Source organism: Schistocerca nitens, chromosome 2, assembly GCF_023898315.1.
Source record: "Schistocerca nitens isolate TAMUIC-IGC-003100 chromosome 2, iqSchNite1.1, whole genome shotgun sequence".
NCBI classification, from domain to species: Eukaryota; Metazoa; Arthropoda; class Insecta; order Orthoptera; family Acrididae; genus Schistocerca; species Schistocerca nitens.
The window spans coordinates 813,733,201-814,886,633 of record NC_064615.1 but is presented as its reverse complement, the minus strand read 5'-3'; the positions used below and the strand labels follow the sequence as shown (position 1 = coordinate 814,886,633).

At 42.5% G+C, this 1,153,433-nt stretch overlaps 1 protein-coding gene across 1 annotated transcript; it reads left to right on the top strand.

The window, feature by feature from the left end:
* The first annotated feature begins 423,543 nt into the window (after window positions 1-423,543).
* On the top strand, window positions 423,544-1,076,208 carry LOC126234651 (suppressor of lurcher protein 1-like). The gene is made up of 13 exons (XM_049943382.1): window positions 423,544-423,809; window positions 580,874-580,955; window positions 620,711-620,774; window positions 689,914-690,094; window positions 804,369-804,592; window positions 875,990-876,143; window positions 921,151-921,210; window positions 963,778-963,992; window positions 995,900-996,098; window positions 1,010,880-1,011,079; window positions 1,031,650-1,031,863; window positions 1,051,849-1,052,108; window positions 1,076,001-1,076,208. The coding sequence occupies exons 2-13, from the start codon at window positions 580,932-580,934 to the stop codon at window positions 1,076,087-1,076,089; spliced, it is 1,884 nt and encodes a 627-aa protein (XP_049799339.1). The 5' UTR covers window positions 423,544-423,809; window positions 580,874-580,931; the 3' UTR covers window positions 1,076,090-1,076,208.
* The last annotated feature ends 77,225 nt before the right edge of the window (window positions 1,076,209-1,153,433 follow it).

The window sequence follows — 1,153,433 nt, the reverse complement described above, 5'->3', positions numbered from 1 at the left end:
GAGTCGACCTAGTTGTCTTACTTTCGACATATTTTGTAAATAATTGACTCAGTGTTTAGTGTACATATATGGTACGGTATTGGAAGACTGAGGGAGAAATATGCCTCATCAGATCACGCGATTTCTTTCTTTGAGTTTTGAAGGACTTCAGTTCTTTCAGTTCAGGTTAGGAATCATGTAGTGAATACAGTGACCACAGGTGTAATGAGATGCACTGCAGTCGTACTCCCGAAGTCCCTCTTTGTTTGTCGCGTCATTGGTGGCTAATACCAAGAATGGTTTCATGAATGCTGCAGTAGATCAACTTACGGGGTCAATTCTAATAATATATAACACAACCTGTTAAACCACGTGATAAATAATATTGAATAAACAACTGTCTGAAGTGTAACGGATAATGTTCTTCTACTCTTACGAAATTCATTTAAAAGTGCAAATACTGACGGTACCCTACAGTATTCAGTGTGCAGGAACTGAGACTAGAATGCTGATGATACAAAGCACGAATTTATGTGAAGCGATTTTTAAGGACTGTGAAAGTGTTCGTAGTGAAATCTCCTTAATCGGCAGATGAATTTGCATTGAGAGCGCACATTCCTTTACTCTGCAAATATCCAGCTCTTTGGTCTCAAAAGGGATGGTGTTCGCCAGAGATTCGGAAATAAATTCGTCTTTGTGTTACTACAAGTAATTGATTGCTACCTGAGAGCCTTAACTCTCGTTTTCTTCTGCCGTTTCTTGCTTCAAGAACCTGCACAAAGAAAGTTACTCGCTATTTCGCAATAGACTAGGCACATAATTCAGTGAATCGCGCTTAAGTGTTCGCGCTTAAGATCCGTTCACATGTAGACATACATAGTTTTACAACGTTTACGCCTGTTGTAAAGCCATCAACACATGTATGTAATTAATGTTAGTGATCCAAGGACGTTGTAAGACACGAAACTCATCAGGCGATACGTAAGAGATTGGGCTATGTTTTAAGCCAATATTGCAGTTTAGTGTTTTCAAGTCTGTTTCTTGTAGATCATTGCAACTTTCTGTGACAAATACGACTACATGATATCAATACGTTCCTGCGTTCAAAATGTCAAGAACAGATTATTATAAATTTAAAAATACCTGTTACAAGAGAACTAAGTACGTAAAGTTTGGGTACGTAAAAAATTTCAAATATTTGGGCAGAGTGACCGAGAAGAATATAGAAGAACATGAAGCAGTGGAAAATAGGTTCTTACTGTGGGTCCTGGCCTGTTACACGATGAAAACCGTAACAAGGAGTTACTAACACTTGCGTTTAAGTCAACACATTCTAATACTGTTATAAAACCGAAAGTATCGTATGCTGCAAAAACCTATGTACACAAGGAGGCTGCACGCTTGATACAAAGGAGACGCACGACATTGAGATAAATTGGAAGAGAGATGGGCTGGTGGACAGTTGAGTTTAAGACAAAAATAAAATATCCCTATAAAAATAGAACCAACACCATTATACAACTGAAAGAGGCAAAAGCTCTTTTATGGGGACACACACATAAGAGTCAGCAAAAAGACTGCAAGTACGGTCTCATATCATCTCAAAGAAAGTACAGACAGGTGATGCAAAACTTGCCTACTATCCACAGTGGAACAAAGAGCGGAAACTACTAATCTGCTGGACCCCCAGCTTGCATCTGATCATAATATGACATCTTCTTTAGAAATTGGACAAAATTAGCTGCAAGTTGTTTATTTCTTGTTCCTTACCTTTATGGATGTCACTCCATCTAGACGTAGAGTTGAAAACGGCACATACGCCGAAACAAGCTTGTCGTGAACCATTGTAATCAGTTAGAAATAAACAGTTTGCAGCAAATGTTGTCGAAAGTATAAAGTAAGTGTCATAAATATCCAAAAGATGGATACAGGTTCCGCCGGGAGGAAAGAACTGCTTTATTAATAATTACTATCACATTTTTGTTCAAATTTTGTTTTGGTTGAACAGATAAGCAGTTTAGGCTTTAGAGCCACCATCTGATTTATAAGATAAAAATTGAAATGAAGGTATTTCAGAATTCGTCTAAGTTGGACAAGATTCTATTACGTGTAAATAAAGCATTAATTAACACTATTACGTTATTCTTCTCATGATGGCTGTAAAGTTGAAATCAGTGACATATTCAAATAAAATATATGGCACAGACAGTGAATTCTTTTATTTGTTAAAACATCAAGGTTTGCTTGTCTCCTCAGAAGGTCAAAGGATCCTAAATTCTAATAAAAAATTCGTTAACCGAGGGTTGAATAATTCCGGTAAATGTCTGACAAGGCGGGATAAGCTTACCAAAGCATGGAGTACGATTTTCGTTGACGAGTTATAGCCAACAGCTTCTCATTCCTAACGTAAATAAGGAAATAAAAATAAAGAAAATTGGATCATCAATGTTCTAGAAAGATATCGTTCAAATGAAGGCCATCATCGGTTACGTAATGCACGAAGCTGTTTCGTTTAACTACAGCGTATGAAAAGGACGTGTCGCGTTTCTTTCTTAATTATCTCTATGCACACTAGAAGAGATTAAAAAAAAAAGCAAAGTTTCTCAGTCTGTAAGCATTTCCTACAGTATTTGACGTCACTGTAGGTTTTGCCAGCGTATACAGTTTATGAAAAGCCCTCGGGCTTCCAGCCAGGTGGCAGTATTATAAAACCGCAACATTTCGATGAGTGACATACTCATCATATTCTGGCGAAGTGTCGAGATTTTGCGGATGCTGTCCTACTGATATCTGCGGTATGCCCTCCCCCCCCCTTCCCCCCTGGCTCTGGGTGAGACTGGCGGGCGGGTTGAGTGGTAAAGTCGCGGTGGTTGGGGTAGAGGGCGTGCCATTCACATCCCTGTCAGAGCGTTCCGGCCCTGTTTCGCAAGGAGGACGGGATGGGCGCGCTCTCGACGAATTGCCGCTATCGCTGAATTCCATACCGCACTTAGTTGGTAACCTCCGCCTCTCTTTATAAGATAGTCGTGAATCCGAGACTGTCTCAATAGTCGGCAGCTTGGCAGAGCACCTTGGTTTTTTCGAAGTTAAATGTGTGATCTTCCTTGATGCTGTGTTCTGATATCGCCGATGGCTGTCCTCATTTCTGGTTACATTAATAAGAAGACCGCAGATGGCCCACAAGACTAAAAAAGACAAGTACCTGCATGCAACAAACAGCCACGATGCAGCTCAGCGGCAAACAGTACTTTCCACCTATTTCATCTGTGACGAAGAAGGCCTCTCTGACGAACTGCAGCACCTGAAGGAGGTATTTCGCAAAAATGGCTACAGCGAAGAGCAGATTAGAAGGGCGTTCAGGCAGTTCGCGGAAAATGGGAAAGAGGGAGAAGACAAGAAACCCGTTTTCCTTCCGTATTTGGAACCGCTATCAGCCTAAATTGGGAGACTTCTGGAGAATCGAACATAAAATCTTCTTCCGACCACCTTCGAAACGAAGGAGAGGCTTGGCTCTGCGAATGACCCTCTTAAACTCGACATGCCAGGAATTTGAAGCATCGCTTGCGAATGTAGCCAACAATACAATGAAAAAACCGCAGTGATACATTTTTAAACGCTGCAATGAACATTTCGGGCATGTGCGGCTGGGAAAAACGGAGAAATCGGTGATGGCAGAACACAGAATTAAGGAAGACCACACATTTGACTTCGACAACACCCAGATGCTCTGCTGAGAGGCTGGCTTTTTGAATAGCGTCATAAAAGAGTCCATCGAAATTGGGATTCACGAAAATCTTGTAAACAGAGACGAAGGAAACCAACCTACCAACTGAATGCTGTGACAGAGATGCGAATGGCGCGCCCGTTACCTCCACCATGGCGACTTCACCTTCCATCTCGCCAGCCAATCTCCGGGAGCCTGGTGTAGCGGAGCGGTGGGGGGGGGGGGGGGGGGGGCACTTCACTGATACAAGCACAATGGTACCCGCAAAATGTAGACACTTCACCAGGAAATAATGAGTACGTCACTCGTCGAAAAGTCGCGTTTGTCACCCGGCTCTAAAGGCGAGAGATTTTCATCAACTGTAAAATTTTCTTCACACGACTGCAGCTGCCCGCTTACCGTTAAAAATACATAACGTAAATATGAAAGTTCGCGGCAGATTAAAGCTATGTGCCGTACCGAGACTAAAACTCGGGACATTTGCCTTTCGAGGGGGTGGGGATGGGAGTGCTTTACCGACGTAGATCCACCATACCTGTCTCCTGCCTCCCAAACTTCTCAGAACATCTCCTACTCTGCCAGAAAGATTCATATGTCTGCACACACACACCGATACGGAGTCAAAATTTCTTTCTGGAAACATATACGACACTGTGGCTAAACCATGTCTCCGAGATATCCTTTCATCAGGAGTGCTAGGCTTGCAAGGTTCGCAGGGAAGCTTCCGTAAGTTTGGAAGGTAGGAGGCGATGTACTGGCGGAAGTACGTAACGCTGTAACGAGGGGGCGGGATTCGTGCTTGGGTAGCTCAGTCGGTAGACCACTTGCCCACAAAAGGCAAAAGTCTCGAGTTCGAGGCTTGCTCCGCCACACAGTTTTACTGTGCCAGGAAGTTTCATATAACCGAATACTCCATCGCAGAGTGAAAATTTCATTATGATGAGATAAATATGCTAATCAATAGGATACTGCCAGTTCGAGCAACGAATGGTGGCTTATTAGGAATCCATACGTAGTAATTGATTGATATAGCTTATCCTTAGAGTACTAATATTATTCGGTCAATTAATACTTATAAATGTAAATTGGCATAATAGATAGTTACCTCACTACATTACTCAACACTTTTTCTTTTCTCCTATTATGTGCCACTTCGATGACTCATTCATTTAAGTCAACAATTACGTTGCACAATTTGTGCCATACAGCTCTTTCGAAAGCCTTGATGAGAGAAAAAGAATTCCATTCGTGATTTTTGTGTGTGGGTATATCAGGTGTTACTGCAGCCCAGCGCCAACGGTACAGCACACAATGTGCGTCCATTGCTCAGGACACTATGTTGCCGCCTCTTTCAAATCATGGGAGGTATACGCCATTGGCAATTGCAGGGCAACAATTGGGGGTCGTTCTATCAGACGAAGAGCGCCAGTTGTGACCCACTGAAATGGTACCCTGAGCCCGGTGGTGGGAGAGCCGTTCACCGAATAAATTTCAATAGTTCGACCTGAGTCGAAACAAGGCCCCGGGAGTGGACAACATTCCATTAGAACTACTGATGGCCTTGGGAGAGCCAGTCATGACAAAACTCTACCATCTGGTGAGCAAGATGTATGAGACAGGCGAAATACCCTTAGACTTCAAGAAGAATATAATAATTCCAATCCCAAAGAAAGCAGGTGTCGACAGATGTGAAAATTAACGAACTATCAGTTTAATAAGTCATGGCTGCAAAATACTAACGCGAATTCTTTACAGACGAATGGAAAAACTGGTAGAAGCGGACCTCGGGGAAGATCAGTTTGGATTCCGTAGAAATGATGGAACACGTGAGGCAATACTAACCCTACGACTTATCTTAGAAGAAAGATTAAGAAAAGGCAAACCTACGTTTCTAGCATTTGTAGACTTAGAGAAAGCTTTGGCAATGTTAACTGGAATACTCTCTTTCAAATTCTGAAGGTGGCAGGAGTAAAATACAGGGAGCGAAAGGCTATTTACAATTTGTACAGAAACCAGATGGCAGTTATAAGAGTCGAGGGGCATGAAAGGGAAGCAGTGGTTGGGAAAGAAGTGAGACAGGGTTGTAGCCTCTCCCCGATGTTATTCAATCTGTATATTGAGCAAGCAGTGAAGGAAACAAAAGTAAAATTTGGAGTAGGTATTAAAATTCATGGAGAAGAAGTAAAAACTTTGAGGTTCGCCGATGACATTGTAACTCTGTCAGAGACAGCTAAGGACTTGGAAGAGCAGTTGAACGGAATGGACAGTGTCTTGAAAGGGGGATATAAGATGAACATCAACAAAAGCAAAACGAGGATAATGGAATGTAGTCAAATTAAATCGGGTGATGCTGAGGGAATTAGATTAGGAAATGAGACACTTAAGGTAGTAAAGCAGTTTTGCTATTTAGGGAGTAAAATAACTGATGATGGTCGAAGTAGAGAGGATATAAAATGTAGACTGGCAATGGCAAGGAAATCGTTTCTGAAGAAGAGAAATTTGTTAACGGCGAGTATAGACTTAAGTGTCAGGAAGTCGTTTCTGAAAGTATTTGTATGGAGTGTAGCCATGTATGGAAGTGAAACATGGACGATAACTAGTTTGGACAAGAAGAGAATAGAAGCTGTCGAAATGTGGTGCTACAGAAGAATGCTGAAGATAAGGTGGGTAGATCACGTAACTAATGAGGAGGTATTGAATATGATTGGGGAGAAGAGAAGTTTGTGGCACAACTTGACTAGAAGAAGGGATCGGTTGGTAGGACATGTTTTGAGGCATCAAGGGATCACAAATTTAGCATTGGAGGGCAGCGTGGAGGGTAAAAATCGTAGAGGGAGACCAAGAGATGAATACACTAAGCAGATTCAGAAGGATGTAGGTTGCAGTAGGTACTGGGAGATGAAGAAGCTTGCACAGGATAGAGTAGCATGGAGAGCTGCATCAAACCAGTCTCAGGACTGAAGACCACAACAACAACAACAACAACAAGCTATAAAATCATCAGTCTCTTATGGGTAAAAGATTTGTTACTCGCCCTCTATCTCTCTCTCTCTCTCTCTTTCATCTCATCTCGATTGACGTCACCGCAGCAGTATCTTAATAGTTTCTCCACATTACTTGACCCCGTCTCGTTCATATTTTCCTTGCTGCATACTCCTTCCTCTAAGTCCTGATTAGACTTGTGTTGAATTACCCACTGGGTTAACCAGCTGCAGAAGAACAAGGTATCCATTCTTTACTTTGTGTAAAAAGTTTGTGTTTCCCAATTACATGTTTCATCAAATTTAAGATACCCTAATTTCAATGTAGTTTACACAGCTCCGATAGCCCTTAGTCGCCTATAAGTTTTGAGTCATCAGTCTTATGACTGTGCCAATTTCTTCACCTCAGAGTAAGACTAGCAACACGCGTTCCCAATTATTAGGTGGATGTGTTCCAATCCCTGTTTTCTTCTGCAGCTTTATCCTCTACAGTTCTTTCTAGTGAAACTGAAGTTACTCCGTGATGTCTTTACAGATGTCGTAACATTCTGTACCTAATTCTGGTTAGTGTTTCCCACGTATTCCATTCCTCGCCAGTGCTCCGGAGAACTTCCTCATCACTTACCTTATCGGTCTACCAAATTTTCAACATTCTTCTGTAACATTACATCTTAAATGCCTCGATTCTATTCTTTTATGGTTTTTCCACAGTCCATATTTCACTACTATACAATACTGTGCTCCAAAAGTACATTCTCAGAAATTGGTTCCTCAAATTAACGTCTATGTTTGATACTAGTAGATGTTCCACGGTTAGTAAACGCCCTTTCCACAAGACTAGTCTGCTTTTTATGTCCTTCTTGTTCCCACCGTCATAGATTAATTTGCTGCTTTGGTAGCAGAATTTCTTTAACTTCATCTACTTCGTGGTCTCCATTCAAAATATTTCTACTACTTCTCATTACTTTCGTCTTTCTTCAATTTATTCTCTTTTCATCTTCCGTACTTATTAACCTACTCGTTCCATTCAGCAGATTCTATAATTTTTCTTCACTTTCACTGAAGATGGCAATACCATCTATGAATGTTATCATTGACATTCTTTCACCTTGAAATTTGATTATACTCTTCACCCTTTCTTATACTTCCATAATTAATTCTTCAGTGTACATATTAAACAGTAGGGCCGAAAAACTAAACACTTTTCTTACATACATTTTAATCCGAGCACTTCGTTCTTCGTCTCCCATTCTTATTGTTTCCTGTTGGTTATCAGACATATTGCATAATACCTACCTTTCGGTATAGCTTACCTCTATTTTTCTCATAATTTCGAACATCTTGCAGCATTTGACATTGTTGAACGATTTTCCTAGGTCGACAGATCCTATGAACGTGTCTTGATTTTTATCTAGTCTTGCTTCCATTATCAACCACAACATCAAAATTGACTGTCTGATACCTTTACCCTTTCTTCAGCCAAACTGATCCTCATCCAACACACCCTCAATACTCCTTCACATTCTACTGTATATTATTCTTGTGAGCAACTTGGAGACATGAGCCGTTAAGTGGATTGTGCGATAGTTCTCGCATTTGTCGTCTCCTGCAAATCTTCAGAATTATGTGGATGATATTTTTGCAAAGGCAAATATATCGCAGTCTCAAACACTGTGTAAACCAACGTGAATAGTCGCTTTGCTGCCACTTTCACTACATGATTTCAGAAATTTTGATAGAATGTTATCTATCAATTCTGCCTTATTCGATGTTAAGTCTTCCAAAGCTCTTTCAAATTCTGATTCTGAAACCAGATCCACTATCACCTAGACTTCCGTTCTTCCACTATCACGTCATCAGACAAGTCTCCCCCCTCACAGAGGCCTCGAATGTGGTCTTTCCACCGGTCCGCTCTCTCCTCTGCATTTGACAGTGGAATTCCCGTTGCACTCGTAATGCTGGCACCTATAATTTTTAATTTCACCGAAAGTTGTTTTGAATTTTCTATATGCTGAGTGGTCCGACCGACAATAATTTATTTTTAGATTTCTTCACATTTTCCATGCAGCAATTTTGTCTTTGCCTCATTCCTGAGTGACTTGTATTTCGATATTCTTGGAATTTCCCTGAACATATTTGTACTTCCTCCTCTCATCGATCAACTGTAGTGCTTCTTGTGTTACCCATGGAATCTTCTCAGTGACCTTCTTTGTACTTATGTTTTTATTTCCAACTTGTGTGACTTCCATTTTTAGGGATGTCCATTCCTCTTCAACTGCACTGCCTATTGAACTATTCCTCATCGCAGTATCTATAGCCTGAAAGAACTTCAAACGTATGTCCTTATGCCTTAGTCTTTCCGGATCCCACTTCTTTATCCATTGATTTTTTCTGACTAGTCCCTTACACTTCAAACTACTATCTGAGTACATATCTACACCTGGGTACGCCTTGCAATCCATTATCCGATTTCTGAATGTCTGTGCTATCTGACCATGATTCAGTGTAACTGAAATCTTCCCATATGTCTTGGGCTGTTCCAAGTAGTTACTAGCTGACATTTATTGCAGATCTCAATTAGCCCTTCTCCTCCCTCATTCCTAATACCATGCCCATGTTCGCAGGTAACCCTGTCTTCTGCTTCTTCAACTACAACCGCATTCCAATCCCCCAGGACTACTCGATTTTAATTTCCTTTTCAAATTGAATTACCCGTTAAGTATTCTCAAATTCTTACTCTACATCTTCCTCTTCGGCTTGCGACGTCAGCACATACGTGAACTACCCTTGCCGGTGTTGGTTTGCTGTCGATTCTGATAAGAACGAACCTATGACTGAACTGTTGACAGTAGATCACTCTCTGCCTTTTCATAACGAATCCTACATCCCATTATACACACATCAAGAAAAGTTTTGCATCATCGCGGTTCCCAGACCTCCTGAAGATGGACGTTGACTGTGAGTATTGTATCACAGACACAGTCCCTTTGACTGTTCACAGATGTCACTAAACCCGTCCAAATGTGTAAACAACCATGCATGTGCAGCGCCTATTAGACGGAGGGGTCCGACAGCCGATCAGTTACAGTCATTTCACCAGGAAGGAGGTACATGGCTAGTGTTGTCTGAATAGTTCAAACATGCCTAGACTGTCAATACCGCGGTTCGATCGCGTCCGCATTGTTAGTTTGTGCCAGGAAGGGCTCTCAACAAGGGTAGTGCCCAGTCGTCTCGGAGTGAACGAAAGCGATGTTGTTCGGACATGGAGGGGATACAGAGGGACAGGAACTGTCCATGACATGTCTCGCTCGGGACACCCAAGGGCTACTACTGCAGTGGATGACCGCTACCTTCGGATTATGGCTAGGAGGAACCCCGACAACAATGCCACCATGCTTTTCGTGCAGCCGCAGGACGTCGTGTTACAACTCAAACTGTGTGCAATAGGCTGCATGATGAACAACTTCACTCCAGACGTCCATGGAGAGGTTAATCTTTGCAATCACGGCACCATGCAGCGCAGTACAGATCGGCCCAAAAACATGCCGAATGAACCGCTCAGAATTGGCATCACGTTCTCTTCACCGATGAATTTCGCATATGCCTTCAAGCAGACAATCGTCGGAAACGTGTCTGGAGGCAACCCGGTCAGTCTGAACGACTTAGACATACTGTCCAGCAAGTGCAGCAAGGTGGAAGTTTCCTAATGGCATTCTGTGGGGCCGATGTTCACCACTGGTAGTCATGGAAGGCTCCGTAACGGCTGTACGAAACGTGAATGCTATCCTCTGACCATATAGGCACATATTAAAGAGGCATTCGTCTTCATCGTGCGCATCTTGTGAAAGACTTTCTTCAGAATAACGAAATCGCTCGACTAGAGTGGCCAGCATGTTCTCCAGACATGAACCCTATCGAACGTGCCTGGGATGGATTGAAAACTCCTGGTTATGGACGACGTGACGCACCAACCACTCTGAGGAATCTACGCCGAATCGCCGTTGAGGACTGGGACAATCTGGACCATTAGTGCCTTGATGAACTTGTGGGTAGTATGCCACGATGAATACAGACATGCATCAATGCAAGAGGACGTGCTACTGGGTATTAGAGGTACCGGTGTGTACAGGAATTTGGACCACCACCTCTGAGAGTTTCTCTGTATGATGATACAACGTGCAATATGTGGTTTTCATGAGCATTAAAAAGGGCGGAAATAATGTTTATGTCGATCTCTAGTCCAAGATTCTTTACAGGTTCCGGAACTCTCGGGACCGAGGTGATGCAAAACTTTTTTCATGTGTGTACCATTGAAGGTGGTTGCGGATATTACCTATACTCATCTGACCAAAAATCGTTGTCAGAGCCGGCCGTTGTGGCCGAGCGGTTCTAGGCTCTTCAGTCCGGAACCGCGCTGCTGCTACTGCTGCAGGTTCGAATCCTGCCTCGGGCATGAATGTTTGATGTCCTTAGGTTGGTTAGGTTTAAGTAGTTCTAAGTTATAGGGGACTGATGACCTCAGATGTTAAGTCCTATAGTGCTCAGAGCAATTAGAACAATCTTTTCGTTGTCTGCTGTCCATTTCATTTCTCTGACCCCAAGTATATCGAGATTGACCATTATAATTCCTCTTTTCAGGTTTTCTAGCTTCCCTACCAAGTTCAAACATGTGGAATTCCATGCCCCGAACACGTAGAACGCTATACTTTCATTGGTTACTCAGCCGTTTTCTGATGGTCATCTTCCGTTTTGCAGTCCCTTCCTGGAGATCCCAATGACGAACTATTCCGAAATCTTTTGCCAGTCGAGAGGTTATCATGACACTTTATCAGTTACAAGTCGCATGTTCTGTGGATACACATCATGTGTCTTTAATGAAGTGGTTTCCACTGCGTTATGCACCCTCATGCCCATGATCTTTATTGGTTCTTCCGCCTCTTAGGGGCAGTTTCCCTTCGCAAGGGCAACAGAGTGCTATGGACCTCTGTCCGCTCCTCCGCCCTCTTTGAAAAGCCGTTGGCAAAACGAGGGTGACTTCTTATCCCGGAAGTCTTCGACTGCCATTTCTGACGATTTATATTAAAAATTTAGTCGACGGTGCGGTTCGAAGCCGTTGCCAAGGACATTTTGGTCAATAATCAAATAAGCTACCACCCCTTTTATTCTGTTTCATTTCATATTGTTCGTTGCATTTAGTCGGTGCTGACGTCACATGACACCTGTTGAAGTTCATCGTTGATCCTTACAGTTTTTTTAAATAATTTTTACCGAGAGTACACAGCTTTTCTTCGTCATTTTACCATTCAGATAGAGTATCTACGAAGTAATGTGACTACTGATGTAAGCAAATAAAATAGAAAAGGAACATAAACAGGACTTGATCCAGCTATCTAGTATGTACGGAGATTTTTTTAATCTCCATTGGACAGGAAAGAGAACTCCTAAAAAGGATCTACTTGACACCGCCACTTGTGTCAACTGCGCCTCTTCAGGCATTGTCACATATCTATGCCTGTCCCAAAACAACTAACCTATTAAAATGAGGGAGTAGGAAAGGAGAAAGTGGGGGGAGAGAACACACAGGGGAATGATGAAAATAAAAGGAATTGTGTAGAGGCTTATATTTTTAACTTTTGTTTTGTTTCATGTATCAGAATTCCGGGAGTCACTCGCGCCTTAGGATGGTGGAACATACAAACGTGTCTTTTAGAATTTTATTTTGGAGGTTTGATTTGTAGTTTCCTCAGGATGTCATGTCGTCAAAAGAAGCATCAGCGTCTCATGGCTCGGATATTCCAGCTGGAAGGAGGGTCATGAAAGGCGTTCATACAAAACTGGAAGAGAACTGCATGTACCTGGGGTTGCGAACAAGTGCTCAGTGTCGGTCATTAAGGTACGTTCAGTAACCCAGCTCCGATTTCTCGCTGGAGGAATTCACAGCGTTAAAAAGTAGAATGAAAAACTAGTCCCAGCTGCGGATTACTACTTTTTTATTCATTCGATGACTAGTTTCCGGCCGAGTCCCATTTTCAGACCATCATAACTTTATGCACTATAAATGTTTACCGTTCAGTTTTGACGTCTTCGGAAATGAATTTTAGACTTTCTAGTGACGGTTTGGAAGTGGGTCTCGGTCCGAAACCAATCACCGAATGAATGAAAATGTAGTAATTTGCAACTTCGATTGGTTTTTCGTTCTACTGATTAAAAGAAGTTCCTGGATGTTCGTTACTGCGTTAGTGTTCGGTGCGGGGTAAACAATCACGTCCGGAAAAGAAAGCGACTCAACAGAAATCTAAGCACATTTCTTTCGGGTAAGGATATCCAAGACCCATGTGAGTCTCCAGATGTCAGACGACGACCACATGAGATTCGGTGAGTGTCCGTGTCGTCCATACCATAGTTAACACATTTGAACGCTGCTGTCGAGGAAGCTTGCATGCACCGATTTTCAAATAAGACGCCATATGATCTGGGGAAACTTATGCTCGATGGGATTAGGGGTCCGATGCATATGTAATGGTACGTTTTTAGTTTTTGTCTGCAGTAGTCGTAGAAGTGGTAAGCAATGGAGGACGTAAGTTAATTCGAAGAAGAAATGTCGAAAGTGATAAAAGGGGGTTGGAATATCTGATAACATGATTGGGGCTGACACAGAGACGGTGTGTATTCGTGTAAAAGCACTCCGCTGAGTTTCCTCGTGCAACGGCGACCCACATGGGAGCTAACAAACGTGTCGTAGCTCTTACCAGCACTTGTAATAATCCATCCCCACCCCGCTTCTGTGGAAGGACAAGGGAGGCATACTGCTTTGATAATGTCCTGGTGCAGATAGAGGATCCCATCGCCATCAACATACGATGGACAAGGGTAATTGGGCCTGGGAACATCTGAGCCACGTGATGGATGAGAGAGATTTAGTAGACATTCAGGAGACGTCTGCAGTTTGTTGTCGCCGAACGACGAAGACCATTGTAAAATCAATACCAAGCAGCGGAGGGTGTTGTCCACGCTTAGAGGATCGGCACTCTCTCAGGTTTGCCCTCACCAATGAGCATAACTTGCGTTATGGGAACGTTAAGAGCACTGCCCGATGCCTCACCAAATGTCGTTACTCCTGTCAGAGCCGAGCGGTCATCGTCTTCACTGCATGGGAAGAGTACGACAGAAACGGTGTCCATGCAATGACAGACCCACCAGGTGTTGACGAATTCCCTGCCCTGGAGTAGGAGGTCTAACGCCAAAGAACACAGTGGCGTGGAAGTGAACTCGATCGCTAGAAGCGTGGTGAGGCGTCCCTTATATTCTTGAAGTCCCACTGCTCAAGAGGTGCATTACCATTGTTACTATAAGAGCCGGAAAAACCATGAGCTGGAGGACCGTCTATAAAAAGGTGTGATCGGCATAACCGAATGCCTGACTGAAGACAAGCGATGCCAATGCACCAAGAAGATGTCAAGAGATGGCGAGTGTGATCGTGTCCCTATAACGGCAAAAGGCCGTATGAACCCAGCAAGTCTGATCAAGGGACGTGACGTATCATTCTGCATTCTTCAGTCTTGATACCAACAAATGGGTAAAAATTTTCATGTCCCATCGCTCATACGGTATGGCGACTGGGATAATGACTCCACCCAGGAAGGATCGTCGTTGTTGGGGACATCAGTTCACGACAGATGACCATCCAAGTAGGTACCAGTAGATAACTAAAACACTTGTAAAATTCGAGGGGGAGGCCGTCAGGTCCTTTGTGGCTTGTTGGCAGCTGCAACTTCAAAATACTCAAATGTGTGTGAATTGCAAAGGGACCAAACTGCTGAGGTCATCGGTACATGGACTTACACACTACTTAAACTAAACTAACTTATGCTAAGAACAACGCACACACCCATGCCCAAGGGAGGACTCGAATCTCCCTCATAAGAGGCTGCGCAATCCGTGACATGGCATCTCAGACGCACGGCTATTGCGCGCGGCTCTGTGACTTCATCCATGGTCACGTCTTCGTGAAGATTTTGAACCAAGTCTCCTGGCACGTTGTTTGCGGTGAGTGCTGCTACCCTCTCAATTAAGATCAGATGATGTGGGAGAGCCGTACGTTCTACATCCTTTGCACAACCGGCAGAACCAGACGACGACTCTAAAGAGAAAACGGCCATTGCATTCATTCCTTTTTGTGGCGCGTTGTACGACATGATAGGATGAATTCTTCGGAAACACCAAGTGATGAAGGTCTTCTGCCCATGAGCCAAAATTCAGGGACTACTTGGTAGTGTGAAAGATAGACTACCGAATTCAGCGTGAATCGAATATCCTGCCAGTGTGGAATAACTTACATAGGTCGGACGGAGTGTGCTGTCGAAGATCGTTGCCGAGAAACTATCGCTATACCAGATTACAGCAACCTAACAAGTCAGCTGTCGTAGAATTTTACCTAATGAACTGCGTGGGATGGACCATAACAATACCTAGGTTCTGACACAGACGTCCAAATTCTGGCACTGTATCATTAAGAAATCTATTGAGGTTTTGAGATTTGGGGAAACCTCGACAAATCTTGATAGCGGTCACTTAATTAGCAAGGCATGGCACCCCGCCATTAACATGATCAAGAAGTGGAATGGGATACTACACAGCGAACTGACTTTGAGGACATGCGGAAGGAACAGCAGAGGTGCCGCCAGCGGGCGGATGAAGCAGCGAGGCTAGGGATGCTGGTGGACACGGAGGACCTATGGAGCGACCTATCAGGGGGAGAGGGCGAGGAGGTAAAAGCACAACGCTAACACCCTATCAGTCAATTCATCAGCGCACCTAATAATAGCGACGTGGTCGTTTGCTGAAATATTGTGCCTGGTGGAAACTGACGCCCAGCAGTTCACCCGTGAACTATTTAGACTTCGTTTCTTGATTTTTTTCATACTTTGTTTTAAACATTTCCACTGATCATTTTAGTGGAAACATTGGTAGTTTGTTTCAGCACCTTAACAAAAGTTAACCTAACTTTTTCTTTCCTCACTGTTTAGTGCAGTACTACCAGCTGGAAAAACGTACCCACTCAAAGGCCAAGTTCGACAAGTTGACTCAGCAGTGGGGGCAAGTTAGCCCATACGATTTTATTACTTACTTAAGATACAAAATTGATTATTTAACTGAAAATATATTGACTTCAACACACACACAGTTCATTTTAATACAAATTTCTACAAATTTATGAAAAAAATTGGAAGCATAAATCGTGTTATCATTGCTATAATATAGTTTCACAGAGAACAGTGCCTCAGATTTCCGTCATTATTTGTCTGAATAGTCAATACTATCTTCTCTGCTCAAAAATTCATAAAGAAGACGTTCCTCGTCATTATTAACACTAGACAGACGAGCCCTCTGCTTACAACTTGAGCACTGAATCCATTCATCACCTGGATTGCCGTCAGAAATGTTTTAAAGCACCTCATACGCAAGAAATCCGTATCTTCATCTTGAAGAAGTTTCTTTGGAATGTCTGCTTTCTTTCTGTACAGTATTTGAGAGTTTATCATGCAATTTAGCTTGACCAAAGCCACTTCTTTTGGAAAATAGTTCTGTCTTTGGAGTTTCTTCTATATTCCAGATGTCAGTAGCAGTCAGTTTCAGCCATGCCGAAACATTTTTCAAGTTTTCAAAAAACAATGCTCTGTTGCGGTTGTTGAAGCTAGTACATCGCACCAAATTAACTGCCTGAGGAGTTCGAGTAGAGATTATCGGATGTCGTTTCAGGAGTCCTGAAAACTAATCAGGTTCCGCCATTCCAAGGTTGTAGGGTATCTTACGTTGAAATGCACCTGCATAGGGGTAGGCAAACCACCCATGTCCTATCAGTGAGAGGCCGAAGTATCTGTCACTAGCTTTAGTAAGTTACTCTTCAAGCAAGTTTCCAGCATTGGATATGATGTAGGCTTTGACTACATTACACCTGTTGAATTAATAGGAATATGTACTCAATAAGACAGCGGAGCATGTTAGCGACGTGGCGTGACTTGTCCCTGCTTAAGAGGACCCCTGTACCCCAACGTCATACAGGAAATATTTTATTTCATTTACGAAAACGTTTTAAACATTTATTGGCATAATTTATGGCTTTTAGTCGTTGACTTACTTGGTTAGTAAGAGCATTGTTCTATAGTACAAAAAGAATACCTTAAGGAAGAATATTTTATTTTCACTAACACGAAAAAGTAGAATATGTGCCCTTCCCCGTACGACAATTCATCTGAACTCACTCGGTTTTGGAAAGACGACGGTTTTGTTGCCACCATCCTCCTTGGTTGGTTGCTTTCTTAAACGGCAGTTTAGCGAAATACTGAAATACCAATTGTAGACTATGTTCTATGGCCAATGTGCCCTGGTTTCCCCTATATTCTCCCTTCTTCTGTGCATTGTTCTAAGCAGCTAATCTGATGCAGGAGATGTTAAGCTGATTCTCCTTCATAGTTGTCACATTAATTTCCCTTGCTGTTTAGGGACTGTGTGGATGATGTTCTTTCGAAAGTTCGGTGGCATTTCTCCAGTTTCGTAGAACCTACATAAGAACTTGAAGTATCATTTAGTTGCTAAATTTATTAATCATTTTGAAAATTTTACTGAATGTCGTCTACCCCTTTTGCCTTCTTTGACAGCAACTATTCCAAACATATGTCTTCCCATGGCACTGGAAAGCCTATGTCCATCTTATCAGCAATCACTTCTCCTACTGGGAGATAATACCCTACTTAACCTTTGTAAAGATCTTCCGTGTACTCTTTGCAAGCATCCAGTCTCTCCGCTGCGTTCATCAGTGGAAAACCTTTCACAATTTCTATGAAATCATTCAAAGGTTTTTGATTTTTGTATATGATGAACCCGTTCTTCCGATGAACAAATGCCGGCCGAAGTGGCCGTGCGGTTAAAGGCGCTGCAGTCTGGAACCGCAAGACCGCTACGGTCGCAGGTTCGAATCCTGCCTCGGGCATGGATGTTTGTGATGTCCTTAGGTTAGTTAGGTTTAACTAGTTCTAAGTTCTAGGGGACTAATGACCTCAGCAGTTGAGTCCCATAGTGCTCAGAGCCATTCCGACGAACAATACTTTATTTCCTTCACATTTTTCCTCCATCCATTTCGCTTTATTACCAGTCAGTTTCTATTAATGCGGATCATATGTGACTTATTTAGTTTTATTCCTACCTTTTTCTGAATACTTTTGTGCTTTTGATGCTTTTGACTTTTAGTTCAATTGCAATTTATTCACAGTTAATTTTGTTATATTTCTGTCGAAATTCTGTTAGCCCCTTTTCAGCGTTGCCAATTCCTCTTCAGCTAACTACCTATTTTGGTATTCAGTATCACAGTAACTACAACCTCACAGTACTTCCAAATGATATTATTATTTAGTACTTCGGTAACCCACGTTTCCTTGTCCGTTGATTATACCTGATAATCGTTTCACACTTCAGCTTCCTTTTCATCTTTTCTTAATTGTCTTTGTCCCCTCATGGGTACGCCTTACAATTCTTTATCTCATTTAGGAATATCTGTTGCACCACGATGCAATTCATTTAGCATCTTGTAACCGGAGAGCAATATGAATGCTGCAGCATGTTATAGAGTGGAACCCCTTGGACGCTGCTCTACAAAAATAGGTTAAGTTCTTCTTAGAACAAATTCTCAATCTAGCTATAGCAGTAGTACATTTACCCGTAATTCTCATATATCCATTCTCCTCTTACTTTTATTGACCATTAGAAGCAAATCTTTCTTTTCCCACACAACGTACTGCTCTTGAACTTTTGTCCTCTGATGAGTGATGTCGAACAGACTTTTTTTTCAGAGAACTGTATGAGGTCCATCCTACAAACAATGCAACTTCCATCGTCATTGTGGAAAAAAATATATCCGTGAATATGTAGCCTTTAGATTTTACACCGTTTGCTTCGTGACATGTTTTTCGCTTGTTTTTTCTGTTTATGGCAGGAGGTCATTGAGGAATTAAATGAAGCAGTGTGCTGTGTGCGGTAGAAAATATAAATACAGTGGTTAAAATAAAACAGAGACGAAGGTGACTAAGCCCTCCGGTCAACAGCGGATTTCATTCGTGGCGCAAAACCTGTTTTGTTTAGTCTTATGTATCAACGGGTAAAAAACCAGTAGAAGTGTACGTTTACGAGGAATCCTTACGTAAATATTCCTTCCACACGACAGGTACGTTTTCTTTCGTTTTTATCATTCTTTGCGTGTTATCACACAAAATATTAGAGAAAAATCTTGAAAACGCTCGTTTAGTTCCCCTGAATACCACTCTCGTTAGGTAGTATTGGAATGCGTTGACATACGTCTATGTGGCAATACGTCCCTAAGACAGTATTGTGCAACGGACACAAGAAATAGATGAAGATGGAACGGCAGATATGGTACTGCGAGAAGTATTTGACATAACACTGGAAGACTTAAGCCAAAACAGGATCCCTGAAGTAGACGACATATCTCCAATCTGCTGGCATCTTCAGGAGAGCCAATCATGTCACAATTATTCCACCTGGTGTGCAAGATACGTGAGACAGGGGAAATATCATCAGACTTCAAGAAGAATATCATAGTTCCAATTCCGCAGAAAGTAGGTGGTAACATGTGTTAATACACTCCTGGAAATGGAAAAAAGAACACATTGACACCGGTGTGTCAGACCCACCATACTTGCTCCGGACACTGCGAGAGGGCTGTACAAGCAATGATCACACGCACGGCACAGCGGACACACCAGGACCCGCGGTGTTGGCCGTCGAATGGCGCTAGCTGCGCAGCATTTGTGCACCGCCGCCGTCGGTGTCAGCCAGTTTGCCGTGGTATACGGAGCTCCATCGCAGTCTTTAACACTGGTAGCATGCCGCGACAGCGTGGACGTGAACCGTATGTGCAGTTGACGGACTTTGAGCGAGGGCGTATAGTGGGCATGCGGGAGGCCGGGTGGACGTACCGCCGAATTGCTCAACACGTGGGGCGTGAGGTCTCCACAGTACATCGATGTTGTCGCCAGTGGTCGGCGGAAGGTGCACGTGCCCGTCGACCTGGGACCGGACCGCAGCGACGCACGGATGCACGCCAAGACCGTAGGATCCTACGCAATGCCGTAGGGGACCGCACCGCCTCTTCCCAGCAAATTAGGGACACTGGGGTACCGGCGAGGACTATTCGCAACTGTCTCCATGAAGCTGGGCTACGGTCCCGCACACCGTTAGGCCGTCTTCCGCTCACGCCCCAACATCGTGCAGCCCGCCTCCAGTGGTGTCGCGACAGGCGTGAATGGAGGGACGAATGGAGACGTGTCGTCTTCAGCGATGAGAGTCGCTTCTGCCTTGGTGCCAATGATGGTCGTATGCGTGTTTGGCGCCGTGCAGGTGAGCGCCACAATCAGGACTGCATACGACCGAGGCACACAGGGCCAACACCCGGCATCATGGTGTGGGGAGCGATCTCCTACACTGGCCGTACACCACTGGTGATCGTCGAGGGGACACTGAATAGTGCACGGTACATCCAAACCGTCATCGAACCCATCGTTCTACCATTCCTAGACCGGCAAGGGAACTTGCTGTTCCAACAGGACAATGCACGTCCGCATGTATCCCGTGCCACCAAACGTGCTCTAGAAGGTGTAAGTCAACTACCCTGGCCAGCAAGATCTCCGGATCTGTCCCCCATTGAGCATGTTTGGGACTGGATGAAGCGTGGCCTCACGCGGTCTGCACGTCCAGCACGAACGCTGGTCCAACTGAGGCGCCAGGTGGACATGGCATGGCAAGCCGTTCCACAGGACTACATCCAGCATCTCTACGATCGTCTCCATGGGAGAATAGCAGCCTGCATTGCTGCGAAAGGTGGATATACACTGTACTAGTGCCGACATTGTGCATGCTCTGTTGCCTGTGTCTATGTGCCTGTGATTCTGTCAGTGTGATCATGTGATGTATCTGACCCCAGGAATGTGTCAATAAAGTTTCCCCTTCCTGGGACAATGAATTCACGGTGTTCTTATTTCAATTTCCAGGAGTGTATTACCAACTATCAGTTTAACAGGTCACACGAATTATTTTCAAAAGAGTAGAAAAATTGGTACAAGTCGACATCAGGGAAAATCAATTTGGGTTCCGGATAAATGTCGGAAGCAAGCAGGCAACATTGACCCTTTGGCTTATCATAGAATATAGCTTAAAGAAAGGCAAACCTACGTTAGTAACTTTTGTAGACCTAGAGAACGCTTTTGACAAGGTTTACTGATATACATTCTGAATTTCTGAAGGTAGCAGGGATAAAATACACTGAACGAAAGGTTATATACAACCTGCACAGAAACTAATTAGATTAGCAAATGAGACACTAAAAGTAGTAAATGAGTTTTGCTACTTGGGCCGTAAAGTAACTCTTGGCCGATTTAGAGATGAATTAAAACGTCGACTGACAATGGAAAGAAAATCGTTTCTGAAAAAGAGAAATTTGTTAACATCGAATATGAAGCTAAGTGTTACCTTTTCATTGAGTACATTATTTTGCCTAAAACTTTGGCAACATGAAGAGATTATAGATATATTTCACTGCTTAATAAAGAGCAGATTTAATATCTGAAACGAGTAAACTGCTCCTTGAAAGACTTTCGGAACATATGCATATTTGGTTTCTTAATGAAAATCAGCCTTGTACAGTTGCACTGTTTTAGTAAGAAAAGATTTAATGCCTGACATTAGTGAATTTATTCTTGTAAAACTTTTTGAACATAAAGCAAAATATGGATTCTCACTGTGGATTAATCTTTCCCAACGTTGTCGTGTTCTAAAAAAAGAAGTAGTTGTTGCAGCTACTAAATGTATGGAGATTTTGAAAATTTGTTATATTTTGGTTTGCTCTGTTGTAATAATAAATCTGCGAAGAAATTATTTTAAAGAAACAAACGATGCTCAAGCTGTCACCCAATTCTTCCAATACGACCTGATGCTTGTGTCTTCTCTTTAATTAACGTCCTTGTTAAGATCGTATCACTCACAAAGTACCAGAGCACTTTCAGCAGAACATTTTTTATCGCGACATAGCAGCCATCAGCGATTATTAGCAAAAAGATGCAAACATGAAACGGTAGCGCGTCGAAGTCTACTTGTGAGTTTAGGAGAGTTGCGCCTCTTATGTAACCAAGGTACGGCATGACATCAGTGGCTGGAATACTTCGCCGACATTTGAGCTGCACTCGGCGTAATACATCGTGATGGCACTTTCCCTGTAGCTCTGATAGAGACTAGGTAGAAAATATGTGTGCCAGCCACGTTGTCCTTCTGTCGAGCGCTCTGACGCAGAATTCTGTTGAGCGCCCTGACACAATGCCTTTTCCCCAAAATCCAGCCTTTCAATTTATAAGCCACTATTACGTTGAATAAATCTTTTGTGTGACTGTGTATGGAGCTTAATGAAATTTATTTATGCACCTAGTCATGCCACCATCGCAAAAGGTCTTGGAAGAGAGCTCATAGAGTACAAAAAAGCTGTGCACCATTTTTCGTTTTCCTCCCATTCCCCACGACAAAGTAGTATACTGGCAGATAAACTATGTTCTAAACTAATGATTCGTGGGCAGTATTAATGTGTCAATGTTGTAGCAGTTATCAGACGTGGAACCCAACTTGTAACATCATCCGGATGCGTCGTCGTGTACACTTCTGAAGCGAGAAGTAGCTTATAGTCGACCAAATTGGCTCTCAACGCTTTTGTTCAAGCGCACTCCTTGGTTTCAAATTCAAGCTCACAGTAGCTCACGATATCAATTACGTACTAGGAATTATTCAATAAATATACAGAATTAGGCCGGCGGTGTCGCCGAACGGTTCTAGGCGCTGCAGTCTGGATCCGCGCGACCGCTACGGTCGCAGGTTCGAATCCTGCCTCGGGCATGGATGTGTGTGATGTCCATAGGTTAGTTAGGTTTACGTAGTTCTACGAGGGCAGTTCAATAAGTAATGCAACACATTTTTTTCTGAAACAGGGGTTGTTTTATTCAGCATTGAAATACACCAGGTTATTGCCCAATCTTTTAGCTACACAACACTATTTTTCAACGTAATCTCCATTCAATGCTACGGCCTTACGCCACCTTGAAATGAGGGCCTGTATGCCTGCACGGTACCATTCCACTGGTCGATGTCGGAACAAACGTCGTACTGCATCAATAACTTCTTCATCATCCGCGTAGTGCCTCCCACGGATTGCGTCCTTCATTGGGCCAAACATATGGAAATGCGACGGTGCGAGATCGGGGCTGTAGGGTGCATGAGGAAGAACAGTCCACTGAAGTTTTGTGAGCTCCTCTCGGGTGCGAAGACTTGTGTGAGGTCTTGCGTTGTCATGAAGAAGGAGAAGTTCGTTCAGATTTTTGTGCCTACGAACACGCTGAAGTCGTTTCTTCAATTTCTGAAGAGTAGCACAATACACTTCAGAGTTGATCGTTTGACCATGGGGAAGGACATCGAACAGAATAATCCCTTCAGCGTCCCAGAAGACTGTAACCATGACTTTACCGGCTGAGGGTATGGCTTTAAACTTTTTCTTGGTAGGGGAGTGGGTGTGGCGCCACTCCATTGATTGCCGTTTTGTTTCAGGTTTGAAGTGATGAACCCATGTTTCATCGCCTGTAACAATCTTTGACAAGAAATTGTCACCCTCAGCCACATGACGAGCAAGCAATTCCGCACAGATGGTTCTCCTTTGCTCTTTATGGTGTTCGGTTAGACAACGAGGGACCCAGCGGGAACAAACCTTTGAATATCCCAACTGGTGAACAATTGTGACAGCACTACCAACAGAGATGTCAAGTTGAGCACTGAATTGTTTGATGGTGATCCGTCGATCATCTCGAACGAGTGTGTTCGCACGCTCCGCCATTGCAGGAGTCACAGCTGTGCACGGCCGGCCCGCACGCGGGAGATCAGACAGTCTTGCTTGACCTTGCGGCGATGATGACACACGCTTTGCCCAACGACTCACCGTGCTTTTGTCCACTGCCAGATCACCGTAGACATTCTGCAAGCGCCTATGAATATCTGAGATGCCCTGGTTTTCCGCCAAAAGAAACTCGATCACTGCCCGTTGTTTGCAACGCACATCCGTTACAGACGCCATTTTAACAGCTCCGTACAGCGCTGCCACCTGTCGGAAGTCAATGAAACTACACGAGACGAAGAGGGAATGTTTGAAAATATTCCACAAGAAATTTCCAGTTTTTTCAACCAAAATTGGCCGAGAAAAAAAAATGTGTTGCATTACTTATTGAACTGCCCTCGTATGTTCTAGGGGACTGATGACCATATTCAGAATTAGAGCTCGCAGTAGCTCATGATATCAATTACATACTAGGAGCTATTCAAGAAATATACCCCCTGTCAACTGTCTTCCACATCCCTAACTAGTATTTGTAACAGTAGTAATCATTCAAGAAAGTCATTAAGGTGGAATGAGGCAGAATGAAGTGAGGTCTCCAACTCACTGTTAGATTAAAACCTCTTCATTAGTTTTTCGACATACGTCCCAGGAGGAATTGCCAATATTCAGCTGTATGACAGGACCGATAATTCACAGCTCAATAATGCTTACCTTAAGAGCTATTGCCACGGATCCCACGGCTTCCCCCGTTGGAGGTTCGAGTCCCCCCTCGGGTATGTGTGTACGTGTGTCGTCCTTAGCGTAAGTTAGTTAAAGATAGGGGCCGATGACCTTAGCACTTTGATACGATAAGAACTTTCCACAAATTTTCAAAAAATTTAAGAGCTGTGAATACTTCTTCATCTTCTGTGTTTTGAAACAAATCAATTCTTCTACAAGCAGTTTGTTTTTCATATTCCTTGAGGAGGTGCTATTAACCAAAACAAGAAAAGAATTGTCAAGTGAAGCATGCTTTAAGAGCTATGAACTTTTGTTCAATAGAGGAAATGCGGTTCTCACTATCGAAGATGAGCAAGTGCTCATGGATCTTAAGGTATGGATTTTAGAGCTCAGTGTATACTAGAATTTTTGCTTTAAATGGCATTCCTGTCATATCCCTGGTTATTGACCATTCGTCCCGGAACACACTGTAGTGAACCGATCTTCAGTATTCTTCCGTAACAACATATTTCAAATCTTGTATTCTCTTCTGTTTTTTTTTTTTTTTTTTTTTTTTTTTTTTTTTTTTTTTTTTGCTGTTGCTCAGATCACAGGTATTAAAAAAGAGGAAGAAATAGCAGAAATGTAAAGAAAATCCCATGAATTACATCAACTTAGTATCTTCTTCATCAATACTTAATGCCATTCAGAACTAGCTGCTTTAGTGTGACTTAATGAGTACGTAAAGCTTTCGTTCTGCATAATAAGTCAAAACTGGAATTGACATTTAGAGACATTGGAGTAACGAAGAATACAGTGAAATTCAAACAAAATTTTAATTTCTGATTTATTGATTTAAGTACTGATCAAAATCTGGATAAAACGACGTGGAAAACATTTAAGCTTGAACGTGAACTGATTCTGAGAGGGGAAACGATGTACTTCCGCTAAGCCCGTTGAACATGAAAATGAAATAAATAAATAAAACACTCGTTGCGAAGGCTGAGTAATGGTTAAATAGGTGTTATTCATGTAGTCTCCGGCAGTAATGGTATCATGCGCCTCTCCTATCTCACTTTAATTGCTGTTGAGATCGCTGCTGATAATTTGCTTGAACATGTAATAGCATTGAATAATCGGTAATGCTTGAAGTATGCAATGCAAATATATCAAAATTTAACTGCGTCTGCTTGATACGACTGTCATAGCCCGAAAGAGAGAGAGAGAGAGAGAGAGACAGAGAGAGTGAGTGAGAAGGAGAGAGAGAGGGAGGGAGGGAGAGAGAGAGAGAGAGAGAGAGAGAGAGAGAGAGAGAGCAATATATTCATTTAATTATTATTCTTCCTCAGAGGAAATATCTCAACTGCCAATACATATTTTCCTCAAGTGAGCACAAAACTGCCGTTCAAACGCGTTTTTCTTTAATAATCAAAATTGGATCCCCTCCACTCCCAGTGAAAACGTATTCTAGTACAAAATTTAACAACATTACATTTCCTACAAAAAGTTCGTGTTCATTTATTTTTTTTTTTTGCAGGACTAATACTTTGAGCATAGGAAACAAGAGAATATGGAAGTAGTATGTGTGTTATTTGAAATTGTTGCAGGATGCATAAAAACGAGCTGTAGGGGCAGCTGAATCAACCTCCAGTAATACCTTCCTACTTTCCATCTGCTGTTCATGATTCTGCATGTACTATACAATGTAACCGGTTCCATTTGTTACTATAAATATCCGACTAGACATATTTGTGAGTGCATGACCGATTGTAATATTCAGTGATTGCTTTCTTGCTTAAGGGAGGGACATATCACCCCATACATTGTTCTGTTAACTTCTTAATCATCAATAATTGTAGGCACGATTGTGATCATCAGTCTTGCGAAATTATTTTTCGAATACCGGACAGTTAATGCTGAGAAACAGTAAACCTCCAAACCTTACCAATGGAAAACTTGAGGACAGAATGTTCTAGAAACATAGTGATGCAGGTTGTGCGCAATCAAATTCGATTGAAAAAAAGGCTCTTGAGAAGAGTATAAAGAGAGAGACACGGGTCCTAGCAAATCAGTAAGTGTATAATGTAATAATGGAGTTATGCAGTAATGAATTAGTAGAGTATCAACGGAAATTCCAGCAGCTTTGACGGGAATAGCTGCTGATGGAACAGTAATACTTCTTCCATCAGAAGACATAACTAACGCGGGTGGTGCAACTGGAGCTAATAAGTAAATAGCAAACTTATGAATGTCCGATACGTGTTTAATTGACCAGCGTTGAAAGGGGACTGTCTATAGTGCAGTGAATTTCATTTTCTGGTAGGAACAATTAGTCGAACGGTACTTGCCTCCTGTGAAGTGGGCCAAGGAGTCAGTGATACAATAATTAGTTAACACGGCCACTGAGTGTAACTGTGGCGTTTATTTAAAAAAAAATGTTAAACCTCTATGAGCTTATGTACCAGCCCAATGGAATGCAGTCCATCGTATGTAGTAAACTCGAGAATAGTATTTAAATGATGCACTTGAGATAGCGCAAAAATTAGAAAGTGCGATCGTCTCAATGAAAGAGAAAAATACAATGACTATAGAAACACGCTGTCAAGGTGATAATTGAAAAACGGTCAATATGAAATGTTACAACTGATACATGTAGCTAGAAAGTGTGATCAGCAATAGAGAATGCCAAAGCAATGTGGGGGCAGACACCAACCTCGGAAGAGGAAAGTAGGAAATTTGAAGATATCTGTTGGCATTATTGGAAGTGGAAGAAAAAAATTCACGAGACATGGGCATAACGCAAAGGACTGCAGATGTCATGTACATACTAAATACGGGCATACAGCGCACCAGTATAGAGAGATACTCGGAAAAACTCCGGAGGCAGGGGAGGGGGGGACTAAACATCTAATATGTGCATGAGTCATGTGGCTAACTTTAAATGATGTAAGGTTAGGGTAATAAGGCGTGAAGCAGAAAATGGCATAATGACGGCTGACTGCAAAAAAATCATTCTATTTATTTATAGTTGGTGGAGACATATCAGTTAAATTAAAAAATAAACTATGACCAAATGTATACCAATGAGTGGGCGTGAAGTGCGAAGACTGAAAGGAGTAACACATGGCCCAATGAGCAAGCTTGGGACGGTGATGCTGGAAATATGTTAGGAGAGCACAAATTACACGTTTTATGGAACGGAAAAGATGTTCCTCATGATAGTTTAGTAGCAAGGGATTTCCTCACAAGACACAGAGTGATCATTAACCAGACAATTATAAGCTTGCAAGTGACGGTGCCTGAAGGTGATATACTGAACCACGAAAGGTCTAATGAACAGAATGATACACGAATGGAACATCAGTAATATATGGATGTGATAGATTAGAGGAAACGATGGGACGAGTTGGGCCAAAAGAATATGGAGTAGCGAATGTTGTCAGGAAAATAACCGACCGAGGCGTTGTCAAGAGAATCGGAATCTTCCCCTATTTCACGCAGAAGTGGAAACAAACTTTGTGGTCAAAGATCGGACCAAGAGAAGAGAAGGCCATAAGGATTCGAATAAAGAAACACGATATTATTCTTGAAGGCAAAGAGGTTTTAATGCGGATCCAAGAATTACTGAAGGGAGTACGCATTCCAGTAGCCCATGTATGGGACGTAGGTGGAGAATGTATTATCAGTTTTTGAAATGCACATGAGGGACAGTGAGCTACATAGTTTAATAACTGAAGCAGAACATGAATTAGAACAACTGTGCAGTGCATATTGCTATGTATTCTTTTTAAAGGATGTCGGCAGGCAGACACCTTTCATTTTGTAAAATGCTCAGCGTGACACACCTCGATACTATTCAGTTTCAAGGTTCTTGTGGCTAACAGTCCAAAATAAAAGACGGACGCTTCTGCTCACAGTAAATGTTCATCAGGCTAGCAATAATTTCAAATTGCAAATTCGTTTCAGAATTAGAGACCTTGAAGAAATCGTCCAAGAGGCTGTCGCCTGAAAAATAGGTTGCGATTCTGTTCCCCAGCACAAAATTTTACGGATCACCGAAACTGTCGCCCTAAAACTTTTGTCCCTTAAAGCCTGCGACCGACTCGCCACTCATGAAAACACACGGCTGTCCTCATTCAATTTTCAAAGCGGACTGTTCCAAGCCATTGACTTTACATCATCGTGATCTGTCATTATTAATATCTCAAATTTACATTTAAATTTTTGTTAGCATCCGTACTATATATGAATTAGGATTAGTAGCTAATCAGCTTTCCTATGATATCCTAAGATTTTTCTGGAGTCTTTAATGCCCTTTTTATTTTCATTTCAATCTATGAGACAGTTCATTAACCCATATTTGCTTTTTCCTTTCCTCTGATTTCCATTCCTTTCCTATTGGGGGAGGAGACCAAACAGCGAGGTCATCGGCCTCATCAGATTAGGGAAGGAAATTGGCCGTGCCCTTTCAGAGGAACCATCCCGAAATTTGCCTGAAGCGATTTAGGGAAACCACGGAAAACATAAATCAGGATGGCCGGACGCGGGACTGAATCATCGTCCCCCCTCCCCTCCCCCCCCCCCCCCCCCCCGGAATGCGAGTCCAGTGTGCCACTGCACCCCGCCACTTCGCTCGGTCCCATGTTTGCTACTAATTATCATAAAAGAGAGTGATGTTCACATGACTATAGATATTTTAGTCCAGTTTCTCCAAATACCACTGCTTTCACTCAAACATTTTTATTTTATGTCAAATACGTTTTTAGTTCTCGGAATAACCATTCTGACTCACATTTCAAAATGTATTACATTGAGAAAAATTTTGGAACTCTATTTCGACAGCACTGATGAAGTGCTATTTGTGGTTCCATTCTGTCGTCCGAGAGGATCCTGAGACGAATATTCTCCTTTTGCTTTCATGCGCCTTTGGTGTTCTTGTCTAATTTGAATTTATAACTGGTTGTATTTTATATAATTTACTGCTCTTAAACGTATTTTCTACCGCTGGTTCTGTGCATGGTGGCACCTCAAACCCCAACAGGCTTTCTTCAAGCGTCAACCGCCTTGCAGTAACACTCTATGGCTATTTACGTGAAAAAGAGAATTGGAAAATAAGGGTAAGGGATGGGTGGGAATTTGTGACTTCTAGCCGTAAAGGGCACTGTGGTAATGCAATGACGAAAGTTTAAAATTTATGTCGCCTGGATATATAAAGAAATAAAATTACCTCTTCCATTTCAGACGTTGGCCCGTATCACCCATACGACCCCCAAAAGCCTATCTAACCTAAAAACAAAAACAAAGCTAGTGCCACCGCCACTTTCACCCTGAAGCTAACCAGGACTGTCGTGCGCCACCACTTCAGGTTCCGCCCACGAAGAAAATTTAAATATGCCTTTGAACATTTTATAAAAAAAAGAAAAGGATAAAGGAAGGGTTACAACACTTTATTAAATTTTATTTGTTGTTCATTTTGTTCTTACGTATTTATTTGTAATTATTGTTCTTTTTTGTTTTCCTTTTTTTTTTCTTTTTTCTCGGGGGGCGTCCACAGCAGCCAGACGGCAGGATGTCCTGGTCGTCTTCTCCTTCATCGAGGGTGAAACACCCTATAATTACATTTCATGTCTCTCATCAGTCCATCACGTGCAATCTCTCATTCTCTTCTGACACCTGGTATAAAATACGGCTTCCAGCGTGTCTTGAAAGGCGAACGAAAGCAGCTTGCATCAAGAAATAAACAACAATAGTATTGGTTGGCCAGACCTATCCTATATCTGTTCAGCTTTGCCCCGCAGGGCACATTGGTCAACCGAATACGGTCCCCGACCGACACAGACTTCCAACTTATCGCACGCTGCAGTGCAGCGCTCTAGTCCATTAACCTCTTTACTTGACGATTATTGATTCCCGTAGGAGCTCAGAGACATTAGTGCATCTGTACTGAAACAAACGTCAAGAAGCCGTTGGTTACATACAGAAATGTGTAAATCTGGAAGGTGGCTTCTGCTCTTCTGTTGGCTAGTGCACTTCGTGGCCTCTCGTTCCGCCAGTCGCTGAGACTCGATACGTCGTGTGCTGCGTGCGGACGACGACTCCACGCGCTCCCTCCTCGTACAGTATGCCGACCAGAGTCAACATTCCGTGCGCCACACCTCGTCACCTGTCAAAACACCGCGTGTCAAGTCGTTCCTGTCTGTAACGACTCGGGATTTAGCTGCAACTATATGTAACGTCTCAATTTGCATAGAAAATGCAACGTGACGTTATTCAGTACGAAGGAATTCTTAACTTACATATAAATGATTAATTTTCTAATAGTTCACACTTATATCTGGTTATCAGTCTCTGCGATACATTATCGTCACGCCTGTGTTTACTACTCGTATCTTCTTCTTTTCTTGTGGTGAAAAGATATCCTTTATCCTTTTTCAAAAAGAAACTTATATTTTCCACAATTCACCTGGCTTATCATAGGCTAGCGAGCACCTTTATATACAGTAAGTCCGGAACTTCTGTCATTAATGAGAGGGAGTAGCCTCACATTTTTACTGAGCTTGTTGGTGGAAGTTTAATAACGCAGAAGTAATAAAATTGTATGTTCGTTAGGTCAGTTACTTGGTAATTTTGTATTTCTTCATTATGTATCCCTCTGGTCAGAAGTGACGTCGTTTGACTCAGGTTGATAACCTTAAAGACAGGACCATTTGAAATTAAGTGATATTTTTTTTTATAGACGAGAAATTCCTAGTGGCATGATACAACCAATATGAGAGCAGATAATTATGGAAAATATTCAACGATAAAAAAGGACGAAAGCTTGGGATTTAAGGACCCATCGAGAAAAGATCATTACAGGTGAAGCGTAAGCTTGATGTGCACCAGGTCAGGGGAGGAAAACGTTTGAGGCCTCCTCAAAAAATTGCCTCGCTGTTCACAATTCTTTTTTCCGCATTTTAGTAGTAGTGCCTGACTGAGGTGTGTGTTTCTGTTTGAATTGCAGCTATTTTCTACTTTTCTTCACAATATCTATTCACCAAATTGCTTAATTTTTTCCTTTCTTTCTTTGTCCCGTCTGCGTCACATCAAATTTGTTAGTGTTACGTTTGCTGCTGAAATTTGTTCCGGCTTCAAAGGTTTCTTGATATATGTCGGTCTTCTTTAGGTCTTTATGAGTTTTAGTTGCCCAGTTCTTTCGATCCTTCGTCGATGAAGCTAAGTACAGAAGTGTCACTGTCAACTTGTTGCCGTTTACTGTAGGTACTTAACTACAAAACAGTAATCTCCATTTTCATTTGGTATCTGTTATTATTTATACATTGATTTCTTCTCCATCAAAACTCCATTTGCAACATGGGCACTACTCAGATATACTTTTTCTTTATCAATTATTTATTGTTTGCAGATCTGTCATGAACTATCATGCAAAGCTAATAATAGTTACTTCCTGAATCCCATTTTAATATCAAATCTAGATCCTCTGAGAAAACTGTTAGCAAATCGAATGCCCAAAATTCCCAAATAATGCGGTGACGACCGTGCTGTGTATTGGTAAACGACGTAACTGTGTTTTGTTTGAATGGCTACACGCATTTCCTTTTCGACGTAGCTAAAAATGCCGCAGGCGTAAATCCAATTGTCTAATCCCTTTGGAAATCAAAGGAACTGAATTACAATAGTGCTAATAACGACTTCTATTATGTGTTACATGGCGATATACCATCACTTTCGGAAAAACTGCGTCCACGTAATGTCGAAGACTGCAAGAGCCGAAAACTGCCTATGAGCTTAATTGTTCTTGCATCTAAATTGTTTACAGGTATAATATACATAAGAATGGAAAATAAAATGCGAAACTATAAGATGACGATTAGTTCGACTCCAGAAAAAGTAAAGCAACTAGAGAGGCAGCTCTGACGTTGCGGCTGATAATGAAAGCGAGACTGAAGAAAAGTAAAGACATGTTCATAGGATTCATCGAAATCTAAAAATTACGTGCTTGTAATATGGAGCAAGTTGTTTGAACTCTCTGAAAAATATGGCTAAGCTATATGGAAAGACGGGTAATATGCATTCTGAGATGACGAAAGTCACGGGGTAGCGGTATGCACATATAAAATTAACGGTAGTATGGTGCACACTAGATGTTTACATTAAATACGAGGGGTGAAAGACTACCTCCCTAGTTTACACCCTTTTCACTCCGAGCAGTTTGTTCTTGGTCTTCGAGTCTAATTGTTCGCTCTTGGCTCCTGTTCATGTTACATTTTATCCAACTTTCATTGTAGTTTACCAACATTTTTCTGGAAACTTCGTACATCTGGACCATTTTACATTATCGAAAGCTTTTTCAAGGTCGACGTATTACATGATCGTGTTCTATTTTTCTTCAGTCTTGCCTCTCTCATCAAAAGCAACGTCAGAACTGCACTACTGGCCATTAAAATTGCTACACCACGAAGATTAAATGCTACAGACACGAAATTTAACCGACAGGAAGAAGATGCTGTGATATGCAAATGATTAGATTTTCAGAGAATTCACACAAGGTTTGCGCCGGTGGCGACACCTACAACGTGCTGACATAAGGAGCCGGCCTAGGTGGCCGAACGGTTCTAGGCGCTACAGTCTGGAACCGCGCGAACGCTACGGTCGCAGGTTCGAATCCTGTCTCGGGAATGGATGTGTGTGATGTCCTTAGGTTAGTTAGGCTTAAGTAGTTCTACGTTCTAGGGGACTGATGACCTGAGATGTTAAGTCCCATAGTGCTCAGAGCCATTTGAACCATTTTGACACGAGAAAAGTTTCCAACCGATTTCTCATACACAAACAGCAGTAGATCGACGTTGCCTGGTGAAACGTTGTTGTGATGCCTCGTGTAAGGAGCAGAAATGCTTACCATCAGGTTTCCGAATTTGATGAAGGTCGGATTGTAGCCTATCGCGATTGCAGTTTATCGTATCGCGACATTGCTGCTCGCGTTCGTCGAGATCCAATGACTGTTAGCAGAATATGGAATCGGTGGGTTCAGGAGGGCAATACGGATCGCCGTGCTGGATCCCAACGGCATCGTATCAGCAACAGTCGAGATGACAGGCATCTTATCAGCATGACTGTAACGGATCGTGCAGCCACGTCTCGATCCCTGAGTCAACAGATGGGGACGTTTGCAAGACAACAATCATCTGCACGAACAGTTCGACGACGTTTGCAGCAGCATGGACTATCAGCTCGGAGACCATGGCTGCGGTTACTCTTGACGCTGCATCACAGACAGCAGCGCCTGCGATGGTGTACTCAACGACGAACCTGGGTGCACGAATGGCAAAACATCATTTTTTCGGATGAATCCAAGCTCTGTTTACAGCATCATGATGGTCGCATCCGTGTTTGGTGACATCGTGGTGAACGCACATTGGAAGTGTGTATTCGTCATCGCCATACTGGCGTATCACGCGTCGTGATGGTATGAGGCGCCATTGGTTACACGTCTCGGTCACCTCTTGTTCGCGTTGACGGCACTTTGAACAGTGGTCGTTACATTTCAGATGTGTTACGACCCGTGGCTCTAGCCTTCATTCGATCCCTCCGAAATCTTACATTTCAGCAGGATAATGCACGACTGCATATTGCAGGTCCTGTACGGGCCTTTCTGGATACAGAAAATGTTCGACTGCGGCCCTGGCCAGCACATTCTCCAGACCTCTCACCAATTGAAAACGTTTGGTCAATGGTGGCCGAGCAACTGGCTCGTCACAATACGCCAGTCACTACTCTTGATGAACTGTGGTATAGTGTTGAAGCTGCATGGGCAGCTGTACGTGTATACGCCATCCAAGCCCTGACTCAATGCCCAGGGTATCAATGCCATTAATACGGCCAGAGCTGGTTGTTCTGGGTACTGATTTCTCAGGATCTATGCACCCAAATTGCGTGAAAAAAGTAATCACATGTCAGTCCAATAACTGTCCAATGAATACCCGTTTATCATCTACATTTCTTCTTGGTGTGGCAATTATAATGGCCAGTAGTGTGCTTTTCGGTTGCCTTGCCTTCCTTAAAGCCAAACTGATCGTTACTTAACAGACCGTCAACATCTTTTTCCATTCTTCTGTATATTATTCTTGTGAGCAATTTGTGTGCCATTAAGCCGATTGTGAGATAATTCTGGCACTTGTCGGCTCTTGCTATCTTCGGAATTGTGAAGATGATGTTTTTGTGTAAGTCTGATGGTATATCGCCAGTCTTATACATTTTACACACCAACGTGAATAGCCGATTTGTTGCCATATCCCCCAATTAATTTCGAAATTCCGGTGGAATGTTATCTATCCCTTCTACCTTATTTGGTCTTGTCTTCCAAAGGTCTTTTAAATGCTGATCCTAATACTGGATCCCCTATCTCTTCCCTGTTGACTCCTGTTTCTTCTTTTGTCACGTCACCAGACAAGAGTTTCCACTCATACAGGCCTTCAGTGTATTCTTTCCACCTACCCGCTCTCTCATCTGCGTTTCACGGTGGAGTTCCCATTCGACACTTAATGTTACCACATTTGCTTTTAATTTCACGGAAGGTTGTTTCTGTTGTGTCTAGCTCCTACAGCATAGACGCAATGAGGTAGCTAGGTGCACGCTAAACTAACGCAGACGGGCGTGAAGTCTGAAACAGGATACTGGATGAAAACTATAAAGAAAAGAAGGGAGCTTCTTTTATACTTAACTTTAATGAATCCTTGGAATACATCTCTCTTGAATATTCGTTAGCTATAAGCACTGATACAAATGGCGCCTTGCTAGGTAGTAGCTATGGACTAGCTGAAGGCTATTCAATCTGTCTCTCGGCAAATGAGAGGAAGACTTGGTAGGTCTGGTCGCAAGCAATGTCGTCCGTACAACTGGGGCGAGGTCTCGTCCGTGTCTTGTGACCTGCCATGTGGTGGCGCTAGGTTTGCGATTACACAGTGGCGACACGCGGGTCCGACATGTACTAAGGACCGCGGCCGATTTAAGTTACCACCTAGCAAGTGTGGTGTCTAGCGGTGACACCACAGTTTCCACTTTTCTATACACTGAACCCGTGATTTCGAATAACTTCTTTTTACGATTTGTTCACATTTATCATGCAGACGTTTTGCCTTATATTCCCTGTATTTCCTATTTTCTTCGTACCTAAATGACTTGTTTCTCTGTATTCCTGAATATACCTCAATATTTTTGTACTTCCTTCTTTCGTCGATTAGCCGAAGTATTTCATTTGTTATCCATGGTTTCTCCACTGTTGCCTTCCTTGTACCTTCGTTTTCGTTCCAACTTCTTTGATTGCCCTTTTTAGAGATGTCCATTACTCTTCCATTGCACTACCTACTGAGCTATTCGTTACCGCTGTGTCTATAGCCTCAGAGAATTTTATGCGTCTCCCTTCATTCCGTATCATTTCTGTATCCTACATCTTTGCGCACTGATTCTTCCTGACCAGTCCCTTAAGCTTCAGCCTACTCTTCATCAATACCAAATTGTGATCTGGGTACGCCTTACAATATCTAACTTAGATGGGTTACCTGATCATGATGTATTGTTAATGAATTCGTCCCGTATCCCCCGGCCGTTTCCAAGTGTACCGCCTCCTCTTGTGGTTCTAGAACACTGTATTCGCTGTTACTAGATTAAATGTATTACGATCTCAATAAGTCTTTCTTCTCTCTCATTCCTTGTCCCAATCCCACATTCCCCTGTAATTTTTTCTACTACTCCTCCCCCTACAACTGCATTCCAGTCACCCTTGACTATTAGCTTTTCATCTTTCTTTATCTTCATATACTTTATGTCTCTCTTCATCCTCAGTTTGTGTCGTCGGCATGTATACCTAAACTGTCGTTATCGGTGTTGGCTTGCTGTCGATTCTGATAAGAATAACCCTTTCATCGAACTGTTCACAGAAACACACCCTCTGCACTACCTTTCCATTCACAACGAATCCTACTCCCTTTACACAATTTTCTGCTTCTGTTGATATTACCCTATGTTTATCCGGCCAGAAATGCTTGTCTTCTTTACTTATCACTTCACTTAAATCTACTATATCTAGACTGAGCCTTTGCATTTCCTTTTCAGAATTTTTAGCTTCCCTGCCACTTTCAAGCTTCTGGCATTGCACTCCCCAACTCGTAGAACTTTATCCTCTCGTTGGTTATTCAATCTCTTTTATGGTCACCTGCACCTTGGCGGTTCCCTCCCTCATATCCAGTTGAGGGAGTAGTCGAGAATCGTTTTACAATGGTGAGATCATCTTTTTTCAGTTACATACCACATGTCCTGTGAGTACACACCGATTATTTACTGGAATTTGTTATGCTCGGGTACTTGGAGACCATGTACTGTCATTCATATGCTTCACACTCCCAAAAAACCGATGTAATTTTTTGAATGACAATGTGACATGTCACTGGGTGAGAGCAGTTGGTACCTGATTTTAAGAACATTTTGGGCATTTCGAACAGGTGATTTGGCCACCCAGATCGCCCGACGTGAATCCCTTCCAACATTTATGATACGTATTCGAGAGTTCCGTTACTGCTAAATATTCTGCGCTGGTTAAAGTTTCGCAATTATGGACGGTTATAGAGGCAGCAAAGCTCCATATTTCTGCAGGGGATTTCCAGTGACTTTTTGAGTTCAGGCCACGTCAAATTGCTGCACCACGCTGGTAAAAACAAGTTTGGAATCAATATTGAAAAGTATCCCATGATTTTTGTCACGTCAGTGTTCAAGACTGATATACCAAGAACGTATTGCTCAGATGAAAAAGATTGTGATCTTTCACCTATACTGTTCCATCTATACATCGAAGAAGGAGTGAAGGAAGAAAAAAAGAGGTTAAAGAATGAAATTAAAGCTTATGGTGAAAGGGTACCAGTGATAAGATTCACTGAAGACGTTACTATTGTCAATGAAAGTGAAGATGAACGACAGGATCTGTTGAATGGACAGAATGGTCTAATGAACACAGAATATGGATTGGCAGTAAATAGAAGAAAGATGAAAGTAATGGAAGCAGGAAAAAAATGAGAACAGCGAGAAACTTAACATCAGAACTGGTGATCACGAAGTAGGTGAAATTGAAGAATTCTGCTGCCTAAACAGCAAAAGGAAAAAAGTCACTATGCAGGGAACAAGGAGGACATAAAAGAGCCAAAGGGAAGTAGGCTTAATTTGAGAAAGAAATTTCTGAGACTATGCATTTGGAGCACTTGATTGTATGGTGGAACAGGAACAGAAGAGATACGAACATCCGTTATGGCATCAGGAAATAATTGTCATGGTGCTAGGTGCAGCTATAGGGGGTAGAAACTGTAGAGGAAGACATACATAGGAATAAATCCGGATGTAGGTAGCAAGTGCTACTCTGAGATTATAAGGGTGGCACAGGAGACGAATTCGTGGCAGCACGCATCAAACCAGTCTTAAGACTAATGACTCCAATTCCATGCCTAAAACGAATTGTTTTGAAACTCCTCTCTGCTGTGCATTTCAGTCGAATGTTCCCATATATCTGTACGAACTTATAATTTATGCCTTATGCGGTCGGGTATCTAAATACGGGAGATACATATTTTTATAATGTTGATGTGTTTAGACCAATTAACTATTTCTATAATCTTTTGTGTATGTTGAGGCATGTTTCATCTCCAACAGTTTTAATGAGCAATGAGGGATTCAAGTGTGGAAAATGCACATCTCATCACGATAATGCAACCTGACCAAACGTCACATGAGGTGAGTATTTCATAAGTTGATAAACTGTAATAAATAAAACAACTGCTTTTAGAATAAGTCGTACTTATTACTGCAAGGCAGAGTGAACGATAATCAGGATACATTTTGAGCATAATGTCAACCTGAAGAAAGTCTTCGACTATGTAAGATGAAACAAAATGTTAAAAGTCTGTACAAGAAAGCGGTAAAAGTGCAGTGGGGGACTAAAACTCCACGAACCTGCAGAAATCAAATGGATGTGTCAAAATCAAGGTAAAAGTAGGAAGGTTTGTGTTAGGAAGAGCATAAAGCAAAGTTCCAACATATCACTATAGATGTTCAACTTCTACGTCAAGTAATCAATGAAAAAATTTAATGAAAATTTTCGAAAAGGAATGAAAGATGAAGCGCAACAGACACATAAGCTAAAGTTGGTCGACAGAGGCGAGGAAGACAGATGAGTCGTCGAAAGCAATGGACAGCTTGCTTAACATAGAATATAGCTCAACGATAAACAAAGCATGGTCGCATTGATGATCAGTGGTACAATAGAGAATTGTCACGGAGCAACAGGACAGTGGAAGCGCTGATTGATTATTCTAAATAATATTTATTAAAACAACCTAGATGAGTAATCCTTGGACGTCACGGCCAAATTTACACAAAAAGCACAGGCGATGCTGCCAAGCACCGTCTCCTTCTCTTTTTAAAGCGTACATTTTGCCTCTAGGGGCCGACGGGTGCATTACTCATACCAAATAACAGAAAATAATTAAACCTGGCAATCGACTGTACTGAATTAACAATTAAGCTAACTTAAAAGGTCCTTTCAGTAACTGTTAAAAGGCTTTGCAGGGTTTCACACATGCCGTAGGCACTGATATCAGGTCTTCTTTTGTTATTTACATCTACAACTACATACATACTCAGGGATCCACCGTATGGTGCGTGGCGGAAGGTTGGTGTGAGGAGGGGGGATGGGGGGGGGGGGTAACCTTACGTTACTACTAGTCACTCCATTTCCTGTTCCACTCGTAAATGGAGAAAGATAAAAGCGACTGACTGTGTGCCTCCGTAAGAGCCTTAATTTCTCTTATTGTGTACTCGTGGACATTGGGCCAGATATACTTTGGCGGCGCTAGAGTCACCCTGCATTCGGCTTCAAATGCTGGTTCTCTAAATTTTCTCAGTAGTCTTCCACAAAACAATGCCGTCTTTCCTCCAGAGATTCGCACATCAGTTCACGAAACACCTGCGTAACATTCGCCTATCGGTCGAACCTCGCAGTAACAACCCTAACAGCCCTCTTCTCAATTCCTTCGAAGCATTCCTTTCATCTGACGTACTGGTGATATCAGATCATCGAGAAAGGATCTCACTAGCAGTCTATGGCCGATGTTTTTTATGGACGGGCCACACTTTCTCGAAATCCTCCTATTAAACCGAAATCGCCAATTCGCGTTTCCTAATACCGTCATTATGTGTTCCTTTCATTTCATGTCACTTTGCGATGTTGGAAAAACAGATACCATTTAGACCCTGCAGTCATTATGATTCAAAACACAAAAGTATAAAAGATATTAGCTGCCAGTGGGCACTGATTTATATGAATGGGGAAAGTCAAAAATTTGTGTGAGACCGAGATTCGAATCCACGTCTCCTGCTTACTAGCCAGATGCACTAACCACTAGGCCATTTGGACCCAGTGGTCAAAATAACTCAATGGGCTACCCTACCTCACCTTCCCTCAGACCCAATTACTCATCCACGTGTCACTGATGTGGTGACCGTCGTCCATTTCCATAAGAGTTCGAGTTTGGTATGCAATTGCACTGAAGGGATCTTTGGCCGATCTCATGTTAATCTCACATTAATTATATATACGTGGTGTCTGTTCGTTTGTAGGACATGTCCGAAAGAACAGGCCGCATTTTGGATCTTGCTGCCACTATGAATCAAGACCCAAAGCAATTAAAGGAATTAGCTGCCGGTGGACATTGATTTATAACAATAGGAAATGTTAAAAAATTTTAGCAGACTGGGATCGAACCTATGTCTGCTGCTTACTACGTAGAAGCGCTGTAGACTACCCCATCGTTTTTACGTATTTTTCACTCATGAAACTGGTGAAAATAAATCTTCTTTTCTTAAGACCAAAAATCAAAGATATCCTGGAAAACTCTATTTTTTTCAGTGTTGTTATATTTTATGTTGTGGCTTCTGCCTAAATTAGAATTCTCCTGAGGCACAATGTCTTCTCAAAAACACGAATGACCCAGACTCAGAGCCACGCTAGTGTTAATTGTTTCTTCGGGAAGTTGGAGCTGTACGTGACTCGGTAGGCCAGGAATATCTATATCGTCATTCACCGGAAATGCTTTGTTAAATACTAATTGACACACGTTCACCTAGTAACTAAAAATGCAAGTGTTTGAACCTTGTGACTGCCAGCAGTTTTAAACATTACGCCGCAGTCACGAAAGCTACCGAATTGTGGCGTTGTGTACCGAACAGAACTATCATTCCAAGTTTATCACAAGTTTTAGAAAATCTAAACGTGGTGTTTAGACTGGGAAAAGGGGAGGAGGCGGTGTGTATGATTGAAGAGGTGCGTTCCACGCACCCAAAAAAAAAAGTTTAAATGTGCGTGAGTTCTTAAGGGACCAAACTGCAGCGGTCATCGGTCCCTAGACTTACATACTTCTTTAAACTATGCTAAGAACAACACACACACCTATGAACGAGGGAGGACTCGAACCTCCAACGGGACCCCGCGCGACGGCACCTAAAATTTTAGAAATTAAGCACTGTATAGTACGACTTGTCTGCAGACTTTTTTTTTTACGAGAAACATTTCTCACCACTCGTTAAACAGTTGCATATACGGTGTATCACACTGAATTTGTCTTGAAGATTACTTTTTATCGAGTCACATGGCAGTCTTTCCCACGACACCAAGATTTTCGGTATTTTCTCCCAGATACAGAGTTCACCCTTAAATAAAGTACACTCCTGGAAATGGAAAAAAGAACACATTGACACCGGTGTGTCAGACCCGCCATACTTGCTCCGGACACTGCGAGAGGGCTGTACAAGCAATGATCACACGCACGGCACAGCGGACACACCAGGAACCGCGGTGTTGGCCGTCGAATGGCGCTAGCTGCGCAGCATTTGTGCACCACCGCCGTCAGTGTCAGCCAGTTTGCCGTGGCATACGGAGCTCCATCGCAGTCTTTAACACTGGTAGCATGCCGCGACAGCGTCGACGTGAACCGTATGTGCAGTTGACGGACTTTGAGCGAGGGCGTATAGTGGGCATGCGGGAGGCCGGGTGGACGTACCGCCGAATTGCTCAACACGTGGGGCGTGAGGTCTCCACAGTACATCGATGTTGTCGCCAGTGGTCGGCGGAAGGTGCACGTGCCCGTCGACCTGGGACCGGACCGCAGCGACGCACGGATGCACGCCAAGACCGTAGGATCCTACGCAGTGCCGTAGGGGACCGCACCGCCACTTCCCAGCAAATTAGGGACACTGTTGCTCCTGGGGTATCGGCGAGGACCATTCGCAACCGTCTCCATGAAGCTGGGCTACGGTCCCGCACAACGTTAGGCCGTCTTCCGCTCACGCCCCAACATCGTGCAGCCCGCCTCCAATGGTGTCGCGACAGGCGTGAATGGAGGGACGAATGGAGACGTGTCGTCTTCAGCGATGAGAGTCGCTTCTGCCTTGGTGCCAATGATGGTCGTATGCGTGTTTGGCGCCGTGCAGGTGAGCGCCACAATCAGGACTGCATACGACCGAGGCACACAGGGCCAACACCCGGCATCATGGTGTGGGGAGCGATCTCCTACACTGGCCGTACACCACTGGTGATCGTCGAGGGGACACTGAATAGTGCACGGTACATCCAAACCGTCATCGAACCCATCGTTCTACCATTCCTAGACCGGCAAGGGAACTTGCTGTTCCAACAGGACAATGCACGTCCGCATGTATCCCGTGCCACCCAACGTGCTCTAGAAGGTGTAAGTCAACTACCCTGGCCAGCAAGATCTCCGGATCTGTCCCTCATTGAGCATGTTTGGGACTGGATGAAGCGTCGTCTCACGCGGTCTGCACGTCCAGCACGAACGCTGGTCCAACTGAGGCGCCAGGTGGAAATGGCATGGCAAGCCGTTCCACAGGACTACATCCAGCATCTCTACGATCGTCTCCATGGGAGAATAGCAGCCTGCATTGCTGCGAAAGGTGGATATACACTGTACTAGTGCCGACATTGTGCATGCTCTGTTGCCTGTGTCTATGTGCCTGTGATTCTGTCAGTGTGATCATGTGATGTATCGGACCCCAGGAATGTGTCAATAAAGTTTCCCCTTCCTGAGACAATGAATTCACGGTGTTCTTATTTCAATTTCCAGGAGTGTGTATTAATGATCATGTACTAAAAACGGAACTACTAGCTTCATTTTTGCCTCCAATAAAAACCAAATATCGGAATGACAAAAACAGGGAGGGGCTGACGACATGTGCAGTCAACAATAATAATTTAACAGTGCTAAAACGATCGAATGTTCCATATGAGAATTGAACGCGCCGAGAATAAGGCGACTCCATTTCTCTCTCTGAGCGATCCAGAGGGGATAAACATTGTTGTAAACTGTGAAACTAAATCTGAATAGTACATCTTCATACCTTTAAAACACTGTACATGCTACCTTTAAAAGCCTGTAATGTGTAAACAGGTCTATGTACAGGGGTAAAATATGAAGCTGAATAATTGTTTAAATGGTACATTCAAATGAGTTTTAATTAGGGAAAACATAACCTTTTTCCGTAAAACGGAATGCAGTCGGTCGCCAAAATTTTGCTATATTGTTTCTTCGGGTACACTTAAGAGATCTTTTAAGATCAAATTTCCGCCCTCAACGTAACAGTAGGTAACTTAGTTACACGTTAATTGTAATTGGAAGGTTGAATCCACTGTAATGCATGAATCAGTTTCACGCTGATGGGTGAGTGGATAGCTCGGTCAACTAAAACACGAAATTCAACCGAGCGAATAAAAAAGCAGCAACTTGGGTTCACTTGAAAAGGAAGAATGAGAAAATCAGAAAATATGCTGCCACAGACTGCCTTTGTTGTTGTTGTTGTGGTCTTCGGTCCTGAGACTGGTTTGATGCAGCTCTCCATGCTACTCTATCCTGTGCAAGCTTCTTCATCTCCCAGTACCTACTGCAACCTACATCCTTCTGAATCAGCCTAGTGTATTCATCTCTTGGTCTCCCTCTACGATTTTTACCCTCCACGCTGCCCTCCAATGATAAATTTGTGATCCCTTGATGCTTCAAAACATGTCCTACCAACCGATCCCTTCTTCTAGTCAAGTTGTGCCACATACTTCTCTTCTCCCCAATCCTATTCAACACCTCCTCATTAGTTATGTGATCTACCCATCTAATCTTCAGCATTCTTCTGTAGCACCACATTTCGAAAGCTTCTATTCTCTTCTTGTCCAAACTAGTTATCGTCCATGTTTCACTTCCATACATGGCTACACTCCATACAAATACTTTCAGAAACGACTTCCTGACACTTAAGTCTATACTCGACGTTAACAAATTTCTCTTCTTCAGAAACGATTTCCTTGCCATTGCCAGTCTACATTTTATATCCTCTCTACTTCGACCATCATCAGTTATTTTACTCACTAAATAGCAAAACTTCTTTACTACTTTAAGTGTCTCATTTCCTAATCTAATTCCCTCAGCATCACCCGATTTAATTTGACTTCATTGCATTATCCTCGTTTTGCTTTTGTTGATGTTCACCTTATATCCTCCTTTCAATACACTGTCCATTCCGTTCAACTGCTCTTCCAAGTCCTTTGCTGTCTCTGACAGAATTACAATGTCATCGGCGAACCTCAAAGTTTTTACTTCTTCTCCATGTATTTTAATACCTACTCCGAATTTTTCTTTTGCTTCCTTTACTGCTTGCTCAATATACAGATTGAATAACATCGGCGAGAGGCTACAACCCTGTCTCACTCCTTTCCCAACCACTGCTTCCCTTTCATGCTCCTCGAGTCTTATAACTGCCATCTGGTTTCTGTACAAATTGTAAATAGCCTTTCGCTCCCTATATTTTACCCCTACCACCTTCAGAATTTGAAAGAGAGTATTCCAGTTAACATTGTCAAAAACTTTCTCTAAGTCTACAAATGCTAGAAACGTAGGTTTGCCTTTCCTTAACCTTTCTTCTGAGATAAGTCGTAAGGTTAGTATTGCCTCACGTGTTCCAACATTTCTGCGGAATCCTAACTGATCTTCCCCAAGGTCCGCTTCTACCAGTTTTTCCATTCGTCTGTAAAGAATTCGCGTTAGTATTTTGCAGCTGTGGCTTATTAAACTGATAGTTCGGTAATTTTCACATCTGTCAACACTTGCTTTCTTTGGGATTGGAATTATTATATTCTTCTTGAAGTCTGAGGGTATTTCGCCTGTCTCACACATCTTTCTCACCAGATGGTAGAGTTTTGTCATGACTGGCTCTCCCAAGGCCATCAGTAGTTCTAATGGAATGTTGTCTACTCCCGGGGCCTTGTTTCGACTCAGGTCTTTCAGTTTTCTGTCAAACTCTTCACGCAGTATCTTATCTCCTATTTCGTCTTCATCTACATCCTCTTCCATTTCCATAATATTGTCCTCAAGCACATCGCCCTTGTATAAACCCTCTATATACTCCTTCCACCTTTCTGCCTTCCCTTCTTTGCTTAGAACTGGGTTTCCATCTGAGTTCTTGATATTCATACAGGTGGTTCTCTTCTCTCCAAAGGTCTCTTTAATTTTCCTGTAGGCAGTATATATCTTACGCCTAGTGAGACAAGCCTCTACATCCTTACATTTGTCCTCTAGCCATCACTGCTTAGCCATTTTGCACTTCCTGTCGATTTCATTTTTGAGACGTTTGTATTCCTTTTTGCCTGTTTCATTTACTGCATTTTTATATTTTCTCCTTTCATCAATTAAATTCAATATTTCTTCTGTTACCCAAGGATTTCTATTAGCCCTCGTCTTTTTACCTACTTGATCGGCTGCTGCCTTTACTACTTCATCCCTCAGAGCTACCCATTCTTCTTCTACTGTATTTCTTTCCCCCATTCCTGTCAATTGTCCCCTAATGCTCTCCCTGAAACTCTCTACAATCTCTGGTTCTTTCAGTTTATCCAGGTCCCAACTCCTTAAATTCCCACCTTTTTGCAGTTTCTTCAGTTTCAATCTGCAGTTCATAACCAATAGATTGTGGTCAGAATCCACATCTGCCCCTGGAAATGTCTTACAATTTAAAACCTGGTTCCTAAATCTCTGTCTTACCATTATATAATCTATCTGATACCTTTTAGTATCTCCAGGATTCTTCCAGGTATACAACCTTCTTTTATGATTCTTGAACCAAGTGTTAGCTATGATTAAGTCATGCTCTGTGCAAAATTCTACAAGGCGGCTTCCTCTTTCATTTCTTCCTCCCAATCCATATTCTCCTACTATGTTTCCTTCTCTCCCTTTTCCTACTGACGAATTCCAGTCACCCATGACTATTAAATTTTCGTCTCCCTTCACTATCTGAATAATTTCTTTTATCTCGTCATACATTTCACCTATTTCTTCATCATCTGCAGAGCTAGTTGGCATATAAACTTGTACTACTGTAGTAGGCATGGGCTTTGTGTCTATCTTGGCCACAATAATGCTTTCACTATGCTGTTTGTAGTAGCTAACCCGCACTCCTATTTTTTTATTCATTATTAAACCTACTCCTGCATTACCCCTATTTGATTTTGTATTTATAACCCTGTAATCACCTGACCAAAAGTCTTGTTCCTCCTGCCACCGAACTTCACTAATTCCCACTATATCTAACTTTAACCTATCCATCTCCCTTTTTAAATTTTCTAACCTACCTGCCCGATTAAGGCATCTGACATTCCACGCTCCGATCCGTAGTTTTTTTTGTCCTGATAACGACTGCCTTAACTCTAAATAAATAAATGTATAATATAATCCAACTGTTACGTAAAACTACAGACTACTAAATCGGCTGCTTTCGTTCGATTACCCTCCAAGGACTAATTTCACTCAAACGAATGAATGAATAGCCCTACCGATGCGACGAACGACCGGCTAAATCGATTGCTTTTATTTGTTGGCTCCCATCGACATATGGAAACGAAAGCGAGACCAAAGGAAATGCAGTAATAGGAAATAGGCAGAGTTGAAATGACTTCAAACAATGTAAAATATTATGCCTACAAATGATTACTCAAATTAAAGGTTGAGGAAGGAAGGCAATGGAAATAACTTATTACATAAACCTACAGATTAATGGAACATGAGTAACGCCTTCCAGGTATCGTTGATTTAACGCTGGAAGGAACTTTATGGGGAAAATGTGAGGGCCAAATTTTTTTATTTTTTTTATTTTTCAAGTTCAGATCGGTCGTGGAATGTAAATCACAGGGAAAATCAAACATGCTTTCTTTGCAACATTTAGCTCCAACTTCCAGCTACTTCCACACGTAGTCGTCGCTCCGACTCGGACGTTTGTCGTAGCGTGGTACAAACTTCCCAATAGCCTCGTCATAGAACGCAGTCGCCCGTGCCAGTACTCTGAGCTATTCTGGAGGTCATTGTCTGTGCCAATACGCTGTCTTCATAACCATCTGTTTGTGTGAACAAGGACATGAAGTGAACAAGGAGATGACAGTCAGAGGAGCAATTTGGGAGCTGTATGGTGGGTCTTCAAACACTGCCCATCGGAAACGAGACTGGAGCGTCACTGGAGCAGTTGCAGTGTGCGGCCGAGCATTGCCATGAAGAAGGACAACGCCTGATGAAAAAAATCCTCTTCCTTTGCTATAAGCCGCACTTCATGCACGATTTTCTCGAATCACCAGATCCACTTGCCGTTCAAGATCATCGGTTGGTATTCGCTTCCTTTCCTGAGCGTTTGCATCAGGAACGCCTGGGCGTTCTGCAAATCATTTTCTACTCCTTTGTCGCTCTTTGCTGTCACTCATTATAGTTATGGTATGTAGACTATGTGAAATAAGATGGAACCCTTCAGCATGAAGAAATCGAATGACGGTATCAGTTTCACACTTAAGCGGGGAGGTTTATCGTTGCTCTTTATGTGCTCACTGAGCACTCAGTAGAAAAAAGTGTATTTTGCAGTGATAAAAGAGAACGTATCTGTGAGGAGCTTCACGATATTTTCCCCGAGGTTTCAATTTCTCCAGCGATCGGATCTTCAAAAGAAACAATAGTTTTGGTAGTAGAGAACAAGAGTAGTATATTCAGAATTTGGGTTTGGTATATATGTAGATATGCTAAGAGTAGCACTAGAACCATGGACCTTGCCGTTGGTGGGGATGCTTGCGTGCCTCAACGATACAGATAGCCTCACCGTAGGTGCAACCACAACGGAGAGGTATCTGTTGAGACGCCAGACAAACGTGTGGTTCCTGAAGAGGGTTATCAGCCTTTTCAGTAGTTGCAGGGGAAACAGTCTGGATGATTGACTGATCTGGCCTTGTAACACTAAACAAAACGGCCTTGCTGTGCTGGTACTGCGAACGGCTGAAAGCAAGGGGAAACTACAGCCGTAATTTTTCCCGATGGCATGCAGCTTTACTGTATGGTTAAATGACGATGGCGTCCTCTTGGGTAAAATATTACGGAGGTAAAATAGTCCCCCATTCGGATCTCCGTTGTTATCAGGAGAAAGAAAACTGGCGTTCTACGGATCGGAGCGTGAAATGTCAGATCCCTTAATCGGGCAGGTAGGTTAGAAAATTTAGAAAGGGAAATGGATAGGTTGAGGTTAGATATACTGTGAATTAGTGAAGTTCGGTGGCAGGAGGAACAGGATTCTGGTCTGGTGAATACAGGCTTATAAATACAAAATCAAATAGAGGTAATGCAGGAGTAGGGGTAATGATGAATAAAAAATAGGAATACGGGTAAGCTACTACAAACCGATTAGTGAACGCATTATTGTGTCGAAGATAGGTATGAAGCCCACACCTACCACCGTAGAACAAGTTTATATGGCAACTAAATCTGCAGATGACGAAGAGATTGATGAAATATATGATGAGATAAAAGAAATTATTCAGTTAGTGAAGGGAGAAAAAAAAATTATGTGTGACTGGAATTCGCTAGTAGCAAAAGGAAGAGACGGAAACGTAGTGGGTGAATATGAAATGGGGGTAAGGAAAGAAAGAGGAAGCCGCCTGGTAGAATTTTGCACAGAGCAAAACTTAATCACAACTAACACTTGGTTCAAGAATCATAAAAGAAGGTTGTATACATGGAAGAAACCTGGAGATACTGACAGGTTTCAGATGGATTATATAATGCTAAAACAGAGATTTAGGAACCAGGTTTTTAATTGTTAAGAGATTTCCAGGGGCAGATGTGGACTCTGACCACAATCTATTGGTTATGAACTGTAGATTAAAACTAAAGAAACCGAAAAAAGGTGGGAATTTAAGGAGATGGGACCTGGGTGAACCGACAGAACCAGAGGTTGTATAGAGTTCCAGAGAGAGCGTTAGGGAAAGATTGACAAGAATGGGGGAAAGAAATACAGTGGAAGAAGAATTGATAGCTTTGAGAGATGAAACCGTGAAGGCAGGAGAGAATCAAGTAGGTAAAAAGACGAAGGCTAATAGAAATCCTAGGGTAACAGAAGAGACATTGAATTTAATTGATGAAAGGATAAAATACGAACATGCCGTAAATGAAGCAGGCAAAAAGGATTACAAACGTCTCAAAAATGGGATCGACAGGAAGTGCAATATGGCTAAGCAGGGGTGGCTAGAGGACAAATTTAAGGATGTAGAGGCACATATCACTAGGGGTAAGATAGATGCTGCCTACAGGAAACTTAAAGACAACTTTGGAGAAAAGAGAACCACTTGCATGAATATCAAGAGCTCACATGGAAACCTAGTTCTAAGCAGGATGGGAAAGCAGAAAGGTGGAAGGAGTATATAGAAGGTCTATACAAGAGTGATATAGAAATGGAAGAGGATGTAGATGAAGATGAAATGGGAGATAAGATACTGCGTGAAGAGTTTGACAGAACGCTGAAAGACCTAAGTCGAAACAAGGCCCCGGGAGTAGACTAAATTCCATTAGAGCTACTGATAGCCTTGGGAGAGCCAGCCCTGACTAAACTCTACCATCTGGTGAGCAAGATGTATGAGACAGGCGAAATACCCTCAGACTTCAAGAACAATATAATAATTCCAATCCCAAAGAAAGCAGGTGTTGACAGATGTGAAAATTACCGAACTATCAGTTTAATAAGCCACGGCTGCAAAATACTAACACGAACTCTTTACATACGAATGGAAAAACTGGTAGAAGCCGACCTCGGGGAAGATCGGTTAGGATTCCGTGGAAATGCTGGAACGCGTGAGTCACTACTGACCCTACGACTTATCTTAGAAAATAGAATAAAGGAAATGCAAACATACGTTTCTAGCATTTGTAGACTTAGAGAATGCTTTTGACAATATTGACTGGAATACTCTCTTTCAAACTCTGAAGGTGGCAGGGGTGAAATACAGGAAGCGAAATGCTGTTTACAATTTATACAGAAACCAGTTGGCAGTTATAAGAGTCGAGGGGCATGAAATGGAAGCAGTGGTTGGGAAAGGAGTGAGAAAGGCTTGTAGCCTATCCCCGATGTTATTCAATCTCTATATTGAGCAAGCAGTAAAGGAAGCAAAAGAAAAATACGGAGTAGGAATTAAAATCCATGTAGAAGAAAGTAAAACTTTGAGGTTCGCCGTTGACTTTGTAATTCTGTCAGAGACAGCAATAAACCTGGAAGAGCAGTTGAACGGAATGGACAGTGTCTTGAAAGGAGGATATGAGATGAACATCACCAAAAGCAAAACGAGGATAATGGAATGAAGTCGAATTAAATAGGGTGATGCTGAGGGTATTAGATTATGAAATGAGACGCTTAGTAGTAAATGAGTTTTGCTATTTGGGGAGCAAAATAACTGATGATCGTCGAAGTAGAGAGGATATAAAATGTAGACTGGCGATGGCAAGGAAAGCGTTTCTGAAGAAGAGAAATTTGTTAACATCGAGTTTAGATTTAGGTGTCAGGAAGTCTTTCCTGGAAGTATTTGTATGGAGTGTAATCATGTATGGAAGTTTAGACAAAAAGAGAATAGAAGCTTTCGAAATGTGGTGCTACAGAAGGATGTGTAGATCACATAACTAATGAGGAGGTACTGAATAGATTTGGTGAGAAGAGAAATTTGTGGCACAACTTGACTAGAAGAAGGGATCGATTGGTAGGAGTTATTCTGATGCATCAAGGGATCACCAATTTAGTATTGGAGGGCAGCACGGAGGGTAAAAATCGTAGAGGGAGACCAAGTTATGAATAGGCTAAACAGATTCAGAAGGATGTAGGTTGCAGTAGGTACTGGGATATGAAGAAGTTTGCACAGGAGAGAGTAGCTTGGAGAGCTGCATCAAACCAGTCTCTGGACTGAAGACCACAACAACAACAGCACAAGAAACGAAGAGATAGAAGACACGATAAAACTGTTCACAGCCTGACTACTTCATAAAATGTAACTGTGCAAGACCAGTGTCAAGAAGAATTAGGAACATGTTGTTTCGGTGTATGAGGAAGTGATGTGCTACACATACGAAGGCTCCGAGTTGGCAGGACCGACATGGTTTGGTGATCGATTATTACTGGTGAATAATAAAGTCTGTTAGAGTAGCAGAATCTTAGGTTGTGACTAAGTGTAATGCAATTTATTCTTAATTGAATGACATTGCGAAAAGCTAATTCAGAGAGCTATACATCTGGAAGGTCTTCAAAAATCAAATAAATTATAACTAATGACGAGCCAAAACTTTACAGACAGCGGCTTAGTATAGCATCATAGTCCACATTTACACCGATTCAATGTTGCATGGGTTCTAGAAGTCCATGGTAGATTTCCGTAGGTATGTGGCACCAAATGTCTAGTCACAGATAACGCATGCCCATAAATTAAGGCCAGGTGGTTTTCAAGCACGGAGCTGGCGCCAGATAGTGCTCCAGACCATCCGGTTCAGACAACACGAATTTGCCAAAACGTAAATTCGAATTCATTATTATGCACTTTTGTACACAGTAGCATGATTGTGGCGTAGAGGCATGGCCAGTTACCCTACCGGTTGATCTCGTCACAGTTGGGTGAGATATAAAGTACGAAGTGACGCGATAATGTTGTCGTAGTCCACAGATTGTGTAGTGGCTTCGATTACTACCACAGGTTCCTTCGAACCACAGATGAATCTTCCCCATTGAGTAAAATCTCCCCCGTAGAGTAGTACTGATCACAGTGGCTTTCTGGTCGTGGTGCAGCCGTTCGCCTGGCTGTCGGCGTATCCGGACACGATAACCGACGTTGTGTAATGAAAGACGTGATTCATCCGTCTAGTCGACACGGTTCCAGTGATTTGCACTTTGGTTTAGACGATCCAGTGATCATTGCAATTGCAACTTACGATGTCACTGGGTCAGCGTGGGAAACCACAATGACTGTCTGCTGCAGAAAATGTGCATGTATCAGCATTGTACTCTATAATCTACCACAGATCGAGATCCAACCTGCTTTCCAGAGTGTTCACGCCTCCAACTTCAACATTCCTTGATGAAGCTAGGGCATCCACTCGTGGATTCTCCGTTTTACGGTCGCTTTCCCCATTACACTGGCCGGCCGCGGTGGTCTCGCGGTTCTAGGCGCTCAGTCCGGAACCGTGCGACCGCTACGGTCGCAGGTTCGAATCCTGCCTCGGGCATGGATGTGTGTGATGTCCTTAGGTTAGTTAGGTTTAAGTAGTTCGAAGTTCTAGGGGACTGATGACCACAGCAGTTGCGTCCCATAGTGCTCAGAGCCATTTGAACCATTTTGAACCCATTACACTATCACTCGGACAGCCGACCAGCTTCGCCGTGCCCGAGATGCTCATTCTCAGGCTCCGAGTCTTGGCAGTCCGTGCTTCGTAAACGTCGCTCATGTTAGCAACTTTCCCCATTTGTGATCCTCTTCGTCGCGGGATTGTTGCCCCATTCATCTCTGCTCTGTTCACATACTTCGCTTGTCGCGCCACGTACCCATAACGTTACCAGGTTGCATTCAGTGTCGCCGTGGGCAGTGGACACAGTTACCTTGGAAAACCAGTGGAGTAGGTGAAAAAAATGGTTCAAATGGCTCTGAGCACTATGGGACTTAACATCTATGGTCATCATTCCTCTAAAATTTGTAACTATTTAAACCTAACTAACCTAAGGACATCACACAACACCCAGTCATCACGAGGCAGAGAAAATCCCTGACTCCGCCGGGAATCGAATCCGGAAACCCGGGCGCGGGAAGCGCGAACGCTACCGCACGACCACGAGCTGCGGACGGAGTAGGTGAGACCTTCCCGTCTCCTCTATATCTCTTTTGTTACGCCACCTTCCCTTCTACAATAACCTATGAAACCTTACCTTAAGATTTCTATTTCTTGCTTAATAATAACAAATGAAATCTTCCCTTCGAAATTTATTCTTTCTCAATCTTCGCATACATATTTAAATGCTGATTATTAAAAGTGACTTTCTGATTATTTCGACGATACATAGCATGTGTCTTCGTCGTGGCCCTCAGTCGTTACCTGTAATAACCCAAAACTGTTCCTTGCCTTTTTTTTTACTGTTACTGGATCTCATCAGACTGCTACACCGAACTGTGACATGAATATACTTACTCTGTTTTATTATACTCCATTAGCTGCTGGTGGGCTGTCATAATAAGTGGCTGTATTTATTACCAAAGCCGACGTTATGCTTTAATAGCAAAGCTGACGTTATTCTTTAATTAATTTGACTGAAGTTACCTAATTCATAAACTTTTTCTTGACAAGAATAAAATTTTGCAAAGTTTTACGTTGATGGTTTTTGGGGTTGATTATAATCAGTAATGCAATATTGCTGGCAAAAATTAATTATACTCTGAATGAAATGATTTTACAAACGTTCAAATGGGACTTACTTTTTACAATAATCTTACAACTAGCATTGCGCAAACATACCTTCAGTAGTCTAGAGTTTCTCAAAAAATAATTCAATAATATTAGTTCCTCTTATGATAATAGTTAGCTGATGTCTCTGTACATCCGTTTGTATTCTCTTGTAAACCATAGCTGGTGGCTGGCAGGCACACCGCTCCTCTCAACCTCTCGCTTCAGACCTGCTACCGACTGGCTTCACATCTCGCTTACTACTGACTTCCTACGAACGCTAAAGTGCGGTGTCTCCCGCCAACAATGCTTTCTGGTGCCGACATTCCCTGCTACCATTACAAAATGTATCAATGCGCGATCTTTCCCGCTCTTTCCTTAAAATGTATCCATACGCTGTCTCTCTCGCCCTTTTTAAAATTATATCAATGTGCGGTCTCTCCTGCCAACAATACTTTGGTGCAGACATTCCCTGCTACCACAATTATTTCCAACATGACAAATATTAATTATTCCTACTTAATCCTATTAATAAAATATAAACATCTTTAGTAAATTGTGGTTTGACAATAGACAATAGAAATATACACGTCTTACATAAGATAACTGGATAAAAAGGGAAAGGTCAACACACAAAATAATCTTTTACTTGGAGTATAGCAGTGCTATCAACGGTCAGGACAGATAATATCTGGTGAACTGAATCATTTATTTCGCAAACTAATTCAGTTATTGATAAAGGAAAGTAAACGTTAAAGCTAGGTAGTTAAATTCTTCACGTTGCCTACACTGATCAAACACGGCTTACTTTCTGACTCACAGCACGAATGTCACTGTTTTGGTTTTATACATTTCAGCTAGTCTGGAAAGAAGAGACTCTGAAACGTAATAACAGTTGCGATGGCACAGATTTGTTAAGGAGGCATATGTACGAACCTTTTTAATACTAAAATTCTCTGAACAGTTAGGAATAAATTGTTCCTACGAAACTCCAGTTTCAAAACTTATATAAAAGTGAGTTTATATGTGTGAATACCGTCACTTTCACTTTCATCTTTGAATAATTCCGGTTGAAATTTGCGTATCAGATGAAAACTGCGGAAAAGCAGATTGAGGATAGCAGGCTAGGGCCCTGCGAATCTGCTCTAACAATGTGAAGTATGCAGGCGGGTCGCGTCGGGCGGGTAAAACTCCCGCATATTTTGGTAACTAAAGCGAACGAGTTGATGGGGAGACGAGGATTTTGGGGGCTGATGGGCGGGGACAGGGGGTGAGGGAGGCATTAGCCACAGCGCTGCCAGCTGGAAGCCGCAAATCCTCGTCTACTGAAGCGGGCAGACAGTTTTAATCTCACTGTCAAGCTCGAAAACAACGTCCGCTCAACTACATTGTGAAGGCGGTTGCAGTGACATCAGTTGCACTTGTTTTTTCTCTTCTGGTGTTTAAAAATTGATCACGTGCTACCATCCTGTATAGAAACTCTGATCTCCTCCCCGTACCTCCCTGTTTTTACATTCTTCTATCGTACTGTCAGATGTCTGGAAGGTTGTACGAAATAGAGGTAATTTTATTAAGCGCTTAGTCCACACGTACAGGCGTAAAGCTGTGAGCAGGAGTCGTCATTCGTGCTTGGACAGCTCAATCAGTAGAGCACTTGCACGTGAAATGGGAAAGTCCACTCTTCGAGACCTGGTAGGGAATAAAATTTCAGTCTGCCAGGAAGATTCTAGTACTTGGTCAGTCGTTATATACTCGTATGATTTTCTGACAAATGAAGCACACCATAGACCCTTTACAATTGTCTTATGCAACCGGAGTTACAATTTTCACACTAAAGTACTACATTTTATTCAAATATGTTTAACAACTGTATAAGTTACTCTGAAGCGCCAAAGAAACTGGTATAGGCACGCTTATTCAAATACAGAGATATATAAACGGGCAGAATACAGCACTGCAGTCGGTATCGCCTCTATAATATAACAAGTGTCAGCCGCAGTTGTTAGATGGGTTACTGCTGCTACAATGGCAGGTTATCAAGATTTAAGTGAATTTGAACGTGGTGTTACAGTCGTCGCACGAGTGATGGGTCGCAGCATCTCGACGTAGCGATGAAGTCGGGATTTTCCGTAAGACCAATTCACCAGTATACCGTGAATATCAGGAATCAGGTGAAACATCTAATCTGCTACATCGCTGCAGCCAGAAAAATATCCTGCAAGAACCGGACCAACGACGACTGAAGAGAATCGTTTAACGTGACAGAAGTGCAAACCTTCCGCAAACTGATGCAGATTTCAACGGGTCAACGTGCGAACCGTTCAACGAAACATCATCGATGTGGGCTTTCGGGGTCGAAGGCCCACTCGTGTACCCTTGATGACTGCACGACACAAAATGTTTTATGCCACGCCTGGACCAATCAGCACCGACATTGGACTGTTGATGACTGGAAACATATTGCCCAGTCGGACGAGTCTTGTTCCAAATTGCATTGAGGGTTTGCACATGTACGCGTATGGAGAGAAAATCATGAATCCATGGACGCTACATGTCAGCAGGGGCTGTTCAAGCTGGTGGCAGCTCTGTGATGGTGTGGGGCGTGTACAGTGGGTGTGATAATGGAACCCTGATACGTCTAGATACGACTCTGAAAGGTGAACCGTACGTTCGCATCCTGTCTGCTCACCTGCATCTATTCATGTCCGTTGTGCATTCCGACGACCTTGGGCAATTCCAGCAGGATAATGCGACACACCACTCGTCTGACTTTTAAACACCTCCGATTGGCACCAAACGCCGCAGACCAGAATATTATTAAGTATGTCTTGGATGCATTGCAACGAGATGTTCAGAAGAGATCTCAGTCCCTCGTACTCTTACGAATATATGGACAGCCCTGCAAGATTCATGGTGTAAATTCCCTCCTGCACTGCTTGAGACGTTAGTCGTGTCCGTGCCACGTCGTGCTGCGGCATTTCTGTGTGCTCGCGAGGCCCTACACGATATTAGGCAGGTGTACCAGTTTCTTTGGCTCTTCAGTGTATCTAAAAATGGATCAAATGGCTCTGAGCACTATGCGACTGAACTTATGAGGTCATCAGTCGCCTAGAACTTAGAACTAATTAAACCTAACTAACCTAAGGACATCATACACAACCATTCCCGATGCAGGATTCGAACCTGCGACCGTAGCGGGCGCTCGGCTCCAGACTGTAGAGCCTAGAACAGCACGGCCACTCCGGCCGGCTCAGTGTATCTGTTCACAAACATCTTTCCGACTGTTGTTGGACAATAATATGAGGTATATCGACCTTTATCTATATGGCGGCATGAACTCTGCTGGGGACACTTTCACTGAAGCGTTTGTGTCCCACCAGAGAAGGTACTGAGGTTGGACTTTTTGGTCTGGGGCGTTGTTGACAATAAGACTCGTCAAAAAAGTGTTGCATTGGTTCCAGATCTGGACTCAGGACAGGAATGATTTTTTTTTCGAGTCCCCAATCTTCTGGTTGGTTTCAGACGGCCCGCTACGATTTCCTCTACTGTGCCAACTTTTAGACACCAGAGGAGCACATGCAACCTACGTTCTCAGTTATCTGCTGGACGTATTACAATCTCTGTCTTCCTCTACAGCTTTTACCCCCTACAGCTCATTCTAGTAGCATGGAAGGTATTCCGTGACGTCTTAACAGATGACCTTCCATCTTGTCTCTTCTTCTTCTCAATGTTTTCCACATATTTCTTTCCTCTCCTATTCGGCGCAGGACCTCCTCTTTCCTTACACCACAAGTCCACCTATTTTTCAACATTCATCTCTAGCACCATATCGTAAAAGCATAGATTCTCTTCTATTCCGGATTTCCCACAATCCTCATTACACTACCGTACAATGCTGTGCTCCAAACGTGCATTCCCAGAAATTTCTTCCTCTAATTAAGGCCTATGTTTGAGACTAAATGCCTTGGTCCGGAATGTCCTTTTTGCCAGTTCTAGTTTGCTTTTGATGTCCTCCTTACTCTGTCCGTCATGGATCATTTTACTGTCTAAGCAGCAGAATTCCTTATCTTCATCTACTTCGTAACCATCAATCCTGATGTTACGTTTATCGCTGTTCTCGTTTCTGCTACTTATCATTACTTTCGTCTTTCTTCGATTTACTCTCAGTGAATGTTCTTTACTGATTAGACTGTTCACTTTATTCAGCAGATCCTGTAATTCTTCTTCACTTTCACTGAGGATAGGAATATCATTGACGAAACACCCTCAATTTTAATTCCAATCTTGAATCTTCCTTTTATTTCCATCATTGCTTCTTGGCCGTATAGGTGAGCAGTAGATGTGAAAGACTACATTCCTTTCTTACACCATTTTTTTCAATCCGAGCACTTCGTTCTTGGTCTTCCAGATTTGTTCTTCCCTCTTGGATCTTATATATGTCGTATATTACCCACCTCTCAATACAACTCGCTCCTATTTTACTCAGAATTTCGAATATCTTGCGCCATTTGACAATGTCGAACGCTTTTTCCAGGTCGACAAATTCTATGAACGTGTCTTGATTATTCTTTAGTCTTGCTTTCATTATCACCAGCAACGTCAGAATTGCTCCTTTGGCGCCTCAAATATATTATTCTTGTCAGCAAATTGGATGAATGCACTGTTAAACTGATTTTGCGATAATTCTTGCACTTAGCGGCTCTTGCAGTCTTCGGAATTGTATGCTTGATGCTTTCCTTATAGACGTATGGCACGTTGGTATACACATACATTTTACACATCAACGTGAATGGTTGTTTTGTTGTAAAAAAAAATGGTTCAAATGGCTCTGAGCACTATGGGACTTAACTTCTGTGGTCATCAGTCCCCTAGAACTTAGAACTACATAAACCTAACTAACCTAAGGACAGCACACATCCATGCCCGAGGCAGGATTCGAACCTGCGACCGTAGCGGTAGCGTGGTTCCAGACTGAAGCGCCTAGAACTTCTCGGCCACCCCGGCCGGCTTTTGTTGTCATCTTTACCAATGATTTTAAAAAATTTTGATGAAATGTTATGTGTCACTTTTGTCTTATTGAATTTTAAGTCTTCCGAAGCTCTTTTAATTCTGATACTGAATCCACTATCTCCTCTATAATGACTCCTAGTTCTCTCTCTTAGAGGCCCACTATGAACTCTTTCCACGTATCACTTCTCCTCCTCTGCATTTAACAGTGAAATTATTCCCATTAGACTCTTAATGTTACCACCCTTGCTTTTAATTAATTTCATCTAAGTTTGTTTTGACTTTTCTATGTGCTGAGTCAGTCCTTCCGACAATCATTTCAATTCCGATTCTTTAATATTTTCCATGCTCGCGTTTCACATTATTTTCCTTGCACTTCGTATTTATTTCATTCCTAAGGCTCTTATATTTCTCTGTTCCTGAATTTCTCTGTTTCCCTGAACATTTTTTCATTGACCAACTTTAGTATTTCTTCGTTATCTATGGTTTGTTCACAGTTACCTTCTTTGTACGTATATATTTCTTTCCAACTTCTGTGACGAACCTTTTCAGAGATCTCCACTCCCCTTCAACTGAACTGCCTACTGAGCTGTTCCTTATCGCAGTATCTATATCCTCAGAGAACTTCAAACGTATCTCTCCATTCCTTAGAACTTCTGTGTCGCACTTCTTTGTGCATTGATTCTTTCTGACTAGTCTCTTCAGCCTAGTCTTCACCAGTACTAAGGTTTGATCTGAGTCTATATGTGCTCCTGGGTGCGTCTTACAATCCAGTATCTGATTTCGGAACCCTTGCCTAACCATGATGTTATCCAACTGATATCTTTCTGTATATCGCGACCTTTTCCAAGTATAGCTCCTCCTCTTGTGATTCTTGAGCAGAGTATTCGCTATTACTAGTTGAAATTTATTGCAAAACTCAGTTAGCCCTTCTCCTCTCTTACTCCTAAACCAAGCTCACATTTTCCCGTAACCCTTTCATCCACTCCTTCCCCTGAAACAGCATTGCAGTCCCCGTTGTCTATTAAATTTTCATATCCTTTTAAGTAATGAATTAGCCGTTTAGTATCCTCACATACTTTCCCTGTCTCTTCATCTTCGGCTTGCGACGTCGGCATGTGTACCTGAGCTATTGTTGTCGATGGTGGTTTGCTGTAGATTATGACAGTAATGACACTGTCCACAAACCATTTCCTCAATTATGCTGCTTTCTGACAGGGTTCATTGTGATGGTGATAGATACGGTAATAGTCTTAGAACTGTTCTCTTACTGTATGCAGTACACATGTGTTCATATCTTCCCGGTCTGTTTTCTCACGCCCATTAACGTAGTCACAACCGAACAATGGAAATATTCGCACACAGTAACATTACCGCCTCCTTCATTTACTGCTGGCATTACAGCAGATGGCAGGTGGTTTTTCTCCTGGCATACACCAAATGGCTCAAATGGCTCTGAGCACTATGGGACTTAACATCTATGGTCATCAGTTCCCTAGAACTTAGAACTACTTAAACCTAACTAACCTAGGGACAGCACACTACACCCAGTCATCACTAGCGCCGGCCGCGGTGGTCTAGCGGTTGTAGGCGCTCAGTCCGGAACCGCGCGACTGCTACGGTCGCAGGTTCGAATCCTGCCTCGGGCATGGATGTGTGTGATGCCCTTAGGTTAGTTAGGTTTAAGTAGTTCTAAGTTCTACGGGACTGATGACCACAGATGTTAAGTCCCATAGTGCTCAGAGCCATTTGAACCATCACTAGCGGTATACACCAAACCAAACCAAATCTGACTCTTCACTTGCTTCTAGATGTCCATCGTTGAGAGGCGTTACTCTTTACCCCACCTCAAGTCGCGTAGCATTGGGTACAGCAATGTGTGGCTTATGAGAACCTGTTAGGCTGTTTTCCTCATTCCTTTTTAATTCCGTGTACACAATCATCTTGTTAGCTGGACTGCTGGTAGCTCTTTGGAACTCAAGAACGATTCCATTCCCTAATTTCATAAAGTTTTTTGTAACCACTCTCTGTAATGTTCGAAGTTGCCTAAACAATAGAACATGAAGCCTTCCTTCGGCTACAGTTGTTTCTTCGCGTTGCCACTTCACTGCCACGACACTAAATGTCGATGTGAGCGTCTGTAGCAGGGCCTAAATGGGCCTGCTAGATTTGTTACTAAGCTGACATCCAACGATCTGTCTACGTTCTGTGTCACTTAACTCTTCTGACTGATCTATTCTGCCGTTACTGCTTCTCTACTAACAATATTCTCCACCTCCTTTTAAGCTGGCGGCTTCGCATCTCATGACATCTGGTGGTCAATTCCGCATTGCATAGTGGTGTCCGGATATTTTTGATCAGTTAGTGTAGACACACACTGAGCTGCTGGGCTGAGTGAAGGTTGGACACACGGTACTATTCATTGGTGAAGATACTTGCTCCAATAATTTTCTGAAAGTACCAATTCGGTAACTACTCATTATTCTTCTTATTCTATTTATCTACATTTCTTTCTGTACCTAGCTTTTGGGTCGCAGCTGCATTCAAAAGAGCTCACTCGTGTAATCGGCCACGCTAGCACGCTCGGATCTGGCATTATCACTGACCACAGATTAACACTTATGTCTAAAACGCAGTTCCGTTTTCCAACATAGCTGTATTATCATCATATTTAGTTTCATACTGCCAGCTGATTTAAGAGATCTGTGCTAATCTGAAACGAACGTATAACACGTATCACGTACAGCCGATAAAGTTATAGCTTCATACGAGGTATGGTAAGATAAGCAACGCAAATTGCATGATGTGTTAGTAGTAGTATTACGGACAGAAGTACAAATTTAGAAGTATAAGACACTGTACGAAGAACATAGACTGACACAAACATAAAGCGACCAGAAGACGTGGCTGAATGTCAATGTTACGTTATGCAGGTACACACCATTGGCGAGTTTGTGGCGAAATAGAGCTGCAATTGTCAGACGCATGGCAGTCACAACACTGCATTATTGTTGTTCTTGTTTAGTGCAGCTTCCAGGCCTCGTAAAGTATCTAAGGGACATGGACACAGTCAGATGTATGATCACTGCGAGGGAAGGGTAGTGCCACATGAAACGCCTGGTTAAATCCGCAGGTCAGAACGGGTAGTTGCAAATGTGGAAAGGGACCAAAAATTAGTCGCTGTCAGTTATACTCGAACACATATAACTTTATTTAGTTGTCCAAACATTACAGTTCAAATTTCTGAGCTTAACTATCGACTGAATATGTCACACAATTTTATGGCTTAAGGGGCTCCGGAAAGGCTCAAAATCATGAAAAGTTCAATTTTTACTTTTTTGCGTTTTCTGAATCTGCAGACTATTACCTTTTAATATATATATAATTTATTCAATTCCGAAGACTACAACTATTTTTAATTTTTTTTAAATGTGTTCTACATGGGCGTGACCCACTGTTACGCTGTTAAACTGCTGTCAAATGGTGTTATTATTAACGTCCGTGTTCATCAGGTACATTTTAGTGATGTGAGATAAAGTATGTGTTGTGGCTAACCTGTGATGGTTCAATATATATCGCTGGTGTGATTGTCGATTGTTTCATGTTTATTTACTCTGTCGTTATCTCGAAAATATTCGTAATTAATTCTGTTTCTTGAGTCTCTGTTTTGTTGAAGTATAATAATGAGTAAAAGTAAAGTTATTAGAAATCCTCTGAAGGCTTTTAAGAAAAGGAGAAATGTTGGAAAGCCAAAGGTATGTGTTATTACTGTAAACAATAAAGACGATGAAAATCCCCAACATAGCTTGTGTCCCAAAGAAGAAGACAGTTGGTGTAAATATAACAAAGGATTGCTAACTGGTGAAGTGTACACTCATAAGCATAGTCTGCCTCATGCAATAATGGAGGTGATAAAACCTATTTTCAGAGACTTAGTAGCTCCTGAACTGTTGAAAAAGTGTATTCACGGAAAAACTCAAAACCCCAATTAAAGTGTAAATAGTGTTGTATGGTCGAGAATCCCCAAGACTGTATTTGTTGGAATAGAAACACTTCACTTTGGTGTGTATGATGCTGTTGCGACTTTCAATGATGGCAACATTGTAAGGTGCAAGGTATTTAGAAATATGGGAATGAAGATAGGTTCTAACATGGTACGAGCGATGCTTGCTTTAGACAAGGAACGCCTTCGGGCTGCAGACAGGGCTGTAAAGAGTCTAGAAATACAAGCAAGAGTAAACAGGAGGAGGAACAAGAGGAAGCTGGAGGAGGAGTTAACAGAGGATGAAGATAATCCATCCTATGGACCTGGAATGCACTAAAAAGTTAATCCAATCTTTGTCGCTCGATTCCCAAAACTTTTATTTTCTGATACTAATTACATGTTTTCTAAGGATCTTCCAAACATATTTGTTTCAAACTTCAGTAAATGTTACACAGTACCTTCTGCATAATTTAACACAGCCTTTTTCCAAAAATCTGTATATTTTTGAATATATAAGTAAAAAATTGCAAAAAATGTTGTGAATTTTCATTACAATTGAAAAAATCATCTTTAATAACTGAACTAAAATTTTTTAAAATCCCTGTGTTAAGTTGTAGCCCATATTCCAATAAATAATCTGTAAACAGTTCAACTTCCTACCTCAAATACTTTGTGAGGAAAGATGTAATTTATAAGCGTTATTTTAACATTGCAAGTATAGGGCGTTCCGGAGCCCCTTAAGGGCACAAGCTCCTTAATTTTTAAAACAGCTGAAGGCCCATAATTTAAAACACAACTACAATAAATTTTCAAAAGGCAGAAAGCGCAAAGTTTTATCCCTAAACAATATTTCAAATGAGGCTGAAGGCCCAAACAATCTAAGACTTGACAGGTAAGGAATTTTAATTTTAAGACAGCTGAAAAACCATGACTGAAAAAACTACAATAAATATTCAAAGGCAGAAGGCCCAAACTTTATAAAAAAAACAATATTTTAAATGAGGCTGAAGGCCCAAACAATGCAAGACTTGACAAGTAAGAAACTTTAAATTTTAAAACTTTCAATTTCAAACCCCAACTAAAACCATACAAATCCAAACCATCCGCCATGAGCCTTTAAGTTACACAATGAAACACCAATAAGAAAAGGCAGGACAGCCAGCGCCGTTCAGAAGTTTCCGGCGGTGGGTCTGCACTTGAAATATTAACGATCGCTTAGGGGAGACAGGTAGTCGGCCCAACTACGCTACTGGCCATTAAAATTGCTACACAAAGAAGAATTGCAGACGATAAACGGGTATTCATTGGACAAATATATTATACTAGAACTGACATTTGATTACATTTTCACGCAATTTGGGTGCACAGATCCTGAGAAATCAGTACACAGAACAACCAACTCTAGGCGTAATAAGCCGGCCATTGTGGTCGTGCGGTTCTAGGCGCTTTAGCGTGGAACCGCGTGACCACTACGGTCGCAGGTTCAAATCCTGCCTCGGGCATTGATGTGTCTGATGTACTTAGGTTAGTTAGGTTTAAGTAGTTCTAAGTTCTAGGGCACTGATGACCTCAGATGTTAAGTCCCATAGTGCTCAGAGCCATTTGAACCATTTTTTTCTTTTTTGGCCGTAATAACGGTCTTATTAGGCCTGGGAATTGAGTCAAACAGAGCTTGGATGCCGTGTACAGGTACAATTGCCCATGTAGCTTCAACACGATATCACAGTTCATCAAGAGTAGTGACTGGCGTATTGTGACGAGCCAGTTGTTCGGCCACCATTGACCAGACGTTTTCAATTGGTGAGAGATCTGGAGAATGCGCTGGCCAGGGCAGCAGTCGAACATTTTCTGTATCCAGAAAGGCCCGTACAGGACCTGCAACATGCGGTCGTGCATTGTCCTGCTGAAATGTAGGGTTTCGCAGGGGTCGATTGAGGGGTAGAACCACAGGTCGTAACACATCTGAAATGTAACGTCCACTGTTAAAAGTGTCGTCAATGCGAACAAGAGGTGACCGAGACGTGTAACCAATGGCACCCCATACCATCACGCCGGGTGATACACCAGTATGGCGATGAGGAATACGCGCTTCCAATGTGCGTTCACTGCCATGTCGCCAAACACGGATGCGACCAACATGATGCTGTAAACAGAACCTGGATTCATCCGAAAAAATGACGTTTTGCCATTCCTGCACCCAAGTTCGTCGTTGAGTACACCATCGCAGGCGCTCCTGTCTGTGATCCAGCGTCCAGGGTAACCGAGCTGATAGTCCATGCTGCTGCAAACGTCGTCGAACTGTTCGTGAAGATGGTTGTTGTCTTGCAAACGTCCCCATCTGTTGACTCAGGGATCGAGACGTGGCTGCACGATCCGTTACAGCCATGCGGTTAAGATGCCTGTCATCACGACTGCTAGTGATACGAGGCCGTTGGGTTCCAGCACGGCGTTCCGTATTACCCTCCTACACCCACCGATTCCATAATCTGCTAACAGTCATTGGGTCTCGACCAACGCGAACAGCAATGTCGCGATACAATAAACCGCAATCGTGATAGGCTACAATCCGACCTTTATCAAAGTCGGATACTTGATGGTGCGCATTTCTCCTCCTTACACGAGGCTTCACAACAACTTTTCACCAGGCAACGCCGGTCAGCTGCTGTTTGCGTAAGAGAAATCGGTTGGAAACTTTCCTCATGTCAGCACGTTGTAGATGTCGCCACCGGTGCCAACCTTGTGTGAATGCTCTGAAATGCTAATCATTTGCATATCAGAGCATCTTCTTCCTGTCGGCTAAACTTCATGTCTGTTGCACGTCATCGTCGTGGTGTAGCAATTTTAATGGCCAGGAGTGTATATCTGATCCGCCGGCAACCCAAGCAAGAGACAATCAACAGACCCACCGACAAGACGACTTGCTTTCCACCATGAAGAACTCCTAAGCCAAAACGCAAAAGGCGTAGCCGCCTACAACCAAGTGTACATAAGCTGTCAAAACTACACAGGCTTTTGGACAGCGACAACACGTTGAGGAAAGGACACTGCCTGAATTTTACGTCAGCGGCCAGGGTAGGTAATCGGAACGCTAACGGCTACAAGGCAGAAAAGTCCGCTGGTGCACTTGAACTTCAAATAACCAAAATACATAACCGCCAACTCGAACACCCGCTGTTGCTCACGGGAACACCCCCAACAGCCAACTATGTAAACCAACGGCACAATGTCATCAGACTGGCTTCGGTAACTGAATCACCACTCAACTTTGATGTCCTGGGTCGGTGAGCCACGAACTTCGTAGCAAGCGGAACAGCTCCCACACACTCCGACATTGCATAGAGACTGCCTGCAGCCTAGCCCACTGCGCCACGCGGATATTTCCTGGCTACCGACTGGCTCACACCGGCTAGCCGGAAACTATAAGCACCAGACCAAAGACAGTAAAAGAAGCTAATATCGATACACACCGCTGCTGCCACACGTAGAAAGAGGAAGAACCACGGTATAACCGCAATAACCGCGGGAAACCAAGCGCAGAGTAGTAGTCACGGTTTAAACCAACGCATAAGCCGGGGCCAGCACGGCTTACCACATAATCGTGTGAGACAGAATTACCAGGATCTGGAAGAATTTGAAAAGGGCCGCAATCTCTACTTAATCGGTTCGTCGAATCGTGCAGTTCCCAGATTTGTGCGGCATTCGAATGTGACAGCGGTCCGACAACGGGTTGCATGGGTACATGAGGGCAGGCCTATTCGTCGACAGGGGTCGAAGACATGTACCACCACACGAGTGTATCGCTGTGTTATGCACCAGGCTTATCACAACCGCTTCACTCTCTGTGCTATCCGTCAGAGAACGAGTAATGGACTCCCTGCAACAGAAGGTCGTCCCGCACCTTTGGTCAGAGTCTAGGAACAACAAGACTAGGGAATTGCTGTCCCATACGTCGGCTGCTGTTAACATCACAGAACACCTGCGGTTGGAGTGGTGCTGTCATTAGGAGGCATGGACTGCTGATGAATGGCACTGCACTAAGCTGAAGTTCTGCACCACCGTTGGTAAATACTGCTGTGAGCTGAAGTCCCATCATTCCAATGTTTCAGAGAAGCAAACCGGTTTTTCTCCTTGCGTCGTGATATGGGGAGCCATTGGATGTGAATTTAGGTCGTGGTTGGTAGTGACTGAGGGAACTCTGTTGGTACAACACTATATCACGGACATTATGCGTCCTCATGCCACAGAGCCTTTACATCATTTTTCAAAAAGTCAATTCTCGTCCACGTATGGCACATTCTGCATAATGCTGAGGTATATTTCTGTGGCCAAAACGATCCTTATACCTGTCTGCCGGCCGTTGTAGCCGAGCGGTTCTAGGCGCTTCACAGTCCGGAACCGTGCGACCGCTACGGTCGCAAGTTCGAAACCTGCCTCGGGCATGGATGTGTGTGATGTCCTTAGGTTAGTTAGGTTAAAGTAGTTCTAAGTCTAGGGGACTGATGACCTCAGATGTTAGATCCCACAGTGCTTAGAGCTATTTGAACCATTTTTGTAGACCTGTCTCTGACAGAACATGTGTGGGACTAGGCAGGACATTATGTTACATTGCCAGTTTCCAGGATATGAAGGATCACTGTCTACATCTGAGGGCCAGCCTGTCTGAGGAGAGATTACGACTACTTTGTGACACTCTTCGCTCCTGAGTAAGTTTGTATATGCAGGCCGGAGGAGCTGGAACATCATGCATATCTGTTCGCACTGTCGAGTAATTTGTATATTTGGCTCGATTTTGTAATCACTTAAGTAAAATCATGTAACCGTTCAACCTGTGAAATTTGATTTCGTTTCCTCCTCTCGTTCTGGCTGCTTCAATGCAGGTAGTGTATTCCAAATCAAGGAGCCGACGTATTGCAGTCCATTGTTAATAATTGGTTATTAAAGTTTCGCTCCGTAGAGATGTTGATGTCGAACCTAGGTACTAACTTTATGTCGGAACTGATAAAAAGACAGTGTTGGCTATTACGAAATAATAAGTGAAGAGTCTTCGTGTTACAACCTCAAGCCAATGGCAGAACGGACCGAACTCACAAGACGATAGCGAAGGTGCTGAGTCACTGTGTCATCAGTCATTATAGATTCCAGAATGATTTTTCACTCCGCAGTGGAGTGTGCGCTGATATGAAACTTTCTGGTAGATTAGAACTGTCTGCCGGACCGAGACTCGAACTCGGGACCTTTGCCTTTCGCGGGCCAGTGCTCTAGCAACTGAGCTATCCAAGCAAGACTCACCATCTGTATTTGCGCACACTCCGCTGTAGACTGAAAATTCATTCTGGAAACAATCCCCCATGTTGATGCTAAGCTGTACCTCCGCAGTATCCTTTCTTCCAGAACTGCTAGTCTTGTAACGTTCGCAGGAGAGCTTCTGTGAAGTTAGGAAGGTATGAGGACGAATCGTGACTCGTGCTTGGATAGCTCAGTTGGTAGGGCACTTGCCCGCGAAAGGTAAGGGTCCCGATTTCGAGTCTTGGTCTGGCAAGCAGTTTTAATCTTCCAGTAAGTTTCAGACATCATAGTGTCTGAGATACGTTTTCACCTTACTAGTGTACAATTCAGAGGCTCACGAGAGTGCCTTACGATGAACTGTAAGGACGGGAGATGCCATCACCATTTTAGACAGTGAAACTCAGAGTGTTCGCAAACGGTGCATCAGGATGGAATTTTGCGGAAACCCAGCAGCTGGTATGTCACCAAATATCAAGCAAGAAAAAGATAACGAAAGTTCTGGAGTGGCGGAAGCTAACAGGAAAACGGAATGCTGATTAATCCACATGACGAGTAGGGTAATGTGCGATACTGACAAGCCCTCACAACCTTAGGTGAAAAGTAAAAATAACTCTGCTCGTTACCAAGGTCTGAAGCAAGTGGTCGAGATGGCCTTGCCGGTAAGTGTGAAGCTACTGCTGGAACACTCGTCCACGTTGGAGTATTCGATCCTTTCGGGGCGCTCCACAGTCTTTACTACCATCAATGGCATCAGTCCATAAAATGGTGAGGGGGTAAGAAAGGCAATTCTCAGGCAAAGTGAGCAAGCTACTCCTATGCAGTCTGTGCATACTGTACTATACGCACTAACGTCAAGAGATAGCCCGACAAATGATTTCTGCTTTAAGTAACATCACTGAACGAGATGGCCGCAAGGAGGACGTGCTAGGGATGTTGCTGCGTCTCAGCAGCCACGAAATACCAGAGGTCCTGTAGGTGCGACATGTAGAGGCTGGAGTTCTGTTCATGTGGCAAAAAAATGGTTCAAATCTGAGCACTATGGGACTTAACTTCTAACGTCATCAGTCCCCTAGAACTTAGAACTAATTAAACCGAACTAAGGACATAACACACATCCATGCCCGAGGCAGGATTCGAACCTGCGACCGTAGCGGTCTCGCGGTGCCAGACTGTAGTGCCTAGAACCGCTCGGCCACCCCGGCCGGCCATGTGGCAATAAGACGTCGTTATGACAGATAATAAGCTAACAGATGTACAACGCATGCATGTTAAGCAATGAAATTCGGAAGGTGCACGAAGCCTTAGTGGACATCCATAAGAGAACTAGGGAGTAGAAGTTGATAAACTAATTGCGTGGCTAATACTGGATATTCCTGGCCACTTACAGTGGCCTAAGGGGCCACCGACATCAAGCCATTGGTTTACATTTACATTTATTTTACTGATGGTCTATCACCAAACTAAATGGACCGCATTTTGCATCAGGCTTACTACAAGTTGTACAAAAGACTTTTTATTACGTAATTGTGATGACAAATAATAAAAACTTCAAAAATACATTAAGAAATTAGAAGAATTTAACTTACGATTGTTCAATTGTTCGATTAGGAAGAAAAAGAGAAGCTAGAAGATAAGCTATAATGTTTGTTTCTGTGTGTGTGTGTGTGTGTGTGTGTGTGTGTGTGTGTGTGTGTGAGTGTGTGTGTGTGTGTGTGTGTGTAATTCTACCGCGAGTGTTACGTCAAATAAGAGAATCTCAGGTGGTACACTTCGACTCACTCGCCTCTGCATGGAACACTGATTTACATCCGTAGTGATTAATGTAGAGAAGGATATCTGAATGAACGTAGTTTGACTGCCTTAAGTGTGTCATCTATTTCCGTTATACTTGCTATTCCATTCTAATTTAATCTTAGTCCTTGTATTGTTGTATGTGTGTGGTTACGGTATTTTGATTATGGACGAACTAGCGATCAAGTGGTGCTTCTACACTACAGTTGTTACAGGTTTGGCGCGTCTGTTTAAGTGTACAGCCTGGCACAGTTATAGCTGTTTGCGTTCTACAGACGTTACTTCACGGTGTCGCCTGATTACGGAATTGTTAGCCGCCAATCTGTCAATTATTAATGTAGTGGTGCGTACCCAATTTTTCTTCCATAATCACTCTCTTTCCCAGAATTAATCCCGGCTTGCGGGCTCAGCTGTTTTGCTACACCTTCTCCATTTCTCCCTGTCGTTGACATCTTCTGGTGTTAAGCCAACAACGTGCATGTCTCCCCTGACATTGTCAGCCCATCTCTTTGCCGGTCTTCCTGGTGGTCTTGTTCCTCCTAGGTTGACGTGGAGCGCTGTTTTTGCAACTGAGTTCTCTTGCTTTCTCATGACGTGGCCGTACCAGTGGAGACGAGCTTCCCTCACTTTGTCGGCGATCGGCGCGACACCAAACCTTTTCCGGACGTCTGTATTTTTTACGTCGTCACATACTGTCAGCCCCAAGGAACATCGAAGCGTCTTCGTCTCCATAATGTGTAATATTTGCTCCTGTGGTTTAGTCATAGAGTGACACTCAGTCCCATACATTGCTGTTGGGTGTACCATAGTCTTATATACTTTTGCCTATTGATACTGATGCATCTTTTTATCGCAGAGGACTCCAGTTACCTGTCTCCACTTGAGCCAAGCTGCTTTCACCCTCATCCGAGTATCAAGAGCTGTGTCGCAGTCTGAGGTGACGACACACCCTAGGTACTTAAAATGCATGGTCTTCTGCAGGTGTTCTTCGCCGATACTTATGGTGCCTCGGGTTTGGGAGCCGCATTCTAGCTAATCTGTCTTCTGGACATTGAGGTACAATCCATTTTTACGCAGTCTGTCCTTCCACGTTTGAACCTGGTGCTGGAGTTCAGGGCGGGCTTGGCCGGCAAGTACCACATCATCTGCATGAAGAAGGGGTCAGGGATGTGAAGTCTGTATGTCAGCTGTTGTCGTGTCCATGACACATGGTGGAAGAGCAGAACCCTGATGAACACTCACAGTGATATCGAAGGCAGAGAAATTTCAGCAGTACTCCGAACAACACTAGTGGAATTACGGTACAAAAGTTGCAACCTGTTTACATACTCTTCAGGCACGCCGTGGCAGCAAAGAGCTCGCTAAATGAGATGGTGTGGGATACGATCGAAAGCTAGAAGAGACGTAGCCATAGATGCGACAAAAGATTCCTCAACCGACCGGTCGCTTCGTCTGTCGCTGAGGGCACTTTATTGCAATTTTTCTTCGATCATATTGCTCATTAATTACGAACTGCCACTGTCAGAGTCAGTGTAATCGTTCTGTTCTGTATCGGATACTTCACACAGGTGAGGTTCGTCTAGGCTAATTGCAAGTAAATTTCTTCCGTACTATCTTGTTTCTATGTATTCCGCCTATAGCGCGCTTGACGTAATGTCAGCGGCTTATTTAGCTCTTTTCCTTTGTCTGGGTTTCTTATGGATTCGAAGACCTCATCATCGGTAACATTTTTTCGTCAAATCCACATACGCAATGTAAAATACATTGAGGTGACAAAAGTCATGGTATACCGCCTAATAACTTATATAAAATCATTTTGCACGGCGTAGTCCAGGAACTCCACGTGTCATGGCCTCAAGAATTTGTTGGAAGTACTCTGGAATAATATTGAGCCATGGTGCCTCTATAACCGTTCATAACTGCGAATGTGTTGCCGGTGAAGGATTTTGTGCAGCAACTGACCTCTTGAATAGGTCCCGGAAATCATCGATGGGATTCATGTCGGGCGATCAAGGTGGTCAAACCATTTGCTCGAACTGTCGAGAATGTTCGTGAAACCAGTCTCGAACAATTGTGGTCCAGTGAAATGGCACATTGTCATCCATAAAAATTCAATCGATAAATAATTGCAAACGGTCTCTTAGCAGTAAAGCATGATCGGTTCAGTGGGACCAGAGGACCTAGTCCATTATATGTAGTCACAGCCCACACCCTTACAGCGCCACCACCTTTGTTGACAACTAGTTTCCATGGTTTGGAGCGGTCTGCGCCCCACTCGAATGCTCAATCAGCTCTCACCAACAGAAATCGGGACTCATACGACCACGCCACGTTTTCCAGTCGTGGAGAGCCCTACCATGTTGGTAGGATTTTCCACGATTGGAAAACTGTGGCGTGTGTATGAGTCCCGAGCCTAGGAGAGGCAGTGCAGGCGATATCGTGCTGTTAGCGTAGGCACTCGCCGCACTGTCCTAACGAATAAGTTCGTCTTAGGTCCCAGATTGATTTCTGCTGTTATGTATGGATTATTCCTTTACTTCTTGGTAGAACAATTCCATATTTCTTCGGGTAATATACGCAGTTTGCTTGTCTGTTAGCATTGACAATCCTGTGCAACCACTGTTGCTATCGGTCGTTAAGTGAAAGCCATCGACCACTGAGTTGTCCGTGGTGAGAGGTAACGCCTAGAATTTGGTATTCTCGACACGCTCTTGACACTGTAGATCTCGGAAAACTGAATTTCCCAACTATTTCCGAAATGGACTAATGACAGTTTCGCCATTGCATGTGTACGCGATGCTTCTGCCATCTGTGTGCGCGCATATCGCTGTCGCATGACTTTCATCATCTCAGTGTATACATTTAGGATTCCTGGAGAAAGCTATTCGCTGACGGAGGCGCATTCGATGAAGATGTAGAGACTATGTCCTAGTAAAATGTGCACCAGTCCGTGACTTCGGTCTGTTTGTCTTGGATTTACTCTCAATCCATATTCTGTACTCACTGTTCATCAAGTTCAATAGATCCTGTAACCCTTCTTCACTTTCTATGAGGAAAACATTGTCATCAGAGAAACGTATCAATCATATCCCTTTACCTTGAATTTTAATTCCATTTTTGAGTTTTTCCTTTATTTCCGTCATTGTTTCTTCGATGTATAGAATGAACAACCCTCTCTTATATTCATTTTACTCTGAGCCCTTCGTTCTTCGTTTTCTGCTCTTGTTGTTCCATCTTGTTTGTTGTTCATAGCGTTTACTATCCGTCATTCCCAATAGCTGCCGCTCCTGCACCCCTCCCCCCCTCCCCCTTACCAATTTTTCGTTTATATCTATCTTTTTGTTACATCTCCCATTTTCTATATGTTGAATGATGTATCTTTACATATATACGTTAGTACTTTAATTACGTGGATTGAATATCCCCTCTGAGACACAATTTCCCATAATTTTTCCCTACTTATTCGTAATCAATATAACCCATACAACTTTGAACGCTGTATTCCTTTCTTTTTCTATTTCTCTTTCAGTGTGAAAGTAACATCTGTAAAAGATCGTCCCTTTCTACAGCCGATCTGTTCTCCTAGTAAACGAGCTTTTTTTTTTTTTGGCTCGCAACCTTTTATTTAGTGTTCTTGCATATATTTTATATGCAATACGCAAAACATTTTTTCTCCTATTATTTTCACACCTGTTCGTACTAACTTCTTAAGAGATTAAAATAACTTGCACATGTTCCCAGGATACTGGAATCTGATATCCATTACTAAATCTATTAAATAGATTCAGGTATCGCTGGATTAGTGTTGGGTCCCCGTATCTCCATACCTGTTCATTTATTTTATCTTCTCCTGTTGTCTTCCTATTGTTCGTTTCTTTTAATGCTATTTCTAATTCGTCTAAGGTAATGGAATCTACATACCCGTAAGTCGGCTCATAGGTTTCTTCTTCTTTTTCCAGGGAGATATTCCACTATAAATCACTACAATGTTATATCCACTGTTCTTCTTCCATTATATGTTTGCTATATCTATTTCTTTACTATTTAGATGCTAAAGTACTTCATATGTCATCGTTTATCTTCTATGTATGTTGAAGGATGCGTATAAATCCGTCCCAAGACGCTTGGTGAGATTTCCCTTCAACATTTTTCGCTTCACTTGGTTGTTCCCCTATATTCCCTAGCTTCAGCCGTTTGTTGTTGTAACTCTTGTAAATGAGCTTATTTATCGTTGCTTATTGCGTTTTGAATTTGTTCAATCATATGCTTAATCTGTGTTTTTCTGGTGCTTTCTTTTTTACCTAAAACTTAGTTATCCATCGTTCTCACAGTTTCTATAATATTATCCTCATTAATATCTTGACTAGTTTCCTGCTTTTGTAGGTAAGCAGGTAATTTTCTCCGTTATACTGTTTTTTTATACTGTCTTCTTGTAATACGTCTATTTTGAACACTTCTTCACTCGCTTTTTCACATCTCTTAATATACTTCCATGCTGTTATAAAACGTAATTTTGACTCTGATAATCACTTCAACGATAGACTTTTACTTCTTTTATTTGCGAAGACTTTTTTTTTCTTAATGACGTCGTTACCAATGTCCTTCCCTAGCACACCATAAAGAAATTATTTCTTACCCTTTGTTTATTAAATGCTGCAAACTGTCTTCATTACTCATCGGTATCGTTTAAAGTATCTTCACTAAATGTAACTACAACGTCTGTAATCGGTATTTTATCCATTTGGGCATCCAGATCTCCTGATAATATGTGGTAATATCTTTTTACGTATTTTCTCTTTTCTTTACTTATTTCTTCATAGAATCTTTCACTGTGTTCCTTTATACCTTCTCCAGAGGCATATACACTATTTAAAATCAAGAGATCTCTGGGTTGACAGTATTTGTCACTTGCAAAAGTGTAACATTATATGTTATTATTCTCTTCATATCAATTAGTTCTGCAAATTTTTTCTGTTGTAACCACTATATTACATTTAATTCCCTGTATTTCTTTAATAAATTCAATTTCCTTAATAGCTAAACTACGAACATTCCTATTCGCAAGAATGGTCTCTCTCATATTCATTCGTTATTGCCATTACCATTGTTTCAGTGGAAATACCTTCATAACAAAGTATAAACTTGTCGTATGCAGTCACTAAAATTTACAACAGGAAATACAGATTAATAGAACAACCTTCTGACAGATGCAAAAAGTACTGCAAGGTAATTACCATTGCACCGGCCGCTGTGGCCGAGTGGTTCTAGGCGCTTCAGTCTGGAACCGCGCAACGGTCGAAGGTTTGAATCCCGCCTCGGGCATGGATGTGTGTGATGTCCTTAAGTTAGTTACGTTTGAGTAGTTCTATGTTCTAGGGGACTGATGACCTCAGATGTTAAGTCCCATAGTGCTTAGAGCCATTCCAACCATTTTTTGAATTACAATCACTACGGTAACAACATGTGATCGCAGTACAGTTCTTCCACTGGACTCAGCGAACCAATATGCTAAGCACATATCGGTCAACCCTTCATCAATAGATACAGCTGTGTGTCATTATTAACGTACAACTAACACTGCCCGAAAAATAGTCCCAGTATAGACTCGAGTAATACTAAAGGCAAGTATGATGGCGGAGAGTAACGTGGGCAATAGGGCAGTTAGTAGCAAGATTCGTAGGTGAAAGGGGCAATTTTGTTTCCAAACAAGACACACGAATCATACAATTGCGATTTGCACTGTTCCGCAGGTACTTGCTTTGTAATACAGGTAAAAATACAAAAGGGACATTGAAATGTAAACCAAGCAACCGCCTAAATGAGATAATAGAATGGTTCCATTCAAAAGTAATAACCGCACGTCGTAAGACGTGTATCCCACTAGGAGATGAGGCGATCAGTTCCTGTTTCGTAGAATGCGGTCAGCCGCTGACGGCTCTACAAGTACACTCTCTCTTACATTTCCTGACGTCCACGCATGTCTTTCTTCAGGATGCCAAAGATGTGAAAATCACACGGTGAAAGATACACAGTTGTAGGGAAGATTTTGAAGTGTTTGTCAACTAAATCGCTCAAGAGTAGCCATCAGGTCACTAAAGATGTATCACACGGTGGAAAATTTGGCTGTACGGAGGATGTTCCAGTGTTTTATTACTAAATCTCTGTAGCCTATTGTCCGATTGGCAGCGTCGTGGTAGGCGTTATCGCTTAACACTATGATTCCGTCCGACAGCATTCCGGAAGTCTGAGAGCAAATGACAATGTCAAGAGTTGAAACATTTCACGTCTCTCCCGCCAAAAACCATTAAAAGCTGTTCACACAAATTCGATAATGTCATGACTGAATAGTCTGAATAGTCATCTCCTCTTCGAATTCCTCGAGCTTGTAAATGGCAATCAATGTGCAGTTCTATGAAGACACTTCACAGGAAGTATGAAGCGTCATAAATCCAAAACCCTCAGGACTGCTATTGGCCAGAATCATCCTGTTGCACGATAATACCAACTTCCGCACTGCCAATCGTACAGTACGCTTCAGGGTTTTGGTTGAAGAAAACTGCAACATCCTCCGTACAACCAGAACTTCCAACGTGTGTTGCTCACCTCTTTAGTGAGCTGAAGAAAGACGTCAGTTTCAGTCGGACGAGGAGGCGCAAGGGTGGCTGTGATTGTGGATCCGTCAGCGGCCTACCAAGTTCTACAAAGCAGGAATTAATCGCCTCGTTTCCCAGTGGGATAAATGTATTAAAGTGTGTAGTGATTACTTTTGAACGAAACCATTCTATGGACTCGGAGTAACGGGCTAAGAAATCAAACGAAGCACCTGCGACCACTGGCCTCTAACACCCAAAACATTCTCAGTATGTGACTGAATAACCTCTGAAGCGTTATCTTTCTAATTAGGGTTCACCTAGCATATGAAACAATCACCAAAAATAACTAAATTGTAGAAAGATGCCCGAGAAACTAGCACAAACATCGAAACTTTTATCAAACACGTGCGAAGGCTTGCTTAAAGGTAATACCTCCAGAGTCTTTATGTGAAAACTTTTAACGCTTTTTAAATGAAACAAATGTTAGTAACATTCTACAACTTTATTCTTCACGTGTACATATCTGCAGTCTTCTGCCGCCAGAGGACACCGTATTACATCGCGTAACACGGCGTATTTAAGATAACTACATTGGTGCATGAGAAACCGCATTTTGTAATCCAGTGTAGAACCCGAAGACTTCGTCCACACATGGAGCAGCCTCTTCTTGAGCATCACAATGCCAGACCACACATATTACCGAAACCTCATTTGTAACAATTCGACGTCTTCGGTTCAGCCATCGATCAGGCTTCATATAGTCCCGACTTTCCATCTGTTTCCAAAAGATAAACACCAACTCCGAGGACTTTACTTTGGCAGTTAAATTGCGGTCAATGCAGAGGCAAGTTTGTTGCTCCGTCAAGAAAGTCAAACATGTTACTCGTACTGTACCAATAAACTGGTCTCTCATTTGGAGAAAAGTGTTCGTCGCCGGGATGACTGTGTTGAGAAACAAATGAAGACGCACAATTTTAATGACGATTGTTTGATTTTAAAATTCGGAGGAATTATTTTTCAGTACGTCCTGGTATAGTGACAGGGTTACACACTGGGGAATATATTACAGAAAAAATACATCAAAGTAACTTCTCTTGTTTAATCAATATTCTGATTTCATGCTGCTCGCGACGACTTCCTATCCAATCTCTTCATCTCAAGTAGTTTTAGCACCTAACGTCGTCAATTACATTCCAGTCTCTGTCTTCCATACGCAGTTTTCAGCCTACGGCACTCACCGGTTACCGTGAAAGTTATTCCCAGATGTCTTAATACACTCCCCATCAGACTGTTTCTCCCTGTTGTCCACATTTTCCACATGTTCCTCTCTTCGGCGATTCTACAGATCTTATCTGCCTATATTAAAAGCGCCAATTCTTTTCCCGTTTCCTACCCTCCACGATGTTGGAATACATCTCAAAAGCGTCGATTTTCTTCTTTTCCTGTTTTGTACCACACATAATGATGTGATCCAGACATATATTCTCACACTTTATTCCTCAAATTAATGCCAATTTTCGATAATAGTAGCCTTATTCTTGCTATAAACACTTTAAAACTGAAAAGGCATGTTGCGGTTTTACCTCAGAAAATATCTCCTACAGTCTCGTACGGAATATCATGGAATTGTTTTACATCTCGACCAAGGCTTGTCAGCTCAGTTGAAATCTCAAGCTAAGTAAACACGGTGAGTGAAAGCCTTCGTTGTTCTACTGAAAGTCCGTGTTTGAAGATATAATAATTTATTATGCAGCTCCCAAAATGTAATTCTGAATATAACATAATCACCATAGACTCGATCATTACTGAAGATTAAATTGTTTTAGGGGTGGTCATTTCGCTACAGACAGTAGGTCATAAATATATTCTCTTTATATATCACGACGCTGCCTCGTGCTTCACAGAAGTTTCAAGACCTGCTTCAGTTGTTGGACGCTCGTACTCGGTAGTTAAACATTGTTCGATCCATATCGGAGCTTCATTTCGTTCTGTGTCCAGTCTGGGCTCTGCGAGAGTAATTACAGTCGTGACGTACTGTACCTGCGCAGTCATTGGTTGCGATGGCAGAGCTGATGTTGGCGGCCGGCGTTGGGTCGAAACGGATCGGTCTGGTGAGTCAAAGCGTGGAGCGTAATTGAGTTTACGAGTTCACGCCGCATTAGCCACAGCCTCGGGGCTATACCTGGGCGCCCGCTAACAAACGCAGCTTGCTTTTGTGCTCTGAGAATGTAATGGATTCCCCGGGGCGAAATTGTTCCGCCGATTGATTCTTTTTCCGATAGTGGGAAGCGACGCAGGGAATCTATTAACGAATGGAATACGTTCCTGCGCCTATCAGCACTGTATAATGTGACGAAGACACCGTTAATGTAAGAGTAAAACAAATCTGAATCTAAAGCGAAAGGTAATTTGTGTGCACACGAGGCGTAGTTTGTAATCAGCTTATCTCGTTCTCCCGCGTAGCGTATGTGGCCAAAATCGACGTTCTATTATTTCTTAATGTTGCCCACTTTACAACGGCAAGTAGTTAACGATTGAATAGTACAATGTATTGATGCCTTTGTGCGTGCTAATTCGTTCGTGGGTTTAACGTTCATGAAACGAATATTCCTAATACAGCCCCAGCATTCAAAGGACTGACAAGGTTAGTATTCACACTAAATCTCACCTAAATTCCTTAAATACCACCCTACTGTAGAACGAAGATTTAACGAATGTTGCTCTAGTACGATGCTCTTGTCACATTTTCTTGAGATACAGGATTCAAAGTGTCACGAGACTGTTGATTACGTCACGAGTGTGACACACACGGAGCTACGCAACAGGGTTAAATTTAAATTTCGTTGTTATACTCTTCTTCGAATCACCGTTGAGGATCCTGGTAACGCCTAAATTTGGAAGAAAAATAGAGTAAACGTACCGTTAAGCGTACAGTAACGAACAAGCGTCCTGAGACCCAATGAAGTGTTGACTGTATCACTTCTACAACTAACATGATTACTCTGCAGTTCACAATTAAATGCCTGGCAGAAGGTTCATTGGAGCACCTTCAGTCTGTTTCTCTACCATTCTGCCCTTGAGCAGCTAGCGGAAAAACAAACAGTTAAGTCTTTTCGTGTAAGCTTTGGTTCCTCTTATATTATTGTGATGATAACTTCTCCTTTCGTAGGCGAGCGACAACTAATTTTCTTACGCTTGGAGAACAAAGTCGGTGATTGAAATTTCATGAGAAGATCCTGCCTCAACGAAGAAACCCATTCTATGAATGATTGCAACTCCAATTCGTCGCAATAATACAAAACGAGCTGCCCTTTCTTTAACTTTTTCGATGTACTCTGTCAGTCCTATCTGATGAGGATCCCCCCACTGCACAGCAATACTCCAGAAGAGGGGGGCAAACGTTGCGCAAACAGTCTCTTTTATAGACCTCGTAAGACCTCCTTGGGAAACATTCCTTTTTATTTGTAAAGTTTTGTGCATGTTTGTGCAAAGGAAGATGTGACTGATATTTCGATTAAGGACCAAAGAGTCCAAATGTCAATATTTATGCAATCTGTACAAACAAACGAGGACATAGCCTTCAATTTTTTCGAGGACATCTAGGAGACACTTTGCTGTTCGCTTTTGTCTTTTACCATCCATTATATAAGCATCGTCCTCTGTAGCTCTGAATAATTTCTAATGCAGTGAATTAACCAGTTCATACATTTACGTCAATAATTAAGGAAATGTTTCTCCCATATCTAAGCTTTTCGTGGAAGTAGCGCAACATTTAAATGTGGCTTCTTTTCTTACCGTGCGACCTAAACCTGCAGTCATTTGAAGAAGATGTCCGAGAGCCTTAACTAACTATACAGCATGAAGCGGTTATCAGATCGTGATACGTAATTTACATTTTCCAAAATTCTATTCGTTAACATCTTCTGGTATGCTACGTCCAACACCTACCTGGGATAGTTATGAAGTTCATTACTTCACTATTTCCGTACTGATGTACGAAGCGGAAGTGGAAGCCTACTCACAATATCTTAAAACCTCTAAATTTTCTGCCAATAAAACACAGTCCCTGGTTTGTTTTCCCCACTACATCATGTTAGTGGTCATTAAGGTATAAATTATTTGTGACTGTAATCACTAAGCATTTAGCTGAATTTGCAGTCCTTAGATTTGTGTGATTTATCGTGAACCGTAACTTGTAGCTTCGAAATGAGGCAGTCTGATACTCTGCAGCTAGTGTAGCAGGTGACAGCTACTTTATTCTAATGCTCCGAAAGGAATATAAGAACGTTGAAGCAGTTACATCCAAACATGACATCATTGCGGCGTTAACATGACTCTATCGATAAATAAATAGTAATTTCATCACGATCTCATCCCAAAGCAATCCACGAATACACACATACAATAATTATTATTTTTGTTGTTGCTTTACCTACGAATATAGTGCGGTATAGTTTTATGACGTTTTTACATAAGGAAAGAAACGTTTAGACTCGAAAGGCAGACGTCACTTTGACCGTTCGCTCTATAGACGTTGTTGGACGGCTGACACTCTCATATGATATGCAAGAGGCACGTGAAATTTTGAACCTCGATTTCTCGAAAGCATTTGAGAAGCGTGTTGTAGTGGTGCACCTCCATCTACATACATACTCCGCAAGCCACTATGTTGTGCTATACATAAAGAAAAGTATTATCTTGTCAATAACCTTTAGGTCAAGAGCTGCTCAAATGTGTGTGACTTCCTAAGGGAGGACCAAACTGCTAAGGTCATCGGTCCCTAGACTTACACACTAAGTTAAACTAACTTATGCTAAGAACAACACACACACTCATGCCCGAGGGTGGACTCGAACCTCCGCCGGAAGTGGCCTCATGAGCTACATCCTTAATTAGTGAGTTTACACATCGCACTTTTGTTGTCTATGCCAGTGGTCAGTTTCAGAACTCAAATTAATAATCAAATTAATTAATTTAATAAGATTGAACCTTAAATTGCTGGTGTACCCATGTTCCACCACAAGAAAATAAAAACAGTAAACAGTTGAGAGCCTATGATGAGAACAGTAGCGTATTTAAGTTTACGAAATAATGACATGTTTTCTTAATCCTTTTGTAATGACAACCGGCTGATAAATCTTACACAAAAATTAGAAACGCAAATCAGAAAGTGAATGGTGTTTGATTGACAAAGCGTACATTGGAGTGGAAGGTATACAAATCCTTCCGTGAAATCAAACCCTTTAACAACGCAATCCGACTTTGCTTACAAGATGCATCCATGAAAATTTGCAAACTACGCATTCTAGCGCCTGATTACCAGAACGCGGGAACTTGCGTATCAGAGTCCTGAAATCCAGGGAGATTTCAGTGTGAGGTTCACCTGTTCGCTGGTCTGGATAAACCAATTTACCTCTCAGGCACGAAAATGCTTGCTGGAATTATCAAAAGTCAGACGGTCAACTCAGGAGTAATAAGTTCATCCTAGTGGCACACAATATGCCCGAGATGATATGCAGTTCCACTGTTGGTACTGTTAGAAGTTGCCATTGACTCTTGGTCCACCACAAGATACATACCATAAGTTTCACCCAGTAGGGAAAAACCTGAAGCTCTTCATCAGGAGAGAACCAAAAGACGAAGAAGGCAAGGAATAACGACCAGCTTTCCACCACATCTCAATACGGGAACCTAGAACCACCCGTACACTGCACAAACCAATCGAAATATCCTCTACTCACTGAATCTCCCCTCTAAAATTTCCCGCTGGCCTGGTGGCCAATCCAGACACAGCACAAGTGTTCCCATGTTGGAGAAGTAAGTGCCTGAGAGGAGCCAATTAGAAACTCCAGATATCTCTTGTCTAGAAAAGGAGAACTTAGACTAGGGAGGCGTCGTTCTCACGGTAAACATGACCATGTTTTTGGAAGAAAGCATCTATCTAGACGGGACCACAGTCCCTCATTTACAGCGACCTCCAATCTTTCCACACCAAAAATTTCAAAATTCTGAAGGAAGGCTGTTAAGCTTCCCAGATGGTCAGGGCCATATGTTGTTCTTCGCCACTCTCTAGAAGAACTTGGCGACTTCCTGGAGTCAGGAAAGTTACAGTCTTGCCACTCTGTCCATATCGTCGCAGGTTCTACTATGAGAATGCATGCAGTTTTATGATACTTCCAATGTTAGCAGAAGAGCTCAGTTTACAGGAATCTCTCTTAAACGGCTTCCTTCACCCACTTTCTGACAACTGGCCACCTTTCGAAGGACTGCCACCTCGTCCCGGGGGAAACGTTTTCTGAACCGGTGCCCTCATGTCCGATCCAAAGCTGAAGGAGGAGAGTGCCACAGCCAGAAATCCCTCTGCAGGTACAATCCACTAGGTGCTACTCCCTAGAACCACTCACATAGCTTGGTCGCTCCGCCCAGAATTTATATCCCCCAATCGATCCTTCTCCCTGTTCTCCATCACCTCCAATACGTCTCCTTGGGTAATAGTTCTCTACAGGTTACAACATTTTCACCACACTTTCCTCGAGTGAAAAATTCAGTAACCACACACATCAAATTTATTTCTGGGGATGACTGAGATCATGCCCTAAAATGTGAATATTAATCTGACTGACAATATTGTTAAGGTGAAAGAGTGAGTGCCATGTGACTTCTCACTACATTCCTGTTATCCAATGATTTCTGTATGGAGAGTGTCACACTTTAGTAAAGAGGTTGTGACATCGAGCAGAAGAAATGACATTTTAACTAGGTCTTTGAGATTGACGTATTGGCCATTACAGCCTTGCCAATCAAAAACTAAAAAAAAAAAAATAATAAAAAAATACTACACCCTGTCTTCACCTCATTCAACTAGGGATCATACATACAGTCACTGATGCATGTCTGCTAAAGGTTTCTTATTTGCTGTGTGTTAGAATTGTTCCTGAGGACCCTCATGTCTTTCACATGTACCACTGACCATGAATATAAGGACTTAATGGTTAAAAGATAATGCAGACATTTAACTAACCCATTCAGATCAAATACGAGACCACAGGTGGTTGGTTTCCCTAAGCGTAATACAGTACCGTTGAGCACTGAACCTCAGAGATTTCGTTACCCTGCCTAAGCATTTGCAATAATTCAATACACCTTAGAGACAATAATATAAGAAATTCTACCCAAGTATTCAGCAAATCTAGTTCTTCCATTACAACAGAGTAAATGGTTTTTAACGCAAAATAAACAACATTGTAATTACATGTGGAATATAGTGAGATTTTACATAAATGATAAATACAAAGTAAAAACATGAGTCTGTTTTAAAAAGTTGTTTGAATATTAGTATATTTGTTGTGTGTGATCTTGTGTCAATCTTAGATTTTAGTTGAGAATGATATTGTATCCCAGTACTCATTTAAAAACCGTGTTGACCCTCAAGGCAAACATAATAAGAAAGAAAAGTGAAAAAATTACATTTAACCTATTGAAATAAATACCCAGGGACACAAAAAAAACAAGAATTAAAGGAAACAGTTATATTCTAAGTCTCATACTGCTCCCTTCCCCAGGGAACATGATTTAACACAGCACTACACTCATGAGGCTGGATGTGGCAGGTATAGGGGGTGAGTTGGTGCTGAGAGAAGGGCCACTAATTTACTTAACCGAATAGGTTGTAGCAGCAGTGTCTGTGGCAAAACCTGTCCCAGTCTATGGCAGTAACGGGTAGGCAACTGGAAGTTTGATAGGCCAGAGATGGGGCAGAGTTGACAGACTATCAGTCTTGTTCTAAACAATCCTCGAGTAGTTATTGTTAGTGCAGTGGGGCAGTACGTTATCCTGTTTACATCATGCAGCTATATGACTTGCATTTGGCGTGATGTGTGCAGCGGAGGAGGTGAGACGTGGTAAGTTCAAAAAAATTGTTCAAATGGCTCTGAGCACTATGGGACTTAACAGCTATGGTCATCAGTCCCCTAGAACTTAGAACTACTTAAACCTAACTAACCTAAGGACATCACACAACACCCAGTCATCACGAGGCAGACGTGGTACGTGTCCAGAGACATCAGTCGCTTAGTCCCTCACTCTCTAATCTCTCCTTTCTCATCGGCAGTTGCATTACATTCAGATCTGGTCTATCGAGACTTTTTGTCAAACAGCGGTTGCCCCAGGTGGTCACATGATGGCAGGAGTGATCCTCCATTTCCTGCTGACTGCAGGTGAGGCACCCTTATGGATGCTTTCACTCTCCATTGTTATGAGTGAAAGGGTTGTTTGGGTCTTTGTTCATGCCTCTGTCGCCCTTGAGTTGCCCCAGAGTCTTCATATCAGTCACCTGCCTGCCTGTCGCTCGAGGGTGGTGGGAAAAGTCACATGTACTAGCAGCTATCGATATGGCCATACCGTGATGTCATGTCAGCTGGTCGCTTTCCTGGGGTGGTCACCCTGCTGTGGCACTGTGGCACCATGCTGGCAGTGGCATTCGAGGTCGCGCTACTTCACAAGCCAACCGTGCCAGCCACATCATGATATGTGGCACCTGCCCCTCCCCAGCCACATACAGCCATGGTGCGCTTCTTGGTCGCTGTTGGAACTCTGTGGTCCTCTGCACAATCCTTAGTGCATATTTTAACCTGTGTTTTTTTTTTTTTTGCAGTGAATATTTACAAAAACACATACATAGGAAATGACAACAGAAATATGAACTGTTTGTGGTTGAAACTTTAGAATATAATTAATGCGGAAAAAGAGCCTTAAGCTTTCTTTCATTTAAACAGTATTACTACTAAGGATCCTTTATAAGAAGAATAGCACTATCATCGCAAATAGCTCACTTATCTGGAAATGGAAATACCGTGTGGCTAGGGCCTCCCGTCGAGTAGACCGTTCGCCTGGTGCAAGTCTTTCGAGTTGACGCCATTTCGGCGACTTACGTGTCGATGGGGATGAAACGATAATGATAAGGACAACAGAACACCCAGTCCCTGAGCGGAGAAAATCTCCGACCCAGCCGGGAATCGAACCCGGGCCTTTAGGTATGACATTCCGTCGCGCTGACCACTCAGCTACCAGGGGCGGACGCTGACTTATCTAAAAGACATAAACTAAACCTTGTCTAGTTGTGAAGCCATGTTGCCATCATATGTGTCAGTGTTTTGTTGCACCCTAATGGGCTAAGCGGGCACAGCCTTCACATTCATACTTCAAGCACTCTCATATCATCCCACACTTACGTCTAAATATTCAACATATTAACGAGTCCAGCTAGCTCCAACCCTTTATACTTTACACTAATCTGGACTTTGATACTTCTCCTAATGCCAACTTATTGGAGGTGATGCTGATGTGGATATCTGACGCAGAATCTCAGCCATATACTACTGTAAAATTCTTACTATGGTGTCAGGGTTGTAACACATCGGCATGAATTCATCTTTCTCTCTGAAACTAAACTCTAAAAAATTGACATACAGATATCGAAAGGTAACTCTGGTGGGACTATTTAATTGATTGAGAATGATGGCAAAATTTACTGTACTAATAACATTTATGTTTTCAAACCAGACATAAATTACGCTAAACAAGCTATGGATTGGATTCCCTAAACAACTACCAGATGCTTTAAAACTTCACTGGGTGGATCCTGGCTGGCAAAGACAGTTTAACTATGTGGTCAGTGAGTCAAGTACTCTGCCCGTAAAAATGCTGAGTTGACGCTCAGCAGACTTTGATTGATCAAATCTACTGAGGTTTCAATACATAGGTGCAGCTGAGAGCAAATGGCGATTGAGATCTGTACGCCCTGACAATGCCGGAGGGGCAGTAAGTTACCCTGTTCACTTCATGCAGCTATATGACTTGCAGCTGGCGAGATGTGTGCAGCGGAGGAGGTGAGACGTGGAGGCAGCACCTGTGAGTCGATCGCAGCCACGAAAGAAATGCGAAAACTTCACTCTCTAGCGATCAAACAGATGGATTGCAATTTACTCTCTACCAGAGCCATGAAATCACGGTAGATTTCAGTGTGTGACGCATCCGTTCTCTGATCGTACCAAGGACCAATTTGGCTCACTTATATGACAGAGTGCACGTCTAGACTTGTAAACTACAACAAAATGCGAATGTGTGTGCCGTCAGCAAACGAGTCGTCCGAGACGTTTGAAGTCACACTGTCAGTACAGTAAGAACTTCACCACATGATCCCCAGTCGAAACTACTCACATATACCAACCACACATGTCAGAGCTTCGACCAGAAGTGCTCACCAGACCAAGGTCCCACACCCTAGTGCTTCGCACTTCTCCAGAAGAAAAGTCCGTTTTCCTGCAAAGTGCATGAACAACAATACCTTCACCCTATCTTGAGCCAATTACAAGGCTCTAGAGGCCCTAAATCTCCCCTCCCACACGACAGCACTAACTCATGTTGAGGCAGGGCAAAAGGTGAGCAACCTGCGTCTCTGAAAAAAAAAAGAAACGGCCAATTACTGGTTGTTTTAAGTTTTCGCAGAGAGGGAAGAGATGATTTTTTCCGAAATCATGTCTCTTCCTACGGTATAATGCAAACAGATATAGTCTCAAAGATCTTTATCTAAATCGCCTGTGCCCTGGAGCTTGTTAGTCGTAGCTATGAGATGTAATACAGATTCGGTCTCTAGACGTTTCTCAGATGCCGGAGTTTACTTTGACATCAGAGGCGACAGAGGGAAGTTGTTCACTGGCCTACTTTGTCTATCGGCAAAAACGAAAACACATGAATTTTTATTAGGCTTGGCTCTGCATACAATGACCTTTTTATGACTGCACTGGATATGTGCATTCCTTTGGACTGTCGCTCCAGCCCAGGCTTGTGCTGGCGCCGCGGCGGGTAGCACGGCTTTGTTCTGCTGGAGCCCTGGTTCAATGAGGGGTTGCCCTGTCTGCCCTGTACGGCTGTGGGCCTGTCTGACAGGATTTACTAAGTGATGGGCTTGCTGCCAATTTCTTCAAATACTAACAAGCCGTTTCTACGAGCTAAGAATCATTGAAAATAGTGGGAGAATCTCATCCTGATAACCGATACACATGTGAAAAAGGTAACTTTGCTAATCAGGATTGCCCATGGGTGAACTACATCCTAACCTGACCTTATTCGTTCCACGGATCATTCACTGACATGAAGCTGAATGCCAGCAAAATTACATGTAAACAGTACTGTGAGTAGTATGAATTACATTAGACCCAGGGGCCGTTGCTACATCACATACTTTCGTTAAACATTTAATATGTGGTTGAAAGGTCGTGCAGTGAAGAAATGTACCCATACACACCGTATTCTGAGGTCACATATGTCTAATATCCCTAAATATCTACAATAGCCTAGAGTACGAACTGCTCTCTGCTCATTGATTTACCCCTGCTCTATCACTCATTTGGTCTCAATCATCAAACACATATATTCTAAAATTCTCAATTAACAAGAAAATCACATGTGTAATACGTTTGTCTTATTACCTAAGTTGTGTTAGGTTGTGTATTATGTTCTACAACATGAAAACAAATACAGGCACACAGTCAGTGTTGAGAACATTAATAAATGTGCAGAAAAATCATAAGCCTCACAATACACACAGTTTAACTGATACATACAAAAACACAAAAAGATACTACATAATGGTATTACAGAAACGTATCCTATCACTCCCTCCACAAGGTTCCCTGGGGAGACAAATTTTACAATTGAAAATGTCACACGAACTGAGAACATGGGACTTATGTACACCCACAGACCTTAACTGGTAGGACTGAAGAACAGCAGTTTCCACCAGAGTGGAATGACCTCTCACTCAGCGCATGACATGGCAGAAGTGGCGGCAGAGGTCTCTGGCGTTCCCTCTTGTCTCTGGCAGCACTTGGTGTCTTGGCAGCAACTGGCATCTTTGGCAGTTTCCAGACTGCAGCTGGACCCTTGGCCTCATCCTGGTCAGGCCGCAGTCAGCCGTCAGGGACTGGCGCAACAGTCATATTTGATGTGCAACCTGACCCCTGCTGCGGAAATACATTCAACGTTAGCAGGATGCAGGACAGCCGTACTCTTCCCATTTGCCTCCGCATCCGAACACTCTCCTGCTGGCACAGGACAACAGACTAGCTCGTCTTTTGTCGATGGGACACGTCACTCTCAGCATCCCGCTGAGTTGGTTAGGCTCGGTGCGCGCATCATCTGTGGTGCCATGTGTCTCGCTTGTTCCTCGATTAGCGGTCTGGCAGGTTGTTGGTCACTAGGGGGTTGTTGCAGTGTGTGGTGGCGTCCTGCGGTCTGCGCTGGCTCGAGACATGCCAACTTCACTGGTAGACTACCAGGCTACGTGACATAGGCGTATCAGATGGCAGTGGCTGGTTCTGTTGCTGCGAGTAGTCTAGCTGCTACGGCTGACTCGTTATGACTTCCTGCTGCACTTGCACTTCGCTGGCTGGTGTGGGCTGTAACGTCCAGTCTGTGTGTTGGTTCCAGAGTCTACACAATCCTCAGGTGTGGTCAAGTGCCATATTCTCTCACAAATGTCATTACATCGATATAAAAAATTTACAGAAAAAACTAATAAAGAGTAAAATTTCTTTTCCTTAATTTATTTTGTAATATTGCTAAGGACACAATATCCTAAAATAAATTTAATGACTGTAGGGCCCCGTTAATGTTGTGAAGACGTAAATTATGTGGTGTGAGAGGTCTTTGTTTGTGGGTGCACGTGTTTTTCTTACTTTTTGGGAAGTTATACTCATGTCGTGCACCCTAATTTTACGCTGGCGTTACCTCTGTACCTCCAGAAAACGTGCAGACTTCTCCCAATGCTACATATTAACTTACTGTACTACCGTATGCCTTCGCTAATACTACTGAAGCGGAATTTCCTGCATTTTATTCCTTGTATGATGATGATGATGATGATGATGATGATGATGAAGTAGAGGTCCCATACTCCGAGGAGCGTAGGGGACGATACGGGAGACCCACACCGCCATACTAGGCAAGGTCCTAATGGAGGTGGTTTGCCATTGCCTTCGTCCGAACGTAATGGGGATGAATGATGATGAAGACGACACAACAACATACATACTCCTAATTTAGTTTTCGATGTTGGCGGTGTTGTCTGCCAACGCTGAAGTAGTCAGGGAGTGTCTATTCATTCAGGTGCTGGTGATTTTAGTAGGTGAATTAGACACCGAACCAGTTGCAATAAGCGGTGTTTTTCAATTAACCTTAACCATGGTTTCAACTGATTTCGTTTTACTTAGAAGGACAAGAAACCTGCATGTAGCGCGATAACTTAACTTACAACCATGGACCAATATTACGTGCTAAACAGAAACTACTGCCTACAACAAGTGTAGGCATGTCACAAACAACGTGATATATACAAACGTAGCCAAGTAGTACTTACAAGCTTCACATTAGCAGACAGTCCGTTAGTAAATCGATCTCCACATGAAATGTGTCGGCAATGGTCTGTATGTGCATGTCTAAAAGTTCAGGTTCATAGAATCAAGGGCTTGTCACACCAGTAAAACAATCGCGTAAAATTCTACAAATGTTACAAGCTACATGGTGACTGAGGGATGGTGGTGAGCGTGCATACCAGAAAATCAAATCCGGAAGCGCATGTGCCGATAAATATGTAGGCTTGGCGACATAAACAGCGAATAAGGAATGACACTGAAATTACTGACAAAAATATAGAAATACACCATGCAAATGAACGAGTATACAATAAAATGCTGAAAAAGACAAATACAAAAAATATACCAGTATACAGTAAGACTGTTATAGGACTATCAGTACATTATGGCACGGAAATAGTAATGTCTGTGCATAAGTTAGTTATTACAAGCGTGATGAAAGTGATGAAAGCAAAGAAATTAATATCACCTCCAGTACATCATCATACGAAAAGTAGTAATGCCAGTGCAAGCTATTAAACATAATGACAGAGGAAAATTTCATAAGTCCCTGTATAGTGACAAAACAAGAGTGGGTGGCATCAATATCTTAGCACAATATAAACTGACAAACGAAACTCTATGCAAAAAAATTGTGTGACAGAATTTTGAGGAAATGAACCACTCGCAAAGTCTATCGGCAGTCGGATGAAGATTTTTTTGCGAACAGTGTATGCTTGAAACGATCGAAAAATCGTCTACAGGTGAGCTGCAACTGGACGTTTAGTAAATTCCGACATTTCCGCTGAAGATGTTTATAGATCTCAAATTCTTCCCAAAGGTCCAGCCTACGTCCTTTGATTTCTCTGTGAAAATTGACTGTGTCTTCCAAATATTTCGGAGTGTGGTTGGCAATCAGTACCTGTTCAGCAAACGTAGAGTTATGTATGTCTGCTCCTTTCGTTATTAACAGATGTTCCTTGTGTCTTGTCCTCGCAGCCCTGTCTGTTTGACCAACGTGGGTAACTCTTGCAGGTTAAATTATAGACACATGTATTGGGAAACGAGTGCCAGATAATCCACTGTAAGCAAAAGTCATCCCTGCAGCCTATTGTTTGTAGAGAAAGAGATATTACAGTTACAATTACTCACTAGACGACGTTTAATCACCAGTGAAACATTTCCTAAGAAGGGAATGCATATGAATTTCTTAATGTGGGAGGAAAGGTCGTTGCACAATGTTGAACATTTTTGAGAGGTTTCGTTCCTGTTACTGACTGACTTCGTTTCAATGACATTTAATTCATTTAGCTGATTGGCAGGCGATAGAGGAGTAGTTAAAAGACGGTGCATGGTGGAATGAAAAAGGGTTGGTTTATGAGCTTTCGGATGCGCCGAAACAAAGGGGATTATATTGTTTGAATAAGTTTGCTTACGGCAGGTTTTGAAATTGAAATAATCATTCTGCACACAGATTGTTAAATCAATAACATTCAATTGTCTGTTTCATTTTGAAATTACTTTGTGACGCAAATTTTCTCGTGGAAGTTATTAAATGCACTGAGAAGCATCGCCTGCTCGTCATCATTACCGTCAAAAGGAATGACAATATTGTCATCTGGCATAAAAACGAATTGAAATTGAATAGTGTTCCTTTAAGTGCGCTGATGAAGACGTCAGCCAAAATACCAGCAAGTGACCTCCCCCTAGCAAAACCATAAAGATGAATATACATTTTTCCGTCGAATGTGAAGTAACTACATCTGAGAGCAGCTTTTAGTAAACTGATGAGTTTGGGTGTCTGTATTGTACTTATTTTTTGTGTCGTAGAAGGTTCATCTTAACGACAGGTGCAGCTCTATCGACAAGAACATTAGTATACGTACTGCCAATATCACAAGACACCAACCTAGTATCAGCTGTGCACTGTATTACGAATTCGGTCTACTAAACCTTTACTATTTTTAACTGAAGTCTTGTTGAAATAGCCAGCCGGAGTGGCCGAGCGGTTCAATGCGCTACAGTCTGGAACCGCGCGACCGCTACGATCGCAGGTTCGAATCCTGCCTCGGGCATGGATGTGTGAGATGTCCTTAGGTTAGTTAGGTTTAACTAGTTCTAAGTTCTAGGGGACTAATGACCTCAGCAGTTGAGTCCCATAGTGCTCAGAGCCGTTTGAACCATTTGAACCGGTGGCTTCTGATTCATGTTTATAAGCCACGTCTTTCGAAACTTTGTGAACAAACTCTCTGTATTAGGCTAAACTTGGCGAATCTCTTTATAAATGTCCGGGGTTGGATGTATGGTAGCCTCAACGATGTCATTAACCTCAAAAAACTTATGAGTTTTGTCACTATACTCATTTTTACGAGCAATGACAACTGTATTGCTTTTATCACTTTTGGAAATTAAATTGTTTATAATTACTGGTTCATATCTTATTATATCTGTGATATTCCGTACACCTTTGCCATTGCCAGGTGTCGTTGAAATCCGTCTTGCCTTTAATGTTTCTGCAGTGTCTATACTTTCTTCTTCATTGTCTCCTCTATATCTTTCAACATCTCTTTTTCGAACACTGCTATCTTCCCGACTTTCGGTTTCGTCAGTTTTAAATTGTATTACTGAGTCAGTTTGCTGATGGATCAATCTCGAGTGCGATAGCTCGATTTGACTTTACATGTTCCATCATTCGGCTAAAGTTGTCAGCGGCAGCTGTGGTCGTGTAGTCGTGGATGCTGGTCAGACTTCTAACGGTGAACTAAGGTGCTAGCGACGAATCGGCCCGGTGAGTGAAACAGTGTACTTCTACCACCATGGGTGTAACGCATTTTCAGCATCAGTCAACGTTTATCTGTGTAGCTACACGCATAGCGCGTAAGGAGCGTAGGCGCAGCCGTGGTAACGCTGACGTCCGAGTCTGCTAGGTGCAAGGAGCAAAACCCATGCTCACTCTGCTATGGGCAGCCTTTGTATCCTCGTGTCCGGTATCACTTGTGATTTTCAGGACGCGATGGGTTCTTCGTAGAGCTAAGTTATTTATTGGACGCTGAACGTACTTGACTGCTTTGCGACATGGTGTTCACCTAGTACACTCTGCAGTATGGTGGCAGCAGATGACTCAAACCACTGGACGCGCCGCTTGGCAGGATGCTGTTGTTGTCCTAAGGACTCACCACGCATACTATTTGTATACTTTATTGTGGTTTTAATTATCAGTTTGTGATGGTCATTTGCTCTCTGCTTAACATCTAAGTTGCTGAACACTAATCTTACCACGAACTGTGAGCTGTGAACTGTTGTGCACTGTCAAAATTTGGATAGTTCGATGGGGAGGGAGGGAGGGGACCAAACAGCGAGGTCAGGTCGGATTAGGGAAGGACGGGAAACGAAGTCGGCCGCGCCCTTTAAAAGGCACCATCCTTGCATTTGCCTGAAGCTATTTAGGGAAATCATGGAAAACCTAAATCAGGATGGCCGGATGTGGGTTTAAACCATCGTCCTCCCGATTGCTAGTTCAGTGTGCTAACTACTGCGCCACCTCGCTTGGTCTGTTACACGTACACAACCTGTTTGTTATAAGCCATTTGTCTGCTGTAAACTTAAGCTTAGTTAAATTCATTATATGGAAGTTTTCTAGTAGGGCAATGTCATTTAAATGTTCTGAAAATGTTCATTACCTACGGTTGAGATCATAAGTTTTAAATGTTACTTGTTGCTTAGTTTTTTAAGATACTGTGTTTTAATTATTTTTTTTGTTATCTAGATCTGAACTTAACGTTTTCGTTATTAAGGTCTTGTTGACAAGTTGTTAAAAGGATTCCTTAGAATTTCACTATCTAGGTCCTTTGTGGCCGCTTCTTTTTGTTATCTAGATCTGAACTTAACGTTTTCGTTATTTAAGGTCTTGTTGACAAGTTGTTAAAAGGATTCCTTAGAATTTCACTATCTAAGTCCTTTGTGGCCGCTTCTGGCTGGCCTTAAGATTTTTTGTTTTATATCTTTTCCAGTGGGCCTCTATTTCACTTGAGACTTAACTGTCCAAGGAGCCAGCCTGAGAATCTGTTCCCTGTGGGTCGGAACTACATCATTGTAAAATTAAATTTGTAGTGTTTTCCTGTTATGAAACGCTAAATTTGGCAATGTGATGTTATCTCTTTTTTCATTGGTTGACTTGTGCTGGGTGCGTTAAATGTTCTCAAAGACCAATAAAGACACTGTTTAGTTTTGTTAAATGGTCGTTCCGTAACAATTACTGCTATGCCCCCATGAGCCGCGGTAACCTTTGTAAACGCATCTTGTTGTAAGCATGTTTCTCCTCCTTTCACACTAGCCTCTGTTTCGCTCTGAATACAGTTGGCTTCCTTACTTATATTCTAACATAAGACCAGATCGTCCATGCGTCTGTATGCCCCTTTCTCAAATACACTCCTTTTTTTCACAAAACCATCGAAGTCGTAAACTTCGTTACCTCATTTATCCATGTGGTTACCATATCCTCTTGCATCGCATTAACTTCTACAGATGTACTTTGGGGAAAAGTTGTTTCTCAGTCATCAAATACATCTTATTCGCTTTTACTATGCTCTAAATCACTTTTACTGTCGTCTGTTTCTTTACTACTCTATTGCTCAGGGAATACAAATTCTTCATAACTAGTACTAACTGTATCACACTCATTAATATTATTTTCCACTTTTACTTCATAACACGGGAATCAGCATCTCATGTATGGCTCCCGTTCGTCTCCTTTGAGGGTTACCCTTGTAACTGGATCGCATCTCTGCACATAATTTGAGCATGGGATAATTCCGCCTACATTACCTTTTGCATGCATCTTTGTGCTTTGCCCTTTTCCTTCTTACTTGCCTTCAACGTCATTACAGCTTCACTCAGGCCACTATTTTCATTGTCTTTCCCATTCTCAAAATATGTCATACAACTGACCCAGTGTCTTCACAAATACGTCCGCCCCTTGCGCCTCGTCCAGATTTCTACCATTGTCATACGAAATAACAACGTTTCTTTCCTACATGAACTTCTGATCTACCCTCATACAGATCCTTTACTTCAGTTTGCTTACCACCATTTGCTTTAAACTACAACTGGCTGTTATTTCTTGGAATTTTTCTTCGTGCGAGCAGTTCTATGCTTACATCTAAAGTCTGCACTGCTATTGTATCCTTATTATAATTACTTTTCACAAACCATTTTACATTCTGATAACTTTTTGATCCCCTGCACCTAAAATCATCTCGAAAACGCTCTTTTCTGGCTGTTTTGTACCAACTATTTCTAACCGTGGCCGCCAGACCCTTGATTGTTCGGAAACTAGTTTTCCTCGTGATTACACATCCTGTTAGTGTGGAGGCTAGCTGGACTGTGGGTAACAAAATTGCCTCAATTGTGTCCTCTCACGTCAGTTTGGAGTTTCCTCCGACCACCACTTTTAGACATGTCCATGTGTCTGAAATTTCGCTGTTTGCGACTCTCATGCCCGTGATCATGATTCTTTATTGATTTAAAAAAATTATCTGACATTTTATGGATACTCCCAACATATCTTTTGGAGACATCTGAAAGTTTTTTCCGTAGTCTCCGTAGTCTCTCAGATTCAGACTTTCCGTCCTTTAGGTGTTCGAGTTTTCTAAATCATGTCTTACTAGTCTTTCACGGAATTCGTTCCATGATCGTCTGGCATTAATATGGGAACAAATTAGCGGGTCAAGCTGTATTGGGTCCTAAGAATTGTTTTTTAATTCTGCAAGTGTAAGGTCTGTGGTGTCCAGATTCAAAGCCCACCTTGTTGCATTACCTGCTTGGGCACCAATCGTTATTTTGATTTTCTCCCTACTACTCATATCATTCGGTAGCACTCGTTCCCCGTTGTTTTTAATATTGCGAGGATGCCAGCCCCACCTCTCTTTAGTTTCTCCAAAGAATCTTGTTTTTTTTCATTGCTTATCACTTCAGGTACCTGAACTCGTGGAGCACAGCTCGTTCCATTCTATAATTTATTTATGTTTGGTCTTGCGAATATTCAGCCACCAAATAATTGTTAAAACTCATAGTGAAACCTTCAGATGTCATTTATTTTCACAATTCGCTCCTTGTTTCGGTCAATGATCATCATCAGGCTAAGCTGTCATAAACGACAGGTTATGGTATAACTTTCCTGCCATTTATGCCAGCTAAGCCTGATAATGGTCGTTAACCGAAGCTAGTAGCGAATTGTGCAAAATAAATGGCAGCTATAGGTTTCACCACGAATTTTAACAATTGTTCTGTAATTATTGAGGAATCACTCCATTTCGTTGTGAATTCAGTGATAGTGTTACCTAACGTTTCCGGCAGTATGTAAGAACCTACTGCATTTTGAAGAGTAGAAACAGTGTTTCTTAACGCAAAAACTTCTGAATATGTTTCTGCAGAAATGTCGGTTTCTAATACCGAAACTACTGCCTGTAACTAACCTTTTACAACTGATTCAACACTTTCTTAGATTTCCTATGTTTTGGAATCAAACCTAGTGTTGATATCAGTAAGCTGCTTTTGAAATTCTAAGTTTTTTCCGAGATCCCATAGGTCTGTTAAGCTCTTTTATTCTGTCGCACTGCTGAGCAAAACCAGGTAATTCTTCTCCATTATTTCTTCCAATTTCTTTTCATTTTCCTTAATCTGATCAGTAAAATTGGTTTCGGACAGTCTAATCTTAGTTTACTCCTTTAACTGCTCTGTATGAAACCTATGGCCTCATAGTTCCAGAACAGATCACTTTCGAGACCAGCGAAATGGGCGGCGTGCAAAAAGCGAGTTGCTCTTGCACACCGGAAAAAGGCTGGAAGGTATAACTGGGGTAGGCATCCTGCCATGGTTCACGTTGGAGACATCTTTATCAAACATTGTGGTGCCCAAGCTGGGGTGATAATACCTCCAGTCAGCTATTGCCACGTCCTGTTGGATCGCGCAGAGTTCTTAAGAGTTTCACTCCAGTTAGGTTAGAAATTTGGCTGTCACTGAAACAGCTCATGTTCTTGCAAGGCAATTTAAATCTGGCCATTGTAAAACAAATGTAAAGCGGTGAGAGCTCCCCAGCACGTTTCTCTCTCCTGATGTTTTTGTAAGGGGGCAGACTGAATAGTTTACTAGCTCGTGAACCTTCTATGACGGAAGTCTTCGCTCTGTTGCATCTTTGCTCGTTGTAAACTACCGACGAGTGCTATAGTGTCGCACTAGAGCGCACCGTATGCTCCCATCCCCGACCAGTTTAACAGGGCAGCATGCAGAGTCGTATTCCTCAGCGTTCTTCGGTTATTCGCTCCAAGGAGCCGTAAAGCTGATGGAAACTGTGATTCATGTGCTTCGATGGATCCAAAGCAATCCCTGTCTGCTTTCGGTCAACTTGCGACACACGGGTTCAATGTTTCCACATTCAGGTCCGTCGGACTAGATGCACTCGGTATACAGCTCTAAACAAGCTATGACGTAAGGCGTAGGGCTAGCGGCAGATTGGTGGCAGCTGCATGTAAAATGCTGTCACTTGCTTATTTTGTTCACTGCACCGCGATGATAGCACAGAAGAAAATCTAATCCATCGAGACACATTTTTAGAGGAAGGCTTCTGTAGGTGATCGAAAGATTATCCTTCACTAAGTTATTTTTATTTAACTTGCCATGCTTCATTTGGCCTTTCTTTGTCGTTGCACTGATGTTTGGTAATAGTTGTGTTTCCCATCAAAATGGTTGTAGCTCCCTGCCAGAATGTAATAAAAATTTATGTATTAAATTGTTATTTCTTTTGTGAGGATTACGTGAACCAGTTATTATAAGCAGGGTTTCCGCCTTTGGGGTTCAGGAGTGTTTCTATATGTACATACATGTACCATATGTCGGCATTGTTAACTGCAAGTTAAGGTACTTAACAACACGGTAGTCTCTTTTGCGACCTCAGTTTTTGACGTTAATATTTCATTTAATATTATCAGATTTTGTGGATTTATAAATTTTTATTCATAATTCTGTTTCTTGTATTTAAGGCTGAGCTGTATTAAATACGGTATAGTCTTGAACTTTCTGGTTTAGTTGTGTATGTTTTGTCAATTTCCATATTTTATCATAGTTTTTCCAATATTTTCGCCCCTGTATGGACAGCTTATGCCTTGAAGAAATTGTAAAATTTAACCCCCTTACCACGTGGTGTACACATCAAGACTGTCAGGGCCGAACGCTAGTGGATTATTGTAAATTAGGTGCATTAATGCATCTTTTACAAATTCTTTTAGTGTCTGCGGAGGACGTTATTCTAATTCTTATTTACTTCTGTTAATCGTGACGGCAATAAACTTGTGTAAATTTTACTGTTTTCTGTAAAGAGCAACACTTACCACGAATGAGGTTTTTCTCTTTGGAAAAGGAAGTTCTACAGGTTGTTTCTACTGAAAGCTCATGTCTACATTTCCACTTGTCTCCTGTAAAACCTGTTGTTTTGCCTACATCTGACAATATCGAGGATTGGTAGAACACAGATTACCGAAGTTGCTATAGGTCCTCCCCCATCTGTCGATTAAGAAGAGAGCTATTCATAAATTAACCCTCGATTTGCTATTAACAATTAACAAATAGTTGTAGCTCCGTGAAACTTGCGTGGTTGGAGAAGTAGAAATTAAAGCTCCTACATCTCTGTGCTGCATTCGTAGGGTGTAACACACCTAGCGATAGAAATGGACGATGTTATTCCACCTCCTGCCAGCCGCGAGGTACGTTCTGTCATTCGGCTCCTGCAAGCAGAACAGTATAATGTTGTCTGTACGCGGATGGGGCTATGAGGGGTGGTGTTTAGAGACAGTGGTGCAGAAAAGGCCATGGTCTATAGCGAAAGAGCCATCGCCTATGAAACGTTAATTCATGCACTCCTGACTCCACAGAGAAGGAACAAACGATTCCCGCTGGGAAGTACAGGTTTACAGCTACTCTCGAAATTCGAAGGGCGTCATTAGGACTGCTGAGAGCGACAGGTCGTTTGAGAAGCAATGAGTCACGTTGCGCGAGGCAACGCAGCTGAGGATTCATAGTGCTAACTTTAGCACAGTAAAGCATGCAGTTTCTGTGAACACACTTAGTGTCAGGCGACGAGCGTGCTGCAACAAGCACACAATGCATCACGGAAGTGGTTTACAGACGCGCCACTTGCCAGTAATTGGCACGTCATACGCAGCCATTCCAGGCGGAAGGCTGCTAAAACGTAATTATCAAAGCAGCGAAGTGTGACATAATAAAAGAGGTCGTACCTGCAAGAGGAAGACTACACAATATAAAATTAAGGCCTGCACCTCAGTGCACGAATCAACTAATTGCAACCTTGCCACATACGTTTACTTGCCGAGAGCAGACTCAGATTTGGACATGGTGCAGGGAAAAAATTAGCAGTTGTCAACAGATCCTCTGGGAAGACCACAACCGTGAAACAAATCAAGAACCGGATTGGATACTGTTCCCACAGGCGAAAAACGGTGGTTGCTTTTGGCTCATCTGCAATGCCCGTTAGTCTATTGTTGTGTAATTTGAAATTGTATTGTGTTGTATTGTTTCATAAAAGTTTGAAAAAATAAAAAGTGCAAGGAACTCGAGTTGCCTAAGTTAAACTGGCTTTGTTCGCCCACCTCCATCTATAGACTTAGGAAGGTTGGAGGTATCACTTAGCATAGGAATTTCAGTACAATATAGTAGTAATGTGTAGTTATTGAGCCGGCCGGAGTGGCCAAGCGGTTCTAGGCGCTACAGCCTGGAACCGCGCGACCGCTACGGTCGCAGGTTCGAATCCTGCCTCGGGCATGGATGTTTGTGATGTCCTTAGATTAGATACGTTTAAGTAGCTCTAAGTTCTAGGGGACTGATGACCTCAGAAGTTAAGTCCCATAGTGCTCAGAGCCATTTGAACCATTTTTGTAGTTATTGATCAGCCTAAAAACTTACAATAAATGATCTGAAACGGTATTTTGGACTGTCAGGATCTGAGTACTAAGAACGATGGAAGTGAATTTGGAACTTTTCAAACAAATAATGTACTAGTTCGTCACTTGTATTTCATTTTCTATAAAATGATATTCAACAGCCGTAAAGTATTTTATAAACTGCATTTTAAACATCAGCTGTCTATTTATGCCATTAGTCATCTATCGCTTTCGATTATTAACCATCATTCAGGATGTAGGGTACAACAAATTAGTTTAAATCACCCCACATTCGTTTGAAGCTGAAAGGTATCGTAATTAGCACTTGCCCGCGAAAGGCAAAAGTCCCGAGTTGGAGTCTCGGTCCGTCACCCAGTTTTAATTTGCCAAGAAATTTCGTATCAGCGCACACTCCGCTGCAGAGTGACAAATTTCATTCTGGCATCGAAATTATTCAGTGAGATTGTACATAAATCTGACATAATTTGTCTTAGAATAGTGACAGTCATATATCATGTCAAATAGAGAGACATCAAAGGAAAAACAAGAGGTCTCGCTTGTGATGACACACAAACAAAATGGTACATATTAACCTGCAATAGCAAAATTGTCCACAGAATAATAATTAATGAAGAAACAGGGACTTCAAGTAGGATACAGGACAGACAACACAGCACTGAAAAAAACCAGGACACAGGAGATACCCACAGGTAAAGCCAACAGATCAGGAATATATGGAGTCACATGGAATAATTGTCAATCAGAATACATAGGACAAACATGCAGGAACTTTAAAAGAAGATACTAAGAACACCTCAGAGCACGAAAAACTAGCAGTACCCATGGCATATATGCTGAGCACCTAATAGCCCATAACCACCAGCCGTATACCATAGCAACAGATTTAAAAATACTGAAATCCAACCAAAGCCTATACCACAAACTAACAACAGAAGAGAACTTCCACATACAGGAGACAATAACAGAAGGCAAACCAGTTTTAAATGAAAACATTACACTCTGTGAAGTCACATTATTTAACACAGAAAAGGCAACATAAACACCTGAAGAAGCTTACACACACAAACAAAGAGAGAGAGAGAGAGAGAAGGGGGTTAGGAAACACAACAACATAGTGCCCACGCGTTTATAAAGAAACAAATTAACAATTTATATTAATATATGTGTGCGGTATTTTTGGAACCTAAAAGAGGAAGGATCAATCACAACAAAACGTGAGTTGATGAAATTTACATTTACACCGTTTGCTTTGCACATGACAAGCTGGCAGGGCAGAACACCATACAGTTGGTCCTGCAAAGCCATGTAATGTAAAATGACGGTAAGAAGCAAAACGGGAAAAAAGTTTCTTTAGGCCTCACTTTCTTAAATCAGCTATAACATAAAATATTTTCACTGTCTATAGTTTTCAGTAAACAAAAGACCACTGATGCAGGCGCAGAGGTGCCGAAACATGTTTGGGTAAAATTATAAAAAAAAAAAAAACAGTGTGTTTGCTGAACGGTGGAATGCATATCCTATAATTATTGATCCAAATTACATATCAACTAGAAATTGTTTGTTTCAGCTGAAAAACCTGATAAAGAAATATTACAATGAGTGGAAGCAGGAGGATATGAACAAAGCTTTTCTAAAAGTTGGTATGGTGAAATTGGATTTAATGAAGCATTTAGAAGATATAACATACCGAAACCTACACTGAGTCGTCATTTGAAGTGTTATGTGACAGCAGATATGAAAAATGATAAAGACACCAATAATTAATTTAGAGATCTAGTTTACCAGCTTGCTAAGAAATATCCCTTCAATAAACAAAAAACATAGCTGGAAAAAATAGTATTACAGGTTTATGAAAGGTCATCCCTCTTTCTCCTATCGAATTCCAAAAGGAATACCGATGGCACGAAGGAAGGGGTTTAATAAAGAGCGTGTGAATTTTTGATAAACATGATAAAATATTACATGAAAAGTTCAGTTTACTGCTGACGAAATGTATAAAGTGGATGAAACCGCATTATCAACAGTTCACAAATCGTCAAAAGCAAAACAAAATGGGTGCAATCACAAACAGAGAAAGGGATCTTGCAACAACATCCGTATGTACAATGAATGTAGCATGCGAATTCATACCTCCGATGTTGATATTTAGCGCAGCAGAATGAATGACATCTTAAAAAGGGGAACCCCACAAAACGCAGCGTTTGAATGATTGACAAATAGAAGAATAACATCAGATATGTTGGACCGACGGCTAGAACATTTCATGAAATATGTGTAAAAAAAGGACGCGAAACAAATTTTGCGTTTACTGAATGGACATATCGAGACACAGCAAACATTTGTTTGCCATTCAGCTGGCTCGTCATTATAGTACAATCATGCTGTCTTCTCTTGCTCGGACGGCTCATCGTCTGCAGCCATTGCACAGGTAGTTCTTTAAAACACTAAAAAAACAGCTAGAATGTTATATAACAAGCTAACACTGCACAACTCCTGGGTAATGCATATACCAGATCAGTCTGTGTTGATATAGCACTAAATGGCTTTAAGGCAGCAGGCCTGTGGTCATGTGATAGAAATATTGTCAAACACGACGACTTTGTAGCTACTACTATACATCAATCAGACCAAGAATCGGCTAGCGGAACTGAAGCAGCAAAGCGAAAGTTTTGAAGGCCGCCTAATTTTTCAACACCACTCAGTGATGAGTCTGGACCTTCTACAACTTCTCAAAAGTGTGGAACCGAGAACAATACTGCGACGGTTGCTAAAATTAAGAGTCAACAAACAGTGTTATTTGAACAATTTACCTCCTAACACGTGTATAAGAAAATTATTAAGAAATATACGAAACGACCTAAAATAAGAAAGATGTGCACAAACCTATAAAACAGACAGAGGTGAAAATTTAAACAAGAATAAAAAAATAAAATAAAGGCCAAAGTGAACTGGTTATGTCACCTGCGTAAGGAGGATCGACAAGTGACATGATTCAGTGTATGAAATGTAAAGGTTAAGCACATGACCTATGCTCTGGCATGGAAAGTAAAATTAAGAAATATTGAAACCATCTGATTTTCGATGTGCCAATATAAGCAATTTAATTTGTTAAAAATTGCTTCTTTTTTCCGATGTGCAATTTCGTTCATATCTATTGAAGTAACGCGACGTTTACAGTCTATAATCTGTAATTGTGAGGTTTTTTCTACGTTGCATCATGGATTATGTACGTCGTGGTTGTCTTGTTATCCTAAAATCGACTTAGTCAATAAGGTTACAGCTTAAGAAACCAGGCGCCTTAATGGCACCAAAGGCACAGATTCAAAAAAGTTTGAGAACTCATTTTGTGAAAAGATTTTTATTTTACTGTGGAAGCTGATTGATAGCAAAAAGAAAAATTCGGTGTACGCAAAACAAATTGTGTCTTTTAAATCACCATAACAAATATCGTAATTCTCGTTTAAGGGCTACAACTTGAGCACTTTACCCTACTACGTGGAATCAACAGTTTGAATTGGTAGGACGAATTCGGAAAGACCAATATAAAACAAACTAAAGAAATTCTACAGCAAAAAACCCAAAAGGCAGACCGTTATTGAGTAAAATTTATTGAAACTGTAGCTTTATGAAGGGGTGTGAAAGGAGTGGAGCAGATAATAACGCAAAATCTAAACTGAATATTTATTGTTAATTAGTGAACAAAGGGAATGAATTTTCACTCTTCAGCGGAGTTTGCGCTCATATTCTTGGCAGACTAAAACTGTGTGCATGGCGAGGATTTGAATCTGGGACATTTTCCTTTCGTGGTAAGTGTTCTGCCAACTGAGCCTCACACGCTGTGTCTAAGCCGTTTCTCCGTTATACCCTTTCGTCCAGGAGCGACAGTCCCAGACGTAAAACAATAAAATTCCTGTGAACTTTGGAAGGTAGGAGGTGAGCCACAGACGGAAGTATGGTTGTGATGACGGATGGTTGGGGGTTGGGTTGTTTGGGGAAGAAGACCAGACAGCGAGGTCATCGGTCTCATCGGATTGGGGAAGGATGGGGAAGGAAGTCGGCCGTGCCCTTTCAAAGGAACCATCCCGTCATTTGCCTGGAGCGATTTAGGGAAATCACAGAAAACCTAAATCAGGATGGCCGGACGCGTGATTGAACCGTCTTCCTCCCGAATGCGAGTCCAGTGGATGACGGATGGTGATTCGTGCTCAGATTCAGCATTCAGTCCTAACCTTGCAACCGAAGAGCCGGACTAAGGCGATTAACACTGCTAGTATCCCTCTGGCATATGCACATATCTAACAGTATCTGTTGGACTTAATTTATGTGTGCGACAACCCAAAGCGGCCGAATCAACTGTGCACGTAAAATATTTATGCTCTCACGACGGCGACAATTGCATGTCATCCCACTGAGATCAAGGACCCGCAGACCGAGTGGCACACACTGATGCCGTGTACATTTGCTTTCTTTCTTTTTTTTTATCAATGCACGTGTGCCCTGTGTTGTATCTTCTGAGGAATGAAAAGATCTCGACGAATGACAAAGCACATAAAAATAACCTCGTATTCAAGTCGTAGTACGACGCAGAACAAGGACATATCTCAAGCGGAAACTTCCCGGACAGCCAGCAGTCACACAACCACTCGAGAACTGTTTGGCCCAGACAAACTCCGATTTCGACCGGCAAGAGACAGTTTCGTTTGGGTGATTGTATACACAGCAACGTATACAACAGAAAACAGACAATCGAATATCAACTTACTTACTTCCCTCGAGCACAACTTCGTTCGTTTCCATACAGACTATTTGATATAAAAATAACGTACTGCATGTAATGATTACAATATTGTTAATATTAGAAAGAAAATTTTCAAAGATTTTTTAAACGAAGATTCCCATTTTCGGTTTTCCTCGCTTAGGAGCAGATTCACAACGGCAGTGAGACTAGGATTTATTTGTTCATACAAAAGAAAATTTAGGTTTCGAGAAACCTATATTTTTTAATATAAATTTATCTTTGTTTTAAGAAAGTTCCAAATTTCAGTGTAATAGCGGAAGACATTTAAAAACTAAAAATAATACGTAAATAAATTAACAAAATATTGTTAGAGCACATGCCCGCGAAATCTAAAGATCCGGTGTCGAGTCTGGGTTCGGCACACAGTTTCAATCTGGCAGTAAGTTTCAGGCGATATGGAGAACAGTTAACTCTGTTTTTAACATGGGTTCTCTCATGATAGCCATCCATCTGTTAGCTGTTTTAATGTCTTAGCAACAGGGCCTTTCTCTCTCATTGTCTGGTCGCCAATGATGATGTGAACCACTTTTACGGTCACATAAAAGCTTTCTAAAAATGAAAGTGTCGTTGCATTTGTTACATGTCATCGAGACTAATTGTTCGTAATACTTGCAAGGAAATTAGAGTAAAAAGTTTTCTTTTACCGGTAAGTAGTTCTCGAGTGATATTGTACAACGAAAGAGTTTCTCTGTCGCTATATGTGTCAGTATAAACCCGCGAGATATAACATCCCACCCGCCTCCAGATTGAAATACATTTATTCAAATGATAGTCTTAATTAGGAAATGAGACACGAAAAGTAATAGACATGATTTTCTATTTGGGGAGAAAAATTAATGACGATTGCCGCGGTAGAAAGGATATATAATTCACACTGTAAATAGCAAGAAAGTCTCATCAGAAGAACAGAAATTTGCTAACGGGAAATGTAAAATTATGTGCAAGGAAGTCCTTTGAGAAGGTATTTGTATGGAGCGTAGCCTTTTACAGAAGTGAGAACTGGACGATAGGAAATTCAGATAGGAAGAGAATAGAAGTTTCTGAAATGTTGCGCTATAGATGAACACTGATTGTTAGACAGATAGGTCGAGTAACTAACGAGCGTACTGAATCGAAATGGGGAAAAATATATTTGTCGTTAACTTAGATAAAATAAGGGAGAAGTGGATCTGACGTATCCTGATGGGTGGGGAAGGGTGGCGAATGACTGTAGACAGAAACCAAAACTTGAATGAACTAAGCAAGTTAAAATGGATGTAGTAGTGATGTAGGTGTGGAGGGGATTTCGGAGGATACGAGTACAGTACTTTGGAGAACTGCATTAAACTGTCTTCAGACTGAACACTACAACTACCACCACCACCACGAACACCACCACCACCAATAACAACAACAACAACAATAAGAAACAACAGATTCAACGTTAAACAATCGTAAATGAAGTTAACAAGGTGAACACCATGGCGCAGATATCTACAGTGAACAACGAATATCAACAAATGATTACAGTTACAGAAACTTTGAGTGATTTATTCAAGTAAAGAGCTTCACAAATTGAGCCAGTGTATAACGCGTTGGTCCGCCTCTGGCCTATATGCAAGCAGTTATTCGGCTTGGCATCGGTTAATAAAGTTGTTAGATGTAATCTTGAGGGATATGGTTCCAGGTTCTGCCCAATTTGCGCCTTAAGTCTTCAATATTCCGAGTTAATTGGAGGATCCTGCCAATAATGCCCAAACGACCTCAACTGGGAAGAGATCAGGCGACCTTTCTAGCTAAGGTATGGTGTAGTAAGCACGAAGAAAAATAGGATAAACAGTCGTCGTGCGCAGGCGGGAAATATCTTCCTGAAATGTAAGCCCAAGATGGTTTGCCAAGAAGTGCAACGAAACGAAGCGTAGGATATCGTCGAGGTACCGCTGTATTGCATGGGTGCCGAGGGTGAGACCCAAAGGGGTCCTGCGATTAAAATCCCTCCTGGTTTGCGGGACGTATGGCGGACGACAATGGTGTTGGTATCCAACCAGTGTCTGGGGCATCTGCAGACGCGTCTTCGCTGGTCTTCTGACTGAAGCCGAAACGGGAACAATACTAACTCCAGTCAATGAGACTACAAGCTGAGCACGTGTCTAAAGACGTCCCAGACAGCACTGGGATATCAACCTGAGTGTCGCGCGCCGTACTGACTGAGAACCAGAAGTGCTGATCGAGTCTGCCGTTTCTTTTCAGAGCAGGACCACTTTGGTTGTTAGCCGCCACACTCTTAACAACAGAGGTTCGTCGATGATATTCTACGCCCCGTTCTCGTGCACTTCATGGCAAGCCATCCTGAACTTCACATTCCAGCAAGACAATGGTCGGCGGAACGTGGTCAGAGCTTCTACAGGTTGTCTTCGTGCTTTCCATACCATACCTTGGCCCGATAGGTCGCCGGGTCTCTCACCAACTGAGACAATTTGGAGCATTATGTGCAAAGTCCCGAAACTATTCCAGGATTTTTACGGCCTAACACGCCAATAGGACAGAATTTGGCACGGTAAACATCAGTGGGACATCCCACAACTCTATTAGTCAATACCAAGCCGAATAACTGGCTGCATAAGGACCACAGGTGGACAAACTCATTACTGACTTGCTCAATTTATGAAGCGCTTTGTCTTGAAAAAATTAACAGTATTTTTTTTAATTTTAATCATTCCTGTCCCTAACGGTTTCCGTCACATTCGGATAATTCCTTACTGGTCCGTCACTTTCTTTTCTTTTTGTCGTACAGACATGCGAACATTTGTTTCACACTCTCTCACAGTCTCCTCTGTATCAAGGACACAGTCTTGTAAGGTCATCAGATGATCAAAACGGCTTGCAAAATAATTTAGATAAGATATCTGTATGATGGGAAAAGTGGAAATTGACCCTGAAGAAGGAAAAGTGCGAAGTTATTCACATGAGAACTAAAAGAAATCAGTTAAATTTCTATTACGTGATAAGTCACACAAATCTGAAGGCTGCAAATTCAACTAAATACTAAGGGATTACAATTACAAAAAACCTAAATTGGAACGATCACATAGATAACATTATGGGTAGAGCAAACCAAAGACTGCGATTCATTGGCAGAACACTTAGAAGGTGCAACAGGTCTACCAAAGTGACTGCTTACACCACGCTTGTCCGCCCTATTCTGGAGTATTGCTGTGCGGTGTAGGATCCGCATGATGTGGGACTGACGGATGACACCGAAAAAGTACATAGGAAGAAATGATCATCACGATAAAATAAGAGAAATCAGGTCTCGCACAGAAAAATGTAAGTGCTCGTTTTTCCTGCGTGCCGTTCAAGAGTGGAACAGTAGAGAGACAGCAAGAAGGTGGCTCATTGAACACTCTGCCAGCCACTTTAGTGTGAATAGCAGAGTAATGACGTAGATGTAGATGTAAGTCGATGCTTATCTGACTCAGAGCTTTAACTGAGAAACACAGACTCACAAGCGTCCCAATTACAAGCGTAACTGCAGAAGTAGAAACGTTTGTCATTGTTTCAGAGCCATGCTGAATTTCTTATTAAAACTGAATCTGTGAAAAAGTGTCACGTATGGAAAATAAAAGGAGGGACCCGCGCTCATTCATTTTCTGAGCACAGCTCCCATTCCGTGTGCCGCGGAAAAATCGAGCGCTAGAACAAGGGGCAGTATTTCGCCATTCGTATCGCGACCGCAGTTTGCATACTCAAGAGCAGCGCCACCACCCCCGCCCCCGCCCCCGCCTCCGTTGCGTTGTGTGGGGCGGCTCGCTCGGCTGCGGCCGGCTGCAGCAGCGCCGCTATCTCGATCGCGGGTGATTTATCGCCGTGTGGAACCATCAATTTCCCCTCTGCGCTGCCCCGGACTTGTTTACGGCGTTCGTAACAAGGGGAATTTCTGACGAAGTGGCTTCTGGTGTCCGGAACACTCCGCCGTACCCGGTTCTGCGAATTTCTTAAGCGCCGATGGCTGTTTTCCGCAGAAAGTCGACTCCACTCTCGCAGAAATGCTTTGAGGGTATACCTGAAGCACTTCCGTGTGTACGTCACCTCGCATTTCAAAGAGCCTCATACAGATCGTGGCATGTAATCGTCGAGACTAATAACGTGTGTCCGTAAATTATCTTCAGAATTTAAGACTTTAATGAGTTTAAAACTATACTAGATACGAAAAAGATTTTTCATGGTGCAATAAGATGAGAATCTTTTTTTTTTCTTTTTTTTTTTCGTTTTCCAGCTGACACAATTTTCACGATAAAGCGGACCTGAAATCCTGATGAAATGTGGACGCCACAGGAGAAAGCTCCGTGTATGTCCTGGTTCATACAGACGACGTCCGATACTCAAGTGCAACGAAACTTTCGAGAACACTATGGAAGGCAACCACCATCACTACCAACTGTTCGGGCTTGGCATACGTCGTTTATGGAATAAGTAGTGTTCACCATAAATAGGAGGCTGGTCCCCCATCTGTTTCAGAATCCAATATGGATAAGATACGGCACGTGATTCCAAGGAGTCCGATATAATCGGGGCGTACGCTGGCTAGAGACTTCGAAATAAGACGACCAACAGGGCACAACGTCTTACATAAGAGGTTTTGCCTGTATCCCTGAAGCTAATTCAAGCAATAAAGCCTACGTACAAATCGGTGAAGAGAACTTGATGCCAATCCTGAGCGGTCCACTCGGCATGTTGTTGGGAACATCAGTACCGTGCTGCATGGTGTCATGGTTGCAAATATGGACTTCGCCATGGACGCCCGTAGTGAAGTGGCGCATCATGCAGTCTATTGCGCACAGTTTGAGTCGTAACATGACGTCCTGTGACTGCACGAAAAGCGTTATTCAACATGGTGGCGTTGCTGCAGAGTTTCTCCGAGCCATAATCCGTAGGTAGCGGTCACCCACTACAGTAGTATCCCTTGGGCGGCCTGAGCGAGGCATGTCATTGACAGTTCCTGTCGCTCTGTATCTCCTCCATGTCCGAACAACATCACTCAGAGACACCTGGAAACTTCCCTTGTTGAGAGCCTTCCTGGCACAAAGTAACAATGTGGACGCGAACGAACCGCGGTATTGACCGCCAAGGTATAGCTGAACTACAGACAACACGAGCGTGTACCTCCTTCCTGGTGGAATGACTGGAACTGATAGGCTGTCGGACCCCCTCCGTCTAATAGGCGCTGCTCAGGCATGGTTGCTTACAGCTTTGGGCCGGTTTAGTGACATCTCTGAACAGTCAAAGGGGCTATGCCTGTGATACAGTATCCAAAGTCAACGTCTATCATCAGTAGTTCTGGGGACCGTGGTGATGTAAAACTTTTTTTGATGTGTGTATGTAGCTTGAGTTGTAAAGTAAATTTATGGACACACACTGTACTTGTTATACTGTATATTAGGTTGGCCCATAGGTCCTAGCGCCTTTCTTTCTTTTTTTAAGGTTTCCACAGAAATAAACAGAAAAACAACAACAAATAAATCAATAATGTGTTGTCCATTGCTGTTTACAACTTCTCCCCAACATTCAACGAACCGTTCATTGCCTCGACGGAGACATACTATGGTTTCCTCTCAAAGATATCGTCCAACTAAGCCTTCAATTCTACATCATTATTGGACGAAACGACATGCAATGCAATCGAGAGGAATCATAACAGAAGGAAAAAACATCTCGTCGGCAGAGTACAGAGTATGTAGCAACACATCACAACCCAGCGTTTGAACCTTAAATGGCTGCATTGGAGATGTGAGAGAGTAGTCAGGATGCAGAAGAACGCCATGTTCAGATCAGGTCGTTTTTGTTAGGTAGCGTTGTTGGGTCTAACATCTGTTCGACATAAATTTCTGTATTGAATGCTTTGACCCGATTAAGCCATTCGTTGTCGATCATGCACGTCTTTGATGTCGCAATTGCCGTCTTTGAAACGCTTAAAACAAAGTTGAGCCGTCCTAATAGGTACCGCTCCTCCTCTATGCTCTTGACAAATCTGTGCAGCTACCTGTGTGGCTTAAACGCAAAGAACCAGAAGGTGTCGACGGCACTCTTTTGTGTAGAATTCACATTCCGTTCTAATGACCTGAAAAGAATAGAAAGCATATCAGCGTAAAGAAACTAAACACACTATTTTCGGAGTAATTATTTATCGAATGACATAAAACGCGTTACTAAAACTTGTTATTTTGTACACAGATTTTTCATTTAAACAAAATGTCAGGACTTATGGGCCAAACTATTACATCAAACAGATGTGCATCAAAAGAAGGAAAGTTAAATTACATTGAATATTAACATTTTCCATCCACTCTCCCTACGAAATACCTACACTTGTAAAACTTAAGTTCCTACAACTAGGTAAAAAACACGATGGAAACAATGATAGAACTTGAGCAAAGCCATCCTACAGAGCAGGAACTATTAAAGTTTTTGGTGTGAATGTTGAAGAAAACTTAAACGTGAACCTACCATAGTACGTTGCATACATCTTAATCCAACAATTTAAGCACGTTTGGCTGTGGCGATGATTGTAATTTTTAAGTTCAAAACTTCAGAAAGCTAGTTTTCTTCCGTTCACTAAACACTCGTTTAATTGGGAAGTTCTAAATCCTCATGTAAAAACAAAGTAATCAGTGCCCAAAAAACATGTGAGGGACATATAATTTTCAATGTGAGTACCATGTTAAAACTGCACATCATTTAAGCAAATTCAAAAACTAATCATGCAAAATATCGACTATATCGTTAGTGAATTAAAGGTACCGATAGAGAAAAATAATAGGGTCAAAAATAGGTCAGTCAGATCTCCTTTCAGACATCTTGATGTCCTTATATTAGGATCATGAAGAGCGTTTGAAAATTCTTTTACGAGATTCTGTGGGCTACAGAGCGGACTTGCTAAAGATTTGATAAGGAACCGATATCCAGAAAAATGTCTATAACATATTACATAAGTTCATAGGTCGGCATGCTTCCAAATCTCCGATTTCACGGTATGCGCGTAAAATGAGAACATCGCGCCGTCATTGATCTTTGTTGTAATTATGACATCACATACCATTTTCGTCCGACCGCATCAACAGACGCGACGTTACAGTTCATCCGTAACTAGGAGGGTGATTGTGGTGCTCCACGAACGTGCGGCGCTCACGACTTTGAAGAGGACGTCTTTTAAAATGTAGAATCCAAAGACAAGTACTTTGAACGTTTCCCAAACCATGGGCTCCTGTACAGCACACAAATCAGAGCTCGTTGTCTCCAATGTGTTCTTACCATGAAGTGGAAGATAAGAGAGTGATGAGATATTAAAACTTATTCTACATCTAAACTGTACATTTCTAGACATGAATTCTTTATCAGAACTTTATCTGCTATGTCCCCTCTACAGCCTGTAGAATTCAGAAATAATAGCACTCCCAGATCTGCATTGTAGTCTTATTATGAAAACCTTATATATATTTGCTAACATTGCTGTGATAATAGACTACTGAAGTACAAGTGTCGACAGTACAAATTGCCGTCTTCATATCGATAATACCGGGCATTTACAGTTACTCACAGAATGATTTAAACCATTCTGTCATAATAAGAACTTACAATGTGGACAAAACATTCGAGGCATTATAATAACATGCTACATGTCCCACCATAATCTATGAATTTGCATGGCATGTACCACTTACAGGTTTCATGGAGCTGAAGAAGGCATTTCGTTATTTTTGGAAACGTTATTGGAGATATCAGCGATCAAAGTATAATCATTGAAAATAATGATGTCTAGATCGCAAGGCACATTTATTGACAAGTGACCGGTTTCGATCATCACCTGGTCATCTTGAGACTTACAACGATATTGATGGATAATGGCTGCGCATGGAGCAAGGAACCGCTGAATGACGATAGTCATCTGCCTTGTGATCTGGACTGTTACAGTTATTTTCAAAGATTATAGTTTGTATAGGTGAAATTAGTAATCTGGTAATGTAGTAACATGGCCATCTTGGCAAATAAATGAAAGGTTTTCATATGACTACTACAGTATAAATTCATAGATCAGGTCCAGCACTTTCTAAAGATGTCCATCCAGCTTGTGATAGCTTGAACTGTGGCATTGGAGTGCGTCTTTATCCGAAATATGTGGATGGTGCTGTGTGCGTTATAGATTTTCTCAGCAGAATGTTGACTAAATGGAAAACAGTTTTAGAAAGGGAAGCCTTAGGTGTCGTGTGGTGACTGAAAATTTCGTTACTATTGAGCTTGTAGGACACAAAAGTCATATCTGGAGATAAAACCTTATCCCAACTGAACAGTGTACCAGGGGCTCTGAAACTTTTCCTTTGGGGCCCCTATTCTGAAAGATAAATTACTTTGTCCCCATCCCCCCCCCCCCTATTTTTCTTTCGTTGCTCAGCGCTTCTCACATTCGGTCATATAAGCGGCCAACGTTATCTATTTACTTCTTTCTAATTATGGAACTGTCAGTTACAACAATAAAAACAGTAATTATAACCACAATTATGAAGTGTCCTTCTAGCACATCAGAGCTATTCATTTTTATTGAAATCATCACACATTTCTCAAATTGCCTGATATTGTAACCCAGGGAATGTGCGATCTGTTGTAATTTTTTTAATTTATGCTAGTGACCGAACACCCACGAAGTCAAGATCACACATGAAACTTTATCTGGATGATAACAATATAGCCTTCTCTAGATCATAAAACATTCTTGAATAGCGTTGGTGTTCCACACATCGTTTAAATATTTCTTAAAATAACAACATCCATACATAACACAGTTTAAAACACCTTCCCATTATTGGTGGGTAGCGTAACTGAATGACGGTCATAACCAGTTCCTTAAAAGTGATGAAAGGTATGGGTTAGAACCATTAGAACTAGTTTGTGAACAGGCGCAGTTACTGGGAATGGGAAAACATGTACATTTCATAACAGATTTCTTTTACAAATTACTTTTCTAGTTGAAGTTTGACTGTTTCCAAGTATATTGATTTTAATTCATTTTGAATGTTTTAATACTTGACAAATTATGACTTATAAACGGCGATAAAACAGGGATCATTGAAACAGCAACTCGCAGAACCTTTTCCAGCTGCAGTGGAGACCGATGTTTCATATTGATTAATGTCATTGTGGAAAATGTTGATTTAGAGAAAGAAGTTGATGTAAAGGGTAATAATACATCCACTGTTTTTTTTTTGTGGACAAAAAAACTGCAAGAGACTGTTATTTAAATTCATTTGGAAGTGTTCCATCATTTGACAGTTCCATTAAATCCTTCTATTGTAAATAAATACTCAGTTATAATCGTATTGAACGGATTGTGGATCGACACATACTCAGATGAAGGTTCTGGAAATTTAGCCTCGAACTGTTGACGAAGGCCTTCGAGATATGTAAGTGCTACGCCGGTTCTACTAATTTTACCTACAGCCACTCGTTTTCCTTCACGAAGTCACTGAAACAAGAAAACATCTCCATTACCCTTCTCGCCAAAACGCAGCAACCTCCTCGCTTAGAGACAAGGTATTACTATATCGGCCTTGAAGTGATACGTAAGAGTGTTAAGCTTCTCAAAAATGTCGGCCAAGCTGCACAAAACATTAGAAGCCATTTCTCGTTGATTAACAGGATCGTGAGTATAGGAATGCTGTATAGTAAAAAAGGGACGTATTTCAGCCTGCAGCTCCACAACACGAGGAACCACATTACGACAAGAAACCAATGCAATTTCGAGTGCAATACATGTGAATCATGAGTAAAAGCCATTTCCTTGTAAAGAATGGAAAATATTTTACTATTTAAAACTCGTGCTTAAACAAATGTTACAACTCTGACTACATCGTTCACCACTTCATTAAATTCTGGCTGCATCAGTTTGCAAGCCAACGCCTTCCTGTGTATCATACAATGTGTGAATTTTGGGAGAACAGCACACACTCTTGCTATAAACGCCTTTTTTGTTCCAGTAAATGCTGTCACTCAATCGCTATGTATAAAGAAAAAAAAATCCGCCGATAGTCGTCTCTTCCAGAGCTTTACAAAATAGTAGTTCCTCGTGCATTTAGTTGTCATAACCACAGCGTACAAAAAACAAAAAGCTGGTCCGAAAACAAGAAGCTACGAAAGGAATCCAACTTCTGTTGTTTTACCAAATTCCAGGGCGAATTTCGGGGTATCAGGAAGACGTGGTAGCGATTAACATTTGATGTCAGTAGCCATCGCACCAGTAAACGAGCCACGGTATCATCTGAAAGTGGTATAAACTTCAGTCATATCGCCAAACCTTTCTCCATGCATGATTACGCACATTTTGACGGTTGTGGGAAGAAGTAATTTTTCACTAGTAATGTTTGGTGATTTGGGTTTTGCAATAAAATAGAATATCTATAGGTATGTTCTTAGTGCTTTAGAAGGAACTCATGCCTATTTTTTTAAGAATCTGACGTTTACTTTTAGTTGTTGCTCTTGAAACCCACAAAATTAGACTGATTTACTTACATGGTCTGGCTGTTTTGTTTCCAGGTGACTTTAGTTTTATAGGCTTCAAGAAAAAAATACCGTTACCTAAAATTTCCAAACAAAGAACATATTGCCGTCTTTCTTTACTTTTCAATTGATATCTTTGGTTTTGTGTTTAGAACTAGCACTGCTGATAGGAGCAGAGGAAAATGCAAAAGATGAAAGTATTCTTTCTAAATTTAAATCTTACTCCTAATTAGAATTGCATACTTTTGAAGGAGAAGAGACACTAGGTGAACCACTTCCACAGATCTCCTGTTGCCACTGAAAATGAGCCTCACATCCATGGGAATGGATCACTTAATTTTAATATCGGTTACCTACTTTCACAGAAAATACAGTAGAGTTCATTTGTAGGTAGCCCTCTATAGTCAGTGGAACCCTGGAAGCCTTACTGAAATTGGGTGGACAATCGCCGTGGTGTGACTGACAATCTATTCTAGCAGTCAGTTTTTCAAGGAAGTAACGGTCTCATTGCAAGAAGCTTATTGTTATTACTGGCTGCTAAATGTTTGGTAAGTAGCTAAACCTGCAGATGATCAGTGACAGGGGCTGTATGGTGACATCTTACTCGCGACTTCACTCTGCATATCTGCTGAGATGAATTACTAGTAAATTCTTCTGAAATAAGAGAGCAAATAACTATAGGTGAGCATCCGAACTTGCTTTATGAGAAGCTGACATTCACAAATTTTGTTCACCAGAAGTCTCTGTGTTACGTAACATGAAATATATGTATTTCAATGAAAGCCGGTGCCCCCTCCACTTCGCCCACCCCATAATTAGTCTCGGCGCCTCCCACGGGCGCACGGCCCTCAATTTGAGGATGGCAGTTCGGAAGTCAATATAACCCTTCAGTAAATTAAAAGGAAGGTTGGTAACAATAAGACTGAAACGGGGGTCCCACTGTTAAATGCAGAGGAGAGAGCGGATAGGTGGAAAGAATACATTGAAGGCCTATATGACGAGGGAGATATGTCTGCTGTGATAGAAGAAGGAAAAGGATTTGATTTAGAAGAGGTAGGAGATCCAGTATTAGAATCATACTTTAAGAGAGAGGGGATAGATAACATTCTATCAAAATTTCTAATGTCATTGGGGAAGTGGCAACAAAACGACTATTCACATTGGTGTGTAGAATATATGAGTCTGCCGACATACCGTCTGACTTTCGGAAAAATATTTCACAAAATTCCGAAGACGGCAAGAGCTGAGAAGTGTGAGAATTACCGCACAGTCAGGTGTACAGCTCATGAATCCTATTTGCTAACAAGAATAATATACAGAAGAATCGAAAGGAAAATTGAGAGTGTGTTAGATGACGATCAGTTTGGCTTTAGGATAGCTTAAAGGCACCAGAGAGACAATTCTGACGTTACGGCTCATAATGGAAACAAGACTAAAGGAAAAACAAGACATATTTATAGGATTCGTCGGCTTGGAAAATGCGTTGGACAGTGTAAAATCGAGTAAGACACTCGAAATTATGAGGAAAGTAGGGATAAGCTATAGGGACAGACTGGTAATATACAATACGTTTAAGAGCCAAGAGAGAATAATAAAAGTGGACTACCAAGAACGAAATGCTCGGATTGAAAAGGGTGTAAGACAGGGATATAGTCTTTTGCCTATACTTTTCAGTCATGGTTCGCTGATGACATTTCTATCCTGAGTGGAAATGAAGAAGAATCAAATGATATACTGAATGGAATGAGAAGTCGAATCAGTACAGAATACGTACTGACAATATATCGAAGAAAGACGAAATTAATGAGAAGTAGGAGACATGAGAACAGCAAGAATCAGGATTGATGATTACGAACTACATTAAGGACTTCCGCTATCTAATCAGCAAAATAACCAATGACGGACGGAGCAAGGAGCACATCAAAAGCAGATTAGCACCTGCAAATCGGGTATTCCTGGCCAAAAGAAGTCTACTAGTATCAAACACAGGTCATAATCTGAGGAAGAAATTTCTTAGAACGTACGTTTGGAGCACAGCATGGTATGGTACTGAAACGTGGACTGTGGAGAAACCAGAACAGAAGAGAATAGAAGCATTTGAGATGGGGTGCTACAGACGAAAGTTGAAAATTAGGTGACCAATAAGGAAAGGAATAAGGAGGTTCTGCTCGGAGAGAAAGAAATATGTGGGAAACACTGACGATGAGAAAGGATAGAATGATAGGACGTCTGTTAAGTCTGTCATGGTACTAGAGGGACCTGTAGGGGGCAAAAACTGCAGGGAGGAGACAGAGACTGGAATACATCGGCAAATAATTGAGGACGTAGGTTGCAAGTGTTACTCTGACATGAACAGGTTGGCACAGGAGAGAAATTAGTGGCGGGCCGCACCATACCAGTCACAAGATTGGTGACTCAAAAATAAAAAAATAAAAAAAATAAAAAAATCACCCAAACTAAGGGTAGCGAGAACTGAGTCGGGTTATTTCAGTAATATCTGTCACCTTAAAGACGTTGTGAGTGACAATGGCCTACAGTCCACTTCCAAAGCATAAACAGTCATATAAAGAAGATATTACGCTGTACCTGCTGTCACAAACAGCTCAGAAACGGAGAAACTTACCTAACTACTTCGAGAGCTACAAATAAAACACCTATTGCAGTAACAGGATTTGACATGTGAATTCCTTACCAATCAACAACTCATCAGTACTACACCATAAATCATTGAAGTTACCCATTGATAGGAATCAGGGCTCCAAAATACAGAAGGCCATGGAAAGTTCGGAAGTAAAATTTCTGCAGCATAAGAAGTGACATGGTGAATCAGTAAGGTAGGTAAATTACAATGTTGGTGATTTAGTGTTGATAAAAAGGCATATACAATCGCTCGGAGTAGAAGTATAGATCATTGACGTCCATAATAATATTAGGGTCCATACAGTATCATTTCTCAGAAATCTCCAATATTGTTGTACTATAAACGATTTCCTTCAAACATTATGAGATCAAACACCATGTGGCAAACATTGTACCCTAATATTGACCTGTTAACAGGAATACAAATGGAGACTTGTAAGTCAATAATGGTTTGGATTTTTTCGATAATGATAGCACAGAGAAGTAGTAGAAAAGTGGAATGCAACAAGAGGGAAAGCAACTCGCTGTTGAAAGAAATTATCAACATTATCTACACTACTTTAGAGGTCAACGACCAACAATACGAAGTATTTCACAGAGCGAAGCTGAAACAGTTATTGAACAGGAAATGGTGATCTTTCACTCACAAAAAAAATTTTATAAGTGAAGACAGAAAGAAGAAGCAGATTTTATGTTACCGCTGAACTCAACGAGCAGCAAATAGGAATAGTGGAATGGTCTCAAAATTCTCAAAAATTCCATGATGTAGATGTCAACATTTCCTACGTATTTATGCTGTAATGCACATTTACATGTAAGTAATTTGACAACGGCTTTGTCACAGTGATAACTCCGGTTCCGGTCAGATCACCTATTTAAGCGTTGTCGGGTTTGGCTAGCGCGTGCATGGGTGACCATCCGGGCCTGCCAAGTGCTGTTGGCTATAGGGATGTACTCAACCCATGTGAGGCACATTGATGAGTTATTTGGTACAGCAGCAGCGCTTCTGGTCGCGAAGGCTGATGACTTCTGGGAGAGTGGTGTGCTGACTACATGCTCCTCCATATCTGCATACAGTGATGCCTGTCGTCTGAGGATGACACGGCGGTCGTCGCTACCTTTCAGCCTTCCGAGGCCAGTTCGAATGGAGTATGCAGTTACCAGTATACAACAATAACAATACTTTATGAATATGTTGCACTATTGTTCTTGTAAATGATTTTATTTTTCTTTTCTTCGTGTTTGTCTAGGAGGATGGCCACTGATCGTACAGGAGAATCTAAATCCTATATTTTCTTGTCTCAGTTGGTTTTTTAAAGATTTTTTTCATGTCAATTCAGAGCTAGAATCTATTTTAAGTACTTCTGTGTTCTGTTAGAAACCACCAAAGGCCATCCGTGTGTTTTATAGAGAATAACACCATTTACGAAACAGGATATTCATTTTTCTTCTACGTGCATGATGAGCAAAACATAGGACGCTGTACACACTTGCCTACCAGTACAGTGCCCGTACCCCATCCACTGTGCAATGTGTGTGTTCGCCATAGGATTATCTCACTGGTGTAGTGTCTAAAGTGTTACATATATTATTACATACACCACAAGAAGCAAGTAGCGAGGGCAGATTAATACTTGTGCTTTTTAGTTTTATCTTTCCGTATGGTTTGGTAACTATATTCAAGGTATTAAGACACAGAAAACAAACGCCTTCTGCTAGAAAACATGCTCATCCGCACTAATTTTTACTACGTTTTATGTTATTATATGTATGTTTTGTGGTGTTAATGAAACTCCTATGAGTAAGCATTTCTTGACTAGACAGAGCACCAATTGCAATTAGCGTTAGTGATTTTTGATATGAAACTGTATCTCGCTGTTATGTTTGTTTATCATATGTTTGTTGATCATAAATTTCCACTTTTAATCTACTTCAATCACTTTGCGTTACCTTTCGTGGTACTTTTTAGTAATCTGATTTAATATGTGGCATTCTGATTTTCTATAGACTATAGGGACCCCTTGTAACCTACCCTCTCGATCTAGGTCTGTTATTATATTTTCAAAGTTTCGTGTAAACTGGAGAAACATTTTTATGTCGTGATGTCATTCCACCTTAGGTTTTACGTGAATGTTTCGTAGAGCGTTTGACTCCTGTAATTTAAATTTAGACATTGTCACCTGAACGTGTCATTGTCGCCAACACGTACACGAGGCAATCTACGTTTGTCAGGAATAGCCGAAACAGCTAGACACTGCTACATCGGAATTTTAATCGCTTTGTGAGAGACGTGTAATATTTCTAGCAAAGCATTGTTGTAATTTCGGTTGACTATTGCCAAGGATCGGAGGAAAGTAATTGTATGGTTGTGTACCGAATTCACTAATAAATGGGTAGTGTTCACAGTGAATATGCTGTAAGATGATAGTTGAAAAACAAATTATAACCTGAAATTTTTAAAACTAATACGAATAAATAAATAAAACTCACGAGTCAGAAAAGTTTGCGTCTGGCTTTGATGGAAGTAAAGTCGTTGATCATGTATTCATAGTTGAGATGTCGAACAGTTATGAGGTCAGCTTCGATGCGAAGCATGGATTAGGTGTTCTCTCCTCAGACAAGGTAGAACGCAGATATGTTTTCAACCTTTTAAGAGCGTTATGTTGAATATTTTGTACGTACCGTTCATAGAAACATTCTTAGAGCGATGTCAACATTCGTAAACATGGACTGTAAGTGCTCCTTTTGTAGAAATTTACTGATTTCAAGTGGTACATCGATAATCTCACACGGTTTCAAAACTTCTACGGAAACTACATATTTACTTGCGATGTAATATTCTAAATCATTTTTATATGACGCTTGGAGTTTTGGTGTGCGTTCAGAAATTACGTTTCGTGAACTATTCTTAAGTTTAGTAAAAACTATTAATCGGTCTAACAATATTTTATAACTTTCTTTCCTCCTCACTGATTTAGTATACAAGATTGGGAAAAATGCTTCGATTCTAAATTTCTCCATATCAATCAGAACTTCTTCGTTGTCCACTCTTCATAAACATGAAGTTTGTGCTTCCTTGATCTTCTACAGGTGCCTTCCTGGTCCATGTCAGTCAAAATATTGATTGATTTATTTTCATAATATTCGAACATGCCAGGAGTAAAGTTAATAAAACCTACAAGTGATTCCTATAATTCATACACTATATCAGTATCAATATTTACACTTTGTAAATTTACATCTACACTTCCAAATCTCTGGAGAATGTCCTTACAAAGTGTCTACTGAGTTTATTCAGTAAAGCTGAATCCTCATTTCGAGCAAGTGGTTTCTCACAGACATTACTGGTCATGTGTGTGTGAGCATCGATAACGCTTTACCAAATTTCACAGTTAGACATTGCTGAGCAATGTGTTTCGATGAACTTTTAACTCCTTTGCTTCCTGGTCTTATTAAAGAAAGAATTTGATCCCAGCATTGTGTAGAACCAGCGAAATAATAATAAAAGTCGTACGTAGACCCAGAGAAGAAATGTATAACCGTTTTGCATGCTTCATGACAACAGTTTGCAGTACTAGTATTGACTAAGTTAAAAGAATGTGCTGCAGAAGGTACATAATGCGCTTCGGATTTTGATCTTTACTGCGTGCCGCAAACCAGTGTAGTCTATTTACGGGTTTGTAGCATTGTCCTATGATTGGCATCTACAGTCAGTAATATCGATGTAATTTGCAGACAGGACTTCCAGTCCGGTCTTAGCTACATTTTCAGACGTGTGTCCCGAAATTGGTATGAAAAGAAGGAAATGTTCAACAGGCTTACCGTTCTCGTTCACATATCTTAACACTAAATATAATTGATCGGTATGTGAAATGGTCACAATATAATCTGCTATTACAGAGAAAGATTTTGTCCGTTTAATATGAATTGCGGCAACTACTTACATACGTTCAGAAAGGAGCATTGTTATTTCATCACAGATTGTTGAAGATAGATAACTTGCGTGTCCGTGCCCGAGTTTCCACAACACTCGGTTTCTCTGTGAGAAAAGTATCGTACTCGGCATACGTTCAAAAAACACATAATTTGATCGTTTTGTAATAATAGAATTTTTCAGCGTGTTCACGAAGAGGAAGTCCACGACTTGTTAGCGTCTTCAATACTGCGAATGCCCTTTTCAACACACTACGCCAATGTATTTTTCTTGTCTCATCATATGACTCGAAAAGGTTTTCTACCGTTCCAAGTGATTTGCCTTTCTTCGTAAAAGTGATAACTCAAACTTTTCGTGTTCAAGTGAATGTTCATAATGAGATAAAATATTAGGTATATCTCTTCAATCCGAAATACCAATAGTAGCAATCGTGGTCTTACCTCTGAACAATTTACATAGTGCAAAAAAATAGAACCGGTTCTACGTGAGTATACTAAGCAATCACACGATTTCAGAGTTTACGATAAAATAAATTTTTATTCAAATATCTTTTTTCACCGCCTATTGACCTTTGTGAACTAGAAAAATCACCGTCATAGCTTTGATTAATGCCACGCTGCAAAAGACTGTCGATTGTTGATTCCTCAACATATAATTCCGCAGGATGATCACTGAGGAAGTTATTTCATGTTGTAATGTTTGATCCGATACTAATGATTTTGTGGGACTTAAATTCAAGAAAAGTTTTTTTCTTCATTTTTAGCTATTGTTTCCTTCAGATTTGCTTCTTTCACTACAACTGTAGTGATAGGCCTAACAACAGTACTACTTGAACTCGAAGTCCAGCAACATTTTTGCCAAAAATTTGTCTACTTTACCAAGCGTCTTAAAAACATTAACTTCTCGTTTTCGCTTCTTTTCACTAATTTCTGAAATGCCGCCCCACTTAATTTTAGAGGTTTGTTCTTATGACTCTTATTCATGCTAGACCCAATTACGAACTTGTCAACCAACACCAACACAGCAGAAAATAAGTATGTAAATTGTAAATACCAAGCTCAAAATAGTACCAGAAAGCACAGGAGTACAAAACATTTCACTTTAAACGCCACATTGATCAACTGATCTAGGTTGGATTACTTGATCGAACTGTGCTGTGATATAACCGTTAAGACAAGAATGACAATGCAGAATAATTTACTTTCATTGTTGCCTCATTCTCTATTCTCAAAGAACTGAAGTTACAGTTCGACAGCATTCTCGGAATAACAACGTTTCAAAGCTCGTGATAGCTTACTTTGAACTGTTATTGAACAATTTCAGAAACACGATTCCAGACGGAAATTGAGTGTTTGAATTTCCATTCAGGTACCGAGTAAAGTAACAATATTCTAAAGCTAGAATTGTCGATTGTCGTATACTGTCGACTGTCGTACTTATGGTCTGTTTAAACTACCAAGTTATTCTACAATATTAATAATTCTTGTGGTTTGTAAGTGCAGTTATTTTAAAACTTCCAAAATAAGTACAGTGCAAAAACTGCCGCTCTCTAAAGCTACCGTTCCTAAGCTCGTGCCTAGTGGGCCTATATGTAAGTCCGCCTCTAAGTGCTAGGTCACAAAATATTCTGAACTTACTCGTACAGAAATAACATCTGGTAACACACATTTGATTAGCAGTAATAAAAAATATAGTACAATTGATTATTTCATGAAAGGATTTTCAGAATATAAGCGAAAGTATTTTTGAGTTTGTGTTGCGTTATTCGGAACTCGCCTCGCTACCTACAAAGTGAACGCTCTCAGATACGGTTTTTAAAATGTGTACCGTCCAAAGTTAAGTGACTGATACAAACTGTGTCGCTGTATTGTGCTGTAGATGAACATTAGTGAACGTACCAATACACAACACACATTTTGTTTTCCAGTAAGTATGTACAGATATAGCCAATTCAGTCAAATATTTATTACAAAACAATACCGATACTCCATTCACTAAAGAGAGGAGCCTCCACATATACTTTTCCTACTTTCTGGAAGGACTAACTTTATTAAGTTCTTCTGTAACTTGTCATTTTGCCAGTCAAAGTCACGTCGCCCTACCTTGGATTACACTTAACCCATAATTTATTTAAAAATAGGCTTACCAATCTATTCTGTATATTCTTTAATTCCTTTGGTTATAAGAATTATGTCGTCTGCGAACATTAGCACTTGCAAGTGCTTTCTTTTCTTTTACTCTCCTTCCTAATTTTCCTCGATTGCCTTCACAGCATATGTCAATTAAACAAAATTGCTAATAAGCTGCATCCATGCTTTAAACATAATTTAACAGAAGTTCACTTTCACGTTTGATAGTTTTGTGCCAGATATCTTTTATTTCTAGTTTAATGCCACCATCCTACTGGCGAATCAAAATACTGCTTGCACTTACTGTTAGCAACTCACCACTAAAACATAATAATTTACTATTTTCATACGAACTTAGCAAATACGAATCTTAATGTCAGGAAGATGTATCAAGTATAACTAACACCACATTCACCAATAATCGTACCTGTCTTGGCGTTTACATTAATAAGTTACATCCTCATGGTTCATCTACAAGAGCAATATATTTTCTAATTTTTTTCCTTGTGATGGACGAATTCCTGAAAATATGCATACATATAGTGAAAAAGTTATTTGTTGCATTTTGATAAATAAGGTTCAAAGAAATGTTGAGTAGGAATGAAAATTAACAAAGTAAATAGCAGCATCGTTTCATACTCTCATATCAGCGGGCACTGTGAAACACAGCACTTCAAACACATAATTTCGCTAGAGGCACAAATACGATGTACGAAATTATGCAGTTGATATATATGATATACCACCAAGTAGAAACATGAGGTTTTTCTGTTCACTATCAACGTTAAGCTGTGTGCCAACAGGCTTGTTGGTATTTCATTTATTCTATAAATAAGTGCATTGTATTTCGAAATAATCAGACAGCTTTATCTTTTATTTAGCTTGAATACTGGCCTTTTGGTTTTAACTTAGGTATAGTTCTGGGTATTCTAGGGGATTATTAGAAATGAATGTTTCATAGAGGTCGATAGTTTGTTTTGTAATTCCTAACATCGCTTCTTTCGTTCTTTAAGGCCAAATTTTTGGCTTTAGTCTCAAGTTACTCATGTGTTTTCGAGAGAAGACACTGTCACTCTGGAGATAGCTCAGATCATAGACGTTACTTCTAAAGATTTTATAACCGGAACTACATGTTCATACACAAATCCGCTTTACTGTTGGATTCATTTGAAGTAAATATTCATTTCACGGAATCCGCTGCAATATTCTACAGACCATATGTTATAAACATATACATTCTAGACTGCTAGACGCATGTTAGTAAAATGAGATTTCTTAGCTGGAAGTCGTACAACGTATATATGTTTTTTTTTCTCGTCTAGAAGATCTGCAAATGGAGGTAGTGTCGGGGACATGATGGATCACATGACGCTCTCGCGAGATACATATGAAATATTTTTCTCTCAACAGAAACGGACTGCAGTGTCTGAAATATTTGTTCGTAAACATCAGCTTGGCTTGGACACATTATTACGATGCTGCTGTAGATACCTAGAGGCTGTTCATAGTTTTTATGAAAAAAAAATATGTCTCCTTTCGTATCCTTGAAAGTATAAGGGAATGGGAGCGGATGACGATCGTACCTGTAATTTTACGACATCTCATTGATTGTTATAAATGCCTTGCTATTCTTTTATCTGGTAAACTACTTCTTAGTCTAATATTCACTACGGTTGAGAAAAGGCGTTTTAATGGGCTTGATTCTTATGGTGACCCCATTATGGAAATGTTTCACTGTCGAGGAACGAAGTAGATTAATTTCAACGGGGTGTCGGAAAAAAGTAACTCTTTCTCAGCCACAACGTCTTAACACGGGATCAACGGCAGAACTCTAGCACTGACGAATAATCAAGCAACGTAACAATTATGTACACGAGACGAACATTTAAGTTTCTTCCCTACAGTACCTGCAAAATGCATGTAATGGAGCCTTCAATGAAAGACAACCACATTGTGTCATTGTATAATGAGCTACCACTTTGACTTCCATGCTAAATATATTTTAATACCTTCCAGTAAAGCAAGAAAAGCCTTTTAATAGAAACTTCTATCTTTTTATTTCTCGTAAAAACAGAATATATTGTTCTTCAGGCCACTGCTTATTTGTTGCTTAGGCATCACCGCGGCTGAACCCGCTGAGTTTTGTTATTCGAAAGTAATGAACTTGGCTCTTTTGTCGAAAATACCATCCTACTGCGAAGAGAGCTTACAACCAGGTTTGATATTATGGCTGAATAATGTAAAACTGTAGTAACGGCAACAGTGCACCAGCGTAGCTAAACATGACAGTTTTCATTAGGAGCCTCTGAATTTTGCACAGTATAATCTCTAGCAAGGCAAATACTTAAAATTTTTGAATATAGTGTCTCATAAATAGGCAGTGCTGGAATTCGTTATTGTAACGAAACTCAATTTGTCACCACGAGAACTGTTAGTCTAGCTACAAATAGTATGGTCAACATTACATAATTAATTGTTCCCGTTATTAATACTGCTACGATAGCTAAGAGTTAATCAATAAGCAAACCATGATTCTCATCCGGGTCAAAACTGTACGAGTGGGTGAATCGAGGTCTGTTTGGCAGTTCATTCAATGTAACTTAATACCTAATTTAAACTTCATACGCATCCCAGTCTAAAACTTTTACGATTTCGTTATGTACCTATAACAGCAGATGGAGAGGGAGGAGGGCCAGGGGATCAGATTTAACGTTGCAATTCAAATGTCACTGCATTGAGTCGTCGGTGTACATTTACATCATATCTGAAAATTTATTCTGTTGGTTGAAAATAGTTGCCCAGTACTACTACCTATCCTGGGACCCGGATGTTCCGCAGTTGCTTCTTTCGAAAACTTGTGCGCTGATTCGATCTTTACCAGTTTTAAAAGATTATGCAAACTTGGTATTACCTGTCAGACAATAAGAGCTGGCTAATAGTATTACTCTGATACTAACTGATCAGAATATCCATTCTGAGGTCCAATTTCAGTAAGACGTCTATATCACGCCAAACTAACGCACTTATCGTGCTCAACTGACCAGATAAAATTGTCATTATGCTCTAGCGTATTCCTAAACAACTACCGTGAGAAAACGTCCCGCGAGAACAGTGTAGGAGCGGTTTGGTCCCGTCCTCATCGAAACAGCTGCGGGTCTCCCAGTCGGCCGCATGCGCTTCGGCTATTACCTATAGCCGACGTGATCCGAATTGCTTTCTTACACGCTTTATAACGACCAGAATCTCGACAGAGTCTTCACAATTACATCAAGCATCTCAGTTAACCTCGTTGCATAAAACAGTAGGAAACATATTAGACCTTCTGGTGACAAACAGACCCGAACTATTTGAAACAGTTAACGCAGAACAGGGAATCAGCGATCATAAAGCGGTTACTGCATCGATGATTTCAGCCGTAAATAGAAATATTAAAAAAGGTACGAAGAGTTTTCTATTTAGCAAAAGTGACAAAAAGCAGATTACAGAGTACCTGACGGCTCAACACAAAAGTTTTGTCTCAAGTACAGATAGTGTTGATGATCAGTGGACAAAGTTCGAAACCATCGTATAATATGCGTTAGATGAGTATGTGCCAAGCAAGATCGTAAGAGATGGAAAACAGCCACCGTGGTAATACAGCCGAGTTAGAAAACTGCTGCGGAAGCAAAGGGAACTTCACAGCAAACATAAACATAGCCGCCGGCCGCGGTGGTCTAGCGGTTCTGGCGCTGCAGTCCGGAACCGCGGGACTGCTACGGTCGCAGGTTCGAATCCTGCCTCGGGCATGGGTGTGTGTGATGTCCTTAGGTTAGTTAGGTTTAAGTAGTTCTAAGTTCTAGGGGACCTATGACCTAAGATGTTGAGTCCCATAGTGCTCAGAGCCATTTTGAAAAAACATAGCCAAAGCCTTGCAGACAAACAAAAATTACTCGAAGCGAAATGTAGTGTGAGGAGGGCTATGCGAGAGGCGTTCAATGAATTCCAAAGTAAAGTTCTATTTACTGACTTGGCAGAAAATCCTAAGAAACTTTGGTCTTATGTCAAAGCAGTAGGTGGATCAAAACAAAATGTCCAGACACTCTGTAACCAAAATGGTACTGAAACAGAGAATGCCAGACTAAAGGCCGAAATACTAAATGACTTTTTCCAAAGCTGTTTCACAGAGGAAGACTGCACAATAGTTCCTTCTCCAGATTGTCGCACAGATAACAAAATGGTAGATATCGAAATAGACGACAGAGGGATAGAGAAACAATTAAAATCGCTCAAAAGAGGAAAGGCCTCTGGACCTGATGGGATACCAGTTCGATTTTACACAGAGTACGCGAAGGAACTTGCCCCCCTTCTTGCAGTGGTGTACCGTAGGTCTCTAGAAGAGCGTAGCGTTCCAAAGGATTGGAAAAGGGCACAGGTCACCCCCGTTTTCTAGAAGGGACGTCGAACAGATGTGCAGAACTATAGACCTATATCTCTAACGTCCATCAGTTGTACAATTTTGGAACACGTATTCGAGTATAAAGACTTTTCTGGAGACTAGAAATCTACTCTGTAGGAATTAGCATGGGATCGAAAAAGACGGTCGTGTGAAACCCAGCTCGCGCTATTAGTCCACGAGACTCAGAGGGCCATAGACACGGGTTCACAGGTAGATGCCGTGTTTCTTGACTTCCTCAAGGCGTTCGATACAGTTCCCCATAGTCGTTTAATGAACAAAGTAAGAGCATATGGACTATCAGACCAATTGCGTGATTGGATTGAAGAGTTCCTAGATAACAGAACGTAGGATGTCATTCTCAATGGAGAGAAGTCTTCCGAAGTAAAGTGATATCAGGTGTGCCGCAGGGGAGTGTCGTAGGACCGTTTGCTATGCACAATATACATAAATGACCTTGTGGATGACATCGGAAGTTCACTGAGGCTTTTTGCGGATGATGCTGTGGTATATCGAGAGGTTGTAACATTGGAAAATTGTACTGAAATGCAGGAGGATCTGTAGCGAATTGACGCATGGTGCAGGGAATGGCAATTGAATCTCAATGTAGACAAGTGAAATATGCTGCGAATACATAGAAACATAGATCCCTTATCATTTAGCTACAATACAGCACGTCAGGAACTGGAAGCAGTTAATTCCATAAATTATCTGGGAGTACGCGTTAGTAGTGATTTAAAATGGAATGATCATATAAAGTTGATCGTTGGTAAAGCAGATGCCAGACTGAGATTCATTGGAAGAATCCTAAGGAAATGCAATCAGAAAACAAAGGAAGTAGGTTACAGTACGCTTGTTCGCCCACTGCTTGAATACTGCTCAGCAGTGTGGAATCCGTACCAGATAAGGTTGATAGAAGAGATAGAGAAGATCCAACGGAGAGCAGCGCGCTTCGTTACAGGATCATTTAGTAATCGCGAAAGCGTTACGGAGATGATAGATAAACTCCAATGGAAGACTGTGCAGGAGAGATGCTCAGTAGCTCGGTACAGGCTTTTGTTGAAGTTTCGAGAACATACCTTCACCGAAGAGTCAAACAGTATATTGCTCCCTCCTACGTATATCTCGCGAAGAGACCATGAGGATAAAATCAGAGAGATTAGAGCCCACACAGAAGCATACCGACAATCTTTCTTTCCACGAACAATACGAGACTGGAATGGAAGGGAGAACCGATATACTCAAGGTACCCTCTGCCACACATCGTCAGGTGGCTTGCGGAGTATGGATGTCAATGTAGATGTAGAAACGTGACAGTCATTAAAGACTCTCTCATAAATTGGTTCCAAGTGAAAGAAATACACAAGGAGAAAATCCTTTGGCACTAAATTATTTTCATAGATATTTATAATGCAAATCGAGTCACTAGCGTAACAATAGCACCAGGTAACAGATACCCAAGATATAGCACTTCAGGTTTTTTCACTCCTTTGACAGAGACAACTTACGAACTCTGTATTATAAGATGTCGCTTATCTCAAACGAAAAGGAAGGTGGAAGATCAGATTAGGAGTGGTATCTAGGACTATGTCACTGGAGAAGGACAACAACGTCGTGTGTGTCAAGAATAATGACTGGCATCCACTGCGTCGAGGAAACCACGGAATTTCAAAATCCGGATTTTTGCATGCGGATTTGAGTTCTCCACTACAAAGTGTGCCTGTAGTGCCTTAACCACTGCGCCACCTCGCTAGGTGTATACTTATGGAGCTACTGATCGCGGTGCAGTACTGTTTCGGAGCTACCAAATACCATTGACTCTGGATACTGACCAGTTTGTAGTGAATTTAGTAGTGTTTCCCTTCTTCATGTCGATTCGTCTAGATATTTCTATCAGCCAAAATTCACTGACGCGAAGACTCCATATTTTAACGATGTATTTTTGATTTCCTAACATCCGATTACATATTCTAAAGAGTACGATAGATAGCACTATAGTTTATTTCGACGGTCTTTGTCAATTTACAACATTTGCAACAATGAAGTGGTGACATCGTCACAGGGATATAACGATTACAACTTTGTTAATGAAACAAAAAAATGTCTCTTTCAGTAAGGAAGTACTTTTCTTAGCATATCATCAGTTTCTCTGTCTTAGGCATCACCATAACATCGAAAAAAACAAGAAGAAAGGGGAAAAAAAGAGAAAGAACAAACAAGGGGGTAGCCTAACATGGCCAGAATATACCAGATGTCATATACATAGAATGTTTAGTTGCGAATAGCACGTCAATGTTATCAGCAGCGGACTATTAGAAATGTGCTGACTGTAATTACGAAGTGTGCAAAGCAAATATTTAACAAATGACTTTATTTACAAAACCAAAATTACGTTAACATACATTGCAGTCAGGTAGACTAGATTCAACATTTTGCGGCTGCCAAGCAAAAGACGCGAAGACAGGCTTTTAAAGAATAGTTATCTTACAAAGAGAAGACTGTAGTAACGAAGAGAAAAAGAGATAACAACGACTGAAAAACGGGAAATGAAGTTTAAGCAACAAAAACAATTTCCAAAATGGGAATAAGTGTTGCTGTTTTGTGATTAACAGGTATAATGTTCTACATATTTTTCATTGGAATAGTGTCTACAAGTAGCACATACAGAATTTATTCAAATCCCTTAGAAAAGCGTGTTCAGCATCCTCGTATGGTAAATGTTCGTGGTGAACGAACTACAAATTTTGATGAACAAACAAGAAGAGACTTTTAAGCAATCTTTTTTTGGGAATGAGTTGAAATCAGCAACCAAGGAATAATATATTTTAAAGTAGCAGAAGACGTTGGCAGTGTCCCTGAACAGTATTTAGTTTACTTTGGGATGCCATAGATCACAGCTTAGTGAAATCGTCGATTGTGAAGAAAACGGTAGGAGAAAAACATGACACGGTGCTACAGTCTAAAAGATTTTTTGTCTGTAATGAGAACAGGCAACGAATGCTGGCAACTTACATACATGTGGGGTGCTTTGTAAGTATAATTTTGGATTTCCTATTTATACTAGGATATACTGAAGCCACACTATTTTTTAGTTATTTATTTATTTATTTTTGCAAGAGTTACTTCTTAAACTCGAACTTTGGTACATTTAAGGTCTAAGCAATGAATATGAAGCAACCCGCAACCAAATTGTCTGTGAAGATTCTGCATAAGTATTGAGATAGAGCCCATTTAAAATCTTGTTGGAAGCAAAGGTGTATCTGATTTCGTTTTTACTAGCTCCACAATTGTCGAAAACGTTTCTCCTTGTAGTGGCCTATTGTCCTTGTCTACAACAAACGCTTTAGGTTCGCACACGTATCAGAAAGGCTTATTAATGCGGATACTATTTGTGTCGTGTCGAGCGGGACGATTGTTTCACATTCAGTGAGATTTAAGTTTGATGGCTTGAGGTGGTGGAGCATCTTCGGGGGGTAGGCTTAAGGCTCACGTGATCGACGCGTGTGCCGTGGGACCGTGGCGTGAGGAGAAGTGGTTGGTGGAGTTCGTAGGTGTACAGCCTACAACGGAAAGCTGATGCCTCCACGAACCTTGTTGGGACGTCACTAATGGTCGTCAGCTGCCGTCGCTGCAGTGTGGACGAAGGGACGGAGGGACAGCTGGTGCGTTGTATCAGGCGAGAGGACAGAGAGAGGAGACGCAAACACGGGCTTCCACATAACAAGAGGAGCGTTATCAAGTTGCTTTACAGACCTACAGTAGTATTTTGTTCGGTGGAGCTTTGCAACGTAGTGTACATTGAAGAGTACAAGCTGTGGATTCGGTATGAAGAATAGTCAGTAATACTCGAGACTGAAGGTCCGAGCGCAGCATGTTGAGGTTATTCTGTCGGAACACCGCACGTGTGGGATTTTTTTTTTATCCAAATGAAAGCCATCTTGTTCTTATTAATTTTACGCTTGTAAGTATGGTTGAATTTGTGTCGTTATACAGAGAACTAATTGTGAAATTTGCATAGGTATTATTTTAGCGTTGCTTTGGTGAGTAGTAGATGAAGGGGGTGCTCATAGATTTAGATTTAATTGTGTACTAATGATGTAAACTCTCATTAAACCAGACTGTTATGATTATATACTTGTTCAAGTGGCTATTTTTGGAAGCCATTTTCATTTGCCACTTTGGTGTCTGTGGCCATGAGCCATTCGAGTGTATTATGATTTATTGTTGTTGTTGGCCTGTGGTGAAATCTAATTAAAATTTCGATATGTTGTACCAAAGGAATTTTGTGTTATCCTCTTGTTTCAAGCCCTGCCTTTAGGAATTGTAATTGAGATCCAAACTTAGTTCAATATGTAATTAATTCTCAAGAAGGATACGTCATGTCTAATTGATTGTTTGTATAACCGAGTCCACACCTGCAAAACCCTCAGCATGAAAGCCCACCCAATTTTCACGCTACAGACAGTAAGAAGTTACAAGCTTGCCAAGCCAACCGTCTACAATCCGTTGTTCATATGTGTGATTCAGTATTATCGGTATCCATGCGACAGCTTGTGCTACCTAACATGTTCCAAAACACCGCATACAGAAACGAGATTATTCCAGGTTCTGTTGGTAACAGATAGGTAGGATCAAGCCCTTGGGCTAGGAACCATTTGTGTAGCCAACGTAAGTATCATCTTAGTGTTACTGTCTTCTAGTACAGAGTCAACTTCCTTCTGCTTAGCCAACTGGAGCTGATTGGTTGGTTGTTTCTGCATTTCATGCCGTCAGTGGTGGACCTTTAGGGACTTGTCGGTGCAGCGTTAGTTATAGACGATTCCCTAGAAAACTCCCCAAAAAAGTGTTTTTCGACATTTTTTGCACCAAAACGGAACCACTGAACCAGCAGAAAGTGGTTGAAATTTTTACGGTGTATTCCTAAGATCCAGATCTCGAACAACCTTGAAAATATTTGAGCCTTCCGGCTTGATTTTATCATATCCTTTGTGATGATTTTGCTGCGCCTTCTAAACTCTTGGAGAATTCAATTGTTCTCTTGAAATTCTCCCGTCAGAGTGTTTCTTGTGCATCGAGCTGGATGCTATACGGACTTGTGCGCGTTGCCGCGGTGTTCTGTTGTAGAGCAGCACCGTGTGTTGTATGGTGGCTCCCGGCGAGGTGCCGGGAATGACGAGGACTGCGACGACAGATGCCGAGGCAGTCGGCTGTAATGTGTCTCAGGTGGCTGTTACTTGTGTAGTATTATGGTCCGGCTTGCTACTGCTAGACGCACATGCGTCTCAAAGGGCTGTATCAGCATTCTGAAGGACAGAGCAGGAGACTGTGTGCTGTTTGGAACTTGTGCAGCGGACTCTTCTGGAGCCTACAATGAATTTGTGTGTGGCAGACTATTGTGCGCGTCTTTTTAATTATTCTTACTCTGGTATCCTGTCGCCACCGTGTTAGCTCTAACTGATCCAGGGAGCTAATCTATGTGCCGGTGGTTTTCTTCTACCGCGTCCTCCAGAAAACGGCGAGAATTTTTCTACTACTTGTACTGTTCCCACAGCTTGGTTACATCCGAAGGCCGACTTATGTTTATTCTCACGTCAATGGTGGAACTGTGCTGTGACCTCAAGATGCTGTAACGAAGCAGGGTTGCCCACTGCTATCCTGTTTTGTTTTACACTCCTTCAGTAACTTATTTAAGCAAATGACCTTTTATTTTTTTTTTTTTTTTTTCATTTTCACTACTCAGATTCCGACAACAGATTCTGTGGCTTTCAGCCTCATAGTACAGAATTCAGAAATAGTTTAAATAAAATTCCCTAGTAAAATCTATTACTTCAGTACATTCTAATGTCCATTCTGAATGTAATGAGCTAATTAGCTTTGTTGGAAATGCATCATATTAACAGTTATGAACAATGACGTATATTGTGCAATACATATTCAGTAAAATTCGCGTGAGCTAATAGATCGAATTCAGCTATAAGACTACATACAAAAGAAAGCCTAAATTTTACTGATTCCAGCAAAGTGTTTAAATCAACCTAAAGTCTATTAGTTAAATAGATATTAAGATTTAAAAATGTGTAGCCTGTATGACTTTCAGTGCCAATTGTGACCAAACTACCAAATAATTCCGAGATCTGTTTCGATACTTTTGCTACCTATATTTTTCTACGATAACTCCAGTCTCAACTTTGTAACTGCATTACTTAAGAATTAAGTAAATTTGAATATGTAAAAATTATTGTTCGAAAGGGCTGCCGTGGTTATAAGTCGGGAATTCCCACGGCGGATGCATAAGTTAGTTCCGCGTATTTAAATTGATACAGCTCAGTCATGTTATTTAAATAATAAAACCCAATAGTTAACTTTAAAACCAGTTATAAAGTATCATTTTAACCCTGGGAAATTATAAACTATAATATATTAACAGAAATAGTCAAATATTCAAGCGCTCGTCTATATAAGGTCCGAGCTGGTGCAGTTTTCAGTTAGTTCACGGTCAGATTCTCTTGGAGCAAAAGTGCGGCAAGTTGGTTAATTTTTCGGTAATTGTAATTGTGAACTTTGTTAAAGGCTGGAAATTTTTGACCTACCTAAGATGACGATTAAGTGTAAGAGGCCTGATCACATGAATATTGTGTGTGCGAGTGATAGCAAATAAATCGCACTGTGGTTGACATAAATGTTCAACAATGAATATGATCTTGACTTTTGATTTTGGAAAACTTAACCGAGGATCCTGGCTTCTTAATTTCAGTTTGATTTAGGTGAGACGGACGCAGCTACCGGGAAGACAATATTGAATAAGCAAAGCAAGGTAGGTCGAGAACACTGTGCACTATCTTCTGGGGGAGGAAATGTTTCAATACCGGTACATCCGGTTGTGACGTGAACTAGTAAGAGGCACTAATAAAAGGACATGTTCCGGCACGTTACATGTGGTACCTCGGGTGAGGAAACAGCTCGGCACGTTACATGTGGTGCCCCAAGTGTGAGGATACAGCCTGGCACGTTTCATGTGGTGCCCCAAATGTGAGGATACAGCCTGGCACGTTACAATGCTCATCTCTTGTTAACATTCAAAGCAAGAGCTACTGCACGTAACAATTGTATTAGTGCCATCCCTTTTCTTAAGTTATGTTGATTGTGTGTAGTAACAAGCTGTGTTTCGGGTATTACTACCAGAACGCATTGTAAAGACAACCTTGATGCCTGATGTTTTGTTAAAAACGCAGGTAGCAGACATGTGACAGTGCAGCTTATACCTCAGATGCCATAGCGCAGGAAACGACTCATAGAGGCTGCTTGATATTCATCGAACATCCACCTGTTGTCCTGAGACATAAAACTACTTTGAACTGCGTCCTCTCTTAAATATGCTACCAAACATCTGATCTTTCGACCTTTCGCCCATCTTTGACGGACTGCATCTCGAAACGATTTTGGAAATGTTATAGGCTAGAGTAGCAGTTGCAACCCCCGTCCTCATTTATTTGGTCGATGTGTTCCCATCTGTCTTCATCTACAGTTCAAACCCTCTACAGCTCCTTCTAGAACTACGCAAGTTATCCCCTGATGTCTTAACAGATGTCCTATCATCCTATCCCTTCTTCTTGTCCACGTTCTTCATATATTCCTTTCCTCGCCGACTCTCTAGGGAACATTCTCATTTATTACCTTATAAGTCCACGTAATTTTCAACAGTCTTCTGTATTACACTTCGATTGCTTCGATTCTCTTCCGTTTCGGTTTTCCCACAATCCATGTGTAACTGCCATAAAACACTGTGCTCAAAACGTGCATTCTCAGAAATTTCTTCCACAAATTAAGACCTATGTTTGACACTGAGACTACTCGTGACCAGGGAAGCCAGGAATGCCGTTTTTTCCAGTGCTAGTCCTCCTTTCTCCATCCGTCATTGGTTATTTTGTTGCCTAGGTAGCAGACTTCCTTAGCTCCATCTACTTCGTGATCACCAATTATGATGTTTTGTCGTTGTTCTCATATCTGTTACTTCTCGCTATGTAACTAAAACTCTTCTACTTCAGACAAATCCCTGTTTATCACCATAATTCCAGTCACGTTTTGACACTTAACCTCCACCATCTTTTGGCTCAACCACTGTTTATTTTGTCCCACTCTTTTCTCTAATAACTATACATCAGTTTCCATTGGCCTAACCCATTTAGTATGTTCAGCTTTTGTCTTCTATCACTCTTTGACTTAGGTTCTCAGCCTAGAGTTTAGCTCCTTTGTCTTTGCCTCCCATTCCTCCGGTACAGCTCCAATGCTTTCTGTTACAACAGCTATTATTTGCTTTAAACTATTACTGTTTTCATTACCTCCACTGGATGTTTTCATTCCACGTCATGGGAGATTTTAAGCACCGACGTTTCATTTGTAATGACGCCGACAGACTTAGTCTGCTACCTTTTCAAGACAGGACTGTGGATAACTGTGAACAGTGCAGCACTGATCTGCATCGAATACACCCTCTTGATGCATAGAAGGACCCCAGCTGAGTCAGATGTGAAGTGGCAAACTGTGCGCAACGGAAGCGATTTCGAAATTATTAGTCCTAACAAATGAGACGAGAGCGTGATCATTAGTAACAAATGGGGTTATGGAGTACATCTATCAGATGAGTGTTGTATTTTTCGCCGGACATGTCGAACCGCAGTGGTAATCAAGAAATTGAGAGTTGGAGGTGTAATGGACGACGGATGCTGCATTGCAGTGTGCGGTAAATTCAGAATTTTGGTCGAATCGGAGGTGTGTCTAGGTGACGAAGGCTGTTAAGGTAACCGTTCCAGAAAGCGGAACATATGATTTCGAGTCCTCGTCCGCCACAGTTTTTCAACTTTCGTCACTGGAGCACCACAATGCGTTGTGCTGCTGGGAGTCATAACTCTCCGTCCGCCACTTTCCCTTTCTTCCCCCTTCCCATATTTAAAAAAAAAAGCAAGATAAATCTACTCTGACCATAGTTTATTGCTACAGAAATGCAAAAGTAGAACAAAACCAATATTTGGAAATTTTATCCGCAACTTCTCCAAACAATGGAGTTCAGAGGAAATTGGAATACAGAAATCCCGATAATAAATTCTATTAAATAAACCCACTGAACGGCAGATACCGTAGGGAAAGGATAGAGAAAAAGAATCTGGTGACTGACGCTTCAGCGAAGTAAATCAAATATACGGTTACATACTGGACCTGATGACTGCGCCAATGTACTGTGTGGTAAAGGATGCAATTGTCAGGATCAGAAGTGCCGGAATAATGAGTGATCCATCGAACCCAAAGCTGTCTCGTCAATCTCAAAAAAATGGCTCTGAGCACTATGGGACAACTGCTGTAGTCATCAGTCCCCTATAACTTCGAACTACTTAAACCTAACTACCTAAGGATATGACACATATCGATGCCCGAAGCAGGATTCGAACCTGCGACCGTAGCGGTAGCGCGGTTCCAGACTGTAGCGCCTAGAACCACTCGGCCACTTCGGCCGGTTCGTCAATCCCATCCCGAATTTTTAACATTGTGGAGCCCTGTCAGCAACTGTGATAATTGAACATGTAACACGTCAGCCTCAGTTGCTAATAGAAACCAATCTTTACCCAGGTTTCAGGCAAAATAATTTCAGAAGCCAGTGACACTAAGCTGCTGCATGCAATAGTTTGGCCAAGTCAAGTATAAAACTGTAGCACCGTACTATCCAGTCATAAATCTACATTACTTGGGCTGAAGAGAAACAGCAGGCCCCACTGCGCGTAAAACCTTTAATTGCGTAATATCTAAAAGAACTTACTTCTGAGGAGAACGATACCCCTATAACAGATTCGGAGCCCGTAAGAAAGACTAGCTATTGCTCGGCGACATTATTTCTCAGTTTTGAATACATGGCTGAAACTTTATCTGGTTAACTAATAAACGTATGTGTGGCTATTTATTGGATGATTTGTAATATTGTGGAGAGTACATCAGTATGACTAAGCATCAATAAAGGCGACAGCGCCTAAAAACTTAAAAGTAGATGGATTTAAATTAACACAGCATAAGTAGCAGTAATGAATATAGCATCAACAAAAATTGCGTAGGGTAGCTAGAAACTGGGTAAGCCTAGCATAACATACCGGTAGTAACTTAACATGATGTAACACGTTAATCCTGATGCTAAAAAAATATAAAGATAAGTGTTAGGTTACCGAGGACCTTTTTATAAATTGGTCGTATAGCACCATAAATACAATGGATCAATGTACATGCACGTATATTGTGTCAAATTACGTATTCTTAGTAAAACATAATGGTTGAGAGAAAGAAAGGCAGCAGTGCCTAAATATGTCCAGGTGTGTTAAACCGACATTATGTAACACTGATTATGAAAGAACAGAAGTAAACCATCAGTATCTGTATAAAGTACACCGACCTCTCTCGTAACTATATATGTGTGGCTAAAACCGGGGGTACACAGTACGAAGTTGCTTACAAGCCCGTTTAGTTTATGGCATACAACTTCTCTTTAAGCTCTGAATACTAAGGCAATGATGTGCTGCTAATGGCCTGCTATTACATAAAGTATATAGAAGTTTATGTTAATGTACGCCCATACATAAAAAAATGTCCTAGTCCCATAACGTACGTCTGTACTTTGTTTACTACCACAATATACATTGCCTCTGTATGTTACTTTAGGATCTTGACCATTTCAGGATGTCCTGCGCATGGACTACGTGTACGCTACATATGATTAATGCTAAACCACATTAGCGACACGCTAAAATTTACTAATTTTAAGAGCGGCTTACAGCCTGCCATTAACGTTTGACCAGAATCGGTCTGTTCTTTTTTGCAACACAACCTACGACCAGCTTAGAGACAGAACTTATGACACTTTCTGCAGAACCTGATCATTATTTTGCAGGACTATGCTCAAGCACGTACAGTGCAAGCTGTTACTGACTTGTATGACTGATCGGGCTCCTATGTGCTATACTACCTACTGTACTCCCCTGACTTAAAGGAAACACTTCACGGCATTCGCTTCAGAACTGCTACAAATTCCAACGGGTTACACACAATTCTGGTGACCACTTTGAAGGTCAGTAAAACTTTGAACCACGTATCTATTTTGTACGAGCTGTAAATAAATAGTTGCCACTATTAAGGTTCCAACCCTCGATCACTGATTTCAGTTACCCACATTCGTCCATAGTATTACAAAGAACATGATTGTTACTAAAGCTAATAAAAAAGCAGAAAATACAATAATACATGTGGTACGATACAAGCTAGGTTCTAAACTTTTTACAGTACACAAATTATCATGAGATTACTTAGGAAACCAAAATTTTGCAAATGAAAACTTTTCATTTAAAAGCCTAAAATCAGCTAGGTAGAACAGACTCCATATCAATGAATGAATCAGCAGTTATTTACTAACGGAAATCCGGTAAAATCCTCTGTACCTAAAACTTCGTTCAAGTAGACGTCCTTCGCTGTTCTGATACCTTCCTGCTTGATAAAAAGATCAAACGTCAACACAAAATACACAGGTTATGACACATATTAGACAGAAGAAAACAATAAAAAAGTTACATACGATTTAAATATTGGAATGTAAATACATCTAACACCTTTTCGCTGAAAAACACCACATAGACAACTGTGAAAAAGACAAAACCTGGCATTTCTTTCACTGAAAGAAATATTTCGCATATGCAACATTTAATCTATCAGAATCTTAGTTTACCGCGTGTTTGGAGCACATGCATGACACAGACACAAACACACACACACGCACACATGTGAGACATGGTTTGAAGCTGGTTAGTTCGTATAGCGAAAGCGGCAGCTCTACTCGACTGCTGACGACTGCCTTCGTTGCTTTGGGGTGTCTCTGTCGAAAATTCCGTTTCCTTCTACTGCCGTGCCATCTTCGTCACGGGTTGTCTCACCTAGTAGCTTTTTACTATCCATTGGGGCTGTGGCTGGCTCCTGAGGATTGGCACAAACCGAACAAATCCAGCTTGCCTCATTTTTCTCATGACACAGCACAGTTTGTTGTCTCTCGCATGAAGAAAGAAAAGACACTACAAGGTATAAACAAGTCACGTGTTGACATTTGTAGGTACAGAGTCGCTTTTTAAGCGGTATATTCACAGTGAGATATGGTTAATACAACAAGGGTTGTCTAGAAAGTAATGCATCGTATTTCTTTTCTAAGCCGAAAACAATGCTACGAATGCGAAACGTAACATATGTATTATATGAAGTCTCCTGAGTGAGCGCACCAAGTTTCCGTCACTTCCGACAGATAGCGTAGCTGTGGGACAGTTTCAAAATGACCTCTGTAGGTGTTGTGCACTACAACCAATGTGTAGTCATTGAATTTCTCACTCCAGAGAAAAAACGGTGGGGAATATTCACAAACGCTTGTGCAAAGTCTATGGAGCATATGCTATCGACAGAAGTACAGTTAGTTGTTGGGTACAGAGAGTGACGTCATCAGGAGGCAGTACGGCGCAGCTCCACGATTTGCAGCGGTCGGGGAGAACATCCACGGTTGTCACACCTGATTTGTTGCAGCGAGCTGATTTTATTGGCGAGAACTGACGCATCCCGGCCGGCCGGTGTGGCCAAGCGGTTAAAGGCGCTACAGTCTGGAACCGAGCGACCGCTACAGTCGCAGGTTCGAATCCTGCCTCTGGCGAGGATGTGTGTGATGTCCTTAGTTAGGTTTAAGTAGTTCTAAGTTCTAGGGGACTGATGACCTGAGAAGTTAAGTCCCATAGTGCTCAGAGCCATTGGAACCATTTTAGACGCATCCCGCCTCGGCAGTTGGCGCCGCAATTGTCAATGAGAAAAGGAAGTGTGGATGCAGTTCACGCAGTGAAGCACTGGCTCCATCACCAGGACAAGGATTGGTACCGACAGGACATACACACCCTTGTTTCGCGCTGGAGGAAGGTCACAGAACGGGATGGAGATTACGTAGAAAAATAGTGTGTAGAAAAAACACCGTTCTTACATGTGTGTAATTTTCATAATATTAAATAAAGAAGAAAGAAAATGTGGTGCCCTACTTTCTGGACAACAGTCGTATCAAATGGTGAAGGAAGGAGTGAATCTTATAGGAATAGGATTACCGAACATGGCTTTCCGTTCACAGGTTTTACCAGAAACAGGATTTCTTTAAGCGAATGATATCAGCGGATAACATATTTACCTCTCATGTCTTAGGAACGTACCTAGCGCATACATCATGCTGCTCACATTGTCACTCTCAGAATAATGTAAGTCGAAATCCAGATCGAAACATCATGAACTCATCCCAGTGATGCGTGCAGGGAAACTTACTAGGTCCATTTTCTGCTCTCGCGTGTCTGGAGTGCTCCTTTGTTCCGGTGGCGGCCTTGCACTGCTCGCCCTTCCAGCTGCCCCAGTGAGGTTTGTTTTGGTCAGTATTATACAGCGCCTGCTGCCCCCAGAGTCTCAAGGATGCTACTCGCAGAGCACGGTCTGTCTATTAGCATCTACCTCCCTTGTAAAATTGAATGACGTGACTACCGTCCGTGCCGCAACCCATTCCTCACTGCACTCCACTACAGCTTTGAGACCTACCTCAGCTGTGAGACCTACCTCGGGAGGCTCCCTGTGGAGTGGCTGACATAATCCACTCATTCGCTGATTGAATATTTGTCCCATTGTGTTGATTATCCTTGCATGCCGCATCTGCAGAAACATCGTCGCAAATATTATCAGCTTATGCCCGTCATTAAGAGTACACAGAGAAAAGTCAACAGCATTTTACAACATATTACAATTTATCCACCCTCTTAATTTCACTTGGATGGCGACAATATCCATTATATATTTCGTTTATTTAAAATACAATAATGTGTTATTTTCTTTGAAGCTAGCGTTGATTTCGTTGCTCGTGCACAGAAAGAGTAATCAAATTAGTCGTTGCAAACCTTCGTGTTCTACTACAATAAATCACGTATTTAAATGACATGTCTTTCTGACCACATCCTTCGATCATTAATTTTTAGTCACTGAGCAGTGGCGGCTAGATTCGGTCGATTTTCGACCGCAAAACTTGATCTGTGCCCGCTTTCGCGACCGGTGGACATGACGCGCCTGCGACGAGTGAGTCCTGGTGCGGGACGCGTAGAAAGGCGTTGCGTTGAGTCGACGGCGAGATCCTGATTGTGGAGTTGCTCTGCAAGTGACAGGGCGCGGTAGCCTCTGATGTTGGTGTTTTGTCTCCCTGGAACGTGGCCGAGGTGAAGAACCGATGGTGTCACTCCTTCCTAAGGCTTAAAATTCACCTTCTGGTTGCCTCTGCGGTGCAGAAGAGGCTTACAGGCTTTGCATTTAATGGCCATGACAATTTGCAGTCTGCTAACTACAATGATCTACTTCTGAATGGTGTTTCAGTAACCAATATGCATTACTCTAAATTATAGTACCTTTTCCTCTTAAAGCAGACTTAGTCCTTCTGCGTCCAGATCATAGTTGGTACTTGGGTCCCATAATAGAGTATTCAAGCAAGTGTGAGCAAGACATTTACAAATATGGATAGGCAAATAAGATTTTAAACTTTGTATTTAATATTAAGCAGTCTAGAATTTAAAAAAGAAAAATTATAGAGTTTTGTGAGGTTGTAGTCTGTATAATGTGTTGTTTTAAACTATATAAGTCATTGTCAGACTTATGACGCCATGAAGATATATTGTGGCCTTATACGCGGCTTATAATAGGCCTGTATAATGGGCGTGGTACACGCCAGTTGGATGTGGCAATGTAATTTCCTATGACAAATTGTAAGTAGAGATTAAAAGTTTGGGTTATCTGTGTCCTAGACCATAGCAAATTCACCTTTCGTTCTCATTCTTTTGTGCTTGATTTTTAATTCTATAAGCCATCTTAGTCACCTTAGTTGTTATTAATGATTGTGACCTTGCCACTATATTGACAAAGTTCCAAATACTGTTGTAATTACTCCAATTTTGGGTGTCCCATACTCCTATGGTAAACTGTATTTAGAGGTTGCCGTAGAAGTCGGTACCACTGGCACTGCAGCCGCTTGTCTGTGATAAACTTGTTCGGGGTTAGCCGAAAGCAGGAACCACGCCTGGGGCCGTATTTAGATGGAACAGTTTTCTCTGGGCAGTCCAGCTGGGTCGGCGTGGTGTGTGGCGTAGTAGCGTGACCCTGTAATATTCCTATTTCCTGCTCGCTGCATTTATGCTTAAAGCAACTAACTTTTTATTTCAATGGCATTAATCTCAATTATATTTCCTTCCCCATTAGATCCTACTTAGTTTTTATGTGTTCACATCATGCTTGGTCTTGGGTGCCGCAATTAAACGTTGTGTGTGTTTTAGAGTTGTCCTGCTTCAGCGGTATGGGTTTAATTTTAGCTGATTTGAACTATTTCGGAGGGGTTACAATGTATATAGAATATTTCCTGAGTTCAAGTTTGAAGGACTCTACGCCTGATGATTCAAAGCTGAAAATGTTGTAAACCTTCGAGTGACATCGTATTTTATTTACTTTAGGGAGTTATTTGCTTCTGAAAACTTAAATTAAATGCTCGCCCTCTGAAGGTTTCCTATTTAATATTAATTAGGCTAATGTTTCACTATCTTCAGATTTCTGAAAACTTCTATTTAACAATTTAGAATTCTGCAAGGAACCTTGGGCTGAAAGTTTGACTTCGAGTCCCATTTGGTAGGTTGTCACAGCCTGATTGTTGTTTGGGCTGATTATTCATTGTTTGCTGTTTGTAAAACTGAATTTAACAAATTTTATGTAAAAAACTGGCTCTTGTTGAAAATTTAACCTGAATTCCCGTTTCTCTGATTCCTTGGTTTTATATTGATTGGGATTATTGTATGTCTTAAAATCTTCACATTATTTGAATAAATCTTAGGCCTCATTGTCTTGAAGTTGAAAACGATGGAATATGTTGCAAATAAAGCTGAATTTGGGAACCAATCCTTCTACTTTGGTTTTCCTTAAATTTGTTTAAGTTAGAAAATTTTTATGTTTGAAATTATATCAATAGCACAAGAGTTTTACTTTTTCAGATTTTTTGTAACTGTATTACTTTTAGTGAAGGATGTTGCTTAAAGTTTCTTGGACATTTCTAATATATTCTCTTGCTTCTTCAACTGAAACACGTACTACTACATTTGTTTCTACGTTTAGAAAGGTGTCGTTGAAAGTACTTGTAACTTGTGAATTGTCAGTAGTAAAATTGTCATTTAGTTTAATTCTTATGGAAACTTGTGCACTGTCGACCTGTCCTGTCACCCATTTGACTATGTCCCATTAGTTTGGATCTTATTACCTACATTATTTCTTTCTTTCAGTACATGCATACTTCTGGGCATTTTAATGGTTTCCCTTATAATAATAAAGTATTCTTTGTAATATTGAATTAATGATGAATCTTGACTTACTCTAGCTTTTGTATATCCTTTTCCTCTTATGAGATTTTAATTCTCTTAATTATTAACAGCATACATTTTTAATGGATGTTCAGTATAATTTTTTAGGAGAGCAGCTTTCAAATATTGCCACTAACTTATCATGGAATAAACTGAATCTGGCATTAGTATTTCTTTCTGCATATACCTCATCCCACAACACCCATCTTAGCGTACTCTTGAAACATTGTGTCCCATTCCCATTAATAATCTCAGTGCACCTATGAACCTGCTTCTGGGTTGTAAGGTGCCACACTGTTTATTGTCATTAAATGTGGCTTATGATCAGATAGTCCATTAGAACCTGTGTTCACAGCAATTGGCTATAATAGTACAATGCGAATGTTATGCAACATATTTAATAATTTTTATCATGGTTTATGTTCAATTATGTGAAAACGATGTTCCATTCCATTTATCGTCCTCTTAAATGACCATTTCTTTTTACTTTCTGTACTAGCCTATATTGTACATCATGGTTCAATCCCCATAATAAACATTATCTACAGTGGTCCAGCGGTTCACTCCTTAAATCGTAGCAGATAATGTTACTTTTGCATTTAAAATATTGGCATGGTCAAAACTTTATGTTACGTCATTTTTCCACGATCCGATTTTGAAGGAGAAAAGCCTATACATTGCCCCAAACTACGCTCAAATTGCCTGCGAAAAGCCATAAAAATTTGTTTTAAGTATAGATGAAGACTTATTTTTGATATTTGTACATCCCCATTCGGCTGTGCTTGCCTACCTTTAATACCATCTTAGCTTTGTCCGTCATGTGCTATTTTACTTCCAAGGCACAAGGCAACATAATTCCTTAACATCATCTGCTCCAGTTTTAAAAAATTGATATTACGTTTCTCGCTAATCTTATTTCTCCCACTCATACATTCGTCTTTTTTCAGATAACTTCCAATCAAAATTTCGCACTGAACAGATTTTTCACTTCATGCAGTGGGTCCTATAATTCTTCACTTTCACTGAAGATGTGTCTAATATTATAGGTCCGGGACACCAACCTGAAAAGTCGTTTGGTTTCGTGTACCCAAATGCTTTAGACATTCCAAATGAATGTTATCTATCCCCTCTGCCTTATTTGATCGTAAGTCTTCCAAGCTCTATTAACCCGAGGGCTGGATCCCGTTAGTATATTATATCGAATCCCGTTTCCCTTCTCATACAGTGTCAGAGAAGTCCTCCCCCACACTTTCAGCGCATGCTTCCCACCATTGCACCGTCTTGTTTAGATTTAACAGTGGGATTCCTCTCGCATTTTTCACGATGACGCCTCTGCTTTTTAATTCCACGGAATGATTTTGACTATTCTGTATGCTACATCAGTTCTTCCGACAACCAATTCTTGTTTCTTAAAATTTCCGCATTCTGTTTTACATTTGCATCTCTTCCCCTTCTATTTATTTCATTCCTTAGGACAGATCCTGAACATATTTGTACTCCCTTCTTTCGTGAATCAGTTGAAGAATTACCCAAGGTTTATTTGGAATTGACTTTTTAATTCTGTTTGTCTCCTACTTCTGTTGTTTAACTTTCTACAGATTTACGTTCCTCTTCAAGTGAACTGCATATGGTGATATTAATGCATTATTTACATCGTTATAGGGTTCCCAACATGTCTCTTGCCGCTAAATATTCGGTATTTCTTTTGTTTTCTCATTGGTTCTTTCTTAGTCACTGAATTGCAAGCTTTACAATTCAGTATCTAATTTGTAATCTACATATGGCAGTGAAATTATCTAGGTGGAATTCTTCTGTGTCTCCGGGCCTTTTTCCATGTATATCTTCTCCTCTTCCCATTTTTGAACAGAGTATTCGCCATTACTAACGGAAATTTATTACACAAATCAATTATTCTTTCTTGTCTCTCATTCGTACTTTCTCATTCCTACTGCCAAGCCCGTATTCCCTACTATCGCGTTCCAGTCGCCGATGATAATTAATTTAACATCTCGTTTCATACGTTAAATTACTCGTTCTGTATCTTAATAATTAGTCTATATGTCTTCTTCTGCTTTTGACATCTAATCCTATACTTCAACTACTATTGTTGGTACTGGTTTGATGACGATTCACGTTAGGACAACACGGTGCACAGTGTCTTACTTTCCGCCCTGCCATCCTGTCGATAATGGATCTGTTGATACTACCGTGTATTCCTCTGACCTGAAGACCTTATCTTACTTCGTTTTCAATTTATTAACTCCTAATAATTTGCATTTTCCGTTTCAAATCTTCTAGCTCCCCTATCCCGTTCAAACGTCTGACATTCGGCGCTCCTCCTCGTAGAACGTTACTCCCTCATTGTTCCTTCAGTCTTTTTCTCATGGGTACCAGTCCTTGGCAATCCCCACCCACTAAATACAATGAGGAGTAATCCTGAGTCATTTTCCACTGTAGAGATGTTCAAAATGTTCAAATGTGTGTGAGATCTTATGGGACTAAACAGCCAAGGTCATCAGTCCCTAAGCTTACAAACTACTTAACCTAAATTATCCTAAGGACTAACACACACACTCATGCCCGAGGGGGGGACTCAAACCAATGTAGAGATCATCATGACTCTGTTTTCAATAACTACCTAATGAAGTGCTGGTTCGCCTTGTGTTTACGTAATGGAATAGTTTCCACAGCCTTCTGCATCCTTATGCCATTGATCAATGCTGGTTCTTCCGAATTCTGAGGTTAGTTTTAGTAATGTTTTACCAATTCATGCTGACTATGCTTTAAGGAGCACAGGAAATGAAGCATATGAGATACGGAGTCAATAAGAAGCCACACATCTAACCTTATCTATGCCTGAGCAATAGAAAAAAGTGACAGAGGAAAAAAACATGATACTGAAAGGAAAAGTGAAGCAGTTCTTCATTTTTATGTCGAAACACTGCATTGTGCAAAAATGTGAGGTGAGAAATTGGTGGTAATGAATACACAATATTTTTCAAGTATCAAGTATTTCTAAGGACGTTAATCCAAAATAACTTTAACTGCTTTATATGAAAAAAGAACCGTTTCTTATCTTTCTTTGATCCCATCTCGCTGAAATGGTGAAATAAACTCTCTGTTATCAGATACCAAATCATTTGATTCCAACTACCATTCCTACATAGAAATAAACGTTAAACCTTCACATAAAGATAGAGCAAGAAACTTAGAATATATTATTAGTGCTACAGTGACTTCATCTCCATAAATACGTTTGCCTCCAATACACTTACTGGTGTACTGGCGACACTTAAACAATGTGTTTATTTTAGAAATATTTCTAATTTAAATTTTTCGGTCACACATTTAGTCATCGACATACGAATAACACTACCCGTGGAGAGACGAAGTTATTAAATATAAACTGCATAAAATTAGTAAAATACTGTAATTATATATTGTAACATAATGCATTATAATTAAAAGTGCGCCCTGTGTTACCTGTGTTACTTTAAGTTATACTCGATGTAAAAAGCACAAAGCCAAGAAACTACTTGTGCCTCCTCGAGGGTACATAGGTACCGCCACTGCGGAAAAATGTCACAAACCATTCGGGGTGGTGTGGAGACAAGGCCATATCGTGTGTACTATTCGGGAAACTATGAAGAACAGATGTATTCGGTCGTTATGTCCTCTCACTCATTCTCGCCTGGACGCCGATCCGAATCGTTCTCTATCGTAGCACAACGGCTTACAATAGTCGACAATGTAATAGCATTAAAATCTATTTCACAGCTAAATTCCTGTAAAATTCAGGGGAAAATATCACTAATAAAACTGAATAATCTATCTTTAAAGAAAATTATTGTGTGCCGTGTTACATTGTCAAAAATGTAATAAAATAAATAATTCCATTACGAACTAAATTGGCGGACAATATGCTTTCACAATTTTTGCATCACTCTGAAGACTCAATTCCGATTCGTGGGTAGAATTCAGACTGCGTACCCCTCATCTTAGCGAAAATATTAGGTCGCCACAGAGATAAATTGCGTAATATCGTCATACATACGTTCTGTATGTTACACCCTCCTACAGCAGTAGAGGTAAAAAGCTTGTCTCGCCGTAGATCTATGCTGATATAGCTACATAATACACAATTTATTCATGAGAATAACCGCATTATTCCCAGAGATGGAAGTACATTCCCTTTGGGCGCTACGCTTACCTGAGACCGTTGTTCTAGTTCCTAGAAGAAGAATTAGTTACTCAACGTAGCGATAAAATTTTTTCGGTTACAGAAGCTGCATACTTCATATTTACATCTAAGAAAAACTGCATGTTTCTTATCCTAACTGTTTACAAGTTCGAGTGATCACAATACTGTATTGTGTTAGTCTGTCTAGCAAGAAACTGTCGGTATTTTAACACTTATTAGCCAAGGCACTAATTTTCAGCAATAATAACTTCTAGTCTTTAAATACTGAACTTTCTGCATAAGAAACGTCCAGAACTTCATAAAATCTCATAAAATGTGAACTCGACTATTTTAGTACTAATGGCTTTAGACGAGATCCAGTACGAATATTTTGTGAATATGCTATTACTGCGAATAACATTTTCAAAAAGGGACATCAGCACATATATATGTCAGTGACTTTAACTTCATTTTACTGCTGTTTCCATTCCTCGTTTACTCCTTTTTAAAACTGATACCCATATACGAGACTATCTCACACTTTAGAACCAAAACTATTAAGGACTAGAAATTTCGAAATATACCTATCAGCAAATGGTAAGAAAATTACATCTAGATCTAGAGTAAGGTTTATACTATGTAATAAAAGGGAAGACACAGGTCCTCATTTTTAATGTTCTTTTTGAGAATTTACTGTTTTAAGAAGGTAACCGTGGTACGACGGTATGTCATTGCTTCTATTTTTTACCAACTGAGGTTTACAGTTTGATCTCTGGAATCTCATTTTGGATGACAGTTCTTCGCCTGCGCATCCATAAATTTCCATACACCTCTGATTAGACGAAGGAAAATGTCGGGATGATTGCTTTGAAGCAGATACGGCAGTTTCCTTCCCCTGTCGTCCTCAAATCCAGAGACGTCTCGATAATTTACGACGATGTCACCATCAGACGTCAAGCTTCAGCGTGCTTCTAATTATTTTTTGATCATTCGTATGTTTCTCACTGAATTTTCTCAATTTTTATTGGAAAATGAACGAACGTAATTTCTAAAACGAAAACTAGGTGGAATATTACAAAAATAATTATGAAGAACTTGTAGACGGCAATATTTTTCCAGAATTAGGTAAAGTGCTTCACAGGTACTCAGAAGAAACAATGAAGTGCTCGGCAGATGAAAGTCCTAATACTCTGAGTATATGTGGAATTACAACATAGCTGTATGCTTGGTTAATCTGAAATTCAAGAACATAAATACCGGGTGATCAAAAAATCTGTATAGATTTGAAAACTTAATAAACCACGGAATAATGCAGATAGAGATTTTGTAAAAACAGGCATAATGTCTTATGGGATAACAGCAATCAGTGATTTTATAATGTTACTTAAAATCCGACTTCAATGCAAATTTTTTTTTATTATTCACATGACTGGTTTCGGTTCATTCAGAACCATCTTTAGATCTGATATTTCAGTTACAGGAGTAACCCGTCCAAATCCAGCAATTTTCACATGCTACGTCCCATAAAATAGATAGAAATGTAAAAACTGACACACATGCTTGTAATTACATGGGGTTTTATTAGAACAAAAAAAAACATAAGTATTGCTAGACGCGTGAAAGATCTCTTGCACGCGTCGTTTGATGATGATCGTGTGCTCAGCCGCCACTTTCGTCATGTTTGGCCTCCCAGGTCCCCAGACCTCAGTCCGTACGATTATTGGCTTTGGGGTTACCTGAAGTCGCAAGTGTATTGTGATCGACCGACATCTCTAGGGATGCTAAAGACAACATCCGAAGCCAATGCCTCACCATAACTCCGGACATGTTTTACAGTGCTGTTCCCAACATTATTACTCGACTACAGCTATTGTTGAGAAATGATGGTGGACATATTGAGCATTTGCTGTAAAGAACATCATCTTTGCTTTGTCTTACATTCTTATGCTAATTATTGCTATTCTGATCAGATGAAGCGCCATCTGTCGGACATTTTTTGAATGTTTTTTCTATTTTTTTGGTTCTAATAAAACACCATGTCATTCCAAGCATGTGTGTCAATTTGTACCTCTATTCTTCTTGAAGTCTGAGGGTATTTCGCCTGTTTCATACATCTTGCTCACCAGATGGTAGAGTTTTGTCAGGACTGGCTCTCCCAAGGCCGTCAGTAGTTCCAATGGAATGTTGTCTACTCCGGGGGCCTTGTTTCGACTCAGGTCTTTCAGTGCTCTGTCACACTCTTCACGCAGTATCGTATCTCCCATTTCATCTTCATCTACATCCTCTTCCATTTCCATAATATTGTCCTCAAGTGCATCGCCCTTTCTGATTTCCCTTCTTTGCTTAGAACTGGGTTTCCATCTGAGCTCTTGATCTTCATACAAGTGGTTCTCTTATCTCCAAAGGTCTCTTTAATTTTCCTGTAGGCAGTATCTATCTCACCCCTAGTGAGATAAGCCTGTACATCCTTACATTTGTCCTCTAGCCATCCCTGCTTAGCCATTTTGCACTTCCTGTCGATCTCATTTTTGAGACAATCGTATTCCTTTTTCCCTGCTTCATTTACTGCATTTTTATATTTTCTCCTATCATCAATTAAATTCAATATTTCTTCTGTTACCCAAGGATTTCTACTAGCCCTCGTCTTTTTACCTACTTGATCCTCTGCTGCCTTCACTACTTCATCCCTCAAAGCTACCCATTCTTCTTCTACTGTATTTCTTTCCCCAATTCCTGTCAATTGTTCCCTTATGCTCTCCCTGAAACTCTGTACAACCTCTGGTTCTTTCAGTTTATCCAGGTCCCATCTCCTTAAATTCCCACCTTTTTGCAGTTTCTTCAGTTTTAATCTACAGGTCATAACCAATAGATTGTGGTCAGAGTTCACATCTGCCCCTGGAAATGTCTTACAATTTAAAACCTGGTTCCTAAATCTCTGTCTTACCATTATATAATCTATCTGATACCTTTTAGTATCTCCAGGGTTCTTCCATGTATACAACCTTCTATCATGATTCTTAAACCAAGAGTTAGCTATGATTAAGTTGTGCTCCGTGCAAAATTCTACCAGGCGGCTTCCTCTTTCATTTCTTAGCCCCAATCCATATTCACCTACTACATTTCCTTCTCTCCCTTTTCCTACACTCGAATTCCAGTCACCCATGACTATTAAATTTTCGTCTCCCTTCACTATCTGAATAATTTCTTTTATTTCATCATACATTTCTTCAATTTCTTCGTCATCTGCAGAGCTAGTTGGCATATAAACTTGTACAACTGTAGTAGGTGTGGGCTTCGTATCTATCTTGGCCACAATAATGCGTTAACTAAGCTGTTTGTAGTAGCTTACGCGCGTTCCTATTTTCCTATTCATTATTAAACCTACTCCTGCATTACCCCTATTTGACTTTCTGTTTATAACCCTGTAGTCACCTGACCAGAAGTCCTGTTCCTCCTGCCACCGAACTTCACAAATTCCCACTATATCTAACTTTAACCTATCCATTTCCCTTTTCAAATTTTCTAACCTACCTGCCCGATTAAGGGACCTGACATTCCACGCTCCAATCCGTAGAACGCCAGTTTTCTTTCTCATGATAACGACATCCTCTTGAGTAGTCCCCGCCCGGAGATCCGAATGGGGGACTATTTTACCTCCGGAATATTTTACCCAAGAGGACGCCATCATCAATGAACCATACAGTAAAGCTTCATACCCTCGGGAAAAATTTCAGCCGTTCGCAGTGCCAGCACAGCAAGGCCGTTTTGGTTAGTGTTACAAGGCCAGATCAGTCAATCATCCAGACTGTTGCCCTTGCAACTACTGAAAAGGCTGCTGCCCCTCTTCAGGAACCACACGTATTTCTGGCCTCTCAACAGATACCCCTCCGTTGTGGTTGTACCTACGGTACGGCTATCTGTATCGCTGAGGCACGCAAGCCTCCCCACCAACGGCAAGGTCCATGGTTCATGGGGGGATTTATATGTAATTAGCATGTCGTCCATTTAAAAACACAACAGACAGCCTGATAAGACGCATCCTCACTATACTGAGGAACAGCACTTTCTGCTGACGACCTTCTAATTGGACTTGATCTCTTTTCTTTCTTTTTTGTCATGAGTCTTTTTTACTCATTTCAAGCGGCTCGCTATGAATTCCTCTCCTGTGCTAACCTAATCATCCTGGAGTAGGACTTGAAACCTACGTCCTCAAATATTTGCTGGATGTATTCCAGTCTCTGTCTTCCTCTACAGTTTTTGACCCCTACAGCTCCCTCATGTACCATGGAAGTCATTCTCACATATATTGACAGATACACTGTCATTCTGTCCCTTCTCCTTATCGGTGTTTTCCACATACTCCTTTCCTCTTCGATTCTGCGGAGAACCTCTCATTCCTTATCAGTCCACCTAATTTTCAACATTCGTCTGTAGCTCCACATATCAGATCCTTCGATTCTCTTCTGTTCCGGTTTTCCCACAGTCTATGTTTCAATACCATACAATACTGTAATCCTGACATTCTCAAAAATGTCTTCCTCAAATTAAGGACAGGACTACCCTTGTTGCCATTGCTAGTCTGCTTTTGATGTCTTCCTTGCTCCGTCCGTCGTTGGTTATTTTACTGCCTAGGTAGCAGAATTCCTTAACTTCATCTATTTCGTGACCGCTAATCCTGATGTTAAGTGTCTCACTGTTCTTATTTTTACTACTTCTTATTACCTTCTTCTTCCTTCGATTTACTCTCAGTCCACATTCTGTAATCATTAGACTGTTCATTCCGTTCAGCAGATAATGTAATTCTTCTTCACTTTCACTCAAGATAGCAATGACATCAGCGAATTTTATCATTGATATCCTTTCACCTTGAATTTTAATTCCATTGCTGAACCTTTCCTTTATTACCCTCATTGCTAACTCGATTACAGATTGAACAGTAGGGGATACAGGCTATATCCTTGCCTTACACCCTTTTTAATGTGAGCACTTCGTTCTTGGTCGTCCACTCCTATTATTCCCTGTTGGCTGTTGCACATATCATATGTGACCCACCTGGCCCAATAGCTTACCTCTATTTTTCTCAGAACTTCAAAGATCTTGCACCATTTTCCAATGTCGAAAGCTTTTTCCAGGTCGACAAATCCTATGAACGTGGCTTGATTTTTCTTTAGTCTTGCTTTCATTATTAACCGAAACATCAGAATTGCCTCACTCGTGCCTTTCCTAAAGCCAAAATGATCGTCATATAGCGCATCCTCAATTTTCTTTTCCATTCTTCTGTATATCATTCTTGTTAACAACTTGAATGCATGACCTGTTAAGCTATTTGTGCGGTAATTCTCGCATTTGTCAGCTCTTATAGTCTTCGGAACTGTATGGATAATGCTTTTCCGAAAGTCAGGATGTGATGTCACCGCCAGACACCACACTTGCTAGGTGGTAGCCTTTAAATCGGCGGCGGTCCGTTAGTATACGTCGGACCCGCGTATCGCCACTATCATTGATTGCACTCGCACAGTTGTACAGCCGACTTTGCTAGCGATGGTTCACTGTCTACATACGCTCTCATTTGCAGAGACGACAGTTTAGCATAGCCTTAAGCTACGTCATTTGGTACGACCTAGAAAGGCCCCATATTGAGTTACTGAATGTATTCTGAACAGATAATATTGTGAATCATGTACCGTCAAGAGCGACGTTCATCATTAATGGATTAAAGTTAAGTATCAAACTAATTACGTCCGCTTTGTGAACTCTAATTCCTTGTCATGTTCCACACCTCACGTCATTATAGTTCTTCCCTCCTCACGCCATCCTGCGTGAGCTAAAACGCGTGCATTTCGGCCCCCACTAGTAACACGGTGTTGGCTCTTATGCAAACACAACACAGGTACTATGTAACAGGACTCATACACTCTACACACCAACGTGAATAGTCGTTTAATTGCCACTTCCCCAATTATTTTAGAAATTCTGATTGAATTTAATCTATTCCTTCTGGCTTATTGAACGTAAATCCTCCAAAGCTCTTTTAAATTCTAATACTGGATCCCCTATCTCTTCTAAATCGACTCCTGTTTCTTCTTCTTTCACATCAGACCAATGTTACACCTCATAGAGGCTTTCAGTGTATTCTTTCTACCGACCCGCTCTCTCCTGTGCATCTAATAGTGGAATTCCCGTTTCACTCTTATCACCCTAGCTTTTAATGTCACGGAAGGTTGTTTTGACTGTCCAGTATGCTGAGTCTGTCCGTCCGACAATCATTTCTTTTTCGATGTCCTCACATTTCTACTGCAGCCATTTCGTCTTAGCTTCCCTGCACTTTCTAGTTATTTCATTCCTCAGAAACTTGTATTTCATTATTCCTGAGTTTCCCGGAACATTTTTTTACTTCCTCCTTTCATCGACCAGTTGAAGTATTTCATCTGTTACTCATGGTTTCTTGCAGTTACCTTCTTTATACCTATGTTTTCCTTCCCAACGTCTGTGATGGTCCTTTCTAAAGATTTCCATTCCTCTTCAACTGTACTGCCTACTGAGCTATTCCTTATTGTTGTATCTATAGCGTTAGAGAACTTCAACCGTATCTCGTCATTCGTAAGTACTTCCGTATCTCACTATTTGGGTACTGATTATTCCTGACTAATGTCTTAAACGTCAGCCTACTCTTCATCATTACTTATTGTGATCTGAGCTCCTGGGTATGCCTTACAATCTAGTATCTGATTTTGGAGTCTCTTTCTGACCATGAGGTAATCTAACTGAAATCTTCCGTATCAGCCGGCCTTTTCCAAGTATACCTGCTCCTCTTATGATTCTTGAACAGAGTATTCGCTATTACTACCTGAAACGTGTTACAAAACTCAATTAGTGTTTCTCTTCTCTCGTTCCTTGTCCCAAGCCCATGTTCTCCTGTAACAATTCCTTCTACTCCTTCCCCTCTAACAGTCTTCTTTTTCAGCTTGCGACGTCGATATGTACACCTGAACTATCGTTGTCGGTGTTTGTTTGCTGTCGATTCTGATAAGAAAAAAGTGGAAATGAGTGTTTGGCGTCATTGGCCGGGAGGCCCGTTACGTGGTAGGTCCGGCCGCTTTGGTGCAGGTCTTACTACATTCGACGCCACTTTGGGCGACTACGCGCCGGATGTGGATGAAATGAAGACAACACAACACCCAGTCCCTGAGCGGAGAAAATCCCCGACCCATGCGGGAATCGAACACGGGCCCGTAGGACGGCAATCCGTCACACTGACTACTCAGCTATCGGGGCGGACGATTCTGATAAGAACAGCCCTATCACTGAACTGTTCACAGTAACACACTCTACGCCCTGCCTTCCTATTCATAACGAATCCTACACCCGTTACACCACTTTCTGCTGCTGTTGATATTATTCTATACTCATCTGACTATAAATCCTTGTCTTCTTTCCACTTCACTTCACTGACCCCTACTACGTCTAGATTGAGCCTTTGCATTTCCTTATTCAGAGTTTCTAGTTTCCCCACCACGTTCAAGCTTCTGACATTCCACGTCCCCATACATAGAACGTTATCCTTCCGTTGATTATTCAATCTTTATCTCATGGTAACCGTCCCCTTGGCAGTCCCCTCCCGGAGATCAAAATGGGAGATTATTCCGGAATCTTTTGCCAATGGAGAGATCATCATGACACTTCTTTAATTACTGGCCACATGTCCTTTGGATACACTTGGAAACTTGTTTATACACTCCTGGAAATGGAAAAAAGAACACATTGACACCGGTGTGTCAGACCCACCATACTTGCTCCGGACACTGCGAGAGGGCTGTACAAGCAATGATCACACGCACGGCACAGCGGACACACCAGGAACCGCGGTGTTGGCCGTCGAATGGCGCTAGCTGCGCAGCATTTGTGCACCGCCGCCGTCAGTGTCAGCCAGTTTGCCGTGGCATACGGAGCTCCATCGCAGTCTTTAACACTGGTAGCATGCCGCGACAGCGTGGACGTGAACCGTATGTGCAGTTGACGGACTTTGAGCGAGGGCGTATAGTGGGCATGCGGGAGGCCGGGTGGACGTATCGCCGAATTGCTCAACACGTGGGGCGTGAGGTCTCCACAGTACATCGATGTTGTCGCCAGTGGTCGGCGGAAGGTGCACGTGCCCGTCGACCTGGGACCGGACCGCAGCGACGCACGGATGCACGCCAAGACCGTAGGATCCTACGCAGTGCCGTAGGGGACTGCACCGCCACTTCCCAGCAAATTAGGGACACTGTTGCTCCTGGGGTATCGGCGAGGACCATTCGCAACCGTCTCCATGAAGCTGCGCTACGGTCCCGCACACCGTTAGGCCGTCTTCCGCTCACGCCCCAACATCGTGCAGCCCGCCTCCAGTGGTGTCGCGACAGGCGTGAATGGAGGGACGAATGGAGACGTGTCGTCTTCAGCGATGAGAGTCGCTTCTGCCTTGGTGCCAATGATGGTCGTATGCGTGTTTGGCACCGTGCAGGTGAGCGCCACAATCAGGACTGCATACGACCGAGGCACACAGGGCAAACACCCGGCATCATGGTGTGGGGAGCGATCTCCTACACTGGCCGTACACCACTGGTGATCGTCAAGGGGACACTGAATAGTGCACGGTACATCCAAACCGTCATCGAACCCATCGTTCTACCATTCCTAGACCGGCAAGGGAACTTGCTGTTCCAACAGGACAATGAACGTCCGCATGTATCCCGTGCCACCCAACATGCTCTAGAAGGTGTAAGTCAACTACCCTGGCCAGCAAGATCTCCGGATCTGTCCCCCATTGAGCATGTTTGGGACTGGATGAAGCGTCGTCTCACGCGGTCTGCACGTCCAGCACGAACGCTGGTCCAACTGAGGCGCCAGGTGGAAATGGCATGGCAAGCCGTTCCACAGGACTACATCCAGCATCGCTACGACCGTCTCCATGGGAGAATAGCAGCCTGCATTGCTGCGAAAGGTGGATATACACTGTACTAGTGCCGACATTGTGCATGCTCTGTTGCCTGTGTCTATGTGCCTGTGGTTCTGTCAGTGTGATCATGTGATGTATCTGACCCCAGGAATGTGTCAATAAAGTTTCCCCTTCCTGGGACAATGAATTCACGGTGTTCTTATTTCAATTTCCAGGAGTGTATATTTCTGAAACTGCTGAGTGAAACTGATGTAGTGTCACTTTTCTAGTCTTTATCCTTTCATTTCTAACCTACAGAATTCTCCCTGACAAATACAACTCAACCATATTCTACTTATTCTTGACCCACAATATACAAACGCAATGCAATCTATTAATGAATACAGATGAATGGCCCTGAGTTAGAAGAAATCCTAACAATAACCCACTCATTTAGTAAGTCAATTACCTCAGAGAATATGTTCATGGCATGAACTACAGCAAATACATCAAGTATACAGCCAGCTAAACATAAAGATTCTAACTACTGTAGGCTCTAGCTACTCATAATCATGTGGTTAGCAAAGGAAAGATTTTGTTGCAATGTATTTAGCAGATTTTACCTTAATAATGTGACAAACTGTTCGAAAAATCATATAATCAGTAATTCCATTTTACAATCCATTTCCATGACGGACACACGTCCAGACCGTCCGCTAGCGCTAATGCTCGCAAACCTCCAACACTGCTAATTATTAACCTCTAACCTCCATCACTGGTGACTATACACTTCTAACTCCCATCAGTGCTGGCTATTAACTTCCAACAGCCATAACTGCTGGCTGTTAACTTCCAATTGTGAGGCCGACCAACCACATATTCTCTTACAGAGGGCACACAGCGCTGTCAGTGATATTAATGCAGAGCGCTGCCAAAAACAAACACATAAACAGGCTACTTACAACTTTACGTGTCTTTAATGCAATGGTTCCCATTGCCTTTTGCATCCTCATGCCGTTGATCATTGCTGATTCTTCCGCCTTTAGGGGCAGTTTCCCACCCCTAGGACAAGAGAGTGCTGTGAACCTCTGTCCGCTCCTCTTGGCAGGATGAGGGGTGACATCTTATTCCGGAAGTCTTCAGTCGCCTATGGTGATAATTAATCAAAATTTAAGCAGCCCTGGGATTCGAACCCGGGAGCGAAGACATTTCGTGTATGTATCAAAAACGCTACCCCTTTTTTTATTTACCTCGTTTTGTTCTGTATTGTTCGTTGAATCTGTACGGGGCGGACGTCCGATGACAGCCGTTCAGGTTCTTCGTCAATCCATTCACACAGTATTTTGTTTCAGAAGTTAGCTAACTCTCAAACTGAACACGCTGAGCTACCGTACCGTCTATTCCGAGACCACTTGATGTCAAGCCTTGTAATTACTAACACGAACTGTCCAAAGTGATAACACAGTAAAACACATCACAGTAACGCTACAGAACTGGAACGGTTATGGACATTATGTACAAGAATTCAGAAGGGATAGTCCGAATTGAAGACAAGGACAACGTAGGATCAAAGCCGGAAGTGAAAGATAAGTTCAAGAGTGAGATTAAAATTTAGGGATAGAAGATAACAAACGCTGTCGACAATGTTATTCTGAATTAAAGTGACGAAAAATTAACGGAGCTCTTTAATGGAATATTCAGACTAACGACCATAGATTACGAATTAATAAAGGAGAGATAGGCCAAGGTACTCAGGAGTTGCAGAATGTAATTAAAGATAAACGTAATACTGAATCTGGGAAACTGAGTAGATGAAGTGAAGAAACTTTGCTAACTTGAAAGCAGCTTACGCATGACGGATATAAAAAGCGAAATAGCACCAACAAAGAGGGTACTCCTCAACAGTGGTAACAAGGAAGAAGAAATTTATGAGTCTGTACGTTTCGAGTACAACATCGTAAGGAAATGAATCGTAGGCTACGATAAAACCGGAAAAGAAGACTATCGACGTCCGAGATCTGATAATACAGAAAGGCGTTGAAAATCAGGTAAACTTATAAGGTATGAAGGTATGAAATGAGAACCAATTCTAAAGGAATATGTATCAAATAATGTCAGAAAGAAGGACAAGATGATAGGATTTGTGTTAAGTCCTCACGTAATGAACTCCAGGGTGCTGTAGTGAGATGTAGTGGTTAAACACTGTAGAGGAAGACAGATTGATCCATACAATAAGGAAATCGAGGCACTGGGTGAAAATTCTTTTCTGAGATGAAGAATTTGGCACAGGAGGGGAAGTAGTAGGGGGAAGCATCAAAGCGCACAACAGAATTAACACCCCAGAAAAATAAAGCTTTGCTGTCAACAGGATAGAAACTGATTCCTCTATAGGGGATAAAAAAATCCTGTGTAACGACTCGTTTGGAGGGCATCTTATTAAAGAGGTGAAGGAGAATGTGTGGGAAAACACATTGTCTGAAACAAATATATTTTATCCAATTAAGATTCATGGTTTCAACAGTGCATATAGGGTGCATTTAATGATTATATTTACAGATCATTAGCAGAAACGGTTTTGGGGTACCAGGTATCAACCCATGATGAAATTCCCATAATAGTACGTGGTGTGGCCTCCACGTACGGCAGTGCAATCACTGAGTATGGCACACAGTCGATCGTAAAGATGGCGAATACTGTCCTGTGACACGATTTTCCCCGCCTACTAGAGCTGCTCACGTACTTATGTAAGAGTTGTTGGTTGACGAGTCGCATAAGTCACTTGTCATCCTATAACACCCCCTACTTACCGGGATTTGCGAAATTACAAGTTGACAATGACCGTGAATTATGAATTTTGACCCGTGTCGGGATAAGGCATCCTAATCCGAAGTAAATAATGATTACTCCGCGGGAAACAGGAGACGTTATAACTTGATCGTTATTGAATGAGTAATTTCATTCAAGAACGATCGGTAAATGAAGTAATGGAAACAATTTGGAAATAAATTTTGCCGAAAGAAATGATTAAGTTGCAAAAGCAAGTAAAAAATCGGTCGCCAGCTCAATTGATGAGCGACAGTACTGTTAGGTACGTGAATAATTGTGTCAAAAATAAAGTTTACCTGTTTGTAGCGCAGCAGGTGGAACGGGAACTTTTACGTAAGTGCTGTGTCAGGTTCAGTAGTCATATAAAACAATGCCATGACAATCTAACTACACTTAAACATTAATGGTTAACTTTCAATAAGTATTTTGACAATTATTTTGTTCATAATTTGTCAGCTAACAGCTAAGTGCAATGCTGAAAACACAGATAATTATCTATCGAGATTTTGAATAATGGACTGTCATTCTGTCTTTAAAATTAGACACTTTGCACAGTTTAATCTACTGATAATGAAATATATTGCCAATAATTGATTAACTATGTTTTGAATGATAATAATTCAGTAATTGGGGGATTGTCAAGTGGAATAAGCTTTACAGTTTCATGAAATACCCTTGAACTAACTTCAGCTGAATAGGAATTGAAATAAATCTTAATAATCAAATTTATTACCTCAGTCTGTTATTAAGTTTCTACGGTTGGCGTAATCTTATTAAGTGCAACAATTAACTACGATAACCAGTCTGAAATTTACTCTTCACCGTCTATGCAAATAATTTGATAATTAACATATTTTCTCTTGATAACAGCGTGACACACTCGGTTCAATAAGGCAAGGATCGGAAGGAACCTACTTTGTGTTATTGTCGGGTGGAATGTAATTGCAACACTTCGATTATAAAGTGCTTGTTATTAATTGTTCAACTTCTGAGAAAAGTACAGTCACTGGCAAGCCTTCTACAATTTTATCGTACGAAAATTACGTAGATCTTACTTCCCTCGTTGTCGGTGGATCGACGGAAGTCCACGGCAGTGACACCATGTGGGAGCGGGCTTTTACTGTTGCGACTTGGGCCCACAGTACGCTTCACATTTAAGTCCTCATTTCTTCAGCACTATGCTCATTAACCCATAATAAATTGCCCGGCCATGCTTCCAGATACGCCGAACATTACTTTCCCGTCGTACTTAGATCCACACACTAGCCGTTATATGTAACACAGCTAGGACTAGCAGCACTCGACTGTACGTCTTACTCCGAACACAGTGTCACTGCTACTACTGCCCGCTGGCGCGCACCCGCGCCCAGCGGCACGACAAAACAATCTCTCTGACTTCAACGTTAACTAAATATGCCCTGACTTGCCAGTATTAAATATTACATAATTTATACATAGTATTTACAATACATGTTTACACTAGACAATGCATCGTATACAAACAGTTTCATCTGTTAAGCAAGCGAAAACATTCATAGAAAGGACTGCGTTGTAGCGTCACAATCCCGTCTTACTTCACACGCGCTCGATTGGAGACAAGTCCTCCGACCGTACTTACAAGGAAAGTTTTTACACACCTTGCATAGCACGTTGACGTTCACGAGCAATGTGTGGACGAGCATCATCCTATCGGAACCTATCCGTTGCAAGGACGGCAAAAGAACACGTCTAACAGCAAACGTGAACAAGAGTCGTAGCTTATCGTACCATAGACCCTTAGGCTTGGGGTGGGACTAGCGTGTCTTTGACGAATGTACTCTACGAAACAGTGTTCACCAGATCAACGTCGTACATAAAAACGGCAGTTATTTGCATGCAACTACAATCTGCTTTCACCGCCGAAGACCTCAGCGTGCCATTCCCTCTTACAAGTGATCCTCCGACGGCACCAGCCAAGCCCTGCACGTCGATGCTGTAGCATGAGTGGAAGATAGGCAAGAGGCGTCTGACACTGTTGTTCCATGCTAGTAATCGATTCGCAACTTTGTATGTTGACACGTCTGAGTTCACAAGCTATCATATCTGTGCAGTGGTAGCTGTAGGCTCTGTCACTGCTGCCGTTACGATACGACGATCATAGCTGGCGTCTGTGCTGCGTGGACAGCGGAAACCTCGTCTGCGGGTGTGGAATGGTCACGTGACCACTGTTACCAGCATTGTCGCACAACGGGCGCAGCACGTCCAACTCGTTTGGTAGTTCTCCGAAAGGAACCATCTGGCTACTCGGAAGGCCACAGTTTGACCCCTTGGAAACTCGTTCAGATGTTTGCAAAAAGCACGAATGCGTCTGGGTGGTATAGTTGCCTGCTTACTTCTCACGACTGCACCATTCTGAGCCTTCAGACTGTGATCATTCCCTACCAAAGAGTAGACACAGGTGGCACTCTGGTAGCTATGCCACTACACTTTCTGTTGGCGGACAACGTAGAAACCATCATCAGTACATCTTCTATCCCCCATGTGGCATATGTTATCATTGGATCAAAATCGACTTCGTCTTTCCAGGTGTACTGGTTTTTTTCCGGCAGTATCATTAGAAATAGTCTTTTTAATCTCTTCAAGCACATACAGAAACATTTATGTGAATTTACTTAGTGTATTCCCATGAGAAGGTACTTACGAGGTGATAGCATTTCTTTGGTCGACACAAGCAATTCTTTCAACGTATGGTTAGCGGAGATTTGAAATTAATTTTTCCTAGACACTATGAAAGTGTCAGAAATAATTATTTATTTTTGTTTCTTCTCTTACAAAGTAATGTGAGTATTTAGAAATGGTATATGGCTTTGAGCACTATGGGACTTAAGATCTGAGGTCATCAGTTCCCTAGAACTTAGAACTACATAAACCTAATTAACCTGAGTACATCACACGCATCCATGCCCGAGGCAGCATTCAAACCTGCGACCGTAGCGGTCGCGCGGTTCCAGACTGTAGCGCCTAGAACCGCTCGGCCACACCGGTCGGCCAGAAATGATATAGTAACTTTTGACGACATTAATTTCCTTCCGGTGTTCAGATCTACAATATTATTTACGTAATACTCTTCACAGTGGACAACTTTGAACTTGCACTTTATCTGCGGAAAATGTTAGGTTTGAATGCACTGAGGATTTCGGTTAGGTTCACCTAAATAATATGGCTTCAAGTTTTGTGAAACTATATCAGATTTTACCAATACTGGATGAACTGGCATCACAATGCATTAAATTAAAGCATGCAATGATCTTTTATGGGATGCTGTTGAATCTGCATTTAGATGTCAGATATGTACAACTGTGGCAGAAACTTCATGAAATGAATTTTTCGATAGAATGCAAATTTTCCTTACCTAGGTGAGCTGAAGAAGAATAAAAGTAGAAAGCTAGTTTATTTCCTTGTAAACTACTGGTGGTTAATACATGACTAATATTATTCATAAGCTGTTACAGATTTGTGAGACTACTCAGAATAGAGAAGTAGTTCAGTTGACTAATTTATGCAGAACTGTACACAAAAGTTGACAGCAGATAAATATGCAGTAATAAATTTTGAGACAAGGACAATGCCTGCTTCAAGTGGGCGATTAAAAAAAATGGTTGAAATGGCTCTGAGCACTATGGGACTTAACATCTGTGGTCATCAGTCCTCTAGAACTTAGAACTACTTAAACATAACTAACCTAAGGACATCACACACATCCATGCCCGACGCAGGATTCGAACCTGCAACCGTAGTGGTCACGCGGTTCCAGACTGAAGCGCCTAGAACCGCACGGCCACACCGGCCGGCGGCGATTCTCACAGTTTATATTTTCTAAATAAGGGCGCATAACGTGCGCAGCACTGTACTCTGCACTGCTGGAAAAAAATAGTGAACCAGGAAAGACCATTTCTGATTATTCAACAGAGTATTCGCTATTACTAATTGATATTTATTGCAGAAATCAGTTTTTCTCCTCTCTCGTTTCTTCTAAGAGACCCCTATTGTCTTGTAACCCTCTCTTGTCCTCATGCTTCTAAAATCGCATTCCAAGCCTCCATGACTATTAGATCTTCGGCTCCCTTTGCGTGTTGTATTACCAGGTCAATTTCTTCATACACATTCTCTGTCTCTCCATTTTCGGCTTCTGACGTCGGCTTTTATACTTGAAATATCGTTGCCGGTGTCGGTTCGCTGTCGATTCTGATGAGAAAAACCCTGTCACTGAACTGTTCACAGTAACCCTCTGCGCTACCTTCTAATTTATAACGAATCCTATTCCATTTATACCATATCCTGATGTTCTCCTGTACCTATCTGACCGCAATTCCTGTCTTCTTTCCATTTCACTTCTTTGATCCCCACAACATCGATATCGAGAGCTATCATTTCTCTTTTCAGACTTCCGAGCTTCCCCAAGACGTTGAAAGTTCTTATACTCCGCGCCGTGACTCGTGGAACGTTATCTTTCGTTCGTTATTCAATCTTTTTCTCATAGTCGCATCCCACTTTGCAGTCCACTCCCGGAGCGAATGGAGGGCTAGTTCGGAATGTTTTGCCAATGGAGAGATCGTCATAACACTTTTTGAATTACAGGCCACATATCCTACAGATACAGGTTATGTGTCTTTAAAGCAGTGGTTTCCACTGCATCCGCATCCCGTTGATAATTGCAGGTTCGTCTGCCTTTAACGGCAGTTGCCCACCCCAAGGACAAGAGAGTGACGTGAAACTCTGTCAGCTCCTCCGCCCAGTTTGAGAAGCCCGTGTGCAGAATGATGGTGACCTTATGCCGGAAGTCTTCGGCCACCATTGCTGATGATTTTTGTAGAAAAGAATTTTAAATGGTACAGTGGTCCGAATCCTGGATCCACTGGTACCTGATTCTTAGTATGGGTATATATTAAACAAATTTCTGCCAAATCATATAAAACTGTGCTGCACAGGCACCGACAGCTGAATTTATGATATTACAATTCCTAATTCTCCGTCGATAACTGAAATAACCCCCCCATGAACCATGGACCTTGCCGTTGGTGGGGAGGCTTGCGTGCCTCAGCGATACAGATGGCCATACCGTAGGTGCAACCACAACGGAGGGGCATCTGTTGAGAGGCCAGACAAACATGTGGTTCCTGAAGAGGGGCAGCAGCCTTTTCAGTAGTTGCAGGCGCAACAGTCTGGATGATTGACTGATCTGGCCTTGTAACATTAACCAAAACGGCCTTGCTGTGCTGGTACTGCGAACGGCTGAAAGCAAGGGGAAACTACAGCCGTAATTTTTCCCGAGGACATGCAGCTCTACTGTATGATTAAATGATGATGGCGTCCTCTTGGGTAAAATATTCCGGAGGTAAAATAGTCCCCCATTCGGATCTCAGGGCGGGGACTACTCAAGAGGACGTCGTTATCAGGAGAAAGAAAACTGGCGTTCTACGGATCGGAGCGTGGAATGTCAGATCACTTAATCGGGCAGGTAGGTTAGAAAATTTAAAAAGGGAAATGGATAGGTTAAAGTTAGATATAGTGGGAATTAGTGAAGTTCGGTGGCAGGAGGAACAAGACTTTTGGTCAGGTGATTACAGGGTTATAAATACAAAATCAAATAGGGGTAATGCAGGAGTAGGTTTAATAATGAATAAAAGAATAGGAGTGCGGGTTAGCTACTACAAACAGCATAGTGAACGCATTATTGTGGCCAAGATAGACACAAAGCCCATGCCTACTACAGTAGTACAAGTTTATATGCCAACTAGCTCTACAGATGATGAGGAAATAGATGAAATATATGACGAGATAAAAGAAATTATTCAGGTAGTGAAGGGAGACGAAAATTTAATAGTCATGGGCGACTGGAATTCGTCAGTAGGAAGAGGGAGAGAAGGAAACATAGTAGGTGAATATGGATTGGGGGGAAGGAATGAAATAGGAAGCCGCCTTGTAGAATTTTGCACAGAGCATAACTTAATCATAGCTAACACTTGGTTCAAGAATCATGAAAGGAGGCTGTATACATGGAAGAAGCCTGGAGATACTGACAGGTTTCAGATAGATTATATAATGGTAAGACAGAGATTTAGGAACCAGGTTTTAAATTGTAAGACATTTCCAGGGGCAGATGTGGATTCTGACCACAATCTATTGGTTATGAACTGCAGATTGAAACTGAAGAAACTGCAAAAAGGTGGGAATTTAAGGAGATGGGATCTGGATAAACTAAAAGAACCAGAGGTTGTAGAGAGTTTCAGGGAGAGCATAAGGGGACAATTGACAGGAATGGGGGAAAGAAATACAGTAGAAGAAGAATGGGTAGCTCTGAGGGATGAAGTAGTGAAGGCAGCAGACGATCAAGTAGGTAAAAAGACGAGGGCTAATAGAAATCCTTGGGTAACAGAAGAAATATTGAATTTAACTGATGAAAGGAGAAAATATAGAAATGCAGTAAATGAAGCAGGCAAAAAGGAATGCAAACGTCTCAAAAATGAAATCGACAGGAAGTGCAAAATGGCTAAGCAGGGATGGCTAGAGGACAAATGTAAGGATGTAGAGGCTTGTCTCACTAGGGGTAAGATAGATACTGCCTACAGGAAAATTAAAGAGACCTTGGAGAGAAGAGAACCACTTGTATGAATATCAAGAGCTCAGATGGAAACCCAGTTCTAAGCAAAGAAGGGAAGGCAGAAAGGTGGAAGGAGTATATAGAGGGTTTATACAAGGGAGATGTACTTGAGGAAAATATTATGGAAATGGAAGAGGATGTAGATGAAGATGAAATGGGAGATAAGATACTGCGTGAAGAGTTTGACAGAGCACTGAAAGACCTGAGTCGAAACAAGGCCCCGGGAGTAGACAACATTCCATTAGAACTACTGATGGCCTCGGGAGAGCCAGTCCTAACAAAACTCTATCATCTGGTGAGCAAGATGTATGAGACAGGCGAAATACCCTCAGACTTCAAGAAGAATATAATAATTCCAATCCCAAAGAAAGCAGGTGTTGACAGATGTGAAAATTACCGAACTATCAGTTTAATAAGTCACAGCTGCAAAATACTAACGCGAATTCTTTACAGACGAATGGAAAAACTGGTAGAAGCCGACCTCGGGGATGATCAGTTTGGATTCCGTAGAAATGTTGGAACACGCGAGGCAATACTGACCTTACGACTTATCTTGGAAGAAAGATTAAGAAAAGGCAAACCTACGTTTCTAGCATTTGTAGATTTAGAGAAAGCTTTTGACAATGTTTACTGGAATACTCTCTTTCAAATTCTGAAGGTGGCAGGGGTAAAATACAGGGAGCGAAAGGCTATTTACAATTTGTACAGAAACCAGATGGCAGTTATAAGAGTCGAGGGGCATGAAAGGGAAGCAGTGGTTGGGAAGGGAGTGAGACAGGGTTGTAGCCTCTCCCCGATGTTATTCAATCTGTATATTGAGCAAGCAGTAAAGGAAACAAAAGAAAAATTCGGAGTAGGTATTAAAATTCATGGAGAAGAAGTAAAAACTTTGAGGTACGCCGATGACATTGTAATTCTGTCAGAGACAGCAAAGGACTTGGAAGAGCAGTTGAACGGAATGGACAGTGTCTTGAAAGGAGGATATAAGATGAACATCAACAAAAGCAAAACGAGGATAATGGAATGTAGTCAAATTAAGTCGGGTGATGCTGAGGGAACTAGATTAGGAAATGAGACACTTAAAGTAGTAAAGGAGTTTTGCTATTTAGGGAGTAAAATAACCGATGATGGTCGAAGTAGAGAGGATATAAAATGTAGACTGGCAATGGCAAGGAAAGCGTTTCTGAAGAAGAGAAATTTGTTAACATCGAGTATAGATTTAGGTGTCAGGAAGTCGTTTCTGAAAGTATTTGTATGGAGTGTAGCCATGTATGGAAGTGAAACATGGACGATAACCAGTTTGGACAAGAAGAGAATAGAAGCTTTCGAAATGTGGTGCTACAGAAGAATGCTGAAGATAAGGTGGGTAGATCACGTAACTAATGAGGAGATATTGAATAGGATTGGGGAGAAGAGAAGTTTGTGGCACAACTTGACTAGAAGAAGGGATCGGTTGGTAGGACATGTTTTGAGGCATCAAGGGATCACAAATTTAGCATTGGAGGGCAGCGTGGAGGGTAAAAATCGTAGAGGGAGACCAAGAGATCAATACACTAAGCAGATTCAGAAGGATGTAGGTTGCAGTAGGTACTGGGAGATGAAGAAGCTTGCACAGGATAGAGTAGCATGGAGAGCTGCATCAAACCAGTCTCAGGACTGAAGACCACAACAACAACAACTGAAATAATGTCTATGCAGGGTGTGATATTTCAGTATATCCATTTCAGTAATAGATACAACATTCGGCTGGTAAATAAAATATGGATCAATGAAAAATTGAATGCTATTGAAGTATGGATTAATGATAAATGAATTGGTGGACCGAATTTATCTGTGAGTAGGACTTTTTGCGCTCAAGTCCGTGTCTGAACATATAATGCGGACAGCTAAGGGTTAAAGCTGTCTTCTGGGTTACACTTCATTAATTACAGGCAATGTATGCTGGATGCGAAAATTAAAATAACTTTGCAGTACGGAATTCAGTCAAAACCCCACGTTGTTTCTACTGTTAAACAAAACAAATTAGATTGATCTTCACAAGACGATTTATTCTCCCAGATCAGGAGAATACATTGACTTGGGGTCAGTATCTCTCGATAAATGATGATGATGATTGATTTTATTGTGGAATATGTAAACAGCCGGAAAACGTAAAAACATAAACATGTGAAAAACAAAAGTAGCTTGAATCTGTGTGTGTGTGTGTGTGTGAAAAATGTAAACTGTACCTCGTACTTTGTCACTGTAAATTGTAGTTGTACATTGTATTACTAAATCATCAATTACACCTGGTGATCGCTCTAACCTGAAAAGGTAAATATGACTCGTAACTGACCTGATGTGACTGGATCATTTGTTCACATATGTTCACGACCAACAAATGATCACTGTGACTGCTCAGAAAGTGAAAATATAATTTCTAACTGATTTTAGTGTATGTGTGAAAAACGTTAAAAATATTGAATACGTTCCGTAGAAACATTGTACAAGTTAAACTCTGAATAGCCTTCATCATAGATAGGTTGTACACAAGAGGTTATGCTGAATAGTATATGTAAATGCGTGTAGTCAGCCAAATGCGTGTGTAAATTTTTATAATAAATATTATACCTAGAGTATTTTTGTTCAGCATTTATCATTCCTACTCCCTGAGTAATATATTCTATCACTAGTGTTTAATTGAAGTAAGCAATACAGAGAGAGCGAGACGGAGAGAGAAATATAGAGGGATTTCGACATAAAATTAGTAGAGGTGACGTACGTGACAGCTAGTTGGGCGTGCTATCGTACACCATCCTTCTGACATAAGTTGCACTCTCTCCATGAATCATACGTAATATTTTTCGGAAATACTGTATAATTTTGAACTAGGCGCAACTTTTAAACAGTTCAAATAAAGATTACACAATTTCGCAGTTATATTGTGATTAGCTGTATTATTTTGATACCCGATAAAATATTTAGCTATGATTAACTGTTTCATATTAATGGCCACTAAAGTACTATGCAGAGATTGGGTGGAGAGGAGAAGAGTTACGGAACGAGGAGGAAGGGGGAAGGGAATACAGGGTATGCTCTGCCACCCTTCACACGGTGGCTTGTAGAATATGTATGTAGATGTAGATATAGATGTGGAAGGGGAGACTTGAGAGGGTGGTATGTGGCATGGGAGGGACATGACGACCACATAGAAAGGTTAACTGGTTTGTCTCATGGTGATTGTGATAATGATTGCATTTATAATGGGGGCATGGCTTAAGAAGTCGTGTGCAGTACAGCTGTTGAATTTCTAGGCTACTTGCACTTACCAAGGTTATTTAAGAGGATAGCGCAGAAGAAGCCCCATGGATTTACTACTAATACTAACATTTAGTAACTACAATATTAACGCCTGTTTTCACAAAGATAAGCGGAAGCGGAAGATGTACTCAGAATTTGGCCCACATAGTTTGACTGAGTACTCGATGGCTGGAAACTACTAGAGATAACATTGAGACATAAGATACAAATTCGTGTTTCCTGTAAACCACCGTCACATTTGACATGTAGCTTCCTGCTAGAAGTTCGATTTGCAGTAGAGTAGTGTACACAACCATCACAGTCAGAGTGTACAAACGACTCGAACACATTTTACAAAAATCGAAATATTTAACTTTCCAAACGAATTCAAATATCTTAAAAAGAAAGATTTTCGATGCTTGGGGCTCTGCCGTAAGATATATGAATCATGTCTCAGTCCCAAAGAAACACCTATCACCTGTATTTTAATAATTTTATGATGCGACCGGTGTTTTGGCTTATCTTGTTATCGGGGTATGCCTGTAATAGCATTAAACTGTTATATGACTACGTCAGTTAAAGAAAGCTTCATGTACTGTTTAACTGACATACTCCACCAGACAGGAGAGACACCCAAAAGACATGGTCAAATGTCAATGTAACATGCAACACATGCGCGCCATCGCCAGGTATGTAAATGATTACAGTTCTAACTATGTCACAGGTATAAGCGCCAGAAGCATGCAGTAGTGTTGCTAGCACATAGTTTTGTTACCAGGTCTGATAGGATTAATAAGGGGTGTGAACAGCTTCTGATGTTGAATGATCACTGTGAGACACACAGCTAAGGCATACACGTAAGAGCTGGTGTCTTCATCACATCAAAGAGTGGCGTTATTGTGAGTCTCCATTTGGCCAGATGGTCAAATCCTGCCGTATCTGTACTTGTGGTACCTTCGGATGTGACAGTGGCCTGATGATTCACTGTGTGGGAACATGAGGGCAGGAATATGCTCGTCAAAGTTACGGTCGACCACGTCTGAACAAGACAAAAGAGGGTCAGCATATTGTAGACTAAACACTTCACAACACAAACGGCTGCATTTGTAGTGGTGCCGTGACTAGGAAGCATGGACTGATATTAAATGACGCCGCATGGTGTTACTGTGTTTAACAACGAACTGCCGGTCTCTGCTACCCCGATGACAGTCGTTGGTGAGGATGATGGCGACCTGGTGAGAAGTCTCATTACTACAATCTTCTGTAGAGGCACAGCAGTGCTACTCCCTGTGTCATGGGGCAAGAAACCATCGAATTTTATTGTAGATCATCACATAGTGGCTAAGGAACTTTGTCGGCACAATGTCACATTACGAAAATCCTGTGTCTTCATGTGTTACTCCTCATGTGACAATATCGTGATGCCATCATTCAGCAGGCAATGCCCCCCACACATTGCACCCGTGGAGTGTCAGCTTGATGTTGATGTAAACTTGTGTCCAGCAAGATTTGGAGAGGTCTGCGCCAGATTGAACATACATGAGACCAGTTTAGCCATAAACTCCATCCCAGTGCTAGCACAGGCGATATCAAGGACAAGTTACTACAGCTTGCCTCAGAAGAGGAGACAATGGCTTTGACACCCTTCCTAGTCAAATCAGAGCATACATCCAGACATATGGGTGATAATGTCATACTGGTAAGTGGGATCATGTACTCAATTACTTCACAAATTTTACTCAAACATTACTCACTGAAATAACATCACACACTTTCTCAATCCGTAAAATTTCAAATCCTTTCTTGCTTCTGGCCATACAAAATGTGTAATTAACTATTGCCACCTAGAATAACTCCGAAAGTATGATAGTAGCTGGAAAGTTTGTGAGACAAATGTTGCATGGGACAACGGGGTTGTTGGTTTTTTGTTACTAGGTGGCGTAGAGTCAGAGATATGAAGTTCAACTTTGTTTTTTTTTACTTTTTTTATTGGGATGCTATAGTTTGGTACTTATTTTATGATAGCGGCTATCGAGACGAATCCAGTGATGTGTAAAAGTAAGGTCTTTGAAGGTCAACGAAGGTCAAAAGGGTGACATGAACGTCCATTTACAGAAGGTATTCGAAGTGATGTCCATTGGCATCAAAGCAATGCTTCAATGTTCTAATCACGGATTGAGTGGTACTACTTATCACTTCGGCACTTATCGGAGCACATGCCCTCACAATTCTCTCTCGTATATCGTGCAAATAGTAAATATTCGTCGAATACGGCGTATCCATCTAGCGTGTCACTGATATGTAAACACTACACGTTGGTTTCTCAATAGAACACAAATAGGAACGGTAAGACTAGTACTGTAGAAACAAGTGAATGTGAAAGATGTATTCCTTCGAAGAAAAAGTCGACATGCTCCTCATTTACGGAGAATTCCAACGAAATTCAGTGAGAGCTGGAGACTTATACGCTGAAGGATATCATCAACGTACTCACCCCAAACGTCGTACATTAAATATGTGTATACTAAACTGAGAACAACTGGATCTTCAACGCATCGGAAAGATACCCGGCACAGGAAAGTTACTAATGAGGAAACAGAAATAGGTACTCCTGCCACTGTGGTCGACATCCTTGTGTTAGTTCGCCTCAAATCGCAAGGCAATGTGGCATGAGGCAAAGCAGTGTTTTTTACGTTCTGCAACGCCATAAATATCATCCTGTAATGTCTCTTGCAGCGGTCTCTCCGCGATATTTCCAGAAATTTTATAAATTATATAACTCAGTACATATCTCGAAATATCTCTTCTTATCTTACCGATTCCTAAACTTTAATATACGATGATTATCAATGCAAAGTAGTTTCAAGCCCTATTATTCCTTGGAGCGTCCATTTACTCCATGGAAGAGCTTCTCTGCTATCTGTTTTCTCTTTTGAAAAGAATGAGAGAGCTTGCCGATTAGCCGTGAAAGAAGGAGGATGTATATGTATGTATTGTTGAGCTAGTCGCCATCTTGAGATTCTGTATGAGAAGGAATTTAGTACATGAACTAAACTAAAGTAAGTGTGTTCGCGTATTATTTAACTGATTATTATTGACAGTGTCTGCTTACTACGCTGTGTTGCACGGAATCAGTTGGGAACGTCTGATTTACACTGGACGAACCTGCCGTTTTGTATGCTCAAGATATACAGTTACTTCAAACAAATAGGCTAACACGGTCTTACCAGCAGATCTCCGGCCTTCCCCATGTGATCACCGCAAGTTAATAATTATTACAAATGTTTTCAGGAGATCGACTGACAATTTTCGTCGCACCGAGACTTCGAAATTGCTTCACTGCCTTATGGAATTTAAGCTCAATTTAATCAGGATAGAACAGTATTGAACTGTGTGAATGTGATAAGCCTGCTTTGTGAATGAAAATTCCCTTAACATACGCATGTTTTACTATCCTGATCAGTGAAGCTAAATCAGGCCGGTGTGAGAGAGGTTTTTAAATTTCATTGAATACCACAAAAAAATATTAAAATCCTTACCGTGTCAGTCCCCACCAAGAATTGACTGGTGTGGATTGAATGAGTCGCATTGAATTCTAGCGATGGCCTCAACTTCAGATTCAGCGGGATGACACATTTATTTATTTGATTTTATTTTACTGACGAGACTCCATTCATGAACCATGGAAACGTTAATTTTCATAACATGCATTATTGGGCAACTGAAAATCCATGTTGTCTGTGGCAAGTTGCACACGAAAAACGTGGTCGGTAAATGTATGGTGTGGGATTATGGAGGACAGAATTATAGGCTCCTATTTCATCGAACGAAATCTTAATGGTAGGAAGTACACCACATTCCTGCACGAAACACTGGTTTTGTTACTGGAATAAATACCCTTAGGAACAAGGAACAGCCGGCCGCGGTGGCCGTGTGGTTCTAGGCTCTTCAGTCCGGAAGTGCGGAACTGCTACGGTCGCAGGTTCGAATCCTGCCTCGGGCATGGATGTGTGTGATGTCCTTAGGTTAGTTAGGTTTAAGTAGTTCTAAGTTCTAGGGGACTGATGACCTAAGATGTTAAGTCCCATAGTGCTCAGAACCATTTCTTTTTAACAAGGAACAGAATGTGGTGTCAACACGATGGGTGTCCGGCACATTTTTCGCTGATGACTAGAAATGATTGAGCAGGCAATTCCCAAATCGTTGGATTTGACGCGCAGGAGATGTGTAGTGGCCGGCTCGTTCGCCTGACTTGACGCCTCTGGAATTTTGGTTGTGGGGATTCGTAAAAGACATTGTTTATAAAGACTTTGCAAAAACTCCTGAAGATGTGCGTGACAGAATCTCCAGAGCATGTGCTTCGATAAGTGCCGATGTGATAAGGAATACCACTCAATCCATGATAAGAAGATTGCAGCACTGCATTGATACCAATGGTCACAACTTCGACCACCGTCTGGTAATGGACGTTCGTGCCACCTTTGTCACCTTACTGTTAGTTACTCATCATTGGATTCGTCTCTATAGCCGCTATTGGCATCCCATTTAAAAAAAAAAAAACAATGTTTACCTTCATACCTCTGAAGCGACCACACGTAGCAACAAATAACCTACGTCATATTATGGCCCCCATTGTCTCATGCAACATTTGTCTCACAAACTTTACAGCTCCTATCATACGTTCAGAGTTATTCTATGTGCAATAGATAGTGGCTCCAAATGAATGTTGGGGTTTTAAACCTTTATATTGTTTATTATATTCAACTTACAGTTATAAATTAGATGTCAAATAAAGGAGCAACTCAAACAGTTTTGCCAAGAACCTTACAAATGTTCAATGTGAGCACCATTTATCACACGGCACACATCAAGTCTATAGCCGAGTTCTTCCTAAACGTTGATAAGTGTGTCTTCAGTAATTGTAGCAGTAGCTGCTTCAATCCTGTTTCTTAATACAGGGAGGTCTGCTGGTAGCTGAGGCACGTACACACGATCCTTGATGAAGCCCGAAAAAAAATGGTTCAAATGGCTCTGAGCACTATGGGACTCAACATCTGTGGTCATCAGTCCCCTAGATCTCAGAACTACTTAAACCTAACTAACCTAAGGACATCACACACATCCATGCCCGAGGCAGGATTCGAACCTGCGACCGTAGCAGTCGCGCGGTTCCGGACTGAGCGCCTAGAACCGCGAGACCACCGCGGCCGGCAACCCCGAAAAGATAAAGTCGCATGGCGATAGGTCGGCTGAACGTGGAGGCCATGCAAAGCAAGCCCTGTCATTGGGTCCCTTGCGACCTATCCAGCGCTTGGGTACAGTGAAGTTCAACCAATCGCATTCTTCGCTATGCCAGTGAGGTGGCTCATCATCTTGCTGAAAATAAAATTCTCTGGCTCATCTTCTTCCAAGTGAGGGAATAGCCATTGTTCTAGTGTATCAAGGTAAGAAGTGCCAGTTGAAGTAGGTTCACCAATAAAGAAAGGCCGATAAACTTTCCGCCGGGATACGGCACGAAGAAAGTCACTTTAGGGGAATCTCGTTGCATTTGTAGCACCTCGTGAGGATTTTCTGAGCCCCAGATGCGCACATTGTGAGTGTTAACATGTCCACTAGGGTCTCTGATAAGCATTCTAGTTTCCAGACGTGCCTTCATATCCCAGAACGTTTATTTTAATATTCTTCTTTGCTTATAACGATCACGACGAATAAAATAAAGAAACAGTGAGTCGGTGCTTTCTTTACTGCGGTGAAATTCATTTTAAGCGTAATGGTGTACGGTTTCTCACATCACAGTCTTTCATGAATATGTTTAACTAAACCAGAGTACGATGTAGAAGAATGTGTAAAGAATGTTTCATCCTCTCACATTACCTTAAAAAAATCATTTTGCCTTTGTACATTATTATTTACTTGCGCCTCCTTTTCCGGTCGTAAGACTGAAGAACGCAGCGTGGCATACCAGTCTCTCTCATTCACTTCACTTCCCGAGCACATTGTTCGATGCCCAAATTCCTTCCTTAGTTAATGCCTCCGATAAACAACAGAACCTCTCTCTACATTTCTCTTTGTGTAAGATCCTTGGAAACCACTACGTGCGTGATATATAATTAGTTCCCTCTGTTCTCCCATTTAGTGCTGCTGTTTTCTATGACGCACATGGAGGCGTTGTGGCGTAACGAGGTCCTCACTACGCAGGACCCTTTAGAGAGACACTAACGAGCGGCCAATTAGAGGAGCGTCCCGGCCAACGTGTACCACTCCATTGAAGCCTGTTAACTCAGGCAATTCGCTGTGGCACAGCTTCGAGCCAGGGCGTTTGTGAGGAACGCTAATCCACCTTGGCTCAGAGAAATTGTGCCAAAGAGAAGTGGTTGTTTTGCGCATCTATCAGACACATTTCGAGAGCGGTTAAACGATAGTCTTACTGGATGGGCTGATCTCCATTCGGAAGAGATCGAGTACATTTTATTGCGTCTTCACTTGCAAGCATAATAAAGCCGTTAACATAGTAACTCGATATTATCTGATAACAATATTAATGGCCAACCTCCGTATCCTTAGTTTAAATTTGTCAGGGAAGCGGTATAAAAATCAGAGAAAGACGTGAATGTAATGCTAGTAATAGCATTTGCTACGGTGCATCTCTTAAGGGATTACCGTGCAAGGTGCCAGTAAAACCTATTCTGGGGAGAGGGGTTTGAGTTAGGAGCCCTTATCAAATAAATCCGACAATAGACGTATAAGGAACTCCAAGATGTGCTTCCAGGGTCGTAACGGGTCGTCGTGCCTCATATGAACATGCTCAGGAAGGGCTGTAATGCACGAAGGACATACTGCATAATATTTGTAAGGAATGTAACTTCCACCTGGTGTAAAGTGAATTTAAGGAGTTGTTAGTCATGGAGTATTAAATCAGTTTTACTGCACCTAACGCAATTCTCATATAGAATTTTGAGAACATCGTTACGAAGGTTAGGGTGCTTGCGGAAACATACAGCCAGTCAATTTTTCCTCTGCACCATACACAAATGACCTAGGATGAAACTTGGACATCTTAGCTATCTCTTTTAAAGCGTGTTTGGAAATATGTACGAAGATTTAGAGGCAAAAGATCCCGCTTTCCTACATGGCTACTGACATAGGGTACATCGTGGTGGTAAGGGATATATAGCTCATGTATTCATCTACTCACACGTACACTATCGCGTGAAGGATAACGCATTCACTCATAAAAATTACAACATCCAATATACATGTTCATGCACTCTTTGTGGGGTTCGCTCCCCGAATATCACTTAGTAATTAGGAAAATGATATTAACTGTCGTGAACTAAGTAATGGAGGGAGGTGTAGACAAGCTTCCATTTATTAACATTTCTGTAAGCGAATAAATCAGATTTTATTTACAATTACCCCAACGATCCTCAATAATTAGGTGTCGTATAAAATGTGAAGATTATTTTCATTAGCCGTGTTCTTGTGATAACTTCGTTGCGTTATTTGAGATGAAGCTTCGTTCCATTTAATTAGTGCCGTTGACTTGGTAGAACTAAATTTAATTATTCAGTTATTGTCGTTGACAGCCTTAGCCCACTCGCTAGGAATTTTTTTTCAGCCTCACATCAAGAGAATCGAAATTTATAGCGTCAACACAATTAAAAATGATAATTCTTAAATAATGAATATAGTAATAATAATTTCACAACGTAAGTTGCAGTTGGTAATGTAACGATTATCGTCGATCTATATTTATAACAAAACTATAAAACCATCGTGTCTGTTTGTTTGATAACGCTTTCCTAAACCAATAGACATACGTTGAAGGGGTTCTCTCATGTAACTGGAGCGTTGCCTACGGCACCGTATCGGAACTGTTTCGAGAAAAACGGATCACAGAGACAGAAATATCGTCATTTAAAGTTTAAGTAAAGCCGTTGTGTCTGTTTCTGTGTTTGAACAGAAAAACAATACGAATTTGTTTGAGGTTTCCACATATAACTTGAGCATTTCTTGAAGCACCCTACAGACTTTATTTCTTGATAATCTAATCACGGAAACAACTCTCTTAATTGAACGTTTTATCAGTATTATAAATGCGAAGGGAATTCAGTTTCATTTTCACGACTAACCCACTGAAACGATTTCCATGAACTTTGGTATGGACGTAGCTTGTACCCTGATGAAGAACAGAGGCTACATACCGTATTCCGTGTTTGCAGTTAACAGAGATACCGTCAGAGATTGTGATATCTGTATATGGTAGTTATGTACGCTCTACAACGAAGTCTATAGATAAGTTATTTGTGGCCCACGTACATTGTGTGTCCTCTGAGCCAGCTGACTGCTACTTAGGCTATATTCACATGGCTGACCACATCACTCGACAACTGCCCTGTTGCTCTCAGTTTCTAAAAACCCAAGATGTTGATCATTCCTGACAGACAGGGGAACTCGGGCATAGCTTTATGATATCAGAATTTAAGATAGCTGTCGTACATGGAGGACATGTGCATGCTGGTGCAGCCTGCATAGTTGTCAGACTTCTTGGGTTTTTTGCTGGTTTGTGGCATACGAAATCAAAACGAAGGACCTGAGGATATTGATGTAGCCTGCACGGTTGTCAGATTTCTTGTGTTCTTGATTCAGCATCCCATCCCTAGCGTAAAATGCAGGATATTTTAAAATATAACCCTTTTCCCCACTCCTAAGATGTTACAGTCCACTGGCTCCAAGTTTAAAAGTCACACAGAATGGACGTTTCAACAATTTCTACCGCTCCTCTAATGTTGCAGTTCACTGACAACACTGTCATGTTCAAACAATTGCCACCCTAAGTTTGGAACCAAAGATCTGATTTCCCTTAGTTTATATCTGTGTGCTGCTAAAACATTTACGTTAGGATAGAATGGAATCAGTTACCTTATTTAAACATTTTTCATACCAGAGGTGGTCCCTATCAAGACATCCAGGCGCAGTTGCTGCCAGAAACCAGAATCACGTCACCGTCAGCCAGAGTCAAATCTATGCTCTGAGTCATTACAGAATACCAAGTGAGCGCTGGCAAATGGACTACTTGACACGAAGTGAAGACGTTTGTTGGCAATCTCCCACACCATCACAGAGCACACCTGCTCTGAAGTATGTATAAAATATGGGAAATTAAAATATTCAAGATAAAATTTTTGTTGTTTGCGATAGTGCTGCAGTGACAGCAAACATGACCTACGTCAAAAGAGTCGTCAAATCTGAAAACGCTAGAAGCACACTGATGCAGTCACCCATACTTAGAAACGGCGAAAAATTCAAAATTGTCACAAGTTCAAAATGAAAAATGTCCAACACATATGTTCTGCAGGGAAATTAAGAAACTGTGGGGAGACCATTTGTCCTCTGTGAAAACTTGTGCTACAGAGAGTTCAGTACTATGATTTTTAAACTCACCATCAAAAATTAATTTGTGGGATGGACACCCGCTAATGAACAAACAGGCCTTATGAACAGCAAAGCTCCAGTTCTCTCAATCTTATGCGCACCAGGATTGCATCATGCACATTAGAGAACCAAAAACGTATATACTACGTTAAAACGTGACCATCAAAAATGTGGCAACTACTCACAGTGAAGTAAAGACATATTTCAAGAGTTACAGCCACTAGCCTTACTGTGCAGAGAATTTCTGCACGAAAAACTTTTATCAGCTCTAGGTACAGTGCTCCCAGCGCATCCTGCTGAATGAAATACAGAACGCAGTCGGCTACAGGACAACTAACAGTACCTCCATACACCACGTAACTGCAAGATACTGTGCGATGCTGGCTCGAGGTCTGTCTGTTAAGGGAAATCATAACAGCAGTGCTAAACAGGTCATCAACCCAGAGTGTCTGACGATACCACGCTGTATAGTCGCTACCATACAGTTATCAAGTAGACATGATTGCATTTATAGATGGATGTAGAGAGGATCGTAAAATGTCAGTACGACTCTGTGAAATATCAAGTGCTTTGACAGGTGTTGTGGGAGTGTGGTACACCACAGGAGTTTATAAACGTCATAAAAGCTCTGTATGAGAGCTATAAACTTTGTGTGCTCAACAAAGGATCTTACAGAACCAAAAGAGTTATTAAACTGAGTCAAGGCTGGGTTGTATGTTGTCACCAACATCTTCCTTTTTCGTCCTTGATCCACTTATGAGAAAAGTCACAGCACGCAGGAGACGACGAATTCAATAGGGGATCCTTGAACGTTTGGAGAATTTGGATAATGCAGATGACACAGCTTTATGAGCTCAAAGGCCGACAGATATGAAAGTAGGCTTAAACTTACTAAACAAAGAGGCAGAGACTGCTGGCCACAAAATAAATATCAGTAAAACAGAGGAAATGAAGATAAATTATTCTACCTTGGAACAAACTTTGTTTAGAGAGTAGAGTGGTGACAGAAGATGGTGGAGTCGGGTGAGACGCGAAGAACCACATAAAGAAGTCCAAGGTGCTTTCATACAACTGCATCCGGTATGGGAAACAGAAACATTACATGAAAAACTGAAATTTATGTCTTAATGCAGATGTGAAGTGTGAGCATCTGTGGACCAGTGAAAGTTGGAACGTACACAAGGAGGTAACATCAAAAATGACGAAAGAAGGAAGTGAAAGTTGGAAGGCGTGTTTCTAGTCATGTATCCTGCCCGTCGAGTGAGAGTGGCGTAGTTACATTTCAGACTGGACATGCTGAGTTGATGTTGGTCAAGAATGCCTTTAAGGCGACAGACACGCCATTATCAGAAACTCGCTGAGTTTGAACGAGTCTAAGAGAAGCTAGTCGTTCCTTCCACGATATTGCAGAAAGGCTTGGCAGGAATGTAGCCACTGCAGATGACTGCTGGCAGAGGTGGTTACGAGAATGTACGGTCGCAAGAAGACCGGACGGCCTCATGGAACTACAGAGAGGGAAGATCATCGTGTTCGGCGTATGACTCTGGCGCATCCTACTGCATCTGTAGCAGCAATTTCAACAGCAATTGCTATACCGTGACACAACGAACTGTTACAAATCGGTTACTTCAAGGACACCTCCGAAGCAGACGCTCTGTAGCGTGCATTCCATTGACCCTAAATCATCGCTGTTTGTGACTTCATTGATGATAACCGAGAGTTCGTGTAAGGTGTCGGTTTGTTGAGTTTTCTGATGAAAGTTGTTTCTTCCTCTGTGCCAGTAATGGCCTCATGTTGGTTAGAAGAAGACCAGTTAAGAGCCCACAAACAACCTGTTTGGATGCTAGACATACTGGATCTAACCAGGAGTTGTAGTCTGGGGTATCACAACAGGAGCATCCTCGTGTTTGTCCCACACACCCTGACTGCAAATTTGTACGTCTGTGTGGTGACTCTACCTGTTATATTGCCAATCATGAACAGCATTCCAAGGAGTGTTTTTCAAGAGGCTTTCGCTCGCCCTCATAGCACTGTGGTAACCGATGATGTACTACAAAGTATCAACACGTGGCCTCAGCCAGCTCAATCACCAGATCTGCCTCCAGTCATCAGCTCTGTCTCCAGTCGAATATATATGGGGCATCATTGGACAATAACTCCAGCGTCATCCAAAAATAGTCCCTATACTGACTGACAAAGTACTATAGGCATTGAACTCCATCCCACAAACTGAAGGCTGAATCTCTGCAACACTATGTATGCACGTTTCCTTGCCTAAATTCATCACTCTGTCGGTTACTCTGATTGCTAACGTACCAGCATTTCATCTTTACAAAGGCTTATTTCGAGCATACATTAATCAGCGATTTTGCAATGTTCATCGTTTAAATATGTTACCCAGACAAATATTTTCCTGAAATTTCATTACTCTGTTACTGCGTTTCATTGTCTTGCTGCCTCTTCTGCTAAAGTGGCCTGCTCATATATCAATTTCCTTTTATATCGCCCTACCCGATATTCTTCGGCCACTCATGTGTTAGGAACACTGAACTTTGCTCCAATCGTTTTCCTCGGCTAATCCCATTCCATGTGTCGTCAGAGCTTCTTTTTTTGATGTGATTTAAATCCTGATATGTTGTCTTTACGTTCATAGAACGTAATTAAATTCCTTCTTGAATAAAGCTTTCGTCAGAGAGAACATAGAGTCTGTTTTGAAGTTCATGGGCAAATATTTCTTTGGTATGTAGGTCTTTCAACCAGCTCCATTATTTTTATGCTCCTGTATTAGAGCTTGGTTGTATTTGCCACTATTTTCAGTCTGAATGCAACCAAAACTAAATCGTCGTCACCTCCAAAGTCCGCCCCTCTTTTATTTCTGACATTTAGCAGAAAGTGTCTAAAGGTTAAAGTGTCCAAGTATCGTGAACCCACGCTTCTCGTATGCTGCCATATTGATGACCACTGAAAGATTCAATGTATGACGATTGCGTTTCGAGTATACTGCCAAGTATCTGCTGCTACGTAGTATCCGTGTTATACCAAACTCTTCTAGCATTACTCCTATTTGCCTGTGCCAAGTCCAATGAGTACAATTAAAACTGAAAAAAAATTATTAATTTCTGTGTCTCACCCTCTGATGTTGCAACAGCTGAACTGTTAAAACGGTAAGACTCTTTCTCCAACAGCTGAACTGTTCACATGGGAGATATGTGTGATGGAATACGGCATGCTGCAACTTGGTAGAGAATCATTTAATTTTATCGAAAAACCGGGGAAATATGTACCACTATTAACACTTCTTCTCGCATAACCTTATATAAATATGCTAGTTGACCAATGAAAATAATTTTCACTGTGCCTTGATCAGTTACCAATGACGATGATGACGATGTCCCATACTCCTTGACAGAGCGTAGGGTACGTTGCGGGAGACCCGCACCGCTGTACAAGGCAAGGTCCTAGCGGAGATGATTTGCCATTGCCTTCCTCCGACCGTAATAGGGATGAATGATGATTATGAAGACGATATAACAACACCATGTCATCTCGAGGCAGGTGAAAATCCCTGACCCCGCCGGGAACCGAACCCGGTACCTCGTGCTCGGGAAGCCAGAACGCTACCGCAACACCACGAGCTGCGAAAGAGTAGGTAATGCAATAACAGATAAACAAGTAAATGAAAGTATTTATTAGGAAAAAGTGCTTTGAACAGTAGCACCAAATATTAGTCTCATTGTAAAAAATCTATATCATTGTATACAACGTGCTTGATCGTAAAATATATAAAAAGCAGATATTGTCTTTGTTAAATTAATTCTGCCTTTTAAAACTTCTATATTTTACTAAACTTCTTTGGAAACCATGTCAATAGTCATAAAATATTTGAACAGGCATGGTTAGGTTCCACATAAGTGAGTTTACACTGATCTTGCACTATTAATTAATTCCTGATCGGTGTTAATATTTCTAACTAACTAAATAGTACCATTTTAAAGCAACTAGTGAATTTATAAGCCAGACGGATTTAAAGGGTTCAAGAATTGTCTAGTGTAAGACTGAAAGTTGTTTATTTCTTCAAGTTGGATAAAATCAGAACTGAGGTAAACCTTTTCCTCTCAGTCTGACAAATTGAAAGTGACATCGTTGAATTATTGTAGAATCATCATTTTTTGACTTAGAACGGCCATTAATAGAATTGCGAAATACTTTGTTCATTGGTTTGTGTGGGACTGAATATGGTGTGCGTGTTGTGCCACATGGCATCGTGGAAACGTAAAATGCAGAATAAAAAAGTTAGTAGGCATTTGACAGTTTTTTTTAAATTATTCGTTTGTCAAGATATATTAATAGGAAATAAGAATTCCTGGAAGTATAAGTCTGTTTCACCTTTGCTGCCGATTCAGATTGAATGTATTGAGGCTGTCAGAAGTGTTCAGACTTATGATTTTTCCATTTTCTAATTCCGGGTGTTGAGTACTGATTCAGAACTGTTTATTAGCTGTGACACTCGTTTGTAATGTGTGATTTAGTTCCAAAGTTAGTGGACTTTTGGTAATGCTATTTGTCTCGATTACTGTTGTGTGGCTGTTTCGCTGAGTGTACTCTTTTGGAATAACTGTTGCAAGAGAACCGTTAACTATTAATACCGAGGAGCGGTGGTGGTGTGGTTGGTGGACCGGGGGGGGGGGGGGGGGGCTTATTGCAATCCAGTCATCCATTTTCTGTTTGAAATTTTTTTAGAAGTATTTATTGTTTTTAATGATTTCTTTTACTTGATTCCGTAATTGTTTTGACTTTTTCAGTTAAATATAATAATTGAGGTCTTAGTGTGAATGTGTGTTTTGCAAGAAATGTCATATCGATATTTTCAGATTCAGCGCCATTCTTACACGTCTATATACGCTTAAAAGTATACTGTGAATAAAACTTAACGAAACTTAACGAAATCTGTATTTTTTTAATTTTTTGTGGTGGTCATAAAATACCCCTCCTCTTTGTGCTCACATAACAGAAAACGTGTTGGTACTGCTAAGATTGTGCTAAAAGACATTTTCAGGTCCTTGATCCTTCTTATACGTCAGTACCTATTTGAAAGAATGCAGTTGTTAAACGCTAACAACAATTAAAGAATTTTATTTTGTTTGTTTTTGGGTCAGGCGTAAAGAACCTCCTGCCCCTTTGTTAGTATGAGTTTGGTAAAATACGTTCGTATACTGTTGAAATATCATTATGCCTTCACAACCCTCAGTCAGTTACTGTTCACAACCTCTGTTGCTGCTAATGACAATATCTCCGCACGACTATAAGTGATATAAATTACAGTACCGCGCCGTGTTTCTCTGTCTGTGTTGAATTCTAATCTCTGGGAGTGCTGAAGGGACTTTGATATGATTTTCACTAATAGGTAGACTCATAGGAAGGTTTATGTAAAGGTTGGTTGCTGTAACTTGAAACAACTAAATGTCTCGAAAACGATGCATCGCGAGAAAAAAACATTTGAAGCTTAAAAGTTAATATTAGTAAAGGTGATATCTGGCCACCTCCTAACCACACCACCTATGTAGGAGGGATCAACTTTGCGTTTTCAAGTAGGAACCAACCCTTTCTATTGCATACTCGGATTCTATACTAACGCCAAAAAATACGTACGACTTACTTAAACTATTGTGTACCATTCGTGGTAGATGGCACTGTAATCGATAAATATCAAATGTGCCTGTTTTTGCACTTAATAACCAACATATGTGATTCTAAATTTCATTTCGATTTCAATGTACACCTATGTGTTCTAACAGTTGATATTTACGTTCGAAATTTATTTTGGATCTGCAAATTTGATTGCACAGTACAGTAGCATCAGCCATTTCTTTCTCTGGTTAGAAACTGCACTTGATTTGATCCGGAAACACGGATACGGGTGTAATCATTTTCTGTTCCTATCGGGATGCTTGATTGCCTTGCGTCTCGACCATAGGGTGCTTGATTTCAGTGAGTCCCGTTGCCTCTCATCATTGGGGTACTTGATTTGAGTGAGGTCCTTTGCCTTTCACAGTCGGGATGCTTGATTTAGGCTTGATGGGAGTAGAAAAATATTATATCCATATCGTTGTTCCCGAATCATGCTAAACATAGTTTCAAAGCAGACACTGAAATAGCTAATCATGTTGTACTCTACAGTCAAATTTGGAACACTGAAGTAAATTTCAAACATAAGTATCAACCGTTAGCACACAAACGCATTCATTTCAATTGTAAATGAAATACAGAATCAAGTCCTTTGGTTGCTAGTTGTTAAAGCAGGCACACTTCATGTTTGTCGATTGCACCACCATTTACGACGACTGGAGAGCATTGATTTGAGTGCGCCGTAAGTATTTTGTGAGGAAGAAAATGAATGTGCATTAAAAATGAGAGGTTCCCATTTGAAAATAGAAAATTGACCGAGTCCATGCAGGAGAGTGATTAGGAGGTGATCAAGTGTAATAAAGACAGACATCCCCCTTACTAATATTGGCTTTCACCTAGAATAGTTTCCTCGTACGGTGAGTCCTTTTCGAAATATTTAGCCGTCTCAAGTTAAACACCCTGTATTTCACTGTGCATCATAATCAACTCGTTCGGCTGTAGATACTTAGCTCTTCCCAATCGAAACATAAGCCGGTCGCTTGACTTGAATAAAATAAAGTTTCGAGAAACAAACGTTATTTACTTTTAGAATGACCCTCGTACTTCAGAGACAAGCTGACAACCCGTCAAATGCCAGCAAGGAGTCCCTGTCCTCTGCACAGCCCTTTCTCAGTAATGTCATCGCTGGGCAGCGTATTACAAGGCATGCTTATTAATGCATGTCTGTTGCTCTCTTTGAACTCTTTACTGACGTCGAAGAATTTCTGGTTTTGTACTTTCTCAACTCATGTTATCGGCTTAAGACCACCAGGGAAATGTTTTCTACACTATTGTGAGAGAAATGTCTTAAGATTAGGATGTAGCTTGATTTGAAACCATTCGACAGCAAATTCAGAAATTACACAACAATTTCTTACAAGACAATGGAAGCGTTAGAGATGCGGCGCTACGAAAATACTTTCAAATTAGCCTTTTCTGGTCTGCTTTTTCAAATACGTGATACATGATTCTTATATTAGGTATGCCACAAATTTCAGGTATTAAGCACTACTTTTGTCTTCCTCTTGCCCATTCTCAAACTGGCGTAGACATAAATATTTTATGGTTCGGTGTTATTCGTGTCAGTATTAATTTATTTCGAAAAGCGGATAGTTCAGTCCGTCGTACATTGTATTGCTCTCTCCAACTCTTATAGTGGTTGATGTTTTTTAGGGTGTTAAACCGAATACCAGTAGCTAGAGGAACACTCGAGAAATTATTTCTGTGCTCTTCTCTCCCTAGGATGGAACATCCCAAATTTCGGATGCGAGGTTTGGTAACGTGAGACTGCCTCTCCCCTTTATATACGTACGCCGACAGTATGTAGATAAGTATTAACAAGCATAAGGCGCTTCATCAGGTAAGGATTGTCCCAAGTGGAATCTCAACGCTTGAGATCTGTCTTCAAAAACACTCAACAATGCATATTTTTTATATCAAACAGAGAACGGGGAAAGAAAGGGGAGGGATGGATGGGAATTCGTGACTTCCAGCCTTACAGGGCGTTGTGGTAATGCAATGGCGAAAGGTGAAAATGACTGCCGAACCAGAACTCGAAACCAGATGTACCGCTTCTCATAAGTGATTGTCTTAACCGCTCTGTCCATCCGGACACGGTGCTGACAGACTAAAATTTCCAACCTATCGCACGCTTCAGTGCAGCGTCCGTCAATCATTAACCCTCTACTCGTAAGTTATTGTTTACACTGTGGAGTTCGGACGATATTAGCGGATGTGCACTGAAACAAATGTTAAGGAGCCACCGTTCTCTTACATTAATGTATATTCATTAGTGCATAGTCTTCTAACTTCCGAACTGGCTACGATTGGCTGATACGCAGAGCTTTCCTGTAGGCAATCAGTTCTCTCGTAACTGCGAGAGACTCACTGTGGCTGTGATCCAGTTGCACTGCGCGTCAGTGAGTTGGCAGTAATGGAGCCGGGTTCCGGGAGTGACGGCCTGGAGCGTGGAGCGGGGCGCGTGGGGTGTCAGCCACTTGTTCCGGCGCGCAGGAAGGCCGCAGGATATTACGAGCCACTGCCGGACGTCGATAGTGGCGTGAATAGCGCCCGGCGGCGATGGACGACCGCTGTCGCGCTATCCGTTGTGAGCGGTCAATGACGCGCTGCCTGCTGCACAACAGGCTTCTCTGGTTGGCCAGCGTGCCATGATGTAAGCACGGACGTACTTCAAAACTTAACTCGCAGACTGGGTAAAGAGTCTATCTCCGTATACATCTGAAATATCACCGCTACAAAATCGTGCTCGTTCAAAAGCTCCTTCCCAATGACTACCACCAATGTGAACAATTCAGTGTACGGGTGTTGGAAATGATACAGGGTGAAAATGCAATGGTGATACTTCCAGAGGAGGCCTAATGGCTACGTCAACAAACAAAATTGGCGTTTTTGGCTGCCTAACAACACACGAGAGTAACAACGACTGCCTCCACCCAGTGGAAAGGTATCGATGCGGTGTGGAACTTTCAAAATCCTAGTAACTGGGCCCGGTTTTCTTTTTCCGTTTTTCTTTTTCTCCTTATAGTGTGAGAGGGATGTGGCAGTGTCGGTGAGTTATTATCGGTACGTCGCTGTCCTTAAAGACGTTTTCATCGCTCATTTTTCAGGAAATGAAACTGACATTGAGAACATTTGGTTTCAACGGGATGGTGCCACTGCTCATATAGTAAGAAATTCACTGTACTAGGTGCGAATGGTTTTCCCAGATGCGTGGATCCTCGTCATAGTGGTGTTTCCTATCCTCCGCAGCGTATGACGAACTTCAAGGACCGCCTCGACGAATGTATTGTAATCGAAGAGGTCATTTTTTATACTTCACGTTCTCAAGTTAGGGGCGATCTAGATTAATGGAGAAACAGAAGTACAACTTCAGACAGCCAAGATCGCTATTGTACAACATTTATTGTGATGGCCGGTTTCAGCAAACCACGTTGCCATGATCAGATTTGTAAAGCATAGATCAACATTGTCAAGCACACTTGGATCAGATGTTAAATTATATTCCACCCCCGTGTGCTAGAATATGTTAATCTATGTTTCACAGACCTGATGATAGTAACTTAGTTTCTGAAACTAGTCGTCACAATAAATGCTGCACAATAGCGATATTGGCTGTTCCTGGAGCTGTGCCTGACATTATTTCCGATCCTGATCTGTTTTTCTTCTGTTAATAGTACTGATGAAGTTGCTCTAAACATTGGGCTTCGTTTCAACTCTGTACAATCGAAAATGAAAATCTGAAGACTTTTTAAAATTCGTGCCTTTCTCGCTCACTATCTTGTAATTTTCTGTTTAGTTATCTCCATTATTATCATTATAATAACATGTCTTCTAAGCTTGATACACAATGTATAGATGATCCTACAGAATGTTACTACTTTTAAGTTCCTCCTAGTATCCACGGAATATTCCAAAAAAGTGTTATTTATTTTCGACCTTGGTGTAACTCACCTACACGTCGGCCTAGATCTAACATGTTTACGAGCTTGAAAACATAACATCTAAAACTGTTCAGTAGAAAATCTGAACCCTTTAAGAAAAGAATAACTAATGCAACACTCTCCACCTCACACCGTTATGTGGCTTGTGGGGTATCATGCAGAGATAGATTTAGAAGAAGATGAATTAGCGGAACGAGAGACGCTCGATACAGCAGCCAAGCGAACTAAGAACCGTATAGTCAGTGAGAATCTGTGTTACCATCAGGACATGCAAGCGCATATTCTTCGGACATCCTTAGAATGAACCGGGGAAGATTGACACATGAGATAATACAGTTTCTTGTGAACAAGAGAAATAAAATACGCTTGATCGAAGAGGTACACAGGGCTCCTAAGGAAAGGGAATATGTGAAGCAGAGGTTTGCAGCAGAATGTCTTTCAGATCACACTTTCGAGCTGTAATAGGTTTTCTGGACCGAATAGATCCAGAAAAAAATCATTAAAAGGCGTTATGGAGAGAAGAGCGAAAAAGCTGCAAAAAACTGACACTGATTAACGTGGACCTTGATGACCTAATCTAAACAACAACTAAGCCTTATATCTCCAAAATGAAAAGAAGAAGAAATGAGAAAAAATATTTTCCTTACAGTTTATTATTTTAATTTGTTCTCTGATTTTTCAATATACGGACATTTCTTTACATGGGTATTCTGATCAGACTATTGCTTCATAAAACCAACTGTACTTTACAGTCCTTTTTTATCGAGTTTCAAAATATCCTAATTCATTCAGTTTCGCAATGTGTGTTAGTAAAGTTTGCACGGGTTTCTTATGAAGCATAACATATACACATTTGTAAAGCCCTATAAAACAATGGTCACTTTGCGTATTGTCAGACCTGCTTAAGAGATACACTTTTTGAGGAAAGCTGAGGTTTTAAATTTCGTCTTTAAGAAATCTTTCACGCAGTAGGATCGTGCAAACATGGTGTTGTTTGACCACCGCACAGAGAAACAGTTGAAAGAGCTGAAAACAAAATAATCATCAGGTTCGGGAGGAAACCCAATTCGGTTTCGGTACTCTACGGCATTCATCGCAAATCTGTCGCCCTCCCCGAAGTTCCTAAATGACTGGTAAAAACGCAGGTGACTCCTGTGGTACGAATGGTAAAAGAAAGGACACGAAAACTACAGACTATTATTCGTAACATCGGCTTGGTGCAAGATTTTTGAACGTAATCTCAATTGAAAGATAATAAAATTCCTTGAGACGGAAAAGCCTTTGTCCACAAATCGACATTGATTTAGTAAGTATCGCTCGTACGAAACGCAGGTTGCCCTTTTCTCATATGATATCCTGTGAACCGAGGATGAAGGGCAACAGGCAGATTACATATCCCCAGATTTCCGAAAACCGTTTGAAACGTTGCCCCACTGCAGGCAGTTACAGAAAGTAAGCACATATGGGGTAGGTTTCCAGGTAAGTGGGTCACTCGAAGGCTCATTATGTAATGTAACGCAATACGTTGTCCTCGATAGTGAGTGTTCATCAAAAATGGTTCAAATGGCTCTAAACACTATGGGACTTAACATCTCAGATCATCAGTCCCCTAGACTTGAACCTAACTATCCTAAGGACATCACATACATCCATGCCCGAGGCAGGATTCGAACCTGCGACCGTAGCAACAGCGCGGTTCCGGACTGAAGCGCCTAGAACCGCTAGACCACAGCGGCCGGCAGTGTTCATCAGACACAAGAGTATCGTCAGGGCTGCCTCAGGGAAATGTGAGACCACTATAATTCTCAACGCACATTATCTGACGGAGGGGGAGAATAGCAATTAGCGGTTGTTTGGTAATAATGGTGTGGTGTACGGGGAGTTGTGGTCGTTGAGTGACTAAATGGGTACAAGATGACTTATAGAAAATTTCTTTTAGGTGTGATGAATAGCAGCTAGCTCTAGATGTAAGAAAATATAAATTACTGTAGAAGAGCGGGGAAAACATTTCCGCTACGTTCGAATAGATTATTAGTAACGTGGTGCTTGACATAGCTACGTCGCTCAAATAACTACGCGTAACGTTACAATGTGATACGAAATAGAACGAGCATGAAGGGACGGCGACTGGATGACTTCGTTTTATGGGAAGAATTTTAGGAAAGTGTGGGTCATCTGGAAAAGAGTCGGCGTGTGGAACTCTAGCGCGAGCTGTTCTTAAGTGTTCGGTATCCCCACCAGGTCGGATTAAAGGAAGGCATCAAAGCATTCCAAAGCAGGCTACTAGATTTTTTACCAGTAGATTCGATCAACACGCAGATATTACGAACATGCCTTGGGAACTCAAATACGTGGAGTGACTCTTTTCGAGGAACACTGTGAGAAAATTTAGAGAACCAACATTTGATGCTGACACAACGATTCTGCTGCCGCAAACATACATTTCAAGTAAGGACCGTGGAGATAAGAGACATTAGGGCACTTACGGAGGCTTCTACATAGTAATTTGCCCCTAGCCCTATCTGCGAGTGAAACAGGAAAGGTACACTTCGTTATTGCAGATGAACGTTAGAACGTTTTTCTACCAACGAAGGCACTCTTAGGTAGTTAATTCGACTTAAATACACTGAAATACAAGAATTTAGACTGCTCGTATTGCCAAGTACTTATTAAAAGCTGTGTAATTGTGCTAGATTGTTTTCTTTACTTACGTTCTAACACCGTGTTTCTACGCATGCACCAACTTGAACGGTTTTGACGGAACCCACTCTCTAGACACCAACAGGAGGTTCAAATGGAAGAGTTATTGTTTTCGAGGTGACCAGGTACTCTTCTCCGTGATAGCTACTCAATTGGATCACATAGGAACCACATCTTTGAGGTAGGTTTAGGAGCGAACAGCAGCTTTGCAATACTGATGTTGATGTAAGTGTTCACAACTGCCCAAAGAAGAGAATAAGTGTCACTCAAACAAAATTCTCTATAGGTAGCATAAGGAAATATAGGACACTGAACACTTTTTTCATAATAACAACATCTGCTTGTATAACAATTAACAGTGACAAGGTCTCAGGAACTATGCCTATCCAGAAGAAAGCACCGAATTCTTGCAGCCGAAATGAAATGGAACGTAGTGATTGCTTATAAGAGGTTGATTACAGCCAAAACTAAGACGAAAGTTGACAAGAAATTAAATTCCAAAATATCCTCGTAACACTATTCTCTCTGCTACTCAATTTTGTGAATTAATGTTGAAATAATTGTATACATAGCCTCTTGTTAGTTACTTGTGGAGGTGGCTGACCTTGACGTGTCACATATAGAACAGGTGTAGGTCAACATTTCGCTAAGCAGAATAACGGAAAACAGATTATTTTTTTCCAACCATATCGCAGAATTAGCAATTACATTCTGCCGTCGCTAAGGCTTCTGTAACATATTTAGAAAAATACACAGACACAAGTCGCGATTCCTTCAAAGCAGGAGTTGTGTCGAGTTTCTTGGCTGGCGTTATAGTGACGAAAACCTTACTACACCCTAGAGAAATCCAGGGAAAGTGCACTGCTTTTGATGAAGGAAGTCGCAAACTCTTCTTCACACAAGAGAATCAATTTCATTGCGGAAATTAAAAAGCGAGAACTTTTTAAAAGTGTTATTAAACTTTACCCGTAAGAGGGAGACTATCGGTCTTGAGTTACATCAGCTACCCTGAAGCCAGTATTGAATGCCAGTGCTTTACGAATATGTGATATTCAAATGCGGCACGCAGTCTAGAAGCGGTTGGTGAATCGCCTAAGAATAATTAGCACGTAATATTTTTCGTTTCAAATGAGAAATGAGCATTTTAATCATAGTTTTAAACTATGAGGTGATCAAAGTTAATCAGCTAAGCATTGTCCAGTCTTTCATTCTTCCTTTATAGAAATATCATCGTAGTTTCCATTCATCAGACACCGGCCTACTGCCTATGTACTACTTGCAACATCTATAAAGCTTCTAACTACTTCACATCAAGTTATCGAAGATACGTATGTAGGTAAGCATACTATAATTTTTATCTGTCTCAACAATTTTTCTTCCATCTTACTCTTCTTTGTGTGTCAGCTGTACATAGTTTTCAGTTTCTGGGACGTTTCTCACAAACCTCTCCATTCTCAGCAAAATGTTTAAACACAAGAACGCCTTCCTTTACGTATTCTCTCAAAAAATACTTCATTTCGTAGCCGAATTCTGGTTGTAATTCTTCATTTAGTAACTTCTTTCTCCATTTAAATTTTAACATCTCCTTGTAGATTGATCTGAAAAAATAAAGCAAGTTTCGCATGATGAGCCACTGCCAACTAACATAGCTCGATGGAACTAGTATTATATATAAATAAAACTGGTACAGCATAGTATCGAAGGAAACAGCAAAGAAATCGCTGTGAAACAAACAGATATGACACTTTTATTCAAAGACAATACTTACATCGAAGACAGTGCGGTTTGTGATGGTCCACTGAAAATAACAAAAGGCGGGACATACACTGAAGAGTCAAAGAAACTGATACAAACACCTAATATCGTGTAGGGCTCCCGCGAGCACGCAGAAGTGCCGCAACACGACTAACGTCTGAAGTAGTGCTTGAGGGAATTGACACCATGAATATTGCAAGGTTGGTTCAAATGGCTCTGAGCACTATGGGACTTAACATCTATGGTAATCAGTCCCCTAGAACTTAGAACTACTTAAACCTAACTAACCTAAGGACATCACACAACACCCAGCCATCACGAGGCAGAGAAAATCCCTGACCCCGCCGGGAATCGAACCCGGGAACCCGGGCGTGGGAAGGGAGAACGCTACCGCACGGCCACGAGATGCGGGCTATATTGCAAGGTTGTCCATAAATGGACATCTCTTTTGAACAGCACGTTGCAAGGCATCCCAGATATGCTCAAAAATGTTTTTGTCTGAAGAGTTTGGTAGCCAGCGGAAGTGTTTCATCGCAGAAGAGTGTTCCAGAAGCCACTTTGTAACAATTGTAGAGGTTTGGGGTGTCGCATTGTCGGCGGCCGCAGTGGCCGAGCGGTTATAGGCGCTTCAGTCGGGAACAGTGCGATTGCTACGGTCGCAGGTTCGAATCCTGCCTCGGGCATGGATGTGTGTGATGTCCTTCGGTTAGTTAGGTTTAAGTAGTTCTAAGTTCTAGAGGACTGATGACCTCAGATGTTAAGTCCCATAGTGCTCAGAGCCATTTTTGTCGCATTGTCCTGCTGGAATTGTCCCACTCCTTCTGAATTCCCAATGGATATGAATGGATGTAGGTTATCATACAGGATGTTTACGTCACTGTCATCTGTCAGAGTCGTGTCTAGACGTATCAGAGGCCCCATAACATTCTAACGGCAAGCACCCCACACCATTACAGAGCCTCCACCACCTTGAATAGTGACCTGCTTGCATGCAGGGTCTGTGGAGTCATGAAGTTGTCTCCATATGCGTACACGACCATCCGCTCGATACAATTTCAAACCGACTCGTCTGACCAGGAAAGTTGTTTCCAATCATCAACAATCCAATGTCGGTGTTGACAGGCTCAGGCGATTCACAAAGCTTTGTGCCGTGCAGTCATCTATGATACACGTGTGGGTCTTAGGCTCCGAAAGCCCATATCGATGATTTTTCGTTGAATGGTTCGCACGCTGACACTAGTTGAAGACCCAGCATTGAAATCTGCAGCAATTTTCGAAATGATTGCACTTCTTTCACTTTGAAAGATTCTCTTCAGTCGTCATTGGTTGCGGTCTTGCAGGATCTTTTTTCGGCTGCAACGGTGTCAGGGATTTGATGTTTCACCGGATTCCTGACATTCACAGTTCACTAGTGAAATGGTCGTACGGGAAAATCCCCACTTTATCGCTGCCTCGAAGCTGCTGTGTCCCGTAGGTCGTTCGCCAACTGTAACACCACGTCCAAACTCACTTAAATCTTGGTAACCTGCCATTGTAGCAGCAGTATCCGACCTTACAACTGCCCCACACACTTGTTGTCTTATATAGTTTTTACCGACCGCAGCGCCGTATTCTGCCTGTATTTGAATATGCATGAATATACCAGTTACTTTGGAGCTTCAAAGCAGTTCTTAATAGGCTGTGTGATGACCGACAGACGGTACTGCATGTTCTGCAGCGTACTCCCATGCTGGTTTCAAGGTTGCTAAGAAGTACTTCTTGCTAGGGCATTCCATTCCCTCACCAGCACTGTTGACAGGTGGCGGGTGGTCAGTGGTGCATGTAGACGTGCTGCGATGCTTCTACCTACCGCATCGCAGACGTGCTCGATGGGATTCAAGATACGGCTGGGGGGATAGGGATTTACGATCAGGCCGGTCCATTAACTAATTATCGCCTCGTTCCAAGAGCTCGTCCAACCGCGTAGTTCGATGCCATCGTGCATTGTCATTCATAAAAATTAAGTCACAGCCGAATGTACCCCTGAAAAGAGCCACATAGGTAAGTAGCGCAGTGTCAAAATGACATTGATCGGTGTTCAAAGATTTGAAGGTTAGTACGTTCTGCAATGTTGTACCTCCCCACACAATAACATCTGTACTATCAAAACGATTGACAATGTTCTTGGGTGCATTAAGAACCCTCGTATCGGGACAGGTGGGAACACGTAATGCACGCAGCAGCTGATCACTAAAAACCATTGGTCGCAAGTCAAGATTGTCTCTAGAGAATATTGTCACATCATCTGCATCAAACTCATGTCAACCGGTAACCCCAGTAGCCAATATTCCCCTGAGAGTCTCCTAATTTTCCCACACCCTCTCTCCACATTGAAAAGGGGATCGTGCCTACTAGTAATCACTGATTTCGTCCAGATTCGTGGTTTATGCAGGGCTTAGTCAGAAATGAATGTGATAGAAGTGGGAGATCAAGATGGCCAAGCGTTTAAAGACAATACCGTTCTTGGCGCAGGTCATGCAAAGCATTTTGCAGGTAAAGGTTGGCGTAGAGGAAAGGGTCGTGGGGTCGAGTCTCTAAATTCAAATCTTTATCATTTTCAATTTTTCGTTACTTTCATTGCTAATAAACCGAAATAATTATCAATGTGTTTTAGTTATTAATGTTTTCATAGAAGGCGTGAAAAGGGGAGGTCAATGAAATCTTTGGACTGCGAATAAATTAAGGTTTATAATTTATGTAAATAACAGCTACCAGCCACATGTACGGTTTAGAAAGGTTTATTATCTTCAGACCATGACCGGTTTCGGATTTTCCTTTACAAATCCATCTTCAGATGACAGATTACAAGCATTCTTAGTTGGACCTAGTTTTGTTTGTGTTATTCGTTTGCTGCACTGGGAAAGAAAAGAAATATTTTGTTGTCATATCGGTAATGGTATTCTTACGAAAGATTTAATTCTTTTACAAGATCTAATTGCTCATGAGATGGTTTTTATAAACATTAGTAAACTTGCAGGTTAGTGTACTTACGAGCTGTGTAGTTCTGCCTGACGAAATATTCGTGCGTTTATGTTTTTGAACGCAAGCTTCATACACTTTTCAATATGCACTATGTGAGGGCTATTCCAGTCAATGGGCGTCACTTTAAACCTCATCATTTTAATTACACACGCAGCACACACGAATAACGTTTACAAAACGTGGCCCAGCTTCACATTACAAACAAGAACAATGTTTGCAAAGAGCTTACAGTCATAACAATGTTAACTTACAGATGCTGTATAGTCGATATGGGTAAAATATCTCTTTGCTATTTTATGAAATTAATCTAAAATGGATTAAATAAAATTACATACAAATAAGATTACAAACATTATATGTAGCACAGAATTACTGTGTGTTACTAATTAGTTGTTACAATAGTAGGAGATAAATTCAATATATGACATAATATGCAATGCACATGTTTTCGTTATGCAATTTTTTCAATGACATATAAGCAGTTTTTGGGGCTTGTATACTGAATGTTTTTGATGGAATATTATGCTTAAGTTATTTTAAAAAAGTGAAAGCTTCTTCAAAGTTATTTAGGAATGGGGTGTTAACTGACTCTGTCTGTTGATTCAAAATGAGATCAGGGAAACTGTTTTTATGTGTATGAATCTCAATCTCCTCTAGGAGATTCAATGTGAAACCTTTGTCTTTGAGGTGTAATATCTGCAGATTGTTTTCTATATTCTCAACTGTATGATTGTTTTCTGCAAGATGGGTGGCAACTGCAGATTTGCTTAGGTTTTTCCAACGTAGGGCATCATGGTGTTCCTTGAATCTTGTAATCTTGTTTCAAAAGCTCTACCTGTGTGGCCAATGTAGAATTTAGGACAGTTGTTACACTTGAGTTTATAAATTCCAGATCTTTTATGGGGTATGCTATTGTGTGGGAGTGAGTGTATGACTCTTTGTTGGAGTTTGTTATTGGTAGAGAAACTGATTTTGACATTCTTCTTCTTGAATAAGTTGGAAATTTTATATGAAAGTGGGCCTATATATCGTAGGGCTGCATATTTTCCTGATTTTTTGTCTTTCATAGTTATTGTGGCTGTTGCTTGTTCCAAAGACTTATTGCTAGCAATTTTTACTTTTGTTTTTTGATAGAGTGTGTCTATGATTGAAGCATCATAGCCATTATTTTGCGCAATTGATTTGATTATGCTGATTTCTTTGTGCTGTTCAGTGGGGGTGAGGGGGACTTTATGCATACGATGTAGCATTGACCGGAAATTAGCCATCTTATGTTGGTTCGGGTGGCAGGATGTGTTACTGATGGTAACATCTGTGGTTGTTGGTTTTCGAAAGATACCGAAATGGTGTTTGTTATGTATGCTTGATATTTTGAGATCCAGAAAATTGATGCTATTATTTATTTCATGTTCCACTGTAAATTTGATGTTGTTGTGTAATTTGCTCAGATCTTCAGCTAAGGCATCAATTTCGCTGCTGTTACCATCAAATAGTAATAGAGTGTCATCTACGTATCTCTTGTAGTAAATTATTTTACTGTTCATTTGTTTATTGGATGAGAAGAACTTTTGCTCAAGATGGTTAATGTAAATATCGGCTAATAATCCAGCAAGACTGCTACCCATTGCAAGGCCATTATTTTGTTTATAGACTTTATTATTGAAGGTGAAGTAATTAGTAGACAAAATGAGTGTGAGGATCTCTATTAACTCATATATTTCTGGTAGATTGATCTTTTTGTGTTTTAAAAGGTTACTTTTTATTATGTTAATTGTTTCATCTACAGGGATGTTAGTGTATAGGTTTACAATATCTAGTGAGGCAAATCTAGCTGTTGGTGGTATGTGGATGTCTTTGATATGTTCTATAAGGTCCATTGTGTTTTTAACTGTATAACTATGTTCGAACATGTAGTAAGTGGTAAGGAGATCCTTCAATTTTCTGCTTATGTAGTATGCTGGGCTGTTTCTTGAGTTCACAACAGGGCGTATGGGGGAATTTTCTTTGTGGATCTTAGGCTGTGACTGAAGTTTCGGTGCAGTTGGATTCATGATAATGCAGTCCCGAATTTCATATTTATTTGGAAGGGATTCAAAGCTGTTGAGTAATTTACGAAGTTTAGCTTGAAATTTTGTTGTGGGGTCTGATTCTAGTTCTGTGAAGTTATTGGACTGAAAAAATTCAAGAGTTTTATCAATGTATTCTGATTCATACAAAACAACAACTGAATTTCCTTTATCAGCCTTTACCATGAGAGCTTTGTTAGCAGTAAGTTTATCATTGATATTTTTAAGAGTTTTTTGTTCATTATTAATTATATTATTACTGAAGATGGATTTGTAAAGGAAAATCCGAAACCGGTCATGGTCTGAAGATAATAAACCTTCTAAACCATACATGTGGCTGGTAGCTGTTTTTTTATATAAATTATAAACCTTAAGTACAACAGCCACGTTTCTCAACATGTCGTCTTTCGACAAAATAGTGCGAATAAATTTCCAGAAGGGTGCACGAGAATCAAATACAATATATTGAGCATTATTTCGTTTTATGCAGTGTAAGTAACGTGAAAATTAAAAACGTTTCCACATATGGACTCAATCTCAATACCCTCAGTTTACCATTGTGTTCTCCTTCCGCTGTGCCAACAATCGGGTGAAAACTACGGCAACATAAAAGACTCACACTGAGTCCGTCCCAGTTCTATAAACGCAATTTCTTTGCAACTTTGGCCATCTGGAGCTCCCAATTCTGTCACTTTTATTTCTAGCCACGCCCTGCGTATACGATAAAGACGGACTAAATCGGTGATGATGATTCGGCGCGGTCCCCTTGTCATGTATGTACAACGGAGCTACTCCGAGACTAAAATATCGCAACTTCACACGCCCCTAAACTCTCGGAGTAATGTTGCTACCTTGCGAAAGGAAGGAACAAACATAAAAATGTAACATCTCGTCGACAGGGCGAGCATTCGAGACGGAGCCAAAACTGGGATTAAGAAAGAACGGGGAAGGAGGCCGGCCGTGCACTTTTCAGAGGAACCATCCTAACATTTCCATGGAACGATTTAGGGAAATCAAGGAAAACCTTAATTTGGGTGGCTGGACGGTGATTGGAACCATGGTAGTCCTGAATCGGAGTACAGGGTGCAGACCACTGCGCCACCTCGTTCGGTGCTTCGTGTGTTGTGTGTGTTTTGTTTCGGGAAGGGGACCAGACAGCCAGGTCATCGGTCTCATCGGATTAGGGAAGAACGGGGAAGGAAGTCGGCCGTGCTCTTTCACAGGAACCATACCGGCATTTGCCTGGAAAGATTTTGGGAAATCACGGAAAACCTGAATCAGGATGGCCGGACGCGGGATTCAAACGTCGTCCTCCAAAACGCGAGTCCAGTGTGCTAGCCACTGCGCCACCTCGCTCGGTGTTCGGTGCTTCCTCGTCAGGAGAAGTACATGGGTACAATACCATATTATACATAGACTAAGAATCGAACGACAAAACTGCGTACAGAAGTACACTGAGGAAAAAATTGTTCAAGTGGCTCTAAGCACTATGGGACTTAACATCTGAGATCATCAGTCCCCTAGACTTAGAACTACTTAAACCTAACTAACCTAAGGACAGCACACAACACCCAGCCATCACGAGGCAGAGAAAATCCCTGACCCCACCGGGAATCGAACCCGGGAACCCGGGCGCGGGAAGCGAGAACGCTACCGCACGACCACGAGATGCGGACAGACCTCAGGGAGAATGCTTGATAAATAAAAGACTGTCAGCATTTTTCCTTCATTCGATTAGGAATACAGGATGACGTATTGCTGTGAAGGAGAATTATCTCTTCATAAACTAAGCCCTGTGAGTATAACTTCGTCAACATGTTGCACAGCTTCATTAGTTACGTCTGAATGTCTTCCTTGACCAGCTTCTTCATGCGCATCTGTGAGACCAGCTATGCATTTCCTGCACCACTCCCTCCCAACACCATCATTCAAAAACCCAGTCCCATATAAATGACATAGTCGAAATTTTATCACGGGGGGGGGGGATTGACTCCTGCTTTCAAGAAATGAGTGACAGGAAGTACTTCGTAACTGGCCGGAGACGCAGTAACACATTCCATTTCTACAGCTTATTGTTTACTTGATGCCGAAAGCAACAGAGAGCAGCATCATGCAAAGAGACCTTTGAAACGCCCGCTAAATCACTGAGGGCTAACAGGTAATTAGGGTTGTTCAAAGGGCCAAGAGAACTGCGGTCGAATTCATTTCACAATTGCAATTTATTATCATTTAGTTCACAAATACACTTTTGAAATAATTAAATTTCCTTCGCGGCTGAAGGCCTCCAAACAGATGCTTTAGAATAAGTTCAATTTTGAAAAGACATGACACACAAATTTATGAATAAGATAAATCGTATACATATATGAGATCAGCATGCGGAGCGGCTGAAGGCCACCGGTTTAAATACTCAAAATTCCAAACATACTGAAGGCAGAAGGCCACAATGTTTTTAGGTACTAACAGGGCTGATGGCCCACTGAGTGCACAGAAAGAGATAAACAAACACAATAAGATGGCCATAGGCCGCAAAGTAAATTCTGAAAATTAAGGAAATATACATGGTAACAATCGGTAAAACTATACATTAAGTTTAAAAATTTCCTTTTGCAACACTAACGCGAAAAGACACAATAACTTGTAAAACCTTTCAGAGGAAATTACAATAACCTTTCAAGAGCAGAAGGCGATAATGTCAGGACATGAAGGAAACTCTGAGAACATATTTGCAGGGCTGAGGGCCCACAGCTAACCTTGCCAAATTAAAAATATAAAATACAGTTAAATTACAACAATATTAACCCTGCCTAAAGGATAATTAAGAGAACGGCCATGATCTCATCGGAAACCCTTTTCACAAGAATTACTTGAGTACAAACGATAGCTCCGCAAATGTACTGCTATTTTACACCTTGTGTATTCAATGCTACCACCGTCTGTATTTGTGCATGTCGTTATTCGATGACTTTTGTCTCCTCTGTTAAGTAACAGTTGCAGGAAACTCTGCAACGGGAATACGATTAAAAATGGATAGAAATGTCACGCGAAGAGCGAGCTTCCGTGAACAGTTTGATTTTCTCATCAAAATCGATCACAAATCAGTGGTAATAACAACTGTTGAGGTATACACAGCCATGTCACGAACATCGAAACAAACAAAGTACACGACGGCACTGCACAGGGAATTCAGTGTATAAGAGGGAATGAAACTGTAATAGGCGTCGTAGATGCGAACTCTCCGTGTAGCCAACAGTTATGGATGAAATATGGGCTCGGCATTACTAATGAGAGAGGAAAAAGACTCCGAAAGATCTGCAGAACCTTTTAGCTATTAATAGCAAATACGCAGTTCAAGCATCACATCTGATGTATTTGGAAAAGTCCTGGATATCTGGGAAGCTGTTATCATGCTCAAATATCAGAATGACCTGATTTGCTTTCCTCCTCGTGTGGATGCAGCCGGCGTAACTTAACTGTCTTGCAGCTCCTCGCAGCCGGCGTAGCTTAACTGTCTTGCAGCTCCTCTAACATTTCTCTACGCAGCCGTTTAATTACACTAAATGGCAAACCCAAAAGACTACTGGAGAACACCGGTCACTATGGCAATCAATCCATATCTAATTGAATATGCTACTTCAGATACGAGAAGCACAATATTAGGGATGAGATAACCTATAATGCTAGTAAACTGAAACTCTTTACGTTCATTGACAAATTAAAAATGTTAACACCTCATTACTACTCAGATAACATCCCTATCCTTATTGCATAACCGATTCAGCAGTCCTTTGAAGAAATATTTTTGCGAATAATAATTTTTAAAAACTCGTGAAAGTTCGGCAATGATTTTACGTATTGTTGGTCCCTGAGTTGATTACCGTGCATCTTACCGAGCGTTTATATATCATGTACCAGTTAATAAAATAACCAGCTTCAAGCTTTCTACGGAACTTTCAACGTCAATAGTTTATCTTAAGTTTAAGTGTATTAATAATCTATTGTTATCTATCACAAAGATATTTATGAACGTGTTTGAACAATGGATAGCACGACGAAATGTTTGCTTCTGGATCCGGATAGCACCTGCGGAGATGGTTTAATAAGAACAGTGAATAGGAATCAAATATCAATCTTTTTAATCAATAGCCATATGTGTGCGTAATTGGAATAGATACAATACAGCCGGCCGAAGTGGCCATGCGGTTAAAGGCGCTGCAGTCTGGAACCGCAAGACCGCTACGGTCGCAGGTTCGAATCCTGCCTCGGGCATGGATGTTTGTGATGTCCTTAGGTTAGTTAGGTTTAACTAGTTCTAAGTTCTAGGGGACTAATAACCACAGCAGTTGAGTCCCATAGTGCTCAGAGCCATTTGAACCATTTGATACAATACAACGAAACGATGTATGTTGAGTAAGAGTCAAATCTTGCATATATGGTCATTGTTGATTACACAAAATAGATGTTAACTATATATCTGTTTTCCATCAGTAAGAACAGGAGTGGTATGTTTGAATGTGAAATAGTATGTTGAAAAGTCTCCTGTCTGACTGGGAATCCAAGCGGGCACATATCACTATTTTCCAAAATGTACAATGATATTTTATGACTCATATTTTTTTCGGTACCAAAAAGGAGAGCGTATTCTAGAGCTTGAAATAGCATGACGAAAATTTTATGCCACGCCAGGATTCGAATCCAGGTACGCGGCTTCTGAACAGACGAAGGGAGACGTATCCTAGAGGAGACATGTTTTGCAGGTCAACAGAACAGACGCGGAAGCGTGCTGATTCGTTTCCTGGTGCCACTGGCTTTGTCTGCGAGTGATGTGGTTTGCTTTTCGACGTCCTCCGGCGTCCTGCTGAGGTTATTTGTTGTGCTCGGGCGGCTCACCGGCTGCACCGCGGCTCCGGCCCGCCCGCTGGGGTCAAATCGATACGCCGTTCAGAAAAGCGTCCGCCGGCGTTTACTCACCGTGCCTAATTCAGTCGAGTGTGGGCCGGCCCGACGCGAGCTGCGTAACGAACGGCTAATGCGCCGAGTGCTACTGCACTTCGTGCCCCTTAGGCACCTTTCTACACACAGCCGTGGAAAGGGAGGCCAGAAATGCCGATACGTCATTCGTTCCGTAACAAATGGGCGTTATCTAGAGATATCTGAATATCAAACCATTGTTATACTCATATCACTGAATTCATCTACCGCGCATTGTAATCAGTACTGACTGCGAAAGAGCCGAAAATATTAAATATAAGCGAATTTTTTTATTCTCCAACCGCATAAAATGCATTAATTTTCAGTTTTACTTATATTTACCCACAAATTTCCCAGCACAGAAGGGGTTGCATTTTTAACAGAATTTCAGTAGTGCGTTGGTTGGTTGGTTGGCTGGTTGTTTGGGGAAGGAGACCAGACATCGAGGTCATCGGTCTCATCGGATTAGGGAAGGAGGGGAAGGAAGTCGGTCGTGCCCTTTGAAAGGAACCATCCCGGCATTTGCCTGGAGCGATTTAGGGAAATCACCGAAAACCTAAATCAGGATGGCCGGACGCGGGATTGAACCGTCGTCCTCCCGAATGCGAGTCCAGTGTCTAATCACTGCGCCACCTCGCTCGGTTAGTGCGTAATAAGTACCTAGTATGCAAAATCGTTACAGCTCGAGGAGAGATCAAATGGACGTGCGCAGAATAGCGGTTTCGGGAGGTCTTGATGCTCGGTTCCTATTTGAGCTTGGAGCAAGGGTTGAACAATTTTTGGTTCAGCCCGTGCCAGCGACCATTTTTGTAGCCATTCAACCTTAAATAACTCCGGACTGCAGCGAGACTGATAGTTCAAATTTGGTCCACCGGTGTATAGGAACATGGTCTATGATCTCAGTTGATTGGATTTTACGTGCAAGAAACATGTTATTCTGGAAGGTGTTTGAAGTGTGACGCTTCTGTACTTAAAATTTGTACGAATGGGATCAAACTTTGCACGATGGTAGATAAATGGATGAAGTAAAAGTATTTATCGATCTAAATGTAGCACGTAAAATTCGTTCTTAGGTGAACCGAATGTTCTGAAACGGCTTTAAGTGAATCAAATAAATAAAAAATGCATTTTTACTATAAAATTGAAAATTATCTTTCAAGAATCCAGCTTCATTCAGGCTTTACGTGCAAAACAAACGTTTCTTAAGATTATCTTCTGCATACCCCAACTCGATGTTGCAAACACGTGCGTATCGGTTCAAATTTTATAACAATATACAGAAATGAATGGTAGTTAATGATCATCCTCTTTTGGGAAAATCTTACCTTTGCCACGATACAGCAGTCTAAAATTGTACATAAAATGCTCGTAATATCCGATTTTACATGAATCTCACTTGCTGAGACGGTTAAAAGTGATACAATTGACAATGAAAAATATATTCTTATGGTTGTTATAAGAAGCGTTAGCAAAAACCTATCATCGTTTTTACCTGCGAAAAATCACACGTTTTTACATGAAACTGTGTTTCGTAGAAATGCGTTGCATTTTAATCGCTGCAACTAGATATAATTAAAAAACTGCTTATTACAGATGATTACCGTTTCGTTGCTTATAGGTTAAAGATTTTATTCGCCAGTGGCTTGAAACCCTCCAAAACGTGAAAACAATGCCAATACCAAACCATAATTATGCCAAGCTCTGTACAGAATAGTATATTGTTTGATCGAGCAATCAAAACTTTATCCTTGACCACGCAGAAAATTAACCTGACCCAAAAATTGCTAGAAAAATAACTGTCAGAAAAAAGGCAGTCTTATTTCTAATCGAGAGAAAGTATTTTACTGCGTTTTCTGAATCAAAGATTGCTATGCTATCTTGTAGAAAAGTTATTTTCAGGCGAAACCACCTTAATTTTGTCAGTTTTCGTAAAGGACTGAAAAGATGATAGTATTTTGTTCCGTATATACTGTTTCGCAGTTTTTCTGTTATTTCAGCCAAACGTGCTCATACTTAATTGAGAGTGGTTTTTGCATCACTTCGCTCCAAAATTATTCACGTGAGTTTTCTGTTTCTTAATATTAAATATTTGGTATTGCAAACTTTAAACACACAATAACAAGAGTTTTAAGATAAGAGATATTAATAAGACGGACGCTTTTCAGTAGTTTACTATTGGTCTTGCGAATCAGTCAGCTTACGATGTAGTAAGCTTTCAAGTAAATTTATATATACAACAAGTTCGCATCATAAGTTTTTCGACATAATACGAACTACAGCATACATTTTTATCACAAGCTTCACACAGTATTTAATATTTCGTTTGGTATGTTATTAATGTTTACTGTTATTTTGTGCACTGTTTTAAGTATTTATGGCTGCTTTTTCAAATGTTTTCGTATACTGTCTCATGCATATATGCGAAAAAAATGTGTACACTACGAAAAAACTTAAAAAATAAAAAAAATACAAAATTAAAAAGTATAAAACAAAATAATAAAATCATAAAAGCAATAAAAATGAAATATATCTGAAAATAAAAAAAGAACGAAACAAAAGTCGTCTCGGGGCATTTGGCCTAATGGTGGTGGTGAGGCTTGTGTGCTCTGAAGATAGGGTAGGCTGTACTGGACAAGTCCATTCTTACCAGGCAGGTGATCGTATAGGAGACAGACAGTGATGCCCATCTCAAGCAACATGGTTCGAAAGATAATAAAGAAACCTATAACGGAACAGTCCTCACTCGAGCCAATATAGATCTACATCAGTTGCCAAGGTACGACAGTCTAATGTCAAAAGTATGCTAGAGTAAAATATGGTTACCGAAATGAAAAATGCTCCTGTCATAGCACAAAAAGGGGTATATGCCCTGGGCGAAGGTAGGGGCATAAAAACAGGGAACTAGCTTTTCGACTTATCTGGCAGCTCCAAAGACATTCAAATCAAAACATGTGGATATACCCATGATTTTATGGGTTGATCCTAAATCCCCAGCGCAGCTGCTCAACAAAGTGAAAAGAATTTCGTACGATATCAACAATGACAGTCTGGATGAATTGAAAGAGGACTTGACAACTACGACAAAAGACATTAGAAAAGATAAGTACCAATCATTTGTGAAATTAATTTTTATTTGTGGATTCGTGTGATTGTTAACAAAATGAATAGAGACGTGGGTAGTGGTGATGAGGTGGAAGGTGTAGGATCTAGACATGTTTGGGCCAAGTGCAAGTGTATTTTTCAAAGAAATTTTGAAAACCGATAATTTGCAGTTGATTTTAGTAAAATTAGTGAAATGAAGACATACAAGAACAGCAAATTTAATCAGTTACTGATCAGTTAACAGAAATACAAACATAGAACACTAGCAAGTTTAGCGCAGTTAATGATCAGTTAAACGAAAAATTTACTTCATTACAAGGACAATTAAATTAACTGAAAACTGAAAACACTGGCAAAATGGATGGGGGACCATATCAAATAGACCAACTTAGTAATCCGGTTTTGGAGCTAAAAAAAGGGTTGCCAGTTGGATGGAAATATGTGAATGACAAAGTCGATGTATTCTTTTGGCGCACAATTTTCGCAACAAGAGAAGAATGTTAATGATGTCCGAGTTCAAAAAAATGGCGTAGAGTTAAAATTGGAGCAGAAGTTTAGTAGTTAAATAAAACAATTTTAAATGTTGAAAACATTATGCTAAATAATGTAGATGTTCTAGAGCAAAAAATTTTAGTAGTTCAGGAAAATTTCATTCACAACAATCTGTATTGAAACTATGGTATTGCGTGTTCCAACATTCTAATCAAAAGTTTTCAATCTGACAATTTACATCCAGTGGATTTTCTACACCACTATAGAGATGGTTTTATTCCAGGCATGAGTGACGATCAAAAGGTTAAATTTGTTAAAAGATGTCTTGAAGGTAAAGCTCCACCTTGGGTAAATCTAAATTTAAGTCAGCGGGAGCCATACCAAAGTTTGGAAAAAAAGTTTTTTTCGATAAATTTCGGTCAGACGCTGATTAAGGGAGAATTATAAGGGAATTTCTGAATAGTCCAAACTGTAGAAATAGTGACCGTACACTGAAAGAATTTTGTAAAATTCAACTTACGAAATTACCACACATTGATAGGCCATTTGACTAAATGACATTAACTGATGCACTAAAAAGGAGATTACAAGAAAGGCTGCAGTGGGATATAGTACGCAGACCTGGTGATTGTCTAGAACAATGTTCACTGTATATAGACCAGCTGCAGAGGGCAGTAGAAAGAAACATGTATCATAACAATCGAAATAATAGACATCACAATAGTAACAATTACAGAAACAGTTGCAAATGAATGTAGTTGAGGTGTACGACTTTGATGGTAATGAGACTTGTGTTGTTAATTATGTTATTTATAAAGTAGCTTTCGAAGAAGAAGATGATAATAATAATGATGATGATGATGAGTATCCAGTGCTGTGGAGTTTAAGAATAATGAAGTTTCTGAGCTATTTGCCAATATAGGTAAGGTAAGCGATGTTTGTGATGATGTAAGTGAGAGTCATGGGATACCAGTCCAGCTGCAGCAGCTTTTTTTTTAATTATGTCATGCAGAGTACTGATCCAAACAGTAAAACTGGATTATCTGTAAGCTTAGAGAACAATAGTGATTTTTTTACATTTGTTTGGAACCAAATTGATGATAACGTAGACAAATGTGCGGCCTGCAATATGTTAGCTGTGGTTAGTCAAAGTCTGTATCCAAATTGGTGGAGTGAAGTGAAAGAAGACCTAAGTAGGAAGTGTAATTTTGAGATTAATGTATTTTGGACTCCGTCTGTAATAAGTGATGTTAATTGAGCTATGGAACTATTCGAGTGTGTTCAGTATTTACCTGACAACATGTGCAAGGAAAGTAATGCTGTGATACCAGTAAAGTTGATAAAACCCTCCAAAAACAGTGTAGATCTAACATTTGATGTAACTGAAAGTGAGCTCTTACATGGAGTGTCCAATAATAGAGATGATGGTTCATATTTTTGATGCCCTTGCATTAAGATTAAGATTGATCAGAGGGAAAGGAACTGTTTGATTGATACAGGTAGCCCAACTTAAGGTATATCGGAACAATTTAGAGACAAGAACCAGCATAGTAAGAATTTTGTGGAAATGCCCGTTGTAGGTGCAAAGATAAGAGGAGCTACTGGTTAGCAATGCCAGCATGTGAAATGTCAAGTACTGTTAACGTTTGGTATAGGGGTCAAGACACATGAACGTGAATGCATAATGTCACCTAGTCTAGAAGAAAATATCAAGTACCTACAATATCGAAATTTGAGCTGCAAGAATGTACCCCTAGACAAAACTTTGATCCATCGAAAATAACTATGAGATAATGAAGATAAGTAAAAGAATTATTGTTTTGTACATCTTACGCCTTTCGAAACTTTTAAAATTTATGCAAAGAATGAGAATTTTAATAGTGATCTATGGGAAGGTAAGATTACAACTTTCACACGAAGAATCAGAGAAAGATAATCAAATTATCAAAAAGCAATAGAGCACCTGGCGAAGATGAAATAATTTCAGAATTATGAAAACTGAAGCACAAATACATAAAATCAATAATTCACCAACTAATATCAAAAGTCTAGAAAACACAGAAAAAAACCAAACGAACTGAAGAACGCCTGGATACACCCAGTCTTCAAGAAAGGACAAGAAAGCAGTCATCCAGGAAAGTATCAGAAACCACATTAAAAGTGAAATTCATGGGAGACATCTCAAAGACAATCCAAATTCACAGAGGTGTCCGACGACAGTTTATTGGCACTCTTGTACAACGTCGTACAAAAAAACAATAGTCCATGAATGAGAAAAGCATGTCAAAGGTATCCAGATTGGAAAAGAGAAAGTAAAAAGATACACTGTGAAATGCCTGGTCTTTGCTGACGACCTGGCTATATTAACAAAAAAAGGCAAAGTCACGTAGAATATACCTGCAGACATCGAAAGGTTTAAGCTTGATTATCTCGGTTATATTATGGTAAGACAGAAATTTAGGAACTAGTGGCTGAAGAGGACTCTGACAACAATTTATCGACTATGGCCTGTAGACAAAAACCAAAGACATTGCAAAAAGGTAGGAAATTAAGTAGATGGGACGGGAGAGGTTGAAAAAACCTTGAGGTTGTTGAGTGTTTAAGAGGTAGTATTAAGCAATGATTGACGAGAACAGGCGAAACAAATACAGCATAAAACCAGTAAGGAGTTTCCAGATATGCAATAGTGAATGCAGCAGAGAAGCACTGAGGTTAGTATATGATCTTTGGATGATAAAGGAAATAATGAATTTAACAGATAGAAGGAGAAAATATAAAAATGCAGCAAATGAAACAGGTGTAGGGGAATACAGTCTAAAAATGAGGTTGACAGGAAGAGAAAAATGGCTAATTTGGAATGACTGGAGGCCAAATGTAGAGATTAAGAAGGATATTTGTCTTGTGGATAGATAGATATAGCCTATAGGAAAATTATAGAGGCTTTTGGGGAAAAGAGAAGCAGCTGTGTGAACTTCAAGAGCTCTGATGGAAAATCAGTCCTAAAGAAAGAAGACAAAGCTGAATGGTGGATGAGGTATGTAGAGCGTCTAGAGAAGGGAGATGAATTTCGAGACAGTATTATACAAATCGAAAAGGATGTAGATGAAGATGAGAAGGAAGAGTGTACTACGAGAAAAATTTGACAGAGCCTGGAGAAGTCCCCAGTCCATTCTGTCAGAAGTACTGACAGTGTTGGGAGAGCCAGCCATGACAAAACTCTTCCAGGTATGAGATATGCGAAATATCCTCTAACTTCAAGTATAATGTAATAATTCGAATTCCAAATAAAATAGGCGCTGGCAGGTGTGCATATTATCTAACTGTCAGTTTAAAATTTTTGGTAACAATATAATAATATGAATTCTTTACACTTGGATGGATAAACTGGTAGACGCCGACCTGTGGGAAGATAAGATTGGATTCCAGAGTAATGTAAGAACACGCGAGGCAGTACTGACAATAGGACTTATCTTAGAACATGGGTTAAATAAATGCAAGGCTATATTTATAGCATCTGTAGATTTACGTAAGGCTTTTGACATTGTTGACTAAGTACTCTGTTTGAGTTTCTGAAGGTAGCGGAGATAAAATAAAGGGAGCAAAAGGCTATTTAGAACTTTTACAAAAACCAGACAGCAGTTTCGAGAGTCGAGAAGCGTAAAAGGGAAGCCGTGGTTGAGAAGGGAATGTGACAGTATTGTAGCCTATCACCAATGTTATTCAATATGTAAATTGAACAAGCAGTAAATAAAACAATAGGAAAATTTTGAGTATGAATTAAAGTTTGGGGAGGAGAAATAAAGAGTTTGAAGTTTGGGGATCACATTTTAATTCTGTCAGAGAGAGCAAACGACTTCGAAGAGGAGTTGAACGGAATGGACAATGCCTTGAAGGAGGTTAAATTATAAGATGGACATCAGAAAAGTCGAATTATGCAAGTGATGCTGAGGGAATTATGAAACGAGGGACTAATGAAACGAAACACTGAAAGCATTAGATGAGTTTTGCTGTTTGTGTAGCAAAATAACTGATGTTTGCTGAAGTAGAGAGGATATAAAATGTAGACTATCAATGGGAAGAAAAGCGTTTCTGAAGAAGAGAAATTAATTGGCATCTAATATAGATTGAAGTCCTAGGAAGACTTTTCTGAAAATACTCTTATGTAGTGTGGCGACGTATGTAACACAAACATGAAAGATGAACAATTTAGACAATAAAAGAATAGAAGCTTTCCAAATGTGGTGTTACAAAGAATCACGAAAATTAGGTAGTAGCTCACGTTACTAATGAGGAGGTACTGAGTAGAATTGAGCAGAAAAGAAATTTGAGGTGCAGCCTAACTAGAAGAAGAGCTCGGTTAATGGGACACATTTTAAGACATCAAGGGAAGACCAATTTAGTGCTGAAGGAAAGTGTGGAGGGTGAAAATGGTAGAGAGAGACCAAGAGATGAATAGAGCAAGCAGATTCAGAAAGATGTACGCAGCATTGTTATTCGGAGATGAAAATGTTTGCACAAGATATAATACCATTGAGAGGTGCATCAACACAGTCTTGAGACTGAAGACCACGGTAAAACATCTAAAACTTGTACCGCAAATATTGCGGAAATGGAAAGTGCAATTGATGTGCGGTTATCACGGTATGGATTGGCGCTGAGAGACTCGTACTGTTAGCCAATCACCAGTAATACTTGTCATAATGCTTAGAAAGTGTATTTCTTGTAAGAGATACACTTTTAAATGAAACAATGGCTACTGATATTAAAAAACTTAAACTATGGTAAATCACACTGTCGGTGGTATTTGTTACAGCATTCTAGTGCGAATCGTTTGCGAGATATCTTATTTTGAAATGTTTTCACATCGACACTTTTTGTGCCACTAAACCTGCGTAACTGCTACCTACTATGTTTCTATATTTCCTTACAGTGTGCTTCTGTGTTCCTTGAGTGTATTGCGACTTCCTAGTCAATGTGTAAGAGTCCAAACGTTAAGTCGTGAGTGGACGATGGTCTTGTCTAAGGCAGAAAAAGCCGATATGCTCATAGCGTACGGAGAGTGTAGGCAAAATGCAGTTTCTTCTTGTACGGCGTGTGCAGCTATATATCCCAGCAGACGTCAACCAGCTTGGCATTTCTTTGTCTACCTCTTGAACCAGTTACTTCGAGCCGGCCGCGGTGGTCTAGCGGTTCTAGGCGGTCAGTCTGGAACGGCGCGACTGCTACGGTCGCAGGTTCGAATCCTGCCTCGGGCATGGATGTGTGTGACGTCCTTAGGTTAGTTAGGTTTAAGTAGTTCTAAGTTCTAGGGGACTGATGACCTCAGATGTTAAGTCCCATAGTGCTCAGAGCCATTTGAACCATTTTGAAGTTACTTCGAAGTGGTAGTCTCACCCCTAGACAGTGGGACAGAAGGAAACAAGTGACGACGGAAGAAGATTCAACTAACGTCCTTGCTGCTGTTGCACTTTATCCGCACGTTAATTCCCGAGCAATGGCATGAAGAACGGGCATGAGTCAGGAAAGCGTCATACTCATTATCCTTCGACACAGGGTCCATCCCCATCACATCTCTCTCCATCAAGAGCTGCCTGGAAGCGATTATGAGAATGGCGTTAACTTCTGTGCATTCACATTAGGACAGGATACTCCAGATGTATCATGTAGTTTGTTTAGTGATTAAACCAAATTTACCGATCATGGCCAGGTAAACGGATGAAAAATCCATTATTGGGCTGTTGTGTAAGCGTTTGGTGTGGGATAGTGAGCTAGCAGTTCATAGGCACTTTTTTCATAGAGGGAACAGTGAAAGTGCACAAGTATCGCAGCCTCCTTACAATCAAAATATGGTTGAAATGGCTCTGAGCACTGTGGGACTTAATGCTGAGGTCATCAGTCTTCTAGAACCTAGAACTACTTAAACCTAACTGACCTAAGGACATCACACACATCCATGCCCGAGGCAGGATTCGAACCTGCGACCGTAGTGATAGCGCGGTTCCAGACTGTAGCGCCTAGAACCGCTCGGCCACCGAGCCCGGCTACAGACCATCACCAACGGATAGTAGAAGACGTTCCTCTGCGCTAGGAGGACCATGTGGTACCAAGATGAAAGCTGTGCAGCCCATAACGCACGAATTACTACAGCACATCTTTATGAATTGTTTCCAAATCCTTGGATTGGACGAAGAGGACCTGTACCTTGGTCGGCCCGTTCACAGGATTTGATGCCCGCATACATTTCTGTGGGGAAAGCTGAAATATGGTGTTTCATGTGACAAAAAAGAAGGAAGGAAGATCAGGTTATTAGAGAGGTTATTAGAGACGGAGCACAGACTCGGATTTTGTCGAGGGTATGGAAGGAAATCGACAATGCCCTTGGAAAGGAACCATCCCGATATTCGCCTGGAGCGATTTAGAGAAATCACGGAAAACCTAAGTCTGGATGGCCGGACGCAGCTCTAAGCCGTCGTCCTTCCGAATGTGAGTCCAGTCTCGTATCTACAGGGACATACCAGTCACACCCGATTACACCCGATGACATGCAACGACGTATTATTGGACCCTGCTCAGACTTCTTCGCTCAAATGCTATCATGTGTGCAAAAGTCGTTCCATGCCAGACTACAAGCGCGTATTGCTGCTGTCTGTAGTCACTTTGAACACAACCGCTGATGGTCAAATGTCTCTTTATCTACACTGCTTTTAGTTTGTTGATGTTTATAGGCATTATTTCATTTAAAAATGGTAAATTACAGCCTGCTGATTAGTTAACAATATGAGCCCCTGACCACCAACCTATTTCCTGAGAACCGCACACCTATTGCATTTTCCATTTCAGCAATGTTTGCGTTGCAAGTTTTAGTTGATTTACCTTTTATGTATAAGTTACAGATTGCAGACATTCAGGGCTGATGGAGAAGAGTAAATGTATAAATCTGAGGTAAGAAATCCTGGTCCGGAAATGGTGGTGGTGGTGGTGGTGGTGGTTAGTGTTTAACATCCCGTCGACAACGAGGTCATTAGAGACGGAGCGCAAGCTCGGGTTAGGGAAGGATTGGGAAGGAAATCGGCCGTGCCCTTTCAAAGGAACCATCCCGGCATTTGCCTGAAACGATTTTAGGGAAATCACGGAAAACCTAAATGAGGATGGCCGGAGACGGGATTGAACCGTGCCGGCCGCGGTGGTCTAGCGGTTCTGGCGCTGCAGTCCGGAACCGCGGGACTGCTACGGTCGCAGGTTCGAATCCTGCCTCGGGCATGGGTGTGTATGATGTCCTTAGGTTAGTTAGGTTTAAGTAGTTCTAAGTTCTAGGGGACTTATGACCTAAGATGTTGAGTCCCATAGTGCTCAGAGCCATTTGATTGAACCGTCGTCCTCCCGAATGGTCCGGAAATGACCGAGTCGGAAGTTATAAGCGAAAATCTTTCTAATCCCAACACATCTCTTCCACTGCCAGAGATATCAGAAACATTTTATAAGAATGAATTTGGTCGATTCCAGCCCATGATCCCTTACCTCAAACTGATACATTTACCTTTCTCCATCAGACCTGAAAGTTAGTAACATCATACCAAACCGTTCTGTATACTGATTCTCATCAGACTGGATATATTCCAATCTCTGTCTTCCTCTACAGTTTTTGCCCTCTACAGATCCCTCCAGTACCATGGAAGTCATTCTCTGATGCCTTAACAGATGTCCTATCATCCTTTCCTTCTCCTTGTCAGTGTTTTTCACATATTCCTTTCCTCTCCTATTCTGTGTAAAAATTCCTCATTCGTTCTTTTACCAGTCCACCTAATTTTCAACATTCGTCTGTAACATCACATCTGAAATGTTTCGATTCTCATCCGTTCCGGTTTTCCGAAACCCCATGTTTCTCTCCATATAATTCTCTGCTACAAAATTACATTCTCACAAATTTCTTCCTCAAATTAAGGCCTACGTTTTACACTAGCAGAGTTCTTTTGGGTACAAAAGTCCTTTCTGTGCGTAGCAGAATTTCTTAACTTTATCTAATTCGTGACCATCAGTTCTGATGTTGAGTTTCTAACAATTCTCATTTCTGCTACTTCTCATTACTTTCGTGTTTATTCATTTACTCTCAATTCATATTCTGCAATCATTAGGTTGTTCACTCCATTCAACAAATAATGTAATTCTTCTTCGCTTTCACTCAGGATAGCAATGTGATAAGCGAATCCTATCATTGACATCCTTTCACCTAGAATTTCAATCCCATTCTTGAGCGTTTATTTTATTTCCATTATTGCTTCTTCGATGTACAGACTGAACAATAGTGGCGAAACGCTACATCCATGAGCTTACACACTTCGTAAACAGAGCACTTGGTTCTTCGTCGTCCACTCTTATTATTCCCTCTTGGCTCTTGTACTTATTGTATATTACTCGCCTCTCTTCATAGGTAACCCATACTTTTCTCAGAATTTCGAGCATCTTGCTACATTTTACGTTGTCAAACGCTTTTTCCAGGTCGACAAATCCTATGAACGTGTCTTGATTTTTCTTTAGTTTTGCTTGCACTATAAGCCCCATCGTCAGAATTGCCTCTCTGGTGCTTTTACTTTTCCTGAAGCCAAACTGATCGTCATATAATACATTTTAGTTTTCGTTTCGATCCCTCCAAGTTTCTCTTTAACAACTTGGATGCAGGAAATGTAAATCTGATTGTGTGACAATTCTGACACTTGTCAGCTCTCGAAGTTTTCAGAATTATATGGATGATATTTCTCTGAAAGCCAGATTGTATGTCGCCAGACTTATATATTCTACACACCAACGTCAATAGTTGTCTTGCTGCCACTTTCACCAATAATCTTAGAAATTACGATTGAATGTTATAAGTCATTCAAAGCTCTCTTAGATTGTGATTCTAAAAAACCCCTATCTTTTCCCTACGGATTGCTGTTTCTTCTTCTATCACATCAGTCAAATGATCCCCCTCTTAAAGGCCTCCAATGTACTCTTTCCACCTATCCGCTCTCTCCTTTGCATTTAACAGTGGAATTTCCATTGCACTGTTAATGGTACCATCCTTGCTTTTAGATTCGCGGAAAAGTTTTGGCTTTCCTATATGCTGAGTCAGTTCTTCCGATAATCATTTCTTTTTAGATTCCTTCACATTTTTCAGACAGCCATTTTGTCTTAGCTTTCCTGCACTTCCTGTTTATTTCATTCCTCAGTTACTTGTACTTCTGGATTTTTCTGAACATTTTCGTACTTCATTCTTTCACTGATCAACTGCAGTATTTCTTCTGTTATCCATGGTTCTTTGTATGTATGTTTTTCTTTCCAACTTCTGTGATTGCCATTTTTAAACATGTCCATTCCTGTTCAACTGTGCTGCTTACTAAGCTATTCCTTATTGCTGTGTCTATAGCCTTAGACATCTTCAAGCGTATTTCGTTTTTCCTTAGTACTTCTGTGTCCCACTTCTTTGTGTAGTGATTCTTCCTCACTAATCTCTTGAAATTCAGCCTACTCTTCATCACCAACCACTTCATTGTGACCTCAGTCTAAGTCTGCTGCTGTGTACGACTTGCAATCCAGTATCTGATTTCGGAAATTCTGCTTGACCAAGATGGAATCTAACTGAAATCTTCCAAAATAAATCAGCCTTATCCCAGTATACCTCATCCACTTGTGATTCTTGAACTGAATATTCGCACTGACTAACTGAAATTTATTACAGAACACAGTTACTCTTTCTGCTCTCTCATTCCTTGTCTGAACCCCATATTTTCCTGTAACCATTTCTTCTACTCCTTCGCCTACAATTGCAATCCAGTCTCACGTGACTATTAGATTTTCATCTCCCTTTTCGTACTGTATTACCCTTTCAATATCGTCATATACTTTCTTTCTTTCTCGAGCTATCGATATCGGCATGTATACCTAAACAACCTTTGTTGGTGTTGGTTTGCTGTCGATTCTGATACGAACAGCCTTATCACTGAACTTTTCAAGTAACTCCCTCTTTGCCCTAGCTTCCTTTTCATAACGAATGCCACTCCCGTTATACTATTTTCTGCTGCTGTTAATATTACCCTATCCTTGTCTGACCAGAAATCCTTGTTTCCTTTCCATTTAACTTCACTGTCCCTTACTATAGATTGAGTCACTGCTTTTTTCTTCTCAGATTTTCTAACATTTATACCGTTCAAGCTCCTGACATACCTCGCCCCAAATAGTGGAACATTATCCCTTCGTTGGTTACTCAATCTTTTTTCCATGGTCACCTCCCTCTTTGCCGTCCTATCCCGGAGTTCCGAGTTGAGGTCTATTTCGGAATCTTTTGCCAATGGAGAGATCATCATGACACTTTTCCAATTACAGGCCACTTGTCTTGTGGATATATATTACGTGTCTTTAATGCAGTGGTTTCCATTGGCTTCTGCATCCGCATGCCGTTGATCATCGCTGATTCTTCCGCCTTTAGGGACAATTTCCCACCCCAAGGACAAGAGAGTGCCCTGAACCACAGTGCGCTCCTTCACCCTCTTTGACAAGTTCGTTGTCAGAATGGGGGTGACCTCTTATGCCGAAAGTCTTCGGCTGCTAATACTTATTATTAATTAGAATTTAAGCGGTGGTGGGTTACGAACCCGAGATCGAGAACATTAGATTACTATTCAAAGACGCCATCCCTAGACCACGGGAGACAATATTTGCTTGTTGTTGTAGTGGTCTTCAGTCCTGAGACTGGTTTGATGCTGCTCTCCATGCTACTCTATCCTGTGCAGGCTTCTTCATCTCCCAGTACTTACTGCAACCTACGTCCTTCTGAATCTGCTTAGTGTATTCATCTCTTGGTCTCCCTCTATGATTTTTACCCTCCACACTGCCCTCCATTGCTAAATTTGTGATCCCTTGATGCCTCACAACATGTCCTACCAACCGGTCCCTTCTTCTTGTCAAGTTGTGCCACAACTCCTCTTCTCCCCAATTCTATTAAATACCTCCTCATTAGTTATGTGATCTACCCATCTAATCTTCAGCATTCTTCAGTAGCACCACATTTCGAAAGCTTCTATTCTCTTCTTGTCCAAACTATTTATCGACCTTGTTTCACTTCCATACATGGCTACACTCTACACAAATACTTTCAGAAATGAGTTCCTGACACTTAAATTTTCTCTTCTTCAGAAACGCTTTCCTTGCCATTGCCAGTCTACATTTTATATCCTCTCTACTTCGACCATCATCAGTTATTTTGCTCCCCAAATAGCAAAACTACTTTACTACTTTAAGTGTCTCATTTCCTAATCTAATTCCCTCAGCATCACCCAACTTAATTCGACTACATTCCATTACCCTCGTTTTGCTTTTGTTGATGTTCATCTTATATCCTCCTTTCAAGACACCTTCCATTCCATTCAACTGCTCTTCCAAGTCCTTTGCTGTCTCTGACAGAATTACAATGTCATCGGCGAACTTCAAAGTTTCTATTTCTTCTCCATGGATTTCAATACCTACTCCGAATTTTGCTTTTGTTTCCTTTACTGCTTGCTCAATATTGAGATTGAATAACATCGGGGAGAGGCTACAAACCTGTCTCACACCCTTCCCAACCGATGCTTCCCTTTCATGTCCCTCGACTCTTATAACCACCATCTGGTTTCTGTACAAATTGTAAATAGCCTTTCGCTCCCTGTATTTTACCCCTGCCACCTTTAGTATTTGAAAGAGAGTATTCCAGTCAACATTGTCAAAAGCTTTCTCTAAGTCTGCAAATGCTAGAAACGTAGGTTTGCCTTCCCTTAATCTTTCTTCTAAGATAAGTCGTAAGGTCAGTATTACCTCACGTGTTCCAATATTTCTACGGAATCCAAACTCATGTGCCCCAAGGTTGGCTTCTACTAGTTTTTCTATTTGTCTGTAAAGAATTCGCGTTAGTATTTTGCAGCTGTGGCTTATTAAACTGATTGTTCGGTAATTTTCACATGTGTCAACACCTGCTTTCTTTGGGATTGGAATTATTATATTCCTCTTGAAGTCTGAGGGTATTTCGCCTGTCTGGTACATCTTGCTCACCAGATGGTAGAGTTTAGACAGGACTGGCTCTCCCGAGGCCGTCAGTAGTTCTAATGGAATGTTGTCTACTCCCGGGGCCTTGTTTCGACTCAGGTCTTTCAGTGCTCTGTCAAACTCTTCACGCAGCATTGTATCCCCCATTTCGTCTTCATCTACATTTCTTCCATTTCCATAATATTGTCCTCAAGTACGTCGCCCATGTATAGACCCTCTATATACTCCTTCCACCTTTCTGCTTTCCCTTCTTTGCTTAGAACTGGGTTTCCATCTGAGCTCTTGATATTCATACAAGTGGTTCTCTTTACTCCAAAGGTCTCTTTAATTTTCCTGTGGGCAGTACCTATCTTACCCCTAGTGAGATAAGCCTCTACATCCTTACATTTGCCCTTTAGCCATCCCTGCTTAGCCATTTTGCACTTCCTGTCGATCTCATTTTTGAGACGTTTGTATTCCTTTTTTATGCTTCATTTACTGCATTTTTATATTTTCTCCTTTCATCAATTAAATTCAGTATTTCTTCTGTTACCCAAGGATTTCTACTAGCCCTCGCCTTTTTACCTACTTGATCCTCTGCTGCCTTCACTACTTCATCGCCGGCCGGGGTGGCCGAGGGGTTCTAGGCGCTACAGTCTGAAACCGCGCGACCGCTACGGTCGCAGGTTCGAATCCTGTCTCGGGCATGGATGTGTGTGATGTCCTTAGGTTAGTTAGATTTAAGTAGTTTTAAGTTTAAGGGGACTGATGACCTCAGAAGTTAAGTCCCATAGTGCTCAGAGCCATTTGAACCATTTGAACCACTACTTCACCCCTCAGCGCTACCCATATTTCTTCTACTGTATTTCTTTCCACCATTTGTGACAATTGTTCCCTTACGCTCTCCCTGAAACTCTGTACAACCTCTGGTTTAATCAGTTTGTCCAGATCCCATCTCCTTAAATTCCCACCTTTTTGCAGTTTCTTCAGATTTAATCTACAGCTCATAACCAATAGATTGTGGTCAGAGTCCACATCTGCCCCTGGAAATGTCTTACAATTTAATACCTGGTTCCTAAATCTCTGTCTTACCATTATATAATCTATCTGATACCTTCTAGTATTTCCATGATTCTTCCATATGTACAACCTTTTATTATGGTTCTTGATCCAAGTGTTAGCTCTGTGCAAAATTCTACCAGACGGCTTCCTGTTTCATTTCTTTCCCCCAATCCACTATGTTTCCTTCTCTCCCTTTTCCTACTCTCGAATTCCAGTCACCCATGACTATTAAATTTTCGTCTCTCTTTACCACCTGAATAATTTCTTCTATCTCATCATACATTTCATCAATTTCTTCATCATCTGCAGAGCTAGTTGGCATATGAACTTCTACTATTGTAGTAGTGAAACACGTATGTTGTGCGGCAGCGATGCTGAGACATTGTAGAATCTCTGACCAGAGCAGTTGCGCTCGACTCGCAGTAGCGAGCAGTCAGTCAGTCTGCAGTAGTCAGTCCTCAGTAGTGCTAGGAGTATGTGAGTAGTAGTAGCGGAGAGCAGTCGGCGGGCGTCGGCACAGCAATGGTCGAGATTCAGGATGAGGTATAATTTTATTTAAATAAATAATCATGCAGCTTTGCGCTCATCAGATAATGTAACGAACACTCATTGTAATTTAACTTTCAAAAATCGCCCCCAATTATAATTTTGATTTAAAACCAATTTTAGAGACAATCATTCAAATTTCCTTCCATTTCCTTTTAACAAAGATTTTTTTAAAAAGGTACTTCCAATGCTTTTCATGCAAGCGCCAGAGAACTATAAGAGCAGAATTTTGACATGCAGTTTCACTAAGGTAAGAAATTTATTCTCGTTTCGCACAGGGCAAACACCGACTTTTCGGTTGAATTGAGTTTAGGTTATCATTACAGTTTCATTATCATGGGATTAGCGTTCATTATTGAATGGGAACTTGTACTTGAGTCAGATAGCGAGCTTTCATTTAATTGTCTTTGCCATTAATATTCTTGTGGGAGTTTATACTTAGCTATGGCACCATTTCTAATAAATATTGTTTTTAAAATTTCTGTGGGAGTTCACACTTAGCTGTGGCTCCATTACTAATAAATATAGTTATATTTAAAAAAAGAAAGTGTTGTGGGGAGGTTACACTTGGCGACACCCGGTCCAGGATCGTATTTCGTAGAGAATCTTTTGAAAAACAGTCAGATATCTGCTCTTATTTCTTAGATATAATTAGGATTTGGCGCAACGCTTTTACTAATTTGTGACCTTCTCTCCTTAGATCATCGGCAATTTGTTGCTCTGTTGTATTTTGTTTGTTGCTTTTGCATTGTGTTTATTTGTTTTGTGATTTATTGTAACTATTGTGAAAATGCCGCGAAAGACTGTGAATAGTGTATCGCGAGGTATTATGAACGAAACAACCGAATTAAATGACTTCATCAATAGTACCAGTGACACGCAGTGTAAGGATGATAATCCTGCGTTCACTAACAGTCAGTGCGTTTCAACCACTTGTCTTACTGCTGAACATATAGCATTCTTGCAACAAATGTTTAATCAACTTAATGAAAGTTTCAAAAAGACGAGTGAAACATACGACAAACTTAATGAAAGTTTCAAACAGACGAATGAAGCGTACGACAGACTTAATGAAAGTTTCGATAACCATTTCAAACAACTTAGCGAAACAATTAATGAAAGTTTCAATCTGGCGAACGAAAAACAAGACAACCTTAACGAACGGAACAAACAAGTTAGTGAACAGAGTACAGCTGTTACCGTGCAATGTCAGGACATTAAAGAACCATTACGTGTGAATACTAAGGCTTGTGCTAAAAACAGTAATAAAGAAGTTGGCACTGTTGCACAAGAATTAAGTAGTGCACGTGTAGGCACAACAGAATCACATAAAGACGAAGTTAATGCAGTCACTGAACAATGTTCAGCAAACGCAACACAGATACACGAAATTAATGCAGTCACTGAACAATGCCCTAAAAACGCAGTACAGATACACGACGAGTTTAATTTAGAGTCAGTGGAAATTTCACACACTCTGAATACGGAAGTCAATAATAAAAGTGAACGCCAGAACAACCAAATTGACGAAAATATTAAAGTAACAGAATTAACAACTATTTCAGTCACCAATACGTCACAGAATCTGCCACGTTGCGAGCATTTGTCAGAGTCACGTAGCGCGTATAATGTGAGCAATTTACAGAGACTACGCGACTTAAAATTCGAAAAGCTACGCGACTTAAAAGCTGAAAAGCTACGCAAGTTGAAGTACGAAGTGACACAGACAAACAGATTCTCGCACAAACCTGAACGTTTTCTTAAAATCAGTGACGAGAACGTACATTACGAGCAATTTGCATTTGTAAAAAAATCTAAGGAACATAATAATGACAGAGTACAGATACACGATTTGAACTGGTTACGTCGATTTATTTTCGTACTTTCACCACTATTACCTGTAATGCAGAAACTAACTTTGAACCTGATACGACAATTTGCCATTGTATTTTCATCAGCATTGAGTGTAATACAGAAACGACAATTAGCATGGATACAGCAATTTATTTCTGAATTTTTACCGACATTGCCTGTAACACAAAAGCTGAAATTTATTTGTAGCGCGTAATAGACCTCAGGGGATTCATTACGCTTTAATGAATATGTGCCGTAGCGAGCATAGGGCCCCGAGCTGTAGTAGTGCTGTTTCATCTTTAGTTTTCTGCACTGCTGCCTTCTCTTCTACTATCCTTTATATCTGTCAAAACAGCTCTTTAACTTCTGCTCTACCTAGAATTAAGAATATGTACTGAACACCGGATATGACAATTTTACCGAGAGTGACAATTATCATTAGGCACTCCAGAACTAACAGCGTAATTTTGATATCAGATAAAATTGTAATCATTAGTATGTATAGCATTTACAGCAATCGTCAAAATTTTCATTAACAGGAACCACATATTTGTAACAATAGACGTTTTCACCACAACAGCATGAAAGTCAGCCGCTTAGCATACGTAACCAACAATGCAGTCTACAAGGTCAACCAAACTTTAATGTTTCGCCGCGTCCACGTATAGTCTCAGCTACAACAAATAGTAACGCACGGCAGCAAAGAAATAACTACGTACAGAAAACACACTATTTCGACTAGTATCGCAATGCGCCGTATAGAAGTGACTATTATGACAGACGTAAAATTAACGAGCACAATTTTCAGCGTACATTTCATTACAGTCGATCTTTTCAGCAGCAAGAATGTCAGCAACAACATATTATAACGAATGAAACAGACAATAGGTGTCATCCATAGCGTAAGATGTCAGGAAGAAATAATAGTACAGTTCAAATAGTCGAAATGCCACAGCATCCTCCCGAAAATAACAGCACGTACAACAGAATTTGACCAGACACAGTACAGGTAGCCTATTCCAGTAACGTAAGCAATACTTATTGACACGCAGAATTTTGTTCACGAGAATGTTATTTGAAATATGCTTTGTTGAATGCACCACTTTTATCGCACCCAGATCTTACTCGAAATTTTTCTATTGCCACCGACAGTTCCAACACAGCTTTAGGCGTACACATTTTTCAGGAAATTGAAGAACATGGCTCAATAGTAATTAAAAACATCGCATTTGCAAGCCGCATTCTGTCACCTGCTGAACGAAATTATTCCGTCACAGAATTGGAAACGTTGTGTGTTGTATGGGCTTTTACGAGATTTAGACACTTTCTTTATGGCAGACATACGACTGTTTACACAGATCACAGAGCTATACAATTTTTACTTTCAGCTAAATTTACTCACGACAGATTAAGCAGATGGAAACTGTATTTACAAGAATTTAATTTTACGATTGTTCACATTCCCGGTACACAAAATGTTATAGCAGACGCACTTTCTCGTTCTCTCAGCAACAATCAGCAAGACGTAGCAACCAACTTCTGCAAAGCAAATTTCAGCGTCATGTACATTCAACAAGTTGCATTTGAAAATTTTATTTCATCGTCATTACAGGACATAGCACGAGAGCAAAGCAAAGACAACGTGTGGAAAGAAATTAAACACCTTTGGCAAGATAAGAATAATGTTACGATTAGGAACCACTACACTGTACGCAATGACATTCTGTTTCGCCGCTCTCATCCAGACAGTAACAATTGGTTATTATGCATTCCTGACGAACTGGTTAACAAATTAATCTGGTACACTCATTTAAGCTACGCACATTATGGAGCAAGAAAATGTTTTCTGATACTGAGACAGAACTGTTATTTTGCCAACATGGAAAAACGTATACGACGAGTTTTAGCGTCATGTAAAATTTGCCAGAAAGCTAAGTCTGACACCACTTCACACATTCCTCCATTATATCCCATTGTACCTGTTAAATTAAGACATATGGCCGCAGTAGACATTTTTGGTCCAATTCCGAGAACTAATAGAGGTTTTTGCTACATCTTTGTCGCTGTTGAACTCACTTCAAAATTTGTTACTTTCACTCCGTTACGTAAAGCTACTGCCAAAACTGTTTCGAAAGCATTTGTAAAGCATTTCTTATTTCATGTAGGGCATGTGATGAAAGTAATTTCTGACAATGGATCACAATTTCGTTCTGCTATATGGATACGCATGTTACGAGCTAGAAACATTTCTCCGATTTATATATCCAAGTACCACGCCTCTTCGAACCCTTGTGAACGACTAATGAAAGAAATTGGTAAACTGTGTAGAATATACTGCCACAAAAGACATGTTAATTGGGACACACACGTACACTCATTTCAAGATGTAATTAATTCCATTCCAAATGAATCCACTATGCTACCTCCGTCTGTTATACTGAAAAACGTTGAACCACCAAACAAAATCAAAGAGTTAGTAAATTTTCCTACATCTCGTCGATTACGACACCACGAAATAGTTGACATTGCGCTGAACAACATCAAACGTGCCGCAGAGCGCCGGAGAAGACAGCAAAAACAGGTTTGTAGACACCGAGACTTTCACGTTGGACAGAAGATATTAGTACGTACACACTATTTATCCAGCAAATTAAAAGGTAAGTGCAGTAAATTTGAACTTCCATACGCAGGTCCATATCGGATTCGCAGCATTCCTCACCCCAATGTTGTACACGTCGAAACTCTGAGAACCAGAAAATCGAAAGGCAACCATCATGTGTCAAACATTAAACCCTTTATCGAATGAAACCACTTTACGATGTAACATGCTATGAGGCCATTTACACATTTTATGACCACTTATGCAATTATATTCACATGACTAATTACTGATGATTATCGTATTTTTTCTTGGCAAGTGCCCGGCAAGGTAAGGTTAGCAGGTCGCTCTTCTTGTCGTTACACACTAGACCGTGCATTTTTTCAGATGAACTTACGCATTTTATGAATAATTATGCAATTCTCTATAATGACGCATTAATTTTATCAAATTCTCTCTCCATTGAAGTCTTTAATTATCGCATCTATTAACTACACTACATATAAGCTGAACACAACGAATGTCACATTTTGTCTTTCTTATGTATGTACGATTGTTTTCATGTTTTGTTTGTATGCACTGTGAACTAGTTAAGGTATAACACACACCATTTGACTTTGACATTTTGCCTTGTGATATCTCAACATCGTGACTGTTTTACATTTTCCTTTTTTGCTGCTGCATTACGATATTCTCTGTACACTTTTTGCCTTTAAACACTGTCTGTGCTTTGAGATATTACGTTTTCTGTCATGTTATGTTGTATGCTTAATTGAGTCACCATTAACCAGTCACTATTTAATGGGTATATGATTTAAATGCAAGACATTAATCTTTGTTCATCAATTTCAGAAATAAATGATGCGTACAGGAAATGAATTAAACAGAAGTGGGAATTTCACCTATGGAATAAACGAAAGAAGATGCAATAAGCTAATGAGGACGAGTAAATGGATCAGAATTAACAAGCATTAACCAGAATATATTATACACATCGCAGAATAGCAGTCTTAACTAATTTTTTCTTTCAGAATACAAAGCGATTGATGCAAGCTGTCAGACAGAACTACACATTTTAGTTTTAAGTGATGAAATATGCTAGGGATTAGGAATAGTTGTGTGATGAATAATGAAATGATTTTTGCAGATGATAATGAATGCTGATAATGAACAATGATGAAGAATATGGTACTATGAATAATGAAGTTTTTGTTTACAGGTGATGATAATGATGGAGTTATGATGATATGAATAATGAAGTTTTTCTTTACAGATGAGGATAATGTTGAAGTTATGTATTTATGCTATGTAGTTATTTAAGTATTTGTTGCAGTTTATTTTGACAGCAGGTGTTATATTGCGTAGTAGGATGACTGAAGGTTTTGGAAAGGACAGCTATGGAACACATTTTTTATACACATTTCACTACCTGTTAATTCGAAGTTCACTACTTTTCAGCATAGTCTGCATTTCTTCTTTCAGCTCAATAATCCATTTTGTATTTTTCTTTCAGGAGAAGCTTTTTATGATACTTACTAAACTTGTTACTTATTATACCTGTTCTAGTACTTGCATTTTTCTTACCCACTTGTGTCTATCATTTATAAATGTGATAACCTTGCTACAGCTGACTCATGACGAATGACGTTACACAATCTTTTCATTTATAGGAACAACCTAGAAGCAATTTTTTCTCTTATTTCTTCTTGCTTTCCCTTCTAATTACCCAAAGCAATGCATTGCTAGCAGAAAAAACAAAATGTATTAACAGTCCCAGATAATGTCACTAGTTTATGATAATTCTGAATAACACTGATCAGCTCTGAATAGTATGTCACTTGAATAATGACTTCTTAATGATACCAAAACATAATTGCCACTATCTATTGTAATGAGAGTACTTATTATGCCCATGCTTATTAATGCTACTAATGTTTTGTACTATTCAATACTTGTTGGCCACTGAGTGCCCATAATTAATGTAACTTATAATGCCCATGCTTATTAATGCTATGACTGTAATTAACTGATTTTTCTAATAATGATTTCTTAATGATATGAATAATACTGAATGATGAATAATGTTTTATACTATTCAATACTTGCTGGCCACTGAGTGCCCATAATTAATGTAACTTATAATGCCCATGCTTATTAATGCTATGACTGTAATTAACTGATTTTTTTAATAATGATTTCTTAATGATATGAATAATACTGAATGATGAATAATGTTTTATACTATTCAATACTTGCTGGCCACTGAGTGCCCATAATTAATGTAACTTATAATGCCCATGCTTATTAATGCTATTACTGTAATTAACTGATTTTTCTAATAATGATTTCTTAATGATATGAAGAATACTGAATGATGAATAATGTTTTATACTATTCAATACTTGCTGGCCACTGAGTGCCAATAATTAATGTAACTTAACGTTTTGTTAGTGTTTTCAATGATGACTTCCCATATTAATACTGAATGATGATAAATATTTTGTACTAATCGAAAGTTGCTAGGCCACTGAATGTTAATAGTTACTTGTAAATATGTCATTTGAATGAGGAAAAATGTTTTGTAATACTCAATACTTGATGGCGATTGATTACCACTCTTGTCTTTAAATTAATTAATGAACATTTTTCTGTAATACTACATTCATGGTACAGAAATGTTCAATGACTAGAGTATGGATACCGCAAACTACTTATGTAATCACTAATCAAGACTTGTGTGTTAGTTAATGTCCTTCACCTTCTGACCTAACTACCTGAAATTATTGTAACATCCATTTGTCTTGTCCATCCTCATTATCATGGAGCACTATATTTGGTTTTTGCACTAATTCTACGTTGGTGTGCCGCCTCTTAAAAGCGTGGTGTTGACACGACATGCTGTCCACCACTGTAGGCGAAGAAACTACTTATGTAATCACTAATCAAGACTTTGTTATGGAGCACTGTGTGCCGCCTCTTAAGAGCGTGGTGTTGACACGACATGCTGTCCACCACCGTAACCGATGAAGACGTTATTCTGGTCGCACTGTTTGATGTACCTGGTATACTGCCAAATGATAGTATGGAATACTACTACGACGTTTCACTGTCTTGATAAGCTGATAAATACTTCTGGGAACGGAACTGCAGATTGTATCACTTAGTTGTGACTCTGTGGAAAGATATGGACTTTCAGTGCAGCTATGTGCAAACTAAAGTGCTACAACCATGATGCAATCCTTTCTTTTCCTATCCTAATAGTGAAAATCATTTTTACTAACACCATTTATGTTCATGGCCTATACATTTTTTTCTCGATTTGTTGAACTCTAGTGCGAGTACACTTGTGTCACTTGTCGACATGATTTTTGCCATTTGTTGTCAAAATACTAAAGACATTTTCGATTTGTTTTGAAGTGCAGTATGTGTGCACTCTTGTCATCTATATTGTATATACTTTTGTGATTTGATGATTTTTTTTCTACTCTTGCGTTTATTTGTTATAAAAATGTTCAAAAGTTTTCAGTGCATGTGCACTTATGTGAATATGTTTTCAACTGAACTACAGTGCCTGTGCACTCTTCTCAATTTTCGATATGATTTGTGTTCATTCTGTATACCTTTTATGATTTATGTCATTTGTTACTCTTGTATATACATTTCGTCTTTTACTGATATGTTCTCCACTGCAGTGCATGTGCACTCATGACACTTGTCAACATGATGAAACTGCTAAAGAATTTTTCAGTGTGTGTACACTTTGTTATCTGTCAAATAATTTGTATATACATCTTTCCTGATTTGTTTTGTACTTATATTTTGTCTTGTCTGTAATGTTTTGTAATCGGTGCATGCGCACAACATTTAATTCATGTGATACATCTAAATATTTTGTTAATTAAAGAAAAAATTTGTTACGATGGCAAGTCCAAATGACTCACCATCGCTGCCAAATTTTTGCCCCCCCAGTGGAGGGTTATGAAACACGTATGTTGTGCGGCAGCGATGCTGAGACATTGTAGAATCTCTGACCAGAGCAGTTGCGCTCGACTCGCAGTAGCGAGCAGTCAGTCAGTCTGCAGTAGTCAGTCCTCAGTAGTGCTAGGAGTATGTGAGTAGTAGTAGCGGAGAGCAGTCGGCGGGCGTCGGCACAGCAATGGTCGAGATTCAGGATGAGGTATAATTTTATTTAAATAAATAATCATGCAGCTTTGCGCTCATCAGATAATGTAACGAACACTCATTGTAATTTAACTTTCAAAAATCGCCCCCAATTATAATTTTGATTTAAAACCAATTTTAGAGACAATCATTCAAATTTCCTTCCATTTCCTTTTAACAAAGATTTTTTTAAAAAGGTACTTCCAATGCTTTTCATGCAAGCGCCAGAGAACTATAAGAGCAGAATTTTGACATGCAGTTTCACTAAGGTAAGAAATTTATTCTCGTTTCGCACAGGGCAAACACCGACTTTTCGGTTGAATTGAGTTTAGGTTATCATTACAGTTTCATTATCATGGGATTAGCGTTCATTATTGAATGGGAACTTGTACTTGAGTCAGATAGCGAGCTTTCATTTAATTGTCTTTGCCATTAATATTCTTGTGGGAGTTTATACTTAGCTATGGCACCATTTCTAATAAATATTGTTTTTAAAATTTCTGTGGGAGTTCACACTTAGCTGTGGCTCCATTACTAATAAATATAGTTATATTTAAAAAAAGAAAGTGTTGTGGGGAGGTTACAGTAGGTGTGGGCTTCTTGTCTATCTTGGCCACAATAATGCGTTCGCTATGCTGTTTGTAGTAGCTTACCCGCATTCCTATGTTCCTATTCATTATTAAACCTACTCCTGCATTACCCCTATTTGATTTTGTATTTATAACCCTGTATTCACCTGACCAAATGTCTTGTTCCTCCTGCCACCGAACTTCACTAATTCCCACTATATCTAACTTTAACCTATCCATTTCCCTTTTTAAATTTTCCAACCTACCTGCCCGATTGAGGGATCCGACATTCCACGCTCTGATCCGTAGAACGCCAGTTTTCTTTCTCCTGATAACGACGTCCTCCTGAGTAGTCCCCGTCCGGAGATCCGAATGGGGGACTAGTTTACCTCCGGTATATTTTACCCAAGAGGACGCCATCATCATTGAACCATACAGTAAAGCTTCATACCCTCGGGAAAAATTACGGCTGTAGTTTCCCCTTGCTTTCAGCCGTTCGCAGTACCAGCACAGCAAGGCCGTTTTGGTTAGTGTTACAAGGCCAGACCAGTCAATCATCCAGACCGTTGCCCCTGCAACTATTGAAAAGTCTGCTGCCCCTCTTCAGGAACCACACGTTTGTCTGGCCTCTCAACAGATACCCCTCCGTTGTGGTTGCACCTTCGGTACGGCCATGGTTCATGGGGGGGAATAATATTTGCTTATCCTCCATCAAACACGAAATAAACACAACGAACAATTCACGGTACTTAAAGACTTTTGGGCCCTGAAAACCGCACAACGTTTTATTTCTTTACCACTTAATGTAGCATCCGATAGCCTTTAATTTTAAGAATGAATAACAGCTCGTTGTCTTGTGGTTAGCATTGCTGATACTCAGCCGGGTCTGTGATCTTCTCCGCTCGAGAGTGGAAGAGTGTTGTTCTCATTAGCAGTTGATCAACAATAATGCCCAGGTTACCGAAGTGCGGTCAAATAAAAAGACTTGCCCCAGGTGGCCGAATTCCCCAGAAAATGACTACCAGCCCACAATGGAAAACGCACATTTCATATCACTTAAGTTACGATCTGCGTGCTGCGAGGAAGGTAGTTTATGAGGCTAGCAATGGTTCTCTAATTTTCTGCACTTTCCTCCAAGCAGTCTGAGTGTCTTTGCAAACGTTACCACGGGTTCACGGCACGCTGAGGTCGAGTGTTGTTGATCTGTTTCGTCTCCCCTATTCTGAAAATCTCCTATGACATTTGCATTGAGGACTGCCCTGTTGGAAATAAATAAATGTCTTGTTATCACGTAGATGGGATAATATTATTCATAATATGAGTAGAATGCACAGCATGAAGTAGGCTATCTATCCTGTGAGGAATTACAAGTTCTTCATAAGACTTCCATCCACAAATAGCCATAGACACACGGCCACTGCGAGATGACTCGCTGACATATTTCAGTTCGAAACGGACTCCATGCAGTGCATATACCCGTATCGGACCATAATTCGCTGTGGAAAGCCGTGATCTGTGAGAATATTCTCGATTCCACCAGTCATATTTTCTTTAACAAATGTCAATCGGTGGAGTCGATGATCATGCTGGTCGCCAGTTTGCTAAGTGGAACGGTCTCCCCAAACCGGCGCCGTATCGTTTTAACCGCCCCCCACCCCAGGAAACGCTGCAGTACGCTAGAATGATTTTGCCATGATGTGTTTTTACAGGGTGTTTCAAAAATGACCGGTATATTTGAAAAGGCAATACAAACTAAACGAGCAGCGATAGAAACACACCGTTTGTTGCAATATGCTTGGGACAACAGTACATTTTCAGGCAGACAAACTTTCGAAATTACAGTAGTTACAATTGTCAACAACAGATGGCGCTGCGGTCTGGGAAACTCTATAGTACGATATTTTCCACATATCCACCATGTGTAGCAATAATATGGCGTACTGAATGAAATTACCCAAAACCTTTGACAACGTGTCTGGCGGAATGGCTTCACATGCAGATGAGATGTACTGCTTCAGCTGTTCATTGTATCTCGATTCTGGCGGTACACCTGGTCTTTCAAGTGTCCCCACAGAAAGAAGTCACAGGGGTTCATGTCTGGCGAATAGGGAGGCCAATCCACGCCGCCTCCTGTATGTTTCGGATGGCCCAAAGCAATCACACGATCATCGAAATATTCATTCAGGAAATTAAAGACGTCGGCCGTGCGATGTTGCCGGGCACCATCTTGCATAAACCACGAGGTGTTCGCAGTGTCGTCTAAGGCTGTTTGTACCGCCACAAATTCACGAAGAATGTCCAGATAGCGTGATGCAGTAATCGTTTCGGATCTGAAAAATGGGCCAATGATTCCTTTGGAAGAAATGGCTTCCCAGACCAGTACTTTTTGAGGATGCAGGGACGATGGGACTGCAACATGGGGCTTTTCGGTTCCCCATATGCGCCAGTTCTGTTTATTGACGAAGCCGTTCAGGTAAAAATAAGCTTCGTCAGTAAACCAAATGCTGCCCACATGCATATCGCCATCATCAATCCTGTGCACTATATCGTTAGCGAATGTCTCTCGTGCAGCAATGGTAGCGGCGCTGAGGGGTTGCCGCGTTTGAATTTTGTATGGATAGAGGTGTAAACTCTGGCGCATGAGACGATACGTGGACGTTGGCGTCATTTGGACCGCAGCTGCAACACGGCGAACGGAAACCCGAGGCCGCTGTTGGATCACCTGCTGCACTAGCTGCGCGTTGCCCTCTGTGGTTGCCGTACGCGGTCGCCCTTCCTTTCCAGCACGTTCATCCGTCACGTTCCCAGTCCGTTGAAATTTTGCAAACAGATCCTTTATTGTATCGCTTTTCGGTCCTTTGGTTACATTAAACCTCCGTTGAAAACTTAGTCGTGTTGCAACAACACTGTGTTCTAGGCGGTGGAATTCCAACACCAGAAAAATCCTCTGTTCTAAGGAATAAACCATGTTGTCCACAGCACACTTGTACGTTGTGAACAGCACACGCTTACAGCAGAAAGACGACGTATGGAATGGCGCACCCACAGACTGCGTTGTCTTCTATATCTTTCACATCACTTGCAGCGCCATCTGTTGTCGTAAATTGTAACTACTGTAATTCCGAAAGTTTGTCCGCCTGAAGATGTACTGTTGTCCCAAGCATATTGCAACAAACGGTGTATTTCTATCGCTGCTCGTTTAGTTTTTATTGCCGTTTCAAATATACCGGTCATTTTTGAAACACCCTGTAAGTTCATAATGGACTGGTGGTGTTACACGGTTACACGTCAGTGTTTGCTTCCTACCCGCCTACTGAATTCTCCAGTGCCACAATACTGATGTGTACTGATATATTCACCGTTTCGCAGTGCTCTCAGAAAAACATACCGTGTCCCAACCTCACAACTCGTAAAATTTCCTTCCTCCAAAAGCAATGCTGTTGTCATGAATAACTTGTTGAAGATGGGGCATGGCTCGAGAATAAACAGGCTCAGTGTAATAGAACGAATAATAGGACGGTAGACATAAATAGACGCCTTAGACTTCCAGACAATACAACCGAATGCTACAAGAAGACGCTGGGATAACTCATTATAACCAATTTAATCCTCCATAACAAAACTCCCCTTCAAGAAAGGTATTATTACGCGTTAAGCAGTGAAGTATCTATGAATGTGTCCATACAAGGTTTCGTGAATTAAGCCTTTGATTAAAAATTAAAAATAAAAGAAAAAGAGAAAACTTCAGAGCTCTTCCTGGTTGAGTGCATTGCTGTTTTTACTTGGAAAGTGACAACTGCGATTGGAGCGATAACTTACTGAACAGGATGTTGTGGTTTCAAATCAGCGCATTTATTTTCATTTGACAGGTGTATATTGAAAAGAATTTAGTAAAAATCAAGATTAATTTACTTGCGCATTAATAGCACCGTAACATAATAACACAAGTAAGAATAATACAATGTCCTGCTATATATAATCGTAACGCACACCGATTCATTTTACCATTCAGGCTGACTCGTACCATTAACTAATCACACATATCTTCATTAGTATAATCCATTTTCCTTTTTTGGGGTGTGTTTGGCAAAATAAATTCTTTTTTATACAGTATGAATTTCTGCTTTTGAATGTTTTTATGACATATCTCCCGACGTAATGCAAAGATTCCCTGAACGATAATGTAAAATTATAAGCTTTACGATTATCTATTTTTTTCTAATTCTAAGGCCTGGTAACGCGATTTCTTTTCATAATACATTTGAGCGTTCCACAATCAGTGTGTTAAGGTACATAGAATTCGGTGGCTTTTACTCTCCACTTTAGTAATGTATTATGGTCATTCTTCTGCTGCTTGTGTTGCCTCTTTTTAAAAACTGGATTCACTATAGACCATTCCGTAGATGGATAATGAACGTTGTAATCTGTGAAAGAAATGATGACACTAATTACTTTAGTGATGGATTTTTGCCTCTGTCGCAGTTGCACTCGCTTTTTCTATCTTGTGGTAGACGCATGCTGTAATTAGGTTGGTGCCTACTCTCTACGTGTGGAGTCTCTGAGGTGCTACTAAATGCTTGAGGAAACTGAATTTATACCGCTGTTTTCCAAATAAGTGAAGATACACTGAACATCTCTTAAAAACCTGCCTTCACCCAATTCTGTCAACACAACCAATGCGTTTAGTATCTGCAAATAACGCTGGGCCAGTGCTGAATACTCAATGTGGTGCCAAATATTTAGAAGCTTTCTATGAGCCTTGAAGCCAACAGCAGTATTTGTTCGAATAAGAAGGATTCACAAAGAAAACATACCCCTAGTTAGCAGTCTTTCTGCAATTCTTGCAGACAATACTTCGGATTTTACACACAGAAAATGGAAAGTTATTCTGAAAGTCAAAACATTAATTAAGTTCACATATCCCGCATTACCCTGTCAAGCAATCCTGTTCACATATTTTTAGACAATTAAACCGACTTGTTAGAACATTGGAAAGTACACAACACACACCTTGGATCGAGTTCACAAAATCTTTGGAGTAACTAGTAAATAATCTCCAATTTGCACTACACTCTACACACCTCCTGAATTACTGAGTGACAGCAAAAAAGCAAATGTTGCCACGTCTGCGGAAAGAAGAAATCACTTTGGAAGAAAAGGAAAGAAACTAAAGTCGCACTGCCAGAACACTCCAGATTTCGAAAGAAACCACCCGACAAAAAGTTAGGACTACTTCAAAAATACACTCTTGGAGAAACAGTTTTGCTAAAATCATATCAGCAGTTTCCTGCTCTGCATAAACGCAGCAGTAAATGGTAATTTCTTTACATTATTCCATACAAAATCATTAGCACATCTAACCCTGGCAGTTTTCTTCTGGCTTTTTCAATATCAGACAAAGTTTTACATACCTGCGAGGTTGTGAAGAGATATTTACATAGTCACTTAGTTTTCAGGCTGAGAATCATCATAAAATATAATTGTTTGGTAGCAGTAGGTTACGAAATGCTAGGACGAACTCAAGCTTCTGTATGAAACAATATTCTACAAAAAGTCATTGATGTTGTTACACTAAGTATACACGTTTAGGGTTTATTACGTGTATGAACGACTAAACAGTAATCTGATGTTCAAATATCCATTCTGTGTTTCGATTTCTTTGTTTAGGCTGGCAGGAGTGGCCGTGCGGTTCTAGGCGCTATAGTCTGGAGCCGAGCGACCATTCCGGTCGCAGGTTCGAATCCTGCCTCGGGCATGGATGTGTGTGATGTCCTTTGGTTAGTCAGGTTTAATTAGTTCTAAGTTCTAGGCAACTGATGACCTCAGAAGTTAAGTCGCAGAGGGCTCAGAGCCATTTGAAACAACTTTGTTTAGCATGAGAAGACATGCAATTATGTTGTGAGATGTGCTCTATGAACAAGTAAATGAGGCATGAGCTATATCGTCTTAATTAACTATTATGATTTTCAATCTCTGATGGTCCGTCACGGTCACCAACAGCCGTATATCTTAAGATATTTTAATTTTTTCTGAAAGCAACGAGTTTCGGCTATACATTTTGCCATCTTTAGGCCCCATACGCTTTTATTGAAACAAATGAACTTATCGTTTAGTGCCATAAAACACTGGATATCGTGAATTCCATTCGTTGTAAAAATGCTTCAAGCTGTGATGGCAACTGAGCCTACCTACAGCGTTATGAAAACAGTGTGCTGCGAAAAATATAACAAACGCGCAGTCCTGCAGAAAAAACTAAAAATTAGACCACAGCTATTAGTGTCTAAAGCAGAAAAACATCAACCATGTGCTAGCAGATAGCATTTCGCGATGTAAGCAAGAAATCAAGCGAAAATCACCACCACTGATGATACTTTATCTCAATAAAGGAAAACTGGCATTTTTTTAGTTGCACCGACAGAACGAAAATACCCTCGAATTACGCTATTGAGCGATTTATCTTGCAGCTCCTGAGATAACGTGCCTTTAAGCATAGGCCGCTTGAAAAATTATCTGTGTTTCCTAACGCTTGTCTCGTTCGTGCCAATTACTGTGATGATGACATTTTTAATCCTCTGATCCAAAATCTGAACAAAAAACTATTAATCACTGTTGATCAGAGTTACTTATAACTGGTAGTCAATAGCTTCACTTGATGTTTCGGAACTAAAACAATTGTTCATTCTAAAATTCCTTTGGGATGCAGAGGTTAAAAGTCATTAGCTGCTTACACATAGTTAAAACCTTAGATTTCCCTATCTGCAAGACTACTGGATAAAATTCAACAGGAATGCCATCTGGGTCAGGGGATTTGTTTTTCGGACTCTCAGAAAGCCACTTTCTAGCTCGTCTTCAGTGACTGTAAAAGTCAGCATTCCAGTTTCCTCAGAGCTGAGTTTTTCGTATTGCTTGGTTATCAGCTCCACTCGAATTTCGATTAAATCTAGAGAAAAAGCGCTTCTTCGGTTCCACAGTGTCTGATGAGAGTACTTCCATCAGTTGCCTCAATTTGCGTTATTATTTTCCTTACTGCTCTCTTTTCACGGATGACATGATACATGGAGGTCCTGCTTTGATTTTCTTAATGTTCTCGTAGGTGGCAATAATCGATACGTCCAGTTTATAAAAATCCGGTGATATTGGAAATAAAGTTACGTTGTCTATACTAGTAGCTATTATCGTGGAGTAGCTGATCAAGGTTCTCCTCATTTCTGGCTTGACGCATTTCAACCGCCAGCTGACTGCTAACAGCAGGTGTATTTCCTTTCACATGCTTGACATATGTGAGTCATACCTTCACGACAGAGAGCGTCGTTTAGATGGGTGACATTTAATTTCCACTGGCCCCTGGCTCGATAATGTTTTTGCCTCTCCATATTGATTTTATAGATATAAGCTGCATAGTCCGAAAAAATCGTGCCCCAAACTTCTTCGTGGGTAACTTGATTCTTGAGACTAGGCTACATAAATCCAGTCTAAACGACTAGCTGAGTAACTAGTTATGTGAGTGAACCCAGGAACGGTTCTGTGTTTCTGTTGCCATGTATCAACTAGGTGCAGTTCCCTAATTAGGTGTTTTAACTCCATGGAGTTCCTTATATGCGGAATTTGATCAGCGAGGTTGATTTCGCAGTTAAAATCACCTGCTAAAATGAGACAGTCACACTGTGGTCTAAAAAGTGGTACAGTCTCATGCTCGAAAAGTTCGGCTCCTCTGCATCTATTACTACTGCTCGACGGTGCGAAAACATTTCTAATTCTGGTATTATAGGTAGATTGTACAGGCGATCCCGCTACTATTTACTGACATTTCTACATGTTCGAAGAGGATTCCTTCATGCGTGAGAATTGCTTTTCCCTATTCTGATTCATTGGCGTATCTGCGGCGTGCAGAAACTTGTAAGCTTTTTAAATTTATGATATTCCGAATCTGGTTGACATTAATGGTTGCGACTCTACATTTGAAGCTGCGTCATGTAATGCCTGGCAAGTAACTTGATACAATACTTGTCGAACAATAATAGTCACCCTCAAATGAACCTAGAGCGTGTTGTTCTTTTGTAATAATTAACATCACTGAACAAAGAGATCTGGGACTTGTTGTTCAGTCCTAATAAAATGCATAATTTGGATAAAGATGTGCTGTATCATATCTATAACGAATTCTCTGATATGGTCGTCTTCCTTGGGGACTGGTGACGTCTCTTTCGTCTTTCAGGAAATCTCCATCATATCTTCATCTGATTTCATCTCCTCCATGTTGTGTGGACATGTGTACCGGTTGCATAGCATCCAGTCTGGTCTTCAGATTGTCAGACTGTCATCCCTTCCGCCACGCACGTTGTGAGACTTTTCATTTGTTTTGCTGCAAATTTGCCTCACCTTGTCGTGCCTGATGGGCGCCAAATTATCAGAACCTTCATGTGCTTTCCTCCATTTCCACTTATTTGGGGGTGAAGTGAGTTCAGCACTGGTGTCAGTTAAGTTCCAGTTGAGGGGTGAATCTTGTACGCCGCGCGGGATTAGCCGAGCGGTCGGGGGCGCTGCGGTCATTGACTGTGCGGCTGGTCCCGGAGGAGGTTCGAGTCATCCCTCGGGTATGGGCGTGTGTGTTTGTCCTTAGGATAATTTAGGCTACGTAGTGTGTAAACTTAGAGACTGATGACCATAGCAGTTAAGTCCCATAAGATTTCACACACACAGTTGAACATTTTCGAATCTTATACAGCGTTACCCTCACAGCTAGATGGTTGTTTAGGGTTTGCACCATCGTTCAGAAGCTCCTCAGATGTGGCAGCAGGAGTCACCTCTTTTTCTTGAGGTTCTGCCTAAGCTACTTCTGTAGTGATGTCTGTTTTCGTTGAAGTATCCGTGTTGTTGGCGACTGCGGTTGGTGCAGTTGCACAGGTTCAAATTTGATAGTGTGTGTTCGGTTGCCGCTGCCACGTGAGACAGGGGCAGTGGCGACATCTCATGCGAGGGGGTGGGTACAGATTCGCCACGCGGTGTTTGGTTCACACGACGCTGCATGCACTGCGTACAGACTTGCCCGGTCGATTTACATGCAGCACACGTTCTTGGCTGCCCATCGTAGATAACGTTCCCGCGGTATCCATATACCTTGACGTAGCGGGGTACATGATTCCAGAGATCTACTATCAATTGCCTCACTCCAATTAGTACAGGATATTTATGGGCGCTAGACCACTTCTCAGCAATATTACTGATAACACACACATAGTAAGACACGCATAAGTTAATCTGGTCTGTTCGTACTTCGAAAGAAAGCTCAGAAACTCTAACGGTTCATATACTTAGACCAGCGCGAGAAACTTCCACATCACTAATATTATCGTCAAAGTACTTAAATTTTGTCTTACAACCACAAGATTCTACTACTCTGTGACAGACTTCTGAGATTTTCAGTTTGAGATAAACAATGGGGTTCACCAAAGAGACATGTATGCCTATAATATAGTTGATCTGTTTTCACAACTTTAAAAGAAATCGGTTTGGCAAGGCTTCAGTAGAAAATAAACTTCAATGTGTCCCTACAGTTAAGTTCCCTCTTCTGTTCATATCATATAATAGCCTCTAAACGAAAGCTCAAATAAAAATAAACGCTGCAATAGCGTGTCAACATGCCACATTAAGTACACATCCACGTCGCGGCAGCCTCTGGCACAACGGCTGCAATAGGCAGATTTCTTACTACACAGCTGTGCTAGGAATGTGGCAGCCACAGCTTGTAAGTAGCCTTTTTGTATGTTGGCAGCGCTATAGATTGTGTTAATATCGCTGACAGCGCTCTGCGCCCTTGGTAAGAGATTCTGTGGTCGAACGGACTGGCAGTTAGCAAGTGGAAAGAGAAGTGTTCAAATGTTGCAAATGTCTCTGAAAACTATGGCACAGTCCCCCAGAACTTAGGACTATATAAACCTAACTAACCAAAGGACATCACCCACATGCATACACGATGCAGGATTCGAACATGCGACCGTAGCGGTCGCCAGGTTCCAGACTGAAGCGCCTAGAACCGGTCAGCCACACCGGCCGACGATAGAGAACTGTATGGACATGTTTTTCTTTTCTTTTCTTTTTTCTTAGTGCAGGCTCCGTGTTGGTAGGACATGTATTGTAAAGCGAGACGCTAGGAAATGTGTGATGACGTATGTTTGACTGGTAATGTTTGGGCAATGAAATTATTTACAACTATATATTTTTTGGAACTGGATGTTGCATGAATAAGGTAAAATTTTCTAAACGCATTGTTTGCTCTTCAGCAAAATCTTTCTTTTGCCAACCATATGCCTCCTAGTAGTTATAGTGTATAGTAGTTAGAATTTTTTTTATTTAGTTCGCTGTAGTTAATGCTTCCTGTAATTACTGTAGTTTGTGTTATGAAGATGTTCTCTGAGGTAAGTGTCCTATAAAAACAAGTGGAGTTAGTAATTGAAATGAGTTTAGGCAATTAACAAAGCTGGGGGTAGTTTCAAATTTCCGTAATTTCATAATTTTGGATTTTTATTATTGTTAGTGTTTCTTGCAGTTCAGAGCCATTCTTTTGCGTTAATTATTGAAAGTCATGTTGTCACTGTATAGCTGTCAGATTGCGTTCGGCTTGTATATTGTGGGTAATAAATGAATAGGTGAAGTTTGAGTCGTCTTTATCACGGAAAATTCTGAAAGTCAGTGTTTGAATGATAAAAAATAATTAAAGACTTAGTTTCAAGCTGAAAAGACTATCTCAGTCCAATGCACTCCCTAACACGAACTTCAGTTCACACGTTCACCCCATTTCCTCCCTATTATATCGTCACTAAGCCGAGTCTCTGCGACATAATTATAGCACCCTAGATTTGTATATGATGGGTAAATCCTGCCTGTACCTCAGGAATAGGTGATATGCTGAGCTGATGGAAGTACATTTTCCTCAGAAATGTGTGTCTCAATTTTAACTTCGATAAGTGTAGATATTGAAGCAAAAATTAGAACTTGTAATCTGGACCGCGCCCGGAACTAGAACATGGGTCTTCTGCTTGAAAGAAGATGTGCTAACCACTACACCCCCTGTATTTTTCTTTAGACTTACGAATCTCACCATTTTCTTCGATAAATATAGAAGCAGAAGCTATCCTTATATAGCATAAAGTTAATATCATACGTCTCTAGAAAAATGTAATTCCATCACATCAATAGATCAGACAAGATTTACCCATTACGTACAAAGCTGGTGTGCTATTCCAATACTGTAGACTATTTTAAGAAGGGAAAAATAGGCTGAAATTGTGAATTGAACTTTGTGTTAGGCAGGGCATTGGACTATGGTAGTTCGTGCAGACATAGTATGCTGCGGTGGTGTAATGGCTAGCACATCTGCTTTATAGCAGGGCGCCCGGGTTCAAGTCCTGGATGTAGCGCAGATTTTAATTAATTGCTTCATCTTCTATCCGCTTCTGTCTTGTTGAAGAAGTTATAGAGAATCATATACAAGTAATGTTTCAAGCAATAGTTCGTCTCGGCGTGCCCCGGAGAAAGGCCAAAATACATTTCATCTGCGTCAGTGCTAAGCTGCTCTTAGGCCCTGGCTGCAATTTTCGGTCGCCACGTTTTGTGCTCTCAAGCGTACACATTGTAAATTCCTCATCTTTCTCCACATATATCTATTTGAAGTAAAATTTGTGAAGATCTTGCGCAATTTTAATTTTCAGAACCTTCCTTACGTCGAAAAATCCTTTAAGGGTGTCGAAGCTGACTCTTAATATGTACGTCCATCATCAACTCCATCGTCAAAAATCTCTCTTTGCCGGTTTTTAACGTTTCTAAAGTTGAAATGATAGACATCTAACTCATCCTCAACTTTCTTTTGGACTCTACTGTACATCATTCTTGATAGTAGTTTGGGCACACGGGCTTTTAAGCTGATATTCCGATAGCACTCGCATTTATCTATTTTGATATTCGTCTTCAGTTCTAACGAAAGTTACAAAACGTCATTTAGGTTAGGAATTTAAGGCATTTTAATCCACTGTTTTACATTAGTCACTATAAATAAAGTTACATTAAACTTCCTAAACATAACGATTCACCAACCTGTTTCGTGATTTCATTCCGAATTTCTGCTACTTTTTATGATGAGTTCATTCTACGTAATTTCCGTCTTTTAAGTTACTGTGATCCCTACTTTCAAATGTGCTCCAGTTTTGCCACGTACTGTTTATGTGTGAGCTCCACAAGAGGGAAAAAGTACAATGTCTACAACTACAATCCGCGTGATACCGTGCAATTCACAACATAACTATTTTACAAGGGGTCCGTAGAGTAACTTTTCGATTATACACCCTAATAGGAAGTTGGGAAGATGGACACTAAATATTTCTATGTGAGCTCTGAATTCCCTTATTTTATTGCGATATCAAGCTTTGGGACAAAGAAGTATTTTGGCTTTCATGGGAGACTGTTGCTCTTCCGCCTCTGGAACGCCTTTTCTCCAACCGTCCATGAGCAATGAGGTCGTTTGGGATCCGCGTGAGGCGTGTGCTGGAGTCAGTTGGTGTGGAGCAAGTACGATCCCACAGCCAAGGTTTTGACGGTCTACTATCCAGGTTACTGCAAAGACCCAGAGTAATTTTAGATTTAGTGCAGTACAGGAGCTGTTGTTCTGATGAATGTGTTTTAATACGTTATTTAAGGTCACTTTAATTGAGTACCACGACTCTACAGCTGTCGTTACGGATGGGTCGAAGCAGAGGGATCCCGTCTGTTGTCTGCTGATTTGTCTCATCGTGTCTTTAAGGCCCGAATACCTCAAGACTTTACTGTCCCTTGCGGGCACTAGAACGGATGACAGGTGATTTGAGTACTAAATTCCTTCCCTATTCCGAGGCTCTGAGTGTTCTCCACACTCTACATCGGTTGCACTCAGCAGATAAAGTAGTCTAGAATATCCAGGGCGCCCTCCTCCAAGTACAAGAAGTACGTGTCTTTCTGCTGTGTGCCCCTAAGCATGGGTACTGCAGGAACGAAAGAGTAGATGTAACAGCCAAGGAAGCGTGCTGAGATCCTCAATTGGTTCTGTGTGCCACAATCACCATGCCATCGCCTTGCTGTTACGACTGTGTCGATGGGAGGATGAGTGGCTCGAACTGACAGACAATAAGCTCCACCTTCTAAAGTCAACAACGCGGCCGTGGAGTAGATCCTTCCAGCCACGCTGACGGGACGAGGTCCTCCTTAGTCTTCGCATAGGCCGAAGCCTTATGACGCAATGCATTGGGCTCCGGCGAGAGGACCCTCCGATGGCGTACAGATCACTGTGCGCCCCATTCTATTAGGCTACGGTTTATTTCCAGAACAGTGGATAACGACAGGTTTGCCGACAGACGTGCCCTCTATTTTAAGTGACCAAGCGAGGTGGTGCAGTGGTTACACACTGAACTTGTATTCGGGAGGACGACGGTTCAAATCCGCGTCCGGCCATCCTGAATCGCTTCAAGCGAATACCGGGATGGCTCCTTTCTTCCCCATCTTCCCTAATCCGATGGGACCAATGACCTCGCTGCTTCATCCCTTCCACCAGATCAACAAACCAACAACGAATGTGGTTAGAGTTTTAAAGTTTTATGAATTGCCCAACAGTTTCCCCAAGATTGTAGGGAGATGGTCTTCATGTGTTATGTAAGTTATGTCTTTGTAAGTGGTCCGCTGATCACGTTTACCTGTGCTTTTGTTTTAAATCTCATGTCGTTATACTTGAGTTTTAATCCCTGGACTAGCAACTTTTCATCCTTTCTCCGTTGTGTTAAGGCGAGTGAGACAGAGTGACTGTAAGGGTCAGTGCGAATAAGGTGGGAGGGAGTGAATGAGTTTCGTTTTGCAGGTTTCATCCTCACGGTGTGTAACAATTTTGGCCATTTTATCCACATTCGATTCCTTTAACGTGTGTCAGGGCACTGATAACCTCGCCGTTTCGCATCCATCAATTCAAAACACATATACACGAAAAGGAAACGAAACGAAAAACGCTGTCGTTGAAATGACTGCCATATCGCGAAACAGGTGAGAGTGTATCGCGGATGTGATTAGTCACTTATCACATCCGGGATGGATTCTCTCTTGTTTCGTGGTATTACAAAACTAAACTTCCCTTGTTTGATTTGTTTCCATGTTCTCGGTCAGCCCTTTCTGGTAAGGATCGCATACCGCTCAGCTTTACTACAAACGAAGAGAATTTAGATTCGTGTAGGCAATCTCTTTTGCGAAATTTTTTCACTGTCTAAGTGTTCCGTCAATGACAGCTATTTTCGCTTTCCCGACGACATGTGATACTTTCAAATCATGTTGTAATTTTAATCCCCAAGTGTTGAGCTGGATCTAAAACCTTGAAGCTTAAGTCGTAAATCGTGTACCCTTAATTTAACGGAATTTCTTCAGTGTTATTACCGTCAACCTCACACTTTTTACTGTTTACGTTCGATTGTCATTTATCGCACCATTCACAGATATTTTCGAAATCGTTGTGCAATTCCATCTTCTGATGATTTTCCTAGACGGTAAACAAAGAGCACCGAATGCAAACAGTCTAAAAAAGCTGCGCAGATGATCTGCTAAATCCTTTACACAGGGCGAGTAACTTTACACACTTCTTGAGTGTCAATTACGCTTCAAAATAGAACATGTCAAATAAAGTACTGTCTGAAATTGATTTAATTATTTATGCAGTAGAGTAGGTATCAAAGGTGCAACACAAGCATCACAAAAATAACTCTCCACAGGAAGCAACGACAAGAAGGGACCCGAAATTTAACACAGCTATGTACTGTAAAATTACTAGAGAGTATATTCAAACTGATGTCTATGTAGACGAAGGTAGTGACGTGCTCGACGTCTTACCGCTATCGAAATGTTGGAAGCTCCGTTCACCTCATCCGCGACAGTTGCGCAGCCATGTTCAAGTTGCTGATGTAGTTGTGCTACATTCTAAGTTGCAACACTAAACAGGAGCACCTCGAGACGGCTGCAAATATATAAGTCTAGAGGAGAGAATTCAGAGATCACGTGACCAAAGCAATTGGTTCTGCATGACATATCGACTAATCGAGATAAGCAAAATTGATATACAACCGAGTGGGACATTGTGAAGCAGGCCGCCCACTTTATGTTCCAAGAACTGTCGATACACTCTGCCGGTCAGGCGCTGCGGAATATGTAACATGCGGTCTGAGTATCTGTTTGTCCACCGCTAAACGATGTTGATACAGGGGCATTGTAGTTACGCGAGGATTTTCGTTTAACCGCACGTGCGCGCCATGATCGTTCACGGCGATAAAACAATATTACAGGTCTGCAAAGAAATATTTTTTTAAAGTTGTTTGAAATTTGATAAGTGATTTTATGTAATTTTCAGCGCTGATTACAAAAAAGCAATCCATTTTTTTCTATCACGTCAGGCTTTCTCAAAAAAGGGCGTTTTTTGGGTATAATAACAAAATTTAAGCAATTTATCACATTTTTTCCAACGGTGAAAAATTTTATTTTATTTATAAATCATGTTCTAAACTACATTTCCAGTACACTTCTATTTCTCTTTAAGCTCTTAAGTCCTTATAATAACGCTTTCGCTTTCTGTCGAAGCTTCTTTTATTGCTTTTCCGGCTGTGGTCTCGTTGAGGATCATCTCTTTTTATCATCCAGCAGTAGTCCCCTATCATGTTGACGTTCCATCTTCCTTGATATCTTCTTTCCATTTCTTTGATGTCTTGGTGAAATTTTCGCCCTGATCTTCACTTACATTATCAAGGGTTACAGGGCAATAGTCAAGATGTGAGTGGAGAAAATGAACTTTAATGCTCATTCTTAAAGTTTTCGAGCATGGCTGCGACCATTGTCTTGCAGTTTGGATCTCTTCTGTTCCTAGGGAACCGGTAACAGCTCATTTAAAAGATGTCCATGCTGCCTTTTCTTTTTTTTTCATTCTGTCTACAAAGTTGGGATCCGTCATTAGTTTTGTAATGTCTGGTCCGTCAAAGATTCCTTTCCTTAGCTTTGCCTTGGATAAACCAGGAAACTGTCCACAAAGATATCTGAAACACTCCCCTTCTTTTTGCATTTAATGAAGTGGTGGAAGTAACACATTTTTGGGATCCATAACGCTTTTCTTCTCAACATTTTTAACCCCTACCTGTAAGACTTTTCTCAAGGGCCAAGCTTTTTTTATCTACAGTTGCTTTCTGTCTCTACTGTCCCATTCACAGAGAGAGCAAGGGAACTTTGTACAGTCACTTTGTTTTCCAAGCAGCATTGAAATTACTTTTAAATCACCACATAGTGCCCATTTGAGGTCTGAATAGCAGAGTTTGCTTAAAACGAGTTCAAGGTTTTCGTAACATTCTTTTAAGTGAACCGAGTGTCCAACTGGTATAGAAGCATACTTATTCCAATTGTGTAGAAGTACTGCTTTAAGGCTTCTTTTTGAAGAATCAATAAAAAGTCTCCATTCATCAGCAGCATATTCTATTTTGAAACGTGTCGTAAGTCCAGGAACATCACTGCAAAACACCAGGTCACCTTCTTGAGAGAAGAGAGATACAAAGTCCTTTTCCCGCTATCGAAACCAAGAAAACGATGTATTCCGAGCAAACATATGTTTATCTTCAATCTAGATCCTGAAACCTCCGTCTATTCTTTCGAAAGGCCTAGGTCTTTAACTAAATCGTTCAGTTTAGATTGTGAGAATGCAATGGGATCGGTTGTGCCAGGATCGTAGCAATCTTTGCCTTCTTCACTATCACCTTGCTGAGTCAATGAATCGTGATCATCTATGTCATCCAAAGAATATGGAGGAGAGGTATTGGTACTTCAGGTCCATGAGGAACTGGGTGAATGGCTGCTTGAATGTTAGGGTAAGAAATATCCTTTTTGTTTTTCAAATTGAAACCTCCTACGTTGCACGAACAAAAATAACATGTCATCACTATGATTTTTAGGCTCCCTCCAAACCATTGGTATTCCAAGAACGAAAGGACTGCTTTTTACTTTGAAATCATTGCCTCAGTTCTTCAACACACACTGGACAAACTCTGTGTGGGACCCAAGGCTTATCCTCATCACCAAACGTTATACCAAAATAGACGAAATATAATTTTTCAACAAGATCGGAAATGTTTCTTTGTTGCTTTTAAACGGTATAGTTTCCACAAATGTAGCAGAATCAGTCTGGCGAGTTTATACATCTTCTGGCAGACACTGTCCACAAAACAACTTCACAACACATGAAAACAGTCATTACTTCAAAGCACTAGTAAAAACAACACGTGAACAGCACAGAATGAGCAGGTACTGTAAACTGAAGGACAATAGCAGAAGCTCACTGCTTGGTGATGGCGGGGGAGGGGAAGCGCGACGGACAGGCACTGACTGCTGGTTTCTCCTAATTACTCTTTATTTTACGTATATCTACTATAAAAACAGCTAAATAACAGTTTATGGAGATCCTAAAAACTCACTAGAGTGCGGAAATATCGGAAAAAGCAAAAACTAGACGAGCAGTGTGTTAAATAGCTGTACGTGATGGAATCTTTTCAATATTTTTCCCGAAATCAGCGGTGTACACATTATAAAAATCACTTAATAAATTTGAAACAATTTTTATATCGCTGACCTGTGTATTCGAAGACCGAACAGTGGATCAGCAGCATGGCGCTCGAGTAGCCACTGACAGAAATTTTGACGTCTAGGGTAGTCTACAGACGTCAGCTCCTGAACCTTCCTCCTGCTGTCTCCTATGCAGAAGCCCTACAATTGACTACTGTACAGCTACGCTATTGATGACAAACAGCTGGAGACATAGTCTGCCGTGAAATATCGAGGTTTAACTATCCACAGTGACCTTAAGTGGAATGACCATATAAAACAGATAGTGGAAAAACAAACAACAGACACAGGTTCATCGGAAGAATCTTAAGAATATGTAACTCGTCCACGAAATAAATGGTTCAAATGGCTCTGAGCACAATGATATACAGAAGCCCTACAATTGACTACTGTACAGCTACGCTATTGATGACAAACAGCTGGAGACATAGTCTGCCGTGAAATATCGAGGTTTAACTATCCACAGTGACCTTAAGTGGAATGACCATATAAAACAGATAGTGGAAAAACAAACAACAGACACAGGTTCATCGGAAGAATCTTAAGAATATGTAACTCGTCCACGAAATAAATGGTTCAAATGGCTCTGAGCACAATGGGACTTAACTGCTGAGGTCATCAGTCCCCTAGAGCTTAGAACTACTTAAACCTAACTAACCTAAGGACATCACACACATCCATGCCCGAGGCAGGATTCGAACCTGCGACCATAGCGGTCAAGCGGTTCCAGACTGTAGTGCCCAGAACCGCTCGACCACACCAGCCGGCCGTCCACGAAAGAAGTGGTGTATAAGGCACTTGTTCGCCCGATTATTTAATATTGTTCATCTGTCTGGGATCCCTATCAGATAGGACTGATAAAGGAGATAGAGAAGATCCAACGAAGAACGGCGCGTTTCGTCACGGGATCGTTTAGCTGGCGAGATAGCGTTACGGAGATGTTAAACAAACTCCAATGGCAAACTTTACAAGAGAGGCACTGTGCATCACGGAGAGATTTACTACTGAAATTTCGGGACAGCATTTTTCAGGAGGAGTCGGACAACTTATTACTCCCCCCTCCCCCACATACATCTCGGCACTGACCACGCGGAAAAAATTGGAGAAATTAGAGCCAGTACAGAGGCTTACCGACAATCGTTCTTCCCAAGCACTATTCGCAACAGGGTTAGGGGGATCAGATAGTGGTATCGAAAGTACCCTCCGCCACACACCATTAAGTGTCTTGTGGAGCACGATGTTGATGTAGATGTAGATGAAACCCTACAGCGGGATTTTTACGGTGGGTACTTATGGTCTACCATATCGAAGATGTTCTCAGCATCCACCCTAACACTGGCGCGAAATGAATGCCATATTCCTTTAAGCGCCCGCCTACAGTTATGAAAATCCGAGGGTTTGGTACTCTTTTGTTTGAAAACAATTCCACATACCGTACTTTGCTGCTCGTGCATTGCCTGCTGCTGTGCCGTAAAGGAGGTGCTTAACCAAGTATTCGCCGTTTGAGTACGCCATTGTACCATACAAAATGAGTGCCGACTATGAGCTAGCCATAAAATGAATGTACGTAGTGTGGCTGGTACCGCTACACTAAAAAGCGCCACAGAGTTCAAAGTACCACACCAGAGTAAAGTAAACAGAGGCATTTCGTACCAGAAACAACCTGCCGTAGAGGAATTTCAAAACCAATCATCAGTGTTGCAAATGGCTGAAAAAGGAAATCATGATGCTGGGGCAATAAAACCCTGGCTATGGAGCAATGGAAGAAAGTAATTTGGTTGGATGCATCTTGTTTCACACTGTTTCCAGCTTAAGGGACAGTTTACATATCAAGAGTGAATTATGGTGTGTGTTCGGTGATGGTTCGGGCAGCCATATCGTCGTATCCATCAGCCCCATGGTAACTCTGCAAATAAGTATGACTTCGAAGGCTAATAACATACATCCCATGGTACAACATTTTTCTCCAGCGGTGATACTGTGTTCCAAGTCGATAGGGCCACTGTTCACACAGCATCGTCCAGTATTAGTTTATTGAGCTCGAAGATAAATTTTAGCATCGTCTCTACCCACCATAGTCACCAGATCTCAATATTATTCAGCCTTTGTGGTATGCTCTGTGGAGAAGTTTGCTTGATCGCTATCTACCTATATCACCCTTACCTGAAGAAGCGACTATTTTGGAGGAAGAATGGTATACGATTGCCTTCAAACCCGTACAGCACCTGACTGAATTTTTCTCTCTGCAGCGGAGTGTGCACAGAATAAAACTTCCTGGCAGGTTAGAACTGTGTGCCGGAGCGAGGCTCGACCTCGGGGACTTCACGCTCCGTGTGCAAATCCTCCATCGACTAAGCTACCCAAGCAGGACTCACGACGAGTACCCACAGCTTTACTTCGCTAGTATCACATCCTCTATGTTCCAATCTTGACAGAAGCTCTCCTGCGAAACGTGAACGACTAGCACTGCTGGAAGAGTGGATATTTCTGGGACATAGCTTAGCCACTGCAGGGGGAACATTTACACAGTGAATCTTTTTATTCTGCATCAGCGTGTCCACTGATCTAAAACTTCATGGGAGATTTAAACTGGATGCCAGAACGGGACTCGAACCCAGAACTTCTGCCTTTTGACTGTTGAAAGAAAAATTCCTTCTTGGTAACAATCCCCCAAGCTGTAGCTAAGCCCATGTCTCCCAAATATTCATTCTTCCGGGACTACTAGTCGAGCAATGTTCGAAGAGAGCTGTGAAGTTTGGAAGGTAGGAAATGAGATATTGACAGAAGCAAAGCTTTGAGGACGGGTCGTGATTCACGCTTGGATATTTAAGCCAGTAGAGCACTTACCCGTGAAAGAAAAATGTCCCCAGTTAGAGTCTCGGTCCGGTACACTGTTTTATGTGACAGGAAGTTTCACAAAAGACCTGTATTTATCCATTCAGAGACGACTTGAAGCTGTTTTGAAGTCAACGGATTTCCTACATCATATTAGACATGGTAATGTGTTGTGTCATTGGTGTGTCCATATTATTGTCCTACCGCCATAAACACTATGTGATAAAAATTACTCGGACAGCTGGCTGAAAATGACTTACAAGTTTGTGCGCCCTCGATCCACTCTCGCAGGCATACGTCCAATAAGGTGCTGGAAGGTTTCTTTGGGAACGACAGTCAATTCTTCACGGTGTGCTGCACTGAGAAGAGGTATCGCTGTCGGTCGGTGAGGCCTGGCACTAAGTCGGCGTTCCAAAACATCTGTAAAGTTGTTCTATAGGATTCAGTTTAGGACTCTGTGCAGTTCAGTCCATTATAGTAATGATATCATCGTGTAACCACTCCGTCACAGGCCGTGCATTATGAACAGGTGCTCGATCGTGTTGAAAGATGCAGTCACTATACCTGAATAGCTCTTCAATGGAGGGAAGCAAGAAGGTGCTGTGATAGTGCCACGCAAAACAACAAGGGATGCAAGCCCTCTTCACGAAAAACACGACAGCATCATAACACCACCGCCACCGAATTTTACTGTTGGCCTCACACAGGCTGGCAGATGACGTTCACCTCGCATTTTCCATACCCACACCCTGCCATCGGATCGCCCAATTGTGCCGTGATCAGTCACTCCAAACAACGTTTTTCCACTGTTCAATCGTCCAATGTTTACGCTCCTTACACCAACCGAGGCCTCGTTTGGCACTTAGCGGCGTGATTTGTGGCTTATAAGCAGCCGCTAGACCATGAAATTAAACTTTTCTCACCTTCCACCTAACTGTCATAGTACTTTTAGTGGATGCTGATGCAGTTTGGAGTTCCTGGGTGATGGTCTGGATTGATGTCTGCCAATTACACATTACGATCCTCTTCAACTGTCGGCGGTCTCTGTCAGTCAAAAGACCAGGTCGGCCTACTTGTACTGTACGTGTCCCTTCTCGTTTCTACTTCACTATTACGTCGGAAACTGTTGACCTAGGGAAATTTAGGAGTGTGGAAATCTCGCTTACAAACATATGACACAAATGACACTCAATCACCTGACCATGTTCGAAGTCCGTCAGTTCCGCCGACCATCCCATTCTACACTCTCATGATGTCTAATGACTACTGAGGTCGCTGATTTGGAGTACCTGGCAGTAGGTGGCAGCACAATGCACCTAATATGAAAAACGTATGTTTTTGGAGTTCTCCGGATACTTTTGATCACACAGCGTACAAATAATGTTGCAGGTAACGTCAGAAAATCCGTGAGGCTTTTCGCGGCTGGTACTGTTGTATACAGGTAAGTCGGATACGTAGAAAATTTTGTGGGTGCAGGAAGTTGCTATTGAAACAGAACATAAACAAATTAACGTGTTGCGTGCACATTGGCAGATGAATATATGACTGCAGAACAATCCTTGGAAGCAGTTACTTCCATAAAAAATGTAGTAATATACGTACGGAGAGGTTTCAGCCGGAACGACCAGATAAAGTCACTCGCAGGTAAGACAGATGCCAGACAGATTCAGGGAATATAGTCCATCAACAGAGGAATGGTTCAAATTGCTCTGAGCACTATGGGACTTAACATCTGAGGTCATCAGTCTCGACAGAGGAAATGGTAGCAAAACTCTCATTCGAATATTACTTGAATATTGCTCGTCAGTCTGGGATTCGTTCTGGATAGTATTATGAAGCAAATACAAAAGACGGAAATCCGAACACCACGTTTCGTAAGAGATCCATGCAGGAAACTTGAAACGTCACTGAGACGCTCAGCCAACTCAAGTAAGAGAGGTGTTCTGAATCACGCTGTGGTATACTGTTAAAGTTCCGAAAGGATACGTTACTAACAAAGTCAAGCAATATTGCTTCCTTCTACATATTTCTTAGGAAAAGAACATCGAGGTAAAATTAGATTCGAGTCCACATAGAGGGTTACCAGCAATCTGTGAATGATTCGTGACTGGAAAAGGAAAAGGAGGGAAGTGACAATGGTACACAACGCACACCTTAAGGTGAATTGTGGAGTATAGACGTAGATGCAGATGTGCAGCGGCTGTTCGGAAAGTAAGTTTCAATGGGGCGCGAAATGGAAACGACAGTGAAGTTTTGCACATATGTGTTGGGTAGCATCTCCCGTATGCTCGTAGATTGCGTCACTTCACTTTCTTTCGTCTCCGAGCGCGCAGTCAGCACGTAAAGATACCTAGATGAATATTGTCTACCGCCAAGTATCGGGGCCTGATGCGAGATTTCGCCGGATGCCATGCAGCCAACATAACATAAATGTTATGCGTTTCCTTCTTCATGACAATTCTCAGTGGCACTCTGCTGCAAGGAAAATGAAAATGCTCGTGCTGCGTTTTTGATGAGAAATGTTTGATCACTCACAATACAGCCCATTATTGTCTCCACGTGAGTTTCGTCTCTGCTGACATGAACCAATAGCTTCGGAAACAACGCTCGGCACAAAAGACGAGTTATATATCAGTGTAGAGAGGAGTTGGAAGACGGAGGCGGCTGCCTTCTACGGCGAGAATGTAAGTTTCCTCTAGGGCTGTTGAACATAATTTTCGTCTTATGGAATCGTATTGCCTAACTTCTATATGTATTCTCACACAATCATGATAAATTGCAATGGAATCTGTAGCCTGATTGAAAATGTCCCCTGTAAAGCGAATTTAGCAGAACTCACTCTTTGGTCATGCGGAAATATCCTATAACAGAAGTAGCATTCGCCCACAGAGGAAGCTTGAAAACTGCTGTAGGAGAAACCACAACGCCACACGTTTTCTTTTCCCTCACATACGTCCATGCGTGAAATGAGGTAGCTACATTGACGACGCCAAACGGAAGATGTTAGATGCGTAACTAGACGTGTGTGACGGAAAATCGGAGTCAAGTCCGAGAACGGCAAAATCGCTCCTTCATAGCCCTAGGAGCGGAATCGCAAAGGCCCGGCAGCGCGTTACACACGGTTCGGCGGGCGCAACTGTACACGTATAAATCGCGTTTGTGAATGGGCTCATGGCTTGTTTGCCCTCTCGCTGTTTACACAGCTAAAACTGTTTGCTGTAGTGCTCCTGTCTCAGGGAAGGCCGCATGTTTGTTCTAGACCAGATGTCCGGGCCAATCTACCGACTGATAATCGGCCGTGTCCTTTGCCAAACCGAAGCCACTCTCGAAAGCCTGGGGCGCACCAGATGGGAGCCATTAAGAGCTCATATTTATTTTGTCTCTCGCTTATGCAGCAGCGTCTTGTCGCCATCTCGTAGTGGAACGCTAAACTACCGCAGCGGGTTCCGTTGCACAGGGCCGTTCAATGTGAAGTTCCACGTACATCACTGCATGAAATAGGTGTAGGTGAAATACTCCTGTGAAGCGACTGGAACATCCTTCATGTTTAATCGCTTTAAGGTTATTAAATAGTAGATTCAGTCTGTTGAAAGACAAAGCCTGGAATTTACCTCCCGACAAATATTTTTGCCTTTTAATGGTCATTTATATTTGCACCAGGCCTAAATATACCAGCTACGACGAGCTCAAACATGGTTTTTGTTTTGATACCGTGACAATTTATTCGTTTGATCTTCATTTAAAACTTGTAAAATATTTTCATTGTTTCACAACCAAATTATTCTTAGATGTCAGTCTACATTATTAGAAACTTTCGACAGGCTGAGTTAAATGTGTCTGAGTGCACGTACAACAAATAACAGTTGGCTCTGAGCACTATGAGACTTAACTTCTGAGGTCATGAGTCCCCTAGAACGTAGAACTCCTTAAACCTAACTAACCTAAGGACATCACACACATCCATGCCCGAGGCAGGATTCGAACCTGCGACCGTAGCGGTCGCGCGGTTCCAGGCTGTAGCGCCTAGAACCGCTCGGCCACACCGGTCGGCGTGAAATGGTAAAGTAACTTTCGACGACATTAATTTCCTTCCGGTGTTCAGATCTACAAGATTATTTCCGTAATACTCTTCACAGTGGACAACTCTGAACTTGTGCTTTATCTGCGGGAAATGTTAGGTTTGAATGCACTGATGATTTCGGTTAGGTTCACCTAAATAATATGGCTTCAAGTTTTGTGAAACTTTATCAGATTTTACCAATACTGGATGAAAGCATGCAATGATCTTTTATGAGATGCTGCTGAATCGGCATTTAGATGTCAAATATGTACAACTGTGGCAGAAACTGCATGAAATGAATTTTTCGATAGTCTGCAAATTTTCCTTGCCCAGGTGAGCTGAAGAAGAATAAAAGTAGAAACCTAGTTTATTTCCTTGGAAACTACTGGTGGTTAATACACGACTAATATTATACATAAGCTGTTACAGATTTTTGAGACTACTCAGAATAGAGAAGCAGTTCAGTTGACTAATTTATGCAGAACTCTACACAAAAGTTGACAGCAGATAAATATGCAGTAATAAATTTTGAGACAAGGACAATACCTGCTTCAAGTGGGCGATTCAAAAAAAAAAAATGGTTCAAATGGCTCTGAGCACTATGGGACTTAACATCTGTGGTCATCAGTTCACTAGAACTTAGAACTACTTAAACCTAAATAACCTAAGGACATCACACACATCCATGCCTGAGGCAGGATTCGAACCAGCAACCGTAGCGGTTGCCCGTAGCAGTAACCCGAGGATTTTGAGGTCGAGTCCATATGAAAGAACTTCTGATGCAAATGTTATCAATCCCTTCTTGCTTATTCGAATCTAAGTCTTGACTGTATAAAAATTATGTTTTCATTTTAGTCTCCGCCGGCTACCGATTTATTTACTTATTTATTTTGCTTTGACTCAACTATCTTCTGATTCGTCTGATACGGCCCGCCACGAATTCGTCTCCTGTGCCGACGTGTTGAGCTCTTAGAGCAGCACTTCCAATCTAAGTCCTAGTTATTTGTAGGATGCTCTTCAGTCCCCATCTTCCTCTATAGGTTTTACCTTCTACAGCTCCCTGTAGCACAATTGAATTTATTCCCTGATGTCTAAACAGATGTCCTAAAATCCTGTCTCTTCTTCCTGTCAGAGTTTTTCATATACGAGGCTCGTTCAATAAGTAATCCCCCAAGTAAACCCCCACATTTTTTTCTCAGAACATATCTACTGTCAAGAGTGAGAACATGGTGACAATATACATCAACATGTCTTGTCCGTGTCGTATTTTTCTACGTAGTCTCCGTCACGTTCTATGGCCTTACGCCAATATTGTGGAAGAGCATGTATTCCTTGCTGGTAAAAGCTCTTGTCCTGTAGGCGTAGCCATGTTTACACTGCATGACTGACACTCTCGGCGTCTGCAAAGTGTGTTCCCCGTAGAGAATCTTTAGCTCCGACAATTCAGATGAAATGGCCCTTCTTTGAATCTCGTGGTCCGCTGTGAGCATTCGTGGAATCCATTGCCAGCACCTCTTTGAATATCTAAGAGTCCTGACCATTGCAGACGCACTTCCAATGCTTACCAACAACTAGAGAGCCAATCGTCGGTTAGAGATGCACCGATCGGCACCAATAATGGCTTCCGCACAATTCAGCATGTCTGGAGCAGTGGCTGTGACTGGACGTCCCGAGCGTGGCTGTTCATGGAGCTCTGTTTCTGCATTTCCTGCCGCTGTAACATTATTTACCAATCGTCCAACTGTACTCCTGCCAACTGCAGCATCACCATACACTGCCCACAAACGTTTAAGGATGTTCACCAAGGTTTCTTTTTCTGAACACAAGAATTCAATAACAGCACGCTCCTTGTAAAGTGAGTCGTATGTAGACGCCATTTTGACGTTGTACTACGGCTCTGCCATCTGCCAGAACGGTTCGAAACTACACCTGCGCACAGAACAAACATCGAATGTGAAGCACCAACAAGGACGTTTGTCTTTGTATATCAATGGCTTTTCAAACAAATGTGGGGCATTACTTATTGAACGACGCTTGTATTTCTTTCCTCTCCTATTCTCCGGAAAACTTCCACCTAATTTTCAACGTTCTTCTGTAGCACTACATCTCAAATGCTTCGATTCTCTTCTTTTCCGGTTTACCCACAGTCCGTGATTCACTATCATACAATGCTGTGCTCCAAACGTACATTCTCAGAAATATCTTTCTCAAACTAAAGCCTATGTTTGATACTAGTGGCTTCTCTTGGCCGAGAATTCCCATTTTGCCAGTGCTAGTCAGTTTTTCATGTCCTTCTTGTTCCGTCCGTCATTGGTTACTTATCTACCTGGGTACCAGAATTCATTAACTTCATCTATATCGTGAGCACATATCGTAATGTTAAGTTTCTTGCTTCTTCCCATTAATTTCGTCTTTTTTCGATTTACTCTCAATCCATATTCTGTACCCATTAGACCGTTCATTCCATTTACCAGAGCCTTTAATTCATCATCACTTTCACTGAGGATGACAATATCATTAGCACTTTCACCTTGAATTTTAATTCCACTCTTCAACCTGTCTTACTTCCATCATTGCAACTTCGATGTATAGACTGAACAGTAGCGGCGAAAGACTCCATTCCTGTTTTACACACGTTTTAATCCCAGTATATCGTTCTTGGTCTCCCACTCTTATTAGTCCCTCTCGGCTCTTGTATCTAAAGTATATTACTCATCTTTTCCTGTAGCTTAATAATATTTTTCTCAGAATGTCGAACATCTTGCATTGTTTTACATTTTAGAACGCTTTTTCCAGGTCCGCTCCTCTGCCCCACGTGGAGAGAGTACACAGCAGTAACCCGAGGATTTTGAGGTCGAGTCCATATGAAAGAACTTCTGATGCAAATGTTATCTATCCCTTCTTGCTTATTCGAATCTAAGTCTTGAAAACCTTTTTTAATTCTGAGTCTAATACTGGATCCCTTATCTCTTCTACATCGCTCGCTCTTGCTTCTTCTTCTTCTATCACGTCACCAGACAAATCTTCCTCTTCATCGAAGCCTTCAATGTACCCTCTACACCTATCCGCTCTCTCCTACACATTTAACGGTGGAATTCGCATTGAACCCTTAATGTTACCACCCTTGCCTTAACGTCACCGAAACTGATTCTGAATTTTCTATATGCTTCGTCAGTCGTACATACAATAAATTCTTTTCAGATTTCTTCATTTCGTGTTAGCTTCCCGGCACATTCTGTTTCTGTATTCATCAATTTACCAGAACATATTTTGAACTTCGATCGATCAGCTGTTCTGCATGTCTTTCTTTCAGTGACTGTCCTTATTACAGATGTCTCTTTCTTTTTAACTGAACTGCCCGTATTTAGTGCAGAGTTTATAGCCATTCAGAACTTCAAGCGGATCTCTTCTTTTTTTTTTTAGGACTTCCTTATCTAACTTCTTTGCGTACTGATTTTTCCTAACCAATCACTTAAACTTCAGCCTACTCTTCATCACTAATAAATTGTGATCTGAGCCTATATCTGCTCCTGGGTACGTCTTACAATTTAGTATCTGGTTTCGAAATCTCTATCTGACCATTATGCAATCTAACTGAAACGCTCCCGTATCTCTTGGCGTTTTCAAAGTATGCCTTCCCCACTTGTGATTCTTGAACAGAATATTCGCTGTCACTAGCTGAAATTTATTGCGGATCTCAATTACTCTTTCTTCTTTCTCGTATCTAGTACCAAGCCATATTCTCCAGTAAACATTTATTCTACTACCTCTGCTCTAACAGCATTCCAGTCCCCCAGGACTAGTAGATTTTCATCTCTCTTTACGCACGGAATCACCGTTCAGTATCCTCACATGCGAGGGTTGGAACTTTAATACCGGCAACTATTTACAGGGCTATTACAAATGATTGAAGCGATTTCATAAATTCACTGTAGCTACATTCATTGACATATGGTCACGACACTACAGATACGTAGAAAAACTCATAAAGTTTTGTTCGTCTGAAGCCACACTTGAGGTTTCTGCCGCCAGAGCGCTCGAGAGCGCAGTGAGACAACATGGCGACAGGAGCCGAGAAAGCGTATGTCGTGCTTGAAATGCACTCACATCAGTCAGTCATAACAGTGCAACGACACTTCAGGACGAAGTTCAACAAAGATCCACCAACTGCTAACTCCATTCGGCGATGGTATGCGCAGTTTAAAGCTTCTGGATGCCTCTGTAAGGGGAAATCAACGGGTCGGCCTGCAGTGAGCGAAGAAACGGTTGAACGCGTGCGGGCAAGTTTCACGCATAGTGATGTGAAAGATTCAGTGTTCAAACCTCCTCTACCAACAAACGTGCCAGAACTGCGAGCTCGCATCAACAATGCTTTCGAACTCATTGATGGGGACATGCTGCGCCGAGTGTGGGAGGAATTTGATTATCGGCTTGATGTCTGCCGAATCACTAAAGGGGCACATATGGAACATTTGTGAATGCCTAAAAAAACTTTTTGAGTTTTTGTATGTGTGTGCAAAGCATTGTGAAAATATCTCAAATAATAAAGTTATTGTAGAGCTGTGAAGTCGCTTCAATCATTTGTAATAACCCTGTATTTACTGCTCGTACAAAATAGATACGCGTTTCAAAGTTTTACTGACCTTCAAAGTAGTCACCAGCTTAGTGTATAATCCGTTGCCAGCGACGTGGAACTCGTAGGATACTCTTAGCAGTGCCAGTTGCGTTGACAGTTCGAGCGGCGTGGTCTGTTGCCCAACGAGTTTGTAGCAATTCTGAGGCGAATGTTTCCTTCAGTTTAGAAATCGAGTTAAACTTACGAGAACCTATGTCAGGGAAGCGCAGTAGGTGGTATAGGACTAAGCAGCCCCGTCAGTCAAACAAATCAGTAAAAGCTTGCACTGTCTATGCTTGAGCATTGTCCTTCAAAATAATGGCCAGGTCCTGCAGAAAGTGTCATCACTCCTGTCTCTAAGCTGGTCGTAGGTTGTGTTCCAAAAAATGAACAGCCTTTAGGGGCAGTTTCCCATCCCGAGGTCAAGAGAGCGCACTGAACCTCGGTCCTGTCATCCGTCCTCTATGACAAAGGCGTTTGCAGAATTAAGTCCCAGGTCCAGTATTCGAAACCCGCGACAGCTTAAACTTTCAAAATTTATCGGTACTGGCGGCCGAAGACTTCCAGCATTAGAAGTCACCCTCAATCTGCCAACGGCAAATAACTTATAAAATAAATATTCACCTTGCATCTCGGTTGTAATTATTTAGAGGGAAACTTGCTTTTATTTATTCATGATCGGATGCTGACTGGCCGAAGTCGATAGGTATCACTATGTAGAAATGTTGAAGTGTTTGTCTGTGTTTTAAATTATTATTTCCTTATACTGCAATTACAATTAAAATACGTCTACATTCCTACTGAGTAAGGAGGTAAATTACAAAAACTGCCGTAGAATCAATAGTTATGTTCAGATAACACAGTCACAGGTCGCACACGTTATTATCTGTTTCCCTTGTCAGATCCGAGAGTCATCTGATAATCATTCCTGTTTGACTGCCGTACCGGGCGGTGCTTTTAGGCCTTAACATATACTGCCACTCAGTGATAATCTATTGATGTTCGTACCTGACGAGGGTCTGAGACTGTGCGCGACTTTTGCAGTTTTATTGGAGTATTAATTACATCGCTCGCTTTGTTTCGCAAGGCGATGTTAATGACGTGTAATCCGCAGAATCTGCGAATTCCACTGGAAGTAATAAGAATGGAATTTTAATCGCCTATACCTCTGTACTGTTTAAGTTTCATAAAGCAGTGAAGGAACTGAAAGACGAAAGGCAAAAGAAACACTAACTTTTTCAAGTGGCTGACTCTCTCTGAACCACAGCTTGGTAGATTTTTTGAGTGAAATGGATTCCATTCTTATAACAATATGGGTTAATGGCTTAAAATGTTACTAATGAAAAACAGAGAAGAAAAAGATTATAATTCTGTAATAATTGTTATACGAGTACAGTTAATGTACAAGTAAGGCAGAGCTTACAGAGAAATTGCAGTATGTAAATAGTTTCCCTTCTCAAAAGTGGTCTGATCGTTTTGAATGGTGATGTGTATGTGAGGAAGAAGCTATTGAGATTTTACTTCTCTAGTATTCTGTGTGAAATGAACTTGAGTTTTATTAACAGGGAAGGGAAAAAGTGAAACATGGAAGGGAAATATGTTTACAATCAAATGTAAAGGTAAAGTACGGAATGGAACTGGAATGAAGAAGAAATGATTCATCAGTGAAACATCTGGAATGGCATTCGTTAATAGTTAATAAGATGCTGGAAATTGTAGTGATAAGTAAAATTCGGGAAACAATCAAAAGTCAGAGCTCTGAAGAGACTGAAAGCGATAAAAGGTAATACAGGAACTACACCATCAAATCAATAACAAACTGATGACTTAAAAACGGTGAAAACAAAAATACATAGAAACAAATAGCATACAAAACATATGAACATATACGACACTGTCTTCATTTCTCTGACGTTGAGAAACGTTTTGTGTTAAATCTAACCTCATACGAAAATATGGGACAAAATAAATAATCTATGACGCTGTTTATGCATGGCAATATACACTTTAAAATCACCTTATTGTCAGCGCCAGTAATGAATATCTTAACGTGTTCTGTGACAGTTCCCATTAAGGAAAGGCAAACCTACGTTTCTAGCATTTGTAGACTTAGAGAAAGTTTTTGACAATGTTCATTGGAATACTCTCTTTCAAATTCTGAAGGTGGCAGGGGTAAAATACAGAGACCGAAAGGCTATTTACAATTTGTACAGAAAGCAGGTGGCAGTTATAAGAGTCGAGGCGTATGAAAGGGAAGCAGTGGTTGGGAAGGGAGTGAGACATGGTTGTAGCCTATCCCCGATGTTATTCAATCTGTATATTGAGTAAACAATAAAGGAAACAAAAGAAAAGTTCGGAGTAGGTATTAAAATCCATGGAGAAGAAATAAAAACATTGAGGTTCACCGATGACATTGTAATTCTGTCAGAGACAGCAAAGGACTTGGAAGAGCAGTTGAACGGGATGGATAGTGTCTTGAAAGGAGGGTATAAGATGAACATCAACAAAAGCAAAACGAGGATAATGGAATGTAGTCGAATTAAGTCATGTGATGAAGAGGGAATTAAATTAGGAAATGAGACACTTAAAGTTTTAATGGAGTTTTGCTATTTGGGGAGCAAAATAACTGATGATGGTCGAAGTAGAGAGGGTACAAAATGTAGACTGGTAATGGCAAGGAGAGCGTTTCTGAAGGAGAAAAATTTGTTAACATCGAGTATAGATTTAAATGTCAGGAAATCGTTTCTGAAAGTATTTGTGTGGAGTGTAGCCATGTATGGAATTGAAACGTGGACGATAAATACGTAGCTTAGACAAGAAGAGAATAGGAGCTTTCGAAATGTGGTGCTACAGAAGAATGCTGAAGATTAGGTGGGTAGATCACATAGCTAATGAGGAGGTATTGAATAGAATTGGGGAGAAGAGGAGCTTTTGGGACAACTTGACTAGAAGATGGGATCGGTTGGTAGGACATGTTCTGAGACATCGAAGGATCACCAATTTAGCATTGGAGGGCAGCGTGGAGGGTAAAAATCGTAGAGGGAGACCAAGAGATGAATACATTAAGCATATTCAGAAGGATGTAGGCTGCGGTAGGTACTGGGAGATGAAGAAACTTGCACAGGATAGAGTAGAATGGAGAGCAGCATCAAACCAGTCTCAGGACCGAAGACCACAACAACAACAACCCATTTAGGTCGATTGTAATATACCTTCACTTCTAGTGTACCTAACTGGGAAGAGTGCATCAGAATGCTCGCATGTCGCTACATTCTAAAAGCTATCAAGAGTGCTATTGTTCAGAAGGGCATAGTATCACTGGATGACATCCGCTTACTCCTTCTTGTCTGAATGGTCATAAGCTTTGCTGAAAGCGTCGGTCCCTAAACTAAAATAAATTTCCCGTAGTCTTGCATACCTGTATTACTCGATACTTCTACATAATTACTGTATTACCAGATATTTATATATAATTATTACCGTGTATTAACCCGGTCATGATCGATTTCAGTTTTGAAATATTTGAAATTTTATTTGGCAACCAAAGCTAATCCGAGATTCACTTGTGTGACCTGTCAGATCATCGAATTTACTATGAGCTGATGTTTCTACTGTTAAATCTTTTTATTTGTAGTACTTGACGATGCTAAAGAAATAATAATTGGAAACGTACCCATAAAAGTTGTAAATCAACCTGCAAAACTGTAAATAAATGGGTACTCCTTTGAATATGGAATTCTGCAACTTTTTTCTCTCTATAGGTGATTCACCGTCTGCTTGTATTTTAAAAATTATTTCTTATACATAAACATAGACTATATTCTATAAGAAGATATCTTGCACAGATGTAGTCAAAATATTTAATCCGTTCTGTAAGTTTGCCGTGTTCTGATCAAGTGTACTGCCTTAATTAGTGAATTTATTAGGAACTGTGGACTTCAGTGAAAATCCGTGTTAGTGGAAACCGCTGGAGAATTTGCTGACTCAATTAAAATGCAAATGTTGAAACTTCGATGGACCACATCGTAGAGTACAGGTCGAAAAGCCAAACTGCGTAGCCCCCAGCAGTTGCCCCCTTCACAGCTGAATTTGAATGTTCTAGCGAAGGGGACATTTCATGTTTTTCAGTGTTAACTTCGCAATGAGTATTTCGGCTTTAACAGCGAATGAAAGAAATGTGTTACCTATGTAACATTTTACAAGCAAACATATTAGTCTTAATGTATTATGAAGAAAGTGAAGCAAAGATTATTGTTAGATTTGTGTCGGGATGTACCCATAGATCGGCGTGCGCATAAAGAACACGCTTGGTAACTACGAATAGACATCCGGAAATATTTGGTTACGTTCCCTACCGCCTGCCCAAACGATGGGATAAGAGTCAACAGGTGCAGTGAAGCGAAAAATATAAAAGGCATGTAAGGTAGACAAAACATGAGTCTTCTTCATCAATCAATATAATCATATGCGAGTGCAGCATGTTGCAACCCAGCTGACCATGCCTAACGCGATCGCACAGCAAGTTCTCGTCTCAACATCTTGGTGCTTCTGGCAATACAATGTATTCAAAGTACCTTTCAAAGCCACTAATACACCCAGCAACATAGGGGTAATGTGACCTAAAAATCAGCGAATGCACTAAAAGAAGCTTCTCGTCAAGAGGGATTACGAAACATCAGTAATTCTAACTAAAGCACAATTAAATACCTCTACGCATCCTACCACCAGGAAATCAAACCTTTACTACCCCTAGAAGTCGTTAGCAATATGTCAGAATACGTTGCCATGTACTATCAATCCCGCAAAGAACAAGGACGGCGGGGGGGAGGGAGGAGTTGCTTTGCAACTGTTAAGACGATGCTGCGAAATATGGCGCTAATGGGCTATGGTAGCAAAGACCGACACAAGTGCATTTGCTAACAGCATCATGGGCTTCAGCGCCTCTCCTGGGCTTGTGAGCATACCGGTTGACTCTGAACGATTGGAAACCCATGGTCTGGTCAGACGAGTCCCTATTCAATTGGTAAGAGCTGATGCTAGGGTTCGAGCGTAGCGCAGAATATTGCAGATAGTTGGAGAGAATTATTTTGCCACCCAGTCGACCCACGTGAATCCCATCGAACAATTATGGGGGTAATCGAGGGGTCAGTTCGTGCACAAAGTCCTGCACCTGCACCAGCAACACTTTGGCAATTATGGACGGTTATAGAGGCAGCGTGGCTCAAAACTGCTGCAAGGGACTTCCAACGACACGTTGAGTTTATGCCACGTCGAGTTGATGCACTACCGTCAGACAAAAGGAGGTCCGACACGATATTAGGAGGTGGCCTATCACTTTTGTCACTTCAAAGGAGTCAAAGCAGTACGCTCACTAATAATGTAGGAGCGTGGGCAAAGGGGAATTGGAAAGTGCTGGTGATTTTACTGAATATAGCTCCAAGTTATCAGTTCTTAACAAACATCGTATCACCATATATCGTAAGAGGAATTTTACAAAACTTTATCACCACACAATTTAACAGGCATAATAAGCGTGCTAACCAATAAGGGAAACAAATATTTAATCTTGCGAATAAAAAAAAAGTTAACTGCTGAGTTTTCCATGCCTTAAAAAACTCATCGGTTTATGTATTAAATATACTTAGAAACATATAGCAAATTATTTCGCATAGAACTAGTGTAACAAGCACTCTAAACCTTAAAACAGAGGAACAGTTACAAAATAATCGAGGATTACCTGGTGATCATCAAATTAAACCCCGAATTATGATAGCGCTCTCATAGACATGGCACCATCTGCACTCACTCTCGAAGCTACCAGTGAACAAACTAACTCAAGAACAAAAAAATGTTTCAAATGGCTCTGAGCACTATGGGACTTAACTTCTGAGATCATCAGTCCCCTAGTACTTAGAACTACTTAAACCTAACTAACTTAAGGACATCACACACATCCATGCCCGAGGCGGGACTCGAACCTGCGACCGTAGCGGTCGCGCTGTTCCAGAATGTAGCGCCTAGAACTGTGCGGCCACACTGGCCGGCTAGCTCAAGAACATCAGATTAGCTTACGTCAATTAAAAACATATGTAACGAGCAAAAGGGAAGCCAAACTTACAATTAATTAAAAATAGAGAACGGATGAGTAAAAGTCTTGTCCTAGTAAACAAAATTCACACTTGTGCTAAATGCAATTACAAATTTTGTGGTAAGTTCTCATAGAATCAAACCGCTGAGGTCATTGGTCCCTTGGCTTACACACTACTTGATCTGACTTGAACTAACCTACGCTAAGGACAACACACACACCCATGCCCGAGGGAGGACTCGAACATCTGATGGAAGTAGCCGCGCGAACCGTGGAAGGGCGCCGGGACCGCGCGGCTACACCTCGCGGTAAATACAATTACACTAACATATATAGTTTTAACAAGCCACGGATTCACAAAAGAAGAGAACACTAACACGATGCAATACTGACACAAAAGTGACGAAGAAAACTATGTCGCTCATACACCGGTGAACTAAAGTGCATGCCAAGCAACGTGGCACAAAACTGAACGACACAGTGACGGCCACACAACGCCGCTTAAACACTGTTATCCCACATTTAAGGTAGGAGTCGCACCGCTGCACCAGAGTGCAGCAGTAAAGAGGAAAAATGACATATAGCCTCTAGCAGAAGACACGCTCGGTGAATTACATTACTCCGGCATTCACTGGCGTGGTGGCTGTATGTTCTCTTGCGACCACATTTTCAAACCATGCCATTATGTTCCCGTTACTTCTGCATCTATTTGAAGTTGACAAGCACAGCATGAACAACCGCTGTGTACGTCTCACACGGCAGCGACAACATGGCAGGTGGAGAGCCTGAACTCGACGCCTGCAATTCTGCAGTATCTCTCGCGGCAAAGTACTCCACACAGGCAGGCAAACAACCTGAATTCGTTGCTGGTATGTTTGCACCAACCGTCTGGACACCATACTCCATACATGGCAGTGAGCAAATGACAGACAGTGGGTGCTTCTGTTGCCAGAGACACGGCACTAGCCATGTGGCTCAGTGGTCACACTTTGTAATCTTTGGCTACAGATAACATTCGACATACTGTAGTAGCTGTAAGCCCTCTGATACCGATTGCATTGCCGTTCCTTTCACCAACACTGTTCCTATGCGTGAGGAATGGAACCGAGCCAAACTTACACAGAGCTTAGTAAGCAACCATTGACAAACACCCGATACAATCGAATATAGGTATTTGTGTAGGGACCAAAACGTCATTTAGAAAAGGCCTCGAAAGAAAAGGGCTCTTACCATCACGATAGTGGCTCGTTCAATCACGTCATCACCTTCGTCACAACCAGGCTATTCTTCCTGCCTCCCAAACACTACAGCTACGTATAGGGTGCTGTGTACTTCGTATATTATGGCCTGTAGATTATACATCCCGCTCTTGACGACATCAGGATCCACTTCGAAATTCTTCACTTGTCTCTGATGATGAAATATTTTATCGTCATTGTAATATCCACTTCTTTACCCATGCCCAAATCCCATCTCCGACCCATTCGGTACACCCAATTCCTCTTGTTTCATTTCTATGGAATAAGGGACGGAATTACCGACTTTAACGTTGTTTCTAACAATTCGTTCCGTTGCAGTACATTTGGTCTGTGAGAGAGTCATTTGATTCAACCAGCAATAGGAATCTTAGACGTATTCAACAATCCAACTTATTAAGGTACGTCAGTATTACTTTGTTCCACTTTCTTACTTTCTCCAACTTTTTTCTCAGCTCATTTTGGCAAGGGCTTCCTTCTATTCTGGTGGAAAACCATCTTTGTGGGTGACTGATTTACTTTTCATTGACCTATATGGAATAACAACGAAATGTTGAGAAAGTCCGAAGAAGCTGACTCTATTGATAGTATATAGTATATAAGAGTAGTTCTTTAGAAAAGGCGTTTTTAGCTAGTAATTGAAACGTCATGGATCCCATTCTCCGCCAAAATGTTTCAGTAAACACTTTTGACCAAGGAAGTAACTTCGTTCTTCCAAATAAAAGGGCAGAGGAGAGTCCTTGTGGTGAGAAACTTCCTGTAAATAAAACGAAATCAGAAATGGACAATGATATGACGGTGCAGTAGGTAATGGGAAACGCTGAATCAAAGACAAGCGATGTGATCTGTAATTGAAAAAGTGTTATGACGATATCCCCATTTGCAAAAATTTCCTTTATGCACTTTGGAGGGGATTACCGAATCGGAATGTAACAGTGAAAGAGACTGATTAACAAACGAAAGGGTAACAATATACGAGTCAGAGGGTGGCGTGTCGGAGGTCCGAACTCACTAAGGAGGCTAGAAAATCAGAAAAGTGAAATGCAGAATCATTCGAGACACAGAAAGAGTCCTCTAAGTGACATGTAAAGAAAATGAGAATTTTGGTCGGACGAATATAGCGTAATATCAACAGCAACAAAGATGGTAAAATGTAAGAAGTACTAGGCTACGAACAGGATGGCGTGACGGGGAGTGAGCTACTGTAACAGTGCTGTGACAGCAATTTTATCCACAAAAATAAATACTTTTCTTAACAAAACGTTGCTTTACACTTTACTTCTGCTTTTGCTCAAATTGTTTATCATCGACAGTAGGGCACATTTGCAATCACCGTTCGAGAGATAGATGATTGGCGAAACATCACTGGATGATATGCAGTTGCATTCTGTGGCGATTTGGTGGGGAACATGTCTGGCATAGTTAAGTCTTCCTTATCGACTACAGCTTACAGAGCTCTCCATAGAAAGAAATCAAGACGAGTGAAATCAGGGGACCCGACCAACAATTCTATTGCAGCATGTAACGTTGCAAGTATGTTGGCGAGTTATTCGTACACCTAGGGCTCGTATAAGGGATATGAATTAGCTTGTGCGACTAAGGGAAGCTATGCGGCCCCACGACCGATGACGCGTAGCCACCCGGGTGCAGAAAGGAGCAGCATCTTCAGAAATGAGTGTATCACAAAGTTGGGAATTTGGGATGGTGTAGCTCGCCTTACCTTTGTGCACGAGAAAATGTACCAAGAAACGACGGAGTATCAGACAAGATCCGACAGTAATTCGCAGTCAGAATGTTAATTTGCGAATTCTAACACATCTACGACCTCAGAAAAATGAAATTTTCATAGTGGTCCTCTGCATTAACAACCTATGATCATTACATGATATTTCAAAATACGATATCTCAGACGATAGCATTGCATTGTAGCTATCATCCCTGATAGTTGCGTATTTCTATCTACTTTATTTATTGACTTACATCATCTTTGATATCCTTTCATTAGTCAACTATTTGTTAGAACTTCGTATTCTTAAAAATCACGCAAGAAATGGATACAGCATGAATATCTCCTATTTTGTCATATTTTAGTACTTAGTTAATGAACTATTTACTAGTTTGCCAGTAACTTTATTATAAATGCTGATTCCAATGCTATTAAGAAAACTGTGCTAATTTAAAAGTGGTCAGTCACATGTGTTAGTGGACACCACAGCTGAGAAGAGAAACAAAAGACGCTTCTGTCAAGATGCCATATATAATTGCTTGAACAAAATTCCTTTTTATTTAACATGAGCAAACTTGTTTAATTTATGAAGAAACGTTTGTTCGTAATTATTGTGAATTATCTGAGTCTGACCGAATATTTAGAACACTTCTTTATTTAAACACTACTGTAAAAGACTAGTTTAGTGGGAAGTGGTCATGTTGAATCAAATAACGTCTGTAGAGCCTAAGAACGACGTATTTTTACCGGGGATGGTTGCAGCCAATGGAAAAGAGTCAGAAGCGGAACAATAGGGAGTCAACTGGAGACTGGGACTTTTAGAGTGAAGAGCTCAAGGGAGCGATTCTGGCATCTTGTGTCGAGTGCTGGAAGAAGGTGACATGCCTATGGTAACGTTCATGATACAGTCCTATAGGTAATTCATTCTGGGCATTGAATGGCCGCTACAACACTCTAAGTTTTGAATGGACTCTAACTCACTAGAGATTTAAATGTGCCCCAAAGCAGTACTATGGAACTGAGGATAGACATACTATGAGTTACTCTTCTTTGTATCACATATGATGAGTTGTAAATCATCATGTTGAACTTTAACCGTTTTGAGCTGGTGAATATTTCATGAATTGTGATGAGGAAATGGACTTAGTTTTCAGGTACCTTCGATGACTATTTAGTTTCGGTATATTGCTGCCATCCTCAATGTAACTTTCTTGCAATTGATAAGGCTATTTTCTGTCCGTATTTTAACTATCGTATTACCACATACAGTTTGTTGGAGATGTCAAATGATTCAAATCGCTCTGAGCACTATGTGACTTAACATATGAGGTCATCAGTCCCTTAGACTTAGAAGTACTTACATCGAACTAAGCTAAGGACATCACACACATCCATGCCCGAGACAGGATTCGAACCTGCGACCGTAGCAACAGCGTGTTTACGGACTGAAGCGCCTAGAACCACTCGGCCACAACGGCCGGCTTGGAGATGTCCTTTCTGGAATAAACATTATTGAATTTAATTTTGTGTTGCTTACCTCAATTACAGAGTTTATGATAGAGCACTTATTACTAAGTTTTCCATTTAACTTTAATTCTGTTCTTGTGTATATTTTAGTAACCCGCAATTCTTGGCAGTGCATGGACCATTTGACGGGAGGATCACAGAAACAGGTTATTATCTGGATCGAACTAGCTGCAGGGCATGAAAGCAACTGAAGGCTCTATGGGATATGAACGCAATGCCTTAGAATTGCAGTGGTGATACTAAGACTTCACAGTATTCTAAGATCCAGGTCCTAAATCTATTGCATGATGGGAGTTTGCTTGCAGGTTCTGAGCATAATAATTTGCATCAGTTGTGTGCGTGTGAAGTGATAGTGAAAGTTAGGTGTGGGAAAGTTAGGTGCGAAACTGCAAGAATGAAGAAGAAGACTTCGCAGAGGAGTGCTGATTTTGAGTCTGGACCGGCCGGCAGCAAGGGAGTCCTACATGGTGGCACAGTGGCAGCGGAAGCGGCAGCCACGGCAACGTAGACTATCGGTGGCGGCTTCGAGATTGTCCGCATCGGCAGCAACTACAAATATCGGCAGGAGAAATGCATCAGAAGGAGCCAGCACGACTGACAAGTTAAGTACTTTGCAATAACGTTAACATCTGTGAACCCGCAGGTTTATCGTCAGTGACGCAGCCTACAACGAATGAGCAACCACCTAGTCGGAGTGGTTTAGATAACACTAATGGACCAGTTAGTCCGAAGTCTGAATGCGGCAGTACCGAAATGGACCTTACTTGTGGAGCAGATAACCTAAAATCATGGAGGCGAATCAAGCTTTCAGACGATGCACCGTCACAATCAATGCAAATTTTGCTACAGGTGTAATCTATCATGGGAACCATGCAGTCTAGTCTGGTGGTTTTGTGTATGGAGCTAGGTTCGGTGAAAACAGATCTAGGTTTGAAAATTGAAAATGCAGTAACACGTGTAGTAGTAAATGTAAAAGCTGAGGTGGGAAAAATGAGGTCTGATAGAGAAGCGATGATTGATTAAAAATTAGAAGGCGTAAGGGCGAGATTTCTGAGGAGGTTGGCCTGGTTAACTCCAGAGTTGGTACAGTCTTGGACAAAACGAGCGAGACCCCTCGCCTTTTCGTTATGCTGATCCGTACAGCCTCAAAGTCTACACAGCATAACAGGCAAGGCGGCGAAGTGCTACCAACACACTATGCACAGGCGTGAAATTGAAAAACTACCCGAACTTTGTCAGACTGTTATCAATCATGTCTAAAACTATATTAATGCTGAATAGTGTGTTAAACACAACACGTAAATATAAGATAAAAATGAAAGAAGAAATACTAATTAGTATGGACTGCGCTAATAAAAATGAATTTTTGCTTATCGAGATAACATAACTATTTTAGCAAGACAAAGTAGCCCAAATCGTTACGAATTAGCAAAATATTAAGCGCATTCCGCCGCCAAACAGTCTGTGTCAATATTCAGACCAGTCATACTCGACTACCGTTGCGTAAGTTTTCTTTACATAAACTGCCGTATCTTTAGATTGCGTTCACATAGAAGCTCACATTTTTACACCACCAAGGGACCGTATTCTGAAGGAAGTGCTATACATTTCCGCTTATTATGTCTACCCGTACTCGGGGTAAACGGGTTTTAAGGTTTGGGTAGACAGATAGACGGTGAATAAAGTGAGACTAGTAGGGTTCCATTCTTACAGATTTAGGTGACTTAATCCTAACAACGAAAATAGCTACGACAGTTACTGAAGATGAGGGCCGCATAAATAATTCCCCCTACTCATTATTCGAAATATTCTAGTTGCAGTCGATACATCAGCATATAAATCGTAGCTACGCTTTCGATCCAAATCATGTCTACAGGAAAGCAAATAAAATCCATTTGCCTATACACATGGTAATTCATATCCTAGTATTAATGCCACCGTGTTCTAGAAATGCGAGCATTCCCATAGCTTAAGAAACACTTCGGCTAATGAACGTTTCCTGGCTGTGGCGAATCTAATTGAGCATTCGAAACATTGTAGAATACGTTTGCCAGCTATGTCGCCGTTTATTTCCTGGGGTGGTGCAGAATTATTCTACTCGCTAATAACAGTATTTGGTATTTGGATAAACATCCCGAATAATTGTCACATAAGCGCTGACATAAAGGTAGAAAATTCATGTTTTTGAGTCCAGAAAGCTGAAATCGTTATAGGTACAGAAAGCTGGCTGAAGCCAGATATAAATTCTGCCGAAATTTTTACAAAGGTACAGACGGTGTTTAGAAAGGATAGATTGCATGCAACCGGTGGTGGAGTGTTTGTCGCTGTTAGTAGTAGTTTATCCTGTAGTGAAGTAGAAGTGGATAGTTCCTGTGAATTATTATGGGTGGAGGTTACACTCAACAACCGAGCTAGGTTAATAATTGGCTCCTTTTACCGACCTCCCGACTCAGCAGCATTAGTGGCAGAACAACTGAGAGAAAATTTGGATTACATTTCACATAAATTTTCTCAGCATGTTATAGTCTTAGGTGGAGATTTCAATTTACCAGATATAGACTGGGACACTCAGATGTTTAGGACGGGTGGTAGGGACAGAGCATCGAGTGACATTATACTGAGTGCACTATCCGAAAATTACCTCGAGCAATTAAACAGAGAACCGACTCGTGGAGATAACATCTTGGACCTACTGATAACAAACAGACCCGAACTTTTCGACTCTGTATGTGCAGAACAGGAATCAGTGATCATAAGGCCGTTGCAGCATCCCTGAATATGGAAGTTAATAGGAATATAAAAAAAGGGAGAAAGGTTTATCTGTTTAGCAAGAGTAATAGAAGGCAGATTTCAGACTACCTAACAGATCAAAACGAAAATTTCTGTTCCGACACTGACAATGTTGAGTGTTTATGGAAAAAGTTCAAGGCAATCGTAAAATGCGTTTTAGACAGTTAAAACTGTGAGGGACGGGAAAAACCCACCGTGGTACAACAACAAAGTTAGGAAACTACTGCGAAAGCAAAGAGAGCTTCACTCCAAGTTTAAACGCAGCCAAAACCTCTCAGACAAACAGAAGCTAAACGATGTCAAAGTTAGCGTAAGGAGGGCTATGCGTGAAGAGTTCAGTGAATTCGAAAGTAAAATTCTATGTACCGACTTGACAGAAAATCCTAGGAAGTTCTGGTCTTACGTTAAATCAGTAAGTGGCTCGAAACAGCATATCCAGACACTCCGGGATGATGATGGCATTGAAACAGAGGATGACACGCGTAAAGCTGAAATACTAAACACCTTTTTCCAAAGCTGTTTCACAGAGGAAGACCGCACTGCAGTTCCTTCTCTAAATCCTCGCACAAACAAAAAAATGGCTGACATCGAAATAAGTGTCCAAGGAATAGAAAAGCAACTGGAATCACTCAACAGAGGAAAGTCCACTGGACCTGACGGGATACCACTTCGATTCTACACAGAGTACGCGAAAGAACTTGCCCCCCTTCTAACAGCCGTGTACCGCAAGTCTCTAGAGGAACCGAGGGTTCCAAATGATTGGAAAAGAGCACAGGTAGTCCCAGTCTTCAAGAAGGGTCGTCGAGCAGATGCGCAAAACTATAGACCTATATCTCTGACGTCGATCTGTTGTAGAATTTTAGAACATGTTTTTTGCTCGAGTATCATGTCGTTTTTGGAAACCCAGAATCTACTATGTAGGTATCAACATGGATTCCGGAAACAGCGATCGTGTGAGACCCAACTCGCTTTATTTGTTCATGAGACCCAGAAAATATTAGATACAGGCTCCCAGGTACATGCTATTTTTCTTGACTTCCTGAAGGCGTTCGATACAGTTCCGCAATGTCGCCTGATAAACAAAGTAAGAGCCTACGGAATATCAGACCAGCTGTGTGGCTGGATTGAAGAGTCTTTAGCAAATAGAACACAGCATGTTGTTATCAATGGAGAGACGTCTACAGACGTTAAGGCAACCTCTGGCGTGCCACAGGGGAGTGTTATGGGACCATTGCTTTTCACAATATATATAAATGACCTAGTAGATAGTGTCGGAAGTTCCATGCGGCTTTTCGCGGATGATGCTGTAGTATACAGAGAAGTTGCAGCATTAGAAAATTGTAGCGAAATGCAGGAAGATCTGAAGCGGATAGGCACTTGGTGCAGGGAGTGGCAACTGTCCCTTAACATAGACAAATGTAATGTATTGCGAATACATAGAAAGAAGGATCCTTTATTGTATGATTATATGATAGCGGAACAAACACTGGTAGCAGTTACTTCTGTAAAAAAATCTGGGAGTATGCGTGCGGAACGATTTGAAGTGGAATGATCATATAAAATTAATTGTTGGTAAGGCGGATACCAGGTTGAGATTCATTGGGAGAGTGCTTAGAAAATGTAGTCCATCAACAAAGGAGGTGGCTTACAAAACACTCGTTCGACCTATACTTGAGTATTGCTCATCAGTGTGGGATCCGTACCAGATCGGGTTGACGGAGGAGATAGAGAAGATCCAAAGAAGAGCGGCGTGTTTCGTCACAGGGTTATTTGGTAACCGTGATAGCGTTACGGAGATGTTTAATAAACTCAAGTGGCAGACTCTGCAAGAGAGGCGCTCTGCATCGCGGTGTAGCTTGCTCGCCAAGTTTCGAGAGGGTGCGTTTCTGGATGAGGTATTGAATATATTGCTTCCCCCTACTTATACCTCCCGAGGAGATCACGAATGTGAAATTAGAGAGATTAGAGCGCGCACGGAGGCTTTCAGACAGTCGTTCTTCCCGCGAACCATACGCGACTGGAACAGGAAAGGGAGGTAATGACAGTGGCACGTAAAGTACCCTCCGCCACACACCGTTGGGTGGCTTGCGGAGTATAAATGTAGATGTAGATGTAGATGTATGCAACAGAAAGTGCAGATAATTTAGCCATTTTCATTGCGAAATTGCCGGCTTATTCCTGTCTGGGGTAATAATAGAGGGCTGTTTGCCTGGGCTGTCTGCTAGCGTAATGAAAGGTGTTTGCTACTGCAAGGGATGTCTGGTTTGTTTTCGGTTCTAATCTCGATGGAGGCAGCTAGACTATCAAAGCAATTTTAAGAATTTTCGCGCCCCCAATACGTCTTTTTCCTATCTTTATTCTGTACCGGCGCCCTGTGGATGTCAGTATGAAACTTTTGTAGCCGGCCGTAGTGGCCGAGCGCTTCTAGGCGCTACAACTGGAACCACGCGACTGCTACGGATGTGTGTGATGTCCTTAGGTTAGTTAGGTTTAAGTAGTTCTAAGTTCTAGGGGACTGATGACCTCAGAACCATTTGAAACTTTTGTAGAATTTCATACTTGTTACTGCCTACTTTTTCCGCTTCTGTCAATAATTGAACTGATTTTTAAATGAATTTCGTAAAGAATATTTACGCATTGCTAATTTTTTTCAAGGTAGGTCAGCAAAGGTAATCCAGTATGACTGGTCTGAACATTGACACAGACCGTTTCGCGGCGGAATGTGCATAGTATTTCGCTAATTCGTATCGATCTGGGTACTTTGTCTTTGTAAAACAGTTATGTTGTCTCGATAAGCTGTAATTCATTTTTGTTAGTACAGTTCATACTAATTAACGTTTCTTCTTTCATTCATATCTTATATTTACGTGTTGTGTTTATCACACTAATCAGCATTAATATAGTCTTAGACATGATTGAAAACAATCTGACAAAGTTCGGATAGTTTTTCAATTTTACATCTGTGTGTAGTATGTTGATAGCACTTCGTCGCCTTGCCTGTTACGCTGTGTAGCAGACTTTAAAGCTGTGCGGATCAGCAAGACGAAAAGGCGAGGGGTCTCGCTCGTTTTGTCCACGAATGTACCATACAAAACAGTTTCGGAGATGGAAGAGATAGAGGACTTGCTGGGTGGCGATGTTTGGAAATGTGCGCTGAGGCAAAAAGTGCTTTAGGAAGTGAACACTGAATCTGTTAACATTTTGTTTGGTTGACTGGTAGAGACCGTGGGAAAGAGTTGCTCAAGAACAGAGAACATTTTGAATCTGTATTAGTTAAAGAAGCTGTTAAGCATGAACAGCAGTTTAAAGATACGAGGCAGAATTAAATTCTTTAGTAGGATATCAAGCTTCTGCTTAATTCAGGAACGACAAAATGTTTTCCAGATTATGGAAAATACTAGCCAGGAGATTTTCTTGCTACATGTAGAGATGGTTTTGTGAGAGGAATGCCGGGAGCAGTGCAAAATCATGGGCAAATTTAATGAGTGCTTCGTTCACTACCTATGAAGTGCTTGAGAGTTTCTTCTGAATTATGGAGTGAAGAGAAACAAACATGACTTCAAAAAGAATTCATAAACGGACAAAGTTTCAAACAAGGAAGAGGGTCGACGTGGAATTCCTGTGTGTATGAACTGGAACGCATATAAATCGTCTGCTGCGAGTATTGACGGAAATTACGATGATCAAGAGTGATCCCTGGAATATTTGCAATGGGATCTTGTCCACAGTACGATCACTTCTATTGATGAGTCTTAAGATTTTATTGAGAAACTTGAACAGGCAATGAAATTCAAGCCACATAGGTGGAATATAGAGAAAAATATGTACCAGAAGGGGAAAGATAGAAACGTCAGCAATAGTTATAATTATCACCGAAATAATTATCACCAGAACGGTAAAAACAATTTTCAAAGAGGAAATGAGGCTAAGGATTCTCACAACGGAAATGAAATCCGGGAACGGAGATATGAGGGGCACGAGCTTCACGAAATGCCACACCAGAATACGAGGTCGGTAAATCAGAGATTGCTGCAGCTCAGGTCCAGATATGGCGAAATAAACCGGCGTTGAAATAGACATATTATTTTAAAAGAAAATGTATATGCGTTAACGTAAGTCGCTAAACATCCTTCTAGGGTCTACGATGATAGATATAAACAGTGAACACCAACGGTGATGCAGTGTCTAGACTGTACCACAGTAGTAGCTAAATTAAAAAAATTAATTTCTTGACCGTTACTACTTTATCATGTTCAAAGTAGGGGTTAGATGGGGTTCAGATCTGGCGAGCTTGGGGGCCAGCACATTAACTGGAACTCCCACTGCGTTCCTAGAACCACTTCATCACACTCCTAGCACATTATCTTGTTGAAAAATCCCACTGCCGTCGGGAGATATGATCTTCATGAAGGGGTGTAAGTGGTCTGAAACCATTGTACGATACTCCTTGCTCGTCATGGTGCCTTGCATGAGCTCCACTGGAGCGATGGATGCCCACGTGAATGTTCTCCATAGCATAATGGAACAGCCGCCAGCTTGTTTCCGTCCCACAGTGCGCATGTCAAGGAGCTGTTCCCCTCGAAGAGGAAGGATTCGCGCCCTCCCATCGGCGTGATGAAGAAGTTATCGGGAGTCATCAGATCATGCAACGCTCTGTCATTGCCTCATTGTCCAGTTCTGATGGTCACGTGCCCATTTCAGTCATAGTTGCGGATGTGGTGGTGTTAACATTAACACGTGAATAGGCACAGGCCCATCTTTAGGAGTGTTCGGCGCACAGTGTCTTCAGATGCACTTGTACGCTCCCCAGCATTAAAGTCTGATGTAATTCTGACAAAGGTCGCCGCCTGTCCTGTTTTACCAGTCTGCCCAGCCTACGACGTCCGACATCTGTAGTGAAGGGCGGCCACCCAACTACAAGACGTCTGGACGTGGTTGCAGCTTGGTTTCGACACGTGTTGAACACACTCTTCAAAACACTCCTAGAACACTCGACAAGTCGCACAGTTTCCGAAATTCTCGTGTCGAGATTCCCGGCCATCAGAATCTGCCCTCTGTCAGATTCAATTAGACAGTGCGCCTTCCTCATGTTACACACGTCAGCACGCCCACTGATACTACATGCACCGTGCGTGTGTCTAGCAGACATCCCTCGCCCTGTGATGCTGCTGTCGGCTGGACGGGTTTGTATCGACAGCAAGTCGGCGGTCGTAATCTTCTGGCTGATCATCGCCCTGTACTACTGAATAACCACAACTTGTATATAACTTAGTATATCTGACTAGATTGATCGGATGAAGGTCATAAAATAAAAAATAAAAAAAATAGCGCCAGTAACTTAACCCACGCACTGTTGGATGTTTATCAACACAGCAGATGTACTGGATGCAAAAGTGTTCAAGTTAACATACCGGATCTTTGCTTGCCACTAATATAGTATCGTATGACTCCTGCAAGGAAGCTCAATAATCTTCCGTCTTCTCCGCCTCAATTCGCAAGTATAAAACATCTCGACGTGCAGATTAAGCCAATCTGCTTAAGCACGGACAGAGTCCTTAACCCAAACAAGTGTTATTCCCGGGACAATCACTTTAACAAGCCAGCACCACTCGTGTACCGGGACACCACTGTGTTGACGCACCTGGCCTCCACCACTCAGCTTCGCACTGCCTGCGCCCTCCTTCCCTTTACGACTCTCGACGGCGCCCTCAGAGAGGGTCAAGGAGGTGTGTAATTCTGAGATTTACAACTCCTCGGCACATAGTTTAATGTCTCTTAAAGCCTCTCAAATGCTTTGTTGTAACGGTACCACCGACCACCTTTAAACGGCAATCGATGCTAATGTTATACCTCTGAGAGGAATTTTTGGAAGTTGTGACCGTGGGATATCATGATGTCAACAGAGCAATCAAGCTTGGATTCGTTTCCGAAATACTCTAGCAGACTATAAACAATAGTAAAGGGTGGTCAGGAACAGCAGTTCTCCCAGTACAAAAGCGAGTTGTAAAATTACATATTAGAACAGGTCGCCAGCCTGATTAGGCATTCTTGTGTCAAGAAAAATGATAAAAGCAGAAGGCAGTGCTAAGGCTAATGTAGCCTTCCTTGACACAAAAACACATACACACACAAACACACACACACACACACACACACACACACACACACACACACACACACACACACACACACTTAACTCTTACCTTATATCTGTTCACACTACAACACAGTAACCTAATCTTGCAGATAAATGTGCTTCTAACTAGTAAGTCAGATAAGCAAATGGCCAATGAGATAGTAAACAGCTACATATGCCTGTCAACAACACGTATCTCAAATGAACTAGGAGCACCAGTTTAAGAAACCAAACACCGACACACATGAAACTAGTAGTAATACTAAAAAGTGAGAAGCTTGAAATGATTATGAATTTAAATCAGGTGGACTACTAATGATTATAATCCATAATTTCATTCCGTAATACAAGGTCTTCATGTCTGTCCATTAACCAACTTGCATTAGAATAGATAACAAAACAAACAGTTCTTTCTTAAACTCGATCTGAAGCAACTAAACAGAACGGAAATCTAACTATACTGGCGCTGAAGGAACCTTTGCCTTGCTTCTTTAAATAACTAGTCTGGTACATGGGGACACTTAAACTTTCATGATTTGAAGAACCATGCTCATTAACAAAACTACACCAGTATGTATGAGAAAAGGTACGTTCAAATGGTTCAAATGGCTCTGAACACTATGGGACGTAACATCTGAGGTCATCAGTCCCCTAGAACTTAGAACTACTTAAACCTAACTAACCTAAGGATATACACACATCCATGCCAGAGGCAGGATTCCAACCTGCGACCGTATCGGTCACGCGTTTCCAGACTGTAGCGCCTAGAACTGCTCGGCAACCCGGGCGGCAAAAGATAAGTATTCTTATCATTAATTATTAGTTGAGTAAAGCACAACTAACTATAACTCTTTAAATAACAAATGTGCTTACATACCCAGTCTTTTGACCTACTCAAAATTATAATTGGGTGTGCGAACGACAACCAAGGTTAAATTGAAATTAAAATTCAGCCTTATCTGATAATAAATTAGAACACTCCGAATTAAATTCACTAGGATAGAAATCCTGTTCAGATTTGTGATCTGGTTTAATCGTGGGTTTAAGAAAGAGTTTTTAGTAACACCTCGATTATTATTAAAATCAAGCAATTTTCACAAATACCTGGTCCATTTACAGAGTGCCAAATACCAAACAATTTGGTGGAAGGCTGGTGGCACTGGTGGTGCAATTGGCAGTGGCTATTAACCTGCAGTCATGGGAGTACTGTTGGCCTCGCCCTATTACTGATCTTCTTGGCTTGGAAATAATATTTTTTTTAGGGCCATAAACCATGTCATGATAATGGTATCACCAAATTGAGCATCCGAGGCCCATAAATAAGGCCCATAACCTCTTCTGGCCTCAAAACTTCAAGAATATGAGCCACTATGATCCGCTGCTGCTAGCGGGGTGTTAACCACAGCACTGCTCAGCCCAGACTCCTTACTCATCACAATGGACGAGTTGCCACTTACGGGCCAACCACACCTTCTCCACACCGCCAGGCTACTTCCGTACCTGGGGGGCTTCCCTACATATTTTACACTGAACCCTACATTTCCTAATTATTGGCCAAGTCATTTATAGTACATTAATTAACAATCTTTTCATTAGTCATTTAAATGCACAAGCATAATATTAAACAATATCGCTCAAAATTTCACATAACTAAAACATGTACGCATAGTCAAAGAATTTCCATGTTGTTGTTGTTGTTGTTGTCGTCTTCAGTCCTGAGACTGGTTTGATGCAGCTCTCCATGCTACTCTATACTGTGCAAGCTTCTTCATCTCCCAGTACCTACTGCAACCTACATCCTTCTGAATCTGCTTAGTGTATTCATCTCTTGGTCTCCCTCTACGATTTTTACCCTCCACGCTGCCCTCCAATGCTAAATTTGTGATTCCTTGATGCCTCAAAACATGTCCTACCAACCGATCCCTTCTTCTAGTCAAGTTGTGCCACAAACTTCTCTTCTCCCCAATCCTATTCAATACCTCCTCATTAGTTACGTGATCTACCCACCTTATCTTCAGCATTCTTCTGTAGCACCACATTTCGAAAGCTTCTATTCTCTTCTTGTCCAAACTAGTTACCGTCCACGTTTCACTTCCATACATGGCTACACTCCATACAAATACTTTCAGAAACGACTTCCTGACACTTAAATCTATACTCGATATTAACAAATTTCTCTTCTTCAGAAACGATTTCCTTGCCATTGCCAGTCTACATTTTATATCCTCTCTACTTCGACCATCATCAGTTATTTTACTCCCTAAATATCAAAACTCCTTTACTACTTTAGGTGTCTCATTTCCTAATTTAATTAATAACCCGATTTAATTTGACTACATTCCATTATCCTCGTTTTGCTTTTGTTGATGTTCATCTTATATCCTCCTTTCAAGACACTGTCTATTCCGTTCAACAGCTCTTCCAAGCCCTTTGCTGCCTCTGACAGAATTACAATGTCATCGGCGAACCTCAAAGTTTTTACTTCTTCTCCATGAATTTTAATACCTACTCCGAATTTTTCTTTTGTTTCCTTTACTGCTTGCTCAATATACAGATTGAGTAACATTGGGGAGAGGCTACAACCCTGTCTCACTCCTTTCCCAACCACTGCTTCCCTTTCATATAACTGCCATCTGGTTTCTGTACAAATTGTAAATAGCCTTTCGCTCCCTGTATTTTACCCCTGTATTTTGAAAGAGAGTATTGCAGTTAACATTGTCAAAAGCTTTCTCCAAATCTACAAATGCTAGAAACGTAGGTTTGCCTTTTCTTAATCTTTCTTCTAAGATAAGTCGTAAGGTTAGTATTGCCTCACGTGTTCCAACATTTCTACGGAATCCAAACTGATCTTCCCCGAGATCCGCTTCTACCAGTTTTTCCATTCGTCTGTAAAGAATTCGCGTTAGTATTTTGCAGCTGTGACTTATTAAACTGATAGTTCGGTAATTTTCACATCTGTCAACACCTGCTTTCTTTGGGATTGGAATTATTATATTCTTCATGAAGTCTGAGGGTATTTCGCCTGTCCCATACATCTTGCTCACCAGATGGTAGAGTTTTGTCATGACTGGCTCTCCCAAGGCCATCAGTAGTTCTAATGGAATGTTGTCTACTCCCGGGGCCTTGTTTCGACTCAGGTCTTTCAGTGCTCTGTCAAACTCTTCACGCAGTATCTTATCTCCCATTTCGTCTTCATCTACATCATCTTCCATTTCCATAATATTGTCCTCAAGTACATCGCCCTTGTATAAACCCTCTATATACTCCTTCCACCTTTCCACCTTCCCTTCTTTGCTTAGAACTGGGTTGCCATCTGAGCTCTTGATATTCATACAAGCGGTCCTCTTCTCTCCGAAGGTCTCTTTAATTTTCCTGTAGGCAGTATCTATCTTACCCCTAGTGAGACAAGAATTTACATCCTTACATTTGTCCTCTAGCCATCCCTGCTTAGCCATTTTGCACTTCCTGTCGTTCTCATTTTTGAGACGTTTGTATTCCTTTTTGCCTGCTTCATTTACTGCATTTTTATATTTTCTCCTTTCATCAATTAAATTCAATATTTCTTCTGTTACCCAAGGATTTGTATTAGCCCTCGTCTTTTTACCTACTTGATCGTCTGCTGCCTTCACTACTTCATCCCTCAGAGCTACCCATTCTTCTTCTACTGTATTTCTTTCCCCCATTCCTGTCAATTGCTCCCTTATGCTCTCCCTGAAATTATCTACAACCTCTGGTTCTTTCAGCTTATCCAGGTCCCATCTCCTTAAATTCCCACCTTTTTGCAGTTTCTTCAGTTTCAATCTGCAGTTCATAACCAATAGATTGTGGTCAGAATCCACATCTGCCCCTGGAAATGTCTTACAGTTTAAAACCTGGTTCCTAAATCTCTGTCTTACCATTATATAATCTATCTGATACCTTTTAGTATCTCCAGGATTCTTCCAGGTATTCTTCCATGACAGATACAATATTATACACGACTGGCCATTAAAATTGCTACACCAAGAAGAAATGCATATGATAAACGGGTATTCATTGGACAAATATATTAGACTAGAACTGGCATGTGATTACACTTTCACGCAATTTGGGTGCATAGATCCTGAGAAATCAGTACCCAGAAAAACCACCTCTGGCCGTAATAACGGCCTTGATACGCCAGGGCATTCAGTCAAACAGAGTTTGGATGGTGTGTACAGGTACAGCTGCCCATGGAGCTTCAAGACGATACCACAGTTCATCACGAGTAGTGACTGGCGTATTGTGACGAGCCAGTTTTCAATTGGAAAGAGATCTGGAGAATGTGCTGGCCAGGGTAGCAGTCGAACATTTTCTGCATTCAGAAAGGCCCGTACAGGACCTGCAACATGCGGTCGTGCAATATCCTGCAGAAATGTAGGGTTTCGCAGGGGTCTAATGAAGGGTAGAGCCACGGCTCGTAACACATATGAAATGTAACGTCCACTGTTCAAATTGCCGTCAATGCGAACAAGAGGTGACCGAGACGTGTAACCAATGGCACTCCATACCATCACGCCGGGTGATACGCCAGTATGGCGATGACGAATACACACCTCCAATGTGCGTTCACCGCGGTGTCGCCAAACACGGATGCGACCATGATGATGCTGTAAACAGAACCTGGATTCATCCGAAAAAATGACGTTTTACCATTCTTGAGCCCATGTTCGTCGTTGAGTACACCATCGCAGGCGCTCCTGTCTGTGATGCAGGGTCAAGGGTAACCGCAGCCATGGTCTACGAGCTGATAGTCCATGCTTCTGCAAACGTCGTCGAACTGTTCGTGCAGATGGTTGTTGTCTTGCAAACGTCCCCATCTGTTGGCTCAGGGATCGAGAAGTGGCTGCACGATCCGTTACAGCCATGCGGATAAGATGCCCGTCATCTCTACTGCTAGTAATACGAGGCTGTTGGGATCCAGCACGGCGTTCCGTATTACCCCCCTGAACCCACCGATTCTATATTCTGCTAACAGTCATTGGATCTCGACCAACGCGACAAGCAATGTCGCGATACGATAAACCGCAATCGCGATAGGCTACAATCCGCCCTTTATCAAAGTCGGAAACGTGATGGTACTCATTTCTCCTCCTTACTCGAGGCATCACAACAACGTTTCACCAGGCAACGCCGGTCAGCTGCTGTTTGTGTATGAGAAATCGGTTGGAAACTTCCCTCATGTCAGCACGTTGCAGGTTTCGCCACTGGCGCCAACCTGTTGTGAATGCTCTAAGAAGCTAATCCTTTGCATACCACAGCACGTTCTTCTTGTCGGTTAAATTTCGAGTCTGTAGCAAGTCATCTTCGTGGTGCAGCAGTTTTAACGGCCAGTAGTGTACATAAACAATACTAGAAATTGACATAGAAATATAGATACCGTTAAAAAATAGGTTAAAAGCAGGCGTTACCCTGTAACAGAAGATGACGTATGGTGCTGCTGATACGTCACCGTCGCGTTCAGGGATGTCATACCGCGCGCCTCGCGGGACTCAAGTCCTTTTCTGTTGTTCCTGTTCTTCTTCTTCCTTTCTGAAGGACGGTACGTCGCGGCCAAACAATAAGAAGGGCCAGTGCTGAGCAGGGCCGGCCCAGCCTCTGGCTCTCGACATAACAATTTTATCGTTCTGCGGCGAAGTACAAGTTGTTCCCCGCAGCTGCCATCGACCGCCGGGGCTCCCAGGAGGGCGCCGTCTCTGACGACCGCTCTCGGCCGGCCGCCAAGTGGCGCGTCGCCGGCCGGCGCGGCTGAGGCTCGCACGTGCACGCACGTGGCCAGGCGCCGCCGCCGCAGCCTTTGTGGCCGTGCGGCCAAATTGCCAGATAACTGCGCCGCGTTATCGCCCGGGCGGCCCGGCGTTCCGGGAAACGAGCGTCCCTCGCTGCTCCTCTTTGGCTGCTGCGGGCCGCTTATTAAGTATGGAGTGGGCGCCGGCTGCCGTACGCCCGAAAAGCCCGCATTAATTTTCTCGCGCCGTTACGCGGCTAAATACATAATGCACGAACAAATGAAGTGGCGCCATTCCCAGCGAGTGTCCGGTACGGCGCGCTGGCGGACAAAGAGCGGGCGGAAACTATTAAAGAAACTCCTTTGTGTGTACACGGCTGCTGCTGCCGGGGCCGGCGCCGTGCTGCACCGAAACACCTGTGCGCCCTCAACTTCGGTACGCTATCAGCTTTGTATGCAATGGGTAAAAAGTACACTTTCAAGAATGAAACTAATGAAGGGAGAACGCGGCGGGACATGTTCGAGCGAGAAAATTCTGCGCTGGTTCCACAGAGCTCTCTTTTCTGACCTCCTGTTATTGTTGTTATTGCAATTGTCCTCGCCTTGTTGCAGCTGGTTATTCTCTGGTCTGCTGAAATGACGACGCGCTGAAAAATAAATAAGCTTTTCTCTTTAAAAGTGAATGTTGTTATGAAGATAATTTTACATTTGACAGTAATAAGCATATCGATTATTATTGTCGTAAGCGTACTTAAATTTAAGAGCGTTTTTCATCAGAGGCGTTTCGCTTTCATTTACGAAGCATCTTCAGTCAACATTTCGGAAATATGGTATATTGTATTGTATTGCATTGTCCTGTATGTTAACCGGGGGGCATAGAATCGACGAAGAGGTTCCGTCATTACCGCAGCCGCAGTGGTCCACAACCCCACGACGACTACCGCAGTCCACAGCACCCCTCCGCCGCCCCACACTCTTTCAGGGTTATTGTGCGGTTCGGTCCCCGGGTCCCCCCCCCCACCCCACTCCGTCACCCCCCCCCCCTTCCCCCAGGGGACGTCTCACACCAGACGAGTGTAACCCCTATGTTTGCATGGTAGAGTAATGGCGGTGTGCGCTTACGTGGAGAAATTCCTTGCGCAGCAATCGCCGACATAGTGTAGCTGAGGCGAAATAAGGGGAACCAGCCCTCATTCTCCGAGGCAGATGAAAAACCGCCTCAAAACCATCCACAGACTGGCCAGCTCACCGGACCTCGACTCAAGTCCGCCGGGCGGGTTCGTGCCGGGGACCAGGCGCTCCTTCCAAATCTGGAAAGCCGTGCGTTAGACGGCACGGCTAACCGGGCGGGCGTGGTGTATTTATATGACGTGTATTCGGAAAGTAAATTCCGATCGGCCGCGAAATGAAAACGACTGTGAAAATCAAAATTTTTTATTTGCAACAGTCAACTATAACTTACAGCTACTTATCTACATAGTCGCCGCTCCGACTCAGACATCTGTCGTAGTTTTGTACCAAATTTCCAGTAACCTCGTCATAGGAAGCAGCCACCAGTGCTTTCCACCAGGTCTCTACTCTGGTCTATACTTTGTCGATTGTACCAAAATGTTGCATTCATAGTCAGTGGTTCATGTGAGCAGAGATGAAACCCACAGCGAGCTAACTGCGAGTAGCATTCTGGGTGATCAAACAATTCGTATCGAATTTACAATGAAATGAACACCCTTAGCTGCTTACAGGCGTTGACATACGTCAACGGGGACAGATGAAAATGTGTGCCCCGACCGGGACTCGAACCCGGGATCTCCTGCTCACATGGCAGACGCTCTATCCATCTGAGCTGACGAGGACATAGAGGATAGCGCGACTGCAGGGATTTACCTCTGGCACGCCTGCTGTGAGACCCACATTCTCATGTCCGAAAGAATAGATACCATCTTAGTATATATACAGGGTGAGTCACCTAACATTACCGCTGGATATATTTCGTAAACAACATCAAATACTGACGAATCGATTCCACAGACCGAACGTGAGGAGATGGGCTAGTGTAATTGGTTAATACAAACTATAAAAAAATGCACGGAAGTATGTTTTTTAACACAAACCTACCATTTTTTAAATGGAACCACGTTAGTTTTGTTAGCACATCTGAACATATAAACAAATACGTAATCAGTGCCGTTTGTTGCATTCTAAAATGTTAATTACATCCGGAGGTATTGTAACCTAAAGTTGACGCTTGAGTACCACTCCTCCGCTGTTCGATCGTGTGTATCGGAGAGCACCGAATTACGTAGGGATCCAAAGGGAACGGTGATGGACCTTAGGTACAGAAGAGACTGGAACAGCACATTACGTCCACCTGCTAACACCTTTTTATTGGTCTTTTTCACTGACACATGTACATTACCATGAGGGGTGAGGTACACGTACACACGTAGTTCCGTTTTCAGTTACGGAGTGGAATAGAGTGTGACCCGACATGTCAGGCCAATAGATGTTCAATGTGGTGGCCATCATTTGCTGCACATAATTGCAATCTCTGGCGTAATGAATGTCGTACACGCCGCAGTACATCTAGTGTAATGTCGCCGCAGGCTGCCACAATACGTTGTTTCATATCCTCTGGGGTTGTAGGCACGTCACGATACACATTCTCCTTTAACGTACCCCACAGAAAGAAGTCCAGAGGTGTAATATTAGGAGAACGGGAAGGCCAATTTATGCGTCCACCACGTCCTATGAAACGCCCGTCGAACATTCTGTCAAGGGTCAGCCTAGTTTTAATTGCGGGATGTGCAGGTGCATCATCATGCTGATACCACATACGTCGACGCTTTTCCAGTTGGACATTTTCGAGCAACGTTGGCAGATCATTCTGTAGAAACGCGATGTATGTTGCAGCTGTTTGGGCCCCTGCAATAAAGTGAGGACCAATGAGGTGGTCGCCAATGATTCCGTACCATACATTTACAGTTCACGGTCGCTGTCGCTCTACCTGTCTGAGCCAGCGAGGATTGTCCACGGACCAGTAATGCATGTTCCGTAGATTCACTGCCCCGTGGTTTGTGAAACCCGCTTCATCGGTAAACAGGTAGAACTGCAACGCATTCTCTGTTAATGCCCATTGACAGAATTGCACTCGATGATTAAAGTCATCACCATGTAATTGCTGATGTAGCGACACATGAAACGGGTGAAAGCGGTGACTATGCAGTATGCGCATGACACTACTTTGACTCAGTCCACCGGCTCTCGCAATGTCCCGTGTACTCATGTGTGGGTTTATGGCAACAGCAGCTAACACAGCAACTGCACCCGCTTCTCCTGTGACGGGCCTGTTACGGACCCGTTTGCGTGCTACGACCATACCTGTTGCATATAGTTGGCGGTAGATGTTTTGCAATGTGCGGCACGTTGGATGCTCTCTGTCCGGGTACCGTTCTGCATACACCCTGCAGGTTTCAGCTGCATTTCGTCGACACTCGCCATAGATGAGTATCATCTCCGCCTTTTCAGAGTTCGAATACACCATGGTCACAATTCCTACAACACTACACTATCACAGATGTCTGGTAACACGGTGTACTACAGTTGGTCTGCGTGCGGAGACGAATGCAGAATAACAATAGCAGCAAGCGCTACATGCGGACAATGCGACAGCTAGACCGAACCACAACAGTGCATTACAGCCACACTCGTAAACACGGTCGTCATCGTAAACATGTCCCTGCAGATGCTGTTCGCCGACCGTGGCCCGTGTTTGTTACAACACGCAATTGAACGTCGGAGGTTTCAAGCGTCAACTTCAGGTTACAATATCTCCGGATGTAATTAACACTTTACAGTGCAACAAACGGCACTGATTACGTATTTTTTTATATGTTCAGATGTGCTAACAAATGTAACGTGGTTCCATTTAAAAAAAACGTAGGTTTGTGTTAAAAAACATACTACCGTGCATTTTTGTATGGTTTGTAGTAAACAATTACACTAGGCCCTCTCCTCACGTTCGGTCTGTGGAATCGGTTCGTCAGTATTTGATGTGGTTTACGAAATATATCCAGCGATAACGTTAGGTGACTCACCCTGTATAGTTAAGGTGCAAATGGCTCTGAGCACTATGGGACTCAACTGCTGAGGTCATTAGTCCCCTAGAACTTAGAACTAGTTAAACCTAACTAACCTAAGGACATCACAAACATCCATGCCCTAGGCAGGATTCGAACCTGCGACCGTAGCGGTCTTGCGGTTCCAGACTGCAGCGCCTTTAACCGCACGGCCACTTCGGCCGGCTATAGTTAAGGCTCACCGGCCACTTGTCCATCTTCTTCTTCTGTGAGAATGCATAAACAGTGCCCGAACTCTTACGGGAATCGGCAACGCGGCGGGAGTAATGAGTATAATGGGCGGGGGCACTACAAATGTAGTGCGGGACAATACTTTGAGAATGTGGGTTTCGCGGGAGGCGTGCCAGAGATAAATCCCTGCAATCGCGCTATGCTCTGAGTCCTCGGTGGCTCAGATGGATGGAGCGTCTGCTATGTAAGCAGAAGATCCCGGGTTGAGTCCCGGTCGAGGCACACATTTTCATCTGTCAAAAATGGCTCTGAGCACTATGGGACTCAACTGCTGTGGTCATTAGTCCCCTAGAACTTAGAACTACTTAAACCTAACTAACCTAAGGACATCACACACATCCATGCCCGAGGCAGGATTCGAACCTGCGACCGTAGCAGTCGCACGGTTCCGGACTGCGTGCCTAGAACCGCGAGACCACCGCGGCGGGCTTTTCATCTGTCCCCGTTGACGTATGTTAACGCCTGTAAGCAGCTAAGGGTGTTCATTTCATTGTAATTTCATTCTATCGAGCTGCTTGGTCACCGATGGTACGTCCAAAAGAACAGATACCATCTTAGTATATAAATTCGTATCGAAAACGCTGCAGTAGCGTCTGCAATATGCGGCTGAGCTTTTCTTGGAGTTATGTTATTCGGGCAGCACAGCTTCAGGCGGAATGTCTCACAAGGCCCTCGTACTTGGTGGGAGACACTATCGTTCTGGGCATCTTGACGTGCTCACTATGAGCTCAGAACTGAAAAGAGCGACGTGACGCAATCAACGGGCGTACTAGAGACACTGCCAACACATCTGTGCAAGGCTTCATCGGATTTTTACTGTAATTTCCATTTCGTGACCGATCGGAACTTACTTTCCAAATAACCCTCGCATAACTTTGACGACCTATATACATGCGGTGTTGTTTTCCTTTGCTTGCATGTTCAGTGGTCCAGGGCTTTCCTCTAATTGTTAGTGGTGGTTGAAGTAATTATAAACGTAGTTCCACATTCAAACAACTGTGGACTACGTAACGTGCAGACGAGAGAGATTAACGCCGTAAGTAATTTGCACGCTATATTTATAAAGAAAAACACTTTTGAGTATATAAACAAATTATTACTACCGTATTTGTACGATGACTACAGGAGACGCTCTGTAAATAAAAGTTAAATATGTCTTGTGCAAAACGCTCTTAAGCTGTAATAAGTTTAAGACCTTATAAAACAAGACTAATTCTTATTGATATATAACAGTTGCTGAGAAATTTGGTCAGTGAAACAAACATACAATAAACAGTAGGCCTCAATACGATTACATTTGGGAATCGTTTGCTTGTTCTTGACTCCGTTTGCATATACCAAAATCGAAACCAGAAGAGAAGGTCTCCAAGGTTATAAACAAATGTACTGTGTAGGGTAAGGACGTGGAGAAAATGGGTCGTGACCTCTATAAAGGAATTTTTAGTGCGTTCACTTCAACTGGATTAGGCTCAGAGCAAAAATGTACTAACCGTGTAATGGACGATATATGAAAAAGGGAACTAAAGGTTTATGCCAGTACTTGCAATTATATAATTCTTTATGGAGCTAATTATTTTTTTTTTTTATTGTTCATCCTACGTTGTGGAAAACGTTAGGTGACTCACCCTGTATAGTTAAGGCTCACCGGCCCCTTGTCCAGCTAGCGATAAGGGCTTGCTATCGATTTGTTGCAATGTACTAACCGTGTAATGGACGATATATGAAAAAGGGAACTAAAGGTTTATGCCAATAGTTGCAATTATATAATTTTTTATGGTGCTTTTTTTTATTGTTCATCCTATGTTGTGTTAATTTCTCGTCTGAAGTGGAAGCGTATTCATTTCAGGAAAAATGTGCCATGAATTTTTGCTGGCCTTAGACAACAGCGTGTGTGTTTGCTACCATCTCTCTCTCTCTCTCTCTCTGTCTCTCTCTCTCTCTCACTGTTTCTCTCTCTCTCTCTCTCTCTCTCTCTCTCTCTTTCTGTGTGTGTGTGTGTGTGTGTGTGTGTGTGTGTGTGTGTGTGTGTGTGTGTGTGTGTGTGTGGTAGGAGCGTATCATGAGAGAAAGATGGAATAGTCAAATGACGTCAGAAGTCTGAATATGGTCGGAAGCAAGAATATTGCACAAGTGACACTTAAGGACACAAGCTAAACACAGTGGACGTCAGTGAAGTGAAATGTGGAAAGAAGATAAGGAGCTGTAGCCATATTAACACAGGGTAATATCAGAAGCAGCAGACCATGGTGTAATGGGAGTAGGATAAGTCGTGAGTAGGAAGGTAGGGCAGAGGCTGAGTTGCTGTGAACAGTTCAGTGATAAGATTATTCTTATTCGAATCGACAGCAAACGAACATCTACACCAGCAGTTCTGGTACACAAGGGACTTTACAAGCAGAAGACGAAGAGATACCGAAAGTATTTAAGTTACTTTCAACGGGTAACTCACAAGGAAAACTAAACATCGTAGCCGGCCGGAGTGGCCGAGTGGTTTTAGGCGCTACAGTCTGGAACCACGCGACCGCTACGGACGCAGGTTCGAATCCTGCCTCGGGCAAGGATGTGTGTGATGTCCTTAGGTTAGTTAGGTTTAAGTAGTTCTAAGTTCTATGGGACTGATGACCACAGCAGTTAAGTCCCATAGTGCTCAGAGCCATTTGAACCATTTTTAAACATCGCACCCTCTTAGATTTAGTGGTAAGATGGGCCAGTAGACAGCGCTTCAAAAACTGAAAGGAGACCAAGCATGAAAACGGGAAGAAGGTGTACTGAACTTTGAAAAAGAAAGCAAAATAGAAACAGTGAAAGGTCCAAGAAATGCAATAAAGAGCAGTCTCAAACAGCAGCAGCGGCGTGGTTAGCTGCTCATGATGTTTCAGTGTCAAGCGCGCCAGCTGTGATCAAAATTCCTTTTTTTTTTTTTTTTAACGACGTTATGAACTGTCATCGGTATATTGAAATGTATGTGCTCTTTCTGTAATCTTGAGAGTTGTTATACTACACAATGGTTATAGAATATGAGTCATGTGTAAGAGTACGTTACCGTCGCCAGTAAATGTGATGAACAGTGAGAGCACGCGAGATAACACAGACCTCTCACAGAAATGAAAACAACAAATCAATTGGTGTGAACTATGTTACGGCAAAGGAATTCAAGAGTCATGACTTCCAAAACGGAACGCAACTTCAAAAACGTTAAAAAATCATGTTTTGACAGAGCATGGAGAAACTGTGGGATTGTGAAAGTGTTTCGTTCATTTGTTGCAGTTTATGTGATAAACCATTATATTTTCATCTTTACCTTGGGAGTGATCGCATCACATTCATAGGAACACCTATATCGAGCGAGGAGGCATATCTCAGTCACTTACCAGTCGTACAAATTATATGCGTCGGTAAGAGATTCCCAGTCATACAACACAAGTACTGTCACTAAGGCCGTGTATGACACACTTTCTTTTAGGCTAATAGAATAGTAGTGCAGAATCAACTGTCATTATAGATCCTTACGTCACACCTCGCTGTTGCATCCAGACGTTACACCACGACACAGAGACAAATTTGAATAAAGCAAAGCCGCGCGGGATTAGCCGAGCGGTCTGGGGCGCTGCAGCCCTGGACTGTGCGGTTGGTCCCGGCGGAGGTTCGAGTCCTCCCTCGGGCATGGGTGTGTGTGTTAGTCCTTAGGATAATTTAGGTTAAGGAGTGTGTAAGCTTAGGGACTGATGACCTTTGCAGTTAAGTCCCATAAGATTTCACACACATTTGAACATTTTTGAATAAAGCAAAGAGCGACAAAAACAAAATTGACACAAGGAAGTTTTGAACCCGGCTCGGGCAAGCCCGCTTAGCATTCCGACATCATAACCACCTTTTTCATCTCATTTTGTTCGTTATTGTTCGACCTACTTGTTCGGGGTGGACGTTCTATGACGCTTCTTCAAGGTCATAGTTCATCCATCAACTCCGTATATATATATATATATATAGGGTGTTTCAAAAATGACCGGTATATTTGAAACGGCAATAAAAACTAAACGAGCAGCGATAGAAATACACCGTTTGTTGCAGTATGCTTGGGACAACAGTACATTTTCAGGCGGACAAACTTTCGAAATTACAATAGTTACAATTTTCAACAACAGATGGCGCTGCAAGTGATGTGAAAGATATAGAAGACAACGCAGTCTGTGGGTGCGCCATTCTGTACGTCGTCTTTCTGCTGTAAGCGTGTGCTGTTCACAACGTGCAAGTGTGCTGTGGACAACATGGTTTATTCCTTAGAACAGAGGATTTTTCTGGTGTTGGAATTCCACCGCCTAGAACACAGTGTTGTTGCAACAAGACGAAGTTTTCAACGGAGGTTTAATGTAACCAAAGGACCGAAAAGCGATACAATAAAGGATCTGTTTGCAAAATTTCAACGGACTGGGAACGTGACGGATGAACGTGCTGGAAAGGTAGGGCGACCGCGTACGGCAACCACAGAGGGCAACGCGCAGCTAGTGCAGCAGGTGATCCAACAGCGGCCTCGGGTTTCCGTTCGCCGTGTTGCAGCTGCGGTCCAAATGACGCCAACGTCCACGTATCGTCTCATGCGCCAGAGTTTACACCTCTATCCATACAAAATTCAAACGCGGCAACCCCTCAGCGCCGCTACCATTGCTGCACGAGAGACATTCGCTAACGATACAGTGCACAGCATTGATGACGGCGATATGCATGTGGGCAGCATTTGGTTTACTGACGAAGCTTATTTTTACCTGGACGGCTTCGTCAATAAACAGAACTGGCGCATATGGGGAACCGAAAAGCCCCATGTTGCAGTCCCATCGTCCCTGCATCCTCAAAAAGTACTGGTCTGGGCCGCCATTTCTTCCAAAGGAATCATTGGCCCATTTTTCAGATCCGAAACGATTACTGCATCACGCTATCTGGACATTCTTCGTGAATTTGTGGCGGTACAAACAGCCTTAGACGACACTGCGAACACCTCGTGGTTTATGCAAGATGGTGCCCGGCCACATCGCACGGCCGACGTCTTTAATTTCCTGAATGAATATTTCGATGATCGTGTGATTGCTTTGGGCTATCCGAAACATACAGGAGGCGGCGTGGATTGGCCTCCCTATTCGCCAGACATGAACCCCTGTGACTTCTTTCTGTGGGGACACTTGAAAGACCAGGTGTACCGCCAGAATCCAGAAACAATTGAACAGCTGAAGCAGTACATCTCATCTGCATGTGAAGCCATTCCGCCAGACACGTTGTCAAAGGTTTCGGGTAATTTCATTCAGAGACTACGCCATATTATTGCTACGCATGGTGGATATGTGGAAAATATCGTACTATAGAGTTTCCCAGACCGCAGCGCCATCTGTTGTTGACAATTGTAACTACTGTAATTTCGAAAGTTTCTCTGCCTGAAAATTTACTGTTGTCCCAAGCATATTGCAACAAACGGTGTATTTCTATCGCTGCTCGTTTAGTTTGTATTGCCGTTTCAAATATACCGGTCATTTTTGAAACACCCTGTATATATATTACAGAGAGCTGACCCTCTGACCGGACACGATGAGCTACCATGCCGTCGTTAACCACGATACCATTTCTCTTTCCGGCTGCTCTATATTGCACTTCTTGATTTGGACCGTTCACTGTTTCAGTTTTGCTTTTTCTTCACAGTCCAGTACACCTCCTTCCTGTTTCCATACTTGATCTGTGTTCAGGTTTTTACAGGCTATCCACTGGGCCCTCTTAACAATATATGTGTGGGGGATGCGATGGAGAGCTTCCCATGTCAGTACATAAAGGAAGAAAAACACTAGGAATCGCGGATGACTGGAACGCTGTAATGTGAAGGACATATTTAGGGTAGAAAACAGGATCGTTAATGAAAATGAGAGACCAGAAAATTTTATTGAATACTGTAATAAATTTCAGTTGGTAATAGTGATTGTACTTATCAAAATTTACAAAACGAGGAGGTATTCTTGAAAAAAGACTAGAGACAAAGATTAACTGCAGATGGGTTTTATGGTCATGCAAATATACTGAAGTCAAGTACTGGATTGTCGACCGTGCGCTGGTTTAGACATAAAGAAGAAAGGCAGATGTAAGTTAAAGAGCAATGTACAAAACAATCAAAGAGAAAAGAAGGAAAGAAAAGCTAGAGCGCCAGTGAAGTTGCATTTTTCAGTACCTCTCCCATTAACAAACCTGACGTAAATATCTCATGTGTCACATTGTTATTAACACGCACGTCATAAGCTTCCAACTAAATGAATGTTTTACAATACAAAAACCGAAGCCCCAATAATGGTGGAAGGAACCTCAAATACGAGGTAAGATTTGTGTTATGAATGCTACATTTGATAGTAATGTTATTATGTGCAACAGTTTTTAAAGTTGTTAATAAAGATCTGTCCAGTATACGAAAATATATCTTGATACAAATGGTTCAAATGGCTCTGAGCACTATCGGACTTAACAACTAAGATCATCGGTCCCCTAGAACTTAGAACTACTTAAACCTAACTAACCTAAGGACATCACACACATCCATCCCCGAGGCAGGATCCGAACCTGCGATCGTAGCAGTCGTGCGGGTCCAGACTGAAGCCCCTAGAACTGCTCGGTCACTGCGGCCGGCTATCTTGATATAGATACCGTAATTAAAGAGCATAAACAGTGACAGCAATGACGTTTGTGCCAGTTTTTCTTCAGTGTCGGAAAGGTTTCCATTCTGCAAAACAGGGTCCAAATATTGTGTGTTAAGTAAAGTTGTGAACGTCACCATAAGACCAAACTGTCCTCCTAACAAATGTACTACTGACTTATAATGGTGTTTACTGCTGTTCATTACCTTTGTGTTGTGCCTCAGTTCGGAACAGGTACAGTGTGGGTAGAGGGTAAATTCTAATAATTGTGTACCGATCTTGCTATGGAAGGTGTAATAAACTTCAAGGAATGTATAGCAACCGAATAAATTGTAATTGATTTGCTTAAATAGAATTATCAATTGCTTTTTCGAAATTAGTATACCCGTGTAGTCCGCAGCTCGTGGTCATGCGGTAGCGACCTCACTTACCGCGCACAGGTTCCCGGGTTCGATTCCCGACGGGGTCAGGGATTTTCTCTGCCTCGTGATGACTGGGTATTGTGTGATGTCCTTAGGTTAGTTAGGTTTAAGTAGTTCTAAGTTCTAGGGAACTGATGACCATAGATGTTAAGTCCCATAGTGCTCAGAGCCATCTACCCGTGTCATAATTTTTGAAACTTGTAGCTTAATATAACACAATAAATATAGATGAAATTGTATTAAGAAATTTGTAACTTATCTAGTGCAAAATTATTTTATACTTACTCACATTTTAAAAATAAATGTTCTTTTCAGTGACATTAATTCTGATGTGCTCATCATGCAAAAATACAAATGAAGTTAAGAAGCTAGAGACTGGTTAGTTTAGTTTAATTATGGTTCATAGCGCAAGTAACGGTTTTTTGTGATGATGTACACGTTGTGGATAATGGTATGTAATGAAATTAAATTATGTTTCATAGCTTGATTCCTTTCAAGGGAGAACTGCTAGAGTTGGGGGGGGGGGGGGGGGGGGGGGCGGAGGGGTGCCGGACCAAACTGTAAACTGTCGTCCTACCGAATGCGAGTCCAGTGTGCTGACCACTGCGCCGCCTCGCTCGGTTTCCTATATTAGTGCAATAAGGTGATCTAGACGTATGCTTAATCGTATTCATGTGCAAATGTGTTACTAAACAATTCGTCGGACACATGAGTATCACAAATTTTCATATTCAATTTAACCTCAATGCAGTTAATATATGTCGATAATGTAACGCTGTTCAACGCTGTGTCCATCCGGGAGCTTTGAATATTGCAGTTCGTTACTATGCACGGCCCCGCTGAAACTGCTATGGCCTTTCATTCTTGAGACCTTTCATCCGAGTTACACAGTCAACTATAGGTGTAACAATGGTGAAACCTGACATTTTTCACAATATAAAGATCATTACGTGCGGTGGAAGTCCGTGGCAAGTAACAAAAAAACCATAGGACCAACAGAAGTCGAACCAGAGACCTTTAGGTTACGTACTTATTTATAAAACCATACTAGATAGTTTTCAGCTACTAATAACGTTAGTTGGAACGTGCCTGATGTGAAGGGTTTAATGGAACACATTGCGTGATTTTGGAAGTATAATTATCTTGTCTATTTTGTTTGATGCCGTTAGTACTGTAAAACTTTCAGTGATGATGTAGTGGCAGATAATCCTTTGTATCAAGTTGGAAAAATCTTACTGTGCGTTGGACTCCGACGTTCTGCATCTATACGCCTCTTGACATCTTGCGATATTTGGTGGAGGGTTTATGTACTGCTGACAATTTTACGTTTTCCTACTCGACTAACGAATGGCACGCGGGAAGAACGAATTTTGCTATGCATGCATGACTTTTTCGCGGAATATACGTAAGATGGCTAAGTAGTGGCTGACACTTGTAAGAACGTAGGCTCTCGTAAATTTGGCAGAGAGCCACGCCATCATGCGCAACACCTCTGTTACTGGGTTGATGATTATACCTCCAGAGTTGCACGATCATCAGAGTGACGCTTTTGTGTTTATCAGCCGAATCTGTGACGGAATGTACCGTTCTTATTTAGCTCATGTGTATTGCCTCTTTCAGTCCTATCTAGTAAGTATCTCAGACTGACGATGGAACGTAGGTTTCGTAAGCTACCTCCTTTACTGATAATACTCTCTGAAGATTCTTCCTACGAATCCATCTGGTATCTGCGTTTGTGACAGTTACTTTTATGTGGTCTCCCTTTAAATTGTTCTGTACGCATACACACACATATTTGATGGATGTGACTTTTTCAGGTGACTGTATTATAAAACTACTTTTGTACAACACTTAATATGTGTCTATGTTAAGAGTCCATTGAGAACCTCCTCAACAATCTACAGTCATCGGCTTCACTACAATTTTCTGGCACTGTCACACTCATCGGAAAATAGCCTCATGTAGCTTCTGGTGATATCCGCTAGGTCATTTTTATATCTTGTGAACAGTAACGTTGATGGCAAAATTAGAAATAAACGTAACAGGTATTGTAACTTTTAAGTCTCCTGAGTCATAATTTTGAGAATTTCGAATATATTAGTAGTCTCTGGTATCAACCTGTGGGTGCGTCTTCGAACGAAAAGGAAGAAGAAAGAAAAGGCAAGCTAAAGGGGGAAACGTGCGTCGGTCGGCAGCAGCGGCGCCGTGCGTCAAATCCGCTCTGCCTCGGAGTCCGGTTAGGGGGCTCAGTTGGTAAACCCTGGAGCATGTGTGTGTGTGTGTGTGTGTGTGTGTCAGTGTGTGTGTGTGTGTGTGTGTGTGTGTGTGGTAGTGGCTGCCGCCTTTTGCAGCCGCCTGAAGGACGCTTGAATACTTCAGCCGGGCCCGCACTAGTGCTTAGTCACTTATTCACCAGACCCTGCGTGGCCCCACCCAGCTCTATGTCCGCCTGCTGAAAGCCCTAGCGGACCGCCAGCGAGCTCGGATGACGGGGAATTTCAAACACGCTGCATGATGGCGCAGGCGTAGATATTTTACAACCCCCGCCTTCCTCCTAAGCACCGTACCGTTCTCCAAGCAGCTTGGAGCAAGCTTTTTATATTTTCAGCTCGTGCTTCTCTTTTCGTCTCAGTCCTTCATCAGCGCTAGACTCAGCCCAGTACTATGCATATCTTATAAACGCCGCAATTAAGATCGTAGTTTCTGGTAACCTTTTATAATACATTTTGCTTGTCAATATGTAATAAAGATAAAATTTATTCCGAAACTTGCATCCGACACTCAATATGCACGAAAGAAAGTGAGGGATATCCCTCCGTGTTTTGTCGACGGAACTGATAATATTCAACTTTCGGGTTTGTCGCCAAGATATTGTCATTTTGTTTGCAAGAAATCTTCGACGACTTTCCCAACAAAGTTCCTTAGGTATCGAGGAAAAATTCGTATCGCACTGATTCGACTACGAACCACAAGTCTTAATTTAAGCTAAACGTGTGATCCGATGCTCCGTTTCGTTTAAATCACATCGAAAAACGTGTAACTACTAAGAAGCTATTTTTGTGTGAAGGACGTTTCCTTATGACTGTTTTTTTTATGCAGACCAGTTCGATGACTGCTTGAATGATGCAGCCCTCCCCCCGAACCCCCCGCTACTGTATTTTGCACAAATCTCTTCATCTCCGATTTATACGACCAAATCCATTTAAACTTACATTCTCTATTCGTCCCTTCGTCTCCCTGTATAATTTTGACCCACATTTACCAAACTGATGATTCCTTCGTATCTCTGGATGCGTCATATTAACATGTACTTTTCCCTGCTTACCATCAGTACCTCAGTAGTTACTCGATCTTCACACCCAGTCTTCATCAACCTTATGTAACATCACATTTCAAAAGCTTCTATTCTCTTAATGTTACAACTGCTGATCTTCAACGTTTCACAATCGTACACTTCGGGAAAAATCGTTCAGAAAAGACTTTCTAGCACTAAAATTTCCTTCAAATGTTGACAAATATCTCAACTCTCTATAGGTTGGCATAGCATTTTGGTCCATTTTGTATAACTATTCATTGCAGCTCCCGGTAACGATAGCCAGGACAACGAGCCATGAAATTCTGCTCGAACCCTCACGAACACGAGTACTTGTTAAAGTATCACGGAAGGGAGATAAGAGATTAAACTGATTGTACATACCGAAGCCTGAAAATATAAATAAGGCACGGTAATCCCGGTAAACAGAAAGCTGCTCTATTGGAACCTGATGCAGTAAAACTGATACATTTTGTAGAATTAAACTGGTCAAGTACGTGAGTGGCACGCAATTCCGCTGTGCCCCCATGCCAGAGACATACAGTACTTTGTTTGATGCAGTAGGTTTTGTGGGGTCTTGACCACTCGTCGCTAATAGGGTGCCTAAGGGATGCAGAGTTCTCGGAACGATATACAAAAATGCAAACAAATAACATTATTAGTTTTATTTCTATAAAGCAACTGACAATACTTAACTTTGATTACAGCAAATGGCGCTAGCGAGAGGCGACATGAAGAAACGTAAGTTCTTGCTATACAGAAAGACCAAGTAAAAAGCACTTGATACGGATCACGACAATGTGATAGCGTAGCACTAATTTCCGTTGCTAAGTGGGCTGATCTGAGAAACGAGGCTAGCAGGAGCGGCGCATATATTCACTTTTTGAAGATGTCGCTTCTGGCGCGGCGCGGTCCAATTCCGCGCACCATTGGCCGACGTTTCCTCACCGCCTTTTCTGGTTTTCAGTTCGCCTTACTTCCGGCGTTTCTGGTTGCGCCAGAACACTCCCCCCCCCCCCCCCCACACACACACACCAAAGTGACGGACCGTCGTCGTGTATAGAGCGTGACCACGGCGGGATTGCAGGAGTGTGGGCCCCCCGACGGGCCGGAAGCTGTGGCTGCAGGAGACGTTGAGCTTCCGGCCGTACCCAGCCATCCGGCCTGCGCTCTGGCAAAACGCCTCCGGAAAACGACCAGAAGGGTACACGTCCACCTACTGCTGCCATGAAGCAGATGAAGAAGGCGGCGACTGCTGTGGTGCCAGTGGGTCCAGCTCCATCGACAGGACGAGTGGATGCGGAGGAGACGAAGGATCAGTCTCCATGGGGTCGTCCCGACGTGTCGTGATGACACCCTCTAGCAGCTGCTGCGGTCGCGGTTTCCTCTGATCCCGTGAATCTGGGGGAAGAGAGACTGAAAGATCATCGTGTACGGGGCAGAGGAGAAGTTGATTTTGACGGCGGCGCAGCAAACCATCTGAACGTCAAAGAAGATACATGCAAGACCCAAGTGGACGTACGATCTGTCCTCGCGCCCGCCGTCTGCTGCCGCTAAGAACCCTGTAAAAGATAATATAATGCGGTGCGAAGAGATACTTGCGGCCTTCCTGGGGTGCCGGATGGTGAGGAGGGTGGAGCAGGTGGAGCTGTGTGCGATGGCGGCGGCCATGAAGCAATTCCGCAGGCGATGGTCCATCTCGTGGGTACGAACGATACGAGGGGAGAAACATTTGCAATTCTTGATCCCTGGTGTGAGCGGAGTGAATTTTGGCCATCAGCTGCTTAAATGTCCCGACAAAACGTTCCACGTCCCCGTTTGACTGTGGATAGAACGGTGCACTAGTTAAATGTTGTACAGTATTGCGTTCACAGAATGTTTCATATTCATGTGACATGAACTGAGGACCATTGTCTCACACTATTACTTCAGGTAAGCTCTCTAGGCAAAAAAAAAAAAATCCTGGATTGTGCTACGTGATGTTATCGAGTTCATTGGCACAACAAAAGGGAGCTTGCTATATGAGTCAACCACAATTAACCAACAAGTGTTCCAAGAAGGTCCCTCAAAGTCTATGTGCACACGTTGCGATAGCGATTGCGACTTAGCCCAAGCAGTGAATTTTTGAGGCGTAGCGGACTGATTTTCCGCGCATGCGAGACACTGTGATGTCATCTGTTCGATTTGGGCGTCCATAACTTGTTAATTACAGTGCCGACGTGTTAACTGTTTCGTACGAACAATCCTCCAAAGTCCTCTGTGAAGTAACTGCAACACTTCTTTTTGCAAAGCTCTAGGGATCAACACACGTGACTGTCCACTGTAACTTTATACAAGAATTACACCTTTTGAAACGTCCCCTTTTTGAACAATTTTACAGGACTGTGCTTAAGCTGACACACAATTTTTTTTTTTTTTTTTAGCGCAACGCAATCTGACTTTCAATAATCCCTACAAAAGAATGGGCCCTGACTAACATTAAACTATACCTTTCACAAATCACTTACCTCACAAAAATCTTCGCTACTCAAGCTACTGCAATACAGCAGCGCCACTACTGCCAGCTAAATAAAAGTTTCAAACTATGGAAGGCACTAACTACTGATAGGGATAGTTAGCAAATGAAAGATATTAATAGAGAACAAACACTGTATTTACCTTAATAGTCATAATATATATATATAGCAGTTCATGACAAATTACAAAACTCCGCCATCTCTCTCCCCACATACACCACTGCTGGCGGCTCACCTCCAACTGCGCAACGCTACGCGCTGTTCACAGCCAGCTGCCTAACACTACAATGGCGAGTATTACAACAATGCAAAGCAGCCACAGACTGCACACAGCACAGCCAGTGATTTTCATACAGAGGTGGCGTTACCAATAAAAAAACCTAAACAGCCTACTTACACTTTCTGTGCATCGAGGCTACGCCGATGTGCAAAGTATCGGCGCACTACAGAGTTCTTCACGCTATTCAATGAATGAGGCGAAGATGTGGTTCTAGGCGCTTCAGTCCGGAACCGCGCTGTTATTACGGTCGCAGATTCGAATCCTGCCTCGGGCATGGATGTGTGTGATGTCCTTAGGTCAGCTAGGTTTAAGTAGTTATAAGTTCTAGGGGATGACCTCAGATGTTAAGTCCCATAGTGCTCAGAGCCATTTGAACCATTTTTTGAGTGATGTGGCTGACTGCTTGGCTGGTGACAGAGCGGACCAACCTCGCCGTAACATAGCGGCTTGCGAGCGCCAGGGAAACTTCCCCGGAAAAAAAGGTGGAGGACGCCTCCGACAAGTAGGAGTACGGAGGGTGCTGCGAACGGTCATAAGGACTATCCGAGGGTGAGACGGCCACGCGTGAGGACACACGCTCGGTAAGCTGCATGGGAGGTCGCTTCACGGCAGCTAGGCGCCTTGCAGTTAACAGTTTGATCTGTGGCAGCGTCATTGAATTCACGTAGTCGTAGCTGATTTTGGTGGCGCTGATGCTTGCCTGCGCTGACACAAATAGTGTACTGCTCTCTGTCAGCTGACCTGAGAACAACGCCGTATTCCCACAAATGTGGCTTGTTGTACACTCGATATTGAACTCTGACATTCGGGTAAAATTTCGTGAAACTAGAATGGAGCGGTAAGGACGAAACAAATGAGGCGAGGTCTGACGGTGGTGGCGTCTCTCATGCAGACGTTCTAGACGTTCTGCAGGCGAAGTTCGTATACGATATGACCTCAGAAAAAAAAAAAGGTCAGCAAGGCATCTTCACGTGAATGTCAAGCTCAAAGCTCAAAGTTTTGACATCTGCGTACTGAACATTCGAACGAAACGCTCGTTCTCGCTGTTGGGCTGTGGCAGGAATGGTGCTCTCCTGACATGCTGTATTCCATTGTGGCTGAAAATTGTGCATATTTTTTGGAAGAGAAAGGAGGTTCATTGTCAGAAATAATCGTTAGTAGCAAGTTTTCGAGAGAAAATACAGCAGCGAGCTCCTTGATAGTGCTGGCTGCATTCGTAGAATGTATCGAAATAAGAAAAGAGTATTAGCCGTAGGCATCGACGATAATCAACAAACGTGTTTGCCGCAAGGGGCCAGCAAAGTCTATATGGAGACGTTGCAAAGGAGTATCAGAATGTGGCCAGGAGAAAAAACATTTGGTGCTGAATGGCCTGATTGTCCGCAGAAGCGGAACGTTGTGCCGTCACATGCTCTATTTGCTTATCTTAACCAAGCCACTCGTAAGGTTTGCGCATCAACTGTTAACCAATGACCTCTGTGTAGAAAACATCTCTTGTTGCAACGAGTCGAGGATTAACACACTTGTCTGTTCGTTAGGCGTGTGAAACTGAATCACATGATTCAGAAGAGATAAACTGTTGCGGTACACAATGTGCCTTAGCACTAAGGGACTGGGAATACATTTGTGATAACACGGCAAATCTTTGTGAATGTAACTTTTTACTAACCATAGTGACTGGAAATGCTCAGTGGCTTGTGCGATCCGCCGTGAATCACTACGAAAAGAATCCAGTGCTTGCGAATCAGGAGAACCAATATGTAAACAAGAACCTTCCGATCAGTCGACAGGTAAACAAGACAATGAGTCGGCGTTTGCGTGTTGCGCCGTAAGGTGATACAGAATTTCGTACTGGTAATTGGAAGATAATGGCGACCAATATTCAAGCTTCGGCGCCGTACGGTCGGGAACTTCTTTCGACTGATGAAACAGTGCAAAGGTTATTATGGTTCGTGACCAGGAAAAAATTTCTGCCTTAAAGCCAAGGCTTCCTTCTCCAGCTGACAATAGTTAGAGCTCTGTTCAAAGTTTTGAAACTGGCTTTGACCACTATGGGACTTAATATATCAGGTCATCAGTCCCCTATAACTTAGAACTACTGAAACCTAACTAACCAAAGGACATCACACACATCCATGCCCGAAGCAGGATTCGAACCTGCGACCGTAGCGTTCGCGCGGTTCCAGCCTGAAGTGCCTAGAACCGCTCGGCCATTACGGCTGGCAAAATTTTGGAAGCAAATACGATGCAGTTTTCTGTTTCGCCAGATTTTTGGGATAAAATCGCCCCGATGCTACGGAATGAGATGGAGGCATAAGCGATTTGGGCAGATCGTAGAACATAACACAATGTTGACGAAGCAATACATTTTTCAGTTTTAGGAAAGCTTGGTCACAGGTTGTTGTCCAATGGAACGGAACATTTTTACGTCTGAGTCGGTTCAGATGCGCGGCAGTTCGCACTACATTAGGAAAGAACTTTATGTAGTAAGAGAGTTTTCCAAGAGTAGCTTTCAGTTCACATAAATTCTTAGGTGGCAATTGCTGAATCGCTTGCAAATGTTTGATTGAAGTACAAGCTGCATTGGCGTCGATGATACGTCCTAAGTAGAAACAAGAAGGCACCATGGACGTTACTTGTTCGAGAATATTTTGGAACAACGCTGGGGCGGAAGCACTTCCGAAAAGTAGGTGTTGACATTCGAAGAGGTTGACATGCTTATTCACAACAAAAATTTTCTTTGTCTCTTCGTCCAATGGTGATTGAGGCCAACATTCTGGGAGATATATTTTTGAGAACTTTCCTTCCGATAGTGATCCAAAACTTCCTCTACACGTCGGAGCAGGTAGAAATGAATGCTGTCTATGAATCTGACGTGCATTTGAAACCTGCACAAAGACGAATCTTCCCATTTGCTTACGAATGACGACTAAGGGTGACGTTCACTGTCTTGCTGAAATAGGGTTTTAAGACAGCAACGGATTCGGTCTCTGGGTTTCTGTAGCCACATCGCTGCGTCGTGCATAAGGCACAGGGCACACGTGGCAAAATTTGGGTTGCTTATTAGCGTTCAGCGTAGTATGACCGTGAAGATCTTTTGCTCATCCCAGGGTACATTCCAACAAACGTTGATAACTGTCAGAGAATTTTTGAATCACTACATGGGAAACTTTTTTGCCAATCGATTGAAAATTGGCTTGTATGTCTAATTCGAAGGACTGGAACGCTTCCATGACGAAAACATTTGGGCTGGTGCGTGAGCGGACTACAGTGCAAAGGACTTTCTTAGTCGGAGTTTCCTATTTTGCACGTAAGCGCCACTTTCCAAGCACTGAAATGCTGTCGTCGTTATAGGCGGCGAGATTCTGACTTAATGTTTCCAATGATGGTTGGCCAAGGTTTTCATATGTGCCTAGATTAAGCAACGTGACAGAAGCTCCAGTATCTAATTGATAAGGCACTCAATGGTTACAAATTGGCAATGTAATCCAGTTTTCAGTCTGTTCTCTGAATACAATTGTCATTCGGTGTTATGTAAAAGTGTTCTCTGTATCTGTCTACGCACTAGAGCGTGAATTTAGAGGTTAATGTACGTTTCCTGTGTCTTCGCTTGTCTGATTTTTGAGTAGGAGGATGCGCAGAATCTGAACAGGAAATGACGTTGATTGCCATCCGACCCTGCCTTCCAAAATTCCTCCGTGAAGCAGAGGAGGGCTTTCTAGCCTTTCTAGGCAGACTGGTATTGTATGTTCCATGCGATGACAAAAATTTCGTTCAGATTGTCTGAAGAAGCATTTCTACCGATCAAGGTGACATAGTCTGTCACACATGACTTTGCTTTCCACTGACCTGGGGCAGTGTAATCAGCGGTCCGCCGATGGGGCAAACACTGCATGTAATATGTTTGGCCTTGTTTACACGGTGCTGGGACCGGGACTGTGGCTGGGGCACGGGTTGTGTATCTCAAGTGAAACTGTAACCATAACTGGGACTGATGACCTCAGATATAAAGTCCCATAGTGCTTACAAGGGAACCTCCCCATCGCACCCCCTCAGATTTAGTTATAAATTGACGCAGTGGACAGGCCTTGAAAAACTGAACACAGATCAATCGAGAACACAGGAAGAAGTTGTGTGAAACTATGAAAAAATAAGCAAAATATACAAACTGAGTAGTCCATGTGCAAGATATGCAACATCAAGGACAATGTGAGCTGCGGAGCGCCGTGGTCCCGTGGTTAGAGTGAACATCTGCGGAACGAGAGGTCCTTGGTTCGAGACCTCCCTCGAGTGAAAATTTTACTTTCTTTATTTTCGCAAAGATACGATCTGTCCGTTCATTCATTGACGTCTCTGTTCACTGTAATAAGTGTAGTGTCCGTGTTTTTCGACCACACCGCAAAACCGTGCGATTAGTAGACGAAAGGACGTGCCTCTCCAATAGGAACCGAAAACATTTGATCCCAAGGTCATAGGTCAACCGATTCCTCCACAGGAAAACACGTCTGATATATCCTATACGACACTGGTGACGGCATGTGCGTCACATGACAGGAATATGTTGTCGACCCACCTAACTTGCACACTTGGCGAATGGGTAAAAAGATTCTTCTACCTGGCCCGATTTAGGTTTTCTTGTGGATGTAATAATCACTCCCAAAAAAGTGATGAAATCATAAGAGTTTGTCACATAAACTGCAACAAATGAATGCAACAGTTTCACAGACGCACAGTTTTCCCTGTGCTCTGTCAAAATATACGTTTTTTACGTTTTCAGATGTTTCCGTGTGTAGACCGTCAAATGCTGCATATGTCCAAGCAAATCTAAACATGTCCTGGAATTTTGGAGAGCGAAGTTGATTATGTGTGAGTGCCTGAACTTCAATAATTGTCTGAAAATAAAAAATTAAACTTTTCACTCGAGAGATGATTTGAACCAAAGACCTCTCGTTTGGCAGATGCTCACGCTAACCACAGGACCATGGCGCTCACAAGCTGACACTCTCCTAGATGTTGCTAACCTTGCGCATGGTCTACTCAGTTTGTATATTTTGCTTATTTTTTTCATAGTTCCACACAACTTCTTCCTGTTCTCTCGATTGATCTGTGTTCAGTTTTTCAAGGCCTATCCCTGTGCCAACTTATAACTAAATCTGAGGGGGGTGCGATGGGGAGGTTCCCTTATTAGAACCATTTGCATTTTTTTCATCCTCCGAAACAATTATATTTCCACTCTGTGCGACACCATGAACGTCAAACGATTGGTATCACAAGTCGAAGTTAAGAGTATTTTTATCGTATAAAAATCGTAAAACAATCTTAATAGAATGTACTTCAAGAGCATTTTTTGTGTCTTTCTTTTTGCTCATTCATTCCCTCTGTAACGTATTAAAATGTCATTCCCTCATTAAATCAAGTATTATTGAAAGAGCATTTTACTGATTCTGATGAGGCAGATGTGGAAATTATGTATGTATTTTTTGACATTGTATTGACACACACACATGAGATAATCTTTAATGGTGTTGCAAAAATTGGAAGGGAGAGAGAACACAAACTTACTGCGATGTATGAATCATAGAGGCGACGATGTAGGAATTGAGCTGTGGCTGGCTCGCTTCATGTTTTTTTTTATCATTGGTTGCAGTCCAGAGGTGGCTTATTTCTTTTTCGGTTACCGCCATAACGTTGCTGTCTTCTCTCCATGACTGACAGCAGCAGCGTGTATCGATACTACTGTACTATCTTTGGTGTGGTGGATATATTTTCTGGGTGTGCTGTGTGTGGCAGTGATTCGGTTGGGGCAGAGCAGCGAGGAAGTATCCATGGCGCGTTGTCAGGCCGGAACCGCTCGCGGCGTGCACGTGCGTTTGATGTTGTGAGGCGCTTCTTGCGAGGGTTACGAAGTTCCTCGCCCGCCGATCCTGGTCACTAAAGTTTAGTGCTCACTTAACCTACTATCAAGCCTCAACTGGTATCACATCTCTTCGTTTGATTCTGGTTGCTTTCTGGGAGATTACCGTGAGCAACAATGTGAATGCACTGAAGTCGGCTAGAATTGCATCCGTCTTCCTGTGCCTTATTAACTTAATGCATTCCTTCATTAATGAAGTGTACCAGCGGTATTTTCTGCCTTGTAGCCGTTGCTGTTCCGGCGACCCGGCCTGGTCGTTGACGTAGTTGTCGGCAGTGTATTATCCTCATCATGTTGATGCTGTTCAGCACGGCGTGTAGTTCGACAGCAGAGGTGTTGTTGTTAGGTTTGGGCGTTTATTCTGGCACCAGTATCCAGACTGTTGTGCTATAGACATCTTGTTGTCGTTTTCCTTACCTGGTGAAGCAGGGTTAATGTTGTTGGTTGGTTCGTTGGCTGGCTTTCGGCTGGGTTGTCTTCCGATTAAGAGGTTGTCGGTCTGGCTGCCTGTCTCACCTCATCGTGCGTTAGTGTTACCTACCGAGACCGATCCTTGGAAGCTTCTGAGCCCCGCTCCTTGTGTTTTCCCTTTTTAGTCTTAAGTACTCTGTTTGGCTTTCAGCCGAGTTTTAGCTTATTAAAATTGCAAGGGTTTACGTCTTAGGCCTTAAGCCGTAAAAAAAAAATTGTTTCTTGTTTGGTATGTGGCCTTCATCCGAGTTTCAGCCTGTCAAAATTAAAAATGAAAATTTCCGTGTGCCTAGGCCTTAAGCCATAAATTTGTTTCAAGTTGGTAGGTGGCTTTCAGCCGAATTTTCAGCCTTTTCAAATCAAAAGTTGGAAAATTTTGTATAGGCCTTAAGCTGTAAGAAATATTTTCTAGTTTGTATGTGGCCTTCAGCCGAGTTATCCAGCTTAAATTAAAAAAATTGGAAATTTCTTTGTCTGGGCTTTAAGCCGTGAGATGGTTTCGATTTCAGCCGAGCTTTATGTGAAGCATTTTAGGATTAAACCTTTAACCTATTTTAGTTGAAATTTAGAAGCTCTTCCCTTTAGGCCTGAAGTCATACAATTACTTTCTGCATGGTGTGTGGCCTTCAACAGAGTTTTACTCTTTCTTAAATTAAAAATTCAAAATCCTTGTCTTGTCCTTAATTCATAAGATTGTTATTCTTTAGAAAGAGGCCTTCAGCCGAGTGTTACACGATATATTTTAAGGAAAGGCCTTCAGCCTTTTCAAATTAAAAGCTCTTCTTCTTAGGCCTTAAGCCGTTAAATTGTTTTGTAGATATGCGGCCTTCAGCCGAGTTTTCAACCCATTTAGATTAAACATTGAAAATCTTTGTCTCAGCCTTAACGCTGTTTTTGATTAATGTGAGGCATTCAGCCGAGTTCCATGGGAAACATTTAAGCTAAGGCTTTCAGCCTATTTATATTGAAGATAAGAAAAATTTTTCTAACGAAGTGAAACCTCCAGAAAAGCACCTGTACCTCAATTCCTTGCTTAGGCCTTGTGCCTTGGATTTTCGATGTGGCCTTCAGCCGATCTAAATTAAGTCAAAGGACGTATTTCGTCAAAACCTTGAGAGTTTTTGATTATTGCTTGTGTGATTGTCTGTTTTAAGAAAGTTTATGTGTGGAGTCCAGCTGACAGTAGCTTATTTCTGCCCCTTTCCACAAGCAAAAGCTCATCCGCTCTGCTCTGTTAGTCCAGGAATTTCAGGAATACTGCAAGTAAATTTTTGATGTTGTGTGCAGACATGCTACCTATTCATCTGAAATTAGTAGTCACGGAATGTTATAGAAACGTTATCTGAACAATTAAAAGATCTTGTCTATAGTTTTTTAGCTTCATTAGTCATTGTTACTGTGGTGTCACCGCCAGACGCCACACTTGCTAGGTGGTAGCCTTTAAATCGGCCGCGGTCTGTTAGTACACGTCGGACCCGCGTGTCGCCACTGTCAGTGATCGCAGACCGAGCGCCACCACACGGCAGGTCTAGAGAGACTTACTAGCACTCGCCCCAGTTGTACAGCCGACGTTCATAGGAATGGTTCACTGATAATCATGCTCTCATTTGCCGAGACGATAGTTAGCATAGCCTTCAGCTACGTCATTTGCTACGACCTAGCAAGGCGCCGTATTCAATTGATATTTATATTGTGAAGCATGTATCATCAAGAGCGATGTTCTACAACTATGGATTAAAGTTAAGTATTCAAGCCACTACGTTCTTTCTTCATTAGACTCAACTCCTTTAATTGTTCCAGACCTCACGCCAGTCTGCGTGAGCTTTGAACGCGTGTATTTCGGCCTCCTCTAGCAACACGGTGTTGGCTCTTCTGCCAACACTTTAGTTACAATGCTCAAAATGTTGTAGTTTCCGTTGATTACGTCACACTACGTTGACTGTGCAACTCTATAGTCAACTTAAACTTGAGTGACCAAGACTCGAGCCACATGGAGACAGTCCTTCACATCTTGTTTTCATGAGAGAAGAGTGGTACGATGGCTATTTATTTTGACTGTTTCTAAGTTACAGATTTTTTAACATGATTTTCAGTATTTTATAAAGTGCTGTAGTCTGTTTATGTCAGCGTATTTGCCGGATACAAAAACGTCATGTTTTCCACTTTTAGTGTTCCTACACATTTTCTCCGTTCTAATGCATATCTAATCTCTCTGTTTAGAGTGTGTGTGTGTGTGTGTGTGTGAATAAATTCCACTTTTTCACTGAAATGTATTTAAGCAGCATTTATTAGTAATTCTATATTAATGCCGTTTAAAAAAAAAGTAAGGAAGATTGGATTTAACATCCAGTCGACATTGAGGTCATCAGAGAAGGGGAAATTCTTTTATCCGAGTAACTAATACCTAAATCCGTCATGGCTGAAACACTGTTACATGTCGTTTAGGGATGTTCAATATCGGAAGAACGAGGCTGTTATACAAATATGTAAATTTTGAAATTTTATACAGAATGCTCCATTGGTAATGACCGGGCCAAATATGTCACGAAATAAGCATCAAACGAAAAAACTACAAATAACGAAACTCGTCTAGCTTGAAGGGGGAAAACAGATGGTGCTATGTTTGGCCCACTAGATGGCGCTGACATAAGTCAAACGGATATCAACTGCGTTTTTTTAAATATGAACCATCATTTTTATTACATATTCGCGTAGTACGCAAAGAAATATGAATGTTTTTGTTGCACCACTTTTTTCGGTTTGTGATAGATGGCGCTGTAATAGTCACAAACGTATAAGTACGTGGTATCACTTAACATTCCGCCAGTGCGGACGGTATCACCTTCGTGATACATTACCCGTGTTAAAATGGACCGTTTAACAATTGCAGAAAAGGTCGATATCGTGTTGATGTCTGGCTATTGTGATAAAAATGCCCAACTGGCGTGTGCTATGTATGCTGCTCCGTATCCTGGACGACATCATCCAAGTGTCCGGACCGTTCGCCGGACAGTTACGTTATTTAAGGAAACAGTAAGTGTTCAGCCACATGTGAAACGTCAACCACGACCTCTAACAAATGATGATGGCCAAGTAGGTGTTCTAGCTGCTGTCGCGGCTAATCCGCACATTGCGCTAGAATCGTGAATCTCAAAAACGTCGGTGTTTGGAATGCTACATCAATATCGATTGCACCCGTACCATATTTCTGTGCACCAGGAATTGCATGGCGACGACTTTTAACGTCGTGTACAGTTCTGCCACTGGGCACAAGAGAAATTACGGGATGATTACAGACTTTTTGCAGCTTTCTATTTAGCGAAGAAGCGTCATTCACCATCTGACGTCCCCGGATTTCTTTCTGTGGGGAAAGTTGAAGCATATTTGCTATCGTGATCCACCGACAACGCCTGACAACATGTGTCAGCGCATTGTCAATGCACGTGCGAACATTATGGAAGGCGAACTACTCGCTGTTGAGAGGAATGTCGTTACACGTATTGTCAAATGCATTGAGGTTGACGGACATCATTTTGAGCATTTATTGCATTAATGTGGTATTTACAGGTAATGATGCTGTAACAACATGCGTTATCAGAAATGATAGGTTCACAAAGGTACATGTATCACATTGGAACAGCCGAAATAAAATGTTCAAACGTACCTACATTCTGTATTTAAATTTAAAAAGCCCACCTGTTACCAACTGTTCGCCTAAAATTGTGAGCCATATGTTTGTGACTATTACAGCGCCATCTATCACAAAGCGAAAAAAGTGGTCCAACTAAAACATTCGTATTTCTTTACGTACTACAAGAATATGTAATGAAAATGGGGGTTCCTGTTTTGAAAAACGCAGCTGATATCCGTTTGACCGATGGCAGCGCCATCTAACGGCTCAACCATAGCGCCATCTGGCTTCCCCCTTCAAGCTAGACGAGTTTTGTTCTTTGTAGTTTTTTCGTTTGAAGCTTATTTCGTGAGATATTTGGCCCGGTCACGATCAATGGACCACCCTGTATACAGTTATCATGTTCTATATACACTCCTGGAAATTGAAATAAGAACACCGTGAATTCATTGTCCCAGGAAGGGGAAACTTTATTGACACATTCCTGGGGTCAGATACATCACATGATCACACTGACAGAACCACAGGCACATAGACACAGGCAACAGAGCATGCACAATGTCGGCACTAGTACAGTGTATATCCACCTTTCGCAGCAATGCAGGCTGCTATTCTCCCATGGAGACGATCGTAGAGATGCTGGATGTAGTCCTGTGGAACGGCTTGCCATGCCATTTCCACCTGGTGCCTCAGTTGGACCAGCGTTCGTGCTGGACGTGCAGACCGCGTGAGACGACGCTTCATCCAGTCCCAAACATGCTCAATGGGGGACAGATCCGGAGATCTTGCTGGCCAGGGTAGTTGACTTACACCTTCTAGAGCACGTTGGGTGGCACGGGATACATGCGGACGTTCATTGTCCTGTTGGAACAGCAAGTTCCCTTGCCGGTCTAGGAATGGTAGAACGATGGGTTCGATGACGGTTTGGATGTACCGTGCACTATTCAGTGTCCCCTCGACGATCACCAGCGGTGTACGGCCAGTGTAGGAGATCGCTCCCCACACCATGATGCCGGGTGTTGGCCCTGTGTGCCTCGGTCGTATGCAGTCCTGATTGTGGCGCTCACCTGCACGGCGCCAAACACGCATACGACCATCATCGGCACCAAGGCACGTCTCCATTCGTCCCTCCATTCACGCCTGTCGCGACACCACTGGAGGCGGGCTGCACGATGTTGGGGCGTGAGCGGAAGACGGCCTAACGGTGTGCGGGACCGTAGCTCAGGTTCATGGAGACGGTTGCGAATGGTCCTCGCCGATACCCCAGGAGCAACAGTGTCCCTAATTTGCTGGGAAGTGGCGGTGCGGTCCCCTACGGCACTGCGTAGGATCCTACGGTCTTGGCGTGCATCCGTGCGTCGCTGCGGTCCGGTCCCAGGTCGACGAGCACGTGCACCTTCCGCCGACCACTGGCGACAACATCGATGTACTGCGGAGACCTCACGCCCCACATGTTGAGCAATTCGGCGGTACGTCCACCCGGCCTCCCGCATGCCCACTATACGCCCTCGCTCAAAGTCCGTCAACTGTACATACGGTTCACGTCCACGCTGTCGCGGCATGCTACCAGTGTTAAAGACTGCGATGGAGCTCCGTATGCCACGGCAAACTGGCTGACACTGACGGCGGCGGTGCACAAATGCTGCGCAGCTAGCGCCATTCGACGGCCAACACCGCGGTTCCTGGTGTGTCCGCTGTGCCGTGCGTGTGATCATTGCTTGTACAGCCCTCTCGCAGTGTCCGGAGCAAGTATGGTGGGTCTGACACACCGGTGTCAATGTGTTCTTTTTTCCATTTCCAGGAGTGTATTTCTTTGACTGTCTTCGTTTCGTCATCAACAAAATACTGCATAAAACTGGATCACATCTCACCAACTCTCGCCCCCAATGTGTTATTCTTGAACTCACAGTAATATGTCCCCCATTCCCCTATTATATATCCACTTGCAACTTGCATCAGAGCACATATATTGCATTACTCTTGAAGAATCAATTCTACCACGATAGCTAGTAATTATTTATACTGCTATTACTGGTTTCGACAGATCTACATTATTATAGATTATAATATCCGATGATGACAAAGTAGATTTGTCGAAACTGGTAAAAGTGATCAACTAATTACTAGTGACCTGGGAAAACTTCTTCAAAAATAAGATGACTTTCAGATCACCCCAAACGACTGAAGCAGTCTCAGACATATACAAACATTGTTGTAGGGAGATACGGCAACAATTAATGGGTTGTAACTGGGTTTGTAATTCAGCTACGGTTGACAACTCTTTTCTAGTTCTCATTTCGTTACGTTCAGTGTCGCCTAGCACAAAAAGTTTTTGCAATATTTCCTTCGACCTTAAAATGTAAGTGTTTCGTTAATTACAGAGTGTACCGGTTTATCAGCACATACGTAAGAGACTACAAATCTATCTGCGTTCAGTTCGATGTCAAATTTGTTCAAGAACGTTTTTATGTTACTTATAGCTACTTTTACCTCTGGCAGAGGCTTCTTCATCTTTCCTACTAATATTGTCGACAAATGAAACTTTTATAAGTGAAGGAGCGTCGTTATAGAAATATGGAGGAACCATTAACGCGATCATTATATCTGATTAAGTTTTTCAGATATAAATGCGTGGAAAAACAAGTCGTTATGTCCTCGTGATCTTCTTCGGCTGCTAAGGGTTGTATTCAGTGTCCCACTCCTTGACACACATTCCAGTCTACGTTGCATGTGTTTGTGTGGAGATGTCAGTATTTACAGGCTGAACATTAACGAAACGTACAAATTGAAGGGACTGGTTCCTGAATGGAGGAAAAAAGGTCCCATGAACATGCCTCCAGAAATGGACGGTGTGCGTGCAGTGATAGCAATTCGTGACGGAACACAGTACTGAGCTGCTTCCCATCCACGTCACACTAAATGTTCAAAGTGGCCTCCATGTGATTGCATTTCAAAGGGATTTTAGCTGTTGTTGTGCTGGATACATATAATTGTACTCTTACTTACATCATGTTGGCGGGCCACTGGCCTGGAGCTTTTACTACGGCTCTTCTCAGTATCCTGTAGAACCCGGTCCTCCGAATCTGGTGTACACACAGCCTCCCTGCACGTTTGTCTGTCTGAAAGGACCCACGAGGATTTCAACTGGTATGTAAGCTGAAAGCCAAATACCCATGATGGAAGGAGGACATACAAAGCAGACGAGTATTGTTAAAGAGGGCATTCTTGGCCAATAGAAGTCTACTTGTGTCAAACAACCTCTTAATTTGAGGAAGAAACGTATGAAAATTTACGTCTAGAGGACAGATCTGTGTGATACTGTATCGTGGACACTGGGAAAACCGGAACACGAAGGAATCGAAGCGTTTGCGATGTGACGCTACAAAATAACGTTGAAACTGATGTGGACTAATAAGGTAAGGAATAGGGAAGGTCTCCGCAGAATCATCGAGGAAAGGAACATACGGAAAACAATGACAAGATGGGTCCGGATGGTAGTGTGGTGTCACCGCCAGACACCACACTTGCTAGGTGGTAGCTTAAATCGGCGGCGGTCCATTAGTACATGTCGGACCCGCGTGTCGCCACTGTCAGGATCGCAGACCGAGCGCCACCACACGGCAGGTCTCGAGAGACTGACTAGCACTCGCCCAGTTGTACGACGACGTTGCTAGCGACTACACTGACGAAGCCTTTCTCTCATTTGCCGAGAGACAGTTAGAATAGCCTTCAGCTAAGTTAATGGCTACGACCTAGCAAGGCGCCATTAACCATTTGTAACGTTGCATGTACCTCAAGATAGAGTTTCACTTGTATCATCCAGAATGCTGTATACCAAAGGACAACATAAAAGTTAAGTGTTCTAGTAGCTACGTTCTTTTCTTTATCACATTCATTACGAATCCTGTTCCAGACTTCGCGCCAGTCGGCGTGTGTGTACGCGTGCCCTTTCGGCTACTTCACTGTGGACTGGCTGCCTTAACAGTCCACAACATTGGCGACGCGGATTAATCAGGATCTTGTTCTTTCTCATTGCTTCCATTTACTTGTGTCATGGCTTCGCCACATTCTCCAGATGTACTGTCCGAATTTTATCGCTTGCAGAATCAGCAGTCGCAAGCGTTATTGGATGCCCTGGGACAGCTCGTCCAGGGTCAACGTGCGCTGCAAAACGATGCGGCCGCCGCCGCTTCATCGCTACCGCAGCCACAAGACGCCGTTGCACTGTCCTTCCGTAGTTTTGATGCAGCCAACGAATCTTGGACAGAATGGTCCCGACAATTTGGATTTCATCTCGCCGCCTACAGAATTCAAGGTAATGAGTGGCAGCCGTTTTTGCTTTCGTGTGTAGGTGTGTCCACCTACCGTGTGATAGTGAAATTGTTTCCCCGACGTGATGTAGCAACTCTGTCCTACGAAGAAATTTTGTCTGCTTTAGATGCCTATTTCAAAGAAACAGTAAATGTCGTTGCAAAATGTATACGTTCTTTCGTACAAAACGTACGGCCGGTCAGACTAATCGGGAGTGGGTTGCAACTTTGCAAGGCCTTACTAGGGAGTGTGCATTTGAATGTGACTGTGGCCTCCCTTATTCAGATACTATGGTGCGTGATGCAATAGCACAGAACGTTTCTGATGTTCGCATACGGGAACAGATTTTGAAACTAGTAAATCCCTCCCTTCAACAAGTGATAGACATATTGGATAGGCAAGACACACTTGACTTTGCTCAGGAATCATTTGCAACTTCGCCAGCCGTGTGTCACATTAACCGGCCCGCCGGGCCCGCAGCACGGGACGCTAACCTGCCCTCGCGCACATCCGCGCAGCTGCAGCCTAGCTCGCAAACACGTGTGCCGCGTAAGCAAGCAAATGCAGTGAAATCATGCCCGCGGTGTGCAACTCGACATTCGCGTGAGAATTGTCCGTCACGCCAAGCTATTTGCTTTTACTGTCATAAGAAAGGACATGTTCAAAGTGTTTGCCAGAAAAAGCTCAGATCAGACAATCACAACCATTCCAGGCCCTTTGCTTCGCGCCGGAATCGAATCAAGGACACACAGGCTCGGGAACCTTCGCCCATGGACGTTCATGTAGTTAATGCCATTCCGCCCAGTGTTCCTCTCGCTAACAGTGACTGTGTTCGTCCCACAAAAAGTGTGCGTCGACGTCGCCGCATATCCCGTCACGTCGCACGTGATTCTGTACCAGTGTCTGTTCACGTTGCACAAAACAGTCGCTCTTGTCGTCAGCAGGACAATAAACTTTTTGTAGATTTGGACTTTGCCGGACAAGTGATACCGTTCCAGCTCGATACCGGCGCTGCAGTTTCCTTGCTCAATCACGCCACGTACAAACAACTGGGCACACCTCCGTTGCATGCCGCAAATGTTAAGCTAACTACATATTCAGGTCACAAGATCCCTGTGTTAGGGCAGTGCACTCTTCTTGCAACATACAAGGGACAAACAAACCTTGTGTCTTTTTACATTCTTCGTTCTTCTACTGCAGTGAACTTGTTTGGGTTAGATTTATTTCAGTTGTTTAACATTTCTATAGTCAATCAGGTCCTATCAGTGAACCAGACTGCGCCTTCAGCCAGTGTTTCTACTCTATGTTAAGAATTTGCAGACATTTTTGCACCGGGCCTTGGTTGCGCTAAGAACTATGAAGCGCATTTGGAACTGAAAGTGAATGCGCAACCGAAATTTTTCAGAGCGCGCAATGTTCCCCACGCATTGCGTGATGAGGTCGCCAGAACATTAAACGATTTAGAATCGCAAGGTGTAATTGAACGTGTGCAGGCTTCTCTCTGGGCATCACCCTTAGTTATTTTGCAAAAACCTTCTGGAAAATTGAGACTTTGCGTGGACTTCAAGGCAACTGTGAATCCACAACTTGTGACTGCAACTTTTCCATTACCCCGCCCGGAAGAACTTTTTGACAAACTGTGCCCGGGAACATATTTTTCCAAGTTGGACCTAGCAGATGCGTACTTGCAGATACCGGAGGACGAAGAATCCCAGCGCGTATTGGTGGTTAACACGCATCTTGGATTGTATCGCTTCAAAAGACTGCCATTCGGGTGTGCATCCGCCCCTGCATTGTTTCAGCAATATTTACAAACTGTTTGTGTGTCGGTCCCTACTGCTGCGAACTATCTGGACGATATTGTGATCTCCGGAAAGACAGAAGCCAAACATTTCGCCAACCTACGCACATTATTTCAGGTCTTGCGACAAAATGGTCTTCACTTGAGGAAGGACAAATGTGTGTTTTTTGCTCGTGACTTACCATATTTGGGACATGTCATCAATGCCCAAGGCATACATCCGAGTCCAGAGCACCTCTGTGCCATACAGGAGTTGCCTTCGCCACAGAATGTGAAGCAGCTACGGAGTGTGTTGGGGAAAATTAATTACTGCCATAAATATGTTCCCCATGCCTCTTCCATTTCAGCTCCGCTTCATCGCTTACGCCGTAAAGGTGTTCCGTTCGTCTGGACGACGGAATGCGAACGCGCCTTTCGCCAGTTGAAATCGGCGTTGCTTTCTAATACTTGTCTTACGCCATTCGATCCCCAGAAACCACTTTTGGTGATGGTGGATGCATCGGATTTCGGGATCGGTGCTGTGCTTGCGCACAAAGATGGTTTGCATGATCGTCCTATTGCCTTTGCGTCCAAATTGCTCTCGTCAGCGCAACGGAATTATTCACAAATAGAGAAAGAAGCTTTGGCTCTCGTGTTTGGTGTTACAAAGTTTCACGATTTCTTGTATGGGCGTCACTTTACCATCATCACAGACCACAAACCTTTGACATCGCTTTTTCATCCGCACAAGCCTGTACCTCCACGTACAGCGCAGAAATTCATTCGCTGGTCTATTTTTCTCTCTCAGTACCGCTACAATATCTTGTATCGGTCCACTGCTAAGCACGGCAACGCTGATGCGTTGTCCCGTTTGCCTGTTGCTGAGGATAAAGCATTCGATTCTTCCGAACTTGCTTGCATGTTCATTGATTCGGAAACCGACGACGTGGTCGAATCATTTCCGATTGATTTTCGTCGTGTAGCTACAGCCACAGCTTCTGACCCTGTCCTTGCTACTGTTTTGCGTTTTGTTGCTACGCAATGGCCCTTGTCAAAGTCGCGGATCGAGGATCCGTTGGTTCGCCGATTTTTTGCTCACAAGGAGAGACTTTTTGTGCGACGTGGTGTTTTGTTGTTGCGTTCTGATAATGATCAGTCCAGAGTCGTGGTCCCACGTTCGTTACAGTCCTCTGTCTTACGGCTTCTTCACCAAGGACATTGGGGTATAGTGCGAACGAAACAACTTGCTCGTCAGCACTGTACTTGGTTCGGAATCGATGCTGCGATTACGAATATGTGCTCTTCTTGCATGGCGTGTGCCGAACAACAATCCGCACCGCCGCGGAAATTCTTTGCATGGCCGAAAGCCACTTCCCCTTGGCAACGCTTGCACATAGGTTTTGCTGGTCCATTCTGGAATGCTCGATGGTTGGTTGTTGTCGATTCCTTCAGTAATTTTCCATTTGTTGTCCGGATGTCTTCCACGACGTCTGCTGCCACCATCCAAGCGTTGTCTGCTATTTTTTGCATTGAAGGTCTTCCACAGACTATCGTTTCCGACAATGGCCCACAATTCATGTCCGCAGAATTTGTCATTCTGCAAGGCCAATGGTATTCAACATCTGACATCCGCGCCGTTTTCGCCTCAGTCAAACGGTGCCGCTGAACGATTGGTCCGGACTTTCAAGTCACAGATGTTGAAGTTGAAAGAGTCGCATTCTCGGGAGGACGCATTGTTGCTATTTTTGTCGTCGTATCGCTCTCAGTCCCGCGATGGTCGCTCGCCAGCTGAGTTGCTCCACGGTCGTCCTCATCGAACCTTGATGTCTTTGCTGCATCCGCCGCATCAGGTTCCTGTGCAGCGGCAGACTCCTGCTTTTGCTCCTGGCGACGTTGTCTTCTATCGCAACTATCGAGGTTCACGGCGTTGGCTCGCAGGGCGCATTCTTCGCTGCCTCGGCCGCGCGATGAATTTGGTTTTGGGGGCCTCTGGTGAGGTGCGTCGGCATCTCAATCAGCTGCGCCTCTGTCGTCGCCTGGGTTCTGCCGCTCCCCGTCTGCTTTCAGCGACGGTGCCGTCCGGTCAGCACCCTGGGGACCCATCTACTGGCTCGCCTCATCCCCAGGTGTTACCGACAATGCCTTCCATTTTTCCCCATGGCGACGTGCCGCCGCCGCCGCCGCCGCCGCCGCCGCCTGTTCTCCCGCCGGCGCCGCCCGCAGTGGACGCTTCGCTGCAGCCGCCAGGCGCCTCCCTGGGTCACGCGCCGCCGCTCGCTTCCCGTGACCCGCTGTCCTCCGCCATGGAACTCTTGCCCGCTCCGGACCAGATGTCGTCTTCGCCCGTCGGGTGCTCCGACCACATGGAGGTCGACCCTTCGGACCCTCCTGTCTCATTACGGGCGCATGCACCGCATGTTGACGTGCACCCTGGACTAGGTTTTCAGGCGTTTCCTAGCTCCCCTCGGACCGAATGGCAGGGTGCGGGTGGCACAGCCTCGCCTGTTGTTAGGCTCCCCACCCCATCGCATACGTCAACATGGGGTCCTCCCCACGGCGGGCGGAAGCCTTATCACACGACCGTTCGCCGATTTGCGGGGGAGGAATGTGGTGTCACCGCCAGACACCACACTTGCTAGGTGGTAGCTTAAATCGGCCGCGGTCCATTAGTACATGTCGGACCCGCGTGTCGCCACTGTCAGGATCGCAGACCGAGCGCCACCACACGGCAGGTCTCGAGAGACTGACTAGCACTCGCCCAGTTGTACGACGACGTTGCTAGCGACTACACTGACGAAGCCTTTCTCTCATTTGCCGAGAGACAGTTAGAATAGCCTTCAGCTAAGTTAATGGCTACGACCTAGCAAGGCGCCATTAACCATTTGTAACGTTGCATGTACCTCAAGATAGAGTCTCACTTGTATCATCCAGAATGCTGTATACCAAAGGACAACATAAAAGTTAAGTGTTCTAGTAGCTACGTTCTTTTCTTTATCACATTCATTACGAATCCTGTTCCAGACTTCGCGCCAGTCGGCGTGTGTGTACGCGTGCCCTTTCGGCTACTTCACTGTGGACTGGCTGCCTTAACAGTCCACAACAGGTAGGAGATCTGTTAAGACACCGCGGAATAACTTCCATGGTACTAAGTGTGCTCTAGAGGGTAAGAACTATAGTAAAAGGCAGAGACTGATATACATCCAGCAAATAATTAAGAACATAGGATGCAAGTGCTTCTCTGAAATGAAGGGGATGGTAAAGGAGAGGAATTCGTTGCGCGCCGCATCATAACACTCAGATTAGTGAGGACTGTAAAAAATTTTAAAAGAAAACACTTACTTATTCAGAAATACGGAGTTATCGTAGGGCTTGGCAACTCTCCGTGTAACCGTCTCCATTGCCGCGTCAAGAGAAGCCGCAAACCACTGTCACCGTGCTGACACTCCGTGGTACTTTTGACATCATCGCAGTTGCACTGTACACCTTGGAGTGAAGAAGCACGTTTCCTGACTCGGACTAGATTAAGATCCTATACGATCCTGCGTTGAGTAGTACTGTCAGAGACTAATCGTGTGGCAGCGTTTACACTCATTCGTGTTTTTATTAGTTATTTAGCTGAATTTAACCTTAATTCCGCACTTTAGCAGCAGTCTTAGTGGGGAATACAACTTTCCCCAAATGAAGTTGTCTTGGTGGAGCTACTGTGCTTACTGTCAGGAGTACCTCTCTGTTGGTATACTCCATTTAGCGCGGTGTCATCTGAAGTCGTAAGGAAACATAATGCTAGCGTACCATATGATTTATCTGGAAATATGCAACAGTATCTGACTAAAAGACTTAAGTAAGATTAATAGCGAATGAATTTCTTTGGTGACTCAAAACAATATCCCTGAAGCGTGAACAACTATTCGCAATAATCACATCATATGGAATGTGTGGTATCAACGTTCGATACCACACTTGTTAGGGGTTGCAGTTATTGACCACGGTTCGTATTAGTATTGTTGGATCCGCGAATCGCCGCTAGCGCCGCTCTGTGGCTTATATCAAGTTTCTAGCGAGCTCTCGTCCACTCTTGCTGCGGGCGTCAAATAGTAAAGCAGCATAGCGTTCAGCTGATAGGAAGCAACCCCTAACAAGGCACTTAGTAACATATGGCCTAAGTGAGACCTCAATAGCTGTCTGTTTATAATTATATGTATCCAGCGAAGAAGCATCCTATACAAACAGTTAATTGCAATATATATTATCTCTTATCAACGACTTATAATTATTTTAGTTATTGCAGATCCAGACCATGCAGCCAGAACCTTATCGATGTTACTGACAAACCTGCTGTGATTTATATGTTTCCATTTAGCATTGCTCACCAGTCAACATTGGAGACGACTCATTCGTCGTCGTCATAACAGAATATGCGAATCACATTCCATGAAAAACGACGTTCATGAAAACGAGGTAATCTCTCTTCGAAGTTTAGCAGTCATCCAACAAGGAAGATTCGCCATAACATTATGGTTGATTTCAGGGCTCGATTTCTTAATAAGTACTGTGGACTTTATTTGTCAGTAAAGGAGCGTGCCACTAGACTGCTCGGACTTGGTTGTTCTTGTGAACACATTGAACATTCAGGCACTCGCTACAGCGGTGGAGGGAAACACTAGAAGACAAAGTGACCAATAATTCCTACTAATTGCATGCCGTTGTCATAAAATGTGGCTTGTGACCATTCATCCTCCTCAAGAAAATTTGTACAGCACGATCACGAAATCGTGACGGGGATGACTCACAAAACAACGAATTGGGTCTTCCATAAACTTAGTTGAAAACAGGTAAAAATATGTACATCTGAAATTTAGCGACATAATTCCTTTGATAATTGTGCAACGATTACCTACATTATGAAACCAAAACGATTTCCAACGAATTTTTTTTTCCTAAGTGCGCTCGGAAGCATCACTTGTCACTCACCACAGCCTCACAGCCCGACTTACTGTCACGAGCGACATTCTAAAACTTCCCAGATGATGTACTCTGGTGCAGTCTCCAGAATGGGGGTTGCCTGCCATCCAGTAGTCACAAGGAACTTCGGGCGGTAGCAAACCCTTGGCCAGTCTGGTGGGAGCTATGAACACCACTTCCCATTACTCAGCCTCCCTCCAGTTCACCGAACAAGTCTTCAAACGACAGTTTGGTGGGAAACTCCGCAATGCGCGCCATGGTCTGATTGACCAAAGGGAAGACGTACTTTTAAGAAGAGGTGGAAAAACTGTCTGTGGTCTGGTCACGCCGCGAGTCAGCCATGAGAGCTGAAATTTTAAGGACGATCCCACACTTCCGTAACAACAAACAATTATCCTATACCGATTCTGCAGTTCCACGTACGTTCCTAATTAACCACATATTTATGCACCACAGATTAGGTATCGGTTAAAGGATGTCATAGAATGCTGGTATCAGATACGAGGGCAGGCTGAAAAGTAATGCCTCCAAATACTTACGTGAAAACTTCTAAGGCTTTTAAGTAAATCAAACGTTATTTAAATCCTACGTCTTTATTCTTCATGTCTACATGTTTATTTCTCAACATAGTCCCGCTCGTGAGAAACACATGTCTCTCTACCAGAAGCCAGTTCGTCGATACCATGACTGTAGAATGTTTTTGTTGACGCTTCATCACTATCAAAGACAAGACCTCGATGGTATTCTTAATATGATCGATGACAGTAAACCCAAGGCATCGGATCGTTGGACATTTCGGCCCATCCACGTGTTTTCTGGAATTGTTATGCTAAAGGAGAGGGTGGTTCCCGCGTTTGTGAACTTTTCACATAAGAAACTCGATTACAGCTGGTTCATGCAGAGGAATAGTTACGCTATACATCGCCATGTTACACGCTACACTTCGGAGCCCTCTAGCGGCAGAGGGGTGTAGATATGTAGACACGAAGAATAATGTTTTAAAATGTTAATAAGATTTGTTTTATTCAAAAAGCTATAAAAATTTCTACGGAAAAGACTCGGACGCACTGGTCTTCAGCACGCCCTCGTAAAAAGATATGAAATCAGTACAGCTTGCTCCTCACACAATCTTTCTCCAAGGCATATAATAATCAAACAGCAAGAGACATGCGCTGTACAAAGTGAGGAAGAGTTAATCATTCCAAATTATAATGAGACAGATGCCTTTCAGTTGAGTATGGCTATCCTGCAAGTAGTTATTACTCAACGACAAACCCAGTGTCGATAGGCTATGATTCTGATGCCAACAAATCATAATCGTGCTGGTTGGCTTTTCATACAATATTGTTATCGACAATCAACATTACATGCGTTTTCTGAATGATATTTACGCTGAGCAGTGTTTCCTCATATACGTTCAAATGGTTCAAATGGCTCTGAGCACTATGGGACTCAACATCTGTGGTCATAAGTCCCCTAGAACTTAGAACTACTTAAACCTAACCAACGTAAGGACATCACACACATCCATGCCCGAGGCAGGATTCGAACCTGCGACCGTAGCAGTCGCGCGCTTCCTGACTGAGCGCCTAGAGCCGCTAGACCACCGCGTCTCATATACGTAATATTAATAACATTACTCTTATCTACACCACGACATCGCGCCGAAATGCTACTCATTTGTATTTGCTAGCATGTAGTGTACTTCAAGTTTATTTGAAGTTTGTTGAATGCGGTCTTCTTGGTTCAGTGTGTATTGTACGCCGCTTTCTCGGTATGTTAGTGCTAGATTACAAATCTGAATATATGGGCTCCGATTTCCAGTCAGTCAGAATTATTGTTTTCAAGCCTGGTATAATTTACCTCATTCAGTGACTTACGTCCTAGTTCAAAGCTTCAACCTTGTTTTCAAACAGTCTTTTGCTTTCAGGACAGCTTTATATTTACCTACGTAATTTTATAGTACATCGACGTACGATACGAATTTAGTAGCATTAATTCAGCATTTGGTTCTCGTACATGCATTAACAGTGACTAGCATACTTTGAAATCTGTACGATACTGGGTTTCGGAGCCATAACACCCAGAAAAATATAATTTCACTAACTCTGCTAAACGCTTCTAACATCTACTGGTTCGACTGCAGAATACGCTAGATAAAATAATGTAATGACAGCACTAATGCTACTAATGATGATTTGTAACTGTAGTGGTTACGCGACATATCCGGTCATATAGGCTATGACAGAATACACGATGAGGACACTAAATGTTTCAATAACTCGAGAGTCCTTCCTTTCAACAGTTCCGTAATAGAACGGTGTTCTGGTGATGCTATCGCTGCCGTGTGTGTGTTTGAAAATAATCAGAAGGCTTCGTGGGAGTAAAGCGAACCTGGCCTATGTTTTTCGCAATGGGTCAGAGGATCCTTTGACAATGCAAGCCTCTCACGCCGGTAAACGCTGCTTGTAGACCACATCAGCACATGGCATGCTTCTCGATGCACTCATATCATGAGTTCCTTGTGTTTGTTAAACCTTGTGTATAGATTACATCAGGCAGTGGAGGTGGAATATGCACAACATATTCCATATCTTCCGGAGACTGTTCAAAAGATACCTACCTGTAGATAATATTTCTAAAGCGATCGTTGCTAACACTGAAGAATGAAGTGTTTTCTATGGATGTTTAGAAATTTAATTGTTTACCTCATGAGGCCATACAACACGGTTTCTCGTGTTGTTGTAACTATGTCTAAGAAACGGAATGAAATACAGCAGAGATTTTCATAAATTCGTACTGCAAAGATTAGCCTTTGTGGTTCGCACTACATTACAGCTGTGTGATTGCTTCTAACGTTTCAAAAAAGTGCTTCGCTTTCGCATTTTGACAGAAAATCGCATTACGAATAAGATGAAAATAAATAGCGCAGGGAACATGTGGTGCAGCAACACGTATTGTCGACTAGGAATCTATAAGAATCAATGGCGAACGAAGACTTCCAGCGTAAGAAGTCACCCTCATTGTGCCGACGGCCTTGTCAAAGAGGGCAAAGGAGCGATTGAGGCACTCTCTTATCCTGATGGTAGGAAACAGCCCCTAAGGGCAGAAGGATCAGCAAAATCAACGGCATGAGGCTGCACAAGACAATGGAGACCACTGCATGAAAGGAACCTGATGTGTATCTACAGAACATATGACCTGTAACTGAATAAGTGCCATGATGACCTCTCCAGTCGCAAAAAATTCCGGACTATCCCCTCATTCGAATCTCCGGCAGAGAACTGCCAAGGGGGAGGCGACTAACAGAAGGAAATTGAATAATGAAAGAAAGGATAACGTTCTGCGATACGGGGCGTGATATGTGAGACGTTCGAACGCCGTAGGGAAGCTAGAATGTCTGAAAAGTGTTCCGTGTAGGCATAGTGGGGGTCAGTGAAGTGATATGAAAAATAGACAAGGATTTCTGGTCATATTAGTACAGCGTAATATAGACAGAAGCAGGAAATGGTACAACGAGAGTAGGACTCGTTATGAATAGGAAGGTAGGGCAGAGTGTGTGTTACTACCAACAGTTAGAGTTGTCTCATCAGAATCGCCAGCAAACCAACACCGACAACAGTAGTTCGGGTATACATGTCGAGATCGCAGTCCGAAGATGAAGACCTAGAAAAACTACATGAAGGTATTGAACAGACAGTTCGGTACGTAATGGGAGATGTACATCTAAAAGCCAAGGGAGATTGAGAAGGGCAGGCCTCTGTGGCCGAGGGGTTCTAGGCACTTCAGTCCGGAATCGCGCTACTCCTGCGGTCGCAGGTTCGAATCCTGCCTCGGGCGTGGATGTGTGTAATGTCCTTATGTTAGCCAGGTTTAAGTAGTTCTACGTCTAAGCGATTGATGACCTCAGATGTTAAGTCTTTTAGTGCTTGAGCCATCTGAACCATTTGGAGATTCAGAAGAGAGAGTGGATCGGTGGAAGAAGTACACTGAAGGCCGCTATGAGTGGAAAGACTAGTCTTATGACGTGATAGAAGAAGATGCAGTAGACGATATAGAAGAGATAAGGGATCCAGTATTAGAAACAGAATATAAAATAGCTTTGGAAGGCTTAGTATCAAAAAAGGTAGTAGGGATAGACAATATTCCGTCAGAACCTCTAAAATGATTGGAGGAAGTGACAACAGAACGATTATTCATGATCTTGTGCAGAATATATGACGTTCGAAGGAAACATCGTCTATTCAATTTCGAAAATTCCAAGAGCCGACAAGTGCGATAATTATGGCACAATCAGCTTAACAGCCCGTGCATCCAAGTTGCTGGGCTGGCAAAAATAATACACAGAAGAATGGAAAACAAAATTGAGGATATATTAGACGACGATCAGTTTGGCATTAAGAACGGTAAAGGCACCAGAGGGGTAATTCTGACCTTACGGCTGATAATGTGAGCAGGACTAAAAAAAAATCAAAACACGTTCATAGGATGTGTCGATCTGCAAAAAGCGTTTGACAGTGTCAAACAGTGCAAGATTTTAGAAATACTGAGAAAAATTTGGGTAAGCTATAGGGAACGGCGGATAATATTCAATACGTGCTAGACCAAGAGGGAACAATAAGTGCTGATGACCAAGAGCGAAGTGCTCGTATTAAAACAGGCGGAAGGTAGGGATGTAGTCTTTCACCCCTACTCTTCAAATCATACATCGCTGAAGTAATGGCGGAAATAAAAGAAAGTTTCTAGAATATTAAAATTTAAGGAGAAAGAACATTAATGATAAGATTTGCTGACGACATTGCTATCCTCAGTGAAAGTGAATAGGAATCACAATACCTCCTGAATGGAATGAATAGTCTAATGAGTACAGAATATGGACTGAGAATAAATCGCACAAAGCCGAAAGTAATGGGAAGTAGGGAAAATGAGAACAGCGAGAAGCTTATCATCAGGATTGGCGATCACGAAGTAGATGAAGTTAAAGAATTCTGATACGTAGGCAGCAAAACAATCCATGACAGACTGAGTAAGGAGGACATAAAATGCACACCAGCATAGGCAAAGAAGGCATTCATGGCCAAGAGAAGTCTGCTAGCATCAAACGTCGGTTTTAATTTGAGGGAAATTTCTGAGAATGTGTATTTCGAGCACAGCATTATATGGTAGTGAGACAAGGACTGTGGGAAATCCAGAAAAGAAGAGAAGCGAAGCATTTGACATGGTTGACAATTAAGTGGACTGATAAAGTAAAAAATGACAGGCAAGAAAAAATATTTGTAAAACACTGACAGGATAGGATGATAGGACATGTCTTAAGACATCAGTTAATAATTTCCTTGGTACTGTAGCTCGCGTCATGTTGGAAGGCGGCCCTGTTTTCAGCTGTTCTGCGCTTCCCCCACCATTACCTGATATTAGCCAATCAGATTCATTATCTTTCCGAGCGGCTAGCCGCGAGTTACAAACTGGACAGCGAGAAACTCTCTCCCACCTACTGCACTGTTGCCGTATTTTGCGACAATGCAGTTTGATTCACAGGGCGACTGAATTATTCATTCAGATATCGATGCTACTTTCTTGTAGCAGTAAAGCTGTGAATGTGTACCTGTAAAGGTTTTAGTTTGGTTTCCAAATGGATATGTCTGGCGACGGCAATAATCGCGAAGTTCCTCGCAGCCGGCCTGTGTGGCCGAGCGGTTCTAGGCGCTTCAGTCTGGAACCGCGCGACCGCTACGGTCGCAGGTTCGAATCCTGCTTCGGGCATGGGTGTGTGTGATGTCCTTAGGTTAGTTAGGTTTAAGTAGTTCTAAGTTCTAGGGGACTGATGACGTCAGATGTTAAGTCCCATAGTGCTCAGAGCCATTTGAACCATTTGAAGTTCCTCGCAAGCAACTTTAATTAAATTGAGTCTATGGAGTATCGTCTTAGTTGTGCGAGTGGGTTTATGACTTCCTGTGAGAAAGTGAATCGACTGAAAATCACGGAATAAAAGATTTAAGAGACATTGCAGCCCTCTTCGACTGTTTGCAAATGATGCAGTTATTTACCACTTCATAAAGTCATCAGAGACTAAAACAGATTAGAAAACGACTTAGACAAGATACCTATAGGATGAGACAAGTGGCAATTGACTCTCAATAATGAAAAGTCAGAAGTCATCCACATTATTACAAAAAACACACTATTCTAAAGACAGTAAATGCAACAAAACGCTTAGGGATTACTATTACGAATAAATTAAAATGCAACTATCACGTGGATAACATTGTGTGGAAGGAATGTCAGATCCCTTAACCGGGCAGGTAGGTTAGAAAATTTAAGAAGGGAAATGGACAGGTTAAAGTTAGATATAGTGGGAATTAATGAAGCTCGGTGGCAGGAGGAACAAGACTTCTGGTCAGGTGAATACAGGGTTATAAATACAAAATCAAATAGGGGTAATGCAGGAGTAGGTTTAATAATGAATAGGCAAATAGGAATGCGGGTAAGCTACTACAAACAGCATAGTGAAGCATTTTCGTGGCCAAGATAGATACGAAGCCCACACCTACCACAGTAGTACAAGTTTATATGCCAACTAGCTCCGCAGATGACGAAGAGTTTGATGAAATGTATGATGAGATAAAAGAAATTATTCAGATAGTGAAGGGAGGCGAAAATTTAACAGTCATGGATGACTGAAACCCGATACTAGGAAAATGGAGAGAAGGAAACGTGGTAGGCGAATATGGATTGGGGCTGAGAAATGAAAGAGGAAGCCGCCTGGTAGAAGTTTGCACAGAGCATAAATTAATGATAGGTAACACTTGGTTCAAGAAACATGAAAGAAGGTTATACACATGGAAGCAGCCTGGAGGTAGTAGAAAGTATCAGATACATTATATAATGGTAAGACAGACATTCAGGAACCAGGTTTTCAATTGTAAGACATTTCCAGGGGCAGATGTGGACTCTGACCACAATCTATTGGTTATGAACTGTAGATTAAAACTGAAGAAACTGCGAAAAGGTAGGAATTTGAGGAGATGGGACCTGGGTAAACTGAACGAACCAGACGTTGTAGAGAACTTCAGGGAGAGCATTAGGGAACGATTGACGCGAATGGGAAAAAGAAATACCGTAGAAGAAGAATGGTTGGTTGGTTGGTTTGTTTGGGGAAGGAGGCCAGACAGCGTGGTCATCGGTCTCATCGGACTAGGGAAGGAAGTCGGCCGTGCCCTTTCAGAGGAACCTTCCCGGCATTTGCCTGGAGTGATTTAGGGAAATCACGGAAAACCTAAATCAGGATGGCCGGATGCGGGATTGAACCGTCGTCCTTCCGAATGTGAGTCGAGTGTCCAACCACTGCGCCACCTCGCTAGGTAAGAAGAATGGGTAGCTATGAGAGACGAAATAGTGAAGGTAGCAGAGCATCAAGTAGGTAAAAAGACGAGGGATCATAGAAATTCTTGGGTAACAGAAGGGATATTGAACTTAATTGTTGAAAGGAGAAAATGTAAACGTGCAGTAAATGAAGCAGGCAAGAAGGAATACATACGTCTCAAAAATGTGATCGACAGGAAGTGCAAAATGGCTAATCAGGGATGGCTAGAGGACAAATGTAAGGATGTAGAGCCACATTTCACTAGGAGTAAGATAGATACTGCCTAAAGGAAAATTAAAGAGACCTTTGGAGAAAACAGAACCACTTGGATGAATATCAAGAGTTCAGATGGAAGCCCAGTTCTATGCAAAGAAGGGAAAGCAGAAAGGTGGAAGGAGTATATAGAGGGTCTATACAAGGGCGATGTTCTTGAGGACAATATTATATATATATATATATATATATATATATATATATATATATATATATATATATATAATATATAGATGAAGATAAAATAGGAGATATGATACTGCGTGAAGAGTTTGACAGAGCACTGAACGACCTAAGTTGAAACAAGGCCCCGGGAGTAGACAAAATTCCATTAGAACTGCTGACAGCCTTGAGAGAGCCAGGCGTAACAAAACTCTACAAAATGGGAAGCAAGATGTATGAGACAGGCGAAATACCTTCAGACTTCAAGAAGAATATAATAATTCCAATCCCAAAGAATGCAGGTGTTGAAAGACGTGAAAATTTCCGAATTATCAGTTTAATAAGCCATGGGTGCAAAATACTAACGAGGATTATTTACAGACGAATGGAAAAACTAGTAGAAGCCGACCTCGGGGAAGATCAGTCAGGATTCCGTAGAAATGTTGCAACACGTGAGGCAATACTAACCCTAAGACTTATCTTAGAAAATAGATTAAGGAAAGCAAACCTATGTTTCTAGCATTTGTGGACCTAGAGAAAGCTTTTGACAATGTTGACTGGAATACTACCTTATTTTAAATTCTGAAGGTGGCAGGGGTAAAATACAGGGAGTGAAAGGCTATTTGCAATTTGTACAGAAAACAGGTGGCCGTTCTAAGTGTCGGGAGCAGAGGTTGGAAGGGAGTGATACAGGGTTGTAGCCTATCCCCGATGTTATTTAATCTGTATATTGAGCAAGCAGTAAAGGAAACAAAAGAAAAATTCGGAGTGGGAATTAAAATCCATTGAGAAGAAATTAAAACTTTGTGGTTCGCCGATGACATTGTAATTCTGTCAGAGACAGCAAAGGACCTGGAACAGCAGCTGAACGGAATGGACAGTGTCTTGAAAGGAGGATATAAGATGAACATCAACAAAAGCAAATCGAGAATCATGGAATGTAGTCGAATTAAATCGGGTGATGCTGCGGGAATTAGATTAGGAAATGAGACGCTTAAAATAGTAAATGAGTTTTGCTATTTGGGGAGCAAAACAACTGATGATGGTCGAAGTAGAGAAGGAAAGCGTTTCTGAAGAAGAGAAATTTGTTAACATCGAGTATAGATTTAAGTGTCAGGAAGTCGTTTCTGAAAGTACTTGTATGGAGTGTAGCCATGTATGGAAGTGAAACATGGACGATAAATAGTTTGGACAAGAAGAGAATAGAAGCTTTCGAGATTAGATGCTACAGCAGAATGCTGAAGATTAGATGGGTAGATCACATAACTAATGAGGAGGTATTGAACAGAATTGGAGAGAAGAGAAATTGGTGGCACAACTTGACTAGAAAAAGGGATCGGTTGGTAGCGCCAATTCTGAGGCATCAAGGCATCACCAATGCAGTATTGGAGGGCAGCGTGGAGGGTAAAAATCGTAGAGGGAGGCAAGAGATTAATACACTAAACAGATTCAGAAGGATGTAGGTTGCAGTAGGTACTGGGAGATGAAGAACCTTGCACAGGATAGAGTGGCATGGAGAGCTTCATCAAACTAGTCTCTGGACTGAAGACCACAACAACACAAGGAAATCGTTCGTGTTTCCTGCGTGCTATACGGGAGGGGAACGGTATAGACACACCTTGAAGGTGGTTCTATGAACATTCTGCGAGGCACTTAATTGTGAATTGTAGAGAAATTCTGCGCATGTAGATGCTTCATAACCAGTTGAAGAGGTTTATGAACATCATTTACAACATCTTCAAATTTGAATCTGAAACCGATACTTCTATTTTTGACATTTTCAAGACTCAGGAACGAACTGCAGAAGCATGTGTCGGCAATAGAATACAGAGCATAGTAAACAAAACTGTCGTAGCTGTACAGAGAAATGTAGAAAACTCAGGAAATTTTCTTTTCGTTTCGCCTGAAAATCGTAAAAGTTGCAAGAAACCTGTGACACAAATCGATGGTTTTGATAACGATGTTTTAAAGCACTCCATGTTTCAAATGTATATAAGAAGGGAATTCCCAAAATCAGAAAAACTTGTTGCAGTTTTGCTTGAGAAAAATGGCTTCAAAGGTAACGCTTCGTCGATGTAAAGACTTCTAAAAATACATTGCTTTTAAGCATGTTAAGAAGAGAGTTTTTAATTGAAAGATGTGACATAGAACCAGTACGAAGCACGTCCGTTACAAAGATGCACGTTACAAGAGGAGGAGGTAGTTCTACAGTGTATTACCTTGATGAAATATGGTGGTGGTGGTGGTTAGAGTTTAAAGTCCCGTCGACAACGAGGTCATTAGAGACGGAGCGCAAGCTCGGGTTAGGGAAGGGTTGGGAAGGAAATCGGCCGTGCCCTTTCAAAGGAACCATCCCGCCATTTGCCTGAAACGATTTAGGGAAATCACGGAAAACCTAAATCAGGATGGCTGGAGACGAGATTGAACCGTCGTCCTCCCGAATGCGAGTCCAGTGTGCTAATCACTGCGCCACCTCGCTCGGTTTGATGAAATATGAGTTTATCAGTTTCATTCCATGAATAGCTGATGGAAAATGAGTGTTGGTACAAGCGGTTTTAAAGTTCCTTTAGGAAAAGGTTCTCGGATTCTTATTCTGCATGCTGGCTCTTCTTCTGATTAGGTTCCTGAGAGTAAACTTGTATTTAGATGTCAGAATAACAGTAGTGACTACCATTAAGAAATAAACGCTGTCGCTTTCAAGAAGTGATTCACTGAACAATTCTTGCCATACGTAGCTTAGAAGTTGTCACTGTAATTACCGTGGCAGTTAGCATGCAGTTGCTACGTAGAAATGACCAAGTACGAGCACCAGGAGCGGGATATTGTGCTCTGGCAGAAAAATAAATATATTTCGGACAATATAAGCCGGACACATGCTGAACCCTTGCAGCTGGTTAATTTATAAAAGTCACGTGACAGAATGTACATATTCGACTTTCTTGCATGTGAATGTTGTCACACAGTTTTGCGTTTACCCACATATTACTGTCAGTATAATCCAATAGAATTAATTCGCAACAGAAAAAAAAAACAGAACATTCAAGATAACAGACACTGAAAGGCTTGTGCTTGAAGCAATAGACAGCATCCTCCTTCAGCGTCGGCCACTGTGTGTTGGTGCGGGATGTGAAGACAGATAAAAGCCTTGAACGTATCATCGTAAATTTACAGTCAGATGGTTCGGACATGGACTCAGATGGTAGATGGTATTACGATGTACACTTTGGAACAAAGTAATGATCTTTCTTTGTTTTAAAGAGTCATGGTTTAAAAACGTTTTCGTCAACATATCAATAGCACACACTGTAAATGAGAGCTTCCTCCCTTTTATTGATTAGGTATCTGTAGCCTGTCAAGAATTCAGACTGTGACGTTCAACACATTGCCCAAGGAGAAGTTAAGCTTTTCCCAGTCTGTTGTATGACTTGCGAGAATGCGGCTGGACAAATTCGTCACAGACTCCAGTATTTCAACACGTAAACCCCCTGTCATTATCAAGCATGAATTGGAAAATGCCTTAAAATGAAAGGGAGGGTTACCTGTCGATATATTGGTGGTTTTCGAAGTTATCGGTCAGCATTCCGTTGACTTATATACAAAAGATGGTTAATTGTTAGCTTGTTAAATGGATCATTAATGCTTTCAACCACTGTAATGTCGAACGAGTTAGTTTAAACTCTTAATGCCTGTTGACATCGAAAAATATGATAACGTACTGACAGTTTCTACGATAGTCTTTTGGACTAGTGTTTACTACCAGTAATTCTCTTTTACGCATAGTAATTTACACTAAACAGCAGTGAAACACACCCACATTTGCGCATTATACACTTTTAAAAAATTATATGGATTTGAAGCAGTTGTCAAAGAAATATAATGATTTAGGATTGAGTTTGGAGTTTGTTTCGTTACGCATTACCCTTTACTTATAATACAGTCCAAATCGCAAATAAATGGCAATGACTGCAACTATTTTCGATGAACTTGTCTTTATCAATCGTCGTTTTGGGAAAAATTACTCTTGACGCCTTCACAAAACTCTAGCAGCTGTTCTCGACTTCCGACGTCACACAGACTGTTGCTGTAGAGCAGTGGACACAACCACAGGACTCAAAGGTAAGGTTTCTCTAGTGTAGACGAATGATCGAAATCGGTTTTAAAATGTGTTATTCCTCATAGACTTGAAAGTATAATAGATGAATTTAGGGCGAATGAACATGATTGTTGTCCGCACCAATACAGTTCGGCAACATGGACTTCGCTTGCCCGCTATCAGCCGACACGCACGAGCAAACTTCATCCCCTCCACGCCTCCCTATCGCTGTTGTCATCTGTCACATCTGTGCAGCCATCGTTCAGGAGTATGACTGGGTGTTGTGTGCTGTCCTTAGGTTAGTTAGGTTTAAGTAGTTCTAAGTTCTAGGGGACTGATGACCATACATGTTAAGTCCCATAGTGCTCAGAGCCATTTGAACCATCGTTCAGGAGTATTAAAACATGTATACGCTTTTTGGACGGTGCATTTGAAACATTAGTCATTTCCTGTATGCAACTGTTATTAAATGTGATGTAACGGAGCTGTGGCGGCGTTGTGCTACCTTTGGATCCTCTGATTCACTTGCTTCCCGGTAGGAGGCTCGAATGCCGCACTGAATCGCTCGATTTATCGCCGTTTGCGAGTGAGGCAGCGGCGGGACCTGTGCCGCGATTGGCGAGCTGTGGCTGCTACGAGCGGCAGCAGGTACGGACTAAGAGGCCAGTCTGTTGACATGGTGGCCGTTGGGACGTTTTGGTGTATTCGGAGCCTTATGAACGATAGCATCCATTGTGGCTGATTTCTGGGATTTTGAGAGAAATTGCACCAGCAATTTGCCTTCTGGAATGTTCTCGCCGAGAGCAGTTTGGATGCTGTCGGTCGGAATAGCGCTTTGAAATACACCATATGGAGTACTAAAGAGAATATACTGCGTATTGTGTCTATTCCCTCAGTGAACCTTGCCTGTGAAGTTAGAAAGTGAGATTTCCTTACAATAACTGTGACCTACTTGACGTCACGAGTGTAACTTTGCTGATTTGCTCAGTTATTTCTATTTATGTGTGTATAAATAGCGTTGCACGGGTAGCTGTTCTATTAGAATCTCCTAGCTAATCTCGGGTTACATGAATGTTTATTTAGATGGGTCACTGACTGATGTGGTAAGTTTGTCTTTGAACTGTTCTACTCTGATTCTGCCGCCGGTGCACTGGAGATTTCATTTCTTGTTCCTTAGATTTAAGTCATACCTTATCTATTGTAAGTTTTGAGCAATGCTGAATCAGTCTACAATGTTTTAAACTAAGGTTTTTTTAAATTTGTTTTATATCGGCTAAAATCTTGAGGATCTGTAACCACAAATTTTTCCGTAAATGTTCAGCCTGAAGTCCACGAAGGCGGGTAAACTTATATCCATTATTGTGTAGTTTCAAAAGAGCATTCTATGTCTGTTCCTAAATCTGGTATTGGTTACCAGAAGTCTCTTATCCTTTTATATTAGCAGTTTAGTGTAATAAATGAAATTTCTCCTTATAATTAACCGGTTTAAGGCTTATTCACCTAACTCAGAGTCAAGTAGTTGTCTATCAAACTTTACGTCACTTTAAGGGCTTCATTATATATCAAAAGACCTAAAGATTTTATTGCTGGATCTCCTGCCTTTAGTGCCCTAATGTGTATGAAATTTGTTGACAGCTTTGGCTTCTGAGCCGTGACGGTCTAATTGACACGGCGCTCTGCCGCGTTTACGTACTCCTGTATTTCAACCTTTGCAGGTACACTGAGTCCTCCCCGATAGCTGAGTGGTTAGCGCGGCGGTCTCTCACGCTAGGGGGCCCTGGTTCGATTTCCAGCTGGGTGGGAGATTTTCTCTGCTCAGGGACTGGATGTTATCCTCATTATCATTTCATCATCATCATCAGTGGAAGGAAACGGGAAACCATCACTGGAATCACGTCCCTACACGCTCATGCGGTGGACCTCTCTGATGAGGCTTCCCCCATAAGAAGACCTGCCGTAAGACAGAACACAAAATTATATACACTGACGGCATATCCGGTAGCCGTTAGCTCTCACTGGAGTTTTGATTCCAGCTGCAGCTGGGGAACATGTTTCCCGTATATTCTATTAGATAGGTGGTTATAAGTAATTGTCTTTGCGGGTTTGCCCAGTCTAGTAATCTAATGTAACGAACCAAAGACGTCTGTTACGAGGTTCCACCAGTGGCTGCTGGACAGTCTGGTTAGACAGACCTCCCCTCCACTGTTTGGAGCCGGCCAGTGTGGCCGTGCGGTTCTAGGAGCTGCAGTCTGGAACCGCTGTCGGTTTGTGGACAAAGGCTTTTCTGTCTCAAGGAATTTTATTATCCTTCAATTGAATATATGTTCAAATGGTTCAAATGGCTCTGAGCACTATGGGACCTAACTGCTGCTGTCATCAGTCCCCTAGAACTTAGAACTACTTAAACCTAACTAACCTAAGGACATCAAACACATCCATGCCCGAGGCAGGATTCGAACCTGCTACCGTAGCAGTCGCTCGGCTCCAGACAGTAGCGCCTAGAACCGCACGGCCCCTCCGGCAGGCAATTAATATTCCTCTTGTCTTAAAGACAAACTTGCTGTTCAATATGTATCAGGTGCAAGAGAAGACTGTTATTTTTAATTATCACTCTGATTGTTGGTATATTTTGAAGTACAATAATATCTAATACAATGACACTAATGCAAAAATATAAGATGTTTACGAAAAATATTAGTGTCTTACTTTTTTCCATGAACATCAACAGAACAGTTACACTAGAAGGAGAGTACTATAAAAATGTGCCCAGTCTCGACAGTAAACAAAAAAATAATTATTTTGAGCAGCTGACGTCCGTAGAATTATAATACCCGCTCCATTCTCTTCAATTTTCTTCCATTATCGTGTACTTGCACACATATTGTCGTAGGCACAGCTTTCTGTCTCTCCTACTTTTGGCTTAGCCTTTTTTTTTTTTTTTTTTTTTTTTTTGGAGGCTTGTCTTTCCCAGCAGCGATTCTAATTTAGGAGTGAGATCTCCTGCATTTTTGTTCGTGGCGTATGGGAATGGCTGCAACCCGCAGTACACCGCTGTTTCGTCGGTGTCGGCATAACAGGTGACAATGTATTACTTTTTGGAATAAAATGTATCGTACTTTGGAGTTCATGGATTATATTGAGTGTTCAGTAATTATTTTAATGCAACAGATGTGACAATAATGAATAATTCAGCAGACAAAGCACAATTTTCTGAGTATGTAACACAAATTTTGATAGGTGTAGTACAGTCAGTATAGGTGTAGATGAGGCAAATGTTCTACAACTGTGTGCAAATTTATTTTAAGTCTGAAAGTGCTGTTTCTCAGAATTATATTTTACTACCTAGGCGAAATTTCTATTGGAAAAACGATTTATGTCTAACTAGTCCCAAACAATCGTAGCATAGCTGACAGTAGGAACATTTGGATGGGTATGGTTTTGTTATGAACAGACCGGGTGTAACACCGTTTGGAAAGTTTTGATAGCACCACTTTCAGAATAGCATACCTTAGTTGTTATTATTATCAGTTGTTTGAAATTAATATCATTTCTTATGGTGTGATACTGAGCGAAGGAGTGAGTGTAATGCGTACACATGATATATGGTTCTCGAAATAAGTAATAAATAATTGTGAACGAATGACTGGTTGATGCTGCGAAACTACGGGGTGAGTCAGTTACATTATTACTGTAAATGAGCTAGTTCAGTTATTCTGTAAAGAATAATCTATAATTTAATTCTGAACACAAGTATTAATGGGATTACTTCGAATTGATTTACTTCTTGGAAATACAAAGACAAATAAATGATTAAAGTAAATTTGGAATTGAGGCCTGGGCAAGGAATAGCTCTGAAGCGGATTGACTACATTACAATCCAGCCAGTCATAGGGGAGAATAATAATCCATTCTGGAAGTTCCTTGGAATCTAGTCTTGGAGGTAGAACTTCACCCTAAGACATCTTTTGGAAGTTTTATGTTAGAAACCTTTCAGTTTGCTTCATTTACATTTAGGAAGCCATTCTTCGCTTTCTTCATCATTTTTTCTTTGACAAGTTTTCATCTTTGAGCCCTAGAACAAGGATCTAATTTTGACCTTTATCCAGTTGCGGAAACATTTAGCATTGGTTCCAGACCCGATGGTGGGTGTTTAAAGTCTTGTAATGTCTATGAGCTGTTGTTTTGTTCTGCTCTATGTTCTCCAATTTGGTCCAACAAGAATTGAAGGTTTATTAGGAACACGACACGGATCACCACCCGTCTGGTATCGCTGAGGCTCCATTCATGGTATTTCATGCCATGTGTAATGCACCCCCTGTTCGGATCGCTTCACTGCTTGTGCCGGGTACCTGGGGATTTGTGGAAGGACATTGGTAATGGAGATGGTGTAAATGGGGCATCGTGGGACACTCTTCCTCTGGTTCATCATGTCCAGCACGGAAGTTCGTGGCTGTAGCTGCCCTGCAGCCGGTATAGCTCTCAGTTTCAAGCGAACACGCAAGCCCGATCGACTGTACAGTCAGCACATAGACGAGGCAGTGTCCACATAGAGGTGAAATATCTTGTGCTACAAACTGATACTGCTAGCAGGCATCAATCAAAAACTGAAAGAGCAAGAATAATAGCGAACGGCCGGAGCTTCCGAATCTACAGGTTAGCGTCTTACAGCATCGGAAGGTGACTGCGAATCCTGCCTCGGGCATGGATGATTGTGATGTCCTTAGGTTGGTTAGGTTTAACTAGTTCTAAGTTCTAGGGGACTAATGACCTCAGCAGTTGAGTCCCATAGTGCTCAGAGCCATTTGAACCATTTTTGAAGGTGACTGCGTACGTAGCAGGCAGTCTCGTGGAGCACACAATAAGGTCTCGTCTGCGCTTACAACGAAAGATGAATGTTATTGACTTTCCATCCACTGTAAGGATCTGATAAGTGGCATGTGGTCTGCAAAACAATGGAAGTGTACCACAGTAAACAGTGATTGGACAGGGCAAGCAGTTGGCGCTACGCTCAGCCTCATAAAAAAAGCAAAAGAGATCAAGGATATAATTACACATTACTCTCAAAAGTAGATTACAATGCTCGTTTTGACTACTTACGTTAACACTGTAGAAGGTAGGTTTTATGAGCATGGTAGTACATAGTGCAATTTCGAAAGAATATTAGAAATTGTGCTACCCAGGTTCAATGTAGTTTAACGGCATGGGATTATGTTACTAACAGGACTATCTTGAGATCTCATCCGCTGGCAATGCGTTCTGAAAACGTTTTGCAGTTATGGAGTGATAGACAAGAGATGCAATACCCAGAGACTCTGTTTTTAAGAAGAAAAATGCAATGTTTTGTCCTAAGAAACATGTATTGCAATGATGGGTATGATAACGTCAAATATTTTGTGGGAACGTTAACTTGTTCAATTTCTGCAACTGAACTGTGCAATACTCTAGAAAATCTTCAGGATACATTTCTGAGAAATTTTGGAGTAGACAAAAAGAAATGGAATTAACGAATAGTTTCAGGGTTTGAGGAAAGTTCAATCCCAGGAAGAAAGTTGCTGTGAAGTGGGTGACTAATTTGTCTTCCTTAACTAATGAGTCGCAGCCATGCCGTATTATAATAAATTTGGTTTGGGAAATTACGCTTGTATTGGAGGCAGAAAGTTATTAGAGCTTTCATGGAAGTTGTGAATAAGTTAACTAATTATATGGAACAACTGGGACAGGAAGAGGAGAAGGCAAATTGGGATTTAATGCATCAGGATAAACTAGAAAACAGGCAGAACTTCTCTGCAAAACAATGGGAGTGTACCACAGTAAACAGTGAGTGGAAAGGGCAAGAAGTTGGCGCTATGCTCAGCCGCATATAGAAAGCAATGGAGAACGAGAACCTAGTTTCACACTACTCCCAAAAGCAGATTAAAATGCGTTCTACAACCTAGGCAGCCTGTGGAGGTTCGAATCGAAAATCACAGAAAACTGTCACCTATCCGTAAAGTTCCTAGCTTTAGCACAACGGGAGGTAGAAGCTTAAGTCCACTAGTAAATGCAGTAGAAATATATAAGTGGAATGGTCTCATGTGAGAGATTTTTAAAGGAACAGGAATAAAGACCGCAAGGCACAAACAACGGTAGAAGACGCAGGTGAAAGACACATGGAGTCAGATGAAAAGAACGTACTCAAGGCGCCACGAACATGCTGGGGTCGAGGGCACTATTAATATGAAACAGAGATGTACCGAGCCAATCAAATGAAATGATGTGCAAAAATAAGGAAGAAAAAACTCGATATCATTGCGAAGTAGGACAACTCGATTACACTTGGACCGTAAACAGGAAGAATTGGTACAGCATTGAGCAGAAGGTAAGTGAAAGATATACGCTTTGAGACGAACAGAAATGACTATTTAATGTATTCAATATTTACTGCTATTGACGATGATCTTCTTGACAATACAAAACGCGTGACGCACCAAGCTTGGTAAGGAGAACCTATAGCAGAGCGTTTCTGTCCTCTATCAGACGCCGTTGGAGCATGTGGACGTACTGCGTTACTACTTCTAAACGCATCTCAAACGTGGTCAATGGGATTTCTTGGGGAAACATGTAGGTCGGTCATTCTCTGAATATCCTCTCGCTCAAAGACCTCTTTCACTGCACTGTTGGATATGGTCGCCACACTATCATCAACAAAAACGAAGTCAGGGACCAGTGTGCTCTTGAAAAGACTCACATGGGGAAATGGCACAGTGTAACAATAGCGTTGATCGGTGAGTGTCGCGTTTTCGAAGATTTCGATATCAGTCCGCCCATGCAGCATTATACCTCTCCATAACAAGATACCATGATTTCAAAACGATCATGTTCGACAATGAAGGACGTCTCGCATATGGTGATAGGTGAGGGCATCTAATACAGCCAGGGACGTTGACGCACGCGATCGTCGCATAGACCTCCAAATTTTTGAGCATGGTACACTCTCTGCAGAACATTGTTGTGACACTTTACTACTTCCACGTTATTGTGACACTGTACTACCTCCCCGTGTGCGTCTTTTCCGAGATGCACTCGGCCCTCACTTCACTTTCAAGGATGACAGCGTGTGTTCGCATCGAACAGGGCAGGTGGAGGAACTCTTGGAAGGAGAGGATGTACTGCCACCGTATTGGTCTGTCCGTTCCCATCGACCACTTGTGGAAGAATCATCTCCCAACTCTTACAATATCCAGGCGACCATCACCAATCTCGATGGCCTCGCTGTAATTATTTTATTTGACTGAGGTGTAGTGACATTTTTGTTTGTGTCATCGTGCATTTCTTTCAGCTAACTTTTGTATTATGCTGTAGCAGTTCTTCTTATGTCTGCTCCAAGTCGCCAAGTGGCAGAAGAACATCATACGAAATTCCTTTCGTCCTTGAGTTTTGGACACCAGAGCATATAGATGGAAAAGCACCGAATAACTAACCGTTCCGATTTTCATGATTTCCCACAGCTACTTTGCTAGACTCAGAGTAAATGCTATTACTGACTATATTTCAGTTCCGTACAACAACAATAAAACTGCAAGTGAATGAAGGCAAGAAGTGTAAATTCACGATAACTTTAAATGAATTATCTTTGAAAGAATGTGGAACTGGAGCGGCAGAATCTCCTTCACACATTTCGCGGACATTGCTGTTGTCTATATGGAGGTTTCAATGCTAGCCGATTGTATCCAGGTGCCGGAAGGCCCGCAGACGGTCGCCCGTTGGTGGAGTGGCCGGCAGCTATCAGTGGCTCTAAAAACTAACCTCCACTTTCATACACTATTTTCGAGTGGAGAATGATTTCTTTCTAGGATGAAATATCGCATTATGAAATGTTGAATATTTACGTTGATTAAATCTATGATCAAAGAACTGTTTTCAAATACATAACGAAGAACAGCAGTGTCGTATGGATGATTGCGATTTCCCTTTTAAGCGACAAATCGATACAACATGTGTTAAACAGTATTCTTTCTTCAGCAACAATGTTTTGGAATTCTGAAGGTAAAACAGGGCTATTAAGCAACCAAACATAAGATGGGTGACTAACCTTAGAACGCATGTTGGATTAGCTCTGACGCATGTAACCGAAGGTCGTAATGCGTAGAGAACATTCAGGAGGCTTTTTATGACAAAGGACTGTTATGATTTAGAACAAATTATGATAATATTCAGAGTGACAGATATAAAGTATAAAAATATTTGCTGAAGCATCTATCCTCAGTGGAAGTGAGGAATAATTACAGGATTAGTTGTTTGGATTGAACTGTCTCACAAGCACAAATTTTGGTTTCAGAATGTATCAAAGAAAGAGGAAGCTTTTTCGAAGTTGATGAAGTAAAATGTGCTAACGTAGAAGCAAAACATTCTTGACGGGTAAATTGAATAAGACATAAAAAGCGTACTGTTGCAGACAAAGAAAGCATTATCCGCTAAAAGAATTATTCTGGTATTAACCTTGAGATGGGATATGTGGAAATCAACATCTGGAATATAACTTTGCAGGGAAGGAATACATGGTCGGAAAACCAAGATAAAAGTAAAGTGGGCCGGCCGCGGTGGTCTCGTGGTTCTAGGCGCGCAGTCCGGAGCCGTGCGACTGCTGCGGTCGCAGGTTCGAATCCTGCCTCTGGCATGGATGTGTGTGATGTCCTTAGGTTAGTTAGGTTTAAGTAGTTCTAAGTTCTAGGGGACTGATGACCACAGCTGTTAAGTCCCATAGTGCTCAGAGCCATTTGAACATTTGAAAAGTGAAGTGATGCTACTGACTAGATAGGAAACAAGGAAATTCTCCTCAGAATCGGAGAGGAAGAGACTGTGTGGGAAACACGATGCGACATATAGCAGACATCCAAGATAGTCGTAGAACGCAAAAACCAGGGGAAGACAAATATTAGAATATGCCCAACAAGTAAACACATTAGTAACTGTGTCATACTATTCACTGATGTTTTGTTCCCTTCTGCAGGGGATATGTTCAGAGATTGAACACCCATGGATAGTTTTACATATCGGACACGGCCCCGCGGCCTGGTATTGATTAACTGAGGACATTAGGTACAAGTGTTAGTCTAAGATGAAGAGGTAGATATAGGAGAGAAATTCTTTGGGAGGCCTTATGGGACCAGCCACAACACAGGAAAATAACTTCATTATCATCACTATGATTCACAAAGCATTCACTGTTGCGAAAGTAATTTACTTACACGGACTCAACCTAGAATTTCACTGAATGGCTCTGAGCACTATGGGTCATCAGTCCCCTAGAACATGGAACTACTGAAACCTAACTAACCTAAAGACATCACACACATCCACGCCCGAGGCAGGATTCGAACCGGCGACCGTAGCGGTCGCGAGGTTCCAAACTGAAGCGCCTAGAGCCGCTCGGCCACACCGGCCGGCTCACCCAATGATTACTGATTTTTGCCTTTATTCTATTCAGACAACAATATAATACAAAAGGTAATTAATTTCGGTCTATGATGTTCATCGTAAAGAATTGAGAACAAAATCTCATCAACACATCAAGCCGACTTACTGAAATATGGTGCACTTAGACCACAGCCATTGTATACCAAAATTAATTACCTGTTGACGATAGGCAGTATTATAGAATAAAGATACCAAAGTATCATGGATCACTGTGAACTTTACTGAGACTAAATTTCTACTCATAAGCAACTGATTCATTAAATTCGTTCTTTATCCACACGTAGAAGACTACTCTTTCCTAGCCGTAAATCCACCAGCTGTATTTGATAGCCCCTGGGAAGAGTTAATACTGAAGAGAATATCTTGAACATATTCTCAGTTAACGAGCTAAAAATGAAAAGAAATCACGGACTAACAAATTAGTTAAAGTATAGTTGATCTGCTTAACGATTGAGAGGTGAAGAGATGGTCTGAAATTAATAACGGAAGAGGTGTTATTCGTCAATAATGATTTATCCCTGTTTACACGTAGAATACTGAGAAGAACGATTAAACGTACTTTTTTTCGTGCTTCTGCGTCGACCAACAGATTCTGAACATATTCATTGACGTTGATTAACCAAGTGTTGACCTTTTTACACACATTATATAAAAGTAGGAACTTTTAAGGTTGGTTACTTGGTTTGGGGGAGGGCACCAAACAGCTAGGTCATTGGTTCCATCGGATTAGGGAAGGATGGGAAAGGAAGTCGGCTGTGCCCTTTCAAAGGAACCATCCCGGCATTTGCCTGGAGTGATTTAGGGAAATCACGGAAAACCTAAATCAGGATCGCCGGACGTAGGTTTGAACCGTCGTCGTCCCGAATGCTAGTCCAGTGTGCTACAACTTTTAAGGCAGAAACATACTATTGACAGCGATAGGGGTAAGGAACCTTAGAAATATACCTATCACTGATTAAGATTATCGAACTTTGCGTATAGCTCAACGAAACGTCGTAAAGATCAGTGAGGCTGTGGTGGTTGGCATTTACAATTTACGTAACGAACTATCGCACTGCCAATAACCCCACATTTCGCCGTGAGAGGATCTCATCTCTCATATGAGAGAAATAATTCGCTTGTAACTGCTTTCACACTGACTTTTACGAGGTAAAGTTGTAGTAGAAATTTTATATAATTTGCATTTTTTATTTGGAAAATACTTCTGTAAACCTATTGAGGGCATGTTATAAGAGAGACGACAGCTGATGACACCAGTTAAAATGTATTTATATCGCGGAAACTATCCGTATATATAGGTGATAGCAACGAACGCCTGCCATGCCAGATGAAAATTTTTTGAAGCGAAAAATGTCGGACTAATTTGTCCACTTCCAAAACTCCGATTCAGCTGTCGGGGTTTCATACGCGAACCATTTTTCTCCCTGATTAACAACACGTGTACCGCAAACGGGCGATCTGTCATCCGTCCACTCTAGGTATTGTTACGTAGAATGCAATGTGATACAAGTAGCGTGATAGGACATTTTTCGTATGCACTGGGCGACACGGGCGTAAGATATGCTGTGCAAGATACGAAGGAATATTATTGAGTGACCCAGAATATCATTGACTATGTTGTTGATAACGATTGCAACTAAGCAGTTACCATTTTCGTAACACTCACCAACGCATTCAGGGCGCATGAAACATACACAGATCACGCTACTGCGTTAAGTCTTTCCTGCGTTTTAGGTGAGCGAGGTGACTTAGTGGTTATGGCACTGGACACATACCGTATTTCGGGGGATTAAGTTATCGGTACAGACTTACATATTTAGGTTATCCGTGATTTCTCTTAGTCAGTAAATCGTACTGCAATAGTAACTCTTTCGAAACGATTCTTATCGGTTCCCTTGTCTGTGCACCGACGTCCACTGTGCTTTGAACTCAAACATTTCCATTTTCCCCCAATCGTCCCCGCAGTACAGCGCTAACTTTGACAACACAACACATGTGCACTGAAACACATTCATACTTATACACGCACACACTATATATATATATATATATATAGGGTGAGACACCTAACGTTACTGCTGGATATATTTCGTAAACCACATCAAATGCTGACGAACCGACACCACAGACCGAACGTGAGGAGAGGGGCTAGTGTAATTGTTTAATACAAACCATACAAAAATGCACGGAAGTATGTTTTTTAACACAAACCTACGTTTTTTGAAATGGAACCACGTTAGTTTTGTTAGCACATCTGTACATGTAAATAAATACGTAATCAGTGTCGTTTGTTGCACTGTAAAATGTTAATTACATCCGGAGATATTGTAACCTAAAGTTGACGCTTGAGTACCACTCACTGCAACATACATTGCGTTTCTACTGAATGATATTCCAACGTTGCTCGAAAATGTCCCACTGGAAATGCGTTGACGTATGTGGTATCAGCATGCAGATTCCGCAGTTAACACTAGGCTGACCCTTGACAGGATGTTCGACGGGCGTTTCATAGGACGTGGTGGACGCATAAATTGGCCAGCCCGTTCTCCTGATGTTACACCTCTGGACTTCTTTCTGTGGGGTACGTTAAAGGAGAGTGTGTACCGTGATGTGCCAACAGCCCCAGAGGATATGAAACAACGTATTGTGGCAGCCTGCAGCGGCATTACACCAGATGTACTGCGGCGTGTACGACATTCATTACGCCAGAGATTGCAATTGTGTGCAGCAAATGATGGCCACCACATTGAACATCTATTGGCCTGACATATCGGGACACTATTCCACTCCGTAATTGAAAACGGAAACCACGTGCGTACGTGTACCTCATCCCTCATGGTAATGTACATGTGCGTCAGTGAAAAAGACCAATAAAAAGCTGTTAGCATGTGGACGTAATGTGCTGTTCCAGTCTCTTCTGTACCTAAGGTCCATGACCGTTCCTTTGGGATCCCCATGTAATTCGGTGCTCTCCGATACACACGATCGAACAGCGGAGGAGTGGTACTCAAGCGTCAACTTTAGTTTACAATATCTCCGGATGTAATTAACATTTTACAAATTAACAAACGGAACTGATTACGTATTTGTTTATATGTTCAGATGTGCTAACAAAACTAACGTGGTTCTATTTAAAAAAACGTAGGTTTGTGTTAAAATACATACTTCCGTGCATTTTTGTATGGTTTGTATTAAACAGTTACACTAGCCCCTCTCCTCACGTTCGGTCTGTGGAATCGGTTCGTCAGTATTTGATGTGGTTTACGAAATATATCCAGCGGTAACGTTAGGTGACTCACCCTATATCTGTGTATGTGTTTGTGTGTATTCAGCGTTACTGAGTCACTGGAGTAGACTAATTTGAGAGTGCTCTGCCGAAGGGGAACGTAGAAGTCAGACTTGAAAATAATTTTGTTTGTAATGGGAAACAAACCAACGCTTTCTTATGGAACTAGGAGTCGTATGAATCATGTGACGAGCGGTAATTATTTGGGCTGACTTCAGTCATGCAACGCGAAAACGAAATTGGAAGTATCATCCAAAACACCAGAGAAAATTCGCCTCATGCACTAAGTGACTAGTGATCGGTTAACGAACATGAGTGTCTACAGACTATTTCTTTTTATGACATATAGATATGTGTGCTCGCAATATGTAACAGCGTCACGCCTTTATTTAATATTAATGACGACATATAAATGTGTCACCTCAGTTTAAGTAGACACAGCTTAAGGCCACATAACTCTTCACTTGATAATGGCCTAAGGCCGAAATTGGGATCGTGAAATAAAGAAAGTGTTACAGTCACTGGCGTAAATATGTTGTCTTTTATAAAGTTCTACACGACTGTGACTCCCAGGTAAAAAAAGTTCAATCTCTCGGCTTGTACCCTGCATCAAGTCCGGATCATTCTTCTGCTTACAGTACACAACGCAGCGTGTAACACGACACGACAGGTAGTCAGAGGATCTTTCATTCGCCAGCACCATCTACCGAGGCAACGATGCATTTCTGGTTACAAGTACATAGTACCTACGCTATGTGATCAAAAGTCTCCGGACACCCTAAAACATGCGTTTTTGATAACAGGTGCATTATGCTACCAACTACTGCCAGGTACTCCGTATCAGCGACCTCAGTAGTCATTAGTGCACAATGGGGCGCTCCAAGGAACTCACGGACTTTAGATCCACTGTTTCCGACGTGACAGTGAAGTGGAAACGTGAAGGGACACGTACAGCACAAAAGCGTACAGGCTGACCTCGTCTGTTGACTCTCAGAGACCGCCAACATTTGAAGAGAGTCACAAAGGTATTCCAAACTACATCTGCATTCACTGCAAGTACTATGACAGGCAAGAGGTTAGAAAACTTGGATTTCATGGCAGCGTGGCTGCTCATAAGCCACACATGATGCCTGTAAGTGACAAACGGCGCCTCGCATGGTGTAAGGAGCGTAAACATTTTACGATTGAACAGTGGAAAAACGTTGTGTGTAGTGACGAATCACGGTAGACAATGTGGCCATCCGACGGCACGATGTATGTATTGCGAATGCCCGGTGAACGTCATCTGCCTGCATGTGTAGTGCCAACAGTAAAATTCGGAGGTGGCGGTATTATGGTGTGATTGTGTTTTTCATGGAGGGGGTTTGCACCCCTTGTTGTTTTGCGTGTCACTACCACAGCGCAGGTCTACACTGATGTGTTAAGCACCTACATGTTCCAACTGTTGGAAACCAGTTCGGGGAAAGCGATTGGGTCTTTCAACACGATCGAGCACCTGTAAATAATGCCCGTCCTATGGCGGAGTGGTTACATGACAATAACGTCCCTGTAATGTACTGGCCTGCACAGAGTCCTGACCTGAGTCCTGTAGACATCCTGGGATGTTTTGGAACGCCGTCTTCGTGTCAGGCCTCACCGACCGATATCGATGCCTCTCCTCAGTGCAGCACCTCCGTGAAGAATGAGCTACCATTCCCTAAGAAACATCCAAGCACCTGATTGAACGTAATCCTGCGAGAGTGGAAGCTGTCAGCAAGGATAAAGGTGCGTCAGCACTATATTAAATTCCAACATTACCGACGGAAGGCGAAACAAACTTGTAAGTCATTTTCAGCCAGGTGTCCGAGTGCTTTTGATCACATACTGTATTTTCCTCCACGCTGCTCCGTGCGTGCAGTCTCTTGGTTTTATTAATGTTCACCCTATATACCGGGTGATTTTATTCCACCGTGTACAAACTCTAGGGATTGATCGATGAGTGGGTACGGAATAAAAATTTCTAAAACACTTATGTCCTTAAATCCATGGTTCCCATGCTAGAGACTACTTACCTCAGTCATACATTGTTACGGAGACTTCTGTTTAATATGCGCTGTAACATGTTGCCACACTTACAATAAGAGTTAAAAGTGGTTCCCACGCACCTCAACGCATCCGTGTACGAACCGTAGCACGTTTTGTCTCACACGTTCACGTCGGCCAGGCTGCATTCTAACAGTGTCAAAGGCAACAGGAATACACTACTCCAGTGTCTCCACATCTGGAATGGGTTCTGCATACACTATTCTTACGAGATGGTCCAATAACCATAAATCGCAAGTGTTGAACGACCAGGTTATGCAACTGGACCCCTCGTATGGACGTTAACGGTGAATTGGGCTGGAGTGCCATCATGTGGCAGCTACATAACCCTCCAAATCATCAGTGACACTTCCTCCAGAAGGAGAGGCAAAGTCACCCGCAAGAAACGCCGATATATCCGGGTGTCAGGCGACGTGGAAGGAAGACTGGTCCCAAAATATGGCCGCTAATTACGCCGGCCCACAGATTCCGGCTGCACTGATGCTGATGATCTACTGTCACCGTGGGGGCTCTACATACTATTCCACAGATGACTGTTACGAAAGTTAAAGATACCACTCCTCGAACAGGTGGCTTCATCTGTGAATAGGATGGATGACACAAATCCTGGATTCGTGGTTGCCTGTTGAAGAAACTAATGACAAAATTGCTCCCGATGTGGAAAGTCTGTCGCTAGTAAGTCATAAGGGTAGTAACAGTTGTCATGTAGAATGTTCCACGCCGTCGTGCGGTTTACCCGGTTCAGGCTGGCCAACAGCGTGGTTTCCTCAATGTTAATCATATTTTCCTCCAAGACTGGTGTCGGAACATTTCGGGTACGTCCTGCATGATTTACTGCTTCCTGGAAGGACCCTGTGTCAGTTAAGCCGTGAGTCGCTGTTGCAGACATTGAATAATGTGGCTTGAAGTCGGCAAGGATAGATCTCCTGATAAAACCTAGCTGCCGGCCGACAGTTGCCATTTGTCTTTCCATAACTAATGTAACACTTGTGCTACTAAATGTAACTGCGTTTTCTCTTTTGATGCTAGTCAATTGTCAGGATGAGCATTCTAAAGCATTATGTCAGGGTGAAAATACTAAATTAATTAATTTTTCTCTCTTAACAACATGAGGGCAGGGTGGGTTCTTCCTTGGCTCGGGTATGAGGTCGAATGAAACATCATTTTTACATAAGATAAAATGGTTCAAATGGCTCTGAGCACTATGGGACTTAACTTCTAAGGTCATCAGTCCCCTAGAACTTAGAACTACTTAAACCTAACTAACCTAAGGACACCACACACATCCATGCCCGAGGCAGGATTCGAACCTGCGACCGTAGCGGCCGCGCGGTTCCAGACTGTAGCGCCTTTAACCGCTTGGCCACCACGGCCGGCTTACATAAGATAACTTTTATTGAAGATTTGTACAACTGTTTCCTACTCGATGTTCTGGCTCGGAGAGCGGCAGCTGTGTCGTTTGCGAAGTCTTCTGCTGCGGCAGCGGCGGCGTCTGATTACGCGTGGCAGTGTGTATCTCGTGTCGCCGTCTCGCCCAGCTGACTGGAGACGCGCAGCGCGAGGTGGCCCGTTTAATTATTACGAGCGAAGTCGTGCATCGGATGGTGATACCTTGGATGTGGCGTCCCAGTGTTTCTCCTCTCTAAGCGGCCGCGTGTGTTGTGCGTCGGCCAGCCGAGCGGCGCGGCGGGGGAAGGCCAGTGTCCTGAACTCGAACAACGGACTCCCGCTTGCCAGTCTTCGGCTGTCAGATTTTCATCCCTTCTCACAGGTGACTGCTGATGTGAGGCCGTCTCCTTCCCGTCCTCACGAGTCACCCGGGTATGTAAAAATCAGACTTCAAATACCTTTTAATTTCTTTCTGGCGCCGCGGCTGCTGCTTGCTATTCCATTACAGCGGCGGACTTGGTGCGTCTGTGCATGATGCAGTCTCTTCTTGCATGACGGTCTTCAGCACCGAAACTGACTGAAAACTACTGCTACGTTTCTTCACTTCTTCGTCTTCTTCGTCTCTTGTCTCTCGGGCCCACTGCGTCTCGCGTATTTATTCACTTCAGTTTACTGGAGGTGAACGACTTCACGGTCATTGCCTCTTCTGTCACGTTGAGAAGCTTCTCGAAGAATCTTCTTAACGTCGGTCATTGGCTCTTGGAATGTAGGCGAGGGCCTTTGATCACATGCGACAACTGAGAAACACGTGAGCCGGTCGGGCGATGCCCTGACGGCTGAATCGACAGCGCCCGCTTATGTGGAACTTGCTGACTTCACGGTCATTGTCTCTTCTGCTCTGCTGTTCTGCCCGCTGTTTGCCAATATGTAACTCTCTAAACTAAACGAAGTTTTTCATTTATATTCTACTTTCTACTTCACTTTGATTTCACTAATTTATTTACGTAAGTACCACTCAAGACTAAACACCATGTCAACAAGCCCTAGAATCGAATACGGAAACATTGTGCGGAAGCTGTATCACATCCAGTCAAGTCAAACGGAAACATTACCAATTACTAAGACACGTGAGGGCGCTGGGCATGACCTATTAGGAGCAGTACCATTAATTTACATCCGTAGTCTAGGGCGGCCGAAGACTTCTGGCATAAGAAGTCCCCCTCATTTTGCCAACGGCCTTGTCAAAGAGAGTGGAGGACCGGGCACATGTTCAGGGCACTCTCTTGTCCTAGGGGTGGGAAACTGCCCCGAAAGATGGAAGAATCAGCAGTGATCAACGTCCACAACCACTGGTTCCTGATAATGTACATACCGTTTAAATAGCACATCTAAATGATGGAATGTTGTATGGCAGCTTTATGAGAAAATCTTTATTATCACGTTTCCGTCCAGAGTGTAAAACGTTTGGTTTCTTCACAGTTTGTCACATTACTCTAATGTACCGTAAATTCAAACTCACAGCACAGGCAATATTTAACGGCAGCTACCGTCAACTATTTAATAAGGAAGAAGCGCCAAAGAGACTCTCATACTGATTACGAAATACAATAGCCAGTTCAACCAGTGCTTTCGGCATTACAGCTTCATAAAACTACTGTGAATATATAGACAGTAAAAGAACAAAAAACTATTTTCTTAAACTTTGATCGTGAATTTTAAGAGGTATTGATTTTTTATTACCTTATCATATATCAACACTCTAAAAACTAAAGTACTAAACATAGTAATTACTTTTTGTGTGAAATACTTCCAGAAGAACTGAAAAAATATGGCAGTCAAAAGATTAAAAAACAGCCGACCAGTTGCAAAGGATAAAGTAATCTTTACCTAGGTTTCAATAGATATAAATCTATCTTCTTCAGAAGACGGCAATATTACAGTAACATGGAGTGACTAGGATACTTCACTCCATGTTACTGTAATATTGCCGTCTTCTGAAGAAGATAGATTTATATCTATTGAAACCTAGGTAAAGATTACTTTATCCTTTGCAACTGGTCGGCTGTTTTTTAATCTTTTGACGTGGAACCGTTGCTGTAGCGCAGCTATGTTTAAAATACTGAAATATGGCAGTGTCTACATCTTTAAGGAGCTACTCTTCGTTGTGTCTAATTAGTGCGCGACCGTTATAAACATAAAATAATATAATTACGCTATTATAAAATTCATTAAAATCGATCAAGACAGTAACAGAGAATGGCACACTTATCTTCACTCGAGTTTTTGCACTCCACTTGAAAATGTTAGGTTTGAAATTTAAGTAATTAGTGATGGTTGCCTTGAAAGTGGGACCAGTCAGACCAATCAGAGCCCACACACGGCACACATACTATCCAGCACGGTATTCCATGAAACAGAACAACATTCCTGTAGTCGTTTCGTTTGAGCCTTTTTTTCTGGAGGGCTGGGATCTGACGCAAGAACTTTGCCAAATAGGGGATTCATTTTACGAAATTTTTAACCAAATAAAGAATTCAATGCCCCGCGGGGTAGCAGCACATTATGAGGCGCCTTGCCACGGAACGCGCGGCTCTCCCCGTTAAAGGTTCAAGTCCTTCCTCGGGCAAGGGTGTGTGTGTTGTCCTTAGCGTAAGTTAGTTTAAGTTAGATTAAGCAGTGTGTAAGCTTAGGGACCGATGACCTCTGCAGTTTGGTCCCATAGGAACTTACCATAAATTTCTAAAACTGGTAACTTATTGTAAACGGATTCGTAGAAATACAAGCTCCTTTCCGAGGGGCGTGTGGCTACACTGTCTTTACCGCTTACCACGAATATATAACCTGTTGTACATTACAGAGTGAACTAATGTAAATTAATCAAACAAGTTTGGCACCAGTGGCGACACCTACAACGTGCTGACATGAGGAAATTTTCCAACCGATTTCTCACACACAAACAGCAGTTGACCGGCGTTGCCTGGTGAAACGTTGTTGTGATGCCTCGTGTAAGGAGGAGAAATGCGTACCATCACGTTTCCGACTTTGATAAAGGTCGAATTGTAGCCTATCGCGATTGCGGTTTATCGTATCGCGACATTACTGCTCGCGTTGGTCGAGATCCCATGAGTGTTAGCAGAATATGGAATCGGTGGGTTCAGGAGGGTAATACGGAACGCCGTTCTGAATCCCAACGGCCTCGTACCACTAGCAGTTGAAATGCGGGGCATCTTATCCGCATGGCTGTAAAGTATCGTGCTGCCACGTCTCGATCCCTGAGTCAACAGATAGGGACGTTTGCAAGACAACAACCATCTGCACGAACAGCTCGACGACGTTTGCAGCAGCATGGACTATCAGCTCGGAGACCATGGCTGCGGTTACCCTTGACGCTGCATACAGACATTAGCGCTTGCGATGGTGTACTCGACGACGAACCTGGGTGCACGAATGGCAAAAACGTCATTATATCGGTTGAATTCAGGTTCTATTTACGGCATCATGATGGTCGCATCCGTGTTTGGCGACATCGCCGTGAACGCACATTGGAAGCGTGTATTCGTCATCGCCATACTGGCGTATCACCCGGCGTGATGGTATGGGGTGCCATTGGTTACACGTCTCGGTCACCTCTTGTTCGCAATGACGACACTTTGAACAGTGGACGTTACATTTCAGATGTGTTACGACCCGTGGCTCTACCTTTCATTCGATCCCTTCGAAACCCTACATTTCAGAAGGATAATACACGACCGCATATTGCAGGCCCTGTACGGTCCTTTCTGGATACAGAAAATGTTCGACTGCTGCCCTGGCCAGCACATTGCCCAGATCTCTCACCAATTGAAAACGTCTGGTCAATGGCGTCCTAGCAACTGGCTCGTCGTAATACGCAAGTCACTACTGCTGATGAACTGTGGTATCGTGTCGTAGCTGCATGGGCAGCTGTACCTGTACAGCCGTTTCAAGGCCGTTATTACGGCCAGAGGTGGTTGTTCTGGGTACTGATTTCTCAGGTTCTATGCACCCAAATTGCGTGAAAGTGCAGTCACATGTCAGTTCCAGTATAATACATTTGTTCAATGAATACCCGTTTATCATCTGTATTTCTTCTTGGTGTAGCAATTTTAATGGCCAGTAGTGTAATATAATGGATATGGGTGCATGAAGAATTACGTACAATTCCTAAGTAACTTGGGTAGAAAATTAGATGCGAAACAAATGGTGTCACAAGCGCATTGTAATGGTGCCTCGCAGAGATGCCACTACGTTGTCAGGATGGTGTTGTGGAACGGTTAGCAATTTAATATTTATTCATTCAGATTTACGCATCTGTGTCTCCTCGATAGTCGTGTCGTGCCCGTGACATGGAAGAATTCCGCTAACTTCCGTTGTTGGCTCGGCGCTATTTGTCAGCAAGGTCGCCGCTCCAGCAATTCAGCCGAATTCTGTCGACTGGCAAGCGAAGCCGGGATGAGATTACAGCCTGACGCTGGGTTAGAGCGTCCTCGAACCCGCTCCAAAAGACGACGATGATCCACGATGTCCCATCGGGATGTACAGCGCTATCAGAAGTCACGTAGTATGGATGATTCTGGCCCCACCGGACATGTAGGCCCACAGTAACCGAAAGTACCTGCAGCGTCGATCAGGAACAAAGGTACCTGATGGACCTCTCATCCAGCGGCGACGATGACGTCACTGCGACAAGCACCTTCAGCTTCCCCCTCGTCGTGGTTACGTCGATAGTGTTAACTCAGGGACGGCAAGCAGCGTGTTCACGAGAAGTGCTGGAGCATCTAAAACAGGGATGTCGCTGCATCGTAATAATAATTTAATCCAGTGTTTCGTTACGAACGGCTTCGATCCTAATGACCAACTGCGCTCAGATGAGGATTACTGAATGGTACAGGTAACAAGTACTAGTATCTTAGGTCATCAGTCAGCAGGTCCTAGAGGAAAGATTGGAGAAAGGCAATGAGCGTCACTTGTTACCAACCACAATTCAAAACAATGTATTAACCAACAATAATCCCCCCCCCCTCCCCGTTAATAGCAACAAGGTACAAGGCTCAACTTAAAAAAAAAAAGAAAACACACACATTAAAGATTACATTTTAGCTTTCACCCGTAAGAAAAGGCTTAAACGCAAAATACTAGACGTGAAACTGTTTTAATATTTCTTAATTTTTTTAAATAACTATTCAACTAACATTAAATATTAATAACTTTCAATGTAAGTCATGCCGACACCCACCATAATTAGAAAATTATGTCTGAGTAACAGAGCGGTCCTAAGTCCTGTAAAAACCCACAGACGACACAACATACCCTCGACGTAGACCTCAGGACCCAGATCCTGGCGACAACAAACCGAAAGAGGATAGGTTGTGTTCTTTAACATATGCAGCAAAGCTCTCTTAAGTAGTGAACCGGTTACATAAAGCCAAAACCTCTAACCCGGCTATAAAACAAATGCAATACCTAGCACAGAGTTAGGATTAAAGCGTTAACTCTCTTGCGATGCTAGTTAAAGTTAATGGTTTCCAGCAAGGTATACACTTAAAGCGGGAATTGCAACCAGCCAAGGATTAAAAATTAATAGTATCTTAAATGTACAACAAACTTCACCACAATCTTACAAATGCAGAAGCAGCCTTCAAAATAGTATCCACAACAGAAGGTATAAAAATATACTTTTACCAGCTTAATGATCAAATCAAAGGCTCTCAGGAGGTTCAATTGTTCTCATGGAACAGTTGTAGGACAGTTTTACATATAATTTAACATATGAAAGTATCATTAAGCCTCATATAATGTATTCGATTTACTTCTATTAAATGATGTTGTGTTACCTATGAAGAGTGAGGAGACGGGGGGCGAAACAAGTCAGTGCCTCTAAATAAAGAGGACCTCTTTTCTTAACAGCAGCTTAGAATGAGATTTAGAATTGAACACAGCCCTCTAGTCCTTAAAATAATTAAATCACCAGAACAACAGCCTGCACTTTGCTTAAAATTGGGTGCCCAAACATTTTCGGAAAAAGTTTACTCTAGACATGAGCCAGCTTCCTCACGGGAGAGATTTCAGCACGTGCCACAAATCCATTAAGAACCACATTGAATGGAAAATGCGCTAGTGCAACACAATTAGAAAATCGAAAAACCAAGCGGAAGGCCAGCACCAAGCTGCTTCAAACACAACCAACAGCATCCAATGGAGACAAGTCGCTGGAGAAGAAACAGGGACTCTCGCCATAATCATAAGGAAGCGCAACCGCAGGCGCTGACTCGGTGCCGGAAAAATTCTGTGGTGAATGACTTCCGGTCGTCTTGTGCAGAAGGGGACATGACCGGTGGGCTTAGTTGGGTTGCACCAAATTCTCCCGGAGGAACCCAGGTACTACAGGAGTAGGCTGCCCCAGTACCGCACCAGGACGTCCCCACCGCCCTGATCGGAAAGAGCCGACCGCCATCGCTCACACCGGAAAACGGTGCACCGGCAATGCTGACCACTTGCTCTCCAGGAAACCCCTACGTGCCACCGGGCACACCATCCGCCTCAACCGACCAGTCCCAACTGTCTCCATCTTTTCCAGACAATCGACTTCCTTACATCCAGCAGAGAAAAAACCAAACACCCTCTGACCGGCAAAGAATATGTCCAACTAGCTGGACGCGAGCTATCGACCTCGGCACACTGCTCACAGGGGTATTTATGGAGACAGACGGGAGGCTACGACGGGAGTTTCTGTTAATTCAAAACCAAATGACGCCCGCTTCTTTAGCAATTGTCAGTGGTCCTTGTTCCGCTATGTTTGGTTAGCAATAAGTCCTAGGCTCTAAACCCGACTGTCAAATTTGTGGTAGCTGTTGTTGCGTCCTACGTACTGCTTGTTGATTAATTTTGCTTGCGCCTGATGTCCAATTTTTCAGCTGCGTTACAGTGCAATCTACCGTAGGTCTCTAGAACAAGAAACCATGCCCATTTGTTAGAAGAAAGCACTGTTCACTCACTTCTACAAGAGGTGTAGCAGACGTGATCAATAAAACTATTGTCCGATTTACTAGACATCCATTTGTTGTAGAGTTTATGCATATATTATGAACTCAGACGTAATGAGGTGTCTTGAACCGAATGGGATCCTCTATGCCTACCAGCGCGGGTCCTGAAATAGTCTATCATTTGCAACTAAACTCGTACTTTTCTCACATAACATCGTGGAAGCAATGAATCAAGGTAATATGGAAGACGCAGGACTTTTGTATTTCTGAAAAATATTTGCCAGAAGTACGAACGTATACCGCTTCGAACGGAATTGGGATTGAGACTACTTGGTAGGGAGGACGCAGCGTATTCGTGGATGGACAGACATCGAGAGCTGTAGAAGTAGCTCCGGTTGTACCTCGTGGGAGTGTTGGGACCCTTGGTCTGCATGAATATTAGTGACCTTGCTGACAATATTAATACACTACTGGCCATTAAAACTGCTACACCACGAAGATGACGTGCTACAGACGCGAAATTTAACTGACGGGTAGAGGATGCTGTGATATGCAAATGATTAGCTTTTCAGAGCATTCACACAAGATTGCTGCCGGTGGCGACACCTGCAACGTTCTGACATGAGGAAAGTTTCCAACCGATTTCTCATACACAAACAGCCGCTGACCGGCGGTGCCTGGTGGAACGTTGTTGTGATACCTCCTGTAAGGAGGAGAAATGCGTACCATCGCGTTTCCGACTTTGATAAAGTTCGGATTGTAGCCTATCGCTATTGTGGTTTATCGTATCGCGACATTGCAGTTCGCGTTGATCGAGATCCAATGACTGTTAGCAGAATATGGAATCGGTGGGTTCAGGAGGGTAATACGGAACGCTGTGCTGGATCACAACGGCCTCGTATCACTAGCAGTCGAGATGACAGGCATCTTATCCACATGGATGCAACGAATCGTGCAGCCACGTCTCGATCCCTGAGTCAACTGATGGGGACGTTTGGAAGACAACATCCATCAACCATCTGCACGAACAGTTCGACGACGTTTGCAGACGCATGGACAATCAGCTCGGAGACCATGGCTGCGATTACCCTTGACGCTGCGTCACAGACATTAGCGCCTGCGATGGTGTACTCGACGACGAACCTGGTTGCACGAATGGCAAAACGTCATTTTTTCGGATGAATCCAGGTTCTGTTTACAGAATCATGATGGTAGCATCCGTGTTTGGCGACATCTCGGGGAACGCTCATTGGAAGCGTGTAGTCGTCATCGTCATACTGGCGTATCAGCCGGCTGGATGGTATAGGGTGCCATTGGTTACACGTCTCGGTCACCTCTTGTTCGCATTGACGGCACTTTGAACAGTGGACGTTACATTTGAGATGTGTTACGACCCGTGCCTCTACCCTTCATTCGATCCCTGCGAAATCCTACATTTCAGCAGGATAATGCACGACCGCATGTTGCAGGTCCTGTACTGGCGTTTCTGGATAGCGAAAACATTTGACTGCTGCCCTGGCCAACGCATTCAACAGCTCTCTCACCAACTGAAAACGTCTGGTCTATGGTGGCCGAGCAACAGGCTCGTCACAAAACGCCAGTCACTACTCTTGACGAACTGTGGTATCTTGTTGAAGCTGCATGGGCAGCTGTACCTGTACACGCCATCCAAGCGCTGTTTGACCCAATGGTCAGGCGTATCAAGGCCGTTATTACGGCAAGAGTTGGTTGTTTCGGGTACTGATTTCTCAGGATGTATGCACCCAAACTGCGTGAAAATGTAGTCACATGTCAGTTCTAGTATAATATATTTGTCCGATGAATACCTGTTTATCATCTGCATTTATTCTTCGTGTAGCAATTTTAATGGCCATAACTGTAGTTACTTCAGACTTTCCGCAGATGCTGCAGTTTCCTATAATGCACTGTTGTTGAAAAAAGTTCCACACATATTCAATCGTATGTCGATAAAATTTCTTGATGGTGCCGATATTAGCAACTTGCTTTAAACCCTACAGAAATATAGATTTGTGCACTTATCAAAACGAAAATGAGTAGTACCCTATGGGTATATCACCCAGTCACAAATGGAATCCGTCAACTTGTGCAAGTTGCTCAATACCTCGTTGTAACAATTTACGAGGATTGAAATGGATCATCACACAGGCTCAGTCGCTCGTTGCTACAATACGTGGAAGAAACAATCGGTCTACACAGGTGATTGCTTAGAAATCGGTCGAGTGACTCATCCTGGAATACTGTTAAAGAATGAGGCCCTCTACCAAACAGGACTAACAGAGGATATTGACCCTACATCCAGAAGGACTGCACGAAAGCTTATTGGTTTGTTTGAACAGTGGAGAAGTATAACAGAGATGCTAACGACATTGAACTAACACACACTTGAAGATAGACGCAAACAATCCTGGGAAAACCTACTTACAATGTTTCCAGTATCATTTTCAAATGATGGACGTACTAAAAGGATTTTACTGTACATCAACAATCTTTGCATGGTTCCCGAAAGAATTGTGAGAACAAGATTAGATTAAATACTTCACGCACAGTGGCATTTACACATTCAGCGTTCCATCTGTTAACCGAATGGAATTAAAATAATTGCATTTCAGCCACTGATTTGGGCGGTACAATTTTTTGACTGTAAGTCAAAAATTTTTTTACTTTTTTGTACTTTCTCCTAACTAATCCTAATTATACTAAATATTATGTTTTTTTATATTCCAGCTCAGTAGATTCTGTAGATCTATCTTGCAACTCTCTGAAAAATTTGAATCCTTTACTACAGCTGGTCCCAGAAACTTAGGAAAAAAAGTAAAAGAAAATGTGAACTTTCTACAAAACTTTAAATGATTTGAATTTAATATATGTTTTATTTATTTATTTATTTTTTTTTTACTGACTGAAGCATCCTGCATCATACAGTATATCATCTTCTTCACCATTTTCCACAAATCTCATTCATTTCTCCCCTCTGAACTCTTTGCTGGTCATTTCTGTTACACATGTTGCTTTATCGATGCTAGCCCTGTCCATCCCTTGAAGTTCTCTGATGCAGGATGGAGTCTCGCATGGAGCAGCACTTGCACTTTACCAATTTTATCATCATGAAGGGCAACAAAAGTGCCACAGCCCCCTACTATTTGTCTTCCTTCCCACAATGATATATTTTGTGATGTGAGTCCGTATTAGATTACTGAACGACACATTTGGCTTTTGAATTTCCTCATGTAGACACTTCTTCAACAATTGAGGAGGTATCACTTCTCTGTAAATGGGCTTTATGACTTTCATGACCACTGATAGGTTGGAACGTTTCTGGCTCTACGAGGGTGTCTCAGTATTGGGCATTCTGTTACTTGCGCTGTGAATCTGGTGTGGGTGGGCTAAATTGACGTATTAGTTTGTCGTGTGTTTATGGGCGAAGGTATCCCATACTGCCTGCCTCTTTCTGAAAAAACTGTCATTGTTATTCATAATAGCCATGCCACACTATTGCAATTCATCAATAATTTTGTCTGCAATTCTACCCCTTGTGATTCTAGCATGAGGGATTTTCTTCTTTCTCAGACTTAGTGTCAGTTTCCTCAGTCACCTGCCGATGTTCTCCCTGAAGTGATTCATACATTCCAGTTTTGTTATAATCTCATCACCAGAAGGGCAAGTTGCTATCACGCTGTTGTATCCTTTTGAGTCGCCATCAGCTAAGAACATAGAATAACAAACACCCGTTTCTTCCATGAAACGACAGAAAATTTTAATAGTTGCAGAGGCCTGCATCCAACCAATTTTCCCTTCGTATTTGCTATAACATATGTTCTGCTTGGTTCTCTGATTCACATTTAGGACAATGTTTCGTTAGGAAATGGAAATCGATTGCCTCTCTAGTACCAATCCTGGTTACCATAGCAACAGAATTCTTCAAATATCTGCATACAAAATGGCTTCCCATTGTGAAATGCTAAGATACTGTTCCCAGCAGTTATACCAAGAGAAACAACGTAGTATCACGTAATACTGAAATTCAAAGCCTTCTGTGTAGAAGGTTACCGACTTTATTTGATCTAGAAGTAACGCAGGTAAAATTATTAACTTGAAACGAGTGCAGTCAGTATTTAAAAAAAAAGAGATAAAATAATTCCCTTACGAGTTTATAAGTGATTTGTATACCGTTTTATTAACGGAACTGCAAATCTTATAAACCGGCAAAAATACCCGAAAATATGAAGAAAAACTCCGTTCTAACTCCCCTTTCTATGTCTGTTGTTGTTGTTATCGTTATTTTATATTTTACACTCTCATTTTCCACATGTATTTTAACTTATGTTCACCTAACATTCAAAATTGACGACACACTGAACGCAAACAAAACGATTAACAAATACACAGCGACAACATGATGTCTCCGTCATATGGCTGGGACGTAAGTGTTTCTAGAAATCATATTTTGCAGAAAAGTCGTCTTAAGAAAAGGTGCAACTGAAATACAAAATAAGGTGTGGAATACAATGTAAACAATAGCAACAGAAAAGAAAATTTATCGAAGATGCAGAACTGGAAGGAAATTGTAAGTAGTGTGTGATACAAAACGACTATTCAAGAAAAATTATTTTAAAAAAATAAGCAAATTTCTTCAAGACTACTTTGCAGGTGATAGAAATAAAAATAAGCCGACCTTTAAAAATCTATTTTTACAAGTATTGTTGTGCCAGGTGTGGAACTGAAACAAATCAAACAAAATGGACATCTTATAGTTTTTTAAGCATAAAAACAAAAACAACCAAGAACTTGGTTCTATGTTTTACAGAAATAAATTGAGGCCCACAGAAGAAGACAAATAATAGGACGAGATGGAAAGTAGTGCCTCCAAATTTTTATGAGAAATCTCTTAAAACTTTTCTAATAAACCAGACGTTAATAACAGTTTTACACATTTATTCCTCGTGTCTGCATGTTCGCTACTCTCTGCCGCTAGAGGGCTCCAAATCATACATCTACATCTACAACTACGTCATACTCCGCAAGCCACCTAATGGTGTTGCGGAGGGTATTTTTGGTACCACTATCTGATCCCTCCAGTCATGTTACTCTCCGTGAATAGTGCGTGGGAAAAATGACTGTCGGGAAGTCTCTGCATTGGGTCTAATTCCTCGAATTTTGTAAATCTATAGTAAATCTCTCTGTGATGCACAACACCTTTCTTGTAACGTCTGCCAGTGGAATTTGTTTCGCATCTGCGTAACGCTCTCTCGCCAGCTAAACGATCCCGTGACGAAACGCGCCGCTCTTCGTTGTAGCGTGTAACATGGCAGTGTGTAACGTAACTATGTTGATACGCGACGAACAGTGTGCTGTAATCGAGTTACGAATTCGAAGAGTTCATCCACACTGGGGAACCCAGTCGTTCAGCAAGTCAACGCCGGACCACACACTACCGCTGAGACATCTGTGAAAATCTTACACCTCGGGTTCACCTTCACCCCATCAGATTTTTAATCTGTTTCCAAAACTTGAATAACACCCACGAGGACTTCGACAGTGATCAAGCGGTGCAAACAGAGGTGAGTCTGTGCCTCCGTCAACAAACATTGTACTCATACATTGAAGTATCGACAAACTGGTCTCTCGTCGGCAGAAGTTTGATCGTCGCCGGAATGACTGTGGTGAAAAATAAATACGTAGACATGAAGAATAAAGATGTATAACGTTAATAACGTTTGTTTTACTCAAAAAGCTTTAAGTGCTTCGACATAGAGATTCGGAAGCATTACTTGTGACCGCACCCTTTCAATTGTCGAAACATGTCTGCATAAAGCGGAATCTAAAATAAAACCAAAACTGGGTATGTTGTTTTTGAAACTGAAAAACAAATATTTTCAATTTTTTAGTTTATTGACGAATTTCTTAAGCAGACAATACCATTGACCTACATTTCATTTTAATATCCGTAGTGATTGATGCTATAAAAACCTGAATGTTACATTATCTCACGAAGGTAATAGTCAGGTAAATGGAGCAGCAAACAGTATAGCTAGGAGAGACTCTGGTCTGCTGCAATGGGTGTCTACTTTCCAGGCAACGGGATGCCATCCGCATTAACAGAGCAGGCTTTTTACAGAACGTCCTTTGAGCTGGGAACCTGAACAATGAAGAAGGAAATTTATGGCGATCGCTTACGGTGAATTACAGTCGTGGTCGTAAAAGCGGCACCCGCGTAATGTGTCATTAAATGTAACGACGGAAAGAGCCACGTTCGGACAACTACTGCTCCTGCTGCTGCTGCTGCTGCTGCTGTCACGTAGCTTTAAGCAGTCCGCTCAGATAAATACTGCGATGCGCCGCCGTCTCTGGTGGCGCGCTCTTTTGACATCCCCGCGAACTGCTCGCGCTGCTATCTGTTAGTTCTCAAATCCATACACCATTTCATGAACTGATAAGTGAATATGCAGTGTCGAACTGTAACAAATTGCCAGTTAGAGATATACGATTCACGGGATGAATTTAGTTTGAACAATGGTACAAACAATAAATCGACGTTTATGGATAACGCTTGTTAACAACTGCGGATGTATTAAATTTCAGAGCTGGCGTTTGTTGTTATGGATGTACTGACACAGTCACTGTTTCACCGAGAGTAAAAAAAATAAAAAAACATGATTTATCTGAGTTCGACTCGTACGAACGATAGCAATTTTCACAATCAGCAAGATACCTCCAAGACTTGTGAAGTGCTTCAAAATTTTTTTTGAAAGATTTCTGGATGATTAAAACTGTGTGCCACACAAATATTCGAGGCACGTTTCTGGGTTCGATTTCCAGTCTGGTATACAGTTTAAATCTGTGACGAAATTTAATAAGATTGTATAGTCACCTGCAGTGTAAGATATTCATTGTAGAAGATGGTTTTTTCAATAAATCTTGAAGGTGATTTGGAAAGTTACCGAATGTTCCCATCATCAGTTGTACAGCGGGAGTAGATGAGTTGATAGCAAAAACAAGTGTTTCATATAACACAAACATTTGTTATATATGTTTTTCGCAGTGCAACAATAGTAGATAACAGGCTGAAATGTACAAGATATCGACAGTTGCTGTGTCAAAAACAAGAAAGTGTATGGAATGAGTCGTTAGTATATTCGTATCAATTGGGCAATAGAAATTTAATTCTAATGCATAAGTATTAAAATACGTATTTAAGAAATTCAATTCTAGAAGTACGCTTCAAGAATAAGGCCAGCGTTAAAATGCCACAAGAATAAACGTAACCATTTCACAAATTGGTGTGTACTAAATTAGAATGGAAGAGAATTGACAGCATTTCTTGAGTCTCTTCTCCGGAAAAGAGGATTCTGATTCCGCCATAAAACTCCTAGATATTCGTTTCAGTTCATTATTATTCGACATTGCCAAGCTTATGTGGACCTACACGACAGTCTTGGTGTCGTCTTGATTGGATTTACTTTGAATTTAGAAATTCTATATTTTCTTCGTGAGAAATTAACTATCCATACCTCATATGCGCCCAAAGGAAAGTAACCATCTGTTTCCATTTGTTGTTTCCACTGTACCTATGTTCCCATAAACTGCTTTATTGTATCTTAACTAAATAAGTCCGTCAAAGTATCTGTTGCATAACATCTTTCACAGTTTCCTTCGTTACGTTTTAAGAACCTGATAGCCACGCGGGGTAGCCGCGCGGTCTTGGGCTCCTTGTCACGTTTCTCGCGGGTCCCCCCACCCTGTAGGAGGTTCGAGCTCTTCGTCGGGCATTGGTGTGTGTTGTCATAGCGTAAGCTGAGTTACATTGATTAGCGTGTAAGTCTAGAGGCCGATGACCTCAGCATTTTGGTCCCATAGAACCTTACCACAAGATTTCGAAGCACACAAAAGTTTGGTCTTACTGCGGTGCTGTAATTTATTAGTGTGTCTCCTAAACTCAGTGTCTTATCATAGGTATTACAGTTATTTGACACGCACACTCTATTATTCACGTCTGGATATTAGCCCCTTGTCGTCTACTGGATTACCTCACCCAGTACTAAAACATCATTACTGATGCAAACTTACCACAGTTCTTCTTGCTGTGGCCCATCGCTGCTGTTCGTCGTGCATTTCGTCTTCTCAAAGATGGTCTCGAAGCTTACCTCTTCTACTGTTGCTTTAATTTGCTCCTGTTCCAGACTAATGTTGTTGAGAAAAATGACCACGACACCCGGGAAAGGCAGACTCTCAGAATACACTCGTTTTGGTCTTGGCATTACCCGAAACCAAGCTCCATTCCTTCTTAGTAGATCAGTGTTTTCTTCAGTTTCCAACGTACAATTGGTAAGAAATTGAGGAAGTTCATCTTTTTGTGTGAAAACATTCATTATTTTGACAGAATCCATAATCTTTCAATTTTGTTTGTTAAATTGTGTTAGTGAGAATCAGCTTATTAAGCTTCCCAGTGTACCATGCTTTCCAAAGTTTTCTAGAATGTTCAATAACGACTCTAAGCCAATCTAAACCTATGCTTTTGTGAAGTTAACAAATGTAAACACGCATTCAGATACCCAGATTTTTGGTTCCCATCGATTTGCGAAATGCCGCATTTGAAGTTTCTGATTTGCATCTACTGAACTTACGGAGAGGTGGAAGGCAGATCCCTCATTGAGTTTTCGAGTATGAAAATATATCGTATAAAGTGCCATATCTTTTGGTTGCATTTATTTATAAGGTTTAATTTTTCCGCCGCCAAGTGAACATAGATCTATGTACTGTGAACATGATACATCTACTTGATCATTAGGAAAAGTGGCCTTAACAATCGGACAGACAGTCGAACCAGATGGACAACAAAGAGATCCTATAACAGTTCCCTTTTAACGCATTGAGGCAGAGAACCCTAAAAACAGACCTTCTTCACGAGAGCCACTCTGTAAAAAGTAGGCCGTTCCTCTGCTGGGAAGATTCACTATACTGCCGACTGAATGGAGTGCGAGTCTGCTAGTATTGTCCCTCAGCTGACGAAAGTGCTCCAGAATGTCATCAGTGAATACGTTTGCCATGTCTACCTGTGGTCAGCTGCGTTCATCAGCTGTCCACATCCCAGGGTTCGATAACGCCGCTATCCGAGTTCCTTCTCTCCACAGACTTGAGTTTCGTAAACAGAGTCCAACATCTGCATCAGCCTATATTGTTAATTACAGAAGGAGGTTATCTTGCCTCACAATCACTACTATTGCTCTTATATTAAATCAAAGAAAGATTAGATCGATCTGAACTACACATGAATCGATCTTTTTTAAAAGAGCACAAATCAAGAAAACCAACTTACAGGGAAATTTAAAAACTGTTTTAGAGGAAAAATACCAGGAAATAAAGTGTTCATATAATGTATTATACTGGCCCCTTGATTTTTGTGTACATTAACTGTTACGTGAATACATCATGCTTTTACATTTGCAAAAGAAACATTAAATACTGGAAAAGGTACATGAAACTCAAGTCTTTACACTTGTGATGAATTGTTCCTTAGTTGTCGTAATGTCCTGTTCTACTGTCAACAGTCCAGTCCAAAATTTCCACATAGAATTCCATATGGTCACTTGGGAAGTACTGCTGCATCTTTTCTAAGACTTCAATTTTCGTAGTTCACTTGACAGCATTCCCGCTATGTGCGCGGGGTTTGTTCGTGCACGAACAGGTTCTCGTTGATGTGCCATGGACAATGTGTTGCTCACTAATCCATTGATGCACGTCGAAACACTCTAATACACAAACTGAAAGAAACTGTTGATTTCAGAGTTATATCTGTCAGATCTAGGCTTGTTCCTTGTTTCTTCAGAAACTGTCGTCTTCTTAAAACGCTTTGTCCACCAGCCTTTAAAGTCCAGAATGTCGAATGTGTCAACTGTTACAACTACAAACCTTCTGTGCTATTTGATGAACAGTGGATATCACGTCACTGTCGGAGCTTCTCTGAAATGATGGCAAAGTCTCGTTTGCACATTAAAAGGCTGAGTTCTCTCAATGGGAAATATTGTTGAATTAGTTCGAAATCCTCAGGATACGTTAGTGAAAGTAGGAATCAAGAAACTGTTTGGTTTCTGTTCTCTCCTGTGCAATTGTCACAGAATAGTCGAAGCTCTATGATATTTTCGGGAGCAGACTTAAGATAATGAAATAAAGAGGAACAGACTTCATTGGCATCCTTTGCACCGGTTCCTTCACGATAAACATACGAAGTGCTTATTCCTTCTTTAGGTGCTGAATGTTTCCAGTCCCTCACTATTGGCAACCACTCAGTTTTAAAAGGACGCATGTCAGTGGCATACACCCATTTAAAACAAAATATCATTTTCAGTTCCACTTGTGTGTGTGTGTGTGTGTGTGTGTTGTCCTTAGCGTAAGTTAGTTTAAGTTAGATTAAGTAGTGAGTAAGTCTATGGGCCGGTGACCTCAGCAGTTTGGTGCCATAGGAACTTACCACAAATTTCCAAATTTAAGCGACGAACAGATGCATTCTCAAAATGTCTGGCTATGAAAAGTGACGTAGTCCATGTAGTGACTTACACCCTATTAAATTAAGACCGATTCGTTAGTCGAAGTATTAATTAGAGATTCATGCCTAACGCCTCTCAAAGTTCTTCAGACTGAAAATAATTTCTGGGTAGGAACTGCCCTTTCTGAAACCAGTCTTGTCACAAATCTGATTATTAAGATGGAGTTTAATTTATTTTAAGAGAACAGATCTTATAAGGAACTGGTACAGTTGATATAGCCCTACAATCGTGAATGTTTCCGTCTTCTGTTTGCCGAAAGAGTAGATTAGTGCTGTCTTTCAACTGTCATTCTACTGTTTCTCCAAAATGTAGGTAATGAGACAGACTGGTTCGTCCAGAGTGTTGTCATTCATCAGCTTCAATAGTCCCGCCACTACAGAACCCTCACCAGTTGAAGTCTTTCAGGACGTCAGAGGTCTGTTCAGTTTCCACCTTACATGGTGTCTCAGAGCAAGACACTGAACAGAGCGGGAGATGAGTAGTCTCTGTGTTACCTGATCTACATCTACATCTACATCCATACTCCGCAAGCCACCTGACGGTGTGTGGTGGAGGGTACTTTGAGTACCACTATCGGTTCGCCCTTCTATTCCAGTCTTGTATTGTTCTTGGAAAGAAAGATTGTCGTTATGCCTCTGTGTGAGCTCTAATCTCTCTGATTTTATCCTCATGGTCTCTTCCCGAGATATACGTAGGAGGGTTCCAGTTTCTGAGTTAGCTGATCACATTTCAGCAACTTGTTGAAGAGCTGCCTAACATGTTGCTATTATCTATCCTGGTCAGGTCATACTTTGATAGACAGTACATTGTTTGACAAAAGTTCCTCTGGAAATGCCGATGAGTTTCACCTGTTTGTCACGTGATAGATTAGTAGATTCAAACACTTCAGCTGCAACACTCCTCGCATCAAGGAATGCATCCGGATACTCAGTGAAATGTCAATTTTGACAGTTTTTTCCAGAGCATAATAACAGATTTCGTTCAACCGTCACTGGCTTCGTCATGATCTCCCAGTTTTATGGAGTTGTTTAGCTGCTGAATTTAAGGTGCTGTGTCTTAGATGCTGTGTCACAGGATGTAATGGAGAGTTGTCTGAGCTATTAAAATGCAGAATGACGATACAATTGAGACGCTTCAGTACTCCTCTACACGCAACGTCAGGGAAGGCCAGGGCCAACAAGGACAGAAAATTATCCACTAATGCACATTTGAATTACGATTTAATAAGATTACAAACTTCCACATGAATCAGGATGACCCCAAAACCAAACGGTATGGTTACGAATTTCTAAGTTAAGAGTGCTGGAAGCAAAGATTTAGGTATGACGAAACTTAAAATAAATTCTTTACGTTAATGAGCATTTGAGTGTAAAATTACATTATCTTAACGCTTTATGCGTGAAATAAAACCCAACAGTTTTTCAAAGCTTTTCGCAGTGCGTCAAATAATGTATACAAACTCACAATAACACTCACCTGAGCCGTAAGTGGGAACACTTTTTGACATTTAAATCAATTTAAAGAATGACTGGGGTCGGCACCTCTAAGATACGTCGTGGATCTGTAAAACTATGCCTCTGTTGTCAGTAGCTTTGCTTCCAATGACACGAAGTTTCTGATGAAAACTACTTCTCTCACCTTGATCTTTCCAGGCAACTAACCATGGTTGTACTGCGATGGTTCTCTTATGGGTCCTTTCTACATTATTCCTAGGCTAGCGCCCGTTATTCTCGATAGATTCTGGAGCTGCTGATTCTGGCAGAAGGCAACCTCAGGTTGGGTAAAGGTGAGTTCGAAGGATGGGCGAACATGAGTGACACCTGGGTCGCTTGATGAATTTCGAGTTTTGTAGTACTGAAAGCAAATATAGCCATGGTAAGGAGATATACCACTTAGTCCGGGGTTCCACGTGGTTTATAATCAGCGCCACCCTGAGTTTTTCTGTTAAATCATTCCACAGAGCATTTCTGGGTGATATTAAGGTGTCGTAAGATGGTTAATACTTCTGAAACTCCCTACAAGTAGATGCTAGAACATTATCGCTCACCAGAACCTTGGGAGGACCAAAGAGTGTTACTGTGACAGCCAGATGCTTAATACTGACACCCTTTACTCGGTAGTAAACACAAATCCGGAAAGGGTGCACACCGCCACAAAGATGTATCTGTGACCCTCTTGACTGCGATGCAGTGCTCCTACACAATAAATAAATTAACGCTCCATTTGCGGCTCGGTTTAGGTAGACTGGCGCAACCCCCTTCGTCAGAAAGAGGAATATCAGGCTTACAATCCCTGCAGTGACCCATTTTTTCCGCACGTCCTAATGGAAAGATAGCCACGTTAATGATTCCTTGATCTTATATATTGTTTTACATATAATGTATACAAAGTCGCAGTAACTCTCAACTCAACCTTATCTGTAAACACTCAGTGACATTTAAATGAATTTAAAAAAATTACAAAGGTCGGAACCTCTAAGATACGCCGCGGACCTATAAAAATAGGCCCCTGCGACGACTGCTTTGCTTCCCTCTCAAAGCGACTCATCATAGTACCAGAACACAGCTGGAATCCCCGCCCTTGGTCGGCAGATTAATAATTGTCTGTACTTACAAGGGAACCTCCCCATCGCACCCCCCTCAGATTTAGTTATAAGTTGGCACAGTGGATAGGCCTTGAAAAACTGAAAACAGATCAACTGAGAAAACAGGAAGAAGTTGTGTGGAACTGTGAAAAAATAAGCAAAATATACAGAGTAGTTCATGGGAAGATATGCAACGTCAAGGACATTGGGAATGCAGGAGCGCCGTGGTCTCGTGGTAACGTGAGCAGCTGCGGAGCGAAAGGTCCTTGGTTCAAATCTTCCATCGAGTGAAAAGTTTAATTTATTATTTTCAGTTTATGTGACAAACTCTTATGTTTTCATCACTTTTTTGGGAGTGATTATCACATCCACAAGAAAACCTAAATCGGGCAAGGTAGAAGAATTTTTTTACCCCTTCGCCAAGTGTACAAGTTAGGTGGGTCGACAACATATTCCTGTCATGTGACGCACATGCCGTCACCAGTGACGTATAGAATATATCAGATGTGATTTCCTGTGGAGGAATCACTTGACCTATGACCTTGCGATCAAATATTTTCGGTTCCCATTGGAGAGGCACGTCCTTTCGTCTACTAATCGCACGGTTTTGCGATGCGGTCGCAAAACACAGACACTAAACTTATTACAGTGAACAAAGACGTCAATGAACGAACGGACAGATAATAACTATGCAAATATAAAGAAAATAAAATTTTCACCCGAGGGAAGACTTGAACCAAGCACCTCTCGTTCAGCAGCTGCTCACGCTACCACGACGCTCCTGGGCTCACGTTGTCCATGATGTTGCCTATGCCACCCGTGGACTACTCAGTTTGTATATTTTGCTTACTTTTTCACAGTTCCACACAACTTCTTCCTGTTTTCTCATTTGATCTGTGTTCAGTTTATCAAGGCCTATCCAATGTGCCAACTTATAACTAAATCAGAGGGGGGTGCGATGGGGAAGTTCCCTTGTTAGTACACAGGTAAACAGTGCTCCTTAACTGATAGTCTGGTACATCCTCAGCAGATTTTAGACGACCTTTAATAAGCCCGAGCTCAGGATTCTGTTCCTACTCTTCGCCTAAGTCAGCCGACAGTCTCGGCATCTCGGCAAGCACTGCACAAACGATCTCTCCCCCCGCCAGCGTCCTCGTCGAATGCCACACTAACGGCGTCCGCCACAACATTCTCCCTTCCTCTAATACGCTTGACGGGGAATTTGAACGCCGCGATTCGGACTGCCTAAGAGACGTTATGTCTGGTTTTCTGAGGGTAGAGCATCGATGCTCGGGGTAGAATTTAAAGTTTTCGGTGGCGAACAACAACTCAAAGGTGCAATATCTGACAAGGGGAAGGTCTCAGACACGGCCAACCTATTCGCCTCAGATTTGGCAGGTCGCTTGTGTACAACCTAAAACGAAGGAATCGAAGTTATTTTTGGTCAACACCCCCGCGTTTTTGAGAAAATTACCTCTAAAGGTTATGACGATCAACCGACTCAAAAATGGCGGGATCGATAGATAATTGTAAATAGAGCATGTTTCATCATCAGGTATGGGGTCCGAAAACGCATACTTTTCCAGAAATCGAGGTAAGAAACATTTACAATTGCCGCTTCTGTACCCACGTGGTAAACGCTTATTCGCCGGCAGCACTGATAGCATACTTCCGCTTGGGACGCGACAGCGACAGGACGTGTCGGTACTTCCACGTAGTCGTGGCGCCGCAAGCCGTGTTTATAGAAATTCTTGTATTGTGACCTGTGATAGTCTCAATGCTTCTTCACTACCGTCGTACACAAGCTTCTTAATTTACTCACAGCGGTCCCGACCGCTCATATAGTGCAGTTATGGCTCCCAGTGTACCCCGTAAGAATACCCTGTGTTTTGCATTTGAGAAATCTTCCAGGAATGTGCAACAGAGTTCCCTAGAAATCCATGACTGGATAGTAGATATTATTGGCATCGTGGCCGACCAGGTCCACACAGCATATTGTGACATGGCGGAATACTGTTTCTTTGTGAAGTATTTAGACCAGATACAATTGGAAAAAACTTTGGTGAATACTGGTGGGAAAGCAGAGTTCCGACATCGTGATCAGTCGGTTAATACAGTTTCAATAACTAACGCTGACATTGGCTATAAACAAGTGCGAGTGTTCAATTTCCCACCTGAGGTTGAGAATTGTTTTCTTCGAGATGTCCTCACCAAATACGGTGACATCCGACAGATTAGAAACGAAAAATGGTCGAGCCGTCACAAACTCCAATGTTATAGTGGGGTTCGCTCAGTTGACATGGCCGTTAAAGTCAATATCCCATCCTATACAATGGTTATAAGGCTCATGTCATTTACGATGGACAAGTAGGCACTTGTTTTATCTGTAACACGAGTGGCCATTTACGAGAAGATTGCCCACGGCTCGTTGTCGTCCTTCGAAACAATCTGCAACAACGACAGAGATTAACATTGGCTGATGTCCTAACTCAAAATCAGACGCCTTCTGTGATTGACTCCCAACCGAGTGCATCTGTGTCAGAGGACAACGAGTTCGGTAACGGCACCTTCCCACCCTTACCTCAAAAACCCGTGGCCAGTCACCCCTTAGCCACCGGTGTTGCATTATCTGTCGGTAACAAACGACGCCGTACTAGTGCAACACCACCTAGACTACAGGCCTGCGCGCACACTTGTGGCGTCACATACTGATGGCCGGGTCTGTATCGGAACGGTCCTGTTATAAGCACTCTGTAGCTATACGAACTTCACAAGTCTTAGAGCTGAGACCGCATAGAGATTCTCGTGCTTTCCTCTTCTATATGGCCTTGTAATGAAAGTATGGAAATTTACATCATTGCGTAAAGTAACTGAACAAAACTGCTATATGATATTTGAAGATGTAAAATTATTTTGATGATTTGCCTTAAATACGCGTTTCTATGCTCGAATACAAACTGTAATTTTAAATTCTGTCTTTTTCCTCAGGAGCTATGTTTTCTTGCAGTAAAAAATCGGCAATATGCAATAACAAGCAGACGCTTTCGGTTTTAAATAAAGCAGCTGGAGCTCCTACAGAATTTAAGAATTTGTTTCCCTGGTTATTTTCGTAAATTTTCCTCTGCACTTCAAAATTTTCTGACCTCACACGAAACTCAAATCATTCGACGAAATGGAGCACCTCCTGACGTTATGTTTAATAAATCAAAAAATCCAAAAATATTTTATTTTCTTGTTTCTCCAGAACTTTAGAATCTTAAACATGAAAAAAATTGTTTCTCCTATATCCTTGACTGAAATTCGTGTCACAGAGTGCTGTTAATTTAATCGCAATGCACTTACATCGAAATTCTGCTTTCTATACTGCTTAATCTGTCGAACACTGAATTCATTAAAGCAATTTTCTAAGGTAGTTAACCAAATTGAAATTGTTTCCGAGTAGCTGTATATGTAAAACTGAACAAAATCATTCTGTAGCTCTTCCAAATAAAAGTACTGGAAACTCAATAATCCGGTGGGAATGATAAGGAATACTAAACATTTTCGAGCCACACTAATTAATATAACTATTCTGTGTGACAATAATTGCTTCGTATTAACCTCGCAGCAATGGTCCAGAATTAAAAAACAAATTATACTGGTACATGATACATAACTGCTTTTAAAAAAATTAGCAAATGTGGTGCAATGGAAACAAATAACACTCTATAAATTTTTTGTCATTTACTTACCCTTGAATGATGCGTAGACACAAATTCCTGTCTGGGAATACCTGCAATCCAGCGATTCCTCAACTTCGAACATTTGGGAAATCGAAACATGTGCACTGTCATGCCTTTTTGGGATTTATAATTTCCCTGGCAAAAGGGAACGCAACACTTGCATCCCATTCTTCGAAGAACTGTAGGCGAATACTTTATGAAATATATATATATATCACTTTCACGTGGCACACACTTTCAACACAACATACACGCCAACAGGACTGCCGATTACAGATAAGATGGCCAACAGTTTGTGACGTCACGTGCCAATATGGCCGTTGTTCGTAGGCCTTGTATCTAGATGGCTTTGATATCTAGATGGCTTTGACTAGTGACGGTAGTGCTTCCGGTGACCAGGTAATAAAAAATCAAACCGATGACGCGGACTCACGGGCCTCTACACAGGACACGCATGTGTCGGATGACTCAGTTACGACCCACCAAATTCACATTCAAACTCCCGACGCAGAAACTGTCAATACGAGGGCAGTCGCGTGTTTACAGCATTCCGTTCCGATGCCGCTTCTCGACTCACCACAGGTGGTCAACACACAAGAGGCGGCAGTCAGTCAACTGCAAATCGTAAACACAGCGGTTGATGCACGCGGTGTAGAGCACAACATAAACAGCCGCCACCTCGAAACTGCTTCCAAACAACACGAGGAACCGGACAGCTGTATACAAACAGTCAGTGCGGCTCCAAACAAACACAGTGAGCATACTTAAGCCGCGTCTTCGGACTTGCCGTCACCCGTTCCGAAGCAAGGACTTTCACATACTGCTTACAGCCATGACTCCGCTGTCTTCTATGACACTTCGGACGACTGTGTGACTGCAAAATAAAGTTAAAACAATGGATTCCGCGGCTGGAAGTAACTCCAAAAGTAAAGTCAGTGTAAAAACTGGTACAAAACCTGCGAATGTAGGTTCGAAGTCCGACGGTGAGATGGACTGCACTTCCTACGCTTCCCATCACCCACAAGTCTCTGACGATTATGAGTCAAGCTTATTAGTTTTTGTCCCTGAACATTAATAGAGTTAGGACAGATTTAAAATTAGCAATGCTACGGAAGTTTATCTATGAGTCCGAAGCTGATATAATTCTGTTACAGAAGTGTCTATCTTAAGTTTTCATCTATCAGGATTTGCAACAATCGTAAACACCGCGGCGGACGGGGGTACAGGTACGGCCATTCTATCACGAGACGGAATCCCAGTGAGCAATATCAAAATGTTGGACTCCGGTAGAGGCATAGCTTGCCAAATTTTTGACGTCACCCTCGTCAATATCTATGCTCCATCTGGAACGACCTTAAAATCATAAAGAGCTAACTTCTTTAAACAAGACAGCATATGCTTGTTACGCCGCAACCCAACCCAGTTGATAATTAGTCGGGATTTTAACTGTGTGATCCACAGGAAAGACCAATCGCCAAACTTTAATTACTGTAGGGAACTACATGATCTGGTGCGTCACCTGCGGCTGAAGGATACGTGGGAACTAAAATTTCCTACCCCGGTAAAGTACAAGTGCCGGCCGCGGTGGTCTAGCGGTTCTAGGCGCTCAGTCAGGAACCGCGCGACTGCTACGGTCGCAGGTTCGAATCCTGCCTCGGGCATGGATGTGTGTGATGTCCTTAGGTTAGTTAGGTTTAAGTATTTCTAAGTTCTAGGGGACTTATGACCACAGCTGTTGAGTCCCATAGTGCTCAGAGCCATTTGAACCATTTTTGAAAGTACAAGTACCTGACCGCCACTGCATGTAGTCGTCTAGACCGTTTGTACATCTTTGAGAATATTTGCCCACATGTTCTGGACGCCGATGTTATTCCGGCTAGTTTCTCCGACCACTGCACCCTCTGTGTCACGATAAATCTGGCCAAACAGCATACTAAATGGCATAGGATTCCGTGGAGCCTAAATGATTCTATTCTCGCCGATGCCGCGCTATAAGATGTCATCTCCACGACATGGGCGGATTGTCTCAAGCAATACTGCAGATATCCGAGCAAGATAGCGTGGTGGAATGTTGTGGTCACACGGAAAATGCGACTATCCTTAAGGAACTACAGTTGGCAACGGGCGCAAGATGTCAAACGCACGATTGATTTTTACCAGACAGTTCTGCCAGAGTTGTATGCGACTACGTCACCAACCAACACGCAGCTGACGACCATCAAACAAATAAAGGCGAATTTTGCAGGCATAAAGCGAACGCAGCTTGAAGGACTGAAGATCAAATGTAAAGCAAAATCGATCAAGAGGACGAACTTGCATCGGTGTATCACCTCATAAAACATCGTGTCCATCGCAAGCGAGCTTTTATCGGGGAGCTGGACACAGATAAAGGACTCCTTTTGACCCGACAGAGTGATATTCTTACTGCAGTTTACCGGTACTTCACGGACCTGTACTCGCAATGCGATACATATGGTGATGACGACGGCGATATCGTGCGTGCTCTGCCTACCGTAGTCACGCCTGTGGACAACTCGGCGGTCGTACACGATTTTGCTCCAGACGAAGTCCTTGAACTGATTTGTGGCTCGCCATCGAATAAAACCCCTGGCCCTGATGCTTTGCCACGGGAATTTTATGTGCATTTCTGACCCATAATCGGACACGCGTTAACAGATGTTCTCAATGAAGTGATGCAAGGGAGTGACGTGACGGCCGAAATGAAGGAAGGTCGAATTGTATTGATACCAAAAAGCAAACACCGAAAAACCTTAGATAACTTCCCACCAATTACTTTACTCAATTTTGATTACAAAACCATTGCCAGAGCACTCAACAGCAGATTGTCTCCATTAATGAAGCAAGTGTTTCACAACCATCAATCATGCTTCCCTGGTCGCACTATTATGACGCCCCTTTCGGAATATAGAGATGTAATAGCCATAGCGTCAGTCACTAACGTGAATCTCGCATTGCTGTTTATCGACTTTTGCAAGGCTTTTGATCGCGTCCGTCACGAGTACCTCCTACAGCTAATGCAGTGGTGTGGTTTTGATCAACGGGTTATTAATGTCGTGCAACATTTCGTCACGGGCATTACAACCAGAGTAAGCGTAAATGGACAGCTTACTCAACCCATCGAGGTCCAAAGAGGAGTGCTGCAGGGGAGCCCTCTCTCCATGATGTTATTTGTTTTATCGCTCGAGCCGCTCTTACGTTCTATTCATGAAAAACTTGCAGACCTTTCGATCGCCGGGACGTCCTTCGTGGTTCGTGCTTACGCCGACGTCGTCGGAGTGTTACTGGGCAACGACGGAGAAGTATCAACCCTCAAGACCGCGGTAGACGAGTACTGTCGCGCATCCGGTGCTAAAATCAACGCCGATAAATGTACCTTTGTCAACATTCGAGGATTCGACGCAGTTATTATACCCTGGGCGAAGCGTGTCGAAGCCCACACCACTCTGGGGCTGATTATCGACAAATGCCCGCTAAAAATGAATGCAAAAAAATTGGAAGCAGTTCACTAATAAAATGCAAGGTGCCATATATGAAAACAATTGGCGGTCCGTTGACATTCTCCAATGCATACGAATCCTCAGCAGTTATATATTCATTAAAGCGTATTGCATGGCCCAAATATTTTCAGTCTCCAAATGCAGGCCAAGCACGTGATGAGACTCTCTAATAGTTTTATCTGGCAAGGGCATGTGATCAAATTGAAAATACACCACGCTGACGTCTTCTAGACGGGCCAGCTGACTCAACATGCCTGACATTAACCGAAAGTGTACTGCCTTATATATTAAACGAATCACCCACTTGTTGGACAAGGAAACTCTCAGCGTAACCAGTTGGCTCTTCCGAACCTTACAATCCACCGATATGCACCCACCCATTGATGTAGGTAAAATACATTACAAACTACGACATGTCAAGCAGTTTTTTCTTGATGTAAGCTATGTTGATGGACATTACTTCACGCAGGATTTGCCGACGGCGCACCTGTTATTAAAAAGATGGACATTTCCAATAGTCTGGAATCCCATTGAACTTAAATACCCGAGTGTTCATTGGAAGGCAGTTTGGGACAACATAAGTTTAACTGTCCACACTGCTGAAGTAGCGTCCACATGGTATAAAGTGGTAAACGATGTTATACCCACTAATGAAAGGTTGCATAAAATCGGCTTATGTGACAGTGATACATGCGTCCGCTGTGGTCTGGTCGACACCTTACGCCATCGCTTCGCTTGTCGCGGTCATCTCATTAACTGGAAATGGGTGCAGCAGAGGCTGGGCCTGATACCCGCAGCAGCCCAGCCAGCCACTGCACCGACATCCTGCTCTGGCCGGACACGAATCAGTTTCCCGCTACCAAGAACAACACCGTGATGTGGCTGTTAGGGCAATTTGTGACATATATCATCATCCACAATAGTGAAGATAATCTCAATAGTTTCGAGGCTTACATGAGAATGGCACGTTGGAAGATGAAACGTTACCCAAATTTCAGGAAGATGTTTGTTAACATGTTAGACATAATTTTTGAAAAACAAGGCGTAGGGTAATTCTCGACGCCGGTAAGGACACAAATCACACGCAAGACTATGTAGCGAAAAAAATACACAACGATAAGGGTTTACACCTGTTCCTAGGACTGCTCCCGACTTCTCAATGGTGTTATTAACTTCATTATGAGATTTTCATTAATTTTTGTTGCCTGTGCATGTATTTGTTATCCCTTTGTATGCTCCATATGAGTTTCTGTGAAGAGTTTGGACGGTTGTGAACCAATTGACAGAAATGCCATTCTAGTTAAGGCAGTCAATTATATACACTTCTGGAAATGGAAAAAAGAACACATTGACACCGGTGTGTCAGACCCATCATACTTGCTCCGGACACTTCGAGAGGGCTGTACAAGCAATGATCACACGCACGGCATAGCGGACACACCAGGACCCGCGGTGTTGGCCGTCGAATGGCGCTAGCTGCGCAGCATTTGTGCACCGCCGCCGTCAGTGTCAGCCAGTTTGCCGTGGCATACGGAGCTCCATCGCAGTCTTTAACACTGGTAGCATGCCGCGACAGCGTGGACGTGAACCGTATGTGCAGTTGACGGACTTTGAGCGAGGGCGTATAGTGGGCATGCGGGAGGCCGAATCGCTCAACACGTGGGGCGTGAGGTCTCCACAGTACATCGATGTTGTCGCCAGTGGTCGGCGGAAGGTGCAAGTGCCCGTCGACCTGGGACCGGACCGCAGCGACGCACGGATGCACGCCAAGACCGTAGGATCCTACGCAGTGCCGTAGGGGACCGCACCGCCACTTCCCAGCAAATTAGGGACACTGTTGCTCCTGGGGTATCGGCGAGGACCATTCGCAACCGTCTCCATGAAGCTGGGCTACGGTCCCGCACACCGTTAGGCCGTCTTCCGCTCACGCCCCAACATCGTACAGCCCGCCTCCAGTGGTGTCGCGACAGGCGTGAATGGAGGGACGAATGGAGACGTGTCGTCTTCAGCGATGAGAGTCGCTTCTGCCTTGGTGCCAATGATGGTCGTATGCGTGTTTGGCGCCGTGCAGGTGAGCGCCACAATCAGGACTGCATACGACCGAGGCACACAGGGCCAACACCCGGCATCATGGTGTGGAGAGCGATCTCCTACACTGGCCGTCCATCACTGGTGATCGTCGAGGGGACACTGAATAGTGCACGGTACATCCAAACCGTCATCGAACCCATCGTTCTACCATTCCTAGGCCGGCAAGGGAACTTGCTGTTCCAACGGGACAATGCACGTCCGCATGTATCCCGTGCCACCCAATGTGCTCTAGAAGGTGTAAGTCAACTACCCTGGCCAGCAAGATCTCCGGATCTGTCCCCCATTGAGCATGTTTGGGACTGCATGAAGCGTCGTCTCACACGGTCTGCACGTCCAGCACGAACGCTGGTCCAACTGAGGCGCCAGGTGGAAATGGCATGGCAAGCCGTTCCACACGACTACATCCAGCAACTCTACGATCGTCTCCATGGGAGAATAGCAGCATGCATTGCTGCGAAAGGTGGATATACACTGTACTAGTGCCGACATTGTGCATGCTCTATTGCCTGTGTCTATGTGCCTGTGGTTCTGTCAGTGTGATCATGTGATGTATCTGACCCCACGAATGTGTCAATAAAGTTTCCCCTTCCTGGGACAATGAATTCACGGTGTTCTTATTTCAATTTCCAGGTGTGTATATATTGTAATTCTCTTTAATATGTTTACGTTTTGGTTCTATGTCTCTTACTGGACTGAAGATGCTATTGTCAGTTTAATATTTCTGTTCTGTTTTGTAAGCTTACAATTGGCACTATATGGCACTATACTGAAATGTGTTCTTCAGTTTATTGTAGGATTCAGTTTGTGTTGAAACAGTTCCATCCCCTCATTATTTTGTTTTGTGCTTATGTGCTTATATGATTGTTTTAATAAAGACAAAAAAATAGCGCAACGGCCAAGGTAACTGCCTTGGAATCGGAGAACCAGGGTTCGAATCTCAAAGAAACCTACAGGGTGTTTTCTTTCCGTTTGTAATTTTCCATACCTCAATTGATAGGGATAGGCGGGTTAATAAGGTAAGTATATCAATAAGTAACGATAATAATAAAGTAGGCAAATAAATTACTCATACCTCTTGGGATAGCCGGCCGCGGTGGTCTCGCGGTTCTAGGCGCGCAGTCCGGAACCATGCGACTACTACGGTCGCAGGTTCGAATCCTGCCTCGGGCATGGATGTGTGTGATGTCCTTAGGTTAGTTAGGTTTAAGTAGTTCTAAGTTCTAGGGGACTTATGACCACAGCAGTTGAGTCCCATAGTGCTCAGAGCCATTTGAACCATTTTTGAACCTCTTGGGATAGTAAACAACTAAAAGGATACTCCAGGTCACTTTACAATGGCTCTTCCAGTCACCGTTACGTGTCCTCACTTTTCTTCGAACAACTAGGTGGATGGTACTTGTTATTAAACATTCGAAACGAATATACTCACGGCACCAAGAACATCTAATGAATACAATCTTTCGACAGCTACACTGTTCCTTCCGAAGAGTCTGCGGAAAACAAACTTGGTTTACATTTAAAAATATGTCTTATTCGGGAATTTATTTTGATGCTTACCACGCATACGATATCATTGCCTGAAAAATCGGTGCTGAAAGTTGGTTATGAACTATGCTGTGAATAGTTATTGCATCCGTGCGGTATTGAAATTCCCGCTGGGTTTCCAGAAGCACACTGCAATTCTGAAGCCTGGAAATAAAGTTTTTAACCTGGCGATAGAAATAAACATCACACGGTTGGCATAGAGGTGTGCAGTTTGGCGTTATCACTTTTACTGTGCACGTCGGCTGACCCTCGCGATCTATAAACATTGTGTTATATATTGTAGTATTAATTTGTCCACTCCAGGAATCCAATGTTAGGCAAAACTTGGTATCAGAAACGCATGGTTTTAAAACATTCTCAAGAAATGTTCTGTATATCGCATTCGTCAGTTTCCCGGGTTTGGAGCAGGTAATGTAAATATTTTTCAACGAGTCGGTTAAACAATTGACCTCTTCTATAACCCAAGGACCAAATGTAACATTCGTTTCTTGTAAACACAGGAAAACCTTAGGCAGCACTTTTCCAGAGGCTGTAATGGCATTTTGCGCCGTGTACGAGTGTGTTAGTTTGTTTTTGCTACCAACTGCGACAAGGGTTCGTTTTCCTCCCTTATGCAATAACGTGCGTCGAATATTCTCCCGATACTCGCATCCTGTTTGATCGGTGTTGATCACGTAATCACGATTAAAACCGGTCATATGTGACGCCGTTTGCGTGCTGAAAAGAGCCGCAACTTTCTGTATATCTACTATATTTTGTACCTCCTTATGAGAGATGTATTGAGTGACGTGCCGTTGACGAATTTTATACTCAGATTTGAAATTTCTTGCCCAAGATAATGATGCAGCAAACGTAAAACCCTTGTTGGCCGTATATTGAAGCGCTGCACCTGCAGCCCACTCCTGAAGTATTCTCGTTGTTACATTCTCGTTACGACAACGAGATTCGACAAATCTGTCGCATGTCCACTTATTTATCGCCTGGTATTTGTCGTATCTTGTCCCTCCTTTAACGATATCACTTTCCCACAATTTCAAGTCCTTCTTCCTTTTCAGGGCTGTTGTTGCTCCATTCTTTTGCAGTGTTTGTAAGTTCCAATGTGGATGATTCCTGGCTAGCGCTACCGCCTTTAGTTTTACTTCAAGGGGTATAGCGCCGTAGTTCAATCGTTTAGTAACCGGTCCATAATACTCATTGGGAACAGACGAAGTACATATTCCCAGTGATGTGGAGATTTCCAAAGTGTTATGACCATTTTGCGATTCACTAATCAGGATATCTTCCAATGAATCACCTTCTGCTTCGTCTTCATGGTATAGTACTTCAGTATCAACAAAAGTCATCTCGTTCGTCAGCTCCAAAAATCGCTCGACGATAGCCTCTCCTATTAATCTGAATCGCCGAGAAACAGAACTGCCTCCTACCGGTAGTGCATTGATAATGCATCTGTCTTGCAACACTTTTACAAACCAAAACACAGCGTCGGTAACTTCCCGCTTGCCATCGTCTGTGACAGGCTCCCAACTATATACTACAGCGCTAGTCGAAGCGTGTACAACTTCCATTATTCAGATTATGCACCTGAAAGATATGACACAACAAACAATAACTATACTCCATTCACCGAAACAAGAGACGTAGTGTAAACACGGCAAGGCGCGTGACCATAGCGCTGCCGTCGAGGGGTGTACAAGGCAGGGGCGTCAGAAGTTAAAAAATGAAAGTCGTGTTTTTTATAATTTGGCACCTGAACATGATAAAGTCATCCGAGAACTACCTTCCGACACCTTTTTTTACATTACATTAAAATTTATTGTCACTGAAAAAGACAGATATATAAGCTTTCAGGAAAAGTTGTTTTTTCGCGTTACGCTATATTTATGACGCCATATCTCCTAAACTGTGCGTCGCATAGCAAAATAATTGTATAATTGCCTTCAGTACTATATGTTGATGACGTCTGCCAATTTTCTGCCCAATAGAGTTAGTAATAGTGAAGTAATAAATTAAAATCTCACGTCTGATGCAGAACTTTTACCAAATCACCATCCGAAATATAGTAAGCGACAAACTTTTCCCCTTTAAATTTTTTTGTGGGGGTGTAAGCGAGAAAAGTTTCAGAAAGGTTTGAATTTAATTTTGTAGTTTGTTCGAATGCGATGGGGTGCAACCGTTTGTCCTTTATGAGCGATGCTTTGTGCGGTTCGCAGGCGCGGCGCTCAGTGCGGCCGTCTCAGTTGCAGGTATGAGCTCGTAAGTGGGTGTTGTACAGCGGCGATTTCAGGATATCTTAAGTTCATCCGTAAAGACGCTTGAAAGACTAGTTGTTGATTATTAGAGTAAGTATATGTGTTTGTAGTCACGCTGAGCATTCACTGTTTGTGTGCGCATCCAATAACATCGCATGGTTACTTATTTTATGTATTCACTTATTTCATTAGCATCACATACGGCTTTCCTCATTATGTCATCGACGGATTCAGCGAGCGAGGTCGACGTGTCAGTTCTGAGTCCACCAAAGAAACGAGCAAAGAAGAAATCATTAAGTTCTTCTGAGAAGCAAATGGTGCTTATGATAAGTTCGTACCGACTAAGGTCCAAAGCGAGGGGAAAGATCCACCGTGGTATAACAATCATGTACGAAAGGTACTACGGAAACAAAGAAAGCTTCATCATAGGTTTAAGAGTAGTCGAATCATAGCTGATAAGGAAAAGCTGAACGAAGCGAAAAAGAGCGTAAAGAGAGCAATGAGAGAAGCATTCAACGAATTCGAACATAAAACATTGGCGAACAATCTAAACAAGAACCCTAAAAAGTTTTGGTCATATGTAAAATCGGTAAGCGGATCTAAATCCCCTATTCAGTCACTCGTTGACCACGATGGCACCGAAACAGAGGACGACCGAAGAAAGGCAGAAATACTGAATTCAGTGTTCCGAAACTGTTTCACTGCGGAAAATCGTAACACGGTCCCTGACTTCAGCCGTCGCACGGACGCCAAAATGGAAAATATTGAAATAAACGATATCGGAATTGAAAAACAACTGCTATCACTTAGTAGCGGAAAAGCATCCGGACCAGACGAGATACCCTTAAGATTCTACAGTGATTATGCTAAAGAACTTGCCCCCTTTCTATCAGCAATTTATCGTAGATCTCTGGAAGAACGTAAAGTACCTAGCGACTGGAAGAAAGCGCAGGTCGTTCCCATTTTCAAGAAGGGTCATAAATCAGATGCGAATAATTATAGGCCTATTTCGCTTACGTCAATCTGTTGTAGAATAATGGAACATGTTTTATGTTCTCGTATTACGACGTTCTTAGATAATACAAATCTCCTTCATCATAACCAACATGGATTCCGCAAACAGAGATCATGTGAAACTCAGCTCGCCCTATTTGTCCAAGAAATTCACAGTGCCGTAGACACTGGCGAGCAGATTGATGCCGTATTCCTGGACTTCAGGAAGGCATTTGATACGGTTCCGCACTTACGTTTAGTGAAAAAAATACGAGCTTACGGAATATCGGACCAGGTTTGTGATTGGATTCAGGATTTCCTAGAAGAAAGAACACAACATGTCATTCTTAACGGTTCAAAATCTGCAGATGTAGAGGTAATTTCGGGAGTACCGCAAGGAAGCGCGATAGGACCTTTATTGTTTACAATATACATAAATGACTTAGTTGACAACATCGGTAGCTCCGTGAGGCTATTTGCAGATGACACGGTTGTCTACAAGAAAGTAGCAACATCAGAAGACTCGTACGTACTCCAGGAAGACCTGCAGAGGATTAATGAATGGTGCGACAGCTGGCAGCTTTCCCTAAACGTAGATAAATGTAATATAATGCGCATACATAGGGGCAGAAATCCATTCCAGTACGATTATGCCATAGGTGGTAAATCATTGGAAGCGGTAACGACCGTAAAATACTTAGGAGTTACTATCCGGAGCGATCTGAAGTGGAATGATCACATAAAACAAATAGTGGGAAAAGCAGGCGCCAGGTTGAGATTCATAGGAAGAGTTCTAAGAAAATGTGACTCATCGACGAAAGAAGTAGCTTACAAAACGCTTGTTCGTCCGATTCTTGAGTATTGCTCATCAGTATGGGACCCTTACCAGGTTGGATTAATAGAAGAGATAGACATGATCCAGCGAAAAGCAGCGCGATTCGTCATGGGGACATTTAGTCAGCGCGAGAGCGTTACGGAGATGCTGAACAAGCTCCAGTGGCGGACACTTCAAGAAAGGCGTTACGCAATACGGAGAGGTTTATTATCGAAATTACGAGAGAGCACATTCCGGGAAGAGATGGGCAACATATTACTACCGCCCACATATATCTCGCGTAATGATCACAACGAAAAGATCCGAGAAATTAGAGCAAATACGGAGACTTACAAGCAGTCGTTCTTCCCACGCACAATTCGTGAATGGAACAGGGAAGGGGGGATCAGATAGTGGTACAATAAGTACCCTCCGCCACACACCGTAAGGTGGCTCGCGGAGTATAGATGTAGATGTAGATGTAGAACTGTTACATCCAGAGCAGTCGATGAGTCACATTGTTTCGAAAACAGCTGCAGCTACAAGTGTTGGACGTTCTTCAGTGTATCGTGTGGTGAGTACAAGGCCACATACTCCATGAAGTCTCCCAAGAAAGAAAAATTACGACAGAAACTTTCTGAAAGTGTTGATGACTTCGATAGAAATGCGATACGAAGGAAAGTACACGAATTTTTTTTTTTTTCGAAACGAATTGCCAACAATTGACAAAGTGCTTACAGTTGTGAACGACGATGCAGAGCTGGGCAATTTTCGGAGAACTACATTTTATAAGTTATTGAGAGAAATGAATTTCAAATATGTCCAGCGTGGGCGTGATAGCATGCTAATAGACAGGGATGACATCATTTTATGGAGGCGGCGTTATTTTCGAACCATTAAACGGTTGAGAGATGATGGCAGACTCATTTACTATTTGGACGAGACGTTGGTGAACGCAGGACATACCAGAAGTTACGTCTGGGTAGATGACACTATAAATTCCGCAAAACAAGCGTTTCTGTCCGGATTATCCACCGGAAGCAAGGGCCCATCAGGTAAAGGGAAACGTCTGATTATCGCACACATTGGCAGCAAAGCAGGGTTCGCTGAAGGATGTTTGTGGACTTTCCAATCCAAGAAAAGTGAAGATTATCATGAGGAGATGTGCGCCGAAACCTTCCAGAAGTGGTTTCAAGATGTTCTTCCCCGGCTTCAGGAAAATTCAGTTATTGTTCTTGATAACGCGCCGTACCATTCTCGGAGAAAAGAAAAAGTTCCCAATGCGAATTCCAATGAGCATGAAATATCAGAGTGGCTAAAATCTAAAAACATCGATTTCGAAGACGGTATGTTGAAGAAAGAACTTTTAGATATTGTTAAAAATCACAGAACAGCGCACAACGAATACGCAATAGATGAAATGGCAAAGAATGCAGGGAAAACTGTTCTCAGAATTCCTCCGTACCACTGTGAATTAAACGCCATCGAGTTAGTGTGGGCCAGGATCAAAGACTATGTTGCAGCGAAAAACAAAACATACAAAATGCCGGAAGTTAAAGTACTGCTAGAAGAAGCAGTAAGAACTGTGACTGCAGAGAATTGGAACAAGTGCGTCCTCCATGTCGTAGAAAAAGTGAAAACTCAAATGTGGAAATTAGACCGCATTATAGAGGAGAGAGAGGAGCGGTTTGTTATAAACCTCAATGAAAACAGTTCAAGTTCGACAGAATGAACCTTGTTTCGTCCTTTATCATTATTATTACTGGTAATGTTATTAAAATTAACAATTAATTGTGTTTCAATGGAGCGTTTTGTTAGCAACCTGAATGAAAATAAATCTGCTTCGACAGAATGAACTCAGTTTAACATTATTTTAATATTACTGTTAAATTTATTTCGTTCATTGTTGCCCAGGTTTCTCACGGTCCGCTGTGACAGCTCGGCAGCCAGCCGAACGCCGCCAGCTGCAAAGCGTGCGCCAAGGATTTTCCACACCCCTACGTATCACGTGAACACCGAATGCTTTCTCTGGAAACGAGCGTAGTCGCTCACGTGACACTGTGTATGTTTCGTCCCAGCTCTCGGTGAATAGACTTTAGTTACTACGGCATAAACAGACGAGCTAATTAACACAAACTACATACAGTACTCGTCATATGTTACTTACGGAAGAACACTGTATTCATTCACAAAACGTAGTTCATTCGGCGCATTAAGGATGGAAAGATCACTACATGTATCCACGAGGTTCGCGGCGGCCTGATGACGGAAAACAACTGTTTCCGATTGACTTCTATAAGGCTCGTGCTGGACACCTTCACTCTTCCAGGTTCACAACTATGATACGATGAAGAGGCAATTGGGACAACATAACTCTCCCCGCGTGCATTCCGTCCCGTGCATACCGTCCCGTGCCTCGTTGTAACAAGCGTCGCGCAGTTGGCTACCTGTGAACCCTCGTGAGGAATTCGCAGCACTCTTACTCGGAGTTGTTTTCATGGGACAAGGCTTAAAAGTTTAATACTTTACTAATACATGGCGTTTGGGAAATTAGTTTGCCTAACTTATTATTGTCATTCCTTATTGATTTACTTACCTTATTAACCCTCCTATCCCTTTCAATTGAGATATGGAAAAATGCAAACGAAAAGAATAACATCCTCGAGGTTTCTTCGAGATTCGAACGCGAGTTTTCCTATTCCCAGCCAATTACCTTGGCCTTTGCGCAATTTTTTATATTTTTTTATTTAATTTAATTTTATTATTATTATTATTTTGCATTCTGTTCGTTATTGATCGTTGTGTTTGGTCGTTGCGGACGTCGCAAGACTTCCTGTTCAAGTTCGTTGGTTCATCCTTCCACTCAGTTTCTTTTTTTATTACAGAGGCCAACCGGCTCTCTGATCGAACACGCTGAGCTACCGTGCCGGCGATATCGCCGCTGTCGACGAAAAGCGTTTACCATAAGGGCACAGAAGCGGCAGTTGTAAAAGTTTCTTTCCTCGATTTCTGGAAAAGTTTGAGTCTGCGGGCCCCATACCTGATGATGAAAAATGCTCTATTTACAATTATCCATCGATCCCTCCAATGTTGAGTCGATTGCTCGTCATAACCTTAGGGGTGATTTTCTCAAAATTGCGTGGGTGTTGACCCAAAATATCTTAGATTCCTTCGTTTTAGGTTGAACACAAGCGACCTGCAAAATTTGAGCCGAATCGGTTGGCCGTGTCTGAGGCCTTCCCCATGTCAGCCGTGCTGCGGCTCGCGTTGGTGCTGTTTGTAGGTTTCCGCCCTCTGTTGGAGGCCAGACGGTATCGTTTAGTTGGCATGGTTTCGATTGTTTGTCTTCTTCTCGTGTTGACTGGCGCCACTCGGTTTCGCAAGTATTGCCTGTGCGTGACTGGCAGCGGCGGCTGTTTTCGGTATGTAGTAACTATTGCCCTATTTTTGGGGCGACGTCATTGTTCTCCCGGGTAGTGTGAATGGGCCAGCTCGGTTGCGGACTCGGGAGGAGCCAGGTCCGTGCAGTGGCAGATCACGCCGCGACTGCTAGCGGCAGGCATGGACTGCCTGATGGAAGGGCTGTGGTCACGAGGGTGCACGACCTCGTCGTAAACCGGATCCAGCAAGCTTTAAGATGAGTTCATTTCAGTCCAAGTAAAGCCTCCACCATTGTGATATCTCGCGATTCTCCAGTGACTCGGGTTCGTGTTGCTGCTTGTAGTGCCGCCGAGGCGAAGAGCAGTGAGTAGAGTGCTTGGGGAAGGCGGATCTATTTAGATTTCCTCGACCTTTTTTGCTATTTACTGCGTTCAACTTGTTACAATTTGTTAAGTTCAACCAGCGGGTGGTTAGTGATTTTTCCACTCTGCTGGTAATGATGCCTTTCTCGTCCCGGGTACTTTAAGCACAGTATTCTGGGGACGTAGTGCAGACCGCCGGTTCTGGCTGCGGCATATTGCTGCATTGTTGCATTTGGTTTATCGGACGTCACGTAGCTTCAGCATGATTGTCATTAGTGATTCGTTAGACTGCCACTAGTCTGAGTTACCAGCTTGTGAAGTGAATGCAACTCTGGCTGCCTATCTCAACGCTCGCGGAAGTATTTGTTGCCGGACCTTCTCAGAGGTCGGTTCCTGGAGCACCGTCTGTGGCCCTCGGTTCTTGTATGACATGTGTGTTCTAAAAGGCCAGTAGTGCAGTGTACAGCTCCTTGAGTTCACGCTTTCTGCGGGTATAATCTGCCTCAGTACCCTTTAAGGAACTTATATACTGATTCTTGGGTTTATGATTACATCATTTATTACAATACCTTGTAATGCCTACATTAAAGGTTATATATGTCTAGTTAAAGTTCTGGTCGCCTTCGGAAATAGATCGAGCAGTATAGTGTTCAGTGGATGATAAAGGTTGTGTTACAAAGTCTACCAACATCTTATTTCATCCGTTTCGTTATCACTTGCTTGTTTCTTTTTTTTTAATTAACCTTTGCTATTGTATTGCTGTTTACAGCAGGTTTCTAATTTTTTATATCATTGCCTTAAAATTCTAATTTGGAATTTTTATTTTAGCAGTAAGCCTTAAAACCTTTTTACTTCCATTCCTGGCGTCTGATGATTTCTGTTGTGTTTGTGGCGACTTACCTCAATATTTCAATACCTGTAAGTTGTAAATTGCAGCGAGTTTTTAAAAAATCTTAATTTATTGCCATTCATAGCGTCGAAGGACCTCTGCCAGATCATAGTGGCTTGATTTTAAAACATTATTTGCTGTATCTGTATTAATGGTGATTTGTTAAACTGTAACTCATTGAAAACATTATTATTTACACAGTTGTTTATTCTTTCACTAATAACGTGTGGTATTTCTTATTTGTTGTTGAGTCTGGAATTACTGTTAAAATAAATTGTGTGTAACTGTAAAAAGCAACCAACAGTAACTGATTACGACCCCCTCCACAATCGTAACCGAATCCTGCTTTCCTTTGACTACCAGGTTTCAATAAATTACTCTCACTTACAACTGACCATTGCAAGGCATAGGTAACGGTTCGACGCTGTCTGTTCCTCTCTTGTAACCCTGAAGTTGCATCCGCCTGGACAATAAAAGTGTAGTCAATATCTGGAACGGCCAATGTGGGAGCGTTACTTAACGTGTTCTTCGACCATCAAAGGCTGCTTGCTGCCTCTCACTGCGTTTAAAAGAATCTTCCTTTCGACTTAACAAATTGTAAGGAGCCATTAGTTCCGCAGACCTAGAAATGAACTTACGAAACTAGTTTATCATTCCCACAAACCAGGTTATTCCTTTCTTCATTTCAACCTCCACCCCACTGACAAATGCCTCAGAAAAGAAATTTCATGACGTGGGATGTTAGCCTTTCAAGGTTTCACTGTTAGTTAGCCCCCCCCCCCCCCCCAACCATGACAGAACCTGATGAAGGTGTTCCAGGTGTTACGGAAAAAGACACATTTCACTCTCAGCCGTGTTGCAAAGCGGACGTGCGCGAGTCTATCCGTCTGGCGTTCTGCGAGCAGGCTGTTGTTTACTCACGCGGGTAAGTGGTACTGTAGTGTAAACAGATCACCTCGAACAACGATGGTGCTTTCTTATAGAAAGGCCACGATTAAATTAACGTTCCATGCCCAGTGTGCACGACCCAAGGCATACGAAGTAGAGCGTTTCCTGCTTGAAGTAATGCTCGTCGATCCACAGGAACTTCTCGGTATATGTCTTTCGAACGTCTCCAACACAGTTTTATCTGAAACTTGTCTGAGCAGCAGCAAGCGAACGGCTTATTCGCCGTTCCACCGATGGATACCGTTTCCACCACTCAGAGGGCAATGTGTGTGTAGTGACTCCAGGACTCGACGTTCGGAGCATATAAATCTTCTAGCTGCCGTTTTAAATTCCGGCCACGCTTGTCGCGAACGCGCTGCGGCCTTTCGGGGAGGTTCTATGTCGCGTGGACGAAAAGTGGCATATGCTCGACATGTATCCTGTTTTGAACGGAGTGCGTCAGGTGCGATTGGAACTTCGCAAACACATCCCGTCGCAAGTGACCGTTGGTGGCTGTCTAGCCACCGTCATTTATGACCGTCAACCACGGACTGGTCCAGGGTGCAGACAGGAAGGGCATGTACGCTCTGAATGCCTGCAGAGACGCCTCGTCCACCACGTGCAGACACGACGCCTACATCGCAACTAACTACGCTGCCTATTGCATACTTTGAGGCTGCGAGGAACGGGACAGATGCGGACGTTGTTCCGATTCAGTTACCGAGCCCCGCGGGCCCGGTCTCCGAGCACACGACAACGCAGCCTCCATTGGAACCGTCGCCGCCCTCGACAGCAGCGACCACGGCTGACTCCAGCCGTGTGAGGAAGGAGAGCACCAGAAGACCTATTCGAGCTCGGACATGAAGATGCGGAAGGTGTTGTGATTCACAGGACGCGGATATGCTTCCCCGCAAGCAGAAGTCTCCCAAACGACGGGAGAAGAGGAGGCTGTCCGCAGGAAATGTTTCCCAAGATGGTGACACGTTGCAGGAGGATGAGGTAAAATCCAACGGTTACAGGTTCGCTGCTGGCAACTTCTGCCCAAGGACAAAGCCAAGTTGACGACGCTCAACCCACCGACGAGCCCCCTGGCGATTTTGTGGTTGAACGTCATGCTTCGCCTAATGTACCACACCTCCTGCTTGGTGATTAGGTGTCCAAGATGAATGATATCAGACTCGAGGGACAACCGCGGTCGGCGGATCATCGGACGAAGAACTTGGCTCTGCCAATCAGTAATATACATAGTGCGGGTGACAGGACGATCAGACGGGTGACGTGGTGCTTACTGGCTTAAACGATTGCAGGATGCGTCATTGTAGTATCCAGTGACGCAGGTGTGTCTGACAGGTACCGCTGTTGTCAACGGCATTAGCTCCACGATCAAAATCCAGTGGTTAAAGGACATGATTCGAGGTGCGGACATTGATATCGTGTTTCTTCAAAAGGTACGGCCTGATGTGCGCCTGGATGTTTATGGATACGGGTCTTACGTCAACACAACTTCCGACGGTGGTGGTGGTACAGCCGTACTACTACGTGATGACTTAGAACCAACGGATATTCAGTATTTGCCATCGGCGAGAATCGTTGCGCTCTCCATCGGTGCAATCCGCGTTGTGAATCTATATGCCCTGTCTGGTACTGAGAAGCGTCTTACACCCTGACGATCAGATCCCCCAACATGTCCCATATCCAGCCTTTCATGCTATGGGCAGAGAAATCGCTTTGCATAATACACGGACACTAATATAGGGTGGCCGACGCGGATATCCACAATTCGCCAACCACTCGGCCGGCAGGTTTGACAGGATTGACGTCTCGCAATGTCTTCGGGCAGTGGCTGTCGGGGCCGAGATGTGGCACACTGCATTCACCGACTATCAGCCCTTCATCTTCGCCGTGCCTCCACCACGACAATAGACGAGTTTTAGTAAAGGGCCTCGGACTAAAAGTGAACGTTCTCCGGGAAGACGCTTGCCGTGTAGCCGTCACTGACGCATGGCACAAATGTGAGCGACGGCGCCATTCCCAATAATTCCACGACACGAACGCACTGCGCCAAACCATGTCTTCGCCTCATACTAATGGCGTATGGGCGTGACTGGGTAGTTATACTACACGATCTTGCGACAACTAGCATCGCAAAAACCTTCGCCAGAGCACCTAATGACCTTCAAACGGACGTAGGCACAGATTCTGCAGATCTCGGCTGACAGATTTGATTGCATGCGAGTGCGAGCAACAATGCTGTATTCCATCCCATAGGCCTGTGCTTGTCAGAATGGAGATATGGAAAGGGATGACTCATCACGGCGGTTGTTTCAGTGGATGGGCAACGTGCACAGACACACAACGCCATTTCCAGTGTCCTCACAGATTATTGCTGCTCTCTCTATCTAGCAAGAGAACGGCCCGACAACGACATTGAGAACGTCCTGCATGATCTGCCACCTTTGCGTAGGGCGCAAGGCGACGCCGCATTTCAGCCGTGACCGTCTCGTGTTGATGCAGTTTCTTCTTTGGGATTTTGTCACAATCGAGTGGCGTCTTATTTCTCCATGAGTTACTACCATAACGAGTTGCTGACTTGCCTCCGTCAGCGGCAGCAGCAGCAGCAGCGCTTATCGATGCTAGTACTGCTATACCATATTTGGTGTTGCCGTAATATTTCCCTGTGGTGGTGTGTGTGTGTGTGTGGCAGTTGGTCGGTTGGGACAGAGCAGCCATGGGTCGGACGGAAGGGAATTGATTAGGTTGTTGGTCTGTCCTTCAGCCGTCCCTGGGTCGGGTAGCCATCCGATTCTTTATCCTTACTCTTGGATGCCTGCCTCACCTCACCTTACATTAGAGCTGCCTCCTCAGGCTGACCCTTGGAACACTTTGAGCACCACTGTTCTGTTGGTTTTTAGAGTGTGATTTTCATTTTAGTTTGAAGTACTGTCCGTAGCCTTCAGCCGTCTATTAATTTAGTTTGTTTTAATTTTAAAATAAGGCCTTAAGCCGACTTAAATTAAAATTTGAGGATTGATTTGTTTAAATACTAAATTTTGAAAGTTTGTTCTATCTCAAATTCTTGTTATCCAGGCCCTAAGCCCTGAGTTGTTCAGTGTCTTGTGTGTGGCCTTCAGCTGAGTATTTACGTGAAATATTTTTAGGTAAGCCCTTCTGCCACGTGTATTCTTTAAAGCAAATTTTTTTATAGCTTGTTCAGGCCGTCAGCCATTCCTGTTTTTGGTGTGGTTTTGGGCGTTCAGCACAGGAGGTATCTCAAGGTTTCTTAACTAGGCCTTCAGCCATACTGTTTTATTTGATCCTTTTAAGGCAATGTGTAATTAAGTGGTTCTTAGGAAAATAAAAGTTTGCGTGTTTTGTGCAACTGACAGTAGCTGATTACGGTCCCCCTCCACAATCATAACCCGATCTTCACTATCCTGCAAAACGAGATTTCAACTTTCTTGGACACCATCACGTGGGAAGAAATGCGCAGAGCCCGCCAGAAACTTATCATCCCCTTTCGCGCCCCTCCCTCCCCCCTCAAACTTTTAGAGGACATGATCATCCCTGTGCCAAAACCAAGGGGATGCAGTCGGCAAGACTTTCGGCCGTTGACGCTAGTGAATCCTGATTACTAGCTGTTCGCCTGTATACTTCGTGCTCGCCTCCTCTCTGTTGTCAAAGATCCCAAGCATCCCGACCAAACATGCCTGGGAGGTCCGAGTAATATACATCCAGCTCTTATAGAGATGTGGTGGCGCTCATGTCGACATGCCACTTAGAAGATGCCCTCGTGGTTCTTGACCTAGACTACTCATTTGGCTGAGATGAGCACCATCTCTTGCAGGTTGTCTGAGAGAGCGTGGGACTGTCCCCAACTGGTTCTCCGTCTTATCCACGAAGCCCCTTCCACAGTCCAGATCAATGGCTGTCGTTCGCCACCGTTAACTATTGAGCTCTCAGTACGACAAGGATGCCCTCCGTCAACATTTCTCTTTGCCGTCGCCCTCGAGCCTGCACTTCATGGTCTACGACAGCGTTTGGAGGGCATTCGCCTCCGCTACGGCCGGCCGTGGTGGCCGAGCGGTTCTAGGCCCTACAGTCTGGAACCGCGCGACCGCTACGGTCGCAGGTTCGAATCCTGCCTCGGGCATGGATGTGTGTGATGTCCTTAGGTTAGTTAGGTTTAAGTAGTTCTACGTTCTAGGGGACTGATGACCTCAGATGTTGAGTCCCATAGTGCTCAGAGCCATTTGAACCATTTGAACCTCCGCTACGTGATTTTAAATATCAAGCCTACGGCGAGATCAGCAGATGTTCGGAGATCGCGTGGATTCAGCGATACGGTGAGGTGGCCGGGAGCCGTATCAACCTGCGGGAGTCGCACTACAAGGATGAGGGCAGAGGAATGAATATGAGTACGCCAGTGTCCATTACCAACGTCGCGGCAATGAAATGTGTGGGAGTAGCCTTCCGTGGTAGCTTGCAGCAGTAGATATGTATTGCAGACTGCTTAAGTTATCCGCACGCAAGATCGAACACTTGACTTAACAATGAGGGTACGTCTTGTCAACGCCTACGTCGCTACGAAACTTAATTATTACACGCACTTTCTCCAAATGGCCGCTACGGTCGATACCAAGTTCCAGGCTTCTTTCGGTCATTTCGTCAGCGACGGTAGGGTATTTAAAAACAGTTAACGTTGGCCACACATGCAAGCGGCATTGATATGATAAACGTGCACAATAGGGTGCGCAGTCTCGACTGCCGGCCGCGGTGGTCTCGCGGTTCTAGGCGCGCACTCCGGAACCATGCGACTGCTACGGTCGCAGGTTCGAATCCTGCCTCGGGCATGGATGTGTGTGATGTCCTTAGGTTAGTTAGGTTTAAGTAGTTCTAAGTTCTAGGGGACTGATGACCACAGCAGTTGAGTCCCATAGTCTCGACTATGCATCGCCTACGTACTTCGAACAAGGACACCCACCTTGGTACACTGATTGAGGAGGTGACGCCTGAATCCCTCCGTCCGCCGATTCCTGTTGCACACATCGCCAACACTGTGTCATATTCACACCTTTCCGGTAGACATGAGTTATCTGTTGCATATCCTACCGAAAACGAGGGGTCCTAGAACCAAGGACCTCTACCGCTGCTTTCAACGGACACTGCCTGCTAATGTGATTGAACGCCGACATCCGACGCTTGGCTGGAGGCAGGTGTGGAGTAACATACTCGCCTTTCCTTCCACCTGCAGTAAGGGCGCTGTGGTATGTGAGAACGACTGAAACTTTCCCCACTCGACGTTCATACATTTTACATCTTGCCGAGGATCCTCTCTACCCCAGATGCACCGCTGTAGACACCGAGATGCACCGTTTCATATGTGACGCGGCTGCCGACTTCTGGCTCCTCATACGGTGCATGTTGGCGTTGTTGCTGCGACAGTTGCCTCAGTCCGAAGAGCGCACCGAACTGATCCATCGCGATGTCACTTACTATCCTCCCGTTGTCATAACGCCATGGTCGATGTGCGTTAAGGGTGTGTCATTGTCACACTTTAATCAGAGGGTTGCTGGGTTGTTACATATCTGGCGCGTTTAACGAGCAACTAAACGGTTTTATGGCGCATGGCGTCGTGTGGTTCGCTCTTTGCGAATTACTTGGTGTCGTTGTTTACGCGCCCTCCAGACCATTGTGTTGTACTGGGCGTGAGAAGGGATTGAGATATAGTACATGATGGACTGATGACAAATATCAAAGGTAATTATAGGGTGTTTCACCCTCGCTGAACGAAAAGACGACGTGGACATTGCGGCGTCTGGCTGCAGTGGACACTCCCAGAAGAAGATTAAAAGCAAATAAAGATAATAAATTACAAATTAAAACATAACAAAAAATTAAAAACTATAATTAAGTATTGTACCTTCTTATCATTTTCTTTTGTAACAAAACTTTCAGAGGCGTATTTAATTTTTGTTCGTGGGCGGAGCCTGAAGTTGTGGTAAATAACCGTCCTAGTTTGCTTTTAATGTGAAAGCATGGCACTAGATTTGTTTTTGTTTTTGGGTTGGATAGGTTTTTGGGTGTAGTATGGGGGATAGAATCCAGAGCCTCAAGTGAAAGAGGTCTAAGTAAGAAAAAAGAAAAATAAAATAAAGAAAAATAAAAGAAGAAAGACAAAGAAAAAGATGGTAGAGCACTTTCCTGATGGTAAACCACCTTCCTGCGAAAATTTAAAACAAAAAAAGGGTGGCGTCTTTGACTGGTATTCAAAAAGTCCGCGGGCCTGGGTTCAAAATTCCGCCACCGCTTTACTTTTGATTATAAGCATTGGTGGGCGAAAATCTCCGACATAAGAAAACGCCACGTTCTTCCAACGTCCTTGTTAAAGAGGGTGGGGGGAGTGGACACAGGTACAGGGCACTCTCTTGTGCTAGGGTTGGGAAACTGCCCCTTAAGGCGGAATAGTCTGCAGTGATCGACAGGAGGATGCAGAAGGCAATGGAAACCACTGAGTTACAGACACGTAACGTGTATCCACAGGACATATGGCCTGTAACTGAAAAACTGTCGATATGCTCTCTCCATTGGCAATAGATTCCGGAGTCGTCCACCAGTCGGATCTCCGGGAGGGAACTGCGAGGGTGGAAGTAACCATGAGAAAAGATTGAATAATCTACGAAAGGATAACGTTCTAGGAGTCGGGGTGTCGAATGTCAGAAGCTTGAATGTGGTAGGGAAACTACAAAATCTGAAAAGGGGAAATACAGTGCCTAAATCTATGTACAGTAGGGATCAGTGAAGTGAGATGGAAAGAAGACACGGATCTCTGGTCAGATAAGAACAGGGTAATAACAACAGCAGCAGAAAACGGCGTAACGGGATTAGGATTCGTTATGAATTTGAAGGGAGGTGAAAGAGTGTGTTACTGTGAACAGTTCAGTGATACGGTTGTTCTTATTTGAATTGACAGCAAACAAACACCGACAACGATAGTTCAGGTATACATTCTGAAGCCGCAAGCCGAAAATAAAGGGAGAGAAAGTATGAGAATACTGAAAGGTTAATACAATACATAAGGGGAGATGAAAATCTAATGATTATGGGGGACTGGAATGCAATTCTAGGAGAAGGAGCAGAAGAAAAGGTTACAGGAAAATACGGGCTTGGGACGAGGAATGGGAGAGGAGAAAGACTAATTTAATTCTGTAATAACTTTCAACTAGTTGGAAAAAGGCGGGCAATACGGGAAGACTAGAGTTAGATTACTTCGTGGTCAGACAGACTTTGAAATCAGATATTGGATATTAAGACGTACCCCGGAGCAGATGTAAACTCAGCTCATAGTTTAGCAGTTCTGAAGAGTAGGTTGAAATTTAAGATATTAGTCAGGAAGAAGTTGGATACCGAAGTACTAACAAATGACGAGGTACGTTTGAAGTTCTCTGTCCCTATAGATAGAGCCATAAGGAATAGCTTACAGTACAGTTGAAGAGGAATGTACATCTCTAAAGACAGCAGTTGCAGAAGTTGGAAAGAAAAACACAGGTACAAATAAGGTAGCTGCGAAGAAACTTCAGCTGATAATAGAAGGAAGTACAAAAGACATCAGGGAAAGTCAGGAATGTAGAAATACAAGTCGCTGAGGAATGAAATAACAGGAAGTGCAGGGAAGCGAAGACGAAATGGTTGCATGAAAAAAGTGAATTAATCGAAAAAGAAATGACTGTCGTATGGACTTACTCAGCATACAGGTAAGTCAAAACAACCGTCGCTGGCACTAAAAGCAAGGGTGGTATCTAAGAGTGCAACGGGAATTCCACTATTAAATGCAGAGGAGAGAGCGTATACGTGGAAGGAGTATACTGGAGACTTCTATGTGGGGGAAGATTTGTCCGATGTGGTAGAAGAAGAAACAGAAGTCGACTTTAGAGGACTTAAAATCAAATCAGGTAGTAGGGATGGATAAAATTCCATCAGAATTTCTAAAACCAGTCGGAGAATTTGCAACAAAACGACTTTTCACGTTGGTGTGTTGAATGTGTGAGTCTGCAGAAACACCATCTGACTTTCGGAAAAATATCGTTCACCCAGTTCCGAAGACTGCAAGAGCTGACAAGTGCGAGAATTATCCTACAATTAGCTTAACAGCTCAAGCATCCAAGTTGCTGACAAGAATAATATACAGAGGAATCGAAAAGGAAATTCGGATTGTGCTAGTTGACGATCAGTTTGGCTTTAGAAAGGTAAAGGAATGAGAGAGGCTATTCTGACGTTGCGGTTGATAATGGAAGCAAGAATAAATAAAAATGAAGACATGTTCATATGACTTGTCAACATGGAAAGAGCTTTCGACAGTTTAAAATGGTACAAGGTGTTCGAAATTCTGAGAAACATTGGTAAGCTATAAAGAGAGACGGGTGATATACATCATGTACAGGAGCCAATAAGAAATAATAAGACTGGAAGATCAATAACGAAGTGATCGGAATAAACAGGGTATAAGACAGGGTTGTAGACTTTCGCCCTTATTGTTCAATCTGTACATCAAAGAAACAATGATAGAAATAAAAGAAAGGTTCTGGAGTGGGATTAAAATTCAAGGCGAAGGGATGTCAACGATACGATTCGCTGATAACATTGCTACTGTGAGTGAAAGTGAAGGAGAATTACATGATATGGTGTAAGGAATGAACAGTCTAATGAGTGCAGAATATGGACTGAGATTAAATCGAAGAAAGACGAAAGTAATGAGAAGTAGCAGAAATGAGAACAGCGAGAAACTTAACACCAGGATTAGTGGTCGCGAAGTGTACGAAGCTAAGGAATTCTGACACCAAGGCCGTAAAATAACCAATGACGGGCAGAGCAAGGAGGATATCAAAATCAGACTATCAATGGCAATAAGTGCGTTCCTGGTCAAGAGAAGTCTGCTAGTATCAAACAAAGGCCTTAGTGTGAGGAAGAAATTTTTGAGAATGTACATTTGGTGCAGAGCATGGTGTGGTAGTGTTAGATGGTCTTTGCTAAAACCAGATCAGAAGAGAATCGAAGCATTTGTGATGTGGTACAGACGAATATTGAACATTAGGTGGACTGGTAATGTAAGAAATGGGCAGAATCGGAGAGGAAGGGAATATGTGGAAAACACTGACAAGGAAGAGGGAAAATATGATAGGAAATCTGTTAAGACACTGGGAATGACTTCCATGGTACTAGAGGCAGCTGTAGAAGGCAAAAACTGTAGAGGAAGGCAGAGATTGGAATACATCCAGCAAATAATTGAGGAGGTAGATTGCAAGTGCTACTCTACTCTCAGATGAAGAGGTTGCAAAGGAGAGGAATTCGTAGAATCGAGGTGCCAGGAGAAAATGGAATGCCCAGTTGACGCTCGAAAGGCAACCTGTTGAAGTTACAATATATGATGTTCTTTCTGGCACTTCAGGGGATGCAATATCCTCTTTTATTGGTGACACCTAATTTCTCCGTCAAAATCCCCGGAAGTTGTTGCTACAACCTTAATATCTCCTGAGCTCTTTCTCCGAACAAGGGGTTCACATCAAAGCCACCACGATCCTCTAGTAACAAACAGCCGAAAAATCAACATTTCGAAATAAATGGAACTTTATGAGATAGAACTTAAAATAGAAAACTCTCACATGAATAATACTGCATTAAACTAGCGACTTTCACAAAATGTCAGCCTAAAAAAAAAAAAAAAAAAAAAAAAAAAAAACCTGCAGATCCCCTTGAAGGATTGTAATCAAAGAAATTTAAAAATTAATCATTGTTAACGTATCATTTATGATCCAATAACCAAATTCTTAATGTCTGAGTCTAGTAATGAGCACATCGATTCATGATTGAGCCTAGCACACACACAAGAGAAATAGTTTCTAGTAATTCCCTGAACCTTATGACAGGTGGCGTCAGCTGTTTGTTTCTTCCACCGAACTTGACAGTCGTACAAATGGTGGCCTAGCTGCCCACAGCGATGAGAGTATTTCTCAATGCTGTTGCCATTGTCAAAGTTCTCCCTCAGAGACCGGTTGCGCTTTCTAAGGCACTTGATTTCAACGTGAAACTGAATTATGTTGCTTTGCAACTAATCAGCCTTAGTCATTGCTTCACATTCTGACGCTACCCGCCATAGAGAGTCCACACGGTTGAAAAAATGGGCCATTTGATACTGCAGATCGATATATTTGGCCTCGGGAGGGGTACCTACCTTCTAAGAAAGCGATATTTTTCTCCATGTGTACTAGAGGGAGCTGTAGAGGGCAAAAACTGTAGAGGAAGACAGATATTGGAATAAGACAAGCAAATAATTGAGGACGGAGGTTGCAAGTGCTACTCTGAGATGAAGAGGTTAGCACAGGAAAGGAATTCGTGGCGGGCCGCATCAAACCAGCCAGTAGACTGATGACCAAAAAAAAAAAATGTTCTGCTACGTCATCTTCCCTCACCTAATTCCGAACGCGCCATTCATACGGTAGTTATTTCTTCTTCAAACGCCAAACCATATCAGCAGTCGAGGGTCCTTACTGCCGCCAAATGCGCCTGAAAACCACAACCAGTAAAATCTGACAAAACGACAGTTTTACTGAAACTCCTAACTTTAACAAAAATGATAACGAAAGACGTTCAATGAAAAGCCCTACCACCAAAGGGAACCACGCTGTAGCCACTAATGACACGCCTCAGTATGCCTCTACGAGACTTCATCAAATGGATTTTGAACCTCATTCGTTAATGCACGTTTGAATTAGAAGTTACTAAAATTACGCAATTCCGCCTGAATCAGCAAACTTAAAAGGAGGGCCCCCTTTTAACAGAAAGTGTATAGCAGGAAATTTCTAGTTGAAGTGTGGTGCAAGGCACAGATCAGTGAGTATTTTTCAGTAAAATTACGTAATCCTAACGGTATAAGCGTTGGGATGTAAAATTTACAATTCAACAGTCACCAAGAACAATCACAAGAAAACGCAAACACAAGCTTGTAGTTCACAAAGATTTCTTACACACATCCCCAAAACAGTTTTACAAAACCTTTTACAAAACCGGCTTTCCAATACTCACCAATAACAAGGATAATCAAAGCCATTATAGAATATTTTTATGGGTACATAGAATGAAACAAGTTAGTAGAGATGCTTCCTCTTCAATTAAATAAACGGATCCCAATGAATATAAATGACAATCGTAATTCCCAAAACAGATAACAGGAATTTATTGGGACAAAATGCGCCAGGTGCATTAAGAAACAGTATAGAAAATTTAATAAGAACTTGTTAAAAAGCAATCTCTGCAATGGGAAGCTTAGTCCATTAAAAACATCAATGAGATCCCACAAAACTCACTCGTGGAATGCCATAAAAGTATAAGACCAAATATGTGAAAAACAGTTATTTTAATAGACACTTCAAATTCTATGGAACAGCGGGCACACCCTGCCCTATAACCCACACAAATGCAAGAGAAAACAATTACTAGGAACAGGGGACACACCTTGGTGCATCTCTAATACCCTACCGAGAGAAATCCCCAGGTAATAGTAAGAGAAAAATACTCAACTTCTGTTAACTACTGGCGCGAGCAGCGACATTGACAGGATACAGTCAAGTAGCATGGGGCGTCACCAAAACGTAGCTGGCCAAGCTAATGGCGACCGAACACATTTTGCCCAAGGCGCCGCCCACTGTATCGGTCAACCTGGAACTAGTTGTTCCCGCCGTGTTAGTACACTGGAACATTTTTAAAACAAAACAAAGACAGAAAAGCAAGCCAAAAATGACAACACAAAACTCTCTAATTTCAAGATTATGCCCTCTTTCAATTTAACACCCTCAACGGAAAGAAAGCCTCAAATAAATGACATAAAATTAATTTCTTCTATACAATACATAATTCAAAATTATCACAGGCAGCCCCTTTAACAAGCATAAAGTCAGAAGGTGTTAACGACCTGCCAAACCAAGAATATTAAAAATGTAATACAAGACATGAAGGTTACGGCCGCTTCAAGCAGAGACCACAGGATATATCACAAAACACTTAAGTACATTAGAAACTCACTGTCTTAATACAAAACATGGCGTGCACACTGTGCTAGAACGACTCATCCAAATTTCACACTACTCACTCTTAGTACTCTCGTCACTAGGCATTGTTTTATTTTCTGAACAGCACTATTCAATATATATCTGCCGAAACTAAGAGTGAATCCTTATTTCCGCCTTAGAGGGGATAACCACAGTCAAACACTGTTTCTGTCTGTGAACATAAATTACGATCAGATTGATCACCAATGCTACGAGGGCAGTTCAATAAGTAATGCAACACATTTTTTTTCTGAAACAGGGGTTGTTTTATTCAGCATTGAAATACACCAGGTTATTCCCCAATCTTTTAGCTACACAACACTATTTTTCAACGTAATCTCCATTCAATGCTACGGCCTTACGCCACCTTGAAATGAGGGCCTGTATGCCTGCACGGTACCATTCCACTGGTCGATGTCGGAGCCAACGTCGTACTGCATCAATAACTTCATCATCCGCGTAGTGCCTCCCACGGATTGCGTCCTTCATTGGGCCAAACATATGGAAATCCGACGGTGCGAGATCGGGGCTGTAGGGTGCATGAGGAAGAACAGTCCACTGAAGTTTTGTGAGCTCCTCTCGGGTGCGAAGACTTGTGTGAAGTCTTGCGTTGTCATGAAGAAGGAGAAGTTCGTTCTGATTTTTGTGCCTAAGAACACGCTGAAGTCGTTTCTTCAATTTCTGAAGAGTAGCACAACACACTTCAGAGTTGATCGTTTGACCGTGGGGAAGGACATCGAACAGAATAACCCCTTCAGCGTCCCAGAAGACTGTAACCATGACTTTACCGGCTGAGGGTATGGCTTTAAACTTTTTCTTGGTAGGGGAGTGGGTGTGGCGCCACTCCATTGATTGCCGTTTTGTTTCAGGTTCGAAGTGATGAACCCATGTTTCATCGCCTGTAACAATCTTTGACAAGAAATTGTCACCCTCAGCCACATGACGAGCAAGCAATTCCGCACAGATGGTTCTCCTTTGCTCTTTATGGTGTTCGGTTAGACAACGAGGGACCCAGCGGGAACAAACCTTTGAATATCCCAACTGGTGAACATTTGTGACAGCACTACCAACAGAGATGTCAAGTTGAGCACTGAGTTGTTTGATGGTGATCCGTCGATCATCTCGAACGAGTGTGTTCGCACGCTCCGCCATTGCAGGAGTCACAGCTGTGCACGGCCGGCCCGCACGCGGGAGATCAGACAGTCTTGCTTGACCTTGCGGCGATGATGACACACGCTTTGCCCAACGACTCACCGTGCTTTTGTCCACTGCCAGATCACCGTAGACATTCTGCAAGCGCCTATGAATATCTGAGATGCCCTGGTTTTCCGCCAAAAGAAACTCTATCACTGCCTGTTGTTTGCAACGCACATCCGTTACAGACGCCATTTTAACATCTCCGTACAGCGCTGCCACCTGTCGGAAGTCAATGAAACTATACGAGACGAAGCGGGAATGTCTGAAAATATTCCACAAGAAATTTGCGTTTTTTTCAACCAAAATTGGCCGAGAAAAAAATGTGTTGCATTACTTATTGAACTGCCCTCGTACTTCAAAGAAAATAGGGGGTGCCCACCATTAGTAGCAGCAGATGGCGACTCTCCACATAGAGTACATAGGCATCCACATGAAGTCCTACTATATACATACTTGCTGGTACATTAGAGTCCATCACCACCAGCCTGGCGCCGACACTATACTGAAATCATAACACGGCGCTGCGAGCAACCGACACTCCATGTAACACTCAACTCGAAACTCCACAACGCAAACTACGAGACCTATACAACAGGCAAGCACGACATCTAGCACCACAGAGCAGAAAACCAAGACTCACATAATTTTCTTTTTCTTTATTGTAATTTCATTCCCCTGCCCCATTGGGCAGCGGAGGGCTGACAGTGGCACCGTCCACCACTCTTCAGCCAAATGGCTTCAACAGAAATACAAGGGGAACTCTTACATAAAAGGTGGGGGAAAAAGGGGGACATAAAAATACGGTAAGTGGAGATGATGAGAGTTAAAATATACACTAATACAGGGATATTGGGGACAACTAAAAAGTCGTCATAAAGCTGAAAGATCACAGCTGGCAATTTGTTGCATACTTCAAATCACTGGAATCAAAAACAAGTTAAAAGTCGGCCACAGTATAAAAATCACACAGAGTGAGACACTTAAAAAACAAAACCACTGGAAAAGACAGAACACTCACAAAGAATAAAACCCGCTGGTAGAGACCTGCTGAAGGATTGGAGGTCAAGGAGGAGGAAAAAAGAGGGGAGGGTTGATGGGGGGAGGGAAGAAGAGGAAAAGGTGGGGACAGGGGGTACACGAAGAGGCAGGAGACTGGCAGTGTGGGAGATGTAGAGGGAAGACAAGGCAGGGGGGAGTGCAGAGCCACTGAAGGGGAGCACAGGAGAGGGAGGGGGTGTAGGAGGGGAAAAGCCGCTCAGGAGAAGGGAGGAGGAGGAGAGGGAGCCGTGAGAAGGAGGCAGGAGGAAGGTAGGGTTGGTACGAAGGGTAGACAGCAGGGTGAAGCTCATCATCCGGGAGGGGCAGACGCTGGAAGTTGCGCTGGGAAAGGAGGTGGAGGGTGTGGGAATGGAGTCACATCGCTGGAAGTGTCGTGCTTAAATAGCGGCCTGAAGAGGAAAACCAAAGAGAAAACACGCCTGCCAGAACAACCGGGATTGATGCCCCAGCTAGAAAGAGATTCATTGGCGTTAGAGATTCCCTCATTTACACACTACTGAACCTTATCTGCAAACATCCAGTGACATTTAAACCAATTTAAAGAATGTTTTAAGAAAGGAGATGCACTACAACTGTAATAAGAAATCTGAAGGTGGAACTTTTGACCATACAAAAACTGTAATAAGAAATTTCAATTGAGCAACCTTCTGGTTTGCAAGTAGTTCGCATGGGACAGTAGAACCATGATTCTTCACAAGAACGCACTCCATATACCCAAATTAACTGGCTATAAAATGTACGCCAGACTATTATTACAAACACAATTAAATCAATGCACATAATATATTGTGGCGACAAACAGCTGAATCTCACACTCTGGGGATTAAATTTAGGGGTTAACTGCATCCCTTACTTCAATACAACACTGTTTTACAATATAAGAAAGGACAAGTAGAATTCCTGGTACCATTTTATACAGGGTGTTACAAAAAGGTACGGTCAAACTTTCAGGAAACATTCCTCACACACAAATAAATAAAAAATGTTATGTGGACATGTGTCCGGAAACGATTAATTTCCATGTTAGAGCTCATTTTAGTTTCGTCCACCTACGCTCAATGGAGCACGTTATGATGATTTCATACGCGATACTCTACCTGTGCTGCTAGAACATGTGCCTTTACAAGTACGACACAACATGTGGTTCATGCGCGATGGAGCTCCTGCACATTTCAGTCGAAATGTTCGTACGCTTCTCAACAACAGGTTCGGTGACCGATGGATTGGTAGAGGCTGGCCAATTCCATGGCCTCCACGCTCTCCTGACCTCAACCCTTTTGACTTTCATTTATGGGGGGCATTTGAAAGCTCTTGTCTACGCAACCCCTGTACCAAATGTAGAGACTCTACGTGCTCGTATTGTGGACGGCTGTGATACAATACGCCATTCTCCAGGGCTGCATCAGTGCATCAGGGATTCCATGCGACGGAGGGTGGATGGATGTATGCTCGCTAACGGAGGACATTTTGAACATTTCCTGTAACAAAGTGTTAGAAATCACGCTGGTACGTTCTGTTGCTGTGTGTTTCCATTCCATGATTAATGTGATTTGAAGAGAAGTAATAAAATGAGCTCTAACATGGAAAGTAAGCGTTTCCGGACACATGTCCACATAGCATATTTTCTTTCTTTGTGTGTGAGGAATGTTTCCTGAAAGTTTGGCCGTACCTTTTTGTAACACCCTATATAACAAGGAGCTACAATAAGTGAATAAAATTTTTCCTCATTTAAAAGAAGTAGAATGTTTTTCGTTGCAAGACGCATAATACCGGCTGTAAATAGAGAATTCTGTTTACACTAAGAAAGCCCAGACTGGGCGAATACCATAAGGATGGCTGAAGAACGTAGTTGGAGCATCAAAAGTCACACCATACTTTGCGATGCTTGCGATGGCAAAATTTGCTGAATGTCAGATTAAATGCCCTTTTCCACTTTTCTCGCCAAAGAACTAACGCAATGTAGCAAGCATGTATTTAGAAGCAAGTTTTACCATGAGAAGGTGAACCTTATCAAACGTATTAAAAGATTTAAATAACGAGGTGATAATCAGTGAGTATTGGCATCTGTCAGAGGTCTGGCCAGTTTACGAGGAACACCCAAGTTAGCGCACCTTGTAAGACACTCGGCTGGTATAACGTGCCATAACTGCAGTTACAACAGCGACTGCTGCGTCGCTAAATGAAAGCAGAAACTTGAAGCTCCTCATCGGCTATTAAAGGAGAGACGTTAACGTGCAGCCTGCAGTCCCATGGTGCCATGCAGATCTGAGCTCTGGCTCACATGGGGTCTGCAGCAGCGCTCCGTAGGCTGCAGTGGAAAAGACCCCTCTTCTCACGATACCACTAACTACAGCGGATCGCGGCACACTCACGCACACCGTTGAAAGCACAGCTGACAACCCGAAACCACCAGGTGCTCCGCTCGCTGGTGAGCTTTCGTGTTCAGAACCACCTGCCTCCTTGGCCCATTGTCTGAGAGAGAGTGAGCAGACCAGGGACTTCTTAGAAAGTGCCCGTGGACACCCTCCAGGCAAAGATAAGTGCACACGAAAGCCTGGTCCAATAGGTCGATTCGTGATGTAGCTCACAAATATTTATTAATTAAACGCAATTTGTTCATAGTTACTAACTATTCAATGACAGAACAGGACGGTGAGTACCTTTACTCCAGTTTTCACACAGGAAATGCAAAAGCCTTATTTTGTTACTCGTGTTGTGAAAGAACATATATAATTCCACGAAAATTGTCTTATATGTATCTGCTACTTTCATAATAAATTCTATACATGTATGCTTCCGTCATTGACCTATTACTTATGTAGGAACCCTGCATTTATACTGATTTCCACCACTTTTTATTATTGATCGGAAAGCCGCACAGAAATTCCTTTTGGATGTGGGCTTAGGTCTATGCACTTTCCTACAGTCTTTACTGTATGACTCCATGCCAGTAACATTTTACTGCCTTTCTGCTAGCAACTCGTTAACGGCCATAGCCACGAACAGTATGAAATGTATTCACCTGGACCTGAGGCTGCATCGAGCCTTCGTCTGGAATTTATTATTCCATATTTCTGAGAGCCTAGAATCGGAGCGGACTTCCTGGCATGTTACCAACTGTTACCTGATGTAGCAAATGCGCCGTTCGTTGATGGTGACACCAGATTTTCTACTGCTTAATTCTGCTGCAGTGCAATGATTCACAACACCAAGCTAGCGCAGGTAGCACAAGGTAGATACTTCGAGTTGCTTGACCGGTTTCCACTGATAACCCGACAATCCAGCACAGGGAGTGAGGTATGACTGATGGCACACCAGTTTCATTCCTTTCAGCTTATTCGGGATTCCTCGTATGACATTTGGTTTGCACGTTGCCGCTCAATCATGGCAGAGGTTCATTGATTCCGTGCTGCAGGAGCTGGCACTCTGCTCTGTAAATTCGTATGATATCCTCGTCTTTTCAGTCACAGCAGGATACAAAAAATTTCATGAGAAATTTTTAACCTTTTTCTTAAAATTTAGCGTGATTAAAAAGTACTGTTTGAAAGGAAGGAATCAGTCATAAACGAAACTGTACGACCGACTGAAAACGTCTGTCCTCTTGGGCGCTATTTGCATGGGACCCTTGAGATCCCCCATGACATAGGCTATGGCCATCCTGAACCCATCCACTGCTTATTCTCATGATAGTAATGATCAAGGTGAGGACAAATAAACAACAACCGTACAGCCCACTAAGCCACCTACGTCGGATATCAGTACGTGCTGATAGGCTTTTCTTCTAACACGACGCATATAAGGATGTTCCAACAAGCAACCAACTTCCAACCGCGATCTCAGTGATAAATGCACTACGGTAGCTTTATACTCATCGCGTTGTGACTGCCGGCACCTCTGCTTCCTGCAGTTGCTCTGCGGCCCTGTTCTTAGCATGGCAATAAATGTAGTTCATACGAATTTGACGTTTCTTGCGTTCCATCTACATGAAGTTGAGTTTTTTACCTACTGACAGTCTATTATTGCCGTCAAGAAAGACATACACTGACGGAAAAAATCGCAACAACAAAAAATAATTAGTGTGCAGTAATGAAATTTCGGGAACTTATTCGTTTAGCCAAAGTATTTAAGTGATTAACATTGCAGGGTCACTGGTTAATATAAGCGCAAGATAAACCGCTGCAACTATGAAATTCTGTTACATTAATAAGCGACGTAACCGCCAGTATGTTGAAATCAAGTACGTAAACGTGCATGAATTGTGTAATACGGGTGTCGGATATCAGTTTGTGGGATGGAGCTCCATGGCTGTTGCTCTTGGTCGGTCAATCCAAGGACGGATAATGCTGGTTGAGAATGAGTCAGACAATCCCCCAAACGTGCTCCAATGAAGACGTAACTGGTGATCGAGCAGGCCAAGACCACATACCGACACTCTGTAGAGCAAATTATACAGCAGCAGTATGAGGGCAAGCGTTATCCTGTTGGAAAACAATCCCTGAAATGGTCCCTCGAATGGAAGCACAACTCGTCAAATCACCAGACTGACGTACAGATTTCCAGTGGGGGTGTGTGGGATAACCACGAGAGTGCTCCTGCTGTAATACGAAATCGCTCCCTAGTCCAGAACTTGAGGTGTAAGTCCAGTGTGTCTAGCACGCGGACAGGTTCAAAATTGGCTCTGAGCACTATGGGACTTAACATTAGAGGTCATCAGTCCCCTCGAACTTAGAACTACTTAAACCTAACTAACCTAAGGACATAACACACTTCCATGCCCGAGGCAGCATTCGAACCTGCGACCGTAGCAGTCGCACGGTTCCGGACTGAAGCGCCTAGAACCGCTCGGCCACCATCTTCGGCGCGGACACGTAGGTTGCAGTCTCTCAATTGGCCTCCTTCTAACCAAAACAGAGCTATTACTGGCACCGAGGCTGAACCAGATTTCATCAAGAGACAATAGATCTTCATCCTGTTCTCCAATGAGCTCTCGCTTGACAGTGTTGAAGTCACAATTTTCGGTAGTTGGGGTTCAGTGGAATGCACACTACAGGGAGTCTGCCTCGGAGCTGTCCTTGAAGTAATCAATTTGTAACCGTTCGTTGTGTCACTGTGAAGGCAACTCTGCAAAAATGGCTGCTGCAGATGTAGTTCCATGTGCAGTGCCATACGACGAACACGATGGTCTTCTCTTTCGGTAGTGCCACGTGGCCCCGATTTTCTTGCAAACGTACATTCTCGTGATCACGGCTACGAGCAGTCATCTAAAGTGGCTACATTCATACCACGACGTTCTACAGTATCGGAGAAGTAGCACCAAGCTCCTCGTAGCCTTATTCCACGACCCCATTAAAACTCAATGCGGTCTTGATAACGTTATGTATGTCACCTTAAAGGCATTCTTGACTAATATCAACTCACCTCGTCCAGTCTCAAAGATAACCAACGCTCATGAACGTTACATGTGCAACCTCATAGTGGCGCTTCTATTGCCACTCACGTGACTAACGCGAAATATGACTAGACTCATCGTTATTATTTATTTATTTACCTTATAACATGACACACTACATTGGAAACATTACGAGGGTACCCCTGCGAGAGTACTAGAATTGATTACTCAGAAGTTTGAAGAGAAGAGCACGGAACTTTTTAGGCATGTCTTGACTTCCACGTATTCTCTTTTTATTGAAGAATACTACGAACAAAGAGAGGGAGTCGCCATGGGTAGCCCACTCTCACCGGTGGTAGCGAATTTGTACATGGAGAACTTCGAGGAGAAAGCCCTGTCGTCATCCGAATGGAAACCTACTTGCTTTTTCCGTTACGTGGACGACACGTTCGTCACATGGTATGGATAAACTCCTAGACTTCCTTACACATCTAAACTCCATACACCGCAACATCAAATTCACTATGGAGAGTGAAACGGAGGGTAAATTACCTTTCCTTGACGTCTTGGTCAAGAGAAGGGCTGACGGCACCCTAGGTCATGGGGTGTATCGGAAGACAACGCACACTGATCTGTATTTGCACGCAGACAGCTGCCACCACCCTTCACAGAGGAATGGGGTACTTAAAACAATAGTACATAGGGCGTGCACTATCTCTGACGCAGAGAGTCTACCCCAGGAATTGGAACATCTGAGAACTGTATTTCGAAAAAATGGGTACTCAGAGTGGCAGATTAAACGTGCTCTCCGCCCACCCACTACAGCACAACCTGTGGAGATGGATGAAATCACGAGGGAGGAGGTAGGCACTGCGTTTATTCCATATACAGGCGCACTCTCGGGGAAAATCGCCCGCATTTTGAAGAAACACCGGGTCGGAATTGTGTTTTGTTCTCCGAATAAAACTCGTGCACTGGTGGGGAGCGCCAAAGATGGCATCGGCATCGGTTTGAGGAAGGCCGGCGTCTACCAGATTCCGTGTCAATGTGGTAAGTCGTATATTGGTCAGACGATGCGTACCGTCGAGGATCGATGCCGTGAACACCAGAGGCACACACGACGGATGTATCCGAGCAAGTGCCGGCCGGTGTGGCCGAGCGGTTCTAGGCGCTTCAGTCTGGAACCGCGCGTACACGACGGTCGCAGGTTCGAATCCTGTCTCGGGCATGGATGTGTGTGATGTCCTTAGGTTAGTTAGGGTTAAGTAGTTCTAAGTTCTAGGGGACTGATGACCACAGCAGTTAAGTCCCATAGTGCTCAGAGTCATTTGAAGCATATCCGATTAAGTCGGCGGTCGCTGAACATTGTTTGTCGGAAAATCACGCTATGGAGTATGAACGCAAGAGGATTCTGGTACAGACGTCGAGATACTTGGACAGCGTTGTTAGAGAGGCCATCGAAATTCGCACCAATGACGACCTCATAAACCGTAACTATGGCTATAATCTTAGCAAGCCTTGGGAACTAGCGATTGGGTTAATCAAGAGTACAACGAGAAAACGTATAGTTGTGACGACCACGGCGGACAGAGCCATCACACCGACGTCATCTCATACGCCGTCGCAATCTATTGCACTGCGCGACCGTGGTGCGGGGCGCGGACGGTGGAGGGAGCGTGCCGCGCGCGGAGGGTATTTAAATCGGCCGTCGCAGAAGCCCAGTCAACCGACTAAAATCCTTCCCAAACCCGCAACTGCCACCCAACCCCCTACCCGATCCCAGTTCCTCAAATCCCCCCCCCCCACTCAAGTCCACCACATCCAAGCAGCGGCGTGTAATGAAGGACAAGAATGAGAAGCACTCCAAGGGGAAAAAGCACTCCACCACCCCCATCCCAACCACTTCCACACCATCTGAGGAGCCTGCGCCCCCGACAGCACCTGTCGTCGTCCTAGGAGGGGACCAGGAAACACCGGCACTGGAAGGGCACCGCATAACCGGGCAGGATTCGGATGGTTTCGTGCTGGCGAGGAAAACCTTTCGCCAGCCGAGGCTCCCGCCGGCCCGGGGAGTGGAACCCACCCCGAACAGGTTCCAGGCGGTGGCCGATGAGCCAGAGACACCACAAGACACAACAACACTAACACAAAATCAGGTCACCCACCACCTCCCTCCGATCGTCGCGGAGTTCACTCAGAATTACGAGGAACTCTTCCAAATGCTAAAAACAGCAATCGGGGGAGGCAACTTCAAGGCAAAACCTGCTGGTGGTGACAAAATAAAAATAACATTACTCACACTCGAGCACTACACCACAATAAAAACACTTCTCAACAGCAAAAACATACCCCACTACACTTTCCCCACAACAAAAACACGTAATAAAAACATAGTCATCAGAGAGCTACCAAGACGAGTGGCCCCCCAGGCGATCAAAACAGACCTGACTGCCCAGGGTTACGTCGTCAAGGCGGTCCAACAGATGGGAAACATAGGGAGCAAATGGCCCCTGTATCAGGTCACACTGCCGGACGTCCCACAAAACAAAAGGGACATTAAGATGATCCTGGCGGTCCCTGTGACCACTGAAGCACTGCGCCGCAAAAACAAGACGGCGCAGTGCTTCAGATGTCAGGGCCTCAACCACATTGCGGCACACTGCTCCATGGCAGTGAGGTGCAGAAAATGCGCCGAGGCCCATGACACAAGAACTTGCAACATAAAACACACGGACCCGCAAATAAGGTGCGCGCTGTGGGCAAAAACCACACAGCGGGTTACCAAGGTTGTGAGGTCCATAAAAGACACACACAGCAGGCAAAGGGCGCAAAGGCCGCCCCCCACACACGAAAAGAAAACACCACGTCCCAATCCAGACACACAAGAAACCAAAACATGACAACACACACAGATAAGCTCTGGGTAAAACCAAGGCCAGACATACCAAGGGCATATGCGGAAGTGGTTTCTCCCCTGAGGAACCATGAAAGCATTGCCCAACCACCACAACACCAGACACTATCACAAGAACAACACCGGGATATACACGGCAACAACGACCAGGCCCACCATGACAGAGAAAGCCCTAGGGAACCCCAGACACACTCCCCCCCATGGATCAGTTGTTAGGCGTAATGGTGCAGACCATGAACCTCGTCATGGAAATGATGAAGGAATTCAGGGAAGCGCAGAAGCAGAACACACAGATCCTCGCTGCCCTTCAGGCAACAGTCCAGCAGTCGCTCCCCTCTGAGACTTCCTCAGTAGTATCAAAACCCCATCATGAATAGACGACCAAACATCCAAGGCCTGACAATGTGCGTCTTTAACGCAGACGGCATTGTTAATCAAGAGGTCGAGTTCAGAGAACTCATGAAGGAGTTCTCCATCGGCATATGCATGATGGGGGAAACCCTCCTAAAACCGGGAATAAAAGCGACAGTCCCCAACTATGTTAGCTATCGCAAAGACAGGCCAACCCAAGGCGGAGGAGTGGCCATATACATAAAAAGAGGGATCCCCCACCACCAGGTATTCTTACCAGCTACCAATAAAATCGAAGCAGTGGCGGTGGAAGTAACCACTGCCACTGGACCCCTAACAATTGTTGCAGTCTACCGACCCCCACATGACCAGATAGACGAGGGAGACATAGCTGCTCTAGGGCAAATTGAAGGCAAACTCGTAATAGGGGGAGACTTCAACGCCAAACACCCAGACTGGAATTCAAGAGTAACCTCCAGAGCAGGCGCCAAACTGCAACAACTAGCGCTCACCCACCACTTCGAAACATGGGGTCCAGTCGAGCCCACACATTTTCCGAAAAACGGAAGCAGGCCCGATGTGTTAGACATAGCTCTCACTAGGAGGATCGCAGGATTTGTGACCGCAAGGACAATCAACAGAATGTCCTCCGACCACAACCCAGTGATTCTAGAAGTCGATGTGGGAGAATGGGTAGCACTCCCACGGTACCAGACGTCTTAGAAACGCACAGACTGGGAGCGATACCAAGAAACTGTCGCCTCTGATATCGCTCGCGCTCCGCCACCTACTGCCGAAACAGTAAAACAAGCGCTACTAGACTTAACAGGCACCATCTTGCAGGCAGCGGAAGAAGCCACCCCACCACAAAGGGATGGCCCTCTACCGCAAATACAGCTCCCGGAACACTTGCTAGCTCAAATCCGACACAAGAACAGTGTGGCAAAAGAGTGGAAGATCACCAGAAATCAGGCCACCAGGAGGCTGCTCAATCGTCTACAGAGAGAACTGAAGGTAGCGCTCAATGAGCACAGAAACCAGCAATGGCAAAACCGCCTCACAGCTCTCAAAGTAGACGATCATACACTATGGCAAGCAACCAAACAATTCACAAAAAGACGCGCTAGGATGCCGCCACTGCACGGCGAGCGGGGACTGGTTTACAGCCATGCTGGGAAGGCCAACACCCTCGCCGACTCCTTCGAGAAGCAGTTTCAAACGGCAGAACCCCAGGATGAAGAGTATGAAGAGGTATTCAGTCGCCAACTGGCTGTCTTCCTCAATGCTGAGGACGACCCAGAGGACGAACCCATACTTTTTGGCCCCGAGGACGTGGCAAGAGTAATCAGGTCCCTCCCTACAAAAAAGGCGCCAGGGCACGATAGTGTCACAAACCAGTTAGTCAAAAAACTCCCACCCACAGCGATCACACACCTCGCGAAAGTCCTCAACGAGATTACTCGTTCCCGCGAGTTCCCAGCTTACTGGAAACATGCGGAAGTGGTCACGATAAACAAACCAGGGAAAGACCCTCTATTCCCGCAGCACTGCAGGCCGATTAGCCTCTTGCCAACTCTCAGCAAGATCTATGAGCGCCTCCTGCTAAGACCCATACAAGAACATATTACCAGAGAGCAAATTCTGCCAGATTTCCAATTTGGATTCCGGCAGAACCACTCTGCCCCACAACAGGTCATGAGAATGGTTGAAGCAGCCACAGAGGGCTTCAACCACAGAGGCTACTGCGGGATAGTGCTACTAGACGTAGCCAAAGCCTTTGATTCAGTATGGCATAGAGGACTACTCTACAAGTTGTACACACAAGGGTTTCCCGGGAGCATAGTTCAGCTGATCAAGAGCTACATGACGAATAGGACTTTCTCCGTCAAAGTAGAAACTGTCACCTCCACCAGAAGGCGTAATCGTGCCGGGGTGCCACAGGGTTCGGTCCTGGGGCCCGTATTGTACATTTTGTACACTGCGGACACTCCAACGGCCCCCCTGGTGCACACCGCGCAGTACGCGGACGACACAGCCTTCTACACAAGAAATACGAACAAGGACCTGGTCATTCGTAGGCTACAAAGGGTTTTAGACGACACAGAAACCTGGGCCTGTCGCTGGCGCATCACCATCAATTCTGAGAAGACGCAGGCAATGCTGATTACCCGAAGGCTCGGAAGGCGCGAACCTCCTCAATGTCCCCCCCCTCCACCTCCACCTAAATGGAACCCAACTCCCCTGGCGCAGAACCGCCAAGTACCTTGGCGTAACCTTGGACTCTCGTCTTACGTGGAAACCCCACATAGACGAGGTCCACAGGAAGGTCTGCGCCAGAATGTCCATCCTATACCCTACCCTGAACACAACCAGCTCCCTTCCCTGCCCAGTAGCAGTAAATGTATACCAGGCCCTGATCCGGCCGGTAATGGAGTATGCGTGCCCTGTCTGGGGATACGCGGCAAAGCAGCATCTGGACAATCTCCAGAGGCTGCAGAACCGCGCCCTCAGAAGGGCACTGCGTCTACTTCTTGGATTCCCCACAGACGACCTGCACGCCGCAGCCGAAATCCCACTCCTGAGAGAGCGTTTCCAGGATCTGGCAAGGGCCTTCTATGAAGGTTCCTCCAGATCCGGAAATGCACTCATCTACTCCCTAGGTCGGTATGACATGTCCAGCGATAAACACAAGCGCCCTATGACGATCTTCGACGATTAAGTCGAAGAGAAAATCCCAATACCCAATCCCTAGTCCAGTTCCTTCCCATATAACACCAATCACCTCGCCTACCTCAGGCAAGTACCAGACACATTCACAACAATTCATCACGTATCACAGACACCAAAAATATATAGAAAAATCACACACATGTACACAGGGGAGTAAAAGCCGAAAGGCTAAAAACTCCCCCTCACACTTCCCCAAAGAGGGGAAATTAACAGATGAAAGCAGCAGCAGTTCCCCCTGAGCAGCCATAGCGTACGGATCTCCGTGCCGGCACGTTCACAGGAGCTCAGTCCGTCAGTTCACCTGATGATAGCGACATGTATGATCGCCGAAATATTGTGCCCGTTGGACACTGTAGACCGGCAGTACACCCGTGGATATTTTGATTATCAAATACGCCGGGAGACACTCAAGAATCACAGCATAAAAGAGAATACACATTGTTAAAATATAAGATGAAATATTAAAATAATGTAAATTGAACACTGGCACATAAAATTAAATGTATAACTACATTAAAGAAATAAAAAGATTGCATAAAATTCAGATTCCAGTATTTTCAGCGATCACAGTTCCACACTTTTATTCTGCAGCCACAAAACAGCTTGTGGTGTTGCCCTCAGGAAGTCGTCATCAGTGCCAGTGAACGCCCTCAGTGGACACTCGCTGACGATGTGGTGGATGGATTGTTCTTTGGCACCACAGTCGCACCCATGGTCAGGTCTCAAGTTCCATCTGTACACCGAGGATCCACATCGGACATGGGCTGTCCGTATTGTGTTCCCAGGTATTCCTTTGGAGGTGGAAGCCTGCTGGATGGTTGGGTGTCTCACATAAAGTATGCCATCTTGGATTGGCTCTGTGTCTCCAGTCCGTTCACCAGAATTCAACGCCATTGTAGTAATGGCTCAGAAGTTGCTGTGCAGACTTCACAGGAGAATTTCTGGATTTCAGTCTTCTAAATACACTAATGTCCTGGTGGATTGGCAGGGCTGTATTACTGGAGATCTTTTTAAACTCTCTTATGAGTATGTTGCATCATCGCATACAAGACGGTTCGATGTTACAGAGGAATGGTAGCCAGTAGAGTGGAGTGGTTTTAATAGGTCCAGTAATTATTCGCATCGTGTGATTTAGCACATCTACTTTTCCCACTTACGGGCTGTTTAGACATACCGATGCACAGTATTCAGCTGTTGAGTAGACCAAGCTGAGAGCGGTGGTACGGAGTGTCTCTGCACCAGCTCCACAGGCGGTTTCCGCTAATTTGTGGAGGATGTTGTTCGGGATTTCATTTTTGAGACCAGGTTCGATAGCTGATTCTTTATAAGAGATAGTGCAATACAATGTTACACCCAGATATTATGGATGGGAATTGTAAAGAAGCGCAATACCATTCAGAGATTCCTGTAGAGGTGTTCCAGCCAGCCTATTATTTAGGGGGAAGCATGAGGTCTCCGTTTTAAGTGCACTTGGAATTAGTTGCCATTTCCTGAAGTATTCAGCCATCGCTTCCAGATCTTGGGTGAGATTCTGTTCAAGAGCAGTCATATTAGTATGTTGGCATGCAAGAGTGATGTCATCTGCGTAAATAAATTTTCTGGATGCGGTAGTTGGTAGTTCGGCTACATAGAGATTGAACAGCAGAGGCCCAAGCACTGATCCTTGGGGGAGACCATTAATCAGAAGTTCTGATTTGCTGTAAGAGCCACCCACTGAGATTTGCAAGACTATATGACAACATGTTCTCTAAAAGAGACGTCATCTTTTACATCTAGTAACCTTTAGGAGTGGACGATCAAGAACGAAGTGCTTGTATTAAAAAGGGTGTAAGACAAGGATGTAGCCTTTCGCCTTTACTGTTTAATCTGTACATCGAGGAAGCAATGATGGAAATAAAAGAAAGGTTCAGAATAGGAATTAAAATTGAAGCTGGAAGGATATCAATGATACGATTCGCTGATGACATTGCTACCTTGAGTGAAAGTGAAGAAGAATTACATGATCTGGATATGGTATGGATTGAGAGTAAATCGAAGAAAGAGGAAGGTAATGAGATGTAGTAGAAATGAGAACAACGATAATATGTACATCAGGATTGATGGTCACGAAGTAGGTCAATTTAAGGAATTCTGCTCCCTAGACAGTAAAATAACCAAAGACAGATGGAGCAAGGAGGACATCAAAAGTAGACTAGCAATGGCAAGATGAGTATTCCTGGCCAAGAGAAGTCTACTAATATCAGACATTGGCCTCAATTTGAGGAAGAGCTTTCTGAGAATGTACATCTGGAGTACAGCATTGTAGTGAAACATGGACTGTGGGAAAACCGGAACAGAAGAGAATCGAAGCATTTGAGATGTGGTGCTACAGACAAATGTTGAAAATTAGGTGGACTGATAAGATAAGAAATGAGGAGTTTCTGCGCAGATCTGGAGAGGAAAGGAATATGTGGAAAACACTGATAAGGAAAAGGGACAGGAAATGACTTCCATGGTACTAGAGGGAGCGGTAGAGGGCAAAATTTGTAGAGGAAGACAGAGATTGGAATACATCCAGTTAATAATTGAGGACGTAAGTTGCATGTGCTACTCTGAGATGAAGAGGTTAGCACAGGAGAAGAACTCGTGGCGGGCTGCATCGAACCAGTCAGAAGACTTATGACAAAAAATAAATAAAAAATAAAAAAAACTTTCAGGAACTTAAACTCTTTCTCCAGACAGTATCATTTGCTGCTGTCAAATCGATGAAAGCCGCACCAGTTTTCAGGCGTTGTTCATAGCCCTGCCCAATGAACGTCTGGGTCTGAAGCCGGCTTGGTCGATAGGCAGAGATTCCAATATGACTGGATTTAATCTATTGTGAAGGAGACGCTCAAGCTGTTTATATACTACACTTAAGAGAGCTAAGGGTCTATAGCCTTCTGGTTTATCGTCTGGCTTTCCTGGTTTGAGGATGGGAATGATCTTTGCCCTCTTGAATTATTTTGGCAAAACTCTTGTCTGGAGTATGTGGGAGTACAATGTTGTGAGTCATTTTTTAGTTTTTGGTCCACAGTGTGTTAGGAACGCTGGGTGTGTGTGGTCGAGAACATGGAACTTGCCGTTTCTTATGCCTTGTAGGGCCTGTAGCGTTTCTTTGACTGTGAACGGTTTTGCCAAGTCTTGCTTTTCACGATTGTTTCCCTTTAATGTGTTTCGTTCTTTATTTATTTTACATGAGTGTTCTTTATCGACAGGTGCTCTAGACGTTTTGACTATATTGTTGGCAATTTGGTCTGGTGTAATACTTGGTTTAGTTTGGACCATGATACAGACATCCTTTTAATACAAGAAACACGCGCTGCAGACGAAGCACAGCTCCGGTCGAGAGGAGAAATTCCAGAGTGGCGCATCATACCACCAAAACTGTGGCAGCGCTACCTACTCAAAGACAACTATTGATAATGTGAAGCTTGTCTCTACATCTGACAGTGATAATATCCATAACACTACTATGAAAGTGGTTGATTTAACTATCATTAACATATAAAACCACCCCGCCGTTTCCTGGCCAGCAAATCAGCCTCCTCTCGTCGGCCTCCCTGCCCTAATTGCAGGGGATTTTAATTGCCACCATACTGAATGGAAGTGCTGGGAAAACGACGCAAACGGGCTCAGGATTATGAAATGGCTGAGGTGCAGGACAAGCACCTAATTTATAGCAATAAAGACATGGCAACCTTCAAATCAGCCAAATGGGGGTCGGAGACAAACCCCGACCTTTGTTTTGTTTTCACTGACCCGTGGGCTAAGCCAGTGCCTGTTAAACGTCACATCATTTAACACTTCCCGCACAGCCATCACAGACCAATCTCTCTTGAGATGGACATAAATATCTCAGTGATTCTTACTTCTCCACTGCCCCATTGGAATTTCTCCAAAGCTGACTGATCTTGCTTTTCTAGAGACCTGACTCTATAGGATTCATTCCCCCACATCTGCAGCATTATCAAAAATTTTCTGACACTGTTATAAAGACCGCTAAAAGATACATTCCTGGGATCTACATCTACATATATACTCCGCTAGCCACAAAGCGGTGTGTGGCGGAGGGTAGAATTCGCGCCAAAGTCATATCTCCCCCCGTCTTTTCCAATCGCGGATCGCGCCAGGGAGAAACGACTGCTTCAACGCCTCAGTACGAGCTCTAATTTCCCTTATCCTTGAACGGTGATCATTGTGCGACTTGAAAGTTGGTGGTTATAATATATACTCTACATACTAGGCGAAGATCAGATTTAGGAATTTGGTGAGCAGCCCCTTCCGCTTAGCGCGCTGTCTATCTGCAAGTGTGTCCCACTTCAAACTCTCTACGAGATCTGTAACGCTCTCGCGATGGCTAAATGTACCAGTCACGAATCTTGCCGCTCTTCTTTGGACCTTCTCAATCTCTTGAATCAGACCCAACTGGTAAGGGTCCTATACAGACGAACAATACTCTAAGACTGGACGAACTAACGTATTATAAGCAATTTCCTTTGTTGGAGGACTGCATCGCTTCTGGATTCTACCAATAAACCGCAATCTAGAGTTCTCCTTGCCCGTTACTCGTGTAATCTTGTCATTCCATTTGAGATCATTTCGAATAGTTACACCCAGATACTTGACGGATGTTACCGCTTCCTAAGACTAGGCATTTATTTTGTACTCGTACATTAATGGGAATTTTCGCCTTGTTATACGCAGTAGGTTGCACTTTCTAATACTGAGAGATAACTGCCAGTCATTACACTACGCATTTATTTTGTGCAAATACTCATTGATTTGTTCACTACTTTCGTGTGATACTACTTTCCTGTAGACTATAGCATCATCGACAAACAGTCTAATGCCGCCGTCGATACCATCAATCAGATCGTTTATGTAAATCGTAAAAAGCAGCGAACCTATTACACTGCGCTGGAGCACACCTGAAGTTACACTTCTGTCTGTTGAGTCACCCCGTTCAGGACGACATACTGCATCCTGTCTGTTAGAAAACTATCTATCCAACGAAGCTAGTAACGGTTTTATGAGGACTACGAGAAGAGCGGAAGATCTTAAGTCGCAGATGACCTCCTGCGTAGCCTGGACGAAGCTAGGAGGGTCAAGTGGAGGAACACCATTGAACAAGTGGATTTTAGAAGCTCTAGCAGAAAAGCATTGAGCCTCGTGAAGAAACTAGGAGACTTATCATTAACATGTAGAGACACACACAGCTCCCTCTTGAAATTGCGATTTTTTTTCAGTAATTTTAAGTTGACAAATTATGGCATGGATGAACAGAAGCCGCGCGGAGTAGCCACGTGGTTTGAGGCATCATGTCACGGACTGCGCGGCGCCTCCCGCCGGAGGTTCCTGTCCTCCCTAGGGCACGAGTGTGTGTGTGTTGTTCTTAGCATGAGATAGTTTAAGTAGAGTATAAGTCTACGGAGCGGTGATGGTTCAAATGGCCCTGAGCACTATGGGACTTCTGAGGTCATCAGTCCCCTAGAACTTACAACTACTTAAACCTAACTAACCTAAGGACATCACACACATCCATGCCCGAGGCAGGATTCGAACCTGCGACCGTAGCGGTCGCGCAGTTCCAGACTGTAGCGCCTAGAGTCGCTCGGCCACTCCGGCCGGCACGGACCGATGACCTAAGCAGTTTGGTCTTGGTCCCTTAGGAATTCACACACATTTGAACATTTTTGACAAACAGGAGAACTGAGCGACAGATTTTTCTCTTCAGCTAAAGTCCGACTTGCTTTTGGACAGTTAAAGCGCCATTGCAATACTATTCGAGATGTCCTTGGTCACTCAGATGAGTAAAATGAAAGCAGTCGCAAACGGAAGCATTTTTTTCGTGCCCCAGTCTGGAAGTAGGTAAGCCGCAGAGTGAAGGCGCCACGGGTTGAGGCTGCTGTGAGGGAAGTAAGGCAGAGACGGCGCGAATGACATGGACTGCGGCCGGCGCATGCGCCGTGCACGCAGCGACGCTGGTCGGCGCGCCGAGGCGGCCGGACGGCAGTAGCCGCCGCGTAGCGCACCTGTGAGGGCGCTCTGCCGACCCTGCGCGCACTACGCGCGGTGAGTACGCGATCGCACGCCGCGCGCGCCACGCTCCTTCATCCACTGTCAACACCGTACTCCATATATTCGAAACAGGGTACAGAAGCTGGCTTCTGGTGTCTTCTCTACGCCAAAAACGTTCTCTTACCGACAATGAAGCTTGTTTACTTTTGCTTTTCTTCTCTCTATTACGTCAAATAGAGACACCTGTGTAAATTCATGAAGACTATGCTTAGCTTAGAAAAAGGTAATCACAATGACCAGTGGTTTACAATAATTGTTCCGTATCTGTAGGGGACCCTTGTCCTCGTTAACGCAAAATAGCTCTCATGAAACATACTAACTTTACTTTTTCTGAATTCTGTTTGTAATACAATTTGTGGATGAAACAGAATATATATAAAAATCATTCATTACACCGTCCGACACTCCAGTTCGTCCACCAGCTGCCCGATGCTTTCGCGCCTATTAACAATAGCAGTATCAACGCGTTTGCCATAAGGTGTATTACCAAATGAGATGGAAGAAGTATACTTTATGCCCACCACAAAGAAAACCGTTAACCTTTCTTAACTTTTATTAACAACATACTTTCTAAACGATGTATAGGTAGGAGTCAAAACCTGACAATACCCTTTAGCATAGTCTTAGCAATACCAACTCATTTTCCGTACAGTATACATGGAGGGTACGAGTACTTTACGACAAAAGCAAAAGGAAATTTAAAAAATTCAAATTTCTTTAATCGTCATTGACTTTGTTTCACAGCATACTTGCTAAAAACCTTCAAGGGTGCAATAATGGTCCTGAGTCTCAAAATATGAATATGACATTTGTTGTGAAATGTTACTTTCACTGAAAAGTTGGAAACATTTACGGAATCTGGTGTAAGAAATCAATAAAAACAATAAATATTTTTCCAGCATTTTAAAATACAATCTGCTATGCTAGATTAGAATATTTTCAGAAGTGTAAAGTAACCCACCTTGGTATTTGCGACGCTTAACGAATTTCAGGGGAAACGTGCTACTCTTCTTTGGATCTGCTGAATTTTATCTTTCAGTCTTATTTCGCAGTGATCCCAGTCAGGTGCTGGTCGGACGAAGGTTTTGTAAGCTAAGCCATTCTTCGGTGGACTACACTTCCTGGGGATTCTTCCAATGAACCAATGAATCTCAGTCTATCATCTGCCTTTTCTACGATTACTTCCATGTCGGCGTTCCACTTTAAATCTCTCCTTGCGCATACTACCACATACTTAGTGGCTGTGACTGATTGAAGTGACTGGTCTTTCCCTCCATTTGTAATGACATTTCGGCTATAGTGAGAGGTGTTATTTATACATTATCAGTCGACGAAAGGCAAAAATGAAAATCTGTGAAAGGATATTTACTAGAGTTTAGAATCTAGAAAAAATGCAACTTCCTCAACTTTTTTACCTTTTATGGTCTAGTAATGTACAAATTATGCTCCTTTAATCTTCATTACAGATATAATGATTCTGCAAACGCCGTTAAGTGATCGAGACGGTTCAGTCTGCAGAAACCAAAAATGTAGAAAAAGCCAGGAAATTTATTTTGTTTATTAATATATACTAAACTTTGGTTGCATCACTAAGAATGTGCGTCTAGTGAAACTGAAGTGAAATGCTAAATGTTGTCTTGATAAAATGGAGGTAACTGTTCAAACATTTTGTTAACCCGTCTCTTTATTCGCTCTTCCGCAGTTCTTCATTTAAAATTGTACTCTTTTTTACGATTGCATTAAATTAGCTGCTAGTCTCGCGTATAACCAAAGAGAGATTGATTAATATATATTTTTTTAATCTTCTTCCTCTTTTGATAACAAATGGAGCTGAGGCTGTAGTAGTGATAAAGGTACCGTAGGAAAATATGTCATGAAAATCTCTAAACATTTCTGTAAATCAAGGAAGGAAACAGCGACGCCCTGTACCAGGGGCGAATAAAACAGCGTTCATTCAGTGGAAACTGCATAGAAAACAGATCTCCACAGGAGTAGGCTTCTGCGGCCGTTGTCACTTTTAATAAAACTCTTCGGGCTATGTGACCGCGCTGACAGTATGTAAAATTCTCGGACATTTCGGCCGCTGTTGCAAAGTCAGCAAAATACCCCGAGGAAAGCCATTTGTCACATCCGGCGAAACATCGGACTGTTTTGCTTATTGACAATGCGGTCACATCCCCTGAAGAGTTTTATTGAAACTGTACAAATGGATGTAAGCCATTCCGCAGGTTTCTTGAACGGCAGCCTTACAGAGAAAGAGAAAATTGTGAGAAGCAGCCTCCAGACTTTCATACCTAAATCAAAACTATTACGTGGGCTCAACACATTTATTTTGTGTACAAATTCATCAGAGTAGCTCACACTTTTTCGCCCTATTGCGTTACTTATGCGGTGTAGCCAGTCTCTTACTTTCGTCCTTTCTTTTATCTTCTGTAATTTATGTGTGTACTGTCTTGTTCCATGAATAGCTAATTTTAGCTTTCATGCCATAAACATACGCATCACACAGCAGACATTAAAATATTGCAAAGAACTTCAAGCAACAACGACTCTCTAATGTCCATATTTGCTAATACCATAATTTAATCTTTCGATGTCCGTCATGGGTATGTGTCTATGATAGCCGTCGCTGCGGCGACCATATGTAAGGACACTTTGAATTTAGCGTCATTTAATAGGAATGAAAACCCGTTTCGATGTTTACCATCATCCACTTGAATAGTTCATCTCACTTAGTTCTCTGTACATCATTTGGTAAGTATTGGGCTTTTGCGGTTAATGATGCGAATGAAATTAGCGGTACTTTGGACGAAAGTAAAGAACGTAATGCTCAAAACATTGAGTTGCAACTCACCATTCGCACGGCAACAATACAGACTGAGCTTCTTGCATAAAATCTAGATAAAACCTCTAGTTTTCGTCGAAATTCTCCCACTTCATTCGTGAGGAACAGCTGGCAGCTATTACTTGACAAAGAATTTGGTGGGTTTCATCGAAACCTCAAGAGTTTTACCCAGATTTGACACTACAAATAAACCAAAGATGTTTTACACGCAGATGTCACAGCGATAAACCTCTATATCAAGAATCCACAGGCTCTTACAAAAGATTGTAGCTGTGTAAGAAACTTCGGCCGTCATGATATATGAAACTAAGCATCTTAAACACGTAGCGATATATGACTGGTTTCTAAGTAAAGACTTAGTAACCATACACGTACATCTAAGTGTAAAATGAACTGACTAGATCACCGAGAGTCTTCTGTACAATACTGGTTGTCTTTCGTTAGCCATGAATGAGCAACATAGTTACAAGTTCTAAAATAAAATAATTTGAGTTTGAATCTTTTTTTGTGCTAAAAGTTGGCAGTCTTATACTACCACACTCAACGTAAATTTCTTTTAAAAGTATAGCGAAGTTATTGTAACTTGGAACAAAATCTAAAGGTATAGCCAGAAGAAAAGCCTTCCAAACATGAAGCGTGGTAAGTTTGTTACGGAGTACTTTTGTTTCTTAGACTGTGTTTAGAAAAGTCTTAGTATGGCTCCAGCAGTCCTTAAAAATACAAAGAGTCGCCAGTAGCCCCATCGAAGTGTTAGCCTGAAAATTTTCGTACACAAGGTTATTGAAATAATTATTTCGTGACACGTAGCAATGATCTGTATTTGTTTCCAGGTAATACAAAGTCTCATGTTCTAAAATATCCACAAGAGATACTTTTAATTAACGGTCCAGTTTATAGTTTGGCAGATGAGTTAAAGTACAGCGAAATATGCGATGAATGAGATAATACTTGTGTGGTAAGTGATTTAAAAAAAAAAAAAAAAAAAAAAAAAAAAAAAGGCTCTAAAGGCTCTAGGCACTATGGGACTTAACATCTGAAGTCATCAGTCCCCTAAACTTAGAGCTAATTGAACCCAACTAACCTAAGGACATCACACAAATCCATGCCCTGGGCAGGATTCGAACCTGCGACCGTAGCAGCAGCGCGTTTCCGGACTGAAGCGCCTAGAGCCGCGCGGGCACAACGACCGGCTAAGAGATTTCCAGAATGAGTAGTTCTATGCACTGCATTCATTCATGAGGTGTTCATTTACTGTCTCGCTTGTCTTTGCCGACTCGAAAACAGTAAGCTCTACGTGTCTTGTAGTTAATCTGCACTATTTTAATCTGCACTTCTACAATAAAAGAGAATAATGAACGTTCTTTTACGAAGAATATGGTGTAGTTGACTATTTCATTGATTACATTCCAGAAGCTAGCCTGAACTATTATCAACTAGGTTAGTGATTGTACTTTTAACAGTGGCTATACGTCTATCAGGTTTTTTTCTATAAAAGCATGTTGGTTCAATTCAGGATTCCAATACACCATATCATTCCCCACTCTTTTGGCTTCAAACCCGTTTTTCAGCACAAACGTCGTTCAGTGCGACAGCCTTCCACCATCTTTCTAGAAGGGCCTGTATGCCAGCATGGTTCCACTCCACTGGCAGATGTTGGAGCCAACATCTCACTGCGTCAATAACCTCTCCATCATCCGTGTACTGCTTCCTGCAGAGTGTATCCTTCTTTGGGCAAAAAGGTGAAGTCGGAGGTTGCGAGAACCGGGCTGCAAGGTGGCTGGGGAGGAACATCCAATGTTTTGTGAGCGCCTCTGGGGTGCGTAGACTCGTGTGAGACCTTGCCTTGCCGTGGAGAAGGAGGGGTTCGTTTGCGATTTTCTCGCGATAAACACGCTGAAGTTGTTTCTTCTATTTCCTAGGGGGGGGGGGGGTTCACTTAAGAGCTTTTCGTTACACCATGAGGGAGGACATCGAACAGAATAGCCCCTTCAGTGTCCCAGAAGACCGTCCTCATGTCTTTATCTGCTGAGGGTGCAGCTTTGAACTTTTTCTTCCGAAGAGAGATCGTGTGGCGCCGCTGCATGGATTACAGTTTTCCGGTTCCAAGTGATGAACCCATTCTTCACCGCCTTTGACGATGGTGTCACGATCAGCCCGTAACACGCAAGCAGTTTTGCACAGATGGTCCTTCGTTGCTCTTTCTGGTCTTCTGTTAGGCGGCGAAAAACACAGCAGGAACACACCTTCGAAAACCCTAACCGATGGACGAGTGTATCAGCACTGTCAACGGAGACATCCAGTTGCGCAGCGGGGTGTTGGATTATGATCCGCCTATCACCTCGAATGAGAGTGTCCGCGAGTTCCAACGCTGCAGGAGTCACACATGGGTACGCTCGACTTATGACAGATTTGTGCCTCCTTGCTCTGATTTTGACACACGCCTCGCCCAACGACTCACCGTGCTTTTGTTCACTACCAGGTTTCCGTAGACATTGTGCAAGCGCCTACGAATATCTGCGATGTTCTGATTTTCTGCCAAAGGAAAATGAATGACAGCTCCGTTAAAGACACAATTTTGAAGGCTATGTATAACGTCGCTATCCATCGAAACTTCATAAAACTATAGGGCCTGAAGCGGGGATATTCCAATATGTTCCACAACAAATTTCACGTTTTTCAAATCTAAAACGATTTTCTTGCATTGGTTATTTAATGCCTGTTGTTGTTTGGAGATAATGTTGTAGGAAGGACAATTTTGCAGCAGAAGAAAATCATTGTTTGTATATTATTAATTGGATCTGTTCATTTTCCTGTTTCCTCTTTTCACGTTCCTCTCTCATCCATTTTCCCCTTTCCTTTTCTTCAGTCCCTTCTGTGACCCACTTATTTTCTACCATTGATACCTTTTATGTTGCTCCATATTTTTCACGTCCCATCGTTCGTTCTCACTGGCAACCCAGTGGTTATAGGAAACTGGATTCCAGTTCCAGAGAACGACTGTTCAAATACGAGACTTATGATTTCCGTCCTCACCCCCAATTGTTTAACGCAAAAGCAGACGTCATGTATCAGAAAATGACTGAGCCAGTTTTCTTCCCTATCTTTTGGCTATCCTGGTGAAGCTTCTTCTTCAGGGACTTAGGAGATGCATTTATCTCCTTATTTTCATACGCTCATTTCCTCTGTATTTAATCCTCTTTTCGTTTCCTCTCACTACTTTCTTCTTGTCACGAACACCTCAAGTAATAGGTTCAGCTGTAGATTTCTAAAGCTTATCTTTGTTTTCCGCTCTGGTGCCATTTCTTCACGACGTATGTTTTGTCGAAAGTGTGTATATTGAGACTGACATTCCGTGTGGAGTTTCTAGTACCGTTCTTCTGTGGTTCACGACTATGAAAGGGAAAGGAGACGGTGAAACCCGATGATGGCAGCTAATCTACTCGTCTAGAATAGCGCTGCTGGATTTGAAACCCATATCCGGTTAACGGATCGCCGTCAACTATCCCACATATCCCCACTACGTAAGACCTTGAGGAAGGGGTTGGAATTTAACTCCAGGACATTGCCGCAAAGCCGGGTGATCCGGTAAGTATACCATACCGTATTTCGCCGGTGACGTCACTAGGACTTGTCAGTCACTTAAACCAGGATTTACGTATTTCAGTTCTCAGACCTGTCGTCCGACCACAGATCAGAAAACCTTTCAATTGTTTATTATTATACGAAAAAGCCACACGGTGAATAATTTCACCCATTATACATTGTTCTCAACGACAACGACGAAAGTGAAACAGATTTAACCAATAAAATAAAAAATAATGTAGACTCGTAAGCTTAATTTCCGTTATTCTTTTTTAATGTTTTATAATACATATGCTGTAAACGGTTGTTGCTTAGTCATATACTGGAATTCTGTAGTGAAATTTAAAGAACTGACGACACGTGGCGTTCTCACAGTGTGATAACTGTCACTTATCAATGAAGTGTCACTACTCATAAATGTGATGTGTGGGATGTACTCCGATACCACAACTGTTTCATAAAAGGATTGATACAGAAACATGATTATAGTCAAGGAAATTTAGTCGAAGGCTAATTACCTACTAGAAGATCATTTGTCGAAATAATGAAGCAACTATGAACATAGTAATGAAATTATCATCGCCTTTAACAGCATTCTCATGTTTCAGCAATAATGGAAGTGAAACTATCATTGTCGGAAGTCATGGGCCAATGAATAATTTATTTTTCGTAACGAATTTCAGTGCTATTCGATTGCAATGATCCGTTAAATAAGATCAAAGAAAATATATGGTTCGTTTAAAGAAAAAAATGCAAATATTTGTTTCATAACGCAGCTTAATGAACAATTATGAGCCGTACAACAATAACCGCACCTTTTTGCGGACCACCGTTTACCGAAAACTTAATTAACCAAAAACATAATTTCAATCATTATCAACCAATCAGGAAAAATTCAACGAGTCGGAATTGGATTTATATCATTTCCAAAAGTCATTATTATTAAAGTTTCCTTTACAACACCACTGAGTCTATCGTTTCAGTTTGTTGCCTTGTTGCCAACAGAATTCCGTTTCAGGATCTTCTACCGACGTTTGTTTAATTTCGTACCTGACTTTCGCCAGCACGAGTGGCAAGCGTTGTCGGAGATTCAGCCTCCCCAATCAACGATGGGTGAATCTTTAACAATGCTGGGCATTCGTACAGGGAAACGTCACGGACTTGTTAAACAAAACACAGCGGAAAATCCTGAAACTAAATTCTAGAGACAATACATCGAAGTTTGCTTTAGTATAGTTCCAGTGTCGGAAGATTACCATCCTCGTTTCACGACGTCTTCCTAACAAGGGAACCTCCCTATCGCACCCCCCTCAAATTTAGTTATAAGTTGACACAGTGAATAGGCCTTGAAAAACTGAACACAGATCAATCGATAAAACAGGAAGAAGTTGTGTGGAACTATGAAAAAAATAGCAAAATATACAAACTGAGTAGTCCATGTGTAAGATAGGCAACATCAAGTAGAACGCGAGCTCAGGAGCGTCGTGGTCCCGTGGTTAGCGTGAGCAACTGCCAAACACAAAGTCCTTGGTTCAATTCTTCTCTCGAATGAAGAGTTTATTTTTTTTTTATTTTCAGACAATTATTACCTGTCCGTCCATCCGTCCGATGCGAGGTAACTGCGCCGTAGCATGAGGATGCTACACCTAAACAAACATCGAAACACACGACGTCAGTCGACAACAGCGCACGGAAGAGAGAGTATTCCTGTTAACGAGGCTCCCTGGCTGGCAGTTGACTGTTCGCAACTTTGGACGGGAGTGCATTATATCCGTGAGATGTATTCCGTGGGCAATATGAATCCAGCAAATATAGCTCGCGACTTCAATAACAAGGTCAATGAATATTTTCCGAACTGTAAGTTCGCGGTGCGGTCGCAAAACATGGACACTAAACTTATTACAGTGAACAGAGACGTCAATGAACGAACGGACAGATCATAACCTTGCGAAAATAAAGGAAGAAAAATTTTCAGACGAGGGAAACCTTGAACCGAGGACCTTTCGCTCCGCAGTTGCTCACGCTAACCATGAGACCACGGTGCTCCTTGGCTCAAGTTGTCCTTGATGTTGCCTATCCTGCACATGGACTACTCAGTTTATATATTTTGCTTATTTTTTTTCATAGTTCCACACAACTTCCTCCTGTTTTCTCGAATGATCTGTGCCTATCCACTGTGCCAACTTATAACTAAATCTGAGGGGGTGCGATGGGGAGGTTCCCTTGTAAGAAGCATTCTTCGTTTTCTCAGCGCATCAGTTCTGAGTCAGTATGTAAGGCACCACTCTCCTAGGAAGCTAAGCAGTTCAGCTTATGTCACTGTGTCTTTTCAGCGGAACATTGAGTCTATAGTCTCTGTCTGTTGAAAGTATTCTCGTATTAACTTCTACTACTTCATTATTAACAGAATCCCTGTGTGCAGAAGCATGATACCAGTTTTTAATTTCATCAGAAATTATTCTATGATTATCTGTAAGTCTGCGATCAAGAACTGCTAATTTCTCTTGTTTTCGATTTTTTTAAATGTTTGTTTGGTATTCTGCACATCAGCCGGTAGTGGTACGACTGCACGGTCTAATGTAATTGTTATCACGCTCACAAGGAATCTGTACGTCGCGAACCCAGAGAATGAGACTGTCTTCAACGGCGCACACAATCTGTGTCCTCTGAAGTGGTCTGAAAATAGGTGTGACGTCGTTTCTCCTAGGGTCCTACCTTTAGCAACGCAGGAGGGAAGAAGTACAATAGGTAGATCAAGTGACTGATCATCATGTACGCATAGTTAGTTTCTTATGGAGCCCTAGCACAGCATTTTGAAAGGGTACTCCACGAAATTAATCTCGGAAATCTTGTAGACATCGTTAAAAAAAGTTTTAGTTTTGTATGTTAATGTACGTAAAAATAGTTCTGTTATGAACTGAGTGGAGAAAGCTATGTGCGCTGAGGCACTACTCAGAGTGCGTCGGATTGCAATACGCTGCACAACGTATATAAACAATAATACCCCTTCCTCCTTACTGGAACGTTGAATATACACACATTAAAAAAAGTTTTGCATCACCCCGGTTCCCAGAACTCCTGAAGACAGAAGTTGACTTTGGATATCGTATCACAGACACAGTCCCTTTGACGGTTCACAGATGTGCCTAAACCCGCCCAAAGATGTAAACAACCACGTCTATTAAAAGGAGGGGGTCCGACAGCCCATTATTCCCAGGTATTCCACCGGGAAGGAGGTACACGGCTCGAGTTGTCTGTAGTTCGACCATGCATAGACGGTCAGTACCGCGGTTCGATCGCGTCCGCATTGTTACTTTGTGTCAGGAAGGGCTGTCAACAAGGGAGGTGTCCAGGCGTCTCAGAGTGAACCAAAGCGATGTACTTCGGATATGGAGGAGATACAGAGAGACAGGAGCTGTCGATGTCCGTCAAAGGCTACTACTGCAGCGGATATCCGCTACCTACGGATAATGGCTCGGAGGAACCCTGACAGCAACGCCACCATGTTGACTAATGCTTTTCGTGCAGCCACATGACGTCGTGTTACGACTCAAACTGTGCGCAATGGGCTACTTCATGCGCAACTTCACTTCCGACGTCCACGGCGAGGTCCATCTTACAAGGGAACCTCCCCATCGCACCCCCCTCAGATTTAGCTATAACTTGGCACAATGGATAGGCCTTGATAAACTGAACACAGATCGATTGAGAAAACAGGAAGAAGTTGTGTGGAACTGTGAAAAAATAAGCAAAATATACAAACTGAGTAGTCCATGGGCCACATAGGCAACATCAAGGAGAACGTGACCTCAGGAGCGCCGTGGTCCTGTGGTAGCGTGAGCAGCTGCAGAAGGAGAGGTCCTTGGTTCAAGTCTTCCCACGAGCGAAAATTTTACTTTCTTTATTTTTGCACAGTTATTATCTGTCCGTTCGTTCATTGACGTCTCTGTTCACTGTAATAAGTTTAGTGTCTGTGTCTGTGTTTTGCGACCGCATCGCAAAACCGTGAGATTAGTAGACGAAAGGACGTGCCTCTCCAATGGGAACCGAAAACATTTGATCGCAAGGTGATAGGTCAACCGATTCCTCCACAGGAAAACACATCTGATATATTCTATACGACACTGGTGACGGCATGTGCGTCACATGACAGGAATATGTTGTCGACCCACCTAACTTGTACATTTGGCGAATGGGTAAAAAGATTCTTCTACCTTGCCCGATTTAGGTTTTCTTGTGGATGTGATAATCACTCCCAAAAAAGTGATGAAAACATAAGAGTTTGTCACATAAACTGAAAATAAAAAATTAAAGCTTTCACCCGATGGAAGATTTGAACCAAGGACCTTTCGTTCCGCAGCTGCTCACGTTACCACGAGACCACGGCGCTCCTGCGGTCCCAGTGTCCTTGATGTTGCCTATCTTCCCATGAACTACTCAGTTTGTATATTTTGCTTATTTTTTCACAGTTCCACACAACTTCTTCCTGTTTTCTCAATTGATCTGTGTTCAGTTTTTCAAGGCCTATCCACTGTGCCAACTTATAACTAAATCTGAGGGGGGTGCGATGGGGAGGTTCCCTTGTTAGCAACCACGACACCATGCAGCGCTGTACAGATGGCCCCAACAACATGCCGAGTGGACTGCATCTGACTTCAGACAATCGTCGGAGACCTGTTTGGAGGCAATCCGGTCAGGCTGAACTCCTTCGACACACTGTCCAGCGAGTGCAGAATGGTGGAGGTTCCCTGCTGCTTTGGGGTGGCATTATGTAAGGCCGACGTACGCCGCTGGTGGTCATGGAAGACACCGTAACGGCTGTACTATACATGAATGCCATCCTCCGACCGATAATGCAACCCTATCGGCAGCATATTGGGGAGGCATTCGTCTTCATGGGCGACAATTCGTGCCCCCATCGTGCACATCTTGTGAATGACTTCCTTCAGGATGACAACGCTCGGCTAGAGTTCGCATGTTCTCCAGACATGAGCCATATCGAACATGCTTGGAGTAGATTCTAAAGGGCAGTTTATGGACGACGTGACCCACCAACCACTCTGAGGGATCTACGGCTAATCGCCATTGAGGAGTAGGACGATCAGGACCAACAGTGCCTTGACGAACTTGTGGACAGTATGCCACGACGAATACAGGCATGTGTCAGTGCGAGAGGACGTGCTACTAGGTATCAGGGATGCTGGTGTGTACAGCAATCTAGACCTCCACCTCCGAATATCTCGCTGTATGGTGGTGCAACATGCATTGTGTAGTTTTCATGAGCAATAAAAAGGGCGGAAATGATGTTTATGTTGATCTCTGTTCCAATTTTCTGTACAGGTTCCGGAACTCTTGTAACCGAGGTGATGCCAAACATTTTTTGATGTGTGCAACTAAGTGAACCCAATACGTGTTATGCACACAGTTGAAAGCTCTGTATCTGTGATCAAAGCTGCATGATACATGAAAATAATGTGTAAAAATTTATCAGTTATCAGTTTCAGTATTTCTTCTTACAAGTTAGAACGTTTTTTCTTGGAACAGACTCGTGCACATACAAAACTTTGTAGACAGTGATCTTCGATATGTTCCAGTAGCACGTACCCTGATTCCCTTTATGAATCGAAGTTAAAACTGGAACTGGTGTCAGAGGGCCCATGTACGCCCCATGCTCATTTTTTTTATAATTTGAACGATTTTCATACTAGCCGACCCGGATTTTCACGTAACCATAAACAGCTGAGGGGTTCTCTTATCCTACGACGTCCGGTAGGCTTGATGTCCTGCGTAAGTCGTTTCTGAATGCGTGTTAGAGACTGATACCTCACTTTCATATGACATCGGTCAGTCGACTTGCGTTTAAATTTCTGTATTTATTTCTTCATGCAACTTCCATTTGTCCTCATGAGATTGGGCGGAATTTGTTACAATTCTTTCCACCTAGTGAAAATTGGTGAATTAAGGATGTAAGGAGAGATGAGCCTAGCGCACATAAGGTGGGTAATATTAGGACTGCTCTTCTTCAGTCTCTGTTTTCGGACGTGCAGAACCGATCCACCATAATACAGAAAACAGGTCAGAACACTCTTGCAGAACCAACGGAAAAGGCATGCCAAATTTAGAAGAACGCAAAATCCCCAAGTATTACGAAGTTCTACAGAAGCTGTAAGTTTCAAGAAGATCTTCAGATCTTCACTTCAAGATGTTTTAACAGTTTCTACAACGAAACTCTGTCTCGAAATCTGGCACAAAACGCCAAGAGAGTCTGGTTTTATTTAAAGTACAGCAGCAGCAAGACGTAGTCAATACATTCACTGAATGACAGTGATGGTAATGTTATTGATCACAGTGCCTCTATAGCAGAGTTACTAAAAACGGATTGTCAAAAGACTAAGAAATGTTCTATAATTCGAATCGAGGACAACTGAGACCAAGAGTAACTTAAAAGCAGACGTTGTCAGAATATGAAACAGCTTAAATCACTTAATGACGACTAGATGACCGGTGCAGATTGTATATCAGATAGGCTCTTTTCAGAGTATGCTGCTACAATAACACCATAATTAGCAATCATACAAGGCCGCTCACTCGTCGAATGATTCGTATCGAAGGCCTGGATAGTTGTTCATGTCACATCAGTACCGAATAATGGAAATATAATCCACTGAATCACAGACTCATATCACTAACTTCGATTTGAAGTAGGATTTTTGAACATATACCTCGAAGAAATTTTTGACAAACAGCCGAAACGGATTCAGAATATTTCATCTTGTGAAACACAACTAGGTATTTCTCCTCACGTACTAATGAGTGCTGTCGACGAGGGACATCAAACTGATTACTCACTTTTAGATTTCCGGAGGGCTTTTGAATACCGTTACTCACAAGCGACTTCTAATGAAATATCGTGCTTAGGAAGTACCATCTCAGTTGTGCGACTGGATTTGGGATTTCCTGTCAAAGAGATCACAGTTCGCAGCAATTGACAGTAAGTCATCGAGTAAAACAGGAGTAATTTTTGGCGTTCCCCAAGGAAGTGTTATAGGCCCTCTGTTGATCCTAAGATGCAGAAACGACTAAGGAGACAATCGGGGCAGCCTTTTGAGGTTGTTGCAGATCATGCTCTCATATACCGTCTAGTAAAATCATCGAAAGATCAAAACCAATTGGAAAATGATTTAGACAAGGTATCTGTACGGCGCGAAAAGTGGCAATTGACTTATTATTCAAACATGTGAATTCATCCACAAGAGTACTAAAAGCAATCAGCCAAATTTCGGTTACACGATACATCCCATAATTCGAAAAGCTGGGAATTCAGCAAAAGACTTGGGGATTACATTTACGAACTGTGACATTCAGATAGACAATGTTGTGGAGGAAGCAAAGCAAATACTGCGATTTATTGTCAGATCACCAGAAAATGCAACAGAGGTACTAAAGAGACTGCTACAACATGCTTGCCCATCTCCTGTTGGGTATTGCTGCGCATCAGATGGGACTGACGGAGGACAGCTCGAGTTGTATTTTCATCTTGGAAATGATACGCGGCCTCTGGTGGCTGTCGTTAAAAAGTCAATGGCAGCATCTTTCCATGAAATTTCAGTCAGCAACTTTCCCCTCAGAATGCAAAAATGTTTTGTTGGAGCCGCACTTACGTATGGAGAAATGACCATCGTAATAAGATAAAAGAAACAGAGCTGTCAATGAAAAAAATGTGTTCGTTTCTCCTATGCACTGTTCGAGGGTGGAACGATGGAGAAATAACTTGAAGATGATTCGATGAACAATTTCGTTGTGAACTGCACACTAAAACAGGCAATTGTTTGTCCAAACCGTTGCTTAAAGGGTAATACAAAGTCAACTCACATGGAGGTAAATCGGATCATTCATTCCTCGGAAGATTTCTTATCCAAATCTGGAGCAATACATGCAAGCATCTCTCTTAGGAATGTACAGGTTGGTTGCTGTGTTATTTCTGATAACGAGAGTGTGCTTCGAAAAGTCGTAGAAGTACTGATGTCTAGGAATGACAAATTACAATCTATCGACGATATTGCTTTTATTTCTTGATGACATGACGTGAATATTTCTGTTTCCGCTGTTTAGATCGGGAGGTATTCTAAGTCACCGACTTTCTATATTTTAAAATTTTCTTCCCTATATTCACAAATAAGTACGAAACAACATTTTCTTGGTTGTGTCAATACTGGTATAGATACGAAAAGCATCTCCAAACGTCAGAGGTAATAGATGTTGTCCAAATTATCGACCATGAGAGGGAGACATGTTATGTTCGCAATTGTAACTTATACAATCCCGCCATGTGCTCAGACTGAATGTTCTTGAAATATAAAATGGCAACAGTCTTTCTCAGCAGAGTCTCCACACGTGGATTAGCACATAATGATGCTCTATGCGATACCATAATTCGCCTGAAAAGACGCCGAGGTACCACTCATATTTGCAGTGCTGTTGTTGGGCCAACTACTTTCAGAGCGCTTGTCTCAGTTGCCGCATTGGAAGCTTTAGCTGTGATCACCATGAACAATCCGATGATATTCCAGACATAGTCGCACTGTCTGTGTAGTTTTGCTTTATATATGCCGTCTGCTCTGTCTTGACGTGACCGAAAGTACAAACACCTTATTTTATCCCGTGGCCATTCAAATACATGTACAACGATTTTAATGACGTTCGGCACATTTGGGGATTGAAATGAATGAATAGTAGCACGTCAAATTTTTTGGTGCACCGAGACTCGAATCCAGATTTCCCGCTTAACGCGAGCGGTCCCTTAAAGGCGTCGGCTACCCGAGCACACAACCTTTGTGATGAGTATAACCGCAGCTGTACCTTTATATGTACACACATCAGTGTATCAGTTGTTTACTTTTTGTGTGGACTATTCTTCCCACAATCACGTCGCATAATGTATTACCTGATGTTTCCCGCACAGTCGTAACTGCACTACAAAGTGGACTTCGGCTGTCAGTATAGACTAACCATTTTTCATCTGCACATTTACACTTCAGAATCTGACCTGCGTGCTAGGGGAAAATGTACATTATCTGCTTCCTCTTGCCACATGTACTTAGAGGTACTAACCAACCTAAGATCGGTACCCCTGTAGTCCTGATAGCTATAGTAAAAGTAAGTACTGAAGTAATATTATTCAGTACACTGTCGTCAGCCTCCAATAAAAATATCTGCACTCATACCCATTACAGCCTGTATCAGAACCAGGAACTGCGAGTAAGGGGTTCAAGTGGAGGTGGCGCTACATCTGTAGTGTGCACCAGGCTGGGAATCTGCGTCGGATGAGAAGCGTGAAATGCAAAATCCGGATTCGAATGACAGTCTGACACAAATTTCATCTGTTGCCGTTGAAACATGTCAACAGCCAAACATTATTAAAACTTCATCATTATAATCTTAGAACAAGGGTTCTTATCTTGTTGCGCATAAGCCACTTCCTTAATCAAGGTTCTTAACGTGATCTACAGTCCTGCAAGGCTGAATGAACGATGTGTCTATCCTCTCGGGCACTAGCTGTGTGGGGCACTTGTCCTGCATGATAGTTGAGTGGAGCCCTCCTGCCCCATTCATTGCATGTTCGCATGACAGTCCTGGGATTCATACGAACAAGAGAAGCAGCGTTGTAGAATGAGCTCATAATCTAGATCCTGTCGATGTGCAAGGTCGACACTTGCTGATACAAGTTTCTCATTTTTGCATGAGGCATCACACGATCTTCTCACAAACGACATTAAAATTTTATTTCCCAATGACAAGAAGACTCGTAATGTATCTATACACTGTGAACAAAAAAATACCGCGCTTGGCGGTCATCACGCGACTTCTCATCACAATTCAAAACACAATTGTATCTAGCAAAACCTAGTCCCGCCAATAGGCTTAACAGATATGCGATTAAAAATGAGATTCTGCAACGCCGTAACTGAGTGCAGTGCCGTGTGGAACGCATATGCAGGCTCGCTGATGATGGAGTCCCATTCGTACCAAAATGTTTTTCTGTTAAAGCATTATATTATATTCAGTCTACGCCTCCACAGTGGCCTAAATATTAAGACAGAACGTGATCTCCTCACAGATGTAAACGACCACTTTGTTTCGTCCATGAAACAAATATAGCTAAACGAAAATAATAGTGGATACAGTAACACGGTCTGTATCGAATGAGGTACAAAAAATACAATAAGGAGGCTGCACTAGATAAAATATTATGCTACACACAGTAAATCCATTATGTACACTTACAGGATTATAGTCATAGAGCCGGCCGCGCGGGACTAGCCGAGCGGTCTAAGGCGCTGCAGTCATGGACTGTGCGGCTAGTCCCGGCGGAGGTTCGAGTCCTCCCTCGGGCATGGGTGTGTGTGTTCGTCCTTTGAATAATTTAGCTTATGTAGTGTGTAAGCTTAGGAACTGATGACTTTAGCAGTTAAGTCCCATAAGATTTCACACACATTGAAAGACGTATGCGTCGCCGGCGATGGGCGAGGCATGGCATTCACCTATCGCCGGCGAAGCATACGTCTTTCAACATTTGAACATAGAGCCGGTATGCACATGCACGAGAAACGTTCACTTTTCAGGAGACGCTCAAAGCGACACCTTTGTATCTGCAAACACATCTCCACTCACTGTATCGTACTTTGCTAGACCCTACGCAATACACTTGCGTCCACGATTGCGGATCGGCATGGACGCGAATTATTAGATCGTGTCCATCTATGGGTGCAGTACTACAGTCTTGTCCCTTTAAATTTATTTCCCCACAAATAAGAAAACAGGTCCGGGGAATGTGGATGTCAGAACATTGAATCTCCACTGCCACTAAATTTCGCTGGAAATGCGTCAAAATGGTCCAAATGGCTCTAAGCACTATGGGACTTAACATATGAGGTCATCAGTCCCCTAGACTTTTAACTACTTAAACCGAACTAACCTAAGGACATCACACACATCCATGCCCTAGAACTGCTCGGCCACAACGACCGGCGGAAACGCTTCGTTTTAATAGTTACGCACGTTCATTCCAACGTGTGGCGTTGGACCATCATTCTGAAGCCATAGCTGTCCCCAAACAACAAGTGGAACGTGTTTCCCCATCGGCCGACTTTCGTTACAAATTGTATCGAGCAGATGGAGTATGTTAATGCGTGAGGCAAAGTGTTGGAAAGAAAGTTACGATACAAAGGCGAATCCAACTTATCCTCCCATCATTCGGTCCCACAGGCTGATGCCAAAAAACTTGCCTGAAAGCCACGTTCTCGGTTGACATGTGGGTTATGTTACTACTAATGGTGGCTGTTGTGGACGTTGAAAATACCTCCACGAATGGAGCTAGATGCGTCAGTGCCTATCACGTTATTTATAAAGTGTCCGATATCTTCCATCTTCCAGTTGGTGTAAAAGCGATTCACAAAACCGTAATCATCGAATACCGTCTTCTGACCGTTGGTGTTGTGTTGACGTCTAATGATGTGGATGCAGTTCTTCATCGTGCAACACTACAACAACCAGTCTTCGAGGTATTTGTAACTGCCCTGCAACATCACAGGTGCTTCGCACAGGTGTTGAGTGGTTTCAAGAATCGCATCTTCTTTTGTAGAGTACGTTCAGTTCTAGGACAACTTCAGTCCATTACATATTGGTTCCGGAAGAAGTTGTTCCAGGTAACGATAAACATACTTATCACGATGGTACCTTGAGAATACCGTGCAGCATACGCATGAAGAGAAGCAGCAGCTTGGTTATCGGATGCACCCAGCACCAAAAACGTATCGACTTAGTCATCGTTTGTGCACACCATCGGGAAGCCGCCTTGCATGTCCTTGATAGGACCAAATATGATTGTACAATTGCGCTCTGCGCGGTAGGTAGAGACCTGCATGCAGTTTAATGGATCCCACTATCATGTGACAGTCTATTGTCAAATGACAAAATAAGGTCCTGGTTATAAACGGCGAGAGCAAGGGAACGAACGTCTAAAGAAAGAAAAAGAAAACTGCGACGAATTCCAACTCTAGCACCATGTACACCCAGACTGTAGTTCCCCATTGATTCTGAATTATATTACTGACAATTACTCAATGACGACGAGAAGCAGCTCCAGAACCGGCTTTAATCGGTTGTTGTGAAATGCTAATCATTCCGTATCCAAGACTGAAATACATTTTATATCAATGTGATGTTTTCTGCATTACGCCTTGATAGTGTTCATAGTCATCAATGTACACGAAACAGTACCATTGACATACTAATAGGAACAATATTCACTTTGCATCATTGGATTTTCCTGAGCAACGGCATCTCGCCTGCCGTTCTTTCGTCGGTATCTCACTGTATGTGATTCCTCTGTTTCTCCCGCCCTCCCCATCCCCATAGAATCACCTTTGATCTTACTCACACTCTCTCTCTCTCTCTCTCTCTGCTCCTTCCGTGCTGTTTTATTTGCCTCACACTGGTTATAATTCACAAATCACCGCTCGCTGGCGTTCGGTTCACCCTTACACCAATATATATACTGCACACGTAAATGTGCTGCCCGCTGAAACGGCGTCATATAATCTCCGCTCGCGCCGTAGGGGCTGTTTTGTGAAATGTGAGTTTCCGTCCGCCCCGGGCTGTGTGTTATTATTGTTAGCTGAATTACAGAACGGCGGGTAATAAAAGCGGCAAAAATGGCCTCGGTATTCTTAATTATAGCCGCCGTTGGAGCACAGCGGTGCGGATGTCTTGGGATGAGAAATGTACAGACTCTTTTTTTTTCTGCGTTCTGAGTACTACAGCTGTAGCAGCAAAGATAACGTAGCTTCGCTTTGCTTACAGTGAAATATTTTTGGCACATTCACTATGCATCTTTTGATCTTTTTGAAGACCGAACTCTTGTGTACTTCACTATGCGTTTATCTCCATACAAAATTAGTTTTAGAGTTCCGTTCCTCGTTCGGTAAAAGTGGATCCTCTATAGGATGATTTTATTGTCCGTTCGTCTGTCTGTCTGTCTGCTTACCTCTCAAACTGTTATGACCCCTTTCTTAGGAACGGGTAAAGGAATGATGTTGAAATGTATACCACATTCAAGGTCTACGGTCCCCTGGCTGTGTCAAAAATTCAAGCTTCTAAGTCAATGCAATCGAATTATACGGCCTTATATGTAACATACGTTGTCACTCGTAAACTAATTCATCAGAACCTATAGATAAAATGAAATATCTGTTACATGTCTGGCAGGGTGGTACAGCGGTAAAGCACGTCCGAGGAAAACGAGAGGTCACGTACTCGAATTAGGGTAATAATTTGCAGCAACTCGCATATGTCCGCGGGTTTGCGGCCATTTTGTTTGTTAAGCAGGGAGGGTGGACTTCTTTTATTTTTCATTAATGCACGATGTGTTGTTAGTGTTTCCCTACCACAAGGAACGAATTGTGCAAAATAATATTGGTGTTCTTCCGTCTTTACCTGAAAATAAAATCTCATTTGGAAAACAGATTTTTCAGCCTTCGTTATAACCTAACTTTCGTCTCTCAACGATGTGAAACGTTACTGGAAACGACCTATGGTTCCACGCTAAACTGTATGTCTCCATTCCCCAGATGGCTAATAGGGTTCGTTTGGGAGACGCAAGTCGTCGAAGTACCATCAAATAGTGAAACCTGCTCAACGCCATAGAATCACATAGAATTATTATATTCACCTATAAGCATTATTAAGTTTGTAGGGACAACGCTCGGTTTTTTATGACTTTGAAATCCGTTGTAATGTAATCGAGTAACGTATCCGGTATATACGTATACACGTTATTTCATCTCAGCAGCTGTTTAGGTTGTGAAATTCATGCTGCCACTTGTATGCCTTCAAAGCAATTGTCACGTGGATTATATGTTTCGTGCTGTTGTGGCATTAAAATTCATCAGATAACTTAACCATTTCGTTGTGTTAGTCTACGTAGAATGGCATGTAAGCTAAAAGTGGAAGTTTCAGGTACAAGATATACACGTGTAGTTTCCAATCCTGAGTTAGTTGCTTACATTTCTTACATCTGACAATGATTTGTTAATGTGGAAAATGCTGAGTTCCATCGTGGTTCATATTCTACGCTAAAATGTAGGTTCCTGCTATGACTACTGGGTAAGCTGATATGTCGGAGGAAAACAGTGCCGTATTACGTCCAACACTACGTCGCCTTCTAGAGAAATTTGGTCATAAAACCGAGCTACCGCTTGAGGAGAATTAATGTACACAAACAATTCGCAAAGTACTTAGTGGCTCTGAGCACTATGGGACTCAACTGCTGAGGTCATAAGTCCCCTAGAACTTAGAACTAAAAATACTTAGTATTCTCAGTGTAATATACTGGGTGTCTATAAATGAAGTTCCAGGTCTTAAACGCTATAGAAAGAGAAGCACTTCAACAGCATACTATTGATGCAGGGAAAACGTTATGGCACAAAAAGAAATTCACGAAAATGTTACCAATAAATGGCACTATAAGCATCAATATATGCATGCCAACAGGCGCGTGGAATCCGAGAAGCCAAGCACGATTCTATCCACGAAGGGTCGCACGCTGCTGGTAAAGCTCTTTTAAAAGAACGGTGACCGTGCGCCGGTAGCCCTCCAGAAGTTCGGCATACTCAAGGATGAGAAAATGGCATTGGTCCGACGGCGGCTAAGAGCCTGGAGGAAATTCACAAATTCACAAAGACAGGTTCTTTTGAAGTGAAGTATGGCAGAGGGACGAGAGCAGTTGGTCTGAAGTCTGTTGAAGATGTGGCCACAGCATTACAGGGTGGATCAGGCGGTGCTGTACAGGCATGCAGTGCATGGGGAATTTTCCGAAAGTGGGAAATGCCTGCTACCACGGCTCATAAAATCCTCCGAAACATCCTGCTTGATGTCCATACAATTGCTGACCTACCAGAGAAACAAACGTTCGCTCTGGAATATTTTGCTCCCATGGAAGTTGAGAGGGAATAGCCACTGAACATACTGCTGGCAGACGAAGCCCGTTCCAAGGATATGTCAATACGCAGAATTGCAGAATACGTGCAACGGAAAACCAGAACGCACATTGGCCGGTAACAGTTCACGCCACAAAGGTGACTGTGTGGTGCGGGTTGATGGCATCGTTTAGCGGAGAGCTGTATTGTCTCCAGGAAGTGAGTCCTGTGGATCCTGTCATTAGTAAATCACGTAGGAGTCTTTTGTGCCCCAACGTCGTTTCAACCTTTCAATGGCGTGATATGTCGGTAGGATCTTTTTATGTAAGATGGCGCTTCTCTGCACATTGAGCAGCCAGTGAATCAGCTGCTGAAGAAGCTTTTCGGAAATACTAGAATTGTCAGCCGTCGTTTCTCTACAGCCTGGCCAACCAGATCACCTGATTTTAATCCGAGTCCCTTCTGGCTGTAGGATTATCTCAAAGATGTTGTGCTTAGTGCTCCAATTACGAACGTATCTGAATTGAAGACAAGCACTATGCAACGCATTCTGAATGTGACCCCCGAAATATTATGGGCTTTTGAGGAAACCGCTGTTCCTTGAACACCGCTTGTGGCAGAAAACGGTGAACGGCATATTGATCATGTCTTCCGATAGTCTCACAACAATTAGAAACCGATATTATTTTGCTTCATATGCTGTTTCTGGCGACAGGAAAATTACACTGAAGAGTCAAGGAAACTGGTACACTTGCCTAATATCGTGTAGGGTCCCCGACAGCACGCACAACTGCCGCAACACGACGTGGAATGGATTCGAATAATGTCTGAAGTAGTACCGGAGGGAACAAACGCCATGAATCCTGCAAGGCATCCCAGATATACTCATATCAGGAGAGTTTGGTGGCCAGCAGAAGCGTTTAAACTCAGAAGTGTCTTCCTGGAGCCTCTCTGTAGGGATTCTGGACGTTTGAGGTGTCGCATTTTTCTGCTGGAATGCATAATGAACATAAATGGATGCAGTTGAACAGACTTATGCTTACGTACGTGTCAGCTGACAGAGTCGTATTTAGACGTGTCAGGGGTCCCATATCACTCCAACTGCACACGCCCCACACCAATATAGAGCCTCCACCAGCTTGAACAGTATCCTGCTGAGTTGCAGGGTCCATGGATTCATGAGGTTGTCTCCATACTCATGCACGTCCGTCCGCTCGATAAAATTTCAAACGAGTCTCGTCTGAGCAGGCAACGCGTTTCCAGTCATCAACGGTCCAATGTCAGTGTTGAGAGGCCGAGGCGAGGCGTAAAGCTTTGTGTCGTGCAGTCATCACGGGTACACGAGTGGGCCTCCGGCTCCGAAAGTCCATATCGATGACGTTTCGTTGCATGGTTCGCACGCTGACTGTTGCTGATGATCCATAATTGAAATCTGCAGCAATTTGCGGAAGCATTGCATTTCGGTCACGTTGAACGATTCTATTCAGTCGTCGTTGTTCCCATTCTTGTAGGATCGTTTTCCGGCCGCATCTACCTTGGAGATCTGATATTTTACCGGATTCCTGACGGTACACTGGTGAGATGGTCGTACAGGAATATCTCCACCACTACCTCCGAGAGGCTGTGTCCCATCGCTCATGCTCCGACTGTAACACCACGTTCAAATTCACTTAAATCTTGAGAACTTGCCATTGTAGCAGCAGTAATCGATGTAACAACTGCGCCACACACTTGTTCTCTTATGTAGGCGTTGCGACCGCAGCGTCGTATTCGGCCTGTTTACATATCTCTGTATTTGAATACGCATGCCTTTCACAGTTTCTTTGGCGCTTCAGTGTAAAAGCAGATCTCATTTTGCTTTGTTTCTGGCCCATCTCATGTGGTGCGACGTTGCCGTGGTGGATGGGCGTACCTAGCGGATAGTGCCACAACTGTTGATTGTTGTCTTGTGCAGGCATGCACATTGAAGAATACGGATGGTGTGATGTGCAACTCAAATCATAGCCGTCGTATTGCGATTCTTCTGTCATTGTAGCGCCCCAAATTTACTTTGAATAGCTTACAGCGCCATCTATTGGCAAGGTATTCGTTCCTTGACATATTCTCCTGGGTTAATAATATGCTGTTCAAATTTGACGTCTTTCTGTGCAGATCTCTTTCTGCAGAGTTTTGAAACAGGTACTGTAATTATAGGCACCGTGAATCAGTGAGTGACAGTGATGAAAGACGAGCTTGTTTGGGTGATAATCCGTGGTCCAAGACAACTGCGTTTCACCCCTGATGTTCCTCCTGAAACTGCTGATTTTCAGAAGTTTTGTGAGACGAAGCGCACCACTGATCGACCACCGTCTGTAAGCCAAGTTAATTTAAGTTAACATACGCGCCGGCCCTGGTAATCGCAGCAACGCAGCAAGCGTTGGAAAAAAAAAAAAAAAAAAAAAAACACTTTACAGATTTTTCGGAATTTAAAGGCGGGCCTAAAATACCTTTCATTTATCTATTACCATCACAAATGAAAGTAGTTCCTGAAAGGTGCTCGACGACGATGGAAGTTGTCTTAATTACTCTAACAGATAAATAAATTTTCTGTTTAATCTTTTATTTAGGGTTATCCTTGTCATCAAAAACTTTTAATGGGCAACACAGGAATGCTCTGCCGAGTAGAAACAAGGGGCTGACAGTGTCGAGATTCCCTTGTACGACTGACTGCAATCAACACCAAAAACAAGGAAATATTCAGTTTAGTAAAGAGATAACAGTGAGTTGCCCTAGTTTTCAGTTCTTGAATTTGTTTAAATACAAACGGGAAATATTTTCTCATAGGTAGTTAACAAAATTCATGCAAGAGGCCACTCACGGAATGTCTACGACCACAACGTTTTACGTAGGACTGGATAACGCTTCTCATTTGTACTGGAGCTTCTGGAGTGCCATAGTCTGAGAAAGAACCAAACACTAGCTACGTTTGTATCCGATTTTGAGCATACCTATAATAGACAACTCAACCATTTATCAAAGCGTGGCAGGCGTCGTAAATACACATGTAAATGTAAACAAAAATCGTACGAAAGGGATGTCATTCATTTATTTTACGTTATTAAATAAATGGTGATGGGCGAAAATTTGAATTTTATGATAGATAAAACTATGGTTTTTCAAAACAGATTATAAAAAAAGATGGACATAGAAGATTCATTAGATATCAGGCCTTTAGCCGCAGATAACCCACTTCCTCAACATACTTCGGCCGTATCTTCCAACCACATTCCAAGTGAGCCAACAGACTGAAGCTGAAGTACTCGTGTCTGTTCTTTCGTACACAACGGCACATACATTCGGCGCCAAAGAAGTTTGCACAACCTGGATCTGTGATTAGAAGCTTCATCTATCATGGGATATGCATCGAGCTGCACTATAGAGACGTCTTTGCGATTTAATCAAATTAAGTGCCGAATTCCATTCTTTGTCCACACTGAAACCCCCTATCAATACTAATTAAATCCTTCTTCAAAAATATTTTCACTTCTTCACCGGCGATTTCCTATATCACTAAGTAGACGCCAGCATTTTCACGTCGTCGCATACCATAGAGTCTACAGTGTCGATGCACTGCTCTGTCACAGCCGATTCATTGTGGTATAAGAGCTTGGTCTTCTGTGCATCGATTATTGACTGTACGCGTCGTCTGTCTGATGTCTGAAAGGGTACACTCGCAGTGTACCTTGTAGACCACAACCTTGTAGAGCATCAAGTCATCCTTGACGTTATTCAAAAGAATTGATGGCTTTTGTGGAGAACGAAATATAACTTTAAATTTGTGCTTGGTTAGAATCCGACCTATTTTTGACGAGATAATTCCCACATGTAGCAGTTTCATCGTCCTCAAGTGTTGTGAAATCGTACGATTTTAAAACGCCCTAAATATCTTCTCTAAGAAATAAGTTACGAGGGCCGTTCGATCAGTAACACAGCAACACATTTTTTTGTCGGTCCATTCAGGTTGGAAAATTGGGGAATTTCTTCCCACTTGAGCTCCTGTAGGTGCGTGAAGTTTTGATAGGTGGCGGCGGTGTAAGTATCATTCAAAATGACATCTGTAACGGAGATGCATTCCAAACAGAGAGCTGTCATTGAGACGGAAAACATGAGCATCACAGATATTCACAGGCCCCTGCAAATTTTCTACGGAGACATGGAAATGAACATAAGCACGGTTCAAAAATGTTCCAAATGGCTCTGAGCACTATGGGACTTAACATCTAAGGTCATCAGTCACCTAGAACTCTAGAACTTAGAAATACTTAAACCTAACTAACCTAAGGACATCACACACATCCATGCCCGAGACAGGATTCGAACCTGCGACCGTAGCGGTCGCGCGGTTCCAGACTGAAGCGCCTAGAACCGCTCGACCACACCGGCCGGCCCAATTTTGGTATTCGAAGGTGTGTGCCTGCTGTACTCCTCGCCGCCTAACCGAAGACCATAAAGAGCAACGGAGGACTGTCAATGCTCAATTACTTGCACTTTATAGGTTGCTGGTGACAATTTTGTGTTAAATTCTTAGCGACGGTCTTTGGGACTCTGAAGGGATATTCTGTTTGAAGTCCTCTGAAGTTCATTGTGCTACCATTAGGATATTTAATATACGGCTTTAGCGTGTTCGTCGCCACAAAAATGCAAATGACCTTCTCGTTTTCCACAACAACTCAGCGTCTCACACAACTATGCGCATATGAGAAGAGTCCAACTTCATTGGACTGTTCTTCCCCATCCTCCCTACAGCATGGATCTCGCACCTTCCGATTTCAATCCGTTTGGCACAATGAGGGACCCACCCCGCGGAAAGCAGTATGTGGATGATGGAGAGATTATTGAAGCGACAAGAAGCTGGCTCCGAAATCGACCAGTAGACTGGTACCATGCTGACATACAGTCCCTCCCAGTTAGTAGCGAGAGGCCGACGCACTGAACGTAGATTATGTTGAAATATAGGATTTTGTAGCCAAAATAGGGGGAATAATAAGTCGTATTGGAATCCTGAAAAAAACCAATCTGGTTTTAGAAAGAAAATATGTTGCATTACTTATTGAACGCCCCTCGTATTATAAATATTTTTGGACTCTCAACTGTGGTACACCAGCTACCCTAGAGACTCATGTTGGGATGTCAGTCTTTGATGAGAGCTTACCGAAAAGCGGGTACACACCACAGCTACTAGAAAAAAAAAAGAATTTCTATGTTACTGCTACGCTAATGTACACACATCAAAAAAGTTTTGCATCACCTCAGTTCCTAGAGTTCCGGAATCTGTACAGAGAATTTGAATAAAGATCAACATATACATCATTTCTGCACTTTTTATTCCTCATGAAAACCACACATTGCATGTTGTACCATCATACAGGGAGACCTTCAGAGGTGGTCGTCCAGATCGCTGTACACACCGGTACCTCTAGTACCCAGTAGCACGACCGCTTGCATTGATGCTTGCCTGTATTCGTCGTAGCATACTATCCACAAGGCACTGTTGGTCCATATTGTCCCATTCCACAACGTTGATTCGGCGTAGATCCCTCAGAGTGGTGGGTGGGTCACGTCGTCCACAAACAGCCCTTTTGAATCTATCCCAAGCATGTTCTATAGGGTTCATGTTTGGAGAACATGCTCACCTGAAGGAAGTCATTCACAAGATGTGCTTGACAGGGTCACGAATTGTAGTCCACGACGACAAATGCCTCGGCAATATGCTGCCGTTATGGTTGCACTATCGGTCAGAGAATGGAACTGACGTATCGTACAGCCGTTACAGTACCTATCGTGACTGCCAGCGGCGTTCATCGGCCCCACATAATGCCACCCCAAAACAGGAGGGAACCTCCACCTTTCTGACTCGCTGGACAGTGTGTCTAAGGCTTTCAGCCTGACTGGGTTGCCTCCAAACATTTATGGCCTCCGAACCATAACCTTTACGTAGCAGTCATCCACTGCAGTAGTAGCCCTTGGGCGGTCTGAGTGAGGCATGTCATCGACAGTTCCTGTCTCTCTGTATCTGCTGCATGTCCGAACAACATCGCTTTGGTTCACTCCGCGATGCCTGGACACTTCCCTTGTTGGGAGCCCTTTCTGGCACTAAGTGCGGACGCGATCGAACTCTGGTAGTGACGGTCTGGGCAGGATTGAACTACAGACAACATGAGCCGTGTTCCTCCTTCCTGGTGGAAGGCTGTCAGCCACCCTCCGTCTAATAGGAGCAACTCATGCATGGTTGTTTACATCTTTGGGCAGGTTTAGTGACATCTATGAATAGTCAAAGGGACTGTGTCCGTGATACAATATCCACAGTCAACGTCTATCCTCAAGAGTTCTGGGAACCTGGATGATGGAAAACTCTTTTTGATGTGTGTAATTTGTTCCATAGCCTGTCTGTCATTTAGCGTGGTGGAATGCGTTGGATCCGTCCAGGGGTGGATTCTGAGGAGAAGGTGGGTGCTCAGACACAGATTAAAATGATTAGAATCACAAGTAATACATATGTGACATCGTCTCCCTAACTTTCTTCTGCAAATTCAAATAGTATTCCACACCGTCACACAGGCAGGTTCGTCATAAATAATCACAGTAACATAATGGCAAAACAGTAACACTGCGGAGGTTCCAAGTAAACTCCACTATTAGAATGGCTGGTGTCGGTGCTGCGTCTTCCTAAGTCGGCTCAGTCTTGGCACTATACGCGCGGCCTGCAGCTGTTGTGTCTACGAGACGGCTATGGGCTGGCAGGACAGTCACATGTGTTACTGCCACCCTCTGGACTTAGAATGGTGTCTGTAGTGTACGACACCACAGAAGGCATGGTCGATATTCTCATCACTAGTACTGAAGATCGTATCTGCAACACCCTTCATCTGTGCATACCTATTTTATAGGCGGAACATCTGCGACGGCAGTCATTAAGGCCACGAATCAAGCGATTTCTTTGGCCGACCGTCACGTCTGTTTTGCCTTGTTTTACCTCTGCATCTCAGAATCGAGATTATACAGTCTCCCTGACCATTTGTCGCGATCACATTGTATTCTGTTCTCTATTTTTGTACATTTAATACCGTATCTAAAATATGTTACTAGTGTGATCGGTATGTCGCAGTTGAAGAACTATATGTTCCTTGATGAGCAAAATGCAGGAAGGAGAAATAGATGCCACCACTTCAGGAAACGGTGTGGCGTCATGTGTTTCTCATCAAACTTGTGTGCCTCCACATGAGAGATTGACAAACTTCTGCAGGACGGCTAAGTCGCCAGGTAGCCTCTTGCTACATCGGTGTACCTTGAAGTATTGGATAATGAAGGCTGGTCAACAGGTGTGTTAAGACTTTAGTGTTTCGCACTAGGATGATTCTATCCCTGAGGACATCAATTTAGAATTATAATAGGTTCATATTTGAATCAGTCTACTTCTGAAATGAATATACTACGAGTTCTTTAAAAAAATCCGATGATACTTCAGAAAGTAACGGTGTTACCTGAGAGAAAGTTTATTCAGGATAACAAAGAGGTACACAAAATTACTAAGACAATGATACATTCACTGACAAAAAAGCGAAGCATCCAGGAAACGTGATCGGATGGCAATGTAACTTCCTACGTGTGCACGCCACAGGCAGGTATGTAAATGAACGGAGTTGAATTTGTTTGCGACAGCTAGAACGATCTTCAGAGTGCATTACTTTTCTTCGTTTCTAATGTTGTTACGAGATATGATAGGGCATACAAGGGGCGTAAACTCCAGCAGATGTTGAGTGATCACTATAATGTGAGCCAGCATTATCAGCTCAAGGTAGATTTGTGAGGCATTCTGATGTGACAGTAGCCTGATGTTGGACTGCATGGGACCGTGAGAAGAGGCATACTTTCCAAGCATCCAGCTGACCATGTCCAACCACCACAAGGAAAGGCGCCTTATTTGTGCACCAAGAACATCGTAATCCCACCATATCTGCTCTTGCAGTCCGAGAACTAGTAACAGACTCCTTGCAACATTCTGTTATTCTGCATAGTGTATCAGTAGTCAGCAGCCAGACAAGGGACAGCAGAGTTTGGAGTGTTGCTGTGATGGGGAAGCATGCAGTGCTGATGAATGGCGTCGCAGTGTGTTCAGAGATGAAAGTCAGTTGATGCAGTACTCTGGATGACATCGACGAGTTTGGAGGTGAGCTGGACAGAGGTCCCATTCTTAAAAAGTTATAGAGATGCGCAGTGGTGTTACTCCTGGCGTCATGGCGTGGGAAGCCCTCAGATATGATTTCAGGTCACTGCTGGTAGTGACAGAGAGAACTCTGAGGGCACAATGGTAGGACACTGCAATGCTACACCCTTATGCGTTGTCTCTGATTCGATACTGTCATGATGTCAACTTTCAGCACTACAATGTTCGTCCGCATATTGAACTTTAAATGAACGTTCTGAATAATGCTGTGTCAATCCCGTTGCCAGAAACTTCCCAAAATATGTCTCCGCTGGAACATTTGGGACCAACTGCGGTGTTAATTTCATCCCAGCGGCAGTGTCTGGGATATCAGTGACACTGGGGTCCAGGTTGGTGCAGGAGAGAATTCTACTTTATGACACGCTTCGAAACCGGATCATTGCATACATCTAAGCCAGTGAGATGTTTATATTTTCCCACCTCCGCGTTGCAAATGTTTTGACTTTTGAGTGAAATTCCCTGTCGATGTGCTGTTGTTTTCACGTCAATTTAACCAACAGTGGGAGTTGTTTAGTTCTCGGGGTTTTGTAGAATTCCTGGATTCGTCTCATCGCTGTGCAGCCTATGAAAAGGATTGCGGAAGACTCCCAAATAAATTCTAAAGTACAGTGCAGTTTTAACACCAATATATTTCCAGGACTCTGGTGTCCGAGCCTGGTGATCTGTACCGGTTACGTCACATGTACACAAAGTTGACATCAAATGACACAGAGTTCGCAACAATCAACAAACGAGTGAGCCTACAATACATTTGCTCACAACCCTAGCCAAAAAACGAATGCCCCAAGGCGCCTGCGTGACCTCTATTTATACTTTTGTTAACAGTTACCTACAATGAAAGTTACAATTTTGTGTAAAATCACAATTAAAAGTTAAACCGAATATGAGATACACATTGTTAAAAATTTATAATCTCAGTGCTGAACAAGGTGAACCTATTTTCAACTTAGTTACAAGTTAATATAACATTTTCTGACTAATTGTGTTACAGGTAACAATTATATTTCTAAATTTGTTTATAACAAATCAACTAGTGCCTGAATTTTAGTGCTAACATATATCGGAGATTCAATTAACATGCTTTATTTATATGTTCTTTTTCATTTGCTGTAGTAATTTTATACTGATAGGTTTACTGGTACATCCTGACCATGTGCTACATTTCTTTCGATTAGTTACAGTATTAATTTCATATTTATATTGTGTTTTTCACATAAGAACAATGTCAATCAGCAAAGCATCATTTTCGAATTATATGTATACTGAAATTGTGGATATTTTTGTATGTAATTTGGAAACAGGTCACTTTAAAATCAGGCAGTTAGGACTGGTGTTTATCTTTAATGCTCTCCGAGGGGTTCTGATAGGGCAATTAGATACAGTAATATTTCAATACCCCCCAAGAGTTTTGCCTAGCCTGATAGACGAAACTCTTCTCACAGAAATATTTGTGTGATTGATGTGATACAGTATTAGTTGGACAAAATAACACAAACTGCATATATCTCAAAAGGTACTAAATTGAATCATGAAACTTTACATATACCGATAAATTTTCCAAATAGCTACAAACATACACATCAAGGAAACAAAATTGGAAATATGAGATTACAAAGAAATTTCCAAACCTTTACAAAATCAATATTTACATCAAATTTTCTGAATGAACGTTTTTCCGAAACTATCACTTCTAGAGCGTCCTTGTTTTTGTCACTTCTAGAGCGTCCATTAATTTTCCCTGCTTCAAAAACTCAAACACAACTATGTTAACAAATTACAAATTTGATTGAAGTTATCATGTTGTACTTTTAAAGTGTCCAAACGACATGTTCTAGAATAATAGTATCATATAAAAGACAGAAGAATAAAATTTGTCCTAACAGTTTGCAATACCATAAAATATTCTACAAATCTTGTCAAACATGAAAATTCAAAATTTGATATGTATATTTATATTGTGACAGTATAGAAACTGTTCATTAATATCCAATCTGGGTTGTTGTCACAAGTATCTGAATATACAACGTATGGTCAACATTTCTTGGCTTTGTACATCAAATGCAATAACGTTTCGAAATGTTTACCAGAGATCCAGAAAGTCAGATCAAATTAACACTGAGAAACAGCTTCAAGATTTTATAAATTGTGACAAAATAAGTAATATGTCAATAAAATTCCTGAAAGTGGCAAGATACACTTAAGCAAACGAAAATGCAATTGTGCTATAGTTAGCAACCTTGCAGTAAGCAGATTTTATAAAAAAAATCCAGAACCTTGTCACATAGCATCTTATATTTCATTTCGTCAAAGTCTTCAGTCTGTCTATTAGACTTGTCATTTCCTACCCCTCAATATCAAACTAGTCTCCAGATTGTGTCCTGTGAGATGTGACTAATGTAAAATAGTAGCTTTCAATGTGATTTGTGTGCTATGCATTGTCATAGTTGTTCAAAATAACTCTCAAGTTTAATTTCACATTATCAATCAAAATGAATAAGAGTTCTACTTCATGTGATTTAAATAATTCATAAGTTCTGTTATGTGTGACTGCACAGTACCATCATCATCATAATCCTCTCAATTAAACGAATCATCAAAACCTTTAATACCATCAACCACCTCAGCAGCATTACATATCATATAACCTAAACCTATCATCATCATCATAATCATCATCATCATCATCATCATCATCCTCATCGAACTAACCCTATGAAAATGCAATATTAAATCAAACCATCTTCCATCAATAAACCATAACCATCAATTCATGTGAATCAGAAACAGGAATGAGTCGGCAACCTCAAATCCTTAATACAAATGCAAATCACAACATCACTTACCTTATTTCAAGACAATCCTCAACAATTCATATCAATTTCAACATCTCTCTCGTGTGTACATAACTGGGCGAAACATGTATATAGTATATCACGGTGATAATCCCTTCTTAACAGCATAAATCACTTCAACCATTTCATAAATCATAACATCTTTCAACATCTCATGTGGTCTTATATATAGTAACACATTAATTCAGTTGTCAATCGTATAACGGTATGAGAAGCAGTACATAGTAATTCCTTCCTTGTGGATAACCTATGTAAGATAAAAACAGTGAAAAGATGTATATAGTTCTTCTTAACTGCACAAATGTACCACAAAATCTTTAAGTATGTATTAATAAGCTTCACACAATCCACCTCTCATTCCTGCATAAGCTGATATAAATACAGTATGGTTGTTGTCTGTAAAGATGTGTAACTGTTCCTCACTAGAAAATACATATTGGTTTTTCCTGGCAAATCATAGTCCTCACATATCAGTAATAGTCACAATCAGTAGGATGTAAATGTCAAATTATCAATACATCTGATTATGCAGATTACTCAATCAAAACAAAATGTATCTTATACCACAAATTAAATCACATGAAAATATCTTACATAACAAATATAAGCAAACATAGGTTCAAAAAATAACGTATGTATTGTCGGAAGTTTGTGTGTCAGAAAGGTATCGTAGAATGTGGCATCAGTGTTTTCGAGACGAAAATGTCACATCAGCTGGGGCACCTTGCATAAGCCACACACATAGTACTCAATGATTGTGTACCCCCCTGAGGGATTGCAATAATTGCACATAAGGTTTCAACTGAGTGACATTTCTTAAACCAAATAGCTTTTTTGATTTGGGATAGATAAGTCGGTAGGCGTTTTTCACAAACTTCAAATGGACCAACATAAATATCGAAAAATTTCTTGATCTCTCTATTGATTGCCTTGGATTTCTCATAACTTTTGGTTAAGACTAGATCACTTACATTGTACTGTGTAAACTTTTCTTTTGAATCATGTTTAAGCTTTCTCTTGGCACAATGTGTTTCAATATTTTTCTTTACTGTTTCCGTTATCTCGCCCGGCGTTATTAGAGACAGGAAAATTGATCAATTCATACAAGATGTTTGGTGGGTGTATATTAAAATGGACTTCATAAGGCGTAAAGCCAGTTTTTGTATGTTGTAAGGTGTTCAAAACATCTTCAAAATCACATGTGTAACTTGACCAATTTGTATGATATTTAGAGCAGTAAGTTCTACAAAGCCTGCCTCTTTCACACATATAGCGCTCAGTTGGGTTTCAAGACGGAGAATATACGGAAATAAGAACGTGCTTAATGTCTTCATCTTTCATGAAATCTTTCCAAACGTTAGATGTAAATTGGCTCCCATTGTCTGAAAGTATAGCTTTTGGTTTTCCAATCTGTGTGAAGTAATCATTACAGAAACAGTTTAAAATTTTCCTGCTTGTTGCCTTCTTTAGTGGATACAATTTTACTAGTTTAGTGAATAAGTCAACAACTACAAACAAATATGTATAAGCCTCTTTAGTTCTCGGAATTGACCAAACAAATCAATTCCTATCAGTTCCAATTTGCCTTTTGGCACAATACTTTGTAAATAACCTTGGTATTTCTGATTTGTGACTTTTACTCATTGACACCGATCGCATTTTTGTATAATCTGTCTTACTCTTCTCAACATATTATTAAAATAGACATTAGTCTGTCAGCGCATTTCATGATTCCACAGTGTCCATAGCTCTCATGTGTGTACTTAATTAAAACGTCAACACACTGTCTAGGCCAACAAACCTTGCAGATGTCAGAGTCAGTGTTCTGTCTCCTAAATAAAATACCTTTAAAGTTTTGGTAATACATGCCAACTTTTGCATAACCCTTTTTACCAATAAGGCTTTTCACAAGTTTCAAATCATCATCCTGGTTCTGGTATCTCCTAAGCTGACTGCAAATGTTAGTAATTTCCTTTTCACCCTTAATCCCTCTCATGTACATTATTTTAAACTCTTTGTTATCCAATAGTTCTTCTTCCTGACTACCTCCCACAGGTAATCTAGACGAAGCATCAGCAATTATATTCTGATCCCCTTTTATATACTGAATGCTATAATCAAATTGTTGTAAAAATATGGCCCACCTGGTTAATCTACTATTGAAAAGTTTACAGTCTTGAATATAACAGAGCTTTGTGATCCGTGAAAACTATGACTTTATGGCCTGCTAGATAGTTCCTGTATTTAGTGAAACTCCATACAATGGCAAGTAGTTCCTTCTCAGTCACTGTGTAGTTACATTCATGTTTCTGCAGGCCTTGGCTGGCAAAACTGATTGAAAGTTGTTCTATTTTTCCATTAATTTCATTCTGTTGAAACAAATGTACACCCAAACTGTAATCTGAATTATATGTCACTAGGCAAAATGGTAGTGAAAGGTCAGGTCTGTGGAGTAATTGACTGTTATTTAGTTGTTGTTTGATCTCATCGAGTGCTGCTTGACACTGATCTGTCCATTCCCATATGGTGTTCTTTTTTAATAGCTCTCTCAAACACGGTGCATTTAAAGCTGGGTTCTAACATACTTGCGATAAAAATTACATAGACCATAAAATGACCTCAGCTGTTTCTTGTTCTTTGGGCATGGAAACTGGACAATTGCAGAAATTTTATCACTGTCAGGTAGAATGCCTTCTCTGTTAATTATATGGCCTAAAAACTTCAAGTCTGATACTCCAAATTTGCATTTACTTAATTTAAGGGTCATACCGCCTTGTCTGAACTTATTGGCTAATTTGTATACAGTATCAAGGTGTTCCTCCCAAGTTTTGCTGGTTATTAATATATCATCCTCGTAAATAATTAGTTTAGATAGTAGTTCACTTCCAATCACATGATCCAAAGCTCGAATAAACTCGGCTACAGACACATTCAGCCCAAACGGAACAACACAATAATGAAAACATTTACCATTATATAAAAAGGCTGTGTACTGCCTTGAATCCTGTGCTAATGTGATTTGATGAAAACATGAGGTCAAATCCAGGCTAGAAAAATATTTTGTGTCATTGAATTTGTACAGGAGTTCCTTCATGGATTCAGGTTGATCTGTTTCTGTTTCCATAAACTTATCAGGTGACGTGAATCCAATACCAGCCTAACACCACCATCCTTTTTTGGAATACAGATCATCAGGCTGTTATATGGACTGTGACATCTCTCTATTATTCTCCATTATTGCATTTTCGGGAGTTCCCTCTCCACTTCTTTCCTTTTACAGATGGGTACCCCATAAGGCCCCCCCCCATGAACCATGGACCTTGCCGTTGGTGGGGAGGCTTGCGTGCCTCATCGATACAGATAGCCGTACCGTAGGTACAACCACAACGGAGGGGTATCTGTTGAGAGGCCAGACAAACGTGTGGTTCCTGAAGAGGGGCAGCAGCCTTTTCAGTAGTTGCAAGGGCAACAGTCTGGATGATTGACTGATCTGGCCTTGTAACAATAACCAAAACGGCCTTGCTGTGCTGGTACTGCGAACGGCTGAAAGCAAGGGGAAACTACGGCCGTAATTTTTCCCGAGGGCATGCAGCTTTACTGTATGATTAAATGATGATGGCGTCCTCTTGGGTAAAATATTCCGGAGGTAAAATAGTCCCCCATTCGGATCTCCGGGCGGGGACTACTCAAGAGGATGTCGTTATCAGGAGAAAGAAAACTGGCGTTCTACGGATCGGAGCGTGGAATGTCAGGTCCCTTAATCGGGCAGGTAGGTTAGAAAATTTGAAAAGGGAAATGGATAGGTTAAAGTTAGATACAGTGGGAATTAGTGAAGTTCGGTGGCAGGAGGAACAAGACTTCTGGTCAGGTGACTACAGGGTTATAAACACAAAGTCAAATAGGGGTAATGCAGGAGTAGGTTTAATAATGAATAGGAAAATAGGAACGCGGGTAAGCTACTACAAACAGCTTAGTGAACGCATTATTGTGGCCAAGATAGATACGAAGCCCACACCTACTACAGTAGTACAAGTTTATATGCCAACTAGCTCTGCAGATGACGAAGAAATTGAAGAAATGTATGATGAAATAAAAGAAATTGTTCAGATTGTGAAGGGAGACGAAAATTTAATAGTTACGGGCGACTGGAATTCGAGTGTAGGAAAAGGGAGAGAAGGAAACGTAGTAGGTGAATATGGATTGGGACTAAGAAATGAAAGAGGAAGCCGCCTGGTAGAATTTTGCACAGAGCACAATTTAATCATAGCTAACACTTGGTTTAAGAATCATGATAGAAGGTTGTATACATGGAAGAACCCTGGAGATACTAAAAGGTATCAGATTGATTATATAATGGTAAGACAGAGATTTAGGAACCAGGTTTTAAATTGTAAGACATTTCCAGGGGCAGATGTGGACTCTGACCACAATCTATTGGTTATGACCTGTAGATTAAAACTGAAGAAACTGCAAAAAGGTGGGAATTTAAGGAGATGGGACCTGGATAAACTGAAAGACCCAGAGGTTGTACAGAGTTTCAGGGAGAGCATAAGGGAACAATTGACAGGAATGGGGGAAAGAAATACAGTAGAAAAAGAATGGGTAGCTTTGAGGGATGAAGTAGTGAAGGCAGCAGAGGATCAAGTAGGTAAACAGACGAGGGCTAGTAGAAATCCTTGGGTAACAGAAGAAATATTGAATTTAATTGATGAAAGGAGAAAATATAAAAATGCAGTAAATGAAGCAGGCAAAAAGGAATACAAACGTCTCAAAAATGAGATCGACAGGAAGTGCAAAATGGCTAAGCAGGGATGGCTAGAGGACAAATGTAAGGATGTAGAGGCTTATCTCACTAGGGGTAAGATAGATACTGCCTACAGGAAAATTAAAGAGACCTTTGGAGATAAGAGAACCACTTGTATGAACATCAAGAGCTCAGATGGAAACCCAGTTCTAAGCAAAGAAGGGAAAGCAGAAAGGTGGAAGGAGTATATAGAGGGTCTATACAAGGGCGATGTACTTGAGGACAATATTATGGAAATGGAAGAGGATGTAGATGAAGATGAAATGGGAGATACGATACTGCGTGAAGAGTTTGACAGAGCAGTGAAAGACCTGAGTCGAAACAAGGCCCCCGGAGTAGACAACATTCCATTGGAACTACTGACGGCCTTGGGAGAGCCAGTCCTGACAAAACTCTACCATCTGGTGAGCAAGATGTATGAAACAGGCGAAATACCTTCAGACTTCAAGAAGAATATAATAATTCCAATCCCAAAGAAAGCAGGTGTTGACAGATGTGAGAATTACCGAACAATCAGTTTAATAAGCCACAGCTGCAAAATACTAACACGAATTCTTTACAGACGAATGGAAAAACTAGTAGAAGCCGACCTCGGGGAAGATCAGTTTGGATTCCGTAGAAATACTGGGACACGTGAGGCAATACTGACCTTACGACTTATCTTAGAAGAAAGATTAAGGAAAGGCAAACCTATGTTTCTAGCATTTGTAGACTTAGAGAAAGCTTTTGACAATGTTGACTGGAATACTCTCTTTCAAATTCTAAAGGTGGCAGGGGTAAAATACAGGGAGCGAAAGGCTATTTACAATTTGTACAGAAACCAGATGGCAGTTATAAGAGTCGAGGGACAGGAAAGGGAAGCAGTGGTTGGGAAGGGAGTAAGACAGGGTTGTAGCCTCTCCCCGATGTTATTCAATCTGTATATTGAGCAAGCAGTAAAGGAAACAAAAGAAAAATTCGGAGTAGGTATTAAAATCCATGGAGAAGAAATAAAAACTTTGAGGTTCGCCGATGACATTGTAATTCTGTCAGAGACAGCAAAGGACTTGGAAGAGCAGTTGAATGGAATGGATGGTGTCTTGAAGGGAGGATATAAGATGAACATCAACAAAAGCAAAACGAGGATAATGGAATGTAGTCGAATTAAGTCGGGTGATGTTGAGGGTATTAGATTAGGAAATGAGACACTTAAAGTAGTAAAGGAGTTTTGCTATTTGGGGAGCAAAATAACTGATGATGGTCGAAGTAGAGAGGATATAAAATGTAGACTGGCAATGGCAAGGAAAGCGTTTCTGAAGAAGAGAAATTTGTTAACATCGAGTATAGATTTAAGTGTCAGGAAGTCTTTTCTGAAAGTATTTGTATGGAGTGTAGCCATGTATGGAAGTGAAACATGGACGATAAATAGTTTGGACAAGAAGAGAATAGAAGCTTTCGAAATGTGGTGCTACAAAAGAATGCTGAAGATTAGATGGGTAGATCACATAACTAATGAGGAGGTACTGAACAGGATTGGGGAGAAGAGGAGTTTGTGGCACAACTTGACCAGAAGAAGGGATCGGTTGGTAGGACATGTTATGAGGCATCAAGGGATCACCAATTTAGTATTGGAGGGCAGCGTGGAGGGTAAAAATCGTAGGGGGAGACCAAGAGATGCATACACTAAGCAGATTCAGAAGGATGTAGGTTGCAGTAGGTACTGGGAGATGAAGAAGCTTGCACAGGATAGAGTAGCATGGAGAGCTGCATCAAACCAGTCTCAGGACTGAAGACCACAACAACAACAACCCCATAAGGCTTAATGAAAAAGAGTTCGTGTGGCTTCAACTTCAAATGACATTGATAATCTTTGACCCTACCAGGTTGATCACAAAAAATGTTACAGTTTTCCCAGAGAAAATTTTCTAGTTCCTGCTTTTCAGACTCAGTCAAGTCATCTGCTTCTTTTACCTTTTCTGATATGGTTAGAGAGTAACTATCATCAACCAAATTCTGGTTATTGTGATCCCTATTTTCTTCTTCCTCCATGTAATGGCTACACTCTGGATAAACTATTTCCCTAATATGGTTACTACTGCTTGTACTTGAATTTAACTGGATTACTACTTTTCCTTAAATACTGGTCTTTGATTCAGTGAACAGTAATCCTGAATTTTGCCAATCAAAACTCACCTTTGCTTTAACTATCCAGTCCATCCCTAAAATCATTTGCTCATTATGGTCTGGAATAACTAAACAACCATGTTCAAAATTAATCTTGCCAATAGAAAATGTAATTAAAGCTTGTTTATGTATTAACTTACTAAACTTGCCAGTGGCACCTTTACTCCGTACACCTGTGATTGGAAATTCGATGTAACTTTCTGTGTCTTTTATTCTGTTCCTCAACTTGTCTGAGATACTACTAATTGGACTGCCAGTGTCAATCAGACAAAGTCCTGACCAATTGTTGATGCTTATTTCTACGTAAGGGCTACCTAAGGTAATATTTGGGTCACTATTCACATTCTTTGCCAACAAGTCACTTTCTAATTCAGTTGTATCGATGTTGTTACACACGTCTTCACTACAGGTTTCAATGCCAGAATCAACATAAGATTGAGTGTCATTATGACTGGAATCAAATACATATGAAACAGATACCTTACTTTCACTAGACTTAAAATTATCTTTCATGAATGGATCTGATTTGATGACTTCACTTTCCTTATTATTTTCTAAACAAATATTTTCACTGATAATAGTTTCCAAAATCTTCTCATCTATCAACTTAGCTTGTTCCTTCTTATTAGTAGATTTACTTAAGATTTCTTTTATACTAATTGGTACCAATACATTGTTTCCACTCTTAATATCTTCACGTGAACCAACTTCGCATTCAGAGTTACTTTCAGCTGCAACACCATTATCAATAACTTCAACATATATAATGCCATCCAATTCCTCTTGTGTACATATATCATCAAATACATCATCCTATCTTTATCAAAATCATCATCAAAATAATCTGTGGGTGATGCCTCTGCATGCACATCTGCCTTAAATACTAAGTGTTCAACATCTGAAGTTACACTACTGAAATCGCTACCTTTTTCATTATCTAAGTCAGGTGTTATTTCCTCATTTTGGCTACAAATTTCTGCTAATATAGATACCTCATTATCCTTACCTTCATCAGAAAACAAGCTAGTGATACCATACATATCATAAGTTCTGTCTACATCAGGTGTTATTGTGTCATCAATTAATGCTAAGTCATGTTCATTAAGTTCAAACTGTGGTCCTGCTTGAGTATGTGCATTATTCAATTCACTCTACATGTGATCCCAAAAGTTTTACTTATAACTAGTATCATCTAAGTAGTAGTCCCTATTTACATTACAATTATGATTGCTTTTATGTTTCCGTCTCTTTAACCTCCTATTTGCCTGGTTTGTGCCATAATTATTCACCTCAAATTGACTGGCTCCCAACGAGGTGGTTACCTGTTTCCCTGGTTGGAATTTCTGTTGTGAAGCTGGTTACTGTTTCTCTGTTCTTGTTGGTTTTCGTGTCTGTTGTAACTACTGTTTTGGTTACCACGCCAGTTATTATTCCTGTGTCCATTATATTTTTGTGACCCCTCATTCCAATTGTGAGTGTTTCTGAGATTTGATTGTACTGTCTGTCATCATTCTGCCATGCACGGTCAATTTTGTCTACATGACGTAAAAATTCGTCAACACTGTCATCTGGTCCATATACAAGTCCACACTGAAAACGGTGTGGTAGGCGCCGTTTCAGTGCGTCAATCTGTATCAGTTCGTCCAAAGGTTTGCTCAAATGTGACAATGTCCGTAATTTTTTTTCACAAAATTTTCGCATGCTGATTGCAAGACCTGTGTGATATATGCTACCGTTAAGAAATTCAGATTTTATTCTTGCCTGTTTGTCTTCCGACCAAAACTTTGCCAAGAATTGGCGTTCAAAATCGGCAAAAGACGTAGTATTTGTATCAATGTTTTGATTCGCCCATGTGACGGCTTCACCATCCAAAAAAGTTTCGCAAATATAACTTTAGCAGACTCTGGCATATTAGGTTGGAAACTGTCTTTGCACTGATGCACAAAGTCAACTGGGTGCAATTTCGCATCACCTGGGTAACATTTTAAATTAACATTGTTACAACTATGCACAAACATCTGGTTTGAATCAAAATTGGACGTTATTTTATTTTACAGTTTTGAAACTTCAGAGCTGACTGTTCGCAGTTCTATTGTTACACTTACTACTTTCTCGTCAATACGAGATATCTTATCAGAAACTACTTCAGAATTTAATTTCAATCTTTCCCCTACCAATTATTTTTCTGAAACAATGAGTTCCTGCAACATTTTTAACTCGTCTTTTCGGTTCACTAATTCATTTAAAACGACTACTTCCGTGTTTTTTCACGTTCGTTAACAAATTCAATGCCTTTGTTTGTTTCTTTAAATTCGGAGATTGTGAAAGCCTCCAAACAGTCAACTTTGGTTTCTACCCTTTCTATGCCACATGCAACAATTTGTACTTTGTTATTTGTTGCGTTGATTTCTTCTCTCAATGATTTAAAATTTTGGTTCAGCTTTTTCGTGACCTCTTTAATGTTGCTACCTAATTGGTTATTTTGAGTTACCAATCGGTCTAGTTTATTACTCAACAATTGAGATATCTGATCAATTAAATTCGGTTGCTGATTTGCTCCTAAAAAACCATGAAAAGGCGAACAACTACTGCTCGCGGAATTTGCTTCACTGTTTAAGTGTACATTTGGAGTAGAAGCATGAAATTGACGGCCTGGCCGCGTGGTCATGCCTATTCGATTTAACTGAGTTTCGCTCATTTTGATCAAAGTGGCTAAACACTAGACAAAACACTTTCCTGCCTATCAGGTGAAATTGTCACATGCACACAATGAAACAAAAACAGAAAATTGTAGAACACAATTAAAAGGGGTGCTTTTCTGATTCATTCGCGATGTCATTCCAGAATATCAATTTTGCTCCTGGCGACGTCCGTGGTGCAGTCTGCAACGTACAAGATTATGGTTCCTGCCTCTTGTACATGGAATTCTTGCGAGTCGTCCTCTGCACAGTCTTCCACTTGATCCCAGCTCCTCCACCACGTTGAGATGTTTATATTTTCCCACCTCCGCGTTGCAAATGTTTTGACTTTTGAGTGAGATTCCCTGTCGATGTGCTGTTGTTTTCACGTCAATTCTACCAACAGTGAGAGTTGTTTAGTTCTCGGGGTTTTGTAGAATTCCTGGATTCGTCTCATCGCTGTGCAGCCTAAGAAAAGGATTGCGGAAGACTCCCAAATAAATTCCAAAGTACAGTGCAGTTTTAACACCAATATATTTCCAGGACTCTGGTGTCCGAGCCTGGTGAACTGTACCGGTTACATCACATGTACACAAAGTTGACATCAAACGACACAGAGTTCGTAACAATCAACAAACGAGTGAGCCTACAATACATTTGCTCGCAACCCTAGCCAAAAAACGAATGCCCCAAGGCGCCTGCGTGACCTCTATTTATACTTTTGTTAACAGTTACCTACAATGAAAGTTACAATTTTGTGTAAAATCACAATTAAAAGTTAAACCGAATATGAGATACACATTGCTAAAAATTTGTAATCTCAGTGCTGAACAAGGTGAACCTATTTTCAACTTAGTTACGAGTTAATATAACATTTTCTGACTAATTATGTTACAGGTAACAATTACATTTCTAAATTTGTTTATAACAAATCAACTAGTGCCTGAATTTTAGTGCTAACATATATCGGAGATTCAATTAACATGCTTTATTAATATGTTCTTTTTCATTTTCTGTAGTAATTTTATACTGGTAGGTTTACTGGTACATCCTGACCATGTGCTACATTTCTTTCGATTAGTTACAGTATTAATTTCACATTTATATTGTGTTTTTCACATAAGAACAATGTCAATCAGCAAAGCATCATTTTCGAATTATATGTATACTGAAATAGTGGATATTTATGTATGTAATTTGGAAACAGGTCACTTTAAAATCAGGCAATTAGGACTGGTGTTTATCTGTAATGCTCTCCGAGGGGTTCTGATAGGGCAATTAGATACAGTAATATTTCACCAGAGAGGATGCAACATCATACTTCCTCCTCCAAGTTCTTTGGTAATTTGATTCAATTTTGTAATCACTAACGTACCCTATAAACCCCTTTTGGGTGCTACACTTTTCTTGTCATGCAGTATATCTTCAGGACACGCACCACAGTGACACTTTCTTCCTGGATCCTCTCTGGTGTACTGGTTGGCCGACTTACGAGAACCTTCACATTTCCCACTTATTTCTAAACAAATCTGTCAAAATGGATCTTATCCAGTGTCCAGATCTAGGAAACTTACTAACAGCCTCTTGAGCGATGGCGTCAGTTTGGGTGGTGACGAGCCAAGTGGATCTTTACTGGACCGAAGGGATGAAAACAACTTGATGCGAGATCTTGATGGACGAAAATTGTTGGACTACAGTTCCCATCGGAACGCCAGACCAAACAAAGCGTGACTGCTGTCGTATGTGGTCCGGCGTAGTGGGGCAACAACACAAATTTTTAAAACAATCCCAGCTGTTTCCGTTGAATCGCCTTCTGCAATAGTTCCTTAGTAGCACAACAACTGGCAGGATTCACAAGAGTTACAAAAACCCGCAGCGTCAGTAATGTATCATTCTGTTACAATTAGACGAATAAACTTCCAAGATTGCTGAAGACGACTGAGCGAAAACTACAAGATTTACAGGAAATACACACTTATTTGGACAGAGCCTCTCTCTCTCCAAGTCTTAACTCACCTTACATGTGCTGGATATAGGTATCGTTTGTGAACTGACAAACGTCAATATACGCGTAAAATCCACGCATTCGGGAGGACGACGGTTCAATCCCGTCTCCGGCCATCCTGATTTAGGTTTTCCGTGATTTCCCTAAATCGCTTCAGGCAAATGCCGGGATGGTTCCTTTGAAAGGGCACGGCCGATTTCCTTCCCCATCCTTCCCTCACCCGAGCTTGCGCTCCGTCTCTAATGACCTCGTTGTCGACGGGACGTTAAACACTAATATCCTCCTCCTCCGTAAAATCCATTGAAGTTTCCGTCGTTGCGCCTTCCCGGCAGCACGACAGCAGCATCCTTTGGATATATGTACATTGAGTCATCTAACTGATGGCTATTTCCGTGTGACAATACGGAGTGGGTGATTTGTCCATAGTCGAGTGCGTAATGCGACGCAGGACGGATCGAAATGCGCGCGGCCGCGGCAGTCACCACGGCTGAGCAAGAGATGGCCGACCGCTGCCCGGCGGAGCTGGAGCCTCCCACAGCCTCATCGGTCGCCCCGTATACGACGACCATGGTAATGGCGAACAGAAACGGACAACGTCTTCCGACGAACCGGGCAACGAACACGGCACACGCAGCTCGCGAACGGGACAATGGAGCGTAAGGCCCCCTCCTTAGGAAAGTCATCCTTCGCTCTCTCAGGCACAGGTCGGGTTAGTGATCCAGGCAGCCAAAATCAAGCAGGAACGTTACACTAGAACCACAAACTCCTCCTCCTTCTCAGATACTTCTGCAGCTGCCCGCGTACCAGGCCACGGTATCACCTCCCAGGACAGAAGACTCGCAACCGGACGTGAAATGATGTCTCCCACCACTGATACGGGAGAGGACATAGCACGTAATGCACCCAGAGTTACCACATTCCTCAGATTCTAGGCCACCGAACATTGACGCTCGTCCACCCTATCAGGGAGAAGACGTTGTCCGTTGTCCGTAAATTATGGGGCACAAAATACAAAACACTCTCACGAAGGACATCACAGAAAGACAGCATAACTAATACTCCCTCTCACAGACTGATTATCATCAGATGGAGCTGTCAACAGAACAGAGGGCTGCAGGAACGAGCAACGACTCAAACCACTCAGCGACTCAAAACCGTCCAACACCAGCATTGAGGATACCACCTATTATTGAGGATGTGCTAGAAGACTATCATTTTGGCTTTAGGAAGGGTAAAGGCGCCAGAGAGACACTTCTGACGTTGCGGTTGATAATGGAAGCAAGAGTAAAGAAAAATCAAGACATGTTCTTAGTATTTGTCGCTCTGGAAAAATCGTTTGACAATGTAAAGTGGTGCCAGATGTTTCTCAGACTCTTATTCCACGTGTAACGTTCTCCCACATTCTCACACCACAGACGTGTGTTACAAATCTTTTGCACCACGCCGTACACAGGAAGTGTCGTCCTAAGTTCTTTGGTGTTTGGGAATTTTTTTTTAAGGTCACCAGTCTTTTCCATGGGTTTTCGACCTTGTGCTGTTCTTTCAATCTCTATGTAACTATTACACTTCTCAAACAACTTTTTTTCTTATTATTGTCTGCGACTGCCACTACTGTTTTTCCTCTCACTGACATAAAGGCATCAGCAGAGCCCAAAAGCAATATTAATTGCTACGTCTCTCACTATCTTGCTATCCAAACATCACCATAGTCGACAGTCAAAAAATTTCATCTCTTACGGGAAACCATTTACTTAACGTCGTTAACGATAAATGCAGGTTGGTAGTGCAGACAGCAACATTATAGTTATCGCAGATTATTAACGTCAGCTATAAACTACTCGCCGACATCTGCCAAGTACCCATTTTGCAAGCGAATGATAACTGCACGAAATCCGTCAATTAACAAGCAGCTGTAGGGAGCAGCTCCTAACATTCTAGACCGGCATCAGCAAAGGCAAACAGACCACCACTGAACAGAACGTCCGCAGTCGATAATTGTGGCTACCCAGTTTTGTTAGTTCTGTCAGAGGTTCAAAGCGCATTCAGGCGCTAGTTACAAGTCTGCCTCCTGTAGAAAGACGTTGCTGCAGTGCCCTTTACCCCGCAATCATGTGGCCCTTGAGAAGGTTCTCCGTTCACTGCCGGCAAAAAGGAATAGTTTACGAACATGTAATACAGCAGCAGTAAGTCCATTTTTGAAGATTTTCAATGAAAAGGACTGACAACACAATCATATCTCACAATAACTCGTCTATTCCTTTCTGTTGATCATTGTACAAAAAGCTCTTAATCTTAAGGAAGGGAGAAGAAAGTGGTAAGTTAGTAGTGAACCATAAGCTCGAAACGGTTGATACCGCAAAAACAAAATAAATTGATGTTTTATATGTTTTGTACGTCTTTTTCCTGCCTGGCATTTAGTACCATATTATTACGTGGATGCTACAGCTGATAAAAAAGAAAATAAAACACGTAAAAACATACAATGCACATAGCAGCGAATTATATATCTCAATAGCACATCGTGGCAAGTGGCTACAAATATAATTCCTTCAGATTCCGAATGAGAACAGGCAAAGAGCCGTAACTTAATCTGGCGTAGAGTATTTTCATTACCATAAATTCCAGAACATGGAACATCATGATGCGTATGCTTGTCTCATGTTTTGGAAGAATTTCAGATTTACAATTTACATGTGCTAACCATTAAATATTTTAAGCAAGAACTATAACTAGGTGGTAGAACATTACTTATCACTGTGTACTGACTATTCATTGTACAATGTTAGTACGTAATTTAGTGTAATAACATTGAAGAAGTTAGAGCCACCTTCCAAATATGAGTGTTATTGAATATCAGTAAACATTATTTGCTGAAATCTTTAAACCTTATGCTATATTTCTCTAAAAGGTACCTCCAAAACCATAGCTCTATTATCAGGCCTTAGCGTTACATTCGCATCTACACAAATTCTTTTGTAAGTTAGCAAGGAATGGACATAATTAAAAGAGACACTCACAAAAGACAGAACAGAAGGTATCCCAGAAGACAGCTTGAGTAGCAGAAGAAAATGATTGACCAATGAAAGAAGAATAAAAATGTACAGAAAAGGTAGAAATACAGAAATGTAACTCACTTGACAATGAAATAAAGAGAAAATTCAGGAAAACCTAAGCGAAATGTCAGTAAGAAACATGGGAAGAAATCGAAAGAGAATGATCGTCATAAAGACTAATTCAGCCTACGTAAAAGTCAAAACGACCTTCCATGATGTTAAGAGACAACATCTCAACATTATGATTGCAATAGGATTTCCACTTTTAAATACAGAGGAGAAAGAGCAGACAGATGAGAAGAATACACTGAAGCCTGCTACGTGCAGCAATAACTGCCAGATGATGTGGTAGAAGAGATAGGAGCTGATATAGAAGATATGGAGGATCCAGTGCTACAATCATATTCTGACAGATCTTTAGAAGACTTGCAACCCAGTAAGCCGAAGGACCTGTTAACATTAGTACGTAATTTCTGAAATGATTGGAGAAGTGACAATAAAACCACTAGGCACTACTCAGGTTGGCCTGCAGAATCTATGAGTCTGGAAGCATACCATCTGACTTGTGGAAAACTATTGTGCCTCAGTCTCGAAATCAGAAAGGCAAGGAAGTGGGACAATTATAGCAAAGCCTGTTTAGCAGGTGATGCATTCACGAATAACATGCAGAAAAACGGGAAAGAAAATTAAGGATCACTTATGTAACGATTAGTCTGGCTGTCAAACGTCGGCTTTAATTAGAGGAAGAAATTTCTGAGAATGTAGCTTTGGAGCACAGCATTGTGGATTGGTGTAAAACCGCAGAAGAGGAGAATCAAAGCGTCTGTGATGTAGTGCCACATAACGGTATTGAACATTATGTGCACTGAAAAATTAGAAATCAGACGCTTCTCCCCATAATCGGCGAGCAGAAAAAAAATGTGGATAACATTGACAAAATGAATGGAAAGTATTACGAGATATGTATTTACATATTAAGGATTAACTTCCTTCAGGCAACTGCAGAGGATGAAAACTTTAGTTAAATAATGTGATTCGAATGTATTCAACAAATAGTTGAGGATATTGGATACAAATCATCACCTAAAATAAAGACATTGGCACAAGAGAGGAATTAGTGGCGAGTTTCATCAAATCTCTCCGAAGATCGAATGTTCTCTAATGCTTTTCCATTTCTCTGCACGGGCAATGGACAGATGGCGGAACGTAAAATCAGTTGCAGGGTTGCTTCGATATACAGGGTAAGTCACTAACTATTGCCACCTAGAATAACTCCGAAAGTACATGAAAGTCAATTTTTTTAATGGGTTGCTATAATTTGGTACTTATTTTCTGCTAGCGGCTATCGAGACGAATCCAATGACCTTTAACAGTAGGGTCTTTGAAGATCAACGAAGGTCAAAAGCATACCATGAACGTCCATTAGAGGAGGTGTTCGAAGTGAGGATTATTGGTATCAACGCAGTGCTGCCACCTCCTTATCGTGGATTGAGTGGTATTCCTTATCACTTCGGCACTTATAGAAGCACATGCTCTGAGAATTCTCTCTCGTATAACGTGCAAATAGTAAATAGTCGCCGAATATGGCGTATATATCTTACGTGCCATTGACATGTAAACACCATTCAACGGTTTCGCAATACAACACTAATAGGAACGGTAAGACTATTGTCATTGAATCAAGCGAATGTGAATGACGTATTCTTTCGAAGAAAAAGTCGATATGCTTCTCATTTACGGAGAATGCCGACGAAATTCAGAGAGAGCTAGAGACCTTTCCACTGAAAGATATCCTTAACGTACGCACCCTACACGTCGTACATTTAAATATGTCTATGGTAAATTGAAAACAACTGGATCTTTAACGCTTCGAAAACATATCCGACAAAGGAAAGTTACTAACGAGGAAACGGAAATTGGTACTCTTGCCACTGTGGTTCGAGATCCTTGTGTTTCTTCGCGTCAAATCGCAAGGATATCTGACATGAGCCAGAGTAGTATTGTTCGTGTTCTGCATCGCGATAAATATCATCCTTACCACTTCAGTCTCCAGCAAGAATTAACTGGTACGGATTGTATGCATCGCATTGAACTCTGCCTATAGGCTCAACTTCAGATTCAGAGGGATGACAAATTTATTAATTTGCTTTTATTTACTGACGAGGCTACATTCATAAGCCATGGTAATGTTAATTTGCATTACTGGGCAACAGAAAATCCATGTTGGCTGCAGCAAGTTGCACACAAAAAACCGAATCTCCGACTGGAAACTGCCAAAAGGGTGAAGATGCCAAAACTTTTTATTATAAACGGGTCAACAAACGATTTGAGGAAAACTAATTTATTTTAAAATGATAAGATAAATAAAATGTCCCTTTAAAGTAACATACCACTATATATATACGAGTGCCAACCCTTCCAAAATTTGAGAATGAGTGATGGCTGACCAGAAAGTCAGCCACTATTACAAACAAAGGACAAACTCCTAATATAAGGAATTTTGCTCGCTAACAAGCCTGACGCCGTCAGCGGATAGCTAGTAGCGCCACTGTGAGTATGTAACACAGAATACTAATAGTGTGCTCTATCCGCAGGCGAAAAAGAACGATTTATAACGATCGAAATACCGCGGAAGTAGGAGGCTCATTCACGCCATCTATCCATCCGACCAAAAAATAACACTATCAGTATCGTATATCTATTGTCAGAGGTGCGAAAACAACCCGTGACGCTTTTTAATCAACAAAATACGCTGGCCAGTAGAACCTAAGAGCTTGACGCTTTTGGAAGGGAGCGTGGTCCATAGAATCTACGGGCTTGGCGCTAACAGAGTCAATCGGTGTGCTCGTGAAGTATACTTCAAAAGCAATTGTTCCATTTTCTGCCGACAGGTGAAAATATGCCATTGTGAGCATGTGTAAATTGTTCCCTGTTTTGACATCAGCATGCGGTTTGTCGCTTGGCGACACGTGATGATTTCGTTTGTGAACTGACCGTTACTGCAAATGATTAAGAAGTATTAAGTTTTCTGCACGAAACGCAATGTCTATTGAGAAGAATGACCGTGCAATGCTGGCAAAGTTGTTTTACCAGCATGGCAGTAATAGCAGTGCTGCACTGCGGGAATATCGCTGACAGAAAAAGCTAAGTACGGGACCCATATCAATAAATGGGATAAACAATATGACCATGGCGCTGGGAGAAGGCTTTGGTCCACGGCAGTTGTTGATGACATTGATGTAGCTATAGACGATCGTGCTTCACGTAACTCAAATTCTGCAGGCAAAGCTCGAGTTGTGTCACGTGAATTTTCTCTACATTAGTCGACAGTTCAAAAAATTTTGTGGCACATTTTATACTGATTTCCCTACAAAACTGAGAATATGTACCAAATGAAACCCGAAGACAGGCTACAAAGCCGTGAATATTCTCTTAGTCTTTCGGCACCCAAAAAAGGAGATGACTTGTAGCTGGGGAACATCCTTTCGACAGAAGGGGCACATTTTACTCTGAACTGTGCAGAATTGTCGAATTTGAGATTCTACATCACCACATGTTGTGCGGGAATATCCACTGTATTCATATTAAGTGAGTGTGTGGTGAGGTCCTTCATATTCAGTCGGTTTTTTTTCCGAGGAATTAACACTTCGTGGCCCTGCTAGGTGTACAACGACATCAAAACATTATAAGGATCTCATTGTGCAAGTCGTGATTCCAATTTTGCAAGAATGCAGATGTGTCAACACCATTAGTTTCATACAACATGGGACGGCACCATCTGTCGCTTACCAAGGAAAAGATTTGCTCCAAGAAACCTTCGTTAACGACCCCATCATATCTAGGCAAATTCGAGACGTGTGCTTCCAGATCCCCCGGCCTAAATTTATGTTACTTCTGGCTGTAAGAATATCAGAAAAATCGTGTCTATTAGGGATATATCTGGACGCTTCCTGATGTGAGAGACAGCATACGACAGCATATCGCTCTGATCTTACGGATGCAGCAAGATGTTGAGTTGTTAGAATATATTGTAACTAGTGACCAATCTACATCTACATCTACATTTATACTCCGCAAGCCACCCAACGGTGTGTGGCGGAGGGCACTTTACGTGCCACTGTCATTACCTCCCTTTCCGGTTCCAGTCGCGTATGGTTCGCGGGAAGAACGACTGTCTGAAGGCCTCCGTGCGCGCTCTAATCTCTCTAATTTTACATTCGTGATCTCCTCGGGAGGTATAAGTAGGGGGAAGCAATATATTCGATACCTCATCCAGAAACGCACCCTCTCGAAACCTGGCGAGCAAGCTACACCGCGATGCAGAGCGCCTCTCTTGCAGAGTCTGCCACTTGAGTTTATTAAACATCTCCGTAACGCTTCACGGTTACCAAATAACCCTGTGACGAAACGCGCCGCTCTTCTTTAGATCTTCTCTATCTCCTCCGTCAACCCGATCTGGTACGGATCCCACACAGACGAGCAATACTCAAGTATAGGTCGAACGAGTGTTTTGTAAACCACCTCCTTTGTTGATTGACTACATTTTCTAAGCACTCCCCAATGAATCTCAACCTGGTACCCGCCTTACCAACAATTAATTTTATATGATCATTCCATTTCAAATCGTTCCGCACGCATACTCCCAGATATTTTACAGAAGTAACTGCTACCAGTGTTTGTTCCGCTATCATATAATCATACAATAAAGGATTCTTCTTTCTATGTATTCGCAATACATTACATTTGTCTATGTTAAGGGACAGTTGCCACTCCCTGCACCAAGTGCCTATCCGTTGCAGATCTTCCTGCATTTCGCAACAATTTTCTAATGCTGCAACTTCTCTGTATACTACAGCATCAACCGCGAAAAGCCGCATGGAACTTCCGACACTATCTACTAGGTCATTTATATATATTGTGAAAAGCAATGGTCCCATAACACTCCCCTGTGGCACGCCAGAGGTTACTTTAACGTCTGTATACGTCTCTCCATTGATAACAACATGCTGTGTTCTGTTTGCTAAAAACTCTTCAATCCAGCCACACAACTGGTCTGATATTCCGTAGGCTCTTACTTTGTTTATCAGGCGACAGTGCGGAACTGTATCGAACGCCTTCAGGAAGTCAAGAAAAATAGCATCTACCTGTAAGCCTGTATCTAATATTTTCTGGGTCTCATGAACAAATAAAGCGAGTTGGGTCTCACACGATCGCTGTTTCCGGAATCCATGTTGATTCCTACATAGTAGATTCTGGGTTTCCAAAAACGACATGATACTCGAGCAAAAAACATGTTCTAAAATTCTACAGCAGATCGACGTCAGAGATATAGGTCTATAGTTTTGCGCATCTGCTCGACGACCCTTCTTGAAGACTGGGACTACCTGTGCTCTTTTCCAATCATTTGTAACCTTCCGTTCCTCTAGAGACTTGCGGTACACGGCTGTTAGAAGGGGGGCAAGTTCTTTCGCGTACTCTGTGTAGAATCGAATTGGTATCCCGTCAGGTTCAGTGGACTTTCCTCTGTTGAGTGATTCCAGTTGCTTTTCTATTCCTTGGACACTTATTTCGATGTCAGCCATTTTTTCGTTTGTGCGAGGATTTAGAGAAGGAACTGCAGTGCGGTCTTCCTCTGTGAAACAGCTTTGGAAAAAGGTGTTTAGTATTTCAGCCTTACGCGTGTCATCCTCTGTTTCAATGCCATCATCATCCCGGAGTGTCTGGATATGCTGTTTCGAGCCACTTACTGATTTAACGTAAGACCAGAATTTCCTAGGATTTTCTGTCAGGTCGGTACATAGAATTTTACTTTCGAATTCACTGAGCGCTTCACGCATAGCCCTCCTTACGCTAACTTTGACATCGTTTAGCTTCTGTTTGTCTGAGAGGTTTTGGCTGCGTTTAAACTTGGAGTGAAGCTCTCTTTGCTTTCGCAGTAGTTTCCTAACTTTGTTGTTGTACCACGGTGGGTTTTTCCCGTCCCTCACAGTTTTACTCGGCACGTACCTGTCTAAAACGCATTTTACGATTGCCTTCAACTTTTTCCATAAACACTCAACATTGTCAGTGTCGGAACAGAAATTTTCGTTTTGATCTGTTAGGTAGTCTGAAATCTGCCTTCTATTACTCTTGCTAAACAGATAAACCTTCCTCCCTTTCTTACATTCCTATTAACTTCCATATTCAGGGATGCTGCAACGGCCTTATGATCACTGATTCCCTGTTCTGCACATACAGAGTCGAAAAGTTCGGGTCTGTTTGTTATCAGTAAGTCCGAGATGTTATATCGACGAGTCGGTTCTCTGTTTAGTTGCTCGAGGTAATTTTCGGATAGTGCACTCAGTATAATGTCACTCGATGCTCTGTCCCTACCACCCGTCCTAAACATCTGAGTGTCCCAGTCTATATCTGGTAATTTGAAATCTCCACCTAAGACTATAACATGCTGAGAAAATTTATGTGAAATGTATCCAAATTTTCTCTCAGTTGTTCTGCCACTAATGCTACTGAGTCGGGAGGTCGGTAAAAGGAGCCAATTATTAACCTAGCTCGGTTGTTGAGTGTAACCTCCACCCATAATAATTCACAGGAACTATCCACTTCTACTTCACTACAGGATAAACTACTACTAACAGCGACGAACACTCCACCACCGGTTGCATGCAATCTATCCTTTCTAAACACCGTCTGTACCTTTGTAAAAATTTCGGTAGAATTTATCTCTGGCTTAAGCCAGCTTTCCGTACCTATGAGGATTTCAGCTTCGGTGCTTTCTATCAGCGCTTGAAGTTGTGGTACTTTACCAACGCAGCTTCGACAGTTGACAATTACAATACCGATTGCTGCTTGATCCCCGCATGTCCTGACTTTGCCCCGCACCCGTTGAGGCTGTTGCCCTTTCTGTACTTGCCCAAGGCCATCTAACCTAAAAAACCGCCCAGCCCACGCCACACAACCCCTGCTAACCGTGTAGCCGCTTGTTGCGTGTAGTGGACTCCTGACCTATCCAGCGGAACCCGAAACCCCACCACCCTATGGCGCAAGTCGAGGAATCTGCAGCCCACACGGTCGCAGAACCGTCTCAGCCTCTGATTCAGACCCTCCACTCGGCTCTGTACCAAAGGTCCGCAGTCAGTCCTGTCGACGATGCTGCAGATGGTGAGCTCTGCTTTCATCCCGCTAGCGAGACTGGCAGTCTTCACCAAATCAGATAGCCGCCGGAAGCCAGAGAGGATTTCCTCCGATCCATAGCGACACACATCATTGGTGCCGACATGAGCGACCACTTGCAGATGGGTGCACCCTGTACCATTCATGGCATCCGGAAGGACCCTTTCCACATCTGGAATGACTCCCCCCGGTATGCACACGGAGTGCACATTGGTTTTCTTCCCCTCTCTTGCTGCCATTTCCCTAAGCGGCCCCATTATGCGCCTGACGTTGGAGCTCCCAACCACCAGTAAGCCCACCCTCTGCTACCGCCCGGATCCTGCAGACTGAAGGGCAACCTCTGGAACAGGACAAGCAGCCATGTCAGGCCGAAGATATAGTATCAGCCTGAGACAGAGCCTGAAACCGGTTCGTCAGACAAACTGGAGAGGCCTTCCGTTCAGCCCTCCGGAATGTCTTTCGCCCCCTGCCACACCTTGAGACGACCTCCCACTCTACCACAGGTGAGGGATCAGCATCAATGCCGGCAGTATCCCGGGCAACCACAGTCGTAGTCCGATCGGGGGATGCGTGGGACGAGCTGGCCGTCCCCGAAAAACCCCCATCCGGACCCCCACAGTGATGCCCATTGGCAACAGCCTCAAGCTGTGTGACCGAAGCCAACACTGCCTGAAGCTGGGAGCGAAGGGATGCCAACTCAGCCTGCATCCGAACACAGCAGTTGCACTCCCTATCCATGCTAAAAACTGTTGTGCAAAGAACGTCTGAACTAATCTACAGAGAGCGCAAACAAATCGACACAAAATTTAAACGGTTATTAAAATACAAGATTGCCTAGTAAATGCAGTAATGCTGCTATTTGCGCACTGCTGACACACTGCTCGGCGGCGGAAGGAGACTACGCGATTTTACGCTATTCAGGTACTGAAACGCGATGCTACAACTCTCAAATAGTATAATACGCCCGAAATTTATGAATTAAACAATGCAAGTACCAAAAACACGCAAAGAAATTAAGAATTAAACTATGTAACAAATGAGTGAGCTAGGGGTATACGACTTGCTGCTGGCAGCTGCTTATCCAACGGCGGCAGGGAGCACACTGACTGTGATCAACCGACACTGGCCGTTCAAAACAAAAACAGAAGACAAACGACTATGCGAATTTACACTATTCAGGTACTAAAACGCGATACTACAACTCTTAAATACTATAATACGCCCGAAATTTATGAATTAAACAATGCAAGTACCAAAAACACGCAAAGAAATTAAGAATTAAACTTTGTAACAAATGAGTGAGCTAGGGGTATACGACTTGCTGCTGCAGCTGCTTATCCATTGGCGGCAGGGAGCACACTCCTGAAAAACGTTGTCATGTTTTGACCGTTCTACCCCTTATCTTGCACTCACACAATATTCTTGTGCTTAACACGCCATATTTTCATCTGGTGGTAGAAAGTGGAACTATTTTTTTACAGCATACGCCGAAAGGGTGCCAAATAACGAACACACGAAATTTCAGCGTCCTGAGATGTACACAGCTCTCACCACAGCACTCAGGGCTCTGTCAATTCAGTTGAAGTATAATCACCCCTCTACGTATGTATGTATGTATGTACGTATCTGTTTATGTTCCACATCTCCTCCTAAACTATTATACCTGTTTCAATCAAACTTGGCACTAATATCACTTATTTTCTCGAAATAATAGCTGTGGACTTCAGAAAAAGTTATGTAGCCAATGAATCATAAATACTCGCAGTGGATTCATCTTCTGTTTGAGAATGAGATCACTTAGCGAAAAAACTTTACACAAGATTTCAAACCTATACGAAATTTTTTCTTTCTGAGGACTCCCGCAAAATGTTGACAGGATAAACATTTATCGATTACTACAGTTTCCCTTTGTATTTATTTTATTTATTGATTTATTTAACCTGGCAATATTAGGGCCATCAGGTCCTCTCTTACATCTAACCAGGCATTCTACTTATTTTACATTCATATGTTTTAGAAGGCATGTTAAACTACATCTAGTACAAAAAGTGAAATAAACAATTAGAAATGTACACCTGGAAAAATACATATATATAGAGTTTATATTCTTAGACCATAAGTACTGTTATAATTAGACATTATTGAAGAGACAGATTTTAGATAGGAGTGCTGGCAGCAGGGAGAATGAGGGAGACTCATGGTGAAGGGAGGAGATGAATAGAGAGACATGATGAAACATAATTAAGGAAATATAAAGGAAAAGAAGACTGCGTGGCTAATAGAGATAGATGAAGAGGAAGGCATCTCAGGAGCAAGATAGGAGACGCTAGCTTTGCTATTTGACAGATGAGGGGATTGCCCTTGTACATTAATTTTGTGGAGAACTTTATGAGGATGATAGTAGGAAATGCTTCAACTTCTTCTTAAAAGCAGCAGGAGATTGAAATTTGTGCAAGGTAAGGGGCAGTTTGTTCCAGAGGCGGACAGCGGCAACTGAGAAGGTTCAAATGGTTCAAATGGCTCTGAGCACTATGGGACTCAACTGCTGTGGTCATAAGTCCCCTAGAACTTAGAACTACTTAAGCCTAACCAACCTAAGGACAGCACACAACACCCAGCCATCACGAGGCAGAGAAAAATCCCTGACCCCGCCGGGAATCGAACCCGGGAACCTGGGCATGGGAAGCGAGAACGCTACCGCACGACCACGAGATGCGGGCAACTGAGAAGGAGTTTGCAAAAGTTTTTGTTTTGTGAGTGGGCACAGTTAGGATACCAAATAAGAGTGACCTCGTGTTTCGATTATGATGGCATGACAGGTTTCTAATCACTGAAGCAACTTTTTAAGCAGAGAACTGCGGCATCAGGCATGATATGTCAATGTATTAATTCTTTACTACCAACTGCATTCACGGTACATTTTTCAGACAGTATTCGCATGTGCCACTCAATGTACCTCCAAAAATATACCATTTTATGCGACATAGTCCAGAGTATATGACGTCACATACATTGAGAAGAATGAAATACTGCAGCGTCATGCATAGCGCTTAAATTTACTACTTCGTTGCTATCAACTTTATTAGCAACACATTTCACAGACAGTATCCATATATGCCAGTGAAAATACCTGCAACGTTATATCATTCCACAACAGGTGATTCAGGAGATACGACGTAATAAACATTGAACAGTTTGAAAACGTAATTGCCGGGCGAAATTCGTTAAAGAGCAGTTGAAATACGTGTAAGAATACATGTGAAAAATATTAAAATTTCTGTGAAATACATTTGGCACGTGTGTATGAGGGCAAAGCTGCAGGTAAACTAGAATACCCATGAATCGATTTCAACCAAACATCGTACACATATTACTTAATATCTGGAAGGGAATACTGTGGAGGTAATAGCCAGCAACCTGCTGTTGGGTTGGTCGTGATAACGTGGAGAGAGAAGGGTGGAGAAATAGATGGAGAGAGAGAGAGGGAGAAAGAGAACAGGGGCATCGATATGGGGAGCGAGGAGATGGACCGAGCGTGGTAGGAGAAGGGCTGAGAGAGGAGGGAAGAAGACATGTACAAAGAGAAGGAGACAGGGCGAGGTGATTGAGTGAAAAGGAGATGAGGCTGCGAGAAAGAGACAGGGGCGGGGAGGGGGAGGGGGGCAAAATTGGACTGAAGGTGGATGAACAGATGGAATGGGGGGGGGGGGGAGGAGAAGATGGACAGATGGGATAGGAGGATATGGATAGAGGGACTGGGGATGAACAGATGGAGAGAGTGGGTGTGGAGGAAGTGGACAGCGAGAGGTGAGAAGGAGACAGGTAGAGGAATGGAGAAAATTATGGACCAATAGAACTGGGTAACGACAGGTACTCCACCTAGTAATTAGTAAAGAAAGTATCCGAAACTGGATATTTGGTGAATGAATGCGGGATCAGGACGCTGGAAATGCAGACCGCCGAGTATACAGTTCCCCCAAACATCAAAGAAGGAATAAAAATCAGTCACATGGTTCATTTTATGACATGACATACACCCAATACATTCAAACGATATCGTCATTATTGTATGATTGTGGTTCTTTGGGAACCCCCACACATCTGTCGTCTGCGTGCCTTCTTCAGATGATAGCTGGGAGACATGAACGACAGCAGGGCATAACACAGTAGCTGAAGAAAGGACTAGATAAGCAGAATGAATTATATCGTGAATTTGCCAAGCCACACACTAACTGAACGTCTTCTAATAAATTAAATAGAAACTGTCTGTAGAGAGACAACGTCTCCAGGAAATACTCAGGTGGCAATAAGTGTAGGCTCTTTTCTTTACTCACTGCAAGCAAATCTCGCAGACGAGAGTGTCCCCAAACCGAAATGCTCCAAGAAAAATCCACATTATAAGGAAATTATTACTTACATTATTGAGCATTTTCCATTTTTATTTTCATTTCAAGTTGTTGTAAGCATTTTCCATTTTTATTTTCATTTCAAGTTGTTGTAGTTAGTTATGATTGTGACTTTAATGTAGACTTATTTTTAATTTATAGTGTATAAAATAAAATCTGTGTTACAGTATTATTGGCGCTAAGAATAAAAGTAATATGTATCATTTTGTGGAGAATATTTAGTATCATGAATGTGACATACCATTGCGTTAGACACACAAGAGAGCAAATTTTCCGTATGACATAAGTGAAAACTCCAATTTGTGGCATTATTTTTGCTTGTTTTGCGTTAAATCTCGCACACTTCTTTTATCGGAGGAGAGCAAGAGTAATGTCATACACTGCCCCTTCGATCATAAATTGAATGAAATGTACCCGGCGTAGGAACACAGTACGTGCAGACAAATTATTGCTAACTAATGTCAGCAGTCTCTTATTTTTTTCCTCTCCAGGTAGCGCACTGTTACGTGGTCAGTACATTTTTATTATTCCATGAACCACGGTACAACGCTTTCTAGCGACACAAGCGTCTGATGGTAATAACTCTAGCCACTTCATGCAAATATCGCCAGTAACAACGCGAATGTAACCAACAAGCACTAGCGAAATTAATTAACCTTTCATCTATGCAGGAAGCTTTGAGTTCTTTATAAAACTCAGCAAATATACGAAAGTGCAGTTGTGTGTCCTACAAAGCGTCACTCGTTTAAATAACAATATTACGAAAACATATACTAATTCAATATAATTGTGTAGACTTCCGCGACTAGGGTCAGCACATTTCTCGATATTGTACCGTGTCACAGCGTAAAATAAGCTATACTGGAGAAGCCAACATTTCAGGTACGGTTACAGTGGCTGTCTTCTGGGGACAGACCCAGACCCAAACATATACTAATTCATTTTGATTTTGCGACGCAGTAATTCTAAAATGAATGTGTTAGGGGAGCTAGGAAACATGAAAAGAAAAATGGAAAGGCTCAAAATAGACATAGTGGGGGTCAGTGAAGTGACATGGAAAAAATATAAGGACTTCGGGTCATAAGTGTATAGGGTAGTATCAACAGCAGCAGAAAACGGGAGTAGGATTTATTATGAATAGAAAGATAGGGCAGAGAGAGAGTTACTGTGAGCAGTTCAGTGATAGGGTTGTTCTCGTCAGAATCGACAGAAAACCAACACCGGCAACGATAGTTCTGTTATACATGCCAGCGTTGCAAGCTGAAGATGAAGAGATAAAGTATATGAGGGTATCGAACGTGTAATGCAGTACGCAAAAGGAGACAAAAGTCTAATAGTCATGGGGGAATGGAATGCGGAATGGTACTACGGGAAGCTGCACACGGTAAAAACTGTAGAGGAAGACAGATTGGAGTGCATGCAGCAATTAATTGATGACGTAGATTGAAAGTGTCAACGGCCTTGCAGCAGTGGTAACGCCGGTTCCCGTCCGATCATCGAAGTTCAGCGCTGTCGGGCTGGGCTAGCACTTGGATGGGTGACCATCCGGTCTGCCGAGCGCTGTTGGCTAGCGAGGTGCACTCAGCCCTAGTGAGGCACACTGCGGAGCTACTTGTTTGAGAAGTAGCGGCTCCGGTCTCGGAAACTGACATTCCGCTGGGAGAGCGGTGTGCTGACCACATGCCCCTCCATATCCGCATCCAGTGACGCCTATGGGGTGAGAATGACACGGCGGCCGGTCGGTACCTTTGGGCCTCATGACCTGTTCGGGAGGAGTTAGATTGAAAGTGGTACTCTGAGATGAAGAGGTGGGCGAAGAAGAGGAACTTAAAAAGAAGAAAATATTCACTTCCTCTGAATAGTTTCTAAATTTTCGAAATAATAACTATAGATAAGACACATCAGAGACATGCGACGAGGAGCAAGGGGAAAATGCAACTATACTGCTCAAAAAGTGGATGTCAAAATAGCGTATTCAAACTCTGCAGTATGTTCAAGTGGAAGTTGAATTGGACAACATAATGTGAAATGTTTCGAGAGGATGAAATTCTTGTTGTTACATTGTTATCCTTCCTGTTTCTGAATTAACGGTTGTATACGACGTCCGATGGACAAATACAAGTAATGTACGTGTACAAGAGAGGGATACGTATCAAACCCTGTAACAAAATGGTTTCGTTGGAGAAGGAAATCATTTTCAGTTGTAGTCAAAATCGGTTGTGTGACGGAGTAGTATGCCATGTTCACCATCATATTCATTAAACTAGTGTCGGACAATCCGGAGGTGGTAATGAGAGTAATATCGTCGCAATACGCAGTTTTTTCACCAAGAGACGCAGTTTAAGTCAGTGAGTGAAGATAGTCGCCCGGAATACCGACATTCGCCGTATCCATAAACCAGTCAGGCAGACGAAAAAAATAATATTCTTCTCGGGTATGCAGCCGGATCATGACGTCTTCCAGACACAATATTTCCGCGGTCCAACTGGGCGCCATCATCAAGTGAGTGCGCTGGTGCACAATCTCGCCGGAACTGACTTCCCAGTTTTTTTTTTTTTTTTTCTTTATTGTGATTTCATTCCCCTGCCCCATATGGGCAGGGGGAACTTCCCAGCTCAAGCGGCAGCCCATATATAGGCCGCAGAAGACCCACAACGCGTGCGCGAGAAGGTGCCGTAGCTGCCCTCTAGTGCAGTAAACATGCCGCGCCGCCAGTGGTGGAAAGAGGCGAAATCGAGATATCGCTGTCAAAAATAAAAGAAATTTTAAGAAATTCTATTCCGACGATTGAGACGCAGACGAAAAAACTTGGTCAAGACGACTCGGCTCCACAACGTCACGTGCTTGACAGTAGGAGGAGACATTCGACGTGCTAAAATTTTAAAGCAAGGTAAATTACAGTTTAATACGGTTGTTACAGTCGGAGCACGAGCTGGGATCGCGAATAAATGGGGAAGGACACCTGCGGTCCCTTTTCGAACGAACCATCGCGGCTTCTGCGAGGAGAAATTTAGGAAAATCACACATAACCTATATCTGGATAATCAGACGCCGATTTGAGCCTTCATCCTCCCGAATGAGGATCGAGTGAATTAACCACTGCGCTACTTCGCTGGGTGTTAAGATTCCGCTGCCATACCTAAAGGCAAACACGTCTTGGTCGGGTAAAATTTGAAGGACTGTTCGGCTGATTAGAGTAATTATCCCAGTGCTATTGTCCCCAGTCTGTATGTGTGCGACAACAATTATGACGTATCAAGGTATTGACGTTACAATTGTTTTACTATTTGTAGTCAACTGTGAATGTGTACTTAACACAGTTCCGTTTCTCAAGGCCAGATTATGCTATCGGCCACAGACATACCTGATTGCTGTGACGTGTCGTTACAGTCACACGGCCATTCTCAACATACGAACGGCAGTGACCGTTTTAATTAGTACGGCTCCGGCGAGAAACTCTCTAACAGCCTGGCCGTTTCTGTGAGATAATAGGACAGTTAGGACGAAATTCTCATTCGATTGCTACCGCTGCTATAATAATTGATACGTATATAATATAAAGTTACCACTATATTTAAGTCGACAGTGCTCTAGGAACTCAGCACAGCAAGGTAGGTGATAGTTCAACATCACTTGTTTAAGCAACTGTGCTGGAGACTTGGAACGAAAAATTTTTTTATCGTGTTCCATGTCCGTTCCAACGCTGTTACTCATCCCGATTGTAATATTTCTTCTGAATTTGCCATAGAACGCCCGGCCAAATGCTCTTAAATTTTGCTTAAAATTAAATTTCCGGTCTCCCGATTTTACATTCTTGGATTCCGCTGCCGGCATAACTTCTCTACAGGATGTGTGATTTCAAACGATGATCAAAGCCGGAAAGATGTCAGAAACATTTTGGTACAGGCAAAGAAATCCTTATACGAGTACAGAGCACGTCTGCTATTACACATTAAAGAAGATGTTCTAGTAAGCGAACGTCAAGACAAGACCGGATATCCTTACAAGAAGAAAATGCGAGTGTTAGAAAATTAAGTGGCTGAAAATTCTCAAGGAAAAAGGCGGTAAAGGTGATCAATAGAAAAAGGAAGAAAAGTTAATGGACAAATCCTCAGTGTCCAGGAAAATGTAATGTGAAAAAATTAATCACATCAAGTTGTTAGCATAATGATAAAACGATATTGCTTGCCTGTGTTGATATGAAGTACGATGCAATATGCGGTCATACATATATATACTGCATCGTACTTCTTACCAACATAGGCACTGAAATGTCGTTACTAATACCAGGCCAGGCCAGAGACTTCAACGAAATTATCTCCCCTGTACGGGAATGTTGTGTACGAATGGAGGTTGTCGACACATGGACGACAACATATGGACGTTTTTATCTGGCCGTAAGTCGTGTTCGGATTGCCGAAGATGTCGATTGGAATGCTCGCCGAAAGCGGAAAATCCGGGTTCGAGTCTTGGTCCGAAACAAATTTCCATTGTCGTCCATCCATTATAAAGCTGAATGCTCTCCCCCTTCGAAATTGCACATGCGTTTCAAGAGTGATAAAAGTTGTTGAGACTCACTGAATTAGTTTCCATTACAAAGAAACTGAGTATTTCGTTATCACGCATCGGTAGTACCAATAACAGTAAAGACTTGAAAATTCTACTGTCTAGACGCTAGCACAGAACCTCTTTTTAAGTCTGGCAATTTGGTGGACGATTATTCACAGTGTGTAATAGGGTACTGGTGAATTGTTACAAGCTGCCACAGCTACCAAATGACATCCAAGAATGAAAGTTTCTAAGTAAAGCTAATCATTTGTTTGACACTCGAAATCTGTTCCAAACAGTGATCAGAACATCAGATTCAGTGCACAAAAGTGAAGAAGTCATTATGCAGAATCAACGCTCAAGTCTGAATGGAATAGTTTAAATGTTACCGTCCACTTACACCAAATCATTTTGACAGATTTTTCGGACACGTGCGGGGGCCAACTCGCTCTCATCGAACCTGCATACTTCTTCCAGCCACCGTCGAACACACAACTTACGTACTGCGTGCAGGTAGGTCAGAGACTGCATGTTCGGTCCTAAGAAATATTACCCTTCAACAAAATTCCACAAAAAATGGTTCAAATGGCTCTGAGCACTATGGGACTTAACATCTGAGGTCATCAGTCCCCTAGAACTTAGAACTACTTAAACTTAACGAACCTAAGGACATCACATACATCCATGCCCAAGGCAGGATTCGAACCTGCGACCATAGCGGTCGCGCGGTTACAGACTGAAGCGCCTAGAACCGCTCGGCTACTCCGGCCGGCCAAAATTCCACATATTTATAAGAAACAGTTCCTGAACTAACTGCCTGTTGGCTTCCGGCTGGCACTGTCAAAGCCTGACCCTCTATTGCTGACGGTGGAGTTTAGTCTCGTCTTCCTGGAAGAATTTCAAATTTTTAATCACATATTGGATTATAGGAGCTGTACTCTTAATAATCAGTTACAGCTTAAAATTAGCAACTTTTTCGACCTGTTCTTAAATTGACATAGCAGTTGTATCGTGTTTCCCACGCTGTCTCGAGATGGTATTTTTCTCAAAGACGCAATCTGTTATTCTTGTTTCACGTGCGTCGTGGATTTGTTCACCATTCGCATAGGTTCATACACTTTTTTATAATTTCAGTTATATCATAGTTTCTGTAATATTGTTTTAATATAATTTTGTTAAAATGTCAGGTGACTTTTGTGGTTAGTGCCGCTTCTTATATGAGCGCCAACTGGGCCCAAGTTTCCTACTTGTCTTGTCCCTTCTTTCCTGTTTGGTTGTCTGTGTGTATGATGCTCGTGGCCTTAGATTTTACGTGGATCGAATTTTGCTGTTGACTTACACTGATGGCTATGTCTTAGCAATTACATGGACCTTTTTGTTATTGATTAAGATTTGTTGCCGCGCGGGGTACCCGCGCGGTCTGGGGCGCCTTGTCACGGTCCGTGCGGCTCCCTTTGTAGGAGGTTCGAGTCCTCCCTCGGGCATGGGTGTGTGCGTTGTCCATAGTGTAACTTAGTTTAAGTTAGATTAAGTAGTATGTATGCTTAGGGACCGATGACCTCTGCAGTTTGGTCCCATAAGATTTGACCACACATTTCCTATAAGTCTTGTGATTTTGTTTCTCTTTTGACAAAATACACAACACTTAAGTTCATTTTATATTTCCACTATATTTAATTTTTGATGTTTCTTTTTGCAACACATATGACTTCCAAGTACTGGTTTTAATATAACCTATTTTTAGGTGTGATTAATTATTCTGAGGAAGAAAGTTTATATCTGTGGGAACTTATGCAACGGTTTGAATAAAATTGTGACTTGCTTCTGGTTAGCTATACGATTCTCATTGTATCCGTAATTCTACAACTGCTGCTGCTGCCATGTTCAAGATTTTAAAGAAATATCGATGTTCATTCGACCAAGTTTATGGATGACAATCGCTGTTCTTCTCTCCGGCCTGTTATTGTCTTCCAAATCATCTGAAGTTCAGACATTCCAGGTTCCATTGACTAATGTTCTGGTAATCTTTGTTTATCGACGGCATTAGCGGTCACCCGCTGGGCGTAGTCTCCCAGCCGGCTGAGAGTGTGTCTATCGATGTGTAGCCCACTTTCTCTATTATCTTCCCCATTGTGAGTGGGCAGCAGTCATCGTAAAAAGGCCTGCACAAAAACAGATGGAGGACGGAAATCCTGAGTAGTCACGAGGTCTTAGAGAGACGACCATCACACATCTACTGCCCACGCGTACAGGACCGAACAAGCGACTTCTACACAACTCAAAAAAGTTTTGCATCGCGCCGGTTCCCAGAACTTCTGAAGATAGACGTTGACTGTGGACATTGTACCACAGACACTGTCCCTTTGACTGTTCAGAGATGTCACCAAACCCGCCCAAAGATTTAAACAACCGTGCATGAGCAGCGCCTAATAGACAGACTGGATCCAACAGCCGATCATTTCCAGTCATTCCATCAGGAAGGAGGTACACTGCTTGTGTTGTGTGTAGTTTAACTATACCTAGACGGTCAATACCACAGTTCGATCGCGTCCGCATTCTTACTTTGTGCCAGGGACGGCTCTCAGCAAGGGGAGTGTCCAGGTGTCTCGGAGTGAAACAAAGCGATGTTGTTCGGCCATGGAGGAGAAACAGAGAGACAGGAACTGCCGATGACATGCACCGCTCAGGGCGCCCAAGGACTACTACTGCAGTGGATAACCGCTACCTACGGATTGTGGCTCGGAGGAATCCTGATAGCAACGCCACCATGTTTTCGTGCAGACACAGTACGTCGTGTTGCGTCGCAAATAGGCTGCATCATACGCAATAGGCTGCATGATGTCTGGCGAGGTCCATCTTTGCAACCACGACACCATACAGCGGTAGAGATGGGCCCAACAACATGCCAAATGGACCGTTCAGGATTGGCATCACGTTCTTATCACCGATGAGTGTCGCATATTCTTTCAACCAGGCAGTCGTCGGAAGCGCGTTTGGAGGCAACACGGTCAGGCTGAATGCCTTAGACACACTGTCCAGCGAGTGCAGCAATGTGGGAGTTCCCTGATGTTTTGGGGTGCATTATGTGGGGCCGACGTACTCCGCTGGTGGTCATGGAAGGCGCCGTAACTGCTGTGAGATAAGTGAATGCCATACTCCGACTGATAATGCAACCATATCGGCAGCATATTGGCGAGGCATTCGTCTTCATGGTCGACAATTTGCGCTCCCATCGTGAACATCTTGTGAACGACTTTCTTCAGGATAACGACATCGCTCGACTAGAATGGCCAGCATGTTCTCCAGACATGAACCCTATCGAATATGCCTGGGATAGATTGAAAAGGGCTGTTTATGAACGACGTGACCCACCAACCACTCTGAGGGATCTACGCCGAATCGCCGCTGAGGAGTGGGACAGTCTGGACCAACAGCGCTTTGATGAACGGCGAATACAGGCATGCATCAATGCGAGAAGACGTGCTGCTGCGTATTAGAGGTACTGATGTGTACAGCACTCTGGACCACCACCTCTGATGGTCTCACTGTATGGTGGTACAACATGCAATGTTTGGTTTTCATGAGCAATAAAAAGGGCGGAAGTGATGTTTATGTTGATCTCTGTTCAAATTTTCTCTACAGGTTCCGGAACTCTCGGAACCGAGGTGATGCAAAGCTTTCTTTGATGTGCGTAGTTTCACCCAAATACCTGCCTCTGCCCTGCTTATCCCATCGCTGTTGGATATGAGTTGAAGGCGTGACACCGAAAAACAGTGCTACAAGCAAGGTTTTGATTAAGGTGGATCTATGGTTGCAAGGAAGTGACCCACACACTATGATCTCGGTACTATACTCCTCGGCTCAAATCAAATGAGACTTGCAGAGTCTCTTACCGCAACTGTAATGGACCACCGCAGACGCGAAGTGCCGTGGAGTTGCCCCCTCGCAGCCAGTGAGTGTGGCATGAGCTCATACACCTGCACACCACAGAAAGGAGGTTCCCTTTCCCTCCGTTTTGCCGTTGGTTCAGAAACTTTTTTTTTGTCATCAGTCTGCTGACTGGTTTGATGCGGCCCGCGCCACGAATTCCGTTCCTGTGCTAACCTCTTCATCTCAGAGTATCACTTGCAACCTACGTCCTCAATTATTTGCTTGACGTATTCCAATCTCTGTCTTCCTCTACAGTTTTTGCCCTCTACAGCTCCCTCTAGTACCATGGAAGTCATTCCCTCATGTATTAGCAGATGTCCTATCATCCTGTCCCTTCTCCTTATCAGTGTTTTCCACATATTCCTTTCCTCTCCGATTCTGCGTAGAACCTCCTCATTCCTTACCTTATCTGTCCACTTAATTTTCAACATTTGTCTACAGCACCACATCTCAAATGCTTCGATTCTCTTCTGTTCCGGTTTTCCCACAGTCCATGTTTCACTACCATACAACGCTGTACTCCAGACGAATGTCCTCAGAAATTTAAACATAGTGTTGCTCTATTCACCAGGTTCGCTGCTCCGGTGTCCATCTCCGCCTTTGCTGGCATCGAAGTCTTCACCGGACCCTTGCAAGGGTCCCGCACGGTGTACTTTCACCCAGGCCAGGTGAATCAAGATTTTGCAAACGATGTGTTACTCGTTCCCCTACTCCTTTCTCAAACGACTTTGATGGGATCTTACAGCACATACCCAAAAAAAAGGAAACTCGGAGAAACCACACCTATCAATTCCGAAAGAAACTGTTTTACGTTTCGTATGTTACGAGGGCTATGCGTTCTGCTTAATGCACCATAGCATTATTATGAGCTGGAAAAACATTCACTGGAACATCATTACGACACCAGCCACATAGACGATGCGATGTGTTGAATCCTGCCTAGTCGTCGAATATGGGGCGTCTAGGAAAACTGCTTTATCGGATCGCTAGATAACAATTCAAACAAATCGTACTAATGAGTTTTATTACAAAAGGAAAAAAATACAATACTTAACTCTGTATTTAAGAAATGTGTCGCAAGTAAAGGGCGACAGATAAAATAAACACGCTTCTTCAGTATCACAATTCTAATACAAGCGAAGAAATGGGCTTTGATTCTTCTATTCAGGTCGCTAGTCGTGAAGCTTTTGAAGACGTGGGCTACAGCCAGTCGACGCGGTGCTTATGTTCTCTTCACATAGAGGCCGCTGCAGTCGCCTTGTCGTCCTAGGGAGGGGTCGGTCAGGGTGCCAATTGCCTGACGCCTTCTTCACAGGTCTCTCTGCCCTCTAGTTCCCGACTGTTCAGGCGGCGCTTGACTTTACTCCGTAACACGATGCACGTGTCTTCTAACGAACGACATTGAATTCTGAAGGAACTTGAGGCAGCCATTAAGGGAAAAACTATAAGGATAAATAAAGCACTAACAAAATCTTTTATAGTCGACATTACGAATTATTTCATTCAGCATTTTAATGGAAGAGGAAAATCATTTGCTAACAAATATTGCGGACAAGGTTGATGCTGTCAACCAAAAATTACTGCTATGAAAATCACACGACTTGGAACACTTCCTGGAACTGAAGGCAGTCATTTGTGGACCAGACAAGGCTGAGAGCCTATGTACTTTGAACTACTACAATAGCTTTGTAGGGGTAAATGTCAGGACCGATGAGGTACCTGTAAAGTCGTACAGAGATTATGCCGAAGAACCTCCTGCGCTTCTAGCAGCAATTTATTGTAGATCGCTGTAGTAACGAAGGGTACCTAGCGACTGGAAAAAGGCGCACGTCTTTCCCATTTTCAAGAAAGGTCGTAGGGCAGATACACATAATTATAGGCGTACATCGTTGAAGTACATCTGTTGTAGAATTATGGAACTTGTTTTACGCTCATGTATTATATGACTTTTTTCGGAGAACGAAAAATTTCCGCTATAAAAATCAGTATGGATTCCGCAAACAGAGATCTTGCGAAACTCAGCTTGCTCTGTACCCCTATGAGATCAGCAGCGCTGTAGACATTGGATGACGGTTGCTCGACTTCAAAAAGGCGTTTATCACTGCCTCGCACTGCGGTTTAGTGAAAAAAAAAATAGTGGCTTATCGAGTGTCGGACTAGATATGCGACAACATTAAAGACTTCATTGTAAGTAGGAAGTTAGCGGAACAAAACCGAGAGATTTAAAGGTAATTTCGGGTGTCTGATACGACCATTAGACTGCGTCAGAAGCTCGTCAAGGCTTTCCGCGGATGTGGCGATTGTCTGTAATAAGGCTGCATTGCCAGAAGACTGTGACGATTTGCAGGAGAGCGTAGCGAGGATCGATGGATGGTGCGGGGACTGGCAGTTGACCCTGAACATACATGAATGTAACGCATAGGGCGTACAGAGGTAAAGAAATCCACTACTGTACAACTACGCTATTGACGACAATTTCCAGGAAACATCAAACATCGTAAAATATCTAGAAGCATCCATCAGCGCGACGTTGACTGGAAAGGCCACGTAAAACGAATAGCAGGAAAAACAGATGCCAGACTGATATGCTTAAGAAGATTCTTAAGGAAATGTAATTCATCCATTAAATACGTGCGCTTGTCCGACCTATTTTTGAGGATTGTTTAGCAATCTGGGACCCTTACCAGGCTGTAATGATAGAAGAGACAGAGATGATCCAACAAAGAGCGGCTACAAACGTACGGGATAGCATGTCGCTCAGTAACTTGATTGTCCCATCCAGGAATTTACAAGACTCTTATAGAATAGTACCTCAAGACCTATATCCTCGACTGCAAACACACTCCTTCAAGTTATTTCAATATTTGGTTCAACATATGCGTGCAACTGGTTTCTTTCTGTTATGAAACTGAGGAAGTCGTACCAGTCATCTGTTTGGCACACTCGATACTCGGTAGCGACAGGTGGCCCATCAGAACCATCCGACGGCCGTGTCATACTCAACTGAGGATACGGATAGTAGGTGCGTGCGCTCAGCACACCGCTCTCTCGGTCGTTATGATGGTTTTATTTGACCGGAGCCACAACTATTCCGTCGAGTAGCTCCTCATTTGGCGTCACGCGGCTGAGTGCACATCGAAAAATGGAAACAGCGCATTGAGGCCCGGATGGTCACCCATCCAAGTGCTTAACTTTGGTGATCTAATGGGAACCGGAGCATCCACTGGGGCCAGGCCGTTGCCATTCAGATAGTAAAGTGAGACGAAAATTCAATAGTCATGGAGGAATGGAATATGGTAGTAGGAAGGGAAGAGAGGGAAAAGCAACAGGTGAATATGGACTGGGGATGAGGAATGAAAGATATAGTCACGACAATTTCCAGGAAACATCAAACATCGTAAAATATCTAGAAGCATCCATCAGCGCGACGTTGACTGGAAAGGCCACGTAAAACGAATAGCAGGAAAAACAGATGCCAGACTGATATGCTTAAGAAGATTTCCACATCGCTAATACTTGGTTCAAGAATAATGAAAGAAGGCTATGTACGTGGAAGAGACCTAGACACAATAGAAGGTTTCGGATTGATTATTTAGATTTAGGAACCAGGTATTAAATGTTAGGTCATTTCCAGGGGCAGATGGGCCGGCCGAAGTGGCCGTGCGGTTAAAGGCGCTGCAGTCTGGAACCGCAAGACCGCTACGGTCGCAGGTTCGAATCCTGCCTCGGGCATGGATGTTTGTGATGTCCTTAGGTTAGGTAGGTTTAACTAGTTCTAAGTTCTAGGGGACTAATGACCTCAGCAGTTGAGTCCCATAGTGCTCAGAGCCATTTGAACCATTTGAACCAGGGGCAGATGTGGGCTGTGAGCACAATCTATTGGTTATGAAGAAACTGCTCCCACTCCCCCCCCCCCCCCCCCACCCCCTCACAATGTAGGAATTTATGGAGATGGGACCTGAGTAAACTGAAAGAACTAGAGGTTGTAGAGAGTTTCAGAGAGATCATTAGGGAACAATTGACAAGGAACACATTAGAAGAGGAATGGATAGCTATGAGGCATGACATAGTGAAGATGGCAGAGGATCAAGTAGGTAAAAAGACGAGGACTAGTAGAAATCCTTAGGTAACACAAGAGCTATTAAATGTAGTTGGTAAGGAAGAAATATAAAAATGCAGTAAATCAGTCAGGCGGAAAGGAATACAAACGTCTCCAAAATGAGATGGACAGGAAGTGCAAAATGGCTAAGCGGGAATGGCAAGAGGACCAACGTAAGTATGTAGAAGCATATATCACTAGCGTAAGATGGATGCCGCGTACAGGAATATTAAAGAGACCTTTGGAGAAAAGAGAACCACATGTATGAATACCAAGATAGGCAAAGAATGGAAAGCAGAAAGATGGATGGAGTCTGTACAAGGGCGACGTACTTGACGGCAATATTATGGGAATGGAAGAGGATGTAGATGAAGATGAGATGAGAGATATAACACTGCTTGAAGAATTTGACAGAGCACTGAGAGAGCTAAGTCCAAGCAAGACCCCGGGAGTAGACAACATTCCTTTACAACTACTGATATCTTTGGGAGAGCCGGCCATGACGAAACTCTTCCATCTGATGAGCAAAATGTACGAGACAGGCGAAATTCCCTCAGTCTTCAAGAAGAATATAACAATTCCAATTCCAAAGAAAGCAGTTTAACAAGTCACGGTTGCAAAATACAAACACGAATTATTTCAGGCGAATGGAAAAACTGGTAGAAGACGACCTCGGGGAAGATCTGTTTGGATTCCGTAGGAATGTAGCAACACGCTAGGCAATACTGACCATACGACTTACCTTAGAAGATAGCTTAAGGAAAGGCAAAACTACGTTTATAGCTTTTGTAGATGTAGAGAAAGTTTTTGAAAATGTTGACTGGAACACTCTCTTTCAAATTCTAAAGGTGGTAGTGATAAAATACAGGGAGCGAAAAGCTATTGATAATTTGTACAGAGACCAGATGGCGGTTATATGAGTCGAGGGGCACGAAAGGGAAACAATGGTTGAGAATGGAGTGAGATAGGGCTGTAGCCTATTCCCCATATTATTCAATCTGTATGTTGAGAAAAAAAAACAGAAGATATATTTGGAACAGGTATTAAAATCCAGGAAGAAAAAATAAAAACCTTGAGGTTTACCGATGACGCTGTAATTCTGTCAGAGACAACAAAAGACTTGGAAGAACATTTGGGCGGAATGGACAGTGTCTTAAAAAGGGGATATAAGATTAACATCAACAAAAGCAAAATGCGGACAATGGAATGTAGTCGAATTAAAGCAGGTGATGATGAGGGAATTACATTAGTAAGCGAGACACTTAAAGTGGTAGATGAGTTTTGCTAATTGGGTAACAAAATAACTGATAATGGCCAAAGCAGAGAAGATATAAATGTAGACAGGCGATGGCAAGGGAAGCGTTTCTGAAGAAGAGAACTTTATTAACATCGAGTATAGGTTTAAATGTCAGGAAATCTGTTCTGAAAGTATTTGAAAGGAGGGAATCCATGTACCGATGTGAAACATGGAGGATAAACGATTTAGACAAGAAGAGGATAGAAGCTTTTGAAATGTGGTTCTACAAAAGAATGATGAAGATTAGATGGGTAGATCACGTAGCTAATGAGGAGGTGCTAAACAGAATTGTGGAGAAGAGAAATTCGTGGCACAACTTAACTAGAAGAATGGAACGGTTGGTAGGACATGTTCTGAGACGTCAAGGGATCACCAGTTTAGTGTTGGAGGGAAGCGTGGAGGGTAGAAATCGTAGAAGGAGGCCAAGAGATGAATACACTAAGCAGACTCAGAAGAATTTCGGTTGCCGTAGTTACACGGAGATGAAGAGGATTGCACAGGATACAGTAGCATGGAGAGCAGCATCAAACCGGTCCTTGGACTGAAGACCACAACAACGTAATGGTACAATCGTTAACAGCAGAACATTTACAATTGTCAAAACATTAACTGCTAATACTAAATTTACATAATAATGTGTTCATAGTCATAGAACACTAAAACGAAATATTTCCAGGTACATACGAATACAAAACATTTGCAAATTCACACAAAAATACGAAAAGAGTTTCAGCAGTCAGTTACGTACGTAAAACATTTTGTGACAGTCTTAAACTTGCAAGTAGCTCATCCCTATGCCATTTAGAAGTCTCTTCTTCATTCGACTTGCTGAGTGTGTTAAAGCGACAAACGTTATTCCCGAACTGATCAATCGACTGTTTAATAAGCGACATCTTCAATATGTGAATTACACATCCTCATGTTTCTTCCAGTAAATCTGCATCTGGAAGGTGCCTATGCCGCAACCATGTTTATGTGCGTAATCAACCTTGAATCTTTCTGGACCGATACTTATTCGCATCTGAAAGTTAACTGACTTCTAATGTGTGAACGTCGATCACGCAGTCAAACGATATCGGACACTTTATTTAAGCAGTATTACATTAGTTACAGTGAGTTACAAACACTATCTGTTCAAACTATGCTGACACATATTAGTGGACATTAATATGAGATGTGACCATCCTTCGCCTTTATGGCTACTTGAAATCTTCTTGGGACACTTTCAGTTCGGTGTCTGTGAAGAAATGTCAGCCTATTCTGTCGTATGAGCCAAATACGTAGAAGACTGGACGTTGTGTGTCGAGCGAAGTCAACGTTCTAACTCATCCCAAATGTGTTCCTGTGGGTTCAGGTACGAACGTTGAGCAGGCCAGTTAGTTTCAAAATGTTATTGTCCACAAATCATTGCTGCTTTATGACAGGGTACAGGTAATGTAAGTACCCGACCTCTCCAAACTGTTCCTGTACTGTACTATGTTATAAAATGTGTTCTGCATTTCACATATTCTTAAGCGCATATATCCTAAGGCCGGTAGAAACCCTCAGATCCTAACATCAAACCTCCTCCGTACTTCAAGATCTTTAGTAGCGTCCCATGTCCAAGTTTTGAATCGCTCTCTTGTTCGGTTTTTTAGGAAACCAAACGAAGAACACGTTTGATGACACCGTCTCCGGCAGGCCATTTGAATTTATACTCGCAGGGTCCTGAGTGGCTAACTTCAATGCTGATTGACTCGGAAACGGTGCAAAGTATCGATTATTTTTTTCAAAAATTATTTCTGAGCAGAGTCTACGCTGTGACACCCTTACAAACTACTCAGACTTCTTATGACAACCCTGTATATGCGTGGTCAGATATTTTTTATCAGTTGATGTACCAGCTTGTTATCACCGTGTAAAACTAGAAAATAAAGACCTACACCTTTTAAAGACACTTGCTCTACATGTATCATATTTATCTGCTTATCTGAGTGTTGCTCAATGACTTTCCTTTAAATTTTCTGTTGAATTTCCGTGAAATGCTGCATAGAAACTCTGCAGTATCATTTTCTATTGGTGAAGATTTCTGGTAATATGTTTCATTTTGTACAATGTTTCCTGGTCTACGAATTTTTCAGCTTATTTTTATTCCCTACACGTAATACCAAGCGACTGATTTATTGAAATATATGTTCTTAATGCATGAAAAATTAGTCACATGCTGTTACCGAATATTCCTCTTTTGAATGATTTTACTCAGTGTCCTTAATGTAAAAGTCTACGAGTTGCTTAATGAAATATTTAACCGTGTTATTAAGCAACAAATTCAAATCTCTGCAATTTTACAAAATTTGGGAAATAATTCGGTATAATTTATTAAATACTAATTTCATAAGTATTTCTGATTTTAATGGGCAACGAATTCAGTTAATTCCCTTTAGCGAACCTGATTCTGTCCAGATAAATAATCAATGAAACAAATTATAAGTAATCTACTTAAACACCAATCCCCGCTACTAATATTCATAAAAGAAATACAAATTGGGGGCATGGTTCTCTGAAGCTATATTTACGTCAAAACGTTACTAATCAGAAAATGTGTTAATATATTGGCCTTTTTAATTACGTCCAATGCCTGTGAGCGTGAAGGCGAGACTGTGTTCAAGCAAGCGTATTTAATTCTCTTGATGGGTCTATCAGTGGTAAATATATCATCACTAGAGATACTGAATAAAACTGTTTCGACCACTTTCGAAACAAGTATGCGAGTGGTTCGTCTGATCGTATGAGTATGAAAGATTTAGAGTCCCAGAAAATACAATTTTTTTCTGATGCCATAACACAAGTCAAAAGTTTTAAGCTATAGTTTACTGGTCTGCTATTGTACTCTCAAGTAATTACCATGGTTATTGAATGGACAATATTTTCCTTGGTTTTCAAAACTCAAAGAGAATGTAGAAATTTTCTAGATTGCAACAGAGGAATAGAATTAATAATATTATGTTGTGGAAAATGGAACATGGGAGAAACTATACAGAACAATGACTAGATACAACTCATACTAGAGGAATTTGGGGGAAAATATAAAGGTGGCATCTGCCTCTGGAAACACATAATATAAAACAGAACAACTTAACGTGACATAATTACATATAGAGCACTTATTATATACGGGAGTATCACGGTTTAGTATCACTATTATCTTTCATATTAATCACGTACTAATTTATATGTGTGAAACTTTGTATCTATGTTTGATATTCTGCTATGAAGTTATGTTTAGTTATACGGTTTAATGATAGTAAGGTTTTCAAATTCGTCAGGAGTTTGTTTCCCTATGCCACTTCTACCCTTAGGAATGTAGTGACTCTGTGCTGCCTTTTGGACAACCAAAGAAAATACGGTTGATGTCCTGTTTCGACCAGCAGTCATAGTAGGGACGTGCGCCTATATTAAATCAATATATGTTCTGGCGGAAGCTGTTGCAGTTACTTTTTATACCATGTTAGTGGCCACTGCTCACTTACTTTTTGCCTTACTTTCGTTTCACATACTTGGTTTGTCATTCCACTGATTTCCAACTTGTGTCCTGATGCATAGGATGTAGTGTAAAGTTCTATGTACTGACTTGGCAGAAAATCCTAAGAAATTTTGGTCTTACGTCAAAGCGGTAGGTGGATCAATAGAAAATGACCAGACACTCTGTCACCAAAATGGTACTGAAACAGAGGATGACAGACTAAAGGCCGAAATACTAAATGTCTTTTTCAAAAGCTGCTTCACACAGGAAGACTGCACTGTAGTTCATTCTCTAGATTGTCGCCCAGATGACAAATTGGTAGATATCGAAATAGATGACAGAGGGATAGGAAAACAATTAAAATCGCTTAAAAGAGGAAAGGCCGCTGGACCTGATGAGATACAAGTTCGATTTTACACAGAGTACGCGAAGGAACTTGCCCCCTTTCCTGCAGCGGTCTACCATAGGTCTCTAGCAGAGCGCAGCGTTCCAAAAGATTGGAAAAGGGCACAGGTCATCCTCATTTTCAAGAGGGGACGTCGAACAGATGTGCAGAACTATAGACCTATATCTCTAACGTAGATCAGTTATAGAATTTTGGAACACGTATTATGTTCGAGTATAATGACTTTTCTGGAGACTAGGAATCTACTCTGTAGGAATCAGCATGGGTTTCGAAAAAGACGATCGTGTGAAAGCCAGCTCGCGCTATTCGTCCACGAGACTCAGAGGGCCATAGACACGATTTCCCAGGTAGATGACGTGTTTCTTGACTTCCGCAAGGCGTTTGATACAGTTCCCCACAGTTGTTTAATGGATGAAGTAAGAGCATATGGACTATCAAACCAACTGTGTGATTGGATTGAAGAGTTACTACATAACAGAACGCAGCGTGTCATTCTCAATGGATAGAAGTCTTCCGAAGTAAGAGTGATTTCAGGTGTGCCGCAGGGGACCTTGTGGATAACGTCGGAAGTTCACTCAGGCTTTTTGCGGATGATGCTTTAGTATATCGAGAGGTTGAAACAATGGAAAATCGTACTTAAATGCAGGAGGATCTGTAACGAAATGACGCAAGGTGCAGGGAATGGCAATTGAATCTCAGTGTAGACAAGTGTAATGTGCTGCGAATAGATAGAAAGAATGATCCTTTATCATTTAGCTACAATATAGCAGGTCACCAACTAGAAGCAGTTAATTCCATAAATTATCTGGGAGTAAGCATTAGGAGTGATTTAAAATGGAATGACCATATCAAATTAATCGTCGGTAAGGCAGATGCCAGACTGAAATTCATTGGAAGAATCCTAAGGAAATGCAATCTGAAAACAAAGGAAGTAGGTTACAGTACACTTGTTCACCCACTGCTGGAATACTGCTCACCGGTGTGGGGTCCGTACCAGATACGGTTCATAGGAGAGATAGAGAACATCCAACGGAGAGCAGCGCGCTTCGTCACAGATCATTTAGTAATTGCGAAAGCGTTACGGAGATGATAGATGAACTGCAGTGGAAGACTCTGCAAGAGAAACGCTCAGTAGCTCGGTACGGGCTTTTGTTGAAGTGTCGAGAACATACCTAAGAGACCATGAGGATAAAATCAGAGAGATTAGAGCCCACACAGAGGCATACCGACAATTTTTCTTTCCACGAACAATACGAGGCTGGAATAGAAGGGAGAACCGATAGAGGTACTCGAAGTACCCTCCGCCACACACCGTCACGTGGCTTGCGAAGTAAGGATATAGATGTAGATGTAAGTTGGTAGTTTTTCCATTCTATCAATCAGGTGACAGCGCTTGCTTAGCCTCTCCTTGCCTTTAATTCCAACGTTGTGCTTAATGAAGAACATGATACCATGCTATATTGTGGCTTGGAAGGTACTGTGCTTCTTCTAAGGCGCAGTATACAATATTTGATATGGTCCTTTAAAGCAAGTGGTGTTCAACCTCACTCTTAAAATACTACAGTCATGTCTCTTTGTGTAATTGTGCCCTCTCCAGTACTGCTACAAACTCAGCTGTAACAACGGGTGCTATTTCAGGGAGTTTAAATCCATCTCCCCTTCGAGTCACACTGTCGAAAATGCAGTACCTACACCATACAAGTTTTGCGACCCATCAAATTTAACAATATATCAAAACACAAACTGTATAAATTCCCGCCCAGGATCTTTTCACTGATTCATCTATAATGAATCAAGTATGTGTACGAACATTTAGTTCAGCAATACTAAATACTTATCGGAACATCACAGATTATGGTAAAAGTGCCCGCCTGCATATGAAAACATGTTAGAGGAAGTGAAAGGCATACAACCACCCATAGAACTGTCGCTAATGAAACGCCATCATTTTGTCTTCTGCCTACTTCTGATGGTTGCTAACTCGTTTCCCGATTTGTTAATTTAATCTTCGTAAAATATAAACAACGTTTCTGTAGCAACGCATTGCTTGAATTAAGCACAATTACCTTTTTCACGTATTTCTCGATGTTATGCTTCTGTTACGTTGATCCGATGTGGATATGAAACGTCATCGTAAGTCCCTGAATACAATTTCCGCTGTTTGCAGATACGGGCTGTATCTTCATGCGATATAGCTGGAACACTGAATATTGCAAAATATACCATTTGACGGAATCTGGTACAAAAGTCAGTTTCAAGAACATTTTGCACGCATACGAAGGTTCCAACATACTGAATATGGTATATTTCAACTGGAATGTGTCTTTCGTAATGGGAATAATGTTCATACCCAATAGATTTACATTCTGAAGGATTTCAAGTTAAGACCAGCGACACTGTTATATGTCACGATACAAAATGAGCACTTATCGAATGAGGGAAAGAGATTAGTATTTATTTATTGCTCTTCGGTTGTACCCATACAGTCAGTCTAAGCTACAAATTCTTAAGAAGTTGAAGCAAACTGCAGTTTCTAGGCAAGTAACACCGAAGTGCAAACATATAGCGTCACGGACAGTTAAAGCAAAATGACACGATTAGAATTCAAAAAGGCACACATATGCTCTCTCTCTCTCTCTCTCTCTCTCTCTCTCTCTCTCACACACACACACACACTCACTCACTCACTCACTCACTCAATCACACACACACACACACACACACACACACACTGGCTTAGCAGCTACAATTCAATTCCTACGTTCAAAATAAACTCCAGTAGCAATTTATAAATCTCTGTAAGCTGCCACGGAATGTCTTGTGAGCAGTGGCAAGCTGAAGAAGAAGTGATTACTGTCCTGGAGCACCCCACAGTCGCAATACTGTGTTGGTGAGATGTGGAGTCTATAAAGGTGTTATCCGTGACAGCCGTGGTTGAATTTCGATGTGGCAACGATTACCACAAACTGTTTCATTACCTATGCCAGATGAGTTTCAACCAGAGCCCGCTTTGCAGCATACCACTGAGCCTCCATTAGGTATAGGTGGATTCGTTTTTACTGGCTTCCCTTGTGTAGATCTTTTCCATTCGTTTTTGTGCATGTCTCTAACTACTGCAATCAGATCACCCATTGGGATGAAGTGCTGTTGTACGTCAATCATCATTGCTCCCTTAGCCATGTAGTGAGCTTTCTCATTACCCACAATTCCAGCGTGGCCATCGTTTCATACAAATTTATAACTCCTTACCGGTATTGTGCAACTCTGATACACCTCCAGCTATTTGGTATAGTCGATAACAACTACCTTTGTCCTTAGTAATTCAGGACAGTGCTCGCAGCACGAAGAGGGAGTCCGTAGATGCAGGGATAAGAGTATGTGCGAAGTCCATGGCTTTCTTAGAGCCCGTTCAATGCCTTTCAGTTCGGCTGTGTAAATTGAGGACGTTTCCGGTAGGCGAAATGGGTCATTCTCCTTATTTGTAAAGTCTACGTAGGCAAAGCCGACAGTGACCTAGTACAAGGGCGCGCTGAAAAGTAATAGGTATGAATTTTATATCTTAAAACTTTGAATGATTTTCTTTGAAAAGTAGTTGTTAACATAATACTTCCTAATTCTTCATGTGTACTATTTATTTCTCATCATAAACACTTTGGCGCCGGACACATTTTTCCCAACGAGACACCCGTTTGTTGATACCTTCGCTGCAGAAACTTTGACTTCGTTGACGAAGCCATAACCTCACCTCCGCTGGCAACCGTTCGTCAATATTAAAGTGAAGTCCTCAAAGATGTTATGTCAGTTTTGGAAACAGATGCAAATCGGATGAGGAGAAATCGGGACTGGATGGAAAATCATCGATCACAGTAAACACATGTCGTCGGGTTATTGTAGATGTCGCAGCCATCATGCGTGGTCTGGCACTGTCTTTCTGAAGGAGATATGATGATGATGATGATGATGATAATTGGTTTGTGGGGCGCTCAACAGCGCGGTTATCAGCGCCCATCAAATTCCCAACCTTTACACAGTCCAGTCTCGCCACTTTGATGAATCATGATGAAATGATGAGGACAACACAAAAGCGACGCGTTGCGGACATTGAAGGAGAGAGTGATCCGTGTGTGGACGATCTCTTCGTATTCGAAAGGATTACAGCATGCTACTCACCATACACCGAGAGAGTTACTTTGCTCAACGCTATGTTACACGCTGCCGTTCGGAGTTCTCTAGCGACGGAGGGCAGCAAATATGTAGACATAGCGAATAAAGGTGTAGAATGTTAATAACGTTTGTTGTATTTAAAAATCCTTAAGAGTTTTTACATAAAAATTCCGAGGCATTATTTTTTAGCATGCCGCAGAAATCAGAGCTGTCGCTTACACTCACGTGGCACAGGCCATTGTTGAAGAACACTTTCTAAACAAATGTTATTGATAAGCTCACAGAGTAGTCCGGATTAATTCATACATTTTATACTTGGTTGATATATTCGTACTCTTGCTCAAAGTAGGGTAACAGTCGCCATCTCTGAATGATATTCCGTTACTTGCTGCAAATCCCCCCCCCCCCCCCACAAGTAGCGGTGTTGAGTTATGGACCCTGTAAGGGTTGGTGTATCGTCGCACTATAAGGTCGCAAATTTTGTTTATAAGCACTTATTCCAAGAGTTTCAATGTGTTGTGAATATATTTACTGCTGAGGTGCTGTCTACGTGCTGATGAGGATATTTTTACTACTTCAACTAATAGTGCGGTCGTTGAGTATGATCCAAGAGCTCCTATGCATACTCTCAATGATTTGTACTGATATCTGGCGGTTGTCTGTAGCAACTGGCTGGAGGACATGCCGTATAGCATGCAGGCGCAACCTAGGCGAGGATTCAGAAACGCGTGACACATGTGTACAGCTATTATAGGATTCATGCCCCATGTGTTTATCACCGTCACACGAAGTGTATTCAGAGCGTTTTCGCACGTACCTTTGACATGGGCTGCACGTAGGGACCATCAAAGTCTGTATGACGTCCTAGATATCTGGCACATTGCTTAAAGAGAACCGGAAACTCATCCAGTCCTATTGTTTCAATTAACGGAAAGAGATTTGTTCCAATTGAATCACAACAAAGTGGACATTGTTTTCACGCTACGGAATACAGTTTTTCTGTACCGGCTTTTTGAAGAATTTATTTCCTTTTGTCTGTTTTACATCTTGTTATTTAAAGCCCCTTGACTTTTATCAAGTAGACGCGGCTGTACCCACATAACTGATAAAAATGTTTTCGATGATATATGCTTCTTATTACATTCACACTTTAATGTCAGCAATAATAAACGAATAGTGGTCCACCATTGACTGAAATGTTAAAAGCGTTGAATTAAATTTACGGATCTCCGGATTTAGCTGAAACGCTCTCCATCCATAAAAATACGATTATAAATTCAGGTTGATAAATTGCATTTATTCAAGCGGCTGTTACCAACTGACGACTGAATTTCTGTCACATGTACTCATTAAATATTTACCTCCAATTTAAAAAATAATTTCCTCTGTAATACGCATAAATTTTATCGACAGAACGTCAGATTGGAACTAGGAAGCGAAAAATTTGTGTACAGCTCACACAAAGTCTCACCGCAGATCACGATATGTCGTAATAAGTAAAAAATACAAAGCGATAAAAGACATAATGCTAATTGAATTAAATACCGACGGACGGACAGGAATTAAGTGTCTCCCGGTATGGGCACGCTAACATAACTACCGCAACACCTGTCGAAGAAATAGAAAGAAGGCAGGAAAATTATAAACTGATGAAGCTCTACTGAATTTAATTACTGCGTCATCATGTGAAATAAAGTAGGGGAAACAACAATCAAATTTGTTACGATCTCATGGGCAACTGATGGAATTGAACGTATAAATAGTAAAGTGTACAATGATTGACAAATCTCTCATTCTGCCCATAAGACATGTGTAAATTTCATATAGACATATGTCACTGAATTATTGAAAAAAATAAAGATACACAACTCCATAATTACCCACTAAATCCAATTACAGATTGGATGGAAACCGTAGTTACAGTGATTTATTACGAAATTATACAGGTAACATTATTAAATTCACTGGCCTTCCGTCTGCATCTGTAGGTGGCCCTATTAACATTTCCCGAGGGTTTCCATTTTTTTAGATTTTTAATACATTCGAACTAATAAACGAATGATTAATAAACTGAATTCTGGATGTTGCTGTCACTAGAACCAAATGCAGCGCATGACGCCACATAATGTAACAATCCAATGGAAGTATATACACGTACCGCATATCGTAGTAAGAGTTTCCTTCGAGTATTGTTTCACACTATGTAATGTCACACTTCGATCTTTATGGGATCGCATCGTCCGAATCAAAAGTAAATTAACATGTACATCAAAGAAGTGTGGTAATATTCAAGATATTTATAAAGGGAGTGACGGAGACCGCCTTTAATTTCTGCGAACATTGTTAACAAGTTGTTAGAAAGTAGAGAGAAAAAGAGACGAAGGAGGTTAGAGCTTGCTGCATAGACTGACAGCCGTTCCTGAACATATAGCAATGTAATTATGTGCTTGAATGAACAATAAGAAGAAAGTAAGGACTCTGCCATCTTCCTTCCCTATCCTTCCACAGTGCTCCATCTCTAAAGATCTTGTAGTCGTTGGGATGTTAAACCGTGGTCTCCCGCCCACCAATGCTATGTATTCCTCCGATTGACGATCAGTCACAATAGTAAAGGACTAAGAGCACCATGGATATAGTGGCATGTGTATCTTATCCACCGTGTACACTATCTGTTCACTTAATTCAATTTAGTAAGGACCTGAAACGAAGAATAATATTCAAGGTTTGTTCGAACAAGGGACTTACATGTGTATCCCCTCGTGGACAGCAGCAGAAAATGATATAACGTGAGCAGGATTCGTTATGAACAGGAAGTAGGGCAGAGAGTATGTTACTGTGAACAGTTCTGTGATACGGTTGTTCTTACCAGAATAGACAGCCAACCGAAACCGACAACGATCGCTCAGTTACACATGCAGACATTGCAAGCTGAAGATGAAGAGATGGAGAAAGTATAGAAGGATATTGAAAGGATAACGCACTACGTACAGGGAGATGAAAATCTAATAATCATGGAGGACAGGAATGCAGTTGTAGGGGAAGGAGCAGAAGAAAATTTTACAGGAGAATATGAGTCTGGGAAAAATAATGAGAGAAGAAAAACACTAATTGAGTTCTGTAATAAATTTCAGCTAGTAAAAGCGAATACTGTGTTCAAGACTCACAAGAGGAGGAGGTATACTTGGAAAAGGCCGGGTGAGACGGGAAGATTTCAGTTAGATTACATTACGGGCAGACAGAGATTCCGAAATAAGATACTGGATTGTAAGGCGTACCCAGGAGCAGATATAGACTCAGATCACAATGTAGTAGAGATGAAGACCAGGATAAATTTTAAGACATTAGTCAGGAAGAATCAATACGCAAAGAAGTGGGAAACAGAAGGATTAAGGAATGACGAGATACGGTTGATCTTCTCTAATGCTATAGATGCAGCCATAAGGAATACCTCATTAGGCAGTACAGTTGAAGAGGAATAGACATAACTAAAAAGAGCCATCACAGAAGTTGGAAAGAAAAACATAGGCTCAAAGAAAGTTGCTGCGAAGAATCCATGGCTAAAAGAAGATATACTTCAGTTGATCGAGGAAACAAGGAAATAAAAAATGTTCCGGGAAACTCAGGAATACAGAAATACGAGTCGCTGAGGAATAAAATAAATAGGAAGTACAGGGAAGGTAAGACTAAATGGATCCATTAAACATGTGAAAAAATCGATAAAGCAATGATTGTCACAAGGTCAGATTCAGCATACCGTAAAGTCAAAACAACCTTTGGCGACATTAAAAGCAAGCGTGGTAACATTAAGTGTGAAACGGGAATTCCACTGTTAAATGAACAGGAGAGAGCGGATAGGTGGAAAGAATACAATGAGAGCCTCTATGAGGAAGAAGTTTTGTCTGATGTGATAGAAGAAGAAACAGGAGTCGATTTAAAAGACAAAGTTGATCCAGTATTAGAATAAGAAGTTAAAAGAGTTTTGGAGGTCTTAAGATTAAATAAGACAGAAAGGAAAGATAACATTCCATCAGAATTTCTAAAATCATTGTGGGACGCAGCAACAAAACATCTATTCATGTTAGTGTATAAAATGTATGACTCTGCCGACATACCATCTGACTTTCGGGAAAATATCATTCACAGAATTCCTAAGACTGCGAGGGCTGACAAGTGCGAGAATTATCACACAATCATCTTAGCAGCTCATCCAAGTTTCTGACAAGAATAGTATACAGAAGAACGGAAACGAAAATTGAGGATGTGCTAGATGATCAGTTTGGGTTTAGAAAAGGTAAAGGCAACAGAGAGGCAAATCTGACGTTGTGCGTGGTAATGGAAGCAAGAATAAAGAAAAATCAAGACACGTTCTTAGGATCTGTCGACCTGGAAAAAGCGTTCGACAATGTAAAATGGTGCAACATTTTCGAAATCCTGATAAGAAAAGGTGTAAGCTATGGGGAGAGATGGGTATATAAAATATGTACAAGAGTCGAGAGGGAATAATAAGAGTGGACAACAAGGAACTAAGAGCTCGGATTAGAAAGGGTGTACGACAGGGATGTAGTCTTTCACCCCTTCCGTTCAATCTGTACGTCGAAGAAGCAATGATGGAAATAAAAGGAAAGTTCAGGAGTGGAATCAAAATTCATGGTGAATGGATAACAATGATACAAAGCGCTAATGACATTGCTAACCTGATTGAAAGTATTACATGATCTGCTGCATGGAATGAACAGTCTAATGACTACAGAATATGGATTGAGAGTAAATCGAAGAAATAACGAATAATAAGGTGCAGAAATGATATCAGCGAAAAACTTGGCATAAGCATAGATGGTCACGAAGTAGATGGCATTAAGGAATTCTGCTACCTAGGCAGTAAAATAGCCATTGGCAGACGTAGCAAGGAGGAGATCAAAAGCTTACTGACAATGGCAAGAAGATCATTCCAGGCCAAGAGAAGTCTACTGGTATCAAAAATAGACTTTAATTTGAGGAAGAAATTTCTAAGAATGTACTTCTGGAGTACAGCATTGTATGTTAGTGAAACAGGGACTGTGGAAAAATCGAAACAAAAGAGAATCGAAGCATTTCAGAAGTGCTGCTACAGACGAATGTTGAAAAGTAGGTGGACTAATAAGGTAAGGAATGAGGAGTTTCTGTGCAGAATCGGAGATGAAAAGAATATATGGGAAAACACTGATGAGGAAAAGCGACATCTGTTACGACATGAGGGAATGACTTCCATGGTACTAGAGGTAACTGTAGAAGGCAAAAACTGTAGAGGAAGTCAGAGATTGGAATAAATCCAGCAAATAATTGAGGACGTAGGTTGCAAATTCTGCTCTGAGATGAAGAGGTGGGCACAGGAGAGGAATTCAATGCGGGCTGCATCAAACCATTCAGAAGACTGATGATAAAAAAAAATTATAATTGACCGTCTTCGCAAAGGATGCCTGAGGATAATACGGCATAGTGGTAAAATGCCTAATGGCATTGTGGAAACAGAACTGTCTAAATTGCATAGAGACAAGTGCCGGCGGGTTGTCGCTGAGGAAAGGCCTTTTGGGGGTGGGGGGTGGGGGGGTGGGTGGGGGGGAAGGAAGCAAACCTCGAAAAAACTGTTGCTTAGGTCATGGATGGTATTGGAAGCTGTAACCCCTCAGCTAGGGAGCAGCCAAACATACCAAGAGAAGACAAGAACCAAAATATTATGGTTGCCCCTCTTAGTATGGAGAAAGTTTTGTACGAAATCGATAAAGCGTTTATCCACAGGGTGCTGCTCTCACTTGCACTGAAGCATGCCCCAGGGCAAGTTAGTATTCGGTTTACACCTCTTACAAGCCTCGCACTCATCACCAAATGCTGAAAATCCCTGTACAACGAAGGCCACATGAGGTGAACATGTACTTTCAACAAGTTTTTGTAAAGGCCTATACGACCACCCAGCAGAGAGTTTTGAAAATAATGAAAGCTGGAAAGAACTAACTACTTCTTAACACAAAATCCCATCCCATAACAAATACTTCAGAACACACTCTCCGGACAACAACAGCCTCCTAATGGGCCCCACAACAGATCCTGATCCGGCTTGGCCTTAAGGCTGCCCAACAATTGTGACACTTCGACTAACACAATGCACACAATTTCATTAGGCTCCCCAGCTCCGCCTTCGGCTCCTGGATCCTCCACACATACGACTAAGCGCTTCTGCTCCGTGGGCGTCAGAGCCTTTAATGTGGCATGCCTTGAAGTGGAAGGCTGATATGTGGACAGCTAATCGCCGGCAGCTCATCTCACAACCCTACTAGTCTTCCTGGGCCTGACCAGAAGCCAGTTCAACATCTGATTGTAGGTTTCTAAATCAGATTTGAACTTTTCAGGGGTGAATAGAATGGTTAAGGTCTCCCACGTATCTAAGTTTGGGACCCTCAGTCTCCTCGAGGTAAAAGTTAGAGGACGTCTTTCACCAAGATCCTCCTGGAGAAGAACCTCGGCGACCCCAGCGTTCGAGGCGTCAGTCTGGACAATAAATTGTTAAAAGTCGTAGTGAATCAGTCATTTGTCCCTTATTTTAGACGGCTCGCTACTGCTTTCGGTCATTGTCCATAATCAAGCTAAGCCGGCATAAACGGCAGGAAAGCTAAGCGTGATAATGATCAGTGCCCGAAACGAGTGGCAAACCGTGCAAAATAAAAGACAGTTGAAGATTTCACCATGACCTTCAGCTATCATTTGGCGGCTGAATATCCCCACTTACAAACATACATACATTGGGAACAATCTCTTGTCGAAATCAGGCACAGCCAGTACCGGAGGATTAGTGATGGCGGTCTTAATAGCCTCAAAAGCACACTGCTGACTTTCTCCCCACACAAAGCTCATCCGTTTACAATGCAAATTATAAAGGGGAGCAAAAAGTTGCGTGAAACTGGGAACGAATTAACGAGAATAATTAGCCATTCCAATTAACCTGGCCATCTCCTTTTTACTCCTAGGTGAAGGAAATTCCTTCAGCTCCGGTGTTCGGCCCTGGTGGATCTGAATGCCATCACCTGAAACGAGGGGACCCAAAAATGAGATCTGGCGCCTGGCGAGGGTTATCTTTGATGGGTTCACTGTTAACCCAGCAGAACGGCTATGGACTAGTACATCATCAAGGTGGTTGTAAACTAATATAAATTTCAGATCCCTCAAGACACCATCCAACAAGCAAGAAGGAACATTGAGTCCTGTTGCCAACCCGAACGGCACTCTCTTAAACTCACACACATTCCAATCCGTCCAATACACATTGGCATGTTTGATTCTTCGGGCAAGGGAATCTGGTAACAGGATTCATTCAAGCCGAGCACGGTGAAGCAACTTGCCCCCGCAGGCCACATAAAACAGTTGTGATGATCAGGCAAAATGACTGATTTCAAAATGACGTTCTTGTTTAGAATCATATAGTCAACTGCCGGCCTATAGTCCTGTCTCTGAGCTTTAGGGACATGGAATTTGGATGAAGCACTGATCTTCTGTCTCAAAATTTTCATTTTAGGCGGCGTAAGATGATAAGGGGCGATCGCCAGCTACACGAATATTATATTCAGTCAAACTAGTAACACCAAATTTGTCGGACAATAGATACGGAAACTCCAAAAGCAAGTACAATAACTGTCTTGCATGTTCCTGCTGAAGATGACCAACAGAAAACTCCCCGGTTTCTCGACTAATAGAATTAATGAGGCTTGGACCGCGGCAACAGCAGACTTCTATCTTCTCCGCTGGAGGGCATTTAAAGAAGAATCTACTACTTGCAGAGTAAAGGAGCAGCCGAGCAACAAGATGATACCACGTCCCTAAGTACTAGAAGCCTTACCGACCATGAGAAGTTACAAACGGCTAAACTACCGCTTACCTCACCAACAAGAGGCACCCAGAGGCAACCAGAGGCAACCAGAGGCAACCAGAGGCAACTTTTGACCATTGGCTGCACGACATCTGTGAGAAGACATGCGCACGGGAGACAGTTTACACAGGTACCATTTGTAATCTAGTAAGGAGACCAAGCTGCCACAGTCCAATAAGCTGCAAACTGCTTCCTGTCCAACACGGGCACAGACGTAAGGAATGAAAGATGTTTCCATAGCACTAATATACACACAACGAAACGGTAACCTCCTCCTCCCAACCGCATGGCGATAGCTGTAGGCCTGGGGCATCTCGCAACAGATCATTCGTGAACAAGGTGGTCACTCCAACCACAACGCAAACGTCGCTTGCGGCCGGACCATTCACATTCAGATCGCGTTTTGTTACTCCGCGGAACAAAAGTTGTCGACAGAAGACTTCCACCTGACCTGCGCTGTTCGCCAGAAAAGGTCTTTGCGTCAATTGACTCTCGCAGTTCCTAAAATCCATCAATAATAGTCGGACGGCGCGCAAACACCACGGGAGATTGATCCTGTGGGCGCATGTCTTCTAAAATATTGTATCAGACATGGTGACCCTCATATTAAGTGCTGACACAGCTATACGTACTCTTTCGTCACACTGTCTGAATATCTCATAAGATGCCTACACCCGCCAATAATGCGTCCGCTCAAGCCCATCGCGCACAGTCGCCGACAAATTTCTGTGTGCAATTCGAGCCCTAAGCAGTGCTATCGAATCCTGACGTCTCAGTGTTGTATACGATAAATCGCACAAATCTAAGGGCTGTCAATTCGACTAAATACCTAGGAATTACAATTACGAGCAACTTAAATTGGGAAGACCACATAGATAATATCGTGGGGAAGACGAAACAAAGACTGCGCTTTGTTGGAAGAACACTTAGATGATGTGACAAACCCACTAAAGAGACAGCCTACATTAAACTTGTCCGTCCTCTGCTGGAATATTGCTGTGCGGTGTGGGATCCTTACCAGGTAGGATTGACGGAGGACATCGAAAAAGTTCAAAGAAGGGCAGCCCGTTTCGTGTTATCGCGTACAGGGGTGAGAGGGATACGCGAGTTGGCGTGGCAGTCACTGAAAGAGAGGCGGTTTTCTTTGCGGAGAGATCTATTTACGAAATTTCAATCACCAACTTTCTCTTCGCAATGCGAAAATATTTTGTTGACACCCACCTACGTAGGGAGAAATGATCATCATAATAAAGTAAGAGAAGTCAGAGCTCGAACGGAAATATTTAGGTGTTCCTTTTTCCCACGCGCCATTCGAGAGTGGAATGGAGCAGAAGTAGTATGAAAATGGTTCGATGAACCCTGTGCCAGGCACTTAAGTGTGAATTGCAGAGTAACCATGTGGATGTAGATGTTTCAGAAACCAAGATATTCAGTGTTCCTTTCGTTGATGGATAAAGCAAGGAAAGGAAGGCGTGATGTGGTATGTGCAGAGCATCAAAATGAGACTCAGACCGGACAAGCAGCCACAACACTTGCTGTAGTTGTTGCAGATCATCAATAGACAAGTCAGATACACCGATAAGGAGCACGTAATAGGGTTGGGCAATTTGGCGAAGTAATCAGAATGCAAAATACATTACGACTTTAAACTTCCGGCTCCGAAACCACCCTCTTTCTCTTTAAACTCAGGGATGTCACCAGAACCTGCAAGTTCCTTACCCGATTAGGTACTTATTTAAACTCTTGCTTCTGGAATCCTTAAGCTCAACATGACTAAAATCCATTAAGCGATCCCCCAGTGTGCTAGGTACGTCTGGATCCCACAATGGGCCTTGTATGTGGGTTGGGTACCCTCCAGGAAAGACATTAAATTGCACATCATCATACTAGTAAGAGACACACCTACCTCCCCAATGGTGTCCGAAGAAAGGCAAAGCGGACTGTACACCGCCACGCGCAACCTGGCTGTCGGTTCTGGTGTGCTGCCTTCTATAGACAGGCCATGAACCTTTAATTCATACAGCAAATGCTCGCTATTAAGATGCGAAATTCCGGGGCACGCCTTGGAATCCACGATAGGTGGTGACTTCCTGAAAATAACGGAAAATATTCATTTAGTAACTCAAGTAGTGACAAATGGATTAGTACAATAACTGAAAGAACAGACAATTCTCTCAACCCCTGCCAAACAGAACGCAGGCTCGCTCTGCGACTACCAATTGTGACCCAGGACAAATATCGGGATTAATTTATGGAAAACGCGTGGAAGGATGGCCCAATTTGAGGTGTCGTTATGCATTCCCAAGCAAATACTTTTGTTTAATAACAATTCTATTATAAGCTAACTAAAAGTTTGAAGATTCTTGTCAATTTCTTACAAATAGATAAGATTTTCAAATTATCACAATGCAAAAGGACACTTGCATTAAACATAAAATTCTAAATGGTACTCGGAGAGCATACAGTGGTGATCCGATTACAAACAGTTGGTTGATTAAATAAACCTGCGGCGGCACTCCCTCCACTCAACTAGCACCACACCTGTGGGCCAATCTCACAACACAATTTTAATAAAAGTTCAACAAACGTAGAAAAAGACATTAAAGTGCTTACATCTCCACTGCAACTGTAATCTCCAGACCTAAGCCAAGTCAGAAAATTAAACACAAGTACATATATTGTTGGGATCCCAAATCTATTAGTCACCTCACCACTAGGAGGTACTCAATCATGTTAAATATACCTGACGAGAGTGGGATAGTGACAGATCTGTGTGTAGCGTGTTTGCGAAGAGCGCACCAAATCGTCGGCCGGCCGTTGTGGCCGAGCGTTCTAGACGCTTCAGTCCGGAACCGCGATGCTGCTACGGTCGCAGGTTCGAATCCTGCCTCGGGCATGGATGTGTATGATGTCCGTAGGTTAGTTAGGCTTGAGTAGTTCTAAGTCTAGGGGACTGATGACCTCAGATGTTAAGTCCCATCGTGCTTAGAGCCATTTGAACCATTTTGAACCAAATCATCTAGAACCTTAGTGAAACCTAAATTGGCTGTCTGATCGGCACGACGTAAAACACAATTAACATCTCCTCCTAACAGAACAAGCTTTTGACGAGTTGTACGAAATAAGTAAAATATATCCTCTTTATAAAAAACACGTGATCTGTGGAATGGCCATATCCTGAAGGGGAATAAAGAAGAATTAAAGTAAGGTCACAGAAGTGCAGCCTATTCCTTGGCTGTTATCCAGAACTTCAAAGTCAGTGGTACTCCCTCTCTGTAAAATAACCCAGTACCAACAGATAGTCCAGGATGCACACTAAAGAAAGTATAAAAGCCGGGAATAGAAAAGTGATCACATAAGACTTCTTGAATCGTAAATAAATTGTCGCAGTGCCACAAGTCTATGATTGCAACTAGTTGTGTTCACATTCAAGGTAAGAAAGGTATAGACCTGCATCCGGTTATTACCAAAACATTTCAGACGATGTGTTGCAAGTGACCTTCAAGATCGTGACTCACAGCCCACAGCAGAATCAACGGATGAATCTGAATGTAATGTGGTGGATCCCGCTTTTCCATCGTCTTTATGTATTTTTTTTATCACGATACCCCACGGTCCGCTTTGCGGGAAGGCGTCTGCCGCATCGTGCAACTTTATTTCTGGTGGGCGGTGCCGCTCCTGAGAATCAACGGAAACGAAAACAGGTGGTATGTCTTTTATCGTCATCACGCGTTCTACTGGCACACTTGTGCCTATCGGGGAGTGATCATCAGCAAACTGTGGCATGCTCTCCCGCCCGTGGGCTCAGAAGTAGGGTGGGAATACGTTACAGATTCAGTTATGCCTGGCGCCAAGTTCGTCGATATACGAGGTGCATTCAAGTTCCAAGGACTCCGATTTTTTTTCTAATTAACTACTCACCCGAAATCGATGAAACTGGCGTCACTTCTCGACGTAATCGCCCTGCAGACGTACACATTTCTCACAACGCTGACGCCATGATTCCATGGCAGCGGCGAAGGCTTCTTTAGGAGACTGTTTTGACCACTGGAAAATCGCTGAGGCAATAGCAGCACGGCTGGTGAATGTGCGGCCACGGAGAGTGTCTTTCATTGTTGGAAAAAGCCAAAAGTCACTAGGAGTAGGGAGCAAGAGGAATCACTTCAAAGTTGTTATCACGAAGAAACTGTTGCGTAACGTTAGCTCGATGTGCGGGTGCGTTGTCTTGCTGAAACAGCACACGCGCAGCCCTTCCCGGACGTTTTTGTTGCAGTGCAGGAAGGAATTTGTTCTTGAAAACATTTTCGTAGGATGCACCTGTTACCGTAGTGCCCTCTGGAACGCAATGGGTAAGGATTACGCCCTCGCTGTCCCAGAACATGGACACCATCATTTTTTCAGCACTGGTGGTTACCCGAATCTGTGTGCTTCCATTGAGCTGACTGGCGCTTTGTTTCTGGATTGAAAAATGGCATCCACGTCTCATCCATTGTCACAACCGGGGAAAAGAAAGTCCCATTCATGCTGTCGTTGCGCGTCAACACTGCTTGGCAACATGCCACACGGGCAGCCATGTGGTCGTCCGTCAGCATTCGTGGCACCCACCTGGGTGACACTTTTCGCATTTTCATGTCGTCATGCAGGATTGTGTGCACAGAACCCACAGAAATGCCAACTCTGGAGGCGATATGTTCAACAGTCATTCGGCGATCCCCCAAAACAATTCTCTCCACTTTCTCGATCATGTCGTCAGACCGGCTTGTTGTCACACGATGTTCTGCCTTCATTAAACTGTCGCACCCACGAACGCACTTTAGACACATCCATAACTCCATCACCACATGTCTCCTTCAACTGTCGATGAATTTCAATTGGTTTCACACCACGCAAATTCAGAAAACGAATGATTGGACGCTGTTCAAGTAAGGAAAACGTCGGCGGTAAAATTCCATCTGCCGTACGGTGCTGCCATCTCTGGGACGTATTGACAATGAACGCGGTCTCGTTTTAAAATAATGCGATTGTTTCTATCTCTTTCCAGTCCGGAGAAAAAAAATCGGAGGCCTTAGAACTTGAATGCACCTGGTAGTACGGGGGTATGGAGCCGGTACATCCTCATGCGATTCCGAAGAGTAGATCTCGGTCTCGGGAGATACATCGGAGGGATGCTGGACGATTTACAATCTCGAACAGTAGCTGACATTCGTTCATCTGGTCTGAACTCGGTGAGGAATGAGGCCTCCTACAACGTAATCTTTTGAGCAGAGCGGAGAAGAAAAAACGAATCATCTGACTTCTCTCTATTCTGCATCCGTATATGCTTGTTTTGAAGTGCAGATGGTGGCTACGCGGGAGGTACGAAGGCAAAGTCATTACGCAAATTTAACGTCGGAAATTCACTTGGGGAATCAAGAAATGGATTTGTTACCACTTCGGAACTTGGTTAAGAACAGCGGCTGTCTCTTGAGGAACGAATTCTGCTAAAAATAATCTTTTATGATGTTTGTAAGTGGCTTTTAATACTGTGACAAGGTGCTAGCAATTTGTGTGGAGGTGTCCACTCCCACTACATGTAGAAAGGCTCCCTACTTGTCCTCTGGAAATTTCATGTGCCGAGTAACCATACAGGTTCCGTTTCACCTCCTGGCCCATGGAGCGAACACCACTATAAACTTGTAAATGATGCTGAGCCAACGAGTGTTCCCGATTCGTACGATTCCAAACGGAAGAAGTACTTTCTAGAGGAAACTGTCATCAGCTTCGGAAAAAAGTTGGACTCCCTTACATTCTTACATTCTACCTCTAGGATCTCCAGAAAAACCCAACTGTTAGAACCAACGCGATGAGTGAAAGGCCATTGATGTCAGTGGCACAGAAGAAAACTGTCAACCGGAAGCAGGTGTATAGTTTGCAAACGTATTAAAATTATCAAATATGGCTCTGAGCACTATGGGACTTAACATCTGTGGTCATCAGTCCCATATAACTTAGAACTACTTAAACCTAACTAACCTAAGGACATCACACACATCCATGCCCGAGGCAGGATTCGAACCTGCGACTGTAGCAGTCGCGCGGTTCCGGATTGAGCGCCTAGAACCGCTAGACCACCGCGGCTGGCATTAAAATTATCAATAAAAGTTATCAAACGTAATAGAATAAAAACTAATCTAACTTGAAACTTCAAATAAAACACTTACGATTTAGAATCGAAGTAAGCCGTGTGAACCTGTATTACAGTTACCTTGGTTGTGTCTACAAGCCAATCATGAAATCCAGGTACACATGACTGAAGCAGACGGTACCTGTACGTGGAATGTCCCTGGGAGCCGTGAACGACGTCACGGCGCAAGACAACGCTGCGGAAAAATTGAATCACAAACACGAGACTCTGAGAGACAAACAAACGATGCGATGCGCTCAAGGACTCGACACAGGACAAACATTGACGCTGGGGTGGCGCTACTGTACAGGTGGGGACAGCAGAACCTACTCGTCCGACGCGCGAAGCGCAAATAAAGTCAGTGAGCTACGACAGTTGCTACGGTAGTGCGGGGTGGTAGACGCTCCTCTGCAGAATCCAGATTCTCTGCACGACGTGAAAGTGTTGCCAGCTCCTCGTTTTCATCCTTCTGTTTTCGAAATGCACCGTCTGATTTTGCTAGATAGATATTTGTCTCGAATCTGGACGAGGATTCATATGCTAATCTCAAAGTGCGGTACTTTTTACTCTACTCAGTATAAAACATGCTTAAGTTCTGGAGGAATACGTTCAGTGACAAAGTTGCCTTTGTGAATCCATATCTGTCTGAGACCTGGTAGTCAAGGGAAGGCAGGATTCGGTTATGACGGTGGACGGGACCGTAATTATTTACTATTGGTTGTCTTTTACAGCTACACACAATTTATTTTAAATAAGTAATTCCAGACTCAACAATAAGTAAAGAATACCGCACGTTATTAATGAAGGAATAAAAAAGCGTAAATAACAGTTTTTTCAGTGAGTTACAATTTACCAGATCCACATTAAATATAGATACAACAGATAATGTTTTAAAGCAAGCCACTGTGATCTGGGCAGAAAGCCTTACACGTCAGGCAATAAATTAAGAACTGCTTAAAGCTCGCTGCAACTTACAAATTACAGGTATTGAAATATTAAAGGCAAGTCGCCACAAACATAGCACACGGCATCAGATGAGAGGAATGGCAGTAAATAAGGTTTTAAAGGATTACTGCGTAAATACAGATACCAAATTCGAATTTTACGACAATCACTGCTGAAGGCATTACACTCCAGGAATCGCAATAATATAAAAAACAGCAAATACAATTGCAAAAGTTAATTTAAAAAACAAGCAACTCATCAAGACGGTGCTCCAGGAATCGAAGGTCTGGCAACAAACACTTTCGCGAGCGATGAGACAGGCAGCCAAGAGCTGCATTCACTTCACAAGATGGTAATCCATACTAGTGGCAGTCTACCGAAAGACTGATGATAATCTTGCTGAAGCTACCTGACGTCCGATAAACCAAATGCAACGATGGAACAATACGCCCAAACCGGAACCGGCGGTCTGCACTACGTCCCCAGAATACTGTGTTTAGAGCGCGCAGAACTACTAAGGAACCACTACCACCAGAGTAGAAGATACACCAACCGACCTACAATCAAGAAAGCTGCCAAAATGCAGACACGTCAAACGGTCACAGTCCACTCGCTGCTCTTCGCCTCAGCGACACTACGAGCAGCAACATGAACCCAAGTCACTGGAGAATCACGAGATATCACAGTGGTGGAGGTTTCTCTACTTGGATTTAAATGCACTCATCTTAAAGCTGGCTGGATCCGGTTTACGATGAGGTCGTGCATCCTCGTGACCACAGCCCTTCCATCCAGCAGTCCATGCGTGCCGCCAGGGGTCCTGGCGTGTTCTGACACCGCGCGGACCTGGCTCCTCCTGAGTCCCCAACCGAACGACTCAGAAAAACAACGACGTCGCCCCAAAGATAGAGCAACAGTTACTACATATCGATAACCGCTGCTGCTGCCACTAGCGCACAGGCAACGCTTGCGAAACCGAATGGCGCCAGTCAACACGAGAAGAAGACAACTCCAAGAGAGGGCAGAAACCTACAAACAGCACCAACGCGAGCAACAGCACAGCTCACTGTCTTTTGTCTGACATGCCTTTCTTGTCCGTTTCTTCTTTACTTTTCCCCCTCATAGACATGGTGCTTTAAGATGCATACACGAACGCAAAATCCTTTAAGTGAGAACAATAGCAGATTTGCGTTCAAGTTTTGTAACATTTTCTTTTGTTTTGTACCACTAATACTGTTAGTTTGTTACTGACTATATGAACACAAGTAATCGGCTTGCGTGATAGTTGTTTAGAGCCATTATGGCCATCTCAGTGCGATAACTACAAATCGTAGTAAATACGTAGACACAGTTTGTTGTTTAATTCACGATGTCTGACTAACCAGTGTGAATAAAATATCACACACAGGAGGTATTCAAAGCTTTCGCGGTCACGAAAATAAGAAGCCAAGCCTCAAACTCCTTATTTTCCTGCTCTTTATGCCATATGTTCGCCGGGTGGACATAACTAATTGGGATCTCACAACGTCCACATCCAGGCTGTCCGGCACTCGTGTTCTCCTTGTTTATCTCATGGGAGGATTCGCATACAGGGTCAGCGCGACTCCAGAATCCTAGTGGCGGCGAGCAAGCGCGCGGCTGTCTGGGTGGATCGCCACCACATCGCAAACGCTTCGTTTTTTTTCCAGTTTCCCCACAGTCTGTGATTTATTTTAGCTACAATGCTGTACTCCAAACATAAGTTCTCAGAAATTTCTTTCTTACAGTACTACTAGAATTGTTTTAACTAGGAATGTTCTCTTATGTAGCCAGCTTTGCATGTTCTTCCTGCTTCGTCATGTGTTATTTTGCTACCAAGGTAGAATAATTTCTTATACACTAATTTTGATAAATTTGTTGCTAATCTTAGTTGTGCTAGTCCTCGTTACTTTGGCCTTTCTTTGTTTTACCCTCAAACCATATCTTATACTCATTAAATAATTTCACTCACTGAGGATAGCATTGTCAACATCGAATCTTTTCGTTAATATCCTTTCACCATGGATTTTAGTCCAACCCATGAAAATCTATTTTAATTCCGTAATTGCTCCATCGAAGAAGGGACTCATCAATAGCGGTGAAAGACAGCATTTTGTCTGCTACTCTTTTCAATCCCAGTACTTCTTTCTTGGTGCTCCATTCCTATTGTTTCATCTTGATTTATGTTCAATATACGACTTTCTCTATAGCTTGCAGCTGTGAAGAAATCGTATGCAACTTTTGATAAGCACCTCAACTGGGCAGAACTTATTCTCGACACGTGCGGAAATCCCGGCAGACGTTCGAGTCCTCCCTCGGGTATGGGTGTGTGTGTTTGTCCGTAGGATAAGTCCCATAAGATTTCACACACATTTGAATATTTTTTTGAACGTGCAGAAAGACTATCCTCTTCTCAAGTTTCCGAATATATATTTTCACGCGATGTGAGAAGTAAATTTCTGCAACTACTACTGCAATGTAAACAGTAATGGGAAGAGTACCGAAAACTCTAGATAGCTGGAACTAGCCAAGAACGTTTTCGTGCATGATGTACTTAATAACTGGCTATTTGACCATTTCAAAACTACAGACCCAGAATTAGAATGATTATGGTCAAACATGTTACGTGAAGGCCATGCTCTGTGGTTGTTTCACCGATTCTTGAGCGTGCAGAAACCGCACTGGCTCGTATCACAGGTCAGGAAACTGGCATCTCACAATAATCGCAAAACAAGGAACTCACCTACTCACGTACCTCATCTCATTTCCCGTAGTCTGCCCTTTCTGCGCAGTTCAGTTCCGTGCAGTAATTAAAAGTAGCTAAAATATGTTATGTTGTCAACTTCAAGACTTTTGTTGGAAGAATTAACATAATTATACGTTCGTGTCTGTCTGTCAAACATCGAAGCAAATGGTTATACGCATTCGCAGTCCTGTTTCTTTTTCGTTTCGTTTCCCGTTCAAGCCTGTTTCCCTGCACCACTCTACTTTCAGCTTCCGTTACTTTCCCTGCTTCTCTTTCTCTCGTAACATTTCTCTAACGTCCATTGTTGCCAGATCTCACAGGTTAAATCTTCTTACTTGTAATTCATCTTTATTGTTCTGCTTTCCATAAACTATTGTTAATTATAAGCATAGCCTTCCGTGGCCATTGTCACAGTGAATAAAATTGTTCTGGGTATGTGATTGTACTGCCAATGTATAAAATTTCCGATTTTCGGGGCACTATTGCTAATAGCGTTCCTGTGGATATTTTTTACTTTTGCAAAAACAAAAAAATAAAATGAAATTCAAATAAAAAGGCCTGACATCGGAAATTTTACACATTGACAGTGCCGACACATGCCCAAAAGAAATTTACTCGCTGTTATTAACTGTACTATTCTGTAGCTTACTTCATAATATTATCCAGTTGTTAGACTGGTGTTCACTGACCCATGTTGTGTTACAGCACGAGCCTAGGCCAGTGTTCAGAGAACTCATTTGTCAACAGAGCCAGATGTCAACAGTACAATGACTGAAATTTCTTTTTAAAGCCATATTTTTATAGTTAAACTATAAAGCCACATATATAGTTATTAACTTAATTAGGATACTCCCAGGAGTTGACTTTTGCTAGCATGCTAGCAACGTCCACAATCTGACTGAGATACTTTCACTGATATTGATCCCTTCCAACTCTCCCATACGCACTTGTATACTTGTAACGTTTGTCCCCTTTCGTTCATTCTCTCTGTATGTCTAAATCATCTCTACATACGTTACTCAGCACTCGAAACTACTTCTTTCACACTACAACACTCCGTAAAAGTAAGCCGACAAATTTGAAGTGATGTTTTAAATCTAAAACTATAGGTACGTTGAATAAAGCTAGATGCAGTAGACCTTCGTTACTTAAAAAACAGATAAACCGAAAATTCGGTTAACTCGTACCAGCTGTTTGTTCCTGCCAAATTACCCTACCACTTAAAACTCTTTTCGGATATTTAGTACCACAAACTAAGATCTGGTCCCCACATTAAATATCCAATATCTTTTTCTTTTTATAAACCAAACAACTATGAACATACGTAGTGCTGATCACTATGGTATTTTCCGTTATGCATTTCACATAATTTTTCTCAATGATGTTCTGTAATTCAACAACAGTGACCCGCAGCTTGCTTCCTGCTCGCATGCCACTTCCCCTGCATAAGACACCACAGTGGGGGAAGTAAGAGGTGGTCAGCAGACAGCAGACAGTGCGCGACAATCCAGAGAGTTTGCTGGTTGTGATTGTTTGTGAACAAATGAATGTGGTTTTATTTTCCTTTCACTCCATCTTTCACAATGTGACACCGAAACAGCAAGGAGTTCATAATGCTCTGGCCCCCAAAACAAAAAGCAGCAAATGCTGCATATGATTGAGGGTGGAGAGATGACCAAAACATAGTTTGTAGGACACTATTATATCCCGAGGTCTATTCCCCCATCGATAATATGCCTAAGACAGATAACAGAGGCAAGTCTTACAAGCTGTTCATTTAGCTACAATAGAAAGTGCACGAGGCCAGCAAAATATGAAGAAGTGGAGGATTCGTTGTTCCAATGGTTTCATCACTTATGTTCACCGTAGGTTTCGTTGTCCATACCAATGCTCGTAAAATCGACCAGAAAAAGGGAAGCTCTACATTTGTGTGCTCTGAGATGTTTATGGAAGAGGTATAAAATCAGTGCTGTCAGTGTCTATTTGGAGGCACATATAGTTAATGAAGAAGATGCCACTGGGAGCGGAAATTTCAATCCAAGCTCTCTCATATGTATCACCAAGACACTGTATATAATGTCGATGAAGCCATCATTTTTTATAACTTGATGCCGGGAAACGCAGTAAGGAGAGACTGATGGTGGTCTTGAGTTACAGTTCATATGATTCTGAAAAGTTCAAACTATTAGTGATATCACGATGAGTGATTCTCTTCTGTACAGCGTCTCCCATGGATCCTGTTAGGTGTGCTCCATGTTCTCCAGGGCACATCAAGTTCCTATGGTTTGTTGTTGGCATCGAGAAAGTACGGAGGTATGGTGAAGTATTATTAGATCTCTCTTGCCCCCAACCTTCTTGGAGACTGAAGTTATGATCCGCCAGAAATCTGTTGATGTGGACAGCTCGTATGTCCTCATGAATTGGCAGCTGCTGGTTGTTGCACATTTCCTTAAATTCCCTGAGAAAACTATTTTTCTTCTCAGGTTAGGTGGTGGAATGCAGCTCAGGACACGCAGCCAGAATACTGGAGTGGGCTTGGTTGTGCCAGTAAGAGTCTGCATTGTTTGATTTGGTTGCGAAGCTACCTGATTCGTGTGGCTGCTGTTAACCCATACAGAGCTGCAATATACTGGCGCTGGCAAAGGGCTGATGGTCATAAGGTCGAAGCTGCAGCAACCCATGTTGTAAGACATATTTTTTGCAGAATATTATTTCTTGACCTAAATTTAGCTGCAGTCTTTGTCAGATGCTGTTTAAATGACAGTCCACCTTCTAGTGTAACTCCAAGGTACAGTGGATGTTTGTTATGAGTCAGGCGGTTATATTTGAAAAATATGTCTAGTTCTCAGTTGGAAGGGATATTACTCACAGTTCAATGGGAATCCCCATTTACAGGAATACTGGCCCATGGTATTTAGATCTTTTGTTGATATATCTTCGGTGACCTAGAGTTACTTTTGCTGTGTTGCTACCACCTGTCACCAGAACAACAAAACTTCTGGACTGAGTGGCTGGGTTTATCTGCAATATACAAGTTAAATATTGGCGCTACTAGGGCTGAGCCTTGAGGCTGGCCACTGTTGAGAGTCTTTTGGTTACTGATGTAATTGCCTACAAGTATATTGTTAAGCTGTGGGAAAACCTGGAAATAAGAGAATCGAACCATTTGAGATGTGGTGCAACAGAAGAATGTCGAAAATTAAGTGGGCCGATAAGGTAAGGAATGAGGACGTTCGCTGGAGATATGGGGAGGGAAGGAATATATGGCAAACACAAGAAAAAGGGACAGGATGGAAGAATCTCTTTTAAGACTTCACAGGACAGATAACACCCCGTTTCCACACAGCATCACAGGCTGCACACAAGTTAATAAATGCAGCTGAAGTCTTTAGTTCTTTCGGGAAGCCTGCTTCTACGTAAGTTATCAATGAAAGTTGTCCACATAGCTACGGTTTGTTAGGAATCAGCCTGTTCAACAGGAATTTTCTCAAGTGCCTCGATACATTGTGCTTACGTGAATGTGTGTATGTGTGTGTGTGTGTGTGTGTGTGTGTGTGTGTGTGTGTGTGTTTCCTATGTTAGAAGAAGGCTTTATGGTCAAAAGTTCACATGTTTGGCAATATTTTTGTTGTGGTTATTAGCGACTCAACATCTCCTCTATACGGCGAGTAACACACTATCGCTTTCATAATACTGTCGTTATTACATCTTGGATTTTCTATTGTTCGATACGTATTCTCTTATACTGCACTCTTTCAAGTAATTTATATGCCATACTCGTAAGGGCAATAGAACGATAAGTCTGAGGTTTTTGGTTAGGTCTGCCTGCTTTTTAAATACCAATGATCACTGCCTGTTTCGTAAGTCGTGAAATTGATCATGATTCGAGAATTTTGGAGAAAAAATGGTGTTGCTATGTTTTTGTATAGGGAATCTGGATGTATTCCATTAAAGCCTAGAGCATTACCCGAATTAATGTCTTGTGTGGCCGCTGAAATATCATCAGAAGTGAATGGAAGAGAATATGGAGCATGATGTGAAAATTTTCTCATCATTGTTCTCAGTTCCTACTTCACTCGTATAGTGCGTGGTCGAGAAATATTGGGTTGGATGTTGAGACGACGTGTACGGTTCCATGTGGTTGTTGTACTTGTTATGTGATTTACAACTCCCAAGCTGCGTGACAGAGAGCAGATTTCCTGCCTGAGTGAAGTGTTTTCAACAGTGTCCAGCTATTTCTGGAGGAGCGTAATGTCAAGACAAAGCAGCAGTTCGCCTGTTACCCCTTGTTCACTAGGTGAGAGGAAACCTTCATACAGTATCTCACTGACCTCACACGATCCACTAATATACTCCTCCCGATAACCTCTGTGCTGTGCTTAATAGTGAACCCAAAACTCTTACGTAGTAATTGCTCATGAGGTTAACCCATCCCAAGCTCTTATTTAGGTTTTTTAAGAGAAGTCGGACCAGTTTGCTTCCCTGAAATTTCCAGAGCGGGCGCGCAATGGAATTTACGAGTTGGATCTGTAAGCAGGTTCACGTATTACTGGGCTGTGCTGACTGTGTGGAACTTGGGACAGAACTGTCCGTGTTATTGCTAATGGCTGGAGGATGTCATCTGAATACAGAAAACATAGATCAGAATTGTACACTTGCCTCTACGCAGTTGATCTATATGTAGATCGGTCCTTGTCATCAACAATTATGTTGAGACTGCACTTTTCTGTCCTCGAAGTTAAAGCTTCTCCATCGGAATCGATGGAGTTATACGTCCGTTGCTCATGGTGACTGTTGAAATCACCCTTGGAAATAGTTGGGTGAGGGTGTGTGTGATAGACTAGAACAGACGTTGAACTAATGAAGGTTTGTAGATATTTTCAATATGCATATCTCCAATTTTTATTTGCGTACTGTAAACATCTGAAAACCTCCAGTAAACAATGGCAAGCTTTTTACACACACTCTCACTCACACAACTGTTACTTCGCGTCCACAGATGTGACTCCTGGGTGGTGCTAAGGAAGCAACGAATAAGGCTGCTAGACAATCTTCGTGATCTCCTAGTACAACAGATCACTATGGATTGTCTAGCTGTAATTCGCTCCCTTGACTCTAGTGGTTGGTTACATGATCATGCTTTAAAATGAGCACGGTAAATGTTGGTTTGTTAGATTTGTGTGTTCGGTGAGCCGCATGAGCTGAAGTGTTGGTTCTGACATAGAGTTATTTCGGTGTGTACCAATTCTGGTCGATAATTCTTCGGGGCAACAGTTGTGGACATTCGAAACAGTATAGTTATCAGTGGCTGAACTATTGTCAAAGTTAGTTTGTTTTTATATGTAGTCCTGAATGAATTTATTGAACATCAACAATTTAACTCTGCTTTAAGTGATGTGTTGCAATTCACAATACATTTAGATTAGGTTAGTTACTGCACGCGAACGCTCTGCGTGCTCTGCTAAGTCAATCAACTGATTTATTATTCCATTATTATGTTCAAATACCAGCCTGCTTGAGGCCATCTTACGAAGTAACTAAGTGAGTGATCTGAATAAGTAAATGCTGCGGTTAATCTACATAATTATCCTTATTGATCATTCCTTTAATATATACTTTGTTTTGTAAACCCATTTATTAACCTCCATTGTTACAATTTCCTCTTACTGTCTGTGCTAAATTAGTGCTAATGAAAGATCGATGCTTCCATCAGAACCTAAAGTAACGTTGCATGATCAGATCCCCAAGGTACAGCTGAATCGTATACAAATTTCAGTTCATTTACGCTCCTCTGGCCATTAGTTAGCAGCAAACTCATCCCAGTGGCCGACTAATGAATCATAATTTTATTAGTTACCGGCCACAGTGAAGCTGCAAGATTTGATTACAAATGACACTGATAACTAATTTCCAGTAATCTGGAAGGTAGGACGTCAGTAACTGTTTGGTTTTCCAAATTATGTAATAAATTGCAAAGAACCGTAGAAGTTGGAATATTAACTTTCTTTAATACTTGATGATCAGTTTCGACCCTAAACCCATTATCACATCATCCATGCATAGCTTAGTGGATGTACTTCGACAGTCCTTTACAACTTATTGCACAATTTGGTAAATGAAAGGGTCTTGGCCACAAGCTATATCATTATATCTGCTAACTGATTTCGCTTTGCAGGCGCGTAATCACGACCAAGACATTGACTTTCACGATCTAACTCGACACAAGGATCAAGCGTCTCCTCTTCAGGTACAGAGTGCCTCATTTCGTGAATAACCACAGGGCTAAACCAACAGTAATGGCATGACATGCTCAGTGTGTTTATGATAAAAATTTATGAGCAGCAAGGGCGCCCAAGCAGTCTTGGAGCGGTTTTGTAGATTGAACTACTCCCGAGAAGAAAAGGACCCGCCCCGCGCTAATTCTTTTCGCAGTCGGCCCTTTTTGCAGCCGACATCAGAAGAACACGCACTTCACTTGGCGCTTCAGAAATCGGATTACGCCAGGGAACCGCTCGTGTGATCTCGTGTGTGGGATGAAGCGCAGCCTCCTGGGGGAGTAAGGGTAAGAGGGGTGGCAGCGAGTGCGAGCGACCGGGCAATCTTGGAACACTGCCGCGACCTTGAAAGCTTTTGACGAAAAGAGTGGATGCAATTTCTCTCCGGCACCAACACACACAGCCACCCACCGACCCACCAACCCATCCATACACACACACACACACACACACACACACACACACACACACACGCTCACGTGATGAGGTAGCCCAGAGCAGATCTCATTCATAGCCGTCGGCACGCAACCAGCGCAGGTCGCGAAAATGGAATCTCTATCGCGCGGATGTTCCATACAGCAGTTCGGTCATCTGCATGTGTGTGTTTACTGGTTGGAGTGTGCGTTTCTGTGTGTGTGTGTTTGTACGTGCACACGTACACAGCTGGGGTTTGTGACCTTATAACCCGGGAATGGGACAGAAAGATTTCCAGCGAAGCTGGAGATAAATCAATCCTGCGTTGCGGAAACGAATATCGAGAGAGAGAGAAGTATCTGATCAAATATCGTGTGTTACAGAGGCGAGAAACGCTGGATTTAACTCAGTAGTCACATCCTCACATACTAGAGACGTATTTCGGAGTAAATCTAGCACAGTTGTCTAGCAAAAGCAGAAAAATTGTAATTACTCTGCTGTGATGTCGTATAGCTTGAGCAGCGGGCACGGGATAGAACCTCAACAAGATTGGAAATTCAGTTCTGATAGTGCAATAAGTTGCCAGAGAAATGAAGAGTAGTCATGCAAATATAGATTCCCTTTACTTCACCAAGTTACAGGAGATGAAGCTATTCCCCTACAGTCTGTAAAGGCGTTTGCGCAGTCCTATTTAAGTGAGGCACGACGTAGTGTCTGCAGGCAGAATGACGGCCAAGCTGTATTCATTTTTCACAAAATGCGTTTACACCAGACGAAATAAAGAAACGAGTGAAGCTGTACAGTGCTTAAGAGACTAGAGTTTCATTCGCGAGGACTTAAGTTCAAAACATGATCATCTTGCATCTCTGCTTTCGGTGTTCTGTGGTTCACCTAGATGCTCAGGTCATTCCTGGGATGGTATCTTTGACAAGACATTGTTAATATCCGCATCATCCTTCAACAATCCATATTTTTACGTCGTCTCTAAAGACTACGTGACGACAAATCCGAATCTTCCATACTTAGAAGTAAATAAATCATTTTTTCAACCCGTTACTACGTTAAAATTTGATAATAGAGAGACTAACAGGATTTGGAACATAGACTATGCATGTGTCCGTAACGGCTGTCTGACGGAATCCTTGTACGTCCACAACCTCCTCTTAAACTAATATGCTGATTTGTGTAACTAACAGTTGATCACATTAACAACTTGGTTCTCAATTATTCCACATTTGATCCGACAATCGCTATTACATTTTTCTACGGGGTGGCATTTCGTGTGCCAGTCGTCAAATTGTTCTTTTGGGACATGAAATATTCATAACGAGGGAGTGTACGAGTATTTGACTTTAAAAAATTACCAAATGAAGATCAGTAATAGTTACACAGTACTTTTAACTGCAATAAATTTAGACTTATGATGAAGTGGGACTTGACAGCTGTCAAGTAATTGTGAAACTTCATTGTAGATTACCTTCAGATATTTATTTTTATGCTCAGTCCCAGCGGTTGCGATCAGCAGACCACTATCCAGCCGAAGCCTAACGGACAGACAAAACATTTAAAGGGCACATGTCACAATATGCCGACAAAATAAAAATTATGGGATTAAATAACGTAGGAATTACAAAGCTTAACAAGCCTGTCGCTACAAGATTTGAAGTGAACAACTTCGATGCAGGTAGAAAAACACAGCTTCTGTTACAATAAATAATCTCCAAAAGATGTGTAGAAGACGCATTTGTTACGCAAATTCGTCCTTAAATAGAGAGAAACGAATGAGGTTTGTTCACACCAGTTCAACATGGTTTCAGGCACACCTACATGGCGAGAATCGGAGCACAGTGTCTTCAAGATATCTAACGATTTCAAAAACTAGGAATACTGTACACTGTGTAACGCCTTATTATGTTAAATATTATCCATTATCAAGTATAATCCATTATCGAGCAATACAGCAGCACAATCATTCTTGCACCTTTACTATTCATAATGATATGGTTCTTAATTTTCACTCCCATCCTTGTATATCATTCTGATCGGCAACTTGAACATATGAGCTACATGTGATGGGTCGAAACATCCCGCATGAACTTGTGCCTGCTATATTCGGGTTTTAGTAATTTACAATCTGCCGTAAGTTCGAAAGCATGTCTCCAATCTTATAGCACCTGCACTTTAAACTGAACGGTCGTTTGTTGCCAGTTCCCTCAGGGACTTTAGAATTTTCGATTGAGTTCCCCGTTTCACCTAGTTCGTTCGCAAGTGTTCCAGGGCTCCACCAAAATGTGCTACTACTACTGGATACCCTCGTCCTTCAAAATGACCTCCATCTCAACACGTATTACAACACGTACGTAAACCATTGATAGACATTTTCTTGAATATCTTCTCCTTGTAACCATTTATTTCTACAGTCTTCTGGCCTGCTACAAATTCTTCTCCTCTGCCAAACTCTAGAAGTTGGAGTAGCTCTTGCAATCAACTTCGTCAGTTATTTGTTGGATGTATTCCAAGCTCTTTCTTTTCAGTTTTCACCTTCAACAGTTCCCTGTCGTATCACGGAAACTATCCCCTGATGTAATAACATACACTACTGGCCATTAAAATTGCTACACCACTAAGATAACGTGCTACAGAGGCGAAATTTAACCGACAGGAAGAAGATGCTGTGATATGCAAATGATTAGCTTTTCAGAGCATTCACAGAAGGTGGGAGCCGGTGGCGACACCTAAAACGTGCTGACACGAGGAAGTTTCCAACCGATTTCTCATACACAAATAGCAGTTGACCGGCGTTGCCTGGTGATGCCTCCTGTAAGGAGAAGAAATGCGTACCATCAGGTTTTCGACTTTGAGAAAGGTCGGATTGTAGTCTATCGCGATTGCGGTTTATCGTATCGCGACATTGTTGTTCGCGTTGGTCGAGATCCAATGACTGTTAGAATATGGAATCGGCGGGTTCAGGAGGGCAATACGAAACGCCGTGATGGATCCAAACGGGCTCGTATCACTAGCAGTCAAGATGACAGGAATCTTATCCGCATGGCTGTAACGGATCGTGCAGCCACGTCTCGATCCCTGAGTCAACAGATGGGGACGTCTGGAAGACAACAACCATCTGCACGAACAGTTCGACGACGTCTGCAGCAGCACGGACTATCAGCTCGGAGACCATGGCTGCGGTTACCCTTGACGCTGCATCACAGGCAGGAGCGCCTGCGATGGTGTACTCAACGACGAACCTGAGTGCACGAATGGCAAAACGTCATTTTTTCGGATGAATCGAAGTTCTGTTTACAGCATCACGACTTTCGCATCCGTATTTGGTGACATCGCGGTGAAAGCACGTTGGAAGCGTGTATTCGCCATCACCATACTAGCGTATAACCCGGAGTGATTGTATGGGATGCCACTGGTCTCGGTCACCTCTTGTTCCCATTGACGGCACTTTGAATAGTGGACGTTACATTTCAGATGTGTTACGACCCGTGGCTCTACCCTTAATTCGATCCCTGCGAAACCCTACATTTCAGCAGGATAATGCACGACCGCATGTTGCGGGTCCTGTACGGGCCTTTCTGGATACAGAAAATGTTCGACTGCTGCTCTGGCCAGCACATTCTCCAGATCTCTCACCAACTGAAAACGTCTGGTCAATGGTGGTCGAGCAACTGGCTCGTCAAATACGCCAGTCACTACTCTTGATGAACTGTGGTATCGTGTTGAAGCTGCATGGGCAGCTGTACCTGTACGCGCCATCCAAGCTCTGTTTGACTCAATGCCCAGGCGTATCAAGGCCGATGTTGCCAATATTACTGAAAGAGGTAGTTGTTCTGGGCACTGATTTTTCAGGATCTATGCACCCAAATTGCATGAAAATGTAATCACATGTCAGTTCTAGTATAATATATTTGACCAATGAATACCCGTTTATCATCTGCATTTCTTCTTGGTGTAGCAATTTTAATGGCCAGTAGGTTATATCCTGTCCGTACTCGTAAGTGTTTTCCATATGTTCCTTCTTCAGTGATTCTGCGGAGAACGTCCTCATTCCTAACTTTATCAGTTCATCAAATTTTCAGTATTCTTCTGTAGCACCACATCTCAAAAGCGTTAATATTCTTCTCTTCAGGTTTTCCCACAGTTCATGATTTACTATCATACAATTCTGTGCTTTCATTCTCAGAAATTTCTTCCTCAACTTAAGCTGAATGTACCATAGTTCTCAAATTTACTTGTCACTTCTATATTCTGGATTCTTTAGATGATTTTATTTTGAAATTAAGACGGTTTGTCTTTCGTGTCAGTGTCTTTAATCGACCAATTAAAGTATTTTTCCGTACTGCGAACGTTATGCGCCATTGGTCAACCGTGTGATATTCTTACCACGACAAGTTTCGCGAGTACGTTATCCCATCACCAAGTGCTTAAGGAATCTGCTTCATTACGCAACGTAAAAAGTATTTACTGTGTTATCCGATGTTCCTTGACAGTTACCTTCCTTGCACCTAGGTTTGTCTGTCCATCTTCTGTTATCACCCTATCTAGAGATGTGCGTTCCTCTTCAACTGCACTCCTGTCTGTGGTGTCATCTATTGCGTATCTACAGCTACACAAATTTTTAAACGCACCTGATCATTCCTCTTCTATTCAATGTCTCACTTCTTCGCAAACTGATTCTTCTGGACGAATCTGTTTAATTTTAGTCTGTTCTTTATCGTTACGAAACTCTGCTCTAAGTCTTTCTCTGATCTTGACTACACTTTACTATTGAATATTTGAGTAAGGCATCTCTCTTTTGACTATGTCGCTGGAGTCTACATCTCTGGGCCTATTCCAATTATGCCTCCTCCTTCTGTGATGTCTGAACAGTGTTTCGCTGTTAGTATAAAAAATTTATTAGAGAAATCAATTCGGATTTCTCCTCTCTCAATCTTACTAAAAAGCCAACATTCTCCTGAGACTCTGCTTCTTCCTCTGCCACCAAGTCCAGTTCCCCATGATTATCAGATTATTATTTTTGTTTTCATACTGAATTACCAACAATATCCTCATATTGTTTCATATATACTCATCTTCTGCTTTTGACCGCGGAATGTGTACGTTAACATTTTATGTTGGGTTGGATTGTTGTCTGTTTTTATGAGAACAAACATATCACTGAAATGTTCACAGTGATACCTCTCGGTTCATAACGTATCCTACTTGCAGTACACCATATTATGTTGCTGTTCATATTACGCTGTATTAGCCTCACTGCAAATCGATATCTTCTTCCAGTCCCATTTCACTGATCATCATTACATCATCTACACTTCTCTGCAACACATACCATTTTTAAATTTCTGTTTTCCTGCTCTCCGACTCTTAGATTGCAATCCTTTTTACGATCATTCAGTACTTTTTCTCGCCGTTAGCTCCCCTTCGGCTTTCATCTCCCAGACATTCAAATACCTTTAAATGCGAAATCTTTTTGCCAATTCAGAGAACATCTTGGCATTTTCTTTTAACAAACTAGCTGTGATATTGATACATAACACATTACGTGCATTTAATGAAGTGTTTAGCGGCTGCAAGAGCAAGATGCAGCTTTGAAACTCTGGCCACTCTTCTGACCTCTCGACAAGACCGTCGGCAGGACGAGGGTTACCGCTTCAACTGGATGTGTTCGGTCGTCATTGATGGCGCTTTTTTACTAAAAATTAGTTGAGGAACCTAGCGTTTCCGGGCTGTTTATGTATTCCTATCTTCTATTAGTCCATCTTCTCCTCTCTCCTTTCACTAACCATTTCCATTTGACCCCTCTTTCTGTTCACCTCCTCCGTCTCGATCCGTGACCTACACACGCCTCTCTCCACCCAGACCCTCTCTCTTTATCCATCTCTGCTCCCTCCTCACTATCTGCTCCTGCCCCTCTCTCTCTATTCATCCCCTGCTCCCCCTCTCTTTGTCAATCTGCTGCTCCCCCTCTATCCGACGGTTCCTTCCCCTCTGTTCATCTCCCTCGCTCCCCTCTAGTTTCATCTGTCCATATTATCATACTCTGCCAAACTGCTCCTCCCCCCTCTGTCCATCTGTTCCTTCCCTACTGTCCATCTCCCTCTCTCACCCGTGATTCCATCTTTGTCGATCTACTCCTCCCTCTTTATATGACCATCTCCTCCTTCTCTTCTTTGTCCATCTGCTCCCCCTCTCCTTGCTCATTTCGTCCTCTTTTCCTTCTATGTTCATCACTTCCTCTCCCTTTCCTCTTTCCAAAACCGCCTCTTCCCTTTCTGTACCTATTTCCTCTTCCCCTCTGTCTGTTCATCTCCTTCTCGCCCACGTCTCTGCCTGTTTCTTCTTCCTGCTGTCTCTGTCCATCTACTATTCTTTCCTCTATTTGTCCATCTCCTCCTCTCACCCTTCTTTGTCTACTTCCTTTTCCCCTATCTCTGTCCACATCCTCCTCCTCCTACCTGTACCTACTTTACCTTTACAGACCATCTCCTCTTCCTCCCTTCTCTCTCCACGTTATCACGCTCAGTCCAATAAGAGCCATGTAGTTCTTACTTCTACAGTATTTCTTTCCAGATTTTAACTAATACACGTACCGAGTCTGACTGCCCGTTTTACCTGTGGCTTTGCTGGCATACGTGCATGTCAAATGTATTTCACATATAGCATATTTCACGCGTATTTGCACACATATTTCACCTGTATGTCTATCGATTTTCGCTCTACAGTTTCATTGTCTTACAGCTTAATGTTTATTACGTCGTATCTGCTGAACTATGTGTTGTACAATGAATTTTCTAGGTACATTAAGAGACACATGTGAATATCATCTGCGAAATTTGTTGCGAATGCAATGAAATGTGCGGGTGGCTATGACCTTCCGTCGTCTAGATCGTACCCCTGATGCAACCCTTTTAGCTGCGCCACTTTGGTGACTTGAATGTTGAAGAGGATGAAATGATTATGAAGACAACACAATACCCAATCCACGAGCGCAGGGAACCCCCTTCCAACTGGAGATTCGAGCCCGGGCATCTCGCATCGCATTCTGCCACGATGAGCTGTCAGCTACGTAGACGGACTATTGCGAAATGATTTGGTAGTAAGATGCAATAAACTAAAAGTCATGAATGATGCGGTAGTTCGTCACGCATTTCAGTGTTTATGACGTCGTAGCTCCTGAACTATATGTCGTACAGTCATATAATTTTGCACTTACATTCCGTCGTATATGTGCATACTGTCTGTGAAACGTTTCGCGGATACTGTTAGTAATAAAGAAGGAATAAGTAATAATGTCAGGTCTCATGCGGTACTTTTACTCAATGTACAGCGGTAAAGAAATAATCGAGAAACATTTTTCCTTTCATCATTTTCTACGGGTTGCCTGAGAGAAAAAACTTCGTAAAGGTTTGAAATTACGTGTAAAATTTGTTGCAAGTCGTTAAGTGCTCTCAATCTCAAATACTGGGTGAAAATATCTGGTAATTCACTACGCTCCTTTTTCACCCCACCCCCACTACTTTTATAGGTAGGTGGTTCTTACCACCACAGAGACTGCTGCCTGAGAGTAACATGTAAGTGTAGCAAGTCTGATTAAAATCGACCAGTGGTTTAGGAGGAGATGTGAGACATACACACATGTATACATACATACGTAAGTACATCCATTTTTGTAATTTCTATGGATTTAATCAGTGGCTAGATTGCTTTCGGTATCTAGGAAGCTTCCGTTTCTTAAGCAGTAACCTTAGACCACGTGTGCCTATCACTGGACCACTTAAGGTGGACAAACATAGTCGTATTGCCTGTTGTTAATTTACCATAGGTAACACCGCAGCGAGATTTAGATGATCCTAAACACCCGAACACCTGTGCTGCGTAACGTTTTGGAATAACACCATACACAAGCAGCCATTGTCGTTCATTTCACAGAAACACGGAATACTATAGTGAAGTCCTGTCACCTGTCATACATTTCTCTGGATTGAAGAGAGCCGGCCTGGGTGGCCGAGCGGTTCTAGGCGCTTCAGTCTGGAACCGCGTGACCGCTACGGTCGCAGGTTCGAATCCTGCCTCGGGCATGGATGTGTGTGATGTCCTTAGGTTAGTTAGGTTTAAGTAGTTCTATGTTCTAGGGGACTGATGACCACAGATGTTAAGTCCCATAGTGCTCCGAGTCATTTGAACTATTTTTGATTAAAGACCTAAACCATTTACTGAACCGCGCAATACGCTAAATTTGTGAAATATTGCTTTCTACTGAGTTGGTAACAAGCGAATCATATATTATTTGCGCCAGATTACTTTATTTATTTGTTTATTTATTTTTGTTTCTTCAGTCATCAGAGAAGACTGATACGATGAGGCCCGCCACGAATTCCTCTTCTGTATCCTCTTTTCATCTCAGAGTAGTAGCTTTTACTAATCATGCCCTCAGTTATGTGCTGGATGTATTCCAATCTGTGTCTTCCTCTACATCTTTTACCCTCTCAGCTCCCTCTAGTGCCACAGCCTCCGTTCCCTGATGTTTTAACCCATGTCGTAGCATCTTGTTCCTTCTTCTTCTCGGTGTTTTCCACATATTCCTAACCTCTCCGATTCTGCGCAGAACCCCCTCATCCCTTACCTTATGAGCCCACCTAATTTTCAACATTCGTCTGTAACACCACATCTCAAATGCTTAGATCCTCTTCTGTACCGGTTTTCCCACAGTCCATGTTTCACTACCATAGAATGCTGTGCTCCAAACGTACATTCTCAGAAATTTCTACCTCAAGTTAAGGCCTGTGTTTGATAGTAGTGGACCTCTCTTGGCCAGGAATGCTCTTTTTGCCAGTGGTAGTTTGCTTTTGATGTCCTCCTTGCCCCGAACGTCATTGGTTATTTTGCTGCCTAGGTACCAGAATTCCTTATTTTTGTCTACTTCGTGATCATTAACCTTGATGTTAAGTTTCTCACTGTTATCATTTCTGCTGCTTCTCGTTACTTTCGACGTTCTTCCATTTACCCTTAATCCATGTTCCGTACTCATTAGACTGGCCATAGCGTTCAGCAGATCCTCTGATTCTGGTTCACTTTCACTGAGGATAGCAATGTTATCAGCGATTATAATCATCGATATCTTTTCGTGCTGAATTTTAATTCCTGTAATGAACGTTTCCTTTCTTTCCGTCGTTGCTTCGTCGATGTGAAGATTGAACAATGGGGCAAAAACTACATCCCCGTCATGCACTCTCTGTAATCCAGCCATTTCGTTCTTGGTCTTCCAATCTTAACGTTCCTCTTGGATCTTGTAGATATTGTATATTACCCATTTTTCCCTTCAGCTCATCTCTATTTTTCTCAGAATTTCGGACATCTAGTACCATTTGACACTGCCGAACGCTTTTTTCCGTGTCGAAAAATCATACACTCCTGGAAATGGAAAAAAGAACACATTGACACCGGTGTGTCAGACCCACCATACTTGCTCCGGACACTGCGAGAGGGCTGTACAAGCAATGATCACACGCACGGCACAGCGGACACACCAGGAACCGCGGTGTTGGCCGTCGAATGGCGCTAGCTGCGCAGCATTTGTGCACCGCCGCCGTCAGTGTCAGCCAGTTTGCCGTGGCATACGGAGCTCCATCGCAGTCTTTAACACTGGTAGCATGCCGCGACAGCGTGGACGTGAACCGTATGTGCAGTTGACGGACTTTGAGCGAGGGCGTATAGTGGGCATGCGGGAGGCCGGGTGGACGTACCGCCGAATTGCTCAACACGTGGGGCGTGAGGTCTCCACAGTACATCGATGTTGTCGCCAGTGGTCGGCGGAAGGTGCACGTGCCCGTCGACCTGGGACCGGACCGCAGCGACGCACGGATGCACGCCAAGACCGTAGGATCCTACGCAGTGCTGTAGGGGACCGCACCGCCACTTCCCAGCAAATTAGGGACACTGTTGCTCCTGGGGTATCGGCGAGGACCATTCGCAACCGTCTCCATGAAGCTGGGCTACGGTCCCGCACACCGTTAGGCCGTCTTCCGCTCACGCCCCAACATCGTGCAGCCCGCCTCCAGTGGTGTCGCGACAGGCGTGAATGGAGGGACGAATGGAGACGTGTCGTCTTCAGCGATGAGAGTCGCTTCTGCCTTGGTGCCAATGATGGTCGTATGCGTGTTTGGCGCCGTGCAGGTGAGCGCCACAATCAGGACTGCATACGACCGAGGCACACAGGGCCAACACCCGGCATTATGGTGTGGGGAGCGATCTCCTACACTGGCCGTACACCACTGGTGATCGTCGAGGGGACACTGAATAGTGCACGGTACATCCAAACCGTCATCGAACCCATCGTTCTACCATTCCTAGACCGGCAAGGGAACTTGCTGTTCCAACAGGACAATGCGCGTCCGCATGTATCCCGTGCCACCCAACGTGCTCTAGAAGGTGTAAGTCAACTACCCTGGCCAGCAAGATCTCCGGATCTGTCCCCCATTGAGCATGTTTGGGACTGGATGAAGCGTCGTCTAACGCGGTCTGCACGTCCAGCACGAACGCTGGTCCAACTGAGGCGCCAGGTGGAAATGGCATGGCAAGCCGTTCCACAGGACTACATCCAGCATCTCTACGATCGTCTCCATGGGAGAATAGCAGCCTGCATTGCTGCGAAAGGTGGATATACACTGTACTAGTGCCGACATTGTGCATGCTCTGTTGCCTGTGTCTATGTGCCTGTGGTTCTGTCAGTGTGATCATGTGATGTATCTGACCCCAGGAATGTGTCAATAAAGTTTCCCCTTCCTGTGACAATGAATTCACGGTGTTCTTATTTCAATTTCCAGGAGTGTATTAATATATCTTGATTTTTCTTTAGTCCTGCTTCCATGCTATCAAGCGTAGCGTCCTAATTGTATCTCTGGTGCCTTTACCTTTCCTAAAGGCAAACTGATTGTCATCTAACACATCCTCAGTTTTCTTTTCCATCTTTATTTATACTGTTCAGTCAGTAACGTGTATGCATGAGCCGTTAAGTTGACTGTGCGACAGTTATCCCACTTACCAGCTCTTGCAATCTTCGGCTTTGTATGAAAGTTATTTTTCCGAAACTCGGATGGTATACCGCCGGACTCACACATACTATACACCAACGTGAACAGTCGTTTTGTTGCCACTTCTGCCAATGATTTTAGAAATTCTAATGTAGTATTATTTGAAATGGGCTTTCACGGTTTGTTAATGTCACCCAAGGGTGAATGATGGAAGGTGTGGACCAAAGGGATTTGAGGCACTTTTTTTACAGCACACTTCTTTATTAATAACATTGATAATAATTTTAAAAAGAAACAACACAAAAGGGCCTTGTAAATCGCCTAACTGCACCAGTGAACTACTAAAAATAATCGTTACTATGTTTAGGAACACAATAAACTTCAACTCACGAATAGCATTCAGTTGTTTACTAATTAATTAAATGTCTGTTCAAGGCAATTTCCTCACATAATCAACACGAGTTGAAACCAGAATTCAGTACACTTCCTTGCTATTAAATGTCTGCATAAGTTAATGGCGATACATAGTAACCTCTGAACAACAATTCAATTGACGTAAAAACAAACACAACCACCTAAACATGGTTACAGAATTATGGGAAAGAAATGCATATACACATTCTGTTTAGCAAATGAACCACTTTCGGCCTGAGCCGCCAACAACATAAGTCGCTCTCATTACCCACATAGAGCCACTCCGAGGTACTGGAAGCAAAACATAAGTCTACCACGTGTACACTAAGGGCGCGGGTTCCCAGACTGCAAGCCGTAAGAAACCAGTCAACACGCTCCCGCCACCAAGTACAGGAAGGCGTCGGGCCAGTAAATAACGCCCGCTACGGTGGGCGGCCGCGACTACGTAACTGCTTGCCACAGTGGGTCGGTTCCTCCCGCAGCTTCTGCGAAGACCGGTGGCGAAATAAATGAAATTAGCACCACCTGTGACACAAAGGGCAAGCAAATCACCAACGTTATAAGGACATAAATTATTTGCATATACAACGTGTCCAAAACAGCTATCTATCCACTACTTCCAGCACCTCAGAGGACACCACTTAACGCACTGAATTCAGAGTCATCTAAACATACAGCGCGACCTGCGCAAAACCACATAAACTTCCTGCATGAGCGCACTACGCTTAAAATGAGGAGTATTAACTTGACACAACATACAACTTCTAAATCTCCGGGTGACTTGCCTGGACTCGTGAAATGGATCTACCAGCACATCATCATGGCCAATAAACCGCCGCCGCTCTCCACTTGCGAGGCACAAATAGGACATGTCCTGCAACACACTGATTAAAATATCTAAAACAGTGTTCGTTACAAGATTAACACTCAATGTCACAGGGGAACATTAATCAGAAACAGACATCGGTTCGTTACAATAAACCCACAAATTACGTGACTGGAAAAAACAACCAAGTCAGTGGCACACAAGAAAGTCAGTAATAGTAAGGCCCTTTATCACTTTCCCATTCAGAGGGGCGTAAAACAATAACACTAAGCAGTGAAGTATGAATGCATTTGAGCAATTCAGTGACTGACAACAACTAAGTTTTTTAATGCAGAACACAAGTCCTCACAGGATAAACGCGGCCTTACGCAATGGACTCCTAATAGTAAGGTCAAGCGTCCAAAGGACACTGCTCCATAAATACACCACAACGGCAAGCACACTCAGTAATCGCCAGAACGATGGACACTGAGAACTAAATGCTGCTTATATCCAAATCAACTGTGCTCGCAATGGCATCACATCAGTCCCAGAGCCATAGAGACGAGAATGTAGTCACTAGAAGCAAACGGTAAATCCATCATAAACAAGGAAGCAGCATGTTCCCGACAGCACCGGCGCCTCTACGCACTTAGTCCGCCGCAAACGCCCAAACACAATCAGGTAACGTGGCAAACTTTCCTCTTGCCACCACACACGGCGTCGCAGACACGGCTTCACTACTGCCTATCTCACAGTTTCTGCTCGCCCTCCAAAATCCAACCACTCGACTGTCACAGGTGCCTAGCCGACTTCCCCCACGAGGGGGCGCCACTTCTGTCTTTCCCCCGCGATACAGCGATAGTATTATACGCAGCACGTTCGATAGATCAAACCCGAGCCCCCACGGCTCATTATTTATCCATTCTGCCTCATTCGACCTTTAGTCTTCCAAAGCACTTTTGAATTCTAATATTGGATCCCCTGTCTCGTCTGCATCGACTCCAGTTTTTTTCTTCTGTTACTTCATCAGATAAATCTTCTCCCTCACAGGGGCATCCAGTGTAGGCCTTCAGTGTACTCTCTCCGTCTATCGGCTCTCACCTCTGCATGTAACAGTGGAATTCCCATTGCACTCTTAATGTTACCACCCTTTTAATTTAATTTCACTGAAAACCGTTTTGACTCTGGTATACGCCGAGTGAGTCCTTCTGACAGTCATTTCTTTTTGGACTTCCACACATTCCTCATGCAGCCATTTCGCCTCACCTTCCCTGAATTTCGTGCTTATCGGGTAACACTACCTCTGAACACACGTATTTCTGAAGATCTTTTGCAGTTGTAGATTTTAGATTTGACATTGTCTTCTTTCTGAAGCATTTTTGTCTGTCTTGGCACTGCTTCAAAAGAGACCACTAAAGGCAAATTATGATTTTATATTTCGAAGATGGTTAAGGTATTTATCCCACGGGTGAACTAGACAATCATTTCCTCCTTCATAGGACGCGGTCGGCTGCTGACAGATCCTGAACCGCACCCACTCTTGCACTCCTTCGTCCGGCTGAAACAGACCTCCACGCATGTCTTTCTTTAGGTCGCCAAAGATGTGAGACTCACACGGTGAAAGATCGGGGCTATATGAAGGATGTTGCAATGATTCCCATCCAATTCACTGACGCGTTGTCTTCGTCCGATAGTGGTTCCACGCCAGAGGACCTTTTTTCTTGTGCTCAACGGGACCTTGTAGCAGGTGGACGAGGAGAACAGGCCACGTCTGCAAGACAGCTTTCAAGGACAGTTGAACTATAGGCGTTAGCCGTACGGTATCACGACAGCTGGACGATCAAATTACACCACTCCGTCAATAAGCAAGGTCGAAACCTAAAAACTGGTTGTACCCGTGATGTGGCTCTATACCGTTGCTCTACCATGGTGGTGACAGTCACAATACGTAACAAACTATGGACCCAGCGGTCGCGCGGACTGTGTGTTGTGGCAGGTGTTCGGTTTCCATTTGGCTACCCCTTATAATCTGGACATACAATAAAAAATTACACTTTTTCACTCCCCAGGAGAGTTACAGTCCTCTCCATGACTCAAGACGCTGTATTAGAGAGAAGGTTTTTCTGATACACAATCAGCCAACATTTCCTCTCTCCCTCTCTGTATCTCTCTCTCTCTCTCTCTCGCTATATCTCACGCTATATCTTTCTCTCTCTATCACTCTCTCTGTCTCTCCAGCTCTTCTTAAACATACAGGCACTGACACGCGTGCATGCACGAACACGCACGCACCCACATACACACACGAGACAGAGAGGGAGAGCGTTAGGGGCGGGGCGGAGAGACAACAGCCAGTCTGACAGAGCTAGAGGGCGAGAGAGTGAGAGAGAAAAAAAGGAGAGTGAGAAACAGAGAGAGAGCGACTAAGGAGAGAGATAGTGAGCAGCGCATTTCGAAATTAATTTATTCGGCGCTCTTGAATTATTCCACTAAACCCGACCGTATGCAGAAATTCGCACAATGGAAAATGCCTGTTTATTTGGAACAAAAGCACAGATTTCTGTGGTCCGTGGTCTGCCTATTTTTCTCTTGTTATATCTTGACGCGTTTGGAGCTGTTCGCTGCTCATTACTTTGACTTGATGCATTTTTATACATCACCAGGATTTTAATTCCCCTGGGAAAAAAAATTACCACTGCCTTTCACAATCCTCTGATAAGGTAAGCATAATATGCGAGCAGAAAACCGTTTCAAAGAAGCATTTTTTTTATTTTTCAAAGGGAAAATGGAGTAGATGATCACGTATTCCTACTTCTTCTCCTGCTTAACTAGCCTCGGCTTCCTGCGAGGATAATCGTATTGTCTCCTAAGATGGTGTCTAGGTTGATGTGCCTCTCCAAACTGTTGGTGTCGAATATAATCGAACAGCCATTGCTTGTACTGCGAATGTAAATACAAATTTCAAGATTGGTATGCCGCATAGTAACCCTGTAGGGACAAGCTCTGGGATGTGCTGAACGCAAAAGGGATGGATGAAGAGATAACACGAAAAGTCAGAAAAATGTATGAGGGAAGTGAGAGTTGTGTGAAAGTGGGGAGGGAACGTACTGCATGGTTCAGGCTGGAAAATGGGCTGCGACAGGGAAGTGCACTTTCGCCTTTATTGTTTATTATTGTTATGGATGAAATCCTACAGCAAGTATCAGATGCAATTGGAGATCATAAAATGAAAGCAGTGCTTTTTGCCGATGACCTGATGTTATGGGGAAATTGCGAGAAGGAAGTGCAAGAGCAGTTAGATATATGGGAGGCAACGGCAGCACAATATGGAATGCATTTCTCTGCAAAGAAAAGTGAGATAATTGTCACAACAAGGAAGAAGAATAGGCCAAATGTGGATATAACTTGTGGAGGGGAAAAACTACAAGTGGTAGAGAACTTCAAGTACCTGGGAAGCATGATTGAAAGTAAGGGGGGAAACGCAATGGAAATAAATGAAAGGTGCAGAAAAGCAGGGCCGTTCTACAAATGCATTAGGGGGCTTATTTGGAGCAAGGAGGTGCCACAGAAATCCAAGGGAATTATATACCGAACCTACTTTGTCCCCATATTGGCATACGGAAGTGAGACATGGGTAATGCACAAAAGCGACACAAGTAGAATACAGGCTAGTGAAATGAAGTTCCAGAGGAGCAGGTTGAGTGTAACAAGACGAGACAGATTGCGAAATGTGTATGTGTGGGAAAGACTAAAGGAGGAACCAGTACAGGACAGGATAGAAAAATCAAGACTGCAGTGGTATGGACACACGAAGAGAATGGATGAGGGAAGAATTCCAAAGAGGATGTTTGATCTGCAACTGGAGGGGAAGAGGCCCAGAGGAAGACCAAGAGATAGATGGGTGAAGGGAGTGAAGGAATGTGTGACGAGAAGAGGAGAGAACTGGACGAAGGTGGAAGAGGGGGAATGGTGGAAAGACAGAACACGATGGAGAGGCTTGTGTTCCCGACAGACCCAGCCAGTGGCTGGAAACTGTCCAAGATGATGATGATGATATGCCGCATAGTGAATCGATCGTACGTTAACTTAACCAATCAGCTGATAAACTAATTCATTAATTATGTTTCACGCAGTAGTAAATATAATTTAATGAATTCTGAACGTAGTGGAAATGTGTAGTTTGGAAAGTGTTTCAGAGTTGTGCTGACTCAGTTACGCTTGAATACGGACAGAATTTATTCCCACGTGAGATTGTAGATAGTGATGTGTCAGTCTTTACAGCAGTAGAATTCTTTTCATTCCTCGTATCCTCGATAAAGAAGATTGTCCCTACAGATCTGCTGGATGAGTGGGAAGAAAGTCAAAACAAATAAATATCCGGAATTCACTGATGAACTGTGGAGAAGGTATAACGTCTGACAATTGGAAAGAAGCATCAGAATGGTGGCTCGATGAACCCTCTGCCAGGCACTTAAATGTGATTTGCAAAGTATCCATGTAGATGTAGATATACTTAAAATGCAGCGCTGCAGGAAAGCCGAGAAAGAAAATGTATGGGAATGGATGGGTTTCTGGAATATTTAGTACAGGATTCAGTAATTATTACCTGGACACTCGTCTGAGAAGTAGAATAAATACTGGGTTGAAAACGGACTATAGAGGGTGCTAGGTGCAGTAGTTTTGAAGAGATGAAACGACTTGCGAGACCTTTGAAGACAACGACAAGGATATCGAAACCGCAGAAATGAGAAATGTCAGAATTGATCCATTTGTCTAAAACTTAAATGAAGTGACATTTTCGTCTTAAAAAACATAAAACGTTAGATCACTAGTTCATGGTATTCATGGAAAACTGTCGTTGAAGACAGGTGAACCTATATATCTGACTTAAATTTCGAGGTGTTGCAGTTCAAGTTTCCTATTTTAAATTGGAAATCGCACAAACCCTCCCGCGTTTTGTTTTGAGGCGTTACCAGTTAGTTACTTCTAATAGCAAGATCAGCTACGCCACGCAGTTGGAAAGAATGTTTCGCCAACATCGTAGAAGGAGCGAGAAAACCCCGGCACCAGCACAACACGATTAGGCAGAATCACGTCTTAATACTATTTTTAGTATTATTAATATATAATTATCAAAATCTAATTTATTAACAGAAAACTGGAATAACAGAAATCTCATATCCACAAGAAGGGAGAGTCACTGATGGAAGTTATTTTAATGTCGACTGCTACGGAAATTTCGATGAAAATTAATTTAAAAATAGGTCACCGTGAAGGTAGTGATTTTGAAGGAATTTGTCAAATTCGGGACACAGTAATATATTGCGAGAACACAAATTGAAGCACATACAGATTGCGAGTACATTTACAAATACAATACACAGGGCTTCGGGAGATATACCGTTCCACCAACTTTTCCTTCCATTATCTCAACTGAAATGCCTTGTCGTTAGACTTAAAAATGATTCTCAGATTATATGTTGGAAATTACAGCGTACAATCTCAACAGAAACGAAAGGATGCAACAAAAAAGACATCAATGAATCGAAACAATATTGCAGTACCTTCGTTGTTCATAGGTACGGTGCAATGTTCCTTTGGACGTGTATGACACATGGAGTTGATAACGTATGGAAGTTTATGTCTGGAGGTGAGGCGTGCTCGGATAGCCCAATGGTAAGAAGACTCCTAGCGATAAACCGGAAATTCAGATTCGAGTTCTGGTCCGACACAAACTTATATTGTTGTTGTTCATTGTACAGCTGGTGGTTGTTCATATTCATAACTGCGAGAGCATTTAATGCGTCAATGAACAGAACTTGCAGTGATGGTTGGGTTGTAACGGGCCATATCTTTAAGCTAATAAACTTTAATCACGTAACTTTCTGGCAGATTAAAGCAGTGTGCCAGATTGGGTCTCTGGCCTGGGACCGTTACGTTTCGCGGGCAAGTGCTCTATCACCCAAGTTGCCCAAACACGATTAACGGCCTTTCTTTACAGCTTACTTCTGCCAGTAATTCATATCTGACCTTCCACGCTTCACAGAAATTCTCCAGCGAAACCTGCAGCACTCCTGAAAGAAAGGATATTGTGAAGACATGGCTTTGCCACAGCCTTGGTGACTGCTTCCAAAAGATGGACAGATTGAGAAGCGAACTTGGGTAGCTCGGTTGGTAGACCCTATGACCTCTAAAGGCAAAGGTCTCCGGTTCGAGTCCCATCCTGGCAGACGTGTTTAATCTGCCGGGAAGTTTCATATCAGTGCACTCTCCCCCGCAGAGTGAAAAATTTATTCTGAAAGCAATAATCGCACTTATTAATTAGGAAAACTGTACTTCTGTGTAAAATTTACAATCAATTTACAATTTGGTTCGCCAGCTGTAATTAGGTAGTCACTGTGAATTTCAGTCACTTAATATCACAAAATTTATTTTATTTTATATCACAGGTAAACCGATTTACAGAGGACCGAGCGGTGACAGCTGTGCGTAAAGTCAGGATAGCTGTTGGGAACCTGTGAAGCGTCAACGACGCTAGTAAAACATTATTAGAGTTCAGTCATTTATTCACAGTGTTTACGAGCCGTCGTTATTTCGTACCTGCCTCGGCTAGTACTCATTAACCTGCGTGTTGGATTGTAGCTGACGACCGTTGAGTCAGCTCAGCGGCTATACGCCCAAAAGAAGATATCAACTACTTCAACTTTTTATCACTATAACTAAATACAAGGAAGTGATTATCATAGAGCAAGAGTAATGTGGTTAATAACGACAGGTAGCCCCATTCGGGAACCAGCATCATGTCTCGGGGAATCAGAGTTTGAGTCCAACCGAACATACTGCGGCCTTACACCCATTTAAAAAGGTAGCTTTCACTAAAAAATAGATTAATTTGTGACTCAAATGAGCTATTTTTCATTTATTGCTACAGTTTATTTTATTATTTAGTCCATTGTGTTTGGAGTACACGGCAGGTGTCTTTGTAAATTACACTGTAGGAAAAACTGTAATGACACCCAGGTTTCTAGAAATGACTTTGTTGTTCCGTTACTAATCTCAAGTTGTGCCCATCGAAAGACGGCAGTGTAGATTTCTTTCCAAGTTCTACATTTATGTTTTCGTGGGACGCTCTCCTTTACGTATCGTAAGAGAGAGGATTCATTCTCGTTTTCGATCCATGGTGATCCATTAGCTAAACTGAAAACTCTTTAATTTAGCTTATGGATCAAAGTGAGTCGAGAAACAGACTCAAATGACTGTCTTATAATATGCAGATCCTTCCATGAAGACATGTGTAAAACCTGCCAAGATGTCAACGTTGCCGTCAACGATGGGCTCAGTTTCGGAACTACTGACGGACCAATAAAACCATATCTAAAATATTTGCGGCTGGTTGCATTGTTTCCTACATGAGGTTTCAGTTTGTTGTCTGATTTATTTTGTCTCTTATTTCTCACTGATATGATTGTAGTAGCTGTTGCGCAGTTTACTTTTATGTCTATGTGGCAAACCAGAGAGATCATAGCCAACTAATAATTTAACCAAGACGTTAATAAATGAGTGCCTCTCAGGGTCTCTTTGGTTACCGGCAAGTTAGCTTTTCGGAAACTCTAAAGAAACTTGAAAGGAGGACGCTAAGAGATGCTTGATGTAGAGAGTTACTTTTAAAAACCTGTAATTTCTTTTCACAAAAAAATGTTAATATCATATTACCAATATTCATGAGTACCGTAGAAAAAAAGTGTTGCACGTGAGGCCATTTCCTCTAGCTATTTCCAGAGATGGAATTAGTAAATAGTAAAGAGAGTTCCCTCCTCGCTGACGTGGTGACTTGTGGAAATTAATATTGGCGTTAATATAGTCTTGTGCCACATTTTTCTCCGTACTTGTGATTGAGAGGCACTTGTTGCAAAGCACTCTCTTAGGAACTAAAGTTACAATTTGATTTCTAAGTTGGTGGCTGCTTCCACGCCAGGTTCATCTAAGGTCAAAATCGCTACTTCGAAGCTGCAAGGATACTGGACCTTAAAGAAACAGACGGTATCATTTAGTAAAATGTTCTGAAGCACTATATACAGGCTGAGTTACTAATATATTCTGTAAATATTATAAAAATTTTTACGTCATTTCAGAATGCTAATCATGCAGATGAATCATGAGTTCCGATATCAATAAATTAATCAAAATTAAATAAATGTTTCTTTTTTACGATAGTGGTAGGCTTCTCAGATGGTTTTTCAAGTTCTGGGACATACTTTAGGTAGTAATCTGAGAAAGAAAACTTCTCTCAAAATGTACTTTCAGAAAAGTACTGCTAAAAACACCCACTGTGGCGGTAACTACTTCAAAGTGTGACCATGTGATATCCTTGAGGCGTTGGCCAGGAGAATCACTGCTCGTTATCGAGTGATTTCTATTCCTGCCTGCAGATCAGAGTGTCCCGCGTTTGATTCCCGGCCAAGTCGGTTTGGGTCTCCCGGTCAATAGTAACATGCCCCGAATAATACTGGCAGTATCACAGAAAAGTGACGACATCACGCTTTCAGTACAAGAACGTAGTCACTCACGGCCATCTCCGGCTATGTTATAATTTCTCGGTTATCGGTACCGCGTTGTTTTGGCAGAATCTCCTGATGAGACGTTTCGGCTTTGTAGCTAAGGTCTTAGTTAGTCCAGGAAGCAACTGCACACAGACGTGAGCTCTAAAACTTACACTAATTTAAAGACAATATTTCTAACATTTACGTCCACAAAAGTTGATACTTGGTTAAAGAAAGACGTTGCCATGATTGGTGGCAAAATTCACAGCTGAGCTAATGGCTGGATATCGGGGCGTGGATGGCGCCCTGTTACTTTTATATGTTTGCATTAGCCGGTTGCGTCCTCTTAGCCGTGTGGGCCAGCAGCCCTGCCACTGACAGACTAAATCTGTTAAACGATTAAAACTGTTTGGGCTTTCAGCACTTTACACTTCCTCTCTGGCTTTTCGCTTACACTGATGTTCCAATTTCGCTAAAACTCAAACGTTACCAATGAGTATATCCTGACCTCAGCAAGAAGACGGAAACTTCCAGTTACAATATTTCGCAAGTATGACGGTAATTGCCCAATAAATTTTAGCGCATCGCTACGTTGCAAAAGAGTAGGGGGGATAAATTTCTGAAACGTTTAATTATTGTTTGAAACTACCATATTTTAGGTCACATACGAAATGTACTCTATCATGTCTGGATCGTGGCTTCAACTCTTCAAATTCCTCTTCAAATCTTGTTTGGAAAATCACACAATTTTTAGCATCTGTGCTATCCTGCTAGACTGTTTGGCTGTTTTGAACACACACACACACACACACACACACACACCGCGTAGGAGAATGCGAATGGTCTTGAAGTGCTGCTTCATAAACACCGCAACCAAACGACCCATGTCAGTTGTTTTAGTAGACCGATAAACAGTATAAAGGAAAATTTCAGACAGAAACGGAGACGCAAGTAGCTTTTACACTAAACACGCATAATGTCTGCTACTATACTTCTGACGCGAATCACACTATCGGATGAAAATATTCTGTGTCGTTCCGATAACTCCTCTCACTTGGCCATCGTGTAGCACCAATTTTTTATTTTGGTATTATATTCGGCAGTTTTAACAGTGATAGGACCAAAGGAATTAATGTCATTAGTTGCCACTGGGCATTGATTTAAATCAATGGCGAAATCTGAAAATTTGTGCTGGACCGGGATTCACACCTGGGCCTCCCGCTTGCCAAGCAGACGCGCTGACCACTGCGCCATCTGGACACGGTGGCCATCGGAACTGTACGGTTTACCCTAGCACGCCTCCCGTCAGATCCAAATTTTCAACTTATCCACACACTACCAATGTAGTGCCCCTATCCCATTATCGTCATCCCTTTGCGTCTTCATTCATAGTGGCTGCTCGATCAAAACTGTGTCTTTTCTTTCTGGCATGTCGAAAAGAACAGACATGTATATTTGTGTTAGAGGTTTTACTGTACTGCAGCTAAAAATGAAGCTTACTCATTTATTCTTGATCAGCTTGTAACAAACAAATGGTGCACTGAGTGATATAAGGAAGGAAGGAATATTAAGCTTTGAAATCCGATCGATGAGTTGAACAGTGACGGAGCACAAGTTTTGGTTAGGCAGGGATGGGGGCAGCAAATTAGCCGTACCATTCCACAAAAAAAATCTGAGAGTTGTCTTAAGCTAAATAGGAGAATCATGGGAAACCAAATCAACTTTGCTACACAGAGATTTAAACAACTACCCTCCAGAATACGAGTCCAGCCACCCCTCGCGGTGCACAACAGATACTCATAGTAAAGGAACGGTTCTGTTCCCTAGCCGCAAGCTACTTATCCTTCAGAGCTGAAGGAAAGAAAAATAATGTTGCTTACAAGCGTATTCAATACGGGGTTACTCATAAGTACCTCTGGGGTTTCAGAAAATGACGGCAAAAAATGTGCAAAAACATAGAAAACAGACACACGTCAATCCGTGGACCATCTCTCCACGTTTTTAACTCAGGATACGCATGCTGAACAGGGGCTCAGTGAGGTGGCTTAAGTCAATGAGGGAGGAATAGGACGCTTTCGCAGACCGTTACTTCCTTTACCTACCGACAGGCGCGAACTAATTCGATGTAACAATATGTATCAGATACTTTGTCTACAGTATATGTGCAACTATGCCACGTCGCCCATTATGAATCGACACTTCGAGAGGATCTCCATCCACTTCAATATGTCACTTCCCGGTGTATATTGTGCAGTTTCTACTTAAACCTAACTAACCTAAGGACAGCACACACATCCATGCCCGGGGCAGGATTCGAACCTGCGACCGTAGCGGTCGCGCGGTTCCAGACTGAAGCGCCTAGGTTTGGAACCGAGCGGCCGCTACGGTCGCAGGTTCGAACCCTGCCTCGGGCATGGATGTGTGTGATGTCCTTAGTTAGATTTAAGTAGTTCTAAGTTCCAGGGGACTGATGACCACAGAAGTTAAGTCCCATAGTGCTCAGAGCCATTTGAACCATTTGAAGCGCCTAGAACCGCTCGGCCACACAAGCCGGCGTGGGATAAGAGAAAGAATGGAAGATGTAAGCACTAACTAGAACTGGGGAAAGAATGACGAAAGAGTTCTGTCGAGTCTTCTTCAAAGGAACATTTGTGTTAAGCCGTTTGGGAAAATCATTGAAAATCAAAATCTGGATGGTCGTAATACTTCTCTGCTCACTCGGTTTGGAGTATATAGGGTGACCCACAGAAACACCGACAACCCTTAGGGACGGGTTCCTTACCCCGAAGCAAGAAAAAAAGTCCAATCAACATTTGCTCTAGAAGCAATTTCTTAAGAGCTATGAGCACTTTGTTCATCTCCGATACTATGAAATACATCCCTATTACTTCTAGTTGTTTACTTTCCATAATTCGGGAGGAGGTGGCATGGATTAAAACAAGGAAAAATGTGTCAAATAAACATGGGCTTTAAAATGCATACGTTGAAAACTATGAGCGATTTTTCAATAGAAGAGATGGGTTTCACACTAGTAACGATAAACAAGTGCTCACATCTCTTAAACTACATATTTTAGAACGCTTATTTACTGGACGTTTTTTCCTTGGTTTGATCCATACTATCTGCTCGAATAGTACGGAAAGCAAAGTCCTTGCAGTAGGAGAGATGGGATTCATAATATCGAGGATGAACAGGGCTTCATAACCCTTAAGGTATGCATTTTAGAGCCAGTTTACATTAGCCATTTTTTTTTGTTTTTGTTTAGAAGTAAGGAATGTGCACTTACATGTTTTTTTGTTGGGATATGTATGTATGTAAAGGGTTATTTAGAGTACTGAGACTGAGCATAGAGGATAGAAACAGAAAAATTGGTAGAATGACATAAGTTGGGAACAGCAATATAGTGATTATTTAATGTTAGTACCAATAGTTAATTACGATATCTGTCTCAGAGGACGTCAAAATTTGATTGCTAAAATATTTGTGAGAGGGTAGTGCGCTGTTTCCTTTAACAGTAAAAGGAATTACCTAGCCGTAATTTTTAGTGGAACTAATGTTTGCAGAAAAACCATGTTCCAAGACGCCTTTTTAGCTACGCGTCAATACACCGAAATACAATGACGATGACTCTGTAGATGTTAACGAGTTTTCTCGAGGAGCTCCTCGCTGGAAGGAAGCGGCGCTCCATGTTGCTGCGACATTTCGCTCGCACTCTATCGGGGGAAGGTCATGGCTATCGAACAAGTCTGACTTGCTGCGTGGACTGCAACTTGCTGTTGGGCGGCAAGTTTGGTTGGTTGCGGAATTCCGGGGCAGCGCCGGCGGCTACTTGCAGATTACGGCCCAGGCCCTGGCCTGCAGGCCTCCGCACACACACACACACACACACACACACACACACACGCACACGCAGCCACGCACAAGCTCGGGTAACTGACTCAGGAACCGATATTCCTGTCTCAGCCGAGCGGCTGCCCAAAGTTCGCCGCCGAATCTTGGTCCGCTGTTATCAGCGGCCCCAGTATCTACTGAAAATAACAGAAAGCCACTACGCAAAACTGTTCGTTAGGAATAGAATTACTAGGGCAAGCAGCGACACAAAATATCTGAAGTGTTTTAATAAGTGTTTATTTTCGCTGTTCATATTATTAGTATACTCGATTACTGGGAATATTACTGGCTCTTAATATTCACAACAGCCACTATTTTCGTTTAAGCACAATGTATGACACTGAATTGATGCCAATGCCTTTCGTAGTAGAAGATCACCGTAAGACATTACGGGCGCCCTGCCGCGTGCCACCTCGAACACATACGTCTACATGGATACTCCGCAGGCTAACGTACGGTGCATGACGGAGGTTACCCCGTACCACAACTGGTTACTTCCTTTCCTGTTCAACTCACCGGTAGAGCCAGGGAAAAAAGACTATCTATATGCCTCCGTAAGATACCTAAATTCTCTTATCTTCGTGGTTATTGCTTGAAATGTATACTGGCGGCAGTGGAATCGTTCAGCAGTGGGCTTCAAGTGCCGGCTATCTCAATAGTGTTCCTCGAAAAGAACGTCGCCTTCCCTCTAAGGTTTCCTATTTGAGTTCGCGAAACATCTTCGTGACAACTGCATATTTTTCGTACGTGCCGGTAACAAAACTAACAGCTCGCATTTACATTGGTTCGACGTCTTCCTTTAAACCAACGTGTGTGAATGCCAAATATTCGAGCAGTACTCGAGAGTGGGTCGCAATAGTGTCACATATGCGGTTTTCTTTACAGATAAAAATTACTTTCTTGAAATTCTGCCAATAAATCGAACACTCGCCATTCCTCCTATAACCCTTACATGCTCTCCCATTTAATATCTCCTTTCAGCGTTACTCTAGATATTTGATGGCCGTAACTTCGTCAAGCAGCACACTTGTAACACTTTGTTGTAACGTTACGTGTTTGTTTATTCTACGCTTCTGCACTAACTAACGGTTTTTAATATTTAGAGCCAGCTGCCATCCATCACACGTGCTATAAATTTTGTCTAAGTCATCTTCTATCTTTCAACAGTCATTTAGCAAACTCCCGCGGATTTGTAGACACAAGCTTATCCATCTCCAGGAGGACATAGAAATTAACCTTATACAACACCCAGCAACAGAATGTCGACAACTAAAAGCAGTGTAGACACTGAGAGGTACCATATTACATACACAAGCGCGCACCTTTGGAGCTCATTGCTTGTAGCAAGAGACGCCAAGCAATCAAACGGCGCGAAATGAGAACCACATTTTATACCATCTTACACTTTTCTCCTGAATAACGAATATTGCTGCCGGTGTTGTTAAATGCTTTTCGGCCTCTTGATGAGCTGTCATTACAGTATATAGCTATGTGGTTTCAACCTAACAGGGCTGAATCATAAGACATTGACGATCAGGAAAACATTGTATGGTTGGTGTACTCGATAGTGTGAATTTAGTAACAGGAGTGAATAGCATTAAAGCATCAGTTTAATAAGTCATGGGTACAAAATACTGACACTATCTACAGAAGGAAGGAAAACTCGTAGAAATCAGTCCCAGGGAAGATCAGTTTGGTTCCTAAGAAATCAAGGAACACTCTGGGCAATACCGACCCTGCAACTTGTATAACATTTTTTGAGTTACAGAAAGCACTCGAAAATATTGACTTGAATCTGTGAATTTTGGAAAGGTAAAATACAGGGAGTGAAAGGTTGTCTACAACTTACACAGAAATTAGCCCGCAGCTCTGAGAGGCGAAGGCCGTTATCCCTAGCAATACCAAAAAAATTTGGCACAACGTGTAATAACAAGGAAGGGAGGGATGAGGGGGTACTTTGTGCTCACCAGTATATTAGATTCTGGTATATACGTAGGCTGAAAATATTTTTAGTGCAGTCTTAGTAACAGGATTGGAAATCGAACAGAAGGGTATGAAAAGGGTCTGGGTAAATTTGGAGAGGATATGGAGGCCAACAGGAACGGGAAACAACTCTTGGATTTCTGTGCCAGTATGGGCTTAGTAATCACAAACTCCTTTTTTAAACATAAGAACATTCACCGGTATACTTGGGAAGACAGGGGAACCAGATCTGTCATTGACTATATAATAACAGATCAGGAATTCAGGAAGGCTGTGAGGGACACACGTGTATTCAGGGGATTCTTTGATGACACTGATCATTATTTAATCTGCAGTGAAAATGGGATTGTGAGGCCGAAAGTGCAGGAGGTGAGGTCCATATGTAGGAGGATAAGAGTGGAGAAACTTCAGGATAAGGAAATCAGGCACAAGTACATAACAGCGATCTCAGAAAGGTACCAGTTCGTTGAATGTAGTCAATTACAGTCATTGGAAGCGGAATGGACAAGGTACAGGGACACAGTACTAGAAGTGGCTAAAGAATGCCTTGGAACAGTAGTGTGTAAAAGTAGGATGAAGCAAACAGCTTGGTGGAATGACACAGTCAAGGCAGCCTGTAAAAGGAAAAAGAAGGCATATCAAAAATGGCTACATACTAGAACCCAGGTAGACAGAGAAAGTTATGTTGAAGAAAGAAACAAAGCCAAACAGATAATTGCAGCATCCAAGAAGAAATCTTGGGAAGACTTTGGAAACAGGTTGGAGACTATGGGAACCATTCTGGAGTGTAATTAGCAGTCTTCGAAAGGGAGGTAAGAAGGAAATGACAAGTATTTTGGACAGGTCAGGAAAACTGCTGGTGAATCCTGTGGATGCCTTGGGCAGATGGAGGGAATATTTTGAAGAGTTGCTCAATGTAGGTAAAAATACGATCAGTAATGTTTCAGATTTCGAGGTAGAATGGGATAGGAATGATGATGGAAGTAGGATCGCGTTTGAGGAAGTGGAGAAAATGGTCAATAGATTGCAGTGCAATAAAGCAGCTGGGGTGGATGAAATTAAGTCGGAACTCATCAAATACAGTGAAATGTCAGGTCTTAATGGCTACACAGGATAATTGAAATGGCCTGGGAGTCGGGACAGGTTCCATCAGACTGGACAAAAGCAGTAATCACACCAATCTTTAAACATGGAAACAGAAAACATTGTATCAACTACAGAGGTATCTCTTTAATCAGCGTTGTGGGTAAAAACTTCTCAGGTATTGTTGAAAGGAAAGTGCGAGTATTAGTTGAGGACCAAGTGGATGAAAATCAGTGTGGGTTTAGGCCTCTTAGAGGTTATCAGGACCAGATCTTTAGCTTACGGCAAATAATGGAGAAGTGTTATGAGTGGAACAGGGAATTGTATCTATGCTTTACAGATCTAGAAAAGGCATATGAACGGGTTATTAGGAGGAAGTTATTGTCTGTTCTACAAGATTATGGAATAGGAGGCAAACTTTTGCAAGCAATTAAAGGTCTTTACATGGATAGTCAGGCAGCAGTTAGAGTTGACGGTAAATTGAGTTCATGGTTCAGAGTAGTTTCAGGGGTAAGACAAGGTTCAAATGGCTCTGAGCACTATGCGACTTAACTTCTGAGGTCATCAGTCGCCTAGAACTTAGAACTAATTAAACCTAACTAACCTAAGGACATCACACACATCCATGCCCGAGGCAGGATTCGAACCTGCGACCGTAGCGGTCACGCGGTTCCAGACTGAAGCGCCTTTAACCGCACGGCCACATCGGCCGGCGGTAAGACAAGGCTGCAACCTGTCTCCACTGTGGTTCTTATTATTTATGGATCATATGTTGATAACAATAGACTGGCTGGGTGAGATTAAGATATGTGAACACAAAATAAGCAGTCTTGCATATGCGGATGACTTAGTTGTGATGGCAGATTCGATTGAAAGTTTGCAAAGTAATATTTCAGAGCTAGATCAGAAATGTAAGGACTATGGTATGAAGATTAGCATCTCCAAAACGAAAGTAATGTCAGTGGGAAAGAAATATAAACAGATTGAGTGCCAAATAGGAGGAACAAAGTTAGAACAGGTGGACGGTTTCAAGTACTTAGGATGCATATTCTCACAGGATGGCAACATAGTGAAAGAACTGGAAGCGAGGTGTAGCAAAGCTAATGCTCTGAGCGCTCAACTACGATCTACTCTCTTCTTCAAGAAAGAAGTCAGTACCAAGACTAAGTTATCTGTGCACCGTTCAATCTTTCGACCAACTTTGTTGTATGGGAGCGAAAGCTGGGTGGATTCAGGTTACCTTATCAACAAGGTTGAGCTTACGGATATGAAAGTAGCTAGGATGATTGCAGGTACTAGTAGATGGGAACAATGGCAGGAAGGTTTCCACAATGAGGAAATCAAAGAAAAACTGGGAATGAACTGTATAGATGTAGCAGTCAGGGCGAACAGGCTTAGATGGTGGGGTCATGTTACACGGATGGGAGAAGCAAGGTTACCCAAGAGACTCATGGATTCAGCAGTAGAGGGTAGGAGGAGTCGAGGCAGACCGAGGAGAAGGTACCTGGATTCGGTTAAGAATGATTTTGAAGTAATAGGTTTAACATCAGAAGAGGCACCAATGTTAGCACTGAATAGGGGATCATGGAGGAATTGTATAAGGGGGGCTATGCTCCAGACTGATTGCTGAAAGGCATAATCAGTTTTAAATGATGATGATGATGATGATGATGGGTCTTAGTCACACCAACGCATTTTCCGTCGTGTTGTACTGAGTGGCTGGGCAATTCATGACCACCACAAAAAAATTTTAAAAATAGGGTTTCATTAATTGTTGTTGATTTTCATCCACAACGTATGTAACAAGGACCTGAAGATGAAAACGTGAATACGACATTTGTTGCGAAAAGTCACATTCACTACTAACACTTAAATTTTTAGTTGCGTTTTACTGAAAAATTTAAAACACTTACGGTATGTTATGTAAGAAATCATTAAAAACGTAAAAAACTTTTTTCAAAATTTAAAATTTAAAGTACGAGACTACATTACCATATTTTCAAAAGATGTGTGCATAGTGCGCCCCCCCCCCCCCCTTCCTCCGATATAGGGAAGCAGTAGCTGAGAGGCGGGCGAGACAGGTTTTTTGCCTAACCCAAACGTTACTTAAAGTGTATATTGAACGCACAGTAAAGGAAACCAAATACTGTTGAAAAGGCGCCAAAACTCAGGGAAAAGAGGTCAAAACTTTTCGATTTTTTTGATGTCATTGCAGTTCCGGCCGAGACGGCAAAATACTTGGAAGATCACCTGAACAGAATTGATAGGTGTTTCAGAAGAGGTGATAACATGAACATCAACAAAAGTGAAACAAGCCCAAAGGAGTTTAACGGAATGATGTCAGATACTGCTGAACAGTTAGTTTAGTGAACGAGATACTGAAAGTAATTGATAAGTTTTGCTGTTTCGACAGGATGATCGTTGATGACGTCCAATGTAAAGAGGATATAACATGAACATTCACTACAGAAAAGAAAAGTTGCTGGAAAATACAAATTTAATGGCGCTGAATATATAGTTAAGTGTTGGGAATGCCATTCTGGAGGTGTTTGTCTGGAGTACTTACTTACAAGGCAGTGAAACTTGGACGCTACTCATTTTGGACAAGAACATAATAAAAAATGTTTAAATGTGGTGTTACGATATAATGGGGAAATTTGGATGGTTATCTATTGAAAATATACTGAATTGAAATGGGAAATAATGAAATTTATGGCACAACTTATCTAAAAGAAGGGATCGGTTGATGGTACACATCTTGAGGTGTCACGGAGTCGTCGGCCTGGTAATGGGCGGCTGTGTCGGGGTAAAAATTACAGAGGGAGTCCACGAACCACCTGCAGTAAGGAGGTTCAGATCGACGTTGCATGTAGCACAGAGATCAAGAGGCTTACACAAGACAGACGACGCGGAAAGCTCCATCAAATAAGTCTTCCTACTGAAGACCGCAAATATAGCCTTCATGAGTCGTTTTCTGTTAGCTTTATTTTACGAAAAATTAGATTACTTGCTTCTTCGGAACAAGACCCTAAAATGATTGGAGTGAGTGTTGGACGATGTTTGGTTGTAATTATTACGAAACGGTAGCTTTAGCCTCCTTCCCGAAGATCGCGTACTGTTCAAACGGGTTCTTATATTGAGTCAATATTCTAATACTTATCCGAGAATATCCATGCGATACGTGGTAGTTTTTGTGAAGACACAGATCTTGAATTATGAAGGGGGCGGCGAGTAGATGGAAACATATCTCATGTTCTCGGGAAACAAATCCCCAACTGGCTCGACGTTGGCAGTCAGTTGTCGGTTGCAGTCACAGACTACCGCAAACACTATATCCGCACGGCAACCAGGTGGAAAAGTCTTGACCTGCACAGCCGGCCAAGACAACGGATGTTTGACGAATACCTTCATAATGATGTTACTAACTATATTTATATTTTAATATAATTGCGTAGGTTTCCGTGGCCAGAGTCAGTCGACATAAAAGTTTTGTGGGTATGGTACCGCGTCATAATGCATAAAACTACTGCTGCTGGAGAAAAACCACATATTTATATTTTAAGACTTAATAGTTCCTTGTGGAAACTTGGATAGCTACGGGATTATTTTATTATTTTACAGAGTGAATTGGTGAAGTTATTAAAGTACCAGATTCGAATTTTTTAAGGTTTCAGGCTTTTTCTGAATTTCCTAAGCAAATAGAATACTGGTATTCTCAAACACTTTAGGTGGCTTCTTGGTTTATGAATGTCTCGTCCATGAATATATTTCATTCCAACAAAACGTTATACTCTAAAATGCTCTTGTTTCGCTGATTGTCACTAAACATAGTGTAACTTAGGTTAAGGAATGTAGATCGGGAACAACCACCATGTGTAAAATAACATAAATGTAAACGTAACAATTATTTTTTTGTTTGAAGATCAAATGCTCTTATTCAGTTTTTTAAGAGTGGTTTATGTGTTTTCATTGTATGTGGCTTGTACACTTTAATTTTTTCGCTGTGTATGCACCTTGTTTCCGGTCAAATGTTTGAGTGGAGCGAAAACAAGACTCCCTAGAAATTACTCAGTAGCTTTATCATAGTTTTCATAGGCAAACGAAGAGAGGTTAATTGACAAATTGGGTATCAAACTGACCAAAGTGATGTCCAGTTTCTTAAAAAAAGTATTAAACAGCTTGAAATTAATCACTGTAATTAAGAATAACGTAATTAGCGATTTGAAGAAAATTTGAGTTACTATATTTCACGTAAAGGTGCAGCTAGTTACGGAAGTGAAGTGTCAAACAGTTGTTCTCTCTAAGGCCTAGCTGTTTGTCGTTTAAAAACTACATTGATTTGATACTTAACTGTCAAAAAGGATTCCATCGCATTAAATACTGAATTCAGTACATTACGAGAAAAAGAACCTCAAGGAAAGCCAACGAGGTGTCGAAGAAGTCATACTTACTTCAGAAAATTTGAATTAAAAGGCGAAGTATTTCTTTGAAATGATTTGTCTGAAACTAAGAAGGAAAATAGATTAGTGGAAGGAAGGATGGAAGATTGCGTTTAACGTCCCGTCGACATCGAGATCATTAGAGACGGAGCACACGCTCAGATTGCGTCAAGGATGGGGGAGGAAACCAGCTCTTCCCTTTCAGAGAAATCATACTGGTATTTTACTGGAGCGATTTAGGAAAATCATAGAAAACTTAAAATTGGATGGCCGGACGCGTGTTTCAACCGTCTTCCTCCCCAGTGCGAGTGCAGTGTGCAACCCACTGCGCTGTCTCCCTCAGTACTAGATTAGAGAAATCTGACTACCTCTGACCGATGCTGGAAATCATATACAGAAAATGAGGGGCCGATTGCAAATTTGAAGTTAAACGTTTAACTTAGAATTTTCAAAGGTAGCATAATAGTATTTCATCTGGTGGATTATGTAGATCATATAGTCCGCTGTTGTTATTTTCGATTCAGAGTCTTGTTATTTTCAATACGGAATCCTTCTTATACAGGAAGCAGAATGCACATTCTCACAGGGCAACTCATTTGCCGTTCATGATTTCGAAAATCTTTTAAAGGTCCGTAAAATGTTCCGCCAATCTATATTATTTCTGCTTTGCAGACAAATCATTTAACTAAACATTTGGCTCTTTTCTCAATTTTCTTTATTCTCGCTCACTCCTCTGAACCATACGAAGGGAGAGGTTGGTCAGAAAGCTAGCGACTATGTCGCAGAAAACCGATACCAACGGCAGCGAGAGTAATACGCTAACTACTCGCCTGTCTACTATCGTCGTCCAAAGACTCCGTACGTAGCGCAGCTAGTAACGTAATCAAGATGAACTAGATTAGAGAGTCGCCACAGAGCGCATTTTGAGAACAGCATTCGTACGGCTGCATCAGTTGTTAGTAACAGTTTACTTAGCCAAAATTATTGAAGATTACGTGGCCGCCTCCCATCGTATATCCCGTTGGCTTTTGTTCGATTGCCTAATGCTGTGCTTAAGAACTTTTTTAAGGTACCGCTAAATGCTGGAATTAGCTCTTCAAGAAATACTGTGTACCTTAGGACATGTGCTCACAGTGACGATCAATGCTCCACGAGCCAATACTGGCACATTGTTGCAGGTTTCTTCTCAATAATGTAAGACGGCAGCTTAGCTTCTTACGTACACTGCTGTTTTCATCAAAACATTTTAACTCACGTGCACTAATTCTGTCATCCTGTAGAGGCCACCATTAACTAAAATCGTAAACCTGGAATGGCCGTAAGACAACGACGACCCCTAGCAAAGCAGTGATGGTTTGAATAGACAAAAGACAATCGTAGCGTAGATCTCTTACGGAGATTAATCATCTGAAAGGGTAATTGCATCCATTTGCTTTCAAATCGAGGCAAAAAATGAAAGCAACATACTTTTCGTAAAAGGAAACAAGGAAGGTTAAGGTTATAGCTGTTTCTGTTGACTATGTCGTCATTTGTGATCGGCTCCAGTAGACGTATTATTTCAATATTCTTGCACAAGAATTATGACGTTTCTGGAGAACGAGAATCTCCTCTATAAAAATCAAAATGGATTCCGCAAAGACCTTGCGAATCTCAGCTCGCTTTGTTCCGCCATGAGATCCATTGTGCCATAGACAATGACGCTGTGGGTAGTGCTTTGTTTCTTGATGTCAGGAACGCATTTGACACCGTCCCGCTTTACCAGATTGGTGAAGAAAAATACAATCTCATCCAGTGTTGGCTCATATGTGCGACAGGATTCAAGACTTTCGTGCAGACAGAACTCAACACGTCGCTCTTAATGGAACAAAATTGACATATGTGAAGGTAATTTCCAGAGTACCTCAAGGAAATGTGGTAGGACCAACTGACTCATTATAAAGAGTCGGATGCTCTTTAAGGCTGCTCACAGATGATGCGGTTGTCTATAACAATATAGAAACACCACAAGAAAAAGTGTTAAAATGTGTATGAATTCCTAAGGGACCAAACTGGCAACACTACGTAAACTAACTTCAACTAACGTATACTAAGAACGACCCCACACCCATACCCGAAGGAGGACTCGAACCTCCGGCGGGAGGGGCTGCGCAATCATTGACATGGCGCCTCTAACAGCGCGGCCGCTCCGCGCAGCAACACCATAAGAGAGTATCGATTAGCAGAATGACTTGCATGAATCTGGAAGTTGACCGTTAAAGTAAATAAATGTAACACAGTGCGCGTACATAGTAAAAGGAAGCCAATAGTGTACAACAACATTTTTGCAAACTATCTACCGCGAAATATCTAGGAGTAACCATCAGCACCGACCTTAAGTGGAAGGACCACCAAAAAAGAATAGAAAAATCAGCTGCCAGACTGAGATTGATAAGAATAATAGTAATGAATCTGATTCGTCTACGAAAGAAGTGGCTTACAAAGCACTTGTTCGACTGATTCTTGTATACTGTTCGTCAGTTCGGGACACTTTCCAGGAGGTTTGATACAAGAGATAGGGAGGGTCCAACGAAGATCGGCGCTTTTCGTCACGGAACCGTTAAGTCGGCCCGAGAGCGCTACCGAGATACGAAGCGAACAATATTGCAGACGTTGCAAGAGAGACGTTGTGCATCACAGAATGGTCTGCTACTGAAAATACGAGACAGCACTTTCTTCAAAGAGTCAGACAGTACACTCCTGGAAATGGAAAAAAGAACACATTGACACCGGTGTGTCAGACCCACCATACTTGCTCCGGACACTGCGAGAGGGCTGTACAAGCAATGATCACACGCACGGCACAGCGGACACACCAGGAACCGCGGTGTTGGCCGTCGAATGGCGCTAGCTGCGCAGCATTTGTGCACCGCCGCCGTCAGTGTCAGCCAGTTTGAGGTGGCATACGGAGCTCCATCGCAGTCTTTAACACTGGTAGCATGCCGCGACAGCGTGGACGTGAACCGTATGTGCAGTTGACGGACTTTGAGCGAGGGCGTATAGTGGGCATGCGGGAGGCCGGGTGGACGTACCGCCGAATTGCTCAACACGTGGGGCGTGAGGTCTCCACAGTACATCGATGTTGTCGCCAGTGGTCGGCGGAAGGTGCACGTGCCCGTCGACCTGGGACCGGACCGCAGCGACGCACGGATGCACGCCAAGACCGTATGATCCTACGCAGTGCCGTAGGGGACCGCACCGCCACTTCCCAGCAAATTAGGGACACTGTTGCTCCTGGGGTATCGGCGAGGACCATTCGCAACCGTCTCCATGAAGCTGGGCTACGGTCCCGCACACCGTTAGGCCGTCTTCCGCTCACGCCCCAACATCGTGCAGCCCGCCTCCAGTGGTGTCGCGACAGGCGTGAATGGAGGGACGAATGGAGACGTGTCGTCTTCAGCGATGAGAGTCGCTTCTGCCTTGGTGCCAATGATGGTCGTATGCGTGTTTGGCGCCGTGCAGGTGAGCGCCACAATCAGGACTGCATACGACCGAGGCACACAGGGCCAACACCCGGCATCATGGCGTGGGGAGCGATCTCCTACACTGGCCGTACACCACTGGTGATCGTCGAGGGGACACTGAATAGTGCACGGTACATCCAAACCGTCATCGAACCCATCGTTCTACCATTCCTAGACCGGCAAGGGAACTTACTGTTCCAACAGGACAATGCGCGTCCGCATGTATCCCGTGCCACCCAACGTGCTCTAGAAGGTGTAAGTCAACTACCCTGGCCAGCACGATCTCCGGATCTGTCCCCCATTGAGCATGTTTGGGACTGGATGAAGCGTCGTCTCACGCGGTCTGCACGTCCAGCACGAACGCTGGTCCAACTGAGGCGCCAGGTGGAAATGGCATGGCAAGCCGTTCCACAGGACTACATCCAGCATCTCTACGATCGTCTCCATGGGAGAATAGCAGCCTGCATTGCTGCGAAAGGTGGATATACACTGTACTAGTGCCGACATTGTGCATGCTCTGTTGCCTGTGTCTATGTGCCTGTGGTTCTGTCAGTGTGATCATGTGATGTATCTGACCCCAGGAATGTGTCAATAAAGTTTCCCGTTCCTGGGACTATGAATTCACGGTGTTCTTATTTCAATTTCCAGGAGTGTATATTAGGGCAACGGCCTTGCCGCAGTGGCTACACCGGTTCCCGTGAGATCACCGAAGTTAAGCGCTGTCGGGCGTGGCCGGCGCTTGGATGGGTCACCATCCTGCCGCCATGTGCTGTTGCCATTTTTCGGGGTGCACTCAGCCTCGTGATGCCAATTGAGGAGCTACTCGACCGATTAGTAGCGGCTTCGGTCAAAGAATACCGTCCTAACGGTCGGGAGTGCGGTGTGCTGACCACACGCCCCTCCTTATCCGCATCCTCCTCGGAAGATGACACGGCGGCCGGACGGTCCCGGAAGGGCCACTTGTGGCCTAAAGACGGAGCTTTAAACTAAACTAAACTAAAGGAGTGTATATTAGTTTCTCCAAGATACATTTCGCGTAGTGACCACGGATAGAAAATCCTAGAAATTAGAGCCAGTAGAGAGGATTACCGACAATCATTCTTCCCTCTCGCCATTCGCGAGTGGAAGAGGGTAAGGGGGTAAGTTACTGGCACCAGAGGTACTCTGCGCCACACACCGTTAGGTTGCTTGTGGTGCGTCATGTAGTGCTGATTTAGACGCTGGAAAATTCATGTAGTGATAAGATGGTAACTACTGGTCTACAGAAAGCGATACCTGCATATCCACACTTTTTGTTTTGATCTTCAATTTGTCATCATATATTTGTGTTCTACACGTAGGCTTCTTAATGAAATGAGCACATCTTAGTATTCGTGATGACTGACACTTCATCCAAAAAAGTCACTGTAAGACTATATGCAATGAATTCATCGAACTCCGTTTATAAAGTAATACTTACAATGGGAGGGGTGGGTCAAATCTGCTTCTGTGTCACAGTTAATATAGAAAGTCTCGTAGACTATCAAGAAGCGAGATCAAAATAAATAACAGTAGTACTTTCACGACATAAACCCACACGTACTATAATAACGTCCAGAAATAACTGAAGGACTAAATAAGTTCATCCAATGCCAGCAGTATAATACGACAAATACCAGAACGTAGGCACCAGTTCCCCTCTTCTGTGTTGTAACTGGCCAGAGCGGACACTGTGTCCTGCGCCAATTCAATAACTGAAACATAAAGATGCGTGTATAACACTAACAACGTTACCAAATCATATACACGTAAGAACACACCCTATGAAAGACCCAAGAAAATAATGCCGCCAACTGTTGTGTGTGAACTGTGGCGCAGCGATTGCACCGCTGGCTGCAGTATTGCGGGTCGCCAGTTGAAACACACCCACCATGTGTTATTTGTTATCATTTCTGGAAGGTTCTCGAAATTTATCATGTTTTGTTGTGCTTACAGATTCTGTTGGTATAAATTGTACCTTACTCCCTCCAGGTGTTCAGTTCTGTTCTCGCTGTACGTTGGTGTTCGTAATAAAAGCACTTTCAGTGCTACTTGTCGTATTCACTGACGAACCTGATTTCGGATTTGATTTGATTCGGGGTACTGTGTGACAATGTACTGGACGAAAGAGGAAATAAATGGCACAGGGCAACAGTAACACAAAACTGTGTGATGTTTGCTCTGTTGATATATAAGGAAGAAGAGAGATTAATATATTTCGACACAAATTTATGTAAAATTAGCTTTTCTGGTCATACATTGCTGTGGCTGTCTAATTAAATATACAAGAGAAGAGAAAGTCACGCTTCTAATACGTATGGGAATTGCATGTGAGTTCTTATATCCTTCTCTCCCCGTCTCTGACCATCTCCTTCCCCCTCCCTTCCTTTTTTTATCTTCGCCTTCTTCGTCCCCTATCTATCTACCCCAATCTCCTTCTGCCTCTCTCTCTGTCCAACTCCTTCTTTCCGCATTCTACATCCATTTCTTCCCAACTCTCAGTCCATCTCCTGTTTCCTCTTTTCTCTGAACCTTGAACCGTGGTTATTGTTATTGCAAACTCGGATTCTGTAATAGTAGTGTAGTCGTAGGCCACTAAGATCCAAATACAACTTTCATGTTTGCTACCAACGTTTCAAAATGTTTATCCGAATGATCATTAGAGTAATGTGAAAAATTTGATGCAAATTAATCGATCAAAGCTGTTCGAGATTTTTCACGGCTATGAATGTAAGACAGGGGCTCATGGGCTCATGAAAGGAAGTACTGTGATACGTTGTGAAACGTAAGCAAATATTATTTTTGAAGACCTACTTATGTTTTTTGAATGGACACCCTGTATTATTTCTTAAGCCATAGATAAGTTACCTGTAAGCGCAGTAACAGACCGTTGCACATTTTTGACATGGTTTCCAAATTTTCGGAAATACCATTGTTGACCAGGTTACGATGATTTGAAAATGCGTCTCAGCTCGAAAACTAGTCATCGAGTGAATGAAAAAAGTTAAAATTGCCGCTTTTGCATGGTTTTCTTTGTACTGATTTACAGGAGCTGCTGACCCACAGCTATTCGAGCATATTGGAAGTTCGTAAACAAACTACATGTTTCTATCTGTTTTCAGTCCTGAAAACACAGATTCCACAAGATTTTTTGATACAGTAATTTACCAACAGCCGTATGTATTGCAGAAATTTATTTATGAACTTCTTAATGCTACCAGTTTCGGCGTTACGTTGATGCTATCTTCAAACCCCTGTACAATGAGTAGAACAAATGTACTATTATAAAAATATAGAACATACTTACATTTGTTCTACTCATTGTGCAGGGGCCTGAAAATGGCATCAATGTAACGCCGAAACTGGTAGCATATAAGAAGTTCATAAAATAAATTTCTACAATACATACGGTTGTTGGTAAATTATTGTATCAAAAAATACATGCCAGCTGTTGTCCCACAGTTGATAATGGATCAACAAAGATCGACAAGATTTAGTCCGTTAACAAATGATGTGTGATATAGTTGATAGTCTCATTATCATTAGATACTATCCGATAGCAGACCTTCTTAAGCGTACTGGTTGGTCCCTCCTAAGCCGATTACCTGGTCCTGACCGCCATTCCCCCTGCACAGTGGAGCATAGTCAGTCGTCGTACCAGACGGCAGAAAAATATTGACGGTCATTTTTCCCGCAGACTGGCGGAGATTTCGAGGCTGTCCGCCCGGGCAGTGGAAGACGCGGAGCAGCCTATTAAGCGAGCTTCAGCGGCCCCGAGACTTATCGTTTTAATCTGTGCGCAGGCGCCGACGCAGCCTGTCTCACTTCTGGCTCCTCGCCTCTGCTGATTGCGATTTCGCGTCGCCTCTCACTGTCGCCTTAAGCCCATCCTTCACCCTCAACTTTTCCTTTATTCTCGAGTACGGTCTTCTGGAGATGCTTTCAAGCGTAATTTTACGCTCCACTTAAGATGAATAGGGGCTTATGCGACCATTTTAACACACGTAAATAGGAATTCAGTTCGTCTTTCCAGCCACAGTACAGCACAAGATTAATGCGTTATGATAAAATTCCCCATCCGAGTCCGAACAATACTAGTAATTTCTATAGGACGTTGGTAAACTGCACAAGAAACTTTTCAAGTCTAGGTATTTAGCGTGACTTTTACAGAGGTCATGTCCTTTCCAGTTGGAACTTACCAGAACGCTTCCACTCATCGACTTCGTCAGGTACTTATAACTTGGGTTGACAGAGTATATGAAGACTCTGGCTCTTGCACACCTCCGAGATACGGACAGTACTGCTGCACCCATCGGAACTATTCATGAAAACACATATTAGCAACATCAGATTATAAATGTATAATAACAGCTATTGGAAGATCAGTCACGTAAAGATGGTATAGGGTTTATCAAGTAAGAAGTCTTTGCGTGGAAAATGTATCCTTCAAGATAGTCTGAGTCATGTAGAAGCGTCAAGCGAGACATTATCTCCCATCGCCCTGAGTGGCAGCCTCGCAGAAGAAATCTGTAGCATTCCTTACGAGTGTGTGTAAATAACAAATGTATGATACATTCATTCAACATCAGCTGGACAATCGCCTTCAGCTGAAGAAATCTGTATTGGCCGAATGTCGTATCTCTTCTAGATAGTCTGTGAATTACGTCAACATTCAGATGTTTGCTACACTCTCCTTGGAAATGTAGTAAGTAAATTAATTTAGCTGTACGAATCTGTGGGAGCAGGTTGCTCTTCCATATAGTGTTTTGGTGTGTTAGTGAGTGTTTTGACATCGATAAGGTTGGCTTCAGAGCTATATGTTCTGTGATATCACAAGAGACAAAAGAGGATGGTATTATATTTGAGAGTTGTAAAATGTATCGTTGTCCAAGCAACACGCCGATTCACGTCTTATAAAATGTTATAATAAAGAAGTTTTAAGTTTTTATTTTTGTGTATATTTACATGTGTTAGAAACTACCGACCAATTGGTGACCCCGACGTGATTGGCGAGAAAACAAAAGAAAAGCTGCAACGTAATTATTGGCGAATCGTCCAACGCGGAATCTGCTGGAATTCGGCGCAGACGGTGTTCAACAAAATACTCAAAATGCAAGCAGGAAGTGGACTTGACGGGGACAAACCTGTGAGTAATCCAGAGATCAATAAGGTAAGCGTAAAGCTTCCTCCCTTTTGGGTAGAAAACCCCGATATTTGGTTTTGCCAAGCCGAGACTCAGTTTACAATCACTGCCATAGCAAAGGAAACATCTGGGATCTGGTAACCAGTGACGAAAATAATAAATATTCGCTGGCAAAACAACGACTCTTAACAAATTTCAAGGAAAGTGAAGGTTGTAAAATTAAAAAAAAAAAAAAACTGTTGAGTGGGCTGGAAGTTGGCGATATGAAACCTAGCCAATTATTACGGAAAATGCGAAACTATGCTGGTACCAACTTGTCGCAGAACGCTTTAAAAACATTGTGGCTCGATAAACTTCCTAATAATAGTGCCGGCCGAGGTGGCCGAGCGGTTCTACGCGCTACAGTCTGGAACCGCGCGACCACTACGGTCGCAGGTTCGAATCCTGCCTCGGGTATGGATGTGTGTGATGTCCTTAGGTTAGTTAGTTTTAAGTAGTTCTAAGTTCTAGGGGACTGATGACCTAAGAAATTAGGTCCCATAGTGCTCAGAGCCATTTGAATCCAGTAATAGTCGAAGAATATTAGTGATATCGGAAGAAACAACGGACAAGATCGCGCAGATGGCAATCGTATAATGGAGATGCTATATGCTGAGGAGCTTCAAATTACCTCATCCCAATTAGTTCCTTCCACATCCTTATCAGTCCAAGATCTTCTTGTGAAAATTAAATACTTAGAAAATGAAGTTAAGACGCTCCGAGAATCAAATAAATCCAGATCGTGCAGGAGAAGTAGAAACAGAACGCAGTTCAAAACAATTGGTAAATATTGGTATTGTCACTTCAAATTTGGCTCACAGTATAAACCTGAAATGTGTGTACAACCTTGCCAATGGAAAAATAAGGAAAACAAGGAAGGGTAGAGTCGAAAGTGGCTGAATATTCTACCCTAGTTCCTACAGTAAGCCGCCAATATAGATTATTTGTTAAAGACAGAACTTGTGGACGATCTTATCTGGCAGACAGCGGTGCAGATTTGTCTGTTATACCGGTGGTAAAAACTAAGTAGCTTGAACCCTCTGACATTAGTCTCTATGCTGCAAATGGTTCTGAAATTAAAACTTACGGGTCATAGCTGTTAACCATTGATTTAGGTCTTAAACGTAAATTTGAATGGCCATTTATAGTAGCAGATGTATCGAAAGGAATATTCTGAGTTTATTTTCTTCATCATTACGGTTTACTCACAGGTCTGAAAAATAAAAAGCTTATAGATAATATTACCAAGTTAAAAATTTCGGCAGAGGTAACCGCTGTGGACGCTAACGATTCAGTAAGCTCACTATATGCAAAATGTCAGTACTCAAAGCTGTTAGGGAAATTTCCTGACCTAACAAAACCATCTATAATACCAAAGGTGTTAAAGCGTAAAGTACAGCATTATATCACTACTTCTAGTTGTCCACCGGTGTATAGTAAAGTTCGTAGGTCGGACCCACATAAATTGCAAATAGTTAAGAAAGAATTTGAGTTTCTGCTGAATAATGGTATTATATGTCCACCATAATCATAATTGGCTAGCCCACTTTACCTTGTTATGAAGTCCAATGGTCAGTGGCGAGTTTGTGGTGATCATCGTCGTCGTAATGACAGGACTCTCCCAGACCGATATCCATTCCCTTGAGTAGATGACTTGAATTTGATGCAGCGTATTATCAAATTCCCTTAGCCGAAGAAGACAAACCAAAGTCAGCGCTTATTACTCCTTTTGGTCTGTATGAATTTAATTATATGCCCTTCGGACTTCGAAATGCACGTAGCACATTTCAGAGGTTTATACACGAAGTTGGGAGAGAGCTGGATTTCTGTTTTCCCTATCTGGATGATATTTTAATAGCATCAGAATCTCCCGAACATCATATTGAGCATCTAAATTTACTCTTTAAACAATTGAATCAGTACGGTCTAGTAATGAATGTTGCAAATCCGTATTAGGAGTGCAAGAACTCACATTCTTGGGACAATTAATCACACCCTCGGAAACTAAGCCGGATCCAGAAAAAGAATCTGCGCTAATGAACTACAAGCGACCCGAAACTGTTTGCGAACTTTAGGAATCATCAATTTTTATCGTAGATATTTAGGAAATGCTGCAGAAAACCAAGCCTTATTGAATTATTACCTAAAAGGAACAACTAAAAATGACCGAAGACATATTGACTGGACAGAAGAGGCAATTGCTCATTTCCAAAAATGTAAAGAAGATCTCGCAAATGCAACACTTTTAACGTTTCCTGGTTTGCATAGCCAACTCCCATTAGTTGTGGATGCCATCCGATTCTGCAGCTTCATGCAAATCATTGAATGAATATTTTCAAATTTCATCTTTGCATCTCCCAAAGGACGTTGTGCTCTGAGTTCTCACATCTTGCCAGGATGTTTGAGATTGACCAAGCTTGTTATTAGTGTGGATTCACAGGATATACAAAGCAAATTCTTGTTTGTACTAAGCGTTTGAGCAATTTCAGCTTTGGTTCCTCGTTAATAAGGGACTATGTGGGAATACATCGCATGCACAGAAATGCCAAAAGGGACATTCCTCAATTCGAATTACGCTAATGGCTAATGAATTACATAACTGATTGGGCTGTCAAAAATAGTGGAAGACATATTGAAGACGTCGTTCTCAAAATTTCTCTTTTCCGGATAAGTGTTTCATCTTGAAAAACGATCAATGTAATGTGACGACGTTTGGTACACTGTACGATATACAGTTTCGATTTTTGGGTTTCAGTTGTAAGAACAATGGTTAATACTTCATTTACAGTATAAAACCAGGTAGTTCCATATTTTCTTTGAGATTTTATTTTCCACTATTCTCCCCTTCCTTCAGGCACTAGATCTAGGATAGAAATTTCTTTTAGCCTATTTCTGATTGTTTTAGAATGTTCCTTATAGTCTGTTTTTAAGACTCATTGATGAAGAGTGTGCCATAAATATTAAAATATGTTAAAACCGCCATTTTCTGCATGGAGTGTCTAGTGCGTCCGAGCGCTCGAATGCAACCGAAGTAATACTACAGTACTTACCGACGAAGTTACTTTCAGATAGTATCACAGAGGGCACCGGTATCAAATAAAATACTATTCTTAAAAAGACTTCTCCTCATAATACTGTTCGTATATGGTACGCATTCTGAAGGCGTTTTTTGTCGGGTCTGTTTGAAAATTACATGTAAACGTATTTATACAGACTGAAAAGTTTCTTAATCTCTATCAAGCAAAAAACGCTTCGACTGGTAAAAAAATGCCAGTTAATTGATATAATTCCGTAAAAACGAGTTTCGACATCGGAGAAGGAAGGCATACTGTACGATTGCCTATTAAATATTTGTTCAAATTCAATCTTAAAAATCACAGTTGAAACTTTAAACGTTTGTTTATTTCAAAACACCAATTTTCAAGTTGTCAGGCGATATAGCTCATTAAATATAAAAAATATAGATGCAGATACATTATACATCTTTGTGACTTGTGAGTCGATGTTTTTAATACTGTAGTTAGTGGGATTTTTACGATATATTTTAACTTTGAATTTGGTGAACGTCTTAAAGACGTTTTTCCTTGTCGAAAAAATTGATTTTCGTTTCAGAAAACCGCCATTTTGCTAAAAACCACTTCCTTAAATAGTCCCACGACTGCGTTACACAATATCACCAGTTTCAAAGTAGTATTTTCAAATTTTGTTGTGGGTTAAAAATTGTGGCTTTCAGAGCTCCCACCAACCGTCCTCGGAATCCGTGAAAGCCTTTCGTCGAAGCCTTGTAGTGTCTTCTGGGTGCAAATATTTTACTTACATAATACAATCTTAAGTGAGAACACTAAACGTCTAAAGTCAGGTTTGTAATTAGTTTGCTATTATATTGAAAGCCGCGCGGATTGGCCGCATGGTTTGAGGCGCCATGTCAGGAATTGCGCGGCCCCACCCGTCGAGGGTTCGAGTCCTCCCACGGGCATGGGTGTGTGTGTTGTTCTTAGCATAAGTTAGTTTAAGTTGTGTGTAAGTCTAGGGACCGATGACCTCAGCAGTTTAGTCCCACAGGAATTCACACACATTTGAACAGTTTATGTAGAAAAAATCTAGAACATTGCTTTCAAAATCGAACGTCACCCTGGTCTACCATGTTAAAAAGTAAGAGTGTCGTTTACTTTTATTTTGCAATTAAAGGTAAACATTACTATCAGTTGAGAAATTAAAATATATACTGTTAAGTAGAAGATAAATGTAAGAATGCACTTAAATGCTCCTGACATGGCGTTTCGGCTATCCTGCTAAATAAGCTGTATATGTTCCACACTTAAGAGAGTCGAAAGTAATGGGCCACTAACCCCTACTGTCCGTCCTAATTCAGGTCTCTAGTGATTTCCAGAAATCTTTCCTCACGAACGAAAGATCGATTCACGATCGTCCTAGTGTTAACATAAGGTTATATGGTACAGCTAAAATTCTTGATGCATAGTAGAAGATAAATGTAAGAATGCACTTAAATGCTCCTGACATGGCGTTTCGGCTATCCTGCTAAATAAGCTGTATATGTTCCACACGTAAGAGAGTCGAAAGTAATGGGCCACTAACCCCTACTGTCCGTCCTAATTCAGGTCTCTAGTGATTTCCAGAAATCTTTCCTCACGAACGAAAGATCGATTCACGATCGTCCTAGTGTTAACATAAGGTTATATGGTACAGCTAAAATTCTTGATGCATAGTAGAAAGCTAACTGTCCTCCTAGTCTTTCTCCACCTGCATGGCACGTTGATCCGGGGCACTGTACTTTGGTCTCAAGACACCTCGTGTTAATGACGCTGTACGGAACGCAGTCATACGAATAACTGAATAATCGAGCAGTCCTGCCCAAGAAATTTTTTACCAAGTGATTGTCTTTTCTTTTCTATAAACCGCCGTTATTATCACAATTCATGCCGCACCACAGGCACAAGAAATTGCAGGCTGGAATCGTCCGACGTGGCCGTCCTCTCCACCACAAGCCAGTCGATGTAGCCCTCCGTAGCCCCCTTCCACCCTCACCACCCAACCCTCCTGGAATATATTCATCCACTCGCCTCTCCCTGGGCAAGTCGGACCGCCCCTTGCCACCCCAAACCACCGCCACCCGCACGCGACTGAAATGGGCCATCCAACTACGGTCCATCCTGTCCGCTTTTTTGCGTCGTGAATTATTTCCCTCGGCGTATATGTCTCCAGATGCCGGGCGCACACTTAATGCAATTTGTCCGCGTGCCAAGTTCAATAAAAAGCCCCCGCCGTGCCGCACGGGCGACGAGGGCCGTTTTGCAATGGAGACGGATAGCCGCACAAGAAGAACGGCCGAGTTACGGCACTTGCTGCTGCTGGGAAAGGCTAGGGAGTGGCCTAAAGTGGAAGAACTGGGAAGCCACCAAAGCACTCACTACGGGTCTCAGGCTTACGCAGCTCGTGCTGGTTCTAAATATGTTACTCAATTTATACAATTTCCTGTGGTTTATGCTAATGCAGCGTTTGCTGGGAAATGTGTTCGCGTTCCGAAGGACGGGAGATGTTCGCTTCATCCGGCGACGACTAATATTTTTACTCCTCCTGAAGTAATATCAGCTGAGTTACAAGGTACTCATGGCTGCGATCCGTTTACTACGGAAACCAATACATCCTCTACCATCAGTTTCTCTTTTCCTATATGGGAAGCTGGCATTGAGTCTTTTACTAGCACATCTACTACACGCCAGTCCACATAACATCGGAGACGAAGTTTACTTCTTGTTCCATTATCTTTTCCCTTTCCCCTTTTCATTCGCAAATGGCACGTGGGAAGCATGATTGTCTCTGAAGCTCCGTATTAACCCCAGTTTATCAGCTTTCTCATTGTGTAATACCGCGAGATGTACTTAGGTGCAAGCAGTTTTTTGCCTGACTCTTTTCCGTGATTCACAATGTCTCGCCGGTCTGCCTACATTTCCGTAACATTGCCGCGTCGATTAAATGAGCCCGTCAGAAAACACATCGCATTCTTTTGTATCTCTGACCATCGTGGTAAAAGTCCGAGACAGATAAACAATGCACGAGAATCGCTGTAACTAGCGTTTTGTATGGCACCCCCTTCGTGAATGGCTTACGTTCCCTTAGGATTCTTCCAATAGACCTCACCCTGGCATTCGCTTCTACATCATTTATGCAGTGTTTTCACTTTAGGCCTCTACGGGTGGTTATTTCTGAATATTTTTCAGCAGTAACTGTTTCAACTGATTCGTTGTTAGTTGTGTAATCGATGAATCGTGCATATGGGAACTTATTTATTCGCAATACATAGAATTGCGTTCAGGATCAACTGCCAGTCCCAACTCGAATCACCGATCGCCTGCGCGTCTTCCTGCTATTTTCTGCAGACTTCTTGCCTTACTACCTTCTGATATCTCACTGCAACGTCACCGAACAGTCTCACGCCACTTCTAACGTTATCCACTAGACGTTAAACAGTACTAGCGACGCACCTCAGCATTCCAGAGGTACATCTACGTCTAGATTCACGTATATATTCCAGAAGCCACTGAACGGTGGATGGCGGAGGCTACCGCGTAACGCTGAATTTCCTTTCTCGTTCCACTGGCAAATGGAGATGCGGAGGAACAACAATCTACACTCCACCGTGTGAGCTCTAAATTCTTTTATCTTCGTGGTCCTTACGCGAAATGTGCACTAGCGGCAGTACAGTTGTTCTATAGTCGACCTCGAAGGCCAGTTCTGTAAAATCCTGCAACAGTGCCACGCGAAAAGAGCGGCGTCTTCACCTCAAGAATTCCCACTTGAGTCCACGATTCATCTCCGTAATACCTGCAGGCTGATCCATCCTACCGCTGACAAATCTAAGGAAACTGCTTCGATGACTTACTCTGATCCGACGTGGCGGGGATTCCAAATACTCGAGCCGAATTCAAGAATCGGTCGTACACGTATTCTGGAGTTGTACGTGTAAGGAAGTTCTAAATCACAATCCGATCAGATACTCAGTGCACCCGATTTTGTTCACTAAACGATAGTGCAGAACTTCATATCACGCCTTCCTATAATCAGGAACACCGCATCAACATGGACATCCATGTCTGCAACACTCTGGGTCTCATAGACGAACGGATTGAGCTTGGTTCTTCTGATCTCTGTCTGCGGAATTCGATTTTATACCAGAGAAACCCGGAGTTGCCCAGGTACTATTTCTTCTAATGTTATATTAGTTCATTTCCTGCCGGCCGCAGTGGCCGAGCTGTTCTAGACGCTACAGTCAGAAAACCCGCGACCGCTACGGTCGCAGGTTCGAATCCTGCCTCGGGCATGGATGTGTGTGATGTCCTTAGGTTAGTTAGGCTTAAGTAGTTCTAAGTTCTAGGGGACTGATGACTCAGAAGTTAAGTCCCATAGTGCTCAGAGCCATTTAACCCATTTTTTTAGTTCATTTCCTCCTCTCTCCTCTCCATCTCCTACTCCGCCCACTTCCCTCTCTCTGTGTCCACCTTCTTCTCCTGCCCGCTCTCTATGTATGCCCTCAGTCACTATCCGCCTCCTCCTCACGTGTCCTTCTTCTCCATCCCCCCTCTCTCTATACACCTCCTCCTCCTCTCCCTCTGTCTGTCCATCTCCATCTCCTCCTCCTCCTCCTCTCTCTATTTCCTCCTCCCCCTTCCTCAAACATCTGCTGCTTTCCCATCTCTCTGTCCAACGCCTCATCCTCCCACCCGCACCGTCCACCTCTCCCTACCTCCTCTTCTATCCACAATCCCGTTATCACCCCCACCCCAGATTCTATTACTTTCCAGACAGAAAATGATATGAGTACGAAGTTTGTTTAAAATCGATATAGCTGCTCAGAAAGAGGTGCTGACTATATACATATGTGGCGTATATTTCACACACACACACACACACACACACACACACACACATATATATATATATATATATATATATATATATATATATATATATATATCTGAATCTCTGCTGTTTTACTTCATGCGACTGGAGAGACACTCATAAATTTGTGTGTGGTATTCAGACGTTTAGCTTGATACTATGTCACTAAACACGTTGACAAAATTATTGCCCCTGCTGAAGTACTCATTCTCACGGCCTGGTCAGCACAACGTAGAGCAGAGGTCAGAGACTAATTGTACTTAATTTTTTAAAAGTATTCAGTCAGCAATATAAGGGAAATAAATATCAATAGGTCGTTTTCGAACTTTTTATGTCACCTCTTCTCATCCAACCCACCGCACCTAGCGGTAGTGGGGAATCTTACTGCCACAGTATTTTTTTACATATCATAAGTAAGGTATCTAAATATTTGGTTGAAATTGCTGCAGGTGTTCAGTCACTCACCTTTCATTCCCAAATCTATATGATGTAGCGATTCTTAACAACTGAGTGATTCTTTCCAGATAGTTAATAGTCAGTGAACCCACTACTCATTAAGTAATCGGACTCCCCTGTATACTTAGAGAATAGCAAATATTTGAGTTTGTGTAATCGAGAATAAGGCTCCGTAAACTTTCCCAGCGTAGTAATTTGTGATATTCATGTCGTGTCTCCAGCCGGAACATATCCTCATCAGGACACAATATTTCGTCGGTCCACCTGGCCGTCATGTTCAGGTGAGAAAGCCATCGCATCAACTCGCTGGAACTGTTCCGCCGAAATATTGTGTCCAGATGACGATATGTTGCGGCTGGACACCCGACATGGGTATTACAATCCAGAATAAGATTAGAAAAATTTATAAAATACGTTCAAAACTTGTTGCAAGTCACTAGTGATCTCATTATCAAACAGTGGATGAATGAATGCTCCTGATGTATACTGCTGACCAAAAGCTCTCGGGTTTCCTGTTGTGTGGCAATGCTGGGAAACCGCAACATTTTGATGAGGGCCATCCTTGTCCTTTTGTACCATGCACGTGGAAAAGTGAGAGTATTTTTCCTGTGATGATACATATTTGTTTATTGGTTAAGAGGAAATCACCTCGGGCTTCTTCGCCAGTGTCTCCTGTCCTAAGAAGAGAATGAATTTGAGCGAAAATTTAAGGATCTTTAATGAGAATTTAACAATGTTTCGCAGGCTCTCTCTATAGTCATTTCTCCCAGAAGAACGGAACAACATATGTTTAATATCTGTAGACTTAAGTTCCTTATGCTGTGATTTTCATAGTTTTTCCTGTGAAAGCTATTGACTGACAAACTGGATGAAACAAGGAAAGTGCTAAACATATTGTTAACAATATTTCGGTTAAAACATGTTTTTATTTACCTTTTCAGTTAAATTCATGATGTTGTAGACATAATCAGACATCTCCATCAATTGTTCATCATTTTCTTTGGGTCTTTGTCCCACTGCAATGCGGGTTGGATTTGGCGATGTTAGTGTCAGAGGGTGGCCGGATGTCGTTCCTGTCGACACCCCGCACCCCCCAGGTCGATATTAGTGTACCCCAGCTGTCTGCATCTAGTGTAAGTAAGCCATGAAATAGTTGGGACGTGTTTTCAAATGTGTGCGAGTAGTCCAACTGAAGTGAGACGTAGGTACCAGCCCAGTATTCACCTAGTGGCATGTGGAAAACAGCCTAAAATCTACATCCAGGTTGGCTAGCTCACATTCCTTCGACGTTAATCCGCTGGGCGGATTCGATCTGAGGCCGGTGCGCCTATCTGAGTCCAGGAAGCAGCACATTAGCGCTGTCAGCTGATACGGCAGGTTACTTCTACATCAATTGTTGGGTCTTCTTCACTATTTTACTCATATAATAGTATTCTTAGTACTTGGATGTAAAGAGATATATTCTGAGTTTATTAAATACTTTTTCGGCGTCAGAAACTGATTGGAAAATCGATTATGTTTGACTGGATTCCAATTAGTTTCTAGGAATCCTCCTCCATATATTAGATTTGCCATTGGTATTGATTTTCTGATCTTTCCACGTATTCTCTTCCTCATACAAAATTGACCATCGGTATTCTCTTGAGAGTAGATTACTTTGAGAAAGTTATATCGAGTTCAGGAAAGATCCCACGTACGCGCTTAACAAAATTACGTCTCAGAAGATCGTCCCGCGTCAACAGTGATGTAAATTATGATCCCCACCTTAACTCAGTTTTTGAAAGCTTACGGAGAACTTGTAGTTAAGCAGCAAGCTTAGGCATAGCTGAAAGTTTATTACATTAGATGCAGAAAGATTTGTAAGCTTCGTGCAGTGCTACGTCAATTTTAAAAAAAAATTACACTTCGAGCATCTTTATTACTTTTGCCAAATTCTTCAACACATGCCATTCAGCGCGTCATTACTTCCCAAGCCTATAGTTACTTCAGATAGTAAACCGTATTTGTGAAGCATTATCGAAAATTTCAAGTGTTACAAGAATATTATGTCCAACGTGGGCTGTCAAAAACTTAAATTAATTTCATCATTGCTGTTTACTAAATGATGTTACACAGTTCATCCGCACAAAAATTTCTAAGAGCCTATGGTGGACACAAAAATACCTTTAGTATTCAGAAATTGCGTCGAAGCCGTATGGCGAAACAAGAGAATTTCAGAGTTCAGTATGAGAAAAATTGTTTCTTTCTCGGAATACCACAATATTGAGCTGGAATTGTCCCCGGGAACACGATCATGAACGGTAATTAGATGTCTTTGCCTCGTCGAATGAAACTTTTCAATTCGTCGAAAAATAATAAAAAACGTTTTCTTATGTGAAAAGGTCGCTTTTTTATTGAGGTTTGCAATGACAACTAATTCACGTTTCATTTCCCAATGATCAGTTTATTTTAACCGCTACGGGCGATTCACTCTCAATAATACCTCCCTCGTTCATATCCAATCGATATAGGCCTTCTCGTCTACCAATGTCCTGTTTCATACAGAACAGCAATATTACTCGTCCCGTTTCATTGTATTACAATGATTTTTTAGGTGAGTGGTCCTAGTAGCGGACATAACTCATTCTGAAAATAAAAGCAATAAATCTCTGTGGGATGGTCAGTCCGAAACACATCACGATTTTAAGACGTAATCTTCACTCGAAGTTTCCTGAGGCTCACTGTAGAACGAAGTTTGATGGTCATTCGCACTTTTATTTATAATGAAAGGTGTTTATTAATACCATCCCCTAAGTGCATTAATTTTCCTCTATTTCTTTCCAGAGAAGCGTGATGCTCAGGCATAAGCGGTTCTCATCCCAGTGCAAGATGATGTCTCAGTATGCTGCTGGATAGTGTGATGGAGGTAAGTAATAAATTAATTCCATGGAGACTTACAGTAAATTGGACTTTTGTTGCAGTTAATCAGTGTCTGCTTATGTACTAAAACCAATACTTGCGAATATTCGACAGGGCTCATATTGATTGTGAAGAAAAAATAATTTCAGAATTAGGACAACAGATTGTTAATACATGACTCAATACATTATACAACTTCAACTTTGGATATCTAATGAGATTGTGAACACAGCTACAGCCGTCCTCCGAAATTCTGTATGCTGACGCCTTGCAGAACCTCTACTCAGTTTCTGCTAATATGCTGATTATTCCACGTGTATTGCTGGCCCTGTAAGCAGATGTAGTTCAGTTGAATGCAGCACGGGCTAATTTGGGACAGCTCTATTGAACAGGGATAAAAAATGGATTTAGAAGAAAGAGACAAACGTTTCGTAACGAGAAGTAATTCAACATTTTTCTTTGTGACACGGAATCGCAGGACACGCATAATAAGTTGTACTTGTTAGGGTTTATTCAATCTACGTGTTGTACAGACGAAATTGCATATATCTGTTCAAACAGCAGAGATACTGTGACTGATGATTCTTTGGAGGTACACACGGTATAAGTAACGGAGTAAGATAGATTTCACACGATCAGTGTTTGGCGAGACAGTCTTGATTTATACAAAGTGCTTTTGTTTTGCTGTATGTAAAATCATCTTTCACGAACACAGAATATCTTCCCTAATACTGCATCTTACTGAGTTATACAGGAGTACAGACCTTCCCGTGTGCTCTACGAACCATATTATTATCAGCTGCATCTTCCAGTCACGTAAGTTCGTAGTTTGAGAGACGTTCTGTGAGGTGTTTCTGCGAATTTAGTATGGAAGTATTTTATATTGAATCCAGCGTCTGACCCATCTGGTTCAACGGCTTCCCATTATTTGCTGACTTCTTTCGTGAAGCAACTTTGAAAGACGGAATTATTTAAGCTTCATTTTACTGTCTTCTTGTAGGTACCTATTACGCTGGACGAGTGCCTAGACGTATAACTACTATCCAGTGACTGATTTTACATAGCACCAAAACTTTCTTCATTGTGAGTTCTTGATACTGAATTTCTTGGATGATTCGCACGTAGAAGTCTTTCACTGTTGTGTATTGTTTCATCTTTTGTTCGACAGTTTCAATCTCGTTTGAATACGCCGTGCCGCTCCAAGATTTCATATTAAGTTTTCCAACATCGTTATTGAACCACGATTCTTTCTTCCCATCCCTCACTATCTTCCATGGCGTCCGTGTATCTAGCAACTTCATTTTCGTATTATATATCCTAAATAGAAATGTCTTCTATCTTTCCTAAGTTTTCTGTCCACGCCAGCGATTACTGATGGAATGTGGCCTTGTAATCATTGATACTTAGCTATACTTTCACTGAATTGAAAAGTTCGTTGTTTCTTGTTGCCACCAGAAGACATAAGTTTCAGTTCTAATCTACTGCGTCTCCCAGTCATGATGGGAAATTCCTGGACGATATTATCTAGGCTTTCTCTCAAGCATACCACCAACTCGAAAGTTGTTGTCGGTGGATGTTAGCTATATCTTATTTCAAAATAATACGGAGGAAAGCATTGATTGAAAATTTGTTTCATTACATATCAGATTTATGTTAATCATAAAATCAAAGATTTCCAGAAATCACTCAGCTCAAACCTATGAAATGGCGGAAGTTCTTGAACATGTGATCTGTGTGGAGACACTTGCGTTACACGGAAATGCAAGTGGCCGATAATGGATGTGATCAAATGCTGATTCTGTAGATTACAAGTGAATGGCAATAACCGAGATTAGTTCATGTGGAAGCTACCACATTTGGTGTGTGAGTGGTTGCTGGCTGTACTCAAATCTTCAATGTTTGTCTTATAACTATGGCGTCCCTGCATCTAGAAAATTCATAACTTCAGTATCGCAAAGTACACCTGCTTGCCAGGAAGAACGTAAAAACACCGTTTGTGATCATGGAATCCGTACAGGATCGCTGGCACTTGGAACTATCACGGACAAACTTACGTCATCCGCTTTGATCAGTGACCCATACATGGTAGGATTATCTCAAACATATTTCGCGGCTGAATTCTACATCAACGACTAGCTGTTGAGCCTTTATCATAACGCATATGTTCAAAACTGGTTTCGTCCTAGGTCTTACTAACAAACACAAAGTTTCGAAAGACGACTATGTCGAGAACAACGACCGCAGAGAAAGCAAAGAACGTCAAGTACTAGACCACTGCAATCGCATACCCTATCCGCGTGGGGTTCTCGCGACTTCAGCGTGAGAGGGAGGGCGCGAATACTCTTCGCGTACACCGGCAGAAGGTGCCGAAGTTTATCGATGCTGCCCCACGTAATAACAGTCGAGTGCGCACTTGAACAAAGTCACGCGGCTGTTTCAGCTGAGTGAGCTGTCGTTCACAGCCACACGGATGTCGCGCTTGAGTTCACTTGCCCAATCGCTGGAATGGAAAGCTTACACACTACTTAATCTAACTTAAACCACCTTACGCTAAGGACAACACACACACACCCATTCCCGAGGGAGGATTCGAACCTCCGACGCGAGGAGCCGCGTGAAATGTGACAAGACGCCTTTGACCGCACGGCTACACCGAGTGGCTCCATTCGCTGCTAATATGCAATTTACAGCTGCTCAATGGCCTTCAATTATCATCAGAGCCGAGCAATATTTATTTGAATGAATAATAACGAATACAGGTACGATTATTATTCGTTATTTGTGATTAATAATTATTATTAATCGCAACATTATTCATTTACACGGTTAAAGCCATTCCTTGGTCATATGCAAATAATGAGTGTTATGGTCTAGAGGCAGTCCGGCTTTAGCCGCAGAGCAGACCAGATTTGCTGTGAGTTTCCCACTGCCGCGCTAGTACACTCACCTTCGTTACATCCTCCGGCCGACACTAACGTGATCCGTACCGCGAAAATACCGAAAACTGAAATTCGCTTTTAGAAAGACTTTGACAGACCAAAAGCACTCGACGTCCAGCGCTTTTTGTGGGCACAGGCCAAGATCCCGACATCGTCGGCGTCCACTTTTCGATCGTAAGGAACACGGTATACGTGAAGGTTATGTTACATGAGACAGGTCTCTTCGAGAGATGGCGTAACGACTCCCTTCTGCCACACAGACTGAAATGTTGGCAAAGTCAAGGTTGACTATACGCACATCCTGCCGGCGGAAGACATTGTGTGTGTGTGTGTGTAAACTTACGGGACTTAACTGCTAAGATCATCAGTCCCCAAGCTTACACACTACGTAACGTAAATTACCCTAAGGACAAACACAAACACCCATGCCCAAGGGAGGACTCGAACCTCCGCCGGGACCAGCCGCACAGTCCATGACTTCAGCGCCTGAGGCCGCTCGGCTAATCCCGCGCGGCGCGGAAGACATTGTGCCGACGCTCCTCCCCTACGGCACAGTACAAGAACACGTGGCAGAAAAATATACTCAGTTTAAGATGTATCCAGTAATCAACGGAGTATACCAGGCAAGCGTTGAACTCCGAAGACGCGTAGCATCATACCTCGAAACAGGAGGCTGCCGGGCCGTACAATATTTGTGACGGCCAACCTACAACGTGTTCCGGATGCGGCAAGGAAGGTCACCTACGTTCCGAGTGCCTCCAACATCCGGCCATACAACTTCCTCCGCAGGACGAAGCACCTCCACCGTCACCGACAAACCTTACAGTAATTTACGCGGCAACGCTCACTACGTCTTGGTCGGTCCAGACGCAAAAGATCGACGTCGCGGTTCTGGAACCACCTTGCGCGGCTCGCCGATCAGTCAGCTTGGCTAGTAGCAGAACTGCATGCAATACCATCGATACCACCGAACACTGGGGGCACCGCTGACAGCAGGATGTAATCCTTATCGTACCACTCCCATGAACCATGGACTTTGCCGCTGGTGGGAGGTTTGCGGGCCTCAGCGATGCAGATAGTCGTACCGTGGGTCCAACCCCAACGGAGGGGTATCAGTTGAGAGGTCAGAGACACGTGTGGTTCCTGAAGAGGAGCAGCAGCCTTTTCAGTAGTTGCAGGGGCAACAGTCTTGATGACTGACTGATCAGGCCTTGCAGCATCAACCAAAACGGCCTTGTCGTTCAGGTACTGCGAACGGCTGTAAGCAAGGGTAGACTACAGCCGTAATTTTTTCCGAGGACATGCAGCTCTACTGTGTGGCTAGATGACAATAGGGACCTCTCGGGTAAAATATTCAGGAGGTAAAATAGTCACCCATCTCAGGGCGGAGACTACTCAGGAGGACGTCGTCATCAGAAGAAACAAAACTGGCATTTTACGGATCTGAGGGTGGAATTTAGATCCCTTAATCGAGCAGATAGGTTAGGATACTTGAAAAGGGAAATGCATAGGTTGAAGATAGATATAGTGGAAATTAGTAAAATTCGGTGGGAGGAAGAACAGGACATCAAGTTATGTGATTACAGGGTTACAAATATAAATCCAAATACGGGTAGGTTTGATAATGAATAAAAAATAGGAATATGGATAACTTACTATGAACAACATAGCGAACGCATTATTATATCCAAGATAGACAGAAACCCACAGCACCATAGCAATACAAATTCATATGCCAACTCGACAGATGATGAAGAGATTGAAGAAATGTTTGATGAGATAAAATAAATTATTCAGATAGTTAAGGAAGACAAAAATTTAATAGTCGTGGGGGACTGGAATTCGAGAGCAGGAAAAGGAAGAGAAGGAAGAGGAGTAGGTGAATATGGACTAGGGGAAAGTAATGAAAGAGGAAGCAGCCTGGTAGGATTTCGCACATAGCATAATATAATCATAGCAAAAAGCTAGTTTAAGAATCATAAAACAAGATAACATCTGTGGAAGAGACAACTGAAGGCTTCAGCTTGATTATGTAATGGTAAGCCAGAGATTTCGGAACCAGATTTTAAATTGTGATACATTTCCAGTGACAGATGTGGACTCTGAACACAATTTACTGGTTATGAAGTGCAGATTAAAACTGATAAAACTGCAATTTAAGGAATTTAAGCAGATGGAACCTGTATAAACTGAAAGGCCCACAGGTTGTAGACAGTTTCAAGGGGAGAATTGGGAACGATTGACAAGAACCGGGGAAAGGAATACAGAAGAAGAAGAATGGGTAGCTTTGAGAGATGAAATCGTGAAGGCAGCAGAGTACCAAGTAGGTACTGAGACGAGGGCTATTAAATGTCCTTGGGGAACGCCATACATACTGAATTTAATTGATGGAAGGAGAAAATATAAAAACACAATAAATGAAGCAGGAGAAAGAGAATACAAACGTCTAAAATGAGATTGGCAGGAAATGCACGATGGCTGAGCAGGAATGGCTAGAGGACAAATGTAATGACGTAGAAGCATGTATTACTTGAGGTAAGATAGATGCCACCTACCGGAAAATTAAAGAGACCTTTGGAGAAAAGAGAACCGCTTGTATGAATATCAAGAACTCAGATGGAAAACCAGTTCCAAGAAAAGAAGGGAAAGCTGAAAGGTGGAAGAAATATATAGAGGGTCTATACAAGGGCGATGTACTTGAGGGCAATTTTATGGAAATGGAAGAGGACGTAGGTGAAGATAAAATGGGAGATATGATACTGCGTGAAGAATCTGACAGAGCACTGAAAGACCTAAGTCAAAAAAAGGGCCCCGTCAGCAGACAACAAACCTTTACCAATACTGATAGCCTTGGGAGAGTCAGACATGACCAAACTCTTTCATGTGGTGGGCAAGATGTATGAAACAGGTGAAATACCCTCGGACTTCAAGAAAGCGGGCGCTGATAATTGTGAAAATTACCGAACTATCGGTTTAATAAGTCACGGTTGTAAAATACAAACAAATTCTTTACAGACGAATGGAAAAACTTGTATAAGCCGACCTCGGGGAAGATCAGTTTTGATTCCATTGAAACGCAGCAACACGTGAGGCAATACTCACCCTGCGTCTTATCTTAGAAGCTAGGTTAAGAAAAGGCAAACCAACGTGTATAGCATTTGTATCGGTTGATAGGACACATTCTGAGGCGTCAGGGGATCACCAGTTTAGTATTGAAGGGAATCGTGGTGGGTAAAATTCGTATAGGGAGACCAAGAGACGAATACAGTATGCAGATTCATAAGTGTGTAGGTTACAGTAGTTACTCGGAAATGAAGAGGCTTCCACAGGATAGAATAGCACGTTGAGCTGCATCAAACAAGTCTTTGGACTTCCACGTGCGACACGGAATGCCACAAACGGAAAGAGCTTCACCGAAATAACGATAGCGGCGCCGCAGAACCTTGACGGCAAAGGGCCGCTCCAACTCGCAGGAGGAAGAACAACCTATTTTACAGGAGGCCTATTATGAAGCTGACACCATTGCCACTAACTCTGCCTCTGCTGAACGGACGGGGAAGGGGCAGGAACGTTCCACTGCAGGAAGATTCCAGTGCAGGAGGCCGTTCGGTCACTTCCTGTCAACTATCACGACCTTATGGAACAAGAACAGACTTCAGTGCCCACATCGTCGACCCCGATCCGGAGACGTTCAAATGGCTCTGAGCACCAAGGGACTTAACAGCTGAGGTCATCAGTCCCCTAGACTGGAAAGGGCCCGGTCTACGTTGTGTGACGTCACTCACGACGCTGGCTTCCCTCCACCATGGATAACCTTGCCCTAGCACCACGAAGCTAGGCCTACCGTTTGGCCGCGATGAAAACAACAAGACTGGCTCTCCTGCCAAAGTCGAACTCCTGAGAGAAACATACGAGACACAGGAAAGAAGTGCGAACGACTGATATTAGTCGTCACGGTATTCGATACCCAAGTCGTTAGTATTTATGCACCCTCGGGCAACAACAAATTTCGTGACCGGGCCGTGTTCTACTCCACTGACGTCGCCCTCTTTTTCCTAGAACAGTGGGATCACAGTATATTCTCTAGTTAATTTAACCCTCATTCCAAGGATCAAATCCCACACAACACGGCTTTTTCGGAACCGGGTATTGTGATTCACGATCTTCACTTTTGCGACTCGTGGGAAAAGATACAGGGCGAGCCGACTGCATCGTAAATATGTGTTAAAAGATCTGACACAGTGTGTGGTGCCTGCGCGATGTACCTTCATGCTCAACGAGTCTGACATAGTAAAGGTCTTTGGAAGATGAGTATAACACATCTCCAGAACCCAGACTGCCGTCGGCAAGTCGCCGCAACGTGCCACAACTGTGAACAACGTCATGCTCGATACCAGTCGACTTTGGCATGATGGTTCTTCTGCGTCAACAAGATCCTTACGCAGTTTGCCAAGTAAACGGCTGCGTGACACCAGCAAACCCTTGACTTCTAATACGTAGCACAAAGGATTTTCGATGCTTTAACCTCATCGCCAGCAGACGATGAAAACAACACCGAATCAAGGCTCACGTACTATCGTTTCGAAGTGCCAATTAGAAGTTCCCGCTGTCCTGTCGCAAAGACACGACGGAATGGTCGCATAGGTACCCATCATGCGCACAACTGTGGCAGTCATGCACTCATATCGCTCACAGTTAATTAAATATGTTACGACGCGAGACAGTTGCTCTTGTACCACCTAAGCAACCGTAGTAGTAGCCATGGAAATAATTTTCGTCATCTTTACCAGGAAAGAACCATAGATGATGAGGCCTATGCGGAAGCATTGCAGTAGGTGACGCCCAGTATTGACAAACCAACAGTGATTTCGTTTATAGAAGAAGTCTCCACTGAAGGGTTGGAGGGTAAAGCTGCGATCAATAAGTCACCAGGCTTATTACAAGTGTAGTTTTACTGGACCTTCTGTGACATAATGGTGGCCCCACTTGGTCACAGTGTTCCTAGAAATCATGTCTCCGAGCTGCACAGTACCACCAACCTTAGTCGAAAGACTTCTCATACCTCTACAAAAGCCACCGGAAAGTGAGTCGGTCACTGACTGTCGGCCATTTAAGATTTTGAACGACGATTACAGGATCATCGCTAGGCTTTTGGTAAGTCGCGTTAAGATGACTCTGTCAATGATTCTCACCACAGAGCAGACAGGGAGTTTCCAACATGCAAGTGGCCACCAGCGACTGCAGAAACTTAATAGCGATCGCCTTGGCGTCTTGCTTGAGAGTGGCAATCGTCCCCATCGACTTCAATTAGGTCTTCGATAGCTTCCTTCTTCAGGTGATGGACTGAATTCCCCCAGGGATCATCGACACCCTGCGAAGCCTTCTGGCAGTAGCCAGCTATCACGTCCAGGTCAAAGGGCGGGCGGTGGGCACAGTAACCGTTAAGAGGATCCTGCGACAAGGTTGCCCCATTTCTATTCACCTTTATGCAGTCGCGCTCGAGCCAGTCATCGGGAATCTCAATCGCAAGCTATCTGATATCACACTGCGGAACGTCACCTTCTGTTAAAGGGCATACGTCGACGACATGCTACTGCTGGTTTGATCCACCGATGCTATCGAGGGATACGCAGGCTGCAGGCAGTCTTCCATACATCAGTAAGTCGGTGGCACTAGATATTTGGTGCGGTCTCGCGCCGGTCGCTGTCACCGCCCTCCTTCCAGTTAGTGAACTGAGATATTTGGAAGCCACGTTTACGTAGGATGTACGCGGAACGGTCATGAAAAACTACCGACGCTTATACAGATTGTACACATGATGGTGCGTCAGAATCTTCTCCGGGACTTGAACCACCTGCAACGTGTGGAATGCCTGAACCACTGTATCGCGTCAAAACTCAATCACGCGGCACACGTCCTCTAACTATCGGCGTTGGTAAGTCGCAGACTTCAGGCAGCCTTCGGTTATTTCCTATACATAGGACACATATTTAAAGTACGTTGTGACACTCTCACCCTACCCTTACGCAGTGGAGAGCCGGGACTGCTTAACGTCCGAGCACGGGCAGCTGCCCTTTATAAAAAAAAGTAAGTGGAAAAGATGGAACAGTCAGCACACCTTCCTAACGGGATTTTATTGGAGGTCCTGATGCCGGTTTCCCAGTCTCGATGACGTCCTTCGCACGCGTCGCGACACAGCTCTCCCATGTATCGATATTCATTCTGGCTGGAAATGACTTAAAAGTTCGTGGCTCCCTCCATCGGTAATACTGCAATTCATTATGGTGTTGGCCCACCCTTAGCCTTGATGAAAGCTACCACTCTCGCAGGCGCACATTTAATCAGGTGCTGGAAGGTTTCTTGGGGAATGGCAGCTCATTCTCCACTGCAGATTCCTAACTAAGGTTCCCAAATATGTGAGTGGCTCGAAGACTTCTTAAGAAATAGAACCCAGTACGTTGTCCTCGATGGTGAGTGTTCATCGGAGGTGAGGGTATCATCTGGAGTGCCCCAGGGAACTATGGTAGGTCCGCACTTGTTTTCTACCTACATAAATGATCTTTTGGATAGGGTGGATAGCAATGTGCGGATGTTTGCTGATGATGCTCTGGTGTACGGGAAGGTGTCGTCGTTGAGTGACTGTAGGAGGATACAAGAAGACTTGGACAGGATTTGTGATTGGTGTAAAGAATGGCAGCTAACTCTAAATATAGATAAATGTAAATTAATGCAGATGAATAGGAAAAAGAATACCGTAATGTTTCACTACTGCATTAGCAGTGTAGCGCTTGACACAGTCACGTCGATTAAATATTTTGGCGTAACGTTGCAGAGCGATATGAAGTGGGACAAGCATGTAATGGCAGTTGTGGGGAAGGCGGATAGTCGTCTTCGGTTCATTTGTAGAATTTTGGGAAGATGTGGTTCATCTGTAAAGGAGACCGCTTATAAAACACTAATACGACCTATTCTTGAGTACTGTTCTAGCGTTTGGGATCCCTATCAGGTCGGATTGAGGGAGGACATACAAGCAATTCAGAGGCGGGCTGCTACATTTGTTACTGATAGGTTTGATCATCACGCGAGTGTTACGCAAATGCTTCAGGAACTCGAATGGGAGTCTCTGGAGGAAAGGAGGCGTTCTTTTCGTGAATCGCTACTGAGGAAATTTAGAGAACCAGCATTTGAGGGTGACTGCAGTACAATTTTACTGCCGCCAACTTGTATTTCGCGGAAAGACAACAAAGATAAGATAAGAGAGATTAGGGCTCGTACAGAGGCATATAGGCAGTCATTTTCCCCTCGTTCTGTTTGAGAGTGGAACAGGGAGAGAAGATGCTAGTTGTGGTACGAGGTACCCTCCGCCACGCACCGTATGGTGCATTGCGGAGTATGTATGTAGATGTAGATGTAGATGTAGATGTAGATGTAGATGTAGATTGCTGCACTGACGAAAGGTATGTCGGTCGGTGAGGACTGGCACTAAGTCTACGTTCCAAATTATCGCTAACGTGTTCTATAGGAATCAGGTCAGGAGTCTGTGCAGGCCAGCCTATTACAGGGATGTTATCGTCTTGTAACCACTCCGCCACAGGCCGCGCGTTATGAACAGGTGCTCGATCGTGTTGAGAGATGCAGTCGCCATCCCAGAATTGCTCCTCAACAGTGGGAAGCAAGAAGGTGCTTCAAACATCAACGTAGGCCTGTGCTGTGTGATAGTCCCACACAAAACAACAAGGGGTGCAAGCTCCCTACATGAATAACACGACCACGCCGTAACACCACCGCCTCCGAATTTTACTGTTAGCGCTACACACGTTGGTAGATGGCGTTCACGGGCATTCACCATACCTACACCGTTCCATCGGATCGCCAGATTGTGTACCGTGATTATTCACTCCACACAACGTTTTTCCACTGTTCAATCGTTCAATGGTTATGCTCCTTCCACCAAGCGAGGCGTCGTGTGGCATTTAAAGGCGTGAAGTGTGGCTTACGAGCAGCCGCTCGACAGTGAAATACAAGTTTTCTCACCTCCCGCCTAACTGTCATAGTACGTACAGTGGATCCTGATGCAGTCTGCAATTCTTGTATGATGGTCTGGATAGATGTCTGCCTATTACACTTTATGACCCTCTTAAACCGTTGGCGGTCTCTGTCAGTCAACAGACGAGGTCGGCCGGTACGCTTTTGTGTTGTACGTGTCCCTTCACGTTTCCACTTCACTATCACATCGGAAACAGTGGGCCTAGGGATGTTTAGGAGTGTGGAAATCTCGCGTACAGACGTACGACACAAGTGACACCCAATCACCTGACCACGTTTGAAAACCGTGAATTCCGCGGAAGTCCCATTCTGCTCTCTCACGATGTGTAATGACTGCTGAGGTCGCTGATGAGGAGTACCTGGCGGTAGGTGGCAGCACAATGCACCCAATATGGAAAACATGTTTTTGGGGTTTTCCGTATACTTTTGATCGCATAGTGTATGTGGATAACGATACACCACCACTTTCTGCCTAACAACCCTGCTTGCGACGTAGTATCAATTCACCAACAAAATCTGTGCGACGAGATACCAGCTCCAAGCAGTCGGATTAATAGACTTTGCTCTGATGGTCGCCTCCGAAACACCAACGAACATCGCTTCATGTTCTCACGTTCGTTTCGTCGTCCGTCGTTTAGCGACTGATACAAAACATCTTAGGTTGTTACCATCATGCATCACCTGATGTGACTGAACCTCGGACCTTCCTATGTCCGGATAACAATTACTTTCCCCTCGCAAAATATCATGTGCTTACATGGTTCAGCGGGATAAGCATTGACTACATCTTCGATGAAGGGGAAAAACTGGAGTTTGGTGATAACATCGAGATGCCGTACGCTCTTTGCTTGTTAATTACGAAGCGTTCTCGTAAAACACCTTGCTAGTTGGGGAGTGTCAGCCTCAATGTAACTTACCACACAAAACCGCTCAAAATTACCTGAGTTACAAGCGCTGAGGCAGGAAAGAGACTGACTGATTCATGGAAAGCTGCATTAACTGACGTGCCAGCAAAGCCTAATGAGTCTGTTGTAGATATTTTAGATGACATTTTGGAGATATATAATGCCACTGCCAATGGTCAAGAAAATTCTAATTGCACTATTATCTCAAGAAACATTGTTTTAGCAGAAGTAGCACAAATAATGTACAAAGTTATCGTAATTTATACTTCAGTCACATTTTTGTTACATTCTGTTTTATAGAACCATTCTTTTGTACACATTTACTAATTATAATCGTGTAAAATAAATAAATAAATAAAAATAAAGTAAAAATTAGAACTGTGGATCCCATCTTTTTGGGAGACAATTCGGGAATAGTTATGGGCAAAGCGTGAAATTCATTCCTTTCAGTTCTTTTTGTGGTGGAGTAGAAGTGGCGGCGCAGTTTGAGGGAAGATTTGATTTTCAATTTTTTAAAGAAAGGGGGGTAGCGTATTTGATTAGTACTCAAAAGTTGCTTGATCCCAGGTTCAAACCCCACCACTGCTTAAATTCTGAATAACAACCATTATAATGACGGCCAAATACTCCGGCATAACAGGTCATCCTCTCATTCTGCAGCCGCGCGGGATTAGCCGAGAGGTCTAGGGGCGCTGCAGTCATGGACTGTGCGGCTGATGCCGGGGGAGGTTCGAGTGCTCCCTCGGGCATGGGTGTGTGTGTTTGTCCTTAGGATAATTTAGGTTAAGTAGTGTGTAAGCTTAGGGACTGATGACCTTAGCACTTAAGTCCCATTAGATTTCACCCACATTTGAACATTTGAACATTCTCATTCTGCAACGGCCTTTTCAAGCAGGGAAGAGGAGCGAGCAGAGGTTCAGAGCAGTCTCTTGCCCCAAAAAGGTAGAACAGGCAACAATGATCAACGGCGTAAGTTGCAGAAGGCAATGGAAACCACTGCATTAAAGACACATCCAATGTACCCACAGCAAATGTGACCTGTAACAGAAAGAGCGTCTTGATGATTTCTCCATTGGCAAAACATTACGTACTAGTCCCCCATTCGGATCTCCAGGTAGGGACTGCCAAGGGGATCATGAGAAAAAGGTTCAGTAAAGAAAGAAAGGATGACGTCCAACGAGTCGGGATGTGGAATGTCAGAAGTCTGAAGAGGGCAAGGAAGCTAGAAAGTCTGGAAATGGAAATGCTGTGGCTCCATCAATAGTGGGCTTCAGTGAAGTGTAATGGACAGAAGGCAGGGATTACTGGTCATATGAGTGTAGGGTAATATCTACAGCAGCAGACATTGGTGCAAAGGGAGTTGTTCTGATCAGAATCCAGCAAACCAACACCGTCAGCAAGAGCACAGGCACACATGCCGACGTCGCAAGCAGAAGACGAAGAGACAGAGGAAGTGTATGTAGATTTTGAATGCGGAAATCAGTACGTAAATGCAGATGAAAATCTGGCAGTCATGGGGAGTTGAATGCAGTTGTAGGGGAAGAAGTAGAAGAAACAGATACGGGAGAATATGGGACTGCAGCAAAAATGTGAGAAGAAGGAGACTAGTTGAGTTTTGTATTAAAATTTCAGATAGTTATAGCGAATACTCTGATTAGGAATCACAAGAGGAAGTGATATTCATGGAAAAGCCCGGAAGATACTAGAAGATTTCAGTTAGATTACTTCATGGTCAGGCAGGTATTACAAAGTTAGATATTGGACTGAAAGGCATACCCAGGGGCAGATATAGACTCAGATCACAATTTAGTAATGATGAAGAGCAGGCTGAAGTTTAAGACACTAATCAGCAACAATCAGTGTCCAAAGAAGTGGGGTACGAAGCACTAAGAAATGAAGGGATACGCCTGAAGTTCTGTGAGGCAACAGATACGATGATAATAAGTGGCTCAATAGACAGTTCAGATGAAGGAAAACGGGTATTTCTAAAAAGGGAATCACCGAAGATGGAGAGAAAAAAATAGGTACAAGGAAGGTAGTAGCTAAGTTACCATGCGTAACAGAATAAATTCTTCAGTTGATCGACAAAAGAAGGAACACAGAAACGGAAGTCACTCAGTAATGAAATAAGAAGTACCGGAAAGCAAGGGGGCGACATGGCTGCATGAGAAATGTGAAGAAATCTAAATGAAATTACTGTCGGGAACATTGACAGCGTAAGGAAAAGTGAAACAAACTCTGGTGAAATGAAAAACAAGTATGGTAACATTACGAATGCATTGTTAAATGGAGACGAGAGAGGACATAGGATGAAGGAGTACATTGAGGGCTTCTATGAGGGGGAGGACTTATCTGATGACGTGAAATAAAAAGAAACAAGCGGCGAAAGGGAAAGATAGGGGATCAACTATTAGAATCAGAACTTAGAAGAGCTTTGAAACACTTAAAAACCAGTAAGGACAAGAGATACATAACATTCCATCGGAATTACTAAATTCGGCAGGGATGTGGCAACAGAACGCCTAATGACGTTGATGTGAAGAATATTTGAGACTAGCATTATACCATCAGACTTTCGAAAAATATCGTCCTCAAAATTCCCAAGATTGGAAGAGCCGACAAGTGTGACAATCATCGTACAATCAACTTAACAGCTCATGCATCCAAGTTGCTAACAATAATAATATACAGAAGATACGTTCGCTGGATTTATCGATCTGGAAAAAGCGTTCGATAGTGTCAAATGTTACAAGATGTCTGAAATTCTATGTAAAAAAGGGGTAAGCTATGGGGGTAAGATGTATTGTAGAGGAATTCTAATGTACAATATGTACAAGAGCCCATGAGAGAACAATAAGAATGGAAGACCAAGAACGAAGTGCTCGGAGTAAAAAGGATGTAAGAAAGAGATGTAATTTTTGGCCTCACTGCTCAATATATTCATAGAAGAAGCAATGAAGTAAGCAAAAGAAAGGTTCAAGAGTGAAATTAACATTCAAGGTGATAGGGTATCAATTATAAGATCCACTGGTAACATTTCTATCCTCAGTGAAAGTGAAGAATTATAGGATGTGTTAAATGGAATGAAAGATCTAATGTGTAAAGAATATGGACTGAGGATAAATCGAAGGAAGACAAAAGTACTGCGTAGTAGGAGAAATGAAAATAGCGAGAAATTTAACACCAGGACTGGTGATCACGAAGTAGATAAAGTGAAGGAATTGTGCTGCATAGGTAGAAAAATAACTGAACGCGGACGGAGCAATGACATCAAAAGCAGACCAGCACTCGCAAAACAGGCATTCCTGGGCAAGAGATGTCTATTGGTATCAAAGATAGGCTTTAATCTGAGGAAGAAATTTCTGAGACTGTACATTCGGAGTACACAGTGTATAGTAGTGAGACATGGACTGTGGCAAAACTGAAAAAGAGGAGAACAGAATCATTTGAGATGTAGTGCTGCGGGAGAATGTTGAAAATAAGATGCAGTGGTAAGGTACATAATGGGGAGGTTCTCCATTCAACCGGTAAGGAAACGAATGTATGGAAAACACTGATAAGAAGAAAAGACAGGATGATAGGACATCTGTTAATACACCAGGAAATAGCTTCCGTTGCTTGAGAGGAAGCTCCAGAGGGTAAAACTATAAGACTGTAGAGGAAGGCAGAGATTGGACTACATCTGGCAAATAATTCAGGGTGTAATTTGCAAGTGATACTCTGAGATGGATGATTAAACAATGGAGAGGAATTCGAGGGGGCCGCATCAAACACCTCAAGAGAAAAGTAGTACATGTCACATAAATTAGAAATCCAGTGGAACTGTTTGATACATTTCTTTGTCATCTATTACATGTATGCGTATTTTATTGCCTTCTAATTAATTTTCAGAGCAATGCTTCTTCAAAAACCTCTTCAGAAACTGTTATACCAGAGCCAAGGCAGCCTTTGAGGGTCGGCAACCCATATTACACCACTGAGGACGAGGTTGTCTTTGCCCAAGGCGTACTAAAAGCACCGTGGTAAACACCGGCTATTTAGATACAAGATAACGGAAACAGACATTCCGAGCACTACTTCCTGCAGGGGGAGCTCGAGCCACGGCCTGCAGGAAGTATCACTGCGCTAAAACCTGACTGGCTGGAGACAGCTACTTAGAAGCTAGAACCAGCCCCGAAGTTAAGTTCACGCCGGATGCCGACCTCGTGTACTGTGACCGTTTAAGATTACGTTCTCGTCTCTGAATTAGTACAGTTCCTAGTGTGTGTGTGTGTGTGTGTGTGTGTGTGTGTGTGTGTGTGTGTGTTACCACGAAACTTTGTGGAAAATTATAAGTGAACTTTTGTTTGCTTCAGTTAGGAGACTTTTACTGGCATCGTTATTGTTACCTTCCGTTTGTTGTTCTGTCATCAACCTTGTGAACTTACATCAATAAAAGTTGTGTTTGTGAAACATTTTTCACAAACTGCGGATTGTCAGTCACAACACAAGTGGCGACATGTTGGTGCCTGCGTGTGTCTTCCTCATGGCAGAAGTTGTCCTTCAGTAGCTGGGCCAAAGTGTGCACGATGTACTACACGGTTTTCAACATTTTTGCAAGAACTCTCAGGATAAATAAGAACGTTTATTTACAGAACTCTTGCAAAATCGCCCTCTTCCGCCGCCCCCGCCGTTTCCCGCTTTCAACGAGTATGCTGAAGACTGTGAAATATACGAGAAGAGGCTCCAGTTGCATTTTTAAATCCACCAGGTTGTCCAGGAGGCTGGTCGTCGTTCCTACTTTTTGTCCTGGAACCAGTCCTAAGTGTATGTTCTCTTGACGAAACTCCAAACTCGACCTCCGGATTCTTCGACTTTCTCCCAGATTTGTGATGTTCTCGCGGCTTATTACCGACGACGGTCCCACGTGTTGGCTGCCCGCGTCGAATTTTACCAGTGTTGCAAGAAGGCTGGCCAATCCTATCGCCAGTGGGCAGCAGAACTGCAAGGTCTCAGCAGGAAATGCCACTTCAGCACATGAGTCTCCAAAGAATCCTACACCGACGAGATGGTCCGCGACCGCCTCATCCAGATCGTCCCCTTACGAGGCTCTCCGGTGCGACTCCCTCAGACTCGACGATCCTACTCTGGACCAGATCATTGATCTAGCATTCAAGTACGAAGTCTCTACGGCCTGTCCAGGAATTTGCGCCCTCGGACGGCTCCGCGGGTCCGGCGCTGACCGTCAGTGCACGGACGCCCCCGCGCCCTCCCCAGCGCCGGCAGCCCCTCCGGCTGCCGTCCTGCCTGGGATGATTTAAGAACCATGCACAGGAAGACTGCCCTGACAGGTGGGCGTATTGTGCTGTGTGTACCCATAACGGACATGTCAGTTCGGTCTGCCGATCTCGGCAGCCCCCTCCTCATCCGGCCAATGACTGTCGTTGCCTATACCCATGGATGTCAACCAGCTGAAGTCTTCTGGGTCTTCCAAGCTGATGATCGACATTCAGGTCAACAATCGGCCGCTGCAGATGCGGGTCGATACCGTAGCAGTGATCTCACTGATCAACTATAGGATAGGAGCGCCCCCCTGATGCCCACACCTCAGCGCCTCCTTACTTATAACAAGCAAGCGATCGCCCTCTTGGGTCAGTTCACGGCATCCGTCATGCATAAATCGTTTCGCCAGGAAGTTACCTTCCTTGTGGTCAACAATGCGGCCACGGCAGATCCCTTCAGGTTGGATGCCTTCCGCGCCTTTGGCTTCGCCATCGACGTCAGTGTTCATCTGGTATGTTCCCAGGTTCCGTTCCCGGCAGTTGATACCTTGTGCACGGAATTCCAGGACCTCTTCTCGCCGGGCGTCGGCTGTGCTCCAGATTTTCATTTGTCGCTCCAGCTGAATCCGTCTGCCCGCCCGAAGTACTTCCGAGCCCAGTAGGTTTCCCACGCCCTCCAGCAGCCTCTTCAACAAGAAATGGACCGTCTCAGATGGAAGTAGTCGTCACTCAGGTCCGTTACAGTTCGTGGGCGACACCCTTGGTCGTCCTCAAGAGACCAGATGGGCGTCTTCGAGTTTGTGGCGACTCCAAGGCTACGTTTAACCCTCAGCTACAGGTTGAAGACTATCCCCTCCGGCGTCCCGAGGACCTGTTCTCCAAGCTCGCCTGGGGACCATGTTTTCGGAGATCGATCTTGCCGAGGCCTACCTCCAAATACCTTTAGATGAGCCTTCTACTCACTTGGACGTCGTCATCACACCATTTGAACTGTTCCGGTTGAACCGCCTCATGTATGGCATCGCTAGTGCACCGGCCATCTTTCAGCGATACTTGGAAAAGCTCTTGCGGGATGTGACAGGTTGTATAAACTACCTCGACGACATCGTCGGTCACTGGCCATATCGCGATGAACATCTCATCATCTGTGACAATTCTTCCTGTTCCTGCAGACTGCGGGCCTAAAATTCAACTTTGCTAAATGCTCCTTTTTTCAATCTGCTATCTCCTAACTGGGTCGCATCATTTCCAGTGATGATATATCGCCTACCTCCTCCCACATCGCCACTATAACAGCCCTTCCTCGTCCGCGCGATGTCCACCAATTGCGGTCTTTCCAGGGTAAAATTGCTTACTACCGAAAGTTCATTTCCTCCGCAGCCCACATTGCGGCGTCCCTCCACCACCTACGCCCAAAGAACATGCCTTTTCATTGGTCCCCGGCATGTGAATCGGCTTTCCAAACCTTAAAGCGAAGGTTGCACTCTGAGGTGTGTCTCATGCTATGTAACCCCTCGCATCCTCTTCTCTTGGCATCGGACACCTCAGAATATGGTGTTGGGGCTGTCCTTTCGCACCATCTACCAGATGGATCGGAACGCCCGATGGCGTACATATCTAAATCATTCACAGAGGCCCAATGCAAATATTCTCAAATTGAGAGGGAGACCCTAACCATCGTGTCTGCCTGTACCAAATTCCTCCCGTACCTTTACAGTAGGTTTTTTCGCTTAGTCACTGACCATAAGTCCCTCGTGGCCTTATTTTCCCCGTCAGCCTAGTTACTCAGGAAGACTTCCCGACGCCTGCAGTGATGGGCCTTATTCCTTTCACGTTTTAGGTGCACCATCCATTTCCGGCCCACCTCCCACCATACCAACACCAATGCCTTGTTGCGGCTTCCCTCAGGCCAGGATTCAGCATTCGATTCGTCGGACCTCCTAATTTTCCAGGTCGATGACGACATAAAAGATGCGTTGTCTGCATTCCCAGTCACAGCTGAGAGGTTGGCCGCAGCGACGACCACAGATCCGCACCTCCACGTGGGGCGCCGCTATGTTCTCCACGGCTGGCCGACGCTTCCTCCACCTTGCGTCCAGGATGACCTCTGCTACTTCTTCTTCATCCGCCATCAACTGGTGGCTGTCAACGGGGTGCTCCTCCGTGCGGAAACTGATGCCACTCCTCGAGTCATCGTACAATCTTCCCTGCGGTCCCGGATTCTCCACGTCTTACACCAAGGTCACTGGGGTATTGCCCGGACGAAAACCCTCAGGGAGTCCCTGTTATGCGCTCATAGGCAGCACACCGCTTCTGGTAAACGCGGCGCTTTGGGACCACAGCACAGCTACGACTCCTGAGGATGGGCTTGTAACAGTCCAAAACCGGTCGTGTGAATATGAAGTAATTTAAAACTGAACTGGTACTTTCAACCTTTGCTATTTATTGAAATATTTATCCCGACAGAAATTTATTCGAATAATGCCCTTCCCAGCTTACTACTTGTCTTGCGCGTCCTTCCTCTTTCCGATCGTTTCACGAATCCCGTTAGTTTTGTTCGACTTACTCACGAGAGCAGTGAGGTCTCGTTTAATCTCTGCTCGTTGGTGATGGTTCACCCAGTCGAGATGACGTGGAACGGCGTCCGTCGATCACGACAGCGCCAATCTGTATCTATTTGGTTATTTTTCAGATACTGTCTCTCAAAACTGATATCAACGTCTCGATGGAGCAGCGCGCCGGAGTGTATGCGCCGCCCTTGCTTGTGATTAAAGCAATGGTGTTCGATGTGTATTGATCTTCTCCACTTATAAATATAGCGACTGCACCACTCGATAACGCGATGACTCCCTTGATCTGAAATGATAACCAAAAGCCCTTTGGATGTTCGCTACAGACTTTTCAGTTTACGCGAACTTGCTGGCTGTAGTTCTTATGCCCAGTTTGAGAATGGGTATTCAAAAGTTGAAAATATGTCTTGAATCATCAGTTCATCACCCAAGCCGATGTCATCTCATGATTTTTGCGAGGATATTAAGTTGTTAATTATTATTCGGTCGTCAAGGGGTCGCTACGCCGCGTATTCAACAACTGCACGACGTAATTCTAGAGATAACATACCCTTGAGCAATGTTCAGAATGCGTCGTATTTCGGTGTCAACTTATTGATGTTTACAGTTAAATTGTCACTAAATCACTTTTCACTTTTATGTTATCCGAAGTATCAGGTAATTCCACAAATACACTTTAAATGTCCATTAAATGATGTATGCGATATGAAGAACTAAAGTTGAATAAAAGTTTATTGTTCTTCGTAATTATTTGTCCCTACACTGAGCACACACACCGATTTTTCATTCAGGGAATTGCCTCCTAAGCATCAGCAATTTTGACTTTGACGATAGCTTCTGTCAACACGGCGCAATTGTAAGTTCTTCGTGATTGCGTTTATCTGTTGCCTACTCCTGTCTAATAATTGAGCCTTCCTGTGTCCTTTGATGTTCGTGACTATTAAGTATCACGAAGGCTAAGTCCCATCATTGATCAGCAATCACACGAGCTATTTTTCTGTCACATACATTAACTATCCCGTTATCTGTGTAAACGGTAAAGATGATTTCACTTCAGTTCGACTTCTGACTAATGCTTCCAACCATAAAACTTTTAAACTTCAGATCAGTTTTAAAACAATCTAGTAGCGCTTAACATGCGTACTGCTATTGCAAGAGTACAAGAGAGAAGTGAAGTTCATATCTCCATTGCCGAGTTACATTGTAGTCACTGCGAACTTACAGCTCGATGCGGCTACAGCTCTCTTCTAGGATAAATGTCATCTTTGGTCAATTTATGATCTGGACTTTAACCTTCGTAAATAATCATTTTTTGAATTCTTTCTATAAAGTTTCTGTTTTGTATCATATGGTATTCTTACATTCAGTCCTTTCTTTATGATAAGCATTAGTATTTACATAACATTCTTGTTAATCAAACTGTCAAGAGTGTAAATTTTGTTGTCAGTAGCTGTCATCATTGTCAGGATGACAGACTTTTCTATTTCTTTTTGCAACAAAAAAAGAGTTCGTTATGGGTTCTGTAATTGGGGTGTTACAGAGCCTACAGCGTAGCTACACTGAAGTTTCCTCGTTAATCGTACACGAAATTGACAGTTGTAATCCGTTGTCACGAGCCTCATCATAAATGCTTTTTCGTTTCTTCTGTCCAAAACAAATCTAAATGTCACTGCGAATTTAGCAGCAGACTGGATGCGAGCACTATTTCATCAGTTGTTCTTTCAAGCAAATGTACTGTAACATCCAGCATTCGAATGTCACTTAATTTTCTCTGTACCTGATCATAGTCAATCAGTGTGGGAATACTTGTTGAATCTGATATGTAGCACACATTTACTCCATTGGAAACGAGGAAATTCGACAGCTAAAAAGTTGTATTATCCACTGCATATACATACACATTGTGCACCACGCACATCTGATCATTGCAATACTATTGCACAATTTACAGCATGTATCACAATTTTTAAAGCAGCAATTAACAAGACGTTCACGTTTATCAGGCGTTTCTGTGGTGTCTCAGCTCTGGAGCCACGCATACCTAAACATATTCACAAATAGAGGAGATAATAACCGATTATGAATCAAAGATTGAATTTTCATAGTGTTATTCCTCAGATGAAAATTTACATTAAAGACGTGTAGTAGGATTACGTCAGAGAATTGTTTCAGAAAATTATTCAACATCCTGAATGTGTAAACATCAATGATTACGCCGATTGTTCCGGCAGGGATCGTCATAATTTTTACGTCCTTATTACCTTTGTTTATGTTGTTAAATTTATTTGACGTTAGTCCTGTCTATGAATCCAAACACAGAAGAGATCGTTCAACATTTTTAAAGCATTTAATAGTTTGATATGATGTTAATTTACCAGATGTTGAAGTAAATGCAATAATATTATCGGTATAGCACATAATTTCTTGAACAATGAGTCTAAGCTACCCACCTGTTTCCTTCAGGCTTATGAGCAAAGGAGATTTTAAAACACCACTTGCAGATTGAGTTGGTTTTATCAAGTAGCTATGGGTCAACGAATCCAGCGATTGGGTGAGATATTCAATTTCTAGTATGCCTTTAAAGGATAGGGAACGACCTGCATTTGTCTCCAGATTAAATCCAGAGTGGTCCGAATTACAAACTTTGTCCTCTCCTAATGATTCGATATTCAATTTTACGTTTGCCACAACTACATTAGTTTGTTCTACTAATTGTTACTTATTGGTTAATTGTTTTTGAGTAACAAATTTATTAATCCTCCTGGAAATAATACTATGCCATTCTTTAATATGGTAAACCTATTTTTTAGATGCCGTGAATAGGTGGTACGACAAATTAACTTCATCTTTCTTCCACAAAGCCTATCGTTTCAGGTCAAAGTCATGAATAAGTAGTGATTTATCGCATGCCTTCTACAATTGTTCCAATACATATTTGTAAATCTGTAGTAATTTGTCGCTTCGTGTCCCACCTTCAGTGACTTGTTTTTCCAATCCCCTTAGTGATTTTGTATCCTTACCTTTTCTGAAATTAGATTGGACTGTTTTTGAACTCAAATTCCACGCCAAAACGTTACTGCCTTTTTTATATTCCAAATCTATCACCATTTTACTCTTCTTACTGTCCTCCACAGCATACTCATAATTCTCTCGGTACTGCGGCAGCCTGAGAAAATATACTTTCGTCATCATAAGCCAAAATACTACAAATATCGACAAATACGTCGGTGTTGATTGACTGTTTAATCACATTCGCTAAATGTAATACGAATACTGTGAGCCGTGGAAGGCTCATGTTATCCCTTGGATTAAACCTTTGTTGCTATTCTATGTTTAGTCTCTCGCAGTTATAGTGATTATGCTGTTATCCTCTCTCTCCCCGAGTGGCAGCAGCGGTGTGTATCGATATTCGCACCTTGTAGTATCTTTAGCGTGGCGCTTATAGTTTCCGGCTTTGCTGTGTGCGACCAGTTGGTCGGTTGGCGTGGAGCAGCGAGGATATCCCCGCGGCGCGTAGTTTACGCACGTTCGGCGTGTTTGGAGCTGTTCCCATTGCTACGAGGTCCGTGGCTCGCCGATCCTGCACACGAAAGTTGAGTTTTGACTGAATCTACCAGCAAGTCACGACTGTTCACGTTGTGTCATTTGGATTTCGGTGTCGGCTGTTGGGACATTCCCGCGAGCAACAACGTGTGTTCTGAAGTTGGAAAATTGTAGCCACCCTCCGGTGGAGTTTAGCTGTACTTGGTTATTTTGAATTGAAGTGCACCAGCGGAATCATCTGCCTTGTGGCCGTTAACGTTCCGATTACCTACCCTGACCGTTGAAATAAATTCAGGCAGTGTATTTTCCTCATCGTGTTGTCGCTGTCCAGCACGGTGTGTTGTTTGACAGCTCAGTGTATAATTGGTTGTGGGTGCCAATAATTTCTACGTTGTTCCATTGAACCCCCAAATGTGTGCTGGTCGGGTGGAGTGGAATTTATCTTGTCGGTGGGTTCGTTGACTGTCTGTCGGTTCGGATGTCGTCGGATCGAGAATGGTTGGGCCAACTACCTGTCTCACCTAAGCGAGCGTTAGTGTGTGAATTCGAGGCCGACCCTCGGAAAATCTGGGCGCCGTTTGGTGTACTGTCTTTTCTTATTTGTTTTGTTGTTTTTATTTGTATGGTTTCTATCCGATTTTTAAATTAAGGTTGTTTTGCCCTTGAGGCGTAAGATTTTTTGGCCTTCACCCTAATTTAAAGAACTGTTTTAAGAAAGGCCTGTGGCCTTTTTAAAAATTTAATTTTGTTGAGTCGTAAGTGATGGGCCTTCAGCTGATTTTTAAATTAAAGTTGCTTTGCTCTTAAGGTGTCAGATTGTTTGGGCCTTGAGCCTAATTAAAGACCTGTTTTAAGGTAAGGCCTTTTGCCTTTAAAAATTTAATTTTGGTTTGAGCCTTAAAGAGATGGGCCTTCAGCCGATTTTTTTTTTTTAATTAACGTTGTTTTGCTCTTAAAGTGTCTGATCGTTTGGGCCTTCAGCCTAATTGAAAGAACTGATTTAATATAAGGCCTTCTGCCTTTTAAATTTCTGATTTTGGTTTGAGTTCTAAGTTGTTGACTTTCAGCCGATTTTAAATTAAAGTGGTCTTGCCCTTAAGGCATGAGATTGTATGGCGTATTCAGCAGGTTATTAACTTCCAAAAATTAATGCTGTGTTTTCTTTTTTAAGTTTTCTTTGTTCTTGTAATGTTTGGTCAAGTAAATAAAGATGTATGTTCGGGTGTAACTGACAGCCGCTTATTTTGGCCCTTTCCACAATTTAAACTACCTGTCCTGTCCTGCTGGTTTAGCAGGACGTCTCACACTGGTTATTCGTCGGTAATGACAGAGTCGATATCGTATTGCGGATGATCGCAGCTTTTGTGTTACAGGCGTAACACATTCTTTGGATTCATCGTGCTGTATTCACAATAAACGTCTATACGTTCAATCTATTGCACTCTGTTCACGCTATTGTATTTCAATCCGACGTTCCGTCTGCAAATTTCGTCCGCAGTGAAATGGGAGCGGTGATTACCGAATGACAGCACGTGCACCTGTGCATGCATACATTAATGCTTACCTATCCTACTGCCCGGCCTTCCAAAACTTCCTCATTATCGTGTTTCCGCCAAGCGATTCGATGTCCATATCCGCCCTGCCGCATGACGTGTATTGGTGTTTACATCAAGCGGCTGCGCGCTCGTATGCAGGGGTCTCTGGTAGAGAGAGCGCGTCGGGCGCTCGTCACCGTTCTTTCCCCCCACCCCACCACAACAGTTACCCTTCCACCCCATCCAGCCCCCACCCACCCCCTCAGAGTCCACGGTTGCAGTACAGGTCGCTATAAATGTGACGAGAATAAGTCCACAGTAATGCTTCGTACATGCTCATTGTTACCGCAGCCTTTGTAATATTTCTAGTGTAGATTGGTCTTTCCCGTAATACAATTTTCTGGCGATCTATCGCAAATATATGCATTAAGGAAACAAGGACGTAGAATTTATGACGATTCCTGCTGGAACGACTGTCATAATCCAGCCACTTGATGTCTACACTTTCAGACGACCATGGAAGAAATTTGCACCTGAGGAATCAAATCCTGATAATTCAATCTTTGATTCATTATCAGTTTTCGTCCCCTCGATTTTTGAATAGGTTGTTTAGGTATGCGTGGTTCAACAGCGGATACATCACACAAACAGCTGATAAAGGTGCCCCTCCTGTTAATTATTGCTTTAAAAATTGTGATACATGCTGTAAATTGTGCAATAATATTGCAATATTCAGATGTGTGTGATCTACAATGTGTATGTATATACAGCACCGCTTTGCAATGGACAACATACGTCCCCTCATTATTGCACTGACTATCGAAGATAATGTAATGCAACCTTAGTACTAAAAATAACAAACCATGTGTCAAACGTGATATCCAAAGCCAAACAACCAAAGAATGAAACGAAACAAACAACGAACAAATGAAACAAAGACCATGAAAAAACGAAACAGGAATAGCCTCTCGCCACCTCCACGTTGGTTATTCCCGGAATCGATAGAGAGCGAAACGTTTCAATTCAGGTGCCCGTCTTTTATGGTTGCACTGTGAAACGGCAAACAACACTGTCACCATGTGTGACAAGCGTCATATGGCGTACAGAGCGTTCATATAGCGGTACATTGGGGTACTTCCAATTTATTTCAGACTACTGCGACTTTGGGATGTAACTTCATCATATATGGTTGAATGTGCTGTTAAATAGACTATTACATTTGTACATGTAAACCTTTTAGCGTTTCAAAAACTGTGAGGTGTGGGGAGTATTCCGAAATATATCAAAATGTTTAAAGATGTAATTTCATACTGCTAAAGTGCAGTGGAAATCATGGAAATTATGTTTAAACATTTTTTTTAGTGGAAATCATGGAAATTATGTTTCAACTTTTTTTTTATATCTCGTAAGCTCAGAAAGGTAACAACCGAATTTTCTTCGGGATGGTTTTCACCAGTTCAACGGTCGTATGGGAACAGATAAAAAAATACGTATCTCATGTTTTGAACTAGACTACAACATATTCGAAGAGAATCGGAATCGGCGAGTGGCACCTAAGTAGTGTTACTTGTTGGTAGTGTTACTACCATTTATCTGGAACAACAGTGACATTGATCAGAGAATGTGGATTAGAAACACTGTTGTTCTACTACCCATCATGTCACACCGCAGAGCCCCCATCATCTTTCAAGTGACAAGCTATGCCACCCTTATCTGTTATGACATTCAAACAGCAAGCAACCACACCTTATTTCTTGAAACAGTGGCGGCCACTGAAACAAAATAGGCATCCCATTCCAGTTGTTTATAGGCCATTAAAATGAGACACACAATAGCATTTTAGTGCAGAGCAGCCACTTCGTCTATGCTCTAATGAATCCAGATGATCCGAATTTACTTTACATTGTGTTCAGAAGCATCTATCAAAAAAATTACCTAAGGAGTTAATCTTTCAGTTTCCCCCATCTAAAATACGATAGCATCACACACACACACACACACAAACAAACAAAACCACATATGCGCACATGCACGCACACGTATTCCTCTAATTTGGGCCTAAAACGTGATTATGAAGTCTTATATGAAATGCCCCATGCTGTTTCCAAGACTAAATGGTTACAGAACAAATGTGGGTAAAAAATAATATGCTAAACAGGCCATTGACACGTCATGTTACGCCTAAATGAAGGCTGTAGCAAAACTAACCTGACCAACCTGACCAAGTTTATAAATGCAAAAAACTCATGTTGACTAAAGTACGACGCTGAGCAAAAAAGCACACAAACAATTGGGCAGATGGAGTTACTGCCAACTACTGGAAGAATGCAATTAATTCCAGTTTTCCGTCCACATCTAGTGTAAGGCACAATGGTCGCTCAAGTTAAATGTTTCCATACCGAAACTGTTCTATCACGCTTGTCAAGTGTTAAATGGCGTCTCCAGGTATTACATAAAAGTTGCTGGTACTTTTAATACTGCGTTATTGGTGGTTGATAGGGACGAACTCTCGTCAAGTCATGTTTTTTACAAGTGTTTCAGTAAGTTTACACCATTTGTAACCATCAGTTTATGGGGAAAGAAGATAATGCATAATCTAAACTATAAAAAAATAATCGATGGTACTGATCAGAAATTATTTCTCTTATTACAGTTGAATAAGATATGTTGAAAAAGAATATGTGCAAAAATAACTGTCACAGAAGGTTACAATATATCCGTTTGGAAATAAAATGCTTTCATATCCGATAACCAATCATTAAATAATGCAAAACATGTAATCAAAGTAGATGGTGTAAAAACAAACATCTTACACACTTACAAACGAACTGACCAGACATAATTTTAGTAAGGAGAGAAGAAGGGGTTTTGATGTAAGTCTTAAACTAAACAATTTAGTAATACCTAAGGAGAACTTCATAATAGGAAATTTTTACATACCACACAACACAGCGAAAGATCGTGGTGTAACAAGAAAGAGATGAAGGAGAAAATATAATATTTGCTATAGAAATACAATAATTCAGCAAAATAAATAACGATTTAGAATAAAAAATGGACACACACACACACACACGCACACACGCACGCACGCACGCACACATTATACACACACACACGTGCGCGCGCGATCGCGCAAAGGTAACTTATTGAAATATGCAAGTTTAATTACAAATCCATGGTTGCTAATCAAAATTCGAGATTCGACGCTCAGCAAAATTGTATCATTTCTCTTAAAATATGTAAGATTCCGTGTACAGAACACACTTGGCACTACTGTCATCACTTATTTCTTCTGTAAATATCACTCACAACTTCCAGCGCACTGAAAGTTGTGAGTCAAGTTTAACATGTGTGAGACTATGCACAAATTAACCACAAGAAAATTTAAAGCTAACTAAACAAAGCAGAACCTCACAGATCGTAAACATTACGTAAAAATGTCACATTAGAAAGTGAAACACACCTGAAAATAGGAATCATTTCCCGAAAAGCATTGTGTAAAATATAATTGCAAAGAAATCGTGAATCGTAGCAGAAAAGTTATTTACAAACAAACCCATGAATATGGGATTAATTGCATTCTTTCAGCAGCTCACAGTAATTCGGAATATCTATTTGCGTATGTACGTGCCTACGTAGCATAGTATTTTAGCAAACATGTGTTTCCTGCAGCTACAAGCGTTGTCATGTTAGTTTTGCTACATCATCTCATTTAGCGCTGACCTGAAGCGTTAGCTGCCTTTTTAGCACGTTATTTCTCAAGCACATGTTTTTGTAGCTATTTAAGCATTGTAGTAGCACTGGGAACTTAATCTCAGTGTTAATAATCTTTTCTTAGGCACCAGTTTAACGGATATATGTGGACAAGAATACTGTGAAACTCTACGCAAATTTTTCATATTTTGCATTGCTCACGTATGAGATACTAAAAGGTATCAGATAGATTATATAATGGTAAGACAGAGATTTAGGAACCAGGTTTTAAATTCTAAGACATTTCCAGGGGCAGATGTGGACTCTGACCAAAATCTATTGGTTATGAACTGTAGTTTAAAACTGAAGAAACTGCAAAAAGGTGGGAATTTAAGGAGATGGGTCTTGGATAAACTCACTAAACCAGAGGTTGTACAGAGATTCAGGGAGAGCGTACAGGAACAAATGGCAGGTATGGGGGAAAGAAATACAGTGGAAGAAGAATGGGTAGCTCTGAGGGATGAAGTCGTGAAGGCAGCCGAGGATCAAGTAGGTAAAAAGACGAGGGCTAGTAGAAATCCTTGGGTAACAGAAGAAATATTGAATTTAATTGATGAAAGGAGAAAATATAAAAATGCAGTAAATGAAGCAGGCAAAAAGGAATATAAATGTCTCAAAAAATGAGATCGACAGGAAGTGCAAACTGGCTAAGCAGGGATGGCTAGAGGATAAATGTAAGGATGTAGAGGCTTATCTCACTAGGGGTAAGATAGATACTGCCTACAGGAAATTTAAAGAGACCTTTGGAGAAATGAGAACCACTTGCATGAATATCAAGAGCTCAGATGGAAACCCAGTTCTAAGCAAAGAAGGGAAAGCAGAAAGGTGGAAGGAGTATATACAGGGTCTATACAAGGGCGATGTACTTGAGGAGAATATTACGGAAATGGAAGAGGATGTAGATGAAGATGAAATGGGAGATATGATACTGCGTGAAGAGTTCGACAGAGCACTGAAAGACCTGAGTCGAAACAAGGCCCCGGGAGTAGACAACATTCCATTAGATCTACTGACGGCCTTGGGAGAGCCAATCCTGACAAACTCTACCATCTGGTGAGCAAGATGTATGAGACAGACGAAATACCCTCAGACTTAAAGAAGAATATAATAATCCCAATCCCAAAGAAAGCAGGTGCTAACAGATGTGAAAATTACCGAACTATCAATTTAATAAGTCACGGCTGCAAAATACTAAGTTGAACGGAATGGATAGTGTCTTGAAAGGAGGATATAAGATGAACATCAACAAAAGCAAAACGAGGATAATGGAATGTAGTCGAATTAAGTCGGGTGATGCTGAGGGAATTAGATTAGGAAATGAGACACTTAAAGTGGTAAAGAAGTTTTGCTATTTGGGGAACAAAATAACTGATGATGGTCGAAGTAGAGAGGATATAAAATGTAGACTGGCAATGGGAAGGAAAGCGTTTCTGAAGAAGAGAAATTTGTTAACATCGAGTATAGATTTAAGTGCCAGGAAGCCGTTTCTGAAAGTCTTTGTATGGAGTGTAACCATGTATGGAAGTGAAACATGGACGATAAACAGTTTAGACAAGAAGAGAATAGAAGCTTTCGAAATGTGGTGCTACAGAAGAATGCTGAAGATTAGATGGGTAGATCACATAACTAATGAGGAGGTGTTGAATAGGATTGGGGAGAAGAGAAGCTTGTGGCACAACTTGACTAGAAGAAGGGATCGGTTCGTAGGACATGTTCTGAGGCATCAAGGGATCACCAATTTAGTATTGGAGGGCAACGTGGAGGGTAAAAATCGTAGAGGGAGACCAAGAGATGAATACACCAAGCAGATTCAGAAGGATGTAGGTTGCAGTAGGTACTGGGAGATGAAGAAGCTTGCACAGGATAGAGTAGCATGGAGAGCTGCATTAAACTAGTCTCAGGACTGAAGACCACAACAACAACAACAACAACAAGTAAAAATATAAAATACATAATATACTTGTAGCTTAAGTCAGTTATGAGCAAAAAATCATGTTTTCGACTTCTTTCCTAAAGTAATAAAAACATCTTTAACAATATATGAAGGGAACATAACACAAAATGTAATCAGCATAAACCTTGCATTTTGGGCATTTTAAAAATTAGCGGGTAGTATGGGCCACACCAATATGATTATTTTTATAAATTAAAAATATGTTTTGAATAAAAGTCTTATTGTTTAGCATTATACGAAATATATAACACTGATTACCCTATGATATCCAAAGTATATCATTGAATACCCTATGATTTATTTAGCTTACAAAGATCACAAAACAAAAAAAGTAAGTCGTCAATGACCGCACAGAGCTCATGTGCCCAGCTTCTCACTGGTTGCACTGAATCTAATTTTCCTCATAGCTTTTTCCAAACACAATACATTTTACATATACAACGCCTTCATAAGTGCGTGGTGTAGAACTGTCATTACGAAAAATTTTTAGCTATTCATTTGCCTTCTTCTTATTGATCATCGTTTGTTCTTGTTTTGAAAATTTCATTTGTCTCTTTTCATGTTGTGCTTCTTGCTTTTGCTCTTCTAAATCTTTCTTGTCTGTCAGCATATTTTTTATTGGAGATGAAGTCAATATTTCGCTTCGGTCAGCTATTCTTTTCCGTTATGTCAACCTCTTTTCGCTGCAGGAGGGGAAAGCCGACATCTCTCTTAAAACACTTGCAAATTCGGAATGTTCGCTTGGGTGTAGCGCATTGGAGGAAGTGGTGGTCTCTCTAGAAGTTATTGTAGATTTTGCATGGGAAGCAAGCTGAGGTTTTTTTTCTTAAATGCTGGCAGAGTACCCAAAAAAAAAGGAGTGGAAATGGGTTCCGTTGCCCATACCACCCGAATGTCGCATGACCCATATTACCCGTCTCACATATATATGAAAACATGGTAGTAAGCGAAACATTGGTAGAGCAATCGAAATGCAATTGTCACTGTCTGTCGTTACACGTATTGCCAAATGCATTGAGGATGACGGACATCATTTTGAGCATTTATTGCATTAATGTGGTATTTACAGATAATCACGCTATAACACCATGCGTTCTCATAAATGGTAAGTTCACAAAAGCACATGTATCACATTGGAACAACTGAAATTAAATATTAAAACGTACCAACGTTCTATATTTTAATTTAAAAAACCTACCTGCTACCAGTTGTTCGTCTAAAATTGTGAGACATACTAAAAAACGCTGTTGATATCCATTTGACCTATGGCAGCGCCATCTAGCGGGCCAACCATAGCGCCATCTGGTTTCCCCCTTCAAGCTAGACGAATTTCGATCTTTGTAGTTTTTTCGTTTGATGCTTATTTCGTGAGATTTTTGGCCCGGCACTATCAATGGACCACCGTGTATAAGAAAAGCTCATTTCTTTGTGGCTATCACATTCACTTCATCAGATCACACTTGGTTTCTGTTCGGAAACTGTGTGAATAGTCTTGTGTAGGAGACTGAATCGGATCTTCTGGTAAGAATTATCGGGGTCTATGGCATTCTGTCCGCCGATAAAATAATCTAGCTGGAATCTTCCTGTGTCTGTGCTTTTGAACAGCGTATTTACTTTACTAGAATTTTCTGTTGATGATAAATCTGATTCATGTTACATAATTTTATGTTGATGTTGAAGTTACTCTATATTCGTAATTTTCCTTTATTCACCATAATAATAATATGAAGAGTAGACTGACGTATAAGAGAATATTCAAGAAGAATCACGGTAATAACGTGGTGCAGAAGCCTAAGGCTGTAGTTACTGTGATAATGAGCACTGCAACAGGATGTTCAGTTGGAGATAAATAAACACTCTGAAAGGAGCAGTCACCAGTCACGCAAAGTCAAATACAAGGAAGATAACTGGAAAGAAACCTTAGGTGACCACAGAAATACTTTAATTGGTCGAAGAAAGAAGGATGTTAAAATATGTTATGGAATAAAAGGAATACTTGAACACAGGACACTCAGGAATAAAATAAATAGAGATACAGTAATATTATCACCATCAATCTGGGGCACCATTGACCATAGTCAGTGCAAATGAGCAAGAATCTGCACGTCTCTAGTACCTGTATCAGTAGACATGCACTCCGTTATCTATCACGTAACAACTCACCCATCTCATCTATGATGTCATTCACATTCTAAGAAGCCACATTTTACATTGACAGGCTCAAAACTATTTGAACCTTTAGGTTTTCTGCGAGACTTTCAAATGCATTTAACCATAAATTTATGTGAGTGGTGTGTATTGTAGTATTTATTCATCTAAAATACGTTAGCAAAACGCACACACATACACACACACACACACACACACACACACACACACACACACACACACACACACAATGTTGGTGCCATGAACTTGCAGTTAAAACATCACATGTGAACATATAAAAAATAGACTATTGTAGTACACACAACAATCCCTAATGTGTTATTTATGTTTTACTATTATACTTTGCTTCCTTGTGTCTTTATATGATGTCTGCCGACGGTCCATATAATGACTCTGTAAATTTTTGTATGACATTTGTCAACTGTCGCAGTGTTCTTTCCACGTGTAGAATCTCTGTAAAAATACGTGTTGTTGTTGTTGTTGTGGTCTTCAGTCCTAAGACTGGTTTGATGCAGCTCTCCATGCTACTCTATCCTGTGCAAGCTTCTTCATCTCCCAGTACCTACTGCAACCTACATCCTTCTGAATCTGCTTGGTGTATTCATCTCTTGGTCTCCCTCTACGATTTTTACCTCCACGCTGCCCTCCAAAACTAAATTGGTGATCCCTTGATGCCTCAGAACATGTCCTACCAACCGATCCCTTCGTCTAGTCAAGTTGTGCCACAAACTTCTCTTCTCCCCAATCCTATTCAACACCTCCTCATTAGTTATGTGATCTACCATCTAATCTTCAGCATTCGTCTGTAGCACCACATTTCAAAAGCTTCTGTTCTCCTCTTGTCTAAACTATTTATCGTCCATGTTTCACTTCCATACATGGCTACACTCCATACAAATACTTTCAGAAACGATTTCCTGACATTTAAATCAATACTCGATGTTAACAAATTTCTCTTCTTCAGAAACGCTTTCCTTCCCATTGCCAGTCTACATTTTATATCCTTTTTACTTCGACCATCATCAGTTATTTTGCTCCCCAAATAGCAAAACTCCTTTACTACTTTAAGTGTCTCATTTCCTAATTCAATACCCTCAACTACACCCGACTTAATTCGACTAAATTCCATTATCCTCGTTTTGCTCTTGTTGATGTTCATCTTATTTACTCCCTTCAGGACACCATCCATTCCGTTAACTGCTCTTCCAAATCCTTTGCTGTCTCTGACAGAATTACAATGTCATCGGCGAACCTCAAAGTTCCTCTTTCTTCTCCATGGATTTTAAAACCTCCTCCGAATTTTTCTTTTGTTTCCTTCACCGCTGGCTCAATGTACAGATTGAATAACATCGGGGAGAGGCTACAACCCTATCTCACTCCTTTCCCAACAACTGCTTCCCTTTCATGCCCCTCAACTCTTATAACTGCCATTTGGTTTCTATACAAATTGTAAATAGCCTTTTTCTCCCTATATTTTACCCCTGCCACCTTCAGAATTTGAAAGAGAGTATTCCAGTCAACATTGTCAAAAGCTTTCTCTATACAAATGCTAGAAACGTAGGTTTGCGTTTCCTTAATCTAGCCTCTAAGATAAGCCGTAGGGTCAGTATTGCCTCACGTGTTCCAATATTTCTACGGAATCCAAACTGATCTTCCCCAAGGTCGGCTTCTACTAGTTTTTCCATTCGTCTGTAAAGAGTTCGTGTTAGTATTTTGCAGCCGTGACTTATTAAACTGATAGTTCGGTAATTTTCACATCTGTCAACACCTGCTTTCTTCGGGATTGGAATTATTATATTCTTCTTTAAGTCTGAGGGTATTTCGCCTGTTTCATATATCTTGCTCACCAGATGGCAGAGTTTTGTCAGGACTGGCTCTCCCAAGGCCGTCAGTAGTTTTAATGAAATGTTGTCTACTCCCGGGGCCTTGTTTCGACTTAGGTCTTTCAGTGCTCTGTCAAACTCTTCACGCAGTGTCATATTTCCCATTTCATCTTCATCTACATCCTCTTGCATTTCGATAATATTGTCCTCAAGTACATCGCCCTTGTATAGACCCTCCTTCCACCTTTCTGCTTTCCCTTCTTTGCTTAGAACTGGGTTTCCATCTGAGCTCTTGATATTCATACAAGTGGTTCTCTTTTCTCCAAAGGTCTCTTTAACTTTCCTGTTGGCAGTATCTATCTTATCCCTAGTGAGATAAGCCTCTACATCCTCACATTTATCCTCTAGCCGCCCCTGCTTAGCCATTTTGCACTTCCTATCGATCTCATTTTCGAAACGTTTGTATTCCTTTTTGCCTGCTTCACTTACTGCGTTTTTATATTTTCTCCTTTCATCAATTAAATTCAATATTTCTTCTGTTACCCAAGGATTTCTACTAGCCCTCGTCTTTTTACCGACTTGATCCTCGGCTGCCTTCACTACTTCCTCCCTCAGAGCTACCCATTCTTCTTCTACTGTATTTCTTTCCCCCATTCCTGCCATTTCTTCCCGTACGCTCTCCCTGAAACTCTCTACAACCTCTGGCTCTTTCAGTCTGTCCAGGTCCCATCTCATTAAATTCCCACCTTTTTGTAGTTTGTTCAATTTCAATCTACAGTTCATAACCAATATATTGTGCTCAGACTGCACATCTGCTCCTGGAAATGTCTTACAATTTAAAACCTGGTTCCTAAATCTCTGTCTTACCATTATATAATCTATCTGAAATCTGCCAGTACCTCCAGGCTTCTTCCATGTATACAACCTTCTTTTATGATTCTTGAAGCAAGTGTTAGCAATGATTAAGTTGTGCTCTGTGCTAAATTCTACCAGGCAGTTTCCTCTTTCATTTCTTACCTCCAACCCTATAATCTACTATGTTTCCTTCTCTCCCTTTTCCTACTACCGAATTCCAGTCACCCATGACTATTAAATTTTCGTCTCCCTTCACTATCTGAATAATTTCTTTTCTTTCATCATACATTTCTTCAATTTCTTCGTCATCTGCAGAGTTAGTTGGCATATAAACTTGTACTACTGTAGCAGGCATGGGCTTCGTGTCTATCTTGGCCACAATAATGCGTTCACTATCCTGTTTGTAGTAGCTTACCCGCATTCCTATTTTTTATTCATTATTAAAGCTACTCCTGTATTACCCCTATTTGACTTTGTATTTATAACCTTGTATTCGGCTGACCAAAAGTCTTGTTCCTCCTGCCACCGAACTTCACTAATTCCCACTATATCTAACTTTAACCTATCCATTTCCCTTTTTAAATTTTCTAACCTACCTGCCCGATTAAGGAATCTGACATTCCACGCTCCGATCCGTAGAACGCCAGTTTTCTTTCCCCTGATAACGACGTCCTCCTAAGTAGTCCCCGCCTGGAGATCCGAATGGGGGACTATTTTACCTCCGGAATACTTTACCCAAGAGGACGCCATCTTCATTAAACATACAGTAAGGCTGCATGCCCTCGGAAAAAATTACGGTTGAAGTTTCCCCTTGCTCTCAACCGTTCGCAGTACCAGCACAGCATGGCCGTTTTGGTTAGTGTTACAAGGCCAGATCAGTCAATCATCCAGACTGTTGCCCCTGCAACTACTGAAAAGGCTGCTGCCCCTCTTCAGGAACCACGCATTTGTCTGGCCTCTCAACAGATACCCCTCCGTTGTGGTTGCACCTACGGTACGGCTATCTGTATCGCTGAGGTACGCAAGCCTCCCCACCAACGGCAAGGTCCATGGTTCATGGGGGGTCGGAAAAGGTTTTCCAAGAATAAACAAGCTCGTCAGGACAGATCAAATGTCAAAGACAATACTTAAATGCCCCATAATACCCGCCTTACCCCTAATTGCCGGAAGTTTCATTGTTGTATGTCCGTTAGTTATTGTTCAGTGCTGCATTTAGTAGAGCGTTGTGTCGCACATTTTGCGAATTTCGAGATGGCAGAGTTAGAAGAGCAACGCGTCTGCATTAAACTTTGCGCGAAGTTCGAGAAAAACACACCAAGTGATGCAAGAAACCACGGTGATGGTTGCTTAAGCCGTACTCGCAGTTACAAATGGTTCACACGGTTTAAAAATGGCCAGACGACAGTTAATGATGAACTCGTTCAGATTGCAGACATATAGCAATATTTCAGTTTTGAGTCCTGACCCATTATATCTGGATACATCGTGTGGCCACCTAGTCCGTGCCACGGCTCATGAGTCAAGGCCAGAAAGACCCTCGCCTCGCAGTCTGTGAAGAGCCTTTGGATGGCACAAATGGGAATGAAATATTCCATAAGAGAATCATAAGTGGTGACGAGGCATGGGTCTAAGACCAAGGTTCAATCTTCAGAATGGGTCGGAAAAGGTTTTCCAAGAATAAGCAAGTTCGTCAGGACAGATCAAATGTCAAAGACATGCTGACATTTTTCTTTGACTTTGGAAGATTAATTTACCATAAATTCCTCCCACATGGGCAAACTGTTAATCGATAGTTCAGTCGGGACCTGTTGCGACGCCTGCGAGAAAATGTGAGAAGGAAACTACCTGAATTGTGGCGAGAGAGTTTATTGCTCATGCATGGTGATAATGCACCCGTATATTCATCCCTGTTGGTCCGTGACTATTCCAAAAAAAAAACGGAATCACAGAGCTGCCTCACCCTCCGTTATCTCCAGACCTGTCCCCTGGCGACATGTTTTTATTTACAGAGTTAAAAATTCCGTTGAAAGCATGAATATTTGCAACGATAGATGAGGTTAAAGAAAATTCGAGGACGGAAATTCACGCGGTCCAGCAAGAGGCGTACCAAGACTGCTTCCGGAAATGGAAGCGGCGTTGAGAGCCATGTATCAATTGTGGAGGAGAGTACGTCAAAGAAAACCGTGTACAATAAGTGAACGGTAAGTGTAAACTAGTTTTGTGGACAAAGTTCCGGAATGTTTTGTGCAGCCTGGTACCGAGCTGGGAGGCTGGTTTATAATGGCCTCCACAACTCAGCTGTCGCTTAGAAGTATTTGCTGCAGTACTAGGCAGCGGCATGGGTAGCCACCAACTCAGGACGTAGGCATACAAGTGCCAGGCTAAGAGAGGATGCTGTTGGCTCAAGCAGCACGACGGCTGTCTAGTTACGGCATTTACCTCCACTGAAGAGCCAAAGAAACTGGACCACCTGCCTAATATCGTGCAGGGCCCACGATAGCACGCAGAAGTGCCGTAACACGACGTGGCATGGACTCGACTAATGTCTGAAGTACCGCTGGAGGAAATTGACGTCATGGATCCTGTAAGGAGCTATCCATAAACCCGTCTGAGTTCAAGGGGGTTGCGATCTCTTCTGAATGACAAGTTGAAAAGCATCCCAGATATGGTCAAGTGGAAGTGTTTAAAGTCAGAAGAGTGTTTCTGGAGGCAATATGTAGCAATTATAGACGTTTGGGGTATCTCAATGTCCTTCTGAAACTGCCCAAGTCTCTGGGAATGCACAATGGACATGAATGGATCCAGGTGACCAGACAGAATGCTTACGTAAATGTTACCTGTCAGAGTCGTATTTAGAAGTATCAGGGGTCCCATGTCACTCCAACTGCACATGCCCCACACCGATACAGAGGCTACATTAGCTTGAACAGTCCCCTACTTACATGCAGGGTCCGCACGACTAGACAACATGTTCCCAGTAATCAACAGTCCAATTTCTGTGTTGACGGGCCTAGGTGAAGCGTAAAGCTTTTTGTCGTGCAGTCTTAAAGGGTACACGAGTGGGCATTGGGATCCGAAAACACATACTGATGATGTTTCGTTGATTGGTTCGCACACTGACGCTTGTTGATGGTCCAACATGGGAATCTGTAGCAGTTTGCCCTAGGGTTGCACTTCTGTCACGTTGAACGGTTTTCTTCATTCGTCGTTGGTCTCGTTCTTGCAGAATCTTTCCCCAGCCACAGCGATGTCGGAGATTTGATGTTTTACCGGATTTCTGATATTCACGCTATGCTCGTGAAATTTTCGTACTTGAAAATCCCCATTTCATCGCTACCTCGGAGATGCTGCGTCCCACCGGTCGTGCTTCGACTATAATATCACATTCAAACTCACATCTTGGTAACCTGCCATTGTAGCAGCAGTAACCGATATAACAACTGCGCTAGACACTTGTCTTACATCAGCTTTAAACCAACAGCCACAGCAGGCACGAAACTACGCCACACATTTGGGCCGCAATATGCGTTCACTGAAAGAGTTAAACTTAGAAAAAGCTAATTTGTGATTTAAACACATCATTCACTACACACGGGGTGGAATTACTGTAAATATGAGTTTGTAATGCTTTACATCTGTATCATGGCAGTTTTCAATCGGTCACACGTGAATACTGTGACTGCTCAATACTCCCAGTGAAATAACGTTCATCAGTATATACTTGATTAGCTGATATTTCTGTATTACTTCTCACACAGTACAGTCTATAGTCCCCATTTTACATGCCACTAATTGGGTGCTGTTTCTCGTCAGTGTGGTAGAGGAGGATTTTAAACACCAGCATAAACTGTCGAGTGGAAATTGCTTGGGGCTGTGAAGGCGTAATTACTATTTAGCAGCTTCATCATTTATTTCTGAACACAGTAAAGTATTCAGTAAAACAACAATACCAAGGAACTTCCTTAAGAGATACAGCAATTACTTCATTTAACTAAATCACGCATCAAATATATATTACAAAATCTCATAATTAAAAAATCAGCTCTAGTTCAAAATTCAAGAAATCTACTGTCAGAGAATATTTCAACACGCGAAAACTAAATCCAAGTGCTATGACATAAGAGATACCACCATAATCACTATTCAAACAATACGCAATAAATGCAGGACGCAAGAATACAACAAAATGCGAACACAACCATGTTTTTGGTCAATATTCTTACTAGATAGCAAAAATATTACTGTAAGGCCCGTTGTAGTTTCTTAATCATAGCGCTGTCAGCGAATGTCGTCGAAGGATATTCTAGTGATCATTTCTTCTGTCAGCTATTATTTTTGAAAGTAGACTCTTTGTTATACGCAGCAGTAACTTGAAGAATAATGTAGGTTCTTGTTTTTGCTTTCAGCCGCCGCTACTGCTGCACCTGTTGCTACTCTTGCTGATAGCTGCAGGCAACGCTATAAACCCAGGTGAGTTACATGTTTTAATTTTCTATAAAAGACTACCGATTTTCTGATGCTAGACGATACAACGGAACAACGGAAATTTAGGTCTAGTTTAAGATTTACTGAAGAAGTATGTAAAACCTATGATTCTGTAAGATGTCACAGAGCTGTCGTTGAGATACACCTACCTTATGCTGTACTTTTTAATAGAAGGTGTCGTCCTTGATATACGTATTAAACGTGTAAATAAGGAAATATCTTCTCAGTAAGCAAATTTCTAATATCTAACACAGTTGGGAGAGTCTTTGTGTTCACAATCAGTATACTACTAACTTTCTTCTACCCTGTTTCTGCCAGTTACATTAAGGAGTTCTCACTAGAACATTCGTTGTGATGGCGTAAAGTTTTAGAAATTATATGGGCCAAAAAGTTTCTGATGTGGTAAGTTATCAATCAGTATGATACATTTTCCGACATGAAATCATGTTCTTCATTAAACGACTGATGAAATGTAATATAAAAAAGTAAAAGTCAATGTTCCCAGGTTTGTGTCAATCTCTACCTGTTTGAAGAGTTATCCATAACAAGTATTCAGCCAGCCAAGAGTGTTTTTAAGTACCTGATCACCAGGCAATACGTAAAACACTCAGCTCCACTCACCCCACATTCATTTACGGCATTACATCCCTATACTACAGAATTAATTAACACTGTCATTCTAACGAAGCACGGCATAATAGTATACCTTCGTTCGGAAGTAAACAAACGAGATTCTTGCATTGTCACCAAGAAAGTATGGCATAATTGCACCATTATCTTCCATTCAGTTCAGCGCATACTCAGTGCCTTTAGTGCTTCGCTTAGCCCGTTGGTCACCATAACAACACCCCGATACATATATTACTCTATCTCACTACCGATATACTCTAGTAGAGTAAAATGTAAACCCGTATGCATTTGAATTGCCCTATCGTCTAGCATTTAGTTGCTAATGTGGTCTAGTTGTTACCTTTTGGTTTCTCTCGGCCTTTGCTTATGACGCGGTGATTTATTCCCTTGTGAATTCAAAGATATTCTTATAGCAACACTGTAGAAACTATGGACCTGGCCCTGGTCTTGATCTGTGCATTTATATATTCTTCAGCCATGACTTTTCCTATACAGTGGAAAATATCATAACCAATTAGTATTATGTTCATTCTCATGACAGCGCTGCAATTCCCTCGTATTGTTGTATATCACACGTATATTCTGGTGCGGTCCCATGAGACTGTACAAAGTGACTGTTGATGGATTTGTGTATCTGGAGGAAGAATAAATAACTACTACTCAACTGGAAACAAATCGCTTTTTACCCCCTTTTCGTATCCGACAAATTTCGTAATAACCAATTCACTACTTGATGATTCTTCTTTATCACTATACAGTGACCTGATAAAATATTTTTATTACCTTGTTATTACCTTCTTAAACTACCTTGATATGGTCATCTGTTTCCACTTTCACTCTTACATTTAATTTTCCTTCTTTCGTTCATGTTTAGGGCCTGTTAACTCGAGCAGCTCACGAAAGCGAAGGCATCACTAAAACTGACTATAACTGCGAGCCACACACCACTAATGGCGTTTAAATATAATATTAGCTTGGTTACACTTGTCTCCTCCCTTTAGACTCAGATATGCTGAGGTGCTCCAGGTCCACTGTGCGGTGACGTGATATCTGCGCCGCGAGAGGTAGCCGCGCCGTCAGGGGTGCCTTATCACGGACCATGCACCTCCCCCCCCCCCCCCCCCCCCCCGCCGGAGGTTCAAGTCATCCCTTGGGCATGGGTGTGTGTGTGTCGTTCATAGCGTAAGCTACTTTAAGTTAGAGTAAGTAGTGTGTAGGCTTACGGACCGATGACCTCAGCAGTTTGGTCCCATAAGACCTTACCACAGATTTCCAAAATTTTGATATCAGCGTGAAATTACAGAAAGTGAAAGCACCAGAAGCCACAGCAATTCCTTAGAAAAGATTATGGCAGCGTGGTACACTAAAGAATGCGCACAGTTTAAGCTTCTAGCCGCAGATCTCTTGCCTCATTCACCCCTCTGTTTGAAACATACTCCATATCAATACTGCGTCAGATATTATAAGATAAAATTATTAATTACAGAAACTTTTCAGAACGAAGAGTCTGCCAGAAAATTATTTTGAGCATCACATGTCGTATAAATACACTTCAGCCTCTAAGTCCCAGAGCTGCTATCTGTGTAGTTCAATGGCTTGTATCTGGCAAATCAACATTTCACAAGCAATCTATTATAGAAAACGTAACTGCCGCAAGTCACGATGTCCCAAAAAAGGTTTGCACCTTTTCGCTAATGAAGCGCTTCATAGTGTCGCCATAATCCCCACGCATAGACATAGTTTCCCGATCGAGTACTAAGAGGCCTTGAAACTCCTTACGATGCTGCATTCATGTCACTGAAAAGACTGTTGGTTCAAAGTAGATATATATCATCCAGAAAGCTTCGGCCATCATGCCTTTCGTACTGACGATATTCTGGAAAAAATTGTACATTCCCTTACATTTTACACCTCAAGAATTGTTGGAAATAATAAGATAAACAGTATTTTAAACATAATACAATTTTCTTCTGTTTCAGTAAACTCTTCCTGGACAGTAATGTTACTGTGTACAAGAATCTGCAGCAAAGTAACACAGTAAACTTCGTATCATCCTGTATAGGAAACTTCACACTGTTTTGGCTGCATCCATTTCTCCTGGTGTGACTGTCTCGGCTGCATCCACTTCTCATCCTCTTACAGTGATCTCGTTAACATCAAGATCTCGCAACTTCGTTCAGCGCCTTACTTCCCCGTGTCTGCAAACAGCGGCGCTGTGTAGCTTCCGTTATTTCTTTACTTACTACCAGCCGCTAGTAAGGTTTTTTCCTATTGTAGACTGTTATCACACTGATAATAATCAATAAATACCCTTCCCATACTAAATACTCATTCGGTCCTGCCTGTCACGAGATCTCTGGTGCCAATCAATAAACCATAAAATTTATTGGGTTAGCGTCAAACTGAGTGAAGAACATGGGGTCAATAGTGAACCAAATGTACTCCTCCGCCCAATTATTGTTTTACGTTTTACGTTGAATAACAAATCGGACAGATACATCTATCAGTTCTTTCGCTGAGTGACAGAATGTTTTTACTTGATCCATAAAAAGTGCCACGTTGTGACTGGTAGCAGAAAAAATTCCTTAGAAATATTAATTGTACGTCAATAGTGAGTCGCAGATGAAAGACAGACGACACATATAGAGAGAGACCTGAAGTTCCCTAGGAGATGGGATGAACTGTCCGACGACGTGATAGAAGAATAAATGGGATGTAGTATAGGAGTCGAAATTTAACTTGGTCTCGGGAGTCTTGCGATAAAATAAGAAGGAAGGCTTAGACAACATTACCTAGGATTTTCTAAATTCATGGGGAGAAGTAGCAACCAAAATACGTCCCAAATTTCATGTTAACAGAATCTTCCGTCTGTTCTTGGTAGAACAACATTATAATAAATGAAATGCACCACTTTGTTTTTGTTCTACAATATTACTTGAATTCTGTTAACTGGTTTTCGGCTTGGAAGGCCATCTTCAGATATTTACAGAATATTGTCACCAAAGAAGTTACAATGTTTGCAAACAACATTGGGAGAGAATTAACACGTCTAGACTAAAATAGAAACATACAGTAACATCTTTGACGTGTGGTGGTAATGCAATGAAGACCTACAAAATTGAACAGTAAATAAATAAAAATGGAGTAGACAGGAAAAACTTTAACATAAAATAGGAACAGAATGCCTCCATAACAGTTTCAGTTAATAAACAGAACTAATAAAATAAAATAAAATTAGTAATTGACATGAATACGTCAGGAGGTATAAAACATGGGGAGTGATACACAAACCAATTAAAAGAAGAAACAATTATCAATGTAACTACAGAATTTATTAGGAACTTAAGCAATATCAATAAGATACACAGAAATAAATAAATCCAAGAAAATGGACGCGTTTGAGGGAACATACAATAAATGCAATCTTTGAGAGTGTGATGGTACTGCACCTTAACATTTCCATTATATTCAAAACTATGGCTATGTAACAGTCGGCATTAAATAAATGAAACAAGTAAAATATAAACAATATTTGATGAGACAACTACAAGAGGTAACTGAAATAGTTACGCCATAAGAAGAACAGAAATGTCATCTTTACTCAAATAAAATGATTACACAGAAGTCATCGCGATTCATGATGGTCGTCTAGACATTATAAAAGGTGGGACATGGTTCTCAATAGCGTGTGTGATCATCACGGACGGCCATAACTGCTGTGAGGGAAGGTTGGCAAAGATTTTTTGAGGTAGAGCGCCCCAGTCCTCCACCAGCGCTGTTGGTAAGTATTGGATGATCCTCGGTGCATGTGCAACCCGTTTCCCCAAAGCATGCGACATGTTTTCGATGCGGTTTAAGTCGGGCGAAGGGGTAGGCCAGTTCATTCGCCGAATATCTTTGGTGCCAAGAGCTCTTTCACCTACGCTTTTTGATTTGCACGCTTGTTATCAGCCATAGAAATGAAGTCATAGCGGATAGCAACTCCTAGAGGACGCACGTGGGGAAGGAGCACAGTGTCAGAATAACGTTTACCAGTGAGTACACTGTGTTCGAAGATTTGGAGATCAGTACGCACATACAAAATTATGCCTCCCCACACAATAACACCTTGACGACCAAAACGATCATGTTTGATATCGTTCCCGGGTGGATTACATGATCCCCCCTCTCGCCATGAACGGGTAGTCCAGTATTGACCAACAAGAACGTTTTGATGGTCTAGGTGCTTCGGTGTAGGGTGGTACAATGTTCCTTAGGTATACTGACCTCTAAATCTTACAACACTGTATAATCACTGGGCAATGTTATTATGATACTGTACTCCTTTCTTGCGTGCGTCTTTCCAGTGGTACATTCGGCACTGACCTCATTTTTATGAATGACAACGCACGACCACATCGAATTGCGCAAGCGGAGGAGCTCTTTGAACGAGAAGATATTCGGCGAACAGAGTGACCTGTTGGTTTCCTTTACTTGAATCCTATACAGCACTTGTGGGATGCATTGGGAAGCCGTATTGCAGCACACGCGCTTGCACCAACTAGTACCCAGCACTTGTCTTCCGCTCTGGTGGAGGAACAGGGCGCTCTACCGCAGGAAGTGCTTACCAATCGGCATGGGAACACGTTACAGAGCGTGCACTGCTGTCCGTGGTGATTACACACCGTACTTAGAACCACATCTTGCGCTTTGTAATGCCCAGGGCAACATCATAATCACGGTGACTTCAGTGTAATTGCGGTCTTTGAATAAAAGTGTCATTACTATTCTTATTGCGTATTTGTTTCACTTACCTTGTGTACTACACTGTAGCAGTTCCTTCTATGTATGGTCCAAGTTTCATAAAGCTCTGTTACTTGGATGTCACACAATACCATGCTAAAGTTATTTTCGTCCTTGGGTTTTTCACACGAGTGTATTTACAGAGACCACTAGGATGTCTGGGCTGGGCCGAAAGCATATCTTTACTGATAAAAAGGCACCTTTTGAATACACGAGAAGAGGAAACAGTAACATTACTCGAGATATTGGCATGAGTCGGAGAAAACGCACCTTCCCATAAGAGTGCATTCCTAAAAAAAAACTTTATTGGCAGGTGTGGCTCATATCGTACTTTTAGCTGGGGAAAAAGGGCTGTATGTATAATTACGAAAGTCACTGTTGAATAAGCCAACTGGCGAGAAAGAGGCCATGAGCTGGTCAATCACATGCATAAACTCGTCTGTAGAGATGTTGGTAGAGCACAAGGAGTGCAATCACCCTAATGTGGCACTTTACTACTGCACGTTTTGAGTATGGACATCGATGCGAGCCTTAGCATACTGTACCACAACTCGGAGGTCAATGAATTCTATGGTTTCGAGTGTCGCTATCTTTAACGGTGGGGATCCACTCCATACCGGACCACAGCCATAGCACATATTGCTGCCTTCGTCAAAACATAGCCAGTTATTCTACAGAGGAAACAGTGAAACTCTTTCGTATATTAAATTTTTATTAAACACTGACATACAGAGTTTTCCCTGACAGAAACAACTCAAACTTAATCTATTCAATTATTACTTACAATATTCAAACCCATCACGACCTGGCTGCTATACATTGACATCATGACTTCCAATAATTAACACGAAAGAAAGGGCCTGAATTGCAAGAAATCCTAACAGTAATACAAATTCAGAAAATATGAATTTAAAGAAATATTAAACCACCTCCAACTCTGTTAATTGCCTAAACTCAGTTCAATCATGAATCCCAATAGGGGAAACCCCATTCTTTTTCATAAGGCAGTTACTTCCACAGAAAATCTTAATAACACGAACTACAGCAATTACAGCAAGTAGCAACAACGTCCAGCTAAATCAAAAGATTCTAAGTACTATAGACTAACTACTAGGAGGCATATCGTTTGCTAAAGAAAGATTTTGTTGAAGAGCAAAGAATATATTCAGAAAATTTTACCTTATTTATGTGACATCCAGTTCTAAAAATTATAAAAGCACTCCGTCTCCAGGCCACAAAGGGTCCATCTGGATCATCCGACCGCCGTGTCATCCTCAGCTGAGGATGCGGCGTGTGGTCAGCACACCGCTCTCCCAGTCGTGATGATGGTTTTCTTTGACCGGAGCCGCTAATATTCAGTCGAATAGCTCCTCAGTTGGCATCACGAGGCTGAGTGCATCCTGAAAAACGGCGGCAGCGCATGATAGCCCGAATGGTTACCCATCCAAGTGCCGACCACGCCCGACAGCGCTTAACGTCCGTGATCTGATGGGAACCGGCGTATCTACTGAGGCAAGGCCGTTGCCTCTAAACACTATATTTTTGACAATAACTCGACTACTCAAACATTACCAACAACATCCATCCTCATACATTTCCTTACATATGTTCTTATAAACACATCATTTCCTCTCACTTTACATTGTGTGTCCTACCAACACAGAGTCTCCACTAAGAATATCATATCTACACACTTCCTTATCCACTCGCTAACTGCCAGTCCGTCCACCCACAGAATCTCTTGCCGAGGGCGCAGAGCGCTGTCAGCGATATTAACACAGTCTAAAGCAGTGCCAACATACAAACAGACTACTAACAACAGGAAATGATAGAAAATGTTCTTTTTCTGAAAGTTACTGGTCGTTTTCGCACAAATGGGCTCGTTTTAAACTTTGAAGGAACCCATATCGCCCAGTTTAGTATTGTGCTAAACATCTTGCTAGTGTAGCAACAAGCAATAATGGAAAGGCCAGAAGTAACCAACTACTAATAATGAAGAAAACATGAAATAGGAAACACCATATAACAGAACTGCCAAAAAGTTTTGTTTCATTTACTTTTACTGTAAGAATAATTGACAACATTGGAGCTGTATAAATCAATAACTTGACACATTTTGCGTATCTCATTCACTCATGTCTCATGGAATAACATTCTGAAGTAACTCCTCATTTAGCCAAATATATTCATTGATCGGAAGGAAGCAGATTTTTGTGTGGGTTTCCGTCACATACAAGTTGCTGGGATTTGTTTAAACAGTTTGAAATTTTAACGACTGCAATACAGTACATTTATGCACCTACGAAAGCTGTTAGCAACACTCCATCACTGTCTGAGAGTAAGAGATATTCACCGTTAAAACACTAGAAGGAAGTATGATCTGCATTACCCTTTAGTGAATCTAGCATTGGCAGAGGAAGCTGTGAAATATACTGCTATAAAACTCTATGTCAGCCCTGAGGGGCGTACGTTATTTTCGGACTTCTTCCACAATGTTGTCATTCACTGATTTGTTACTGTTCTCAATTAATTTCTCTATCAGGTTCGTATTTCTTTTACATGCTGATGCTTATTACAATTGTTCTGTACAAGATTTTCTTTTCTTTTACTTTTCTGTATGTGCATTTGTGACGGCTTCCCATGTACCAAGTCCTAAGGTAGTAACCTGCATAAATTGGAAATACGGCGACGTAGACTCAAGTCAGTGGAGATTTCCTTTCATTTCTCCCTTCAGGCGACAGGGAGAATTCGTTCGGATTCTTTCGAACTTAGTTGGCGGACCAGATCTCAGCGACAGCGCTGAACTTTCCTGCCATCAAATCGTTTGATTCGTCCTACACTTCGTAGCATAAAATATTCTACAAGAATCTCGAAGCTTTCTCTCCCATGTAAGAACTGAGACCAACGAACGGCAGTGGTTACGAGACCCTCTCATTAGCTTAGGGCATCACAATTTTTGGTGGGCGTAGCAGACTGGTCACTTAGCTGCTGCAAGTGACACGAGTGTTTACGTCGGAGCGAGGTTGCAGATTCAGAAAGGCACTCTGCTCTGGGGGCCTAGTGAATATGGCCACTCTGCTGAAATGACGAGATGTGATTTATAGTCGTTTTGTATCTTGTACGCGCTTAAACCTGTTAGTATGAGCACCTTCAGGCACTTGGAGCGATTATATTTAAATTGCTTTTTGTGTATGAACTTCTGTTACCTATAGTGAATTTTAGTATCATGAGTTCAGTATGTGGTGTGGACGCGTGCACTTTCGAGCAGACCCTCCGTCTTCGTGGTTACAGCTGTACCGACCACCCTCCTCTGAAGTTATTAAATTCAGGTAGATATGCGGAGCATGTATTGGCTTTTATCCGTGTCGCAATGCTCATTGAGCTCTTTTCTCACTATGGTTTGGAATGACATGAGGTCCTCCACCACTGCTATTTAGTTAGTATACTCGACACCATGGTCATTTTCAAGCCATCTGCAAAACATATAAGGTGCATAATTCTTGTAGGTTTTCATTAGTTAAAAATTACGTTATAATTTTTACGCTACAATTTCGACGTACTGACATACTTCATACATCGTTATCGCAGGCGCTGTAAAAATCTATTATATGTTAATAAGTTTTATTGAACTACAGTTGCTGGGCATTTTTCTTGAGATGTCCGATTCGTTTTTAAAAGGACAGATGCTGTTGATATCTGGTAACAATGTACTATGGTTACAGCTCTGGTTGTTTAATATATGTACATGGAGGTAAAAAACGATGCCAGATGGCTCTGTTGTCTTACGTGTACGTTGTTTTGAAGCCAGAGGGGGCAGTGCCAACCGCCATCTTAAATAGCCCAAAACATTTGTAGACTACTGTTTATGACTGCTTCTTGTTCATTATATCTATCGTGCGCACGCAATAGCTGTTTTAAATACTAAAAATTACAGTGCATATATGAATAACATTGCGATTTCGAATGATTTTCTGATGTTAAATGCGTATTTGCTCTAGTAATGTGACTGATTTAGTTTCGATAACGTAATTTGCTTTTGTTATGTTTCGAATAACCAAGAAAGGAAGCATGTGATGCGAAAAAAGTACTTTCGTAATGCATTTAATTCCACTTTAACTTCATTTGTATTGGTAGCAAATGAAGCTGGAACATCAGACCAGCGCTTGTTTTCTTACTGGTACTCCATCTTGTTCGTCACATTTTCAGCTTACAACTCGTATGCAAAACATTTTTAATATTTAGGAGTTTGCAAAAACCTTACCTATGTGTTCTTTGTTTGCCCATAAACATGTGCATTGACGAAAGAAGCAAGAAGTGCTGTCGTCTCTTGTCCTTGTCAGCAAAATAAATGACTGCTGAAATGTCAAAGAAACAGAACTGCACAGACATATTCATCCGGGCAGAATGGAATTCCTGTTTTATTAGTGTGCCAGAGCAGCAGAGAATTAGTCTCACTGTAGTTAGCACATTAGAAGGTAGAAAAATTATACATATACAGAGTTGAGCAATTCTTAAATGAGATTAATCGAATGATGTCAAAAGATCAAGACCCTGAAAAATGGAGATTTTGCTTTAACATGTATGAAAGTCAGTTATGGCTGTGTAACATGTAGACCTACTATCCAGCAGCAGCCTATTCGCTTCTTTTCTCGGAATATTTTTAACCAGTAATTCTCACAGTTTTTCAGGAAAAACGAAATATATTACAATTGGTATGTATGTCTACTTTCATCATCTGCTAGATTTTACTTTCGAATTTCATTTTTAGGTTTTCAAGGTATATAAGCCTATGTTATGCTGTATGATATACCAGTAATTAGTTAGTAACTTAGTTAGTTTCATGTTCCATAAATCGTAATGATGAGGAAGAAGCCATTTTATATTAACATCCATTTATTTTTGTAAAATTCTTCCATGCTGATAATTTACTTTTTTGTTTCTTTTGCTTTTAGTTAAAGCAGTTAGTAATTCTCACTGATCACTATTTACAAAGTAATAGATAGTATTCTGCAAAATTGCAGGAGTTGTAAAATAGAAACGTTTTGAGTTTAGTTTCACATTTTACTTTCCTGTCAATCAGGCATTTTATATCAATGAGTATGTGATCAAAATCTTCGGCTGCAGCATTGTGAACGCCTGTTTTTTCAACAGACAAAAGTGGCATAATGAATCTCATTTTCTTTCTTCTGGTAATGTAATTATCTGCATCATTGTTCCTGTTGAAGTACAATGGACTATTTACAACGAAGTTCATGAGGGAATAACTATACTGTGTAGTGAACAGATTGCTACTCACACACCGAACACCAGCCAGGCACGACGGAAACAGTTCTGACTTAAATTTTCGGCCAAAGCCTCCTTCAGAAAAGAAGCAAAGATCACGCACAAGCACATTCGCCCAATCATACGCAAAAAACTCATACACACATGACCGCTGTCTCTGATTGTTCTATCCAGAATCTGTTTTAAATAGGTAGGAAATACGAACAATGAATAATTATCAGCGGGAGGTATATAGGACACGGGATGCTACATCAAAAGTCAGCGAGGTTACGTAGCTGCGTGTTGTGTGGGGACGAGACCATTGATACAGTATGGTTCGGATGTCGAAGTGTTTGCGGTTTGGAACACAATGAACAACACAGAAAAGAAGATAAAGAAAGGAAACGGAGTAAAGTAAACGAGATCTGAAGTCAAATGACAGAAATAAAACCACTGCAATAAAAGTAAACAGCGCAATCATAATTCATGTACACAAAAGAAAATGTTGCTTGAACGGCTTCACTTACGTATGAAATGTGATTACTTTGAACTTTAGATTAGGATCGGATCAATTAGTGCACCCGGAAACGACATAAGCCGGCAACACCTACGTCTGCTACGATCAAAGTACTCAACACGGTCGAAACTGGACACAGGAACGTCACAGTGACGTCACTAGGAAGTGTTACCGCGTAGCCCCATGGAGGTATCACTGCGATGAACATAATGTTTTGGGCTATTTCAGATGGAAGACTTTGGCTTCAAGTTTGTAACGCAATGACAAGTCCCTTCTTTTTGTACGTCTACGAATTTGTATTTGTATGATATTATCATCTTTAGTATTTTCCTACCCTCAACAACTGTAGTCGTATATAATGCAATTATAAGCAACCTGTTGCAAAAAGAAATTTAATTTATTTACTGGTTTCGAGCACTTACTGCCCTTTTTCAGAAGGTTACATCTCGAGTGTGAACAATAAGGTGCATACAGCAAATTGCCATCGTCATGTGGTGCATAGTCATAGCTGATTAGCTACTGATCTGGCATGATGTCTGCACTTATTGTTTCGCTTCTAGTATAGACGCTGTGAACCACACTACCATGGCATTTACCTGTATACATCTTATTGTTGGAACTCGCAAATAATGCAATAATTAATCAAAATATCCACGGGTGTGCTGCCGGTCTATAGTGTCAAACGGGCACAATATTTCGGCGATCATACATGTCGCCATCATCAGGTGAACTGACGGACTGAGCTCCTGTGAACGTGCCGGCACGGAGATCCGTACGCTAAGGCTGCTCAGAGGGAACTGGGTTCGGTCGCGGCGGCGGCCGATTTAAATACCCTCCGCCCGCGGCGCGCTCCCTCCGCCGTCCGCGCCCCGCGCCACGGTAGCGCGGTGGAACAGATTGCGACGGCGTCTGAGATGACGTCGGTGTGATGGCTCTGTCCGCCGTGGTCGTCACAACTATACGTTTGCTCGACGTACTCTTGATTAACCCGATCGCTGGTTCCCAAGCCTTGCTAAGATTATAGCCACAGTCGCGGTTTATGAGGTCGTCATTGGAGCGAATTTCGATGGCCTCTCTAACAACGCTGTCCCAGTATCTCGACGTCTGTACCAGAATCCTCGTGCGGTCATACTCCATGGCGTGATTTTCCGACAAACAATGTTCAGCGATCGCCGACTTGCTCGGATACATCAGTCGAGTGTGCCTCTGGTTTTCACGGCATCGATCCTCGACGGTACGCATCGTCTGACCAATATACGACTTGCCACATTGACACGGAATCTGGTACACGCCGGCCTTCCTCAAACCGAGGCCATCCTTGGCGCTCCCCACCAGTGCACGAGTTTTATTTGGAGGACAAAACACAGTTCCGACCCGGTATTTCTTCAGAATGCGGGCGACTTTCCCCGAGATTGCGCCTGTGTATGGAATACATGCAGTGGCTACCTCCTCCTTCGTGACTTCATCCATCTCAACAGGTTGTGCTGCAGTGGTTGGGCGGAGAGCACGTTGAATCTGCCACTCTGAGTACCCATTTTTTCGAAAAACAGTTCTCAGATGTTCCAATTCCTGGGGTAGACTCTCTGCGTCAGAGATAGTGCGCGCCCTATGTACTAGAGTTTTAAGTACCCCATTCCTCTGTGAAGGGTGGTGGCAGCTGTCTGCGTGCAAATACAGATCAGTGTGCGTAGTCTTCCGATACACCCCATGACCTAGGGTGCCGTCAGCCCTTCTCTTGACCAAGACGTCAAGGAAAGGTAATATACCCTCCGTTTCAGTCTCCATAGTGAATTTGATGTTGGGGTGTATGGAGTTTAGATGTGTAAGGAAGTCAATGAGTTTATCCATACCATGTGGCCAGATGACGAACGTGTCGTCCACGTAAAGGAAAAAGCAAGTAGGTTTCCATACGGATGACGACAGGGCTTCCTCCTCGAAGTTCTCCATGTACAAATTCGCTACCACCGGTGAGAGTGGGCTACCCATGATCGCCGAAATATTGTGCCCGTTGGACACTATAGACCGGCAGCACACCCGTGGATATTTTGATTATCAAATACGCCGGGAGAAACTCAAGAATCAAAACAATGCAATAAGTGTAACCTTCTGACCGAAACCGTCAAAGAAATTAAATTTCCTTCATACAACTGGTTCCTTATTATTTAATTGTATTACCATCTTTGTATCATTTACTGATGGTATTATCTTTACCTGTGTACCATGGTTACATCTCTGGTTTATTAGTGTATGAATCTGTGGGATATTATTATCTTTGTATTGTTTACTGCTGTAATTACGTTTGCCTAAATTATTTATTCATGATGGCTTTCGACTGTTTTTAAAAATTTTCCATGTAATTCTTCTGTTTTAATTCAGTTTGTTCCATTATGTTTACGTTCGGGTATTTGTGCATATGAGAGTAAATTTATATTTCTTCCAGAAAATTTAGCTTCGGGGCCCTTTAGGTGTTATGTGCAAGATTGTGAAAAATCCTACGTAGACGAAACAGGTAGGAATTTCAAGATATCAAGAACACAAATGAAAAAAACGATACTAACCAGTCCTCAGAATTTCATCACATCAAAACAGTAAATCACAACTTAAACCTTATAGAATACTCTATAAACAATACAAAGATGATAATACCACACAAATCCATAGTTTAATAAATCAGAGATATAACCATAGGACACCTCTCAACAGAAGCTGAAAATTTTAAAAACGAATCAGACATCTCAGTAACAACGCTCAGCAGCTGCAGATTAATGAAACTCCATCAACTTATCAACATATAATAAATTTCGTCAACATCAGCAATAACGATGCTCTAATGATGTAAGTACTTCCAGATTTTAACGTAAGATTTATAACGTAATTTATTACTAATGAAAATGTACAAGAATTACATACTAACGTCTTATATGTATTGCAAATAGCTTAAAAATGACCATGCAGTTTAAATGAGCTCATAGCCATAATAGCAGTTGAATAAAATACTGTTTTAGCAACATTATTGGTAAAAATTATTATATTCAGTTAAAAATGAGTCTGCCACTTGCAGGCAGTGATTTGCCCCTGCTGTGTGCATAAACGGGCACAGTTCGCATCGCAATCTCGCCGATGAGCTGGGCCGTAACCACTGCGTTGCATTACGAGGCACGCATGCGCCGCCAGATTTACTCTGCGGCCGTCACTGACGTGCCACTGGCTGGCGCCAGGCGGTTGGGTGCGCCAGTGTTTTGTCGCGGCGCGGTCGGCAGCCTCGCACCCAGTACCCCAGCTCGCGAGTCCGCAGGAATTCTAATTAACTGCCTGCTGGGCGCGACATTCCGTGTGAGCCACGGGGGAGTGGGGGCGGCAGCGGGGCCGGGGGCGGCGGTAATCGAGACGCGCCGCCGGACATCCTATTCTCGTCTGCCCGCCGCCGCGCCGGACGGCGGCCGGCGCTCAGCAATTCAAATGCGTGCGGCGCCGTGTCGTGTGTAGCGCGCCGTTATCATACTGCCCTCCCGCCAGTGCCATCGTGCGCAGAGGATCATTTCCAGAATCAGCGACACGGCCGGCAATCAGAATATCAGAGTGGGTGAAAAAATTCTAACAGCTGGGCACTCTCCAGCCAATAACGTTAAGCTGCAGTAAATGCCCACTGTAGCGTGGCTGATCGTGTGTGTGTGTGTGTGTGTGTGTGTGTGTGCGTGTGTGTGGATAGGCGAGTGGGTGTGTTTGCTTTCACGAGCACGTCCAAAACTAACTGGGACTGGTATCGATCGATCTGGTACCGCTGTTTTACAGAGGACTTACATTTGGGAGGGTTATTTCCCATCTCAAACAGTATTTTCCCAGGCTCTACAATGTATAAGCGATGTTACTTCATAATTTTACGATGGGCGTTCAGTTCCCTAGCCCTCATTTCAAAAATATGTCACGTGTTTTAGAGAGTAGCCTGTCCTTAGACGGTGATTTTGTGAACTGTCCGTCATCATTTTTTCCTTTGTATACAGTGTATATAAAGTGTCTAGAGAAATTACATTATGGCAGCTGCTTTCCACGGGACTGAACGGCGCTTGGTGTCGTTGCAGGAGAAAATTAGGAGCGTCGTTCATTAAGTACAGAAATTCATTTTTCTTCTCGGCCAAATTCGGTTGAAGGAATGCAGAATTTGTTGTTGGACATCATGCAGCATTCCCGCGTAAGCACCTACGAGGTGCGACAATAAAGTAATGAGACTGATGTGAGAAAAAAATGTTGCTTATCGCTTTAGTCAAGTTTAGTGTTGTCTCGTTGAAAATAGGTTCAAACGGTTCAAATGGCTCTGAGCACTATGGGACTTAACTTCTGAGGTCATCAGTCCCCAACAACTTAGAACTACTTAAACCTAACTAACCTAAGGACATCACACACATCCATGCCCGAGGCAGGATTCGAGCCTGCGACCGCAACGGTCGCGCGGTTCCAGACTGAAGCGCCTAGAACCACTCGGCCACACCGGCCGGCTTGAAAATAGTTCCCTTCTGATTGCACACAGTTTTTCCAGCGCCTCTGCCATTGATGGTAACATTCCTAGAACTCATCTTCTGTAATATCCTCCAAGACCTTCATCACAGCTTTTTGGACATCTTGTGTTGTTTGAAAATGGTGTCCCTTGACCGCCGTTTTGACTCTTCGAAATAGAAAAAAGTCGCACAGAGCGATATCTATGTATAAGGTGACTGCGGTAGTACCGAAATTTGTTTTGAGGTTAAAAATTGCTGTACTGACAAAGCAGTGTGGGGACCATTTTTGCACATATATTTCTCATACCAAGATCTTCAGTTATTATTAGACAAACCGTTTCTTGATTGATGTTCAGTTCTCTTGCAACCATTTTCACGGATAATCTTCGATCAGATCGTAGGAGTTCACGCACCCAGGCCAAGTTGACATCCGTCCGTGTGGTTGATGGTCGTTCACTGCGGTCATGATCTTCAACGTTCGTTCTGCCTTCACTAAACATTTTATGCCACGAAAAACTTGAGCTCTTGACATAAGCTCCTCTTCAACAGCCTTCTGAAGCTTACCGTAAGTTTTCGTCGCGTTTTCACACAATTTAACGCAAAAATAAATGGCATACCGCTGCGCAATATTGTGCGGTTCCATTTGCGTGACGAGAGACACAAACATGTGTTAACATATTGCAGCACAACTCACGACTGAGCAGTTGCATCGATGTGCCGCTTGGACTAGAAGCAGCATATAGACCAAAGTCAAAGATATTGTGCCTACGCAAGCCTGCAGGGTCGCCACATCTTGCAAAGAAAATCAGTCTCATTACTTTATTGTCACACCTCGTATAGTTCCATGAAGTTCCGATAGGTGACGGCGCTACACATGGCCTTCGAAACGAGTCTGTAACCGAGGCGCGTTCAAAACAGAGCTGAAATTCAGTTTCTTTTGGTGGAAAACGTGAGCATCACAGATATTCATAGGGGCTTAGAAAATGCTTAGGGAGACCTAGCAGTGAACGAAAGAACGGTGAGTCGTTGGGAGAGGCGTCTGTCATCATCGTAACAAGGTCGCGGAAACCGGTCCGATCTCCGTTGTACCGGCAGTCCGCTCATAGCTGTGACTGAAACGTGCGGACACTCTCATTCGATGTTATCGAGGGATCACAATCAAGCAACTAGCTGCTCAAGTCGACGTGTTGGTAGTGCAGTATTCAAATGTGTGTGCCCCTTGTGTTCCTTGCTGCCTAACAGAAGACCATAAAGAGCAACTGTGCAGTGAAGAATGCACTCTGCAGGATGCCGTACATGGGCAATGCGGCAAAACGTTGGCTCCGGCGTCGACCATACGAGCATGTGCGTCCTCCCAGTAAGGTGGCGTAAGGCCATCGCGTTGAAAAACAGTGTTGTGTAGCCAAAAGAGTGGGGAATAGTGTGGCATATCTGAATTCCGAATAAGACCAGCCTGCTATCAGAAAAAGAAGTGTTACGTTGCCTACTGAACGTCTCTCATATATGAGCGGAACTGAGTGGAATGGAGAACACTTGTAGCGGCAATGTGGGACGCAAATGGGGAAATCCGCTGACATAAGCGATTTCAACAAAAGACATATTGCTATGGACTCATATGTTGGAACGAGCGTCTGGGAAACGACGAAGCTTGTCTTCTCTTTGCGTGCAAGTGTCGTCAGTAGTTAATCGAAAGTGGTCGAAGGACGCTGAAGCTACGAGTAGGCAAAATGATGTAGGACTTCCGCGCTACATCAATTAACGTGTGTAAAACAGCATAGCCGGTGAGCTGTGGCAGACCTGACGAAAGAGTATTCAACGCTGGTGCAGGTACATTGCCGTGCATGGGGCCGTGCAGTTGACAACGACTACATGTTCGTCAAAAACGATTACGATTGTCACGGGAACATCGATATTTCACCAAGGATCACTGAAAACGTGTCAAATGGTCTGATGAAAAGCGTTTCATGTTACATTAGGTCGACGCCCTTGTCCGAATACGACTTCACCCCTACGAACCGCTACTCGAAACATTCACTAGCTGACAGAAGCAGGCATACTAAACAGGAGATTGACCTGGGTTTACGTAAGATCTATGGTCGTAATCGAAGACACCATAACAACCGCGTGAGTACGGTTGTGGACCACTTGTATCTATTCAGGCCGTATTGTAGATGGATAACGGTCAGTGCTACACGGCTAGAATCGTGCTGCAGTGGTCTGAGGAGCCGCCAGACTAACCCGATGGCACACATCTGGAACGCTACTGGGCGCCAGCTCTGCGCCCGCACACCTGGTCCGTAATTCACTCCATTTGCATAACCTATGGTTAGGCATGTGTGGTGCCACGTACCTCCGGTAAACTACCAGTACCTTTCCGAATCCATGTTGTGCAGTACCCCTGCTGTATTGCATTCCAAAGGCGGACCAACACGTTTTCAAGCAGGTTTGATCAATAATGTACAACACTCGACTATACTCGACTATATACTCTAGACGTAACTCTTTACAAAAGGCAACTCTTACTGTCATTCTAATAACAAGAAAATGAAAATCCTCACACAAAACAATGAGACACGTGAACTGGGAGACTGAAACTGGGCTCACGTCCTCCAACATTCTGTGCATTGGTAATTACTTTGGGCCTTTGTGCTAATTTTCAAATGGGAAACCCCTCATTTTATTGCATGTTCGGATTCTACAGCAAAACATACGTACGGTTTACCAAACCACTCTTTTCCGTCTGTGTCAGAGGTCGCTGTCATCGAAAAATGTCAAATGTGCCTGTTTTTGTGGTTATAACCGACGCATGTGATTCTAAATTTCATTTACGATCTAAATATAAACCTTTGTCTTCTAACGGTTGATATTTACGTTCAAAATTCACTCAGAGTTGCAAATTTTATTGTGCAGTGGAATATGGTTATCAGTTTCATTGTCTGATTAGAAACTACGTTTGGTACGATTCAGGAAAAAAAGGCGCGGATGCAATAGTTTTCTCTTCTCATCGCAATACTTGTTTTTAATAGTATCCTTGCCTCTCACATTGGGGTCCTAAATTTCAGTGAATATCCACGTCAGGTGCCCCTGTTGCTCTCACTTGATGGACATTTTACCTTATTGCAGTTGTTGTGGTTTTTATTCGGCGGATATCTGCGTGGTGACAAGATATAAAGTTACGGCGGTTGGATGAAATCACACACCGGAATCAGTGCCCTGATGGCTATGTTCGAGGCCGGGCACTGAAACCATGGATTCCGATAGTTTATGGAATCACCCAAATCATTCTCGTATGGTACAGAAAACTCGTTTCCACACAAGTAACTTATTTGCAAGTAATTTCAACGTTTAGCCGTATTATCTGCACTGTGCGATCATATTTTGAACTTATTAAAAAACAGTGAAATGTTATGAGGCTGGTCGTAACGCTTCATACATAGTCTTCGTTTACTTGAGTACAATGCACTGAAAGTTCATACAACCATCTGAAACTTCCAGAAAGCACGTTCTCTGGGATGTTATTCAACTCGCCCGTCGCAATGACATGAATGTCGGCTGCCTCGTCAAAGTATTGAACTTTCGTGTGAATTTCTGAAATTTGTCTTTTTGTGGTAGGTTCGTATTGATAACACCAAGTCTCGTCACCCGTCATGGTGTTTTCCCAGAAAAGAATTTTCCACGATTTACATTGCAGTGAAACAGTGGCAGGCGTCCAGGTGTCGTGTTTATTCAATAAGTAATGAGTGCTGTACAAATTTTGCACACACTTTTCACTTCTTGAAAACATTCCGGAGAATTTGTTGAACATTTCACTGAGAGCTGTAACTCCTTTGCGATCTGTGACAACAACGTTGACACACGACGCCCGCACATCCACTGCTTAGCACTATTTCCTCACAACTGACTGGTCTTTTACACATCTGTTGCTTATCGCTGTTGGCTAAAGTTGCCACCCTACTTACTGCACTGATGTCGCTTATACGTCAGGAATAATAACAGTGTCGAAACATTGGGGAGAGATAGTGTATATTCAATTTTATCCGGATACGGTATTTAATATCAGTCAGATGTACCTGCATATTCTACATTAATGAGAGTAATTTTCAGCTTAAAGTGTACATCATTAAACGCCTATGTAACTTTCAACTTTTAGTACAAAAATTTTTCAAAAGTAGACTGCCCAGCGAACCACGGAGTGATGCGGGCTGGGTATTACTGGGACAAAGAACATGTGAATCGATTAGGGTACAGACTCGAAACCTTACTTATGACTGTAATGAATGTGAAATAGAGTTGCGCGTGACATCAAAACAAGTGAATACGAATTATATGTATATCAAGGAAATTCTTGGCTTGAATTCAAGACAAGAACGATGTTACAATTTAATGAAAGGTGAATAGGTGAATTCACAAACGTTATGGAGCACCATGTGTAGGGATAACTGAAGACCGTAAATGACGGAGAAGTCAAGAAGGTCGATCCGTCAGTTGATATGGGCCATGATGATGGCAAATTCCAGTAATGGCTGAAATGCTGAGTCAGTTTACAACAAAAGGCGGGCTCAACTGCAGAACCATTTTGTGAAAACTTAGTCCAGAGACTGAAGCATATCTAGTTGAAATAGTTGCGAAGAAAGAGTGCTCCTGACGCCACAGGGAATTAATATGGGTTCAATGGTTCCCTGTGAGTAGGAGATGGTCAGGTGCACTAACGACCTTCCACGAGAATATGGATTCCCGGATAGAAAAGACGTATTCTAGCATTTGACCGTGGCTAGATCGAGAGTGCGTGGCATATTCTGAGGTCGAGCTGGCACGGAGATTATCAAGTGCAACCCTTGGTACGTAAATATGTGTTGTCTTCACGTTCATCTAACTTATTTTCTCGTTAACACATCCACAGCCGCTTAGAATTCACGACTTCGTATTAATGAAGCAGGACTTCTTTATCTTAGGCGTTCTTTGTTGTCTCTGCGCAAATATTATGAAGTTTCACACACTCTCCATCTCGCAAAATTGTCACTTTCTCTGTGAATTCTCAAATGAAAACATTAAATCTCTCTCGTCTTCTCACATTATTCGAGTCTTCTTTCTTTCTCCATAAATGTCCTTTACTAATTATGGTGGAGCATTTGATCTTCCTTCAGCTGGGGTAGCGTCCAAACCATCCACCCCGAATTGGGCTTTCCTATGTATTAACCATTTTCTTACGTCTTCGTCAACTATAGACATTGAAGAATCGATGATAGAGACCACTGACATCACCAGTTTACCGGCTCATTCCGAAGCGGTGGTCCATACGCCACGTGGTCACCTTTAAAAGTAAGCCAGCAACCTTGCTGATACGGAAATAGTAAATTACGACCTGCAGAACAGCGCAGCGGATATGAGTCCTTTGGCTTTGTCATCTGAAGCAACACATCTCTAGTTGCATTATTCCACCGTCTGTTCACCAACAGTACCACTGGGGGCTGCGTACGACATTGTTCAGCTTCATTGCACTCTTCTGTATTCGACAACTCACTTTCTGTCTTGTTGCGGAACTTTGTCTGCAGCATTCAGCTACAGGTGATATATTCGTAACTCTATCCCCTGGACCTCTGTGGTATCGTGGCAAAGGACGTGTGCAACGCTCTGAAACATCCTCACGCTATTCTCAAGTATCACTAATCGCACCTTCTGATGGAAGTTCTCAAACTCTGAGTATAAGTACCTTCCACTTAGTTTGTTTTCTTGAGGACCTTAATTTCTTTTCCCTGGTACAAAGGTCCAGCTATACAGGTTGCGCCTATGTATACTGGCCAATAAATACTGTAACTGCAGAAGTATTTGCTCTCAAGTTTCAGTAGCACATTTAAGACGCTATTTTCACATCTCCTTTTCCAGTACGAGCTTAACTAATACGCTCGGCACCGACAGGACTCTAACACCTAAATATGCCTACTTCGTTGCTTTCGTAACCTTGTGTCTCATTCTACTCCACCCCCTTCCCACCCTGTCTCTCTCTCTCTCTCTCTCTCTCTCTCTCTCCCTCTCTCTCTCTCACACACACACACACTGTCTGTTCCACTGATACACTTCATCAGACGTATACTACGTTCTTCGACGAGCTTTCATGACATCTACCTGCATCAGTCTCTGCTTCGATATCTACGGACTACAGTATTTCGAGAACTAAACGGGTACAGTTGTTTTCCATTCATGGCTGTTAAAATGAGTAACAGCATTTCTCTATCTAACTGGTTACCAAATACGTTTTCCAGAATGGATTTTTCATTCTGCAGTGGTGTGTGCGCTGATATGAAACTTCCAGGCAAATTAAAACTTTATACCGAAGTGGACTTGAACCCTGGACCAAGGTCCCTGGTTCGAGTCCCGATCTGGCACACAGTTTTAGCCTGCCAGGAAAGTTTCCCAAATTCAGTGCTTGTCCCATCGGATGAAACTTGTATTTCACGTCCTCACTTTCTAGTTCGTAAGTGTCCGAAATGAAAATAGTTCCCCTACTCATAAGATAACAGCCCGAAACGAACGTAAACGGTGTACGAATAACAATTTCGCCAACTGAATCGATTTAAATCACAATACGTCACACTGTCCATCACAGTTTTGACAAAAGTTATGCGTATAAAGTTGCGCGGACAGCGCAAGACCGACTGGTACCTACGATACTACAGATCTCATCTCTGGTATTTCCTGAAAAACTATCCACATGCAACGAAAAGTCTCAATAAGGAATGTCCAAAAAGCAAATCTTGTAACTCAGTTATGAAACAAACATATGACTTAAGGTATCAACCACATGCAGTACAAGATTTGTGTGTGTGTGTGTGTGTGTGTGTGTGTGTGTATGGTTGGGGGGGGGGGAGGGGGTGGATGGGTGCGTGTGTGAATGTGTGCGTGTGTGTGTGTGCGTGTGTGTGTGTGTGTGTGTGTGTGTCAAAGAGAGAGGGAGACAGAGACAAAGGGAGAGTGAGTAAGAGAGAGAGAGAGAGAGAGAGAGAGAGAGAGAGAGAATTATTTCAAAGGAGACAATGCGGTGTTACAATGAGGTGATTCATGGGCAAAATGGTTCTAATAAGATCAAGCCATTTTGCAGGCGTTTCGGAACCTCCCTCTATCATACCTTTCGTATGACGACTACATGACGAATTAATGCTGTTCTATTTATTTGTTTTTTGTCATCAGCATTATTTTCTCAACATCTGCAATCGAGATAAACACTTACACATTTCACATAGAAAAACAGGTGTCACTGCTAGGAGAATACCCTTTAGGGTTTAATAACAGAAACTATTCAGCCAGGTGAGTGCACAATACAAAGGGCTAGACAAAAAATTTAATATTTGCTGAAATTTCACGTTACTCCACTTACGCTAGCCGATACTATAATACGGAGTGAAATTTTGGCTGACAGCTGTGTTGGTTCCTCGGCTGATTTACTTTTGACAGCTGTAACTTTTAAAACACAAAAAGGTTTTACAGTGCAAATACAAATACTAAATTTCACAAAATATGTATGAGCAGACAAGCGAAAATCAAACGAGCTGGATGGATACTCATGTTTCTACGTCAAAGCTGAGTGTAATTTATGCACGCTTGCAGAAATGTAGGTACTATGTACGGATAAAAAGGTGATAATCTTTAAACTAAATGAACTTTTGTCCTTAAGCTGAATGAATAAGCAAATGTGCCCCTCTTTGCGGAAATATGATTTCTTTCTCCTTATGTGGAATGGATCTAAGTATGATAAAACCATCATTATAATTTACTAACCATTTTCTTGTGAAACCTGTTATTACAAGAAGTGGATGCCGGTTACGCACCCGGCGGGGTCAGGGATTTTCTCTGCCTCGTGATGACTGGGTGTTGTGTAATGTCCTTAGGTTAGTTAGGTTTCTGTAGTTCTAAGTTCTCTGCCTCGTGATGACTGGGTGTTGTGTGATGTCCTTAGGTTAGTTAGGTTTCTGTAGTTCTAAGTTCTAGGGGACTGATGACCATACATCCTAAGTCCCATAGTGCTCAGAGCCATTTGAACCATTTGAACGGTTACGCAAGATAAGTGAATGTTTGTTGTTGAGAAACCAGTCCATGCTGAATACGACTTAAATTCAGTTAACATGCCCTGTAGAAACTGACTTAAGGTAAAGGTAACCACTGTCATTTCATAGCTACCTATCCTATACGAAAACGCAGTTTTTTCTCTCCAGAGTCTGAAACTAAAGAATTTACGTCGTTGATTCAATGATATTTGACCCTTTCGTATCGAAGCATGGTGGAGCAAATACATCACGTTACTTATTTGTCATTGTCTTAGACGTACAGACAGTAGCTTGTTAAAACTCGAGACACCGAAACATCGACATGGTCACAAATAATGAAGCCAAGGATGAGTATTAACGCACTTCAGGTAAGGGAATGTACATCGATAAGTATCCCGACAGGCACGTATCTGAAAACCGGACAACATACTCTATAGCTTTTTGTTCCTGCAACTAGCAATAATTAGACATTGACTTTATATTCCTCGATAAAGGGCTACGAGGACTTACGGGAAGCACATTTACTGTAATTACCTTTTGTCTCAATTCTGCACAAAGGAAATAGCAGTGCTTATACAGCAATCGTTTCTAATGCAAAATGGTCGCTTTTCTCGTTGTGGGAGGATAATCAAGCAGTTTTCCAACAGCGCAGCGCCACGACAATCATATTGACACCAAACAAGAGAAACGTCACCCTACACAGGACAGAATAGTAGAACAACGGAAATTATTGGAAAGTTATATAACTCCAACACGTTATAGAAGAAGAAATAATTGTCAATGTAGATGACTTATTGAATAGAATATTTGCTTTGAAAGGCTTGCGGTCAAACAAAGCAGATGGAGAGGGAACATTCTTGTGGAGTTTTTAAAATCACCAAAGTTGTGTCACCAAGCCGATTTTTCAACCTTGTGTAGAATCTCAGACTGTAAACATGTCGTCGGGCTTTCGGGAGAACATCTCCCACAAAATCCCGAAGACAGCGAGAACAGACTAGTTCGAATACATTTGCAGTTTCAGCTTCATAGCTAAGGGATCCAAGAGACTGATTAAAACTATATTTTTTTATTTTTTATTTTATTTATTTATAGTTCCGTGGGACCACATTTAGGAGAAGTCTCCATGGTCATGGAACGAGTCAATACATGAAATTATAACACGATTGTAGAAACAGAATGAAATGAAATATAAGAAACATATTCAGGCGACAAGTCGTTAGTTTAAATAAAGAAAATCAAGAATGTAACACTGGAATTTGCTTAATTTTTTAGCTCTTCCAGGAGCTGCTCGACAGAATAGTAGGAGTGAGCCATGAGGAAACTCTTCAGTTTAGACTTAAAAGTGTTTTGGGCTACTGCTAAGGTTTTTGAGTTCTTGTGGTAGCTTATTGAAAATGGATGCAGCAGAATACTGCACTCCTTTCTGCACAAGAGTCAAGGAAGTGCATTCCACATGCAGATTTGATTTCTGCCTAGTATTAACTGAGTGAAAGCTGATAACTCTTGGGAATAAGCTAATATTGCTAACAACAAACGACATTAAAGAAAATACATACTGTGAGGGCAATGTCAAAATTCCCAGACTATTGAATAGGGGTCGACAAGAGGTTTTCGAACTTACACCATACATAGCTCGAACAGCCCGTTTTTGAGCCAAAAATACCCTTTTTGAATCAGAAGAATTACCCCAAAAAATAATACCATATGACATAAGCGTATGAAAATATGCGAAGTATACTACTTTTCGTGTTGAAATGTCACTTATTTCAGATACTGTTCTAATGGTAAATAAAGCGGCATTTAGTTTCTGAACAAGATCCTGAACATGGGCTTTCCACAACAACTTACTATCTATCCATACGCCTAGGAACTTGAACTGTTCCGTCTCGCTTATAACATGCCCATTCTGTCTGATTAAAATGTCAGTTCTTGTTGAATTGTGAGTTAGAAACTGTAAAAACTGAGTCTTACTGTGATTTAGCATCAAATTATTTTCCACAAGCCACGAACTTATATCATGAACTACATTATTTGATAATGTTTCAATATTACACACAAGATCCTTCACTACCAAGGTGGTGTCATCAGCAAACAGAAATTTTTGAATCACCTGTAATACTAGAAGGCATATCATTTATATAAATAAGAAACAGCAGTGGCCCCAGCACCGACCCTTGGGGAACGCCCCATTTAACAGTGCCCCATTGGGACTGAACATCATTACCACTCTCAATATTGCGGAGGATTATCTTCTGCTTTCTGTTCTTAAAGTAAGAGGCGAACCAATTGTAAGCTACCCCCCTTACTCCATAATGTTCCAACTTCTGCAGTAATATTTTGTGGTCAACACAGTCAAAAGCCTTCGTTAAATCAAAGAAAACACCTAACGTTCGCAACCTTTTATTTAATCCGTCCAAAACCTCACAGAGGAAAGAGACTATAGCATTTTCAGCTGTTAAGCCATTTCTAAAACCAAACTGTACATTTGACAGCAAATTATGTGAATTTAAATGCTGCAGTAACCTTGTATATACAACCTTCTCGATAACTTTAGCAAACACCGGTGGCATAGAAATAGGTCTATAATTGTCAACATTATCCCTGTCTCCCTTTTTATAAAGTGGCTTCACTACCGAGTACTTTAATCGGTCAGGAAACCGACCACTCCTAAAAGAAAAGTTACATATATGGCTAAGTACTGAGCTAACATACGTGGAACAATACTTCAGTATTCTGCTAGATACCCCGTCATATCCATGAGAGTTCTTGGTCTTTAGTGATTTAATTATTAACTCAATCTCCCTCTTGTCAGTATCATGGAGGAGCATTTCAGGTAACAGTCTCGGAACACTTTTTTCTAAGAGTGCTATATGATTCCCTGTTGGGACTAGGTTTCTATTTAGTTCACCTGCTATATTCAGAAAGTGATTATTAAGTACTCTACATATATGCGACTTATCTGTAACACGGACATCCCCACTACGCACTGATTCTATATTCTCGACCTGTCTCTGCAGACCAGCCACTTCCTTTACGACTGACCATATGGTTTTAATTTTATCCTGAGACTTAGCTATTCTATCTGCATACCACATACTTTTTGCCTTCCTATACGCAGATGAAATGGGAAAAAAATTCTGCATGTATTGAATGGACGTCTGCTACGCTCACTGAAAAGTAAAAGCAACAGAGAGGCTACGCTTTATAGTGGTGGCTATCAATATAGTTTCATAGGATGAAAGGTCAGAATTGAGAAGTCTTGCTGATAACATTGGTGTCCTTAGTAAAACTGCTAAAAATTACAGGGCCTGTTGAATGGAATGAACAATCTATTGAGCACAACATATGGATTACAAGTAAACAAAAGAAAAGCCAAATTATTGAGGTTAAATGAGACTAGTGAGAAACTTAATGTCACAAATGTAGTGTAGTAACTGTACTACATTGAAACAAACAAGGCATGTTGGACAATATGAGGAGGTTACATGAAGACTGGCGGGTTAAAGCAGAAGTGTAGCCACCGCTGCGGAGTCGAGCGTAAGTGCCCGGAACAGTAGTAGTTTTAGATTATACACAGGATTTAGTTCAGTTTTTGTTCTCATGTGCTGCTGAGAAGAGGTGAACTGTATCTGCATACTTTACTTGTTCTAAGATTTCGCAGAAATTTTAGTTCAGTTGCATTGTGCATGCTGACTTTCAAGTGTAGTGAAAACCAGAATCAGCGTAGAAGCTGTACTTAAATTACATCCAGGGACTGCTTGGATTAATTGTTCGTTCTCTGTGTCAGTAAACAGGTGGGAGATATGTTGGCCACTGTTGACGTTTCAGTCAGCTACCGTGGATTGCGGTGATTTTGGAGTTCCAGAGGCACATATATTGGCATCTCGGCATCCCATACCGACTCTCTTGTCCTAGTCGGTCGTCATTTGGTTGACAGTGAATGACGAACAGTGGCGGATCCTGAATCAATGATGAAATGGTGAAAGTGGGTAAACGGCTGTCCCCTTGCACCTCAAAACAGGTTTGAGGTAGACCTATTACCCATTGCCGAAAGTACATATAAGCTACAACTGAGGCCGACTTTCCTGAAAGGTCTACACATGTTCAAAGGATCCGACTGGTTGCCATTAGGAGCTCAAATTTTAGGTGGAAGACGGAGCACCTCAGGGAAACAGCGGGCAAATTGGGAAGTAATGGCACTGGCCATTCTTCTTGTCACAGCTTCTCCTCCGAGATATGGAGGAGGCTCTGCTGGAAGCATCAGAGCGCACTGGATACACTGGGCTGAAAATCGCGTCTCATGTGGGCACGAATGACGCCTGCCGCCTGGATTCAGAGGCCATCTTCAATTCCTACGGGCTGCTGGCTACTTTGGTGAAGACACCTAGTATTGCTCGTGGGGTTGCTGAGCTAGCGTTATACAGAACATTTTCCATAACAGATCACGGTCGTCTGGTTTGGAACCCAGTAGAAGTCATAAACTGGAGGGTCACATTATTATTCTATGGACTTGAATGTGTATTTCTCGAACTACGGTATTGGGCAAGTTCTAGGACACATTTTAATAGATAGAACATCACTACATGCGGCTGCTAGGGTAACGAAGTAAGTCTGGCGTGCACACGTCGGCGTTTTAGGACTGAGAAACGTCTACGTGGAGACACGGTAAGACATATTATGATTTCAGACAGGGAATTATTCATTAAGGAAAGTAGAATTTGTCATGCCAGATGGAAGGAGGAAAGTGTTAAGCGACGCTTATAAATCGTAACCATGCCGAGGTGATATTATAGATATCTGGCTGAACCAGATGTAAATAATTGTGAAATTCTAAAATACAGTTGGAATTTTTATCACAAAGAGAGCTTGAAGACCGTCGGTGGAGGCTTTTTTAAAGCTGAAAACTAGTGAAGTCAGTATGGATACTGACTATGGTAAAGCTGAGGTGAAGATATGGGTTAAAGGAGGAGCAAATGTAGTCACAGGGCATTTTTAAAGAGCCTGTGCCTAAGATACAGTGGTGGCGGCGAGGGAAAACATGGAGAAGGTTTCACGTAAACCTGCTGGTCATATTGTACTATTAGCTGTAGATTTCAGCTCGTACTCAAGTGCCTGAGGCAGATACTAGAGACATGTGAAATTATGCTAAATGCCTAACCCGAAAATTCTCCCGAGCAGCAACTCAGAGGATCGACTCGTGAAGGTCACATATTAGATTGCCTGGTAACAAACAAGCGCGAACTATTCGACTCAGGATAGGACAGGGAGTCAGTGGCCATAAGGATTCAAACCAATATATTGCTGCCTCCTACATATATCTCCAGAAAAGACCATTAACCGAATACTGAGTTTCGAGCCCATGTCTAGGATTACCAATAATCGTTCTTACTGCGAAGCATTAGATACTGAAACAGGAAAGAGTGCTATGTGCCAGTGGACAGAGTGCTTTCCATCACAGAAGATGACTTGTTGTTTGTAGATACAAACATAAATGTAGATACCCCATCGAAGTAAATTTAGTAGTGTCAAGTATGCCAACAGTCTTGCCACACTGTTAATATCGGTGCCCGTCAGATTGCTGAAGTGAAGCGCTGTTGGGTTTGGGTAGGACGTGGATGGGTGATCGTCCAGGTCTACCGAAAGCTGATGACAGGCACTCATCCTCGTGAGACTAATTGAGGAGTATGTTAATTGAGAAGTAGCGGTTCCGGCCACGAAAGCTGACAACGGTGGCGTGGTGACAATGTACCACTCCGTATTTGCTCCCATTCACGCCTACAGGCGTGACACGGCGGTTTGTCGGTATTGGGACTTCTGATGCTTGTTCGGATGGAGTTTAGTTTTAGTTTTAGTGTTAGCCATACACTTACAAGCCACAAACTATTCATTTTAAGTTTAACATGCAGTAACTTCATGAAACAATATCCTATACAACTTTTTGACAAATTATTTCTTCTCTTTCTGCTTCTGCTGTGTAAATTACAAATGCAATAGTTTGCCTTTCTTCATTTCAAGTAGGATTTGGAAAGCACTTCACGATTTTCTGATATCTGTGCCCATGGTTTTACTGCTTGGGTAGGGACTTGGTTGTTAACTAACTATTATACAAGCCATAGTTAACATCTTTTATTACTAGTACGCTTGCAACCGCAGGCTCTACCTAATATGTTCCAAAACTCCGCTCATTAAAGCATGACTTTCCGGGGCTCATAATTTCGTATTCTATTGGTGACAGAAATTTAGCTCAACTGTTATGGATTGCCCTTGGGTTACGCATCATTTACATACACAACAGAAGTATCGTCTTACTGTTACTATCCTACAGTACTGGGTTGAAGATTGAATATTACGAACATTTCTGGATTAGGCAAACTAAGCAAACTGGTCGGTTCTTCTGAAGTGTTTGTGGTCTGCGTTGCTCCTGAAGAGCCTTAGCCGGCCGAAGTGGCCGTGCGGTTAAAGGCGCTGCAGTCAGGAACCGCAAGACCGCTACGGTCGCAGGTTCGAATCCTGCCTCGGGCATGGATGTTTGTGATGTCCTTAGGTTAGTTAGGTTTAACTAGTACTAAGTTCTAGGGGACTAATGACCTCAGCAGTTGAGTCCCATAGTGCTCAGAGCCATTTGAACCATTTTTTGAAGAGCCTTATGGAGGCTTCACTTAATCCATGGGTGGTTCCTGAAAAACCCTAAAAAATCATGGTTTTCGGGTACCAAAACCGACACGCTGGTTCCATGAAGACTATGCACATTAAATGGGTTACATTTAAACGATATATTCCTAAGCTCTCGATGTCAAACAACATTAATATTTTTTTCCATCTTTATATCTTAATCCGTTTCCGATATAAATACACTATGTCATCAAAAGTATCCGGACACTCCCAAAAAAATACGTTTATCATAATAGGTATTGTGCTACCACCTACTGCCAGGTCTTCATATCAGCGACGTCAGTAGTCCTTACACATCGTGAGAGAGCAGAATAGGACGCTCCGCGGAACTCACGATGGCTGGGTATCACACGTGTCATACGTCCGTACGCGAGATTTCCACACTCCGAAACATCCCTAGGTACACTGTTCCCATGTGAAAGTAAAGTAGAAATGTGAAGGGACACGTACAGCACAAAAGCGTACAGGCCGACCTCGTCTGTTGACTGACAGAGACCGCCGACAGTTGAAGAGGGTCGTAATGTGTGATAAGCGCCGCGCCGGATTAGCCGAGCGGTCTAGGGCGAAGCAGTCATGGACTGTGCGGCTGGTCCCGGCGGAGGTTCGAGTCCTCCCTCGGGCATGGGTGTGTATGTTTGTCCTTAGGATAATTTAGGTTAAATAGTGTGTAAGCTTAGGGACTGATGACCTTAGCAGTTAAATCCCATAAGATTTCACACACATTTGAAAATTTTTTTTGTGATAGGCAGACATCTATCTATACAGGAATTTCCAACTGCATCAGGATACACTGCAAGTACTATGACAGTTAGGCAGGAGGTGAGAAAACTTGGATTTCATGGTCAAGCGGCTGCTCATAAGCCACACTTCACGCCGGTAAATGCCACACGACGCTTCGCTTGGAGTAAGGAGCGTAAACATTGGACGATTGAACAGAGGAAAAACGTTGTGTGGAGTGACGAATCACGGTACACAATGTGGCGATCCGACGGCAGGTTGTGGGTTTGGCGAATGCACGGTGAACGTCATCTGCCAGCGCGTGTAGTGCCAAAAGTAAAATTCGGTAGCGGTGGTGTTACGGTGTGGTCGTGTTTTTCATGGAGGGGGCTTGCACCCCTTGTTGTTTTGCATGCCACTATCACAGCACAGGCCTACATTGTTGTTTTAAGCACCTTCTTGCTTCTCGCTGTTGAAAAGCAATTCGGAGATGGCGACTGCATCTTTCAACACGATCGAGCACCTGTTCATAATTCACGGCCTATGGCGGAGTGGTTACACGACAATAACATCCCCTTAGTGGACTGTCCTGCACAGAGTCCTGACCTGAATCATATAGAACACCTTTGGGATGTTTTGGAACGCCGAGTCCGTGCGAGGCCTCACCGAATGATATCGATACCTCTCCTCAGCTCAGCACTCCGTGAAGAATGGGCTGCCATTCCCAGATAATTATTCAGCACCTGACTGAACATATGCCTGCGAGAGTGGAAGCTGTCATCAAAGCTAAGGATGGGCCACCACCATATTAAATTCCAGCATTATCGATGGAGGGCGCCACGAACGTAGAAGTCATTTTCAGTCAGGTGTCCGGGTACTTCGGATCACAGAGTGTAGGTTTAAAGTTATTCATCTTGTATACGTCATATACTGACGTAAAATCAGGTGTGAGACAATAACGCAGTTTAAAAAGTGTCGCAGCACGGCAAAACATCTGTAAAGTGTCTCCGTTATCATCAGAAGCGGTCTGGGAATGCCAAGCTACTGTAGTACTGAAGCACATGCAAAACTTTTCTGCACGTAAAATCAGATCTGAGAAATTATACTAGATTTGCATTACTTCAGTTTCACATAAGTAAACGGTCAAAAATTTAACTAACTAATAAAGTTCTTTTCATATGACTGACATACCAGCTGTATCAGGGAAAAGAAGGGAACCAGTGGAAAAATTCTCCTATATGAGCACTGAAAAGGCGAATATGCTCCTGTTTAAAACACTGAGTTAAAAGTTGGGTAGTCATTGGGATACACATTAAAAAGAGGTTGAATATGTTCGGAAGCTATTTTTTGCGGAAAGTATTTAAAGATGTTGCTGGGAAAGGTACAATGAGGCAACTGGTAACCCATTCCCCCGTCAGAGCCTTTTAATATACAGAAGCACATTATAACAACTTCTCGTTGTTAGAGGATTTTTCTCCCTTTTAATGTGATCTTCACTTGGTCTTTCCAAAGAGGCGAAGACATTCCCACCACATTTGTACGAGAATATAATGTTACCAGCCATTTGTCCTCAACAGAAAGGGTTCTTTGCTACATACGCCTAACCTTCTATGAGTCATTATTTGAGTTGGACTTCTGCAAAACCTTGCTCTCACGCTGAATCAGATCACTGGCGGTCGTTCCCCGACAGTTGACAGCAAGTCATTACAGACGCGAAATTGTCTCTCAGTTCGGTGAACAATGAGAAAGGGAGCTGACGTTTGAAGAAGAACAATGAAACTGACGGCGGGTCGTGTCGCCGGAACAAAACACAATGAGCAGCGAAAGTATTTTATCTGCTACCTTAAACCATAGATCTTCTTCTGCTGTCGGCGTCCATTTAGTTCGAAGATAACTAAATCGACACACTTTTATAGGGGAGCATAATGAGACTCAATTTTATTTTATGTAAGCGTATTGACAACTGCAGAAGGGGGGAAAGACTTCAAGCTTCTTTCTCTACCAGACTTATCATGGCGCCCTTTGAGGCATAGTATGTCGCATAATCGAACCACATAAGACGATTTACTAGGAAAATTGTTGATTGTGAAGTTATGCATCACGAACTTTGTAAAATTTACATTTAAAGTAAGGTAACAAAAGAATTTTACACAAAAATATAATTCAAAATGAAGGAAAGAAGGTGGTCGAAACTGAAATGTAAATGGAAACACTACTTAGTACGTTTATTTTTACTTATACGCAGGCAGGCCGTGGAACTAATTGTATAATAATTTTAAGAAAAGGTTAGCAAATACAGTGTTCAGCGAAGTTTGATAAATTGTATATCATGATGTAGAGCAGTGTTTCTCAACCTTTCTGAATGCGCGACCCCTTTCCAAGTAAAAATATTATGGCCACCCCCAGAACCATAATTAAAGTATGTCAGCGATTTCAAAGGCAACGTATTTAACTTTCTTTCTATTGGTAATATACTGATCGAGAAATAAAATGCAATGTGGAAAGAGGTCACAGTGCTCTGCGGGCAGAGATATAATTATATTCTTTGCGCGGTAGAGGCGTGGGGGTGAGAAGGAGTGAGCGAGGGCACAGTCGCACGTTTTCGGTCACTACAATCACTTGTCAGAGTACGCCATCAAGTACGGGCGTTATTGTTGTCTTCGCGCTTCGCTCTGAGCGAGCATAAAATGGACACGTTTTTAATTTGTCCTGCGACAGCGACCCCTTGAGCAAGGTATTGCGACCCACCAGGGGGTCGCAACACACAGGCTGATAAACACTGGTGCAGACAATAGAATTTCTTTATGTATTTCACACCACTGATCCTCTTAATAAAATTATATTCATTCTACATTTCGTACAAGAAATATAATAAAACTATAATTACATTATGAGTGAATCTTTTTGTCCTATCTGTGATGTTGAGTAACAAGACCGCTTTCACGATAGACCAATAATCACTATGCTAGAAATTCTTTTCACTTTGCACCGTTGTTCTAACAATGAAATATTCTGGTCAAAGAGTTCACCATGAGCATCACGAAGACGACTGCAGATTGACGGGAATATACGTATGTGTGACTTCAAAATGTCTATTCTCAGCGACGCGTTACGTTGTAGCTCTTCATATGAATAGGATGCAGATGTTCTATGAAAGTTCCGGCCTTACGTTTTCCCAGACTCTTATTTCCAATATCGTCAGTGGACCTCTATACTGGTTTTTTTTTTCATTTACTTCTACAAAAAATTCAGTCATGATGTCGTTAGAAATATCACTCATGTATTGACCGATATACACACCAGCTTTTCAGAAACGGGACCAGACTAACTTTTGACGTCGCACTGGCATTTATTACAAAATTTTAAGTTAGTGTCTGTTTTGTATCTGGCGACGGAAGCAAATCCTTTGTTGTTACTACTAGCTGTTCACACATATATTTTCCAGGAATCAGTTAATGTCTCCTGGGTTAACGTTTTTGCGAACAGTATTTCCCGAAAATACCGCTGTCTCCTCGTACAGTTAACAATAGTATCTGATATAATCGAAAACCGTAAGTATGATCAAAGACATCTTATAGCTCTCAAGACGTTTTCCGTATTTCAAAAAGTTTTTTTTACTGTTGGTGTCATGCATCACTGGACTGGAAGAACACTTGTTTCTACAGATACCCAACACTGTTTTGACACTCGTCTTCGAAACGTCAGGAAACATTCATTTATCAAAACTGTGTATTTAGTAAATCCTTCGAAACATCTGTGGCATCGTAACATGTGAGTTCACTTTCACGAGTTGTGTTACAGTCGCTGCAAGACTTTTCACTGATCCAAAAATATCCTTACATACTTTATTCACGTTACTTATAATTGTCTTCATTACATCAGGTAAATAATTTCGTAATAACGATCTTCAGACCTGAGTACACAGTCAGCATATAGAGTCGGCGTATGTAACAATAGTATAGTTAAAAAGTGCATCAGTTAAGCTTCGTCATACATATTACTTACATACTTACTTACAATTTTCAATGCGTATGACGAAGATTGTTCGGCTCCTTTTCGTGACTGTACCTGTTTTTTTATATTCCAGCTTGATATTATTAATAAACTATGTATTTAAAGATGATTATTGCGAACTGAGATTGATTACATGATAAATTAAAATTTTCAGTACGTGCATAAAATACGCAGCATCACTTTCAAATGTGGACACTGCTTCTTTTCTTCAGTTTTAATTTGAGATGTGCACTCTCTCACGGAGATGTGTAGGACTTTTATCATTTTAACCGGGACATCAAACGTTCTCCCTTCTTCTTAAGGTTAGTACCCTGATGCTGTCATTGAGCTCTCTTTGTTTTATCTCGTGAACTGAACTGGAAGGGCTTAGACAGATGCCTATATCTCTCTTTGCTGATTCCGTAGTCTTTTTATTAGAACTACCAGGAACGTTTTCTGTAAGGTCCAGAAGCAAAATGTTCTCCGCTTTTAGGAATAGAGCAAATTGCAGAGCATATGATATGGTTTACATCAGTTGCATTTTTCCTCGTGTGGACTTCTTTCTTCGTGGGGGAAACCGTAGCTACTGGGCACACCTGTAAGCTATCGGCACTCCAAAATTTACTCGTCTTTTCTCCTTCGTTCTAACTTTGGGGTTGGGAAAACACATTGTCCAGCAGCATACGTGTGTAACCAGTTCTTTGTGCTGGTCTCCCATTCACTGAAACTGAAAGATATAATTTTTCTGTTTTTTTTATACAGATGGCTAAGTGAACACATCCTGGGTGTTGATGTCATTTCGCCTCATGAACAACCTTTGGCTACAAGGTATAGTCACCTTTCTCAAAACAGGGAAGTGCAAGTTATTTCAGCGCTAGGCCAAGACTTTTGATGTGAGCCAACCAACGAGAACTCTAAGTGGCAGAATTCGTTTCAGTTCCATCATACCTCACGGCTGAAGTTATTCTCGTCTTCCCTTCCTCTCTGAGACACACTCTGTAGCAAGGAGTACAGTATTTAAGACATTTGTTTCGTGTATAGTATGGACGTTTTCGACCTGCAACTTCGGCGTAATGGCAAGACCCAAAAAGCCACGAGCGTTTCAGTTGCTTGCATGTAATTTTGTTCCATGTTATCAGGTTAGGTAAAACCGTATCTTTTCGCGTACTCTTTTACGTACTGATTTGGCTCAAATGGCTCTGAGCACTATGGGACTCAACTGCTGAGGTCATTAGTCCCCTAGAACTTAGAACTAGCTAAACCTAACTAACCTAAGGACATCACACACATCCATGCCCGAGGCAGGATTCGAACCTGCGACCGTAGCGGTCTCGCGGTTCCAGACTGCAGCGCCAGAACCGCGCGGCCACTTCGGCCGGCCGTACTGATTTAGCGTAAATAATACGGGATTTTTGTTAACATTTTAAATCATACCATCTATAAATTCAAGTGACTTTTTTTTCTGCGTCATCAGTATTCTGACTGATGTGATGTGGCCCACCACAAATTCCTCTCCTGTGGCTACCTCTCCATCCCAGAGTAACACTTGCAACCTACGTCCTCAGTTATCAGCTGGATGTATTCCAATCTCTGTCTTCCTCTGCACTTTTTACTCTCTACAGCTCCCTCTACTACCACGAAGGCTGTTCCGCGTTGTCATAACACATGTCCTATCATCCTGTCCCTTCTTCTTGTCAGCGTTTTTCACATATTCCTTTCCTCGCCGATTCTGCGGAGAAATCCTCATTCTTTACTTCATCAGTACACCTGATTTTCAATATTCTTCTGTAGCACCACGTCTCAAATGCTTTTATTCTCTTCGGTTCCGGTTTCCCAGTGTCTGTGTTGCACCACCATACAATGCTTCTCTTCAAACGTACAGTCTTAGAAATTTCTTCCTCAAATTAATACCTATGTTTGATTTCTTTTTGCCAGGAATGCCCTTATTTCCAGTGCCAGTGACTTACAAGCAGGTTTTCCCACTCGCGACTCTGTTATCAAGTGATTTATAATGTCATTTCTGCTGTGGTTCTGAGGTGTTGTTCGGAATGGAGGTCAGATACTCCGATTCGATAGATCCTTATGGCCACCGTGGAGAAACCGTATACATAAACCCTCGAGAATTATATCGGATATCTGATCATTTAGACTTGGCGAACTCACGCCTTTCCACTGGATCTACCAATCACGTCCAATTCCGTCACATGTACACTCCTGGAAATGGAAAAAAGAACACATTGACACCGGTGTGTCAGACCCACCATACTTGCTCCGGACACTGCGAGAGGGCTGTACAAGCAATGATCACACGCACGGCACAGCGGACACACCAGGAACCGCGGTGTTGGCCGTCGAATGGCGCTAGCTGCGCAGCATTTGTGCACCGCCGCCGCAGTGTCGGCCAGTTTGCTGTGGCATACGGAGCTCCATCGCAGTCTTTAACACTGGTAGCATGCCGCGACAGCGTGGACGTGAACCGTATGTGCAGTTGACGGACTTTGAGCGAGGGCGTATAGTGGGCATGCGGGAGGCCGGGTGGACGTACCGCCGAATTGCTCAACACGTGGGGCGTGAGGTCTCCACAGTACATCGATGTTGTCGCCAGTGGTCGGCGGAAGGTGCACGTGCCCGTCGACCTGGGACCGGACCGCAGCGACGCACGGATGCACGCCAAGACCGTAGGATCCTACGCAGTGCCGTAGGGGACCGCACCGCCACTTCCCAGCAAATTAGGGACACTGTTGCTCCTGGGGTATCGGCGAGGACCATTCGCAACCGTCTCCATGAAGCTGGGCTACCGTCCCGCACACCGTTAGGCCGTCTTCCGCTCACGCCCCAACATCGTGCAGCCCGCCTCCAGTGGTGTCGCGACAGGCGTGAATGGAGGGACGAATGGAGACGTGTCGTCTTCAGCGATGAGAGTCGCTTCTGCCTTGGTGCCAATGATGGTCGTATGCGTGTTTGGCGCCGTGCAGGTGAGCGCCACAATCAGGACTGCATACGACCGAGGTACACAGGGCCAACACCCGGCAACATGGTGTGGGGAGCGATCTCCTACACTGGCCGTACACCACTGGTGATCGTCGAGGGGACACTGAATAGTGCACAGTACATCCAAACCGTCATCGAACCCATCGTTCTACCATTCCTAGACCGGCAAGGGAACTTGCTGTTCCAACAGGACAATGCACGTCCGCATGTATCCCGTGCCACCCAACGTGCTCTAGAAGGCGTAAGTCAACTACCCTGGCCAGCAAGATCTCCGGATCTGTCCCCCATTGAGCATGTTTGGGACTGGATGAAGCGTCGTCTCACGCGGTCTGCACGTCCAGCACGAACGCTGGTCCAACTGAGGCGCCAGGTGGAAATGGCATGGCAAGCCGTTCCACAGGACTACATCCAGCATCTCTACGATCGTCTCCATGGGAGAATAGCAGCCTGCATTGCTGCGAAAGGTGGATATACACTGTACTAGTGCCGACATTGTGCATGCTCTGTTGCCTGTGTCTATGTGCCTGTGGTTCTGTCAGTGTGATCATGTGATGTATCTGACCCCAGGAATGTGTCAATAAAGTTTCCCCTTCCTGGGACAATGAATTCACGGTGTTATTATTTCAATTTCCAGGAGTGTATTTACCGCCTTATTTGAATCCTTGTAGGTAGTTTCATGAGGAAGCGTGTGTCGCATACTTAAGTTACATTTAGCCAGGGGTGACACTGCTTCTGCATGGCCGATTAATATTCGAAGGGTTGTAAAAGATTTTGAGCATAACAGACATCTTGCACTGAGAATTTTTGCCTGTAGAAAAAAAAAATTACACAACTGAGCAGAGTACAGTGTTAATTGCCTGTTTTGTCACGACAGCTGATTTTAATGTTCAAATGTGTGTGAAATCGTATGGGACTTAACTGATAAGATCATCAGTCACTAAGCTTACACACTACGTAACCTAAATTATCCTAAGGAAAAACGCCGGCCGCGGTGGTCTAGCGGTTCTAGGCGCTCAGTCCGGAACCGCGCGACTGCTACGATCGCAGGTTCGAATCCTGCCTCGGGCATGGATGTGTGTGATGTCCTTAGGTTAGTTAGGTTTAAGTAGTTCTAAGTTGTAGGGGACGACTGATGACCATAGATGTTAAGTCCCATAGTGCTCAGAGCCATTTGAACCTAAGGGCAAACACACACACACCCATACCCGAGGAAGGACTCGAACCTTCGCCGGGACCAGCCGCACAAGCTGATTTTAGATTGTTTTTATTTTAAGTGGTTTTATTTTCCTGGAACCGAAGAATGTGTTTCGTTACAGGTCATTTACTTAGTTGTATTTCTTTTTTGTGCTGCTAAGCACACAAGTAAAACTTCAAGGATGTAGAAGCGAAGTTCGATTCAGTCACTGACATTTCCGGTATTTTTAAAGTTATGAGAGGGCTGTAGTTGCTCTCTAACGATATAAATGCAATTTACGAAGTCTGTGGCCGGAGTACAGCTTCACAGTTGTACCGCAACGTCCGTGGTCGCCAGGCGTGGCAGTATGGCATTGTAATTACTGGCAACACGCAATGTCCCCACATAACAACACGAAGTCGGGGTGACTGAATTCGCTTATCGAATAGCCGTGCAGCATATACTGTAACATGGTACATACATGCGGTATCTATTTAGGCTCCCATTCGCCTAACAATGTTGGGATCTTTGTCGACAGTACCGTAAACGTGGGAATTGAAACGGCTTAGCCATACAAGTCCTGATACTTCAGATTCTTTCCGTCTGTTGAATGACAAATTCTTTCATTCAAATGAACGCCATCGGTTGATGGTTGCTGTCCAACAGAAGTCGCTTTTTGTATGACTTCGACTTCTCTAAAACACGTGCATGAGCTTTGTTCTAAACCAGTTTATTAAAAAAGAGATTTTCAGCTGAAGTACGTAGAAGAAGATGATGGTGTTTTTATCACTTTATAAATTAAACTATTGGAATCAAACTCTGAGAAATTTCCTTATGTCAGAAAATTAAAACAGCATACGGTTTGGTTACATCAAAGTTTTTCGTCTAGATTTATTATTTTTTGTATTGATATACAACTTGTCACCGTGAAAAGTTTTGCGAAAGTATTCCTAAAAAGAATTCGTCATCACACGTACATATATAAAAAGTGTTTGTGCAACTCATTAGAGGATCGATAATTTATAAACACAGTTTTCAAAATGGTGAAGAGCAGCAAGCAGTGGTCGTTTACGTTATAGATTTATTAGAGAAGATTCAGATTTAGCTAGTAACTAGCCATTATCAACGCAGTACTTCGGAGTTAGTCTTTAATGAAGTGTGACAAGAGCCTGAAAAACAGGTCTAGAAGTACTAGGGCATGGATGACTATACCGAAAAATTGCATAAATAGTTGCTAGTTACTAACCGAAATCTTGATCTGCCCTAGTTGCTGCTCTTTAGCATTTTGAAAGTTATATCACATTCGTGGAGGGCACTCCACTTTCCCAATGGAAGGTGATTTGGTGAAATACTGTATCATTTTAAGAACTACTTATTGCCTCCAGCTCTGATACTGTCTGTGCCGTAACCATGCTCCAAGGAAACTGAGTCTGTTTCTGTTATGTTGAAGCTAATATCTCCAAGCATCTTATTAGATTCCGGTTACCCCCTTCCACTTTAATGTTACGTGGCTTATCTTGGTCAACACATAACCAATAAACATTTTCATTCCTTTCTTTGGCAGAGTTAGGCCATGGTTAATATCTCTTATTAAATTCAGTCTGACAATACATTTTTACGGGGTTGATTTTATTCTAAATCGACTTTTATACCCCGCAAGCGACCTTATGTTGCGCGAATGTGCGGTCAAGTATACTTTATTCTAATAGTTCTACAACCACAATTTAGTCGAATTCGGTCGTAATTAACATTCTCCTGCCTACAACTGATACAGTCTTCGAGTGTCTAAGCCAGGTAATATCTTGAGTAATACTTCACTGAGAGATACAAAATTCGAAACATTACAGACTGCTAACACATAAATTCCACGTTTCGGCTGAAGTTAAGTTTGCTCTGTAAGAAACCTCGCTCCCCTAGAACAACTAGTTACCTACGTTACCGTGTCATATAACACAGAGATGATAATATTCTTCTCACGAAAACTGTGTCGAAGGCGTGAGCTGCATAACGGTATGTGTGTCGCACAAAGATCTGATACCATTTACCTGATGTTAGCGCCCGAATGTTTTACTAATTGTACTACGCTTCCCGGATTGATGTTCCAAACTCTAAGGAGGACGTCATCATTATGCACTGGCGTCACAGGTTACACTGAAGTTACTTAAATTGTCATCATCGTAACCTGCTGGACACCTAGAAACATGAAACTACGTCTTCAATTCTGTCTCCCAATTACTAAATACAGATAAGAATGTCAGGTGCCAATGACGTATACGCAAAGGGGGCCAAAATATTGCTATGAGTGTCACAATTAAGGGAGGATAATGATGCCCACATAGTAAACAGAAAAATGGATAAACGAAGAAACCATATTTTCTGCTTGAAATGTAAGGCTGGACACCCGTGTTAGCGTTTGTTTACTGCCGTAAAGAGCTCGGTCAGATTTATTAGAGTCACAACAGATTGGTATTGCGATATAATCTGGACGCAACGAACCACCGAAGGAGATTCAAACTAGAGTACCAGACCACTTGCCTACTGATCTGTACTGGAACATTATTTCAAACACAATGTGAAGAACATCGTACATAATGTCGTGGTACCATAGACCGAAAGTCCTACGTCACGGAAACAAGTCTCAGTAACAGGGCATCGTGTGAAATTGTTCGAAATATATAGTCTCAAATGTACCTTACGGAATTAATTTGAGACCACTGGAAACAGTGTTTTATCCACCGGAGTGAGAGGTTCGAAGCTTTCGGTTCAATTACGTAAAGGACGAAACAAGCGCTTTTCATTCCAACATAGTTTTATTCATTCTTGATTCAAAAATGGTTCAAATGGCTTTAAGCACTATTGGACTTAACATCTGAGGTCATCAGTCCCCTAGACTTAGAACTACTTAAACCTAACTAACCTAAGGACGTCACACACATCCATGACCGAGGCAGGATTCGAACCTGCGACCGTAGCAGCAGCGCGGTTCCGGGCTGAAGCGCCTAGAACAGCTTGGCTACAGAGACCGGCTATTCTTAAGTCACTACAGATGATTGTCCCTTACAGTTGACGTGAAGGCTGATGGCATAAAGACAAGCTAGAGTCATTGAACCGTGAGATAAATAAAAAGTAACACAGGCATTTGTCAAGTGTCAACCCTCTCTGTAAGGATCCAAGGAAATATCGAGAGTGATGGTTTGATGTGAAACACGCGGTTGTCGAAATCTTCATTCAGGGTGCACTAATAACGATAGCGTATATTATGCCTTTCGGAGACTTGTATATCTACTATCCAGGCATGAAACCCTATATATTCCATTTTAAATACTGCTTCTATAGTCCTTTACTTTCAGCATTTGACGTCTAATACACGATCTGTTTTAGCATCTAGGACAAGAAACATAAACAGAAAATAAAGCATTCGTTCAGTCAACGTTTTACAAAGATCCACCATTCGTAGATGTTACTTTTTAATCATTTAAATTGTTTATTACGAACCGTAAATTTGTCCCTGGTTCTAAGCATTTAAGATCAGGAATCGATGCAACCCCGTTACAGCCACGCACCTCGGTGCTGGGTATCATTACAAGATCTGTGTGCTCAAGGAGAGCCACCTACATGAGGCTTTCGGATAAATACATTTACTCATCTGTTCACAACGCTAGGTGATGTGTTTCTGATGATGGTAATTTTGCATCACTTACTGACGAGGATGCCTTCCAAAAGCAGGAGACCCGCTCAGCACACCCGGTATCAGAAGATGAGCCATTCACCGAACGTAAGGGCTTACGTGCTACATGGGAAGTACGTCCGCCTTCGTCCGCTCCTAGTCGTTCTCATTCTGCTTCCGGACTTGGGAAAGTCCGTGCGTCTGGGACCACCGGCTTCACATACACGATGTCGCCTGGGAGGACGAATGCCATCAGCGATCGGTGAGAGCATCAATCACCTACGGAATTCGCTGCTGACATTTCTGTTAGCGAAGAGGAGGCCCAGATACGCTGCAAGCGCCGCCTTCATTATACGTCTCATTCAGCGCAGGATGGCGACGCCAGGCACTACATGCACGGCTGACTACCGTTTTATTTCACTCGATATTCTTACATTGACAACACTCGAAACTCTTTCGAAGAGATTGGAGTTGGTCTTCACATTATTAGGTAAGAAAGCTACTAGCAAATCTGTATTGAAGTTCGATATCTACATCTACATCTACATCCATACTCCGCAAGCCACCCAACGGTGTGTGGCGGAGGGTACCTTGAGTACCTCTATCGGTTCCCCTTCTATTCCAGTCTCGTATTGTTCGTGGAAAGAAGGATTGTCGTTATGCCTCTGTGTGGGCTCTAATCTCTCTGACTTTGTCATCATGGTCTCTTCGCGAGATAAACGTAGGAGGGAGCAATATACTGCTTGACTCCTCGGTGAAGGTATGTTCTCGAAACTTCAACAAAAGCCCGTACCGAGCTACTGAGCGTCTCTCCTGCAGAGTCTTCCACTGGAGTTTATCTATCATCTCCGTAACGCTTTCGCGATTACTAAATGATCCTGTAACGAAGAGCGCTGCTCTCCGTTGAATCTTCTTTATCTCTTCTATCAACCCTATCTGGTACGGATCCCACACTGTTGAGCAGTATTCAAGCAGTGGGCGAACAAGCGTACTGTAAACTACTTCCCTTGTTTGCGGATTACATTTCCTTAGGATTCTTCCAATGAATCTCAGTCTTGCATCTGCTTTACCAACGATCAACTTTATATGATCATTCCATTTTAAATCACTCCTCATGCGTACTCCCAGATAATTTAAGGAATTAACTGCTTCCAGTTGCTGACCTGCTATATTGTAGCTAAATGATAAGGGATCTATCTTTCTATGTATTCTCAGCACATTACACTTGTCTACATTGGTATTCAATTACCATTCCCTGCACCATGCGTCAATTCGCTGCAGATCCTCCTTCATTTCAGAACAATTTTCCATTGTTACAACCTCTCTAAATACTACAGCATCATCCGCAAAAACCCTCAGTGAAATTCCGATGTCATCCACAAGGTCATTTATGTATACTGTGAATAGCAACGGTCCTACGACACTCCCCTGCGACACACCCGAAATCACTCTTACTTCGGAAGACTTCTCTCCATTGAGAATGACATGCTGCTTTCTGTTATCTAGGAACTCTTCAACCCAATCACACAATTGGTCTGATAGTCCATACGTTCTTACTTTGTTCATCAAATGTGAATAACAGTGTAGTTATTATTCAGTTAAGACTTGAATGCGTCACATTCGAGGCGAGACTGGGAATTATAATCGCGAGTGACAAAATCGTTTAGGAGAAAAGCCATTGGCACGAAAAACATTATCCAGGTAAACTGCCTATTGGCTTCTGTCTCGGGTTCTTCGGCCGACGTTCATCTGGATACCAGTTCACCACCGGCAATGGAGGGTGAAGCTTTGACAATGCCAGCCACTCGTGCTGGCGAAACGTCAGAAAAATCATTAGATGAACGTCGGCCGAAGAACCCGAGACAGAAGCCAATAGGCAGTTTGTCAACAAGTGGCCACGAAAGCCTTAACAATTTTGTATTATCCAGGTACTTGTCAACGGGAAATGAAGGGAAACAGATAACAACGAAACTGAAGTATTTAACTGTTTCTTCACACAGTAATGACAAGCTTGTGAAGCAGTGTTCAATCGCTGCAGCACTACGAAGGTGAATGCCATAGTACTAACTACCACAAAGCTGAAGTCGGTAGAAGTCAACGAAGCACAAATGCCTGTTTGATTAATCTTGTACAAAATTTGGGAGTAAATTTCTCCATTACTGACAATAATTTACGAGCTTCTAGTTGCTGCCGGCCGCTGTGGCCGAGCGGTTCTAGGCGCTTCAGTCCGGAACCACGCTGCTGCTACGGTCGCAGGTTCGAATCCTGCCTCGGGCATGGATATGTGTGATGTCCTTAGGTTGTTTACGTTTTAGTAGTTCTAAGTCTATGGGTCCTCAGATGTTAAGTCCCATAGCGCTTAGAGACATTTTTTTCTCGTTTCTGTTACCATACATTGTAAATGATAAGAGGTGACTGATGTAAATGAAACATTTTGCAGATCATGTCCTCAGAATCACCGACCACGCCTCCCCCTCAATCCCCCTTCCACCCCACCCCCCACCGCTACCACCACCACCACCCCTGCCAAACAATGCACGACTGTAGTTCTAGAACATGCCAGTGTTGTGGATTTTACTTAAATCAAGCTGCTTTTAGAGCATATCTTCAGTGTATATTCCTAACGTTTGCTCTACTATTCTTAGGCTAGGGAGCTCAGATCGTCTGCGCCGGTTGTTCTGGGAGCCGGGAGACAGTAACGAACCTCATCCGCTCCCGCCCCATGATGAGGTCATCGGAAAAGGTTTATCTAGATCTCATTGTCAGTATGTTATCAATCACGTATCTAGCACTCTGCATACAGGATGTAGAGATGTACCTAGTGGGTTCGGTCATTGTAAACTCTCGACAACGAAGCAACCTAAAGGAATAAAATCAGATTTTATCGATAGAAGTGTGGTGAAACCATTCCTTTTCACTTTGTACGTAAATGACTATCAGATCGCATTAGTAGCAATTTCAGTTTTTTTTTAAATGATCCGGTTACGTTTCAGTAACTTTCATTTGACATCTTGTACCTTGATATTAAAACTGGGAAATGAATCCGTAGTAGATTTCTGTTCGAGTCATTGGGTTCGCTATAGATTCCTCTTTGGTCCCAAGTTCGACACTGCAGTATAATGCTAATATCTAATCTCATTTCTTTGTTCTTCGCATTTCCAATCACTACTTTCCCCTGCAGATTACTGTTCTCTAGCTACATTATTATAATTATTTATTTATTTAATATGTTCCTTTACGTTGTAATATTACGTGTTTGAAATTTAACTTAAAATCTCTGCAGAATCTTAGATTAACAAAGATAATATAACTCATAGAGTTATATAAGATATATATCTCTCCAAATTGAAAATGGTAATGCATCAAGATTATACAATTTACTGGACTGTGACATTTATGTTCACACACGCAGATCTTTATCCTGAGTTATTATTCTAAATCTGCTAGCGTTGTAGCATACGTATGGGTTTTTCAGGCTAGTCGACTAATAGACCGGCACACATCTGAGAACTGTATGAACAACAAAAGTTTCAAAAAGTTATCGTGAATTTTTTAACTAAGTCTGATTTAATGATGGGCTATCGCTCTCCTGTGTTAGTTATTTGCTTCCTGTGCGCGTCTCTCTCTTTAAAACACTGCAGGCTAAAAGCATTTGGTCTCCTCCATTACACGTGAACAGTTGGTCATCATTTAATTTGAACAGTTTCCGTGTTCCATGGCCTTTTCAATTGCCATAAAGTAAGGTAATAGTGGTAACTTCAGCGTTAACCGTTGTCGGGTCGTAGGTAAAATAGGGTTTTTTGTTTCCCTTGTTCTTACTTTGTTGCCATTCAGTCTCCAATTTCTTTCTACACTCTTCTGTTGGTTTTCGCTTCATTGAGGAAGAAGTAGCACCAGATGACCAGCCACTGGGAGAGTATATCGTTCATCTGCTCGCACAATCATTTGTAAACCAAGGAGGGAACGTTGCAACTGACGGTTTCTTCACATCCCTTCAGCTTACCGAGAAACATCAACAGAAGGAAAGTCGTTAGTAGGAGCAGTAAACAAAATAGGTCAACAAATCACAGTCTGCGTGAAGAAATCTGACTTACATTACACAATTATGTTAAAGAAGGCGGGTAAGCCAGCGTGATGAATCTTAAGTATTCGATTAAGATTGCTTACAGGCGATGCTTAGGTCTATGTCTTATGACGTTCCAGACGTCGTAGCAATAAATGCATAGACCATCTACAGTGAAAGAACTGAAAATAATCTGAAGGGAAGACGTTCGTTCTTTACACATAAAACGAATTCGCAATTGCTCATAAGGACTACCATCGGCTGTAGAAAATAATGACAACAGTTGAAATGTGTGGCGGACTGGGCCTCGAACCCGGATTTCCCACGTATCGCGGGCGGTCGCCTTACCCCTTTTTCTGATCTCATTTTGTTCGCTATTGTTCGTTGGATTTGTTCGGGGTGGACGTCCAATGACACCTGTTCAAATTCATCGTTGGTCCGTTCACTCATTTTATTTTAATACAGAAGGCAGCTAACCCTCTGACCGAACTCGCTGAGCTACCGTGCTGGCAGGCAATTTGGCTATCCGTGCACGACGCGCGACTAGGCCCAAACTTCTATACGTCGTCAAACCTGCGTCAACGACGTCTACTTGTACATCCATTATGTATATTTCCGTACAGGTAAGACGTTGTACTTGAAAGTCGCGTGTCCGGCAGATAAATATGATATTGCAATAACTGTATTGCTCTAGGATGCAAAGTTCCTTTGGACGTACATGCATATCCATGGGAACTTTGCGTCGTAATCAGGATAACACAAGAATTGCAATATTGTGTTCGTTCTTTAGTTGGTAAAAGGAATTCATGAGCAGAAAACAACAAAGCGTGAAACGGATGGAAGAAAGCTAGTCGAAAGAAGAAGCGGCAGTAGCAGCTCACAAATTTAAAAAAAGAGCGAAAAGCGTGCCACATTGTAAGGAAACAAGAACAACGAATTGGGAGAGAAATGCTAAGAAATGGCCGCCTGCAGAAAACGTTACGAAAAGTACCAATGTTAAAATTTTAAGTCCATGGTTTCAAAACAAACAAGTGAAGCAGATAAAGAAATGTTAGGGAACTCAGAAATACGTCACATTTCTAGGTAGATGAATGAAAATATATTGGTTTAATTTTGATCACGTTGTCGACATGTAATGCATGTGTCATTAGGCGGCAAATTATCCCTTCCCATTGTTCTGGGATGTCATATTTTGCTCTGTTCTAGTGGAGACCCTTTTAACTGCACTAACAGAGCGATAAACAAGACTATGTTCCTCGAAATTTCTCTCATAACAGACATGGTGCAATATGACCATTGACGTTCAGGCAGGCTTCGAAACTGCCGGATACGTGCAACAATATAACATCGCATGTCATATGTTACTTGAGCCTGCGTTACTGCTATAATAACATTAAACACGGCAACGCTGTGTTTATAGGCCATACATCACTATTGATCTGCGCTGTTCAAATATTCCGAGTAATTGGCGCTTGGCTGGTACATGAGGACCGATTGACTTGGCTAATATTTGTTAGGTAGCTTTCGCTTAGGGCATGTTTGGTGCAGTAATTTGTCCTCCGTGACTACCAAGGTTGTCAGCGAACTCAAACCGGTTTTGCTGATAATAATTGTAATCATTATTTGTATGTGCGTCAAAGAGAGAGAAAGAGGGGAGAGAGAGCGAGAGAGAGAGAGAGAGAGAGAGAGAGAGAGAGAGAGAGAGACTGTATACCTGTAAGCGCAAACTACAGTACTCACACATCTGCGGATGCGTGTGTCCCAGTATGATACTCATGTTGCCTTTGCTGCGGGTGAATAAATGCCAAAACGGATATCATCGCATAATTATATACGATTCAGATAATGTTTTCTGTTCTTTGTTTAGAGCTAAACATTTAGAAAAGACACGATGTAAATAACTCCCTCAATCTTATGTTTCTGCAGTAGTTGGATGCCGTCCTCTGCCTCAGTTTGTACTGTACTAATCACTCCATTAATATGTAAAACTTCCACTGAACAACCACAACCATCTACTATCATAATCATCTATATCACCTTCATGCCCCTAATTCTTTCTCTAGCGTCAAGTTAAACTTTTCTACTAGGTGTCACATAACACATGCAATGGATCTCTTTTTGGAGGACTTAGGAAAATCTCTATTAGAGCTAGGGTTGACCCAGCCTAGGAGGACTTTTCTGCAAACAAAGTTAAGGGAAGATTAACATTCCTGCATAATTTATAAAATTATTCGGGAAAGTGACAACGAAAGAATAATATAAAACTAAATTGAGGATCTGACTTACGACGCTAAATTTGGCTTTAGGAAAGTTAAAGACATCAAACACGCAGGTTGGTGTTACGGATAACAAAAAACTGACCTAAGAAATATAAAGACAATTTCAAAAGATTTTTACGTATATAAAGAAGTTGCCCTTTATATACGTGAGAAATTCTCATAAAACCAAGCACACGCTCTAGGGAAAGACGGAAAATATAAAATACCTGTATGAACTTAGAGGGACCAGTAAGGATGTAAGAACAAGATATTGCTGTTCCGATTAAAATGTAATCTTTTTCCGGTGCTGTATATCCAAGAAGTAAACATGAAAATAAAAGAGTATATCTTGCATTAAACTTCGCGGTGAAAGGATATCAATGCCAAGATTCGTTGATGATTTCCTGATCCTCAGTGAAACTGAAGGAAGATTACTGGACTTATTGTAAGCAATGAACAGACTGAGCACAAATTATACATATAAAACAATTAACCAAGATTAAACTAAAGTAATGAAGAGCATCAGATTTGAGTATAGACAAAAGAATTTAGGGACCACGTAGCAGAACTGAGTAATTTCTGCTACCTTGGAGCCAAAATAATGCATGGCGGGAAGCAAGGAGAACATACACTATTCTGTCTCTTGAGCCTTGTCCCGCAGTTACACAGGATCAGCCATCGTTCATCGGATTTGGCATGTTAATATTTAAGGGGTGGCCGGAAGCCCTGCCTGCCGCCACCCCGTACCCCCGGGACGGAATTAGTGTACCCCCAACTGTCTGCGTCGAGTGTAACCCATGGAATAGTGCAAAAGTGTTCAGATGTCTGTGTGCCGTATAACTGAGGCGGAACATGGGGAACAGCCCGGTATTCACCTAGCGGGATGTGGAAAACCGCCTAAAAACCACATCCAGGCTGGCCGGCACATCGGCCCACGTCGTTAATTCGCTGGGCGGATTCGATCTGGGGCCGGCGCGCCTGCCCGAGTCCAGAACGCAGCGCGTTAGCGCTCTCGGCTACCCTGGCGGGTCAAGGAGAACATACACTAAAGAGCCAAAAAAAACTGATGCACTGCCTATTATCAAGCAGATCCCCTGCTAGCACCTAGAAGTGCCGCAACACGAGACGTCATGGACTCGAGTAATGTCTGGACGGATCTGACACCATGAATCCTGCAGGGCTGCCTATAAATCTTTAAGAGTACGAAGGGCTGAAGATCTCTTCTGAACAGCACGTTGCAATGCATCCCAAATGTGATCAATAACGTTCAGATCTGGGGAGACTGGCCGCCAGCGGAATGTTTAAACTGAAGAGAATGTTCCTATAGAGGCGTTGCCGACAGCAGGACAGTATTCTGCGTGTTTATATATCTCTTACATTGAACACGCATGCCTATTCCAGTTTCTTTGGCGCTTCAGTGCAGAAAGCAGGTAAAGACTGCATTACTCGCCATAAGGAGTCTATTGATATCAAATATGGGAACATGTGTCAGAAATATCTTAAAATACACGTGTAGAACGCAGTGTTGTACGGTCTGGATCATGGACTGTAGGGAACGCCGAACTGCAGAGTATGGAGGCGTTGCAGAAGAATGCTAAAATTTAAGAAGACTGACAAGAAACGCGGAGTTTCTCCACAGAATTGGTGACCAGAAAAATGTAGGAAAGTTCCTATAGAGAAGGTTTAGGATGATAGGAGATATGACAAGGCATCAGAGAATAACTTCCACGGTGCGAGAGGGAAACATTAATGGCAAAAAGTGTAGGCGAAGCCATTGCTTGGAGTGTATATACACTATGTGATCAAAAGTATCCGGACACCTGGCTGAAAATGACTTACATGTTCGTGGCGCCCTCCATCGCTAATGCTGGAGTTTAATGCGGTGTTGGCCCACCCTTAGCTTTGATGACAGCTTCCACTCTCACAAGCATACGTTCAGTCAGGTGCTGGAAGGTTTCTTGGGGAATGGCAGCCCATTCTTCACGGAGTGCTGCACTGAGGAGAGGTATCGATGTCAGTCGGTGAGGCCTGGCACAAAGTAGGTGTTCGAAAACTTCCCAAAGGTGTTCTGTAGGATATAGTTCAGGACTCTGTGCAGACCAGTCCATTACCGTGATGTTATTGTCGTGTAACCACATCATCACAGGCCGCGCATTAAGAACAGGTACTCGATCGTGTTGAAAGATGCAGTCGCCAAACCCGAATTGCTCTTCAACAGTGGGAAGCAAGAAGGTGCTCGAAACATCAATGTAGGCCTGTGCTGTGATAGTGCCACACTAAACAACAAGCCCCCTCCTTGAAAAACACGACCACACCACAACACCACCACCTCAGAATTTTAATGTTGGTACTGCACACGCTGGCAGATGACGGCATGCCCACAACCTGTCATCGGATCGCCCCATTGTGTACCGTGATTCGTAATTCCACACAACGTTTTTCCACTCTTCAGTCGTCCAATGTTTAAGATCCTTACGCCAAGTGAGGCGTCGTTTGGCATTTACCGGCGTGATGTGTGGCTTATGAGCAGCCGCTCGACCATGATATCCAAGTTTTCTCACCTCCCGCCTAACTGTCATAGCACTTGCAGTGGACCCTGATGCAGTTTGGAATTCCTACGTGTTGGTCTGTGGCCGGCCGAAGTGGCCGTGCGGTTAAAGGCGCTGCAGTCTGGAACCGCAAGACCGCTACGGTCGCAGGTTCGAATCCTGCCTCGGGCATGGATGTTTGTGATGTCCTTAGGTTAGTTAGGTTTAACTAGTTCTAAGTTCTAGGGGACTAATGACCTCAGCAGTTGAGTCCCATAGTGCTCAGAGCCATTTGAACCATTTTTTTTGTTGGTCTGGATAGATGTCTGCCTATTACGTATTACGATCCCCTCCAACTGTCGGCGGTCTCTGTCAGTCAACAGACGACGTCGGCCTGTACGCTTTTGTGCTGTAGGCCTATGTGTCCCTCGACGTTTCCATTTCACTATCACATAGGAAACAGTGGACCTAGGGATGTTTACGAAATGTCGCGTACAGGCGTATGACACAAGTGACACCCAATAACCTGACTCGTTCGAAGTCCGTGAGTTCCGCGGTGCGCCCCATTCTGCTCTCTCACGATGTCTAATGACTGCTGAGGTCGATGATATAGAGGACCTGACTGTAGGTGACAGCACAATACGCCTAATATGAGAAAAGTATGTATTTGGGGATGGCTGGATACTTATGATCGCATAGTGTAATTACTGACGACGACAGGTGTACATGGGACAAAACTATGGGAACACCGCGAGAGATGCGTGCTTGAGTGTATATACAGATGCTAGGGAAGCCTGCAGGTGGCGCTGTTTTATCTGAACACGAACGGCACCCGTGAAATACTAGCAATGCCTATCAAGTGTCAGTTTTGGTTAGAATCGTGTTCTGAGTAGTTTTGAGTGCATTATGTCGGAGCTTCCGCAACTAAGGCAGCCATAGTTCTTGGTGTTCCAAGAGACTTCGTGTCGGAGATATTTACCACCTACAGGGCAACAGGAGAAACGTCGTCCTCTAAGTCACAACGCGGACGAAAGTGTTTATTGTGTGATCATGACAGAAAGAGGTCTAAGCTGCAAAAGTGACTTCAAAACTGAATGTCGTACTCGCTAGGTCTATTATACCAAGAAAACACAAAAAGACCTCCATAATCTGGGAACTGTAGGACGAGCTGCCACTCCAGAATCACAAATAAGTGGTGCAAATTGTTTTTGTTTCAAAGGTGAGTTTTCCAGACGAGCATGATGCCTTAGCGATAGGATGTTTCCTCACAGGTACACTAGCAAACATCTTCGTCAATCAACTTCAAGAAAAGTTTTTCACAGAACAGTAAAAATTAACTAATTTCATCCTATGTTATTATCGATGCGTTGATGATTTATTGCTACTATTTAAAGATGACGGCGACAGTTTAATGAAAATCTTGGAGGATTTGAACAGCATACATCTCAAGATGCAGTTCATGTAGGGAAAGGATAGACAGCAGCAAAATTAATTTTTATAGATATTACACTAATGAACAGCAGTGGGAATCATAGGTTCTTCATCTACAGAAAGCCAAAGACTACGGATGCGAATAACAAATTACGCTCTGCCCACTATAATAGATATAAAACTTCCTTCCTTCACAGTTTAGTCAACAGATTAACGGAAATACCTTTAGATGTATCTATATTCTAAAAAACATAGCATTCAATACTGAATTTCAACCAGAACCGATCGATCACATACACTCAAAGGTTCTTAAAAACTCTGAGATAGCAAATGAGATCTTTCTTGAACGACACCGAAGTAGGCAAGAAGTTTCTACAAATATGAATTACATTGTCCCTGTTTCAACTAATAGTGCACGCATTTTTCACAAAACAAGACGTTAATATAGTGTTCAGTAACAAAGCACATTATTTAAATTCTTCACATGTTCTGTACAACGTTCTGATCCATTCCTAGGTGTGTATAAAATAACGTGTGTCGATTACGACTCCACTTACATCGGTCATGCTTGTAGTTGTTTTACGGAAAAGTACTGGTAACATATATCTCTACACCGTTAACATTCTACATTCCAAGAATACTTAAACACGTCGAATCTTAAGGTTTTACATTTATAGACAACGGAGGTGCAATGGACCTTTTAAAAGATTTAGAAATTTGTATCCATTCACATATGCAGCTTATGATCTTACTGAACGACTTAGAGTTGGAGAACGAAGTGTTCTACGAGTGTTTGCGTAAGTTTTATCCATTCAGATTTGGAGGCCATATTTTACGGTGAACCTTTACGACTTTGCACTATGTAGTTTTATTTATTAGTAATTCTCTGGATCTCTTTCATGATACTTTACTATGTGCAATATATATGGCACATACACTCCTGGAAATTGAAATAAGAACACCGTGAATTCATTGTCCCAGGAAGGGGAAACTTTATTGACACATTCCTGGGGTCAGATACATCACATGATCACACTGACAGAACCACAGGCACATAGACACAGGCAACAGAGCATGCACAATGTCGGCACTAGTACAGTGTATATCCACCTTTCGCAGCAATGCAGGCTGCTATTCTCCCATGGAGACGATCGTAGAGATGCTGGATGTAGTCCTGTGGAACGGCTTGCCATGCCATTTCCACCTGGCGCCTCAGTTGGACCAGCGTTCGTGCTGGACGTGCAGACCGCGTGAGACGACGCTTCATCCAGTCCCAAACATGCTCAATGGGGGACAGATCCGGAGATCTTGCTGGCCAGGGTAGTTGACTTACACCTTCTAGAGCACGTTGGGTGGCACGGGATACATGCGGACGTGCATTGTCCTGTTGGAACAGCAAGTTCCCTTGCCGGTCTAGGAATGGTAGAACGATGGGTTCGATGACGGTTTGGATGTACTGTGCACTGTTCAGTGTCCCCTCGACGATCACCAGTGGTGTACGGCCAGTGTAGGAGATCGCTCCCCACACCATGATGCCGGGTGTTGGCCCTGTGTGCCTCGGTCGTATGCAGTCCTGATTGTGGCGTTCACCTGCACGGCGCCAAACACGCATACGACCATCATTGGCACCAAGGCAGAAGCGACTCTCATCGCTGGAGACGACACGTCTCCATTCGTCCCTCTATTCACGCCTGTCGCAACAGCACTGGAGGCGGGCTGCACGATGTTGGGGCGTGAGCGGAAGACGGCCTAACGGTGTGCGGGACCGTAGCCCAGCTTCATGGAGACGGTTGCGAATGGTCCTCGCCGATACCCCAGGAGCAACAGTGTCCCTAATTTGCTGGGAAGTGGCGGTGCGGTCCCCTACGGCACTGCGTAGGATCCTACGGTCTTGGCGTGCATCCGTGCGTCGCTGCGGTCCGGTCCCAGGTCGACGGGCACGTGCACCTTCCGCCGACCACTGGCGACAACATCGATGTACTGTGGAGACCTCACGCCCCACGTGTTGAGCAATTCGGCGGTACGTCCACCCGGCCTCCCGCATGCCCACTATACGCCCTCGCTCAAAGTCCGTTAACTGCACATACGGTTCACGTCCACGCTGTCGCGGCATGCTACCAGTGTTAAAGACTGCGATGGAGCTCCGTATGCCACGGCAAACTGGCTGACACTGACGGCGGCGGTGCACAAATGCTGCGCAGCTAGCGCCATTCGACGGCCAACACCGCGGTTCCTGGTGTGTCCGCTGTGCCGTGCGTGTGATCATTGCTTGTAACAGCCCTCTCGCAGTGTCCGGAGCAAGTATGGTGGGTCTGACACACCGGTGTCAATGTGTTCTTTTTTCCATTTCCAGGAGTGTATATGCTTCCTTAGCACACTTTACTCCATTAGTTGTCTTGTTGTTTTTACAAACAAACGGATGTTTCCTGTTTTTCCGTTTAATGTTGGTTTTATGCTACTCTCCTAATGACTGAGTGTGGCAGTTTTCCTAGCCCCTTCGCTTTTGGTTACGACGTTTCGCGACCCTTGAGGTTTATAATAACATGCACCTGAGATGCCTCTCTTTGACATAGACCTACGTCTACACTGATTTCCATCTTTTATCGGTTCGGACTGAATGTTTGTCTAGCAGTCCTAGATTGATAAACGAAAGAAGTGCATTGTAGAAACTAGGTACAAGCGTTATTTTATGTCTTATGTGCTTACTTTAAGCCTGGCTCTTTCCGTTTGATATATCCTACTTCTTATTTGTTTCGAAAAAAAGTCTGCGGGTACTAGTCACTTAATGCTGGCCCCAATTTGGCCTGCTCGTGAGACTGAATTCCTCCTACACGTCAGTCGGGGTAAGTTTTTGTTTCTGTGTTTCTTTAGCGCACGTTTGTCGTGTAAGGTTTTGGGTCTCAGTAACTACCCCAACGTTAAGCACGTATGACCTTACGTAGTTATTAACATACTAGGATTTGACATAACGTACCAGAGTACATCTTCCCCTTGCAACAAATATATGTGCAGACGATACATATGCATCAGATACATTCGTTCAGTCTCTTCACTCTTGTAGTTTTTGTACTATATGCTATTTACCTCTTTCCTAACTCCGCTATTCGCGAGTTACTTCTACGTTAATTCCTGCTGATATACTATCATAACACACATTCGTTTGAACTTTACCTAAGCTAATTAACATTACTGCATGTACTATCATCATTGGCCTTTTGTTTTGACATTATTGCTGTAGTTACTTCTCACATTTTATTTCCCTCCTTCTATTGGGCATCAATCGTGATTTGTAATGATATGTCCACAACCGCTACCGTTTCCCTACAATAACAAAGGATTTCTGCTTCATTCTTTTTGACATTGCCTACATTGTAGGGAACTTGATGGATCTAGTTCTCTTTCGCCAGAATCCACTGCATCATGCCACAGTTGACCTACTGGTTTCTGACATTTTAGTATTCCCTTCTGGTAAAGCACAGCGAAATTTCTTACATTTTATTGGTAATCGTTATTTAAGTTTTGTTTCCTTGTCTTTCTCCCCTACTGTTTGGGTTGAGCCCCTAATAGTCTTAGTTTGTAGGTGCGGGTACGCCTTTGATTCTTGATTTTGAATACTCAAATTTTTTGTTATGTGTATTCGTGCTTGTACGATGAGCACCTTTGAGATGTGGAGCTACGACCCTTCTTACTACTAGATTATACGCATAGCCGAGGCTTTTCTTTCGGTAGTCTCTTAGAGTTTAAATCTGTTTGGTTTAGACCTTTAATATGTACGCCCATACGTAAAATACGGAACACAATACAAGGGGACTAACGTCCCCACATGATACTCAGAACGTCAGTATTACCATCCTTTGAGGATTTTCAGTAGATTACATCAGTTTGTTTGTCTTTTGACATATTACAATGTAGCTACTCTAAATGACTCTACAAGCTCCACTCCTTTATATACTTGGTTTCGCTCCCTCATTTTCGTACTACAATCTCAAGCATGAAGTCGCATTTACATGTGGCGTTCTCTCCCTATAGGTTTATTAGATTATTCTCAATTTTGCTTCACCCGGGTTTCCTTAGGGCTTGCTGGATTTTAGCATTTCTCTGTCTAGAAAACAGTGCGACGTCTTACCGTTTTCTATGTTGATGACATAAGTTTCATGGCTCTCGTTTAACCTATTCACATTGTAATGGTTTATTTCTTACAAATGTTTTCCTTAATTTCTAACACGAGTATCTAATACGGCTGCGCTTCCTTTTCTGATCCTTCGTTTTTGGCTCATGTCAGTGTGTTAAAGATTTATTCATGTAAGTAGAATCTATATCACACCCACAGTTGATGGCTTGTGAGTATATTTCTTTCTTTTAATATTGGTCTGCATAAAGCACACAGCTTTAGGTTTTCATTTATGGTTGCAGGCTAATGCAAAACGTAATTGGAGGTTTCCAATTTCTGATCGTTTAATTGATATATAATTACAATGAGGTTCTATTTAGCGTCTGCGTTTTCATGTATATTAGAATACATCAACACAGTTTCCTGGTTATGACTTAACACTTACGTTACGTAGCGCTTTCATGTGGACTGAACGTATGGTAAGCCACTTCACAAAAATATATAACTGTAGGCTGTGATTGCAATTTTGCTTGCAACAATGAGCGTCTAACTACACATGATATTGTCTTACTGGTCTTCAATATATGGAGGACTATTTCTTCACACATATTACTTAGTTGATTCTTGATGTCATCTTTCTTGGCTACACAACAGCCTCGTGGATATATTATTCATAGTGCAGCACAAATGTTTTTGTTTCGTTTTAGTAGCTTCCCGGTTATCTCAAGCCTTCAGTAGGTAAAAGTAGATGCAAATGGGGGATTGGACTGAGGTTTAAGCGGAAGAAGTAGAAAGGCGGATTACGGGAGAAAATGGGCTTGGTACTAGGAACGAGAGAGGATAGAGACTAATTGAGATCTGAAATAAATTTCGGCTAGTGATAGCGAGTACTATGTTCAAGAATCACAAGAGGAGGAGGCACACTTGGAAAAGGCCGAAACATACGTAAAGATTCCATTTATATTATCTCATGTTCAGACAGAGATTCCGAAATCGGAAATTTGATTGTAATGCGTGACCAGGAGCAGATATAGACTCAAATCACAATTTAGTAATAATGAAAAGTAGGCGGAAGTTTAAGAGACAAGTCAGGAAGAATCAGTGCACAAAGAAGCTAGATACGGAAATACTAAGGAAAGAAGAGACGCATTTGAAGTTCCTTGACGCTGTGCGATAATGAATAACTCAGGAGGCAGTTCAGTTGAAGAGGAAGGAAATCTCTAAAAAGGGCAGGCCCAGGTGCTGGAAAGAAAAACTGGCACAAGGAAGGTAACTGAGAAGAAACTATGGGCCACACAGGAAATACTCAGGCTGATCTATGAAAGAAGGAAGTACTAAAAATGTTTAGGAAAATACGGAAATGCATTTTACTAAGGAATGAAAGAAATAGGAAGTACACGGAAACCAAGGCGAAATCACTGCATGAGGAATATGAAGAAATCGGGAAAAGAGGTGATTGTGGGAAGGACTGATCCACACATATAGAAGTCTAAACAGCCTTCGGTGAAATTATAAGCAAGGGCTGTAACATTAAGAATGTAATGGGAAATCCGGCATTAAACGCAAAGGAGAGTGTATGTGTGGAAAATGTACTCCGAAGGACTCTATGATAGGAAGGGCTTGTTTGATGACGTGATAGAAGAGACATAAGTCGTTATAGAAGAGATAGGGGCTCCAGTATTGGAATCAGATTTTGCAAGAGCTATGGACGACTTCAGATTAAATAAGACAGAGGGATAGAATAACATCCCATCGGAATTTCTAAAAAAAAAGGACTATTCACTTTGGTGAGTAGTATGTAAGACAGGTGATATTCCGTCAAACTTTTAGAAAAACATTATCCACACAATTCCGAAGATAACAATGACCGACGAGTATGATAATTATCGCAGAATCATCTTAACAGCTGTTGCATCCAAGTTGCTGACAAGAATGATACACTGAAGAATGCAAAAGACTGATTGATGATTTGTTAGATGACAATCAGTTCTGATTTAGGAAAGATAAATGCACCAGTAAGGGAGTTCTTACCTCCTTACTTTCCGCCTCCATGCAATTACTTTCCTTTCCCCTTCTTCCAAGTCTCTCCAAAAGTCTCACATTCGTTATCGCAGGAGAAACCTACCAGAGCTAATTTTTAGCCAGCCACTCGCAAAATTCTTTCTTTCCCCTCTCCATGTACTCTGGGACTGCTTTCTCCGCTGTATCTGCCTTATCTGTACGCATAACCTCTGTTTCCTGAGACATATACGCATTAGATGCTCGCAGCCCAACTAACTGGCCTGGTAAAATTTCCAACGTTTGCCCCAGGGTAGGCCCCTTTGATATCGATAACGACATGATTAACCCTCTGTCAATCGGAAAAAGCACAAATGACATTGATACTAAAGTGTGACGCTATTATAATACTTTTTACAGTAAAGTAACAGCTTTATCTGAGTGGATACACACAGTTAGTACTTTACGCACTGAAAACAACGAGCCATTCTCGTTTCTTGAAACCCGATACACAGCCACACTAAATGTTAATGACATAAGCTCAATCACTTGTAAATGGCATAAATACCGAAACCTACGTCGCTATTAAATAACCACCGTTAGAGTCAAACGGCGGTGGGTTCATTTAAAAAAGTACTTAATATTTTTTTTCCAAAACAATAACTTGCTTAATTACACAGATCCATACATGTAGAGGCTATGAGGAGAATACATTATCAACGAAGTGACAAGGGAATGTAGCAAGACAAAAAGGGAAGGTATTTCCAGAGTTGTCAGCATTCTAAATTTACATGTTATGCAAGTCTCTTTGTAACCATAATAGAAAATATATTAAGAGACAAAATGGAATTGCATCTCTTCAAAATACGTCTCCAAAAAGGCATGTGAGTTTTCATCCGACCACCTATGTCAGTTACGAGTGCTGTTGATTCCATCACATATAAAGGTGGCTTCAGCTCTAAGCAATATTAATGGGACTACTCAGCGATTTTGAGTTAGGTAATGGCACAATTCCATTGATTATCTTCTTCTCTGAGGTTCTGAAACCGTGTAAGTTACACCATATTCTGTATGTATAGAAATTCTGCCTGTGTCTGTTTAATACCTACGTTCTATCTACTGAATAATGTCTTCTGTATCATCTGCACACACTGTTCATTCGCACGCTCAAATGTATTACTGCTAAGCATTTCATGAGGTGGGTGTCGCGACCACGAAAAACGCATGCGGCACAATATTTCAGAATAATGTCTGTCAATGTTTAATAGCAAACCGCAACATTTTTTGCGCCGATTCGTATCTATTGATGAAAACTGGATCCATTATTACACATTAGAGTCAAAACGGTAGTCAAAGCAAGGGACAAAGGATAGCGAAATAGCATCGAAGAAGGCAAGACCATTTTGACAGCTGGAAAGCTGATGACCAAATTTTTGGGATTCCCAACAAACAATCCTCAAAGATTAGTTTGGAAAAGGCAGAACCATAACTAGACCATATTATGCTTCATTGCTGGATCGTCAGAACTTGCGCTGGCTGCGCTTGGCAGGCAAAAAATGCTCTTTCACCAGGAAAATGCACCATCCCACACATCAGCGCTAAAAATGGCGAAAGTTCATGAACTGGGTTTTGGATTGGTTCCTCATTCACCCTGTTCACCAGACATAGCCGTAGCTGAATTCTCCCTACTCCCTAACTCAGAAATATGGCTTGCTGAATAGAAATTTTCATCACATGAGGAAACTATATTTGCAATGAACGAGTATTTTGCATAGTTTGATAGAATCCATTTTTCCGATGGGATGAGAAAGGTGGAGGCTCACTGAACCAAGTGCATATACCTCAAAGGAGACTATGTCATGAGGTAAGCTGAGTTGTTTACGGAACAAATATTTTTTCTTGCTTTCTTGCCAGATTTATCAAATCATCCTTGTACAAAATGTGTAACAATATACCTCATATACTTAGCTCTCCCACACATTTACAACTGGATCCCAGCGCAAAACACTAGTAATAATACTTTACACATTAATCTCTGGTGACATTGCAGCAGTCTGAAACCTCCCGATCTTCTAATTATTTATTATACCAAATAATTACTGGAAATTTCTTAAAATTTTTTTTTACAAAACCTTCTAATAATCAAGATCGCAAACAAAATTGCATTAAAATATAATGTAATGTGTGATTGTTTAGACATTGACTACTAAAAGACTTTTTTTTAACTTTTCGAAAATATTCAAAGCGTTTGTGCCCATCTGTTTATTATGTTAGAAATTAAATCCAAATACTAATAATAGTTCTTCTACTGTGTGGATATGATGACTTTCCTCGACAGAGTCTTTCAATGAAAAGTTCTCGGGTAACTTGCCGCTTGAAATTCACATAAAATACCATCTGAATTTGAAGTAGCAAGTGAAGCGAGAACGTTTTATTGAAACTGTACCACTGGTCTAACATTTTGTCACAAAGCACCCTATCTTTGAAGCAGTACACTTCTGATTTATTTGTTATCGTAGGAAAAAAATCCTGCCCCTCTATTGAATCGTTAACATATAAGGCTAGAAAATAGTAGAGGTTGCGCTGGCCTATTGTCTGTCACGAGAATCTCCAGATATTACGTATTTTCAGGAGGCAACGGCATGTGAACAATCGAAGCGATATTAATGGAAACAATTCTGACTATATGGTATGTTATCGCTGCTATTAGTATTATTTTTTCAGTGTTTCAGGTAGAGGAAATCCGCAAAAATATTGTGGTTACGGATTGTCGAAAAGGGTCCAACCGACTAGGCGGCTTCGAAAAAGATTTTTCTGGTCGTGATTGTGACCGTTTTGCGGTTAACAAATACATCCCGACTGGTACTTGGTACGTTTGGTTACCGGACGAACGTTGTGAGCTCGTTTCTTTTTACGGTGATCATGTGATAGCAACCATCATTGATCGCCTGCACCCGACGTCACTGAAATAATTAGGTTTTGTTCGACGACGTGAGGACAGCCTTCAGTGAATTATTCCTCGAGTGAGAGCAGCGAAATGAACCGAGGAGCTGGATGCATATTTTATGCGCACTCCAGTAACGAGGCACCGGCATAATGGACGTGGGAACACTGCACCATCATAAGCCTAGCCCATCGCCGGGCCAGCCTGGGAGGAGTAGGGCGACTGCTACTCAGAGCTCGGAACAGCCTGCCATGAAAACCGCATTCAGCCACTCTCCCTCGGCATTTTCATGCCTCGTTTCGTCTTTAGTACTGCATCTCTTTCCTCCATTTTCACCCGTCGCCATTTCTCGTTTGCCACACGCGAGCGTATATGCATATTAATGCCCCTGCAGCCCTATCCATGCCGACACAGACACGTTATCTTGTAAATCAGTTACTTTTTACTGAATTCTCATATTTTGCGCAGCGTGCACCCCACAGGACTTTAAATCACATAGGGATCTTTTCGGTTTCACGCTGTAAGTTCGTTAACCCTCTCGGATAGTCTTGTGTGTTAAAGCATTGTTACCGGGAAGAGGAGGCCACCGGCAGCCGATCGAACCCACCTGGTGGCCACCGATTAGAGTCGGTGTGCCGGTCAAACACGATGTAATTTTTAGGCGATTTCCCACATACCACTACGCGAATAACGGTCTGGTACCCAATTACCCGCCTCAGTTACACATTTCGAAAAAATTTAGAACACCTTCTCTCACTTTCACTTCAATAACACTACACGCAGACAGTTGGGGCACACTTTGTCCGTCCAATGGGTAAATGGGTGGCGATAGGAAGAGCATCTGGCCACCCTTTAAGTTAACCATACCAAACCGGTAAAAATAACCACACCAGGCTTGCTCCGATGCGGAGGAAAGGCACAAGAAGAATAAGTTTGTGAGGCAATTGAAACTGTACCAGAGCACAGGAAGTGTGGAAGGGCTGGTAGATTATGTGGGCTTATCCTTAACAACTGTCATTAAAATAAGAAAAAGAAAACAATAATTATCAGGAACAGTGCAACAGTTGTAAACAATTGAGGCTTAGTTTTTGAGGAAGCAGCTCAGCGATTGCCCAATACTTTACCACAAAAATTAAAAACTGAATTTAGTTGATCAGGCATAACGGCAACCATATCAAGAACCACAACACAAGGGTTTATTCCCCGATTATTAAAATCTTAGCAATTTGAATGTAAGATATTAGGCGCAACGCGTAAAAGAGCAGTGTAATTCCGATAACCGGAATCTTAACAACTTAAATTTCATTACTTAGGCCCTACGAACATCTTGAAAAAACAAGGAGTACAGCGTTTCCCCCTCATAATCAAAACTTTTTTTTTACCCTCCACAGATCCCTCTAATACGATGGAAGTTATTCCCTGATGTCTTAACAGATGTCCTATGATCAAGTCCCTTTCTCTAGTCAGTGTTTTCCATATACTCTTTTACTAGCCGATCCTGTGGAGAACCTCTTCATTCCTTGCCTTATCAGTCCAGGTAATTTTCAATTTTCTTCTGTAGCACCACGTCTGAAATGCTTCGATCCTTTGATCTTCCCAAAGTCCATGTTTCACTTCCATACTTTTCTGTACAGTCTGAGAAATTTCTTACTCAAATTATGACCTCCATTTGATACTAGTAGATTTATTTTGGCCAGGAGTGCCCTCATTGAATGCACTGGGCTGCTTTCGATGTCCATCTTTACTCGTAAATCATGGGTTATTTTGCTTAAAAGCTACCAAAATTCCTTCAAAATGGTTCAAATGGCTCTGAGCACTATGGGACTTAACATCTGAGGTCATCAGTTCCCTAGAACTTAGAACTACTTAAACCTAACTAACCTAAGGACATCACACAACACCCAGTCATCACGAGGCAGAGAAAATCCCTGACCCCGCCGGGAATCGAACCCGGGAACCCGGGCGTGGGAAGCGAGAAGGCTACCGCACGACCACGAGCTGCGGACCCAAAATTCCTTAACTACATATACTTCTTATTCACCCATCCTCATGTTACGTTAATTATTGTGCTAGTTTATGCTACTTCTTATTACTGTCATCTTTCATCAGTTTACTCTCACCCCATATTCTGTACCCATCAGACTGTTCATTCCATTCAGCAGATCCTCTCTAATTCTTCTTCACTTTCACTGAGTATAGCAATGTCATCAACGAACCTTATCACTGATAACCTTTCTCCTTGAATATTAATCCCTCACATGATTTTTTTCCGACATTACTTCTTCTATGTATGGATTGAACAGTAGGAGCGAAGGACTAGACTCGTTTTAATCCGAGCACTTGCTATTCTTCTACTCTTATTGTTCCCTCTTGGTTGTACATATTGTATTACCCGTCTTTCCTAAAGCTTACTCATATTTCTCGCATAATTTTAAACATCTTGCACCATTCGACACTGTCGAACACTTTTTCCAGGTCGACCAATCTCGTAAACGTGTCTTGATTTTTCTTCAGTCTTGCTTCCGGTATCAACCGCGACGTCATAATTGCCTCTCTCGTGTCTCTATCGTTCCGAAAGCCAAGTTCATCAACATCTAACAGACTGGATTTGAATGTACATGTTTTCTAACTCGAAGGTTGCCTTAAATACCTGAATGAAAGGAAAAATGTAGTATCCTCCAGATACCTGACAGTTCATGTTGCTGACAGTTTTCTCCGAGCCCCTATTGACGTGGCGGCAGAGAGAACCGTCCACTTCCGGTAAGTCTCCCAAATTCAAGCTCTCTGCCAGCGCCTGTACGATGTTGGTCGTTATTAGCTCTGCGTCAGGAGTCGTTCTGTCTGCGTGCGTCGCTGACCCACAGTGCACGCCACACCCGAGCCTTCTGACGTTCAGATGGCGCTCGATGCGGGTGCCACGAAATTCAAAGTTGTGCAGCTGGCAGCTGCGGAACGGTGGTGTGTTGCAGGCGAGTATTATGTCCTACGTTAAGATTCTTAGGCTTTTCTCCGCCGAACGCCAGGAAGAGTGTCAAATGAAAACATCTTTTAGCAGGCCAAATTTCCTGTTGTTATTTTACCAAGCAACCAGTTTCGGTGTTATATTACACCATCCCCCGACTCCCTGACTGACATGTTGCAAGATTAGCACGTTTGGTCCAGTCAAAACTGGGATCCGTAGATATTAGGGGGATTTTGATTCAATATTCTATACTGAACAGCCGAGGTCTCGCAACCATCCGTATAAAAATGGACATAAAGAGAACGCCAGGAATGTCGTGGCAAATGGAATCAGTACTTCGACACTAGTACTGCTCATCGGACACATCGGGAAACTCTTCATAAACTCTGCTGGTCTTTAAATTGTCAACGCTAGAAAAGCAGCATACAACATACATCAAACCAGTCTATACTACCTACTTGGATATACTAATTATTAAAATTTCAGAGCCGCGCAGATTAGCCCTGCGGTTTGAGGCGTCTTGTCACGGTTCGCGCGGCTTCCCCATCGGAAGTTCGAGTCCTCCCTCGGGTATGGGTGTGTGTGTGTTGTCCTTATCGTGTTAGTTTAAGTTAGATTAAGTAGTGTGCAAGCTTATGGACCGATGACCTCAGTAGTTTGGTCCCGTAAGACCTTACCGCAAATTTCCAATTTCCAAAAACATTTCAGAGCAACCACATTATGTAGTTAGGGCTAATATCATGTATATTATGTACGCAGGGTGTTTCAAAGCATGTGCATCAAACGTCTAGGGGTGATAAAGCACGTGATGGAGAGCAAGTTTTGTTACGAAATGTTTACTGACACTTCCCCCCGACACTTCCCGCGACGCTGGGCATCCTTCTGCATTGGAGCCCGTGAGAGGCGGCAGGATGTAGGCACACTGTGGCGCGCCTATAACCTTTCGTGTTGCCTATAGTCCAGTCATCAGCTCTATATGAGAAGGAGCAGGCATAGCAAAATTGAACTTCCTGATTCGCTTCAAAACTGTATTTCTCCGCTTAGAGGCACTCATTCTTCAGCTTTTGGTAACCATTCTATCATTTTGCTCTAATAGATAGTATGCAGCACACCTCGCTAGCAGTTCCAGCTATTTCGGTGAAGTCTCGTCGGCCCAAGGTCCAGGAGTACTAAATAACGTCAAACGTTGCCGGGACACGTCAGCGAACTGTTGTCTCCAACATTTGTTACCCATGATGTCATCTATCACCTGTAGCTGTTTCATGCAAAAAGACTCTGTAAAAACATTGTATATGAAACCATTACGCAGTGGTGTGATGGTACGAGGTGCCATTGCGTTACCAGCATGATATGATCTCACCAGTTTTGGTAATTTGGGGGGCGCTCGTTACATTTCTAGCGTGCTAAGACTGGTGACCCTTCCCTATCTTCAAACTCTTCCTGACGTTACTTTCAACATAGGAGAACCATATAAGGAAAGTGAAATGAAAGCGACAGGCATGGTAAAAATATAAGCAAACTGTTAATTATTGCTAAAATGACTACGGTAAGTGATAATACATTCATCCCACTGTATGACACTACGGCTAATACCTTCGTGCAAAAATGTTCGCGGTTGCCTACGGAACCAAGATTGTACCCAGGCATGCACCTCTTCGTCTGGAACAAATCGCCAACCGCGAATGTCTTTTCTTCACGTATCGTACTGAGAGACAGTAGGAATGTATAGAGGACGTGTAAGAGCTTCTCATTGAAACTTTTGCAGCGTAGTCAAAACAATCTTTGCAATATGTGGGTGATCATTATCCTCCAACAGAACGATTTTGCCAAGACATTATCGACTACGCTTTACGAGGAGGCCCTTAAACTTCATCCATGCAGACCCGATCCCTCCCCATGCGATTTTAATGCTTTTGGAGCTCTGAAGATAGACATTCGAGGGGTCGATTTGCTTAGGACGAAGATGTGCACGCCTCGGTATGATCATGACACCACAGGCCACCGCAAGCATTTACCCAAGGAAGCATTGATCGTATTGTCTCACAGTGGGACAAATGTTTTAATAGTTATGCCAGTTACTTTTCAAATAATAAATAACTTATTATTTCCATCTGTCTAGGTCTCATTTGCGTGCACCTTATATGTTGCCCTTTCTGTCCAGACCTGTATCGATACAGAGTGATGCCATTGCCAGTACGTTCTTCAAATCTCTCTCTACTTCCACAGGCACAGGTTGACTTCACCGTATTTCCTGTATGGAGGCCAGTGTTTCGACCAGTCGGACGGTGTGGCAAAGTCCATCAGCTCCATCTATAGCCTATTGTTTTATGGAGAAATTTGAAGGCTTAGCTTTGGACACGGCTTCAGATAAGCCAAGTTGATTTTATCCTTACGCCAACGGCACTTTTGTCATCTCGCAACAAGGACGTGAAAACCTGGTAGAGTTCTTAGAACATCTGAATGGCATTCATGACCACATTAGGTTTACGATGGAAGCAGATGCTGCGTTGCCTTTCCTTGACGTCCTGAAAATCTGCCGCTAGAATAAGCCACCTCCGAAAAGTTCAAAAATGGCTCTGAGCACTATGGGACTCAACTGCTGTGGTCATCAGTCCCCTAGAACTTAGAACTACTTAAACCTAACTAACCTAAGGACATCACACACATCCATGCCCGAGGCAGGATTCGAACCTGCGACCGTAGCAGTCGCACGGTTCCTGACTGCGCGCCTAGAACCGCGAGACCACCGCGGCCGGCTCCAAAAAGTCTTCTAGGAAAACGGTTACAGTCACCGCCAGACATCACAGGCTATTTCTGGTGGGACATGCAGGGAAAACACCTCCGAAGGAGAGTACAAGAAGCTTGTGTTTTTGTCTCTCTATGTCGGGGAAGATTAGCCTGCTCCTGAAGTGACACAATAGCTCATTGTGTTGAGGCTCCCAGAAAAAATACGATAGCACACGAAGACTGTGAAGCACTATGTTGCTTCGCACGCCTACAGTGTACAAAATACCACCTCGATTTTGCTGTCGCTACGTCGGCCAAATAGTACGCACAGTGGAGCAACGCTTGACGGAACACGAAGGTGCTTACGCCTACGCTGTCCTGAAAAATCAGCCATGCCAGAACACTCCTTGGCAAATCGACGCAGTGTTTTGTTTGACGTAACATCTTTCATTATGAGGACAAAGGGAGTTTGGAATAGCGTCAAGAAAGAGGCTGTAGAAATAATATCTGAAAACACCATCAACAAGGACGGCGCTTTGTAGCTCAGCACAGCCCGGGCCGCGGCCATCGCAAGGCTGAAGCGGGTGCGACGGACGCGGGACGAAAACATTGCCATATCTGGCGAGGAACAGAGCACCAGTGAAGCCACAGCCAGACGGAGAGGCCACGACGACGCGGCAGTCACTTACCACATTACAATGGCTGAGGAGGGCTCGGTCGGAAAGTCGTGGGATTCTAACCACCCGACGTGGCTGGAAGCCTGAGAAAATTTTATTAATTCATATCACCGCGAGACCATGCGTGCATACATCTCTATGGTTCTGTCATTGAAATTCAATTCGACTTGATGCCCAGCCACGTTAGAGGCGTTGTTGCTGCCAGAAGTTGCTTCTCTGTATACTTAATTTCTTATACAGTGCTGTATCACAGAAGAATTTACAAATGCATTCTTCCTACTATTCTGTATATGCACAGTAAGTAAAATTTCGCATTTGATATCCATCGTGGTGTTACAGTTTTAATAACCACAGTGTAGTAACGTTCGTAATGGTTTGTTTTTCAAAGTTTGTTACAACAGAGTTGGTTAAATGTTTGTTGATGAAAGGGTGTAGTTTTATATCTCACATTTCCGATGAAGGCTTAACTGCGACCTCTCTCCCTACAGGGTGCGAGTGCGTGCTGTTCACGAGCACATTTGGAAAGGAGTTCGGCGCCTTCAGCAGCCCCGACTACCCGCGGCCCTACCCAGCAGACATCGACTGCCTGCTCTACAGCTTCGTGGGCGGGCCGCACGACGTCGTGCATATCGTCTTCGTCGACTTTGACGTGCAGAAGACGCATCTCGAGTGAGTACTATGTAAAACATGTCACGGTAAGAGTTCTATGGGCAAAACTCACAGGAAAGTATGTTCTGTTTAAAGATGTGGCGAAATGACACGGAATAGTTCAAATGGCTCTGAGCACTATGGGACTTAACATCTATGGTCATCAGTCCCCTAGAACTTAGAACTACTTAAACCTAACTAACCTAAGGACATCACACAACACCCAGCCATCACGAGGCAGAGAAAATCCCTGACCCCGTGGGGAATCGAACCCGGGAACCCGGGCGTGGGAAGCGAGAACGCTACCGCACGGCCACGAGCTGCGGGCTGACACGGAATGTACACGGTGTATGACACATGTGTAGACGCAGTATCTGAGCAGTCAATTGCATACAGATGTGTAGCCAACATGGCAGCAGATTAACATCTACATTGACACTCCACTCGCCACATTACGGTATGTGGCATAGCCTACTTTATCAGTGTCACCTTGGCATGTACAAACAATGAATGGTTTGCGGAAAGAACTGTTGCTGATAGGCCTTTGTGTCAAGGAATTCGCATTCAATAATTTCGAAATAAAATTTCACCAAGGCAGTTAACATACAGCATTGAGTAGTAAACCTGATCTTTTCAGCCCACTTCTACATACTACTACTGCTCTGTTACACCCCACACTGGGTGCCAAAAGTATGGTAAAGTGAGCTTGCTCTTACTAGAAAGGTAGAATTAATTATTCCTTTTATGGAGTCACTAGGCTTGAACGTCACGAATGAAACTGAACGACACTTCCAGTCCCAGGTGTTGACAGTGCATCTGAGTAACTGAGAAGAAAAGGGGGATAGTAATTTCAAAGACAAGTTTATTAAAATACAGAAAATAAAAGTAGGATCTTGGCCCCCATGGGGATTTGACTGGACTGTTATAGCAGAAAGACTAGGTTTACTGGATGCTATTGGTTGTATAGCGATCTACCTTCGCGATTTGACCTCATCCACTTCTTGTGTCGGCTGCCTGCGGCGAATTGATAGTCGACGGGTTCGCTGTCTTTGATACACACTATGTGACCAAAGGTATTCGGACACCTGGCTGAAAATGACTTCTAAGTTCGTGGCGCCCTCCATCGGTAATGCTGGAATTCAATATCGTGTTGGCCCACCCTTAGAATTGATGACAGCTTCAACTCTCGCAGGCAAGCAGAAGCTGAAAGGTTTCTTAGGGAATGGCCATTCTTCACGGAATGCTGCACTGAGAAGTATCAATGTCGGTACGTGAGGCCTGGCACGAAGTCGGCGTTCCAAAACACCCCAAAGGTGTTCTGTAGGATTCAGGTCAGAACTCTGTGCAGACCAGTGCACTACAGGGATGTTAATGTCGTGTAAGATCTCTGCCACAGGCGCTGCATTATGAACAGGTGCTCAATCGTGTTGAAAAATGCTATCGCCATCCCCGAGATCCCCGAATTGCTCTTAAACAGTGGGAAGAGAGAAGGTGCTTAAAGCGTCAATATAGGCCTGTTCTGTGAGAATGCCACGCTAAACAACAAGGGGAGCAAGCCCTCTCCATGAAATATGACCACACCATAACATCACCGCCTCCGAATTTTACTATTGGCACTACACACGCTGGCAGACGACGTTCGCCGGGCATTCGCCTTAACCACAACTCGCCATCGGATCGCCACATTACGTACCGTGATTCGTCACTCGACACAACGTTTCCCCTCTGTGCAGTCGTCCAATGGTTACGCTCCTTACACCAAGTGAGGCGTCGTTTGGCACTTACGGGCGTGATGTGTGGCTTGTGAGCAGCCATTCGACCATGAAATCTAAGTTTTCTCACCTCCCGCCTAACTATCATAGTAATTGCAGTGGATCCTGATGCAGTTTCGAATTCCTGTCTGATGGTCTGGATAGACGTCTGCCTATCACACATTACGACCCTCTTCAACTGTCAGTGGTCTCAGTCACTCAAGACAAGAGTCGGCCTGTACGCTTTTGTGCTGTACGTGTCCCTTCATGTTTCCACTTAACTATCACGACAGAAACAGTGGACCTAGGTATGTTTCGGAGTGTGGAAATCTCGCGTACAGACGTATGACACAAGTGACACCCAATCACCTGACCACGTTCGAAGTCGGTGAGTTCCGCGGAGCGCCCCATTCTGCTCTTTCACGATGTCTAATAACTACTGAGGTCGCTGACAGGGAGTACCTGGCAGTACGTGGCAGCACAATGCACCTAATATGAAAAACGTATGCTTTTGGGGGTGTCCGCTTACTTTTAATCACCTAGTGTAACGCGGTGTGGCGTCGGCGAATGGTGGATAATTGACAACTGTCAGTAACTGAATACTTCGGTCGCTTTGTGTGACTAAATCAGATTAAGACCCTTATCGGTCAGCTGAGGTTACTGAGACGGATCTTCCTTGCCATAGTATTCGTCGACTTCGAAAGAGCGTCCGACGAAGTAAAACGGTGCAAGACGTTCGAAATTCTGAGAAAAGTAGTCGTAAGTCATGTTTTTTTTTTTTTTGTTATGGTTTTAGGGCGCAAAACTGCTACGGTCTTTAGCGCCCGATCTGTGACTTACGAAAAGCTAAAAAAACGAAACTGGAAACCAGCAGCAATGGGAGCAAAACTCAAAAAAGAGGAGAAACCAAAAACATAAGTAAAGCTTAAAAGACCACTCTAGAAGGGGGTTGTTTGTCCCCAAAAAGAGCTTCAAATGGCTGACGTCATCTCACTGGCAATAATGAACTCGAGAACACGATCGGCTGATCGCGTGTCATCTGCTAAAATGGTAGATATATCAGGCGACAGCTGTAGACGGGGGCGTAATGGAATAAAATAGGGGCACTCAAGTAAAAGGTGTCTCACCGTCCACAGTTGAGAGCAGTGGGGACAGAGTGGGAGAGGGTCGCCGCTTAAAAGATGTCGATGGCTAAAAAGACAGTGTCCTATCCGGAGTCTAGTTAAAATTACCTCCTCTCGACGAAGAGTCTGGGAGGAAGAGGTCCAAGCACAGGGAAGAGCTTTCACGTCCCGCAATTTATTGTTGGGAAGAGAGCTTGGAGACTGAGGAGAGAGTTGAGAGAGTCTGAGCAGATAACATACTGTGTCCGCTGATGGCGACGGATGTATTGGACTGCCTAGAGAACAGCGTAATGCTCCGCAGTATAAACTGAACACTGGTCGGGAAGCCGATATCGATTTGGGGTGTCGCCAACAATATAGGCACTCCCAACACCAAACGATGTTTTTGAGCCATCAGTGTAAATAAATGTGGCATCCTTCATTTGTGCGCAGAAAGCAGCAAATGCCCGACGATAAACAAGAGAAGGGGTTCCATCCTTGGAAACTGACAAAGGTCACGGAGCAGGCAGGTCCGGGGCCGGAGCCAAGGCGGTACTGTACCCCAAGTTGTCAAGAAAGTTTTAGGAAAGTGGAAGGAAAGAGACTGGGGCAGTTGACGGAAGCGGACTCCCGGTGGTAATAGGGAGGAAGGGCGGCCAGCATACCCTAAATCCAAGGAGGCGTCGAAAAAAATGTCATGGGCCGGATTTGCAGGCATGGAAGACAGATGGCTAGCATAACGACTCAGAAGGACAGCTCGCCGATTGGACAGCGGAGGTTCAGCAGTCTCAGCATAACGGCTTTCCACAGGGCTGGTGTAAAAAGCTCCAGACACTAAATGTAATCCACGGTGGTGAATAGAGTCGAGACGCCGAAGAATAGACGGTCGAGCAGAGGAGTAAACTATGCTGCCATAGTCTAATTTCGAGCGCACTAAGGCGCGATCGAGGCGGAGAAGGACCACTCTGTCAGTTAGACCGTCAGCGAGAGCGCATCGCTAGCTCCTGCTACTACTAAGGCGAGTACACCGTTTGCTTCTTACATATTTTACAAACAGCAGCGACTTATTTTCAGTTATCTGTGTAATTACTAGTTTATTTTTGTAATTTCTTGCGTGTTCGAGTGCTTACTAGGTAGAACCTTTTATTTCAATAACAGTGTTTTTGTACTTATTTGCTGCGCTTAGCTTTTAAATAGTTTTTCTGGGAAAACCTAGCGTAGTTTTCGCGTCTCGTATTTCAGTGAGTGTTTCTTGATTATCAGAGTAGCTCATCAGAAGATTATCTTGGGAATTTGTCACCGTATAGAGTAGGGTAAACATAGTCATGTGTAGGGACTGTGGTTGTTGTGAGCGGACGCAAGGAGAATTGGCCACTCTTCGGGGACAGGTGGAGGCTTTGTCTGTTAGGCTCATCGAGCTCGAGGCGCAGGCGTCGGCTCGTAGTGGCGTTGGGGCAACTGTGGTGAGACCTATGCCTACTTCGGTGGCCTTGGAATCACATGGAACCCCTGATGTCGCTGCGTCTTCCGGCAGTGAGCATCTTACCGGTCAGCCATCACTCCAGGGTGAATGGCGGACAGTGGTGGGCTCGCGCGTGCCTGGCCGAAAGGCGAAGGTGGGATCTGGCCGCGTGGCGGCTGCCTTACCCCTTTCCAACAGGTACGGGGTGCTTCCTAGTGGTGATGACATCGTTTCCGAGCCACCACAGGATGCCTCGCCTGTTGGGCCAGTGGCCGATTCTCCGGCAAGGTCCCGACAGTCACAGAGGGCGGGCCTATTAGTTATAGGGAGCTCCAACGTTAGGCGGGTTATGGAGCCCCTCAGGAAAATAGCGGGTAGGTCGGGGAAGAATGCCAGTGTGCACTCGGTGTGCTTGCCGGGGGGTCTCGTCCGTAATGTGGAGGAGGCCCTTCCGGCAGCTATTGAACGCACTGGGTGTGACCGGCTGCAGATAGTAGCACATGTCGGAACGAATGACGCCTGCCGCTTGGGTTCTGAGGCCATCCTTGGTTCCTTCCGGCGGCTGGCTGATTTGGTGAAGACAACCAGCATCGCACGCGGAGTGCAAGCTGAGCTTAATATCTGCAGCATAGTGCCCAGAGTCGATCGCGGTCCTCTGGTTTGGAGCCGTGTGGAGGGTCTAAACCAGAGGCTCAGACGACTCTGCGACTATAATGGTTGCAAATTCATCGACCTCCGTTATTGGGTGGAGAACTGTAGGGCCCCCCTAGACAGGTCAGGCGTGCACTACACACCGGAAGCAGCTACTAGGGTAGCAGAGTACGTGTGGCGTGCACACGGGGGTTTTTTAGGTTAGAGGGACCCCCCCTTGGGCGAAACGATAAAATACCTGACGGCTTACCAGAGAGAACATTATCATCGTTGATAAAGAACGTCCGTCCTCAGAGACCAAAAACAGGAAAAGTTAACGTAATATTGGTAAACTGCAGGAGTATCCAGGGCAAGGTTCCTGAATTAGTATCTCTTATTGAAGGAAATAGTGCGCATATAGTATTAGGAACGGAAAGTTGGTTAAAACCGGAAGTGAACAGTAACGAAATCCTAGACACAGAATGGAATATATACCGCAAGGATAGGATAAACGCCAATGGTGGAGGAGTATTTATAGCAGTAAAGAATTCAATAATATCCAGTGAAGTTATTAGCGAATGCGAATGTGAAATAATCTGGGTTAAGTTAAGTATCAAAGGTGGGTCAGATATGATAGTCGGATGCTTCTATAGGCCACCTGCATCAGCAACCGTAGTAGTTGAGCGCCTCAGAGAGAACCTGCAGAACGTCGTGAAGAAGTTTCGTGATCATACTATTGTAATAGGGGGAGACTTCAATCTACCAGGTATAGAATGGGATAGTCACACAATCAGAACTGGAGCCAGGGACAGAGACTCTTGTGACATTATCCTGACTGCCTTGTCCGAGAATTACTTCGAGCAGATAGTTAGAGAACCAACTCGTGAAGCTAACGTTTTAGACCTCATAGCAACAAATAGACCGGAACTTTTCGACTCCGTGAATGTAGAAGAGGGTATCAGTGATCATAAGTCAGTGGTTGCATCAATGACTACAAGTGTAATAAGAAATGCCAAGAAAGGAAGGAAAATCTATTTGCTTAACAAGAGTGATAGGGCACAAATCGCAGAATATCTGAGTGACCACCATCAAACGTTCATTTCTGAGGAAGAGGATGTGGAACAAAAATGGAAAAAATTCAGAAACATCGTCCAGTACGCCTTAGATAAGTTCGTACCGACTAAGGTCCAAAGCGAGGGGAAAGATCCACCGTGGTATAACAATCATGTACGAAAGGTACTACGGAAACAAAGAAAGCTTCACCATAGGTTTAAGAGTAGTCGAATCATAGCTGATAAGGAAAAGCTGAACGAAGCGAAAAAGAGCGTAAAGAGAGCAATGAGAGAAGCATTCAACGAATTCGAACATAAAACATTGGCAAACAATCTAAACAAGAACCCTAAAAAGTTTTGGTCATATGTAAAATCGGTAAGCGGATCTAAATCCCCTATTCAGTCACTCGTTGACCACGATGGCACCGAAACAGAGGACGACCGAAGAAAGGCAGAAATACTGAATTCAGTGTTCCGAAACTGTTTCACTGCGGAAAATCGTAACACGGTCCCTGACTTCAGCCGTCGCACGGACGCCAAAATGGAAAATTTTGAAATAAACGATATCGGAATTGAAAAACAACTGCTATCACTTAGTAGCGGAAAAGCATCCGGACCAGACGAGATACCCTTAAGATTCTACAGTGATTATGCTAAAGAACTTGCCCCCTTTCTATCAGCAATTTATCGTAGATCTCTGGAAGAACGTAAAGTACCTAGCGACTGGAAGAAAGCACAGGTCGTTCCCATTTTCAAGAAGGGTCATAAATCAGATGCGAATAATTATAGGCCTATTTCACTTACGTCAATCTGTTGTAGAATAATGGAGCATGTTTTGTGTTCTCGTATTATGACGTTCTTAGATAATACAAATCTCCTTCATCATAACCAACATGGATTCCGCAAACAGAGATCATGTGAAACCCAGCTCGCCCTATTTGCCCAAGAAATTCACAGTGCCGTAGACACTGGCGAGCAGATTGATGCCGTATTCCTGGACTTCAGGAAGGCATTTGATACGGTTCCGCACTTACGTTTAGTGAAAAAAATACGTGCTTACGGAATATCGGACCAGGTTTGTGATTGGATTCAGGATTTCCTAGAAGAAAGAACACAACATGTCATTCTTAACGGTTCAAAATCTGCAGATGTAGAGGTAATTTCGGGAGTACCGCAAGGAAACGTGATAGGACCTTTATTGTTTACAATATACATAAATGACTTAGTTGACAACATCGGTAGCTCCGTGAGGCTATTTGCAGATGACACGGTTGTCTACAAGAAAGTAGCAACATCAGAAGACTCGTACGTACTCCAGGAAGACCTGCAGAGGATTAATGAATGGTGCGACAGCTGGCAGCTTTCCCTAAATGTAGATAAATGTAATATAATGCGCATACATAGGGGCAGAAATCCATTCCAGTACGATTATGCCATAGGTGGTAAATCATTGGAAGCGGTAACGACCGTAAAATACTTAGGAGTTACTATCCGGAGCGATCTGAAGTGGAATGATCACATAAAACAAATAGTGGGAAAAGCAGGCGCCAGGTTGAGATTCATAGGAAGAATTCTAAGAAAATGTGACTCATCGACGAAAGAAGTAGCTTACAAAACGCTTGTTCGTCCGATTCTTGAGTATTGCTCATCAGTATGGGACCCTTACCAGGTTGGATTAATAGAAGAGATAGACATGATCCAGCGAAAAGCAGCGCGATTCGTCATGGGGACATTTAGTCAGCGCGAGAGCGTTACGGAGATGCTGAACAAGCTCCAGTGGCAGACACTTCAAGAAAGGCGTTACGCAATACGGAGAGGTTTATTATCGAAATTACGAGAGAGCACATTCCGGGAAGAGATGGGCAACATATTACTACCGCCCACATATATCTCGCGTAATGATCACAACGAAAAGATCCGAGAAATTAGAGCAAATACGGAGACTTACAAGCAGTCGTTCTTCCCACGCACAATTCGTGAATGGAACAGGGAAGGGGGGATCAGATAGTGGTACAATAAGTACCCTCCGCCACACACCGTAAGGTGGCTCGCGGAGTATAGATGTAGATGTAGACTCTGTCCGCTCCCCAGGAGGTGCCATTCAGGACACGGAGGGTGTTGAGATATCGCAGACAGCGAGCCGAAAGATAGGAAACGTGGGAGGACCAGCACAGCTTTCTGTCAAACATAAGACCCAAGACTTTAGCGACGTCCGCGAACGGAAGGTAGACAGAGCCTAGATGTAAGGAAGGCAGAAGGAACTCCGTACGACGCCAAAAAGTAACACAAACGGTATTACTGGGAGAAAAGCGCAAGCCGGTTTCGATGCTCCAAGAGTGGATGCGATCGAGACATCCTTGAAGACGTCGTTCAAGAAGGCTGGTCCGTTGAGAGCTGTAGTAGATCGCAAAATCGTCCACAAAGAGGGAGCCCGAGACATGGGGAAGGAGACAATTCATAATTGGATTTATGGCAATGGCAAACAGTATAACACTTAGCACGGAGCGCTGGAGTACCCCGTTTTCTTGGGATAAGGTACGGGAGAGTGTTCACCCGCACTATAAATGTGCTCTCTGCCATAAATTCACGAAGAAAAAGGGTCAGCCGACCTCGAAAGCCCCAAGAGAACAGTGTACGGAGGATGCCTGTCCTCCAACAGGTATCGTATGCTCTCTCCAGATCAAAAAATATCGCTACTGTTTGGCGTTTCCTGAGAAAATTGTTCATGATATAAGTGGAGAGAGCAACAAGATCGTCAACTGCAGAACGATGCTTTCGGAAACCGCATTGGGCAGGTGTTAAAAGACTGCGGGACTCCAGCCACCAGGCCAAACGGCAATTCACCATACGCTCCAAAATATTACATACACTACTCGTGAGAGAAATGGGGCGATAGCTAGAGGGGAGATGTTTGTCCTTTCCAGGTTTCGGAACAGGAACGACGATAGCTTCCCGCCATCGTCTGGGAAAAGTACCGTCGGTCCAAATTTGATTATAAAGGCGAAGGAGGTAACGCTGACTATGGTATGATAAATGCGGAAACATTTGTATGTGGATACCATCCGGTCCTGGGGCGGAAGAGCGAGAAGAAAACATGTTGGAGTTCCCGCATGGAGAAAACAGTACTGTAGCTTTCGCGATTTTGAGAGGAGAAGGCAAGAGGTGGCACTTCCGCTGCACCTTTCTTCGGGAGAAAAGCTGGCGGGTAATTTGAAGAGCTTGAAATCTCAGCGAAGTGTTGACCCAATGAGTTAGAAATTGCGACGGGGTCCACTAATTTATCATGCGCGACAATGAGCCCAGAGACCAGGGAGGAACTAGGCGCTTCAGATAAGCACCGAATCCAAACTTCCGAGGAGGGAGTGAAGGTGTTAAATGAGCTAGTAAAGAAGTCCCAGCTTGCCTTCTTGCTATCGCGGATGACGCGACGGCATCGCGCACGGAACTGCTTATAGCGGATACAGTTGGCCAAAGTAGGATGATGTCGGAAAACGCGAAGAGCACGTCGCCTCTCACGTATTGCGTCACAGCACGCCTCGTTCCACCAAGGAACTGGCAAGGAACTGGGGGGGGGGGGGGGGGCGGGGGGGGGGGGGGGGAGTGCCGGGCAATTCGGAGGTGCGAGTTATGGAACGTTCCGCGGCTGTAAGAATAACTTCTGTAATATGAGTGACTTCATCGTCGACGCTAGGAAAGTGACGGTCATCGAATGTCGCTAGAGACGAAAAAAGTGTCCAATCGGCTTGGGCAAACTTCCAGCGTCTCGGGCGCATATATGGCAGTTGTGGCTGCAATCTAAGGACACATGGAAAGCGGTCACTCGAGTGTGTATCAGCAAGAACCAACCATTCGAAGCGCCGAGCTAGCGGAACAGTACCGACCGAAAGGTCCAAATGAGAGAAATTTGTCGTGGAGGCAGACAAAAACGTAGGGTCCCCAGTGTTTAGGCAAACAAGATCCGCTTGGTGGAAGACGTCTATCAATAGTGAGTCGCGCGGACAAGGATGCGGAGATCCCCAAAGCGGGTGGTGGGAATTGAAGTCCCCAACCAGTAAACAGAGGGGCGGAAGCTGACCAAGAAGATGAAGGAGATCAGCTCGTGCCATTGGTGTGGACGATGAAATGTAGACAGTACAAAGAGAGAAGGTGTATCCAGAAAGGGAAAGACGGACAGCGACAGCTTGGAAGGAAGTGTTTAAGGGGATTCGGTGATAATGGAGAGTATCATGGAGAAGAATCATGAGTCCTCCATGTGCTGGAGTGCCTTCAAAAGAGATGAGATCAAATTGGACTGGAATGAAATTTTCACTCTACAGCCGAGTGTACGCTGATATGAAACTTCCTGGCAGATTAAAACTGTGTGCAGGACCGAGACTCGAACTCGGGACCTTTGCCTTTCGCAGGCAAGTGCTCCACCAACTGAGCTACTCAAGCACGACCCAAGCACGACCCACGCCCCGTCCTCACAGCTTTACTTCTGCCAGTACCTCGTCTCCTACCTTCCAAACTTTACAGAAGCTCTCCCAGAAACATCCCCCAGGCTGTGGCTAAGCCATGTCCCCGCAATATCCTTTCTTTCAGGAGTGCTAGCTCTGCAAGTTTCGCAGGAGAGCTTCTGTATAGTTTGGTAGGTAGGAGACAAGGTTCTGGCAGAAGTAAAGGTGTGAGGACGGGGCGTGAGTCGTGCTTGGGTAGCTCAGTTGGTAGAGCACTTGCCCGCGAAAGGCAAAAGTCCCGAGTTCGAGTCTCGGTCCGGCACACAGTTTTAATCTGCCAGGAAGTTTCAAATCGGACTGACTGAAAACGGGGGAAAACAAATCGGCCGTGGGGACGCAGCTTTGTTTCCTGAAGACAGAAGATGACCGGCGAGTAGGATCGTAAGATCATCGACAATTCATCCCGATTGGCTCGAATGCCGCGGATATTCCAATGGATAATGGACATAGGGTGGACAGAAAATGAAAGAATGTGGCCAAGGTTGCCCTCAACTCAACGACTGCTCAGAGCTTGCGACCGACAGCGTGGAACGGCATTCAGCCGAAGGCAGAAGATCCTAATCCATAGGTTGTTCGGGAGCAGCTCCTGCCACCAGCGATCGGCCGGTTGATCGGCCACCAGCAGTGCGCCTTGGCGACACAGAAGTCCGCCGAGGGCGGTTACTGCCAGCCGGTGCTGTAGATGAGGCACGCCGTGGCGGAGAAGGAGAGGAACTGGGTTTCTTATTAGCCTTTTTGGAAACAGAACGTTGAGATGAAGGAGGAACCGATGGTTGTGAAATTGGGGTACGTAAGAAATTTTCACGAGTAGGCTCTTTTTTGGAAGTCCGGGTGTCTTATTTTGGGGCTCGAGATTTAGCAGAACCCGGCGAAGGGTGAGCCATAGAGTGAGCAGGTGAGAGTGGGGAGGTTGAACGGGCGTTCTTTGCGCTGGCCGATCTGACGACCGTGGTACTAAAGGTGAGATCACAAGTCTGACTGGCTGTCTCCTTTGTTGGCCGAGAAGAGGCAAGGACAGTGCTGTATTTACCTGTGTGAGGCACAGTGGGCTTTTGACTGGCGAATAACTTTCGAGCAGCAAAGGTCGACACCTTTTCCTACACTCTGATTTCCTGAATGAGGCGTTCGTCTTTAAAAATGGGGCAATCTCTAGAGGAAGCAGCGTGGTCACCCATACAGTTGATGCAACGAGGGCATGAAGGTGGACAAGCACCCTCATGGGCATCCTTGCCACATGTAACGCATTTGGCCAGATTGGAACAGGACTGGTTGGTATGATTGAACCGCTGACACCGATAGCAACGGGTAGGGTTTGGGATGTAAGGGCGAACGGAAATTATCTCATAGCCCGCTTTTATGTTCGATGGTAGTTGAACTCTGTCAAATGTCAAGAAACAGTACGGGTTGGAACGATGTTCTTATCAACCCTTATCACGACTCGATGAACAGCCGTGACGCCCTGGTCAGACAGGTAGTTTTGAATTTCTCGTCGGACAATCCGTCGAGGAAGCGTAAATAAAGACCCCACGTGATGAATTTAAAGCGTGGTGCGCTTCCACCCGGACAGGGAAGGTGTGTAGCAGTGAGGTATGCAGCAATTTTTGTGCCTGGAGGGCGCTGACTGTGTATAACAACAAGGTGCCATGTCGTAATCGGGAACATGACTTCACAGGACCTGCAATTGCGTCGACACCTTTCTGAATAATGAAAGGGTTGACCATGGAGATGTTTTGACCTTCGTCAGGCCGAGAAACAACAAGGAACTGTGGCAACGATGGAAGAACTGTCTGTGGCTGAGACTCATTGAACTTACGCTTGTGAGCAGACATTGTAGATGATGAGGAAACCATTGCGGAAGTATCCCCCATGATTACCAGCGTCTCCGATGGCGCGCTCCTTCCTTGTGGGGGCCCTCTCTGAGGGCACTTCCGCCGTAGGTGATTGTTCACACCTCAGGTCACACCTCCCGAGAAACGGACGGAGGGACCAATCAGCACTTTCGGAAGGTATCAGCTCGGGTAATCACCCCTCCCTGGGCCTGGCCGTTACCAGGTGGTACGGACGTGTCCTACCTGTCTAGCTGGGGCGGGGAATTACGCGTTACCCTGTCACCGGCTACGCATGGGAATGCGTGGGTCGGCCTTCAGACACGCACAGGGCGGAAAAAAGAGAAAGGGAGGAACAAAGAAAGGGAAAGGGAAGAAGAGAGGTCTCAAACGCCACAGCGGAGAAAAGGGTAAAGAGAAGAGGTAAGGAAAAGAGAAGGACAAAGGAAGGACAAAGACTTGCCAGCAGAGAAAGCGAAGAAGAGAGACTGTTGTACAGTTTCGAGCATCTGTCTCCAGACGTAGGCACAAAACATACTCCCAGAGGGTGAGAAGAAGGGAAGGAAAGAGGCGGATGAAAAGGGGGGGGGTGAAGATGGGGGATGGGGAAGGATGCGGAAAAGGAAGGTATGGCACCCGGAAAAGAATGAGGGCTCACTACGCACGTATCCACAAAAGAGTTGTGGACCCCCTGGGGGGGTAACTCATGGTAAAAGACGGGTAAGATACAATATACACAAAAACCAAGAGGTATCATTAAGACAATAACATCAAGAACGACGTCCTTGGATTGAATGGACTGAAGCTTTCGTCGCTACTGTTCAAACCATCGAAGAAAATATGACGGAAATGAAAGAAAGGTACGAGATTAGGATTAAGACTGAGCGTGCAAGGATATGGGCGGCAAGGTTCACTTATGACATTGCTATCCTGAGTGGAAGTGAAGCAGAAGTAGAGGATCAGCTGGATAGAATGAACAGACTAATGAATACTTAATATGAATTAAGAGTAAACTGCAAAAAGAGAAAGATAAAAGTTGTAGCAGAAATGAGAATAGTGAAAAACTTACATCAACATGGAAGCAAAATAATCCACTATGGACGAAGAAAGAATGGAATAAAAAGCAGACTAGCTTAGGCAAAGAGGGCATTCTTGGACAAGAGAAGTCCAATAGTATCGATCATAGGTCTTAATCTCAGGGAAAAGTATCTGAGAATGTTTGTTTGGGGCACAGCATTGCACGGCAGTGAATCACGTTCAGTATGAAACACGGAACGGAGCGGAAAAGAATGGACTGAGATGAGATGCTGCAGAAGAATAATGAATACGAGATGGACTGATAAGATAGAGAAGGAGGAGAGTCTCTACAGAATCGGCGAACATATGGAAAACACCGACACAAAGAAGGGACAGGATGACGGGACATGTGTTACGATATCAGGGAGTAACCTCTATGATGTTAGAGGAAGCTCAATAGGGTACAAACCATAGTGGAAGACAGATTTAAATGCATCCAACAAATAGTAGGGTGCAAGTGGTTAGGGTAGGCGAGAATGTCTTGGCTGGCCGCATCAAACCAGTCAGAAGACTATTGGTTCACAAAAATAAATAAACAAATGAATAAAAAATAATAAAGAAAAATTTTAAAATGCTAGGGCAAATGTCTTAGCCTCTTCCAAGATCCTGTGGTCAGCTAGCTGTGGGTTTCAGGTTTACCATACACAAGAGGACCAATCTGATGACTTTTTCACTGAGCAAATCTGTCCCAACCCGTTCGTCTATGTACGGGTGATGAGTGTGCTGTCAGCTCTGTCGGTTCGACATGCGAAACTGTACGTCGTAGACCCGACCGCTACCTGCCGACAGACAATCCGTCAGTGCAGGCTGGGTAGCATCCGCAAGGCAGTCGCCAGTGTCCACGCACAGTCAGACAGATCGATGAGCGAGTCGGTGAACCAGTCGCACTGAATGGGCTCCCCTCTATTGCATCCCACTATGATGATGATGATGCACCCTTTCTGTCAGTCACTAGCATTTAACTGCACAACAGTATGCTGTCTGCAGATCCACCGTGTCTGTCACTCACCTTTTGAGGAAGATGTCCACACTCACACAGTTACACAACAAAATGTTAAGCAATCCATTTTTTATTTAGTCACACGCTGTCTACCGAGCGAGGTGGCGGAGTGGTTAGCACACTCGCATTCGGCCACCCTGATTTTGGTTTTCCGTGGTTTCCCGGAATAGCTTCACGTCAATGTCGGAATGGTTCCTTTTAAAGGGCACGGTCGACTCCCTTCCTATCCTTCCCTGATTCGATGAGACCGATGATCTCGCTGTTTGGTCCCCTCCCACAAATCATCCAATCAACCAAACACGTTGTCTGTCATCGTTTTGCTTTCACTATAATATTTACAACATACATGGTTATTACTGCCCACCTCAAACACTAGAACAGCAGGAAGTGCCGAGAGAGCATATAGAGTGTAGTCACTAATTAGTAAAAAGTTCACACCAATATATATTAAATGAGAAGCTCTTTTATTAATCTCAAGTTACAAAACAGGTTTCGTTGTGAACCCACTTGGTGAGTCTGCTTCACTCCTGGTGTATGAGACTTATCCTAGTAACAACAGTAGAAACTTATTGGCTCATTTTGAAACTAGTCAGAGCCAAAGGTAGCTACCGTACTCGGCTTCTCTACCAACAGAATTCCTTCCCGTCTCCCTTAAATGAGTTATAGTGAATTCCCCTCGACTCTTCACTTTACGTTGCAAAGATTGTGTCTACAATCTTTTCCGCCGGTCCAGGTAGAAATGTCGAACTCTTCTTCCTTGCTATCCACTGGCTGGCTTTGCCTCCTATTGCAGCATTTTGTGCTGGCCATCCATGCTCGGGTCAACCACAAAAGCTTATAACAGACGACCGTCCCTACCCAAACTTTCTTTCGACTGTATCTCATAAAAATCAACAATAACGAGTCCTACTCCGCCGTGAATATTTTGATGCAGCTGTCGTTCACAAACCATAAATAACACTTTTCGAAGGAAAAGCAACACTTTGCAGGCAACGGACCCACACTTTTTTTGTATTCAACAACAGACTTTGAGTTCCATGAGCCGCTGTAGTTTAACAACTACTCAAGCTATCGTAAACATGCCAATGGAGGTTATGTCAGATGTTCCTCAAGGGCACCACAGCTGTGCCGGTAGGCTTGTCAGTTTCGTCTGAACAGTCCACCTGAACATTGGCGGCCGAAGGCCTCATACGTCTTTTGTTTAAAGGCCGACGAAAAGCCGAGAGCGTCTTCCATCATGTACCGCAGCGGAGAAGACGCGTTCATCATTCTTGTTTTAGTTGTGTTAGTAGAGAGTCAGAAAACGAAGAACTAAGGAGAAAGAAAACAGAAGATGCTATGTAGAAAGTGGTTGTTGGAGAAAGAAATGTATGAACACAGGAATTTACTCAACTGTAACCAGCTCCTAAAAGTTGGCAGGAATACATTAGAGTGGACGAAAATACATGCAACTGCTTTCATTGGTGGCAGAATTAACTGACAGAAAAATACTTTGACGAGAAATGCGATAGTTTTGATGAATTAATTACAACAGTGCTGGAGTCGTTACCTGTGGTGATACATTTGGTGGACCTGCCATTTGGTGGACCTGGCATTTGCGAAAATTATACTTTATATACTTAAAGCCATTTACAAGGCTCTACATAAATATCACTTGCCGGTAAGAAAATGCATACACAATCATGTACAAATTAAGGAAAAAATCATTGTATGGAGACAGAAACTTGGAAAATTACATTACTACTTCTATGCTACTGCTCGTTATGACAGCTCTGATGTTAATTTATTGTGAGAAGATTTTAAACTACTGAGACTGTGTCGTGTGTTGAATCTCGTGGTGTGGGTAACTTATGAACTTCAAATTGGTTCAAATGGCTCAGAGCACTATGGGACTTAAAATCTTAGGTCATCAGTCCCCTAGAACTAGAACTACTGGAACTTAACTAACCTAAGGACATCACACACATCCATGCCCGAGGCACGATTCGAACCTGCGACCGTAGCAGTCTCTCGGTTCTGGACTGCAGCGCCTAGAACCGCACAGCCACTGCGGCCGGCAACTTATGAACTGCTCGGGCTCTGATAAGTATAATAATAGTTGCTGACGTAAAGATAGGAGGGAAGTGGAGAAATTTGTGGTAATGAGTGGTAATGAGGAGGCACTTGGCGAACTGCAGGAACTTCACCGACTCAGTAATAGACCCGCACTAACAGTCGGCAGCTTGGCGGCCCATCGCCTCACCTGACACACGTACCGATGCGCCTCCGCACTCTCCATTTCGGTTAAATGGTTTCCATTCCTTCTCTGGCCACAGGATCAGTCGGACTGAACAAGCTAGCCCGTCGCCTGACACGTTGTGGCCACAGGTCTTCCGCAGAATGTTCAGGGCTATCGACGGGTCTGTCGTAGTGTGTATGGGAGTCTAGAGTAGCGCTCAGGTAAGCCTACCCTCTGGCGTCTCCAAACGGCTCATCAATACAATCACCAGTCACCATCAGCCTGGGAGATGTTATTCGCCCACCGTCAATGTTTGACAGCCGTTCACTGCAGCATTCTCTAAAGGTTTTAAACCAAGGCCAAACACACCCAATTATTATCCTTACCAAATGACCCATCACAGGGACACAGAAAGCTACGCACACTAATCTCAGCAAGTATAGTTGTTGGACTATGTAAATTTCGTAAAATTTTCTTAGCAAGGGAATGGTAACCTACCCGCGGTCGAGGTGCGACGTCGGAAATTTCCTCGACGTTCATTAACCAAATACAGCTGTTCGCTGAGGTTGAATATAAAGAGAGATACCTATACTATACCGTACACTGATTTGTACTACTGTTGTGGAATTAGCATCTCATGTACTATCCGACATTTAGTGAGCTCGCTGTGAACTATGTTCTTCTTGGAGGTATGTTGTCAGCTATGAGTTCTATTTTTGAGGAACAGTTTGTCTGAAGACAGCGTTAATTTTCTTGTAGTTTTCATCTAACTTTCTGTGTCGCGTCGAAGGGGGATTACTGTTAGAAGATAATGGCAACGCGATGTTTCACGTATATGAGAATGTACGCCTTAATAATTTTTTTTTATGTCCATCCTTACGACCGGAGGTCTGAGCGACTTGAGTGGTCCTTACGATGTTATTTATTATATAGATACCAGTTTCGGTGCTTCAGTGCCCATCTTCAGGCCTTATCTGACGCTGAAGGGGTGTACACGATTGGAATTAACCCCCCTCAGCGTCAGTTAAAGACTGAAGGTGGTGCACTGGAGCACCGAAACTGGTATCCATATAATAAATAACACCGTAAAGACATCTGTAAGTGTTCCATTTTATTACAAGAAATAAATTTAGTTTTCAGGTGGTCATGGGAATGTATTCGTTGGGATTCGTTCGTAGTAAATCGACAAAGAATGAAAGACGACGACGCTTATAATGTGTCATCACAAGTTTTCAGTTCGTATGGGTAAAATTTAAGAAAGTGGGTCATGAAGTGAGCTTTCAAAAGGCTTTTAATATTATTAGTACTATGTTTACAAATTATGTAGGGAATTTTCTAATGCTTTCTTATCGTAAATTATTAATTAATTAATTATAATTTGTTACAGTATGGAAACAGAAAAGGGTTATGGAAAGTGGTGCAAATATGAATTCCATGTAGCTGCATCATTATATCTAAATGGGGATCACGAGTTAAATTAATTTTCACTCAAGTAAACTGTCCCTAAGCAACAGTTAAGAGGCATGCTGAAAATAAAAACAAAAATGGCGACTGCTATGTACAAACTTTTGGCAGGTCTGAAGTGGTTTTTAACTGTGTTGAAAACGTACGGATACGGCATATTCTTACATTTGAAGATATGGTGTTCATTTTAAGCATGTCAGACGTAAGAAAACTTCACCACTGCAAAACGGAACGGATTCCTTCTTAATTTCATGCAGAAGAAGCCACGGCAGACAAAAAATGGGCTGATGGTGTTCGTCTACGGAACATCGCCAAATTCATGGGAATTGATGAAAGCTCTAATAAAAAGAAAAGGAGGCCAAGTAGTGAGATGATGAGCAGTCCATGCGAAACATGCTAACCGAAACTGACGAAAAGAAATCTAGAACTGTAGATCCATTCGTGAAAAGGAAGTATTTTCGAAACTCTGTGGGGAAGCCACCATAGAAAGTAATTCGTGAAACAGAGGAATGGTAAAGCGAATTACGCGATAGCGATACAATGGAAAAAATGAGCAGATGCATCAAATGAAAAATTTAAACTGATGCGCAGGAGTCAGAAAAGATGTGAAGAAGTTTCAATGGAATCTCTGCATATAGTGATGCAAGAACTAAAATATGGTAGATTTCCTTAAACTTAGACCAGTACATACATTTTTGCACACATCTGGGCCTGCTACGTTGTAGATCTCATGGAAAGACATTCTTATTTATCTTTTGAGACGAAAGACGCTGCAAAGTTTGATTATACCGTTCATTACTATAGACCTATTTCGGAGTGGTTTCCTTCTTCACGTTATCTGTAAGAAGTACATAGTTTGGAACGATACTTCCAATTTTAAGCAAATAATTTAACGTATTATATAATTGTGATTTTGTACGTACATCAGATGGTCTTGGTATCCATACGATATGAATTTCTCAGTTGCTGTCACGGTGTTGGGTAAGTTAGCTCCTTTGATCTTGTTGGAGCTACAGTAGATGTTACACTTTTGTTGTAGCAGTTAATTGCGTAGTTGTAGAATTATGGAAGTTTCTTTCATAATGACGTCTCGTGACAGCTTTATTGACAGCTGAGTCAGCGATTTTATGTGGTTACGGGCTGTTTGCTTCTATGGTATTCTGTACGTCATACTTTTGTTGTTACAAGATTTATTATATGGCATATATGGTAAGAAGATGCGGGTGCAGTCTGGTGGTAGCGTCTTTGATTGATAATTCAAATATCCTTTGCCCTGGGTTCGGAATTTTTATTAAAATTTTTTAATAAAAAACATCACCAATGGCGGCCGACGACTTCCAGCATAAGAAGTCACACTCATTCTCCCAAAGGCCAAACGGCGGAGAATTGGGTAAGAGTCCAGGGAACCCTCACGCCCTTGAGATGGAAAATTCCACCTAAAGACGGAAGAATCAGCGATGATCACTGGCGTGAGGATGCAGAAGGCAATGGAAATCACTGCATTAAAGACACTTATAGGGACATGTGGCCTGTAATAGAAAAATTGTCATGATGACCTCTCCATTGGCAAAAAATTCCGGACTAGCCCACAGTCGGATCTCCGGTGGGGGACTGCATAGACGGAGATGCGCATGAGAGAAAGAGTGAATAACCAACGAAAGGATTACATTCTGCGGGACGAGACTTGAAATGTCATAAGTCTGAACGTTTTAGTGCAGAGGAAGTAGTAGATAGGTGGAGAGAGTACACTGAAGGCCTGTATGAGGGTGAAGACTTCTCTGATGACATGAAAGAAGAAGGAACGGGAGTCGATACGAAAAAGATAGCAGGTACAGCACTGGAATCAGAATGTAAAAGGTCTTTGGAAGCTGAGAATTTCTAAAACAACTATTCACGTTGGTATGTAGAATATATGAATCTGGCAATATACCACCTGAGCTCCGGAAGAAAAATATCATCCGCACAACTCCGAAGATTGCAAGAGTTCACAAGTACGAGAACTATCGTACACTCAGCTTAACAGCTCACGAGAATAATATACAGAAAAATGGAAGAGAAAATTGAAGATGTGTTGAAAGATAACCAGTTCGGCTTTGGGAAAGGTAAAGGAGCCAGAGAGGCAATTCTGACGTTGCGGTTGATAATGGAAGCAAGACTAAAGAAAAATCAAGACACGTTCATAGGATTTGTCGACATGAAAAACCGTTCGACAATGTAAAATGTGCAGAGTTTCGAACTCTCAGGATAATAAAGGTAATCTATAGAGATAGACGGATAATGTACAGTATGTACAGGAGCTAAGACGGAACAATAGGAGTGGTTAACCAAGAACGAAACGATACGAATTAAAAAAGTGTAAGTACCTACTGTTTGGTCTACATATCGAAGAAGCAATGACGGAAATAAAGGGTAGGTCAGTTCTGGAATTAAAATTCAATGTGAAAAGATATCTATGATAAGTTTCGCTGATGACTTCGCTATCCTTAGTGAATATGAAGAAGAATTACGGGATGTGTTGACTGGAAATGGACAGTCTGATGAGTACAGAATATGGATTGAGAATAAATCGAAGAAAGACGAAAGTAAAGAGAATTAGAAGAAATGAGAACAGCGAGAAACTTAACGTCAAGATTGGTGATCACGAAGTACGAGGGTAATCCCACAAGTAAGGTCTCCTATTTTTTTTATAAATACAAGGACATGTTTATTTCTAAAATCGATTACATTAGTTTACAGCTTGAACATTTAGCTATTTTTCTACATAATCACCATTTCTGTCGATGCATTTTTGTAGACGCTGTGGCAATTTTTGTATGCTCATTTCGTACCAGCTCGCCGCCATTCTGTTCAGAAAATTATGAACCTCTTCTTTCACCTCGTCGTAGGAGCTGAATCGCTTTCCGGTCAAATGTTCTTTTAACCTAGGGAACAGGTGATAGTCAATGGACGCCAAGTCAGGACTATAGGGTGGGTGGGTGATTATGTTCCACTGAAACTGGTGCAGGAGAGCACCGGGTTTGTCGAGCGATGTGTGGGGAGCGTTGTCATGGAGAATGTGTACGCCCTTGCTAGACATTCCTCTTCTCTGAATTGCCGGTTTGAGTTTTTTCAGAGTCTCACAGTACCCGTCAGCGGTAATTGTGGTCCCAGCGTTTCAGCTCCGACGACGAGGTGAAAGAGAGGTTCATAACTTTCTGAACAGCATGGCATCGAGCAGGTGTGACATGGGCATACAAAAACTGCTACAGCGTCTACAAAAATGCATCAACAGAAATGGTGATTATGTTGAAAAACAGCTAAATGTTCAAGCTGTAAACTGATGTAAACCGTTGTAGAAATATACAGGTCTATGTACTTATAAAAAAATAGGAGAGTTTACTTTTGGGATTACCCTCGTATTTGAAGTTAACGAATTCTGCTGCCTAGGCAGCAAAATAACTAGCGACGGACGCAGCAAGAAGGGCATAAAAGCTGACGTCTCTAGCAAAAAGTTTATTCCTGGTTGTAGACTGCTGGAAAACCGAAACAGAACAGAATCTAAGAATTTGAGGTTTGGTACTACAGAAGAATGTTGAAAATTAGATGGACTGATAAGGAAGGAATGAGGAGGTTCTCAAGAAATCGGCGAAGAAAGAAATATATAGAGAGCAGGGTCAAGAAGAAGAGACAGAAAGGTAGGATATTTGTTAAAACCACACAGAGTAACTTCCATGGTACCAGAGGGAGCTGTAGAACGTATAGACTGTAGAGGAAAACAGAAACTGGAATACACTTAGCACGTAACTGAGGTCATAGGCTGCAAGTTCGACTCTGAGGTTCAGAGGCTGTCACAGGAGAGGAATTCGAGGCGGGTTATATCAGATGGAAGATTGATGACTTAAAAAAAAATTCAGAACAAAAATATGAGGTACAGAATACCATTGATGATTAAAAAAATTGAAACAACCAAGATTTAACCTACAGAATCCTAAAGAAGTAAACAGCCTGTCACCACATAACATCGCTGCCTCAACTATCAATAAAGCTGTCACTAAACTACATTATGAAACAAACTTTCGTAATTCTACGGCTACACATACAACTGCTCCGACCAAAGTTTAGCATCTAGTCGGATGTTAAGACCGTCTGATGTATGTAGCAAACCACAATTGTATTACATGTGACAGCTGGGTTCTCAGGATGAGGCAGGATAAGGTACGATTGTGGACGCGGCCGTAATCAGTTACTCTCTGATGCACAACGAATACGTAAACTTTATTTAAAGAAATTAAAATTTTAAAACAATCTCTTGAAAGAAACACAATTGATTGTATGACGGCTGAAGGCCTTATTATGAAAGAAGTGAAATTATTACTCGGCTGAAGGACACAAACAATTTCAGATGACAAACTGTAGAAGGCCTGAATTAGTACTCAGGAAAACAATTTCAAATAGCACTTTTAAAATAATTACCTTGCTTTCAAAACAAGTTTGCTTTAAAAAAACTTACTGTGACACGACTGAAGGCCTTGTCACCAAAGATGCGAAATTATTCCTCGAGTGAAGGCCACACCAACAATAACTAGAGAATTACAAACATCCTTAAAACAAACATCACAGTCTAAGGAATCAGGACAAGCGGTACTCAGCAAGTGTTCCAAGAGTCGGTCTGAGAAGGTAACTCAAACATAAGGTATGGTGAGACAGGCACTCACGTAACAGGATGGCAACTCAAACTAGGGGCAGCTTAAGTGCCGACCGACCGACTCACCAATCCGCCTAACGTCCGATCACCGGTACAACGATGGAATATTTTTAGGCAAGGGCAAAGAGACTGATAGCACTACGTCTTCAGAAAAACCCCAAGGCCGAAGGAAACACTAGAACCAAGGTAGACCTCACAATAAATATGCACAGTGCAATACAAGAGGCTGTCGAACTACACACCGTGTCGGACAGCATCAACACGACGAGGAAAGGTACACTGCCGGAAAAGTACGCTAACCTCCATGGCAGGTGAACGGGACGTTAGTGACCACAAGGGAAAAAATACCGCTGGTTGCATCTCATTAATAAGAATACTAAATTCAATGATGAGTAACAAATAGAGAAAGGCGGTAGCAATATTTCACTGCCTAGAAACACTTCACTCGTTGCCGCCAGGCTCAGCGGCTCTGGGAGCAACAACCCACCGACCAAAGGCGAGATCTGAGAATAATCGAGGATGCGTGTGTGTGTGTGACATCTTATGGGACTTAACTGCTAAGGTCATCAGTCCCTAAGCTTACACACTACTTAACCTAAATTATCCTGAGGACAAACACACACACCCATGCCCGAGGGAGGACTCGAACCTCCGCCGGGATCATCCGCACAGTCCATGACTGCAGCGCCTTAGACTGCTCGGCTAATCCCTCGCGGCATCGAGGATGCATTAACAGTAAACTCTTCACTCAACTTAAAAGTCCAGGGTTCAGTGTGCAACGAAGTCGTCGCTCTCCCAGTTACCCCTCCTCGATCTGGCAGTGACACCACGCCGCCATCGGCCCCGGCTTGCCCTGGCGCTGCACGGACCTGCTCGCTGCTGCACCCCAACCGATCTGATGTCCGTTCGCAACTCCTAACCAAATCCAGTACGCAGGTGCATTAAAATAACTGCCCATTCAAAACCACAAGATACACACGGATCCGGGAAAACAATTCCAAAAACAACTCAAAATACTAAAAGCAGTCACTGTGAAACAACACCGACGAATTATAAGTCGGCAAAAAACACAGAGAAGCCAGAGGCGGTAGGAAGACCAAATGCATGTCGTCCGCTGTGACGACCGACCGAACGACCAATCAACGGTCGTCCCTACTCAAGACAGGCACGGGAAAGATCCCAGTATAAATCGTGGACTGACAACTTATTGCCATGAGGTCACTTCGACGGACAGACATACACATTGAAGTGAAGTTGCACTACTCGAATATCACGGTCCATTGAACTAAAACTCATTGAATGCGGTCCATGACATGGTCGTGCACTCTCATGACCACATCCTTCCGGCGGACAGTGCATGTGTATCGCCAGCAGTCGGGGAAGTACTGGCTGCCCGGACCTCACTCCTGCTTCGTCGCAACTCAACTCGCTCGACACACTACCCGGAAATACTAGAGACCGCTCCTAAGATGCTACCACAGTACGCGCTAACGATAAGCGCTCTTGCTGCCACTCACAGACAGGCAAGGCGAGCAAATATAGTGGCACCAGTGAACACACTAAGAAAACGAGACGCCACTATCGCTATTACAAGATGCCAAGATATGAACGGCATCGCCGGCCGCGGTGGTCTAGCGGTTCTGGCGCTGCAGTCCGAAACCGCGGGACTGCTACGGTCGCAGGTTCGAATCCTGCCTCGGGCATGGGTGTGTGTGATGTCCTTAGGTTAGTTAGGTTTAAGTAGTTCTAAGTTCTAGGGGACTTATGACCTAAGATGTTGAGTCCCATAGTGCTCAGAGCCATTTGAACCATTTTTGAACGGCATCAACGCGAACCGCACACAGCTCAATACGTTAAATTATCTACTTGAAAATTTGAAATATTGTACCAAATATTTTGCTTTCCACAGATGACGTGAGATGGCAACCACGACGAAACAGGCCTATAGTAATAAACAATGTGATCAAACTCAGCAGCGTCTTTGGTCTCACAACATAGAATGGTATATGTCTTTCAGTTCATGGGTGTATTTCACAATGGTTGTAGAATTTATGCAGGTAGTTGTACAAATTTGGCAAGCAGATTCCTAATTGTTTCCACCACCAGTGTAGTGTGTTCACTTTTCTTGGAATTTAGCTTAATTAAATCTGATACTAGAAAAAATTTCGCAGTTGATGATGACATTGTTTGTATAATTTTGTAACTTACTCTTGAGGCTACGTTAAATGAAATCTCAAAAGTGGTACAATTCATTCAACCATCTTCTACCATCAGATTAACATTCTTACCAAATGGGCTTTCATGTAATCGCAGAAAGTGACAGAGGAACTCCAACATCTGCAGTCAGTTAATTACGTGAATGACGGTAAAATTTAACTGCGCTTGCTCCATCGCCTTTAGCAGTGGGTTCCACACACAGACTCAAGAAGGCTGATGGCCGCTCTGTGGGCAGCGACAGGTAGAAGTGCCTCGCCGTGAGCCGGACAGGCGTGGGCGCCCGCCGTCAGCCCGTCAGAGGGGGCGGTCTTCGCTAATGAGGGCCTTGTTCTGCGGGCGGGGAGTTCATTAGTCGCGGGGCCCGCCGCTGCGGGCGCTGGCGTCGGCGGTGAGGGCGATGCTGCTGGCGGCGGGAGCGGCCAGGCCGCTAAACATGGCTGCCGCCCCGCCGCTGCCAGCAATTATAGCGCCAGAGGAAATGGCTCCAGCAAAAGGAAACGAGTTCACTCACTTTTCGCAGTAATTCCGTTTCGGCACGTTCCCTGTCTTCCGGCATTCCTGTTGCCGTCTCTTGGCAGAGTAATTGGTGAAGAGCGCATTTGTACCGTAGCCGAAAAGTACTTCCGATGGTAAAATGCTTCCAGTAACGTTTCTGTCGATTGAGTGTCTCGTGATGAATGTAATTTCTTCTACAAAGCCACTTAGAGTAAGAACATGATGCTTACTTCTGCCCCAGAAGAACCGTTGTTACAGTAGGTGTGGGAATCACTATGAACATTGGCATCTTGACATTGTGTAAAAATGTTAGCTACTTCTTATGAAAAAGTAGAACCAGAACCTGTTAGCAATGCTATTTCTTGAGAAAAAGAACCGCTGTTAACAGCTAATGCATCATCAGACGACTGTCAACGTGTAAAAACGACTCAAGCTGTACTTGCGACGTTTGCTGTTTTTCGCTGTGGCGGAAAAATCTTGGGCATACTGTTGCACTATAACAAAACACAGTATAAGAAAAGTAATATGTGGATGTGTGGTGTTTGTTCTTTCTGCTATATCCAAAAGAAAAGACACCATACACTTATTTAATCGCCCTCATCGATGGCCAATGAATCCATAACATCCAGTGAGATTGCATATTTACATTCAACCTGTACAGGGGAACCTAAAAATATCGAGCATGGAGGACATGGACGGGGGCAGCAGGTATGTCGTGCTTGGTGAGAATGAGGTGGCCCGTGAGCGTGTGAGTCGCCCGCCGCTGTGACCGAGCGGTTCTAGGTGCTTCAGTCTGGAACCGGGCGACCGCTACGGTCGCATGTTCGAATCCTGCCTCGGGCATGGATGTGTGGGATGTCCTTAGGTTAGTTAGGTTTAAGTAGTTCTCAGTTCTAGGGGATTGATGACTTCAGTTGTTAAGTCTCATAGTTCTCAGAACCGTTTTTAACTATTAATGTCGTTTAGGGTAAAAGAGCAAACTTCATCTCGACTTTCCTTGGCCTCCTCCCCATTACATATAAAATTTTGCGGTATTGCCCCTCAAGTTATAATAATAACTAAATTAATGGTGAGTCGTCTGTAGCAGAATTCATCCTGAGCTGATGTCTCATGCACACATTTAGAGCTGAAACAGCACTTCTTCAGAAGAAATGACGTTTCTGCTGTAATTCGCAATTTTACAGTCTGTCTGAAGACCAGGGTGTAAGGTAAATATGTTCTCTCTACATAAAACTGTAGGTATTGCCTCTATAATCATGGAAATATGAATAACTCATATAGCGTCTAAAAGTGGAAAAGTGCTGTTTCTGCAATAAACGATTCATATGGAGTCGGTGGGTTCACAGGGGCCATACTGAACACTACTGCGGATCTCAGCGGTCCCATGCGACTGGCGCTTGTGGGGACATGCTGTTCACTCGTACACGTTGGACCGTAGAACCAGTTCTCGCACGTTGAGCCAGGAAAAGAAAATTTTTCTCAGCAAGAAAACAGTCGACATGAATAGTCGGATAACATCTTGAATTAACATTGCAACACAGAAGCGCCGGCAAGGATGTGGCCGAAGACGAGACAGACAAAAACTAAAGCTGCCATACGAGGCCCAGTTCTGCGTACATAATCGTGATGGATGCATCTACAGGGTGTTTCAAAAATGACCGGTATACTTGAAACGGCAATAAAAACTAAACGAGCAGCGATAGAAATACACCGTTTGTTGCAATATGCTTGGGACAACAGTACATTTTCAGGCGGACAAACTTTCGAAATTACAGTAGTTACAATTTTCAACAACAGATGGCGCTGCAAGTGATGTGAAAGATAAAGAAGACAACGCAGTCTGTGGGTGCGCCATTCTGTACGTCGTCGTTCTGCTGTAAGCGTGTGCTGTTCACAACGTGCAAGTGTGCTGTAGACAACATGGTTTATTCCTTAGAACAGAGGATTTTTCTGGTGTTGGAATTCCACCGCCTAGAACACAGTGTTGTTGCAACAAGACGAAGTTTTCAACGGAGGTTTAATGTAACCAAAGGACCGAAAAGCGATACAATAAAGGATCTGTTTGAAACATTTCAACGGACTGGGAACGTGACGGATGAACGTGCTGGAAAGGTAGGGCGACCGCGTACGGCAACCACAGAGGGCAACGCGCAGCTAGTGCAGCAGGTGATCCAACAGCGGCCTCGGGTTTCCGTTCGCCGTGTTGCAGCTGCGGTCCAAATGACGCCAACGTCCACGTATCGTCTCATGCGCCAGAGTTTACACCTCTATCCATACAAAATTCAAACGTGGCAACCCCTCAGCGCCGCTACCATTGCTGCACGAGAGACATTCGCTAACGATATAGTGCACAGGATTGATGACGGCGATATGCATGTGGGCAGCATTTGGTTTACTGACGAAGCTTATTTTTACCTGGACGGCTTCGTCAATAAACAGAACTGGCGCATATGGGGAACCGAAAAGCACCATGTTGCAGTCCCATCGTCCCTGCATCCTGAAAAAGTACTGGTCTGGGCCGCCATGTCTTCCAAAGGAATCATTGGCCCATTTTTCAGATCCGAAACGATTACTGCATCACGCTATCTGGACATTCTTCGTGAATTTGTGGCGGTACAAACTGCCTTAGACGACACTGCGAACACCTCGTGGTTTATGCAAGATGGTGCCCGGCCACATCGCACGGGCGACGTCTTTAATTTCCTGAATGAATATTTCGATGATCGTGTGATTGCTTTGGGCTATCCGAAACATACAGGAGGCGGCGTGGATTGGCCTCCCTATTCGCCAGACATGAACCCCTGTGACTTCTTTCTGTGGGGACACTTGAAAGACCAGGAGTACCGCCAGAATCCAGAAACAATTGAACAGCTGAAGCAGTACATCTCATCTGCATGTGAAGCCATTCCGCCAGACACGTTGTCAAAGGTTTCGGGTAATTTCATTCAGAGACTACGCCATATTATTGCTACGCATGGTGGATATGTGGAAAATATCGTACTATAGAGTTTCCCAGACCGCAGCGCCATCTGTTGTTGAAAATTGTAACTACTGTAATTTCGAAAGTTTGTCTGCCTGAAAATGTACTGTTGTCCCAAGCATATTGCAACAAACGGTGTGTTTCTATCGCTGCTCGTTTAGTTTTTATTGCCGTTTCAAATATACCGGTCATTTTTGAAACACCCTGTATGTGTGCGGGAAGAATGAATACTGGCAAACTGCGTTCGTTACTGTCATACTTGTCCCGCACGTGTGATGATACGGGGTGCCACTGTGTACATAGCACACAGCACAGTCGGCCTCTCTGTTGTGACCTACATCAACACAGCGGGTGTTCAACTGTTGCCCTGCGCGGAACTCACTCCAGTTTCCTCACCCACTGTAAATATCCGATAATCAATTCCCGGCGAACCGTCACTTACCTGCCACTACGAATGATGATTGTGCCTTTATGTTATGGCAGTATACGAGTTAACAGTCTCAGTTTTACATTCTCAGTTTGACTTGGAGCCAAGTCCGATTAACGCTGTCATGTCGGTCAAAGGAGAATCTCTGTGTAGTACATTTTGCCCCATTTGTACCTCCAAATTGGATCAAAATTTTATGACGTCTTCTTTCTGATATACTACATACACACAATTAAGTTTTCATAGTTTGCTACCCTTCCAGGTAATGCAATTTTAATCGCCAGCAGTCTCTTGTTTCCTGGCACAGTGAACTTTATTCCTTTCAGTTATAAATGTTCCTTAGAAACAACTATGTCAGAGCCCTACAGCTGCAGTAGGAAAGGTAATGTCTGTACATTTAGAATTTATGAAGAAGATGATGTCGGCTCATGCTATGTTGAGTAGACTTCTTACTACAGCGGGCGACCTAAGGCGATACGAAGACCAGGGAAATGATGTCAGGAGGAACAAGGATACCTTGTGGAACATGAAGTGGAAAAAGGTTCTGACTGTTGCCACCTAAATGCAGTACAGCCTAACACAAAATGCGCTATAGTATCAAGATGTACTGAACACACAGGATCTTACAAGAGAGCCAGTCTTGTGAAATATTTGGCTAGAAAGATGGATCATGTTTCTGAATATTATATAATGTTCACAGTACAGCATGTAACCTAAAATAGTAAGCGCGATATGGAAGAAAAGCACGTACAATATTAACTAGAGAACACTAAAGTTTGTGGCAGTAAAAGATTGTGTTAAGAATTATGTGACTACGGATGTTGCGAATCAATAATCCATCTAGCATGTGCTGGCAAGTGTTTACTCAAAATCAACATCCAGTCGAGATCGATAAATGTACACATGGAATGCATAAACACACTTTATTGTTTCAATTATGATTGCTATGGCTCTTAATTAGTATGGTACAAATGATAATAACAATTATAGAAACCAAATAAAAAACTGAAGAGACGATGTATAACAGACGGCAGAATTATTCTCTTTAAGATTTCTGCTATAAGAGGTGGCAAAATAATGTGATGTAATCCTTGATATTTAACTATCTTGGAATGGTGGCATTTACACAGACGATATTTTGTAACGCTTCTTGAGGAGGAATTCTATGTAAAGAGAATAAGTATAAGAAAAAATAACAAACATACGAAAAGTGGCTACTTTTTGCTTGCCAAGAAAAGAGTCATTATATTAAAATTTAAAAAAGAATATAAATATATATTCATTCTCATTATGGTTTCGTTCAGACATCCTGCAGGCAGAGAACACAGAGAAACGTAGAGAAATATTGACAGCTCTGCTGAAGTGCAGCTATACGAGTATTTTCGCACCAGCTATTTCTCGACAGGCGAAACATAAAAACACACCTGCTGCCATCTGTATTAGTCATTCCTTGTCTCCCTATTGGAGTTCTCGTCAGTTATAGCAGCACTGGCCAGTAGTCCCCATATATACGTACTAACGGAAGAGGGGAGAAATTCAACGTTTCGATAGATGGTTCTTGTCATAGATGACATATGAATAAAAGACGCGTAGCCTATATTGTAATATTGCAACTTTCGATATTTCAAACTATCAGACACAGTAATAACTATGAGTAACGTTGCATGCACTACTTCGTAGAACAGTAGTCTATGTTAGCGCCGGCGGTGATCACCATAACCTTTCTACGTAATACTCCCATACTGTGCTTGAAACAAGAACACTGCGCAAACTACGCTGTAAAGTATTAAATTTATTCGTATGAAACGGCTAGTTCCTTATTTAAAATTAGCAATTAAAACTCAAAACATCAGTAGACATAAAATATTTTCATGGTTTTTCGTTCTAGTGTAGGGTATCTGATACTAATCTGTCCCGTACAAGCCGAAGTAAAATAACATTTTTTTACGAAATAAACTATCATAAAGTATCCTCGTAACCCATTTTTTGAACGTTTTAAATGAATAAACATGGAAGAGTTAGGGGCAAAATTTGCGCGAGCAGCGACGAGAAGCCTAGACTGTGAAAGAAATCGTTTGTTGGTACCTAATTAAAACAAGTTCGTCAATTACACAGCTGAGATAATTTCGACATTATTTGATTGTGCCCTGTGGTAAACTAGAACAACTGATGTAGTTCAGATCAAGATATAAGGTGGGGTGAAAATGACTCCGTTAAGAGGCACCGTCATATAAGCTATAAACGACAAACACAGTTACTAGACTGAAAAAATAACTCTGACGCGATACAAATTCACAAATTACACGTAACATTTAAGAGTAAGCATTAACAGTTATGTCCTGCTCGTGAGACAATAGGTGTGAAAACGGATGCGATATTTTTGCCTACTCCGGCTGCTATGTATTTAAACTTTCTTTCATTTCCCAACCAGTTTTGGCTTTTTCAGCCATTGTACAGTAATCGCGTCTAGAGAAAAGCACGGTATATTACCATTAACAAATTGGAACGTGGTAGTGAGAAAGTAAATTAGTAGACAGTAATAACCTACAAAAGTTGCCCTATCTATAAGAATAGCAACGTCTCAACATTATGCCTCTCGATTAGTTTTGATTCACAAAACTTTAACCGTTCTTAAAATTTTGACACTCTGTGCACGTCATGGAGATATAATAATGGGAGATGGTGCCACAGACTCATATTGTACGTTGCTTTGAAGTCAGTGCAGCCACTTGCGAGGCCCCAAAACGTTAGCAGTCTGCTGTTTGTGACTGCTTTTTGTTCTTAATATATATACAGGGTTATTACAAATGATTGAAGCGATTTCACAGCTCTACAATAACTTTATTACTTGAGATATTTTCACAATGCTTTGCACACAATACAAAAACTCAGAAAGTTTTTTTAGGCATTCACAAATGTTCGATATGTGCCCCTTTAGTGATTCAGCAGACATCAAGCTAATAATCAAGTTCCTCCCACACTCGGCGCAGCATGTCCCCATCAATGAGTTCGAAAGCATCGTTGATGCGAGCTCGCAGTTCTGGCACATTGTGTCTGTTCACTTCACCATTAAGAAAAAATGTTGCTTCATCACTGAAAACAAGTTTCGCACTGAACGCATCTTCCATGAGCTGTTGCAACCGCGCCGAAAATTCAAAGCGTTTGACTTTGTCATCGGGTGTCAGGGCTTGTAGCAATTGTAAACAGTAAGGCTTCTGCTTTAGCCTTTTCCGTAAGATTTTCCAAACCGTCGGCTGTGGTACGTTTAGCTCCCTGCTTGCTTTATTCGTCGACTTCCGCGGGCTACGCGTGAAACTTGTCCGCACGCGTTCAACCGTTTCTTCGCTCATTGCAGGCCGACCCATTGATTTCCCTTTACAGAGGCATCCAGAAGCTTTAAACTGCGCATACCATCGCCGAATGGAGTTAGTAGTTTGTGGATCTTTGTTGAACTTCGTCCTCAAGTGTCGTTGCACTGTTATGACTGACTGATGTGAGTGCATTTCAAGCACGACATACGCTTTCTCGGCTCCTGTCGCCATTTTGTCTCACTGCGCTCTTGAGCGCTCTGGCAGCAGAAACCTGAAGTGTGGCTTCAGCCGAACAAAACTTTATGAGTTTTTCTACGTATCTGTAGTGTGTCGTGACCATATGTCAATGAATGGAGCTACAGTGAATTTATGAAATCGCTTCAATCATTTGTAATAGCCCTGTATATAGTAGCTAATGAGAGGAATATGTGATGTGAAAAGGCTCCGTCCGTAATGTAGAATTTTCCTTAACGCAGAGTGACGAGACTGATATTTAATCCATGTCCTCTTTCCGAAAATCGTGAGAAGCTATTTTGGTATGTTTGGTCAACTTCAAGTCTTTCTTTCTTATAGCTTTCACCAGAGAGCTTTTCGAGTTTGGCTGGTATAAAATCTAAACTCAAATCATAGAAACGAAACCTCTACAGGAAAAGTAAACAGCGCGACCAAAATTCATATATGTAAAAGAAAATATCGCTTCAGCGTGTACATTTACGAATGACGTGTTATTTCTTTACACTTTGGGCTATAATCAGATTGACTAGTACCGGTATTTCCGTAAATGACCCACTCTGGGATTTTAATCGAAACAGCTCCACTAGAAGCACCAGAAGCTAATTTTTGGGGCAAAAGACATGGCGGACGTCGGCTCGAAGACACTGCCATCATAATAGTTCCCTCTATAACACATGAACCACGGATGGTGTAGGCGTAGCAACGTTGCTTATTACTCAAAACATCCTCCGTCCCATTTTGGCATCCCGCCAATGCTTAAATTTGGGTTAATAATGAGCACTGGCGCTGAAGACTTCCGGCTTAAGAAGTCACCCACATTCTGCAAACGACATTTTCAAACACGGGGGAGGAGCGGACAGAAATTGAGAGCACTCAGTTGCTCTAGCGTTGGGAAACTGCCCATAAAGGTGGAATAATCAGCAATGATCAACGGCATGAGGATGCAGAAGGCAATGGAAACCACTGCATTAAAGACACGTAAAGTGTATCCACAGGACATGTGGGCTGAGAGACTGATGACCTCAGCAGTTTGGTCCCATAGGAACTTACCACCACCATATGGGCTGTAACTGAAAAAGAATCAAGATGATCTCTCCATCGGCAAAATATTCCGGAATAGTCCCCCATTCGGATCTCTGGGAAGGGACTGCGAAGTAGGAGACGACCATGAGAAAAAGTCTGAATACTCAACGAAAGGATAACGTTATTCGAGTCAGGGCGTGGAATGTCAGAAGCTTGGAGGTGGTAGGAAAACCAGAAAATCTGAAAAGGGAAATGCATAGGATCAATCTGGATGTAGTGGACTTCAGTGGAGTGAAACGGAAAGAAGACAAGGATTTCTTGTCAGATTAATATAGGGTAATGTCAACAGCAGAAGAAAATCGTATAACGGGAGTAGAAGTCTTTATGAATAAGAAGTCAGGGCAGACAGTGTGTTACTGTAAACACTTTAGTAATAAGGTTGTTCTTATCAGAATCAACAGCAAACCAACACCGACAACCATAGTTCAGGTATACATGCCAACGTCACAAGCTGAAGGTGAAGAGGTAGAGAAAAAATGGTTCAAATGGCTCTGAGCACTATGGGACTCAACTGCTGAGGTCATTAGTCCCCTAGAACTTAGAACTAGTTAAACCTAACTAACCTAAGGACATCACAAACATCCATGCCCGAGGCAGGATTCGAACCTGCAACCGTAGCGGTCTTGCGGTTCCAGACTGCAGCGCCTTTAACCGCACGGCCACTTCGGCCGGCAAGAGGTAGAGAAAGTATAGCAGGATATTGAAAGGGTAATACAGTACGTAAAGGGAGATGAAAATCTAATAGCCGTGGAGGATTGAAATGCAATCCAAGGGGAAGGAGTAGAAGAAATGGTTACAAGAGAATATCGGCTTGGGACAAGGAATAAGAGAGGAGAAAGACTAATTGAGTTCTGTAATAAATTTCAGCTGCTAATAGCGAATACTCTGTTCCAGGATCACAAGAGTAGGTGGTGTACTTGGAAAAGGCCGGATGATACGGGAAGATTTCAGTTTGATTACATCATGGTCAGACAGAGATTCGGAAATCAGATACTGGATTGCAAGGAGTACCCAGGAGCAGATACAGACTCAGATCACAATACAATAGTGATGAAGAGTAGGCAGTCAGGAAGAATCAGTATACAAAGAAGTTGGATACGGAAGTACTAAGGGATGACGAGATACGCTTGAAGTTCTCTAAGGCTATAGAAACAGCAATAATGAATAGCTCAGTGGGCAGTAGATTTGAAGAGGGATATACATCTCTAAAATGGCCCATGACAGATGTTGGAAAGAAAACGATAGGTACAAAAAAGGTAACTGCGAAAAAATCATGGGTAACAGAAGAAATACTTCAGCTGATCGATGGATGGAGGAGGTACAAAAATGTTCCGGGAAATTCAGGAATACAGAAATAAAAGTTGATGAGGAATTAAATAAATAGGAAGTGCTGGGAAGCCAAGGCGAAATGGCTGCACGAAAAACGTGAAGAGATCGAAAAAGAAATGATTGTTGGAAGGACAGACTCAGCATACTGGAAAGTCAAAACAGGCCTTCCGTAACACTAAAAGCAAGAGTTGTAACATTAAGACTGCAACGGAAATTACACTATTAAATGCAGAGGAGAGAGCGGATAGGTGGAAAGAGTACATTGAAACCCCTATGAAGGGAAAGATTTGGATGATGTGATAGAAGAAGGAAAAGGAGTCGATTTAGAAGTGATAGGGGATCCAGTATTAGAACTAGAATTTAAAAGAGCTTTGGAAGACATCAAATTAAATAAGGCAGAAGAGATAGATAACAGTCCACGAGAATTTCTAAGATCATTGTGGGAAGTAGCAACAAAACGACTTTTCACGTTGGTGTATAGAATGAGTGAGTCCGGCAACATTCCATCTGACTATCGGAAAAAAATCAGTCGCATATTTCGGAAGACTGCATGAGGTGACAAGTACGATAATTATCGCACAATCAGCTTAAGAGCTCATGCATCCAAGTTCCTGACAAGAATAATATAAAGAACAATGGAAAAGAAAATTAAAGATGTGCTAGATAACGATCAGTTTACTTTGGAAAAGGTAAAGGCACCAGAGAGGCAATTCTCACGTTGCGGTTGATAACGGAAGCAAGACTAAACAAAAATCAAGACACCTTCATAGGATTTGTCGACCAGGAAAAAGCGTTCGACAATGTAAAATGGTGCCAGATGTTCGAAATTCTGAGAAATATAGGGGTAAGCTTTAGGGAGAGACGGGTGATATACAATATGTACAAGAATCCAGAGGGAATAATAAGAGAGGACGAGCAAGAATGAAGTGCTCGGATTAAAGGGGGTTTAAGACAGGAATATAGTCTTGCACCCTAGTGTTCAATCCGTACATCGAAGAAGCAATGATGAAACTAAAAGAAAGGTTCAGGAGTGGAATTAAAATTCAAGGTGAAAGAATATCATTGATACGATTCGCTGATGACATTGGTATCCTGAGTGAAAGTGAATAATAATTACGTGATCTGCTGAATAGAATGAACAGTCTAATGAGTACAGACTATGGAGTGAGAGTAAATCGAAGAAAGACGAAAGTAACGAGAAGTAGCAGAAATGAGAACAGCCAGAAACTTAACATCAGGATAGAAGGTCACGAAGTACATGAAGTTAAGGAATTCGACTACCTAGACAGTAAAATAATCAGATCACTACCATGTCGAAATAAAATGCAGATGGATGCCCAGCACAGCAAGGAAACGTCGGACCATAGCCACTCACAGAATCGACCTACATCTTCTGAAAAAAAAAACAGAGCAGAGTATGCCTAGAGAATGGTAGCTCACAGTGATTTGAAGAAGGATAGAAGGTCAGGAAGTACATGAATTCGACTACCTAGACAGTAAAATAATCAGATCACTACCATGTCGAAATAAAATGCAGATGGATGCCCAGCACGGCAAGGAAACGTCGGACCATAACCACTCACAGAATCGACCTACATCTTCTGAAAAAAAAAACAGAGCAGAGTATGCCTAGAGAATGGTAGCTCACAGTGATTTGAAGAGATTGAGAGAAGATTGGAAGAGGAGGCAGTGCGACTAGCTACTAACAACAAAAGGAAGCATGAGTGGTGGACGGATGAATGTGAGAATGCAGTCGACACCAGGAGCAAAGCATGGATGAAATGGAAATCTTGTAAAAAGCAAGAGGACTGGTCGAACTTCCAGAATGCGAGAAAAATTGCTAGCAAAACGACCAGAAACGCCAAGAGAACTAGATGGAATGAGAAACTTGAACAAGGAAACACAGGCCTCAAGAAACACAAATTAGGAGTCTTTTTCAGAGAAATGAAGAGCAGAATTAAAGGCTTCGAGGCAAAAGAACCCTTCATAATAGGAGAAGCTGGCACAATAAAAAACGGCGAGAAAGAGATGTGCGAGGAAATGGCTGGATATTTTAGGGATTTGCTGAATGCAGAAGCACCGACAGTAATGTGGACACACTTAAGCTCTAGGGACGAAAGTCAGGATAGTCTAGACAGTGCACCCACCAGGGCACAAGTATCAGAGGCAATTAAAAATATCAAAACTAACTAGGTATCAGGCAATGATGGTATCTATGCTGAAGAGATCAAGTGGGCGGGCCTGAAATAAAAAGAAGCATGTACAATATAATAGCGGAGAAATAAGGAAATACCCATAGACTGGAAAGAAGTCATTATAATACCACTACACAAGAAAGAGGACATGAAAGTACTGGACAACTACAGGGACATCTCTCTATTAAAGATAGGGTACACGGTTTCGTCGAGAATCTTGCTGAACAGAGTTGAAGAACAACAGGGGCCGACAGTAGGAGAGTACCAGAGTCGTTTTAAAATAGCGAGGATCTTCACAGAACAGATATTTGCAATAAAAAGGATAATAGAACACAGACACAAGAATGTAAAAAAGAGAATAGCGACATTTGTGGACTTCAAGTGGCTATGAGCACTATGAGACTTAACATCTTTGGTCATCGGTCCCCTAGAACTTAGAACTACTTAAACCTAAGGACACCCACACACCCGTGCCCGAGGCAGGATTCGAACCTGCGTCCGTAGCGGCCGTGCGATTCCAGACTGTAGCGCCTAGAACCACACGGCCACTCCTGCCGGGACCTTTGCCTTTCGCGGGCAAGTGCTCTACCAACTGAACTACCCAAGCACGACTCACACCCCGTCCTCACAGCTTTACTTCTGCCAGTACCTCGTCTCCTGGTAGAGCACTTTCCCGCGAAAGTCAAAGGTCCCGAGTTCGAGTCTTGGTCCGACACACAGTTTTATTCTGTCAGGAAGTTTCATAGCAGCGCACACTCCGCTGCAGAGTGAAAATCTCATTCTGCTACTAACTTGTCTGTCTTTGATGGCAACAACACATCAAGAACATTTCGCTACAGTGGAAGAATAAAAATCGAAAACTGACGATTATGTAAAGTGCATCTTGTAAATCTTGTGAACAGCCGTCTGATGATGAACTTGTCAGTTTAAAACCGGTTACGGCGCTATTTACTTAAATAAATAGCTGTATTAATAGTGGATGGTTGCTGTCTTCTTCTTTGTAAGAATGAACATACATTAAGTATTCTTTTTGCATTAGTAAATCATTTTCGTAACACAGAAGGTATGTTCACCTCGAGAGCTTCAGGAGAGTAACTACTCAGCCTGTTCCATACTATGTTCACCGATAGTGTGGCACCACCCGGTCACAATAACGAACTATGATAGACCTATGAAAGAATGAATGCAGGATTTTAGAGACACTTCCTGCTGATCATTTAGAAACTAAATGTTGTTTATGGCACTCAGACTTGGATTTATAAACGAGAAAGTACATCAATGACCAATAGCAAAAATCTTCTTTGATACTTACGTAATATTCTTTACTTAAAAAAAAGTAAATGCTAACTTTTATGTGGAATTTAGTGACCGCTGAAGGCAGCAACATAAATACACAACAGCTGAACCTTACAGACACCTACAAAGTAAAATAAGATTTCAGAACTCAACCTAAAGACTGATAAGCAAGAACCCTGACATAGACGGTGAAGTTACCGGTTTTTAAAGCACCTAAAGAAACCTAGTGGAGCAATGACTGGCTTGTTTGGTTGCTTGTAGAAGCAAACTAAAAAAAACGAAAAAAGGTAACACGTTAGTGCAACAGGAAGGTGCAAAAAGAAGAGCTGCACCTCACAGATCGTAAAGCTTAGAAAGTGCACAATACGCAAAACAGAGAAACATCATTTGTCTGAAAAAAAAAAAAAACGCTGTAAACAGGGAAGAAGAATAGCCTCTATAAGGAAGCCCTCAGTATAAAGTCTAGTGGGGTCTGGGATAGTTCGGTTATCACATAAGTTCTGAGTCTGTGAAACAACACAATAAAAAATAATACAAGAATCAGTAATTCCTGAGAAAGAGCGGCTATGAATAATTGGAATTACGTTCACCAGAGGTCGAGAAAGAAGAGGAGAAACGTTCTTGTGGTAAATTTGATTTTTCATTAGTAGTGGAATCAGACTCTGAAGTAGGAGAATTCTGAGAGACTGGCGTAAATTTTGGACGAGAAATGAGCGGATTTCGGTTAACGTTTGCTGAACTACAGATAAATAAGAGAAGATGAATCATCTGAGATATTTCCTAGTAGTGTCATGTCTGTGGCTAGTTATAAGTACTTTGAGGCACTTGTAGTGTGCAGAGGGAGGGGGGGGGGGGGAGTGAGAGACAGATTGTAACAAAACACCTTCCATCTATCAGCGACCGCTACGGTCGTAGGTTCGAATCCTGCCTCGGGCATGGATGTGTGTGATGTCCTTAGGTTAGTTAGGTTTAATTAGTTCTGAGTTCTAGGCGACTGATGACCTCAGACGTTAAGTCGCATAGTGCTCAGAGCCATTTGAACCTTCCCTCTATCCTCCTCCCCCTTGCCCCCCACGGAACCTAGCTTGGGTCAACGACCGGATACAATATTTTGTGGCCTTTTCCGTCCGTTTTGCAGATTATCTTTACAGTACCTATTCACATTACATAAATGAAGCAAATAGTTATACGCACTTCTTACCGTCAGAAGTCCCACCACATAGATTACGTTTTCCAGCTGCTACTGGTAGCTTTTATTTTCTGTAGAAAAATGCGTATTTAAGAAATAATAATATCGTGGTATAATATTATTTCTGTCAACACAAGTGACATGGACACACATAATTACATTTCCCACTCATATTTTATATCCCCTGGATGTGAAATTTATTCTGTCGATAGCTCAATTTTTGAAGAAAATTTCAGGAATAGCACTGTTTTCAGGTGATATTCTGTTTCGGTACTATATTCTCCATAACCCATCTATAAGAAATTGCGTTGACCTATTTTCTCAGGTACATCACAGTCAAAATGTTTTCAACTAACTAAATACTTCTCAAACGCATATCACCAACCGCTGATCGTTTCTCCATATTAAATGAGTAAAATGTTGCTCAAAATATATAGTACTCGTATTAAATTGGAGATAAAGAGTCTCTGCCTCACACGAACTGGTAAATTTGTGAACGTCTAATAGCATGGCAGCAGCAAGCAACGGTCCATAGTTTCTCAGTCACATCTTACAATTAGATCAAAGACATGCACCGCCTCAATTCAGCTGTACAAGTCTAGATTAGGCCCGTGTTCGGAAGCCAATAAAAGGAACTTATTTAATAAACGTATCCTCTTTTATTCATTGTCAGCTTGCAGTCTAGCAAACCACTGTTCTCTTCCGTAATGAATTTTCACTCCGCAGCACACTGTACGATTATTTGAAACTTCTGGACTGGTTAAGAGTTTATGCCGGACTTGGATTCGAACTTGGGACCCTGGTCATTCACGGGAAAGTGTTCTACCGACTGAGCTATCCAAGGACGACGCACCACTTACCCTCACACCTTCACCTCAGTACGAACCTCATTTCCTACCTTCCAAATTTCACCGAAACTCTCCCACATAACTCGGGGAACTAGCAACACCTGAAGAAAGAAATGCTAGTCTCGCGTGTTATATGGCACAACTTCTGTTGTTTCGAAAGTAGGAGAGACCATACAGGCTGAAGTACATTTGTGAGGACGGAGTCTGAGTCGTGCTTGTACATCTAATCAGTGCATGCGAGAAACCAAGGTCGCGGGTTCGAGTAACGGTTCAGCCCAAACAGTCTAACATAACAGTCGTGACACTGTCATCTGTTTGTTACCCACTGCGATAGCAGCGCTCCAAGCGACCAGCAGTAATGATGTGGGTTCCGCTGGGTATTGTGATAACGAAAGCGAATAGTAATTGTTTATATTTGTTTGTAAAATGTTGTTTTTAAACTGAAGCGTCTGTAGTGCAATAAATTGCTGCCATCAGGTTATATGTCCAAGGGAAACTCTTCTATATGCTTCAATTTTGGTGTCATAATTTATTTTCTAACAACAAGAATCCCAATAAGAAACTGAAAAAGTTGGTTCATTTGGGCTGCTGATTTATTTTTCTTACTTTTTCATTCAAACGTCTTGTCATCCACTTAATATTCCTTGCTTCGTAAGAGTGATGGAAATGTTTTTTCTTTCTTCTTCTTTTAAAAGAAAGAAAAGAACTTCTTCACAGACAGATTGTTTGTCAGTTATTCAGTATTAGCATTCAAGTGAACTGTTATGTAATCACCTTATTGCGATGAAAGTTGAACTTGTGAGGATGAGGCGCCTATGACTAGCACACAGAACGATGCTACAACTGGGGCGTCGATTCTCTTAGACTCTGATGCGTGAAACTCTGTATTTATATTCTCTTGGTATTAACGTGATAGGTTGCAGTTCTGTCCAGTGTCACATATATTTCTTCAAGAATGCGTTGTAGCATGTCACTTGATTCATTAGCGTTTATTGGAAAATCATTCATGTCTTCTGATATTACACAAACACTTAGAGGCAAAAACAAATAAATAAATAAAATCAGTACCTTATATGTCACGTATAAATTGCATGAAAACATCCTTACTACGAATGTGACGGTCAGCTTTCCTTCCGCTTGGAGTGTGATCGTCGCTCAATGTGTCAAACGGTAATAACTTCTGCAACAGAGAATGTCGTGACTGTACATACTAGACTGTGGTTTTAACCTGCCAGGAAGTTTCACTGTTCCTTTGTCTGCCATTCGTTTTTTACACTCGTTGTGATAACGAGTGAGTCTATAGGGTCAATCGAAAATTTGTGTCAAAGCAGGACCCGAATCCGAATTGTCTGTTTATCGCGAGCAGTCGCCTTAATCATTAGATCCTGTGAGGATGCTTGCACACATTATTCATACTTTCATCTGCTCTTATGTTTCCACCTATGAATTCCAATTGCCGACAGACATTTTTAATGGGCACTGCATATTCATTACCTTCCAGTTTGATCGTATCTGAAAGGCCATCTCATTTCACATCATTCCAGATTCTGGGATATATATAATTTTGAATGAATGTTTACTAGCACAAGTGTCTGAACTTCTATTAATATGCACTTTATCTATAACTGGCGCCTCAAGATTATCCAAGATCATAAATAAAATTAACTTACTGCAAAGATTCGATTTATTTATTTTATATTCCTAGCTTAGAGCTGTTTTCTTTATGTCTGGGTTCACTACAGTCAGGGGACTACATCGTATCGATGCTGAGGTCGTTCCCGTATCTAGCGGCGAGATGAGAAAATTCTCTTTATGCCTCCCTTGCGTCTCGGTATCCGGTGTCTTCGTTTTAAGACCTAGATAGGGATGAGATGGTCACCACACAGAATAACCAATACCCTCGTCGGGAACTTCCTCCAGGAAAACGACACGTGTTTCCCCACAGGAACTTCGTTTCTTCTGATATCATTTTGTGTCTCGGCACAAGATATTTTCTACGAATGGCTTCCATACTGTGTAACTGGACATAAACGGTGAAAGTTATGTCAACAATGTAAATTTGCGGTTTGTGAACTCCGTCTTCAGCAAAACACAATGTATTTCTCTTTCTGTTTACCCACACATGTTTCGACACCTTTACCTTCAGCGAGATTCGTTTCCTTTCTGTAAAGTATCACACAAACTTTATGGTTATTTACCCACTATAGACCTAAAAAAGTAGCATGTGGGTTTTAATATTTTGTCTGGATTGCTCACCTGAAACGACGTTACCTGTGACAATGGATTTCTATACGCCTATTTGTTTTAATCCTTCCTACAGTTTGACTGGAGGTCATTGCGAAGCAGACGTATAGAATCTGCTTATTTTTGAAAATACACTTTTCCATGAGTAGTGTATGTTTTCCTTGTCGTTGTGCATCGTTAGTGTGCTTCATTTTTCTGTTGTAGTTGTCCTGTGTGGTAGTGATTTAAGTGCAGCTATTCACAGAGATCCAGTATGGGCTACAGTATTTTTGTCGTATGGAAGCGAAACTTTGTAAATGTTCTAATTCATTAATGTGGAACCGATTTACATAGCAAAAATTAGTTCAGATTTTTGCCACAAGTTGCAAATATGGCGCTGTGAATTAAAGGGAGGGGTATAGAAAGGTAGTGTCTAAGGAATGGGATGCGGGTAGAAAAGTGAAAACAAGTGAAAGAGGCATAACGTTGATTTTACACATTAACCATTGCTTACACAATTTATTCAAAAGAATATTTGCACCTGAATTTTTTTTCAGCGATAATCCGTTCCTCATTAACGCATTAGTACATCGACCAAGTTTTGCTGCCATACGACATTTGCAGCCCAGACTGCACCTCCGTGAGTTATTTCACTTTAATTATAACTAACCGAAAGAACATACTACACTCCTGGAAATTGAAATAAGAACACCGTGAATTCATTGTCCTAGTAAGGGGAAACTTTATTGACACATTCCTGGGGTCAGATACATCACATGATCACACTGACAGAACCACAGGCACATAGACACAGGCAACAGAGCATGCACAATGTCGGCACTAGTACAGTGTATATCCACCTTTCGCAGCAATGCAGGCTGCTATTCTCCCATGGAGACGATCGTAGAGATGCTGGATGTAGTCCTGTGGAACGGCTTGCCATGCCATTTCCACCTGGCGCCTCAGTTGGACCAGCGTTCGTGCTGGACGTGTAGACCGCGTGAGACGACGCTTCATCCAGTCCCAAACATGCTCAATGGGGGACAGATACGGAGATCTTGCTGGCCAGGGTAGTTGACTTACACCTTCTAGAGCACGTTGGGTGGCACGGGATACATGCGGACGTGCATTGTCCTGTTGGAACAGCAAGTTCCCTTGCCGGTCTAGGAATGGTAGAACGATGGGTTCGATGACGGTTTGGATGTACCGTGCACTATTCAGTGTCCCCTCGACGATCACCAGTGGTGTACGGCCAGTGTAGGAGATCGCTCCCCACACCATGATGCCGGGTGTTGGCCCTGTGTGCCTCGGTCGTATGCAGTCCTGATTGTGGCGCTCACCTGCACGGCGCCAAACACGCATACGACCATCATTGGCACCAAGGCAGAAGCGACTCTCATCGCTGAAGACGACACGTCTCCATTCGTCCCTCCATTCACGCCTGTCGCGACACCACTGGAGGCGGGCTGCACGATGTTGGGGCGTGAGCGGAAGACGGCCTAACGGTGTGCGGGACCGTAGCCCAGCTTCATGGAGACGGTTGCGAATGGTCCTCGCCGATACCCCAGGAGCAACAGTGTCCCTAATTTGCTGGGAAGTGGCGGTGCGGTCCCCTACGGCACTGCGTAGGATCCTACGGTCTTGGCGTGCATCCGTGCGTCGCTGCGGTCCGGTCCCACGTCGACGGGCACGTGCAGCTTCCGCCGACCACTGGCGACAACATCGATGTACTGTGGAGACCTCACGCCCCACGTGTTGAGCAATTCGGCGGTACGTCCACCCGGCCTCCCGCATGCCCACTATACGCCCTCGCTCAAAGTCCGTCAACTGCACATACGGTTCACGTCCACGCTGTCGCGGCATGCTACCAGTGTTAAAGACTGCGATGGAGCTCCGTATGCCACGGCAAACTGGCTGACACTGACGGCGGCGGTGCACAAATGCTGCGCAGCTAGCGCCATTCGACGGCCAACACCGCGGTTCCTGGTGTGTCCGCTGTGCCGTGCGTGTGATCATTGCTTGTAACAGCCCTCTCGCAGTGTCCGGAGCAAGTATGGTGGGTCTGACACACCGGTGTCAATGTGTTCTTTTTTCCATTTCCAGGAGTGTATTTTCTCCCTTTCTCTATTTCACTTTCATCGAGTTTTAAGCCAAAATGCTTATGAAATCATACTCATAGAGAGACGCTATGTCATTGTTGCTGCTCATTTGTTCATCGTTCAGTTTCTGCTTAATGTGGTGCGAATTATGGATGTTTAATTAAACTGTTTTGGACGTGACATATACTAAAGTAACACGCATGCGGTAATTTTGTTGATATGGAGCTTCTTATTAATGCGTCGCTGTTACGGTCACTGGGGAAAAGTTTAGTCACTTGGTTTTCAGCAATTAAACTTTGCTGATGGTTTTGAGTAAACTCGTCTTCGTTACATCAAACGCGGTAGGGAGCTTCATATACACGGTATGACGTCATGTATAAGTAGCAACATCAGAGAATAACTTTTTTTGCCTTGTGATCAGCAGCTGGTGGTCTCGAGGCTAGCGTTGCTGACTCTCGATTACGGAGACCCAGGTTCGATTCCTGGCCAGGTTGAGGACATTGTCCGCTAGGGATTGGATATGTTATTCTTATCATCATATCATCATCGACACATTTGTGTTTGTGTGTGTGGGTGTGTGTGTGTGTAGTAAGCGAGTGAGCGAGAGAGAGAGAGAGAGAGCTAGAAAAAGGAGGGAAGGGGTGGAGGTTGAAACTGATAAACAGGCGTTTTTGGATATTTGCGAGCGTTGTTTGTATATTATTTTTTATTTAAGGGATTGTCTTCGTATAATTATTTGAGTATTGAACACAGTGTTTTTCATAGTTTTGTGTATACGACCAAATCTTCCTTTCCTTGCATCACTATTTGGTGGCTTTCTTTGTGTGTGTGTGTGTGTGTGTGTGTGGGTGGGTGGGTGGGTGGGTGGGTGTGGGTGCGCGCGCGTGTGTGTCTTAGTTTTCCTCTACTGTAAGTTTCTAATGTACCGCTGTCTTCTCTCGGGGTTACTAAGGCAAGTTAATCGATGCAGAATTGTCATAAATAAGAAGAATCCTATTTAAATAACCTTTAATAATGAAGGAAATATTATTTTCTGAGAAATTATATATCTCGGTGGCGTTTGGTGCTTTTAAAGATGTTTCCTGTAGTTCTAGTTTTCAGAATGTCACAAGTGAGCGGAGTTTAGACTGACTGTTAAAAGGCTTGTGAACAGACGAGTGACATTTTTTACTAGATTCATTCAACAGTTAACTGTTTCACGCATAAGACAAAGTGTCTTCTCAACCCCCCACTTGCTCATAAAAATTCAAATGCTCTGGCATAAAGTTTGCCTTTACTGACAACGAAATTCCAGGTCTCCCTCTGCTTTTATTGTATTATCGGTAATACGGTGAGCATTATTGTTCCCATTTTTCACTTTTTCGTTGCTTCTGGTTCGTCAAATATTTCTTTATGCAAACTTCCACTTTGTTCGTATTTTCAGTTTCTTGCCTAGTGGTAGTTACTTGAAGAGTTACTTCCCACACACGAACCAGCTGTTTCAAACGTTTTCAGTTCAAATCAATGGCTCTGAGCGCTGTAGGACTTAGCATCTGAGATCATCAATCCCCGTAGAACTTAGAATTACTTAAACCAAACTAACCTAAGGACATCACACACATCCATGCCCGAGGCAGGATTCGAACCTGCGACCGTAGCAGTAGCGCGGTTCCAGACTGAAGCGCCTAGAACCGCTCGGCCACTGCGGCCTGCGCCTTTTTCAGTGAAACGCGTCAGTTTATTTCGGGACTAACTGACTGATGTCGTATATCATTCAGAATTGATTCAAATTCATTACTATCTGGATTCCGTTTCCGTAAAATAATGAAATATTTAACAATTGTAACACGTTACGTCAGTGATTCCGAGAATTAAACCATCTACTTTTACATTAATTCCTTCTCTTTCCTAGTGGATGTTTTTGATGTTAAATTTTGTATAGTTCAGCTGGGTCCATGATGAGCAAGAGTTCGCAGAGAGGCCCAGAGCAGTGACATTGTGTACGTTCGGGATCCCTGGCAGTTTTATCTTGGCTTTCAGAGGAGAAAGAGAGTGGGCTGGAAAGAAGCATCCGCAGAAGTTGTATAACATAACTTGACGGACACCTGTGCTTACACAAAATATTAACTCTTACGAGCAGTGAAACATCGTCAACGCACATTTCAAAGGAACTTAAAGACACAAGGGAATTAAAGGCAGGAGTCTAGACAGCATTGATTAATATCAATGGGACAATCGAAAATTTGTGTTTGACCAGGATTCGAACCTGGGTCGTATGCTTGCTAGGCAGTTGCGCTGACCACTATGCCATCCGTACACAGTACTCCCCACAGCCGCACAGACTACCCTACCACGCATCCTGTCACACCCAAATTCGCCACTTAAAGCAGACACTATTGATGTGCTGCTCTTCCTCATTAGCCTCATTACTCGCAGCATCTGGCCTATTCCCTTTGGCGCGCATTTGCACTGATCATTGGTCACCATCGCCTGGATTGAACTTAATTAAGTACCAGCAGGTCGTTTCCGTGAATGCTGTGTAGGAGGAATTCAGCAACATACAATGATCTCTACCTTCCATGAGAAGTGACGAAACTGCATTACGATCAGGAATTATTTTCTTGTATCGCTTTATCCAGGCTGAACACCCTCTTGTCCAACAAGTTGTGAGAAGGCTGTTCATAGATTAATTTTATGAAATACCACGCACGTTCAGAAAGTAAGTGTCCTTTGATCTTAACGAGCTGTGGGTTTTAGTTCTTTTAGTTTTGGCAACACTGAGTGGAAGAGGGGGGGGGGGAAGATGGGGGTATCCCCTGATCAGAGCGAGCACCGTAGGAACGTGGTAATACATAAACCCACGCTGTAGTGCCCAATTGCGTGAAAGACGTCGGCAAGAAGTCCTGTGAAGTGCAAGCCATGTGCTGTGATGCGCATGCTACTCGTTGAAGGAATAACTCAAACTGAATTTTTTTCGCGATTCAAAACGGTTTATGGGTGGTGCAAGAAAATCGAGTAAATTATTCGTGAAGACCGCCAACAGACAGTGGACGAAATTTCTGCAATGTTTCCACTACTCTACAGAACTTTCTTACAGGAGACTCAACGCTGGGATATCGGAAAGTCTGCGCGAAATGGGCCCCAAAACAGCTGACACAGAACGCAAAAAAATTGGAGTAGAAAACAAGGGACACGGATGTTGCACCTCACAAAAGATTGGTTGGTTGGTTGGTTAACATTGTAAAACTTGGGCTAGGGAAGGAGACTGTTGTCTTGTTAAGAAAGATATTAACCATCAGCACTTCCCAGAGTGTATTGAACGATTTTAATTATAACATGAGGATTTTCTGAGCTCTGTTGTTGGTGGAAATGAAACGTGGATGGCTCATTCGACGCCTGAGACAGTCGTCACAGTGGCGTCATAGCAATTCCCTATCTGGGGCAGAAGACTCCATTTCTGTCAAATTTCTGCCTCAGGGCCAGACAATCACTGAACAATGATACTGTTAGACCCTAAAAATCTAAGAAGGGGCGTTCAAAATGAAAGAAGGGGTCTGCTGACAAGAAGAATTTGATTGTTGCACGACTACGTCCGTCCTCACACAGCCTTAGACACCAGTGCGCCTTTGGAGTCATTCGGTTGGGAGGTTTTCAACACTCTACCACCGTATTCACCTTATCGGCACCTTCAGAGTATCGTCTTTTCAACTGTCGAGAAGGTGCTGAAAGAGGTTCTGAAGTGGCGGAAGGAGCTTGAGGGGGAGTTTTTCGAAGAGGGCATAAAGAAGCTTGCTCCACGACTCATCACATGCAAAGGTGGCGATTATGTGGAATAGTACTCAACAAGTACGTCAAAGTCTTGTAATTTTATTTCAAAGTCAATTTTACTGTAAAGATTGTAAAAATCTAGTAAACCCACTTTCTTAATAGGCCTCCTAGCAGAGAAGGGAAGAAAAAACGCCAGTCTCTGGGAAATGCCGGAGCATGTTGGCTGCAGTACAAAACAGCTGTTTTACATTTCAGTCAATATGTTTGTCTAAACTACTGCATTTCTCAGAGACTGGCAATGTGTGAGAGTACAAAGCAGATTTGATTTACAACTGTGGTAGTGGTTGGTTAACGTTGTAAAACTTGGGCTAGGGAAGGAGACTGTTGTCTTGTTAACAAAGATATTAACCATCAGCACTTCACAGAGCCATTCTTATTGGCACATGGAAATTCAACAAGCATTCAGAGAGGAGAAAGAGCTCTGTGTTGGTAGAGGATATTTTGGCCAGAGACAAGGAACTATACACTTCATCTGTAGGTTTCAGACAATCACTGTGCATCCATCACAGATTTGTCTTGCCGTAACTCATTCGCAGATTACTGCATTATCCTGTTCACGTAACCTATACAGTCTTCGCTGTGACATTCAAATGTTCCTATCTCAGTAACTGTCAGTTTTCGTATATTTCATGAGGTCAGTTCGATCCTGTAATAATTTCTTGATCACGAATACGTTAGCAAGAATCTTTACAATAAGCAGGAAGTAATGAGCCATTGTTTCGTAACATAGCTAAGTATTATGTTTGTTATCTTTTGTGAGGTGCAACATCCGTGTCCCTTGTTTTCTACTCCAACTTTGTCTTATTAGCCATCCGTTGCACGATACCCTTTATTAAATGCGTATGAGGAGATGGTGAGCGATCTATCGGCCAGTGGAACCTGTGCGGATCATTCTGACACCCAAAGGAGTTTGTCGAAAGCTCAACGGTTACCTTTCATTAATTCTACCTGACTATCTGTGCACCATACCGTTCGCTTACCTACTAGGCTACTTAGATATAATATTTAATCTCATCTTTGACACAATTTCAGTCGAACTACAACTCCCGTAAGATACATAACAAAATAACTCTACTCGAATCCTGAAACGAGGGTTCCATTCCTTTTTAATCGCCTACATGTACAAGATCTAACCTTTGCCCTTTTTTCGTTCGGTCATCTACATACTTTTCCAAATCGTTGGCCACAGTTTGCTCGTTTGTCTCCACTTAAAAGTAACGATAGGTACCAACCGGTGTTTTGATAAAAAGAAAAGTACTAGAGTTTTTCATTCCTTTTCATTCATTGATAGAATTTCCATTTTTGTTTGCAACCATTCTAAGATAGTGTAACTTTCATGGTGGCAGTAAATGTTGAATTCTAATAGTAATATGAACTCTCCGAGAGACTCAGATATGTATCTCTATCTGAAAATAAATAGTAGTATAATTTCATTAAAGACAACGACGTCCTGAGCAGCATTAGATTTATCACCAAAAGCCGCAGCCAGATACACGCTGTCTTAGTAACAATACTAAATCAATAAGTACGCTGCACTAAAGTCTGTATTCAGTTCCTAGAGATTTACAACTTTAAGTTCCATAACTGTCCTTTCTGAGAGACACTGCCTGTGAAACACTTCTTTTCAGTTCAACATTCAGTCACTAGAGTTTAACACACTACGTTCACATGCAGCTATAGTTATTAAGACTCAGTTATTATTTCTACCATTTAATTATCAAGTAACAGTTAATCTGTACATCTGCCTTACAGTGAACTTTCTTACTTGCAAAATGTGAACTGTAAGGTCGAAAGTGTAGGGAAGTCCAAGTAGACAAAATGCAACAAGTCATTGACCCCTCAGTGAGATACGGATTTACGTCAACAGCTACACTTTTGCAATTACAGTAAAATGAATGACAGTCGATGTACTGTATTTAAAAAATGAGTCTTAGTTAAACAGAAATGAATTCGTTGTGCAGGATTCCAATTTGACTGTGGGTTGGATGAGTAGGAGGTTCTGTCATGGGTGACTGAGAGTGGTAAATAGACTGACACGACTTTTGTGATTATCCATATGATACGGTTTACAGTGAGACAAGTTAGCGATGTTGATGTGAACGCCAGTCTACCGGGCAGCTGGGGCGTTTAGTAAAAAATACACTGCCTGATCAAAAAAAGTGTAGCTCCCAGAAGGTATGGTCGGATCTCAATAGAACTTTCTATATGTACGCATCACAGCGCGTATGTAAATGCATGGAGTTGCAATTTCTTGTGGTAAGTAGACCGGCCACATAGTGCGTTAGTGTTTTTCATATTTATTGTAATTATTGGACCTGGTAGAATACATACAGCTTCAGATGTAACGTGAGCACTGTGAAGGACACGCATATGACATCGTACTCGTGTGACACACAGTTATCAGCACATCACAGAGTTTGAAAGCTGTCTCATTGTTGGTCTAATTTTTTTCAGTTTATGAGGTACCTCTTTTCTTCAGATAAGAGTGCACTTTACTTTAACTCCAGTTTTGCTATTTCACATATATGAAGTGAACGTATCATCGGTGCAGTACGTACGGAGTGAGGAATGAGTGGTAAGTTCCCAGGCTGGCTAACAGAGGCAACTGGTCATCTGGCGCTTTCAGAGCTAGTCGGATGAGGTGACGATGCAGAAATCGCTCATAACGTCAGCAGTGAGATACGTAGGGGAAGTACATTTATTGTAGCATGAATCAAGTAGTTATTATTAATAAGTATTTCCTAACAAAAGTTGTCTTTTACCACTCACACATTATGAGGGATTTACAGGTCGTAAATACTATTTCCCAGTAATTTTACAGTGCCAGGAAACGTTTATATTAATAAATAAATGAATATCCTATTACGAACTTTACCGATTTTATGCTCAAGTTTCAGTCTTTGCACAGCAGTCAGCAGTCATCGTTAAGATGCTGTTCGATAAAGTCATGCGACCGATAACCGTTAGTTTATAATCAGTGCGAACAAGTTGATTTTACTGTGTTGCTTAAATAAACGCACCGTATGGCATCCTGTGTAAAAATTATTTGCACAGAAAGCTTCTTCCCGCTTCAGTATGTAAAACATCGACAGTAGCATTGCAGTTGCAGAATCCGACGACGCTCGAACGGCTCTGCAAGTCTGGACAGGTATACTGTATTCCCCTTATACCACCATCTACGAACTCACCGGTTAAACTGAGATATTTCTGGAGGTTTAGTACGAGTGGGGGGTTCTTGCAATCTGATCGAATCGTTCAATATCCAAATCTGTGGAGCATTTGGAAGTAAAAGAGGGACGATACTGGACTGCATGCGGACTTAAAGGCAGACACACTCGTCGTAAGGATTTCGGTCGACCACGTCCGACTATGGCAATGGAAGATAGCGGTACTGCGGACCATACGCATCGCAACCCCGTCACTCGACTCAACGCAGCGTGTCATTTCGCATCATTCGTCGGAAACTAGCAACAACCAAAATAGCGACCTACCGTCCAATGCGTAGGCTGTCGCTAACACCACAACACAAACAACTCCGTTTGGATTGGTTCAGTGACCAGAACGAATGGACTGCCGGCGAACTGTGTTCAGCGATTGAGCATGGTTCTGTACTACGATGGATGACCATCGTCAGCAAGTACGACGGCGACCTGGGGAGAGGTCGCATTCTTACACTGTTTTTCGACAGGCCCAACAGTGTTAATTCTGGCGTCAGGTCACGACTGGTAGTGACTGAGGAAACTCAGACAGCGCAACATTCGTTACGGAAATCCTACGGTGTTGATACCCCTCATTGTGGTGCCATTTTTCGCCTGAGGTATTCCGTGGCCAGCGAAGAGCACTGTAGGTAAAGGCATCATATAGGAGTGTAAAGACATTTGCTTGCTGGAGGGGGGGTTTGATAAAACCGAGGTGGTCTTGGCGAAGTCTTAACAGACGACAATAAATTCGAATTGTTCCCCTGGTAAATTGATGGTGATGAAGCCCCACACTCCTTGACAGAGCGTAGGGAAACGATGCCGATGACCCGCACCGCCGTACTAGACAAGGTCCTAGTGGTTCAAATGGCTCTGAGCACTATGGGACATCTGTGGTCATCAGTCCCCTAGAACGTAGACCTACTTAAACCTGACTAGCCTAAGGACATGACACACATCCATGCCCGAGGCAGGATTCGAACCTGCGACCGTAGCGGTCACGCGGTTCCAGACTGAAGCGCCCAGAACCGCACGGCCACACCGGCCGGCGCAAGGTGCTAGTGGAGGTGGTTTGCCATTGCCTTCCTATACGGGGCCAACTAGGACGTTAACTCTGCCAGAGTGCTAGTATCCAGGATATTAAGGATCAGTTACAACGGTTGGTGACTCGCTGCCTCATGGTAGGATACAATGGCCTTGTGACGCCCTTCCCAACCGAATCAATGCACGTATCTAGGTCGTAGAGGCACAGACATTATACTGATAGGTAGGCTCGTACTGTCTAGCAGTTGTAATAACAACCCCTACGATGGATGGTAAAGAGGAACATCATATACCCTCTCAACCCATTAAGTTTCATTCCGTTTCCTCCTTCCCTTCAGTGTGCTCCATATTTTTTTGTCAGGCAGTGTAATTCAAAAGTAACAGTGACACTTTTACACCGGAACTGGAGCAGTAGAAGACGTTGGGAAAAGACTGTCTGTTCTGGAGAAAATTAAACAAGAACAAGGGAGAGGCAAACCAAGACACAAGAGAGAGGCAGAGGCCGTCGGCTCAAGGTCATCCGCTCTGTAAAAGAATCAGAACACTAGAGTGACGAACTAATTTAGGAATGATAAAATTGATTGGCTTCTGCGTTCAGACGATCCCGATGGTTGTATATTCATCATCACTATACACATACATAAAGTCCTCATTGCGTAAATATTTGAGTTGTAATAAAAGTTATAAAATTTGATGATAAAACAATAATGTTTGTGAAATGTTCATTTCAGCCGTGCCTAACAGCTGCCGTTGCCTCACATTGAGTCCTGCTTGCGCCCGGGGCCAGAATCCACGCTCTCTTAGCGGGAGACAAATAACGCAACGTACTTCGTCGAAGATTTACTTCGAAATGGTTATTGGCGGACCCGAGTTAATCCACAGAATGTCTCAGTTATTAAATTAATCGGAACCCTCGCTTGGACCCCAGAGATACTGTTGAAATGGCCTGTAGCTCTCAAACTACTTTCAGAATGATTTCAGATTCGACCATTATATTCGAAAACGACCACCGCTCTCACTACATAGACCCCCACCTGGTTTCTAACAACTTCCACCGATAGTCTCCCATGTGAGCAAACCAATGTAACAGTTTGGAGTGAAAAAGGAAAAACAAACTCGTAAACACCATACATTAACAGACAATAAAATTTTACGGGCTTTGTGATCGCACTGTCAATATGTAAAACTACCGACGTTTCGTATCACAGTTGCAAGTGGCCTTCTTCAGGGTCACTCTGAAGAAGGTCACTTGCAAACACTGATCGAATCGTCGGTAGTTTTACATACTGACAATGCGGTCACAAACCCAGAAAATTTTTATTGACTTTGAGAAGCCTACGTTCATGTTTAACCACACATTAAGTTACCAGGAGCGTTCTCGGTTCCTGAGCAAGGGGTCCCGGTTTCAATTCCCGGGGGGGGGGGGGGTCATTTATTTTCACCTGCCTTGGGATGACTGACTGCTGTTGTGTCATCATTCATCCCCATTACGGTTTACGGTCGGAGGAAGGCAATGGCAAACCACCTCCACTAGGACCTTGCCTAGTACGGCGGTGCGGGTCATCCACATCGTTTCCCTACGCTCTTTCAAGGAGTGTGGGGCTTCATCACCATCAGTTTACCAGGGGAACAATTCGAGTTTATTGTCGTCTGTTAGACCCCGTCAAGACCACCTCGGTTTTATCAAACCCCGCCTCCAGCAAGCAAACGTCTTTACACTCTTATATGATGCCTCTACCTACAGTGCTCTTGATCACTCACGATATCGCACCGTTCTCCCAGAACACCAAAAAGTATCGAAGCTCAGGAAATCCCTTGGAGGATCTGTATCAGCGGAAACAGTTGATTGATAAGTAATGATCACACACAACTACTGGAAACGCTTAAAATTGAACCCCTACCCCGCAGGGCCAACGATTTTAAACTTATTTCTAACACGACTGAGCACTGACCTCCCACTCTCGAGCTCAAAACTCGCTCCAGTCTGTCCTCGGCCAAAGTCGCTTATTTCAGTGTATTTCACCATTTGTGGCACACATCGTCGGTAGAATTATGCCCCTTTCCTTTCTGATGCGTTTTTATACGTTCCTTAGCTTGTCACGTGACTGCAACGTCACCAGGCGGTATTATATCTCCCGATGGGTTGTTGTCACAGCGTCTTGCCGTACAGGTGAATGTAAAGTCCCGGGTGGTTATAAGTAAACCAACTGTGTTCCGAGTGTTGCAGTATGAGCTTTATACATTGCACGATGTGAAACATCGTAGATATGTTTATTAATCGATGTGCTCGCGATGTGTTCTGAAATAATAGTTACACTTCCTGGCAGCCGCGCGGAGTGGCCGCCTGGTTTGAATAGCGGATTGCGCACCTCCCCCTTCCTCCTTGCCCCCCTCCCTTTATGCCGGAGGATCGAGTCCTCCATCGGGCATGTGTGTGCGTGTGTGTGTGTGTGTGTGTGTGTGTTGTTCTTAGCATAAGCTAGTTTAAGTAGTGATCTAGGGGCCCATGACCGCAGCAGTTTGGTCCCTTAGGGATTCACACACATTTGAACATCTGAACTTCCTGCCAACTGTGGGGCTGTAAGCTATCAGAATATGAAATGTTTTCTGTTTTAACGTCAGTAGGAATATGCCGTTTGTCACTTAGTGAAGAGTGTTGATTTATTTCGTGAAGTGGAAATGGCTAAGAAGGTTAAATTTTTGTGTACGAAACGCAATGGCTATTGAGAAGAAAGCCTGCGAAGGTAAAGTTGTTGTATCCGAACGGCAGCAATCGCAGTAGTACGCTGCGGGCATATCGACAACAGAAACAGCTGTGAAGTGACCTTGCGTCAATAAACAGTCTAAGAACGTCATCAATAAATTTGAAGAAACAGGTGAATTAGGTGGTGCTGCAGGAAGAAGTAGGCGGTCCACTGTAGCTATAGCCGACCGTGCAGCCCGTGCATCCAGCTCTGCAGCTAGTGCTTTAACTGTTTCACAAGAATAGTCTCTCCCATCATCAACAGTTCAAAAGGTATTGCGGCGTATGTTACACTGGTATCCCTGGAATATTCAGAATGTGCACCAAATGAAGCTCCAAAATAGGTTGCAATGCCATGACTTTACACTTCGGTTTTCGGCACGCATGGAAATGGATGACATGTCGCCGGGGAATATTCTTTGGACGGACGAGCCACATTTTACTCCGTAGACTGCCTTGAATACGCAGAATTGTCGTATATGGGATTCCACTCTGCCAAATGTCGTGCGGGAACAGCCAGCTTATATGACTTTGTAGTGTGGTTACACAAGCTCCATCATTTTCCGACCGTTTTTCTTGGAGCAGATGACACCTCTCAAGTGACATCTGGATGTTATAACGATCTCCCTGTGCGAAACGTGATTCCGCCTTTGTAAGAACGCAACTGTGACCACACCACTGTTTTCCTGCAAGATGGGGTGCCACCAAATATCGCTTGCCAGGTTAAGGTTAGCTTCGAGAAATATTCGGTAACAACGACATCATCTCTACCTAATTTCAGGATCGTAGACTTAAATTCATCTGACTTCTGGCTGCAGAGATATCTGAAAATGGCTCTGAGCACTATGGGACTCAACTGCTGAGGTCATTAGTCCCCAAGAACTTAGAACTAGTTAAACCCAACTAACCTAAGGACATCACACACATCCATGCCCGAGGCAGGATTCGAACCTGCGACCGTAGCGGTCTCGCGGTTCCAGACTGCAGCGTTAGAACCGCGCGGCCACTTCGGCCGGCAGAGATATCTGAAAGATTATGTCTGTCAGCGACGTATGTAAACTTTCCTAATCCGAAGGATAGCATACGACGACACATCGCTCTGCTGCACCTTAAATGCTGCGAGCAGACAGCTATTTTACGGATGCGGCATGTTGTGTCGGCAGATCATATTTAACACATGTTGTAACTTTTAACAGTATCTTAATAAACGCTCCAGAATCACATTTATCATGTGTTTGATCTTTGCTCCCTTTTACCTATACCAACACCACATTCTGACTGCTTACAGCGCCATATTTTCACCTGCTGGCACAAACTGGTACTATTGTTTCTTCAGCATACTCCGCGACGGCACCGTTTAATGAAAATACCTACGATTTTTCAGTGACAAGAGATACATACAACCTGCACTGCAGCTCTCGGAACACCGACATTGTTATTTATAAACCTGCGGTACTACGAAGAGGAGTTAATGAAACAGGACTCGTGAAACAACTTTCCCCTACGTTAACAAATCGTTTCTAATTTTACAGCAAGAGAAGTACACATTACTTTTTCTACAACACGAGGAAATAATCCATAATACAGTGGTTATTGTGAAAGGTGGAAATTTCTGATTTTAAAGTGTCAATAGCGAAAAAATTGGACGGCACTTGAGCTGTACGGTATTATCGTCTTCTGGAACCCTAATGACACATACTTATACTGCTCTGCAAAACTTAACGACGAGCTGGATAAAGTAACGTAACATATTAACTGCTCGATAGAACTGAATGCCATTGCGGGAGAATGATACCAGAGGCCTCAAAGTCGTGCACAGAAAGCTGGCAGTCACGTGAGGTCAACTTGACAAATTTTATTTTTGAAAAAGCAAATGGCATAGTATTATAAAAGAATATTCCCGAGAAACCATGCAGTTTGAACCATTTATTAGTTCTTACTACAATTTCGTTCTGCTGGTAAAAAAAAAAAAGGTCCAGAATGTACACACCGAGGGCTGTAAGATCGAAGACTTTGCGAGCCAGAAAGGAGGATCTAAGGAACTTCTGGAGCAAACTAATCGATAAACCAGACGATCGTTTCTCAGAAAACATTATTTAAGAAGGTGAAGAGGTCCGACAAGCAGTATCAACAGCGCGAACGGAAAAATGACCCTCACTGGTAATGAATTTCATCATGAGGTAATACAGTCGGAGTAACAACCAACAGAATAGCTCACCACCTTCTACTAAATGGAAAAAGTATGGATACAGTTGTTGACATTAATGAAATCCGCTGCGTATAAATAAAGCATTCTGGGCCTGCAGCCCTTAAATGGACTGCACAGTAATTGAATAGTTTTGTCACTAACTTGCACATTCCGGAACTCGGCAGGAACCTGCAGATCATGAAAACTTCAGACTTGTGTTCTTCTGCGTCATCTTTACAAGGCCCATTGAACAGTGGTTCCTGACAGAATTTTGGCACAGTAGAGAACAAAAACCAGGGTTTATGCCTCATAATTCATACTGCCGAATACTCGATGGCGCCCGATGCGCAGAGGACGGCTTCGAACGGAAGCAGACAACTGTAGTCGCTTTTATGGGTCCCTCGGCTGCCTGTGATGCTGCCGACCGCCAACGGCTGCTCGTTAAATTTTATAGCATGACTAAGGGTATCCGAATGACAAAATTAGTGGCATGTATCCTTCAAAATAAACGTTTTTACGTGACGCTGCAGGGAAGGAATAATCGCTGGAGAAGGCAAAAAGAATGGCCTACCGTTAGACAGCGTCTGTTCACCAATGTTACATGACATCTATACAACCGACCAGCCTATAAACGCTGAGACGAATCAGTTTACGCATGCCAATGATACTGCCATATCCGTACAAGAAAAATCGTTTGAGGAAGTGCTACGTAAACTGATGCGGACTCCCGAAGACGTACGCTTCCATTATAGAGAAAAAAATTCCACAAGCTGGATATGTGCCATTCACTATAAAAATAAAGATGTACGTAGGATATTGAAAGTTATGTGACACGGCCCGCAGTTGAACCATGTGACTAGCCGAAATATTTGATTATCGACTTGACGGCACTTTGACATTTCGTAAGAGTGTCGTGACAAGGGAAAAGTATGTGCGAGGAATATTGTCATCCGAAAACTCACCAGCACGAAATGGGGAAGTCAACTTCAAATTCTGAAAACATAAGCATTAGCAACTCTCTGGTGCAATGCCAAGTATTTCGACGTGCCAATTAATGAGGAAACTTCGAATAGTGTCTGCCTTCATAAAACCAACGAATGTTCTACAGTTTTACAGGATCAGCAACATCTAATGGTATGTTCAAAAATAGGCAAATGTCACATAGTGACAGACTTTGTCACAGCAAATGACAAAATCACTAACATTTGTGATTATTGGAAAGGTGTAATGTATTTAGCGCTCTGGACATAGTGTGACTATATCACAGAAAGGGGATGGAGCTAGCCCCGCTTTTGCAGTAACAGGAAAAGATATTGTGTGTCAATCAGCGTGTAGTTACGGTGCACTCTGGTGATGTTCTTCATCACAACATACCTCGGAGAAAACATTGGGTTTACTTCACACGCGGAAGGGGATAGGAAGAAGGATGCAACTGAGGAGTGTAGCCTAGGAATTTGGTGCTGCTCACACCATTGTCTCAAGTGCAGTGGGAGCGTTGCAAAGTAGAGACGCTGCTGCCTACGAAAAGGAACTAGTCGATCACAATCAACTATAGAAGCAGGCGATCGCTACATTGTGCAATAGGCAAGAAGATCTATGTCAAACACCAGGTGCAGTTGCAACCATATTTAATAGGAGTGGAAGGTACGCAATTTCACGCTTCTCAGTGGTACGGCGACTGCGTAAAGGTTGTGTCTTTGCCCGACGACTTGTAAGCGCTTTTTGTTGACACCTGCACGTCGGTCGCACCGTTTGCGGTGATGCCAAGAGCATGAATGTTTCCCTTGACCCAGAACTGATATCTGGCAAGAAGCAAGGTTTCACGGTTGAAGTAAGGTTAAAAATCCGAAAATTGTCAATTTGTTATTACATAATACGAAAATATAAAACTGTCCATATGTTGAGACATCTTTTTCTCCAGCATTACAATAGCAAGTGCGAAATTACCCATTTATGTAAAATCTAAACTTTCTCGAAAGTCCTGGAATTCCCGTAACGGATATTTGCAACTATCGATATCGATTGTCGAGATTCTCGATTACTGGAGTGGATGAATGATCTGTATATACAGTTAAGTTTGTACAGAACCATCAGAGCGCAAGTTCTATTCGCAATTAGTCCAGTTTTCTATTTGTTTGTTACTTTCAAAATGACGTGGACTTTTGTTCCAAACGATTCTATTCAAACTGACTCTGGCGATGGAAGTTAACGCACTAACCTGTGTGACTCGTGATACAAATCGGGTCGTTTAAGATTTTCAGTGAAAGCTAATTTTATGCTGCGAACTTATTTTTAAGATGATGGGATCGCAAACAAGTTTATTTTGGCTCTAAATAGTCCATGACACTAGTCACATCATTATAAAGTCAGCTCATTAGAAGAACCACACAATTATATATTTTCTCCATCCGAAGTATGCATATAACGCACCCTTCTGCCAACTGGGTGTCCAAAAGTCGCGGAATGGATAACTCAGTTTAAAGATTCGCCGTTTATGCCGGCCGAGTGCAGTTGCTAGATGTGCCGCACTGCGTAAGCGTACCCACAACGGCCTGTTACAGTTAGCCTTGCAGTGAGCATAGCCGACTCTGAACGTGAGATGACGGGTCATAGCATGCTGGACAGTATCCAAGAACACAAGTTTCCGTCAGTAGTGTGCTGAGTGTATTTTAAATTTATAGCAACGTTTTTAGTCGCATAGATAGCCGCACAATGGCACAACAAGTAATTGAATAATGGGCATTATGTCATTTCTGTGGAGCGACACACAGCTATTGACGGTTTTCTGTACGTGAGACTGCCTCGGATTTGAATGTGGGCGTCAGGAACCCATTTCTAGGAGAACGGTGCGGAGACCGGGCTTCAGAGGTCAGCGACCGAAGCCACTCACAAGGATACCGCACCTACTCGTCAACAACGATTTCGTCCAAGTTAATAGACTTGCAGGGCTTGGCCATAAATCGAAGTGACACAAGTAGGAGATGAAGAAGGTCAAGCGTTCAGAAAAAAACTGGCGTTTTTGGCTTAGGTCGGGCGAGGCATGAGGCATTTGTTCTCGGATGGATTCCTGGTAACAGCTGGTGTCGCTGAAAGAGTAGTGAACGGCATCCGAAGATCGGGGGATTGTGTCACTGTGAGGGCAATTGTTTTTGTTATAATGAGCACTCTCTGAAAATAGCTTTCTCAGAGGGGTTTGTAATCAAAGCATCCACCTGACATCTTGTGCCTGAGGTTCAGCATAAAATGAACACGTTTTACAAAAAAAGACTTTAAGACCTAAAGATGACAGCAAAGTCGGTTTCAACTGGTTGTCTTAAATGAAGAAATATTTGATGCGATATTGAGTGTTGAATGGTTTTTAGAAGTAAAACAGATCGCCCTTCAGTTCTCTCAAAATTAGAAAATTCAATGTAATCAAGGCGTACAGCACTTCAAATTCCAATACTATCAGTCTGACCTTCGAGTCGCGTGGTTTGTTGCTATCTGCGCAGTGAGAGCGGAGGACCTATGATGTTTCTGTAGAAACTTTAAAACAGCCAAGTAGTTGTAGAAGTGCACCGTTTATAAGCTGTGAAAGATGCCAAGAAAAGTACTGCTCCCCCTGTTTTACGAAGAGTCTAGCCCTACAGCGTGTAAATCATCAACCGTAGCATCTAATTTCATATACAAACTTGGCATGTACGCCTTACAACTTTTTACTCGAAATCTATTTGAAGAGTCTTCGTGGATACTGTAAGTAAAACCCCCTATTGGAAATTTACTTGCTTTCCTTTGCCAGTCCTTTCCATGCCTGTTATGAAAATATTAAGAAATACTATTTTGACAATTATATGCGGTGTAAATATCGTAGAGCTGAAAATAAAAAACGGTCCGTATAGAGGCTCGATCACACAGTCGTCGCATTATCGCTCTGTATTCATTCGCTGCGCCAATCGCTGCCTGGAAGCCACGCTAACATTAAAGGCCCAGGCTTCTACCGACCGGTACAAAAAATTCAATTTTTTCTGAACACTTGGGCATGTGGAGCTCACACTTCTATCACTTTCATTTCTAACCAAGCCCTACGCATACCATACATTTGGAATAAATCGATGATGATGAGTAAACGTGATTCCCTAGTCAGTGTAAAATGAATATGCGGCTTACGAAACTTAACCAAATGATTTCACATATTCAATTATAAACTCACTTTAATTTCTATTATATATCAGTACGTCTTTGTACAGGACGTATCAGAATTAATACCTCAAACTGACACAGCTGGAACTATAAGACAGCAGAGGCGAAACATTTTGATAAAAGTAGGTTTCAAAATGAGCCATGCGCCGGATAATTGGAAATCTATTACGAGGGCTGTTCAGAAAGTAACGCAACATTTCATTTTTCTACGCCAGTTTGTGTAACATCGTGGAATATTCCCGCTTGGACGCCTATAATTTTATGAAGTCCCGATAGTTGATGGCTTTGTACGTAGCCTTGAAAATGGCATGTGTAGTGGAGGTACGTTCCAAGCAGATAGCCGACATTGAGTTTCTCTTGGCGGAAGACCAGAGCACCATAGATATTTCATGGGCGGTTGCAATTCTATTATGTCTATTGTGACCTGGGGGTGAACAAAAGTATAGTGACTGACAATCTGCAATTTTTCACAAACACAACTTTTCTTTATATATGTTCACAAGGTTGATAACTGAACAACAAAAGAAAGGTAACAATAACGATGATAGTAAAAGTCAAACGAAAAGTTCACTTCTAATTTTCCACAAAGGTTCGTTGTAACACACACACACACACACACACACACACACACTAGTAAAAGTCCATTTCAAAGAAAAAGACGTAATCTTCAGCGGTCGAAGTCCACGAGGCCGGTATCCGGAGTGAACTGAACTTCGGGGTTTTTTTTTTTCTTTATTGAATTTCAATTCCCCCCGAAGGGGGCGGGCTGGCAGCAGCTGACTACGCCGCTCTGCAGCCTACAGAATTTGTGTTAAAAAGAGGAAGATAATAAAAAATAACAGTTGGCGATAAAATCGGTGACTTAAAGGTAAAATGGCAGAAAATTCTAGAACTTAAAACATAAAACACATGGGTGATGATGCTAAGATAATACACAAGAAGCAGAAAAATAACAGACAGACAGTTAAAAAAACACGGCGGCAGTCTGGTTTCTGTTCGCAAGATATAAAATGCACACCCAGCGACAGCATGATTTCTGTTCGCAACACTGTGGAAAGACGCACAACACTGAACACTCACTTAAACACGGCACTAAAAAGTTGGCACAAATATGACATACCACAGCCGAGAGCAGGTGGGGGGGAAACTGGACAGATGATGAAGAAAATAAAAAAGGGGGGGAAGGAGAAGAAAAGTGAAGGGTGGGAGGGGGGAAAGAAGCCAATGGAGAAGACCCATAAGAGGGGTAGGGGGTGCTGAGCAGACGTGCCAGGGAGTGGGGAAGGCAGAGGAGGGGAATGCAAAAGGACTCGGGGGGTGGGGGAGGAGAAGGGACACAGGGGGAGGTTGGGCGGGGAGAAAACACAGGATGGAAGGGGGGAGGAAGAGGGAGCCCAGGGAAAGGTCGGAGGAAAGGAGGGGGGTGAGAATCAGAGTTGATAGGAAGGATAAATGGAGGGAGAGAGGGCATCATCCGGGAGGGGGAGTTGACGGAAGCCACCTTGGGAAAGGAGATGGAGGGTGTAGAGATGGAGGGTAGGGGGGACACAACGGTGAAGACGTGGCAGGGGGTGGGGATGGGAGAGGAGAGGAGCAACCAGGGGGTGAGGGGGTTCAAGACGGCGGAAGGTGTAGAGGATGCGGATATGTTCGAGGAATAGGAGCAGATGGGGGAAAGGAATGAGATCATAGAGGATCCGCGTGGGGGACGGGAGGCGGATACGGAAGGCGAGGCGGAGTGCATGACGCTCAAGGATCTGGAGGGACTGATAGAATTTGGGGGGGGGGGGGGCAGATATCCAGGCAGGACTGGCATAACAGAGGATGGGACGGATTATGGATTTGTAGGTGTGGAGGATGGTAGAGGGGTGCAACCCCCATGTCTGGCCAGAGAGGAGTTTGAGGAGTCGGAGGCGGTTGTGGGCTTTGGATTGGATGGAGCGGAGATGAGGTATCCAGGTGAGGTGACGGTCAATGGTGAGGCCAAGGTAGGTGAGGGTGGGGGTGAGGCGGACAGGACGTGCGCAGGCAGTAAGGGAGAAATCCAGGAGCCGGAAGGAGCGAGTGGTACGACCTACGATGATTGCCTGGGTCTTGGAAGGATTGAGTTTCAGGAGCCATTGGTTACACCATGCAGCAAAAAGGTCAAGGTGATTCTGGAGAAGGAACTTCGGGGCTTTTTGTAGCCCCTAAATAGCTGTCTACAGCCAATCAGGTTTTCGTGTAGTGATACTTCCTGCAGGCCGTGCCTCGACCTCCCCCAGCAGGAAGTAGTGCCCGGAATGTCTGTTTCCATTATCTTGTTTTTGAATAGCTGGTGTTTACCATGGTGCTTTTGGTACGCCTTAGTCATAAACAACCCCGTCCTCTGTGGTGTGATTTCGGTTGCTGGCCCTCAGGGGCTACCTGTGCTCCAGCCTAAAGGGAACTACGGTGAGTCGTTGGGTGAGGCATCTGTCGTCATCGCAACGAGGTAGCATACAATATTTCGTTCTCCCACGAGCTATCCGGCTGCACATAGCTGTGACTCCTGCAGTGCTGGAATGTGTGGATGCTCTCATTCGAGGTTACTGACACATCACAAACAAACACCTCGCTGGTCAACTGGGCGTCTGTGTTGCTAGGGCTGACACATTTGCGTACTATTTGCGGTATACAAAGGTGTGTGCCCGCTGGGTTCCTCGCTGCCTGAAATAAGGCTTCCATATGTGTGGCTCAATGAAGGATGTACTCCACTGGAAGCAGTACGTGAATGATGGGGAGGTTTCAGCATGAACATGTAGCACGTCAGCCTCAGTTGCAAATAGAAACTAATCTTTACTCAGGTTTCAGCCAAAATAATTTGGCCTTCTTCAGAAGCCAGTAACACTAAACTAATGAAAGTCAAAGTTTGGCCGTGTGAAGTATAAAACTGTAGCACCGTAGTAACCAGTCATAATCTACATTACTTGGGCTGAAGAGAAACAGCAGGCCCCACTACGCGGACGAGGTCGGTAGGCTGCAAGAGCTGCGCCGGAACTAACGGCGGCGAGCAGCTGTGTACCGAGCATCGCTGATGGTGCTTCTTGCGCATGCGCGCGTGGTAGTATTGATGTATAACAGTAGATATCTTTACATTATGAACTGGATTAATACAACCATTAAAACCTTTCATATAGTAAAAGAACTTACTTCTGAGGAGAACGATACCCCATCTAACAGATCGGAGCCCGTAAGAAAGACCAGCTATTACTCGGCAAAATTATTTCTCAATTTTGAATTGGGTTGGCTCAAACGTCAGCTAATAGAGTGGGCTACCACTCTACTAGGGCAAAAAGCCCCCCCCCCCCCCCCCCCCATTAAGGTGGCGTAAGGCCATCGCATTGAAAGAAGACTACAGTGCAAAACCGGGTTTAGTAGCGATAAAAAAAGGGAATCCCGCATAAAACGAAGCAGTTTTTAGAAAGAAAAAAACAGTTGCGTTAGACACTGAGCAACATTCGTATTACAAGTAGCACTGACTTCTCTAGAGAGTATTGCTCGTTTCTGCACTTGAAATGTAAATTTTTGCATTAATTCCTCACAAAACTTTGCTCAAATTTAGTCCATTGTATACCACACCAATAAATAAATATAGTGCTGCTTCAGCACGTAGCATGTAACAATTCACAGCGCACGCACACCTGTCAAAGCAGGCGTTTCACGGGTCGTAGCTGCATTTGGAGGTAACACTGCACTCGTCTCTACAGCAGGTTCGGTTATCTCAAACTGTTCTCTGCCATTTCGTCAATCCTGACATAGACTAGATGCCCCCTGCTCTGTTTCTTAAACGGTATCAAAGGAAGAGCAGTATATTTCTTTTTGGGAAGACATGAGGCCTTAATCCAGAAGAGAAAGGCCAGATAATCTTGTAGGTCAAGTTACATTTCATAATGGACGATACTGCCGCACTAGATGTCGTCATACATCACAAGCAAAATGTGTAGGTACGCAGTGACGCGTGTACCATATTCCGCAACGTTATACAAGACGAACATTGTCTCGCAATTCTGGAAGATCCCACCGCAGAAGTCGAAAGTGCATTCGTCCACCATGTTTTCCTAGATGAATTTGTGAGTTAATGAGGTGATCACCCAATACACATCACCAAGCATGAGAAATGTTGTTGATTTGATGACTAATGAACATCATTACGGTTTACGCCAAACTCAGGCATAAGGGAAATTTGTGCAAAAAAATTATATTTCCAATATACTTGCAATAATTAGGACACTATTTCATTCTGTAGTTAATGTACACTTCTATCCACACTTTTGCAGTTTTATACTAAGTGGCTCGTTTTCGGTTCCAGGTTTACAGGATTTGTTTTGTTTCTTTTATAGTACACTGTGATCAGTCACCTTTTTGTAATTACACTATGTGATCAAAAGTATCCGGACACCTAGCCGAAAATGACTTAAACGTTCGTGGCGCCCCCCATCGGCAATGATGGAATTCAGTACGGTGTTGGCCCACCCTGAGCCTTTATGACAGTTTCCACTCTCGCAGGTATATGTTCAATCAGGTGCTGGAAGGTTTATTGGGTGATGACAGCCCATTCTTCACAGAGTGCTGCACTGAGGAGGGGTATCGATGTCGGTCGGTGAGACCTGGCACGAAGTCGGCGTTCCAAAACATCTCAAAGGTGTCCTATAGGATTCAGGTCAGGACTCTGTGGAGGCCAGTCTATTACAGGGATGTTATTGTCGCGTAACCACTCTTCCAAAGGCCGTGCATTGTGAACAGGTGCTCGATCGTGTTGAAAGATGCAATCGCAAACCCCGAATTGCTCTTCAACAGTGAGAAGTAAGAGGGTACTCAAAACATTAATATAGGCCTGTGCTGTGATAGTGCTACGCAAAACAACAAGGGGCACAAGACCCCTCCATGAAAAACATGACCACACCGTGACACCACCGCCTCCGAATTTTACTGTTGGCAATACACACGCTGGCAGATGACGATTACCGGGCATTCGCCATACCCATAACCTGTCATCGGATCGCCCCATTGTGTACCGTTATTCGTCACTCCATACAACGATTTTCCACTGTTCAATCGTCCAATGTTTACGGTCCGAGCGGTTCTAGGCGATTCTGTCTGGAACCGCGCGACCGCTACGGTCGCAGGTTCGAATCCTACCTCGGGCATGGATGTGTGTGATGTCCTTAGGTTAATTAGGTTTAAGTAGTTCTAAGTTCTAGGGGACTGATTATCTCAGATGTTAAGTCCCAGAGTGCTCAGAGCCATTTGAACCATTTTGAACAGTGACACCCCTCTATCAGTCTTGTTCCGTTGGGAACGTACTGTCTCTAGAAGTTCGATACTGACAACTATTTAATTCTGCAATTCTCGATTGGAACGACGGCTGGAAGCTGTTGACTAAAAGCCACATTTCTGCAAATTCGTTACCATTGTTAAGTGTGATGAGATTGACCATCGTTCTGTATTCGACAAGTCTGAAATCAAGCGAACTACTCTGCGAGTGCTGGAACTATGCTCTACGTAAAATATGACTCTGGCGCCGGGCTGTGCGTTTCATATGTGCTGGCCCCTTCACGAAGACGGGGTGGTCAGCAGGGACAGCAGGATGTAACAGCTAGCATTGCTACGTCATGAGAACACTGCGGCGTCCTAACACAAATCTGATGTAGACACTCTTACATCCGACCCCAAACTAGATCCGGACACTCTCGTCCCTCCGGATTGTGCGTCTGTCAGTAGCCAATCGCAAAATAATGAACCACTGCGGTTCAGTCACGAGGATTACTCCATGCAGAGAATCTCGCCCCCTATGGCAACAAGAGACTCTCCCCTACGAATAGAGAGTATTCATTGCAGCGCTGTTGTCACACATCTTTACCAAAACGGCACGTACTCCTACCAATTTCCGTAGCCTCACAACTTAGTTCAAGAAATTCAGATAAGATCACTACGAGGCAAGAGATTGTTCCCTGTGGCCCTCGCTTTCTACAAGTTTCACTGGGTTATCTTCAAAAGGAGTGAGAAAACATGGAAAGACTTCCCCGATTCCCGCACAATGCGCTGTGGTGCTCTCCGGCTGGATATTAGCCACAAACCGTTATGTGAGAGAACAACACCTGCCTCTCCTGTTGGTGCTGGGTCGACCTCACTTCCAAGAATCTTATACCAACAAGGCCGTAGTTCCGTCCACAATCGACCTGGACGGCTGGAGAGTTTCTTGTTCGTCTTTCTTAACTCCAATGCGCCACACATTGGCACATACCCAGAAACATTCATAATCCATAAAAAAAACGATCACCATCTTAATATAGAGAGATATGCAAATTACCCAGGCCCCCGCCTTAGTGCCAGGTATCGTGGTTTATAATATTAATAATATTTTCATAGTGATTTTTTCTGTTGTCAGACTGAGAATGATAAATATATTCTAATGTTTGATGAAACCGAAATTGAAAATGCTTTCCGCACTTAACTCCGTCGATACTGAAATTCACAACGTTACGATACACGTAATTCATACGACTTTCAGTTTTAATTTTGTTTATCATAAAATTTGTTCAAGGCTCATGTCGTTGAGATGCTGACATTTAACGTTAACAGTGGCGAGTTTGTGATGAATCTTAAATGCGCTGTTGCATCGAAAAGGCATACTGCAAACCATAATACAAAACATCTGAATAAACCAAAATCCAGATAGCGTCTGCCGCATCTAGTCAGAGATGATACCGGTAGGGAGTTACAGTCTCTGGCAATAGACGGAAGTTGTATAATTCTGCCACTAACATACACTCCCGGGAAGGCGTGAGAGCAGCCCGTTATGGAATCCATTCATTGGGTTGTTGTCCGCAGGTGCGAACTAACTCGACGTGACACTACGGTGCGGCTCATTTACAAACATGTTCTGACATGCTTTTGCCCAAGGTGTGTGCTCTGTAACTACGCCATTGCGCATATCACGAATCGGAATACTTCTACAAATACGTCTCATTTTGCTGTATGTCTTGTCGTTTTGCGCAGTCGTCTTTTAAAACCCCAGATGTGCCTAGGAATAATCCTGCTTATACGGCGAACGTCTCTCTTTACGGCACGTACCCCATATGATATCAACAGCACTTAGCTGCTAATGGGACAAGTTCTGGTGAGGTCGGTGTGCGAGGATAGAAAGCTAATATCTCGTGCTGGAAAGGATGTACTCTATTTTCACGTTACTTATTCTCATGGTCATTTTCTCCTTTTAGTCTTACCAATTAATAAATTTCTCTCCTTAAGAACGATTGTGACGGATCTAAAAGGAACCATGTTTAAGATTTAATATCCTCTTCCCTGGCATCGAATATTTTAGGGATACGAATTTCTTTGCATTTCGTACTTTCTCTCACGATGTTGTACTGCTCTGCGTCCGTAGCATCACTTAAACTATTAATTTTATCCCGAAAAACACTGTACAGATTATTCACTTACGGCTAGCATTTATTTATTTTTCTTCCAAATTTCTTTATGAATGCATAGACTTACAGTGTGTTCACTTTGGGCAACCACCTTTCGCATCTGTATGAAGAGAATAAAAAGGTCGTTATTTATTTGTTTTCCATCTTTCCGTAGTTCATTCTTTAGACAGGGTGAAAATTATTGTACTATATGAATGTAAACGTAAATTAGTTACAAACTATAGCTTGCACACAGTTTATTCTACATGTAAACGTCACTACAGATATTCGGATTTAGGTTATGATATGTTCGATATGCCTACCATTATTGCCGATGATGTGGCGCAGATGAACAGTGAAATTCTGCATGATCCGCTGGAGCGCGGAACATCGATGCTGTCGATGACGTCCTCAATGGCTGTTTTCAGCTCAGAAATTGTATTGGGGTTATTGCTGTACACCTTCTCTTTAATATAGCCCCATATAAGGAAGTTTCATCAGAATGAAAGTGGGTTTCGTCGCTAAACCAAACAACAACGCGCACACTAATTCCCATCATACCCCTGGCCGACAGTGCAGTTTCAACGTCCTAACGCAAACACACAGTGGGAATGAAGCGTTCATCTAAAATTTATTCGAAAACACCGAAAAGCAGAATTCCTGGTGCACGCAGGACAACTACGTACATCTCAATGACGACACGTACGGAATAATATCACGAGATCGCCACTGAAGATACTTCATAAATTAAAGGAAACGGAACGCAAATGGGATAAATTAAACAGTCTTTCAAGTGGTAGCATAGGCAGATGACACGTCCAAGAAGGAAGAAAAAATGTTGTTTATCGCTTGTTTTTTGTATGGTTTGAGATAATGTAACTGTGGCGCTGATGTCCGATTCATTTATTTATTAATATTACTTCGTAACATGAATGTATTTGACTACAATACAATGCAAATGGAATGTAAAGTAGGAGCTGGCAACAAATAATTCTTTAACCCAATTTCTGTTACGTGATGGATTATCCTACATATCATAGCTTTCTAACAATTCTGACGCAGAAAAAGATTAAGATGATGGCGGATCAGTATGTCTTGACTTTCCTTTATGCAATTACTTTCGTCGTACCTCAAAACTTATTTGCAGCTTTAATTGGGAATTTCGTACCGTCGGTGTTCTTAACGGCGTTTCTACAGAAAGATAAAGAAGTCGGTCGTTTCCTTTGATTATTCTAGTGAGAATTTTTGTATTCCTTCTGTTACTTTTCTAGATTCGTTTGAGGTTTCTTTGCTACTTCCTCAACAAATTTAATTTCTCTATGAGGTGTCTCCTGAAGCAGTACTTCTGTGACAGGTAAAAGGTGTGAAAGCTCATAGACATAATCTTCTCGCGGCAAAACGGTTAAAATGGCTCTGAGCACTGTGGGACTTAACATCCGAGGTCATCCGTCCCATAGACTTAGAACTACTTAAACCTAACTAAGCTAAGGACATCACACACATCCACGCCCGAGGCAGGATTCGAACCTGCGACCGCAGCAGCAGCGCATTTCCGGACTGAAGCGCCTAGAATCGCTCGGCCACAGCGGCCGGCCTTCTCGCGGCACTTTTTAGTTTAACTCACTCTGTCGTTTCCCAGTAGTGAGTCTTAGACATGATGTATAAAACGCGTAGCTTGGCGTTCATATCTTGAGCACTTGGGACTTAAAAGAATTTCGGACTATATGTACATACTTTACTTACAGCTGTCACGCATGGTAAAAGGCGTTTTAACTGAGTTGCAAACAGACAATGATCTTACAATTGTAAGATGAAAAGTCTTAGTTCTCTGAAACTGTACAATTTGTTAAAGGATCACCTCATGATAATGTAAAGTGCGTGGTCTGAATGTACCTATAAGAATACCTTTAATCAAACTTCCACATGTTACTGATTTACAATGTAAATAACGGGAGTGGTGATTTCGGATTGCCAGCGCACAAGCTACAGCGGAAGTGTGCCCCTTTCAACTGTCTAAAAATACGAGCGTGGGAGGAGGGAGGTGGGAGTACCCAGCCAGGAAATAGGAATAGTTTTCGGTGGCTATTTAGGAATTTAATTCATATGCCTGAAATGTTGATTAAGCAGCAAGAGAACACTCGTTTGACATGAGCATTAAGGCGCTAGAAAATGGCAGCCAAAGTCCAAAAATTACTAAAAATACTTGTTGCCACCGCATTCTATTGCTCGACGTACAACAGAAGACTTGTTGGCCTAGCTCAATAGCTTGTTTCTGTTTGTTTTGCATCAAACATTATTCACCAGCTGTGGGAAACATTGAAGACAGAATGTGGACAAAACCAGTGGATATTTACAAGCTGCTGAGTTACTCACTCGAATATGGCATAGAGCTTTTGTATGTTGTAATCGGCAGTATCTTTGCATAGTATCATTCGAGCTTAAGAATCTGACTCATCAAATTGGGTGAGATATAAGGCCTGCATTCGAGAGAATCACGTTTAAAATATTTTCCAGGCTATCCTGAGCAAGGTTATTTGGCCTTAATTAGGCAAATGTCATAATACCTATTGTCTTGACCTACCTTCTCCAGGTGAGATTTTCTTAGCTCGACGAAGGAATGAACCGAGGACTTCAACGAATGTTGAGAAAACTCCTAAGGAGGTAAGTAACGTGATGGGCGAGTAGAGGGAGGGAGAGGGGGGTGGGAGTAGGCCACCCGAAAATTCATCAGAAAGCCCGAGCATCGCTTAAAAGTGGAAACAAAGAGTAACGTATGATTTTGGGGCAAAAATTGAGACAAGTGACTAATTGGACTTTACCATGTCATAGGAAGTGATAGCTTATGACGTTCTTGATGACCAAAGAACAAAAATAGTCTGACGTTGTAATTAATAACCGTTGGTGCTATGTACCCTTTCACTCCAAAAATTTACGGCACTGGTTTGGTAAAAGGTAAGGTAACGACAATAGTTGTAATGCATCAGGAGAATGAGAATGTCTGGAACACTTGATTAAGATTTGTTCAGTTTGTTGTTCCATTGCTATCTGTTACATAACTATGTTGCACACTTTGGCCGCACGCCCACCTATTTAAATTGATTGCTCACCACTGCTTTGTCAAATACACATCTGTTGTTACAGTTATTAGTTCAAGCTGCCAGAGTAGTTACATCGCTGACGTCACTTACACGCTAGGAGGAAAATAAGCCTCGGAACTTTTTGGATGGACGGTGTATGTGCTGCAGTAACATATTTGTTCCACGATGAACATGCAGATAGCGAGTCAGACTGTTAATATGTGAATGAAAATTATTCGTATCCAACCCTGGCAACAGGCATGCTCATGGATCGGCTCGCATTCGGGAGGATGGAGGTTCAAATCCCTACCCGTCCACCTAGATTTAGATTTTCCGTGATTACCCAGTTGTCATTAGGCAAATGCCAAGGCGGTTCCTTCCCAATGGACGCAGTTTATTTACTTCCCCATCGCTTACAGTTCAAAATATGTTTCGTCGTTAATGACACCGTCTTGCATACAAGCTGAAACTGTTAACGCATTTCATGCCTTCAGTACATTTCGGTTAAATCTGTAACTAAAGTATATCATTCTTCTTCATTACAGATATTCTCCCACAGGTTCATTAACCGATGCAGGAAGTTTTGTCAAGTTGTACAAATTATTACATTTTAGTTTGGTTAGTAACATATGCACAGAGAGGTCGTCGCATTTAATGGTGTGCCGTGTATGTCTCTCGAATGTAGCGGCTAGATGCAGAGAATAGCGAGACTGTAAACACAATATCTAATCAGTCTGTGATACATAAATTTGTTGTGAACTTAGCAGAAAGTCGCGAGCTTATGACCATTGTTGGCGGGGTGATAGATGGTGCAAGAAGCATTGATCATAGCATATCAAATACTAGACTAAAATTCAGATTCCCGTGCTGAACATTTTATAGGCTAGACTTTCAGTATTAGAGAGACTATGTTACCATAAGCGTATACCACAGCAGCAGAGGACCAGAAATGACTGAGGAACGGACCTCCACAGAGTCAAACGGGGCGATAGATGGTTTACTGCGCAGCAGATCGTTGCCGAAACCAATGTGGCCCGACTGAAAGTCATTTTGTCCGACTTGGTTGCTACGCGGACAGAGTGCAGGATTGCTAAGCGAAGGGGCCTGGGTTCGATTCTCGGTCCGGTCTACCGTATCGTCATTATTGACGTTACACTACTGGCATGGCTGAATGGGCACGGGCCGAAAGCCGATAAAAAAAGTTATTTCTATTCGGAGGCTTCAGAAATCGATGACCGACAGCATATCCAATGACTTCACATAACTTTGGCCTGCTGTTGTAACTTCATGTGTACTATTCTGTTATGCTAAATAATATTGTTTTAACTTAAAATTAAGTAAAATAATAAGGGAACAGAAATTCTGGTTCGTCACTAAGTAATATGTCTGGCGTAGGTGTGAGTTTTAAATTCTGTCCATTCAACAGAATTTAATACATATAAAGGCTTTGGTTGTTAATTTATTGTTCTACGAGTATTTTCTACGAGTATTCTGAATGTACAGGGTGTCCCACTTAAATCTCCCTGATTTCAAAGCCCCACGAGAAAATCCCACAGTAGAAACGACAATGAAAAATGCACAACATTGTAGAGCATCTCAAAGAATTTATACATTTATCATCAATACACCTCTACATGTGAACCATATCGAGTCTATACTCAATTTCTTCCCAAGTTCTTTGTAACATTTCCTCTATTATTGTTGCGATCGCATTAGTGATACGATGTCGCAACGCAGAAATATCGTCCACTATGGTCGCGTAAGTCCGCCGGGTTGGCCGTGCGGTCTAACGCACGGCTTTCCGGGCAAGAAGGAGCGTCTGGTCCCCAGCACGAATCCGCCCGGCGGATTTGTGTCGAGGTCCGGTGAACCGGCCAGTCTGTGGATGGTTTTTAGGTGGTTTTCCATCTGCCTCGGCGAATGCGGGCTGGTTCCCCTTTTTCCACCTCAGTTACACTTTGTCGGCGATTGCTGCTCAAACAAGTTCTCCACGTACGCGTACACCACAATTACTCTACGACGCAAACATAGGGGTTACACTCGTCTGGTGTGAGACGTTCCCTGGGGAGTCCACCGGGGGCCGAACCGCACAGTAACCTTGGGTTCGATGTGGGGCGGCGGTGGGGTGAAGTGGGCTGTGGTTGTAGTCGTGGGGTTGTGTACCACTGCGGCTGCGGCGGGGACGGAGCCTCTCCATCGTTTCTAGGTCCCCGGTTAACATACAATACAATACATACAAAGGTCGCATACAAGCGGTCCTTCAGGGATCCCCACACGAAGAAATCAAGCGGCATAATGTCGGGTGAACGTGGTGGCCAGGCTATGGGTCCTCTGCGTCCGATACAACGATTGGGAAATTGCCTTTTCAGAAACTTGCGAACAGCCGTTGACCAACGCGGCGGGGCTCCATCTTGTTGAAAAATGATGTTGGGTTGCAAGTCTTGTATCTGATAGTACACAAACTGCTCCAAAATGTCCAGATACACTGACCCATTCACTGTTAGTTCCACAAACAAGAACGGTCCAACAATCCTGTCCTGCATTAGCCCACACAAAACGTTTAGGCTGGCTCTGAGCACTATGGGACTTACCTTTTGAGATCATCAGTCCCCTAGAACTTACTACTTAAACCAAACCAACCTAAGGACAACACACACAGCCATGCCCGAGGCACGATTCGAACCTGCGACCATAGTGGTCACGCGGTTCCAGACTGTAGCGCCTAGAACCGCTCCTTGGCCGGCACAAGACGTTTAGTTTAGGGTTATCACGAACATGTTCAGTGACAACGTGCGGATTTTGCGAACCCAAAATCCGAATATTATGCCTATTAAACATTCCTGATAGATGAAATGTTGCCTCATCTGAGAATAAACATCCTTCCAGGAAGCTGGCATCCATACCAATACGCTGCAGCTTATCCGAAACAAATTGTTGTCGGCATGGTTTGTCGTTCGCCATCAGATGTTGCAGAATTAGCACTTTATAAGCAAACATACGAAGACGCTAGAGAACTACACGACGCAATGTTGATCAAGGTACATCAAGTTGTCTAGATGCCAGACGAATTGTCTTATGTGGGCTTCTGAGAAACGTTTGTCTGATGTCCTCCACTGCCTCTTCTGAAACTCCGTAACGTGCGCCGCCAGAATGTTTCAAAACACTTCCTGTTGCCAGATACTTGCTATACCATTCCTTAATTGTTTTCACATCAGGTGGACCACATTCATACACACGACGATAGTTTCTTTGCACAGTAATCGGCTATTTTGTTTCTGCAAACTGCAGTACTACATGAGCGCACTGCTGTGGAGTCGCCATTTTCACTTCATGTGACCATGCTGCACTCTGACGACGATCTTCGCACTTACGACGCGGGAAGATAAATTCTTTGAGGTGCTCTACAGTGTGGTGCATTTTTCATTGTCGTATCCACTGTGGTTTTTCTCTCCTGGTTCCTTGAAATCATGGAGGTTTGAGTGGGACACTTAAAAAAGAGCAAACGAACAGAGTAAATAGCTAGCAACTACCACTTGAAAATATTAAAAATGGAGAAACCAGGAAGGTTACATTAATAATGCTACGAGCGACTTCCACGACCATACCGCAGCTTAGAACTTCGTTCCCATTTTTCGACTCTAGTAGAACCTCTATCTTTTGTCCTATCTTAAGCGCTGCTGTACCGGGAATCAAAGTTGCAACCGTCCTCTTTTCCGGAAGGACCGTTAATTCTTTGGAAACATCACTATCTCAACGAGTAAGTGGTCCGTTAAAGCGACTGGTGGAGCCGTTGACAAGCTTAGTGAGGATGTATCCCCTCGGCCAGTAGACAGATCCGCGCTAAACGCAGACGAAGTGCCCGGCCGCGCTGCAGCAGAGATAAGACGGAAGGAAGAGACGGATGGCCGCCATTGGCGACTGGCGGCGACTGCGGCGGCTTTCGTTCAGACGTCGAAGACCGTCCGCGTCTGGGGAAACCTGGACTCTAAATAAATGAGACGCTCCGGCGAGGGGTGTCGGCTGCGCCGCGGCCACGGCCTGCCTTCCCGCCAAGAGCCGGGCTGCGGCTCCTGAAATATTCCGACGGCTCTCCCGTGCAAACAGCTGCCTTGCGTAGAGAGCACAGTGCGGCAAAAAGTGTGCCGTGGCTGCAGCCTGCCGAAGCGACAGCTCTCGACACCATTCGAGAGCTTAAATTTGCTACACTGCCTCAACTGCTACGAAAGGCTTCCGTTGCCTAAACAGGATGTTATCGCCGTTGATTGGTAAAGAGCACACGTGCCACACCGCAAAGAAATTACCCGTGGCATTCTTTCTTTCTTTCTTTACTTTCTTATGAGACTTTTCTGAACATTTCTAGAGTATCTATTTGAAATTCCTGTCCATTGTGGTTCTGGTGTGTACAGGGCATGTCACAATTAACAGTGAAAACTGTGACTTGAATGCTGCACATTATTTATTAAAACGTTTACTTGTCAATATCACGATGTAGACTCTCCCGTACGACTGTTTCACGAGACTACCGTGAATATCAGGAATCCGATAAAACATCAGATCTCCGATATCGCTGCAGCCGGCAAAAGATCCTGCAAGAACGGGACCAACGACGACTGTAGAGAATCGTTCAGCGTGGCAGAAATGCAACCCTTCCGCAAGTTGCTGCAAATAGCAATGCTCGGCCATCAACAAGCGTCAGAGTGCGAACCAGTCAACGAAACATCATCGGTGTGGGTTTTTGGATCAGAAGGCCCACTCGTGTACCCTTGATGACTGCACGACACAAAGCTTACGCCTCGCCTGGGCCCGTCAACACCGACTCTGGACTGCTGATGACTGGAAACATGTTACCTGGTCGGACGAGTCTCTTTTCAATTTGTATCGAGCGGATGGACGTGTACGGGTATGGAGAAAACCTCATGAATCTATGGACCCTGCATGTCAGCAGGGGACTTTTCAAGCTGGTGGAGGCTCTGTAATGGTGTGGGGCGTGTGCAGTTGGAGTGATATGGAACCCCTTATACGTCTGGATACGACTCTGATAGACGACACGTAGTAAGCATCCTGTCTGATAACCTGCATCCATTCATGTCGATTGAGCTTTCCGACGGATTGGGGCAATTCTAGCGGGACGACGCGTCACCCCACACGTCCAGAATAGCTACAGAATGGCTCCAGGAACAGTCTTATGAGTTTAAACACTTCAGCTGGCCACCAAACCCTCCAGACATGAGCGTTATTGAGCATATATGCGATGCCTTGCAACGTACTGTTCAGAAGAGATCTCCACCAGCTCGTACTCTTACGGATTTATGGAGAGCCCTGTGGGATTCATAGTGTCAGTTTCCTCGAGCACTACTTCAGACATTAGTCGAGGCCATGCCACGTTGTGTTGCGGCACCTCTGCGTGCTCGCGGGGGCCCTACAGTATATTACTCAGTTGTACCAGTTTCTTTGGCTCTTCAATGAATAACTGCCGCAGGTTTCTTATTATTCGTTTTATATGTTAATCCCGTAAAAGTGTTTATGAATAAATGAGGGTATTGCATGTAATCAATGTATTTGTTGAACCCCTTGACTTACATTGAGTTGTTCAAAAATGGTTCAAATGGCTCTGAGCACTATGGGACTTGACATCTGTGGTCATCAGTCCCCTAGAACTTAGAACTACTTAAACCTAACTAACCTAAAGACATCACACACATCCATGCCCGAGGCAGGATTCGAACATGCGACCGTAGCAGTCGCGCGGTTCCGAACTGAGCGCCTAGAACCGCGAGACCACCGCGGCCGGCAATTGAGTTGTATTCTTATAATCTGCGTCCAGGAATAAATTACCAATCAGCTCAAAATCATATTCAACACACTGCTATAGTCAGATAGCTTAAATCGGAATGAAATTTTGTTCAAATTTCCCACGTTAAAAGCTATACTTAGGGCCGTAAATTTTGCCTTATTCATTTAGCTTTGCCCACAAAACTTTAGAAGTTAGTTATTAATGAGTTGGCCTGCCAATAGTTTGTTTTGTCAAGACAAATGGGCTTTGCATTCTAATCTTTTTTCTCTTTTCTTTTATTCATCTTAGCGTTGTTAACACGTAACATATTTTGAGACATTCTTATCAATGTAATACAAGTATATTCTGCAATATTCGATGTTATTTACATTTCTGTGTAATTAGAAAACGAAGCTCGAAATAAATATTCGACTTTTTATTTACGAATTTATTTTACCCTTCTAGTTCCGTAGGACCAAATTGAGGAGCAAATCTCGAAGGTCATTGAACGTGACAGTACATGAAATTTCAACATAAATGTAATAACAGATAAAATTAAATGTTTATGAACCCAAGAAAAGGGAAGCCATAAATTTATGTAAACGCAATGAACAATATAACATAGGAATCAGCTTAATTTTTCAAGGAACTCCTCGACAAAATATAAGGAGTGACCCATGAGGAAACTCTTCAGTTTCGATTTGGAAGCACATGGTTTACTGTTAAGATTCTTGAATTTTTGTTTTACCTCATTTAAAATGTATGCATCAGTATACTGCACACCTTTTTGCATAAGAGTCAAGGAAGTGCGAACCAAATGTAAATTGAATTTCTGCGTAGTATTAACTCAGTGAAAGCTGCTGACTCTTTGGAATAAGCTGATAGTGTTAACAAGAACCGACAGTGAAGAATACATCGAGAGGCCAATGTCAAAATACCCATACTAGTGAACAGGGATAGACAAGAGGTTCGTGAAATTACAGCGCATATTGCCCGAACTGTTCGTTTCTGAGCCAAATATATCCTGTGGTCGGTTCGCTTTAAGAGGCCGGTGAACACCGATGTGCCCTGACGAGCGACATACCAATCGCCAGTAGAGTATTTAAAATGTTTTGGTCGACAAGTGGTGGGACTGCTATAATTTTTTGTAAGAGTTCGGGAAGAGCAAGTGTCGTAAAGTTCGCTCATGGACTTTAACGCTCAATAACAGAGTGGTTAAATACTTGTGAAATTTCCGCACAGCTTCGTGCACTTGATACTACATCGTTATGTTTGGATTCTTGGAAATTCCAGCATAGCTTCGTGAAATTTGAAAAGTTACCCACAGCCTAATTTCGAACTTTCGCTATGAACAGCAAAGTGGCGTGCCGGCCTCGATAGTTCTTGATCGAGCTAGTTGAAACCTGGTTGTTAGGCACTCAGGGAGCGCACAGGATAAGGTTAAGATTGTGGGTGGGGCCTTAAACTGTTACTGTGAGTTGCACAACCAAATACACAACTTTATTTTTCTAAGAACCACTTATTTACTCATTGCTTTGAAAGATCACAACTAAACAATACGGCTGAAGGCCTAGTTAAAGAAAACTTGAGATGCTTTATGGGCTGAAGGCCCAAAACCACACCAAAACAAGAAAGGCTGAAGGCCCGGCATAGAAATCAAAGTCAATTAAAAATAGAAGGTAAAGAAAATTTAAAAAAAACATGCATTTGAAAATAATTAGCGGCTGAAGGCCTACACTACACGTCTGAGGGACAACTATAAGTAAAACACATTAATAAACAATTTTTCTAACCAAGGCATTTCTTTTAAACTTAGAACAGAACGACCGAAAGCCTAAGTAAAGAAATAATAACTTATTGCATTCCTGAAGGCAACAAACAAATATGAAACAACGGCTGAAGACCTGAAAAATAGTTGTGACAAACATTTGAAGATAAACCCCTTCTTTCCTATAAAAAAATTCCAATAAAGAATACACACGGATGAAGACTTTATTATAAGGGATTCACGTAAATCCTCGGCTTAAGGCCACACGTAAAACATCGAAAAACTAACGGCTTAGGGCCTGAATTACCAACAATTTCAGATAGAACAAATTTTAAAGAAAAATAATTTTTTTAAATAAAATCAATCTTCAAGATTTTAATTTAAGACGGCTGAATTAATACACGGTCGGGGGCCTTGCACAATACTTCAAACTAAAATGAAAGTCACAATCTAAAACAAACAGAACAAGTGGTGCTCAGAAGTGTTCAAAGGGTCGGCCTGAGGAGATTGCTCCAACGTAAGGTGAGGTGAAACAGACAGCTAAGACTTGTAGTTAAATAATCGGATGGCACCCAAACTAGGGACGGCCCAAAGACAGACCAACAATTCAGCCAATTCCCTTCTGTCCGACCAACGGCACAACGATGGAAAATATCGGCCGAGGACGAGAATACAAACAGCACTACGTCTTCAGAAATTGGCGTCTAAAAACAGCCAATGGAACAATAACCACTCTAAGCAAAATATGAACCAAACAACTTAAAAGGCTGTCGAAATACATGCAATGCCAGACAGCATCAACACGACGAGGAAAGGCACACTGCAGAAAAACTACACTAACGACCAGGCCAGTTAACTGGGTCGTTAACGGCCACAGGGCAGAAAATACCACTGGTGCACTTCACTGGCAAGTAACAGTCAATTCAATAATTAATCACAATATAGGAAGACGGCTGCAAGATTTCTCCGACTCCAACACATCATACATTGCTGCTAGCCCGAACGGCCCAGGGAGCAACAACCAGCAAATGAACGAAGAGATGTCACAATAGTAGAGGTTTCATAACAGGTTAACTGATCACTCAATTGCAGCGTCCAGGTTCGGTGGGCAACGAGCTTTGTCGCTCTCGCAGCTAGCGCCTCACGATCCGACACCGAATGCACGCCGCGAGCGGTCCCGGCCTGGTCTTACGCCACGGAGACTTCCTTGCTGCTCCATCCCAACCAACTGACTAGCTCAATGCAGCATACAGACAGCATTAAAATAACTGCTCAGTCAAAACCACACAAGCTACACATGGTTCCGCGAAAACACGTCCACAAACAACTCACACAATACTAAAACCAGTCACTGAGGAACAACAAGGACAAATCACAAGTCGACACACGCAGAGAACCTAGAAGCGGCCGACGACCAAATACACGCCGTCCGAAGAGACGACCGACCGAACGACTAACCACGGTCGTCCCCACTGAAGTCATGTGTGCCGGCAACAGTCGGGCGAGTCATGGCTGTCCGGACCTCACTGTTGCTCCGTCCCCATTGAACTCCCGACGCACGACGACATGGAAATACTAGCGGTCACTCCAAAGATAGTACGACGGTGCTCTTATCGATAGGCGCTGCTGCTTCCACTCACGGACAGGCAAGACAGCAACTTAGTGACGCCAGTAAATCGAGTAAGAAACGAGACGGCAGTGCCGTCAAGACAAGATGTCAAGCAATGACGGCACGAACACGAGCCGCGCTCGGCTCACTAGTTATTCAATTATAAATTGGCTTTCAATGTTAGACTGCATCGTTGGTCTGATCACACTCATCTACTTGATTATACGGATCCTTTTCTGTGTGCTCATTGGAGCAGGGTTCGTTTTATTGAAAAATGTATCGAATGCTGTAGTGCAAAGAAGGAAAAGTTAGTAGCATTGAGTAAGTGCGATTTGAAGACAGTGGCTGACCTTCGTTCTCACGGTATTGACTCGAATAAATGTTTCCGTTAATAAATGGTACTCAGTTTGTGTTATCATTTATTCATTTCACTAACCACAATCGTGCCTGCAATTTAATCAAATTGTAAGAAGTTTACAGAACAACAACAGCGTCATACGACAGGAACATTCATTGGTATACGTGGATGCCCGTAAAATGTCTTGTGAAGAGAGTTAGTAATAAGAAAGCAACAAACTGAGAAGTCATGACTGGTGTGGCAGTTTTGGTGCATGAACTGCGAAAAAAGGTAGTGAGCGATAAGCATTTTATCTTTCATCATTTTGTGAGCGGCGGTGTCAGCGAGAAAATTGTCTTGAAGGTTTGAAATCAGATATAAAGGTTTCTATGAGTGACTAAGTACTCTCATTCCCAACTATTGAATGAATATATTCTGGGTACATGCGAGCGGTCAGTTACAGTTCTATTTCACCGCCACCCCGTCCCTTTGAGAAATAGGTGGTTTCTTTACAGGAAGCAAGTAATACGTGCATCAAGTCTCGTTGAAATCGATCAAGTGTTTTAGGAGGAGAAGAACAGAACATACATGCTGTTCCAAATCCAGGCAGTGCAAAAAATTTCCGTCGTCAATATTTGGTCCAAAAATGGGGAGGAAGACATGGATAGACACATGGAGAGGATGAAATCTGTTGCTGTTTCTGCTTTCTTTGATTCTCTTTTAAAAGAACGAACGTGCAAACACGGGTGGTAGAATTTAAAATGGGTGCTTGAATTCTGATTCACACACATATCAAAAAAGGTTTACATCATCTCAGTTCCGAGAGTTCCGGTACCTGTACAGAAAATTAGAATAGAGATCATTTCCCCCTTTTTTATTGCTAATGAAAACCACACACTGCATGTTGTACTACCATACAGCGAGACCCCCAGAGGTGGTGGCCGAGAATGCTGCACACACTGGTGCCGCTAATACCCAGTAGCACGTCCTCAAGCATTGATGCATGCCTGTATCCGTCGTAGCATACTATCATTAAGGTCATCAAGGCACTGTTAGTCCAGATTGTCCCACTCCTCAACGGCGATTCGGCGTAGATTCCTCAGAGTGGTTGGCGAGTCACGTCGTCCATAAACAGCCCTTTTCAATCTATTCTAGGGCTCATGTCTGGAGGACATGTCGGCCATTCTAGTCGAGCGATGTCGTTATCCTGAAGGAAGTCATTCACAAGATGTGCACGATGGGGGCTTGAATTCTCGTCCATGAAGACGAATGCCTCGCCAATAAGCTGCCGACATGGTAGCACTATCGGTAGAAGGATGGCACTCACGTATCTTACAGCCGTTACGGCGCCTTGCATGACCACCAGCGCCGTACGTCGGCCCCACATAATGCCAACTCAAAACACCAGGGAACCTCCACCTTGCGGCACTTGCTGTATAGTGTGTCTAAGGCGTTTAGCCTGACCGGGTTGCCTCCAAGAACGTCTCCGACGATTGTCTGGTTGAAGGCATATGCGACACTCATCGGTGAAGAGAACGTGATGTCAATCCTGAGCAGTCCATTCGGCATGATATTGGGCCCCTTTGTACAGCGCTGCATGGTGTCGTGGTTGCAAGGATGGACCTTGTCATGGACGTCTTGAGTGAAGTTGCGCATCATGCAGCCTATTGCACACACTTTGTGTCGTAACACGACGTCCTGTGGCTGCACGAAAAGCATTATTCAACATGGTGGCGATGCTGTCAGGGTTCCTCCGAGCCGTAATTCGTTGGTAGTGGGCATCCACTACAGTAGTAGCCCTTGGACGACCTGAACGAGGCACGTCATGGACAGTTCCTGTCTCTCTGTATCTCCTCCATGTCCGAAAAACATCGCTTTGGTTCACTCCGAGACGCCTGGACACTTCCCTTGTTGATAGCCTTCTATGGTACAAAGTAACAATGCGGACGCGATTTAACCGCGGTATTGACCGTCTAGGCATGGGTGAACTACAGACCACACGAGCTGTTTACCTCCTTCCTGGTGGAATGACTGGAACTGATCGGCTGTCAGACCCCCTTCGTGTAATAGGTGCTGTTCATGTACGATTGTTTACATCTTTGGCTGGGTTTAGCGACATCTCTGAACAGGCAGAGGGACTGTGTCTGTGATACAGTACCCACAGTCAACTTCTATCTTCTGGAGTTTTGGGAACCGGGGTGATGAAAAGTTTTTTTTATGTGTGTATTTGACTTTAGCTGCTAATCTTCTGCTGTCTTGACCGTGGCTAGCATCAGACCTCATCTCTTCTAGCAGTGGTTTCTAATTATTAAATAAAGGTCTGTATGCAGAAGGCGAATTCTACAGACTAGATATCGGACAGATGTGGTAAAACCTTGCGTATATATGCATAAACACACACACATGGAAATGCGAGGTACCTTGCTACAATTAAAATATCGAGTATTACAAACATAGGAACAGCACAAACATGACAGAGTAAACGTCTTGCTGCAGGTCAAGAGTAAAGGAGGCATTTGTGATTTAATGTGCGTTGTGGTAACTCGTTCAGGCCTTGATCAGAGAAAGATACAATGTGTACACTGATAGATAAATGATTATTATCCACGAGAAAGAATAAACTTAAGCCGAGGCAGGGGCAATACAAAGCGCTATCACGTACGCATGGTTAGCTGTGCCGCGCCTACCGATCTAAAGGCAAACCGTTCCATTTCTGATGGTTCACGACTGAAACGAATGCGGTTGCAGTACTAATACGAGTTGTAAAGTCCGTTACTGATACTGCGAGCAGCAAAAACACACAAATACACATAAATAGTTGGAACTTCTAAGGTACTGACCTACTCCAGCTAACAACTGCAAGCAACTGAAGACGAGAGGGCCTCTCCCGTCTGTTTCATTACCGAGAGTATCGCATCCCAGTAAGGTTCCGCCAGCGGAAAGAGGAACCCGTATACCACCTAACCAGAGTGACGGTTAAATTTTGCTCTGGGCTGTTAGGCAAGTTTTTACAGTGTAGTTGGGTTCCCTGGAGTGGGGGGCAACTCGTCGAAAGGGGAGGAACAAACGGGTGTCGCTCCACAACGAAGAGGCAGTGGTATGGAATTCAAAATAAGGCTCGAACCGAATTTAGGGTGGTTCACCATATTGCATACTATTAGGAATACTTAAATCAAGGCTCGGAACATTACTCCGCCCCCACGAGACGATAGTTATCAGGTTGGCAAGACTACGGTGATATCTGAATACCACGGAAAATTAGTTTGATATAGTTTAAATGACGATAAATTTCAGTGACTTTCTGAACATTAAAGAGATCGACTTTTGTGATACGTCAAATGATTCTTAAATGGGCGTCTAGTTTAAAACTACCGTCAAAAAAGTAAAACGTATTTTGTTACGACACTCTCCCTTTGTGAGAAAGGCTGGATAAAGTGGTACTCTTTTCCACTGCACACCTCGTGGTAGAAGAAAGTAACGTCTCTTGCGTGCAGATAGACGGAGAGAGGTGAAGAAATGAGATAGCCAAACGGGGTTTCTCTGCTAAGTTTATATCATAAACAATACACGTTGAAGATAATAACGCATGCTGCAGACAACGTACCTGTATTAATTAAATGTATCTGGCTTAATAGGGAAAAGTCTATATCGCATTTTCGGCGGATCACTAATATATGTGTACAAAGTTGTACGAACAATAATTAAGTCTTAGGCGCTCTACTCCCATTGGACACGAATGGTCGTCGTAGCTCAGACGCTGTATCGTTCACATTTCAGTGTGGTTCGATAGCTTAAGTGAGAATGAGCAATGCCTAATGGCTAGATTCGTAACTTCTCCAAAGTGTCATGTTCCAAGGGATTACGAATGTTATCAGAAAATATATCTGAATGATCAGAACGTGATGTGTTAGTGAGTACGAATATTTCATAAACTTATGGCCAAGTATGCTGTACCAAAGAAATACGGTATTTTAAACACAACGTACGTCATTTAACAAGACACGCTACAATTAGTTCTTGTAACTGTTGCATTTGCTCGTATAGTGTCGTTGCTAGGAACAGAGCACCGAGCGAGGTGGCGCAGTGGTTGGCACACTGGACTCGCATTTGGGAGGATGGGGATTCAAACCCGCGTCCTGTCATCCGTGATCTCCCTAAATCTCTTCAGGCACTGTCGTTATGGTACCTTTGAAAGGGCACGGCCGACTCTCATCCCCATCCTTCCCTAATCCCATGGGACCGATGACCTCGCTGTTTGGACTCCTCATCCAAATCAACTAACCAATCAACCGAGCAACAGAGCAGATGCCGATTGGTAAGTGGTAAGCGACTGGTTGCTGTAGTCACTTCCCTGCTCGGTTGTAGGTTCCCAAATGCAACAATAGGAACTTCTACAGAGTGCGGCTGCACAGGCTAGGGAAGTGCAAGGAGGAATTAAGAAAGAACTACACAGGTAAAGTAAATAGCTCTGTCGGGTTCTACGCCAATCGGCTCCTTTGCAATGATAATGTACGTTGATTAACGCTTTTGTTCACATACCGCGATTTCGACGGCTGGCTGATAGTTCACACGTGGAACCGGGAAGAAGGGTAGCACTCCCTTTCGTCCGTGGTAAACAGCTTCGGCACCTCCTTCGTTGCTACCGTAATAGGTTGTTCAGCAGGCGATGGGCCCAGCAACACAAACAAACACTGTGGCAAGGGCCACGAGCTGAGGGCTTATTGCCGGTCGTTGCGCTCAGGACCCGATGCTAGAGGGATGCCGGCCATAAAAGCACACGACCCGGCCCAGCTACCAGTGCTAAAGCGCGCATAACGCCCCGCAATAAAACGGCCCCTTGTATATAGCAATTGTTTCGCTACCGCTGTGTAGGGCCACAGCGCGGCTCTGCGCGATTGTCTCCTCTTTATGTATTTCTCTGCTCGTGAGAGACACTGAAGTGACGCTTTTTGGGGTACATATGTGGCATGCTGGCACGCTGGTATCAGCGTCATGTTTTGTGAGGGAAAGACAGTTGTGAAAAAAATTAATGTGGCGAAACCTTGTGACACAGACGAGGTTAATCACAAGACCTCTGTGTTTTCAAAAGACGACTGCGGAAAAGTACGAGACATGCGGCGGATAGAGAAACTCTCCAAGTGTTCAACCCACGCTACAGGTGCTCAGTATAGGTTTTAGCTGTGACGCGGCAAATGTCAATATATGCGTAAAATTAGCTGAAGTGCCTGATGTTTGCTGGGCGGGACGACATATCATCGGCAGAAATGTACAGGTATTATCTCGACGCGTAACAGAAAGCTGGAATCTCGCTGTGGAGGACGACGTTTCTGATCCCCGTCCAGCTCTCCAGTTTGTGGTTTTCCGTAATTTTACTAAGTCTCTCCATGTAAATGCTGGGGTGGTTCTTTGAAGAAAACATGACAGCTTCCGTTCCGAACCCTTCCGTATTCCCTGTTTGTGCTCCGTCTCTACCGACCGCGTTCTCCACGGAACGTTAAACTTCAATCTTCTTTCCCTTACTTTGGTATCGGGAGCCGCGAGACTGCATGCCTGCTAGCGGAGATGAACTTTGATGGCTGTTACTGGGCTCCGGTATGCAGCGTGTTCGGATATTTCCGTTACAGACTTCTAGGACTTCTAGACGGGAGTGAGTACGTAATATTTTGAATATGAACACAGCTCCAGAAACGTACCGTTTCCGTGATACGGCCGTTTGAACTCATGTTTGCTAAGTAAGTATGCAACAGGGTAGTCATTGTGGTGAATGCTGAAGTCGGATCGGATGATGTTATTTGACGTTTATCCTACTTCTGCGAACTGTTCCGAGCCTCATTCACTTGTCTGTGGCCGCGCGGTTAGAGGCACCATGTCACTGACTACGCGGTCCTTGCCGCCGGAGGTTCGAGTCCTTCCTCAGGCATGTGTGTGTGTGTGTGTGTGTGTGTGTGTGTGTGTGTGTGTGTGTGTGTGCTATTCTTGGCATAAGTTAGTTCAGGTAGTATGTAAGTCTAGAGACCGATGACCTTAGCAGTTTGGTCCCTTAGGAATTCACACAAACAGATAACCACACACACACACACACACACACACACACACACACTAGTCTGTGAGTGTAACAGCAACATGGCCGATTACACGTTTGCAGAATACATCGGTATGATCCTTCTGAATGGCCATGTTCACGGTAATCGAAGAAATGTTCGTGAGACCTTCAGCAAGGTCATGCTGCATAACGTGTGACTCCGTCATACTTACGCAACGGCTTCGAGAAATGGGCTCCTTCACTATCAGCAGAAGTGACTGTGGTGCTCCAAGAAGACGCCGCACACCAAAACTGGAAGAGGCCGTACTTCATCACGTTCAAGATAACCCGTCAACGAGTACACGAGCTATTTCTTTGGCTGTTAATGATTGAAACAGTAAAACAGGTTATGTACTGGGTCACTTCTAACCAATTACTTGCAAAATTAGTCTTATTACCATCATGTTTTCAAATGGTTGTAGCACGGAAACGGGTGGCCCTCCGTAACGAAGAGGTCGTTCTCTGGAATTCAAAAGAAGGCTCGAACCGAATTTGGGGCAGTTCGCCGTGTTGCATATTACTAGGAATCAAGGCCCGGAACATTACTCCGCTCTCACGAGACGACAGTTCTCAGATTGGCAGGACTACAGTGATATCTGAATGCCGGGGAAAATCAGTTTGATGCAGTTTAAATGACGATAAATTTCAGCGACTATTTGAATATTAATGGGATCGACCTTAGTGATACATAAAATCACTCTTATATTGCCGTATAGTTTAAATCTACCGTCAAAAAAGTAAAACGTATTTTGCTATGACACTCTCCCTTTGTCAGAAAGGCTGAATAAGGTGGAACTCGTTTCCACTTCACACCTCGTGGTAGAGGAAAGTAACGTCTCTTGCGTACAAATGGACAGACAGATAGGTGAAAAAATGAGATAGCCATCTGGGTAAATTCAAAATAGCATCTACTCACTCCCCTCTACGAACTTCTAACGGGAATTTCGGACCACCCTGTGCATGCGGCCGCGCAACACACAGCTAGTCAGTCCGGTGCTTGCGCTTGATCTTGCCGGGTCTGTCTTCGCTGTCGTAGGGCTACTTGGTAGCTACGTTGCTTGCTACCTGGTTACTATCTTAGGTCGCGTCTTTGATTTGTGTCTTTGCTGCTTTGGACCTTGTCGTCATCGTTGTGGTAAAGACTTATCTTAGCGCCTCATTGTGGTCTAGGTTGTTTGTCCTCGTGCTGGTCTGCTGTTTTATCCACAGTCTGTCCGTCGCGGTTCGATGGCCTACAGTTAGTTTGGCCTACGTTTCTCGAGGCGACTCTCCCGCTGGCGGCTTCCTCCGTTTCTCCGTTTCTTCTGGAGCTCCGACGTGAGTACCGATATCCGGGTACTGGCGGTTATAGCACTTACTGCAGATTATTATCTGTAGCGTCAGTACATTTATGCAACTTTATTTTGCACTTCTTTAACTATCGGAATCAGGATGATTTCTGCTAACTCAAACTCATGACCTTAACACACATTCTGAAGCCGTTTACCGACCCATTCGTGAGCTGTCTGTGGAGACCTTGTTTAAGATCGCTTAAGGCATTTAGCAGTTATTAATTTTTAAAACTAATAGTTAGATTCCTGTATTTTATTTTTAATACTATCTTCTACACAGGGTCGTCCATTGATCGTGACGCCGGCCGGAGTGGCCGAGCGGTTCTAGGCGCTACAGTCTGAAACCGCGCGACAGCTACGGTCGCACGTTCGAATCCTTCCTCGGGCATGGATGTGTGTGATGTCCTTAGGTTAGTTAGATTTAAGCAGTTCTACGTTCTAGGGAACAGATGACCTCAGAAGTGCTCAGAGCCATTTGAACCGTTGATCGTGACCGGGCCAAATATCTCACGAAATAAGCGTGAACCGAAAAAACTACAAAGAACCAAACTTGTCTAGCTTGAAGGGGGAAGCCGGATGGCGCTATGGTTGGCCCGCTAGATGGCGCTGCCTTAGGTCAAACGGATATCAACTTCGTTTTCTTAAATACGAACCACCATTTCATATTACATATTCGTGTAGTACGCAAAGAAATATGAATGTTTTAGTTGGACCACTTTTTTCGCTTTGTGATACATGTCACAGTATTAGTCACAAACATATGGCTCACAATTTTAAACGAACAGGTAGGTTTTTTAAATTAAAATACAGAACATAGGTACGTTTGAACATTTTATTTCGGTGGTTCCAATGTGATACATGTACCTTTGTGAACTTATCATTTCTGAGAACGCATGCTGTTACAGCGTGATTACCTGCAAACACCACATTAATGCAATAAATGCGCAAAATGATGTCCGTCAACATCAATGTATTTGGCAATACGTGTAACGACATTCCTCTCAACAGCGAGTAGTTCGCCTTCCATAATGTTTGCACATGCATTGACAATGCGCTGACGCGAGTTGTCAGGCGTTGTCGGTGTATCATGATAGCAAATATCCTTCAATTTTCCCCAAAGAAAGATATCCGGGGACGTCAAATCCGGTGAACGGGGCCAATTATCCTTCCTCCCATAATGCCGCATCATACATTAACCCGCCAAATTCGCTGATGTTCCCCTTGTCGCAGCCTTCGTGGATTTTCCGTTGCCCAATAGTACATATTATGCCGGTTTACGTTACCGCTGTTGGTGAATGACGCTTCGACGGTAAACAGGACACGTGCAAAAAATCTGTCATCGTCTCGTAATTTCTCTTGTGCCCAGTGGCAGAACTGTACACGACGTTCAAAGTCGTCGCCACGCAATTCCTGGTGCATAGAAATATGGTACGGGTGCAACCGATGTTGATGTAGCATTCTCAACAGCTACTTTTTTGAGATTCCCGATTCTCGAGCAGTTTGTCTGCTACTGATGTGCGGATTAGCCGCGACAGCAGCTATAACACCTACTTGGGCATCATCATTTGTTGCGGGTCGTGGTTGACGTTTCACATGTGGCTGAACACTTCCTGTTTGCTTAAATAACGTAACTATCCGGCGAACGGTTCGGTCACTTGGATAATGTCGTCCAGGATAAAGAGCAGCATACATAGCACACGCCCGTTGGACATTTTGATCACAATAGCCATACATCAACATGATATCGACCCTTTCCGCAATTGGTAAATGGCCCATTTTAACACGGGTAATGTATCACGAAGCAAATACCGTCCGGACTGGCGGAATGTTACGTGATACCACGTACTTACACGTTTATGAATATTACAGCGCCATCTGTCACAAAGCGAAAAAAGTGGTCCAACTAAAACATTCATATTTCCTTACGTACTACACGAATATGTAATAAAGATGGGGGCTCCTATTTTAAAAAAACGCCGTTGATATCTGTTTGACCTATGGCAGCGCCATCTAGAGGGCCCACCATAGCGCCATCTGGTTTACCCCGTGAAGCTAGACGAGTTTCGTTCTTTGTAGGTTTTTTATGCTTGTTTGGTGAGATATTTGGCCCGATCACTATCAATCGACCACCCTGTATATGTACTATCTACTACATATTACAATCATTAATATTTCTACAGAATGAGTGTTTACACGTTCTTCCTCGACACGTTTCTCTATGGCATATTCCGTATCTTTTATAGCATAGAGTTTATTTATGCTCTGGCCGTGAAATAATCTGCGACCTCAGACCTTTAGCCGTCTCCTGCATACCACGTGCTAGCCAGCAGCGCCAGGGAAAAAGCCAGTCACAGTAACCTTTGAGACTATCTGTTGCCCATCGTACTACAACCAGCTTACGTCGTGCTTCCACATATTACGCCAATAGCAGAATCTGAGGTGCCGTCTTTTGGATAAACAGACAGCTCCACACGCCAACTACACGTGATCCGTGCTTGCTTGTGCCGCGACTCTCGCCGTACCACATGTCAAACCAGCGTGCGTCTAGCTGAATGTGAGCCTGTCTGTTATCTGTGACATCTCTCCGAATTTAATGATTATGTAAGGTACATAACTTTGCATCACTAATTGCAAGTTATTTGCTGTTGGATTTAATAGATGTTTGTTCGCCCTAAGGTGCAGAGTTCATGAAGTTCTGCTTCCTATACAGTGTATAGGGTGTCCCAGACATACTAAGACAAACTTCGAGTGGCAGTAGATGATGTCTTGAGGAAAAAATCGAGGATACGAAACTGTGTACGGAAACGTCACCCAAAGGCGCTACAGTGGGTCAAAACTATGGGCACCAGCGCCTGGGACTACGCCAGATCTTCGGCAGTGAAAGTCAGTTTGAATGCTGTTGAACCGCAAGCGGAATGTCTCGTAAAGTTCTCTGCTATTCTGTGATCGCGACTGAGTGGCGCCATCACCAGCAGAGGAGATGAAGCTAGCCGCTGCGTAGAAAGGCCTTATCAGCTATGAATTCAGTATTCTGTTGGCTTGGTGGATTACGGTTTCGGAGATGGATTCTTATCTACCGTTTATCTTCCTCCTGTATTTGGAATAGCATTGGAGACTTTGTTCCAGAAGGAAACTAGACTACGGATGTAAACCCGTGTCCCAAAGTGTAATCCACCGAGGTAACACAGTACTACCTCCATAGGAGACAATGCGCGTCTACATCTGCATCTACATTTATACTCCGCAAGCCACCCAACGGTGTGTGGCGGAGGGCACTTTACGTGCCACTGTCATTATCTCCCTATGCAGCAGCCATCTTCCCAACTGGTGATCTTCGCTCTCAGTTGCGGTCACTTTATAAGAAAGAACATTACGAGACGTTCCACCAACGTCCGTCAGTGTACAATGTCACGTTTGCTGCCGAAGGGGTGGCCTAGTGGCAGGCGCTAGTGCCTATAACTTTTCGTCACTGTGTAGCGTCGTCGGATTACTTTTCTGACAGGCATACCTATCCTCGTTATGCTCCTCAAGGCACCCTCTACAACCTTTCCAAGTTAGTTGTAACGTTTGTATAATGCAGTTTGCAGAATGCTCTCGAAGTATTTTCTCATTTGAAGTATGTGTCTTAAAACTGTACGTCAAAAGGAATAATACACAATAATGGTAAAGTTTCTTTTGCAGATACAATCTAGACTTCGTTCTGAATATCCTGCTTACACAGACTAGACACATTAATGTGAGTACCGCCTATCTTTGACATCAGTGTGCTATAACCACTCACAGACGCTAGATGGCTCTTCTGGCAGTGAAGCGTATATAAAGCGTGTTGGGGGGATGCATTAAACAGTGCAGTTCTTGTAGTATTGCGGAAACGGAGTGATTTATCTGACGTCCAAATGGGCACGATCACTGCCTTCTGGGATAAGGATTGAAGCACTTCCTAAAAGGCTCAATCTGTAAACTGCTCCATACCGTAGTGATAAAACTATACAAACAAATCTTTGCATGGAACAATGGCACAGGGTCAACGGTGGTGCAACACAGGCCGTAGGTTACAGGGGTGAATGACGGTTGCAGAGATGGCTACGGGCGAATAGACGTACAACTATTGAGCAACTGACGGCCCAGATGAGCCAAGGTGCACCAGCAGTCTGCTCAGCGACCAATCAGCAAACGTTGCTGCATATGGGCGTACTGAGCAGTCACTGGTTTCATGCACCCATGGTGACTGCTGTTCACTGGCGATGAAGACTGGAATTTGCACGCCAGTACTGCAACTGGAAGTACATTGATGGTGCGACAGGTGACCTTTTCAGGTAAATAACGTTTTATGCACTCTAGGACAGACGACCGTTGGCTTGTATGGCCCTGCTACAAAGGATCCTGGCCTGAGGATGGAGTGTTTCGTCCGGGGAATGTTTTCGTCGCATTCTCTGGGGACCTCGCCATTGTGGAAGGCACAATGGATCAACACAAGTATGTATTGTCCTTGGGGATGATGTCCACCCCTACATGGAATTTATTTTCTCCTCAGCTCTATAACATCTACCGGTAGGAAAATTAATCGTTTCACTCAGCTCACAGTGTACGTAAGAAGTTTTAAGAACACCACAATGAGTTCACTATACTTACCAGATCACCAAACTACCTGGATTATTACCCAATCGCGAATCTGCTAGTGCCATGGATCCTCACCCGAGTAACCCAGCGCTACTGACCACGGCACTGCAGTCGGCATGGCTCCACAGCAATGTGGCTGCCTTTCAGAATGTCTCTATCTTTCAGAACCTCACTGATTTTCTTTCTGCACGTTTGCCCTGCAAAAGACAATTATTCAGGCTTTTGATAGGTGGTCACATTAATCTGGCTGAACCGCCTAGTCTCCCAAAACCACTGCACGTCCTCTTTACTCTTACAATAATATCCTCTGTTGTACATCCAGTACTCGTCCGAAAATGGTCTAAATAGCAAAGTTCATTGATATTTCCATGACTTCACTGTTACTTTGTACGATTTTTCGATATGTTGATTACACGAGGGCGTACTCGGGAGGACTCCCTCAGAATTTTTTTAAGTGAAATATCTTAAAAGTTTAAAAACACAAACGTTATTAACATTCTACATCTTTATTCATCGTGCCTACATATTTACAGTCATCTCCCATTACAGTGCTCCTAACTCTAGTGCGTAACACGACGATGTGCAACGTAACTACGTCGGTGCGTGGATCAAACCATGTTGCAATCGAGTTTGGAATTCGAGCTACACTACCGGCCATTAAAATTGCTACAGCACGAAGATGAAGCGCTACAGACGCTAAATTTAACCGACAGAAAGAAGACGCTGTGATATGCAAATGATTAGCTTTTCAGAGCATTCACAAAAGGTTGGCGCCGGTGGCGACACCTACAACGTGCTGGCATGAGGAAAGTTTCCAAGCGATTTCTCATACACAAAAAGCAGTTGACCGGCGTTGCCTGGTGAAACGTTGTTGTGATGCCTCGTGTAAGGAGGAGAAATGCGTATCATCATGTTTCCGACTTCGATAAATGTCGGATTGTCACCTATCGCGATTGCGGTTTATCGTACCGCGTCATTGCTGCTCGCGTTGGTCGAGATCCAATGACTGCTAGCAGAATATGGAATCGGTGGGTTTAGGAGGGTAATACGGAACGCCGTACATGATCCCAACGGCCTCGTACCACTAGGAGTCGAGATGACAGGCATCTTATCCGCAAGGCTGTAACGACTCGTGCAGCCACGTCTCGATCCCTGAGTCAAGAGATGGGGACGTTTGCAAGACAACAACCATCTGCACGAACAGTTCGACGACGTTTGCAGCAGCATGGACTATCAGCTCGGACACCATGGCTGCGGTTACCCTTGACGCTGCATCACAGACAGGAGCGTCTGCGATGCTGCACTCAACGACGAACCTGGGCGCACGAATGGCAAAATGTCATTTTTTCGGATGAATCCAGGTGCTGTTTACAGCATCATGATGGTCGCATCCGTGTTTGGCGACATCGTGGTGAACGCACATTGGAAGCGTGTATTCGTCATCGCCATACTGGCGTATCACCCGGCGTGATGGTATGGGGTGCCATTGGTTTACGTCTCGGTTACCTCTTGTTCGCATTGACGACATTTTGAACATCGGACGTTACATTTCATATGTTTTACGACCCGTGGCTGTACTCTTCATTCGATCCCTGTGAAACCCTACATTTCAGCAGGATAATGCAGGACCGCATGTTGTAGGTCCTGTACGGGCCTTTCTGGATACAGAAAATATTCGACTGCTGCCCTGGCCAGCACATTCTCCAGATCTCTCGCCAATTGAAAACGTCTGGTCAATGGTGGCCGAGCAGCTGGCTCGTCACAATACGCCAGTCACTACTCTTGATGAACTGTGGTATCGTGTTAAAGCTGCATGGGCAGCTGTACCTGTACACGCCATCCAAGCTCTGTTTGACTCAATGCCCAGGCGTATCAAGGCCGTTATTACGGCCAGAGTTGGTTGTTCTCGGTACTGATTTCTCAGGATCTATGCACCCAAATTGCATGAAAATGTAATCACATCTCAGTTCTATTATAATAAGTTTTGTCCAATGAACACCCATTTATCATCTGGATTTCTTCTTGGTGTAGCAATTTTAATGGTCCGCATACGGAGCACCCTTTCCATCAGCATGACAGTGCCAGATCACATACGAGCGGTGCGATATCTGCAACAGCCCGACGCCTTGGGATCACTGTCTTAGATCTTCCTCTATACAGTCCAGACTTGGCCCCATCAGATATTCATCCGCTTCTAAAACTTATAGAAAACCTTCGGGGACTTAACTTTGATCGTAATGAAGCGGTGCAAGCAGAGGTGAGGTTGTGGCTCAATAAGTACGCCCAAACCCACTACAGTGAGGGTGTCAACAAACTGGTCTCTCGTTCGAATAAGCGTGTTCGTCCCCAGGATGACTGTGTTGAGATATAAAAATGTAGGCATGAAGATTAAAGATGTAAACGTTAGTAACACTGGTTTTTTTAAAAAGCCTGAAGAGTTTTCACATAAACCATTCTGAGGCGTTATTTATTAGCACGCCCTCGTACATTATTTTCATTACTTAGGAACTGAGCTACATACTTATTTTCAAACTTGTTCCATTAAGTTTTTCATAATATGGATGTATTATTACTCTACATTAGTATGTTATGTTGCTACAGTTTATCACCACGACTAGCAAACAGTACAGTTTCGCCGATATAAAACTGATAATTCTTGTATGTTGCACAGAAATGTATTCTTTCCTAATTTCCTAGTTGACAGTCCTTCCTATTTTTCAGTGCGTAAACCTTACTGTACTGATGAGCTCTTATGCTTCCCGCGGTATTCACCGCACACTCTTCAATATTGCCACGCGTGTGGAACCAATGGCATTTTTCTTCTGCTGTTATACACATTTCTTTCAATCCAAGTAAAAATCTTTGTCAAAACACATTAACAGCATACAAAGTAATAGAACGCACTCATTGCTCCATTCCGTAATTTCTCTAATTGGTTTATAATAGTCCCATGAGCTGAGAAACAATAGCAAAAGAAGAAATTTTAATCCTTTACCTTATTCAGGCACCTAGTGCTCTTCCACAGAATATTAGAATTAGCCCATTATTAGCTAGCATCAAATATAAGCAGCTGTGTATGGCTACAATAATATGCAGCATACACCTACTTTTTTCTGACGTTCGCTAATAATGCACAAATTCTAATCTTATGTAGAAGGGCGCTAGGTGCTTGAATCAGATAAAGGGTTAAAAGTTACTTCGTTCAGCTGATCGCTGGTGTTTTCAACTAATACAATTATATTGGAGAAGAGGCATCAAGCGTTACAATGGTCTGTTGTGCTGTACCCATTTCGCTATTCACCTTCTCTTATGGCCTGATTAGAAACGAAACATTTTTCATTATGAACATGAGTGCAAATTTGGAGATATTACATCATTTATTTTAAAATTCCTATTCTGATGAAGATATAAATAATACCATAAATGCTGCCTCCGGCCGTAAAAAGTAGTTAACACAATGAGGGAAAGATTTCAGTATATGTTGATTCGTATGGTCGAGACAGAGGTTTGGATGCTATTTGCTTGGGTAATACTGTACTTTTGCTAACCGTACTGGATTGACACCAATAACGTTTTGTATCAATTCATAATAAATTGACGTTGCTTTTACGGTCATTAAATATTTCGCATACATGATGGCAATGGCAAATGACAAAAACAGTTTGTTATGTGCACATCCCATCAGAAGGATTTATCTGCATATGTGCGAACTGTAAATAATTAATAAACGCAGCACTGTTTCAAGACCTAACAATGGGTTGTCTAGTGATGAGTAGCACTATTGGACACAATTGCGGCAGCAATGACAAGCAGATACTGTGCGAAATGGGTCATTTCAAGCATTAGAGTTAATAGAACAGAATGCAACAACAGAAATTACAAAACATTTGAAAACAAGAAGTAAACCTGAGTAAAAATGCATTAATAAAATAGCTAATTTAATATTACATAGATGTGCAAAATATTCAGAAATCTGTCAAATGTAATTCAGAATCTTTACTCTATGAAAAATAAAGTGTCAAGATTTAACAATCAGGATTAAAAATGAATGTTTTAATTTGGCACTGAATTATTGAATATCGTAGAGGGAGACAATTGCTTCAAACTGTTTAAAGGAGAAGATTCATGATACCTTCTGAAATCATCACCACATTCAGAGAAAAAGAATGTAAATGTCACGAGCTATAAATCAGTAGATTTGACTTTACCTAGGAAAGGCAACTGACAGAGTGTACTACAGTAAACAGATTTGAACAATAAGCATAATTTGAAACGACTGAAAATACAAATGATTAATAATTCATACGAAATTCAAATCAAAAGATGTGATTTGTGAAATTTCGTAAGAAGAAAGCTACATAGTACAGCACATAGTAGACAAGATTGTTCGTTTCAATACATATGATTTGTTAGCGATACCACAACACCGAAATGTGGTACATCTGTGTTTTGCTAAACACCATAAGCCACGTTAATTCAAAGGCACAGAAAAAATGCACTTTTAAGGATTATAGCCTTTGTTGAAGTAAAAATAAGAAGAGATATGTACCAACGCACAAACGGCCGTAGACGTATAACAGAAATATCATAACAGGCCTTAGAAACACAATATGCCAACAAGAAACTACTTCAGTGAATAAGTATCAAGAAGTCTTCCAGCCCAACATTTTTTAAGTGTTGAAATTCATTGATCCTCAGGATTAGGGATATAAATTAAATTCTGTATGTGAAGAAGAGCCAAGGAAATATCTCGAAAGTAGAGACAATCTGAAGATCTCTTATTACAATAACGCAATGAGAAACAATTTCTGTTAAATTAAATCAAGAATCTTAGTACAAAACGTAAAATAATTATAAAATCAAAATATAAAATAATGAACTCAACCTTAATCTTAAAGGCTACTAAAATATGTTATTAGTATAAAAGTGACACAAATTTTAAGATTTATCTTTTAATTTGTATGTTTTTAATATTAATTTAGAAAAGGTATAAATCATGTTGAACCAACAAATTTACCAAAATACAACACATATAAAGAAAATAAATTATGGGAAAAATCGAACATAGAAATAAGATGACCCAAATAAGCACCTGGTAATAATACAGCAGAATATGATAATAATTTTACATAATAATTTTACATAAAATCGTGGCTACGTCTTTTAGGAAACCTTTCAAGAAAGAAAAGGAAACTGGCGTTCAAGAGTTTAATCAACACAATGAATTATGCCAAATATAAACATTATAAGCAATGACTTAACGAGCAAGATGGCTGCAAGGAAAACGAGTTGTGGTTTTCTTAAAAAAAATTACGACACAAAAGTTCGAATCTGTTGATTTTACTTATATGTCCCCAGGTATAGGTTTCATTACAGGAGCATGACAAACTTATTCTGTTCCGACTGAAAATCTTCTACACAAAACATGAAGAATAATAATCGGCAGTGATGGGACGAATTAAACCTACTTCGAACTACAGGTGTTTAGACAACGCAGTTCAAACTCGGATATGTGACACAGTGCATATGAGGTAACTCAATGGACGCGATCCTCCTCAACGAATGTGATGTCAGAGATTTATTTGGGACACTCATGTTTTTCAGCAGCCAAAGAAATGAATGCTTCACAAACTTTATCAGGTTCGTTTCGTTTTGAATTAGATGTAGATGTGATCACTGGAATATTGTGTGATGCCGAATGCCTGGTAGAGAACTGCAAATGCGACAAAAGCTATTGCTCCTCATACAAGTGCTCGCGTATTTTCGGTGTAGTCTCCTACCATCGCTGAAATCTTAGAACTTTTATTTCTAACAACAAGATAGCGTAATTTCTTATTTCCTACTGTACTAATCTGATTCAGTTACTACTGAAATGTGGCTGAGGTGTGATCAGATTAACGTAGTGTGAATAAAAGTCAAATGTCGACAACAAGCTACCGAAGCTCATACATGTACTCAAAACTTAATGTTAGTTTGACCACTGCATTTATTATGTTCACAATGCCGTACGTCTTTCGGCCTTACACCATTCCCAAAGGGGCTACAAGAGAAATTCACGAAAGCGTGTAAGAGAAGAAACATTTGTACTGTTACACAAAACGGAAGAAGCAAACACTGAGTGGCAACACTGTAAAAAACATGAAATACACATCGTAAAAATGAAGAGAGGTAGAACTCACCAAAATATCTGTAACGCATTCTGAGGTAAACTGAATTTATCAAACATAGATACAATGTATCTGCTCTACATCAACTGATGACATTTGAGAGCAAACTGACTCACTATACACGTCGACGTATTAGGTGATGAAGCTCTTCAGACGGGAGAACGATGTGATGTTCAGGAATATTACATGTTTTGAAACACAGAAATATTGATACAACTGACTGATACTATCGTCGCTACGCTTTATCTTCTGTATCCTACTTTTACATACTGTCACCTTTGTGTATTGTGTGTTGCTGATTCTACCATAAGTAGATAATCATTACACGAAGTGTCTAGACTTATATGGTACGCTCACAGTCTGCTATAGTTCATAACCATGAAATATTGCTTTGCACATTGTGCCTGATCATAAGATTAGGCAGATGCTAATTTCTCACCATTTGTCATGAGCCGTATGTTCAACACACACTCATCTGTCGTATTTCTGTCCATACACTTATTGCATTTTGTTATATTTTATGCAATGATGCTTGTCTCTACAAAACTGTTACATACTAAATTGGCTTCCTGTCTTTTGCGTGTAACTTTTAAATTTTGTTTTATTTGTTGGTTGCAATAACAATATACTGATTTTAATGTTGTTATACATGCATTTCTGGATACTGAATTATTCATCTGTTGTAATTTATTATTGTATTAAACAGCTCATGTTCAATTATTTTAAATAAATTTTTGTACATTGACGCCATCTTGGGGCGATAATTTTAGTCAGTCCCCAGGTATCAGATGGATACTTCTTAGATAATAAACTAAGTCATGTAATAAAATATTATTTGTCATTGAAAATTACACTGTATGTATCAACTGCGTCACTAAATCCGTATTTCAAACATATAATTTTTATAAATGCCGTATATCTCTGCCATTTGGAAGTCTTCCTCACGTAATACTTCGACATGTACAGAGAGTCGTTTTACACTCAAATATGATCAAGCAATGTAGACCAAATAGTTTGTATCCATTTTTGACACATTCAGTTTTGTTTTATTTAAGAATGTGTTATACATATTTTGGTGAGTTCTACCTCTTTTTATTTTTACGATGTGTATATCCTGTATTTTACAATGTTTTTCACTGAGTGCTTATTCCTTCCGTTTTTGCAATGAACACTTAAAGTAACTGTACGCTTTCGTGAAAGTGTGTTGTAGAGCTTTTTAGAGTGGCATGACGCCGAAATGCTTAGAGGTCTACAAAATTAATAAATACAGTGGTCAATATTAATAACAGCTTTTTAGTGCATTAAAATGGCTGCAAAAATCTCTCAACATTATTACTCATTTTGCTGCCCGTTCATCTGCTATTAAATAATATTTATCATTAGTGGAAAGATTTATTGTTATAACGTAGCTCATTTTTATCGAGTGACATATTATATTTTTACAAGTGGAGAAAACAGAGGCAGCCTTTGCACAATATTTGAAATAGGAAGTGATGATTTTTGAAATAGCTGTAACACATCATACGCCATGAAGGAGTTTTACTTACTGAGATTATTTGCCACTTAATTTACAGGTCTCTTACCTGCTCTGTGGTGAATAACTGAGTTATTTGATGGCAGTTCCAATTAAGGAAATTAATCACTGTCGTTAACTCTGCTACCCTCTTTCCAGTTTTTCTCTCTCACGTTGGTCACTAGAAACCCTGCAACAACAATTCTTTAATTTCTGATCCAGTGATTTACTTGTTAAACACCAGTGTGCCAGGATGGAAACAGGGAGTCTGTACAGCTAAATTGTTGAACTTCGTGGGCGAGAAAGACGATTTTTATGGCACAAAGGCACTGTTGATCAAAACTTGAATTCACATTCGGTAGATGAATAAACACACCATCACAGGCCAAATTTCATCTCTCCCTACCAGGAGGGATCAATTTTTTTATGAAAAATTAGAGAAATAATTGTGCAAGCTTATTAGCAGACGTTTAATGTGCAAAAACCGCTTTGGAATGCTTGACACGTCTAGAAAGAAACTTGTTCAGAAACTGCCCGAACTTCACCAAGCTTGTTCACATGCCGTGTTGTTACAGTATAATAATAGACACCAGCAAACTGCTTGCACAGGGGTAAAGAAAGCTGGTAATCTGCATTTGGGCGTTTTCCATACGTTGCATATTCAGCAGTGTGAGCGTCGAGCAATTAACATATGTCCGACCACTTACGAGTTCGTGCTGTTGCAAGAAGATCAGAACAAACGATAAATTGAAGGGACAAGTGCTTTAACTTTCAGCAGCATCAGTGAATGGCGTCAGACTGTTCACGCTCAGAAATCTCGAAATCACTGTGGAAGGCAAGTTCATGCTTCTTATCAACGCTACATGAGAATGCAATTACACATCACATCTATGAACTGGAGATACAGAAGTTCGTGGAGAAATACCTTCACGTAAACCGTACCCTTCGCAGAAGTAAAATACTTGACTAAAATACATATGAAAAATCAACTGTATTGTTAGTGGTAGCATCCGCTGCATGAAATTGGCGTTTGCTTCAATGGCAGAAACAACGTAATTGAAGGTCTCTGGTATACGAGAATCCTTCTCCTGTTGTTTGGGCAATGTGTCACTGTCACATTCATTAGAATCATCAGAATCACTCTACTATGGCAATGTAACAGAATTCTGGACGTATGAAGAACTTGATAAAATAATCACATACAGCTATTGCAACAAAATACACTTAAAAATATTATTTAGCTAGACTTAATGTTATGATCGTTTTAGGAAAAACGTTATTAAGACATTTTTTCTGTTTATGACCATAATTATCACTCGTAAGGTTACCAAAGTCTTTCGTTTAAATACAGCACATTGTCGACTGTCTTAAAAGAAATTACGATTCGCTGTTTCTCTGAGTATGAACACGAGAAAAAAAAATGATTTGATGTGAACTATGCTCAGTTAGGAGCATGTGTGACCCATGTATTTCACACGTAATTAATCATTAGTGGTATACGGTGCCATGAAAGTAACTGAACAAGGTATTGAATACATTAATCGAGGTCTGTGCTCTCCTTGATGGGCGTGGGAGTATCTCCCATAGTCTCCAATGAGAGGGAGAGAATGAATTTCGAAACATGATCTTTTAATTCTGCTGGAAAACGAAACTGGAGCTCAAGCGCAACGTGCTATGAAAGGTCGCAGAGGGCGGTGGATGAAGCGTTTGAGAGAGGTAGAGAGCACAGACAATTGACGACACTACATTATACTCAACCAAAAAAAAGTAAGACTAAACATTGCTTAGCAGTGAAACTATACTGTTTCATGTCAATAGTAACCACGGTTTTGAAGAAAGACTGGAATGTCACGTCAGCTGATGTTTCCATAGAGTAGAGCTACGCATGATTTTTACATTTATGTAAAATATTTAGTGGTACAGTCACATATATTTTAATGTTACCGATTAAAAGCTTATCAATCAACCGTCTCCAGGTCTAAGCATAAAAAGTAAAATTCCTTATTTTTTCTATATTTTTCTAGTAGAGTTGGTTGCTGATTACATTTTCGTAACGTTCGGAATACAGTTATATCACCTATGAACGATACGGCATTGTTAACACACGGAATACTTACTGTAGTTTTTGAAAGACGTGGAAAAACTGCCAGCATGGACCCTTCCAATTTTTAAGTAATCAGTCCTGCATCAACTTCGATACTTTCCTCAATTTTTTTCTATCTTCTACTGATGTTTCCTTTTGACTGTAGCTACTATACCAATATCCTTTATGCTTGATTTTATATACTCTTTAGCCGCGCGTGGTGGCCGCGTGGTCTATGGCGCCTTGCCTCGGTTCGCGCCGCTTCCCCCGTCTTAGGCTGGAGTCCTCCTTGGGCATTGGCGTGTGTGTTGTCCTTAGCGTAAGTTAGTTTAAGTAGTGTGTAAGCCTAGGGACCGACGACCTCAGCTGTTTGGTCCCATAGGAACTTACCACAAATTTCCAAATTATACACTCCTTGACTGCACATTCTAATTTCATCTCTGCTGCTCTTTCCAAAGCAAAGTAAGCGACTGTCGAATACCAAAGCACATGACCCACTGACATGGCCCTCGTCTTGTAAGGGGCCTTAATTGACGCGTTTCCTAACATACTCTCTTTACTACTTTTGTTTTGGTTGTTTAGGTTTACACTAAATATTCAATATTCTTCTATAGCACCACATATAACATACTTGAAGTTTCTTCTTCTCCGAATTACCGATGTTTCGCGCTTCACTTCCATTTAGTGTTACCATCCAGAGCTACTATTTCGGTAATTTCTTTTTCATGACGCCACCGTTTGAGCTTCCTTATTGAAGAAGACTAGAGTCATCATAATTCTGACTGGCTCGATGCGGCTTGTCACGAATTCCTCTCCTGCGACAATCTCTTCATCTCAGACTAGAACTGGCACTCCACTTCCTCAATTACAAGGTGTGCCTGAAGAGTTGGGTAAATGGTGAAAAAACAAACAAAGTAAGCAAGGGTTACAAAGTACTTTTGTGGCATGGTGTTACTCGCCTTCCCTGTAATCCTCGGGTAGAAATTTATGATGGATCAAGCCCTTGCTATCAAAACAGGTGACTGACATTACCTTAGTCATGGATTTTGTCACCCGACTTCTTTTTTATTTTTGGGAGGCTTGGGAGACGATAAACACCATGCTATTGACACCATGCTAGTCTCCATATCGCACTAGTAACATCAGATCTTATGTAACGATACGGATACCGATTCATCAATTTCTCCAGACGTATTTTATGACGAAATAAATCTCGGGTGAACAGCCTGGTATGAGTGTGCGTAGTACACAATATTTCGGCAATTGACCACGTTGCCGTCATCAGGTGCGCTGATGTACTGGCCGGCGGTGGGCCGGCGCCATGTATATATAGGACAATCCCCCTCCCGCTCCTCCCTCAGGCGCTTCCTATGCCGGCAGACCCTCCTGAACGAGAAGACCTAGGACTCAGCGCCCAGACGGTGGGAGAACGGACGCTGTACCTGGACCGCGCGCGGGGCGCGGACCGCACCGACTCATAGGAAGCGCCTGAGGGAGGAGCGGGAGGGGGATTGTCCTTTATATACATGGCGCCGGCCCACCGCCGGCCAGTACATCAGCGCACGTGGTCCATTGCCGAAATATTGTGTCCTATTCACTCTCATACCAGGCTGTTCTCCCGCGATTTATTTCGTGATACGGATACCAGTAACATGTCACCACGGTGCTTCGAGTGATTCCACAAGCAGAGTTTGTTATCGGCTATCCGATCATCCCGTTGTCGATTTGACGGTCAACTCTAGCCTCATTTTCAGTACTTCATTCAAGCCATTGCTCGAATTAAATGATAATTAAACAGCCTTCCAGCGTAAATCGGTTCTCGAAAGTATAGCGAGAAACTTTTTTTTCCTTTTGATGGTGTAATATATATTCCTATCTCTGTCTTGCCCTATTGTTTTACGCCCCCCCCCCCCCCCACCAGCACCACCGCCTAGTTTCCTCCGGGACCATGGAAGTCATTCCCTGTCACACTTAACAAATGCCTCACTATCATGTCACTTCTTGCAGTCGGTGTTTTCCATATTTTCGTTTCTTCGCCGATTCTACAGAGAACTTTCTTATTCCTTCCGTTATCAGCCACCCTTTGCATTATTCATCTGCAGTATCACATCTCCAACTTCTCGATTCTCTTCATTTTCGGTTTCCCACTGTCAAATGGCTCTGAGCACTATGCGACTTAACTTCTGAGGTCATTAGTCGCCTAGAACTTAGAACTAATTAAACCTAACTAACCTAAGGACATCACACACAGCCATGCCCGAGGCAGGATTCGAACCTGCGACCGTAGCGGTCGCTCGGCTCCAGACTGTAGCGCCCAGAACCGCACGGCCACTCCGGCCGACTTTCCCACTGTCCATGATTCACCACAATACTATGCTGTGCTCCAAACCCAGGTTCTCAGAAGACTTCTCTGGGTCAGCAATGTCCACTATGCCTGTGCTAGTCTACCTTTCTTGTTGTCATTGCTTCGGCCGTCATGGGTTACTTTCCTTCAGGCCGACGGAATTCCTTAACGCCGTCAATTTCGTGAACAATTTTAAAGTTAAGTTTCTAGCTGGTCATATTTCAGTCACCTCTCATTACTTATTTCTTTTTTTGGTTTACTCTCGGCCCATATTCTGCACTCTTTAGATGTTCATTCCACTCAACAGGTCTTGTAATTCATCTTCACTTTAACTGAGGATAGTAACGTCGAAAGCGAATTGTGTCATTGATATCCTTTCACTCTCGAACCATAAATTTCCGTCATTGCTTCCTCGATATATGAATCGAACAGTAGGAGGAAAGAATGTATCCCTGTCTGATATTCTTAACTCGAGCACTTTATTCTTTGTCTTCCAGTCTAATCGTACCCTCCCGCTTCTTGTTCGTATTGTATATCACCCGTCGTTCCCTGTAGGTTGCCCCTATTTTGCTCAGAGTTTCGAACATCTTCCTCCCTTTTCGCATTGTCGAACACTTATTTTTACATCGACGAATCCTATGAACGTATCTTAACTTTTTCTTCAGTCTCGCTTCAATTATTAAGCTCAGTCAGAACTGCCGCTCTGATGCCTTTATCTTTCCTAAAACCACACTGATTATCTAATTGATTCTCATTTCATTTTTCATCCTTCTCTGCATTACTCGCGTCAGCATCTTGGATGCATGAGGTGCTAAGCTGATTTTGCAACGGATTTTGTACTTATCTGCTCTCGGTACCTCAGCAGTTGCATGAGTGTTATATTTCGATAAGTCTCTTGGTACTGTGTCGGTTTCGTAGATTCTACAGAACAACTTGAATAGTCGTTTGGTTGTAAGTTTCCCCAATGATTTTAGAAATTCCGATGAAGGTTATCTATTCATTTACCATTTATTTCTCTCAAGATTTCCGAATCTCTTTCAAAGTATGACTAATACAGGATTTCGAATTTCCTCCTTAACGCCTCCAATTTCTTCTTCTAGCTAGTCATCAGGCAACCCCTGATGAAGGCCTTCAGTATACCATCTCCACTATCGGCTCTTTCTTCTGCGTTTATCAGTGGAATTCACGTACCTCTCATACTGTAGCAGTACTGGAAGTGTCACATTAAGAATGGAGAAAAAGAAGAGAAGGTGACGATACCTGACCACGAATTTTTTCTCAGGGGAAACCAGCACAGCGGTGTGGATGTGACATCTTTGAATAGGTGTTCCTTCGAAATCGAATTTCACCTTTTTTGTAACATGACTGTCAATTATCGCTTCGTAGTTTAGTTTTAGCTCTGCTGTGATTACGCGATAACATTGTGTGAGCTCTGTAATAATTTTCTAGGAGTGGGATGTATTTGATTTCTCACCAGAGGCTGTGGATCAGGAGGCTTCGATGGTACTATTGTGTCGGCTATTCTGGTAGACTCAAAAGCCGAGAACGAGTTCCTGCGTCGCAACAAATTTTCACAAAAACGTATGCTATTTCCCGAAGTGCTCACTGTGGACAGTTCCTGGTGTTAAACTACTTGCAACAAGTACGGTGCCACCGGTCACCGCAGCTTTCCACTGAGGGTGCTACAGGGAGAAATTTTTCTTTCTGTCTGCACATCAAGGAAGAGCCGCCTGTTGTTGGTTCCCTAGCCTAAGGACGTCCGTTGCTTCCGTCTTAAATTACAGACTGTCCAATCTGAAGTAGCGCCCCTGCAACCCGCAACCAGACGGGATGCGGTTAGTGCTGACCAATGGAGAGAGGGAGACTGCTGGAAACAGGTACCAACTTCATGAAGCGTAATGTCTTTTCTTTTGCAGCGTTTGAGTGGGAATATTCTTCCTCTTTCCCATGTTTTTTTCGTAGAAGAGGGAACATATTCGTTCGTCACATTGGCCCAGCATTATTCAGCCTCCTCTTCAAGTAGAGCTTGGGGTCAGTGAGCGTTCAGGAGAGAGATTGGAGAGGAGTCTCTTCCCGGCTCTCATGTGACGACCTCTGGCACTATTTCATGAATAGAAGTTTTACTCAGGTAGTAGTGCAGTCCATCTTCTGAGCAGCTCGCAATTAACTCATCTGGTTATGTATCTAGCACACTGAACTAAGACTTAAATATTTGCCTACTTATATTGTTGTTTCAAGCAGCCCAGATATGGAACTAGTATTCATTTCTTCTTCCTGCCGTTTTCCAATTAAATTTGAGTCCTGTGTCGGTAAGAGTCATTTTATTTTAATTTTCATACAGTTTAGATAACATTACTCCGTGTTATTCATTGTCAGTGGTTCACTTGATTAGATTTAAATTAAAAGTTTCGTGTTCTCTAGCTCACATGGATTTTGCAATCCCTAATGTCCTGCAATTTTCCTAAAATTAGGCGCATTTCTAAGTGGTTTTCTTCGTGCTGACAGGTTTGTGTTGTCTCAAGCGATCCAATATTATTTTGAAAGATAAAAGAGTTGCAGAAGTGTTTCTATAGCAGGAGTGGTTAGTACACAACCCTTGAGCCTCATTTCGACCTCTTACAGCTATTTGAGATGTGTCACGCTTCCCATCTAGGAAGACTATGCGTATTTTTCATTTTTTCCACTGGCATATAATCAACTAATTACACGCCAATATATGTTTCATTACAAGATGAGGCATTCAGTTTTCACTCTACCCTCTACCGATCCATTTATGATATCAGGGTAACTTTTTCTCAGTGCTTCATCTGTAAGGCCTTGAGATAAAAATATTATGGAATGTTATCATATTGACCACATGAATTCTGTCGCATCAACTGGAGACGTCGTCTGATTTCATAGCAGAAGTAGACCCATAGCTTTTACCGACCTGTTGTGGTGGGGTGGGGTGTAAGCATTCTACCTTTTTTGTTCCACGTTAGGAGGAAGTACAGGGACGTCAGGCTGTCAATGCTGACGAATTATGTTGATTTTCTTCCACTTCAGCTGTACGTATGACTCTTAATTATTCGTGTAATCGACTCTGCATCCAGATAGCTTGACCTTGAGATACCTTGATAATATGCATGAATTAATCGAGATCCACAAGCTTGTCCTTCTTAAACACAACGTATAAATTATAAAAGTATGTACCGAATTCTCTCGAAAGGGTCTTTCTTTCTGTGCGTTTAATCCGTTGTACAGTGTCTGCTGTTTTCGTGACTGAGAAAAAGTATTTTGTTTTAATTTGGTCACTCGATGCCTTTCCTGTCGCTACAGCGTCAGTTGATCTAAGGCAGAGAAATTGCGTTCGCCATTCCAAGCTGTGCTGTGAAATAGTATATCACAACACGCTCAAATTCCCATCCGCCTGCCCTGCAGCCCGGCCGGCACTGCTCATGCTCTCGGGCGCGCCAGAGGTTGCACGCATACGCTTTTTATTCTCAGTTTTATTTTTATTTTTTCGGCGAGTGCAGCCCCTAGGCGAACCGCGAGTTTCGTGCTCGCAAAATGAAAGTCAGTCTGAAGCACCTGACCAAAGCGGCCGCATCAGCTTGGCGACAGCACGGCTTTATTCTACGGCAGGGCCACGATGGCGCGCCGGCCAGCCTCACTTTTGCTCCAGCGCACACTGTCATCAGGACGTAACACAAAAATGAGTAGCAAATCCTACCCGACTAAATACTTTGCAGATTCTTTGCTCGCTGATTAGGAATCCGACACAGGAATCACAAAATTCAAACTGGCGGATAAAAGATTATAAAATTAACGGTGTCCAGTAAGATATCGGGTACACACTGAAGTGATTAAAGTAATGGAGTAGTGATATGTACTGGGTGATCAAAAACTCAGTATAAATTTGAAAACTTAATAAACCACGGAATAATGTAGACAGAGAGGTAAAAATTGACACACATGCTTGGAATGACATGGGGTTTAATTACAACAACAACAAAAAAAACAAAGTTCGCAAAATGTCCGACAGATGGCACCTGAACAGCAAAACGTAGTGACTACGACTGACAATTGTGTATAAAAGGGGCTGTAATGAGAGAGAATCAGATGCGCCAGCACTCGCAGCATGTTGACGTTACCTGAAAAGGCGCTTTTAGTGAAGCTGTATTATCAGAATGAGGAATGTGCTAGTTCAGCGTTACGATCCTGTCGCCATAGGAAGGGGATTCGAACGGGTAAAGGTCCGCTGACAAATGCAGCTGTGGTGAGAACGATTTCGAACTTCATAGCTACGGGTTGTTTAGACGATAGACCCCGTAGTGGCCGACCGAGCACAAGCCGTAATGCTGCTGATACAGTTCAGGAAGAAATGGAGACTGTAGCGGGTTCAACTATGCTCGGAGAAGTCACCGCTCGTGCAGTCGCACGTCGCACCGGCATTCCATACACTACTGTTAGATTGGCACTGAGGCGTACCCTCCGATGCTATCCGTACAAAATCCATCGGCATCATGAACTGTTACCTGGCGATATAGTGAAGCGGAGGGCATTTGCGGCGTGGGCGTTTCAAAAGATGGTGGAAGATGACGATTGGTTTAGTAACGTGTTGTGGACCGACGAAGCTCATGTCACGCTCCGAGGGCCTGTCAACGCCCACAACTGCAGAATTTGGGCTACAGAAAATCCTAGAACTGTCGTGGAAACTCCATTGCACGACGAGAAAGTCACGGTATTGGTTGGATTTACCACATCTACCGTTATCGGGCTTTTTTTCTTCGAGGAAATGCGTGATTCTGGTTTTGTAACTGCTACCGTGACGGGTGAGAGGTACGCCGATATGTTACATAATCGCATCATCCTCAGCCTGGCTGATAAACATCTGCTGGAACGTACGATATTTATTCAGGATGGCGCTCCACCCCATATTGCTAGACGCGTGAAAGACATCTTGCGCGCGTCGTTTGGTGATGTTTGTGTGCTCAGCCGCCACTTTCGTCGTGCTTGGCCTCCCAGGTCCCCAGACCTCAGTCCATGAGATTATTGGCTTTGGGGTTACCTGAATTAGCAAGTGTACCGTGATCGACCGAAATCTCTAGGGATGCTGAAAGACAACATCCGACGCCAATGCCTCACCATAGCTCCAGACATGCTTTACAGTGCTGTTCACAACATTATTCCTCGACTACAGCTATTGTTGAGGAATGATGGTGGACATATTGTGCATTTGCTGTAAAGAAGATCATCTTTGCTTTGTCTTACTTTGTTATGCTATTATTGCTATTCTGGTCAGAGGAAGGGCCATCTGTCGGACATTTTTTGAACTTTTTATTTTTTGTTTCTAATGAAACCCCATGTCATTCCAAGCATGTGTGTCAATTTGTACCTCTCTATCTACATTATTCCGTGATTTATTCAGTTTTCAAATTTATGCTGACTTTTTGATCACCCGGTATATATACATATGGCGATAGTATCGCATACACAACGTATAAAAGAGCATCATTTTCGAAGCTGTCATTTTTAATCAGATGATTCATCTGAAAAGGTGTCCGACGCGATTACTACCGTACGACACGAATTAACAGAGTTTGATCGCAGAGTGGTAGTTATAGCTGGACGCATGGATCGTTTCATTTCAGAAATCGTTAGGGAACACAATACCCTGAGATCAACAGTTTCAAGAATATCCTGACAGTATCAAATTGCAGGCATTGCCTCTCATCACGGGCTACACAGTGGCCGACGACCTTCGCTTACCGACCGACAGAAGTGGTGTTTGCGTAGAGTTTTCAGTAATAACAGAAAAGAAACACTCCTTGAAATAACCACAGATATCAGTGTGGGACGTACGACCAACATATCCCTTAGGACAGTGCGGCGAAATTTGGCGTTAATGGGCTACGGCAGCAGAGGACCGGCGTGAGAACCTTTGCTAACAGCACGACGTCGCCTACAGCGCCTAGGTTCGTTACCATATCGGTTGGACCTTACGCGATTGGAAACCGTGGCTTGGTCAGGTGAGTCCCAATTTCATTCGGTAAGAACTGATGGTAGGATTCGAATATGGCGAAGACGCCTCGAAGCCGTGCTCCCCAGTTGTCTAGAAGGCGCGGGTACAGTACCTGGAAGCTAGCGATGATGTACCAAAGAGAGCTTCCATTACAATGATTGAGAAGGTCGGCACAAGAGTGACCTTTGCCATTTAGTGGTGCTCAGTTGCATTTGTACTGGCTCCTGTCTGTGACCAAGAGGTGAATTGTGAAAGCACAGTGGGACCCTTGTTGCTCCTACATTTGTGGAATGGTACCTTATATAGTTGTAGCTGAACTGAATCGCACGGCGATGCGGTGGTGTGCTTTCAGTGTATTATATTTGTAGTTGACCTGATAAAGCACGGCGATGTCATGTTACGACTTAGTTGCATTCTAGTGATAACATTTAGCTGTTGCCATTCCATGTAACTTCATAGTTGATTGTACATGAATTTCTTGTCTCGAAGTAGGTTATGTTCTTTGTACGTGTTGTTTGGCTGCTGCGTGACTAAGGTGTTGGGTTTCAGTTGGATTTTGTTGAGCTATTTGATGAGATACTGTTGTTGTTGTGGAAATAGTGCTCAGTTGGTAAACATGTTACTTTCAGTGGGGCGAAGAAATATTTTCTATTAATGACATTTTTACATGTATTTTAGTTTAAGCCTTTAGTCGTGGGTTCTTGTATGCTTCTGAAGTCTTTTGTTATCACTGCTCGGCAAGAAATTATTCTTATCACATTTATGTTTTTACGTCAGAAGTCAACTAATTTGGAAGATTGAGTGCTAGTACTTGCTTTGTTTGTTTATGCATGACTGTGGCATACAAGGTTTACGAAGACAAAACAAAACCCTAATTGGTTAAGAACCCATGCTTGAACAACCTCTAGCCTAACTCCATTCCCCCTACAGCCTGTTTCACAATGTAAACCTTGTTCGTGTTTTATCGTATTTACACTACTGCTGAATTTTCTGAGGCGGAGACTGGCGAGTAATCACCATGTGCCTAAACAGACACACCACACTTTGGGTAACTGGTGTACAACAACAACGGTCGCTTAGCTGCTGTAAAGTTTCATTCAGATTCTGGCTCACCCCTTGTGTCGCAAGATAGCGGACTGCACTTTACGCTATAATAGTAGGTCATCAATATAGCTACAGTCTAGTAATACAACTCCTAAAATAATAGCCTATATCGGGATAATGCTATAGAATGGCTGCAGTCGTTATAAACTCCTAAATTTTATTTTTGCCTTAGTTAGTGAGCTGCACGCTACTTGTTATGTGACTGCCTCTTCTCCCTTCAGCTGTCAGTACAGGTTTAGTCAACGCATATGTGTTCCGATTTCGACCAGATAGAAGTGTTCCTCTCTCGGAGTCCGGAATTACACACATGAGACAGCGTTAACGAGTTTAGTGCATGTGTGTTGTATGCAGATGCTCTCACACCTATCACATGGAGGTGTTCCAGTCGATGGCTCTTGCTACAACCGCCGAGGTGAGCTAGCGTTGTGTAATGAACACAGTGCACCGTTGTTCAGTCTAGGTATCTTTGTAGCAGAATATTGAGTAGTAGTTAGGCTCTATACACGAATAGACCTATGCAGTATATATGTGTTCACACTGTGCTGAGATAAGGGAGAGCAAGACGATATATTCAGTATACATTTGTCATGTGTAGGTTATCCTCATACTGGAATGTGGACGTATTACTGTCACTGGGTCCGGAGAAACGAGCTGATGTAAGGAAACATACGACATGCTCAGTTCATATGCATTAGGTACAGGCGTTCTCGTGGCGACCACATGGAGACATTCTTCTTGCTAGGCACTGTTGCATGTTTTGATTAGAAAGAACGCATGATGAAACGTACAATACACATAAATTACGTCCAGGTGATGGCGCAACGACCACATGAATGTGTGCCTGTCACGGACTACTGCTACACGTGCTGTAGTGAGAGAGCACACGGTAATGTATCAAGTATGTGTATTAGGTGTAGATGTTCTTGCAGTGACCCTTTGGACGTCTCCCCGTCACTGCGTGCACTGTGATGACGGAGGGCAGTATGAGGTATCGTGTACATTTGTCTTAACTGAAAGTGTTCTCACGACGACCAGATGGAGGAGTTTCTGCCACTACGCCTTGTTATTCGTGATGATGTTAGCAAGCACACGATGAGGTGCGTCGTGTGCAGGTGTTCTCGTGGTGGCCTAATGAAGGAGTTCCTGTCCCTTACCGCTCGTGCAGTGGTTAGGCTGACGTATTCAATACGAGTGTGTTGTGTGCAGGTGTTCCCGTGGAGACCACGTGGAGGTGTTCCTGTCGCTGGGCCCAGCTGCACGTGCTGAGGTGAGCGAGCGCACAGTGGCGTCTGGCGTGCTGTGCGGCGGTCTGCGAGACGTGCCTACCACTCTATACAGCCAGGGCCCGGCCCTGGTCCTCGCCATGCACTCCGACTCCTCACCAGGAAACAACTCTGGCTTTCTGGGACGATTCCGATTCCTCGACAGGCGTAAGTTAACATTTGTCTTATTTATCAGTTTTTCGATTTCTTTCACACATCTTCCAAGTCTCTCTAGAATTTGATCTCTTCGCAGCATCTACAGTCAATGCCATCGCTATTTTATTCAATTCACTTAAATCATCTACCTCTCTCGTAACATTTTGGTGTCCATAATCTCATCTTCATAACTCTTTCATATCTCCACACTTGCTATATTTAATTTTGCAATAATTTATTCACTATTCTTAAATTTCATTTTCTACTTTCAGCTTCTCCTATACCTGCTCTGCCTACGCAGCTAATAATTCCCCAATTATTTTAGTAACAATACTATTGTCACGAATAAGTGGTGACGGTGGAATTTACCAATTTCAGAGAAAAATACATCAGCTAAAAACAGCAGTATAATTCATAATAACTTATGTACCACAATTATAGTCCCTCACATTGATACTTGATTGTATACAGAATGTGAAATTTGACATCCAGATTAATTAAGTGCCCATCAACACCTCTCTGTATCTGCGAGGCTTATAACAGTGACTGTGTCCGACTTACAACGAAGTGTGCTCACATGGACACATTCAGAATGTAAAACAAGCATCGAGTCTGTTGCTCCTCATCTCTTAGTCAGTACCCATCACCAGCTTTTTACCGACCTGAAAATTTCGGTGTACTTGTGTTGCAGTGTCCCGTGCCTTATCAAAGACGCCTACATTTCACCCACGTGCTTATATAAAAATTTTCGCACTTCTCTGTTCTGCTAAAAACGCTGTCTTCCACCGCGTAATGTTGGCTTCTATATAATATCACAATTTTACATTCTACATACGTTGATTTACGGAAAAATTTGATACATAATATTTTAGGGTTCGTGTTCCTGACAATCCCGCTGAGGCTCGTGCTCCAATGTATATAATGCAACAAAAAAAGTAAATTCTAAACCCGTGGCGCTACCTAGTCACCGAACTGTTGGCATGACTGCAGTTAAGAGTGCATTCTTTCTTCGCCGCAGCGTTAGTTGGATGGCACGCCCATCGTCTCGGTCAGGAACAATCCCTGGTACTCATTTGATAGCAGGCTCAGTGGGCCCAGAGCTGTCCTGGAACGACTGGAGCGAATACAATACAACTTAAATTACAAACTATGTTAACGCAAAAGAATATAGACTGCTCTAGTTACTGAAACTATCCCTCTAACACAGTTGCACGCATGTGTTTGTCGACCTTGAATTATGTCCTTAAGCTATGCCAAGTTTCATCGAAGACGCTCTGACGATGGGTGCTCATATGGGCCCAGTTTCAAATGGTTCAAATGGCTCTGAGCACTATGAGACTTAAAATCTGAGGTCATCAGTCCCCTAGAACTTATAAGTACTTAAAACTTACTAACCTAAGGACACACATCCATGCCCGAGGCAGGATTCGAACCTGCGACAGTGGCGGTCGCGTGGTTCCAGGCTGAAGCGCCTAGAACCGCTCGGCCATACCGGCCGACTCGACCCAGTTTCACTGCAGGAAATGTTCTAGTAATAATAACTTAACACAGTGCCATCTATACCAGGCGCAGGTAGAGACGTCACTTTTCTTATATCCAAATCAAAAACATGTACAAATTAACATGAACTCTGAAAAGGGTGGAAGTACGCTGCACTACACTCTACATGCATTCATGATAGCTACTTACACGAAACTGTAATTCATAAAACAGGACTTTGCCTTTCGGAAAGAAACGGTGCCTCGTGAGGTGCAAATAGGTAAATCGTAATATTACGAGACCTCACAGCAAAAAGTGACAAACAGTAGTTACATACTAGAAGCATGACATAAACATTTTTGCGTGTTTACTTTCGTACGGTAGTAATTATAGCTCAGGTTACTTTACAGAGTTGTTCTCCTGGTAAAATATTTTTTCGAAGTTCATGAATAAGCGTGATCACATTTTTATTTAATGTCCCTTTTTGTGATTACCACTATCGTCACCCAAATTATTAAGGAAAATGTATTTAGTAGTCGTGAAACTATAACACGTCATACAAAACACAATTCACAAAGTAAAATAATAATAAAGATTCGTTGTTGGTGGCACAGTGCTAAAACCATTGTGGTGGCCTTCAGATTATAACTAAAGTAATACCTGTTATGTAATATGATTCTTTAAAATGTATTTTTGTGCCCATAGTTAGAATTTAGGAACGAACATATGGGTTGCTACTCAAAATGCTGATGTACTCTTTTGTAAAATATGAGTGAAATCTGTTCATAGCTTTCAACGGTTCAAATCCAAAACGTGCGTCTTCAGGCTTCCAATTAATCCCACATGAAACAACTCCACTCAGAATAATGATCACTTACAGTAACCTTTGTTGGAAGAACACTCTCTCATTAAAATTTTAAGTTATCTGTTGTTACGAGGTTTGTTCATTAAAATACATTCTGCTAAAACGTAATCTGGTATCCATTACAGAATATTATTTTTCCATGTACTTATAGGTCGAAACCGGTGGTGTCAGTTACCAAAAACAACAGTCAGAAATACGACTACACATTTAGCAATTTATTAATTTTCAGGCAAACAAAAATTCACAGAAAGGGCCAGCGTTTCTAAATGTTAATTCAACGTAGCGCGTTTCGGTGCAACGTCGACGTCAGTACCGAAATTCATGCTGGCAAATGATCGATATTTTTCTTTCAACATCACCATTGACCCTGCAGGCATTAGCAGTCCGTGTAATTTAGTGGTTTATTTCTTACAGAATATTAACATAGTACCAGATATCGGCACTATGCCACATCAAAATGTAGAAGGGTGCATACCACACATTTTCCGCAGACCACCGTCATTTATTAGATTTTTGCTGACCGTCTGTCTGCTCACACCAGCGCGTAACAGTAAAATGTAGCTTTGACGTAAGGTGCCAAATTAACGCAGCTCTCTTACATGTTAATGCAAATTTCACAGTTATTTAAATCATTCTGAACACCGTACTACTTGCAATAGAACCAAATATTAAATAAATAATCTTGGTTTTCATCATGAAAATAAAGAAATTTATTACTTCCACAAATTATACATAACACTGGATTGTTTTATGTGACATTTACAGGAGAAACTTAACTGCTAATTTGGTTGCACATGGGCACATGTACTACGATGATTCGAAGCAGATTTGGACCACATTAAGAATGAAAATCAATTTTTGTAGTAGTAACCTGAATACGTCGCTACATGCTTTCGTATACGGAAGTTATGACAGCCATTGCTTCTCAGGGCTCTATTTTCGTCCCAATTTTTTTTTCAGTTGCTTATCATACGTGTAACCTAATTTCTTAGTAACTTATTGTAATCAGGAAATAAGTATTAATACAAGTAACACATGTATCTATTTCGTTTTTATGTGCATGCTTTACGGCTAAAAGTTATCGTGTAACAACTTTTCCGATTACCTAGTCACATACAGTAGTCGAATTTTGCATGCAGATGAAACTCGTGGATGAATTTTGAAGTGTGTTACATGTGGACGCTTGAATAAAAAACTAGATACTTTTTTTTTCGAGATAAAAGCATTTTGTATTCTTCTTTATTTATTGCAAACAAACATGAAAACATAATTTGGTTATACAAACACACATACGCACATATTCTGAATTCTAATGCCATGTCCAGGCAACCCCTCTTCTCTATCACTGTCTGTTCGTTTCAGTTCCGTGTAATTGTTACGTCCTATCCTCTTCTTGTTGTCTTCCGAATACTTCATCTCATGCCGTCCTTTTTCTTTCTTTCCCAACACCTTCCCTTCAAGAATATTGATGATAATGGTCTTGTATCTGATGATATGTCCAATAAACATTATTTTCCTCGTATCCATTTCCTTTAGTGGTCCTGTCTTTCTTTGACTATCAAGACTTAGATGGTGATTTTCTTACCTTCCAGCTCTCTCCTGTCATTTTTCGCCATATCCACATTTCAGCCCTTGAAACTGATTCCTTTCCAGTTCACCCAGAGTCCAACTTTTCCTTCAATAAAGCGTTACTCCATAAATGTCATTTTGCAAAAGGTTTTCTGACACCGGTATCCAGAACTATGGTGGTTGAAGAAGCAAAGAACAATCATTAGCCATAAATGCCTTTCGTTTCCGTGCAGGCTTTTTTCTCACTTCCATTAAGCATATTTTGTCCTCTGTAATTATACTACCAACATAAGAGAACTATAATAATGGTCAGTTCTAACGTCATCAATTTTTATATTGGTTTTACTTTGCTGTAACATTTTATCTTACTACCATTACTTTTGTTTCCTTTCTGTTCACTTTGCTAATGCCTTTCATATTTTAAGGGTGTCCGATAGGACTTGAAACAGTTTATTCATTTCTTTTTTGGAGTCTGCAACTATCACGATGTCATGAGCAAATCTAACACAGTGTGTCCTGTCACAGTTTGCTTCTGTTTCCTTTGTCTTCTCCTTCATTATCTGAATAGCTTCTTCCATTAACACACTAATTAAATATAGAGATATGTTTCGTTATTTTTGTATACTCGAATTATAGATTCTTATAGTACCATTAAAATTAGAAAATTATAATTACGATCTAACTTGCATTCTAACAGATGCCTTGGCAACAATAAGTTTTGTCTCTTATTGCCACTTATACATTTTCACTGCAAATAGCTTTGAAGTAAATACCTTATCCTGACAGCATATTCAGACACTAAAGATATGATAGCGCATTCTTAGTTACCAGAATATGTGGCAACGTATCTCCCATCTTCATTGACTACAACTTCCGGAGTTACTTTCTGACATATGGCGGAATGTACAAGAACTCTGTGCAGAATAAGTTTCCCACTGTTGTTCGGAGTAATTGAAGCCCTCCCGTGCTGTATTTGCCTTCTCCATACGCAGCAAGAAATATTTTTCAGTGTTTCCCTTCAGCTTTTATTTCAGATGTTGCTACAATGTAAAATTTATAACTCATTTGGCAAGTGTGCTTTTTGGGAATATGAAAATACACTTTAAAATCTTGACTAAGGCATTGTCAGTACGCGCAATACCTAATGCACAATTGATCTTTCCCCCAGAAAAAACTTGGAGGTGCGGTATGAAGATGGTACCCCCCGGAAACCACAGCACAGAAATTTTAACATAAATCTTGTAATTTACGATTAGGTACACAAGTTGTAATTTCAATTTCTTTTTGTCTCCATAATTACTGTTACATTCCAAATAGCCACATTCCAATCTCAATGCACATGCCCCATTACTGTGGTGAAGAAAGCACACAAATCTGTCAACAGACGGTGAAAAATTATACACTGCAGGATGCGGTCTGCATTCTCCTAACAGTTCTCTGTTTCGCCTACAATAAGCAACGCTTAAGTCAAGAAGGGCAAAATTGGACTCGGTGCACCTTTTTTACTTAAGTGTCCATACTTGTCTAAAATACTTAATGTAAACTGGATGTAAGTGGCCTTACAACTAATACACGCACCTTTCGCGTTTCCTTGTTCTTGCCATGAGTGTGGACTTTATCACGTGGCAAGTACTACGATTACCTTGTCACGTACAGGCGCTGCATTTCGCATGCAGATGAGCAGCAGGCGCTGCATGAGGCCGCCACTGCGAAGCACAGTTCGCGTGTTTCGAACTGCACTGCGGGTAGCCGTCAGACCCAGGCGGCAGTAACATCGCGGGCGCAGCCCGTCTTATGCGTGTGTGCACTTGTGTGTGTGCCTGTGTGTGTGTGTGAGGTGCATGCGCGAGAACGTGTTGGCCATCACGCTGTCCGAAACACGCATTTGATTGCTTATTGCGCTACACGGTCACTGCAGCTGCTGTCTCTCCCCCCTATAAAAGTTCACTTACGATTCGCTTTGTTTCATAGGTAGAAACCGCTGTAAACGCTTTCTAATGATACAAAACTTCGTAACTATGTGTTCCTTTTACTTTGTCTGTGCCGCAGTTACGGTAATGGGCGTTTTTATTGTTTTCTCGACACTCATGTAATACATTTTTCGCTGGCTTTAATAATTAATGAGTGCCCTTTTGAAATTCACTACTGAAGAGTTGCCAAAACTGGATTCTCAGTGCCCACAGTCAATCTTTCTACATCTACAACTACATCTGTACTATAGGAGCCACCACACCGTGTTTTGCAGAGGTTCTGTTTTGTACAAGTACCAATCATGTCGTTTCCTCTCCCCATCTGTACTTCACGAAATATAAATTGTACGAAGTAACATGTTCCTTGACAAATGTTTGAACGTCGACTCTTGAAACTTTGTGAGGTTCTCTGTCTTGTTCCATACCACTCTTTAGGAAATCTTACTTACTTTTTCAGAGCTTCTGATTGATTGCCACCAGGTTGCTGCTTCTTTCTGTCTTTCATTTCATAGTCGATTTTGTGCCATTTTGAAATATCTTGTGACAGTAAACCTCAAACTAGGTCCACGTTCGAGTTTAGATTCGGCACGCAGTATGAATCTGGAAGTAAAATATTTCAGAGGGAGCGCAAGTGATTTCTTGAGAACTGGAAACTTTAAACTGTAAGATGCCAACTGAGCTAACATGCCTTCTGGATGCTAAAATGATCTACACCAGTTGGAGCAACCGAGACCTGGATATCGCTATATGAACCCTGATTCAGAAATGAATTCATCGCACAACAGATTGAACCATGTGACTAGAGTGGCTCTCATAAATCAGTTGCGGGCGTTGTTTCTCACAGAAAGCAGTAAGAGTTTAATTAATTAGAAATAATGAATTACAAGTCTTGGCCCAATATAGCCCGGTTTATTACAGTTTCTCTTCATAAGCACATACACGAACAAGAAAGTAATGACTACAAATTAAGTTGAGCAATAAATTACAAAGTCAAAGGCACTACCAATCATGAACGTTGAAGTGAACTTAAACCCGAGACAGGTTGGTTGCCAGAAGTGTGCATTGAACAGATCACTCCCGAAAAGAGCATAACCGTCGCGGGGTGTGCAAAATGGTTCAAATGGCTCTGAGCACTGTGGGACTTAACATCTGACGTCATCAGTCCCCTTGAACTTAGAACTACTTAAACCTAACTAACTTAAGGACATCACACACATCCATGCCCGAGGCAGGATTCGAACCTTCGACCGAAATGGTCGTGCAGTTCCAGACTGAAGCGCCTAGAAACGCTCGGCCACACCGGCTGGCAGATTGACTTAATAAATCCGTTTGCAAATCACAGAATCTGCTGGGTAAAGGGTGAGCCCTCGAATCATTCACAAGGTGTTAAATCACAGAACCTAATAAAGCATACAAGCAACCGGACGGAAAACACCTAACTGCTTCCTTTCTTTGGTGTCTGTGTTGCTAGATAATCTCACCATAGGTGATGATTCGAAGAGTTGAGCTATACACACGGCGGAGTGTGGTGCCAACTGCCAGTCACCAGCCACCACTGTGTGTGGGAGTCTGGCTTGTGCCACGACTCCCAAGTCTGAATGCCTGCTTTTTCACATCTATAAGCCCCAAACCTATGCTCCATTCACAGCGTCCAAAAATTTATCCTTCCTCTCTGCACAAAACGCATGCAAAAGAATACTCCACCATAAGAAGGCTCCACTCAATAATGTTTGATGAGATTTTAAAAAATATTTGTAATAACCATTAACGAGTTGCCTTATGGCGTAATGGCATGTACAATTTTGAGGAAACCGAGCTCCATGCGGTTACTTATTCGATATGTTTTTATTGCGAAAACCGAGCTCCAGGCACACACTTATTAAATATGTTTTTACGTCACCCAACGGACTGTATTCCGTCGTCTGAAATTTCTAGAAAAAGGCGCTCTGAGCTATCAAGTTTAGATAAATTTTTACATCACGCTGTAAGCTACTATCCCATCTTCGGAGCGAGAGAAATGCTCACGTCAGGTGGAATGGAATCTGAATGTCACACTTCTCCCATACAAGAGGGAAAGAAAAAAAATTTAACGATAAACAGCAGCCAATTTTCCGAGAGAAAACAGAGATAAATATCTCTCGGAGAAAAGCGTTACCAACGAAAAATAAACATTCCGCCGAGCTGTTCTTTCAGTAAAGATACTAGCTTGCAAAAATTATTTATCCTGTACCGGCCGAGCGCATGAACAGTTCGTTATACTTCCATTTTTTGACAGAATCCGTGACCGCCTAGCATGTTGATACAGTTTGTGGCGGTATGACCACTCGTGCCCCACTGGTGTCGAACATGACAAGAGAGGGTCCGTTAAACGCCTAGTTGACCGTCAGCATCTGCATGACTGCCGTTGCTCATTTGGGCCTGGTCCTCAGAAGCCGCTCCCTAGGGAATCCTGTGGGCTGGCTGCCACCGGCCCCTGCCCCATCTCGCCGTGATGCCCATGACTTTATCAGATCCATACAGCGCAGCAACTATAGGCACAAGCAGGTAACTGTGAAGATAGGACGAAATTCAGGTATGCGTTTGTGACTCGATCTTTGCAATCACCAAAATCACCGCTATTATCAGCATCAAATATTCACAAGTCGGTAGAAACATGATGCAGATTACGATAAATTCAACACATAGCAATGATATATGAGAGGAGTCAGGCCATCATTTGGCTGATGTGTTTCAGAATGCTTAGGATAGAACACTCGAACTCTTCGTATAGGGAATCTGCTTAGGACCTTCAGTGGAAGAAAATAGACTTTTGGTACCATATGAATGAGTTTATATTTTCTGGAAACAAAGTATAACATCGTGGCAAATTAATAACAAGAAAAGTGAAAAAAGGAAATTTTACCTCATTTTAATTTTACTAATGCAAATGATGTACTTATTGAATTACAGAATTTTGTCGAACTGTCCTGTTGTGAGCCGGTGTGTTCATATGCTTCCTGAAACTTTTTGTCCTCGAAACTTTAGTGCCCCAATAGCATTGAAATAAGTAATATCTACATCTACATATACATGGATACTCTGCAAACGACATTTAAGTGCCTGCAGAGGGATCATCTTACCACCCTCACAATAATTATCTATTACTTCATCTAGTACAACACAAGGAGAAAACGAACATCTGTATCTCTCCGTACGAGCACTGATTTTCCTTATTTTAGCATAGTGATGGTTTCTCCCTATGTAGGTCAGCGTCAACAAAATATTTTCGCATTCAGGAGGCGAAAGTTGGTGACTGAATTTTCATGGAAGTTTCCGCCCGAACGAAAAATATTTTGTTTTAATGATCTCCACCCCAAATCCTGTATCATTTCAGAGACACTGTCTCCCCTATTTCGGGATAATACAAAACGTGCTGCCCTTCTCTGAACTTTGTAGATGTACTCCGTCAATTCTATCTAGTAAGTACCGCTCACGGCGCAGCAGTATTTTAAAATAGGACGGGCAGGCTTGGTGTAGGCCGTCTCTTTATTGGATCTGTTGCTTTTTCTGAGTGCTGACAACAAAACGAAGTCTTTGGTTAGCATTTCCCACAACGTGTTCTAAGTGTTCCTTCCCATTTAAGTTGTCCGTAATTGTTATTCCTAGATATTTAGTTGAATGTACCTCCTTTAGATTTGACTGATTTATCGCGTAACCAAATTTTAACGGATTCCCTTTGACACTCATGTGGATGTCGTCTCACTTTCGTTATTTAGGCAAACTTTCGCACCATTCAGATATCTTTTATAAATGGCTTTGCAATTTATTTGTATCTTATGATAACTTTATTAGGCGATAAACGACAGCGTCATCTGCAAACAAGCTAAGACGGCTGCTCAGATTGTCTCCCGAACAGTATATATAGATAAGGAAGAGCAAAGGGCCTATTAGACTACCTTGGGGAACGCAAGAAATCGCTTCTGTTTTGACAAGATGACTTTCCGTCAATTACTACGAACTGTGACATATCTGATAGGAAATCACAAATCCAGTCACATAACTGATACGAGATTCCATAAGCACGAAATTTCACTACAATTCGCTTGCGTACTACAGTGAAAAAGCCTTCCGGAAATCCAGGAATACAGAATCAATCTGGAATCCCTTGTCAATAGCACTCAATACTTTATGTGAATAAAGAGCTAGTTGTGTTTCACAAGAACGATGTTTTCTAAATCCATGTTGACTGTGTATCAACAGACCGTTTTCTTCGAGGTAATTCATAGTGTTCGAACACTATATATGTTCCAAAATCCTGCTGCATATCGACGTTACTGATATGGACCTGCAATTTAGTGAATTACTCCTACTACCTTTCTTAAATATTGGCATGACCTGTGCTACTTCCCAGACTTTGGGTACAGATCTTTGGTCGATCGAACGGTTGTTTACGATCAAGTATGGAGCTGTTCTATCAGCATACTCTGAAAGGAACCTAACTGGTATAAAATCCAGACCGGAAGACTTGCTTTTGTTAAGTGATCTAAGTTTATACACCATTCCGAGGATATCTGCTTCTACGTTACTCATGTTGACAGCTGTTCTTATTCGATTCTGGAATATTTACTTCGTCTTCTTTGGTGAAGGAATTTCGGAAGGCTATGTTTAGTAACTCTTCTTTGGCAGCAATGCCTTCATTCCATTGCACTTCGATCCAAGTGCTGTTGACCACCTAACTACTTAATCTGTGATCCAACCATTAGGACTCCGATAGTAACGAAACGATTATTGCGTTTTAATTGAAGCTGTCAGACTTTCACTTCATGGCATTACTATGCTTAGATATTTTATTTTTATTCATTTATTATATGGGTCATTGGCTGAAGTACAAAATACGGAACTGAGAAACTTCCTAACGCAACTCATTAAAATTTTATTTTGAAGGAAGTTGTACAACACATTAGAAAGTGGAGGAACATGCGATAAAAAGGTGATGAACTATCAACTACAAATCTTTAGTTTAAGTCCTTGTCAATGTAAAAGTAGGGACAATTATAAAAATATTATTTTTTTGCACGATAGCAGTATGACTACTGAAACTTTTTGTTTCCTGATAGATGTACAACTATCGTCAGAATTATAATTTTCCGACAAGGATTAATTGTAAGTCAGCTCCTCCTTAAAATAAAGCAATAGTAATGTTTTGTTTCTTACCCACGTCTTCTTTTAACCGTGAGACACACACACACACACACACACACATATATATATATATATATATATATATATATATATATATATATATATATATATATATATATATATATATATATACTCCTGGAAATGGAAAAAAGAACACATTGACACCGGTGAGTCAGACCCACCATACTTGCTCCGGACACTGCGAGAGGGCTGTACAAGCAATGATCACACGCACGGCACAGCGGACACACCAGGAACCGCGGTGTTGGCCGTCGAATGGCGCTAGCTGCGCAGCATTTGTGCACCGCCGCCGTCAGTGTCAGCCAGTTTGCCGTGGCATACGGAGCTCCATCGCAGTCTTTAACACTGGTAGCATGCCGCGACAGCGTGGACGTGAACCGTATGTGCAGTTGACGGACTTTGAGCAAGGGCGTATAGTGGGCATGCGGGAGGCCGGGTGGACGTACCGCCGAATTGCTCAACACGTGGGGCGTGAGGTCTCCACAGTACATCGATGTTGTCGCCAGTGGTCGGCGGAAGGTGCACGTGCCCGTCGACCTGGGACCGGACCGCAGCGACGCACGGATGCACGCCAAGACCGTAGGATCCTACGCAGTGCCGTAGGGGACCGCACCGCCACTTCCCAGCAAATTAGGGACACTGTTGCTCCTGGGGTATCGGCGAGGACCATTCGCAACCGTCTCCATGAAGCTGAGCTACGGTCCCGCACACCGTTAGGCCGTCTTCCGCTCACGCCCCAACATCGTGCAGCCCGCCTCCAGTGGTGTCGCGACAGGCGTGAATGGAGGGACGAATGGAGACGTGTCGTCTTCAGCGATGAGAGTCGCTTCTGTCTTGGTGCCAATGATGGTCGTATGCGTGTTTGGCGCCGTGCAGGTGAGCGCCACAATCAGGACTGCATACGACCGAGGCACACAGGGCCAACACCCGGCATCATGGTGTGGGGAGCGATCTCCTACACTGGCCGTACACCACTGGTGATCGTCGAGGGGACACTGAATAGTGCACGGTACATCCAAACCGTCATCGAACCCATCGTTCTACCATTCCTAGACCGGCAAGGGAACTTGCTGTTCCAACAGGACAATGCACGTCCGCATGTATCCCGTGCCACCCAACGTGCTCTAGAATGTGTAAGTCAACTACCCTGGCCAGCAAGATCTCCGGATCTGTCCCCCATGGAGCATGTTTGGGACTGGATGAAGCGTCGTCTCACGCGGTCTGCATGTCCAGCACGAACGCTGGTCCAACTGAGGCGCCAGGTGGAAATGGCATGGCAAGCCGTTCCACAGGACTACATCCAGCATCTCTACGATCGTCTCCATGGGAGAATAGCAGCCTGCATTGCTGCGAAAGGTGGATATACACTGTACTAGTGTCGACATTGGGCATGCTCTGTTGCCTGTGTCTATGTGCCTGTGGTTCTGTCAGTGTGATCATGTGATGTATCTGACCCCAGGAATGTGTCAATAAAGTTTCCCCTTCCTGGGACAATGAATTCACGGTGTTCTTATTTCAATTTCCAGGAGTGTATATTAAGTAGGAGCTGGCTTTCACTATATATATATATATATATATATATATATATATATATATATATATATATATATATATATGAATCTATCTTGGCTTTCACTATATATATAATATATAGTGAAAGCCAAGATCGCCTCATTTTAAGACTGCTGTTCCACCTACTAGTTTTGACAGAATTTTTCTGTCACCTTCACATTTGGCATTACACAAACCATATGAAGTTTTTTAATGTATTTACACTTTGATCTCAAAATGTCGACGACACATCTATGTGAACATAAAGCCAAAGGTATGTAGAATTTTTTGTAAAATTTGGGTCATCCCAAAAAGTGGTTGTAACCTGTGCAGATTACCAATTACTTATTACAGAATACAACTTACTCATTTTCTTTTCGTAAGTGTAATGCCAATCTGAAGATGACAAATGCTTCAAATGTTTCTGAGCACTATGGGACTTAACTTCTGAGTCATCAGTCCCCTAGAACTTAGAACTACTTAAACCTAACTAACCTAAGGACACCACACACATCCATGCCCGAGGCAGGATTCGAACCTGCGACCGTAGCGGTCGTGGTTCCTCACTGTAGCGCCTAGAACCGATCGGCCACTCCAGCCAACTGAGGATGACAGTACAATTCTGTCGAAACTAGTAATTGGAATGAACGCACATAAGCACACACAAACGCACACACACACATACATCTACATGTGCTTAGTAAGCAGCAGACCTGGGTTCAAGTCCTGGCCATGGTACAAATTTTAATTTATTTCTTCATCTTCGTTATTGCCGAAGATAAAGTTGAGACTGATATGCCTCAAGGAAAATTTAATTCCTTCAAATTTTGAAGTATTCATTTCTTCTCCTTTAATTGTAATCTAATCCCAAATTTCTCTTAACTCTTGAGGTGTGCAATGAAGTAAGGCAGAGAAAGATCATCTGGCAAAAGTGTTTCGTGTTTTAGAGAGAAATTACTTAAACAAATAATGGTTTTTGGAGCGAACAATTTCAACAACAAAAAGTGACATAGATCAACAAAAAATCAGCGATTACAGCAAAAATATAGTAAAATCATTTATACAATGATGAATCAAGAATAAGAATTCGCTTAATGTTTATGGTATGTCTTCGTAAAAACGCTTCTAAACAACCTTGCAGAAGTGGAAATATTAAGGAAAAGGCAGCTCAGTATTCATACCACGAATTCCACATATTTCAAATAACTTAACATTCGACATTAAAAGTCTACAGTTTCCGTTAAGATTAATATGACTATGAATAAAGCTTAAGGGAAATATTCCAGTGTTTTGGGGTGAATTTAAAAGAATCTAGCAGCTCATGGACTGCACGTTGCAAAATCACGAAATTAATTAATCTTTTACCTCAGACCAAAATACCAAATACAGTTTACGAGTAATTCCTTTGAATAAGGTGCTTTAAAATGAGATGATTAATTACACATTTATTTTAAATTCAGAATACCAAGGGGAATAAAGACCAAGCGACACAGGTCTTTTTAACTCCATAACATTTAAATAAATTTATAACGCAACTGTAGATTAGTGTGAGTTAAATTTTATGACCACTGTGAAACACAGATAATGTAATTTATCGTAGAAAAACTTATTTTCATTGTAGACTATGAATGTACTCGCGGTAGTGTAAACGGCAACAAATGTGGAGCACTATGTAAATCAGGAGACGCAGAATTCTTCAGACGGAAGCAGTTAAATGTGAGTATGAACATACGATCATAGTAAACTATTTTTAGCGAAAAGTTGTCAGAAAATATGATGGCTGAGATGGAAACGTTTCGTCTATCTTTTTTATGTTACACCTTCACAAATAACAAGGGAGAGAACGTTTCTATAAGAGGATGTAGCTGCCTTTCTCATGTTTATATTCAGATTACTTTCACTTCACTGACGTTGAAAGCCACATTTCTATTGAGTTGGTTGGTTTGTGTGGGTTGAAGGGACCAGACTACAAAGGTCATCGATCCTATTTCTATTAAGTATGCTAGTAATAAACCTGAAAATCCACCTGAAAATCTCATTCACTCTATGCAATTAACGTTATCTATCGCTATGCTTTTGTTGATAGATTTTCCAACAATTAATCGCTCAATTAGTGTTCACTCGATTACCGTTTTGCTAGGAGCAAGGTAATTTACTACTGGCCGTCACATTGACCGTATTTTAGTGTTATCAAATTTAATAATGTCCGGGTATGCATGTTTGTTGTAACCAAACTGTCATTGGTAAAATTAGTGGGGAACATTTATTTGGTCTAAGAAACTGAATATGTTAGACATGGTTTTATCCTCAACCCCTTCTACACAGGTTGCTGCAAGTTAGCGTATATGTCACTATTTCATCTCCACAGCGTTTCGTCGAACTTTGGAGGACTCATACCCGTTTTCGGTTTGTTTTGATCGACTGAAACAACCGCTCTGATTTACATTAATTTATGGTTACGTTTTGTTTAAAAGCTTAAAGAAAAATGTGGGTTATAATTTGCACTTATAATAAGACTCTCGATGTTACCACAAGTATCTGTTCTATTTCATTCATTCTTACGTGTTTCAGCATTACGTTATTTACAGAGGAACAAAATGCTGCTGATACTAAGTATCGAGTCAAGCAGTTGGACACGATGCTCTGTTTAATAGGATTTTATTCCTGTAAGTAATGGTCTTATGTGTTTAGTTCACCTTCGTCTTACCCAGATAACGCCATCGTTCGGGCAATGGCAGGATTATCCGATTCGTGCTGTTTTGGATTCTGCCCCATCACTTCTGCCAATGATGCCATTTGTTTGCGATATTCTTATAACAGTATCGAAAATTGTAACACTAATTACAGATTTTGTGACCTAATACTATTCGTTTCCATTTAGGAATGATCAATATTTAGCGATATGAGAGGATCGATTATTCGATGCAAGTAAGTCTCGTAAAACATGAGCCCTAAAATATGTACCTTAAGAGCTGCAAGCATTTCTTCTTTTCTATGCTACGAAAGACATCCACTGAACAAGTGCTCGTCTATGAATGAGCATATCGTCTATGTTATGAGCATATCTTCATCATAGATATTGTGAACACGTGTCTTCTACAGGACACGTAGTGATGACTCTCCTGTTTTTCTTTGCTTCGAATGATCGTTCCCGTCATATCCCTGTATAATGACGATTCCTCCAGGTATATCCTGTATAACAGGTCGCGTTTTCTGCCTGTTTAGGTTGTCGGCGGATTTGCCTCCCAACCATCATAACGATATAACAGCAACACTACTGAGGCCACAGAAAAGCGGCCAATAATAGTTCCATGTGACAATGGCACGTAGTAGTTACTATAATTCATTTAACAGACTGTTTAGCTGTACTGACTAGCCACTATGACCACACTGAAGCAAGTATAGATGCTGTATTACCCATCTAGGCTGTAAAGTAAATCTCTACTTGTGGGAAAGGCGCCTTGACCGAGTGCTGAAGAGGACAGAAGCAGGGGAGAAGTTTATTACTCGCATAAGGCGAAAGAAGGTAACCTGAACTGTCTGATGTATAGTGACATAATTTTGCAGGTATGTCCAGTGGTACATGTGCCTGGTGTCAGTTACACGTGTTGTCAGTAGAGTTACTAGTAAAAAAGTAATAAGTTAAAGTGTCATGCATGAAGCAGCAGTTTCTCGCGCTAAGTGTTTGTGATGTCATATCTCCTGAAAATTGTGTGATACAGTGATACATTTACATAGGTACATTCAGTGGCATATATGAATACAGTTTGCGATATGTGTTGCGTGTAGAGTTAGTATCAAAGACACAATAGGCCCGCATCTCGTGGTCGTGCGGTAGCGTTCTCGCTTCCTACGCCCGGGTTCCCGGGTTCGATTCCCGGCGGGGTCAGGGATTTTCTCTGCCTCGTGATGGCTGGGTGTTGTGTGCTGTCCTTAGGTTAGTTAGGTTTAAGTAGTTCTAAGTTCTAGGGGACTTATGACCACAGCAGTTGAGTCCCATAGTGCTCAGAGCCATTTGAACCAAAGACACAATAAATTAAAACGTTACTCAAGATGGAACAGTTTCTCCCATACCTCAGTGTTTCTAAAGTCACATCTCCTGACTTACATGTCGTGAAATGATATAGTTTTTCTACGTAAATTCAGCGGTAAATGTGGATATGTCAGCGAAATACGTTTTGAATAGAGTGAGTAGCAAAAAAGTAATAAATTAAAACGTCATGCATGATGTGGCAGTTTTTCACGCATCTCAGTATTCGACGCCATATCTTATGAATTATGCATCGTAAAATGGTACACTTTTGTAAGTACATACAGCGACGTATTTGGATACTGTCTGTGAAAAGTGGTGCGAATAGAGTTGGTAGCAAAGCAGTAATAAATTAAAACGTATGCATGATGCGGCAGTTTTCTTTTACCAGCCTCTCAATATTTGACGTCATATATCCTGAACTATACGTCGTAGATTTTTGAAGGTACGCTTAACGATATAATATATTACATATTATGAAATACTATCTGCAAAAAGTGTTTCGAATAGTGTTAGGAGCAATCAGTTAATAACCTTAAACGTTTTGTGTAAACGTTAGCTTTTCACGCATGACGTCACATCTCCTGAACTAAGTATCGTACAATGAGATAATAATTATTGTATATTCAGTAGCATATGTTAATACTGTCTGCAAAATGCGTCACGAATACAGTTATTAGTAAAGAAGTAATAAATGGCACTGAGCACTATGGGACTTAACATCTATGGTCATCAGTCCCCTAGAACTTACAACCACTTAAACCTAACTAACCTAAGGACATCACACAACACCCAGTCATCACGAGGCAGAGAAAATCCCTGACCCCGCAGGGAATCGAACCCGGGCGCGGGAAGCGAGAACGCTACCGCACGACCACGAGCTGCGGACGAAGTAATAAATAAAAACGTCATGCTTCACCTGTCAGTTTTACTGCATGAACAGCGAAAAGGTAATGAGAGACGAACCTTTTACCTTTCATCATTTTATGGCAGTTGTCTGCCAGAAACAGTTTCGTAAGGGTTTGAAAAGTTTGCTGCAAGTCTGTAAGTGCTCTATATGGGAATGTAGACTCCATGCGCTGTCATTCTCAAATATTGGCTAACTGAAGCATGGGTATTATCGCGTCTTAGGTCACATTTCTCTTTCTCCCCCGCCGCCATTCCTTGATAAGCGAGTGTTTATTACCCCACATTAATTCTTTCCAGTCAGTAAATCATATCTGTACCAAGTTTAATTCAAATAGGTCCAGTGGTTTAGGAGGATATATGGAATATATATACATACATTCGTTTTTATTAGTTGTACAGAAGTGTTTATTTAATATGTAAGGGAAATGAAGGAGTAGTGTGGGAGTTGAGTAGATGAGGTTGGGAGAATTGGGGGAAAGGTAAAAATAAATTGTGAACAGTGAATTTAAAGCAGGGATGTGAAGAGCGAGTTGACAATTAGATATACAAAGGGAGGGAGGAGGTAGAGGTGAAATGGAGGGGAAGGGTGGTAGGGAGTGAGTTACACAGAGACATAGAGAGAGAAGAGAGGAGAGGAGAGAGAGATGGACGTTAAATGTCCCTCAAACTTGTATAACTGCAGAGAGAGGCACGCAGGTCACGGCAGACAGACAGCTACCGCAGCGTCCGTGGCCAGTCTGGGAGGCCGCACTACGGCGTTGCCTGTCAGACGCAGCAGGGCCGGGGCGGCCTCTGCGCAGCAGCCGCTCCTGTGGTTACGGTCGCAGCCCTTTGTAGGAGTAGGACTGGCCAGGCTGCTCTATGATCCCTCAGCGGAGTCGCCGTCGCGCTAGCCAGTCAGGTAGCGCGTACAGACGCCAATCACTCTAGGAGGATTACTTTGCTTCTAACGGCTAAGACCTACCTTTCCATCACCAGCTAAGTCCTCGTTGCTCTTCTGTATTGAATGCAGGGGCAGTAAGTCTGCAGAGGGAGCAGTTTTTATGGTGGGGTGAACTGCTGTAAAAGACTGCGAATCAGTTTCCTGTCCAAAAGTACCGTGCAGCGCTCATTGATTCATGTCGATTCTGTTCCAGTGTGTATCTTGCGCTAACTGTATCACTTACCAGTTTCCGTTTTTCATATTGTGTTAGCGCATCCAATGGAAAATATATGCTGTCTAGTGTCTGTACACTGCGACTAGAATAATTTAAAAAGATCGCCGAAAAAGTATCGGTATAACGTTGGCTAACAGTCTGTCGTTGATTCTTATGACAAAGCTGTTTAGAGAGAATGTATACTCAAAAGTTCGTACTTCAGCTCGCTGACACACGATGAAGGCCACTGGGTTTGTAATATAGGATATACACTACTGGCCATTAAAATTGCTACACCAAGAAGATGACTTGCTACAGAGGCGAAATTTAACCGACAGGAAGAAGATGCTGTGATATGCAAATGATTAGCTATTCAGAGCATTCACACAAGGTTGGCGCCGGTGGCGACACCTACAAAGTGCTGTCATGAGGAAAGTTTCCTACCGATTTCTCATACACAAACAGCAGTTGACCTGCGTTGCCTGGTGAAACGTTGTTGTGATGCCTCGTGTAAGGAGGAGAAATGCGTACCATCATGTTTCCTACTTTTGATGAAGGTCGGATTGTAGCCTATCGTGATTGCGGTTTATCGTATCGCGACATTGCTGCTCGAGATCCAATGACTGTTAGCAGAACGTGGAATAGGTGGGTTCAGGGGAGTAATACGGAACGCCGTGCTGGATCCCAACGGCCTCGTATCACTAGCAGTCGAGATAACAGGCATCTTATCAGCATGGCTGTATCGGATCGTGCAGCCACGTCTCGATCCCTGAGTCAACAGATGGGGACGTTTGCAAGACAACAACCATCTGCCCGAACAGTTCGACGACGTTTGCAGCAGCATGGACTATCAGCTCGGAGACCGTGGCTGCAGTTACCCTTGCCGCTGCATCACAGACAGGAGCGCCTGCGATGGTGTACTCAACGACGAACCTGGGTGCACGAATGGCAAAACGTCATTTTTTCAGATGAATCCAGGTTATGTTTACAGCATCATGATGGTCGCATCCGTGTTAGGCGACATCTCGGTGAACGCACACTGGAAGCGTATATTCGTCATCGCCGTACTGGCGTATCACCCGGCGTGATGGTATGGGGTGCCATTGGTTACACGTCTCGGTCACCTCTTGTTCGCATTGACGGCACTTTGAACAATGGACGTTACATTTCAGATGTGTTACGACCCTTGGCTCTACGCTTCATCGATCCCTGCGAAACCCTACATTTCAGCAGGATAATGCACGACTGCATGTTGCAAGTTCTGTACGGGCCTTTCTGGTTACAGAAAATATTTAACTGCTGCCCTGGCCAGCACATTCTCCAGATAATTCACCAACTGAAAACGTCTGGTCAATGGTGGCCGAGCAACTCGATCGTCACAATACTCCAGTCACTACTCTTAATGAACTGTGGTATCGTGTTGAAGCTGCATGGGCAGCTGTACCTGTACACGCCATCCAAGCTCTGTTTGACTCAATGCCCAGGCGTATCAAGGCCGTTATTACGGCCAGAGGTGGTTGTTCTGTGTACTGATTTTTCAGGATCTATGCACCCAAATTGCGAGAAAATATAATCACATGTCAGTTCTAGTATAATATATTTGTCCAGTGAATATCCGTTTATCATCTGCATTTCTTCTTGTTGTAGCAATTTTAATGGCCAGTAGTGTGTAAGACAAGCAGTAGAAACTCGCATTCTGTGTGGGCGTGAATTACCTTGCTGAAATTTAATCCCAGGACGGCTTGCCATTAATGACAACAAAACAGGACGTAGAATATCGTCGACGTACCGTTGTGCTTTAAGGTTGCCGCGGATGAAAAGGAAAGGGATCCTGCTATGAAAACACGTGTTTTCCCATACCATTACTCCTGGTTGTCGGGACATACGACGGGCGACAGTATCCCACCGTTGACCGGGGCGTCTCCAGACACGTCTTCATTCATGACTCTCGCTTTAACTGAAACCGATGACCATTTCATTTCACAGCATTCCCCCCCCCCCCCCCCTCTCTTTCACGTTTTCGATCAGGTGTTTGCGATGATTAAATTACACTCTGTACAAAATTCTACTGGGTGTCTTCCTCTTGGAAATCTTTCTCCCTTTCATGTTTCCCTAGTATTTGTCTTTCTCTTCTTTTCCCTATTACCAAATTGCAGGCACCCACCACAATTATATATTTTTCACTGTGGGCCCCAAAGAACAAAATTTATTTTCGTTTCCGTTAACTATCTGAAGAGTTTCCTGTAGCTCATCGTACATTTTCTAAATCTCTTCATCATCTACGAGTGTGACTGTGGGTTCAAACTTTTTAAAGCAGCGAGAAACTTGATAAAACGTTTTAACAAGAAAAGCCCACTAATAAATTGGGTAGTGTCTTAATAGAATGATATTAACCTGATATCGCAAAACAGAATTTTTTTTTTTCCATTTTTAGCAGTGTGGTATCAACTACAGAATGAAAGAGTAATCCATTGCTTAAGCAAAGGATAGTTTGGTATCAACTACAGAATAGAAAGGTAATCCATTCTTTACGCCAAGTAACCTGGAATAGCCTATGATGACAGAATTGGGGAAGTAGTCAAAATCACGAAAATTGTTTGTGAATCTTGTCCAATATCGCCATTGATTTATATCCAGATAAGACAATGAGTGAAGAGGAGAACTGTACCGATGTGAGAGATGTTTTCCACAGACAGAAAATTAGCCTGACACAGCAGTGGTTGCCGTAAATGAACGGAAATTGCAACGTGTCAAATTAAATGAAACGTGTTATGGCTGATAACCACAATATTCAGACAAACAAAAAGGAGACTCTTGCAATGGTATTCGCAACCGGCTGACACGCTGCAGGGTCAAATTTAAACCTTCGATAAGACATTCTTAAAGAGGTTAATGAAGGATGTAGAAATTGGAAATAAGTAAAGATAAAAAATGACATCAGCTGCTGTCCGTGAGAACAATAAAAACTGTTTTTGAAAAAGCGATTAATGTGGAATGATTTTTCGAATGTAAGAAATAGTACACACTGAAGAAAGATTTTATAAGCCTTTGAATTAAGCTCGAAATACCTACAGCAGATGAGACTACTCGGTGAACGTAATACACCAGACACATATGCTCCAGTAATGTTAAAAGTTCTAAGATTCTAAGTTAACATTGTGCTTTAAATTCTCCATCGGCTCCTTATTTACTTTTAGATCAATAATGTAACAAAACTATTGACCCTTATTTCTTTTCAGTCTTTTTATTGAGAGTCAGATATCTCACAAACGCAAATATTTAATGCCCAAGATAACGGTGAAGAAGTGATTTTCTTAACAATTCATTTGTATAGGCAGTAGAAGGTCTTGTGAAATATTTCAGTTTTCTCTCATATCACTAATTAAGTTTCTCTTAATAGCAACGATTAATTTCACACAATTATATATTTTTTTGAAAACCTGTTCCTTATGCTGGTCAAAATGATACCTGATTTGTCCTTTTGACAGAATCCGTTTTCTTATGAAAATTCAGATAAATTTTTTCCTTCAAATCAATAATTACGTTTTTGTTAACTACCTTGATTACTTTCAAGAAACAAACACAATTTTTGCGACAGTAGACTTCACGTTGGTTAGTTTGCTACCCCATTTGTCCATTTCCCATTCTTCGTCTGCTATGAAAATGCGGACAAAGGTCAATTGTGCAGTTTCTGGGGAGTCTCCTTTTTATTCCCCTGAAACATTTGACCAAAAACGATTCATTAAAAGCCCCTTTGGGAGATCTACCCCGTATTGATGCGAATGATGGCCAGCAGGGAGGACAGAAATAAAGGGATAGGAAGCCTTTGAAGTATATCATGGCAGGACACTGCTGAAGATGACATGCAGTGAACGAGTAAGTCAAGAAGATATCCTCTAACGATTCAGCAAGGCAAAATGTCTAACGAAGACCAGAATGAAATAAAGAGACGAAATTCCGGCCACAAACATGTGTACCTGTATTTCGTATAGAACCGGGGACCTAGGAACGACGAAGAGGCTTCGTCCCGCCGTAGCCCTCAGTGATTCACAACACCACAACAGGCCACAGCAGCCTACCCACCCCACCACCGCCCCACACCGAACCAAGGGTTATTGTGCGGTTCCGCCCCAGTGGACCCCCTCCCCGGAATGTCTCATACCAGACGAGTGTACCCCTAGTGTTTGCGTGGTAGAGTAATTATGGTGTACGCGTACATGGAGACAGTGTTAGCGCAGCCATTACCGACATAGTGTAGCTGAGGCGGAATAAGGGGAACCAGCCTGCATTCGCCGTGGCAGATGGAAAACCGCCTAAAAACCATCCACAGACTGGCCGGCACAACAGACCTCGACGCTAGTCCGCCGAGCGGATTGTTGCCGGGAACCGGCACGCATTCCCGCTCCGGAGGCAGCGCGTTAGACCGCACGGCTAGCCGGAATGGCCTGCCACATACATACTGCATGATTACAGGGCAGTATTTGTAATCTGTAAACCCTTTAGGCTCAAACCAAGGAGAGGGCCTTGACAGGATAAATTTTATGAGACCCATCCCTTAAAATTATCATTTGAGAGAAATTTTTGAATTAAAATTCAATAACACACCATTTAAAGTTTATTACTGAACCGTAAAAAACACTTACTTCATAAGTTCTGGTGAAATGATCTGATAAAAGTTAAGAAAAAATTACATTGTTAACTCTTTACATCGGTATGAACAACGATATTTGTAAGGTGGTCAGATTCACGTCCACACAAAACATCAGTATTTCATTTGCAACCATAAGCAAATATTTAGGAGAATATAAGATATCAAGTTGAATACGTCATCCAAGTACATATTACCTATATTTAATACCAAAACAATACTTCTCCATATGACCAGTGTAAAAGTTAAGATTTTAAATAATCTCATTGCGTAGTTGATTTGCACCTTCATTTTATACTAATGAACTACTTACAATATCGTCATAACTTAGGTGCCGTAAAAATAACTTTCAAAAGGAAATGAAGACAAAACGTGAGTCTGTCTTGGAAGGTGCAGGCCCGAAACCTGATCCTGATCATCTTTAAGTTTCAAAATGACCGTCCTTCACTGTTGGCTCTGAGCACAATGGGACTGTGGTCATCAGTCCCCTAGAACTTAGAACTACTTAAACCTAACTAACCTAAGGACATCATACACATCCATGCCCGAGGCAGGATTCGAACCTGCGACCGTAGCGGTCACGCGGTTCCAGACTGAAGCGCCTAGAAACGCACGGCCACAGCGGCCGGCTCATAGGTGGTGCTTTATGAGAGCTAACGCTGTATAAAAGACATCACATTTACGCCAGCAACTGTAACAGTTTCCTTATTTCACGATTGCAGTTTAGGCCCTAGGCCATTATCAAGTGAAGCTGAAAGATACAGAATTTTTTAAAATTATGTAACAAAATCGTTGTGTATCTTGATATTCGGCCGATTACACGGAACGAAAAATGCGTACTCATGTTACTTACATGTTATGGCTATTAGCCCATGTCAACTTAAAGCGTTCATTCCATTTTACAGACCTTGCGCTTATTCCTCAGTTTCACTGTAGATAGCAATGTCATTAACGAATTATATCACTCAGAAATACTTTAATATCCCATATCTTTCCACAAAGATTCTTTCAAACTGTTCTCTTAAGATTCAGAATACTCTTCGTCATTACTTAATAGACATCTGAGTTAATATCTGCTCTGGGCTACACCTTAAACTACACTAAATGAATTCTGTCTGACCCTGATGTAATTCCTACAGAACAATCCTAATATACCTCCTACTCTTGTAGCTCCGTCATTTATTCCTGTCCCTACTACATCGATTCTGTCATACCTCCTACTCTTGTAGCTCCGTCATTTATTCCTGTCACTACTACATCGATTCTGTCACCCTTTGTTATTAAATTTTCATCTCTATTTACATACTGAATTACGCTTTCAGTTATCTAATATGTTTTCTCTATTTATTCAGCTTCTGCTTGTGTGGTCAGCATAGCTTTGAAAGTCTTACGATTAAGTAAGACATAAGGCATAGACATGATTCCTTCGAAATTCCCAAAATCATCGCGGGAAGTGGCAACCAATCATTATTCAAGTGTCATGTAGAATCTATGGAACTGGAGACATGCTACTATACTTTCGGTAAAATATCATCCGTGCAATCCCAAACATATCAAGGGTATATAAGTGCGAGAACTATTAACTTAACAACTTATGTACCTAAATTTTTGACTAGAATGTAGAAGAATGGTGAAGAAAATTGGAGATTCGTTAGATAACGATCAGTTTGGCTTTATAAAATGTAAGATCACTTGGAAGGGGGGCCTGAAGTCGCGTTTGATAAAGCTTAAGAAAAATCACGACTTGTTCATAGGACTAGTCGGCCTAGAAAAAGCGTTCGACTGTGTAAAATGGTACAAGATATTCGAGATTCTCAGAAAAGTAAGTGTAAGCTGTAGGAAACGAATAAAAGAAAAAGGAAAAAGGCAAGGGCGGACTATAGAATGTAAGGCCAAGAAGGAAGTTCTTGAATTAAAAGTGATGTTATATACGGATGCAGTATTTCGCCACTGTTGTTCAATTTGTACATCGAAGAAGCAATATAGGAAATAAAAGAAAGGAACATTAATGTAATTACAACTCAAGGAGAAGAAGAAGATTCTCTGATGTCACTGCTGTCCTCCATGAATATTACTAGTGGCAAATCGATGAAGTAAATAATGAAGACTAGCAGAAATGAGACAAGCGACAAACTTAGCATCAAAGTTGGCGACCACAAAGTAGATGAAGCTAGATACTTATGGTAATTGGAAACAAAGTAACACATGACGGACCCAACAAGGATGTCATGAAAAGCATACAAACTCAGGCGAAAAGGGGCTTCCTGGTCAATATAAGTCTACTAGCGTCAAACATCGTCCTTCGTGTGAGGAACAATTTCTGAAGATACACGTTTTGAACACAGAATCGTACGAAAGTGAATCCTTGACTGTGGGGAAAAGCGGAATAAAAATCAAAGCGTTTGAGATATGGTGCTAAGGGCTAATGAGATGAGATGAGATGAGTAACGCATAGACTCTCCGCAGAATCTTCGAGGAAGGAACGTATGCAAATCACCAACAAGAAGAAGAACCAAGATGATGCGACATGTACAAAGTCATCAAGGAGTAACTCCCATGAATCTTGAGGGGGCAGTATTGAGTAGAAGATGTACGCGAATACATCAAATACATAATTGACAGTTGCAAATACTACTCTGAGATGATATGGCTGGCAGAAGAGTGGCATCCGTGGTGACCCAAAAAAAAGCGGCATGAAGTAACTTAATATTCGTTGACACTTGCAATATCAAAACACTTTCCATAATACGCATTACCGAAGGGGAAGGGGGTATTTTATTCCCACGTAAAAAATAATTTAAAAAATACCAGAATTCATTAATCGTTGTTGAATAACATTAACAACATACTTTTAAGAGGTACTGATGTGTAAGTAGGACCAAGAACCTGAATATAGCTTTTAGCTCTGTCTTAGCAATATCGATGCGCTTTGTATAACGTATATTGCCGACTTTATGAAAACCATAAAAGTTTAAAAATGCAAATTTCGTTCACTGTTGATGACGTTCACTCTGAAAGTACATTCTCAATGGATATGTAAGTAAGTCCCTGAAGGTACATTTGATAGCGAAAGTAACATCTAATACTATAAGACTTACATTTTTGGGTTAAGTTTAACCGAAAATTTTATTACATATATGGAATACGGTAGAAGAATTAATTAAAAACAATAAACTTTTTTTCTTTCTAAATTTAAAATTTAAAGTAACTCAATAGATTACAGTATTTTCAAATGGTGGGCATTGCAAGGGTTAATATTGCAGTGGTAGATTTCAAAGGACTGCAGCCCTAATTACCTTTCTCGTGCATCTCATGTGTATCTGTACTTCTACAGTTCACAAATAATGCAAAGGATGACTCCTGGTTGGAATGTGTGGCATCCATGTATCGTATCTCTCTAATCGTAACTAAACGTTCAGACACAATGTTTCTGAGGGAATGGGAGACATCAATAACCTAAGCCGCGTTTGTTGTGATCAGACGCAGAAAAACATGTGTTGTGACATCAGAATGAGAATTTGATACGTCAGCAACCTACGTTATTGTGGTGACAGTAACCAGTTAACTACTCCCATAGTTCTTGCCACAGTGAAGTTGTGAATGGCCACCAGGGTCGTATCGAAATACGGCTTCAGGATTATTCATATGGGCTTGGCGGTATCACCTAGAGAAAGATCTGAATTGCTGCAGTTTATACATTTCCATTTTAATTTTTGGCATTGTTTGTGCGGCATAGATGACAGCGGTGAGATAATCCAACACAGGCCGCAGGGAATTCCAAACTTCCCTCCACGACAAGGATTTTCCCCTTGTTCCAATTAATTCAGAGAATTGAAAGTAAGTTCACATGGATGTTGCTTGGAAAAGAACAGAAAGAAATTTAAAAAACACTGGTTTAATCTACCAGAACTACGCATTTCAATGCTACTTTTTCGCTATCGAGCAACATAGCTTCTGCTACGATATTGTATACGGTAGCCAAAACAGGAAGAAGTAAATAAAAATTATCTAAACAGCAGCATGAATACATATCCAAAAGAACAGACACAACTTGTTCATATAATTGATTCACCTCGACTGGCAATTAATCCGCAATGTTCAGTGTGGGAGCACATTTACATTAGACCTCCAACGGGAATCTAATATTAGCGAGCGTGGAGGACATGAGCGAGGACGGCAGCCAGATGGCGCTAGGTGGCGCGGGGGGGAAGGTGGAGGAGGGGGGGGGGAGGATTCGGCTGTGGAACATACCAAGATAGTCCGCGCATTTGCGATAAACAATTTGTCCGTGCTGCGCAGTCGTTAATGCATCTGCCTAGCAAGTAGGAGATCCTGGGATTGAATCCCAGTCTGGCACACATTTTGACTCATAGCGCTGATTCCCCATAAAGTCCCAATGCAATTGATATAATTAATTTTTTCCTTTCCTTTCTTCCCCCTTCCATCTTTAATTTACGTAAGACAAGAATATTCTCCTAGGGTGCACGTCACATCACTATCAGACATTTTAATATGCTTTTATTGATGTTTGCTGCAAACATAAATATGCAGTGGTGTGCAATGCTGGAAGACGAAAGTAGCCGGTAGATGATGTGTCACTGCCAAGCAACATAGTTCGATGATACTTGGACCATTCATAGAAAGCACTGCTAGAATGTAACTGAAAGAAATCCGCAACGAGATGAGCAGAAATGATACTTTTATTAATAGACAACACTTGCGCTGAAGTCACCATGATTTATGAAGGTCCCGTGGACATTACAAAACGCAGGATATACACTGAAGCGCCAAAGAAACTTGTATAGCTATGCGTACTCAAATACAGAGATATGTAAACAGGCATAATACAGCACTGAGGTTGGCAAAGCCTATATATGAGACAAGTGTCTGGCACAGTTGTTAGATCGGTTACAGCAGCTACAATGGCGGGTTACCAAGATTTAAATGAGTTTGAACGTGGCGCACGAGCGATGACATCTCCGAGGTAGCGATGAAGTGTGCATTTTCCTGTACGACCAATTCACGAGTGTACTGTGAATATCAGGAATCCGGTAAAACATCAAATCTCCGACATTTCTGTGGCCGGAGAAAGATCCTGCAAGAAGGGGACCAACGACGACTGACGAAAGACGTTCAATGTTACAGAAGTGCAACCCTTCCACAAATTGCTGCAGACTTCAGTGCATACGACCCATTCGACGAAACATCATCGATATGGGCATTCTGAGCCGAAGGCCCACTCGTGTACCCTTGCTGACTGCACGAAACAAACCTTTGCGCCTCGCCTGAACCTGTCAAAACCGACCCTGGACTGTTGATGACTGGAAACAGGTTGCCTAGTTGGAGGATTCTCGTTTCAAATTGTATCGAGGGGATGGCCGTGTACGGGTATGGAGACAGCCTCATGAATCCGTGGACCTTGCATGTCGACAGGGAACTGTTCAAGACGGTGGAGGCTCTGTAATAGTGTGGAGCGTGTGCAGTTGGGGTAACATGTGTCCCCTGATACGTCTAGACACGACTCTGACAGGTGACACGTACGTTGGCATCCCGTCTGATCACCTGCATCCTTTCATGTCCATTATGCCTTCCGACGAACTTGAGCAATTCCAGCAAGAAAATGCGACACCACACACATCCATAATTGCTGCAGAGTGGCTAGAGGAACACTCTTCTGAGTTTAAACACTTACGCTGATCACCAGTCTCCACAGACATGAACATTAGTGGGTATATCTGGGATGCCTTGCAAAGTGCTGTTCAGAAGAGATCTCCACTCCCTGTTACTCTTACGGATTTATGGACAGTCCTGCAGGATTCATGGTGTCAATTCAGTCCGGCACTACTTCAGACATTAGCTGAGTCCCTGCCACGTCGTGTTGCGGCACTTCTGTGTGCTAGACGATATTAGGCAGGTGTGCGTGTTTTTTTGACTCTTCAGTGTAGTTATAAACAGAGTCCGCGATCACAACGGACAGCAATGCGCCTTTTGAAATGCATCTCATTTTAGCCGCAAGCTTGGTAAGGAGCTGTTGTGGTAGGACGTTCCATTCCTCCATCAGCGCAGTGGACGTGCTGTAGTACGCCCCGCAACACATCGCACACGTGCTTGATGGGATTTAAGTCGGGGTAATGGCCAGGCCATTTTATTGTTCCAAGAACCCCTTCACCTGCGCAATTAGATGTCGTGGTGCATGGTCATCCAAAAAAATTAGTCATGGGCAAACGCGTGACGGCGCTGGAGTAAAGGTTACAATAACGTTGAGCGGTGAGTGTACCGTGTCCGAAGATTTGGAAGTAACGATGCCCATGCAACATCACATCTCCGCACTCCATAACACCTGGACCACCGAAACTATCATATTCGACAATGTTCCAGGGTGCATTAGGTATTCCGACGTCCCACCACATGATGGCACGTCTAGAATCACTACTCAAACTCAGTCTCACTCCTTGTTGGTCCAGTCCATAGCTCTTCGCACCTCCACAGAGGGTGCTGAGGATGTGCAAGTGTCAACGGAACACACGTGCTGGTCGTCGAGCAAAGAGACCCTTATAATCACCATACCACTGTGTATCGTGAGGTTACATGCGTTGTAGTCCTGTTAAATGTAGTTGTAATTTATCTCGCTGTATGTTGGTGGTTGATTCTAGCCTGTCACACAATTTGGCTCTGAGCACTATGGGACTCAACTTCTGAGGTCATTAGTCCCCTAGAACTTAGAACTAGTTAAACCTAAGGACATCACAAACATCCATGCCCGAGGCAGGATTCGAACCTGCGACCGTAGCGGTCTTGCGGTTCCAGACTGCAGCGCCTTTAACCGCACGGCCACTTCGGCCGGCTGTCACACAATTTATCTGTCATCTGAAGCTGTAGTTGACCGTGGCCGACCACATTTTCTGATTTGGTCCAGAAAGCACCCCAGTCACGTGGGAAAATGCCATGAGTAATACCAAACTCCTGGGCTACACTCATTCACTTATTCTTCCAGTTTTCTAATGATTCTTCCGTCTGTGAAGTGATATCATGTTTTACTGACGCACACCACCACAGTGCACAGCAACTGCACGTTCACTGACACATACCGTCGTATCCCATTCCTTCGTCTGCCCTGTGTTGCAAGGCCAGCCGCGTTTGGCGGTAAAGTCTTGCTGACCTTACGTCATGTGGCGTCCAGCTTCCTGTGCACGACTGGGAAGCTTCTGGCATCATGCTCCCACATTTTTTAGTTATTTCCAACAAGTAATTAACATATTACTTTATCCATCTCTTCCTTACATTTTCCAGAGCGTTGGATTACATCTGAAAACATAAATTTATATTGTTAAGAAATATGCGTTCCAGAATTTTTTTTTGTGTTTGATAATTCCACGTGTTTGTAACAACGTTTTATGAACGTTCTCTAATCAGAATTTGGTTTTTTTGCGAAACTCTTTCAACATCGGTTCGCGATATTTATTTAATATCTCTAAAGTTTCAGAAACTAGGAAGTTGGAATATATGACAAACAACAGGAAGAATGGTTGTTTATAGAAGACAGCAATGGAATGTGCCACATAAAGCGCTGCAAAGTTCTCATTTAATTAATCACCTTGGAAAGTTAAATAAATCTTGATGAACGTTTCTTACAAATTAAGGAAACAGTGAACACCACATAGTATGTATGAGGGTCGGCGAAGAAACAAATTATTCTGAAATGTGGCGAAATCTCCCCCCCTTATTAAAGAGAGTCAGACATGATGCTAGTTAGTTAGCTGTCTAGAGCTCTCCTCCAATGAAGCAAGCTAATCAAACTGTGCGCAACGGAGTTATTAAGCGTTAATTTTCGGCCCATCAATATGTCAGTGGGTGGGGGTAATTACATAGTTTGCTTAATTATGCACAGGGATTATTAGCCATGACACAAAATTAAATGATACGATAAATTTCAGAGTTTATTAGCATAAGTTGATTTCGTTAAAGCATTGTCAATTATTACAATAACAGTGCTCCAGATTTAAAAACAAAAATAATGAACACGAAAAAGGTAAAATGTTGCCAAATTTCGAGCGGGGAAGCAAGTAACGGTAAATTGAGTTCTCTAACATAATAAATTTTAGGTGACTCAAATCCGTGACTCAGCAGCAGTGATTCCTGTCATGTATGGAATGTAAGTAAACTTGTGCAACTGCACCACCCCTCGTGCCTAAGCATGAAGTTACTGAGGTTTATTAGATAAATCGTGACCTATACCGCCGGTTCTCTCTATAAGTCTCACCATCGATGGGGTGTGAATTTGCTGACTGTGACAGGTGCCGATGGCTCTCTATATGCAACTGTCTGCCTGCCGCTGCTGCATCCTCTAGAAGTCTACCGATGAAGTCTCCACCAGGAGCGTCGTGACCGAAGAGTGTCCCAGTTGCGTACGGAATCCAAAATGTCTCTACAGAATGTACAGCGTGGAGTGACTGCTGCAAACACAGGTCAAAGTGCCCTCTCTGTAAGCAAAGCTGAAGCCACCATAGTCAGAGTATAATCCGAAGTTATGTAAAAAGTTCAGAGCGCGTAAGTTCTGTGTATATTTCATGCGTCTCAATTAGCCATTGCCAATCATATGTGTGTATTTGTGTATTGAACTGGGGACCTAGAAACAATGGAGAGGCTTCATCCCGCTGTAGCTCTCAGTCGTTCACAACCCCACAACAGGTCACAGTAGTTCACCCACCTCACAGCCGCCGCACACCGAACCCAGGGTTATTGTGAGGTTCGGCCCCCAGTGGACCCCCTCCCCCGGGAACGTCTCATACCAGACGAGTGTAGCCCCAAATGTTTGCGTGGTAGAGTAATTATGGTTCACGCATACGTGGAGACAGTGTCTGTGCAGCAATCACCGCCATAGTGTAACTGAGGCTGAATAAGGGGAATCTGCCATCATTCGCCGAGGCAGATAGAAAACCACCTTAAAAACCATACACAGGCTGGCCGGCACACCGGACCTTGACACTAATCCGCCGGGAGGATTCGAGCCAGGGACCAGCACGCCTTCCCGCTCGGGAAACAGCGCGTTAGACCGCGAGGCTAGCCGGGTGGGAATGCCAATCATACAGTAATATATTTTTCCTGCCAGTGAAAATATGAAACAGCCACCGCTGTATTCCCACCAATGTACGAGAAATGCGGCCCTCCGAGTGAAGTGCACTGAAACCCCTCTTCCAAAAACTTGCATCAAAAAATTTTATGTCATGTACTCGAGCAAATCCATATGTCCTATTTTTGGTACCTTTGCGTGCTATCTTCCAGCATGGAAAAACAAAAAAGAAAAATTGGGGAAAGTATTAGTCTTGATGCTGAACAGGTGGCCCAAGCATGTCACCATCATTTCCAAGGACTGTCCGTGTCTTTTAGAAATATTTCGAGGCTGCTATACCTTCCTGAATGTTATGTCTTAAGAACGGCTCAAAAAACTGGCTGTTTTATCCACAAAATCCTCTTTTCACCAGGTTAACGTTTCTCAGATGTCCTTAGCAGGAAAATATTACCGAGCGTTCCAGGCTGATAATGTCTCTCCAGGAAGCGGATAGACCACTATGACCGACTACCTCGAGCATCTGTCCTCCTACCTGAGTCAAGCACCAGAGGCCGATGCTTTACCTGCGTGCTAAACCAGCGAGGGTTGGGACAGTTCTTCTCCTGAAAGCTCCTGTTGGTCTGCGGCTGCCATAGAAAGAAAAATCTTCTTAGCCCGTAACCAGCACATGCAATTTACCATGTAAGAGTGATAAGATGGAAGAAAAGGTAGAAATCACCTACACCGTCACTTTGTTGTTTGGAATTGGAAATAAACGTCCGTTTCCACATACTCCCCACTTTCGACTGGAGTGTATATATATATACTCCTGGAAATGGAAAAAAGAACACATTGACACCGGTGTGTCAGACCCACCATACTTGCTCCGGACACTGCGAGAGGGCTGTACAAGCAATGATCACACGCACGGCACAGCGGACACACCAGGCACCGCGGTGTTGGCCGTCGAATGGCGCTAGCTGCGCAGCATTTGTGCACCGCCGCATGGTGGTGCACCTGCACATTCCGCAATTAACACTAGGCTGACCCTTGACAGGATGTTCGACGGGCGTTTCATAGGACGTGGAGGACGCATAAATTGGCCAGCCCGTTCTCCTGATCTTACACCTCTGGACTTCTTTCTGTGGGGTACGTTAAAGGAGAATGTGTACCGTGATGTGCCTACAACCCCAAAGGATATGAAACAACGTATTGTGGCAGCCTGCGGCAACATTACACCAGATGTACTGCGGCGTGTACGACATTCATTACGCCAGAGATTGCAATTGTGTGCAGCATATGATGGCCACCACATTGAACATCTATTGGCCTGACATGTCGGGACACACTCTACTCCACTCCGTAATTGAAAACGGAAACCACGTGTGTACGTGTACCTCACCCCTCATGGTAATGGACATGTGCGTCAGTGAAAAAGACCAATAAAAAGGTGATAGCATGTGGACGTAATGTGCTGTTCCAGTCTCTTCTGTACCTAACGTCCATCACCGTTCCCTTTGGATCCCTACGTAATTCGGTGCTCTCCGATACAAACGATCGAACAGCGGAGGAGTCGTACTCAAGCGTCAACTTAAGGTTACAATATCTCCGGATGTAATTAACATTTTACAATGCAACAAACGGCACTGATTATGTATTTATTTATATGTTCAGATGTGCTAACAAAACTAACGGGGTTCCATTTAAAAAAACGTAGGTTTGTGTTAAAAACATACTTCCGTGCATTTTTTTATGGTTTGTATTAACCAATTACACTAGCCCCTCTCGTCACGTTCGGTCTGTGGAATCGGTTCGTCAGTATTTGATGTGGTTTATGAAATATATCCAGCGGTAATGGTAGGTGACTCACCCTATATATATATATATATATATATATATATATATATATATATATATATATATATATATTTGTGCTGTTCAATATGTTTTCGATGGATACCACGAGAGTCCCTCAAGCACTGCAAGTCTGCAAAATGCATACAATCTGTTCTCAGTCTTATCGAAAAAATTTGTTTCTGATAACTTCTCATGAAAATGCAGGGAGCCCAAGCAACGAAAATTACTTGTTATTACTCATATACTATTTACACAATATTGAAATTAATATAGATTTCCCTGCTTTGAGCATAAGCATTTAGGCTTATTTAGCTTGTTAGTAGTCATATATAGTCACTTTTTTCTCACGACTTATTTTAAGTTTATTACAGATGTGAAAGGTGTCTGTTCTGTCCGACATGTCAGACGGAATAGACTACCACTCGTGATGAAGCAGCTGGGACATAATGTTAAATAACTGCTGTGAATGAAATAAAATGCAAACGAGCTGCGACATAGGCAAGACGATAATAATGACTTCCAGACGCACAGCGAAATGCAAGAGTTGAAAACTTGTTCCAGACCGGGACTCGAAACAAGATGGCACTGCGACCCTAGAACGGTTGCTTAAACTGCTTCGGTCGTCGCATTACAGCAGTGCCCTGTGTGGCTGGAAATCATTACTACCTTCCTATCTCTTGATCATCCCATTTTATTTCCTAGCCTACTGAAGGCACGTGTCGCGTGTTGTGTTTACTTTGGCCGCCGCTTAAGTGCCGTCTTCAACATGGCGCAAAGCTATGGCAAAACGATTTATATTTCACCTTTTTATCAGACTTCACCCGTCCCAAGGATCTTGACATAGAACGATTTCTTCGTGACTACGTTAAAATGTGGACACAAGATCTAATCTGAACCCACCTGTCCACAGTTAGTATTGGAGGGTACGTCAAGATAATAGACCATGCAGGGTGCAACAGAGATCTACAGGAGACCAAACTTGGATTACATTTCTGTTGTTCCCAGTGCAACGTACGGACCATTGCCGTCGATCACGTCGGTCTCTGCGTACGAACGAAACGGATATTCGATCTGCCGTTCGAACTACCCGCGGATGCCTTCACTATGGCGCTTCGAACCTACGGCAACGTCATGCACCACGTCGCCGTACTATGGCTATAGTTAAGAATATATTCCGTCTTAAATGGTGTCAGGCAGGTTTGTATCGATCTGCAAAGACTCGTGCGCTCCTTCCTTCGTATCGGGGCCCTCATAATGTATGACGGTCAGTCCCGCACCTGTCCCGGTTGCTGGCAGGAGGGCAATTTGCGGCCTGACTGCATCCAACAATGTGTAGCGTACCTCTCATTGTCAGAAGCGTCCCTACTACCCACGCTGGGCGCCGTACCAGTAACTTATACGGTGACCCTCGCTATGGCTACGACTTTGCCAGCCCGTCACATAGTCTCTCCGATCCGTACGCCCCGCCAACCACCATCCTTCGTATGGTACAGCCGCTCCACTTGACTACATGGCCGCCACCCGGACTCCCGCGACGGACGCCACGGAGATGGATACCTCCTCACGACAACAGGTTGGCTCTTTCATTGTACCAACAGAGGGTTTCGAACCAGGTCGACGCTCCTCCTTGCCGCCATCCTACACTGAGGAACACGTGCACAAACACTGATCGCCGCGTCCGCGCAAACGTCGTTATCTCTTGCCCACACGTTCTCGCTTACTCTTTGCAAGGCAAAGGAGACGCCACCCAACCAGCCGGCGGTTCTACGCGGCTGTCGGCAGGTGGTACCGCTGATGACTAAAATATTTTGCCGGATGGGCACCCAGTGGAGGCCACCACGAACATGGCAGTAACTGGTGCACAGGTTGAGACTCCTGTCTCTCTACTAACGCCTAATGATCTCTCTCAGAAAAACGACATTCATATGGACATTGAACAAACCCTTGGGACAGAGACATGAGGTGACAACGTGGAGGACGGAATGCCTCCTCCACAGGACTGTCTACAACCCGCCGATGATGTTACTTGTTAATATCGGAATCGACAAATGGCGGCTATCAGGATAGGTTCTCCTCGCAGTTCATGCCTCACACCGCCCCAGAGATGGTAGATATGGATCCACCACCATACCAGTTTGCCACACTGAATATCAGGGTAACTGGCACAACATCAAAGGCACAGATCCTCTGTGATATGCTTTGGGACTCTGACGTCACCCTTCTTCAGGAAGTTCGTGCTGCCGAGCAACCACTCACTTTATAGCTATGATTCATACACACCTGTAGGCGATAACTCATGGAGTGGAGTGGCCTTCTGCATACAGGAAGAGATCTCGGTCACAGACGTCACACTTCTCCCATCAGCTGGATTATGGCTGTAACCATGTTTGACATGCATATCGTCAGTATCTACTCCCCTTCTGGCTCTATGAATCAACGGCAGCAGTCCATGTTCTTCGCAGTTCGCAAATGACATGGCCCCTCTATTTTTCAGATGCAATGATCAGCTGGTTGTGGACATCGATTTCAAATGCATCGTCCACCCAAAGGACCAGATACTTGGTCATTCACCATTCCCAACGCTGCACACCTTGGTCGAAGACTTTCAGCTCACTGACGTTTGGGAAAAGATTCACGTGAAACCCCAGTCTGCGAGCAAACTCGACTGGTTTTATGTATCCATCCACCTATGAAATGAAGTCTTGTCTTGCGTTTTCGCACCATTGCGCCGCCATCTGCACGTTCACTCTACCACCTCAGTCGGTCTGGCGCAACAAAGGGTTCTGAAAGTGTAACCCACACTGGCGACAATGTATTGCTACTGTGTGGGCATCCTGTGAAAAGCTTCCCCCACGGCATGCATCCATGCTGCAATGATGATCAAAGTGTGTGAAACCTGGAGTCACAAGGGTCTTCATGAAATGTGACAAGGAAGCATCGGCCCGGCATCAGGACGCCATCAACTTTCAATACACCATCCTTGTGAGCTCGATGCGCTTCCCCCCATCATCTGATGTCCAGAAGGAACGCCCATCTCCACACCCTCCAACATGATATATTGAATGGTGTCCACAGTCCATGCTGCATCTCACCACAGTCGCCGGAGTTGACTCTTCGTCTCTAACCTGGCCATCTCCTATGGTACTCGCCATGCAATGCAGCTGGTTGTGATATCTGCCTTCTCCACCAGCACCAGCACTACGACGACGACCCGATGGCGGAGCAAATTCCTGGCGACCTTCACCCCGCTTCTGAATGGACCCTCACCTGACAGAGTCGACACCAATGACGTCAGCGATCACTACAAACGAGGTGACAGAAGCCATCGACAAGGGGGCAAAGAACAAGTCGCCCACCGAGCGAGGTGTCGCAGTGGTTAGCACACTGGACTCGCATTTAGGAGGATGACAGTTCAAACCAGCTTCCAGCGAGCCTGATTTAAGTTTTACGTGATTTCCCTAAATCGTTTCAGGCAAATTCCGGGGTGGTTCCTTTGAAAGGTCACGGCCAATTTCCTTCCCACCCTTCCCTAATCTGTTGGGACCGATGAGCTTGCTGTTGGTTCCCTCCTCCAAATCAACCAACCAACGAACCAACAAGTTGCCAGGACCAGATAGTCTTCCAATTGAACTCTACAGGGCGTTCACCACCTTAATGCACCTTCGCTGGTTTCAGAAGCTTCAGGACCTCATTACTCAATCCTTCCCAATACCACTCGAATTTGTCACTGGAGTTCTTTCACCAGTGCCGAAGTCATTGAGAGGGACAAAATGTCTCTGCTCACTGTACCCTTACATTAATGAATGTAGTTCATAAAATCTATCCATGCATCGCAGCAGCACATATACACACAGTCTTACCTATCATCCTTTCACTGGAACAGACTGCATGTGGTTGTGGGGCTACCCTTCAGATTGCTTTGGAGAAAGCTGTAACCTCATCGCGATAGCTGTGGTCTGTCGGCTCTGGGCAGCACTCGTCTCTATTTATTTTACAAGTGCTTTTCATCAAATTCGATATCCATTCCTCCTCTCCATCGTGACGTGTATGGGGTTTCTGCCACTCTTTGTGGATGCCATTCGCTCCTTACTGCTTCCTGCTGTTTCCTTGTTGAACTGATTCCTACACATTGCTCTGTACTTCAGCGATACCCCATGTTCACAGTACTGTATGCCATTTCCCTTGAGACACTCATTGCTTGTCTTACAATACACGTACAGAGTCTCAACTTGTGCGATCGTACCTACCACTGCAGGACCTACGCAGATGATCTCGATGTCTCGCCTACTCAAAACTGGTACTCAATGACGCCACCCAGTGGATCCAATGATATGGAAGTATTTCGAGTAGCATTCTTAACGCCCATCAGTCGGTGATGATGCATAGCGAGTGTGGGCCCGAGTTTGTGGTGCCAGACCTACTCCCTGTTAGTACCGCCTTTCAACAGATGGGGATCGCCTTTACTGGCTTCACATATCATACTGTAGCATTGGTCTAGTACTGGCTTTTACAGTCCACACGGCACCATGTTCACAGCCATGTCTACCATAGCTTGAACCAACTTCTAATCATGGTCTATGTTAATTCATACGTATCCCCTAAACTAATACATGTTGCCCAGATGCTGTTCCTCCTTTCGTCACCTACTTCAATCGTCCTTTGGCTACTTCGTGTCAGCAGGGGCCCTTTTCAAGATCCACTAAAAATCCTTATCAGTGACCCCTCTAAAATGCGGCCTCAGACTCACAAATGTGCAAGAGCGAGCCACTGTTCTATGCTGTCTTCCCTGTCTTTAAATTGAGTCTCTTTGATATTCTCCGACCAGCTTCTCTTCAACCCCTGATGGACATACCACATAGCTCCCCATTATTGTCCCGTATCGTAATTTATATCCTCGAACACAGCTATGTTCAAGACGATTTCATGTTCACTCACCCTCTTTTTGCGAAGGGATTTTATCCGTTTCTTATATCGTTCGCCGTTCACAACCTTGTCTAGGTGTAACAACCAGCCATTAACTGGGAGACGGTTTGGGGGTGCGTCCTAGCACTCTTTTTATCATCGAACGCATCCGCACACTGAGATGTCGTCTTCAAGGTAAATTCCCGACCAATTGTCGACTTCATCATATAGAATTAGCTACATCGCCACTTTGCTCCGGCTGCCAACTTGAGGACACCGATGAGCATCGTTTTATGTGGCCTCTGAAATGGGATGTTCCGCATCTCACCCATCGCATCATGGTTGTGATCTCTCTACCCCTATAATGTTTACCCTGGTGTTCCAGTTGTTGCCCAAGACTTCACACTACTGGAAAACACCATTCCCTAGTTTTGTTTCTAGGACAGGTTTAGAATACCTGTTTCATAACACTCAACATATTTTCCTCCATTTGTGGGATTCGGTTATCATTGAGCACAATACGGTCCTCCAGTCGCCCTATTACAGATGAAACTTCGCATGATACGTCCAGTACTTCGGCTGTGCCACATCTCTCCATTTCGTGATGTATCCCGGATACACATTTTAAGGTAATGTGCAGCAACACGTACAGGCCAACGAACTGATATAAAAACAACATAAACAACAACAAAAATTAAAAATCATCGTTTCATATTTTACTGGGATATCCTATCCCTCATTCCTATCGTCCTTAAGGATTGGCGCTTGAACCATTAACCCATTTTTAGCCCGTCCGGCTAGCCGTGCGATCGCACTGCTTCCCGAGCGGGAAAGGTGCCGGTCCCCGGCACGAAACCGCCCGGCGGATTAGTGTCGAGGTCCGATGTCCCGGCCATCCTGTGGATGGTGTTTAAGGCGATTTTCCATCTGCCTCCAGGAATGCGGGCCGGTTCCCCTTATTCCGCCTCAGTTACACTACGTCGGCGATTGCTGACACTGTCTCCACGTCCGCGTACACCATAATTACTCTATCGCGCAAGCATAGGGGTTACACTCGCCTGGAATGAGACGTTCCCGGGGGTCCAATGGGGGCCAAACCACAAAATAATCCTAGGTTCGGTGTGGGGTGCAAGTGAGGCGAGTGGACTGCTGTAGCCTGTTATTAGGTTGTGTACCACTGAGGACTACGGCGGGGACGGATCCTCTCCGTCGTTTCTAGGTCCCCAGTTCAATACATATATACATACAAACATACAACCCATTTTAGACATTTCAGTTTCCTTAGGTGGGAGAGGCAGTTAAGCGCTGTAGAGAAGCGGTGCATTCGCTTTCGAGTCCCGGTCTGGCACGAGTTTTCAGCTCCCAACGTTGCATTGTTCTATGCGGTATGCGGCTGTAAGCTATTATTTCCTTCCTATCTCTTCCCGTTCCGTTTTAATTCCATCCTCTTCACTCTGATTAGTGAAATTTTAAGTTTACGCACATGATTCGTATCGTGAAATTCATCTTTAAACTGTACAAATTATCCTTAATGTAATCAGTAGTACAAGAACACAAAACCTTCACCATACCATGCACACTATTTTCTAGTGTAAGTTCCCGTCTTCTCCTCTCATCATATGCAGCATCCCTTTATCATCAGTCGTACGATCTTTCCACGGGTTATCATAATCCTATGAATCATTATTTTAGCTTTTCTGATCTTCGGCTCCACCTGCATGTCGCTAGAATCTGTGGAAAGCCTTATATAAAAAAATAAAAATCTGTTTTGTTATATAGTCATTGTTATCCTTTCCTGTGTAACGAAAGGTTTAGTTACGCTCTGATCGATAAAAACCTTCATACCTTCTCTATGCACTTACATAATCATGTTCCATGCTTCAGTAGAATGATTTTGAACCCCTTTCTACAGTTTCCTTCTTGATGTAGTCTCATTGTCGTCTCCATACTGTCATCTTTCTCTCGTGCTGGTGTCATAACACTATATAAGCAAAAAATTATTAGGAGAAGCGACTACTTTATTTAAACAGAAATACACAGAAAAAATTTCACCAGCTTCCTCCTAGTATAGGTATAGGTATCCCATGTTGAACACCCTAAATTCAAAAATCATTATCAAATATATTAAACACTGACGCTCTTGGTGTGGACAGAAATACATGTTTACTGTCATTAATAACCTTCATCCAGATGCTTCCATGGCATGGACACCAAATTCACTGCACTAAATTATTCTATCTCTCTACCATCGATGAACAACCAATAAGACGTTGATTGTGCTAAAGCTTACGATACCTTGAACTGTAGAAACTTTCTGATGACACGTAGAATTCTCATAATAATTGAACATATACATAATCTTCTACACACATAACCTTATGAGACAGAAAAGCATTTCTATAGGAAAACGCCCGCGTCTCGTGGTCGTGCGGTAGCGTTCTCGCTTCCCACGCCCGGGTTCCCGGGTTCGATTCCCGGCGGGGTCAGGGATTTTCTCTGCCTCGTGATGGCTGGGTGTTGTGTGCTGTCCTTAGGTTAGTTAGGTTTAAATAGTTCTAAGTTCTAGGGGACTTATGACCACAGCAGTTGAGTCCCATAGTGCTCAGAGCCATTTGAGCCATTTTATAGGAAAACAAAACGATCAAATACGATTACAAAAACATCCCCACATAAATGTAGTATTTTATCGTGAAGTTTGACACAACAAAACCAAAATATGCTGATATCTCACAACTAACTATTCCTTAAAATCAACATCAATCTATTCCTAACATTCCTAACAATATACACAGATAGCAATTACCTCCCACTAGCATTTCAGTTTTTCCTCCTAGCTTGTATTACATATTCTACACTGCTCATTGTTGAGCTTCGTACAAATGTCTGAAATAACCTAAACTGCCCCTCATCTTCTTCATTTTTTTCACCTGGAACGGACTCCGATTCCCTGTCATCCTGTTTCTTCACGTCTTGACCTTTCATTTCATCTTCTTGATGGTTCGCCGTCGCCTCTGCCACATGTACTAGTGCGCAAATAATTAAACGAGCCTCCTCAATCCTCGAATTTGTTCATTTTCCACGTGACAATATTTTCATTTCGCACTTCAACGTCATCATTTTCTTTCTCCTCAGGTGGCAAGGTTTCTGTCCCATTTGCATATCCTATTATGTAAGCTCTGCTCAATCCGATTTCTTGTGCCTCACAAAAGGATTGAAATAACCGAAATCTAGGCCATGTTCAGCAAATTTATGCAAAACCTACCCTCGCTAGTAAAGAGCGTGAGAAATGATGTTATTTAGTTGTCTGTCTTGCTTTCTCCTTCAAAGAAACACATTAACTGAATTGAGCTCAACGGAATTATTAAACGCTCCCAGCAATAGATCAGTGACGAAGGTTAACACAAAATTTCCTTAATTATGTGCACCGGTGATTAGCATTGTAATGAAATTCTTGAATGTGATAAATTCTTAAGTTTATTAGCAAAATTTAATTTCGTTAAAAATATTTGTTTCGTTAAAACCCAGCGCCCTGTCACGTTGACAGAACAAGAGACTTGCCCTGGTGTGGTGATACCTCCCCACTTGTTACATTGTTACAGGTGTGCAGTGCCGTTTACTTCCAAGGCTTGCTATCCTTGCTGTACAGTCCACTGGTTGGCTTGTCTACCATTGTAACACAGATGTCACCACACTTGCGGCTATTGATCCGCGGCTGTTAACGTAACGCTCTATGCCGCTTCCGTACTACTTCTCCTTACTTTTAAATACTAATAATTTTCCGACCAAAGACTGTATTTTGGCATTACACCACCCTCCTCTACGGAGATGATCTGGTGCCTCGGGTCTTAACTCGGCCTAGAACTCTATTGTAATTACTTCGGCCCTTAATCTGTAAAACTAGTATCCAAAACTATATCGGCTATTCTGAACTAATACGCAAATTACTGTTGAAAATCTTGACTCTGTGACTCTATCTTTCATCTCTCACTCGTAATGCTTAATCTCATAACTTCTGTCAAGGCTGCCATATCCTGGTCATTAGCTCAAAACTACGAAACAAAATTCACTGCCAGGGCTCTTGCCACCCTTATCAAAAAAATCTAACTCTCCTTTCCACACTTGTAAACTAAAAATTACATTCTTTCTGTCTTCTATCAATTGTCCTTAACATATCATCATCAACAAAATATGGTGTTGTTTCACTGAAGTGCAATTCTTGGCCGGCCGAAGTGGCCGTGCGGTTAAAGGCGCTGCAGTCTGGAACCGCAAGACCGCTACGGTCGCAGGTTCGAATCCTGCCTCGGGCATGGATGTTTGTGATGTCCTTAGGTTAGTTAGGTTTAACTAGTTCTAAGTTCTAGGGGACTAATGACCTCAGCAGTTGAGTCCCATAGTGCTCAGAGCCATTTGAACCATTTTTTTGCAATTCTTGGAATTTCAACTCACTCTGTGGTAGTTTCTTAACCCTTTGTTTTGGCACAATCTTGTCCTTGCGACACGAGTTCTCTTTATGCTTCCCCAGACAATATAATAACTACCCTTACAAGAAGACCACATACAGTATTCCCATTCACAACACTTTGAAAAGTAGTGCCACTTAGTTCTCCTGTGTCACTCATTAAAGACTGAATTTTCCTCAAAATGCTTGATTTTCTGGTACTCCTGCTTACCCAAAACAACTTTCTCCTGCCTGGTGTAACCGTATCATGTGAATTAGACATTCATGTACTTTTACACGGTTTAACTGCTTTCCCTTGAACAACAGACGAACCTCGTGACATTTCTACACTGCCAACACCTTTCTGTCGTCGAAGCTTGACTTTAGCATGATTTTCAGCCAGAACGTTTACTTTCAAGCTCGTGTTGCACCCCTCAGTCACATCTTACTCGTTGCGTACGCAAGATTCAGGCTGTCTGTAAGCAGCTCGCTGCGCAGATCGGCTGTGACACTGAGGCTTCTAGGATAAGCAGCTGACTTGCCCAGCGAGCTGTTTAGAGCACAGCCGGAGTCAAGTGCACACAACGAGCATGACGTGAGTGAGAGGTGCAACGTGAGCCTGTAAATGCTCTGACTGAACATCATGCCAAAGTTAACCTCGACGACTGAAATCTGTTGCCAGTGTAGAACTATCAGGAGATACACGCAATCGCGCCGCATTCTGAACACGCAGCATAAAGTGTCCAACAGGTTAAGCCCAGTCTACTTGATTATTCACTCTACGAACTGCCAGCCGGAGTGGCCGTGCGGTTCTAGGCGCTACAGTCTGGAACCGAGCGACCGCTACGGTCGCAGCTTCGAATCCTGCCTCGGGCATGGGTGTGTGTGATGTCCTTAGGTTAGTTAGGTTTAATTAGTTCTAAGTTCTAGGCGACTGATGACCTCAGAAGTTAAGTCGCATAGTGCTCAGAGCCATTTTTGAACTCTACGAACTCGCCTCGTTTTCCTTTTACTTTCACCTTTCTTCACAGGAAATATAAGCGCATGTACGGTCTCAGCCACGTCATCTGCAACGCAACTACCAACAACTTCTTGTGCATTCCCTGTAGTATCTAAAACCACATTGTTGTCTACAGTTCCACTCTGCAGGAGAAAAAAGTCCCCGGGACATGGAACTTATTGTTCGTCTGGTCCAAGCTCTCGTCTCAACAGAACACCAACTATTACTCGATGGGACAGAGACTACTGTACTTCAATCACCCATGTTGGTATCTTCACACTTAGTCACTTCGGTACAGCCTAGACTCACTCCGCCAGGCACTGCAGTTATCCCAGACTCACAGTTCCACTGGACATTGGACCTGGTACTTCCACATTACTCTCTTTCACTTCATTACTCTCTGCTTTGGTTAAATTCGCAGGAAGCTGTAATTCGACACTAGCTACAACTAATCTAATCTTTCCACTAGAAAAATCGTCTAACCAGTAGCGACTTTCTACCTTACTCTTCACAGCATCGACAGGTTGAACTACATAGTCGGATGTTCTGCAGGTGCAGGTAAATTATCCACAAGCCTGCTCCTTTCTCTTTCAGCTTCCACCTTCCCCTTTCTGCCTGCTTCCTCCTTTTTCTCCTTTTTCATTCCCTCCACAATTAACGCATTATCAAGTGCATCTAGCTCCTTATCCTTTCCTTATTATTGTGCACCAAAACAACGACCTACCTTCACCTCCTGAATCACTACTCAAGGTTAACAGTTTATGTATTAATAGACAATGAGCCAGGCCCCTTGATCATGATACTCGTATCACTAGCCGGCCGCGGTGGTCTCGGGGTTCTAGGCGCTCAGTCCGGAGCCGCGCGACTGCTACGGTCGCCGGTTCGAATCCTGCCTCGGTCATGGATGTGTGTGATGTCCTTAGGTTAGTTAGGTTTCAAGTAGTTCTACGTTCTAGGGGACAAATGACCACAGATGTTAAGTCCCATAGTGCTCAGAGCCATTTGAACCATTTGAACTCGTATCACTCATAACAAGCAGGTGAAACCTTCCGTGTTTATACCTCCTCCAAATACTGTTGCGTTCCCCTGTCACCCTTAAACTTACAGCCACAATTCAACCCCAGACAGACCTCACTGGCGTCCCATGACACTCACATTCAAACAATAACAAAACCAAAAATTGGACTCATCACCCCACAGTGAAGATATTGTAGGCTTTGTTACTCCTTCTACTGTTACCAAATGACGTAGTGACAGACTCAGAGATCCCACTTCTGACACCACTCTGTGATGTGCTGGGCACGCTGGGAAATGAGTGTGTGGAAGTGACAGGTCATGGGGCCCAGAGAGAACACTGTTAACAATTACAACTGGTTACATGGCGTACTCAGGCAGGCACGCCCCTCTCACCTGATCCTGACTTAGGACAATGAACAGGTGTCAGCTTTCGCTTAGTACTGCTGAGCGTCACCTCGCGTTGCTGAGACTGTCAGCCCCTGCAGGCTATTGACATTGACGTCATCGCAGCGCGGAGTTGTGCTGCAATGGATCCCCATTTGGGAAGCGGCCCCTTGGCTCCGCACTGACCGGGGTGTCGGTGTGTACACTATTTCTTAGGCGTCATGTAAGCTCGACAGTGCCACACTCCTCTCGTGTCACTTTGAAGGTATGCGCAGTCGCCTGGCGGCTGGTGACGCGGAGCTGAATCCCACTAGGGACTCAGCGTCGTAGTCAGTAGATACGGACGCCAAGTCCCGTGAAGGACTTAGTGTAGGCGGCAGGCGCGGCTGGGTCTCGAAATCATGGCTGCAGCTGGCCGAGCCCAGTCGTCTCGCTGTCCGCCGTTGCTCTGGCATCCTGGTAGTACTGCCGGCTCCCAGTGGTGACGAGTCGTCCCTGTCTTAAAATTAAAATTTATTCATATACCCCTGGCGCCCCTTTGTTTCGTTATAACCCAGTGCCTAGTCACGTTGCCAAAACAACGGATGTTCCCTGGTGTGCCGACACACCCATTTGCTACACCGTACAGCTATGCCGCGCCATTTACCAGTGAGCTCTGTGACCTGTGCTGTGCAGTCAACTGACGTCTCTGTTACTGTAACTCACGTGTCGCCTCACTTGCAGCTACTGCATCGCGGCTGTTAAAGCAGTGCCATAAGGCGCTTGCATGCTATTTTTCCTTATTTTTGTTAAAGACAATTTATCTCCTGATCAAAGACTGGATCACGGCACAACTAAAAAATTGTCAAGTAAAGTGATAAATGTTACTACGGATGTAATACCAATTATAATAAACACAGTAAAGGATAAAATTGAAGTGAATTATCATTGACAAAGCTCAGGAAGAGAAGCTTGTAATAGTAAGTTCAGGTCTCTTACAAATTTAGTTGTTACTGACTTAAAGCTGTGACTCAACAGCGGTGACTGTATTCATATATGGAATACAAGTGAAGTTGTAGTGCAACTGCGCCATCCGTAGTGGCCAGACACCAACTAACAGTGAAATTATTGACGTGACAGCAATTCTCTACGCCGGCCGCTGTGGCCGAGTGGTTCTAGGCGCTTCAGTCCTGAACCGCGCCGCTGCTACGGTCGCGGGTTCGTATCCTGCCTCGGGCATGGATGTGTTTCATGTCCTTAGGTTAGTTAGGTTTAGGTAGTTCTAAGCCTAGGGGACTGATGACCTCAGATGTTATGTCTCATAGTGCTTAGAGCCATTTGAACCATTTGAGCAATTCTCTGCCTGGGGTGTCCTCACCAAAGAGTGTACAGCTGCGTGCAGAACCCTAAGTGTCCCACCGAGGGTAAAGCGCGAAGTGACGCTTCTGCAGACAGAGGCCAAAGTGTCCTCTCTGCAAGCAGACCTGTGCCACCCTGCACAGAACAGAATCCAAAATTAAATAAAAGTCCAGAGCGCATAATTTCTGAGGATGTTTCCTGCGTCTCAAGCAGCAGTTACCTATCAGAAGTTAAATTTTTTGTCCCACCAATGAACATACTAAACAGACACCGCTGGATTCCCTCCACCGCAGCAAAAATGCCGCCCTCCGAATCACGTGTACTATATCAGCTGTTACAGAAACTTGTATCTAGAAATTTGACGTCTCGACAGCCCAGCCAATCCAGACAACTTTCTATTGTTAAAAATGTAAATGTCGTGTGGCTAGGGCCTCCCGTCGGGTAGACCGTTCGCCGGGTGCAGGTCTTCCGAGTTGACGCCACTTCGGTGACCCGCGCGTCGGTGGGGATGAAGTGATGATGATTAGGACAACACAACACCGAGTCTCTGAGCGGGGAAAATCTCCGACCCAGCCAGCAATTGAATCCGGGCCCTTAGGATTGATATTCTGTCGCTCTGATAAGTCAGATACCGGGGGTGGACTTACTATTGATACATTTTGCATTCTGTTGCGAAGTATTGAAAAACAAAGTATAGGAGAATAGGAGAAGAATGAAAGGGAAAGATATTGGGCTAGATAGTAACAAGCAACCAAATCGTTTGACCATCATTGCCAGGTACTGTCCGTGTATTTTAGAAGGCTTTCGAGATTTATATTACACCTAGAAAATTTGCTGTGCTATTTACAAAATCCTCTTTCCATCAGGGATATGTTTCGCAGATATCCTTATCAGAAAGTGTACCTTACAGAGTGGGCGTGGCTGACACTGTCTCCCCAGGAAGCAGACAGAGCACAATGACCGGCTATCCCCAGTATCCAGCACAAGAAGACGATGCTTTCCGTGCCTGGTGCACCAGAAAAGTTTGAGATGCTTCTTATGTTGAACTGCCTTTGTGGCTCTGTAGCAGGCACAGCAGACAGAAATCACCTTCACCGACATGCAGTATATGGAATAGAATATATAAAAGTGCCGAGATTGAAGAAGAGAAAGATATCACGAACGCAGTCACTGCTGTTGTATTGCAATTGAAAATAAACATGTATTTCCACTCTCTCCTCCATTTCGACTGGATTTAATTTGAAATGTAATTAATTTGCGCATCAGACTGACTCTAATTTGCATATAAAAATGCGTGTTGTTTGCATAACAATGTATTGTCGAATGAAAAGAGACAAGCCCTAGTGCTGTGATGCCTTTCAACGTAATTAACAAAAAAAACTGTAATTTCTAAAATCTTTTAAAATATGTATCATTTGCTGGTCAATAGCTGGAAATAGTTCCCAACAATCGCATTATATAAAATCACAGAAGACAAAAAAATTTTCCATTTTTGTGTGTACCTCCACAAAGCACCAAATGCCTTTACTACGGTGCAGCTGGTTTCTATAGTACGTTATCATTTGGTAGAATACAGTTTGCTGAGAAACATGTTTTATTTCCATACTCCACATCTACTAGCCGGTCGCGGTGGCCGTGCTGTTCTAGGCGCTTCAGTCAGGAACCGCGTGACTGCTACGGTCGCAGGTTCGAATCCTGCCTCGGGCATGAATGTGTGTGATGTCCTTAGGTTAGTTAGGTTTAGGTAGTTCTAAGTTCTAGGGGACTGATGACCTCAGATGTTAAGTCCCATAGTGCTCAGAGCCATTTTTGAGCCGCATCTACTTACTTTCACAATACAAATTACCTTCGTAATATATTTTAAAATTATGTTATAATCGAGGCCATAACAGTATTCTAGTCTGATAGACGCCGCATATTCTCGAACCTACTTGCGCAATAACATTTTAGCAGCACTGTGGTGATGTACATAAAGTAGACCCTATGGTAAAATGTGAAGCGCAACGTGAAGATGATTTTATAAATCGAACCTTACTTCCCACATGACAGGCATCTCTTTGCAAACCCACTGCAGTACCTAAAAAGAATTAGTAGGATAAACAGTGAACGAAAGCAAAACTAAATCACCAAGTGTTGCCAAAATGATATAGGTATCGAACAAAAAAAAGGTCAGAAGCAGGGAACATCACTTTCTAAGAGACTGTAAACATCAAATAGCGCACATGTGTCAGTCCCTTGAAAACCTGTCCAGAAAACTTACCTAGAAACAATTTTGTTCTTCTCCTTACACGCCTTTCTGAAGCAGTGAATTCTTGGGAACTAATTGTAGCTTTTATATGAATGCGTGGTGTCTGTTCCTTTGTAAGAGCAGACACCACGCAGATCGCACAGCTGAGAAATTTTATGTAAATTTAAGGGGGATCACTGCTGTCAGCTACCGCTGGACATTAATGTCCCCCTGAGTCAATTTACAAGTACATGCAGCTTTGTCTTCCCTCTCCTTCTTTATTGTATTTAGTACCCCACTGGAAGAGACAGAGGTTTCTTGGCTGGTTCAAATAGCTCTGAGCACTATGCGACTTAACTTCGGAGGTCATAAGTCGCCTAGAACTTAGAACTAATTAAACCTAACTAACCTAAGGACATCACACACATCCATGCCCGAGGCAGGATTCGAACCTGCGACCGTAGCGGTCGCTAGGCTCCAGACTGTAGTGCCCAGAACCGCACAGAAGTTTCTTCAAACCTGTGAAAGACGCATCATAACGACATCTTTGCTTCCATGTTTCGTCTTTGAAAAAAAATTAGTAGCATTTCATATATGATTACGTAGGCCTTCCCGGCGTAATAAGTCTTGAAAATAAGGTTTGCTGCCGGATCTTAAAATCAACTTGACTAGATATTTCGGCGATACAACTGGTCGCCATCTTCAGGAGAATGCTGCTTCTGCTGATGCGACCCGCTGAGAACAGTTCTCGGAGGGACTCATCAGCAGAAGCAGCATTCTCCTGAAGATGGCGACCAGCTGTATCGCCGAAATATCGAGTCAAGTTGATTTTAGGATCCGGCAGCAAACCCGGAGAGACTTTCAAGCATTTCATATAGTTACACTTGCCTAATTATAACAGCTTTTTCTACAAAACAAAAGCACATTCTCTGTAACAAAAGGATAGCAACGAGTACGTTCGCAGTGTGCAAGTCGGCAGGCGGCGAGGAACTGAGGGGGCCCCTCCTCTGGAACCAAGGGGTATCTGTTTCGGCTCAAATATTGTTCTTCCTTCCAGCCCCTGAAGTGCATAATATTCCGATTTTCTCTAATTAAGCTTACTAGTGCTCATAACAATTAATGCACTGCACGGATGGCGAATACGTTTATGCCTTGCAACGTCTCTCGTAAGCCTTGTAAGCCTGCAGTGGTGGTATACCACGATTCTTTTGTGGCAGGCCGGGACTTAACGCAAACAAACTAATCGAACGATCCGTGCCGTTAACACGGCTGTACAGAAACGACAGTCGAAACCTGTTTTCACCCCGGCAGTGCGTCGTCACGCACAGGTCTATTATGAGAGGCGTATTGTCCGGTTACTGCGTTAGAACACAGTATTCTGCTGCGACGGCAAGCAGACAGCCGCAGCAGGGGAGGGCCATTGAGTCGTTACGCCGCTCCGAATGAAGCGCGGTGCTGCGAGCCTGCCCTTCTTTATGGCGGCTATCACTGTAGCGCCCTTTGGAGCGCCGGACGGAGCGTAACGTGTGGCGGCGATGACGCCTGGGTGCGTAAAGCAGCGCCGTGAATAACAATGAGAGAGATAAAAGCTGAGTGCGGCGCCGCGCTGGTCCGCGCGCTGACGGCCCGCATCGATCACCCCGGCCGGCCCGAGGGCTGTGACAGCCGAAGCGAGCGAGGCTGCGGCCAGCCCGCGTAGCGCCGAACGGGGAAGGGCCCCGCCGTCTGGGGCGCCTACAGCACCCCCTGTAATCTCAGCCAGTCCCGAGTACCGACCATAGTCTCTGAATGTGATCCTCAAAGGCGTGGCTGTTACTGAGATATATGAAAGACTTGACAATGACCAGATGTGATTCTGGCGAAATCGGCATACCCGGTCATGTCTTGTGTGTCGGGTCCGTGCACAATTTCTCTACACCAAATTTTCCTTCATTTGCCTTCGGTGGCGCAGTGAGGACACTGACGAGAATATGGGTTCAGTTGATTGTTTGTCAACCCTTATAAAGGAGATAAGAGGGGGGGACCTATCCTTGGTTGGGATGGGTATTTTATTACAACAGGTTGTAATTATCATAGAGCTCGAAGGATTGAATTGATGAAGTAGTAAGTTTTAGTCAATTCGTTTATCGTTGTAGCCAGCACAATTCTCTACTGAGGTGTTAGGCCCAAACCCCTTAACATAATCTCAGAGGCTTTTAATAATCACTATATGGGTATAAGTAATAACATTAATTTAAAAAATTCCGAAACATGACATTAATTACCATGATTTTTCATTTTCTTTAATCCATTATATCTCAAATTAATGAGTACAACTTTCAAAAACTGAAAATCACACCATTTGTTAATATCAAATATCCATAAATTTTCTCTATATCTAGTCATAAAGTATTTGCATCAGTGGCAGACTCTGCAAGAGAGGCGCTCTGCATCGCAGTGTAGCTTGCTGTCCAGGTTTCGAGAGAGTGCGTTTCTGGATGAGGTATCGAATATATTGCTTCCCCCTACTTATACCTCCTGAGGAGATCACGAATATAAAATTAGACAGATTCGAGCGCGCACGGAGGCTTTCCGGCAGTCGTTCTTCCCGCGAACCGTACGCGACTGGAACAGGAATGGGAGGTAATGACAGTGGCATGTAAAGTCCCCTCCGCCACATACCGTTGGGTGGCTTGCGGAGTATAAATGTGGATGTAGATGTAGATGAATAATTCTATACAAAACATTTAGTTCTAGCACTATTTTTTTAAACAAATTAGAATACATTGTTGAGCTTCTTGAGTAGAGGCTATATTTGGATAGAAAATTTTTATGTATAAAATGTACCAAAACTTCAGACAATATCAAAGAAATTAAGAGCGTTTTCTCCTTGATGTTTATTTCTTCCTTCTTATTTTCATCCTCCAGATTTCTTCTGGTGCTACTTAGGTATATCCTTTTTTTTTGTGACATCTTCTTCTGCTGGTAGATTGTTGAGCTGCCAGGTTAAATGGCAGATGTTCTCGAAGAATGCAGGACAGCCAATGATTTAGTAATGGACGTCAAAACCGTCAGCTAAAGCTCCACCTTTGCCTATAACGACTAGCAAAAACTGTTTACAAATCGTATATGTAGTTGGCATTTGAATGATAAACTTCATTCAGATAAAGTAGTTTTCATCGATTTATTTCGGTTGGAAATAAATTATTTTCTTTATAATATTCCAATCTTTTAGAAGAGATGAATTGTAAACAACATATCAATATGAATGTGAATATTCGAATTGATATTGGAAAAAAAAACAATATTTTACATGAAAAACGAAGTGTATTATTGTACTCTTTAGAATCTATACTCCCTCAACGCAATCTATGAGTTAAGTTATCAAATGCTGTGTAAACAGTACAGACACAGTGAGCAAGTAAGGCAGAGATAAGTAGATGAAGCGAAGCAGAAGGCGTGGTTTTATTGTTATATCAAACTTGCCCATTTCCTGTATCAGGCAGATGAGTCAGTTGTCTCTCACAGGCAGGGTCTAAGTATTATAGTTGCCACTTAACACCATCCATCTCGCTCGATTTTTGTTTAGCGTTTATCTGGTAATAAACATGCAATCAGTCGTTTTTTTTTAAAGATTTATTCAACCATGAACATGTTTTCAAGCCACTGCAGGCCCATCATCAGATGGAGATGTTACAAGAACATCAGGTTGTGGACCAAGTGTAGCTAGAGGCAGTACTGATGAGTCCACTGCCTTGTAGTATCCATATCAGATTGCATCTTATAGCGTTCATTATTAAGCTATGTACACAAATAAAGATACGATTTAGCTGCACTTGGTTTTACATTGATTCACCAATCAATGCTTTCCATTCAAAATTCCCCATGTGCACGAGTTGCTTCCTGTTGACCTGCCAACTGGAGAGACCTTTGCTTTAGAATGTCTTGCTCACGTGGAAGTGGATCATGATTGGCCGTGGAAGATTTTGTGGACAGACAAAGCGCACTTCCATCTGACTGGATGTGTCAATATACAGAATTGTCGAATATGGGCAATGGAAAATCCAGACGCAAATCAATAAGTGTCACTTCATCCTGAAAAGGTCACTGTGTACTGCATGTTTATGGAATCATTTACAATAGGGCCCTGATTTTTCGAAGAGATAGGTGCTTCCCGTCCTGTTACCTGTACCATCACTGGTAAGCGCTATGAACGTCTGTTGCGGAATCACGACATTCCAGCTCTCCAACAGGGTGGATGTGTGCATTGGATCACTTGAAAATCAAGTTATGCAGCTGCTGAAGCGCCATTTCGGAACTGCTACAATTATCAGCCGCGATTTTCCAACGGTCTGACCCTCCGAATCACCTGATCTTCATCCGTTTGAGTTCGGGCTGTGGAGCTGTCTAAAAGATGTTGAGTTCAAGTGGTCCGATTCCAAATTTAGCTGCATTGAAGGCACGCATTGCGCAACATATTATGAACGTGACTCCGGAAACACTTCGATCAGTTGTGGAACATACTATTTGAAGATTTCAACTTGTTTCAAAGAACGGTAGACAGCATGTTCAACATGTTTTGCGCCACTCACACGGAAATCAATAATCCGATTTCATTTTGATTGATGCTTTTTATGCGGTTTTTGGCCTCAAGACAGTTATAAACTGATGTGAATGATGCTTTATGTGCGGTTTTTGGCCTCAGAACAATTAGAAACCAGTTTTTCCCAACCGGTGTAATGTGACCTTGCCGTGATGGATGAGCTTCCGTAACTAACAGTATTACACCTGCACACCCATGCACACTAAGTAGTACAGTTAGTTTAATCTCAAACATACAAATTAGGCATTGTTGTATGATTCATTTGTGACCTGTAGTCGACCACAGTTAAATTATGATGCTTACATCGACATCTGCTGCTAAATTTTGTAACTATTTATATTTCTTTTGCCATACATTTTCCCCCTTCTCCGATAAAGATCCATTGCAACTTGACGTCATTCTGATCAGTTGTGTTTTTCCTACAGTAGTTTGATAGTTTAACGTTAATTATAATCACCCTGTATACCTTTTCAGCAGTGTGAGAGGAAAAATAAAAAATTAAATTACAATAATTTTATATATACAGATGGAGCAACTACTCAAGGAACTCAGTAATGCAAACAATCCTAATTTATTTTTAAAAAATTAGTCAGCTAGAAGTAAATGTTTCACATAACATTACTTGATGAGAATATTTAATTCTAGATGTGGAGAAAAAATTGTGTAGAGCTTAACAACAATTTTTTTTAAGATCATTTTGCCAGGTGGATATTTGAAATTAATAAGTAATTAGGATTATGAATTTTTTGAAGAAAAAGATTAAACTAAGATACAATGGATTAAAGAAAATTAATAATAATAATAGTAATAATAATAATGAACATCTTGATTCGGAATTTTTAGTTTGATTAATATTATTACTCTTACTCACCACCACCCTGTCACATATCTTTTTTCTCAAATGAATGAGATCATAATTTTTTATAAAATCTCGGTTTATGCCCAAGTTTTTTAAGTAAAAATATTAAAAATGTGTATATAATAACTCCTTTTGTAATAAAAGAAGTCGATTCCCACACTTTTCAGTTGATTTTTTAGGAAAGTGTAATTTAAGAAAAAATAAAATAAATATTTCCAAATTTTGCTGTTTTGGTATATAATTTTGATTAAGTGAGGTAGAAATAATGTGGGGGTAATTAAATTTAATCTGTAGGTTCTTACTCATCCACTCAAAATACATCAGAATTATATAAAAAGCTACGATTTTCAGTTTTTTTAAGATTAAAAATCATATATGTTTAGCTATTTTTATATATAATTTTGATATATTGTGAGTTGGTGACCCACAAAGTACAAACTATACTTACCAGAAGGTAACTGATAGAAATACACAATGGGATGCACAGAAATGACACTTTCATTCAAAGACAATATCACACTAACTTTTTTTTAAATTTCTGTTAGGGATTGAAAATATCTAATTCAACATAACACATGAAATCACCTTTATTTGGATAGATTAATATTTTAACTAACAGTCCAGCCATCTTCAGATCATAAAACATTCTTGCTTAGTGTTACTGCTATTATGGCTTCAAACATCGTTAAAATCCTTCTTAAAATGACAACATCCATACATGGTTAAAATTAGCTTTTGATTATTCATCGCCACTGTAACTGTATGATTGTCATAGAACAAAGGCGTTATGCTGTTAAAAACTGGTAACTCACACAGTCAATATTTTCCTTACTTTATAACAACATGCCTATGGTGATATATATGCAAATACCCATTTCTAAAAATGCAGTAGCTCATATTTCACTTTCCCACATCAGATCATTTTCTGAAAAAATTGTCGATGATTTAAAAAAATCTAATTTCCATGTATGTTTCCAAACAAACCAACTAGGACTATTTTTATATTGCAGCCTACACAACACTGATGTTTATAAAATAAAGTGCAAGTCTTCTAGCATCTTTTATATTGGTCAGATGGGTAGAGAATTTAAGATACTCTTTGGAGCACACATATGCCCTTTACTGTCAGCTCATAGAACACAATCACTATTTAATAGTTTTGAAATTACCACTTGTAATGATGCACATATCTTACATAGTAGTGTCATAGTACTTACGCCATCCAACATCAATAAGCTCACTTATGTGTAATGAAAACCCAGTACACCTTCTATCTTTGTCTTTCCTAAGGTTGGCACAAACTTTTAATCATAGTGTAAAAAAAATCTGTATGAACTTGGTAATAGATAATGTTATTAGCACTTGCAGGTATGCAAGGGCCTTTTAAGGCAGCGCCACAGCACTTACACCATCTACCATCAAAATGCTCTCTTACGTGAAAATATCAGCAAGCAACACTCGTGTTAGGTCACAATGTTAGTTACTGAGTGGACTACCAAACTTGATGCTTCTTTCGGCGCTAATTGACATCTTTCTCAAGATTATACATCCATTCTGTACTAAATGCTATATATTTTGTGTTAAATGTCTTTGCTGTTCAGTCATACTTTGTCATAGGTCCTCTTTTGATATACGTGTGTAACGTTTCAAGACAGTAAATAGAAAATTTTCATGTCACCAGGTCCTCTGAATACTACCAGAGTGCAGAAAGCGTAATGAATAATAAAGGGGTACTGTGACTATTACTTAGCGACCAACCAGCTATTTTAGAGCCATTTTCTTCTCTGTGATTATAAAAGTCGCTAGCCTCATCTACAATTTTCAGTCACGTCTTCGACACAAACGATTCAAAGAAACCTTCAATAGCACCTTAATACCATACGAGTAGCTCTCCATCCCACATTAATCTCTCACCCAATACGTGATTACAAACTATTCTCTGAAAATTATAACAGCATTAACAATACTACTATATGTAGATTCCACAAAAATACGAATACAATGATACGTTTCCTCTTAGATGGTGCTGAAACTGATTTGAAAAATTAATTGTAAACGTGCGTTGTGAGGGAACACAGTGACTCACACTAAATGTAGTGAGCGATATTAACACAGTCTGATGCAAATTAAATACACCAGAGATCATATACATCCTTACAAAAAAAATTCCTGGCTTATATCAAACATAGGCCTTAATTTGAGGAAGAAAGTTCTGAGAATGTACATTTGGAGCACAGCATAGTATGGTAGTGGAACATGAACTGTGGGAAAACCGGAACAGAAGGCAATCGAAGCATTCCAGCTGTGGTGCTACAGAAGAATGTTGAGATTTAGGTGGACTGATGGACTGACAAGGTAAGGAATGAGGAGGTTCCTCCTAGAATGGGCGAGAACAGATATATATGGAAATCACTGAAAGGAAGAAGGAACAGGATGATAGGACGTCTGTTAAGAGATCAGAAAATAGCTTCCTCGTCACTAGAGGGCACAGCACAGGTTAAAAACTGTAGAGGAAGACAGAGACTGGAACACATCTAGCAAATAATTGAGTGTGTTCTTTGCAATTGCTGCTCTGAGATAAAAGGATTGGCACAGGAGAAGTATCAGTGACGGGCCACTACAACCTAGTCAGGAGACTGATGAATAAAATCAAAAATTCTTTGCATAAACGCGTCAACTTTACGATAACCCCTACGAAAAATAACTCGCAGTGACACATTGTATTTTGAAATGATAATATATTTTACGGTGGATATAAAATGTAGGTACGACATTGATGAAGTCTTACTGGATCCGCATCTACGTCTACATACATTCCCTGCAAATCACTGTATCGTGCATGGCGGAGGATAGCTTGTACCAGTACTCGTCATTTCCTTTCCTGCTCTAATTGCAAAAACAGCGAAGGGGAACGACTCTCTGTATGCCTCCAAACGAGCCCTAATTTATTTTATCTTCGTGGGCCTTACGCAGAATAAATGTTGGCGGCTGTAGAATCGTTCTTCAGTCAGCTTCGAATGCTGATTGTCTAAGTGTTCCAAAAGTCGTCTTCCTTTCACAGATTCTCACTTTAATTCACGAAGCCCTAGCGTGTTGACCGAAACTGCTCGTAACAAATAAAGCAGCCCACCTCTGAATTGCTTTGATTTCTTCCCATAATCCCACGTGGTGGGGATCAAAAACAGTCGAGCAGCACTCAAGAATGGGTTGCAGTAGTGTTCCATACGCGATCTCCCTTACAGATGAACCACTCTTTCCTAAAATTCTCCCCAATCACCCGAAATCTAAAATATAATTACGAAAACACATTTAAGAAAGATATGTATTAATCTCATATTTTAACATGCTAGACTAAGGTTTAACTAAGAGGGCTGTTCGGAAAGTAAGGTCCGATCGGGCGCAAAATGGAAACAACAGTGGAAGTCCATGAAGATTTGCACCAGATGTATTGGACAATGCCTCTACTATGCCCATCGATCACGTCATTTCGCTCTTTTCAGTTCTTACCACACAGCGAACACATAAAAATGCGTGAAAAGATAGTGCCTCCCACCAACTACGGATGCCTGCTGTGGGGTTTCGCCTGATTTCAGGCAACGCGACGTAACGTAGCTGTCATGTATTTCCTTCTTCGTGACAGTTCTCGGCCACACACTGCAAGGGCAATGACGCTACTGCAGCGTTTTGACTGAGAAGTGTTTGATCACCCACCATAAAGACAGACTTGGCTCCCTTTGATGTTCACCTCTGCTCACGTGAACCGCTGGCAATAAAGACAACCTTTTGGCACAGACAACGAACTCTAGCCTAGAGCAGAAAATAGTCGTAAAGTAGATGTTTTTAAAAGTTGGTACAACGTTACGACAGATGTCTAACTTGGAACGGCGCCTAATACAGATGTATCTGAAACGTGGAGCAAGCTGTTGCAAATAAGACATTTTTGTCTTTCACTGTGGTTTCCATGTCACCGCCGATCAGACCTTTCTTTTCGAATAGCCCTCGTACAATAATGGTATCCCCTGAACGCAATTTTGAGCTACATTTACGAATGATGATGACATAAATAGGACTGGTGGCTCGAAACGTATCCCAAATACAAAATACGTTAGTAGTTACCATTGAACCATGTTATTACTGATACCTTTATTATCCACATTCGAGACATCTACACATAACAGCTTATTCTCTGTAATAGGAGGCTTGTGAAAACAGGGAACACCTGAAACTAGTCAGTCAATAATAGTTTGCAGCTTTGGGGATACACATTTAAAAAGTCTTTTATTCAGCAGACTAAATTAGAAGTTTGGAACTATAATTTTCATTTGCTTTGTAACATAGTCTTTGTTCATTATTTTGAGGGTGATTTAAATTCATGACTGCAGACCAAATCTGGATGTTACGATTAAATAGTTTAAAGTGTTACGTTTGATGGCTTAACTCACGACAGTATGAACTATTTGAGGAAGAGAGAGAATACGTGTGGATGTACGTGTGGAAGTGAATCGTGGACAGACAAAGAACCAGGACCATACGAAACCTGGGAAGAACAGAACTGAAGTTTCTGGGTTGTGGTTCTGTAGAGGGCTCATGAAAATCAGATCGGCTCATGAAATAAGTTATGACGAGGTTCTCTCTAGAATCAACGAGGAAAGAACTTTTGGAAGACATAGGAATGTAGAAGTCCAAGGATAATAAGGGATGTGTTAAGACGTCAAGGAATAACTTCCGCGGTAGTTGAAGGTGTTGTATAAGTTGAAAATTCTGGGGCAAGAGAGAAATTGAATTATATCTAACAAATAATTGAGGGACGTGGGATTGCAAATGCTGCTCTGAGATAAAGAGGTTGGCACAGGAGAGGAATACGTGGCGGACGGCATCAAATCACTCACAGAGCGACGTTCCTCAAATAGTCAATCGCTCTAAAAACGTATCGTTTGAGGCACTACGAGCGAAGTAATCACTGCACTCCTTCAGACGTCAGACGCTGAGTACGTCACTATCAGCCTGCACTGCTTGAGATATGAAGAAGATAAGCACAAACAACTCAAACTTAGAGTCTCCTCTGTCCTAAAATAAATTTAATAAGTTTGAGAGCTTTGTCAACTGCTCTGTGATGGCTGTTTCAGGGAATTACAAGTAAGATTACTCGTGACGGAATCCTGTTCATAAAAATGGCTGAACGCACCACTTACCGGTACCGAATGGTTTGGTACGATAATGACCTCAACTTTAGCGAGATATTAGTACTCTTCCTGTGTTGCCCAGTGTGACAGTAGCATTTATTTATAAAGAATCCAGGGGTATAAAGAAAAACTGTGTATAAATCACCGACGGAAGAAAAATAGCAACACCAAAAAGTAATTGATTAATATAATGTAATTTCTGGAACACATTTGTCTAGGTAACATATTTAAGTGATTAACATTGCACTATCATAGGTTAATGTAAGTGCAAGATAAAAATTCACGACTGGTACATTAATAAACGACGTACCGACTATAATGTTGAATGTAATGATGGAAACGAGCATGAATTGTATTGTACAGGTGCCGGAAGTCAGTTTGTGGGATGCAGTTCCATGACTGTTGTGCTTGGTCGGTCAGTATAGGGACGGTTGTAAGGAGTGTGTCAGAACTCTCCATTATATTAGGACAATATAGTAAACCTAACGCTATTCTTTACACTGTGTAAGCACTCACATATCGATAGTAACAATCTGAGGGCGAAACATGAGAGCGCAATTCTATGCATTGTTGTGAGACGAGGTCTGTCTGCGAGAGTGGAAGTAGTAGTGTCGATCGAGAGCTTGGAGACAGAGGACGTGTTAGCTGCCCTCACGTCGGTGATGGCAGGTCTCACCACACTCAAGGCCTGATTTCATTTATATGGCCAGGAGAGATTTAGATGGCTTAACTACGTTTGAAGATTGAATTCAATGTAAAATTCGCAAGCATAGCGCAAAAGCAATTGCAGGGTTAGGCTTGTGATTGTTAGTCCGAGTTGGCAATAATCCCATTTTTTTCTTGTCAGTTAAAGAACCCTCCTTATCCTCCAAATAATAATAAGTATTCTTCATATGTGATTAAAATATTAATGCTCTGGTTATTAATTGTTAATCTAACTTTGAAATTTAAATAACTTTTTAATCTGCACTCAGCCATTACTGATACATACGTCATTGTAATTGTCATTGTCTATTATTGATTATTGGTTATGGGTTATGATGATTCTGAAGTTTTAAATAGATTTAATTTATGAAATCCCTTCACACAAGTTATTTAGTAGTTAACAGGACCCAAGCAAACTCCTTTTTAATAAATTCATTCTTAGTAACAATAAACTTCAGCCGCTGCTGCTGCATGCTGCTGCGAATTGCTGTAAACCACATGGAAAAAGGCAGTCACCGAAAGAGGTGAGTGCAAAACTTAGGGCCAAAACAGAGACACTGACACGCCACAACCTGTCATGTACTCTAATCCAGTAAAATCCATTGCACCAGTCAGAATCTGTACCACTTGTAAATTCATATTCAAATACGCTGTCAGATATCTCATCCAAATGTTAGTTTTAAGTTTCTCATTTAATGATCTCTTGAGGGCTTAAATGACAGTGAAACTGACACTCATACAACACGCACACATGTTACGGGGGTTAGATCTCGTTTACTCATTGCTCAGGTTGCTTATCGAGTCCATTTCCACAGACGAACATGGGCAATATTGGCTACTGTTGCGAATAGTTGCACATATGTTACACAGATAATGATGTTTCTTAATGACGCTGGAGTTGTCGTCAAGTGATGTCCCACATGTGCCCCATTGAAGGCAGATCTAGTGATCGAGTAGACCAAGGTAACATGTCGACACTCTGTAGAGTATGTTGGGTTACAACAGCGATATGTGGGCGAGCGTTGTCCTGTTGGAAAACACCTCCTGGAGAGCTGTTCATGAATGGCAGTCCAACAGGTGGAATAATCGGATTATTGCATATAACTGCAATCTGGGTGCGTGAGATAACCACAAGAATTCTCCTACTCTCATACGAAATCGTATCGCATACCATAACTGCAGGTGTAGGTCCAGTGTGTCTAGCATGCAGACAGGCTCGTTGCAGGCGCTCAACGTGCCTCTTTGTATCCAATACACGGCCATAACCGGAACGGAAGCAGAAACAGCTTTCATCAGAAAACACGATAGACCTACACCCTTCCCTCCAATAACTTCTCGCTTCACACAACATAAGAAGCACATGGCAGTGGTTTGGGGTTAGTGGAGCAAGTTCTAGGTAGGAGATGTAACCGATTTATAGCAGTTAGTTGCGTCACTGTGATGCCAACTACTGTTCAAACTGCTGCTGCAGGTGCTGTCCGATGACGCAGAGCTGTTCGCTGAACACAGTGATCTTCCCCCTCGGCAGTGCCAGGAGGTGTCCGGAGCACGGTCTTCATGCAGCGGTATATTCCCATGATAATCGCTGGTAGCAGTCAAATACAATGGCTACATTCCTGCCAAGTCCGTGTGCAATATGGTAGAAGGAACATCCAGCTTCTCGTAGCCCTGTTACACGACTTGTTTCAAACTCAGTGAATTGCTGATAATGGCTTGTCACCTTAAAGGCATTTTTGACTAATATCAACTCACCACGTTCAGTCTCAAGGGTAACTACCGCTCACGACCACTATAGCATGTATTTAAAGCAAACATGATTTGTATCCTCATACTGGCGTTACTAGCGTCACTCTTACGCGACTGGCACGAAATTTCGATAGACATCGTCTTTCAGATGTAGAAACACACCTACCTGCTTTCGTTTATGTAGCACGACACCTTACTGGTGCAGCGAATTTTTTCCGTCAGTGTCTTTTAAAGATGCGTCAGCTTCGTAATGGAACATTTGTTAACAGCAAGCATTAAAAATTAATATATCTAAGTTATCCTATAAGAAGTTCGTTAAGAAATAATGTATTAAACGAAGCAGTCAAAAGTCGCAGCAAGCTGTGTCCTGTAGAAAAAATGGGTCGTGTTTCACAAGGGAATGTCGCACCTAGGTGCGGCCGATGACGCAAATTAGATATGGTACTTCAGTATCCTGCTACAGACAGGTGTCAAATCAACATGGCATCGCGTAGCGAGTAGACTGACTTTGAACCTGGGAAGGCAAAAGATGAAAGACACGTTGTCGTTGATATCGACAATTACAAAACATCGCGAATTTTTGAGGTTAACAGTGTCTAAGATTTATATTCTACATTTCAGGGACAATTTTTCGAAATGCTTAAACTGTCACACAGGAATATCAAAAGCAATGGACGAAACGACGTCACGTCACCTCCGTGGAGCCATATGGGGTGACAGACAGTGTGCTATTACTCAGGCCACCGCTCGTCTAGTGCTAGTCACACCACTACTGGCTTGAACGTGGTCGCCAGGAACCCCTTCTTACCTGGAATGTCTCGAGTCAAACGCACCACATAGGCAACAGGAGATGAAAACCATTTCCATGTCCAATGCCTTTCCATGGTTTTTGGCCACTGAGTGTGTATGTTGAAACGTCCCCTTAGAAAAGTTTATGAATTACTGTGCTGGTAAACCTCTTACATTATTTGATTTTCAAACAGCTTAGGAGAACTGAACGTACTCAGACAATTCGCTCTTTCCCTATTCTGATCAACACTAAACTGACACACAATATTTTTAGCGCAACGCAATCTGACTTTTAATAATCCCTATAAAAGAATGGCCCTGACTATCAGTAACCTATACCCTTCAAAAATCACTTACCTCACAAAAATCTTCGTAACTCGAACTACTGCAATACAGCGAGTGCCAAAACTGCCAGCTAAATAAAAGATTCTAACTGCTGAAGGCACTAACTGCTGATATGCATAGTTAGCAAATGAAAGATTTTGATAGAAAACAAACAATGTATTTACCTGAAAGGTGTTCAAAAGTCATAATATACATAGAAGTTCATGGCATCCTGTCTAACAAATTTACTGTCTCTGATGGACACACGTCCAGATCATCCGCTCTCAAAACTCCGCCATTTCACTCCCCACATCCGCCACTGCTGGCGGCTCACCTCCAACTGCCCAACGCTACGCGCTGTTAACAGCCAACTGCCCAACACTACAATAGCGAATATTACAACAATGCAAACCAGCCACAGACTGCACACAGCACAGCCAGTGATTTTCATACAGAGCGCTACTTGGCGTTACTAATATAAAAACCTAAACAGCTTACTTACATAGCCCCCATACTCCCCACAAAAATTTTAAAAATTGTTTTGAGCAGTGGCCAATACAGATTTCAAAAAAAATTTCAAAATTACAATAACAAAGATATCCAATGCACACACTTACCCAAATCCATCGCAGAATCAGTCAAAGTTTTGAAGAATATTGGTAGGTAGGTAATCACAGAGCAGACCCACTGTAGTCCTCGTAGAAATTAAGGTGTTGGTGGGCCACCAGAGGTGCAGACCCACTGTAGTCCTTGCAGCAATTATAGCATTGGTGGGCCATCAAAGGTGCAGATGCACTGTAGTCATTGTGGAGATGGCCAGCAGCAATTTGTTGCGACTGTGCAGGTGCACAATCACCTTCGAAGAGTCTTACGGAGAATATAGCAAGTCCTCTGCTGGCGGCTCACCTCCAACTGCGCAACGCTACGCGCTGTTAACAGCCAACTGCCCAACACTACAATAGCGAATATTACAACAATGCAAAGCAGCCACAGACGGTACACAGCACAGCCAGTGATTTTCATACAGAGCGCTACGTGGCGTTACCAATATAAAAACCTAAACAGCCTACTTACAATGTTCAAATGTGTTTGAATTCCTAAGTGACCAAACTGCTGAGATCGTCGGTCCCTAGGCTTACACAGTACTTAATCTAACTTTAACGTATGCTAAGAACAACACACACATATCCATGCCCGAGGGAGGGGTCGAACGTCTGCGGGAGGGGCCGCGCATTCCGTGGCATGTCGCCTCTAACTTCGCGTCCACTCCGCTCGGTTAAGTGTATATCACCGTGATTTATGGGAATGTACTTTTGTCCTGATTTCATTTTCAGCTTTTTGCAACCATGTTTCAGAATTACAGATATCAATGATGCTGTATCTCACGTAGTGAAATGCCTAAGAGAGAACTCGTTCCAGATCAAAAAGAGAAAAAGGTTATTAATCAAAACAATACGACATTGACAAAATAAAAACCTCTTCACACAAAAATTAACAAAACTCTCTTAGTCCTCTGTCAGGAATGTGCCTGGAAAACAACAAAGTAAATTAAGATGACGGGACGTAGAAACTAACACAATGCAGCTTCCCACAGGGAAGGAAGTAGAGCGTACTCTGCCGAAACTCGCCGAAGATACTTCTCAGGGGCGATTTTGGAGATGTGTGAAGTTCCTCTGCGGTGGCTTCTACAGAGCTCTGATTGAAGGGCTAGGATTAGCGGACACATGAGTCGACCAAGAGCGCCGAAGGTGAACCGCTAATGACTAGTACTGCGCCGCTATAAATAGCCGGTGCGCTGAGGTACACCTGTGTCTCTATTTCCGCGCACGTGGGAGGGAAGTAGATAACCAGCGAGGAGTACCTCTGGTGGCGCTTGCGCTACCATCTACCAGTTTCAGTATGACTATGGCTTGTTATCGAAGTCCTGGGAGCTGACGCCTTGGGAGTATTACGTGTGCGCTGTCGCTACGTCCGAAGGGTTGCCGATCCTTTCGGGCGCACTGCTGGCCTTTGACAACCGACTTCCTCTAGGAAGCAAAATTCATTGATTTCCTTTCTTCATATTCCGAATTTACTTTCGATACCAAATGTCTTTCGAAAGTATTGTCATGGCCCTCCAACACACTGAAACAGCAGAATTCATTTGCTTACTCTTCACTCAAATTATGACACGAGTGTGGTGGTCACTGCATACTACCATTCATTATTTTCGTCGTTGGTTGACTTATCCTAGTATAAATACAATACTAAGTAGACTAGTAATGCACCATGTCATTCAGAAGTAGAAATCCTTTAGATTTGGTAATCGATCTTCTTCCATTTGAGGATTATATTCTATGATACGTATGGATGTTAATGATGGATATGGCAATCGGTATAGACATTTAACGATAGACATAGTGGCTAAAGCAGTCTGCCCTACTGAGAGACATAACATGCCAGCACATAACCAGAACCGTGGAAACTGTAGGGGGCAATGCAAATATTTACTGCTGAATCATGTTCAATATCAGATGTGAAAAATCTAATACTTTACAGTGGCTTCAACCAGCGATATGGAATTGTTGTAAATGCATTGGTTTTCTAATGTGTAGGGCCGTTGTACAATTCTACATCAAGCCATTGTGATGTTCGTTTTCTGTACGGCTTGCAATATTCACCTGTTATATGAGTCGTTTGTTTCTCAAATCAGGAATTATGTGTGTTACTAACTTTCATCCAACAACTTTACCCGTACGTACAGAACTCTCTCTCCACTTTCTCTGTCCATCTCCTCCTCTCCCCTCTCTCAGCCGGCCCTTCTACTCCCCTTCTTCCTGACCATCCCCTCCTGCCCTCTTCTTATATCTCCGTCTCCTTCTCTCACTCTCTCCGTTAATCGCCTCATACCCCTCTAACTGTCCATCCCCTCTTCTCCCTCTATCCCTGTCCACATCCTCCTGCCCCTCTCTGTCTGCTGCAACGTGACTATCTGTCCAATAGCATGTCACTTCAATCCGACTTGACCAGTGTTGTGTCTGAGACAAGTAAACAAATAAATAATCAAAGTACAATATCTGCGTTCTTTGGGACACTGGAACATAACGTACAACTCTTGTATAAGTGAATACAAATAGCACTTCCGGAACGGGTAACTTCCAGTCATTAAGAACCCAACTCGATACAATATAAATCTGAGAGTTTCTCCTACAAATCTGCACCTACCAAGTTTTATTCCGAGATGACTTCCTGGAGATCCACAGTATTGGTAATGGTACCATTCTCTGTAGACTGCCGTAAATATTAGCTCGCGTGCTTCTTAGTGTGGACTCCAAAGATGGGCTAATCGTACTGTGAACTTGCAGTGGCCTTATCGTAGACTGCAGAGGCCCAGAGACAAAGGTTATAATATCAAGCGCGTGACTACATTCAAACCGCACAGTTGGCTTCCACTGGCCGACATGACAGGCTGTTGGCTCATTGGCTCTTGCGTAACGTAATGTCATCAGACAGGTCACTGGTATCTGCGGAAGGCGTGGAATTGTAGTTCCGTCGGTTGCGGTGTCCACTTGGATGGCCGTTGCTGTCAGCCTTGTCTAACAGCAGCGCCTACTGTTTATGCAATTAGTAACACCGCTTCGTACAAACGGATGCCGAGCGCCGAGCGCCAGAGGACGTAATACCGTCCATTATATAATATTCCTCTCTCCGACTCTCCCCTCCTTTTATCTCTCTCACTGTGCATCTCTTCCATCCCATTTCGCTCTCCATCTCCTTCTACCCTCTCTGTCCCTCTCCTCTCCCCTGTCAATCTTCTCATCCACCCTCTGTCTGACTATGTTACCCTGTTTTTAACTCCGCCTGAACGGGAGGTAGTTTTTACTCCCACAGTACTTTTTTGAGGAAAATAAAAGGTATATACACCGAGTTTGTTAGTGGTTTAGGAGCAGATGAGGAACATTTTACAGTATACAAACATATCCTAATATTAATACACTGAAGCGCCAAAGAAACTGCTATAGACCTGCGTTTCCAAATACAGAGATATGCAAACAGGCAGAATACGGCGCTGCGGTCGGTAACTCATATATAATACTACAAGTGTGTGGCGCAGTTGTTAGATCGGTTACTGCTGCTGCAGGAACCATGATATTATGATTTAAGTGAGTTTGAAAGTGACGTTATAGCGGCGGAGAAGGGATAGGACACAGCATCTCCGAGGAAACGATTAAGTGGGGATTTTCCCGTGCGACCATTTCACGAGTGTACCGTGAATATCACGACTCCGGTGAAACATCATATCTACGACATCGCTGCGGCCGGTAAAAGATCCTGCACAACGGGACTAACGATGCCTGAAGAGAATCGTTCAACGTGACAGAAGAGCAACCCTTCCGCAAACGGCTGCAGATTTCGCTACTGGGCAATGAACAAGTGCCAGCGTGCGAACCATTCAACGCAACATCATCGATATGGGCATTCGGAGCCGAAGGCCCACACGTGTACCCTTGATGACTGCACGATACAAAGCTTTACGAGTTGTCTGGGTTCGTCAACACCGACATTGGACTGTTGATGACTGGAAACATGTTGGCTGGTCGGACAAGTCTCGTTTCAAATTGTATCAACCGGATGAACGTGTACGGGTATGGAGACAACCTCATGAATCCATGGACGCAGCATGTCAGCAGGGTAGTGTTAAGGCTGGTGGAGGCTCTATAATGGCCTGGGGCGTGTGCAGTTGGAGTGGTATGGGACCCCTGATACGTCTAGAAACGACTTCAACCGGTGACACGTACGTAAGCATCCTCTCTGATCGCCTGCATGCATTCATGTCTATTGGGCAATTCCAGCAGGACAATGCTACACCCCACCCGTCCAGAATTGCTACAGAGTGGCTCCAGGAACGCTCATCTGAATTTAAACACTGCCGCTCGCTACCTAACTCCCCAGAGATGAACGTTATTAGGCACATCTGGGATGCCTCGCAACGTGCTGTCAGAAGGGATCTCCAACCTGTCGTACTCTTACGGATTTATGGACAGCGCTGTAGGATTCGTGGTGTCATTTTCCTCCAGCACTACTTCAAACATTAGTAGAGTCCCTGGCACGTCGTGTTGCGGCACTTCTGCTTGCTCACGGGGCCCCACACGGTATTAGGCAGTATCTCTGGCTCTTCATTGTATATTTATGACAATGTATGCTGGAGAGGTTTGTTGAATTCAGTGTAAAGAAAGATTCTCAAGTACAGTTTTTCTTGCCTTGATCTCATGGAGGTACACTTGATTACTAGTTTCGGCAGGGCTAAGTGGTCAGAAGATCTGAAGATGGCAGCTTAGCCCTGCCGAAACTAGTAGTCTAGTGTACATACATCCGATCAAGGCAATACAAACTCCTTATCTGAAGCTTTCTTTACATTGATATATTTCAGTTGAATAAATTATACATAGGACGAGACTCTCATGTCTTCGTAAAAACAAAAAACAAAAAATGTTAAGTCTCAGTGTCAGTCATCATAAAATTTTTTGCACCGGAAAAACGTCAAATAATATGTTGGATGTATTCCTTGGCCTATGTAAACGTGACATGAATACTGTGATGGGAAGAAAATAAAGCAGCAGTAATATAAATGTGATTGCTGAGCTATGCTACACAGTGTTAAGATGTACTCAGCGGAAGCATGTTAGTTACCTCTGGAAAGGGCACGCTGCTGTCGTTGGAGAGTAGCAGAAGGTGTAGGTCCGTTACCTGGCAGTCGTTTGACACTCCAGTGCCGATTTAAGTCACGGGGCTGAGATGTCATATGTATGCATTCGGATGTATGGGATCAACGAAGTACTACGCGTCGAAATAGATACCTGACATATTATAGAAAGGAGTTATCGCGTTTGGACGTGCCCGTGACGCATCGTGAATGATGTCCGATTTATTTTTCATACCGGATTTTCCCACGTGTCTAAAAGGACTGTCGTATCACTCGCAGAAAAGTAACATGAAGTAACAGCAGTGGTTATACGAGGGTTGGAACTTAAATAGTGGCAACTATTTATTCACAACCGATAGAAAAGAGTTACGTGTTTGTACCTGTTACTGTCCTTCAATGTAGTCACCAGCGTTGTGTAGAACCCGTTGCCAGCGATGTGGAATGCATAGCATACCGTTAGCAGAGCCTGTTCTGCTGATGGTGCGAATGGAGCGGTCTAAAGTTATGGTGATTCTCTTGCAGCTTTCCTAACGCATTACGTTCCTCCTCGGCAGACCGTAAATGCACAGTATTACTGTTCGTTTTGGGAGAATCATCTGAGACCAGCTTTGCGAAAGAAGCGGTGACACTTTCTGCGCAACCCACCCATCCTTTTGCACGACAATGGGCGGGCCCATACAGCGCAAGCTTTGGCTGCTCTGTTCGGTCGATGGGACTGGGAAGTACTGTACCATTCGCCATACTTCCCGGACTTAAGTCCTTGTGACTTTGATTTAATTCCAAAGATGACAGGCAGTAGACCGCTCCATTCGCACCATCAACATAACAGGCTCTGATAACGATATACTACGCCTTCCACATCGCTGGCAACGGGTTCTACACAACGCTGGTAACTACTTTGGAGGACAGTAACAGGTGAAAACTTGTAACTCATTTCTATCGGTTGTGAATAAATAGTTGCCACTATTTAAGTTCCAACCCTCGTAAAAAGAAGCTAAATGCTGTTACCGGAAGCTCTTTTTCTAGAGATCATCCCACGTTTCAGAGGGCTCGAAAGATGGTCGATAGTACCATAGAAACCATTGAAGTTAGTGAGAAGTAATACAACTGATGGTGTTACTGGTGCTGCTCATAAATGTTCTTCAAACTTCTGTATCTTTGGGAAGATAATGCTGACGAAACTTCCGTTCTCTAGGAAGTAAGAGATATTAACAGGATGACATGCATATATTCATTGATTGACGAACACTCAGGCACCCTAAATAACAAAATCCAAAACCCATAGAAAACCATTTGGATGTAGGGTGTTTGGAACATCTGGTTAAGAGTAGCCATGCACATCGCCGTAACTTCGCAGCCCTTAGAGGACGTAATAACGAACGAGTTGTTTTAGTTGGCTACAGCATACCTTGTGGACTCACATCCTCACCAAATTGAATCCATTGTCCTGAGGTGATGACTAATTTTGTTCAGTGTGGATATCTACAAAGCGGTATGTACTGAAACGCATTAGTGGCGCCACGCGGGATTAGCCGAGCGGTCCAAGCCGCTGCAGTTATGGACTGTGCGGCTGGTCCCGGCGGAGATCCGAGTCCTCCCTCGGGCATGGGTGTGTGTGTGTTTGTCCGTAGGATAATTTAGGTTAAGTAGTGTGTAAGCTTAGGGACTGGTGACCTTAGCAGTTAAATCCCATAAGGTTTCACACTTTTTTTGCATTAGTGACGGTACAGATTATTGGAACAACACATCGGAAGAATACCAGCCAGAAAAATATCAGTAAGGTCGAGGATCGGACCTGAAAATCTGAAGGACGCAAAAGACGTTAGTTTGCAGCTGCAGAGGAGCAATAGTAACTACGCGTACACCATAGAATAATGGCCTGCCCTGTCATGTGTTCATCCATTGACCAATGATGGCAGACGTGAGCGGGCTGGTGTTGTGACGGCTGTTCTTTTGTGGTGTCGCAGGCTCGTTCCGCTCGGACGGCCGGCCGGTGCTGGGTACGGAGTGCGACCAGCTGTTCTCCAGCGGGGACGGCCCCCGCAGCGGCCGCTTCTTCTCACCGAGGTACCCCTCCAGCTACCCCAGCAACACAACCTGCAAGTACTATTTCAGGGCCAGGTAAGCCGTCCACACATCCAAATGTGATTTCATTAACATGTCTGTTGCCCGCATCTCGTGGTCGTGCGGTAGCGTTCTCGCTTCCCACGCCCGGGTTCCCGGGTTCGATTCCCGGCGGGGTCAGGGATTTTCTCTGCCTCGTGATGGCTGGGTGTTGTGTGCTGTCCTTAGGTTAGTTAGGTTTAAGTAGTTCTAAGTTCTAGGGGACTTATGACCACAGCAGTTGAGTCCCATAGTGCTCAGAGCCATTTGAACCATTTTTGAACATGTCTGTTGACGTACCATATGATGTAACTCTCTTCAACTCGACGTTCACTTCATATATCCGAGATAGATCGCAAACAACCGACGTGATCCAAATCATAAGCTCCCCGTATTATAAACTGCTTCTGATGAGGCGTAATGGCTTTCGGCTACTACGGCAGCTTTAAATTATGCCCTGGTTTCCCTGACGATGTTGTTACTTATATTTATTTTACTAATTTTCGTTGGGTGCTTCAAGTTTTTTTATCTGTTATGTCTTTCAGAAAGTATCCGTAGCCTTATCACCGTGTATGGGAAGTCAGACGTACCTCTTATTCGCAATGAGATATTAGGTTTTGCGTTCGATACCTTGTATGCTTCAAAAAGCCTCGCGCGAAAATGTAGTTTTCCAGAGGATCGTATCTCAATAGATTACAGAGACAAGAAGTCAAGTGCTTTGGATATTCCTTGCCCTAGCGAACGATTGTAAACCTATAGGAAGAACTGTAATACTATAGCCATTCTACAGTAAAGCGTCAAAATTTAAGAATTGCACACTTTCTCCAGACCAAGCAAATTGAGCAGATCGGTTGGTTCTTTCCCATTAGGTGAGATCTGTGATGGCCCTTAAGCAGCTTACAGAACCGTCATTTGCTCCTGGGCGGACTTGAGAAAATTCCGAGAAAGCGTGATCAGTATCACTTGCGGGGATGGCTAGCTCTGTAATTTCTATTTATGGCATACCGTCGAATTCTTTCCATCTTTTCTTGAGATGATGGTTTCTTGGAACCATGAAACATTTTCCGATAACATTATCGCTTACCGTGATTCAGAGGTTCAAACTTATTGTACTTAGGCAATAAAATATGCACCTAACACCCGTCCTGTAGGAGTTGTATGAGACAGGCCAAATTCCCAGAGACTTCAAGAGTGATATAATAATTCCAACTGCAAAGAAAGAAGTTGTTGACAGGTGTGAAAATTACCGAACTGTCAGTGTAGTAAGCCATAGTTCCAATCCACTAACATCCATTCTTTACAGAAAAACGGAAAAACTGGTAGAAGCCGGCCTTGGAGAAGATCAGTTTGGATTCCAGAGAAATGTAGAAACACGTGAGGCAATACTGACCCTATGACTCATTGTGGAAGACAGGATAAGGAATGACTAACAAATGTTTATAGCATTTGTAGACTTAGACAAAGCATTTGACAATGTTGACTGGAAAGCTCTCTTTGAAATTCTGTAGGCAGTAAGGAAAATACAGGGAGCCAAAGGCTATTTACAATTTGTGCAGAAACCGGACGACAGTAATGAGAGTCGACGGTCATGAAAGGAAGGCAGCGGTAAGAAGGGAGTGAAACAGGGTTGTAGCCTATTCCCAATGTTATTCAGTCTATACACTGAACAAGCAGAAAAGGAAATCAAAGAAAAATTTGGAGTAGGAATTAAATTTCCGGGAAAAGAAATAAACACTTTGAGGGTTGCCGATGACATTTCAATTCTGTCAGAGATAGCAAAGGACCTGGAGGAGCAGTTGAACGGAATGAACATAGACTTGAAAGGAGGTTATAAGATGAGCATCAGCAAAAGCAAAACAACGATAATAGAATGTCGTTGATCTATATCAGGTGATTCTGAAGGAATCAGATTAGGAACGAGACACTTAAAGTAGTATATGAATCTTGTTTACCTAGGTGGGAGAATAACTGATGATGGGCGAAGTAGAGAAGATATAAAATGCAGACTTGCAATGGCAAGACAAGTGTTTCTGAAAGAAAGAAATTTGTTAACATCGAATATAGATTTAAGCATTAAGAAATTTCTCCTGAAGGTATTTGTCTGGAGTGTAGCCATGTATGGAAGTGAAGCAAGGTTGACAAACAGATTAGACAATAAGAGAATAGCGGCTTTTAAGATGAGGTGCTATAGAAGAATGCTGAAGATTAGGTGTGCAAATCACGTAACTAATCGGGAGGTACTGAACAGAATTGAGGAGATAAGAAATTTGTGGCACAACCTGACCGAAAGAAGGGATCCGTTGATAGGACAGATTCTGACACATCAATAGCCAATTTGGTATTGAGGGGAAGTGTTGGAGGGGTGGGGGATGGGGGGGGGGGTTGGGCAAAAATCGTAAAAGAGAGACGAAGATTGCTGTAGTTGTTCGGAGATGAAAAGTCCTGCACAGGATAGAGCAGCATGGAGAGCTGCATCAAACCACTCTTCGGACTGAAGGCCACAACAACAACAACAACATCCGTTGTGAGGCGTAAATGTAGTTTTAACTGGCGGAATTAACACGTGGCAACGGTTATGGGGACATCGCATGGGTTCTGAGATCACGAAACTACGTTTTTACTCGTCATTTTTCACCAACCAATCTTCACGACGCGTTATCTCCGTACATCTGGCACTTCCCGCCTATGCAGGCTGTCGTGACCTTGAAATCATATCATAGAGCTGTCTGGCGGCGTAGGCACCTCACAAAAATTATTTTGTCATTCGAAATTCTTTGTACTTATAAATCAAACACAACATATTTTGATGTAGTGTAGATGCAGCCGGAAACTGTGCATTTTGTGTAAAGTGAATTTGCTTTGCGCGCGGATGACTTTGTGTTAACCTTACATTATGCGTACTCATCTGCTATTCATGTGTGTCAAAATTTGTAAATGTGCCGTTACATACAAATAACATGTCAAAAGAAACTTCCTGGCAGACCGAGACTCGAACTCGGGACCTTCTCATTCTGGAAATATCCGCCAGGCTTTAGCTAAGCCATCTTTCCGCAATATCCTTTCTTCCAGGAGTGCTAGTTCTGCGAGGTTCGCAGAAGAGCTTCTGAGAAGTTTGGGATGTAGGACACGAGGTACTGGCAGAATTGAAGTTGTGAGGACGGGTCGTGAGTCGTGCTTGGGTAGCTCACTTGGTAGAGCACTTGCCCGCGAAAGGCAAAGGTCTCGAGTTCGAGTTTCGTTCTGGCACACAGGTTTAATCTGCCAGGTAGGTTCTTTTGATAATTCATTTGTATGTATCGGCACATTTACAAATTGTGACACACATAAGTAGCAAATGAGTATGCATAATATAAGGTTAACACAAAGTCAAAACTTTACTGACCTATCGCATTTCTTTTATATAAGCAGCGCAGCCTGCTGTACCAGGGCGAAGAAGGAAATCAGCTGCAAAGTGTTCCTGTTGGAGCACGCAAAAGTCGAATCCGCTCCCCTATAAAGACTGTGACAAAAAATGGGAAAACAGGTACCTCAATCCTCATCCCACCTTCGTCACCAAACACTCTGGCATGCGAAAATATTCGCGTCTTTTTCTGCTGAATGAACCTAGCAGAGAGAAAGTGACGGTGGAAGAGAAAGAAGTCCGTTTCAGTGGAAGAGAAAGAGAGAGTAGACAGTGATGTTAAGAGAGAGAGAGAGAGAGAGAGAGAGAGAGAGAGAGAGAGAGAGGAGCAGTGAAAGAGAAACAGAGATGGAAGAAGATAGCAGCATTGGGAGCCAAAGAGAGAGTAGATATTGACGGTCAGTGAGAGTGGAGACTACACACAGGCTTTGGGGGTCTGAGCGCTCCGAGACTTGTGAATTTTAAACACGTGGGTATGGGAGAAGAGTAATTTTGGATCTGCCCAGGGTACAGCGGCGACGTTAGCAATGGGAAAGAAAGACAAAAGGAGACAGAGTAAGTGAGAGAGGAGACAGTGCTGGTGGGATTTGCTGTAAATCAATGGGAAAGAAGGAGATCGATGGAGAAACTCAGAGGGAGACGCTGATTATGAAGAGTTAGCTACAAAGAGGGTCTGGATAAAAGGATGTGCAATGCCCTTTGCTAAAAGTGTGTTAGTATGCTCGCATGCAAAAAATTTTCGTGAGAAACGCGGAATGAAGACTGAGACACCTGGTTCCCCACTTTTCTGACAGAGTCTTTTAAAGGGGAGCACGATCTTATTATTTGTACTCCGACAAGAGCATTTTTCGCCTCATAAAGTAATCCTCCAAAACCTGGTGTGAGACTACTATTAACCTTAACTTCAAATTTCTTTTTAGAAGAGACTTTTGAAGCAACTGATGTCTTGCAATTGAAGCAAGAGATCAATATATGCTGAGTTTTACAATTTTTTTACTTAAGAGACAAAGATTTAATTAATTAAAACGTCAATTATAAAAACTTCGATAAACATACGTCGATGTCTTTCGTAATACTTTTTCTTCACGAAATCCAGTTTCATTTCCTAATGCGCTTATCAAACGAATACGTTTGACGTACATTAGTCGGGTTTTATTCTCGTGGTATTTAGTCGTGTATGTCATTTGTCTTTCCATGTCCTTGAAACTGGGTTCAATATTACCAGCGAAAAAATGCTCCTAACACAGCACAAAAAAGGTGAAACCCTCCTGTTTAAAAGTAGGGCACCGGCTGCCTCATTTTACCTTCCCCTAAGCACATCTAAAAATGCTCCCAAAAAATTTGGCATGTGAAAATACTAGCGTTCTTTTTTATATGTGACTCACTTCTCAGTCCTGCAAGCTCCGCTTACTGTAAATCGATCACAGCAACTAGGCCATCGCTGCAAGTCGTTCATACACATCCTAACCCACTTGTTGACTCTCACTCTCTCATTCAGCGCTCTTCATTGTCGTTGTCGCACTGTGTCTGTCACTGCCTTCCGTCTCACAGCCACAGTCTCCTCCGTTCCCTCCTTCTACTACTGTCTCCTTTCATTGTAACTGTTTCTCTCTTTCTTGCTGCTACAATCTCATTCAGTCCTTCTCACTGTTGCTGTCCCTTCTCACTGTCGCTATCTCACTCTTACTCATTTTCATTGTCATAGACTCAGTCTCTCATTATCGCTGGCTATCACCCACTTTCACGTTCTCCTCCTCTGTATTCCCGTCCCACTGGCACTGTCTCCTTTACACTTTTCCTAGCATTCCTTAGGCATTCTCAACTAAGTTCCACTACCATTCAATCCCTCTCGTGCTCTGACACTGTCACTGTGTCCTTCGCTCTTCGCTCTTTCTACACAATCACTATCTAGTATGTTGCAATAGCCGGCCGCTGGTGGCCGAGCGGTTCTGGCGTTACAGTCTGGAACCGCGCGACCGCTACGGCTGCAGGTTCGAATCCTGCCTCGGGCATGGATGTTTGTGTTGTCCTTAGGTTAGTTAGCTTTAAGTAGTTCTAAGTTCTAGGGGACTTATGACCTCAGCAGTTGAGTCCCATAGTGCTCAGAACCATTTGAACCATTTTTTTATGTTGCAATACTTACTACTTTTTCGTCTGTTTCCATTCCCACTCCTTCTCTTGAAGCAGAAAAGGGCAAATATGTTTGCATACTAAAAGTTTGTGAAAATTATTAAGGGTGCTGGCAAAGATAGAATGAGTCATCTGGCACCCCACTTTTCGGTCAACAACTGTTAAACAGAAGCATATTCTCCTATTTGATGTTCCGATTGGTGATTTTTTCCGCTGGTTCCCTTCTTTCCACTGCTACAGCAGGGCATGCCACTCAAATGAAAATAACTTCATGCGTCAATAAAATTTTAATAATATGCTTACGTGAAATCGAATTGACGGAAAACTAATTGTACACCTCAGACCAAATTTTAATTGCACAAAATTTTTACTTGTGCCAGAGTATCGGTTAGGGTCCTGGGAGCCCCTCTGATAACAGGGACACTTAAAGCATATTTCTCCGTGCTACGTCACTTTACGTATCCGTCTCACACCGGATTTTAAGTGTATAGGTACGCTAAATCTTAACCTCTTTATTCCGGAAACGAATAAAGATATCAAGAAAATTTCCAACGTTGTTGGAGATCGCAATCTTAGGAATACACCGTAAAACTTTCAGCCACTTGTTATTCACAGCCGTCTTGAAATCAGCGGCTTGTTTCTGGAACAAATAAACCATATTGTTGGGGTGCTTTCGATAACGCATGAAGATTTTTCAAAACGAGAAGATATGACTTCTAGATAAATGCTTAGACAATATGCCTTCAAAATCTGAGCAACTTTTTGCTGTTGCTTATTGAGATATTCGTTGCCGACGACGAAAAAATGGAGAGAAAAGCTTTTTCTGAGGGACCACCCATGAAGTTAATGGACACTGCATAAGCATACAATATAACCAACTGATTTGCTCCATTGGCTTACGCCGGAGAATGTGTGTAATATTTAAACTTCGACCCTATACTATAGGATAGTTACAGTAAGATGGTCGTTCTGTTGGATGCACACATGATCCCTAGCCCAAGGACTATCCGAAGCACTTAACCCTATCTTTCTATCACCAACAGAACCCGATGAATGTGCCCCGGAAAAATTCTGGTTTTATACGCTGCATTTTGGAACATACTGGTAAAGCATGGTGTTGCATGCGTACCTACGGTATTTCACAAAAACTATACTGAGTCATGAGCTTAGCGAAAAACTACTTGCTCTTATTACGGGCGTATGTTAAGATATCTTAAGATATCATCAAATTATTTACGAATATCACTACGTCAATCATGGGGTTCCCAAGCTAAGCAAAAGGCATTGGAAGCTGTAAGATAAGGAAAGATGCCATGTGCTACAGAATAACAACTGTTTAATGTCTCACGAAGCACATGTAAAATAAAAGTTAAAAAAGGGTTAAGAAACCCTTTATGCTAGAAGACAAGATTGTTGGGATGTGTATTCAGCCAAGAGCAAGAAGAAGAACTCTTTAAACCTATATTTGACATGGACCGAAGATATTATGGCATATCAGTAACTGATTTGCGTCAATAATGAACCACACGTATTCAATAAACAGAAAAAGATGGTTGGGTCGGGTTGTTTTGGGGAAGGAGACCAGACAGCGAGGTCATCGGGCTCATCGGATTAGGGAAGGATGGAGAAGGAAGTCGGCCGTGCCCTTTGAAATGAACCATCCCGGCATTTGCCTGGAGCGATTTAGGGAAATCACGGAAAACCTAAATCAGGATGGCAGGACGCGGGATTCAACCGTCGTCCTCCCGAATGCGAGTGCAGTGTCCAACCATTGCGCCACCTCGCTCGGTCAGAAAAAGATGTCTGGCAAAGACTGGATTACACAGTTTAGGTACATCCAAACATAAGCGATATTTCACTTCATCTGGGACTTATTTTTCATTTTGCCTGTCTTTAGCCACTTTTCCATATCGACTGGGAGAAGTAACAGATATTCTTCCGTTTAAGTTGTCTTTCTCATCATAAAAATGGCATTTGAATAATCATAAAGTTATTTTATAGTTACAGAATGAATGCAATTTATTTTCTAACCTTTCTAATTCAGCATACCTTCATTCTTTATCCGAAATACATATCTATTAATGAGAAGTATCTTCTTCTGTAGTATCCCATTTCAAGAGATTTATTGTCTTAGGGGGAAATAGTGTAGTATCGGAAGCACATGTTTTTCGAAATTCTAATATTTTCGGAAGGTTGTACTGGAATATTCATTACACTAAACTGTTCTGTGACAATACTTTGTGAAAATATGAAATACAGAGCTGATCTAGTTTACCGACAATAGCATTAGTTTTGAATAAATTTTCTCTTCCTATACTGACAGAGCCAACACCGAAATATACTCGAGAAACCATAAATCTCTATCGGAATTTAGTATTAAATACTTGTATTTCGACGAATGAGAACTAAGTTTTAACCAGAGAAAGAGAAGATAAATACCAATGATCCACCAAAGTTTATCGACTTCCTTACCTTTAGCTTTTCTAAAGATTAACTCACTAACTCTTACATGGGAATGTTTGCCTTCAGTGCACCGATGAGCGAAGATATTTTGACCATCTGTAAAATAGGATGTTGGTCCATCTTTGGAACGTATCGCAGCACTGATTCCGCATGGTTTGGATTCGACAAATCCGTGGTAGCTTTCCGACGACACGCCTCACAAAATCCTACTCACAGGTCACGCAACTCCGGTGGTTTCTGAGCGCGGAGTTGGTGTCCTATAGCGTACCAGATATGTTCCAGCGTATTAAGATCAGTCGAATTTACCAGTCAAAACATCAGTGTGAGTGCTCTACCATACCCTTTAAACCACAGGGTTCTGGCGTTTTGGCACAGACTGTTATGCTGTTGGAAGATGCCATGGTTGTTTGCAAAGAAATAAGCGTTAAGGGATGCAGGTACTTCACAATAGGTTTCTCTTACCACACAGATATTGTAGTACGAGTATGTTCCATTAGTGTCCCAGGGCTTATGGAATAGCAGATGAATGTCGTCCACAATATAATTCTGTCCCCACTGGTCTACGACTGTGGCGGGGAGCGAATTTGGAGAATATACGAGCATAAAATGGATTCCAGACTTCTATAGAGTACGGACTTCAGGCGTAAAGGCTTATAAGTGTGATTTTTCTACGACCTGTACTGAAAAATATGTGAAAAAGACTTCAATTAATAAATTGTTTGGATTATATTATTTTTTTAAACATGTGGGCATCACTAAACTTGGTTTAGTTTGATAAAGTAGGTTTGGTTTCCTGCTACATACTGATTTTATCCGTTGTTCTACGAAATAAATGAGTATTATAAACAAGTAAACAATAACATTGTTGAATCACCTGGTGTTTATAATTGATTCTGCAAGCCCTTTATGAAAATCATGAAAAATATCCTATCAAGATTTGCACTGCAGAGAACTTGGGCACTTAGTGATACATGAGAATTATTAACAAGTAGAACAATACAGTATTTAATCACCTGGTGTTTATAATTATTTATTATTATAATGAAAATTTTGAGAAACATCGCATCCGAGTTTACATTTCTGCGAACTCCGGCATTTAGTGATACAAGTCACAAACGGCTCCTGTCGGTACCAAATTTAACGGATATTGAGAGGATTGTGTTGTGATTTCTTCTGTTCTACCGTCGTCATTGACAGAAGGCACTCTTTGTCTGTCCTATTTTGCTAATAGTTCCGTTTTGCATATAACATTGTGACGAATTATGCACTCGTCTTAATTAAATGTACAGAAAATAGACTGTCATGTCATTTTTTTCCGGATTCCAAGCATACATCGGAAAACGGTGCATAGCAACTGAACCTTCGTTCCTGTTTGACACAACAAAATATGGGATTAATCAAAAAGTTTGACCCTACTTAACAAGACTATATCTTCTACAGGAGTGAAGACCTGAGGCAAATTTGAACATAGGTACACAACAACAAAATTTATATTTTCAAAAAACCACGCCATTTTACAAAGTTCTAATATTTTACACACATGCTTATACAATCTACTCCTACTTTTAACGGGCAATATTCAGACTCGTACCATACTGTTGCCAGGATGTCAGAAGTTACGGCATTAACTGTTGATGCTTTTCGGCGTTGCAATTCACCATAAGCTCATTCGAAGACGACGATGACAAGGTCAATAAACACAGAGCACAATCACGAATTTTGTAAGGATATGACAAGTAACTGACAATGTCGTTTCGGAAGGAACCATCCGCGAATTTTCCTTAGACAACTGAACGAAATAACAGAAAATTTAAACCTGGATAGCCGGACAGGGATATGAACAGCTGCCATCCCGAGTGTGCTACCCCCTGTACCACAATGCTCGGTCTAAGTTGTTAGAAGGGGAGACACTTTTACGGAGTGTTTCACAAGCTCTCACAATAATCACGTACCGTGATATCAAGAGACACCTGACGCCATCGGTTCAATGCGAGATCCTTTCACTCATTATGGATCCGTGTTTGCAGCGCTGTACTCTCCAGAAAAATCACGCCTTACAGTTGTACCCGAATTGCCAAACTGTTTCTTTTGGTGTTTTGTCACCATCTCCGCTCGATGAACATTTGTTAAGGAATGAACGAGGGCACGAGGAAGCAGGTTAGCTAAACTATGCAAAGAGCGGCTAACATCACTATCACGGCCACGTTTCGCCCATAGTGTGGCGGAATTTACTAAAGCGCGGTAATGGACTGTAGACAAAACAAACAAACACCGACCGAACAGGCCTATCGGTCGCCGTGTCATTCGCAACCCGTAATCGTCACCGGATGTAGATACGTAGGAGCCTGTGGTCTTCACACCTCTCTCACTCACGGCCGTTGTCAGTTTTCGTGACCGGTGCCGCTACTTCTCAATCACATAGCTCCTCAATTGGCCTCACAAGGGCTGAGAATCGATTGTGGTCTGGAACCGCGAGACCGCTATGTTCGCAGGTTCGAATCCTGCCTCGGGCATGGATGTGTGTGATGTCATTAGGTTAGTTAGGTTTAAGTAATTCTGGTCTAGGGTACTGATGGCCTCAGCCGGCCGGTGTGGCCGAGCGGTTCTAGGCGCTACAGTCTGGAATCGTGCGACCGCTACGGTCGCGGGTTCGAATCCTGCCTTCGACATGGATGTGTGTGATGTCCTTAGGTTAGTTAGGTTTACGTTCTAGGGGACTGATGACCCCATAAGTTAAGTCCCATAGTACTCAGAGCCATTTGACTGATGACCTCAGATGTTAAGTCCCATAGTGTTTAGAGCCGTTTGAAGCATTTGAAATACTTGTAACTGAGAAAAAATACAACATGAAACTGCGTAAAACACGCTAATAAACGGTTTTCTATGTATTTCGTCTTTACTAGATCAATAACACATATTGGTACTGCTACTGATGCTGATTGCATATGACGTACACAAAGTGAATTTAAAAACTATTCGAGCACTTAGATATTTATTCTCTGAAGCTCGTTTAAGAGACAGATCACTGCACTAACAAAAATGTATACACCTGACGCAAAAAGTTAAAGCGAAAATGGAAATCAGAGAAAATAAAATCGCAAGCAGTCTGCCGTTTCTGACACGCAACATGTTCGTGTAGATGTACCAATGTCAATCCTGCAGTGTTTTTGCATTCATTCACATATACAGCTTTAGTGCTCTTCTTGTTTACCTTAACGAATAGCAACCATTTCTGACATCCCGTAGTGTCAAAATCCACTGAAGTGCCTAAACAGTCGTAGAATATAAGAAAGTAACTGCCTCTTCCCCACTATAAATGTTAAAAACTTAACTTATACAGTAACTCTGCAGATGTCATAAAGTGTAAAGTTTGCCAAAGCAATTTATTAAGCGAAAGATGTTCAAGTGGATGCTTATTTAGTGTCGTAGTGCTTAAGTAACCAATAACAAACATGAGACATTGCAACAACAATTCATCTGCTCAACAAACAAGCGGTAATACCGAAATCGAAGCAACACGTGGTGTTCTTGGTCGTTATAAAACAGGTTCATGACAACGATGGCAAACAAACTACCAAAACTTTAAATTATCAACAAGGATTGTAAGAAATATGTTTCCTAAAATCTTGTGGTGGTGTGAACGATATTTAAAAGTAATACAGTTTACAGATTTTAAGGACTGCCGTACTTGGTATAGTGAATGAAGTTGACAGAACCAACTGAACCATTTACGTTGAACTTCGAGGGGTACTGTGAGTAAACTAAATAACAAGAATTGTGATTAGTAACCCTCATAAGGCATTGCGTCTCGACTGCTCTTGTAAAAACATATTCATGAAGTGGAATTGTATCTACAGAAAGAGCTATCAGCGATCTGAGAATGCATTTTTATTCATCACAATTGACCTGCAAAGAACTGATTTTATAAACCGTAGGATATATCTAAATAAGTTAAAGGCCAATTATAAATCGGACATAAGCCCAACTAACATACGAAAACTGGGTTAACAATTACTGAAATAATCTAAACGATTCGGCTGTTGCTAGAGGAACCAGATATTTAACTACTATGAGTAAATGCCATTTTTGCCCCACACGATGACCCAAAAGCCGTACCAAATGGAGAAAATATGAACACCTGCTGTGGAACAGGCAACACAGCTTTTACAGCAGAAGACATTAAAGCAGCTGTAACAGGAACTAAGGGTGCATACATGCTGCCACCTCGCTGCTCGCCGACATAGTATATCGATGTTAAAACAAGCCTACTGGATCTTACCGGCCCATTTAAACTGTACCGTCGCAGGTCACTCAGCTTCCCACTACCACCCTCGCCAGGCAATGATATCAAGCTGGTTTGGGTTTCGCGCTGCGACCGTTCCCGCATGCCCGAATCTGAAGCAGTGATTGGCTGCTTCAGGTTCACTCCAGCAGTGCCGCATTTGATGTGACCAGCTTCAAGGTAATTACTCCAGGCGAGCGGAGAGCAGCGAGGCTGCAGCGTGTATCTAACAAGGCTCCCGGCGAGCGACGAGGTGTGATGTACCAGCAGCGATCGGCGAGGTGCCAGCAGCGAGACTGTGGTATAAACTTCCTCAAGACAAAAAAGCTGCAACAACAATAATGGCAGCAACACTAACAAAAGAAGGGGAGACACCTGCAGTAGAAAAACAATTGCATTAGTCGGATAGTAAACACTAACCTTACTGTACGCAAGCTACTTTGACATCATTTCTGAATATCTACAGAATGAACGACAGATGGCAAGTTCACACAGTACGCATGTTATCACGCTTACTTAAAAACCAAACTAGTTCAACAGTTAACAAATACTGAAATAGTTGAAGAAATTATGTTGCTGCCAGAGAAATCAATTACTTAACCTCTATGAATAAATGCCAGTTGTCCCGCTTCTGATGACCCAGGAACAGCAGCAAATGGAGAAAGATATGAACACCAGCTGTGGAATGGACAATACAGGTTCTTCATGGTGCAGGGTACACACACTATGCTATGCGCGATGAGTATGGCTGGAATCAAAGCATAGGGACAGTGGACTTTCTTTACACCATTTCCATCAACAAAAATTAAAGCAGTAGTAGCAGAAACCAAAACAATAACAGCGTTAACATTAATAACACAAGCAGCCGTACCAGCAACAGAAGGGGAGACACATGCAGTAGAAGAAGCATTGACATCAACGAGATGTTGGACACTACTATGTCATCGCTTCCGAATACCTGCAGAATGAGGGACAGATGGGTAAATACAAACAGTACAGATGTGATCTTGCTTACCAAACTAGTTTCCCAAGAACACTTTCCTACTGAAACTTTGAAAAGAGAGTTCTCAAATAGTTGCTCATGTTTAAGCTTACACACGTAATATCTGTACAATAAGCTGTCCAATCAAAGTACAGTCACATACAAAGTGCGTAGCAAATCCTAAAATAGCTCAGATATAATAAAACTACAGCGAAAAATGCTTCTGTCGTATCACAAAAAAGGTGAATATGTCGTGGGCAGAGTTAGGGATGCAAAAGGAAGGAACTGGCTTTTCGACTTATGTGGCAGCTTCAAAGACCTTTGAATCGAAACATCTTGACATATGAGCGCCTTTTTTCTTGGTAGTATTAGTACAATGAATCCACCTGCAGAAATATTTCCACTCCTGACAACTTTTTCAGCTGTTACTCTGTATGCTATTCATTCATATGAAATGTATTGTTTACTATGCGCAGTCACTTTAGCCTATAAACTGCAAGATACAGGTGTTCGAACACCTTTCAGCCAAGAGAGCTCACTACACTGGGAAAGCACGTTTAATTCGCAGAAAGCGCGAATATGTCAAGATGTTCTGATTGAAACGTCTTTGAAGCTCCCAGATAAGTCGGGAAGCTAGTTCCCCATTTCTACATTCCTAACTCTGCCCAGGAGGTATTCGCCTTTTTTATGCTGTGATAGAATCATTTTTCACTCTGGTTCCCAACTTTTACGATACCATAATTCTAACAGTAGTCCGCCATACCTTGGCAACCGATGTAGATTTTTGTTGACTTGGGCGACTACTGATCAGGCATAGATTTCTTATTGTTTTTCGTACCATGGTGCTTATATCGTCAGAATAAAGCTCTCACAACAGACCAAGACTACCGTTAATCACATGTATTTGTATAACTTCTCACAAAATTTGAACCGATTCGAGCCAGTCTAAAACGTAGAAATTGCGCGTGTAAAACGACTCACAGAAAACGTCTTTTTGCAGTAAAATGCGAATGAATGTAGATTTATGAGAGCGAGTTTTGAAATTTATGTGAAGAATGCATTTTTTATTTATTTTATTCACAGTAAACAGTTTCTGCGCATTCAATCCACATGACAGAACGAATTTTGCGTGCAACATTAGCTTGAATTTGAACCATAGTATCTTGACAACGCACAGAGATTAATCGATAAAAAAATTCTTTTTGACTTTATCAGTTTATGTGCCATCGTAAAAAGTTTGAACCGATTCGCATAAGTTTATAGTACAGAAGCGGAGCGTCTGAAACCACGCAGAGAAACGTGTTTTTTGCACGTAAAATCAAAACGAAGCAAGATCGTTTTCAAACGGTTAAAACTTATCTTGGGTCGAGGTTCGATACGCCGGTGGTTCAAATTCTAACCATCAGTCTCTCTCTATCCCAACATTATTTAATGGTGACTGCTTTTGAACATAAAATCTGTTTTTGTACATAAAATACGAACAGTGCACATACAAATGGTGGCATTAGTTGAGCATTAATTTCAGCCCGTTTAAAATCTTTCGCGGTAGGAATTAATCGATTCGAAAAATTTTCCTGGGCACCAGCTCCGATTCGTCGTTCAAACCTTTCTTAACATACTATAACAAAGGTACAGTAAGACAGAATGGCTATTAATACGGCCGCTGGTCTGGGCTAATCCAAAAACTTTTTACCCCATGTTTCTAGCTGATATAGGAACCGCGAGCTTCAAGACCCCTCCAACGGCGATACTTCGCGTCGCCTATTCAAACATATTTGTTACAGAGCTTCCCAGTTGTAACGATAGTTGCCATCATCCGTCAAAACAGTATTCCACCATCGGAAAGTACTGCGAACATATGAAACGAAAGTGAACCGTGAACAGCATATGGCGTCGCAACTTCAAGTAGCACCGCTCTCTCTTTATGTGTAGGTCCTCCAGAGATAATTGCAGCGGGGTAATCCCTATAAGCAGTTATATGAAGAGGCAACTTCCAAATTTCCGCATGGTTTTTGACGTATAAGTTAAAATTTACCCGCGTTTCTATCTTCGTTTCTGTGGAAAATATAGGTTTTAAATATCTGTGAAACACCATCCACACCTCCCAGTTGTACGTCAGCTGCTCGTCTTTCCCTTTTCTTGTGAAGAGCAGGAGGTTCTCCCTTTAAGAGCCGGAGGGTATCCGCAGAAATCTGGCAAATTGTCGCGCCTGGCCTCCCACGGGACAACAGGACAGCGTTTTTCGGCAAGGCAGGGCTAGAAGGGGAGCTCATGCCTTATTCAGAGCGCCCGCTCCCTGCGCGCAAAATATAGGCGGGCCGCGGACACCACAGCGGGGTTTGTTTAGGGCCGACTGTACTTACTTATTCATTAAAGTGCCACTTAACATGCAGATGAGTTACGTCGACGGCGGCGCGGAATTCGGTTAGAGGGACAAGAGCGGAACTTAAAGTTCAATTCTGACGGGCGGGAGCTGTAGTTGAGGAACGGCTTAGAATAATAGCCTCAGAAATTTCCGCGGTCGCTTCTGAAATCGCAGCGGCTCACTGCGGCAGCGAGAAGCCGCGCTTCGGATTTCCTAGCTCGGAGCACCTCGCTCCAGCCACAGACCGTGGCCAATCCAGCATGACTGATGCTCTGTGAGTGGCACTACCTCAGCACGGTAGTCGCGTAGGGCTATCCGATAGTAGACGCGCAAAAAACACGGCATACACGTAATTCTATCAAGTTTTCTATTTACACATTGTGTTGAAAGAAGTGTGGAGTATTTTAAGAGCTGGTAGTACACGTCGAAGCAAAATAAAAATGATTACGATACGCACGAGTCCGGTAAAGCATACTTTCTGAGATTTGAAAATCCGTTCATAGGAGGGGCAAAACGTGATGTCCATTCATAGCAATATATCTGTCTACTAATATAGGTTCGTAGGCTCTCACGCCTCTCATTTTGAATATAACAATGCTGAGTATAGGGCCGCAACATTATAAAGTACTAAAGCAACTAAACTGCCGAAGTCTCGACCAACTTGCTGCGGTCCTCTTCAGGGTGGTTCATTGTTGTATAATAGTTTTCTTTTCCTTTATTGTTATTTCCATCCCCCATCAGGGGCGGGCTGGCAGCAGCATAAGCGCCGCTCTTCATCCGAGAGACAAAAACAGAAAGGAAGACATTTAAAAGAAAACACGGCGGAATATAGAAAACAAAAAAGGTGGAACAAAAGAAAAGAAAGCATTCAAAGTGGTGACTGTAAATCGGAGATAAAAATCTAAAAAAAGTAATTCACACAAAAAAACACATACTTGATTAAAAGGCACCAGGCAAAGTACGGCCGGAGTAGAAAAGTCATAAAAGTAAATAAAACAGCGACGTGACTGACGGCGTGGCACAGAACAGTCACAGATGATACACAGGTCGAGCACACAATTAAAACCACAGCTCTCGACGCACAAGAGAACAGCACCAAACACAACACTGACGTAGCACACTGATGATGAGCAAAACACAGGATCTGCCATGGGCATGGAGATGAGGGAGAAGGGTGGGAGGGGGGGGGTAGAGGTGGGGAGAAGGGCAGGGGCGCGTCGAAGCAGGCTGGGAAGGGAAGGACGTGCGAGGGACACAGGTGAGGAGGGGGCGGTGTGTAATGGTGAATGTCTCCCCTTATATACCGTCATTTAAGTTTATCTGGTGGCTACCGACGTCACTTATCTGGTATGTGATTGGACAATGTGAAAAGAAATTTCTATGGAGGGGGTGGCTGTAAGGTACGCTATTGTCTGTGCTACAGTGGTGGAAGGACCCTCTGGTAGGTTATTGCTACAATGTAGCTGGCTGTGGCCTGTGCCACTCCGGTAAGTGACTGGTAAGCAATCCCTCATTCAGGATTCGAACGCAATAGCAAATTTGCGGTCGCTGTTTATACTGCTAAACCCGGGTGAAGTTGTGCTGCTGGCTCGCGAACACACCCGGTCCGCCGGGCTGGAATCGCCGGTAGCAAGTTCGAAGGTAACTCGTAGCCATCCTCCCTGTTTAGGGCGCTTAATTATTTCTGTCGCCTCTCTTATTTTCCGTTGCTGCATCGACGGCTGCCGTACAAGCACTCGAGGCTCTTGAAAACTGGTAGGACGGTCACATGCCTGGTGGTGGTCTGACTTATCGTTTTGTCCCCAGCCATACGTATCGTCCGTACTCCGAAACGCTCCCAGTTTTACCAACATAGACTTCGCGGCATTCACACCGAAGTTCGTAGACACCAGCAGTGTGTAGGTCGTTCACTGGATCCTGAGAAGACCTCAAAAAATTTCGCATCTTGCGGGCACTCTGAAATAAGGGTTTGATTCCTCTGCAAGGCAGGACCTTGTCTACATGTTCGCTGAGGTCTCTCACATAAAGCACGCGATCAACATGAATAGTGTCATCTGTACCCTTGTTTGATTTCTTTTCGTTATACCTCAATGCCCGTTATATTTCTGTGTTGTTGTACCCATTCGCACGTATGTGGCTGACTTCACTGATCCGATGAGCTCAAGCTGCCAACGTACGTAGCACACCATTATCTTGTGGTGTGTGTCGACTGTCTGTAGACCTTATGGCCTAGTTTGCTGCTGGATATTCTGTAGACCTCCATATTACTCTTTGGCCTAAGGAAGGCATTTAAGAGGAAAATTACTGCATTTCTCTGCTAGCAAGCTTCGCATGTTCTTTCCAGGATTTTCGTCTATGACACGTACCGTCGTTCCTTCCTCTCAGATCTTCCACTTCTTACCCCTTGGAGGGTTAAAAAACCTAGGTTCATAAGGGTCTAGAAACGTCACCAGGAAAGTTCATTACGTTGTACTCTGTCAAGTGTATATTTTTAAGCGCGAGAGCATGGCCCGCAAGGTTGCTTCCATTTTCTCAACAACAGAAGTAAAACGCATCGCTGACAACACTTATGAAGTGGTACGCTATTGTTTGCTTGCAGGTGATCGAAAAAAAGGCTTTGTACTGCTCTATGCGTATGTACACAGAGGACAATAACAGTAAGAAGAAAGTGAAGTAATCTACAGGAGTTGCTAGGGCACCATAATCCACACTCACAGTTAATATTAATTTACCGTATAATAAAACTCGCTAACGTTAACTGAATGATGAAGAAGACATCAAAACACATCTGGTCCAGATCTTAGAATATATGCGTCTCCAAACCCCCGCCTATTGGACTTGTTCAAAATGGTTCAAATGGCTCTAAGCACTATGCGACTTAACATCTGAGGTCATCAGTCCCCTAGACTTAGAACTACTTAAACCTAGTTAACCTAAGGACCACACACACATCCATTCCCGAGGCAGGATTCGAACCAGCGACCGTAGCAGCAGCGCGGTTCCGGACTGAGGTGCTTAGAACCGCTCGGCCACAACGGCCGGCATTGAACTTGCTCTCTAGCTTAGAAGACTACTGCAACCTCTCAAAGTATTCGATAGTTGGTTTTAACCCTCTATATGTTTTGCATGAGTTTACATTATGTAAAAGAATTATGTATTACGTCTGACACAGGGTGAACCGTATCTCCATCGACAAAATTTCGGAGATTGTTCAGATAAATTTTCGAAGTGTTTTGGTAAGGGGTGCACTTCGTTTCGAATGGCTCGATATACAGTAATAATGTAATTCCGATTTATTCGATTTGTCACTCAATTTTCTATATTTCTATGAAAATTACTTTACAAGACTGAAAAACTTTTAATTCTTTAATCAAAGGAAGTACAACAAGCGGAAGGATCTGGTTTCTCGTACACACCTAAGTAGAAATGCTGAAGTACGGTGATGTGGTTTCCATCGCAGCTGGAACATTTCAAAACACTGCCGATATTTCGCCCTTGCATTGCGTTCAGGGAAACCGTACATAGGGATGCATATCAGCTAACTTCCATCAATAAAATTATCTATATTCGTGTCTGTCATTGTTAAGGTACAGTTAACATACCCTGGAACACAAATTTGAGAGTGTACCGATGCAAGATTGAGAGCGAAGAATAAATGGGCCATTACTATTGTTAACAGCAAGTATCGTGAGTAACGGGAACAAATTTGCGGCGAAATAAGACACAATGTGTGTATCGTTGATATTTGCAGTGAATTACAGATACCATCAGTGTGCTACATATCCGTGGATAAATAGAGATTTCAAATGAAACAATACGTAGTTACTCTGTAACAAGCCATTGGGGACCGTGGCTCTCTTAACCAAAATACGACAAAGAAATTTTGTAGGTGGGAGTCAGATTCATAAAATACAATCTTAAATTGCTCCTAAGCCAACCGAAAACAAGCTTTTTGACGAGGAACAATTACAGCTATATAATCATTCAATGAAGTTACTCAACCACCTCAGACTTGTCGGCATTAAAGTTTATTGAGTATCGTACCGCGTCACACTCAGAAAACTTCCATGTCAGCTGAGTCTGGCCGCGAAAGCCTAGGTAATTATATCTCGTACCTGTCAGTAACCACCTGCATAAAATATTATATTTATAGGTTCAACTGTCCGGGAACTTATACTGAGAGGCTGTCCAAATGCATGCAAAAATACTAAAATGGGAGAAATACCGAAAATGTTCTAAGCAGTTAGTGACGTTAGAAATGGGAAAAAATACTACAGATAGTTCATCTATAGGCTTTGATGAGACAATTTACGAGTATCAGAGTACAGTATTTAACATAAATGGCCGTATCTTTCGACTGCACTGACTTAGACGCTTACTTTATCTAACACAGCCAAGGGACCGTAGACCTCAGTACTTGATGGAAATATCAACGTGATATCTCTTCCGTTTCCTGAGGATGGACAGAAAGACGTACTGACAACAAAGTTATCCCATAAAGGTCCGTTTTTACATACTGAGGTACGGAACCCAAAAAAGGAAATATTGGTTAGCCTACCAAATGTTTACTCACACAGAAAAAAAGAATTGTTTCGACAGCTTCAACGAATCGGCAAAACTAACTTATAACAATATTCTTTTTCGTGTATCCCCTAAGTTACTCATTTTGAAACATTATCGCGTTTGAAATTCTGAACCTGACCACGTTCCCAGTAGATCGCAGAGACTTTGTTCAACGTTTGCGTACTCCCTTAATGGTTTCTATGGGAAGCATGTCACCTGAAAATGCTTTGACCCGACGTTTTCCAGGAAACCACCTCGTACTGCAGATTTGGTAAACATTGTACACGGGGCAAAGAAAATGAAACCCGATATGGTCATGTGTGCATGTAATCTATTACCCCAAACATAGAAACTCATTAATTTCACCTCACAATGGTTGAGTATCGTCCCGTTAGAGGCGCTAACTTCGAAGCGCGTACTCTCTCATCTACAGGTATTTAAAGGTATCCATAGAAGGTGCCTTGAGACATTTATTATTCAGTGTGCTTGTGTTTCTAGTGGTGCTCATTTTGACTCTTCCTGTCTGCATGACTTAAAGTATTTGAACACACTCCTTTTCAAGCTTTTCCTAACCGAAATACTCTGTCATTGATAAATTTGGAGTACAATTGAAGACAGTACTATTTCAAACGTACGATATGGAGCAGATCAGCAGCAGGGTCTTAAATATCAGAGCAAGAAAGGAGACGATAGTAGTAGGAGGTGAGTTGGTTGTTATTTAAAGTAAAATATGGGAACCCTATGACAGGCACAAATCTTCGTAAATTTTCAATACATCACTTCGCTTTCCATGCAATATTGTTGTTTTTTATTTGTATTCAAACATATCTGAAACGGTAACAACAATCTTGCATCATAATTTAACGTAACAATAAGTATATATATTTTTCCATCACTTCCCTATTTGATTTTAAATTATTCCTTACAGCGTACTACTGACACCCACATGCGCAATCTGAAAGCATTACGTTTATCACGCTTTACTTTGTTGCTTACAGTTACATACGTTGTCGCCTACGCAGAGATCACGTGTTCGAGCCCCACCTGCGTTGTAATTTCCCCCCCCCCCCTTTTTTTTCTATTCATCTTTCAATATTGATATCTACATTCCTTAACTAAATTTATGATGCTGTATAAAATGGGGTGCAGAGTTTCTATTAAGGAAACGTGTCTGTTTTCGATATAATTCAGTAATTAGTGCATACTTTTTTGGGTGCGCGGAACAACTAATAAAAACAAATTAATTTATAGAAACACCTTACAAGTACCCTACTCGTAGCACCTAGGGCCAAGAAACCTATATTAATCTCTAAAGTAAATTGCAAATACTATATTTAGTTATACTATATTTCCCCAACACAATTTTATAAAACAAATTCATCCTCCATACTTACTTGCTACACACATCACTCTTACTTACTCATTTGTCACATAATTAACCGCTGAAGCGCAGTTCTCGATGCAATGAGAACCCAGAATGTGTTCTAAGGTGGAGATTGTATTAATTTCATAGAGCGAGCAAAACTGTGTTCATTGATCACCCTAAATATTAATGCTACCAGTTTAAATTACTCATCAACTACATACCGCGCATAACATTGAAGTTTTAAGTTAACGTCCCGTGCTTGCAGAAAAAGAATAACGAATTTAGGATGGGTCCGTCTTTTTGTAAGTACAAATGTCCAAGCAACTGCATCATATCAGTACACAGTAATTTACAACCGAGCAGAAGAAAACGTTCAGCTTCACTACTCAAAAATACGATTGATAATAAAAACAAAATTGACATAGCTAAGGGTTAGCAAAATACTACTTCGATGATCTGGTGTGTTACTTTGGACCTGTGGCCGATTTTGGTTGACAGCCACAGGACGTACATATTGTAAAATAAAAGAGAAATAATAAAAAAAACACTTAAGAATGCCAGAAATGTGCATAAACACATTTGGATGATAAAACAAAAAAATAATTTTATGTATATAGACCGAAGCGGCGAGTGAAAGCCTGTTCGAAGGCCAGGAAACGAACCCAAGTCTCCTGCTTACACTGATACCCTAGCCTGCCTCCATCCTCGATCCAAATTCACACCGCCGCCCCAGTCTACTTTAAACTCCCCCTTACACTCAAAAAGAGTTGCCGAGGCTCTTCACGTTCTAGAATAGCACCTCATCATCGAACGTAAATGGGAGATCCATCCTGAAACCCAGGAGCAGGCCCTGATACAAATGAAGTGACACAGTTTCAGAGAATATACTGAAGCTGCGAGTGAAAAATTTTACCAATGCAGGGAATTGAACCCAGGTCTCCCACTTACTAGTTACTAGACAGGTGGCTAGCCATTTTTTAAATTATTTTTATCAGAGTGACTTGGAACTATCATGAAACTTCAGTAGACTATAGTCAAATCATCGTGTAATGTAAGCTGCAAATGGGAGAAAAAATTATTTATGATAACAAAACAATAATAAAAAGATAAAGTAAAAAAAACAGAACATACCCGAAAAACCACCGCTAAGCTCTCATGATATGCATAAATTGTTTTATGTATTTTTTTTACTTATTTAGTTTCTTTAAAAATTTTAGTTATTTTGTATTTTTTAGATTATATGGGTTCCAAAGTAATATATACACTCTTTGGAACTGAACATCTCTTTCATGAAAGGGATTATAAATACAATTTTAGTAGTGTTAGGTGCCTCATGGTCCGACTTAAGGTGGTAAATGTTAAAACTGGTGTCCGTCCATCGCATTACACCGTCGACCACGATTTACGACTGAGCGACATGTCTACATTATTGTTTACAATGGAATAGCATCACAGGCTTGTTCAATTTGCTCTCTAAGATCATCCAGTGTGTGGTCCCGCAGCGTAATCTGTGTTTTAGAGAGTACCACCCCCCCCCCCCCCCACCCTCTTCTTCCATCCATCTGGCAGGGAATGTACGATTGAGAAATGCCCTCACATTCAGGTGAAAGTGAGGTGACGCCGCATTCTGTTGAAACCAATAATCTTCATTTCTAAATACAACCCTAAGACCAGGAGTTATCATTTCCAACATTTCCACGTAAGAGTCGCTCGTTACACTGTTGTCAAAGAAGTATGGCAAGATTAACCCTCTAGAAGACAGACCACACCAGACTGTTACTCCTGGTGGATTAACATGCCTTTGCTCGGTTATGTATGGATTCTCCCCGGCCCAGTACACGCAGTTATGGCTGTTAATTGTTCCATCAAGTTTTAACTTCGCTTCATCTGACCAAAGAATTCGATCTTGGAAATGTTGCTCTTCTTCTCATCTGTTAATAAACCACTCACAAAATTCGCTTCGCCTACCAGAATCATCCTCATTATGAGCATGGATAAGTCTTGGAATGCAAGGCTTAAAGTTCTGAGAGCGCAAAATTCTATGAACACTGCTTCTGCAGATCCCAGTCTCACGAGAGCATTGCCTCACAGACTTCTTCGGGAATCGTGTGTATGCCTGGATTACTGCAGCAACACTCTCATTGTCTGTTGAACTCCTCTTTCGACGGCTGTGTCCCTTCTTCAAATCGTGCACCGTTCCTTCGACTTCAAACTAATCTCTGATTCTTGTAATGGTTACTCTTCTTGGTGGTGGTGTTCCAAATCCAACTCTCCAACGTCGGCGTACCCATTCACATCCTTTGTTTTCCAGTAACCCTTTAGCACTAATTTCCTTTTTTCAAACGATATTGCCATGTTTGCTGTCAATCCCGAAACAGAAGAAAGCATTGTTGTTTTTTTTCACCGCCTTCTAAATTATTATCCATAAAAGTTGTGTTTCTGTCTCCTTTAAGTGAAGAGCTAGTCTGTTGTGTGTGTGTGTGTGTGTGTGTGTGTGTGTGTGTGTGTGGTTTTTATATAGAATCTAAAAGCAGAAAGACAACAGAATCAGATTGTATTCGAAATAGCAAGCTAAGAAAAATTCCAAGCTGATTGCAAGTATTGTATACTCTCATGTACATATGTACTTAATCTACACTCCTGGAAATGGAAAAAAGAACACATTGACACCGGTGTGTCAGACCCACCATACTTGCTCCGGACACTGCGAGAGGGCTGTACAAGCAATGATCACACGCACGGCACAGCGGACACACCAGGAACCGCGGTGTTGGCCGTCGAATGGCGCTAGCTGCGCAGCATTTGTGCACCGCCGCCGTCAGTGTCAGCCAGTTTGCCGTGGCATACGGAGCTCCATCGCAGTCTTTAACACTGGTAGCATGCCGCGACAGCGTAGACGTGAACCGTATGTGCAGTTGACGGACTTTGAGCGAGGGCGTATAGTGGGCATGCGGGAGGCCGGGTGGACGTACCGCCGAATTGCTCAACACGTGGGGCGTGAGGTCTCCACAGTACATCGATGTTGTCGCCAGTGGTCGGCGGAAGGTGCACGTGCCCGTCGACCTGGGACCGGACCGCAGCGACGCACGGATGCGCGCCAAGACCGTAGGATCCTACGCAGTGCCGTAGGGGACCGCACCGCCACTTCCCAGCAAAATAGGGACACTGTTGCTCCTGGGGTATCGGCGAGGACCATTCGCAACCGTCTCCATGAAGCTGGGCTACGGTCCCGCACACCGTTAGGCCGTCTTCCGCTCACGCCCCAACATCGTGCAGCCCGCCTCCAGTGGTGTCGCGACAGGCGTGAATGGAGGGACGAATGGAGACGTGTCGTCTTCAGCGATGAGAGTCGCTTCTGCCTTGGTGCCAATGATGATCGTATGCGTGTTTGGCGCCGTGCAGGTGAGCGCCACAATCAGGACTGCATACGACCGAGGCACACAGGGCCAACACCCGGCATCATGGTGTGGGGAGCGATCTCCTACACTGGCCGTACACCACTGGTGATCGTCGAGGGGACACTGAATAGTGCACGGTACATCCAAACCGTCATCGAACCCATCGTTCTACCATTCCTAGACCGGCAAGGGAACTTGCTGTTCCAACAGGACAATGCACGTCCGCATGTATCCCGTGCCACCCAACGTGCTCTAGAAGGTGTAAGTCAACTACCCTGGCCAGCAAGATCTCCGGATCTGTCCCCCATTGAGCATGTTTGGGACTGGATGAAGCGTCGTCTCACGCGGTCTGCACGTCCAGCACGAACGCTGGTCCAACTGAGGCGCCAGGTGGAAATGGCATGGCAAGCCGTTCCACAGGACTACATCCAGCATCTCTACGATCGTCTCCATGGGAGAATAGCAGCCTGCATTGCTGCGAAAGGTGGATATACACTGTACTAGTGCCGACATTGTGCATGCTCTGTTGCCTGTGTCTATGTGCCTGTGGTTCTGTCAGTGTGATCATGTGATGTATCTGACCCCAGGAATGTGTCAATAAAGTTTCCCCTTCCTGGGACAATGAATTCACGGTGTTCTTATTTCAATTTCCAGGAGTGTATATACAATTTAAAATAGAACTGGAGCGATAATGAGCCAAAACACAAAACAAAACGAGCAGGTAAAGTAGGAGAGAACAATCCGAAGCAAATTCGATGGGAAACATACATAACAAAGAAAACATCTATTATCAGAAAAATGAAATTAACCAACACCTTGCCGACGGAAAACAAGATTCAACATGTTGGCGAAGAGGTCTCGATATAGAGGCATTCGAGGGATTCGCAAGCATGTCTAATAGGCCATTATCATGTACTACAAAAAGTTTTTGTGATCTTCCTCCTCGCCTTTCACAACATAATAAACGAATGTCTTAGCAACCACATAACGGTATGGGTTATCGACCGTGGAAAGAAGGAAGAATATGGGCGGAATATGATGTCCGTAGTGTATAAAGTCTCGGAAGATCGAGTAAGGAAGGCCAATTGCGTTCTCATCCAAGACCAATTTGCCATATGACCTTCACAAATACAGCGATGTCGTATTGTATCTGTACAAAGACTACACAAATCCGTGTCTCTAAGCCCAATAATGGAAAGTCGCTCATTTGTTGGAATCAAGTTATTTACTACCTTACACCAAAAGGACGTTACGCGCATCGTCAAAATCGGAAGACTGATATTGCTCCAAACTGTCGTCCAGTTTGTTTGCTGTGATCCCCTTTCAATGAGGTTCGGGCAAGGGACTGCCTTCCAACGAGGCTGTAGGAATTTCATGGTGAGATCGGGTCTCCACAAAATGTCAGCCTCAAAATAGCTCACCGCAAGATAGAAGTCACCGCTTATTATTTATGCGACCATCTTCAATAGTGGGTTCAAGACTAGCAAGACAGACACAGAGAAATAAACGAGACGTGAATGTATGAGTTTCTTGAGTCATCATCAGACCAGTACGTCACGCATATAGCATCGGCGTCTTCCTTCGTATGTCAGCCAGGCCCAACCCCCCAAAGGAATGAGGCTCAGCTGATACCGTAAGCGAAAGAGAGTAGAACCATCACGTCATCCGCATATCCACGAACTGCTTTAGTCCCATCCAGCCTTTCAGCTGAGATGCTAGCATCCAAAATAGCGGCTGCAGAGACGACACAAACAAAGTCATTGACTCCACAGCGGTTCACAAACATGCAGAATAATTTTTGTACTTTGAAAAAGGCAGATCCATCCTTAACTCATTATTACATACTACGAAGTGCAATGAGAGAGAGCAGTTTATATGTGCGTCATTTCTTTCTCTGAAACCAGTGTTCACATTTTTAATTGAGTCTGACACTAGTTGATCGCACGAAGGGAATAGATTACTAGTTTAGATTATGCCATTAGACGAGGCTCTTAATCAGCAGATCCACATCACATCTGTAACTCCAAGCATAATATTGGGGAACGGTGAAACAATCCTGTGATATCTCAATAAATGTACCTGAGTGCACTTGCTACTAGTCAATATGCATCTCACATTCAACGGGGTGCTGACAAGGGAACCTCCCCATCGCACCCCCCTCAGATTTAGTCATAAGTTGGCACAGTGCATAGGCCTTGAAAAACTGAACACAGATCAATCGAGAAAACAGGAAGACGTTGTGTGGAACTATGAAAAAAATAAGCAAAATATACAAACTGAGTAGTCAATGCGCAAGATAGGTTCCCTTGTGAGTAGATAGGTCTGTCTGTCAGCACGTATATGGGAATTGGGTTGATCAGGATTTATTTCAGTGGGTTGGGTTGATTGCAGACAGCGTATGCTAATTCTTGAGTTTCTCCCGGCGTATTTGATAATCAAAATATCCACGGGTGTACTGCCGGTCTACAGTGTCCAACGGGCACGATACTTCGGCGATCATACATGTCGCCATCATCAGGTGAACTGACGAACTGAGATCCTGTGAACGTGCCGGCACGGAGATCCGTACGCAATGGTTGCTCAGAGGGAACTGGATTCGCTCGCGGCGGCGGCCGATTTAAATACCCTCCGCCCGCGTCGCGCTCCCTTCACCGCCCGCGCCTCGCGCCACGGTCGCGCGGTGGAACAGATTGCGACAGCGTCTGAGATGACGTCGGTGTGATGGCTTTGTCCGCCGTGGTCTTCACAACTATACGTTTGCTCGATTTACTCTTGATTAACCCAATCGCTGGTTCCCAAGCTTGCTAAGATTATAGCCACAGTCACGGTTTATGAGGTCGTCATTGGTGCGAATTTCGATGGCCTCTCTAACAACGCTGTCCCAGTATCTCGACGTCTGTACCAGAATCCTCGTGCGTTCGTACTCCATAGCGTGATTTTCCGACAAACAATGTTCAGCGACCGCCGACTTGCTCGGATACATCAGTCGAGTGTGCCTCTGGTGTTCACGGCATCGATCCTCGACGGTACGCATCGTCTGACCAATATAGGACTTGCCACATTAACACGGAATCTGGTACACGCCGGCCTGCTTCAAACCGAGGTCATCTTTGGCGCTCCCCACCAGTGCACGAGTCTTATTCGGAGGACAAAACACAGTTCCGACCCGGTTTTTCTTCAAAATGCGGGCGATTTTCCCCGAGAGTGCGTCTGTATATGGAATAAACGTAGTGCCTACCTCCTCCCTCGTTATTTCATCCATCTCCACAGGTTGTGCTGTAGTGGTTGGGCGGAGAGCACGTTGAATCTATGGAGACTGAAACGGGGGGTAAATTACCTTTCCTTGACGTCTTGGTCAAGATAGGGGCTGATGGCACCCTAGGTCATGGGGTGTATCGGAAGACAACGCACACTGATGTATTTGCACGCAGACAGCTGCCACCACCCTTCAAAGAGGAATGGGGTACTTAAAACTCTAGTACATAGGGCGCGTACTATCTCCGACGCGGAGAGTCTACCCCAGGAATTGGAACATCTGAGAACTGTATTTCGAAAAAATGGGTACTCAGAGTGGCAGATTCAACGTGCTCTCCGCCCAACCACTACACACAACTTGTGGAGATGGATGAAATCACGAGGGAGGAGGTAGGCACTGCGTTTATTCCATATACAGGCGCACTCTCTGAGAAAATCGCCCGCATTTTGAAGAAACACCAGGTCGGAATTGTGTTTTGTCCTCCGAATAAAACGCGTGCACTGGTGGGGAGCGCCAAAGATGACCTCGGTTTAGGCAGGACCGGCGTGTACCAGATTCCGTGTTAATGTGGCAAGTCGTATATTGGTCACACGATGCTTACCGTCGAAGATCGATGCCGTGAACACCAGAGGCACACTCGACTGATGTATCCGAGCAAGTTGGCGGTCGCTGAACATTGTTTGTCGGAAAATCACGCTATGGAGTACGAACGCACGAGGATTCTGGTACAGACGTCGAGATACTGGGACAGCGTTGTTAGAGAGGCCATCGAAATTCGCACCAATGACGACCTCATAAACCGTGACTGTGGCTATAATCTTAGCAAGCTTGGGAACCAGCGATTGGGTTAATCAAGAGTAAATCGAGCAAAAGTATAGTTGTGACGATCACAGCGGACAGAGCCATCACACCGACGTCATCTCAGACGCCGTCGCAATCTGTTCCACCGCGCGACCGTGGCGCGGGGCGCGGGCGGTGGAGAGAGCGCGACGCGGGCGGAGGGTATTTAAATCGGCCGCCGCCGCGACCGAACCCAGTTCCCTCTGAGCAGCCATAGCGTACGGATCTCCGTGCCGGCACGTTCACAGGAGCTCAGTCCGAATGAGGAGGTATTGAATAGGATTGGGGAGAAGAGAAGTTTGTGGCACAACTTGACTAGAAGAAGGGATCGGTTGGTAGGACATGTTTTGAGGCATCAAGGGATCACAAATTTAGCATTGGATGGCAGCGTGGAGGGTAAAAATCGTAGAGGGAGACCAAGAGATGAATACACTAAGCAGATTCAGAAGGATGTAGGTTGCAGTAGGTACTGGGAGATGAAGAAGCTTGCACAGGGTAGAGTAGCATGGAGAGCTGCATCAAACCAGTCTCAGGACTGAAGACCACAACAACAACAACATGCTAAATTCACCTTACCCCCTCTCGGTATACCTTTGTTTGAAACTGTTCATATTTGGTGCGTATAGCCTGTCTATAATTCACCAAATGACTTGTCAGCCACACACCAGCTGCTCGTCCTATATATGTGTGAGCGTGTGTGTATGTGTGTGTGTGTGTGTGTGTGTGTGTGTGTGTGTGTGTGTGTGTGCATGCGCGCGACCGCTTGTGTGTGTCCACAAGCTGTTACGTTGCCAGCCACATTCTCGGCTATCTTCCGACAACGACTACACTAACAGTACGCACTAACTTCAGGGAAGTAATTGTACGAAACATTGCTATCTGAAATCAAATAGGATTATAGATTTCTCAAACACTCTTTATTCATTTAATTACTCAGTTTTTCGAATACTGCTAATTTTTGCACTTACGCTTTCCCACAGTCAAAGCTACTCTACATGGTGTTTCCGTAAGAGCGTTCAAAAATATAATGGGACACAGATAATGCTGCACTGATCAACGTAGGAAACCTGGGCTCAGCCGGCCGAAGTGGCCGCGCGGTTCTGGCGCTGCAGTCTGGAGCCGCGAGACCGCTACGGTCGCAGGTTCGAATCCTGCCTCGGGCATGGATGTGTGTGATGTCCTTAGGTTGGTTAGGTTTAACTACTTCTAAGTTCTAGGGGACTAATGACCTCAGCAGTTGAGTCCCATAGTGCTCAGAGCCATTTGAACCATTTTTTGAAACCTGGGCTCGGTGAAGCCAGCTTAAGGAGGTACGGAAGTAAACTTGTCTACCGCTTTGCCTAGCATTACTACTTGCCAGCTTATTTACAACTAACACGCGTACAAGTTTTCACGTTCTGTGCTGTTTATTTACACGGTGTACATTTATTATTTCCTGCAAGCAAACAAGCAAGACGAGCGTGATTACTGGGAGGTTACGATGCAGGTTTTGTTTACTTCACTTGCCCGTAAGCTGGCTCTGTTGCCAGTGGATACGGAGGTGGAATTAGAGGCCAGAATAGTAGCTGCCAATGATGTGATTCGAAACACATTGCGGATATTTGTCAAGATTTGTCAGAGTCTGGTTCGCCGATGTCATGTGTGTCAGATTCAGCACATTTTGTAAGATATAGTACAAATGCTACGTTCATTGTGTCAGTGATGGTATTTGCAGTTAACTGTAACTAATGTAAATAAGAACGTACACATTAATGTGTTTTTGTGCGTATTATCTCCTTAAGCTGGCTTCTCCGAACCCAGGTTGCCTACCTCAAATTGTTCAGTGGAGGGTCTTCTACGACCTCTTCAATTTTTGCGCTCTGTTACGGGAACACCCTGTATTATCAAACTATGAGCTTCAGTGTAACGTTAAACCACCTTTATCCTACGTGTTGCAGCTTGGTTTGTTGTTAACTTTCTTCTCATGAACATCTTTGTAGCCACAAGCAACTGATGTCTTTCTTACGTTGGTTAAATTGTTGTTTCTCAGCAACGCACTTTTGGGTTCAAATGGCTCTGAGCACTATGGGTTCAAAAAATGGTTCAAATGGCTCTGAGCACTATGGGACTTAACATCTGTGTTCATCAGTCCCCTAGAACTTAGAACTACTTAAACCTAACTAACCTAAGGACATCACACACATCCATACCCGAGGCAGGATTCGAACCTGAGACCGCAGCAGTCACGCAGTTCCGGACTGCGCGCCTAGAACCGCTAGACCACTGCGGCCGGCTGAGCACTATGGGACTTAAATTCTAAGGTCATCAGTCCCCTAGTACTTCGAACCAATTAAACCTAACTAACCTAAGGACATCACACACGTCCATGCCCGAGGCAGGATTCGAACCTGCGAACGTAGTAGTCGCGCGGTTCCAGACTGTAGTACCTAGAACAGCTCGGCCACTCTGGCCGGCGCACTTTTGGGACACGCCGCAATGCAATTTCATTCGCAGCTGACCGCCGCATTTTGGAATACCCACAGTAGTCCGCTGAAATCCCAGTCTATTGGATCTCACCGGTGTCACCTTTCCAACTGAAAAAAGACTTTATTAGGAGGTGGCACTTATTGTGACTTATTATTCCTTTCATGAAACTTTTTGTGCTTCTTCATGATCGGAATAGTTGGAGATGTTCGATTCCTCAACAACGTTTCTATAAATTATTCCATGTGTGTGATGCCACCTGGTAAATATAAGTGGCATAAGTTTCCAAACAAAACATATTGAGGTCTAAAAGTAGCATTATTTGATGCATTTGTCCGATAAACAAATGCTTTAAACTGGACTTATGTCACCATTCAATCAGAAATCATTGAAAAGAAACTGTTCTCTGATGGTTTGTAGTCCTAGAGCTCACTGCAGGCACTGCGAGATTTTGTTCGGATCACAATTTGAAACAAAGATAGGACGCGTCTCCACCGTGTGTTAATGCTGGAAGTAATTCACCACCGCAGTGGAACGTAGCAACTTGCAATATTTTTCCAGGACCAGGTCTTTGGTGACCATACTGAGGAGATCCTTAACTACACAGAACATGCCTTAAAAGAAGACTACGTAATACAAATTTACAAAGAAAAACAGGTATTCTATGTACCTTCCACAGATCTCAAGTGAAACTGTCCTCGTGTCTGTGGAACAAGTCAAAAAATCTGAAACATATTTTCATTTAAAAGTAATAGCTTATCGAAAAACATCTAACTGTATAACATACTCAGGTGCGTAATACTCGTATGATAGTTATTAAGCTGTAGTGGCCATACATCATTAAAGAGAAAGTATGATTATACTTATTTATTTTGTTCACTTTAGTGTATTACATATGTATGGAAGTCAGATTTTACGCAATACATTATCTGATGATATTGACGGTATATATACATCAGTCTGTTCTATTAAGCAGTTCATCAATGGAGTAGGATGTGAACTGTTTCCAGTCATTGATCCTAGATATTTCCACGTTAGAAACATTATTGTTAGACATCCTCCTCTCTCTTTTATTTCTGGCTATCGAAACAGTGTTATTAAACGATGTTCATGGATCTGCCTCCGAATGTGTAACTGTAAATCGACATTTCATGGACTTCGGATCATAAATTCATCAAGTTGATAGGAGAAAAAATGATAAGGTGTGCCTGAATGAAAGTGACTTAAACGACGAAAATATCTGTAAAGTTACCAGCATTGAATGAGTTGTGGATTGTTCTTTTATTCCATTATCCTTTACTTTATCTTCTTCCTCCACTAGGCTTGGCATCACCCGTCCCTACAGGCGAACAATGCGATGTGTGGTATGAGAACGTATTATGTTAGGGAGATTGAAGTATAAAATCTACCTACATTAGGGAATAGATACAATTTTCACGCATTAGCAGTAGTAGCTTAAATTATTGGTTTTATGACATATTTCGGATTTCTCGACTTTCCAGGTCTACAGTGCAACAAGTACATAAAAAGCAGACTGGCACAGCAAAGAGAGCATTCCCGGTCAAGAGAAGTTTACTAGCACCAACCATAGGATTGAATCTCGGGGAAGAATTTTGTGAGAATGTACTTTTGGAGCACCGCGTTGTATGGTAGTGAAAGACGGACCGTGAGAAAAGCGAAAGGATAGAGAATCAAAGCATTTGGGATATGGTGCTACAGAATAATGTTAAAATAAGGTGGTCTGATGAAACGGAATGAGGAGGTTCTCCACAAAAACGGCGAGGAAAAGAACCTATGAAGAACGATGACAAAAATAAGGGATAGTGCAACAGCAAATCTGTTAAGATATCGAGGAATAACTTTCATGGTACTAGAGGGAGGTGCAGAAGTTAAAACCGTAGAGAAACACAGAGACTGGAATGCGTTCGCAAATAATTGAGGACGTTGGTGGCAATTACTACTCTGAGATGAAGAGCTTGGCGCAGAAGAGAATTTCTTGGCGGGCTGCGTCAAACCAATCAGAGGGATGACGACTCAGAAAAAGTCCATGGTCCGCTTGCTACTGAGCACGAATTTCAAGCAGCTCATTTATACATGTAATTGAACCCAATAGGGTGATGGCCCAAGAAAAATTGTAAAAGAATATAAAAACGTGCCATGTAAATACCATACTTCATAATTTATACGTAATGGTAACTATTACAAATATGTTTCTCTTGGTTTATTTCTTTTGTACAAACACTGAGTAAAGGTACAATTTTGCATAACAAGTACTCCTGGGTCGTCGGAAAGAAGTATTCAACCATCACTCTTTATTTATTCCTGTGATGACATTTAACCGTCATTTGAATGCACTCAGTGTCAGCAAAAGATTTCAGCCTAGTTAAGCGTAGTACAACTTCAGATCTACTTATATTTATTTTCTAATATTTAAAAAACGCTTTATTAGTAGGTACCCAGATATTGATTGCACGTCTTCGTTTGATCTCTGAGGTGATATTGTGATTTCAGTGACACAGAAAACTTCACGAAGTGTTTGTTTATTACTTTAGCTTCCAGTACAAACAACCCAGCCAGTTCCAATTCTCCCTCAGTGTTCAGCTGATGTAACTTCTTTTGTAAAGTTAACTTCTAACTTTGTAACCGTGCCATCAACCAAGCCGGACATAACCACAAAATATTTTAATTCAGATTATTCTGTACATACTCGTAATTACAAATTTCGCTGAAAGCCTAATTTAGGCAAGAACCAGTTCATCACAATAAAAATGGAAGTTACTCACAAAATGAAAACCACAGAGTGTCTCATCTTGACCACGCGAAATAAATTTTGTTCAACAACGACCTAAAAACAGAGTAAAGGCGATGTTTAGTTACTAGGGGGAATTAAACAGAATGATTTAATTTCCTGTAACTTTGTTCGTAAGAAAACTACGGACAGCAGTACGTCTTTCTTAAACCCTGCACTTCTTATCCTGTAATTAACTTGCTCTCCGCTAGTCATGTTTAAAGACGTCACAGTTTACAATTGAAGTAAACATGATGTTATTAAAAACTTAACATAAAACGTCCTTTACTTCTCTCGTTCTAGCACACAGTATAGGTACTTCAAGTAACTCACTTGCCGGAGTTGACAGTAAACAAATGAAAAAACAAGAAAAATATAGACTGGTTATTCAGTCAATCGTCTTCAGTTTGTGGTTTGTGTCCACCAACGAAGAGAAGATAGCAATGTTACGTATCTGTGGAGTAAGTAAGTTGCTAGAACAGTAATTGCAGTGATGGTTTCATATTTTTACCACAGTTTCATGAAGAACAGTACTGTATCATTCTTAAACAATATGTTATTTAGTTTACAATAAGTCTTTGATTAAAAACTACATCATTATTTCTTTTCTTTTATTGTTGTTGGAGGTAGGCGTAATGCCACTCAGGTTGAGAAACGTTTCAGAGAGCGTCACCACAACACGAATCCACTTTCCTGACGAATACTTCTCCGTCTTGTTGTGAAACTTCGGGAAACGGAAAGTATCAGCTCAAGGCAACACAATCATCATAGTACTCGCACACACTAAGGCACGGAAGTTTTATTCACGCTTCGGATTCAGTGAGTCCACTGTGGTCAAGCGATAGTGTTAACAGAATATTGGCATTCCTAAGAGCAACGTGCATCGTATTTTATCATGTCACCAGTTCCATCCTACAAGTTTTTAACCAAGCACTCACTGTAACGTACATAATTTATCGTTCAAAATTCCTACAATCCTATACTACATGCCTCTTTATCGTATATAAGGGAACATTATTGCAGTCTCTATGTTCACCGAAACTGATAATGTTTGATGTCTTATGGAAATAGTAGACAACAGAATACTTTTTACAGAAGCAACACTATAGGGCAGGATTTTAGGGAAGAAAGAGGTCTGCAAAGGGAATAAAGTGGGCGCAGGAAGAAAAAGAACTACACTCTCTCTGAGCAATAAACAGAGTACAAAATAATGTTTAATATATCATATGTATGAATAAAAGTCGTCCTCGAAATCATAAAAGGCAAATAGAGGAGCTTAAGAGACGTCAAAACAGAATAATATATAAATGAAGAATGTAAAAGTACGAAAAGATGAAAGTTAAATTGAATTAACAGCATATCGACAAATGTTAAACGAACATGTAGGAAGTGGGACAAACAGGCAAAAAGGAGTGTACCATTTTTATTAATTATACAAAACTACACACAAAGTGAGCCTATATAATGTTAGACACGTTAAAAAACAACATGTACCCCACAACCTGAGAGCAGTATACCAAATAACACAATTTCATATTTTAAAATTTATTTTTTACAATAAGTATAAGAGAAGGGGAGATCGACAAAAGGAAGATTCAGAAGTTGAGAAAGGATGCAATATGCCACGCACACCTCAAGAATTCCTTACCATCCATGTGGCCAGCAGGGGATCACTTTGCAGAGCAAATATTGGCGTCCAGGATGATCACGCAACATACACTACTGGCCATTAAAATTGCTACACCAAGAAGAAATGCCGATGATAAACGGGTATTCATTGAACAAATATATTATACTAGAAGTGACATGTGATTCCATTTTCACGCAATTTCGGTGCATAGATCCTGAGAAATCAGTACCCAGAACAATTACCACTGCCCTTAATAACGGCCTTGATACGCCTGGGCATTGAGTCACACAGAGCTTGGATGGCGTGTACAGGTACAGCTGCCCACGCAGCTTCAACACGATACCACAGTTCATCAAGACTGGCGTATTGTGACGAGCCAGTTGCTCGGCCACCATTGACCAGACGTTTTCAATTGGTGAGAGATCTGGAGAATGTGCTGGCCAGGGCAACTGTCTAAATTTTTCTGTATTCAAAAAGGCCCATACAGGACCTGCAACATGTGGTCGTACATCATCCTGTTGAAATGTAGAGTTTAGCAGGGATCGAATGAAGGGTAGAGCCACGGGTCGTAACACATCTGAAATGCAACGTCCACTGTTCAAAGTGCCGTCAATGCGAACAAGAGGTGACCGAGACGTGTAACCAATGGCACCCCATACCATCACGCCGGGTGATACGGCAGTATGGCGATGACGAATGTTCTGCTAACTGTCATTGTATCTCGACCAACGCGAGCAGCAATGTCGTGATACGATTAACCGCAATCGCGATAGGCTACAATCTGAACTTTATCAATGTCGGAAACGTGATGGTACGCATTTCTCCTCCTTACACGAGGCATCACAACAACGTTTCACCAAGCAATGCTGGTCAACTGTTGTTTGTGTATGAGAAATCGGTTGGAAACTTTCCTCATGTCAGCACGTTGTAGGTATCGCCACCGGCGTCAACGTTATGAGAATGCTCTGAAAAGCTAATCATTTGCATATCACAGCATCTTCTTCCTGTCGGTTAAGTTTCACGTCTGTAGCACGTCTTCTTCGTGGTGTAGCAATTTAAATGGCCAGTAGTATGTAAAGGACCATGTCCCGTCTTTTCTAATGTACTTTTCTAATGTACACGGGACGTCCTAAATCACGATGAGTATAATTACTGTCTTCGAATAAAAGTGTAATACATATTCGTTTTATTGCAAATTTCTTTCGTTTGCCTTTTGTACTACACTGTAAAAGTTCTTTCTACGCATGGTCCAAGTTTCATTGAGCTAAATAACTTGGCAGTCACATATCATGCGAAAGCTACTCGTGAGTGAAAAACGGTTTTCTATCGCACTACTCAGCAGTGTCACAAGTTTTGAAAAATTTGTTAAAATAAAATTTACCTGGAAAATATTCCATAGATCTTAAGACAGGCATCTCTGCTTACATCGTTCGTACACTGGGAAAGTGTTTAGAAGTTAGTTTTCGTATCTTAAGGTGTATGAAATACAGTGGTATCCAAAACGTAAGGAAGAAAGTAACTTTCGAATGATGTGTCGCTACCAAGTAACACAGCTGTATAAAACCTGGACCACACACAGAAGGAACTGGTACAGTATAATGCAGTACAGTACAGTACACAATGTAACAAAAATGCGTAGTACCACGAATAGAAATTACACTTTTATTCAAACACTATAATTACCCTGAACTCGCCATCCCGGTTAGCCGAGCGTTCCAACGCATGGCATTCCGAAGTGGGAAGGAGCACCTGGTCCCCAGGAGGAATCCGCCCGGCGGACTTGTACCGCGGTCCGGTGAGCCGGCCAGTCTGTGGATGGTTTTTAGGCGGTTTTCCATCTGCCTCGGGGAATGCGTGCTGGTTCCCCTTATTCCGCCTCAGCTTCACTATTCGGCGACTGCTGCGTAAACAAGTTCTCCACGTACGCGTACACCACCGTTATCCTACCAAGCAAACATAGGGGTTACACTCGTCTGGTGTGAGACGTTCCCTGGGGGGGTCCACCGGGGGCCGAACCGCACAATAACCCTGGGTTCGTTGTGGAGCGGCGGAGGGGTGGACTGCGGTAGTCGTCGCGGGGTTGTGGACCACTGCGGCTGCGGCAGGGACGGAGTCTCTCCGTCGTGTCTAGGTCCCCGGTTAACATACAATACAATACCCTGAACTCAACGCGATGTATGACGGGCCCTGGACATTACAAAATGCAGGACATGGCTCTTAATGATGTGTGTGATCATCTCGGAGCAGTGCTCCCATACTGGTTACAAGACTGATCAGGAGTCCTTGTGGTAGGACGTTGCATTCTTCCACCAGCGTGGTTTACAACTGGTGGATGGTCGTTGGTGTATGACGTACTGCAGTGCGCGTCTCCACTGCATCCCACACGTGTTCGTTCGATGGGATGTAAGTCGGGGTACCGGGTAGACAAGACTCATCTCTGAATATACTCACCTTTCAAAAGGTCCTGCATTTGCACTGTCCGATTCAGCCGCGCATTATCACCGTTTAAAATGAAATTAGGGCCGAAAGCACCCTTGAAAAGTCGCACGTGTGCAAGTAGTACAATGATAGTGTGTGTACCGCGTTCAGTAATTCGTAGGTCAGTACTCTTTTGCAACACTATGTCTTCTTAAACCGTAACAGCTGCACCACCAAAACCATCATGTTCGACAATGTGTCTGGGTGCGTTAAGTATTCTCACCTGCCGCTTTATGAGGGTACCTTCAGACTCACTATTCAGATTAAATGTGCTCTCACTCGAGAAGAGTGCGTGACCCCATTCCTCGTTGGTTCCGTCCACATGCCTTGACACCATCCGGTGTGCAGGTATCAACATACAAGTCGTCGGGCAAAGAGACCACGCTCACTGCAGTCGCCGTGCCACAGTGAAGCGTGAGATTGCGTACCTTGCATTCCTGTTAAACGCGGTAGCAATTCCACGCGCTGTTTGAAGTAGGTCCCTTGTTTCCTGTTGCTAAATGTAGTGGTTAGTCATCTGTTGCTGTAGTTGGGCGTGGTCGATCACCTCTTCCCCTTCAGGCGGCAGTGCATGTGGCTCGGAACGCACGTGAAACAATGCTGCAAGCAGTACCAAATGCCTGGGCTAAAAACGTCGCACTTCGTCCTTCTTGCAGTTTCCCGATGATTGTTTCCTGTGTGAAGCCATACAAATGTAGACTACGGGCCACGTTGTAATGAAGACCAGCACCACAGAGTAACATAACTGCTTGCCGATTCCCACATACTGCATTCTCTCGGTCCTTCAATTCCTCATGTTGCGATACCATCCCCCTTTGTCACGCTGACTCGCGTCATGTGACATTCAACTGGCTATGTACGACTGGGAGACAACTTGCAACATACTCCTGCACTTTTATTCTTTTCCAGTGGGCAGTTAATACTTCAGCTACCACGTCATTAAGCTTTGCAGAGCAGTGCATTTGCATTGACAGTTTTGTTTTGGGCCGCCTACACTTTCAGAAAACGAGTTCCCAAGATTTAAAATTTTATTCCATGTTAGCAAATATCTTTTTCCAAGAAACGCATTACTTCTTAACATCATTCTGAATCTCGCTATTAAACCACCACTTTTAGACACACTTTCCCATCTAATTCCCTGAAGTGTCCTGATTGAATACGACTACAATCGAGTAAACCTTTTTTCTTCATTGATGATCGTCTTGGAACTACTTTTCAGTTCACTATCAATTCCATTGAACTAATCTTCCAATCCCTGACCGAATTACATTGGCATCGGCAATCCTTGAAGGTTTCATTCATTTGCCATTAAGTATTTCTCTTTGCTGTCGTTTATTCCCTGTTCAGTGTAGAGATTGAATAACATGGGGATAGGCCACAACCTTATCTTACTTCTTATTTGACTGCTCCACTTTAATGACCTTGTCCTCTTGCAGCCAACAGCTACCACCATCTAGTCTGTATTCAGGTTTTAGATAAATTCTTGCAAGTTGCTACCTTTAGAATCTCACAGTATGATAATGTAGTCAACATTATCTTAAGTTTTCTCTAAGCCAACAAACGATTTGAACTACAGTTTGCTTTAACTTCTAAGCTCCTGCTCGAAATAGTCTTCCCCAGGGCTGGTTACACCAATATTTCCATTTTTATGTAAATATTATTATCATGAGCATTATGTTTTGGCGTGCCGCGACTAGGTGGACGTTTTGGTGAAATCCCACGTCACAAAGAGGCTGTTAACATGGAACCGGAGTTTTGAAACAACTCGCCTAGAAGCCCCTTCTCTTCTCGATCACATTATCCATGGCAAGGCGATTTAACTTTATCAGTTTATTAATCATCGAAAATGTAGTGAGTGTAAAAAATCCAATATTAATAACCTGCGTTGGCACCTCTCATACTATAGACGAGAATTATTTCTCTGGTATGTGATACTTGAAGTTCATGTACAATATTTTAAGACCCTTATGGCAAGAGCTGAGTTTACTCCAATCTTTTACATGCTCACAACAACGTATAAACATATGCAAGGACTGGACGAGAATATGGAAAGACACTGGGAAATGCGAGGCTGAACATCGACGCAGATGCTAGCCAAGCGTGCAGGTTGCTCTGCTGTATTTGACGGAGCATGTGTTCAATGATCGTGACAGACGGTCAGTGAGGAAGATGGTGATGAAATATAAGAGGGCAACAGCGGCGAAAGTCACTGCAGAATAGACTGTCGGACTCCCGAAGCTCGTCAGCACCAAAACAACACCAAGCAAACTCCTTAAGTACGAAATTGCACGGCGAGCTGGAATTCCAAAACCACTTGTCAGTGACGCAGGTGGTCGTAGTAGGAAAACATGATAGTTTAGTCATAATATCTGGACTATCGGACAATGGAGAAAAACTCATTTGGTCGTCTGAGTCTGATTTTACACTGTTTTCAATTTCTGGCTCAGTTTGGGTCCAAATACTGAAATGGTGGAGGGATTTGGTAATGATATGTGCAGCCATTTCGTGGTAGTCCATGGACCAAATGGTTCCTCTGCAAGGCCGCATTTTTTCCAAGGATTATTTGATCGTTTTTGCTGATCAGATCCATCCCATAGTGCAATGCTTGTGCTGTGTTCCAAGACAAAACGGCCCCTTTCACACAGCTCGAAAATTCCAGGTCTATTTTATGGGCACAAGGATGAATTTTCGCATCTCCCTTGGCCACCAGTCACCAGATCTCAATATTATTGATCCTTTTGTGGTCTGCTTTGGGGAGAAAGGTGCGTAATCGCTATCCACCTCCATCACCGTTACCTGGCCTTGCTACTGTTTTGCAGGAAGAGTGATATGAAATTCCCTTGAAAACGATATAGTACATGTATTTATCTATTTCGAGACGTTTGGAAGCTGTTTTAATGCCAACGTTTTTCCTGCACCGTATTAGGTAATGTGTAGTGTTTTTGTTTTTTTGCATCTTTTGTTCAGCCACTGCAGCCTGTATGTATCTTTGACTGACATACATGTTATATCTACTTCGATTCTCAACAAGCTACCTGACGGAGTGTGGTGAAGGGTGCTTCTGGTGATTCTGGTGCTACTAACTAATGCCTCCTTCACTGTTCCATTGCCTAATAGTGCGTCGGAAGAATAATTTTCCCGTGAGATCACCGAAGTTAAGCGCTGTCGGGCGTGGTCGGCACTTGGATGGGTGACCATCCAGGCCGCCACGCGCTGTTGCCATTTTCGGGGTGCACTCAGCCTCGTGATGCCACTTGAGGAGCTACTCGACCGATTAGTAGCGGCTTCGGTCAAGAATACCATCATAACGGCCGGGAGAGTGGTGTGCTGACCCCACCCCCCTCCTATCCGCATCCTCCTCTGAGGATCACACGTCGGTCGGATGGTCCCGGTAGGCCACTCGTGGCCTGAAGACGGAGTGCTACGCCTCCGTATTAGCTGTAATGTCTCGAATTATCTCTTTTTGGTCACTTCGAGAGACGTATGTTGGAGGAAGTAATATGTTCTCCGACTCTTTCTGAAATTTAATCTCTCGGGGTTTCAATACTAAACCTCTTAGTCATGCTCTAAACGAGCCCATGAACAAACACGCCGTTCTCCGTTGAATCTTCTCTGTCTCTTCTATTAAATCCACCTGGCAATGGTCCCAGACTGGCAAATAATACTAAAGATTCAGCCGAAGAAGTATTTTGTAAAGCCACTTATTTAGTGGATGAGTTATATTTCGTCATGAGACTTCCGATGAATCACAGTCTGTCATCCACTGTTTCTACTATTCGTTTATGTGGTCATTCCGCTTATAGTCGCTACTAATGGTTAATGTTTCCAGCAATTGGTCGGCAGTAATGTGGTTGTACAGTAGGGAATTTCTTCCACTTTTGTGTACGTAATACGTTACATTTCTTTACTTGTGTCATCCATTAGCCAAATGCTTTTACATCGCATTGTGATTCCTTATGTACAACGCAGACATGTCAAATAACATACAAGGCATAATTGCATGTTTACAACAGATTATATATCTTCTGACTCTAAGTAACCTTCTACGAAAGGTAAGGTGGGTGAACAGGATCACTGCAACCCACTAATTCTGACTAAACTCCAGCAAAACCATAAACGACCGTCACCCGAACATTGTGAGAAGTAGGTAAACAGGTGACATAACAAGCAGTTGCCACCAAAGCCTAAGATAATTTATACAGCAGGGTGCTGTAACTGGCAAAAATTTTGAGACTTACGCCTCTAGCCAGCACTCTAATAGTGCTTTACTACATTTTCTTATCCTGTTTTAAAATGGTGGTGTTAAATTTATGTGTACTGCAGTCTTTTCTGAAATTACAAAAAATTCTCAGGGTACTACATGGTCATGTAACAAGGAAAAAATGTTCTATTCAAATTTAAAGATGTATTAATCGAAAGAAATCTTGTCAGCACTGTATTTAATAAGCTGTGTTCGTTACTCTACTACACACCAATAATTAGTAAGTATAATCAAATTAAGAAGAAGTATTGTAAAAAACCAGTTACAAGTTGAAAACATTTGGAAACAGAAGCTATTGCAAACTAAGGGAGATATCGATTTTCAAGACAGAGAAAACTGTTAAGACATTAAAGAAACTTACAAGTAAACCTGCAATAGGGGTGCACTTCGCTTTTGATAGGCCTTTAATATGTTGTAGGGTAGAGTAAAATAAGAGACATATGTTCTGTATGTGCCCACACGGCCGTTAAGGGAGTGAAACACCCCCTTGAAAAAATTGAGTTTAATATTCCTGAATGAAAACCGTAAGAAAATATAACAGACAAAAAAATCATCAAATAAAAGTTCTGTCGTTATTAACGTACGATACAACGGTGCATACACATTCGTGAAAAAGTTATTTTTTCGAGATCCTCTGCCTTAGATGCGCAAAATCAAAACACATTCGGCATTTTTTTGACCTGAACAGCTCTGCACATCCTCATTACTATGCAGATTTTCAATAATGTTACAACAATAATGTATAAATAATTTCAAATGTAAAATAATTAAATATGAAGATGTCACAACTTGAAAAAAAATACGGCAGATGTAAAAAGGGAGCACAAACACTATACCATATGTACATCTGGGAAATACTAAAGAACCCAATATGACAATTGGTACTGAAGCGGGCATATCTCGGGCTCGCATACATCGGTGTGGAGAAATTCTAGCTTATTTCTAACCATGCGTCTTAGGAAGCCCTTTTCATATGACTTAATTTGGTAGTAAAGATGTTATACGATTTACTACTTGTCAAATGTCGAAATGTAAAACAGAATAGTAGGAGGAGCAGATTTAGAAAAAATATTTTTTCGACAAATCTGGACACGCAGTTCTGACGATGATTAAAAACTATAAAACTTTTATTTGCAGTTTTTTAGTAAAAATAATACGTATCTCATGATTTGCTCTACACTACGTCAGTTCACAGCCGATCATCATAGAAGTGCATGCTTTGGACAGTTTTACTTGTCAGTTCATTTACAAACGTTACGTGTTCCACGGTAGAAGACATTCTTCTGTTTCACTGTACAAGATGATACACGACCGACGAGCGATGAAGTATGACGTAACGGTCCACACGTCATGTGACTACTTTTAAAAATATACAGATTTTTGCTCACCTACTAAACTGAAGAATCAACAATATTCTCCAAATACCTGTAACATATTACTCATCACCTAAATACCTAGAACTCGTGATATTTACAAAACATCTCATGACGTCCCACAGCAACAGAAACAGTAGAAAACGCCGGAAACTGCTTATTACTGTTTCTAGTCCGCAATCAGTTATGTGACTCAAAAATCAGTCACTAGATTGAAACATCAACCACGAGTCATCATGTGTTCCTAGGTACACTATCCTCCATATACAACATTCTCCCATATTAATTACATTGCTCACAATTGTATCTGCTTTTGTTTGGCACGCTTTACAGGTTACATGCTTTGTAAATGTACGTTGAAATTTAGGAAAAACGTATTCTTATTGATCTTAAATCATCGTAATTCAAAGAAACTAGACGAGAATATTAAACAGCTACCGTATGCAAACCCAATTTTCTTCAATTTAGGAATTTTGGAATTGCAGCTTATTTTTTTTTTTTTTAATTTAATGTTACCTGCTGAAATGTTTTCATTGATCCAAGAAGCCTATCTCTTTCACTTGTTTGGTAATGGTGACTAGATAAATAATCATTCTCTGTTTAAAGTATTAATTAAACATGAAAAATCTACCAAAATAATCTTTTCTTAAGCGAAACCTGTGACTAGTTGTAAATCAAAGCTTTATTCAGCTGCGGTGCGCTCAGATTTTAATGAAATGATATATTTAGATGTCACACGTAATATATCTTCAGTTTTATGTTGAAATGACCAATCTCCACCTCACAAATAAAACTAATGTGATGGAGGCTGATTTTTTTCCTGAGGAGCTAGTTTTTAACAACAATAAATCAGAAAGTCGAATATTTAAGAGTACAAAATTGCTGATTTTTGCAAAGTTAGCGATATGAGGTGATCAAGTAAAACTATTACTGAAGTATGAAGATTTAACATTTTAGAATCATAACTCCCGTCTTATTTCGTTACAGGGACAATGAACGTATACGTCTGGTGTTTGAAGAAGTGTCCCTACAGAAAGGAGACGTCAGGTGAGTAGGATTTGAAGCGTACTGTAGTTGTGTTATGGTGATTAGTACAACTTTGGATTGCATCGCACCGAACTCACTTTGGGTAAGAGCAGACTCATGTTCCACAGTTAAAAACTGCGTAGCAGACTTGACGAATATGTGACGTACACCCGCGTAATTCATGTTGTGAGAGTCTGTACTGCTGCATTGTCGCAGCGAGGGTTCGTATACGGTGATCCGAAACTAATGAAACGATTGCTCACAACTCTTCTCTACGTTTTGCTCCACAGTTATCATAATAGACATTTTACATACACCGCTAAAAAGCTGCCAGAAACAGTATTCTGCCAAATTTAGTTTCAATAATATAAGTCGTCATGTAACAGAATGTTAAGTTTAAAACTCTGTTACCTACATTTCCACTATTGTAAAATATGTAACATATTTAACTATAAATATACTGCATTATCTACGTACGTAACATACATGGCAAGACTGGACATGTAGAATACATCATTTAAACATTAAAGTCTGCCAGATAGTAACATAAATTATTGTAATTAGTTGTTCTATAACAAGTTTCACCTGTTTTCCATGGTGTACAAAAATTTCAGTTAAAAAAATGTGTATTTATTAATGGAATTAAATATGCATCTTCCCATCTAATTTCAGTATATTCGGGTAGTAAAAGTTTCATCAACCCACTCTATGTTCTCTGTCTTTGCTTCACACTTAACCCCTGGAGCCCCTGTGGTTTCTGCCGGAGACAACCATTTCATATTTTTTTTTATGTACCATTACTTTTCGCATGAAACCAACGATATTACTGCAAGACAGAGACTTCTAGTGGTACATCAAGATACTTCTAGGTATGTATGCATTATAGGGGTCTTTGATAACGTCCCAAGCAATAGATGGTACGGAGATTGTGCCACGCCATTTTAGGAGATTCTGACATGGATTTCTGTTATATACTGGAAGTATTGAAGAGATGATTGACTCTGAAAGTAAGTTTATGTAAGTTATTGTAACGTAAATTTGAGTATTATCGAGATGAAATCACTGGGACAAAGGCACAAGTGGTATAAAATTTATTAAACAGGCCCATTTTTACTTGTTCTTTAGGTCCATCATTTTGTGTCAGGTGTTGTGGGTTCATGAAAATTTCGAGCTGTGGGATTTTGTTTAGGAAAATGCAAATTTACACTCAAATATATTTTGGAAATTTGGAATTTTGTGTTAAGGTCTTATGGGACCAAACTGCTGAGGTCATCAGTCCCTAAGCTTACTCACTACTTAATCTGACTTAAACTAACTTACGCTAAAGACAACACACACACCCATGCCCGAGGGAGCACTCGAACCTCCGACGAAGGGAGCCACACGGACAGTGACAAGATACCTGAGACCGCGCGGCAACTCCGCGCGGCTCTCAAGTATATCACATGTATTAATCGGTGGTTGAAAACTGTATAGGTCGGTACCGTTGGGCCTTCCAAGGCCTGTTCGGGTGGAGTTAATTTTAGTTTGAAAACTGTAATTCCAGTAGTTCCAAAGTAAAACCACCTCCTTAAAACAACTCCTCTTTCCAATTTCATCTTATGTATGTTGCTTACTATGGTAATAAAGGTTAATTTCGTGGAAAATTTTACATTTATATTCCCAAGTGCAACCACCTCCTTGAAACAATTGATAGTTTACTTTTTGCCAATTTCCTCTTGTGTTCGTTGCTTGCACTGATAATAAATGTTAATTACCTGAAAATTTTTATAATTACATTTTCCCATATTGTTGGGACTTAAACGGTTATAATGGAGAATAATGACAAAAGGCTTATCAACCAGACTCTTCTAGAAGTAACTGTTGGCGGTACCCCTGCAGATGCTAGCTTGAGATGTGTCTTGATACTTGGTAAGTTCAAAAAAAAAAAAGGTTCAAATGGCTCTAAGCACTATGGGACTTTACATCTGAGGTCATCAATCTCTTGAACTTAGAACTACTTAAACCTAACTAACCTAAGGACATCACACACATCCACGCCCGAGGCAGGATTCGAACCTGCGACCGTAGTGGTCGCGCGGTTCCAGACTGCAGCGCAGGGAACCGCTCGGCCACACCGGCCGGCCGCTTCTGACACATTATACATTGTTGCCATATTTTCCATAGACTGTGCTGACTGCAGACCTGTCTGAATTAATTAATAGCCACAATACTCCGTAACTTGTTGATGTGAAGCCACTTTCCCCATCTTGCAAGGACGCACAATTTAAAATGGCACAACTAGCCCACCTGCCATGACGGGCAAACCGGGGTGGCGATCCAAGATGGAAGACCTGAGAGAATGATTGACAGCATGATTGACAGCTGAATTAACTGTGAGCCTTTAAACCCCACAGGAGTTAAGCCTATCAAGTTAAATATATACTACCCTGCCATCCTACCCATGTCGGCTGTAGGTATCTGAGAACTAATTCGTAGTCAAGATCCTATCGAACGTGAATTTTTTTAGGCAGACCGTGGAACCCTATCTCTTTGTAGCCTTGTACGTAGGACTAACACAATAAATAACTTAGTCTCGCACAGCGACCAAAAAGGATTTTTTTTATATTTACGGAGTTTTATGACAGACAGCATTAAGTAAAGGTGTTAGCAACGTTATTTGTAAGGTATCACAGCATTTTTATTACAAACATTTTGTGCCACACCGCACCCTGCCTGGTGGGTGAAGTCAGGCTAGTAATCACTGCCTGCGTGTGGCAAACCATGACGCAGAGGTCAGACAGAAGTGGGAGACGGTGAGATCTGATAATAGTGCAATCTGTGCTGCAAACTGCAGAACCAACCTGCTTAAGAGATATTAATCACTGTCTTCATGCGGGGTATCACGGCCATATACTTATTGAAGGACATTGTAATGGTTCCACATAATCTGTTGCCTACACGTATTTTCTTCATTTGGTTATCTACAATTGGTCAATTTTAGCCTTACAGGCCTTTGTAAAGTGTTCTAGATTCAAAAATGTCAGATATTCGTCTCTTTAGCGTCCCACATGGGTAATTGCAAAAGCGAGCAAGTATGTGTAAGAGTCTTATATTCAAAACAGAATATCTGTTCAGTGTAGTATTGGTCATCGTTGAAATGACTGTCGCGTTCTTAGGCACTGGATGTGTTCAGTTTCGTAGCTAGAATCTGAAATTGTATTTTAAATCTGGTGCTTGCACCTATACGTGCTTACTTTTGGAGCTGTCCGTGGTCCACTGCTAAATAGTCTTATATAATACGTCACGTTGGAAGCTATAGCCATTAAGTCCTAAATTGGTCAATCATGCGAAATTAAGTAAATACGTGTAAACAACAACCAATGTGAAACCACTTTAATGTCCTTCGTTAAATCGCAGTGTCCTCTTCACGATGGCAGACACATCTCATTGAACTGTACTGAGAAATTCAATTAATTGCTACTTGCACTACATAGACAGATATACATAATGTTTTCCCGTGATTAAATATGGATTGAGAAAGAGGTTTTCGATCAAAAAATAAAAACTGTAGTAGTCATATGGTTGCACCAAAACTTGTTCTGTGTAGTTCATATAAATGAAAAACGTCCATAATGAAACAACCACGTTCCTTTCTTCAACCTGTCAGTCAGTTATGTTAACAAATTATTAAAATTGGAGCTGACTAACGTGATTCTGGTCTGTAGACTACGTTTCGTCCCACATTAAATGAGGACATTGTTGAGGTTGTGCAGCTAGCGTGCGTCAGTGGTAGGGGACCAATACGTTTCGTTGAAATGAAGGGATTGAAGACTGTATGATTACAAAATGCTGTTATTCACATTGTTAAAATAGGTGAGTATTTAAGTGCGGACGGTGACTAGAATTCAGTAGTAGTTCCTTTCCTTTCCTCTACCTTCACTTTACATGATACATATCACAGCCGCAGATTCCGTGTGGTGTCTGTTCTTTCAGACATGTCCAAAAAAAAAAACCACGCACTCATATGATATGGAGCTATTGTGAATGACACTTAGTTGTCCACATTGGTTACATTTTTTATATTCGAGGTGAGTAATCGAGTCGCCAACGAGAATTTTTTTCTCTGTCAACATGCTACATATGCCCTATATATCGCTAGAGAACTCATAAAGAATTATGTCCCTATTTCTATTACTGTGTATCCTATTGATGATAGTTGTGTCAAATGAGATGTGTTAGGACCTTTTTCATTTTACTTTCCTTCTTCTTGATCTTGGTTTTCTTCGTTTTCTTTTCCCTTTCTGACATACCTATACTAGCATGTTGCCTATACACACGTTGACCCACTACTTTCCCTGAAGTACGATCGAACATTTCTTCACCAACGAACATCACAAGATTGGTCACTGATTAATTTCAGTAATTCTGAGACGTATCTTTCCACAACCGACGTGTAAATGGATGAATTTGGTGAAACCACAATCTTATATCCAGGATCTACTGCCGGCCAGAAAAGATGTAATATGTGTGTTGGAGGAAAACTGCAAAACGAACCTCCAGAAGTGTTACACTCAAAGCACAGAACTTTAATGTTCTGAATAGTTACTGGATGCTACATTTCTCTGAAAACTTAAAAGTGAACCTATATTATTATTCATATTAAAATCATCTTATACATTATTCCAGGACTCTTAACGTTTGAGAGCGTGAAAGATGAGCTACAATTTTTCGTTAATTTCTTTTTACTTTTGTCCGAAACGTCTTTGTTATCATTCTCGATGCTGTTTAACGCAGTATATCTCTGGAAGGCTGCTGTACAAAATTTTCTAATCGACTGTCTTGTTATACTCGTAAAAGCAGAAGTTATTGTTTCGCGACGTAATATTCGGTGTGGAACTGTAGGTAAATATGTTGAGTAAGACGATTTCGTAAACATGGTGAAACAAATTTTGCTTGGGCTCAAGGACAGCAATTTGATCAGTTTAGCCGATAGATTGAAACTTATACCATATTCATCTAGAAGTGTTGTGACACTGTCTGTAAATGCTAAATATTCAGTAACATTAAACAAAGATAACATCTCTGACTTTTAGATATTTGAAATGTATTGTAGTTACATTTTATTCTACAGTTTTTGAAATACATCACTGTTTCTAGAAGACGCTGTAAATGATGTCTAAGTAAAGCAGAACGTTATTCCCCTTTTTATGCTCTACCAGATTCATCTTATTTTAATGTTTCTATCACTCGTGGAAATGTAATTGACGACAAGGGCAATGTAATGAAATCCTGTGATACTCAAAATTTCGATTATGTTTTCACACCCGTAAATGGTTATGGAAACACCTGCTACAAGCTAGAGGACATGGACGAACCTGAATGGCTGAGGGATTCCCCGTCAAAACACGGTAGTTTAAAATTTATGTGATCATAAAATTTTTTAATCTACATGTCTGAAATATTGCAGGAAAATTAGTAATTTGTCTTAGATTATTAAAATTTGAATTGTAATGTATTGCTGTCTTTGAAACCAAAAGAAAAGTTTAAAGAAAATTGAGGCAAGCGAGGTTGAGAAAGGGTAGAGAGCCAGTGGGATGACGTCGGGGACAGAGAATTGCGTGGATGACATATGGGCAGGACAAAATCACCGATGGAACTTTAGGCGGTGCTGAATTATACGGTGAATCAGAAATCCACTTACAAATCTTCAAACGTTGTTCAGAGACACATATTGAGTAATGTCGTGTAAGGGACCCACGGCCTCCGTATGCTCATTAGGAGTATTAACGTCATTTTGATTTATTCGTTTCGTTACCACAATCTCCCTTATTTCTGTGAAAATGACTATACAACAGTGAAGAAGCATGTATTAGACATAACCAAAACGTGCACCACGCATTACACAATACAAATAACGCAACAACTCCCAGACAAAACAGAGACTTGTGATTTAGTTACCGCCACTGCGGTAACAGCTAAGGGAAGTATCGTGCTGCTGCTTTTCCAATGAATTCCGTGAACCCTTACACGAAATACACTTTGGTCAGCTCTTCATCAGTAAACCTAAGCAAGTGTGTACCAGTGTTAACGTACAACTACCATTACTGTAAAGAAATTAAAACAGACACAGACCTGAGCGGTACTGAAAGCAAGCTTGAAGACATAAAGTAGCTACTGGTGTAGTCAGCAGAAGGTGCAGTGAGCGAAAGGAAACAGCACGCTCAGCACATACCACCGACATCTGCGCTGTTGTGCACTGCTTTCACTACAATACAAATAGAAAGCTAACTGCGGCGAGAAACTAAACGAAATGCAACAGCCATGAAACGTTCCGCCGGATGTCGTGGGTCCCTTATATCGAAATATTCGGAAGGTATCTCTGAAAAGCTCTGAAAGTGTTTCAGTGAGTTATACTTCACTCTCTGTACATGTGTGAAAAGGGAGAAAATGGGGTGAGATTTATTTATTTGTATATGTGCAATAAAAGACCGGATTGTGAAGCAAATGACAACTAACCAGATACCTTAAAATAAGTAGACATAATGAGTATTACTTTCGTGATGAACTGGTGTGCTATTACGTAATCTTATAACTCTAAAGTGGGAGAAAACGTTACATTACTACTAAACCATTGTAAATTTTATTATTCCAAATTTACACAAAGAGGTCATAATTTATATGTAATTCATTAGTAAACTGAAATTATTAGATCTCCAAAGGTATGTTACACACCAAATTAAGTAGAATATGTCCTGTTTTATAGGCTACTGCAGTCGTAGACTATACGAGGGTTTAGTAATATACGGTCAAAGAACAACGAGTGCCTCTGTGAGGCGTAAGTTGCACGTTTTTAACTTTCAAGTGTCGCAGTAACGATAAATGCGAATTTCTGGGTGCGCATAAAGCAGTTAAAGAAATAAGTAATGTTCTTGTCAGTAATTTGTGAGAGAAGTTCATTTGGCCGGGCGCTGTGGCCGAGCGGTTGTAGGCGCTTCAGTCCGGAACCGCGCTGCTGCTACGGTCGCAAGTTCGAATCCTGCCTCGGGCGTGGATGTGTGTGCTGTCCTTATGTTAGTTAGGTTTAAGTAGTTCTAAGTCTAGGGTACTGATGACCTCAGACGTTAAGTCCTGTGGTACTTATAGCCATTTGAACCATTTTTTCAAAGTTCAGTTACAGTTGACTAATAGTTCCCACTACCCCACAGGATTCCATAATAAACCAATATAGGAAATGAATCTGAAGAAGTTCTACGAGTGTCATAGTTCAAGAGACCATCAAGAATCAAAAACGTTATTTCATTTAAATAAAGTGACAATACTGTGAATCTTCAGTTCCGATCATTCATTCACTAATTAGGGTTTTGTTTGAGATGGTATCCGTTTTGCTTGAACCGTTCAACCATTGACTTACTTTCTCATTAAAGTTCAATACAATACTGTGAACAGTAAAAATTTTAATACCATATATTTTGAATATTTTTTTCACTGGACTCTTTCAGTAGAGTCATTAGTAACAGTAATGTATGTGCTGTGTTAGTCTGACATTTTGGCAGCCATAGTGATGCTGTAGGTACAAATACGCTGTAATGGGCGCTAGATTTGGCGGGCAGAGCGATAGTGCGTGAAGCTTTATGTCTACAGTTCAAAAATGCTCTGAGCACGATGGGACTTAACATCTGAGGTCATCAGTCCCCTAGAAAATGAAATGGCTCTGAGCACTATGGGACTTAACATCTATGGTCATCAGTCCCCTAGAACTTAGAACTACTTAAACCTAATTAACCTAAGGACATCACACAACACCCAGCCATCACGAGGCAGAGAAATCCCTGACCCCGCCGGGAATCGAACCCGGGAACCCGGGCGTGGGAAGCGAGAACGCTACCGCACGACCACGAGCTACGGGCAGTCCCCTAGAACTTAGAACTACTTTAACCTAACTAACCTAAGGACGTCACACACATCCATGCCCGAGGCAGGATTCGAACTTGCGACCGTAGCAGCAGCGCGGTTCCGGACTGAAGCGCCTAGAACCGCTCGTCCACCGCGGCCGGCTGTCTACAGTTAGCTGACTTTAGAAAGAGCGGTAAAGTTCAATGTTAGAAACAGAAAGAATAAGTTTCAATCCGTCTAAGTGTCGAGGCGAAGGAAACGTGGGTAGGCGTGTTTTCGCTGTGGCCAGTCGGCGACTATGGATCAGGTGGCAATGAATTAGAAAATGGATCCCTAGCGAGCGGCCAGAGTCGTGCCGAACTCATGTAGTCGAGTGGTTTGTCATTCTGAAGTCAGACGGGGCGGCTTGCGTGTGGCTTTCATTTAAGGTTCAAAAATGGTTCAAATGGCTCTGAGCACTATGGGACTCAACTGCTGAGGTCATAAGTCCCCGAGAACTTAGAACTACTTAAACCTAACTAACCTAAGGACAACACACACATCCATGCCCGAGGTAGGATTCGAACCTGCGACCGTAGCGGTCGCGCGGGTCCAGACTGTAGCGCCAGAACCGCTCGGCCACCAGCGGTTTTATTTAAGGACTGTTGATCAATTTCCGTGTGTAGTTGATGGGCTAACTGGAAGATAATTGCCCCAATGTCCACCTCGGTAGCTGCGGGGTCAGCGCGCCGATTGTTAACAAAAGGGCCCGCCTGAGCGGGTGTCATCGGACGTCCACCCCGAACAAATTCAACAAACAATATAGAAAAAAAATGATGGGTTGGGTTGTTTGGGGAAGGAGAACAGACAACGAGGTCATCGGTCTCATCGGATTAGGGAAGAACGGGGAAGGAAGTCGGCCGTGCCCTTTCAAAGGACCCATCCCGGCGTTTGCCTGGAGAGATTTAGGGAAATCAAGGAAAACCTAAATCAGGATGGCCGGAAGCGGGATTGAACCATAGTCCTCCCGAATGCGAGTCCAGTGTGCTAGCCACTGCGCCACCTCGCTCGGTGAACAAAATAAAAAAATAATAAGAACAGGGGGGGGGGGGGGGCTGATTCGATTCCCGGCCTGGATAAAGATTTTCTCTGCTCAGGAAGGGGGTGTTGTATTGTCATTAACATCGTACCATCGTCACTGTACGCACTTCGCCTAATGGTGCTGCATAACCGTTCTTACGTCTGTATAACACCGTACCAAAGTACGACCTAAAGCGACTGTATCTTATGAACTATCGCTCCACACACTGTCGTATAGTATTTCCAGTGTTGAGATGGCTGTATGTACACGGCCTGAAAGCTAAGTAAATTAAAACAGTAGTAGGTGTGACAGCAATCAGTGCGTATGTGAAGAACCAACGACAAAGGGTAGAAATCCATATTAGAGAAATGCTGTCAACGGTGGTGAGCTCTAAAATACAACGATACCGAGACGTATTGCTATTTTTCATTTTATTGACGGTAAACCAGAAGTAACTAAGCGAGACTGTCGTAAATAACGGTAGTATCTGACGTACTGTAAAAAGTTAGTTTCTTCTAAGAGATCAGTAAAAGCGTTCGCAAATTGTGTGCAGTTTCACTAACCCACACTCCTATCTCCTTTTACTATGTTCCATAAACACTCGACAAAAATAAGGTATTGACAGTGCTTCACTATAATAAATCAAGTCAATGTTAGTAAGCGCTCTTTTAGGAATAAAGTTCAAGGACTTTTTTTCTGTTTATGTTGTCAGATATAAGCCAAATCATTCCCCTCTGTAGGGGTCTGCATACAGACCTTTCCCATCATAAAGTGCTATTGATCCAATTACTCCAATTACTTTGTTAATGCACTGTGCTTTAGCTAACTGCTAGTGAACCATATTGGTAGAGTTAAAGACTTTCACTATACCAACCGTTTACAATCCCAGTCGCTCCTCCAACTAATCTTCTGAGAGTAGCAAATGCTAGAATCATAATTTTCAGCTGATTTTAGGAATGGCTATAAAATAATATGTGTTGAACCATTGGTTTTCCCTCTTGCACTCTAAGCAGCAACGTGCGAATCACTTCTGAGCTGTGAGACTGCCACCTGGCTTAGTGAATTTTTTCGTAAATCTTTTCCATTTTTTCATTTTTCTTCCGCCAGAATACGATCTGCTCACTGGTAGATAAACTGCCATGTGACTGTGTTGCATAAACCGTTTCATATTCCATACACACTTGATCCAGTTGACTGCTGCCGATGTCAACCCTCGTCGATTGTTCCATCAGCTTCGTTGCTAGTATTCATAACCAGGCAGATGCAACTCAGGAGATACATTGTTAATAGCAGGAGTGAAAGTAGGGCTACCTTTCTCTTCTCATGTATGTATGCTCGCTGTGAACACGGTCCTGTGCATTGTGCAACAGTAAAGATTATGTGTAGTGAACCGGGTAAGTGCGATGACTGTCAATTGCGGACCTGTATTGTATGCATCTACCGCTTATTGTACAACAATCACTAAAAATAACAGAAAAATGAATACCTCTGACGACGCCCAGTATGAGTAGACGATACATGTTTGGCGAAAAGCAAATTAAACTGAAAATTGCTTCTGCTTGTAGATCAGGGCCGGCCACGGCGTGCCTAACTGCACAGAATAATGGAGTCAGCACTGCTTCCCCTTAGCTTCTTGTTCTTGGTATGAAGGATGTTCACAAGTCCAGTAGTTGTTTGGACGAAAAGAGGCAGCCTAGAGTTCTATCGTCACAGTTCTTTAAAAATGGATGGGAATGACAGAAGAGAGGGATGAGAATTCTCAATATACATAAGCGATGTGTACTGCATATTTGCTATGAAATGACATTACGTACTACACAGAAATAATTTAAAGATTTAGTTGACAACGAAACAGCAAAAACTTATAACGATCGACAGACGGGATTTATTGTTCTGTGCATGAAGAAGCGCCTTGTGTTAAATTTGCAAGCACAGAGCAAATAAAGAAGTTGGTGGTAAGGACAGTAAAATGTCTGAAGTCGCACGCGTTCTTCCATTGTCATTTGCAACAGTTTTCAATGGAACTGAACGAAGAGTATGGCAACTTAATACCTCACTGCAAAGTACACTGGTTAAGTCAAGGGGCATGCCTGGAAAGGTTTTTCGATTTAAACTCACTACTGTTGAATTTATGAAGGATAAATGAGAGCAGGAGCGAAAATTAAAACATCCGAAATGTATTACAGACTTCGCATTTTAGTGGACTGGACTCCACATTACCTGTGGTAAGACGTTGCAACGTAAGTTGTTTCTGACTTGATGGGGATGCGTTAAAAAAGAAAATCGCGTTGTAGAAGGGACCATTCTGACAAAGACAGAACAGTTCCCAAAGCGCACTGGCGTTAAGGAAAACGCGAGGTCCGAAGAAGCCAATGTGGCCTTGCAGGAATTACATGAATAGTTTTCTAAACGTCTTGAGGAAACTGCAAATCTTACTTCCGTCTTCAAGCTAATTTCGGGACCGTTTGCCGTTTCAGTTGAAATCGCCCCTGTGCATGTGCGAATGTAACTGTTTGATCTGCAAGGTAGCTCCCGTTTTAAAGACTTACACCTTCAGCATTAAAAGTCTAAAGTGTCTACATTGGTTTCTCAGGTAGTGTTTTCACGTTGCCATAACAAAGTTGCAGAAGTGCCACAATATTTCTTTTCCGATTTTGGAACTAAATGATTCACGATTAAATAGCCATCTGGATGTGAAAATCTGAAATTTTCTGCATCTGTCCGTACATCAAATAATACTGAAAATTCGTTTCGTTTTTGATATATCGGTTAGAAATGTGAAATATGAAACCAAATGGTAAGCAGTGCTACCTCATAGCCAGGTTGCGTGCTATAGCATTTGCACCAAAGCACGGTTCGTGAGCTGAAATCTTGGCCAACCCTGATGTAGAGAAACCGAAGTAAGAGGTCAAACTTTGCCTAGAGTCGGAATGCACTTCCTACTAGTATGGCTTCCAGCCCAATAACAGAAAGAGTGAACAGTAGCAGGGTAATAACACAAAGCTAGTAACTAAACGCAAGGTTACCGACGGTTTTGCAAATCAGTGTAACTCCATCGTGGGTTCTGGAATGTGGCACAACGGCTGGTCCATGAAATGTAATAATGCTTGCTATACCAACAGCCGTGCTGTTCACATATGTGACATCATGTGAGTTGCTGTCTCATGTGTGAAGAGCAGGCATGCTCACTGAGTTCAGATATGTACGTATTGGTATTGGTTGCCTGTCTTACATATGTACAATTAGCACTAGGTATCTTTCATGCAACAGGTCAGAAGATGAGGTGATCGGAAGGTCGAAAATGTCAGCATAGTAAAGCAATACGAACAAAACTGCTGTTGGTATGGTGTTAATAGATTTTATTGCGTTTTACAAATTTGTCACTGTCGCGTGTCCCGATAAACAATTCAATGATGTAATCTTATTTAGAGGTATCCTGTGGATGGTAAGTCTTGGGCGGACAATGTATGGATGAGGCACAATTGCTGAACAGCTGAGGAGATAATTTTCCGAATTTGCTCCTTAGACACAGTTTATGAAACGCAAATCGTTGTCACCATAAGAAAATAGTTGTGTGTTAGAATATATCGTAAACACGAACTAAAATATGAATAAGTATTGTATTCCTTGTTGCATGGAAATGGGCCAGCAGACACATGTTCCCAAATAAGACTTTGAGTACCGAGTTCAGTGACAAATTCTCGTAGTTTATCTGAAATATTTGATACACGTGAAGTTAACTCTGGTCACTTTTTTCCCTTCAAACAAATTTTTTGTCGATATTAAATTAATTAATTAAACAAAATAGGCAAACGTATTGTCTGAGGTAAAAATAGATCTTAATTAACGATAGAAACAGCCATTACTTGCGGTTTTTAACACGAGGACGAGCAGAAAGAACAGATGATTGGCGCAAAGTAGCTGTCGGATACCTTGGTGGCGACTGCTGATGTAGAAGCACAGGGAGGTGCAAGAGGTTTCTTCTGTGGCGCCTCTCATAACTTTATGAAAATTTTATTACGGCGATGAAAACTTACTGCGGTAAACTACGCTTCATTTACATTTTGAAGTTTTTCGTGATGAGAAGGGAAACTCTTTTCTTCGTTGATTTACGAATGGAATACCATAACTGCTATAAATTTCATAACTTTTTTTTCTCAATAACGCCAGCTTATTAGATGCATAAGCAGACTGAAGGGGAGCAGGCGGTGTGTGTCTGTGTGGGGGGGGGAAGGGGGGGGGGAGAGATGAACGGCATGAGCGACATGCTTTGAACTGTATTAAATAAGTCTACGAATGGAAATTATAGCCCACACGGGCATTTTACTGCAAATATGGAATCTGTTACCAAACCATAATGATGGCGGTTAATGTGCTACACACCGAGCGAGGTGGCGCAGTGGTTAGCACACTGGACTAGCATTCGGGAGGACGACGGTTCAATCCCGCGTTCGGCCATCCTGATTTAGGTTTTCCGTGATTTCCCTAAATCGCTCCAGGCAAATGCTGGGATGGTTCCTTTGAAAGGGCACGGCCGACTTCCTTCCCCATCCTTCCCTAATCCGATGAGACCGATGACCTCGCTGTTTGGTCTCTTCCCACAACCAACCAACCAATGTGCTACAGGACATAGTGTAACCTCCCAAAGATAATTATTTAATAACCTCCCAACAGTAAAAAAATATAATTATATAATTCACATTCAGTGTAACTACCCAACAGATAAATTCCGTAACCTACCAATAGTAAAAATGTGACTAACCTCGTAATTAAATTGTGGCTCACCTATAACCTATCAATAATTGACTGTGAATTTAAACTGGTAAACTTTGGACGTCAGCGGTGCTGCGTCATGGCCCTGAAAGATCATACTGAATAAATTCAAAATTCGTACCTCAATAAGGTCGCCAGATAACGCGTATATATCTGCTCCTATAAGAAATTTTTCTGGCACAGCTCAGTGCAATGCTGGCCAAGAGATTTGTCATGTATAAAAAGAAACAACTGATTTGTCTTTACAGTAATCAGGATGAACATGGATTGAGGAAATTAGTAAAATCCTTAAATTGAGTTGAATGATTGTCAAAACTTAATTTTTATAAGAAATATTATTATTAAGAGATTTCTTTTTCTAAACCATTTGCATGGGACTTGATAAAACAATACTACATATGCGCGAGGCTGCTTTTACCTTATACTACAACGCTCAGGCACCGCCATCGCTCCACACGACCGGCCCAGCCAACTCGCTACTACACACAGTTCCTACAGCTGACAACACTGCTCTCTGGTCTGAGATTCTCTTATAGCTTACATATCGCAGGCAGCGCATGAGCAATCCATCGAAATTACATCTGCTCGAGTGCGCTATCAACAAATTCCTTAATCATGGACCTCTTACAACAGCTGCTGTAATACCGTCGTTACAGAGCTTTACTGAGTATTACGTTGTATTAAAGTTGGAGGTACTAAAAGAAGAACTAAATTTTGGAAATGGTTTAAGAACATAAAAGTTCTTCGCAAAAGCTCGTTACGGGCGCATGGCTCATTGGTGTCAGTCACTGAAGGAGTTGGACTCACATCAGCGACTTCAGTTTAATTGGACAAATATGTAGGATTTCTTAGATTCTAGCCTCAGGTCATCTACTTTCTCATTTTTTACTAGGGCGTCATGAAAAGTTATTTCTCAGAACTATTTATGTGAAAACTCTTAAAGGGTGTTAATCAAACCAAATATTATAAACATTTATACATCTTTATTCTTCACGTCTACATATTTGCAGCCTTTGCCACTACAGGGATCAGAATTGCAGCGCGTAGCTTGGCTGTATGTAGCGTAACTATGTCGGTGCATGAGAAACAGTGCGCTGTAAACGAGTTTCGAGTTCGAAGATTTAGTCTACAGATGGATCACCCTCTCCTTTAGCATTACAATACCAGACCATACACGAGGCTGCGACATCTGCATCAATTCGACGCTTTAGGTTCACTGTCATTGATCACCCTCCAAACTGTCCTATGGTGGTAACATCTCCGAAACCTGAACAACACCTTCGAGGACACCACTTGAATAACGATGAAGCGCTGCAAGCAGAGGTGAAGGTGTGGTCCCTTCTAAAAAGTCAAACGTTCTCCAGTGAAGCCATCAACAAACTGGTCTCGTGTTGGGAAAAATATGTTCTTCGCCAGGGTAACAATATTGAGAAATAAATGTGTAGACATGAAGAATAAGAACGTAGAAAGAGCTTTAAGAGTTTTGACATGAAAATTCTGAGGAATCATTTTTTGTACATCCTCACGTATATTGTTTATGTGGCTAAGGAAAGGAACTACTAATTTTAATTTTTTGTTGTCTTTTTAGGGTCATACTCTGATAACCACAACTGCATTCACCGAGGATAAAAAAATATTTTTATATTGCCCTATTTTTCGTATCAGATTCCACGCAGCGGTATTTATTGACGCGAAAATTACGTGCTATCGATTTCAAATGGCTCTGAGCACTGTGGGACTTAACATCTGAGGTCATCAGTCCCCTAGAACTTAGAACTAGTTAAACCTAACTAACCTAAGGACATCACACACATCCATGCCCGAGGCAGGATTCGAACCTGCGACCGTAGCAGTCGCGCGGTTCCGGACTGAGCGCCTAGAACCGCTAGACCACCGCGGCCGGCTGCTATCGATTTCATAACCGAATGGATCCATCTTCAGTGACCAGAGAAGGATGTGAGTCACAGTCTAAATCGTCACTTTATGTGGAGTCGTCCCGAAATATTAACTGTCACCATGAAGTTACACAATTAATTCTTTGTTTTTTTGTAGTATGTTTCTGTACGTGAAAATGCCCACGTCGATGCCAAGTTTCTCTGTGTGCCGCTTGGATAGTCTAAACAATGATGTTTAATGTGGCAGCCTACTAATTTAGTGGGTTCGCGTGCGATAATTCGTTTCTGCATTTGAAGGGCAACAATTGTGTACCAATCAATCCCTGCTGACTTGGAGTAAGTGTCTGGCAACAGTGCACCATCTTTGGCCCAGACGCTTCCATAGCTCTCAATTAAGTCTGAATGACAAAGTTACAGACCATCTCTCTTTGAAGAATCACAGGAAAAGTGTAGGTCCTTGTGCTCGAATACTGCCTTTTCACAGTAGAGGCGATAGTGGTCCAAATGAAACTAAATCAAGAACAAATTTTCATCATCTTGCACGAAACTGTGGAAAAGACAAATGTCATCGCCCGCTAGAATCCACGACTGCCCATTCCAAAGGAAAAATAAAGCAAACAGTGGAAATATACTTACTTTCTTCAGCAGGCGTTTCCACTTACCAACATTTGCCTCTTCTCAGATTTCACAAATTTCTATCCTACCAATCTTCTTCCGAAATACCTCTCCTTCCCAAGGCTTCCCCTATACTTCCACGTTCCCAGGCCTCCCTCGCCTCCTTCTCACAGGAGAGACCAGTTGAGCAAACACTGATGCCGTCGTTTTGCTTCCATCTGTCGGACGTGCCCATACCATCTCAGCGGTCGAGCATCATTGTTCTCTGACTCAATTCCATAGCATCCATCTCCCTTCTTACATATTCAGTCCTCAGCCGATCCAAGCTGGTCGCTCTCATTTCGACGGCCGCAATTTTCCCTGTTTTTCTCTAGTTCATTGCCCAATGCAGTGAGCCGTATGTCAGAATGGTTTCAACAGCAGCACTTACCACTACTTTGTGTTCGCCAAGATATGTGCCGACCTTAATAGTTACCATTTAAGGGTCAACCATTTTCGCTTGACTTATCCTGTGGGATATGTCCAATGTACAGAAATAAAATTTTTGGAATACATTCGTCTAGGTAACATATTTAAGTGATTAAGACTGCGAGATCACAGGTTAGTGAAAGCGCGAGGCAAGCCACTGAAAATGTGAAATGCTGATACATTAATAACCGTTGTAACCGCCAGAATGTTAAATTCAAGAGCGGAAACTGGCATGCACTGTGTTTTACGGGTGCCAGATGTCAGCCTGTTGCACTTCATACGTCAACAGATGGACGGTTTATGCTGTCTGTTGATGATGCTGGGAACGCCGTCAGATGATGTCACATATGTGCTCGACTGAAGAGAGATCTGGTGACGAACAGGCAAAAACAACATGTTGACATACTGCACAGCATGTTGGGCTACAATAGTGGTATGTGAGCGAGCGTTATCCTGTTGGAAACACCCCTGGAACGCTGTTCATAAATGGCAGCACAACAGGTCGAAACACCAGGCCGACGAACAAATTTTCAATCGTGGTGCAAGTGAGAACGACGAGAGTGCTCCTGCTGTCGCATATAATCGCACCCCAGATAGAAGTTCCAGATATAGGTCCAGTGTGTCCAGCACACAGACAGGTTGTTTGCAGGCCCTCAACTAGCCTCCTTATAGCCAACGCACGGCCATCACTGGCACTGAGGCAGAACCAGCTTTCAGCAGAAAACACAACAGACCACCACCCGGCGCTCCAGTGTGCTTTCTTCTTCTTCTTCTGCTTTTACGGCCTCATTGGACCACTTCAGTCAATCATTTCTGGTCCTCTTCTTTGGTATTTTCCCCTTCCGAGTGTCCCAGTATCTCTTCATTCGTTCCGATGCTTTTCGTCGTTCCTTATCTGTAAATACCCTTTTCATTGTATGTCGTTTGTCAATTTTTGGTTTAAATCTTATTTCTGTGTCCCTCAACTTCTTTAAATTTGGCGTTTTGTTCTGCAAATCATCCAGAGTTATTTCCAGTTCTTCCATATCCTCTCTTATTTCCTTAAGCCATCCTCCTTGTTGTTTCAAATTCCAGAGTTTCTCAATAATTTTCCTTGATAATCTGGCTTCTGGTGTCCTCAGAATGTGACCACAAAAAGAGATCCTTTTCTTTCGTATAGTATCAGTGATGGGCTCCAGTTCTCTGTATACCACTTCATTTGGAACTATCCGCCATTGCCCAGCTTTTTGATATTTCTTATTTATGCATGTTCTAGCAATTCTTCTCTCTACTTTTAAAATTTTGTCAATTCTGTTTTTCTGGGTGACTTTAAAAAGAGTTTCACTTCCGTATGTGACCACTGGTTGAACCATCGTCTTGGAATGTTTTAATTTTGTTTTAATTGATAGACATTTTTTATTGTACGTAGACCATGTTAGTTTTTGAGCTTTGATCATTTTATTAGTTCTTGCTCGCCATGCAGGTTTCTCGTCCAATTTATGTGTTATAATTTCACCCAGGTATTTAAATTGTTTCACTATTTTAATTTCCCTATTGTTCACTGTGATTTGATCTATTACAAGTGGATCCGTTACAATTATTTCAGTCTTTTCAAATGATATCTGGAGTCCTAATTTTTGTGCTATATTTTGTAAGCTTGTTATTTGTTTCGTGGCTTCCTGAATATTATTAGCTAGTAATGCTAGGTCATCAGCAAATCCCAAGCAATTTAGGTTTATTTTATCTTTCTTAGTTCCAATTTTAATATTCATAGGATTTTCCTTGTACCATTCTCTCATTACATATTCAAGAGCACAATTGAATAGCAATGGTGATAAACAATCTCCCTGTCTCAACCCTGTTTTAATCGTAAATGGTTCAAATATTTCTCCTCTAAATTTTACTTTGGATTTGGTGTTTGTTAAGGTTAACTGTATCATTTTTATTAATTTAGGATGAAGTCCAAAATTCCTTAATATTTTCATCATTGAAGATCTATGGATGCAATCATACGCCTTTTTGAAATCTACAAAGGTTATGACTAGTTGTTTTTGCCTTCTTTTGTAGACATCCATAACTAACTTCAAGGTGATTATCTGTTCTGGGCAGCTTCTCCAGGATCTAAATCCTCCTTGATATTCTCCCAGTTCCAGTTCTAGTTGATCTTTACAGCGGTTGTATAGTATTCTTGACATGATCTTATACGTGCAGTCCAAAAGGGAAATTACTCTATAGTTGTCTGGATTTGATTTTTCTCCTTTCTTATGTAATGGATGTATTATAGCAGTAGTCCAATTTTCTGGTAATTTCTCTTCATTCCAGATTTTTACTATGCATTGGTGTAATGCTATCTTTACTGGTTCTGCTGCATATTTCCAAAGTTCAGCAAACGTTTGATCTTCTCCACTTGCTTTGTAGTTTTTGAGTTCTTTCAAAGCTCTGTAGACCTCATTAATTGTAGGTGGATTGATATTTTCTGCTGGTGTTTTAATTGGGGTTTCTGTGTTTATCTGAAGAAGTTCTGGGGGATCTTCACAATTTCGTAACTTGTTAAATGTTTCTGCTAGAATTTCTGTATTTTTACTATTGCTATGGGCTAGGTTATTATCTTTATCTTTTAACATTAATGTTGGAGGATCATATCTTTGTAATTGTCTGCCAAATATTTTGTAATATTCTCTTGAGTTTGTTTTTTCACTATTTGTTTCTATCATTAGAAGTATATCTTTTTGGTACTGAAGTTTAACTCTCCTTATTATTTTTTGTGTTGTCTTCCTTTGTTTTGTGAGTTCCAAATATGATTTTTCTGTTTTTTCATTTTGATGCCTTAACCAGGCTTGGTGTCGATCCAACACTGCTTCATCACATTCATCGTTCCACCACTGGTGTTTTTTCCTTGGATTTATAGGGGCAACTTGTTCAGCTATTTGTTTCAATTTGGGAATTATTTCTTCCAGATCATCTGTTATTTTTATATCCCTGGTTTGTGCTTCATAATCCTAATTTTGTATCAGTTTATGAGGGTCATAGGTTCTCTTCTTCTTCTGGTGGGATTTTTTCTTTGCTAATGGGGTTAATTTAATTTTAATTTTTATCATGTAATGATCTGATCCGGTATCTGTCCCTCTCAGTACTTTCACATTGTAAATTTCCTTGTGGTAATTCTTATCCATGCAGACATGGTCCAGTTGCCATTCTCCTCTTTTCCAGTCTGGATGTTTCCAAGTTTTTAGTTTACTTGGCCTTCTCTTAAAATACGTCGACTTTGAGATCATGTCATGGTTTCTGCAAAATTCCACTAATCTTATGCCATTTTTGTTTGTTCTTCTTTGTGCTGTCCATTTCCCTATTATGTCTCTATATCTCTTTTCCCTTCCTAACTGGGCATTGAAGTCTCCAATTAAAATTTTGATGTGATTTTTATTAATGTTATTCGTCGTTTGATCTAAGAGCTCCCAAAATTTTTCTACCTCTTCTCTGTGTTCTTTTTTATTATTTTTATCATTTGTCAGGGCATGGGCATTTATTATTGTGTACATTTTATTTGCAGCTTTTAGAGTTAATGTTGAGAGCCTGGGAGATTGTGCTTTAAATTCTATTATGGACTCTATTATTTTCAGACTCACCACGAATCCTGTTCCAAATTGTGGACACTGTTTCATGACTCTTTTCCCTGATATTCCCTTATAAATCCTATATCCTTGTGATTCTATCGGCTTCTGATCAGTATTTCTCATTTCTTGAAGTCCGGTTATGAGAATCCCCTTGCGATCCACTTCATCCGTCAGAATTTTGAGTTTGCCTGGTTGTATGAGGGAATTTATATTGTGTGTCGCAATGTAGTTTATTTGTCCTGTCTTGAGTTTTGGTCGTCTGTCCGTTTTGGGTATTTTCAGATGCTCCGACTCATCCAAGTTATCTTTCAGGTGACTACCCACCGTATCCGAGTGCAGTCTTCCTTGGTTATTGCCAAGCGGTGGATTATTCCTTGAAAGATTTCCTTTCATGTTTGACTTTCAAAGGTAGTCAACCTTGTATGGAGCAAGCTCCGAGTTACAACTACGGTTGTTAGCCGTAGAGGTTGTTTAGTGTTTGGTCCGCGAGAGCTATTTTATTTCGCTCAAGTCCGCCGGTAAACCGGTGAGGACCCCCCTATCCGCCACCTGGGACGCGCCACGTCGGAGTATCACCTCTCCGCCTGCTACGACACCGTAGTAGGTTCGTGTGCTTTATATTGATATCACTGACATCACAAATGGCAGTGGTTTTGGATCAGTGGAATGCACGCTACAGGGCACTTTGAGCAGTTATCTGTCTCACTGTGGTGCCAACTTCTGCTTGAATTGCTGCTGTACATGAAATGCAGTGCGCCAGAGCAGTACTCCTAACAGCTGGCCGCGGTGGTCTCGCAGTTCTAGGCGCGCAGTCCGGAACCGTGCGACTGATACGGTCGCAGGTTCGAATCCTGCCTCGGGCATGGATGTGTGTGTTGTCCTTAGGTTAGTTAGGTTTAAGTAGTTCTCAGTTCTAGGGGACTGATGACCACAGCAGTTGAGTCCCATAGTGCTCAGAACCATTTTTTAGTACTCCTAACACAATTATCTTCCCTCTCGGTATAGCTCACGTCGCGTTAAGACGGCGTTTCCGCGCATAGAGGCGGACCAGTGAAGGGATGAGAACTGCGCATGCGTGGCAGCAGAGAGCGGGCAAACAAAGTCCACATTCCCGAACAGCGTTGCTGCGGACAACAGTTAGCCTCATTTGCCTACAGTACATAGTATTATACGTTCAAATCTATGAGGAGAATAGTGAATATTAAAGCCAATTTCGATCAATCGTAATGCGAGAAATATTAATTCACGTTTTGACGACGTTGCGTCCACTGCTCCACAGATTTATTCTGCGTGACGTCGGGAGACAAGAACAGCTGACACAGCTTTGTGAAGACGTGAAGTACAATGTTTCTCAAAATGACGACTGTCTAATCACAAGATCATTGAAACCGATTGCAATAATAATCATTTATTGCGATTTGAACTTTAAGTAAAAATTTGATGCACAACAAAATTAACTTCAGGCACAAACCGAAATCGTTATATTTGCTTGACAACAGCTTCTACTCAATAGAATTTATAAGAATGAGTATAAGGTGTGTGTGTTGACGGTTTGACTGTAGTTAAGTGTAATCACTCCATGCAAAAAAGAATTAGTGGTAGAAAAGACTAATGAAAAGACTATCGTAAACATGGACAGTAAGCTGTCATAGTTTCCTCTGTTAACGAGCATTTTGAGTGTAAACTAACTCCTTCGATATTACAGCTGGAGACCGCATTTGTAATCCATTGAACAAGCAAACAATTAATCATCGTCTGCGAATAACTCTAGGAAATGATGACCAATAACATCGAAAACCACCTATATCTAGACAAGCAACAGTTACTGTCATTTTAGGGCTTTATTTGGTTCGTGCCTTGAAAATTACAGGGGTTTACATTCTCGCATGTTATTAGAGCATACAACATGGTGGGAGAAGCTTAACTTCTCCTTGCGCAATATGTTGAACATTATAGTCTGCATAATTCAAAGGATATAAAGTCCGAATCAAAGCGGATAGGAAGTTCTCATTATTATGTACGCAACTGATATGTTGACAAAAACAATTTTTAATGTACGAGACTTGAAACCTAATAAATATTACTACTTTGTTCCAAAGTCTACATCGCAATACCATCACTTCCATCTGAATCTGATTCTGAACAATCTGATTGTAAATTTACGGTGATAGTTTAAAGGCTTCTATCCACATCACTTCCCTGTCAGATTATTCTTTCTAAGCTTCTCAACATATCGCACAGACTGTGCCCACGCTATAAGTGGAATGTTGTCAATAACCTCATGCACAAGCGATTCAGTGAGTGTTATATTGAATGTTTTTCTTTCTTTTGGTTTTGTTTTGTTTTGTTTTGTTTTGTTTTGTTTTTATCCTACTTAGCCTTTGCCCAAATTAATTCCATAGGGCTACAATGACAGAGACACGTGGGTAAACCCAAAACTGTTTGACACCCCATTCACATGCAAGGAAATCAAGTTTGTATGCTGTGTCACGTGACTTGTGTAAATTAACGAACTGCTGCAGATCAGGACGAGTGTGGTTTATACTATGCTTAATATTTTTATTTTCAAGCCAGGGAGGATTATCCGCATTTCTGTTGTTTATACTTGGTGTTTTTTAACTTTTTCGGACAACAAGATTTTCTGTTTTATCTACGATGACTGCTAGTCCGTATTGTTTATAGGTAGCCATTAACTTATTCATTTGATACACGACATCATCCTTATCCAGAAGTTCTTGATCGTCAGCAAACAGTGAAATCTGACACTGTATTCTCACTCCTAAACTTCCTCACTGTCTGTTACAGTAATCAAGAACAACTCCGAAATACAATTTAAAAAAGGTTGGTGTGCCAAGGAGGTTACTATGGACAACAGTGGAAAAGTTTGGAGTGGATGCTGTATTCTTCAATACAACTTAAATAAGTTGGGTGTCCGAGTAGTTTGCTATGGACAGGAGTGGAAATGTCTGGAGTGGATGGTGCATTACTAGAGTTGGTGGAAAGGATGTACAACCAACTGAAGGCATTTGTGAAAGTTGGTTATAAGAGATCGGAAAGTTTTGAAACAAGCAAAGGACATTTTGTACTCGTAAGGGGCCAACCGTCGCAGCAGACTACTACTGAAATACCTAAAATTCCTCCCCTAATATCACCGTCCCACAGAGTGACTTCTTCCTTATTTCTCGGGTGAAGAACCCATTGCGCGACTGCCTTTGCAGGATAATTTTTAAGGAGGAACGATTCCTGAAGAACCAGAATGCATTCTTCTACAAACAAGGTCTCCCACTAATAGCAGAAAAAAGGGTCGTTTTGGAGAATATGTATAGAAATATGAGAAGCTAATTAAAACTTTGTGATCATCCCACGTATACAGTCTCCTGAAAGGGAACGTGACTAACTTATATACGTACAAAAACATAAGCCCAGTGTCAACTTGACTACAGTCTTCACCAATCAAATCATTAGCTAAACCAAAGTTCGTGTCTACAAAACATACAGGGACAGGTCTGATGATACATATGAATGGCTACGGACGTATCAAACGCGAGGAGTCTCATACTGAAACAATAAATATCTATCTGAAATTCTCTTCACCAACTGATTACGCTTACCCACAAAATTGCATCCGCGAAGTTGAAGGAACACTGCCACAAAACTGCAGTAAAAAAACTGTGGTGGTGCCTGCAGGAGACACGCGAAATCCCGCAGATGGGTTCGCCGCTGCATGTTCGTAATTAACGACGGCGACGGCGGATAATGCTCGCCGTGATTTAATACGCGCATTAACGGCGCATTGAGGCGGCGCGGCGAGCGGCAATTGTTATCGCGCCGAGTCGTCCGCAGCCGCTGTCGGCCGGTGGCCTAATTAACATCGGCCAGACCCGTCGTGAATCATAGGCACGGCCTCGCCGGCAATGGCTGCCTCGGACGCGCAATGGCGCAACCCCTTAGCTCACACTTATCTTTCACGGACTTGAAATGCTAACAGGAATTAACTGCAGTGGACTAAATTATTTGGCAGATATGGTGTAAAGCGTGGTAGAACTTAGACACGTGGATAATATATACCATAGTTCTCACTGTTACTCAAATCACAGACGCCCGTCAGGATCGTCGTATTGTGAGGACAGCAGTGAGAGATAATACAGCTGCCACAAGGACTGCGGGCACAGACACCTCTAGACCGCCTCTCACTTATGACACAGCATCGACGTGTGTGGTTCGGCTGGTTCCGTCAGAGGATCGCTTGGAAAATGATGTAGATCTGGTGAGCGCTGTATCGTCCGAGATACGCTGGCCCCATCTCAGGCCTACGTTACAATAACCACAAGTCTCGTTCACCATTGGTGTTTCTGTAGAGGACGCTAACCAGCGCTTGGTACGTGGGAATGTTTTATTTTGTCGCTTCCTTTGCCCTTCCTGCAGCAGGAAGGTGATGTGTTTTCCAACTGGGGAATGGTTGCTCACACACTACCTATGAAATTCGGCGTGCTCTACAAGACGTGCAACAGCTTCCCTGGCCAGCACGCTCTCCCGATTTCTCTCCAATTGGATACGTGTGGGATATGATGGGATGTGGTATGAGAAGTGAATCGTTTATTCGTCAACCAATACCTCTTACAGAACTACAGGGCTATTACAAATGATTGAAGCGATTTCATAAATTCACTGTAGCTCCATTCATTGACATATGGTCACGACACGCTACAGATACGTAGAAAAACTCATAAAGTTTTGTTCGGCTGAAGCCGCACTTCAGGTTTCTGTTGCCAGAGCGCTCGAGAGCGCAGTGAGACAAAATGGCGACACGAGCCGAGAAAGCGTATGTCGTGCTTGAAATGCACTAACATCAGTCAATCATAACAGTGCAACGACACTTCAGGACGAAGTTCAACAAATATCCACTAACTGCTAACTCAATTCGGCGATGGTATGCGCAGTTTAAAGCTTCTGGATGCCTCTGTAAGGGGAAATCGACGGGTCGGCCTGCAGTGAGCGAAGAAACGGTTGAACGCGTGCGGGCAAGTTTCACGCGTAGCCCGCGGAAGTCGACGAATAAAGCAAGCAGGGAGCTAAACGTACCACAGCCGACGGTTTAGAAAATCTTACGGAAAAGGCTAAAGCAGAAGCCTTACCGTTTACAATTGCTACAAGCCCTGACACCCGATGACAAAGTCAAACGCTTTGAATTTTCGGCGCGGTTGCAACAGCTCATGGAAGAGGATGCGTTCAGTGCGAAACTTGTTGTCAGTCATGAAGCAACATTTTTTCTTAATGGTGAAGTGAACAGACACAATGTGCGAATCTGGGCGGTAGAGAATCCTCACGCATTCGTGCAGCAAATTCGCAATTCACCAAAAGTTAACGTGTTTTGTGCAATCTCACGGTTTAAAGTTTACGGCCCCTTTTTCTTCTGCAAAAAAAACGTTACAGGACACGTGTATCTGGACATGCTGGAAAATTGGCTCATGCCACAACTGGAGACCGACAGCGCCGACTTCATCTTTCAACAGAATGGTGCTCCACCGCACTTCCATCATGATGTTCGGCATTTCTTAAACAGGAGATTGGAAAACCGATGGATCGGTCGTGGTGGATATCATGATCATCAATTCATGTCATGGCCTCCACGCTCTCCCGACTTAACCCCACGCGATTTCTTTCTTTGGGGTTATGTGCAAGATTCAGTGTTTAAACCTCCTCTACCAAGAAACGTGCCAGAACTGCCAGTTCGCATCAACGATGCTTTCGAACTCATTGATGGGGACATGCTGCGCCGAGTGTGTAAGGAACTTGATTATTGGTTTGATGTATGCCGAATCACTAAAGGGGCACATATCGAACATTTGTGAATGCCTAAAAAAACTTTTTGAGTTTTTGTATGTGTGTGCAAAGCATTGTGAAAATATCTCAAATAATAAAGTTATTGTAGAACTGTGAAATCGCTTCAATCATTTGTAATAACCCTGTATATGAAGAGGTTGAGCGGGCGTCGCGTAACTTATCGCAGGACAGTATTCGCCATCTATACGAACGACTGGATTCCAGAGGTAAGAGGCATTGCCACTCATGAAACCAACATCGCATATTAATATGAGTATTTCTGAATGGGCCGATACCTGCCAATGAAGAACCACTTGCGCTACTAATACGTAAATGTAATCACTTCATTTACTCCACATGCACTGTTGCAACAATAAATCTGCAGTGAACTGGAAACCTCTAAAAGGTTGTACACTTTTCTTTGGCACTGTACAGTATATCTGTGGCGAGCTTGGCCCACACTTTTTGGACGTCCTTCCGTGCCGTACCGTATAAGAACCATTCTTATGACGTCATACATATGGAATGCCTCCTGCAGCGTCTGGAGGAAAATGCCTAGTATTATCATGTTCTTCGTCTCTTCTATTCCAATACCTTTTGTTGGAAACAGGCCAGACTAGAGTTTCTAAGCCAACACTCTCTCTCTCTCTTTCACACACACACACACACACACACACACACACACATTATGGTGTCCCAAACCTATCCCTGTTTTTGCTTGTATTACAACAGCGCAGCCCATCACAGGACAGTATTACACTGACCATTAGGAAAAAACAGCCAGTCCCATTCTTATTCTCTCTGCCTCCCACTTGGCAACAAGAAAACTTCGATCTTCGTGCCATACTTGGTGCAAGGCACAATGAACCCTCAAATTTAATACTTCCATACCTAAAGTGTCTATATATTTGATCAAAATATATACAGAATATCTTCTATAACAATATAAAACATTCGGCTCACTTAATGGCACTATCAGTCTAAATGCTTACTAAGCTTCACTTGTCAAGATCAAGCATCCATCGTGTACCACACTTGGTGCAAACCGTAATGCACCTTAAAGTTAAGTGTCACAATACTGTTTTATGTCTTAATTATTATATTACAGTTAAAAATGCACTTGACTTACTTAATGGTGCTAGTATTGCACACTTTGGGCCTGGGCGTTGTTACCAAATCCAAAATGTCTGTCAAAAATACATAGAAATGTTGACAGTACTGGTGTAAGCTGCAGTATTTCCACATATAGAACGTCTCTATTAATTATCAAAAATATCTAAGCTTCATAAGCAACAACACAATGTTGCAAAGTAAATTTGGTGGTTTAAATAATTAGCATAATGACAGATATACATATTCTTGAAGTCAATGTATTAAAAGTCGATGGAATGATGACGTTGTTCTTTTGTTTAAAACAAACTTGCTAGCTTCTTGACCAACCTTTGCAGCCTGATAATGTATAACAAATGCCTGTCGTTCTTTTGTTCCTTTAGTCTTAATTACAGATAGGCTGAAGACAGTAGCTGAAATGACGTTATAAATGAAGTAATATATTAAGTGACGCAATCTCTTTTCTTAAAAAAAATATTTTAAATTATTATGGAATCGTTCAGTAAATGTCCCCCATTAATATGAGCGCTGACTTTTACGCTATATATAAATGCTGTAGTAGATAATATTCGAAGCCTCGTAAGGCTCTTCGCAGGCTATATAGTTGTCTCTGTAAGTAGGAGCAATACTCGAAGAGTCTAGTAAACTGCAGGACGACCTAAACAGGATTGATAACTGGTACAGGGATTAGGAGATGACCGTGAACGTAAATAAAACTAACATATTATGTACAAAGAGGTGCAAAAATCAAATGCTATAGAGTAAACCTATTGGTGTCAAGTCACTGGAAATATTAAACACCATAAAATACGTAGGGGCAACCATTCGGACCTATCTGAAATGGAATAATCATACAACATGAACTACAAGAGAAACTGATGCCATGCTGAGATTCATAGGCAGAACGTTCCAAAAATGTAATTCGGTCAACAAAGTGAGATGGCCCTGTGGTTAGCACACCGGACTCGCATTCGGGAAGACGATGGTTCAGACCCGCGTCCGGTAGTCCTGATTAGGTTTTCCGTGATTTCCCTAAAGCGCTTCAGGCAAATGCCGGGATGGTTCCTTTGAAAGGTCACGGCCGATTTCCTTCACCATTCTTCCCTCATCCGATGCAACCGATGACCTCGCTATTTGGTCCCCTCACCCAAATCAACCAACCAACACTCGGTCGATCGATTCGTGAATACTGATATCAGACAGGGATCGTTACCACAATGGATTAACACAGGAGTTGAACAAGATGGAACACATGTTGACACGTTAGCATTTAGTAAATGGGAGAACGTTGCTGCAAATTCCTTTTTTTTCTAAACTCATGTGTAATTATAACCACAGTGGCAATCCGGTGAGGCTGTACATTGATGTATTGCTCAGGTCTCTTGTCTGCCCAATAATTGGCGTCATGTCGCACATTTCAGTTCTCAGTGAACAATGACCAAATGAAGATGCCTATAACAAAAGAGTCTCCCGCCAAGTAATTGTTTCCACGTGATTACAAGCAACCCACTTAATGTAACCGTCAAGTGTGACAGCAAAGTGCGGAAATGATGTAGGAAATCACTGCAGCTGGAACAAAGACGCTGCAGCAGTGTTTTCGATGGGAAGTGTTTGGTCACCCACAACACAGCCCTGTGAGTTTCACCTCTTTGCTGACAAGAACTACTGGCTATGAGGATAGCATGTTGGCACAGACGGGTTGTAGGTCAGTGTACGGGCCGGCCGCTGTGGCCGATCGGTTCTAGATCCTTCAGTCCGGAACCGCGCTGCTGCTACGGTCGCCAGTTCGAATCCTGCCTCGGGCATGGATGTGTGTGATGTACTTCGATTAGTTAGATTTAAGTAGTTCTAAGTCTACGGGACTGTCGACCTCAAATGTTAAGTCCACAGTGCTTAGAGCCATTTGAACCCGGTCAGTGTAGGGAATTAGCAGAAAGCATAGGCGGATGCCTTCTATAAAGAGAATAGTGGAAAGCTGGTGCAACGCTACGAGAAATGTCTAAGATAAAGCGGTGACTATGTAGAGAAGTAGCTGCACATAAAACATTTTTAATTTTGTATGTGACTCCCAGTTCGGAATGTATCGGATCCTCTTTAAAAAGAAAGAACGGCTGACCCAGATCACCAGGTTCATTGTGTGCTGTGCGATTTGCACGTTGGCTGCCTAACATCTTCCACGAGCAATATAAACTTGAATTCAATACCTTGTATAACTGCTGCCTGAATATAAAAATTTAAAATGCTCTCCCTATTTACTCATTAAGAGGTACAATCTTATGTTAAAAGTTAAACGCAGTGAGGCAAGTACTACTGTACGTAACCTGAGGCAGAATAACATACGTCGCACAAATTACCAAGATTATTTTCATACAGCAGTTGAGAACGAGAGCACTTAGCGATTTCCAACAAACTTTACACGTAATTTCAAAACTTTATGAAACTTTTCTCTCCGCGAACCTCCCCACAATATAATGTAAGGGAAAAAGTTTATCGCATACTACATTATCGCTGTCATTGCAGTAAGACTGTCGCATGAGCAAACCGTTTTAATTTATTATTCCTTTACTAACAAACCTACTCCAACGCATCCTGCAGACAGCACTGATGTATACCACTGAGTGTACAGTACCTGCAAAATTACACTATGTGATCAAAAGTATCCGGACACCTGACTGAAAATGACTTACAAATTCGTGGCGCCCTCCATCGGTAATGTTGCAATTTAACATAGTGCTGACGGACCTTTAGCCTAGATGACAGCTTCCACTCTCGCAGGCATACGATCAATCAGGTGCTGGAAGGTTTCTTGTAGAATGGCAGCCCATTCTTCACGGGGTACTGCACTGAGGAGAGGTATTGATGTCGGTCGGTGAGGTCTGGCACGAAGTCGGCGTTCCAAATATCCGAAAGTTGTTGTATAGCATTCAATTCAGAACTCTGTGCAGGCCAGTCCATTACAGGGATGTTAATGTCGTGTAACCACTCCGCCATAGGCCATGCATTATGAACAGGTGCTCGATCGTGGTGAAAGATGAAATCGCCATCCCCGATTTGCTCTTCAACAGTGGGAAGCAAGAAGGTGCTTAAAACATCAATGTAGGCCTGTGCTGTGATAGTGCCATGCAAAACAGCGAGGGGTGCAAGCCCCGTAACTGATAAATACGACCACACCATAACATTACCGCCTCCGAATTTTACTGTTGGCGATGCACACGCTGGCAGATGACGTTCACCTGGCATTCGCCATAACCACACACTGCATCTGATCGCCACATTGTGTACCCTGATTCGTCAGTCCACACAACGTTTTTCCACTGTTCAATCGTCCAATGTTTACGCTCCTTACACCAAGAGAGGCGTCGTTTGCCATTTACCGGCGCGATGTGTGGCTTATGAGCAGCCGCTCGACCATGAAATCCAAATTTTCTTACCTCCCGCCTAACTGTCATAGCACTTGCAGTGGTTCCTGATGCAGTTTGGAATGCCTGTGTGATGGTCTGGACAGATGTCTGCCTATTTTACATTACGACCAACTGTCGGAGGTCTCTGTCAGTCAACAGACGAGGTCGGCCTGTAAGCTGTGTGCTATACGTGTCCCTTCACGTTTCCACTTCAGTATCACATCGTAAACAGTGGAGCTAGGGATGTTTAGGAGAGTGGAAAACTCGCGTACAGATGTATAACACAAGTGACACCCAATCATCTGACTACGTTGGAAGTCCATGAGTTCCGCGGAGCGCCCCATTTTGCTCTCTCACGAAGTCTAATGACTACTGAGGTCGCTGATATGGAGTAACTGGCAGTAGGAGGCACTAAAATGCACCTCATATGGAAAACGTATGTTTTGGGCATGTCCGGATATTTTTGATGAAATAGTGTATATCATTGTACGATTCATAGCTCACTATATATGACTTTTGCAAACTTTTTCTCGGTTACAAACTTAACGTCAAAGACGTAACATATTAAAACTCATTTGTAAGGTAATCAGATGTTTCAAGCTGTTTTATGCACGGGCATTCGATTCTTTGAAGAATCGAGTTTTAGTGATTGTAATTCTGGCACAGTACGCTCTGGGTATAGCGGGGTAACATATCATATCGCGTTTTGCGAAATGACAACGAGACAACCCGAGTGATTAGAGGTGATACGTAGATTTATACGTAAATCTGCCGTCAATCATTCTTCTCACGCACCATTCGAACATGGAAGAGGGAAAGCGGGGAGGGGGAACTAATAGTGGCATCAGAAGTAGCCCCGCTGTACATGGCAGAGTGATTCGTGGAGTGCAGGTGTAGATGTACATGTACATTTATTGTGGTAATATCAGCATCTTCCTCTTTTGAAGTAAACTAATTTAATTTTCGCTTCTGGAAAGAAAAAGCCGAAACTTTGTGCTTCCTATGATTTGTTTACCTTTACTTTAACTTCATTACCTGTCGCATTCGTTGGTACCCTACAACCATACACTACATAAATAATTATCCTTACTGCCGACAGGAAAAATCATAAACATAGAACCAACAACAAGGAAATAGGAGATTTATGGCGGTAAACAAAATAAGTTATGCAATATAGAATGTCGATGGAGGAAGACAGTTCCTCAATATTGGAACAATACGCAGCTGTTCTACTTTACCGGAGGGTATGTGGTGAAGATGTGTAAAAGTCTATGAATTTCCTCTCTTTACAAAATTTTTAAACCAAAGAAATTTTTAATCTGGTTGTAGAAGTAGAAACAGTGCTAAAGCTAACTCGCAAATCGTGAAGAAAATTATAGAGTGATGCTACAGCTTATCAACGGTCGCAGACATGGAACGAACTTTTAACACTATGTCACGCAAATGTGTAGCAAAATGCCTTTAAAAACAAGTACTTAATTCAATCTATCTTATTATACCGAAACACATATAGAGTGAATATGTAAAAGGATCGAAGTTCCAAATCCCACATTTGTCAGCAGAAACAAAAAGTAATCGATCTCTTTTTGAAAAACTTAAATTTATATAGAAAATATGAGAAGGCATGCTGATACAGAAAAATTATGCTCCCCACTTCATCAATGCAAAAAAAAGACAAATTACAAGATAAAGTAATTTATTGACAACATTGTAAGTATCATGAAGGAAATTGTCTTCTTCCTTGTGCCAACCCCAAATTTTTTGTTTCCGCGTTCCACTAATACAGAGGCATTAAGTTTTAGTTGTGATAAAACAAGTACAAAAATACACAACTAAAGCAGTAATACTTTAATTAGTAGAACTGTTGTCAATGAAAACCATTTCTTAATTTTTTTAAATTTTTGCAAGGGTGTAACGATATTATATTGAAACGAAAAGATCTCACAGTATTTACTTCTCTTTCTTACACACTTTCATTCTTTGGAACAGATGTTGCAATATATTGTGCTGTTGAGGAAGAAATGGCAACATCTCCTACAGGTCTTTCTCTCGTCCAACTGATGAACATCATTATCACCATTATCTTCACTTCGGACATTTCTGGTTTACTGCCGGCCGCTGTGACCGAGCGGTTTTAGGCTCGTCAGTCCGGATCCGCGATGCTGCTACGGTCTCTGGTTCGAATCCTGCCTCGGGCATGGATGTGTGTGATGTCCTTGGGTTAATTAGGTTTAAGTAGTTCTAAGTCTAGGGGACTGATGACATCAGATGTTAAGTCCCATAGTGCTCAGAGCCATTTTAACCATTTTTTCTGGTTTGCTTGTTACGGTAACCATCGCTTCCACTGTCCTCCTTGACTTCTCTTCCCAGCTGGCTTAAATATTCTTGTATACAGAGGTTATCTGTGAACATTTCTCCTTTCTAGATCACAAGCCTGAAATCCGCGGTTTGCGAGCTACATGCAGCTCTTTTGCGTCTGGCTCTTCAACATAATGTTTCGTGTGAGCGATTACGTGTATTTCCAGAGAGATAAAATGTGAATGCGTGTCGTCAAGTATCATCGCACTGTGTTCTACAGTGTATTACTACCGAGCACCTGCCTCTGCAGGAACGACTGCAACTACGGTTAAAGTTCCCCACCCCTCCGACGGGCAATTCTACCTGACTCTGTCCGAAGCGCTTTGCTTCCGCTCCAAGGTTTCCCCACAAGCGGCACTCTTTCATCCACTCGCTGCCTTTCAGCGCATTTACGGGCCACGAAGTTTCAGTCGGCCTGTACACAAAGGGAAGGCGAGCGATTAATGCGCGAGTCGAGTGAGCCACTCAGCCAGCAGTGTCCATTGTGGCGTGGCTAGTGCTAGTCGCGGCCGCAAATGCTACTCGAAACGTAAAGTTGGCGGAATTTTTCCGTTCTGCTGCAAATTTTCGTCAACAGTGTAAGAACTGTAAAGATTTTGTGTTGATGGCTTCATTATTACAAGGTGAAACTTTTTAGGTCCCTGTTTGACATGGCTTCAAAGAAGAAGTAAAAAAAAAAATGTACGACGAAATCCGTTAACTTAGGAATGAAAGGAAGGAAAGTTTCGCATTTATTTCGAAGTCAAAAGTCCTTCCGAAATGCTTTATTTGTTGGGAAAAATTGTTTCATAACAATAAATCAGATTTGGAGATACACTGTCATTTAGCACTCAACGTCCTGTATGTGGCGCATGGAAAAAAGAAGTTGGGGAACTTCAGAAGCGTCCATAAAAGTCAAGTATTGTATTTAATTACTTGGGTCAAATTTTCAATAACATTAACCCCCTCAAGTTTTATGGTTAGTGAAGAGATTGTTAAGAGAGGAAAAGCATATACAGACGGCGAAAATGTACGAGGACACTTTGCAAAGAAAGTTACACATACATAAAATATATTCGCAGTTGCGAATACGTACAACCCTTAGCTTATAAGAGAATGACAACAGTGAAAATTTGTGCCGGTTCAGGACTCGAACCCCGATTTCCCGCTTTACGCAAGCGGTTGGCTTAACCACTTTGACTACCCAACCTCCCATATGTCATCAGATCCTGTACTGGTACAAGTATTATGTAACTCCCGCACAGAGGCAAAATTCAAAGTCGCTGCCCGGTATTAGCGTTTGTGTTGTTATGAATAACGATGCAATGTTACTTCGGACATGTATACGTGTCCAAAGCAAAAACCACTGCAGCGACTAAAGCTGTTATGATATCCATGAAATGTATGCGCAGTTGCGAATACGAACAACCATCGGCTGTATAAGGCAATGAGGACAATGAAAATTTGTACCTGAACTGGATTCGAACCAGGAGCAGTCACCTCAACCGCTTTGGCTATCCGTGCACTACTCACAGTTAGAACCAAACTTCTACATGTCGTCGTTCCTGCGTCAGAACCTGTACTCATATGCCTATTATGTGATCCCCGTATCAGCGGATAAAAACGATATAACTGTACTTGTGTTGTTTAAAAGAACGATGTAATATTCCTTCGGACATGCAGCGCACCCTTGTCGGTATTCACAACTGCGTATGCATTTCATGTATTTCATAACAGCTGCAATTGCAGCAGTGCCTGTTCCTTCGGAGATGCATACATCCATGCGTATCCGAAGGATACTGCATGGTTGTTCTCCACAGTATATACCTTGGAATACCATAAAATTACACACGTCCTCACACCTTAAGACCATTACGCAACAAGAATGGGGCATTTTCGGGAGAGAAGACGTGTTCTGAATTTGCTGCTGGCGCAGTTCTGCTGCAGTACGGGTAACAGGCGCCTCACACTGTGGGAGTGAAATGGTGCGGCAACTGCGAACGTACTCCAAGTTGAACTACTCTGGTGAGTGTGATCCCTGCGGGCAAAACGTCTGAATGCCACACAGATTAACCGTGAAATTCTGATCCCATCTGGAACAAATGCTGTGTCGCCTACAGACGTAGTGAAACAGTGCCTACGAGACGGCCAAAGCTAGACAGATGTGGCAGACGAAAATATGCATGAAATCGAGGAAATGATTCGCAGGGATTGCAGATTTTCCGACGATGAGACGTTCACACAATGGTTTCCAAATGGCCCCATGACTGAGGAGGAAATTTCTATCGCCGAGAAACTGAATGATGGGCAGAACCTTCCGGTCGTTGTTTACAGAGACTTGGTGACGATGTTGAGCAGTGGTGTCACTTGTCTGTGTGACTTTGAAGTGTAGTGCACCGTTCAGTAAAAGTTATTTGGCTTCTACTTTTAGAAATCCTCTGTCAAAAAGGTCTTTGATAAATGCGTACAAATATCTTTTTCGGGAATTTAAGAACAACTTTACTCTAAAAGTTATTTATGAGTTACCATTTTTTGCTACAACAGTGAAAGATGGAACAGACATATCCTCTCCGACTATAACCAACCAGCAACTCGAATATGTTAAATTGGTTTCAGCTTTATCGATAGCAGCTGACGAGTCTTCTGACAGAAATGAAACACCGCGTTTCTCTTATTGTGCGAGTTATGTGCATGACATAAAGAAGGAACCTTAGGATTATTGCCACTCAAAGGCGGAGAGGAAGTATTAATTGCTGTAATTGAGAGCAATGAAATCATATTCCACAAGACAAATTTGTCTCAGTTTTAACAGGCGAGTCGGAAACTGTGACCGGCGTAAAGAAAGAGTTTGTTGCCATTTTGAAAAAAGAAAAAATTAATTACCATTGCATTATTCATCAAGAAGCGCTTTGTGCGCTGATACTTGCAGATGAAATTTGTAAATATACGTAAATCGTGATTAAGATTTTCGATCTCCATTGCAGGTAAAACTTTTAATCATCGCCATTTTTAAAGTGAGACTGAGTACTCATATCTTCTGCTGCATACCAAGATACTTTTATTGTGGAAAGAAAACATTCTGAAGTGTTTCGCTTTCTTACAAACAGGAATTGAAGCATTTTCTTTAGAAGGGTGTTTACTATTCAGAACTAATAATCAATGGATCCAAAATTTTATTTCATGATTGAAGTTACGTCTCATCCAAACCAGCTCAATCGAAAACGCAGGGGACACGAAGTAACTTTTTCCCATGTTAGGAGAAGTTATTTCACTCGAAAACAAATTCTGCCTTTTTGTTGAATATTTTGAAAGACAGACTGCTTTTCTCAGCAGGTTTCAGGACATTAGAAACAGCAAAGCGACGTCAGCCTATGTCAAAGGAATCTGTTATTGCTATTTTAACATAATTAAGTATTCCGCCTTTTAACAAAGGCAAGGGCAACTTTGAAATGGATTGTTGGATTTAAAAAGTGAAGGACTGAAGTCCTCGAAATTTGGAAATCTTTGTGCTGATAAAGAAGTAAAGGATAAAAACAAATGTAAACTTCGTTTACGGCGCAATTGGTCTGCTTTGAAAGGCCTGGAGAAGTAGAATATGTTGATTTTTAACGCCTGGAATAATACTCCTGACTCGCACAGTCAGCTGAAAAAACCAATGTGTGCTGTACTTTTCTTATACACGTCCAGAATTTTATTCGAACAATTATTGTCAAGGATGAACCGTATCAAGAATAAGTTCAGAAGTCGTCCGATTCATGAGAACTTAGAATGGTGGCTAAAATTAAAAACAACAACAAAAATAAATTATATCGTTATTTAATATGATATAAAGATTTAGTCAACGTACTTTACTAAAAAAATGTTCAGATGTGTGTGAAATCTTTTGAGACTTAACTGCTAAGATCATCAGTCCCTAAGCTTACACACTACTTAACCTAAATTATCCTAAGGACAAACACACAAACCCATACTCGAGGGAGGACTCGAACCTCCGCCGGGACCAGCCGCACAGTCCATGACCGCAGCGCCTTAGACAGCTTTTTTTTTTCTCGGCTAATCCCGTGCGGCTACAGTTCATTAATTTTAGGGAGCGCAGTGGAGAGAACGACGTATATGCTTTAGATAGGTATGTGCGGACGAAAGAATATGAGCCAGCAGTCTAAATGACAGATACACGAACCAAAAGCTCTGTTCCTACGTAAACCATTTTACGGATGGACGTCGGTTCGGTAGTAGTCGTTTGTGTAGGATGCCACTCGGAAAAGATAGCTCTGCAGAAATTACGCTGTTACAAAGACTTGCGTTTACTGTTGTTGGCTGAGGGGAAGACTTCTTCTCGTATGTATGACCTAAACGTAACACGAGGCGTAGGAGAACTCACTAGCGCATTCCGGTTGGCTCTTAAACCGTATTTCTTTCTTTCTCAGTTCTTTTGCGACACCTCTGCGCCGGGCCTTCGCCGTAGGCCTACGTCGCCACAGCGGTGGTTTGACCCCCGCCCCTGTGAAGTAGTTGTGCTGGCACATTTAACGGAATGAAAGCTATTATGACTGCTATAAACTGCGGCCGCATTTGTGTCACAGTGAGTATAACATCACACTGATTAATGTTTCCTGGTGAGAGAAGTGTGCGTTGTGCAGCGACATAATGAAGCCGGAAGGTAGTCTTACCTCTGAGATCAAGTTCTGTACAAAGACCTTGGGATCGCCGGACGCAACAATGTAAACCCGTCTATGGAAATTTTTGGTAAAAAGTCAATGTGATGCCTGGGGTAGTTGTAGAACGCAGTAGCTCAGGAACTCGGAAGAGGATATTGGGGTTACAGCTGCAGAGCGATGCATTTCTTTCTTAAAGGGATACCTGTGGTTTGCGGACAACGGCTTGTCAGATGTTACCCTATCACGGTAATGGGAGGCGGCACGGGGGACGAGTGACTAATATGAGCTCAATGCAACAGATTTTGGCGGGACAACAAATTAATGATTAAGAAGGCGGAACGTGTGTCTGAGTGAGGAAGCATTGGGGGGAGTACAGGCAGTCGGAGCTAGTTGGAACTGGTGACCACAAACATGAATGGCAAGTGCAGAGTGCGTGGAGAGGGATAGAGTGTAATCGTTACGAAGGAAGATGTTATCAGTTCTACGTTTACTAGCGGAGACTGGGAACACGTAGTGTTCGCAGTTTATTACGGGTTTTCAGTAACGGTACCCAGGAGCAGTTGTAGACTCAGATCACAATTTTGTAATGATGAAGAGTAGGTGGAAGTTTAAGAGACCAGTCACGAAGAATTAGTGAGCAAAGAAGTGACTGGCGGAAGTACTAAGGAATGAAGAGACAGGCTTGAAGTTCTCTGAGCTATGGATATTGCGATAATGAATAGCTCAGTAGGCATTTCATTGAAGTGGAATGGACACCTCTAAAAAGGGGAATCACAGAAACTGAGAAGAAAAACTTAGGTACAAGGAAAGCAAGCACGAACAAATCATGGATAACAGGTGAAATATTTGAAATGATCGACTAATGGAGCAAGCATAGAAATGTTCAGGAAAATTCGGGAATACAGAAAGGGAAGGAATAAATAGGGCGTGCGGGGAAGCTAAGGCGAAATGGCTCCTTGACAGTTGTGAAGAAATCGAAAACGAAATTATCTTCGGAAAGACGGACTCAGCATGTAGAAAAGTCGAAACAAGCTTCGGCGAAATTACAAACAACGGCGGTAACATTAGGAGTGGAATGGGAATTGACTGTTAAATACAGAGGAGAGAGTGGGTAGGCGGAGAGAGTACTTTCAAGGCCTCTATAACGGGGAAAACTTATCTGATGACGTGACAGAATAACAAGCAGGAATCGACAGCGAAAAGACAGGAGATCCAGTAATACAATCAGAATTTAGAAGACCTTTCGCAGACTTAAAATCAGTCAGGATAAGGGATAGATAACATTCCATCGAAATTTCTACAATCATTGGGGAAGGTTTAAACAAAACGGTTATTCACGTTGGTGCGTAACAGCTCATGCATCCAAGTCGTTGACAAGAATAACATATACAAGCATGGAAATGAAAATTAAGAATCTGTTAGGTGATGATATGTTTGGCTTTAGAAGAGATAAAGGCACCATAGAGGCTATTGTGTCGTTGCGGTTGATAATGGAAGCAAGATTAATGGAAAATCCAGACCCTTTCACAGGATTTACGGACCTGGAGAAAAGGATTCCATTATGTCAATCGGTGAAAGGAGGTCGAAGTTATGAAAATAAAAGGGGTAAGCTATATGGAAAGACGGGTAATATACAATATGTACAAGAACCAACAACAATAGTGGATCAGTAAAAGTGGAAGACCAAGAACGGAATGCGCCATATTAAAAATTGTGCAACGCACTGTTGTAGTCTTTTGCCCCTACTGTTCAATCCGGTTCAATGATGTAAATAAAACAAAGATTCAACAGCTAGATTCAGAGAGAAAGGATATTAATGACAAGATTGGCTGATGACATTCTTATCCTCAGTGAAAGTGAAGAAGAATACACGATGTGTTGAATAGAATAAAGAGTCTAATGAGTACAATATATTGATGGAAAGTCAATTGGAGAAAGACAAAAGTAATGAGAAGTAACAGAAATGAGAACAGCGAGAAAGTTTAAATCACAACTGGGGATCACGAAGTAGACTATGTTAGAGAATTCTGCTACTTAGGCAAGAAGAAAAAAAAAGATGGACGCAGCAAGGAGGACACAGGAAGCTTATTAGCACTGGCAAGAAGTGTATTCCAGGACAAGAGAAGTCTCCTAGTATCGAACATCAATCTTAATTTGGGGAAGAAATTACTGAGAATCTACATTTGGAGTTCAGCATGGTGAGACATGGATCATGGAAAAACTGGAAAATACACTCCTGGCAATTGAAATAAGAACACCGTGAATTCATTGTCCCAGGAAGGGGAAACTTTATTGACACATTCCTGGGCTCAGATACATCACATGATCACACTGACAGAACCACAGGCACATAGACACAGGCAACAGAGCATGCACAATGTCGGCACTAGTACAGTGTATATCCACCTTTCGCAGCAATGCAGGCTGCTATTCTCCCATGGAGACGATCGTAGAGATGCTGGATGTAGTCCTGTGGAACGGCTTGCCATGCCATTTCCACCTGGCGCCTCAGTTGGACCAGCGTTCGTGCTGGACGTGCAGACCGCGTGAGACGACGCTTCATCCAGTCCCAAACATGCTCAATGGGGGACAGATCCGGAGATCTTGCTGGCCAGGGTAGTTGACTTACACCATCTAGAGCACGTTGGGTGGCACGGGATACATGCGGACGTGCATTGTCCTGTTGGAACAGCAAGTTCCCTTGCCGGTCTAGGAATGGTAGAACGATGGGTTCGATGACGGTTTGGATGTACCGTGCACTATTCAGTGTCCCCTCGACGATCACCAGTGGTGTACGGCCAGTGTAGGAGATCGCTCCCCACACCATGATGCCGGGTGTTGGCCCTGTGTGCCTCGGTCGTATGCAGTCCTGATTGTGGCGCTCACCTGCACGGCGCCAAACACGCATACGACCATCATTGGCACCAAGGCAGAAGCGACTCTCATCGCTGAAGACGACACGTCTCCATTCGTCCCTCCATTCACGCCTATCGCGACACCACTGGAGGCGGGCTGCACGATGTTGGGGCGTGAGCGGAAGACGGCCTAACGGTGTGCGGGACCGTAGCCCAGCTTCATGGAGACGGTTGCGAATGGTCCTCGCCGATACCCCAGGAGCAACAGTGTCCCTAATTTGCTGGGAAGTGGCGGTGCGGTCCCCTACGGCACTGCGTAGGATCCTACGGTCTTGGCGTGCATCCGTGCGTCGCTGCGGTCCGGTCCCCGGTCGACGGGCACGTGCACCTTCCGCCGACCACTGGCGACAACATCGATGTACTGTGGAGACCTCACGCCCCACGTGTTGAGCAATCCGGCGGTACGTCCACCCGGCCTCCCGCATGCCCACTATACGCCCTCGCTCAAAGTCCGTCAACTGCACATACGGTTCACGTCCACGCTGTCGCGGCATGCTACCAGTGTTAAAGACTACGATGGAGCTCCGTATGCCACGGCAAACTGGCTGACACTGACGGCGGCGGTGCACAAATGCTGCGCAGCTAGCGCCATTCGACGGCCAACACCGCGGTTCCTGGTGTGTCCGCTGTGCCGTGCGTGTGATCATTGCTTGTACAGCCCTCTCGCAGTGTCCGGAGCAAGTATGGTGGGTCTGACACACCGGTGTCAATGTGTTCTTTTTTCCATTTCCAGGAGTGTAATAGAATTGAAGCATTTGAGATTTGGTGCTACAGAATAACGTTGAAAACTAGGTTTCCGGAGGGACTTTGTGTGAGGGCGCTACCAAATCGACCGTTACGTTTCAGAGTATGGAGATTATTAAACACTTTGATTTACAATGTACGGGTGATCAAAAAGTCAGTATAAATTTGAAAACTTAATAAACCACGGAATAAAGTAGATAGAGAGGTTAAAATTGGCACACATGCTTAGAATGACATGGGGTTTTATTAGGACCACCCCATATTGCTAGACGCGTGAAGGATCTCTTGCGCGCGTCGTTTGGTGATGATCGTGTGCTCAGCCGCCACTTCCGTCATGCTTGGCCTCCCAGGTCCCCAGACCTCAGTCCGTGCGATTATTGGCTTTGGGGTTACCTGAAGTCGCAAGTGTATCGTGATCGACCGACATCTCTAGGGATGCTGAAAGACAACATCCTACGCCAATGCCTCACCATAATACCTAACATGCTTTACAGTGCTGTTCACAACATTATTCCTCGACTACAGCTATTGTTGAGGAATGATGGTGGACATATTGAGCATTTCCTGTAAATATCATCATCTTTGCTTTGTCTTAGTTTGTTATTCTAATTATTGCTATTCTGATCAGATGAAGCGCCATCTGTCGGACATTTTTTGAACTTTTGTATTTTTTTTGGTTCTAATAAAACCCCATGTCATTCCAAGAATGTGTGTCAATTTGTACCTCTCTATCTACATTATTCCGTGATTTATTCAGTATTCAAATTTATACTGACTTTTTGATCACCCGGTATATCGGTGTGTCCTTTTAATAGTTCATCTTATCTTTTCTAAGTTTTCCAAGCACTTTGTGTTGTCGTTTCTTTCTGAACATGCACCATAACCTTTCTGTGTGTTACATATTACTAAACGGAAGAGATGTTTATCAAGTTTTATTTATTGTTGCCAATCTTACGGCGTTGACATGCTAACAGGTTAGTGACCCTACGAACGGATGGTGGGTCTTGGAGACTTACAGAAAAGCCTAATATTCGTATTTAATAATTCGACGATTCAATAAATTTCAGTTAGAGGCACGGGTGCAGGAAGAAAGAGGCGGCTGAGGGTGACTCTTTAGGCGACTAAATAAAGTAATAGAACATCACATAGTGTTTGGCATATTTCCAAGTTTATATACTGTTTGTGTAACTCTTAACTTGTTCCTCCATAAGTACAGTATGTCCATAAACTTCTGATAAACTTTAGTAAGGCAGTGAAAAGGAAAAAAGATTCCTACGTGAGTGTGAGGTTGAGGAGCTGAGAACCGGCGCGCCTGTTGCAGCTGCCTGGAGAGCCCGGATATGGTGTCGGTTTTCGACGGCCCCAGTCCGTCGGCGGCGGCGGTGGCGGTGCTGTGCGACGAGGCGTCGCACCTTGAGGTGCTGTCCACGGGCTCCAGCCTCTACGTCGAGCTGACAGCGCGCTCGCGTTGGCCCGGACAGGGCTTCCGCGCCTCCTTCCAGTTCCAGGGGCCGGGGGACGCCAACCACGCCACAGGTCAGTCCATACCCCAGCTTACTTCGTCTCACCGCACCAGGAATGCACAAGTGAACAGACAAAGCTGGACCCCCTGTCTCCAACAGAACATTAACGTGATACGAAAGGTAACGTGGGCGCTTATGTGAAAACTGAGGGAGTAAGTAACTTACGCATGATGTGTCACTGTTAAGTAAGATAGATGGATGAAACTTGGGCCACACATGTGTGGAAGTACTATAATGTAGTACAGAAGGTACTGAAATAAAGACGCAATGAGACGAACAGAATGACTCTTTTATTCAGACAATGATTACACTGAAGTCACCACGATTCGTGATGGTTTCATAGATATTAAAAACGGCTGAGCTTGGTTCTTAGTAGCGTGTGTGATCACCAAGGACGGACTGGGATACATTCCTCTGCAATATGCTGCCTTGCTAGCTACAAGGTAACGGGTTTTCAAATAAAAAATGTGGTTGCCCTCAACTACGTACCATCAGACTCAGAGTTGAAATATGAAACGTTTTGGCTGGTTTCGTTGTCTAGGGGCTGGGATACGTAGTTGCCGCATTACAAGCCAAATAGTGCTGCTCTACAGTATACAGTATGAATGGTCTAAGGTTCCCATCACTCGGCAATTGCGAATTTTGAATGTAACATAGAACTTTATAAATGAAAGACTGCAATTAAATAAAATGTGCAGGTACTATTTTAACGACTTTAAATGATGAGTATGATAGCAGAAATACCTTTAAGAATGCCGTTTATTACTATAAAACAGTTATTGGTGTCGATGGTCCAGCAATTAAATAAAATATAAGTTGAATAACAGGGAAACAATAGATTCCTAGTTCACGTAATTAGTTATGAGCAACAAAATAGCTCCCGAGGTATTCACTTCTAGACGAATACTACGTCTTCACTGCAGAAGCCACGGAAATCTCACAAGTGCACAAGTCTGCACTACGAAATATTTCTATCTCCTGCGACCACGCGCAAACTGCTCAACACCCTCCAAATATTTCCTGCGACCGTCCAACACTTCCGCCGTGTCCTGTGTGACCCGATGCTCTTCCCCCACTTCCCTACAGTCTCTCCATTGACTTCGGTAGTAGCTTACCATAGTAACGAACGCTGTGATTTGTTGTGCGCTCCCGCCATGTCTCCAAGCCAACACACACTCACAAATATATTGAAACACATACGAAATAATGGATTTACATTTAAATAATTTGAAATTAAATAAATATTCCTATTGTTGGAGCATAAACACGCTCTAAAAATTGGTTCAAATGGCTCTGAGCACTATGGGACTTAACATCTTAGGTCATCAGTCCCCTAGAACTTAGAACTACTTAAACCTTACTAACCTAAGGACATTACACACATCCATGCCCGAGGCAGGATTCGAACCTGCGACCGTAGCAGTCCCGCGGTTCCGGACTGCAGCGCCTAGAACCGCACGGCCACCGCGGCCGGCAAACACGCTCTAAAACATATTATTAAATACATAAACAAATCAAATAAACATGTAACAAAGGAATAGAAACATAAGTAGGCCAGTAGCGTAATGTCTCTGTGCTTTCAAATCACAGTAAATATTTGACCACTTTCTTCATGAATAGTATGTATCAGGTATAAACAAAGACAAAGACGTATAAATACATTTATAAGCATGCTGCTACCGTTTCTCAAGGAACTGTGGAGTACTTATGGCCTGACACGATCAACACTAATCAGCCACTTTGACCTCCAATAACTCGTGTACTATTAAAGTTACATGCCTGTAATTCATACCAATTTAGGTTTACACTAATAGCTTTCTAAAGACATGCCAATCGACAAAATCGGATGAACCGTTTAGATTTTGGAAATTCGTTGCTGGGTGTTACTTGTATAATTTACAGTCAGATACTAAACTTTAAACTAATAAAGATATTGAAAATCTGATTACACAATCAGAATTGTCGTGCATATAATGGTAATGTACATGTTTCTTTTTAAGGTATCATGATTCCCCTGGCTATTATTAATTTCTGCATGAACTGTGAAATGTCTGCTTTTATGGTTTCACAAAGTCCGCCATCTTTGGCACTCCCGGCATACAAATCTCCTTCATCGACACAAAGCACAGCCTTTGACACAGCGTCAACATGGAATTCCCAGCCACGCGGTCGGCCCTGCCCACTCTCTAGGGCTACCCCTCTTGCTCCGGCTAATGTTCAGCTCCATGCGGTCGCTGACGAGCCCCGGCTTGCCGAGCGGCCCGTGCGGCCAGGCCAACTGCGAACTCAGAATATTTTCAGGGTGCCACACTTCGCCCGTTACCTCACAAAGTTAGTAAGGAGCTGTTGACAACTGCTGCATGATCATTGGTACACGCGAACGTGCTACAGTATGTCTGGCTAACGCATCTCACACATATTCGATGGGTTATAAGGCCAGTCGATTCGCCGGATACCCTCTTCTTGGAATAGCTAGTTCGCCTGCGGTGTTCGATGGCGTCGCGCATTGTCATCCATAAAAATGACGTCAGCGGCGAATGGAAAAGATGCACATGGATTAAAAGTCCTATGTAATTATAACCGTGACGGTTCTGTACTGTGTTCAAAGATTTCGACGTCAGTATGCCAACGCAACATTGAGCCTTTGTACACCTTATCATGTGGAACACCAAAACGATCATGATCTACAAAATTCCTTGGTGCATTAGGAGCTCTCACCTCTCACCATATGTGGGTACGTCCAACATTATGCATCAACAACGATCCAGTAGTTGTCAACCACATTAGTGGATGAATGTTGTGGTCAACATAGGAGCCCATTCCACAACATGCTATGCTGTCCGTGGTAATCACACACCTATTAAGAACCATAAACCACGGTGACTTCAGTGTAATTATTATCTTTGAATAAATCATTTCTGTTGGCTAAAAATGGCTCTGAGCACTATGGGACTTAACATCTGAGGTCTTCAGTCCCCTAGAACTTAGAACCACTTAAACCTAACTAACCTAAGGACATCACACACATCCATGCCCAAGGCAGGATTCGAACCTGCGACAGTAGCGGTCGCGCGGTTCCAGACTGAAGTGCCTAGAACCGCTCGGCCACCAGCGGCCGGCAAATCATTTTTATTCGTCTGACTACGTATTTCTTTCGGTTACTTTCTATACTGTACTGTAGCAGTTCTTTAGATGTATGGTCCAAGTTTCATCGAGATATGTTACTTGGCAGTGGCGCACTATGCGAAAGCTTTTCCGTGCCATAATTTTCGCACCAGCCTATAATCCGTGAGCCATTACCACAGGGACTGATAGAGTGCAGTTTACATTAATGTCAGTCACTGCCTGTCAGAGTCCTTTCAGATGTAGAACCTAGGAGATATGCCTGTCTAAATGGGTTCGTACACGACACATTGTGTCATATTTTAATCTTACTATTCGTGTGCGATGTATACGAGGGGTTGAAAAAGTTTTTATATCACCTTGCAAAACATAAAGCTGTGCAATTACATTTTTATTTTGTGCTTCCTCATGTTTTCGAAGCGGAATGACTATCCCATTAAGTTTCGTGCTTGCAGCCACGTAAAACTCTCCTAATATTTCGATCATGCACCTCTCGCCCATCTTCAGAGTGAGCCTTGAGGCTGAAGCTACGAACTTCCGAGGGCTGAGATAGACGGAGCGAGTGCTGCAGCTTCAGCCTGTTGGCTCGCTCTGAAGATGGGTGAAAGGTACACGGTATTAGGTTAACGTGGCTGCACGCTAGAAATTGAATGACTTAATTTTTTGCTTGTTATCGTGTATATGCCTCCAACCCTGAACGACCGCCAGTATAGTACCGCAACAGCTGAGGCCACACCAAGAACGTTAGCCTCTTCTAAACAGTGGAATATCCTGCAATAATCCATTTTCTGAATTTCAAGGCGAACAGCACTGCAACAGTTCGTACTGATCTGGTATAAATGTCATGTCCATCAACAGTGCACCATCATATGACACTGTGGTTATATGGTGCAGGAGCTTTTAACGTGGGTAAACAGCTGTGCCTGACGAAGTCCGAGGTAGCCGACTATCTCTGAAGACCTGAGAATCGAAAAAAAAAAAAATGGAGGGTCTGGTCTTCGGAGACCGACCCACTACAATCGTTGTGAAGGACGAGAGAGACTGGAAATAAATCATGAATCAGTTGTCACTCTATCACGTCAGTTGGAACATGACAAAGTTCCCCGTTCGATAGGTTCCGCGACAGCTCACATCCATTTAGGATGCAGAACGAACCGAGGTGCAGCGGAAATGTTACCTCTGCTTCAGAACCAATCACCACAGAAGAGTGCTGGGTTAACGACTATGACACAGAGAGGGCGGTAATAGAATCGTTCTGCAGGCAGCTTCAGATGTCGGATCTCTAAATTTACCCAATGGTGTTCCTCGATAAGAAGTTCGCCTTGCCTCCACTTATTCCCATTTGCGTTCCCGAAGCATCTCCGTAACTTTTTCGTGTTGTTCGAACCAACTGGTAACAAATCAAGCAGCCCGCCTCTGAATTGCACAGATAGTGGAAGCATTAGGATTCTCCAGTGCTGAAAAAGGCGAAGACCCAGGCATCATCGGGAGGGTTAATGCTGACTGTTTTCGGAGACCCCAACATACCGAGTGCTTTTTCGCTTCAGTGTTCCCATACTGACCCCTTCTAATATACCACCCCGCCGAGTTGTGAAAACGGCCTCCAAGTGGCCCAGGTTTAGAATATCGGCATACACGAGTACTGGTTCTGCATATACTACAACTGTCGTTTCTCCACCTATTACCCGGTGAGTTTCCAGGGCGTCTCTTTTACGGTGGGTGGTACATGCTACCACTCCATCAAGTTAAGACATGATTCACTTCAGTCGTGTATATAATAATATTTTAATATCCATCTTCCACTGCATAGAGGAAGGGGCCCCTCCTACATCGTTGATATTGTTTGTAAATAATTATTGTAGGACGTTTCGAAACCAAAATGAAATTATTATTTGAACACATTGCTTATGAATTATTGCAAATCCCAAAGATGGTTCAAATGGTTCACATGGCTCTGAGCACTATGGGACTCAACTGCTGTCGTCATCAGTCCCCTAGAACTTAGAACTACTTAAACCTAACTAACCTAAGGACATCACACACATCCATGCCCGAGGCAGGATTCGAACCTGCGACCGTAGCGGTCGCACGGTTCCGGACTGCGCGCCTAGAACCGCGAGACCACCGCGGCCGGCTAAATCCCAAAGACATGGTTCACTTTAGCCGTGTATATATTAATATTTTAATATCCATTTTCCACTGCATAGAGGCAGAGCGCCCTCTGTGTGGGGCGGCGGAGGGGTGAAGTGGACTGCGGTAGTCGTCGTGGGGTTGTGGACTACTGCGGCTGCGGCGGGGACGGAGCCTCTCCGTCGTTTCTACGTCCCCGGGTAACATACAATACAATACAATACTATACAATAATAAGCAAAATGTCTTCAGCACACTGAAGAAAAGTTCAGTGAAACAGAATTTGATCGATCTTGCCACAATATATAAACTGAGGCAACGACAATAATAAATAAAATTTGTGCCGGAGACAGGAACAGAAAATTAATATAGCGTCTGCAATTAACCATTCGCGACTAAGACAAATTTTAGATTTAAAAGATCACCTACGTAGCACACAGCTAAACATTATTCTGTGTCCTCGGAGTCTTTGCCAGTGTCATTCTTTAATAAAATGTAATTTTATCAAACATTGTTCTATTCCTGCTCACATTAGCAGCTAGTCACTACCACAAGCTCCTGTCAAGTAACTTCAGGTCTCCCTAAACAGTTACCACAATACAATCTAGTCTACAATAAAAAAAAGTGATTCAGTCCCATAGAGAAAAATACCAAGGTATTTTCTTTGTACAAATGGCATGAACCAAATCGGTCACGCTCACTGCATAATAAAACAAGGGGACCTTCTTTATAATAAAACACCCAAATCAGTCACGGTCTCAGCGTGTAATTAACAATGATAATGACTCTCGCCCTTAGGAAACACATTCGCACACCCATAGTGCTACCACGTTGCACTATAAACACTGACTTTCCCTGCGTACTATGCTTCTTTAAGGAGTACTCTCAAAGCATCGCTTCCACTATCCACTGTACTCTATGTTGGATCACTGAACCACTAAGACGCAGTCGTCGGCTACTAAAACACGTAGGTTGTGTTTCTCCTCAAACACGGAAGCCCCTTGCTTGGCCTCCACTGGAATCACCATTCTCTGGTCTAGGTAGAGATACCACCCGCACCACCAGATTGTTTGTGATCACACAGAGACCGTGCTATGCAATGATCGTTAGTGATATCCCATAGACGGTTCCTTGTCGTACCAGCTTGGACAAAGCTTCTTGACCATACAGCAGTCAAGTCTACTGTGATGTTCGACGAAAAGAAGTATACATCGCTATCTACATTTACATACATACCCCACAAGACACGATACGGTTTGTGGCGGTGGGTACCACGTACCGTACTAGTAATTTCCTTTCCTGCTCCACTAGCAAATAGAATGAGGGGAAAACGACTGTCTATATGCCTCCGCATGAGCCCTAATTTCTCTTTAACTTCGTGGTCCTTATGTACGTGGGCGGTAATAGAATCGTTCTGCAGGCAGCTTCAGATGTCGGATCTCTAAATTTACCCAATGGTGTTCCTCGATAAGAAGTTCGCCTTGCCTCCACTTATTCCCATTTGCGTTCCCGAAGCATCTCCGTAACTTTTTCGTGTTGTTCGAACCAACTGGTAACAAATCAAGCAGCCCGCCTCTGAATTGCACAGATAGTGGAAGCATTAGGATTCTCCAGTGCTGAAAAAGGCGAAGACCCAGGCATCATCGGGAGGGTTAATGCTGACTGTTTTCGGAGACCCCAACATACCGAGTGCTTTTTCGCTTCAGTGTTCCCATACTGACCCCTTCTAATATACCACCCCGCCGAGTTGTGAAAACGGCCTCCAAGTGGCCCAGGTTTAGAATATCGGCATACACGAGTACTGGTTCTGCATATACTACAACTGTCGTTTCTCCACCTATTACCCGGTGAGTTTCCAGGGCGTCTCTTTTACGGTGGGTGGTACATGCTACCACTCCATCAAGTTAAGACATGATTCACTTCAGTCGTGTATATAATAATATTTTAATATCCATCTTCCACTGCATAGAGGAAGGGGCCCCTCCTACATCGTTGATATTGTTTGTAAATAATTATTGTAGGACGTTTCGAAACCAAAATGAAATTATTATTTGAACACATTGCTTATGAATTATTGCAAATCCCAAAGATGGTTCAAATGGTTCACATGGCTCTGAGCACTATGGGACTCAACTGCTGTCGTCATCAGTCCCCTAGAACTTAGAACTACTTAAACCTAACTAACCTAAGGACATCACACACATCCATGCCCGAGGCAGGATTCGAACCTGCGACCGTAGCGGTCGCACGGTTCCGGACTGCGCGCCTAGAACCGCGAGACCACCGCGGCCGGCTAAATCCCAAAGACATGGTTCACTTTAGCCGTGTATATATTAATATTTTAATATCCATTTTCCACTGCATAGAGGCAGAGCGCCCTCTGTGTGGGGCGGCGGAGGGGTGAAGTGGACTGCGGTAGTCGTCGTGGGGTTGTGGACTACTGCGGCTGCGGCGGGGACGGAGCCTCTCCGTCGTTTCTACGTCCCCGGGTAACATACAATACAATACAATACTATACAATAATAAGCAAAATGTCTTCAGCACACTGAAGAAAAGTTCAGTGAAACAGAATTTGATCGATCTTGCCACAATATATAAACTGAGGCAACGACAATAATAAATAAAATTTGTGCCGGAGACAGGAACAGAAAATTAATATAGCGTCTGCAATTAACCATTCGCGACTAAGACAAATTTTAGATTTAAAAGATCACCTACGTAGCACACAGCTAAACATTATTCTGTGTCCTCGGAGTCTTTGCCAGTGTCATTCTTTAATAAAATGTAATTTTATCAAACATTGTTCTATTCCTGCTCACATTAGCAGCTAGTCACTACCACAAGCTCCTGTCAAGTAACTTCAGGTCTCCCTAAACAGTTACCACAATACAATCTAGTCTACAATAAAAAAAAGTGATTCAGTCTCATAGAGAAAAATACCAAGGTATTTTCTTTGTACAAATGGCATGAATCAAATCGGTCACGCTCACTGCATAATAAAACAAGGGGACCTTCTTTATAATAAAACACCCAAATCAGTCACGGTCTCAGCGTGTAATTAACAATGATAATGACTCTCGCCCTTAGGAAACACATTCGCACACCCATAGTGCTACCACGTTGCACTATAAACACTGACTTTCCCTGCGTACTATGCTTCTTTAAGGAGTACTCTCAAAGCATCGCTTCCACTATCCACTGTACTCTATGTTGGATCACTGAACCACTAAGACGCAGTCGTCGGCTACTAAAACACGTAGGTTGTGTTTCTCCTCAAACACGGAAGCCCCTTGCTTGGCCTCCACTGGAATCACCATTCTCTGGTCTAGGTAGAGATACCACCCGCACCACCAGATTGTTTGTGATCACACAGAGACCGTGCTATGCAATGATCGTTAGTGATATCCCATAGACGGTTCCTTGTCGTACCAGCTTGGACAAAGCTTCTTGACCATACAGCAGTCAAGTCTACTGTGATGTTCGACGAAAAGAAGTATACATCGCTATCTACATTTACATACATACCCCACAAGACACGATACGGTTTGTGGCGGTGGGTACCACGTACCGTACTAGTAATTTCCTTTCCTGCTCCACTCGCAAATAGAATGAGGGGAAAACGACTGTCTATATGCCTCCGCATGAGCCCTAATTTCTCTTTAACTTCGTGGTCCTTATGTACGTGGGCGGTAATAGAATCGTTCTGCAGGCAGCTTCAGATGTCGGATCTCTAAATTTACCCAATGGTGTTCCTCGATAAGAAGTTCGCCTTGCCTCCACTTATTCCCATTTGCGTTCCCGAAGCATCTCCGTAACTTTTGCGTGTTGTTCGAACCAACTGGTAACAAATCAAGCAGCCCGCCTCTGAATTGCTTTGATGTATTCCTTTAATCGAACCTGGTACAGATTCCAACCACTCGAGCGGTACTCAAGAATACGTCGCAGTAGCGTCCCATATGCTGCCTCTTTCACAGATGAGCCACACTTTTCCAAAATTCTCCGAATAAACCGAAGTCGATCATTCGCCTTCCCTACCACAATCAACACAAGCTCGTTCTGTTTCATATCGCTTTGCAGCGTTACGCCCAGCTGCTAAAGCCGTGTGACTCGGTCAAGCAGGACACTGTGTCCGAACATTATAAGTTTGTTTTCCTACTTATCCGCATTAACTTGCGTTTTTATACATTTAGAGCTAGCCGCCGTTCATCACACTAACTAGAAATTTTTTCTAAGTCATCTTGCATCCTCCTATAATCACTCAGCTTCGACACCTTACCATACACCACAGAACTATAAGAAAACAACCGCGGGTTGCTGCCCATCCTGTCCGTTATTTACGCGTACAGAAAATAATAGCGGTCGTCTCACACTATCGTGTGGAACTGCTTGGGGTACTCTTTGTCTCTGACGAACGCTCGCCATCAAGGACAACATACAGGGTTCTATTACTTAACAAGTCTTCGAGCCACTCACATATCTTGACCCTTCTTTCATATGCTCGGCCTCCGCTAACAGCCTGCAATGGGGCACCGTGTCAACTGCTTTCCGGAAATCTAGAAATATGGGACGTGCCTGTTGCCCTTCATCCATAGTCCGCTGTATATCCTATGAGAAGAATGGAAGCTGAGTTTCTCACGAGCGATGCTTTCTAAAATCATGCTGATTCGTGGACATCAGCTTCTCCGTCCCAAGAAAATTTTTTTACATTTGAACTGAGAATGTATCAAGGACTTAGCAGCAAAGTTATGTTAGGGGTATTGGTCTATAATTTTACGGGTCCGTTCTTTTGCCCTTCTTATATGCAGGAGTCACTTCCACTTTCTTCCAATCGCTTGGCACTTGGCGCTGGGCAAGAGATTCGTGATAAATACAAGCGAGGTAATAGGCCAATGCAGTAGAGTTCTCTTTGTAAAGTCTAATCGGGATCCATCGGGACCTGGCGACTTACTTGTTTTCATTGTGCTGCCAGAAGTATCATTCTGTGGAGAGGAAATTTTGTGCCTTGCATTCCACCAAGTCCTTCTTTTATTCGATGATTACAGTCACATTATTAGTAAACCCATCAGAGGGAACTTTCTTGTGCTTTTGAAGTATGAATCTAATTATTCGTAAATAATACTACTAAGTACACAAGACGGTCCACATTTGACAATATACAAGATTACTGTTAGGCATGCGACCAGTAGAGCTTGTTCTAAATTTGCTAACAGACAAGTACGTGTTTCTGCTTGTGGGAGTTCTGCAGATAATGGATGTTGCTAGATACAACATATGATCACCTCTGATTTGCCCACCTATTAATTTGGACAGCAGCCGTTTCTGAAGTCCTAAGCCCACTCACAATACCCTGTCTTCTATATCTCCGTTTCTTTCAACAAGATAACATAAGAGCGGATACTGCCCATGCTGTACTGACGTACCTCTATACGGAGGGTGTTCGATTGATGCCTTGGACAGTGTGTTCTGTAGATCACTCACACACAGGTAACATTCAGTCATGAGCTGACACACCACAAAATCACACAAATACACTGCCGGAAGAGAAAGTCGCAAAACCAACAAGGTATTGTGCGACATAAAAGAATGTTGGCAGACGTTGTTCTGCATCTGAAAGATTACATGTATTCAAATTTCACACTAGTTGCATAACAGTGGCGTTAGTGTCAAAACAGATTTTCTTTAAATATACACTGCAACGGTCGTGAGAGCTAGTCACCTTTGAGATTCGATGTGGTGAGTTGATATTATTCAGTAATACCTCTAAGGCAACAAAGACGCCATCAACAACGCCTGTATGGGTTTGAATGAGATCGTGTATTAGGGCTACGAGAAGCAGGGTGTTGCTACTGCGATATCGCACAAAGGCGTGGCAGGAATGTAGCCACTGTACGTGACTGCTGGCAGCGGTAGTCACGTGAATGTACAGTGAAAATAAGACCGGGATCGGACAGCCACGTGGCACTATCGACAAGGAAGACCACTACGTTCAGCGTATGACTCCGGCGTGTCGTATTGCATCTGCAGCAGCAATGTCAGCACGAGCTGGCACCACAGTGACATAACGAATTGTTACAAATAGGTTACTTCAAGGATAGCTCCTGCAGCGTCCATTCCACTGACCTCAGACCACCGCCATTTGCGATTTAGTGGTGTCAAGCGGAGTTCATTGGAGGGCAGGGTGGAGGTCCGTTGTTTTTTTCTGATGCCCCTGACTGAAAATTTGTACGTCAGTTTGGTAATTCGACCTGTTATCCTGTCATTCATGAACAGAATTCCGGCGGGTGCTGTCCAACAGGATAACGCTCACCCACATACAGTAGTTGCACCCAAACATACTCTAACGAGTGACGACAGGTTGTCTTGGCCTGCTCGATGACCAAATCTGTCTCCATTCGAGCACATACGTGCCATCATCAGACGACAACTCAAGCGTCATCCACAAACAGCCCTACCCATCCCTCTAGAGTTTGACCAAGTGCAACAGGCGTGAAACTTCTTTCCACAAAGCCACATCCGGTACCTGTACAACACAACGCATGCAGTTTGCATGCTTTCATTCAACATTCAGGTGGTTACTATTGTACCAGCATTTCACATTTGCAATGGCTTACGTCGCTCTTACATTAACCTGTGATCTTGCAATATTAATGCCTCGCCGGATTAGCCGAGCGGTCTGAGGCGCTACAGTCATGGACTGCGCAGCTGGTCCCGGCGGAGGTTCGAGTCCTCCCTCGGGCATGGGTGTGTGTGTTTGTCCTTACGATAATTTAGGTTAAGTAGTGTATAAGCTTAGGGACTGATGACCTTAGCAGTTAAGTCCCATAAGATTTCACACACTTTTGAACATTTTGCGATATTAATCACTTAAATACGTTACCTAAACAAGTGTATTCCCGGGGTTTAAATACTCTACATTTCTGATGATGCAATTTTTTCCGTCGGTGTATGTAATCATATATTCCTCCTTTTGTACTCCTGTCAATCAGCACATTCGTTTTGCCCACGGGCATAGAGTCATAATTGATGGCGCGTCTCACTGGCGTCATACCGCCAGCACCACTGTGGCCGAGATGGAGCAGTGACGAACGGAATGGGAGTCTTTTGCTGCATGGCCAAGAATGAGAAGCTGGCTCTCCAAGCTGGCTCGCAGAGGAGCTGTGAATGGGACATGGCTAACGGGCAGGGCGGAGGGCGGCCGATGCGTAGACAACACGATCGAGCAAGTGGTGTCTTTTCCCGAGGCCAGAGAACGACGAGTTCAGTGAAGGCACACAATGGAGCTTCTACATTTCAAGAGGAACACGAGCTTGAGTAGGCGACGGCTGCATCCATTGCAGTGTACAACAAGCGGTGCACTGGGTGGATTGGTTAAAAAGTTATATATGCATGGAAGGTTCGAGGTTATAGAGCAACTTGTTTTGCTCGTTGTTTGATAGCATGCTGGGTGTGTAAATGTGTTCTATAAAGGCGAGATCCATTTTCATATGTTAATTCTATGCAGAAAGAGTCATTGTTATAAAGAAGCTCAACTCGTTTTATTACGCTATGAGCGTGACTGAATTGGTTCGTCATTTGAACAGGGAAAGTACCTTGTTATTCTGGGGAAGCGCAGCAGTTACTTGATAGTAGCTTGTTGTAGAGACTGGTTGTTGATGATAGTAGCCATAGACCAATGTTTAGCTGCGCAATATGTGGGTAATATTAATTATGTTAAGTGCCGCTCATTGTCAACTAGTTACATCCGAAACTCAGTGAGCTTTTCCTTACAAAAAAGAAGAACCACCTGAAACCTTGGCCGCAACCGGTTGATTGGAACTGTTTTTAATTTGTTTCTGGGGCAGTGAAGCGGAAAGAAAACAATGTTTTGTTCTGCGTTTATTGATTTCAAAGCGTATGTAGATTTTTTTTTGCATGAGTACTGGAATAAAGTTGATGTGCTTAACATATTTAGCGGTATATTTATGTGGACAACACGACTGCCGCAGCAGTAAAACTTTTTTCGAAGATGTTTTTATAAACGTTCAAAAAATAGTAAAGGGGTTTTAATAAACCTTCCTTTTTGCAACTGAGTGGCTGTTTGGTATTTCTATAGTAAAATTTATTCGCTATACGTATCCAATATGCATGGTCTTGTTCGCTTTTCTGAACGTTAATAACGTATGCTCACATCGGTAACTGTTTCGCTGTACATGCTAAATGTACACCGCCTGATAAAAAATATTCACCGCCGAGAAGAGGAGGAGCAATGGAAATCTATCTTCATGGGTTGAGAGGGCATATGGTTTTATTTTTGTGATTATAAAATCGTGTCAAATTTACAAACATCATTGTAGTGCGAGCCAGCTTAATCAGTATGACGTTTCACCCTCTGGCCAGGAAGCATGCTCTGATTCGTTTGGGAAAGGTGCCACAAAGCCGTAGTCTCCTCTCCTGAGGCATACTGGCCCACAAGTGTTGCAACTGGTCCATTACATCTTGGATATTGGCGCTGAGACAGAACCGATGTCCGATCTGGTACCATGCATCTTCTACGGGTGCCAGACCGGGGAATCTTACTGGCCATAGGAGTAGCTCAACATGATACCGACAATTCATAGACAGATGCCATGTGTGAATGAGCTTTAGGAAAAGTAAAGGGACGAGAGAGGCAATTCTGACGTTACGGCTAATAATGGAAGCAAGGCTAAAGAAAAATCAAAACACTTTCATAGGATTTGTCGACCTTGAAAAAGCGTTCGACACTATAAAATGGTGCATGCTGTTCGAGATTCTGAAAAAAGTAGGGGTAAGCTATAGGGAGAGACGGGTCATATACAATATGTACAACAACCAAGAGGGAATAATAAGAGTGGACGATCAAGAACGAAGTGCTCGTATTAAGAAGGGTGTAAGACAAGGCTGTAGTCTTTCGCCCCTACTATTCAATCTGTACATCGAGGAATCAATGATGGAAATAAAAGAAAGGTTCAGGAGTGGAATTAAAATACAAGGTGAAAGGATATCAATGATACGATTCGCTGATGACATTGCTATCCTGAGTGAAAGTGAAGAAGAATTAAATGATCTGCTGAACGGAATGAACAGTCTAATGAGTACACAGTATGGTTTGAGAGTAAATCGGAGAAAGACGAAGGTAATGAGAAGTAGTAGAAATGAGAAAAGCGAGAAACTTAACATCGGGATTGATGGTCACGAAGTCAATGAAGTTAAGGAATTCTGCTACCTAGGCAGTAAAATAACCAATGACGGACGGAGCACGGAGGACATCAAAAGCAGACTCACTATGGCAAAAAAGGCATTTCTGGCCAAGAGAAGTCTACTAATATCAAATACCGGCCTTAATTTGAGGAAGAAATTTCTGAGGATATACGTCTGGAGTACAGCATTGTATGGTAGTGAAATATGGACTGTGGGAAAACCGAAACAGAAGAGAATCGAAGCATTTGAGATGTGGTGCTATAGACGAATGTTGAAAATTAGGTGGACTGATAAGGTAAGGAATGAGGAGGTTCTACGCAGAATCGGAGAGGAAAGGAATATGTGGAAATACTGATAAGGAGAAGGGACAGGATGATAGGACATATGCTAAGACATGAGGGAATGACTTCCATGGTACTAGAGGGAGCTGTAGAGGGCAAAAACTGTAGAGGATGACAGAGATTGGAATACGTCAATCAAATAATTGAGGACGTAGGTTGCAAGTGCTACTCTGAGATGAAGAGGTTAGCACAGGAAAGGATTTCGTGGCGGGCCGCATCAAACCAGTCAGTAGACTGATGACAAAAAAAAAAAGTAGCACCACGATATTGTTGCATGGAAGAAATCAAGCGAGTGTGAAAGTTGTCAGAGCCATATAGTTGTTACTACCAGCCGTGACCTAAAGTCATACCCAACGGCCCCCCACAGCATGACGTCAAGAGTTAAGTCCGCTTTGCCTCTCCAAAACACTGGAACAGTGTGACTTCCTCTCAGTTCGCTGCCATACTCGTCGTCGATGGTCGACTGGTGCAGGGCAGAATTGCGATTCATCACTGAACATAATACGACGCCGTTCATCAGCAATCCATGCTTCCTGGTTACGGAACCACTCCAAACGCTTACGTTTGTGTTGTGGTGCTAACGGCAGCCTATAGGTGAGACGATAATTCCCTACACGAGCAGCAACTATCTTCCTATCAACGGTGCGGGACGACGCCGAACGTTGCATGGACTCCATTATACCCGGGCCGGTGAAACACGACATCTCGTGTGCGGTTCGCAACACTACGATTGCGAGGCTGCATTAGCTGCCACCGCACACGCCCACAACTCCGAAGTACCTTTTGTAAAATGTAAGCTGCAATCAACGTTTATACGTAAGTGGAACAAAGTACGTTTTTCTAACAATGGAGAGAATGACGACGGAGACTAAGCTTTTGATAGTATATGAAACCGGGAAATAAAAACACCTGAAGTTAATGACAATATCTATGAAAAGACGTTCCAAATCGTTACAGTAATAGCTGCATGCAAAAGTCGTATAATAAAGTAAATCTAAGCATACCAAATAACACGCTATCCGCACTCATAGAAAGAAATAAAGCAAAACATGCATAGCCTACCCAATTGCAGAGAGAAAAAGAATTAATTCTGTATACATTTACACTCACCAATTTACGATGTCAATGCCGCAATTCTATCCAGTTGTCCTTCACTATCATCGGAATCGGTGCCAAAACCGTTGTCTTCGTCATCATCATCATTAAGAGAAATCATTAATTGTTCGTTTTCATTTATAATGCCATCTATAGTCTGTGCTTCTTTTATCAGTTTAGCAACATGGTCTACTTTTTTCGCTCTATGAGGTAGCGTCTACAGTAGCAAGACCTTCGCGTAGCAGTCTTTCCACTTCTGTTATAGTAAAAGTCTGGTTGTTACTTCTAATGTACGCCTTGACTTCACTCAAAACCAATTCAATTGGATTAAAATGCCAGTGATAAGACGGTAGCCTAATTAGCAAGTGACCCTGTTCGCTTGGAATTTCATCTACGACGTATTTAGGCGTCACAGGCTTATTTTGTTTCACCAGCGAGTGTAACAGCAGCTTTGTCAGTCTCATGTCCGCAGCAATGTCTCTCGCCTGCAACCACTGCGCCATAGCTTCTTTACGGTCACTAGTGGTCGGAGTTTTATCTAAAATCACGGAATGGTACGGTGCATTGTCCATCACAAAAAACTGTCGGAACACTAAACTGGAGCAACAAATTTTTAAACCACTGTAGAAACAATGGGTGGTCCATATCCTCATGATAGTCACCGGTTTTTTTCGATCGAAAAACTAGAAGTCCTTCAGGCACAAAGCCGTTTGAAGATCCTGCATGGGCCACAATTAATCGGGATTCTCTTCCTGTTCGCTGATGACCGCTGCTATTTGGAGTATCATTTGTCCAGCATTTCTCGATTGATTCTCCAGCGTTGACCCAGGTTTCGTCTAACCATAAGACTGAGTGTATGTCCTTTCCCACAATTTTGTGTAAGAAAATTGTATGAGCTTTGTATAGTAACAGTTTTCGTCCATCTAACTTTTTTAAACGGAAGCCTATACTTTTTAATATCATCTTAAGTGACATTTTCCCGCCTGAGGAAAGTTCACTTTCTTTTAAAGAAATTAGCAACTTCTCTATTGTGAGGTATTCTTTCCTTTTATAGTATCCGTATATGTGCCGACGAATTGCATCGGATTGGAAAGAATCAATATCTGTAACATCAATAGGCTACTTTTTTTCTTTCCCGGAGTACCTAAAAACACACTGTTTCTTCCACAAGGGCTTTCTTCCACACTGTTTACTTCAGTGTCTTGTAAGTCTTGAATTAGCACCCCTTACCTTATATCTGTTCTTTCACTGAGTCCTAAAGCTTTCGAGGTACTCCCTAAAACTTTATCGGTAGGAATCGACGCATGCCCATGAACAGAAACAAATTCTTTTTCTTGCTCGTAAAACCCCCGCGTTCCCCGTAGCAATTCCAAAGCCTGATTATTTAATGGCACTCCACGGTCCAACGGACTGTTGCTTGGTGAACGACATCGTTTTGGTGACATTGTTTAACAAACAACAGTAGTCGAGGCGGTTACACAACACAACAGCAGGCGTTCGCGCACTAACATACAATGTTTACACGGAAGCCGGCAACGTGGTAGTGTCGGTGCTGTTATTGGTTCAGAAGACGAGGCGCCTCCCGTTCCTCACTTGTTTGTTAGTTGTACTACCAAGTCTACGGCGCTTGGGGAGTGACCTTGAAGTGACATGTTTCAGTGGGCCGGGAATACTTGTTTCTGGATGGCAGGTACAGACGTGAACGGGTAACAATATGCTTGGTGCAACAATATTTTTGGTAGTGAGACATGCTCGACTGGAACACTGAAGGTGAGAATGCCTGGCCTCATGTTTACAAGTAGTCTAACAACGAGCCACTGTCACATGTGAATGTCCCACAAATCTGGATGTTGCACGATTCTACCAGCCGGCCAAACGGAAATCGTCCATGCGGTCCCTCTCAATGTCTGTCAGTTGCTGATAACGCTGCTTTGCACCAATACGTGGCGTTTCCGTGCCTTTCACATTGATTCTTCAACATACGGCGGTGTTCAAGTCCCTTATGCACCCTACCAGGCTTGGCAGCACCGTTAAATGCGAATAACACAAATTCACTCCTGTGCCGTCCCATTTGTCAAAGAGAATTTCAGCTCTCAAAATTTACATATCTGCCAATGGTTTGTACGCACAGGAATTTACATCGACTTTCAACTTTGCCACTTTTTCATCAGGCACTGTATATCCTTCACAAAGTAAACTATTCACCCGTCATGGTCGCTATCTGATTGTAACTAATTTCAACTTCCTCCATACATAAAATCTCAACTACTCAATGTAAAACTTCGACTTTACCGAACTACACTAAAGCTTTCATTTGTTTCAGAAAATGCGCTCTTCATTAACTTACAGTACGGATTTTTAGAAGAAAAATATTTTCTTTTTTAACGAAATTATTAGGGATATTACGCCGCTTTAGTTTGTAACACTGCAAACAGAACTCGTCCCGAAGATAGGGCTTACACAGACAACTGAACCATCGATTTCATTTTTGTTAAAATGTTACAAAACCTAGCAGTGGAATATACAAAATGATTTCATTCAGATTCACAAGGTCTATAGAGATCTACCTCCTTTTCTTCTTCAGATTGTCTTTCAGATTCACATATCTCGCGCTGTACTTGTATTCTACGTATCATCTGCAGAATTTTACAAGATAACGACACATCACGAAACCAGCAAAAGTCAAGTGAATAATAACAGAATATAGAAACCACCATCTCCGAAATGGAAATTTGTCATAAAGTCTTATGGGACCAAACTGCTGAGGTCGTCGGTCCCTAAGCTTACGCACTACTTAATGTAACCTAACGTAACCTACGCTAAGGACAACACACAGACTCATGCCCGCGGGAGGCCTCGAACCTCCGACGGGGGTAGCTGCCCATACCGCGACAAGACGCCTGAGACCGCGCGGCTACCCCGCGCGGCCTACCATCTCCGAGTTTCAACTTACTTTATTACCAACTATAGACGTAATATTTATCGAAAAACAATTATTTCTATGTCTCGACTGAAATATAAGCCAGTCTCAACCCCCCTTCTTTTAACTTTAATGTTGTTAGCGCTTTCTGTCAATAGAGCATAATCAGACAAAATTTAAGGCAGCGGTGACACTGGCTTCAAGGAATTACCGAGACATTTCAGTCACATGGTGAGCGGAAGTGTACTCAGTGTACGTTGTTTTATTTCTTTCTTTTCTACTTTTATTTGAATATATCACAATCTGGACGAACTCCAGTTAGTAAGCAAATCATTATGCTTCAAGGCAAATGAATATATACCACAAGTAGTTATTAGACACGCCTCTGTCCTAACATCGCTAAAATGGGTTCCTACGACATATGAAGTGCCGTTCGTGAAGTGCTGATGTGTGTAAGTGCTCACGAGTCTGGATTTCTAGGACCTCGACTGACACAAAGCAACAGTGCAGCACCGTTATTCACCTAGACCGTACGCTGCATTTAGATGAGCTTAAAATCAATCCCGTACTCAGTAGCAAACACCCACAAACACACACACACACACACACACACACACACACACACACACACGGATACGCAATTAAATAGATAGAGACAGGGACTTGGAGACACGAGAGCGGGACAGAGGGTGTAAGACAGGGAGGGGCGAGTTTACGGGGTGCCGCGGCGCAGCGCGCTCATCGGTATGGACGCGGCCGCTCGCAGCCCCTAATGGAAATCCCGCCTCGGCTAATAGCCTGACGTCTGGCGCCCGATTTCGAAACAGACTGCGCGCCTGCCCAGCACTCCGCGCAGATAAACGGCTTCGCGTCCAGCGCTCTCTGCAAGAACCGATCTCCCCCGAACACCAGAAAAGCCGCCGAGAACAGGAAGTCCTGTAATGACCTTACGTGCGCATAGATCCGAGTGAGATCCAAACAGTAATGGAGAGCGCTGGAAATGATTTAGTATCACGGAAACCAACATCAAAAAAGCCCCATGGTATATACGAAAACCCAGCACATGGGCTGCTTTCAGAATACGATCCGTGAAGCTATTTACTGTAGTAAACGACCACTGCGAACTTCATTTAATCTGCAAAGCATTGCTCAGAGCCATGTGAATTGTTCTAGTCATTCTGTATCATACTATATTCATGTCTCAGAGGGAAAAAATGATAGCTTGTATATGTGTTTATGTGACTGAATCTCTTTTATTCCCAACATACAAGGGAAGGTCAGGTAGTATCGGATAGTGGATTATGTCGGACAAGGTTTCTATACGCTAGGGGTAGCGGGAGCATCTAAAGCGCCATTGCAGCGTGAAACATGGAGAAAAATACTATTCACGCGATTTTGATGAAAATAACTGTGCGTTTCGTAGCGACAACAAGTTGTCTGTTCCTAATGAGTATTTCAGTGCTCAAACTTAATTTTGGAGTGTTGATGTGTGTTTGCAATCAAGTAACATTATGTTTTCATTGTAATTTTATTGTTTTATTATTTCATTGTACTTTATATTATTCTCCATATTTTAGGCGGTAACAGTGCCAAGCTCAAACAATTATAATGGGAGTGTTTAACAATCACGGTGATACGTTCTGGTTGCAAGTGCCGAAGAAATTTCTGTTTCTCCTCAAGACAACAGACTGCACAGAAACTGACAGTTTTAATTTTTATTTATTTATTTAATTTTAACCGACACCTACGAAGAACTATTATACTGCAGTGCCTGTGTTCTTGCGATGTATTCTGCAACGTCCTTCAGACATGGATGCATGTCTAAGGGAACAGGCATTGCTACTGTCGACAGCTGTATGAAATACAAGATATGTATTCCCAACTAGGAACATAATCAGGTACCAGCTGTACAATATATGGCTTACAATGGAAATCTCTTCCGACCCGGACTCGAACTCCAAATTCCCGCTTTACGTTAGCGGTCGCTGTAACCACCACATGCACGCATGTCTGAAGGACACTTCAGAGTACTTCGTAAAAACACAGGCACTGCAATGTGGTATTTCATGTCAAGACGATGTTGTGACAATACTTGTAAGTCTCTCCCTGTACTATAATCACAGCAGTTGTGCGAGTATAGGACGTAGGCACATGGTGACGTATGGAAATTTGGGTCGGTCTTGGGGGCGTGCTGAGACCTCCGAGGCGGTTAAAGTGGCCGCAGGCATAAAGCGGGAAATCCGGGTTCGAGTCCCGGTCAAGCACAAATTTTCATTGTCACGAATGCATTGTGCACCTGGGGTCTGATCACATTCACAATTACGAAAATATTTTTTGCACGTATTGAGAAGTTGGGACATAAATGGTATGAAAATAACACAAATATAGTCGTAGAGAAAGTCAGACATCTTGAAACGACGATCAACGGAGCGAGTGACAAATATTCAGTTTCAAGATGCCATGAAACCTGCTTTAGAAAACAAGAACTTATTTTTCGAGAAAATTCAGTGGTGAACAGGAAATAATATTGCATTATCATATTAAAAATATAGGTGCTTTCGACTAAAGATGAGTACTTCAATGTAATGCACCTATATGGATGACAACCGAAAGATAAAGCATCAGTTCTGTAACACAAAGATGAAAGTGAATAAACACTTATAGTATGACTTTGGACCGGGCAGCTGATTTTAGAATGAAACAAGTTTACAGATACTTTCACAAACTAGGTGAGTGTCTTGAACAAGTTCTAGTTTATAACCATTTACGATCTAACTAAAAAATTTTTAACCAAAATGATTTTATACACTCTACAATTTCACGTGCCTTGGTACCTTCCAAAGATGTAAACGACCAAAGTGATGGGGGTGGAAAAAATGTAAATAAAGCATCAAAGATACAAATTCTTATGACATCGAGCTTCATAATTCTATTGCGTAGAGTATAACCATTATTTAGTATGAATAATATTCCAATACTTCTTTCAGAAAAAATATAATTTCTATAGTTATAGATGTACGGCACTACTCTAACTTGTGGAATCATTGTAAAGCCTGCTCCAAATTTCACTTTCAAAATTTACGCACTAGGGTTTCGTGAGAACAACATTGCAATTATTAATACGATTATCATTGAAGTATCTCAGCATCTATGACACATTTTCGGATACACTATCTTCGCCTGTTATGGTACTTGCGGCGCACCTCTGAAGGCCTCCACTGCTACTGTTTGTATTACTTGAGAAGGTTTACAACGGAATACGTCGTACTAGTTTTGGCGTGCGCTCTTCTTAAATCATGCGCTACACTATCCCAAATTTTCTTCTCTTTTAATTGAGCACTTCAGAAAAAAATTTGCATCACCTCGGTTCCCAGAGATCCGAAACCTGTACAGAAAAATTGGAATAGAGGTCAACATAAGCTTCATTTCCGCCATTTTTTATTGCTCATGAAAACCACACATTTCATGTTGTACCACCATACAGCGAGACCTTCAGAAGTGGTGGTGCAGATTGCTGTACACACCGGTACCTCTAATACCCAGTAGCACGTCCTCTTGCATTGATGCATGCCTGCATTAGTCATGGTATACCGACCACAAGTTCATCAAGTCACTGTTAGTCCAGACTGTCGCACTCCTGAACGGCTATTAGGTATAGAGGCCTTAGACTGCTTGCTGGGTCACGTCGTCCATAAACAACTATTTTCCTTCTGTCCCAGGCATAGGATTCATGTCTCAAGACCATGCTGGCCACTCTAGTCGAGTGAAATCGTTATCCTGAAGGAAGTCAATCACAAGATATGCCCGAAGGGGGCGCGAATTGTCGTCCATGAAGACGAATGCCTCGTCAATATGCTGCAGATATCGTTGCACTATCGGTCGGAGAATGACATTCACGTATCGTACAGCCGTTACGGTGCCTTCCATGGCCACCAGCGGCGTACGTCGGCCCAACATAATGCCACCTTGCTGCAATCGCTGGACACTGGGTCTCAGGCGTTGCGCCTGACCGGATTGCCTCCAAATACGTCTCTGACGATTGTCTGGTTGAATGCATATGCAACGCTCATCGGTGAAGAGAACGTGATGCCATTCCTGAGTGGTCCATTCGACTTGATACTGGACCCATCTGTACCGCGCTGCATGTTGTCGTGGTTGGAAAGATGGTCATCGCCATGGACGTCGGGACTAAAAAAAAATGGCTCTGAGCACTATGGGACTTAACATCTGAGGCCATCAGTCCCCTAGAACTTAGAACTACTCAAACCTAACTAACCTAAGGACATCACACACATCCAAGCCCGAGGCAGGATTCGAACCTGCGACCGTAGCGGGCGCGCGCTTCCAGACTGTAGCGCCTAGAACCGCTCGGCCACTCCGGCCGGCTCGGGAATGAAGCTGCGCATCATGCGGCCTATTGCGCGCAGTTTGAGTCGTCACACGACGTCCTGTGGCTGAACGAAAAGCATTATTCAAAATGGTGGCTTTGCTGTCAGGGTTCCTCCGAGGCATAATCCATAGGTTGCAGTCATCCACAGCAGTAGCAGCCCTTGGGCGACCTAAGCGAGGTGTGTCATCGACAGCTCGTGTCTCTCTGTATCTTCTCCATGTCCAAGCAACATTGCTTTGGTTCACTCCGAGACGCCTGGTCACTTCTCTTGTTGAGAGCCCTTCCTGGAGCAAAGTAACAATGCGGACGCGATCTAACCACGGTATTGACCTTCTCGGCATGGTTGAACTATAGACAACACGAGCCGTGTACCTCCTTCCTGGTGGAATGACTGGAACTGATCGGCTGTCTGACCCCCTCCGTCTAATAGACGCTGCTTGTGAATGGTTGCCGGCCGGTGTGGCTGAGCGGTTCTAGGCTCTCCAGTCTGGAATCGCGCGACCGCTAAGGTCGCAGGTTCGATTCCTGCCTCGGGCGTGGATGTGTGTGATGTCCTTAGTTAGGCTTAAGTAGTTCTATGTTCTAGGGGACTGATGACCTCAGATGTTAAGTCCCATAGTGCTCAGAGCTATTTGAATAATTTTTTGTGAATGGTTATTTACATCTTCGGTGGGTTTAGTGACATCTCTGAACAGTCAAAGGGACTGGGTCTGTGATACAAGATCCACAGTCAACGTGTATCTTAAGGAGTTCTGATGTGTGTATCATTACAAAACATAGGCCCTAGTTGCTTGAAACATACGTGATGTCATACAAATTTGGTAGTTAAATTGCAACATTTGATCAGTTATAGCTAATTATGGTTCTGCTTAGACATGAAAATGCTTCTGAATTAGCTGCATCGGTCACAATAGAGAGCGACGGAAACGTGTAATTCTTCATGTCCGTTCGGTTCGGAGAACGCTGTAGTCGGAAGTACAGTCTACCATTCCAAGAAGTGGTTTCAAACAGAAAATTTCCAAAACACCCCATGACCTACATTTTCACCATCTGTAGGACTGGATTAGGATATGGATGCTTCCGGTCTAGACTGTACAGAATCAACATCAATACACCGCTATTTTGTGACAGTGATCCTATTTTGTGCATACTCTGTGATGCAATGGATTGAAGATAATGACAGGAAGTCCTAATGAATCAAATATTACTCTCCCGACGGTATTGCAGTGCCGCGATTAGCAGTGAGAGCTCAAATGGGATCTCATGGAGAAACAATCAAGGTGGACTTGTTGCAAAGACAGCGCGCATGCTGTTGAGGACTTCAGTATAAAACTGATAAGTCCTACAATGCCGGAGCCGCAAAATACTTTACCAACCCTGAAATCTGCAGCACGTCGTCGGTAGGTAGCGTCGCTGACTTCTGCTGAATAGAAACTCTGTTTCAACCCCTGTCCGAGAATAAGTTCTGCCAAAAAAGTGCGACTAAGTCGCAAGACCGTCCGACTTCGACGAATATCAGATCCCGAATCCCATGCGCCCGAGCAACGCAAGAGTGAAGCCAACATTGCTCAACTCCCTACTTCTCTCGAAAACCGCAAATCAGCATTCAGTGCCGATTCCAAAATTCCCCCATACTGTCTCAGAACATCATTCGCACCAATAGCGACCGTTCCCTCCAATTTCGAGCAGGGCTTTATGACGTCAACTAGCCTCAGTTTAAGTTGACCAATCATGCCTCTGCTATTCAGCTGAGAGTACTGAACTTGCCGTTTGACCGGCTACGAAAACAACATGCCTAGACCACCGATTATTCGGCGCCAGACAGTTGCGCCCAGTAGGGCACGGTCCACAAGTATTCTCAGAATCATGAGGACAGTGCAGTCACTCGTCGCCAGCAGTCTTAGTTCCCGACGTGCCGTAACGGTAAACACATAAACTGCGGCGACAGACTTCTCGCAGGTCGTTTCGCTCTGAATACAATAGGAGAAACTCGACCGACGTCAGTCGTTCCACTGAAGTACGAGCGTCTCAGTATTCACAGAAGTGCAGCCCCCAACCGGAAACGCAGTGTGCCGCGACCACCGGTGCTCACCTTGCACAGGCCACCCAGGAAAGTAACCCAACATGCATAGGAATCAAGTGAAAAGTATTTTGAGCTCTCAGAACAAATACTCTCGTTACAATGACGTTAGTCGACCTGTTGCCACCGCGCAGTGACATAAAACATTAATAAAATTGACGAAAATGTGCGGCGACATGCAAAAGAGTGCATGGAACCTCTCATATTCAGAATGGTATCAAAAATTCCTCAAAAATTCAAGCGTAGCATGGAACCTTTTCTTTTGGGTGAAGGTCACGGTTAAAGCAGGCTCAGACATGGTAATTGGATGTCTCTATAGGCCCCCTGGCACAGCAGCTGTTGTGGCTGAGCACCTGAAGGATAATTTGGAAAATATTTCGATTAGATTTCCCGGCCATGTTATAGTTCTGGGTGGAGATTTTAATTTGCCGGTTATATACTGGGAGACTCAAACGTTCATAACGGGTGGCAGGGACAAAGAATCCAGTGAAATTTTTTAAGTGCTTTATCTGAAAACTACCTTGAGCAGTTAAGCAGAGAACCGACTCATGGCGATAACATATTAGACCTTCTGGTGACAAACAGACCCGAACTATTTGAAACAGTTAACGCGAAACAGGGAATCAGCGATCATAAAGCGGTTACGGCATCGATGATTTCAGCCGTAAATAGAAATATTAAAAAAGGTAGGAAGATTTTTCTGTTTAGCAAAAGTGACAAAAAGCAGATTACAGAGTACCTGACGGCTCAACACAAAAGTTTTGTCTCAAGTACAGGTAGTGTTGAGGATCAGTGGACAAAGTTCAAACCATCTTACAATATGCGTTAGATGAGTATGTGCCAAGCAAGGTCGTAAGAGATGGAAAAGAGCCACCGTGGTACAACAACCGAGTTAGAAAACTGCTGCGGAAGCAAAGGGAACTTCATAGCAAACATAAACATAGCCAAAGCCTTGCAGACAAACAAAAATTACGCGAAGCCAAATGTAGTGTGAGGAGGGCTATGCGAGAGGCGTTCAATGAATTCCAAAGTAAAGTTCTATGTACTGACTTGGCAGAAAATCCTAAGAAATTTTGGTCTTATGTCAAAGCGGTAGGTGGATCAAAACAAAATGTCCAGACACTCTGTGACCAAAATGGTACTGAAACAGAGGATGACAGACTAAAAGCCGAAATACTAAATGCCTTTTTCCAAAGCTGTTTCACAGAGGAAGACTGCACTGTAGTTCCTTCTCTAGATTGTCGTGCAGATGACAAAATGGTAGATATCGAAATAGACGACAGAGGGATAGAGAAACAATTAAAATCGCTCAAAAGAGGAAAGGCCGCTGGACAGAGTACGCGAAGGAACTTGCCCCCCCTTCTTGCAGCGGTGTACCGTAGGCCTCTGGAAGAGCGTAGCGTTCCAAAGGATCGGAAAAGGGCGCAAGTCATCCCCGTTTTCAAGAAGGGACGTCGAACAGATGTGCAGAACTATAGACCTATATCTCTGGCGTCGATCAGTTGTAGAATTTTGGAACACGTATTGAGTATAATGACTTTTCTGGAGACTAGAACTCTACTCTGTAGGAATCAGCATGGGTTTCGAAAAAGACGGTCGTGCGAAACCCAGCTCGCGCTATTCGTCCACGAGACTCAGAGGGCCATAGACACGGGTTTACAGGTAGATACCGTGTTTCTTGACTTCCGCAAGGCGTTCGAAACAGTTCCCCACAGTCGTTTAATGAACAAAGTAAGAGCATATGGACTATGAAACCAATTGTGTGATTGGATTGAGGAGTTCCTAGATAACAGAATGCTGCATGTCATTCTCAATGGAGAGAAGTCTTCCGAAGTAAGAGTGATTTCAGGTGTGCCGCAGGGTAATGTCATAGGACCGTTGCTATTCACAATATACATAAATGACCTGGTGGATGACATCGGAAGTTCACTGAGGCTTTTTGCAGATGATGCTGTGGTGTATCGAGAGGTTGTAACAATGGAAAATTGTACTGAAGTGCAGGAGGATCTTCAGCGAATTGACGCATGGTGCAGGGAATGGCAATTGAATCTCAATGTAGACAAGTGTAATGTACTGCGAATACATAGACAGAGAGGTCCCTTATCATTTAGCTACAATATAGCAGGTCAGCAACTGGAAGCAGTTAATTCCATAAATTATCTGGGAGTACGCATTTGGAGTGATTTAAAATGGAATGATCATGTAAAGTTGATCGTCGGTAAAGTAGATGCCAGACTGAGATTCATTGGAAGAATCCTAAGGAAATGCAATCCGAAAACAAAGGAAGTAGGTTACAGTACGCTTGTTCGCCCACTGCTTGAATACTGCTCAGCAGTGTGGGATCCGTACCAGATAGGGTTGATAGAAGAGATAGAGAAGACCGAACGGAGAGCAGCGCGCTTCGTTACAGGATCATTTAGTAATCGTGAAAGCGTTACGAAGATGATAGATAAACTCCAGTGGAAGACTCTGCAGGAGAGACGCTCAGTAGCTCGGTACGGGCTTTTGTTAAAGTTTCGAGAACATACCCTCACCGAAGAGTCAAGCAGTATATTGCTCCCTCCTACGTATATCTCACGAAGAGACCATGAGGATAAAATCAGAGAGATTAGAGCCCACACAGAAGCATACCGACAATCCTTCTTTCCACGAACAATACGAGACTGGAATAGAAGGGAGAACCGATAGAGGTACTCAGGGTACCCTCCGCCACACACCGTCAGGTGGCTTGCGGAGTATGGATGTAGATGTAGATGTAGAATAAAAAAGCGGATACATTATCCTCATCAAGCGAATTTTGTTTGACAAAAAATATATCCATACGTGTTTTATTAAAATGTTATTTTAAAACATGGCATTGTGTTACGACGTCTTTGCTCCTTTCTACTTGACGCTAAAACATTGTGAGTTGTTAGGACGCATTGCGTAACTCAGACAACATCATCCAGTGACACCAGTGGAGTCCTGAAACAGATGCCAGCGGAGGGATCGAACACCGAGCACTGAAGAAGTTTCTAGAGGAGTACAGCGCGGCCTAACGAGTCATATTTTTCCATCATTGAGAACAGCCCTAAAATTCTGCAGAACTATATCTTTTTTTCCACTCAAGAGTAATACAGAAGACAAGCATGCAAATTCTGCTGATATCACTTGATGGACAGTGAGTCTTCGTTTCAGTATCGCGTATTTCTCCCAGCGGAGGGTATCGCTGTAGTTATTCTGAGAATAAAAAGCTCATCCATCTTATTTCATGGACCACAGTCATGAAGTTTCTTGGGGCATTCTTTAGTTCGATAAAGCTTTGTCCTGACGTATCTAAAACCTTGTAGGGTCGTGAAGATCTAGAAATACGAATTTTTAAATCAAATGTGTTCAGTATCAGTAATAGAATTCGACCTGAGCACGCTTTTTAATGTTTGTTTTGCTGTTTTCGTATTGTCGGTGTCTTGATTAGAGAATGACTTTCCACCGAATCTTAACTCGTGTCACAACGTTTCTCCTTCCCATTTTCTGATGAACTGAAACCTGGGACATCTGTTTCACGAAGCACACATGTCTGCATAGAACAATGAAATAAAAGATCAGCACACTGCATTACAGCAAAATGCAGGTATCTTACGGAAGATGACAGATATGTTGTTCCACTTACACTCATTTGGTCTTCCGTTATCTCTTGGATACAGCGGCGGCGTCATTTGTCGGTGCTAAGTAAAACTAAAAAGGATAAGAATTCCCACTTGGATCACTAGCGTCAGATCATTAACAAATAAAAAGTCGCAAATAGACAAAATCTCGCACTACAGTGATACCTTACGAACTGATTCATACTTAACGAAGTTTTAAGGTTAGTGGGCGACTAGTCTGTCTCGAATATAGACTAACGGAAAAAACCGCGGCAGCAAGAAGGACTCATACGTCATAAATGAAAGTTGATATGTGTGTTTCTACAGCGGAAAGATGGTGTCTCTTCACATACGTGCCAGTCGCATAAGAGTGGTGCTAGTAACGTCACTATGACGATACAAATCACGTTTGCTGTAAATAAAAGCTGAAACGGTCGTGAACGTTAGTTACGTTTGAGATTGGACGTGAGGAGCTGACGTTAGTAAAGAATGCCTTCAAGGCGATAAAGATGACATTATCAACACCCCACCGAGTTTAAACAAGGTCGTGTGACAGAGCTACGAGAAACTGAACGTTTCTCCTGTAGTATTTCACAAAGACTTGGTAGGAATGTAACCAACGTACGTGATTTCTAGCAGCAGTAGTGGAGGTCTGTTGTGATTTCTGATGAAAACTTACTCTGCCTAGGTGACAGTGATGGCCTTGTTTGTGTCTGCATGCAAGACACACTGGAACTACGATATGATTTCGTATGACAGCAGGAGCACTCTCACGGTTATCTCACGCAACCTGACTGCAAATTTGTACGACAGTATGGTGACTCCATCTGTTCTACCTTTCATCAACAGTGTTACAGGTGGTGTTTTCCAACAGAATAATGCTCGTCCATATACCGCCGTTGTAACACGTGTTCTACAGAGTGTCGATGTGTTTCCTTGGCTTGCTCCATCACCAGATCTGTCTCCACTCGAGGACATAAGGGACATCACTGACCAACGACACCATCATCAATAAACAGCACCAACCGTCCTGGAATTGAACAACCAAGTTCTACAGGAATGGAATTCCATCCCGCTGACTGAAATCTGTACAACACAACGCAAGCACATTTGCATGCTTGCGTTCAGGATGCTGGTGGCTATTATTGTACAAGCCTTTCAGATTTGCAATGGCTTATCTCGCGCTTTCATTAACCTGTGATCATGCAGTGTTAATCACTTAAATATGTTACCTAGACAAATGCTTTCCTGAAGTGTCATTGCTCTACAATAATTATTTATAGCTGATGCGTTTTTTTTTTCTTTGCCGTCATTGTATTAATGTGCTGGAAAAGTTTTGTACACCACTGGCCATTAAAAGTGCTACACCACGAAATGACGTGCTACAGACGCGAAATTTAACCAACAGGAAGAAGATGCTGTGATATGCAAATGATTAACTTTTCAGAGCATTCATACAAGTTTGGTGCCGGTGGCGACACCTACAACGTGCTGACATGAGGAAAGTTTCCAACCGATTTCTCATACACAAACAGCAGTTGAACGGCGTTGCCTGGTGAAACGTTGTTGTGTTGCCTCGAGTAAGGACGATAAATGCGTACCATCACGTTTCCGACTTTGGTAAAGGTCGGATTGTAGCCTATCGCGATTGCGGTTTATCGTATCGCGACATTGATGCTCGCGTTGGGCGAGATCCAATATCTGTTAGCAGAATATGGAATCGGTGGGTTTAGGAGGGTAATACGGAACGCCGTGCTGGATCCCAACGGCCTCGTATCACTAGCAGTCCAGATGACAGGCATCTTATCCGCATCGCTGTAACGGATCGTGCTGCCACGTCTCGATCCCTGAGTCAACAGATGGGGACGTCTGCAAAACAACAACCATCTGCACGAACAGTTCCACGGTGTTTGCAGCAGCATGGACTATCAGCTCGGAGACCATGGCTGCGGTTACCCTTGACGCTGCATCACAGACATGAGCGCCTCATATGGTGTACTCGACGGCGAACCTGGGTGCCAGAATGGCAAAACGTCTTTTTTTTCGGTTGAATCAAGGTTCTGTTTATAGCATCATGATGGTGGCATCCGTGTTTGGCGACATCGCGGTGAACGCACATTGGAAGCGTGTATTCGTCAAAGCCATACTGGCGTATCACCCGGTGTGATGGTATGGGGTGCCATTGGTTACACGTCTCGGTCACCTCTTGTTCGCATTGACGGCACTTTGAACAATGGACGTTACATTTAAGATATGTTACGACCCGTGGCTCTACCCTTCATTCCATCCCTGCGAAACCCTAAATTTCAGCAGGACAATGCACGACCGCATGTTGCAGGTCCTGTACGGGCCTTTCTGGATACAGAAAATGTTCGACTGCTGCCCTGGCCAGCACATTCTCCAGATCTCTCACCAATTGAAAACGTCTGGTCAATGGTGGCCGAGCAACTGGCTCGTCACAATACGCCAGTCACTACTCTTGATGAACTGTGATATCCTGTTGAAGCTGCATGGGCAGCTGTACCTGTACACGCCATCCAAGGTCTGTTTGACTCAATGCCTAGGCGTATGAAGGTCGTTATTACGGCGAGAGTTGGTTGTTCTGGGTCTTGATTTCTCAGGATCTATGCACCCAAATTGCGTGAAAATGGAATCACATGTCAGTTCTAGTATAATATATTAGTCCAATGAATACCCGTTTATCATCTGCATTTGTTCTTGGTGTAGCATTTTGAAAGTCCAATGAATACCCGTTTATCATCTGCATTTCTTCTTGGTGTAGCAATTTTAATGGCCAGTAGTGTACTTAAATGCACGCTGATACCTTTCTAATCATCAACGTGCTTTTGTCGAGCCTTTTTATTTTTTTCCTTATGTTTCTTCGTACTGACTTCCAAATCATATGAGAATGAAGAAAATCTGTGTGAGCCAGTCCATTAGCTCCCCTCTGGAGCAGGCGACTGGTCCTAGAGTAGAGGTGCGGGCCACTGTTACTGAGCGAGACGCGCGTTGCGTTGCAGGCTCGGCGGACCCTCGCTCCTGCGACGTGACGGTGGACAGCGACGGGCGGCAGAGCGGGCTGGTGCAGTCGCCGCGGTTCCCGGCGCCCTACCCCGCCACCAGCCGCTGCCGCTACGAGTTCGTGGGCCGCGGCCGCCAGCGAGTCCGCCTGCTCTTCACCGACTTCCGGCTGGGCCCGCCCGACGCCTCAACCACAGAGTGAGTCGCCTCACCACCCAGCAGCACGCCGGAGGGAGTTCAATTGAAATTTTGCAGTTCTGTGCTACTCTATACAACACAATTTCTGACCGTTGCCTTGGGTAACAACTTGTCCACACCTACATACAAGGTGAACATTAATGAAACCTCCAACAGTCCACTGGTACACTGCCGGTTCATAGTGGAATTGCATTCCACATACTCAGTTGGACAGTAACTATACCCGCAGACAGGCGCATGAACAATATACGTAGATTTCAGCATTTGAGAGGGGATACGCAGTGGGGCTCGAAGATACAGGTTTGAATAATCGGCGAATCATTCGACATTTGACTAGGAGCGATGCCACTATTCGAAGATGCTGACAGGAATGGCTGCACCATGTCCGAACACAGAGCCAAGAAAGAAACCATCGACCAAGACAGATGACAGTACGAGTAGACCGAGCATTCGTCAGAGAGGCACTCAGAGCCCTGAGTTCATCATTATCATCGATCCGACATGCAACTGATGCTTCAGGACCATTAATAGGTGGCTTACAGAGAGGCGTCTGAACTAACGGCATCCCTTGCGGCGACTAAAATTGACTTGTGTACACCGACACGGCCATTTCCAGTGATGTCGGGCACATTCGGCCTGGAATCTTATGGACTGGAGTATAAATGTCTTCAGTAATGAGCCCCGCTTCGAACTGAGTGTTTCTGGAGAACCCCATGCAGTGGTGGGATACCAACCCGGATGTCTCCTCCATAAGGCCCTACAAACAGGAGTGATGGTCTAGGGTGCTATTTAGTTTCATAGCAGGCTCCCTTTGTTTGTCATCCGCGGCACCCTAACACAGCAGCGGTAACCTGGCGACATTTCGCGCACCTTTTTGTTGCTCTTCGTGGTAAGCCACCCTGGGCTTACATTTCAACGAGATAATGCCCACTCGTTGACGGCGAGAAATTCTGTTGCCTGTCTTTGTGCTTGCCAGACCCTATCTTGAGCGGTAATGTCGCCGGATCTCTCCCCAGTTGAGAATATTTAGAGCATTGTGGGCAGTGCTCTCTAACCAGTTTGTGATTTTTACTATCTAACACACTATTTGGACAGAATTTCTTACAATATCCCTCAGAAGGACATCGAACAACTCTGTCAATCAGTGCCAAGAGGAATAACTGCTTGCATAACGGCCAGAGATGGACCAAAACATTGTTGACTTGCTCAATTTGTGAAGCTCTTTCACTTGAATACAGCGTCCAGTTTTTCTAAAAAAATATAATCATTTATTTGTCTGTAAATATAATCACATCTACCACTTTCCGTCCAATTCGGATAATTTCTTCTTGGTGTGTTGTTTTTCAATTATTAATTTTTTATCTTAGAGTGAATAAAGGGTCGTCGTCAACTGCAGGTTCCTTATTTTGACTTAAATCTTCCGCTGTTCTGTCAAATTCTTCTGAAACTCTTGGCTCTATCAAATCTTGTTTTCTTTAATCTCGCATCTACACGGGGTCGAAATTGTTATCATCGGAATTGGCATGGGTAATTTAAGGGATGCCCTTCCTGTCGCCACCCCGTTACGCACCTAGAAGCGGTATGTGTGCCCCAACTGTGTGCGAACGTTATCTAAACGTTTTTGAATCGTGCAACTGAATCGGGACTTCGAGGCCAGTCCAGTATTCGCCTAGTCAGACGTGCGAAACGTGCCCGAATCGCCGAAGCGGCTCTTTAACACGCTCGGCTCTCCGGGATGGTGCAGAGATTATCGATTTACCATTTCATCATCTCCTGATGTGTGAGATTTTCACCAAGAATTAGTTTCTGTATCAAGTAGGATTTGGGACGCTTCTGGTCATGAATTGCTTTTCTTAAATGCATGCTCAAATAATATTGACGAAGGCGGCTACGTTTTCCCAAACAATTTATTTTTCATATCAGGAGCAACTGACTAAATCACATTATTCCTATTTATTGAACAAACTGTGGTTCCATTGTGAAATGGTTAATGTGGAACTATGTTGTCTACGGAGACTGAGTATGAAGCTGTACCATATCTTTATTGAATACTTGTGTGCCCCACCTCATGCGTACACAATTCTATTTCACATTCCCTTCTTCAAAATATTTTTTTTTTTCGAAACGTGGTAACGGAAAGGATACCCATACAATTGAAAACAGGTTCTCCCTTTAGTAGATCTGTTCGTAGGCTGAATATCGAACTTATTTTCACAGCAAGGAAACTAGTGGGAATGTCAACTCCTCCCACAAAAACTGGTTCTGACCAAGGTTTGCGAGTAGTATGTGTGCTAATATTTTTCAGAAGACTGTTTTCAATACGTCTATTTTCTAAGTACTATGAGCGACAATATAACTTCAGTCACAAACAGACAATTAACCACAAATTCCCTCTACGAACTGATCTGACTATTGAAACTGGCAGATTAAAACTGTGTGCCAGACCGTGACTCGAACTAGAGATTTTTACCTCCCATATTAGCGCAAATTCCACTGCCGAGTGAAAACGTCATTCTGCAAACATCCCCCATGCTGTGGCTAGGCCATGTCTCCGCAATGTCCTATCTTCCAAGAGTGCTAATCCTGCAAGTTTCGCAGAGGAACTTCTGTGAAGTGTGACAGATATGAGACGAGATATTGGCGGAATCAGAGCTGTGAGAAGAGGTCTTGTGTCATGCTAAGTAGATCGTTCGGTAGTACACTCGCCCGCTGAAGACGTTGGTGCCGAGTTCGAGTTTCAGTAGTTCTAATCTAGTCTCAGTAGTTCTAATCTGCGAGGTAGTTTCATATCAACGCACGCTCCGCTGCAGAGTGAAAATTTCCTTCTGATATGTGTATTGTTCTTCAAGTAAAGTCAATTTAAAAAAAAAATTTCTTGGTAGAATGTTGCTTCTGAACATATTTACCTCACAATTAATGTGTTTTCCATGCTGCTTTCAATAAAATTTGTTTCTGCGGATGTCCTACTGTTGTTTCATTTTTAATGGCCGTTTAAGTGTCAGAACCATTCAGATTCTTACCTGAAGAGATTTCATGATGAGCTCTTCCTATTTGTGAGTGTTACGCCACACTAATCGTATTACACCACAACAATATTTTGTTGTTGGTATTGCTTCCCGTTCTTCGTTGCAGTTACGTTTTCGTTGAAATGTAATTGAGGATTCATTCTTTTCTAAAGCCTAGTCTCAGGTTACTGGTACCAAGAGCAATAGCGTACTAAACTTTTGTAATCACATTTAGCTTGAAGTATGGTTTAAAAACCTCTAATTTATTGTAATGCTGAGAACTGCAGTGTGCGATCCATCTGCGTGTATTATCACGCTGCAAAAGAACAATATATGCAGATCCTATTAATAAATCCATTCTGCATAACGAGATGCATATGCGGTGAAATATAGGGAAGATTATTGATATCCTACCGTATTTGCAGATCCATTAGCTAATTCAGGTCATGGAGATGAGCTCATGAAAACTGGCACCAATAGTCGTCATCTGGCAGCCATAACATTCGTAATGATTTCCTATGCAGGGAACCCTCTCATGTCAAACAAATGCACGCACAAATACAGATCGTGTGGCGTGTTGTGGTGACGTAATCGGCGCTATTTTATTAAGGGGAGGTTTACTATCTTTGGCCCGAAAAAAGCATGTTCTTTGAGAATTTTTTTCTCGGGATGTGTTATAGATATCAATGTCAAATTTGGTCAAAATGTTTATTGGCATTTCCTCTACAAACTGGAATTTTTTCAACCGGAAATGTCGAAGAGTAAAGGCGAAGAGACGTCAGAACGAAACAAAATTTCGATGTAGACCTCCACGCTCTTTATGACACAGGTCAGCCGGCTCGTCTGAAATCAAACTTGACGTTAGCGAAGAACATAAGATTCTTTAGGAGTTGTACCACACTTAGGTTATTTATACCATAGGAAACAAAATGATGGCTATTTGAAAAAAATAGCGTTTTTCCATGGATTTTTCAACTTCGTCGGCCAAGTAAAAATATTTATAGTTGATGGATCGGAATAAAAGTGGTATAAGTTCAAAAATGGTTCAAATGGCTCTGAGCACTATGCGACTTAACTTCTGAGGTCATCAGTCGCCTAGAACTTAGAACTAATTAAACCTAACCAACCTAAGGACATCACACACATCTATGCCCGAGGCAGGATTCGAACCTGCGACCGTAGCGGTCGCTCGGCTCCAGACTGTAGCGCCTAGAACCGCACGGCCACTCCGGCCGGCTGTGGTATAAGTCCTAGACAATTTAGTTATCTTCGTCGGAAACAAAGAATCATGCCAATCGGTTCAGTATATTTAAAGTTACCATACCGCGCGATAAAAAAAACCATTTCGAGAAAAACGCGCTTGTAGTTTTGACTACATATAAATGCAATATTATGCAACGTACGTTCAATCTACTATTGCGGGTCCATAAACTAGTCCTTCCTCTTCCTGACAGAGGGCGTTCTGCTCGATCTGGGCCATCCTGCGCTGCTCCAGAGCCGCTCGTCCGAATCCTTGGCGAACTTCGCCGAATAGAGTCCCAGGGTGAACTCTAGCGTTGTCATGGTACTCAGAATTGCTGAATACCCTTCGTTGAAGCTGCTCACTGCTAGCAAAGTCGCAATGTCCACAGTCTTTGCAACAGAATGCAAATGCATGGGGACTAACTTCCAAATACACGCGTTCAAACTTTCATTCGAATTTTGTGGTTCCTCCCAAGCAAAAAAAAAAAAAAAAAAAAAAAAAAAAATGGATCGAGCACTATGGGACTTAACATCTATGGTCATCAGTCCTCTAGAACTTAGACCTACTTAAACCTAACTAACCTAAGGACCGCACACAACACCCAGTCACCTCCCAAGCACCAGTACAGTAACTAGTCCACCGAAAGAAAAAACTTGTCCATGTAAAGGCCGATTTCAGGGAGGTGCATTTTTTTGTTCAACTGCGAATAACAAACATTTCCGTTCCGTATTCGGAAAAACCGTTTCAGGGGTGGATTCTAAACACTTTTATGGATACAAAAATGCAATTTAAAAAATGGATTTTTTGAACCAAAAGGTAGTAAACTTCCCCTTAAGGACTGGAAAGGACTCTTCCAGTTTCCAGGAACTGGTTACAGTATTCCATTATCTAAAAGAACCAACAGTACGTACTTACTATGGATATTCTCACTCATATCGCATCATATTTCGGGTTAACCAATATTAAGATAGACGTTTTTGTCCTGAAAAAGGAGGTTACACACGGTGTCCGTCAGCCCGTCCCAGATGCTTTGGAATACACATCGTGACTTGGTACATTCTTTCCCTTATGACCCTCATTCCAGAAATAAAATGTCATACAGATGGAAGAGCACAGGACAAAATTACTATTTAACCGAGAAGTAAAAATTCATATGACTCCTCACTACTTCATTTCGAGTTTGTTATTGGTGACATGACTAAAGTAAAAACAAAAAATATCCTTTGTGCTAAACGTATCCGAACTGCTGTGTATTACTATCAACGTACAACTAAAACTACCAGAAATAAACAAACCCGCGATAGGACCAAGCATTACTGCATGCAAGCTTCAGGACGAACAATATATTGAGCATTACTGTTGTTAAGAGCAACTACTGTGAGAGGATGGGACACGTTTCTTCCCAAACAAGACGTACAGTGCATACAGTCTACTGTTATTCTGTTGTCAGATACTTCAGTGAATAGGCTAAGCCACAGCAGACCACGTGTCCTTTGTGACAAAATGGAAAACGTACCTAAACAACCTTCAGTCTCTGTAACACCTACGAAGTTAGTTAGTTGGTTGATGTTATGTACTACATTCTGCGAAGTAAATATTTGCATGTACTTTTAACGTAATACCGGTACCTATTCTGACGTGATGAACTCCTTACCGTAATTTAAAAATGTTGTACTTGATTTTAACTTAGAATTTTAAGACTTTTATAAGTTTTTAAAGCAATATTACACAGGAAATATTTGGAGAATGTAAATGGAAAATGTTGTAAGAGCCAAATTTCACATTTATTCGGAAAACAAAAGAGAAAGACCTAAAGTAACTATTGTAGTTCTTGTTGTATAGAAGTTATTTTTATCAAAAAGATTGAAAAGTTATTCTGATACCACAGAAATACCTTGCCCATCCCATCACTGCAAAAACGAGATAAATTTGAAATCTTATGATTTATTAACGGACGTCCTATGTGCCATAACAGGAAACTAACTGGTGCTAATTGCGAAGGCATGAATGGCTAGAATCCCTCGCAGGACAGGTTCAGTCGCCTAATTGGAAACGTTTCTCCTGATCTTCGCGCCCGCACGCACCTTTTCTTCGCGACGTATGAATGCAGTGTAAGTGTATCTAATGAAAGGGTTCGAATTAATTCCAGGACATTGGCGCATAGACTGGTGATCAGGGGCTTTACGCCACCACCCCTCCCGGCCCCTCTGCCATAAAAAGAAAGAGAAAATTGTCAAAAACGCGCGGCGTACCAGGGCAGTAGCCCATGGAGGTGCTGGCCTCGCCCGACGCTGTGTAACTTCGATGATCTGACGGGAACCGCTGTATCCACCTTCCCACGGTCGTTAAGGTTTAGCAGCTGAAGCAGAGCCAGTCTTCCAAATGAAGTAAGGAGTGGCATTCGTCGGCCATGGTCTTTCCTCTTTTGCATACATTGACATATTACAATTCTTCTCTTTCAGTACGAAAGAATACCTAGCGAAAACTGGTAGGCCTTTCACGTTCATTTCAAGGAAAATACGTATATGAACAATAAATCAGTATTAGACCTTCAACTTAATAAAAAGAAACTTAGTGTTGTTACTGAGAGTGGAAATTAAAAGCCATACACAATAGTTGTAAAGAAGGATACCTGAACAGCCTAGAGAAATTAAATACACTACAAGACATTAAAATTGCTACACCAAGAAGAAATGCAGATGATGAACGTGTATTCTTTGGTCAAATATATTACACTAGAACTGACATGTGATTACATTTTCACGCAATTTTAATGCATAGATAATGAGAAATCAGTACCCAGAGCAACCACCTCTGACCGTCAAAACGGCCTTGAAACGCCGGCGAATTGAGTCAAACAGAGCTTGGATGGCGTGTACAGGTAAAGCTGCCCATACAGCTTCAACACGATACCACACTTCATCAAGAGTAGTGACTGGCGTATTGTGACGAGCCAGTTGCTCAGCCACCATTGACCAGACGTTTTCAATTGGTGAGAGATCTGGAGAATGTGCTGGCCAGGGCAGCAGTCGAACATTTTCTGTATCCAGAAAGCCCCGTACAGGACCTGAAACATGCGGTCGTGCGTTATCCTGCTGAAATGTAGGGTTTCGCAGGACGAATGAAGGGTAGAGCCACGGGTCGTAACACATCTGAAATGTAACGTCCACTGTTCAAAGTGCCGTCAGTGCGAACAAGAGGTAACCAATGGCACCCCATACCATCACGCCGGGTGATACGCCAGTATGGCGATGACGAATACACGCTTCCAATGAGCTTTCACCGCGATGTCGCCAGATAAGGATGCGACAATCCTGATGCTGTAAACAAAACCTGGATTCATCCAAAAAATGACGTATATCCATTCGTGCACCTAGGTTCGTCGTTGAGTTCACCATCGCAGGCGCTCCTGTCTTTATCAAGGGTAGCCGCAGTCATGGTCTCCGAGCTGATAGTCCATTCTGTCGCAAACGTCGTCGAACTGTTCGTGCTGATGGTTGTTGTCTTGCAAACGTCCCCATCTGTTGACGCAGGGATCGAGACGTGGCTGCACGATCCGTTACAGCCATGCGGATAAGATGCCTGTCATCTCGACTGCTAGTGATACGAGGCCGTTGGGATCCAGCACGGCGTTCCGTATTACCCTCCTGAACCCACCGATTCCATATTCTGCTAACAGTCATTGGATCTCGACCAACGCGAGAGCAGCAATATCGCGATAACATAAACCGTAATCGCGACGGGCTACAATCCGACCTTTATCAAAGTCGGAAACGTGATGGTATGCATTTCTCCTCCTTACACGTGGCATCACAACAACGTTTCACCATCAACGCCGGTCAACTGCTGTTTGTGTATGAGAAATCGGTTGGAAACTTTCCTCATGTCAGCACGTTGTAGGTGTCGCCACCTGCGCCAACCTTGTGTGAATGCTCTGAAAAGCTAATCACTTGCATATCACAGCATCTACTTCCTGTCGGTTAAAAAATGGCTCTGAGCACTATGCGACTTAATTTCTGAGGTCATCAGTTGCCTAGAACATAGAGCTATTTAAACCTAACTAACCTAAGGACATCACACACATCCATGCCCGAAGCTGGATTCGAACCTGCGACCGCAGCGGTCGCTTCGTTCCAGACTGTAGCGCCTAGAACCGCAAGGTCACTCCGGCCGGCGCTGTCGGTTAAATTTCGCGTCTGTAGCACATCGTCGTGGTGTAGCAATTATAATGGCCAATAGTGTATTTATAATGTTACACGGATCTTTAGCGGCCGAAACCTGTAATTTATAATTAAAATTGTCAGTGATAGTGCTGGAAAATAAGTCTTTTTTTTTTCCTTTCAGAACACATCACTTATATGCACTCATAAATACATTCTGTATCAGTCAGTATCACGACTGGTATTACTGTTATTAGCAACAGCAGCAGCAGCAGAAGCAGAGTAGTAGTAATTGTAGTAGTTGTATCACACTAAGGGAGAACAAATATCGTGACACTAAGAAATTATTACTGTAGAGTAATGAATTCCTCTAGGCAACGTTTTTAAGTGGTTAACATTTCAATATTACAGGTTAATGAAAGTGTTCGATAAGCCACTGCAAATGTGATACGTGGGTACATTAATAACCGGTGTAAGCGACCAAAATCTTAAATGCAAGCTCTTAAAGGTGCGTACGTTGTGTTGTACAGGTGCTGAATGTCAGTTAGTGTGTGATGTCCTTAGGTTAGCTAGGTTTAAGTAGTTCTAAGTTCAATGGGACTGATGACCTCAGAAGTTAGGTCCCAGAGGGCTCAGAGCCATTTGAACCATTTGTCAGTTAGTGACACGGAGTTCCCCACCTGTGGCACTTTGTCGATCAATGCACGGACGGATAAAGCTGTTTGTGGAAGACGCAGAAGTTGTCGCCCGTTGATGTCTCATATGTGCTTGATTCGAGACTGATCTGGTGATCTAGCAGGCCAAGGCAACATGTCGACAATCTGTAGATAATGTTGGGTTACAACAGCAATATGTGAACGAGCGTTATCCTGCTGAAAAGCACCACATGGAATCCTGCTCTTTAACGGTAACACAACAGGTGAGGTCAACAGATTGGCGTACAGATCTGCAGTCAGGGTGCGTAGGATAACCACAGAATCAGCTTTCGTCAGAAAACTTAACAGGCCTTCACCCTGCCCTCCAATGAGCTCTCGCTTGAAATCACTGAAGTTGCAAATGGCGGTGGTTTGGGGTAAGTGGAATACGCGCTGTACAGGGGTCTGGCTCTGAACTATCCTTGAAGCAAGCAATTTGTAAGACTTCGTTGTTGTCACGTTGGTGTCGCGTGCTGCTCAAATTTCTACTGCAGATGCAGTACAATGTTCCATAGAAAAACGCTGAACACCAGGGACTTTCCCCCCGGTAGCGCCACGTGGCAGTCCGGATCCCGGTCTTCTGGAGACCGTACATTCTCGTAATCACCGCTGCCACCAATCATGCACAGTGGCTACATTTCTGCCAAATCTTTTTGCAGTATCGCAGAAGAAACATCAAGCTTTCGTAGCCCTATTACACGAACTGATACAAACTCAATAACGGCGTCTTTGTCGCCTTAAAGGTATTCTTGACCAACATCAACTCAGTACCTTTGCCAGGCACTTACGTGTGAATTGCACAGCAACCATGTACATGTAGATCTCAAAGATAACGAACACTCACGACCGTTATAGCGTATACTGAAAGATAATCTGATTTGCATCCTCAAAATGGCGCTACTAGCGCCACTCTTATGCGACTGCCAAGAAATTTGCATAGGCATTAGCTTTCAGTTGCCTGTCAACTTTCGTTCACGTCGCACAACTCCATCTTGTTGCCGCAATTTTTTTCCGTTATTCTCGTACTAATAGAAGTGCCGGAGTTAACGCTACTTCTTCTTAGTCAGTACTGACATTTGATACATACTAATCACCTGCCGCAGTGGCCGATCGGTTCTAGGCGCTTCAGTCTGGAACCGCGCGACCGCTACGGTCGCAGGTTCACTTCCAGCCTCGGGCATGGATGTGTGTCATGTCATTAGGTTAGTTAGGTTTAAGTAGTTCTAAGTTCTAGAGGACTGATGACCTCAGATGTTAAGTCCAATAGTGCTCAGAGCCATTTTTTGGTTTCATTTCATCATCTTGGACAGTTTCCAGCCACTGGCTGGGTCTGTCGGGAACACAAGCCTCTCCATCGTGTTCTGTCTTTCCACCATTCCCCCTCTTCCACCTCCGTCCAGTTCTCTCCTCTTCTCGTCACACATTCCTTCACTCCCTTCACCCATCTATCTCTTGGTCTTCCTCTGGGCCTCTTCCCCTCCAGTTGCAGGTCAAACATCCTCTTTGGAATTCTTCCCTCATCCATTCTCTTCATGTGTCCATACCACTGTAGTCTTGATTTTTCTATCCTGTCCTGTACTGGTTCCTCCTTTAGTCTTTCCCTCACATACGCATTTCGCAATCTGTCTCGTCTTGTTACACTCAACCTGCCATTTTTTGGTACTTACTAATAATTACTAATTATAGCAATAATTTTTAATTTTTTTCGTATCATTTCTTTATGGTTGTTCGACTGCAGAACTATCATTTCAAGTAGTCAAAGCCATCTAAGTTCTGGGAGTATGAGAGGCATTACCAGTGAGATAGGTGCTTGAGGAGTGATGGAGCTAGGCCATCAAATAAACACCATTCGAACAATAAAAGTTTCATTAAAATACAACACTGTTGCGCTAATTAAGTAACAAGATAGAGATTGTTACCCGAAAATTTACAATAAAGTTAATTTATAAATTCTAGCTGGCGTCCAGTTAGCTTCCTTTTACAACCAACCACGTGTGGGCGGGACTCATCCCGGCAGAACTGGACGCGCTAATCTACAGATCGCTACTCCGATACTGCAAACACTAATACTTCTAATACATGTGAATAGAACACATTTGACAAATGAACGATAACCAAGCCATAGAAGTGGGCGACACTCCAAAGATTCACAGGGTCACACAGTACATTGCCCGCACCCGGATATGTGTTTAAAATAACTTTTCACAATGCTAGTAAATAATTTAAACCCCACAAATAAAAATAAGTGAAAACAATAGTACTTGTGTTTAACGTCAGTATCTACTAACGCTTGAATAATAAGCCAACAACACCATGTCCAAAAAAAAACTCGTATAAGCGTAATGCCGCTAGGTTGAAATTTACAAGGAACAGTGCTGATGATGTATGCCTAATCGAACAGAACTAAACATAAGGTACAGCATCGACTAGGACAAGTTAGACTGAGGTGAAAAAAGCCATGGGATACCTCCTAATATCGTGTCGGATCTCCTTATGTGTGTGGCAGCGGTACACAAAGGAACCTTCGCCACTCGCCATAAGGTGGCTTGTGTACTATGGATATAGATGCAGATGTAGGTTTTATTAACATTCGTCATATTTAAATCACTGTCATTTTTAATAAAATTTTGTTTTCAAGATAAGTAAATTTTCAAGAAAATTTATAAAGAGCAGTACATAGATTAAGCCCAAATCCAACATACAATTTAACTAGATCCGCAAATAAGACATAAAAGGCTTTTAAGACTCTAGTCATATCGAAAATAATACTAATAAGAAAGAACATTTTAGAACAAGTATCCTTCTTCAACTGTCTAATACATGATATTAGTTTAACTGTAACGAAGACACTGAGAAGAAGGTTAATAAATATTAAGGTACATGCGGAAACATTGGAAGCACTTTGGGAGGAAAAACAAGCTGTGACAGGGAAAAGAAGAGAACCAGCGGAAAAATGCTTCTATCGGAGCACTTAGTGGCAGTGGGACATAGCTGACAGTGACAGAACAATGCCGAAAAAAAAAAATAAACGGTGCCAGTGGGAGAAGAATAAAGAGACGAAGAAAGTGGAAATGGGTGAGAGCCAGTGATAATAAGAGACAGAGTATGCGACAATAATAACGAGGGCAGAGAGAAATAACGACAGTGAGAAAAGATAGCAGCAGTAGGAAAGAAGGAATGATGTAAGAGGGGGCAGGAGGAAGACACTGACAGTGAGAGTAGACTGTAGTAGTAGGACAGAACGAAAGTTCTGTGGCTGTGATACGGTAGACAATGACAGAGACACTCAAAGAGATAATGACGACGAGCTGGGCGCAATATGTACTGAGAAACGGCAGCTGGGAGTGGATGGGCAGCATATGGACTATCAGACCAATTGAGTGATTGGATTGAAGAGTTCCTAGATAACAGAACGCAGCATGTCATTCTCAATGGAGAGTAGTCTTCCGATATAAGAGTGATTTCAGGTGTACCACAGGGGAGTGTCTTAGGACCGTTTCTATTCACAATATACATAAATTACCTTGTTGATAACATCGGAAGTCCACTGAGGCTTTTTGCGGATGATGCTATAGTATATCGAGAGGTTACAACAATGGAAAATTGTACTGAAATGCAGGAAGATCTGCAACGAATTGACGCATGGTGCAGAGAATGGCAATTGAATTTCAATGTAGACAAGTGTAATGTGCTGCGAATACATAGAAAGAAAGATCTTTTATCATTTAGCTACAATATAGCAGGTCAGCAACTGGAAGCCGTTAATTCCATAAAAAATCTGGGAGTACGCATTAGGAGTGATTTAAAATGGAATGATCATATAAAGTTGATCGTCGGTAAATCAGATACCAGACTGCGACTCATTGGAAGGATCCTAAGGAAATGCAATCCGAAAACAAAGGAAGTAGGTTACTGTATACTTGTTCGCCCACTGCTTGAATGTTACTCACCAGTGTGGGATCCGTACCAGATAGGGTTGATAGAAGAGATAGAGAAGACCCAACGGAGAGCAGCGCGCTTCATTACAGGATCATTTAGTAATCGGGAAAGCGTTACGGTGATGACAGATAAACTCCAGTGGAAGACTCTGCAGCAGAGAGGCTCAGTAGCTCGCTACGGGGTTTTGTCGAAGTTTCGGGAACATACCTTCACCGAGGAGTCAAGCAGTATATTGCTCCCTCCTACGTATATCTCGCGAATAGACCATGAGGATAAAATCAGAGAGATTAGAGCCCACACAGAGGCATACCAACAATCTTTCTTTCCACGAACGATCGAGACTGGAATAAAAGGGAGAACCGATAGAGGTACTCAAAGTGCCCTCCGCTACACACCGTCAGGTGGCTTGCGGAGTATGAACGTAGATGTAGATGTAGATGGGTATGAACGACTTACAGTGATAGAATACTGGGTGTGAGTGAGTTACAGTTAGGGGAGATTGTGCGAGTTCGAGGTGACTTGCATGTCAGAAAAAGCTCGGATAGGTTCGCAAGCCAAAGTTTCAGGAAATCTTTTAAAGGTGCTGAAGAATATTAAACGAGGCAGCTGATACTCACTTTCCAATCAGAGTCTTTCAAATGAAGAGGAACACATTCGCTTTTTTTGAGCTCCGATAGGAACATTTCCCCGCTTATAAAGTTATGGCTGTATCTGTTCTTGTTTATGGTACCGCATCATTTACCTCAACGGGGTATATAAGGGACTGTAGTAAAATCGATGCAAGAAGGAATGTAATTATAATATCAGGTTTAGAAATCTTTTCGGTTGATGACAATATAGAATAAAATAGAACGAATGGGGGGATGATAGAATGATGGAAAGAAGAATGAATTATCGGCCGACTGGGAAGACGGAACCATGTAGACTTCGTCAGGGATGGATAGATGACAGAGACTGCAACGACTGTTAATAACTGGAAGAGGATGATGATAATGATGATGATTTTAAGTATTGATTGGCGACTCCATAGAGTGCTGTGTGCACAACGACCGTATGATAAATAAAGTTAGAAGGAAGGTCAGCATAGGCCGTAATTTTGATGATTTATTAACAGCAAAATCGATTTTCGATCACATAATGATCACCTTCAGTCCTTTGCGTACAAATTAAAGCTCGTAGGCACTGGTGTATAGTTATTAACAGTAACAGAAGCTATAAAACGATCACAATAATTATTTGCGATAAAAAATCGCACTTGCTATTCGTAAATCATCAAAATTACGTCCAATGCTGATCTTCCTTCTAATTTGATTTTAAGTGACTGTTATGTAAAACGTACTGTATGTATAAAGCGGCCGTCCTACCTAAGGTGAGAACATGGAGTCCCTAATCGATCAGGTTAAATAAATTAATAAAAAATAGCACTATTTTTAAACATGTGACTAATTTGGCCTCATAGTGATAAAATTGTATCATGAACCTGGGAAATTATTTTCAGGATTTGCCTCATCGTTGAACTTGCCCGCGGTAGAGTTCTCTAGTCACAACAAATAGTATGAAAACGCCTCAGCTCTCCCTGTTACGCTAGCAACCTGCACAGTGCTAAGCCAGCGACCTTGCGGAATACGAATTGCACGGACGTTGAGATTCGTGCATGGTACCACGGTGTAATGTAGTGAAGTTGTGGGCGCCCAGCAGTTGCGGCCTGTTCAGCAGTCGCGCGGTGCTGCGATGCGCAGGTGCGACGCGGTGGACGCGGTGTCGGTGCTGGCGTGGTCGGAGGGCCGCCAGGAGCAGGTGTGGAGCGCGTGCGGCGCCGGCCTGCACCAGCCGCCGCTGCAGCAGCCTCTCATGTCCAGCGGGCCGCGCCTCACCCTGGAGCTGCGCGCCAGGGGCTCCGGCGGCGTCGGCTTCCAGGCCAGATACACCTTCGTCAACAGTCAGTGAGAAACTGCCGACCTCATTTGGTTGTTCTGCATGCAAAGAATCAAGGAACGCTATGCTGTGAGTCACGATAGATGGTAGTTCGCGTGGGACGAGGCACAGGCGGGGATTGCATTGTTGGCAATTCCAAGCGGTACACCCATACTCGCATTTCGAGCTTGAGGAAAGCATGTGTCATGTGTATCATGTCTCTCGCTTGCTTATATACGAGGGTTGGAACTTTAATAGTGGCAACTATTTATTTACAGCTCGTACAAAATAGATCCTTGTTTCAAAGTTTTAATGAGCTTTAAACTAGTCATCAGCATTGTTTATAATTCGTTGCCAGCGATGTGGAAGTCGTAGGATACTCTTAGCAGCCGGCCGCTGTGGACGAGTGGTTCTAGGCGCTTCAGTCCGGGACCGCGCTGCTGCTACGGTCGCAGGTTCAAATCATGCCTCGGGTGTGGATGTGTGTGATGTCCTTAGGTTAGTTCAGTTTAAGTAGTACTAAGTCTAGGAAACTGATGACGTCATATTTTAAGTCCCATAGTGCTTAGAGCAGTTTGAACCATTTTTGAACACTTAGCAGTGCCAGTTGTGTTGACAGCTCGAGCGGCGCAGTCTATTGCCCGACGAATTTGTAACAATTCTGAAGCGAATGCCGTGAAATATTTCCTTCAGTTTATAAATCGAGTTGAACTTACAAGGGCTTAAGTCAGGGGAGTGCAGTAGGTGCTATAGCACTTAGCAGCCCCATCAGTCAAACAAATCAATAACAGCTTGCACTGTACGTACTTGAGCATTGTCCTGCAAAATAATGGTCAGGTCCTGCAGATAGTGTCATCACTTCTGTCTCTATGCTGTTCATTTTTGGAACACAACCTACGACCAGATTAGCGACAAAAGTGATGACACTTTCTGCAGCAAAAGTTTCAAATGGCTCTGAGAACTATGGCACTTAACATCTGAGGTCATCAGTCCCCTCGAACTTAGAACTACTTCAACCTAACTTACCTAAGGACATCACACACATCCATGCCCGAGGCAGGATTCGAACCTGCGACCGTAGCGGTCGCGCGGTTCCAGACTGATGCACCTAGAACCGCTCGGACACACCGGCCGGCTTTCTGCAGCACCTCACCATCATTTTGCAGGACGATGCTCAAGCACGTACAGTGCAAACTGTACTGATTTGTTTAACTGATGAGGCTCCTAAGTGCTATACGACCTACTGCACTCACCTGACTTCAGCCCTCGTGAGTTCAGTTCGGTTTCTAAACTGAAAGAAACACTTCACTGCATTCGCTTCAGAACTGCTACAAATTCGTCGGTCAATAGACCGCGCTGCTCGAACTGTCAACACAACTGGCACTGCTAAGAGTATCCTACGACTTCCACATCGCTGCCGACGGGTTACACACAATGCTGGTGACTACTTTGAAGCTCAGTAAAACTTTGAAAAACTTATATATTTTGTGCGAGCTGTAAATATTAACTATGAACTATAAACTATAAATATTAACTATAAATTATTAAAGTTCCAACCCTCGTAGAATTTATCGCTTACCATTACCATAATCGATAACAATTCGCAACAAACAGAATAAAAATTCATTACATAAGTATCTACGATCATGTTTAAAATTCGCACTGGCTACGATATTCACAGCAGAGTGCTCGTAACATTGCTGTCTGTTCATTTACTGTTGGGGAATGCGTCACGGAGGTGCGTAGAACAGAGCGCCATCGTTCGTGGCTCCAACTATAATATCCAGTAACTATGCTGCCCAATCAGCGCACTAGGTCAGATGCGCGAAATTCATCCAACTAATCAGATCAATTGGAACGGTCTTCACATCTCACAAAGAGGAAGTTACCAAGGTGAACTTTTTTAAAAATCACGAACGTTTCCAAGTGCATCTTCATGTCAATTCTCACACCAAGACGCCTTACCCTCCATCACTCCCCACCGTCCCTTTACCACAAACTTCTCTCCAAACTATTTTTTCTCTATGATGTTCGGATCTTTCTCACAATTATACCTCATCCTCAGTATCAACCACCGGCTAGAGACTGAAGTAGAATTCATTTTTGAAGAGCGTTGTATGCCGTTTATTCGTGGTACACGTTTAATGCTCATCTTTCCGCTGTAATTATAACCACTTAAGTATTGCTTGGAACGGAAAACATTCTGCTAAACCTAGCACATTGACGAACAGATTTAAGAATTCCGTAGATAATTTCTTGTGAAAATCTAGCTCCTGAGTGTGCTGTAATGTCTAAGGACAGCTAAGACTAAGAAGTTACATTTTGATCAAATTGCACTGAACTTCCACGAAATTTTCCGGTCCATCATCCATCGCCATTGCCATCACACTTTGTGGCACCTTGGAAACAAGTGACACTTCAGTCGCTTTGTAGCTTGCTTGAGTCGGTTCCATAACTCTGCTCTGCAAAGAAGGGTGATGCTGGCATATTTGTAGCATAGTAACGTAAAGATTCCGCCCACGACGCGAGTGGAATTGTTGATATTCTGTGCTGATTTTCGAAATCTTTAAATCACAAGTCTCTTTTTCCCATCTAAACCTGTATAGTTAGCATTATTCCTGTTCACTGAGTCCCTGAAGTATATGAAATATGAGAGATGACTCAAAGTTACATGTAATTATTATTCGAAAAGGCAGTGAGATTGGATGTTGACCCCTTCTTTAGTCTGCCAAGTACAGCCACCAAGAGTATTTTACTCTGCAAGCAAGTGTGAGCTTTACGAAACTTGGAAACATAAAGACTCTGTCTGAAATACATACTTTTCTCTCCAACACTGAAAAGAGACTTTGAAGAGGACTTCAGAAAAGTGTATGGATCTTGATCCAATGGTAACAGGACAATAGCGTACACCACAGTCCATCCACAATGAGAGGAGGCGCCTCAATCGTCTGCCCTATTGTACCAAATGGAAGCCAACAAAGTAACTCTGATACTGTTCGTGGATTTGTTATTATGACTAGCATGTTCATGTGCTCAAAATATTGACCATGCTCGCTGATAAATGTTATAATGCCATTTCATGCAGACAATATTGCATGTTTAATTACATGTGGACTTCCCGCAGTGCAAGACCATGTTGCACCTTATCCTATGTTTTCGGGAGCTATCGCTACGTTTTCGTAAACCTTTTAATTTAAATGTGGTGAGCTTATAGGCTGATAGATCGTAAGATAAGGAAATCTACTGTTACGGAAATCAGTCAAGAATGGGGGGGGGGGGGGGGGACAGATGTCGACGGCGGTACCACATGGCACATGGATTGTCTTTTGTAGAGTGGAATGATTTCTAATAACAGCAGCAAGGTATCCACTAAGAACTGTACATATACATTATATGCCTATTTAAATTCGCATCAGTAAAACGCAGCCAATAATACAATTCTTGAAGAGCCGCACCAGAAACTTAAAAGTCAAGGTCATTTTTTATCACTTTCTCTTAGCCGCCACGAGTGCTGAACTCAACAGCAGTGCACGCTGCATAAATTGATTCGCCACTGGTCTGTAAGCGATTCATCTACTGTACACACAACCTTGAATACAAATGTCTCATAACTTTTCAGTTATTGTTGACGTAATTCGGAGAACTGTAACCGATTTAGAAAGTCATTGTCTTATAGCTGTTAAGGGAGCGAAATGAGAAGTTTCAGATGCATTGGAAGGTAGTACCCGCAGAATATTCCGTTGACAGATTCCGGTTGCGCAACCTCGTAGTGATATGTGGACTGTGTGTTACCTCTCTTAAAATATTAGTTGTATTTCTCTCAACCGTTGCTATTCGACTTCGTTAGTGGTTTTTATTCTTCACTTTTATTTTATTTTTTATTTACGCTTTAAGTTCCATGGGACCAAATTGAGGAGCAAATCTCCAAAGTGATGGAACGTGTCAGTGCATGAAATTACAACATAAAAGTAATAACAGATAAAAATAAAATATTAAAAAACCCGAAAAATGTCAAGAAATACGTTTAAGTAAACGCAATCAACAATACAACGAGAATCAGCTTAATTTTTCAAGAAATTCCTCGACAGAATAGAAGGACTTACCCATGAGGAAACTCTTCAGTTTCAATTAGAAAGTGCGTGGGTAATGGTAGGTTATTGAAAATGCGTGCAGCAGTATACTCCACACCTTTCTGCATAAGAGTTAAGGAAGTCCGATCCAAGAGCGGGTTTGATTTCTGCGGAGTATTAACTGAGTGAAAGTCGTTTATTTACGGGAATAAGCTAATATTGTTAACAAGAAATGACAGTAAGGGAGAGAGAGAGAGAGAGAGAGAGAGAGAGAGAGAGAGAGAGAGGAGGGGAGGGCCAATGTGAAAATACCCACACTCGTGAACAGGGCTCAACAAGAGGTTCGTGAACTTACATCACTTATTGCCCGAAACGCCCTTTTCTGTGCCAAAAATATCCTTTAAGAATGGGGAGAGTTACCCCAGAATATAATACCATAAATATAATACCATACGACAAAGCGAATGAAAATAAGAAAAGTAGACTAATTTTCGTGTCGAAGGATCATTCACTTCAGATACCGTTCGAATAGTAAAAACGGCAGCATTAAGTCTTTGAACAAGACCCTGAACGTGGGCTTTCCATGACAGTTTACAATTTATCTGAACATCTAGAAATTTGAACTGTTCAGTTTCACTAATCATATGCCCATTCTGTGAAGTTAAAACGTCAGGTTTTATTGAATTCTGTGTTAGAAACTGTAAAAACTGAGTCTTACTGTGATTTAGCGTTAGTTTATTTTCTACAAGCCATTATCTTATGTCATGAACTGCACTATTTGAAACCGAGCCAATTTTGCACACAACATCCTTTACTACCTAGCGTCATCAGCAAACATAAATATTTTAATGTTACCTGTGATACTAGAGCGCAGCACATCATTTATATAAATAAGGAACGTGTCCTCAACACTGATGCCTGGGGCATCCCCCCCCCCCCCCCCCCCCACACACACATGACCGTACCAAACTTAGACCCCCACATCACAGCCATTCTCAACCATGTGAATTCTGACCTTTTGCTATCTGTTGCTAAAGTAAGAGGTGAATCAGTTGTGAGCTACTCACCGTATTCTGTAATGGTCCAACTTCTGGAGCAATTTTTTTGTGATAAAATCAATAAAACGCCTTAGTTAAATAAAAAAAACATGCCTAGCGTTCGAAACCTTTTGTTTAACCCATCCCGTACCTCACAGAGAAAAAAGAATATAGGATTTTCAGTTGTTAAACGACTTTTAAAGCAGAACTGTACATTCGATAGCAAATCGTGTGATATAAAATGATCAATAATCCTTATATACACAGTCTTTTCAATAACTTTAGCAAACACTGACGGCATAGAAATACGTCTAAGATTATCTACATTATCCCTTTCTCCCTTTTTATAAAGCGGCTTCACTACTGGATACTTTAATCGTTCAGGAAACTGACCATTCCTAAAGGAAAAATTACAAATATGGCTAAATACAGGGCTAACATGTGCAGCACAGTACTTTAATATTCTGCTAGGCACTCCATCATATCCATCACAGTCCTTAGTCTTCAGTGATTTAATTATTGACTCAGTCTCCCCCTTCTCTGTACCACAGAGGAGTATTTCAGACGTCTACCTTGGAAAGACATTTACCAAGAAAGTTATAAGATTCCCTGTAGAAACTAAATTTTTATTTGATTCACGAGCAATGCTCAGAAAATGATTGTTAAATACTGCACATATATCTGATTTATCAGTAACAGAAATATTTTCACTACGAACTGACTTTATATCGTCGATCTTCTGCTGCTGACCATACACTTCCTACACAACTGACCACATGGGTTTAACTTTATCCTGTGAATTAGCTATTCTATTTGCATACCAGATACTCTTTGCCTACCAAATAACATTTTAAGCACTTTACAGTACTATTTGTAATGGGCTACTGTAGGCTGATTGTTACTACTTCTAATATTTTGATATAATTCCCACTTCGTTCTACATATCGTTATCCCACTAGTCGGCCACCCAGGCTGTCTTTTACTGCTAGTACCCCGTTTAGAACGTACTAATGGAAAGCAACTCTCAAAGAGCATGATAAATGTACTGTATTAAGGAAAGCAACATCCCGCCACTGTTGTTCCTTGACGAGGTGTGAGAAACACTCTATTGCCATTGGATTAACTTTCCTACATAGTTTGCAATCGTATGTGACATTTGTTTGAGTACAAAAGCATTTTAGTGTTAAAATTTGTGCATCATGGTCTGAAAGGCTATTCACCATTTTACTAACAGAATTCACATCCAGTAATGAAGAATGAATAAAATTATTATCTGCGGCTCTGATACTGTTCCCTTGCACCCTAGTTGGAAAATGCACAGTCTGCAGTAGATCATATGAATTTACGAGAGCTACCAACATTCTTTTTCTTGCTTCAACATATACAAAATTTATATTGAAGTCACCACGTATAACTAATTTCTGGTAGTTCCTATAAAGTGAATCAAGAACCCTCTCTAGCTTAAGCAGAAATGCTCTGAAGTCAGAGTTAGGGGACCTATAAACAACAACAATTAGAAGTTTAGTTTCACTAAATTCAACTGCCCCTGCACAACATTCAAATATCTGTTCACTGCAGTGCCATGATACGTCTATGGACTCAAATGGAATACAGTTTTTTACATACATGGCCACTCCCCCACCCTGTAAGAAATTCCTTGAAAAACAGCCAGCTAATCTGTATCCTGGTAAAGGAAGCCTCTGAATTGTAAAATTATTTAAGAGGTGTTTAGATAAACCAATAATTTCAGAGTCAACATCTACAAGCAGTTCACTAACTTTATCTCTAATACCTCTTATATTTTGATGAGATATGCTAAATCCTTCTCTACTTGGAAACATGGAAACATGACGAACTCTGAAGGTGAGCCCTTAGTTAGAGGGACTTCCTTTAAGCAAGTATACCTGTCAGCTGACTTCAATCTATAAAAGGTGCAACTCTAAAACCAACTACTACAGAATTTTTTCCATGAGTGATCCCACCACCACCCACTACACTGTCACCTTTAAGCTTTGCCGCAGCTCCTTCCCAAACGAATCGAGGTGTAGGCCATGCCTAGTGAAACCCGATCTACTGATAGACTCAACTGGCACCACTGAAATGTGACCCATGCCCTCTGCCATCAGTGCCCTCTCTAGCCCCATGTTAACGCCTCTAACAGCCGCATTAAGATGAGGCCGGTTATGACGCTGAAACAGTTGCAAGAAATGCGCATTAGTGTCACCAGTTTGAGTAGCTATCTTTAGCTGGTCCCCACCAACATCATATTCCTCGTCCCTATTAAGACTGTTCCCTGCTCCACCCACTATCACTAGCTGATCCTCTTTCGTAAGATTCCTACATAACTCCTCTATGCTGTCAGTCACCTGAGCCAACTCTGCACTAGGCTTCACAGTGCTGGTGACCTGGTACTCACTCCCCAACACTTCCTGCAACTGCTAGCTCACACCTTTACCGTAAGAACTACCTAGCAGCAGAACCTTCTTCTTTCTGTTAGACTTTGCAACTGACCAAGGCCTCCTAACTGCTGAGGACTATTGCATGTTCCCTATACCTACAGCTACAAGAACCTCCTTTTCACTCATCTCTGAAAGTTGGTCAAATTTGTTGCATAAACCCAAAGTATAAGTATTTGAATACCTCCTCCTCCTATCTGCCTTCATGCCAAACATTCAGTTTCTGTGATTTATCATGACATTTGCAAACAAGATTCAAGAGGGCTTGGTACAAGTAGGATATCTTTATCCACTTTGTCGACTATGGCATACACTGTGAAAATCTAAATGGCTTCATGAGCGAGCAGTCTATTCGCTAGAACAGTAGATCACTGATGACTACCTGAAGCGCGCAGATAGATTCATAAAATGTATTTGAGTTAGTGTTGGTTTAGAGTTCGCACTCTATGGCATACATATGTGGGATCCCTTCCGGTGACAGTGGAAGTGTAATTTGGGAAGCTATTATTTTGCATTCACAGTTACTGAAAGAATCGCAACACCAAAAACATTTAATGTGAAGTAATGAAATTTCGGGAAAACAATTCTGTAGGAAATATTCGTAAGTGATTAACACCGCAAGATCACAGGTTAACGTGCGAGCAAAGAAATTGCAAATGTGATATGCGGGTTCATTAATGAACGGTGTAACTACCAGAATTTGAACGCTAGCATGCAAACTTGCATGCATTGTGTTGTGCAGGTGCCGGATGTCCGTTTGTGGGATTGAGTTCCATGCTTGTTCCACATGGTCGGTCAGTACAGAGATGGTTAACGCTGTTTGTGGATGACGCTATAGGTTTTGTCCGATGATGTCCCACATGTGCTCAATTGGAGATAGATCTGATGATCCAGCAGATCAAGGCAGCATGTCATCACTCTGTAGAGCATGTTGGGTTACAATAGCGGTTTGTGAGTGAGTACTGTCCTGTTGGAATTCACCCGTTGGAATGCTCGTCATGAATCGCAGCACTACAGGTCGAATCACCAGACTGGCGTTCAATTTTGTGGTCAGGGTGAGCAGGATAACCACAAGAGTGCTCCTGCTGTCTTACAAAATTGCACTTCCGACTATAACTCCAGGGCTAGGTCTAGTGTGTCTTTACGCAGACAGATTGCGTGCAGATCCTCAGCTGGCCTCCTCCTAACAACCACAAGGACACCACTAGCGCAGAGACCGAACCAATTTTCATCAGAAAACACAACCCTCCCCTCCAGTGAGCTCTCGCTTCACACCATTGAAGTAGCAGATGATGGTTGTTTGGGGCCAGTGGAGTGAACGCGGCAGGGTGCCTGACTAATATCTGTTCTTGAAGTAACCGATCTATAACAGTTCATTGTGTGACTTTAGTTCCAACTGATGCTCAGATTGCTGCTGCAGATGCAGTACGGTAACACAAAGCCATGTGACCAGTCTATCAGTAGTTTCAAGGGGCCGTCCTGAGCCCAGTGGTCTTGGATCTGCAAATTCTCGTGACCACTGGTGCCGTAAGTCATGTACAGAGGCTACGATCCTACAAAGTCTTTCTGCAATATCGCAATAGGAACATCCAGCCCTCTCGTAGCTCTGTTACACGACCTTGTTCAAACTCCGTGAGATGTTTATAAGGGTCTACTTGTCCCATAAAAAAGACGTTCTTGACTAACATCAACTCGCAATGCCCAATCTGAAAGGTAACTAATGTTCCCGATCGTTACAAAAAGCGTGAATTTATAACAAATCTCATTTGTATACTAATAGTGGTGCTACTAGCGCCATTGTTATGCGACTGGCGAGAAATCTGAATCGACTCATTTTTCAAATGTAAAACTATGCCTACCAAGTTTCGTTTACGTCGCACAACTCCTTCTTTGATTCAAATGGTTCTGAGCACTACGGGACTTAGCATCTGAGGTCATCAGTCCCCTAGACTTAGAACTACTTAAACCGAACTAACCTAAGAACAGCACACACATCCATGCCCGAGGCTGGATTCGAACCTGCCACCGTAGCAGCAGCGCGCTGCCCAACTGACGCGCCTAGAAACGTTCGGCCACAACGGCTGGCTCCTTCTTTGGTTGCGATATTTTTTCCGTCAGTGTATTTCCTCATGTACTACCCTGGTTATTTCGTTAAATTAGCCATCGTATATGGTGTGTGCATTTGCACGTCTATCACACCACTCGGGTTATTATTTATATCTAACATTAGAAGTGTTGTTCCTGAGATATACGTTTTCCGCCCGATTACAAAGCTACCTTCGTAGGCCTTTCCCAATACCGCAGAAAAAGTGTATTGCTCCATTAAGGGAAGTCGGTATCATAAACAGGCAGTTTGACATATTAAAATGTACTTGCATACTTCAAAATATTTGCCCACTCACCACTACAATTATTCGAACTCCTTTCCCCCTTGATAAACACTTGCTCAGAAAAATGTGAAGCACTGTGAAGAAACGGAGGTGAAGAGATCATACTTCACAGTTCGAGAAGGTATGTGATGTTACTTCGGTGAGTACAAAGCCCAGCCAAATTTATAACGTATTTGGCAGTATGAGGCTATTTATCAGTATGACGTAGCACTGTCTCTGTTCGGAATACATGCATTGAGTTGTGAATTGTATCATTAAGCCATTGGACACTGACCTGAGGCAAGCTGGCTCATACTTCTTGCAACTAGTCCTTGATATCTTGCATACTGGCTGTGGGACAGAGTTGATGTCCTAGCCGGTTCTCAAACATATTCTGTAGAGTACAGATGTGACGCTCTTGCTGACCACTAGAGTACCTCAAATCACGCAGACAGTTCTTTGAGATACATGCCATGAGTGGAATATCATTGTCCTGTTGAAAATGGCACCATTAAAAGTATCAAATGGGTCGTAATAAATGAGGGCAGAGAATTAAGTGTCCTGCATTCGGCAGAAAAGAACTAACAATCAAGATTGAACACACTTTATTATAACTAAAACGCCTTCTTGGTGTGCACTAATTTCCAAACGCTAGAACAGCAATAAGCACTGCAACTCTTGTGGTGGCAAAAGCCAGATGAGAGCACGAGACAATGAAAAGAAAATAACAACCAAAATACTATTCTACACAGTTACAAAAATACAACTTTCTACTGAATGCTACGGTGAGTGTCTACTCTACTAGAGCCGGCGTAGTGTTTATGCGGAAAGTCTGTTGTCGTTTGCATCCACTGGCGATGTTTCAACCTGAGCTGTTGAAGGGATATCGGCAGCCCACCTTACTTGTCTGTTGTGCGGGCCCTCTCACTGAAAAGGAACCGCTACGACATTCCTTCCCCTTCAAAAAAGATGCACAGCACTGCAAATGCCCATAGTAGTAGAGGCATCCTGGTCGACCGCCATAGGTTCATGGTTAGGCAGGGGCGGGCGGCGGCGATGGGGCAGGGGCAGCTGGCGGTGGAGGGAGTGGCTGAAGTAGAAGCAGAAGCGAAAGTGGAAGTTGTGTCACAGAGCAGCCGTCGACAAGCACTGGCAGCTCCCAAGGGGCGGTGTGGTCTACCAGATGGGGGAGGAGCTGGTTGAGGTGCCGGCTGGCGGCGGAACCATCGGCCCACCGGAGAGACACCATCGCTTGGCCGCAGAGCTTGGTAATGATGGCAGACGTCCAGCGTGCCCATGGGTGAGAGAAGATCTGCACCCAGACCTCCTCCTCAGTGCGGAGGGAGTGCGCCGGAGTGCGGGCGGGAGGGTGAGGGTGACAAGTCTCGGGAACAAGGACAGATAAGGAAGAGGGGAATGGTCGACTGTTAAATATCTCCGCTGGATTTTTATCAGCATGAGGGATGGGTGGTATGTAGCCAAAAAAAAAAAAAAAAAGAAGCACAACCTCCTGCAGCGGGTGACGGGTCAGCACCTTATTGAGCTGGGTCTTGAATGTCCTCACAAAACGTTCTGCCCGGCCTTTGACGTAGGATGAAACAGGGAGGTATGGACGAGAGATTTGTATTGGCAGCACAGAACTGCTTAACTCGGTCGAAGTAAACTGTGAACTGTTGCCCGTACGATCATTTTGGGGAGTCCCTGGAGAATTTTGATAGTCTCAGCAGAGACTTGATGCCAGTACGTGGGCCCACAGGTTAAATCTCTCAAATAACAGAACCATTGTACGTCGAGGCCAAATAAGTGTTCTACTTCGACTAACAGGGGCATTCAACACAACATCAAATGACGCACTATGTGTCGTCATGGGAATCTTCCCCATAGATATCACCATCAGGTACCGCGCAGCAATGCACTGGCTTAGGATGGGGAGAATAGACCAGGTTCGGCAGATCATTGGTGTACCGATTGAGACAACACGCCAACTCAGAGCATGGCGAGTGGATACCTGGCAGAGCGAGTGGGCCAACAGATATTGAAGCGTCCAGCGCGGATGATCCATAGTGTCAACCAAGTCAACTTCAAAGAACAGAGTGGAACAACCGACAAGAGGTGCACAAGTCACACGCAGTCCTAAAAACAGATTGCACCTTATATGTAAATAGTTAACAGCATCTCCATGTCTAATAAGAGCTTAAAGCTAGGTACCTCTTCAAGGGATCTATGCCTTCCGTTAAGTGGCAGCGCACAGCCTGCATGGAAGGATCTTAATTGTGGTCCCTCTCTTTTGAGCCCAACCCGACGGATACCTATGGTAGATCGGGGAAAACCACCGCTCAGGCTGTGTTGCTGGCGGGGCCGGAAGGTGCTAACTGCCACACCACGTATCATTGTAAGTCTCATTGGCTCAGCGTGAACTGTTTGTACAACTAACCTACACAGCCTATACCTCAACCACCACTACACTAACAACTTCTGATCTGAAGCTTAAAGTTAGGCACCTCTTCAAGGGACCTACGCCCCCCTGGTAAGAGGCGGCGCACGTCCTGGATGGAAGGATCTTAATTGTGGTTCCTGTCTTTTGAGCCCAACCCGACGGATACCTATGGTAGATCGGGGAAAACCACAGTCCAGGTCGTGTCGCCTGCGGGGCCGGAAGGTGCTTGCGCCTGACGTACTCTACTAGGAGCCTTGTAGGCTCAACACAAACCGTTAGCGTCATTACCTTATTACTTTTACCACAAGTACCCTTTCGTTAGCAACTTTGAGGCAAGCACAAAATCAGTTACCTCTCTATTGTATATCGTAAATAGTTTAGCAGGCTGGACATGGAGGTCTTAGTCTTAGTTTCTAGCTTTAACGTACCCTAATCTCTTCTAGTTAAGGTAATTTTTAGGATGGTAGATGTTAAAGGCGTGGTGAGCAACGGCCAGCGTCTTGAGGGTCATTCCAAGACCCGGGCCGCCGCCCACAACCAGGTGACGGGCAATATTATACCTATAACTTCTCTATACAGTTCTCTTCCTTCCTTCTTTCTAAATATTTAATTTCGTTTTGTTTATTAATATCTTACTTGATTTTGTATTAGTTATAAGTTTTTCTAATGCTGTACAAAAAATAAGATATCAAATGGATCTAAACAGAGCCCGCCTCCACGTGGCGGGACACGGGCAACGGTGTGAGTGGGGACGGGAGCCGGTGTGGTGTTACTTTCAGTCACTCCGGACCCCGGACCCAGTCACAACGGCTAAGTGGCAACATACGACCCACCATAAGAAATTAGACGGTGGGTCATAAAATATAAGCAGCTAGTGAAAAAAAAAAGTCTCAGCAGAGGTAGCGTTCATCATGCGGGATACGTAAGGGTATCTCGATCCAGAATCGATCAGGATGAGGCACTGGGAACCATGAAACGGCCCTGCGAAATACAAGTGGAGGCATTCCCATGAAGCAGCAGCATCCAGCCACAAACAATACTGACATGGGGGTGCTGCCTGACGTCTTTGGCACGTACTGCAGGTCTTTATCCAAACCGCGCCAGTAAAGATGTCAGTGGGCGAGCTGTTTGGTGAGGACGATCCCCCAATTGCCAGCGTGGAGGAGATCGAGGACACGGCAGCGCTATGCATGCGGTATGACCACCCCGGGAATGCCCGAATGACTACGCAAAAGAATGACGTCACTGCTGAAAAAGAGACTGTGCCGATGACTCCAAAAATACTGGACCACCGCATCGCGGACGCTACAACGGCTTAACGGCCAACCCGCTGCGATTTTTCGGCGGAGTGCTTGCAGTTTCTGATCCTGAGCGGTGGCCTGCCGAACCGCATCGGCATCCAACGGAAGCGCCTCCAGAACTGCTTTCATGTCCGGCTCCACATGGAAACAAACCAAGGGGGAGGCGTCAAACTCTCGATCCGCCCCGGCAGGCAGTCGAGACCGAAAACTGGCTTTTGAGTGCCATTCAGAGGTGCGATAGACAATATCATGGTTGAACGTCGCAGGAAGAGCGCCCCACGCTGGAAGCAGCGCGCCGTCTTCGTTTTCAATAAAACTATATTTGGTTTGAGCGTCTGTCAATTTTTTTGATGCAATAGCCACCAGCCTCTCAATGCCGTCGACCTCTTGCTAGAACATCGCACCCAGCCACAGTCTGAAGCATAGGCGGCGACGATGAGGGGCAGTGAAGGATCGTAAGCGGCCAGACAAGGAGGGCGGGAGGTAGCCAACTAGAGGCGTTTGAAAACCTGTCCACATGCTGGGTCCCAAACCCAACGCATACCCTTTGCAATAATCCGGTCCGGGGCGCCAAAATCTCGGCGGCGTGGGGTATAAAATGCCGATAATAGTTGATTTGCCTGAGGAAAAGTTTCAGTTGCTTCACATTGGTGGGAGGAGGCAAATTTTGAATCACCTCGACATACTCCTTAGAGGCGTGTACGCCGCAGGCATCAATCACGAACCTGAGATAACTGGCCTCCCGAGCAAAAAAGTCACCCTTTTCTATCCAGCAACGCAGGTTAGCCTCGGAAAAAATCTGAAACAGCCTATCCAGCTTGTCCGCAAGGTCAACCGCAGACGAGCCACCGACGATGACATCGACCAGATAACTGGCCGCAACGGGCACCTGACTTGTCAGGTGTTCCAAATATCGTTGGAAAATGGAGGGGGCGTTGGCTATGCCAAATGGTGATGCTTATACCGGGAAACGCCACATGGGGTATTGATGACTAGGGTCTGTTGCGATTCCTCATCCAACGGCAGCTGTAAATTACATCACGCAAATCAATTTCGGAAAAAAACGGTTGAGCCTGCAAGAGATGTATGTCATCCACTGATGGGATAGGGTATGGATCGATGACGGACTGAGAATTTACTCTGACTTTAAAATCGCCACAGATGCATAAAGCACCATTCTGCTTCTCGTCTAACACGACAGGTGTCGCCCAGCGATTGTGCGCGACGGGAGAAACGATGCCTTCGTCTTGTAAGCGGGGAAGTTCCACCTGGAGCCTGTCTCGGAGAGCAAGGGAGACCGGGTAGGCCTTAAAAAGAAACGAGAGACAGCAGAAGGAAGAAGCTGGACATGCGCGGTGAATCCCTTCACTCCTGATGTGGGGAATGAGAACAACGTTTCGTATTTGCTGAACAACGGGACGAGGTTGGTATCCGAGGAGGGGATCAAAACCGCCTGAACATTCTGCACTCACAAACCCAGATGAAAATGTCCACACCCAGAAGGTTAGCGGCGCCGGGAGAGCCGGCCACCAAAGCTGAGTGGTGAAGGAACGACAGTGTAAGAGATCTGTGTGGAAAAAACGCCGTCGACTGATGTAGGGTGATTACTGAAACTCCGCAAGGAGCGAGTGTATGGGGACAAAGCTGGCGAGCCCAAGCGTTGGTATGCGGCACCATCCACAACAGAAACAGATGATGTCGTATCAATTTGGAAGACCACCGGGATATGCATGGCCTCCAAGGTAAGGAGAAAACGGGCTCCCGACTGGAAAATGATGAATAATACTTGTCCATTAATGGAATGCGAGGTTTCCAGGTCCTGAGGTGACGATTCGTGACGAGCCTGTGCGTCTGCAGGAAGCGTGTCATCTACGTGATGTTTCTGCTAAGCCTGACACACAACGGCTATATGGCCCGTTCGGCTGCAAGCCGTGCACCTTGCTCGGAGGTGGGGGCACTCCGACCGTTGGGGAGTCCGGAAACAGTCCAGACATGGAAAACGGGCGAGAAGCTTTCTGTCTCGTTATTTACCAACGGATCGACAAGGAGCAAGAGCTTGGCGCTAGGCAACTGGCGAGCCGCAAAAACAGCCGGATCAAGACGACGCGGCTGTTGTAACCAGTGAGACTATTTAAACACACGAATGATCGGCAGACAGGTGTCGAGGGACGGGTCCTGTAACTTCAAAATATCAGCCAGAACACCTTCGTCTGGTGCGTGAATCACTACCATAATGCGAATCAAGGCATGAGATTGCTTCCAAGCAACATTGCCACACCGGAATTTGCAAGCACGGGAGGGACTCTGGAGTGTCGCAATACATTCCCGATATGTCTGATCTTGGGACTTAAGGCAAGAAAAAAAAGTATTACGGGCGGAGGTGATGTGTGTTTGTGCGTCAAAGTACTCAAAAAGGCAGCCTTTAATGTGAGTAAACCAGAGTTAGCGATGGGTCTGCTCAGGGCTCAGTAGTTGAATTAAACGATACATCTGTAGACTAACTGACGCTTATAAAATTAAAAAAAAAAAAAAAAAAACATTGACATCGATTTTCGTCGTGGATCCCATGTGCCAGTAATTGTTGTTCCAACCGTTCGACATAATTTGACCATGGTTCGACAGACCTATCAAAAGCCGGAAATGTCGGTGGAGCCATGTCCAAAGTGTTAAATTTACACGCAATGGAATCAACTCTACGAGCTACCTCTTGCAATGCTGGGGACTGAGGACGAAGTCCTGACCTTGTGACTGCTGCCTGAATCTGCTGTAGAGTTTCCACCAAGGACTGAAGAAGTTCCTCTGAAAAGGCCATTTCGTTAAAAAATCAAAGTTTTATCCTTGTCGTCAGTAAATGTAGTGTCCTGCGGTCGGCAGGAAAGAATTAACAATCAAGTGTGAACACACTTTATTACAACTAAAACGCCTTCTTGGTGTGCCCTAATTTCCAAACGCAAGAACAACAAGAAGCACAACAGTTCTTGTGGTGGCAAAAGCCAGATAAGAGTACGAGACAATGAAAAGAAAATAATAACCAAAATACTATTCTACACAATTACAAAGATAAAACATTTTTCTGAATGCTACGGCGAGTGTCTACTATGCTAGAACCGGCATAGGTACTGGCCGAAGCTGTTCTAGCTGCCGGCGTGCTTATAACGCCAATTCGGCGGAGTACTACACCTTGTCACATTTATTCCATTTGGAGGATCTCTTTCGCATGATTTGTCACGAAGTACTTCCGTGTTTATGCGGAGAGTTGTTTACATCCACAGGCGATGTTTCGATATGAGTTCTTGAAGGGAGGTCGGCAGTCCACCTTGCGGGCCCTCTAACTGATAAACGGCCGCTACGACACAGAATGTACATCACGTACCATTGTGGCATCCTAGTTTTCTCAATAATGACCAAACTGTCCAGATGACTCTCCATACCTTGACACCAGGACTAACAAGACTGCTGTGCCTCTTCAAAACAGCTTGCCACCATACATTCCGACGATGGTCATGTGCGATAGTAAGAACCACAATGCATCATTGAACACAATGCGATGCCATTCATCACTTGTCCATACTTCCTGGTCACGGCATTAATCCTAACGCAGCCGCTTATGGTGTTAACAGCTTAACTCCCTAGTCCGGTTGCTGCTGGACTCTGACCATAGCTGTGGGATAATATAGTATGTTGTAGGGAGCCTATTACTTGTTTTCAGATGGCAGATGCGAAGGGGCTACAACGTGCTTGGTGAACAATACGGCGATCCTTCCTTGGTGGTCAGAGGTAGTCGATCGGAACCTTAGAGGGTATGCCTGTCCTCACGTTACCAAGCACTCCTACATCGCGCCAATGTCACATACTAATGTCCTACAAATGTGGATTACTGTATGATTCGACAAATCACGGAAACGGATTCCAGCAATAATGACCCTTTCAGCCGGCCGCGGTGGTCTCGCGGTTCTAGGCGCGCAGTCCGGAACCGTGCGACTGCTACGGTCGCAGGTTCGAATCCTGCCTCGGGCATGGATGTGTGTGATGTCCTTAGGTTAGTTAGGTTTAAGTAGTTCTAAGTTCTAGGGGACTGATGACCACAGCAGTTGTGTCCCATAGTGCTCAGAGCCATTTGACCCTTTCAAACTCTTCCAAGTGCTGACAACGCTGATTGACAAGAGTAGAAGGCACCTCCGTGTTCTACACAGTGATCACTCAGCAACTGATCTTTTTATGGCCCTTAACTACCCTACCAGGCCTGGTTACCGCGTAAAATACGGTTTTTAATCATAAAATGGCGTACATGTGTACGAAGTGACATTGTCATCCTACGAAATCCTCTGGGTGCTTCCTTTTTTGTGTCAGGAAATGTATTTTCCCATTGTGGGACCTGTCTTAGCTGTTTCACCTCGCACTATGTAACAGTTGATCCCTCTATATTTAAGGAAAATTAAACATCATGGGCGGAATGCTGAAATCAATCATACACTTACGTCTGTTATTTGGGAGCTATCTCTAAAGTTCCGCATCTCATTTGTCTATGCGAAGCACGTTGGTTCCAAAATGCGCGAAAATTTTCAGTAGTAAACTTTGCAAAAGAGGTAATTACGGGGACATAGTAGCCTTACTTCTCCAGATTGGCATACTGGTTTTATCTCGAGTACTGAAACCAAAAGTTAACCTCTGCGTCAACTGTAAGATACCTGCTCATGCTGTTGCCGATAGGGTCTCCTTGTGGCAGCTGGCTGGCTCATTCATTTCACAACTACGAGAACATGACGAAAATGGTATTTTACAACAAGACAGACCAACACTGTATGTATATCAAAGTATTTCCTGGCAATACGCAGCCTCAGCGGTGGATCGGTCGTAATGTAATGGGTGTATGCAACTCAAATTGAACTATTAGACCCTGAAGTCACATGATCTTACAATATGTTGTGATTTTGTGTGTGTGTGTGTGTGTGTGTGTGTGTGTGTGTGTGTGTGTGTGTGTGTGTGTGGTGTGTGTGTGTGGGGGGGGGGGGGGGGGGTGGAGGAGGAGCTGTAAGGAACAAGTAACTCCATATGTCTCCGCTTCTATTAACATTGGGCGAACTCGATGCCGAATTGCAGTAGCAACACTTCTAGACATGATAGGAAAGGTATCGGGCGAGTTACATTATTGTCTGAATGTTTGTCGTGTGTGCAGTGGAAGGCTCATTGTGCTTCAGTGAAAGGTAAATGAAAGTGTTCATCGCGAACGTAGCTGTAAGAAGCATCTTAAGGCATTTTAAAAATAAAAACTTCGTTGTTCCACGAGCAAGCTGAAAAACATCCCAAGACTTTATGTGCATGCGTGTATTACACATCGGCTTGTGAAGCAGGTCAAATACACTATGTTATCAAAAGTATCCGCACCCCTTTCTGAAAATGACTTACAAGTTCGTGGCGCCCTCCATCGGTAATGCTGGAATTCAATACAGTATTGCCCCACCCGTAGTCTTGATGACCTCTTCCACTACCGCAGGCAAGAGTTCAATCAGGTACTGGAAGGTTTCTTGGGGAATAGCAGTCCATACTTCACGGAGTGGTGCATTGAGGAGAGGTATCGATGTCGTTCGGTGAGGCCTGGCAAGAAGTCGGCGTTCCAAAACATCTCAAAGGTGTTCTATAGGATTCAGGTCAAGACTCTGTGTAGGCACTTCCATTACAGAGATGTTATTGTCGTGTAACAACTCCGCCACAGGCCGTGCATTTTGAAGACGTGCTCGATCGTGTTGAAAGACGCAATCGCCATCCCCGAATTGTTCTTCAACAGTGGGAAGTAAGAAGATGCTTAAAACACCAATGTCGGCCTGTGCTGTGATAGTGCCACTTAAAACAAAGGTTGCAAGCCTCCTCCATGAAAAACACAACCACACCTTAACACCACCACCTCCGAATTTTACTGTTGGCGCTACACACGCTAGCAGATGACGTTCACCGGACATTTGCTATACCCACACACTGCCATCGGATCGCCACATTAGATACCGTGATTCCTCTTTCCATACAACGTTTTCCCACTGTTCAGTCGTCCAATGTTTACGCTCCTTACACCAAGGGAAGCGTCGTTTGGTGTTTACTGGCGTAATGTGTGGCTTATGAGCAGCCGTTCGACCATGAAATCCAAGTTTTCTCACCTACCGCCTAACTGACACAGTAAGTTACTTGCAGTGGATCCTGATGCAGTTTGGAATTTCTGTGTGATGGTCTGGATAGATGTCTGCCTTTACGCTCCTTACACCAAGGGAAGCGTCGTTTGGCGTCTACCGATGTGATGTGTGGCTTATGAGCAGCCGCTCGACCGTGAAATCCAAGTTTTATTACCTCCCGCCTAACTTTCATTGTACTTTCAGTGGATCCTGATGCAGTTTGGAATTCCTGTGTGATGGTCTGGATAGATGGCTGCCTATTACACATTACGACCCTCTTCAACTGTCGGCGGTCTCCGCCAGTGAACAGACGAGGTCGGCTGGACGCTTTTGTGCTGTACGTGTCCCTTCACGTTTCCATTTCACTATCACATCGGAAACAGTGGACCTAGGGACGTTTAGGAGTGTGTAAATCTCGCGTACAGACATATGACACAAGTGACACCCAATCACCTGACCACGTTGCAAGTCCGTGAGTTCCGCGGAGCGCCCCATTCTGCTGTCTCACGATGTCTAATGGCTACTGAGGTCGCTGATATGGAGTACGTGGCAGTAGGTGGCAGCACAATGCACCTAATATGAAACACGTATGTTTTTGGGGGTGTCCGGATACTTTTGATCACATAGTGTGTATTTAAAAATCAGTGACTTTCCTTGTATCGTTGTCACACGGTATCTGCTTGCAGTGTGTTATCACACAGTAGTGCAACTGCCAGTGCAGTGTAGCCACTCGGCTGAGGCTGTGGCGACGCGCCGTGCCGCAGACCTGGGCGTGTCCTCGGTGGGCGGCCGCCAGCTGTCGGCGTGGCCGTGCGCCTTCTCGTTCAACAGCAGCGTGGCGTCGGCGGGCCGCCTCTCCACACCCAACTTCCCCGGACTCTACCCCCGGGACACCGAGTGCCACTACTTCTTCCACGGCCGGCCCGGACAGAGGGTCGCAGTGCGCTTCCACTACTTCGACGTCGAGGGCGTGGAGCCGTGAGTATCCCACCTCACTCTCACTTCATACCTGCTAAAAGAAGTATTCACTGCCGACATTTCTGCAGGAAGTAACTCATCTTCGAATTTCATACTTAAGATACTAACAAGGGAACCTCCCCATCGCACCCCCCTCAGATTTAGTTATAACTTGGCACAGTGGATAGGCCTTGATAAACTGAACACAGATCAATTGAGAAAACAGGAAGAAGTTGTGTGGAACTGTGAAAAAATAAGCAAAATATACAAACTGAGTAGTCCATGGGCCACATAGGCAACATCAAGGAAAACGTGAGCTCAGTAGCGCCGTGGTCCCGTGGTAGCGTGAGCAGCTGCAGAAGGAGAGGTCCTTGGTTCAAGTCTTCCCACGAGTGAAAAGTTTACTTTTTTTATTTTTGCATAGTTATTATCTGTCCGTTCGTTCATTGACGTCTCTGTTCACTGTAATAAGTTTAGTGTCTGTGTTTTGCGACCGCATCGCAAAACCGTGCGATCAGTAGGCGAAAGGACGTGCCTCTCCAATCGGAACCGAAAACATTTGATCGCAAGGTCATAGGTCAACCGATTCCTCCACAGGAAAACACATCTGATATATTCTATGCGACACTGGTGACGGCATGTGCGTCACATGACAGGAATATGTTGTCGACCCACCTAACTTGTGCACTTGGCGAATGGGTAAAAGGATTCTTCTACCTTGCCCGATTTAGGTTTTCTTGTGGATGTGATAATCACTCCCAAAAAAGTGATGAAAACATAAGAGTTTTGTCACATAAACTGAAAATAAAAAATTAAAGTTTTCACTCGATGGAAGATTTGAACCAAGGACCTTTCGTTCCGCAGCTGCTCACGTTACCACAAGACCACGGCGCTCCTGCGCTCCTAGTGTCCTTGATGTTGCCTATCTTTCCACGAACTACTCATTTTGTATATTTTGCTTATTTTTTCACAGTTCCACACAACTTCTTCCTGTTTTCTCAATTTATCTGTGTTCAGTTTTTCAAGGCCTATCCACTATGCCAACTTATAACTAAATCTGAGGGGGGTGCGATGGGGAGCTTCCCTTGTAATTGAAGCCGGTGAATTACAGTCAAACATCCATAACAGTCTCAAAATGTTTGGTGAGTGCTATTACCCCTGAACTGAACTGATGGATTGCTCCAGTCTAGCGATGGGTGTTTTTAACGTTAGTACTTAACGATAGAGCCGAATCCCTTTCCATTATACTCGTTATCATATCTACATTGTTCATTATGCATCTGAAGAGGCGGATCGTATGCGGGATGCGACATTGATGCTCCAGTTTCTTTTTTTTTATTTTTTTTGTTGGCTGTCCTCAGTCTTCTGATAGGTGCGATGTGACTCGCAACGAATCCCTCTCTTGTGCCAGCCTCTTCATCTTACAAGGGGACCCTCCATACTGTAAATCACGGATGTTGATGCGCTTCAAATATGTTGTAGGGGCACTTACCCTGAGTACCAGGCTATCCGGTTTTTTTAGCGATGTGCCTTGGTTTTTGAGAAAATTGAATTTGAAGTTCTTTGCGTGCTGTGTATAGCCGTAACATTAGGTGTAACCCGAGAAAGTCAGCGTAGCGCAGTGGCTCAGGAGCACGGCTAACACGCTGGAGGTACCCTGTTCGAATCGTGGTCCCATATGGTTTTTTTTTCTTTTAATGTATGCAACACAGTCCAGAAAATTTGATCCTAATGTTCAAAAACGAGTAGACGAATTAATTGGGAAATACATAAATGTAGTCGAAATGCGGGAAGTTCACGGAACTAGTATACGAAGAATTTTTGCGTTCTGTAAATCTTCCGTACGTGGGACAGAAAATTTTTTTGTGCATTATCGATTCGTGGGGAGGGCAAACCGATTCAACTTTATACGATATTCACTGAAGAAAGGAAGGTGAGCACCTGCACCCTAAAAGTGGTCCCAACAAAGTGCACCCCTTATTGGCAGCCGTGCGACGATTATTTTTACCGACAGGTGAAAATTTTCACGAAAATTGTTCAGAATGGTCCCGACTTGATGGAAGACAACAGGGAGATCGCTTGTAGGGAATATTCGATAAAATTACAATCGTTAATCCTACATCATTTCAGGGCACCTAATTTTGAAAGCATGATTAAATAGTATGGTTCGCATCTAAATAGAGGTTGAAAGAGAAATCTTTATGAATGCAAAAGAATTGTGTTTCCCGGTATCGCTCATGATGACAGCGCACGCCAGCAAGACGGTTGCTTTCATAAAATGCGCGTGGTGATGCGAAAATTTGTGCTTCGGTTGTTTCTGTGATAAGTATCAGCCACAATATTGTCCTGGCACATCAAGCAATGTGGACGATGAAAAATAATATTTTGTAATATTGTATGAGAAAAAAAATTAATAACTGAATATATCTTTATAATTTCGCGCGCCTTACATTGTTTGTTGATATTCTTTGAAATAAAATTGAAAACTGCGGTCGATTTTGAAAAAAAAAGTACTCGGGCAGTATTTGAACACTCTACCTCCAGCGTGGTAGCCGTTAGCCTCTACCATTGCGCTACGCTGACTTACTCAGTGTACATTTTATGTTACGGGTAAACAAAGCAAGCAATGAAATTCAAAATCGATATTCTCAAAAACCAAAGCCCGTCGCTAATAAAACGGAAAGTCAGATACTCAGGGTAAGTGCCTCTGCATCATGTTTGAAGCGCATCAAAATCCGTGATTTACAGTATGGAGGGTCCCCTTGTTAGATCAGCACTTGCAATCTACGTCCTCAATTATTTGCTGGATATATTACAGTTTCTGTCTTCCTCCACAATTTTTACCCTCTCAGCTCCCCCTAGTATCATGGGAGTTATTCCCTGACGACTTATCAAATGTGCTGTCATCCTGTCCCTTCTATTTGTTAGTGTTTTCCAAATATTGCTTACCTCTCCGATTCTGCGCAGAACTCTTCCTTCCTTATCTTATCAATCCACCTAGTTTTCAGCATTCCTCTGTCGCACCACATCACAAATACATCGATTCCCTTCTGTTCCGGTTTGCACACACTTCATTTCTTCCTCAAATTAAGGAGTGGGTTTGGTAGTAGCAGACAGCTCTTGGCTACGAATGGCCTTTTCACCTGTGCTAGTCCCCCCCCCCCCCCCATGAACCATGGACCTAGCCTTTGGTGGGGAGGCTTGCGTGCCTCAGCGATACAGATGGCCGTAACGTAGGTGCAACGACAACGGATGGGTACCTGTTGAGAGGCCAGACAAACGTGTGGTTCCTGAAGAGGGGCAGCAGCCTTTTCAGTAGTTGCAGGGGCAACAGTCTGGATGATTGACTGATCTGGCCTTGTAACACTAACCAACATGGCCTTGTTGTGGTGGTACTGCGAACGGCTGAAAGCAAGGGGAAACTAGAGCAGTGATTTTTCCCGAGGGCATGCAGCTTTACTGTATGGTTAAATGATGATCGCGTCCTGTTGGGTAAAATATTCCGGAAGTAAAATAGTCCCCCATTCGGATCTCCAGGCGGGGACTACACAGGAGGACGTCGTTATCAGGAGAATGAAAACTGGCGTTCTACGGATCGGAGCGTGGAATGTCAGATCCCTTAATCGGGCAGGTAGGTTAGAAAATTTCAAAACGGAAATGGATAGGTTAAAGTTAGATATAGTGGGAATTAGTGAAATTCGGTGGCAGGAGGAACAAGACTTTTTGTCAGGTGAATACAGAATTACAAATACAATATCAAATAGGGGTTTAATAATGAATAAAAAAATAGGAGTGCGGGTAAGCTACTACAAACAGCATAGTGAACGCATTATTGTGTCCAAGATAGACACGAAGCCCACTCCTACTACAGTAGTACAAGTTTATATGCCAACTAGCTCTGCAGATGATGAAGAAATTGAAGACATGTATGACGAGATAAAAGAAAGTATTCACGTAGTGAAGAGAGACGAAAATTTAATAGTCATTGGTGACTGGAATTCGAGAGTAGGAAAAGGGAGAGAAGGAAATGTAGTAGGTGAATATGGATGGGTAAGAAATGAAAGAGTAAGCCGTCTGGTAAAATTTTGCACAGAGCAAACTTAATCATAGCTAACACTTGGTTCAAGAATCATGAAAGAAAGTTGTATACATGGAAGAACCCTGGAGATACTAGAAGGTATCAGATAGATTATATAATGGGAAAACAGAGATTTAGGAACCAGGTTTTAAATTGTAAGACATTTCCAGGGCAGATGTGGCCTCTGACCACAATCTATTGGGTATGAACTGCAGATTAAAACTGAAGAAACTGCAAACAGGGGGGAATTTAAGGAGATGGGACCTCGATAAACTGACTAAAGCAGAGGTTGTACAGAGTTTCAGGGAGAACATTAGGGAACGATTGACAGGAATGGGGGAAAGAAACACAGTAGAAGAAGAATGGGTAGCTCTGAGGGATGAAGTAGTGAAGGCAGCAGACGATCAAGTAGGTAAAAAGACGACGGCTAGTAGAAATCCTTGGGTAACAGAAGAAATATTAAATTTAATTGATAAAAGGAGAAAATATATAACTGCAGTAAATGAAGCAGGCAAAAAGGAATGCAAAGGTCTCAAATATGAGATCGACAGGAAGTGCAAAATGGCTAAGCAGGGATGGCTAGAGGACTAATGTAAGGATGTAGAGGCTTATCTCACTTTGGAAAAAAGAGAAGTATGAATATCAAGAGGTAGACGGAAACCCAGTTCAAAGCAAGGAATGGAAAGCAGAAAGGTGGAAGAAATATATAGACGGTCTATAAATGGGCGATGTACTTGAGGACAATATTATGAAAATGGAAGAGGATGTAGATGAAGATGAAATGGGAGATACGATACTGCGTGAAGAGTTTGACAGAGCACTGAAAGACCAGAGTCGAAACAAGGCTCCGGGAGTAGACAACATTCCATTAGAACTACTGACAGCCGTGAGAGAGCCAGTCCTGACAAAACTCTACCATCTGGTGAGCAAGATATATGAGACCGGCGAAATACCCTCAGACTTCAAGAAGAATATAATAATTCCAATCCCAAAGAAAGCAGGAGTTGACAGAAGTGAAAATTACTGAACTATCAGTTTAATAAGCCACAGCTGCAAAATGCTAACGCGAATTCTTTACAGACGAACGGAAAAACTGGTAGAAGCCGACCTCGGGGAAGATCAGTTTGGATTCCGTAGAAATGTTGGAACACATGAGGCAATACTAACCGTACGCCTTATCTTAGAAGAAAGATTAAGGAAAGGCAAACCTACGTTTCTAGCATGTATAGACTTAGAGAAAGCTTTTGACAATGTTGACTGCAATACTCTCAAATTCTAAAGGTGGCAGGGGTAAAATACATGGAGCGATAGGCTATTTACAATTTGTACAGAAACCAGATGGCAGTTATAAGAGTCGAGGGACATGAAAGGGAAGTAGTGGTTTTTGAAGGGAGTGAGACAGGGCTGTCGCCTCTCCTCGATGTTATTCAATCTGTATATTGAGCAAGCAGTAAAAGAAACAAAAGAAAAATTCGTAGTGGGTATTGAAATCCATGGAGAAGAAGTAAAAATTTTGAGATTCGCCGATGACATTATAATTCTGTCAGAGACAGCAAAGGACTTGGAAGGTGCTACAGACGAATGCTGAAGATTAGATGGATAGGTCACGTAACTAATGAGGAGGTATTGAATAGAATTGGGGAGAAGAGGAGTTTGTGGCACAACTTGACAAGAAGAAGGGACTGGTTGGTAGGACATGTTCTGAGGCATCAAGGAATCACAAATTTAGCATTGGAGGGCAGCGTGGAGGGTAAAAATTGTAGAGGGAGACCAAGAGATGAATATACAAAGCGCATTCAGAAGGATGTAGGTTGCAGTAAGTACTGGGAGATGAAGAAGCTTGCACAGGATAGAGTAGCATGGAGAGCTGCATCAAAACAGTCTCAGGACTGAAGACCACAACAACAAACAACAAATTGACAGTACTGACACTCATCAAGATGCAATAAAATGGTGGGTATTCGACTGAAGATCAAGGATCTCAATTTGGATTTGCTCTTAACATACGAAGCTTCTAATGACAGGCTTTCCAGACAACAGTTAACAACAATGTTTGACTCCATCGGAAACCTCTTCTGGTACTAGGTGATTTTAACGACCTCCATCCACTATGGGGCTGCAGGAATGCAAACGCAGTGGGAAAAAAATGCTAGTAGACATACTAGATTCGGAAAATTTTGTGGTACCAAGTGGTGTCTGCCTTACACTTCTTGAGTATTTTATAGGAACGTGCTTTGAAATCTATGATGGCAAGTCTACACTAATGGTCATTACTCGCCACAGCATATCACTTCCGCAAACAGTGTAATTGGCACAACATAATTTTCCTGTTGTAAAAACAACAAAATATCTAAGGATGATTATCGATGATAAACTAAGATGGGGTCATTATATCCGACATAAGCAGGCAGTCTTATCATATCTACGAGTGGAGTATAGTGGGGCTCCGATCGGCGGACAGCGATGATTTTATATCGGCCCCTGCTAAGAACACACTTTGATTGCGGACACATGTACTCCGTATCAGTATCAAACAGCACGCTCAAAAGACTCGACACTTTGCTGTACAAAGTCTGGAGCGTTCATGTCAATTTCAACCAAAGCACTACTTGTTGGAGCGAATGAACCACCGTTACAGCTGCTACGAACATTTCTCGGCAACAAATTCCTAATGTGGCTCTGTTTCGACGAATATGGCCCCCTTGACGAAGAAATACGGTAATTAACATGGTTCTGTATGTGCGACAAATACTGCTAAATAAGCAACTATCACCCGTTGTAGCTAAATATATGAAGATATATGCATTAAGGCACCAAGCGTGGTAAAGTCCTCTTCCACCACATTACAACAGACCATACGGAACATCCACCTTAACCAACTGATGCCAGGACCAATTTAACGTTTTAAAACCAGGATGCGGCAATGGAATTCTTGTCTCAGTCTCACGCTGCGTACGTGATATACACAGATATTCCTAGTGACAGCGCTAATAGCGTTTATTGGGTAACCTGAAACAAACGACAAGGATTGTACAAGATGGCTCCACACTTCAACACTTCAGTACTATGACAGCGCAGCTGACTGTCGTTTTGGAACCCCTGATATTCGCACACATGACCACAGCAGACACGATAGTCATAATCTTTCATAGTATGTCAGCCCTATAACCGATTAGAAACCATCATGATAACTGTGGCCACTTCATAATTGTTTCGGCTGCAGAGGAAGTATCGCAGAATAGCGATGATATTGATGGAAGGCCACTCTGGGATACGAGGAACTGAACAATTAGATGTCCTAGCAAAGCTAGTATCTCTACACGAAGCTATTAAACATAATAAACTCTGTCTCACATATGTGATACCCGTGGTCTAAAAGCAGTTGTCGGCGGGCTGAAAAGAAGAATGGTTGAGGACTACTAAAACCCAAGGGAGTCACGACGCACTAACTCATCACTTGGTTCCACAATTACCATGGTATAATGATGCACAAATATCAACAAGCTTCAGGACAGTTATAGCACAGGCGAAATTTAATCACTGGAAGTTCAACGAACACCTCTGTCGGCTCAATCTAAGCGCTACCCAACTACGTGTTTGCATATATTCCTACAATTCCTAGGAACACCTATCACATGAACGTACTTGCAAGTAATCTTCGTGCTCTTACTCATCTGATCCCAAGTAACCTCCAAACCTTGTTAGCATCCAACGACATACCAACATATAAAAAACCACACGAGATCGTCAACAATGCCCACATGCCGATGTAGCTCATGGTAATTAGAATGACAGGGGAAGGCAAAACACAAATTACTATATTGCCTCTATTACTCAGCAGTATATGGAAAGCTCAGCCTATAAATGTATGTCACTATGTACTTCCTATGTACATATTTCTGAATACGGGTGTAACCATACCTGTGGCTGTAATACCCAAATGTGGTTCTAATGTTCTAATGTTATGTGAAGATGGTAACTAGAGGCATTCTCAAATATTCAGTTCCCTATCCGCAGTTTTGGAAACAATTTTTAAGTATATAAAAATTACATTTTATCGTTAATTTAGATGCATAGACGTTAATATGGACTGAATAGGAATATCCCAAAATGAGTACCAATGGCGATTCGTTATTTGTGATTGTGTTATCATAGGGCTTTTGTAGCATATTACCTTTATGTACGAGGGCCATTCGGAAAGTACGGAACGATAGGTCGCTAAATAGAAACCACAGTGAAAATCAACATTGTTTTATTTGCAAAGATTAGCTACATCTTCCAGCTACTTCTCTACACAGTCGCCAATCAGACTTAGAAATCTGTCGTAGCGTTGTACCAACTTTTCAGTTCCCTCGTTATAGAAGACAGCCGCCAGTGCTTTTCGACAATTTTCTACTCTGGACTGCAGTTAATTGTCTGTGTCATAATATTGTCTTCATAGCGAGCGGTTCATTTGAGCAGAGATGAACCTCAGGGGTAGCCAATTACAGGCTGTATTGTGGGTGATCAAACACGTCCCATCGAAGAATCTGCAGGAGTATCTTCATTGCCCCTGCAGAGCGCGGCCGAGAATTTTCGTGTAGAACAAACAGCATGGCAGTTATGTTAGGTGGATTGCATAGCTTCAGGCGAAATCTTTCGCCAGGCCCTCATACTTGCAGGAGACGCTAATTTCTATCCATCTTTACATTCTCACTGTGAGCTCAGTACTAAAAAGACGACATGATGCCATCGACGGGCGTACAAGACACAGTGCCCAACGCATCTGTGCAAAGCTTCATCAGACTTTCACTGTATTATCAATTTCGCGATCGATCGTTCATTACTTTCCGAATAACCACCGTGTACATTAATCCTATGTACCTCTATACCGGATTTCGACTGAAACTAATGTACGCTCTGAACTGTCAAAACGAACCGTAGTATAACACTTGCAGTGTTGAGATGACAGTGTAGGCATCTTCCGAAGAACGTCAGTTTCCCGCGGTGTGATACCTAGCAGGGGCGAGGGTAGATATACAACGTGAGATTAAAATAATCGTCTCTGAATATCGGTCGCACTTTGCTGATGAGATTCTAAAGATTTACGCAGTTAGCGACAGAGATGCGTAATATACTTCGACAAGTTTACGGGAGCCTGTAAAGACGAAACTGAGTGGGCTTTCACGGTTTGTTAATACCACCCAAGGGTGAATGACGGAAGGTGTGGACCAAAGGGATTTGGGGCACTTCCTTCACTGTTTATTTTTTTACAACACACTTCTCTATTAATAACATTGATAATACTTTTAAAAGGAAACAACACAACAGGCCTTGTAAATCGCCTAACTTCATAAGTGAACTACTAAAAATAACCTTTAATGTGTTTAGGAACACAATAAACTTCAACTCACAAATAGCATTCAGTTGTTTACTAATTAATTAAATGTCTGTTCAAGGCAATTTCCCCACATAATCAACATAATTCAAAACACTTCCTTGCTATTAAATGTCTGCATAAATTAATGGCCATACATAGTGACCTCTGAACAACAATTCAGTTGACTTAAAAAAAGAACACAACCACCTAAACATGTTTACACAATTATGGAAAAGAAATGCATATACACCTTCTGTTTAGCAAATGAACCACTTTCGGCCTGAGCCACCAACAACATAAGTCGTTCTTGTTACCCACATAGAGCCACTCCGAGGTACTGGAAGCAAAATATAAGTCTTCCACGTGTACACCAAGGGTACGGGTTCCCAGACTGCAAGCCGTAAGAAACCAGTCAACACGCTCCCGCCACCAGGTACAGGAAGGCGTCGGGCTAGTAAACAACGCCCGCTACGGTGGACGGGCGCGACTACGTAACTGCTTGCCACAGTGGGTCGGTTCCTCCCGCAGCCTCTGCGAAGACCGGTGGCGAAATTAATGAAATTAGCACCACCTGTGACACAAAGGGCAAGCAACTCACCAACGTAATAAGGACATAAATTATTTGCATGTACAACGTGTCCAAAACAACTGTCTATCCACTACTTCCAGCATCTCAGAGGACACCACTTAACGCACTGAATTCAGAGTCATGTAAACATACAGCGCGATCTGCGCAAAACCACATAAACTTCCTGCATGAGCGCACTACGCTTAAAATGAGGAGTATTAACTTAACACAACATACAACTTCTAAATCTCCAGGTGACTGGCCTGGACTCGTGAAATGGATCTACCAACACATCATCATGGCCAATAAACCGCCGCCGCTCTCCACTTGCGAGGCACAAATAGGACATGTCCTGCAACACACTAATTAAAATATCTAAAACAGTGTTCGTTACAAGATTAACAGTCAATGTCACAGGGAAACATTAGTCAGATACCGACATCGGTTCATTACAATAAACGCACAAATTACGCAGCTGAAAAACACAACCAAGTCAGTGGCACATAATAAGGTTAGTAATAGTAAGGCCCTTTATCATTTTCCCATTCAGAGGGGCATAAAACAATAACACTTAAGCAGAAAAGTATGAATGCATTTGAGCAATTCAGTGACTGACGACAACTAAGTTTTTAAAAGCAGTACGCAAGTCCTCACAGGATAAACGCGGCTTTATATGTATAATAAGGTAAGGAATAATGAGTAGTGGTTAGGGACTCTGATTTGTGGGAAAGGATGTTGGAAACCAAGAATCGTACTTTAAGAATTATGAAACGTGTGTAGATGCGTGAATGTATTACAATGTTGTCGAAAATTTTTTGGACACTGTTATATTTATAGGATTTTGTTTCTACACATTTGTAACGCAAATTCTCGACCTGTGAAATTTTTTATATGAGACTGTCACTGCTGTCGTAAATATTTCGGTAAGAAAGTTAAGTGACCTTCACGTAATGCGTCATGGACTCCTCATAGTAAGGTCAAGCGTCCAAAGTACACTGCTCAATAAATACACAACGGCAAGCACACTCAGTAATCCCCAGAACGATGGACATTGAGAACAAAATGCTGCTTATATCCACAGAAACTGTGATCGCAATGGCATCACATCAGCCACAGAGCCATAGAGACGAGAATGTAGTCACTAGAAGCAAACGGTAAATCCATCATAAATACGGAAGCAGCATGTTCCCGATAGCATCGGCGCCTCTACCCACCAAGTCCGCCGCAAACGCACAAACACAATCAGGTTCAAAAAATAGTTCAGATGGCTCAGAGCACTATGGGACTTAACATCTGAGGTCATCAGTCCCCTAGCACTTAGAACTACTTAAACCTAACTAACCTAAGGACGTCACACACATCCATGCCAGAGGCAGGATTCGAACCTGCGACCGTAGCGGTCGCGCGGTTCCAGACTGTAGCGCCTAGAACCGCTCGGCCACTCTGGCTGGCCACAATCAGGTAACGTGGCAAACTTTCCTCTTGCCACCACACACTGCGTCGGCAGACACGCCTTCACGCTCCGCACACTACTGCCTATCTCACTGTTTCTGCTCGCACCCCAAAATCCAACAACTCCGCTGTCACAGGTGCCCGCCGGCTTCCCCCACGAGGGGGGCGCCACTTCTCCTTTTCTCTGCGATACAGCGATAATATTATACACGGTACGTTCGATAGATCAAACCCGAGCCGCCACGGCTCAGAAACGTCGTGGGAAGCTGCCGAAAATCAACGCTTTTACTCCATGACAAGGTCGCAGCTTACTGCATACAGGACACACATTACATGCTGCTTCCTTGGGATATCAAATTTCGCCTCACCCCCGTATTATTGTTATAAAGCACCCTGTGTCTTCGTCCTCCTTCGCATGAACGATCATTACAGGCAGGTAGTTTCAGAATCATGACCAGCTGATGTTTAGGCCTAAACAGGCAAAATGCAGGCTTCCATAACTAAGTTCTTAGCCAAATCATCCAATGAGTATGTAGAGGAGGGCAAGCACCAAGTTTCATGGTCACTGACCGATTGTTTGATATGATAATTACAGAGCCTTGTGCCAGGTGCAATTCTGTAGTAACCATCTTACATTGCCCAACAGTTCGCGGTGTTCCCACTTTTGTAGGAACGTACACGTCCCAGAGAATAGCTGAGGAAGAGTGGACACGCAGTTGCCTACGCGGAAGGTACTAAAAAGCCTGAGAGGCACAGATTTACAGCAAAAAAATAGTTGTCTTTTATGTTATAGATTCTAGACAGGTACGGGAGCCCCTATTTGCACAAGCTGCGACATGGTCGCGAATGTAACAGTGATGCAGAAAGTGTAAAATAATTTTCTTTACTGCTATGATCACAAATTTGATAGCTCCTCAGACTACTGGTTTCGATCAGCAACGACCACCTTCATATCTGCAGCATCTCAGGAAAATACAAATAAACTAGCTCTTACCATACGAACTGTATGGGTGTTCTGACTAAACTTATGTTAACCAGCAGCTCAACATGTGAAAGTCCCCTTACAAAAATTATACATGACGGTGCTTAAACTGGCACACAATATTTTTAACGCAACGCACTCTGACTTTTAATAATCCCAACAAAAGAATTTCCCTGACTAACAATAACCTATACCTTTCACAAATCACTTACCTCACAAAAATCTTCGTTACTCGAACTACTGCAATACAGCGTGCGCCACTATTGCCAGCTAAATAAAAGATTCTAACTACTGAAGGCACTAACTACTGTTAGGCATAGTTAGCAATTGAAAGATTTTGATAGAGAAAAAACAATGTATTTACCTTAATAGTGTTCAAAAGTCGACATCCAGTCTTACAAATGCACTGTCTCTGATGGACACACGTCCATATCATCCGCTCTCAAAAATCAGCCATCTCACTTCCCCACAGCCACCACTGCTGGCGGCTCACCTACAACTGCGCAACGCTACGCGCTGTTAACTGCCAACAGACTTTCGCCGATAGTGAACTTATTTATGTGTTTTTCTGAACCAAGTTTCAGAGTGTCCATTTGTGTTGAAATCGTATCTACTGTGTCCTTTAAGTTTTCCTTAGTTTTTGCAAGTTGCATAACCGAATCGGTAGATGCAACTGAGTCAATTTTAGCTTGCAAGGTGTCGTGATTTTCATGAACAATAGTTTGCAGTTCCTTAATGGCTGCTTCGTGATTCTGTAATGCATTTTCATGACGCGAATAAATAGGTTGGAAATGCTCACAAATTTGTGTTTTTACGTCATTACAGACTTTTTGACATTTCGATTCGATTTTATGTAACTCAGTAGTTAAATCTTCACGTGTTTGTTCAAGTGTGGTGTCTAACTTTTGAAGATTTTGTTCCATTGCGTCTGACTGTTGGTGTGTTTGTCTCTGGTGTTGTTCCATTGTGTCTAACTTTTGAAGATATTGTTCCATTGTGTCTAAGTTTTGCTGTGTTTGTCTCTGATTTTGTTTCATTTGTTGCATTATTTGCAACAATAATGTATTGGTGTCTGGAATCTGTTCCTCTACGCTTTTCGGCAGTGCATTTGCACCGGCAACATTCACATTTTGACGAACAGAAAATGTGTCTTGACTTATTTGAGAAGACGGTGAAGACGCAAAACCTGAATCTACAGTATTTGCAAGATTGTGTCCTGTCATTTCGGGTTCCTGAGGCGAACTGTTGCCGACCGATCGATCGATAATGCTTCCCTGTTCACTAATTGTTTCACTGTCTACACCATTAGTTGCAGCCCGTTCCATTTCCCTATGCACAAGTACCAAATTACTACTTCGAACATTAGTTAATTCACTACACAGTGGCGCTAACGCTCTGCTTTCGTCTTCACTGTCATTTCTCAGTTTACTTTGGAGCCTAGTATTACGTTTTTCACACGCCATTATTGTCACAATATTTCACACGATAACACATAAAAGCAAAATTTGAAGAGCAAAAATAAGAAAACACATTAACATAGCACTGAAAATAATATCTAGTTAATTGCAAGCGCAGCTGCGAAGTACTTGGTGCAAATCTACATGCATGCCACAACTGTTTTACTGTACAACAATGAAAAACTACAACTACGAAAGAAATTCTCTCTACAATTACGCGCTAGCAATAAACAATAGCTACATTGATTACACAAACTACGAGAAAAAATCAGAAGATTCCAGTGAGGTATCCTCGGCTAAGGGTCGACATATGAAAGTCCCCTTAGAAAAATTATACATGACTGTGCTTAAACTGACACACAATATTTTTAGCGCAACGTAATCTGACTTTTAATAATCCCTATAAAAGAATGGCCCTGACTAACAATAACCTATACCTTTCACAAATCACTTACCTCACAAAAATCTTCGTTACTCGAACTACTGCAATACAGCGAGTGCCACTATTGCCAGCTAAATAAAAGATTCTAACCACTGAAGGCACTAACTACTGATAGGCATAGTTAGCAAATGAAAGATTTTGATAGAGAACAAACAATGTATTTACCTTAATAGTGTTCAAAAGTCATAATATACACTCCTGGAAATTGAAATAAGAACACCGTGAATTCATTGTCCCAGGAAGGGGAAACTTTATTGACACATTCCTGGGGTCAGATACATCACATGATCACACTGACAGAACCACAGGCACATAGACACAGGCAACAGAGCATGCACAATGTCGGCACTAGTACAGTGTATATCCACCTTTCGCAGCAATGCAGGCTGCTATTCTCCCATGGAGACGATCGTAGAGATGCTGGATGTAGTCCTGTGGAACGGCTTGCCATGCCATTTCCACCTGGCGCCTCAGTTGGACCAGCGTTCGTGCTGGACGTGCAGACCGCGTGAGACGACGCTTCATCCAGTCCCAAACATGCTCAATGGGGGACAGATCCGGAGATCTTGCTGGCCAGGGTAGTTGACTTACACCTTCTAGAGCACGTTGGGTGGCACGGGATACATGCGGACGTGCATTGTCCTGTTGAAACAGCAAGTTCCCTTGCCGGTCTAGGAATGGTAGAACGATGAGTTCGATGACGGTTTGGATGTGCCGTGCACTATTCAGTGTCCCCTCGACGATCACCAGTGGTGTACGGCCAGTGTAGGAGATCGCTCCCCACACCATGATGCCGGGTGTTGGCCCTGTGTGCCTCGGTCGTATGCAGTCAGGATTGTGGCGCTCACCTGCACGGCGCCAAACACGCATACGACCATCATTGGCAACAAGGCAGAAGCGACTCTCATCGCTGAAGACGGCACGTCTCCATTCGTCCCTCCATTCACGCCTGTCGCGACACCACCGGAGGCGGGCTGCACGATGTTGGGGCGTGAGCGGAAGACGGCCTAACGGTGTGCGGGACCGTAGCCCAGCTTCATGGAGACGGTTGCGAATGGTCCTCGCCGATACCCCAGGAGCAACAGTGTCCCTAATTTGCTGGGAAATGGCGGTGCGGTCCCCTACGGCACTGCGTAGGATCCTACGGTCTTGGCGTGCATCCGTGCGTCGCTGCGGTCCGGTCCCAGGTCGACGGGCACGTGCACCTTCCGCCGACCACTGGCGACAACATCGATGTACTGTGGAGACCTCACGCCCCACGTGTTGAGCAATTCGGCGGTACGTCCACCCGGCCTCCCGCATGCTCACTATACGCCCTCGCTCAAAGTCCGTCAACTGCACATACGGTTCACGTCCACGCTGTCGCGGCATGCTACCAGTGTTAAAGACTGCGATGGAGCTCCGTATGCCACGGCAAACTGGCTGACACTGACGGCGGCGGTGCACAAATGCTGCGCAGCTAGCGCCATTCGACGGCCAACACCGCGGTTCCTGGTGTGTCCGCTGTGCCATGCGTGTGATCATTGCTTGTACAGCCCTCTCGCAGTGTCCGGAGCAAGTATGGTGGGTCTGACACACCGGTGTCAATGTGTTCTTTTTTCCATTTCCAGGAGTGTATATAGCAGTTCATGACATCCAGTCTTACAAACGTACTGACTCTGATGGACGCACGTCCATATCATCCGCTCTCAAAAATCAGCCATCTCACTTCCCCACATCCACCACTGCGGGCGGCTCACCTCCAACTGCCCAACGCTACGCGCTGTTAACAGCCAACAGCCCAACACTACAATAGCCAACAACAATGCAAACCAGCCACAGACTGCACACAGCACAGCCAGTGATTTTCATACAGAGCGCTACGTGGCGTTACCAATATAAAAACCTAAACACCCAACTTACATATGCTACCATAAAGTCAAATGTCTTGCTGCATTAGTCAGCGGCTAAATAACTCCAGACATATAGTTACAGTTAATGCAGTGTCTGTTGACAGTGTCTGTATAGATCGATGCACATGCCCTACGTATACACACTGCTGACGATCTACAGCTGTTTTAAATTATGAAATGTATTCGCAAACTGCGATTACAATATTGTGTCACTTGTATAGTTTGCTATTAAAATGCGTGCCTGTCTGAAGGACATTTGAGTAGAGCTATAAAGACACTGTCAAATACAGACACTGCACTAAGTGTATTTCAAGGGAAAGCAAGGCAAATTGGCGAGAAAAACGATCTCTCTCCCTATGAAAAAATCATATGAACGGTGTGCAAGAGCTATGAGCCGTAGACGTTATGATAGATGGAAGTTCGGGTCGTTGCATGAGGTTTGCACGAATAGCCGAAGTTTTTAAGGCGAGCACTCGTAATAAGGTGTAATTCAGATTGGAGTCGTGGTCCGGCACAAATTTCCTTGTGTCTACAGTAAACCATAGAAATATATGTAGTACATTGTTCGCAATTTGCGAATACATTCCATAATCTTCGAAATATCTTTCTCCCACAGGCAATATAAGCTGTGAGGTTTACCTGAAAAGTCGGGGGTGTTTGGGAAGTCGGATGCGGCTATTGGTTTAGCCAGGTTCTGAATTGGGCCATATCGGCGCAGGCGAACACTTGTCGCCCACCTGCTCTCAGAGGTACTTCGACGATATGTATGGAAACTGCCGTACGGGTACTACGTATGTTTCACTGCCACCTAAACTCGCTAAATACTAAGACACAATTCAAGCCGTGGATGGTTCTTTGGGTGTAGGCGTTCACGCAAAGTTAAAAAAAAAAAAACAAATGCTCAAATGTGTGTGAAATCTTATGGGACTTAACTGCTAAGGTCATCAGTCCCTAAGCTTACACACTACTTAACCTAAATGATCCTAAGGACAAACACACACACCCATGCCCGAGGGAGGACTCGAACCTACGCCGGGACCAGCCGCACAGTCCAAGACTGCAGCGCCCTAGGCGCTCGGCTAATCCCGCGCGTCGCAATCTGCAGTGCGACAAACTGGAATATGGTGTTTTCAGGGAATCAAAGAACTCGAACGGACGTCATCATCCAGCACATAATTAAAAGTAACTATTAGAATAAAAACAAATTTTTAGTATACCATGTTTTTAGTTGGCACTAAAACGTATAAAATAATTTTTTCCAGCTCCACATAGATCTATTATCCCACACAGGTATCCTGAAAATTTGTAATTATGAATTTTCAGATGCTGTGAAAGTATTTGTAAGATTTAAAACGCAATCGTGGGGTGCGTGCAATACATAATTGATGCGTGAATAGTTAGCTAACTTATTGTTACACTACTTGATGTTTGATGCATGAATAGCTGACCTCCTAAGAGTTACCTTTTGTATGCTCCCCACGTTTTTCATTTTAAAACTTACAAGTATTTTCAGAGCTATTAAAAATTCACAAACACAGATTTTCAGAGCTACGTGTATGGATCAATCTGTATGGAGCTAGGCTACCTTTTGGTCCAATTTAAAAACGTAGTATATTAAAATTTATTTTTATTTCAAAAAATTATTACTACAATTTTATTGGGTCCCTTTCTTGTTTGTGTTTCTGGTCGATCTAAATGTTGCAATTCATTTCACTTACTTTTTCGTTTTGTGGGGTACAAAATCTGACGACTTTAGACGTATAAACTAAGTTACCAATCTACATATCAACTTAAAATTTTATTAAGAACCTAGTGAATATCTTTGCTGTATTTTTTTCGACGGTACTTACTACCGCACCATCTGCGAGAACTCTGAGATTACTATTAATATTGTGTGGTAGGCGCAACATACAACTTCATTCTACTATCGATGACTCTCCATCCTAGATAATCTGCTGTGTCAACCATATCAAGAAAACCTCAATAAAGTCACAAGTTTCGCTTGATACCCCATACAATTGCACAAATGAAGTATTCAATTAAGTGCTTATTGAATGTCGAAAGATACTATATGTACGTAACTGTCTTGATACGTGGCTTTCAGGATATCATGAAAATAAACTGCGAGTTACGTTCAAATAATCAGTGTTTTCGGAGTTAATGCTGGTCCGCATGGAGGAACTTATCCTGTTCTACAAACGTCATTACCTTTGAGCTCAGAATACCTTTCAGGTTTCAACAAGAAATGTATGTAGAGAACACCGGACGGCAGTCTTGTGGATAAATTCTGCTGTCCTCCTTGTAGGCAAGTGTGACCTGTGCTTCCTTCTAACTGGACACGATTTTTATTCCAGGGTTATGGTTAAAAGTAGGTACATATTTCCGACATACTATCTGATAGGACAGCGACCACCACAGTCCCAAAAAATATGTTTTAGTCTAGAGCCCCAAATTTTATTTTGCGGTCAGGTTAAAGGCTTTGATGCACAGTAGTATCGTCAGACCACTCCCTGTCACGCAAACGACACGCTCGCCTCCAGAGTACGTGTGTCGGACACACAACTTACCAACTGACACTTACTTGGGAAGCGAGTGTTGCCATTGCGAGCCAGAGGGTGGCCTGAGGGTGTATCGAAACTGGTAACCTGTAATCAAAATTAAAAAAAAGCGTTGTTAATATTTAATAAACTTCAAAGGTCTTATGATTTAATGGGATTCACAATGAATGAAGACTCTTGAAACCGGTTTAGCTGTTTTGTGGTCCTTTGTTGGGAAAACTAATGGTTTCACACCGTTACAGATGCATCCTTAACGGTTTCACACCGTTACAGGTGCATCCTCAGATGATCCAATATATCGCTCAACCAATCGGAAAGTTGCGATATACCTTAGTTTGATTGTAAATCGAAAATGCTAATCCATTATAGGCTTTTGCCAACGGTAAATTTGGCATTGAGCACCAGTGGGTGATTGTCAAACATATGGTGTGATTAGACCATTAAGCAACTGTGGAAACGGTGACAGCTTGTTATGTCAATGCTGTTGACAGGTAACTGGTGGTTTCTGTAAGAAGCTCATATTGACAAACATCCATCCCGGGTTTGTCAATATGAGCTTCTAAAAGAACACCATTAACTACCAATCAGTAGCGTTGGCTTAACACAAGACAGTCGCCGTTTTCACTTTTGTTTAATGGTCTTATCACTCCAAGTCTCCAGTTGGACATTCACCTACTAGTGCTTAATGCCAAATGTACCGTTGACAAAAGCATATAATGGATTAACATTTTCGATTTACAACTGAGCTGTGGAACATCGTAGTTTCCCGATTGGTCGAAGGCTATCACTGCCTCACTTTGGGGTGCACCTGTAACGGTGCGAAAGCGGTAGTGTTCCCAATAAAGAACTACAAAACAGCTAAAGCGCCTCAGAAGCTGTGGTTCCCGTTAATTCGCAAGACCTTTTTAGTAAAAAACGCATTTGAAGATTCTTAAATATTGACAATATACTTCCTTAGCTGTGGCTGCCGTACTCTCAAACTAGTATGTAAAGAAACTGAAATTCCACTAATGCCACGATCTGTTGTAAGTAGAACCTCTTGTGATTTTATTATATGTGAAATATCTGTAGTTGTTCATTAGTACAATGCTTCCGTTAGCACACATGTCGCATATGTTTCGTTACAAACAGGGACTCCAGAATTTTGTTTCGAATGTGTGTTCTTGGTGCTTTGTTTGCAGTCGTGAGTACAATCTTAGAAGCCTCTCCATCCAACAGGTGTGAAGCGGTCTCGGCCAGCGACTACGTGGAGCTGTCCAACTACATGGGCCGCGACCGCAAGTTCCCGCGCTTCTGCGGCCAGAGGCGCGGGTTCGACGCCGTCTCGGACGGCAAGTACTTTCGGCTGACGTTCCGCTCCAACGGTCGTCTGGACGCGACGGGATTCAACGCCAGCTTCCGCTTCTTCGGCCCCGGCACCGATAGCCGGCCCGCCAGGAGGGAACAGGACCAGGAGGCAGCCGCAGCGAGGGCCTCCGGTAGGTCTGCCAACCCTTGTTAAAGCAGTAGTGCCATCAATTCGCGCTTTGTAAATGTAGAACGACCTTTTCTTAAATGTAGGGTATGTCTGAAAACTGTTTCACAACAATGAAAACTGAAAACTGGTGTAGAGCTATTCACGTGGCTTATAGACCTGATTTTGGTGGGTTTTTTTTCGGCGAAGTGTATGAAGTTTTTTTTTTTCACTTTTTAGCTAACCGAATGGAATGTTATTTGCAGCTGTTATGTGTCACACAACCCATCTAAAGTCAGTTTATTGCCGCGCTCGCTGTAGCACGTAAGGCATAATTTGTTCAATAGCTGCGCAGATTCGTGCCCTGAGATCTGCTAGAGAAGTCGGTAAGCGTGCTACAACCACATAAAAGTCATGACGTATAAAATCCAGCTATCGTGGAAGCCATGTGATCTGTGCACCTCGAGCAATCCATTTTCCTGGAAAGCCGCTATCGATGAAATCTCAGACGTAGGTAGTGCGGTAGTGCGCGATCTTGCATGAAATGTACGCTGCGTTCTTGTCAGACACGCCAATCAGAAGAATTAAAACATTTTCCAGAGAATTATTTCGTTGGCTGAAACTTCCTGGCAGATTAAAACTACACTCCTGGAAATGGAAAAAAGAACACATTGACACCGGTGTGTCAGACCCACCATACTTGCTCCGGACACTGCGAGAGGGCTGTACAAGCAATGATCACACGCACGGCACAGCGGACACACCAGGAACCGCGGTGTTGGCCGTCGAATGGCGCTAGCTGCGCAGCATTTGTGCACCGCCGCTGTCAGTGTCAGCCAGTTTGCCGTGGCATACGGAGCTCCATCGCAGTCTTTAACACTGGTAGCATGCCGCGACAGCGTGGACGTGAACCGTATGTGCAGTTGACGGACTTTGAGCGAGGGCGTATAGTGGGCATGCGGGAGGCCGGGTGGACGTACCGCCGAATTGCTCAACACGTGGGGCGTGAGGTCTCCACAGTACATCGATGTTGTCGCCAGTGGTCGGCGGAAGGTGCACGTGCCCGTCGACCTGGGACCGGACCGCAGCGACGCACGGATGCACGCCAAGACCGTAGGATCCTACGCAGTGCCGTAGGGGACCGCACCGCCACTTCCCAGCAAATTAGGGACACTGTTGCTCCTGGGGTATCGGCGAGGACCATTCGCAACCGTCTCCATGAAGCTGGGCTACGGTCCCGCACACCGTTAGGCCGTCTTCCGCTCACGCCCCAACATCGTGCAGCCCGCCTCCGGTGGTGTCGCGACAGGCGTGAATGGAGGGACGAATGGAAACGTGTCGTCTTCAGCGATGAGAGTCGCTTCTGCCTTGGTGCCAATGATGGTCGTATGCGTGTTTGGCGCCGTGCAGGTGAGCGCCACAATCAGGACTGCATACGACCGAGGCACACAGGGCCAACACCCGGCATCATGGTGTGGGGAGCGATCTCCTACACTGGCCGTACACCACTGGTGATCGTCGAGGGGACACTGAATAGTGCACGGTACATCCAAACCGTCATCGAACCCATCGTTCTACCATTCCTAGACCGGCAAGGGAACTTGCTGTTCCAACAGGACAATGCACGTCCGCATGTATCCCGTGCCACCCAACGTGCTCTAGAAGGTGTAAGTCAACTACCCTGGCCAGCAAGATCTCCGGATCTGTCCCCCATTGAGCATGTTTGGGACTGGATGAAGCGTCGTCTCACGCGATCTGCACGTCCAGCACGAACGCTGGTCCAACTGAGGCGCCAGGTGGAAATGGCATGGCAAGCCGTTCCACAGGACTACATCCAGCATCTCTACGATCGTCTCCATGGGAGAATAGCAGCCTGCATTGCTGCGAAAGGTGGATATACACTGTACTAGTGCCGACATTGTGCGTGCTCTGTTGCCTGTGTCTATGTGCCTGTGGTTCTGTCAGTGTGATCATGTGATGTATCTGACCCCAGGAATGTGTCAATAAAGTTTCCCCTTCCTGGGACAATGAATTCACGGTGTTCTTATTTCTATTTCCAGGAGTGTATGTGCCGGACCGAGACTCGAACTCGGGACCTTTGCCTTTCGCGGGTAAGGGCTCTACCAACTGAGCTATCCAAGCACGACTCACGTCCCGTCCTCACAACTTTACTTCTGCCAGTACCTCGGCTCCTACCTTCCAAACTTTACAGAAGCTCTCCTGCGAACCTTGCAGAACTAGAACTCCTGAAAGAAAGAATACTGTGGAGACATGGCTTAGCCACAGCCTGGGGGATGTTTCCAGAATGAGATTTTCACTCTGCAGCGGAGTGTGCGCTGATATGAAACTTCCTGGCAGATTAAAACTGTGTGCCGGACTGAGACTCAAACTCAGGACCTTTGCCTTTCGACTGCAAATGCTCTACCAACTGAGCTACCCAAGCACGAGTCACCCCTCGTCCTCACAGTTGGTAGAGCACTTGCCCGCGAAAGGCAACAGGTCCAGAGTTCGAGTCTCGGTCGGGCACACAGTTTTAATTTGCCAGGAAGTTTCATATCAGCGCACACTCCGCTGCAGAGTGAAAATCTCATTCTGGAAACATCCCCCAGGCTGTGGCTAAGCCATGTCTCCACAGTATCCTTTCTTTCAGGAGTGCTAGTTCTGCAAGGTTCGCAGGAGAGCTTCTGTAAAGTTTGGAAGGTAGGAGACGAGGTACTGGCAGAAGTAAAGTTGTGAGGACGGGGCGTGAGTCGTGCTTGGGTAATTTAGTTGGTAGAGCACTTTCCCGCAAAAGGTAATGATCCCGAGTTCGAGTCTCAGTCCGGCACACAGTTTTAATCTGCCAGGAAGTTTCATATCAGCGCACACTCCACTGCAGAGTGAAAATCTCATTCTATTTCGTTGATTATTTACTCTTGGAAAATGAAATGGAAGTAATTTTTTCTCTTGCTCCATGCACAATATAATTTTAGGCTATTACAAACGTGCTCCAAAGTTTGTCGTGGATTTTCATTTCCCCAAATCCCATAGAGTACTTACATAAATAACAGTCCAGATCTGAAATTTATATAATCGCCATCGTCATTATGAAAAGGAATATAGGGTAACGGACGGTAAGAATACGCACCTAAGTGATGTTTGGTGATACTTCGGTTAATGCGAAAAATGTCAAAGTCAAAATTTTTGCAAAAATTTCTCTATTTATCAGTCAACAATGTAAAAAATTACTGTCAATTTTTAATACAGCAATTGGAAGGAAATAAATTAAAAATGAAATACTTATTCTCGTATTGAGAACAGTTCACTCACTATGAAGAGCAGAATATACAGTAGTATTTCTCCCAAATCAAAGGGACACTCCCTTCACAATTTGACCTTTCCTTGTACCATCACCCTTTGGATAAGCAGTAGTGCACCGTATCCTCAGAATACCAGTTTCTTCTGAGCAAATAATAGATTCGTTCTCTTCTTCTTCGATATTTCGGGCCGCAATTGCAGAGGATTTTCAAACAGCATTTTCAAATTGCAGCAGTTTTTTCACAATTGCTTCCTTATCATTCTCCCTAACATGTTGCGCTTTTTCCTTTATAGAACTTTCTCCAATTATTTTTAATTTTGGGTCCTGTAGCTGCTTTTATTTTCTTTCCTTCTCTTTAGAAGACATGTTTGATTGAGTAAGAGGAAATTATTTGTCATTATTTCGTGGGTCTTCTCCTCTTTTCGGCTTCTCTTCTTTACCTTGATTTGAGGAAGCGGAAACTTGTGCGTAATACGTCTACTCATAACGCAACTCTCATTTTGCGAGGGACTCGATGGTATTGGTCTAATGATTTGTCATTTTCAGCTCTGATCGGCCGGTTTAGCTGTACAGCAAATACAGCTGCAGTTTCGTTACGATGTTTTGCAGTTGCGTACGCCCGGCTTCCCGGGTAGCGGTTTACAAAATCGCCGCTGGGTGCCAGGCTCGATCACATAAAAAGCTTCAAATTTTCCGTTGCTAATTAATTCTAATTTACTATGATGTGGGGCACAAAACCTTACATTCATACAACTGCAAACTGTTTAAAATCACGGAAATCGTTTTTTACCCTCTGAACACTAAATGAAAGTCAGGCATAATTCAGCGTAACTACTGCTGTAACGTCACATGATACACCTTCAGCTAAGTTACCAAATGTACTAAATTACGTTGCATACCCACAGTCCATCTTTTTGAAATAGAAACTACATATCACTAAATTTTCACCTCTGACACAAGGAGGTAATCTAGTCACGTAACACATAGTACGTACTGGACTCCTCTTGAGTTTTAGGATTAAAACAAAATTCGATAAACAATGACCAATGTAGTTCAACGGCAATAATGAGTGGCACATTCTCAAAACAATTAAGTTAATACTCATTTTTATGATTCATCAATTACTGCGTTGTGGAGTTTCTCAGACATGTGTCACTCTCAGGAAATGGTCAACACTACCTTACTATGATAAAGGTATTTTATGGGAATTGTTTAAGTGCAATAAACCATTATTAGGGAATGTTCTCCACGTACGTGAACAGGCAAAAGTATCATATTTCCATCTGTTTTTGGCACCCTTGACACCCTATGCCGGATCAAGTCCTCCTATTTAACCTATCTATTAATGACTGTAGCCAGCAACATGCTCTTTTATAGCTTCCGCACCTTTGTTAACTTTAACTAACCATCATATAACACATCTTTGTATCGGTCATTTGTTGTATCTTGCATACAGCATTTACTTCAATATAATTATAGTAGTGACTGCGTCTTCTTCCAAGACCAATGTCCTTGTTTTCATATCTCTGCTAATACCCCCGATATGCTTCTCTCCATTGCTCTCAGAGCAATGCTCAGGTTCTTCTCCCTGTTTTTGTAAAGGTATGTATTTATTCAAATCCCTTATTAGTCAATCTCCTCTTTCCTCTTCTGCCGCTCCATTTTCTCCTTCCTCATCCCTCCATCCATCTCCTCTTAGCCCCTCTTCCTGTCAGTCTCCTACTACATTTCTTGGGCCATCTCCTCCAACCTCCACTCTCTATCCATTTCCTCTCCCTCTCTTTGTCCATTTCCTTCTCCCCTGTACCTCTTTCCCCGTCTCTCCGTCCACCTCTTCCACCACCCTCTCTCTGTTCATCTTTTCCTTCCCCTTCCCTCCGTCCTCCTTCTTCTCCTTCCTCTTCCTCTCCATCACCTCCTCTTCTCTTTCGCTGTTCATTTCCTCCTCCCAACTTTCTACCCATTCCCTCCAACCTTTCATTCTCTCCTCCTCTTTCCTTCCTCTGTCCATTTCCTCCTTCTTCCTCTTCTGACCTATCTTTTCACTCCTCATCTCTCCATCCATCTCCTCTTAACCCCTCTTCCTTCTCACCCTACACCTTTTCTCTGTCAATTTCTCTCTACCCATCTCTCATCTCCTCCTCCTTCTATCTCCTTCTCCCATACCTCACTCTGTCCATTTCCTTGACGCCCTGCCCTCCCCACCCCAGTAGGAGGTTGATGGTTCTTACACCCACACTACTCGTGAGTATTTCCTGATAGTAATACGTGTAACAAGTTTGGTTGAAATCTATCGATAGGTTCAGGAGGAGCTTTTTTACCTCTGGCGTTGCCCACATTCGCACTTGTCACACATAACATATAACTCATTTCACTCATCATTCGTACATATGTTTCACCCTGAAATTCCGTTTTTAAGCAGGTCTGTGTTTATGATGGCATATCTCCTGAACTATATGTTGTACAATCATATAATTTTGCAGAGACATCCAGTGGATAATGCCCGCAAAATGTACTGGAATAAAGGTAGTAATAATGAAGCAGTAAATTAAAATATCATGCATGATACGGCACAACTTCACTGCACAGCGAAAGTGATAATCTTTTTTTTCTTTTTCTTTTTCTTTCCTTTCATAATTTGGGGTTGGGTTCCAGCGAGGAAATGTACGTGAGGATTTGAAATTACGTGTAAAATTTTGTTGAAAGTCACTAAGTGCTCACATTGTCAAATACTGGATGTATTTAGTCCGGCTATTTGCGCGCCCAACCCCACCCCACCCCTTTGATAGGGAGATGGTTCTTACTCCCTCATTGTTTCTTTCCAGACAGCAAGTAATAAGTGTTCTAAGTTTGTTGAAATCGATGTAGTCATTTAGGTGGATATTTGGAACACACATACATATATCCACTTTTAGAACATGTATGGCTTACTATCCATTTCTGAGTGCCCTATGTTAAAAGTGGTGATGCAAGTTGCCTGTACATATTCCTCTTCAGATACATTAATACACTCACTCTCCAAACACTGTTTATTTACGAAAAATAATCACGCCAGTTTGGATCTGTATAAGGTCCCTCAAATGAAAACTGGATAGGAAGAAACATGTAATCGTCGAAACTATTAATACATTTATCCCACTTTGAGACAAGACGGTCATTTCCACATTTAATAATGTTTGTTGTTGCCTATGTAACTGTGATTGTGCACAGGCAGTCATCTTTTTCTGCGAAGCAGATCTACGCCATGAACGTCTTTCGTCACGGTTCCAAAAATATGTAAATCACTTGGGAGAAATCAGAACTGTTTAGAAGATGTGTAAGGCCTTCCCAGAGAAACTTCTGCAACGTAGTCGAAACAACTTAAACAACATGTGGGCGAGTTTTCCCTGAATGCAGTCCGTCAGCATTTCTGGGCGTTTGTAATTGATGACACGTTTCAGCTTCTGCAATGTGTCGGTCCCCCTCCCCCGCCCCCTTCTCCTACTGCTGTGCGTTAATTGCGGCGTCGTGTTCCAGAAAGCCAAAGAGCATCAGGCCCTTGCAGTCAAAGGAAGGGTCATCGTGACTTTCCCGGTGTTGGTGTGCACGGGTTTGGATTTTTGCCGGTGCTCGCTCTCCAGCTCAAGTTGATGACACCATATTTCATCTCTCGCGCTAATATGGAACAGAAAATGTTTTCATGACGATACCGTTCCAGGAGCTGTGGTGATGTCGAGATTCTGATCAGTTTCTGCTCCTTTGTCAGGTTGTGGGGAACCTAAGTGCTGTGTCACAGCGGTAGCGGTACCCTAACAGATGCCCGATATGTCCTACTGCCTTCCACAGTTCTGACAGCATCATCCACCGCAGAAATGAGGCGATGAGCTTCTCCTGGCCGACTGCTGTCTTTCAGTGGCAACCGATCTTCTCGAAATCGTTTATTCCGCGCTCACGTGATCTGCTGTGTCCGCTATACAATAAGACATTCGGACACGGATTTCACTTCCTGACACTTCTTCCGCAGTCAGGAATCGCACTACACTTTGCTGTTCCAATTTCCGGGCCTCCATAGTAAGCCGGACGTACGTACTAACAGATAAATCGTACGTTAACAGATAAATCAAACGGCCGTGAGCGTTCATGCTATTCTTTCGTGATACCCTATGAAGGGCGCTTCTCCAACTTCGTTCTGGTGAAACACGCGACTCTGAAAATTAAAGAAAGCACTTACGCATTGGTGTCTTTTGAAATCTGCTGTTGTATAAAGAGTGACATAGAAGAACGGGAATGTTTGTGGTGACTAGTTGCAGCCATGGGCAGGTGGCAGTACTGAGGGTTCGTGACAGTAAACAATCAACCACTTCAGTAATCATGGTACAGTGGAACGGAAAACAACGTGCGTTGGCCAAAAAATGTTTTATAAAAACACTGATAGTTTGGTGGCGGTGCAGAGGGAGTCAGGCCGACCAAGAAGTGAGCGTTCTCCAGTGAACACTGATGTTGTGCCCGAGTCTGTCTTACGGAGCCCACGGCTTTCAACTCGTAAGCAAGCAGCAGTGGTTGGAATGTCCCGGGAGAGTGTTCGTAGAATTCTTCATCTTGATTAAAAGTTTCATACGTAAAAACTAGCGATGTTGCAACGTTGAAGGACAACGATTACTGGTTACGATTAGGATCCTGTCAACAAATGACAGCAAAAATAAACAATGACGATGAATTTGTAAACAAGTTGAGGATGTCAGATGAGGCACATTTTCATCCCACAGGTTATGTAAATAAACACAACTACCGTTACTGAGCAAACACAAATCCTAATGACGTTCACGACCGCCCTTTACACGCTAGTAAAGTGACAGTATGGTGTAGTGTTTCATCACATGGGATTATCGGACCGTATTTTTTCGCAAATGAACAGCGCAACACAATAACTGTCAATGCCGATCGTTACGTGGAGATGTAACGAACTTTCGTTACACCTGCATTGAACAACTTTCCAAACGTTCAAAAAGCCTGGTTTCAGCAGGACGGAGCGACATCACACGCTGCACCGCGGACATTGGCATATGTGCGAGAATAGTTTGACAACCGTGTGATCTCACGATCACTGGATGAGTTAAAACAGAGAATTCGGGATACAATTCACAGTATCCCAGCTGAGATGTTGCAGCGGTCAGTGACGAATCTTAACAGCAGATTTCAGAATGTATTCGTACAGAAGGACACTATCTAAAGGATGTAATTTAAAAAAAAAATTAAAAATGAAATCAATCTTTCGTAAATGGCAAAGTTGTATGGTTTCAATTACTACGAATGCAATTTCTTTCCTTCGTCACTTCTAGTTTTATTGGATTGTGGAGATGTTCCCGATTTCTGTGTCACCCTTTACAACCCCCGCGTATGAAGGCAGTATTATTAACTGTATCACCCTTATTTTAGGCGCATAAAAATCACGATCACTTCCACAGGAGGAGGTAATCAGACAACCGCAGTCACTTCGTCTGCTCTGCCTATTGCATGAGCGAGTACATCTACATCTACATGATTACTCTGCAATTCACATTTAAGTGCTTGGCAGAGGGTTCATCGAACAACAATCATACTATCTCTCTACCACTCCAATCCCGAACAGCGCGCGGCAAAAACGAACACCTAAACCTTTCTGTTCGAGCTCTGATTTCTCTTATTTCATTTTGATGATCATTCCTACCTATGTAGGTTGGGCTCAACAAAATATTTTCGCATTCGGAAGAGAAAGTTGGTGACTGAAATTTCGTAAATAGATCTCGCCGCGACGAGAAACGTCTTTGCTTTAATGACTTCCATCCCAACTCGCGTATCATATCTCCCTCACTCTCTCCTTTATTATGTGATAATACGAAACGAGGTACCCGTGGTCTAGGGAGCCGGCACGGTAGCTCAGCGTATTCGGTCAGAGGGTTTAGCTACCCTCTGTAATAAAAAACTGAGTGAACGGATCAACGAACAACCCGAACGAGTGTCATTGGACGTCCGCCAGGAACAAATTCAACGAACAATATAGAACAAAATAAGATTAAAAAAAAAAGGGGTAGCGTCTTGGATTCATAATCAAAACGTCTTCGGTCCCGGGTTCGATCCCCGCCACTGCCTACATTTTGATAAATAATCAGCATTGGCGGCCGAAGACTTCCGGCATAAGAAGTCAGCCTCATTCTGCCAACGGCCTTGTCAAAGAGGGCGGAGGAGCGGATAGAGGTTCAGGGCATTCTCTTGCCCTAGGGGTGGGAAATTCCCCCTAAAGGCGGAAGAATCAGCAATGATAAACAACATGAGGATGCAGAAGACAATGGATACCACTGCATTAAAGATACGTAACGTGTATCCACAGGACATGTAGCCTGTAATTGAAGAAGTTTCATGATTATCTCTTCATTGGCAAAGGATTCCGGAATAGTCCCCCATTCGGATCTCCGGGAGGGGACTGCCAAGGGGGAGGTTACCATGCGAAAAAGATTGAATAATCAACGAAAGGATAACGTTCTACGAGTCGGGGCGTGGAATGTCAGAAGCTTGAACGTGGTAGGGAAACTAGAAAATCTGAAAAGGGAAATCCAAGGCTCAATCTAGATATGGTAGGGGTCAGTGAAGTGAAGTGGAAGGAAGACAAGGATTTCTGGTCAGATGAGTATCGGGTAATATCAACAGCAGCAGAAAATGGTATAACAGGTGTAGGATTCGTTATGAATAGGAAGGTAGGGCAGAGGGTGTGTTACTGTGAACAGTTCAGTGACCGGGTTGTTCTAATCAGAATCGACAGCAGACCAACACCGACAACGATAGTTCAAGTATACATGCCGACGTCGCAATCTGAAGATGAACAGATAGAGAAAGTGTATGAGGATATTGAAAGGGAAATTTAGTGGCTCTGAGCACTATGGGACTCAACTGCTGTGGTCATAAGTCCCCTAGAACTTAGAACTACCTAAACCTAACTAACCTAAGGACAGCACACAACACCCAGCCATCACGAGGCAGAGAAAATCCCTGACCCCGCCGGGAATCGAACCCGGGAACCCGGGCGTGGGAAGCGAGAACGCTACCGCACGACCACGAGATGCGGGCAGGGAAATTTAGTATGTAAAGGGGGACGAAAATCTAATAGTCATGGGCGACTGGAATGCAGTTGTAGGGGAAGGAGTAGAAGAAAAGGTTACAGGAGAATATGGGCTTGGGACAAGGAATGAAAGAGAAGAAGGACTAATTGAGTTCTGTAACAAGTTTCAGTTAGTAATAGCGAATACCCTGTTCAAGAATCACAAGAGGAGGAGGTATACTTGGAAAAGGCCGGGAGATACTGGAAGATTTCAATTAGATTACATCATGGTCTGACAGAGATTCCGAAATCAGATACTGGACTGTAAGACGTACCCAGGAACAGATATAGACTCAGATCACAATATAGTAGTGACGAAGAGTAGCCTGAAGTTCAAGACTTTGGTCAGGAAGAATCAATACGCAAAGAAGTGCGATACGGAAGTACTAAGGAATGACGAGATACGTTTGAACTCTAACGCTATAGATACAGCAATAAGGAATAGCGCAGTAGGCAGTACAGTTGAAGGGGAATGGACATCTCTAAAAAGGGCCATCACAGAAGTTGGAAAGGAAAACATAGGTACAAAGAAGTTAGCTACGAAGAAACCATGGGTAACAGAAGAAATACTTCAGTTGATTGATGAAAGGAGGAAGTACAAACATGTTCCGGGAAAATAAGGAATACAGAAATTCAAGTCGCTGAGGAATGAAATAAATAGGAAGTTCAGGAAAGCTAAGACGAAATGGCTGCAGGAAAAATGTGAAGACAACGAAAAAGATATGATTGTCGGAAGGACAGACTCAGCATACAGGAAAGTCATAACAACCTTTGGTGACATTAAAAGCAACGGAGGTAACATTAAGAGTGCAACGGGAATTCCACTGTTAAAGGCAGAGGAGAGAGCAGATAGGTGGAAAGACTACATTGAAATCCTCTATGAGGGTGAAGATTTGTCTGATGTGATAGAAGAAGAAACAGGAGTCGATTTAGAAGACATAGGGGATCCAGTATTAGAATCGGAATTTAAAAGAGCTTTGGAGGACTTACGGTCAAATAAGGCAGAAGGGATAGATAATATTCCATCAGAATTTCTAAAATCGTTGGGGGATGTGGCAGCAAAACGACTATTCACGTTGGTGTGTAGAATATATGAGTCTGGCGACATACCATCTGACTTTCGGAAAAGCATCATCCACACAATTCCGAAGACGGCAAGAGCTGACAAGTGCGAGAATTATCGCACAATCAGCGTAACAGCTCATGCATCGAAGCTGCTTACAAGAATAATATACAGAAGAATGGAAAAGAAAATTGAGAATGCGCTAGGTGACGATCAGTTTGGCTTTAGGAAAAGTAAAGGGACGAGAGAGGCAATTCTGACGTTACGGCTAGTAATGGAAGCAAGGCTAAAGAAAAATCAAGACACTTTCATAGGATTTGTCGACCTGGAAAAAGCGTTCGACAATATAAAATAGTGCAAGCTGTTCGAGATTCTGAAAAAAGTAGCGGTAAGCTATAGGGAGAGACGAGTCATATACAATATGTACAACAACCAAGAGGGAATAATAAGAGTGGACGATCAAGAACGAAGTGCTCGTATTAAGAAGGGTGTAAGACAAGGCTGTAGCCTTTCGCCCCTACTCTTCAATCTGTACATCGAGGAAGCAATGATGGAAATAAAAGAAAGGTTCACGAGTGGAATTAAAATACAAGGTGAAAGGATATCAATGATACGATTCGCTGATGACATTGCTATCCTGAGTGAAAGTGAAGAAGAATTAAATGATCTGAAGAACGGAATGAACTATCTAATGAGTACACAGTGTGGTTTGAGAGTAAATCGGAGAAAGACGAAGGTAATGAGAAGTAGTAGAAATGAGAACAGCGAGAAACTTAACATCAGGATTGATGGTCACGAAGTCAATGAAGTTAAGGAATTCTGCTACCTAGGCAGTAAAATAACCAATGACGGACGGAGCAAGGAGGACATCAAAAGCAGACTCGTTATGGAAAAAAAGGCATTTCTGGCCAAGAGAAGTCTACTTATATCAAATACCGGCCTTCATTTGAGGAAGAAATTTCTGAGGATGTACGTCTGGAGTACAGCATTGTATGGTAGTGAAACATGGACTGTGGGAAAACCGGAACAGAAGAGAATCGAAGCATTTGAGATGTGGTGCTATAGATGAATGTTGAAAATTAGGTGGACTGATAAGGTAAGGAATGAGGAGGTTCTACGCAGAATCTGAGAGGAAAGGAATATGTGGAAAACACTGATAAGGAGAAGGGACAGTATGATAGGACATCTGCTAAGACATGAGGGAATGACTTCCATGGTACTAGAGGGAGCTGTAGAGGGCAAAAACTGTAGAGGAAGACAGAGATTGGAATACGTCAAGCAAATAATTGAGGACGTAGGTTGCAAGTGCTACTCTGAGATGAAGAGGTTAGCACAGGAAAGGAATTCGTGGCGGGCCGCATCAAACCAGTCAGTAGACTGATGACAAAAAAAAAATGAAACGAGCTGCCTTTTTTTGCACCCTTTCGATGTCCTCCGTCAATCCCACCTGGTAAGGATCCCACACCTCGCAGCAATATTCTATCAGAGGACGAACGAGTTTAGTGTAAGCTGTCTCTTTAGTGGACTTGTTGCATCTTCTAATGTCCTGCCAATGAAACGCAACCTTTGGCTCGCCTTCCTCACAATATTATCTATGTGGTCTTTCCAACTGAAGTTGTTCGAATTTTAACACCCAGGTACTTAGTTGAATTGGCAGCCTTGAGAATTGTACCATTTATCGAGTAATCGAATTCCAACGGATTTCTTTTGGAACTCATGTGGATCACCTCACACTTTTCGTTATTTAGCGTCAACTGCCACCTGCCACACCATACAGCAATCTTTTCTAAATCGCTTTACAACTGATACTGGTCTTCGGATGACCTTACTAGACGGTAAATTACCGCATCATCTGCGAACAACCTAAGAGAACTGCTCGGATTGTCACCCATGTCATTTATATAGATCAGGAACAGCAAAGGTCCAAGGACGCGTCCCTGGGGTACATTCCTCTCCTATCCATACAAGTCTATAGGTTTAGTTATCTACCGAAACAAGTTTTTTTGAAAATGCGGATGCCGAAAAATTTGTAAAATTTAAAAAAAATAGATGCTCGTAAGCTTCCTGGATTTCGAAGACGTTATTACTTCTTTTTTATATTTTTGCGCTAATTCATCTACTGTTTTTTTAACTCGGAGGCTAACGTTACCTGTTGCATCTTGTAAACAAACAAATACTTGAGGTAGGACTTTTCCAGAGAGAGTGAGAGCTACTGAGCGCTGTATGAATGTGTCACTTCATTAACATGCCTTCTGACAAAAATACACTCCTGGAAATTGAAATAAGGACACCGTGAATTCATTGTCTCAGGAAGGGGAAACTTTATTGACACATTCCTGGGGTCAGATACATCACATGATCACACTGACAGAACCACAGGCACATAGACACAGGCAACAGAGCATGCACAATGTCGGCACTAGTACAGTGTATATCCACCTTTCGCAGCAATGCAGGCTGCTATTCTCCCATGGAGACGATCGTAGAGATGCTGGATGTAGTCCTGTGGAACGGCTTGCCATGCCATTTCCACCTGGCGCCTCAGTTGGACCAGCGTTCGTGCTGGACGTGCAGACCGCGTGAGACGACGCTTCATCCAGTCCCAAACATGCTCAATGGGGGACAGATCCGGAGATCTTGCTGGCCAGGGTAGTTGACTTACACCTTCTAGAGCACGTTGGGTGGTGTACGGCCAGTGTAGGAGATCGCTCCCCACACCATGATGCCGGGTGTTGGCCCTGTGTGCCTCGGTCGTATGCAGTCCTGATTGTGGCGCTCACCTGCACGGCGCCAAACACGCATACGACCATCATTGGCACCAAGGCAGAAGCGACTCTCATCGCTGAAGACGACACGTCTCCATTCGTCCCTCCATTCACGCCTGTCGCGACACCACTGGAGGCGGGCTGCACGATGTTGGGGCGTGAGCGGAAGACGGCCTAACGGTGTGCGGGACCGTAGCCCAGCTTCATGGAGACGGTTGCGAATGGTCCTCGCCGATACCCCAGGAGCAACAGTGTCCCTAATTTGCTGGGAAGTGGCGGTGCGGTCCCCTACGGCACTGCGTAGGATCCTACGGTCTTGGCGTGCATCCGTGCGTCGCTGCGGTCCGGTCCCAGGTCGACGGGCACGTGCACCTTCCGCCGACCACTGGCGACAACATCGATGTACTGTGGAGACCTCACGCCCCACGTGTTGAGCAATTCGGCGGTACGTCCACCCGGCCTCCCGCATGCCCACTATACGCCCTCGCTCAAAGTCCGTCATCTGCACATACGGTTCACGTCCACGCTGTCGCGGCATGCTACCAGTGTTAAAGACTGCGATGGAGGTCCGTATGCCACGGCAAACTGGCTGACACTGACGGCGGCGGTGTACAAATGCTGCGCAGCTAGCGCCATTCGACGGCCAACACCGCGGTTCCTGGTGTGCCCGCTGTGCCGTGCGTGTGATCATTGCTTGTACAGCCCTCTCGCAGTGTCCGGAGCAAGTATGGTGGGTCTGACACACCGGTGTCAATGTGTTCTTTTTTCCATTTCCAGGAGTGTAGTTTTGCTTACTTTGTCAGCCAGAGTCTGTTACACACCAACTGATACTAACATCCTGGAAAGAGAAAACAGCCGAAATTGAAGTATTTTGTCGGAGAATCGCAAAAATGGACAGCAAAATTAACCTGTAAAAACTCTGCAATAATTTGCCTGTCTAGTCAGTGTTGATAACAAAATCTTTGTTGTCATTCATTATCAGTTTGATCGTCTGGGTTCGTAATGTCTCAGCAGGAGCAAAGGTTTCTTCGATCGACGCTGTTCCTTTCGTTTCTAAGCTGCTTTGTTTATTTCCGTTGGCAGACTCCCATGCTTATTTTTGAATTTATGAACCCAGCTGTCAGAAGCTTTAAACTCAAAAGCTATAAATTCTTGTGCTGCTGCTAAATCCCACTGTTTAAAATTTCGAGTATTCACTTGTTGAAAGTTCTCTCGGACTTCAACAAATCAATCGTTTGTCCAGGAGTTGATTGTTGCATGCTTATCAGATTGTTTCCTTCTTTTTTATTGTTTCTTCGCACATGGGTAAATATTCCTTCTATTTTAACCGGCAACATCCTTTTTTTTAGTTATTTGTAGTTCCTAGGTGGGCGAGTCTTTGCAGTACTAACAACTTGAATTTTGCAATGTGAAGAAAGATGTTCTGTTTCCTCCCTTCTGCCCCCCTTTTTCTGTTCTTGTCCATCTGATCAGCTATCGTCTTCCCCTTTTTCCAAAGGTTCCCAGCCACAGTTTTCATTTTCATGAGTATGTTAATCATCAGTCAGAAGTATTATTTCGGCCAGCATCTCCAGAGTCTGTTCGCAAATTCCTTCAGGAGCAACTGACGTTGAATGTATCGATGTCAACAAACTATTGTCAGTGAGAAAGCTTACGTAATATACGACCTAATTTTTTGCCCTCACCTTCGACATTTCACTGTATAATGAATCTTGACTGATTTCATCTGCAGATTCTGATGCATTCGCTAAACCTTTCTTAACATTTTAATTAACAATATTTTAAAAATTACTGTAATATTTCACGTCACAGAACGCTCCATTCTCTGCGAAGTCAAGACCGAATTGTGTTTCCAAAGGAAGAAGGATGGGTACAACTGTATATACCGTACTTCAGCAGGTAAGGACCATTGGTCAATTGCTTCCTTGAGGGTCTTGACACTTTCTGACCATCTGCCTGTTTGTATGTACAATAGGCTAACAGCTGTGCTCTCCTCTTCCATGTAGAAACCGATTCCTCAGATTCACGACGAATGTTTTCAACCTCTCTACAGCTTATAATATCGTCAAATATCCAACAACATTTTAATGATAATAGTAATTAAAGCTCTAACTTACATCCATTAAAATGCATTTGAAATTATTAGACTTTTTTAAATGAACATAGAAATTAGTTTGATGTAGAAATCAGCCAGAATTGCGAAATTCTGTTGTATGTTGTCCTGTCATAGGTCATTGAAAAACTTGAGTTAGACAACAGCATGTACATTTTTAACATGGTCTGGAAGCTAACATGGAATACTCCAATTTTTTTCTGTTTCGATGACTTGAGAAAGGCTCCTGATACCCGAAACTGATCACTAGTTTGTGAGCGTATGAGATTTTCCAGATTTTTGTAGCCAACGTTTGGAAATAAAATAATTTCGTTAAGTGGACGTGAAATATCGTATCAATGTTGAATATAAACGAACAAGTTTTATTAGTAGAATTATATGCATCTTTTGTTATCCAGAATAATCGTTCGGAATACAAAGTTTTAATTATTATGTAAGACGTTTCATCAGGGTACAAGTCCTGTTTGTGTGTTTTATTATTTGCGTGAGATATTCCGCCTGGTCTCCGTAACTTTCCAAGAGAGTTGAAGACGCACTTGGAATCTTGGCGGGTAAAGTAGTGAAAGGCGGCAGAGAGTCTTCTGCGCCAGCCACGCTGTCGAGGAATAACAGTGACCAGAAGTTTATATCAATAATGTATATATGTATGTATCGAAAAACCGCTTGTTATTCGTCACCCAGAATGTCCCCTGTAACAAGATACTTATCATTTAATATATGTCGTATTTAAAAACGCAGTAAAAGCCTTAAATGACCGGAGTTGTTCAGTCCTAGTTTTTAGTGAAAATTAAGTAATTCGACAGATAAGAAGAATATGTGTCAAGTCGTGGGTTATCAGACTGCTCCGAGCTTCATATCCCCACTAGATATCCTAAAATATAAACGGACCTTCTTAAGTTACATAAAAAGAACTGAATTTCGCCACTATGGGTGTTTAACGCAATATGATTCCTGTCATTAACCAAGCATTCTGGAAAACTACAAATATTAATTGTATTTCTTACTTTATATTAACTAGTTATAACAGTCACTTCATAAATAAAGTAAAACTCTTTGTGGTTTAACTGATAATATTATAGGATATTAACTTTATTTAAAAGTTGCTGTCATTTTAAAACAATAAAAAAAATAAAAAGCTACCTAAAGTTAGAACTGAACCTGGGTCTTCTGCGTGTCAAGCGAGTCCGCTAAAGGCGGAGCCATTTCGCTGTGCTGCCAAGGCGCAAAATTTGGCCGGTAAATGAGCTGCGAGTAAAATTTACAAGCCTTTTTCTTGGAATGTTCTGGCTAGTGCGCTTTAAAAGTTTTATGGTTGGACGCCCTTGAGGTATACTACAAACCTGAGAAGTCTCACCACCAACTGAATTTCCTATACCCTAAGGTCCCCTTGTATGTTATAGAAGTTCACTTACATTCTTAACATGATTAATAATAAATATCTACCGGTGAAATAAATGCGTACACACTATACAGAACACGCACGACGCAACAGTGCACGTGGTTTAATACGTTGTCTCAGCACAGCGTCATTTCCTATGCATGTCATCTGAATCGTTACAAATCTCTGACGCGTGGCAACTGCGATGAAGTGCTTGTTGCTATAAATTTGCAGCAGTGTTTCGGTAGTACGTATTAGAGATCTGTTGAGCTCGTCCATAGGGGGTTAAATATAACAACACATCAAGTAGTTCTAAGATTTCATTACCAGGCTGTACTATTTTCTATTCGACGAGTTGATTTTAAACTATTTTCATGTCACTATAATTGTGTCACAAACTGGTCTGTTGAACATTTATTTGGCATACACAAATAGCGTGAGGAAATACATTATGTTACTTAAATTAGATGTATATGGTCAGGTAAAAAAAATTTTTACAAATTTCAAAATACAGTACTTTACAATTTAGTATCATTACCTTGGAAAGTTGCATGTGTTTTAAAACTTAAATACTACAATGATGTTCCAATGGCTGTAAAAATGATTGAATATTGCAATATTTCATGTGAAATGTCTAAAAAGAATTTCTTTTTGGTACAAAGCATCGAACAATAACACATTTTCCACACTTAACAGTCGAAGCCTATGCATACATTTTCCCTCTTGTGCATATCAATGTGAATCAAACATAATTTTCTGGCACAGGAGATAATGTTTTCTTCTTCTTCTTGACTTATTTTCCATCCAACAGCAATGTGACCCGTAAGAATTCTCTATCACATTTGTATAACAACTTACCCTTATGACTTCCTCTTCCCGTTCATAAGAAGTTTGTGTTATTGAAGAAAAAGGAGAACCATAAAATCAAAAGAAAATGCTCCGCTGGTAACTGATGCTCACATAACCTTGCATAGTGCCTGCTAAAGAAGTACACTATTGAGAAACTTTTCACCAGAGAGGACAGAATATCGTTGTAAATTAGACCTTAAATGTTTCTTACAAGCACCACTGCCCATCCAGACCAAAACGGGAAACGTATTGCAGAAAACAGTGTGCAGTTTTGACGTTGCTAGAGGGAAATATTGCCAAATAAAAGGTTAAATAGTACCATTTTGAACCAAGATGGAGACGAAAGGTAAAAGGTAAAAGGAATTTGTTCCTCGTAAAACAATATCTATGCTTAAAAGAGGCTTAGGACATGTCTTTATGTCGTCTAAAAACGAGTCGGATGGGCATCTGCAGCAACAGTCTATGGTCTCCGATGTTAAATTGCGGGTAGGAGGCCCTTCATCCCATACATAGTGTTGGTGGCGTCTAACGTGTGAACGTTCTCCTGTCCCATCAGAACTCTGTTCCAGCGGTATGCTCCCTCTTTCCTCAGCACACCAACATACATCTTCCCATAAGGAGATTGACAAGACAAAGATGAGGTTCTGTACCTCACCTTCTCCCAGAATTCAGATTGGACTCTACTTATGACACAGTGCGCTTCTTCTAAGTGTATCTCCATTACCAACAATTACTCTAATATTTTAATTAGTTTATTGTTTAAGCTCCTGATTGCACCAGAGAGTTCGTTGCATTCTCCACTCACATTCATCTCCGCAATACACTTCCACATCCTCTACCTGTTGCTTGCTCGTCAGTGTTTATTACATCCTACTTGTCGAAAACAGGAGGCTACAATTCAAGTACTCTGAAAGCCTTCACGTCAGGTCGTCACTTTACGTTTTGTGCAATTAGTACACTCCACTTCCCAAGTGGCAGTTGATGGTTGGAGTGCTGACACATTATCTGCGTATCCAGTAATGCTGGAAACTGATGGGTTATGCATGGGGATCGTATCAACCTGTACCGCGTGAAAAAAGCTTGAAGATGACGCAGTGAAGCTTTGAAACTGGTAGCGACAAAATAAAGTCATAAGGACGGCTGTAGGTGTTTTTATTTTTTGTCATGTTTAGGCCGTCGTCCCAGAGACCTCCTGCTAAAAGGATGGACATACAAAATTTAATAAGACGTCTTTTTCTTTGTGCAAGCCCAGTTCTTGGCCAGCACTGACTCAAGATCATACCGGGTTATCCTGATCAGAATTATTAAGATCGATCACCCTCTTGACTAGTTGTACGAGAATTACTCTAAAAAAATATTCTTGATGAACTGATGACCTACTCTGTTTCTGGAAGTCTGCTGAAAACATCGAAATTAGAATCCTTTGTGGGAAATATTGTTACCAATTGTACATTACTTCCATTCTCCATTCACTAAATCAAAGGTCTAACTAATCACAACTGTCACCGCATTCCCCTCCAATTTGCCAGAAACACAATGCTGCGTTATTAGCGCTCCTTAAGAAATGGAATATCGAAAGCATCACGGTTCCTAATTAGATTTCATCCTCTCACTTTCTTCGTGCTATGCGCTGCTTTCACCTTAGATGTATGTGGTAAGCTAAAACAGGGCATATTATCGACGTACTGTCTGTTGTAACAGCGAACAAAACGGATCCAGACGACTAAAGACGTCATCTGGATTGGCTTGACAGAGCTGCAATATTTCCTCTACTGCCAAAAATAAAATACGAATGCGGCGCGATATAAGACTTCATCAATGGACAGGATCATTTCGTTTTCATTCCTCTGTGGCACAGATATTTCTATGCGCTCGAAGACTGCAGACATGTAACTGCAAATGAACAAGAGCTTACATCACACAGATTTACATGCTTACAGTCGACAGCGAGAGAAATCACAGCGTTAAAAGTTAGCGTGATACTGCTTGCATAGCAACCACATCCCTCTCCTAACTTATATGCTACATAGAACTTTTTTTTTTTTTTTTAGCTCAGGGAACAAGTTAAACTTGCTAACACCACGTGCTGTTTGTACATCACTTGTTTTCGTTTGTTCATGTTCTCTGTAGATATCTGCATCTGCTTGGAGACAGCTCTTTACCGCAGTGTAAATATATCTTCGAGAAATAAAGTTAATCTGTGTTTGTTTTCACTAATTTTGGAGTAGAGTGTGTTTAGAATATTCTGTAACTTACTACTGTCCCTACTGTATCGGTCAAGGCAGCATTTGGTCTACATTCAGCAACGATCTATGCTTCCATATTCCAATGGCGTTGTTTAAATAATATTCAGACGTTTCAAACTGAATTTTCTAAATATTTCACATATTTCAGTTATTTTCTGTCATTCACTTTGAACATGTCATAAAATTTTAGTTAATCACACAAATTTTTACGATTTGGTATCATAATCGGCAAAAATTGAACTCTTATATGATCACTTTCAAAGTTTCTTACCTCAGTGGTATAGACGGAAACCTTATTAGATCACGTTCTTGTCCACCTGTCTATCTGTCCGACAGTTAAAAAAACTTTTTCTCATGATCTGCTAGACGTATCAGTTTCAAATTTACATCACACACTAAGGCCCATGGTCTCTTGGCAGTATAAAAAAATTTAATTTTTAAGCCAATGCAGTCAAATGATAGTGCCATTTATGTCATATATTTTGATATTAGCAAACTCACTCATCAAAACCTATAGAGTACTTCTCGTTGACCCAGACTCATGAAATTTTGCAAGACGCAAGGGGTTCGCAGTGAGACTAAGGGAGAAACCGAAAATTGTGAAATTGTAATTATACTACACGATTCTTTATTTATCATTCGTTATCTGACTGTCTGTGTGTCCAACCGTCTGTTAAGACCCCTTTATCTCAGGAATTGGTAGACTATCAAGTTGCCATTTATGTCACCAACTAAGTTCTATGATAGCTTGGTTCTTCAATAAATATAAGCTTCTAAGTTAATGTAGCCATAAGATATGACAGTTTAAATATTTAATAGTCTCAAACACACTTATCAAAATATATGGCTTACTTCCTGTTCACCTAGAATCATGAAATTTGTTAAGAAGAGGGGTTTCACAGCACAAGTAAAGAAACAACTCCGAAAATCGTGTAATAGTATCTATATCATATAAAAATATCTTTTTGCCACTTTCCACCGATCATCATACAAAAGCATGTAAGATAAAAATTTGGAAGGTAAATAAAAATACTGTATTAAATTTCTCTCTCTTTATATAAAAACTAAACCCCTGTCCTTTCTTCTTTTTGTATGACCTGAACACTTTCTTAAATACTGTAGAGATTCTGAGATTTTGGAAATTGCCAGGACCGATATCCTGCCAGTATCGGCATCGAACAGTCAGAAATCGTCAAGATTCTCGATTCCAGGAATGCATGAACTGTCTATTTATACGTTTGTACGGAACCGTAAGTGCAAGAGTTCTGCTTGCACTTGACTCATTTTAAATTTAGTATTTCAATCTAGCTTTGTCCCAAAACAATTCACTCTACACCAATATAAACTTTTCATTCGTATAATCTGACACAGAACGGCGGTGCACTGGCACATCCTTACGATGGGCACGAAGTCTACTATCGAAATACACACATCAAAAAAGGTTTTACATCACCTCGGTTCCAAGAGTTCCGGAACCTGTAGAGAAAATTGGAATATAGATTAATATAAAAATCATTTCCACCATTTTTATTGCTCATGAAAACCAAGCATTGCATTTTGTATCATCATACAGCAAGACCTTCAGAGATGATGGTCCAGATTGCTGTACACACTGGTACCTCTAATACCCAGTAGCACGTCCTCCTGCATTGGTGCATGCCTGTATTCGTCGTGGCATACTATCCACAAGTTCATCAAGGCACTGTTGGTCTATATTGTCCCACTCCTCAACGGCGATTCGGCGTGGATCCCTAAGAGTGGTAGTTGGGTCACGTCGTTCATAAACAGCCCTTTTCAATCTATCCCATGCATCTTCGATAGCGTTCACGCCTGGAGAACATGCTGGCTACCCTAGTCACGCGATATCGTTATCCGGAAGGAAGTCATTCACAAGATGTGCACGATGGGGGCGCGAATTGTCGCCCATGAAGACGAATGCCTCGCCAATATGCTGACGATACGGTTGCATTATCGGTCGGAGGATGGCATTCACATATAGTACAGCCGTTACGGCGCCTTCCATGACCACCAGCGGCGGACGTCTGCCTTACATAATGCCACCCCAAAGCAGTAGGGAACCTCCACCTTGCTGCACTAGCTGGACAGTGTGTCTGTGGTGTTCAGCCTGACCAGGTTGCCTCCAAACATGTCTCCAACGATTGTCTGGTTGAAGGCATATGCGACACTCATCGGTGAAGAGCGGTCCATTCGGCATGTTGTTGGGTCCATCTGTACCGCGCTGCATGGTGTCATGGTTGCAAAGATGGACCTCGCCACGGACGTCGGGAGTGAAGCTGCGCATCATGCAGCCTATTGCGCACAGTTTGAGTTGTAACACGATGCCCTGATGTTGCACGAAAAGCATTGTTCAACTTGATGGCGTTGCTGTCAGGGTTCCTCCGAGCCATAATCCGTAGGTAGTGGTTATCAACTGCAGTAGTAGCCCTTGAACGGACTGAGCGAGGCATATCATCGACAATTCCTGTTTCTCTGTATCTCCTCCATGTCCGAACAACATCGCTTTGGTTCATTCCGAAAGGCCTGGACGCTTCCCTTGTTGAGAGCCGTTCCTGTAACTAAGTTACAATGCGGACGCGATCGAACCGCGGTACTGACCGTCTAGGCATGGTTGAACCACAGACAACACAAGACGTGTACGTCCTTCCTGGTGGAATGACTGGAACTGACCGGCTGTCGGACCCCTTCCGTCTAATAGGTGCTGCTCATGCATGGTTGTTTACATCTTTGGGCGGTTTTAGTGACACCTCTGAACAGTCAAAGGGACTATGTTGTGATACAGTGTCCACAGTCTACGTCAATCTTCAGGAGGTCTGGGAACCGGGGTGATGCAAAACTTTTTTTGATGTCTGTAGTTTTCATTTCTGAAATGATAGTTACTACTTTCACCCAAGAAATTTTCACTGCTGTTGTATGCCTCGTAATTCACTTACTAATTTTGCTCTATCAGTCGCTGCATTAAACACTGCACCGTCTTTGCTTTTTTGAACGTCAATAACAAATTTTCCCTCTTGTCCTACGACATCAGCCTCGTTGTTGTTGGATGTATGCGTTCCAGTGATACTGTTGTTCACAGGTTGCGTGGGCCTGTGGGCGCTTGCTGTGCTGGTCAGCAGGCTTCTGCAGCGGTCTTGCTCCACACCGCAACAGTGGACCGTGGCCTGAGGAGTGCCACACACACACACACATATCACACACGCAAGAGGGAGCTTCTCTGCACTTCACAACCGACAATACAATAATGGACGCTGTTTCGTCAGCTCGACCCTCAGGAGCAGCAATGTTTGTACTTAACCGTTTTATATGACAATTTTGTACAAAATTCTGATAAAAAATTGAAGACCTGGTAGAAAATATCGATCGTTTTTGTATGCTGACAATCAAAAGCGAAATAAATATTTCATAATAATTGGTGTTTGGATATTAAATAGTTACCTTCCTCCCATTTTAATCGTGAATATATTGCAAGTATATGGAGGACATTTCATTATCGATTTATACACTGTGCTTCCTTACATACGAACTCCTGCAACTCAGCCGTAAGAGGTTCTGTGCATTAGTTTATTGAGTGAGACTGAAACTTCACGAAACCGCTAACAAATAAAGGACAAATGTGACTTACGTTCTCCAGTTAGGTTAATGGTGAGAATACCTTGGATAGTTTCACCAAAGCAGAGCAGCACTTGATTTTAAATAGTGTATTCCTGTACAGTTTATATTATCAGATACCAAACGATAGGGGACTGATGACCTTAGCTGTTTAGTCCCCCTTAAACATCCCAACAACCACCACCACCACCAAACGATAACTTTGCTGTATCTTTCGCTTTGTGTGAGAAAATTTATTGTTATACAGTACCGTGACTGAAACGTTGGTGTCTCAGTGTAGTTTTTTTACAATATGACGGGTTGCCATACTCAAGATACTTACATGTCAACTGACGCTGTTCACAGAAACCTATGCAATTAAAATTGTTTTCGTTGAGTAGAAATACAATCTGGATTTTTTTTTCAGAGTGCTGCACTGCCCACTCCCTCTCAGCTATCACAGAAAATATTTTTCTGATAATGCCAGTTTCAACGACAATTAAAAAGAGGTAATGAAATATAGTTTTCATATACTTATGATTCTAATCCAGCAGATTATGAGCATTTTAGTCTTCAACATTCAAATCATTGTCAGTGGTTATTCTAACGCCACCAGCGTCGTGTGGGAAACCCAGCAGACAGACTTCGGTCACCACCTCCAACTAAAGATGTTGGCGTATTGTACTGAGCAGAAATCCGGGATTGGAGCGACATTGGTAGGACGTTAGAGAAAACTGAAGCGCCATTTACGAGGGAGGCGGCATCATTTGATCGCAGGAATAAATAAATGCCCACACATCCTCAACTGTTAAAACACTCTCACACACACTGACATACAGGCTGCGCGCACGCGAGCGCATGCACACTCACCATCAGATACACCTCACAAATATTCAACACTCCCACCCAGAGTATCGACTGTTCAACTCACCACCATCTTGTTTTCGTGGTTTTGTTAACACTGAAAATGAAAAATCTACAAATAACAGTTTTTACAGTGAAGGTAATGGGGAAACCAGGAAAAGTAAGTTTAACATATTGCGTAAACGGACACAAAATATTCACACAGAGTTAATTCATAATAGGGCTAACCATTATATATCCAGTCGTAAATTTTTAAAGTAAATAAATTTTCTGCGTTAAGTTCTATTCGGTTGCCCATGACTAATTGTGAAAGGAAAATAACTGTAATGCAAAACACGAATAACAACGAAAACCATTACATGTGGTAACAAGGTATAAATAAAAAATCTTCTATGTTTTCAAATTTATAAATACTTAAGAACTTGTGTTTATGCATGACATTAAGTAAAGATCATTTTCTTCCTGTTTTTTAATAGAAAGAAAAATATTCCCTGATGATTCCGTAAGTTCAGCAAGCACGTCTGGGGTAAAGGAGTAAAATTTTTGTTTTACTCAACGCGAATCCCACCCAAAAACAAATTTATTTGTAAGTCATCACCTACACAAGAGTTACAAACTAAAATTGAATTTTAATACTATTGCTCGACCTCAGCACTGCAACTAAATTCTTCAGTCAGTGCAATGTGATTGGTGCATCGAGAAATGACCTTTTGTTCCCTAGAAGAACGGCTGAATTTTTTTACGTACATGAACTTTAAGATCAACGCAAGTTGCGAATCTGAAAATGATTGGTACATCAAGGATAGTTACTCCAGCGTTATCTATTTTCCACCAACCCGCACGTCTGATGTGGATGTGAATTAACAACTAACAAAAAACCATACGGTTATTTTATTGACGGTAATGCAAAAGCGTCTAAGACAAGATAATGAGGCGTATCTGAAGACAGGACAGAACTCCAACGTCGACTGTTTCCTTCGTTCACCTACCCCAAGTAACGTAGCAGTACTTTGTCATAAGAATGAGAATATCAAGATCAACACTGCCACCATGTACAGACTACAATAGTGATTTACAGTACTGAATGCGAGCTAAGGTATCTGGTCAGTCGATGCACTTCTTTGTAAGGTTTAAGTTTTGCGTTTGTGAAGTGATCCGCATCAGATGCCACTGACGCATCCGCCGAAAATGCCAAATGATCTTACAGTTTCCTCGGATTTTGTAATGCCATTAACTGTGGCTCGGAGACGAGTTATATGTAACAAATGGTTCAAATGGCTCTGAGCACTATGGGACTTGACATCTGAGGTCATCAGTACCCTAGAACGCAGAACCACTTAAACCTAACTGACGTAAGGACATCACACACATCCATGCCCAAGGTAGGATTCGAACCGTAGCGGTCGCGGGGTTCCAGACTCAAGCGCCTAGAACCGCTTGGGTACACCGGCCGTTTATATGTAACAAACCGCATGATGAATAAGAACTATTTTTTTCCCCGCAGGTTATTGGTATTTGTCGAAATTGTATTGGAACTCCAACAGCCCTTAACATGAAGCACCTTTTTTAGCAACGTGTTTCATAGTACCTGGTCATCATTTCTCTCTTTTTAGTTCTCACGCGTGGTTACAGCAGTGATGGCTAAATATAGCCAGACGTAAAAATATCGATCCGTTAAATGTTATGTTGACAATGAAAGCAGAAGTATGACAATGTTTTCAGCATTGATAAAATATTGTAAATATACACTGATGAACCTAAACATTACGACACCTGCTTAATAGCATGTTTGGCTGCCTTTGGAAAAAAAAAATACATGACCGATTCTGCGTATTAGGGATCCGAAAGTTCGTTGGTAGATTTGTGGAGGTATGTGGCATCAGATGTTTGCTCACAGGCCACGTAATTCGCGGGCGGTTCTAGGCGCTTCCGTCTGGAACAGCGCAACCGCTACCATCGCAGGTTCGAATCCTGCCTCGGGCATGGATGTGTGTGATGTCCTTAGGTTAGTTAGGTTTAGGTAGTTCTAAGTTCTAGGGGACTGAAGACCTCAGATATTAAGTCCCATAGTGCTCAGAGCCACTTGAACCATTTTGAATGTAATTTGCGTAAATAATGGGCCGCTGATTTTCGTACGCGTTGATGATGCCAGCGACCCGGATGGATCCATAGGCTTTACATCAGGTGATGTTGATTAACAGACATCAACCTGAGTTCACCAGAATGCTCTTCAAACCATTATAGAACGGGTCTCGCTTCGAGCCACGGACAATAACACTGGTGAACGATGACATCGCCTTCGGGGAAGACATCAAGCGTGAAGGGATGCAGGTGGTGTCTGCGATTATTAACAAATGTCCCTTGAAAGTACAGGAGATTGTCGATACTGCACCCACTAGCCTGCGTCCGTGACGCGCTGCCAGTTTAGAGCCGCCGTTCACCTCGTTGACGGCGTTTGTGGAGACGACCATCGACGTAATGTAACAAAAATGTGATTGATGGTCGAATCGGGATGGTCTCGTGCTCAATGTAATCCTAATTGACGATGTCGTTGGGTCAACATGTGAACAAAAAAAAAAAAATGGTTCAAATGGCTCTGAGCACTATGGGACTCAACTGCTGTGGTCATAAGTCCCCTAGAACTTAGAACTACTTAAACCTAACTAACCTAAGGACAGCACACAACACCCAGCCATCACGAGGCAGAGAAAATCCCTGACCCCGCCGGGAATCGAACCCGGGAACCCGGGCGTGGGAAGCGAGAACGCTACCGCACGACCACGAGATGCGGGCAACATGTGAACACGGGGGTAAATAAAGTGTAAATGTCGTGCGACTAGGGCCTCGCGTCGGGTAGACCGTTCGCCGGGTGCAAGTCTTTAGATTCGACGCCACTTCGGCGACAATGGGGATGAAATAATGATGATTAGGACGACACAACACCCAGTCCCTGAGTGGAGAAAATCTCCGACCCAGCCGGGAATAGAACCCGGGCCCTGAGCATTGACATTCTGTCGCGCTGACACTTACCTACCTGCGGCTCACAACACATGGGTAGTCTGCTCAGGATGTCCATGTTCAGCAATGTGCGATGAACGGTATGCTGCTAAACGCTGGTGCCTGAACCAGAATTGTGGGCTTTCGGCAGAGATAGCACAGATCACCATACTCGTACATCGTAATTTACAGAGCAGACACACCTCGGAACGCTATGATGTGTGAAGAACCGTGGACCTCCAACCCTTTTAGTTTCACTGTCTTTCTACCTATTTCCATAGATTCTCACCACAGTAGCACGCGAACATTCGATCAGCTTCGCCGTTTTCGAGATACTCGTTCACGGGCTCTACGTTATAATAATGTGCCCTTTGTCAAAGTCCCTTATCATAATCGATTTCCCCATTTGCAGCCCATATCTTCTCTAGGATGATCCCCCGCCCTTGTCTTCTCCACTTACATACTTTTGTTATCGCGTCACGTGCCCCGTCGCCACCAGGTGGCATCCAACGTCGCACTGGGCAGCAATCATAATGTTTTGGCTTACCAGACTGCGCTGGATAGAGCACCACACATTGTGGAGCATTGGATATGTTGACAATACGGAGATCTGCCTTTGATTTGTGTTTAAAGAAAGGTTGCTACTTTCCCAGCTAAACATGTTGTGGGCTGCTATCCGCAAATCCCACAAGCTTCAACATTAGAAGTCTTCTGTCTACATGCAGTTCATGGAGAGTGCAAAACTTGTTCTGGATTACTCGCTGCTGGAAAAAGGATATTATCTACGCTCGAATTTAGTTGCCTCACAATATTACCGCAATCACATTAGAGAACTAAAATACATGAAACACAAAAATGTCGGTGTGGAGTGGTACATCTGCTACGGTGGACGAGTTTCGTGCCAGTGAAAGTACCCACGACAAAGACGTTCCCACTAAGAAGTTCAGATCGGACCTTTCATCGTCCATCTGAGACTCCCTGGGACGATGAACTACCGTCTGTCAGTCAATACCAGGTCGCAGCCTTCTAGGTCTGACGACTGCTTTTCTTTAGTAACGGGATCGGCTTCCAACAGAACTTCGATATACATCGTAGAGTGAAGAGCCATATATTATTTTCCGACACACTTTTCACAATTCCCTTAACAGACAGCAGGTTCCTACAGTCACAAATGACTATCTTTAGATCCGTTTGCTACACAGGAGGGTCATGCATTGTCACAAACAGCATAGAGCGAAAGTCTCGTTCTTGTTTTTATTGCGCCTCTCTTCGACCATACCTTTTTTCTAGTTGTTGCAGTTATCTCGGTGCTTTCTCTCATTTTCGTTTCAAATGGCAATATTTAACAGATGTATGACAAATGTTCTGCAACTAGTCGCACATGATCTACAGCAAATTGTAGCCATTTCATTTTCGTGTCTAGTTTTTGGATACATTGTCAGATTTCGACGAGCAACTGAAATATAAGTAGCTGCTCCGTGTTGGAAGGACAGCGTCCCAGTTCCCACGGCGCACGCACTACTCAAGTGCCACCAGACGGCCATATCGTCAAGCCTTGTACTGGTCGTCTGTCGCGGGATGGTCAAGACACATGATTATCGACAAATTTTACCGTCTTGCCTGCTATGTTGTGAACGACGGCAGTACAAGACTGAGCGTAGTGATAAAGCCGTTCACACGATAAAAGGAACAAAAGTTTCAGCGTGATGGACACAAACTTTTTGTACCATCTATGAGATGAATGACGATGATTACCCGCTATCCAAACGATCACCTGGCATAATAAAGTGGTCTGGAGATGGTGTAATGTGGCACCGAAATCGATTGCAAATAAAACTAGACCTATAAATACACCTGAAGGTGTGAACCCTAAGCAGGGTGCAACAAAAAGGTATATCCAAACTTTCAGAAAATATTCCTCACTTTCAGAGGACAACAGGTATACGAGGTGCGACAATAAACTAATGAGACTGATGTGAAAAAAAAAAGTTGCTTACCACTTTAGTCAATTTTAGTGTTGTCTCCTTCAAAGTAGTTCCCTTCTGACTGCATGCATTTTTTCCAGCGCTTCTACCATTGACGGTAACATTTCTGGAACTCATCTTCTGTAATATCCTCCAAGACCCTGGCCACATCTTTTTGGACATCCTGTGTTGTTTGAAAACGGTGTCCCTTTACCGCCGTTTTGAATCTTGGAAATAGAAAAAAGTCGCATGGAGCGATATGTGGTGAATAAGGTGGCTGTAGTAGTACTGAAATTTATTTTGAGGTTAAAAATTGCTGTGCTGACAGAACAGTATGAGATGGCGCATTATCGTGATGCAGAATCCAATTATCAGCAGTGATGGCACGGACACGAAGAATCCTTTTACGAAGTGTTTCTCGAATTTCTTTGTAGTAATATTGGTTAACTTTTTGTGCAGGAGGCACCCACTCTTTATGAACAATTCCCTTGGAATCAAAGAAGCACACAAGCATGCATTTCACTTTTGACTTTGAAATGCGAGCTTTTTTTGGTCTGCGTGATCCCTTTGAGCACCATTGTGAACTTTGGCGTTTTGTCTCTGGATCATACTGAAAAAACCAACTTTCATCACCAGTGATAACACGGCTGAACAATTCTGGAGTTAATTCCGTTTGCTCTAGCAGATCGGCTGCCACATTTTTCCGTGTTTCTCGCCTGTTATGGTGTGAGATTTTTGGGGACCATTTTTGCACAAATCTTTCTCATACCAAGATCTTCAGTTATTACTAGACGAACCGTTTCTCTATTGATCTTCATTTCTTTTGCAATCATTTTCACGGATAATCTTCGATCAGATCGTACGACTTCACGCACCTTGGCTAAGTTGACATCCGTCCCTGAGGTCGATCGTCGTCCACTGCGGTCTTCATCTTCAACATTCGTTCTGTCTTAACTAAACATTTTATGCAAACGAAAAACTTTATCTCTTAACGTAACCTCCTCTCCAAAAGCCTTCAGAAGCTTACCATAAGTTGTCGTCACGTTTTCACCCAATTTAACGCAAAACGAAATGGCATACCGTTGCGCAATATTATGCGGTTCCATTTCCGTGACGTGAGACACAAACACGTGTTAACTTATTACAGCACAACTCACGGCTTAGCAGTTGCATCGATGTGCCATTTGGACTAGAAGCAGCTTATAGACCAAGGTCAAATATATTTTGCCTGCGCAAGCCTGCAGGGTTGCCACATCTTGCAAAGAAAATCAGTCTCATAACTTTATTGTCACACCTCGAAGATATTGAAGATTTCTCACTTCCATGTCATTGTGCGGTATTAGTCATTAGCTCACGTCATTTAAGTTAAATTTGGTAAATAATACTTTTATCGGAAACAAGGTGTTAAATGGCATTACTGAAAATTTATATTGTTAGTTCTATTTCTACTTGTCACTTTTAAAATTTTCGTCTGATGTTTCGTCCTCAAGACTCAATACATTCACCATATTCAATTTGGGTCAAAACTGTGAAATATGACAGGTGCCACAAACGTGATAGACACAAAAGGTGCGGCCATACTGACAGGAAACATTTATGGAAGTAGATGAAGACAAAGCTTGAAATACACCCAGCAAGTAATTGAGAACGTACATAAGTTTCAAGTGCTATCTGAGAGGAAAAGTTTGCCACAGCAGAGGAATTCGTGCATGGTCGCATCAAACTATTCAGAAGATTGATGACTTACAAATAATAGTACCTGGCTCCGGGAACCCTTTATTTCCATGTTGGCGCCCATTGTCTGCTTCCCTCTATTATCGTATTAATCATGACAGACACACATATATGAAACGTTTAGTTATAACGTACGGTAAGTTATGAACACCGAACAAATTTTCAACTGCCAAGATCGTCAGTAGTGATAAATGTGAACACTTGTAATAGGCCCAAAAGCGTGTTTGAACGTAGTTGTTATATTAAAACTGACATGCCGAATTCTAGCAGAGCTCTGATACGAACAAGAACATTATTGCGTAGCGCAATTTGCTGTGCTGAAGGAGAAGATTGTATAATGATGTAAATATATATCCGAAGATAGCACAGAGAATTGCTGAAACCAGTAATATATATGAAGACAAGATTTCAGCTATCTTGGCAGATGAAAATCTGTTCCGTGTTCATAATACACTGAAGATGTCCAAAGTGTGTACAGTAAGTTGAAATTCTTAGTTTCGCCACCAACTTTTGATGTTCCATTTGAACGAAAGTAACTCTGATGTGTGTCTCATTTCGTTGCTTATATTGACATGCGACTAGCATTGAGCACGTGGTATTAGCCGTGTGGTGATCACCACGCACTTAGTTTCTGATACAGTGCAATGGATATGTGCTCAAATGCGGAGTTGTCAGACGTCCATTTGCTGGCAGTATTAGTAGATTTTAATGGTCGCGGAGGTCGACACTTATATCGACAGAGATTTCCAAAACAAGGCCCCGACAGGAGGACGTTTGAGCAGTTAATGGTGGTCTTCACTGAGCACGGAACGATCGAGCCTACTGTTCATGACTGAGGGAGGTCTGTGAGAGGAAGGACACCCGAAATGGAGGAGGAACTTCTTCGTGCAGTTGATGGCAACCCTAGGGTTTGCGTAAGGGAATTAGCTGCAACAAGTAATATTGATCACATGACAGTCTTAAGAATGCTATTTGAGAACCTGCTGCATCCATATCATGTACAGCGAGTGAGCGTATGTAGGCAATATCAACATATGTCCTTACACCTGTAAGAACATAACGTGACATGTACTGATGCTAGTCTGTTGAATTGTAACTCAAATGCCCTAAAGATGGCTCTTTGTAGCCGAAATCTAGATTTGCAAGAATATTAAAAATTAATACAGTTGCGACTGACTGCTTTGTGCCTCTCCTTCCTTGTAATCTATGATCGCTGTGCTAAACTGTTTTTTATGGAATCAAAATTTATCGTTCTGCTTATATTTCTGATTATTATACATATTTTGTTTCTTAGTTTTTGGATCACACTTTCTGCTATATGCCAAGGATTTCTGGAAAGTATTATGATTCTCATGAGGGGTAGGGAAAACGTTACTGTAGCTCATGCGCACAGTATGCATTGTCATGTGGAGACTGTGCGAAACTTTACTTATATATAATCCAATCAATTATTTGAAAAGCGCAACGGAAATTAATATCGACACTTAAGCCCAATGATCCAGGGAGTGGGTTTTATGGAGTATTCGTTATTAATTTCTGAAGCGGGGCCCCTTGCATCAGAGATTTCACATGGGATATAGGAAAATAGCAGAATGCACATGCCGGAGACGACGAGTGAATTACATACAATGAAAGAAATATTTGTTAGCCATACAGATATTTGCACTCGATTCACACATCATATGCCAAGAATTATGATGTTAATACGGTTTCATAAGAGTGGGAGAATTTAGCTTAAACATTTTTTACATTTAAAATTAGCAAGTGACCTTTGCTCAAAGATGGTAGGATATGGATGTATGAGAACACAATAAACTCTGAACTTCGAAAAGCACAACACTCGTAAAAGCGAAACCTCTGGGAGAAGGTTGCATGGAGTTTGCGTACCAGCATTCACTATCACTACGGATGGATCTACAAGGAAACAAGAAGCTAAATCCGCCATACTGACTAAAGGTCTAATAACTCAATAAATCTTCTGTGGTTTGTGAGTATTCATTCTGATCACGAAATTGTACAAGATACAAACTGGATAGTCTTAGAGGGATCCTTTGCCACTTTCTTGACGCGTGTCGGACGCATCAAAGAACCCGTGGTAATGGGATGACAGCACTGTAGCTCAGTGTGTTCGATAAAAGGGGTGACTATCATCTCTAATAATAATCTACATTTACATCTACATGATACTCCGCAAGCCACCTAATGGTGAGTTACGGAGGGTAATTTTGGTGCAAATATCTGATCCCTTCAACCCTGTTCCACTCACAAATAGTGCATGGGAAGAATGATTGTCGGTAAACCTCTGTATTGGCTCTAACTTCTCGAATTTTCTCTTAATAGTCAATACGCGAGATGTATGTGGGAGGAAGTAATATGTTGTCTGACTCCTCCTGAAAAGCGCTGTCCCGAAATTTCAATAGCATATCTCTCCGTGATGCACAATGTCTCTCTTGTAACATCTGCCAGTGGAGTTTGTTTAGCAGCTCCGTAACGCTCTCTCGCCCGCTAAACGATCCCGTGACGCAACGCGCAGCTTTTCGTTGGATCTTCTGTATCTATCAGTCCTACCGTATAGGGATCCCAGATAGATAAACAATACTCAAGAATCGAGCAAACAAGCACCTTATAAGCCACTTACTTCGTGGATGAGTTACATTTCCATAAGATTCTTCTGGCGTTGCTACTTTGGTATAAACAGCTGCACCATCTCCAAATAGCCTTAAGGAGCATCCGACGCTTTCTAATAGGTCATATACACTCCTGGAAATGGAAAAAAGAACACATTGACACCGGTGTGTCAGACCCACCATACTTGCTCCGGACACTGCGAGAGGGCTGTACAAGCAATGATCACACGCGCGGCACAGCGGACACACCAGGAACCGCGGTGTTGGCCGTCGAATGGCGCTAGCTGCGCAGCATTTGTGCACCGCCGTGGCATACGGAGCTCCATCGCAGTCTTTAACACTGGTAGCATGCCGCGACAGCGTGGACGTGAACCGTATGTGCAGTTGACGGACTTTGAGGGAGGGCGTATAGTGGGCATGCGGGAGGCCGGGTGGACGTACCGCCGAATTGCTCAACACGTGGGGCGTGAGGTCTCCACAGTACATCGATGTTGTCGCCAGTGGTCGGCGGAAGGTGCACGTGCCTGTCGACCTGGGACCGGACCGCAGCGACGCACGGATGCACGCCAAAACCGTAGGATCCTACGCAGTGCCGTAGGGGACCGCACCGCCACTTCCCAGCAAATTAGGGACACTGTTGCTCCTGGGGTATCGGCGAGGACCATTCGCAACCGTCTCCATGAAGCTGGGCCACGGTCCCGCACACCGTTAGGCCGTCTTCCGCTCATGCCCCAACATCGTGCAGCCCGCCTCCAGTGGTGTCGCGACAGGCGTGAATGGAGGGACGAATGGAGACGTGTCGTCTTCAGCGATGAGAGTCGCTTCTGCCTTGGTGCCAATGATGGTCGTATGCGTGTTTGGCGCCGTGCAGGTGAGCGCCACAATCAGGACTGCATACGACCGAGGCACACAGGGCCAACACCCGGCATTATGGTGTGGGGAGCGATCTCCTACACTGGCCGTACACCACTGGTGATCGTCGAGGGGACACTGAATAGTGCACGGTACATCCAAACCGTCATCGAACCCATCGTTCTACCATTCCTAGACCGGCAAGGGAACTTGCTGTTCCAACAGGACAATGCACGTCCGCATGTATCCCGTGCCACCCAACGTGCTCTAGAAGGTGTAAGTCAACTACCCGGGCCAGCAAGATCTCCGGATCTGTCCCCCATTGAGCATGTTTGGGACTGGATGAAGCGTCGTCTCACGCGGTCTGCACGTCCAGCACGAACGCTGGTCCAACTGAGGCGCCAGGTGGAAATGGCATGGCAAACCGTTCCACAGGACTACATCCAGCATCTCTACGATCGTCTCCATGGGAGAACAGCAGCCTGCATTGCTGCGAAAGGTGGATATACACTGTACTAGTGCCGACATTGTGCATGCTCTGTTGCCTGTGTCTATGTGCCTGTGGTTCTGTCAGTGTGATCATGTGATGTATCTGACCCCAGGAATGTGTCAATAAAGTTTCCCCTTCCTGGGACAATGAATTCACGGTGTTCTTATTTCAATTTCCAGGAGTGTATATACTGTAAACAGCAGCGGTCCTACCACACTTCCCTGTGGTACCCCGGTTATTACTTTTACACCTATCGATATAGAAGTGTTGAATTCTATCTGCAAGAAAGTCTTGAATCCATTGCAGGTCTGCTCCGATACTCTGTAAGCTCATATTTTTTTCGTTAAACGGCAATGCAGGACGATGTCAAATGCCTACTAGAAATCAAGGAACACGACGTCAACCTGAGCGCCGTTGTCCACTGCGCTGTGTATCTCATGGAGGAACAGAGCGAGCTGAGTTACGCAGGTTCTCCGTCAGCGGAATCCATGGTGAATTTTATAGAGGAGATTTTCATTTTCCAAGAACTTCATAATTCTTGTGCATAAAACATGTTCCATAATTCTACAACAGATTGACGTCAACGATATACGTCTATAATTGTGTGGATCTCTCTTACGGCCTTTCTTAAAAACGGGAATGACCTGTTCTTTTTTCCTGTCGTTAGGTACCTTTCGTTGCTCAAGCGATCTACGATATGTTACTGCTAGAAGGGGAGCAAGTTCTTTCGTAGAATCTAATAGGTATCTCAACTTTCCCTGAAGCCTTTCCGCTACTAAGCGATTGTAGCTGATTTTCATTGGCCGGCCGGGATGGCTGAGCGGTTCTAGGCGCTACATTCTGGAACCGCGCGACCTCTACTGTCGCAGGTTCGAATCCTTTCTTGGGCATGGATGTGTGTGATGTCTTTAGGTTTGTTAGGTTTAAATAGTTCTAAGTTCTAGGGGACTGATGACTTCAGAAGTTAAGTCCCATAGTGCCCAGAGCCATTTGAACCATTTGCTTTTCATTTCCGCTATCGGTTATCTCAATATCTGCCATTTCGAAGTTCGTATGACGATTGAAAGGAGGGACAGTGTTACGATCTTACGCCGTGAAACAACTTCGGAAGACTACGGTCAGTATTTCTGCCTTCTCTGTGTTATCTTCCTTTTCGGTGCCGGTGTGGTCGCTGAGAAAATGAATAATTAATTTTGACCCTCTTAGGTCTACTGATTTCACATACAACCAAAATCTCTTAGGGTTTCTACTCAGGTCGGTTGACAACGTCTTACTTTCGAAATTATTGAACTCATCTCTCATTCTCCTCCTTACGCTCATTTTCGCTTCGTTCAGCTTTTGTTTGTCAGGTAGGTTTTTACTTCTCTTGAATCTGAGATGAAGTGCTCTTTGTTTACGTAAAGCTTTTATAACACGGCATTTAAACCACGGTGGATCTTTCCCATCCCTTAAAACCTTACTCGGAACATGCTTGTCTAGGGAATATTGAACGATGCCTTTGAATTTTTTCCATTTGTTCTCGACATCTTCGTCCTCATCGCTGAATATTTGATGCTGACTGCTGACGTACTCTGAAATTTTTATCTTTTCACCTTTGCTAAGCAACTATATCATCCAGGGGACTGATGACAGACGTTAAGTCCTATAGTGCTCAGAGCCATTTTTGAACTATATCTTCCTACCTTTCTTAGCATTTCTTGTTTTACCCGTCGTCATAGATGCTGTCACAGCCTTACGATCACTGATACTTTCCTCTACGTTAACTGATTCGGTAGGTTCAGGTCTGTTTGTTTCCAGGAGGTCTAAGACGTTACCCTCACGAGTTGGTTTACTAACTGTCTGCTTAAGGTAATTTTCGGACAAGACATCTAGGAAAATGCCACTTGATTCTGGCGCCAGTTTTGACGGCATAAAACTCTCAATCTGTACTTGGCAAGTTGAAGTCACTCCCTATTACAACGGCATAATCAGGAAAATTACTAATGACATTATGCAAGTTCTGTTTGAAGCGCTCTACAACTACAGATCCTGACCCAGGTCGTCTATAAAAGCACCCGATCACCATTTTTGGTCCGTTCTTTGACACTCAGTTCCACCCAGGTAAGTTCACATTTGGAATCCGTAATAACCTCGCTAGATTTTATGGATATTTTTACTTGCATAAACACGCCGCCACCATTGGACTCACCTGTCCTTATGAGAAACATTCCAGTCTGAATTTAAGATTCCGTTGTCATTGACGTCTGGTTTCAACAAGCTTTCTGTTCCCAATACTATCTGTGCATTATAACCTTCAGTAAGCGATACTAATTCTGGGACTTCTCCTTGGATGCTCCTGCAGTATACTAAAATCATATATTAATCTTTTCTATCTCTGATCTGTGAGGAGCAAGATAGATACCTGTGGCTGATTTAAAAAGTAAATCGTCTTTGCTCCCAAGGTCCTCTAACCTAAAAAAACCCGATGGGCAGTCCACATGTACTCCGCTACCCTAATAGCTGCTTCCTGCGTGTAGTGCACGCCTGACCTATTAAGGGGAGCCCTAAAATTCTGCGCCGGATAGCAGAGGTCGAGAAATTCGCACCCGATACCGTCGCAGGACCGTCTGAGCCTCTGGTTTAGAACTTCCATTCTGCCCCAAACCAGAGGACCGCAATCAACCCTGGATACGGTGCTACAAGTAGACAGCTTAGCCTGTACCCCGCGTTCGTTGCTAGTTGCCTTCCCCAAATCAGCCAACCGCCAAAAGGAGCAGAGGGTGGCCTCAGAAACCAAGCGGAAGGCGTCCTTCGTGCCGTCATGTGCCACTACATGCAGCCGGTTGCACCCAGTGCGCTCGATAGCCGTTGGCAGGGCTTCCTCCACATGACGATGATACCTCCCGGCAAACGTACCGAATACACACTGGAATTCCTTCCCGCCGTGCCTGCTATATCCACGAGTGGCTCCGTTACCCGCCTAACATTGGAGCTTCGGATGACTAGCATACCCACTCTCTGTACTTGTCCGGACTGGGCAGGAATATCGACCCCTGGCCCAACAGGAGAGGCTTCTCGTGCTGGCTAAGACTTACCATCAACACTGGGTAGCACCTCGTACTTGTTTCTAAGACGTACGGAGCCAGCCGCACGGCCTGCTCCCTCTTTTGCCTTCCACCCAGTGACATTCGAAACCCCACCAATGTCTGCCACCCACACTGGAGTGAGGACGGACGGGTCAGATGTTGCGTATCGGAAGCTGCAGCGACGTCCGGGTCACCAGGGGATTCCAGTGGCACCAAAGGTGTCGCAGGTTTCGTTTCTGGCGCCCCAACGTCACCGCAACTTTGATCATTAGCTAGAAGCTTGTCGATGATAACCAGCGCAGTTTCCAGCTGTTTGCGGACAGGAGCCGACTCTCCTTGCGTCCGCTCACAAAAAGCACAGTCCCTAGTCAGAACGTATTGTGTATTGTGAGTTTGAAAATATACCAAAGGAGATTAAAGTAACATTAAAAGTTACTGTGCAGGTTTCTCACTGTACTCTGAGACCGCAAGCTATTGCACAGAAATAAATTTCTCTACTAAACTTGTTGTATTCTCAGATACCTGTTATTAGAAATCCTCTTTGCCGAAAAGTTACTGCACGAGATAAACATTCATACTAGAATGCACTGATCTAAACTGTGAGCTGCCTGCTAGCACAAAATTAAAACTTAGTGGCGTGATGGAGTTTCTGGTGCCAGGAAAATTTACGCTAGGAAGAGTCCCACACAAGGATATTTACTTGACTTACGCAACAACGAAAACTATGATTAATTTTCTAGCCACTACTCTACACAGGAAAATACACACATACAGTTCACTTTTTTTGGAGAAGCACGTGAACAAAAAACAAAGACTAAATTAATTTACAGTTTATCAGACAAGTGCTGATGCTGCTCTGCTGCGCGTCCTCTCGACTCTGAAGATAATAGTAATAATAATAATAATAATAATAATAATAATAATAATTAACCTAGTGAAGCTTTCGGTGATTAACTTGCACAGATGTCATGTGACGTCCGCCCACATAAAATGCCGAGAACAGTAACTGTCAAAACGAAGAAAGGAAAAAAGGGAAGGTAGCGTCTTGATTAGTAACCAAAACGTCCAGTGTTCCAACACCGCCACCACTTTTACTTAGAACAAATGCTATTAGGAATAATCGTTGAAAATTTCAGGCATAAGAAGTCACCCTCATTCAGCCAAAGGCCGTGTCAAAGAGGGTAGGCAGTTCAGTTAAAGAGGAATGGAAACCGCCCCCAAGAGCGGAAGAATCAGCAATGATCAACAGCGTGAGAATACGAAAGACAATGGAAATCACTGCGTTAAAGACACGTTATATTTATCCACAGGACATGCTGGCTATACTTGAAAAAATGCCTTGATGATCTCTCCATTGGCGAAAGATTCCGGACTAGTCCGTAATTCAGATCTCCGGGCTGAGACTGCCAATGGGGAGGTGACCATGAGAAGAAGACTGAATAATCTACGAAAGGATAACTTTTTACGAGTCCGTGTGTCGAATGTGAGAAGTCTTAACGTGATAGGGAAACTTGAAAATCTGAAAAGGGAAATGTCAGGGTTCAGTCTAGATATAGCGGAGGTCAAGAAGTGAAATGGAAAGAAGACAGTAATTTTTGGTCAGGTGAGTATAGCGTAATACCAATAGTTGCAGCAAATAGTATAACTGTAGTAGGATTTATGATAAATAGGAAGGTAGGACAGAGAGTGTGTCACAGTGAACAGTTCAGTGCTCGTATTGTTCTTATCAGAATCGACAGTGATAGTTAAGTTATACATGCTGACGTCGCAACCCGATGATGATGATATTAAGTATATGAGGATATTGAACGGCTAATTCATTATGTACAGGAAGATGAAAATCTAATAATCATGGAGGATTGGAATGCAGTTGGACAGTTGTAGTGGAAGAAAAGTTCAGGCGGATATGGGCGTGGGACAAGGAACGAGAGAGGAGAAAAACTATTTAAGTTCTGCAATAAATTTCAGCTCGTAATAGCGTATACTCTGTTCAAGAATCATAAGAGTAGGAGGTATACTTGGAAAAGGCCGGTTGATACAAGAGAATTTCAGTTACATTACGCATGGTCAGACAGATATTCAGAAATCAGATACTGGGTTGTAACGCGTACCCAGTAGCAGATGTAGACTCAGATCACAGTTTAGTAGTGATGGAAAGTAGAATGAAGTTTAAGAAACTAATCAGAAACAACTGATGCGCAATGAAGTGGCATACGGAAATAATGAGGAATAAGGCGATATTCTTGAAGTTTTCCAAGGTTGTAGACACCGCTTTAATAAATAGCTCAGTAGGCAGTTCAGTTAAAGAGGAATGGAAATCTCTAAAAAGGGGTATTCGTAGAAGGTGCAAAGAAAAATATAGGTACAAAGAAGGTAACTGCGAAGAAACCATGGGTAACAGAAGAAATACTTTAGTTAATCGACGAATGAAGGAAGTGCAAAAATGTCCAGTGAAGTTCAGGAATATGGGAATACAAGTCATTTAGGAATGAAATAAACCTGAAGTGCCAAGGGAGATAAGGCAAAATCGGTGTAATATAAATGTTAATAAATCGAGAAAGAGATGTTTGTCGGAAGGACTGACTCAGCATACAGAAAACTCAATACAACCTTCGGTGAAATGGAAATCAAGGGTGCTAATATTATGAGTGCAATGAGAATGCCACTGTTAAATGCAGAGGAGAGAGCGAACAGGTGGAAAAAAAAACGTTGAACTCTGCTATAAGCGGGAAGACTTGTCCCAGGACGTGACAGAAGAAACAGTGGTTGATATTGAAGGGATAGGGAATCCACTATTAAAATCGGAATTTCAAAGAGCTTTTGAAGAGTTAAGATTGAGGAGGGCAGAAGGGACAGATAACTTTCCGTCAGAATTTCTAAAGTCACTTGAGGAAGAGGCAACAAAGCGACTATTCACTTTGGTGTGTAGAATGGATGAGTCTGGCGATGTACCGTCTGATTTTCGGGAAAAACATCATCCACACAATCCCGAAGATTACAAGCGCTGACGAGTGCGAGAATTATAGCACAATCAGCTAAACAGAAGAAAAACATACAGAAGAATAGAAAGAAAAATTGAGTATGTGTCAGAGGACGATCATTTTGGCTTTAGGCAATATAAAGGCACCATAGAGGCTCTTCTGAAGTTGTGGTTGATAACGGCCGCAACATTATTAAAAACAAAAACAAGTTCATAGTACGAGTCGTATCCGGAAAGTAAGGTCGACTAGGCGCGAAATGGAAATCACTGTGAAAATCCGATGTAACTTTGCACAGATGTGTTGGGCAGTGTCTTTAGTGTGCCTTTAGATCGCTTTAAGTCGCTCTTTTCAGTTCAGAGCCAAAGTTACCACGTAGAAATGCCTAAAAAACAACAGTGTCTCCCACCAAGTATGTGGATCTGGTGAGAGATTTCCCATAAAGCTATGCAGCCCATATAACATAGGCCTTAATTGGAGGAAGAAAGGTCTGAAAATGTACGTTTGGAGCACAATATTGTGTGGTACTGAAGCATGGACTATGGGGAAACAAAACCACGAGAGAATTGAAGGGCTGGAGACGTGGCGCTACAGAAGAATGTTGACAATTACGTGGACCGATAAGGTAAGGAATGAGGAAGTTCTGCACAGATTCGCCGAGGGAAGGAATATATGGAAACTGCTGACAAGAAGAAGGGACAGGGCGATAGGACATCTGTTAAGACATCATAGAATGATTTCTTTGGTACTAGAGCGAGCTGTAAAGGGTAAAACTGCAGAGGAAAAGAGAGATTGGAATACATCCAGATAATTGAGGATGAGGGTTACAAGTGATCGTCTGAGATGAAGAGGTGGGCACAGACGAGGAATTCGTTGCGGGCGGCGTCAAACCAGTCGAAGATTGATGACTAAGAGAAAAAGCGCATTAATGTAGCATCCAACATCACCCCAACCCCTCCAATCCCATACTCATGCAAACATCACATGTGGGCCTAAGAAGCATACACACACTTTGCTGCTTCGTACCAAGTTTCGTCGAATGGCTTTGACTCCCTAGTGGCTCTATCCTGTATGCCAGACCAAGAATTGCTGTCTCACCATATTCCAAGGCGGTGAATTACATTAAATGTGGTTGCAGCACATTATGTCCTTAAAGAAGGGTTGAATCGTCCATGGGGTGTCAGCAGCGTTTAGCGTAGTCATGAACACCGTTCTGTGGCCCGTCGCACTAGAGACTGCCGTTTTCGACCACGAAATGTGTGCAAATGAATGCAACATGGGAGGAAGTGGTTTCATTGACACGCTTAGTGTCACTTCATGAGACCTTTTCGTGGTGATTTTGAGCAGCATCGTGTCTGTAACGTTTTAATTAGCCACTCGAAAGGAAACAGCTTCATTTCAACGCTGATGTGGTACTGACTTCCATCGCAGTGGTACCAAGAAAAGTGGTGCGACGTAAGTAAGGGGAGGTGTGGCGACCTTCCCATCGTGCCATATATAACCACGATGACTTTGGGAAGAATTGGGATGAAGTGTGGTGCCTTACACTTCATATGAAACTCTGATCCCTGGTCTTTTTATCGCATGTGTCGACACCGTTATGTCTAGGTATTTCTTCTACTCAGAAAAAAAGGGAGTTGACATTTATTTGGATGACAATTTGATGCAGAGGTCATACTCACGGTTCGCAAAAAGGAAACAACAAAATTTAATAAAATATCTACTTCACATGCTACCCTAGAGCATTAACTCCCTTGGTTGATAATTTACGTACAAGCCAAAACTACCTACACTGAAAAGCAAAATGTTTAATGGCTCCTGAGCAGAATGGACACCTTCACTAAGCGTACACCGGCGAGCACGATGGACTCACCACACCGGAGCAGTGACTTATAAAAACCCTCTAGATTCCCTCGCTAGCCACTGTTGCCAGTCACATCTTTACGGAGTGGAGGGTGGCAGACCTATCACTTACACGCCAAAGAGGCGCCAGACATTTGTCCAATCGGGAGGCGGCTACGAAAAGGCGGGTTCCGGTGTTTTAGTCCCACACCAGTTTACCGGGAAACATTTTGAGTAGAGTTGACTTCTTTCACCAGTTCCCACATCAACCATGAGGCAACGAGCCACTTTTGAACAAGATAACGGAAAGTTCCCAAGACTCTACAAAGAGAAATAAGGAAAACTACCTTCATAACCAGTGACATATGTGTACACCCAATTACCTGTATATCCAGGCTCACTCAAGACAGGGATTATGGAAAAAAGGGTAAATCTCGTGGATGATGTGAAACGCACAACCCTTCGCCCAGCATAGTTACACTTACGAGGTGTGGCTAGAAAAAAACCGGACTAGTACTGGTGAAACAATAAAACGAATGCAATAAGGCTGAAAGTCGCGTGGCCTGTCACGTGACTCTCGCTCCGCCTACTGCTCGAGTTTCATCTGCCTCCTGCACTCAGTCTGCCCGTGGCGTCTGTTTTATGTAGTTGTTTTGTCTGTGCGTCGGAAAATGTTGAGTGTACAGAAAGAACAGCGTGTTAACATCAAATTTTGTTTCAAACTAGGAAAATCTGCAACTGAAACGTTTGTAATGTTACAACAAGTGTACGGCGATGATTTTTTATCGCGAACACAAGTGTTTGAGTGGTTTAAACGATTTAAAGATGGCCGCGAAGACACCAGTGATGACACTCGCACTGGCAGACCATTGTCAGCAAAAACTGATGCAAACATTGAAAAAATCGGTAAACTTGTTCGACAAGATCGCCGTTTAACAATCAGAGCAGTGTCTGAGTTAACAGGAGTTGACAAGGAAAGTGTCGAACAAGTTTACCGATTTTTTCAATGTTTGCATCAGTTTTTGCTGACAATGGTCTGCCAGTGCGAGTGTCATCACTGGTGTCTTCGCGGCCATCTTTGAATCGTTTAAACCACTCAAACACTTGTGTTCGCGATAAACAATCATCGCCGTACACTTGTTGTAACATTACAAACGTTTCAGTTGCAGATTTTCCTAGTTTGAAACAAAATTTGATGTTAACACGCTGTTCTTTCTGTACACTCAACATTTTCCGACGCACAGACAAAACGTCAACTACTTAAAATAGACGCCACGGGCAGACTGAGTGCAGGAGGCAGATGAAACTCGAGCAGTAGGCGGAGCGAGAGTCGCTTGACAGGCCACGCGACTTTCAGCCGTATTGCATTCGTTTTATTGTTTCACCAGTACTAGTCCGGTTTTTTTCTAGCCACACCTCGTATATAATAACAAAAATGAAAGATAGTACAGAGGACCCGTTTGCTAGTCCAGTTACGGGAAGTTATGTATTGCAAATGATATTTGCGTGAAAGAGAATTAAAAGAGTCCACTTTTACTTGTCCTTTTTCTTCTTCATATCCATTACATACATTCTTTATAGCACCACATCTCAATAGCTTTGTTGCTTCAACGGATATTAAAAATTGCGGTCTATACAGGCAATTAAATATTGACTATGCCGTCACTTATTTGCTCAATATATTCCAATATCTGTCTTCCCTGATTGTTGTACCTTGTATAATGCTTGAAATGGCTCTAAGCATTATGGGACTTAACACCTGAGGTCATCAGTCCCCTACACGTAGAACTGCTTAAATCTAACTAACCTAAGGACATCACACACATCCGTGCCCGAGGCAGGATTCGAACCTGCGACCGTAGCAGCAGCGCTGTTCCGGACTGAAGCGCCTAGAACCTCACGGCCACAAAGGCCGGCTACCTCGTATAGTTCCGTGCAGAACTATGTAAGTTATTTTTCCACATTCAAACAGATGTCCTGACTCGTTTTTTATGCCCCCCATATGCTGCTACTCATCCCAGTAAGACGGATAAAATGTTATTTCTTTTCCCTGCCCCTGCTTTCCAGCGTTCCACTGCATCACCAAATCTTAAACTCTTCGATCGTTATCCATTCCGGTTCATCCACAATCCATGACTCTTTTTACCTGTGCTTCTCTGCTTTTTATGCCACTGGTTTGTCCGTCGTGCATTATTTTATTTCCAAAGCAAAGTTCCTTCCTACATCTACATCTACATCTACATTTATACTCCGCAAGCCACCCAACGGTGTGTGGCGGAGGGCACTTTACGTGCCACTGTCATGACCTCCCTTTCCTGTTCCAGTCGCGTATGGTTCGCGGGAAGAACGACTGTCTTAAAGCCTCCGTGCGCGCTCTAATCTCTCTAATTTTACATTCGTGATCTCCTCGGGAGGTATAAGTAGGGGGAAGCAATATATTCGATACCTCATCCAGGAACGCACCCTCTCGAAACCTGGCGAGCAAGCTACACCGCGATGCAGAGCGCCTCTCTTGGAGAGTCTGCCACTTGAGTGTATTAAACATCTCCGTAACGCTATCACGGTTACCAAATAACCCTGTGACGAAACGCGCCGCTCTTCTTTGGATCTTCTCTATCTCCTCCGTCAACCCGATCTGGTACGGATCCCACACTGATGAGCAATACTCAAGTATAGGTCTGACGAGTGTTTTGTAAGCCACCTCCTTTGTTGATGGACTACATTTTCTAAGCACTCTCCCAATGAATCTCAACCTGGTACTCGCCTTACCAACAATTAATTTTATATGATCATTCCACTTCAAATCGTTCCGCACGCATACTCCCGGATATTTTACAGAAGTAACTGCTACCAGTGTTTGTTCCGCTATCATATAATCATACAATAAAGGATCCTTCTTTCTGTGTATTCGCAATACATTACATTTGTCTATGTTAAGGGACAGTTGCCACTCCCTGCACCAAGTGCCTATCCGCTGCAGATCTTCCTGCATTTCGCTACAATTTTCTAACGCTGCAACTTTTCTGTATACTACAGCATCATCCGCGAAAAGCCGCATGGAACTCCCGACACTATCTACTAGGTCATTTATATATATTGTGAAAAGCAATGGTCCCATAACACTCCCCTGTGGCATGCCAGAGGTTACTTTAACGTCTGTAGACGTCTCTCCATTGATAACAACATGCTGTGTTCTGTTTGCTAAAAACTCTTCAATCCAGCAACACAGCTGGTCTGATATTCCGTAGGCTCTTACTTTGTTTATCAGGCGACAGTGCGGAACTGTATCGAACGCCTTCCGGAAGTCAAGAAAAATAGCATCTGCCTGGTGCCTGATTTTGAAGTTTTATCGTTATCCAATTTCTGCAATCCTCCGTTTAATCTCAGTCCATAATCTGTGGAAATTAACCTATATTACATCTAGTAGATTCAGTAATTTTTCCTTGCCTTCACTGGCAATATAAACGCCATCGCCGAAATTACCCTAAATTTTATTGCCACTCCTGAACCTTCCTTTTGTTTCTGTCAATGATTCCTCTATCTATGAACTATGTTGTATACAGTAAATATTGCAAGGTATGCATGAGAGCTTCTACGAAATTTGGAAAGTAGGAGACGAGGTACTGGCAAAATTACAGCTGAGAGGACGGGTCGTGATTCGTGTTTAGGTAGCTCAGTTGGTAGAGCACTTGCCCGCGAAAGGCAAAGGTCCCGAGTTCGAGTCTTCGTCCGGCATACAGTTTTAATCTGCCAGGAAGTTTCATATCATAGCACACTACGTTCCAGAGTGAAAATTTCACTCTGCAAATACTTATTTACTAATCATATTTTATTAGCACCGAAAACTGCAGACGATGTAGAAGCGTCTCCACTCAGCACCCCTACACTTGATTCCATTCACTTCACTAACGCCCCCTATATCTACACTGGATTGCATCATTTCCCTTTCCAGATTTTCTATGTTCCCTATCACATTCATACATTTCACCCTTCGAATGTTACCTGTTAACGGGATATTCAATCTCTTTCACTTAGTCATCTCTCCTTTGGCATTCTCATCCCACAAAACTACAAAGGAGACCAATCTGAACTATTTCGCCAATGGAGAGATTATCGTGACACTATTGCCGTTACATGCCATATGTTTTGCTTGTATACTCATTTTGTGTACTTAATGCAATAGTTTTTATTGCCTTCTGTTGCCTCAAGTTGTTTATCATTTCTAATTACTCCATTTTGTCAGGCAGTTTCCAGCCTCAAGGACAGTAGGATGCTTCACACTTATGTCCTCTCTTCCGACATACTTGACAAGACTGTTGTTCGAGTGAGGGTGACTCCTGAGCCGTCTATCGGCTCGTATCGATAAAGGCCTTTCCTCTATAATATCTTTGGCGTCGTTACTTAGCACCGTGTGTTATAGTATCCCAGTGGAGGTGGCGCCGTGGCCTACCTGACCGATATAGAAGCAGTGCTCGGAGTGTTGCTCTCATAGTGTCCCCCGCTGCCGGAAGCTGGAGTCTTCACGCGGCGGCTGATCACAATAAACGACGGCGTGCAGAGCCGCTGCGTTGCGCCACGCTGTTCATATTGGCCCGCTGGAGGGAACGTGCTATAGCTTGAATAATTGGGCTAGGATAGAACGAAGCCAGCTGCCCCTAAGGATTTGCTGTTTCCGATTTCAACCACTGCGCCACAATTGGAACACCGAAAATAATTAATTTGGTGATAAGTATATTAACAAACACGCTTTCTGCTGTACTGTGGGTTACAGTGAGTGATCCGTGTTTTTGCATAAGCCGAACCTTAGCTAAAATTATTCATCTTTCCGAGCTTCATTGAGCTCTTTAATGCCGTGGCAGGGCACTCTGACTGTAGTGGTGCTTCTGATATAATTAGTGAAGTCGCTAATCGCTGCCATGGCGCTTAATTTGTACGTTATATTTTGGTATTGGCATTAATTAATGCCTGCCCTATGCCTTTCAAATGTTAAGGGTTCTTTCATGTAATATTATCCGATTTTCATAAAAATTATTCAGAGCTCTGAAATTTTTTGGTTTACGTGTTCTATGTGTAATCTGAAGTTATCTGTGTTAATATGATTGTTATTGTGTACGTTTTAACATCTCATGTTTTATGAGACCTTTTCCTCTAAATGTGATAGAAACCATGTATGACAGCATTACTGGATGGAATTATCAAGTTTTATCAGGCGTCCATTCTTGGTGATAATATACAGTTCTTATGTGTACTTGACTGCATTAACACACGTTGTTATAAATTCTTCAGGGTCTAGTGTGGCACATCATTAATTCCGGATACGTAATGTTAAGCATTAACATGTGCAGATTTTATTGTTTTGGTCGATTACTCTCACAAAAAAGAGAATTACTTATATCTTTGCGATGAATATTTTCTTGCACTGACAACTTACACACACCCCTGATTCCCACCCTCTGAATGGTAGCAGAGCATAGTTGCTACCGAAACATTGCTAATAATTAAGATTTTAAGTGTGTTAAGAAAAAGATATCTCTGTTTTTTGGGGTTGTTAAATGTCGCATGTATTTTCAGAGTTCAGTAATGATTTGTCCATTGTCAACCTAAACAAGGTGACATGGCCGATTTGTATGCATTGCTCTGCGGTACGTTGGATTGTCTGCTACAAGTCACAATGGCTGGCGTTGTCAAGGAGTGTGCCATTTGGTTCCACCTTACTCGCCGTTGTGCGGAAAAACAGGGAGTTCTTAGTATCGGTGGGCTGGAATGGTAATGTATGTCATATGATAGTAAGAGCGAATCTTTTCCAGGAGAGGTCGAAAGTCACGAGTCTGTAGACAGATTGTTGAATGGTGGCGGTATAGATATGTTTAGACAATTTAACAGATTAGCAAATCCTATTGTGACCATGGTTCACCATATTGTTAATTTATTCACTGGTACCTGTGAAGGAATTGTTAAAAATCTTGTCGTTCTCTGTTCAATCCAAACAACATGCCAGTATACTTCAAATTTCTCATTCAGTCATTCTTCGATTAATACATCCATTAACTCAAGGTAGTTTGATTAGAGTTGTTGCTGAGGTCTAGTATAATGTTGCCACATTAAAAGACTTACCTCAGAAGGTTGTAAAGGAGAAATTATCCAGCAGGGTTACGAATTAGCTGGCGAACCAGTGTTCTTTCTGGGTACAGACTTGCCATAACGCACTTGTCCAATATATGTAGAACACGTTAACAACTGGTATTTCGGCCCCGTGTTTAAAGATTACCGAGGCAGAAGCTGTCAGTAATATTTTGGAGGGAATGTGTCCCAAATATCGTACATGTAAACCCAGGACTTCTGCTGAGCTCGACAGGCTTGTCTCAGGTATCTAGACAATATTTGTTTTAGTGATAAGAAGCGTAACGCTGTTGAACAATTTCGCGGCAACGCCTAAAAAAAATCATTTTCTTCATAAACAAAGGCGAAGCGCAGCTCGAAAAATAAAAAATTATTATCATCGTAATAAACGAAGACTGTTCTGGTAATTGCTCGGCATGATGTGAGAGACCTCGGAACTGGAACAAGAACTTGAACAGCAAAAGGAACAATGGTTAGCGCAGTGAGGATGCTCTTGAAAGGATATAATAAATTAAGAATGGTTTCGAAGTATTCTCTATTTACATGTGACCATTAACCGTGAAATCATGCACACCCTCCTGACTCGTGAATCACTATTTCCGTCTTGGACTATGAGTGGTACCCTAAGTACCACGATATAGAGGTTACTTCAAAAACGCTTTTACAAAATTTGAGGACTGGTTCCTTATAGCGAAACAAGATCCAACTGGTTTCTCGAAGCGAAGCAATATCCGTCTTTATATTAACATATGTCCTAAAATGCTTCTTTTTGGAGTTATTAGTGGAAGCTTACAGTTCAGGTGATTGGATATCATCAACACACAAACTCAGAACAAATGATCGAAATTGTGGATCCTTAAACTCGTCTACTACAGGGTGTCAAGGAAGCTGTTTTCTCGGCTAGCTAGACAACATTCAAGCAAATCTTATTAATGTAGTTTATTACAGTAAACAGGAATTGACAATACTTAACATGCGTAGGTCACAAGAAAATGGCAACATGTGATTAATCAATGTCCTTCGATGTATATAGTTTCCATACAAGCAGTCATACAAGTTCACAAGCCACTGGTATAGAGTTTATATCACAGCTCGTCTTCCTGTCCGGCCGAGGGTAGTTGAAGCGGCGCTTATATTTTCTTCGTATAGGTGCCGCTCCTGTCGTGGTGTCCTCCAAGTGAGCGTTCTATTGGCCTTCTATGCTATAACGTTTCGGGCCAACGCGCCGGCGCTTGATGTTACGCCTGAATAGAAATGCTCTTGTCTTTCTTCTAAAACTATCTGCAATAGTAGAATCACGGACTCTCGCAGCCTTTCACACACTCACTGACAGTTTAGAATGGTTGTGCTGTCCTCCATGATAAGACAATGAAGAGTTTCTGCATTTGTGTGGCCTGCTGTATAAAACAATTACACACATCAAAGAAAGATTTGCATCACCTCGGTTTCGCGTTTTCCGGAACCTGTACAGAAAATTGGAATACAGATCAACATTAACATCATTTCCGCCCTTTTTTATTGCTCATGGAAACAACACATTGTATGTTGCACCGCCATACAGCGAACCTCCAGACCGGCTGGTGCAGATTGCTGTACTCACTGGTACTTCTAATTACCAGTACTACGTCCTCTTGCATTGATGCATGCCTGTATTCGTCATGGCATACTATCCACAAGTTCATCAAGGCACTGTTGGTCCAGATTGTCCCACACCTCTACGGAGATTCGACGTAGATCCCTCATAGTGGTTGGTGGGTCACGTCGTCCATAAACAGCCCTTTTCAATCTGTTCCAGGCATGTTCGATAGGGTTCATGTCTGGAGAACTCTAGTCGAGCGATGTAGTTATCCTCAAGGAAGCCATTCACAAGACGTGCACGATGGGGGCGCGCATTGTCGTCCATGAAGATGAATGCCGCGCCAATATACTGCCAATATGGTAGCACTATCGGTCGGAGGATGGCATTCACGTATCGTACAGCCGTTACGGCGCCTTCCATGACCGCCAGCGACGTACGTCGACCCCACATAATTCCACCCCAAAAGGCGTTCAACCTGACGAGGTTGCCTCCAAACACGTCTCCGACGATTGTCTGGTTGAAGGCATATACGATACTCATCGGTGAAGAGAACGTGAAGCCAGTCCTGAGTGGTCCATTGGCAATCCGTACCACGCTGCTTGGTGTCGTGGTTGCAAAGATGGACCTCGTAATGGACGTCGGGAGTGAAGTTGCCCATCATTGAGTCTATTGCGCACAGTTTGAGTCATAACACGACGCCCTGTGGCTGTACGAAAATCATTATTCAACATGGTGGCGATGCTGTCAGAGTTCCTCCGAGCCATAATCCGTAGGTAGCGGTCATCCACTGCAGTAGTAGCGCTTGGGCGGCCTAAGTGAGACATGTCATAGTCAGTTCCTATCACACTGTATCTCCTCCATATCGGAACAGCATCGTTTTGATTCACTCCGAGGTGCATGGACACTTCCCTTGTATACAGCCCTTCCTGGCACAAAGTAACAATGCGAATGCGATCGAACCACGGTGCAGACCGTCTAGGCATGGTTGAACTACAGACAATACAAGCCATGTACCTCCTTCCTGGTGAATGGAACTGATCGGCTGTCGGGCCCCCTCCATGTGATACGCGCTGCTCATGCATGGTTGTTTACATCTTTGGGTGGGTTTAGTGGCATCTCTGAACAGTCTGTGGGACTGTGTCTGTGATACAACATCCACAGTCAACGTATATCTTCAGTGGTTCTGAGAATTATCCGTACTGGAGTGAAATAGGTAGATGTAATATACATGAACAGACAAATTAATCATTACAATCTCTGGGAAAAGGAACAATGTATTCAAGAAAAAGAGCTTCAAAAACTGAAGAAGTCAGTAACGTGTTGGTCCACCTCTGGCCCTAATGCAAGCAGTTATTCGGCTTTTCTTTGACTGATAGAGTTGTTGGATGTTCACCGGAGGGATATCGTTCCAAATTATGTACAAATCGTGCGTTAGACCGTCAAAATCCCGAGCTGTCTGGAGGACCCTGCCTTTAACGCTCCAAGCTTTCTCAAATGGTGAGAGATCTGGCGACCTACTTAGCAATGGTACGGTTTGGCAAGCACGAAGACAAGCAGTAGATACTCTTGCCGTGTGAGGGCGGGCATTATCTTGCTCAAATGCAAGCTCAGGGCGTTTTGACGTGAAGGCCAACAAAACTGGGAGTAGAATATCGTCGACGTACCACTATGCTGTTAAAGGGCAGCAGATGACAACCAAAGGGGTCCCTTTATGAAAAGAAATGGCAATGCAGACCATCAATACTGCTTGTCGGGCTTTATGATGGGTGGACAGTCAGGCTGGTATCCCACAACACAAGCCATGTACCTCCTTCCTGGTGTCCAGTAAATCAGATTCCGGGCCCAAACTGCAATCATCTGTATGTCTGTGCATTTACACCACATATACCGATTTCAGTCCCATTCGGATAATTCCTTCGTCGTGCACCTTTTCTTTTATTTTACTTTCAGAACATTTTTTTTTCCTTTTTGCCTAAGGAACCTGTCCTCAAAGTTTGTAAAAATATTTTAACACTCTCTATGTAAACTCTCTCTATTAAAAGGTACTAGCCAACAATTCCGGACGGTCAACGGCCAACTCCAGACGGAAGAAAATGTCTTCCTTAGTGCTTCGGACTGTGTGACTTTAATATCTGCGACCATCAGCTACAGCGGTAGCACCTCAGGGGAGACAAGGAAAAATTGCACTGATTCATCATTAGGGCTGAATGTTTGTAGCAGACTCTCCTGGTGAACATCAGCAGAGGTGAGACAAAAGAAAAGGCACTTATCCAAAAGACTAATAGTTGTTTTTGTTGTTGTGGTTTTCAGTTCCTCATCCCTCCAGTTCTGTTCAGTACCTCATCATTAGTCACGCGATCTGCCCATCTATTCTTCAGCATTCCTCTGTGGCACCACATTCCAAAAGTCTTTATTCTCGTCTTGTCTAAACTGTTTATCGTCCATTTTTCACTTCCACACATGGCAACATTCCAGACAAATACGTTCTGAAAACGCTTCCTAACACTTAAATCTGTATTCGATGTTAATAAAGATCTCTTCGACAGAAACGCTTTTCTTCCCATTGCCAGTCTACATTTTATATCCTCACTACTTCGTCCATCATCAGTTATTTGGCTGTCCAAATAGCAAAACTTATCAAAAGCGTTTAGTGTCTCGTTTTCTAATCTAATTACATAGCATCACCCAAGTTAACTCGACTACATTCCATTATCCTCGCTTTCCTTTTCTTGGTTTTCATCTTTTATCCATTTTTCAAGACACTGCCCATTCTGTTCAGCTGCTCTTCCAAGTACTTTGCTGTCTGTGACACAACTACAATGTCATCGACGAACCCGAAAGTTTTTAGCTCTTCTCCCCGAACATTAATTCCCACTCCTAATTTTATTTTGTTTTCTTTACTGCTTGCTCAGTATATAAATGGAATAACATCGGGAATAGGTTACAACCCTGTTTCACTCATTTCTCAACCACTGCATCTCTTTCAAGTCCTCGATCGTGTATCTGCTGTTTGTTTTCTGTTTAATTTCCAAATAGGGTTTTGCTCCCTGTATTCTATCCAAGTTGTCTTCATAATTTCATAGAGTGTTCCGGTCAACATTGTCAAAATCTTTCCCAAAGTCTACAAATATTATAAATTTAGTTTTGCCTTTCCTTGATCTATCTTCTAAGAGGAGTCGTATAGTCTGTAGCACCTCGCGTGTTCCTGCATTTCTCTGAAATCGAAACTGATCTTCCCCGAGGAAGGCTTCAACCAGCTTTTTCTATTCCAGGGACCTTGTGTCCACTTACGTCTATCAGTGCTCTGTCAAATTCTTCTCACAGTATGGTATCCACCATCTCATCTTCATATACGTCCTGCTCCCTTTCTATAATATTTCCTTTAAGTTCATCTACCAAGTATAGGCTCCTCTATATGTTCCTTCCAAGTTTCAGTTCCCTTCTTTACTTAGCACCGCTTTTCCATCTGAGCTCTTGATATTCAGGCAGCTGCTGCCCTGTTCTTCAAAGGTCTCTTTATTTTTCCTAGTGAAATATGCATATGACTTCTTACATTTGTCATCCAGTGATTCCTGCTTTACCACTTTTCTCTTCCTGTTGGTCTGATTTGGTAAATTAAATGTACTTTACTTCGACGGAAACATAAATTCTCTCACGGTTAAGAGTTGTCACGTTGTTGAAGTTGACTGGGAAAACATACGTGCTTGAGAATAATGCACCAAACTGAACAAGAATTTTGTTTTCACCAGTGAATAATACTATCATTTAAAATCAGTTTTGTAGATACGTCAATTTGCAGTAGTTCAGGACCAGAAATTTCTAATGCAAACCAAGCTTGACTGATATATCAGCAGGTATACGTAATAGTACCAGTATACCGACGGACTGTCGTTGTCGCAAAATTCATTTAAATTATCGTATAACATAGTGTTTGCTCATTAAATGTTAATAATTCAGTTTCGTTAATACAGTCTTAGTTCTAGACAGCGAGAGATGTGCTAAATATCTTGTCACATAACGACTGAATAGAATCGACACAAACTGTTTATTTTTTAAGTAAGTTAACGTATGTCATTGTGATTTCAAATTTGTGCATATTTCTTTCTTATGGCGCTTGTCAAATACAAAGGAAGGTCTGAGGCTAGTAGTCTATAGGCTCAACGGAAGCATTAATCTTGTATTGAACTGAAGAGGTAGCATTCAGAGTGACTGTTGCAGACAGTGGCAGAAGTTAGTGATTCTAGCGTTCTCAGAGACATTCGAGCATACAAAAGCAGTAGTCGAGGGTATTTAGGCAGACAGTCTGTATCATTAAACCATAATATTGTAAGTTTGTAAGTACTATTATTTTAACCCCCCCCCCAATGAACCATGCACCTTACCGTTGGTGGGGGGGCTTGCGTGCTTCAGCGATACAGATAGCCGTACTGTAGGTGCAACCACAACGGAGGGTATCTGTTGAGAGGCCAGACAAACGTGTCGTTCTTGAAGGGGGACAGCAGCCTTTTCAGTAGTTGCAGGGGCAACAGTCTGTATGATTGACTGATCTGGCCTTGTAACACTAACCAAAACAGCCTTGCTGTGCTGGTACTGCGAACGGCTGAAAGCAAGGGGAAACTAATGCCGTAATTTTTCCCGAGGTCTTGCGGATTTACTGTATGGTTAAATGATAATGCCGTCCTCTTCGGTAAAATATTCCGGAGGTAAAATAGTCCCCCATTCGGATCTCCGCGCGGGGACTACTCAAGAGGACTTCGTTACCATGAAAAGGAAAACTGGCGTTCTACGGATCGGAGCGTGGAATGTCAGATCCCTTAATCGGGCAGGTTAAATTGGATATAGTGGGAATAAGTGAAGTTCGGTGGCAGGAGGAACAAGACTTCTGGTCAGGTGAATACAGGGTTATAAATGCAAAATCAGATAGGGATAATGCAGGAGTAGGTTTAATAATGAATAAAAAAATAGGAGTGCGGGTAAGTTACTGCAAACAGCATTTCTTTTTTTTTTTGGTCATCAGTCTACTGACTGGTTTGATGCGGCCCGCCACGAATTCCTTTCCTGTGCTAACCTCTTCATCTCAGAGTAGCACTTGCAACCTACGTCCTCAATTATTTGCTTGACGTATTCCAATCTCTGTCTTCCTCTACAGTTTTTGCCCTCTACAGCTCCCTCTAGTACCATGGAAGTCATTCCCTCATGTCTTAGCAGATGTCCTATCATCATGTCCCTTCTCCTTATCAGTGTTTTCCACATATTCCTTTCCTCTCCGATTCTGCATAGAACCTCCTCATTCCTTACCTCACCAGTCCACCTAATTTTCAACATTCGTCTATAGCACCACATCTCAAATGCTTCGATCCTCTTCTGTTCCGGTTTTCCCACAGTCCATGTTTCACTACCATACAATGCTATACTCCAGACGTACATCCTCAGAAATTTCTTCCTCAAATTAAGGCGGTATTTGATATAAGTAGACTTCTCTTGGCCAGAAATGCCTTTTTTGCGATAGCGAATCGGCTTTTGATGTCCTCCTTGCTCCGTCCGTCATTGGTTATTTTACTGCCTAGGTAGCAGAATTCCTTAACTTCATTGACCTCGTGACCAAAAATCCTGATGTTAAGTTTCTCGCTGTTCTCATTTCTACTACTTCTCATTACCTTCGTCTTTCTCCGATTTACTCTCAAACCATACTGTGTACTCATTAGATTGTTCATTCCGTTCTGCAGATCATTTAATTCTTCTTCACTTTCACTCAGGATAGCAATGTCATCAGCGAATCGTATCATTGATATCCTTTCACCTTGTATTTTAATTCCACTCCTGAACCTTTCTTTCATTTCCATCATTGCATTCCTCGATGTACAGATTGAAGAGTAGGGGCGAAAGGCTACAGCCTTGTCTTACACCCTTCTTAATACGAGCACTTCGTTCTTGATCGTCCACTCTTATTATTCCCTCTTGGTTGTTGTACATATTGTATATGACCCGTCTCTCCCTATAGCTTACCCCTACTTTTTTCAGAATCTCGAACAGCTTGCACCATTTTATATTGTCGAACGCTTTTTCCAGGTCGACAAATCCTACGAAAGTGTCTTGATTTTTCTTTAGCCTTGCTTCCATTATCAGCCGTAACGTCAGAATTGCCTCTCTCGTCCCTTTACTTTTCCTACAGCCAAACTGATCGTCACCTAACGCATTCTCAATTTTCTTTTCCATTCTTCTGTATATTATTCTTGTAAGCAGCTTCGATGCATGACCTGTTAAGCTGATTGTGCGATAATTCTCGCACTTGTCAGCTCTTGCCGTCTTCGGAATTGTGTGGATGATGCTTTTCCGAAAGTCAGATGGTATTTCGCCAGACTCATATATTCTACACACCAACGTGAATAGTCGTTTTGTTGCCACTTCCCCCAATGATTCTAGAAATTCTGATGGAATGTTATCCCTTCTGCCTTATTTGACCGTAGGTCCTCCAAAGCTCTTTTAAATTCCGATTCTAATACTGGATCCCCTATCTCTTCTAAATCGACTCCTGTTTCTTCTTCTATCAAATCAGACAAATCTTCACCCTCATAGAGGCTTTCAATGTATTCATTCCACCTATCTGCTCTCTTCTCTGCATTTAACAGTGGAATTCCCGTTGCACTCTTTATGTTACCTCCGTTGCTTTTAATGGCACCAAAGGTTGTTTTGACTTTCCTGTATGCTGAGTCTGTCCTTCCGACAATCATATCTTTTTCGATGTCTTCACATTTTTCCTGCAGCCATTTCGTCTTAGCTTTCCTACACTTCCTATTTATTTCATTCCTGAGCGACTTGTATTTCTGTATTCCTGATTTTCCCGGAACATGTTTGTACTTCCTCCTTTCATCAATCAACTGAAGTATTTCTTCTGTTGCTCATGGTTTCTTTGCAGCTAACTTCTTTGTACCTATGTTTTGCTTCCCAACTTCTGTGATGGCCCTTTTTAGAGACGTCCATTCCTCTTCAACTGTACTGCCTACTGCGCTATTCCTTATTGCTGTATCTATAGCGTTAGAGGACTTCAAACGTATCTCGTCATTCCTTAGTACTTCCGTATCCCACTTCTTTGCGTATTGATTCTTCCTGACTAATGTCTTGAACTTCAGCCTACTCTTCATCACTACTATATTGTGATCTGAGTCTATATCTGCTCCTGGGTACGCCTTACAGTCCAGTATCTGATTTCGGAATCTCTGTCTGACCATGATGTAATCTAATTGAAATCTTCCCGTATCTCCCGGCCTTTTCCAAGTATACCTCCTCCTCTTGTGATTCTTGAACAGGGTATTCGCTATTACTAGCTGAAACTTGTTACAGAACTCAATAAGTCTTTCTCCTATTTCATTCCTTGTCCCAAGCCCATATTCTCCTGTAACCGTTTCTTCTACTCCTTCCCCTACAACTGCATTCCAGTCGCCCATGACTATTAGATTTTCGTCCCCCTTTACATACTGGATTAACCTTTCAATAACCTCATACACTTTCTCTATCTGTTCATCTTCAGCTTGCGACGTCGGCATGTATACCTGAACTATCGTTGTCGGTGTTGGTCTGCTGTCGATTCTGATTAGAACAACCCGGTCACTGAACTGTTCACAGTAACACACCCTCTGCCCTACCTTCCTATTCATAACGAATCATACACCTGTTATACCATTTTCTGCTGCTGTTGATATTACCCGATACTCATCAGACCAGAAATCCTTGTCTTCCTTCCACTTCACTTCACTGACCCTACTATATCTAGATTGAGCCTTTGCATTTCCCTTTTCAGATTTTCTAGTTTCCCTATCACGTTCAAGCTTCTCACATTCAACACCCCGACTCGTAGAACGTTATCCTTTCGTTGATTATTCAATCTTTTTCTCATGGTAACCTCCCCCTTGGCAGTCCCCTCCCGGAGATCCGAATGGGGGACTATTCCGGAATCTTTTGCCAATGGAGAGATCGTCATGACACTTCTTCAATTACAGGACACATGTCCTGTGAATACACGTTACGTTTCTTTAATGCAGTGGTTTCATTTGCCTTCTGCACCCTCATGTCGTTGATCATTGCTGATTCTTCCGCCTTTAGGGGCAATTTGCCACCCTAGGACAAGAGTGCCCTGAACCTCTATCCGCTCCTCCGCCCTCTTTGACAAGGCCGTTGGCAGAATGAGGCTGACTTCTTATGCCGGAAGTCTTCTGCCGCCAATGCTGATTATTTATCAAAATTGATCCCGGGACCTAGACCACGGGTACACCCTCACAACAGCATAATGAACGCATTATTGTGGCCAAGACAGATATTAAGCCCACGCCCACTACAGTAGTACAAGTTTATATGCCAACTAGCTCTGCAGATGACGAAGAAATTGATGAAATGTATGATGAGATAAAAGAAGTTAATCAGATAGTGAAGGGAGAAGAAAATTTAATAGTCATGGGTGACTGGAATTCAATATTAGGAAAAGGGAGAGAAGGAAACGCAGTAGGTGAATACGGATTGGGGGTAAGAAATGAAAGAGGAAGCCGCCTGGTAGAATTTTGCACAGAGCATAGCTAAATCACGGCTAACACTTGGTTCAAGAATCATGAAAGAAGGTTGTATACATGGAAGACTCCTGGAGATACTAGAAGGTATCAGATAGATCATATAATGGTAAGACAGACATTTAGGAACCAGGTTTTAAATTGTAAGACATTTCCAGGGGCAGATGTGGACTCTGACCACAATCTATCGGTTATGAACTGCGGATTAAAACTGAAGAAACTGCAAAAAGGTGGGAATTTAAGGAGGTGGGACCTCGATAAACTGACTAAACTAGATGTTGTACAGAGTGTCAATGAGAGCATAAGCGAACAATTAACAGGAATAGGGGAAAGAAATACAGTAGTATAAGAATGGGTGGCTTAGAGGGATGAAGTAGTGAAGGCAGCAGAGGATCAAGTAGGTAAAAAGATGAGGGCTAGTAGAAATCCTTGGGTAACAGAAGAAATATTGAATTTAACTGATGAAAGGAGAAAATATAAAAATGCAGTAAATTAATCAGGCAAAAAGGAATACAGACGTCTCAAAAACGAGATCGACAGGAAGTGCAAAATGGCTAAGCAGGGATGGCTGGAGGACAAATGTAAGGATATAGAGGCTTACCTCACTAGGAGTAAGATAGATACTACCTACAGGAAAATTAAAGTAACCTTTGGAGAAAAGAGAACCACACCTATAAATATCTAGAGCTCAGATGGAAGCCCAGTTCTAAGCAAAGAACGGAAAGCAGAAAGATGGAAGCAGTATATAGAAGGTCTATACAAGGGCGATGTACTTGAGGACAATATTATGGAAAAGGAAGAGGATGTAGATGAAGATGAAATGGGAGATACGATACTGCATGAAGAGTCTGACAGAGCACTGAAAGACATGAGTCGAAACAAGGCCCCGGGAATAGACAACATTCCATTAGAACTACTGACGGCCTTGGGTGAGCCAGTCCTGACAAATCTCTACCATCTGGTGAGCAAGATGTATGAGGCGAAATACCTTCAGACTTCAGGAAGAATATAAAAATTCCAATCCCAAAGAAAGCAGTTGTTGACAGATGTGACAATTACCGAACTATCAGTTTAATAAGTCACGGTTGCAAAATACTAACGCGAATTCTTTACAGACGAATGGAAAAATTGGTAGAAGCCGACGTCGGGGAAGATCAGTTTAGATTCCGTAGAAATATTGGAACACCTGAGGCAATACTGACCCTACGACGTAACTTAGGAAATAGATTAAGAAAAGGCAAACCTACGTTTCTAGAATTTGTAGACTTCGCTTCTGACAGTGTTGACTGGAATACTCTCTTTGAAATTCTGAAGGTGGCAGGGGTATAATACAGGGAGCGAAAGTCTATTTACAATTTGTACAGAAACCAGATGGAAGTTATAAGAGTGGACGGACATGAAAGTTAAGCAGTGGTTGGGAACGGAGTGAGACAGGGTTGTAACCTATCCCTGATGTTATTCAATCTGTATATTGAGCAAGCAGTAAAGGAAACAAAAGAAAAATTCGGAGTAGTTATTAAAATCCATGGAGAAGAAATAAAATCTTTGAGGTTCGCCGATGACATTGTAATTCTGTCAGAGACCACAAAGGACTTGGAAGAGCAGTTGAACGCAATGGACAGTGTCTTTAAAGGAGGGTATAAGATGAATATCAACAGAAGCGAAACGAGAATAATGGAAAGTAGTCGAATTAAGTCGGGTGATGCTGAGGGAATTAGATTATGAAATGAGACACTTAAGTAGTAAAGGAGTTTTGCTATTTGGGGAGCAAAATAACTGATGATGGTCGGAGAAGATATAAAGTGTAGACTGGCAATGGCAAGGAAAGCGTTTCTGAAGAAGGGAAATTTGTTAACAACGAATATAGATTTAAGTTTCAGGAAGTCGTTTCAGAAAGTATTTGTATGGAGTGTAGCCATGTATGGAAGTGAAACATGGACGATAAATAGTTTGGGCAAGAATAGAATAGAAGCTTTCGAAATGTGGTGCTACAGAAGAATGCTGTAGATTAAATGGATAGATCACACAACTAATGAGGAGGTATTCAATAGAATTGGGGAGAAGAGAAGATTGTGGCACAACTTGAGAAGAAGGGGTCGGTTGGTAGGACATGTTCTGAGGCATCAAGGAATCCCAATTTAGTATTGGAGTGTAGCGTGGAGGGTAAAAATCTTAGATATTAATACACTAAGCAGATTCAGAAGGATGTAGGTTGCAGTAGGTACTGGGAGATGAAGAACCTTGCACAGGATAGAGTAGAATGGAGAGCTGCATCAAACCAGTCTGAAGACCATAACAACAACAACAACAACAATGAAATACTAACGGATATCTAGCGGTTATCAGACCAAAGAGCAAAGTAAAAACCACAAAATCTCCTGGATGTAATTTAGGCGTCAGGGGTTGCATCAGATTCGTGAATGAATATAATTACTAAGCTTCCGAAAAACTTAACCGCAGAAATCTGTTAGAGAGTACTTTATCACAGAACGGAAGGAAAATTTTACACGATGTATAAGATTTTTTGCAGCCAAGATGGAATGCTGAAATATATTTGTTTCCTTAATTAATGTTTTTAACAGAGCCTAGCTGTCATATTCTGATCTACTTTATGCCAGGAGAGAAACGCCGGCCGCGGTGGCCGTGCGGTTCTGGCGCTGCAGTCTGGAACCGCGGGACTGCTACGGCCGCAGGTTCGAATCCTGCCTCGGGCATGGCTGTGTGTGATGTCCTTAGGTTAGTTAGGTTTAAGTAGTTCTAAGTTCTAGGGGACTTATGACCTAAGATGTTGAGTCCCATAGTACTCAAAGCCATTTGAACCATTTGAACCAGGAGAGAAACATTACTGTGACGTAATTGTGCAGCCAGTAAACAAGTGCAAAAACGTATTCATTCACCATCTGGAAAAAATGTTACTGTGCTTGAATCACACAACCATAACGAGAGTACATCCCCTTTATAAAATAAATGCCCCAGATTGGTTGGTGAAATAAATTAAACAGCTAAATAAAAGTCCATACGACAGTGTACCCCGGCGTGGAGGCAAGTTCGTTCGTGGAGCCCCTATAGCCACGGCCCCTCAGGAAAGACTGAGGAGCCGGTTGTTGCGACCGAACGGTTCTAGACGCTTCAGTCCGGAACCACTCTGCTGCTAAGGTCGCAGATTCGAATCTAGCCTTTGGCATGGATTTGTGTGATGTTCTTAGGTTAGTTAGGTTTAAGAAGTTCTAAGTCTAGGGAACTAATGATCTCAGATGTAAAGACATCTGAATCATTTTTTAAAGACTGAGTGGACATGCAGCAGAGGCGTCAATGAACGGTTACGTGCTTAGTCTGCAGTGGCGAGAGTGAGCATTAGACCGACATTTAAATATTCTTTGAAATACAACACCGTACTCGCGACGCACATTGACATAGCAATGGTTATTACATAACGAGAAAATTATCCATAGAGCCATGCGAAAACAACCATAAGCATACGGTACGGACTGTCAGTTCCTGAATCACCTAAACAATCTATAGAATTATATTTTACACTCCTACGTACCTTTATAGCTTACTTACACATGCAGATGAATTATGTTCTTGAAAGTATCAATACATATAGGCCTAGTTCCTAAATTTACAGGTTCATCTACAAACTATACCGACGACCATTCAAGTGTAATGTCAGTAACAGTTAACTAAAAAGTTACATGCCAGCCCTATAACCTTAGAAGTACAGCCACAACATTCTGATGTTCTTGAAAAAATAATGTCGACATTATCAGCAAATATCAGCAAAAAGGACGACTTAAAGAAAATTTTAACATAAACAAGTCAGAGTAAACCTACATTGCATTCGAAGATATAGAGAAGAGTGTTGTTAACGTGGCAGCGAGGGATCAAACGGACTGATTCATTCTCTTTATGCGAAACCCTCTGGAGAGTTCAGTACTGTTGAAATGATACACAGAGAAAGTGTAAGACAGTTCTTCATTCTCAGCACTAACTTGATTTTACTGCAGAAAACATAACAAGGACGGTAAAGGACTATCTCAATATACGAGTGGCTTCTCTTGAACAGAATATCAACATCATATCGTTCGCTGTAGTTGCCGAAAGTAAACAGCAGTAGAGTCGAGTGAGTAAGAAGGCTGAGGTAATGTAAGGAATAAGCACATACTGGATGGCTGTATGAAGCTCTTAAAGAGCTATATGAAATTTGTTCCTCGGAATAGATAGAGAACAAAGAGGCGAGAAAGATATAGCAGCAAGAATTACTTGAAAAAAGAGACAGCATTGGTCGTATATTTTTTACTATTGCAAAATCGATTTTCTGTCACTGAGTGACCATCTTCAGTGCTATATTGTATAACTTAAATTGGGATGCATCCCAATTTAAGTTATACAATATAGCACTGAAGTTGGTCACTCAGTGACAGAAAATCGATTTTGCAATAGTAAAAATATGCGACCAATGCTGTCTCTTTTTTCAAGTATACCTGTTATCTGGTCGTAGTGCACAAGACAACATGGAGTCGCCAATCAAGCAAGAATTACACAAAGGAAAAGTAGTTTCTCTTAAGCAGCTGCTAAAATCAAAAAATTTCGACCTTGATAGCAGAACGTATCTATTGAAGAACTACGTTTAGAGCATAGCTCTTTGTGAGCAAGAAATATGGACGCTGGCAAAGAAAGGTCTGTATCGGTCAGAAGCTAGTGAAGTGCGGTACTGAAGCGCGTCTTCATTTACTTCGCTTTCTTCAGGTATGCACTTCAACAACACACTGTCCAGAATTTGATAAACTGAACAAGGAAGGAATTAGGATTTCAACAATGAAATGACTAATATTTAGATTCAAAACTAAGCACTTAACACAGTGATAACAAAACCAACACTGCATCGCCTGACATTTGCTTTTGTTCGAAAGACAACGACCAACACTTCACGAATACGTCCAATATTAACACACTTGCATGAAATATTAAGATAAATGCAAGTCTATTTCCCACTAGGCGTTTGAATACAGGGAAAATACGTAAACGTAATAGAGATTGAATTCATTACTAAAATAAAAATCGAAAAATATTAAATATGAATGATTATATCTTTAGAAATGTTTCCACCCACTTCGGTGCACTTCTTAGCTAATTTTTCTGCGACACACCCTCTTTAGTTCTTCACTTTTACTATAATTTTTCTCTTCATTTGACGTTCCACAGTACCTCCGTAGTCCTCGCATTTGATCAACTTCGGACTTAAAAATTTCTGAGACCTCGGAGAAAATTAAGTACAGACATATGAACGTATAGGTCATTCGGTGGAAGATCACTGGATATACCTGCTGGGCCACTTCACGTGTGTGAATGCTTCTTCAAACAGCAAGAACCTTTATTTGCTACCGTTTGTGTGGCTTTATACGGCTTATGAAAGAGATAGGCGATATTCAGAGCTATTTTTATTTCTTCCTCTTGTGTTATGTACATAAAGCTAATTCTGTGGTCTAATAAACATCCTCCTCATTTATCAGCTAGCTTCTTACTCATTCTCAATCTGAATTAAACGTTAAAAAAACGTCCATATCATCACTGCCTGGCAAAGCTTTGATGAATTATAGTAACATACCATGTTGAAGCTAATATTGTCGTAGTCAAATGTGCACTCCGGTATTTAAGACAACTCGTGATGGACGGTGAAAAGTCGATCTCCGCATTGTTATTATGTGGAAACCTAATGGTGTATTTTTCGTTATAATGTTTACTTGAAAAATGGGCAGTATAATACGGTGCATATATTCCAACATCACTCCTCAACATTTATTTTCTGCAAGCGTAGCTTGATATTATCTTTTCCTAGGAAGCCTGAGGAATAAATGTGATCCCATAAGTTGTGTGGGCTGATAAATTGCTCGTCCGTCCACCCGGGAAGCTCACACCCTCCTTCAACCTTCTGGAGCGCAAAGAAACTTGTAGGTCAAACAGGCTGCATATCTTAAGACACGCCATTATCTTCATCATTTTCCTTCTTTTATCTTAATACCAAGTGTTTATCTTCGAGTAGGCGCCAATGAACTTCACAGTCCTTTTTTCTGAAAACTGTCTCTCTATCCATGAAACTCAGATTACACGTAGAACTCTTTTTACACGAGCAAACAGATGTTACGGTTATTCGATATAATAGGTCTGATGATAGTCCAGTTTCTCGAATCAGTTATCCCAGAAAGAGGAAGGTGAATCTTTCATTGGCTGGCAATAACATGCTGAAATTTGTTACAAAATTCATTTCACGTAGTCTCCTTTTCGGGAAATGGACATTTCACGGCGTTTCTCCAAGAAAAAAATATTTTGCTTTAATACGATTCTCGTAAATCTGCAGAAATATTCACCAACTTATAACAAATCATTTACAAAATTACAATTAATGTTAGCCTTTTTCCAAGATTAAGTGAGCGTGATCCTGTGGCTAAGGGATTAACGTCCCTGGACTGTTAAATTCGTTCCCAAACATTGCATTGTCTTAAAAACAAAGACGGCATATATGTAATCATTATTAGAATACAGGTTCATTAAGCAATACGAATAGCATGTAATCGGAGAAACAAAAACAGTTGTCTGTCCAAATCAGACAATTTCAGAGTAGTCATCAATATCTTCTGTTTTTTACATTCAGAATTCAGAAATAAAGTGTATAAAAAAAAGAAATTGGCGAGAATATGTCAGCAACAACAATAAATTACAACCTCTACAAAGATTCCTACCATGGAGCATGAACAAAGTAAAACTTTCCACACCGTAACGTTTACTAATTGATCAGCATAATAAACAAAACGCCTCTTCAGCAAAACTTCATCATTGGTCACCACCATTTCTAGAACATGTGGACCCTAGGCCTGTGATATCATTCAACAACACTTTTAGTAACACATTTCATAAGCAGAAACGTGTAGCACGCATGTTAAATTTTGTAGCACTAATTTAAGACAATGTAATTTCAGATCAATATGAAAAATAAACCAACTATCTTCTGTAGGTATCTGGTTTTTAGATCATGTTGAGCTATTCATGAAATGCAGTACTTTTTACACTGATTTAATAATTTCACTCACGCCATTGAGCACTTTAATTACTAACATTACCGTCAGTTCAAATAATTAAGTTCGCATTTATGGAACGTCAAAAACATTCAGCATCACGAACAGGACCGTAACACAGGCTGCGACACTTAGGAGTGATGTTACACATGATCATTGAATTTTTGCAAGTGTAGTGATATACTGCAATGAATTGGCTTATTCATGCACTGTTACAAGTCTAAATGTCTGTACATTGGCTGTAAATGTCGAAGTAATGATCTACGGAGGCAATAGTGCTGCAAAGTATTATACAATCGTGGCTCTTCCTTCGAATTGCAGCCCGCATCTCGTGGTCGTGCGGTAGCGTTCTCGCTTCCCACGCCCGGGTTCCCGGGTTCGATTCCCGGCGGGGTCAGGGATTTTCTCTGCCTCGTGATGGCTGGGTGTTGTGTGCTGTCCTTAGGTTACTTAGGTTCTCGTATGTATACAAAATACTGCCACAGTCCACTAGTGCAAACACTACAGTTCTTGCACAGGGACACGAGGAAGTTGAACATTTGGTATGTAGTGGGAACGTAAAGCAGTGGCTCCAGGATCAGTCTTCGATCGGCTTTTCCCATTTTCTAGAGAATCATAAAACTTCTTAGATCTTTCGTATATGGACAATAGTCTCTGCTACTGCAGCTCGGTTTGCGACCTCATTGAGTGTTAATCTTCAGCATAAGCTTTTCACACATGTAACAAGTGTCTTCTTTGCGTCTTCCAAAAGAAAGTGACAAATTTTCGCGAAAAACCTTATTATAGGTCTCTTATTTCACTGGCGATTTATGATGCTTAGCATTAAAAAGTCGGTACAGTTTCTTCACAGATGGTTCGCAGTGTAGGTAGCGCATAGTGTTGCTGCCATGACTTTGCCTGATGGGAAATGATCTAATGTGGTCTGTAATTTTGATGGAATAGGACTAAAATTCTTAGCACTGTCCCTTCCATTTCAAACAACCGAGGTCGCAATTGTACGGCATTTGTTGTGATGAGCGGTTACAGAAAACTACGTTGCCTTCGTCAGATCTTCTGCAGTGCATTTCACTGAATCTTGATCAAATGCATATTATACCGTGTTATGTCGTAAAACTGTACTTCATGAACATGAGAACAATATATTTGTATTCTACTAATGTATGAACATGATCCTGTATTATAGTGCAAGATGTACGTTGTTCTATGTAATACTTATTTTATGCTTGACGTACTGGTATACTGTTGTTCTCATGTTCATGAAGAATCGTTCTGTGATACGAAGCGGTATAATATGCATTTGATCAAGATTCAGAGAAATGTAATGCAGAAGATCTGACGATGGCAACGTAGTTTGCTGAAACAGCTCATCACAATAATTGCTCTACAACAGCGATCTTGGCTGTTTGAAGTTATACTTCTGTTTCTACATTAGCATAGATCGCCTCTAACTTGATAATGTCAAGCATATATAACTTAGAAAAGCTGGTCTACGTAACTCAAATCGTTCGTCTCCAACCAGGACAAAAGTAGGTAAAAGATTTTTCACACCTGTAGCCCCTCCGTTATTTTGACGGTGTCTTTTTACATTACTAGCTATGATTAGTCCTTGCAGGGAAAGGTCCTAATCGTTCTTGTGCTCTATGTTCAGGAAATATGTTAAAGCAAGGGTTCTGTTGTTTATGCAAAAACACTAAAACAGGTTCTTCGGCACTTCGGAAATGCTTTGCCTCTCTAATTCACTTGTTCTTCTTCGTGAATTCTAGCTTTCTTCGTAATATTTCTCTGATATTCCGAAGAATGTTTCACACTTTTCTTGGCATAGCTGTTTTGTGCAAGACTCTTCGTCCATTTCGACAAGAATACTTAGAATAGGAAAACCAGTTTCTTCTCCTCAGTTGTACCACACATTATTGTAGTACCAACAGCTGAGAGGAAAAATAATAAAAAGTCTTGGAGTTTGGGTCTTTCAGCGCCTAGCTCACACTTCCTACCTTTGTTTACATGGCAAGAAACGATGGTTGTTTTTGTGCACTTTCTGGAGGAACTACAAGCAGAGAATGTTTTTCTGCCTTTATCTCACTTTTCATCAAAAGTGGACTTTCGGGGTTTCTGCAGTAAGCGATTCAGTTCTAGTTACCGGTTCCCTATGCAATGATCAGAGAAATCACGAAGTGTACTTTTTTTAATTACAGAAGATCCATTAATGACATTATTCTAAAACAATATATATGTCTGAAAACAGTCAATCGAAATAAAATATTATTAATTACTTAAATTATTGATGTAACAGGAAGTGTATGGCTGGGTTGAGGGATGAGTGATCTTAATTTTAAATCTTGTGTTTAACAAGACGACACAGTTTAGTTTACAACCTAACATGAAAGACTTATAAGACAAATAAATTAAAATAGACCAACAAGATGCTAAATAACAACAAACACTCACTAATGGACCCACATTTAACGCAAAACGCAAAAACCATTAGGGTAACTTAAAATCCAAAACCAGGTAACAGCCGCAAGGATAACATATAGAAATTACAATGTATCAAGCCACGGAACGAGAAGAATTTAAAAACACGTATTACGCTCAAAAATGAATTGATTGCACATGTGTCAGAACATCAAGTACAATTTCACAGTAACAGTGAGAAAATTATGTATCTAAAGTTTGCTATGGATGATCGCGTCCACAGTCCCTGCCAAATAACACAATGGTAATAAATCAGAAATATAATGGGTCATAATGAATTTTTTTTTACAATTCAAAATCACAAGGGGATGAGAGAACGTTTCCAAACAGCTTCCAAAACTGCTTTAGGTGTTGTACCAAAAACAGTCTTTATGGGAAACTACATATGTAGGATTCAAAACACCAGAGTGGCAGCTACAAAACTAGATCAAAGGCAACGAAGTTATTTAGTTAGTTACGTGTTCCACTGATCAATAGCACGGAAAACCGGTATGATGTGGAACGTGTCAAACGCACAAGAAATGCGCACAGGAAACAATTTTTATTTTGTTTACATTATAGTGTAATACCTAAATATTTCTATTATCTATCCCATTCCCTTAAATGGCACAAAATGCATATATTATATCCCCAGATTTATTTACTCATATTCAAGAATTCATCTATGGGGTAGAATGAGTTGTCAAGGAGGTATGATTTCAATTTGTTTTTGAAACTGTAACTGCTGTCTGACAGACATTTTATTTCATCTGGTAATTTATCAAAAAGTTTTATAGCAGCATATTTTACCCCATTGTATGCCAACGATAGGTTAAGTAAAGGATAGTGTAGGTCTTTCTTTCTTCTGGTATTGTAATCAAGAATGTCGCTGTTTATATTAAACTGGTCTATGTTGTTGAGAAAAAATTTAATTACTGAGTAAAAGTACTGTGAAGCATTTGTAAGAATTCGTAACCTTTTAAACAGATGCCTACAAGGTGTGTGACTATGAACCCCACACATTAATCTAACCTCTTTCTTTTCCGCAGTGAATACCTTTTGCCTAAATGTTGAGTTGCCTCAGAATATTGTTCCATATGACATCGGAGAGTGGAAGTATGCAAAGTATGTTAGCTTACTAATTTCTACATCCTCAAAATGGGCAATTATTCTGATTGCAAAAGTTGCTGAACCTAGTCGGTTTAGGAGATCCAAAATAAGAATTTTCCAAATAAGATTCTCATCTATATATACACCCAAAATCTTAGTATGCTCTACCCTGGCTACTGACTTCTTTTGATGTGTTATGTTCATTGAAGAAATTATAGTTTTGCTGCAGAAAATTGGATGTACTGTGTTTTTTTCAAAGTTCAGAGCAAGCCCATCCGCAGAAACCAATTAATAACTTTTCCAAAAACCTTATTTGTATCAAAATGAGCCAAAGGTTTTCTTCACTGAGTTGTGCTTATATTACCTGTCCAAAGATATAATATAACGTGACGGTGCTTCACTGCATGCAACTGCCCACTGGATGAAGTGATCACATTACAAGAAGATATAATTAGGGGTATTCTATTCCAAAAACGCTTAATAGGTAAGCACGGACTGAGAACCTATACAGGGTGTTACAAAAAGGTACGGCCAAACTTTCAGGAAACATTCCTCACACACAAATAAAGAAAAGATGTTATGTGGACATGTGTCCGGAAACGCTTAATTTCCATGTTAAAGCTCATTTTAGTTTCGTCAGTATGTACTTTACTTCATCGATTCACCGCCAGTTGGCCCAATTGAAGGAAGGTAATGTTGACTTCGGTGTTTGTGTTGACATGCGACTCATTGCTCTACAGTACTAGCATCAAGCACATCAGCACGTAGCATCAACAGGTTAGTGTTCATCACGAACGTGGTTTTGCAGTCAGTGCAATGTTTAAAAATGCAGAGTTGGCAGATGCCCATTTGATGTATGGATTAGCACGGGGCAAAAGCCGTGGTGCGGTACGTTTGTATCGAGACATATTTTCAGAACGAAGGTGTCCCGACAGGAAGATGTTCGAAGCAATTGATCGGCGTCTTGGGGAGCACGGAACATTCCAGCCTATGACTCGCGACTGGGGAAGACCTAGACCGGCGAGGACACCTGCAATGGACGAGGCAATTCTTCGTGCAGTTGACGATAACTCAAAAGTCAGCGTCAGAGAAGCTGCTGCTGTACAAGGTAACGTTGACCACGTCACTGTATGGAGAGTGCTACGGGAGAACCAGTTGTTTCCGTACCATGTACAGCGTGTGCAGGCACTATCAGCAGCTGATTGGCCTCCACGGGTACACTTCTGCGAATGGTTCATCCAACAATGTGTCAATCCTCATTTCAGTGCAATTGTTCTCTTTACGGATGAGGCTTCATTCCAACGTGATCAAATTGTAAATTTTCACAATCAACATGTGTGGGCTGACGAGAATCCGCAATTGTGCAATCATGTCATCAACACAGATGTTCTGTGAACGTTTGGGCAGGCATTGTTTGTGATGTCTTGATTGGGCCCCATGTTCTTCCACCTACGCTCAATGGAGCACGTTAGCATGATTTCATACGGGATACTCTACCTGTGCTGCTAGAACATGTGCCTTTACAAGTACGACACAACATGTGGTTCATGCACGATGGAGCTCCTGCACATTTCAGTCGAAGTGTTCGTAAGCTTCTCAACAACAGATTCGGTGACCGATGGATTGGTAGAGGCGGAAAAATTCCATGGCCTCTACGCTCTCCTGACCTCAACCCTCTTGACTTTCATTTATGGGGGCATTTGAAAGCTCTTGTCTACGCAACCCCGGTACCAAATGTAGAGACTTTTCGTGGTCGTATTGTGGACGGCTGTGATACAATACGCCATTCTCCAGGGCTTCATCAGCGCAGCAGAGATTCCATGCGATGGAGGGTGGATGCATGTATCCTCGCTAACGGAGGACATTTTGAACATTTCCTGTAACAAAGTGTTTGAAGTCACGCTGGTACGTTCTTTTGCTGTGTGTTTCAATTCCATGATTAATGTGATTTGAAGAGAAGTAATAAAATGATCTCTAACATGGAAATTAAGCGTTTCCGGACACATGTCCACAAAACATATTTTCTTTTTTTGTGTGTGAGGAATGTTTCCTGAAAGTTTGGCCGTACCTTTTTGTAACACCCTGTATACACACCAATTAACTCTTTCCAATAAGCACGATACCGGTTGTTTAAAGGAGAGAGTTAGCACACCATACAGCTCTGGACCCTGCCCAGTGCCGTACTTCCATTGTTCGGACAGCACACTCTTCATCTCGGCTGCTCACCATATTAGAGCTGCCCCGGCTTCCAGCTGAATCCGTCCTGTTCGGCTGCTCGGCGGTAATCCATGATTCCCTCTCATGTTAGTCGCTCGGTCGTACTATAAAGTACTGCCCCGTGTAACTGGTGTCACATGCTGACTCACGCCAGCGCTAGTGTCGCGGCGATACTGCTGGCAGCATCCTCATGGAGTCCCGCTGACACAATCGCAACTCAGTTCGCGAAATTTCCAAACTGCCGTGGCTGAGTGACTTATTGTTATGGCACACGGTGGCACAAAAGTGTTATTTTCACAGCATTAACGAAAAAATGTTGGTGTTACAAATGGCTGCGGCAACCATTTCAATGTACTGAAAACGTTTCGCTTACACATATTTCTATATATTCTGACAGGGCCGCGAAATGTTGAAGATATTTATTTCTATAAACATTGAAATATATTTAAATCAGGTGGGGGAAAATCTTCTGCATAGGCTAGCATTACTGGTAATTGTTACTTCAGAGCCCTTCGTTTTGATGTTGACCTAGCACTTTCAAACACAAGTTCTATGTCCTGACGCGTGATGGTTTTGTTATCAGCCCACACATCCTTTCACAATTTTTTTGCGGCTCATCTGGTCCAGGAGACATGAGATGTATTCGTCAATTATTTACAAGATATCCAGTATAAATAACTCGTCTGGTTATGATAATATTTGTGGCAGATGAAACTGACTTCTATTTTCTGGAATATTGTGTATCACAGTAACAAATCGAAGCATCACATCAGCTGGGTTTTCTTTGCTTCTCACTGAACACCGATTGTTTCCCTCGTAAGACACTTTTACTACAGCCGTGAAATACTTTTTGCATTCGTCTGTTGTTACCTTGCTGCAATAAACTAATGTGGTATTCACCTTTGTCGTGATAATTCTATATGAAGAACTAGTTTAGAGCCCGCTGCTTTGCTCGCGTAGTCTGTACGGACTGCACAGGTTTATTTGGTTTCCTGTAATCTAATTTTTATGTTGTTCACAAATTGCAACACTTTCTAAACTCTTCACACTAATTACAGGCGCATCGCCTACTCCGAATGTATATCTGACAAAATTCGGTTCTAGCAGCTATAGCCCACGGCTTTTGTTAAATCATACCTTTTGATATTTTGTGGTGATATTTCCATCGGAACATTCATTCCTCAACGCATATGTCTTTGTATGTAAGCGGGAAGTGAAATGCCAGTTTTCATAATTTAGCTTTAAGATTTTTTTAAAATAACGAAGTACTTTCTTAAAAACTTTCTCCAATTATGTCATCCTCTGATGGCTCAATTTCCGAAAACAATTTGACACATTTTTTTTATTTTTAATGGAGAAGTAAAATACAGATTCTCACAGATATGGCTTTGAAAAATTTTCGTAATGATATAATTTCATTTTACTTTTCATCCCTTATTTCACCCCATAGGAGTTCAATTTCCAGAAATGCTAGAACATGCAGTTCTTTATTTCTGACCGAGACACCAAATACCGATTTTCGTAGGTGCGGCTTCAAAATTGCATTAATGTCGACATATTTCGAGAAACATTTCATCACCTATTTCTCACCCTTAGGGGTGGAATTCCGAAAAATCCCTTCTTAAGCGACGCCTACTGTATAAAATGAACACCCCTTCCAAATTTAAAGTGTCTATCCTTAGCGGTTTGGGTTGGACGATGATGAATCAGTGTGCGAGTCGGTGAGTGAGTCATTTATGTAGAGAAATATAACACTCTCTTTCTTTTGATATATTGAGAATAAAAGGTTAAACTAATTACAACCCCTTATCAACTTCGAGCCAAATTCCTTTGTCAAAACGTCCAAAATTTATGATTTCATTACAGTATGTATTCGATTTAAAAGTAGTACATAGAGCGACATGTCTTAACTTACTTTATCTTGCAACAGTCAGCGATATGTCTCCAGGAAAATTTAATTCCATCACATCAATAGATCACTACTCTTTAGGTACAGGAAGAATTTCAGCATTACGTACAAAACTCGGGTGCTATTCAAATGTCTGAAAGCATAGGCAATACTGATGATTTATGAAGGGGAAAATGGCCTGAACATGCGAATTGAAATCTACATTATGGAGAGCATTGGACTAGGGTACTCAGTGTAGCTCAAGTAAGCACAAGGCTAAGGTGCTGTAGTGATCAGCCTATTTGCCTAGTAAGCAGGAGAACTTTAACTTTGAACTGTGCCAAAAATTTTAATTCGTTGCTTCAGCTTCTGTCCTTATCGAAGATAAAGTTAAGACTCATACATTTCCAGGAAAATGTAATTCCATTAGATTTCATTATTTTATTGCAAAGAGCATGTCACAAGGGGTTTTAATTTTAATACAACAAATGTAATACATCAACCTTTTACTAGGACCATCTAATATCACATAACTAAAAATATTTTTAATAAATAAAAAAGTAATGATGTTTTAAATATTTTATTTAGGTAGGAAACGGAATGACTTCTTTGACTTTTGTTCATTGTGTCGGACTTAGTACTCCCTACAAACTCTTTCCAACTGGATGGGGCACTAGAATTTGTTTTACTAACATATATTAGTAAGAGCACCAATAGGTGGTGTAATGACTACACATGGGGACAGAAAGTCTGTAATTTATCTTATTTTATTAATATGTGAAAAGAATTGCATGCAGCAGTAATAATTTCATATCATATTGAATCCGCAAGTTGGTGGAGAACAATGCTGCATTTCTTCACTATAAGGTTCATAACAGTGGGAACAAATTACTTTGATCATACGTCTAACTTCAAGCAATGTTAACAGGAGAGAGGTACAAGTTAGAAGACAACCTAACGCTAACGATAAAGGAAAAGATCAACGATATAGTTAATATGGGGATAATATCCTGGATAATCACAGAGAAAATTTTAGTTAAAATTAGGTAAAGAACTTATTTAACATACACACTGTCTGGGCAATTTGGCTGTCGTATTGCAGTGCCCCCAAGAACGACAGAAACCATCTGAAGGATTATTTTCTGGAGTCATGTGTGCACTCGCTACATAACATTTTAATCAGTCAGTCTTTATTTCACATGTATATTATACAGTTTTCACATGAAATTAAATAACTGGATTCAAATTGTCTTCACTGAATCACACTAGCTAGAAGTCAATACCTAGTGCTCACATAATGTATAATAATAAAAAAATGAAGTCAAGAAGGTAATTTCCACGCACGCTTAGTTCACTTTTGCTAAGTGTCCTCCAGGCAGGGTTACACTTATACACAATGTTATCATTGTTATAAGTGCTGTCTTTACTGTGTACCTAACTGAATGACTGATAGGAAATCTTCATGTTCATACACTTGTACACTTACTTACTGACAATATGAACGTGTCTGGCTATACAGATAAATACTTACTTACTTAGTAAAAACTGCACTATTACGATAACGTTCTAATACGGATTTAAGTGAAGTTTTCAATATTTGTACATTCGCCACCACTGCACCACTTATGTAATCGATTAAAAAAAGCATTTAAATAGTATTTTTAAATATTTAGCTTTGTTATTGGCTTTATTGGAACTTATTTCAGTTTTGGGTTTCGATTTATTTTCTTTGTGCATATTTTGTAATACATTTGCGCACATTATTCATTTCCCTTGTCTTGATAGCCTTATTGCTGCGCTGAGTTGGTGTAAGTTCCGTCTTTCGCCAGAGGGTCCGCAGGAAGCCAGTGCAAAAAAGTGCCGGGAGGACGCTCCAATAAGATATTACCCATTTTTTGTACGTGTTAGTATGTATATTCCTGAAGAAAAGTCGACAAGTCAAGAGGGGTAGTACATTTACAGTTTCACCGATGCCCTTCCGTGGAGGCGAAGTGGTGCCCCAGCTCTCGGGCAAGGGGTATTTGACGTACAGAGAAATAAACTACAATCGTGCGACAAGGGTTATCAGTAACGAATATAGGGTTCTGTCGTAAAGAAAATGTTATTAATGCCCAAGTATTGGCCTCTTAGACTCAGTTTTACTGATTGAGGTACTAGCAAAACGAAATATAAATATTATCAACTTCACATGTGCAATTAGGTTCTTATGATATTAGAAGATAAAAAGAAAATTGCAGTTCATTTCTCTTATTACATTCAAACATAATTAGGCATGTCTTCATCACAAGTGACTCGTAAAAAGTTTACGATAACAACGCAGTTCGTTATCAAACAGGCAGTAGATGTGATCATAGCGTGTGGCAGTAGACACACCTGTTGAATACAACTAAGATCCCCCCCTCCAACCACCGTGTTTCCCGAGAATTACAGAAAAATAAGCATCAAAACTTAAACCATACAGTTAAAACTAATTAACAACTGCTCAACATTTTAAAGACAGACGAGCAAACAATTTTTAAAAAAGCATGACAAATCGTTCATTTCAGTAGGTGGCATGACCACAGCCCAGAGTCTGCAAAATTAACAAATGACACACTTCATTACAAAGTTATCATGCAATTAATAATCATTCCACGTTCTCATATAAGAAATAAAATAAATTTCAGATTTATGAATTTCTCCTCTTACAAACGGGCGCAAGATCCCCCAGTAACAAGATGACGCCAACAGCGGCCGCCGTCAGGCTGCCTAAAACAGAATAAACAGAAATTCAACACCCAAACAATTATAAAAACAATAACACCAAACCCATGCCATGGGTGAGGTAATTTTAAAACTTATTTTAAAAAACGTAAGAAACTTCAAAACCTTAATAAATTTGCAGTAACACCAGCAAGTGGGCTGTAAAATCAGTTAAATGAATGAATGCTTCATGATTATGGTCGTGCTCAAAAACCAAATTCACTCGGTACCATAAACTGCAAATTAAATTTAGCTTCCAGTAATTCACTTGAGAACTGCAAAATCACACCAGGCTTAAACATTGAAAGCTCAATTAAATCAATTCATCTTTCATAATTGTGATCGTACAAAAGAAGTCAGATTTAGCAGTAGCACAAACTGCAGATTAGATGTAGACAGTTTGTATTCGCTTAGCAACTGCAAGGATCACCAGGTTTAAACACTCTGAGCTTATCATTTAAAAATATTTAAATGCCTTAAAACATCCAGATTAACACCATTTGCGATCAAAGAATATTACTACTCAAACAGGAGCCACCAAACCATTCCCGGAGCCGACAAGCCTAACACTTGCATTCTACCACTATGTAAGGACAGCGCTCACCACGATCATTGGTGCTGTGAAGTACAACTCAAATGACTCCACCAAACTCGCTGTCCACGCATCCTGAAGCCGAGGTAAGACCAGTATAATACTGTAACCTCGGCAGAACAGCACCTTTTCTGAAGCACAACGTCAAGGCCGTCCCAGTTAAGCAGACTGCCATGTTTACAATTGCACAGACGCCAAATAACGGACAAACCAACAGCCATGGACGCTTGTCGCTATAAAACGTACACTGCAACAGGTTCACGTAACTTCACTAACACTACTAATCACATATCCAGTTCCACATAGCACTTTCCACAGCATCTATCGCCAAATACGAGTACTCTACCAGAAAAAAACACTTTCAGGCTCGCTTGACGCCCTGGACACACACGGTCAAGACATTCCGCATGCGCTCTCCAAATCTCTGCAGCCCAACCCCGCCCCTATTGCTGAGGCAAACGTCGCAGGTAAGGAAATTATCACTGTCACCGACCACAGACTATCTCAACCTTGCTCATTAAACCAAAACAACTGGGAGGTTTGCTTAACATTAAGAGTATCATTGCTGTCAGGCTTCATTTCAGTGATATTTGCCTGCGTACGCTTCTTGGTTTTAATACGCTGCACTCAGAAATTGGCACGTGAATCATTTGCACTACCTTACACGGATCCACAAAACGAGGGAGCATCCTCTGTGTAATCCCACGACTGCCCTTACTTTGACCCCAGAAGTTACACACGTAAACTACATCTCCCACCTGCAGATTGCACTCCCGGCGCCCTCTGATGTACCTCACACCATGTCTCTCATGCACTCGAGCAGTGTTATGCCAGGGCACATTCCACTTGATCTTAAAACCAAAAGGACGAATCTCCTCTGTCAGGAAACCACCAATCGACCACAGATTCGAAAGAGGGGAGTTTATGGAACAGCCCAACATCAACAAGCCTATGTGCTTCCTGAAGAGCGGTATTAAAAGCTAAACAACATAACCGATATAACCCAGCACGGTTGACTCTTGGCACGATATATGATGAAAGCAGCCATTAAGTGGCGGTTAACGTGCTTGGCGGAGGACGACTAGGGACAACACACTCTTATAGCATAGTCCAAATAAAAATCTGAGGGGCTTTGATGGAACGAAATTGGAGAAAATACTGGTGAAGAGTTAAATGGTGGCACAACCTGTGACTGATCTATCGGGAATAAGCCATAAAAAGCAACGAAACAGCGGCCATAAAGACATATGGATTAATCGTCTGTTTTTTTGGATCATCACTCTTCTCACTGGTTTGATGCGGCCCGTCACGAATTTCTCTCCTGTGAAAACCTCTTCATCTCAGAGTAGTACTTGCAACTCACGTCTGCAATTTTCCAATCTCTGTCTTCTTCTTCAGTTTTTGCCCTCTACAGCTCCATCTAGTACTATGAAAGTCATTCCCTCATGCCTTAACAGGAGCCAAATGATTATGACCCTTCTCCTTGTCAGTGTTTTCTACATATTCCTTTCCTCTCCGATTCTACGCAGAACCTCCGCTTTCCTTACCTTATCAGTCCACAGAATTTTCAGCATTCGTCTGTAACACCACATCTCAAATGCTTCGACTCTCTTCTCTTCCAGTTTTCTCACAGTCCATGTTTCACTACCATACAATGTTGTAATCCAAATGTACATTCTCAGAAATTTCTTCCTCAAATTAAGGCCTATGTTTGATACTAGCAGACTTTTCTTGGCCACGAACGCCCTTTTTGCCATTGCTAGCCAGTTTTTTATGTCCTCCTTGCTCCGTCCGTTGGTTATTTTACTGCCTATGTAGCAGAATTCCTTAACTTGATCTACTTCGTGACCATCAAACCTGATATTAAGTTTCTCGCTGCTCTCGTTTATGCTACTTCTCATTACTTCCACCTTTCTTTGATTTACTTTCAATCCATATTCTGCACTTATCAGTTAGTTCATTCCATTCAGTAGCTAATGAAATTCTTCTTCACTTTCACTCAGGACAGCAACGCCATCAGCGAGTCGTATCTTTGATATCCTTTCACCTTGAATTTTAATTCCACTCCTGAACCTTTCTTTTATTTCCCTTATTGCTTCGTCGACGTACGGGCGAAAGACTACAATCCTGTCTTACATACTTTTTAATCCGAGCACTTCATTTTTGGTCGTCCACTCATATTATTCCCTCTTTGCCATTTTACATACTGTGTATTACCCGTCTCTCCGTATAGCTTACCCCTACTTTTCTCAGAATTTCGAACATCTTACACCATTCTACATTCTCGAACGCTTTTTCCAGGTCGACAAATCCTATGAACATATCTCGATTTTTCTTTAGTCTTGCATCCATTATCAACCGCAACGTCAGAATTGCTTCTCTCGTGCCTTTACCTTTTCTAAAGCCAAATTGATTGTCATCTAGCACATCCTCAATTTCCGTTTCCATTCTTCTCTATATTATTTTTGTCAGCAACTTGGACGCTTGAGCAGTTAAGCTGTTTGTGCGATACTTCTCGCAGATGTTAGCACCTGCAGTCTTCGGAATAGTGTGGATGATATTTTACGAAAGTCAGATGGTACGGCCGGCCGCGGTGGTCTAGCGGTTCTAGGCCCTCAGTCCAGAACCGCGCGACTGCTCCGGTCGCAGGTTCGAACCCTGCCTCGGGCATGGATGTGTGTGATGTCCTTAGGTTAGTTAGGTTTAAGTAGTTCTAAGTTCTAGGGGACTGATGACAACAGATGTTAAGTCCCATAGTGCTCAGAGACATTTGAACCATTCAGATGGTACGTCGCCAGACTCATACATTCTACACAGCAACGCGAAGAGTCGTTTTGTTGCCACTTTCCCCAAATTATTTTAGAAATTCTGATGGAATGTTATACATTCTTTCTCCCTTACTTGATCTTAAACCTTGAAAAGTTATTTTGAGTTCTGATCCTAATACTGGAGCCCCCACTCTACTAAATCGACACATGTTTCTTCTTCTACCACATCGGACAAATCTTCCCCGTCATAGAGGACTTCAGTGTATTCTTCCCACCTATCTGCTCTCTCCTCTGCATTTAACAGTGGAATTCCCGTTGCACTCTTAATGTTAGTACCCTTGTTTTTAATGTAAGCGAGGGTTGTACTGACTTTTCTGTGTGCTGAGACTGTCCTTCCGATAGTCATTTATTTGTGGATTTCTTCACATTTTTCATCCAGGCACTTCGTGTTTGCTTCCCTGATCTTCCCATTTCCTTTTTTTTTTTTTTTTTCATCAGACTACTGACTGGTTTGATGCGGCCCGTCACGAATTCCTTTCCTGTGCTAACCTCTTCATCTCAGAGTAGCACTTGCAACCTACGTCCTCAATTATTTGCTTGACGTATTCCAATCTCTGTCTTCCTCTACAGTTTTTGCCCTCTACAGCTCCCTCTAGTACCATGGAAGTCATTCCCTCATGTCTTAGCAGATGTCCTATCATCCTGTCCCTTCTCATTATCAGTGTTTTCCCCATATTCCTTTCCTCTCAGATTATGCGTAGAACCTCCTCATTCCTTACCTTATCGGTCCACCTAATTTTCATCATTCTTCTATAGTACCACATCTCAAATGCTTCGATTCTCTTCTGTTCCGGTTTTCCCACAGTCCATGTTTCACTACCATACAATGCTGTACTCCAGACGTACATCCTCAGAAATTTCTTCCTCAAATTAAGGCCGGTATTTGATATTAGTAGACTTCTCTTGGCCAGAAATGCCTTTTTAGCCATAGCGAGTCTGCTTTTGATGTCCTTGCTCCGTCCGTCATTGGTTATTTTACTGCCAAGGTAGCAGAATTCCTTAACTTCATTGACTTCCTGACCATCAATCCTGATGTTAAGTTTCTCGCTGTTCTCATTTCTGCTACTTCTCATTACCTTCGTCTTTCTCCGATTTACTCTCAAACCATACTGTGTACTCATTAGAATGTTCATTCCGTTCAGCAGATCATTTAATTCTTCTTCACTTTCACTCAGGATAGCAATGTCATCAGCGAATCGTATCATTGATATCCTTTCACCTTGTATTTTAATTCCACTCCTGAACCTTTCTTTTATTTCCATCATTGCTTCCTCGATGTACAGATTGAAGAGTAGGGGCGAAAGGCTACAGCATTGTCTTACAACCTTCTTAATACGAGCACTTCGTTCTTGATCGTCCGCTCTTATTATTCCCTCTTGGTTGTTGTACATATGGTATATGACCCGTCTCTCCCTATATATTCTACACACCAACGTGAATAGTCGTTTTGTTGCCACTTCCCCCAATGATTCTAGAAATTCTGATGGAATGTTATCTATCCTTCTGCCTTATTTGACCGTAAGTCCTCCAAAGCTCTTTCAAATTCCGATTCTAATACTGGATCACCTATGTCTTCTAAATCGTTTCCTGTTTCTTCTTCTATCACATCAGACAAATTTTCACGCTCATACAGGCTTTCAATGTATTCTTTCCACCTATCTGTCTCTCCTCTGCATTTAACAGTGGAATTCCCGTTGCACTCTTAATGTTACCACCGTTGCTTCTAATGTCACCAAAGGTTGTTTTGACTTTCCTGTATGCTGAGTCTGTCCTTCCGACAATCATATCTTTTTCGTTGTCTTTACATTTTTCCTGCAGCCATTTCGTCTTAGCTTCCCTGCACTTCCTATTTATTTCATTCCTCAGCGACTTGTATTTCTGTATTCCTGATTTTCCCGGAACATGTTTGTACTTCCTCCTTTCATCAATCAACTGAAGTATTTCTTCTGTTACCCATGGTTTCTTCGCAGCTACCTTCTTTGTACCTATGTTTTTCTTCCCAACTTCTGTGATGGCCCTTTTTAGAGATGTACATTCCTCTTCAACTGTACTGCCTACTGCGCTATTCCTTATTGCTGTATCTATAGCGTTAGAGAACTTCAAACGTATCTCATCATTCCTTAGTACTTCCGTATCCCACTTCTTTGCGTATTGATTCTTCCTGACTAATGTCTTGAACTTCAGCCTACTCTTCATCACTACTATATTGTGATCTGAGTCTATATCTGCTCCTGGGTACGCCTTACAAACCAGTATCTGATTTCGGAATCTCTGTCTGACCATGATGTAATCTAATTGAAATCTTCCCATATCTCCCGGCCTTTTCCAAGTATACCTCCTCCTCTTGTGATTCTTGAACAGGGTATTCTCTATTACTAGCTGAAACTTGTTACAGAACTAAATTAGTCTTTCTCCTCTTTCATTCCTCGTCCCAAGCCCATATTCTCCTGTAACCTTTTCTTCTACTCCTTCCCCTACAACTGCATTCCAGTCGCCCATGACTATTAGATTTTCGTCCCCCATTACATACAGCATTACCCTTTCAATATCCTCATACACTTTCTCTATCTGTTCATCTTCAGCTTGCGACGTCGGCATGTATACCTGAACTATCGTTGTCGGTGTTCGTCTGCTGTCGATTCTGATTAGAACAATCCGGTCACTAAACTGTTCACAGTAACACACCCTCTGCCCTACCTTCCTATTCATAACGAATCCTACACGTGGTATACCATTTTCTGCTGCTGTTGATATTACCCGATACTCATCTGACCAGAAATCCTTGTCTTTCACTTCACTGACCCCTACTACACTCCTGGAAATGGAAAAAAGAACACATTGACACCGGTGAGTCAGACCCACCATACTTGCTCCGGACACTGCGAGAGGGCTGTACAAGCAATGATCACACGCACGGCACAGCGGACACACCAGGAACCGCGGTGTTGGCCGTCGAATGGCGCTAGCTGCGCAGCATTTGTGCACCGCCGCCGTCAGTGTCAGCCAGTTTGCCGTGGCATACGGAGCTCCATCGCAGTCTTTAACACTGGTAGCATGCCGCGACAGCGTGGACGTGAACCGTATGTGCAGTTGACGGACTTTGAGCGAGGGCGTATAGTGGGCATGCGGGAGGCCGGGTGGACGTACCGCCGAATTGCTCAACACGTGGGGCGTGAGGTCTCCACAGTACATCGATGTTGTCGCCAGTGGTCGGCGGAAGGTGCACGTGCCCGTCGACCTGGGACCGGACCGCAGCGACGCACGGATGCACGCCAAGACCGTAGGATCCTACGCAGTGCCGTAGGGGACCGCACCGCCACTTTCCAGCAAATTAGGGACACTGTTTCTCCTGGGGTATCGGCGAGGACCATTCGCAACCGTCTCCATGAAGCTGGGCTACGGTCCCGCACACCGTTAGGCCGTCTTCTGCTCACGCCCCAACATCGTGCAGCCCGCCTCCAGTGGTGTCGCGACAGGCGTGAATGGAGGGACGAATGGAGACGTGTCGTCTTCAGCGATGAGAGTCGCTTCTGCCTTGGTGCCAATGATGGTCGTATGCGTGTTTGGCGCCGTGCAGGTGAGCGCCACAATCAGGACTGCATACGACCGAGGCACACAGGGCCAACACCCGGCATCATGGTGTGGGGAGCGATCTCCTACACTGGCCGTACACCACTGGTGATCGTCGAGGGGACACTGAATAGTGCACGGTACATCCAAACCGTCATCGAACCCATCGTTCTACCATTCCTAGACCGGCAAGGGAACTTGCTGTTCCAACAGGACAATGCACGTCCGCATGTATCCCGTGCCACCCAACGTGCTCTAGAAGGTGTAAGTCAACTACCCTGGCCAGCCAGATATCCGGATCTGTCCCCCATTGAGCATGTTTGGGACTGGATGAAGCGTCGTCTCACGCGGTCTGCACGTCCAGCACGAACGCTGGTCCAACTGAGACGCCAGGTGGAAATGGCATGGCAAGCCGTTCCACAGGACTACATCCAGCATCTCTACGATCGTCTCCATGGGAGAATAGCAGCCTGCATTGCTGCGAAAGGTGGATATACACTGTACTAGTGCCGACATTGTGCATGCTCTGTTGCCTGTGTCTATGTGCCTGTGGTTCTGTCAGTGTGATCATGTGATGTATCTGACCCCAGGAATGTGTCAATAAAGATTCCCCTTCCTGGGACAATGAATTCACGGTGTTCTTATTTCAATTTCCAGGAGTGTATATCTAGATTGAGCCTTTGCATTTCCCTTTTCAGATTTTCTAGTTTCCTTACCACGTTCAAGCTTCTGACATTCCACGCCCCGACTCGTATAACGTTATCCTTTCGTTGATTATTCAATCTTTTTCTCATGGTAACCTCCCCCTTGGCAGTCCTCTCCCGGAGATCCGAATGGGGGACTATTCCGGAATATTTTGCCAATGGAGAGATCATCATGACACTTCTTCAATTACAGGCCACATGTCCTGTGGATACACGTTACGTGTCTTTAATGCAGTGGTTTCCATTGCCTTCTGCATCCTCATGTCGTTGATCATTGCTGATTCTTCCGCCTTTAGGGGCAATTTCCCACCCCTAGGACAAGAGAGTGCCATGAACCTCTATCCGCTCCTCCCCCCTCTTTGACAAGGCCGTTGGCAGAATAAGACTGACTTCTTATGCCGGAAGTCTTCGGCCGCCAATGCTGATTATCAGAATTTAGGCAGTGGTGGGGATCGAACCCGGGACTGAAGACGCTTTGATAATGAATCAAAGACGCTACTCCAAGACCACGGGTAGTGACTTGTCGTTCTGTAGCCCTGAGTTTCAATGAACATTTTTGTTCTTCCTCCTTTCATCGATCAACTGAGGTATTTCTTCTGTTCCCCATGGTTTCGTTGCACTTAACTTCTTTGTACTATGTTTTTCATTGCAACATCTGTAATGATCCTTTTTAGAGACGTCCACTCCTCTTCAACTCTACTGCCTACTGAGCTATTTCTTATTGCCGTGCCGGCCGTAGTTGGCCGAACGGTTCTAGGCGCTACAGTCTGGAACCGCGCGACCGCTACGGTCGCAGGTTCGAATCCTGCCTCTGGCATGGATGTGTGTGATGTCCTTAGGTTAGTTAGGTTTAAGTAGTTCTAAGTTCTAGGGGACTGATGACCTGAGATGTTAATTCCCATAGTGCTCAGAGCCATTTGAACCTTATTGCTGTACCTATAGCCTTAGAGGACTTCAAGCGTCATTCTTTACCCGGTCATAAATTCTAAGCTGCTTCCTTTGACAGGTCTCTGTCGCTTTCCTTCCGTATCCTTCCTCTATCCTAACTTGGTCTCTAATAACCCCGTCACCGACAGCTAATCTTCCTTCCACTCTTCCCCCGCCAAGTGGACATTAAACATCAAAATTCTTCTTGAACCTTACATACACTTGTAACCTGTTATTAATCAGAATTGCAGATGTTATCTCTTTACCTATTCAAGAAGTCGGTTTCTCTATATTCCAAAACTATAGACGGTGTTGCGTAAAAGAATCCCACTTTGTATCAGTGGTCTTTGGTCTGTCAATGGTCTTTGCACTGCAGTGTACGGTACTAATATGTTCCATAAAACCGCGTGCGGAAATGAGATTTTTATTGGCGCTCATTTCTGGGATTCTATTCATCACAGACATTTTGGGCCAAGTGCCTTGGACAACCCTCGGCCTAGCGATCATTGGTGTGCAAAGTCGGAAAAACCCTCATGTGTTCGTAAGACGACATCCAGGGGATATGTCGAAACTTTTTTCGATATCATTATTCATTACTGAAATCCAGAAGTTCAACGTTACCGTACTTACGCAGAAGCACCTTTTTAGCCTTTCTTGCACCGTGAGCCGCAATTATCTAAATAGTTAACATAAACAATTGGCTCAAATTTTAACTGTACATTATTAAGACATTCGTGTAGGAACGACAGTTTCACGTTTTCGAAATTCTGTTTCCATTATCAAGATACATCCAGAAAATCATTATTTTTTGGGTATGAAAGGTACCTATTCTGGGGCTGGCCATATCTATAATTTTTATTCGTGGAAAATAGTCAAAATTTTTACCATATGTTCTTAAGATGATATTCAGAGCAAACCTTGAAACAGTTTTCGATATCATTATCCGTTCGAGAGATCCAGGGATTCAGAGTTACCGTACTTACGCACTTAAAACATGCACGTAATTTCCGAACTAAGGCGTGCCTCTAGTTTTAACTGTTGTAGTGAACACGTGGCAAGGATTTCATGATCATCGCTATGGTTCTGAGGTTACTAAACTATTTTTTTAGTCAGCATTTTCACCAACTACGCCCAAAGTAGCACTGCACTGACAAAAAATGCCTGCAAAGAACTTAAAACGACTTGCAAAAATTTTGTACCACTGGAAAGACTTTAAATCCAGTAAAATATTTCTCATAACGTTTAAGATACAAATCACAAACTGGGCGTTTCCCATCAATTGCGATCGATGAGCAAAGTATCCACAAATAATTTAAAGCGAACTCCCTCGTGTTAACCTAATGTTGTGTATACTTATCTTTTGGTTATACATTTCGAAGAATATAAATGTGTCGAAGTCTACAAATAAATTGTCGAAACATTACTGGTCTGTAGAATTTCATTTTATATAAGCATCTCATCGTACTGTAGCAGGGAAAATACAGGAACCAGCCGAAAAACGCCCTTCTCAAAGCACTGAAAATTCTAATATTCTACTCTTTAACAACATCCTGACAGAAAAGTGTGTAATCGGTGACACGATCTCCATTCCCCCTTCTGCACAAAAAAATTTTGGCAGAAGTGTTGTGTCGGTTACTGCGGCAGTCACCACCGACAAAAACAATGAAGGAGAGAAGTTGCGATGACCGGTGGCTGGCAACCAAAATGATGTATGTATACCGGTAGAACTCTCATATTTACAGAATACTTTACTTCTAAAAAAGAAAGAAATTTAAGTTTACTTCTCGTTATGAAGTGGGTTCCTGTGCTACCTGTGCCTCCTACATACAATTGTATGTACTCTCTATTACCAAAAGCAGAACGCAGACTTAAGTATCGTGTTCCTATTACTCAGTAATGATGCTCTCGAAGAAAGAACCTTCAACATCGCAGCGCATCAGCAATCGCTCGTTAATATATTAAAAAACTAGAAACCATCCTCGATTGCGAAAAAAGCTCCTAGTGTTAATCTAGCTTTCGGCGTAGATAACTACACCTTTTTCAGAACAATAAAAAACACAAGTGCCTAAGAAGACCTTTGTCAATGATTAAAAGAACACCATAGCTATATATTTATAAACGAAAAAAAAGGAAAACACAAACAGTACATACGTACAAAGTCAAAACCACTACTTAACTTAATGGTGTACGCTCCACCTCACACCGGCCCATGTTCGATGGGCCATGACCCGCCATAAACCCACCATAAACTGCAGCTCTCGAAGAACTGGGGCTGATCAGCGATGGGTGGCTGGTTAAGTCAGCGTTTAGGGGAATCGCTGAATTCTGTCTTCCTGAATTGTGGCGCTGCTCGCTCTTTCCATTGGCGCTGCGTTGGTCGGTGTCGAGTCGATGCTTTAGGACTCCACAGAAAGAGAGTAATACAGAGGCAGTGACGGTGGAGGAGAAGGGGACCTTGCCAGTGGGATAGAGGAGATAATGATGGCATGAGAGAGAAAGTAGCATTGAAAGAGAAAGAGAGATGAATGAAAGCAATAGTAGTGGCAGGCAAAGACAGAGGAGATATTCGTGGTCAGTGGCAGTAAAAGAGGAAGAGATATGGATGGAGATAGTATCAAAGGTAGAAAAACTGAGAGGAGACAGTGGAAATGAGAAAGACGAGTGGAGTCCATACATAGGTTTGGGGGAATGGTCCCACTGAGACCAGTGAACATCAACCGGTAGGTACGGGGGAGGGAGCATTTGGGACAGAAATCTTAAAACACATGGATACAGGGATTCGTCAGAATATTCGAGCTGCTAAGCTATGATGGAGCCAGTGTTAATGGAAGAGAAACACTAAAGGAGACAGGAACAGAGATGTGACACTGGCAGTGGTACATACTATAAATCAAGAGAGACACATAGACAGTGACAGCGAGAGAGATATTATGAATGTGACAGCTTAACTACCTAGGGAGACTAGGTAAAATAACTTAGAACGTTCACGGTTAAAAGAGCGTGAAGATGTTTGCATGCGAAAATTTTTGGTGAGGAAGATGAAATAAGTATTGAGGCGCCTGTTCCACACATTTCTGTCAGAGTCTTTTAAAAAGCAGCGTACTGACCTTCTTTGTACTCACAAAACCTCTTTTTTTTGCCTAAAAAATTTATATTCCTCTTCTGGCTGAAAAGATATACGATCGTTCTACCTTTTTTTTCGGTTTGCTCCAGAATGTAGTCACAGGAAGATTTATTTCCAGAGGCAGTCACCATAATAAAGAAATATTCTGGCTAAAATAAGAAATCTGCAACTTTCTGAAAGTAAAGAAAAATACAGTAAATCAAAGATATTCCGGAAAAATTAATGTTCCTTCTGTCGCAGAAGACACAAAGAAATGCTGTTTCTAACAGAAACTGTCACACAAAACGATGACGCTGGAGTTTGCATTTTTGATATACTTGAAAGGAGAGACAGCATTGGTCGTATATTTTTGTTTATTATCGCAAAATCGATTTTCGGTCACTTAGTGACCATCTTCAGTGCTGTAATATATAACTTAAATTAGTAAGCACTGGTGTCAATAAGCTTACGGCGATCACATAGACTGTCTATGTGATCGGCGTAAGCTTATTGACACCAGTGCTTAGTAATTTAAGTTATATATTACAGCACTGAAGATGGTCACTAAGTGACCGAAAATCGATTTTGCGATGATAAACAAAAATATACGACCAATGCTGTCTCTCCTTTCAAGTATACCCATTATCTGGTCGTAGTGCACAGGACACTATGGAGTCGCCAATCAATAAAAGTTTGTATTTTTGTTTGCAGTTATCTTTGAAGTGGTCTGCGGTTACTTTTTTCCTTGTTTTACATCCGTGCAGAAACTCAGCGAAGAAAATGCGCTACACATTACAACTCTTTACCACAGCGAAAAGCGTGACCACTCTCGAAAATTTGACACCGTGGGTAGGGTCTGGACACGCACTACGGAGGTTTAAGATTTGTAAGAAATCTCATTCAAGAGTAATGCCGTACGATCTACCCTCAAAATCCACTTTAAATCTCGATAAACAAAATGTTTGAAATCCACCTTTAAATAAAGAAAGACCATGGAAGAATTCCTGTTAGTCGTAACAGGAGATTTTCCTGCCACTGTAATATTGTACAGTCCTTAGAGAATTTCTACAGCGTTTTGCGAATTGGTCTTGCTGTAACTGGCATAATTCTATTTCGAATAACAATTAATTAAACGATACGACGATTTAATTTCGCATTGTATAGAGTTCTCTTGTCTCTTGTCGCAGGATACAGATTAATCCTCAATTCAAATATTCGTGAAATAACATCGCCATGTTTACTATCAATTCGTAGGGACACCACAAAAATTCCTTATTTTAATCATAGGCTCAGCGTTATAATTTTTTTTTATTTTAATGTAATATTCTTGTTTTGCTAGCGACACAGAGGTCAACAAGGAGATTATTGTCTGAATAAGCGCAGAAAATCATCTGTATCACCGAAACTACACTCACTATCTGAGTCATGGAAGTAGCTACTAAATGTAACCAATAGTTTCGCCCACTCATTACGAGTGCGCTCTAACGCTCACGTGCTCCTAACTGATTAGTTTCGCTCCTACGCGTTTCAATATTCTGCTATGATTGGCAGCCAATATTACGTCATCCATTGTTAGTGAACGGTAATTTCACGGTCTGTAAACGGATAGTACGCCCCAATACTCACGGATGTTGGATGGTGCTAATGTGATACAGGGTAGTCAAATGAATTATGCGCAATTTTTGTTTCTAATCATCTTTAACAAGATAAAACTTATAGATTTCAGTCTTATTTTTTATACAAAGATAGGCTGGTCATTGCCGCTATTAGATTCAATTGTGGAATCTGGAACAAAAGAGATGCCTTAATCAAACCAGTTACATCGCACTAAATATCAGTAAAAGTTGTAACATTTCTGGCTTTGCAGCTATCATATTCAGGTAAAAGAAGCTCTACTTAGAGCTGATGAGAAGGCAGAAGTGGCAAGACGTTGTTATATGGTGTGAGGTACCGATGACAGATGGTGCGTTCGGTACGGGTGTCGTGAGAAAGGGCGCCTAGATTGTGGTCCTTCTCTGCGATTGGCTGCTGCGTTTTGTACTTGCGCGCCAAAATGATAATTTTCAGCTATTAATATTAGACAAGCTAATAGCGTATTTACTTGCATGTCATATTTAAAGCATCTCTCAGTAGCGCGCTATCATTCCGTTATTTCAGAAGTATTAATAACCAGCCGAATAATAAACAACTGCGAAACAAAAAGACAGACAAAGCACTTCGGTGATCTTCGGATCGCGCCTAACTTGGATGGCGGCCTAAGTGGTTCGGCTATAAGATCAGAGCTGGTTCGGTAGTCCCGGAGGACGGACATGTTGTTTTAGTAGTTAATACTTTATCAGCAATGCATGATTACTTGGAAACATACTTGAGAAAATTGCGATACTAATTACGGAAATATACAGTTTATTAATTTGCTGAAGAATAAAAATCATTTGTGACTCTAAAAAGGAACGTAATTGTGCAGTTTCTCGTCTTCAGCCAATAAAAAGCGAGTGGCAAACTGATTGGAAATTTAATCATTTCTAAAATAACAGTTTCTCACTGAGAGTTTCTTACTGCCTCAAGATTACGGATTCACAACCTAGGTTTTTTTTTCTTTTGCGCAGGGAGCAACAACTGTAGAACACTGCAGGTTAGTGAACATTTGTTGGAACTTATGCATTCCACTCAGGCGGTGGAAGAAAATAGCACCTCGCGTGTACTGCAATCTTAGTACAAATGAGATCATAGACACGTTATCAGTGGTAACACAAAGGAGGTATGAAGAACAGAAATGTTCTTGAGGCTAGAGGTTTATAATGCAGACACATATATCACTTCTCCCTCACTATATTTCACCTTGCTGTGAAGTTCTGCTATTTAATTAACATGGAAGGAGTTAGTCATTAATAAATTAATGTTTGTGGTAACTGCAAAACCCAGAAAAATTACTCTCATTTATCTATTTCGCGGTATTTAGTTTAATTTATTTCACTTCGTAAGGTTCCAACTCAGGAGACCTTATACCTCATATTATTATTATTATTATTATTATTATTATTATTATTATTATTATTACTATCGTTAATTCCTCTTTAAGGAGAGTGTTGAAACATAATTAATTTTCATGGCAGTTTGTCTGTATCATTCTTTTTTCTTATCAAAAACCTCTCATATACCCACTAGTTTTCTTCTTCCTCCCTTCTGTCCACTTCTTTCCTGTAGTTTTTGTTTCCTGATTTTTTCACTATATTTCTCAACGTCTGCCATATCTTCTCTGGAGATGTTCAATTTCTTGAGATCTTCCTCTATTTCCTTTACCCAGTTTCTCTTCACTCTATTGGTTGTCACTATGTTAAAAATCTGCTTAGTCAGTCTGTTTTCGATCGTCCTGTGTATGTGTCCGAAGAACTTCGGCTTTCTTTTCCTGATGTTGTTTGTAAACGTCTCTGCCCGTTCGTAAAGTTCTTTTGTTGGTAGCTTTACCCAGATCCTCACTTCTTGAACCAGTCCGTAGATCTTTCTCAGTCTTTCACTCTCTTGTTTTCGATCTCTTTGATTTTCGTTTTTCCCTTGATCACTAGTATTTTTAATTCTTAAGTTGACTAGTACCGTCTTTCAACGTAAATGTGGGCGCAGTGTTATGCTAACGACACAGAGGTCAACAAGGAAATTATGATGTGAATAAGCACCGAAGCCAAATAATAAAGAAGAGGTCTTGTGCTGTACAACGCAAGGACGTGAAACTATACTAAACATATCATGCTTAACCTTTTAAAAAACTGTGTTCCGCTCTGTGCAATGCCGCGACACACATAATCAGAGAAATGACGAGACGGTGGTAGAATTTGAATTTGCTAAATGATTGAAACTAATGTACCCTTCAAAAATCTGCATTACGAAGACTAGTAGTCATTTCGCAACAATTACAATGATCTTTAATTAAATTATCCTTTAGAACAAAAACTCTTCCAAGAAATTAGTTACTGAAAATGGTAAAAGAGTGGTAAAACCACCTTCTGAGTGCAAGCCTGAACAATTAACTAACTAACCCAAAGCAATAAAAAGAAATTCCCCTAAAACCACCCATCATAAAAGCACATCATAATTATTTGCAAGAAAGCAATACAACCTGGGAATCTTCACATCTCAAATTACGCTTTACCAAATCACATTTCAAAATTTATCCTTCTCCGTATTTTTATCTCTATGCTCTGTAAGCTGTTCTCGTTCATGCAGTAGCATATCTAACACCCGACTCTTCCAGAACGCTAACTCCAACAACAATGCTACCAGCAGTATTTACTCTCAGAACCTCTGTGGCGTAACACACCGACTATCGAAAACTGCTGTTGGAAAAGTGACCAGTATGTACATACGGTATATGACGAATCGAATGAAAATATAAAGCTCACATAATTTTCCTTGAACACCAAAACTAAACTACAAATCATAAAATCTTAGGTACAGGAAATTCAAAGATGTTACATGTACAGGAAGAAACCATTACAGCCAACCTGCAGATACTACACACTGTCAGCTAAGGAAAGAATATGTATGTTCCTGAGGAGAGTGAAATTTGCCTGCATACATCCAAACCACCACATCTGATTCTCAGTGAACAAGCAGACCTGGCAAACAAGTCATTTCTAGACACCTTTCATAACATTTAAAAAAGTTAAAAATGTTACTTTTTGCACCCTCACAGCTGGTAAAGAAATGGAAATGAGTGAAAAACACTTTTTCTTTGCTAGTTGTGATGAGACAATGAGTAACAGTTTTAGTTTTTAAAAATTTCGTTAAAGATGTCTAGAAACGACCTGTTTGTCAAGACTACTTGACTGAGAATGAGATGTGGTGATTTTTAGCTATGGAAGTAAATTTTAATCACTTCAACAACATTAATTTTCTTTCCTATTCTACACATCATTAATGAAATTTTTCAAAACTACATCTGTTACTTACTACCCTTTCAAAATAAAATGATTACAACGTTATATAATTTGCCAGTAACCATTCTATACATCATAAATGACAATGTTGCTCCATCATCATATGATAATTTCATTTCCATAACCTTTAATATCTGTAATGTTTCTGTATGTGCAACATCTTTGAATTTCTTGTATCTAAGGTGTTTGACAATAACCTCTGTTTTCCTATGTAAACACGTCAGATGTTATGAGTGTGTATGCTTTCGAAGACATTAAATTTGTAAAAAAATCTGATGAATGTAGTGTGGAAACGACATGGATACTTCAGCTGTATGTATGTAAGTACTTTAATACTTGACAACATATATCACTTAGCTATTTACAGTTGTTTCAATCGGATGTATTTAGTAATCATCATGTTCTTTGTTTTTATGTGCACAGTGATCTCCTACACTGAGCTCTTAAGTATGTAACTGAATGCAAAAGCATCTGAAGATTGGCACAACCTCGAAACTGGATGTGTATTAAATAAATTGACGTTCTCTTGTGACTTGTAGCAGTTATTATAATGAACCAATTAAACAGATGAATCACGGAACCCTCCGAAACAATAAAGCAACGTGTAAACAACGTATGCCACTACAGACTCAAAATATAAACCTAGGATGCCATTGCGCCTGGGACGTTACTCGTTAAACATTACGTAAACGAAGCATTATTCCACCATCAACATCGTTAGTTCACCAAAAGAGAAAACACAGGTTTGGCAAAAGAAAGTTACATCTCTTACTCCAAATACCGTACCCATTGATATGTACAACATCATTACTGCTTGTAATATAGTCACCAATTAAAACAATAACAACGGGTGCATCGGTTTCACTTATCGACAGCCAAATATTAAACTGACAAGAAAGTAACGAGAATTCACGATAAAACCCAGAGAGCCTTACTAAAGCTTCAAAAAAGGTGTATCAGATAGATGGGGCAAAATAAATGTGGGCAAAAGTTTAGCTGTTTTTTATGCAAGAAAAAAATTGGATTTACAAACACTGCTGCTGTTTTTCAATGAAAGCATTCCTTGTCCGGAGTTCATCTGGCTAAACCTTTTACATTACGTGATCAAAAGTATCCGGACAACCCCAAAACATACGTTTTTCATATTAGGTGCATTATACTGCCACCGACAGCCAAGTACTCCAAGTCTACGATCTCAATAGTCATTAGGCATCGTGAGAGAACAGAATAGAGAACTCCGCAGAATTCACGGACTTCGAACATCTTCAGCTGATTGAAAGTCACATGTGTCATACGTCTGTACGCGTGTTTTCCACACTCCTAAACGTCCATGGGTCCACTGTTCCCCATGTGATAGTGAAGTGGAAACATGAAGGCAGACATCTATCCAGACCATCACACAGGAATTCCAAACTGCATTAGGATCCACTCCAAGCACTATGACAGTTAGGAGGAAGGTGAGAAAACTTGGATTTCATGGTCGAGCGGCTGCTCATAAGCCACATACCACGCCGGTAAATGCCAAACATTGGACGATTGAACAGTGGAAAACATTGTGTGGAGTGAAGAATCACGGTACACAATGTGGCGATCCGATGGCGGGGTGTGGGTATGGCGAATGCGTGGAGAACGTCATGTGCCAGCGTGTGTAGTGCCAACACTAAAATTCGGAGGCGGTGGTGTTACGGTGTGGTCGTGTTTTTCATGGAGGGGGCTTGCATTTCTTGTTGTCTTGGTGGCACTATTACAGCACAGGCGTACATTGATGTTTTAAGTACCTTCTTGCTTCCCACTGTTGAAGAGTAATTCAGGGATGGCGATCAAATGTTTCAACACGGTCGAGCACCCGTTCATAATGCACGGCCTGTAGCGAAGTGGTAACACTACATAACATACCTGTAATGGACTGGCCTGACCTAAATCCTATAGAACACACCTTTGGGATGTTTTGGAACGCCTACTTCGTGCCAGGCCTCACCAACCGACATCGATGCCTCTCCTCAGAGCAGCACTCCGTGAAGAACGTGCTGTCATTCCCCAAGAAAACTTCCAGCAACTGATTGAACGTACGCCTGCGAGAGTGGAAGCTGTCTTCAAGGCTAAGGGTGGGCCAACACCACACTGCATTCCAGCATTACCGATGGAGGGCGCCGCGAACTTGTAAGTCAATTTCAGCCAGGTGCCCGGATACTTTTGATCACATAGTCTATCTTTAGGAAACATATAACAGACGTAGTGTTGGTGATTATACGTCCCGCTGCAACGAGATCATTAGAAGAAGACGCAGAGAATAAAGAAGGATGTTAACTGTCTGACATCCCCTAATAAACAGAACGTCTTGCCCAAATAAAAGAAAAATCATTAATAAAAGCAGTAACGCGATACGTCTGCCCTTGAGGGAAGACGCTGCATCCCAGTACATTAACAAACTTGAATTTGTCCAGAATAAGACACTGCGAAGAATATTAAATGCTCCATGCTTCGTTAGAAGATCTGAAAATTAAAGCTGTTTCAGAAGTGATTCGCTTCGTATTTGAAAGCTTTTACAGTAAAAATCCTTACTACAGGAACATCGTCATTCGTCAGTTATCCATATATGACTGCACACACATAAACGTCGAAAGCTGGTAGCATTACCATATCACTGAAACAAAGTGTGACTGACATACAACACCATAAATATTGAAATCAAATATGCATGTATGTTACAGGTCGAAAATCATTGTCAATAATAATTGGTTACCTTTTTTTTATAATAATGAAACATGTTTTCTAGCACTTAAGTGCTACAATTCTTGTAAACATGCCACTACTTGAAATGAAATCACGGACTAGTCAGCTGTAAGAAAACACTTGACCTTACGTTTATATGTTAATTTGTAGAATACACTGGTGTCCAGAATTGAAGCAGCAAACCCATGTTTCCCCGTCCTGTGTCTAATCAATGCTAACTGTTAACCAGATGTCCATACTGTCGTGTTCTGCATGGAGGTCGGCATTCCGGTCAACGGATAACCATAAGCCGGCCGCGGTGGTCTCGCGGTTCTAGGCGCGCAGTCCGGAACCGTGCGACTGCTACGGTCGCAGGTTCGAATCCTGCCTCGGGCATGGATGTGTGTGATGTCCTTAGGTTAGTTAGGTTTAAGTAGTTCTAAGTTCTAGGGGACTTATGACCACAGCAGTTGAGTCCCATAGTGCTCAGAGCCATTTGAACCATTTGGATAACCATACTAACGATGACGTCAAAATGGTTCAAACGGCTCTGAGCACTATGGGACTTAACATCTATGGTCATCAGTCCCCTAGAACTTAGAACTACTTAAACCTAACTAACCTAAGGACAGCACACAACACCCAGCCATCACGAGGCAGAGAAAATCCCTGACCCCGCCGGGAATGGAACCCGGGAACCCGGGCGTTGGAAGCGAGAACGCTACCGCACGACCACGAGATGCGGGCAACGATGACGTCAGGGCACCTATGAAATGTGGTAGTACTCGCCGGGTAGCAGTATATCCACAATCCCTGTGTAAACAGTCGCAGACAGTGCAATATGGCACAGAGAAAACGCCTACCAGAGTCTCTGCGGTAGTGGGCTATAGGAAGGAAGGAAGGTAGGAAGGAAGAAGGTCGAAAACTGATTCGGCCTGATGGCTTAATGTGAATAGTTCTGTTGTTTGTCGGATGTGGCGACAGTTTGTAGAGACCAAAACTGTATCCCGAAACCAGGACAGGGCCGACGACGTGTGACTTCATAAGAGAGGACCGTTATTTGGCTGTAAGAGCATGACATTAGCGCCTTAATACTGGACGGTAACTGGCATTTGAGCTCCCAACATCCACTGGACGAAGAAAACGGTGGGCAGAAAGCTTCGGTAGAGACATGCTGTATGTCAACGTCCGACACGCTTTCATAGAAAGGAACGTCTAGAGTGGAGTCGTCGACGTGCTACCTAGACGGTCAAACAGTGGATCAATGTTGTTTTCACGAGTGAGTCTCCATTTAGTTTGGAGAGTGATTCTTGATGGATTCGCGTCTGAAGGGAACGTGGAACACGATTTCGGAACCCAAACATTGTGGAAAGAGACCAAGATCGTGGAGGATCCCTATTGGTGTGGGCAGGGACTGTGTTTACCACACGAACAACTCATCATGATATTTTACAGGTGAACGGCAAGGTTCAACTGCTGTTAGATATCGTGATGATATCTTGGAACATCATTTGCGGTTGTTGCGAGGTGCTGTGGGCGCAGACGTCGCGTTGATGGACGATAATGCTCGACTTCATAAAGCAGTGGTGGTTGATGTTTTCTTGGAAACGAAAGATATTGCACACTTGGCGTGGCCAGCTCGCTCTCCCGATTTGAATCCCATAGAGCATGTCTGGGATGCATTAGGAAGACAACTTGCATCAAGTCAGCATCCACCAACTACTGTCCAAGATTCCGAGCAGCTCTGCAGGAAGAATGAGCGTTACTGCTTCAACATGAGACTGATGACGTCATTCACAGCATTCCCCGTCCTTGTCAGTCCTGTATTGCTGCAGAGGTGGTCACACCCAATACTCAGCACATTAACCAGTTGTCGGAATGTGTGTGGAGCAACCAGCGAGAAAAAGTAAACCCGAATGGCGGAACATTACATGTGACAGAGCCGTAGAAGACAGAATAAGACCTTGGAAAAATTTTAACAGTCATAGGCAACCCGAAAAATGCGGAGAATTCAAAAAGATGAACACTTCGCAAATATTCTGTACATAAAAAAGAGGCTACTAAAACAACAGATTGGAAGGGATAGAGGAGGACTGCAACTAAAACTACACACGAAATTTTTACACGACATTCAGGGAAAATACGACAGGATTGCAACCACCGAGCATATGCTCACAACACGAGATGATAAGCTGGAGACAACCCCGAAAAAGAACTATGAAATGTTAGCGTAGTATGCTAAACACCGATAAACCGTTGCAAAATTTAAAACTGTAGAAGACAGAACGTAGCCTCGATTCCAAACCCCTAAAACACGAGGAGATCGTGAAAATAACAAAAACATTGAAAAATAACAGAGTACCTGGAGAAGATGGACTGATTACGGAAATCTGGAAATTAGACCAGGAAAGCATTACACCCAAAATACACAGAAGCATCGAAAACATCTAGAAAACAGAAAAGGTACCAGACGGTTAGAAGTCAACCCTTAGACACCCCATCCACAATAAAGGAGACAAAATAGATCCTAATAGCTACAGATTGATTTCACTACTGCCTGTGACATGGAAAATTCTACCTAATGCCCTGTTAAATCGGCTAGAGCTTCAGAGAGGAGAACACCAAGGTGGGTTCAGAAAGCGAAGCTCATTCAATGAACAGATCGATGACAGAACAATATTGACAACAACGAGTATCGCTTTAACATTCGTCAACTTCAAAAAGTCCTACGACCCCACAGATGGAGAAACACTCTTTAACAAACTGGAAGGAAAGAAGGTGGACATCAAGACAAGAAAGCTAATCCAGGAAACATTAACAAACATAACAATAAAAGTTAGGCCGGCCGGAGTGGGCGTGCGGTTCTGGGCGCTACAGTCTGGAACCGAGCGACCGCTACGGTCGCAGGTTCGAATCCTGCCTCGGGCATGGATGTGTGTGATGTCCTTAGGTTAGTTAGGTTTAATTAGTTCTAAGTTCTAGGCGACTGATGACCTCAGAAGTTAAGTCGCATAGTGCTCAGAGCCATTTGAACCATTTTGAATAAAAGTTAAGTTTATGGGAGAGATCTCGGAACCGTTGGAAATCAAGAGAGAAGTGAGACAAGGAGACGGCCTATCACCCGTTCTATTTAGCTCGATTTTGACGAAAATAATAAGGACATGGGACAAAAGACTCAGTGCGGTAAAGATGGGAGACACAAGGATAGAAACATTAACATAAAATGATAATATAACCATCACACAAATAAGAGAAAAGAAGCCAAAGAAACACTAGAGACGCAACACGAAATCGCAGTCGAAACAGGACTATAAATATCATATGGGAAAACCCAGCACATGGACCCGAAATCCACAGACAACCACTCACTGGTAACGGAGTGTGGAAGAGAACACGAGTAAAAAAGTTTCAGACACCTGGTGGAGATTATACACAGAACGGGACTGAACTCGATATCCAATGAAGAAAGGATCACAGAACTACATAAAGCATACAGACTTACATGGAACTATTGTAATAAAATAAGTATTTCCAACAGCGGCAGTTACAGTACGTTCACGATACAGTGAGATCAATCACTGCTAATTAATGCTTTTTAAAATTATTGTTACGTTAAATTTAAATAAGTATCTGCTCATATTTCATTTCATACACAGACTGTTTTATTTCACAGTGCAGTGTTAGCTTTGCGTATGCAGTTCAGTGTTCGGAATTTGTTTAGACGGATTTCGTATGTAAATCTACAGTGTGGTGATATATTCTTTTGAAATTTGTTTAGTGATTTTATGTAGCATTTTTATTCTATTCACTTTGTGTGTTGAAATTATAGGTTACGTATTATGACGTTACGCGTTGTAGCACTGCTCACTTTGGAATAATACAGAGTTTCTCTGGCAGCTTATTTACATTACAGTTTTGGTTTCCTAATCAATAATATTAAATAGGAATAATGAATAGGAAAATAGGAATGCGGGGAAGCTACTACAAACAGCATAGTGAACGCATAATTGTGGCCAAGATAGATACAAAGCCCACACCTACTACTGTAGTACAAGTTTATATGGCAACTAGCTCTGCAGATGACGAAGAAAATGAAGAAATCTATGATGAAATAAAAGAAATTATTCAGATATTAAAGGGTGACGATAATTTAATAGTCATGGGTGACTGGAATTCGGTAGTAGGAAAAGGGAGAGAAGGAAACGTAGTTGGTGAATATGGATTAAGGGCAAAGAAATGAAAGAGGAAGCCGCCTGGTAGAATTTTGCACAGAGCATAACTTAATCATAGCTAACACTTGGTTCAATAATCATAATGGAAGGATGTATACATGGAAGAAGCCTGGAGATACTTACAGGTTTCAGATAGATTATATAACGGTAAGACAGAGATTTAGGAACCAG

Bases quoted from the DNA above. Each gene is read 5' to 3' on its own strand.
- LOC126234651 (XM_049943382.1), top strand. From the start codon at position 580,932: ATGCTGCTGGATAGTGTGATGGAG. The intron at 1,011,080-1,031,649 runs GTCAGTGAGAAA...GCCGTGCCGCAG, and splicing joins CAGATACACCTTCGTCAACA to ACCTGGGCGTGTCCTCGGTG. The intron at 1,031,864-1,051,848 runs GTGAGTATCCCA...TCCATCCAACAG, and splicing joins GACGTCGAGGGCGTGGAGCC to GTGTGAAGCGGTCTCGGCCA.